This window comes from Saccoglossus kowalevskii, chromosome 9 (genome assembly GCF_978046115.1).
Source record: "Saccoglossus kowalevskii chromosome 9, keSacKowa6.1, whole genome shotgun sequence".
NCBI lineage: Eukaryota > Metazoa > Hemichordata > Enteropneusta > Harrimaniidae > Saccoglossus > Saccoglossus kowalevskii.
The window spans coordinates 30,941,577-32,095,009 of NC_140649.1; the positions used below are offsets into that span (position 1 = coordinate 30,941,577).

The 1,153,433-nt window shown below is 35.0% G+C and overlaps 39 protein-coding genes, 4 long non-coding RNA genes and 1 pseudogene across 52 annotated transcripts in view; 22 read left to right on the forward strand and 22 right to left on the reverse strand.

The window, feature by feature from the left end:
* Nucleotides 1–29,791, reverse strand: part of LOC100376789 (uncharacterized) — a 49,915-nt gene extending 20,124 nt beyond the window's left edge. Inside the window, exons 1-2 of the mRNA XM_002739110.4 lie at nt 29,501–29,791; nt 9,523–9,689 (exon numbers count right to left, since the gene is read on the reverse strand). Of these exons, the coding sequence (XP_002739156.1) occupies nt 9,523–9,597 (75 nt within the window). The 5' untranslated portion in view covers nt 9,598–9,689; nt 29,501–29,791. The remainder of the gene's footprint in view (nt 1–9,522; nt 9,690–29,500) is intronic.
* Nucleotides 11,392–17,330, forward strand: LOC100376940 (trans-L-3-hydroxyproline dehydratase-like). Its single transcript, XM_002739111.3, has 4 exons — nt 11,392–11,489; nt 14,242–14,763; nt 15,527–15,825; nt 16,221–17,330. The coding sequence occupies exons 2-4, from the start codon at nt 14,256–14,258 to the stop codon at nt 16,482–16,484; spliced, it is 1,071 nt and encodes a 356-aa protein (XP_002739157.2). The 5' UTR covers nt 11,392–11,489; nt 14,242–14,255; the 3' UTR covers nt 16,485–17,330.
* Nucleotides 29,792–32,397: 2,606 nt separating the features above from the next.
* On the forward strand, nt 32,398–53,114 carry LOC102807412 (mitogen-activated protein kinase kinase kinase 1-like). Its single transcript, XM_085503398.1, has 18 exons — nt 32,398–32,928; nt 34,784–34,916; nt 39,828–40,004; nt 40,701–40,760; nt 40,897–41,109; nt 41,376–41,647; nt 42,009–42,130; nt 42,471–42,691; nt 42,812–43,054; nt 43,599–43,720; nt 44,594–44,685; nt 45,236–46,464; nt 46,598–46,741; nt 47,529–47,691; nt 48,029–48,160; nt 48,674–48,816; nt 49,765–49,896; nt 50,073–53,114. The coding sequence occupies exons 1-18, from the start codon at nt 32,672–32,674 to the stop codon at nt 50,217–50,219; spliced, it is 4,002 nt and encodes a 1,333-aa protein (XP_085359524.1). The 5' UTR covers nt 32,398–32,671; the 3' UTR covers nt 50,220–53,114.
* Nucleotides 53,115–57,120: 4,006 nt separating this feature from the next.
* Nucleotides 57,121–58,799, reverse strand: LOC100376640 (histone H1-III-like). The gene has a single exon (XM_002739109.4). It carries the CDS (start codon nt 58,764–58,766, stop codon nt 58,224–58,226), a length of 543 nt encoding a protein of 180 aa, XP_002739155.1. The 5' UTR covers nt 58,767–58,799; the 3' UTR covers nt 57,121–58,223.
* A 5,142-nt stretch (nt 58,800–63,941) lies between these two features.
* On the reverse strand, nt 63,942–73,804 carry LOC102806792 (von Willebrand factor-like). Its single transcript, XM_085504072.1, has 9 exons — nt 73,675–73,804; nt 69,493–69,579; nt 67,747–67,764; nt 67,178–67,306; nt 66,488–66,607; nt 65,915–65,935; nt 65,122–65,363; nt 64,564–64,934; nt 63,942–64,129 (listed from the first exon to the last, which is right to left on the reverse strand). Exons 1-9 carry the CDS (start codon nt 73,802–73,804, stop codon nt 64,117–64,119), a joined length of 1,131 nt encoding a protein of 376 aa, XP_085360198.1. The 3' UTR covers nt 63,942–64,116.
* Nucleotides 73,805–75,957: 2,153 nt separating this feature from the next.
* LOC100377091 (cysteine protease ATG4D-like) lies at nt 75,958–91,148 on the forward strand. The gene is made up of 9 exons (XM_006821983.3): nt 75,958–76,494; nt 77,626–77,709; nt 78,212–78,427; nt 79,285–79,471; nt 80,493–80,569; nt 84,385–84,615; nt 85,621–85,697; nt 86,660–86,779; nt 87,175–91,148. The coding sequence occupies exons 1-9, from the start codon at nt 76,386–76,388 to the stop codon at nt 87,352–87,354; spliced, it is 1,281 nt and encodes a 426-aa protein (XP_006822046.2). The 5' UTR covers nt 75,958–76,385; the 3' UTR covers nt 87,355–91,148.
* Nucleotides 91,149–117,175: 26,027 nt separating this feature from the next.
* LOC102807538 (UDP-N-acetylglucosamine transferase subunit ALG14-like) lies at nt 117,176–129,890 on the reverse strand. The gene is made up of 5 exons (XM_085503400.1): nt 129,658–129,890; nt 120,105–120,253; nt 118,827–118,949; nt 117,818–117,877; nt 117,176–117,399 (listed from the first exon to the last, which is right to left on the reverse strand). The coding sequence occupies exons 1-5, from the start codon at nt 129,854–129,856 to the stop codon at nt 117,229–117,231; spliced, it is 702 nt and encodes a 233-aa protein (XP_085359526.1). The 5' UTR covers nt 129,857–129,890; the 3' UTR covers nt 117,176–117,228.
* A 214-nt stretch (nt 129,891–130,104) lies between these two features.
* LOC144360117 (TLC domain-containing protein 4-B-like) lies at nt 130,105–148,203 on the forward strand. Its single transcript, XM_085503399.1, has 7 exons — nt 130,105–130,406; nt 143,214–143,378; nt 145,087–145,176; nt 145,881–145,939; nt 146,747–146,841; nt 147,467–147,540; nt 147,754–148,203. Exons 2-7 carry the CDS (start codon nt 143,233–143,235, stop codon nt 148,055–148,057), a joined length of 768 nt encoding a protein of 255 aa, XP_085359525.1. The 5' UTR covers nt 130,105–130,406; nt 143,214–143,232; the 3' UTR covers nt 148,058–148,203.
* An 8,530-nt stretch (nt 148,204–156,733) lies between these two features.
* On the reverse strand, nt 156,734–158,163 carry LOC100329001 (stem cell leukemia protein). The gene has a single exon (XM_002732312.4). It carries the CDS (start codon nt 158,149–158,151, stop codon nt 157,555–157,557), a length of 597 nt encoding a protein of 198 aa, XP_002732358.4. The 5' UTR covers nt 158,152–158,163; the 3' UTR covers nt 156,734–157,554.
* Nucleotides 158,164–166,804: 8,641 nt separating this feature from the next.
* Nucleotides 166,805–167,804, forward strand: LOC146739149 (uncharacterized). The gene is made up of 2 exons (XR_014930625.1): nt 166,805–167,142; nt 167,631–167,804. It is a non-coding gene; the product is annotated as an uncharacterized LOC146739149 (long non-coding RNA).
* Nucleotides 167,805–171,392: 3,588 nt separating this feature from the next.
* LOC100370543 (spliceosome-associated protein CWC27 homolog) lies at nt 171,393–180,360 on the reverse strand. The gene is made up of 11 exons (XM_085503406.1): nt 180,217–180,360; nt 178,035–178,244; nt 177,803–177,946; nt 177,173–177,271; nt 176,701–176,804; nt 176,305–176,454; nt 175,948–176,148; nt 174,734–174,834; nt 173,200–173,309; nt 172,807–172,967; nt 171,393–172,206 (listed from the first exon to the last, which is right to left on the reverse strand). Exons 1-11 carry the CDS (start codon nt 180,256–180,258, stop codon nt 172,047–172,049), a joined length of 1,482 nt encoding a protein of 493 aa, XP_085359532.1. The 5' UTR covers nt 180,259–180,360; the 3' UTR covers nt 171,393–172,046.
* Nucleotides 180,361–180,586: 226 nt separating this feature from the next.
* Nucleotides 180,587–186,307, forward strand: LOC100370095 (uncharacterized). The gene is made up of 4 exons (XM_002732310.4): nt 180,587–180,728; nt 181,142–181,360; nt 183,772–183,853; nt 185,975–186,307. The coding sequence occupies exons 1-4, from the start codon at nt 180,713–180,715 to the stop codon at nt 186,174–186,176; spliced, it is 519 nt and encodes a 172-aa protein (XP_002732356.1). The 5' UTR covers nt 180,587–180,712; the 3' UTR covers nt 186,177–186,307.
* Nucleotides 184,864–679,193, reverse strand: LOC102802515 (uncharacterized). Of its 3 annotated transcripts, none has more exons than XR_014930440.1 (3): nt 678,997–679,193; nt 674,678–674,941; nt 184,864–185,037 (listed from the first exon to the last, which is right to left on the reverse strand). It is a non-coding gene; the product is annotated as an uncharacterized LOC102802515 (long non-coding RNA). The 3 variants fall into 3 exon arrangements; XR_014930439.1 differs by having other exon boundaries at nt 678,993–679,193; XR_014930441.1 differs by lacking the exons at nt 674,678–674,941; nt 678,997–679,193 and adding an exon at nt 185,526–185,858.
* LOC102807210 (small integral membrane protein 7-like) lies at nt 186,393–190,214 on the reverse strand. Its single transcript, XM_006813482.3, has 5 exons — nt 190,048–190,214; nt 189,400–189,441; nt 188,441–188,499; nt 187,662–187,752; nt 186,393–187,546 (listed from the first exon to the last, which is right to left on the reverse strand). Exons 1-5 carry the CDS (start codon nt 190,071–190,073, stop codon nt 187,531–187,533), a joined length of 234 nt encoding a protein of 77 aa, XP_006813545.1. The 5' UTR covers nt 190,074–190,214; the 3' UTR covers nt 186,393–187,530.
* Nucleotides 197,549–221,660, forward strand: LOC102807898 (fatty-acid amide hydrolase 1-like). Of its 2 annotated transcripts, XM_085503401.1 has the most exons (16): nt 197,549–197,907; nt 205,593–205,706; nt 206,551–206,607; nt 207,907–207,996; nt 208,164–208,297; nt 208,763–208,969; nt 209,730–209,770; nt 209,969–210,093; nt 210,528–210,653; nt 211,709–211,824; nt 212,489–212,588; nt 213,562–213,608; nt 218,218–218,257; nt 218,504–218,615; nt 219,249–219,388; nt 220,529–221,660. In XM_085503401.1, exons 1-16 carry the CDS (start codon nt 197,554–197,556, stop codon nt 220,640–220,642), a joined length of 1,917 nt encoding a protein of 638 aa, XP_085359527.1. In that variant the 5' UTR covers nt 197,549–197,553; the 3' UTR covers nt 220,643–221,660. The 2 variants fall into 2 exon arrangements, 1 of the variants encoding a protein (XP_085359527.1); XR_014930435.1 differs by lacking the exons at nt 218,218–218,257; nt 218,504–218,615.
* Nucleotides 222,067–236,863, reverse strand: LOC100370245 (ubiquitin-conjugating enzyme E2 U-like). Its single transcript, XM_002732311.4, has 10 exons — nt 236,750–236,863; nt 235,067–235,192; nt 234,558–234,642; nt 233,486–233,578; nt 232,638–232,735; nt 231,164–231,290; nt 225,103–225,264; nt 224,529–224,625; nt 223,901–224,025; nt 222,067–222,392 (listed from the first exon to the last, which is right to left on the reverse strand). The coding sequence occupies exons 2-10, from the start codon at nt 235,130–235,132 to the stop codon at nt 222,271–222,273; spliced, it is 975 nt and encodes a 324-aa protein (XP_002732357.1). The 5' UTR covers nt 235,133–235,192; nt 236,750–236,863; the 3' UTR covers nt 222,067–222,270.
* Nucleotides 237,457–243,212, forward strand: LOC102807996 (uncharacterized). Its single transcript, XM_006813486.3, has 5 exons — nt 237,457–237,857; nt 239,277–239,507; nt 240,496–240,656; nt 241,436–241,526; nt 242,732–243,212. Exons 1-5 carry the CDS (start codon nt 237,643–237,645, stop codon nt 242,880–242,882), a joined length of 849 nt encoding a protein of 282 aa, XP_006813549.1. The 5' UTR covers nt 237,457–237,642; the 3' UTR covers nt 242,883–243,212.
* On the reverse strand, nt 249,605–309,896 carry LOC100329057 (receptor tyrosine kinase-like orphan receptor). 2 transcript variants are annotated; one of them, XM_085503403.1, is made up of 14 exons: nt 309,676–309,896; nt 270,012–270,069; nt 263,447–263,758; nt 261,178–261,617; nt 260,582–260,673; nt 258,338–258,488; nt 257,801–257,861; nt 257,337–257,635; nt 257,070–257,103; nt 256,012–256,445; nt 255,348–255,442; nt 254,864–255,014; nt 254,386–254,591; nt 249,605–253,721 (listed from the first exon to the last, which is right to left on the reverse strand). In XM_085503403.1, exons 1-14 carry the CDS (start codon nt 309,755–309,757, stop codon nt 252,648–252,650), a joined length of 3,489 nt encoding a protein of 1,162 aa, XP_085359529.1. In that variant the 5' UTR covers nt 309,758–309,896; the 3' UTR covers nt 249,605–252,647. The 2 variants fall into 2 exon arrangements, with proteins under 2 accessions (XP_085359529.1, XP_085359528.1); XM_085503402.1 differs by having other exon boundaries at nt 263,447–263,761.
* Nucleotides 293,868–294,803, forward strand: LOC146739150 (uncharacterized). The gene is made up of 2 exons (XR_014930626.1): nt 293,868–294,141; nt 294,630–294,803. It is a non-coding gene; the product is annotated as an uncharacterized LOC146739150 (long non-coding RNA).
* Nucleotides 313,370–315,571, reverse strand: LOC100370993 (tubulin alpha-1A chain-like). The gene is made up of 3 exons (XM_006813483.2): nt 315,467–315,571; nt 314,865–315,087; nt 313,370–314,568 (listed from the first exon to the last, which is right to left on the reverse strand). Exons 1-3 carry the CDS (start codon nt 315,467–315,469, stop codon nt 313,439–313,441), a joined length of 1,356 nt encoding a protein of 451 aa, XP_006813546.1. The 5' UTR covers nt 315,470–315,571; the 3' UTR covers nt 313,370–313,438.
* Nucleotides 321,985–369,077, forward strand: LOC102808249 (uncharacterized). Its single transcript, XM_085503405.1, has 10 exons — nt 321,985–322,266; nt 330,514–331,153; nt 334,147–334,228; nt 338,687–338,814; nt 346,953–347,011; nt 349,987–350,048; nt 361,436–361,706; nt 362,110–362,275; nt 363,260–363,361; nt 364,084–369,077. The coding sequence occupies exons 1-10, from the start codon at nt 322,252–322,254 to the stop codon at nt 364,119–364,121; spliced, it is 1,563 nt and encodes a 520-aa protein (XP_085359531.1). The 5' UTR covers nt 321,985–322,251; the 3' UTR covers nt 364,122–369,077.
* LOC102801330 (uncharacterized) lies at nt 376,276–525,323 on the forward strand. 3 transcript variants are annotated; one of them, XM_085503404.1, is made up of 24 exons: nt 376,276–376,648; nt 413,621–413,737; nt 437,675–437,829; nt 486,108–486,291; nt 490,289–490,406; nt 491,118–491,196; nt 508,078–508,224; nt 508,348–508,411; nt 508,655–508,729; nt 508,863–509,007; nt 509,267–509,469; nt 510,343–510,528; nt 510,875–510,977; nt 511,258–511,361; nt 512,399–512,413; nt 513,200–513,337; nt 513,583–513,696; nt 513,859–513,990; nt 514,960–516,654; nt 517,301–517,396; nt 518,317–518,431; nt 518,900–519,039; nt 519,151–519,249; nt 519,585–525,323. In XM_085503404.1, exons 4-24 carry the CDS (start codon nt 486,127–486,129, stop codon nt 519,762–519,764), a joined length of 4,113 nt encoding a protein of 1,370 aa, XP_085359530.1. In that variant the 5' UTR covers nt 376,276–376,648; nt 413,621–413,737; nt 437,675–437,829; nt 486,108–486,126; the 3' UTR covers nt 519,765–525,323. The 3 variants fall into 3 exon arrangements, 1 of the variants encoding a protein (XP_085359530.1); XR_014930436.1 differs by lacking the exons at nt 486,108–486,291; nt 490,289–490,406; nt 491,118–491,196; ... (16 more) ...; nt 519,151–519,249; nt 519,585–525,323 and adding exons at nt 443,518–443,677; nt 445,816–445,912; nt 447,310–447,395; XR_014930438.1 differs by lacking the exons at nt 486,108–486,291; nt 490,289–490,406; nt 491,118–491,196; ... (16 more) ...; nt 519,151–519,249; nt 519,585–525,323 and adding exons at nt 445,816–445,912; nt 447,310–447,394.
* Nucleotides 548,632–568,595, forward strand: LOC144356744 (uncharacterized). The gene is made up of 8 exons (XM_085503817.1): nt 548,632–548,721; nt 549,984–550,083; nt 550,663–550,912; nt 563,086–563,563; nt 563,806–564,088; nt 565,424–565,577; nt 565,995–566,130; nt 568,378–568,595. Exons 2-8 carry the CDS (start codon nt 550,076–550,078, stop codon nt 568,527–568,529), a joined length of 1,461 nt encoding a protein of 486 aa, XP_085359943.1. The 5' UTR covers nt 548,632–548,721; nt 549,984–550,075; the 3' UTR covers nt 568,530–568,595.
* On the reverse strand, nt 553,774–557,550 carry LOC146739151 (uncharacterized). Its single transcript, XM_085503533.1, is given in 1 exon segment — nt 553,774–557,550. A coding segment is annotated over 1 exon segment (3,777 nt).
* LOC146739152 (uncharacterized) lies at nt 585,367–588,063 on the forward strand. Its single transcript, XR_014930627.1, has 2 exons — nt 585,367–585,507; nt 587,758–588,063. It is a non-coding gene; the product is annotated as an uncharacterized LOC146739152 (long non-coding RNA).
* Nucleotides 629,100–661,478, forward strand: LOC102802394 (mutS protein homolog 4-like). Its single transcript, XM_085503534.1, has 26 exons — nt 629,100–629,208; nt 629,564–629,657; nt 630,169–630,446; nt 630,602–630,667; nt 637,731–637,816; nt 639,336–639,398; nt 640,738–640,861; nt 641,267–641,333; nt 641,771–641,892; nt 642,266–642,370; nt 643,857–643,895; nt 644,163–644,243; nt 647,643–647,833; nt 648,749–648,881; nt 649,508–649,561; nt 652,116–652,228; nt 653,842–653,873; nt 654,808–654,932; nt 655,329–655,423; nt 656,456–656,503; nt 657,307–657,474; nt 659,432–659,504; nt 659,694–659,829; nt 660,360–660,463; nt 660,818–660,855; nt 661,250–661,478. The coding sequence occupies exons 1-26, from the start codon at nt 629,100–629,102 to the stop codon at nt 661,418–661,420; spliced, it is 2,715 nt and encodes a 904-aa protein (XP_085359660.1). The 3' UTR covers nt 661,421–661,478.
* LOC146739153 (uncharacterized) lies at nt 672,687–674,601 on the reverse strand. The gene has a single exon (XM_085503818.1). It carries the CDS (start codon nt 674,502–674,504, stop codon nt 672,756–672,758), a length of 1,749 nt encoding a protein of 582 aa, XP_085359944.1. The 5' UTR covers nt 674,505–674,601; the 3' UTR covers nt 672,687–672,755.
* Nucleotides 679,194–689,080: 9,887 nt separating the features above from the next.
* On the reverse strand, nt 689,081–721,026 carry LOC100372481 (phosphatidylinositol 3-kinase regulatory subunit gamma-like). The gene is made up of 17 exons (XM_078011434.2): nt 720,879–721,026; nt 718,504–718,652; nt 717,617–717,751; nt 713,526–713,649; nt 708,864–708,980; nt 707,913–708,011; nt 701,408–701,713; nt 699,404–699,602; nt 698,517–698,605; nt 698,327–698,426; nt 697,781–697,879; nt 696,999–697,182; nt 696,111–696,355; nt 695,818–695,994; nt 694,072–694,143; nt 693,313–693,486; nt 689,081–692,586 (listed from the first exon to the last, which is right to left on the reverse strand). The coding sequence occupies exons 3-17, from the start codon at nt 717,710–717,712 to the stop codon at nt 692,376–692,378; spliced, it is 2,292 nt and encodes a 763-aa protein (XP_077867560.2). The 5' UTR covers nt 717,713–717,751; nt 718,504–718,652; nt 720,879–721,026; the 3' UTR covers nt 689,081–692,375.
* Nucleotides 721,027–772,699: 51,673 nt separating this feature from the next.
* On the reverse strand, nt 772,700–786,791 carry LOC102801567 (uncharacterized). Its single transcript, XM_006819673.3, has 4 exons — nt 786,601–786,791; nt 783,162–783,452; nt 777,249–777,474; nt 772,700–776,433 (listed from the first exon to the last, which is right to left on the reverse strand). Exons 1-4 carry the CDS (start codon nt 786,668–786,670, stop codon nt 776,355–776,357), a joined length of 666 nt encoding a protein of 221 aa, XP_006819736.1. The 5' UTR covers nt 786,671–786,791; the 3' UTR covers nt 772,700–776,354.
* Nucleotides 786,792–789,987: 3,196 nt separating this feature from the next.
* Nucleotides 789,988–790,638, forward strand: LOC102802631 (dynein light chain Tctex-type protein 2B-like). Its single transcript, XM_006819679.1, has one exon. The coding sequence runs from the start codon at nt 789,988–789,990 to the stop codon at nt 790,636–790,638; it is 651 nt and encodes a 216-aa protein (XP_006819742.1).
* A 12,829-nt stretch (nt 790,639–803,467) lies between these two features.
* On the forward strand, nt 803,468–827,506 carry LOC100372629 (uroporphyrinogen decarboxylase-like). Of its 2 annotated transcripts, none has more exons than XM_085503407.1 (9): nt 803,468–803,754; nt 811,989–812,094; nt 812,230–812,309; nt 816,640–816,738; nt 817,599–817,760; nt 823,575–823,736; nt 823,862–823,999; nt 824,917–825,017; nt 825,749–827,506. In XM_085503407.1, exons 1-9 carry the CDS (start codon nt 803,731–803,733, stop codon nt 825,975–825,977), a joined length of 1,101 nt encoding a protein of 366 aa, XP_085359533.1. In that variant the 5' UTR covers nt 803,468–803,730; the 3' UTR covers nt 825,978–827,506. The 2 variants fall into 2 exon arrangements, with proteins under 2 accessions (XP_085359533.1, XP_085359534.1); XM_085503408.1 differs by having other exon boundaries at nt 803,745–803,834.
* Nucleotides 827,507–828,743: 1,237 nt separating this feature from the next.
* Nucleotides 828,744–852,368, reverse strand: LOC102802867 (uncharacterized). Its single transcript, XM_006819680.3, has 9 exons — nt 852,188–852,368; nt 839,578–839,751; nt 838,736–839,197; nt 837,197–837,427; nt 836,781–836,921; nt 835,868–836,056; nt 835,165–835,431; nt 833,824–833,946; nt 828,744–831,816 (listed from the first exon to the last, which is right to left on the reverse strand). Exons 2-9 carry the CDS (start codon nt 839,725–839,727, stop codon nt 830,902–830,904), a joined length of 2,478 nt encoding a protein of 825 aa, XP_006819743.2. The 5' UTR covers nt 839,728–839,751; nt 852,188–852,368; the 3' UTR covers nt 828,744–830,901.
* LOC146739154 (uncharacterized) lies at nt 840,629–843,004 on the reverse strand. 2 transcript variants are annotated; one of them, XM_085503819.1, is made up of 2 exons: nt 841,287–843,004; nt 840,629–840,946 (listed from the first exon to the last, which is right to left on the reverse strand). In XM_085503819.1, exon 1 carries the CDS (start codon nt 842,990–842,992, stop codon nt 842,033–842,035), a length of 960 nt encoding a protein of 319 aa, XP_085359945.1. In that variant the 5' UTR covers nt 842,993–843,004; the 3' UTR covers nt 840,629–840,946; nt 841,287–842,032. The 2 variants fall into 2 exon arrangements, with proteins under 2 accessions (XP_085359945.1, XP_085359946.1); XM_085503820.1 differs by having other exon boundaries at nt 840,629–840,707; nt 840,862–843,004.
* On the reverse strand, nt 843,028–847,987 carry LOC146739155 (uncharacterized). Its single transcript, XM_085504073.1, has 3 exons — nt 847,893–847,987; nt 843,125–847,552; nt 843,028–843,039 (listed from the first exon to the last, which is right to left on the reverse strand). Exons 2-3 carry the CDS (start codon nt 847,136–847,138, stop codon nt 843,028–843,030), a joined length of 4,026 nt encoding a protein of 1,341 aa, XP_085360199.1. The 5' UTR covers nt 847,139–847,552; nt 847,893–847,987.
* Nucleotides 852,369–852,472: 104 nt separating the features above from the next.
* LOC100372780 (cytochrome b-c1 complex subunit 6, mitochondrial-like) lies at nt 852,473–858,637 on the forward strand. Its single transcript, XM_002737321.3, has 4 exons — nt 852,473–852,582; nt 854,318–854,359; nt 857,455–857,616; nt 858,329–858,637. The coding sequence occupies exons 1-4, from the start codon at nt 852,538–852,540 to the stop codon at nt 858,359–858,361; spliced, it is 282 nt and encodes a 93-aa protein (XP_002737367.1). The 5' UTR covers nt 852,473–852,537; the 3' UTR covers nt 858,362–858,637.
* A 2,212-nt stretch (nt 858,638–860,849) lies between these two features.
* Nucleotides 860,850–866,365, forward strand: LOC100372177 (ATP synthase F(1) complex subunit delta, mitochondrial-like). Its single transcript, XM_002737317.4, has 5 exons — nt 860,850–861,060; nt 863,417–863,570; nt 864,170–864,258; nt 864,471–864,607; nt 866,192–866,365. The coding sequence occupies exons 1-4, from the start codon at nt 860,917–860,919 to the stop codon at nt 864,594–864,596; spliced, it is 513 nt and encodes a 170-aa protein (XP_002737363.1). The 5' UTR covers nt 860,850–860,916; the 3' UTR covers nt 864,597–864,607; nt 866,192–866,365.
* A 6,816-nt stretch (nt 866,366–873,181) lies between these two features.
* On the reverse strand, nt 873,182–886,427 carry LOC100372930 (uncharacterized). The gene is made up of 2 exons (XM_002737322.4): nt 886,261–886,427; nt 873,182–876,260 (listed from the first exon to the last, which is right to left on the reverse strand). The coding sequence occupies exon 2, from the start codon at nt 876,227–876,229 to the stop codon at nt 873,182–873,184; it is 3,048 nt and encodes a 1,015-aa protein (XP_002737368.2). The 5' UTR covers nt 876,230–876,260; nt 886,261–886,427.
* A 27,953-nt stretch (nt 886,428–914,380) lies between these two features.
* Nucleotides 914,381–918,145, forward strand: LOC102802978 (rhodopsin-like). The gene is made up of 4 exons (XM_006819681.2): nt 914,381–914,438; nt 915,993–916,092; nt 916,402–916,621; nt 917,717–918,145. The coding sequence occupies exons 1-4, from the start codon at nt 914,381–914,383 to the stop codon at nt 918,143–918,145; spliced, it is 807 nt and encodes a 268-aa protein (XP_006819744.2).
* Nucleotides 918,146–931,932: 13,787 nt separating this feature from the next.
* On the reverse strand, nt 931,933–946,073 carry LOC102803119 (VWFA and cache domain-containing protein 1-like). Of its 2 annotated transcripts, XM_006819682.3 has the most exons (25): nt 945,830–946,072; nt 942,510–942,572; nt 941,182–941,340; nt 940,802–941,010; nt 940,436–940,595; nt 940,163–940,304; nt 939,970–940,053; nt 939,304–939,432; nt 938,946–939,037; nt 938,704–938,842; nt 938,423–938,584; nt 937,971–938,097; nt 937,750–937,864; nt 937,368–937,455; nt 936,751–936,831; nt 936,149–936,285; nt 935,750–935,928; nt 935,551–935,658; nt 935,328–935,447; nt 934,614–934,803; nt 934,282–934,434; nt 933,848–933,945; nt 933,510–933,632; nt 933,301–933,374; nt 931,933–933,172 (listed from the first exon to the last, which is right to left on the reverse strand). In XM_006819682.3, the coding sequence occupies exons 1-25, from the start codon at nt 945,977–945,979 to the stop codon at nt 932,844–932,846; spliced, it is 3,411 nt and encodes a 1,136-aa protein (XP_006819745.3). In that variant the 5' UTR covers nt 945,980–946,072; the 3' UTR covers nt 931,933–932,843. The 2 variants fall into 2 exon arrangements, with proteins under 2 accessions (XP_006819745.3, XP_085359947.1); XM_085503821.1 differs by lacking the exon at nt 933,510–933,632 and having other exon boundaries at nt 945,830–946,073.
* Nucleotides 946,074–1,003,693: 57,620 nt separating this feature from the next.
* Nucleotides 1,003,694–1,006,008, reverse strand: LOC102807558 (dynein light chain Tctex-type 5 pseudogene; annotated as a pseudogene).
* A 4,507-nt stretch (nt 1,006,009–1,010,515) lies between these two features.
* LOC100378892 (polyadenylate-binding protein-interacting protein 1-like) lies at nt 1,010,516–1,029,977 on the reverse strand. Its single transcript, XM_002741601.4, has 12 exons — nt 1,029,922–1,029,977; nt 1,029,486–1,029,675; nt 1,027,506–1,027,657; nt 1,022,569–1,022,799; nt 1,019,834–1,019,946; nt 1,019,315–1,019,423; nt 1,015,806–1,015,928; nt 1,014,828–1,014,940; nt 1,012,821–1,012,944; nt 1,012,172–1,012,226; nt 1,011,951–1,012,026; nt 1,010,516–1,010,893 (listed from the first exon to the last, which is right to left on the reverse strand). The coding sequence occupies exons 2-12, from the start codon at nt 1,029,625–1,029,627 to the stop codon at nt 1,010,794–1,010,796; spliced, it is 1,338 nt and encodes a 445-aa protein (XP_002741647.1). The 5' UTR covers nt 1,029,628–1,029,675; nt 1,029,922–1,029,977; the 3' UTR covers nt 1,010,516–1,010,793.
* LOC100366386 (ribosome biogenesis protein BRX1 homolog) lies at nt 1,029,624–1,047,680 on the forward strand. The gene is made up of 9 exons (XM_002741603.4): nt 1,029,624–1,030,180; nt 1,031,586–1,031,697; nt 1,032,134–1,032,177; nt 1,032,944–1,033,014; nt 1,034,266–1,034,315; nt 1,035,432–1,035,556; nt 1,040,924–1,041,025; nt 1,043,921–1,044,049; nt 1,046,023–1,047,680. The coding sequence occupies exons 1-9, from the start codon at nt 1,030,046–1,030,048 to the stop codon at nt 1,046,215–1,046,217; spliced, it is 963 nt and encodes a 320-aa protein (XP_002741649.1). The 5' UTR covers nt 1,029,624–1,030,045; the 3' UTR covers nt 1,046,218–1,047,680.
* Nucleotides 1,047,681–1,068,043: 20,363 nt separating this feature from the next.
* LOC146739156 (uncharacterized) lies at nt 1,068,044–1,087,208 on the forward strand. Its single transcript, XM_085504074.1, has 17 exons — nt 1,068,044–1,068,080; nt 1,071,636–1,071,896; nt 1,072,620–1,072,742; nt 1,073,435–1,073,557; nt 1,081,542–1,081,688; nt 1,082,163–1,082,279; nt 1,082,444–1,082,563; nt 1,082,996–1,083,124; nt 1,083,535–1,083,657; nt 1,084,143–1,084,268; nt 1,084,384–1,084,529; nt 1,084,623–1,084,681; nt 1,085,032–1,085,471; nt 1,086,253–1,086,372; nt 1,086,464–1,086,592; nt 1,086,697–1,086,822; nt 1,087,192–1,087,208. The coding sequence occupies exons 1-17, from the start codon at nt 1,068,044–1,068,046 to the stop codon at nt 1,087,206–1,087,208; spliced, it is 2,343 nt and encodes a 780-aa protein (XP_085360200.1).
* Nucleotides 1,087,209–1,087,860: 652 nt separating this feature from the next.
* LOC102807306 (degenerin unc-8-like) lies at nt 1,087,861–1,095,987 on the forward strand. The gene is made up of 13 exons (XM_085504075.1): nt 1,087,861–1,087,900; nt 1,088,236–1,088,355; nt 1,088,840–1,088,983; nt 1,090,513–1,090,819; nt 1,091,165–1,091,268; nt 1,091,786–1,091,949; nt 1,092,126–1,092,212; nt 1,092,589–1,092,694; nt 1,092,989–1,093,061; nt 1,093,660–1,093,717; nt 1,093,838–1,093,908; nt 1,094,000–1,094,075; nt 1,094,260–1,095,987. The coding sequence occupies exons 1-13, from the start codon at nt 1,087,861–1,087,863 to the stop codon at nt 1,094,518–1,094,520; spliced, it is 1,611 nt and encodes a 536-aa protein (XP_085360201.1). The 3' UTR covers nt 1,094,521–1,095,987.
* Nucleotides 1,095,988–1,153,433: the final 57,446 nt, after the last annotated feature.

Here is a 1,153,433-nt window from a genome sequence, read left to right on the forward strand (position 1 = left end):
TAATTTATGGCCAATTTCATACACTGCTTTAAACATCATAATTTTTATCTTGCCAAAATATTGATGCAGTATTTTGCATATTTTCATGTATTTTGTGTATAATTTCTTGACAACATGGACGTAATTGTTCATTAGCAAAAGATACAGAAAATATACATGAATTATTTTGCGATAAGCAACGAAAGTTGACTGACATTCGAAGCAAACAAATTTATAGTTTAGTTTAGTTTATTTATAACTTTAAAGAAAATTTTGGAAAAATGTTTTCGTCCAAACTTTTTGTGTCAGCAGAAACTGACTTTTTGCAGTTCAAATAATTTATTTCATTTACCAGTTTACTCATATCCTGGGGGCAATGTCTTGGGTTTTGTTAATTCTATAGCATTGTATGGAAACTCTTTAACCACACCACAGCTATAAAGGAAAGCTTGTAAGGAAACTTATATTTAAAGTGGAAAAACAACTATAAATTGTTGCTCAAACATGGTATGTTTTCCAACTTGTTTCTAAACAACTGTACAACCCTTAGAAACACTTAGAATTCACTCACTACATGTTATTATATATTAAATGCACAATACCTGTCAAAAAATTAGAGACTTCTTACGAATCCCCTGACCTCGGTAATCGTTTTATACGCGCAACATTTCCCTGTAAGCTACAAGCAGATGGTTTTGATCGGATTTAGTCTCCTGTTGAGCGTTGCATGTTCGCTCATCGTCCAACAATGTATCCACTTGCCCACGGTAGGATCAAGTCTTTATCACTGCGGATATTGTTTTGGCTTCAGTACACACATGTTCCTAAACACTGACCAGTGAACAGTATGATTACAGAGTGTTAAGTTGAAAGGAGTATTATACAAATGATTTGGGGATGGCACATGAACTCCGATGGAGCGACTTTGTTGCCGAAGCGATAACAATAAGGAGATCAGCGGCTTTACTCTCGCACAAAGTACTCACGAAATGATAATCCGTCAACATCAATGAATACAATGAAACAATCAGTACAATTGTTTTTTTATGTCCCTAGCTGGGCTGTCACCATGGTGACGATGACTCAACACACCCTCCTTTAGAGAGTGGAGTCATAAATACCCAACTACGTCATGCTGGCCGGATCAGTGGAGAGTTTGAGGGTATACCCAGTGGTGGGATGGCCATTTAATGATGTTGAAAATTAGAATATGTAACAATTGTACTACATTCAATCATGACACCACTCAGTTTTGTGTGTCATGCCAGACAAGGTCACCAGAAATAGTTGTTTCTAAATACATGTTTCATCTCAAAAGTAATAAAAAAGGATTCTAGACATTTATAAAGTTACAATACACTCACTCACTCATTGCAAATTGAAAAATGTAGATATAATAAAACACCTTCAGGGCAAAGGTTTTGTTTTCTATGTAATGAACAGGCTATTGGGGATGAATTTCATGTTTTACTCAATTGTAAAAATAGTCAGATTGTACAAGCTCGTACTAAATTTGAAGCTGAATTAGCAATTTATGATGACAACATTTGCAAGTTATCAACTCTTGAGAAATTCAAGTGCTTGCGAGACACTAAAGATAGCTTCATTGTCAATTGCTTGGGAAAATTTATTGATTTTATTTCTAAGCTTTAGTTTAGTCTATTGTTTTGTTTGTGTTTTTCTTGACCATTGATTTATTTTATGTTTTTTTCATTCATACTAAATTTTGTGTCAAATAAAATATCTATCTATCTACATATAAATTATTGTGTTTGCATCAGGGCAAACATAACCCAGTCTTTGGATATAGCCAGTAACTTGTCAGTATGTAATTTATATCAAGCTTGCATTAAGATGTACATGTAATTATATTCCTTCTAATTTGTATTCATCGGTAGTTACAAAAGTTGACAGATGGAAACAATGTTACAGTAAATAATTACACCAAGGGAAACAATAGTGGTGTTTTCACTAGACGAAATAAGCTGTTGTCACAACGCCTTTTATTTTAGAACGTTGTTAAAATGTGTGTGTATGAACAGAATACGCTGTTGTGGCGCCGGCGTTTTTGACACCGTCGTAAAAGGGGTGGACCAGATCCTAAACGCTGTTGCCACAGCGGCTCTTGCACAACGCAATGTGCCGTGTGAACACAATACGATGGCCAAAAGCCCTCTATCGGCAACTTATTTATGCTTGTCGTTACACAAGATGGTGTCAGAGGTTACAAGTCGAATGTCGAACTGGTCAGACGAAGAAACGAGATTACTGGTATCTGTATTGAGAGAATCAAATATTCAAAGAATGATGGACGGAATGTCTAGGGATGCTAGAGTATATGCTGTGATTGCAGAGAAAGCGGCCGAAAAGAGGTTGGACAGGACGTCATTACAATGTCAACAGAAGATAACAATTTTATGTATAAAGTACAGAGAAGCGACTGGGTACAACAACAGAAGTGGTAGAGATCCGAAAAATTATGCCATTTCAGGATGTACTACGGTACACAAAATATTAGGTAGAAACCCAGCATTCAATCCTCAAACGCTGGTGTTTTTACTGAGTGAGAACGCGAGCAGACAATTCAGCAGATTATCTAATATTTGCACAACAAAAAAACAGTGTTAACATCGGCGTTTTTTAAACGTGTGAGAACATAGCATTATAATGTTACAGTAAATCTTTATATAGACTTTAACACATTTCCTGCTGAAATCCTCCATTGATAGCAAAAATGAATAAGAAATCTAGAGTCAGCAGGTAACATTCAAATTCTGTAAAGAAAATCAAACATCTTGTTTTTATATTCATGAAATGTGCATAACAACTGGAGTGAAATTAACATGGACCTGAGAATTCGGTATACATGCAGAAGTGTAGAGTTAACCCAGCATTAAGGTAACACCATTGTAGCATATGACTATGTGACAAAACACATCAGAACTGAACATAGGTGTGTACATTGTATTTGTGCAAAGTGACACAGTAAGGCTAGTCAACCATAATACATGTACAACAATATCTCTAGAGATAACGCTGTGAATCAACAGTTTTCAATTTATCAATTTTACGATAATAAGCAAAAAGAAAAAAATTTGGAATAATAAAAATGTATGCAAATTGATGAGAAAAAAATGTTTTGTTTTGGGTAAGGGTGTTGGTATTTTTTAGAATTGTTTCGGTATAAACTATTTTGTCCATCACAATTGTGTATTTTTCATATTAACATTTTTGGACAGAATTTGATCAAAAGTTGGACAATTATATGTTTCATAAAAAAATACCAAATTAAATAAAATAAACAAGCAGCCTGTCGATTGAGATAGCTCCGCTTTTAGAAATGCACATTTCAATTAAAGAAATGAAGATATCATTAGAAAATGAACAATATGTATAGTATCAGAGCAATCAGACTTGCTGTTTTTAACAAGAGTTCGAATATTTTTACCAAAAATTACAAAAATATTCATCAAAATTATACAATTGAAGATATCATCACGAAATGAACAAATCTGAGAGAGGTCCACATGTAGTACCTATATATGTAATATCAAAGCAATTGAACTTGGGGTTTTTAACAAGAAGTCGAAAATATCACTTTTTACCAAAAATATTCATCAAAATTAGAGAATTGAAGATATCATCATGAAATGAACAAATCAGACCCAAAGAATCTATGTTGCAAATATGAAAGCATTTGGTTTAATGGTTTTGAAGAAGATGACAAAAATGTAAAAAGTAAAAGACAGACTACAGACGACGGACGGCGATGAACAATCACTCATATGATAAGCTTCGCTTGACAAAGTTGAGAATGGAGCTAAAAAACTGATGAGCAAAATAATTTTATGAAGTTGAGTAATGTAATAACAAACATCTAGAAATGTCAAGGGCATGAACATTATGGAAGTTCTCTTCACATTCCAAGTAGCCATCAAGTCAACTCGCCATGGCAACCACTACCATGAGCAATTTTGTCAAACTCAAATTGTTTCTTGGCAACACACATGTCCAAGGGACTAAAAAAAAAACATGAGGTTCTTAAACTCGTAAACAACCAACACACCATTATTCAAAACATCTTACTGCATGTCTCGTACATAATACATGACAATTCAGACGTTGCTATTCAACAAAAATCAAAGACAGCAGTCGGCTATAGCAAATGACAATGCCATTTTTTTTAACAGTTTCCCCAAAGGACAACAGAGGATTGTTCAGCTGTACAACAATTAAGTTATTGTTTGGTTTCTAAAAAAGCATAGACATACCTGGTGTATGTATGCTTGCAGTGGTGCGGGGGGGAGGGGGTACGTCTTCAGTCTGAGCAATGTTTTCAAAATCCCACAAAACAATTCATACAAACCATTGCATCACTAAGATTCTCAACAGTTTCAAAACTAGTTTTGATGAAGGAGATTTCATTCAAACCCCAACAAAGTTACAGAATAAAGTAGAATATTTCAAAGCAAATTTCTAACAAGTCAATTTTCTGTGATTTAATAGTATCTATTAAAATAAGACATGTTTTGAACAGCTGCACAATCAGTGACAGAGCTGATTGCTATTCTATTATTCAGACTATACTGGTATTAGTACTACAGAGTTAGTTGAAGATTGTAAACAAATTATAAACCACATAGTGCCATTTTAATAAAATAAACTTTCTTATGCTCAAAATAGTACACTGATAATATGGAGAAAAGCTGTACATCTATAATTGAGTCCAAAAAAGTTTTAACATTAAAAACTAATAATAAAGGTGTTTGACACATTTTTTGTGTCATAAGTAGTTCCTTGACCATATTTTTTATCTAGATTTTGAGAACAGTGAAATAAATAAAGCCAAATGGTAAAAGTAAAAGAAAATTTGGCGATATGTTTTAATAACTATATTCGCAACTCCTTAAGCACAGGCTAAGATGTCAAAAACTGTTCCCAAAAGCTTAGTGCAAGCTAAAAAAAACTACAAGTATGTGCTGAATCTATGTCACTTTAGCATGGGTTTGATACAAATATAATAAAACATTGTTGGACAAACGTTTTCATAATATAACTACACACAAGTACTGCTCATGTTTGCTTTGGAAGTATTTGAAATGCAAGTGACACCAGAAAGTTTCAACCTATGGTAGAAATATCGCAACAATTATAACTAATACATCAAGCAGTTCCTTGCTTTGGAAAAAAACACTTGGGTCTTTGCTTTGAAATACCAAGCTATTATGCTGACCTGTTTAGCGTGGGAACATAATTGAAGGTTATCTGTCATTATGCTGTGAAATGTGTGAACAATACTAAAACCAAGCACATCCTGGGGGTGTGACATCATGGGGTCAGATTACCTGGTGTGGACTTTACATAGAGGCATTAAATAAATAAATGGTTTTAATCTTTACACAAGCAGCATTTCAGTTGATATACGGTAACGCCAATGTTAGTGATGTGCATTTCACAAGCAATCTGTACAATAGTGCAAGAAAGAGGTTGTGTGTTCAGAGTAAATTTGAAGGCATGGATTTGATTTAAAAGATATCTATATTAACACAATTAGGAATATTGTAATAAACATGAATCTTGCTAGGTGAACATAAATCTGTAGTTTTGGAAATGCACAAAAGAATCAAAAATATTCTTTTTTACCAAAAATGACAAAAATATTCATCAAAATTAGATATTCAAAGGTATTATCACAGAATTAACAAATCTGAGAGCGACCCACCTGAGGTACCTATATCCATTAAGTAATAAAGTTTTGGAAATATCACTTTTTAAAAATACTCATCAAAATTTGAGATTTGAAGATATCATAAATGCAACAGAAGATCATCTTAAAAAAACCAAAGCAATGTGGTTACAATAGTCACCAAGATGGCCAAACTTGATTGAATTTGATTTTGATTCCTACCAAATTGCAAACTGCGTGACAGCAAAAAACTCACAAATAGAAAAATAGTGTGATAATCAGGAATATAGATAATCCGGGTTTGAATAATTGAGTGTATACTGGTTGGTTACACTGATAGCAACATTCAATTATACACAGAGAGTATCACTGTATGTGAATGGTTTCTTTTATAAGTTTACTTACATTACTTGCATGGAGGTGATAGAATTTATGGGAATACCTTTGTTACTATGGATTATGTTAATATTGACTGTATTATTTATCAAATTGATGTGAAGCCCCAACACACACATAACTCTATTGTCAAGTTGGAGAAAATCAATATGACATTAAATTGATGTAATCAGTTCTTTTATTTGGTCAATTTTCACTTAATTATTCAAGGTTATGTAACTAAGACTTCATTGGTACACAATTTTAAGACTTTCTCGACTTGGGAAATTTCTTACTTTGCAACCACTGAACTTGGTTTGAATTAATTAAAGAATGAAAAAAAAACAATATTCCATAATATGAATATGAATATATTCTGGTAAATCATTCCGAGCATCAAATTCAAATTTTTTATCAAACCCTGTTGTCAGTAGGAAATTATGTGCATTTGGTTCAAAAATTTCAACAAAATTATAGAAAAATACATACAAATAGACACAATTTTTGGCGGGAAAATATGTTGCTCAAATGTATCGAAAGAATTTTATGATTCACTGGAAATCATGACATTTTGTAGAAGGCGAACAAATTAGATTTAGTGAAATATTGTTCTCACAAACATTCTAAAATGATAAGATTCCAAATAGTGGTGAAAATTTAACTGTTTACTGTATAACAATGAACTTGATAATAAACTTTGATTAACAACCAATGAACTTGATGACATGATAAAATCAGAATAAAAATTCTCAAATCTCTAAGTAATTAAGATCAATGAAGTGTGCCCTATCAATAGCTCTCTGGGTCAATTGATTAATGACAGACCTTGGCAGATTAATAAGGTTAAATATAAATGAATGTATAATATCTACTGGTAATAAACATAATAAACTGAATTACAATTACATTAATCATAATCAGAAAGGTTATATATTATAAGAACATTTGTAAATACAGAAATTGAATTTTATGCAATGATTCCTAAAAAACAGCAAGCACCTTATACTTGCATGTAAAATGGGCAGATAAAACTGACCTCATTTTCTGTTGTTACCATCGTCACATTATTATGGAAAATTTATATTTATTTTGGTGACATTTTTTATATGAAAATAATAAATACCTGGAGTTGTATGCAAATACAGCTAGTTATCCCTGATGTTAAAAAAAACAAAAGAAGCATATAATTAGCCACTAGATGGCGCCCTCATTAGTTTGACATGAAACATTTTGGTTAAAGTGCCTGTGGAATGCAAGCTAAACCGATATCCAAAATCATTTATTGGTATGTGAATATTACCATAGTTTATATATCTGAGCACAAAAAAAAATATTTATATATAAAAAAAACAAAAACAGTTTCAAAGTTGCTGCATACAATGAGTCATTTTATTCCATTTTACAGTACATCCCTCACTTAAACTAACTTAGCTAAATTCCACTAAATTATTTTTACAAATCTTGGACGTCAAATAATATGCTGTATTATTAACAATAAAGAAACAATTTAATTTAATTACGGGAGTTCTGACCCATATCTCAAATACCGTACTCGACTACGTTAGCGCCCATGCCCGGTCAAGCGCATACCCCCCACTTTTGCGCAATTTTTATATTCGGGGTCACATTCGGCAAAGCGTCCACCCCCTCAAAATGCCACTAATTTAAAACTTGGTCTTTCAAAATTGCTTAACCACAGTCCCATATCAGTGATAGAGGGACTGTGGCTTAAGAATAATGGTACCCGGTAATCGTTTTTATATGATACAGCATGGATATCGATCATGGTGCGTAGACCATGGTGACCATGCGTAAACTACACTTTGACAATGACCTGTTAATAAAAGTAAAATGCCATATTCAGTTCACCTATCAAAAATTGCTAGTTACCAGTTTTTTGCAAAAATCATGCCGTTTATTTGTCAAAATCAATTCCAACAGATCGTACTTCGACATCGATAATTCACTTCCACATTGTGTTACCAGAAAGGAATTTCCAAAGAATTGTGTCAGTCACGGTGATAGAGGGACTGTGGTACAACACAGCATTCTGATTGGTTAATAACAGACTTGACCCATTAGGTCAAAGAACGTTGTTGCAGGTCAAATTGTAGTCAAAACATCATGGCTAAAAGTGCTTTACATTGAGAGTTTGCATACAGCCCAACACATTCATCAGTGGAGATAATGATGAATATTTTGATTGTGTTCCAACAGATCTAAAAGTTTTAACCTTGTAAATTTGGGTGGTTTGTAATTTAATATTCTAATAAAATGTGCATACGTTTTGTGACCATTTTTGTTCTTATTGTAAAAGTCAATGACAACGCAACTAATTTCATAATTTTATTTTCCATCAAAGATGTAATATCCCCCTCAATCTGTCTTACAATCGTCTATTTTGAGTTTGGTCTCTGTTTGATACAAATCAACATGGAAATCATTTATGGCAAGACCTGTTTGCATTGATAACTTGACCCTTGACCTTACTGTATAGTGTTTTCTATGGACCTGTTTGCATAGATAACTTGACCCTTGACCTTACCTTCTAGTGTTTTCTATGGACCTGTTTGCATAGATAACTTGACCCTTGACCTTACCTTATAGTGTTTCTATGGACCTGTTTGCATAGATAACTTGACCCTTGACCTTACCTTGTGGTGTTTTCTATGGACCTGTTTGCATAGATAACTTGACCCTTGACATTACCTTATAGTGTTTCTATGGACCTGTTTGCATAGATAACTTGACCCTTGACCTTACCTTATAGTGTTTTCTATGGACCTGTTTGCATAGATAACTTGAACCTTGACCTTACCTTATAGTGTTTTCTATGGACCTGTTTGCATAGATAACTTGACCCTTGACCTTACCTTATAGTGTTTTCTATGGACCTGTTTGCATTGATATCTTGACCCTTGACCTTACCTTATAGTGTTTTCTATGGACCTGTTTGCATAGATAACTTGACCCACCCTTGACCTTACCTTATAGTGTTTTCTATGGACCTGTTTGCATTGATATCTTGACCCTTGACCTTACCTTATAGTGTTTTCTATGGACCTGTTTGCATAGATAACTTGATTCTTGACCTTACCTTATAGTGTTTTCTATGGACCTGTTTGCATTGATATCTTGACCCTTGACCTTACCTTATAGTGTTTTCTATGGACCTGTTTGCATTGATATCTTGACCCTTGACCTTACCTTATAGTGTTTTCTATGGACCTGTTTGCATAGATATCTTGACCCTTGACCTTACCTTATAGTGTTTTCTATGGACCTGTTTGCATTGATATCTTGACCCTTGACCTTACCTTATAGTGTTTTCTATGGACCTGTTTGCATAGATAACTTGATCCTTGACCTTACCTTATAGTGTTTTCTATGGACCTGTTTGCATTGATATCTTGACCCTTGACCTTACCTTATAGTGTTTTCTATGGACCTGTTTGCATAGATAACTTGACCCTTGACCTTACCTTATAGTGTTTTCTATGGACCTGTTTGCACTGTAAATCCACATAATCCAAAGCTGCCAAGCATCTCTCAGTCATGTTGACTAGTAGAGTTAAGGTGTAAATACAAAATCAAAATAATAATAACTTGGACTTCATCACTTCAATTTACATCACTATGGATGATATATCTGAAAAATATAATAATTTATTGTCAGTACCAAATAAATATGAGTTTTGACCTTTATATTGTACAAAAAGTAGTTCTATGGCAACATGAAGAAGAAAACGTGACAAAGTAGTTCTACGATGACATGTAGACAAAAATGTGACAAAGTAGTTCTGTGACCACATGTAGAAGAAAATATGACAAAGTAGTTCTGTGACGACATGTAAAAGAAAATGTGACAAAGTAGTTCTATGACGACATGTAGACAAAAATGTGACAAAGTAGTTCTATGACCACATGTAGAAGAAAATGTGACAATTAAATAGTACTGTGACGACATGTAGAAGAAAATGTGACAAAGTAGTTCTATGACCACATGTAGAAGAAAATGTGACAAAGTAGTTCTATGACCACATGTAGATGAAGACGTGATGTGAAAACGTCATAGTGAAAATAATGTTTGTGTATGTTTCAGAAATACTGGAGTTATGAACAAAGTGAAACATTTTTATCTGAGCATACCTTGTTTACATTATATAGTTTTACCATACTGAAAAATACTTTATTTTAGCTGGAATTAATTTTGGTGTTTGTATGGAATTTATTTTCACTGATTTTTGATGAGCTGAATGTAAAATATAGGAAAATAGTATATTCACTAGATTTTATTTTCACTGAATCATCTCTTCAAAGAAAACAACAAAAATAAATTCCAAGTGAAAATAAATAATATTTTTTTTAAATAATAATAATAATAACTTTCACCCCTTCAGAGGATTTTTGTATGGTAAAGAACATAAATATGTACAAAGATATACAAATAAAAAAATTCAAAAAGAGATAAAATTAAAAGAAAAAATAATGGGAAAAAATGTCATTAAAATAAAAAAAATATAAAATTAATTACTTTCTGTGGTTTTAAAAATTTTACTCATCAGATATTCAGAATAAAGTATTTTACAGTATTTAAGTTATGAGACTCTTGCCTGGTGTAGTGTTTGTAAAGTTATTTACGGGGGGGGGGGTAAACAAATTATACTGTGTTCAGAGAAAAGTATTTGACGTCCTAGCCCATGCTAAGGAGCTGTGTATTAACGGCTACAAATGTTTTTTCTCAGTAAGTTCACTATTAATCTTGATCATCAAACAAATTACATGTAGGTGTTAATGTGGATTGGCTTCTATGTTAAACTGAAATATCAATGGAAATTTACATCATCCTTTTATGGCATAATTTTCAATTATATATTTTATGACTGCAAATGTTAAAACAAGAGCTAGATTTAGGCCAAATGCTTTTTTATAATTATATAGGTTTTGGCCATTATCATTTCATTATAACATTTTACAGTAACTATATTTCTGGATAGGTAGTGTAGCTTTCACTAATTAACAACATCAAGTCAGGGTTCAGTTAAAATATGTTTTTGTGCTCTGTAATTTACTTAAGCATCTGCTCTACTAATAGAGAAAATACAGTACCTATAGACTTCGCATCTTCATTGTGTTTTATACAGGACTTTAGTTTACTATCATAAATTTGGGTCATACTGATATCACCATAATAGTTTAGCTTACGAGTTTGTTTACTATTACTGGTAGTCTCTATAGTTGTGATGGTGGATAGGTACTCCCTACAGGTACCCCTTTGTTCATCCGCCTTTGTTGAGTAACTTAACAATTCTTTAGAAAATCTCTTAGCGTCATAAATAACAAAATAAGTGGAGCAAGCAACAAGCAGATAGTCACAACACACAAACTATACTAGTGCCTGTGCTTAATAGTTTTGGGAAATCAAACCAGCTCGTCAAGACACATAAAGGTGAGTTGAATAATAATATACAGCTGAATTTCTACAAACTGGACCATGTAGTATACCGGTACATATTGATCAACCGACATGTACTACATTTCAGATTATGGCGTAACGTTGCAATTGCAGCTAGCAAAATTTAGGGTTGGGCATACAAGGTGAAAATGATCTTGTTACTTATGTCTTTGTTGTATGTCTTTCTCAGAGGTCCGACTTAAAGAATGATCTGGTATGCATGTCTGTGAACACGCGTTTAGGGTTACCATTTCAGTCAAAATAGACAAACGTGATAAGGATGGTTATTTTTTAAATGAGATTATCGTTTTTTTTTATTGCTTTAAGGAATTCAATGAGCACAAAAAAGAGGAAAACGTCCAGCCCCTTGATTAACGACCCTCGATCACGGGCGATCACGGTATATGACCAACCCGTGCTTACACTGAAGGGTTAGAAAGCTCAAATATCGCGAGTCCAAGGTGCGTGATCTTTTAGCTTTCTAACAGTGAAAAGGAAACGAAATTTTGACCTTTTAAAACGTGTTTAGGGTCATTTTGAAAACCCTTTTCACAGACATGGGTTCCAGGTATTTCCACAAGTCAGACCCCTGGGATGTATTTAAACACTAACTGAACAACAATGTGAGAACTGAAGGCTATTTCACACTCAAGTACGACAAGTTATTCTAGTATCAAAGACCAGTCTGATGTATGTTTAGTGCTTCACTGTATATCTAATCTAGTTCCAGAGAAAAAAACAAACAAACAAACAAATGTCTGCGAAATTAGTTTTCCAAAAATCATTGTGTGCGATAAAGGTTGAAATACATCCGCTGTATTTGTAGAGCATCTACCTCAAAACAAAGTTGATTATTTCCTTGATGATGAGATATTAACTATTTATTCCCACAATGTTCTTGTTATATCACAACCATTTAAATCAATGAAAGCCTGGCTCCTACCTTGTGCTGAGAGTATTGGAGACGCATTAAAAATGAATTCAAAATTTAAGATTTGCTTTTCAAACAAGAAGCTTGGCAACCAATATTTGTCTGCTATTCAAGATGCACAACATGCAAACAATGTGATTCACATTATCAAAAGTTATAATACATACAGAAAATACATTAGATTTTTCATTCGTGATTTTTTAGTCTAATTAATTCCAGAACACCTTTGTGATGAATTCAAATAAAATCTGATTTTTTCAGATACATGTATCAGAAATGAGCTAATAATAGATAATCAATATGCCTGTTTTTCAATATTAAGCACAAAGTTTCATTATAATATGATGATTAATCCTAACTAAATTACCGGTAGTGAGAAGATAAAAAGTAAATTATTATGCAAATTAGGTAATTATTATACAGTAGATGTAGATAAACCCAAAACTAATTAGATTGTCACATTGAGTTGGAATATATATTTACCAAGATTCATTGAATTAAGATAAGTACTATCACAGACCATCTATGTACCAAGTGTCATTGATATGTGATTAGAACCAAAAAATTATGAATTATTATGAAAATTAGAAAATTAATATGATCTGATTCTAACCCAAAACTGAGAAGGTCTGTGCATTGTTCATGAGCATCTATCTATCAAGTTTCATTGAAATAAAATAATTAGTACTTGAAATATCAGTGGTATCAGTGTGAAAGCTTAAAATTGGTTAATTACGCAAATTAGGTAATTAATATGCACTGATTTTAACCCAAAACTAATCAAAAGTAATCAAGTCTAAGCATAGTTCTATAGCATCTATGTACCAAGTTTCATTGAAAAGTAATGATAAGTACTTGAAATATCAAAATCTGAAAATTGATTGATTATGCAAACTAGGTAATTAATATTTCATCTATCAGTTCTCTGCATTGTTCTATGACATCTATATACAAAGTTTCATTGAAATGTGATGATTAGTACACAAGATATCATTGGAAAAGTTGAAAATTGACTCATCATTATGCAAATTAGGTAATTAATATGTATGGTAATTAATATGTATTTTACCCAAAACTAATCAAATCTGTGCATTAGTTCAGAGCATTTATTTACCAAGTTTCATCAAAATCCTATGAATGTTTAGATATCAGTGGAACAGTCATGAAACAGCTAAAAATTAGTTAATTATCATACAAATTAGGTAATTAATATGCAAGGATTTCAACAAAAAAACTTATCAAATCTGCGCATTAACACAGAGCATCTATGCATCAAGTTTCATTAAAAACCATCATAAACTTATTGAGATATCAGAGAAACAGACGTACACACACATACATACACACACACAGGCTAACTGCGAAGAGAAAACAGATAGAGTGAAAGTCCATTTGAAAAAAAAAGCAAGGCATCCAGCATTTGACTTTAATGTTTACCATAGTTGTGCGTTCTTCCTACTACACTGTCAATGATTCAATCCATTTCACAAAACTGTTGTTACAGTAATATGCAAATTAGCTCATTAATAATTTCAAACAAGTCTCAGATATCAGAGTATACAAGTTTGTATAAAGTTTCAATCTGTTCAAACTACAACATGGAATAAACAGGATGAAAAGTAATTATTATGCAACTTGGCTAATTAATATGCATAAACTGAAACCAGATATTCATCAACAACTACATTTTGGAAAACTGTTGCAAAGATAATGAAAATACAGAAACAGATTAATTCCACTGTTGATGGTGAGGATTATAACTGTACACAAATTTTTATTTTGAAAAAATATGTATAAGTTTTATTTTATTTACAGTGTGAATAAATAGAATGTCATCATCAGCCAAGAATGAGAAAGCTGAGACGATATTGAAGAAGTATTCTCAGTCTCCTAGCATAATAAGTGTGGTTGAGATGCACAGTGGAGGTGATCCTATGAGAATCGTCTTTGATGGCTTCCCAGAAATTAAAGGAGATACCATCCTACAAAAGTTACACTATGCTAAGTCACACTTTGATCACATACGAACACAATTGATTCATGAACCGAGAGGACACCGCCATATGTGTGCCGCAGTCTTAGTAGAACCAGATTTACAAATCGCAGATTTAGCAGTATTGTTCATTCAGCACAGTGGTTACGTGACAATGTGCGGACATGGCATGATAGCATTAGCACGTTTTGCCATTGATTTTCAACTTGTTAGTCCCACAGAACCGGAGACGTTGATCAATATTCAGGCGCCCTGTGGATTAGTGAAGACGCATGTAGAATATAAAAATGGCAAAACTGGTGCCACCAGATTCCAAAGTGTGCCAGCATTTGTCTTCGCTACAGGTATCGTATATTTTGTAATGTCATAATTTCTGGCATAAGCGAGCATTATAACTTATTTGGTGTTTGGAGATATCTCAAAATAATAAAAGTAATAACCTGTAATGACAAGAAACACCAATCATAGTGAAATCGTGTCAACAGTAAATTGAGATCTATGAGAATAAATTTTGCATTATCATATTTAACTTTGACATATGCATATGCATAGAATGCAACACAATGATCAAACAAATAACAAATCAAGACTAAAAGTTTCATCTCTCGGAAAGACAAAAAGACAGACAATAGGACAGACAGACAAAAGAACGGCCAATATTTAAATACTTAATTGTTTCAGACTACACTCGACCAGGAATAAAAGGATGCGAAGAAATCCACTTAGATTTCACATTCAATTAAATGTTTTCTGTAATGTGAAAGTTCTTGCACTAAAGAAACTTGCCAAGGTTTGAACTGTAGTTAAGACCTACAGTTGAGTCAAAGCATATATATGGTACAAACAAGCTGTTCTCTGATTGGTTGACTGTTAGGTGTTAGGAATGAGTAGCCAATCAGATTGTAAGTAGGTTTACATTAAGTTGAGACCTGCAGATACCTGGTCAGAGCTGCATTGACCTCATTCTTAAAAGGTTTTGTTCATGTTTAGGCTGAAATTTTAAACTCCCAAAATTATGCTATTTGCAAATTACGAAATAAATACTCACAAAATATAATAATTCTACAGTATCTTTCAAATTGAAATCAGTTTTTTGGTTTATTGCAGATGTAGAGGTTGACATTGCAGGACATGGCAAGGTCAAAGTTGACATTGCATATGGCGGTTGTTACTTTGCATTTGTGCCTGCACATTCCTTCAGATTGGATTTGCAAAAATCAAACCACAATGATATGATAAAGGTCTATAAAGAGATAAGAGATTTGCTTACAAAACAAGTGAGTCTTGAACATCCAGAGAGTAACGATGAAGAGGTTCTAAAGATTAGTGGCGTTATTTTTACTGACGGGAATGACGAATTCTGTAACGAGCCAACTGTACATACATGTGCTTATGGAAAGTCACAAGTGAGTATATTATTTAACAAACAAACAAGGACTGATAAAGTTGATAAAAGAACAGTAATATTGTATTTCCACTTCTGAAAGTTGTTGAAAATTATAAAACTCACCTACAACTATTATCAGCATGACATTTTACTTATTAACATAAAAATATAATAAATTAGTTTTAGGTTTCACAATATGATACTAAAAGTCTATTGGTTTCTATGGTGACTCATTCATATTTACAGATACTCTGTGTGTAATTCAGAAATACCTTTTATTATTATTATTACTATTTATTTCAGACAGAGTCCATATAAAGTAAATTACAAAACAAAAAGAGAAAATGAAATAGAGTTACTGTTTTAATATGATTAGAATTTTATTAGTAACAATTTCCTTGTATCATTTCTTAGATTTGCCGTGCTCCATGCGGGAGCGGCACTATCGCACATACCGCCTTGCAATACTATAAAGGTCAAATCAGTGTAGGCCAAGTGAGGACATTCATGAGTGGTGTAACTGGTAGCAAGTTTATGAGTACGGTCGTCAGGGAGACCAAATATGGAAAGTATGATGCTGTGATAGTCGAGTTGTCAGGTAACGGATATTATACAGGAATGGCAAACTACATGGTGGAAAACGAAGACAAATTGAAAGACGGATTTAACATTATCTAGAATACTGTAAAATACTTTATTTTAGCTGGAATTAATTTTTGTTGGAAAGACTTTTTGGGTGTTTTGTATGGAATTTTATTTTCACTGTAGGGTATATTCCTGGATTTTATTTTCACTGAATCAGCAAAAATTTAAACCAAGCAAAAATAAACACATGATAATGACATAAGCTGTATTTTTATTGTTATTTTTATTTTAATCTGTGAAATACTGGATGAACATTTTTATGCTACTAAAGGTACTATGCTACTGATTTTTGGATGAATATATAAGAACAAAGTTGATTAATTTGAGTTCAAACAAAATTTCATTTCTAAATAGATATCTATATGATATGAGCATGGCAGAAATGGATAAGTACATATGTAACTATACAGGACATTATTTTTGCTTATAGTTAAATGAGTAAATTAAAACACAGATAAAATATATTGCTTTTTGGACAAATCATTGAACTTAAAATGTATGGTAAATATTATTTGCTTCAATTATTATGTTTTTTTTTAATTCATTTTTTTATTCACAAACAATAAAATCTGTTTTCTGTTTTAAAAAAAACAATATAAATTTGGAGGATTCTATGGACTGATGTATTTCCGGGCATGAGAAGGGAGAAGGTAAAAACAATGAAGTTCAATCATAAGACCAAATGAAAAGTGAGTACCTAATCTTTGCATCATTCCCATATCTGACTATAGAGGGCGATATAATATAAGACATACTGTACAGTATTCAGTTTTCTAAGTTTTTTGAAGTGAGAAATCATTGGATGTCTGTTCTCACCACATTTGCTGTAATGCTTATATTATGTTAGTATGAATAAATATAATACAGATCAAGATGAAACTACATTTCATTTCAGTTATTATTACATTCAACTTTTTTTATTATCATATTTCCCACAAAAAGAGGTAGTTAGATAAATAAACCTCTGATCAAAATTGTTTGACAAAACAGTTTCACTCGGGGTTTTGAGCTTTTGACAATAATTTAATCGACTAATCCATAGACAGTCAGTGAAGTATAAAAATCAAACAAAACATTACATCATCACTGAGGTCTGTTATGACATATTGACACATGAGTTTTCAGGAATGATTTTTGGGCAATTTTTCATAATTGAAGACTTTGTTCATAATTCAAACGATTAGTCTGAATATTACGGCAATCATCTATGAACCAATTTTTAGTGCATAAAACAACTTATCCTCCATTTTGATAGATTTGTAAAATGAGAAAATATGAGGTCGAGGTAGTTTGTGGACATTCAAATAATTAAACAGAAGCAAATTATTTCTCAATTTTGTTAAAATTAATGGATAATAATTAATTCATTTAAAAAATGCTACATTTATCTATTTCCATTAAATTCGATATTGAAGTGCCTGTGAAACACCTGTGTCCAACCTAGACACCCAGATTAAATGCATCTTAGGGGGGGGGGGGCAGTATTAAAATGATTCTCATTAGTATCCTTGTAATTCAATCACTTGTAGAGTGATAATTTTTAACAACTACAAATTATGGTATTCAGTACATAGCACTTGCATTGCTTCCTCTCTTTGTCTGTCATTTGGTGGTGCAGTTTTAATTTGAGTCAGAAGGATGAAAAGAGTCAACTCAGATGTGGTTACAACTCAGAATATTTTCAATTTCACTCAAATATGATTTATTATTCATATTCAAATTGATTTTTTTCACAAATTCCATTTCAGGGCGCTTTAAATCATTATTTCATATCAAAATGAATATGAATCTTTTTCTAATAATCCCCCATAAGTAATCTTATACATTATAGGTAACTGAACTAAGATCCCGGGATATGACGATACCTTTTTACCATAGCAACCATTTTCATCCATATTTTGTTTGGTAAACACACATTTATTTGTGTTGGTAAACACACATTTATTTGAGATTTGCAAACAACTAAAAATACAATGATTCATCACAATGGCAGCCAACTATCTTAAATGCCTGCCCTTACTTTTTCAAGTTAAAGACTCTTAATTTATTTTCTCACAACATTGAGTTCAGAACTGTTACAGAATTCATAATCTTCAGTCAGAAATTTATCAGCAGGAGCTAACTTGAATGTTTGTTTGGTAATGAACTTGAAATATCATATGTACAAAGGAATGAAGAGACTTGATGATGAACATACAGGTCATATTATTGACAAACATTTTCTGGGTCAAAACAAATTGCCCAAATAGTGGAAATGCACTGGTGTGAATCTAAATAAAAATAAATGGGAAAAATTTAGTGGCAATGCCAACAATCAAATTTCAATTACTAGCTTATAATGGGTTTATTGTCAAGGTACATTTTTCTTACTACAATGGTATACCCTACAAAATATATGTTGGCATAAACATGGATTCTTTCAGTGCAAAAAAATTCTACTGAAGACGTATTGTACATTTAAAGGGCGGCAGTCGTCGCGCCGCGTCCTGTTCGATATGGGACTCATAGCGACATATACAACGCGTGTACAACACAACGTTCATTGACGCAATGACCACCGCGCTTTAAACACATTTTCCACTTTGCACAGAATGTGTAAATATTCTCCAAAATTTTACTCAACATTTATGTAATATGAATACATTTATTTCAGCAAATGAATCACTGTTAAATTTCAAACATTTGATGGAATATATCTTTTGCGTTCATGGCAGTAAATCGGTGAATGATTGAAAAAAACACGAAAAATAGGCATTACAATGTGTTTTTATAGCCATCTACTTTGGATTTGAATGTAGCACAATATGTTTTATATTTATTAAAGTTCATAACACAAATTCACACCTTCATGAAATATGATGGTTATTTCAAAGAAGTAGAGGATTGTTTCTTTTAATTCTTTTATTCTACCATGGTAACTAAAATGAAGAATTTCAGCTTTGTTTTTGAGTGAGCACCATAGCAAGACACAATTATTGCATTCTATAAAGGCAAATGTGTGACTGAGTAATAAAGTCTTCCTGGGAGGGGGAGGGGGAGGGGGAGGGGGGGTCACACTCGGTGCATCCACACTTCTAAGTCTACCACTGAATTCCATCATTAATTGTATCATGGCTTTACTGATTCTGACAGTTTAATAATTTCCATCCAAAGTGTCAAAATGAATCAATGACAATGCAATTCATAGATGTTTGCACATACGTGCTAAGAAATCAACGTGCAATAAGCGTGAAATTGAACCAATTATGTGATCATTACAGTGGAATGAAAACACACTTAAAGTACTATATATAGCATCTTTTACATTCATGAAAACAGGATGATAAGCATTATTCACATTTTTATTTAAAATCATTTAATATCCACTAACATTGGAATCAACAATTCATTATTTTTTACCAAAAATGGATATTTTAAAAGATATTTTGATGCTGTTGGAAGTTTTGAAGATATGTTCTGAGGACCATTAGGTACATGTATTTTGTGAAATCTCAATAAATTTTACGAGAAATAAAATTACTTTTATCTTTGTACCTTAATATTAATAAGACAATTAATGTACAGAAAAAGTGATAGTGAGTTTAAAAATTTGACGAAAATTTTTAGTGATATTTGATCAAAGTTGTCAATAAATTTAACATACCAATGTTACCTTTTGCAAAATAAATATATTTTATTGAATGTTTGACCATATATTTAAACCAGAAGGGTTGTCACCTGCACGCGCGGGAATTGAGTCCCAAGCGACGATAACAACACACGCTAAAAATGCAAAGGCTCATGGGTAGACACTTGGTGTAAACAATGACACGCTATGGCCATCTGACGCATGCGCAGGTGGCGACTCCCTCGCTTTAAAAAAAATTTGATCAAGATCTGTAATCAATAAGAAGTTGCGTCCATTTGGTTCACAAGAAGTAAATAAATTACAGAAAAATACATAAAAAGGTGCAAATTTTATCATATATGCAAGCTTATACTTATCAAAATTGACAAAATAAATTAAAGATCATGCAAACACTTATTTTCACACTACACAGTTCATAAATCAGATTTTTATCTTGATATTCAGATTCAACAATTTTCAGAATTATTGCATAAAATTTGGTCAGAAAATTATACAAGTGATGTTTCAAATACAGTCTATGACATTCAATGAGTAACAATAAAACATTTTTTATTGGCCTATAGAAAGGAATTACTACCAATAAATAATGCATTACTTAGTACATTATACAGGAAACACTAAGTTTCCTATTTTAAACCATTTACATACAGTTATATAGCACAGGAATCTGTTTTACGGTTAGTACAGTTGATGACAGCTGCACAGTGCACGGTGAGTTGGATATTACACTAATCACACTCTAATGGTTTTGATGCATGATAAATTAACTTATTGCTAGACTAATAGCAAACTCCCTTTTTTCAGTGAATTATATAACTCAATCTTGACAAATGTTCAGGTAATCATCTATTTAAACACATGAAAAGCAGACAAAGAGATAAAGGGCGTGAAACTTTCCTATAACTATCAGTAGGCACAACACTAGAACAGAAACGGAACAAAGATTGATCAAAAATCCCAGACAGACCAAGGTATGCAGTACATATACACTGCAAATATGCTAGAACATTCAAAGAAACAATCTGAGACAGAAAATGTCCATTATATTCACTTGACTTATTTCTAGATAAAAATAAAGAGTTCTTCAAGTGAAAATTCTAGTAATCAGTAAGATCTTCACTGCCATATGAACAAAAAACTTCTTGAAAATGAATGAAGAAGAACAATTTTGATTAATTACGACAAGCTTTGCAGGAATAGAAACTGCACAATTCATACATACAAGTATGAACTTAAGAGATGAAACATAGCAACTCCATCAAAATAGTCTGCAGGTAGTTTTAATGCAATGGCATATTTAGTAGCTTAGTAGTTTTATTGTTATACTAATTTTCATGTTTTTTTTTTCTTCCATTCTTAGTTACATTTATTCAATGTTTTATTTGTGATTTTAGTGTAGTGAACTGTATTTCAGTTTTGCTTTGTCCTAAACAATAACACTAGCTTATGTTTTTTCCTCGTTCTATAATTATATGTATTTAATGTGCTATTTGTGATATTAGTTGTGTGAAGTATTATTTCTGTTCTTGTTTTACAATCATAAAATTACTCCCTGTAGTAGATTTTCGTGTTGAATAAAATTATTATTATTATTATTATTATTATTATTATTATCATATGTCACTTGAGTTGTATCATCTACTTTTATGTCAATGTTTTGTATATTCAATGACTCATAGCAATGTAGTTACATATGCCTTACCTTAAATAAAATACCAACTCAAGAGTCATTATTCTGTCAATTCATTAATACATGGAGGCAACTATATACATGCAGTTAAAAGTCAAAATAGGCAACCAATACACAGCCTTGAATTGTGGGTAACAAGAGACAAACACCTGAACAACAAAAAGTAAAGGTGCTCTTAAACTTTTCAAAGTATTTCAATTGTTTTTTACGGGCATGGTTTTATTCTGTTGCAACTTGTTACAGTTCCTGGCATTGTTGACACACAACATTGTAGAATGTGACGTGAACCAAGAGCTTTTTTGCACACAGGTAACAGCTGAATATATGATCCTGTTACGCTATGACTCTTAACGCTTTACAGACTACATAGAAAGTCGAGCATAACCGACTAATACCCTGATTTCAGAGCGTAGAATAAAAAACGATCTAGTTACAGTCAGATTATTAAGTAGTGTCCTAAATACACATTAATGTTCTCATTAAATCGCTTCTATTGGAGTCTGTAGATCGATCAAGCTATAAACAAAAACAAATCACTCGTTTCCATAGAAAACACAAATTTGGGTAATTAAACCAATCACTGACCTATTGTCAAGTATTACATAAAATCATTCAATACATTATCAGACCATTTCGAAGACCAATCAATGAGAAAAGAATGTACGTTAAGTGTTAACTGCTTAATAGACAATTCACAAACGCCTTGGATAACCATATTGAATTTGAAATCACTGTCAGCCAGTCAATCTAAGTTTGATTTCTTGTAAGCCATAATGTTAAAGATGACCGAAAAGATCACAACGTGGCCAGCAGGATACTTAGTTATATGCATGTCTATCTAACGATTACAGTTCTGAGACAGTGTTCCTTAAAACTCATGAACTGGATATTAAAATAACAAAGAACAATCATTCAACAAATTAATTAACGCATTTCAGCATGCATGGCAAATCAAAACCCATCCCCCAAATAAAGACTAAATTAATTGTAATTGGAAGTTCCAACTCCTCACTCGTAGGCTAACGAAAATATGATTGCATGGGCCCGTCAACATTTTTGAAGACCAATCAATGATTTCAATGACATTAAGGGGGGAGGGGGTCAATACATGTGTTTTAAAGATCCAACAAAGAATACACAATTTTAATGATAAGTCAACCATTGTGTCCCACATTAAGCCTCTAAAGCAATGAACAACACTGAACTCGGCATTCCTGTCAGCATGAGAAATGAAATCTCACTTGTACTCTCCTTTTTTTACAATGTTGGAGACGGCGTATTGTGTACATAAAAACATTCCAATTATCATTCACTGTTCAGGGGAACGCAAAGCAGTGTACAGACGAAGATATTTATAAAACCAGACTAAGGTCACATAGAGTTTGTATTTTAATTTCTTTTTCTGAACCCCATGTTTTGTTATTGTTACCAGTGAATTGTCCCAGCGACCAACTATGAATGGGATCCAATGACAGTGCAGTCAGGTATTAACAAATAAATTAAAGGTGTGAAAATGAAAATACCGCTACCTGTTAGTTTCTCTTGATCAATCAATTTAATGAAATCAACCCAATCTGAGGACAAATATGAATTTACCGGTATATAGCATACCGTTAATAGTATTACCGGTAGTTCAGATTCACATAGAAAATACCACAAAATATAAATTGAGTTCTGAACTTTTTCAGCAATGAAGTCATTTGAGTCATTTATTTGAGGAGAATAATATGTTTTGAGAACTCTGACCTTATGAGGTATAAGTTGTCTAGTTTCACCATTCAACCATTCAGTCAATTATTTGGGATGGGCTTCAGTTAGTCAAATTACCACAATAGAGAGACGTACACTGCATGGTGACAATACAAGTTGTTTATAAAACCTCAGATAACTGGTCTTCAAAAAAAACCCCAAACTGTAGTCATTAAGAGCAGACATTTAATTTTCATTTAATTTTTTTTTTAAATTGCAGATAAATTAACCACGATTTTGGACTAAAAAATGAGACATTCCAATATAAACTCCAAAAATAACACATTTATTTTTATTTGTTGATGAAAATCTGGATTATTAATTGATACAAACTGTACTAGTGACTACAACTTCCCTCAAACCTTTGAGCGCCAAAATCAACCTTTGTCACTCTTCACAAAATTAAACTTATAATTTTCTTCAGATTTATTTCAGAATTTTGATCATAACCATGGGCCAATAGAAAATGATGTCAATTTGTTTTAAAATTATCCAAAATCATTTCGAAAAATACATGACAACTCGTCAAAATGTTGCACCATAATTTTGCTGCAACATACATGGCTTTCAAAGTGTTAAGCAATTGACCTCAAGAGTACAGTATTACAATGAATACCATGCATTTATTATGTAGGCATGGATACAATAAACTAATCCTTATAAGCAAGACCAAATGAAGCATTTGATTTTATAGGCTTCTGGCAAAACTGACCACATCTGATTTTTTGGAATCATTCCCAACTTAATTGTTCGCTAAAATTCTTGAGAACTGCTTGAGGGGAATATCTGAGAGTAAGAAAACGTCAAGTCACTTGAAAAGTCATTTGAAAAGTCACTTAAGAAACCCTGCGTCTAGTACAAGTGATACACTGATTAAATTTGGATGATTTCAAAATTTAGAAGACTGCATTATTGAATATTGTTAACCAAGATTTGACTTTCAATAGTGTTGAACTAACAAAAGCTACTAACAAACATAAAGATGTCTAATATTAAAGTAATGAAGTAAAAGTGTTCTTAAGTTTTAAAAAGCTTCTATTTCTTCAGATACCAGCTTATATGTAATTCACAACAACCTGGCCAGTACAATACATCTTCACTAAAGTAGCCTACATGTATATGTACAGTTTGGGGTACCGGTATTATCATTCTGTACTACTCTACCTAAAACCAACTTTAAGTTAAGAAGATCACAGTCAAGATCAATCACAGTTGTCATGTCAACAATTAAACTCAATTTTATTTTCATTGGAACATTATTCTGTATTAGTTTAATGGAATAATCCATAAGTGATTGACATTGGTCAAAAATTAGGGATGGACCAACTGAAACAATGGGGAAGATTAAGTGTGGGCTTATTTTAATCAAATTAGTCTAATTAGACAAAATGTGACGATGTAATTTGACAATTATGAAACATTATAAAATTCTAATTCAAAACCTATATTTATTTTATTGTACAGACTTACAGACTGAACAAACACCTGTTGTGTCAAGTAAAAAAACTTACATAAGATATCGACTAACGATGTATTGTTCTTAGAGTAACAAGTAACAGTTATTTAAAACCTCAAACTTCGCTAAATACACATTGTTTACAAAAATCAATGGTTTATTGACCCATATAACAAATAACCTTTGAGCTATGTCTTACTCGGAAATCATCATAAGACGAACATGCTCTACAGTTTTTTAAAAGTTGAGACATGCTTTACCGTAAGCTGGAGCTGAGGGCATGTTACTTGAAATGTACAGGAAATTGATAATTTTCAAATTGAAATCATATCACTTATCATACAGATTCGTGTGTAAACCAGTAGGTGTAATTTGGAGGGACAGATCAAGGTAGGAATCTACAATGTACCTGTATGGTAAGCTTTTTAGAATAAATCAATGAAGATAACGATAAACAAAAGAAGATATGACTGTAAAACGGTTTAATTATTCACTGGGTTTTAATTCAGCTTATTTCGCTGACTGGAAAATCCGCTAAATTAAAACCCAGTGAATATGTGCAATTTAGCATAGAACACATTATCTAAATGATAAAACCAATAATAATAATAATAATAACTTTATTACGCCGTATTGTGAAAGTACATCTCAATTTTAGCTAATTGTAATAAAAGTATAACAAAAAGAAGTAACTAAATCACATAAAAAAGACACAACTACTACTAGGTACAGTACTAATACATGTTAGTGCTTAATTAAAAGAAGAAAATTGTCATTGTGCTTGGAAGTTAGCATGTAGAGTATAAGATGATTTAAGATAGGTAATAACATGTTTAATGAGTTTTATTTCTGATGTATTCATGATATACTTAAATTTGTCAATATTACTGGCAGACTGGAAATCTGGGAATTGTTCAGTGAAGACCATATATAGTTTCTCACGATCTGTATTATAGAGTTTACAGGATGTAATGAAATGTATTTCATCTTCAAGTATGTTACACATCCTGCAAACTCTGGTGTTTTTGGTCTCTTGTAACGTCCTAGCTCTATTTCTAATCTGTGGTTGCTAAGTCTCAGTTTAGACATACATGTAAGCTTAATTTCCTCTCTCTTATTCAACAGGTATAAATAAGGTGATGTGCTAATGTCATCTTTTAATAAAGAATATGTTCTCATTTATGAATCTGGTCTTTTGATGTCCTGAAGCCATGAATTTACATAATTTACATCAATTTACATTTACATAATTTACATCATGAATTTATATCAAGTCAGACTATGTCTGGTACTACTTAAGTGCCAGCAGAGAGTCAGGTTATGTCTGGTACTACTTAAGTGCCGGCAAAGAATCAGGCTATGTCTGGTACTACTTAAATTCCAGCAAAGAGTCCAGCTATGTCTGGTAATACTTAAGAGCCGGCAAAGAATCAGACTATGTCTGGTACTACTTAAGTGCCAGCAAAGAGTCAGGTTATGTCTGGTACTACTTAAGTGCCAGCAAAGAATCAGACTATGTCTGGTACTACTTAAGTGCTGGCAAATAATCAGACTATGTCTGGTACTACTAGAGTGCCAGCAAAGAGTCAGGTTATGTCTGGTACTACTTGAGTGCCAGCAAAGAGTCAGGTTAGAGTCAGGTTATGTCTGGTACTACTTAAGTGCCTACAAAGAGTCAGGTTATGTCTGGTACTACTTAAGAGCCGGCAAAGAATCAGGCTATGTCTGGTACTACTTAAATTCCAGCAAAGAGTCCAGCTATGTCTGGTAATACTTAAGAGCCGGCAAAGAATCAGGCTACGTCAGGTACTTATACTTACAAGTGTAAGCAACATTTCTTGTATGACATTTGAGTTAAAGAATTCACTAGAATTCATGGTGTAAGTGGGCCTACTTCTAATCTGTGCATCAATGACAAGCACACATTGTACCACTATTTTCATATTACCGGTACCTGTTTTTTTTACATGTTTCTATTTACTTTCAAACTACTAACTGAGAAGAATTAAATACAATGTAATACAATGACCATGTGGTCTGAACAATAACATGAAATGAGTGACAAAAGTTTATTTAATTTAACTTATTGTGTTTGATGAGTGGTAACAAATTTAGACAAGATTTGTACTTTGAGCTTTTCAAATACTACTCTATAGGGTTGCCCCACCTACATTAAATACTACATTTTTGGCACCAGTATGTCTCAATAGTTCATGACTGGTTACTCAAACAGTACAATGTGGGTTTGGGTGCATTGTTGCGTAACCATGACATAATAAACAAAAAACAACAATACTAAGTCGTACTTTAATAAGAAGTGTGAGACCCAGAAAAAAAATGAAAAAAATGTTCTTGTCAATTTGTTTTTTAAAATCAAAATATGCAAGTTTTTATTTTCATTTTACAATTGTCTTTAAATTTTTTATTTTGATTTGTTGAAAGTTAGATTTTTTCTATTTTTTTTCTAAAATTCTGACAAAAAGAATGGTGACACGCATAATGACCTACAAAATATTATAATGTTATTTACCTGACCTCAGGTTTAAATCTTCTCAGTCACCATGACAATCTATTTGATATGGAACCCATGTGACAAATTTAAAAATTGATGTTTTTATAGTTCACATACTAGGTTTCAATTCTGGAAAAAAGTAGATATCAAGCTAGGCTTTGTTTCACAATGACTTCAATTTTTCTCCAAAATGGCCATTATTTTGTGAGAAAAATGGTAAAACAGTGAACAATAAATAGCCTGGTTGTAACCCAAATTGTTATTAAACAAATTTCAAAACTTTTAGATTGAAAGTCATAAATTTAGATAATAAAAATTGAAATTTCAAAATGTCTGAATTTTCATAATGAAAGTCCAAAATAGAAGCATAATCATTGTTTTTAGCATTGTTTAAAAAGTATATTTTTTTAGCAATTCCTTCAGCCCCAAGTTTTAAAAAATGTTATGGCTTTGAAAAAATTATTAAACTATACCTAAGTCAGATAGAGTTAGTGGTTGTCATGGAAATAACAAAAAACCTTTGAACACATTGTCACGGTCAGATTGTTAGTACGGTTGGATTCCAACAAATATAGGCCACGCGATTAACTACTTGTATGTGACAACATGTCGGTTTGAATAGGGTTAACAAAAGGTTTAGAGGTTGAAACATCTGTGCTAACACATAAATACAACAGCACCTCAACAAAAAATAAAACACTATTAACTTTTACACAATATTGACTTTCCCAAATGCACTATAAGTTTTTAAGGTTCAAGTAGAAGAGGACTTTCAAAAAGAAATGATACTGCAAGTCACGTACAAATTTGTTTGAAAAACTTTACAATTTTTTTTTTTTTACCAGTCACAGAAATATTTTAAAATAAATAATGTGCACATATTTAATATAAAAATTGGTGATAATTATTTCATTACTAATTAGTATACATGTACTCAAGAAGGAAATTATATTTTCATTACAATTTAATATTTGTTAATTAAATTTATCATCATGAAATGTAACATGTAAAAAAAATTAATTAAATAACACAATTTTTACTTTCAAGTAATGAACGTCTTAAAAAAATATTGAACTAAAACTATAGCGGTGATTGTAAGATGTAGACAGATAACACACACAGATAAAACATGGATTCATAGTATATTTCCAATCTGATTAAAGATAACATTATTTTAACAGAACTATTGTGGTAACAGTTAAATTTTTTAAAGTAAACTACAATTATTTTTCAAGCACAACACAAGTTTATTTAACTATGATTATTATTATATCATTGAAGTAAATTTTAAAATATTATATATAAATACAGCAAAAATGTACACGTTTTTATAAGTCTGTAAGTTTTATAGCAATGTTTCACATGTGTGGGCCATTGGAATGTTTGCTAAATACAACAATTATTTCCAATAAATTCTAAATAAATGTTTTGAAAAGAACACGGAAGTTATTATCTTTGAGGCCTATTGGTTGACCCAATTATGCGTCACGATTGTTTACCGTGTCCATGGCAAAAAATTTAAAAATTATGTTAAAAGTCCATCGCGATACAATTGTCACGATTAGTAGCAAATACACACATGTACATTTATTTTTAGGTTAATCACGTACAAAGTATGGATCGCTTGATTCCATGTTACCGCAAGTACAATACCCCGTATATTATTAGTACCGACTGTTTTGACGTCGCGATGGAATGTGTATTTCTGAAACAACGAAGTTCACTCCATGTCGCTTATTTCTTATATTCGTGGCTAGTGTATCGTTACTCAAATACACAGTGCCTATTTTACAGTCAAGAAATTACTCGATCTGTACAGACACAACAAATAGGACTACGCGTCCATCTGACCTGTGTCTGAAACCACAGGCGCCTGAAACCACTGGGAGTGGGATAAAACTTTTAAAATCGATTTTATAATTCCGGACAATAAATTTAAGTTTTTGCCTGTATGGCGATACCATTTGGTCGCATACAAATTAAAATATATATAATCTACATATTGTACACCTACCTGACGAAAGTTGGGGTCACACACGTTAGTTCGTCTTCGGGAAGCAATCGCCACTCGTCAAATTAAAACAACGTGCAGTGGTCTCCGAAGTTCGAGCCTGTCAAGGAGTTCTGGGTGGCTCGACGGCACGCAGTTGGCTTCACTGCACTGATTGGCAACTACAGCAGTTTCAAACGTTTTGTGGGCGTAGTAACTCAAACATCAAATGGCGTGTTGGTGAAATATGGTAAATTTCTCGCTCGATCCAACGTATAAAGTTTTCTTGCATTTGGTGGTGTATCACTATTTCAGTGAACAGGCAACATTTACATGACCGTGTTGTCATGTCACACAGGTCGATCATTATGCATGTAAATTTATTAGGTTGTTTGTGGGACGATACTATTCCACGACCCAGTGATCGAGGTGAATTTCAAAATTATGTATACAATTTACGTGATATGAATAAAATATAATGTAATTAATTTTCGTAAATGGATTTAGCTTATTTTCTTTTTTCTTTTCGTGAAATATACCATAATCATAGAAATGTTTGTCCCTCTTAAACTATATTTTACTACCCTCTGAACAAATGGAATTGTCGCGCTGAGATTTTCTTTTTTGAACAGCGTCCTCGTAGTTGTATGTTGTTACCCTATAATCAATCGATAAATCGATAATTGTATTTATACTCAGCAATAAAACACAAAGGTAGCTTTCAACAAGTTGATAAGTCAACTTAACCGTGTCCATGTTTTTTTTAGGGTTCTTAAATGTATTTAGCTTTGGAAATGAATGAGGTCCAAAGTTGTAGTAATAATAGTTTCTGATGTTTCCTCCGATTAATTAGAAATCTATGCGTATGACATTTATTTTTATTCTCTTATTATCATTATTTATTTTGATTCTGGTGTTTATTTCAAAGTTGGTAAATCATTTTTCAGTGATTTGTTTAATACGGAATTTGTATCTCAAATATTTACCTCCTTCCATATGCTTTCCATGCTAATATAATCCAGATATTGTTTTGTGGATTGTGAGCTTGGATTGTTTCAATTCTCAGCCAATATTTTAAATTATTGAGACTATTAGTGGGTGTCTCTCTAATTCAAGAAGACTTGCAATTATTGTTGTTCGCCTTCAGCATGACATGACATGACATGACATGACATGAGGGTCATGGAATATTTGTTTTATTGTTCACAATATAACCTACCCAGACTTCACAGCAGTATGAAAGAATTTGTTTTATCATTGAGTCGAACATTTTAAAGTGAATTTTTATTGAAATATTTATTTCCTAATGGATTAGTTGTTTGATTTTAAGGCACGCTTTTAAAACCCTGAAAACAGGTCTTATTGTGAGATGTGAATTTTTTAAATTCAATTCAATTTCATACTTTAAATATTTATTTGATGGAATTAATGGATTTAGATTTTGTAATGTTTATATTTAACTCCACAGTATTTTTTCAATTGTAAGACTCCTTTCATGGAATACAATACAAATTAAGTTTCTTTTCAAAGTTGCTTAGTTTGTATTTTTCCTGTATTTTTTTTCAAATTTGTTTGTGTAGACTCTGTTTTTCAACTTGAACTTACACCACCCCTTAAGGTATTGATTATAAAAATAGAATAGAATAGAATAGAATAGAATAGAATAGAATAGAATAGAATAGAATATGTGAGTGACATAGCATTCGTTTTGCTGCCCTCAACGGTAAATACGCTAATACCTTTCGGTCATCGTGGCACCTGGGCAGTGGAACAGAGGCGAGGGAATCGAACCCTAGGAATAGAATTTGCGTTTGAAACTGTATGAAACAGAGTTGAATTGTATAACAAATCCATGACAATATATAATAGACATACGCATTTCTGATGCAAACTGACACAACAATCATTTTAATACTAATAATATTAAAGGGTGGTAGTTGTTGCGCCACGCATGCGCGAGATATATGGGTCTTATATAAACAAAGATGGCGACTTTGATTGTTGTGCAGATCAACGAGTACAAACTGAGACCTTACCAAGCTTTAATTAGGATTTTTTAGGTGATTGGAAGGTATTGAAGGTGTCAGTGGCAGTAATTAGTGCAAGTCGCGCCCAGGTCAAACTTCATACCACGGGGAGTTGGACAAACTTATGTATTTTAATAAATTATTAAATAATAAATTGTTATATAACTTTTCTTTTACCCCCCCCCCCCTTCCTGGTATCGATTTCAAGTAATCACTGATGCTTGTTTATACCATTTATTATAGTATTATATTTACTATATAGGGCGTATCTACATCGCGCGTTAAAATTTGCATATAACATTAGCGCGTAACGAAGATTGTGATAAAGGAAAGAGTGGTATAAACAAGGATCAGTGATTACTTTAAATTGATACCAGGAAGGGGGGTAAAAGAAAAGTTATATAACAATTTATTATTTAATAATTTATTAAAATACATAAGTTTGTCCAACTCCCTGTGCTCATGCTTGCGATTTTCATTATAGGAACGCATTGGATTGTGGGAAAATCAATGTTTAGCAGCACATGCGCAGCGCGACAACCACCGCCTTTTAATAGAAGTGATATTGAATGAGTTCACACAAACATAACCAATTATTGTATGTTCCAAAAATGCTATTCATTGCTATCCATTCTTAGTTTTTTGAAATAATAAGATAAGATAAGATAACTTTATTGACATTATTCTTTCTATGGAAGATGAACATAATAAGTGCTGTGCTCCAAAACAGCAGCTATGTTTGAGGGACTTTAGTTTGAAATTGGTCCTCGGAATCCATCCTAAAGACAAAAACCATTGACATTATTGTCCCTCTTAGATCATTGCTCGCTACCCCTTTTCAACAAATGGATTTGTCCTATCAAGTTTTTCTTTCTTTTTTTCTAGAAAAGCGCCCTCGTAGTCATTCGTGCCCAAATGATGCTAAAAATAGCAACTTACGTCATGATATAAAAGGCACGAGAACGAGGCCTCTCAAAATAGTTGAAAGGATAGAGAGATAGCAATCATGTCGTAGTGTTACGGTTGATGAAAACATCGCATTTGTCATCGCAAACAAGGTTGGATTATCGTATTTCTGTCGAAAATCATGAGTCAGTAATTGGGAAGTATTCCGGAATACTCTGTTCGATAAATAAGTGTACTTAATTTCACTTCACCAGCGACAAATATGACCGAGTGTAACGGCTTTGACGGCGACGCTATTCAGCCTGTTGCTGCATCGGACACGGCGTCTGAATCCAACTCGAGAGCTTCGTCGCCGGATGTTTTGTCTGACGTTAGCCGGGATCGCAGGGATTCTTCCTCCGGGACGAATTACGCAGCTGTCCGGAAGCAATTGAAACAGGTTGTCCGACCACTGACCCCTCCGCCGTCTGAAAGCAAGGAACTTAGCGCAGAGAAACCATCATCCGAGTTTCAGAGCAGGTACGGTACATTTTGATTTGATGGAGATAACGTTTTTTTTTTTCTGATTGTTTGATAAACAAGATACAGTGTTTTGATTGCAATTGCGTTTTCTGACAGTCTAATACAATATCCAGTGTTTATGTATTTATATGCTTATTATAAATATGGATTTTTACAATTTATTTTACAACACGGTATTTTCTGCATCAGTCTTCGCTGCTCGCACGCACGCGTTGGGTGTGGTGATATTGTTTATAGACATAGTGTGCCCGTTACCTTTCTATTGTGCCGTACCGGATATCATTACCATAAATAGGCATACCCACACAAGTTTAAGATTTAAATATTGTACCCCTGGCAGATTCAGAGTTCGCGACCTGTAATGTCGAAATAGTCTTGTCTGATTAAATAACAGCAGTACGTTTAGTTTGGCGTGGCAGGTATAAAGCTGGAATAGTAAGTTTTATTTTTAATGACATCATCAGTTTCCCCACTTGCTCACCTTTCATACAACTTCACTTTAAATATATCCTATTTCACCAGATATTTGTTTATTTGTAGCATAGAACTACTTCTAGCAATAAAACTTGTATAAATACAGACATTTACAATAATAGTTCTTTTTTACCATAATTTCAAATGAATCATTGCCATGCTACCCATTCAAGTACATACTTACTCATACAGATAAATCTCTATTGTACTTTTGTTCAAGTTGGAATTTCATTATTTATGGGCGTTTTCATAGAGATTCCTTAAAAATGTAAATTCCTGATATGTAACATATTTGGTAATTTTCCCATGCACATGGAATTTACAAAGATTTGTCTGTCACGGAATTATGAATTTACAGTGCATATTCCCAGTGATTTTAACCTGGATGTCATGATATATCACTATATGTCCAATTGCAATTATGAATTCTGTTTTTGTTCAAATTTTGACTGAAATTGATTAATTAGTTGAAATTTTACTTTTATCGTGACAATGAAATCCCAAGTGACTTTTCATTTGACTGGAATAGATATTTGTTGCAAAAAGATTCATTGTACATTAAATCACTAAGTGTCCTCCAAATTTGTATTGGGGGGGTGGTAATAAGATTACCCGGTAACACAAATACCCATTATTGTTAGCAGTGTGCCCTCTAAGCCAGTCAGAGATTTCACTGGCATTTATTTTTCATTATTTAGTTTATGAGTCTTTTCACTAGGTTTTAAGTTAACGAATTTGGCAGAAAAACAATGAGTTCTATTGTTATTTTATATGTTTATGTGGATTTAATTTAGCGAATTTTGCTTATCAGTGAAAATAATACATTTACATTAATTCACTGCGATCATTAACACAGCAGATAAATGTACCTATATAATGATCTTAAAAACGTATTATTACAATTAGAGAAATAATTTGGTAAAATAAAATTCGTATTTTAAAGACAAAATAAAATTGAGTAAAACCACCTACACAGTCGCATACAATTCTATTTTTGTTTTGTGACCTCTCTCCCCAGCCGTCTACAAACTGATTCAACTCTTGACTTTGGGACATTCCATTTTGACTTGGTATCCCTTTTAAAGACAAAATAAAATTGAGTAAAAACCACCTACACAGTCGCATACAATTCTATTTTTGTTTTGTGACCTCTCTCCCCAGCCGTCTACAAACTGATTCAACTCTTGACTTTGGGACATTCCATTTTGCCTCTGTATTCCGACAAAATCTTGTTACCTGGTAAAAATATAGTAAACATTGTAGAAAAATTTAGGAAATAACTATCACTCCGTGCCTTCTGAATACAATATAGAAGAAACGCACTTTCTAATCTTATTTTGTGAATATTAAATATTGATCATTTCTTTCTTTCATTCAGAATGACTTTAGAAAAGGAAACCAAAAGGCTTGCAAAAACAGATCTTGAAGAGCAGAAAATACGTGAAAAACTACGCTCCATGCCAACATGGAAGAAAGAAATTCTTGACAAGAGGAAGATCAAAGGTCCCATGGTAAGTTATTAAGTCTTCAGTACCCACTTATGTACCAGTCATTTTCACCTTAAGTCTAAGACATTTCTTTGGTCATGCTGAGCTGTTAAAGGGATGTTATCAAAATCTCTATCTAGGATATGGGGAGGGGGTTTCAGATTTTTTACACTTCTGCATTATAAAATCATAGATTCATAGACTATTTAATTATGTAGTGATTTCCATGTACATGATGTGTTTCAGTCCATAAGCAGGGAATGTCTAGAAATTGTGTATTTGATCAGATTAGATACTGGTACTTAAGTTTGGAGCCTTTTTCCTGTCACAATATTGAACTAACTTTGATTTATGGTCTGTTGAATTTTGGAATTTGGAGTTTACTTTAACCCATAGAACTAAAAACATAAATTGCATTGATACCTAAGGAGTGTTATATTTTATTGGACTAGCTAATTTATTGACTGCATGTTGTTGTGGTCAATGAACTGCTGCAGCTGTGTAACATCTAATTGTTTTTCTGATGGAATGCCTAGTGTCAATTGGTGTATTTGTGTAATGTCAGCCACCGTCCCTCAATTAGTGTTGAGGGACAGTGCGTCAGCAATACACTATCCCCACCTACCCCCAAATTACACTATGCTTCAAAATGATTCATCCTACTCAGTGTTAATAATAAAATAATCACCTATTGTTGTGATGGTATCTTCCCAGTTATCTTGGATTTTCTGAAGCCATTTTTAGTCACATACATATACCAGGAGTCTACCATTCCACCCCCACCATACCTGAATGTTCTGTTTTATAAGGCAGAATAATTGACATGAGCTCTGCTTAATTAATTAGCATTTGTGATGTAATAAATTGTTTTTGTTTTTAATTGCTCTCTGATTGTTTGCATAATGGAGAATAATTATTGCTGCCAATATGTTATAGCATTCACTGAAATTAAGCCATAGTCTCTACAGAACCCAGTAAAATGATTATTGATACAACATGAAAATGCTTTTCTCACAAATTAAATCAGTTTACAGTAAACGATGAAAGTAACAAGGTCAGCTGCCATACAATATGCTTTCATTACTATAACAGATTTCAGTGAAAATCTAATCACAATTCGTCAATTCATCCTTGGGATTATTCTCTCAATAGTCTAATGACCCCTGCAAGCAAGTTACAACAATGGCTGGGTATATGTTCACCTTTATTGATACCTAGGGGGTCTCATATGTCTTGGTACTGATGGTTTTAATTGTGACCTAAGGAGTTCCAGTCTCTTAGTGCATGGTTCAAGGTCACAATTATAGAAAACTAAGTTGCCTATCCAGGAATTACAATAAAAATAAGAAATTATTATCATTAAATCCAAATAATGATTTTTTTGTTCATCTAATTGGCTGGTGTGAGTGTCTCAATAAACCATTATTAACCTTGTAAACAGTTACTATGACAACCACATAAATGTTGGGCAGTTCGTATGACATTCATAAACTCAAAATCATCTATGAAATATCCCTGCTCTTAATATGCATGTAATCCAAAAGTCATAATAATTGCTTTATTGGTTTTGGTAAAATAGTCAATGTTTTTCTAAAATACTGTAAACCACTTGATTTTTAGTTGCATTTATGGAGATAAAAATTTCACAAAAGCCGCTGACACTCCATGTTGTATGACCCCAGCTACAAAATTCCAATTTTTATCGACTTCCACAATTCATGTAAATGTGTCTCACGTAAAATTAAAGCAATTTACAGTTTGTGAACTCATTGTACAGTGTGGAAGATGTCTATAATGAATGCATGGAGCACAGGATACAGTCTTCTGATGATAAAAGAATGCTTCAAGTGCATTTAATAGTGATCCACAATGGCCCCCACTAGTCTAGACATTGTCATATATATATATATATATGTTATTTTATATATATTGTTATTTTGTTATTTTGTTTTTTTTTAATTAGGGGCCCAAGCCTGTAAGGCGTGGCCCCTATTCTTATTGTCCGGTTTTTTCTTTCTTCTTTCTTTCTTTCTTTCTTCCGTAACTTTTTTCGTCAAGCCGTTTGAGAAAACCGCTGAACAGAATGATCTGATAATGCTCTATACTGATAGTCCCTAATGTGAACTGGTGCAACATGCTTTCAGAATTTCGATTGGTCAATTAGTTTGGCAGCCATATAGGATTGAAATAAAACCGGAAGTGACTGTTTGACCACTTTCTGAGGGTCTAGGCGTCTAGATTTTTTTATGGTATATAGTACAACTCATGTGTAATAGATATCAGCAATAAAAACTTTAGCGGTCATGTGACTTTTCCCGTCATTTTGTTTTTCCTAAAAACGGCAAAAAACATATAAAAATCTTCTTCTTCAGAACCACCAAGCAGAATGCTCTCATATGTAGTATTTAGCTTCTATATATGAATCCCATTTATGTTTGAAAAAAATTATTACGATTGGTCACGTGGTTTGGCCACCATTTTAGATTTCTTCTAAACAGGAAGTAGTTTTTTACTCTGGCAACACTTGAGGGATTATCCTGAATATTGCTGTATGGCATCTCTATATCAAACTCTTTCAGAAACCTAAAAAAGATTTGAGATCAGTCACATGGTTTGGCCGCCATCTTGGATTTCAAATAAAAATGACCGAAAGTTTGGGCATTTGTTTCTTAAAGCTGCTTCAACCGATCTACTAGATATTTTCATTAATAATATTTCTGGCCATAGCTCCATATGAGAAAAATAAAATAATTTTGATCAGTCACATGATTTGGCCGCCATCTTGGATATTGCGCAAACAGAAATTGTTCAATTACATGTGTTGTATTGGTCCGATTGGAATAAAATTTTGTACGTGTATTCTACTCTTTAGATACATTCTTTCTCCTGAATGGCATATGGCTAGGTCATGTGGCTACGCACCCATGGGGTGGGGGCTTCTAACCTCATTAATATGCATAACTGCTATATCTGAAGCACTTTTGTAGTTAGGAAGATGATTCCTGTGTTATCATGACAACAGTGAACAAGAGATTTGATTAAAATAACAGATGACCATATATGGTCATATGAACTCATTAATATGCATAACCATCATATCTCAAACACTGTTGCAGTTAGGAAGATGAATCCTTTGTCATTATGACAATGTTGAACAAGAAATTTGATTAAAAGAACAGATGACCATATATGGTCATGTGATTTCATTAATATGCATAACCATTATATCTTAAACACTGTTGCAGTTAGGAAGATGAATACTGTGTTATGATGACAACAGTGAACAAGAGGTTTGATTAAAATAACAGATGACCATATATGATCATGTAAACTCATTAATATGCAAAGCAGTCATATCTAAAACACTGTTGCAGAGCAGGACATGTAAAGAGTGTCATTATGAAGACATTGAATGAAAGATGCAACTAACATTAGAATTGGCTATATATGATTATGTAATCTCATTATTGTGCATAAGAACATGGCTCATTATATATCCTGAAAACCATATTTCGATAACCAAACCAGGTAAATACATGGTACCAACTTCATTTCGACCTCATGTTACTGATAATACAAGTTACTCGTATCTGATTGTCTAACATGTTGACCTCATTAATTATGAAACAGAATCTTATCAGCTTGGGCCCCGGTGACGCCGCTTGCGGCTTTAATATCTTACTTTTGTTGCTATAAACTGATGGAAACACTGTATTTCTAAGGATGCAATAAATTATCTTTATTATTATTATTATTATATATCTCCTATATCTGCATATCTCATGTAACTCAGAGAAAACATTGTTTTCTTGTTAAATATTATATTTGAAATGATTTCTGAAATTCAGAAGAAAAAAAATGAAACTTTTTAGCCACCAAAAATATTTATTGGACATTGTTTGTTACAACATCCTGATGGGACCACAACACTCACAGATTAACCCATAAAATTGACCTTTCAACTTTGACCTCTGATAGCAAATTACTTTGGGAGCTTAGTGTCTGAATGGTTTCCCATGTCATCCCTTGGTAGGGTTGCCATGTCAGTTGATGACAAGCCATGCACAGCTGGACAGATTGTCAAGTGAAATGCGATACGTAATAAAAACATGCTCTACTCTTTTGGGGATTACTACTATCTTATAAATCTCCCTCACATGACAAGGATAGATGACATCCATACTGTTCATCAAACAAAGCTTGCAACATTTTTAAAATCAGTAACTGACATCCGCTAACCTGTTTGCTGTTGAGATTTGCTGTGATTGGGTTGAGTAAGATGATAGCCAGTCCCCTGTTGAAATAATAAATATAAGTTTAGATGGTATTTTAATTAATCTTTTCAGTAGCAAGTGAAGTTAAAATATTTTGTTCATGGGATACAAGTGTGATTGGCTGTGTTGAGCAATGAGGTAATTTCTATATATCATCCAGTGTTGTTTTACTTGACTCTACATTATGATCATGTTAGTTTATGGCTGTGGCAAGAAGATGGGCATGTGTCTTTCAACTCAGCCAGGAGTATGATTAAGAACTAAGGGTTGCTGTTAAGTGACCTGTCTTTGGGATTGTGACATGTCAGTCCACTACTTGCAGTGAATGGTATTGTAATTGGATTGCTCAGCTGGTAGGGCTGTTGTTTTCTTCTGTATTGTTTCTGGGATAACTTAGATCAGTGATTATGGTTGATTTTCTAATTTGAGGATGACAAATTTTCAGGTTAGTTTGTAAAATAATTGACACTACAGGGAAAAAAGTCTTATTGATTTACTTCACATGTTTTCATGTATTCATGTGTTCTTTTTTCCCAGTAAATGGTTCACCCAGTCAGAAAAAATAATTCAACTGGGGATAAAGATTATAAATCACTATAAATCATGTTTCATTTTTCTTTTATTCAATATTTGACCCATTTATATTGTATCTGTTTTACAGATTGCTAAACCTCCTTCACCAGCACCGTCGTCATCATCATCAGTTTTATCCAGTACCACGTCTTCAGTGTCTTCATCAACCAGTACTAAAGACACGCTTAGCAGTTCTTCGCACATTCCTCGTATGCGACGCACAACACCGCCACCGTCGCCATCAGAGTCTCCATTCACGAGACAGGTATAGTAAACAGTTATGTATTTTCAGCTGGGGGTCTTGTAGGTTTCACCGAAACATGAGATTAATGTGATTATAGTAATAACACTTGTCTAGATCGTTACAGTAATGTACAATTATGTCAATCAGTGATTGGAAAGCACTTAGTGTAATTACATGGATAAATAGAATCTGAAATCCCAGGTTATTTCTTATCTTCTAGGTTCATTTATAGTAATTTGTCATGTCATATTACCATAGAGAAATCTGTCTCTTACTGTGCAGTATTATTATTTCATTCTATTTTTCCAGTCCTTAATCACATATAGATATTACCCGTGTTTCACAATTATAGAAAATAGATTGTGTCCAATTTTTACCAAAATTAGATGTTGCTATAATATACCGATAATAGCTGCCAAATGTTCCTTAGCGTCCATCTACTCCAAAATAATAATGCCTACACAATACTGAAATGTATAAATATATATTTTATGAATCCCACTAATCACTAGTAAAAAAGAAACACATGAAAAGTTTCTGCTATTTCTTCAACTATTTTGATTATTAATTATAATTTTACTGAATAAATAAAAATACCAAACTGTCAGTCATGTTGATTGGCAGCAGTAGACCACCGTGTTAGATTTGAAGTATTCTAAATTACCATGATTCAGTTGTTATTTTAATCACTCTGTAATATATTTTTGTCTTTGATAGGTTGTAAATAGACCGGTATCTCCGACTCTGCCGAGAAGACGAAGTTCATCATCTCCCACAGTAAGTAACCACAAAAACAAAATGGATTTGACTGATATTCTGCACTTCTGCAAACAAATAAATGTTACACAAGAATGCTATCTTATGAACAATTTTTAATTCAAGGACTTACTCAATCTATATCCGCTTATTTCAGGGGAACAAGCCGTCGCCAACAGCGTATTCACGGCGTACTCCTTCTCCGCAGGGAGGAGACAGTGGCTCAGCTCTTACACATGAAGAAGCTCGTAAGAAAGTAGAAAAGGTGCAAAGAGCTAGGCTATACCTCCTGCAACAGAATGGTCCAAACTCATTCACTATTGGTGGTGATTCGCCGGATAATAAATTTAAAGTTATAATTGGACCTCAGGTTAGTGATTTGATGTTCATTTGTACCATGTATCTGGCGTGTTTTAATTTATGTGACTGTCTGTTACTGTAAATTTCTTTATTTTAGCTGGAACAAATTTTCACTGAAAACACTTGTTTTTAACAAGTTGAATATAAAATCAGCTGTTCATTGAAAATAACCAAAATAAAGTATGTCTTACATGCTTCAAAGTGGAACAGTCCTGGTCCGAGCATGCTTTGCATTTAAACCAAATGACTATTTCCTAATTTTGTGTATCTCCGTAGAAATGCAGCTGCGGGAAAGGATCCCACTGTATTCATTTGCTGTTTGTGATGCTACGGGTATTCCAAGTCACTGACAGTGACCCATTGCTATGGTCACGTGAACTGAAAAACTTTGAAGTTGAAGCATTTTTTCAAAAGTACCATGCAAGGAGAAAATCACTTCTCAAAAAGTTGTCACGGTCTACGTCTTTCAAAAATAATAAGTCTTCAGGATCAAGTAAAGACAATAGCAATGCAAGTGAGACCCTATCAACACCAAACAGCGAACAAAGGTAAATTTATCCTTCACTTTGTGCTAAATCATATATAAAACACTTTTTGGTATTGTCCACTATGTGATGATTTATTTACAAAATTCTGGAATGCTGTGGACAGTAACTGATGAAGGTTTGTTTGTTCAATACGTTAACAATAAAGTGAAAATATTGTACGAATGCCAAAGTCAAAGTTTTGTTACATTTCACAAAATAAACCTGCGTAAATGTTTCATTTTTTTTTTTTTTTTTTATGAGTATGATGTATAGCCAATGGAGAATTTTGTTTATTTTGACTAAAAGTTACAAAAACAATTGAAATAGAAATACATAAACATTGGTGTTCATGTATGTGTGATATATTATTTCATTTTCACAGTAGTACTAAAGATGATGAAGAAGTTTGCCCAATATGTCTACTGGAGATGATAGAAGGGGAAAGTTTAGTGGTATGTCAAGATGGCTGCCATAACAAGCTACATCATCACTGCGTCGCTATATGTAAGTATCAAGCATGATTGAGAACTGATTGAGTTACGTTTTTTGGTTTCAATCAGCGGTATTTATTATCTTGGGTCTTTTTCGGAGCATTTTTGTATCAGGGATAACGAACCCTTTATTTTGGTATGCACTCTCCTTTAAAATATGAAGGTCAAATCTGATTTTGTGTATATAATTCAATACATGTACATTTTATGGGATTGTTGTAGGGTTTTATACCTTTGACCCAGATTCAGTATTATCTACTAGCATCTTCGTTTGTATCATGCATAAATTTAAATAGAAGAAGGGTGTTTCAGATTATCTACAAAGTTCTGAAAGTTTTCATGTCATAATCCAGGGGCTGATGAATGCAGACGAACAAAGGAATTGCTAATATGTCCACTGTGTCGTGCTAGCTGGAATCTAGTAGGACAGTTCAGTGATAGCGATTCCCAAGCTGAGGCCGTCACAGTACCACCAAACACAAGGTCATCATCCCCAGCACCCGCGGAGGTTGTTCTACCTCAAGCAGAATCGATTCCATTGGAGCATGTTCCTAAGGCACAACCGTGGATTGAGGTAAATTCTGCAGTATAGTATATTTTTGTGTCTGTGTAGTGAAAAACTAGCAGAATTTGTCGTTATGTGGTTTGAATTAAAACAGAATGGTATAGTATGTATTTTCGATTTTCTTATTAGGTTTTCGGTTCTGACCTTGTATGCTGTTTGTTTTCGAGAAACTGGGTTACCAGAGAGACGGGATTACACCATCTGTCACGCGATGTCGTTGGGGCATTACTTCCCGGTGTAGGTGAAGGACGGGCCAGGGCCAACGTAACGGCCGCCAGACAGTCTACAACTAACAGTGTATTAGAGACATGTTGTAACATACTCGCTATGATGTGTTCAGATCCAGTGTATAAAGTCTATGTCACTGCGTTGGTGAGTTCTAACTCTCTGCCACTCTGTGTATGTGTAATGGCTGGATGAGCTGAATGAATAGCGATATTTGGCAAGAAACATCTTTGTTGACTCTGTGCTTCCTAATAACATACTCACCAAACTACATGTATTCTTCTATGTCTGCTGCTTTTTTTGTTTCTTCTCTTGCAACTAACCCTTACTAAATCTATCTTTCTATATTTTTTCCCCCGTCTCTGATCACTTTCTCTCAGGCCATATTGAGCATTTAACAATGCTGTGTTGAGTCTTAAGGTGGTAGTCTTCAATACATGCACTTACTAGTCTCATATGAGGTATCTCAAAAACTTTCCTGCTCTTTTTCTAATTTTATCCTCTTTATCTCTCAAATTTAGTTTTGCCTGCTTTAGAATTGTTTTTCTTTTTTGAAAAAACGCAACCACAATATAACAATATAATGTATAAATGTAGTACAAATGTAGTTTACAAATTTTCTGTTATGTTATTTAGTTTGTATGGAAAGAATGAATTGTACAGAGTTCTGAATGTTTTCTTTTATTTACAGCGAACTGTGCGTACTATGCTAGCCTATTTGCCTTGTCGAGATGAGCAACAGAAATGTCGCTTACAGTCTTTCCTGAAACCAGTGATTGCGGCAATTCTCTTCAAATGTGCCGACGGTAACCGGTACGTTACTTACATACAACAATTTTTTGCAATAATTTATTGCAATCTCTGACACATGCTTTAAAACACAGAAATTATGAATATTATTATATCATTTATTAAATAATCTTAATTTTACTATTCTTTCATTGTATATAAACACAATTCTGATTAAATTGCTAAAAAACAGGATTTATGGATATTATTGTATCATTATATTAAGTAATCTTGCGTTAATAATTGACCTCTGACCTCGTTACAAACGACATTATATTATGTGTATATGGGTTTAGTGCGTGTATCTCTCATGAAAAATATGAATACCGATATTTAAATTTCTGATTATCTGAATTCCATGAGTAATTCGATACCACATGTGATCAATAATAATCTCAACAAACTCACCTCGCCTCAGCCCCAGAGTTGCAGATGATATAATATAAAATACAATTGAATTGTACTTAATTAAATATGTATATTATCAGAGGTACATTACATGGGGTTTGCAACTACGGTGACATGATACCAAGATCCAGTTTCAATCTCGCTCTCGCATAAGCGTTCCAACTCAGAAAAATGCAAATGCGCATGCCCGAGGTAACTAGGATACTGGGATGTCCAGGTGGATCAAAATAGCTGTTCACAATATGGCGAATTACGATAACTATATTTTCTGTACATTTTCGATGTATTAAATTTTTTCACTATGAATTTGGTAATACATGTTTTATTGTTTTATTACAAACCGCCTAAGTCATGCCTGAAGGTAGTAGCATCAGTCTCGCTATCTACGAGATGAGACTTGAATGGGATCTTGGCATGATGTCACCATACAGTACTATGCACGTTGCAAACCCCAAGTAATGTACCTCTGATATTATTTATATTTTGCAGACGTACAAGTCAGTTATCAATATCCACGCTTGTAGAGTTATGTCGGGGTCAGCAAGGTGAACTGGCGATTGGTAGAGAAATACTGAATCCAGGTGAGTCTACCAATAATATTTATCTGAAGACAGGACATAATTACTATGGTTGTCATTCATTTGGTGCAGAAATTATTCAAAGAACCAATAAAATTTGCACCATAATTTGCACACAAAAAAACATTGGTATATTTGTTTTGTCAATATTTAGTGATGATTTTATATTCAGCATATGTATACTGATTGAGATTTTCTCAAAACTGTACACTGTGAACTGTTTGATTTTCACTGCTAAAAAATGTAGCAATTTCAGGATTGTACAGCGTTTGTAAAAACAAAATTTTGTGAAAGTCAATGAGACTCCATGTTATAAAACCCAGAAAAATTGTCACTGCTACAAATTGTCATGATTTTCACTGATTTGTGAAATTTGCAAAGGATTGTCTCATGTGAAAGTAAAACGAATTAACTGTATTAGTCTTTTCAGTCCCAGGAAAAATGTGTTTTACCCACGGCATATGACATCTGTCAGATTTTGTAGAATCTGTATATTGACTCAGCTGACAAAAATTCAACTTTATTATACTGTTTATTTCTCTAATGTTTCCAGGTCCTGAAGGAATTGGAAGTGTAAAGTTTGTGATGTCCACCATCATGACATCACAGAATACGTGTACTACCTCATCAACTTGGCAGTGGTTGCTAGGACGACTCTATGTGGTTGACAAACTTTTGGATGAATTTTCTCATGAATTCTCCTTGGGTACCATGATAAACAATGGAGTGAGCAGTGCATTTACGTTTGATGACTCATCTGAAGTTATTGATATACGTTATGAAAATCAGGAATTCTTGTTTTCCATTTTGCGTTTCACGTTACCAGCAATCACAAATGCACATTGCAGAGTGGCTAAATATGCCAAGCGGATTTTTGTGAATATCTCTCATAAAGTTGTGCATTCATCTGCGGTCTTTGGGCGCGCATTTGAGATGCTGGAGGAACTGCCAGCAACACCAAGCAAACGTATGAAAAGGCGCTTATTAGCGATAAATGAAGAGTACCAAAATGAACGTGAACGAGCAGCCAGATTGCAAAGTGGCGATGATGATTTTAGCGGACCCTTGACGCCATTTTCAACTCCAGCTGACACTCCTCATTGCAACTCACCGGATGTGTCCCCCCAGAACACTTTGGAACTTGACCATCTTGTTAACATTGCTAGGAGAAGCCTACAGCATAACGAACTATATGATACGCACATCACATCAGTTTCTGAAGGTATATTAACCCCACCGCCAACGCCAAAGGAAAGGAAATCACACTCCCACACCCGGAAAAGGACTGATGCCCAGCAACCATCCACTAGCAAGGGGGCCTCATCTCAGGAAGAAACAAGGGTCCCTAAGCCTAGCAAAACAGAAGCCTCAGCTCAGGAAGAATCAAGGCTTTCTAGGCCCTCAAACTTTCATTTTGGAACGGAGAGTATGCCTGTCTGTGGAAGTAAAAATAAACAAATGCTAGAACGAAATGAATCTCAGGACAGAGCATCTGACACTACTGAGGACTTATCCGATTTATCATCTGTCTTCTCACCAATGTCACCCACAGACAAAGCCGTTTCCTTCAAAACTGAAGTTGCTACAAGTTCACCAAAACATCATCCTAAGTACAAGGAGGATGTAACACAGTTGCACTGTTGCCAAGCGACCGTGGAAGCTGAGGAGGCTGAAGCATTAGCCATTGCTATGAAATCATCAGTTTCCCAGACTGCATTACCAATAGTTCCTGGCTTGTCAAGTGAAGATGAAGATGAGTTCACAGTTCATGTACAACCAGAGGTAACGACAATTATTTGATTTTGAAATATAAAAAAAAATACAGAAAAATTAAATTGTATTTGAATAACATTTGCAATCGTTTTGGAAGTTACACTGTAAGTTAAAATTTTAAAATCTAAAATCTGCTTTTCAGGGAAAAGGAGATGAAACTGATAAGGGAAATGTCTACCTCGAAAAAGTACACTGGACAAAGGGTCCAATGATTGGGTCGGGTGCGTTCAGCTCATGTTATCAAGCCAGGGACATCAAATCAGGGACAATTATGGCTGTAAAACAGGTAAGTTGCTTTTGTTGCATGTTGAATGTAATCTAGTCCTGAATGTCAATGCTGTATCCAGGTTTTTTTTTAGAATAAATGAACAAGAGGCAGCACACACAGGCGAGGGAGCGGAGCAACATGGTGGATCGACTTGGAAACTCCATATCAGAAAGTTTCTGCGCAGTTTTTAATGGTGTATCTATCGCCATTGAAATATTTTTGGAGTAATTTTAGTGTATTTGGTGTCCAGACACATTGTCAGTTAGTGTTGTTGGGAAGTTTTCACAGAGAAAAATATATTTGAGAAAGATTTCATGTTGTTACGGTAGCACGGAAGTGTGTGGCTCAAGAAATATATTTATGACTTGAAAGTTAAATCGGTAAGAGGGCGCCAGCCGTAAGTATCAGGGTGCTGTGCCCCTAATCCCCGGTTTAGAAAAAACCCTGCTGTGTCTCTTGGAGGCTTATCTTCACTCAAAATGTTGCCTTAAAAATTTAGCAAATGCTGCTGTAAACAGGGGTGGGGTGGGGTGGGGTGGGGTGGCGTGGCGTGGGGTGGGGCGTACCTATATTGTATGTATGTCGGCTATATAGCTATTTTTGCATGCAATCACCACTGAAGATTTTGGGTGTGCTGTCACTCTCACCAAACTTTTTGCTCCCTCCTTTTACACATTTTATATGCAGTTTTGTCTTTTTATAGTATTTCGAATTTACGAATGATTTCCATGATCACCAAACTTTATTGATTGTTTTTATATTATGCTTTTAATTCATTCGTTGGTTTGTTATTTCTTACCTCCAGGTTTCCTTTTGCCGAAATTCTAAGCCTGATCAAGAGAAAGTAGTGTCTGCTATATTGGAAGAGATTTGCATGATGGCAAGAATAGACCATCCGAATGTGACTCGACTGATTGGTGCTACGCAGCAAGGTGCTCACTTTAATCTATTTGTGGAATGGATGCCAGGTTAGTTTTTCCGATTATTAGTTTAATATTTTATCCAGGCTGCTATTTTTAGATGATTCACAATACACACATTATTCGTAGTCTATATGACATGTTGTTCTCTGTTCATCTCATTAATTCCTACCAGCTGTCGCCTTCTCTGTTAAATGTCACGAGTGCATACCATTTCATATACAATTATATTTGCTGACACATCTCCTTTCAGTTCATTTTAAATATTAATCTACATGTATTTGAATAATTATTTTAATTATATTTTAAAAGGTTTGTTCCTATTCAGTTGATTTTGTATGATTTTCATGATTAATCTGTCAAGTGTTTTTCTCTATCAATCTAGGTGGTTCAGTGTCATCACTACTGGAAAGATATGGGGCTTTCCAAGAACCAGTCATCATCCGATACATGCAGCAGATTCTACATGGGATAGCTTATCTCCATGACAATCAAATCATTCACAGAGATCTCAAAGGTAGGAGCATTGCTGGCAATCTTTCAATTTTGTGACAGCTTCACATTTAGAGTTTATGTAAGAATCTCAAGGATATGAAGGATATTTTAATTTCATCTTCAGGCTGAGAAGATTCATTCAAAACACCCAACCATGTGGCTGATCATGTTATTGTGATAGATGATGTCGAAAAGCTTGTTTTCCTACTCTGAATCTGGGGACTGACTCTGACTCTAGAATCTGAGTCTGGGATCCGAGTTTGAATCTGAAATTTGAGTCTGAATCTGAGTCTGAATATGGAATCTGAGTCTGAATCTTGGATTTGAGTCTGAATATGGAATCTGAGTCTGAATCTGGAATCTGAGTCTGAATATAGAATCTGAGTCTGAATATAGAATCTGAGTCTGAATATGGAATCTGAGTCTGAATATAGAATCTGAGTCTGAATCTTGGATTTGATTCTGAATATGGAATCTGAGTCTGAATCTGGAATCTACATCCAATGTGAATAAAGTTTACCTTCTTATATTTTAGGTGCTAATATTTTACTAGACAGTACTGGGCATCATTTACGAGTTGCTGACTTTGGTGCTGCAGCTAGAATGGTTGCCAAGTCAACCATGACTGGAGAATTTCAGGGACAACTACTCGGTACAATTGCCTTCATGGCACCTGAGGTAAGTTTTATATAACAATCCACTCTATTGGCTAACAAGCTGAGAATCCTTTTTCTTGCATATTGCTATCAGGGTGCCCTGCTAGTATTTAATGTCATAAGAAATGTCTTTTTTTTGTCTTTTAGACTCCTATGCCCAGTTTAGCATTACTATGTCAGTGGGACAGTTCAGCATATTAAATAGAACGATTACAGTCTATACCTATACTCATATATGCTGTCAATATTTGTGCATTAATTAGTTTTGGTCAGTTGCTCAACAAAATTAGAAATATAAAAAAAAAAACAGAAAATGTAAGAATTGCATACATGGTTTGAATAATGAATTGGTTGTGCACCATTGTATTCCCAGTACCATCAATTACAAAATATCTCTTAGTTTGAAACATGGTTTGAATAATGAATTAGTTGTGCATCATTGTATTCCCAATACCATCAATTACAAAATATCTCTTAGTTTGAACCTAATCAATAACAAATTGTTAAATGACTAATAACTGACTCATACAGCGTACTTTTATTTCGCCTCATCATGGAGTATTCAACACTTCTATGTTACGTAGTATGAGTAACCACGAACATCTGACTCTAATGGTTACGCTGACATCATTTAACCCTAAAATTGTCTCAGTTTTCCCCAAAAAATATTCTGAAAGGGGAAATTTTGAGGTGAATCCCCTAAGGACGATAGCTAACATGGTTTAACCCTGGCATAGTAAGAACATCATTTTCTGTGTTGTGTACACTAAGTAATTATTGGAATTATCATAGATATCGTAGTAACCACACCCACTTTCCCACCAACTTTTATTTGGAACATTTTCATATAATTATGACAATTTGTGTGTTCTTGAGTTTTTTTGTTTTTATACCAGAATAAATATAATTCAGTAAATTTATTTGTTGTAGTATGATTGGCTTATCAAACATTTCTCATTTCTCATTTCAGGTGCTGCGAGGTGAGACATATGGCAGAAGTTGTGATATTTGGAGTGTTGGCTGCTGTCTAGTTGAAATGGCTACATCAAAACCACCATGGAATGGTGAGGTGCTCTCTAATCATCTGGCATTAATATTTAAGGTAAATTATTGATAAGCTTTCTTTAATTTTGTGATTTCATGTCTTGTAACAAACCTAAATACTGTCTGCGCCTTTGATCATTAAACTTATGTCTCCTGATTGTCTTGGGATGTTGTTTCGGTATATAAAGTTTCAACATTTGTAATCGTATTTATCCTTGTTTTATTTTTACCCAGATTGCCTCAACCAAAGGTCCACCCAAAATACCAGATAGTATTTCACCAGCGCTGCGTGATCTGGGTTTACGTTGTCTGGAGCATGCCCCTGAGGACAGACCCTCAGCTAAAGAACTACTTAAACATGCTGTGTTTACAAGGTTGTGAACCTTAACAACTATTTGCCTGTGAACTGTAGCAGGTATCTCATCAACTGCAATCTGTAGCAGATATTGCATCAGTTGTGAACTGTAGCAGATATCACATCAGCTGTGAACTGTAGCAGATATTGCATCAGCTGTGAACTGTAGCAGATATTGCATCAGCTGTGAACTGTAGCAGGTATCGCATCAGCTGTGAACTGTAGCAGATATTGCATCAACTGTGAACTGTAGCAGATATCGCATCAACTGTGAACTGTAGCAGATATCGCATCAACTGTGAACTGTAGCAGGTATCGCATCAACTGTGAACTGTAGCGGATATCGCATCAACTGTGAACTGTAGCGGATATCGCATCAACTGTGAACTGTAGCGGGTATCTCATCAACTGTGAACTGTAGCGGGTATCTCATCAACCGTGAACTGTAGCAGATATCGCATCAACAGGTTTTGTATCAGCTGTGATCTGAATCAGCTGCTTTCAATAAAACTTGGCTGATATAACTTGCATATACACGATGACTCTGCTTCAGTACACTCCTCTTGACAGATGCCAACTGATGCTGTTACTCTGGTGGTTGTACCATCGTTGGAGCCTGGACTTCAGCATCATATCCTTGTTGTTCACGAAATAGAAATCAAACATCACTCTTATGTGATGTGTGTGAACATTATCATCTACTCTAATATGAGGTTACAAGAAATGTTTTTCTCTTCAAGATAATCAAAATTAACATTTGTGATTTATAATTGTCATTCCATCATCTAATTTTTGAATTCATCCCATCCCCTCACACTGTGCCTTTAATTCCTGTACCATCATGTCTCCAATTTAACGTAGCATGATTGATATCTTCATTCCATTTCATTGTGCTGCAAAGCCAATGTTATTTCATTGGAACCTTTATATTAGTAATTCTTATAATACAATGTATTATGCTAATGAGATATGTGGATTATCTCTTTGACAAAAATTCCAGTATGAACAAATTTATTAACATGTGTGAAAAGAGTTTTGGATTAATTTTAATATAAGGTTTCCGTCTACTTAAGTCCAGTACTGTTAAGTTTTTATTTGGTGTTTTAAAACAATCAAGATTTGTCACAATGTTTCCTCTATTATGAGGCATGCATCTCTAACATATAGACCTAAAATTACGTCTGTTTTCACCAGAATTAAATGTTCCTGAAACATTCTCACTGAACACATTATTATGGCTTTGTCATCATCTGCATTTTTACTGAATTGTCTTGTAAACAACGACAAATTTATTCCTTTTGTCCAAAATTTAAATATAGAGCACATTGAAAACTTACCCAACATAGTTTGGGCAAGAAATAATAAACATTTGGAGTTTAATTTGAAAATATAGCCTTATAAAAACACCTTGTTTCAACCCAACTCTTGTCTTACTATTGTTATAAACAATATTTTTAAATGAAAAGAATCAACACAAAATTATAAAGCATATTCAAAAATTTTTCAATTCAATATTCAAAAGTTTCAAAAAATCACCTTGTTTCAACCCAATCTTGCCTTTAATATTATTCTTATAAAAAATATTTCTATATTGAAAAAAGTCACATATCCAAGACCAAATATAGATCACATTAAAACTTACCAGATATAGTTGTTTGAAGGGGAAAACTAAATGGGATTTGAACTAAAGAATTGCCTTATTAAACAGTCACCTTGTTATACCCCATTCTTGCCTTATTGTTGCTGTAAACAATATTTTTATGTGATGTTTTAAATCACCACAATGCATGCTGGATCATGTACGTTTTGTCAAGAAAAATTTTAAACCTTGCAATGATTTCAAAATAACGAATCCATAGTATGTATATGAAAAACAAAACTATATTTTCTTGAAAAAAAATAATTGTAGCACTGTACATAGTAGTTTTCTAATAATACAAAAAAAAGTTTGTAAATTTTATGGTATTTGTATTTATTTAGCTAGAGGAAACGTTACCAGCCACAAAGGTTGGACCAAAGTTGTCAGAACTGTTGTAGGCATTCGCATTCCATTAATTTTTAACATTGTGAGCTACTGTAAATACTTTATTTTTGCTTCAAATTTATTTTCGCTACTTTCGTTCAGTGAAAATAAAATCCAGTGAATAGACCCTTTTCCTATATTTTACATTCAACTCATCAAAAATCAGTGAAAATAAATTCCATACAAAACACCCAAAAATTCTATTCAGCAAAAATTAATTCCTGCTAAAATAAAGTATTTTACAGTATGACACAAATGTAGTTTATTTTATCTTAAATTAAGAAATGAGAGATTGGGCCATTCACTCATTCATAAGATCAGGTGAAAAATACTTTGATTTATTTATTTTTCCAATTATGACCAGATCTGTCAAAAAAATATTTGTGTCTTGGGAATGCGTATGTGCTCTATGTCATTAATGACATAGGTGTATCTATTGTCAAAATAAGTCATATTTTTGTATGATTCAGTGTAAAAAAAATGTAATTTTTGTGTTGAGTGCACTACCATTGCATATGCAATTGTAATATAGCAAATATGATAATCTGGCCACATTACCCCACATATGTTTTTATTCAAATGAGGCCGAGATGTGTTGCCAAGCAACTATTACAGGGAGCGGAATGTCATGTACATGCATGCTGTGTACTGTAATTCTAGAAAATGAAAATGTAAAATTTTTATTTTTTGTTCTGTAGATGTTTTACCTGTATGTTTAGTTTGCTGTATATTCTGCCTAATTGTGCTTTTATCAAACCAAATCATGTTTCTAATTTTAAGCAGATGAAGAGATTTTAGCAATAAGGATGTACATGTAGTTTCCAATTGATTGTAAATATTACCCCCTCCCTGTTTTATATATTGTTTTATGTAATTAAAATGAAAAACTTAAATTACATTCATATTTTGTGTGTGTGTGCATGCATGCATGCATGTGTGTGTCTGTCTTTCTGTCTATGTGTAGTAAAATAGGCATTATGGCTTTGGTATCATAGGCAAGGACGACCGGAAATGAACAACCTGAATCAACATACAGCAGATTTTAAAATTCTCACATTGCAATTATATTATTCTCAAAACAAGCTTAAACCATAAAATATGTTAAAATGATGCTTTTTTAGCTTTAAAAAAAAAATATATTTAAAGTGGTTGTTCTAGCCTCGCTCATTTTATTTTGAGACTACTGGAGAGGTTATCTCTTAGTCAAAAATACCTACAATGTAAATAACTTTCGAGAACAAGAAGAGCCTCTTACTTCAGTGAGAGTATATATGAGTGACTTCACTACTGAACTATTTTACCATATACTTGTAGAGGTGATAGCAGTATACTGTAAAATGACTAATTTTCACTGGGTTTAAATTTCACTGATTTACCATTTCAGGCATATTCAGTGGGTTTTAAATTCACAGTTTCGTCATTTAGATAATGTGTTCTATGCTAAATTTTACATATTCACTGTGTTTCAATTTAGCGCATTTTTCCAGTCAGCGAAATAAGCCAAATTAAAACACAGTGAATAATTACCCCCTTTACAGTATCCTTTAGAGTATAACGATGAGAACACTGTCGGTAATGAACAGACAGGTTGGTGGCTGAGGTCTGGTAGGACTCTTACCTGACTGAGGCCCAAAAAAAGTTTAATGATAGCGGCAGAGGAGTACTCCAATAAAGTTATATTGCGAATTTAACAAATTTTAATTTTTTGTTGCCCCATTGAGAGTTGTGTGTGTCACAGTGTGGGAACTCTTTTGTATAGGACAGTGGACGAATGACCTGTAATTATCACAGCTGACGTATGTACTACATGATACATTCCATCTGAAATCACTTACTTAGCTCAATGGAAATCGCTGAATCAAATCCTGGGTGTTACTGCTCAAAAAATTGCCCAATGTAACCTTGGAATATTTGAAATAAATAAAAGTTGAAATAATTAAAGTAGTTAATTCGTAGCTAGTAGAATGGAAAATGAATATTAATTAGCTCATGAATATTAATGAGCAACCGGCACTCAAATCAAGCTGGGCAGAATCCTGAATGTTTAAATAGTGAGTGGAAAGTTGGATCATGTGAGAACAAACTACTTCTAAAACACAATCCGCTTACTAGGAACTGCAGATAACGACTTTAATCATAAATGGGTATTGTTTTAAACAAAGAAACATGGACAGTTCAGCACAAAGAAAGAGTACTTTCCCAGTAAATATCGACAAAGAAAGAGTACTTTCCTGGTAAATATCGACAAAGAAAGAGTACTTTCCTAGTAAATATCGACAAAGAAAGAGTACTTTCCTAGTAAATATCGACAAAGAAAGAGTACTTTCCTAGTAAATATCGACAAAAAAGTATTCGCGAGAAAATGCTGAGAATGGATGTTAGATGAAAACTGTCCTCCACCAGAAATAAACACCATGATTAGAACAATGAGCATGAAACAAAGATCGATGGAACTGTTGTAATGTGAGCTGTGAATTTAACCCAATCAGTGAGTGTGCGTGATTGTGTATTTATTACAATATGAAGTTTTGATATTTCTGCAAAAAAATGGATTTTTGAGAAAGTTATGTAGTTCTTCCTCTGTATTTGAACCTAAACCCAGAAATAAGATTGTTGTAATCCGGAACTGTAATTGGTAAGGAAATTGGACACATGAAACAAATATGTATTGTAAAAAATAGGGTTTCCCCTGAATAATGAACCAGAGATAAACATCCTTGTTTTGTCCATTCGACCATGGAGCTGCCTCCATGATTCAACCGAAGACACTATCTTTGATTTAACTGTATCGAATATAAATAACGATGACGTGTACCAGAAGCAGCTACAAAGCCTAGCTATTTTTCTGGTACCCATACATTAATTCTGATCGTCCGTGACATAGAGAGTTCGAGGTTCATGTATTATGATGTCACATTTAGATCGCCAGAAAGCGATTAGTGTTGAGGCACAGTCTCTCTATCAACAAAATCAACGGCAAACAATAATCAGCAAATAATGTTGTTTATAAGAAGAAAACATAAAGCTAACTATTGAGTTTTGAAGAATTAAAACCAGTATAGACATAAATAATGTGAAGGAAGAAGACAATGTGAATAGAAATGAAAATGAGAAAAATAAATATGGTCAGGTTTGCCTTGAACTGTGTGGCACAATGATCCAAAAACCCTTTGCTCAGTGAGAGATTTTCTGCAGAACATACAAAGTGGCATTGCTCGGTGATTGCTGGGCGACTTTTGTTACATCAGTCACAGTCGAGAGTCTTAACTGTACTTTTTTAATTTTTTTAAATATTATCCACAAAAATAACGACAGCCAGGCTAGTTAATCTCGCCAACACAAGAAACGTCCGGTTGTTGTTCGCTGAGGAATGCATTGTGACCAGATAAAGAGGTCATTGCGGTCTGTCACGTAGAACGCCTACCTACAACACAAGAATGTTGATTTGTCGCCTTACGGGGTGTGGCATAAATCAATTTATAACAAAAATGTATAAAATGATTTCAATTTAAAATATAATTTATGAACAAGGATTTATTAATCACTGCTATGTAGTATTATAACATTTGTAATACGAGTATCATGCTGCTTGTGAGGGTTGAACCATTTAAAATGACGGCGGGGGTATTAATTGGAACGAAATTATGGAACTGAATTAGACTTGCATGAAGTTTCAACAAAATTATTTTCTCCATTTGTGGTAACCGTAAACACAAAAGTCGTAGGTGACTTCCCTTTCGTGAACATTGTGCCAGTTTTTATTCAATCTTCTTCATCGCATTATTAACTCATTGTTGGGAGATTGTGTACAACCATGCATGGTAGTTCCCTGGTACTGTATTATCATTTCCTCTGCGGCATTTGTACGCCATATGTACTTTGATTGAACCATAAAATATAGACAATTTGCGTGACGTCACCAACGCGCTGGTATGTCGCCGTGTGTCAATATTTGTATTATAGATATGCATATGTACTTATTTATTCACTGGGATTTATATCGCAGTGCACCGTAATTAACAAGAAAACAATGCGAATTTCTATTCAGTTATTTCATTTGAAACTTACGGATGTAGATAGTGCTTTTTACTGAATTTTCTAAGCAAAACATAACATTGATAAATATAAAAAAAACATACACGCTGATTCAAAGAAATCAATTTTCTCTTGAGGAAAGTAATCACCGAAAGTAATGTTCGGAAGTTGAGGATTTCATCGTTTTGCCTGATTTGTTTTCTTGGTTGCACTAGAAGAACATACAGGCGCATTTCAATACCAGTTAACTACAGTATTTAATATTGAATGTAGGTCCGAATATAGAAATATTGCCACGTGATTCTATTTGGGTGCGTACGATATTGTATAGTAGCATGGAAGGTAATAGTAATTTAATTCAACCACGATCCAGACACCGATCACCATTCATCCGAGTATTTATTACGCCCTCACCGATGACTGAAAAGATAGTTTCAGAGCTTGAACAATGTCTTTTTAGCGATTTTAGGAAATTACTACACGTAAACTGGTTGTTAATGGTTATTTTCTGCAATATACCACTTTTCACAATTAATGTTGAAATTGTAAATAAACAGGCTCAATAAAGCAACCCATTCCAGACCCGTTTGTCAGCACATGCAATACAGGTTTTCTAATGGAAATGCGAGTGGTAGAAATGTAATCACCGGAAGTGCCCAGGCTTTTTAATTTCGGCGGGATACAATAATCGGTCTGTACATCCGCCCACCAACATTATACTAGGTATTGACACTTCCTCTGTCCCGCATACCATACGATGTGTAGATTACTTGAACCATGAAATCCATGCTTGAACTATGAACTGTGTTTGTGACGTCACCCACGCACTCCTCTCCCGCCGAGAGTCAATAAACTGATTGTGTAAAAGATATGGGAATATAACCATTTAATGCGTTTTGATTTCACCATGGAACTATGATTTCACGTAGTTCGTAATTCACGCTATAGAATTATTAATGAATTTGTGTGTTACGCATATTGTAGTAACTTCAAATATTGAAATTGAAACCAAGTAAGTGATGCTTCTTGTGAGGAACGGGGAACCAAGAAGGACGTGAAACTGTGGCATTTCCTTCGAAGTAATTTTGCTAATTAGAGACTATGTCCAACTTCCTGTTTTAATTAGAATTAGTCATATAAATAGTTATAAAACACGCATTTTAAAAATTGTTTTAAAATGAAATTTTGTATAACAATATCAGTGACACTGTAGTGAATCTTATACCACATTCTGCGCTGATTTTGGTAAAACAGGTGACAAAGTATGTCGTTATGGCAGCCATTTAAATATTTTTTACCAATTTAACTCCCCGTCGCGTTTTGAATAGGACAAGCGGGAACATAGTAAATTTGCATAGTCACAGTAACAATACCGACAAATCTACTAGTATACAGTCGACACAACCGGTGCGTGATTACACGTCACATACGGAGGTCTGTGTAATACCCATATGCGCACGTTTTCAGATTCTCCTTCGCATATTTAATCGTTAAAAGCAAGCGATATAACTACCAACTGAGGTTTTTTTTTTTTTTTTTTTCCTTAACTGGCGACTGTCACATTGCTACAAAGAGGCTCGCTAACAGTCATTGTTTCAATTCTTATTACAATGGGCGGTTATTATCAGTCGCGGCGCCATTAACACACATTTGTTACTTGTCACAGCAAGCAGTTAATGTTAGCACGGTTACTCTTTTTTAGTAACCGTGATGTTAGCAAGGACCCCCATCACTTCAGTAATCCGCGCTTTGTTTAAACTTTAATCTCAACTGGAAGTTATTGTTAGATTGGCTCCCTATTAGCATACATTGTCTGGCTCCCTATTAGCATACATTGTCTTAACAACACAATGGCATGGAACCAACACAACATTATTAACATTCAAACACACAATGGCTTTACGGTAGTTCTCTTTTTGGAGGATGTGGTGGCCCTGAAAAGGGCCGTTTGGTTTGGTTTGCGATTATTCGCTTACTTCTTCTTGGGAGCAGCCTTCTTTGCTGGTTTCTTTGCCTTTTTCGCTGAAGTTTTCTTGGCGGGTTTCTTTGCTGCCTTTGGTTTCTTTGCTGGCGACTTCTTTGCCTTCTTTGGAGTCTTGGCCTTAGGTTTTTTTGCCTTTGGCTTTTTCGTCGCTGCTTTTGGTTTCTTGGCCTTTGGTTTTTTTGCCTTGGGTTTCTTTGGTGTCTTTGGCTTCTTAGCTTTCTTCTCAGCTTTAGCTTTTTCTTTTAGCTTGAAGCTGCCAGACGCACCAGTACCTTTGGTTTGGACCAATTTTCCGTCGGCAACACCAGACTTCAGAGCACGACGAATGAAAGGAGTAATCTTGTCGAGGTCGACTTTGTAGTTAGCACCGACGTATTTCTTGATGGCGTGAAGAGACGACCCTTTGCGATCTTTCAAGTTGGTGATAGCAGCAACAACCATGTCCATGGTTTTTGGATGGGCAGCCGGTGCCTTTGCCTTCTTTGGCTTAGTAGCCTTCTTCTGTGGAGCGGGAGCTGCGGCGTCAGACATCGTGTTAGATTAGTTGTTCACTGTATAGAGCCAGGAAGTAATCTAAATTTCCCGCTAAACGACGGGCTTTTTATCCTACGATGGCGAACGTCGGAGAAGGCATTATTCATTTGCTGTCACAACAACATGGTTGGACGTCCATTCTGTTGCTTAGTTTGTGTTTCGGGACCACATTAAAAACGTTCGTCTGTTATTTTGTGACTAAATGACGGGTGCAAAATGTATTATTCGATTTGTACAGACTTAGGACTTTCAGGAAACACATTAACAAATTTAATAGCGCATGTATTTCTGGAGAAATCGATGGTCAAAGACCGTGAAACAGACACAAAATACGTGAAACGGATTTGTCAGATCAGTTTTTTATGTATATTTAATGTTTGCGGGTAACATAATTACTACAAGTTGCATTTTAAGAATGTCTAGTAATAGAAATTAACTGCCTTCTATTGTGATAATAAAAATATTGGGTTGTTTTTGTAGTTTGAAAAACGGGTTGCAAGCACACTCGGAGCAATTTCCGCCATGAACCGAGGAGGGCGTCTTCGGTGACCCCCAAAACAGGAACCGATTTTTTTTGCACAAAATTTGTAATAAAATTTTATTAAATACATGTATATGTGTGCAGTTTTTATTTAACAATCTCTTTTTTGTTTAGTGTCGCATTTTTTCATAATCCCAAGATTTGTCAAATAGAATGTATGGCCATAATTTAGCGACGGATTCCGAGGGATGAATTGAACAATGCTTTTTAGCGATTTTGGAGAAGTGAAAACATTTTGGACATTTTAATGATTATTTTTAGCAATATACCAATTTTGACAATGAATGCTGAAATTTACATGCACTCAAATAAAACCGTTTGGCGGTATTGTGGTCATACGGGGATTCACACTGAATTTTGTGAAATCAAATGTTTCTCACTAAAATACCCCCACAAATGTATGAAGTTGCGTTAATTTCAAGTTTAACAGTAAATTATAATCAAACCAGTCAAACCAGACATTCAATGAAGTATATTGTTATTGTTTTCTGGTGTAATGCTTGCTGCAACCATGGAGCAACTAAATCCTTTCCCGCCAAAATGTTTATATACTTTTTCAATAGTTTTCTTGATAATCTAGAGGGACTGTGGATCAAGTAACAATCAAAATATACATGTATGAACAAGTCTTGATAACAAATCTTTAAAAAAACATAACGTAGGCTAATTTTGTGAAAGATGTGAAGTTGATTTTGTCGACCGACTTTTCATGTTTTCATTATAATTATTAAGATGGCAAAAAATAATGTCTACGACCTTTGGCTGATATAATATCGTAAAACGCCATTAATGATGTAATAGCGGAAACCATAATGCTGATATTGTAACCTCCTGTTGTGAAAAAAAAATCACGTTGTATTAACGACCGAGGGAGCTATGACCACAGAGTTTACAGAGGCCATTCAACTTTTATACAATGAGAAATAATTTGTCAATGCTTTGTTTTCAGCCCCGAAATAACATGTTTCCATGGAAATGGACAACGGCTGCTGAAATCGCTAACTAGTAAAGAGTATTGATTTTGTTTAAAAGTGATATTAAATCGGTAGAAACCTGATTTGGTCAAGGCTGTGAGAGATTTCAGCCTGTGCACGAATGTAGTGAGAACAGGTATATTGTGTTGCTAAGGGAACACAATGAGGATTACAAACTTGCGTCACGTAAACTCACATAACATCAACACACCACGTTCCGATATGAACAGCTGTGGTCAACCCACAATGCACTTCTCTTCATCGCAGATCAATGTTAGTCACGGTGGTTCCTATGTTTTGGTTTTTACAAATCGTTACATTACACACTCCATTGAGGTGTACCGGACGTCATAATCTACAAGTTGATATTGCCAGCAAATGGGAGATGCACAACACACTGTGATATCTTGCCCAACAAAAACAATTCAATTGATGGAAGTGGGGAACAAAAATAATGATAAAGCAATTTTAAAAATCAAATAAAGTATGGTGACCAATTCAGTTTAATCCTGAGGGGAAAACAATTTCAATCATCCCTTTAGACCAATATTTGTCAATCTGTTATTACAGTATCACCTCTTAGATATTGATAACGTTCGATAAGCTTACCAATTTCAAAATGTCCCTGTCTTGTATATTTCATTCTTGTCGTGGTTTTTTTATAAAAGAAAACTAATTACCCGACTGTCAATTTACAGCTAAATAGAACTTAACTTCACTGTTAAGACAAATATAATATATACAGTTAAACTTAAACCATTCACATACATACGTAATACAGTAATTAGTCTGCTTCAAATTTCGCCTCAAATGTTAAAAGATTGTGTGTGTTTTCTTTTCATGATGCTGTCCGTATATTTTTTGACAAATAAACAGCACTGGCAATAATCCAATCGTATTTGCAAAATTTTTATTTAGTAGCAAGATAGCTATAGAAGCAATGGAACACTGATGCCTTTGCTGTCTGGACGTAAATAAACAAAAGAAACACCTCGTCAACTATAGAGGGCATAATAGTATATTGATAATTTTATCAACTTTTTTTTTGTTTTAAAAGTGTATAATTATTGATTCGGACACAGCTTTTTTTTTGGGGGGGGGTCCTAATCCGAAATGTGTTTTGTTTTGCATAAAAAATGCCTTAAATAATGCAAGAACATCTTTGCTATACATCATATAATTACAAACAAAATATGGCAAGAGCTTTCACCATAAAAAGCAAATATAGCAGTTTGCCCAAACATTGTAATGTTTCTGCATATATGACCTATGTTTGTGAAAACAATATTTGTGTGAATATATATTTTATCTGGGCTTTGTAAAAAACTACATAAAATAAAACTTTATTGTAAATTTTGAAGAAATCCAATCATTATTCATGGTAGCCGACTTTCAAACAGCCTGTCTGTGGAACCGCCTTTTCAAGACCACGCCCTCTAACAGCGTAGTTTCACACTACAAATACAAGGGATGACTTCGCTTCGTTATGACACCTGAAACGGGAACTTGTCAAAGGATTGAGATGCTTGTTTGAAGCAGCTAAAGCGTCAATCCTCGGGGCGGAGCTACGTCACAGACGTTCTACGTTGCTAAGACGCGCATCACTGTACCACGTATTTCTATGGGCTCTGTGTGCGCTGCTGTGGAAGGGGGGGGGGCAAGGGTTATTTTCGTTCAACGTAATTGCAATATTTTTTTGTTCGTACAACATAAATAGAAAAAATAAATTCCGTAATTCTGTAATCACAGGCTAGACGTACAACGTAATCAATCAAATATTTGTTTCGTACACTGTAAAAATGTGTCATTTTTCTCGTACGTACAAAAATTCACATCCAAATAAAAAAATCGTAAAGAATAATCCAGGGAAATTACATTTTAGAAACTGTAAAACGACTAGATGACACAATTCACTACAAAATTGAATGTCAAGACGTAAAAGGCCCTCTAGCCGAATGAAGAGCATTACGAGGGTAATATGCGCATGCATCTCTTCACACGGCGCAGCAATGGCGGAGAATTTGAGTCGGAGAGCTCTTCGGACCATTCAATGTTCCATTTGTTAACACTGTAAACTGTAAAAACGTCTTTTTTTTCTTCGTAAATTGTGAAAAGCCCTTTTATTTCCCGCAAAACCGTACCAGCTACCCCCCTTGCCTCCCCTCGTGGAACGCCGGTGGAGCCGGTGAAAATTCGAGAAAACAACACAAACTCAACTTTGAAGTAATCCTGAACAACCAAATTCATATATGTTACACATGTAGGGCTAATCTTGTTACACTGTTCAGGGGACTCTCAACAACCTTCGCAAAGTACCGTTTTCTGCGAGTTTTTTGGTCTTTGTTTTCACCGCGAGGGTTGCCAAGCGGTAGAAAATGCCCGGATGTCCCCCCCCCGAGGATAGCTATAACTGTGGATTTTTTTCCCTCCAAGTTTTAGTTTTAATAAAACATTTCTTGTGTCATTAGAGCTAATACGTAACGGCCATCGTCGAAATGTGAGCACTGGACTTATATCATATACACTATATACCGACGTTGTACATTAAACACTTGAAAAGAATGGCCACGGAGTTGCTCTAGAGGGCGCCATCTGGTGAAAAAAAAAAACGGTTTTGTCAAGCGAACCTAGCAGATCAGGGGCGGATTTAGAGGGGGCCGAGGCCCCCCTATTTATTTTACCCCCCTGGAAAAATCAAACCCTAGATTTATGAGTGACATTTTTGAAATGATAGGTTGCTATATTAATTCACGTAATGAGTGGTCAGCTTGGTCATGGAAGGTACCTTAAAGGTGAAGTCAAAGCAATCAACATAATGCTCCCAGACGAAAGAGTTCCACATATGAAGGAGAATGCAATTTACAGTTTTTTTTATATTATTTTTCATTCTCTAAATATTCAACTTAAAGTTTTCAACAGTATTATGTAGAAACCATTTTCTCAATTTTCTACAACAGTGGATATGATGTCATATTTTGTTGTTTATGTATGCTGCCCTCAGTGGCATAACAAACGGCTCGCTGAAAATCCAAATAATTCGATCAGTACTATTCATTCAGCCAATCACTGAAGCGGTAAAATGCGTAGTCGTCGCAAAAAAAAACATCTCATTATTGCTTTTCTGCCAATTAGCATGCATGTATTTAGATAAGAGTCAGTAGGTATTTAATGCAATCCGCACGGTCCCAGGCGCAATATAAAAGTTTTAATTTTTACATTTTGGGTCGTTAAAATTGACCATGCATTAATTTCACGGTGATCGTGTTTCATAGTTTCTGTAGTATAATGCAGTGATGCGAAAATCGGAGAAAAATAATTATACATAATACTGATTTACCAATTCGGATTTTCAACTCTTGAGCGACTATGTCTGGAATCTCTATGATACAAGTAAACATACATACGTCATGTTCGGGTCATATTCTGCTTCATACAATGTACGTTAGTGGCACAAGAACACGGCACACGCTGTGTTCAGACCAAATTTTGTTTCAAGCCGCGTCATACATGTTTGTTATAAAACGCATCGAGGCAAGGAGTTTAGATGATATGTTTGCACGACCTCATATTGCCCATGGCATCCCATGGACCTACGAGGTTTGTAGGTCCATGGGCATCCTGACGTGCCATCAAAAGGAAGAAAACTACAGGAGAACGTTTTATTTTACTTCATTGCACTACGTAAGTTTATTTATTATACAATATACATGTACTAGTATACCAGTTATATACTATGATAACACATTTATATCTTCATATTCAAGTGTTGTCATAGTACCGTCTTGGAGTACGTCCGAGGCCAGCGACGAGGTGCATAAGACTGTACGTCTTATTAGTGTTTACAGCTGCAAAGCGAGAGAAATAATCATATTAGTAGAAATCATACAATTGTAACAGGAGGATGGAAGATACTGTATTCACTGGGTTTAATTTTAGCGGGATTAATGTTGCAGGTATATTTACAAGGTATTTAAAGCGCGGTGGTCGTCGCGCAGCGCGTCTTCGAATTTCATGTAAACAAACAATGTATTTTACACGCGTTGTGTTCGTCGCTATGAGTTCCATATCCATGAATTTACCAAAAAAAAACTATTTCTATGATTAACTTCCTTTAGATTCACTGATATTCAATTTAGTACATTTAGCTATGGGTGAAATAAAAAAGAAAATAACATCCAACGAATTGTAGTAACATTGCTGAAACCATCTTTCGAAAGTGTATCCGTATTCTCTTAAAACTGACATCAACAATAAACATTTCTGATTGTCTGAACCGTACCTGTTGGGCACAAGCCACATTTCGCCGAATTGATCAATTATATAACGTGGTGGGTGTTCCACTTTTCCATCCTCGTTCATCTCAATGGGATATAAGAGAACTATGTTGCCATCTTCCTTTCGCACTTCAAGATCATCCGTCAAGTCCCCATTATTGTTGCCTAGCATCCCATGAACTTGTCCCTTGCCCTTGAATTCTTTCTCCAATTCGACAATCACGCGACTTTTTCCATTCCAAATGACTTCGAACAAACCAGGAAACTCTGCAACGAGGAGATTTCTGTTTGCGTTGGCCCATCTTATGGTGAAACTCATTGAACTTTCACGCGAGTACGTCTTTGGTAGGTCATCGCTGATGTCATATGAGTCAACCTGCCGGGAAACCAACGAAATATGTCAGCTGTAAGGTCGGTGAGACTATGAAGTGTAGAACCAAGAGTAACACATACCAAAACGCAGTGGACTGTTTGTACCATGGTACTACTGTTATCAGGGTTGAATCGTAGCAAGGTTCAATACTATATATTCTAATTTAAATCCATCGTTGATATTAACTTACCATGACCTGGTAGCCTTGCAATAGATCAATTTTGTATCCATAGTAGTCAATATGAACGCTGGACACAAAAGTCACGGATTGTCCCTTTTCATCACGACCGTTTACGTGCTTTGACATTACACTAAAATTGGGAACAACTGAATCTTCTTGTACCAAGTAGTACATGCAAGGCCCCTGGTAGCTGAAGTGGAAGCCGTCAAATGTCTCGAATTGGGGGTCACCCAGCTCCCCGGGGCGAGGATCTACAGAAAACAAGTTGTGTGTAGTCAATATCAGTCGAAAAGAAAAAACAAATTTTAATTTTAAGTGAGGAAATCCGGATTCGGGTGCGATATTTGCTGAAATTTCGATGTGTACGAATTTCCAAATATAAAGTTATACAACCTATGAATCGGATGTTTTTTTATTGTTTGAAATTTGAAAAATGGGGAATATGCCTGCCGCGTGGTGGCGCTATATCTTACTTACGCTCACGTGGCCGAATATAAAAAAGATAACAAATCGCATCACTTCAACGTTTTTAAAGAAACGTTTTTTTGTCAAACGACATAAAATGTTCTTCCAAGATAACAATATTCAATCACGTAAACGTTCATTGCGGGTCGAGACTTGAACTTGACTTGTTTGAATCAATACAATTTTCACTAAATTGAGTGTGACTGCAAATCAAGTGCATGTGTGTTTGTCGTAAGAGGGCGTAACACATCCTCGCATACGTCATGTGGTTTTATACGGAACGCCATAAATGATACAAAGACATACACTAGAAATCTCAGTAGTAATTGTAACTCACCAGGTATGCCATTCCAGGTTGCTTCCAACAAAATTAAAAAAAGGTTTATTAGTTTATAAGATGCATTATCATTATCATCACAAAAAATGATAAAATCAGTTGTTTTGGCAAAAAATGCTAAAACATTGGGGCACTTAAGCCAGCCTATACTGACGTTCGTTGTGTTTTATTAAAAAAATCAAACGTACTTTTCATTGTTGGAATTACCACCCTACTTTATTCTTGTTAGGAGACTGAAACAAAGCCCGAAACACGTGTACAAATTTATACTAACACAATCAGTTGAACGTGATTGACTAGCACAAACCTTAAGCAATCTTCATTGTTTTAAGTCAGATATATTGCACTCGTGTTCTGTGACCCTCATGTAGTTCAGATCCAGTCAATGGAGCTGTTCATTTAAAAAAAAAAACTGTCCCAACAAGATTGGGCAGGGGGAACCGTTTTCTATTTTTTGAGAGCATGGGAAAATTTTCTGCGGTCAGGGGTAAATGTACAATTTTTGATTTTTTGAGACACGCCTTTTTGTGACAATTTTGTTCATTTAGTGCTTTATATCGTACAGTAACTTACGTTTAGATTTACAGCAGACAAAACCATTCCTGCACAAATCATCGTTGTTTATCTGTACCAAATCTGGATCACACGGACCAACATCACAGAAAGCCCCTTCATACGCCCTACTGCAAGCATCTGTAGATGAAAAGATGTATTACAGTTTGACCATTCCCACGTGAAATAACATTTACAGATGATTAACACGCGTCTGATTAGAACTAGTACAAGATACGGAACGACTTTATTATACGAGTATATTGATGGTGTTAATCCATCGATTTGATTGGTCCAAACCCAAAATTTGCATATGCAATTAATGGTATATTGGCTGATAAAGCACAGCTAAACAAAGTGGCCCTGGAACATGAATTGACTACAGGTTTAATGCGGAAATAAATAAAACCGGTAGTATTTGATTTTCAGGGAAATATAAGGGTTGAATTTTGGAAAAATATTGAAGAAATACCGAATTAAAATCTGAAAAATTATATAACCATAATATATTCAAGTTGTGAGCGTCGTTGTTTCTAGTTCGTCCATGGCCACACAAACCTAAACCACCGTCCCTGAACACCTGCGGATCGTGCATATATATCGTGGTATAGCCGTTTTCGGTGGGCTTATTGCTTAAATACTATACAGTAAAATTGGGTTTGGTTAATCTCAGAAATGACATTTAAAATAAATATTTTATTTTTCATTCACCTTTACTTTTGTGACAGCATGTCAAACCTTTGCAACACAGTGACCTTCCAGCAGCTGTCTTCTCATCATTCTCACACGAAACCTTGCACTTGCCGTTGATAGCAGGACTAGTTGTACATTCATCCTCATCTGTAAATGCAATGACAGTGAGGAGGTACATTTACAATTACGTCATTGTCACGTTGCATGTTGGGATATGATTATATGAGTGCCGGGCCTTTTTGTGCCAGGCGTGCCCTTTGTAAATACATGTAGGGAGAAATAAGCATTCTAGGCCTAAGTACTACCATAATAATCTTACACCGTCATCGTGTGAAGAGTCTGTGGGTATGATAAAGTAGTTCTCACTTACCAGGAGTAATTTATACGTCCGCGAATACACGAGCAAACTAGTATCACTTATTGTACGTGTTTGTTTCTTTTCCGGATCTCTTGTATTTAGTTTTGTGGTAATTTTTGTGTAGACAAATTACATGTGTTTTGCAGTTTTTTTATTCATAAATTCTTGGAGGATTTTAAGGGTGTAATAGAAAGTTTTATAATGTTTAAAAACCTCAAATATTGCTTACCTGAAGGCTCACATCTCTCTGAAAAGACAAAAAGATAAAGTTACTAATTTGCATAAATCGTTGCATTGTTTATTGTTCTGTAAATATAGAGCAACCGAAATCCGAGTAAGTTTTCGGCCACGGTGGAGAAAAAAGTGAAGTTACAGTAGACGACAATCACCTATTGCTGAAACATGAAAACAACTGGATATTGAGCACGCGACAATTACATATACATGCGAACTGGACTCTGCACTGAACACTGGCAAACGGAATTCACTTATTGGTATATGCACATGGAAGAACTGAACAACAATGTGGACGACAATTATCTATTGTACATGAAAATGGACAATTCAATGAGCAGACGACAGACGCTTATTGTATATGAAAACTAGTCAATGCACTGAACCGACGACAATCACTTACTGGTATGGCACATGGACATAAATGGACACTGAGAAGCCGATACCAAAATATTTGATATGTAGACAACTGGACATTAAGAAGACAACCATTTTCGTTGGTATATGAACATGGAAGCAACTCAACTATTAGCAGACGACAATCACTTATTATAGTATATGTACATAGAGACAACAATCACCTATAATTGTACATGTAAAATGAACTTTGCACTGAGAAGACGACAACAACTTAATAAACGGTATTTTTGGGTACATTGAGCAAACATGTTCAGCCGACAATCGGAGTGGAACATACAATCTCCCTAATGATGGGCGGACAAGTAAACTATTGTGCCACACATCTGGTGAATACGAAACATTGTAGCGCCAAATAGCTACTAAAATCACGTGAAGTTGAACACATCACATAAGTTAACTGCTCTAGAGACCCCATAATCTTGTTGACCAATGTTATTTGCTTATGAGTAAGAAAACAAAACTAACAATCAAACTAGACAATATTACAAATATTATCTATCTGACGAAAAATGCAAATGAAAAATCGCCAATAAACAACATGTCATTACAAACGTCCACCCTGACACGGAATATTTGTAACAACTTCCACAAATATGTTGTTATTATTTACCCAATAAGATACATTTCTTACACAAACAGATAAATTGTACACGACTCCATGTTACAGATAACACAAGTATTTCGATAGCAATAATGTTAGAAAACGAAATGTAAGAATGTATTCCAGTTCGGATCATAAGGTCTCATACCACGTTTATTTTCTGAAACACGGCGTATATCTAGTGAGAACATTGCATACTTTACCATGTATGAACTACATTTTTATTTTTTATTTTTTTTCTTCAGAAATATACCTAAACGAAAACATTTTCTTGTGGTTCGCGCGCGTATTCTAGGTATCATGTGATTTGCGCATGAATTCTATGAATAAGATTTGCGTAAACGTTAGAAGAAATAAATCAGCTGTATAAAAGTCCGATTGTCACGCACTGGATACGTGAAAATTGTTTCCCAACTTATTTCTAGTGAAACACGTGTAATTTCACTTATGTACAAACAAATTTGACATGTGGCGTATGAAAACAAAATTGGAGGAACGTACCGAGCTTGGATTCCGCCTGCACGTGTATGGACGAACAAAACATAGACAGTATTAGTAAAACGCATTCTGAATCAACAAATCCAATATCCAAATATCAATTCCGTAAGACACAAAAATGATAAATCGACTTCAGTATCTTCAAATTCCTGCTTCTGTTGCGTATATATATTGCACATACATTGGTAAGACTTGTTCAAGTGTTGGGCTTAACCTACTTACCCGCTTGATATTGCCAGCACTGATGATAGGAAGAATGGCTAACACCAACAACAAAGTCAACTTCATGGTGAGACTCGGGATTCACAGCTAATTCAAATGCGTTAAAAAGTTAGAACGAGTTCATGAAACGAAATACTGGAATTTGGTGTGACAAATCACAGAACAGAAGTATATTGAATGCGATACTATTATATTAGCTTCATTTCATCAAGAACGTGCAAGAGGGGCGCTCTAGTTTCAAAAACGAAAACAACTTCGTCAATCGAAATATTCGCGTAACTGTTGCTCGGTAACTGGTGTAGCGCATGGAAAATGCTGAATGAGGAGAACGTTGATGAAACCACACGAATCATGTGACAACCAGACCAGCCGATAAGTTATTAAGATCATTGGGGTGATCTTTTTTACATCTATGATAGGATAAAATTTACTAGTAAAATAAAGTAACCTTGAAATCACTCACCTGTGGGTTGGATGCAAGAATGGTGTAACGTTGCACGCGATCATTTCCTTTTATATGGTCTTGGTTGAGAGTTGTTACCAAATGGTGCCTCGTTAACGGCAATTATGTGGCTATTAAAACAGAGCTTACGCTTTATCCTGCTACTGCTGACAACTCGAGCCGTCGAAATTCCAAAACTCTTTTTAGCGTAGTAACACATTTTTTTATTTATCCGTTTAATCGCATCGTAAGTGGGTCGGATAATCCTGATGTATTGTGGATATCTTACACGTGCAATCATTGTCGCGTGTTGATGGAGTGGATTACAACGTCACATTCAACTCAAGTGTCACTTCGTTGTCACATGCGTAATTCCACGTAATTAGTCATTCCTTTTTGCCTGTAACACATTTTCTCTTTAAATCTTGTCAACGAGGATGTAATGAGGGTTGTTAAAACAACATTAATTATATTTAATACTCGTACCAAACAAACCCGATGTTTGAAAAGGGACACACCACCCCCACCACCCCCGTACACAATAATTTCCATCAAATGAATGAAGACCATAATACAATATCCGCAGACGATTTTATCCAGGTCGGGGTCACTTTTAGTGGTCATGCGTATGTGTCGGCGAACTCTATGGGTATAATCAATGGTGCGACGTTGTTTAATGTTTGGTGGGATTGTTATCAAACTGGTAAAATTAACTTTAAAAAGTGACATACAAGTAGATTGGGTTTTCGACCACTGAAAGTGGTCTGAGAATGAGTGTATTTATTCTTCAAAATACAGAGGACCCAGGTCGAGAATTGAACAAACCTGGCTTCTGCCCCACGCATAGTAAAATATTACAGCTGCCTAATTTAACATGTGACAAGTATCCAACGGTCTAAGTATTTTGATCACACCGCAATTATGACAACGGAGGATAATTCCGTCCTTCTGCATGCAAGTAGTAATTGCAGAGATCACAATGTGCCCGGCTGTCATTGTGAGCATGGTGGCGTTATGTTAGCTTCAGTCATAGAGTCTCACTACAATTATGTTACTAGAGTGATGTTATTCTTCTCAGTTAGATGTTAGTGGCGTTGTGATTAGAGTACTATCAATGTAAGACTCAAGCATTTTTCATGAACCAGTTAGGGTTTTTTTTGCATCAATCTGATTCATATCTGCTTCTAGTATTTTTCTTTTGTTTATAGCTATTTTTCAAGGTATAAGATTCGATCGTCGTCATCGCATCGATTCTTTACAACTGTAGTAAACCTTTGAAGAATGGGTCTTTTTATAAACCTATTTTTACTATTCACTGTGGTGACAGATCTTATGACACCAGTAAGTTGTTTGACTCCCATCTTCGTTTAATCTTTGCTTTTGGGTCGTTTGTTGTCACAATCTGGCTCATTTGTGTACTGGTATGCAAATTCCCTTTGATATTATCACCTTCTCCAGTTTTAGTATATACATTACAATAACAGTTTGTTATTGTACGTTGTGTAGTAATAGATAGATACTACATCTACAAGTGATTCAGTTGTATGTATTCACGGATATTGGATATAACAGGGGCTGAGAAAAGTGTAGAATTAAGGGCAAGGACCTTTGTGTAGAGAGGGTGGGTATGAAAATTCCATCGTTCAGCATTTTTCGCTAGCGATGTGCGAATTATCTATTCACGAAATTAACTAAAAAATAACGTCTTATAGATGGTTTTATTGGCCTCTGATTTTGTGTTATGGGCATAAGATCACGCCCATGAAATTGAGTATACACCTTTGTATACAAATAAAGGAAACGGCCATTCGCTCAATAAAAATTTGTTTTGAAAGTCACGGGAACGTTTGTAACTTAATCTTCTAAAAAAATATTAACACGAAAAGTATTCTCCTATATCTCAGTTTTCTGAAAACACATATAGTTCTTAATTACATGCGAAGCAACTGGTAGCGATTTCCCTAATATCATTTCTATTACTCGTTTCACCTTAAACAGAAATGAACGTAAAACAATGAGTGTAATATCTGCAAAACAGCAGAATTAGTAAATTTTGTGTAATTGTTGTATTACAGCGACGTCCATTACGAAACCTACCCAACCCTGTCTGTATCATGAGGTACAAACGTTTCAATGATCAAATCAAATCTTATAAAAACTGATATGAAATGTTAAATATGACAAACATGACATTATAAAATGCCAACAGAGAATTGCGTTATGTGGGGGTGCCACGTGATCTGTTTCTGAGGGCGCGTAATTCGTCCTTGTCGCTGATTACTGTTGGAATATTGGATCCTTGCTATAGTAATACATCTAAATACTAGTACCAATAAGCTCCAATGTTGACTGAACAGTGGATTACCGTTTCTAAAAAATGATGAATGCAGTGTGATAGTTGAATATTACAAAACCAATATTGATGCTGTAATCGTGTAGATTTCCGCATGTGACTGTCAAAAACTTCTGCCACCATGGAAAGAATTTTTACTAGTCTGCACAATTTCTGATTTTACGCATACACAAATATTTTTTTTCTCTTCAATATTATTTAATTAATCCCGTGTGCAAACGACAATACATGTCAAATTACAGTGTACGAATTTAGCTTGAATAGTACTAGTGTGTATTTCTATTAACAAACTGAGTACTAGAATTCACATAGTGGCATTTATTCAACTGTGTCTTCTTTCATATTTCGTGAATGAACTATAGTATCTTCGCCAGCCAAGCTCCATTCGGCCGTCGCATCACCACTGGTTGGCAATCTGATTAAAATCTGATGTGTTGTACGGCGTGTATTTTATTTTATATTTTTTTATTTCACTTTTACTATTTTTTAATTATTTTTTTTTGTTTTTTGTTACGTACATGTTACGTACATTTAACTATCGCCACGCCTTGTGGGCGTTCGCGATTACTAAAACTCATTTTAAAAATGCCAGCAAATAAGTAATAAAGAAAATGTATATTTAAAATAAATAGTTGAACGCAAATTTAAAGAAAAAAAATAGAATCTTATTTTAATCAGATTGCACTGGTTGGCAAATCAGCTTGACTTAATATTGAAAAATTATTACGCACAATAAATTATTATTAGTCTTGGCAGAATTCCCATTATAAACCTGTATTCATTGTTGATGAAGTCACAACACAACGGCGCGTGCAGTGGGGATTTTTTTTATATATATCCTTGACCACAGTACCTCAACAACTGTGCCTCGGCGCACCCTAACAAATCTTTCAAATATAGCTTTTCCTAACACGATTACGCATGGGTTCACGATTACGAACGGGTTCGCAATGACGGGCATGAAAGGGATATGTATTTTTGTTCTGCGCAAGGCTATTTACCATGTTACCTGAACTGAAAAGTTATCATTGTTTCACATTCATTTTTTTTGTGTGTGCAGACGACGTTCCACAAGACACAATGCTTGGTTCGCTGTTGTTTGTAGACAAGTGCGTTTCCATGAAGCTTGCCATTTTAAATTGAATCAAATCTCTGATGCCTACAAATGCAAGTATGAATTATAATATTACAATAATACAAGTAATTATGGTAAAGACCTTCTGAATAAAACTAAAATTTTAAAGTGGAGCAACACGAATTACTTTTAATGCATTGTCACAGGATCGCGATTTACCATTGGTTGCCAAAACTAAGTTGGTTCCATTCATATGCCTAACTACGCATGGATGTACAGAGTCGATATACATATTCTGCTTAGAATTCTTACCCGTATCTGCCGTATCTGGATTCATCTTATAGAACGGGTCACCTTCTTCTATGAGTGGTTTTCTTCTTCTACCTAATTCGATTTCCAAATTATGGTCACTGATTCTAAACTTTGTCACAATTCTTCCCATGTCTTTTATTTTATTTAGGAATTTTTCTATTCCAAAGTCTGTTTGATATGATATGTTCTTAATTTATTTCCCCCATTTTGATTATTTCGACAAATATTTAATTGTTTCTTTTATAGTTCATATTTTTTTTAAATTGATTAATATATGTTATTTTTTGTTTCACTGTATGTTCTTTGAATTGAGATTTTCCCATGATTTTTTTCAATATTTTGTACCAGTTTGTATTGTTTTTAATGTATTTGAGCTCTTGTTGCTTTTATCCTCACTGGGGGGGGGGTCTACCAATTTCACCTCTCACACCAACAGTTACTTTACTCAGTTTTGAAGACCATCTGCAGTTTCTGACAAGAGTACTAAATCATCCGCATATTAAATACATTGTTTTTATTACTAAGCATGATTTGTACCACTCTCAGCACCAAATATATCTGGGAAATCATTCACAATTACATTGAATATGGTTGATGATATGTTACACCCGGGCCCTTGCTTTACACTGGCAACACTTGCTGTGTGAAATCATTTTGTTAAACCATTTTACTTTATATTTTTTATCTGTATTTATTTATTTATTTATTTATTTATTTATTTATTTATTTATTTATTTATTTATTTATTTATTTATTTATTTATTTATTTATTTATTTATTTATTTATTTATTTATTTATTTATTTATTTATTTATTTATTTATTTATTTATTTATTTATTTATTTATTTGTTGCTACCCTTTTAAAGCAGGGGCTCACTTGTACAGAAGCTGCAAAATTAAAGATAAAATAAGTACAAGAAATACATGAAAAATAACATATAACAAAATTTATATTAGTACAATAAAAATAACATTACAATCTACTTATTAGTCTAAAAATGTTGTTCTAACATTCATGGCATAACTAAAAATTCGTTCATAAGTTTGTCTATGGTGTAACATATTTCTTTGTTATAACCTTGAGTGGTATCTCCCAGAAGGAAGCATACTAACTCTTCGTTATTCAGTTGCTGGAAGTTATCAGATAAGTTTGTTTCTGTATACATTGATTTAAGTACCTTATACAAAGTGTATTTGTGTTATATTTTACCGTCTCCATATTAAAGAAGGATAAACGGAAACAAAACCGTGCGTTTTTTGAGAAGTCAACCAAAGTATTCAACTTCTGGAAGGGGCAGATGACACGACTTCTCGTAATATATATCGTAATGTATATCCCCACCTGAAATGGCGCAGGCGGTATAATATTTTCTTACATTATTAGTTGCCTCAATAATTCCAGCGCGACCTCGTCGAAAATTCACCTGATTTGTTATTTCAGTTTAAATTTCTCCAACTAATATTTTTTTTCCAAATTGTTTTTCTGAGATGTAACTTTTAGCGGTATTGTGTGTCGTCTGTAATCACCTAATGATCTCTCTGTTTAGGTCCGTGATTCGCCGCAGCATGCTCACTCGCACATTTGGTTGAGGTTCATGAACATCGACGCCCTCACAGTTCATAAAATCCAGCAATTTCGTTTATTTGGTAAACTTTAATTGCTCATAACTAGTACATGCCCCTTCTTCCATCTCAGATTAGTGAGTCCCAATGTAGTATTAAGTATTCTTCTGAAATAATGTGAAAATGACTCGGAATAAAGCAAAGTGCGATTCTCTCAGTTTATTTGTATGGTACAACAATATTCCACCTGAGATAAATTGGCGATGGACTGTTTAGGCGTCCGGTCATTTGAAATCATGAGTGGTGGCGTGAAGAAATGCAAGCTAGAGACCAAGAGGAAAAAATGCAGGCCAGTTGCTGCAGGGAAAACATGTTGGCACGTTCAGGAAAAATAAGAATATTGAGACAAGACACCGAAAAAAATGCACTGGTCATGCTCAGTCTTCTAGTCACACCATCATTTCAAGTGTTCGACCAATTAGATTTTAAAAACACGCTCAACAAATCATTGACTTTAGGTCCATACTGATGATTCGGAGTTGTGTTTTGCTGTTGAAATTAAATTTGTCTTGACGTCGCACTGTCGCGCGTGGCAAGCGATTTATATATGCCAGGTTTATACTGTTCCAAAATTTCCAATATTGCGATGATACAATTAGTGAACTGGGGGGTCTATCAAAACGTGAAATATTCACCGACTTAGGTGGTACTCAAAATGGCTGTCGTACTTGGTCACCAGACTTGTTATTTTTACTTCGCCTAAATCAAGAAGAAATGGTTGATGATATACATTTCATCTGATGTAGACCCATTCGAAGTATTATAATTATTCATACATTTCTTTGTTTTAACTCCAGTGGGACATGACTGCCATGTGTGGATCATCCGACGCCTGGTGTGACTGTGCGGTGAATGGACTGATATCATGAATCAACGCTTGTGAATCAACTTGAGCCGAACTGAAGATACCTATGTATATCAACTATGTATATCTATCCGCCATCGGAGGCAAGATGTAGTTCCATACATACATATCTTGTTAACCAGAGAACAAATTGAACCTGAAAGTAAACACAGAAGTCGTATAATCGTACTAGAATCTACGAGCTAAACGGGACACCTGGAGGAATAAACACTTTATGACGCTATGGCCACGAACAGTGATTACGATAGTGGCCGCGAGAAGGAACAGAATGGCGATCAGGCAGAGAAAATGAAGACTAAAATAATGTCTGTGTGGAACAATGTGAAGTATGGTGAGGAGATGATTTACATTTTATATGGTACATTGGGGGGCGAATGATCAACGGAAGGAGGCCAACCTACAGGACTGTACTCGGTGCTATTTATATGTATACTACTATTCTCGTGTATTGAGAGGTTATATGCAGAATGCTAATATTATTTCTTGTGCTCTATAAATGAATGGAGAGGTGTAATCGTGAGACCAGGTTAGGTTTTGAGTTGGAGAGCATGCAATTGTTGTCAACAAGATGATTCTGGGCTTGTTGGTTCATTCTGTTGCACATTCACAGGAGCATTTTGCAAATGAAATATATACATGACAGTATGCATGTACAGATTATTATTTTTGTGAAGGGGGGGGGGGGGCTGTTGCAACTGATAACAGAACCATGAATTTTTCAAGTGTATACCTACTGTAAAACATGTTGAAAAAGCGACATGCAATTTTAGCCAATTGTGGTAAAAAGCGAAATGTTGATTTAGCGAATCTCTCTTGTCATTGTTGATTTCCTGTTTTCACAATACTTGTCTGTCGCGTGCCAAAACAAATGTGCGGTTATCACCTCCATAAAAACAAAGAAAAACTGTCAAGTGTAATTAGGAAGTGCCCCAGATTTTTATGTCCCAGATTACCGATACTGTATGCCAATCTATAATATTTAGCCACATCTTGAATTAGCAAATCAGTTCTCTCGTTAAATTTGCTAAAAAGACATGTTTTACAGTATATGTGTAGCTGCCGTTAGAATGGTAGCATGACAGTTTTCACTAAAAGATAGTTTAGTGGCCTCTAGTGGCCACTTCAGTTTAGCCCTGAACAGGGTCGGCATGCAAAAACTAGGCATGGTAGGCAAGGTTAGATTACCAATAAGGGGATTATCATAGATTATAGTTTACATAGGAAAAACACACCTAACCAAACAACTCTGTTGGAAAATAAGATTTGTAAACATTGTTTGTTGTAGGACATAGAAGATGAAGGTCACTTCTATAATATGACGTCTGATGGGATTTTTAAGAAATGAACATATTTTGATAATATCATGTAACTGTAATAAGATTGTTCTAAGTTGTTGTGTCATAATTTAAGACATGTGCAACTATTGAAATATTACAATCTTTTGTAATTCATTTTTTTTCAGGCTGGTCATCTAAAAGTCAAACCAATTTTAGTTACCATACTCCAATATGGCTTCTTGGGGAATGTTATCATCATAGACCTGATGGTGAGTCCTTCTTCCATACTTCCAAACATATCCTGTTTCAAATAACACCAATAAAAAATACATCACCATTTTCAGTGACAATGCCCAAAAATGCATGTGTTTTGGTCTGAGTTACCAAGATGCTCTCTAAGTACGGTATCTCCCCAATACATATGGGAAAGATTTAAGATTCATGTGTGCATGTTCATTTGTATTTATTTGATGAACTTTTCTCAAATATGAAAAACACACATCGTAACTCTTCTGAACACCTCTGTAACAATTCTAAACACTTTTGTAACAATTCTGAAGACTTTCAAAAAAATTCTGAAAACTTTCAAAACAATTCTAAACACTTTTGTAATAATTTTGTACTCAATACCGGTAGTAACAATTATAAACACAGCGAGATTGCTAAATTTTGGTGGCAGATGTATAATAATGTAGGCTATGGAATAACTATTAAAGTTGTTTGTAAAGATGTCTTTATTGTAAGTTATAAATTAGAGATCTTTACTTTCAGATCCCAATGAAACTGAGCAATCAGCAGAAGATGACTGCCTCACACCAATGGAGAGATTCAAGCGTGATTTTACCTCTCGTTTATGGTTGACCTACAGAAGAGAATTTCAACAGCTTGCTGGTACTAGTTTAACAACAGACTGTGGTTGGGGTTGCATGCTTCGTAGTGGACAAATGATGCTTGCACAAAGCTTTCTCACTCACTTTCTTGGAAGAGGTAAGTTGGTATTTCCAAATAATTTACAAGAGGGGGAGGGGCAAAATAGTAAATCCAGTTGATGAATGTGGGATGTAACGTATTTGGACTTGTGCATAGACTGCAGAGCTTTTTGATACTAAGGTTGATGTGAAAATATGAAATTGTGGTGTTGTTCTGCTGATTTCATTACAAAATCTGCATTATTATTAGATTGGAAGATATAAAAACAAACAAAATTCACTAATCACTAGAGGGCGATGTTTATACATCTTTATAAGGATAACACAAATTATGACATTATTTATGAAGATGGCACATGTAAACTAAAGGCATACTGTGGAATACTTTATTTTCGCTGGAATAAATTTTCGCTGAAAAGGCTTTTTGGACGTTTTGTATGGAATATATTTTCACTGATTTTTGATGAGTTTATATAGAAATATAGGAAACAATGTATATTCACTAGATTTTATTTTCACGGAATCATCCTTTCAGCGAAAATAGCGAAAATAAATTCCAAGCGAGAATAAAGTATTCTACAGTATAGTGTTCTGCACAAGAGATTTTAATTAAGTGGTCGACCCATAAATATTGTGTGCCCACCACGGACAGATTCTTTAGTATCAGTTGTGGCAAAACAAGCCACCTATCAAAGAGTTCATTGCGTTATTATTATTGCATTTTTATGTAGTGAGTCCAGATGACAATGTGTATAGGAATATTTATGTTGTGTATCTTTATGAATGGTTCTTCTCTGATATTGGGGAAATTGGAAACAGAATTTAGTGTTAACTCAAACCAATCCATCACATTCTCAAGTGCAATACATGTTGCTAGTTTTCTCATAATTCATTATTTTAACTTTTCTTTTCTAGATTGGTGTCTTTATGATGTAGAAACCAAGGAACAGATTGCATATCATCGGCAGATTGTCAAATGGTTCGGTGACCAGCCTGGTGAACAGAGTCCATTCTCTGTACACAGACTGGTTAGTCTGGGACATGAAGCCGGTAAAAGACCTGGTGACTGGTATGGTCCGGCATCCGTGGCACATATATTAAAGTATGTATGTTTGAAATTATAATATTTCAGTCACTGGAGACACTGGAAACAATTGCTGTCTCAAATTGTCATCATTTGACATGAATATTAGATGTGGATCAGCGGTAACAACAAAGGCATTTTATAAACTCGTTTGAGAGCCAAAATTCAGTGCAAATATTTTCACATGTTGTAAAGTAAATTTCCTCACCATTTTGGACCATACAGACAGTGCATCTATTTTTTAATCAAAAGGTTTATTAATTTTTTACCAACATTTCAATTGGGAAGAAGCAGACTATACAAAGTCATTTTGTAGATGGTGCCAAAACTTACAATGGGGATCAAAGGGTTAACAACAAATATTTTACTGAATGAATCAGTTCTAATGTGTTTCATGATGAATCAGTGCAAAAGAATTGAATAACACTAACTGCTGTGAAACAAACTACTATATAATGAGCATTATAGGTAATCCAATCAGATGCTTTTGGATTTGTTTTTAGTGAGAATCACTTAGTTCATCTATTTCTTAATTTGCATTACCTACAGTTGCCTAAATTTGATGGTATATATGTAGTCTTGTTTATGAACACATGGGCACTATGTTGATATTGTTATATCAGGAGAAAACAGACATGATCTTGCTTGTCTTGTTTTTTTCTGACATTGTTAATAATCCTCAAAATAAAGTAACATCTTTGTTGATTTTAGACTTACAGAAACAACATTGCTAGACAATAGTCACATATGACAATAATGTTGTGCCTGTAATTATTAAAATCTTGTTTCAGGATATGTTCAAAATTGTTTATAGTATATTAATTATGCTTTATTTACATATGCATGATGATGTGTTGCATATGCATCGGTACAGTGAAAAGGAAATCAGTATGGAAATATTTCCTTAAGCCCCCTCAAATGACCCCTCCAGCACCCTCTCTCAATTTAATTGTCTATGACCCTCTTGAGGACAGCTATAGTTATCTAGGGAATAGGTCAGGAGCATGTTGACCTTATCAAAACTTATTGTATTTTTCAGGAGAGCTATGGACACAGCACCTAAGTTTGATCCCTTATTAAATCAGCTATGTGTTTACATTGCCCAGGACTGTACGGGTGAGTACAATATATTGCTTACCATCTGCCATTCATTCTATATGCCAAACTTGTAGTTGTAAATAACAAAATGGCTGCCAGGTCAATGCAAATATCTCACTCCAGTTGATGGAACCCTTCATCCATCAAGACTTTGCGATGTTCTCTCTAGCTTCATCATATCCAGATTAGTGATCTTAAAATCCAATTCAAACAAAATGGTTGTTACCTGGTACATGCTTCTTTTTAGTCACCGTTTGAGAGCAGCTGGAAAATAGGAACTTATGGATTGACCTCAGAGTATCCGTGTGTCTGCCATTTTTTTTGTTTTATGATTTCATTCAAGATGACTGAATAGCAGCCATTTTAAGACCAAAAATGTATCAAAATCACATGTTTTCACCATTGATTCCGGAATAGGATCTTAGTGGTTTGTGGGAAGGCTTAGTTTAAACTTGGTACATACATTGAACATAATGGGACCTTCATGCATGTCATTTATTTTTCTAATCAAGGTCAAAATAGCCAACTGTCGGCCATTTTGTTTCAACAAATGTGGTTCCAGATCTGCATCTTTGACATGCCTAGAACAAACTTCACACATACATCAGACATCATATCGGACAAATGCACATGCATATTTGTCACCATCAAATCCTAAATGGCTTACTGGTGGTCACATTAATTGTTTAAACATGACTTTCCTGTTTACATTGTATCAATTCACACTAATTGGTAAATATTTATTAAAAATATTACTCTGCATATTCAACTACATTTTGAACATGACAAGATTTGAAAACCAACCACTGATATTGAATTCTAAATTCCTGATAGATCAAAATAAAAGAAAACTCAAACAAGGGCGTTGCATCTTTTAGTCTCTAAGGTAGAGATGCAGTTTATTTGTGAATTTCAATCAAAAATAGTTTTTTTCTTTTTTTATATAGATTTTTATCTAAAGAACATTCTGTGAAAATTTGACCAATGAATTCTTATTGGAACACCGTTAAAATTGCTGTTTATTTTCTGGTTAAAAATAAAAAACACTCACATGTGGCAATGTTTATGTCCAATTGCCTAATTTGCATGAGTAACCAAATAACAGGACCTTTGATTGACAATATGCAAATCGAGATTGTACGGGTCATAGTTCATTCAATTCACGCGCATATGCAATTATTCTCAAATCAGGTCTCGCTGGCTAGCAAACCAAACATATTTCCTCAGCGTTTTTTCCTAATTGTTATCAATACATTATGCGTGGTGTGAAAAGAAAGACAGGTAGAAAGAAGATTCAGATGATTTCTATGTCGGAAGAGGCAAAAGCTACACTGAAGGCATCAGCCCACCAAACGAAAAACAAAATCGATGTGAGCGTCCAAACATAACTTTCCCTGAAGGCATGAATCCGAGTTTCTGATTGACTGAGAGATTTTATTTTTAAATAATTGTTCTCAAAAAATAAACTGAACATGTGAAGAATAATTTAACATTGTTTACAGTGATAACTGCTCATTGTCGAAACGAAGCTTACCCATTCACGCTAGTCACAATAAACATCATACTCTTGAATAGGCGTCAATGACTACGGTAAAACTTAGACTCTATTTTAGGCATCAGGAATGATTGAAATGTCCGAAAATGACGCCAAAATACAACTTAAAAGTCCCATTTTATTTTTTTTCTAAATCCCATCCCGAATTTACGGCAGAGTCTGGTCCCTCAAATAAGGGACACGTGAGCTTTGATTCTAACCGGATATATTGCACTGGGTCGGGGAGATACAAACTTTTGTGTATCTTTTGTCCAATGGGTACCTGTACTTCGATCATTCGCAAGTTTTGCTAGGTGGTGCGAGACAGCTTTGTTTGCAACCGGACGAACTCCGTTTAATTCAATGAAGCAAACAACTGACAATGCTAAAATAAATTGCAGAGGTACGCTAAAATTAATTGAAAACAACCAAATAATTTCAATGAAAAATAAATCACGGAGAGAGGTAACTTGATACATTACGGTAACAACTCTTTTGACGCGCTGACCGCTTCTCCGCGTCTGATGTTTTGTTTTCCTTGTCATAATACTTACTGATTGATGATTTTGTTTTGATTTTTGAGTTTTTTAGCCTGCAACTCGGCCACAACCTTTGCTTTTTCCGTGAAAAATGGGGAAGTTTACGTCAATTTGACGGACATTCCATTTTTTTAAACTAATGAAGCACACTGTTTAGCACTCCTATTTTTTCATTTGCCGATTTCTATTCAGAAAAATTCGACCGCTCGAAAATGCACCTTAATTTTGCACTCTTAAAACATGTCAGATTTCCAACACTAATTATTTAAAACCGGTCTAAATTTTAAAACTTTTACGTTAGGAGCTGGAGCTCTCTTCTTGCAAGCGACCGTCGCCGGTAGTACAATATTACAGCATGTTTTGAACGTACATCTGTGCGCTGATTGTCTGCGACTGTCTTAGAAAATCCCTGAATAAGGCGTTGCCAAAATCGGAAAAAATAACAAAAATGCCTCCTTAAAAATCGAACAGAATTCAAATATTTCTTTTAACAAATATGTTGCAATGGGAAAAATTGGATTGGAAACGATAAACAAAACTTCTGTGCCTCGCGTTTCGATTCTAGGATTACGCGATTATTCATTATTGTGCGTTCGCTTCCTGGAGTTGGTTCTCAATACTACATAAAAATCATCAAGGATAAATAATTTAATATCCCACTTTGTACTCTTTACGGTAAACCATAGGCTGTGAAATACTCGTAGATTTTTTATTGAAAAATACATCGAAGAGAAGCCATGATGTTTTGATCGTGATAAAAGGTCACCTTCCTCGGACCGCCCCCTGTTTAATAATTCATGAGATGACGTCATATTTACTGGGCATTGCCACGTGTTTTTACCGACCCCATCAAAACACTGGTATGAATGACGTGTTTCTGATTTATATATCCAAGAGCAGTTGTTCTGGTCCAACGATTTTACATAAAATGTCTATGTCTATTCGTTAACTTTCAATTTCAATAGTCTAGAAAGTATGACAAAGTATGACAAAGCAGTAATTCCCGGTTTAACGCGCAAATATGCAAATTAGCCTTTTTCTAAATTTCTAAATTAAAATAGCTGATAGACGCTTTGGCCATTTGCCTCGAAATTTTCACACATTATTGACAAGGTGTTCCCCCTTCAAAATGCGTCCGGACAGTTTATTACGGTGCGTGGAACAAAAATAACAAGTCCGCAATTAACATGGATATATAAATTATGCAAAAATGGAAAAGAGTGAACTTTGAGGTCATGCTGTGCGACTTTGAAAGCCGTTAGAGAGATGAGTGGACGCATTTGAATTAGTAGTATACCAAGGTATCCAGTGATGTAATTTTACCCACAAACGGACTTGAAGTTTTTAAGCTAATTTTTTTTAAACCACTTTTGTCCAAAAAAGCATATTTTTGACCCAAAATCAAAAACGCATTCTGGATATTTAAAATAAAGACAAGTTTTACAAAGTTTGTATAATAAGCTTTCAGAAAATATATAACATGTTGGATATATAATACCATCTTCATTGTCTAATTACTCAATTAATAAGCAAGCCAAATAAACTGCATCTCTACCTTAAGTAACATAACCTCATAGACAGTCAGGCTCTCAAAAATTTACATGAGTGTTGACTTTCTATCTGGATGGCGAGTGGGCATTATTTACATAATTTCCATGTCCAAGGCAACAATCAGTCAGAGAATGTACCACGACAACAAAGAGTTAGATTATATGCAGTATTGTAAGTGATTAACAATGACTTGTTCTATTTCGTTTCAGTGTATAAACAGGACGTTATCAATCTATGTCGCAGTCAGCGGGCTGACGTCACTGACAGTAGGAGTAGCCAGCTGTGGTGCTCTGTTATTATATTAATCCCTGTACGTCTTGGTGGAGAAGAGCTGAATCCAGTCTACATATCTTGCATCAAATCATTATTTACACTTAAGAACTGTATAGGCATCATTGGCGGCAAACCCAAGCATTCCCTTTATTTTATAGGATTTCAAGGTGAGATTTTTACCTTGCATATTTGTAATATAAAAAACCAAAACAAAACTCAGTGTTTATCAGTATCAGTCCCGACATTTTGCTACTGGAGGTAATACTGTACAGTCATTGATCTGTTCATCAACTAGTAATACAGCAAAAGTACATATAAACTTTTATTTGCTATATTTCACTACAAATACTTACTTGACATTTCTCAAATCCATACCCAAGAACAATTGAATTTGTTTAACACTTGGATGAACAGAGAATGCGACTTGATTATTTCATGTGAACCAGAAATGTGTGTCAACAGTCAAGTGAACAACACCTTTTATGCACCTGTGTAAGATTAGAAATAGATAATCTTAGAATTCCCTAGTTGCTACATAAATAAATGCATGTCCATGACAGTAGGAGGTGGGAGTGGGAGAGGGGTGTTCCCAAGTTAAATAGACATCTTTGTATGTTTCACCCAGAGATATTTGACATAATTATGTATGGATACAACAATGTTATGAATTATATTTTTTCCAACTTCATTGTGTGTATTTAACAAAATCATGTAATGTAGCCCCCTACAATAAAAATTCAACATGTTCAGGACAAAACTGATGCTGGTACAGCATCTGCCAAAAACTGCATATTCCTGCTGATAAATTATCCCCTTTTTTACAAACAGTAGCTAAGCAACCAGAGAACCCCAAACACAGCTATAGAGCAGAAAAAGTCATCGGTATATCAATACTGCAAAGCATGCACTCCCACTGCACATATGAAATGGCCATTGTACAGACTTCCTGCATACTCACATATTACGTGTACTGTAAAAGGATTGCTTATTTCGCTGACTGGAAAATGCGCTAACCCAGTGAATATGTAAAATTTAGCATAGAACACATTATCTAAATGTTAAAACCGTGAATTTAAAACCCACTGAAATATGCCTGAAATGGTAAATCAGCAAAATTTAAACCCAGTGAAAATTAGTCAGTACAGTACATTGTATTTCTTTTTGCTAAACAGAAGACAAGTTGATTCATTTAGACCCACATCTATGCCAAGATGTTGTTGATATGAGATCCAGGGACTTTCCTCTTCAGGTACATATATTATCCATCATCACTCATTGTCAAAGTTGTGTTGTCTTTCAATATACACGTGTTTGTAATATATAATTCATGTCATGTTATTTACTGCCATGTCTCATTTTGGTGTGGCATGCTTTCTAATTTTAGGCGCTTTATTGGAATTACTAAACAAGGCAGTAACTAAGCTCAGTTGTCGTTGATACAACGAACAATGCATCGCTTTGACATTCTTAGATGATACATATTCCCACAGTTAGTATGTAACATTGACGTAGCAGCACATGCAAAAATACTCATGTAACACTCTTGACTTGTGTGCGTAACAATCATCATGCTATTCTGTCCTCGGTTGTATCAAATTAGGTTTTACATTCTAGTAATGCTAAATGCATTTGCATTTCAACATGCATGCTATTCTGTCCTCGGTTGTATTAAAATCCATTTAACAGTCATACTATTCTGTCCTCGGTTGTATCAAATTAGGTTTTACATTCTAGTAATGCTAAATGCATTTGAATTTCAACATGCATGCTATTCTGTCCTCGGTTGTATTAAAATCCATTTAACAGTCATACTATTCTGTCCTCGGTTGTATCAAATTAGGTTTTACATTCTAGTAATGCTAAATGCATTTGAATTTCAACATGCATGCTATTCTGTCCTCGGTTGTATTAAAATCCATTTAACAGTCATACTATTCTGTCCTCGGTTGTATCAAATTAGGTTTTACATTCTAGTAATGCTAAATGCATTTGCATTTCAACATGCATGCTATTCTGTTCTTGGTTGTATTAAAATCCATTTAACAGTCATACTATTCTGTCCTTGGTTGTATCATCAGCATTGTGTTATGCTGTTCTGTTCCGAGTTGTATCAAGATGATTGTGGCATCTTTGAAAATAGACAATGGAGATCAAACTATAGATGAATCTTGTTCTAGAAAATTTATACTAAAATCCATTTAATGTTTACAGTCATTTCACTGTATGTCACCACGCAAGATGTCCCTTATGAAGATGGATCCCAGCTGTACTATTGGATTCTATTGCAAAACACAGGATGATTTTAAAGAATTTTGTTCTTATGCACAAGAGGTATAGTTTTGCATTGTTATCTAATCAAGATGTCCATCAAATGGCCATATGGATTTCAATAAGACATGTGAGACGTGCAATTTGATGTTGTGTGCACGTATGTCATTTAGATTTCGTTTTGCAATTTGTTTTTGATGAAATATGGATTCTAGTATTATTCCTTAGTAGAGCAGTTTTGTCACCTTCAAAATTAGTTTAATAAATGAAATATCACACTCAATACATGTGTACTTTGTTTGTTTGTTCTTATGTTTAAAGAGGAGAAAGTTTAAACTACCAGAAGTAATGACATTTCTACCATGAGTCACTCCACAAAAACCTAGTAATTCAGTTCTATCTATCACTGTGTTTTAAATTAAAAATAATATAGAAATCATAAATTTTTGTATTTGTAGGTGTTAGACTCCACAAAGCACGTTGGTGACTATCCAATGTTCATCTTCAGTGACGGTTGCAGTCTTGAACATCAACTTCCACAGTCCAAGAAAAACAAGCCTGATAGGCTACTAAGAGTACGACATCTGGACAGCGAAGGCAGACCAAAATCTCAGGTTGAAGAATTTGTGTTCCTCTGAAAACCTCTGACAAATAATTCAACCAGACTTTGATGTAATTATGTTATAAAATGTTGTATATATGAATACACTTTTTGTTTATTTCATTTGCCCACAATGCAATGCTTCTTTTTAAAACAACCTGATGATTTCACTCAGAAACAGAAAAAGTTTCAGTTCATCTCATTCTAGTTTATCCCGGGTCACAGTCAGTTTCTGTTGATAAAGAAAAAAATCATAATTTGACATTGCTGCTTGCACTTTCGTATCATGTTAAAGTTGCTTTTGCAAATTTGTGGAACATTACTTCCAGAAAAAGCTAAATATATGAAAAAAATTTCAATTGATACTGTTTTAGCTAAAAAAAACACATATATATAAAAAATAGATATCCTGTTCTCACTTTCCATGTTTTCATTTTCAGAGTACTGGGGGGTCTTGTATCTTATACAAACATACTTACAATGTAACTGAAGGTCAAAGACAAAGCTAAGGCCCCCTAAATTTGCGAATAACTGCGTAAATTCATATTCTGCAGTTTCTTATTACTATTTCACAATTGATGGTATATATATGATTCAAGGAATGGTACCTCACAGATTCGCAAAGTGAGAATGCAACTTTAAAGAATGGCATTTAAATTCTCAAATACTGTAGAATAATTTATTTTCGCTTGGAATTAATTTTCGCTATTTTCGCTGAAGGAAAGATTCAGTGAAAATAAATTCCATAAAAAACACCCAAAACGTCTTTTGAGCGAAAATTAATTCCAGCTAAAATAAATTATTTTACAGTGCTCAACTTAGTGTCAGTCATGTGATTTTCAAACTTTTCAACATGTGTGGGTTTTTAAAATTTGAAATAAACTTTTTTTTCTGGAAACATACAGGGTACATAATAATATTAAAGTTGTTTTTTTTGGTCAACTTGAAAAACTATTAATCAAAATATGTGTGTAACTATTCCCAAAAGGGAAGCCCAGCACTCAACCTCATCATGGGTTAGTCTGACTCCCAATTATTTCAAGGAACAATAAAGCATTACATTTGTTGTGCAGAGCAGAAAAATATACACAACGATATTAAATACAAAATACACCTTGGTGTATATTAGGTTTGTGACTGACAGCTTTATTTGTCTAGATATGGCCATAATGTTATAATTTACTCAGGTTATTTGTGCTGAAAATATGCAAAAAAGGGAGTTCTCTTCTCAGTATGACTTCTGTGAGATGAGCATATATCCCATATCCTGTGTTGACCCCTGACCTAAGTAATACATGTCATGTTTTGGGCAGCTGTTGTCTCCAATTGTACACATGTGTACAATTGTAATTGGATTTTGTAATTGTAATTTTGCTGCCAACACATCACTAGGCTCTGAAATGTGAAATACTGTGAATAAAAACTTGTCAGCATGTAAAGATACTTGTATATTCTTGACCATAGACTGACTTTACAGTTCAACTTCACTATGGGATTCACTACTAGTATTTTATTTTTATTTGGAAAGAGTTATGAAAACCTGCAATTTACTCTTAACGTAGATTATACACTCAAATGTTTATTGTAAAATACTTTTTTTTTTAGCTGGAAATCCTTTTTGCTGAAAAGTAATTTTTGTTCATTTTCACTGATTTGTTTGTGATGAGATATTTTCACTGTATTTTATTTTCACTAATTTATTCCTTCAGGGAAAATAGCGAAAATAGATTTGCTACAATGGTATTAAATTAATCAGTCACCATTTAATGATTACCTGAGTGTACTTGGGGTGGTTCCTATCCACAGATTTTTACAGTATAATTAACATCTAACATGCATTATATATATAATCACTAATTACCAGTCATTTTAAAATTCAGTATAAATCCAAAATTATTAATCTATATGTGTACAATCAATTAAGATCCTAGCGTCCATGGCATAAATATACCTCATAGTGAAAATATTATACAGTTGTGTATTTTTTATAGTTTTTACTTTTAATATTTGAGAACCAGAGAGTTTCTCATCATATTATACTCTGCTACCATATTTGCTTTATTAGTAGTGCATGCATTTACATAAATTGGTTTCTACGGTAAAAATAATTTAGAATACAACACATGTGGTCTTCGAGTTACAGGCACTTCTAAGAGAGCAAATACAGTACTACTATTTTCTTAAATTGTAAAAATAACATTCAACACTGATTTCTGTAATGTATGATCCCTGAAAGTTGCACATCCTGGTACTTTGTGAAGTCCCACTGGAGGTCATACATCCTGGTACTTTGTGTGGTCCCACTGGAGGTCATACATCCTGGTACTTTGTGTGGTCCCACTGGACGTCATACATCCTGGTACTTTGTGTGGTCCCACTGGAGGTCATACATCCTGGGACTTTGTGTGGTCCCACTGGAGGTCATACATCCTGGGACTTGTATGACCCCTGGAAGTCATACATCCTGGTACTTTGTGTGGTCCCACTGGAGGTCATACATCCTGGGACTTGTATGACCCCTGGAAGTCACACATCCTGGTACTTTGTGTGGTCCCACTGGAGGTCATACATCCTGGGACTTTGTGTGGTCCCACTGGAGGTCATACATCCTGGGACTTGTATGACCCCTGGAAGTCACACATCCTGGTACTTTGTGTGGGTTCACTGGACGTCATACATCCTGGTACTTTGTGTGGTCCCACTGGAGGTCATACATCCTGGGACTTGTATGACCCCTGGAAGTCATACATCCTGGTACTTTGTGTGGTCCCACTGGAGGTCATACATCCTGGGACTTGTATGACCCCTGGAAGTCACACATCCTGGTACTTTGTGTGGTCCCACTGGAGGTCATACATCCTGGGACTTTGTGTGGTCCCACTGGAGGTCATACATCCTGGGACTTGTATGACCCCTGGAAGTCGCACATGCTGTTACTTTGTATGATAATTGGGTCACACATCCTGGTACTTTGCATGACCCCTAGGGTCCACACATCCTGGTATTTTGTATGACTCCTGGCCCTGGGGGTCACACATCCAGGTACTTTATGAATACAGCCATTTTTGTTAATTCACAATGAGTGACCTTTGAAGGGTCATTGGATTTTTTTGGGCAATTTAACCATATTGTTAATTCATTACATGTATTTACTGAGTCAAAATGTTAACAAATGAGTAAAACATGCTCTACATAGTATCTAGACAGCTGAATTTTTGGTACCTTTATCCAGAAAGAACTGTGGGCTAAATAACAAAAAAGATATTTCTAGCTATCTGCATGCTGTACAGGCTATATGTGCACTGACCTATTACTTTGTATTTTCACATTTTGTCAGTTTTACATAAATTGAGTATGAACATTTTCACTGATATTTATTTTCACTATTTTTATATTTTGATCTTATTCACTGGATTTGGGTTTTAAATTTACAGATTTTTCAAACACAATTCTAATGTAATTGCTATTATTTGCATGAATTTTTTTTCTTAGCAAAAATAATTTGTTCACAGCTTTGTGAACTTATGGTAATTATAGATGCATTTGACCTGATCAAGGTTGACCTATGACCTGGTCATTATCGACCATGAACTTTTCAACCTAGGCTGTGACCTGGTCAAAGTTGACCCATGATATGGTCAAAGTTGACCCATGATCTAGTCAAGGTACATGTTGGCCATGACATGGTCAGTGTTGACCATGACCTTGTTAAGATAGCCATGATCCTGATTCATTCTTCATTGCATATATCATACTTTAGATGGCTTGTTATTAACACTGTACATATTTGGGTTTTACTCAAATAAAAATAACTGCAATAATATTTATAAATATGTGATTTGTTATTTTTCAAAAATTTTGAAATCCCAGAAAAGGATATTTATATGACATGACACTGCATAGAAAAATCTCTATTATTTGTAATTAACCAGCTATAATGCATGCTCATAATGTGGATTAGGCCACCTTCTTTTTTAAATACTGCTTGTAACAAAATAAATGCCTGTTTTCTTGATTAAGCTTCTGATCAAAATCAAAGCAGTATTAATGCGCCCTCATCGCCACACAGTATCAGTGAGCCCTCATCAGCCACATAGTATCAGTGCGCCCTCATCGTTACACAGTATCAGTTTGCCCTCATCAGCCACACAGTATCAGTGCGCCCTCAGCAGCCACACAGTATCAGTGTGCACCCTCATCAGCCACACAGTATCAGTGTGCACCCTCATCAGCCACACAGTATCAGTGCGCCCTCAGCAGCCACACAGTATCAGTGTGCACCCTCATCAGCCACACAGTATCAGTGTGCACCCTCATCAGCCACACAGTATCAGTGCACTTTCAGCCACAGTATCAGTCTGCTCTCATCAGCCACACACAGTATCAGTGTGCACCCTCATCAGCAGCCACACAGTATCAGTGCGCCCTCATCCGCCACACACAGTATCAGTGCACCCGAGCCACACAGTATCAGTGCGCCCTCAGCAGCCACACAGTATCAGTGCGCCCTCATCAGCCACACACAGTATCAGTGCGCCCTCATCAGCCACACACAGTATCAGTGCGCCCTCATCAGCCACACACATTGGCTGGTTCCTGCCTCAAGTGTCATGGCGTACCAAGCCACAAGAGGCCGGTAACTAGTAACGGTTCTGGCATTCTGATTGGTACATCACTTTCTCGTTGCTTGTTCCATTTCCCTTAGTTACCTGACGTCAGCGCTTATGCTCGTGGCTGTTCAGGGGTTTCCTTTTGCTTTCGAAAGTTGGGCGAATAAAAAGAATTGTTTCTTTTGTTATAAATTTGCACAGAACATATCAAATGTGTAAATCTAAGCAGGCAGTATGTATGAGCATGGTTTTATTGTAGCATTACAGACACGTTTACGCAAAACGGAACTTGGAATGTTTTCAAATTACGTCACCCAGTCGCGTTCCTTCCGGCCGGAAAACCGGCCCAAATGGAACAATATGGCGATTACTAGTTACCTGCGTCCTACCTGCCATTCGCAAAGGACGCCGGGAACCAGCGAACCACACACAGTATCAGTGCGCCCTCACCAGCCGCACAGTATCAGTGCGCCCTCATCATCCGCACAGTATCAGTGCGCCCTCATCAACCACACAGTATCAGTGCGCCGTCATCAGCCACACACAGTATTAGTGTGCACCCGAACCACACAGTATCAGTGCGCCCTCAGCAGCCACACAGTATCAGTGCGCCCTCATCAACCACACAGTATCAGTGCGCCGTCATCAGCCACACACAGTATTAGTGTGCACCCGAACCACACAGTATCAGTGCGCCCTCAGCAGCCACACAGTATCAGTGCGCCCTCAGCAGCCACACACAGTATCAGTGCGCCCTCATCAGCCGCACTGTATCAGTGCGCCCTCATCAGTTGGCTGGTTCCCGCCTCAAGTGTCATGGCGTACCAAGCCACAAGAGGCCGTTAACTAGTAACGGTTCTGGCATTCTGATTGGTACATCATTTTCTCGTTGCTTGTTCCATTTCTCTTAGTTACCTGACGTCAGCGCTTACGCTCGTGGCCGTTCAGAGGTTTCCTTTTGCTTTCGAAAGTTGGGCGAATAAAAAGAATTGTTTCTTTTGTTATAAATTTGCACAGAACATATCAAATCTGTAAATCTAAGCAGGTAGTATGTATGCGCATGGCTTTATTGCAGCATTACAGACACGTTTACGCAAAACGGAACTTGGAATGATTTCAAATTACGTCACCCAGTCGCGTTCCTTCCGGCCGGAAAACCGGCCCAAATGGAACAATATGGCGATTACTAGTTACCTGCGTCCTACCTGCCATTCGCAAAGGACGCCGGGAACCAGCGTACCTCATCAGCCGCACAGTATCAGTGCGCCCTCATCAACCACACAGTATCAGTGCGCCCTCATCAGCCACACACAGTAATAGTGTGCATCCTCAGCAGCCACACAGTATCAGTGCGCCCTCATCAGCCACACAGTATCAGTGCGCCCTCATCAGCCACACACAGTATTAGTGTGCACCCTCAGCAGCCACACAGTATCAGTGCGCCCTCATCAGCCACACAGTCTCAGTGTGCCCTCATCAGCCACACACAGTATTAGTGTGCACCCTCAGCAGCCACACAGTATCAGTGCGCCCTCAGCAGCCACACAGTATCAGTGCGCCCTCATCAGCCACACAGTCTCAGTGTGCCCTCATCAGCCACACAGTATCAGTGCGCCCTCATCAGCCGCACAGTATCAGTACGCCCTCATCAACCACACAGTATCAGTGCGCCCTCATCAGCCACACAGTATTAGTGTGCACCCTCAGCAGCCACACAGTATCAGTGCGCCCTCATCAGCCACACAGTATCAGTGTGCACCCTCATCAGTCACACAGTATCAGTGTGCCCTCAGCAGCCACACAGTACCAGTGCGCCCTCATCAGCCACACACAGTATCAGTGTGCCCTCATCAGCCACGCACAGTATCAGTGCGCCCTCATCAGCCACACACAGTATCAGTGTGCACCCTCATCAGCCACACACAGTATTAGTGTGCACCCTCATCAGCCTCACAGTATCAGTGTGCGCCCTCATCAGCCACACACAGTATCAGTGTTCACCCTCATCAGCCACACACAGTATCAGTGTGCACCTTCATCAGCCACACACAGTATCAGTGCACCCTTATCAGCCACACACAGTTTAGTGTGCACCCTCATCAGCCACACACAGTATCAGTGCACCCTCATCAGCCACACACAGTTTAGTGTGCCCTCATCAGCCACACAGTATCAGTGGGCCCTCATCAGCCACACAGTATCAGGACGCCCTCATCAGCCACACACAGTATCAGTGCGCCCTCATCAGCACACACAGTATCAGTGTGTACCCTCATCAGCCACACACAGTATCAGTGCGCCCTCATCAGCCACACACAGTATCAGTGTGCCCTCATCAGCCACACACAGTATCAGTGCGCCCTCATCAGCCACACACAGTATCAGTGCGCCCTCATCAGCCACACACAGTATCAGTGTGCACCCTCATCAGCCGAGAAGGGTTATGCGCACGCCACATTGGGTCGTATCTGGGAGCTCTCAAATAGGACCTCACGAATACGACCTACTTTACATATTACCCATATTGCATTATACAAAATGGCTGGTAGGTTAGTTGTTAGTTTTTTTCGGTTTCTTCGCAGTGTGTACTCGATGTTTTGCGTTTACCAGTAATCGTACGTTTTCCTGACGCAGTATTTGAACCAATATCGCCTCGCGAGATAGCGATTCAGTTTGCATGTTTATTCATGTTTATGAACGTAGGATTTATTGACATTTATTGGAATATTTATTGGCATCGGACTCGTTGCGTTGACCCGAATCTTCGACAGCTTGTTAAACGGAAGAGTAACAAATAGATTTCCATACTCTTCAGGAGTAAAACAGAGCTGTAACTTAAGCCCAACATTATTTAATCGTTTTTATTTTATAAATGCTCTCCAGACATTTTTGCTATGAACACTTGTGATCCTCCAACCAGTCGGAGCCCAGGAACTTTGATCAACTGTACGCAATCCCTATGAGCGGGGGGGGGGGGGTTATCGGCTGGTATCTAGTTTAAGAAATAAGGGATGAAGGCTCCAGCCAGCTCATATTTTTTAAACTCGAAAAAACAGTCAAACGGAATGAAAAAATAAAATCTAAAAAAAAATACCAGCTTGAAGAATATTGGTTGCTGTTTAAAATTTCAAATTTGATCATAGTTCCTGTGCTCCAACACGGGGGGGGGGGGGGGGCTCCTTTTACCAAAACCATCACCCCATACCACTCCTAGCCCAATTTAATTGCGTATGTCTCTTCTAAGGACGCCTATAGTTATCTAGAGGGGGTATAGGGAAGAAGGCTTATTACTGAAACAAACGTACACTAGTACAAGTTCGTACTAAAACAAACACTCAATTCTGTCTCAAACCTCAAAATAAGCATAGCTCTAAACCTATTTGATAAATTGATAGCACCCATCATTAGCTATGGGTGTGAAGTATGGGGAGAGGAAGTCACTAAAAATAGCGATATTATTGAAACTGTTAACTATTCTTTCTTCTGATTACTCCTGAGGGTTAAAAAGAATGCTACTAAGCTTGCAATCTTAGGGGAATTGGGAAGATACCCTCTTGCCATAAAAATTATCACACAAATAATTAAATTCTGGCTCAGATCAAAACTTCCATAGACGCCCAAGTTAATAAAAAGCACCTTTGATGAGGTCAATACAGTAAAAACTAGGTGGACAAGAAATGTCGACAAAATAATCAGTGACAACAATCTTGATAAGGCAATAAAACAACAAATAAAAAAAAAGAAACCACACCAAACCAAGACTATCTCTGCTTTACTGAAAGAAAATTATAAAATAAAATGGAAAGAAGCTCTATTTGATGACAACAGAGCAAATGGTGGAACAAACAAATTGGAAAATTATAGAACATTCAAAACACAGTTTAAAATGGAAAAATGTTTAATAACAATGAGTAATATTAAACTGAGACACTCCCTATGCCAGTTCAGAATCTCTGATCACAAACTTCATATTGAAACTGGCAGGCATTGCAGAACTCCAAGGAATGAAAGGGTCTGTAAACACTGTGCTAAAAAGCAGATTGAAGATGAGATACATTTCCTTATGGACTGCAGTCTGTACAATACACACAGAATTGAATTATTCAAGTACTGTAAGGAAATTATACAAAATTTTAGGAAGTTAAATGAACTAGAAAAATTCAATGCAATCATGAAATATTGTTCAGGAATAAGAACTGCACAATACATACAAAAATGTATGCAAATGAGATGTGAGCAGCTCTACCAAAATTAAAAATATTCTTTCCACCATAATTATGACTCTAATGTGATTTTAATGTGATTTTGTTACTTCTTAATAATATTAGCTAGTGTATTGTATTGTACCGTATAAGTTTATTATGATCTTTTGCGTGTTTGTAATATTATTTAGCTTTATTTAGCATTCTGTGTAGTTGATTAACATTACTGTATCTTAGTGTAGTTTATTTTATTTTATCTTATCTATTTTTATTGTTATATGACCATAGAACAACTCACTGTAGTTCGTTTTAGTGTTGAATAAATTAATTATTTGACAAATTAATTTATTTTTTAATTCAGCTAATCCTTGTTTGAGGTAGTGATGTCTGGGGGCATTGAAGCATGTACTGTTCCAATGTACTATTTAACATCTAGTATGTTAGCTTGCAGCATTTAACTGGTACAATTGTATAAAACCAGTTTAATTCCTCTCCAGGAATTTGACATGTTTCAATAAATGTAAGGTTATCCTGATATTACTTGTTCTAGACCTGAGTGTTTTTGGGTAAATTTTTTTTCTAAGATTGGGGAACACAGCATTAAAGAACTGGGTAATATTCTTTCCACATTAGACGTAAACAAATTTCACTGGCTAACTCAGGTGACTGTGTATTATTGTTGTCGTTAAAACAATACTTCATACCTTTGTAATTTTTAAACATTATTATCTTGGTATAGTAGTGGTTTATACCCCGGTATAAGGAGCAGTATAAATTTGATATCTTAGAACATAACATGTTTCTGTTTTAGCATGTTTGGTCTTATATTGCTTCAGTGATCAAAACATTCAATCCCATTCCTATACACAAGACAGAACCTATATTTCAAAACTGTGATTGGAATAAACATCTTTCATGATGTTGAATAGTTCCTTAAAATAAAAGGAAGACAGTGATTGGTGTGCTTACTACAGGCTAATTACTGCAATGTATTTTACAACAACTTTCTTTTGGTAACCATCAGGTGCTACAATTTTTTTCTCAATAATGATCAATGTATGTTTCTAATTTGTGTTTATTGAAAATCAAATTATTTTACTAATAGATGTCATCTCTATTACTTATAATAAATAAAATGTGGCTAATGATTTTTATCAAATTTACCGCTGCATGTACATAAATCAGATTAAATTATTACCAGTAGCTGATTTGGATGGCTGATAGACAGTATGAACCTAATAAAATGGTCCATGATTTAACAGTAGAATGTATAGTTTCCTTTCTCAAACAAGTGAATTTTTAATCTAATGAATATTTCTATTTAGTATCCACTGGAATTCAAACCAGTGAATGTTTTTTAAATACACAGTGCCCTCTATGGGTTGCTTGGAGAAAGATACAAAATAATGTGAACTACCCCAGGTAATTGAAATTGAAGATTGCATAGCAATTGTTAGTTTTATAGAAGTTCAAGAAAGATTAATGTCTGATAATTGTAAATGTAGTTCCACCTTGTTCAAATTCTACCATTTAAAATCATGAAGTGAAGAATATCATTTTTCAGGCATGCCTTAATATATTGTGTGCACCATAGTTTTGGAATCAGCTGTCCTGAAAATTCATTTATTTAATATTTTAATCATTCATATTGTGAAAGGTGCAGCATTTGAATATTGCATAATATTGCATATATATATAAATACAATACTGTATCTTATTGTTCACATTTGTCCAGCCATCTCTTTGTGCTAGGCAGCATTATTCAATTTTTGAGACTAATTGAATCCCACATCCCAAATGCCTGGGTTGAGATTTCTCATGGAAGGAATATTGTTTTGAAATAGAAAAGTGATTGTGTTTACAAATCATTAACATACCATTGTAGCTATATAAGGGGATTATTAGGTTTGGGCCAATTGATATTTAAGGTAGAGATGCAGTTTACCTGACAGGTATTTTAATTAGTTAATTAGGCAACCAAGATGACCTCCCTTGTCCACATAACTATATATTTTTAGAAAGCTTATTGTATGAATTTTAAAATTTTGTAAGTATTTTTTTTTATGGACATTGTAGTTTGAAATATGCACAAAAATGTTTTTTTTTTGGTCAAAAGTGATTTAAAACAAATTCGCTTCTAAACCATGTCTCTGTTTCCTGTCAAAATTGGTTTACGGGTACATCTGTTTACTATGAAGAAAGTTTCGTCTTGAAAACTGTCTATCTGGGCAGCAGCTCAAATTTCACTAATTCAAGTTTATGCATAAATTAACACCCAGGCTAGTTGTCTGTACGATTGTTGTAACACTGTTCAACCAAAAACAATGCCCCTACGGCGTTTTGAAGATAAACACATTGTTAATCATTTGTGAAAATTTCAAAACAAAAGGTCAAAGCGTAAAGTTTATAAGAGACAATTGCTAATTTGTATATTTTATAGTTAAGTAAAAATATATGCTGATTTACATTGCTATTGGATTTAACAGAGTTCCACTAGAAAATGCTCGGCACCATCTAAAAAAAAATTGTTATATATATATATCTGTCAGATTTGTTAAATTCGTGTAAAAATATGGAAATTTAGATTTTAAGTGAATATTTTTGTCATTTTTGGTAAAAAAGGGTTATTTTCGACAACTAGTTCGAAACCATAAGTCCAAATGCTTTCATATTTCCAGCAATGATACGTTGGATGGTCAGATTTGTTAAACTGGTGTCAAAATAAGCAAATTTGGATTTTTAGTGAACATTTTTCTCATTTTTGGTAAAAAATGTTATTTTTGACAACTGGTTCAAAACCGTAAGCCCTATTTACAGAGAGCTTTCAACTAAATATAAAACATAATACAGCTTTAAAGTATACTTTGAATATGTAATAGCACAAGTGAGTTAAGTAACTAGTATTTTTGATGAAAAATGCGATGATTATTCTGCTTATATCAGGTCCCTTAAATTGCACACATAATAATTTGGACGGTCATTATAAATAGAACATTGATACAGTCATTAGAAACAACTTTTAGATCTTCTCAGCTTATTTCAGAAGCCACCACATATATGGCACAACAATTGATCTTGCATTCAGCAATGTCTTATGTAAAACTGGAGTACATTTGTAATTGACTCTTTTATACCTGATCATAAGATTATTACTGCACAGATTTATTGAACATTTGTTCTTGGGTGTAACAAAACAATTACATATATGTACAACGTATCAGGAAAGATAACATTTCAAAAACATGACCACAATTTTCAAACAAAAACATATTTTTTTTTTCTCGACCATTTCTCAGGTTTTTGCACATCCATGATTTCTTAAGTTTAGCCTCAATGATGTTTGTCCAATGAAATGCACTATCCTTATGAACACTATAAAAGTTCGAAACTGCAACTGCAATGTTTTCTAAATGACTGACTATGAATATTACAACCACAATGCCACTTCACTGATTCTTGTTCCATGATAATGAAGACAGCGGACCTATTTCGACCGTCAGGTCGCTTGGTTTTCAGTAGATTAATGATTTATTTCACAGCACAAATCATCACTGTGTACATGGTATGCTATCAAATCACATATGCAATCTATAAACGACAACCATTACAAGTTCTGAATATTAGGGTAACATCCATGTGAAATATAGGAATCTGAGTCTTTGATTTGCACAGAAGATCTGAAGTTTGTGGACTCCTAGTGATACGTCACTCAAAATAGGGAATACTATATAATAGCTTGTGTTGCATGCTCGTTGAATTATGTTTCTTTATTATTTTACCTTTTGATCTTAAAAATTATATTATGTTGTTCCTGATAATAAAATCAACGAAGATCCCATAAATTTGCATGCACAAAGTTTCTTAAAAGTGGGAATAAATATAACCACAGTTTGGCAGTGCCATATTTACAATTAAATAATTGTATTTAATGTATTCATGGTCATTAAAGCGTTGCGCATTCCCTGTAAACAAATGTGTATTTTACACGTATTGTGTATGTCATGAGTTCCATATTGATTAGGACAAGTAGTAGTTTGACCAATCATTTTCATAAACAGATTAAACAGCAAATACAGTGTTTATGTTAGCAACATATTTCTTAAGAACATTTCCCATCATTTCCAATGCTACTACCAGTACTGCAGAATTTACAGTTGATGGAAAATGTTACTGATATTAAAATATACAATCAATACAGTTTTTCTCTATTGGTGCATTAAAATTGTTGTTCTCTATTTCTTTTCTCTAATTTTTTTGGAGTATAAAGAAAACTGGTATTTTTTTTTTTTACAAAATTGACCATCACATTAAATGTTTGCAGTTTTCCCCATAGACCACCATGTAAACTGAAAAAAGGTGTATAGTAATGAAACATTTTATTTAGCCATTTCTGAATACAGTCTTGAAAATGTATTGGTCACCCTTAATTTCTGTGCAAATGAATTTATTCACTGATTTCACCTCAAATTTGGTTGTTTTCCAGACTTTTACAAAATTGTTATATAGGCTTGTACATATGACTTACATATGAACATCCATTTGTGATACAGACTTATTTAACATGGACAAACAGTGGCAATTTTAGTGCTAAAAATACATCAAAATTCCCTGTTTTGGCCATTTCAGAAACAGATCTTGGTAATGCATAGACTGATTACATTCAAACTTGGTACAATGAAAACGAATGGGACCTTGATGCACGAGACATGCAGATATAATTAAAAATGGCTTACTGGTGGCCATTTTGTTTTACCAAATACAGTTCCAGGTCTCTATATTGGAAACACTGGAATGGTCAAGTTCAATCTTTATACAAACACCATACAACATGTGCTACTACTTGATTCAAGATTTAGTACTAAAAATGCATTAAACTTATTTAAATTGGCCTTTCTGAACTAATATTGAATCTTGATGCGCGTCCTTTCCTTTTGATTTAACAAATATAATTCTGGTTCCATATCTTGAAAGTACTTGGATAGTTAACCTGAAACTTTAAACATGCACACAACTCGGGATGCATATTTTTTATTCATATTTGTTTTTTATTTGTTTTTTTATTTTTAGAATAGTGTGTTTTCTTTTTTGTTTTTTTTTAAATTATAGTTTTTAAATTTCTTTTTGTAAGACCCTTTTTATTCTTCCCTGAGGATTTTATGCATCTAATAAATATTATTAAGATGACTGCAGAAGGCCCCATCTTGGATGGATTTTGTTTTTTATGCAATGACTTAAACTTCATAACCAATGAGGACTGTATAACTTGTTAATAGTATTTTTGGGCAGGCAATACAGTAAAACTTGGGTTTTATCTATTTATAGCAGTTTAATTGTACCACAATAAGTCAAAGGTGACATTGTACACTCTTTGCCCAAAAACAATGTTTCTGGCCAAATTATTTTTTCAAAATTGATGCATTTCTTTACTACCATGGCCAACTACAAAAAAACCCATTTGACATGTAATCTTTGAATGATGTGCATGGTGATCTGAAACATTATTTTGTTTTGTTGAGCTTAAACTATATATAAATCTTAAAAAACATGGCTAAGAAAACAGAAATTCTGTGGAACCACAGATAAATCATCCTTGTATATATCATGTGTGTTTGACACATTCTGAGTACATGCTTTTCTAGTTTGTATGTTACATTAGTATAGGAAAATGCAGAAAGTATTTGGTGTCCCTTGATGCCCTATTTTCACAGGTTCGTACAGAGTCCTGTCAGGAGCACTAGTGCATATAGAGATAGTCACACAGTGTTATAATGAAGACATTGCACACTAGACCTGATTAACCTATTTAACAAGTTTATAATTCCATAGTTTGTAATAAAATGTTGAGATGACGATGACATAAGTATCCACCACATTCCAGTATATTACTTACATGCACTGTAGGCAACTTTAATACAATTATGAGGGTATTAGTGACAACTGATTTTCATTGATGTCAGTTCAAATTTAAATAGCTAATTATTGCTACTGCAGAACTGACACTTGCCATATTAGTCATCTAGAAGGCAGCACATTTACAGTTTTCAATTTTTTTGGAAAATTATCTTTACCTACTTAGGATACTTGATGAAATTTGCGGTGCAAATTTTCACTGGCCCTTTAAATTAGTTGCTCATAATTGTGGATGTACAGTTATTTATATTTTGTGGACACAAATCTCAATTGTCAGTTTTGCGCCTAAAATGTCACACAAATCATATGGACATTCAGAACCAAGTTTATTTAGTATGGAATAACACTGCAACCATTTACAATTATTATAAAACAAATTGTGTTTTATTAGAGAACCTATATAATATAACTGAGGATGCTGATAAAGAATGCCATATTTTTTCCTTTATATTCTTTAGAACAAGCTGTATGGAAACCAACATTACTGCACTGTATACTGGATATAATATAAATTAATGCTGGCTAACCTGGAATTATCAACATTGTATAGATGTGGGTGCAACGTCAGGACAGACATTTTGCCAGATTATTTCAGTTTATAATGAAAATATTTTTTTGATAATCATCTTATAAGCTATTTTCATTTGTTAACTTGAGTCTCGAGTCCAGGAAATAATTCCCTTTTCTCGATGGGTTAAATAAAGTGACACTGAAACATTACAATGAAAAGAAATTGTTTCAGATGATATTTAAATGTTTTTCATATTAAAAGTGCTGATAATACCATGAACTAACAAACATTCATTGTCAGCTGGCTACACATGAAGCTCCATGCAATACATAACCCCCAAAATAGCTTACTGCGGAAGCACCCAACACTGTTCTGTACACTGTTCTAATACAGTTGGAGTTATTGCTATATACCGGTACTGATAGAAAATTGCGTATTTCTAAAGATGCAATACAGTACAATTTATTAACTCATAACAACCTACTGAAGGAGGTTAAAGGTTACAACAACAACAAAAATTACAGAAAAAAAATTAATCAAATTACAATGGCTAATAGTTTAAAGACAACCAAAAACAGACTAAAAACAGAATAAAAGTTAGTAACGGAAATATATAATAAAGTAAAATAAAACACCAAAAAAAAACTATAAACTGAATATAAAAACAAAAAACCCAATGAATAGGTGTAAAAAAAAAATAAAAGAAAAAGTCAATGACTAAGTACCAGGGGTAGGTGCTGCTGTCTAATAGCAAAGCTGTATTTCAGATATTGTGCCAGAGGAATTGCTAAGTTATTATTTGACATTATTTTTATGAATTTATTTTCAGGTGTGAGATTAGTAAAGTCAGGAATAATCTTTTCAGCTTCATTGTATAAAACGACCCTCTCTTTACTATATACTGGGCATATTATGAGGAAGTGATGTTCGTCTTCAATATCATTTTTATTACACAATTTGCAGATTCTGTCGCTACTTTTGATTCTGTTTTGTCTTTCTTTTTCAATTTCTAAACTGTGATTGCTCAGTCTGAATTTAGTTAGGGTACTTTTCAGTTCTTTATTTTTTAGCTTAATTAAGTAGTTTTCCAAAATGAAGTTTGTTTTAAATTTTTTGTAAGTCCTCAGTTTGTTTTTTGTATTAGTGTTTTGTCTGTTATCATCATTAATTGAGTTAATCCAATGCTTTATAAATACATTTTTTATTTTATCGTATATCCGTGACATTTGTGACGATTTTAGCTCATTATTGTCAATATCTGATAGTGTTGTATTTGTAGATTTAAATACAGTTATTATTATTATGCGTCTTATATCTACTTCAAACAAAAGTAGCCGCTATTCATGATGAGAACTGGAAAACCAACTGTAACTTGGGTAGCTGGTAAACTGACCTAGCTGATGACAAACCACTATCAAAAAAACTTTCGACCCCCATGTAGCCACGTACGACCGTCAGCTATATGAACTGTACTCCGTCTACAAATGTTCATCTGCCGACACGTTATTGGACTTTCCCACCCACGATGACAACCAATAAATCATGTTTGTGACGTCTGGTCTGATTACACCCAGCAGCACAAGCTCTAAATCAGGGTCATATATTGCAGATTTGTATTTGAACAAATAATCGTGCATGGGCATCCTGTCTTCTAAGCTTTGTGAAAGCATAAGGTTTTGAAAGTATTGTGCATATTTACAACTTTCTAGCATTTCACACGTAATGCGCCATATACTGTAAAAGGATCAATTGTTCACCGGGTTTTAATTTGGCTTATTTCGCTGAATGAAAAATGCGCTAAATTAAAACCCAGTGAATATGTAAAATTTAGCATAGAATACATTATCTAAATGACAAAACCGTGAATTTAAAACCCACTTAATATACCTGAAATGGTAAATCAGCGAAATTTAAACCAAGTGAAAATTAGTCATTTTACAGTATGTGTATCGATGTCGCCATGCCAACGTTTCGTTTCGTCCTAGTTGTGATATTTATCTGTAAATGTCAGACCATTGGTCTGAGGTTCATCGCAGACTCTATTTGAAAGGCTGCGGTTGAGGTTTCATGTTGATCCGTCGAAAATGGCAGTTACTTATCACACAACAAAAACTTATTAGTTACGACAATATTTTCTTAACATTTTATGGAAACAATTCGTAGTGTGCATAAACCTTAAAGAAACATAATAGACAAAACAGTCACGGTAAATTTTAATATTACTTGTTCGTGCTGTTTTGCAGCACTGCGAAGGAAAATGAAAGATGACAACAATTAGCACATATGGCTGGAAGTTACATTTGCTCCGTTGTGTAGACAGGTTTCAACATTTCATCAGATAATACAATTTATATCCAATCATCTAGAACAAACTTTTCTAGAGAACACACGCGCACAAAGATTTTGTGGTCTCGTATTGGGGGGGGGGGGTCACAGTAATATAAACAAGGATACATTTTGCCGAGATATTCAAATCAGTCGCTATTATGATTTACAGAGGCGGTGGAACGAAATACCCCATGGAGGGGCGAGATCTGCTCATCACCCCTCGCTTACTAGGAGGACCCAGGGGCATACTCTTCCTTGAATTTTGAAATCTAGACCCTCTACAACCTAAGCTATTTCCTTCATTTTGAAGGGCAAATTGTGCTGACACAAAAGGTTTCAGCTTGATTTTCGAGTGGCGGCATATTTTACGTGCCCCTGAAGTGGTTCTCGTTTTTAGAATATTAGAAATAAGTATCGGTCTTATTTCTGATCAAGATGGGTATGAATATCGGTAGTATTTTCCCAATTTGGTGTATTTATGGTTCCGTATATGAGCGAATATCTCCACCTCAGATTCCGGCCTCATATCCCTAGGTAACTGTTTTATTCGAAATAAACAGTGAGGACAGAAATGGTACTTTGGTATAAACATGGGTATAGATTTTGCCACTATCCAGTTATAAAATTGGCCACACTTTTGAGCACTTCCCTACCCAGCTATGTATCAACTGCCCCCCCCCCCGCGTGCATGCCCGTGAATGTGGTTATGCAATAGAAAGTAATGTATACACGTAGGTAGGGTTATTAAAATCGAGAAAACAAAATACGGGTATATTTTTTCCGACATATAAGATAAACGGAAAAGAGGTTACTAATCAATCTTCAAGTTTTACATTTTTGTAATTTCTTCTGTGAATCTCTCCGGCGAACCTACCAGCGAATCTCCGGTAAGGTATACTTAGTAGTACGTGACGTTCAGAATTCCCCCGCCCCTGAATAATCGCGAAGAACAGACTGGCGTGTTAACTGCATAAATATGTATAATTTCCTTCCTGAATACAGAACTTAGTTGATCTAATCGTTAAGGCGTATGATACATTTTGATGTGAGTTAATTTGTAATGAATAGTTCAGCCAAACACTGAATTATATCATGATGGTGGTATGATGAATTATATTTTTTTTCAAAATGATATTTCTGGATTTCATAGAAGTATATTTTCATTTTTTGGCCGGCTAATGTTGGATGTGCAAACCTCATTCGGGAACATGTATATTCGGTGTTTAGAATAAAGATGGGCAAAATGCTAACAGGGCAATCGTTTTTATTGATGTGTTGAAATTACGCCAATAGGGTATGCTTTTGATGTTTTTGTTAATTGAATGTTGTTGTTGTTGTTGTTTTTAAAAAATTGTGTACGTATTTGAAATTTATTTAAAAAGCTGAAGAACCCTTGTATCATCAGAGGGACTGTGCATCATCATAAGAATAGCGGATTTTGCAAGGAATAATGTTTACTTGCTCTCTTGACTGAACACTTAAAACCCAGAGTAAAGAATAAACTTTATAAAATAGTCGGATGGTTGAGATCATATACTAGTATCACATGGATATGTGTAATTGTAGTTGGATGGTTGGGTGATATACTAGTATCACATGGATATGTGTAGTTGTAGTCGGATGGTTGAGGTGATCTACTAGTATCACATGGATATGTGTAGTTGTAGTCGGATGGTTGAGGTGATATACTGGTATCACATGAATATGTGTAGTGTAGTCAGATGGTTGAGGTGATATACTAGTATCACATTGATATGTGTAATTGTAGTTGGATGGTTGGGTGATATACTAGTATCACATGGATATGTGTAGTTGTAGTCGGATGGTTGAGGTGATCTACTAGTATCACGTGGATATGTGTAGTTGTAGTCGGATGGTTGAGGTGATATACTGGTATCACATGAATATGTGTAGTGTAGTCAGATGGTTGAGGTGATATACTAGTATCACATTGATATGTGTAATTGTAGTTGGATGGTTGGGTGATATACTAGTATCACGTGGATATGTGTAGTTGTAGTCAGATGGTTGAGGTGATCTACTAGTATCACATGGATATGTGTAGTTGTAGTCGGATGGTTGAGGTGATATACTGGTATCACATGAATATGTGTAGTGTAGTCAGATGGTTGAGGTGATATACTAGTATCACATTGATATGTGTAATTGTAGTTGGATGGTTGGGTGATATACTAGTATCACATGGATATGTGTAGTTGTAGTCGGATGGTTGGGTGATATACTAGTATCACATGGATATGTGTAGTTGTAGTTGGATGGTTGGGTGATATACTAGTATCACATGGATATATGTAGTTGTAGTTGGATTGTTGGGTGATATACTAGTATCACATGGATATGTGTAGTTGTAGTTGGATGGTTGGGTGATATACTAGTATCACATGAATATGTGTAGTTGTAGTCGGATGGTTGAGGTGATATACTAGTATCACATGGATATGTGTAGTTGTAGTCGGATGGTTGAGATGATATACTAGTATCACATGGATATGTGTAGTTGTAGTCGGATGGTTGAGATGATATACTAGTATCACATGGATATATGTAGTTGTAGTCGGAAGGTTGAGACGATATACTAGTATCACATGGATATGTGTAGTCGTAGTCGGATGGTTGAGGTGATATACTAGTATCACGTGGATATATGTAGTTGTAGTCGGAAGGTTGAGACGATATACTAGTATCACATGGATATGTGTAGTCGTAGTCGGATGGTTGAGGTGATATACTAGTATCACGTGGATATGTGTAGTTGTAGTCGGATGGTTGAGGTGATATACTGGTATCACATGAATATGTGTAGTTGTAGTCGGATGGTTGAGGTGAAATACTAGTATCACGTGGATATGTGTAGTTGTAGTCGGATGGTTGAGGTGATATACTGGTATCACATGAATATATGTAGTTGTAGTCGAATGGTTGAGGTGATATACTGGTATCACATGAATATGTGTAGTTGTAGTCGAATGGTTGAGGTGATATACTGGTATCACATGAATATATGTAGTTGTAGTCGGATGGTTGGGTCATATACTAGTATCACATGGATATGTATAGTGTAGTCGGATGGTTGGGTCATATACTATTATCACATGGATATGTATAGTGTAGTCGGATGGTTGGGTCATATACTAGTATCACATGGATATGTGTATTATATGTACATGTCGGATATTTTGTCTTTTACGCCTTGATGAGTCTGTCACAGGGTTCACAAAGAATCACGTGTAACCGCCCCTTAAAAGAAAAATAACATTGCATACTCCGAGGTTAGTATTAAAGCCAATCGGCGAATTTTGCAGGGGCTTATTGCCAGTAGCCCATATTCTCAAAACCGTGGCGAAATGAAACATTAAGCTCAGTGGTTAGTTTACGCATCTTTTAAATGTGTTTTGATTCACAGTGCATTCGGCAATCAACTGCAAGTCAGTTATGTGAATATGAATTGCATTCACTGGCAGCCGTACTAATGAACAAGTTGAAATCGCATTTAACGGTAGAAATATGATAATTCTTAAAACATCTACATTTCTATGAAAGGCCTCAGTACTCTATATTGTTTTAATTTGTATGTAGCTGTTGTTGTATTTTCTGATTTAGTAGTAAGTGCAATGTATATTTCATTAAATGAGTGAAACAAAGACGTGGAATTCATCACCTAAACTGAGTATAATAATTTGTCAAAATAGCAATAGAAAATAATATTTCTTTGGCATTACCCAATCTCATTTAATATACTTATTAGACAACAGAAAGACAGACAATATGCAGGGTTACATCCTTAAATGACGATTCACCGTGAATGGAAGGGGTTCACTGCCAAGTTGAAGCTCCTTGTGTTGGAGAGGTATAGGTACATTCTGCGCTACGGAGTTCTCATTTCAAACTGTTTAACCCCTCTTTTCAGTGTAATGTAGAACTATGTCTTATTATGACAACACATCTTCATCAAAATGTCGAAATTTGAATATCCATTTTAGTACAATTTACCCAAAATGGAGCCTGAGTTTTAAGACCTTTTCTAATATAAATAAGAAGTGGAGTTTAGAACACCTATTAAAACATACCATCTTACATATTTCGACATTGATTTTGCAAATAAAACATTCGCTTGAATGGTATCATCACACTGCTGTCATTTGAAATAAAATTTGCACTCTGAGAGAATTTATAAAGCGTTATTAGTGTACTGGAAAATGCCATTCTCTGTCAGTAATAGCACGGACTGTGACAAAACGTGAAACCGTGAGTTCTATATAAGTTTGTTGAACGTAAATAATTCCATTACAGCATTAAAACATGAAACTTAGTGCTGATGGTCAATTCAAATAATGGGTCAAATATTTTTTTAGTCTATGAAGACGAATCATGTATATTTTATGTAATAGATTGAGAGTTTCCTGTCACCCAGATTATTTGGAAATCTGTTTTTCAAAGCTAAATTTAGATAGCACCGCAGTTCTATTCAACCCACACATTTATAATTATAAGCAAACGCTGTTTTATTTTAGAATTATCTTGCGAGCATCATTGTTTGTTGTCATCAGAGTACTTCGCTAGGACCTACAGGACTCTATAGTAAACGTGTCGCTCTCCATGACCAACTTCTACAAAGTACCGAAAAATCTAATTGTTGAAAACATCACTACCGGTAAGTTGAAGATTATGAACTGGAACTCGAAGGCCTCAAAACACATTCTGTGCCCAGGAATATAACGGCACACGGCGTTTGAATCAGTCACAGTACCGACCGTTACATCGCGAGTCATCGAATAGTAGCACCGCAAACCAAGGGTCATTCAATAACCAAACACTCCCTTGCTCCCTTGCTCTGTCCGACTGTGAGCGACCCGAGTCCACGTCGCGAGCTCAGTTTCTATTTACGAAATACCAAATATATTGATACTAATGGGCCCGGCAACGTTAAATTATAATGTGCCACAACGCCATTGAACAATCAATACGTCACTTCCTGAGTCCTATTCGTGAGGTCGTATCTGTGAGGTTCTATTCGTGAGGTATATAGCGTGCGCATACATCAATTGCATCAGCCACACAGTATCAGTGTGCGCCCTCATCAGCCACACACAGTATCAGTGTGCACCCTCATCAGGCACACACACAGTATCAGTGTGCACCCTCATCAGCCACACACAGTATCAGTGCACCCTCATCAACCACACAGTTTAGTGTGCACCCTCATCAGCCACACACAGTATCAGTGTGCCCTCAGCAACCACACAGTATCAGTGCGCCCTCATCAGCCACACAGTATCAGTGTGCACCCTCATCAGCCACACAGTATCAGTGTGCACCCTCGTCAGCCACACACAGTATCAGTGCGCCCTCATCAGCCACACAGTATCAGTGTGCCCTCAGCAGCCACACAGTACCAGTGCGCCCTCATCAGCCACATACAGTATCAGTGTGCCCTCATCAGCCACGCACAGTATCAGTGCGCCCTCATCAGCCACACACAGTATCAGTGTGCACCCTCATCAGCCACACACAGTATTAGTGTGCACCCTCATCAGCATCACAGTATCAGTGTGCGCCCTCATCAGCCACACACAGTATCAGTGTGCCCTCATCAGCCACGCACAGTATCAGAGCACTCTCATCAGCCACACACAGTATCAGTGTGCACCCTCATCAGCCACACACAGTATTAGTGTGCACCCTCATCAGCCTCACAGTATCAGTGTGCGCCCTCATCAGCCACACACAGTATCAGTGTTCACCCTCATCAGCCACACACAGTATCAGTGTGCACCTTCATCAGCCACACACAGTATCAGTGCACCCTTATCAGCCACACACAGTTTAGTGTGCACCCTCATCAGCCACACACAGTATCAGTGCACCCTCATCAGCCACACACAGTTTAGTGTGCCCTCATCAGCCACACAGTATCAGTGGGCCCTCATCAGCCACACAGTATCAGGACGCCCTCATCAGCCACACACAGTATCAGTGCGCCCTCATCAGCACACACAGTATCAGTGTGCACCCTCATCAGCCACACACAGTATCAGTGCGCCCTCATCAGCCACACACAGTATCAGTGTGCCCTCATCAGCCACACACAGTATCAGTGCGCCCTCATCAGCCACACACAGTATCAGTGCGCCCTCATCAGCCACACACAGTATCAGTGCGCCCTCATCAGCCACACACAGTATCAGTGTGCGCCCTCATCAGCCACACACAGTATCAGTGTGCACCCTCATCAGGCACACACACAGTATCAGTGTGCACCCTCATCAGCCACACACAGTATCAGTGCACCCTCATCAGCCACACAGTTTAGTGTGCACCCTCATCAGCCACACACAGTATCAGTGTGCCCTCAGCAACCACACAGTATCAGTGCGCCCTCATCAGCCACACAGTATCAGTGTGCACCCTCATCAGCCACACAGTATCAGTGTGCACCCTCGTCAGCCACACACAGTATCAGTGCGCCCTCATCAGCCACACAGTATCAGTGTGCCCTCAGCAGCCACACAGTACCAGTGCGCCCTCATCAGCCACATACAGTATCAGTGTGTCCTCATCAGCCACGCACAGTATCAGTGCGCCCTCATCAGCCACACACAGTATCAGTGTGCACCCTCATCAGCCACACACAGTATTAGTGTGCACCCTCATCAGCCTCACAGTATCAGTGTGCGCCCTCATCAGCCACACACAGTATCAGTGTTCACCCTCATCAGCCACACACAGTATCAGTGTGCACCTTCATCAGCCACACACAGTATCAGTGCACCCTTATCAGCCACACACAGTTTAGTGTGCACCCTCATCAGCCACACACAGTATCAGTGCACCCTCATCAGCCACACACAGTTTAGTGTGCCCTCAACAGCCACACAGTATCAGTTCGCCCTCATCAGCCACGCAGTATCAGTGGGCCCTCATCAGCCTCACAGTATCAGTTCGCCCTCATCAGCCACACAGTATCAGTGGGCCCTCATCAGCCACACAGTATGTGTTCACCCTCATCAGTCACACAGTATCAGTGTGCCCTCAGCAGCCACACAGTATCAGGACGCCCTCATCAGCCACACAGTATCAGTGTGCACCCTCATCAGCCACACACAGTATCAGTGTGCACCCTCATCAGCCACAGTATCAGTGTGCCCCTCATCAGCCACACACAGTATCAGTGTGCACCCTCATCAGCCACACACAGTATCAGTGCACCCTCATCAGCCACACACAGTATCAGTGTGCCCTCATCAGCCACACACAGTATCAGTGCGCCCTCATCAGCCACACACAGTATCAGTGCGCCCTCATCAGCCACACACAGTATCAGTATGCACCCTCATCAGCCACACAGTATCAGTGTGCACCCTCATCAGCCACACACAGTATCAGTGTGCACCCTCATCAGGCACACACACAGTATCAGTGTGCACCCTCATCAGCCACACACAGTATCAGTGCACCCTCATCAGCCACACAGTTTAGTGTGCACCCTCATCAGCCACACACAGTATCAGTGTGCCCTCAGCAACCACACAGTATCAGTGTGCACCCTCATCAGCCACACAGTATCAGTGTGCGCCCTCATCAGCCACACACAGTATCAGTGTGCACCCTCATCAGCCACACACAGTATCAGTGCGCCCTCATCTGCCACACACAGTATCAGTGTGCCCTCATCAGCCACACACAGTATCAGTGCGCCCTCATCAGCCACACACAGTATCAGTGCGCCCTCATCAGCCACACACAGTATCAGTAGGCACCCTCATCAGCCACACAGTATCAGTGTGCACCCTCATCAGCCACACAGTATCAGTGTGCACCCTCGTCAGCCACACACAGTATCAGTGCGCCCTCATCAGCCACACAGTATCAGTGTGCCCTCAGCAGCCACACAGTACCAGTGCGCCCTCATCAGCCACATACAGTATCAGTGTGCCCTCATCAGCCACGCACAGTATCAGTGCGCCCTCATCAGCCACACACAGTATCAGTGTGCACCCTCATCAGCCACACACAGTATTAGTGTGCACCCTCATCAGCCTCACAGTATCAGTGTGCGCCCTCATCAGCCACACACAGTATCAGTGTTCACCCTCATCAGCCACACACAGTATCAGTGTGCACCTTCATCAGCCACACACAGTATCAGTGCACCCTTATCAGCCACACACAGTTTAGTGTGCACCCTCATCAGCCACACACAGTATCAGTGCACCCTCATCAGCCACACACAGTTTAGTGTGCCCTCATCAGCCACACAGTATCAGTTCGCCCTCATCAGCCACACAGTATCAGTGGGCCCTCATCAGCCTCACAGTATCAGTTCGCCCTCATCAGCCACACAGTATCAGTGGGCCCTCATCAGCCACACAGTATGTGTTCACCCTCATCAGTCACACAGTATCAGTGTGCCCTCAGCAGCCACACAGTATCAGGACGCCCTCATCAGCCACACACAGTATCAGTGCGCCCTCATCAGCACACACAGTATCAGTGTGCACCCTCATCTGCCACACACAGTATCAGTGCGCCCTCATCAGCCACACACAGTATCAGTGTGCCCTCATCAGCCACACACAGTATCAGTGCGCCCTCATCAGCCACACACAGTATCAGTGCGCCCTCATCAGCCACACACAGTATCAGTGTGCACCCTCATCAGCCACACAGTATCAGTGTGCGCCCTCATCAGCCACACACAGTATCAGTGTGCACCCTCATCAGGCACACACACAGTATCAGTGTGCACCCTCATCAGCCACACACAGTATCAGTGCACCCTCATCAGCCACACAGTTTAGTGTGCACCCTCATCAGCCACACACAGTATCAGTGTGCCCTCAGCAACCACACAGTATCAGTGCGCCCTCATCAGCCACACAGTATCAGTGTGCACCCTCATCAGCCACACAGTATCAGTGTGCACCCTCGTCAGCCACACACAGTATCAGTGCGCCCTCATCAGCCACACAGTATCAGTGTGCGCCCTCATCAGCCACACAGTATCAGTGTACACCCTCATCAGCCACACAGTATCAGTGTGCACCCTCATCAGCCACACACAGTATCAGTGTGCACCCTCATCAGCCACACAGTATCAGTGTGCACCCTCATCAGCCACACACAGTATCAGTGCGCCCTCATCAGCCACACACAGTATCAGTGTGCCCTCATCAGCCACACACAGTATCAGTGCGCCCTCATCAGCCACACACAGTATCAGTGCGCCCTCATCAGCCACACACAGTATCAGTGTGCACCCTCATAAGCCACACACAGTATCAGTGCACCCTCATCAGCCACACAGTTTAGTGTGCACCCTCATCAGCCACACACAGTATCAGTGTGCCCTCAGCAACCACACAGTATCAGTGCGCCATCATCAGCCACACAGTATCAGTGTGCACCCTCATCAGCCACACAGTATCAGTGTGCACCCTCGTCAGCCACACACAGTATCAGTGCGCCCTCATCAGCCACACAGTATCAGTGTGCCCTCAGCAGCCACACAGTACCAGTGCGCCCTCATCAGCCACATACAGTATCAGTGTGCCCTCATCAGCCACGCACAGTATCAGTGCGCCCTCATCAGCCACACACAGTATCAGTGTGCACCCTCATCAGCCACACACAGTATTAGTGTGCACCCTCATCAGCCTCACAGTATCAGTGTGCGCCCTCATCAGCCACACACAGTATCAGTGTTCACCCTCATCAGCCACACACAGTATCAGTGTGCACCTTCATCAGCCACACACAGTATCAGTGCACCCTTATCAGCCACACACAGTTTAGTGTGCACCCTCATCAGCCACACACAGTATCAGTGCACCCTCATCAGCCACACACAGTTTAGTGTGCCCTCATCAGCCACACAGTATCAGTTCGCCCTCATCAGTCACACAGTATCAGTGGGCCCTCATCAGCCTCACAGTATCAGTTCGCCCTCATCAGCCACACAGTATCAGTGGGCCCTCATCAGCCACACAGTATGTGTTCACCCTCATCAGTCACACAGTATCAGTGTGCCCTCAGCAGCCACACAGTATCAGGACGCCCTCATCAGCCACACAAAGTATCAGTGCGCCCTCATCAGCACACACAGTATCAGTGTGCACCCTCATCAGCCACACACAGAATCAGTGCGCCCTCATCAGCCACACACAGTATCAGTGTGCCCTCATCAGCCACACACAGTATCAGTGCGCCCTCATCAGCCACACACAGTATCAGTGCGCCCTCATCAGCCACACACAGTATCAGTGTGCACCCTCATCAGCCACACAGTATCAGTGTGCGCCCTCATCAGCCACACACAGTATCAGTGTGCACCCTCATCAGGCACACACACAGTATCAGTGTGCACCCTCATCAGCCACACACAGTATCAGTGCACCCTCATCAGCCACAGTTTAGTGTGCACCCTCATCAGCCACACACAGTATCAGTGTGCCCTCAGCAACCACACAGTATCAGTGCGCCCTCATCAGCCACACAGTATCAGTGTGCACCTCATCAGCCACACAGTATCAGTGTGCACCCTCGTCAGCCACACACAGTATCAGTGCGCCCTCATCAGCCACACAGTATCAGTGTGCGCCCTCATCAGCCACACAGTATCAGTGTACACCCTCATCAGCCACACAGTATCAGTGTGCACCCTCATCAGCCACACACAGTATCAGTGTGCACCCTCATCAGCCACACACAGTATCAGTGTGCACCCTCATCAACCACAGTATCAGTGTGCGCCCTCATCAGCCACACACAGTATCAGTGTGCACCCTCATCAGCCACACAGTATCAGTGGGCCCTCATCAGCCTCACAGTATCAGTTCGCCCTCATCAGCCACACAGTATCAGTGCGCCCTCAGCAGCCACACAGTATCAGTTGGCCCCCCATCAGCCACACAATATCAGTCTTCCCCACTCCTGGCTCACATGGCCAGATGATGGGCGCAAGTGTTTTCCTGCAGATAGCATTGAACGTTTACTGTGGCACTATGTGAAGCTAATACTGCACGGATGCTGACATGGCACCCCACACCATGGTATGGGCACTCAACTTCACCTGCTCAGGAGGCCCTTTCTCAGGACTATCAGTATAGACCCAGTCATTTTGACTGGCATCTGGAGTCAAGCTGGCATACTTCCTGGCAAAAGACAGCCTCTTCTCTTTCTGGATCAGTCATGGTATTTTGGGCCTCTTGTATGCCCTCAAACCAATTTTCTGGGTCAAATATCGATGAATAATGCTCTTAGAGCCTTTTTCATCAATGTTTTTTAGTCTGCGACTCAATCGCCTGCATAACTGTCGCCTTCTGCCCTTGGCCTTCCTGATGATGTCCCTGGCTCTGGCAGTGAGCACACTGATCAGTGATTATCTTCAAGGCCTGCACCTTGCTTGTGACGCTTGGTCAACATCAAAACCCATCGTACAGTCCTTCTCAAGGATGTGGCAACCTGCTCACAAGTTTTGCCCACACTATGAAGGGCAACAGCTTGCCACAGAAAGTCTGTGATGTCCAAATTTGACTTTGCCCATGGTGTGGTCATGTGGGTATGTGGGTATCTCTCAAGCCAGTGAGACATACTAATATATTCTGAACATTTTATGAAATCAGCCCACAAATATGATTCAGATGGACAATCAGACACCAGATGACTGACCAGGTGGTGTTGGATGTGAGAATAAATGTGTGTGTGTGTGTGTGTGTGTGTGGGGGGGGGGGGGGTAAATGCCTGAACAAAAAGGTGAACAAACTTTTGGGACACGGTGTCAGGTCTGCATGAAATTAATGCAATGAGTGGTTCTTGAGATATCAGTGGAATGAAAACACACACACAAACACATACAACTATAAAGACTTCCTTTGAATTTAATATAAATGATATAAATTTATTCATATTTCGCAGTTCATTCAATGTTTCAAGGGTTTTTGACACACCCAAATATTTGCACTTTATAGAAAAATTATCATCTTCAGTTTTGACTTGACTATCATAATATACATATGACTTTTTATTTTTATTATGTTTTATTTTAGAGTAAATTAGCTTTTTTTGCAATTCTCTTTTCAGGTAACTTTGCTGCTAAGAAATAAGCATATTTGAGAGTGCCTTTAATACCACACATACGTCAGCTAAATATGGCTCTTCTGTTAATTCATTTGACAGGAATTAAGTGTAAGAGTGCAGTTCTGATGACAGTGATGATCAATAAATTATGTCATGGAGCCAAGTGCTGTCAAAGTAGACAGCAATACAGAACCTCCTGTATTATTTTCCATTATTATTTTAAGAGTATATGCCTATAAACTAGCATCATTTGCTCATACTATTCTATCAATGTACAATGTTTTGGGATACATTTTCTGGAGCTCTGGCCACTGGACAAACATTTTATCTGCAAGATGATATAAAATCTTTCCTGACAGTGATAAGCTTAGAACTCTGCAGATGCTTTCAACGTAGATTAGATAAACTCTCTTAAGACCAAGGAACTGAAATATAAAAAACATACTGAGAATTATTCTTTTTAAAATCAGTGCTGCTGCAAAAAAAAACAAAAAAAAAACAGGGAAAACGTAGATAATATGGGGGTTTACTATATAAGGCTTAATTATCAACTGGGATTTATCTCCAATCATTCTACTGAACAATAATTGCACTAATTAAAATTAACCATAGAATGTATTGTGTACTTCACAAACTCAGTGAATATTGCTGCAACATTAAATTTAAAAATAAACCCAGATTTTTATTATGGGACATGATATATGTATATATGATATCAGTAGTGCATACACTTACATAAATGACATTTTAATGATCAAGCATGCAATAAATATTAATTATATGTGCTTTAATTGAAGATGCCCTTAATGAAATGGGCCATACAAGATGTATATTATCACTTACTGTCATTGTTAAACCTGCAGCACATAAGGGTATACATGTTCCAGGGCCATTACACAGTATCTGAAATCCAACATTATCATTTGGGTTACATTATAATAGCCAACAATCAGGTGTGTGTCGTCAATCAGCATACCAGGTTGTACATGTATGGTTACAGTGTGAAGCTACGTTTAGGAACTCTATTTTACAGTACATATGTATATGGAGAACCACCTCTGTGGGAATCTTCAGTGTTAAATTTGATACATGTATGGTGTCACACGCAACGTAATATTACCGTAATTGGTATAGTACACGGAGCCAACAGATGAGGTTTCAACTGGTACTGGTATTATTATACTTCGCAAACATCAAGTACAATAACGCGGTAAAACTCCACTACTCCAATGACTAGATACTTAAACTCCAATACAATTCAACGAGATCTCCAATCTGAACTCAGTGCTGAACAACTCCCCTATATATACCCCCACTGTCTATAAATAGACCATTACATCAGCATACATAATGAGTCTGGAACTTACTACAAATTTCTAGAATGTTCCATTACCTTATATTGCCTCCTACAGTGTTCTATTACCTATTCAACCAGTTTCTTAAAAAAATCTAGAATATTCCACCGACACACAGTACGGTTCTAGAACATTCGCAGTGACACGGAAGTGGTAAATAAGTCGTATGCAACATATGGCTCATGGCAAAAAAAAAAGTGACTCTCTAATGGATAGCTAATTTGCATACATAAAATAATCTAGTTATTTGTACATTAACATGCAACATCAGGAACAAGGCATCACTAACGAATTTCCTGTTCTCGTTACCCTCAAAAAAATATAATGGATTGCTGGTGAAATACTGATCTACATGTAACTGATGATCTTTTAGCTCAATATAAATATAGAATTAGAGACATAACATCAAAACTGTCCACTGATTGAATTTTGGTGGATTTGTATGAATGCCATCAAAACTCAATGTAAACAATCAATAATAAAAATATTACACTTACAATATCCGGTGAAGTCTTAAAGACAACTGGGAAGGAATAGAGAGAAGCTTTAATTGTAGAAAACACTGTGGTGATCCAGGATTGGTGCACTTCACGACTCCGAGGAATTCTAGTAATTGTATACTACGGGAAAAGAAAAAATTGAACCTGAAAAAGCATGCACAATGAACTTCTGTCAAACAAAACCAATAACATAAATGAAAAAGCCATGCATGACACAGTCCCTGTTAGTTATCAAATTTAAGACATATAGTTTTGTTCATAGTAATATAGTTTGAACAATAAACAAGTCATCTTGTATCTGATCATCAAACAAGTACTTGTCCAAATTGAGAAATATTGCTGTGGAACAGCATTAATTAAAACAAAATGACCACTGGTCGGCCATTTTAAATCAGATCGTCAAACCAATAAATCGATATACCTATGACATAATGTATAATGAATATATGAAATTTGAACATAATCAGTCAAAGCATGTCAGAGACATGGCTCTAGAACCACATTCATTAAAACAAAATTGCCACCATTCGACCATTTTGAAACGGGTCGTCAAACCGATACAATATGTTTTTGTATATCTATGACACAATGTATAATGAATATATAAAATTGGAACATAATTAGTCAGCATGTCAGACATGTGCATATGTATAATATTAGGTACGATGTATTGTGTGAAGTTTGAATGTAATTGGTACAGGTCAAATTGAAAACAATTTCTAGAAGTTTTTAGCTTTTTCTTGTCTTGGATAAATTCACATATGACTTCAACTGTCTACAAACTCAAAATCTACATGAACACAGTCTTCAAAAGTCATAGCCAGCAACATGTACCTACTGTAAAACACTTTGAAATAGCTGCATATCATTTTAGCGAATTTGACGCAATGCATAAATTAACTGAATCTTAATTTAGCTAAAGTACCAATAATCTTACTGTGAGAATATACGCTAATCTAATTAGTGACATCTTAATTTAGCAGAATTGCGGATTAGCTAAATTAGCTAAAATAACGTGCTAGCTAAAAAGACATGTTTTACAGTACTTTTTCGGTGTACTAGTGCACAAATGCACCGTGACATTTTATCGTGTGTCACCGTTGCCAAGTATAGTGCCGACACAACTTATCCCCCATCTCAAAATTCTGTTTTGCAACATTTTATCAATTCATTTTAACAAAAGCAGTGAAAATTACTTTCCATAGAGAACTGCAATTCAATTAAGTCAAATTAAATTTAAATTTTATTTGGTTCCGCATTTCTTGCAATACATACCTCTTTGCCTTCTTTAGAATTCTTTTCTTGTTCAAATCTAAAAACTTTTTCTTGACTCATCTTGTCTGTATCCGCAATGATGTAAACTCTCGGTGAGTACATGTTAGACATGCCACTCAGTAATCGTAACATTTCTGTCGTATGACCACCTGTAATCACACATGAATCGTATCCCTATTAGTGGCTGTGGCTGACCCTGGACAGTTCCATTCCAACTAGCCAATAAACGAAGAGTACTGTAAAGGTGGTAATTATTCACTGGGTTTTAATTTAGCTTATTTCGCTGACTGGAAAATTTAGCACAGAACACATTATCTAAATGACGAAACCGTGAATATAAAACCCACTGAATATGCCTGAAATGGTAAATCAGTGAAATTTAAACCCAGTGAAAATTAGTCATTTTACAGTATTTTACTTCCATTGGTTCCAGTCAATTAAGAATCAATTCGTCCCAGTGTAACTGATGTTTGAATACATTTACGTGACTGAATAAGATAAACCAGTTGTTGATGCTACATTTCTATTGTACAGATCTCAGAGACTTTGCAAAAAATAGACTTTAGCAGTGTTTGAAAATATGCCCATCCGTCTGTAACGGGTTACTTTTTAGTCTGACAAGGTAAAATCCTAACTTCCAAGTCTGTGTATTGAGCCTTCCCATGGGAATGTTCTCATTCAAGTCTCAACACACATACGTGACTGTCAAGACGTCTTGTTTACATGACCAGGTGACAACTTAGAAAATTTTTTTAAACTGTATTCCTTTAGCTGTGCCTCGTAGCAGTGATGTTGTTACACTGTTTTTGATGGGATTTAGTCTTCACCAAAAAAAAGCAAAGACAGCAATGAAAGCAAATGTAGCATCGCAGGAAATCAGAATTTGCATGGCTAATTACAAATGACTACATGGGTAAGCAGGAGGTTTACTGTAAAATATACCAAGCTGCCTATAGTCTTTTCTCATCATGAAAATTATTAATAAAATGAGCAAATTGTACAGTTTAACACTGACAATGTGTTCTGTATATTATTTTGTATTGAATCTAGGAACTTGAACAAAAAAAACACAAAAAACAAGTCATTGTCAATGACACGTCCCCGTTCTGTTCATATTTGAGTGACATATACATTCAAAGCAGATCATGACCGAAATGCACCTGCATATGTACAACACATTGTGCTAAATCTGAACAAAATCCATCCATGCATGACTGAGATCCGGTTCTGGAATTGTGAAAATACGTGATTTTGATGCATTTTCGGCCTTAAAATGGCCATCATTCCGCTATTGTTAAGCAGATCATGAAACAAATGCACATATCTATTTGTGACATGATGTACCATGTGTGTGTGAAGTTTGAACTTGATCAATCCAGACATGTCTTGGATACGAATCCAGAACTGAATTCTTTAACAAAATGGCCGCCAGTCGGCCATTTCGAACTTGATCCGAAAAAAAAAAAGACGTGCATCAAGGTCCTATTATGTTTAATGTATGTACCAAATTTGAACAAAATCCATCGATGCATAACTGAGATACGGGTCCGGAATGGTGAAAATGTGCGATTTCAATGCATTTTCGGCCTTAAAGCGGCCCCCATTTGGCTATCGTTAATGAGATCATGAAACAAATGCACATACATATTTGTGACATGATGTACCTTCTGTGTGTGAAGTTTGAACTTGATCAATCCAAACATGTCTCGGATACGGATCCAGAACTGAATTCTTTAAAACAAAATGGCCGCCAGTCGGCTATTTCGAACTTGATCCGAAAAAAAAAATGACGTGCATCAAGGTCCTATTATGTTTAATGTATGTACCAAATTTGAATGAAATCCGTCCATGCATAACTGAGATCCGGGTCCGGAATGGTGAAAATGTGCGATTTCAATGCATTTTCGGCCTTAAAGCGGCCGCCATTTGGCTATCGTTAATGAGATCATGAAACAAATGCACATACATATTTGTGACATGATGTACCTTGTGTGTGTGAAGTTTGAACTCGATCAATCCAAGCATGTCTCAGATACGGATCCAGAACTGAATTCTTTAAAACAAAATGGCCGCCAGTCGGCCATTTCGAACCCGATCCAAAAAAAAAAATGACGTGCATCAAGGTCCTATTATGTTTAATGTATGTACCAAATTTGAACAAAATCCGTCCATGCATAACTGAGATCCGGGTCCGGAATGGTGAAAATGTGCGATTTTGATGCATTTTCGGCCTTAAAATGGCCGCTATTCGGCTATCGTTAATCGGATCATGAAAAAAATGCATGTGCATATGTCCCATATAATGTGTGATGTATGAGTGAAGTTTGAAGTTAATCGGTCCATGCATGTTCGAGATACAGGTGATCACGGACGCACGGACGCACACAGGGCAAAACATAAGTCCCCGTTTTCGGACTGCGTCCGAACGGGGACTAACAAAAACTTGATACTACGGTAGTTACCATTCCTAATGTCTGGCAATATTTATGGTCAATTTCATACACTGATTTTAGACTAATGAATACCTAAAACATTTTAGATAATTTTCTTTTCTTTACTTATTATCATTTTCTCTGCATTTCATTACAGCATAGTTGGCTTTTATGGATATTTATGAAATATTTATAAGACATTTAAGCAGGAAGACACTTGTGTTACATTCAAATCCAAAGAAGACGTTTTCATTGGTTATAAACACCTATTACCCATAAGTCTTTGCAAGTTTCCCTAAATCATTGGTCACATTGACTGCCCTCTATGTGAATATGTACTGAATAGTGATGATAGTCTACACAAGCAGTATGTATCAATTAAGGCACTGAGATTGGTCAAGCTGTTTTAAAAATACATTTAAAATTTATAATAACATATAATATTTCATTTCATGCCTTCATGAAGTGAAGTGTAGTTGAATGTACATTAATACATATTGTATTCGACCATGTTGAATGTATACAGCTAATTGAGCTCCTCAGTAACGGTGATTTTTTTGGCCAAAGTGGTGTTATTATCCTTTGAAGAAAAGGTAATCTTATATCTTAATATCTTGTGAATAACTGGGAGAAGTTTCAAGATGTCTTGTATAGACGGTGAAGAGAAAAGAGTGCCAAAACCCTTTGTGGATCCAGCCTTTGTTTATGATATGGACACAATGGACAAAGTCACAACAACAAAGGACAAAAAAGTCACTAAGAAGATAGGAAATACTCAAATGAAGAATATACCTGCTAATGAAGAGATCTACACTGACTACAAGTCTGAAAGAGGCGAGCAAGTGCCATGCAACATTAAGTTTAAAACTAAACGCATATCGAGTTGGGTAGATGCCATGAAACAGATGTATAACTCAGCATATGAGAAGAACAATGGAGTGTTAGTTAGTTGGGAGGAAGGATCTGAAAATGAAGTGGGTAGATTATCTATATCTGATGCCAATTCAACAGACTTGATAGATAGTCAAATCCTCAACATTGCTCTCTATAAAAGTGGTGGTGTTTTGGTTCAATCCAAAAGTTTTATGAAGTGGAAAAACACAGACTATAGTGAACTCAAGTCTGCAGTTGATTCCTTGTGTAAACAAACAGATACACAAACCACATCTAGCCACATGCAGCATGACCTTCAAGTCTGCCCTAATAAACAAACAGCAAACAACTCTCCACCAACACAAGTTACAGTACCAGTACAGGAAGATGACTCTTTGATGTCTGCAGTGGAAAACTCACCCTCATTAAAGAAAGCCCCTTCTATTACTACAATTATGGCAGAACATTACAAATTCTCAGAGGAAACTTTGTTATGTGTGAAGACAAAAGTTACAGCATTGGAAAATTCAATTCATGATTTAGATGATAAATACTCTCAGCTTGTGGAAGATATTGACACACTTAAAGGTACCAATGATGATGTGAGTAAGCTGAACAGTAAGCTGGACAGTTCTATCAACAAATTTGACCGTGCAATTAATCGGTTAATTTCCACTAATGATGAGAAAATTGGTTTATTAAATTCAAAAATTAATCTGATGCTTCAACAACAAGACGAAAAGGAGAGGACTTTCAAAGACCAACTTTCTGAGATGTCATGTGTCATAAATAAATTACAACATGAAAATAAAAATCTTCAAATAAATTATGACACAACAGAAGCTGAATTCATTGTGGTGAAAGAAGAAATACAACAACTTCATGATAGAAATAAAGATCTGCAAGCAAAGTATGATATGTTAACTGCTGAAATGTTAGTAGGTAAAGAGGACCTTAAAGTCGGCAGTCCTGATGATTTTAAAGTTGCAACACACACTTTCAGGAAACCCAAGTCTATTAATACCATTCCGTCAGTACTCCTAGAAAATAAGTATGATCTGCTGAATGATGTGATGATTGACGAGGATAAGAAATGTGATGATGTGAAGATTGTGGATGGTAGAAACGTGGACGAAACAAAAAATAAACAGTCTACACAAAACAACGAATCAGCAGATGTTGTACTAATTGGTAATTCACTAATTAGAGACATCATACCAGAAAGGTTGCACCCGAATAGGAAAGTCACCAAACATCGTGCAACCTATGTCAGTGATGCATCCAGAGTTATTGACAAGACAAAATCAAACAATACTTCTTATGTAATCATACATGAAGGTAGCAATGATGTCGTTAATAATGATGTAGATGATGTGGTTAAAGACATGAAGTCCTTAATCACAAAAGCTAAACAGGCACATCCAAAAGCAAGTCTTATCATTTCATCTATTCTACCACGAGGTAATGATCACTCCATCAACGAGAGAATTCATACGATAAACTCACAAATTGAGTCACATTGTGATAATGAAGACAAGGTTGAATTTTTTTACCACCATAAGTTATCAAATGCCCGTAATTTGTATTGTAGAGATGGTATTCACTTAAATGAAGGTGGAGCAAGTGTCTTAGCAGCAAACTACATCGGTAAGATGAAAAAAGGCCCAACTGTTATTAATAATGGGCAAAGAAAAACCAACTACAAATATCACAGCAACCATAACTCCAATGATGACTACCAACGTAATAAACATCATTCCAATTTCAAGAAAACCTTTCAAAAACACAAGAAACAAAGGCAAGCTAATGACAATGGGTCTTATGAAGAATACAATGTCAACTTCAGAAATAACGCCACCCTTCCTGACTATCAATATACACCAAACCAAGGAATGTGGCAAGGTAACAATTACAACAAAAGATCCTGGAATGATGCAAACTACTGGCAGCAGACACAACCACAACAAATGCAGTATAATCAGCAGTATTATAATGACCAGTCACCACCTTGGCAAGGAAATCACCGTTACAAGAACACATGGCGACAATTTTGACACTTTAAATGCAGAGAAGACTGAAAGTCGCATCCTGGAACATTCATGGTATTGGGGGTAAACAACAAGATAGTTTACTTTTAAATTTTATCAAAAACCATGATTGTGTAGGATTTGTAGAATCTTGGTTAGATAGTGAGTGTAGATTAGATTTTTCTGGTTTTAATTTTTTTCGTAGTGATAGAGTTAGACGTAGAATTAGAGGTAGAAATTCAGGGGGGATTATGGTTATTTTTAAAACTGCAATCCAAAAGGGTCTCAGTAAAATCAATAGCAATCATAAAGATCTTTTGTGGATTAAAATGAGCAAGGAATTTTTTGGTTTTAAAAACGATTTATACACATGTTTTTGCTACTTGTCTCCAGAGGGGTCAAGCTTTTATAATTCATCATTGTACTCAGGTTTAGACACTTTTGATCATTTAGAAAATGATATTGCCAAATTTAATGAATTGGGAGATGTCCTAATCATGGGTGACATGAATGCTAGAAGTGCTCAACTGTCAGACTTCATTATTAATGATGACAATGACCACTTACCATTACCAGATTATTTTAATATTGATGAACATTATTACAGAAACAATATGGATTCATTTGTCAACAAATATGGTAAAGCTTTGGTTAAACTTTGTTGTGCTAGTAACTGTAGGATTTTGAATGGTAGAGTTCCAGGTGACTCCTTGGGAAAATTTACGAGTCACCAATATGGGGGTAGCAGTTTGGTAGATTATGGTATTGTTAGTTCAGAACTTTTTTGTGCTGTTCAATATTTCAAAGTTTGGCCTTTGAATCACTTATCTGATCATTGTCCTATATCGGTGTCTCTGTCTGCATGTGTTAAACATAATATGGTAGATGATCATAGCCTGCTTTCCTCTTTACCCGGCAAATTTATCTGGGATGGCGACAGCCAGGAAAATTATATTAAAGCAATTTCTAGTAAGACTATAGGGGAAAAACTTCAACATTATCAGAGTTCTAATTTTGTAGATGTTGATGAAGCAGTGGCTAACTTCAATTCAATTATTATTAAAGCAGCAAAGTGTTCTCTTAAAGTTATCAATCCCAAAATTAAAAAAAAATCTAATAAACCAAAACATAAAAAGTGGTTTGACAATGATGTCAGTGAGGTAAGAAGAAACTTAATTAAATATTCACATTTATTAGACAAGTTTCCTAAGGACAATAGTATTAGACAAGAACGATATAAAATTAATAAAAAATACAAGCATCTAATTAAGAATAAAAAAAAGGAATATAAAGCTAATTTATGTAATAGAATCATTATGCTTAAGGAGTCTAATCCTAAGTGTTTCTGGAAGTTACTTGAGGAACTTGGTGATTTAGATAAAAACCCACAAAAGCATGACAACATCAGTGTAGAGTCATGGTTAAATCACTTTAAATGTTTAAATAATAAAGTTAACATGGAAGATAAAAGCTTCTCACAGACTATTGTAAATGATATTAGTAGTATGGAAAGTTTAGATGATTACAAACACATTATTAATCAAGATTTCACTAATAAGGAAGTATTGCAGCATATTAAACTTTTAAAGTCAGGCAAAGCTTCAGGCACTGATATGATTTCAAATGAAATGTTGAAGCATGGGGCTCCTTTTATTATTAATTCTCTTACTAAAATGTTCACACAAGTTTTAAATTCAGGCATTATGCCATTACATTGGAACAGTAGTCTCATTATTCCTATTTTTAAGTCAGGTAACCCAAAGGACACTAATAACTATAGAGGCATTGCCATTTCTAGTTGTGTATCTAAATTATATACTATGATACTAAATACTAGATTAACTAAGTACTTACAAGAAACTAATCAAATAGTGGATAATCAGTTTGGCTTCAAGAAAAACCATCGTACAACAGATAATATTTATATTCTTAAATCCTTAATTAATAAATATGTCAATTGCAAACTGAAAAAATCAGGGAATTATTTGTTTTCATGTTTTATTGATTTCTCCAAAGCATTTGATTCAGTCTGGCGAGAAGGGCTGTTATATAAACTTCTTCGGTTAGGTGTGGGAGGAAATTTTTATAAGGCTATTAAAGCTATCTATAAAAACACTAAATATAGCATTAAATTGAGTGCAGGGATTACTCCATATTTCAATTCATGCAGAGGGGTAAAACAAGGGTGTAACCTTAGTCCTCAACTATTTAATATTTTTGTTAATGGAATCTGTGATGATGTTAAAAATTTTGACCCTGTTGATTTAAATGGCTTGAAGCTCAATTGTTTGTTATATGCTGATGACTTGCTATTGTTTTCTACAACCCAAGAGGGGTTACAAAAGTGCATTGATGCAGTCCAAAATTACTGTGACAATTGGCATTTAAAAGTAAATATTAACAAAAGCAAAATCATTATTTTTAATAGACTAGGTAAAAACTTAGAAAACAAATTTCAGTTTTATTTGGACGCCACTAAATTACAGTGTGTTAATTATTATAATTACCTTGGCATTGTTTTTCAAACAAATGGTAAGTTTCATAATGCTATGTCTAGGCTACAAGACAAAGCACAGAAAGCACTGTTCAAGATGTACAAAATGCTTTGGATCAGTGAGGAATGTTATTCTGTTAGTCTGGCTAAAAAACTATTTAACTCTATTATCAAACCCACAGCTTTATATGGGGCTGATGTGTGGGGAGGGGTTATGCTGAACATCTACAAGGGGTCTGGTAAAAATAAATGTACAGTTGACAATTGCAATTTTGAAACAAAACTTTTCTCAGATAAATTAATTCCAGAAAAACTTCATATTAAATTCTGTAAAAGAGTTCTGGGTGTGCACAGGAAGGCATCTAATGACCCATGTAGAGGTGAATTAGGTCAATATCCACTTATATTGGATATCTGTGTTTCAGTTATGAAATATTATCAAAGACTAGTATGTAAAAAAACAAACAATTCTATCATTGATGCAGCCTATGAAGAATCCAAAACTCTTGTGCATGACCCATGGCTTAACTTTATACAAAAATTACTAGTCATAACAGATCTAACTAATTCAGACCCACATCAGAACAATTTTTGTGATATTTTTAAAGAGAAGCTCAAATGTTTGTACCGTATGAAGTGGAAAAACAATTTGTTGAACAATTGTAAGCTTGACTTTTACAGGTGTGCTAAAGAAAATTTTGAATTTGAACATTATTTAGAAAAAATTAAAAATAAAAATCATAGAATAGCTTATACTAAATTTAGAACTTCTGCACATTTTCTTCCCATTGAATCCGGTAGACATAAAGGCATTTTGAAGGAAAACAGGCTATGTAATCTCCATGAATGCAATGAAGTAGGGGATGAGAAACATTACATTTTATATTGTAATAATTGTCAAATCAAAGAACAAAGATCTAGATTCCTTGCAGCTTTATACATCTATGCCCCAAAGCTGGAAGATTTTAGCATGGATGAATTATTTCCTATTATTGTTTCAAGTAATGATTTTTTCATTCTTAGCATTTTTGCAAAATTTATTTTCTATATTCTTGATATGTATTAATACTGAAAGTTTTTGTTGTTCTGAATGTTTTGTTTTGTTATTGTTATTTTTGGACTTTACTCAAGTTTTCATTGGTACGTTCCAAATAAAAAATTCTATCTATCTATCTATCTACATTTATTTTTCATAGTTGTACAGTGCTTTTAGAAAAGCTGTTACCATATAAACTACATATAAATAGATTTATAAAATAATTATCAATGTTTCATCCAAATCCAATTGTATTAGTCGAATAGTAACTGGTGTGGCGTTCCACTATGTGCTGCAAAACCAGTCAGATTCTAGTCAATGTTTGATTTCCTGCTGCAATCTTAAGACTGTAAATATTGAAAACAGCTTTTCTGAACCCACTGTATTTTTATCATTAATTTTTTCATGTTTCTTCACTTTATTATTTTTAACCAATTGATATAAATGACAGATGTTAAATAAACAAACAAAATAATCTTTGACCATTTCCCAGTCTATGCCCCCTGGGGTGGACCATTAGAAACTCTGGGTGGTATAAGTAAAAATGTGGAAAATAATCTGTTGTTTTCTGGATGAATTTGCTGTTCAATTTTTTGTGTATTGATACTTTCAGGATCCCCCCTACAAGTTTCTAATGGCCAACCCCTCAGCTTGATTCCCTGGGGTTGATTCAAGAAGCTCTGGTCCTTACCTGAACCCATGATAACCATCGTTTTCAGGGGTTCTTTCGCTTCAGAAGGCAGACTGCATTTGCCGACATTTTTCAACGTAAAATAAAGACGCAGTAAAATAAGAACTACAATAGCAGCAATTGAACAACACATTAAGCTCACCCACCGAACATTTTCATTGACAATGGACGTCGCCATGTTCGCCGACTTTTGACCCATTAGGCCTCTCTAAGCTTGTGGGAAAAATACTATGATGACGTACATGTAAACAGAAAATAGCAGGGGATTTGTAGTCTTTTTGTGAGATAGTGCACATAAACAAATTTGTATTTATGCGGAAAGTGTGTTTGTTTTTGCCATTCACTGATGATGAATAATGTTTTTGGTGAAAACGTTATCCAATGTTTAGTTGAGGCTATTTTTGACTGGCCTACGTAGTTTTCGATTAGGGTCCCTGGTCTGTGACAGCGTACGAAACACGCAACAGCTGCGATGTGTTATCATTATCATACTAGTTGTCCGATAACTCTCAGCAAAGCAAACTTCGCGATTTGAAGATCACGCTACAGGCACATCGACATAGGACTGATAGAAAACACTGTATTTTCGCTGTGTAAGGTTATTTTGAATGTGCTCATACAGACTTTTTGCGAGAATCTTGTCTGCAGTGAAGCTACTCAGGCCGTCTGTAAACTCGTATAACATCTAAACAGAGTCGACGTCGACGTGTCGTTTCAGCAATTATTTGGCTCCTAGACGCCCTTAAAGTGTAAGTAATATCTATCTTAGTTTGTATTTTCTTCTAAATGCACTACATATGTGCTACTTATCCCGATGCGACCCCCAAGTCTGTTAATACGCGAGTAATTTTATTCTTACTGAGTTATCACTCGTGTTGAATACGAATGTGATCAGCTGTGAACTGGACGCTGTAAACAACATGCCCGCTAACAATGGGATTTTTCACTCAACCTTTAGACAGTGGGTGGCCATTCTTTTCTCCATATCTCAAAATGGGATATGCTTTATACAAGTGAATATATATATCGTTGCCTGCTTTCTGAAGAATACCCACTCCCCTGCTAAATAGTCATATTTAGTGCTGTTATCTTGCCTTTGGTTACTCACTGTACACCAATAAGAGTGGCTGGAAGATTCGTTGAAAAAAGAAATGTGTAAACTAGCCAATGAGAGAAAAAAATGCATGTAAGGTACTGCATAAAAGAAAATGGCAAACTCAAGAAAAAGTAAAATGTACAGGTAAGATATAATGAAAACAAAAATTGCACTGGTTATACTCTTCACCCCCCACGTGATTTCAAATGGTTAACCCTTAACCCAATAGTACTTCCTGTGTACTTGATATAAACCATACAATGGGTCAAATGAATGAAGGGTTCATAAAGGTGAGTGACCATCCCTACATTTTTCATTGTATGCAAATTCTTCTGTATGGGGATTGCCATTACAGCAATTACACATAGAATTAGAAAATGAAATGATGTTTAATAATTATCTTTCCTGTCATATATTTGGTGCATGTGTATATAATTATTCAGTACGAGTTTACTTCATTCAAGAAAAAAGAACTATATATAGATCTATATACTTATTGAAAATTAATAATGAGGAATACATAAAGGAATGAACCCTAGCTCTAAATGTTACAATCTGTCATAATTCTATCATACTCATTGAATTATTTACCAATATTTTTCATTTATGGGTTGTTTTTTATTTATTATATACATATATTGTTATTAGTTTATAACAATATGCAATAAAAATGTAGTTGAATGTTGTCATTCATATTCAAAGTACAACTGTGGACAAACCCGATTCGTCAATATTTCTGAATCGCGCTACAGATGGTGGCCAGTTCTCTGTGTGTGATTTATCTCTGTGTGGGTGTTTTCAATCAGATCGTGGGCAAAGAAATTGCATGAAATATTAAAATGGTGAATTTTTGAATCTTCATTTAAACACAATAAATTATTATTTGATCACAAGTGCACGATTTTGAAGTTTGAACCTCGCATAAATTATAGTGAGATTTTCGATATGCAAATTACTAATACAAAGTCATACGAAACACCGCTAAGAATTGTTCAAGGGATATTGAAATGCTCCAGGGAGAATTTGACAGATAGTGGTTTTCATGATGATTTTTTTCTACAGCTGCTGTAATATTTTTTAGAATTAAAAAGTTTATTAATTTAGATGGTTGAATCTTTACATTTTTGAAGGATTGTTTTCTAGCTTGATTGTGTGTGATGTATCAGGGTTACAGTATGGTTAGTAAGCTGTGTTTATAATTGGCAGAAAATATATACTAAGTATTACATTATTATTATTATAGTCTGAACACTAATTTTTATCCTCTTTCATAAAATAAATTAACTTTTTTTTTAAATTTTCTCTTTATTTTTTTTTTAAGCTTTGGTCAATATCTGTAGGCAATGGGAATAGTCAAAAACACATGAAAGGTGGGAAAAATACTGTAAAATTACTAATTTTCACTGGGTTTAAATTTCGCTGATTTACCATTTCAGGCTTACAGTGGGTTTTAAATTCATGGTTTTATCATTCATAATGTGTTCTATGCTAAGTTTTACATATTCACTGGGTTTTAATTTAGCGCATTTTCCAGTCAGCGAAATAAGCAAAATTAACACCCAGTGAATAATTAACCCCTTTACAGTAGTACTCTAAATATAGACTGAAAAAACATGGCATTCATAGGGTTAACACATTGTCTGCCGAAAGCTTCTATGGATATCTATGGATGAATGGAAAAAAAACTGTGTCAGCAGGCAATGTGTTAATAAGTACTATGAGATCTCTGCTTAGAATGTCAAAAGAATGATTATATAACAATGAAGTACAATTAAAGTCATCGTTCTATTGCTGTTCACAATTTAATCTACCATGAGAGTGACACCTTGCATTGAAGGCTTCAATAATGAAGTATTGTTAGGTTTCTAATTTTTAAAATTGTCTTTTTGTTTATACATTTAAACTAAAACCATTGAATGTGGCTTCTCCCCAAGGTTTTGCTTCTCATAATTGCAGGCTTCGATTTAATTAATTTTAAGTTTTAAAACCTTTCCTTCTCCTGTTTTTTAGTGCAATTTGGTGTATAGGTAAAGTGCATGTTGCTTGTTTTGTTGATCTAAATAAACCTTTAATGTTTGTATTCAAAGTATTATTCAATACATGTTAAACTTTGAACATGTATCTTATTGTAGTACCTGTTAAATAATCTGAAAATTAAATTTTTTTTTGAGAAGTAAAACATTTTTTTTGTCCCTAAAAATTTTCTCAACTTTCATTGCATTGAACAGGAAATTTTCAACAATTTTTTTTTTGTGAGTTAAAGCATTTTTTAAAGTATTTTTGAGACTCTACATTGGAAACTTACTCCCTCAATATGAAGAGATTACTGTAAAATCTGTATTAGAAGCCGCAGCTTCTATTAAAATGGTACAATGCAACAGAGGGGATGCGGCTTCTATTAGAGCATCTACACATATGAGAAATGATGAATTTTTAGTTCTCAATTATTCAAATAGTATGGATGCGACTTCTATTAGGGATGCGGCTTCTAATACAGATTTTACGGTATTCACGGTACAAATGAATTATAGTGATATATACAGTGGCCCCTCGCTAAGTCGCGGGTGTTGGGATCCAAGCAAAAACCGTGACTTATCGAGGGCCGCGACTTACCGAGGGACGTCGTGAAAGAGGGAGGTCCTGCATTGAAAAACATATAAAAAGCACATATAAACCCTCGGTTTAGTTAATTGATGTATCATCACATGTGTCAGGCAGTATTCGAATAAAATCATGATTATGTTTGCTGTAAACATTGCGTTGATTATTTTGTTTGTGTCTGATATTATGTGGGCCGCTTGCTGTTGCTTGCGACTTCTATGGTAACAGCTTCCAAAATAAACCAGTTTCATCGCAATTATAAACATGTTCGTCAAAATAACCACCTTCATAGATAATTTCTCTCAGTTTTTCGGGAAAAGTTCTGACAGCGTCAAAACAACAATAGAAATTTTGGGAGCCATCCAAGTACCCGCGACTTAGCCGAATCGCGACTTACCGAGGCGCGACTTAGCGAGGGGCCACTGTATATATCTTTCTGAAGATGGTGTATATTTTGTATAGTGTTGTTGATAATCCTAACATTACAACAGTTATTAAATGCATTTTAAAGGTAGAAGTTATAGATATAGAATTATTTGACTGACAATGAGTACATAAAGAAAATATGGAGCTATAACAAGAATCTTGAAACAATACCTGTACCTATACACTTGCAGTGATTAGTAAATAAACGTCCATTGAGACATTCGCTGGGGGGGGGGTGCACATATATTTAAATTTAGTTTAGTCTTTTTTTTGTATTTGATAATGTTATTGCTGTCATCAGGTGAATATATATATTTTGAGCAATTCTGGGAAAAAAAATATTGTTTACATTTGTCCCAAATCTGTAACAAACATGATTTGTAGGTACTGGTAATTCCCCCAAAAGTGTTTTTTTTTCTAGTGGCAATGAACAGTTCAGTATTTTCAAAGTTTTTGCCTTGCTGTAAGACTTATCCTACATCAAATACACTAAACAGATTAACATTGCAATGGGAAATGAAAGTTCTGCATTGAAAGCAATATAGACAAAGGTGTTGCTGGATTCTATGGTGCAATCCCAAAGATTGACTACATGACACAGGTCAAGCTTTCAGTTCAATATGGTGGCAACCACATTGCCCTGCATCTTGTGACCCTCATCACGAAAAAATATCTGTGATACTTGAAGCTACAATTGGAGTTAAACAGTGCGCTTACGGCATTTAGCACAAATATTAAATGAATGGTGTTTTTTTTTTTAGTCCCCGTTCGGACAAAGTCCGAAAATGGGGACTTAAAATTCGGTCTCCGTCCGTCCGTCTGTGCGTCCGTGTGTCCGTGCATCTGTGCGTCCGTCCGGAGTCATATCTCAGAATCCCTTGGACCGATTCTGTTCATTCTTTGCATGTGCCTAGTACTTTATGTGGGACATATGCAGTGGTTTAGCGATTCGATTCAAAATGGCCGACTGGCAGCCATCTTGTTTTTTGAAAATGTTGTATTTTAGACATGCTTTGTCAGTTTTCATTCAAACTTGGTACATAGATTATACATGTTAGGATACATGTTCATGACGACTTATTTCACAATTGGATCAAAGATGGCCGACTGGCAGCCATCTTGTTTTTTTAAATGTCGTATTTTGGACATGCTTTGTCAGTTTTCATTCAAATTTAGTACATAGATCATACATGTTAGAATACATGTCCCAACCGTTCGTGAGTTCCTGAGTCTGTTCGTCCGTCTGTCTGTGCGTCAGTCTGTCCAACGTCATATTTCAGAATCCTGTGGACCGTTTCCGTTCATTCTTTGCATGTGCCTAGTACCTTATGTGGGACATATGCACATGCAGTGGTTTAGCGATTCGATTCAAAATGTCCGACTGGCAGCCATCTTGTTTTTTGAAAATGTTGTATTTTGTACATGCTTTGTCAGTTGTCATTTAAACTTGGTACATAGATTATACATGTCCGGATACATGTCCATGGCGATTTATTTCGCAATTGGATCAAAGATGGTCGACTGGCAGGCATCTTGTTTTTGTTTTTTAATGCGGTATCTTGGACGTGCTCTGTCAGTTTTCATTCAAATTTGGCACATACATGTACTTTATACATGTTAAGATGCATGTCCATGACAATTTGTTTCAAAATCTGGTTGACAGCCATCTGACTTTTTGGCCTTACTACTATATTTCCACAATTTATGTACCATTTTCATTCGTATTTGGCACATACATCATACATATCAGTGTGTTTCATAATCAGATCAAAGATGGCCGAATAACGGCTGTTTTTATTTTGGCCATATTACTACAACACGAAACACATGTTTTGATGTAAATAAACAATCTGTTGTATACGACACTTGGAACTCAAGTTTCAAGGACACACTCGCGACAACCCTCCGTTTTAATATGACTAGCACAAAGAGAACTTAACGGGGACTGTGTCATTTTCAATGACTTGTTTTTATATGATTTCCTAAGCCAAAAACACAGTCTGAAAAGTGCTATCGATGGATCAGTGCCTGCCCTTAACAAACATGTAGATCTACATAAGACAAGTTATATGTACTGGTCAAAAATGTAGACAAAGCTGCAAAGCCACTCAATATTTTATCTACCGGGTACTAAAGCTTCATCTACAAACCTTGTATATGTGGATAAGGTTCATCTACACTATGTCTACTTTTCATCTACATTTTTATCTTCTTTGTGATTTCATCAATGATTTGTGTGTTTTTCATCTACACGAGTAAAAAAAATGTAGATCAAAACAGAATTCTACTACTGCCCCTCTCCCTATGCATTGTGTAATGTATGCTCTCGGGCAGACATTTTTGTTCAACACTGAATTACCCAGGACACATACATTTGTTCCCTGCTCTTTGTGGCAGTAAAAGGTCCTACGAAGTTGCATCCAGATCGAATACGAGAGGCGTTGAATAACGTATATTTAAATCATGGTAGATAAGGTCGTCATAGAACCAAGTGAACTTGTTTTGAAAATCACTGTGTACTGCAGGTCAACCACATGCCCGTCGTAACATAATTTGACATCTTTGAACCATTTCTAAGCTCTGAGCTTCTTAGGTCATAGTCAGATCGATGACACATTAAATAGCTCTGTTAGTGCTAGGTCATGATAATCATTAGCCACTGTGGTGACTAGCATGTTATGTTATTTGCCACATTAAGTTATCATTAGAACATATAAGTTGTAATTTAAGTAATATATAGCTGCATGGTATATGCTAATGTGGCTAATGGAGAGTGCTAACACAGAATAGTTGAAATCATCAGACAAGCGGAATTCTAGAACATTACCTAAATCACAAGAGTAACCAGGTAATTTTGAAGAATCTGTGTAATTACAACCAAGTTTGCCGAGTCTTGTAGCAGCATCGTTTTTAGGATCATAGTGTAACAAATCAAGGTCTTCCACCTCTCAAATCAAGTACAGCTTTAGCAATTGCAAGAAGAATGTTGTTTTTGTAGTTGGATGATGGAACGCCGAATTTATGGAGAAAGTCTTTGAGATGTGGCACTGTCATTCTAGCAAAATTAGCCATGGTCAAAAACATGAAACAGATGCAAGAAATCACTCAGATATTTAATGCACGGCACTAGACACACTCACAATTTAGCGTCATTTTGAATCCAAGCTTGACCAGTATCACATGACAAGATACTGATCGCCAAGAAAATGTAACAGGCTCACGAGAACTCGCAAGAAGCGGAAAATAGGTTAGTAAGTGTGTGCATTCAAATCCCATCACTGGCAGCTAGTTGTATTAAAATGTTCTTTGACAGAGAAGGAAACACAAATTGTTATCCCTTCGGAGGCTACAGTGTTTTCAACACATTAAGAGAAGATCTAGGCAAGCTTCACTGAGCTTCTTATCACTGTCATATAAAGATTATTATTGTGATTATGATTTCATGTCATAAATGATTATTTTCACGCCAATAATAAATATGTAAAATAACGAGTAATAACATAATGACAGTAATTTAAAACATATTACAGCTGAGGAATGAACTATCATGTCCTCAAGGCCAGTATTTTAGTTTAAAAAAAAAACAAGCTGAAATCATGTGGCATAAATAGACTTTTTTCTCATTGTAGTCAAATCCTGTTTATTTCTGTACAATTCAGATGAATGTATAGTGCATGCATGTAACCACATGTAACATGCAGTACCGGTACCTATATTCAAAGATATGCTCCCAGTAGGTCTTCTTCAATTTTAAATTTTTTGCTTTTTCATGAATTTTTCAGTTCAGGGGTTGGGCAGGAAAAAATTGAAATATCCCAGTTTATTAGAATCATAAAATATGTTTTTATTTGTCCAACAAGTATTCCATAACATAGGAAATATGGTGTTTGTATTATTATGAGCAATGTCAACAATAGCATGTGTATATTTGTTCTCAGTACATGTATGTAAAAATGTGACTACAATCATAAATAGAACCGAACAAAATGTGTTTAGTTTTTAAGCTTGTGATAATTATTAATAAATAAATAAATAAATAAATATAAAAAACTTGAGTGAAAATAACAACAAATAATTAATATCTAATTAATATTCTATCAACATCCATGTATAATATGTATCATACTATATCAATTATTTTGTACAACATGTAATTATAATAGAAATGAAATATTCAATAATATAACATACATTCCAAAATTGAATTCATGAAAAAACCTTTGAATAAGATATTTTTTTAAAACAATTCGAAAGTAAAAATAGTGAACAATCTCAAATCTTATCCAGGACTAGATTTGTTGTTCATGGTTATGGTTTTATCATAGATTTTACTTCTCAAGGTTTATGTTTTTTACAGTCTTAAGCTGAGTTCTGGAGGGGATCACTAATAATTAATTGCACAAATGTGAACGAGTTGCATGATTGCATCCATAATACAAATAAATCGTAAGAAATTATTGCTTTGGATAGTCCCTACCTGATTGGCTAATTTTTCACATTTCCGATTATTCTTGTTTGGTTCCTGTGTGCATAAATCATTGTGGCTGATGCCATACAATGTTTTAACATACAGTGACTGGATTAGATAGAATAAAACTTGTTATGATCACCAGATCCGATTTTTGTATAAAACTGTTAATTGGGTAATCTGTTTTAGCATTTTACTTTGCCCAAAATAATACTGAGGGGCAAGTTATTGTGGTTACAATGTCTGTTGTTGTTGTCATTGGCGTTGTCATCGTTGATGACCTCTTTGTGGCCAGAATAACTTTAAAATATTACCAACCTTACCAGTGTATAATCTCAATGCATTTGATAGCTGGTTCCTTCATTTATGGGGATATTAATCTTTGAGACAAGCATAAGACTACTGGCAGGATCAACCAGGTAGCTTCAGAACCCTGTTATTCGCAGGAGACCAACGTGCCAGTGGACGTGCGAGGGAGCACAACGACCGAGTGGAGGTTTGTAGTTTCTTTGCCTACCGAGAGGCATCCGATTTTTAAGAAGGCGTGACCCCTCAAGCTCGACAGGCGGGCCTTGACAGAGCGACGTTAATTAATAATAATTAAATTAATGAATATGTGCCTCATTAGCTTGAACAAGAAATTTTGTAATTGAATGTAACATATGTCTGTACCAGAGTGGAAACCTAAAACCAACATAAAGATGATTGGATACAATTGGATAGTAATAGGATTAGTTTAGCTTAAAAGTTCAAATCAAGTAAAGAAAAATAAAAACATACATGTGACAAACAAGCATTTTTATATTTACCTTGCTTGTATAATGTCGATGAAAGAGAGGTATGCGAGTGCGAAATGTCTGTTATTCTCATTGTACCAGTATTTGATTTTTTCTGCCAGTGAAATGCCTGCTATTTTCTGGCCCAAAATCATTTATTGGTACATCGATATTATTATTTTTTATGTTATTAAGTACAAAATAATTTGTTCAAGTGAAAAAATGGTTTTCAAACTCAATCTACGCCAATTAAAACGACTTTTCATTTGCATACTCAAATACACCTTGTGGCGTATTGAAAGGGAACTTGCTGGTCAGCGTCCATTTTTCAATATTGTATATTGTACATTACTCATTCAATTTTCTCATCTTCGACTATATTGCCATTCATGTATTTGTTTCTCGAGGAAGAGTGGACCATAAAGAACGCATATTATCAAGTTTATCGTACAGGGTTGAGTTAGATACGAAATACATCTCCTCTGGTGTAGCTGGTCGCCGTGATTGACTATGTACTGCACAATCAGAGTCACTTGTATGGTGGTCGATGAAGTTGGTTGAAGTCAGTGTGAAGGGCCAATTCCTATTGTCCATGATCTCTGTCTATTTCGATTTTTTTCCATGTTGGTCAAAGTCGAGTTTGATGTCTTGCTTGTTTTCTAGTTATTTGTCAGCTTGCTGTGTACATTCATACACTGATGTTTTCCATAGATCGTCTAAGTGAAAAAAAAAGATTCAAAATTGAAATGAAAACATTTCAAACATTGAACTATAGTGATGAAATAGTGAAAATAATATGAAATGAAATAATGAGTCAATAATTTGTAAATCACAGTTACTAAATGATAGCCTAGTCCAAGTGAATTGACATCTTGTTGAAATGGGTGAACGTGTCAGGTCACGGCGAGGGAAAAGTGTGTGAATGGCGGCGTTTGATTGGATTACAGTGCTATGTGATTTCCTGTTTGACTGAGGCTTCGGTTTTTGTTATTGCTACCTCTTACATAACACAACTTTGCAGTCTCTACAAAATGTTATTCAGATTCCCAACATTTGAAACACTTACCCGACATTTCTCTCCCTTTGAAAGCCAATGCGGTGAATATGGGCTGGTCTGAAATCTAGTTCTTTAAATGGTGTTAGTACTGTGCCTTGTTTAATTTTTTGGCACTTTTCTTTAAACCCATGTTGTTCTTTTATAAATGAGGACAGATGTTCGGCGTAAAAAACTGCGGTATAAAGAAAATATCCATCCCAACTTCTTCTCATTCATTTTACGGCTTTCATCTACTGATTTTACACCTTCGATCATTTGGAAACGCGTACACTATTTGCACTGGTGGCGCTTTTACTTCGGTTAGAGTTGGTATGCCGGAAACAGTCGACTGTTTCAGGATAGGTGGGCATTGCTACAACACGAGAAATATCTCAAATTTACTCGGACACGAGTAATCATTTTCAAACAAAAAAATCAACTGTCTATTTAAGTGTAACACAAATCCAAAATAAGAAATGTGTGGGTGGGCATTTCACAAGCACTTTAAACCTTTTTGTGTTTGCAATAACTATCATACCGGGGGTATATAATTTTCAAAAATATACAATGTGACAATTGGGCTGAAATAAATAGAACAAAAACAAACTTTAGACAAAAAAATAAATGCAGAAGACATTTGAACTGCTAATTATGAGAACTAGATGTCAGTACTACAGTCTCCAAGATCTTATATAGCAAAGTAACCAGATATGATGTTTTCCCTTATGTAATCTCAATTATTTTTAACACCATATGTAGACAATAATACCCCCCCCCCCCCCAATATCATGGCTTGTATATTTTTGTTATCATAACTTTTGCTTTAGATATATAGCTATACTATATGGGAACTTTCATGCAACGAGTTACTATGAGATTAGTTATTATTCTAAAAAGGGCCATGGAATTAATAAAAGAACATGTAAATGACCAAATTACCTCAGTCCCTGGCCACAAGCAGGGTCTGAGGCTGAGTCACAGTAGTGCATCAGCGAGCGAATGGAGCAGTCATACTTTTATGCTTGTGACACCAATCAGTCGATATAGCACACACAGAAAACATTTACTAGATTAACAGCATATATATTCATCTGTCAATCAATGTCACACTCACGCACTCACAGAAGTGAAATCCAGGCATCATTTTCAGACTATTGTGGAGAGAACCCACAATGCTATAGGTATTAATTGAGCTTCCAGTAAGAGACTTTTGCAAACAGTGAATGTGTCTTCCTATAACTGCACTCCTTCAACTCCTAATGATAGCCTAGGGTTGCATAGCCTGATAATTAAGCTGCTAACATAATCTACACGAAAATCCATGTATTATTTGAATGAACTGACTAGAAAAGGAAATATATTCATTGTAATTTTAAATGTTGTATGCATCGCAGACTGTTGAAAATTCTTTAAAGGAAGCATATATAATCTGTTGTTAACTTTGTGTGCACTGGGTTTTAATTTAGCATATTTGCTATCAGTAAAATGAGTAGAAATAAAATTGAATTAATAGTTGAGCCTCGTACAGTACCTTGATTTGTCCCACCCCATCTCTTTTCACAAATGAGAGTGGCATTCTGGGAAGTGAGAATCCAGTGATAGTGAAAGAGATGCATGTAAAGTATCTTGTAAACAGTTGTTGGATGATGACTTTTATAACATTAAAATTTTGATGCTGTTGTGAATGGGATGATCCTCACCATATGTGACCACGGCAACAGATTTCATGACAATATGAAAACTGTCTATAAATCTTGTCTGACCTGCTAACAGCTTTGATTCAGACAATATGCTAGATTATTGGAATGCACCCTCGGGCTGCTAGGTTAACATGACAATGCTATTTCAAAATAAATTTATCATTGTATACAACTGCCAAGAAATTAAGGATTAATATGATTGTTATAAATGGGAAACTTATTGAGCAATGCATGGAATGTTAAAAATGACAGTATCGTTGTTTTGAGGTATATTAATGAATAATTACAACATTTATTAAGCAATAAAAAACAACATTTGTAATATTCCAAAAAAATGATATGGTGTCACAGCTTTTTTCTTTACAATGAAATTTATTTTGTGTTGCCTATAATAAAATGAAAGGATTACCTTGTCTGTCAGCAATTTCTTGTGTCAGGATAACTTGGTATACAGACAATGTATGATGACCTACATATGCACGCCAATTTTCGTTATGATTTTGATTAAATATGGCTGACTGGCAGCCATTTTGTCCCTCAAATTTGCTAAATTCTGATATTTAAACGTGTCCAGAACTGTTTCTCGGAGCTGAACAGGGTGATTTCAATCAAACTTTGTATGGTGATCATGCATATTATGTTATAGGTGCACGTCATTTTTTTTTCGAGATTCGGTTCAAGATGGCCGACTGGTGGCCATTTTGTTTTTTTCCGTTTTCGTGTCGATTCCTCCATAAGATATGACCTGATTCAGTTCAAAGTTTGTACATAGTTTCTATACTTCAAGATAACACAACACCATGTTTTGTTTTGAGATTTGATCAAATTTGTCGAAATGGCGGCCATTTTGTTTAACAGTAACACAATCTATAATCTGTGTTAGTGTTAAAAAAAACATTGATCTTTCATTTCTACAAGTCACTTGTACTAAACATTTACATCGACTACAGCTAAAACTGAACATGGACTATGCATTATCAATGCTTGTTTCCAAATGTTTCCAAATACACGTATATTATCAATCAATGGTCAATCTTGGTATACTTCAATGTTAGTGCGACTCTTGGACTGTCATTGATTAGTGTAATATTTTTACTGTGAAATGCGTGTACATAGATGGGCACTTGTACGAAATGTTCAATGTACGCCAACAAAGTACTGTAAAATGACTAATTTTCACTGGGTTTAAATTTCCCTGATTTAGCATTTCAGGCATATTCAATGGGTTTTAAATTCACAGTTTTATCATTTAGATAATGTGTTCTATACTCAATTTTACATATTCACTTGGTTTTAATTTAGCATGTTTTTCAGTCAGCGAAATAAGCAAAATTAAAACCCAGTGAATAATTAACCCTTTTACAGTATGCAATCTCACTTTCTGTGATTTCAATGACATCATATCACAATATTTTTGCATTATTCATACAAATCAGTTTTTTTTTTCTTGCAGACTTTACTGAATTCAAACAATGGACACGCAGTATGTACCGGTGGTTCTGGCTTCTTTTGGTTTATCCGTGGGGATGTATTACTACTTAAGCCCAGTACTGTCAGCATTGTTATATGATGGATACAGGAAATTGTCAGAAGTACAGCTAGTAGATTGGAATACTAGGTAAACAATCTCTCTTAAAAAATTACTGGGTGGCATTGAACTTGAGGTGGTGCTATACAATGTCACACTTGTACCAACACAATGACAGTGGTACTACTACAACGCATTGAACTTGAGGTGGTGCTATACAATGTCACACTTGTACCAACACAATGACAGTGGTACTACTACAACGCATGTTTTATTTATTGACTGTTAAAAAAATGTCTAAGGCATGTCCTATTTATGTCAGTCACAAATAGTGTAAAATATTAGGTCATTATCACTGTAAAATGCTTTGGGATAAACCTATATTTTTGGCTAATTTTGATGAAATTTGTTTCTTGAAATTTGCATAGGCCCTCTAGTTGTCAAATGGCAAACTTATTTAGTGACGTAACATTATACAAATGTTCATCCCAATGGAGATGGACATACTGTTTAAGTGACGCTTGACAATGACACAAATACCCTTTACATAATATAATAGATGTATTGCCAAAATACATAACAAACTCAAACACAACAGTGTCATACAGCACCAAAATCTCTGATTCCGTGACTCTTTGAAGAGACGAATTGTGCAAGCACAAATGGAATGTCTCAAAGCACATAATCTGTGTACAGGCGAACTCGCAGCAAGCTTGACCAAAAATCAAGAAAAATTGCTTTAAAATCATACTTTTTTTTTTTTTGAATAAAAAATATAGTGATGCCATGAGTGACAAACTTGTCATCTCATAAATATTGCCATGTTTTGTGTCCCTTGACAAGTAAATGCCGTAAATCTTGAACGTTCCTGAATGGAGATAAATATTAGAAAATGTCAGGTAGACATTAGAATATGTCTACCTGTAATGCACATGTCTGATTGGCTTTCATGGCTGCGCAGCACTACAATTTACCCAGAATTCCATATAATTTGTATTCTTTGACCTTTAAAAAATGTTTCACACTAAAATGTGGGTGCAGCAATTTACACATCTTTATTTATGCGCTTGAGGCATATATGACATCCATGCCAAGTTTGAGTATTGAATATGTATGAAATTGTGTGATTGAAGTTTTTTTCCACAAAAATGGTCACCAGTCAATATAGTCAAAATCCCAAAATAACTTTGGATCATGCAACCATTATGCCTTGCTTTTGTGAAAAATTTAAACAACATCTTAAAAGTGTACACTGGGTTCATAAAGGTGTGAATTTATTTTAAATGAAATTTTTAGCTCCGCTGTCGACTTTGTCGAGCGGAGCTTATCATATGAGTGATTGTCCGTCGTCGTCCGTGTCAATGTTTTACTTTTTCGACTTCTTCTTGAAAACTACAAGCCTGAATGCTTTGATACTTGGTGTATATGTACCTTGGGTAGACCTCTCTTAGGTTTGTTCATTTCATGTTGATATCTTTAATTCTCTAATTTTGGTGAATATTTTTGTAATTTTTGGTAAAAAGTGATATTTTCGACTTATTGTTAAAAACTGTAAGTCCGATTGCTTTGATACTATACATATTGTTCATTTTCTAATGATGTCTTCAGTTCTTTAATTGAAATGTGCATTGCTAACAGCGGAGCTATCTCAGCCGATAGGCTGCTTGTTGATTTTGAATTAAATGTACATAATTTTCCATTGAATACAAATCTGTATAAAAATCAAATTTGGCATTCAAAGGGTTAAACACCTTTGGTTTCATTAAAAAATTTATATTTTGATTTTGTCTGTTATTAGGGCTGCTTCAACGTTACATTCTGTATTAGTGAGTTACATGTGTGTTTATGTATTGCTGTATGATGAAGACAGTAAAGAAAACCCAGTATGGTAAGTTGATCCCATCTGTCATCTTTCAGCATGCAGGATAATATCATGGTTATTAATAACTGTATATCTGTTGTTATGATTTCGGAGTAAAAATAGTACTGATGTAACCATTGAACAACATGTGTGGATAATGAAGACATTTTCCAATTCTAACCACGTTACTTTGCAGTGATTTATTGTGAATCTCAAGAAAATTTATTGCCTAAACAAATTTGAAAGAAATTGGTTCAACATGGCATCAGTTGCTGTTTTTGTTTACTTATTTATTTAACCACATGATGTAATATTTAGTGATGTAGATTAAAACAAAAACTATAAACATTTTTCACCACCAGTTCATTCTTTTTATCACCAATTAACAAAATAGTCCTGTTTATAGTCTGCACTTTCTTTCAGAAGATTGAGACTAAAATAGCCACTTTTTGAGTAAAAAGTGAAAATTGACTCAAACTTTGTCTGTTGGCCCCAAAATTAGATTTCATTTCCAGAAATATTTAAGAATATAAAAAAAAGTGCAGACAAATTTGGGCGAGAAAGACTGGTGGTGAAAAGGTTAAGCAATTTCATAAATATTTATTTCTTGTGGAAAATAAACAATAAAGCTTATTAAAGAAATAGTATGAGAAAAGTTTAGTTGTTATAGTTACTTACTTGATATATATTTAAGTTCTGATAATTTCCAACTTTGATGCGGTTGATTATAGGTGTAAATGTAGACTGGCTAAAATAACCTGTGCAATCACTACTGGTTATATCTTGGCAGGTACGTATTGAATCCAACTTATCCTTGTTTACCATAGTTATTTGTATTTTAGTTACTGTGAGTTGTGATGCAATGTCTGTTCAACATGAATCAAACTCCATGTTTTTCCAGCATACGTTTGTTTGTTTGTTTGCTTGGAAGTAGAATAACTTAAAACGCGGTAGTCGTCGTATTGATAAACATTGATTTTCCCACAATCCAATGCGCTCTTCAAATGGAAATCACGAGTATGAGGTTTGACCTGGATGTGACTTGCACTGATTACAGCCAGTGACTCCTTCGATGCTTTCCAATAACATGAAAATTACTTAATTAAAACTTGGAAACGTATCAGTTCGTACTCGTTGATCTGCGAAACAGTCAAAGTCGCCATCTTTGTTTATATGAGACCCATATATCTCATATAGCGACGACTACTGCGCTTTAAACAATTCAGGAAAGGTTGTCTTTTTACACAGCTACATTTTGGAAACAGAAATGTTGGAAATGATTTCTCATTTATTCATGGCAGTTTTTAAAGAATTCACCATTATTGCCATCATTGAGTGAATAAACTTTTCAAGACTTGATTCCGTTCCAAAAACAAATTAGAAGCATGTGTATGTAAGATGTATATGTATATCAACACATTCCCTGCTGAAAGTAGACACGTATCAGTGCATTTAATGAATTTATATCTTCTCAACCTCTCAACAGTGTGTTAAACTCATCACAACCAGTTTAGTTTGTTTCATTCCTGAATTCTTCTTTCTTGTTTACTGTCTAGATTCTCAGTTAGCAAAATTCTTGCTTTGTTTGTCATTTCAGATACGCTGGTTATGCTACGTCATTTCCCGTTATCAGAATCTGTATTCTATATTCTCCATCATCTGTGTGCTATTTATGCATATACATACACATTGGTCAGTACCCTCACTTTATTCTTGTGATTACGTAAATACTAGTATTTCCCACGCTCACAGGCTATAGTATTAACAATTCTGTTGTTATCAAAGTGTAATAAAAATAGGAGACTGATTTATCTTGTTTTATAAATGTCAATATTGATTTTTGTGAAAATATCAATAGTTCGTCTTCCACTACCATTATATCAACTGAATACCAACCAATTGCAAAAGGGCATTCTACATGTTTGTTTTATCTATTACCTAGTATTCGCTTTAACTTGTTTGTTCGGTGCCATCGTGTCTTCATCCAACATCTGTCCAATATTTTGTTTTCAAGATAACACAAGAAATTTGTCTCTGATCTTTCCAAAACTTGTGTATAATATCAATCAATGTATATATTTGGTGTAGTTTAATGTTGACAAGTCCGGCACATAAATTTCAGTTTGTGGATGAGTGTCTTCGTGCAAACCAACTGTCTGCTGCCATATCTGTATAATTTTTTTGATTTGATTTTTTTGAATTTGAAATTTTTGGTCTTGATTCAAACATGACTACCGTTATAGGCAACCTATGCGAGAGTAATTTTGTCTATGAATGGTGTAAATATACTTAATGATTGTTTTATCTGTTTTTGTAGCTTTATGGAACATTGCCATACTTTGCCAATTTCAGACTTCTTGCCGAGGTCTCCACCCCTTTTGTCAACTTAAGGTGAGTATGATAGATGATATGATATGATATGATATGATTTTAATGAATAGATAATCAATAATATAACCTTGTACAAGTAGAATTAGAGCTTTGTTGCTTTTATTTTGAGATTTTGAGTTTATTTATCGAAACAGCTGTGAAACCCTTGAGATTCTAGGCTATGAATACCTGAACATTTCTTATCTTTAAGTTTCTTTATTTTCTCATTTGCAGGTGGATACTGGATGTTACTGGTTATTCCAAAGGTAGTCTTTTTGTAATAATCAATGGTCTGATGATGTGTTTCAGTTTCTTCATGGTCAGAATAGCAGTGATGCCACTCTACTATTATATGATGTACATGGTGTGGGGCACCAGCGAGTTCTACCGTCTCTCATTCGGCATGCGTCTTGCCTGGGTCATTACCAGCGTTGGGCTTGATATCATCAACGTCTTTTGGTTTTCAAAGATATTCCGGGGTGCCAAGAAACTGGTTGTGCTCAAGAAGCTTGAGTTGAACAATAAGAAGGCAGCATAGTGTTATGTTTTTTTGTGTTTTGAGTGTTCATAATGCAAATCCTGCTATGGAATGTTCAAAGGTGTATGGAGGGATGTAGGGTGCTCCTCATTAGTGTGCAATGAATTAGCAATTTGTATTCTAAATATGGCTAACCAAGCGCAAAATCTCTGATCATGTTCAGACTTTACACATATACATGTATCCCACAACTTGAGATACAAATGCATGGAAATTTAACTTTTTTTCCGTAATTTTGGACCAAAATGTATGATGATGTTCACACATTTTTAATTTCTTGGTTTCATCACATGTTTATGGAAGGCAACTAGTTATCAAAAAACTAAAATTGTCTTTGTGTTAATTTTCACATTTTATAATTTGGACAAAATTTGGTTTCTTACACAAATCTTGATCATAATTTATGAAAAAATACTGTAACGCAACAGAAATTATTAAAAAATATAAATATATAAATAAATTATTTAATGTTGTGCTTACCACTGCTAAGTAGGTTGTATCGAGTATATGTGGCATTCTAGTTGGCTTTATTAGAGTATATGTGGCACCCTAGTTGGCTTGATTTTAGTATATGTGGCACCCTAGTTGGCTTGATTTGAATATGTGTGGACACCCTAGTTGGCTAGATTTGCATATGTACAAACATCCTGGTAGGCTAGATTTGATTGAATGCGGGGACACCCTAGAAGGCCTGAGTCGGCTTGACTTGCAAATGAATTTCTCAAGACGCAATAACAAGTTTAATAAATATTAAAACTTTAAACAATGCAATTTTTTGAGTGACTGTTTCAGTCCAGAGTGCTAATTTTACTATTCAAGGCAAATTTTGACTTAAAAAATGTAAATTTAAGAAGGTATACATACATTTATCACTATGTTCTGGACTAATGTAATTTGACACTCTGGTTCTAGGCTGATAAATTCTTACTCTTATGTATGGGAAATAACTTCTCAGTAATTGACAGATTTGATATTCTCTGGTTGCTAGATTACCATGCATTTGGTAATGTTGATTTTATATGTACGAAGGGCAGTTATTTTAAGTCATTAGTTTTGGGTAGATATTTTGATATACTTAACTAGTTTCTGCTCATCATGTTGAATCAGGTTTTTCTTTGAAAATTTTTATCATACACACTGATTAGACTGGCACAGTCTGAGCGATTTATTTCTTTTTAAAAGGTGTTAGCATGAAATCCCCTGGTTTTGCGTTCACCCCACCTTTCGCAAAACTATTTTTTCCAATTTATTATTATTTAACTGAAAAAAAAAAATCACCACAGCTGGGCCAGTCTAACATATCTACCAGTATTTGGTCATGAGTCAACAAAAAAATTCTAGAAAAATACATTAAAAATGATGTTTCAAAGTATCAGTGGGGAAAGATGATGGCATTCAAAGGTTATAAAACATGAAATGTAACTTAATTCTTGTCTTTTTGGTTTCCATTTAGGATTAGATAATCTATTAAAATTGTGATCGCTCTTCTGTATTATCAACATTACAAAATTCAACCAGAGATTTCAAAAGAATATTTTAAAAAAGGGAAACTGATGCAGCAGGGGTTTGTATGATAGTTATTAGTGGCACAAAAAAATGCAAGAATGTCATTCAGTTTTTATTTAAATACAAGTGGTTTTCACATTTCAGTGCTAGTAGTAAACTTTATAAAACTTTATATAGTTCCAAAAAACCTTTCCCCCCGATTCCTCTTGTTCAGTAAATACCTGGAAGTTCCTCTAAGTTTGTAAATATTTACTTCCTGGAAGTTCCCTTTTAAGTTACTGAATAATTTCTATACTGAAATCGAAATGAAACAAAAGATGTGCAAGATATCCAAGTTTTAATTTTCTTTGCTTTACAGCGGAATAGTATGTGCAGTGGACAAATATTATTTTTCATGATTCTTTTAATGTTTTTTTTAGAACTAAAACATTCATTTTTTCAATGTTATTTTCTTGAGTTGGTGATTGTAAAGCTTCATGTATAGTGTATGTTACTGTCTGCGGTAGTTATTAACATGTTGCCTGCTTGAAAGCATCCACAGACCAAATTAGTCAGCCGGCACGGTTTTAATTTGTTATCTGTATATCTAAAAATACATATATGAGGTATGATGATATACAATGTATGGTGGTATATGAGGTATGGTGATATACAATGTATGGTGATATATGCGATATGGTTATATATGAGATATGGTTATATATGACATATGGTGATATATGAGATATGGTGATATACAAGATATGGTGATATATGAGGTATTGTGGTATATGAGGTATGGTGGTATATGAGATATGGCAATATATGAGGTATGGTGATATACAATGTATGGTGATATATGCGATGTGGTGATATACAAGATATGGTGATATGTGAGATATGGTGGTATATGAGATATACAAGATATGGTGATATACGAGGTATGGTGGTATGAGATATGGCGATATACGAGGTATGGTGATATACATGTATGAGATACGGTTGTGTACAAGATATGGTGATATATGAGGTATGGTGATATACAAGATATGGTGGTATATGAGATATGGTGGTGTATGAGATATGGCGATATACGAGGTATGGTGATATACAAGATATGGTGGTGTATGAGATATGGTGGTATATGAGGTATGGCGATATACAAGATATGGTGATATATGAGGTATGGTGATGTATCATGTATGACAATATACGAGATATGGCGATATACAAGATATGGCGATATACACGATATATGGTGATATACACAATATATGACGATATATAAATATATATATATATATATATATATATATATCGGCAATATATGAGGTATGCAATATATGAGAAAGATTTAATTTTGATGCATGCAGAAGTGTTTTCATTCTATATTGATGGCTATGTTGGCATAGATTGATCAGCTACGTGCTAAGGACTGTGGACGGTAACTCAACACAGCCAACAGTTCACTGAATAAACAAAGTGACCACAGAGACACAACTGTGTGTAGGAGCCTGTATACAGATTGCCATATATTAAACTCCATTTGTACTTATGACATTATAGGTTTCATCAAAAAACCAATAAGTCAGTTTTGTTATTTAACTTGCATCGCAGAGTGATTATAGTCATTACTGTTTTTGAGGTCCACCTATAATTTTGTATCCTTGAATTTCTGTTTCTATACAGAATATAAGTGATGAGCGTTCCTGCCAATAGCTGCTTCAACCGCAAGCTGTGATTTATTTACATGTCGTGTATAATAGCTTATCTCTTTATTTGTACCATACATTAGTGCATGCACATTCAGGCTGGGTTGGGGTAATACAATACAAAAGTCAAGTATTTTGTAGTAACCTGTATTTCCTTGCTTATTTAGTAGTAGCTTGGGTGAATACATTACGGTAAAGGGCATAAAGCTATACTTTAGGCTGAGAAAAAAAAATATCTCTGTTTCTTGTTTCCCCGCGCATCATTTTGAACTATGCGCCTCAGATGTGTTTTTTTCTTCTAGAGCATTCCAAAATGCACTTGTACTCGCACTTGTCTCAAATTTCCCCCATTTTAGCTCAGTATTCAAAAAAAAAAAAATCGCCTCACCACTTCATTTTAAAATTTCTATGAAACTAGAAACAGAGAATTTTTTTTTCCTGGCCTTAACTTTTGAGCGTATTCATAAAAAAAAATGGAAAAAACAATCACCAAGCTTTCATTCAAATTAAAAATTTTAATAGTGATTGGCTCAAGAGCTAAGCAATGTCTATGTCCATAATGCGTACATATGCCTTCACATAACATAGCAACTGTGACCACCCACTTTGGATGCACTTGCTGATTGCATGATGTTGAAATAACTCATTAATATTATTTAGAACTAATGATATCAGAATACCATTTGGATTTATAAAAATGTATGTTTATAAAACATTAATGTCCCCAGCTTTATGCCCTTCACTGTAGTATGTAACTTTTGGTAGTTTGTGTTCAGTAATTATTTTCTTGATATCAAATTATCATCACTTTATTGTCCCTCATCCTAACCACAGGCAATTGGTTGGTAGGTATGTAGAAGAAGGCTGTGTGTGGTTGGAATTAAATGATCAGCCACTCTCAGACATTTCATTTTCTAATGACTGCATAGTGTTTACCACGCTATAATTAAACTTATTAACCATATATTAGCGTTCTTAACATTCTTATAAAATATAAATTGACATGATTTGATGAACTTTCAGATATATACTATATCACAAATATGAGATAAAATATTCAGCTTTCAGTTTTATTTGTAATTATTCAGAAATGTTATTTTTAAGGAAATGTAAATTACATATGATATTCCACAACTGTCGTGAGGCTCTCTCTCTGCATACGATTGGTCAAAGCTGACTGAGTTCTCTCACCTCCAGGCCCAATCCTTGTGACTTTCATAAATATGACATATGCGCTTGAGGCATATATGACATCCATGCCAAGTTTGAGTATTGAATATGTATGAAATTGTGTGATTGAAGTTTTTTCCACAAAAATGGTCACCAGTCAATATAGTCAAAATCCCAAAATAACTTTGGATTATGCAACCATTATGCCTTGCTTTTGTGAAAAATTTAAACAACATCTTAAAAGTGTACACTGGGTTCATAAAGGTGTGAATTTATTTTAAATGAAATTTTTAGCTCCGCTGTCGACTTTGTCGAGCGGAGCTTATCATATGAGTGATTGTTCGTCGTTGTCGTCCGTGTCAATGTTTTACTTTTTCGACTTCTTCTTGAAAACTACAAGCCTGAATGCTTTGATACTTGGTGTATATGTACCTTGGGTAGACCTCTCTTAGGTTTGTTCATTTCATGTTGATATCTTCAATTCTCTAATTTTGGTGAATATTTTTGTCATTTTTGGTAAAAAGTGATATTTTCGACTTCTTGTTAAAAACCGCAAGTGCAATTGCTTTGATATTACATATATAGGTACTACATGTGGACCTCTCTCAGATTTGTTCATTTTGTAATGATATCTTTAATTCTCTAATTTTGGTGAATATTTTTGTCATTTTTGGTAAAAAGTGATATTTTCGACTTCTTGTTAAAAACCGCAAGTCCAATTGCTTTGATACTACATATATAGGTACTACATGTGAACCTCTCTCAGATTTGTTCATTTCGTGATGATATCTTCAATTCTCTAATTTTGGTGAATATTTTTGTCATTTTTGGTAAAAAGTGATATTTTCGACTTCTTGTTAAAAACCGCAAGTTTGATTGCTTTGATATTACATATATAGGTACTACATGTGGACCTCTCTCAGATTTGTTCATTTTGTGATGATATCTTCAGTTCTCTAATTTTGGTGAATATTTTTTGGTAAAAAGTGATATTTTCGACTTCTTGTTAAAAACTGTAAGTCCGATTGCTTTGATACTATTCATATTGTTCATTTTCTAATGATGTCTTCAGTTCTTTAATTGAAATGTGCATTGCTAACAGCGGAGCTATCTCAGCCGATAGGCTGCTTGTTATAAATTTTTATTAATTTAAAATTGTAATTAAAAACAAATTGACCAATCACAGCCCTTAGTAGTAGATGAATACCACCTATACAGAACTCCACCATGTTCAGTTAATTTTTAAATCTCTTCATTGACATTGACTCACTTTTCTAATTTGTCATGTGACAAACAATAATGGTACCTGCATTCTTTTAAATTTATATTAGTGAACGAATCACTGTACTTTCAAGCATTTTATACAAATTTGCATTCATGACAGTGAATCGGCCAATGATTGAACGAACCCGTCAAACATTCAATGCTTTCTACAGTCAATGAAATCATCTTTTTATTAATTTAAATGAAGGGTTAGGGTCTTTCAGGATGAAATGTCCATTCACGTCACCATGAAACCCGGTGTATCTGAAAAATGGGTAAAAAAACGTTTTGGACTAGTAATATGAATATATATTTCTAATGGTATTATTACTCTCAGTACAACAAACTTGTTTCCTTCATTTTTCATGAATATTTATAATCAGCTAACGTACTAGCCAGTCAGAGAGGGCTGTGTGCATTAACATTTGAAAATTGTTATTCAATCTGCAATCGTTTCATTTTGAATTGTGACATTTATAAGACAGAAGACATTAATTTTTAGGCACCAAAGATAGGATCATGATAGGGTCAATCAATTGAAATCGTGACTGGAATAGTGTACATTTTTCTTTTTCTTGAATGTGCCAACAGTATTTTCCAGCAACACCTTGCTTTAATTTCTTCTCTTGGTGATTAGCTTGCACATTTTCGTTTTCAAATCTTCCGGCTACCACCCATGATTTTTATTGGTCAATCCCTAAACACATTCGTGACTTTCTGAAATGCTCAGTAGGTCATTTTTAAAAACATGTGTGTGAATGAAAATAGTGTGATTATATTTCCATTGGAACAATGATGTCGCGTGCCAATGTTTGTGCTCTGCAGCCACGTGAGATCATCCTATATCACTGCGTGTGCTAATTCCGCCTCATTTCTTGCTTGGTTGCTCACAGCGCCACCAAGTGGTAACGTTTATGTATGAAAAAAAGGTTCCATTGTTTATGAAATCAACCAGACTTTCGATGATGTCGAGAATCTTGAACGTTTTTTTTTTTTGTAATAATTGATTCGTAACGATAGCATTATTCATATCATTTCTAAATTTTACTTTTTCTGTCTAGATGTAGTGTTGTATTTACCGCCCTCTCGTGGTCAAGTAATAATGAGGAAAGAAAATCGTGCGCACACATCTGCATAAAAAAAAAGATGGTCGTGTTTTTCGATGATGGTTATCGAAATTGTGAAACATATTAAATCGTATTTGTGTCGGTTCAGCTCGTTTTTTTAAATGAGTAATACCATTGTAGCATACATATATTGTGCAGTCTCGAATATTATGTTAATGTTATTGGCGAACGCCGACGATCGTATATGAAAAAAACATTGGTGTCAGAGACCACATTTTAGAAGTAAACATAATACTTTACGCGGTATGCGGAGTTAATACATGAGGGGACCACCGCCCTTTAAATGCTTGATCCTACTTAAATATAATAGACATAATAGTTGGAATGAAATACTAGTAACATTACATTCAAGACCATCGTACCCCCGTTCACTGCACCCAGTTACCACTGACTGTCGCTGTCTCACGGGTCAACTTTTGTTGCACGTTGTATGTTGATAGAGTGCCGCAACATGCTGAAAATTGTTGTTTGAGATAGAGACATGCTATTCGTTGCAACAAGTTGCAAGTTATTGATGGCGTGCTTTTCCAACTTGTAAATATTGCATGATACACGGATCAACATGTGTCGGCAAATGTTGCAGCTTGTTGACCCATGTATCACATGCAACTGCGCCACCAAGTGGTCAACAATATCAAAATCATTTATCAGCCATTTCATCTATTGGAACATCCACTGCAGTTATCACAATTGTCAGCGACACGGACACTTAGTCATGTCAAAGTCTGAGACTGTATAAATGTATAAATTGTCTATGTACATACTTTTCATTATTATTAACACTGGAACAGAATTTATTCATGTTTCAATGTTATAGTGGCTACCAGAGGGGTCGATTAGGTATTGATTAAATGACTATCACTACTTTCAGACTCCGTTCACCTGTTGTAGAGACAAATGCAAATAGTTTCTGTATATTTATCACACATGTATGTATATGAATAAAGAAAAGAAACTATATTGAGTCGAACTGCAGACTGAAACTTTACAAATATTGAAATTTATTCTATATTAAATAAAACCATTATAAATGCGACCGGATGAAATTGGTGTTTTAAGTACAGACCCGAAAAGATCCCATTTCGTAAAGTAGTATATACTAATAAATAAACGCTACTCACATCGATGAATATGATATATGGTAGATACTATGGTAGAATTGCTGTCCTAAGTAACTATTAAAAACGGCTAGACGTTTCGTGCATTGGCTTTTTATCGATGGCATAAAAGAAAATGTTTTACTTAAAAAAATATATTTTTAGAGATATCTTTATTATTGGACATGATAAAATATTATTCATACTTTAACTCTGTCTTATTTTTTAAAGCAAATTATTGGCCAATATCGGGTTTTCAAATAGAACAGGTAAACGTAAAATTAGAGTAGTTATTGTTCAATGTGCAATACTATCGTAGTGCAATGAATTTTCCGAAATTACTTCAAACGGTATTATTATTACATTATGTTCTAGTTTCTGAGATCGTTCAGTAATTTGTCTCTTCAATTTGCTTACGGATTATATGCACGTGACGTCACTGAGCACAAAGTCGTTTTATTTGCCCTGCAGCCAATGTACTAGTATACTATCTCCCATGCAGTGTTCTACGACTAAATAAATGGCGGTGTGTGGTGACAGAGTAGACTGGCCAAGTCATGGCAAGTCATATTGTTTTATATGTTAATTTCTCAAAGAGAGAGTTTGTAGAATCTCTCGCATTGGTAATTTCATATCGGAATTATAAAATCTAGTAGCAGAGTTACTTTCGGTGTTCTCATCGCAAAGAACTCTGGGAAGGAGAATAGAATGAAAGGCACGAGAATTAATTCCCCCAAGATAACCGACTAGTGTTTCTATGGTAACATGACGTTGTACATACTCTCTGTACACATGTCGCGAAACATTTATATTGCAAATACGTATTGTAAGGCTTCTTTATTTAAATTTGCATAATTCAAAAATAGAAAATACGATACAACACTATGAACACCGAACTCGATTCACCAAATAGCGTCAAGAATATCACTATGTGATATGTTACCCACAGTATATTGGGAACATCTATGCTTCCGATCCGGTTTGTCACATTGGAAAAAGTGGGAGAATCAGAGATATAATTCTTTCGTTAAAAAAATCTTCCTAAAATGTTTGTATGAAATGAAATTCAATGACAAACACGAAATCCTTTGATTTTTAATTTTAATTACATTTAGTGCTATCATAACTATATATTTGGTTACATCGAAATGTGACGACAATGTGTTTTCTCGTGGTGCATATTCCACTAACAAGGAAAACTGTATTGAAAATAACAAATTCCAGAAAGCTGAAAACATCGACGATATGAAAAAATCTGTAACCTTAGTTGAGAGACGTTATTGCACATTAAGCAGGAAAATTTGACGTCTTAAAATATAATATAAATGGAAAAAATATACAGAATAAACATAAAGTGTTCTATTACATGATTATCAACATTACTCGCTGTATATAGTGCATAAACTGCAATTCTCGTCGACAGAACTGTCAATATTGAAGAAAAAACATTAAATTTAGCTACCTGTTGATGAACATATTACAAATTACAACAATTCACGCATGTCGACTTAGTGTCGTATAATTGTCAATGTTTGTCGAGACTCTGAAGTCAGTTTCATTCATGAACGGCCAACTGTGAATTAGGTTCCCGTGGTTCCCGACTGTTAATGTCCATTCCGAGTCCCAGTGTTTTGTTGACACGGTCAGAATAAATCAGATCCATTTTCGCAACTGTCGACAAATATATTGTCCAAATCGTTATCATCAAAATCGCTTGTGCCCGACAATCCAGGAGATGAAAATAAAGAAATATCTGATTGTTTGTCATCCTCGTCGATGCAAATATTAGCCTCGTTTCCATGATTACTAAGTGATGACGAAGCAGTAGTAGCCCTATCTTGATCGTCTCTCAATTTCACCAAAAAGTCTATGTATCTCATTGCGGATCGTAAAATCTCGTTTTTGCTCAGTTTCTTGTCGGGCGGGTGAGTTGGTATCAGTTTTCTCAGCTCTGCAAACGCGATGTTGTTGTTTTGTTGTCTCCATCTTTCTCTCGTGTTCGTGAACATTCGCCGTGTTCCTTTCCATGTAAAACGCGACTCGTTTGCCATCAATCGCTTTCTTCGTACAGTCGCCGCCTCTGTGACTGAAGCTAGGGGCGGCATAGTGATCCGACTTGGTAGTGTTGCAGGAAACAAAATTCGGTTATCTGTCGATAAACCGATACCTTCTCCCTTTTTATTGTCACTGCTCAACAAGTCTTGTCTATCTTGGTGACGTAAATTCGTCCATGTTTCCATGGTGACGACGCTTCCTGGCCAAAGCATAGTGTTGCCAACTTCCTTGTTGCCTGTTTCCAAGGATGGTGCGTCGTGCTTTGCTTCTAATAGTTTCTGTCTCAAAATATCGCCGTAATGGATTCCATAATCTTGTTGGCTGTTTATTTGTGCAGCTTCTTGCACGAACTTACCACCTAATTCCATCTGGCAGGGTGAAAGTTCAATGTCGTTGTCTCCAGATGTGTCGAGATCGCTGATCGACGGTACTGGTGACGCCATGACAATTAAAGACACTGTGTGCGTGCGTGATAATGCTTTTTATAATCACTGATTTAGTCAAAATTGATTTTAAAATGTTGAAATTTTGTATATGTCGTTGTGTGTTTCCAGTTGATTTATTTTATCAACAACACGAGTACATGGGCTGTATGGTTCGAGTGTCTTGCCCGTAGTAATACAAATAAACCAACAGTTTCATAGAGTACCGCACGCCGTGATCGCAATAGTTACTGCTCCTGACCAATGTGTAGCTGCTGGCATATGACTGTATATTCTATACACCATGTAATCTGTCCCTGTCTGACGTGTCACAAGACTCTGTATACTAGTATTAGTTCTATGTTAACTTTGGCGATATAATTCGATGAATGTACCTGTAAAGAATAACACAGTTGGTAATCAGTCAGAAAACCCAGTTATTCAGATCGTTCACAAAGTTGTTCTTTTGGGAAAGTGTTCTTATACAAAAACAAAATACAGAGCTATAGATCCGTGGATAACAACGCACACCGCAACGCAGGTTGAAAAGTAATCTCGATAAATGTTTACTACTCGTCACCCACCTTTCACTGTGTATTCTTGCCAGAGCGTTGCGAGAAAAAAGTGAGTACTAGGCCGACGAGGGGCGTCTTGTTGGCTTCCGACGCGATGTCTCCTCTGTTTAATAATGTCCCGTCCCGAAAGTGACTTTTTATATAATCCGTACGTCTCAAAAGAAAGTGAACGAGACTACTTAGGTGAAAAGAAGTGAAAGAGACTCTTTTGATGAATGCCTGGTAAAACCCTGGTGGCAACGGAAGCAGGAGTATTAGAATACGACTACTGTCACGTGAAGAGATACCCAAATGAGTGATAACGGTGACGACTTTGAAATCTGAGACTCAACTGTGAGAAAAAAATGATGCTTGCGACTTTTTCTATGAAATATCAGTAGGAATGATGATTTTTGTGTCAAAACGTCCCGCGGAGAATGGGGGTAATGGTAATACTAGAATATTTGTATGTATGTATGTATGTATGTATGCATGTATCGGATGCCATCGTAATTTGTTGATTGAGTACTAAGCCCACCCTTTGAATAATAGCTGATGGCATTGATAATGGAGCACTGAATCGTCAGACAATAGTAGAGAGGAGGCCACGGGTCGAACCATAGTCCCTCCAGTAGATCTACTGGAGGGTCTGTGGTCGAACACAGTTTTTTTTTTTTTTTGTTTTTTTTTTGTATTTATTTATTTTTTGTGTCACTTTAAATGATAGAAATTTCAAAAACTTGCTTTGGTGCAATTGACATTTAAGTAGTGGAGTGTATCCATTTGTGTTATGTGATCACTATATTGGGACCTAAAAGGAGATTCACCGTGAATTGTAGAACGAAACACTCTGGACACGCTTATTAATATGCACTACGCAACTTTACCTTTATAGTCCCGATATGAAAATATAATATGAACAAAAACATATATTTTCCAATATTGTTGTTTTATACTGCATGCTGATGAACGAATTGCAGTATGATTTTTCAGAAACCAAAGTATGTTATTTTTGTGTCATGCTGTACAGTATTCGTTCGATTTAAAACGAAAAACACTAGTCTAATGCGCATATGCGGTAAATGATATTGTAACAAAATGTAAACGCGCTTTCCAATAACCCATTTCTGCCAGTGCTAGGGAACCATACAAACAAAAAAAACAAGCAAATGATTTACACAGTAGGTTCTCTAAGAAAACAAAATGGAACAGTACTTCCGGGATGGCCACTGGTTTGGATAATTCAGGCCGGAGTATGGCAACAACGGTGAATGTGTTGTATATATGTGATGTTTTGTTGTTGTTGTTGTTGTTTGGAGTTGAATTTTGCTTCCTGGATTGCGATTTTTCACGAGGATGATGTCATTTCTACTTTCGTCAAATTGTTTTTAAACCCATCATTTTACAATTCAGAATCTAAACGATTGCGTATATATATTGCACTGGGAAACATTTTAAATTTGAACTTGAATACGAAATGTAACAACTAGACTCATTGAGCAGTAATTGCTTACTTTGACAGTATTTAATGAAAGAAATGTTACATACTGTAAAATACTTTATTTTCGCTTAGAATTAATTTTCGCTATTTTCGCTGAAGGAATGATTCAGTGAAAATAAAATCCAGCTAATATATCTTTTTTTCTATATTTTACATTCAACTTGACAAAAATCAGTGAAAATAAATTTCATACGAAACACCCTGAAAGTTTTTTCAGTGAAAATTAATTCCAGCTAAAATAAAGTATTTTACAGTATGTAGCAGCATAAAAGAAATATAAAGCGGGAGGGTCGTCACCTGCGCACGCGCGGGAATTGAGTCCCAAGCGACGATAACAACACACGCTAAAAACGCAAAGGCTCATGGGTAGACGCTTGTTTGTAAACAGTGACACGCTATGGCCATCTGACGCATGCGCATGTGACAACTCCCGCTTTAAAGCAATTCGATAATCATTGAATTTAATTCCCCTCCAAGATGTGTTTATGCTGCATCATAAATATTACTGTCACGTATAGTACGAAATAGTAGGACGTTTACTTGATCAATTCAGCTTTCTGTGTGTCCTTTCACACCGTCTATCGAAACCAAATGTTGTTATCTCATGTTGTTTTTTGTTAGTAGTACTTCCTTGTAGGTAAGGATTTATCTCCGTGTTGTCGCAATGTGCTTTATATACAAATTACAACTTTGACCCGTTTTTCAGTTTTTCATATAATATGGATCGTCCTTTCAAACCGTCAACTGAAACTAGACACTGTTATCACATGTTGTCAGTTTTAGTACGACTTCCTAGTCTAAAGTGAAACGTGTTAATCTTCGTGTTGCCAAGGCCTCTCCTTCCGTCAAGTGTACCGCACACCGCGAGAGCATTGAAAGTACAATTTCGAAATTATACAGGAAATCCTGCTTTTGGTGAAAAACAACAACTTCATCGCCCAGGAATAAACGTTTAGTAGATACAAAAATGTGTAATATTTTCCATGTATTTTATTATTTTGACGTATTAGCTACGTTATTCGTCATTGTGTCAGTTACTGGGCAAAAATAACTGTTTACCAAATGTACAAACAGTATATATATAGACAAACAATAGTGAAAACCATCCACGCTATTTATGTATTTACTTATTGACTCATGCACAATCCCCGGAGGAAAAGGAAATAGTCACAAGGTACAAGAAAAAAAATAGATAACAATATGCTAAATAACAAAATACAGTCACTAAATTACTAAATAATCCAAAATCACTAAAATACTAAACAATGAAAAATAGGTAAAATTTGTCATAACAGAAAAAAAAAGTAAAAGTTAATATTAGACAGCCGGCATTAACATGTCAAGTAAGATCCTGCTTCCTGACTTCAAAACCTTTTCTTAGCTTTATTGAAAAAATTGGTACGCAACTCATTATATTTGTTGCATTCCATTAGAAAGTGTATTTCATCCTCAATTAGACCTTTGTTACACATGTCACAAACTGAACCCTGTTGTTTAAGGTGATTTTTTTTTTATGACGACCCGTTTCAATTTTGAGACTATGGTCACTAAGACGAAATTTGGTAAGCATACTACGCAGTTCAAAGGTTTTTAGCTTGACTAAATCAGTTTATATACACCTTGATGTATTTACTTATAATAAACACATACTCACCCACACAGGAGCAATAATGGTTAAAAAACTAATGAAAGAAATAAAGAAAAAACAACAAGCACTCAAAATGAAAAGAATAATCACTCACACAATATACATTCCATGTTATGTGACGTACAGCCACGTGTAATGTGACGTATAGTCACGTGTTTACTCATTTGGTGCCAAGGTAATTTTAGCTTCGTGTTTCATGGATTAAAAAATCTGGAAAAAAAATGATGAAAATGCAGCTATTGCTTTTAAACCAATCCTCTAAGATTTTACGTCATCTTTTGTACAATTAATCTAACGACATCATTTCTACAATTAATCGTGCGTCATTTTTTTTTCAGTGAAGGCTGGACTGTATAATGCTACACAACAGTCATTCCAACACGAGATAAACCCTGGGAGATCATCACAATCAATTAACATCCCGTCGTTCTCGAAATTGATGTAAACCACCCAAACACAACATCAACAAAATGAACGGCACGCGACCGGGTTAAACAATAAATCGTGATCTTCCGCCGGCACATAGTCCCAAAGAAAGCGTGGGCGGGGCGCAACCGGAAATGCGGTTAGTGAGATACCAAAATATAGTGCGTTGTTCCTGTTGCATGTGTTTATAAATGATGTGAATGTTACTATAAATAGAAAGCATTATCAGTATGTCACGACCCCGGATCATGACCCCACTTGTACCCCTGCAGATATCAATGCCTATGTCTCGGTGCACGGTTATGTATCGCTTAATTGCAGTGACCTTTCATGTAGCTTTCTTGTAACACGACTTTATCCGTGCCTACTATGCCAGTCCAAGAATCGTTACGATACCCGCCATGATCCGTCAGCGTGATCGGATTTGTCTCCGTACACATCCTCGACGGATGCAACAATGCCACCGAAAGCTAACATACTGTATTACGAAGATGTCCCTTCTCTATCCTGGACTCTGTGCCGACAACATCCTATATGTTAACACTGTCGGGGGACGTCACGTGTTCTGTCGTCACAAATTGTATATAGAAAAAATGTTAGGGTTCTTATCGATAAAAATGGTCACCACTTCAACTAAATCTAGTTCAATACTGTTGTTTATGAACGATTACATAGACGGTCACTGTTTACATTCGAGTGAAAGTTTACTGTGACCCACGAAGATAGCGAGCCGTTGCAGTCTCCTTGGTGTATCGTGCTAGAAGTAGCAATATATCTTCTTTTCCCAGTTCAACGATTGCATAACCTTGTTTAAGGCGATGTGTTTTACTTACTGTGAAAAAGAGAAAGAATGGAATGGCAGTATTGCAGTAAGAGACACTATTTTGCTAATGATGTAGCTAAATTTCTCAAAATGTAGCCATTGCTTCATTTGTAATGTAGCTTTAGGGATACGTACTATAATAATGTCGTTCCATTCATTCGTGCGATCACAGTAAATACCCCCATACAGTTATAACCATCTTGCACTTCACTTTCCCCCACTTATAAAACATATTTCTAAATTCTTCTCTATTTGAAAAATATCCAATTTTATCCAAATTTGCTGGCATTACTTTCTTGGTGAAGAGAGAAATAAGTATCAACTTTCTAACTAAAACTATTAGTCGTCCTCTGTTGCCAGGTAACAAATTCACGATATCACAATCTCATATTTTACGGTAGTATATCAAATATACATCAATCATTTTATCCAAACTACGCTTTAAAGTCTAATATTGCATCTCTCCTTCCTGGAAAAAAATCTCGAGATGGTGTAGTGGAAAACACAGCATATCTAGCAGGAATTGTCACGTCGAAAAGTGAACAGAATCTAAATGACATTGTAATTTACTAAATTATTAAAAAAATTTCTTTTTGTATAGTTGTGTGTATTCGCATACGTGATAGGGAGAGTAGAAATCACTCAACTTCTCTCGTTAACAGTATTATATATTATATCGGTAATATTTTGGCGTAACAATATGTTACTTGTCCTGCTATATGTCAGCTTAATGTTAGAGTGGTTTAATACTTCATTTCGCAATAAGAATTCTGATTATACATAAAAAAAGACTACACGCTGTCCCTAACTTCAAGTTCCGCCGGCTGATACACCCACCGTGTCGCCATCAATATACAACTCAAGACGCCAAATCATGCTTCTTAAATTCTGATCGTTTTGCGTGTCTGTGAATATGATGGCTTCACACCAGTGACCAAGCACAGTGATACTCTTCGTCCTTTCCTGTTCGAGGGTGTCCTTCAACGTAGTGAAGGCAACAATAGATGTCTAAAGATGCGGTTTTCTTTTGAAATTGTACACACTGGTGCTCCGGGTGACTGCTTGTAAAGACTGGATGTACACCCAGTTTCATAGCACCTACAACAAATCTTGATTTAGCTGAGTTTTCCCGGCAGTTTTAAAGGTTTTAGTGTCGTTTCATCATGTCTGTTTCGTTATTGTTCATCGAGGCTGTTATTGTTACTCTATAATTGTAAATTTATTTTGTTTTGATTATACGATTCATTTATTAGAAACAGTTTCCTATGGCGAAATGTGTCAATAGCAGTAAATTCACTGATTGTTAAAACATGTTATTGCTCATGACTAAATAACTGATTATAACTGTGTTATAATCCCACTTGCAAGACATATACAAACTACTACCAGTTTCCCACTGAGGCATCAATACCGCCATCCAGCTTTACTATTTTTTTAGGGTTTTTGTCATTCTGTATTCACTCGTGTATGACGTCAGTCTTATTCTATTTCAAAGCTATTAGATGAGTTCTAAAGTTTTGATTGTGCGTGATATTTCAATTTCTTCTGAGGAGTTTTGTAAGTGTTTTCAAATAAAATTGGGACGACACTGCAGTCGACAACTTGAGTATTAAACCACATACGCGCGTATACGACCAATAGACGACATAACTCAAATTTTCAAAGGCGCCATTGAAATAATTGAAATTAAAAAAACAGATTTTGAAAAAAGTCGGATATGGGGGTGGGATGCTTTTCTCCTTGTAATACCACCGAAAGAACACATGTTGGTTTGACGTGGAATCCATCGAACTCGCGCACTGGGGTGACAACTCAGTCACCTTCGGCCTCATTGGACTAGTTTTACATGGAGATAATAGGCTGTTTAAATTACACAGGACACGTTTCTGAAACTGGAGCCTAATGCCTTTACAAAACAAATAAAGGAGTTCTTCATGTGTCCATGATGTGTCATACATCAACTTAAAGTGCAACTGTCTGATGACATCATCGTGGTTTCTTTCACTGTAGTTTCAAGGCTTCCATGCAGTACAAAGAGGCGAAATACGAGTATCATTTGATCAAGGCAGTCGTGACTTTATTTGGAATCTTGAATACAGTCCTATAGAAAGTGTACGGGGGTGTATAATTTTGTTTGGTCATGAAAAACACTCAGGCTGAACGTGGATGTACAATTTATGCGAACATCTCTTGTGTTTTGGCTGTTATGGTATCATAATGGGTATCAAAATAGACGGGCGGCTGCTTTCAAGTTATTTACAATAAATGTGTATTTCTTTTATTCATATTCACGGGTGAAACTTGACAAATGATTAGTGTGTTAATTTGGTGTCCATCTCTACAACGTCTCAGGATATCTCCGGCTGAAAAGACCAGTGAATAAATTACCTTTGGGCTACAATTCAGCGATTTTCGACTGACTGGAAGGCCAACGTCACGGTTTCGTGTCGACTCACATTTAACCCAAGTATGTTGGATAAATAGGGGTCCAAGTATAGTGTAGACTCGATTTCCAGTTCCTGTCCCTCCCGGGCTGTCTCTCGCGTAAAGAGTTGCCGTTCCAGTTCCTATTTGTTATACTGCCCTCATTTATTATTTATACACAAACGTCTCAGAGCGCTGATTCACAATAGTACAGCGACAAAAGACTAGAACAGAGTCTAGTTACGAAGGATTCACAAACCTCGACCACGTGGAGGTAGTAAACATCTAGAACCGAGTCTAGTTACGAAGGATTCACAAACCTCGACCACGTGGAGGTAGTAAACATCTAGAACAGAGTCTAGTTACGAAGGATTCACAAACCTCGACCACGTGGAGGTAGTAAACATCTAGAACCGAGTCTAGTTACGAAGGATTCACAAACCTCGACCACGTGGAGGTAGTAAACATCTAGAACAGAGTCTAGTTACGAAGGATTCACAAACCTCGACCACGTGGAGGTAGTAAACATTGTGGCTGAAATTAAATATTTAGTGATTTATATAAACGTGTGGCAATACTTACAACAATAATACAAAATAATGTATGTATGTAATGAAAAAAAACATTATAATAATTAACAATATAATAAAAATAATACGTACCGTACAATACATAAACTTTTATTAATCAGATTAAATCGAAGACACAACAAACCGCAAATGATTTTCGAGTTCTCGTTCTTTATTGTCGTTACTATGTCATCAGCCAAACAGCGAAGAAGGATAACCATTGCCCAATCTTATCGAGGCGATCTAACTGTGTGGTACTTTGCTTTGAGGTTGTTTGATTTATTTAAATTAATCCAAATACCTGCAAGTAAAAGTTATTAGTAGTGGATATCAACACTAGATTCGCACAGATAAAATGATACCACGTGGTGAATATTACTGACCCACGACTAGACTAAACTTAACTTGATATACACAGTCCCTCTATTTCGTTGACAGAGGGGTGTGATCATTCTCCAAGCATCGGCATAACCAATCTGATTAAAATCTGATGTAGTGTACGGGCTTTAATTATTTTGGCTATAAACTTATTTTAATTTTATTTTTTATTACTTTTGTTATTAATGCCCTTTTATTTTATTATTTTACTTTGATTTTGATTTTGTGATTTTTTTTAATTCCGCCCTACCTACATCTGAACCGATGCCTATGTAACGAGATTTCAACGAGACCCACTATCGACGATTTTAGTCAACGAATCACAGACCTCCTTCTATAGCGCACATGATGGCGTCACCGGGCAGAGTCTGATGGCAACACACTCAAATAAAATGGCGGATTATACCGACCGAGAAAAACACGGCTTTTCGGTAAGTTTATCATTGTCAAATGCAACGAAAGTCATTTTTATGTTAATATTGTGGCTCGAATGGTTCGACTTTAGATCGTTATTTTGCATAGTTATTCTGGGAGTGACGATTTTGTTTCCACCGGTTCGACCGAACACCAGTGTCTTTTTCCAGTCGCCTGCCCTGGAGACGGGTGATGTTTTGTTGACGATCGGGCCAAAATCGTCTACGATATTGAAGCCGTAAATATTCATCAAATTGTATCAACATTTTGTACATTATACAATAACTCTTTATTAAAGTAATTGAGCTGATTTGGACTGGAATAAAATATTTTTTATTTGGAACACATCGCAATTGATCAGGAAATATTGTTTTGCTCCAATTTTCTGCGTCGATGCCGTGGGCCGGTGACCGCTATACAATTTAAAATCAGTTTGCATTGTTTACTATAGCTGTTTACAGTGTTCTAATCATTACGATTTACTTTTTTTTTGCTTCCATTCTAGATAATTATGCTCAGTGATGTAAAATTGAAGCGATGACTGAATGAACGAACCTTGGCTGGCGAAGATGTATCTGGAAGTGTACACATTTGTTGGAAGTGAAAAAAATATTCAATGAAATGACAAAAATTGTAAAATGCTGTGGAATTTCTTTTGCAAATAAAAATATACTAGCAATTTTCTATTAATGGTTTATTCAAGTGGGCAAAATATAAATGTACAGAAGAATTGCCCGTATACACTGAAAAGTAAGCAACCGACAGCCTGTATAAAAGGGGGACTGTGATTGGCTGTTACTTACGCGAGATTTGAACGGGACTTACATAGGCGTCGGTTCAGATGTAGGTAGGGCGGAATTAAAAAAAATCAAAATCAAAGTAAAATAATAAAATAAAAGGGCATTAATAACAAAAGTAAAAAAAAAAAAATTAAAACAAGTTTATAGCCAAAATAATTAAAGCCCGTACACTACATCAGATTTTAATCAGATTGCGGCATAACGCGATGATCGCGATTCTGGACACTCAGCCACGCCACCAGCGGCAGAAATCAGTCGAGGCTTGGAGAATGGGCTGTGATATACTAGTATACTGTAAAACGTGTCTTTTTAGCTAGCATGTCATTTCAGCTAATTTAGCGAGCCTGTAATTTCACTAATTCAAGACATCGCTAATTTAGAATAAAGTAAACTCTCGCAATGAGATTGTTGGCATTTTAGCTAAATTAAGATTGTGTTAATTTATGTATCGAGTCAAATTCGGTAAAATGGCGTGTAGCTATTTCAATGTGTGTTATAGTAGGCAATCCAGTACTAGTACTCGTTGTCCTAAGTAACCGAAGAAGGAACATTACACTAAACGTCAGGCTATTTTGAATTGTTACTTATTGTAGGATCACCCAACCCTAATTTAACCATATTCTTGTAATGTACATACGCACACACGCACATATTTCATACACGTGGCATCACAATTTGTGTTGCATGAGACCATGAGTCTCATTCTAAGGTCTACGGTGAGACGAATGTAGAGAGTTTTTATTTAAAAGTACTGGGGACCGTGAAAATGGAGGGTGCACGTAAACATGCAGATACATGTATCTTTAAATTATAATATTATTACTTTCTCATATGCACAATTTATTAATACTTATTACACTTTTAACCAAGATGAAAGTGAACTTATAATTTCGAAACCGATGCACTATTTATTTTCTTCCATTCTATTTTATACTTGCTAAATTGCTCGAACTCTATTTTGTTGTCGCTGGCACCTAAATTTGATTTGTGGTTCGAAAGTTATGTACCGGTATAGTGGCGACATAAGTAGTGCATGATTCACTTTGTGTTACAATACGCATCAGTTTTCTTTAAATATTCAGTTCCAAGGCCTTTTCTGTACTACATCAAGATTATTCTGTCAATTGCTTTATTACCAACTTTAAAGGGGAACCGCTCAATCCCATGGATTGCATCAAAGAATCATGGGACACTATTGTTTATGCTGTTTACAAAGCTAATCTATCTTTTGTTGCGCATTGTTATTTTAATCCAGAAAGTAAATTTGTTGTGAGATTAGGCTTAACTGGAAGTGCCCCTTTAACTTATAATTTTGCAATAATTAATTTATACATTACCGTAATATGTCAAGTTAGGTGATTTCATTTTTCATAGAAATCAAAAGCGAGCACGTTTTTGGAGTATATGGAGCGTCATCGAGTCGAAAGTTATTTTAATTACATTTTGAACACGATTCCAGGACTCTCTACTGAGCAGAAACGTGATATTTTTAGTCAATGAGGGAAAGAGAGTGTGGCGATCACATACTTACGAGACATGTTTGTTACTGGTCACTAAACGCAAACCTATTTTGTTACCAGCCTGTTTCTGTTAGTTTTAATATTGATGCAGTCTGACCTCAAGTGACTGTGGTTCATGTATATATATACGATTCGAAAACTTGAAAGAAGTTTTAACAGCTGTTTTTTATCAATAACGTTTAGCTGCGAGATATTGCGCCCTCGCAGACGGACTTCGAAGTAAACCAGTTTGCGACAAAGTCTGTCGGTGAGGGCGCTGTAAATTACGAGACTATGACAACCTTCTGGATCAGACATGGACTGACAAAATACTTAATTATGCAGCTTGATATGTACGTAAAATCATAACGGGCGATTCCCAGACATTGTAACCATTAATTTTAAGCATCAAAGGTAACCAAACATGATATGACCCAAAATGTAAACAACTTCTTTGGGTTAACCAAAGACTACGGCGGCTATTCGACTTCCTTTGAAGTTTGCCGGCAGTTGCCCGTCCCTCTTCTCTATAGTCTTTGGGTTAACATACTTCCTTACAAATTATTATTGTAAATTATTAAAGGTGGGAAGTATGTCATATTCTAACCTTTTAATACATTTGTTTTTAGCCCCATCTATGTTAACCATGAATGTTATTTTATGAGGAATTACGGTGTTTGTACAACTAAAGATCTCAAAGACGACTGTAAAACTTGTTCTACATGCATATCTTTGTATCAAAAAAGGTTGTTATTATTGACTTTACTATTTGTCTGTAAAACTAATGGCAACTTATAAAGAAGCAGAAATGTGAATCAACATAAGACTCTATACAATGTTTGGATTTGGAGACCATTGCATATATATGTACATGTTTTTTAATCAATTGACCAACCAATCTAAGATCAGTATGGTCTTGGTCTGATTTTTTAATCAAATTGGTATTTCAAAGCAACACTGAAAATAAGCCTTAAGTAACCTCTAGAGTGTGCTTGTTACATTCAACAGCTACACCAAGCACACATGTATTGGTTCCACATCTGTTACATTCAACAGCTACACCAAGCACACATGTATTGGTTCCACATCTGTTACATTCAACAGCTACACCAAGCACACATGTATTGGTTCCACATCTGTTACATTCAACAGCTACACCAAGCACACATGTATTGGTTCCACATCTGTTACATTCAACAGCTACACCAAGCACACATGTATTGGTTCCACATCTGTTACATTCAACAGCTACACCAAGCACACATGTATTGGTTCCACATCTGTTACATTCAACAGCTACACCAAGCACACATGTATTGGTTCCACATCTGTTACATTCAACAGCTACACCAAGCACACATGTATTGGTTCCACATCTGTTACATTCAACAGCTACACCAAGCACACATGTATTGGTTCCACATCTGTTACATTCAACAGCTACACCAAGCACACATGTATTGGTTCCACATCTGTTACATTCAACAGCTACACCAAGCACACATGTATTGGTTCCACATCTGTTACATTCAACAGCTACACCAAGCACACATGTATTGGTTCCACATCTGTTACATTCAACAGCTACACCAAGCACACATGTATTGGTTCCACATCTGTTACATTCAACAGCTACACCAAGCACACATGTATTGGTTCCACATCTGTTACATTCAACAGCTACATCAAGCACACATGTATTGGTTCCACATCTGTTACATTCAACAGCTACACCAAGCACACATGTATTGGTTCCACATCTGTTACATTCAACAGCTACACCAAGCACACATGTATTGGTTCCACATCTGTTACATTCAACAGCTACACCAAGCACACATGTATTGGTTCCACATCTGTTACATTCAACAGCTACACCAAGCACACATGTATTGGTTCCACATCTGTTACATTCAACAGCTACATCAAGCACACATGTATTGGTTCCACATCCACATTGGTTCCACATTCAATTTAAAGTTTGAAACAAAAATTTACTTCAGTTATCCTGGGCACAAGAAGCACTGAACACTGACGATGCCGACTGACATTATAACCACAATACCACGTCATTTCATTATTATTTCTATGGGCAAGATAAAAATGTACAGCATACATGGTTGTCTCCATATGCATATGAAAAAAGACAGTGGTGACTACAAAATCTACATAGTGACAAAAGACCATTTTTGAGTATACAGAAATAAACACAGCCAGGACAATGGGTCACATGACCAAGAGTGGTATAAATACCAGAATTCCATGTACAGTGATACAAACACGTAATGTAATCTGTATTTTAGTGGATATCAATCAGCTTTGCTGAATATCTGACAAGATAAAACAGAGATAACAGGGGTTGTTTTATACATGATTCCTGTTTGCATTCCATCCATTGTTGTAGTATGCAAATGCAACCTAACCTTTTCTTGATTAATATGTCTTGATAAGTAACAGAATTAATTAAAAGTTTCTTTAAAAAAATTATCACATGCAATTTACTGTGATGGAGTTCCACATCTCATAAAAAAACAAACATAGGTAGTTCTCTCAAATGATGTTCACAATTGTCCGATCCTGAACTCAACTTTCAGCTAAAAGTCATTTAATTAAATCAGGCAGTCATCTCCGTGATTTTTCCTTTCTCTTCTTTTTACTATCTTCTCGCCTCCTCTTATTGATAGGATTTCTGGGATCATGAATAGCAAAAGTATCTTCATCTTGAATATTAGCATCTTTCACTTTGCCAGCATGGTTCTCGAACTGTAGACGGTGTTTTATCCTGAAATGGAAATAGATTACAGGACAAAGCAGCTGATATAAAATCACTGTTGTTGATGTCACCATTCTTTGTGTTTCAGTGCAACTGATATCATTACTTTTCGTGTTTCAGTGCAAGTGACATCAACAATATGTGAGTTTGGTGTAAATGACACCATCAATATTTGTTTTACAGTGTAAGTGTAGTCACTATTTGTGTTTCACTGTTCACACAGTTCATGTATTTCAGGGCAAGTGATGAAGTCTTTATTTGGATTTAACTGTGATATTTCAGTCAATGTAATGTCATCACTATTTTTGAGTCCATGTATTATCAGCTCATGTTAGTTTGAGGTCCACATGTACACTCATTTTCTATTTCGCTCCTTCATTTATCAGTCACGTGGGATTACTACCATGACACTGTTACTCCTTGGTTACTAACAGCTATAGTTACCATGGTTACATTAATTTCCTGCACTCAGCATAGTTCACTGTGAAATTGGCTGTGACAGAATTTATTCAAGTTTCCAAGTTTACAAGCCCCCAAAAAGTTCTTAAAAACGGCAAAATATGAGCCACTAAAAATGTTAGTTTCTATCTCTCAATCACAACAACCTACCATGATTCCACAGGTATGTCATTTTCATCATCCTTCTCCTCCTCATCTTCTGCAACTTCTTTAACGTTCTCCGTCTTTTCTGGCTTCTCATCATTTTCCTCATCTAAAGAGATCCTAGCTGTGTGTAGTCGACTTTGGAACTTTGACAACAGTGCAAGAGTCTGCAAATAGAACACGTTGATTAAGTAAACAAACATATCAAACAAGTAATATGTTTATTTCATACAGTTGAATACAGATTGGATTAATGGAAAAACAGTATTAGTTGATGACAACAGTAATCCTTGACTACTCTCCCAACAGAAAGTGTGGGAGAAACAGAAAGCATTTCCACCTTGACTGCTCTCCTAGAGCAGTTGGAAGTGACAAAAATAGATGGAATTCTCAACCTACCGCTTCTTCTCGACTGCTCCCCTTTGATTGTTTTTTTTTCATTTCCACATACTTTTTTCGTTCTTTGTGGAAGTCATCCAAAACTTTGTTTTCATCTTCAATAGATTGGTCTGCAGAAAAACAAGTAATATGTATAACCTATAAAAACCACACATTCTGGTATCTTCTGGAAGTGTTGTTTATCCTATTTTCACTCGATGACAACTGCTTGTATTTTGCAGAGAAATAATTGAGAAAATCTACTAAATTCTTTTATTCTTCAAATATTTGCTAGGTTAACCAATTTTTGCATGCAATTATACAGAAATAGTAGGTGCCGTGACTACAACTTTCTTTGCAATTTTTATAAAGTCTGGAAAAAATTTGAGGGGTATTGAAGGTATTTTCACTTGTGATGCGGCGAATCCATGCTGTACATGTGAAAATACCTTTGCAAATGTAATGTAAGGGAAAGGTCATGAGGTTTTTGTCATATTGTCACATGCATCAGCCAGTAGCAGTAACATAAAGCAATATTACCTACCCGAGTGGCATATTTGACCAAATTATTTTTGTGAAAACTGTTTGAAATATGATCAATCAGAATGTTCTCGATAGTTTCATGCATTTACCAATTAATGTTTTATATCGCCATTTTGCCAATTATAATTCTCTCAACCTTACACTGGCAATTCACTGGGTTTGTTTTTTCAGCTAAACTGCCACTACTATTTGCCAATTTAATTTTAATATGCATGAAGAGGGCTGATAGAACTGACCCGCAATTAAGTTAAAATATTGCCAATGTGACCATGAATACATTGATGGTTTAAAAATTAATTGTTTGTTTAATGGCAACCAATAAACTGGCCACAAAGCACATTTAAGAAACACACGCAAATAACGACACCTGAAAATACATACATGTAATAAACAGGATATTAAAATTTGTGACTGTGTATTATCATATTTAATAAACTCATGTAGTAATTTTGTTATGAGTAGCATTTGGTAATTACTAGAGGAAACACGATATTCAACAAATAAATATGAATAAATAAGTATTTTTAGAGATGGCTGAATTGTTATATAAGCGGCATATCAACACAATATGTCAGGTAATTAAATTACTGGAGGAAAGAAAAAGATACTCAACAGATACTCAAAGAACAATGCAATGCATGTGAACTATCAGCACTGTAGACTAATTAGTGTAACAGTAGAAGTCATTTAAACATTTTTATAGTTTTTGGAAGCTAATTTGCATAATTTTTGGCAGACCAACTTCTCATGAACAAATTCCCTTTTACACTCCTCAAGGGAGCTACACAACAGGAATCATGTCAACGGTTTTTGAGAAGACATCCAGACAGACTCCAGACACTGGACAAAGCTCAGCTACAATCAGCTAACGATACAACCTACAATCCATTAATTGATCTATTAAAAATGACATGTTTCCAAACAGTTTTTCAAAACAAAGCAGGAATGTGTTTAGAGCAAATACTGGAATCAACTCCAAACAATCAAAATCAAATATCAAAAAAAAAAATACCTTCTTCTTCAACCTCAGGCTTCTCCTCTTTTTGTTCCTTCTTTTTTTTAGATTCTAACATCTCCTTTTTCAGTTGACGTGATTCCTTCCTAAGTTGCTCACTATGAATAAGAATTAGGAATGCATGTGATATCAATTCCTATAACATAGCTGGTTAATTTCACTGATTTAATGGCATTAATCTTGAATATTAATGTGTTGATATTTAATTGAACATCATAATTTTTCCCGCATTGTGCTATAATTTCTATGTTCATTTTGCACCAAAAATGAACAACATTTTTTTAGAAAATGTTGTCAAAAGTTGATACCGGTACTTGCCTTCAAAGGATAAAATTAATACATTTCACTCAGAAATATTTTCCTATCAACATTTCTATGTCTGGTTTTACAATTTTCTTGAATATCAATGATAATTTGCACCAATTATGTGTGATGTTTTACAGGTTTGAATCAAAAATGAAATCAAAAGTGATATCGGTTCATGAATAGACGACTTGGTTCATGAATAGACGACCAATCATTATTTTATTAATGATATAGTTATCAAGATACAAGGTTTCAATTTAACATATCTGCATATGCTTCAACTACCAGAATACATGAACAACCAAAATGGGCACTTCCTAGAACATATAACATAAGCCACGGACATTTTCTTGAACATTCAAAATCAGCCATAAACATTTCCTTGATGCAAAAATTAGTCATGAACATTTTAACACCAGCCATGAACACTTAAGCTACTGTAAAATACTGTAGAATACTTTATTTTCGCTTGGAATTTATTTTCGCTATTTTCGCTGAAAGAATGATTCCGTGAAAATAAAATCCAGCGAATATACTTTTTTTTCTATATTTCACATTAAACTTATCAAAATCAGTGAAAATAAATTCCATACAAAATGCCAAAAAAACCTTTTCAGCGAAAATTAATTCCAGCGAAAATAAAGTATTCCACAGTACTTTATTTTCGCTTGGAATTAATTTTCGCTATTTTCGCTGAAGGGATGATTAAGTGAAAATAAAATCCAGCGAATATAACTTTTTTCCTATATTTTACATTCAACTCACCAGAAATCAGTGAAAATAAATTCCATACAAAATACCCAAAAAGTCTTCTCAGCAAAAATTAATTCCAGTGAAAATAAATTATTTCACAGTATCATCACTTCCTTGAACATGCAAAATCAGCTATCACGAATACTTCCTACCTGCGACTTAAACTCTTTTCACTCTCTTCATTTGGTTTCTTTTCTTCACTTTTTAGATCTTCATTTTTCTTTAATTTTTTTCGTATTTTCTCTTTCATTTCTTCATCATACTTTTCATCAGACTTCTCTTCCTCCTCTTCAACCTCATCGCTAGATTGGCTTTCTTCTCTTGAACGTTTTAATCGTGGCTCTGTGATTTCACTGTCAATGAGATGATGTCATGAAAATCAAAACAAGATCAACTCAGAAATGAAATGATTGTTCAGAAATGCTATGCACTGTACAGACCCATGCTTTGGAATGCGAAATAAAATTATAGACATGATTATATGTAAATTAATATGTAAATTAGATTACCTGCTTTGTACTGCTGGCACGGCACTCAATTTTGGGTCATTTATCAAATCATGAGCACTTTTACTTTTTGTTTTCATATCTCGATTTATTTCAACTGTTTCTTCTTCGTCCTCTTCAGCTTCTTCACCAAATGATAACAAACTAAAATTCCTGGAAGCAAATAACATTTAGACACAAAAGACGATGACGCTAGACAATTAAAATTTGTTGTCTTGAAATGAGGAAGACAGAAATATATGATGTGAATAGATTTATGTGCATTAAGTAGGAGGCAGGGTACGTTTTTGCAATTCCTAATAAAACCATAGATTACAGAGAACGACAATATTGTGTTTGCAGTGCTTTGTGGAATGGTGTAATGAACATGGATGGTCTGTGCAATGCAATATGACTTACTTTGTAGCCTTTGACTTGCTGACTGCGGATTTCTTGGCATCTTTCTTATCATCTTTCTTGGGAAGGTTTCGTGGAATGATGTCATCAAAAGGATTGCTTAAAATCTAATAAAAAGAGCAATTATTGGATAAAAATATATTTAGACAAAATCAAATTTCTTTTACATTAGCACATAATCACATATCTACCTCACTCTAGAATACTGTAAATACATTAATTATTCACTCGGTTACAATTTTCTTATTTTTACAGATATGTGAAATCACCTATATTAAACACATCAAATTACAATGCCTTAAAAACAAATTAGTAAAATTAAATGCCAGTGAGAATAAGTGGTTTTACAGTCCTTTTATTTTATTTCTTACTAATCAACAACCTGAGATTACAAGTGTAGATTACTTGTACTGATTCATGATATTTGAAAAAAATTACACTTTTGTTCAAAGGCATTTATAATACACATTTATACCTGAACACTTTTAATCTTGTGTGGTTCTTCAGGTCTGTCATCTTTATCCGTCTCTACTTCAGCCAACTTAAGCATGTTATACAGAGTGGTCCCCGTAACCTGTGAGATTTCAATAACATCGCAATTATCAAAATAACAAATATGTGATGTAAAGTAAAGACATGAAACAATTACTTTTGGAGAGTATAGAACTCAGCAATCAGCCCTGACATATTAAACCTAACACACTTACATCAAATACAAAGTTACTCTTGGGTGGAGAGAAGCACAGAAAGAGTAAAAGTACCTTGCCCAAGAACAGAACAACATAGTATAAATAAGGTTTCAACCCAATCACCTTCAGATTATGAATGCAGAATCCTAACCATCATGCAATGCTTCTTTCATAGCTACATGATGGAGCTATGCATCATTATTTCATTTCAAGCAAACAATGATACAAAATGATGCTCAGTTTGCTCATTTACAGTATACAGCTTAAATAATGACTGGATTTTACTTTCACTTGTTTTTACAAGATTATGGATAATCAACATCAAATTGCTAAAATTATACACAGTGAATACTCTACAGTACCTCTGATGTAATTATTCTTTATTCAATTTGATGAAAAATAAGCAATGTACATACCTTTCCAAAAATTGTGTGTTTATTCTGCAAATTATCAGCTCTGCCCAAGGTGAAGAAGAACTGACTGCCATTGTCATGGGGACCAGCATTTGCCATGGCAACCAAACCACGACGGTTAAATTTTAATCTTTGATGAAACTCATCCTGAAAAATGAGGTCAATGTTACTATTTGAAATTTATTAAAATTTTGGTAACAATATGGAGGATTACTTTGGCATTCATTAACCATACCTTGAATGGCTTTCCATAGATGGATTCTCCACCTTCTCCCGTCCCTGTGGGATCTCCACCTTGTACAATATAACCCTTGATAACTCGATGGAATAACGTCCCATTGTAATAACCTTCCATACACAACTGTATAAAATTACGACAAGCTTTGGGTGCTTCTTTGCTCCATAGTTCTAAATCTATGTCGCCCACGGTAGTCTTCATTAGAACCTGTAAGATAAAAAGCAAATCAGGGTGTAACAGCGGAAATAACTTTCTGATCCTGCTCACTTCTACAGAGTCTATCACATAAATAACTAGCCATATACTGCAATGCATTTCCACTAAACCAACTGCACAATACTGTAAAATACTTTATTTTCACTGGAATTAATTTTCGCTGTAAAGGCTTTTTTGTGTGGTTTGTATGGAATTTATTTTCACTGATTTTTGATGAGTTGAATGTGAAATATAGGAAAAAAGGTATATTCGTTTTTTGTTTTCTTTTGGCTGGATTTTATTTTCACTGTTTCAGCACTTCAGCGAAAATAAATTCCAAGCAGAAATGAAGTGTGTTACAGTATTTGATTCTTACTAGTGAATCAGATGGTAGAAAGCTTTACATTTACAGATATGTAGTAATCTGTGTGTATACATAGAAATACTTTGTAACAAAGGTATTACCGGTACTTGACAAGCGAGCACAGCTAACCAGTCTATTGATATGCCTAATATGGCTCATTTACTAAAAATATTATTATAGTGCATAAGTTGAATGAGTGGATCATCAAAATTTGATCAATCACGCACAAATTGAGTGTTTCCAAGATTGTACCATCTTGACTGCCCAGGAGCCATTGCTCAAGATTATTATTACTTATTTGAACAGGTTGTCAAATACTGTGAAATACTTTATTTTAGCTGGAATTAATTTTCGCTGAAAAGACTTTTTGGGTGTTATGTATGGTATATATTTTCACTGATTTTTGATGAGTTGAATGTAAAATATAGGAAAAAAGGTACATTCACTGGATTTTATTTTCACTGAATCATTCCTTCAGCGAATATAGCGAAAATTAATTCCAAGCGAAAATAAAGTATTTTACAGTAATACACCAAGTTTCAAACAACAATTGCAAACAGAGCGACATTAGGCAGCTCACACAGTGAGCTCTATGGATAACATGTGTATAGTAGAAATCTATATACCCTAAATATTTGAAAACTGTGCACTTCTGGTCAATTGGCGACGCCATTTTGTTTGTTTGTTTCACAAATTATGCGAAGCGAGTCAGCTCATTCATGACAAAACATTGTTGTTCAATGATAAGGCAACTGTTTTCTGGCAACAAACTGGGAATAGTTCAACCTTGAATAGTTTTGAGTTATTTTGATCAGTGGCAAAACTGTGCATGGTGCAATCTTGAATCCCGCTCAACTTGTGCGTGAACTAATATTTGTTTTCTGCAATTCAAATGCTTTGACGTTCTATGTTCAGTTCTATTTTTAGTGGGTCAATAAACTATTCAACTGTGCCTGTCTGCTACATATTAATTATTTTATTGTGTCAGTGTATTAAGATCTAAATCAACCTGACAAAAATAGAAAATAACAATTTCCACCCTAAAATCTTCGGCCCCAATATAATTTTTGAAATGGCAAAATCAGTGTTACAAATATTATTTAACTGAACATTTTTATTTCACATTATAGGAGAAAACTTCCCATTATATACAAATAATGGGAAAACTTGAAACTCAGTATAAATTACATGTCATTTTTTTAAACGGTTTATCAATATTAGGATTCATATAAATAATATTATACGATTTTTTTCACAAAGAGAAATCTCAAGATATGAAGACTTGCAGGATATTTCAAACTATTAAAAATGCACAATGAACCATTTTTTCAACGTAAAGGTACAACTTCCCACGAATGTATAGGTTCACAAATGAGGGCGCTCTTTAAAAAATGTATACGGTTCGTCTAGGGCCCATTTTCTGTCACTAAATTAATGTACTGGAAATTGTATATTAATTTTTGCGCTATACTGTTCTGGAATAACGATGTTTAGATAGTATTAAAAATTATTGCATATTGATATTTGGCACGAAGGAATAGTCGTCGCCCTAGCAGCTTTTGATGTCGATGTGCAGTGAAAAAATCGTAAACACAATGAAAAACAATAACATAAACTTACTTTGCCGTTCGTAGGAGGTTCATGAATATAAATTGTACTCATGTTGATTTCTCGTTTGTGATTAGTTTGTCATTGAATGGCTGGAACACCGCAATACGATGAAACGCGATGACAAAACAAGATCAAAACAATTGGCTTCCTTCCATGGGGGCAGCCATTTTGAATACCATATTCTTAGATTCGCCTTCCAATTTCCCACAATTCACCCGAAAGCATGCGTTTTTATGTATTTTTTCGAGTACTGTGTCATGTCATGTGTTTTTAGTACTTATTTGAGAATAATTCGAAATTAAAATTCAATCCGTGAGTTTAATGAGAACATAATTTGTTTTTTAACTTTTCATATTGATATTATTTTGATGCACTGTGGGAAATTTCTCAATCAGTTGAAAATAAGGTAAATCAAAAAAAAAAAGTGTGTTTCGGTCTCTGGCTGGTGTCGTCTTATTTTTCTTCTGCCTTTGTATACATTTTGATGTGAAATTAGTCTGCTGCCATGAATGATGGTTTGGGTAAGATAACATCTTCTTGTATGGTGGGATTACCTTTATTAATACGATTCAGTCATAACTTGTTTTCACTGACCTGAAAAGTGTAATATTCTGCCAACTCCGTCCGGGGGAGGCTGTAATCGTACTCCTTGCCGGGCCCTTTGAACTAGATGGGGCAGGAATCATCTAATATTTAATATTCATATTTAATAGTTATAATAATAGTTTACATTGTAATTGTGATGAGAACTTTTCCAAACAGTTGCTAACCAAGATATGGCGATGTATTCAAAAGTTAATTGTCTGTTTTTTGTTACATGTATGGTTTTTAACTTTATTGTCATAATACTATTGTAAATTCATTGATTTTGGAATAACGTTATTTCTGACCGGTCTGAAGTTGAAGCATATTCAATGATATTTTTTGTTGACAGGAATGCTAGGTGTGCTGCCAAAGGCTAAAGATGCACGTGTAGCATGCAAGAAGTGTGGTTATCCAGGTCATCTGACGTTCCAATGTCGCAACTTTGTACGTGCAGATCCCAGAAAGGATATCACTTTGGATGTTAGCAGTACGAGTAGTGAAGAAAGTGATTCTGAATTAGACTCGTTGTTGGAATCTTCGTCATCCTCTTCATCAGAGGACAGAAAAGGTGATAAAAAAAAGAGTCCAGTCCTTACTTCTAGGGGCAAGCACTTTCTTTTGATTTCTAAAATGTCCTTGTGTCAGAGGTCAGCATAATATATTATGCTAGCATACTCATCCGACTCATGCCAATGCGCCCACCCCCCACTTTTGGAACATTTCTATTTTCAGGTTCTTATTTGGCTAAGCACCCATTCCCTCCAAAATGCCCAAACTTGGACTTTCCATGGAGGTAGAACCTAGTTTTTGATCATTGTTTGAATTTTCCAAATACCGGTAATCAAATTTATTTAATACAGCGTGGATATTAAGATATCAACTGTTGTAAATATCAGGCAAATGCATTAGACTGGTAAACGTGCCTAAAACGCATGATTTTTGAAGCTGAGTTTCTTGGGTGCTAAGTGGACAGATGTGGTAATAATGTTGTTTGATGGCTAGCCTACAATAGAAACGCTGATGAATCATAATTTTTTGGCATATTTTAGAAGATGATTTAAATAGTGACAGGGAAGAAACAAGTGCGTTGAATTCTGATAAACGCATTCTTCACCAGTTGCCAAGTATGCACATGTACATATGGCAATATATACTGTGACGTTAAATGCGGGGGGCCTTTATGGGGCTACACCGTATTCAGGATCGGGGAGCTTGTCTTTAATACCGGTCTAATAGTCTTTGTCTTTGGTAGCGTGCTTATCTTATAAGTTTCCTCCCTCTCAGCTCATCCGCTGTCACGGGGTGGGGATCGTTTGGTGAATGTATATCACCACAACTGAGACTGTGCAGAGAAAGAAATATACCAGTAACGATTATAACAAATCAACACAACACAATATATACGGTTTCCTGTACTTTAATAAACAAATAACAGGGATGCTGGTCACTGGAACCAGCAAGGAGGGGGATACACTATAAAATAAAATAAATTAGAGACTTGATCGATGCTGCAGGGAACACTCCACTCTCCATTGGACAGCAATGTGCAATGTTGCGTTCCTTCGTATCTGGCACACTGGCGAAGCAGCTGCACTACAATTTAAACTCGTGCTCTGTGTCCAGGGAGTATCGGCAACTGCACTGCTATCTGCTGCTACTGGTAGCACTGGTACAACGGGAGTAGTTCAGGCAGTGAGCTTCAGTGGTTCCTGTTGATCAGCAGGGATTACTGCACAGCACGTCTGCATATGTACCCCTGTATAGGGTACAGCTCACTGGAGTCAGGAATCAGCATCACAAGATGTTACAGGATCAAGTCAGGTCACCTTCCTGACTAAAGATTTTCCCTTATGTCTCAACTTAAATACCCGAGCTAATTTATGGCCATGCAAATAATAAATGTATATAACGAAATGATTGGTTATCTCGAAATAGCCGACAAATCAGTGTACAGAGGATGCCAATTTTGGTAGTGGAATAAACCACTCTTAATCCAAGCTCTACCAATTTATAGTAGGAGACTCGGGTCAATGATGTCATATCTATTTTCATTGCCAACAACACTGGGCTCAGCACATTCCAAGGTATTTCACAATCACCATGTCACTGTCTGAGACATACCATTATGCCACAGGGAGAGACAGGATGTATGTATCTCAATTTCTGCTGACAACACAACCCAGTGACTGTATCAGCAGTCTTAAAAATAAACATGTGCAATGGGTTGTTGCAAATTATACAAACATGTGCGCTTTTCATTCACACAGCCAGGGCTCTGTACTTTTAACTTACAATTTATGTCACAATACATTTTCTGCAGGCAGATATACATGGGAGACTATGACTATGTACTTTTCATGTTAATATGAATAAATTATGGAGGTTACTTGTAAACCAAATTTGAATTAGTAGTTTCCCTCTGTGTTTTTGATTTGATCAATGTTACTTAACAAAATAATCATCAAAATCAGGTCTTGGAATTTTGATTTTGAGAAACAGTTCAAACAGTCAAACTTTTCAGATTCAATTTCATGGATGTGTTTGTGATCTTGTGGCCATAACTCAAACAGCTTCAATCAGTATGCAAATTAAATTAACTGTCATAAGTACGTTACTCAGCCTGCATGTAAATGTAAAGTGGGTTGTTTACTCACAACAATATTTTTGAGAAATAAATAAAATTACACACCGAATGTATTGCGCACAGTAAATTTGCACCAACGATAACAAAAATAAAGAATACAATCTTACTATATGTTACATAATCAAATTAAGAAGATAATTTACATTCTACCATGCAATACGATAGGAATTTTCAACACAAGGCAATCATTTTGTTTTGTGTCTTCCACATCTAGAGACGGTAAGCTGGAACATTACATCTTGAAAATTCAATATACTTGACATTACATTACACATGTTCAGGGCAATTTAGACTTGAGAATTATCATTTCAACTATGTTTGTATTATTATTGTAGCTGCCAAGAAAAAGAAGAAGAAACACAAAAAGGAGCAGAAAAGATCATCCAGTAGAAAACGTGAAAAGAAATCTAGAAAAAGGTATTGCATACTCTCATTGTGAGAATCCGCAGATCTTATTAGTATTGGTGTATAATAATTACCTAATTTGCATAATGATTAATCAATTTTCTGCTCAAGTACCAATCATCACATTTCAATGAAACTTTGTACATGGATGCTCTAGGGCAATAGACAGACCTGTTTCGTTTTGGTTTAAATCAGTGCCTATTAATTACCTAATTTGCATAATAAATCATAATGTTTAGTGTTTTTTTTTTGGTACATTGATGGTCAGTACTTGCATTTTTTCAATGAATCTTAGTATGTAAATATACCAAGACAATGCAACTACCGGGGTAATGTTTTTTTTTTATACATCCATAATAATTACCTTATCTACAAATAAGAATTAATCATCACATTATAATGAAACTTGGTATATATTTGCCCTGGAACAATACAAAACCTTAATTAGTTTGGGGATGCATAATAATTAAAAATAAAACAATTATTGTATTTCAAGGTATATAAGGTATATAAGTGCCTGGGAACAATGCTTTAGTTTTGGATTGAAATTTGAGCATACTAATTGCATAATCATCACATTTCATTGAATATGATTCATAGTTGCCAAGCTTCTTGTTTGAAAAGATAAATTTTGAATTATTTTTGAATATGTCTCCAGTACTCTCAGCACACAAGAGTTTTTTTCTAAGCTGTCTTTGATTCAAATGCAATCTGATTAAAATCTGATGTAGTGTACGGGCTTTAATTATTTTGGCTATAAACTTGTTTTAATTTTTTTTTTTTTACTTTTGTTATTAATGCCCTTTTATTTTATTATTTTACTTTGATTTTGATTTTTTTTAATTCCGCCCTACCTACATCTGAACCGACGCCTATGTAAGTCCCGTTCAAATCTCGCGTAAGTAACAGCCAATCACAGTCCCCCTTTTATACAGGCTGTCGGTTGCTTACTTTTCAGTGTATACGGGCAATTCTTCTGTACATTTATATTTTGCCCACTTGAATAAACCATTAATAGAAAATTGCTAGTATATTTTTATTTGCAAAAGAAATTCCACAGCATTTTACAATTTTTGTCATTTCATTGAATATTTTTTTCACTTCCAACAAATGTGTACACTTCCAGATACATCTTCGCCAGCCAAGGTTCGTTCATTCAGTCATCGCTTCAATTTTACATCACTGAGCATAATTATCTAGAATGGAAGCAAAAAAAAAGTAAATCGTAATGATTAGAACACTGTAAACAGCTATAGTAAACAATGCAAACTGATTTTAAATTGTATAGCGGTCACCGGCCCACGGCATCGACGCAGAAAATTGGAGCAAAACAATATTTCCTGATCAATTGCGATGTGTTCCAAATAAAAAATATTTTATTCCAGTCCAAATCAGCTCAATTACTTTAATAAAGAGTTATTGTATAATGTACAAAATGTTGATACAATTTGATGAATATTTACGGCTTCAATATCGTAGACGATTTTGGCCCGATCGTCAACAAAACATCACCCGTCTCCAGGGCAGGCGACTGGAAAAAGACACTGGTGTTCGGTCGAACCGGTGGAAACAAAATCGTCACTCCCAGAATAACTATGCAAAATAACGATCTAAAGTCGAACCATTCGAGCCACAATATTAACATAAAAATGACTTTCGTTGCATTTGACAATGATAAACTTACCGAAAAGCCGTGTTTTTCTCGGTCGGTATAATCCGCCATTTTATTTGAGTGTGTTGCCATCAGACTCTGCCCGGTGACGCCATCATGTGCGCTATAGAAGGAGGTCTGTGATTCGTTGACTAAAATCGTCGATAGTGGGTCTCGTTGAAATCTCGTTACATAGGCATCGGTTCAGATGTAGGTAGGGCGGAATTAAAAAAAATCACAAAATCAAAATCAAAGTAAAATAATAAAATAAAAGGGCATTAATAACAAAAGTAATAAAAAATAAAATTAAAATAAGTTTATAGCCAAAATAATTAAAGCCCGTACACTACATCAGATTTTAATCAGATTGATTCAAATGTAAATTTACTTCAACTCATTCTACAAGTAAGAACACTGAGGGCAATAATTGCAAAATCTATTCATGATAAATCAATCTACATCTGACAACTTTTTCATTGCAGACATGTATCCAGTTCCTCTGAGAGTGATACTGACGATAATGACAGTGCAGATCAACATCGGAAACATAAACGACGAAAGAAACACAAATCCAATCATGACAAACATAAGAAGACTAAACATAAAAAGAAGGAAAAGAAAAAACACCATCATAAATCGAAGAAGACAAAAAGAAGATATTCTAGTAGTGAAAGCAGTGATTAACAATAAGTCTGATGTTTTTAGAAAAAAAAAAACTTTTTATTTGCATAAACAGGATTAAATACAACACCCATTCATGTATGAAATGTACATTTTTACAAATTTAATTAAATATTGTTTTTTACAAAATCAAATCTGGTATATGATTATTCTCTAAGACAAGCAGAAGCACATTGTTTGATGGTTACACCTCATAACGTTCCATCTGGTTGGTTCATAACGACAATGACTCATCCGCGCATTGTTGCGATTCTAATGTTATTCTTTCGGCTTCTAATAGAGCAAACCCGGTATTAGACCCAGTCCCAATAATGTACAAGTCTTGCATTTAATTTACTCAACTCATAAACCATTTTTTATAACCACAAGTAATTGTAAGTGAAACGAATGTGGGTTGGTCAGGTGATTGGAAATGTTAAAATATGGTCACACTTAATTGCGTTTGTATGTTACATGATGCAGCCAGTATGTTACAACCCCAACTGGTCTAAGAAATTTAGGAAGAATTGTGTATGCAAAAATGGGTGATTGGCCCAGTAGGCTTCCTCAATACAGATAGGCAAGGATTTTGAATAAATCCAGTTTACTGAAAAAGTTCTCCATACATGGGAAATAAACTCCACCAGTTACCAATTAAAACATGCTAAACAATTCTTTGATACATGTAATATGATTATCGAATGTGTAGAATGCTACTCAAAAAGTAAATGTCATTTTCTTATCACATATGACTGACAAAGATGAAGACAATGAAATAAAAATTTGGGGTCACCATACTCTGTTCAGAGAAAATCAATAGAAAGAATTGAGTGAGAATACTATGCTTTGTTTTAGAGCATTTTACTTGTTTCCTATGTTGGATATATCAAAAAATATGTCAGTGACATATGTTGTAGTATCTTGTACTTGTTCAATATTAATAAATTGATATTTTTAGTATGTTTTAATGACAAAATGTGTTTTCCGCTAAATTTTCTTTGATGCATATTATTTGAGTGTTTTACCCCCCCCCCCCCAAAAAATATATTTACACTGATTAAACATGTACACATGATACTGTTAAATACTATCTAAAAGGTTAATTATAGTCAGATTTTAACACAATATAATGCCAGTGTTACATGCACTAAAATATGTACACATGTCGAGTAGCATCTTAAAACATAAACTGTATTCTTTTAACACATTGAAGGACATTTCTGTTTATGGGCAACACTGCTTTGATGACCAAAATGGCTATGTACATGTACATTGTATGATGTTTGTAAACACCTCCCCCTCTCCAATGAATAGTCGTGTATTCCTCATTGATGTGCAGTCATAACAGATGCAGGTTAAAACTATTTATCACTTGGTGCTATGAACCAAATAATCTGAAATAGAAATATATAAATAATAAATATCAGATCAAATTACAGTTACCGGTAATTGAAAAAACCAAAACAATGGCAACATTAATACAATGTACTGAAAGCTATTCATACTTACACAATCATCAGAAATATTATAACAATGTTCCAAATACCAATAAATATTCTAAAATATCGAAGATTTAATAGAAATTCCCTTATTTTATCACCTGAAAAAATAAAAACAGTAATTTGAAAAGAATGGTTACAGTACTGCAAACTTAAAAATTATTATACAGAAATTAGTTCAGTAAATATTTGCATGTATTTGTCAGCACCAAAGTTATCAAACATTTCAACAAAGCTTTTCTATAAGTGTGCCCTCTAGTGGTTATATGATGCAAATGAGAGAAAGGCCATATTTCAGCAATATCTTGGAAATTATACACGCAAGACAAATCAAAATTTGAGCGAGACTTTCAAGTTTAAAAGTTTTTTCAAGGTGGAGCTATGTTACAGCACATTCTATGTTGCTAAGAGGTGCACCACTATATCATGTATTTCTATGGGCTCTGCGCAAGCTGCTGTGAAATGCCAGTTGAAATTTAAATATGTTCCCTCATGTAGGGATAATCTTGTTAGCCAAAAGTATAGTTTCTTGAGAGTTTTTGACTGTTGTTTTCATTGATTGTAGTTGCCAGGTAATGAAAATACCGGATATTCGCTCCTGAGAGTACAAAAAAAGTTTTGCATAGATCAGGGATGACAGCAACAAATATTTTGCCTAATGTGAATTTTTCTTATGCAATACAGACAAAGTGAAAATCTGTAACATATTTGCATGTGTTTTGAGATAGCCAAGTCTCTCTTTCAACCAATGTATACTATTGTTGTACTACCGGCATAAACAAGACATACCAGTAGTAGGTTCTTGTGATTCCACTTCAAACGAGTCTGTATCTCCATGCTTCTTTTTTCTACAAACATGAAATAAAAATACATTCACAATGATGAGACTTTAACAATGGAAACACTTTAGTGTGAGAATGGTGCAAAGTACACACAAAGACTGTTCAGTGAGAATAACGACTGAAATATATGACTGTGTAGTACTGTGTGAGTGCATGATACATTGCATTATTACTCATAATAACAATGTTGTACATTTTCCCAATCAAAAGATTGGTGCAGGACGCCCAGAATGAGTGCTTGGTGAAAATTATTGAAACTTTGTTTTCAAAATCATCTTCTAAAATACCACATGATAGCATTTAGATACTAATATGGTTGTATGCAGATACCCTGTGTAATACCACCAAATTATGACATGCTATAAGGCCAAAAACAAACAAACTTGTGTTGCCCTCAATTTGGAAAATTGGGTCGGTCAGTAGTATTTTTTAAAATTTTTTTATTTAAACTCGTAAATTCGTCGGTCGCTGAGGGCAACAGAACAATTTTTTTTTGGCCCAACTTAAAGGAATACAGTGACAGATGTATACAAACATTACGATATATTATAAAGTACTTTATTATCACTAGTATTTATTATTTCTGCTATTTTTGCTGGAGGGATGAATCAATAAAAACATCTTTTTTTCCTTATTGTTTACATTCAACTCATCAAAAATTAGTGAAAATACCTTTTTCGAAACCTTTTTCAACAGTCGAAACCTGCTTAACATACAATGCTTTTCATGCCTGACAACTGGGGCGTTGACAAACAAATCATGTTATGCAGGTTAGAGGGACAAGAGTTGCATGTTACACATGGTTACTCTAACATGAGTAACCAACAGAGAGAAAAGTAAAACCTGGAAATATGACGACTCCTGCCCATAGATCATGATGGATGAATGATTGATACATATACTTACAACTTAAAATTAAGTATTGCCCCTGCATTTACTAGAAGAGTTCTGCAAAATAAAGATGATTTATAATTAATATTACATTTATATTACTTTATTTATTAAAGGGGCACTTCCAGTTAAGCCTAATCTCACAAATTTACTTTCTGGATTAAAATTACAATGGATAACAAAAGATAGATTAACTTTGTAAATAACATAAACAATAGTGTCTCATGATTCTTTGGTCCAATCCCTGGGCTTGGAAGGTTCTGAGAAACACTTCTAAAGGGGAGCGCTAATGGTTACAAAAATAAATGAAAGAAATAAACAAAACTAGTCATGATATCAAGGCAAGTTGAAACTCCGCATTTCACTGTTACCAGTTGCCTTTACTGTCAAAGTAACAACCCCAATTTTTTTTAAAAACCACCATCGCCATCGCCACGAAGACGGATTGAACCAAAACAATACGTTTACGTGACTACACAGTCGTTATTTCATGATAACAATGTTTGACATTGTAGAACTGTTAACACTAGCAGTCATCAGTACAAGGACATTATTAACGTCTGCATTATTAGGTCCTTACATTTTGTGTCAACCGTCAACGTGTCAATCGTACCGTATAATAAACCGTGGTTTACACAACTCACATAATTACGATATACTTACCCGAATATTATAAGGTCTGATATCATGTTGTCTGTGTCTTTGACAGCAGATGAAGTAATCAACTTGTCAGTTAAACGATAATTATATTTTCCGTATCCGAATGTAAAATTATACCTCTGAGTGAACAACACAACCCAGTTTTACCACGACGCCATTTTATTCTCGTATAATCACCGATGGTGGCGCTATAACATCAATGCCCCAGAGACCGACCGTCTGTGTCGGAGCGTACAAAACTGTGATCACAAGAACACAAAATTACAAGACGGCTATTTATTTAACGACACACACTCACTCGAGAGAATGAAAATGTTTATAAATAGAAAAAAGGTAATGAATACGAATTTAGGTTGATTAAATTGAAAATCATTAATTCCACACACAGTAGGTAGCAGAATAGTTTTTTGGGCACTTTTCACATTTTTTTTTGAAAATCACACGAATAGCTCCCTAAGGCATGCTACATACATTGGTGTATTTATTTTATTGAAAAAAAATATCTTGTACAAGTAAACTGATTTTTTTCTTGTGTGCAAACAAATGGCCAAGTTTTTGTTTATCCAGTGTACACCCAACTAGTGCATCTCATTAATATGCATGATTTACAAACATAACTGAACTGAGGGTAAATAGTTTTAAGTTGGGCCACTTTCTTTATTTGCTATTTACAAACAACTGATAAGACATCTGTTTGTAGTTTACACACAGCTGGTAAGATGTGTGCACTGCTGCCTTTCTAGACAGGAAGTACAGCAAAGACAAAACAATCGCTTTTGAACAACAAATTTTGAATAAACAAAAAAGTACATGAATGTACCACTTCAATGTAATTATATGTTAACAGAATAAAAACTTACAATAAATTTCTGTAACATTTTTTCTTGGCTTTGTCATTGAAAGGTGTCTGAACACGGGGTTAATGCAGTTACATTGGGAGGGGGGTCCCTTTTACAAAATATGGTTGCAAACCATAAAATACGGCCATCTGTGGTGGCTATGCATTGCATGAAAATTCTGATAACAGGCCACAAACTACATGTAAAGGTTGATCAATGATAAGAATATGCTGGGACCTGGTTTATATAATCCATTTTTCAGAGGAGTTTTCACCAAGTAGGCATACTTGCATGCTTAGGTTTTTCTAAATTCGTAAATTATGTTACATGTAATAAATCTGTCTGATAAATACTTGGTTGTTTTATCTAATGTACTCATGCGAACAAAATGCACGGGAACGAAATAGTAGCGTCCCCCCCCCCGGGCCGACGTCTTGACATCGGATATGGGCCAGTGTTTCACGCAAGGCAAGGGTTGACTTTTTCGTACGACTTCGGTAAAAAATAAAAGTATCATCTAAAATCTAGGTAGTTTTTATAGATGATAACAGTGAGTCAGGTTACAATTAAATTTTGAAGAGATTCATCTACAAGTATAAGACCCGAGGTTGCTGCGACGGTAAAACTCTGTTTTGCGGGATTTGATTTTTAATAGCACAGGAAATGCTACATGCCGGCATACATCACTGGGTCACATTTTACAATTATTCTATTCACACCAATTAAAAAACAGGGCAGCTTCCTTCATTAATGTGCAAAATATGCAAAGAAGAAGAGGGTTATCAGTAATTCTTTAGTTTAGTTGTCATTCACTAATTATGGACGAGATGGTAAGCACGCGGAAATTAAACTTTTAGTAATGAATTAAAAAATTTCTACTTTCGACGCATTAATATTGAAACAGCCATTTTTATCTAGAATATATAGCCTAACAAAATTCTGGTAAAACTGCCATTGATCTTTTTGGCAAATTTCACAACTTATATCTAAATCGGTTATTTTGACAATTTATAATTATTATCTTTCTTATTTTACGTTATTTTGTATTTTTACATCTATTTCAATATTTGCATTTTATTGTCTGGTTGATGCAATTCTATAAATAGTAATAACTCGATTATTGAGCTACTTAGATTTTTTCAGTGAAGGAGATTAATCATATTGATATATCTACAGTGTTCAGATCAATAATATACACATACCTTCGGTCGAAATGATAACAGCTGTGTACCAAGTAAACAACTGGGTGGACCATGCAAATTACATTTCCCATGACGTACTGGTGCAGTCTCTGGGATTGCGGAGCCGCGCTTTAAACTTGCTGTTTCTGATTCGCTTTATTGCACTATTTACCTGTATGCTGTGCTACGCGCCGAGGCGTAGTTTTGAAATAAACCATGCGAATGCTAATTTCAAATTTGTTTTGAAAAATTGAAAAAGGGTGATCTCCATGAGAAATAACAAATTATTTTATGAGGCGGATTTATTATTATAGGGAGGGATTTGTGGTTCGGTCTTTTGAGAGGTCAATGCCCGCGGAAAGAGTATGAAACAATATCTCCCCTTTCTTTCACGAGCGTGAAGTAAGCCTCAGATTGAGCCTCATATTCAAAACCTAGCCTCAGATTCAAAACATAGCCCAAGATTCAAAACCTAGCCACAAATTCAAAACCTAGCCTCAGATTCAAATATGATAAGAAAATTGCGCTATAATCAAATATGCTATAATACTTTTCCAAGACATTATCTAAATAGATTAAAATAAGATGGTAGTTTGATAATTTATTGTTACGGTATTTGTTAAGATATGTATTGAACAAAATAATTTGCTTTGTGCGTTTTTATAGTGTAGGACTACCTATGATGATCGATGCTGAGAATTCATTTACCAAATATCGTGATGGTAAGAGACAGGATTCTGAATCTGTCATAAGAGGCTAAGGGGGGTCTGATAGCGGTGGTGGTCCGATGGGACTAGGGGAACTGATAGCGGTGGTGGTCCGATGGGACTAGGTGGTCTTATAGCGGTGGTGGTCTTATGGGACTAGGGGGTCTGATAGCGGTTGTGGTCTGATGGAACTAGGGGGTCTGATAGCGGTGGTGGTCTGATGGGCCTAAGGGGTCTGATAGCGGTTGTGGTCTGATGGGACTAGGGGGTCTGATAGCGGTGGTGGTCCGATGGGACTAGGGGGTCTGATAGCGGTGTTGGTTTTATGGGACTAGGGGGTCTGATAGCGGTTGTGGTCTGATGGGACTAGGGGGTCTGATAGCGGTGGTGGTCAGATGGGACTAGGGGGGCTGATAGCGGTGGTGGTCCGATGGGACTAGGGGGTCTGATAGCGGTGGTGGTCCGATGGGACTAGGGGGTCTGATAGCGGTGGTGGTCCGATGGGACTAGGGGGTCTGATAGCGGTGGTGGTCCGATGGGACTAGGGGAACTGATAGCGGTGGTGGTCCGATGGGACTAGGGGGTCTGATAGCGGTGGTGGTCTTATGGGACTAGGGGGTCTGATAGCGGTTGTGGTCTGATGGGACTAGGGGGTCTGATAGCGGTGGTGGTCCGATGGGACTAGGGGGTCTGATAGCGATGTTGGTTTTATGGGACTAGGGGGTCTGATAGCGGTGGTGGTCTTATGGGACTAAGGGGTCTGATTGCGGTTGTGGTCTGATGGGACTAGGGGGTCTGATAGCGGTGGTGGTCTGATGGGCCTAGGGGGTCTGATAGCTGTGGTGGTCTGATGGGACTAGGGGGTTGGCACCATTTAACTCCGCTGTAAAAAAACAGTGTAACAGATAGTGTGGTTATGCAATGGAAATAGACATGGGGCTGAATGCTGTTAACTGGTCACGGGATTGAAATCACACGTTACGAATATCAATCCGAGTGATATACGCCATGATCTGTAGATATATTCGAATATCCAGTATTATGTAAATATAATTTTGTGTGTGATATTTAGACCTCGGTAGAGATTTAATTATAATATATTGATATCATAATTTCTGGCCAATATCTCAAACTTAAATTGAGGAGTTAAATATATAGCCATGTACTATGTAACTGTAGTACAAACTACGTCACATGATCCGTGACTGTCCAGACGTGGGGTTCCAAACCAATTATCTGTCGGTCATTGTAGTTAATCGTTTCTGAATTGTTCACACGTAGAAGACATCATCAACTACATCATATTACACCTGGGCGTAGTACAGTGATTCAGAAAAACATTCTGCGTCGACCACCTATCGGATGGGATCATGGGAACGATAATACACGTTAGCCATGCGTGTTGTTTCTGTCTGTCCATTATCAAACACATGTATGTTCGTCGCAGAAAGTAGCAGACTTCCGTCGGATGATTGGTTCCTATCTCTCAAGTCAGCCCCTGGCTCCTGGTCTGTTGCATATAGGCAAAAATGAATAGACACTTTTTTTTAAATCTTCACATCAATATTCCAAAGTGGATACGATTACAATAAAGATTTTATTTATTTATTATTCAGACAATAATTTTTATGTGTAATATATTTATTGCGTTCTACTGGACATGAAAATCGGCGTTAAAATCAATAGCTCACGAAAAATCCGGCGTGACGTAAAAGAAAAAGCATATTATTTTATACAAACGAAATAAAAAACAAAACTACCCCAGAAGTATGTTTAACTTTAAACATTCGTTTATAATCGATTCATGTTCGGGTCTCACCAGTCGGGGTTTGGGCGTAAAACAATCCAAATATATAGCCGCGGATTAAATGCCTCATAACACATACCAGCCGGCCGTATATCATAATACTAGTTGGGAATTCCCCCACAATGCCATATTGTTATAATAGCAATATTGATAATATTTATTGAACTACAACAACCAATGTATATATCGGTATACAATAAGCGGAGATTGTCAAGAAAACAATTCATTGTCACATTTCAAAATTTCGAATTCAAAATGTCAAACAAGTAAAATAAAAAACGAATTGGATTAATCAGCTGAGTTTTGAGAATTGTCAATATTAATAAACAGATATACATATATCTATAAAACCAAATGAACATCTTACATCACATTCATTTATTTCCTGTGGCTTTCGGTAATGTAGAAGATCTAGGTCGAGCGCCTCCTTCTTTTACAGTAGACTTATCCACATTTTTGACTTGCAAATTCGGCAAACTTCGATTACTGGTCACCGAGTCACCTTCTTTTAACAGTTTATTTTCCCGTTCTGTTTCGTCTCGCTTTTCGTCATGCCCTTTCTGTTCAGTAGCGGTAAAATCAATTTCATCATCATTTTGTTTATCTTCATTCTCGATGTTGTTTGTGAGCTCTACCTCTTCTTCTTCTGTTACCCACACATCTTCGTATTTTATCATGATTCCTCTACCGTCTTCTTTCAGATGAATCCGGGGAACTTGTTTCTTCTTTGTGACTGTTCTGGTTCGAGTAATTGACACAAGATTCTTTATGGCGGGCTCGGTTTTTGACCTGTGAATATCCTTGCTTGATTTTTCACCCACGGAAACAAGAGGTGTTTCCGAAGTGCTCTTTTTGAGTTCGGGTTTGACGCCACTTCTAGGTCTTCGTGGCGACGTGGGTCGATTTTCTTTGCGAAGCTGCAAAATTCCTGTTTTCGCACCACTGTCCGGACTTTTTGGCGATTTTCTCCCGCTAACCGGCGAATTGTTACCGCTGGTTCGAAAAACTTTGGAAGCTATGATGTCGACGGTTAAATTGGTCGCCGCCGTTTTGAACGTTGTTTTTTCTCTGGGCACGGGGTTCATATCTGACAATACCTGTACTGCATGCGAGCTCATCAGTTTTTTCGCTATTGGGAAGTCCACTTCGCTCGTTTCCTCTGGTTGAGAGGCTGGCTCAGCCTCTTCCCCCGAAGTGTTACGCGTTGATTCAGAAGGCGGACGAGCTGCTGATGCTCGGCGACGCATTAGCATTGCAAATACACTATAGCTCCGTACGTTGGAAGATGTCGGGCGATCCGAAACTGGTTCTGTTGTCGGTGGTACTGACCCGTCTGACGTATCGTTACCGCCATATTTTCTCGATGTCGGTGCGCTCTTTGGACCTCCCTTTGTGCGTTTCTCGGAGGGAATATAACTGAACGGGTATCCCCGACTTGTCCTGATGGCTCGTATCTCTTCCAGTCGCTTCTGTAGCTCCTGTCGTTCGTAATCGTAGTCGAGAATTTGTGATAGAACGATGCGACAAAAGTCGCATTTTCGTGTGTCCGAGAGCAGGTAACTGGACCGGTCTGTTTGTTTCTTGCGTCGAATACGGTGTCCGGCACGGGGCATGGTCGTATTCTTCTCTTTCACAACAATTCAATGAGACACAGAGTAAGGCTGTACTTCCAGATCGTTGGTTGATCTGGGCTGCGTTTAATTTGTCCTGGAATAAAAGTAAATCATGGACTTCTCCGTGGTGCGTTTGTTTCTCCCACTGTATAGCGATGTTATCTGTGTGTTTACGAAACGCAACGAGATATGCCGTCATAATCTTACAGTGTTAGCATTCACAGACAAAGCAACTTCAGTCAAGAGTAACACTGACACCTGTCTTGTAAAAATACGAGTTTCAAAAGCGGTGGTTTCATTTTTCGTTAGTCGAGACATAGGTGGCGTAATTCTATAACCGTGTCATGTTGGGCGAGTGTTTTCTTATGACTCGCATCGATGGATACGCGACACGTGTCGCTAGGAGACAGACTATCGTCTTTCATCTACATTAAAACAAAAACAAGAGGAAACATGTTCGCATTTTACAGAGGGCGCTGACAATTCATCGTGAATACTGAGGACCAAGAAAAATTAAATGTCACGATAATCATCATCTGTAATATATATATTGATTTCATATTTTTTTCCAATTTTTAATATCTTCAAAAAGAAATGTCACATTGGAAATAAAGCATGTTCTATTCTATCATATTCTACCGTCAGGAAATACAGTGCGTGTACTCGCATATAAAGAGATCTGCATTTTGTATCTATTTGTAAGACTTGAGATAAGACCGTTTGGAAACCATGTACAATATTCACTACTGATTTTCATTTTTGTATCTAAGTATCTAAACATATTTGTACTCATTCTTTCAAACAAATTTTAATGTTGGAATGATTTTTTGTAAATATATCGATACAAAGTGAAATACGACACTATGCGAAGGACGCCACCAGTTGTATATAATTTCTTAGCGAAGGATAAAAATGCAAAATAAAAAATGTGTCCATTCCTCTTGCCAAGTATTTAAACACTTGTTCTGAAATAAGACAACACCTACTTCTATATTTTCATTCTATTGAAATCTTGAATCGAGAGTTTGTTGTTTGTTTGTTTGTATTTCTCTTTCGAGATGGGTCGATTCTACCCGGGACAGAACGTACATTTTATTTGATAGGGGAAAAATACAACATCGTCCTGAATAAGAAATGAAAAGTGAATTAAAGACATAATTTGCACACGACTGTGTAATCTAGACCCCTCCCTCGGCTCCCTCGCTTACGAAGGAGAGGGGGTTAATAACTAAAATGTCTCGCACTCATGAACATTTAAATATTACTGTAAAATTGTTGTACGAACTTGTGTGACTTTTTCAGCAAGTTAGGGCACATTACAAATATGAAAGTATCGAGTTAAAGGGCCCTATTGTGGAAAAAATGGCGTCTGCTCTAAAGAAGATGCGTGAATGGGACGATAAGTTCGAAAGGTTTTTCCAAATTGGTCGACGAGAGGATGGGAAATTTTACCTTCAGCTCAGTGATAGCTGGAAGTATCGGACGTTTGCTTTAGAAATGTTTGGTAAAACCGCATACTGGATTTTAACGTTTCCAACTGCCAAGCATAAAAAATGGATGTCAATTGCGTTTGTGATTGCTGCAACTTTGTGGCTCCAACGAAAAGCTATGGCAGCTCATCGAAGAGCAGTAAATAGGCGGAAAGCGAAAGACGAAAGAAAACGAGTTGGCGATGCGAAACTTGCCTTAGCTAATAAACTGGCAACAGCTGACAAGGTACGACTATGAGTTTATACTCAAACTGACACACTTGTGATGGAATTGAATAGTCATGGGCAAACACAAAACGATCCCTTTCCCATTCTCTATTAACGCTTATCTGGTCTAGTCAATGTAAGTACATAGGGCTGGCAGGATAAGGGTTAAGGTAGGTTGATACCTTACCCCCAAAAAGTAATTTAGACCGATTTTGGCGCTTTTTGGTCTGCACAGTATTTCAGAGTGTCATGTTATACATGTTTGGGTCCCCAGATTTATTGATTGTTGTTTAAAGTGTATTGAACCATGATTGAACCTAATACCTGACCTTTAAACCATAGATGTTTAGTTCATAGTGATCAGCAACAAAGAGTACTACTATAATCACGAGCACAGTCCCACAATTGGTGTTGAGCGACTGTGATCTTGAGACAAAAATGTGACATATGCAGTCCAACCGAACAATTAGACTGGCGCAGTTGAGGCGATTAATTTTCTTTTGTAGTTTAAATAAAATAAAAAAAATCGAGAGATGGAGGTGTTAACGCTAAATCCCCTGTAACTGCGAAATCACTTTGACTGGTTTATTCTGCATGGCCCTCTATCGACACTGCAGGAACCCGTTAATTTTTTAACGGGTAATTATGTTAATGAGTGTTCTAATTGACAATCATCTAAGCCAATCACAACATCTCTTTAACTGACCTTTGACCGAAAAGACATCGGCTGATTGTAGCAGCCGATTTTTTTTTAATTCTACGACTAGAAACTACATTAAAACCTACTTTTTATAGTTTCTATGCTACATTCTAAGTCTATTTCCGACGACTACGACAAACTCGAATTTCAACGTGTCGCCATTTTGGATCGGCAGTGTGACCTTTACTATGTTGACCTCATTATTCATGTATTTCCGCGCCCACCTCATTATATTATGTGCATTCATGAATATTTAATAGCAATGAACTTCCTGCAGAATAAACCAGTCGGGGTGATTTTGCGCCAACACCTTCTATTTTATTTTATTTAAACTACAAAAACAAATTAATCGCCCGACTGCGCCAGTCTATCCAACAATGTAAATAACTGCAATTGTGCTAGGACTCGGCATATGATTTAAAATATATACTGCATTTATAAACCTAAAATTGCATTTATTGTATATAGAAACATTAAAATATTGCTTATTTTGACTATTGAAACCCCTCTATAATTTATGTGGTCATATGTGCTACTAATAATACTATCAGTCTTTTCACAGACTATATGTAAATGTTTATCAATAGGGCTTAAACACTGTGATGTTTTGGCTGGTAGATGTTCTCTACAAATACTGCACATTGCCCACTCACTCTTTTCATATCTGTTTATCCCTCTTTCAATATATGAAAGCTGGAACATTATATCTTGAAAATTAAAGATGGTACAGCAACGACAACATGCTTTTGAACTTTCCAAGTTAGTCTGATTTTATTTATCAGAAATTTAAAAAAAATACAAATTGGCAATCGACTGAACAATTCTTCCAAAAAGTTTTGCTGCATGATGAAGCTGATTGGTTGACACTAAGGTCATTTCATAATTATATTAATCAAAATCACAGTTGCTGTGATTGGTCGAATGGTTTTCATTAGCATTTTGAGTTCCAAAATGTTTTTTAAATTTTGATAAATTCATCATAAATCACTGAATTGCTGCCAACACAAACTTAATTCCGATATAAATGTCAATGCCATTTAAATCCAACCAGCCAATTAATGAGCATAGTGAGTAATCTCTTTTGAAAATGTTATTCCACCAGCCAATAGAAACCTCTTGTTTAAGTTTAACTTGTGAAATATATAAATATTTATAAAAATCGAGACAATAGGTTTGTTGTGAAGATCTTAGTGCATCCGCTATTAAAGAATCATGAAAATTTACAGCACCAGTACATTTATAGTCTTTAAAGTGGCAATAGCTGTAACTGTAGAACTATTACTTTAGAATACTTTATTTTTGCTTGGAATTTATTTTCGCTATTTTCGGTGAAGGGATGATTCCGTAAAAATAAAATCCAGTGAATATACTTTTTTTCCTATATTTCACATCAAACTCATGAAAAAATCAGTGAAAATAAATTCCAAGCAAAACGCCCAAAAAGCCTTTTCAGCGAAAATTAATTCCAGCGAAAATAAAGTATTCCACAGTATTTTTATTTGTATTAAGGTAGCGGGACTATTATTTTCATACTTGTTTTCATCTTCTAATTGTGACTAAATGACTATAAATAGACCCAGGAAAGTATATATTTTTAGAATCGCCAGACTTCCAGCTTTTCACAGGTGTATTTTGCATGCTCGTATCTGCATTCTACGACACGTTACTCAACCAAAGGTGAAAAATTACTTTTTCTGTAAAAAAAATAATTACGCATTTATGCTGGCGATAAGAAGTATTTTTTTCACTTTTCCTAGTTGTTCAATAGTCTGGTAAATTGAATGTGTCTGGTCAGTTTTTTTCAAGCAACGCGTTTAAAAAAATAGTGTGCTGAATTTCAATTACTGTTTTAGTCGCATTGCCCCCAACTCAAACCACAACTCGTTGGTAAATAATCGATGAAAGAGTTTGTCTGGACACATTCAAGTTCCTCTCACTGTCACCTTAAAGCTGTGAAAATTTGGTGTTACTCCGACGATAATAAGTATACGTTATTTTTTTTTAAAGACCTTGTATTTTGAAAAACATACACTCCTAGAAAACGTTCATGAAGGAACAGCAAAGATTTTCAAGCTTGTTCATTGGCACAATCAATTTGTTTTCCCATCAAGGTCTGTTTTAACATGTGTAGGGACATTCAATATGTATAAGGCTATTGGAAACCAAAAAAATAAAGGAATGGGATAGCTATAATTGGATAAATTCGGCATATGAAAACACCAAAATCAATGATTTTTTTTCAGTGGCTGTGTGACCTTGTGTCTGACACATTCATATGCAAATGACTAATCTGTGAAACAAATAAGGGCGGAGACAAACCACTCAAATGTTTGGAAACAATAATTGTGTGTAAGTAAGCTACTGATAACACATCCTAACATTGCTTTGTCTTGAGTTTATCTTTGAAACTTATAGGCACACAGATTAAACCTGTGTTGATTTTGGAAAACACTACTGAGGCTGCCTTGCTTCCCTTCAGAAAATCTACATTTTAACCAACTTACATGACATTGTATGTTATGTAGACTTTATCACATGAAAGTTTATAGTGCATTTCATCAATTAATAAATAAATGTGAAAATCGTAATTTTCAACACAAATAATAGTCTCGCTACCTTAAAACATTTCCTGTGTCAATAGTGCCACTCAAGTGTTTGTAAACAGATAGGTGTCAGATAGGTACTGATAACACATTCTAACTTTATGGATTACATGAGATGGCGAAAGAGTGTAAGACCCCCAAAAATAGACGAGCAGCAGTTAATTCAGTTAAGGCTACGAAACAATCAAGCAGTCGGCAACGTAAAACCAAAGCTCGAGCAGTCACAGCGCAATCAGGTGTACAATAGACGCTCCCAGAACTTCGATTAGTTTTGAAAATTACATCGATTGTTCAGGGCTCAGACTACTATAGCATGGACGTACTAACACGTCTATGACTATAGATAGTAGTCTGATTTCAGAGTGAGAAAAATAACATTCATACTTCGCAGGACTTTGCGATACTTACAGCCGGATGTGTGTGTGTATGATTTAAACTTCTAGTATTTTGGACCTTTCATGTCGTAGTAGACAGTGAGAAAAATTAATCATGAATCATGAAGGTCATATTTTCGCATTAGTGTTTTTGACTTAACTGTCTCAACAGGGAGCTGTAATGAGACTCATTACAGCTCCCTGGTCTCAATATGGTAGTTGTTTGCGCTCACTGGAACAAAAGAGATGCAAATATCAACATAACAAGTGGTGGCGAATAGACATTGCATTGTCCTGAGTTAATCTTTGAAACTTATAGGCACACAAATTAAACCTGTGTTGTTGATTTTGGCAATCACTACTGAGGCTGCCTTGCTTCCCTTCAGAAAATCAGCATTTTAACCAACTTACATGACATTCTATGTTATGTTGACATCATCATATGAAAGTTTATAATGCATTTCATTAATAGAATAATGATGAAAACAACAACTGTCAACAGTATTAGGCAGACTAATCTTAATGTAGGTAGTTGGAACATTCACGGCCTTGGTGCTAAGTGTGTAGAATCTGATTTTACTTCTATTTTAAAGAAATTTGATATTTTGTGCTTACAAGAGACGTGGTTAGGTAGTCTAGGTAGTAATAGTAGTTCATTAGATGTATTAGATAGTTATAGTTATTTTAAAACAGACAGAAAATGCAAATCAGCTAGAAGTAGGAGGAACTCTGGGGGAGTGGCAATTTTGTTTAAATCAGGGTTGAGGGGAGGGCTGAGGGAAATAAAGTCTGAAATTAACGACTTCCTTTGGTGTAAATTGGACAAGGAATTTTTCTCATTAGAAAATGATATTTATTTGGGTTGTATATACATTCCACCCGAAAATTCGGTTTATCACTTAGATGTTGACTACTTTGGCATTTTAGAAAAAGAAATAACAGTTTTCTCCAATCAGGGCCAGGTAATTATAACAGGTGATTTCAATAGTCGCACTGGAAATCTAATTGATTACATTGCTTTTGGAGATAACATTCATGTACCCACTCCAAATAATTACACTTTAGAAAATTTTGAAAAAAGGCACACCCAAGATAAAACTAACAATAAGTTTGGCAAACAATTAGTCGATCTTTGTACTATAAATAATCTTTTAATAGCCAATGGTAGGAAGATAGGTGATTTAAATGGAAACTTTACCTGTCATAATCCGGTCGGTTCAAGTACAGTTGATTACTGCATTAGCACAAAGGATTTACACAGACATATTGATTATCTTAAAATTCATGATATTAATTACTTGTCAGATCATTGTCCTATTGGTTTCTCACTAACTGTAAATTACAATCACACCAAGAACACAAAGCTTGTGAATAAATTGAAACCGCACTGTAAAAAATTCATTTGGGACGTTGAGGCAAAGCAAAAGTACAAAATCATGTTACAAAATTCAAATTTTGAAACAATGTTCAAAAACTACCTTGCCAATGATTTCAAAGACAGTGATGTCAATGAACCAACAGATCAATTCAACAAAATATTAATTAATGCAGCAGATAATTGCCTTAAAAAAGTAACCAATAAAAGAACAATAAATAATAAAAACTATAAACATCCAAAACAACAACAATGGTTTGATAAGTCGTGTTCTACACTAAAAAGGGAATTAATTAGTACCTCTAAGTTGCTAACAAAACAACCAACCAACCCGTATATCAAACACCAATATTATACTCTTAAAAAGCATTATACAAAACTTATAAAATATAAAAAAAGAGAATATAAAAACATGTTGGTGTCCAAACTTGAACATATGGACAGTGCCAACCAAAATGAGTACTGGTCTGTGCTGAAAAGCCTACGTAATCAAAAGACCAAAAATCAAGACACAACAATATCCGGAAAAAATTGGATTGATCATTTTTCAAAACTCTATAATAAAACAAACATTAAAAATCATGAGTTACAAAATAATCTTATAGAAAAAGAAATGCGACAAATTCCCAACCAATATCTAAACTCAAATATCACATACAAAGAAATTCTTAGCGCTGTTAGCAAACTAAAAAACAATAAATCAGCTGCTGATGACAGCATTGCCAATGAAATGTTGAAAACCAAAAATAAGTTAATGATAAGATGTTTACAGAAACTTTTCAACTGTATTCTAGATAGTGGAAAATTTCCTGCAACCTGGAAATCTACGATTCTTGTTCCACTACACAAATCAGGCGACAAATTAAATCTTGGTAATTATAGAGCTATTGCATTAACAAGTTGTCTCTCAAAACTATTTACTGGCATAATGAATCAAAGATTGACCACATACTTGGAAGAAAATAATTTATTTACCGACATGCAGTTTGGCTTTAGGAAAGACAGGAGAACGACAGACGCAATTTTCCTGTTAAAAACAGCAGTTGAAAAAACAATTTATAATAAAAATAAAAGCAGCAGTTCTGGAAGACGGTTATACACATGTTTTGTTGACTTTAGAAAGGCTTTCGACAGCATCTGGAGGGATGCACTCTTTCTGAAGTTACAAAACAGTGGTATCACGGGGAACTTTTATGAAATAATAAAATCTATGTATAAGGATATTAAATATAAAATTAAATTGTCAGAGGGTATAACTGATGGATTTCAGTCTACCTGTGGAGTTAAGCAAGGCTGCAATTTATCACCAACTTTATTTTTGCTATTTAGGGGCAATATTTACTCCAAATGGGAAATTTAAAACAAACTTATCTATGTTAAAAAATAAATCAATGAAGGCTCTTTTCAGCATCAGACAAACAGTCTTAAACCACAAAATAATTTCACCAGCACTTAGTTTGAAAATTTTCGACCAATTAATTTCACCTATACTCATGTATGGTGCAGAAATCTGGGCCAATGAAATCACAACTGACAGTAACAGTTTAGAGCAAGTTTGCAGTCATTTTTACAGGTTTATCCTAGGAGTGAGTAAAATGACGCCAATTAGTGGTTTGAAAGCAGAACTTGGTAGGTTACCAGTAAAATTAAAAATTAATTTGGCTCAAATTAAATACTGCCATAGACTATATAGTCTGCCAGATAATCACATTTTAAAATTAGCCCTGGATGAAATGATAAAAATTAATTCAAACTGGGTAAGGACTATTAATGCTACACTGGGACATGATCTAATTAAAATAAAAAATGATCACAATATGGAAAATTGGAATCAAATACTAAAAAAAGTAAAACTCAGACTATCTGAGTTTTATATTCAAAGATGGAGAGAAAAACTAAATTTCAGTGAAACCAATGAAAATAGGGGAACAAAACTGAGAACATACAAACTATTCAAAGTAAGCTATAATATGGAAAATTATTTGCAAAACATTTCAAATTTCAGTCTCAGGAAAATGCTTTCAAAATTCCGTCTGAGTGACCACAACTTAGAAATAGAATTAGGTAGAAGAACAAAGCCCAAAATAGAATTAGAAAATAGACACTGTAATAAATGTAACACTAAAGCATTAGGAGATGAAAAACATTTCCTGCTATTTTGTACTGGCTATATAGAACAAAGAAAAAAACTGTTTGATGAGTGTTCAATAAATATTTACACAATGGATGTGAATTCCATATTTAAAAAGATTATGGAGAATAATATAGCTTTAGCAAAATACTTAAAGAGCACAATTTTTAAAACCACAGAAAGTAATTAATTTATTTTATTTTACTAACATTTTATTTTTTATCTCTTATGTATTGTATGTATTTATGTTCCTTACCATACAAAAACCCTCTGAAGGTTTTTTAGTAGTGTAATAAAGTTATTATTAATAAATAAATCTGAAAATCGTAATTTTCAACACAAATGATAGTCTCGCTACGTTAAATCACAGTCCCTTCACAATCCTCACAGTCCCTTTGTGGAGAGACTGTGGTTAAATCACTTGCAAGTAAAAACAGATGGCTGTGGGGTTGTGCCCAGGTGAGGTCATGATGAACAAACACAACCAAATAATGCTATTTTCTGTTGATTTTATTCTTCAGGATGTTCTTGAGAAGCGGGAAGATATTTTAAAGTTGTCTTTGTCAGAGTTATCTGGAGCTTTGAAAAGTGGCCATTATTCACCAGTAGAAGTATTACATGCATACCAGGCTAAGGTGAATACTCAATTTAGGGTTGATTCGATCCCGGCTTTGCTTGGGACATGTAAATCACGTGTGTGATATGAGACATGTGGTCAATTCACTACAAATAAAATGTTGTAAAATTGATCTAAAACTTAGATCTCTAAAGTTACTAAGTATGCGTCTGAAAGTTCAGATGTTTAGGCAGGTATATTTTTAAACCGGGGAACAGGGGCGCAGCGCTCTGATACTCCTGGTTGGCGCCCTCTTACCGAATTGCCAATTAAACTTTCATAAAAGTCATAAATATATTTTTTTTGAGCTGCGTACTTCCGTGCTGCTGTACAACATCAAATCTTTCTCAAATATATTTTTCTTTCTGTGAAAACTTCCCAGCAACACCAGCTGACAATGTGTCTGGACACCAAATACGCTAAAATTACTCAACAAATATTTCAATGGCGATGATACACCATTAAAACGACGCAGAAACCTTCTGATGTGGCGTTTGCAGGCTCCCTCGCCTGTGTGTGCTCCCTCTTGCTCATTTTTTTCAGAAAAACTCCTTTGAATACCTTTGTGCATATGCTGTACAGGTTGTTATTTATTTGTTGCAACCCTTTTGAATCAGGAGCTCATTATTTGAATAAATAGATTGTGATAGTAGCATGCTTAGTGAGTTTTAGAGAATGTCTGAATGATAGATCAATTTTAACCAGTATTCCCCCTGCTGCTATCTTAAAAATAATACTTTTTGATCTGTTTTGTTCTTATCATACAGTTTCCTTCTTGGAGGAAAATGCTGACAGTTTTAATGTAGCAGGTAATATGCAATGAATGTGCTGATAGCAGAAATTGCTTTTTTTCTCTAATTCAGGCTATGGATTGCACAAGTCAAGTCAACTGTGTAATAGAACCAGTGAATGAAGCAGAGGTATGTGATGTTATTTTGTTATCACATCACCACGGTACTTATCATTCACAGTTACTGTAGTGACTATGGTAACGGATATTTCACACTAAACTGAGGGGTATTCACACAAAATGTCGTCAGTCTGTGTGTGCTTGAAAAGTACAAAGAGAAAAACAAATTGTGCTGCATATGAGAATTTCAGACTGGATAACAACTATTATTATACATTTGTCATGGTAACGCCATAAGTTACAGCGTGCCGTAATTTTGTGGTGTCTTGCCGGGTATTTTCATCCTACTATATTAGGAAATGCGAATTCCAAATATGGAATGATTACGCGCATAAGCGTCCTCTAATAATAAAAACAAACATGGCTGCCACTAAGGTTTGACCGGACTCCACTGATTCTGTTCTAAACTTTTTGGATTTTGGCATTTCCATGATGTACGTATCCTTGGAAGGAAAAGATGTATAATAATAAGGATATTACAAGAATACCTCAAAGTATGCACTCAGACAGTATGCCGTCGCATCGACTTCCGCTGCGTGTCAGTCGATACTTTCACTGTACTGTTTTCATGCATACTTTGAGGTATCCTCGTAATAACCTGATATTATTATACAACTGACATAAAAAACAAAAGAATTCATCTGTCTATAAAGCGCCATACAAACATGTTCGAAAGTGTTTGTTTGGAAAATGTGCATCACATTTACATCATATTCGAACACTTGCATTTCTTTTTATCGAATGCAGAAATGCTAGAATTCCGTCACTGAATGCAAACATTCACACAATGAAAACCATTTATTAGAATCCATAATAATACATTTATTATTGTGGATACATCACTACTGTCTTTGTGCATACTCATATTACCCGCATGCACAATAACAAAAAGTTTATTTTGAAAAAATATCACTAGAACAAGTAATATTTCTGCTGACTTTGGAAACCATCAGCAGTTGTGTCTGCAAATGTGCATTCATCGTCATGCTTAGATATCATGCCTAATTAGCATAAATTAGCATATGATGCGTAAGAGTAGTTTCATCCTTCATGATTTCTATTAACCATTGGAGTTGGTCATGTGATAAATACATTATCACCTGATGTCACTTGGGGCTGGTTGATACTAGTGGCTGTGTTAGCACAGCTATAATATATAATATGTCAATGGTCACCTCTACAAACAAGTGAATAGCCTGTATAAAATATATGATATATTTATCAGTTCTATTTTCAGTATAATCTCATAATCCTGATAAACAATACTGGGCCCACCCCAATCTAGTGACACTGTATATGTGTATTGTAGGAGTGGGCAAAACAACTGGAGAAGGATGAAGAGAGAAGAGGTCTGCTTTATGGAATACCTGTCAGTATCAAAGAAAATATAAATATAAAGGTAAATATTGTAACAATGCATTGTAACTAAATGGCAATATTTTGCCACTTTTTACAATGTTTTTATTATAAAAATCAAACCCATATAAAGAAGATTTTGATAAATTGATTTCTCCAACTTGTCTTTTATGAAATTTTGAATTATAGAATCTTTTATTTTTTTTACAGGGCTACACCTCTACCCTAGGGTTGAGTAAAAACATTGGTAAACCGGCGAATAATGACAGCGCACTGGTTCAAGCTTTGAAACAGCAAGGTGCTGTACCATTTGTTAGAACCAATGTTCCTCAGCTGTTACTTAGGTAACCATGCAGACTCCCTAGCCCACTGAATATAGCATCATGTAGTAGACTTCCTGGCATCATTGTTCACTATACACTGAATTAGTATAATCCTTATTTATATTAAATATTGGGTCATGTCGCATACCGTTACTCCCTAGCATCAACTTTCAGAATGATTTAACAACAATCCCTAGCTTATTCAATATTGTGACATACTGTGGGGGACTCCCTAGCATTATATTATACTGAAATACCGAACCCCTTAGCCCATTCAAATATGTTACGTAATGCTGGTGATCATTCTATAGTGAACCTTCATACTTCATATAATTCCATGTTATGCACAACCATTGATAAAAAATTACTGTAGGTCTGTGTCGTTTTTTTTTTTCAATTACTCGCTCACTTTATTTCAGTTTAAAAATCAGAATTATTTTATTTGTACTGAAACTTAAAAAAAAAATTAATCATTTTGTTCCCCAGTTTTGTTTGTAGTAATCCAATATATGGAGAGACAGTAAATCCAGTTAATCCAGATAAAGTTCCTGGTGGCTCATCCGGTGGGGAAGCAGCTTTAGTTAAGATGAATGGGACTCCATTAGGATTTGGAACTGATATTCTTGGAAGTGCCAGGATTCCGGCACACATGTCTGGTGTGTGTGGATTCAAACCGACTCAGCGTAGGTTGAGGTATGTGATTTTGCTGTACTACTGTTCTGATTCTGATTACAAGAAGGGTTTTATTTTTGTTGAACTACCAGCTACAGTGTTAAAGGCTCAGGTCGGGGTTATAATTGATTTTATGACACAATAAATTAAAGGGCGATGGTCATGATGCAGCGTGTTTGATATGGGACCCACAGTGACATATACAATATGTCTAAAAATAAATTGTTTGTTTATACTTAATTTAAAAACGTGCCATGCAACGACCACCACCCTTTAAGATAATAAATTACGTATTGTGCAGATTTTGTTCACAAAAGATCAAAGATACATGGATAAATAAATAAACAAAAATTATCTTGCAACTAGATCGCCTGCCAGCCCAGAATACCGGTATGCAAATGACTAGTAGTGAGAAATTTTAAAAATTTATAAACTATTCACAATTAAACACAGAATGAATTTCCAGTGAATCAAGTAGGGCTATATGGCTTTGGAAAGTCATAGAACTGAAAATGTATAATGACGCTACCAAGGAATGTTTTCTCTCAACGTGTTTCTCCATATTTTTTTGGGCCTCTGCTCGGTTTCTATAAAAGCCGGTGAATGTGATGTCTACTCATTTCTGTATCAAAATAAATTAAGTAGGAATGTTTTGATTACCGGTATAACTCATTTTATACTTATCCCGTATAATCTTCTATATAACTTTGCTTAATCTCTTTTATGAAATAATATTTTAGTGGTAAGTTATTGTAACAAAGTGTCAATTTTTTTACCACAGTACTTTAGGAATAAAAAGTGCAATACCAGGTCAGAAATCAGGTGAGGTTTAAAGCAGTTCTCTTTCATTTAAACAAGTTTTAATACTTTCAATTGGTTTTTAAAAAATGTTTATAGTGATATATTCATTTATTATAAAAATATAAGACAATTGCAGGATTTTTCTGAATATATTTACGTCCGTTTTTTGCCTACTTTATATCAATTATTCATTCTATGATATCAAATTATTTTATTCAGTATCGGGATGTCCTGGTCTTTTTTCCAAAGATATTGACAGTATAGCACTGGGAATGAGGGCGCTATTGGTACCGGAAATGTTTAAATATGATAAAACTGCCGTACCAATACCATTCAGGGAACAGGTGAGTGTAACTTGAATTCTTCACATTGGAATTTGTATAGGTAGTTATTTGTATTTCTGGAATATGATGCATATACATGTACTCAGTAGTCCATTATTCTTGTATATCGAAAAAACATATTAGCAGTAAACTTTCACCAGTCTGGTATATCATTCAATGTTGCACAGTAATGTTTCAAATACAAACTTTTGGACACTTGTTCATATATTCCTTGTTTGTGTTGTACCAGATTGAACGAGGATTTTTTTTGCTTAAATGACACATGCACCACTGTTGTCTCAAATTACATTACTGTGGTTAGTTGAATCTGACGAAATCTGTAATTTTAATTTATGGGATTTGTCTTTCAAGCAAGTGGGGAAAACATTCATGTCAATTTGTTAAAATGACAGTATCATTTCACATATAAACCTATTAATATTATTCTCCTGAAGATTTATAATGGTGATAAAAAATTAAGAATTGGTTACTATGACACCGACAAACTGATACTACCGACAACTCCGTGCAGAAGGGCTGTTGCAATAGCTAAGAATGCTTTAGAAAATGCAGGACATACGGTAACTACATTGTATGCTATGTGACTATGTCATATGACTGCTGTTGCATTATTGTCACTATTAAAGGGTGGTAGTCGTCGCGCCATGCATGCATGAGATATATGGGTCTCATATGAACAAAGGTGGCGACTTTGACTGTTGCGCAGAGTACAAATTGAGACGTCACCAAGCTTTAATTGGGTATTTTTAGGTGATTGGAAGGTATCGAATGAGTCACCGGTGGTGATTAGTGCAAGTTGCGCCCAGGTCAAACCTCATAATTATGATTTCCATTAGAAGAGTGCATTGGATTATGAGAAAATCAATGTTTATCAACACAAATGTCGAACATGCGCAGCGTGACGACCATCGTCCTTTAATGATGTTGCATTCACACTTAGCAAATAGGTAAGAACTCCTAGAACAATCTATAAACATAAAATGTCTAAAAAGTATATTGTTTTGGCTAAAAAATATGATATATTAAAGGTAGATATCCTGCTCTAACCTTTCCACATTGCATTTTGAGAGTACTGGAAGTTCACATCCCTTAAACTTGCAATGTAAACTGACCTTCAAAGACAAACAATGCCACCTAATTCAGCAAGTGTATATCGTTTACAAATTTAACTTGCCATTAAAAAAAACAAATCCAACGAGTCTTGGAGGCTTACTTTCAATAGATCGCACTGAAAGCGGCTGCTCTTTGATGGCTCATCTGTTGATGGTTGGTATGTTGATTGGGGATGGTACCTCACAGTTTGATGGTTGGTATGCTTTGCAAAGTGTAAATGCAACTTCAAAGTGTTACCTCTATAAATCTTTCTTGATCTTTCAACCATTAAATAGTGATACAAATATTTCACAGATTTTAGCAATGTTTCCTAGATATAAGTTTGACTCATTGTTTTATGAAGCAGGGTGAATCTGCAAAAATATTTCTGAAGGGGTGTCCACATAAGAAAGATGGTCAAACATAGGTTTGATTGTATTAAACTAAAATTCGGTGTTGTTTTGGGTGAGTTACCTTTGTATCTACATGTCGTCCATGTTACATTTATATATTGCTTTCTCAGTTGATACCATTTGATCCACCATCACCAAGTACAACAAGTTATGTAAATCATCCTACTTTTTCTGTGACACTTAAGGGGTCATTTGCTGATGACTGTCGAACCCTAAAGACGTTCTTGTAAGTACGCCCATTTATCACATACCCGGTAGATTCACTTTAAATACCATACTGCCAGAACTACAAGAAGACCATATTCTTGTAATAATAATAATAATAACTTTATTGACATGTTATTCCTATTGGGGGTTTCATCAAGTGCAATAAAGTGAGATGAGAACAATGCACAAAAATAACAAGACATAAAATAAAGAAAAAAAAATATGTCAATGTTAAAAACAGGGCAGTTACATATTTTCTTGTGTAAATACTGATTAAAGCATCAGAACTGGTCTTTTTATATTGTTGTTATTTCATCAAAAAACAACAAACTTTACAGATAAAATTGAAACAAATCAGATTGAGGATACATAACTTAGTTGTATTGTCGGTCTTTAAGGCACCAAATCACATGTCAGATTTTTGATTTAATGATCGTACAACGAATCATCACATAGTGCAAGATGCATAAACGTGAAGCAGTTTAAACAGTATGGCATGAGAGAATATTTATAGTGAAGACAATAATAACTTAACAATAACATTTTTTTACAACTGTAACTTTCAGATTTTATTTTTGGCCAAGTTACTCAAAATCAAAAAGGCGATATGTTGTCGTCAATACAACTTTAATATATTGAAATAAATAAAATGAATAAATCAATGAATTTTGTTCTCTACACAGGAAAGATGAAGATGTAGATCCACATGTTGCAGTTCAGTTACAAGCATTTTTTTTGCCTGGTTTTCTCAAAAATCTGTTGTCATTCTTAATTCGATGGTGGGTGAGTACCACTAATAAAAAAACAGTTCTTAGAATTCACCAAATATGAAATATGATGTGAAATATAATAACAGTGATGAATGACCCTGAGAGTCAATATAATTAATATTTCATGGTGATCTCACATATTTTTACTTGTGTTGTATCCTTAACCTACTGTAAAATATTTTATTTTAGCTGCAATTTATTTTCGCTGATAAGACTTTTTGGGTCTTATGGAATTTGTTTTCAATAATTTTATACAAGTTAAATGTAAAATATAGGAAAAAGGTTGATTTGCTGGATTTTATTATCACTGAATCATTCCTTCAGCGAAAATAGCGAAAATAAAATATTCTACAATATTAAGATTAATCTGAGGTGCACATCAGACTTTTGAGTTGTTTCCTGTATCAACATTAGGTCCCTTCCTATAGAATTTATAGCACAGTTATTTTACTCCTGTGTCTGAGCAAACATTGAACAAAACATACCTCCTAGGTTAGATGTGTTTAGCGTGCACTCGAAGCTAAATTAAAACAGCATTACATGACTGGAATTATCATAGTGGAGACAAATAAACAAACAAATAAATAAACAAATAAATAAATAAATAAATAAATAAATAAACGAGGGAAGGAATGAATGAATAAATAAATAATGAATGACACAACACATACACCAGATTTCAATCAGACTTTTGAATAGTGTAACTAAAAGTTGATTTTTGGACAAGTTAAAGGGCCTACAACTAAGTTTTGCAAACAATAACAACAACTATAACATCATATATTGTTTTTTAATGACAATTTTTATCTTTTCCGGGAGATATTATAAGTTGATAAATATTATGTTATGGAGATACAGGAGTTATACTCATTACAACAGTGATGTAATGCCATGACCAAATATGGGCAATGACATCTTGTAATATCCAATATGATGATTGTATGTGTCTGTTTTGCTTGCTAATACTATTTTCATAATTGCTACAGTCTCCAAGAGTGTCTGCATCCATACATAGCTTGAATAATGGTGCCATGTAAGTCTTATTTTATCTTTATTTTTTGTTATGTGTTCAACCACATGAAAATTAGTTGATACCCCCAGGTCCCAAAATGTATTTTTGGGAGAGTTCACTGAGATTCGTCTGTATGGCGATGTTGCAAGATACTAGAGACTTATTGATTATTATTCTCCCGTCTGGTTTTATTCTTCATTTTCTATGAATCATCGTTGCTACATTTAAACAAAGAAACATTTACATTGTGCTATTTAAGGATTCCATGGCATTCGTAAAGACAAAATTTCACGGAAGTCACTGACACTCGATGTCGCAGGACATCAGAGAAATTTTCACAATTTCCATTGACGAAATTAATGCAGTTTAAAAGTAGAGTGTTTTATCCCATCTTATTATGTTCTTTTGACAAGTTTTTTTTTTTACTTTTTTTACCTTGCCCGTATCATCAAATATGAAAGGGAAAAGTATATTAAAGGAAAAATGTCTGTCGTTGTTGTTGTTGTTGTTGTTGTTGTTGTTGTTAATAATTGTTAATGAGTATACAATTATAACTTTCCTAATTCCAAACTGTATCAAACTCGATCACCTAATTCATCAGTATGAAATCTGCCCTTAGTGTGAATGACAGATGTCCTGTGTGAAAATATCATGCAAAAATTGAGAAAGCAGTAGTCAAAACATCTGATAACAAATGTTGACTGTTTCTACTTGACTGATTACTGGTGATACACATGCAAGGGTTACTGGCCCCACAGAGAATATGCTGTATGTGTTCAATGAAGTAAATCATTTATCATTGGTGTTGTATCTCTAAAATCCCATGGGAATACTCATGGAGAGGATTGTTACACGGTCTAATACACATTTGCAAACATACCAATAAAATACATAAACTATCTTGGGTGCCAAACTTTTGATCAAGATCTGAAGCTGATAGTAAATTATTTCTGTTTAGTCCAAAGTTATCAAAACAAAAATAATGCACTGTTCAATTTTAATTTCTATTCTCACAATTTTTGAGCATGTAATGTTTTTTTGATGTGTTGCACTTCAGTTGAATGCAGGTTGACATAAATTTGTGATTCAAGACTGAATTCATGAAAAATATACCATATATAATCCTCTGCAAATATTTGTGCTATACCTGAATGAATACATTTTTTTCAAAAAATTATACCAAAATGTCATTCACACTGTTGTTGAAGTGATTGCTTTTAGTAGAGAAAAACATCAATCAATTTGTTATGGATTTGTGCCCTGAATTAACCCCACTCCCTCAAAGAGTTATTCAGCCCTCAATATGAGCCATAAATTATACGCTCTTCCATGCAGATATGCTGACCCCAATGTGTGCTTGAATACTGAGAGATATGCTACACACAGAGATATGCTACACACAGAGATATGCTACACACAGAGATACGCTACACACAGAGATACGCTACACACAGAGATACGCTACACACAGAGATACGCTACACACAGAGATACGCTACACACAGAGATACGCTACACACAGAGATACGCTACACACAGAGATACGCTACACACAGAGATACGCTACACACAGAGATACGCTACACACAGAGATACGCTACACACAGAGATACGCTACACACAGAGATACGCTACACACAGAGATACGCTACACACAGAGATACGCTACACACAGAGATACGCTACACACAGAGATACGCTACACACAGATACGCTACACACAGAGATACGCTACACACAGAGATACGCTACACACAGAGATACGCTACACACAGAGATACGCTACACACAGAGATACGCTACACACAGAGATACGCTACACACAGAGATACGCTACACACAGAGATACGCTACACACAGAGATACGCTACACACAGAGATACGCTACACACAGAGATACGCTACACACAGAGATACGCTACACACAGAGATACGCTACACACAGAGATACGCTACACACAGAGATACGCTACACACAGAGATACGCTACACACAGAGATACGCTACACACAGAGATACGCTACACACAGAGATACGCTACACACAGAGATACGCTACACACAGAGATACGCTACACACAGAGATACGCTACACACAGAGATACGCTACACACAGAGATACGCTACACACAGAGATACGCTACACACAGAGATACGCTACACACAGAGATACGCTACACACAGAGATACGCTACACACAGAGATACGCTACACACAGAGATACGCTACACACAGAGATACGCTACACACAGAGATACGCTACACACAGAGATACGCTACACACAGAGATACGCTACACACAGAGATACGCTACACACAGAGATACGCTACACACAGAGATACGCTACACACAGAGATACGCTACACACAGAGATACGCTACACACAGAGATACGCTACACACAGAGATACGCTACACACAGAGATACGCTACACACAGAGATACGCTACACACAGAGATACGCTACACACAGAGATACGCTACACACAGAGATACGCTACACACAGAGATACGCTACACACAGAGATACGCTACACACAGAGATACGCTACACACAGAGATACGCTACACACAGAGATACGCTACACACAGAGATACGCTACACACAGAGATACGCTACACACAGAGATACGCTACACACAGAGATACGCTACACACAGAGATACGCTACACACAGAGATACGCTACACACAGAGATACGCTACACACAGAGATACGCTACACACAGAGATACGCTACACACAGAGATACGCTACACACAGAGATACGCTACACACAGAGATACGCTACACACAGAGATACGCTACACACAGAGATACGCTACACACAGAGATACGCTACACACAGAGATACGCTACACACAGAGATACGCTACACACAGAGATACGCTACACACAGAGATACGCTACACACAGAGATACGCTACACACAGAGATACGCTACACACAGAGATACGCTACACACAGAGATACGCTACACACAGAGATACGCTACACACAGAGATACGCTACACACAGAGATACGCTACACACAGAGATACGCTACACACAGAGATACGCTACACACAGAGATACGCTACACACAGAGATACGCTACACACAGAGATACGCTACACACAGAGATACGCTACACACAGAGATACGCTACACACAGAGATACGCTACACACAGAGATACGCTACACACAGAGATACGCTACACACAGAGATACGCTACACACAGAGATACGCTACACACAGAGATACGCTACACACAGAGATACGCTACACACAGAGATACGCTACACACAGAGATACGCTACACACAGAGATACGCTACACACAGATACGCTACACACAGAGATACGCTACACACAGAGATACGCTACACACAGAGATACGCTACACACAGAGATACGCTACACACAGAGATACGCTACACACAGAGATACGCTACACACAGAGATACGCTACACACAGAGATACGCTACACACAGAGATACGCTACACACAGAGATACGCTACACACAGAGATACGCTACACACAGAGATAGGCTACACACAGAGATAGGCTACACACAGAGATACGCTACACACAGAGATACGCTACACACAGAGATACGCTACACACAGAGATACGCTACACACAGAGATACGCTACACACAGAGATACGCTACACACAGAGATACGCTACACACAGAGATACGCTACACACAGAGATACGCTACACACAGAGATACGCTACACACAGAGATACGCTACACACAGAGATACGCTACACACAGAGATACGCTACACACAGAGATACGCTACACACAGAGATACGCTACACACAGAGATACGCTACACACAGAGATACGCTACACACAGAGATACGCTACACACAGAGATACGCTACACACAGAGATACGCTACACACAGAGATACGCTACACACAGAGATACGCTACACACAGAGATACGCTACACACAGAGATACGCTACACACAGAGATATGTTATAATTTAATGTCCCCAATATGTGTACCGGTAGTTATTCTGCTTCCAATACGAATTATATCCCCCTCCCCCAAAAAGATTTTCTGCTACCAATGTGTGATGTGAATTATACCCCCTCACAAGACAATGAATAATAATTCCCTTGTAAATAGATATTTTGGCCACAATATGTGCTATGAAAAATTTGCATACAACTACAATTTTTCGTCCCGTTCAACCAATTGGAAATTATGTATCTTAAAATAATTAAACAAATTAGGCACCAATGTTTTTGTAAGATACATGTACTTACATCAATCAAGGATTTTTGGGAGACTGCTTTCCCACTGCTGTTTGAATTCTAAAACTTGTTTGTTTTCAAAATTAATTATGACAATGCATATTCATATTGAAACAAACTATGATAAATAATATTATATAACAAAAGTGCAAGGTCACCAGAGTTTAACTATGTTTTAGGGGTGGAGATGTCAGGCCTAATGTTTGCTTATGTAAATGCCTTGTTAAAAAAGTTGGATCCATTGAAAGTTATAATACACTTCTATTAGATCAAATTTGGTATCCTAATTCAGAATCTTTTGCTGTTAGTATAGAAGAAATCCTATATTAAAACTGCAAATGAGCTACGTAATATGGGAATTTAAATTTTTTTCTAGGTCAATTTATGATCTGTGGCAGTTACATGCCAACCGAGAGGTTTGTTTGTTTTCATTTATTTCACTTTCACACCAACAATTTATTTTATATTTTGGAATTTGTTTGTGTATGTGTATCTTTTTTTCTCAATCACTCAAGCATTGGTGACTGTAAAATGATGTATGTTGTTCTAAACATTAAATATCAAGCCCATACCTTTCTATGCGGGCCAAAAACATCTGTCAACTTGTAGGCCATAAATTCCTCTTAAACCACTGACTGGTATTGTGTTTTATTACCATCTAGGCCTATATAAATGAATACTTGAAAGCATGGAATGAGAGTGAATTAGACGCATTGATCTGCCCTGCTTTTGCTATACCCGCATGTACATCACAACAATCTGGACGTCTGGCTAGTAAGTTAAATCAGTTAATACTGGCAATAGTAACTTAGATGTTAGCATTCCAGGGAAGTCAAGAGAATTACTTCTCTCATGCAATAGTAATGAGAGGTTAATTAAAAATATTTCTCTGTTGTTTTTGGTTTGGCACATGAGATGAACACATTGACTGGCCGTGATAGCAACTACCGTAACCAGGTAGTATTCGGATTTGTCCGTTCGGAACCAAAGTTTGTGGAAATATATTCCTTGTCTCTTATACTTTGAGATCACTTTATAAAATATGGTATATATAGAAGTTCAAGTTTAATCTGTCTCTGTCATGGTGTCCTTCATTTTGAGATTTCACTTATTTAGCGTTGAGTAATAAATATATACATTTTGTACATGTTTTGTAGATTTAATAACTCTACTGTAAATTACTTTATTTTCACTCAGAATTAATTTTGCTATTTTTATCTTTTTTCTTATTACATTCAACTCATTAAAAATCAAAAAAAATAAACGTCATACAAAACAACCAAAATGGATTTTCAGCATGTTCGAAAGATAATTTCAGCTAAATAAAGTATTTTACAGTATATCATATCTTTTAACACAAATCACTATGTTTATATTTTGTTAATAACTCTATACCTTATATTGCAGTGGCTGCTTCCTACTCCTCTTTATTCAACATGTTGGACTTCCCAGCAGGCTGTGTGCCAGTTACCACAGTAACAGAAGCTGATGAAGAGGATATGAAGACTTATCCTACAAATGATATATTTGACTGGCTCATTAAAAAGGTATTTTGGATTTAGTCATTTGTATAATTTGAGATGCACATGCACCTCAAGAACTCAATACTCTTCAAAAAAATGAGGTCCAATCCGTCAATGGGTGGGTGTGCAACTTATAGATGTAGAGGAAACTTTGTTAAATGGTGGTAGTCATACACACCCATGTTCATTTAATTTGGGTGCAAGCATGGATAACAGCATGTGGGTCAAAATGTGGTGTTTAAAATTTTAACATATTAAATTTACACGGTCATGACGACAACCTTCAAAGTCTGCAGATTCTTGTATTTGACCTGGTTGATTCTGGGACGTATCATGCCACTATGTGGTCTTTTTACTTAAAAGTATTGTTGTACTTCTCAATAGTTATTGCTATATTGATATCAGGGCTGGTAACATTCTAAAATTGTCTAACCAAAAATTACTAGCTCTGCTTTCCAAGAATATTATTTCCTGTATATCATTGACTATATTATAAGGTTACCAGTATAACAACGTATGTATACAGTATAAGAACTGGAAATTTTATTTAAATTTGTGACAGTACATTGCCTATTAGACGTAACTTGACTACAAGGCAGGCAATTGTGAAGTCACCAGTTATAGGCAGGCATACAGTAATTTTGATTAATGATTTATATCTGTTAAATGACAGTCTAGTCCATTAATCACTATTAGTATACATCTGTCACCGTAACGCCATAAGTTACAGCGTGCCATAATTTTGCGGTATTTTACAGGGTATTTTCATCCTACCATATTAGGAAATGCGAAATCCATATATGGAGTGATTACGTGCTTAAGTGTCCTAATAATAAAAACAAACTGGCTGCCACCAGGGTTTGACTGAACTCCATACAAAGAAGTTCGCTGATTCTGCTCTAAACTTTTTAGATTTCGGCATTCCCATGATGTATCCTTGAAAGGAAAAGATGTATAATAATAAGGTCATTTTTTTTTTTCTTTTGGTTCATAGTTACATAACTGAATGTTTTAAATCACATCAAAAGTAATAATAAGGTTATTTTGAAGATACCTCAAAGTATGCACTTCGTGCATACTTTGAGGTATCTTTGTAATAACCTTATATTATTCTTCACAGCAAATTTGTTACTGACAACTGGTTTATTAATTATTATATTTCAGGGTTTCGTTGACTGTCTTGGTCTTCCTATTGCTGTACAGTGTGTGGCACCACCGTGGCAAGAAGAACTATGTCTACGAGTCATGAAAGAAGTACAGCAGACGATAAAACTATAACAACACAGATATAACAAATTGTTGTTCTATTATTCTGGAAATTCGAACAGTTTATATTACTGATTCCCTTGTTCTGATTAGTAATGTGCACTATGAACTGATTTTTGAATCTCCACTCCCAGACATATCTGGGATATCAGTACGGTAAAATACTTTATTTTAGCTGGAATTAATTTTCGCTGAAAAGAATCTTTGGGTGTTTGTATAGAATTTATTTTTACTGATTTTTGACAAGTTGAATGTAAAATATAGGAAAAAAGATATATTCGCTGGATTTTATTTTCACTGAATCATTCCTTCAGCTAAAATGAATTCCAAGCGAAAAGTATTTTACAGTAATTTCTTCGAAGTTTATATTTATATTTGTATAAATCGAATTTGTACTGCTGCCCATGAGATGTCTAGCAATGAACGAGGCTACATGATAGTGTCAGTTTCATAGGAGAGAGGGTATTATTTCATGGGTATCCATAGTTCCTTGCACAGGTGTTATTATAATTGCAGCTTAAGTTTTATGCGATACAGGTTGCCTGTGAAAGTTAGTAAATATTCACAAAGTATTATAAATGGAATTGTATTCATACATACTGATGAAACATAATGGTATCCTTGGATACATGTCAAGAAACCTCTGAAGAGAAAGTAAAGAAAAAAAATGCATTTATGAAAAACAACTGATCCTAAAAAAAACTACCATACTCAGATCAACAATGGTGAACTCCCAGTATCATGACAACCAAAATTATGTACAAGTAATGCAGCTTTCCTTTCTAACAAATACTGGAACAACCAAAGAAATCCAAATTCACTATTGTATGTTAAAATGTACCTGCTCTTTCAAATACTGTAACTGATAATTTATCAATGACAGCGATACCTAGGTAGGATTCTGAATCAATATAAATATAGTTTACTGTAACAACTTTCAGAATTTCTTTGCCTGTCTTTATTGTCTATTTTTAGTCATATAATTTACATATATGTATATGAGATTTCAAATAAAGAGAATTTAAAATTCTTTCAGTTCACTTTATAATTAGCCTGACAAGTCATGCAAGTTGTACCGGTACCCTCCGCAGTGGTCTGATGCTGTTCAGCCGGCGAGGGCACTATATGTTGTCTCACATCTGTTCTGGTAATGTATAAATGTTTGAATGGCTGCCACTCGGCTGTCTTAATGAGATGCAGTTTGAAAAAATGCAACGCAAGAAAGTGCAAACTTGGCACACATTGAAGTGCCTGGTGGTGCTAGTCTGTTCTTTGACTCAACTGAAATTAACTCCATATTAACAGTCACCTGATTCTGTTCGGGAAACTCTTGAGCTAATTTGAATAAAGTTGGGAATGCAACTGAACATGAATAAATACCTACATACCAACTAATAATGCTCCCACCCCAAATTAATTTTCTGGGTAAATATCACTTGTTAAAATACAATGTACATTTTTAATTCAACAAAATCTAGACATTATACAGTACACATATGAAAATAATATATAATAAGAAATGTCACACAGCAGATGAATATTGCGCTTATAGTCCAGGGAATGTAATTTACGTCACTAATAGGCTCTTCACTGGGTACACAGTCAAGCTATATCACCCTCTGTAGTTAACTAAATGTGTATCACTGGATTTCCTGTTCGTCTAATTTATTCGTCCATTCTACTAAGTCATCAACTTCTTTTTCCCAGGGTTCATCAGGATGATGGTCTCCTTGTTCACTCTGAGCTGATGATGGTGGTGGCGCTAGAAAATAAAGAGATAAGCGGATTTTAATTAAACAGTCCACACTCACACCTTGATATGTATGGATTAGATCTTTTGTAAGGGAGGTGTCTTAGATATGCAATTAATGAGTTTGTTTCAACACCAATTTGAGTTCACAACACAGAAAAATGTTGTTGACCAGACCACACAAATGATATATGTTATTTTAATACTTAATTTTAATAATATCTGTCAAGAATATAAACTGTCATTGGGAGTTGAGAATGTATTCTGAAATATCGCACATGGGGCTTGAACCCTGCAGATGTTTATATATCTACAGTGTTTTTAATTTCTCTATTTGAAGTGCATCTCTGAGAAGCACACATATACAAACAATTGCATCTATTGTATGTTTGATTATTAAAATACGACCCGTACATACAGACAAACTACAAATAGAGGAAATACAGTATGTGTATTAGAACAGAAAAATTATGGCCAACAGTGCAGATTGAATGTCTGTCGCTAAAAATCAAATGACTTGATTTTGAACTTTTTTTAAAGTTTAATGTCGAAACATCAACATCTCTAAAAAGAACATGGCACTGAGGTACTCTTACTTCTTCAAAACTGACCATCACCAATGGTGTATATCACATCATTAACCTTTTCACCACCAGTTTCCTCTATTCATCACAAATTCACAAAATGGTCCTGTTTATAGTCTGCACTTTCCTTCAAAAGTTTGGGCGAAAAATAGCCAAATTTTTTGAGTGAAAACTGAAAATTGACTCAAACTTTGTCTGTTGGCTCCAAAATTAGGGTACATTTCCAGAAATATTGAGGAATATAAGAAAAAAGTGCAGAAAATTGTTGGGGAGAAAGTCGGGTGTGAAACGATTAAGTGTGAGCATTTGTAGAATCCTACATATTGTTTTGACATTTGTCCAATTTTTTACGTTTGAGGTCATAACAGGGAATCTTATAATAAACTGAAAATAGTCTAATTAATTTCACAACCCTTTTCAAAAACTAATCATGTAATATACCAAATGTGTTAACATTCAAAATTTAAAACTCTCGTGATCATCATCCAACTGTTCAAAAATTTCACCGATGCATTCAACTGTGTTACGGTTTTTTTCTTTGAATGGGAATTGTGCATCACATTTCCACTACTTAAAAACATTGTGTGATTTGGATCGGCGCACATGCAGTGAAATATGTAGGGGATTTGGGACGTTTACGTGTATATCGGTACACACAATATAAAATATGTTTACATTGATTTAACGTAGTATTGACCATGTTGTTTATTACATGCTTCACTTTTCCTTTGTTGGCAGCTACCGTGAGTTTTCCTTTGTTTACATTAGACGCAGTGAAAATGTAATGGCAGAAATGTAATCTCGTCACTGAACACAAACAATCTTATAACACTAGGTGACAATCATCATACTTTGAGGCACTTTCATAATAACCTTCTAGGAACTACCCCAACGTGCTCCCACTGCCCTCATCAACTTTCACACATAAACTCTTACCAGGTTTTTCAAGTTTCTTCTGGAAGTAAATTCTTCTCATTTTATTTAACTGTTCCATTTTCTTGTCAGCCATTTCCTTCTCAGATTGTTTGCGAGCAAAGTTTCCGTACATCAAAGAATTATGTCTGAAAGGAGATGTAAATAATTACGTACCATATATACATGTACTTCTAGATGGAGAAAAGCATACCAGTGGTACCAGAAATAGGGTTTTCTCTAGAAAAAAAACTGCAAGAAGGAGCACTGCAATTCAGCGGCGCCACCAAGTGGGGGGAGATAGGGTTCTCCTTACCAGGGTGTGGAGTTTTTGTTAAAATGGAATATTTTATGGCTTCCTTGGGACCGAAATTACTATCAGACAGGTCACAGTTGAAGACTGTGGCCACAAGTGATCCCTGGTCAATCAGAATTTTATGGTTGCCAGAGGATCTGCTCCCCAGGGTAAGGGGGTGCATGGCCATGGCGCTGCGCCAGTGTTGCCTTGTTTTAACAAATCCCTGAGATATACATGTAGAGAAAAGCACACCAGTGGTACCAGATATACATGTACTTCTAGGTGAAGAAAAGCCTACCAGTGGTACAGTGATATTTGATTCATTGAGAGTCACAACTCTTGCAATATACTCACTCTTCTAGCTGTTTTCTCATCTGTATCTGTAACTCATTATAGGGCAATCCATAGTGAGCAGTCTGAAGTTTAGGATCATCTTTGATAGATTCCAATACTGGAAAGTAACAAGATGAACTTATTAAAATTTTAATAATATGTGTCAATTTTGATTAAAATAATAATTATGAAGTATAGACTTATTAGATCAAACATTATGAACTATATTTCAGAAGATCATAAAAAATGAATCTGCAACCCAATCATCAATAAAAGTTAGCAGTGATATTTCACAGAACATGGTAGATGCTTGGAAGATTCAACTGCATAAAATTGGGAGTGTCTGAGATTATCGCAGTATTCAAAAATGAAAAATACATATCAATCAAGAACACTAGCAAAAACAACCCAAGATAAACATAAATCAGTTCTTTCACAGAATCACACGTTTGCATTAGTATGTACGTTTGTCATCTGATCATCCTCACAGGTTGTGTGACTGCTTCATCACATATCACACCATTTACGTACTCTCATTCTATAAACCCATGATACACAGTTACTCAGCAGTCACATGAACATGTGAACAACTTACATGGGTTTTTCATTTCTGATTTGGGTTTAGAGGTAGCTATACCAGCCCAGGTTGTGTGGTAATCATCAAATGATATACGGAATAATCTTCGTGTTGCGGTTTGCGTTGTGTGTTTGACTTCCTCCTTTGGTGGTCTCTTTTCTTCATGTGGTTTCCAACCAGCTATATATACAAAACAAAATATAAAATTAGTTCATTTCACATTCAAAACAACTCATAGAAAAAATAGATTTGTTTGTGTTTCTGATACGTTCAAACAAACAGTGTGATCATGTGATTTTTTTTATTTTCACAATATTTTGGCAGAACCCTATCCCCCCCAAAAAATGTTGAGCGTCCCCTTTTAAACTAGCACATGTGCTGACCAGATAACAAATCATTTCCTGTCTTATGACAAAGCTGACTGTCAATAGTCACAGAGTGGAGATAACCACATACTTAAGATGATTAATTAAAACAAAAGTCAATGGTGTTTGTGATCTGTAATGCATGTGATTAAATCTTCGTAAATTTATTTGGGGATGGCTGCGACGACCAAGTTTATAGATGACACCCTCGCTACCTTCCCTCATCAGATACATCTAGTACCAAAAACAACAAAATTCACACTCATTCCCACATTTCCATTATTTGGGGTAAGCTGACGACAACCCAGACTATTTGTGCTAAATTTAAAAAACATTTTCACAAGGCAACATACAAAGCATGATGGACAGAGATACAGATGTATAATAAATAGGTTATGAGAATAATGCAAAGTATGCCCTCAGGCACTACGTGATCACACCAACAACCAATACTCATCATTCGCAGTAATGTCTTGATACATACTTTGTGGTATTTTTTTTTCATGTGCCACACTCTCTCCCCTCCACCCTAAAACAATTATATAAACATATTATGAAGACTTAAAGTGCCTGTGCAATGCCCACCCACACGCTTCCCATTTTAGATCTGTGCCCCACTGAAGTGGGCAATTATTGATTTTTTTGCTGAAAATGATTACTCGTATCCAAGTAAATTTGAGATATTTCCCGTGCTGTAGCCACGCCCACCTATCCTGAAACGGTCGACTGTTTCCGGATTTCCGACTCTCGCCGAAAGTGCGCCACCAAATGCAAAAATATGAGAGGAAGCCATACCCCTGGGCCGTACTTTTATATCACTGTGTCATTCAACGTACAACTGTACTTTTAAACGATATACATTTTTTAATCGGCGTTTCTTTTGTCTATTTTATTTTATTTTTGAGAGAGTGAATTTTTAGAAGTTGTTTTCACAACAAACTTTTATGATGGTTAAACGTTGTGGTGTGGGCGGTTGCAGTAATACGTATAGTCATAGTATAAGTATTTCCACATTTCCAATCGATCCGAAGGTGCGAAATCGGTGGACGAAAGTCGTGAAAATAACGAGAAAAGGTTGGGGTGGATTTCCTCGTAACAGCGTCATATGCAGTGTCCACTTCACCTCAGATTGTTTTCTTTTTTTGAAAAACTGTCCTTGTCCATGACAAAACAACTAGGTTTTAACGAGAAATGCCGACAATACAAAACGTTTTCGTAAAAAATAGATTCCGAACCAGCCCATGATCACTGAGACGGATTTCAGAAGGAAGAGAGACGTCGAGTATGTGTTTCAAATGATTTGATTTTTTTGCAATCCTGATTATCGCTTTATAGAGACCACCCGTGTTATGTAAAAAGGTAGCAATAATTATGATAATGACACAAAAACGAAGCGTCGGACAAACAGGAAATTACGCAGCCCTCAGGCTGTTTTCATTTTCGCAGGCTAAAAGTGTCTGAATTGTTCGGTTATTGGTGTTGAGTGTCGAATTCACACCTTTGTTGCCTTTACTTGCAGCTTGATCGGCGTAATAATTTACGGAATAAGAATCCGGGCTTGAGCTGTCAATGTATTTTTTTAATATGATGTCATAATCATGAAAATCACGCTAAATCCGCTCTAAATTTGTCAGTATGTGAGTCGCTCTCAATAATTTTTTTTATCCAATTAAACGCCGCCATTCACGCACTTGTCCCCCTCATGACCCGACGCGTTCACCCATTACAACGCGGCAGTCATTTATTCAGTAACTGTGTTTTGTCGTTTTTTTTAAAATTATTTCTCTATTTTATAAATCAATAGTGTCTAGTAACCTGCTAAATAACAAGACGATTCAGCCGTCAAATTCAATTTTGTCCAATGCCGGAGTCCAGCGACAGTCTACAAACGTGCTCTGGTGACGACCACGGTGACTAGCAACACCAGACCGGACATATTTCGCATCTGACTCAACCCCATGCAACAAACTTGATACTATATGTTCATTATGGTCCATTCTTCCTCGACGAACAAGTACATAAGTGGCAATTTAGTCAAAGACGAGAAAACAGCACAAGAAATTTGCCTTATTTACACGTATCGGCAATGCAAGCTGCCCAGCGACTTCCCCTTCTGACGTCACAAGGGGAATTTCTGTATGCAAATGAGAAGCTAATGAGGAGCCTCGTTTTAAAATACACAAAAATAAAGTTTTTGTAGACTGAGTTAAAAACACATTTTTTCACTTAAAAAAATTATTTATGCTTAGAAACATAAAAATTAATAATATTTATGTATCAATGGATAATTTTAGGCATGAAAATAGCAGCCATTTCACAGGCACTTTAAGGTAGCGAGACTATTATTTGTGTTGAAAATTACGATTTTCACATTTATTTATTAATTGATGAAATGCACTATAAACTTTCATGTGATAAAGTCAACATAACATAGAATGTCATGTAAGTTGGTTAAAATGTAGATTTTCTGAAGGGAAGCAAGGCAGCCTCAGTAGTGTTTTCCAAAATCAATAACACAGGTTTAATCTGTGTGCCTATAAGTTTCAAAGATAAACTCAAGACAAAGCAATGTTAGGATGTGTTATCAGTAGCTATCTGACACACAATGAGTGTTTCCAAACATTTGAGTGGTTTGTCTCCGCCCCTGTTTGTTTCACAGATTAGTCATTTGCATATGAATGTGTCAGACACAAGGTCACACAGCCACTGAAAAAAAATCATTGATTTTGGTGTTTTCATATGCCGAATTTATCCAATTATAGCTATCCCATTCCTTTATTTTTTTGGTTTCCAATAGCCTTACACATTTGGATGTCCCTACACATGTTAAAGCAGACCTTGATGGGAAGACAAATTGATTGTGCCGATAAACAAGCTTGAAAATCTTTGTTGTTACTTCATGGACGTTTTCTAGGAGTTTATGTTTTTCAAAATAGAAGGTCTTTAACAAAAAATAACGTATACTTATTGTCGTCGGATTAACACCAAATTTTCACAGCTTTAAGGTGACAGTGAGAGGAACTTGAATGTGTCCAGACAAACTATTTCATCGATTATTTACCAACGAGTTGTGGTTTGAGTTGGGAGCAATGCGACTAAAACAGTAATTGAAATTCAGCACACTATTTTTTAAAACGCGTTGCTTGCATAAAACTGACCAGACACATTCAATTTACCAGACTATTGAACAACTAGGAAAAGTGAAAAAAATACATAAATGTGTAATTATTTTTTTTACAGAAAAAGTAATTTTTCACATTTGATTAAGTAACGGGTCATAGAATGTAGATACGGGCATGGCAAACACACCTTTGCAAAGCTTGAAGTCTGGCGATTCTTACCCCAGACCATTCGTCCCGGTGTTATCGCTATCGCCACACGAGACTCCAGCTTGTCTCCTATACAATTTTCCTTCCGCCCACTTAATTTTAATATTCATATGACCTTTGCACTGACATCGATAGCCAATCGCATTCGACCGCGGACGTCACTCTAAATAAACAACTGAATAAATTAATATACCATATTTGGAAGATAGCGGGTAAATTCAACGTTGTTGGTGTGTTCCTTCGGGTTCCGAAGTCGCACGAAACGAGTTCATGTTCCGTTATCTTTCGCAAGTAAAACAGGTCGATATGTATTAAACATGGCATTTGTTTTCTTGTTTTAACCCCCTTATTACGCAAGCTTCCGTCGAAGTGGTGTTTTTTTCGACGATTTGTGGCATGTTGCAAAACGAACGAAACATTGCGGCATTCTTAGCGGTGGATAAGGGATCGACTATGTCGTCACATTTATGTCTCGTTTGAAAGAGAATAAACAACCGCTCAAAAAAATATGTTGCTAATATTTAAGTGCGGTGCCTTGAAATCGCCTGCCCGACGTCCAAATTTCAAAAGGATGTTCGATTTGCAATGACGACCGTTCATATGTACTAGGCGACGTTACTAATTACTACTAGGGTCGGTGTTTGCATTAAGAATTATAGAACAAAAGATCAGCAAAGCGGTGCTTTTGTCGGCGATTTTGTCAAAGGGAATATTGATAAAATGTTGCAAAACAGAATCGCGAGTTGGGTGAAAAATTGCGCCGGCGGCATTCTCAGCGATGGCGACACCCGAGAAACACCGTGTCACGGTGCATTCGTGCATCAGTACACCGAAGAAATACATACATATTGTTGCGGACGACTATTGTAGACTGTGTTCGTGTAGTCTTCGAGTTTGTGGACAGTTAAAGTCGTGTGTGAATTTATTCAAGCCAGGAAAAGCAGGAGGGATAACTTATGGAAATCGTCTTTCCAATTTGATCCAGTGCGACGTTGTGAAAGGAGCGACTCTGTCGTCTCATCTATGTCTAGTTTGTAAGAGAAAGATTGATAGCGCAGAAAAATCCGCCAATAATGTAAAACAGTGGCGTGAAATTGTCAGTCATTCTAATATCTCCCAACCTGTGAACGAAAGGGTTAACCGTGCTGCCTTGAAATCGCCTGCCCGACCACTCCGATCCGATGAACTAATCAAAACTAAAATGGCGCGTGTCACGTGACTTTGTTTACTAAAGATAGCGTGGGCGTTTGATTGACACTCAACTCATTAGTATTCCACCAATCACAGCTACATCTACTTTCTGGATGTGCGCAGTCAAATTGTATAGGAGACAAGCTGGAGTCTCGTGTGGCGATAGCGATAACACCGGGACGAATGGTCTGGGGTAGGCGATTCTAAAAATATATACTTTCCTGGGTCTAATTGTAGTCATTTGGTCACAATTAGAAGATGAAAACAAGTAAGCAAATAATAGTCCCGCTACCTTAAACCATGGAACTATAAACCCCAGGAAGAACAACCACTTCGTTTCCTTTGAACTATGATAGTTGCCGCGATGTCGAATGTTTATTTTGACTGTTTATTTTGTCGCATTTAAAAAATAAGCCGATTTACGCAAATGAACGTTTATCTCCGACTATCGGTCATTTTCGGAGTCAATCGGACGACTCCGGGAGATCACGTGACCGAGTTGTTCCGGTTATAGCATAAAAAAACAATGGCGCCAAGACAAAAACACTGATAAATGATCGACATTCAACGGGAAAAAAAAAACACATTGCCACTTCTGGCGATCGAAGGCAAACACGGAATTAGTCGGGATATCTCAACAACAAACAGCTCACCAAACCCCATGTTTCGCAAACTTTCGCAACCTTATTTTTTCGAGGGTTGAAAAAAACAAGAAGTAATCTAAAAACGACATTAAAAATTATGAAAACTCGCTAAAACTCCGACCCGTTGCATGATTTCCGGTACACTGAAGGTCACCCTGCAGACCGACTTGTTTGCGCATGCGTAGTGAACGAAATATTTTACTGCGCAGATATGAAATTTTTTTTTCAAGTTTTCCGTTTCCAGCAAAGCGGTTGAAACAGGCGTATCGGCGGCAACTTACATGGAGTATGACTAATGTCGTGGAAACAAAAGCGAAAGCACTGTAAGATAAACTAAGACAAAGGTTTTTTTAATCCTCTTAGTTTCGTTGTTCTTCCTGGGGTTTATAGTTCCATGTTTAAACATACTAGGCATTTGTAAATTCATTCTTAAAGACATCTTCTTCAAAAACCCAGCAAAGAGAGAATGAGTATGTAATGTTAACTATGATACATTGTAACTAGAGAGATAAGGTTAAGTCAAACCTAAAATATAACACCGACTACTTACAATGATATCGCTGACTCGCTGCCACACACTGTAAAACTAATTCTCGATATCTGGATGCATTTGTGTTAAATAGATGAGCAGCATCATCGTTGGCAGGCGACTCCAATACTGGATTACTTAAAAGATTCTGAGAAAAAGAAAAGATGAGATGAAGCTATGCTTAGTTGCAGCAACTGAAAAGGTCTGAAAAAATTTGGTTACAGTGTTTCCTTTATTGACACAATTCGTGGCTATATTGTTTGTAATGATCATAAGACCATACTAAAAAGAGAACAATTAAAAACTATGAAACGTTGGTCAGAGACAATATTCCCAGACTTTTCAAAAAAGTTTCTTTCTGAACAAATGCCTTGCAAAATCATTTCAATACTACAGTTATGTATATCTGTCTCTAGTTTACCTACTGTAAAATACTTTATTTTAGCTGGAATTAATTTTCGCTGAAACGACGGGTGTTTTGTATGGAATTTATTTTCACTGATTCTTGACAAGTGGAATGTAAAATATATCAGGAAAAAGGTATTTTCCCTGGATTTGATTTTCACTGAATCGTTCCTTCAGCGAAAATAGCAAAAATTAATTCCAGCAAAAATGAAGTATTTTACAGTGTTTTGTTTTACTGAATCAACAACTTAAGTAATGTTTAGTGAACTTCACTATAGATGATTGCCAAGCATTCTGGGACATACTGATATTTACTGTTTTACATCAACACTAATCCTCAAAGCCAGACTTTTAAAAAAAAAAAATTCTAAGCAATTGTAATTTTAATTTTCAATGAAAAAAATTATAAAATTGCTTTTTAATTGACAGTCGTTCTTGTGGCAGTCGTTCGATTTGTGCATTACGCAAGATCTCACAGTAAACACAAAATGAGATGAATGACATACAAGTTGTGATAGGTTAGAAATATCCTTGGGGGCGGAGTGAGCTACTTCACAAGACGTTCCACGTTTCTAAGACGCGCACCACTTTACCATGTATTTCTATGGGTTCTGCACGAGCTCCTATGGAACTCCAGTCGAAGAGCTGGAGAAAATAGCTAAATTCTAGAAAACAACACAAAATCAACTTTGAAGTAACCCTGGACAACCAAATTTATATATGTTGGACATGCAGGGACGATCTTTCTCTGAAAGTTTTTGACCTTTGATTTCACAATGATGATTGCCAGGCGGTGAAAATGTCTGGATGCCCGGCCCGAGAATACGTTAACTTATTTCATAGTTTTTATAATCCATTTACAAACATCAAAACTATTTCTTTGTACTTTTACTATTATTAATGCTGTACCATTACTTGTCACATATCCATACAGTCTAGCTCCACTGAGTGGCTTGGAACGCATGTACGAATTACATAGTCTTGATGCATAATACATGTAGGTTTGGTTATCAATCAATTTGGTGGCCAAGTGGAAGATATGCCATGCTAAGTTGGTACCAAAGTTTGTACACAGATAATAGTGTCTTACCTGAACTGCAAGCAATATGAACTCCACACTGTATGTTTCTTTCCATAACTCAATGTTATCTAAAAAATTAATGCACGGCTTGCCTGTTACCATGTCAACTGAAAATAAGTAAACATAAAAATAATGTTGTATGATATAATGTGTCAAAATTAATCACATGATGTACTTCTATTTTACTATGTTAATGGTATGGATGTTATATATTGTAATATTTCTAGCACCAAAGATACATCATTTCAGACTTTTGAGTTTCACTTTCAGGTAATTCCAGCGTGGCCTCACCCAGAATTTCACAGTACCAATTTGGGCTTAGAAGTAAAAGTTTTGCATGCATACAATTTTCATGAATGGTGGCATGTTTTAGTCGGCACTTAAAAATCCTAACAGCCAAGAAACCACCAAAATGGCAAAACCAACTTGTTTTCATTACCATTTTTTAATTTTGTTTTGTGTATAAACTAACCTTATTATATATTATTATATTTTGATTTTCAGAATACATTGGTGTGTTTTAGTCCAGGTTTTACTTTGGCATTTGAAACCGCTGTCATTTTGATGATTATTGGGAAATCATTAACATACAATATCATATTCATGACTGTCTTTCGGTAATCTTGCAGAAAGAACTCGTGCATTTTGCAGGATTTCATGAGGTTCATTGACAGTATAAATAAACACATGTTTACCGATAATAGTTAATTGTATTGGATACTGTAGTTGCCTGTCCCTCTCATTCTAAGGTCTGTACTGCATTCAAGGTGCTCTAGTTTTGAAGAATGGCAATTATGTAAATGTTTCCTGTACAGTTGCATTACATTTAATAACACATTACAGTAAGCAATACTTACTGTTTGGATGGAATGGTATTGTGTGGAAATATACAGAAGGTGGAACAGCATTGTAGTTTTCAGTAAATTTCACATGCACAGTAAAGATACCACCTGACATGAGATAAAATGAGATACAATTCATTACTTGCACTACATTAAGAAAATGTGTATAAAGAGTCACCCATCTGAAAACATGGGGGGGGGGTGACCAGTGGATTTTCTCAACATCTTCCCACCCCCATAATTTCAAATGGTCACTCCCTATCCACAACTTCACATCAAACATTAAAGTTGTATTATAAGATTTGAAAGTCAGTAACACATCATCTGAAACCAAAATTATTATTTACACTGTTCCTGAGTGTGTGTCGGTTACTGAGCCGGATACCAGGTATCTTTAGACCCATATATCTGGTGAATACCATAATTGCATTTGGTGTATGGTACATACATACTACTGTGAAATACTTTATTTTAGCTGGAATTAATTTTCACGGAAAAAACTTTTTGAGTGTTTTGTATGGAATTTATTTTCATTGATTGTTCATGAGTTGAATGTAAAATTTAGAAACAACGATATATTTGCTGGATTTTATTTTCAATGAATCATTCTTTTAGTGAAAATAGCAAAATTAATTCCAAGTGAAAATAAAGTATTCTACAGTACTTTATATGTAAAGTCTACAAACAAAATTAAACCAATAATTCAACTTTTAAGCTAGTTGGCTACTATTAAACTATATTTATCATTAGATTTTTCCATTTTTTACAATATTGTTTATGACCTTATGATGTTGTTTACAAAATTCAGATAATAAAAAAGTGGTCACCGAACTACTTGTCTCACAAAGAATGAGTAAACATCCATAAAAATGGATCATTTTTAACCATTTACTATCAGTTGCTATGGTGAAAAGCTCTCCTCACATCTCAAAATCTTGTTTGGTTACATATGGTGAAAAAACCATATGTAGTTTATAAGTTGGGTAATTTTAGTTGTCACGGTGTACTGGAAAATTCTGATTAATACTTTGTCCAATCCATAATTATTTAACACTTTTGACACAAAAAATTCAACCAATTCACTCACCTTCCCACAAAGTATCCTTTAATCCCCGGATCTTAATGGTCCATTCAAAGAAGTTACTATCATCGGTGAAAAATGCTTCAATGCCCTACAACAAACAATTCATTAACTCTTCAAATGTCACTTTTGTCACCTTTCACAAAACAAACCTGCATAATTTGTTTAAACATTTTTTCAAAAATTTTGATCAAGACTTGTAACAAAAATACTAAAATGAAGTGATCTACCACAAAGAGCATATAGCATTTGGTGCATTGTTAATTTACTAACAAATTGACTTAAAGCGAGAGGGTCGTCACCTGGGCACGCGCGGGAATTGAGTCCCAAACGACAATAAAAACACACGCTAAAAACGCAAAGGCTCATGGGTAGACGCTTGTTTGTAAACAATGACACGCTATGGCCATCTGACACATGCGCAGGTGACAACTCTCCCGCTTTAACAAACAATCATTGACCAGTAACAATAAAAAAGCATACAAGCATAAACTAAAAACTAATATTACACTTACCCATGGAGGTTCTTTTTGAAACTGTGCATATTGCTTCTCCAGCAGCATATAAGCTCTGCAATGCATTATGGGAGACTGTGCTCCTTATTTTAATAATTCACTCTTGCCTGGAATTTGTTTCTAAATCTACAATGATAAAACATAGTGTAACAATTGATAGCTTGCCCATTTTGATTGATAGAAAAGAATGATTTTGAAGGCATTTCAAGAGTGCAGGTGTATTATCAAGATTATTTGAAGGGGAAACAATGTGTAATCCAGCACCAATTGTGCTTTTTATTACATCAAAAAAATCGGTATTGACTAGACTTTTTCTACTGTGACAAAAATCAGAGAAGTATAATATTGTTTTGTGGTTGTTTTGGGGTTTAGCTTATAACTGGCATCTTTTTTTCTGCATAAATCAACAATTTTGTTCATTTTTCATTTGATTATTCTTTACCTTTTAAATAAAACTATTTGAATGATTCAGTATACAACAAATTTTTGATGAATATGTTCTTCTATTGGAGATGTGCTTTCAATAGAATGAATAGGGTATACTACCGGTATGTACCATTTTGTAGTTCTAAGACCATGAGACCACAAAACAAAGGGGGATCCGACCTACGGCCCCGGCCCCCCCACTCAGGATCCATAGGGGGCCGCATGCGCGTTCCCATTTTCTCGGGAAAGGGGGTACTTTTTGACGATCTGTCTCGGGAACATTTTCCCGAGAAAATCGTAGAAAAGGGGGTATTTTTTGCTTGTTTTCGCGAGATTTTCAAAATAGGGGGTGTATTTCAAAACACTTCCCGAGATATACAAAAAAGGGGGGGTTTAAAAGGAGTTCTAGACTGAAAAGTTCCCTAGATAGGGGGTGAAATTCATTGGAAAAGCCCGTGAAAGGGGGGGTTAAATTTTCTTCTTTTCCCTAGATAGGGGGGGGGGTCAAAAAAATGAGGGAACAAGCATAGCCCCCCCCCCTAAATATAGGGAGTGGGGGGGGCGGGCCTACGGCTACTCATGCTTGTGCAGTAGTCAGAAGGTACCAAAAATGATAATGATTTTGCCGACTTTGAGTACCATGACAAATCATTAGGTTACCATACAATATGAAAAATCATTACATGATCTCCAAAGTCTGTAGAGAAATACATGATGATCACAATGCCTTGGTATAGCATGAATATAGCAGCTATGTACGTACCGCGACCATTACTGTGTATCAGCCCTGAAAAAGGCAATATTGTTTGATCATGTATCCTGAAAATCACTTAGCTATGTAATAACCCTGAGGGGTGCCTCTCTCAAAAAGTTTGGTACCCAAGCTTCTAAACACGGTTTTAAAAAAGACCCCTGTACGGCGACAGGTCGTTCGGACTTCTTGGTATTGGACTTCTTGTCGGTTGAACCTATAGATGTTCGATCGGAACCACCTCCACCACCTCCCTCGGCTCCCCTCCCCAGACGAACGACGTGCGAAACAGTGAAAGCACCTCGTTACAGCTAAAACCACATTGTTAGTTTAATTCAGTCTCAAGCGGTAGTCAGTCAAAACATGGATCACTGCGAAACGATGGCTGACTGCAATGATCCACAGACTAAGAAACGCTACTGCAACTGATCATTGAGCGCTTAAAAACACGTACATATGAATCAATTTTGATAACCCCTGTGAAATAGAAACTATATACTACTAACCTTGATAATACGATTTTCACATTTTGTAAAAATATGCTTTAAATAACGGAAAATGTATATTAGCGTAGCGTAAACTTGTCAATTTGTTGTTGCCATCCGGAAGAATGGTTGTTTGGTTCTCTAGTCGCTGCCGATGAGGGCGTTACATTTCGCCACGACAAGTAAGGCATTGCGACTTTATTTTTAGAGTCAACTTTTCGATTTGCTGTATACCCACCTGCTAAAGTTGAAGATAAGGGGTCAAACATTTGAAATCATGGGGGGTGGAAGAGCATGGCCAATGCATTTTTTCGCGGTGTTTTGTCTGAACAAAAACTGTTTTTCCTGAATTTGCCAATATGTTTTCCCTGTAACATCTTTCATGCATTTTTTCTCTCGGTGTGTAGCTTGCATTTTTAAACAAACCTTCCAGTCACCCCTCTTGAATTCAAATCAATCAATCCCTTAATTTCTGGGGTCAATCATCGTCTGGTGCGTCCTAGTGACACATGCAAATTGCGAGGGCATTGTACTTTCAGACCGTTCGAGAAGAATAGGGTAACAATTTTCAGCGGTTCGACGTTACCACCTGGTGGATTACACATCGCCAGGTCGAACTAGAACGCCGCTGATTGGTTATCAAAACAACATATTAAACCAATCAACGTGTAGTATCGATCCCGTCTATAAGTTATTTATGTTCGAATCGTGTCTTGCATTATAACCTCTCTGGATTCGTCGAACGATGTGTGTTGATGTTGTGCATTTCAAGCTGTCTACGTCAATGTAAATTGTTTTAATATGAATAATTAATACGTCACCTGCAATTATAAATGGCGCGGAATTTGAATAGACGACACTCCAAAGTTGTCTAGTGACGTGCGAGTTTGCAATCGTAACTTCTGTGATTTTCCATGAAGATTATCGAGGTTCCTTGCCGAAAAATGAATCGAAACGATTCGAAGATTTTCTCTGGGCTTACCTTGGCGGATTTACAGCAGTACAGGAATTTTTTTCCAGGCCCGGATCAATTTTACGAGAAAAATGAAGGTGGATGCAACACTGGACATAATGATGACTGCAATGTCAATAATGGAAATCCTTCAGAAACTGGATTGAAAAGTTTAGGGTGAGTCGAATAATAATATACCAATGCCAAACAAATTTATTTATTTATGTTATTTGCCTTTTCTGCCTGTTCGGTTATGATGATTGTCACAGCCAGGCTTTATTTGCGTTTCTGTTTCATGCGTTCATTTCGTAATCACGCCAAAAAAGCCCTGCATCCGATCCATGATGTCAACGATATTGTCCTCTAAAATCGTAAATGCGTGTCCAGGTAAGCTCACAGTTAAACAAAAAAATACTACTACGTGTATTATATACGTTATGATTAATAGTAGTATTAATTCCATAACTTAGATTAACCAATTCAATAATTTGTTACTTGGGTCATCGGAATGATCACACTTTTCGTTGCGATCGTCTGCCACCATTAGACACGAAATTAACGAGATTGTGTTTAATTCATTGTTTCCAAGTGTTGGCAGTTAATTTCATCTTAAAATATCATAAAAATAACCTTTCGAAATCCGACTCAACATATATTTTGTTATTCATTTATTTTTCCTTTCACATAATTGCAGCAGACGACATTCATTCTGAATACAACGCGACAGTCCTGTTTTCGATTCTCAAATAAACAAGTAATATCAATTTTCTACCGTTCGCACATGGATGTACAGCTCAAAACTGGAACTCGATAGAGAAATAACGCAAAAACAACTTTTATTTTCTGCATCAAAAACAGTAATATAATATTCAAATTACCACAATCCCGAGGAATCGCGAAGTAAATTTGTATGTACATGTATTTTTAGTTTCTAATAATCGTGCCTTTTCACAGTATTTAAGAACGTTTCAAGTTTTTGATTGCGAAATCAAAGATAATAAAGTCTTACAAATTTCTTTCTTTCTGTTCATATGGTCATGGTCGCAAGAAAAATGTTCATGTTATTTGTGCGTTTAATCTTAAGTTTACTCTATCTGCGAGTTCGATGAGCTTGTTCATCGTGACTTCGAGTTGCTGAAGTAATCAACTTACATCCCTCGCATCAGAATCCTACAAATGTACCACTGCCCAAAAGATCAGAAAGTTTCAAAATACCTGGTAGAGTAAAACACAATTTGCTTGCAATTGACAGTGTAAAAAAGGTGACCACACAATTCAGCATGAGGATTATGATGGTCATCGAACTGTTTTGTCGCACGCAACTGATATGGGTCAAACATTCATGAAATTACTATTGTAAATATATCTTCAAATCACAGAAAGTTGTTGTGTAGAAACTAGTATACTTGTGGTTTCGTGAATTTAATAGGACATTCTGATTTTTATTTTTTGTAATAACGCTTTAAACTTGTATCCACAGATCCAAAGTTGTCCATTTTCATAGTTTTTCAAACATTACGTACTAATTACAAATATGCAATCGATATACCCTCTGCTATTTCGATAGTTGAGTATAATTTTTTGTTGAATTTTCAGAAAATTAGATGAAAGTGGTGGCGATGTTACAAGCGATACCCACTCAGAAAACAATGTTTCGGATTGTGGTGACATGGAGCGACCACGATCAAATCGAAAAGTTCTGAGACCATCCAAGAGTGCGATGAGAAATGATCCATCATTCCGTGGTGTGACGTTTAAATTGAAAGCAAACTTAAAGCGAAAAGCAAGGGGACCGGAATCTCAGCTGGTTATTGACTCCTTTTTCAGGTATTTCAAATCACGCACTTACATTAGTAACACCTCTCCCTCTACAAATTCCAATTTGCGTTGGGTTATATGGTGAAATAGCTATTCGGCAGACTGAGCTGGGGTGGATGGATTGGGTGGTAGATCTCTTGATGCAGAGATGGTCTTATGATGAAGAACTTCGTCAAACTAGCCAAGCATTGCGTCTTATAGGACCGCGTTAGGACACCGTCCCTCAACACCGGTGTGTGCGGTCTATTGTCAGTACACCATAAACATCGTTGATTCAACTTAGTGCTCCCACCAACAAACCAAAAACGCTGACCCCCACTCATCACTATACCAACTCTGCTAAGAACTAGTAGCAAGTTATAAATCGTTTGCTGTTGACCGTGCACCAACTGAAGGGGCACCATTGAACCGCCATTTGGGGGTTTGAATAATATTGTAAATCCCGTATAGGAATGGATTCGATTAAAATGCAACTCTGTGTATGGTTGCGTTTCAATTGAGTTTTAATTAAATTAAATTAAATTCAAGGTATTGTAAAATACTTTATGTTCGCTTGGAATTTATTTTCGCTGAATATACATTTTTTCCTATATTTCCTACATTTAAATCACCAAGAAGCCGTGAAAATATATTCCATACAAAACACCCAAAAGTCTGTTCAGCGAAAATTAACTCCAAAAGTATTTTACAGTAATAGAAATAATATACAAATTGTAAGTTGCTTTAGAAAAGTTTGTATAACTTAGGAAGGGTACAGGTTACATTACCTTACCTCTTTATGTTTCTATAACACTAAGCATTCAAACAAATCGCGGTTTAGCGCTGGCCCAATTGAACTCTGTGCTAGAAAGATCGACACCAACTTTGTTACTACGCTTTGAGTTTCTAGTTTTCTGCGTACGATGTAATCTACATCATCAAACAAGACATTGAGTTCCTCTTCAACTTTACCACTTCCTTAATAATCTATATATTTTTTATTCCAATATTTCAATAGTGTACGGAAACGTCAACGACGACAAAATGAAAATTCTCTATCGATCGGACGAATGAGACGGTCGTCAAGTAACATCGTTGACAGCGGCAGCAGTTGCAGTGGATCCGAACACGAAACTAAAGTCGCATATACGTATCACCAAACACACCGACCAACGACTGGTAAGTGTGTTGTTGATGTCAGCACTCGCACAAAACAAAGTCAGAAATGACATTCAATGTCCATAACTGTCGTCTAGCACAAACATATTAAACACAAAGTATAGGGCGGTAGTCTGTATGAAGCATGCACCTGTGCTTGTAGACTGGCAATGTCGGGATTTCATTTTTGTTTTACAAAAAAAAAATTTTCAATTCAGCCTTTTTAGCGTGATCGCGAAAACTAGCGTGCCCGCGAAAGAAGGGGGATTTCTTTCGCGGTCACGTTAGTTTTCGTGATCACACTAAAAGGACTTAAATTATTTCTTTTTGTAAAACAAAAAAGAAGTCCCGACTTTGCCAGTTTATTGTGCTTGTTACCTCACGCGCTTTATCAGAATATACTTAGTAATATTGACATAACAAATCCATTTATTTCATTTTTATAAATATTTCAATGGTAGTTGAAGACAATCGGCGACCGCTGTGCGCAGTGACGTCTTTATTATTTCGTCGACCATAGAAACTCTCGCTTCAGTTTGAATTGTGAAATTTATTTATTCTAAAAATTAAGGGGGTGGGTTTTTGGCGTCCGTTGTACATGGGCATCCTGCTTCGTTAATATAGCATAAATATCTCGCGTATTTTAGTGATTGGCGACATATATTGGCAATTTGAAACGCTTGTTAATGCATACAACATGCCCAAAACAACCCCTCTACAAATATTAAAGGAACAACTGCAATTTGGAGGGGTCATACTGTTGACGTATGTTAAAATACTAATGTTCATTAACTTGCAAGGTAAGCAGTGTGCATCTTGTAGCACTCGGTCCACGCCATTATGGAGGGACGCAGAAGACGGTACACCATTATGTAATGCATGTGGAATACGGTAAGAGTTCGATTATTTGAGTACGAGATTAGTGTAACGATAGTTCTAGAGCACTGAAAAATTGTTTAGTTACTAGACTGTATTAGTATACAGTTGATCAGATTTCATATTTCAAGTTCATTTATAATTAATGACTATTAAAATATTTGTCCAATACTGCATGTTAATATTATTTATTCATTCATTCATTCATTCATTGGATTGCGATTTATCGTAAACTGAAATACTTCGCTCTTCGAAGTTATGAATGCAATTCAAATTACTCTCCATAATAGTACACAAGAACTACCTTAATAAAATGTAGTTTTGACGTGGTCTATCCAAAATTGAAATTTATAAGTTGCCTAAATGCAACACCTTAAAATGCAGTTTCCTGCTAGAGTAACTAGGTTAAAACTGCATGCTAGAGTAACTAGGTTAAAACTGCATGCTAGAGTAACTAGGTTAAAACTGCATGCTAGAGTAACTAGGTTAAAACTGCATGTGGTACTGAGGAATGGACAATGTTTTTTATATGGGATGACTGACCATGTCCAGAAATGTAAGATAGTTTCATTATACTTAACCCCCTCCAAACACAGTTGCCTGACACCATCGATGTAACAAATCCAGTTCATCGTCTGCAATGTAAACAAAATTACTCTTTTTGACTGTGAAATTGTTTCGTACGCTTAGCACAAGTACAGTCGGCTAATTGGCTGAAATACAACTGTGTTGCAAGTAATGCTCAGTACTTTCAGGAAGCCAGTCGATAGTTGTCAGAATTGGAGGCACAAATGCTACAAACATCTATATTTTCGGCCAATTAACTGACGATATTGTTGGCTAGGTGTACAAAACAAATTCTTGGTCATGGTAATACATTCCTAGCGGCGTGGAACGTGGCAGCCTATGATTGGCTAGTTTTGGTAACAGGTGGTAATTACTGTATGGCCCGCGTGATAAAACCTCATTGGCCAATCAATATTCTTTCTGCTTGTGCTGAGACGATTATATGCAGGAAGCATAAGGTGTTTGCCACAAATATAGTGTGACGTAACTGTAAAACAAACGGCAGTTGTGCAATCTGTCGAACCCTTGAATACTACATTGACGATTGGCTGTTAGGGGTCACGTGTATTTAGGGAGCCAATGCGAACATGTCAGTCTTTCATCCCATATGGGGTCTCAGGAGTAAAATTGTAGTATTGTTTTTTTTTTTTTAGATACAAGAAGTATCGTGTACGGTGTTCCTATTGTTGGCATATTCCCAAGAAAGATGGAAAATCTTACCCAAACTGTGCAAGATGTGGCGACTGTCTGCGTCTTTCAGTTATACCACGTGACCGTGAACAGTCTCCAATCAGTTATCAATAAAAAGATTAAGCGTTTTTGTTTGTTTTTTTTGTTTTTTTCATGAATAATGTATTATTGAAAAACTTGTGTCGGAACGAGGTTACTATGCAGGCTCGAATAGTAACTGGTTTGGGTCTTGTCAAGCGCTATTAAAACGTAAATCAACTTGGAAACATCAACATTTGGGTATGAAATATTTATTAAATGTGGTTTTTTTGTTATTCGAAGTATGTTTTGTAATTATTTTAGAACGTGTGCATGGTTGCTATTAACATTTTTATTGTTTTTACTTCAAATAGTGTAGTATTTATGGTGATAACATAACATAATAATATAATTTTTATTGGTAAACTTGCTGATTCGTCTGTAATTATTTAAAGGACACAAGAAGCATTTTTGTGTGATTTCTTCATATTTGTTAATCCATGCAATACTGAGCCAAAATATTGTACCAAATGGAACGCATTGGGTTATGCTACACGTATGTGACAGCACCTAGACAGCTAGAAAATAAATTTTCATTTGGTCTACCATAAAATCATTATCAGCTGTTTGCATGCTAATGTCTTAAATATATGCCATATCACCTGACATATCACTTATCACAAAGTTATTTATGAACAGTATTGTATAGATTAAGAAATATGAAAAAAAATAGTGAAAAACAATTAATTATTGGCATCATGCGAGGGCGCTTTTTAAAACTAAAATCGCGCCACCTCAACCTGGTTATGCTGCTTGACAAATGTACTAACCCCGTGTGACAACATTTCGTATAGCCATGTGGCTACATTGTATATTATACAGAAATATAATATTAATGTAGATAGCAATAATTCTCAATTTAACACCGAAATGTAACTTGTAATTACACCATTTGGGTTTTAGCGACCTAGTGAGGGTTGTATACGTGTCTTCACGTTTTTTTTAATTTCGTGTCGCAATTCCTCCACCGGAAACATTTTACAATCTCGTGAGAGGTGATTTCTTTGTAACCGATATTTTAGAAAATATGACGCAGATAAGAACGTTGACACTGACTCGACTACATGTTTTTTTCTTCTTTTTTTTTCTTTTTGTCATCTTTTGAATTAGAATGTGAACAAAAAAATGATAGTTCATATTGCGTTTCAGTTCTCTTAAAAGTTAATTTTATGATTACTGAAGTTTTTGGGTTGCGGTCGGCAAATTTGTGCCGATGTCTGTACATTATACTTTAAGTTGTATAATGTTAGTTCATGTACTTTGACTTTTCAAATTGTATAAAAGGACAGCAATGAGTTGTCCCTTATTTTGTAGATTATTTTACTCTTTAAACTTATTTTACGATTTAGTACTAAGTTTTTGTGTGATTCCTGTATTAGAATGGTATTTTATTTATTAAAACTGTCGTTCAGAATGCAATACTACGAATGCAGTTATTTGTGAGTGATATAATTGTTTATATAATAGTGTTTCCGCCGTCGTCATGGAGATTGTGCATTCTAACTTGTAGTCTTCTACCTACTTTTAAATGGAATTACTTATCCCTCCCTCCCCCCAGCGTGCTTGTAACAAAAGCTTTTAAAGTCCAGCATTGGAGCCTCGACACAATTTGTTTTAGACTTCATAAACTGCGCTCTTGTGCAGACATAGAACAAATCGCAGGTATTCTCTTCTCGTCATATAATTACAAAATTCTCATCGGTGTACGTCTAGTCCATATATATCTGGTTTGATTTTTAGTAATCGTACATGACGATTCTTCAGTGATTCTTGCAGAGTATTAGAGGCTTGGCGTATCTTGGTACGTACTCCATGAACCACACACCCCGGGCATGATAAAAAAATCACCATCTCAGCAAACATCGCTCCTGGACCAGCAGAAATTTTATTATGCGGACGTTAGTCATGTTAGTTGAAATAACGCCTATATTTGCTTCTCCTGTATACAATGGCTTGAGACCCAGATCTACTTTTATATTCCGCCCTCTAGGATAGGCTAAAATCAACAAGCCATGCATGGCGCAGACCCCGTTAGTTATCAAATTTAAGATATATAGTTTTATTTACAGTAATATAGCTGGAATATAACCATGTCAGGAATATGATTTTTTAACATTAAAATGATTGACATTTGTATCTGATCATCAAACAAGTACTTGTCCATATTGAGGGATATTGCTCTGGAACAGCATTCAAAATCAGCCATTTTGAATACATGTGTATATATATATATAACATGATGTATAACGAATATATAAAATTTGAATATATAATCGGTCAAAGCATTTAAGAGATGTGGCTCTAGAAGCCCAATCATTAAAACAAAATGGCCGCCAGTCAGCCATTTTGATTCCAATCTGAAAAATAAAATGACGTGCACCAGGAACCTGTAATGTCTAATGTATGTACCAAGTTTGAACGAAATCCATCCATAAATGCCAGAAATGCTTGATATTTGATGATTTTTCAGCACAAAAATGGCCACCATTCGGCCATCTTGAATCAGATCGTAAAACAAAATGATGTGCATCAAGGTCCTATAATGTCCAACGTATACTAGTATACAAGGTTTGAACAAAATCCATCTGTAAACAGCTGAAAAATGTTTGATTTTGATGATTTTTAGCACATTCGGCCATCTTGAATCAGATCGTGAAACAAATTGACGTGCATATGTATAATATCATGTATGATGTATGTGTGAAGTTTGATTGTGATTGGTCCAGGCATTTTTAAGATACAGGTCCGGACGCACGCACGCACGGACACACGGAGGTCAAAACATAAGTCCCCGTTTTCGGACAGCGTCCGAACGGGGACTAGAAAAAGGGGCGCTATACACCATCAAAATAGGACGCTTTTAATAAGTGGCAAACGTCAAATTATTGCCCAATTTTATCTGTCCTTGCAATTTGAAGCAACACTGTGAACCTGAATTGTGGATGGTTATGATATACTGGACTGGTAATTGATGCTTCAAATTTAGCTCAGTGTATATGTCTGCGAGTGTGGAAGTGCTCGTTTAAATACCATCCCTAAAAAAAAAAACATGTGCGCAGGGCTACTTAAAATCCCACCGGTCGCCCGCGTTCCCTATAGACTCCCTATGTTTTTATATCGAATGGTTTATTGGTTTGTAAAATAAGAAAGAACAAAGTATAAAAGTAAGATCAGATCTTCTCTTGAGAATGGTGCGACCGAAATCAAATTACACTTTTCAATGTGCAAATGTGTACGCCAATTAGATGGTAGTATTGCTGATTTGATGCTGTCCATTATTGTGATGACGCGGAGAAGTCTTCTGAATTGCGCCCTCATTCAAAAACTTACAATAAAGATTAATATGTCTGTACACCATAACCATTGAGCGGTAACACGTAATTGAAGTTTTTTTTTTATAGCGGCGTACTGTTCAGCAATGATCGTAGTCAAATATTTCGCTAAAATACATGCTATTTTCTGCTATGATCTGTACTATGATCTATGTTTTCGCTCTGACTGGAGAAAGCGGGTATGTTCAAAGTGCAGCGACGGCAAAGCATAAAAATATTGCAGAATTCTAGATTGTTCTGTCGATCGATCAATAGAACTATTCATAGCTAAATGTTTCATGTATGGAAAGAAATGGTTAGCTCTTTTGATTTAGACTGGAGCATTATTGAAAATTTCTAACTTGTACTGAACGTTTTGCTGTGTTTTCATTATCTAGCTCAACAATTCACGCATTTCGTTTTTCAATTCAGCTGATTTTTATTGAGTATTTCGCACACAAGCGACCTCTGAGAAATAATGAACTTCATGTGTAGAATGTTCAGTCAGCAAGACTCGGTGGCATCTCAAAATATAATGGCAAACGCCCTCTAGCGACGAACATGTACAAAGATCAACGCAATAAGAAAATTAGCCAATCATTTTCAGAGCAGCACACAGCAACAATTCCAATTAGGTTTATCCAGTTTGAATATGCATGGAGCTCCATGGAATATGTAAGCGTGAGTGGCACCGCTGAGGGTGCAACTCACACGACTTTGTCAGGCTCGTCTGAACAATGCATCATTTCCTTTTTAAAGGGTGGTGGTCGTTGCGCTGCACAATTGCGACATTTGTGTTGATAAACATTGATTTCCCGATAATTTAACGTGCTCTTCTGATGGGAAATCACAAGTATGAGTTTTGACCTGAGTGCAATTTGCACCATTTGCCATCGGTGACTCCTTCGATACCTCCCAATCTCCTGAAAATACCTAATTAAAGCTTGGTAACGTCCCACTTTGTACTCTTTGATTTGTGTAACAGTCAAAGTCGCCATCTTTGTTTATACATGTACTCAGACTCTATAGTAGTCTGAGGTTTATACGAGACTTGCTGCAGTTTAGCAGCTCTTATTGGCCGCTTAAGCTATTTTGATATTACGTTGCGGCCATAGTCGCCCCGCAACGTATACCACGACCAAGAGAGCTGCATAAACTGCAGCAAATACGAGACCCATATCTAGCGCATGCATGGCGCTACGACCACTGCCCTTTAATAAAGAGCGAGCCCTCAGTCGCCGTTCATAAATGGCCACAACGTACAAATTATTAGTAAATATTATAAATATGCTGTACATGTAACGCATGAGTACAAGAACTCGGCCAATAAGATAAAAAATATGTATGTGACCGAAACGTACATCTACATTTTTGTAACCATAGTTTACTAAAAGCATGGAGATAGAAAAGTTCTACCTCCATGCTAAAAGTGTGTAAAAAGACCTTGATGTCAGATATTTCCAACAATAATAAAAAGATCTATTTCAAACCTGCCAAGGTTTATTAAGAGTCTAAAATACCAGTGTTATACATTTCCAACTACATTATGAATGCTAAACAGAAACAGTCTTTGTTTTTATTTGTCAGATCAAGACACTGTGCCATTACTACTCGTGCCGTTCTTACCTGAGCAATTTTCACCGCGCATTAGTTTATATGATACAGGGAATACATTAAAGCAAAATTGGATTTCGGTTACGTACGATGTTATTTCTGCTGCACTGCAGTGTCTGCGATTACCCACAATCCTATGTTACCTGTACTTGCATATTATTGTTTAAGAAAGCGTCCGACTATTACATACTATACATGTACGTGACGGTAATATTTATGGTGCAGGATAAACACATCTTATCGAATTGCTTTAAAGCGGGGAAGTCGTCACCTGCGCATGCGTCAGATGGCTATAGCGTGTCATTGTTTACAAACAAGCATCTACCCATGAGCCTTTGCATTTTTAGTGTGTGTGTCTTCTCCAAATTTCTGGATAGCTAATTTTGTCAATATTGAACCAAACTTAGTTTACAATCAGACTCTTGAGGCAACCAAGGAGCTATAATAGAGCAACAAAAACATTCCCGTCATCTTCATAAATATTTAAATTTCAACAGTAGTTTTAATAGTCAAACCAGACAATCAACAAGCACAATGCACAACAACATCATTTGAAAAAAGCTCCAATAAAAACCATTTCAGTTTGAATTGTGAAATTTATAAATATTTATAAGATAAAAGTCAATGGCTTCGTTGTTGCGCTAAGAGTTCTGGATAATTCTTTGATAACCAAGAAAATCCCCAGCACCTGGCTGTGTCTTTGAATGAAAAATATTAAACAAAGAAATAGGCACGTTAGCTGCCAGGTACTTATGTTGCTATGCATGTATTTAGGTATTACAATCAGATTGACGAAGTATTACTAATATCTAATGGAAACAAGTAGCCTCCGAGATAGCTCTGCTGTTAGTAATGCACATTTCAAAAAATTAGAAAATAAACAAATCTGAGAGAGGTCTACCTGTAGTACCTATATGTATAATATCAAAGCAACAATCGGACTTGAGGTTTTTCAACAAGTAAAAAATATCACTTTTTTCCAAAAATGATCATCAAAATTAGAGATTGGAAGATATCAGCATGTTATGAACAAATCTGAGAGGTCTGCCCGAGATACTTGTATGCTCGTATGTATAATATCAAAGCAATCAGACTTGCAGTTTTCAACAAAAAGTCGAAAAAGTAAAAAGTTGACACGGACAATCACTCAAAAGCTACCAAGAAAAAATTTACCAAGCACTTACATGTTGCCACTATTGCTATACAAACCTCCACTCTGATTGCTTGTTCTTCCTGAAAGTAGGGAGTTTCAGCGACCACCTTAGCGACCACACAAGTTTTATATTTTATTGATTGAACTCCTGTACTCATAACCTGCCATATGGCAGATAGATAGTACAGTGAAGAAATTAGTACCAGGAAGAATATGTACTGTAAAATACTTTATTTTAGCTGGAATTCTTTTTGATCGATTTTTGACGAGATGGCGTAAAATATATAATTAAATATTTGCTGAATTTTACTTTCACTGAATCATCACTTCACTTTTGTTTGTGTGCATCTTTGGAAAATGTAATCACAAACTCAAACCATCAGAATTGTACTTGAGCCAAAATGAGTTCACAAAGCAGTCTAACATTGTCCACCTGTAATATTTTTAATATGGAAATGTTATGTAAACAATAGAAACCTGAAAACACTTGTACACGTTGATGCCAACACAATCAGTCTACAACTCCAGTTGACTACGGTAATCACTCCATATCCAAGAACATTATCTTATACTTTCACACCATCTGCTCATTTATTCATGCATGCTTGCTTGAAATAGCATTATCAATCATCACTGACAACAATGAATTATCCAAAAATAACAATGGAGTCTGTACGTCATTAAATATTCATATGCTTTGTTTATTCACTTTCTAAAATGTACCCGATAAGGCTATAAATATATGAGCATATAAACAAATCACTTGACAGCTTGGTAGAAAGACAACTAAACTGCAGTTTAAATAAATAACCCAAATTGTTAAGTTACTTTTTATAGTCAAAAAAAAAATGCATTTTCAATATTATTTCAATTGTTTTGTAATACAGATATACAACAACTTTTTAAAGAATCATTTAATTTGACCACCATGGAAGCTGGCAATGCTCACCATTCACAGTTTAAGAGGCAGTTTACTGGATTGTTATCTAAAGACCAAACTTAGTGTTACCACTAAACTAACAGGTTTGCAGGTAACATCGGTTGAAAGTTCTGAGACGACAGCAGTGGCAGAAAACTGGTTAGGTAAATTCAGAAAAATAATAAAATGTCATAACCGATCAAAATTGTGATGTAACATTTGCCCATATTTATGTATTTTTCTATGAATTCTTTGTTAATTTTGACCAAAATGTATATAATTGTCTCAATCAAAAGATTGGTTTGTGAAATTGACAAAACTTGACTTTGTCTTTCAACCTGAGAATTTAGAAGTGCTTATCAGTCAAAGAGTAAACCAGGGGGGGAGTCTGTAAGACCTGTTTACTGCGTACATCTCATTTTTATAATATCCAGATTATTTTTTTTAACAGAATCTGTACCATCTTTTTTTTAATTTACACTTTTATGAGAATAAAATTTGTTTTAATTAGTATAAAATATCACTGGTAACCAGCATCACAGGATTTAAACAATATAATTTTATGTACAAGGAGGAAGGGGGGGGGGGTAACTATTCAAAGCACTGAATGACAAGACATAGTTATGCTTCTAATACAATTTGCACTCATATTATCAACACTGACTTATTTTCACTTAGAGATATTGAAGAGTTCCTCAGAATACCATTACAAATCACCACTCCCCTAGTTAATGCATCTAATCTACATCTTATTATACATTCTTACGTCAGAAATAAATGTACCTAAGTTTTCAGACATCTTATACATAGAAATCCTAATCAGTGTGCCATCTAACAAAAATGATTTTGTAAAAATCTTGAGTCAAATAGAATCCCCCAAAATCAAGTTGAGTCAGGTTGTTGACTACTGGAGGAGGTCTGTCTTCAGGAAAAAATTAAATTGTGACTATATTAGTAGAAAATGTTGTATCCCCCGATTTCATTTGTATTTACTTATTTTGTTTATAAAATGAGAATTTAATTTTACTAAATTACGAATTTCATAACTATATTAAGATGTTTTTCAATATCACTATATCAATGTATTTTTCCCTTCACAGCAAATCTTTGTGTGTCAATGGTGTTTCATTGATATGAACTTAGAGGGCACACTGATCCTAATATTTAGACGTCGATATCAAACCGCACAGAAACAGATATCACATGACTAAAGTATATTATATACATATATACTACAAAACTCTTATACGAGTAACAAATATACCATTAAATTATCAATTGTTGTGACAACCACAAAAATCTCCAACAAAACAAATCTTCAATTATAGGAATACATCATCATTATTCATCATTTGAGAAGGGAGGAGGTGGTGCCCTACCTCAACTAAATAATCAAACAATTCATTTATATTAACTGTTTACCTAAAATGTAATAAACATTGTTTGTAATTTATTTTCTCCCTTTCAGATCCCTCCCCTGGATGAATAATGACAAGTCCCTGAGCACTGACCACCAACAGAGGAATAAACTGTTTACAGAATATTTTTTAAAAACATTGCAGCTTTCTACGTGATGTGCACAATGCATTACTGAATACCACAAATGTCATTTCAGATGTGTGTTAATTAGATTAATGAATACAAGTTAGTCATATTTTAATTGGAACATATCAACTTTTACTGCAAGCTATAGTAATTGGCTACAGCAACCAATTATTTCTCAGAGCAACTTCAAATTATTTTGTTATCAGTTACCAATGATAACATCCTCTGTTTTCAATGACCCTACAGATTATCATCACTTTGGATGGAAACTTAGTGGTTACATTTTATTCATTTACACTTACGAATGGTAGTCTGACATGTTTCCCACCAATTTGGAAATTTTTGTTTTATTTTGGTCCAAATGGTCATTATCTATCCTCACTTCCTAAAATAAGAAAAATATTATTATAAGTTTATGTTGTGAAAGTTTTCTTTGGCATTCAAATGGTTAAACCAGTCAAGACACTTCACTTTGCAGCCATATAGTAATCAGGAATATTTACAGAGACATAAAAAAAAAAATAGAAAAATTACTTTTGATTTCACACAGTCAGTGATGTTTTTTTACAGCACTCTATTCACAGACGAAATATATAAAGCTTGCAGTCGACATGAGCTTCATGGCGTTAACAGAAAAATCATTTTACATAGTGTATATACAATTGAAAAACTTTTACTATTTTTTTAAAAGTAATTTGCAGCAGCAGTCACTGTTTAGACTGAAATTAATATCTTTTATGATTACAATTTTCAGTTTTCCTACCGTATTTTTTGTCACATGTCACAAGGGTCAGAATAAAAATGCGCCAAAACGTGATTATAGCAAATAGAGGCTGCTGCTGCAATGGTATTATCAACCATTTTATTATAAATTTTTATTTTATATTAATTAGTCTATTATATATTAGCAGCAAATTATTTAACTCAATCAAACAGAAAAAGAAAAAAACACAAAAAGTGAGACAAAAAATGTACCAGTCAATTAAATTGCTGAATTCACTTTTATCTTAATATACATGGCCATTAAATTAAATAATGAAAAAACAATATCTCACAAAAAACTTTACTAAATAATAGAAATAAACTGTTACAAATTTACAAAAAAAAATAGGAAAAAAGCTAAATGTTTTATTTTTTTCTGAGATGGCAAGCCTTGGCCCTATGTAAAAAAAAATGTCTTGTACTTCATGAAGAAATGTTTCTATAATATATATATATACATTAGAGTATACTCAGTCTTTATATAATATAATGTACTTCTAAACTTCTGTGTGGTTTGTGTTATTGCATGACCCATTCGGTAGAATTATTGAAGGGTTGCTACGGGACACTGATGACGACCTGTCTGAAGACCGGGTATGTGACGATGAGGATGACGTGTGGTTCAATAATGGCGTAATTGTTGTGTTGGCAGTCTCTGTATTCAATACTGTGTGATTTAGCGAACCATTGTGGTTTGTTGTTGGGACTCCTTCCCAGGAACGTAACCGAGCATGTATTTCAGTAAACGACGGCCTGTGGCTTGGCAATTCTCGCCAGCAGTGCTGCATGACGGCATACATTCTCGATGGGCAGTTGTCGGGACAAGGAAGCAGCTTGTGTACTCTGACCATTTCTATCACTTCCTGGTTGTTAAAGCCGTAATATGGCTGAAGTCCAAAGCTAAATATTTCCCAGAGCAGTACACCGAATGACCACACATCACTCTGCGTGGTGAACTTGCCATATAATATCGATTCTGGTGCCATCCATCGAATGGGCAATAATGATTTACTCTGAATACGATAATAGTCTGATGAATAGATATCTCTAGAAAGTCCAAAGTCTGAAATTTTAACAAACATGTTGTCTCCAACGAGACAGTTTCTTGCCGCCAAATCCCGATGAACAAAATGACGACTGGCTAAGTATTCCATACCGCTGGCAATTTGAATGGCGAAAGCTAAGAAATCTGTGTGATCTAGCGATAACTGCGTGTCATCATCTACACTACTTCCTATGTCAGAATGCGGTGAATGACGTATAAGAAACTCATGAAGGTCACCTTCTGGCATATACTCAAACAGCATGCAAAATGGCTGAATTGTCATCGATGTCCCTAGAAGTCGAACAATGTTTGGATGAACCAAGCTTGCCATCAAATCCACCTCTCTACGGAAGTCCATTTGTGCTTTGGGAGAGGCATTTTCTTTCAAAGTTTTTATCGCGACTTTTGTGGAACTTTGATCCTTGTCCATTCCCATAACCTCACCCTGATACACCTTGCCGAAAGTACCCTCGCCTATCTCCTCATGAAATATGATCATATTAAACGGAAGCTCCTTCACATGGACCTGTAAAATATGGACAGTGATTTTTGTTATATAAGACAGTTGGGTTTCTGATAATTTTTACATTAATATTGAAATTTTTTCTCAGATTTGAAATGTTCCACAACACTATGTAAATTGCAAAAAACACATTTTGATGACATCACTAATCACTGTGCCAAAAAAAACCTGGTGACATCACCAATAACTGTGCCCAAAACCTTAATGACATCACCATTAACTATGCCCAAAAGCTTAATGACATCACCAATAACTGTGCCCAAAAGCTTAATGACATCACCATAACTGTGCCCAAAAGCTTAATGACATCACCATAACTGTGCCCAAAAGCTTAATGACATCACCATAACTGTGCCCAAAAGCTTAATGACATCACCAATAACTGTGCCCAAAAGCTTAATGACATCACCAATAACTGTGCCCAAAAGCTTAATGACATCACCAATAACTGTGCCCAAAAGCTTAATGACATCACCAATAACTGTGCCCAAAAGCTTAATGACATCACCAATAACTGTGCCCAAAAGCTTAATGACATCACCAATAACTGTGCCCAAAAGCTTAATGACATCACCATAACTGTGCCCAAAAGCTTAATGACATCACCAAAAACTGTGCTCAAAAGCTTGATGACATGTCAGTAACAGTGTTTTGAGGTCAAACATACCTGATTGTGGTTATGCAAATTAGCCAACTCTAGCATGTGACCATTAGCATGGGTGGATCCGGTGTATCCTCCTTTGGTTGGCTGCGATTGACGCCGACACATACATATACATACAAACAGAAGTGCAATGAACAGTGGCACTGCAATACTTGGCACTAATATAAGTAACACTTCATTGTTTTTCTTCCTGTTAGGAGTGTGTACACCTAGGTTAGAAAGAGAAAAGTCATGTGATTTCAGCAAAGAATGACTGACAATCATCAACCGGGGTGCGTAAGAAATCCAACATCAATGTACAGCAACAGTGATCTTTGGTATGTATTAGAATTATCATCCTCTAGATACATTTTAGAAAATACACAATATCTATATTACAGCTGTGTTTTGCCATTCAAAGGTATAAAAATTATTCCTGCCATTTTTAAAATAGTACAACTTCTTTGGGGGAGGGGGGATTGACCAATTCACATGCACTCACCACATCTTGGAATATCGCATCTTTCGGAGCGAACTTTGGGATCCACTGTAAAACACCACGGCCCATCATGCTGGTTGCCAGGGTTACGACAGTAATTGTGATCTCCTAGCAACTGTGGATAATCGGCCAGTGTCAGGTCGTGAACATGGGGCTACAAAATAAAACACCATCATTTTACATTTTGCAGTAGTTGTTAACATAAAATGTAAACATGTTAATGCTTTGTTAGATACCCAAACATCAATAACGTCAGTTTCAGTATGATATATTTTTGAGTTTTAAAACATTTATCGTCAATAGATGCACATATAAACCAAAAATCACATTTACTAAATCATTAAAATATGACTTATTTTGACCATAGAGGCCTCTGTAATTTACGTAAGCGTTACTAATAGAGCAAATACGATAGGCATGTTCAATGGTTATTGTACATAGCTGACTTTCTTGTATGTGTGTGTTGGTATGTTAATCGATTACTCACCTCAGTACTGCTCCATTTCTGACACTGGATTCCAGTTCTGGTCACATTAACTTTACCAAGGTAACCACCTCCACTGTTATTGTAACATTTATGGTCTGTCAGAAAAACAAATAAATATTCATTTAAATTGTTTGTTTTCACAGTGTAAATACAGCTCTAATCTTCGGGGGCGGTCATCCGGGCATTTTCACCGCCTGGCAACCCGCGGCGGTGAAAACAAAGGCCCAAAACTCGCAGAAAACGGTACTTTGGGATGATTGTTGAGACTCCTCTGAACAGTGTAACAAGATTAGCCCTACGTGTGTAACATATATAAATTTGGTTGTTCGGGATTACTTCAAAGTTGAGTTTGTATTGTTTTCTCGAATTTTCACCGGCTCCACCGGTGTTCCACAGCAGCGCGCACAAAGCCCATAGAAATACGTGGTACAGTGATGCGCGTCTTAGCAACGTAGAACGTCTGTGACGTAGCTCCGCCCCCGAGGATAGACAGTTCATAACTCACTGATAATTTTAATTTTATTGAAAATAACGACGACAATGACAGCACTGAATAGACATCTCATTGTAAATACAAAAACCCAAAAAGAAACAGCGCCATCAACCAGTAAACATCAACTTCTTTTGTTTTTATATGATTGTTTAATAAAAGAATAATCTTTACCTATGACCCCTTGGTTCACATCTGGGATTCCAATACGGATACAGTTGGAACTTCCATTAGATCCCGGGAGGGGCAGCTCAGAACAGACGGGCAAAATGTAATGATTACTAACAAGATAATTAGATTTTGCAGATTCATACTCTGCTTTACAAATGTCATTTTCCAAAATCTCGCATTCATCACGGCATATATCACGAGGCTTAGCTACAGTCGTGGTTTCATCGCATAGTCGGAAGGCATAATGGCAGAGGGAAGGAATGGCAAATTCAGAGCATCGGTCAGAAAGATCAGTTGATGATTCAATAATCATAAAAGCAGCCATTAGTATTTCTTCTACAGATTTCTGGGACATCTCGGGGTTAACATAAATATTGGCATTACCGACAAAAGTTGCGCAAGCAGTGCCAGTATATGGTTTACAGTAGCCACCTTCACTGAAAAACAAGAGAAAAACAAAATTCAATAGAATTATAAAAATGGCTTCAAGTTAGAGGCAACATACACAACTGCACAAAACAGACGACCCCTAAAGCTCTAATTTCATATATTCAACCTAAATTTTTAGTGGGTTTAACGGTTTCTAAATTTCAACGCCAACTTATATCTTTTGGGAAAAAAAGGAAATTCCCATTGCCAGTGACAGTGCAGTATCCCCACCCCCCACCCACCCACTTCTCCTCCTCCTGCGAAAATACCAGGACATGGCCTTTAGGACCTGTTATAGTTGCTGAAGTATAATTCTGATGCTGAAGTACCGGTAGTACATGGAACACCCACCAAGTTCACATGGTGAAATTGACACTCATTTTTTAAAAACCTGGTCATGATTTTGAGACAAACTATAAATCACTCACAAATGTGGTCAGCTTTTCCAAAATCAAAAAGATATTTTTATCATGAAACGAGAACACACAAGATTCCAGCACCTGATGTGTAATGTTGTAAAAATATTAGATTTCTGTATCACAATAATACAATAAAACATATATTCATGTTTGTGTGCAAGAGATATACCACACTCTTGTTTTGCAAAAAGGTAGTACACAGAACTTACTTACATGCTTTCATCTGAAGCTGGCGATGGAAAGGGGCCTGCCAAATAAATAAACATTGGAGAAATAAATATTATAAACATGAAATTATTGACTTCATAATGCTCAAAAGTTTACTGATGTCAACACATGCCACTGCCCCAAGTCCCACAGAATACATCTCAGTGAGTGGTAAGTTTTCAAGTCGGGTCCTGATGCAACAACTACACTACATGACATACACTACACAACGATTCTTGCTTCACAATAACGTCATTGCAGATTGAGACTTACCAATTTTAACATAGAGTATACCCTGCGTAGAGACCGTACCAGCGGAGTTCTCGGCTACACATTTATAATATCCAGTATCCACGGTATCCACATCACGCATTATCAACTTGGATCCGGAATTGGCCTGTTTAATTGTGATATGTTGCCGCTTAGGAGTAATAGGCGCATCGTTTTTATACCAGTAGTAGGTTGGTTGAGGCTCTCCAGTTACTCGGCAACGTAGAACCGCTTTGGCACCAGATAGTAGTGTGACATTGTTCATGGGTTCTTCTAAGCTGAGGTAGTCATTGTTGCTGCCACTGCAAACAAAAAGTAAATCATGATACAAAGTGAAAATGTTTCATTTCCGGATTGGAAGCAAATAACATAAAATATTATCAATAACAATAAACTATCACAGTATTATGAAAGGAGTCAAATTATTTAAAGATATATAATTTTCTAATGACAACAATCAGACTTACGTTATTAGGGTTCCAGCTCCGGTTTTCGGTGATGACGAGGCCAATGCCGAGTCTGGGTCATCTGAAAAGAAACAGAACAGCTCATATATAAGATTCTGCAGATACAGTTGAAACAGTTTTAAATTTCATGGAAATGCAATTAGTTTTACCAAAATTAACATCAAAATAGACAAAAAGGTATAAAAGGTATTGATATCAGATTTTACAAGAAATTACACCCTCGCTAGTTAGTGAGTGACTGTCATGTGAAGTTACGATGTGCACACCTCTGCAAATAAGGTTATTGTTATGGTGGTACGATAGATCAAATCTGTCTTTGTCTGCACCAAAAAAGAAAAACATATCTACAAGCAAACATGTTTACAACTACAGCAAATTAGATTTAGACTTTTCTTGTTTATATATGTTGAAAATTTGGCGGTATACAATAACCGACGATGGTTTCATTGCGTAATTATCTAATATGATGTTGACACATTAAATAGTAAACTTTCGCCTAAAGATACCAACGATGATTTTAACAGATTTAAAACTTACAGCATCTTGGAATGTCACATTTCTCAACTCTTGTCTCTGCATTCATTGTAAAACACCATGGGGAATCCAGCATATTGCCTGGATTGCGACAGTAATTGTGACCCCCACCAATCTCTGGATATGTCTCTTCTGTCAATGTGTGCGGGTGCGGCTGTAAGAAGGAAAAAAATCATAACATGACGACTGAAATGATATATGTTATTTGTTTTTATCATATTTTTGAATCAGAATTAATAATGAAAAGTTTGAAATTTGGAAAAGCTGTGTCGCAAAGTGACACTAGTATGCAACTACATTATGAATATTATGAAAAAAAATCAATAAAAATGTTTTATCAAAAAAAATAGTTTTTCACTTTGAAATATGAGAAAATATGAAAACTGCAGACAAAAAATATAGAATTACTATTTTTTTAAATTTACAAGCTTTAATTTTTTCAACTTGTGAGTCTTTTATATAAAAATTCTTAAAACGCTTTTCTGAGCAAGCATGCATTAAATTATAGGTCAACTGTCTTATAACTTTCAGATGCATATATTCATACAAAAAAAATACAGTAAAAATGTGATAACGACATTCAGATGGCGTTTACTGCCATTTACTATTCAAGAGTTCCCAATTCACACCAAATCATGCGTGTAATAGAATTGAAAAGAGCACAAAACGACAAGAATGACTAGAATACTGAATCTCGTTATGATACAAATTGTACGAAAAGCGTACACTGCAAACAAATTCCAGACACCTTTTTTCCTTGTCATAATATTCAAGCAATTTTTTTTTAGAATTTTCTTAAATTTCATTTGTTTTATTGAAATCAAATTTTCAAAAATCAGACATTTACTAAACACTGATCAACATTTATAACACCAAAAAGTAGACAAAAACGACAAAAGTTGACAATGGCCGTGATCGGGTCAAAGATGATGTTGGCAATGGCTGCGAGAATACAAGGCTTGTGTTGAAAAACTGCTCAGTAATTGTAACCATTGGTAACCATGCAGACAAAGCCAAAACAAACGGCATAGGTAATAAGATACTATTACGGTACAAAATTGTGATCAAAATCAATACATTTCATTAGAATATAAAATTAAAAAGGAAAAGAAGAAAACAGCATTCAAAAATTGATTCAGAAATTATTAGAAATTGAACAATGCAAAATAATAAGAAAGTTGTTTACAGAATGTTTGCAGAGGATGTCAATTTTACACAATTTGAATTGTATATTCAAAGCTGACAATATCCAAAAGAGCTTGTCTCAATTCCCGATGCAACGTCAAATCTATTGAGATGTAAAGCCGATGTACACTGATTCAGACGTGATGAGTGATTGTTGGTATTATACTTATAGCAAAGGGGATTAGAGTTTAATTAATAGATGAGCCAGATATCCCATGATTCAATTTGGCACTGTCAATCATCATTGCTACTGCAGTTCAAGCCACATTTCTTCAGAGTTCCAACCAAGACTGGATTTAGAGTTCCTGTATCATAATCCAACCAAGACTGGATTTAGAGTCCCTGCATTGTGATCCAACCAAGACTGGATGTAGAGTTCCTGTATCATGATCCAACCAAGATTGGATTTAAAGTTCCTGTATCATGATCCAACCAAGACTGGATTTAGAGTTCCTGTATCGTGATCCAACCAAGACTGGATTTAGAGTTCCTGTATCAGAATTCAACCAAGACTGGATTTAGAGTTCCTGTATCATAACCCAACCAAGACTGGATTTAAAGTTCCTGTATCATAACCCAACCAAGACTGGATTTAAAGTTCCTGTATCATAACCCAACCAAGACTGGATTTAAAGTTCCTGTATCGCGATCCTACCAAGACTGGATTTAGAGTTCCTGTATCGCGATCCAACCAAGACTGGATTTAGAGTTCCTTTATCGCAATCCAACCAACACTGGATTTAGAGTTCTTGTATCGCGATCCAACCAAGACTGGATTTAGAGTCCTGTATCGTGATCCAATCAAGACCGGTTATTGAGTACCCAAATTCAGATTGACCCATGCAAATCAAATTTAATAATGGATCACAATGACAATGATCTAATTAATTAACTGTGTTGAACTTCATCACTTATTATACCATTTTTTATATTTAGACTTGACAGGTGTATCTATCATTATAATTTGATATAATTTAATGATTTTATTGCTTGATGTGCATTTCTATCAGAGATGCATGTCTAAAAGAGCAAATACTTGACAATGTTGTATTTAATACTCACCCAGTTAGAGTGCCATGGCTGACAGACAAAGCCAGATATAGTCTCATTTAATGTGCCTCTATATGATAGACCACTAGCAGTGTAGCAAGCATCTAAAAATAGAAATCAGTTTTAATTTACTGTCCAAGACCAGTCACTTTACTTTATTACCTATACATAGATAACCCATAATGCAATGCGACAAGCACAGCATTGTAAAGGTGCACCACAACAACAACAAAAACCTTTGAATGTCAAACTTTTGTTACCTTCGGCCAACATTTTGATCAAGATCTATAGCTGATAGGAAATTAATACATTTGGTCCAAATTTATCCACAAAAAAAATCATGAAAAAAAAACAGGCAATATGTTGCACCAAGTACCAGGTAGATCTTGAGATCTGTGTTTTATAATGAGATTAATAAATAAGCTTATTAGCTAGCATATTATTTTAGCCAATCCAGTTTATCTCTAATTTGGCTAATTTAGAATATATTCTCACAGTGAGATTGTTGGCACTTTAGCTAAATTAGGATTCTGTTAATTCTTGCATTGAGTCAAATTTGCTAAAAAAACATGTAGCTATTTAAATATTTTATTTGCTGGCAATCTAACCTTGTATACCGGTTTCACTAGACGGGCTGCCGGGAACGTTCAACTCAATACAGTTCGAGACTCCATCAAGACGAGGTAATTCCAAACAGTCTGGTAACATCCCTGCATCAAAGCCGCTTGACTTCAAAAACAGAAACTCCTCTCGGCAGGTGTACTGCTCTAATCGCACGCAGTCATCATGACATATATCACGCGGAGTTGGAATCGTGACCGAAGTATCGCATGGTGGGAAGACATAATAGCATACAAATGGTGCTGCATATTCCAAACAACTGTCACTCCAGTTACTGTTGCCGCTGCTAAACATTTCGAATGCCATGGCTAAACGTGATTCAAGCATACTTTGGGGTACCGCGATATCAACGTAGATTGGTTGAGTGCCGAGAAGATGAGCACAAACGTTGCCGTTATATGGTTCACAAAAAGATGAACGGGGAGCCCTGAAATGATAATAAAGTTGTGATATAAAAAGTTTTCAATAAATAAAAAGTTTGAGTGGAAAAATGATTTAAAGTGACACTGCCCTCAGCAATACAAATGTACATAGGGCGGCTCACATAACACCAAATGTTTAAATATTGGCAAGTTTTAGCGATTTTGTAAAAGTTGGTTGCACATTTACAGGCAAGATGGTATAATTAAACGATTGTCAAAACTATGTGTCATGCATGGTCATTGTTAATGTGACAATACAGTACTATATATGTATAAACAATATATATAACAATAAATTAGCTATGTTTATTGTTTTGAACTGTGCATAGCGTGTGATGTAGGTAAAGAAGAACCAGAGAATAGAGCAATAATATGGAAAAAGTAGAATGTGCAGTTCTGACGACAGTATCACTTGAAGTTACTCTAACCACAAGGAATTGTAAACAACAACGTCTACGCAGACAATAGCCAGACAATACCCAGTCCCCATCATCATTAGTGTATAAATATTAACTTTTTCCAAACCTACAAATTTGTCGTACAAATTTTAGTTGGTCATAAATAAAATGAGAAACGAGCTAAAGTATGGATGAATTGATAAAAATAATAAAGAAACACAATATTCAGGTGGGAAAAAAATCAAAATTCAGTCAAAGATAGATATACTTTTATAATTCTGTCATACTGAAACTAAGGAGCAAAGTAACATGAACTGATGCCATTTAATTATTTATTTGTGGGCACAGTACAAATATTATGACTTGCATGTGAACTTCTGAATCAACACATGGGACAAGAACGTAAATGAAAACACATTGAATGACAGTCACTAAAAAAGATGTACTGAATTAAAATGATAATCACCCCTATGGGTATTATAAAAATAATGGCACCTGAGAAAGCGGTGAGGAAGAAAAAAAAGACAATCTGCCACAAAGTCTTTTCAATCAAGATCTCAGAGGGTGTTTTATTAGAAGTGTATGGCAAACTGAAGGCTAATTCGTTTCAACTGTCAAGTTCCTTGTGAAAGATGCTCTATTTCATTTCACGTCTAATCTGTTCAAGCTGAAATGAAAAGCGGGCTTTATCATACCATCCATCACCTGACCACACTAGGCGATAATGTTGTTGACTTAAGCCACACACAACCAGCACATCAATGGGCCACTCATTCACCTGAATGGACTTTCTTTTTTGAAAAGCCAGTCTAATACTGAGTTTGTTGCTATGGTGATTTAGCTGAGTAAGACAGGAAGTGTAGATATGGCCACTTTGTTTACTAGGTTTGACTTGGCCCGATAGATTCTTTCAAAGCTTGGTGTAAATTTAATTTAATTTTTCAAGGTTAAATCTTATTAACTTTATTAACAGAAACAAAATGAGGAATGAGGTAAAGTTTCTACAAACAAGTAGAAGTAAGGACACCATTTCGTGAACGTTACATGACTTTTAACCGTTTGAACTCTGAAATAAAGTAATTCCTGCAGCAAATATCCACTAGGTCGAAAAATTTCAAAAGACAGATTAACTGATGTCTTTGCTATTTATTTGTCATGTGGTTTTGTTTTACTCAACTGTTCATAAATTCTAGAAAAAATAGTTTAGTATATAAATAGATAGCTCACTGTGATGAAAAGTAGCTATGAATCATTAAGATTTAATATTTCCTATATAGATACAGATGCTATACTATTGATTTTTATAGAAAATGACCATTTTGAGATTTTTGAACTTCAGACAAAATGAATTCCTTAACAATTTACAATTTTGTCCCTAGAGTTGTAGGTAGAATGCCTGTATAAACGAACTTAACAACAAATTACCTAATACTTACCCTACATTCGGAGATGCTGAAAAAGAACCAACGTTGACAAATAATCGAGCAGTGAGCGACACTGACTGTGTATTACTCCCAGTTGCTGTGCACCTATAGTAACCAGTATCGTCAGACTGTACACTTCGTATTGATAACTTTGAGCCCCAATCATAAATACGCATGTTGTATCTTCCACGGTTTTCCAATTTTACGTCATTTTTAAACCACTCAAAGGTAGGCGGTGGTTCTCCGGTAATTTTGCATCTGAATGACGCTCGTTCTCCGGGATGTACCGATACGTTATCCATTTGTCGGTCAATCTGAAGACTGCTACTATAAAAAAAACACACAAAAAATGCATAAAATGTAATTGACGCTTTTGTACAGGATTCTGTGTACAAGTATAAACCTCATCGCAATATATTTCAATTGTGTTACTGTATGTACACATAAAACAAAAATGTTATTTAGGTATTGTATATTACAACATTTATAATCAACTTATTTTGACCACAGAAACATTTATATCATTTATGCTAATAATGTACATGCGCATTTTTGGCCTTATTGTGAATGCAATAACCTTTTGACACAAATTTTGTAAATTTTTATATATATCAGTAGGATTTTGTGTGAATTTTGGAATAAATACTAGTAGATACATTTCCCCAAGAACTGCACATAGCTGTGTAAAACATTTTGAGAAGATGTCATTTTTTTCGGTGAAAGTTGACATTGATGTTTAAAGGATAAGGAACATCCTGTTGATGATGATACGATATTGCCGTAAATTATTGAATTAAATCTAAAATTAGAAATAAATTGATATGAATACCAATTTCTTGCTGCAATTGCAGGGATTAACTGCTTTCCCAGCAGTGTGTACAGTGAATGATAACCACTGGTACTATTATACACTAGACTGGTATCAATAATTAATTCTATCACTAATTTTTCTCTTCTGATGACAGCAATAGGATTACATCATACACCCCCAGACACCAGTGATACTGAGTCATCACCCACTCTTTCCCTGTGGCTGTCATGTTAAAGCGAAAACCACTACGATACGATCTTACTAATATGCCTATAGTGGAGCAGAAAAAAACACTGATTCAAGAGATGTGTACTTATCTACATGTAAATTTCTGCATAGTAAAAAGGAAACAAAGTGGTTAGAGCTGCTGGGATAGAACATGCTGTTTTAACTCGATAAGTGCCTAGGAAGCTTAAATTCACAGTCCTTGGGCTTCCCAGGAGAAGGACTTTTGACAGATTCTGACAAATCTGACCTGTCACATTTTTTTCTCCCTCTAACAAGCACCGAAAGATGAACGTAACACGAACCAGAGATGTATCTTTGAATTATACATGTTTGCTCAGTACTGAAACATGTATCCGAGCACTCCTAGTAAACATGTTATGCAGCCATTGGGGAATGTCGACATTCTGATAAAGTTAGTAGAATTTGGCACCGTATAATGAAGATTTTTTTTTCCTTTTCTTTGGAAGATATGCCGGAGAGGATTACAGTCACTATTATTTTGTTGGTGTAAGGAATGTGACGTGTAACATCCGGTCACTGAGTTTATCAGAATTAATTGAAGGCACATTATTGGGTCACTTGCATCATTACCCAGCCAGGTCTAATTATTCAAATTAGAAGATGAGACGCATTCCAAAATCATTCTTTATCAGTTTGTGAAAACAAAATATTTTTCATTCTTTATTTCATTTTTTCACCTGTTCCAAACTTAGCAATGTTTTTATTATAATTGAAACATCATTATGTAAATTACCTAATTATAATATGCACAAAGAAAATACGTGAGAAAGTTTAGTACTATCGGTACTGACAGTGGGTATTCCGAGTCATCAACATGCTGAACGGTTTATTGATGGGCATTCCATTTGTGTAAATGAAACAGACCTTGCTGTTTACTTAGTTTAATGTTGCTTTTATTGCCAGAAATATTGCTTGACTGATGAATTATTAATTTCATTTTAAAACCTGTTCAATAAAAAAAAGATTTTTTTTTTGTGTTATCATTATCATCAGAAAGAGTGAGGGAGTAGAAAGGGGATATCTGTTTCAAAGACTTGAGATCGACAAGAGACTCTAATTTACAGTTTGATGATGTATTAGTCATAAACACTTATTACATTACGTCAGTGATATCAGTTTTGTAGAATTCAATTTCAGTGATTGTATTAAAATGAGTCACAGGTTGGAAATCTTTGCACAGATTGAGATTGAGATTCTTGTCATTTTTCTGTTACACACTTGCATATAACATGTCAACATCTGCTTAACCCTTTGAAAGCTATGATTTATCTTGCTAAAAATTTGGTAGCAAAATTTTACACATTTTTATGTATTTTTTTTATTAATTTTGGTGATAGAATATGTTCTCATGCAAAAACTTGTATATGTCCTCTTTGAGCCCACCCATCTTTGTAAAACTTTATTAATCAAGATTTTGAGCCATATTTAAATGTTGCACTACTGAGCACGTTACTGCACATATGTGCAATGCATTATGAGAGAGAACTTCAAATTTTGCACTACTGAGCACGTTACTGCACATATGTGCAATGCATTATGGGAGAGAACTTCAAATTTTGCACTACTGAGCACGTTACTGCACATATGTGCAATGCATTATGGGAGAGAACTTCAAATTTTGCACTACTGAGCATGTTACTGCACATATGTGCAATGCATTATGGGAGAGAACTTCAAATTTTGCACTACTGAGCATGTTACTGCACATATGTGCAATGCATTATGGGAGATAGCTTCCTTTTTTACATAATGGAGAACTATTATCCTTCAATCTTTTTAAATGTTACAATATCAGATTTTTCATTTCATTGCAAAATATTTTAGACTTTTTCATTTTTTAATTGCATTAATCATCAACACATAATAATGAAATTTGATTTTTCCAGACTTGCGATTCATAGTATTAGCAGGTAATATTAAGAGTTAAGATATTAAGGTAAAGTATTATTTTGGAGAAAAAACCTGCCAGGAGAGCACATAGAAATTGGATCTCTGTCGATGTGACTCATACAACAGTAGGTAATTTCATCAAATTGTCGGAATGTTTATTTCATAAAATTCAATTTTTCAGAGCGGCTTGCCTTCTAATTACGAAGATGTCATTATGAACCTGTAATAACCGAGTGCACTGACGGTAGAAAATTCGATCCATTAAATTTGAGAATATGAGTCATGAAAAAACGACAGAGGAAATGAAGTCGCACTTCATCTAAAAAAAAAAATGACGAAACATTTATAGAAATAAATCAGTTGTAATCAAACTTTTTCATTGTGGCTTAATTCTCACATTGCAGGTATCAGTAGCTGTTGTAACTATGGCGATCTGATGTGTCACCTTGGCAACTAGTCGTCTCAGAGAATGGTATGCTACACAACTTACAATAAAGTGTTGAAAGATTCATTATTTTTAACACTCCACGTTACACAGTTTGTTATATAAGCTGTAAATAAAAAAGTAAGATTCAACGGTATTTGAGAAAGAGCAAAAAATGATAAAAATACAGATTTTATATTACCTATTAAAATTAATGAAGTTATGTTAAACAAATAACTTTCCAGTTCAATGACCCCTATCAGTGATAATCGCCAAACGCCAAACTCTGATACAATTAGGCAAATGTACTATGTAATTCTCATTTTAATTGGCGAGTTCTTATACAGCCTGGTTGCCCCGGGGATGGTGACCAAATGTACATTAACACCACACCTGAATTGGTCACTTGAGACATGGTAATACTGTGCAGGCTTAATGGAACAGTCTGTGTACTAATACTTTGGATAAGTATAGACAACTTGCATCATTTGGTTGATATGATATCTTCGGGGGACACATTATTAAAGGTTGGACTTTTTTAACAAAAAAAGTGTACAAGCAAAGCGAAAATTTCTTGAAACTTGAAAATATTCATATTCTGATTAAGAAATGAAAAGAAATTCTAATTTTACACCACTGATCCGATGTGCAATGTATTATGGGAGTGAATATAGTGGGCAAATAATAATACACTTAAAACACACTAAAATATTTTATGGACATTTTCAACAAAATTGATTCATATCAATAACAATACAATGTACCGATATATGAACTATTTAGACATGTTTAATGAATCACTGTATAAACAAACTGCAAAAAAAAATACCAATTTAACAGACAATGCCCCCCCCCCAATTCTTTTATTTTTTTCCATTTTCTGTATCGTAATGGCATGAACCAATTAATAGTGAAATTATGAATAAAGTGACATACACATGTAGTCTGCGATTTTGGCTGAAGGAATGATTCAGTGAAAATAAAATCCAGCGAATATACCTTTTTCCCCATTTTTTACATTCAACTCGTCAAAAATCAGTGAAAAAAAAAACACTCAAAAAATCTTTTCAGCGAAAATTAATTCCAGCTAAAATAAAATATTTTACAGTAGTCTGAACCTCCTTACATGAGAATACAAGACTCCTGTGTAAGCGTAAATTAAAACAGGAAGTACTGCAGTGCCACATGTCAACTCTTCAAACTTTTTAGACTTCTCTCAGAGAGTCCTTTTAACCGAAATGTGCACTTTATTTTTTCATGACAGAAATTGACCATTCAATTCACAGGAGAATTAAGTACATTAATTGTCAATTGCCATGGAAACCATGTCTATTCCCTACTCAAGATGGAATGAACTGTACAGTAAAAACTAAAGTGACCACTTATCAATTAATCCAAGCATGCACAAGTGTCCGGTTATGATGATGCAGTGATATGTTGCCCTCGGTTACCACCATTTCTGTATTAACCACATTACACCAAGAGTTTTAATACAGTAGTCCCGAATCCAATAGTGTTCTTAGACTATTATCCAAATTTACATGTGCAATGTCCCAATATATTTGCTAGTTCAAAAAATATACAAGTTCCCAAACAATAATATATATAAGAGAAATTTGTCTGTTGTGGGAGGGAGAGGGGGGGGGGGGTTGACCAACATTTGATACTGACCAATACATGACAGGAAACGTACAATTATGCAATTATTAATACAACACACTCAAAGTGACACATCTTGGAGAGTTACAGTACAATACAGTACAATACAATGTAGAAATAAGAACTATCGGCATAAAGGTTTCTAAGTCGTATCAAAGGGTACATATACCAAGTACAGCATAATGTTAAGGCAATGCAGACTCTGAAGACCCATTTTCACCAAATGTACATGTGCAGACTTGCTAACATTGAACTGCACCGTGATTATACTTTGATAAAATACACACGTTTAGGGAGGATTAGAGAAAAATTACAGTTATCCTGGATACAAGAAATTGTTAACAACGATGACAGACAGACAAGCTTAACCAACATTAGACAAGAGCTGACGCTAGTTGGCTATTTTTCAAATTTAGTAGTCCAATTGGACTACTAAAAATTTACCAAAAAATGACACTTTTCACATGAACCAATACGTCTTCAATGCTAAGGGTGTCCTAAATGATTTAAACAATATAATATTTATTAAATGCTTTCGCATTTTATTGCATGGATTACATGGACCTACAAAACCTGATGGATTACCAACACTGGCTACGCAGTTTTCCAAGATCTTTTTTTTTAAACTACTGCAAACTTATTTTCCCTTGAAATAAATTTTTGCTGAAGAAATGATTCAGTTAAAATAAAATCCAGCCAATATACCTTTTCTTCCTATATTTTACATTCACAACTCGTCAAAAATCAGTGAAAATAAATTCCATACAAAACACAAAAAAATTAATTCCAGCTAAAATAAAGTATTTTACAGTATTATATTTTATATATGCACTTTTACAAATATAGTAAGGCTTTATATTTTTTGACAAGCAGTGTGCCAAGCAGATTTTTGAGTTGCATCACAGGTAGAGAGAAATAGCAACAATGAATCAACAACACGAAAAATTCAAAAAATTCAAACCTTTAATTATTTTCAACGGAAATACAGCGCACACAATCATCAAGCTATATACATGTGGGAGTAGATCTTCTGCATGGCTTGGAGCAAAAAACATGCATAACTCATTTCCCCATTATCCCATCGGCTTTTTTGTGCTTAAAACATTCAACATCCAAATCATGGTCCTTCTGAAAAACCTAACGAAGCTGATCATTTGAATCCAACATAAGTAGAAAAGCTTACTACTGAAAACTGCATGTTTTTCGTCATATTTAAAGGGCGGCAATCATCTTACCGCGTCCTGTTCGACATGGGACTCATAGCGACGACTATACAACGCGTGTAAAAGGCATTATTTATTTACATGAAATTCAAACACTCGCTGCGCGATGACCACCGCGCTTTAAAGAGAGGTAGCCGTCACTAAGTGTCATGGTCAAGGTGAGTCCCCCAGAGAAGTACATGTAAATTACATTATTTGTTTGCAAAAAATATGAACGTGTGCAGCAGGATGAACACCACCTTCAAAATCATCTAAAATGGTGACAGTTTTTCATCAATTTGTCTGAACATGAGTTTAAATTTTTTTGTGTGTTTTTCTTACCTGGATGATGGTGCTTGTGTGACACTCTCAGGGTTGCCTTCATCCCCACTCAATGTACCTGAAATCAAATAAAAGAAAATTATTAATATTAAATTAAAACTTTCATTTGTGAAGCTGGAAAACATATTTACAGCAAATGCAGAAAGGCTTATAGAATGTACCGGTATACAAGTACAAAATGGAATTGTTAGTGGTGAAATGTCTTTGAAGCAGTCAAAGAAATCGTAAATACTTAAAATGGCAATATTTTCCACAAATTTCAGTACAGTATAACAGCAGCAATAGCTGTAGTTATCAATCTTTTTTTTTTATTGATAAAACATTTCCTGTGTCTTTAGTGTCAATATGTACCGATAATGGCCATCGACGAAATATGGACAGTAAAAGCATAGCATATACGTAATTATACCGAAATTGTACATTAAGTCACTTGCAAGTAAAAAAATATGGCCACAGGGGTTGTGTCCAGGTTTTCAAAGGGGGCCATCTATTAAAATCCAATTTTGTCAATGAACCTCAATGATTATGGTACAAGATGACAACTTACTGGGGCTAAGCCTCTCTTTGACGTCCTCTCACTGATGATTTCATGTGTCATTTCCCGTAACAGTGTGCGTCATGCATTGTGATTTGTTTACGGTTCACATCGCGTGGCCGATTTCAGCAAAATGGCGACTACATTCCACGCGAAATGCCTTGTGTAGTCGTTTTGCCGATGCAATTGTGTCTAAAACAATATTTCATTAAGAATTGGCCATCTTTATGTGGATATACCGGTATTGACAAATACAGCTTGATTCACATTTTTTCTGATTAAAACAATGAAGCAATCAGGATCTTGGCATAGTATACGATTGTCAAATATGATGGATACGGGACTAGATAACCTTTAATCTCAAGTTTAATTAGAGAGGACAAATCTGAAATTTGATTTAGGTAATACTTCTGGGTCATGCAAGTCTATAATAGCACCAACTCATCACAACTAAAACAAGCTGACAAGGAAGGACAAACTTGTACATTTTGTGAAATTAATTATTTTATTAACTTGAAAAAAGGAAATCTAGAGACCACCAATACCATTTCTACATGTACATGTACACTTGGAAAGAGAATAGTCATTATTGCAGTTCATAGCGGAGATACCGGTATAACAAGTAAGATCGAACCCTGTCCACCTGTCCCAGGCAGGCAGATTTTATTTGGGACAGGTAAGTGTAGAAATTGGTTTTCCCTCTGGGTATTTTTTTTTATCATTTCTTTGTTAATTTTGGACCAAATGGCCAAAATTTGCTACTGGCAACGGGGCTTGGAAATATTATGAAGTATATTTTGTGACTGGTGACTGTGATGTGCGAAGACATAGCATTTATTTGAAATGATGTCACCAAGAATTACGTTTTATTTGTTACGACATTCAATTCAGACAAATAAATGAGTAAACTAAATTAGCAACAAGCGTATAACTGTTGTGACGTTGAAATAATGTTTTAAAGGGCTTTGTTCAGACGATAAACTTCCTTGAGATTCACAACAAATCACCAAAAAAAAAAAAAAACGTCACAGCAAAGTAAGACAGCTAGTGTTAAAAATGTATTTTTATCGTCTGCACATTTGATCACTTTTCGCCCACTGTACAACGTTCTATGAATACATCAGTTCTATTTTTAGTAAGAACTCGTAATCAGACAAATGATATTACTGTAGAGGGAGAAATGTTTACTGGGATAATTTTAGCAGATTTGAGGGCAGGATATTTTCTAAATTATAAATCTGCTGGTTGTGTTGGAAACAAAACTTTCTATGCATGAATTCAATGGATTTTCATTTAAAATGCATTTAGCTGTCAGTGAAATACGCAAAACATAAAATCCAGCTAATAATGAAACTTTATATACATAGTACACAAATTGTGGAACATCTGGCAGGCATCAAGCATAGAAAAGTGTTAATATGAACTATGAAGTCATGAAAGTACTGTAAACCACATTAACCCTTATCCTGTCAGCCACATGTACTTTTGAAAACTCCCAGCAGCAAACATTCAGTTTACAGTAAAGTGAACACTGTACACTGCACACTCAGGACAACCTGAGAAGGACTACGATATGGAAAAAACAACTGACAACATCACAATTAGGCTCTTGTTCCCCTCAGAGCTGTTAAATTAGCGGGAAAAATACAAATATTACATAACCAATATATCTCCAGTAAGGCATGGACCGACTGTGCTGTTGTGTGGGAATCCAAAGAATTGATGATCTTGACATAGTCGAATACACACAGTAAACCAATGCAGTTAATGAAGCAGAGCTACTATCAGTTTACAAGAATGAGTCCATCTATTTGCAAGACTTTCCATATAGAGTGTGGTGCAACATTCATTAATTGGTGACTTGATATCTACGATGATATGTTCGTATCCCTGTCCACACACATTATGGTTCTACTCTGCCCTAATAGTCACGACGGTGCTAAATATTTGTATTCACGATTTCACCTTTCCTGCCTTAAAATTTCATTTTCAAAAAATATTTTATCCTAATTTTGAGCCAGATTTGTAGATTTTGATCAACATTTGAAACTTATCAACATTCTATAAATTGATAATTTTGATGACAAAATTGGGTAAAGTCACTATGATTCACTGTCCACAGAAAAATGTTCACTGCTACAACTGTGTGACAGGAGTTCGTACACAAGAGGCTTCTCTGAGTGTGGACAGGGGTTTAGCCATACCAGGCATCCTGGAGTGTGGACAAGGGTTCGTACACAAGAGGCTTCCCTGAGTGTGGACAGGGTTTCAATGCACCAAAGGCATATGCCAGTATCTATCTGTTTGGTCTCTGTAGACCAGTCATCCTGTAACCTGCTCTCATTCAATATTTATACTTCTTATAGAATTGGAATAAGTGTGTTAAACATTCATAAGCAGTCTTACAATGTTATTCTGATCTCTAAACTAGAAATCATGGAATTTGTTTTGCTTTCACAATAGAAAAAGTCACTTTAAAGAAACAGCTAAAATAGTTTTATAGGTTTAAATCTATTTGCTTGTCAATATCGGTTGGTTTGTTTCTGTAGGAATTGTCTAAATTCAAGTAAAATCATACACCTGAGGCTCACTTGTAAAATTGAGTTAAGTTAAATTTCAGGCAGACCAAGACTTTGATTAAACCAGAATCATGTTTACTTCATTCTTCATATTTTCTAATGACATGTCTATTATAGTAGAAATCTGTCAATTATTACTCATAAATGTGTTTAAACTGAATGACTAATTTGTGCTTTTTAAAGTTGATTTTTTTATGAAAATTGAATTGGTTTTCAAAATCTACAGTATGTGCATAGATTTTTGTTTTTTTTCAAAATTATCATTAAAATTATGTTCATTTTGTATGGAAATTTTTTTCTTTCAATTTTTCAAAATTGATGTCACACATTTTTTCACTTTTATATTTTATGCTTTTTATGTTGATTTTTTATGAAAATTGAATGGTTTCCAAAATAATGTGCATACATTTTTGTTCATTAATTTTCATTAAAAATATGCATACGTGTCAATTTTGTATGAAAATTTTTCTAAAATTGTTTTTCAAACTCAATGTGCAAATAGCTGTTCCCCAAAATTGTCATTAAAATTGTGCTTTTATGTTGATTTTTTTGATGAAAATTCTTATTTCATTTTTTCATAAATTCAGACAAAAACCTTTAAAAAAAGTGCTGTAACCCACACAATTTCAAATAATAAGCACAATAACCAGAAATATGAATGTTGTATAACGCTTTGTGATATCGCGTGCAGCTAACCACTGCATGGAAACATCACAAAATATGTACACATTACGTGCTATTAAATGAACCCAATTTCTGAGGTCAAAGTGTAAAACTTGTTTTTCTTTGCATTTAATTCACTATCCTACCTAACCACCTAACCATTCAAAGCCAATTAAAAGTGACCTCATTATTTCATTATACTGTATGCATTGCTATTTTCTTAGTAATTAAATATTTCTGCATAGGAATTCGTCTCATGTTCTATCTCAGTCAAACATATCAGGATCAATCAAGCAAATGAAATTGCGACAAGGCCCACTGAAAACACAACCAACAACTTTTGGAATGTATATTATTTCTTGTGTGGTTTTATAGATCTATTACCTAAAATAATTAACTGCATCACTAACATTTTTTTCCTCAAAACCTTTGTGGCAAAATTGTTTCAAAGTATACTCATTTTATTTGAATATAACTTAACTTCTATTTTAATTATACACAGCTACAACTAAACTGAGCCATAAGCAAAGCCCTCTATAGTCAATTTTTATCAATTTTAATTCTTTCTAACTACTCGCTTGACAAGTAAAAAAAAATGTCAAGCTTCATCCAGCTTTCCTGCACATAGTATTCCAAATTGGAATGACCTGATAGTCCAGTTAGTTTTGGAATGTTTAGTGAGCGGCAGTGTGATTAGGTTGTTTTTTATTAGTTTCTGGTATCGCCGAATGCACAGATCCTCGTTTATTTACATCCCATGAATGGTCAATTTTCCGAACCAATAGGCATAGATGATTAAAATCAGTTCATGTTGTTATGAGTTTTCATAACAGACTATGCTTGAGAGGACTTAAGCCAACCTTTACCCACAGGACAAACACTGTTTTACAGCATCAAGCAAAAAAAAAAAAAAAATTTTTTTTTTAAACTTTGGTACTATTTTTGGATTTAATTCTATTTTGTGAAAAAAAAAATGTTACCAGCAGTATATTTTCTCTTCCTGTGGTAGTCTCCACTGATCTCAACAGCAGGGTATCCGTCACATTTTCGCTATCGATTGTAGCTGTCAAAGTAGCAATCTTGTTAGAGCTCCCAAAAGATTAGGATTACTTTAGGTGGAAATCACGGAAATCCTGTTATAGAACTCATTCTCCCTGCTCTGCGTAGAAACCGCTCTCTTTGATAACTCAGAGGGATTAGTGCATCAATAGTCTACAAGTACTGAAATATGAAGGGACTGACTGACCAGTAGAAAAAACAAACTTCGGCAGCGGTTTATCCTGTGGCATAATTTTTCCCTCCACAATTTTGATCAACATTTTGCATATTTATATTATTTTTCTTTCAGTTTTTTGTTAATTTGGGACCAAAACGACAAAATTTTGCAGGTTCATTTTGTGATTGGTAAAAAAAGTTACCTTTAAACAAAACGACAACTCCAGTCTTCTATTACTGATTTACTTTCTTAATATGTATTACAGGAAGGAAAACAACAGACAGATTAAAAATGTAAACAACATAAACAATCCCATGATTCCTTGGTGCAATCCCTGGGATTGCCAGCTGCTTCTCCTTGATTTCAAACTGGAGTCACACAATTGTTTAAAGTTTGAAACCACTTTATTACACCATTTTGGGAGGGAGGGTTAACAATCCTCGTTTTCATGAAAACAAGTCTCAAAACCTAATTGATACAACCTGTAAACTATCATTGAACGAAAAAAGTTTCAGGAAAGTTGTGAGTCATTGCAAAATTAACAACCACCTACAAACGCTATCAGCAGTGTATGTAGCTATAATGCAAAAATCATAAACGAGTGAAAACAAGTCAAGCGAGGACAGAATTTGATAAAAATTATCAGCCGAGACTGCTCAATTACTTTACTGCCACTTGAATAACGGCAGCCAATCAAGACACAACAAATGCATCTGACGGCCGTATTACGAAAGTCATCCCGAAAAAAAACTGCGAAAAAATTACAACATATTCTGCAGTGTCATGTAGAAATATCAAGGGGAAAAAATGTGAACATGACCTTGTTTTGGGGGTATGATTGCGACCTTAGTGGCAGTTTTGGAGGAACTGACCTTTATAGTGAAGGGATTCCTGTATTTGGGAGGTACAGTACAAATGTGAAAGAGAGGGGTGCTTGTATTTTCTTTACTCCTTGCCACAGGGTTGTAAAATGTTCAAAATGTACACCAATTTACAGTCTCCAAGGCCTGTATTATGTTCATCCCTATAGGGTACACTGATTAGTTTTAAAAATACTGATTTCCGTCGTTTTCACTCCCTTGAGAAGGGTTAATAAAATCAGCGGTCTACGGATGATGAATACGCAATGTGGACTAGGGTTGCCGGGGCACAGAAGTGCAAGTTTTTTTAATTTAAATTCAATTTGTTCATGTGGCAATCTGTCAACCTGATTGGAATAAGCTAATGTAATTCCTATATGATATTGGAATATCACTGCATGAACATCTGGGGGCTTAGTTTAAATTTATCAGCTCCCCTCAATAGCCGCATCCGCCCTGCTACAGAACAAGTACTGATTTGCATATTCTCTATAATTTACTAAGTTTGTAGTGTCAATTTTTAAACTAAAATGCAAAAAACAAATTCAAAATGCAATCATTTTAAAAAAACAGATGATATTTTTAATAACTCTTTATCAGTTGTAAAAGTTTTATGTTTTGATTTAGAAGATATGATGGATACAAACTAATATACCGTAGTCATAGCAACAGAGATTCAACATTGGAATGTTTGACTGGATTATCTTTCCTCAGGAGACCATCTCCCCAATTTACATGTACATGTATGAGGAACAACAAGAGCAGATGACCACTGCAGCACCAAAGCTTAGACCCGAATCAAATGCACCACAACGACCCTGTCATTCTATTTACTGAACTGACATCAAAGCATTCTCATATGTCCTATTTTTGACTTTCTGACCATGCGGTTGATAATGTAATGCAAATAGGATTTAGGTAAGCCGTGGCATTACCATATTTATGAATGGTAATGCAGTCGTGAGCTGCTTATACGAACCACAAAAAAAACACATTTTACCCATGAATATACACAATTTTGTAATATAATAATAATTTGTAGTCACAGGCAATTCTGTGAAGAAAAAAATCACATTTTAACCCCTTTTTATTCAGGAACTGAAAATTATAAAGTAGAGCAAAGGTTATAAAAAAGAGGTCATGTCAGGTCAAGCGATACTCTTTTTTCAATTCATTTAAAAGCTATAAAATAGACACACTACATTACAGTACATATGTATTTTATTTCCTATACTTTGCAGAGTTTTCATCAGAAAAACAATTACTGTTCAAATCGGCTGCAAATCACAAGTTTTTCACACCAAATCAGTGACAGGAAAAAATTGCAAATTGAGAATACAAGTGTATACAGGCCATATCTCAACAGCCACCAAGCCATTATTGTGTTTGTACTGGGCCATGCCATGCCAATGCACCTGGCATACGGTGACAATTTTCAATTGGAATATTTTAAACATACAGCAATCTCTGCTGGTAATCGGCATCCCTGTGGAGTTTAAGAGTTTATAAGCAGGCATTTGTTCCATGGCTTAGAATGCTAGCAATGGAATGCACTTTTTGACTGACACTCAGGAAGTGTGAACTCATCTTTATCAACTACTATAATGTTTACAAGAATTTTAACTAGGTACCATTTTTCAATACAACATGAAAACACTGAAATGTTGATCCAACAGTTGTTTTACTTGAGCCCCTCTCAAAAAACAACAACAAATGTTTGCAATCCATTTTTTGAAGATCAACTACAGCAGCGAAACTTGGCATACGAATTATTATTATACATCTGTCACCGTAACGCCATAAGTTACAGCGTGCCGTAAAATAGAATGATTACGCACGTAAACGTCCTCTAATAATAAACACAAACATGGCTGCCACCAGGGTTTGTCATTATGCGAAAGTTTGTTTACGTTGCTCTTTGATTGACAAGTCACTGTTGATGTTATATGCAAATGAGTTGCTGGCCTCAGTTAAGGTGCGGCGATGTGTAACTTTCTGTCCGCGACCCTGTTTAACTTACCCCAAGCGCTATCAACTAGTCTTGCAAACTACAAAAAAAAGACAAGACGTAGACGCTTCCAGCATGCAAGCGGAATACAAAAAACATACAGTTGTAAATGATCAGTAAACTTTTTCACTCTTATCTCGCAACATGTCGACAACTTCTAGCCTGGCAGCTTCCAGTGGAGTACTGTTAAATATTTTTTTTTTCACGCATTTTTTTCTCCGAAGGCATTATAAAACTGACTAATTATACATTTGTCGTTTCGCTGTAACAATCATCGTGCTGATAGCATTGTGATGTAGTAGTGGATAAACACCATTCAGACCATTGCTGTGCTGTCATCGATAACTAACTTTTCAGTGGCAAAATATACAAACGTGAAATGCTCGGTTACTTAAAAATAAAAAATACCCCGAAAATTACAGAAACATCGGCAACGAGATGCTGTTTTTAAACACCGCGGAAAAATCACGCACTCTGCAATGCCATCTCGGTTACCTTAATCGGAAACCCTTTTGTCAGCTAGCATGCATCTGTAGCGATGTCGCAAAGTACGTTGTACGGCCGTGCTCGGCGACCTCTGGTACTATGGCACTCTATGAATGAGGTATTTCCAGAGGTCAGGGTTTGTTTTAATTTTTATCGACCCGTCTCGTCTGCTCGTAGTTGAATGAAACCTGTTTCCATTTACTATAGTTGTCTTCCATTTCGACTTTTTCTTACCGGCGTTTGAGCGATTGAGTACAAAAACTGTGAATAGCCGTTGTGTAGCAAAATATTACGGCCCATTTTAACCTGGCCGTCTAACTTCGCTCGGTCCATTTCACCAGAGATCGTGAAAAACTGCGTCATACAGAGTATTTTTTAAAGGTTTGAGGAAAGGTAAATTTAGACTCAACCCACCCAATGGGGATCGCTATGTTTGTATAACTGTATGAATATCTCATTGACTTTACGTAATCCATTGTGCCCCTCCCTAAGTGGAAAAGATAACAAGACGCCATGACAGTTTTCACGCAAGGTTTTGACTCTGCGGACGATTTTACGTCAGTTTCCCTAGTATTGTAAATATTTTTATTTTATTTTTTTATTTGATGATTGAACATCAGCAAGCATCGGTGTATGATGGATTTTGGCATGTCGTCGTAATGCAATAGCCATTTTTGTGGACGATTAACGTCACTTTCATAAAACGGGCATTATCTCCGTTCGTGTTTTCTGGTTGGTCAGAGAGATTGAAAATTAATTAGCTCCCACAGTTTCTGTCAGTTTGTCTTGACATTTTCACACTATTTTGACAACATCTCTACGAACAAAATGACGTCTGGGCTTATTTTTAAAGCTTTGGATTCTCGGACAATGACATTCGAAGTGTGAAATACTGACCGGGATTGAATATACGGCACACATCCTGCTTGACAACTTTGTAATATGAAAACAAAACATACTATATATACGCCTGGACACCCCTCTGTTAATAAACAACTGACAAACGTTGTGTGAAAGTTTCACTCAAAATAAACAAGAATTGTGCGAGCTATTTAGATTTGAACTTCCATAGTAAACTGAAAACACAAGTGGAGATAATGCATAAACATTCACTCAGTGAGAAGTTTGCTAATGCTCATAATTAAAATGGCTGTAACAGTTCCAAATTTAAACCTATTATCGTTTTGTAAAAAGGTAAATATAGTGCATAATATGGAGATCCCATCATTACTTTTTTTTCACCATGTTTCTTTTTGATTATTTATGTACAGCCTTGCTAAATCTTGCTAAGCATTCAAAAGAGAGAATGTTTGTACCAGTTTTCTATATTTTAAAATCGTCTCTTGAGTATGTTCCACTATTCACAATGCTGTGAAATTTTAACAGTCTATAGCTGAGACTGTTTGGATAATAAAAAGCAAAAAAAAAGAAAATTCACTTCCAAGTGCCCACGAACCTGCATCTATACCTTAAGGATGTCAGTAACCGTGACTCCCTGTTTTAATTGCACAATGCGCGACAGGAAAACAACTACCAGAATCATTGTACATTTCGAACTGTTCATGAAATGAAAGAATACGTTGAATGCTATTCACCTGATGACCCCTCCCCAAGGTATTTATTCATAGGGGTTTTTCACTTACATTAAGGTAGATACAAATTACAATGAAATTCACTACAGAATGCACTAAGGACATGTAGATAGCAAATTCAATGAATAAGATTCAGGAGTTACCATAAGACACCGTAATAAGGAATACCTTTATATTGAATTTCCTGATATAATGAACACATAGCATGTCTCCCGTTCAATGTATTACATGTTTCATTATAGTGAACTGTTCCCAATAACAAAGTTATTGCAATTCCCCCAAAGAGTTTGTTATAACAAGGTTTAATACAGACTTACAGTGTGTTGTATTTGTTCTATTAGTATCACATCTTTAAAAAAAACACAGATAAACAAAAAATTGTATAAAATACGACTTATTATGACCATAGGCATATCTCTCATTTACATATTAAAGCATTGCTAATACATGTAGAACACACACACGGTGACTACTATGCATAGCTAATTATATCACCATGTCGCCATTAAAGGAACACTTAAGCCTAATCTCACAACAAATTTACTTTCTGGATTAAAATTACAATGGATAACAAAATATAGATTAACTTTGTAAACAACATAAACAATAATGTCCCATGATTCTTTGGAGCAATCCCTGGGCTTGGAAGGTTCCCCTTTAAGCCTGTCAGTGAGATGTGTACAAACAATGATGACATCACATACAGACACTGTTTTATTTTGAAAATCATAAATAATGAAAATTTACTGGTTTTATACACTCTGCTTATACCCTGCATGTCATCATAGCAACGCAGTAGCATGCCAGTAGTGCTTCAAACTACACAATGTACCAAGTATGCACCCACTTTGAAATGCACATTCACAAACACCGTCTACAACCATATCAACTTCTTTCTTCTCATAGTTATCAGCCGCAAATCTCAGATGACCCAAAAATTATGAATTAACAGCGTGACGGAAAACCAGTCAGGCAGAAATGACCATCCTTGCCCAACGACGACGACGACGACAACAACGAGGTACCATAAACTTGAAAAAAAACTTGTAAAATGTTTAATTTTCAAGATTTCAGGATTGAAAAAAATTCACAGAAACTCCACGTTCACTACTACTAATTTTCACTGACTCATAAAATTCACAAAAATGTTGTCTTCCACCAAATTAAATTAATTTACTTTCTCATGAAATTCAGTTGATATCTCTCAACTGCTCAAGAAAACCCTGCATAATGAACACAGAAAAGTTTTCTGTCGATGTGAGGACAGTTCAGCATATTTCATAGAGAATGCATTAAAGGTAGCCGGAGGGGACAAAAAGCTATGGTGTGCGTACGCAGGATGGGCTATAGTGAACCATGACACCATGAAGAACTCTTTTGGTACATCGAATACAAGAATGAAAACTTAATTCCAAACCTTCAAAAAAGTGCAACTTGATGTAGCGTGTCTAGGAATACATTTAAAAATTAGCATTTCACAACCAAGAATAGATTTAATTCTATTTTGCAAAAAAAAAAAAATTTACCACCAGCATATTTTTCTCTTCCCGTGGTAGACTCCACTAATCTCATCAGCAAGCTACCTGTCACATTTTCGCTATTGATGTAGATGTTTTGTTAGAGGTACAAACGTATTTTTTTTAATTTCGATGTAGCAATTCTGTCCACAAATAGAGCAACTCCATTGCAAAAGTTTTGAAAAATAAACACAAATGTCTGTATGAACAGGGCAGTCTGATTGGTTGTGGTCTTATCAAAGTACAATAATTATCCACCAATGGACTATCAGGGAAATCCTTAGGTGTTAGATTCTGCTGATCATGGAAATATGACAACGTTTTGTTTCACTGGAAGGAGAGGTGTTGATAATCTAAAACATGTATGCTCAGTCTTTCCTGTTCTTTTAAATAAATCACAAACCATACCAACGTGAAGGATACAGATAGTTTAACACACATACAAGTAAAGTCAGGGGAATTGACGCTTAGCGGACCTATCTCAGCTTTAAGTTCCGGTAAGCTGCTACCGAAATGAGTGATTAATCTTGTATTGTTCTGTTCCCCCATTCATCATCCCGTGTCCAACAATTCAGTACACTGACCTTCTAAGGTGTCGATGAAAGACATCTGACCACTGCCAGTCAATACCTTCAAATTATCAATATGTTTGAAAACTGATCCCCTCACGGCAGAGTCCATATAATAGAAATAGTGCAACAGCATGGCGAGCAGAATGTTGTCTAAAACACACAGAAAAAAAAAAAACTTGCAATCCACGCTCGGTGCACAGCTAGACAGCTGGATAAATCTGGCAGGATCCGACTTCTGTTGACTTCATAACCCCAAACCTCAAAACTATTCATGACAAAAATGAACAGAAGTGCTTCGGAGGAACAACTTCTTTGCATCAATCAAAACGTCAGTCATGAGAAAAAAAAATTAACACCGAGGATAAACCTTTTAGTTGCACTCTATCATGAATATTGAACACAAATCAGTTGTCATGGAGAAATTAGTTACTAAGCAACCTGTCATATTCTGTGAAGGATCTAGGTTCAATCTTTGGTTTTCCATACTGGTAGCATATGTATTTTTATCTATCTTTCTTTTTACAAATTGTTAATATATTGCAAGACTTTACTTTAGTATTTCTAACAAAGAAATGCACCTATTGCAAACAGTAAACAAAAAAAACGATTGCAATAGATATCCTGTTGATTATACGATATATGCCTGGGTGAGAAAAACATGTTATCACACACAGACTTGGCTTTTGAGGCAAAAGTATGCTATATACACATGTACGTAACAAAAAGAGTGATTTTTTGCTTTTCAGAATAGCCACCTGCGAAAGAAAAAAGGGGAAAATTGTAGATCACCATTCAGCAGAGACTATTTATGATCAATAACGTATGCAGCAGCATAATTTTGTGCATTTTTAAAATTTGTCATTAAAATTAAAATTATTCTCAACAAACTTGCACAGCTGCCGAAACAAAAACACCCATCCCAGTCAGCTTTACCAAGCTGATCGGTATTAAAAGACAGGGTTTTTGTGATGTCGGAAGCTCTATGTTGACTTATCGATGTTTGCAGTCAAATAAGGTCTGATGAATATTTGTACTAAAGAGGCCTGTAATTTATGAAATCCGATCTCCAGAAAAATTGATGCACACCTTTATAGAGAGAACTTTTTGTTAAACTGCAATCATTTTGCGACATCATACATGAAACCTGACACGCCAGCTTTTCGAGACAGACGTAGGGTTGTAACGTTCACACAATGGTGTGAGTAGAAATTAGTATGCAACACAACTTCAATAAAGTCCAAGAGTAACCGTAGACGATGATCGTTATTGAACGCTATTCTAGGGAGAGATTTCAAATAAGACGCATCAGCTTTGATGTCAAATATCACCTATTTTTTAAAGGTTATGAATGGATTCAATAACGAACAGTTCAAGTGGTTTTGACAGCATCTATTTTATACACAGGGAAAACCTTCAAAGCATTGTTGTCAAAATGTAGATGCAGTGCATTGAGGTTTACAGTTGAAACTGTACAAATATGAATTAGAAATCAACTTTGGAATTGTGATTCGCTTCTGCCCTTTTAGTGTCATAATTTTTCCTTTTACTTTATTTTATAAAATTTCTTTCTTAATTTTGGAGCAAATAAATATAATTTTCCCATAAGCAATAGGTCTTGTTCAAAATTAAAAAAAAAATATATATAAAAGTTTGCATGCATAACAGACGACAAACGTTGACTTTAGCGATCAAATGAAGGTAACCTATAGAAAATGGTGAAACGTGCAATACAGTGACTCATTAGGGGGTTGTATATGGTGGTTATAATCCCACCAGCAGACAACAAACCTTCTATTCATCATTGTCTCATCAAAGAAAACAAGTGAGCACTAAAAACCTGATAGTTATTATCCTAATTAGCAGCAATAAGGAAATTGTTATCTTGTATGTCAGAATGGACATGGCCTTATCACGTCAAATAAAGTAGGATTTAATCACAGATAAAACCAGATAATTGCTGTATTGACAGAACGGAAACAAGTTAAAGATTTGAAAATCACAAAATCATCATTAAATTTAGAGAACTTGACATTCTTAGTGACAACTTGATGAAAAAAAAATTGTTTCCAATACATATTTTTTTTAAATATGGTGGATGATTTAGAGATAACCATCCATATCCTGATTTCCTGAAATGTTTCATTTTTGAATTCATGTAGCAGTGATTATTTTTTTTAATCTCTTAGTCTTTTGCAATTTTCTCAATAAGACACAAAATTGCTAGTCATTACAGCATGGTTTCAATATGCATTTAGAAAACAATGCTTAGATATTAGGACTGTCGCCGTACCAGAAAACCGCATGACAAAACGCTCACATAAACACACACAGATGGTTCAATTCGACAGAAAAGATTAAACACAGTATCAGACTTTCTTCTGGTCAATACCATCACTTAGGGGAACACAGATTAGACTTCTTTTCTTTTTCTTTTTTTTATTTCCTTCTTCAGATCTCAAGCCGCTAATTCAGAACATTCTGGGTTGGTGGATTACTTGCCCTTCATTTCACATGAAAAGAGTTCGGGGGATACTTGCCGAGCGGCTCGTATGAATGGTTAATGATGAATGCAACAGTGAAAAGATCATCAGAAATCAGCGTGCTAATAGACATGACCACCAAAGTCGAGTGAGGCTGCCAGCCACCAATAGTAAAGCTGGCGAACCAAGGTGAGTCACTTGATAACTCAATTCACATTCGCAGAATCATGACTAGCTGGAAGGTATGAAACATGGACAGCCAGTGTTGTCGCCTAATTAGATACAGTGAGGCACCGAGTGTGGACTCTACTTGAAAGAACACAGTGATGCAAAGAGGCCTGGTGGACCATCGTAATCCATTTTGACCTCACACATAGCAAGCACACACAAAAGAGTCGCCACAATGAAAGAAAGTTTTTTTGTACCCCGAGGGTGAGCAAAGAACAGCAATGAAAGGGTAAACCTTAAACTTTGAATAATTTGGGTGGGGAATTCAAGCATAAACATTGATAGAGCAAGGAATTCAGTCGCTATATTGCTCTCTGGTCTGTCAATCACTTTAATGGTTTGTGTTGCGGTTACTATTTCAAACTAACCCAATTCATTCGTATCCAATAGTTTTGTAATCACCTGTTTAGAAAGATCCAACCTGAATTGGTCAACAGCACTACATGTACTAACTCCCTAACTCACTCAGTTAACTCCCTAACTCACTCAGTTAACTCCCTAACTCACTCAGTCAGCTTCCTAACTCACTAGGTTAACTCCTTAATTCACTCAGTCAGCTTCCTAACTCACTCAGTTAACTCCCTAACTCACTCAGTCAGCTTCCTAACTCACTAGGTTAACTCCTTAATTCACTCAGTCAGCTTCCTAACTCACTCAGCTGACTCCCTAACTCACTCAGTTGACTCCTTAACTCACTCAGTTGACTCCTTAACTCACTCACTTGACTCCCTTACTTACTTAGATCAATTGTACATCATGATGAATTATAACCAATATATTTTTCTCACTTTTACAATTTGGTCCCGACTAGAAAAAGCCACCTTCGTATCACTTGCGATACATACTACTATGAGTACATTAACGCTATTATCTAAAAAATGTGGTTTTAAGTTTTCTAACCACAATCACCACACACACAAAAACAAGGTCTTGTTTTCTTCTTTTTTGTTTGTTTACAACCGTTATGCTTTAAACCGATAATACTCATCTTTCTCACTTCAAATGAGAGCATTGAGACATGTGATTGGATGATGGCCAATTAGTTGTGTGCTTTGTTCATTTACCATTTTAGTTTCATCAGATAATAAAGAGAAGAAGAATATCCCACAATTCATCTATTGCAGAACAATAACAGTCCTTGAACTGTGTTTGTGACCTGGATGGCGTAAATACTTGTTAAAAACTTGTGCGACTTACATACAAGTTTTGTTTTATATGCAAGAGCGAATTTTATATGAATTAGTTAACTTCAATCCTTATAGAAAAGACTCGTGCTTGTGTATTGTCAAAAAAATCTTTAAAACCTGTTATCAAAATCACAAAACAAGGACAAACATAGTTGATTGCCTGTAAACAAGTGTTACCGGTAGCAGAGCCATCTCAACGCTGGGAATTCAGCTATTGATGTAGATATACATCATGAAGACTTGACAAGGAAAATGAATGAAGTATAAATGATAGGAGAACATAGACCCTGAATGCATAGATTGTTTTTAAATTACCGGTATACTGTAATCTGTAACTTCAGTGTCTCAACAATCATACTCACTGTAAAACCCTGTGATGAGATAAATTTCTTTTACATAAAATTTTTGAAAAATAACCCAAATAAACGCAGTACCCAAAACAATTAACAATCCTTTTTTTTGCACTTTTACTACAATAGGTATCTGTATATATATATACATACAAGGAAGTACAATCACCAATGCAATTTTCTGAAAAATAATTTGAAGTATGTACTCTCCCATACATGTATGAGTCCCATGTGTGATAAACGTACACATAAAATACCATATTTGTTTACACAAAATTCAATGATTGTGGAACAAATAGAAATAATAAAAAATGTAAAATGAGGAAAAACGACAAATAGGGAATCTTTTGTTTTTCCCGAACTTTACATTTAGTGATAGGTGAAAAGTCCGCAACTCTGGCATAGTATAAGGACACATTCAAACAAGCAGCCTATCGGCTGAGATAGCTCCGCTGTTAGCAATGCACATTTCAATTAAAGAACTGAAGACATCATTAGAAAATGAACAATATGTATAGTATCAAAGCAATCGGACTTACAGTTTTTAACAAGAAGTCGAAAATATCACTTTTTACCAAAAATGACAAAAATATTCACCAAAATTAGAGAATTGAAGATACCATCACAAAATGAACAAATCTGAGAGAGGTCCACATGTAGTACCTATATATGTAATATCAAAGCAATCAGACTATTGGTTTTTTACAAGAAGTCGAAAATATCACTTTTTACCAAAAATGACAAAAATATTCACCAAAATTATAGAATCGAAGATATCATCACGAAACGAACAAATCTGAGAAAGGTCTACATGTAATATCTAAATATGTAATATCAAAGCAATTGAACTATTGGTTTTTAACAAGAAGTCGAAAATATCACTTTTTACCAAAAATTACAAAAATATTCACCAAAATTAGAGAATTAAAGATATCATTACAAAATGAACAAATCTGAGAGAGGTCCACATGTAGTACCTATATATGTAATATCAAAGCAATTGCACTTGTGGTTTTTAACAAGAAGTCGAAAATATCACTTTTTACCAAAAATTACAAAAATATTCACCAAAATTAGAGAATTGAAGATATCATCACGAAATGAACAAATCTGAGAGAGGTTCACATGTAGTACCTATATATGTAGTATCAAAGCAATTGGACTTGCGGTTTTTAACAAGAAGTTGAAAATATCACTTTTTACCAAAAATGATAAAAATATTCACCAAAATTAGAGAATTAAAGATATCATTACAAAATGAACAAATCTGAGAGAGGTCCACATGTAGTACCTATATATGTAATATCAAAGCAATTGCACTTGCGGTTTTTAACAAGAAGTCGAAAATATCACTTTTTACCAAAAATGACAAAAATATTCACCAAAATTAGAGAATTGAAGATATCAACATGAAATGAACAAATCTAAGAGAGGTCTGCCCAAGGTACATATACACCAAGTATCAACAAATTCAGGCTTGTAGTTTTCAAGAAGAAGTCAAAAAAGTAAAACATTGACACGGACGACAACGACGGACAATCACTCATATGATAAGCTCCGCTCGACAAAGTCGACAGCGGAGCTAATAAAATATGCGGATACGAGAATTTATATTTAATATGGCAACACGACTAATGTCATTACGGCATCAACTACTAATTCGTATAATAACCATCCAGTAATAAATTAACTAAAAAAACAAAAACAAATTTCCTGTCTTTTAACTTTTTAACTAACCTGGCCGCAAGACATTTTTAGGGTACATACTCTAGAGTAATCACTCACTCTGTACTGGAACTTCATAAGGGTGAAAGTGGCTAACACATGAATTATTGCATGTGTCTGTCAAAAAAACCAAAACTATGTATGTACAGTTGTATTTTGACCAATTTTTTCATTCAAAATGATTGCCATGGTAGTAATTACATAGTTTTTTACAAAATTCATCTAAAGTCTAAAAATGTGTTTTTCTCACAATCACCACTACGATCACAAAAACAAGGTCTTTCCTCTGTTCTTTTTATGATTGTCTTCAGCTTTTAGTCTTTAATCCGATAATACTCATCTTTCTCACTTCAAATAAGAGCATTGAGACATGTGATTGGATGATGGCCAATTAGTTGTGTGCTTTGTTCATTTACCATTTTAGTCCCATCAGATAATAAAGATAAGAAGAATATCCAACAATTCACATATCGCCTCTTAAAGCAGCCCTTGAACTGGGAACATGTATCTACTGTTTTCATGTTTCTGATAATATGTAATTCATAACACAATTATCACCATGCATGACTGCCCTTATCTTTTATCCACCTTTGAAACCGCATAGTTTGTCTATCCCACACACTTTTTTTTGGACTTATATTCGTTCTATAAGTAACAAATGTACTTCATCAAACACAATTTTGAGATATGGTGAGAACCACTGGTAAATTCACCAAAAATAACTATTTTCACCAATGTTTGACCTGTGTGGGAAATAGTTTGGTGGCCATATATTTTTATCTGTGTTTTGTAAACAACAGCATAAAATAAACTCAAATTTTTTGTTTTGTTTTTTTCTTTTATTTATACAACCATAAAAACAACTTCTGTAGTATGTTTTTCGTGTTGAATAAAAATTATTATTATTATTATTATTATTATATTGAAAAATTCAAAGAAATCATTTGGTTGAATAAAAGCAAACTATCTTAAGGATGACTACAGCTACAGTAAATTTAATACTACAAATTTGTGTTGTTTTGCTGAGTACTATCAAATAAATGATACCCATACTTGTTTCCATGGAAACACTGACTTTGTAATTACCCTATAGCAACTAAGCCCCACCATGGCAATCATATGTTCTACAGCAGATGCACTTCTAGTATCAGTCTTCCGATAAGAAATATACATGTACAAAAACACAGAATAAACTACAATAACAAACAGCCTCAACAATGGTTTCCATGGTAAAATCCCCAGGATTGACAGCTCCATATCATGCATTACAACGAGGTGATCAATGATATTCCCAATAAATTAACTCTCTAAATAGTTGTACATAAGCATGCACTGAAAGCAAATAGCACACTCGTAAGTTTGCTGAACATTTAAATAAATCAATCAACTTTCTGTCCACATGTTCATTCATTAAATATAATCTGCATATCATTTACATATATTATCATTAAATTTACATAAGCACAGAAATAACTGGATTTCCCACTAGTGATAAAGGTTATACTTCAGGGGGATGTTGTCCTATTAATGTATTAATACATACAGCAATAAGTGTTGACATTTTAGATTTTGATTGGTTTGGTGAAAGTAATGCCAACAAGAGGAATTTATTTCATGGAAGGTTAAAGATATATGATCTAATCTGCATAAATGCAACAATAAATTAACTGCAAAATAAATAAATACAGGTCTTTATTAACAATAACACTATATAGTGATACAGTGTTAGCAAATATTGTACTTGCAGAGGCCACAGCCAGAGGCTACAATGAACTGTGTGGCAAATGTGGAAATATTTATTCCATTCTGTGCTTTGTACATGCCTGGAGGCTGGGAATTTCACTCTTGACGATGTTGGTTGCTATGAATACCACAGTATACAATTGCAAGCACATTGCAGGAGTGCTCAACAGTACGTGTTCCATCTTTAAATACTCAACTTTTGAAAAGTAAGAGGGCTAACAAATTATTTTTTTGTAAACGGGAAAAAATAACACAAAATGATGAAACACAACTAATCATAGACTAGGGCAAACAGCACATTAATAGAGTAAAAAACAAAACACGGCAAAAAAAAAAATTGTAAGAATCACAGACTGAAAAATTGCAAGCCTCCATCAAAGTGATACCAACTCTTATTTTAGACTTTCTGTAAAGAGGCAAATACCATAGTGAGAAAGTCATTGATGCCACTAAGTAAGTGAAGCGAAAACTTCTGTCTGAAGTTAGAGCTTGAAGGGAAAGAGTGATAAGCCAACAATTGACACCAGTCTAGATTTCGACATTGTGACTTTCAGAGATTCTACATGTGTGGTATACATGGTTGACATAGTTGTATCTTTTGCAATCCATAATTACCTAGCCCTAGCTGACCCAGAATGTTCAATACTCCAATGCCCAATTCTACTACCATCTTGATTACAACAGTTTCATCAACAAGTTCTCCAAACGGTTCTTTTTCCAGATGTGTGGCAGGGTATACAGTTGCAGCAATTGTAAACTTTTATTCATAGCATATTATGGGATACTGAACAGACCCCAGTAAACTCTACTCAATTTTTTTTTTTTATTATTTTTTTTATTTATTTTTAGCAATTCTCTTTAGAATACAGAAATAGCATTATTTATTGCACAGTTATAAATAGTGTTATGTTAGGGATAGTCCATCAGAAACTTTGAGGAGGAAAAATATATCGGGGTGTCAATGTCGTCCCCCCCAGAGGTTATAATGGTCCATCCCTTATTTACCAACTTAAACAAAGCAAACCCTTGGAAACTTTCATCTGCTCGGCACATCTGGCAATGTGCGTACAAGCACTACTTAAGAGTCAGCGATTCATTTTACAAAACATTGTAATTCTCAACTATTTCAAATAACCGTCTTGAAATCAAACAGAAAAGAAGGAAGAGAGGGAGGGAGAAAAACACCTTCTACACCCCCCTTTTGTTGGCCTCTTTTTTTTTTTCTCCTCCCTGAAACCTTAAACATGCTTTATTATTTGTCTAGACAGAGGTGAGGACAGAAACACCCCTGCTGTGGATGTCAACTTGCCTGCCCTCTGTCATACAAATACTGTGCCAAGTCAAATTCTATTAGTGTGGTTATTGAGCTGAATTACCGTATCTGTCAAACCGTACTTGTCCAAAGATGGATTTTTGATCGTACTACGATGGCCTATGACTCTACTAATTGTTCTTTCCAGGCAAAGTAATTCAAACTTGAAAAGGCTGGCAGGAAATGCCGTATTAGCTTCAATAGCCTCAATCCAATTCACACATACAAAAAAAGTAAATAAAATAAACTAACTCATTAATTTGATTTGGCACACATGAAACTACAGTAAAAATACTTTTTATTTTCTGGAAGTCGGGAAAGCGCTGATATGCCAAAGGCTTGATTGCTCACCACTCGAGTGAAGAAGCTTGACATCAGAATACTCTGGTTTGCTACCAATGCTAGGAAGAAACAATACGTGCCCTAGTTTTTCAACAACACATGTATACTAAATTTACTGTCGGAGCATGGGTGCTGAGCAAATAGAGAACGCTAACACTCAGCAAGCAGCCAGAGCAAAAGATATATGTGACTGGTTTGCCATCATTGTATACAAAACACCAGGTCTCACCAGAAATTCCGCTGTTTATTTATGACTTTGTGTGAAGTAAGCGTGGCTTATAATATCCGGTGTCCCATTTCCACACTTTTTTTCTATGACCCCCACACGGGGTTAAATATTCTGTTATCCTGGTCAAGCCCATCACTACTCGCATGATAATTTTTTTTTTTAAAAAAACCTTTCAGACTTATAGCAAGAGTGGTCCAACACCAGAAACATTAAATCGCAAGTTCATGTATTGTTTTCCCTTCAACCTAAGTGACCCCAAGACTCCACGGCTGCACTGCGTTTTTTTGTCACTCTCTGTGTTAAGTGTCGGGACTCCACTGTGACTTCACCCAACTTTGGCCACATTATGGTGTCCCTGTCTGTGTTAAGTGTTTCTCAATTGTACAAATCTAACACCATGGTGTCTACCAACATTTAATAGCCTTTTATATTTCCTAAGAAGTGATCTAATAGGATGGAGTAAATGGCGCCGCATCCACAGACAAAAAAAATAATTTTCAAAGCTAACAATGGTAGACAACCAATTTCTAGTCATCTTTCAGTGCCGACATCATCTGACCATGAAAAGCAATCAGCGTGCGAGTCCTTGCGGTGGTGACTGCAGTTCCTACAAAAAGTTCATTCACAGAGTGATGTACAGGGGTTTTGGGACTTGAAGTAATACACTTTCACTAATTTATCTTCAATTTTATTGTTAGTCGCTCATGAGGTTTTTTTCTACCTTATCATATATCCTCCATTTCATTAAAATGACATTATGTTAAACGCTGATGATAAGTTACCTCCTTAGGACACACAATGTATACGTACATGTTAAAATAAAATATCAAACACATACAAACATTCTTGGAATAACCACAAACTAGAAAAATTGGGGGTAGTGGGGATAGAATCTGACCAATCAAAAACACAGTGCGAGTTAGCATTGAAACTCAGCAACCAATCAGTCGCTTTGATTACAGAGTCACATAAAGGTCATTTGGCCAATCAAAGCAACGTAGACAGATGTTACACTGATTGTTCAGTTGGTCCCAGAGTTCTCAACACAGCAGTTAAAACTGACCATAAAGGCGACGTCTGGAGGGAAATCGTGTAATGAACAAAAAACTAAAAACTGGTGTCTACGCCAGTGTAATGAAATTTAATGAGGGGATGAAACTGTCCATCCCTGGAAGTCACCCCTACCAATGATTGATATAATCAGCCAGTTAAATACTTTCCATCTATGCAGGCAACATGTTTTTATGATTACAATTTTACAACTTTCTTAGAGTTCTTTTTTTTCATGGCGGTAATGAAAGTCGGTGCGCAATGTAGGTTTATCACAGTCCTGGCATAATTCGCCATACAACTATAAATAAGAGGTATCTGAAGCACAATAGACGATAAATCAACGGTGTAATAATGAGGGAAGGGAAGAAGGTGAGACAGAATCACTGAATAATCTACGCTTGCACCCACTTTTTTTCTTTTCGCATAGTAACGCTTATTTCTGTCACTGATCCAATCATCACTAGCAGCAAGTACACTACAAATCTGTTGTACATTTTCTTGGAGGAGACGAAAATGACCTCCGACTTCAAACATCAATTCACCGATGTCTAGCAGCCAGGATTTCTTGAAGTGTGTACCCAAACTCTTGTTTCAATATGTTCACTTTTTGAGACAATATTTACATAGACCGATATCGATCTTGTCGATTGAAAATTCTACATAAAAAAAAAAAGGTGACCCGTTTCTGAGCTACTGCATGACCTGCAATTTGTTAATAGGCAATGATGAATAGGTTGGGTAAGTAAATTAAATACTGTGACCAGAATTACATGAAATTGGTGCTTCAGGGGAAAATAGCATTTTACATTTTGACTAACACCATCCTAGGTAATAGTTGAAAACTTTTCTGCTGTAAACACTTTCTCAAACAATTCTATTTACCTACATGTAAATATAAAGATTGTAATTTGATTTTAAAGTTTTGTAATTAAAGTCAACAAATTTTTTATACAAATTATATTCAACATTAAAAATTGGAAAATGCAAAGGGAAGAGAAAATGTTCAAACATAGTCATCACTAAGAGTAAATCAGAAATCAGTAAAGCACCAAAAATAAAAACAGTATGGCGCAGAAACACTTGAACAAATCAATGGGAGAAAACTAATAACCTCCCAATCTGATTAAAATCTGATGTAGTGTACGGGCTTTAATTATTTTGGCTATAAACTTATTTTAATTTTATTTTTTATTACTTTTGTTATTAATGCCCTTTTATTTTATTATTTTACTTTGATTTTGATTTTGTGATTTTTTTTTAATTCCGCCCTACCTACATCTGAACCGATGCCTATGTAACGAGATTTCAACGAGACCCACTATCGACGATTTTAGTCAACGAATCACAGACCTCCTTCTATAGCGCACATGATGGCGTCACCGGGCAGAGTCTGATGGCAACACACTCAAATAAAATGGCGGATTATACCGACCGAGAAAAACACGGCTTTTCGGTAAGTTTATCATTGTCAAATGCAACGAAAGTCATTTTTATGTTAATATTGTGGCTCGAATGGTTCGACTTTAGATCGTTATTTTGCATAGTTATTCTGGGAGTGACGATTTTGTTTCCACCGGTTCGACCGAACACCAGTGTCTTTTTCCAGTCGCCTGCCCTGGAGACGGGTGATGTTTTGTTGACGATCGGGCCAAAATCGTCTACGATATTGAAGCCGTAAATATTCATCAAATTGTATCAACATTTTGTACATTATACAATAACTCTTTATTAAAGTAATTGAGCTGATTTGGACTGGAATAAAATATTTTTTATTTGGAACACATCGCAATTGATCAGGAAATATTGTTTTGCTCCAATTTTCTGCGTCGATGCCGTGGGCCGGTGACCGCTATACAATTTAAAATCAGTTTGCATTGTTTACTATAGCTGTTTACAGTGTTCTAATCATTACGATTTACTTTTTTTTTGCTTCCATTCTAGATAATTATGCTCAGTGATGTAAAATTGAAGCGATGACTGAATGAACGAACCTTGGCTGGCGAAGATGTATCTGGAAGTGTACACATTTGTTGGAAGTGAAAAAAATATTCAATGAAATGACAAAAATTGTAAAATGCTGTGGAATTTCTTTTGCAAATAAAAATATACTAGCAATTTTCTATTAATGGTTTATTCAAGTGGGCAAAATATAAATGTACAGAAGAATTGCCCGTATACACTGAAAAGTAAGCAACCGACAGCCTGTATAAAAGGGGGACTGTGATTGGCTGTTACTTACGCGAGATTTGAACGGGACTTACATAGGCGTCGGTTCAGATGTAGGTAGGGCGGAATTAAAAAAAATCAAAATCAAAGTAAAATAATAAAATAAAAGGGCATTAATAACAAAAGTAAAAAAAAAAAAATTAAAACAAGTTTATAGCCAAAATAATTAAAGCCCGTACACTACATCAGATTTTAATCAGATTGATAACCTCCTCTTTGACCCAGAAAAAAAAAACTGTACCAGTGAACATTTTGTTTCTATTACTCCAATTCAGACTGTCAGGTGCTAAAAGTGACAGAGAGAATTATAGGAACAACTGCCAGGCCAACAAGAGTATTAGTACTATTTAATGAGCAGTTCTTAAAAATCTAACACCAGCATGACAGGGAATTGTGAGGCCTTATCAGGGTTATCGCCAAACTTTTCACATCTGTCAATTCATTATGCATGAATTCCCTGCCTTCCCTGCAAGTATTCTCTTGAAAAGCCAGATTTCATTTTTTGACCCCCTGACTATAGTTACATGTTTTTTGTGAGCTAAATCCAACCTGTCTCCAACATCTGTATCTACTGTTTAAACAGTTATTTAGCTTTCCATAATTCTATTCAGGGGCTGAGGATTTCATTTAGATGAGAATGCAGATAATCTAAAAGTACTGTAATAATGTTTCCCTCCAAAATTTTGCATAGTCATATGTAATTTTCCAATATTTTCAAAAATGTTTGGGCACAAATTTGAATAAAGTAATGTAGCTTTTTTGCGAAAGATTAGAAATGTTGATTTTAGCACTCAAAAGTTGAAAATTCATGAACTTTTAGTAGAAGTGAACATTTCTGTCATAGCAACGTCCTTAAGCACTTTGAACGCCATACATTAAGGAGAAACATTTTGCATATTTCTTTGTTTTTGTTTTATTTCCAATTGCTTTGTTAATTTTGAACCAAAAAAACTGATCAGATACAGCGATTGATAGAAATTTTTTCGAAAAAATATGGAAACAATTTTGCAGGTTGATATTGAAAAACAAAAGCGAACTTTGGCGATCAAAAGAGTTAAAGGTCAAAAGGTCAAATCATCAAACAATGACACATTCTCGTTGCGTAAATTTATATTAGACGAAGTCTGTGAGCGCTGAACACAAAATGGGATCCTTGTCTCAAAATAGGGGTTGCTCGATATTCTGGGGAGGGGGTATCTGGGAAGCTGAATTTGCAGTAACAATAACTTTCTCAATAAATTTTACGTAAAACTCAACCAACAACAAAAACTTGAAATATTGAAAATAATGCATAAATCACCTGTCAGGTACAAACACGGTAGCAAGAACATTTCTAGAAAAGGATGTTTTGCTGACATTTAACCTAATCAGTAGCAGCACAAAAATTATCACATTTAATTTTTTCAAAAGGGATATATAATATAGATTCAAGTCACCAATTTTTTTCTTTTTTTTAACCAGATCCAAAATATTGTATTGAAGAAAAACAGTCTGACAAAAAGAAAACATAAGCTAAGCATTCACGACAACCATAAACATCCATTCTATAAGTATGTACAATTTTGTCACCACATGCAATTGATATGTCAAGATCTTTTTAACATACATGTAAAAGCCAGCAATAAACAACTCAAAATTTACAATTTTAAAGTATGTTAAGAAAGTTTGGAAATCATAATTGAATCTGTGTTTTGTGAACTATAGCATAAAATAAAAGTAAATTGTAGAAATCAAGGAAATCTGATCATTAGTGTTAATTAATGCTAGCTACCCACCTTAACTGAGAAAACTTTTTTTTAGCAAACAACAAGAAAGTTTTGTGACTGGCACCATGCATATACAAGTGGTTCAGAAGAGAATTGCTATTCACATTTTCAAATTAGCATCCCTATCAGTACTTGAGGGGATCACCGTGGTTACATCAGATACCCATCCATCACATAGACATCAGTGCCTTTATTGACTTTTTATTTGATGGCTTTTCTACTGTTTTTAATTCAATGAAAACACAGCAAGAGACCGAATTGATTTCCCATTGCTTGGTGTTTATTAGCTATTTACATTAAGCCTAGCTGGGCTAATTTCCCGCAAGGTTAACATTTAACACATTTATCTGACATTTTTTGACTGACTCTTTTTTTCCAAAAAAAATACTTTTTATATACTTTCCAGATTTGATAACTTTATAAACATATTGAGGGAAAGTTTATACAATCAAAATATAATTAGTTTCTAAGAAAATTGATAAAATATACAAGTGCTGTTCTATCAGATGAACAACATTTTAGGGCTGCAAGAAAACTTGAGTTTATGTGATATTTAGAAACCAAGCAAAGACAGTTGAAGTATATAGCCAAGACACAAAAAGGAAATGTTCTCCAAGCTGTCCTTATTTAACATCCTGCTGTCATGAAATAAATTAAACTCTAAATGAGTTTCACCTTGGGTGGGAATGCAATCAGTGTTATTGACCTTAAATTCACTGTGGTCACCATTGGTTACCAAGTGTACAGTTCAAGGAATACGGTGGTCAAGTTTGCATTCACAAAGTTTGTGAAGGCGGGCGGGAATGGAGGGTGACAAAAGATCCAAGCCAACAAGAAGGCCTGCCTCTTGAAATTTCAAACTTCAACACCCCTGGTAATTTGGTAATCTCCACAAATTACTGTAAAAGAAACATGGTTGTTTAGTGCCCCTACCTGACCCCCAACTCCCACCCCAAAATAAAAACCTGAATTGCTATAATAAACACTTTGAACATCTGAGTAAACTTTTACAGAATAAAATTGAATCATTTTTTCTTATTATTTTAAGAATTGGACAATGGTGCCAATTTGGTAAAAAAATAAAGAAAATCTAACCCAATTTTGGTGGGGAAAACGATGGTATTAAAAGGAAAGGAAAATCTCCATTAAAAAGCATTATTGTGTACATCTGTCTATTGTAATTTCAAAACTCTATGCTCAGGGGAAACCAAACATTAAGTCTGCAAGTCGGGTTCATTAGCTTCAACTAAATTCAGATTGACAGTGAATCATTTCAAATTTCAAGACGGTGACTCAAACAGAATTCAATCCCATCAACTGAGACAGGTAGATAAGAAGTATACGTTTACTACACATTCCTATGCATTTCCTAAACCCTATTTTTACCCGAGATACAAGATGCTGTAGAACAATAATATGAAATAAGTTTGAGAAAAGGAAAATATCTGATTCAATTGTCGATACCCTCGTTTATTTTTACTTTAAAATGATTATTAAACATGTGTAAAAAAAGATGACCAGAAATATATACACAAGACCAAACAAATTTATTTCTAGTCAGTGTGTACATCTGTTCGAAAGATGACACTCACAACTTTTCTTTTTTTGGTTTCTGCGCAAAAAAAAACAAAAAAAAACATATCTCTGGAACAGAGACAAATCTTTTGTAGCCTTATAAATTCACATTAGGTGATTTTATGAAATGATATTTGTCAAACTTTGCAGTATTTAGTTTGAACAATTTAGAGAAACTATCGAAGTGGACATTCTGGAAATAGACACACAATTTCTGATGTACATGTAACAGTGAGTTACTGGTGGTTTCATAACATCACAGATTATATAGCTCATTTTGTATCTGCCAAATTTCTGATTCTTATCATGCATACGTTTTCAATTTGAATTTGAGTATGTGGAGATTTAGATATTGTAAAACAAAGTTACAAGCGCATCATTTTGTTAAGAAAAGGATATTCAAGATTACAGATTGAAAATCAAATTCAATGAGATCGATAAATGCATGCATATCTCAAAGATACAAGTTAAGATTTTGTCAAATCAAACAAATTGTTCAATTTATTATAAACTTTACACAATTTTAAAGAAATTTTCCCTAAAATTAGTGACATGAACAGATTTATATTTACATTAGTTTTTATGCATAGTAGAGTTATCAATAATAATTAAATTATGCAACCATCAGCTTCATGGTTTCCCAATGGATTTGGGATCCCCCTTCGAATGGGATCCTCTCTTGGGTTTGGGATCCTCTTTTGGGTTTGGAATCTTTTGGCTTTGTTACCTCAATTGGATTTGAGATTCTTCCTAGACCTTGGGGTTTCCCTTGGCTTTGGGATTCTATAAAGCTACTACCCTGTTTAGTATCTCCCTTGGCTTTGGGATCTTCCCTTGAGTTCAGAATCCTATAAAGTTTTGAAAGCAATGAATATTTTGTGCATCTGTTGCGGTAGGTTGGTCACAGGTAAAAAGTCATTAAAACACCACACTACACCACGGTCCTTTCACACGAATGGCTCCCCTTTCACATAATTAACGCACCAATCGGCAATATTATCGCTTTATTTTTGAATAAATACACTGAGTCAACATTCGGTGGCCGGCGAAATGAAAACCAATCCCTTAGCAGTAGAGTTAAACTTATAAAGAAAACTACTGAACCCTTACTGTCGCCCACTAGGGGTCAACAGAGAACAAATAACATAGTAATTTTTTTATGTTATTTTTTTCCCTTTCTATGCACAAAATTATGCGAAAAGTTTGAATATGTTCAGCTATTTCAAAACTGACATAAATCTATCCCTCCCTTTTCCCTATGATGAAATGGAATGGCCTTGCTTGAAAACGTACTCCTCTGTCAATCAAATTTACTCCAGAGCTCGGACTGCATAAACAACGCGAAGGAGAACAAAAATAGCAGATGAAATGAACCAATTTAAACCAGGTTGTTAAGTGCCTATTAACTATAACAAACTATTTTCTGATTGGCTAGTGTTTAGGTATCGTCAGTTGCGGAAGCAAATGAGAGGGGTTTCGTTACAGCTATCTGGACTTGAGAAAAATCTTGATTCAAAATGCTGTGATGATCTCCATAAAAAAAAAAGACGATGGAATTACTGCCTGGGATATTTAAGTAGGTCGTACTACATTGTTCCTCTGCAGAGGCTGGTACAAGGGGTGGAGAATTTACATGGCTTGACACGGCTAATTGGCAGCCAAAAGACTGTACAAATCCATCCAGAAACTTGCAACACCTAAGTCAACACGTAACCGACCTGGTATACAATAAGACAACTATGCCTATTGGGCGATTACTTCAAGCACAGATACTTATCAACCAATCAAAAAGTGGCTTCAAAGCCCACTCAATTATTTCTAGTTCTTGATAGCCATACTTGTATTTCTTGATATTTATACTGACAAGGTAATGTACCCCTAGCTAGGGGGGGGGGGGGTGTTTGTTTTATTGACATTTTTCATACTTGCCTATTTATGAGTTTCAACCTTGTCCCTCGAAGGAATGCAAGCATTATGTGGTCAACAATGTCAACAATCTGTGAAACAGATGCTTCCCAACAAATAATAACAATATAACGATTACCAAAATATGATTGGTATCCTATAATTAGGCTAGTAGCAGGCAGACTCATAAACAAAAATAAAATACACTAGCTGGTGATGTCTATTAAATAAACATTTAGTTCTTGCCAGAGTTTTTATTCTCCATGGCAGATTATTACTATCTAGACCGTACTATACAAATATCTTTTACTTCATTCACTCTGGGTGTGAAATAGATGCTTTCTGAATGAATGAACAGCTATCAAATGTAGATAAACCAGACTAGTTTTGATAAGCAAGTTTCTCATATCAAGTGCCCTATGACCAGTTACCAAGTAACTTTATCTCTCCTCCACATACGGTTGGACTCAGCGGAATGTAATCAGCTTTTAATAACCCAATTCTCGCTGCCAAAGAAAATCCCAGCTCCCCAGACTTGTCAGCGTGGTTGGGAAATTACATCACGAGGAAAAATGAAATTGTGAATCTGATCAGGTATCAATTTAAGCGAGAAATACGTCATTCAGTTATTTGAAAATAACATGAAGTGCTTTGAAATTTTACTTTAAGAAACATGTTATAATGTTACAATGAAAGAAACTTATGAGCATCACCAGAATTCCCTAGGGTCACATGTACATCCTGGTATTTTGAGGTTAGACGTCATATGTACTGGTACTTCAATGACTAATGTCACCGTAAATATTTTTGATGACATATTTAAAGTATTATCATGGATTACCATGATGAGTGACCTCAGTAGAGATCACACTGTCTGGCACTGTGGTGCTAAAGGCCATACATACTGCCACTTCAATGACAGAAGATCACATATTCTGGTACTTTGATGGTGAAGGTCACACATCCTGGCACTTTGATGGTGAAGGTCACACATCCTGGCACTTTGATGGTGAAGGTCACACATCCTGGCACTTTGATGGTGAAGGTCACACATCCTGGCACTTTGATGCTAACAGTTACACATCCTGGCACTTTGATGCTAAAGGTCACACATCCCGGCACTTTGGTGCTAAAGGTCACACATCCTGGCACTTTGGTGCTAAAGATAATTTTTGTGGCATATTAGTTGCGTTCACACACAGCTCCTTAGCACAGGCTAAGAGGTCAAATTGTTTAGCCTGTGCTAAGCAAACGTGCGTGAACGCTTAGTACGGGCTAAGGAATGCTAAGTACGGGTTAAATCTGATCCGAAATTAAGACGTGGTCTAGACCTTTAGCACGGGCTAGCGAAGTGTGCGCAAATGCTTAGCCCAGGGCTAAGCCCCCTCTGCAGCGACTTTTGGGTGTGAACATTATGCACGTGATCAAATATATCCAACTTTCTCATTCCCAAAATGGCAACCGAGCTCAGTGTACACGCTTCCACACTGATTGGGTCGCTGTAGTAGAGCGTACAGCAGCTCCAATCGTAGACAAAATAAATTTGGTTCGCTGTCTACGACATGCATTAATAAAACTATGTATTCTGTTACGCCGTTGTATACTGTTTCTGTGCATCCAAATAAGTTGGGACAGTCTTCTCCCGCGTTCCTGTGCACGTCGCTTCAAAATTAGAACGAAACATGTCAGCAGCAGAAATAGAACCTCGCGCGTGTCATCCATTTTTCGTTCATAAATAGCGGCTTGCCAAAGGTCACCAACTGATGGTGCCCCTTAGCCCGTGCTAACGACTGGCCCTCCCTGTGCGTGGAAGCAATTGGATCTAGCCGAAATGCAAATATGCTAGAAGCCTAAATCTGCTTAAATCTAAGCCCGTACTTCGTGTAACGTGAACACAACTATTTAGAGAAATATCATAAATAACCAGGATGAGTGACCTTAGCGGGGTCATAGTATATAGTTCTTAAATACAGTCAACATGTTTTCTGAGGCAATTAATCTGGTGACTTATGAAGAGATTGAGATATGACCTCAAGGTCATAGTAGCTGATATCTACTCCAACATACATGTAAAGTAGAGCTGTATTTACAGCTAATTAAGACCATTGAAGCAGTTCTCATCATCTAAAAATAGTACTATCTTAAAATTGTGAAAAAATGGCTGTTACAAATGGCTGGCCTAAATAATGTTTATTATGGAAATGCAATTTAAACTGAAGCAGTAATGGTTTGGGTTTAAAAGGAGAATGAATAAACATAATTAGTTGATAAAAATGGTGCCAACAAGAATATATTCAATCAGTGGACTCCCCCCCCCCCCCATCTACAAAGGGTCTATTCCTTACAACAAAGAATTACAAGGGCATTAACCAATCTCACCAGTGTCTCAGGACTACCAACACTATAGAGAATCTAATATTGATCACCATTGTCTTGAACTTTGACCCAAACTCACCACAACATGCCTATTACCCAATACCTTAATAACACGCTTCTTGAAGCTCGGTTTCATTATTGTTTTTTTGTTTGGGGAGGGGATAAACAGACGACTAAAATCATACATCATCATCATAAAGATGATAACATATTAATATTGCTCTATTATTTAAAATGTACTGGTTATGTCATACACCGTAACAAACGCTAGGGTAAAGTATGCTATTCTAATTTTAGAACAAAACTTGAAGAGAACCATTCTGTTATATCAATCTCTACTCACAATCTGCTCGCCCACAGTCGTTAAAATTTGTACAACTGGGTAGTAGAGAACACTAAACCCCAATGTTACTGAACGAGTCTTGCTTTTCTGGCAACACTCAAATGCGGTACCAAAAATATTAAAATTTAACGAGTTTCGAACAACAAATAAAGAGTAAGTGCATGTATGTAAATTTTTCATTCATAATTTATTTTAGTTATTTTTGCTAAAGAGTTGAAAACGATCAAATTTAATGAGAGAAAATATTGTTTAACAAACCAGACTGTAATACTGTACATACAACACACCAAAGAAATGTGTATGGCATTGTCTAAGGCATTCTTTTAAAAATAATCCACAAATTAAAAAAACAAAACAACATGGTTTATTTTTCCACAAAAAAAAAAATGTTTAAACAAACAAATTTGGGAATATTCAACAGGCTAAATTTAATTTTGTGGCAAATCTATCTTCTGTTCAATGACTACACAATAACATAATAAGTTTCTAGCGAGAAGGATGAAGGGACCAAATCAAAAACACTATGAAGAATTTTCTCAATTTCACCTTTGGGATACACCTACAAACTCAATCTGAAAAGATGTACAGTTAATTAACCAAACAAATGAAATGTCAAACGACCGACTTTTGCCTCAAAACATGCAACATCGCTGGCTCAGGTAACCAAAGAAAGATCAGTTATAATTATATGCAAATTAACCATGGACACAGATCAGCATTGTTGAATCAAAATTACAGCCACGTTTTTTTGGAAAAAAAAAGGGGGGGGGGATGTTGTTAGCTGAGAAAAGAAATCTGCTGAATGCAGGTAATTACAAGCACTGTCAATTTGTGAAGCGATGCCCTTTTATCGTTAATGTATATTTGGTGTTCGAATAAAACTGCTTAGTTGTAATCTTGTTAGTATCTAGTTAACATGCACAAATTGGCTTCGCCGGCGTTTTGACGTTCAGTCAGAAATGGTAATTTGTATAGTCAGGCCAGGAAAAAAAAGTAATTACCAAAGTAAGGTTTACCCTTCGGCAAAATATGATAATAACATGGTTTACATGTTTCATCAAAGTGTATTACATTAGCAAAGAGAGGAATGGTAATAACAACGTTGTCCCGATTACTGACTCATACTGGGTCTCATGAATTAATCTGACGCTTTGACAAGCAAATCTGATTACATAACATTGAAAAAGCAAAGAGATCTTGCGTTTCCATGGAAACTTTATAAAGCTGGAAATCCTTGAATTCATCACTTATTTAGTTTCCTTGAGCTTACAAAATCTTTCCTTCGACTCCAGTATGATCAATATTAAAAGGTGTTGGATTTTTTTTTCTGATCTTTATGCAAAAGTCGCATGTAAGGCCCATGTGTCACCAAGTGGGTTCAAAAAAATCATTGCTAGTGAAGTTGTTTAGGAGAAAATAGGTCCCTGGGTTATCACAAGCCATGTGAATGTTCATCCTTATAATCAGGGTTTACTTGGTGTGTTTATTACCGATAGTTTTACCTTTTGTAACTATGTATGTGGCTATTAATGGTAAATGGGATTGGTCTGACTGTGTGTGTGCGTGTGAACCAGATCCCACCAAATTCAATATTCATTACTGTAAATCACTTTATTTTCGCTTGGAATTAATTTTTGCTATTTTCACTGAAGGGATGATTCAGTGAAAATAAAATCCAGCAAATATACTTTTCCTATATTTTTCATTGAACTCGTCAAAAATCAGTGAAAAGAAATTCCATACAAAACACCCAAAAAGTCTTTTCAGCGAAAATTAATTCCAGCTAAAATAAAGTATTTTACAGTACATTGTACATAGCTGAGCAGAATTTGATGAAACTTTTCTATGTATGCAATTTTCATATAATATTAAGGTGTGCCTATATATTGTTTTATATCTATGATTTAGGAAGACAAACTTCCTAATGTCAATTTAAAAAAAAATATTTTCAACTAAAACAAGTCATTAATGCAATTTTCAGTTACTCGTGAATCTTTCAAGTCACAACAACAAACTTTTGTCGGCATCTCTGCTTTCCTAGCAACCTCAACATTTATAGCTTTTTATGGTTTTAGAATGTACACATACACAATTTCAATTCCAATAAACAATTTCAACAAGCAATAAAAAGACCATATTAAAGACTATATATAGTTGCAATGAGTCTCCCTCAAATCAACTAACTCCCTCAAATCAACTAACTCCCTCGATTCAACTAACTCCCTCGATTCAACTAACTCCCTCGATTCAACTAACTCCCTCAAATCAACTAACTCCCTCAAATCAACGAGTCTCCCTCAAATCAACGAGTCTCCCTCAAATCAACCAACTCCCTCAAATCAACTAACATGGCTATTTTTGTCCCAGTTTTTTGAAGGAAAGTGCAGACTATAAGCAGAACTATTTTGTGAATTTGTGATGAACAGAGGAACTGGTGGTGATAACTATAGTTTTTTCTTCTAAAACACATATGTGTTCAGTTCTATATAGTACTGATACGAGTACAACAGTCACCTGTCTGAAGTTTATACATAAAAAAATCATTGATAATTTAGAACACTTCTTGAGACTACATGATACTGCACTGATTAGAACCATTGTGCTAGAAAACCTATTACCAAATTAAGATTGAAGTCTACTTGTGTAATTTGTAAAACTCAACATTTGATCAAAAATTGTCTCACAGCGAAGATTTCCGGAGACAGATATTCGCTCATCTAATACTTGTGTACATTCAGATTTTGGACACAAACGAACATAATTTGCCATTGAAAACAAGCAAACAGTATTATGGCTGTCTTTGGGGAAGGCTATGAGTTGTCATGGTGATAAAAGGAATGGCTTGGTATCCGGGAGAAAATCGTATAACTTATACACCTGAAGATATCCAAAGAAGCATCACCAAAGGGTGAATGCTAAGTGGGAAAAAAAATTATTGTAAATCACCAATAGCACAACGGCCTCAAGATGGGCACAATAACCACCACAAGGTTAGAGACTGGGTTCCACAGCTGTGCAGTGTAGCAAAAGAAACAAGTACGGTGAAAACATGATTGTACGTACATGTATGTACGATTGGCATGTCCAAACCCTATCACAATATAGATCTGGCAGGACAGTATTTGTCTTAATGCTCATGTCTTTCTTCTCGACTTGTTATTCGGACCTTGATACTTGTCTCTTTTGTAATAAAATGCATGGTAAATATTGTCTCGTGCACACACCGAGTGCGGCTATTAAATTATCATACTCGCGCACAGACGATTAGACATTGTGTGGCCGCAACGAGAGAAAACATAAAGCGAAGGCTACACACCTGTGTGTTAGTTTGCGGGATGCAAAAGAAAACAACTGATAGCAAATATAAAGGATTAACAGCTTCTTTGGCCAGCTACTAGTTCAAATCTAATTTGAAATTGCAATATTTTTAATTTTTCAGGAATGCATGACAGAATTCAGCATTTCAATTCTACACATGGAAATAACCAATCATGGCGGTGTACAAAGCATGCAAGTGGAAAATTTGGCCTGAAACAGACTTTACTTGTTCTTTCAATTTTGAAGTGGCAAAATTTTAGGTTTTCAAGGCTGATTAACATACCAGTTACCAGTGTAGTACCAAACCCGGTCAAGACGAAGCAACCAGGGATTGAAAAGAATGTAAACTTACCTGACTTTCAAAGTATTGAATTACAAACTTAGTCAAAAAAAAAAAAAATTCAGTTTTAATTATTAAAACCTTAGCCGTATTAACTTTGTAAATTAGTCTTTGAAGAGCATGTGGATAGCAAATTTAGTTTAATTAAAAAAACTATGGAAAAATTACATATAACAATTTTATATTATATTTTAAATCAGAAACTGACTGCTAGTTGTAATTGTAGAGGGTGACAGTGATAGTGACAGTCTAAAGAAAAAGATCGGATAACAAGTATTACAAATGTAAAAACAGAATTTGTAATTCACTCTCGGTAAAACAGTGAAAAAAAATAAAAATCATGAATCCTTTTATATAAACCAAATTATTTATGTAAGAGCATTACGACAGCTGATGACAAACAAAGAGATTTATTTACAATGTAACACAGGTACTGGAGAGAAAAACATTGTTAAAGCAATTTGAGTAATTACCGTATTAATATCGTTCATTTCACCTGCCATTGTAATAACAAAATATCAATACGTGCCTTTAAATAAATTGACGGTCTTTATGGGACGCTGAAAGGGCAATAACAGCAATGGAAGCTGACAATCACGGCTTCTCACATAAAGGATACAGCATTGAAAGGAAGCTTTTGTTCCGTTTGAATAGCATGGTCCAAGCGGGAGGTTACAAGAACGTAAACTACTATGAGCACCCTAAAGTTCCGCTCCTCCTTCCAAACAACTAAGAAAACGTTGCACTTTAACTTCTAGGGCACTTGCTCTTTTATTTTCTGTGATACATTTAAAATTTGGAAGTTCAGGGGATTCTGATTATATGTGATAAACAATTTGATCAATCAATATTAATTGGTATTGACTAATGAAACTTCAATGAATACAAAAACAAATCCACTAATTATTAGCAATATAGGCAAATAACATTTCAATAACAATTAAAATTGTTATAATATAAACCCGTCGATTCAATTTTCATGTATTTGGGAATTAACAAAAATCATCAATTTTATTGTAATGAACAATTTCACTTTGGTTTTTAAAACAGTTGATGACAGATGCTTAATTTTGTTCCAGCAAATGCTCCCAAATCACAAAAATTCAAACAAGAAAAAATTCAACAGCTTATAATCAATCAATCTTGATGCTATTGCAAAATATTTAAACGCTCTGAATTTGATATTTAAATTGACTGGGGAATGCTAAGGCAATCATATAAAGTCTGTCCACAGAGAGTTGAGATGAAGCAAAACAACAAGTACCCAAAGATTGACCAGATTAGTTAACGGCTCCACCAGAGAAAAATGAAACCTACATCTTTGCCCATCCAGCTGCTGCAATGAACAGTGGAGCTCCTTGAAGGATGCAGTCAAGAAAAACGGTTCAGCCTGAGACTACATGTAAACTTGTGGTAATTTTATCTGCAGCAATTGTACTGTAACAGTTCGCCATTCTGCTCACATCAATCAGTATCGCCAACTTAGAAATAACATGGAAATACCTTTGTATTAAAGTCTGAAGAAAGACGATGTTCTATTCCTTTTTGGCTCTTAAAACAGTGAAACTCAAAAAAAACATACACATTGACTACACTAGAAGAAAGAGTGGCAGTCAGTAATAAGGGTCAGTTGTCAAATCCTTTGGAAGAACAAAGCGGCAAATAAACAACCACAGTTGAATAGCAGTTCACCCGGATCCTTTGAGAAGGTAACAGAATGACCAGAAAGAGAGCCTGGATCAAAACAATTGGTTCTGAAAGCATCAGACTATTCTGATGTTAATAACTTTGTCCAATTCCTTTTAGTAATATTGATCATTTTGGTTTAGATTGTATTATTACACTGAACATTGGAATCACAGGGAAACTTGTCAGTTTTAAAGAACGAGCCAAGCATACAGTGATAGGGATTCAAATTCCAGCTATGGACAACGTTTCTCTGTTGCGCTAACAAAAGTATCCTCGTCTACACATCTCCTCGTTTTAATCTGCTTCTTGAAGTGTGCGTTTTTTGTGACTCGCTTATTTGCCATGCATTGGAATTTCTGTATTCATCCCCTTCAATGCAAATAGAAGTAGTAATCACAGCCCCAAGTCACAATACAATACTATACTAGAATCAAATTTTAATACCTTTTTAGCACAAGCATTTTGATTTTTTTTTTAAATATAAAATCACTCTAGCAAACCTATACAGCACAATAGTTTTTGGTGAAATAAAACACAACCAGGTGATACATGTATCCTCTAAGCTCAACAATTATTTTATTTATCAGCATCTAATGGGTACTTTAATAATGAGTAACAATAAAACAGTAATAGGGAGGCTTCTTTTTTTAGAAACATTTGACTTCTTATATTTCGGCTCTAATTATACAAGCATGGATCATATTAAATTTGACCTCATACTTGTAAGTTCAACTACTAAGATTCAAATAAATAAATTAACTAAACCTTGTGTAATATCATGAAATGATACCATACAGCTGTGGGGCATTTTCAAACAACAAGGGTCGCTCCACAGGCTCGGGTTTCTGAGGAGAACGATTACCCGATCTGAGTACTGATGGACATCAAAGATGTTGGCAGTTTGTGAAGTGCGAAGACAATAAAATGAACGTACAATAGAGGTAAATCTCACATCGGTCTATACACACATTCCCACATTCGGGTATTGTTCAGAAATCATCTTGTGAAAACACACATTTATCACGTCGCGGACCAACCCGATGTCCACACGATACTCATTGGGTCATACGTACACAAGCTAAATGCACCAAGCTGAAACTGGGTGGCCGATCTACGCTAACTGCCGTCGTTATGGCTCACACTGTATATGTTGTTGATTATATGAGAGTAAAACGAAGCGGTTGTTTATCCCAGAAGTCCATAACTTTGACCGGTGCGCTGTTTGGAGTTGGTACTCAACTTGACCAAGATCGACAGTAAGTCGCTTTGAACTTCAACTAAGAAAGTCACATCGAACTAAACAATTACTCACGGTAAATAAGGACGCCGAAATCACATTGAGGTGAGTGATTTGCTGAGCAGCTGCAAAACAAATCCATGAAACTTTTGAGTCGGTCATGGATGCCGTTTCTTCCACCGTATACGATAACATAAGACAAATGCACTTACCCCCAAAGAGTAAAAACAACAGCCACAACGATCCTCGGACACGCCGAAATACCCTCCATGTCATTCTAAATACACCGATCATGCCCTAGCTGTCACATATGAGGTCCACAGCGAATGTTCAAAGGTCTAAAACCCAATGTTTTCAGCACGATGTATGTCTTTGAATGGCTCTGTGCTCCCGTGGAGTATCAAGTATCCCACTCACTATAAACTTGTTTCCCTACTGCACTGAAGTCATTCCTATGCAAATCGCTATTTATATTCAAATTAACACCAGGCTCGTGCAAAGACAGTTTCTGTGCTCCTATTGTTCTACTGAATACAGTAGGATTGACAAGACAAAATCTAATCAGGTCGTTTGTAAACAGTTATAATGTATCTTTTCAATGGTAACTAAAAAACAAAGACGCTAATTTGTTTTTCTGGCCAAAAAGGACCGCAAAGGCCGAGCGCCATTCACCACTTTCCAGAGATTGAGGGCGCCCAACAAACTTTACCGAAAACACAAACTTTTATATCATGAATTTCACCCAGCTAAATAGAACACCAAATCACGTTTTAGTAACCGTGACCAAATGTACAACAAATACAGCCTATACTAAGAAAAAATGAGCGGTGGTATAAGTTACATGAAGTGCATATATTGCGAACTGAACGGTGTTAAGTCTCAAACGGTTCTTTCAAAACAAGAGAACGTAACCGTCTTTCCGGTAGCGGGCGTGCCATTCAAGGAATATTCGACCGCGGACGACTTTCTAACTCGATCATTTTTTTCTGTAATAGCCTCGCACATTTAAATTTTAAAATATGGAGACAAATATTTGTTTATATTGTCTTCGAATGTTGTGGTATGAAATAAACATGATTCCGGCCAGAATACCATCGCTAACATTTCGTTGTTTAGTTGTTCGGTGTACGATACCCCTGGGGAGGGGTTCTCTGAATAAAGTATGGTACCCAAGCTGAAGTAAAAAAACGCGTAAAAGGGGTGTTATTTAGTTATTTGACGCGTATACGCGTGTACCGTGTTTAGGGTCGAAAGTGTTTAAATATATAGATAAGTGTGAAAAAAGGAATATCATGTTACTTCAACTTGGAAACAGTATGATTTTAGCAATCTGATTAAAATCCGATGTAGTTATGAGGCTCCAATTTTGTTTATGACCCTTTATGTAATATTTATTTGTATTTTAGTTTGAATATGTCGATTTTTTGTTTTTTCTTGCATACTGGGACACGATTTTCTAAAAACTGATTAACGGCAAGAAAAAACAAAAAATCGACATATTCGGATTTTAATCAGATTGGTATATAGGTTATCTATTTTAACTTTCTGCAATTGAAAAGGGGTATAATTGTCTAAAATAAGTACGTGTTTAGAGGCTTTTTCTTAAAAGCAATACTTCAGCATGGGTACCATGAGTACACCCCTCACCACCCCCATCCCGGGACGATACCCCGTGGTTGAGATTACGGCATGTGCGACATGTATGTACGTTCTGTAGACTGGGGAACAAAGACACTGATATTTAAAGAATAACTACGAGTAAATCCGAAATTACGCAAACCGGACATTCCTTCTTAAAAGGTGGGGTCGTCGAGCAGCGCGTGTTCACATTTCTTGCCAGTACAACGTATGTGACACGCACTGTGACGTCACTACGAGTACCATATCGAACAGGACGCGGAGCGTTGACCGCCGCCCTTTAATTTATGTACAATACTTTATTTTTAATCACAATACTCTAGTGTGTGGACGTAGCGTTTTGTATAAATGTACTTTATCATTACCAAAATATGTAATCACGTGGCAACTATAATTTTTGCATCATTTTATGCCACTGGCAATTACAATTATATCACGTTTGAAAAATGCCTACATTTTCTCTCGATAGATAATGACGTCATAGTCATATTTTCAGGCTACTCATTACAAATGTTTTATGTTACAAAGTTACTGTAAACATTACCGAGAAAATGATGTACACAGTGATTGTAAAACCAGCCTATGATTTTAGGGCATACGCCACTATTTCCCGCTATTACAAGGATATATATCACAATATCTAACAATTTTACTTGCGACATAAGATAAAAAAAAAAAAAAACGACACTGTCTTACACGTTAATTGGTGGTGCGAGATGATTTTAGTATGTTGTAATTGTGGTCGAAAGAAACTATTTTCCTTGATAGTTGGCAATTGTTTAAGAAAAAAAAAGCTTTTCGCTGGGTGAAAAAATGTGTAAATGATGGTTAATACACACTTTTTGGCATATCACGGCTATAAGCGCTACTGGTGATAGACTTTTTATACCATATCACCCAGCAAAAAAAATGATATACATAATACTAGCAATCTAAATAAAACTGTCCACGACATTTCGGACACACAGTATTCTGTTGGCATGAATCCATAATAACGAAACAAACACAATCTTTAATTCGGGTCGTACCTCCTTTAAAATGTCGCCATCGCTGTCCAACAACACCACCGCCGGTGGATGAACTACTAAGGGCTGTGACATACATCTGTCGTAGGGTGGCGCTATGCACACAATCTCAGCATCATCATACAACTCAGAGTCGACATAACGCCCATTGTATTTATTTCATTCTAGTGTAACCGCAGATTATTTTACATAGAACATACAAACTGTACTTCTAGTTTTTTTTTAGTTCTGGTATTTTCCTCAGCGAAATGTAAACAGCTGCACAAGTTACAAATCAAATGCGCCATTACGTAACGAATTAAACAAAAATGGATAAAATGTTAAATACGAATAAAATATTGTATAGTCTTGCGTTTATGCAAATACGCACTTCCACTCAGGTTATCAGCAGTGGGGGTGACCGAGTATGCATTTATTTCGAGTTTTCGTCCAATTGCACCTCGTAATAACGTGCCCCCCCCCCTCATGGGTGTAACATCCACACTTATGGTTAGCAAGTTGTGAATATTCACAAAACGCGGACCACCGGGGTGGCCGTTATACTTAAAACATCACGGTTACTCGTGCGATTAACCATAGAAAAGAAATCGATTTTAAGCAGCGACCCCAATAAGTCTATCAGTAATTTGCAAAATCCAAAATGTTTGACACAAAGATCGCACGAACCTCAAATCAAAGAGTTGATTTGCAAAGTCTGTACCATACAGATTATCTACTAGTATTTTAGACATTACGTTTACGGAAGCGAGAGTGGATGATCAGTTCTACATAAACTCGCTGCTTTTACGAAGTTTGATTGCGTGGATTCAGGATGCGCCAGATTTAGTTTCTGCGATAAATCGGGAATTCTCGGGTCTTCAAAATATATAAAAATGTATTACTAGTCTGAGATTTACACAAGTTTTTCCCTTCATACAGTATATTAAAAAAAATAATCCTGATTAACCCGCGTTTGATGGGAAGGGGCATTAATTTGTTCTATTGTCAGGTCTCCATAAATCTCCCATTGATGTGCTCCGGTATATTTAAAGACCTTCGCTAAATCTGAAGTAAATATCCATATTCGCAAGCACTGGTATCACCAATTTAAAAATGTACAATGCCACTTAACTCGAGGATTTCATTGCTTTGGGAGATCAACTTTAGGGTAGGGCAAGTATTTTGCTGGCATTTTTTTAAAGAGTGAATATGGTCTGATGTTACAGTAATGTAGGATTGTAAAGCACTGCACAAAAAACAAGACTTGTATATCAATGCATTTATTTACAATAAATTATTTGACCACAATTCGAAATTAAATTATTGTTCAATTTCAAAATTCCTCATCTTCCTCCTCGCCTTCATTTTCAATTGAATCTACTCCAACTTCTTCGTAATCTTTTTCCAATGCAGCCAAATCTTCGCGTGCTTCCGAGAACTCCCCTTCCTCCATACCCTCACCGACATACCAGTGGACAAAGGCGCGTTTGGCGTACATTAAATCGAACTTGTGGTCAAGACGAGCCCATGCCTCTGCGATGGCAGTGGTGTTGCTCAACATGCAGACAGCTCGCTGTACTTTGGCTAAGTCGCCACCTGGAACGACCGTTGGTGGTTGGTAGTTTATGCCAACTTTAAAACCAGTTGGACACCAATCGACAAACTGGATGGTACGTTTTGTTTTGATAACTGCAATAGCAGCGTTGACATCTTTCGGAACAACATCGCCACGATACAACATGCAGCAGGCCATATACTTTCCGTGACGAGGGTCACATTTCACCATCTGATTGGACGGCTCGAAACAGGAGTTTGTCACTTCAGACACCGAGAGTTGCTCGTGGTAGGCCTTCTCAGCGGAGATCACGGGGGCATAGGTAGCTAACGGGAAGTGGATGCGAGGATACGGAACGAGATTGGTCTGAAATTCCGTCAAGTCTACGTTCAGAGCACCATCGAATCTAAGAGAAGCAGTGATAGAAGAGACGATTTGACCAATTAGGCGATTCAAATTGGTGTATGTTGGTCGCTCAATGTCGAGATTACGACGACAAATATCGTAGATTGCTTCGTTGTCAACCATAAAGGCGCAGTCAGAGTGCTCCAGTGTCGTGTGGGTAGTTAGAATAGAGTTGTACGGCTCTACGACAGCAGTAGCGATCTGTGGAGCAGGGTAAATAGCAAACTCCAATTTCGACTTCTTGCCATAATCCACGGACAGACGTTCCATCAACAGCGACGTGAAACCGGAACCAGTGCCACCACCGAAGCTGTGGAAGATGAGAAATCCCTGCAAGCCGGTACATTGGTCGGCGAGTTTACGGATTCTGTCTAGGACCAAGTCGATCAGTTCTTTACCAATTGTGTAGTGACCACGTGCGTAGTTGTTAGCGGCATCTTCTTTACCGGTGATGAGCTGTTCGGGGTGGAATAGTTGGCGGTAGGTACCAGTGCGCACCTCGTCTGCAATTGAAAAATAAATTGAAAAAAGATAAAGCGAATACGACAAAATACAACAGCATATTAAAGCGCGGTGGTCGTCGCGCAGCGAGTGTTCGAATTTCATGTAAATAAATGCATTTTACACGCGTTGTATACGTCGCTACGAGTCCCATATCGAGCAGGACGCGGCACGACGACTGCCGCCCTTTAATATTTGTGCCCAAATACAAATTGTTTTATCTTATTTTTCAAAGACACGAAACTTGGTACAGTAATTTTTTTCGCAATTTAGTTGGATTTGAATTAATGGTTCTCACCTACTACGCTTGGTTCCAAGTCCACAAAGACGGCACGTGGTACGTGCTTGCCACTCCCAGTCTCACTGAAAAACGTGTTGAAGGAATCGTCACCACCTCCTACAGTTTTATCACTTGGCATCTGCCCATCTGGTTGGATACCATGTTCTAAGCAGTACAGCTCCCAGCATGCATTTCCCATCTGCACACCCGCCTGGCCAAGATGCATTGATATACATTCACGCTAAAAGGCAACAAAAACGCACTATTTATCGCAACTAGCAAAATTGTTTAGATTCTAGGTTAGAGATTTTTTCCCCCGGGTACCAAAGAGTGTAATATCGCTATAAACTTGCACAATTCACGAAATTATTGACTCTTGGGGGGGGGGGGGTAACCAAATATCGCCTTGTGTCTATGTAAACGATTGGCAAGTGTTCAGTGCAGCACGATTCAACACAACTTGGGTATTAGCGATGTGGAAATGGGACTGTCCATTTCGATGTCAAGTAATTTGATCAGAAATTATTATATGAAAATGTCGTTTCACAACCACGGAACATTTGAATCAACCGTGACGAATCCGAAAAAATTGCAGGTCGCCCAAAGACTACCACACTTACCATTTTCGAGCTGATTTAGAAGCGCGACTGAGAATCCACAACGTAACGTACAATAGTGACCATGGAAATAAAGACAATGTGACCAGTGTTCGTTTTATATACTCACTGTATGTACCACCTGGTAATAGTATGCGTTAGTTAGAATAGAACCACAATTGGATTATTCCATTTGGATAGATGGTACTTAATTGGTCCATTCCATTTTTATAAAAGATTTACGGATTTGAACCTACATTTTTGTTTTATCAGAAGAAGAAAAAACTTTTTTATTGGCTTACTACTTTGAACCTTATTAATTTCTGTATTTGTTTTGTTTTTTAAAAACATTACTTTTTGTAATCTGTGACGTAAAATTGACAACAAATGAAGTGAATCTTTGGGGAATGTGATCAGCAACATAAGTACTTGCCCTCATCACCTGGCAGCTAATTTGCATATTTATTTGTTTCGTCCATTCACATTCAGGTACTAGAGATGAAGCAACACCTCGAACTACTAGTATTCAGTGACTTGGGTAAAAAGATAAAAATGGGGAAAAAATCGATGTTTTCAGAATGCATTAAGCATATACACAAATAGATGTGTATTGTTAGCATATAACAAACCCTTGAAACCAATATTTGTTCAATATAGTACAACCACATACGACTGTGTGGGGGAAGGGTGAGGTTCGGGTCTTCTCAGTCACGGAAGTGAACACTGAAACGGACACGTCATGTAACTGGAACTCAATCTCGTTTATTCTTCAACAACAACGTAATACAGATGTTAACTCGTAAACAACTGGAAAGCAACTGCTCAAAACGAGCGCAAAAACATACAATGTTGCCAATTGCCAATATCGCGTCAAGTAACAATTTGTAGGGCGGGAGGCGTTCTCATTGCCAGATTACGAATACGGTGTTTACTCCGACGTTCGGAACACATATTGGCCAAATTACAACTGGGTGTGCTAGTTTCTCATAGCATTACATGCAAAAAATGAAATACGAAGAAAACATGGTTATGAATAAAAGATCAATAATTGAAATGAATCTCCCCACATACTGGGGGCGGGCACAAGAAATATTCTGATTCACAGATCAAATATTTTCCTGAGAGAAATCAATAACACAATACACGTTTAAAAAACTCAAGGTATATATAAATTGTTCAAAATTGTAACAAGTGTTCAAACATATTTTACAAGTCCTTTATAATGTCACGGACAAACTTTCGTGCTGCTATTGCAGCTTTCCTCGGCGGTCTTGAGGGCGGAGATTTAACAGTACTGTCCGGTTGATCAATTTCACTTTCCTTGTCGGTAAGAGGTTGAAACTCCTGCTGGCTATCATCGGTGGATATCTCCATCGGGTATAATTTCTGAATCGGGCGGTTTGTTGTGCCTGTAGCGGTACGTAATTCTGCTGCTCGTACTAATCCATCTGGACCGTTAAATAATTTGGTGACTTCAGCAATGTTCCATTTGAATCGACGCTTGACGTCATCATGAACTATTACTACGTCACCAACCTTTATGGCGTTGTGTTTACTTCCGTCAGCTGTGAAAGCGTGTCTTTCTCGCAATGCCGAGAGATATTCTGTCGACCAGCGCTTCCAAAATTCATTTTGGAGGGCTGTTAACAATTGATATCGACTATTCATTGTGTGGTGATTTCCACGGATTGATTTGTCGAGTTCATCATCATCGACCGGTGAGTTCGGAAGTGGGGTTAATAGGCGTCCCGAAATCAAATGTGAAGGAGTCAGCGCTGTAAGGTCGTTGTTTGACGGCGATACATAAGTCAAAGGTCGGTCATTGAGAGTTGCTTCAATCTCGGTTAGAATTGTGCGGAGCTGATCGAAAGTGGCTTGAGTTTTACCAAGGGTTTTCTTAAGTGCCGTTTTTGTCATGCCGATCAGGCGTTCCCAAAACCCCCCTTGCCAGGGAGCTCGTTTGGGGATGAATGTCCACGTTACCTTATTTTCGGCGAGAAGTCCTTGAACTTCGGGTGATGACAATAGTTCATGCAATTCGTGCGATGCCGCCAAGTAAGTCGTTGCGTTATCGGAAAGAATTTTGGATGGTAGCGATCGTCTCGCTGCGAACCGTCGAAAGGCTAAGATGAAGGAGTGCGTGGATAGATCGGGTACAAGTTCGAGGTGCACACCGCGGGTTACCGCACATGTGAACAAACACACATATGCTTTAGCTGATCGGTGATCGGCGGTACGTACGTACAAGGCACCGGTGAAGTCAACTCCGGTGACAGTGAACGGGGGCGTGACGGTCACACGGTACTTCGGAAGCGGTGCAGTAAGTGGCGCATTGTAGGGTTTACCGTCGACTCGCTTACAGGTGACACAGCGTCGAATAATGTAATTAACAGTCTGTCTGATGTTCGTAATCCAATATTGTTGACGAATAGCAGTCACGACAGCCTGTGTCCCACTGTGGTGTAGACGTTCATGTTCTCGGCGGACAAGTAGCGTAGTAAAGTAATGTTTGCTTGGTAACAATGCAGGAAATTTAGTAGTAAAGTTCACATCTGCGTTGTGAAGTCTGCTGCCACAGCGCAAAACTCCGTCGTCATCGATGAATAAACGTAGTTGTCTAACAAGTACACCAAAGCGTTTATTGTTGTGACGGATGGTGGTGAATGAATCAGCGAAGTGTCGTTGCTGAAGATCAGAAACCCATGTCTTTTCAGCTTTAGCGATTTCTTCAGCGGAAATTGATGAATTCGCGGTAGAAATACGTCGGCGAAGTTTATCGACGAAACGACGAATTAATACAGTAACTCGAAGTAATCGTTGCAAAGTGCTGAAGCGAGTTGGGTCGATTATATTCTCGAGATTGATGTTGGGTTCATTTGGTTCGTCGTCAGCATCATTCATCAACAAATCGCTATCGTGACGCGGTAACGTATCTGAAGTCGCGTTGATTGACAGCGGAGGAATCAGCTCACCTAGCGGTTGATTGGCTGAATGTAGTATGTTGACACTGACGTCATCACTGAGACTGGGGGAGTGTTCAGAGGTTTCACATACATTGTAGACATGCAGTTCAGAGTTAGTAATGCGACTTGCAGAGTTTGCGTTATTGTTCTCGGTTTCGTGATCGGAGGGACCGTTATCAAGTTGCGACGATCGGCGTTCATAGTGCGTAGATGCGGCTGGTGGCGCGGCGTTCGATGACCCCTCGTTGACCGGTCGTAATGATTCGCGTGTGTATAATGTAGAGGCGGTGATCATTTCAACTTTTCGCGGTACAGCTATAGATAATTGTTCATCTACAATTTCCTTTATTGGCGAAGGCATGTTTATCAGTACATGTAGCATGTTGGTTGTAGACGAGGTATTTCCGCAAGGCTTAGGTCCTGAAAGAAGGTAACCAAATGGTGACATGACAGCAGTCGGTCCGTCTCCTCGAACGACCCTGTCAGTTACGTATTGCCAGTAATAGTCGGCACCAATAAGTATGTCAATGTCAAAGTTAGGTTCTTTGTCATTAATGGGGTGGGCGAGTACTAGGTCCCTTAAATGTGGTAATTCTAGTAAATCACTAGTGACATAGTTTTCCATATTAGCAGAAATTTCAGGTATCAGCAAAGCGTTCATTTGTGATACAGTACCGTCTAATGCGTGTAAATTCAATGTCCCACTTTGTAGTATACGTCGTTCAGCTTGTTTACTTCCAAAAGCTGAAAGGGCAATTATTTCTGGATTAGTCGTGTTCATTGCAATTTTGCTAGCAAGGTTTTCAGTTATAAAACTTCTATTGGCACCCTCGTCAAATAGTACAGTAGCAGTAGTCATGTTATTGTCATAAGAAACGTTAATTTTGGCAGTCTTGAGTAGTACAGGTCTCTGTGAATAGCCAACATTACCGGAATTTGAATGAAATACAGCCGAATTGTTACTGACTTTCGGGTCAGTAGGATTCTCGTTAACCAGTGTCGATGAGCAATCGGTGTGATTGCAAGTGTGAGCCAGTGTACCTCTCCCTGGCACCGAGGTGTAAGTAGTTTTAACGTGAGTGTTTTTATTTGAAGAATGTGATGTATTGGAATGTGAACGGTTTGTTATTTCCTTGTCTTTACTTTTGTCATGCAAGGAGGTGTGATGTTTTTTTTGACAGTGGCGACACGAATACTTCGACCTGCAGTTATTGACGACATGATTTCCCAAACAGTTAAAACATAACTTGTTGCGTTTGACTATGTCAAGTCGTGAATCAAAATCAGAGACAACTACACAGTCGTTTGGGGTATGACCCCCTTTACAATAGGTACATGGAGGAGAGGAGTAAGTCTGTCGTGTAGTCGATCTTCGGCCACCTCTGGTATTAAATGGCGGAGCAGTTCTCTCGCCTCCTCTCATTGATGTATGGAAGGTGGCTATGGTAGGAGTCTGTCGAGTATGATTGTCAAAATCACCAATATGATTTACCTTAATTTCAGTTAGTATAGCCTTACGTAAATCGGGAAGTGTCCACGGTGTATCTCCCCGGATGCGGTATAGCGTACGATGAAAGTCAGTGGGTAATTTCTCCAAAATTAACGGTATAAGTAATTCTCCATATGCGCTTTCATCTTTGCCGTGCGAATTAAGTCCACGAACATGCGTTTCAATCGTGTCGTAGAAATGTCTAAGACTCGCTGTGTTGTTCGCCGGTGTAGGTAGTTCCCATAATGCTTTGATGTGTGCATTGATGATGGCTTGTTTCACGCCGTATCGTTCTTCTAGTAAAGTCCGAGCATCGATGTAATTATCGTTAGTGAGTTCGAGTCCTTCAATGGATCTAGCGGCTTCATCTTGTAGTAGGCTGCGCAAATAAGTAAACTTTTGCACATTAGACAGGCTTTCATCGCTGTGGATGGCGGCATTAAATGTATCGTAGAAACTCGTCCAGCACAGAGTATCTCCGGAGAAAGTTTGCAGTTCAAGTTTGGGTAGATTTACTGTTCTTCTTGGCGATGCGTTTGCTTGGAGTTCGTTGGCGCGAAATGAGGGGTTAACGGGCGGTGCGACGGTACTACTTTGAACTCGCGGTTTCGCTATCGAGATAGTGTATTCAACTTGGTCCTTCTTGATGACGAGATCGTCAATGTAGTCACACGATTCTGTGCATTCATTCTCGTAGTCTTCGTCGCTGACTTGCTCCAACTGCATTTGTTGCTGAATTTGTTTGTCGAGATTACGTAGATCAACAAACCGATCGTTCAAAACTTGAGAAAGAGAGTTGATTTCTCGGTAGAGGCTTTCTTTTAATTCGTTCTCGACTTCGTTAGACAGTTGTTGTAGTTTAGGAGTGATTTTGTTAAATGTTCTTGTCATCAAACTGCGTTGAATACGACGAGTGAGCTTGAGTCCCTTGACAGAGAGAGGGTTGGGTTGTGCTGTTGCGGCATCAGTCCCCGATGACGTTCCTGGATCAGACATCGTTGTAGAGTACTTGCTTCTCCGTAGAAATGAGAAATCCTGGTATCTGGCACCAAAAATGTGGGGGAAGGGTGAGGTTCGGGTCTTCTCAGTCACGGAAGTGAACACTGAAACGGACACGTCATGTAACTGGAACTCAATCTCGTTTATTCTTCAACAACAACGTAATACAGATGTTAACTCGTAAACAACTGGAAAGCAACTGCTCAAAACGAGCGCAAAAACATACAATGTTGCCAATTGCCAATATCGCGTCAAGTAACAATTTGTAGGGCGGGAGGCGTTCTCATTGCCAGATTACGAATACGGTGTTTACTCCGACGTTCGGAACACATATTGGCCAAATTACAACTGGGTGTGCTAGTTTCTCATAGCATTACATGCAAAAAATGAAATACGAAGAAAACATGGTTATGAATAAAAGATCAATAATTGAAATGAATCTCCCCACAGACTGCGAGTTAGCGATCGCAACTGACACATTTTGCTACTTGCGACTCGCAACTCACCACTCGCAACTGTTGTATTTATGCACCCTTACATACCTCGCGTACGATGTCCAGGAATATAAATATTAATTGTATGGGCCTTATCATTTCATCATCGTTTTTGCATTGTATTCTTTGACTTACACAATGACAATTCTTGTGCATTTGTTTTTGCGTAATAATCTCGGAGAAAATTGCACATTAGGAAGTTCCTCCAAATACAAGAACTCCCCAAATATACAAGAAAAATGTATATTTTAGACATTACATTCACTTCTACTCAAAAATTTTCTGTATTTGAGACATAAAAAGTACATATCTTGCTCATTTCGACCGCGATCGTCAAACACGTACAACGCTTATAACGACTTATATGATTGGTTAAAACCGAAAGGTGAAACTTTCCCATCCAATGACATTGGTTGTTGCACAATTACACCTAACGACCAACAAGGAAAACTATCAGAATGTTTCATATCACTATTGCCGTGTACCGAGTACAAACTCGGTTTGATTGTTTGTCTGAATAATATTTTACTATTACGCTAAACGAGCAACGCAGCCCAGCATTCGGTTATCATGTGACCTCTTCTGGGAATCCGCGATCGAACCAGGAAGTAGGAACTGTTTTTAATAGTTCGTGTTTAGATCTCAGAGTACAACCACGTTCGTTTATGGGTTTGCACCAGTTTACTTTATTGTTCCCAGTAACCTGTGACACACACGACACCTTAGCTATGCTATAGTTGTGTAATTTCGAAGGTCCAATTCCGTTTGCACTGCTGTGTTACTGTTCTGTGTGATCTTTCTGAATTACAATCAACAACAAACTTCCGCATATATAACTTTCTACAGTTTCGGGGCGAGTCGAAGATGGCGACCACTACGGTAAGTTTTTGACCCAAGATAGCCTCGCCCCACTTCTTGTTTATATAGTACAGTCTATGTTTAATTTAAATCTGTGGCTGAGGGTCGGGGGGAAGTTGGGACATTTATCATTGTAACCTTTGCAAATGTGGAAGTCTTTGTAGAAAACATTCGGTATATAAATTAATTGTGGTGAGGCGCGGACATATGAAACAATATGCGTCATATACTCATGTCTGTGTGTAGCCGTGGTTTCGCGGCGTTTTGGGTCCGGGAAGGTATTTTGCTTCGTCTATCAGTTATATATACATCGTCGGTATACAGTCGGACCCTAACGCCGCGGGTCCAACTGTGGAGCAAAATGGTAAAAATGGCAAATGACACTACCGACCTATATAACTGGTCGGAAAACAACAAAAATATACAGATTTCCATAGTTGGACCCGCGGCGTTAGGGTCCGACTGTATACCGACGATGTATATCTAACTGATAGACGAAGCAAAATACCTTCCCGGACCCAAAACGCCGCGAAACCACGGCTAGTCCGTGTGCAGTCATCTTTTTGGCTTTAAGTAAGTACCATACTCCTGATTTAACATTTCGTTGGGCGGAGGTGTATGCAGCTAGGTATGTAGAACAACTATATTTACCCAAATCAGCAACACACTTACATTCCCTTTATGCGTACAAGGAAGTAGAGTATGGATACAACGGTTTCTCTTATCGCTCTTTGTTAACATTCCCATTCGAGGCTGAATGCGTGTTTGCTTTCTTCGATTTACAAATTATAATTTTATACAACTTTATATTTTTAAATCAAAAACTTTTTTTCTTGTGTTTTTGTTCAAATGTAGAATACACATAGAAATACTCTATATTTTAAATTAAAAATTTTTCAGTTCCATTTTCATGTGTCAGTCTTTTTTAGTAGCACATTCTTAATTACTAATTACTAAAGAAAATTTACAAACCAACTAACTTCACAATGATGTTCACACAATGGCTTTTGTTTTTTCATCATTTATCCATTCTAGGCGTAATGCATGACCCTGGGTAAAGGTCACACATCCTGGCTCTGTTTGAGATCATTATTTTTATACATCAGCAATATTTTCTAGTATTAGGTTAGAAAAAAAAAATTTTTGTGACTTTTTTAACTTTTTTTTTCTTATTTTCTTGTTTCTGTTCACTGTATCCCTATACATGTATTATTTTGGACGCCATAGCAACAACATTGTTGATGACTGGTTTGCTATGCGCATCTCATTGCTACGTTATTGGAATTAAACCAAAGAGATTTCAAACTACTACTGAGGAACATGTAGAATATCAATAGAAATGCAATTTTATTTCAATTTATTTCATCCAAATGTATAAATTGCTGTATAACAAATGGCAAAGTTAAAGAATGGTGGTCGTCACGCCACACATGCACGAGATATGGTCTCATATGACTTTCATTGTAGCGCAGACCACATTTTACAAACTAAAATGTTATCAAGCTTTACCTGTATCTAGGTAATTTTTCTACTTGCTCTACAATTATAATTAAACAAAATACTAGTATAAATGACTAAAGTAATGGTCATAGTCGCTGCTATGTGTCTAGTGCTTGTCATAAGAATTTTTTGAATAATTAAAAAATCATATTGAAAACTTTTCTACCTATAGTACTATTGGCATTCTTGGGGACTTTAATAGCAGGGTAGGTTCGTTAGCTGACTATGAGAACAATGACATGGATAATTTCATTTCCACCTGGTCAAATTTATATACATGTAAAGAAGATCTCATTCCCTGTAATAGTAAAGATTAAACTGTCAAACTCTTATAGAATTATGTAAAAATAATGGTATACATTTACTTAATGGTAGATTACCTGGAGATACAAGTGGAAAACTAACTTGTTACCATTACAATTGTGTCAGTACAGTTGACTATGCTATTGTATCATTGAATTAATAGAAAATATGTAATATTTGAAACTACATGTAATGCAGATCACTGCCAAATCTTATTCTTAATTAATTTGAATAAAAATATCAAGAGAGAGTATATTAATAGAAAACACTTAAAGGCCCGAGCACGGTATACCGGATATTTGTTCTAAACAAGAAAGATAATTTTTTTTATATTTTTTTTATATAATTTTGTTTATTTCTACTATATAAAACATTACAAAACTCAAAAGAAAAAGTCAAGGTCACACTAAAGTACAAAGCTATTTGATGACAGATAAAGAGAAATTAACTTTAAAAAACAAAACAAACAAAAAACTTGGTACATGTACATATATGCACTATATATTTTGGAGTTTCAATTTTATTCTATAATACCATTTGCATACTTAATTTGGATTTTTTTGCTATTAAAAGAAAGATTATTTCCTTGTGTATGCTTGCAGCTCCAGCCAAGCTGGTAAAATTGTGTTTCCTTCAAATTATAGATTGATTATGTCATAGCAAAGTAGATGTATGTGACTATAAATATCAAAGCAGTTATTGTATTTTGTATTTATTACAATAAGTAATGTATAAATTTTGTCAAATAGAGATCAATAAATCATGAACTGGTAAACAGACGCAGTGCTAAATTTGTATAATTAACGGCTGTCTATCAATGTCATGTGACATGGATATGCTGAAACAGGATGTGTTAATTAGTCTAATCTTTACAAACATTTAAATAATTTCTCAGAATATATCACTGTAACACAAAATAATACTATTTCATAGTGTCATAGGACAATAGCTTAATGATTTCATATCATAAACCAATAAACTTTGTCATACAATTTTCTCCAACTTTCTCTAAAATTATGAGTGGGCTTCTACCTTAATTTTATTACAAACATCTATAAGGGTATTTCTGGTTTGATGTACCGTAATACATGTTGGTACCTCAGGTAGACCTCTCTCAGATTTGGTTATTTCATGATGATATCTTCAATTTTCTAGTTTTGATGAATATTTTTGTCATTTTTGGTGAAAAGTGATATTTTTGAATTCTTGTTGAAAACAGCAAGTCCCATTGCTCTTATACTATACATATTGTTCATTTTCTAATGATATCTTTATTTGAAATATGCATTGCTAACAGCAGAGCTATCTCAGCCGAGAGGCTGCTTGTTTAAAACCCTGATTTTTTAAAATAATTTAGTATAGCAATAAGTACACCATTATTCACAATATATAATTTTTTAGCATATGTCTACATATTATCCCTGCCATAGGAACCTATGATAAAAGCTTCATACTGACAAAATTGCCACTACTAGTATCCACTGAAATACAAACATTATTTTCCTGAAAATTGAGCTGATGAGCCCCAACTTTTTTAGCTCTGCTGTCATCAAGGTGACCAAGCGGAGCTCATGGTTTGACTGGACCTCTTGTCGTCTGTCCGACGTATGTAGTATGCTGACAATTTTTCAAGCGACTTCTTCTCCAAACCATAATCTACATCACCTTGCTTGCTGTGTTCAGCTACCTGGGATGGTCCTCTGTCAGATTTGTTAATTTCATGACATCACATCCAAATCTCCATTTTTAGGGAATATATTTGTCATTTTGAGTCAACAACTGCTTGTCAGATTGCATTGAAATTTGGCATGAATGTTCTTGAGATGGACTAGACTTTGACTTACCAATTTCACAAGACGATATGCAAGTGTCTATTTGTTTTTTTGCATATTTTTGACCTCTCCAAAACCACCTGCCAGATTGCTGATTTTTAATGTAGATACATGGACAGGTCCTCCTTCAAATTTTTTCATTTGGTGAAGATATCTCTATTTTTGTGAAAGTTATGAATTTTTTTTGTGCATATTTTTTTTATTTTTCCCACTTTCCCATACATTATATATGGGCTATGTATAATACATGGACTGTAATAGACAAGTGTATTGTTGGGTTCTGAACTACCAGGGCCAATGTTATTCAAAAATGCTGAATTTCAGGTAAAGGTCATTTCAATGTTTATATGTTTTGCTGCTATTAGACAATTGTAAGAGTTGGAAGGCAGTCTTTTTCAGTACACATTGTTTTGGGTATTCAAAAGTGCAGTTCCTGTTTGTCACATTGATTGACTTTCACGAGTTTGTGTTAACATATTTCATGATGTGTTATTTAAAACTGTGTCAAGTGGTATATTTTGTGGAGCAAATTGTACCATAAAATGTGGCTTATGTGCTATCAAAGCCTTAGTTATAGAATGACTATGAGTTTTTTTTTTATTTTATGTAATGATGCACAATTTTGAAAGAAATGTTTAAGACATCTATAATTTTGGTTTTTATACATTCCGAATCTGCCAAATATAGAAAATGATATTTGGGGATTTTTTCGATTTAGTAATCTATTTAATATCAAAATACAACTTCCTTATGAATTTCAAAACAAGTTGTTCTAACCCCACAAACGCATTTTGTATGACCGAATTAGACTATTCACTACTAATTGGGACAGAAACTTACGCTACACTTATATGCGCCCGTTGTGGAAACTGTAATGGACTACGTACAAAAAGTAAGGCCCAAAATCTTTCTTGTTTTGACATTCAATATTAACATAAATATTGAAAAATATGCCCAGTAAACAATATCCAAGACAAAATATGCCCAGTAAACAATATCCAAGACAAAATATGTCCAGTAAACAATATCCAAGACAAAATATGCCCAGTAAACAATATCCAAGACAAAATATGCCCAGTAAACAATATCCAAGACAAAATATGCCCAGTAAACAATATCCAAGACAAAATATGCCCAGTAAACAATATCCAAGACAAAATATGCCCAGTAAACAATATCCAAGACAAAATATGCCCAGTAAACAATATCCAAGACAAAATATGCCCAGTAAACAATATCCAAGACAAAATATGCCCAGTAAACAATATCCAAGACAAAATATGCCCAGTAAACAATATCCAAGACAAAATATGCCCAGTAAACAATATCCAAGACAAAATCATTCTGCCAAACAATCATTGTGATGTCGGAATTTTGATTTCATGGACACTTTTAGTATGCTAAAATGTAGATGTTTTTTTGAACAAATCTTTAAAATAACATATTCAACCAGCTGACCAATTTTAACACATTTTGAACTTTTCAAAATGAAACCAATGTTTTAATAGTTTCACAGAGAATAATAGAGACAGAAACATTGAGTCGGCGACACAAGTGTCACAACATATCGGAACGAAATGGACCATAGTTTCACAGAGAATAATAGAGATAGAAACATTGAGTCGGCGACACAAGTGTCACAACATATTGGAACGAAATGGACCATAGTTTCACAGAGAATAATAGAGACAGAAACATTGAGTCGGCGACACAAGTGTCACAACATATTGGAACGAAATGGACCATAGTTTCACAGGGAGAGACATCATGCAGAATAACTGTCGAAATGTGACATATTTGAAACTTATTCGTAAAATGGGTTTCATTCTTGACGAAAACATCGAAATCTCGACCAAACCACTGTGACCGCATAACCCGAAAAGTCACCTTGTTTTTCGAACTGCCATTACAAGTGTTGTCCCACTAATTCAGCTGATTGACACCTGACAGACCAGGGATAGAGGGACTGGTTATAACCGTTAATTACATTTTGTGTTATTAAATGGGAACATTAAACAAACAAATCTATGTTGCCTATTCCTCAAAGTTTGGTACCTACTAATTAAAATTTTGGTTTCTTATTGTAAACACTCAACAAAAAACAATAATCTAATTTTTCAAAAGTGGGTTTCCAAAATATGGTTTGGTCATTTAATGCCCATAACAATTCAACATGCAAAATAAAAACGTATAATCAAGACGCTAACCAGTTTTTTGATAGGTTAACTCTCTTTGTACATGTATTAATATTTCTCAAAATATATGTTTGTCCACAGTCCCTCTATCCCCCGTCTGGAAACGATTAGCGTTCTTTTGTCTTGAACCGCGGTGCGGGTAAACAAATCGTTCACACCTGGGCCGAGGGAGTCAGAAAGTCAGATAGATTACAGTACCGTCAAAATATTCTTTAAAATCGGGAAATTTACCGTCATGCAAAGCGATACCTCATTGTATGACTTCACTTTCACTTCAAATTCGGGCAACCACAACGTAAACAAACATGTAAACAAAATTTTCACTATGAAATATATGTTTTTTTTGAACCCATCACAACCAGCCTACCAACTCATAAATATCCAGTTCCCGCAATGCAAAGATTAATATCTGGAATTATGTTCATTTTCTCGTTTTAATAGGGAAAAAACCTCGCGTGCCAACATACTGACATTGCTAAACAAATCTTGTCAAAATGGTGTCGTTCATGTTAACGTAGTCGATCGAAAAACCTGTGATATTTCTGATTCTTGGGGGGTTCATAACAGTTCACTAATGACTTTATTCTATGCAAAAGTATATAACAATGCTTCAATGTTTGTGTATAAATGATTTTTTTAGCACAGAATTGAGTACATTGTCATTTCAAAACGTCGCCATTTGCATTTATGATCTAAAAAGCATCCATAAAAGTCGCTCAATTTAACATTAATAAAATGCAGTGTGACGAATAACAAATCAGCCCACCAATTTTTAATGATATGTTTCGATCATAAAATGTCAAAATTGAAGACAAATATTGGTTTCGCACCGAGAAGTATGGTAAATAAAATAGAGTTCATTTCAATCACCCCAAAATCAAAAACGACAAATATCTAGGTAAAGGGATGAAAATTTGTTGCGAAAATGTGTCGCTGCTGGTAAAATAGATGAATTAAAGAACTACTCGCCGGCTAAAATATGACCTTGTACAGATATCCTGATTAAAAAATTATGTGAAAAAGCACGAATTCTGGAATAAACAACTAAGTTGTAAAAAAATACATAACACTGACGATGTCAAAAATAGTGGCCGGCTGCGTACTGATCACGTTACAATGCTTTGCCCATACCCGCAATGCGCCTTTGCCAGGGAAGGAGGCCAATTCACACCAAATACAATGATCGTTTCCAGACCGGGGATAGAGGGACTGTGGTTTGTCGTACGACTTTGCAATTGTCTTGCAATTTCTGTATGTGACATGACATGACATGACATGACATGACTTGACTTGACAAGACTTCATGAAAGACCTTCATTGATATTGACTTATGTAATGAGGTGTTGTAATCTGTATTTTTGACCAATAATTTTGCAAGTCAGTCATGATCATTTTTTTCACTATGTGCACTCTATTGTATTATCGTATTTGCACTTCGTGCTTTATGCATCAGCACTCTATTTTGTTCTCGTCCGCCTTATGTTCTTTTCTAAACATGTGTGCCACACTTCTTACATACCTTGTATAACACACTGTTTGCATATACATGTACTTCACTTTATAAATACTTATGTTCTTTTCTAAACATGTGTGCCACACTTCTTACATACCTTGTATAACACACTGTTTGCATATACATGTACTTCACTTTATAAATACTTATGTTCTTTTCTAAACATGTGTGCCACACTTCTTACATACCTTGTATAACACACTGTTTGCATATACATGTACTTCACTTTATAAATACTTATGTTCTTTTCTAAACATGTGTGCCACACTTCTTACATACCTTGTATAACACACTGTTTGCATATACATGTACTTCACTTTATAAATACTTATGTTCTTTTCTAAACATGTGTGCCACACTTCTTACATACCTTGTATAACACACTGTTTACATATACATGTACTTCACTTTATAAATACTTATGTTCTTTTCTAAACATGTGTGCCACACTTCTTACATACCTTGTATAACACACTGTTTGCATATACATGTACTTCACTTTATAAATACTTATGTTCTTTTCTAAACATGTGTGCCACACTTCTTACATACCTTGTATAACACACTGTTTACATATACATGTACTTCACTTTATAAATACTTATGTTCTTTTCTAAACATGTGTGCCACACTTCTTACATACATTGTATAACACACTGTTTGCATATACATGTACTTCACTTTATAAATACTTATGTTCTTTTCTAAACATGTGTGCCACACTTCTTACATACCTTGTATAACACACTGTTTGCATATACATGTACTTCACTTTATAAATACTTATTTATATACTGTCAAGTGAAGTATCAGTGTATAGTACAGCTTCATGGATAAATCTAGTTAAGCTTTCTATGCTAGTGAATATTCCAGCATTTTCTTATTTGAAATTCCATGTAATATTTACTTATTTTATATTATCCAGCCTAAACTAAATGTGAAAGCATTTGCAGCCATGCTTGATAAAGGTGGACAAATTGGATTCAAGCCGCCACCATCGTCATCATCATCAGGACCGAAAACAAATGGGAACAAACCAGCAGTTTCACCAAGACAGAATGAAACCCCTAAAAAAATTAATCCACCGGGAGTTGCAGCACCATTTGGGCGCAATACGCTGAACAACCGCATTTCTGTGTTGAAAAAAACCTCAAATGCTAATGAGGATGCCACACTAAGTAAGAATGGAGAGACAGAGATAAAGATTATAGCTGCTAATAAGAAACCACCTATCGTACCACGTACTATAAATTCAGAAGCTGTGAAAAAGCCCATTGTATCACCTCCAGCATCGCAATCTCCGATGAAGAATGAAGCTCCAGTTCGAGAACAAGAAAATGCTGTTAAAAATGATGCCAGTGATGTGGTTGCCAAGGAGGACAAAGACAATCTGGAAGGGATACAGATGAAGAAGAAGTTGGTACCTATAAATGCCAAAACCAATAAAAGATCATCAAAAATCAGGCCAAAAGAGAATCCTGTTCCACCTGAAGGCATATTGGGCAAGGCACCCGCAAAACCGGAAAAACCACCTATTATTTTGGAATTGAAGAGGGATACATCTGGTAAGATTCATGTATGATCTAAACTAAATTTCATATATATGGTCTAAACTAAATTTCCTATATATGATCAAACTAAATTTCTTATGTATGGTCTAAACTAAATTTCCTATGTATGATCAAACTAAATTTCTTATGTTTGGTCTAAACTAAATTTCCTATGTATGATCAAACTAAATTTCTTATGTATGTTCTAAACTAAATTTTCTATGTATGATCAAACTAAATTTCTTATGTATGGTCTAAACTAAATTTCCTATGTATGATCAAACTAAATTTCTTATGTATGGTCTAAACTAAATTTCTTATGTATGGTCTAAACTAAATTTCCTATGTATGATCAAACTAAATTTCTTATGTATGGTCTAAACTAAATTTCCTATGTATGATCAAACTAAATTTCTTATGTATGATCTAAACTATCGTTTTTGACTCTCGTGTGCGAAGCACAAAAAGGGAGTATTTGCAGTTAGTGTGTCTGTGTGTCTGTGTGTGTGTGTCTGTTCCACTGATATCTCAAGAACAATACATTGATTTTTGATGAAACTTGGTGCATAGATGCTCTGGACCAATGCGCAGATTGGATTAGGTTTTGGTAAAAATCCATGCATATTAATTACCTAATTTGCATGATAATTAGCTGATTTTTAGCTGTTCTATGATTGTTCCACTGATATCTAAAGAACCACTCATTGGATTTTGATGAAACTTGACACATAGATGCTCCGAACTAATGCACAGATTTGATTAGTTTTGAGTAAAAATCCGTGCAATATTAATTACCTAATTTGCATAATGATTAATAAATTTTTGGCTTTTCCACTGGTATCTCAAGTACTAATCATCACATTTCAATAAAACTTGGTACATAGATATCATAGGACACTGCACAGACCTGATGGTTTTTAGGGTAATATGAGTACATATTAATTACCTAATTTGCATAATTAATTAATTTTCAGCTTTTGATATTTCAAGTAGTAATCATTACATTTCAATGACACTTGGTACATAGTTACTTAAGGACTGTGCAGACCCCTGATTAGTTTTTGGGTAAATATTTGTGCATATTAATTACCTTATTAGCATAATTAGTTAATTTTCAGCTTTTTGCCTGATATCTCAAGTACTAATCATCATATTTCAATGAGACTTGCAACATAGATCTTCTAGGACTATGCAGAGACCTGATTAGTTTTTATTGGATATAAATTACCTAATTTGCATAATGTTCCACTGATATATAAAGAACCACGAATTGGATTTTAATGAAACTTTTAAAGAGAACTATGCAGAGACCCAATTAGTTTTTGGTAAATATTTATGCTTATTAATCACCTAATTAACATAATTAATTAACACTGATATCTCAATTACTGATCATCACATTTGAATAAAATTTGATACATAAATGCTCTAGGACAATAGACAGACCTGATTAATTTTGGATTAAAATTTGTTCATATTAATTCTCTAATTCGCATAATAATTCATAATTTGTTTTGTTCTGTTCATATTAGTTACCTGATTTACATAATTAGTTTTCAGCTTTTCCATTAATATCTCAGGTACAAGTAATTTTTAATTAATTTTTAATGTGTCTTCAATACTCTCAGCACACGGGAGTCCTTTCTAAGCTTTCTTTGATTTTGATTTATTGTCAATGAGTGCTTGTTTTCATCAGCAAGTTAGTTTTTAGTTTCTGCATGGTCTCCACTTTTCATTGATGCTATTAATATGAAACAATATTAATCAGGGATACTGTGTGATTGGTGATTTCTAGTAAATTCTAGTAGATACTCACACCAGGAAATAGTTGGGGAATCCCAGAAATTGGTATCTTGGATGAGATACTGAACAACTACACAGAGCTGGATTTTGAATCCAGGATGGTGTCAGCTCTGTCTTTTTTAGCTCCGCTGTCGACTTTGTCGAGCGGAGCTTATCATATGAGTGATTGTCCGTCGTCGTCGTCCGTGTCAATGTTTTACTTTTTCGACTTCTTCTTGAAAACTACAAGCCTGAATGCTTTGATACTTGATGTATATGTACCTTAGGTAGACCTCTCTTAGGTTTGTTCATTTCATTATGATATCTTCAATTCTCTAATTTTGGTGAATATTTTTGTCATTTTTGGTAAAAAGTGATATTTTCAACTTCTTGTTAAAAACCGCAAGTCCAATTGCTTTGATATTACATATATAGCTACTACATGTGGACCTCTCTCAGATTTGTTCATTTTGTAATGATATCTTTAATTCTCTAATTTTGATGAATATTTTTGTCATTTTTGGTAAAAAGTTATATTTTCAACTTCTTGTTAAAAACTGCAAGTCCAATTGCTTTGATATTACATATATAGGTACTATATGTGGTCCTCTCTCAGATTTGTTCATTTTGTAATGATATCTTTAATTCTCTAATTTTGGTGAATATTTTTGTCATTTTTGGTAAAAAGTGATATTTTTGACTTCTTGTTGAAAACCGCAAGTCCAATTGCTTTGATATTACATATATAGGTACTACCGGTACATGTGGACCTCTCTCAGGTTTGTTCATTTTGTAATGATATCCTCAATTTTCTAATTTTGGTGAATATTTTTGTCATTTTTGGTATAAAGTGATATTTTCGACTTCTTGTTAAAAACCGCAAGTCCAATTGCTTTGATATTACATATATATCTACTACATGTGGACCTCTCTCAGATTTGTTCATTTTGTAATGACATCCTTAATTTTCTAATTTTGGTGAATATTTTTGTCATTTTTGGTAAAAAGTGATATTTTCGACTTCTTGTTGAAAACCGCAAGTCCAATTGCTTTGATATATTATACATATAGATACTACATGTGGACCTCTCTCAGATTTGTTCATTTTCTAATGATATCTTCTGTTCTTTAATTGCCATGTGCATTGCTAACAGCGGAGCTATCTCAGCCGACAGGCTGCTTGTTATCCTACACATACGGTAATATGTCTTATTTTATTTTCTCAGCCCCTCTACCACCTCCTCCTGACAGTGATTCAGAAGGAGAATTGTACGATGACGTGGAAACTGATGCAAGAGTGTCAATGATGTAAGTTTTTAAATCCAGTGTGCAAAGCACACAATGGCAGTCTTTGTAGTTAGTTTGACTGTATGTGTGTGTGTTCTCTATCTGTTTCACTGATATCTTAAGAACCATATGTTGGTTTTTATGAAATTTGATGATTAGATGCTCTTGGCTAATGCGCAGATTTGATAAGGTTTTGGTTAAACCATGCATATTAATTACCTAATTTGCATGATAATTAGCAGATTTTTATGCGTTCCATGACTATTCCACTGATATCTAAAGAACCACTCATTGAATTTTGCAGGTATTTAAAATGCCAAAAAATGACCATGCTCACGTAATTCTCACGTACGTGAGTTAGACCGGAAATCGGCCAAACTCACGCGTGCGCGTGAGAATGGGTGTTTTTACGTGTGTTCTCACGTAACACAGTACACTTCAAGGGTGACAAAGATAAATGCGTGAACGTGCGTGAGAATGATTGTTTTTAGTGCGTTCTCACGTGAAAAAGAAACATTGCGTGAGATCTCTTATAGGGTTTTGCGTCCCAATCTCACGTGCGTGAGAATGATTGCTTTTAATTGCGTTCTCATGTTAAAAAGAAACATTGCGTTAGAGTCCGATCTCGGGATCTAGAGATCGGGATCTAACGCATTTTCGATTTTCACGTGAGAACGCACTAAAAAACAATCATTCTCACGCACGTGAGATTGGGACGCAAAACCCTATAAGGGATTTCACACATTTTTCGTTTCACGTGAGAACGCACTAAAAAAACAATCATTCTCACGCACGTGAGTTTGGGACGCAAAACCCTATAAGGGATCTCATGCATTTTTCTTTTTCACGTGAGAACGCACTAAAAAACAATCATTCTCACACACGTGAGATTAGGACGCAAAACCCTATAAGGGATCTCACGCATTTTCTTTTCACGTGAGAACGCACTAAAAAACAGCCATTCTCACGCACGTGAGAACTGACCGGAAACTGTCAAACTCCTGCACGAAAATGTAATTACGTGACAATGGCTAATTTCCGGCCTAACTCACGTACGTGAGAAAGACGTGAGAATGGTCTAAATTTTGACCTATAAATAACTCAATTTTGATGAAACTTAGTACATAGATGATCTGGGACAATACGTAGACCTGACTAGTTTTGGGTAAAAATCCTTGCACATTAAATATCTTATTTTGCATAATGATTTGTAAATTTTTTACTTTTACACTTATATCTCAAGTACTAATCATCACATTACAATGAAGCTTGGTACATAGATGTTATAGTACAATGCACGTACCTGATAAGTTTTGAGTTAATATCCATTTGTTTCTTAAGTACCATTCAACAGAATTTTAATGAAACGTGGAACATAGATGCTCTGGGATAATGTGCAATACTGATTAGTTTTTGGTTGAAATCAATGTGATATATTAAAGTACTGTTGCCGATAGGGACATGCAACTAGTGCTATAATTTTGTCTGATAAGACATATGACTGAAAGTCATCTTATATTGTCATTATTTCATTAAATATTTATAATTGTTAAATCATAGCTACTTGGACCCCCCCAGATCATTGCTTGCAGTTATATTTTGAAATGCTGTATTTTCTCTAATACATGTAGAAGCACATGTGCTAACTTCATGCATCCAATAACTCAGCACACAGAAGTTATTTCTAAACTTTCTTGATTTTGATTATTTATTGTCTTTATGATGCATGTATTATATATTATATTATACCAGTATATTGATGGTATTAATCCATCGATTTGATTGGTCTAAACGGTATATTGGCTAAACAAAGTGGCCCTGGAACATGAATTGACTACAGGTTTAATACGGAAATACAAAAAAACAGTAATATTTGATTTTTATGCAAATATAGTGTTTGAATTTTGGGAAAATATTTGAAAAAGTACCAAATTAAAAACATATGATATAACCATAATATTGCTTTTTGTTAATGGAGGGATCTAAGTTGTGAGCGTCAGTTGTTGGGTTATCGGCATTCGCCACACAAAGCTAAACGAGCGCCAGAACACTGTGTTTGCTGTTAAAATATGTCTAGTCCTTCATGTTGTGACTTTGAAATTGATTGCGTACCTCCAAAAACATGATGTTTAAGTTTAACAAAAAAAGAACGAAAAAAATGCAAAAAACTACGAGGCTCGGACAAAAATGTATGCCACCAATAACAACCGATGTCCCTTAGCGGCGTTCAAATTCTAGCTGACAAAATTGCACCCGGGTAATTGCCTGTTTCAAAGACCATGGGATAATACAGAATTCAACAATGATATATGGTTTTGTAATTCTCCACTGGGGATAAATAAATTAGGGGAGATGATGAAGGTAATTTCAAAAGCTGCAGATTTGTCCTGAGTGAACACTAACCTGTATTAGATCAATGGCATGCAAAGTTCTTCATTTGGCCGGAGTTGAGACAAGGCATGTATCATGTACGTGTCACATCAGATATTGCACCAACCAACTTACTTCAGAACAACGACAAAACCTTGGTTTTACCAAAAATATATCCAGGTCAGATGTTGGGTCTGAGTCGCCGTGCCAGTCATCGTACATGATACACCACTGCGTCCCGCCATGTCTCAAACTTCCGTTGAACAAAGTACTGCTGAACGTCAAATATCCACAGTTAGAGTCAGAAAACTTGTTTATGTGGAAAAATCCGTTGTTGTAATGATCCAAATTGTACACGACCCTGTATTTCACATGGTGATGACGTATTCAGTAAAAGGTCATGAAGGTTATCTTTTGTTATGCTAATTTGTTGTGTTTATGCTGATTTCACCCGGAATAAAAGAAATTCGTATTTAATTTGAACTTTGTTGTGTGTGTAGTTTTTGTGTGTATTCAGTGTACGTACTGTTTTTATTTATATTCATGTTCAAGGGCCATAATCATGATCTTTTAGTAGATGCAAGTAAACTCTTTTTTTTACTAGTTTTATTGAATTGTCAATATACTGTTATAATATAATAGCAATAAACCCCCCCCCCCCCCCCGTCAAAGTATACCACGAGATATTGCACAATTCATGACATGTTGTGAATTGTGCAACAGAAAACCTCTACTCCAATTGCTTTAATACATTGTACGTTGCATATAATATATCACATACATTGTATTCAGAAGTGGATCAGACAATAATTCAGTTACTTAGCGCCCTCTATGAGATGAGTATGGAACACTTTTGTTTTTAAGTTTTCACAACTGGTGCCATTTTTCCAGTAATCAGTGAATGTTCAAATTTTTGTTGTTTTATTTGCATTGTGTATGTAACTATGGGTCCCACGTCAAATATGATGCGGTGCAATAGCCACCACTATTTAATAGTAATAACAATATTAAATAACTTTGTTCCATCTTTAGAAATATACAAGTTTCTATCAATATACAGCAACAAAGAAAATGATGTTGTGTGTAAATTCTTCTACAGATTTGATTATATTTTTAGTCCCAGTTCGGACGCAATCCGAAAACAGGGACTTATGTTTCGTGCGTGCGTGTGTCCCTGCTTCTGTCCATGCGTGCGTGTGTCTGGACCTGTATCTTAGAAAAATGCCTGGATCAATCACAATCAAACTTCACACATACATCATACTTGATATTATACATATCCACGTCAATATGGCAGCCATTTTTGTTCTCAAAATCAAGCATTTCTCAGTTGTTTACAGATGGATTTTGTTCAAACTTGGTATATATGTTGGACATTATAGGACCTTGATGCACATCATTTTGTTTTTCAGATAAGATTCAAAATGGCCGACTGGTGGTCATTTTGTTTTAATAAATGTGGTTCTAGTGCCATATCTCTGACTTGTTGTGACTGATTATGTTCACATTTTATATATTCATTATACATGTATTCAAAATGGCTGATTTTGTTTTAATTAATGCTGTTCCAGAGCAATATCTCTCCAACTCGTTTGACGATCAGATACAAATGTCAATAATTTAAATGTTAATCAATCATCATAATCATATAACATGTTTATATTCCAGCTTATTACTATGAACGAAACTATATTTCTTAAATTCAATAACTAACGGGGACTGTGCCATGCATGGCTTGTTATCTGTGCTTTTCAATAAATGAATGAATTATTGGAAATTGGTTTACATCACAATGGGAAACATTACAGTAGACAAATATTGATATTAATAGATATTTGCATCAATCCTTTAAAAAGTGTAGTTTATCTTCTGATTCTTGACCACAAATTCTATCTTTCAAGTATTTTTTTTTAGTTGCTTGTTTTGAACTGTAATTGTAACTTTTTTTTAATTTAGTACATGTTGGCAGTTAAGTAGTATTATGCAAATTCCAGAAATAAATTGTTGTTAAACAAAAATTAGCTTTGTAGCTGTATAGGTGCAGACCTTGCACCAGTATCTAAATTTTATATTCATATTTGATGTTGTTGTTGTTGTTATTATTTATAGTAAGCCCATGGATGAAGATGAAGAACTTGAAACTGAAGATTTTTATGATGATGTTGAAGCTGAAAAAATTAAACCAGCCAGGAAAGCAGATCCATTGCCAACATTACCGGTGTTACCAGTATCCAATTGTAAGTACTCGGTTACACTTTGAGTGTCAGATATCTTTCTGCCCAATATTCACTGCAAATATTTTCACATTTGTAAATGTTTTGGACCATACAGAGAGTTCCAGATATTGCTTTTAGTTTTTGATCGAAAGGATTGTCAATTTTTAACATTTCATCTGGAGAGGAACAGTCTGTGCAAAATCACTTTGTAGATGATGCCAAATATGGATGTGCTCTTCTAAAATCATTTTGTAGATGATGCCAAATATGGATGTGCTTCTCTAAAATCATTTTGTAGATGATGCCAAATATGGATGTGCTTCTCTAAAATCATTTTGTAGTTGATGCCAAATATGGATGTGCTCTTCTAAAATCATTTTGTAGATGATGCCAAATAAAATCATTTTGTAGATGATGCCAAATATGGATGTGCTCTTCTAAAATCATTTTGTAGATGATGCCAAATATGGATGTGCTTCTCTAAAATCATTTTGTAGATGATGCCAAATATGGATGTGCTTCTCTAAAATCATTTTGTAGTTGATGCCAAATATGGATGTGCTCTTCTAAAATCATTTTGTAGATGATGCCAAATAAAATCATTTTGTAGATGTTGCCAAATATGGATGTGCTCTTCTAAAATCATTTTGTAGATGTTGCCAAATATGGATGTGCTCTTCTAAAATCATTTTGTAGATGTTGCCAAATATGGATGTGCTTCTCTAAAATCATTTTGTAGATGATGCCAAGTATGGATGTGCTCTTCGAAAATCATTTTGTAGATGATGCCAAGTATGGATGTGCTCTTCTAAAATCATTTTGTAGATGATGCCAAATATAGATGTGCTTCTCTAAAATCATTTTGTAGATGATGCCAAATATGGATGTGCTTCTCTAAAATCATTTTGTAGATAATGCCAAATATGGATGTGCTTCTCTAAAATCATTTTGTAGATGATGCCAAATATGGATGTGCTCTTCTAAAATCATTTTGTAGATGTTGCCAAGTATGGATGTGCTCTTCTAAAATCATTTTGTAGATGATGCCAAATATGGATGTGCTCTTCTAAAATCATTTTGTAGATGTTGCCAAATATGGATGTGCTCTTCTAAAATCATGTTGTAGATGTTGCCAAATATGGATGTGCTCTTCTAAAATCATTTTGTAGATGTTGCCAAGTATGGATGTGCTTCTCTAAAATCATTTTGTAGATGTTGCCAAATATGGATGTGCTCTTCTAAAATCATTTTGTAGATGTTGCCAAATATGGATGTGCTCTTCTAAAATCATTTTGTAGATGTTGCCAAATATGGATGTGCTCTTCTAAAATCATTTTGTAGATGTTGCCAAGTATGGATGTGCTCTTCTAAAATCATTTTGTAGATGTTGCCAAGTATGGATGTGCTCTTCTAAAATCATTTTGTAGATGTTGCCAAATATGGATGTGCTTTTCTAAAATCATTTTGTAGATGTTGCCAAATATGGATGTGCTCTTCTAAAATCATTTTGCAGATGATGCCAAATATGGATGTGCTCTTCTAAAATCATTTTGTAGATGTTGCCAAATATGGATGTGCTCTTCTAAAATCATTTTGTAGATGTTGCCAAGTATGGATGTGCTCTTCTAAAATCATTTTGTGGATGTTGCCAAGTATGGATGTGCTCTTCTAAAATCATTTTGTAGATGTTGCCAAATATGGATGTGCTCTTCTAAAATCATTTTGTAGATGATGCCAAATATAGATGTGCTTCTCTAAAATCATTTTGTAGATGATGCCAAATATGGATGTGCTTCTCTAAAATCATTTTGTAGATAATGCCAAATATGGATGTGCTTCTCTAAAATCATTTTGTAGATGATGCCAAATATGGATGTGCTCTTCTAAAATCATTTTGTAGATGTTGCCAAGTATGGATGTGCTCTTCTAAAATCATTTTGTAGATGATGCCAAATATGGATGTGCTCTTCTAAAATCATTTTGTAGATGTTGCCAAATATGGATGTGCTCTTCTAAAATCATGTTGTAGATGTTGCCAAATATGGATGTGCTCTTCTAAAATCATTTTGTAGATGTTGCCAAGTATGGATGTGCTTCTCTAAAATCATTTTGTAGATGTTGCCAAATATGGATGTGCTCTTCTAAAATCATTTTGTAGATGTTGCCAAATATGGATGTGCTCTTCTAAAATCATTTTGTAGATGTTGCCAAATATGGATGTGCTCTTCTAAAATCATTTTGTAGATGTTGCCAAGTATGGATGTGCTCTTCTAAAATCATTTTGTAGATGTTGCCAAGTATGGATGTGCTCTTCTAAAATCATTTTGTAGATGTTGCCAAATATGGATGTGCTTTTCTAAAATCATTTTGTAGATGTTGCCAAATATGGATGTGCTCTTCTAAAATCATTTTGCAGATGATGCCAAATATGGATGTGCTCTTCTAAAATCATTTTGTAGATGTTGCCAAATATGGATGTGCTCTTCTAAAATCATTTTGTAGATGTTGCCAAGTATGGATGTGCTCTTCTAAAATCATTTTGTGGATGTTGCCAAGTATGGATGTGCTCTTCTAAAATCATTTTGTAGATGTTGCCAAATATGGATGTGCTCTTCTAAAATCATTTTGTAGATGTTGCCAAATATGGATGTGCTCTTCTAAAATCATTTTGTAGATGTTGCCAAATATGGATGTGCTCTTCTAAAATCATTTTGTAGATGTTGCCAAATATGGATGTGCTCTTCTAAAATCATTTTGTAGATGTTGCCAAGTATGGATGTGCTCTTCTAAAATCATTTAGTAGATGTTGCCAAATATGGATGTGCTCTTCTAAAATCATTTTGTAGATGTTGCCAAATATGGATGTGCTCTTCTAAAATCATTTTGTAGATGTTGCCAAGTATGGATGTGCTCTTCTAAAATCATTTTGTGGATGTTGCCAAGTATGGATGTGCTCTTCTAAAATCATTTTGTAGATGTTGCCAAATATGGATGTGCTCTTCTAAAATCATTTTGTAGATGTTGCCAAATATGGATGTGCTCTTCTAAAATCATTTTGTAGATGTTGCCAAGTATGGATGTGCTCTTCTAAAATCATTTTGTAGATGTTGCCAAGTATGGATGTGCTTCTCTAAAATCATTTTGTAGATGATGCCAAATATGGATGTGCTCTTCTAAATTCATTTTGTAGATGTTGCCAAGTATGGATGTGCTCTTCTAAAATCATTTTGTAGATGTTGCCAAATATGGATGTGCTCTTCTAAAATCATTTTGTAGATGTTGCCAAATATGGATGTGCTCTTCTAAAATCATTTTGTAGATGTTGCCAAGTATGGATGTGCTCTTCTAAAATCATTTTGTAGATGTTGCCAAATATGGATGTGCTCTTCTAAAATCATTTTGTAGATGTTGCCAAATATGGATGTGCTCTTCTAAAATCATTTTGTAGATGTTGCCAAGTATGGATGTGCTTCTCTAAAATCATTTTGTAGATGTTGCCAAATATGGATGTGCTCTTCTAAAATCATTTTGTAGATGTTGCCAAATATGGATGTGCTCTTCTAAAATCATTTTGTAGATGTTGCCAAATATGGATGTGCTCTTCTAAAATCATTTTGTAGATGTTGCCAAGTATGGATGTGCTTCTCTAAAATCATTTTGTAGATGTTGCCAAGTATGGATGTGCTCTTCTAAAATCATTTTGTAGATGTTGCCAAGTATGGATGTGCTTCTCTAAAATCATTTTGTAGATGTTGCCAAATATGGATGTGCTTCTCTAAAATCATTTTGTAGATGATGCCAAATATGGATGTGCTCTTCTAAAATCATTTTGTAGATGTTGCCAAATATGGATGTGCTCTTCTAAAATCATTTTGTAGATGTTGCCAAATATGGATGTGCTCTTCTAAAATCATTTTGTAGATGTTGCCAAATATGGATGTGCTTCTCTAAAATCATTTTGTAGATGATGCCAAATATGGATGTGCTCTTCTAAAATCATTTTGTAGATGTTGCCAAATATGGATGTGCTCTTCTAAAATCATTTTGTAGATGTTGCCAAGTATGGATGTGCTCTTCTAAAATCATTTTGTAGATGTTGCCAAATATGGATGTGCTCTTCTAAAATCATTTTGTAGATGTTGCCAAATATGGATGTGTGCTCTTCTAAAATCATTTTGTAGATGTTGCCAAATATGGATGTGCTCTTCTAAGGAATTGGTCAGTTACTTCGGCCTAGGGGGGGGGGGGTGGATCAGTAGGGGGGGGGGTTACCCTGTTTTTGATTTTTCGAATGGGGGGGGGGTCACCCTGTTTTTGCTATCATGTTTTCCAGAATTCACACACGCGCTCATGCATATATTTTTAAAAAAATTATTTCAGAACAAACAACAAAGAAGTTAATCGTACAAATGTGTTCTTAATAATAACTATTACCTATTTTGCCTATAAATTTGTTGATGCAAAAAATGTTATAGGCTAAATATTTTGAGGTTAAAGTTGCCAAATAACTAACAGATTATGCAATGCGGCTAGAACCCCAATTATACAGTTAAGTTTTAAACACATCCCAAGTCCATGTGCTGCTGATATCAGATTATTTTATTTAAAGTCTGAAGTCACTATTGTATAAGATATTTACTGGATTTATCTAATTATAACAGGAGACGGAAAGACAACACAGCAATTAGTACAAAGAGCAGTGACAGTTTTTGTTCAGCAAATCCAAAAAGTTAAATTTGTGAAAATGATGATATATAAATTAAAATACATGATGAAAAAATAAATAAATAGTTTTTTTGTTTTTTTAACTTTTAAATATGCATATTTTGCTCTGTAAAATACCAAAATCCAACACAAATTTAAGCAAAAATCGAAGTTTCTTTTGTTTTCATAAGCATAGACTGTGCTTCGGGTGTAAAGCTTTCCTGGTCTATAAGATATGAAAACTATTTTAAATCCAACTTAGTTTTCAAAGAGTTCAAACCGCCTAGATTCAAATCCTCTTTTCCTATCTTATAAAGGCGTTTATCGAGTGAGTACTCCACAGCTTTGCTTTTATTTACTATCTTTAGCAGAATAGATTTCCCTCCTTCCTGCAGCCTTTCCTGTAGTCATTTTTTGGTATTATGCTTCCCCTCCCCTCCTAAGGTCTATTAAATGCAAACGCTAAAGATTATGTAAAAATTAAGGCAAACCATGATAATTTCAATGCACATAAAATACATTTTGTAATCATGTCAGAGCCAAAACTGTTAATGTTTCTTTGTTTGTTTGTTGTTTTTTGTTTGTTGTTTTTTTTTGGGGGGGGGGGGTCAGCATGTTTTAAGTTTTAAAATATAATGTGGGGGGGGGGGTCACCCACTTTTTTTTATTTGATAGGGGGTGGGTCAACTGAGATTTACAGCTGGCAAAATGGAATCTGCCGACCCCCCCTAGGCCGAAGTAACTGACCAATCCCTAAAATCATTTTGTAGATGTTGCCAAATATGGATGTGCTTCTCTAAAATCATTTTGTAGATGATGCCAAATATGGATGTGCTCTTCTAAAATCATTTTGTAGATGTTGCCAAATATGAATGTGCTTCTCTAAAATCATTTTGTAGATGATGCCAAATATGGATGTGCTCTTCTAAAATCATTTTGTAGATGTTGCCAAGTATGGATGTGCTCTTCTAAAATCATTTTGTAGATGTTGCCAAATATGGATGTGCTCTTCTAAAATCATTTTGTAGATGTTGCCAAGTATGGATGTGCTCTTCTAAAATCATTTTGTAGATGTTGCCAAATATGGATGTGCTCTTCTAAAATCATTTTGTAGATGTTGCCAAATATGGATGTGCTCTTCTAAAATCATTTTGTAGATGTTGCCAAATATGGATGTGCTCTTCTAAAATCATTTTGTAGATGTTGCCAAATATGGATGTGCTCTTCTAAAATCATTTTGTAGATGTTGCCAAATATGGATGTGCTCTTCTAAAATCATTTTGTAGATGTTGCCAAGTATGGATGTGCTCTTCTAAAATCATTTTGTACATGTTGCCAAATATGGATGTGCTCTTCTAAAATCATTTTGTAGATGTTGCCAAATATGGATGTGCTCTTCTAAAATCATTTTGTAGATGTTGCCAAATATGGATGTGCTCTTCTAAAATCATTTTGTAGATGTTGCCAAATATGGATGTGCTCTTCTAAAATCATTTTGTAGATGTTGCCAAATATGGATGTGCTCTTCTAAAATCATTTTGTAGATGTTGCCAAATATGGATGTGCTCTTCTAAAATCATTTTGTAGATGTTGCCAAATATGGATGTGCTCTTCTAAAATCATTTTGTAGATGTTGCCAAGTATGGATGTGCTCTTCTAAAATCATTTTGTAGATGTTGCCAAATATGGATGTGCTCTTCTAAAATCATTTTGTAGATGTTGCCAAATATGGATGTGCTCTTCTAAAATCATTTTGTAGATGTTGCCAAATATGGATGTGCTCTTCTAAAATCATTTTGTAGATGTTGCCAAACATGGATGTGCTCTTCTAAAATCATTTTGTAGATGTTGCCAAGTATGGATGTGCTCTTCTAAAATCATTTTGTAGATGTTGCCAAGTATGGATGTGCTCTTCTAAAATCATTTTGTAGATGTTGCCAAATATGGATGTGCTCTTCTAAAATCATTTTGTAGATGTTGCCAAATATGGATGTGCTCTTCTAAAATCATTTTGTAGATGTTGCCAAATATGGATGTGCTCTTCTAAAATCATTTTGTAGATGTTGCAAAATATGGATGTGCTCTTCTAAAATCATTTTGTAGATGTTGCCAAATATGGATGTGCTCTTCTAAAATCATTTTGTAGATGTTGCCAAGTATGGATGTGCTCTTCTAAAATCATTTTGTAGATGTTGCCAAGTATGGATGTGCTCTTCTAAAATCATTTTGTAGATGTTGCCAAATATGGATGTGCTCTTCTAAAATCATTTTGTAGATGTTGCCAAATATGGATGTGCTCTTCTAAAATCATTTTGTAGATGTTGCCAAATATGGATGTGCTTCTCTAAAATCATTTTGTAGATGTTGCCAAATATGGATGTGCTCTTCTAAAATCATTTTGTAGATGTTGCCAAGTATGGATGTGCTTCTCTAAAATCATTTTGTAGATGTTGCCAAATATGGATGTGCTCTTCTAAAATCATTTTGTGGATGTTGCCAAATATGGATGTGCTCTTCTAAAATCATTTTGTAGATGTTGCCAAATATGGATGTGCTCTTCTAAAATCATTTTGTAGATGTTGCCAAGTATGGATGTGCTCTTCTAAAATCATTTTGTAGATGTTGCCAAATATGGATGTGCTCTTCTAAAATCATTTTGTAGATGTTGCCAAATATGGATGTGCTCTTCTAAAATCATTTTGTAGATGTTGCCAAATATGGATGTGCTCTTCTAAAATCATTTTGTAGATGTTGCCAAGTATGGATGTGCTCTTCTAAAATCATTTTGTAGATGTTGCCAAATATGGATGTGCTCTTCTAAAATCATTTTGTAGATGTTGCCAAATATGGATGTGTGCTCTTCTAAAATCATTTTGTAGATGTTGCCAAGTATGGATGTGCTCTTCTAAAATCATTTTGTAGATGATGCCAAGTATGGATGTGCTCTTCTAACATCATTTTGTAGATGTTGCCAAGTATGGATGTGCTTCTCTGAAATCATTTTGTAGATGATGCCAAATATGGATGTTCTTCTCTAAAATCATTTTGTAGATGTTGCCAAATATGGATGTGCTCTTCCAAAATCACTTTGTAGACGCTACAATTACAATCAACATATTTCATAAAAAAAATGAAATTACAAATTTAAAACATCATCAACTGATTCACAGGTATACCTAGGTTGATTTTCGATTTTAATTTTGTATGAACTACGCAATTAAGTGCAACCAACAGGTTGTCAACACTGACAAATATGGAAAAAAAGGTGTTTTTCAAGATTAAATGCTTTCCCAAAACTTGAAATAGTAGCTTTCAAACAAGATATACTAGTACTTTGGTAAATAAATCTGTGTTATTTTCATGCATTGTACATTGTATTGATGAGAAACAGTATTTGTATACATTCATTGGCAAATTTTTTACATAAACAAATAATTATGTGCATTGTTACTTAGTACCTCCAGAACCAATTGACACCGAGCCGGATGAAGTATATCAGGATGTATCTGATGAGGTCAGTGAACAATTATAACTGTAAATAATTTCATAAATTCCTCATGGTAAAGGTAGAATGCTACTCGTGAGTTTTTTCAAATTTGTGTGCATATAACAGTGACACTATTTTTCAAAATCTTTTTGCAATTAATGGTTTTAGTATTAATCGACAGCATGGAAACTTGTCACTGTCAATCTGTTTTTTGAGAAAATAATAACTATTTTAGCCACAGTTTCCATAGACCAAAATAAAAACACATTACCTCATTGAAAACCCACTAAAAGTATTGTCAATTTTGCAAATATTCCTAAACATCAAAATGTACATTGTAAGACATTATATACTGTAGAATACTTTATTTTCGCTTGGAATTTATTTTCGCTATTTTCGCTGAAGGGATGATTCCGTGAAAATGAAATCCAGCTAATATACTTTCTTTCCTATATTTCACATTAAACTCATCAAAAATCAGTGAAAATAAATTCCATACAAAACACCCAAAAAATAAAGTATTCCACAGTATATATTTTTTACCATATGTCACTGAGCAAACGTTTTGAGATATTGAGTCATACGAAACAATGGTATAAAATGCTATAAAACAGTCAAAACACTGTATTTGAACCATATTTTGATTTCATTTTCTACATTATCATATTTTTACTTTTGTGTAGCATTCTACCCCAATGAACTAGGTCTTAGAAACATGTCCAGACTATTTGATAAGTGGGTAATCGGTAGTTGTCAAGTTTCCAGGCACCAAAATCTGCAGAATTGGGGGGGGGGGGGGGACGAAATGTAATTGAAAAAACATTAGAATCAGGAAAATTTCTTCCTATATATATAGATGTACTCTGTTCATTTCAGTTTTCTAAGGTGTTGGCCATTAATTGTTAGTCCCCGTTCGGACGAAGTCCGAAAACGGGGACTTATAATTCGGCCTTCGTCCGTGCGTCCGTCCGGAGTCATATCTCAGAATCCCTTGGACCGATTCCGTTCATTCTTTGCATGTGCCTAGTACTTTATCTGGGACATATGCACATGCAGTGGTTTAGGGATTGGATTCAAAATGGCCGACTGGCAGCCATCTTGTTTTTTGAAAATGTTGTATATTGGACATGCTTTGTCAGTTTTCATTCAAATTTGGTACATAGATTATACATGTAAGGATACATGCCCCCGACCGTCCGTGAGTTCCTGAGTCTGTCCGTCCGTCCGTTCGTGCGTCAGTCTGTCAATAGTAATATTTCAGAATCCTGTGGACCGATTCCGTTCATTCTTTGCATGTGTCTAGTACCTTATGTGGGACATATGCACATGCAGTGGTTTAGCGATTCGATTCAAAATGGCCAACTGGCAGCCATCTTGTTTTTTGAAAATGTTATATTTTGGACATGCTTTGTCAGTTGTCATTCAAACTTGGTACATAGATTATACATGTTAGGTTACATGTCCATGACAATTTATTTCGCAATTGGATCAAAGATGGTCGACTGGCAGGCATCTTGTTTTTTGTTTTTTATGCGGTATCTTGGAAGTGCTCTGTCAGTTTTCATTCAAATTTGGCACATACATGTACTTTATATACATGTTAGGATGCATGTCCATGACAATTTGTTTCAAAATCTGATCAAGGATGGCCAATTGACAGCAATCTGACTTTTTGGCCTTACTACTATATTTCCACAATTTATGTACCATTTTCATTCGTATTTGGCACATACATCATACATATCAGTGTGTTTCATAATCAGATCAAAGATGGCCGAATAACGGCTGTTTTTATTTTTGGCCATATTACTACTACACGGAACACGTGTTTTGATGTAAATAAACAATCTGTTGTATATGCCACTTGGAACAATCCCTCCGCTTTATTATGACAAGCACAAAGAGAACTTTCAAAAATTTAACGGGGACTGTGTCATTTTCAATGACTTGTTATTGAATAAATAGTCGTCAGTACTGTGATTTGTACCATGTTGATACATCTTGATGCCTTTTTAGCCATGCTGTCATTCAAGATGACAGGGCAGATTTTTTCATATAGGTATCTGTTGTGGTCCAGCCGTTGTCTGCCAACAATTGCATTTTTGACTTCTTTATGAAAACTACTAACAAGATTGCTTTGATATGTTATATGTAGGTATAGGTACCTCTATCAGATTTGTTCATTTTGTGACAATATCATTAATTCTTTAGCAAATATTTTTGTCATTTTTGGTAAAAAGGTATGTTTTTTTTTTACTTCTTCTTGAAAACTACCAGTTCAGCTGCTTTGATACTGGTATATAGGTACTTTGGGTGGACCTTTGTCAGTTTTGTTCATTAATTCTCTATTCTTAGTAAATATTTCTGTCATTTTTGGTAAAACATTTTTGAAAACTACGAACTGGATTGCTTTGATATTTTATATGTAGATACCTTAGAATAGAATAGTGCTTTATTGACACCGTAAAGAAAATATTACATTTCTTTTTTGGTTACGTACATCAATGAAGTTGAATATAGTAATAATGAAAATAGCAACATTAAACTATACTACTAATATTTTGATTGTGAAATTAGTCCTTTCACACATACTTTGATAAGAAGTTTTGACATTGTTAGTCAGTTTTTTTTTTTTTACATTGAAACAAATATTTAGTCTTATCTCTTGATTGCATTATATAATCAAATTTTTCTGTTTTGTTTTTGTTTCTGAAGTCTTGGTTGATTAATCCTATGGCATTGTACAAAGTGTTTCTATATTCTGTGTATAAATTACAATCTATTAGGTGGTGTATTTCATCTTCTATTTGGTTACAATGTGTGCATAGTCTCTTGTCCATTGGTGTCTTGAGTCTTGTATAGCAACCTGTTTCTACTGCTAATCTATGATTACTTGTTCTAAATTTGGCTAATTATCTGATGATATTGACTAAATGTAATGTTAATTTTATTCTTAAGATTGCTTACAGACTGTTCTTTATCACTGTTGTTATATTTCTCAGGGTGAAGAAATTGGTGAAGACGATGATATTTACGAAACATTTGACGAAGTGACTGAAAAACGGTAAGACAACATTACACAGTATCCGGAAAGTGTATGACTTTATTTGAACATTTCATTTAGGTCTATTAGTGCAAATCAGTGCATGCAGATTGATTTACATGTCATCAGAGGTCAACACATGTCAACACATGTCATCACAGGTCAACACATGTCATCACAGGTCAACATGTGTCATCACAGTTCAATACATGTTATTACAGATCAATACATGACATCACAGGTCAACACATGTCATCACAGTTCAACACATGTTATTACAGGTCAATGCATGTCATCACAGGCCAACACGTGTCATCACAGGTCAACACATGTCATCACAGTTCAACACATGTTATCACAGTTCAGTACATGTCATCACAGGCCAACAACACATGTCATAACAGGTCAACACATGTCATCACAGTTCAACACATGTTATTACAGGTCAATGCATGTCATCACAGGTCAACATGTGTCACAGTCTCTCATATATAGTCTCTTTTTCAGATTAATTTTCTTTTCTTAATCACAACTTTTTGATATTTGTATTACTCATATGTCACTAATATAAGTACCTAAACCACAGTATTTCCTCTAAAGTTGTGTGTGTAGTTGTACTGTCAGACTATCACTCTGATATTTTAAAATTAACCTCTGTTGTCATTGACTGTGACAAATAGGATTTCTATAAAGTTCTATAAATAATAACTATATATAAAATAAAATAACAAACACAAGATGCGTTGATACTAGGCATAATTATTATAAGCTAGATATCAGCTAGATAGGTCACTCATGAGATATCATAGGGTCACTCATGAAATATCATAGGGTCACTCATGAGATATCACAAGGTCACTCATAAGATATCACAGAGTCATTAATAAGATATCATAGGGTCACTCATGAGATATCATAAGGTCACTCATGAGATATCATAGGGTCACTCATGAAATATCATAGGGTCACTCATGAGATATCACAAGGTCACTCATGAGATATCACAGTCATTAATGAGATATCACATGGTTACTCAGTTATCACAAGGTTAATCATGAGATATCATAGGGTCACTCATGAGATATCACAAGGTCACTCATGAGATATCATTGGGTCACTCATGAGATATAAGGTCACTCATGAAATATCATAGGGTCACTCATGGGATATCATAAGGTCACTCATGAGATATCACAAGGTCACTCATGAGATATCACATGGTTACTCAGTTATCACAAGGTTAATCACGAGATATCACAAGGTCACTCATGAAATATGACAAGGCTACTCATGAAATATCACAAGGTTAATCATGAGATATCACAAGGTTAATCATGAGATATCACAAGGTTAATCATGAGTTATCACAAGGTTAATCACGAGATATCACAAGGTCACTCATGAAATATGACAATGCTACTCATGAGATATCACAAGGTTAATCATGAGATATCACAAGATTAATCATGAGATATCACAAGGTTAATCACGAGATATCACAAGGTTAATCATGAGTTATCACAAGGTTAATCATGAGATATCACAAGGTCACTCATGAAATATCACAAGGTTACTCATGAGATATCACAAGGTTATTCATGAAATATAACAATCATACATGAGATATCACAGAATCACTCATAAAATATTAATTATGGGTCACTTATGAGATATTTCTTACTGAGCATATACCCATATATATATATATATATATTGATTATTAATACAGCTTATCGTCTCTAAGCAACGTGATAATGACCACTCCAGAATCTCCTCCAATCCCATCGGACCATTTGTCACATGACAGCTTTAATGGTGACAGTGGGAGTAATTTACCTATTATCAGGTTGGAAACTAATGCACACTAGATTTGTGTTTATATCTTTGCTTTCATAATTATAATTTTTTTTTAATAATTTAATTGCATAAGTTTCTTTTTTAATTGATCTTAGTTTTATCTCTTTATTTTAAGATAGCGAGAAGGGAAATTTCAATTTCAAGACACAAGTCATCTCAGCTTTTCAAAAGATCAAAATTTCGAAACGCTTTTTTTAAACGCTAAAACAAATAACCACAACTGCGTGTTTATCAAACGTCCAATATGTCAGCATTATTGACAGTCAAGTCTTCACTGGAAAAATATGGTCAAGACTTTGCGCAACTTTCTTTTAAATATTCCAAAGTCAATATTCTATTTACTAACACCATTTTACTAACGCAATGACAAGGAACAGAAAGAAAGTAAAGACACCGATGACAGATGAGGCAAAGAGGGAAAAATCTGCGTCTCAGTGATGAGGGGTCATATTATTATGACTAACGTCACAGGTGGTTCGAAAGGGAAATTGAACTATCCGCATCCACGCGAAAGATTTTCAACTACTAAACCGATGACGACATCGATACATCAGACGAGGAAGTGAGTACAGGGATTATGTTGTTTGTCGAAATCAAATAAAATAAATAAATAAAACAAAGCCATTGTTTCAGTTTACGCGGAGAGCGTGCGCCCATCTAATTTCCCATTGACACTTTTGCTTTAGTTTTCAATCCTCAGCTGTGGTTTCAATCCATTCACACAGCTTTACGTTTTTTTTTTTTTACAAAATAATATTGATAAAACGAAGTTGATTGCCTAGATATACGAGTTTGACTCATTCAAAGTAATGAACGCAGTCATAACAAATTATACTTGCTAATGACGAAGAAAGAACATAACATCGATATAGCATAGTCAAAAACAGTAAACTATAATCTTCATACTAATTTCGCGTAATGAACTTGGTAATCATTGTGCTATCCATGAGAATGCCGTAACCGGGCGATATTTACCCAGCATCTTGTATTTTTTTCACCAATAATTCACGAGCAGTGACTAAAGAAGGGATTTCTAGCTATGGTCGTCTTGTCGCAGCCATCGGCCATTTTGTTTCACTGTGATAACAGTTTTATTAGATCTCAGAGACACACGAAAGATTAGCTTGTTTGTAAATAGTCAGCATTTACAGGGGGACAGTAATGTTTAGCAGAGGATTATCCCTCCTTGAGCATTTGCATAACAATGGCAGCCATTTCTCCAGAACGCTCCAGCAGTACGGGACTCAAAAATGCCAGCTGTTTTCTTTAATTCCACACTCGCGCTTGAAATTATTCGTTATCTGTCGCACTTAATGGATTCTATGATAATAATGCAGCAAATCTGCAGTGTTTTATCACATAAAACTTTTTCGTGTTTTTCTTGAGTTTGTGTTTTAATTCAGTACGGCTCATTGGGACCATCGTCAAATCGAGTGCGTTCAGGCTAGGACATTAAACTCGCACTAATATTGTTCACAAGAGAATGACAGTGCGAAATATGTCTGGGTTTTTTAGGAAAATGCTTTGTCAAAGAATAATAGTCTGTTGAAGTATGAAATAATTAGGAGACAAAAAACAAACCTGCGTTGAAATCTTTTGATTAACAGGAACAAATTTCAATGGACTTGATTACGAACAATGCATAGCGCAAATTAAAAGCAGAAATTCCGCAGTGTGCTCTCAGAATCGCAGATTTGCCATGGTAATTATGTAAACAATGACTGTCCAGTTTGTGTCAACTTGTACGTCTATATTTTAGAATCATATACGCTAAATTATGGTTCTGAATGAGACAACAGCCAGAGAATGCTTTATTCAAAAATGTTGTCAAACCCTTCTCGCTATCTTAAGCTGCTTGCTGGGTGTGCTTTTAGTGTGCAACATGTGAGTAATGGTAAAGGTGCTTCATTGTCAGTATCTCAAATATTTGACTTTCAATCTGGTATTCTACACCATGAAATACTCAGTTCACAAAACAGTGAGAATGTCCCATGATGCAAAGCACAAAACAGTGAGAATGTCCTATGATGCAATGCACAAAACAGTGAGAATGTTCTGGGATGCAATGCACAAAACAGTGGGAATGTCCTATGATACAATGCACAAAACAGTGAGAATGTCCCATGATGCAATGCACAAAACAGTGAGAATGTCCTATGATGCAATGCACAAAACAGTGAGAATGTCCTATGATGCAATGCACAAAACAGTGAGAATGTTCTGGGATGCAATGCACAAAACAGTGAGAATGTCCTATGATACAATGCACAAAACAGTGAGAATGTCCCATGATGCAATGCACAAAACAGTGAGAATGTCCTATGATGCAATGCACAAAACAGTGAGAATGTCCTATGATGCAATGCACAAAACAGTGAGAATGTCCTATGATACAATGCACAAAACAGTGAGAATGTCCTATGATGCAATGCACAAAACAGTGAGAATGTCCTATGATGCAATGCACAAAACAGTGAGAATGTCCTATGATGCAATTCACAAAAAAGTGAGAATGTCCTATGATGCAATGCACAAAACAGTGAGAATGTCCTATGATGCAATGCACAAAACAGTGAGAATGTCCTATGATGCAATGCACAAAACAGTGAGAATGTTCTATGATGCAATGCACAAAACAGTTAGAATGTCCCATGATGAAATGCACAAAACAGTGAGAATGTCCTATGATGCAATGCACAAAACAGTGAGAATGTCCTATGATGCAATGCACAAAACAGTGAGAATGTTCTATGATGCAATGCACAAAACAGTTAGAATGTCCCATGATGAAATGCACAAAACAGTGAGAATGTCCTATGATGCAAAGCACAAAACAGTGAGAATGTCCCATGATGCAGTGCACAAAACAGTGAGAATGTCCCATGATGCAATGCACAAAACAGTGAGAATGTCCTATGATGCAATGCACAAAACAGTGAGAATGTCCTATGATGCAATGCACAAAACAGTGAGAATGTCCTATGATGCAATGCACAAAACAGTGAGAATGTCCTATGATGCAATGCACAAAACAGTGAGAATGTCCTATGATGCAATGCACAAAACAGTGAGAATGTCCAATGATGCAAAGCACAAAACAGTGAGAATGTCCAATGATGCAAAGCACAAAACAGTGAGAATGTCCAATGATGCAATGCACAAAACAGTGAGAATGTCCTATGATGCAATGCACAAAACAGTGAGAATGTCCCATGATGCAGTGCACAAAACAGTTAGAATGTCCTATGATGCAATGCACAAAACAGTGAGAATGTCCAATGATGCAAAGCACAAAACAGTGAGAATGTCATATGATGCAAAGCACAAAACAGGGAGAATGTCCTATGATGCAATGCACAAAACAGTGAGAATGTCATATGATGCAAAGCACAAAACAGTGAGAATGTCATATGATGCAAAGCACAAAACAGGGAGAATGTCCTATGATGCAATGCACAAAACAGTGAGAATGTCATATGATGCAAAGCACAAAACAGGGAGAATGTCCTATGATGCTATGCATAAAACAGTGAGAATGTCCCATGATGCAAAGCACAAAACAGTGAGAATGTCCAATGATGCAAAGCACAAAACAGTGAGAATGTCCTATGATGCAAAGCACAAAACAGAGAGAATGTCCCATGATGCAAAGCACAAAACAGTGAGAATGTCCCATGATGCAGTGCACAAAACAGTTAGAATGTCCTATGATGCAATGCACAAAACAGTGAGAATGTCCAATGATGCAATGCACAAAACAGTGAGAATGTCCAATGATGCAATGCACAAAACAGTGAGAATGTCCAATGATGCAATGCACAAAACAGTGAGAATGTCCAATGATGCAATGCACAAAACAGTGAGAATGTCCAATGATGCAAAGCACAAAACAGTGAGAATGTCCTATGATGCAAAGCACAAAACAGTGAGAATGTCCCATGATGCAGTGCACAAAACAGTTAGAATGTCCTATGATGCAATGCACAAAACAGTGAGAATGTCCCATGATGCAGTGCACAAAACAGTGAGAATGTCCTATGATGCAATGCACAAAACAGTGAGAATGTCCAATGATGCAAAGCACAAAACAGTGAGAATGTCCTATGATGCAAAGCACAAAACAGTGAGAATGTCCCATGATGCAGTGCACAAAACAGTTAGAATGTCCTATGATGCAATGCACAAAACAGTGAGAATGTCCCATGATGCAGTGCACAAAACAGTGAGAATGTCCTATGATGCAATGCACAAAACAGTGAGAATGTCCAATGATGCAATGCACAAAACAGAATGTCCAATGATGCAAAGCACAAAACAGTGAGAATGTCCTATGATGCAAAGCACAAAACAGAGAGAATGTCCCATGATGCAAAGCACAAAACAGTGAGAATGTCCCATGATGCAGTGCACAAAACAGTGAGAATGTCCTATGATGCAATGCACAAAACAGTGAGAATGTCCTATGATGCAATGCACAAAACAGTGAGAATGTCCAATGATGCAATGCACAAAACAGTGAGAATGTCCAATGATGCAAAGCACAAAACAGTGAGAATGTCCAATGATGCAAAGCACAAAACAGTAAGAATCTTCCATGATGCAGTGCACAAAACAGAGAGAATGTCCCATGATGCAATGCACAAAACAGTGAGAATGTCCCATGATGCAGTGCACAAAACAGTGAGAATGTCCAATGATGCAATGCACAAAACAGTGAGAATGTCCTATGATGCAATGCACAAAACAGTGAGAATGTCCAATGATGCAATGCACAAAACAGTGAGAATGTCCTATGATGCAATGCACAAAACAGTGAGAATGTCCCATGATGCAATGCACAAAACAGTGAGAATGTCCTATGATGCAAAGCACAAAACAGAGAGAATGTCCCATGATGCAAAGCACAAAACAGTGAGAATGTCCCATGATGCAGTGCACAAAACAGTTAGAATGTCCTATGATGCAATGCACAAAACAGTGAGAATGTCCTATGATGCAATGCACAAAACAGTGAGAATGTCCGATGATGCAAAGCACAAAACAGTGAGAATGTCCAATGATGCAATGCACAAAACAGTGAGAATGTCCAATGATGCAAAGCACAAAACAGTGAGAATGTCCTATGATGCAATGCACAAAACAGTGAGAATGTCCTATGATGCAATGCACAAAACAGTGAGAATGTCCGATGATGCAAAGCACAAAACAGTGAGAATGTCCAATGATGCAATGCACAAAACAGTGAGAATGTCCAATGATGCAAAGCACAAAACAGTGAGAATGTCCTATGATGCAATGCACAAAACAGTGAGAATGTCCAATGATGCAATGCACAAAACAGTGAGAATGTCCTATGATGCAAAGCACAAAACAGTGAGAATGTCCAATGATGCAAAGCACAAAACAGTGAGAATGTCCAATGATGCAATGCACAAAACAGTGAGAATGTCCTATGATGCAATGCACAAAACAGTGAGAATGTCCAATGATGCAAAGCACAAAACAGTGAGAATGTCCTATGATGCAATGCACAAAACAGTGAGAATGTCCAATGATGCAAAGCACAAAACAGTGAGAATGTCCAATGATGCAAAGCACAAAACAGTGAGAATGTCCGATGATGCAATGCACAAAACAGTGAGAATGTCCTATGATGCAAAGCACAAAACAGTTAGAATGTCCAATGATGCAAAGCACAAAACAGTGAGAATGTCCTATGATGCAAAGCACAAAACAGTGAGAATGTCCTATGATGCAATGCACAAAACAGTGAGAATGTCCTATGATGCAAAGCACAAAACAGTTAGAATGTCCAATGATGCAAAGCACAAAACAGTGAGAATGTCCTATGATGCAAAGCACAAAACAGTGAGAATGTCCTATGATGCAATGCACAAAACAGTGAGAATGTCCTATGATGCAAAGCACAAAACAGTTAGAATGTCCAATGATGCAAAGCACAAAACAGTGAGAATGTCCCATGATGCAAAGCACAAAACAGTGAGAATGTCATATGATGCAAAGCACAAAACAGAATGTCCTATGATGCAATGCACAAAACAGTGAGAATGTCCTATGATGCAAAGCACAAAACAGGGAGAATGTCCTATGATGCAAAGCACAAAACAGTGAGAATGTCCAATGATGCAAAGCACAAAACAGTGAGAATGTCCTATGATGCAAAGCACAAAACAGGGAGAATGTCCCATGATGCAAAGCACAAAACAGTGAGAATGTCCAATGATGCAAAGCACAAAACAGTGAGAATGTCCTATGATGCAAAGCACAAAACAGGGAGAATGTCCCATGATGCAAAGCACAAAACAGTGAGAATGTCCCATGATGCAGTGCACAAAACAGTTAGAATGTCCTATGATGCAATGCACAAAACAGTGAGAATGTCCTATGATGCAATGCACAAAACAGTGAGAATGTCCGATGATGCAATGCACAAAACAGTGAGAATGTCCAATGATGCAAAGCACAAAACAGTGAGAATGTCCGATGATGCAAAGCACAAAACAGTGAGAATGTCCAATGATGCAAAGCACAAAACAGTGAGAATGTCCTATGATGCAAAGCACAAAACAGGGAGAATGTCCCATGATGCAATGCACAAAACAGTGAGAATGTCCCATGATGCAATGCACAAAACAGAATGTCCTATGATGCAAAGCACAAAACAGTGAGAATGTCCTATGATGCAATGCACAAAACAGAATGTCCTATGATGCAAAGCACAAAACAGTGAGAATGTCCCATGATGCAAAGCACAAAACAGTGAGAATGTCCAATGATGCAATGCACAAAACAGTGAGAATGTCATATGATGCAATGCACAAAACAGTGAGAATGTCCTATGATGCAATGCACAAAACAGAATGTCCTATGATGCAATGCACAAAACAGTGAGAATGTCCAATGATGCAAAGCACAAAACAGTGAGAATGTCCCATGATGCAATGCACAAAACAGTGAGAATGTCCAATGATGCAAAGCACAAAACAGTGAGAATGTCCAATGATGCAAAGCACAAAACAGTGAGAATGTCCAATGATGCAATGCACAAAACAGGGAGAATGTCCCATGATGCAATGCACAAAACAGTGAGAATGTCCCATGATGCAATGCACAAAACAGTGAGAATGTCCAATGATGCAAAGCACAAAACAGTGAGAATGTCCAATGATGCAATGCACAAAACAGGGAGAATGTCCCATGATGCAAAGCACAAAACAGGGAGAATGTCCCATGATGCAAAGCACAAAACAGTGAGAATGTCCTATGATGCAAAGCACAAAACAGGGAGAATGTCCCATGATGCAAAGCACAAAACAGTGAGAATGTCCCATGATGCAGTGCACAAAACAGTTAGAATGTCCTATGATGCAATGCACAAAACAGTGAGAATGTCCTATGATGCAATGCACAAAACAGTGAGAATGTCCGATGATGCAATGCACAAAACAGTGAGAATGTCCAATGATGCAAAGCACAAAACAGTGAGAATGTCCGATGATGCAATGCACAAAACAGTGAGAATGTCCAATGATGCAATGCACAAAACAGTGAGAATGTCCTATGATGCAATGCACAAAACAGTGAGAATGTCCAATGATGCAAAGCACAAAACAGTGAGAATGTCCGATGATGCAATGCACAAAACAGTGAGAATGTCCAATGATGCAATGCACAAAACAGTGAGAATGTCCTATGATGCAATGCACAAAACAGTGAGAATGTCCAATGATGCAATGCACAAAACAGTGAGAATGTCCAATGATGCAATGCACAAAACAGTGAGAATGTCCAATGATGCAAAGCACAAAACAGTGAGAATGTCCTATGATGCAAAGCACAAAACAGGGAGAATGTCCCATGATGCAATGCACAAAACAGTGAGAATGTCCCATGATGCAATGCACAAAACAGAATGTCCTATGATGCAAAGCACAAAACAGTGAGAATGTCCAATGATGCAAAGCACAAAACAGGGAGAATGTCCCATGATGCAATGCACAAAACAGTGAGAATGTCCCATGATGCAATGCACAAAACAGAATGTCCTATGATGCAAAGCACAAAACAGTGAGAATGTCCAATGATGCAAAGCACAAAACAGTGAGAATGTCCTATGATGCAAAGCACAAAACAGGGAGAATGTCCCATGATGCAATGCACAAAACAGTGAGAATGTCCCATGATGCAATGCACAAAACAGAATGTCCTATGATGCAAAGCACAAAACAGTGAGAATGTCCTATGATGCAATGCACAAAACAGAATGTCCTATGATGCAAAGCACAAAACAGTGAGAATGTCCTATGATGCAAAGCACAAAACAGTGAGAATGTCCCATGATGCAAAGCACAAAATAGTTAGAATGTCCTATGATGCAAAGCACAAAACAGTGAGAATGTCCAATGATGCAAAGTACAAAACGTTGAGAATGTCCCATGATGCAAAGCACAAAACAGTGAGAATGTCCCATGATGCAAAGCACAACACAGTGAGAATGTCCCATGATGCAAAGCACAAAACAGTGAGAATGTCCGATGATGCAAAGTACAAAACGCTGAGAATGTCCCATGATGCAAAGCACAAAACAGTGAGAATGTCCCATGATGCAAAGCACAACACAGTGAGAATGTCCCATGATGCAAAGCACAAAACAGTGAGAATGTCCGATGATGCAAAGTACAAAACGCTGAGAATGTCCCATGATGCAAAGCACAAAACAGTGAGAATGTCCCATGATGCAAAGCATAACACAGTGAGAATGTCCCATGATGCAATGCACAAAACAATGAGAATGTCCTATGATGCAATGCACAAAACAGTGAGAATGTCCCATGATGCTATGCATAAAACAGTGAGAATGTCCCATTATGCAAAGCACAAAACAGTGAGAATGTCCCATGATGCAATGCACAAAACAGTGAGAATGTCCCATGATGCAATGCACAAAACAGTAAGAATCTTCCATGATGCAATGCACAAAACAGTGAGAATGTCCCATGATGCAATGCACAAAACAGTGAGAATGTCCATGATGAAATGCACAAAACAGTGAGAATGTCTCATGATGCAATGCACAAAACAATGTGAATGTCCCATGATTCAATGCACAAAACAATGAGAATGTCCTATGATGCAATGCACAAAACTGAGAATATCCCATGATGCAATGCACAAAAAAGTGAGAATGTCTCATGATGCAATGCACAAAACAGGGAGAATGTCCCATGATGCAATGCACAAAACAGTGAGAATTTCCCATGATGCAATGCACAAAACAGTGAGAATGTCCCATGATGCAATGCACAAAACAGTGAGACAATTCCCATGATGCAATTCACAGAAAAAAATCGTATGTTTTCATATTTCAGACACTGAAAGTTAGCAAGTTAGTGCAGCCTGTGTGAGCATATGATTATATTAAGTCAGGTATTCAAGTTTGATCTTTAAATTGGACATGAATTAGTGAAAAGTTGGAAAAGATGATAATGATGGTGTATACTGAGTGGTTCATCTATGATGTTTTTTTACAGTGAGTTGAGTGGTTCCCTGGAAACAATATCCAGCACATCATCCAAGGGAAAAGATGACCATGAAAAACAGAGAAAGAAAGAAGAGCAAGCAAAAAAGAAGCAGGAGGAGAAGGAGCGCAAAGAAAAAGAGAGAAAAGAAAAAGAAGAAAAAGATAGACTGAGAAAAGAGCAGTTGGAGCAAAAGAAAAAAGAGAAAGAAGAGGAGAAAAAGAAGAAAGATGAGGAGAAACGGAAGAAAGAAGAGGAGAAAAAGATGAAGAAGTTTTTCAATGTAAGATTTATTTAAATGATGTTAATGATCTAATTAGGACTTGCTTAACTCTGATAAGAGTTCTTTTTTGAATAATTTTTATATTTATAGTAATATGTGTTATAGAAAATAAATATAAATTTAGCAATTTGCACCCACTCACTTCATCACTGACGTAGTTTCATTATTGAGATCACTGTTTTTAAGCCAGGTGCCCTTGAAAAGCCCATGTCTTGTGACCTGGCAGAAATTCTCATTTGTTGTGTTGTGTCTACATTTGACTTTTATTTGTCATTAAAATCCAAAATGTCTTTTTAATTGAGATTTCATGTAGTCTTTTATAATATCTCCTGTATGTTGTTAAGTTATAGCATTAATGAGTTTCCATTTGGATGAATACTAACTTGGCAAACTGTTATTGCAGTTAAAAGGAAGTGAATCTCCGGTAAAACAGGGTACTGCTATCAACAGTTACTCTGGCAAGGAAGAGTCACATGACCTCGCTTTCATAAAAGGCGAGTTATTGTGTATCATACGATTGGAAGGAAACCCTGAGGGAAAATGGTTGGCCAAAAACAAGGAAGGAAAATGTGAGTTTTAATTACTCCTGGACTTTCCAGACCTAATGATATTTAACCCTTCTCTTCTTTATTTGCCATTTAACAATACATGATTGATATATATTATTGTTTGTCTTGATATCACAAATTATAACATTCATTGAAGAAAAATTAGTGTTGGTTAACTGTAACCAAACTATTCATAAGTAACCCATAATGTTTCCATGAGATCAATTGAAATAAACATTTGAACCTCAGCTCATTGAATTGATAACTGTGTTATTTTAACCCAAATTTATGTTGACATCAACAAAAAACTTGTATGTCAGGTCACCTAGAAGTGATTTTCCAAATGTTTCATTTGCCTAAACAATGCATATTAATAGTGGTATGATTTGACCCTGATTCAAATAATTTCACGAAAAATTATAGACTTTAATAAAATAACCTTCTGTTAATAAGTAACCTGTCATTGTTTCATGGTAAGCAGTTACAAAGTTTATTGAAACACTTAAAATTCCTCAGAAGGTATTAAAATGGTTACACTAACTAATTGAACACATATTAAAAACATACAAATTTACACAAATTACTATCTAAAGCACGAAAATGATTTTAAAAAAAACTACTATTGAAAAAAACTGGTGATAAAAAGAAAAAAAAGTAAGTAATATGAATAAAAAAAACATGGAAAAGGGATGAAACAAAAATTATTAAAGGAAAAAAATATTTATATTAATTTGCCAGAAGGTGTAGTTGATTTGTGGTAGCTGTTAGTTGATTAGTAGCAACAGATACAGTAGTTGATTAGTGGTATTTTGTAGTTGATTACCGGTAGTAGTAAATGCTAGTTGATCAGTCAAAACCCATAGTTTATTAGTGGTAACCAGTAATTGGTGAGTGGTCTTGTTTTATATATATAGTTAAACCCACAATTGATGGATCCAGTAAATCTTCACTTTATTGTCAAGTTCAATGCCTTTTAATATATATGTTGTCTCCTGTTGTCTCCAGATGGTTATGTTGAAATAACAGACGTTTACTGTGATGGCGATGGTGATGACGTCTATGATGAAGCGATGTCAAATGAAATTCCAGAAGAAAGTGATGGTGAAGGTAAAGAATTTTTTAATATTTATTTGTAAATTATACATGGTATGTTACAGTTTTTGAAAGTATTCTTTGTTCTGATTACTTGACTATTATATCAAATATTTTGGATCACTATAAGCTCTGTAGTCTTTGTATGATTTATGTTAGAATTTATTATAAATTTTATATTTTACATGCCAGTTGTCTGCTATCCAAACAGTACTCTCATTTTGGGCATGTTTCTTGTCGGCTTTTGTTCGCCATAAATCTCTCTCAAATATTTCTCCCACTCCATTCCTTCAAATCATCACTCGTTTGTCTCTGCAGCCTCCCCCTTCCTCTTGCTCCTTCAACCAGACTATCTATGATCATTGCATTTAGCCCTCTTTTCTTATTTGATGGCTATAAAATGTCATTTTCCATCTCTTAACCATATCAACCACTGTCTCCATTTCCTATCCACCCAATCGTTCCCTGACCAAATACAGCACTTATTCATTTATCTTCTTCTCTTTCCATGAAATATCCATCAACCATCTGTAAACCTTCATCTCAAATGTTGCCAGTTTCTCCTTACTTATCTCGCTCAATGTCCAGCTTTCGCATCCATATAAGAGTGTCGAATTAACTATCGCTCTGAGCAATTCAAGTTTATTTACCATTTTTAAGCTTTTAGCTTTCCAAATTGTGTTCTTATGAACAACATGTTGTAATTTCCAATCTCAATACCCCCTTTTTTTTAACAGGTGTTACTGAAGAAGTGTACGAATGCGTTGATTTATAAGCAAAGCAATGTGAAGACGAAGATATTACACATAACCTTTGACCTTCTGTAATTACCTGTATCATATCAGGTTAAAATGCAGCATACGTGCATGATACAAGTAATGTTGTATTTATATATACAAATTTATTAGCTACTGCACTGTTTTTAAATCCATATTTTAAATTGAGAGTCAAAATGTATATTTTTGAACATTTTGATATGTGATAAAAAACACGTAGAAACATGGCGCACCAATTCAGTCGTATTTACAGCATAGATGCATGTTCAGAATTGTTTAAACTAACAGATGTCATTCTTATTATTTTGCTTTTTTTTTTCAATGAAAGCAAATAAGCATTTTTTATATTATTATTAGCTACCGGTATATTTTGTTTTTTACTAACCATATTTTTTACCTTAGCCACTGCTATTTTATTCATATATATGTATGTATAAATTTACATATTGAAGTTTTTGGTGAATGGGATTAAGTGGTCTAGTTTTGGAGCTCGTAATAAACATCCTTTGCCAAAGTTTTAATTCTCTTTTAAATTCACATTGGTGAAAAGAATACAAGAACAAGGTTGTATACTGCCCTCTACAGGCATGGAGATGTATGACTACAGAGGGCGCTATGTATTTTTGTACTATGCGACTATCGGTAATCTTATCAATATAAAATAGCAATCTCTAGTTAGTTATTTATCTGTAAAAATACTATTAAATAGATTTCAATGAAGAGTCGGGTACACAGCTATCATGGTTATGTTCATTTATTACAACTTATGCAAATATATTGCAAGTGTTTGAATGAACTGCATACATATATTCACAAAAAAAAATCCATGCACTGCATTTTACTAGAACCTCACATAAGCCAAAAATTGTCTGGATCATTGGCGATCCACTCCGCTGGTATTGACCTTAAAATCCCTTTTGTGTCTGTGCGTGTGGTTTTCTGTGTATTAACTCTTCTGTGAACTTTTTTGCTTGGTTGAAATCGTTCAAACTTGGCAGGCAGGTCACACCTTCACTCTAGTTAGCCGGGAAAATCTGAAAAAAATCCTGGTCCACCATTGCCCACATAGCAAAAAAACTGATTTTTGATTACCTTTTTGATAAACTTCAGACATAGCTCATTCTACTCAGCTTGAGTTTGGGCACAAAGTTACTATTTGATTTTTGATATTTGTTTTCATTACCGAGAAATTTGAATGAATGAATATTTATTATAGAAAACTAAGCACAACATACCGTGGATGGGCGACACAGTAACTAAAATTTAGTAAATGTGTCAAGGTAAAAAAAGATATTATTGCGGAAATAAAAAGTTTGTCTTTTATCAAAAGGGTCAACTTGCATGAATATAATATGGATAACAGCAAAAGACGTGATAGTAATATAGTGAATTGACTTCTGAAGACTGATTTCTTTTTGCGAGCTTCGTCTATGGGGCCTCAGTATTAATTATAAACGTTTGCTTCACGTACATGTCCTACCATGGCAACAACGGAAACAATTTTATATTTTTGAGCGGAGTGGATCGCCGGTCAGCCTACCGGCTTGTTCAAATATGACTTACTTTCTAAGACATATCTTTGTCATTTACGTAACCACTTGCAGCGCTAATGAAGCAAATATGGTACTAATAATTAAGAATGCTTCTAAACTGCTGTCTTTATTTAACATTTACTATTACTTGTACAATTATTTACTCTACATTGTACAGTCTGTAAATGAGCTCTCTTCTAATGTCACAAATTATTTGGGGTTGAAGCCTAATGAAAAAGTTGGTCATAAATCACATGTTTACTGGTTCCTTGTGTGCAATCATGGACTGTATTGGCCATAAATTATTCAAAAATTTGTATTAATTCTATAGAACGTATTATAGACCTAGAGTGCAATTACTTCAGAAAAGGGATAAGAAATCTGGATTACCAGTACATGTGTAATGAGCAGGATTGCACCTTCAGCAAGTATCAGCCAGTAAATGGCGCTATACACCCCACTTGTGAGAAATTCGCATTCCATTCATTTATTTGTTTATATATTCTCAATGCATGTTCCAATAATGCAACACATGTTCTCACTGCTTTAACGGTGTCCCTGCAAACTTGCATTGAGATTTAATTTACATGATTAGGATTTACAACAATTATTTTGGACATTTAACACAACTATTGTATATTTTTTAACAAAACATTCATATAATGTAATCAAGAATACATTAGTATCTTTTTGAAAGGATTTCTTTGTTATTCACTTGTATGACTATTCAGTGGAATTAATTGATCTTATTATAAGGTTAATTCATGTCAAGAATGATTAAAATTAATTCAGTGTAATTACATTTGAATTTTATTAAAACATAATTAGTGGTTATTTACGTCTGGTTGCACGTTATATGCTTCTATACTTTGTTATTGTCTAGATATTACTTTCAAAGCTCAGTTCTTAATTACTTTTATTTGTTAGTTGATTCCGCTTTTGAAAATCATTTCTAGATACGATAATTTTATTATCGGCTGGTGTGATAAAAGTTGTGTCATGCCTAGTATTTCTTCAGACAAATCAAGATTTAATGATAATGGTTCTGTTTTTGTTAAATTTGTATATTTGTGTTTATTTCAGTGTTGTGATGTATTTATATATTTTTGTTTGTGTTTCATGCTTCATAGAATATATTTGCATCAATGTCATTTTGATTCTGACATATACACATAGGGCAGTCTTTTATGTTACAAAGAAAGAAAGTTGTAATTGACAACAAAATTCCAGCTTGCTTTCATTTTCTACACCTCTTACTGCATTCCTAATTCTGATTTTATTTTAATGTTGACAGTTTTGTCAGAGATGCATTCCATTCTTACCAATTATCTCAAAATCGTAACTAATATCACAAAATAACATTCAAATTTTAATATACTAGTAATCCTTGTCACTCCTTTAACACATGTGAATGACCACCTGCTCATATATGATCCATTTGATCTATAGCTAATACAACAACCAAAACACTATTGCTGTTGTCCTGCAAAGACTTTGTCCGAGAGCTAATATGAGGGCAGTATATCCCCTATCACTTTGCAATCATAATTGCTGTGAGTAATCATGGTAGGGGGTATTTTGATTAGCAGAAAACATACAAATTTCATGCGTAAATATTGTTATAACAATCACCTGTTTTTTTTAGACATGTAGCAATTCTGTTAATGGTTTTCCCAGATTTTAAAGTCAGGGATTTTATGCAAAGTTAGGGGGTCTTGATAGTTCCTGGTTCTTCCATGGTGATTTGGCCTATCATGAGCACCACTAAAAATTTTTTTTCTTTCTGATGACAGTATACAGTTTTAATGTATGGCACTGCCTCTTCCCTACATGTTTCTGGTTGGCTACCTCGGTAACTTCAATAATAAATCAATTTCACTAATTTAAACGTTTGAAATTAATTAGCTGGGTTTTATTGCTGTTTATTTTGGTAACTAAAAACACTTAATATGTGAAGAAGATTTTTGTGTGTGCAAAACTGTGAATTTAAAAATTTGCAAGTATCACTGCAATATCAAATTCATTAAAATTAAACCCAGTGAATATTATTTGTGTTAGAGTATGCTCATTGCATTGTGCACAGTTATTAAACATATGTATATGGTTTGTATAAAAATATGCACTACCTATATATGTAAATAATGCACAACGCTTGGACACATGTGCATGGATAGTGCAGAGATACATGCAAGATGTGAAGTTTTTTTTGGGGTGGCATCTTTAAAAAGTGCCATTGCCAAGTTGTGGGATGTTTGTATATGATCAGTTGGGAGAGGATGTTACTTACCCGTATGTAGAAAAATGTAGAAATTCATAAATATATTACCCATATATATGTATTCAAACAATTTTTAATATTTTTGTACAGTACAATTTATTCTGATACATGGTGGTTTTACTAGTACTGTACTTGCAGATTTGTATTTTCAACCATTTTTTCTGTATTTCAGGATTTGTTAATTTTGTTTTAGTTTCATTTTAATAGTTATACGCATTTGAAAAATAGGATGGAGATAGGGGGTGTTAGAGGAAAGCAAACAAAGGATTACAATAACAATAATTTGACAGTAATTTGTATTGCTTGTTTTGTATGACTTACTAAGATATAATTGAGTTTCTATAAATTTGACAATTTAATCATTCTACAATAATTATATAATCATTATTTTTCATTTCAGTTAATTTTTTCTAATTGAATGCAAAAATACTGTAAGGTGCTTTATTTTCACTTTGAATTTATTTTCGATTTTCTTCTCTAAAGGGATAAATCAGTGAAAATAAAATCCAGCGTAAATACTTTTTCCCTATATTTTACATTCAACCCATCAAAAATCAGTGAAAATAAACTTCATAAAAAACAGCAAAATCAGTGAAAATTAATTCCAGGTAAAATAAAGTATTTTCAGTAAAGAATGTGATTGGTTGAAAAGCAAATGACGGAGACATATGTCATTGATCAGTAATAACTAATTTCTAATAAATATATTAAGAATAATGAATTAGTATTTGGTAATAATTAAAATAAGCATAATATAGATTTTGAAGTTTAAACAGAATATCCATATATTTCTATGGAATAATCCAGTATTAGTAAAAATTAAGAAAAACCCATGGGAAATGCATCACATGGTTATTGATTTCTTCTGTCACTCATACAGAATGTGTCAGTCAGGACACAGGGGAATGGGAATTAACCATATTCCTATCCTTAGGGGGGTGATCAACCCCCCCTGAGGGGCATGCATATAATCTGTTATTAAAAGCACTAATGATGTCTCCAGTGGAAAGAATTGTGTCAAAACATACATTTATGTTTGGTTGTTCCCATGGGAACTATGCATGCGGTGAAGTTCTTATAACTAATTTGTTGATTGTGCTCAACTCTTTTTATTCTATGTAATAATAAAGTCAATTTAAAAATAATACATTCATAATGAAGTATATTATTATTTATGTGTGCATTTTGGATTCCCATGTGTGAAGTACGCTGATATCTCACTGAATGTCTTGTGAATTGATGAAAGTATTTTGATGCATAGATGTTTTGAATTACCGTAAAATCTGTATTAGAAGCTGCATCCCTAATAGAAGTCGCACCCATTATTTTTGAATAATTGAGAACCAAAAATTCATCATTTCTCATATGTATAGATGCTCTAATAGAAGCCACATCCCCTCTGTTGCATTGTACCATTTTAATAGAAGCCGCAATTTTTTAATACAGATTTTACAGTAGGGTGTAGCCCTGATTAATGTTCGATTTGAGTCTGTGCATGCTAATTATATAATTTGCATAATTATTAGCATATGTTTATCTTGTTTGGATTATTTTCCCAACCATATTTATTGAGCAATCTCGTTGTATCAACAAATCCACCAAAGTCTTTAAGAAATTCATTGTTGATGGCATCAACATGGCAAGATATCCTCAGTTCACTTAAATACTTATATGCTAAAATGATACTGGAAACTCTGAAACTAATAATAAAGATGAATTCCTGCAATTCTGACATGTAATGCCCTTACCCGATAAAAATAAATAAATATTTGAGAAAATCAAAAATATAAAAGTATGATATAAATTTTGATGAAAAACTGTAATTGTGTCATTTAACCTGATATCTCTGGAAATTAATGTGTATAACATGTTCAGTTATCACCCTTAAGATGTACATTTTATACTTTCTGCATATTAAAATTATTAATTATTTAATAATAAAAAATAGCGCATGCAATGTTGACTTTCAACTAATTCATTGAGATGTGCAGTGTCTTTCGCAGGTGAAAATTATGATTAGCTGAACAGCGCCCTCTCTGGTGAATGATAGTTAGCTGGCATGGGTGAAGTTTCTGCGTACGAATGAAACGCAATTGCTTATTTTGTTCGAGTCTGGTTTTATTTTCAATGTAATGGCAACGCATTTAGGACAGCAAGTGTTCTTTTCATTTATTGTAAATCTTTTTTGTAGTAATCTTGTAATTGAAAACTATGACATTTGTACAAATATAACAGTACAGTAATAATAAGTACAGTGATGCATCATTCCGTGGTATTTTGACTGTGATAGTATTATCTGCCACGTGCACTTCAACACACAATTTTTGTGTTTGCACGATCTGTGCTTAAATGTAATTGAGACTATTGATACAGCGACTATATTGACTACTTATAAGCAAAACCTCCAAGCTGTTACGTCATAATACAATGGTGAGACTCGGTGGGGAAACAACGATACAAAAGATAATCCAGAAAACAATTCTTAATACTTTAATCTAACACTGCATCATCGGCACATCTCAGTCGTCCGTAGTTTCTTTGCAATGTTCTTTGGGAGTAGAGACAAAACACACACCACATCTAAAAACATGCGATTCGTACCATAACATATAAGGGCACGAAATATTTTACCACAGTTCCTGTATCCCTCTATCCCTGATAGAGGGACTGTGATTTTACCAAACTGTATTTTACTGTTTAGGAATAATTATGAAATAGGTACCACTTTTGTATTATGAAATTTGTTGGAAACTCAATAAACGTAACCCCACTTCTGAATGGGTCTAAGAACAATCTCCATGGTCAAAGTTAGTAAAATATACCAGCCGTCAAAGGGGTGGAAAATCATGGTACACATATTGGGATTGGGTCCCATAAATAGAATCTCCTGTTCAGCATGGGGAAGTTATTTACATAAATAAAAAGATATTCGTTGTGTTTACTTTCATGGCCTCTTTGGAGATAAATACTTTCTTATAACCACGGTGCTAGATCGACCACAGGGAGTCCAGGAACTATGATCAACTGTATGCAGTCTCTATGGGGTGGGGGTGTCGGCTGGTATATATTGTTGTAAGAAATAGACAAGGGATGAAGGCTCCATCGAGCTCATATTTTTTAAATTGGAAAAAACAGACGAACAGACTTAGTTGCTCTTTCAAATTTCGCCAAAGCCTTACCTATATTTTACTTATATCTGCAGAATAAATCAAGAAAACTACACAAATTGACTCCATTTATGAATAATTTACGGTTGGCCCGAACGCACGACACAGTTGGAGGCGTGGTCTGTTCAGAATTTGTCAACAACCAATCATATGTGGTTACGACTAGCCTTGCTCAACTGGTCGAATCCTGAGATCAGACAACTAAATAATATTGGTTGTCTGCATGAGTTCTGAGCAACCGAATTTATATATGTTGCACACGTAGTGATAATCTTGTTACACAGTTCAGGCGAGTCTCAACAACTACCCCAAAGTATAGTTTTATGAGAGTTTTCGGACTTGGTTTTCACCGTGATGGTTGCCAGGCTATGGAAATGCCAGGATGATTTCACAATATCACGACAAGGCGCGCACAAACTCCAGTAACAAACCTTAGATGCAAATGGACGTCGAAATCTCGTCTCGAGCGCTAGCGAGAGTCGCGAGACTTGTTTTGTGTCTCTCAAAATAGTGTTCCGTTCCCTGCTATTGTCGCGTCTATTGTTCTAATGATCTCTGTAACCATGGTAATGGGAACAAATATAGTAGAATCTGTATTAATAATACTGATCCATTATAGAGATTTTTTCATTTGTTTATTTCAATCTGTGACAATATGTGTGGACCATGATGATTTATTCAAAAACAATTTACAAACTGGCAAGTTCACCAATGACACACTGGCTACTGTAAAGGGGGTAATTATTCACTGGGTTTTAATTTAGCTTATTTCGCTGACTGGAAAAATGTGCTAAATTAAAACACAGTAAATATGTAAAATTTAGCATAGAACACATTATCTAAATGAGAAAACCGTGAATTTAAAACCCACTGAATATGCCTGAAATGGTAAATCAGTGAAATTTAAACCCAGTGAAAATTAGTCATTTTACAGTACTTTATAAACACGTATGATATATCTGTCAATTTGAATACATATTTTACAAAGCTAACGTACTTTTTGTACTTTAGTACAACGTCATTTTTGTTTAATTACCTAACGCTTTTAGGTTCATGTGCTGCAAGTTACAGAGCACATATCTAAACGGCAAATAATTTAGCCCAGGCATTTTCCGTATCAAAATCGCGAAATTATCCGTTTTTTACGAAATCTAGGAAGTTCGAATTACTAAACGAAGTACAGGACGACGAAGCTGAAATATCCAAGAACCAACACATACCAAAAATTATATATCAAAAGTGAATATTCGTGGTGTATTTTAAGTCTAAGCGGACCGGAAGTGGGAATTTGATACTAGTCTAAATATCCAAACACATTTTAGTATAAGCATGGAGGTATTAAGAATGGTAGTAATGAGCATTTAGTGCTTTATTTACTAAAATTTAAATTATATATTATGTATTACATAAAATAATAACATTATAACAGATAAGAAACTGTTTTGCTTTATTGTTAACCACAGAGAGACCAGTGTTTTGTGTAATTCAGGACAACCCCCCCCCCCAACCGGCTTAATATAATAAATAAATTATTCCGTTGTAGTTTTATGGCCAATATGTCATTACCATCCTATTGCCATCACCCATATATACTTGGTTACCTTGGTTTTATTATCAATATTTAATTGCAGGTATATTGTATCACCAGTACGCTACCCCTACCATCATCAGTGTTTGCTGGGTTAATTTGGTTTTATTACTGATATATTCTCTCTCCTGTGCGCTGCAGAACTGGATAACAATTGTTCAATAGGTTTATAACTATGAGCCAAATTACAAAAAAAAAAAAAAAAAAAAAGCATGAAAATATTTGTCTTTTTCCCCAGTAATAGTAATGTATTTATTTGTCTGTTAGACTAATATTTACTTAAAATATTTGTATTACATGATATTTTTCATTGGAATGTAAACACTCGAAGATTAATTCACAGTACTCTGTGTGCAGTGGCATAATAGTGACAATACATGCACTGTCAACACTGTGTGTCTGTGAAATATGAACCACGTGGTCAGCTATTGTTGATGTGGGCGGTGCATCTCTCTATATTTTATAGCAGCCAGCATGTTCAATACCGGGGTTCAATATAATATTTCTCGCGATTGCAACAATAGGCCTGTATATGTTTATAAAAATCCCAATTAAACACCCCTACATTTAGTTAATAATAGAACAGAATAAAATTGATAATTCCAAATACTTTTCACAATTTTCAGATTGGGCATTAATAGTATCGCAAGAATAATCTTTATAATTAGCGTACAAAGTAGTTTTCTATATCCTGTGTATCCCGTAGAAACCCGTGCCGGCGGTAAAACGCATCGCTGTTATCTTTCTTTAGAAGTGTACCCCCAGGTAGTGGAACTTTATCATGTATCATGTCAGATGCGTTGCCCTATAAGTGATGACTGGCTTGGTCTTTGTGATGGGAAATGCAAAGTGATATATATAATCTGATGATAGTCGAGTCAACAAGACAGTGCAGGGCATGGGTTGCTATTGTCTCGGACTATTGTCGTCGGCGCATGTACACTAAACAAGGCTCGTTGAAGCCCAAACCCGGGGTGGTTCTATTGGATAGCTGTATACTGTACATATGTGCTACAGATGGCCGAAATGCCCGGGAGCGTTTTGAACAATAGTGTCTAAAACGGGGTACACTTTTGGACAAGTGCCTGAATGGAGTCTACAATTTCTTCATTGAAATATAGCAAAGTTAATCCCTCAAAATCACTAACAAGCGTTGTTCAAGTCACAATCGTTAATTCCGATGGGATAATTGCTCATATGGATATGGGGTTTACATGTTTGCTATTTTGTAAGGGGGAGAGGTCCAAATGCAGCGTAAGCTGGTAGTACACATTTTTAAAATACAAAATCGTCATGTTATAATCGCCTAGTGTATATTTTATATCGTGCGTGAGTTTGTATTATTTTAGTTGTCTGACGTCAGACTCTACCAATATGAAGTAATAATTATAAATGTATGAATTATTAAAATTATAAATAGCATTTTTCAAGTTGTGAATAATTATCCGACTAAGAGATGGCTTATTATGGCTGTATCCGTGTGTATTGGGTTTATATGTTTAGTGCCACAATGGTGTCTGGTGTAATTAGTTGGGTAGTGATGTACTTTGAAAAGTTTAACAAATCAATCAGAAATACTGGATTTATACATAGACCCTTATAGGGCCCAGGATTTAGGGCATTGTTTTACCGAACTGAGGAAAAATGTTGGGGCCAACAACTTCCGGTGGTGGTTACATGATATTGACCTTCACTGCAACAGGTATTTCAATCTAAGGCAGCTCCGCGTCTTTGACATTTACTTTTCAAACTGCATTTGTTTGTTCAGAGAACATCAATTTTGTATTCTGGATTCTAAGAATAAGTAATCTGGTTTATCTAATAAGATGACACTTATCATCCTCTGAGTTTGCTTTCAACAAGTATGGAGCTGTTCCTCAATTAGGGAATCTACCATTACAGATGTAGGTGGGTTGGCTCATATAGAGCCATATCTCTCACTCCTCTTCAAATATCTGTTCTACATGAACTGTTTACATCGATAAATAATGAAATCACACACAGGCTGAACAGGGGTGGGAGATATGTGTGCGTTTTATCGGCCATTAATTTAAAGTTTTAATGTGTAATATATATATATATATAATTTGTACATACACACGGGTGCCTCGTTTCCACCAATCGTCTCATCGTTTTCACTTTTTGCAAAGTTTAAAAAAACACCCATGAGCATGAATAACGGATACCACCGTCTAAAAAATCCCAATTCAACAATTTGAAAAAATGGGTAATTAATACTTATACGAGTTTGAGGTTATTTAAAGTTGGTGGTTTAGTTACCACACACTCGTAATAAGAGTACTTTGATATACCTCCAGTCAGAAGGTCTACACGAATAGGAAGATGTAGTAGGCAAATATTCAACTATATCAGCTCCTTTTTTGTACCAAACATATAAATTTTCTATTGTAGGTATCCAAGTTACTCTCGAAAATTAGTAACGGATTTTTCATAAAATATTAAAATATGATTAATTCCTATACAGTGCACACAACTGGACGCGCAATGTCAAAATATACTTTCTAACACCTTGGTATCCATAGTATTTTGCGAGATATTTCTGAGGGACAACAACCACGAATATTGAACTTGAGAAAACTGAAGTAAACAGGTTAGTAACCAACGACTAGATATTCCCCCATCTTCTGTCACTGGCGTATGGGCATCATCAGCGGTGGGCTAATGTGAAACATGGCGTATAGTATTCTATATTAAGGTAGTTCGCTACCATTAAACATGAACAAAATTGATCACAGTAAATCATTCGAAAATTGTTGCGTGATGATTCGCATACACACTTTCACGTCATTTATATTTAACGTTTTTACGGAGAAAGAGGAATGTTTTTTCAAGAAAACATAAGCAAAATAATCTAAAAAGCGGTCATTTTGGAACATTTTCCATAGGATTCTATGTAAACACATTATTCTATGGATAAATTATACAAATTTTCAGAATTCTACCATTTTTCGTGATCATAGCCACTGCATATGCACCTTTCATAACACTACGTATCTTTATTTAGCATAGGTCACTGAGCAACATGATATGATGAAATGTTTCTGCCACAGAGATCTTGTAAACTATTCAAAACCGCATTTTTGATGAATTTTCGAGGTAGTTTTTGGAAAACTTAGTTTGGTGACCATGTACTGTATTTTCAAGAGTTTATTTCAGAATTTTGAACATTACAGTAACCCGCACCTCTTGCTGTATTTTATGTTGGTAGCAAACTACCCTAAGAGCATGGATGCCATTGTCACGTGATTTTACATTATTTCAAAATATTTCAGAGAGTAAGGTAACACATAATTCAAAAATTTGTATCAAAATATTTTAAGTATGTATTTTATTTTTAGTAATATTTTAACAAGTAATGACATTATATACAGATTGTTTCTATGTTATGTTTTAAAAACACAACAAAAAAACAAATATTCTTTTTAATATTCTATTCAATGACAAGTTCTCAAGTAATTTTTCATTTCATTTTAAAAACTTTTTTGCGCTTTCTCGTGCACTCACTTATTTGTGTAGCTAAACCCCCTACTTTTTGAATGGACTATTCACGATTTGACCATTAAATATGCAAATAAGAAACATGGCGACTTGCGTTTGAAAACATTGCTCCGCCGAGAATGCTTTGCTTATGAAATATCTTGATTTGCCATCTGTATTATTGCTTGGTGTTGATGTGTTTCGTTCAGATTGCTGTGAACTAATAGCTCGGATTGTCTGATCGTACAAACCCGTGAAATCACCCGTGACACCCAGCAAAAACAAGCTTTGAAGATCGCCGCGCTGTGTGAACGCTATATCCCTAACTATAACTACGATCAGTGACTTCGTGTTGAGACAAACCAACCGCGTTTCCGCTTTGCTGACCATTCGGGAACAGAGACCAGTTTGAGAAAGCATGCCAAATCTACCTAAATCCGGGGAAAACTGATTATTGCAGGAGGTAAGTGTCGTTTTTAGGCTGTTTTCTTGTGACGTGTATGACCCAAACTCTTCGCTGTTGTTGGAGGACCAAGTTTATTGCGCTGACCCCAAACAAACTTCACAAGTCATGTGAAAACGAATTCAATTTGGTTTTAATTGGTTGTCGCAATTCTGCAGCAAATTCAATTGTTTGCTGAGTGGTCACCAAACTCCCCCAATTGCGTGTGTGTTCCACTCGGGAGCAAGTTCTTTCCGAAGTGGAAAAACAAACAAAGCGTTTCCGTATGAAATCGGCAACTCTCTCTTGGTGGATACTGAATGGCAATGACTTCCATTGCGCCGACAAAATCAGCATGTCAGCTGTTCAACATAGGATATCAACAGTTGGAGTACTTACAAGTAGCTCGTACGATAATAAACAAATAACACGGACTGCACGCCAAGGTTGACACTATTACTGTGTTTAATTACCATTGGATAGTTCTGTTTTTATTGACATCGAACACTTTTTTTGAAAATAACACGGAGAAACAAGAGACTTGCCCGTAGTGTTTTCTCATGGAGAAATTGAGGCGACCGTGGAGAGCCTTACACGGATACATGATTTTTTTTCATTGATTTAGACAATCATATCAAAGTCAAACAGAATTTGTTTTACTTGTAACCTTTGGTGCATGACCAGCCAAGACAGCTAAATCCAGAATCAGTTTTTATATTAATGAATTCGTACAACCCAACCCACACAAAACTAATGTCATGGTCATTCCTTTATTTTTCGTTGAACTCTTCGTGCACCCTGCTGGCCAAACAGTACCCTAATTTGTAGGCATTTGACTTCATTAAATAATCAACCCATCGAGCCACATAAACGACAGCAGTACACGGTTCATATCAAAAGAATCATTGAGTTGCAGAGGAATTCCTTTTTCCACTCTCGGGGTAACCATTCATAGGATGTGGCCGCTTAACAATGACTCGTACTCACATGTATATCTTTCATGTTTCTGTATATTTTTTTACTGTGATTTGCCATAGTCAATGACGTAGTGACCAGTGATCAGGCGGAGAGTGCGTCCCACTCATCCAGTCTCAATGTACTTAGTCTGTCCAAGTCATTGACCTGTTGTCTGGCATGCTTATATAAATGCAGCATTGGCCATAGTTATTGATTCTCAAACTTTATTTTTTCCATTGAATATTTGCGTCATTATGTGTACATCTCCTTTTTGTGTTCAAGCAACTTCAACCTTCAGTAGGGTATGAACTTGGCACTTGCTGTTCATGAGACTGGATTAAGATTTTTATTTTACCTGGTGGTTCATTTCTGTAAGTGAAAAAAATAAACAAACAAAATTATACAAATCTTCTTAATTTAAGAGGTTTGCACAAACGCAATGAACCCCTTCTGTTTCTGTTCCTGGTCCTGCCTATTGATCTGGTGCAGTACCTGTAACCATGGACGTCCATGCTGTAACCTACAATATATCTAAGTAACTTTCTTGATCCACACAACAACTATTACACTGGTGACGATCCATAATATGTTTAAATCAGGTCATGATAAACTTTACATATTTACCTAAGATAACAATTCCTTTAACATATATTGATGTTTTATAATCTTTGGATTAGATTTTGTCTAAGGCTTTAAACAGTTTGATATAAGTGCATTTATTGTACAATGTATATTATGAGTGCATCTCTCCTATCACAGCACTTCTAAGCCAAAAACATTCATTTTGGTTGGTTTTGAATATTATTTTTAGATCTTTGTTTTGTCATTTCTTTTGACAGCATTTATATTTATATATTTCATATTATTAAGCTTGTGAAAATATTATATATTTATCTATTATCCTTAATGTAAATGCTTCAAGTTCCCAGTGTATGACTTATAGATGTGGAAATGGATTGGAATTACTATTAGGGTTTTGATGGTACATGCCAAGCACCAAAGCACCAAAATCCCTGTACATGTACCGTATGGAATACGGGGTCAAGATTATCTTCGACCTTTTACTGTAAGCGCAAATGTAATTACCGCTGAGTCGCTCACAATAACCTTTGATGCACTGTGTCTTCCCGAAACTATTTTGTAAGTGCTCGTGGGACCAGTCCCAAGAAACTTGTATCCTGAATTTAAGATCGTTTGATAGCAGACAAGTAGAAATTTCAGTGCGGTTCGAAAAATTGACTTTCATTAAGCCAGTATACATACGCTGTGGGTTATTCTTTTTTTCATTTATTTTGGCTCATTTTACTGGAGGAATAACTTTGTAAAAATAAAATCTATTAAATAAAATACATCTACAATTTCAGGTACATGTATCTGTGATAATGAATCAAATACAACTAGATTGGTGTTTTTCATCGATAATAAAGCATTCTACAGTAGATGAAAGACTTTTATACCGTATTTGCTGTGTTAGTAGCGCATACTCTTACGTAATTGACAGTGTGAAGTAATTTGTCAAATCAATTCATACTTTTAATGATATACAGTATACAATACATGCAGCTGTTGGTTTACATGAATTTCTTGTAGAAATGCACTTCTAATAGAGCAAATACTGTAGCCAGTATTCTGGAACTAACATAACATATCTGAGCTACCAAACAAGTTTAGTAATTAAAAAAATTGAATCATCTTTATTGCACATTGTTATAAATTTGACATATTAGTGAATACTTTGGATACATTTATACATGCATTCATTGTATTACCATTCCGTTAAATAAAAACAAAAAAATCTACATAGTTAACATTAATAGTTTGCGAGTTTTATTTCAAAGCTATGATGGATAAATTCTGTATGTATTAATTCGTTCATTTTTTGAAATGAGTCGGTAGTATAGAATTTCCAATCATGCTATTCAATAGAAGCGACTAGTGTATCACAGTTTGTGGGGAGCTTGGTGATAAGTACTATAAGCTAACCGTGTTTAGAGTTACATTTTCACAGTTTGATGCGGCTCTCAGCGGAATCTAACAAATGTAAACATGTGAAACGATGAGAACTTTAAATATAGACAAGCGATTGGGATGAGTCAAATTCCCACTACATGACACGTTTTATCGTCTACTAAGGGTATGTTTTGAATCCCCTATAAAGTCTGTTGGTAATTTTCTACAGAGTGCTTTATTTCTGTTTCACACCTCGCTTCCGTAAATCACCCATATCCTATTTACTTGCTAGTAAATGCAATCTATCCGCCAGTGCAACTATAAGAGCAAAATGAACTGGTAAATTGTTCTTATCTTTATTATAAGCACGGCTTGCAATGTAAAAAGTCTTTCATGTGGTGCCCTGAGGTCATCGCTTTTCAATACAGTACAGTACCTTCATGCTGTGAGTGCTACTTAAAACATTACGTTAATATTTTAAAATGATACTAAAAATACTGCATTTTGTGCGCTCTCGTTTCTCCATTATTCAATAAATCGGGTCTATTTTTCTTCCTGACATATAGTCAACTTGTTTGCACCAAAAATCATAGAAAATCATTTTATTTGCCCTGAATAGCCTAATCTACTTAACGCATTCAAGAAATTGATTCGTCAGCAAAATATTGGACAGTTTGGTAGCTCAGTAAAAATATGCAGTTGAGCTGTGAAATTTTGTCCTGTGAATACTGCTTAATCATAAACATTTCTGAAGCCAAAAATTCAATATTGGTTATTACATTGTTGTTCTATTCAACCATTATTAATGAGTTGTTATCAAAACTTGTAGCAATGTTAAACATACATGTATTTTTTGCAAAGCTTTTTTTGATTACCGGAAATACAGAAAAGGTTCCTGGCACCTGTTACACGTATGGCATACAATAACATACAATAACAGATAAGTTGATTGATTTCAAATTGTACAGATGTTTGGTTAAGTGGATACTGTGTTCATATTGTGAATGCTTTAAATCAAATCTTATGCTAGATACATTTGTACCTTTAATATATTCTAGATAACTGACACATCTCCAATAGAAGCATACCTAAAACAAAATTTACATTTGTTGCATATGAAGCAATGAAATATTACTTGATGTAAAACATGTTGAAATATCTACCATTTTAGCGAATTTGACTTAACGCAAAAATTCTAATTTAGCTAAAGTACTGTACATGTGTATCAACAGTCTCTTTTGTTAAATTAGCTACATCTTGAATTAGGGAAATTACGGGGTAGCTAAATTAGCTAGAATAACATGCTAGCTAAAAAGACATGTTTTACAGTATTTTGACCATAGCAACATCTGCTATTTACGGAAAAATAGAATAGAGTATACTAATTTGCATAACAATGTATTATGTTAATTGCCTCTAGTGTGTTCATTGTTATGTTAAACTAGTTCTATTGTTTATATACAATTAAATACTGTAAAATGACTAATTTTAACTTTAACTCGCTGATTTACCATTTCAGGCATATTCAGTGTGTTTTAAATTCACTGTTTTATCATTTAGATAATGTGTTCTACCGGTATGCTAAATTTTACATATTCACTGGGTTTTAATATAGCGCATTTTCCAGTCAGCGAAATAAGCAAAATTAAAACCCAGTGAATAATTAACCCCTTTACAGTACGGTTAAAAATAAATAAAAAAAAAAGTTATTTGTTGATGATTGCTCCATTACCAAGTATGAAATGTTGACATTTGATTGTGAAGTTTAGGTATGTACCATGAACATTAATTTGTTATCCTATGCAAAACACTTGTTTCACCACAGACTGTGACACCATTGACAACCAGTAAAAACATTGTTTTTGTCATTTCACGTATACTTGAGAATTGTCTCGTGAAGTGTACTGTATTCAGGAGACAACTTTATTCTACATGTCTTTTGAAAAAAGTGGTTTGCCCTGAGAAGGGCAATTTTGTGAAGAGAGGGTGTTGGATCAGTCATACGTTAAAATAATAGGTACCTTCATCACATTTTAATACATCTTTTAGTTGTTGCATATGTGTGATTAAAACCAACTTTAAACCAGGAAATTGTTCATTATATTTATCACTATTGGCTGGCATGAAATCCAGTGATTCACTCTACCTACCCATCATGTTTTTTTGGGATTAGATATACGTTTATTTTTTTGGCAAATAAGCCCAAAATTATTTATTTATGCAAATTATGTATCATCCAACCAATGTTTAATCTTTTTTTTTTATATATAGTGAACAATCTGATCAAAATAAGTTCCTAGTTTTGGTTTTAGTTATTTATAGTTAAAACTGAGAATTTACTTAAATTTTGTCTGTTGGCTCCAAAATGAGTGTTCATTTCCAGAAATATTGAAGAATATACAAGATAAAAAGTGCAGAAAAATTTGGGCGAGAAAGTCTGGTAATGAAAAGGTTAAAATACAACTTGTTTTTACTACAGTGAGCTTTTATTCATGAAATGCATGCAAGTTTATTACTGGGGTAATACAGTATGTACAGTATTCAAATTGAATACATTATATAATGAAAAAATATTATCTAATTGGAGATGCTCTATTTTAAATTAAATGTGAATTCTTATCGATAACAATATGTGTTTTTCTTCCTGCAAAATGATTTGATGTAATGCATACTTTCAGTATAGAAACCAATGTAAAATAAATAACAATGCAAGGGAACTACCATTTTCAAATTTTAATTTTTTTATTTCCAAATCAGTTCTCCCTTTAAATGGGAATGAAGTACTGTGGAATTCTTTATTTTCGCTGAAAGAGCCTTTTGAGCATTCTTTATGGAATTTATTTTCACTAATTTTTGATGAGTTGAATGTGAAATATAGGAAAAAAAGTATATTCGCTGGATTTTATTTTCACGGAATCATCCCTTCAGGGAAAATAGCGAAAATAAATTCCAAGCGAAAATAAAGTATTCTACAGTATATTGAAACCAAACAAATATATTTATATAATAATTTGTTGTTGTTGCATTGCACAAAATAAATAAGGGAAAATACAGAAAGGTTCACAAAAATTGACCAAATGGTGCACCAAAATGTTCTCCCCCTAGAAACACATAAGCACCAATAATTCATCAAACATTGTACTGATAGTCACTTTAATAATTTAACTCATTTTCTTGAATTTAGCGAGTTATTGGAAGTGAAAACTTCAAACTGCGATAATTCCTTGCAGTAAAAATTAAGCTATTCACAGTGTTTGACAGGTGAAAAAAACATTTGAGGGCTAACAGGCTTTTAATTGAAAATGTATTGATCATGCATTCCATGACATTTAAATTGCAATTTAATAGTAGTAAATTTACTTTAATTTTCCCTAGCCAGTGGCAATAAAAAGTAATTAAAGTTGTTTACTAACACGATTGCTCAGGTCAAATGAAAACCCAAGAGTTGCAATAAATATCAATTAAACCATCTCCTTTGATTACTGTGTTTTTCAACCTCATCAAACATAACCATTATAGTAATTTAAACAACGACACAGCAAAGTAGGTCTGCTTATGATAGCTATTACCAGGTGCATAATATCAATGCCATCCATCAATCTTAACTTTATTTCTAGTCTGCAACCTGATATACCAGTATTAAACAGTATATCATTTACATGTATGGTGCGTTTGATAGAGTTTTATGTAAAAAAACTCGTTTTTCTTGAGTCATGAATGTTCCCAGTTCTACTTCCTGTGAATGTCTCTTATTCATGGTCATTCATGTTTGATTTCATTAATTTTATTAGCATTGTCTGCGTATTGGATTATAGTAATTAAAAAAAAAAATTGGTGATCAGTATTCATATACATTGCTATGGTAACAACCTCGTGAACCATTACTGCAGAATCGAATATTGCTAACTCGAAGTGCATTGTGGGTAAGCAGCATGATCTGGGGAGCTGTTTTGAATTTTTAAGACTGGCAATTAACCCCATAGTGTAGGCGAGTAGACCAACGCTACTTATGATATTTATACACCATTCTCTATGGAATAGGTGGAGAGTAATCTGATATACGTATTTGAAATAATTGGACAAATATTAGCAAGGTATCAAGGGGTCCACTCTGAGATTATTTTATGAAAACGATATCCTGGACTTGTGGAGTTATTTTTCTCTTTTGTTCCTTTAAATTATAAACGATTAGTTCCTGAATTGAAAATGGTATTTTTAACTTGCTGTTTTGTGATAATTTAGGATTACCGTAAAAACTCTAATAAAACTTTGCCTGCTCTTTCATAGTTTATTGGCACAGAATTGTGCTGTTTTTTGTTCTACAAAAATTTATCTACTGCAGATTTTTATTTTTGGAGCAACAGTTTGTCTCAAATTTAGGCTTTTGTCAATAAAAACAGTTTAAGACAAATTTAAATTTTGTGCTACTGAACATGTTTTTGCACTTATACATGTATGCAATGCATTATGGGAGATAACCTCCCATTGTATAAAATGGAAATCTAGTATTACCATGGAAACTCACTAAATGATATGTCAATTTTTTGAAATGGTTTCACAATGTTAGATTTCATATCAGTATATGACTCTTTCATCCTTTGTGACCAAGCAAAATTTTGAGATATGAATAAATAATCTTACCATAGTAACCAGTGTAAAAATGACAATTTTGACCAGTTTCCATGGCAATCATCTACTATCGTGAATGTACACAAAAAAAAAACTTGCTTTTCCAAGTTTCTAACAGCATTGCTGATTAATATTCGGTCATGTTTTGATACAAAGAATGTTTTTTTCGGAATGAGTTTTCTACATGTATTATCAAGAACTAATGTTTTAGAAATAAAATAAAACATTTTTACCATAATTTGTCAAAAGTCTGCAAATACAGATGCTATATTAAAACTGAAAGTATTTATTCAGCCTCTCAGTATATATTATATGTCAATCATCGTTGATGTATATGGTGTTCTCACCTATGATGAAACACAAAGCTTGAGTTTTATTTTAACTCTTTGTTGAAAAAAATGTGTTCAACCCAGACTAAACCCGGGTTAGTTTAGCTTGGGTCTAAGAGCAGGTCTTGACCTCAAGTTCTGCGTTTTAAGCCTGAGTTGAGACATACCCTAAATGATATCAACTCATTATACTACAAAATGGCCGACAACATCCAAGCAGTTCGTACACACGGCAATACTTGGTCAACTGATGAAAATGAGTAGAGAGTGACATGATTTAATGGAACGTCCAGAGAAAACAACACCATATTGTCTACAATGGCGCTAAGCATGGGTTTTTTTCTGTAGCAGTTCAAATTATGTTGATTTCTACCTCAAATTACATATATGACTTTTTACTGAAAAAGTTTGTAAGTGCTTTAAAGTATAGGCCTTCATTGTCAAATATGTTTATATCAACCTAGTTTAATTAATCACCCTAGCAACAATTGTTACCATGGTTACATAATATGAAAAGGTAATTTCGGAATACCGAAGTATGTATTTAATCCTGAGTCTATGAGATTAGAATGCTTTCCTTTAATACATACATGTATCCAGTCAACCTCATCAGAAGATTTTCTGCTAATGTCGCGCATTATTGAGTCTTCTGCGAACTCAGCTGAATCATTGCCTGGTTTACTTGGAGCGATCTCCAATTGATTGACAACGCTCATGTTGTTGTCATTTTTAATCAAATTCTCCGGTCAATAGCTGGACTGTGATTATATTCCCTGGGAATTGTGCCTAAGCATTTAAGGAGAACAGCGATAGTCAGAGGAAATTGCATGAATTCTAGGTGTAGACATTTGAGTGCATAGATTAGTCTGGCTTCTTATTTCGTTAAATATTTGTTCACATTTACTGTATTTTAATCTAATTAGCATTGATATCTTTCTGAGTTTTGGATTGGGCTTCATACTTTTGTTTTTGTTTGTGCGCTATTGCTTCTGCGACTGACAGATACATGGAGTGCAAACAAAATGGCCACTAGTTAGCCATCTTTTATCAGATTGCATACATGTAGTAACCATGCATTCTTATTCGTTATTGATTAAAGTTTAGGCAAACTGGTAAACTTCGACACAGCTGGACATCCATCTTTTATCTGATTACTAAACAAGGAGTGAGGAAATATGTCATGTCTGTGTTCATGACTCAAACCTTTGTGCGTCAAACTCAACTTTGTCTCTATTTACAAACTTCAACACACATACATGTACTGGTACATGTAATTAAACACACCTGCAGGCAAATTTTTATTTTTTTACAAAATTATGTCCATTTGGTACAAAATTAACAAATAAATTCTAGAAAAATCATAAAAATGTGCAAAAAGTAGTGCCAAATTTGTGGAGGGATAAATCATTATGCTCAAAGGGTTAATCAAATCTTACCATAATTGAGTAATACAACTATTTTTTTTTTAGTAATTTGACCAATGGCTGGCCAGTTGTGGCATGCCATTTTGATGGAAACTTGCTTCACTGATCAAGCTATAAATAACTAAAAATACTGCCAAAAAATAAATTAAATTTTAAAACACTAAACTTCCAAGGAATATACACAATTACATGCAAGAGGAAAAAGAATGAGAAAATGTTTTATGTCATCTTCATCAGTTGTCCAAATTCTTCCAAAATTTTAAAACTAAATATTCTCTGATTTGTGATTTTTTAATAAGTACCATCCTTAGAGAAAGCAGTTGGCATGAAAAATATCATTAGCATTCTATATGGTTGAATTTGTAGCCATGGAAACGACCATCAGTTTAGATCCATATGGGTTCCGTGAACAGTATTAATTCTACCTTTAAAAATAACAATATCCAGAGCAAGCCTGAATTTATTTTAAAACTTGCTTAATGATTTGTGTCTAAATAATCCCCTTGGTTTATTCACAGTCAGGTAGTTTGGTGGATCACATGCGACATGATACAGGTACACAAAGAAGTGACTAGGTCAAACCATATGTTTGCAGGTTTCCCATTATTTTTTGTGTTTGACTGTATTATTTGAATAGTTATTTTATTAAATTGATATGCCAGTAACAAAATAGACTGGCCGTTTTAGCATATGTTTTGACGGTTGATAGAGCTTGTAAATCGTGACATGATAGTGGCATGGATCCTACATCAGTTGTTCACTTAATTGACCATTGGCCAATTCTGTTTGAGACTTTATCTGTTCTTTCGTGATTTGTCTTTTGCACGATGTGTTTGCTTTGTATTGTTTATATCCGTAACAGCATGTTATACTACTATAATGTGGCCACTACAAGAATAATGATGACATCACGATCATTATATTGTTTCTTATAATATTCTGGAAACAGTTTCATTTTCATTGTTAAAAATTGCACGTTTCAATAATTTAAGGGTATTTGTCAATGATAATCACTGTTATTCAGTTCTTAATACCCAAGTAAAATGTTCACTGTGATTTGGTTCTTAGTACCCAAGTAAAATGTTCACTATGATTTGGTTCTTAGTACCCAAGTAAAATGTTCACTATGATTTGATTCTTAGTACCCAAGTAAAATGTTCACTATGATTTGGTTCCTAGTACCCAAGTAAAATGTTCACTGTGATTTGGTTCTTAGTACCCAAGTAAAATGTTCACTATGATTTGGTTCTTAGTACCCAAGTAAAATGTTCACTATGATTTGGTTCTTAATACCCAAGTAAAATGTTCATTGTGATTTGGTTCTCAGTACCCAAGTAAAATGTTCACTGTGATTTGGTTCTCAGTACCCAAGTAAAATGTTCACTGTGATTTGGTTTTTAGTACCCAAGTAAAATGTTCACTGTGATTTGGTTCTTAGTACCCAAGTAAAATGTTCACTGTGATTTGGTTCTTAGTACCCAAGTAAAATGTTCACTGTGATTTGGTTCTTAGTACCCAAGTAAAATGTTCACTGTGATTTGGTTCTCAGTACCCAAGTAACATGTTCACTGTGATTTAGTTCTTAGTACCCAAGTAAAATGTTCACTGTGATTTGATTCTTAGTACCCAAGTAAAATGTTCACTGTGATTTGATTCTTAGTACCCAAGTAAAATGTTCACTGTGATTTGGTTCTTAATACCCAAGTAAAATGTTCACTGTGATTTGGTTCTTAGTACCCAAGTAAAATGTTCACTGTGATTTGATTCTTAGTACCCAAGTAAAATGTTCACTGTGATTTGGTTCTTAGTACCCAAGTAAAATGTTCACTGTGATTTGGTTTTTAGTACCCAAGTAAAATGTTCACTGTGATTTGGTTCTTAGTACCCAAGTAAAATGTTCACTGTGATTTGGTTCTTAGTACCCAAGTAACATGTTCACTGTGATTTGGTTCTTAGTACCCTAGTAACATGTTCACTTTGATTTGGTTCTCAGTACCCAAGTAAAATGTTCACTGTGATTTGGTTCTCAGTACCCAAGTAAAATGTTCACTGTGATTTGGTTTTTAGTACACCTACTTGTACATTGCCAGCCTACAATGTAGATTGCTGACTTATTTGCTACAATGTATGCAAAACTGGACATGTTTCTGATTAAGTAGTAGACATCCTTCCGTCTCAGGAGACGATGGGTTTGCGCCCAGTAAGTCACTCACTCAGTCTTCGTGGTCTCTACAGGGCGCAGACTTGGGCATGTGTGTATGGAAACCTAGTGCTGCCCAGTCAACAAGGTTTCCCTCTCTTCCGCTCCGACGAAGTCCAAGTGGAATTGGCCTTCCCATTGAGTCTGTGGCACACTCACCCAGAGTAGGGTGTCGACCCTTTTGATGTTCAGCCTAAGGTAGGATTTGAACTTGGGTCTACCGATCATGAATCTGATTCGACAACCACTATGCTACCAGTGACTGGTTTCTGATTTGGTGTTTGAAAAACTATGGTGGTGAAATGTTCACTGCTATAAAATCTTGCAAGTTTTGCTGACTCGGAAATCATGAACTTATTTTCGCTTATGAAATTAAAGCAATTCATAGACTATATTGGCTTCTGCGGAAACGTATATGTACTTACCGGTAATTAAAGAAATTTGAGAAATGATGAATAGTGAATTGAACATGTGATTAAGTGTCACCTAGCACGGACAGGAATTAAAAAACTCAGATTCACCAATATATTGAGTTTAATAGTATGTGGCATGTTAAGAAATGATATTGCCATGGAAATTGTATGTCGCTTTGGTTCTTTAACATCTTATAAGGTTTCTAGTACGCATTGTTGAGATTAGCTTTGATAATTGACCTTCCATTCAAACAGCTTTGCTGAAACATAGCTGCTGGTAAAACATACAAGTAACCATCTAGATAAAGTTTATGAAAGTTTAAAAATAGGCAGAAAAGTGATAAAATACCACCAACTTTATTATGTGGTTTTTATGATGTGACACTGTGTAATCACAAAGTTGAAAACACTTACTTTATTTTTTGGCTGTTTTGTATTGACTATATTTGCACTGATTTTTGATGAGTTGGATGTAAAATATAGGTATAAAAGATATTCTTATCAGATTTTATTTTCACAGATTCAATACAAATCATTGAAAATCGTAAAATTTAGTTGCAGGGGTGTCACCTGCAGATGCGTCCAGTCGGTATTTCTTTCGCGATCACATTAGTTTTTGTGATCTTAAAACATCTTTGCCAGTCTAGAAAAAACCTCTTTACATTTACATACCAGGTTGAGTAACAGAATGAAGACAACAAATTTCATTTGCATACTGATTTTTTTTACCCCCCCCCCTCCCGAGCAGTTCCCAGTGCAGTTGGGTTTACATGTATCACATATCACATCACCAGCATCTGTTTGTATGTTCGTCTGTCCGTACAAGTCATATCAGGAGTACTATAGACTATGCAGATAGACACTCGCGCAATGTTACAATAACATTGTACCATAAAGAAAAAACCTCCATGATGTCACACTAGATCTGATCAATATATTTAGTGCCCATATACAAATGTACATGCATGGTCATGTGACCTTGTTATGCATAAATATCATATCTGGAGATAAAAAAACATTCTCGCTATTTATAATTCAAGCTTTTCGGCTGTTTTTTTTTTTTAACAACATACGTCTTGGGAAGGAGTTCTAAAATAAAGACCTGTCGTCTGAAAAATGTCTGACACCAAAAAGAATCATTTTAATGTCTGCATGATTGTACATGTAATACATCATATCGATCTTGATACCCACTTCAATGTGCAACAATGACGAAGGTATTTCAAATTGATTTGTCTCTATGCTGTATGTGTTTCTTTGCATCTATTGGTATGTTAAATGACACATCACATGACTCGTCACATGACACTAAGCAGGATGAGATGTACTAACAGATGAATGTCCAAATGTTATAATGCTTGTTATTTTTGACATACCAAATGCAATTGGTTTTGCTAAATCAACACCACCCTGCAGTGTGTTGGCTACCCTGGTGATTGTAATGCTGTCCACCTGTGCTGTCCCAGGCTCAGAGATGCTGGGATTGTCAACAGTTTTAAAATGAACAAAAACTGTGGGTTTAATTTAGATGGTCAAAGTAATTTCTGATATAAATGAAACCTTGTGCTGATGTTTTCTTGTTAAGTACATTAAAGTACATTGCACGATTCAAAATCTGCACTAAATTTTCCTTTGATTACAACTATTTTTGAGAGTAAAAAAAAGAGGTACTATGACCACTATGAATTTGTTGTGTAGTTTTTACTGCATTGAAAATTATTGTAAATGATTTTTATGTTCGTTTGTTTTTGTCCATATTCATAGTCACTTAATTTGTAAATTATTGGTATCCTTTTTCCTGGTTTTTATATCCACTACCAGGTGTGAAACACAGAGTCCCGAAAATTCATGAAATTAAAAACAAAAAAAATCACTAGTACTTTTTTCACAGTTTATTGAGCTGTTTAAATAATCTGCTCGTGCCCTTGACTGTTTTGCATACTTGCTGCTACATTAGGTTTATAAAAAAAACAGTTTCTGTTTAACGCTGAAATTCCCATGCGTACTAGTATCAGTGTTAGCAATGTACTCAGTATAATGGCGACAGGTTCCTAATTGCCTCTGAAAACTTGACATGAATTGATTTCTAGTCAATCGTAGTATTGTGACAATCATCCTTTTCTGATTCAATTTATTTCAGAATACCTGCTGCTCCTGACAACTGTGGCAGCTGTCACGAAAACTCCAAATTAATAGCATGCCCCTGTTTGAACTGTCGTAATTGTCTGTCTCTTGTCCCATCAAACATTCAACACTTATTCATACAATGATGTCACGTCAATGTTACATCAAATTGTAAATCCTGCACCCAAGTTTTATTTTTTTAAATTTCTGAGTTGAATATTATGTTTTTTAGCTTTTGAGTTTTTTTATTGGTTTTCAAATTAATCCTTGTAATAATATTGTATTATGTCATCAACAAATATAACATTGGTTGTTTTTTGACAAGTTTGATGCCACATTTGTATTATTAATATATGATATTTCATGCGTACTTCATACATCAGGTTGGTTTCTAAAGGAATTCCTTGTCAAAGACTCCTGTCATGTTAACAACCTAGCCCTATCTTTGTTGTGCCACTCAAATTCCTTTCTTACTCCTCAGCCACCTCTTTCTACATGTAGCGAGCTGCTTTTTGACCGTGCCTTTTGTCTAAAACTGACCCAGTTTTCCATGACTGGAAGCAAATGCTTAAAAGAGATATTCATGTTCATTGTCTGTGACTGCTTGCATTTTTTCCAAATTACTGAACTAAAATAGCTGTTAAAAAGGCATCGTGTGCACCAGGTGTAGGTGTGTTGTTGCACAGTTTGTGACTTCCTGGCTATGGTTGAACATCGAGCCTTTGAGCTTTTACGGTACAGAGTTGTGCTTATTTTTCAACCATGGATATAGTTTTTCTCGTCACTTTTCCAAATATTATTTAAAAAAAAAAATCAAAAGAATACACAATAAAACCATTTATTCTCATTTTGTTTTTATTTTGTGAATGTAATCACTGATTTGGACTCTTCATTTTTCTTTCCAAAGTTTTGGTGCAGCATTTTGTGCATATTTTGTGTTTACCTAAAATTTATTTGTTAGTTTAAATCAGACTAACATAATTTCCTTTTGGTTTTACCTATTGATAACAAGTCTTGAAAAAATAAGTGATAAAAATTATATTCACAAATTTGACTGCCAATAAGTTGTATTGTAATTTAACATAGATTTAATTTAGTAGATTTAACTTATCAGTGAAAATCAAAAAAAAATAAAATCCAGTATTAAAAACAATTAATGCATCTGGAGTATTACGTTTACGTTGATGCGAACAATTATATAAATCTTGGAGATGAAAGTGATTGTGAAATAAGTGGGAAATGAATAATTGCCGTGCCGTCGGCGTGTCATGATTGTTAGCTCTCATACACTCTTAAATAAAGTATTATAGTTCCATTAAAGTATAAGATATAGCTAAGTGGTTTTTAGTGATAGCAGAATGCCATAAAATGCCATTTACTTGTGATAGTCTATATTTTAACATACTGTAAAATACTTGATTTTAGCTGGAATTAATTTTTGCTGAAAAAACATTTTGGGTGATTTGTGTGGAATTAATTTTCTCTGATTTTTGACTAGTTGAATGTAAATTATAGGAAAAAATGTATATTCGCTGGATTTTATTTTGACTGAATCAGCAAAAATAAAGTATTTTACAGTACTTGGTGAATTGTTGACATGGACTCTAATTCTATACATGTACATGTAGATGGCGTTCTGTTTGTGGCATTGCATACTAGCCGATTACAATAGTTTAATTTGCAGTAAGTAATATTAGACTGAATTAAATTTTATGTGAATTCCCCAAGGTAGGTATAGTAGTCTTGTTAAGACAATACTGGATATGAAACTATTACATGTCACTTATATGGCATTTATACAGAGTGTTTATTCTCTTTTGGAATTTGTTCCCACCAAAGAGGTGAAGTTGAGAAAACTAAAAATTCAGTGAAAGGCTCTGAATAGAAGCTATGCTAATTCATACCAAATTCACTATTAAAAATAGCATGTAATTATTTAAAAGTTTTTAACTGTCTAATAGTTGAATGGTGAGCCAAATTTTGATGAGAAAAATAAAAACCTTGCCATACGCATCAATTTATTTATCAGAAATATTTTTATTTTGGTTTACTGTACCATCATTATCGTTGTTTTGCGAGCCTAATTCAAGTGTGTCAAGTCAGTGAAAGTAAAATACATGCAGCTACATGTAACTGAAATATTGTTTTCAGTATTGCACTCATATGGTTTTAATTTCACCATTATTTCCTGCTCTGTCAATTTCACCTAAATTAAGACCATATGACATTTACAGTTGTTTAATATCAAATTAGTTAATTTACCTCTTCAACATCATAAAAACATTTTCAATTTTTTATGTATATTTCTAAAATTTCCTAGCCTATTTCAGACTAAATGGACATAATTTCCCATTGGTCTTGAGCAAAATAAGAAAAAAAAATATGTAAAAAATTAATTAATTTATTTATTTGTGAAACACGACAAAATGTGACTTGACATTGGCATTGGCAGTTAAATACGTAGTGGATTAGATCTTGGGGTAGATAAATTAAACCCTGTGGAAATTGCTACTTTGACAATGCCATATATCCCGGATTACAAATACATGTGTTAACACAGTGGAAGTACATGTACAAGCATTCTCCTATTAGCTGCTAGCTTCTCAATTATTATGTTTGTCATTAGAGGAATTCTGTTAATGAGTACCCCCTACCCTTTCTTCAAAACAAATAAAATTGTTGAGGCTTTATTCCGTGGACACATATGGGCAGAGTATTTGGTCTGTTTTGATGTCCAGCGTCATTTCATAGGATGTAGTCAACCATGCCAAAAGGTCACACCTATAGTAGGCGTGTATAGCGTAAAATAATTTTACTACATGTACAGTGAATATTAATGAGTTTACCCGTAAGAGACACCTGCGTATGACGGACATTAATGGTATTTGCACGGCTGTCCACATTCGACAGGTTTCACTTTTCAGTACATCAGATTAAAATAATATCAATCTAACATCTAGTTGAAATTCCATACAAGTTTTGAGGTCAATAGTATTAATAATCTGATTACAAATCACATGTGTGCTTTTAGTCATTTTTTTCTGTTTCATTATCTCAGCCATTGCTGACATCTGCCATGGAATGTGTGATTTGGAACTTCATTCACAGGGTCTTGTCAACCAATTAGATCATGCATACTGTATATTATTTTGGTTTTGATCTGTTCATCAGTTTGTAATACAAGTCCTGATTGGTAGTTGATAAAAAACAAAATTTTCAGATAGTTACAGATACTTGTATGTAAGTTACAATTCTGAGAACATTGCATAATATACCTATAAAATAATCAGATTGAGACAATCATGACCATATTTGGAAATGTCATGACATCACTGCGTACCAACGTCATATAATACTCTAGTCTCTATCACATTTCAAAACCTATGCAATGTTTTCTACACTACTGCGGTAATATAGGTTTGTGATATTGAAATGTACATGTATTACAAACCAAAATTGTACAATTCGCCTTTTCATAAAAACTCTAAATTTGTCAACATGAGTATTATTGTCTTGAATTAATTACAATGCTTTCATTTAGTTTTTACCCAAGTTACTAATGTGAGACACAAGTTACAGGCTATGAGGTCAAAAATATTAGCCCGTACTAAGAAAACGTGCACAAACACTTAGTACAGGCATAGAAACGATAAGTATACATGCTTAAGACCCAGTCCAGTCCAGAGCCTTAGCATGGGCTAATGAAGTGTGGATGAATAAATTTCGGGCAAAGCGCCAAAAACCATTGTATTTGATGTCCATTTGGAACATTTACTATTATATTCATAACTATTCATTTTAGTTTGCCATGTCCGACATGGCAATCAACACAAGCACATCCAGAGACATTATTCTCAAGAAAAAAATAGACGATGAGACTATGTCATTCTGCAATCTGCACATTAAATTTGCATTGCTATTGTTTTAAAATCATAGAACTATTACATATATACCTTCCTAGTTACCTTACTGAGTAATCAAAATAGTTAAAAGGGCAGAAGTTTGAGTGTTCCCTCCCACACATAAACGCAATTATGTTAGCCGATGTACAAACATATGAGATTAGCGTCTAAAGTTTTTTTTTTGTGTAGCGTTTACGCACAGCTCCTTAGCATGGACTAAGAGGTCAAATACCTTAGCCTGTGCTAAGAAAATGTGCATGAATGCTTAGCATAGGCTAAGAATTGCTAAGTATGGATTAAATCTAGTCCAGTTTTAAGACCAGGTCCAGATCCGTAGAATGGGTTTAACGAAGTGTGCATGAACACAGGCAGGGCTAAGCGTCCAAAACGCTATTGTATTCAATGTTCATTTTGAAGATTTACTATTATATTCATACCTATACATTTCGATATGCCATTTTCTGACATGAAAATCAACACAAGCACTTTAAGAGAGATTGTTCTCGAGAAAAAAATGAACTGACAATGAACCTCTGTGCAATCTGCACTTTCTGAATTTGCTTTGGCATTGTTTAATAATTGTAGAACTAACAAGTATACATTGTACCTTTTTAGTTACTGTTCTGAGTAATCATATTTAAAAAGACTTTTGTGTATTCGTAACAAGATTGGATGTTCCTTAGCCTGTGCTAACCACTGTTTCCTCCTGTGCGTGAACACAATTGAGTCTATCCAATATGCAAACATATGAGATTTGCTTTAAATCTTAGCCTGTACTTCTTGTAGTGTGAACACTACTTATATTTAGGTAGATTACACTGTACAATTTAGATAACTTGTTTTGAATGCTATACTGAAAGATAGTGTAATGTTATAATTTATTCTAGGACTGTACTGCAAGTGACAGCATACAAGATTAACACATTGCATGTACATGTTTATTGCTGTATGTCACCTGTAGATACTTTGCTGGAATCTTTTGACCAGAAATTCTTAGGAACCCAGCATGTATTCCACAATAGGATTAAGACACCATTGACCACCTTTCAACAAAGCCAATGGCTTAATCTAAAGAACCATAATTATTGCTGATTGCATTATTACCACTGCCATTACCGGCAAAAAGGTTCACTGAGTCATGCATGCTGTCAATTCGACCAGGATTATAGTGACAATTTAAGTATACTTGTCTTCATTGTACGTTGATTTTCGCTTTGAACTGTGAATCGATTTGAAATACATCTGGAATCTGTTGACATTTAGGTGACCTTGACTTTGCTGTTACAATTGCTGTAATACTCTACTCAGCTCAAAAGAGTATGTATATCAGATCACAGTGTGAGGTTCGTATGCATCAAGTTTATTAGCTTTCCTTCAGTTTTATTGGTTAAATGTGCTTACCAGTACATGTGAGAAGATACGATATGTACATGTACAGTATCATTATGTTAGCTTATTTTCTTACATCCTTGGTATGGGATCTAACCATTTTCACATTATCTTTATACATGCACATAGTATTTCATCGCTGAGTATTGCATGTGGGTCTTCAGTTGTCAGGGTATTTAATAACAATCATACATGTACAACAGCAGCTACCTCACAGTATTTGGCTAGCTGTATAACCTTGTTATAACGAACACTTTTATAATCAATTTCTTGATATAGTGAACACATTGGATGTCTCCTTCTCATCACAAAAACTCAATGTATTATCTGCTTCATTATAGTGAACACTTCACTGTAACAAACTATGTGTAATTGTATGTCCCGTATAATGTTCCTTATAATGAGGTTATGTATTATATTGTGACAAGGCACTTACTGTACCTCTATGTCATAGTGTTGAAGATGTTATTTGCAGTATGTGGGAAACCAGGAAAAAATTTGTTAGTCAGGATTTTCTAATTATTGACAAAATACTATATATAATATAATATAACAAATAATTCAGTTTCCAGGACAAGTAGCTTTAATACTTTAATTATTCGACAATAGGTATAAAAGCCTATGTCCTGCAGCTCAGTTTGTGTATTGGGGGTGTGGCTAAGTGTATCTATGTCATGTGACATTGATTGACAGCTTTTGATTATGCAAGCTTAGCAAGGAATATGTTTTCAGATGAAATATCTTTACAATTCTTGTTATAATTGTGGCTCAACACGTCATGTATGCGTGAGATTTGGGCCCCGTTTGAACAAATATATTGAATTTAAACATTTCACACAGATGAATAATGTGAGTACAAAAATTAGACGTTGCGGATGTTTAGCTATGTTATTTTTCTGATGATTGGAATACACTAATAAATATTCCATGATATCAAAGTCGGTATTTTGTGCACATGCATCCTATCAAATCTTTTATACATGCCTGCCATTTGAAGGTGCATCACAAATGTTGCACATGTGTGGTGTGACAACCATTGCCCTTTAACTAAGTGGCTCACTTCTGTAATATTCATGTGTACATACATGTATGTGCCAATTTATGGGCTACGTTGTTTTAAGACATGCAAAGAACTAGTCCCTATTGTTTAGGGTCTCTTACATGGCCTTAAATGCCTCATTCATGATTACAGTTTTATCAATGTCTACTTGTACAAGCACTTCAGATGTGTTTCCTTAGCCATTGTCTGTTTTTCTTTATCCCTAACTGATTGCCCAGAGATACAATATGTTTGAAAGATCGTTTCTATACAATATTGCATGGCTACACGCAAGTGTACCGGTATACTGTATTCCTGCTTCAAAACGCCACCGCTTCACGTCCACTGCTTCACGTATCTGATTTATGAGTACGCTCAGAACGGATGTGTCTACTGATCATCATCTTGTACCATATTCTCCTTCCCAGAATTTTATATTTAATTTTATCAAACTGGAGAATGTTCTATTTTCAACTCAACTGATTTCAGACCGTATGTTTCTATTAAGTCTAAACATTGATAACAGAGCTCAGGATATTAGCGAGAACTAAAAGAATACGTAGATACAATCTATCTGGGGAAATTCTGGGTAAAGAAATATTATGAATGCCGTTGAGTGGAGCCACTTCATTGTGATTTGATGTAATCATAGCTGAATTGTTTCTAACAGTAGTGCAGCTTTACTGCATTGAATGTTCACAATTACGTTCAGTGGAAAGCCGAGCTTTAGTGACGTACCTGTTCATATCAGTAATTTGATTGAAGCACAGTTATTTTTACAATGTTGTTTTCTGAAAAAAGCTGAGCATTTGTTGTTATTGTTGTGTTTGTATGGTTTGAATGTTAATGTGCTTAGCTGTTGCATCTTTCGGACTTTTGTGAATTATAAAATAAACATAATGTTTGTACATGTAATCTAGTGTTTGACAACATCATTTAGAAAACAATTAAGTTACTTGTTGATCTAGACTGTTGATTAATAAATATTGCCAACATTTTATTGCATTTACGAGGGCCTTTCAAGCTCGCAGATTGAGAACCTCGCAATGAGATTATACTACCTAACATTTGAAAAAGCATTTTTGTTTTATATAGCAGTTCTTTCTTGGCCTCTTTGTTTCTCTCAAGTCATTCAGCAGGTATGTCACAAATTAGGAATGGTGCAAATTATTGAAGAACATTTAATTTTGTGAGTTAAGAAGGTTTGAGTCAAATTGAAGAGTATTTATCATTCTTGTCCTTCTTTCATTGTTATGAGTTCATACAATCAGGATACTGAAAATGAAAAAAAACAGATGAAAAAAGAAATAATAATTTTATGAGATACAAGACTCCAAAATGTCATGGAAGATGGTAAAAATTAGCATGGTTTCTATGGGAACATTATTATTATTCATATCGTTCAATTTTGCATGGTGAATATGATGAAATAGTCATATCTTATTCTTGATATGAATCTCAATATTGTGAAAACATTTCCAAAAAATGACATGATTTATTTCATGAGTTTCCAAGGTATTAATAATATTTTTTCATTGTTTACATTAGGAAGTTCTATCCCATAGTGCATTGCATATACATAGAATAAAATGCTTAGTAGCAAAAAATTTGAATTCAGCTCAAACTGCTTTTAAATATAGCAGGCTTAGTGAAAATGTCTCACATGGTTGTTCACTTTGTTGTACCTTGTCTAGGTGCTCTACTTTGGTTTGATCTGGATATTGCCAATGCTCATCTGACGATAAGTGTATCTACTTTTGCACACTCCACAGAATTGCATTAAATCATTGGCAAGTATGGTGTGTACTTCTTTTTATTAGTGTTACAAGCGAATCAAATCATTTGATTATATGCCATAGGTAGATGTGATTCGGGGAGAATGAGAAAACTCAATGTGTAGTATGTGTGGTTTGTCTGGAGCTAGGTTTTGAGGAAGTTTGGTAATTAGTGAGCAAAATTTGGCAAGTCAGTTAAATTGTACTCACCAAATCAGATAAGAAATTCTTGTTGTAAATGATCAGTGAAATTTTTCTCTTGAAATATAATATTAAGGGTTGTCCATTTGAATGTGGAGGGAGGGGGATTTTTATTGATTCATTCTGAATGTTTTGCTTACCCCTTTCTTTTTCCAATATCACAGGACTGTATTTATGCTATTAGAAGTGCATCTTCAATAAAAACATACTGTATATAAACCAAAATTTCATTTGTTGTAAACTGAATCATTGAAATATTACTTATATTGACCATAGAAAAATCACTGTAGTTTACACAAGTGCATGCACTACTACATTTAATAGAGCAAGTGTATGTACATGTATTTTCATACCATGTTTTAGAGAACTCACTGAAATATAAATATTGAATAGCAGTCAACACTGTTACCCACCCTCATTTATTTTTAGGTCATTTTTCTGTTTCAAGAGGAAAGTTGGCTCATTATTTACCTACCTCTGTTTTTTTTAGCTCCGCTGTCGACTTTGTCGAGCGGAACTTATCATATGAGTGATTTTCCGTCATCCTGCGTCCGTCGTCCGTGTCAATGTCAATGTTTTACTTTTTCGACTTCTTCTTGAAAACTACAAGCCTGAATGCTTTGATACTTGGTGTATATGTACCTTGGGTAGACCTCTCTCGAATTTGTTCATTTCATGATCATATCTTCAATTCTCTAATTTTGGTGAATATTTTTGTTGTTTTTGGTAAAAAGTGATATTTTCAACTTCTTGTTAAAAACCGCAAGTCCAATTGCTTTGATATTACATATATAGGTACTACATGTGAATTTCTCTCAGATTTGTTCATTTTGTAGTGATATCTTCAACTCTCTAATTTTGGTGAATATTTTTTTGTCATTTTTGGTAAAAAGTGATATTTTCAACTTCTCATTAAAAACCGCAAGTCCAATTGCTTTGATATTACGTATATAGGTACTACATGTGAACCTCTCTCAGATTTGTTCATTTTGTAATGATATCTTTAATTCTCTAATTTTGGTGAATATTTTTTTCATTTTTGGTAAAAAGTGATATTTTCTACTTCTTGTTAAAACGACAAGTCCAATTGCTTTGATATTACATATATAGGTACTACATGTGGACCACTCTCAAATTTGTTCATTTCATGATGATATCTTTAATTTTTGTCATTTTTGGTAAAAAGTGATATTTTCTTCTTGTTAAAAACCACAATCATTTATGGTGAAAAATGATATTTTTGAACTCTTGTTGAAAACAGCAAGTCCCATTGCATTGATACTATGCATATTGTTCATTTTCTAATGATATCTTCTGTTCTTTAATTGAAATGTGCATTGCTAACAGCGGAGCTATCTCAGCCGACAGGCTGCTTGTTATTACTTTTGGTAACACACTTCATATACGACTAGCTAGCATAAACTTGTCTTGATTTTGAAAGCTTGTCTCTGTAATGATCTGATGCTGACTGGGGCTTGATTGTTTTTATTCAACTTTAGAAAGTACTGAAACAGTTCATGTGACAGTTGGTTAAACAAATATGAATTAAAACCATAAAATTTGAACAGGACGGTGTATGCTTTTCAGTAACAAATGAAAAAAATGAGTACCCAAATGGTCCTCAAAACCAATCTATGCTCTCAGTTTTCTCTCGGTGATTGTTGTAGCGATGTGATTAATTTACATGACAATATGCATTTATCATTTATAGTGTGTGCATTTTTATGGTAATTTAATTCTGTTCTTCATCACTATCATGTTCTAGAGCCATATTAATACAAGAAAGGGAACATGTAACATACTAACATGACCTTTGAGTCATATATCCATCATCTAATCTGAAAATCCCAGAGTTAACAGACAGCTGTCTTATCGTTCATGTAACAAGGAGTTTAGAATGACGTAAAAATGACAGATCATGCTGATCCAACCATGCTGATACCTTGCTGCTATTTATCAATATTATTAATAACTCTCAACCAGTATTGTCCAAGCCATGACAGATAGATGTAGGATTGCATACCATGTAAACTTGTTATGCTGTCACATTGTTTGCATGCTTTTCGGTATTAATACCAAAGTCGCGCTAATACCGCAAAATCTGATTCTGCTCAGCTGGGACATGCATTGTTTCAACTTCAACCTACGTGCATGTGCATTTGTTCGTCAGCTGGCGGGATTAAAAAAAAGTTCAACTTAAGGTGAGGTGTAATAGTCAATGATAACAATGGTATTAAATGCATATGGTTGCGTGGTGGAAGTTTCTTTCATTAGGTTGGTGCAGATTGAATTGGAAATCAAACGTGATATGCTTCATACTTTTACATTGCTATTTAGGATTCAGAACATGAGAAATGTGTGGTCATCCCACAGTTTATTTTTGAAAATGAAATATTTTTCATGTAGCACATTGATTACACACTGGCTTTCAATTTCACTGATATAGATATTCAAATCAACTAATCAACATGATGGAACATGTAAAAAAACAAGGAAAACATAGAGTCTATGATAAAACACATTGTTTTACTGGAAAATTCTTCAGTTTAAAACAAGAAGATTTTAAATTAAAAACCAGTGAAAGTTACCTAACCTATTCACCAACAGTTCCCTCTTATCACAAATTCACAAAATAGTCTGCACTTTCCTACAGAAGATTTGGACAAAAATATAGTCAAATTTTTTGAGTGAAAACTGAAAACTAACACAAATTTTGTTTGTTGGCTCCAAAATTAGGGTTCATTTCCAGAAATATTGAAAAATACATGTATAAACAAAAAAGTACAGAATATTTTGGGTGAGGAAGTTTGGTGGTGAAAAAGTTAATGTTTTTACAGTAGGTCATAAGGTGAAAGAACATCTTCACGTATATAAAATTTGTTTGGTATCATAAACTGACTGATGTATTATTAAATCCTACTATTGTTAAAAAAATTATTTCAATTGTCATTTAAATTAGCTAATAGCTAATTAGCTAAGTGCTAATTCTTTTCCATTTAGTTAATGAGAATTTCTCCCATGATGCATTGTCACATCTCTTGGGGGCCCTGTGCGCAGTGAATGGAATCTTTAGGAGTAGTTGTGCTCAACAAGTTTCATTGTTTCATTTTTTTCACACATTAAGAAATTAATTTTAATATTAACATGTATTAAAAACTCGGAAAAAATTATATTCCTCATATCATTAAATTTTCAAACACAAATAGACGTTGCTTATTGATGGACTGTAAAGAGATGCAACTGAATGATTCAACGTGTCCATTCTGTACTAATTGATAACAATTGACAACAAGTCAAAGGTCAGTGAGGACTGACATGCTTTAGTGACTCTGGCACGTGCATGAATTAATACATGAGTAAGTTGTCAATGTCTTTACTTGAACTTGTCAGTAAATTGTCATAGTAATCATTCAGCAAGACAGCTTTAGGTATTAAGCCAAGCTACAAGCTGCTGGGATTATAGGCTTAGGATGTCAAGCCATGTATTTCCGTTTAGAGAGACAGAGAGAGAAAAAGAGAGAGTGAGAAGGGTTGTGAAATAAATCATGATTACAGAACTATTAAAAGCACATCTCCTTAAGAAGTGCATAAATCAAAAATAACATTTGCTCTACATTAAATCCTGGAGATACTACTTATTTTGACAATAAAACAACAGTTTTTGGCAAAAATAACACAGCGCATATGCTATTACATGTAATAAAGCAAATATGGTATTCAAATATGACATTTTGACCACTGATATACCTCTGTCATTTAAAAATAATAATAAAAATAATGCCTTTATTGAAATCATATCTTCTTCAGGATCTGGATTTTTAAAATTCAATACAATTTATGTATGTGTATGTGAAAATATGTTAGACGTACTTCCATTTTCTAATGCTGATAACATGTTGATAATACTGTAAACGAGCACTTATAATTCAGTCTTTGTGCGTCTGTGCGTGCGTGCGTCCTTCCGGAGTCATATCTCAGAATTCCTTCATTCTTTGCATGTGCCTAGTACTTTATGTGGGACATATGCACAATGCAGTGTTTAGCGATCCGATTCAAAATGGCCGACTGGCAGTCATCTTGTTTTTTGAAAATGTTGTATTTTGGACATGCTTTGTCAGTTTTCATTCAAACTTGGTACATAGATTATACATGTTAGGATACATGTCCATGACGATTTATTTCACAATTGGATCAAAGATGGCCGACTGGCAGCCATCTTGTTTTTTGAAAATGTCGTATTTTGGACATGCTTTGTCAGTTTTCATTCAAATTTAGTACATAGATCATACATGTTAGGATACATGTCCCCGACCGTTCCTGAGTCTGTCTGTTCGTCCGTGTGTCCGTCTGTGTGTCAGTCTGTGCATCAGTCTGTGCAGAGTCATATTTCAGAATCCTGTGGACTGATTCCGTTCATTCTTTGCATGTGCCTAGTATCTTATGTGGGACATATGCACATGCAGTGGTTTAGCGATTCGATTCAAAATGGTCGACTGGCAGTCATCTTGTTTCTTGAAAATGTTGTATTTTGGACATGCTTTGTAAGTTGTCATTCAAACTTGGTACATACCGTATTATCCCGGGCACGCGCCCCTCCCTGGGCAACAAAAGTTACATGTTGGGGACATCCTCGGTTAAACGCCCAGGGTGATTTTTAGCCAAGAACGGGGTCAACAATAAAGTTTTATTTGTCAAAAACGAACGCGTTCGATTTATTTAAATAGTGTGTTTGTTACGGTAGTTCTTATTTTGGAGTGTGTGGTGGCCCTGAAAAGGACCGCTTTGTTTGTGTTTTTACGTAAAAACTCATTGGAACGTAAGACGAACCATGCAGCACACACGTTCTGCTTTCTCTTCATTCACGATGAATCCAATATTGCAGTATTGCAATGATCCATACCTTGGTGAGTGGTTTGAAGCACTTAGCTTTGGTTTCAAAACGTAGTATTTCGCTGACTGTGAATCCATAACGGGAGCTAGCACTTTTGAGACATCTTGAGTAAACTTGCTACTTTCTTTCCATCCTTCATCACAGCTATGGCATTACGGTCATGTGGATTATTTTTCTGTCGTTGAAGAATAAACATTTTGCCGACCTCAAGTCCATTACGATAACCATAATGAGGCATGCCGACGATGGGAACTTGTTGCATCATCGTTATTTTTGTAATTTTGTCATGTGTGTGGGTGCGTGAATAAATCATGTTAATGAGGTCGACCAGAGTTTATTTTCAGTCTGTTTTTTATGTATCGCCATTTGGATATGTTTATGTATTCACAATAGTTTGTAAACATTTCACATCAGTAATAAAAGGTTTATTTGTTTCATAACCCTGTCTGCTATTCTTCAGTAATTACGATGCGATGTATCAATACGTGCATAAACAAAATTATGCTAATGAGGTCATCACCATCGACTTGAATGCACTGATCACGGTTACTAAAAAAGTAACCGTGCATTGATTACAATACTTACCATACTTTGTAGCCAATTTCAGTGAGTAATACAACTTCATTCACTGACATAAAACAAGTTTTATTCTTGAAAATCGACCCCGTGTCTTAGTGTTCCCACAGTTCTTGACCGAGTGCTCACGTTTATTTAAACCTCGCATAAATCAAGAAATAAGTACGTCTACAAAGTGTACGAAAGCATTCGTTTATTTGACCTTATCATACGATCACAAAAACAACTTTTTAAAATCTTTTTTGGGGTGGTCCTCGGGTAAGCGCCCACCCCCATTTTTTCATGATTTTTATGTTCTGGGCGCGTGCCCGTGGTAATACGGTATATTATACATGTTAGGATACATGTCCATGACGATTTATTTCGCAATTGGATCAAAGATGGTCAACTGGCAGGCATCTTGTTTTGGTTTTTGTATGTGGTATCTTGGACGTGCTCTGTCAGTTTTCATTCAAATTTGGCATATACATGTACTTTATACATGTTAGGATGCATGTCCATGACAATTTGTTTCAAAATCTGGTCAAGGATGGCCGATTGACAGCCATCTGACTTTTTGGCCTTACTACTATATTTCCACAATTTATGTACCATTTTCATTCGTATTTGGCACATACATCATACATATCAGTGTGTTTCATAATCAGATCAAAGATGGCCGAATAACGGCTGTTTTTATTTTTGGCCATATTACTACTACACAGAACATGTGTTTTGATGTAAATAAACAATCTGTTGTATACGCCACTTGGAACTGTAGTTTCAAGGATACGCTCGCGACAACCCCTCCGCTTTAGTATGATGAGCACAAAGAGAACTTTCAAAAATTTAACAGGGACTGTGTCATTTTCAATGACTTGTTTTAACTGATATTTAAAATCAACTACCGGTAGGTTAAATCCACTTGAACATGTGGAATAACAATCCTATGGAAGACATTGTTTGTGAACTTATGACCAAGAGAAATTGCTTAGAACATTATGAAATTGAATACCAGTTTTAAATGTGAAATTGTAATCCATCCAAGTTTACCATGTTCTGAAAATCCTACATTCTAAAGACTATGTTTAACAGAAGGAATATTTTCAAAACTGTAAGCACACATAGCCAGAAATGGTTGATGTACGACATAGGTCAATGGGGTTTACTCTGTCCACGCTGTCATAGCATGTCATTGTTTACAAATAAGTGTCTACACATGAGGATTTAAGCAAATGTTGATATCGTTGCTAAGGACACATGCATGCTCATGTTTTCTTCCCTGAAATCACTGTTGCCATAGAAATATACTTGTACCGACCTAGTTATCGTGCTAGAAATAGTGGATGTTTCATTTCATTCAGCCTTCATTCCTGTAGGTGGGTTGGCTGTTTTAACTGCAAACATGATTAAAACAATCTGACATTTACTCAAAAATTACTTCAGTACCATGTGCAAGTATCTGTAGCGTTACTTGATAGCTCTTGCTATTTTTACAGTGAAATTTTAAAAGCAATTTACTAATTAAACTTTGTTGACAGGGAGGGATTTTTAGTTTGGGGTGGGATTGGTGGTTGTGGTTGTGTGTGCGTGAATTTAATGACTAACAAAATATCAAGACAGATATTTTTCTGCTTTCGTTACAATCCTGATTTTAGTGTTTTTATGAATCTACTTCAAGTGTACCAGTGAGTGATTCCTAAAAAATAATGCAGTTCTTGCTTTTATTTGTCGGAACATATCTTGACAGTCTTTCATTATTTCCTGTTACATGACTACTGTGGACTGTAAGTGGACATCGGACAATACACACAGTGAAGTAGCCTTTCCATACAGGGGTTTAAACAAATTTAGTAGTACTCAGACGACTGAATTTCAAGATCATTCTAATCTATTGGACCCATATATAAATTTAACAAAATACCTCCAAAAACATTTGTGCAGATTAACAAACTTTGTCTTACTCCTGCATTTGTGTTGCAGCAATCCATTTAACCAAAATACATGTGTCTAAAATATATGTGTCTGATCTCCTTAATATTCTGGCTTTCAGAACATGTAGACATTGCCATTCATGGAATGAGTAGCAGAGGTTAAAGGTTAAAGATCATGACCCATGATCATTTTTCCTCCAGCTGGTAATGCACACAGCAAACGTTCACCAGTATCAATTGATATCCATTCTAATGTCAGATATAGTTGCAATTTTGTATCAAAATTTAGAGTCTAAAAATTCCAGCTTAGTCATGAGGCAGATTCTGTGATTGTTGTCAAAATGTTATCTAGAAAACAGAAAAATCAGAAATTTTTCAAATTTCAATAAAGGTTGGTCAAAATTAGAATTTCAATGCCAGTGATGTGAATTATTATCATTTTCATTTGACATTTTTTTCAATTCAAATAATAGTATGATAAGGCAGGGACAAGTGATAACATATTTGTATGATTGCTTATACCATATAGCTGCAGGCATTGTGACTGGTTCATATCTCTATCACTGTATGCGGCAAATCAAATATCCTGACAGGTCACCGTTTGTACATGTATAGTTTCCTGTAATTTTAGTACTGAATAGTGAAATGATAATATTAATATAAAACTCAGATTTTACCATTCTTGCCATATTGCTGTCACCTGATTAATTGTTAAATTATTTTCACCCCACAAAAATGTTGGTGCAACTTTTTCTCCCTTTTTACATATTTTTCTATAATTTTTAAATTTTTAACTAAATGGGCATTTGCATTGGCTTGTCTTAATATTTTTGATTAAAAAAAAATGTGTTAATTTTGTGAAAACTGTCATACCGGTAATTAACTTTGGCATTCATTGCTACACGCTTGTTTGCTGCAAATGTTATTATTTTTATGCAAAGAAAACTGCAACTTTATAAACATTCTTTGAAAGACGTTGAATCAGCTGGCCATCAAGACAAACGTATTTGCTGTGAAAAATACTTTTCGCACAACAGAAACAGCAACTTTATATACATTATTTATGAAAGAAGTTGAAGCAGCTATCTAGCATACAATACAAGCTCATTTCTTATGTAGCATCTTTTTTTGTGTAAAAAGAAACTTCAATTTTAGAACATTTTTTTGAAGCGGTAGACCTAATAAGCTCATCTATAAAAAAGACTTTCTTATGCAAAAAAAATGTAACTTTAAAAACATTTTTCCTGAAAGAGGTTGAAGCAGTAGACCTGACAATCTCATTTTCTACAAAAATATGCGACTTGATTCATTCCACAAGCTTCATTATGGTCATGCAATTATTTTTCTGCTCAGTTTCGCAAGGTAATGTGGCTGCTCAGTTTCCGTGGTAATGTGGCTGCTCAGTTTCCGTGGTAATGTGGCTGCACAGTTTCCGTGGTAAAGATTATTGTACAACAAAGCAAACACATGTCGTGATGAAAAAATGAAAAGAATCAATCAATATATACTGGTAGATTAAAAATGAAAAACGCAGAGGTGGTCTAAAAAATGAATTAGAATTACGGCATAAGTGCGTCAGACTTTATCGAATTATTATTTTTCAGACTCTCAATTACCTAAAATTAACAGTTATTTTTAGCCATCTCAGTTTAGGTTTCACTTGGTCGTTACCTTGTTATTTGGTCATCTGTCAATTTTCAATATACTGACACAAGAGGGCGCTCTTTAAGATTGAAATGTTAGTGTGAGTTTTTTTGTAATATTACACATTTCTGCATCTCTTTTGTTTTGTTTCAAATGACATTACTCCACATTATGTAATGTAATTAATTATACATGAAAATGTTTTATTCAGAAAAAAAAAACATCACGAAATGTATTAAATGTATAACTATTGTGGTATTTAGAATAATTTCAATAAAACTTCCTTGCAATTCTCAATAAATCATCATGAAATCAACAAATGAAATAATGCATATAGTAGGTTTTTTTTTTTAAAACGAGGCGCAGCACCCTAATACTCTTTCAACTTTCAAGTCATAAACATAATTCTGGAGCAGCGCACTTCTGTGCTGCCGTACAACATGAAATCTTTCTCAAATATATTTTTCTCTGTGAAAACTTCCCAACTGACAATGTGTCTGCACACCAAATACACTAAAATTACTCCAAAAATATTTCAATGGCGATAGATACACCGTTAAAATTGCTCAGAAACCTTCCGATACCTCCCTCCCCCCTGCTTAATTGCTCCGCGCTGTGTGTGCTCCCTCTTGTTCATTTTTTCTTGAGAACCCCTGATATAGGGTAGAAAATGTCGTTATCATTTGTGCATTTCCTCCACATTTGTTTCCTGCACTGTACCATGTTCTGAGATTACGGCAGTTTATTTATAGCAAAATCCCATAATCCTGACATAAACTATGCCAGAGATATTCTGTATATCTGTGTGGATGAATCATTTTCATTATTGCAGAATTTATATTTAGTTACAATAGATACTAGTATACTGTTTGATTTTAAAAAGCTGAATTTATTTTTATTTAACCCCCCACACTTGTTGGTTTTTATGCGTAAATCTTGTTTAATTACGACACAGTCATCATATATATATATATATATACACAAGAAACTTATTGATATAAAGGCAGGGTAAAGACAGCCATTAAAAACCTGTCTACCTTGCCATATCCAATTTACTTCAAAGTGTAAAATGTTTATTCACCACAGCAATGATTAAAATCATATTGGAAATGCTTGGATGCCAGTAAACACTCTTTTGCGGGTCGCTAACGATGTACTATGCAGTATTGATAATTCTAAGAATTCAGTTGCTCTCGTACTTTTGGATCTTTCAGCCGCTTTTGATACTGTGAATCACAGGATTCTCATCGATAGGTTGAGATCAAATTTTGGTTTAAATGGTCTCATCATCAAATGGTTTGAGTCGTATTTGAGTAACCGCATTCAAAAAGTGAAAATTGGAAATGTATTTTCTGATATGACGTCTATATTAGTAACCGGTGTTCCACAGGGCTCCGTCTTAGGGCCATTATTGTTCTCAATGTACATGCGTCCATTGGGCGAGTTATTGCGACGTCACGGCGTAAAATATCATTTTTACGCCGATGACACACAGATTTATTTATCGGTTTCTGAAGATGATCAAATTCGCGCCCGGGTGATACTTCAGACATGTATTCAAGATGTTAGCGATTGGATGTCTTGTAATTTCCTACTTTTGAATGTGTCGAAAACTGAATTTGTGTGCATGTCGTCTCGGAGATTCTCACAAGACTCGTGTCCTTTGTCTAGTATCGCAATTGGTGAAGAATTGGTTAGTGCTTCGTCAAGTGCTAGAAACTTAGGTGTCTTGTTTGATTCGCAGCTGTCTATGGAAACACACATTTCTACTATTTGTAGATCTGGATATTCCCATTTAAGAAATATTAATCGTATTCGTAAATCATTATCCCAATCTGATACTGAAAAGTTGGTACATGCTTTCATATCTTCTCGCTTAGACAGCTGTAATTCACTATTGTCTGGTCTCCCTGTAACTAAGATAAAACCTCTTATTCGTGTACAAAATGCAGCAGCCCGCCTTGTCACTCGTGCTCGAAAATATGACCACATTACAGACATTTTTATTAAACTTCATTGGTTACCAGTTGTACAAAGAATCAATTTCAAATTACTTTTACTAGTGTATAAATCTTTGTATGGTTTTGCCCCAAATTATCTATGTGAATTAATCGAATTTTATGTACCGAGTCGTAGTTTAAGATCTGAATCGAAGTTTCTTATTAAAACTCGTCAGATGTGTAGTAAAAAGTCCAAGGTGTTATACAAAGACCGTGCTTTTGAAAATTTAGGTCCTAAACTTTTTAATGAATTACCTCTGTCTGTTCGTTCTAGTCCTTCAGTAGACATTTTTAAATCCAGACTGAAAACGCACTTATTTAAATGTGCTTTTAATATTTGACTGATTGTTTATTGTATCAGCGCCTTTGATCTTCAGATGTTGGAATTGTTGCGCTTAATTAAATAGAGTTATTATTATTATTATAACACTGATAACGATATTGAAACCAATCACTTCTGTACTTCTGGTTAGTTACCCATGATGCCTCTCAATGTGGAACATTCCATTCTACCATAGGGATGCCACCATATTGTGCACTGTGGATGGGCTATGATATTAGTGAACTACTATTGAATATCAGCTGCAGAATGTGTTATTAATTGTCTTCCAATAAAATAAAATGAAGTTAACAGTTGGCATTTTGATAAATTTTTACCTTGCCCTTATCATCAAAGATAGAAGGGAAAGGTATATTAAGAAAAAAATGTCTGTCGTCGTTGTTGTTGCCGTCGTCGTCATTGTTAATAATTGTTATGTGTGCACAATAACTTTACTAATTCTATTCCAAACTTTATCAAACTTAGTCATCTAATTTATCACTATAAAACCTTCCCTTAGTTCGAATGTCCTGTGTAAAAATATCATGCAAAAAATTGAGAAAATCCGATAAAATATTTTGACTGATCACTGGTGATACACATTCAAAGGTCACTGATCCCAGTGGGAATATGCATTGTTGTATGTGTTCAATGAAGCAAATCATTTATCTTGTAATAATATCATATTTCCCAAATTCCATGGAAATACTAGACTGGGTTTCAATACCAACTCATGGTACACATTTGCAAACCTACCAATAAAATCTTAACAGCAAACAAGATGTCTGATAATGGATATAAGCACTCCTATGAATTGGGTGCCAAACTTTTGATCAGGATCTGAATCCAATAGAAAATCTGTTTAGTCCAAAGTTATCAAAACAAAAACAATGTTTTTTTTTTACTTTTCAAATAATACGGTAGTCACATAATGAATATAATAAGGCAGTTCATATTTGTCTCAGTAAATCATTAATTTTGGTTGGTTGGGAGACAAAATGTTACCCCCCCCAAAAAAAAATGTTATCACCCCTCCCCCCAATCAAGCTGAAACACTTTGTGTTAGCAAAATTTGCCTCTCAAACATCAGGAAATAGCATTTCAGAGGGTCAAGATTGCAAACATTTTTAAGGGCAAGTATGCCCAGGACCCCCTCTAGTAAGGGCGCGCATTCGTTGATGGGGAGCAGATATCACCCCCTCATGCAAAATTTCCTGCAGCTGTCTCTGGAAAATAATATTAAAGGGCAAGGTCACCAGAGTTCAACTATGTTACTAGAAATGGAAATAGAAAGTATTTAGTTGGGAACTGTAATCGTGAGAATACAAAAATCCTTTGTTCTGACAAAAAATGAACAATTAAAAATTGATGTAAAGCAGCAAAAAATGTGACATTTTGATGAGTAATTTTGGTTATGAATCTTGCCGTGTAGCGTAAATGAGTTATTAACCACGTTGTCATACATGGCTACTTCAGGTCACCTCATTCTTTTTCTCGCAAAGTACTTCATTAACTATGCATCGCTTTTAACGTTTTTTTTCTCCCAAACTTGGTGTACTTTATTATGATTCATAAATTCAGCATGATAAGCGAACCAATTGGTCATAAGAGTTCATTGACTGTAACTGATGACAGGTCAAACTGTGAGGGCAGTATACAACACTGTCTGATAAAGATCTCCATGGAATTCAGTCTACTGGCGATAAAAAATGACGTCTAGAGTTGGAATGATGTTTGCAGTTCATTTTCAGAATGTTCCACTCCATTACATGTTCATAGAGAACATGTTCTTTTTTCACATTTTGCAATTTTTCATCTTTTTATTGTCTTTACATGTACAGCATAGTTATCCGTTTTTCTGAGATTTGTATCAAGTTCTGAACCATACGGCAGTATTATGTACTTATATTTATGAAATGGTATTCAAGATACCATAGGATTAGTTCCATATGCATAGAATTTGAGCAGCTGTTATTAAGCCAGGAATTTATAGGCAGTGAGTGTGTAAATGTATTGTATCATTCATTAAAATATGTTGATATATAACACTAGAGTTGTCTTAATTAAGGATGCGCTTTCTGTGTGAATATTTCAACTAAACATCTGATATCTGTTTGTCACTATATCACAATGACACGTACGTTAGCTGTGCTCCATTCATGAGCATGCATGGTGGCTAATTTAAATATTAATGCATCTAATTTACATATGAAATGAAATAGCAATGCCCTCTGATGTCAAACTGCTACAAGGCCTTGAAAGACTAGACGAGTAAAGACTAAAATCGAGGAACGCTACCGTCATGCTGAAAGAGTCTGCTATTGATATCAGATTCGTATCCAGTGATCACAGCTGTTCTCAACATCATCCTCTGTACTTCTATAGAGATCATCACTATCCCGTAGTTTAGTCTCAATTTGTGTAATACTTTTTTTTTGTTCCCTCAAACGAGGACGTACATGTACATGTGCCAAACCAGAATCTTATATCAGATTATTTCAATAAAAAAAAGAGGCGATGGCATGAAATTTTGTATTGGAGGGGGGTAGGGGGTTAAGAGGGGGTCTGCTCAACAGATGCATGCTCCCCCTTAAAAATGTTGAAATCTAGACCCTCTGAAACGCTATTTCGTGCATTTTGAGGGGCAAATTTTTCTGACACAAAGGGTTTCAGCTTGATTTTGGAGGGGTGACCCCTCAACATTTTTTTTCAAGGAGATTACCGCCCCTCTGCCCTCCCTTTGCCACCGCTGAAAACAAATAATTGGGAGTTGAAAAGGGGCTTGAATCACAGCCCACTGTCATAACACCATTATGTGACTATAAAGCTATAAAATATGATCTAACATGACGCTATGTAATAACGAAGATTCAAAATGAAAATAAAATCACAATGTGACAATTTTCTAAAACTTCTTGCACAGAACATTATTTATCTTTTTATCTCATGAGCAAAAACAAATTTGGGAAAGCTTTTTTTATTCTCTGTACAAGCACCTCAAAGTAGCCTTGAAAAAAATTTGCTCAATTTCTGCAGTCCCAATTACAATGATTTTTAGTTTACCCTTTACATCTGTCAGAATTATTTTGTTTTTCTGCTCTCAAATAAAATGTGTTCTTTATCATCAGAAAGGTTGTTCACACAAACCCTTCAAGTCCTATAAAACTGTCTGTCTTCTGAAAAAAAAATTTAGATGAATATGAAAAATTAGAATAAATGACAAGCAAGTACTAGATCAACCATGATACAACTAAACAAAATTTGCCAGAAAAATCTCACTGACAATTTTTTGCTCTTTTTTTTTTTTATTTCCTCCAGAATCTTACAGTACTGGCTAAAATTCTACAGTCACATTTCAGTCCTATGTATGAAAACAGAAATAATGGTCATGTGACACCAATTTCTAAACAGAATTGACCTACAAATTAAAGACAGGTAAGTCACATGGGACTTGGTATTTGACCTTATGAGGGCAGTAGACTTCTAGACTGTCAAAACAACTGCCTTCACTGTTATCGATTGATTCTTGTCTCTGTGTGCATGTAATCTGTCATTCTACTTGAATACTGTTCTGTTTCTGAATTTCTTTTTTATTATGCAAATTGAAGATTTGTATACTTGAAAAAAATGATTTGATTTGTTTAAAGTATCAACATTAAAGTCAGCTTTTGTCTTATAATTTTTTACTTTTTTTCAACAACTTTTGATAAATTAAATTCCATAGCAACAAAAAAATACATAAAATGTGCAAAGTGTCGCACTAGAATTTCAGACAAATTCATATTAATTCATGGTTGTGGTGCAGTTCTTGTACGATTAAACCAAACCAAATCTAGCCATTTTCTATACATTTGGGGGAGGGGGTGTCATTATAATTCCCACTTTCGTGAATTTTTTGGCCAAATATTTAGGGTAACCAGGATCATAGTTCACACTAGATGCTTTTGCTATCAGTTTAGTAAAATCTTTCTCTACCTATGTGAATTTCAAAAAATGTTTCTGCTGTAAGAGCCAGACGTGGTTTTAGCGCACAGACGCTCAGACTCCAATCTGTCTGCTGTTTGCAATGGTTAGACAAATTAACATATGAGAAAATTGACGAAGACAAAAAAAAAAGTGATTTTAATGCAAAGACTCCCACACCACCTCAGAACAGATAACAATTCTATGGGGGGACCTTATGTTATAGAGATTCTGCATAAATGCTAGAATGATTTAATTTAGTCTGCCATCGTAATATTCAAATGAATTGTCAAATATTGTTTCAATCTATATCAGTTTGACCCTGCCTTCTGCCCATGGACACTACATATTACATGTATTATTTATATTTTTGCAAAAATTTAATCATATTGTCACTTTGATGGTGATTGTGTTCCCACCAAAAATATAAGATCAAAATCGCTGTCTGCAAATTTTCTACCTATATTTAGTTAGTTTACTGTTAACAAATATTGTCTGCAAAATTGTGTTTACATTTATTCTACATTTTATTGAAAAATATATATATTTTTTAAAAATGTTACTAATTATTATGTAGTCTGCTATAAGTTACAATAAATCAATGTTGAAATGCGCCATTCGCATAAAATTTCAACTTTGCCGTATGAGTGGTGCAAACTGTGCATAAACCATGTGGAATTATTGTCTTTATTTCAATATGTCAACTCAAACCTCTAAAAATAAACGTTGGTATGATTTGTTGCTGCTTTCCTAATTAATCTGAATTATCTTGACACAATTCCGTCCGAATAGATAACAGGCACGATTGTAAGGTCTTCTGATAATTATTATTTTTAGCTCATTAAAAAAGTAATAAAGTTACGTACTTTGGTGTTAATTGGTTATTAACATGGTATCTTGGAAGCATACTGTAAGAGGTGGAACTCTGCACCACATCATATTTCCTTCAGTAATTGATTTTTTCGAAATATGAATATTTGATATGGGATCAAAATCTAGGTTTCACATATTGACTTATGGTGTTTTGTTGTATCATTCAATGATTTCACAATCTGTAGTCGTCTACGTTGTGTGTGTTGTTAACTTTAGTTGGCTACATTACTTTACAATACTTTACTTGGAATGTATTTTTACTGAAGTGATAAATCATTGATAAGATAGTCATATTATTTTATTTAAGATCATTTATTTAGAATTCAACTTAATAGTGTTTTTTTTTTATTAATGTCACTAAGCATTATTTAAAGCAGGGGAGTCGTCACCTGCGCATGCGTCAGATGGCCATAGCTTGTTATTATTTACAAACAAGCATCTACCCATGAGCCTTTGCATTTTTAGCATGTGTTGTTATCGTCGCTTGGGACTCAATTCCCGCACATGCACAGGTGACGACCCTCACGCTTTAATGTGATTAATTATTGTAAACCGTTTAATTTTCACTGTAGAATATTGTGGTATTTGTGAAAAAGACACTGACATTCTCACTGCTACAAAATCTTAGGGTTGCGTTGTGTAGAATAGTACAACAGATCACCAAGAGATATAAAGTCACTTGGAGTATTTGCATAATGTTGTCAAAGTACAATACAATACTGCAATTGGTTCAACTCAAAGTGGAAGATTCCAGAGAATAGTTCAAAAGCAAAAATTTAATGTGAAACATTAATAAATTATTACAGATGACAACAATACTGGCAAAATACCAGGATGTGCAAACTTATGGAATCATAAATATGGCCTACCGTGTTAAATATAGAGAAACAAACAGTGTATTTGATGTAATATTCACCATTTATTTTCAAGTGGAATTTGTAATTCAGTTCAAAAACATTTATTTTGTAAACGTCCAATTTTGTTTAAAATTGGTTATAATGTATCTAATTGTGTTAGAGAGTAGTAATTGTAACACAAAAACATTCAACAGTTCAACCAGCTTCAAACAGGTTTACGGTAATCACGGAAATGAAAAAAAGATGTCAAACATTCAGTTTTAGAATATTAAAGGGAAACGACATTGACATTGAATTGAATAGAAATCATGTCAGAACGGCAAGTGTTTAATGTATTCACTGTAGTATGTAAAACATCTTTCCACGCGTCTATCTTGATACTCAAAATGAGATTTTTTTTTTTTTGCAATAAAATCTCCTGCCTCCAGTCATGTTTAAATTAATAATATAGTTAGTGGTGAAAAAAAACGGGGCCTTTGATTGAAATGTTCTAAAATAAGTGACCTCAGAATGAAGTCCTGATTCTTTTTCATGATGGCTCTTAGTGGTCGTATTTTTTTTTTTTTTCTATATAAATTTTTTTTTTACAGTCTGTTTATTTTGTTTAAGTTTTTTTTTTCTAATTTCAGTGGAAGTTAGTTATTTAGTTTTATTATTCCTGATCAAATATAAAATGAGATGAAAAAGGGAATTTTAAAAGTCATCTTCAAACTCAATGCATAATACTTGTAGCTAAGCTGTGAGTATAAAATACTGGTACTGTGAAATACTTTATTTTAGCTGGAATTAATTTTCGCTGAAAAGAATTTTTGGGTGTTTTGTGTGAATTTTATTGTCACTGATTTTTCACAAGTTGAATGTAAAATATACAAAAAAAAAGTATAATTGTAGGATTTTATTTTTACTGAATCATTCCTCCAGCGAAAACTAATTCCAAGCGAAAATAAAGTATTTTACAGTATTGTGAAACACTTAATTTTCACTGCTTGGAGTTTTGCAATGATTTTATGGCATTCATGAAGACAAAATTTCTAGAAAATATTTCTTTTACTAAATGAAAGTGCTTCACAGTCTAACATTGGGCCATTCAAGTTCAACTCGTAGAATTATGGTCTACTAGTCTATTTGACACCCAATAAAAGTTTTTCTATAGATGTAGCATTCTCAAAAACATTTTAACACTGCCATGATATGTTTTCTGCTCGACAAAATCAATGAAATTCTTTATAGTGTCGAGATTATGTGATCTTACTAAAAATAGAATTAACATAATCGTAGAATGCTGCACAACACATGAACCAGATCGAATAAGGACAGCGTGTGCAGATAATGTCAATTTCAACCCTAGCTTCGTTACTTTTCTGTGATTTTTTTCTTTGATTTGTGAATCCCAAAGAAGTTTATTTCCTAAACTAAAGAAATTATTTCAATATCACAAGTTATAAATATGGCTGTCACTATTTTAATAACATAATACTATTTCCGTGAGAAATGTTATGTGAGGGAACTGTTCTGAGGATAGTCACACCACAAATATGAATCAATGTTGTCACACGTGCATACATACATGTTGGTATTTAGCATTGTCATGAAATGTTGATCTTTTCTTATCATTTTATTTTGCCGTCGGTTACTAAACCATACGACAAATGTGTGTATACACCATACACATTCAAATGTCTGCATTGCTTTTCACTGACTTTAGCATTTGAATTGAAGTGACCCTTTATAACCACACCTCCTATTCAACCAATGTTCCACAAAAGAGACTATTTTAACTCTTTGTGCGTTAACTTTTGTCACATTTCACAAAGTTAAATGTTTTCCGTATTTTTTTCGTAACTTTTGATCAAAACCTGTAGCCCTTGAAAAATTATGTCTATCTGATCCAAAATAAATGAATAAATTAAATAAAAATCCGTTAAAATGATCAAAATATTGCGCCAATAAAATTGTTAGCAGGAATAATTATGGTAATCAAAAGGTTAATATATGTATTTTTTCAACGCCATCAAAATTTGATCCAAATCTGTAGGGGGTGTAAGATTCTTGTCTGTCAGAGTCAGAATTAATTGAAAAAAAATTACAAATATTTGGATAATTTGTTTGGGGTGATGTCAGATCTAGCAGTATAGGGAGTTCATTAGAAGTTAATTAATTCAATGTATTGCGTTAACCCTGAATTATTTTTCCTGGACCCGAATATTATAGAAGGTTACAAGGCATTCCTTTTTCAACAGATAAACAGAATAAAATGTTAAGTCATCTTCTGTTCAGAACTGTACTGCTAACTGTATCTCTAAAAACGGACAAACTGCATCATTGTTTTTTCATCATGATGCCGTTCACATCTTCAATCCTGTATTTTTGCATACACTTGCGTGAATAGTGTCTCTCTGGTCAAAATACATCATATTTATAGGTTTTTGTATACAATACATGCAATTTTTGTTTTATGTGCATGTACATCTGTGGTAGACCCACTTCTAGTAGCGCAAATACTGTTCATGTTAAGGTACATGTAAATCGTTGTTTTGGCGGGATTATTAGTTCACCTAACCCACACTGAATCAAACAAACTAATCATTTCCATAAGCGTATTTACTTATAATAGAACATATATGGTATACCAACCTGGCATTGTATGGGATAAAATCATAGACACGTACTATTTCCGAAATGGAATTAATTCATGTAATTGGCGGGGTCATCCGACAGCTTAAGTTGTATACGCATTAAAATTCAGAATTCTAGTATGTACGGTGTTTGATGGGTTGTGAGAAAATGTTTGAATCGATAATGGAAAAAGAGGAAATAGTGCAGCCATCTATTGCAGTGTATTTGTTCACTGAGCTCATATATAAACAATAAGGTTTTGAGAAAGTTTTGACATATGTAAATGATGGAATGATTTGAATATTATTTCTAGTTGATCGATTGCTTTGTGTGTATCGCAGTCAGTGAACTGTGAAAAACCAAAACTCCTGCCGACAACTGAGCATGTGCTGTTCTTGCATATCTTGATAAATAAAGTAGCATAACAATAGAAATCCAGTCGCTATTTGCACATTAATCTGAATGATATCAATATCGACTGAACATTCAATTAAATAATCGCAATGCGGTATTAATTAGATTTTTCATCGGCTACTTGTTGATGTCTGTCGGCGGCGCCTGTTTCATCTTTGGGAAGCTAGCCGTAAGGATCATATGTAAATTTTCTAATAATGCGAGAAATTAAACTAGAGTGGAATCAATGACCTTGCTGGAACACAATACAACATATGGAGGATCTGTGAACTTGAGATAAAGTGATTAGCGTCAATATCAGCGGATAACTTTTAACTGGTCTGAAATGCTTTAATTTTATGAGAATTTTATGATTCTGGTTGAAATCGCAATTTTTTTTTATAGTACTTGTATGTGAAAACGTGTCACATGGTCGCCAATAATTTGATGATATTTTGTCTGTGTGAACACATTCTCATTATAAAATCTATTTTCAGTTTATTTATTTCATTATGCAAAATGGTATCATTGGTATGGTTTTGTGGAGTTGTCATTGCACTAAGAACAATTTAATGGATAGTCACTCTTCAATTCTGATACATTGTCTCATTTCAGTGATTTATCTCTGAATTTCAATACTAGTATCTTTTCTTGTAATTTTAGTTGGATAGGGGAATTATATTTTACCATCTAAGTGCTAAAGTAAACTTTTGTCACCTTTTTCATTCACATTGGTCAAAAATTTGCAAATTACTGAACAATATAAAAAAATGTACAATATATTGTTCCAGAATATTGACCAGAAAAAAATGATGGCATTCAGAGGATTACCAATCCTGCAACCATCTTAAGATTTTGCATTACCGGTACTTTTTGTGTAAATGTTAAATCAGTTCAAGTTGCCATTTTGAAGTCAAATTTATACTATGTTAGTGATCATTGTTTTTGCTTGTCAAGAGTGGTCATCTGCATGCTGTGAAAATAGCTTTTTTTACACTCAGTAAAAGTGTAATAGTTTACATTGAAATGCATAAACGACAACTTTTGGTGTGTGTGTGTGTGTCTGTCTATGTCGGTTAATGAAAAGAACTGTTTGAAATTACTAACATGACATGTGAAATTAATAAATGGGTTGTCATTATCTACAAGTCAGTGTGAGGCCAATCAATTCTAGTTATCTTACTATTGAAACACCGTGAAATGTTGCTCACATTAAAATTTTACAATGTCAGTCATCGCACCACACTGTGTTCTGTTTGGGTCCAATGCAAAATGTGCAATGCTTGTAAAATAAACCGTTCATTTACGTGAAACACATACTTTATGATGACTGTGATGTTTTAAAGAATGTTTTGGTCCACATTAATTTTGCTAAAATTTTGCACAGTTTCAGTAATATTTCTATGATACAATACAAGTTTGAAAATAAACAAAATATGATATTGTTTATAGAAGTTGATCACAAATCCTCTCTAACTTAAGCGTCTTTTCGCAAACAATTGGATTTAAATAAGGTGGACTACTATTTTGTGGAGTGTTACAACTTGTAAGTGGTGGCGAAACGGTAATAGTATATGTGAAGTAAATACAGTATTTGTGGCTTTTAATTCCATATTCCACTCTAACCTTTTGTACAAGAAAAAACATAACAAATAGCTGTATCTATTGAGAGAGGCTGTGGGAGAAAATCATAATATTGTGAAATTACACGATATTTCTATTAAAATTTGAAAGTATATTCACAGAGTGTAAATGCGAAAAATCAATTATACGATATTCAGTGTGACTCGATAAAAGTATCGCATTTGTATGAAACTGTGTTTAATAAGGAAGTGCATCTCTCAGCAAAATTACAAAAAAAAAATATCGAATACGGGAAAAAATTCCTTTCAATAGTGATAATTACATGTGACCCCCACTGAAAGGAACCATAGTATAGCATTAATTGAAATTTATGTTAGATGATGTGCAAATAAGCGGTATCATGCTTTGATGTCAAAGTCGTTTTTTTTTTTATCAAAATATGCTTTTCCGCAGATGGTGTCATCAATAGAATTTCTTTGCCACTTGAAAGCAGGAACATTCCACGACATCCCTGCTCATGTCAGCGGTGGTACTGAAAGAGTGCCGCAATTAACGCACTATGATAAGAATCCGCAATTCTGAAGTGGCAAGTTCATATTAGTCAAAGATCTGCTTTTTTGTAAGAGGTTTTATAAACGTGAGCTTTTGATGCGAACGTCAAAGAGATATACCATACTTTAGATTTTGAAAATAAATCAATGTTATAACAATGAAAGTCCTTTCATAAGTTTGACCTTTCGCCAGATGTCTGTTTAATAACGATGTTACTTTATGTCAATGTGATGTACTTGACAACATTCAATAGAAAGTCATTTTTTTTAGTTTTTTTCATAGGTAGTTGTTCCTGTCAAGTGCCTTCTCTTTTTTGTGCTCGTTAGAAACAACATTTTTGTGTAGGACAAGGTTGTAAAAAGATGTCTTCTTTCACGTTATTCTGATCTTTTTAGTTTGAAACAGGGACTTGTGATTTGGTCTTCATCCATCCATCCGTCCGTCTGTCTGTCCGTCCAGTGTCATATTTCAGAACCCTGTGGACCAAATCTGTTCATTCTTTGCATGTGCCCAGTAATTTATATGGGACCTATGCACATGCGGTGGTTTACTGATTCAATCCAAGATGGCTGACTGGCAGCTATTTTGGTTTTTGAAAATGTGGTATCTTATGCATGCTTTGTTAGTTTTTGTTCAAATTTGGTACATATGTTGTACATTTTAGATTACATGTCCTTGACAATTTGTTGTACAATCGGATCAAAGATGGCTTACTGGCGGCCATCTTGCTTTTTGACCATACTACTATATCTCCAAGGCTTTTGGACCATTTTCATTCATATTTGGCACATACATCATAAATATAGGAATACATGTTCATGTCAGTTTTTTCATAGTCAGATCGAAGATGGCCAACTGGCTTCCATCTTGTTTATTGGAAAAAGTTTTTGTTCAAATTTGATACAAACATTATATATGTTGAGATGCACATCCATGCTGATTTGTTTCATGTTCAAATCCACAATGACCAACTGGCAGCCATCTTGTTTTTTTTCAAAATGTACACGTCCATGACATTTAGTGTCACAATCAGGTCAAAGTTGGTTGACTGCCTGAAATCCTGCTCTTTAACCATACTACTATATTTCTGTACATGAGCCCGGACAAAGGAAATTCAGTTTGGATTCAAAAGATGCATAGCATATCCTTTTAAATTTCTGACCATATATTTTGAAAGAGTAATTTAATACATCTTATTTGTGTTGATACTAGACCAGCTATTTATTCACTCTTAATTACTAACTATGCTTTCTGTCTGTAAGTTTATTTTTTGCATGAAATTAATAAAATTTCTCCTAACTGCAACAGGGACAATGTCATTGACAATCATTAACATAATCATGTCAGCTTCTTCATTTTAAGTTTGTAAGATGCAAGATTTCTTTCTCACCATGAAAAAAAGCTAAAGTTTCATGTGCTGGTGAATTACTGATGATTATAATTGATTTTTTTTATGAAATAATGCTGTAACATGCTGTGTAAGGTGATAAAAAGCAAAATTTGAGTTCTACCTGTGTGTGTAAGAATTTAAAAACAAATGTGATAAAATGATTTGCCTCTGTTTTTTATTACTGTAGAATACTTTTATTTTAACTTGAATTAATTTTCGTGATTTGTATGGAATTTATTTTCACTAATTTTTGGCAAGTTAACTGTAAAATATAGGAAAAAAGGTATATTCGCTGGATTTTGTTTTCACTGAATCATTCCTTCAGCAAAAATAGTGAAAATAAAGTATTTTACAACCTTTGTAGTTTCTCTGAATTTGACAAATTATTCCCTTTGAGTGGATCACAAACAAAATGAATTACCGTATTTGTTCTATTAGTAGTGCATGGGCTTATGTTACAAATTTGAGAAATTTGTATTTTAGTAATTCTGGGGCTTTATATATGTTTTGATTGGAGACGTGCTTCTAAATTCTGGCCTATACTTTACATATCATATCGTATCTGTTCTGTTTGAAGCACATCTTCAATAAAAGTGAACATAAATCACAAATCTCATTTATTGAATAATGAATTATTGAAAATGTGACTTATTTTAAACACCCATATCAAACACATTGCAACCCCATTGCTTTCTACTTCCTATTCCTATGCATCGATTTCATTGTCAGTAGTTTTATGAAACTCTTCTGTTACAAATTTATTTGCTTTAATTATTGGGCTGCTTCGTTTTTGATTTGAGTCGCCACTCACCATGTTGTCACCACTGTATTAAATACAGATTCTCAAAGATATCTGCTATAAAATGATCTACTATATTGCTTTAATGTTTTATCTAAACTCTCACAGTATTACAATTCACAGTGTGTGATTTTAATGGGATCTACAGCACATGGTTGTGGGATGCGAACACCTTTTAATTAATGTACTCTCTCATTGTTTTCTTTTTCGCATGAAATATACAATACATACACGCACAAAAAAGTTGACTACGCCAACCAAAATCATCCACAGTATACGCGGTTGGGTGTAGACTGAATCGGTATTACTTCAGAAATCAAAATTGTAGGAAACATCTATTTTTCCATGATCTGCTATTTGGAATTTATAGCCCACTATTAATCCCGGCGATCTCGCATTTCTAAAGGATTTACGGAAAGAACAAGGAAAAATAACGCTCATGAGTCATAGCCATTTCCTGTTAATGAATAGACTCTGTTTGTTATCGAACTGATTGGTGAATAATTGCGCTTTTTGGTGCGATAATGATTTCCGTAGAATGAAGAATGATGAGAGGAGATTCCCTAGTTTATTGATTTTGCTGAGAACAATTCCCGTTCCAGATCCAACGCTTGTCCACGACATGACCTGAGGTGGAATCAGTTATTCTGCTTAGTTCGATAACTCTAATCCGTACTTTGGTGTCAAACAATAGGATTGTTCGCTAGTGTATTACTTGTTAAGTTACGATAGTCACTAGATTGTCATTGTGGAGGATGCGTTTATTGATAGAATCAAAAAATTATTGAATTTCCTGGCATACATCTACGTCTACATGTCGTGATTGATATGTTGTTTAATTCGTTCCTCAAACTTTAATCAGTTCAGTGTAAAACTTGGACAGGGTATCATCAGCTGTCACTGTGAAACAGTGTTCAGTCAATCAAAGGTAATATGAATCCAGTTTTGTCATTGGGCGTCAACGGTAGTTACACCAATGTTGTGGTTTACTGAGGGGTGACTGTTCCACCCCTTTACCATTCATTCATCATTGGATTTATTTTATATTTGGAAATGAAAAATGTCACTTTTGCCTCTAACGGCTAAAGAAACCATGAATTATTCTGTGAAAATTGTTGTAATTTAACACAAGTGATGTAAATGAAATGTCAGAATATTATAATGCTGAATATAAAGTACTGTAACTTATATTAATTTGCTAAATGGTTTTGAGATTTCTTCTTTTTGTTTGCCAAGTGGCTAGTTAAAAAACCCAGTTAGTAAAAATGGTGTCTAAAACTTGTTTACTCTTAATGGAAGCCAAGTCCTGTTTTGTTGCTTCCCAGCTTTTAATGTAAATAGTGTTTAATTGCCAACCCCTCCATCTCTACCCTGTCCTGGCAGTTGCTATTTATTAGAAGGATAGACATTGTAATTAATGAATTAATAAATATAATTAGCATAATTAAATAAATCTGTTTTTAAGTGCTTGTTTGTTTAGAAGTATATTCCCAACATTATTTTTTAATTGAATGCTATTAAAGCGCCTAAGTACATGTCTTTACACTGCCCTTTGTCTAATATGGGTCTCTAATTTGGGTTCCCAATATCAGTCAGACACATCTGCAGGTTTTACTTGATCACAAATTTGAGCATTCCAGATGATTGTTTTAAGCTTGAAAGACCTGGGAAGACAATATCCAACTATTGCCCTGCAAAGTCCTTAATTTGAGACCAAACCAGATTTTTAGTAGGAACCAAATTGAGTGGATTTGGCAGCATATGCTGTGTGGAAATTGTGTACAATTACATATTCAGTTCAACTATTGAACAATATTTTATTTCAAAAATTGGTCAGACAGTAATTTTACAAATTGTCAGGTCCTTTCATTGATTCTCCTCGCGCCCATTTCATCAGGGTTAGCATTGTTGTCGTCTCTTTTTCCCTGACTTCTTTTAATAGAACAAAAAGCACAGGAGTCACCTTTGCACAAAAGTCTCGGTTTTAATTGAGCGTTGAAAAAAAATGCAGCAAAATTTTTTGAAAAGTAACTAAAATGAACAATGTAGTGAAAATGAAAGTGAAACGCTTCTTAAAATGTCAGCAGGATTGTCAAATTAATTTTTTTTCTGACAGGTTTGAAGTTTCCCAGTGTCACACTCCTGGCAGAAAGAACCCCAGAAAGAAACAGGGCAGCCACAAATGCATCTCAGTAGTGATTTAGAGAGGCACTGAATAGCGCGTAAGTAGCGAGATTGATTGGATTCAGTACGCTAGCTATGTAATCAAGCTAATCTCACATTAGTTGCCGCAGTAGGTTTATTAACTCAAGTAAAAAGTTGTGTGTATTGACAGCTGTGTTCAAAGAGGATGAGTCAACGTGTCTTTTAATCAATATTTTTAAGAAGCTTTTCAATACCGTTTCACATATATCTCGTTAATGAAGGATAACCTTCTATCAGGATCTCAGTAGGCTGATTAGGTCAGCTGTTGGGTCAGTGTCAACTACAATAGACGCCTGTTAGTGACTGCCGCATTCCTGACAAGAAGAGTGTCTTTCTTTTGTGTTTTAGAGTTTTGTCGGAAATGGAACCATTAAGACCAGCTTGCGTAGTGACATAATGAATAGTTAGATTCTGGTTTAGGTTTAATTCATGTTTTCTCTTCTTTTGGACGTGGTCACTCCTCCTTCTCCTCCCATTTCCTAAGAGTTCTATATATCCATTCAAAGCTCTTCTATTCAGTAATTTGTAACGCAATATTGAATTCCTTAACATATACTTGTATTTCCAGACAGTTTAAGGGCTGTGTCTGTCCCTCTCCTCTAATCTCCTCACTTCACTTTGGCCATCTATGCATTATTTTAGCTATAAAAGTAAGTGTTTTGAAATGATTTTTATGTTGTTTTTATTGTTAACTTTGGCAAGTTACAAGAGCCTGATTATTTTGCAATTGAAAAAAAAAATAGTTATTGCATGATTGTTTTATGATTAGTTGAATTCTAATCTAAGACGATTTTGAGGTAAGTTCCAGTTAATTGGTGAGAGGATTAATAGTTTTGTTCAGATAAAGTACTGTGTGTGAACAAGCCAGTGTAGTTAGTCTGTAAACTGTCGGTGGATTTGCTCTCTGATATGTGCCTGTACAATTCAATGCGTTTTTTTTTTTGGCGAGATTTTAGTATATCTGGTACCATTTCCACTCTGATTTTAATATACTTGTCTGAGTGTGAGGGACCCTGAAGTTGATTGGCAGTCATATTCTGAATTTTGAAAAACCTATTTTCTATACTAATTAAATGAAGGTGAATTCATAATTTGAACATCTGTCTTTTGGTGTATACCCGGTATGTATATTTATGTTTGGAAATTTTCACATTAATCACACCGCGATAGAACATTTGAAAGCAAGAATCCTTTTCAGCTATTTACAGTATTTTTGTAACAACTTTCACATACAGAGTAGGACAGGTGAGTCTTGTATGTTCTGTCTAACTACTACCTCAGTTTATGTGAATTTTAAATTGAACTGTAAAAAAACAAGCCTTTCAGTGAATCTATGAATAGTAATTATCTAATTTGCATTTTGAACATCAGATGAGAATTACCCTTATTCAGACACTTTTAGATGAAATGAAAATTGAGAAGGCTGATTTAAAGAAACACATAGTCTAATTATTTTTTTTTACTTAAATGTGCATATTAATTAGCTGATTTGCATGTTAATTCTCTTATTTCAGCATCTTGAATTTGATCTTGATATTGAATGGATCAAATGATGAGATGTAGGACATTTAAACAAAGACCATTAGTTTTGAAACGACAATAGTGTGTTGCTGGTTCATGATCACAAAATTAAGGTGATTGCATGAAGTAGCCCAATGCTTGCAATGCTCCGGGGAGAGCACTGATGTAACAATCAAGAAGCATGTAACCTTTCAATCATCCTTCACAACTTTTTTGTGAATTCTCTTTTAAATATGACCCTAAATAGCTCAATGCGTAAAAATCAAAATGGCACTTTTGTTTGAATTGGAGTATTATAGCTCAACTTCTGTGAATAAGAGGCTCAGTTTCAGTGACAATGATAGAGTAGTGATAACTCTAAATTTGCATATTAATTAGATGTACTGCGTGATCAGGTTACTTATCAAACTTAGTCCTCTGTAATGTCACAAGCAGTGAGGTGAGTTACGTGGCTGTGGCTAATGTATGATAACCCCGTCTCCGCAGGTGTCACTGTTTATGCATCACACATGCAAATGAGCTAATAAAACAATACCAGATTCGACCCAGATTAATAAAAAGTCCACGTACGTTAATTCATTCAGTTCCATTGTTCATTGAAAAGTTATTATTACTAGTTTTTACAACTGAAAGTCTATGGTATGGTATGAGTATTTTTCTATTTTTTTTTTTGTAGACTGTTTGCAAAAGTACTCAAAAGTCAAAGTCAAAAAAATATGTAGCGGTTTTGTAAAATGTTGTCTTAATATTATGCCTTTAGTCACAGATCTTCTTTTCTGAGCTTTTAATTCACAAAATGTTAAAAATTCCTAGTATTAAAAAATTAATTGGTTTACAATAATCGAGGTATTTGTCTTTTCACCCATGAGATTTTTTTTGTCAGAAATGTCTTTATGCGACAGATGCTAAAGTAGTGGTGTCATATTACACTTGTAATCGCTGAGCGTAATTGAAATTACTTTCTTTTTATAACAAAATGCCTCTAGTATTTATTTTATAAATGTTTAAAATATAAAATGGATTCCGTCTGAACAGATATGAATATATTGTCTGTTTCCATTTATATGCTTTACATGTATGTTACCCACATTTATCACAGAAATATTCTTTTGTGAGTGGAGAAAGGAGATACTGATAGATGGATGAAGAACAAAAGACAGGGTTGTATTACAGTATAATGAAACAAGGATAGTTTTTCATCTGAACTTGAAAAATTAATTGCATGCCCCATTCCCTTAAAGGCATTGTAGCTGACTTATTATTTCTTTCTTTGATTTGATTGTACAGATACATGTATGAGAAAAAACAATACATGTTGTACTGTCTAAAAATTTTAAACCAGAGATTGTATTGTAGTGGGTGGAACATCTGTGGAGAGGGTCATCAGAGTCTGTGATGTTGGCAGAATGAGTACTAGGCTGTTCTGGAGGGAAATGTCTGCTCAGGGCAGACCTATTGTTCAATATTCATCTTTTTTTTTGCCTCCCAGATAAAAAAAGGATTTGATAGCTAAACATTTATAATTTTCCAAACCATAATTTCCCGCTGGGACATGAAATAATAAAAGGTTTACTTAGAAAAGGTCGATTACATGAACAGATGCACACAAAATTGCAAACACTGTATTCTTTACCTGTAGTCGTTTGTTCTCCTGAAATAAAAAAAAATTGCTACAAAAAAAAAGCATCAGACGTTATTTGGTCTCCAAGAGTTATGGCGTCAGTATTTCACCATGTCTCCAGTGTTTTGGAAGTACATGGTATAACCATTGTGAGAGGACCTATGGCGTCATCTTTCAAAGAACACAGTCACTGTGTCGATGTGATAGCAGTGTCTATGTGTGTATAAAAGAAACACAGTTACAGCTCCAAGAGTTGAAAAGCTGCCTTTAAAACTGGTAATGTGTTTGCCGTCGCCACTAAGTCTAGGCAGTTGTAAGCTTAGCTAAGTAAGTTGGCAAGTCAACACTCGGGTAGGTGTTCCCCTGATATCAGCCGAAGTTGTCTGCAAGTCACTTGATAAACGTTATGCATGTATGTTGGTCTAATATCGGATTATTTCATGGAATTTTTCGGATGTGATAACGATGGTAAAGTGAAACAGCAAATACATTTTGAGGAAGAAAAATTTTGTGCAACAATCAATATGTTGATGATAATGTGCAAACATTTGGGGGGGGGGGGGGTGAATTATGTACACCCTCCCAGAAGACCCCTCTTATTTTCTACATGTACCCATAAAAACAGGTGTGTTCTATCTGTGTTTTACATCTCTATGAAAAATACCCCAGATGAAGAGGAAAATAAAATTAATTTTGTGTTAATGGAAACATACGTGTTGGGACACATAAAATTTGTAATACTATGCAATGAAAGTTTGTTATCGTATATATTAATGACTTTTGTTTGCTTTTTGTATAATCTCATCATGGTGGGTATTTCTCGGCCCAGATTTTATCGTAGAGTATCAAATTGGTTGTAGGATCATACTTTTTTTACTACCTTCCCTTGAAGATTTGTCTTCTTGTTCTCATGGGTGTCATGATTACTATATATTTCTACTATATTTACTATCTTTTATGTGTTTTTTTTAATATTTTCCACAAAAAATAAAAATCCCATCTATTATGCACATTGGTTCATCAAAAAACATCATGGTTTTGATAATTTTCATAAAAACAGACAATGGTATACAATATTGCAGACTCTGTGTTTATATTTTAGCAGTCCAAAAAAATTGTTGCTGCAAAATTTGTTTTTCATATGGTAGATACCATATGGTAATCATTACTTTATTTGTTTAAAAATATTCATACTTTTTATTCCCCTGGGTAGAGATTTTTCTTTTTCAGCAGTTTAGATCGGGCGATGATTCAACCAAATCAATCTGAATGCAGTCACTTCAATTACGAGGTAGACTATTTTGCTCTGAACCACAACGGAAATTGTCTCCCAACAGTAAAAAAAGTTCTTTCCATGGGAGATTAGTTCTTGACCCCAAGGGTGCAAACCCTTGGGGGGTTGAGGATTCTTAAATAACCAAGGTCATGTTTAGTTGCAGGGTTTCTCTTCTGCTCAATAAACCCTGGTTACATTGATACCGGTTATTTACATGTAGTGTGTGTGTAATTACCATTCATTCAGTATAATACTATTTGTACAAGTAGCGGTATGTACCCTATAACAACAGAATGCATTTGCCGCACTCCCCTATACAGAAATTATACACATTTTTACATTTATTCACTTTTAAGCGAATTTGATATTTATTTTGGGTACAAGTTTTGAAAAATATCATGCCCAGCATTTGCAGATCAAAATTATTCTAAAATCAATTAAAATTTTCATCAGAATTCAAAAAAATTAACAAAACAGCAGTCTAAGTTTTGTGAAACTGATATGCAGTATTCAGGTGTGTATTCAGCCACATTGAGAATGCTGTAATAATAAAATGTTCAAATATAAATTAAAATGTAATACTAGATACACATCTATATATGACGTATTATTACATGTAATTTGTAATTGCGAGTCTAATATCAACATTCTATGTTTGAAGGTTACTTATTATATCATATTATATTTCATATATTGGGTAAACATGTGTATTTGTAAGAGATACTTCAATAAAATGAACAAATGTTTTGTAAAATCAAATCAATATTAAAATAATTGTAAATTTAATAAGGTTGGAAATGGTTTGGAAATATACCTTTTTTTAGCTCCGCTGTCGACTTTGTCGAGCGGAGCTTATCATATGAGTGATTGTCCGTCGTCGTCCGTGTCAATGTTTTACTTTTTCGACTTCTTCTTGAAAACTACAAGCCTGAATGCTTTGATACTTGGTGTATATGTACCTTGGGTAGACCTCTCTCAGATTTGTTTATTTTGTAATGATATCTTCAATTCTCTAATTTTGATGAATATTTTTGTAATTTTTGGTAAAAGTGATATTTTCGACTTCTTGTTGAAAACCGCAAGTCCAATTGCTTTGATATATTATACATATAGGTACTACATGTGGACCTCTCTCAGATTTGTTCATTTTCTAATGATATCTTCTGTTCTTTAATTGCCATGTGCATTGCTAACAGCGGAGCTATCTCAGCCGACAGGCTGCTTGTTCTACATTTCTCATCCAACTCATCAAAAATCAGTGAAAATAAATTCCATACAAAACACCTAATACATGCAATTAATTCCACCTAAAATTTACAGTATTCTTGTAGTTACTGTAAAATGCTTTTCTTTAGCTGAAATTAATTTTCCCTGAAAATACATTTTCTGCATTGTATGAAGTTTATTTTCATTGATTTTTGATGAGTTGAATATAATAGAAAAATATTTATAAGATATTTTCGCTGATTCACCCCTTCAGCGAAAATAGTGAAAATATATTTTAGGCAAAGTAGATTACTGAGAATTTATATTCTGCGATTATGCTTTTCCACAGCTTTTTTGAGAACAAAAGACTGTATTTCCATGATGGTAAACATAAAGTACTTAATTAGCATAGTCTATTGATATGCAAATATGATATGTACTCATAAAAAATAAAATACTGTGAAATACTTTATTTTAGCGGGAATTAATTTTCGCTGAAAAGGCATTTTGGGTGTTTTGTATGGAATTATTTTCACTGATTTTTGATGAGTTGAATGTGAAATATAGGGTAAAAGTATATTCGCTAGATTTTATTTTCACGGAATCATCCTTTCAGCGAAAATAAATTCCAAACGAAAATAAAGTATTCTACAGTACTTATTTTTTTCAACAAACTACACATAAGAGAGTAGATATTTAAGTTTAATGTTTTGTTTTTAGTTTCAGCAAAAAAAAAAGATCACAGTATAAAAAAAAATGTACTATATTAGTAGCAGACATAAATTACAGAGGTATTCTTCTGTCACAAATAATATTTTAATGACTGAATATACAACAAATATGATTTTTTGTTTATTTGTACTTCTATTGGAAATGTGCTTCTAATAGAGCAAATATGGTACTGCTTCTTTGAAAAAAGAGGGGTAAGCAAAATATTCTGAATCAGTGTAGTGTCCAACAATGCTTATCAGTTTTTGATGGCAAAAAAAAGAGGCTGAAAAAAACAACTGTATTTTTGTCTTTCTGAAAAACGAGTTCAAGTACACTGCGATATGGTGACTATAAATTGATTTTATGAAGCTGATTTATGGAAAGTCTTTGTTTAATATTAAAGTTAGACATGTACGCTCACTGGCTGATTTGTCTCCTTTTCACCAAAAAAAATAATTAACATGATTTATGAGGTCAGTTTTGAATTTTAAGACGGTTCCATTAAATAGTAATTTTATCTGTCCTTAAATGAACTAGGCCTTAAATGCTGTTAGAAGCAATGGCAAGTTGCTATGGTGACAAGCTGTTGAACTTCAATCGTCACAAAAATTGTCAGTTGTCCAATTCTGGGTTAGTGGCGGGGTGAATTATTGCTGACTATTAAATTTTGTTTTTTATTTTGTTATGAAAATTTATGCAACAAAAAAATGTACATTTCCGTGTAAATGTCAATTTTGCTGTTTGTAGTAGTATTCATCTTTGCGACATTTAGTCCTCTGAATCGTCCTTGAATTACCCAATGATGAACAGCAAAAATGTAATTGTTTAGCAGTACTGCTTCTGTAATTTGTAACAATTAACCTTGAATTTGCTTCCTCCTGATACTATCCATATTAATATGACAGCGCCTATAACATCACTTATACCTGTATACACACACATCTATTGACCTTTGACCTGTAACCCTATATTGTCATTCCCCCCCTCCCACGTTTAGAATTTTGAATAGATTATCGTCAACTCAATATTCCGTTGATTATGAAATAACATGTTTCCATTCCGAGATAATGAAGTCCCGATCAATATAATCCATATCGCAGTGTATGGCGCTACATTTATTACTACATTATTTAGATTATGTGCATTGCGTTAACGTGGGGGTTTTTAACATTATATAGGTCATATAACAAACATGATTAGAGTTAGCAACCCGGCCGCTATGAGCAGGATCTTTTCTCAGAACTCTCCAGAGTGCATGTGTTCCTTTCTAGGATTGAGAAACACGTCAAGAAAAATTGAACTAATTCTCAAAAGACACAAGTAATACTGTGAATTACATTATTTTAGCTGTGGCGAGAGATAACACATGTAATTTACTGTAAACCATACCATTTTCATTGCTAGGAATTTTTTTAATTTTATGATGTAAGGGAATTTGTAAGGACATAATTTTGTGAAAATCGATGCGACTTCATCTTCATTTCCACTGTTACAGAATTTGGGGATTTTTACTGACTTGTAATATTCATAAAAATGTGTCTCTCATGAATTAAAGTGGTTTGCTGTATTTTAACTGATTTTAAAATCGCACTGAACATAAAGTATTCCACAGTTAAGTTGTCTTTGTCAGGTGCCTCACAATGAACTGGAGTGACTTTACATTTATATTTAATCAGAGTTCAGTACAAGTGTTGGTTATGCACACGCTACATACCGCTATAGCCCCAATGTCAACAACACCTCATACAACCATGAACTGAATAAATGTTTAAATAGGACTTCCAGTCGCTCAAGAACAAAATTCTGAAAACTGAAATGTTCCTGTCACTCAGTGCATCAGTGTTTGTTGCACTGTATTATTTCCATCCAGTAGAATATTTGATTCTGCCGAAAAAAAGAATATTTGCGCTACACAATACAAGAGTTCTGTAAACCATTTTAACTACTGACAATTTTTGTCATTTCAGTATTCCAAAATATTTTGCAAAAGTAATTGATACTTTATGTCATAGAACTCCAGAGAAATTTTCAGTGCTACAAAAGATTTTCACTGAATTGCAAATGTTTGTCTCTGACAAAATTAAAGTCGTTTACAGTATTTTTTTTGGATATGTTTTGTTTGTGTTGTTTTTTTGTGTGGGACGCCATGGATCTACATTGTACTTATCGTAATGTTCACGAAATTTGAAACATAAAATGGCTGCCAAACAAATGTAACGATTATTGTTCATTTAATTTTCACTTTAGTGTTGCATTGTGTCTTATGAATCTGCATAAATAATAATAATAATAATAATAATAATAATAATAATAATAATGAAGAAGAATAATAGAATTTAATCAATTATATAAATTATTTCTAAGTATACTCAATCACTTTTCAGCAGTAGGTTCTCTAAAAAATCCATATTTTCACTTTATTGCTACTACCCTTCTTCCCCTTTTAATGTAATGTAAACAACCCTAATATACACTAACTTTTATGGAGTTAGGGGGACCTTTTACCTGGATGCTGAAATAATTTAAGTTTAAGAGAGTATATCTTTGTCAGCCTATCATCATGCAACACATTGTAACAAAAGTAAATGACTAAAATAAACTAAATATTTCTAATTACATTATTTTTCTTTACTTATTAATATGTGAAATTTATGAGTACGGCCGATTGACAGTGTTACCGATATTCAATTTCTCATCTGTCGTGTAGAGACAAAAGTTATAAAAAATGACATCTGACACACAAAGTTATAAACATATTTTTATGGAAGGCAGTAAATCAGACTTCCTTTGTGTGAAAATTATCATCATGATGCGAATATTCAAATGATATTCTACGCAAGGTGGTGTAACGGGTAATAAAATCACCAAACATGAATTTTTATGACGTTTAATCTATACCAAAACAAAGTGCACGCATAGACAGGTTGAGTTCATTAATATAGTCACATTATTTGAAAGTTATTACCCCTATAGTCGGCACTTTTCAATTGTTCTCCTTTTTTATCACGCTTTATTAAATTATATTCTTCGTCCGCTGAATTGTTTGTGCAACATACAAAATTTATGTGTATTTTTAAAAAAATTTCTTTATTAATTTTTTAACCAAATAGACAGTTTTCTATTCTATTCTGTTGATTGAAATTCTTGAAAATAAATATATGGAAAAATGGAAAGGCAAAACAATTGAGGATATAAAAATTTATAGATTCTAATTATAGATTATTATAGATATTTACTCAAATTTAGATGAGTTCTGATTGTTTGTCATAATATTAATGATTTGATTGAATTGTATCAGTAACGATCTATTCTGCTAATTCAGCTCAAAATTACCCTTCAATTCACACAAATGAACAAGATTGCAAATTTGTGTACACCAACTTTTTGGTAAAAACCTAACTTTTTGGTAAAAAAAAAAATGGTTTATTCTCATTAAAATTGCATAATTTTAATTTATTTTTCCATAAACTTTGAAAAGACGTATAAAGACATCGCACTGTGATGTAAAATATTTTGATGTAAAATGTTTTTGTCAATATTTGTGAATATGTGATCTACACAGGCTTCTGCTGAGACGACATTGCCTTAAGTTCTTTATTAACAGGATTCTTACCAATCAGTAACTGCACGTGCTCGATCACTATCGCAAAACATAAACAAGTACGATGGCCTATAGCCAGTGGGAAATATCATTTGGTCCTAAATTGTTATAAATTTTCATGAAATTCCATAAAAAAGGCTTTGTGACGAATTATTATGATATTCGATGATCAAAAAGTAATAATTGTAACTACTATTTGTTAAAAAAAAACACAGTACGGTTGTATGCTAATGAAGTATCAAGTGATATATGTCCCTTTTTGCGTGATAATGTTGTTCTCATGATTTCCGCGACTGAATCTTGTTTTAAAATTGGTAAAATCAGTTGTTAATTAATAAATTATGATTGATGTTAAACTGCAGTGACCTACGTCAAAACAAACACAAGATCAAAAATTAAATGTTAACTTCCCAGGATGCAGTTGGTGAATTAGTCATCATTGCTCAGATTAAACAATAGGCTTGATATTGATGTGGACATTGCTAAATTGTTTTGTCACGGAAACTGATCTTTTTTTTTATCATGTGCATATATGTAACAAGAATTATTCTTCAAATCCAGCCTCAGATTACTTGTCATAGAGATCTCTGTCATCAGTAACCTAACCTGTCCCTATTGGATCAAATATATCATGTGACCAAAACGTACCAATCAGAGGCCAATTTCATTGACAATGACAGCTTGTTTTTAGAAATTGCCTTTTTCCCTGTTATATTTTAGGATATACATGTATATGTGAAACTTTTTGGATATTTTTTTTTTATTTCTTTCTTTTGTTTTGATATCATAAAGCATATTATTGATAAAAATCATATTTTGTTTCCCAGGCTTTTGAAAATAAATGGCCCTTCTAAGCGGACAGTTATAGATCTGTCAAACTAAATGTGTGTCTGCCTGCTTGTTTAGCAGCGACCCAACTTGCATGCTAATTAGACTCCGTTCCCATTAACTTCTCATCAGTCTCACAACCTTGTGGTTTTGTCTTTTTAATATGAAATATATAGACTAGCTGGCTGTATTGTTTGCTGCTAATGCATTGTCTTAGTGATTATTCATCCGGAAATAGTGACACCAATATTGTCTTTGTGCTCAGAATTCAGAATCGACTTTAATGAGATTTTGATAGAGTGTCTTCTGAATGACGATTCATCAAATTCTCTGACAGTCTTCAGATTGTCGTCTTCCATTGTTTTTGAGATATATCGACAGATTCTTAATAAGTTTTAGCGTCACAGAAGAATGTTCAAATAATTCGAAATGCTTAATTCTTTGAATATGCTCTTGTCTCTCGGAGCATCATAATTTTTTCCCACAAAAAATTTGTGTGCTACATTTTGTGAATTTTTATGTATTTTACTATAATTTATTTGTTTTTGGAATAAAATTGATTTTAAAAATAAAACAACTAGTTTGTGAAAGGTGAGAAAAGTGGCTTTAACATTGATAGGGTTAATTTTTTTTTTTTATACATCCATTTTTAAAAAATTTTGATGTCACTGGAGAGTACCGACAAGTAATTTCGGTATTACCAGTAAGGCATAGGTTCAAGTGCAAGATCTATCCTGACACCTCCCCCAAATATCGCCCTCTACAGCCCATGATGGAATGCATAATTGTTTCAAAATTTTAATCCAACATAAAAATGCGCAATTGTTCAGATTTTTCACATTTTTTCCATATTTTACGATTATTTTTTGTTCATTTTGCACCAAATAATTACCTATTGGCGGCAAAAAAATGTAGGTTTATTTTGTGAAAAGTTACAAAAAATTCTCGTCGGTTTTAAAGAGTTAAACAATACAGCACTTCGTAAATTGGGCAGTTTACAGGTGGTTGGGGTTTGGGAAAAAATCAGTAGAAAGAAGTGGTAGGTGTTTAGGGTTTTTAGAAATTTTGTTATCATTATATGAGTAAGCTTATTGAGAAAGAAGTGTTAGGTTTTATAAACGTGTCTTGTTTGCACATGGCCTGGCTTACACAGTGCTTACAAGTAGGTTATAAAGTTTGCAAACACTAATATTACACTGTCAAATGATCAATAGCAATTATTCTGATAAGCCATTGCACAATACAGGACCTGAGGGGTTTCCATTTTAATTGTAATCACTAACAAAATCTGACCTATCGGTAGTCATAATAGTTTTTGTCTGGGCATTGCTGTGTAAATCCCTTTAATACTAAAAGAGTTTCTTTTATGTCTCCAGAGTTACCAAAAACTGATGAAATTCGGGAATGAACTCCGAATCCGATTGTCAGGATCCGTCCGAGCAATAATAGGATCATATTCTGCTAAGAATTAAAGAAAAAAAAAAAACGCTTGCAATAAGTACTGGAACTGGGATTCATTACAATAAGACAGGTAATTGGAGATTTATTTGAATATCTGTGGCTGGCTGTAGCATGTATTAGTTTTAGTATTATTCCGCATTTCTTTGTGTGAGTGATTGTGAACCAAGTCATCATCTCCATCACTTTTGATCAAGTTACATTTTCTCTGGGGAGATGATTTTTAATTTTCCAACAGCGGATATCACACTGACGCTGGAGTGCAGGGCAAATATTTTGACATTTTATGAAACAATCAGACAACGTTACAAGGAAACGTGTGGTTGAGGAGATTGCATGTTGTAAAACGTTAGATTGTTTGTCACTGGGTGATAGGTGGTTTATCAGGAGTTAAGGTGGGTGTGTGCAATATTGCCATGACAACCATATAGAGGATGCTATTGAGAAAAAAACACCTTAAGATAGAACTCTATCCAAAAAAGAAAAGACCCCAAATTTGTTGAATACTGAGTAAATAAAACACTTGATTAGTGTTAAATAATGAAAATGATAGCGAGAAATTCAGCTAAGGTAGACATTTTGTCAGTTTTGGAACTTTTTTTTTATTTTATTTTATTTTTTTATTTTTCAATGACTCCTATTCTGGAATAAAATTTAATGTTTTCTGATTGAATTTTTGGCAATTGTCAAGAAAATAGCATTTTCACAAAATACTTGTTGCAACAAAGTTATCATCTACAATGTACGGTAACATAATAGAACTTTGTTTACTTTTGGCTAAACCCCAAATGAACAGTTAAATTCTAATTTAAACAACAAATTATTAATCTTCTCAGAGTGTTGGTTTCTACCTTGAAAGATTTTTTTGTTATATTAATTCATAGGATATCTCGTCAAACCACCGCTTTGATGAATCACCTTGAAAAGAGTTCCTCTAATCGCATTGTTTTAATTAAGGCGGGTCTCAAGTGATGTCTGTTACCTGTACCCACCGGATAAAATGCCTCAGAATCAATTAAGGCTTAACTCTGGATCCACCTCCCGTTTGTCTGACGGGAAGGAAGTTTATCTGGAGTAATCAAGGTGGTCGCCATCTTAATCATGTTGTCATGGCGAGAAGGAAGTCTTGATTAAAAAAGATTCCAGCTTGTCCAAAGGCAGTGACCTTTATGTTTTCAACCACTTCTGTATTTACACCAAGGAAATTGATTACCATGGCAACCAAGATGCCTGATTTTGTTTTGCATGTTCTTCTATTTCAATATATCCTTTCCAATTTGGGAAGTATTTTTTAAGAGTATGAAAATTCCATCCAGATAACCTCACAGTGTCTTGATATATACGAAGAAACAGTTGTTTTACTGGGACTGTAGATTAGAGTCTACACTGTAAGTTCAAGTTCACTCTGGTTTGTGTGAACTCTACAGTGGGTTTGAAAGATTCAGTCCACACTGTTAGTTCAAGTGGGTTGTACATTGTACATTTCAGGTGCAGTGAGAACCAATTGTAAAATCATCAAGGAATTTTAAAATCATTTCTTGGTATAGTATTTCATCATTACAAAATGCCAACATGAATTGAGTGCTAAATTTTCGTATATAGCTTAGGGAGATGAAGAAGAAACAACACAACCAATGAGCTGAGAATTGAAAAAACACTTATATGCCGCAGGGGTAATATTCCGTGTATATTGCTGCACAGTACCCGTAATGCAACAGAGTGATATCCATGTTCATTTACCCAGGGTGCAACATGTTTGAGCCAGCTAAGCTTTAATAACTTGTGCTTTCAGTCACCCACAATGCAAGTGTGTTGAATTACACTGTTGATCATTCACCCACAATGCATCATGTTCAAGTCAGCCAAACTTTAATTACCCAAACTATCCGTGTGTTTTTGTCAGCCACAATGCAAGTGTTAAATTACCCACAATGCAATGTTAGACCATTTATTGACAATGCATCATTTTTCAGCCAGTCAAACTTTAATCATCCATACTATTTCTATCCCATAATGCAATGTGTGAGCATTTTTCTCTAATGCAACATGATGATTTTTATGCCGGGGGATTCTGTCGTCTATAATATATGTTATATGTGCAATTACTATGAAAGCAACTTACTAATTTCACTTCAGTCTTCAATTAAGCACAATTCAGTTAGCTTGATGAATCCGGAGTAATATTAGCTTACCCATAATGCAACTGTGAACCAATTGAGCTCTTCAGTTATTCAATCATGCTCTATCTGACAATAAGTAAAAAAAAAATGATTCCAGCGGCGATAATATTTTGACAGTTGCCGTGAGATTCAGAAATGCTTGCATGATTGGGCAAATACAAATCAGATAAAAATTGTGATATTTAAGTAAATATTAAATTTGCCTCTGGCGACAGTGAAAGGTGTCATGCACAAAGTCAACCACTTAACTACATTGTTTTCGTCTTCTCGTCGTACTTTAATGCGTTCTCTGATTGACTCTACAAATATGCGTAAGAGTGAAACCACTTGACTGGCAAGATTCTCTGATCGGTTTTCATGTCACAACTTTTACCCCCAAGATTGAGGAGTTTTCATTTACAGTGTACATAAAACTGTTAAATTGCAGTTCTGAAGATTTGACCTGAAAATAGGAGGTCATGAATGATAAGTCATGTGATAGAGATGAGACATTGTGTTGTTTTGGGGTGTTTATTTGTTTGTACATTGTATATAATGTGAAGGGAAATCTGAAGTAGGTACTTGTAGTCTGCCATGTACAATTTAAACTATTCTGTACTGTAATTTTTGGTTTGTTGCCTGGATACAGTGGCCATATTGGAGGGGAACATATACACAATTATAGTTTGTGAGTATGGTTGCCTGGATATGGTTGCCTATGCTGGACAGTATCACATTTCACACATCCATACATCTGGTTGCCTAGACACAGTGTCCATATTAGAAGGCATTATTACATATCAGACACCAACAAAACACAAAATATCTTCCATCTGGTTGCCTTGACACAGTATTCCTATTGGAGGGCATTATTTCAGGCCACACAGCAATACAACACAGAATATCCCACATTTTGTTGCCTCAACACAGTATCCATATTGGAGGGCATTATTACATATCAGACACCAACAAAACACAAAATATCTTCCATCTGGTTGCTTAAACACAGTATTCATATTGGAGGGCATTATTACATATCAGACACCAACAAAACACAAAATATCTTCCATCTGGTTGCTTAAACACAGTATTCATATTGGAGGGCATTATTACATATCAGACACCAACAAAACACAAAATATCTTCCATCTGGTTGCTTAAACACAGTATTCATATTGGAGGGCATTATTGCATATCAGACACCAACAAAACATAAAATATCTTCCATCTGGTTGCTTAAACACAGTATTCATATTGGAGGGCATTATTGCATATCAGACACCAACAAAACACAAAATATCTTCCATCTGGTTGCTTAAACACAGTATTCATATTGGAGGGCATTATTGCATATCAGACACCAACAAAACACAAAATATCTTCCATCTGGTTGCTTAAACACAGTATTCATATTGGAGGGCATTATTGCATATCAGACACCAACAAAACACAAAATATCTTCCATCTGGTTGCTTAAACACAGTATTCATATTGGAGGGCATTATTGCATATCAGACACCAACAAAACATAAAATATCTTCCATCTGGTTGCTTAAACACAGTATTCATATTGGAGGGCATTATTGCATATCAGACACCAACAAAACACAAAATATCTTCCATCTGGTTGCCTTGACACAGTATTCATATTGGAGGGCATTATTGCATATCAGACACCAACAAAACACAAAATATCTTCTATCTGGTTGCTTAAACACAGTATTCATATCGGAGGGCATTATTGCATATCAGACACCAACAAAACACAAATATCTTCCATCTGGTTGCTTAAACACAGTATTCATATTGGAGGGCATTATTGCGGGCAGGCAATACAACATAGAATATCCCACACCTCATTGCCTAGACACAGTATCCATATTGCAGCACATTATCACAACATAGAATATCCCTCATCTGGTTGCCTAGAAACAGTATTCCATATTGAAGGCATCAAATGCTACACCTCAATACAACACAGAATATCTCGCATCTTGTTGCCTAGACACAGTGTTCATATTGAAGGGCATCATGAAATGTCACATCAATACAACACAGAATAAATATCTCTCATCTGGTTGCCTGGATACAGTATCCTTATCAGAGGTCATTACATAACATATCAATACAACACAAAATAACCCACATCTGGTTGCTAGGGCCCAGTATCCATATTGGAGGGCACTATCACATTAATATGCTTGCCAAGTTAGAATCAGTTATACTCATTGGCTCTTGGACTTCATGGTTGTTGACTGATGAGTGCTAAGTGGGGGATAGTTCTCAGTACATATGTGTGGTTTGATCACTACCCTGTAATTTGAAATAACTTCTTTTATCAGATTAGACAACTGAATGCATGTAACTAATTGGTGTAAGTGTTGTCAGAATACCATCACTGTCCTTAACTCTGAAAACTGAAAATAGTGCACAGTTCACAGCCTCACAATTCAGATGCCATCAATTGCACTTGTGTATAAGGAGAGGAACTAACTCAAAATATGTGACTGAATTTTTTTTGTTCGAAATTGAGCTAATAATAACAAAATTCAACTGTCGGAAATTCACTAATCTGATGGTATGCTTTATTTTTAGAGTTGAACACTGTTGTAATAAGTATAAGTGATATCCTGACATTGGGGTCAAATGATAATTCCCGCTGTTATTAGTGAATTTTACATCAATGCTAACTGTTAGGAATAACCAATATATTCACCAATATTAAATTTGCCTTAGGGGTTTTTCAAATTAGCGAGTACGTAATCTGCATTCCTGTGTGTCTGTTAACTTATTTTAACTTAGGAGCCAGATTTTATGCTATTTATAAATTCACTTTCTTGATTTCTTTTCAGGCTTCTGTTTTACTTGAATTCCTTTATTTTGTGTATTTTACTTTGTGACATGGCTGTCACTGTTGAAGCTGCTGAAAAACAATAAAAGTGTACATTCGGATTCATCTTTCCAAAAAGTTAAAATAAAAATAAAATCTGTCTGGTAATTAAAATGTTGAAAAGATGGATGTAGGAGAGAAAATAAGAAAGCTTGTTGTAATATTTTCTTTCCCTGACATTGAATGTAGGGTATAGTACATGTAGTGGAAAAATGTTGTGAATTAAAAATGAAAGTTCAAGAAAAAAATTTCAATAGAATGTAGGCCATTTAGAATGCAGAATGATGTTACTTTCCGTATACTGCGAGCAGTGTTATTAATAAAAAAAAAATATTGCCAAATATTAAGTGTTTGAGATTAAAGTAGCCTCTAGCAAAACAATCTATAAAGTACTATGTCGCAATCATCAGCTATGGCTTTTATATTGGAGCACTTTATTCTGAGCATCTGGCCGACTCGTATTTCGATTTCTCCAACCCTATAAAGGCATACCTTCCATCCCTATTTTTATGATGGTATAATCCAAGCAGGTGGGATATATATGTATATATATATATAAATAGCATATGACGTGTGATTATACAAAATAAACACACACACAAAATGGGGTATTTGGTGGGAAATTCCAACGCATCTTCGTCTCCCTTGACTCAAATAATTCCCGTGCATATATAATTGTAGATTTAGTAAAAGTCAAAATTTCGTTCCACAGATATGGGTAAATGTGTGTCAGAGATTAGAGCAGCGTTGTGTTGAATCGGTGTGTTGATAGTACATACACGTATTATGTTGCTGTCTAATAAGATACTGGTAATCAATAAAGCCACCCGAGTTCAGAAAAAACTTGCATCTCATTGGTGATTTACTAAAAGGTAATTTTTTCGAGAGCACTTGAATTTATTTTCTAGCATTCATATCCATTGTATAGAATCCATGATGACACTCTGAGTACAATCATATTATAGCTGAATTCAGATTCAATTTTCTTACTGTATGTAACTGTTCGGCAAGCAGTGGCAATTTGTTTCTCCATTTTTGCTCAAGTTCTCCGGATCTCATTTGAGGCGTTAAGTGCATTAGACGCGGCTGATGATTTACTAAAGAAACTAACGGTATCTGATGGGACTCGGCGAACACACATAAGGCCGAGTCTATTGGGTTCGTTAGCGAGATGTTGTTGTACAGCTGGTTAGTTTCGCACAGTTGGCGTGGTAACTACCTACAAAGGGCTGAGATATCACTTGGAACGTACTGAAATTGGACTCCAATTAAATTGTAACACACACTCCCTACAATGCTTGATGATAAATTTTGGTTATCATCGCAGACAAAGCATTTCCAACTTAGACAGGATATCTCTTAAGTTGTTAACTGTGTTTCACAATTGCTTGCTTTAATTGCTGCCGGGGTCAGATCCACGTCTTTCAAATTTGAGCTGTTTATCACACAATAGCAAATACTTAAATCATAATCGGTCAAGGGAAAAAAAAGAAAGAAACTTTGATAATAAGGTGATTGCATAGGAGCGTGCTTAATTACGTTTTTTTTCACTGTTATACCTTATCTGCTTAATCTATAATCCGATATGGTTCAAAACGAGCGTTTGCTACAAAGGTATATGATATCTGCATAATCGTAATGACTACGTACGGTAGCTTTGCTACATTCTACTGTCGGCCGATGTCGTGGTTAGTTATAATCCTCCTTTTCGGATCATCAAATGCAACCACCGAGCCAAGTGTTGTAGCAGTGCTTTTATAGTGAAGCATCACACTGACACACTCAAGTGCCTAAAAAAAAATAACGCACATACATTTTCAATGATTTCAAATGACTTTGCTATATACCTGGGCAATTGATGAAGCATTCTTTTTTTTTTTAACCTGACAACACCAACTGCATCTCACATGTTCATTTATTGTTCAGTGCTAATGCTAGACATTGTAGCAGTTGTTTTGAGCAGAGTTGTATACTGTAAATGTGACAGCGCCACATGTGACACTGGTCTTGTCTCATCTCTTTATTCATGGAGACACTGAGTCCATCAACATAGTCGTAACTTCTGGCGTACTATACAGATTGATACCACTTTTGGGGGAATTCAATTCCACCGATTCTTGTACTGACTGCAAATTGTGGACAGTAAAATCTAGTTAAATAGCATTATCAATTTATTTCATGCAAAAAAAATAAATAAAAAAACCTGAGTAGATTTTAGTTCTTTCATATTGCCATTAATATGTTAGTTTTGCAGCAAAGAAAGACTGTTTTTATATTCTTTAGTGATCTCTATTAGTTATTTCTAAGAGATATTGTCACAAATGAAAATCAGAATATAACTGATTAAACAGACGTTTGTTCTAACTGTGTTGTACGGTATTGATATAATAGTCTTGAATGGTAATTGACAGCGGTGTTGATGAGCTGCATTTGTCAATGTGCATATTGATCTCGGGTTGAATGTTTCCATTGCATCTATTGGAGCTATTGAAAGTGAGCACATTGTTTTTCTGTTTGATTAGGTCTATTGTGACTTCTTTGTTCACATACCTACCGTGCGTTTCATCATGGATCAGCGAGCAATGCTCGCAAACGGCATGTAACGTGTAAAACTCGTAATCAATGAACAAATAAATAAAATAACACTGTGATTGGTCCTCATGCAATCGAATCAATGCGTAAGACGAGCAGCTTTGTGTCAACGAATCAATGATGATAGGAGAGAACATGTTTTGGAAATTAACACAAAGCTAGGGAGTCTGTACTTTTCAGGCACCCTTGAGATGATAGATGTAGCTAGTCTTTCTCACTGCATAGTACAGCAGTGTATGAAGTTGTGTGTGTCATTTAGTCGTGTAAATCAGGGGTAGTATGCAGGAGTTTGCATGAATTGTAAACCATCGTAGGTAATCTTCACTAAGCCCTTCTATGACTATGAATTGACCATTAGCGTCAATGGAAACGCATCCAAGCAGGTCAGTTGGATAGTTTGTGGACATTCTTCCCATAGGGACTGCCATGTATTCACGGCTGACTGTACAACATTTTTACGCGGAATGAACACTAATACCACGCTGAATTTAAACTAAGGGAGATCTGGACTTCAGGTATGTCATAACTTCAAAGCAGTTGTATGCAGAATTTATCTTTCCATGAGAGTAGATGAAATTATGCTTGATGGAATATTTTTCATAGATTTTAACACTTCTTAACCTGTCTCCAAATCAAAAAAAAATTGAAATGATTTTTCTTTTTCACCGAAACACATCAATAATTGATATTAATGAGAGCGTTTGAATTTGAGAATTTTTAATTGACCATCAGTCATTTCTGTGAATTTTTAATCAGTGGTTGCCATGGGAATATCTTTTTCAACAATACTGATTGACTGCAAAAAAACATAAAATATCGCCATCATAGAAGTTTCTCAACATTATTAGCATTCTTTGTGATTTGTAAAAATGACTTGAGTTTAACATCTTGAATACATGTTGCATTATGTTTTTTTTTCAAACCAATCAATTTCGTAATATTTGACTAAATCATCTAAACTAAATTTATTTTAACTGCTATGAAAGTTGTTAGCAAATTCAATAGAAGAGCTGTTACAATGTGAATGTGTGGATCTGTTGACAAATTGACACCTATGTCTTTTGTATTATATTCATTTTCAATTAAACATTTTCATAAATTCAACCATCTTGAATGAGATCAATATAATGCGATTTTTGGTAAAATAATCAAAATTATTTAGTTTGAGAAAAAAAGAATATCATTTTACAATTGGTTTATGTTTGATTTATTACGATGTAATCTTTCATTGTTTGCTACTTTTCGGCATCAGAATCCTGATCTATCACTCTAATCTATTGATATTTTTTGTCACCCAAAAACCTATCATTAAAATAATCTATCTTTACAAACTGGAAATGTAAAAGAGGATGTGTTTTAGTGTATAAGGGAATTTTTAAAACATAAATAGTTGAATTTGTGAGATTGCCATGGAACTATAAAATTTGTATTCAGCTTCAAAGTCAAGTTTGGCCATTCTGCACAAAATTTTGAAAAAAAAAATATTTTGCCAAAAACTAAAAAAAAAAAACTTAATAAATCATCTCATGGTATCAAATTATCATCATTATTAAAGAAAAAATAAAATATTTAGAGGGAGAAATAGGTTGGGTTAAAAGTGATAGGCACGATGAAGAATTCATACGACTAGCTAGAATACTGTACGTAGCAAGTAACTGCAGTTGATATGTACACCAAGCGAGCGGTGCACAAGTCCATCACTTAGTGGGCTAGATAGCGTACATGATGTTTGAATTAGTGGCTACAATAAATCAGTCAATCATAATTGGGTTAAGTTAACAAGGCATAGTGTCTAGGATACTCTGCTCAATAGAGATTGGACTCAAGTATAGGAAAACAAGACAACAACACGGATTAAATCATTGATTCCACTTTACGTCAAGGACTGTTTCCGTACGTTCTTTCCTGACAGAGCCTGCTGATGCTGCACCCATCGTCATGACGACATGTTTGTGGCTACCGTTGTGTAAATGGAGGTAAGTTCAAAAGTGTGAGGTGAGCGTGTGTCACGTCTACTGGGAGATGTGCGTATGTTTGGCCTTGCCTCATTGGGCGGAGTTTAATTTGTGTTTATGTTGGCAGTTGACATTAGCAGACATACGCTGATTGTTCGGTTAAAATGTCATTTGCGGTATAATTTTTATTGCATCAGTGAGTATTCCATAATAATTCTGGTTAGACTTATTAACTCCAGATGATCTATAAGGGTTCATTATTATGTTATTTTGTGTTGCCAATAGTTACTGAAAAGTTTTCTATATAAAGTTATAAGCACACTGACATATTACCTAGCAATTATAATAGAAAGTACTTTGGGGGTTAAACTATATAGCGAGGTCATGCCATTGTCTACTATACTCGCCCCATAGTAAAAAATAAATAAATATTTTCACAACTATAAACATTTTATTAAAATTCTGAAATTTAAGATATCATATTTTCAGAGAAACACAAGTTTTAGTGTTTTGTTTTTTTAAGATAAACATTTTAAGGTGATCATTCTCTAATAACATCGGAAGCTGAGTCAGACGTACACACGCTTTAGATCTGATGACGACAACGTGACTGCTCCAAGATTAATGATAAAATTATATCAGCCTCTGAAAAAAGAGAAAGCACTCACTTGAATGGGATTGGCAGGTGTTACTTACAAAAAATGTAAACGACAGGAAAGTAGTACTATTATATAGCACGGTTTATGATGGAATCAGGTATAGCCAGTGTAATCGACTTACAAATTTTTATACCCTCTTTTCTATGAAAATATTTTATGATTTAAAATGTAAAATATCTATTTGGAATAACACTGAGGAATATTATTATTATAAAAATCAATATATTTTTGTAAAAATGTTGTTATACCTATTTGATGATAATTCTTATGAAAATATTCAAAAGCTTAAAATATTTGGAAAAAAGTTATAATTTTCCCAAGTTGAACATTTAATAATAAAACAAAACAATTCTTTTTATTTTGAAACTATACTAAAAATCTGAAAACATTATTTTAAATTTCCAACAGATTGTAAAATTGAAAGTTGTATAAAAAATTATTTGTGTCCTGAGATGTTCAAAACAATGGTGCAGTGAGTCCATGATTCCTCCATTCTTTTGCTTGTTTTTTCTTTCATTTCAACAATAGTTTGGAAGATATGCGCATCGACCAAAAGGAAATAGTTTTTTATTTCACAAATGGCTTTAAGGTTTACTTTCTAATTATTTACATTTTGTTGCAGTCCTATTTTTAAATATCTAATTTTTACGAAAATGAACCATAAAATTAGGCACTTAAATACTATGTAAACACTGTAATACCTAATGCATATATACATTTCATAAATCAATATTTTCATCGTAATTGAAAAGAAAGTGACCTCAGATATCTTGATTGTATGTTTCTCGTTGATACCTTCTCCACTAATTTGTTGATGTTTTGTTATTGATTTGCTGTTTTTTTCAAAGTCAAATTTTCATTTTTGGTTTTGAAAATTCTTCATATTAAGATAACGCATGTCATCTGTATTCATATATCTTGTCAAGAAAGCTCTGATTAATGATATCAATCTCCGCAAAATAGCTCCTTGTAATGTGAGCAAAAAAAAAATTAAAACGGGACCAGAGGTAAAATCTTGGTTGTATAATTGCACCGGAAGGATCCAGGAAAGGTTTAAAATGTCTGCCTGCATGACATCATGGGGTAGGTTGAAGCAGGTATATCGCATACGTATTAGGTCGTTCGTTTTCATTATCTTCTTGACATTTCGGCTCTGAGATTTGCATTTCGTTCCTCTTTTATCATCTCCCCTTGATGCATTTCAAGTAAACTCTGCAGATGAAAGCATCGGTTAATAGATGTTGATGTGGTCCTGCTGCATTGCCAATCTAGTAAAATAAACCTTTTACTGCAAACCAACGTTACAAGGTGATCTGTTTGGATTTACCTATCAGCTCTGTGACTATTGACTGAATTTTTACATCGCAAACTGACGAAAAATCAATTTACTTCCACTTATCAATCAACGTACACAGCAATATTCTCACTCCTGCTAAATATGTAACACTCATTGTTATTCATGGAAAATGTGCTGTTATTTTAAAAAATACAATGGATACATTCAGATGCTACATTGTGTTTATGTCGTGTAGATCAGCTTCCAATATCAATACATTTGAAAAAAATATATATACTTTTTGAAACATCCTGTATAACTGATTATCTACAAGCATAACTCTCTAATGATCAGTTCCAGGTTCTTTATATTTCCTCTAAAAACAAAGAAATATATCATAAATAAATAAATAAATAAATTAATAAAAAAAATTCAATATGACATATAATAGTAAGTAATCAAATCATCGTTTGGGATGAATACAAGTATTTTCTATAACATGAAATGTGTGTGCTTTATTATATCTGTGGTTAGTTTATAGTTGGATTGAGGAAGCTATGTTATGTTTATTATTTTGCGTTATTAATCACCATCCTAACTGGCGAACAATTAGACTCCCAAAAACTAGTATGTCACCAACTCGGAATACCCATGGTGCATATGAAGTCCCGAGCCTCCAGAAATGTAACCACCCGGGAAGTTCTATGAATTAATGCCACCCGCTGAAGTGTTGTTCTAGTGACTTTTCTGTGTCTCCGGATAGTGGAGGTCGAGTGCCACGCTGTTGGCTTGTGTTAAATAGAAATCAGAGAGGCCATGGCCTGTGATTCAGTTGTGTTGGAGAGTACAGGCAGCTCTTCGCTTGTCAAAAGCCCTTCAAGAACAAAAGCAGTTAGTACGGTAGAGAATGGCTCACAATAAACCAGTTTACCAAAGCCACTTTTTTTAGAACCTCTTATACACGGAACAAACCATTATATGATGGGGTGGTGATGTTGCAAGACAAACTGTGATATTATCTCTCTTTTTTTTTTCACATTCAGGAAAAAAAAAAGGTATATATGTATGTGTCAACCAATATTTTGGTCCAGTTATTTATTATAATTTGTTATGTTGTTGATTTCAATCAGACACACATAGAATAAACTTTTTAAATGTTGTAAATCATATTCAAGATTATAATTCTTCTACATGTATGTCTCTCCTGGAAAAAGATAAAAAAACTGTGTCTCACTTTTGATGTTTCTTGTTGTCTTGTCTAGAACCTTACTTAAAACAGTATTGAGAGCTATATAAAAAAAATTGATTTATACACTGTGACACAGGACTGTAAGTTAGGTCACATGAGGACGGGACTCCTTCTTTCCAATTTGCCAATTTCGGCATCTTATCTCATTTTTTATTTTTTATAGTTGCATTTCCTAGATTGAAATGTACATGGTAACAAAAAAAAGGTCGTAAAATCAAGTCAGATAGGTTAAAATATTCATGAAAAGCCCCACAATTGTTAGAATTGCGTGCTAATGTTTTATTAGTACTGTAGTATTCGTGGGTTTAGCTTTTGACTTTAATGCTGTAAATTTCTTACTTTGTATTCCCACCTTTTTCAAGTCTTTTGTGTTGTTTGTAACGCTACAATATGTGGCTTACCGTAATACTCACTACACTTGTCCCTTATACAATGTAGTAGGTTACAAACAGGAGGAGTGTGTAATGCTTGACTGATTCTAAGCGTTCTTTTGTCCTAAGGTGAAGTTCATTGTTTAGAAAAGTAAACAAAGACAACATGCCACATGGAATGAAATAAGCAGGATACCCGCAACTGTCAATTCTCCATCTTTTTTTCCAACTGTGTTGAAAATCGTTTGAACAATATATGCTTAATTTTTTTTAATCCACTGATGAGAAAACCACCTCACTGCTCGCATAAAACTTTCTAGAGGTGAAGTTCAAAATTCAGTGTCATAAATAAATGCAATTGATATGAAGACTTTTTTTTCTGGCACAACCACAATGGATTAGTTTATGTAAAAAAAAGTTGATCCCTTTTGGTTCAGAACAGGTCAAATAATGTCTCATGAAATACCACTAGCAACTAAACATTGAATGTCATGCATATTTAATTTATTATCGATGGCCTGTCATGTTAAGAATCAAGAAAACCCATTTCTGGCTGCAATTAACATATTACTGTTCTGTTTTCTAATGTTTTTCCTTTTGAACTTTACAAGGTTACAGTTTATTATGCAAACATTTGAGTTGCCACGGTTTCTCGCCAGTAATATTAGGTCAAATGTACACTATTATTTTCTCCACGAATTTGATTTTCAGCAGAAATTTTATTGTACATCGTAAAATAACAATGTATACTATAGGTGAAATTACACACTATGCATTTAGTGTTTTTATGAGCCGCAAGTTATCAGTGCGCTTGCTTTTGAAAAGCAGCTGAACGGGAAATGGTAATTTATGTCACATGTGGAGTTTACATTCATTTTTCCTGTACACCGTCCTTTCTTTCACTTTTCCCTGCCGGAAAGTTTAATATTCAATTGAAATTATAATGAACTTTATGTGTACATGTGAAAAACTCTTGGAACCTCACAAACAAACGTTGCTTGGTACTTGCAAATTGACAGAAATCATTTGTTTCAAGAAAAGAGCAAAATGCTTTTACGTTGTGGCTTGCTGTTTAAGTAAATGGAAAAATAACAAATAACTATTTCATTACAATGTATTTGAATGCTGCATAGTGTAGACATTATGAATATACCTGTAGGTATTATGATCAAGCCATAAATTGTACAACTGTCCAACAGTTGCTGCTCATTTTAGATCAAAAGAAAGAAGAATTTTGCATTTATTCTGTCCTACTTATAACAATTCAATTGTTTTTTGGGCTCTGTCAGTGTTTATTCTTGCAGCTCAATGCTAACAAAGTGTCACCTTTGTTAAAGTGTAACTGAATTGGAACAATTGACTTTTATTTGTGTGCAAAATTTATTTATAAACAACATTATGAAAAAAAATCAAGTGAAAAGGGTATATAAATTGGGTAAACAGTCAATGATATTCCAAAATCAGGCCATCCCACCTCTCCCGTCACCTTCGAGTTTTTTCGGCATTGCGTTTGTAGCCGAAATGGCGCCACCAACGAGACCATAAAGCATGAGATAGCTAGCAGACAGGATTGTTTGTCATTTTCCATAGGCACGCGTTTAGTAAACCATCATATACAACGAGCTACCAAATCGTTATCATGGGGAAACGCTGTGTTGTTGGCGGGTGTAGTGAAGTATTTCTGTATATATATTCTATGGCAAGAATATTGAAAAAAATCGGGACAGGAGCAACTTTTATTATGTTAATCTGAAATTATTACATCAATAACAACTCATGAATATTCATGAGATTATTTTTATGAGTCAAACAAATAACAAAAACTTTGAATAGCATATTTATAAAATTATAACCAAATATTACATGATATTAAATTTTTTTTCTTCAAGAAATTGATCTGAATTTTGGCGGGAAAATGAGCCCCACCTGCTTCATTGATCAGTCACACGTCATACAAGTGTGATACACACACGCCGATTCATTTTATTGATGTTATTCTAAGATGTTTCTCGAGTTAGTCATTTTCTGTTAAAGATTTCCTCATTAAGTTATTCATCAAAAAAATGTCTCCTTACTGTCGCTGAAACGGAAATACTTGTCGTCTTTGTCACTTGCTTAGTTTTATTCATGACTTCTTTAATGGCTTCTTCCATATTGCCAGAAAAACTGTGTTAAAGGTCACCTGTAGCAACATGCTGTATTCAAAACTTATTGATGCTTGTCTGTTTGTTTGCAATTCGTTTTCCCTTCATGTTCGATTTTTCTTTGGCTTCACATAAGAAAGAGAGTTTTTGTTTTTTGTGTCTGCTGGAGCTTTTTATTTTATTTCGACATTGAATCATAATATAGAATACTAAATTGTATGTATATTCAATTTTTACTTTTTTTCCCCTACCTTTTCCTTTAAATATTTTGACTGCTATATTGAATCATTTAAAAAAAATGAGCAATTAAAAAGACAGATGTCCAAAATTAGGATTTGATTTTTGTCCTAAAAGATTGCGGCAGTCATAGTTGCTGTTTTCCCAAAGAAATTTTGACTTGTTTTTTCCACTAGAGAATAAGGATATTGAAAGTGTGGAATCAGTCAATTCATGAATTATGCATGAGTTCTCTTATCCATTGTCTGCGTTTTAGAGGTGTCAAAAATAAAGATAGGATCTTTTTTCACCTTTTTCAGCTGTGTGTATATTGCTTTTTTATTCTAAATGAAGAGAATTGTTTTAGACGGAGTCATTTATTAAGATGGAGATTGGGTTTGGGGTTTTAGTAAGTCTGCCATGATACTATCGGCCTCACAAGTGACAGTGATGAATGAGCAATATAGTCGTACAAGAAATCAACTATTTTCAAACAACACTCAGTCTGTTGCTAATTTTTGCTCACTTTTCAAAATTTCTGTCAAAATTTTAACCCAATTATAAGAAAAATAGAACATAGAAGTTTGGGTTTAAAATCCAAATAATTTTTTTGGCAAACAGATACAATTTGATGGTTAAAAAAATAAAAATGCGCTTAGTTTTCTCTGCTACGAAAATGACAACCATGTTTATCTGTAAATTATATTCCACAACTTTAAAAAGTTTTAATGGAAAGGTTATCATAGATGTCAAAAATTTGCTGCGACTAAATAATGCCCTGAAACCTTCGCAACCTTGTAGTCATGGCGGCAGTTTTTCTGTTCTGTTAGATTACCATATCGCCATCTAGATGCAACATTCATAGTCGACAAATGCTAAGATCGTACAAAGAAAATGAAGATTTCTTTCCAAGGCATAGTCGGTATGACGCCTTTGAACTGCAGTAAATAAATCTTGTGAGCGCTTTTTTTTATTCGTTAAATTTAAATGTGAAATCGACTACTGGCATTTCTATCTCCATGGATTAACTTCAGCTGAGGGCCAAATTTGTACTTCGACACGATGTTTACATTCATATTTAACGCATTAGGATTATGACTAATTTCATTGGTTGCAGGCTGAAAAAAAGTCTTTTGAAGGAATATCTAGATTCCTCCCATAGTTCACAGCTATTTTACCCAGAAACACCGAGACACTAAACAAAACTTACCTCCTATTACTGTTAAATCTAGAAGAAAAAAAAATCAAAATTGTGTCTAAAAAAAATCAGGGATGTTTTAGACTAACATGTGTTTGATTCTTTTTACGAGAAATTCAACTTTTTTTTATGAAACCATGATTGATTGCGAGAATATTAGTTCTCGGCAATAAAAAGTTGTTCCACTCAGTGTCGCGTCTAAACCACTTTAATTTTCCAATTTTGACAAAAAACGGTCACCTACGACCTGAGCCAGTGACGCCACCCCATCATTATACATTAGTCACTTACTCGGCAATCGAATAGTAGCTGTAAGTTATGAGCAATCGTGGTAATCCAACAACATACTGCCCTTTGTTCTGAAATTGACAATAGCCTCGTTTATTAATGACTTGTCGTTTATTGTAGATATTAACCGTTGATTTTGATTACATTGTACAAAGGTGGAAGCGCCCACCCTCCGACGACTCATCTTGATGAATTCTGAATGTCAAACTTTACTGGGCTAATTCTCTTCAATTTGCACAACAAAACTTTTGTAATTCTCTTATTAAGGCTTAACTGATTCATAATATTTTTGGCGGTGAGTGAAGGGAGAAAGTTAATCATCAAGAACAATAATTTATTATATCATTAATGTTGCTTTTAATCATCCTCTGTAATGTGGAGAAGCGTATAACAATGTCATTTAGTTGCAATCACACTACACCATTGAGAGTTATAATCTACCCTTTATAGCCATAACTGGATTTACTCCTAGTGTCGTCTTTGTTGTCTTCACATTGATTGTGAACCAATTTTGACAACTAATTTCCATCTATTATGACTCAAAATAGTGTCTTTTTGTCACAAAAAAAGATCAGGTGTTTGTGGTTGTGACCAGGAAATGCTCACTAAGCATTGATTTTCCAGTTTCCCTCATTATATTATAATTCTATTTTACTTTTGAAGTTATTTTTTTCGAAGAGGTGACTGGAAGAATTAACTTCATTATAATTTTTTTTAAAGCAAATATAACTTTATAATTACATTTGTGATTCTAGAACAATATAGAAGTACATCTCCAAACAAGGTGTGTGCCAGCCGAAAATTTTTGTTTTCCTGATTTTCACTGTGGATGAAAAAGCAACCAAACCAGCAGTATTGCGATATAAGCTCACTGTTTTGCCAACAATATTAATATCAGCTTACCATTACAAACTGTTACATTTGAACTATCAATATTGCTACTTTGTTTGCAAAACGGTGATCTATATTGAAATACTGCAGGTTGAGTTTCTTTTTCTCGTTTGCAGTATCTATCCCTATCATGATCTGTTGATTGAAAATTGTGAAAAAGTGAAAATTGGAAATGTATTTTCTGATATGACGTCTATATTAGAAACCGGTGTTCCACAGGGCTCCGTCTTAGGGCCATTATTGTTCTCAATGTACATGCGTCCATTGGGCGAGTTATTGCGACGTCACGGCGTAAAATATCATTTTTACGCCGATGACACACAGATTTATTTATCGGTTTCTGAAGATGATCAAATTCGCGCCCGGGTGATACTTCAGACATGTATTCAAGACGTTAGCGATTGGATGTCTTGTAATTTCCTACTTTTGAATGTGTCGAAAACTGAATTTGTGTGCATGTCGTCTCGGAGATTCTCACAAGACTCGTGTCCTTTGTCTAGTATCGCAATTGGTGAAGAATTGGTTAGTGCTTCGTCAAGTGCTAGAAACTTAGGTGTCTTGTTTGATTCGCAGCTATCTATGGAAACACACATTTCTACTATTTGTAGATCTGGATATTCCCATCTAAGAAATATTAATCGTATTCGTAAATCATTATCCCAATCTGATACTGAAAAGTTGGTACATGCATTCATATCTTCTCGCTTAGACAGCTGTAATTCATTATTGTCTGGTCTCCCTGTAACTAAGATAAAACCTCTTATTCGTGTACAAAATGCAGCAGCCCGCCTTGTCACTCGTGCTCGAAAATATGACCACATTACAGACATTTTTATTAAACTTCATTGGTTACCAGTTGTACAAAGAATCAATTTCAAATTACTTTTACTAGTGTATAAATCTTTGTATGGTTTTGCCCCAAATTATCTATGTGAATTAATCGAATTTTATGTACCTAGTCGTAGTTTAAGATCTGAATCAAAGTTTCTTATTAAAACTCGTCAGGTGTGTAGTAAAAAGTCCAAGGTGTTATACAAAGACCGTGCTTTTGAAAATTTAGGTCCTAAACTTTTTAATGAATTACCTCTGTCTGTTCGTTCTAGTCCTTCAGTAGACATTTTTAAATCCAGACTGAAAACGCACTTATTTAAATGTGCTTTTAATATTTGACTGATTGTTTATTGTATCAGCGCCTTTGATCTTCATATGTTGGAATTGTTGCGCTTAATTAAATAAAGTTATTATTATTATTATTATTATTATTATTGATGTTATATTTTTTTACAAGTACACTTCTAGCACAACAAATTCTGTATTGTATTAGTTTTAGCCTATTGAAGTATTAAAAGTTGCATTGATGCTATGCTTTTGTTCACTTTTAGTCATTCAAATATAATCATGCTTTTTATCGCAGACATATTTATCTGCTCACTGGGACACATAAAACTGAAATATTGTTTTTCCCAACAATAATTTCCATTGATCGTATATTAACGGATTTTCCATTTGGCGCCATTTGGTACGTGAATTCCTTTTTAATTGTCAATGAACAAAATAATAAAAGATGAATTCACTTACAATAATATTTGTATAGTACATATTCATTGTTTTGTTTATATTCATAAAATATGTGTATGTTATTTGGTATCTATAATATATAATACATTTTTTTCATATTAAATGAAAAATTAATACGTGGTCTGCAAGTTTGTTAATCAAAGCTTTTTTTTTCTTGCCCTTTCCCTGACCTTCCGTCAAAGATTTTCAGATTATTTGGTCTGTATCTTTCTAAAATTTTGATATTGAAAATTATGGAAATGTTTTCATCGAGGAAAAGTGGTTTTGTTTTTGCAGGAAAATGTGCTAATATAATAACATTTATCGTAAGCCCTCGTCCTGAATTGAGTTATAAAACATTACGGTACCACGGTCTGAATCACAATCGGTGGATACAACACGTTGTAATAAAACCAAAAATACATCAAAAAAAACATGTGTCATGTGAATTTACCCAAATCTGATAGTCATTTCATTATCGTACATAAAACAGCGTGGCTGTGTGTCGTAATCTTGCGGTTTCATCGCCATCAAATTAAAATCCCTTTTTGTGTGTATTCCTTTTCCAAACAAGCCAGTATATGGGCTTTATTAGATTTTCTACATAAGAAAATTAAATTTGTGGACTGCGTAGGTTATTGTCGGGTGCTCATAGCCATGGGATCATTTCCCGCATACACACTAACTCATTCTGTGCCTTTGTCGTATTAGTACGGATCATCACGTAAGGTCTGATTTGAACCACATAGCCATTTATTTGAGCTCAGGTAGCTATGTTCAGGTAGCTATGTTCACGTTCAAAACAGATAACAGACTTATGAATGTTGTGTCTAATAAAATAAACTCATTAAAAAAAACCCTGAGAAACATGTATAACTTATGCTCTCACAACAAGTTTCTGAATTTAAAACCTAGTGAATATGCTCGTATATCGGTATAAAAATACCATCGTTTTAAAGTCAGAAGAGAACAACTCATACTAAAAATTTCAGCAAGCAAGCTTTGACAACAAATTATATACCGATAGATACAGGTAAATTGCCTCACAATAAAAAATGGTAGCATTCAGGTGAGCTTTGCAGCCAGGAGCAGAATGCAACCTTGTTAGAGATTTTATACATCCATGTCTGCCGTTTTAATCACATAATATTTCAAACCTGACAGATCACTGAGGGCCAAGTAACAAAAATTGACCACATAAATCTGACCAACTGACAATGTCCAATAAAAAAACAACAACATGTTTCTATGAATACAATTTTGAAATTATCATTTTGTGGGACTATTCTTTTTGCGGCATTTTCGTTTTTGTTTTGCTAAATGGTGGACCATATTTTATTTTATCTTCATACACTTATCTAAATAGTTTTTCATCCAATTTTTCTGTGTAAATATATTTTACCACAATTTCACTAACTTTTGAATTATAATTCTGCATTTGCAAAAATAGACTAAATATATCGTTTTTTACTGATTAGGATCATAACCTATAGATAAATGGCTGATTATCCACGGATCAATATCACAAAAAATAATTAACGAAAAATGACAGCAGCAGTGACAAGGTTAATCACAATAACACTTACTGCATAGTTGAAGTTGACCAGCTGATTGTATCATAGCACCACTATATTTCACCACTTGGGAGAAAACAATGTCGCTTCCTGTCCCACAATGCCACTTCCTTTCCCACAATGCCACTTCCTTTCCCACAATGCCAGATCCCTGCTGGCCCTTTGCATGATGCATGAGGTTTATTCTATGCCATACTGTGGAATACTTTATTTTCGCTGTAATTAATTTTCACTGAAAAGGCTTTTTGGGTGTTTTGTATGGAATTTATTTTCACCAATTTTTGATGAGTTTAATGTGAAATATAGGAAAAAAAGTATATTCGCTGGATTTTATTTTCACGGAATCATCCCTTCAGCGAAAATAGCAAAAATAAATTCTAAGCGAAAATAAAGTATTCTACAGTATTCTGCTTGAACAATGCTGGAGTTGTATGATGCAAAGGAAATTACCAATTTTGGAAAGTACAGAATCTCTTTAAAACCCATAATTGCATTTAGTTCCTGTGATACATAATTATTAATGATATCTGCTTTTGTGCCTGGATTTGAAAAATTTCACAAAACATCCACTCGCATAGTAATTTGGTGTTCTTCTAAAATAACACAACAGATATGATATAATTATACTGGTAACATTTTTGTCAATAACAATTTCCAATTTAAGACATACTTCTGCTACCTGCTGTGAACAGTTTACTTTCGCTGCAAGGAATTTGTTGCAATTTGGTGAATTTATGTTATTTGGGATGACAACAGTGAGACTGCACTGCTAAAAATTTTGTGATTTTCCCTGATGCATGAACTTACAACAGATTACAGTGTTCCCAAAATATAAAAAAAAAACTAGCTTTCTATAATCCTGAATTTAATAGCTCTAGGTAGAGGGATAATTGTGGAAAAAAACGGTATACCGTAAAATCTGTATTAGAAGCCGCATCCCTAATAGAAGTCGCACCCATTCTTTTTAAACAATTGGGAGCCAAAAAATCATCATTTCTCATATGTGTAGATGTTCTAATAGAAGCCGCACCCCCTCTATTGGATTGTACCATTTTAATAGAAGCCGCGGTTTCTAATACAGATTTTACAGTAGTACCGGTATGTGTGCATTACATAAGTGTACTTCATGGCATTTGTTGAACCATGGTGTTTGTGTTGAGAGAGAGGAGGCAGTTGTATAAGACGATGTATTGACCATTCTCTCCATAATAGCATTATCATGTGTGACAATTAAACAGTACCAGTATAAGACTATGTAAAAAGTTCAATGTCAAGTAATTAGGACACTTTCTGTATGACCTCGTGATGCATTCTGGATAATATATGCAAATGTTTACAATTCTGTACATGTAATATGATCTCATGATGCATTGTGGATAATATAAGCAAATAATTATGGATACATGACATGAAATTTGATCAGCTTTCTGTGATGCATTATGGGTAGTGTATGCAATTGTTTATACAAACATTCCCCCACATGATACAGTTTATATATTTCTTACAAATATTTGTTTTTAATCCATATATTGAATTTGATAATTTCATATATGACGTGCATTATGGGTAATCATGTTTTTCACAAATACTTATCTTACATAGAATTGATATGGAACATGAAATTGATGTGATGCATTGTGGGTAGTAGTTGCTGAATTCCCATTTTCTGTCACAACTATATTATCTAATGTATTTTCATCATGATTAGCGTAACATTTTGGCCTGAAACTGCACGTCCTAGGGGAGAACGGGACAAGAAAAGACGTAATTGAGACAGTATTGTTCACTAGCTTCGATTGATTTTAACCCAAGTTGACACGCAATATATTAAATTATTCTGGCCAAACGAACACAACTATGACATAGTGAGTTATGCATCTTAAGTACCTGGAGTAATTAGTTTTAACAAATCAAAATTGAATAGTTATGAAATGTTTCTTTATTTCACAATCTGTGAAATTGTGGCTGCCTAGCTTGACATATTCACAATTCCTAATGTTCGTTGTTTCATTTCCTAGATTTCACTGCAAGTAAAGTGAATTTTCCCGGTCACAAAAATTGAAATTTGTCTTTTAAATATTCTATATTAACAATACAAAGTAACCAAATTTGATCAAATTGTTCCAATTAATGAGAAAATTCTGAATAAAATAGTAATACATGTATTTTGTGCATCAGAAACACTGAAGAACATTCATTTTGGCATTGAATTGGTTTTTTTCTTCTTTCTTCTTTATATTTTGTATTTATTACTTTTAATTAAAAAGTGTGTATACGTGCAAACAACTATCAAATACGGTAGTTTCTTTTGTACAATATTAATATTATAAACTTATTATGCTGTTATTTTTTCTAATAAATATTACATTAACATGTCTGCCTACTTGGTAAATTATAATGAATCTTTTTTTTCCCTTCTCTATTGCAAAGTACACATAGTTTAATAATGTACCATGATTACATTTTTTACTTTGAGTCACAAAATACTGTTGTTCAGGGGTTGTCTTTAGTCATCTTCAAACTCCTTGACAGTCTTCTTCTGTACTTCTGCTCAATTTCTTTGATCATCAGGTCGGAAAATCTGTTTTGTTCACAAAAAAATAAATGTAATTGGATTTCAAGAAAAAAAAACAACATTCTTGATGTGTCAGCTGGCGTTGTTGAATAGGCATCTGGTGTTTTATTAGCTAAAGTCAAAGGTCTTTTATGGATTTAGTTTTAAATAGTGAGTGCTGCTTGTGTCTGCATCTGTGGAAAAACTCTTCCTATGTTAATACTTAGGACTAATTGATGCCGGAGAGACCAAGTTTTGAGTGATCTCGCGACTTCAGTTAACACGTGGGTTAAGAGATGGTTGCACTTCGAATATTTCCAATAAATGCCACAGTTGAGACGAGAAGCTAATTATTAGGTCTTTCCACAGCAAGCTGCTCAATTTAAGTCACCTCTGAAACAGAACTCATCCTGATCGCTGCAAGGCTTTGAAGGCTATTTGAGTCTACGATAATGATAGAATTATGATGCTGAAAGGATATTCAAAATGACGATATTAAAGCTTAAAGTCGTAACTTAGCTTGCGGTTAAAACATAGTATTAATGTTTTTTTTATTTTGCTCTACAACATCATGTAAAATGAGAGGAAAAAAAACGGGGAGATCAGATTTTGGTAATTTGTGTGAGTGATATGGGTGTAATTTAAAGCAAAATCCTGTCTTGGCGTCAGCTTCAGTTATCTGGGGTGGAATCGTTGTCTCCATGTATAAGCTTTATCAGAGGCAAGAGGGAAATCGAAAACGTGAGTAGTGATTTGAGAGTTGATATATGGCAAACAAGACGGTAGTAGAGTTGTAGGCAATGCAAACATGTAATGTGTTGTCTTCACGTTTGTTTTGCCATTATATATTTGTGCAAGTACTTTGGATTCTTTTCTCGGCTTGCTGCCTATGTGACCTTTTGGGTTGCTTGTTAACTGCTGCGCATTCCGCATTCACTATCAGTACTTTCAGCGATTTTCTGCCTTTGCAAGTTTCTCAAAAAAAAAAAAAAAATATTTCTGCCAGATTGAACCTAATTTTTAACACGGCATTCTGTCACATTTTTGATGCTGAATTAAATCATCTATTGCCGCCATGGAAACCATGTGATGTATTTCGTTAACTGCAAAGGTACAGACTTATTTAGAAGTGTGAGGTATACTGGATGACAGAGATTAGTTGTGCAATATATGGTAGGCATTGTGGGATATTTCTTTCTTTTTCAAATTGTACCTGCTGCCCTTGATACGTGTGTCTAATTTTCCTGTTCATACCTAATTTATTTACGGACTTACAGATTAAAACATGTTATCTGGCGAAAACTGATCACCCAGTGGCATGTTATTGAAGGATTTCTGGAGTTCATGAATAAAAACACAATAGTCAGTATGTTTTCGTGAGTCCACGGTAATATATAATTTTAGCAATTGTTATTTAAAAAATGAACAAATTTCCATTAATATTTTATTTTTGCAAATACTGAGTTTGAATCAGGACCTGGCTAATGCTAACTGATATCAAATAATTCTAAGTGCACTCCTGTTGAACATGTTATTGTGATGAAAAATTTTTTTTTTTATTATTTATCTGTGAAAATAAAATCTGTAAAACTATAGTTTGCGTTTTTTTCGCAAAAATTAAATGTCTTTTATGTCGGACATGCACATATACTGGTTTGCAGAAAGGCAAACAAATAATAACACTCTATGCTGACCAAAAACATATAATGAAATCAACCTTGCCCAAAAAAGAAGCTTTTCCTTCTCATCTCAAGGAAAATTAAAAAATGCTGTGGTGAGGCAGTTTAAATTTGTTTGTTTCGTTTTCAGAATATTCAATGCCACAAGAAAAAAATATAGGTTCAGTGACAAAACAAAAAACAAACATTTTCCTATTTGACCGTATGGGTACACTTCATTATTGCCAAAAAAAAAAAAAAAAAAAGTGGGACGCGCACGTTTTTTTGTGTTGTAGGTCAAAATTATTGACTGAAAAATTCGGATTGTGTTTTTTATTGAATACTCTAATCAAGATTAAATATTTGGAATATAAATCTTTCGTTCTTAAAATTGCTGTCAATCTTAAAATCAATCTTACCTCATAATGTTGATATAGAGTTATATTGATGATATTGACTGAACAACTGTGCTGTAAATGCCAAAAGATGATGAGTTTTTAACTTTTCATAAATTTATAAATAGATTAGTATTACATTAATGGCTTGCAGGGCATCCTGTCTTTCCAAATGGTGCAGAAATCCTGCAATTGCATAATGAGGATTTTTTTTTTATCGTAAAACCTTCATTGGGTAAATCGGACTAGGGATTATTCTGTTATATAGTGTGCATAGAATGGATTGTCTTCTTTTAGGCAACATCGTGATTGGGTAAGGTGTAGTGATTGAAGCAGCTGTATTTTATCATCATTGTCGTCAACATTCGCATCCTCATCTTTGTTGCTGTTGCTTTGACAGTTTTCAGTAAATCGGTCGAAACTTTGGATTGTTGATGAAGAGTTATAGTTATTATAAGTGTTTGACGTACAGCCAGTTGAACATTCACTTGTTGTAGAGAATGTACCATTGTACGGTTGCCGTAACTCGTAAGGATTCTAACTTTAATAAAGATCAATTTTGGGTTAGCATCACATTCTCAATTTATCTATGTACATGTACCATGTTTATTCTATTAGAAGCACATATGTAAATATATAAAAATTGTAGTATATGTGATTACGTAAATAACAGAGTTGTAACTTTTCGATTCAAGAGATTATTACAATTTGATAAATTCTGATCAAATACTCCCAGTCTGTATAAATCTTTATATTTACAGAAATTTGTCTCTTTAAAATAAAAGCAGTATTTTATAACTGAAAATTTTAAATTTATGTAGATAAGATCTCACTTAAAGATTCAGAAAGAAAATGATGTGATTCATCAGATTTTCTTGTTATGTAATCTCAGAAGAAGCTGATGTCCGCCATCATTTCTATTTAATAAGCACTTAAAAATGCTTCATCTAAAAATCAAATCTAACCTTGAAATTTATTGATTATGCCAACTGTATATTTGTTAAAACCAGAGAAATAAAAGTGTGAAAGTCAACATTCTGTCTTGGGGAGATGTGCAATTTATAGGGTGTGGTTGGTTTGTTTGATTTCTGAGACTCATTTATTTCAGAGTCTAGCTGTGCACTATCGAATAAACATGTGATGCCTTACAAAAGTGACACGCCCGCTATGGATATAAAGGCCTTAATTACATTAATCGTTTTAAAAACTAAATTGTAGCTACTTAGCTGCATTTTTTTTCTTCACAAAATTGGCTTGTATTTTTCCCAATTTTACATTTCATTTACCTCGTAAGCAATGTAATTGTGCAGGAATAATATCTCCCTTTCCCAGCTGAGTGAACAAAAGAGCCTACAGGTCAACTGGCAGACGTGATTTCCTCTGAGTTTGCATACTGACTTCCAGCACAGGATAGGTTAGCCTGTCTGCTTTAATAACCTTACAATTTGCTATTCTTCCGTCTTTACCATGCTTTGGCAATATAGATGAATGCTCTCTTTTTTTTTTAAATAAAACACTCCTTGCATATGAGAATATGTTAACAAATTTCAGTCCCTTGTGTGTTTATCTCAGCAAGTCTGGGTTTCTGTTTTCTTCTCTAAAACCGGAGGCCAAATGAACCATGAACATTGTTTGGGTTACAAAGGTCTTTATTAGAGCTTATAAGTTTTTATTGGAGGTATTTATAGAGATATAGTATCTATAGAGGTATTTATTAGAGGTTTTTCATTAGAGTTCTTAATCAGTGGTGTTTATTCAAGGTATTTATGTCTTTAATGACTTCATGCAATCAGTGGAGAAAGGAATGCCAAATGATCTAGTTTGATATGTTTTCATTTCATATATGGTTCATTTTAGACAGGTTTTACTAAAGTTTATTAAAGGGGCATATGCTGCATTTTAATAAAATTTTCATATTGTCAGTTTCATGTACTTTTACATTGACCATATAAGGGTTGCATGCCAGAGTAATATTGTTCACTAAAACACAGTAATTGGCTCCAAAGTACGAGTATATGGTTAATGTGGAAATAAATGACTTTTGTTGATAGTTGTATTTGTGGTTTTTCTTTCTGTTGCATTTTGCTCAATGGTAACGATTTAATGATGTATTTCTTTGTTCATGTTGACACAGTAATGCTATTAGAGTATAATAGACAGGTTTAAACTGAACATGTAAGTATTGCTCATGTTCATGTGATTGGTCTTGATTACTCATTTCCCGTATTATGACTGAAACATGAACTCTATATTGATTATTGCAGTTCTTGTTTGGAGGGAAGTGTTTTTGTTAAAACATTCAAATTTTATTCAGAAAACAAATATATTTCTGGGTAGGAGATTTTTTTATGGTCTGATCACAGAGGAGGTGTCTGATATCACTCTGATAATATTAATAAGCAGCTGCATAGAACAACTTCAAAATGGTGATTTGGCTTTAAAATGGTGGTTTTCATTCAAAAAGGCTCACGAAAAGATGTTTTGGTTTTAACACATTGCTTGACGACACCGTTTTCCCCAATTCATTTTGCTCACCTGTATTCATGGAAGCTTTTAGCAGGCAGTGTGTTAAAATTATGGTTTGTCATTCAAAATGGTGTTTTTTTTTAAAAAAGGTGTTTTGGCTTTCAAAATGTCATTTGAAATGGTGGTTTGGCACTCAGAATGGTATTTTGGATTTACAATTGTGGTTCGTCGTTCAAAGTGCTGTTTTGGCTTTCCAAAAGCTTCCTAGATAAAAAGGAATAGCTTTCAAAATGGGGTTTGGTGTTAAAAAACTGTGACCAGTCTATCCTAAAAATGATGAATAATTTTCAAAATTCTGTTTTACTTTCACTATTATTATTTACAATGCTGTGGCCGAGAATGCTTTTTACACATAAAATGGTTGTTATATCTTTCCAAAATAAATAATATTTTACTTTTCAAAATGACAGATTGGTTTTTCAAAATGGTTTCTCAGATCAAGTAGGATTTAATTTTCTTTTGTGAATTATGTCTAGAAAGTGTAATGATCTCCAAACGGCCGGTGCTAGTAGATTCTTCAAAAAACACTCTGGTAATATATTACCCAGAAGGCAGTCAGCTCACTATAAGGCAATTATAAATTCTGTGATCTATGATATTTGTGGTCAACTTTAATATAAACTGCATTAAAAATATGACTACAGCTTGATGTGTGGTGTAGCTTGATCCACGCTGAGCGCTTCTAAACTCTGCGGATCCAGTGGCTCAAAAACGCAGGATAACAAAGGTGGTAAAAAGTAATTTGGCTGACAGTCACAGTTAAACAGAGAGGACGAGTGGAGAAACTCTTGGGAAATGTGAATTCCCTCGTGTTTTGTTCAGTGACTCATTCACGTTCAGTTAGTTCATTTCAACTCATAAATAGAGCTAATTCTCTAAGTTGACTTTGTCTGATAGTGTTGCCACGAATGAGTGAACAGGAGAGCTCTTGTGACAAGGAGCGGTGATGTTTTGGCTAGTTGTGTTGCTGGGGCAAGCTGCGATGGTAAACTAACGTCAACTACTTCACTGAAGTGGGTGCACACAAGGTGCTTTGCAAAGTCTTGTGAATAGTAGACAGTGAATGGGGGATTTATCATTTACGAAATGGGTGGAGGATCACCATAGCAACTGCAGATGAAGAGAGAAAATGCCGAGTGATGGAATTTGAGATGCTGCATGGAAACGAGGCATGGAAAAGTGCAGGTAAATCGGTGGAAAAATAGCTGGAATATTTGATAAACTTGATCAGGTGGCAACAAGACATACTAAAGGAAGAGAAGGCCACTCTGTAAAGGTTGCCGACTGTGTTAGAAAAATGTATATCTTATACAATACTGTTAGATGGGCAAATCATTGTCTCGTTTTTTAGAGCTAGTGTCGTTCATCTGTTTGTCCCCTGAATACCAAGAGCTTAGTATATGTCATTTTATATTTGTTTAACATTATAATACAGTACACTTTGTATACACTGTTTGATTAATAGCATATTCAGCGTTTACTGACAAAATTTAAACTTCATTTTGCATCATCAATTTTAATATAAATGTACCTACACCTGAATTGTTTGACAGCAATTTATGTAAATCACTTTTTTCCTGCCCGTTGTAGAAATGAGGTAGTTATAAAAGCCAGTCAAAGAACAATTGATTACATCCCATTTTTAAGAGAAGTTCATGTTTTATTTGATAATTGATTAATGTTATTTCTTATATTCAATTAATGTTGAGCCCATTTCCTTTTTTTACAAAATAAACTTATAACATTTATTATTTTGAACAGTTTAAAATTATGTTAATTTAGTCCTGAAATTAACAAAAAGCATCTTGTAGCACAATTTTTGCTGAAAAAATTCTGTCATCGAATGTTTTTCTTGTCTTTAGTGTTGGTGGGATGAAACTATAACAGGTTTTATGTCAAGACCAATCATCGTATTGTCACGTAAATGTACCAAAGTTTTAGAGTTAACCCAAAAAAATTTAAATGAAATTATTTCAACAAAAATTAAATGTTTTTTGTTGTTGTTATAATTAGAAACTAGTTTTGTGTTTCAGTGTGATACAGTTATTATTCTGGTATCTTTTACTACCAGGTGTGTAATTTTGGCATGCTCTTGTTTGTTCAAAAAAATAGAAATAATAATATTACATTAATTAGTCTGATTTCTGAAAAATTGTATAATTAGTATTTTTTAAATTATTTAAATGTTAAAACTGACCAGGCGTCCAATTACATAATTGCTTTCAAGCTAAATAAAATGTAAAATTTTGGAACAAAGTAATAATTTTTAGACAGGAACTATAATATTCAAATCATAAACACAGGTCATTTTTTTTCTAATATTAAAAAAAATATTGTTACACCTATTTTTATCTGTGCATGTTAAAAAAAATTGATAAATACCAATTTAAAATGCTAGTCAGATTGATCACATGACCGCACAAATGAAGAGATTATAATTAAGATAAGATATTAATGCTTGATAGGCGCGTAGTATGCATTTACAACAATATTTTCTGACAGCTTAGTATAACCACTTCAATTTTTGTGGTGGTTCCAACAACAGATGTGCTCCCAATTCCCAGAATGCACCTCATTTGGTCTGAACCCATTAGGTGTGGTTATCTTTTGGCTCAGTGTTAGTTGAAAAATAAAATGCTGTATTTTCTCTATTAGAAGCACACCTCATGCCCATACTAAATGAGAAAATACAGTATTTGAATATAGTGTTGTCATCATCATGTGATTTTGTGTTAAACACTTTAATTTCATACTTTGTGTTTCAGACATAAAAAGTCGTTTAATTTTTTTCCCCATCATGAGTTGATTTAAAGCGAGTACATACAGATTAGTGTTGACTGCTTATAGCTGAAACTTGACTAGGTATTTAAAGGTACCGGGTATGCTGTGTATACCCATAATCACCAAAATTTGCACTCAACTGGTGTGTACTTTTTCATTGCTCTGTCAACATTTGAATAATAATAGTGTTCATTTCTCGTGCACCCTTGGTTTCTGACTTGCTCTCTATATTTAATAAAATACCAGGAGCTATAATTGTGAATAAGTATTTACATGTAACAAGTCATTAATTTGTGACTTTAAGCATTCGAGTGCTGATTGGTTAAACTTCATTGCAGTGATTCTGATAAATATTATTAAAATCTAGTCTAGTAGTGCTTATTTTGTAGTCGTATGTTGATTACCTTAGAAACAACATGCTACAATCCAGATTTTCAGAATTTGTTTTAAAAGTTTTCTTATAATTACCCTATAAATGAACAAATTTTGAATTTCATTCACCATCATTTAAGGGAAACGAGAAGATTTCGAACAGGAACTATTTTGTGCCATTTGCTGAGAAAGCTGGAGGAAGGTTATTTTTTAGTTGTGATGAGGCATTTTTGGATTTTAGAGACGAGCTGACTCTATCATCCCACTAACTACACATCCTCATGTATATATATATAATAACGCCTACACTAAGTGCATGTTTTATGTAATATCACATCGTATGTTGATTTCCTGCGTATGTACTCATCTAATCTTTTCAAATAAAAGAAAACGAGAATACGAAAAAAAGTAAAGAAATGTAATTCGAAAGCTATATACACGGAAAAGTGAATTGCTTGACTGTTAAGTGCTGTCAGCCCTGTCTATGCAAATATCTTGTGTGTTTTCCAGTATTTGAAGAAAACGGAAAGTGAATTTCTTGAGGGCATCTGAATATTGTCAGAAGGACATGCTTGTTTATGACGTGAAAGTTGACTACATTAAGCCTGACCACATTCTATTTCCTTTTACATTATCTGGATTTTATAATGAAGTGCAGTATTCATAATTTGAACTGTAATATTCCCACCTTTTATTCTTGTAAATTTCATTGGAATTTTCGTTCTTGTCAGCCTTGTCTCATTGGAGGTCAGGATCTCATGTTACCTTCCCAAGGCACCTGCTACTGAATAACCTAAATATGCTAAAAAAATGTTGTTACAGACATTCGGGAAAGATGTTCGGCACTGCTGTGAATTACTGATGACCTCTTGACCTAAACTACCCCTATTTAATGTAAATTTTGCTGAACTGCCGAATATAAGTCCCAAACGTGCGTCTGCCTTGCTTACTGATACTACTATATCACTGTTTTTTATTTTCAAATTCATAATTTATGTGCATACATAACTTGATAATAAGATCACTTTCTTTTAGTAAGTTTTTTTTAACTCTGAGTACCAGAACTCAAAGTGGGCTCGTCATGGCAATGTTTGACAGAAAGCTGTTTGTATGTACTTGAATTGTCTGTGCATGGCTGGTACCACTCATATCTCCATCAAAATGATAATTACAAGAATATACCCTTCTCCAAAATATGTGCATATAAATGAGGTAATTTGCATACCAATAAAGATAACTGTAAGTTGCTTTCAAATCCTAACAACAACAACTCACACAAGTAAAATTGTATGTCTAAGATCTACTATACAACTAATAAACACTTATTAATTAATTCTGTGAGATATTAAGACGATAGTGATACACTGATTACAAAAATTTGCTGAAGTCTATATAGGAAATGATTAGCGTTATAGAGTCTCAGGTTGTTTCGTTGTGTATTCATTCATAGATTGTGCTCTGCCTATTTCTGTCTTCTTGAATAGAATCGCATGTCTGATATCCCTTGGTCATTTGTGTTCGTATAATTGAATCTGTCCTATGAGACCATTCCAGTCCAACAATGGCACTCGTCTGCATGTTCTAGTCTTTTCAGATGTATTTTAGATGTTTCTGTCACGTCAAATACCACAGAACAATTCCAGAAATATGTACACATGTGTCACTTCAAACATTTGCACAACAGCTCACAACTTATGCTAATTTTGCTAATATATTTTAAAGTGATGGTTATATAATCTTGATGTTTTAATCTATTTACTGAGTGGATTAAAATGCCAAACAAAAGACAGATTAATAGCATAATCAACTTGATCAGTTGGGTCCTCTAATTCCACAGTGCAATCCCCGGGATTCAGGACTAGCAGTTTAACGATAAATTTCTCGAATGAATTGAAGATCAGTATATTACCATATTAAGCATTATTTTGCACTGGTATTTTATCTATTCTGATATATTAAAATAATCACTGGATTTTCACAGATTTTTCAGTGAAACTACAAGTTACATTGTAGTTTTATGTGTTCACATGTTTTGCGTACTTCGCTTATCAATCAAAATAGTGGAATTAAAACCCTGTGATGGCTATTAATTAGAATTTCAGTTTATTGCAAAATCAAATAGGATTAAAAGAAATTCATAATTCATAAAAAAATATGCTACAGCACGAAATCATTTAAAAATGTTAAAAAAACCTGTTTAAAACTTTTCATTAATTTTTTTTTTGAGGGATAAAATGATTGAGCATTATTAGGGGTATAAATAAAACAAAATAAACACCATTTTCATGTATTTTATGATTTTACACGTTTTTTTGTTCAATATTGCGGTTTTTCGCTTGAGGCCATGCAATGCATCAAAGCATTGGCGACAGTTTTATTGTCTTTATATTGACTATGATCATAATTCATTGTGAATACATATATTCTATTCATAAAGGAATTTTTGGATTTTGATCAATTACTTTTTAGAGTGCTGTGAATATTTGTACTTTTTTTGGATTCTTTTGCAATATTTGTAAACAGTTGAAAGATGAAAGTAATGTTGCTATGGAAGAAAATGTATGTTTGCTTGTAATTTATTAACTCCACTGGTAAAATTTCAACTGAATTGTATTAAAATCTGATTATTTTCTTGGGCTTTTAGGCAATACCCTCAAGAGGATGGCATGTGTCTTTGTGGTAACAAGAAGATTTTAAATTGAGTTGGAAAAAAATAAGTTTATTTTAATTTTTTATTTTTCCCACTAATGGTATATCAATTTATCATGGAAGAAAAGTGTTGAAATAAATAAGCATTGAAAGGATTTGAAAATGTTGTCCTTTCTCACTGAGACTTGTAACAAGGAAATCGTAATGAAATCCCTGCTATACAGAGGTTTGATAACCATATCCCTAACCCATCCCCTTATGTGCAATATATCTTTATGTAGTGTAGTAACGTTTTTGACCTTAGCACGCTGACAACTGCAATGACGTATGCAACCCATAACGTATGGAGTAAAATTTGTGTGTCCTCCAATGTGTTAATAGAAACCTTCTAAATTGCCATTAATTATGGCAAAGACATTTTAAAATCTGCACAGAAGCTATTAGAATGTTCATTAATTTACGACTTTAAATTAGCTGCCTAAAACAGTTTAATGTATAGGAGAAAAAGTACAGTGTCCTTTTACCTTCCCGCTATATAACTGTATAACAACTATGCCACAAGCATGTGCTGTCATGTTTGTTACCATGGTAAACTGTACATCAACCATGCCACAAGCATGTGTAGTCATGTTTGTTACCATGGTAAACTGTCAGGTTTATCATTTTTCCATAGCATCACATCAACAAGTGGTTGTCATGTCGTGAAAAATGGAAATGAGGAGAATGTTTAAAATTTGCTAATAGGATCCCAATTAATTTGTTTCTGGCTTAAGGATGGGGATAGGATGGGGATGTAGTGCGAAATATTATGTGGTTAAACATACACTGCATAATGTTGTTTATTTGTGGCAATAACTTGATTGACCTGTCCCTGATACCAGATCAGTGCGCTGTTTCATTATGCACACGCGAATGATCATCCAAACATATTGCTAGTCATGCTGTATTTTCTCATCACTTGCCATATGTCAGAGAGTATGTGGTATAGTTGCATTGTATTACTTTCTATGACATTAAAAGCACCGACACAATGTACAGGGTTAAGTAGATATACCAAAACACATGGCATTAATACGGATCTGCCGTTTCATTGGCACGTATAGCTACGGTGGCAGCATCTTGCTCCAGAATATTGAGTAGTTTGATATTTAAATTTGGTGCCGCAAGCAATGTTCGGATCTCTGTTTTCTTCCTCTCTCTCTGCTCAGCAAACGTTTAAATACTATGTGAAATGTCAGTGCACGTCTTCATCGGTCAGTATCGTCTTTTTTTTGGTTATCACTATTAAAAGGGAATATTTCAGTTCTGTGACTAAATTATGGGTAAAAACATATTCTTTGTTGTTGTATGATAATTAGAGAATTTCAGTGCTTCATTTAAGCTGGATTCAATTTCAGCTGAAATGCACAAATTGGGTTATCGTAATTGGGTTATCATAGTTAATTTTTATTGGTTTGTCATTATTACATATATATTAAAGTTTGTAGACGATAGGAATGAGAGTATCTTTGCTGGATTTTATTTTTTCTAGTTCTATGTGAAAATAAAGTCTTCTACAGTACTGTGTTTTCTCTATTAGAAGTACGTCTCTGAAAAAAGCTCACATAAACAAAATATTATATTGCTATCATTAAAATATGATTATTTTGACACACCTCTGTCATATTTGTAAATTCATACATTTCTTATAGAACAAATTCAGTATCACTCCTTTTCTAAAATATAAAATTTCATAGTTTTGGGGTTAAATTTGTAGAACATTTTTAGCAGAACATGAAAACATTTGTGGTCGTCTTGGCACTACTTCTTATTGTCTAGCATGTGTTTTAGTGAACTTGACAAACATTACAAGAGAAACTAATTGCTTTGATTGTATAATAACATTTCATTTGAATGAAGTCTGAAAAACTGGCGGGTATGCGTCCATCTGTTGTCCATGCATCCGTATCTTGGTCATCCCTGAACAGATCACATTCAAACTTCACACATCTTAAGATACATATCTCCTACATTTGTTTCATGATTTGATTCAAAATGGCAATTTTTATGCTTAGAATTCTTTAAAATTAAGAATTTCTGACATTCCTAAACTGGATCTTGGACATGTATGAATGGATTTTGTTAAAATTTGCTACAAATAAAAAACATAAGGGTATCTTGATGTCCATCATATATTTTTTAGATCAGATTCAAAATGTCGTCTAGCTGCAGATGTTTAGGAATCCTTGCAGTAGATGTATCTATTCATACATTGAAATCCTATCAACAAGTTATTAAACAGTCACATCTCCAATATTTGTATATTTCATTGGTGGCAGCGGTGGGAATCTCACAATGATTGCCAATTTTCTCAGTATTACTGATAAACACCTTCTAAAAACTACTTAACAGTAGTGTCGTGAGTTTATCCGGAGCCACCCACATGTTGATAAATGTTGACCTATGCCTAAGGTGGGTGACATGTTTTATTGGTTGGACAGTTAATGACTTATTACTTTTCAGCTGGCAGATAGCCAGTACAGTGATTAAAACAGTTAGAGATGGGTTGATGATGTCACAGGGCAATAACTCATCGCAGTACGTTCACAGTATATTTGATTTTAACAGTTCAGTGATAAAAGTGATGGGATTGTTGTGTGCTTTGGCCCAGTTTGATAGTGAAAAATCTCAGAATATGCTTCAAGGTGCTCTCAGTCATTTACCAGGTCCTGACAAGTAATATATGTTCTCAAATCTAATCGGTCAGGTCCTTTAAATTAAAGAGAAAAGTTGATTTGTTGTCAGTGAGCCTGCTTACTGACTACAACTGTGGAATTAGACATTCAATGGTGAACAAAAAAAATGTGTCAAAACAAAATTTTAGTTTAATATTTAGAAATAAAACTTTTAAAACCTTATTTTTGTGAAGTATGTAGTGTATAAAAATGAACAATTTGTATTGTTACTTTTGTTTAGAAAACCGATTACGTTCTTTTGTATGCTTGCAATGAATTCTGGGATTTTTAATATTCCCTTTATATCCAGTTATTAGTGATAAAAAAAAACTGTAGAGACAGCGACACACTGTTAATATCAATGAGACTTTGCACACAAGAAAATTAACAATCAAGATATCAAGGGTTTTTATTGATGTTCTTTCTAATCAGCCAGAAGATATTAAAAGTGTACTGCTCACTTAGGGGAGTTAAATCAACCGAACACACTACACTATACTTAAAAAGCAAATAGTTAACACTTTTTGTAAAGTATATACAGTTGTCTTTGACATTAAGAGAATGACATCGCAGTCCCTAGAGCCTTTATCATGGCATGGCGTGTACATATATCTATCACCGTACAACACAATATTGCAATTGATGTTCACTTCGCCGTCATGAATTATACATGGGCGGGTTTGTTGTCGCCGCGCTACGTCTTGCCCGAGTAGAGGTGCTAAGCCATTTTCACTTTCTACGATATTAGCCACAACTAGATGGATGTTACAGAATGAGTCATCTCACCTGTTGTCCCACTCCTTTACAAATATATCAACGATTGTCTTGACATACACGTAACCTGCTGGGGTTGGACTGTGTTTTAATGTCTCCCCTGTTGTTGGATAAAATAATTATTTGACTAAGAGTTTTTTTCTTCTTCAAGCTTTCTTATTTTTACCTTGGCCTTACTGTACATGAATGTACAGTGTAAAACATTCAATTTTCTCTGATGTAAACCGAATATCCAATGAATGTCCCGTGATATCAAATTTATTCATGAGTGTAGTAATTTTCATATGTTCTGCGCCTTTGGCTAGGACTATATGAAAATTGCGACACAAGTTTAATAAATCTGATATCATAGTTCATGAATTTTGATATCCTATTTATCACATACATTTCCAGCTGTTTCGCCAGTAGAAACTAACATCAATATAGCTATTTGTACAAGCATCCTAAGTTTTTTACCAAGTTCTGTTCATTTGCATACAGGAAGGCCATTTCTTGAACATACATTTCAGCTACATTTTTAGTTTGTCCCCTGCGAATAAACAAATATATTTTGAGCCATCAATATATGTAATGTAAGATTTCAAATGAACTACTGGTAGTTCTATTAGCAGTCACGAATATCATAAATAAATTGTTTAGTCACCAAAAAAGCTGATAATTTTGTCATTTTTGGTGACATCTCTATCTTAAATTGCAAGCAAGGACCAATCAGAGTTTCCAATTACAGTGTTGTAATATTACATAGCTTTGTGTCATTGATACTCATTACTGTGTAATACAAATATTTATGATTTCAGGCCATTTATAAAAAACAAATTTTGTAAATTTCATAGCAACTCTGTCTCAAGTTAGCAACATAAAAAAATAGTTTAATTACAATTATTTTACAGTATTAATGTCTTCTAACTCTTTTAAAACCAAACTTTTGTCACTGTTCACAATATGTAAAACTTGCATCATTTTTTATATTTTCCCTTAAATTTTGATCATAAATTGTAATCAGACAGAAATAATTTACACTTAGTCGAAAATTAACATTGAATTTAAAAAAAAATACTTGAAAATGTCCAAAATGTGACATTCAAAGACTTTAAACAAGACACTACTACCAAATTATAGTAATTGTGGAAATTGTATGAAAAGAAGATTTTTCTCACCTATTTATGATCGATTTTCAGGTATTGTTATAAATCGTATTGAAAAGAAGCACTTTATATTATGATATATTTTCACATGATGAGTAATTTTTAATGAAAATTGAAAAAGTAAAATTTATTTGTATTAATACATGTCCTATCTCTCGGGTGTATCACCACACAAAGGATTTTTAACTGATTTTTTGATTGTCAAAGTTTTTGATCGATTATTAGATTTCACATAATAGTCTTCCAGTGAATATTGCAAAATCATATGGTGTTTTGTCTTTCTATTGCAAACCAAGATCTAATCCATCACATCGGTGGCAGCGGTGGGATTATGCACTTCTTAATTAATCAATGTTATTAGTCCCCGTTCGGACGAATGTCCATGCGTTCGTGCGTCCGTCCGGAGTCATATCTCAGAGTCCCTTGGACCGATTCCGTTCATTCTTTGCATGTGCCTAGTACTTTATCTGGGACATATGCACATGCAGTGGTTTAGCGATTCGATTCAAAATGGCCAACTGGCAGCCATCTTGTTTTTTGAAAAATTTTGTATTTTGGACATGCTTTGTTTTCATTCAAATTTGGTACATAGATTATACATGTTAGGATACATGTCCATGACGATTTATTTCACAATTGGATCAAAGATGGCCGACTGGCAGCATCTTGTTTTTTGAAAATGTCGTATTTTGGACATGCTTTGTCAGTTGTCATTCAAACTTGGTACATAGATTATACATGTTAGGTTACATGACAATTTATTTCACAATTGGATCAAAGATGGTCGACTGGCAGGCATCTTGTTTTTGTTTTTTTTATGCGGTATCTTGGAAGTGCTCTGTCAGTTTTCATTCAAATTTAGCACATACATGTACTTTATACATGTTAGGATGCATGTCCATGACAATTTGTTTCAAAATCTGGTCAAGGATGGCCGATTGACAGCCATCTGACTTTTTGGCCTTACTACTATATTTCCACAATCTATATATCATTTTCATTTGTATTTGGCACATACATCATACATATCGATGTGTTTCATAATCAGATCAAAGATGGCCAAATAACGGCTGTTTTTATTTTTGGCCATATTACTACTACACAGAACACGTGTTTGGATGTAAATAAACAATCTGTTGTATACGCCACTTTGAACTCAAGTTTCAAGGACACGCTTGCGACAATGACCCCCCCGCCCCCCGCGCTTTAATATGAAAAGCACAAAGAGAACTTTCAAAAATTTAACAGGGACTGTGTCATTTTCAATGACTTGTTTTATTTAATATGACGCCCATTGCCATTGTATGAAAGTGATTTCATATGTACATGTATGTTCTTTCTTCATCTCTTTTTTCTGGATTACATCTCCATTCTGTATTACTTTCACACTTTGTGTCATCAATATGATTAAAGGCTTTGTCCGGAGATGATCAAGTACAAGTTCTAAAAAAAGGGCATATTGTTGAATATCAACAGGATCTTGCTTTAAATTATACAGATGACAATTTCAGTGGAAAGTCATTACAAATGGTTTAGGTAATCATGTCCATCTATTTTATTTTGCAATCCCAGGGATTGACATTGACCCCTTTAAATATTCTTTTATGCGGGTGCATGCATAAGAAAAAGATGAGAGGGAGAGAGTGAGAAAGAAGGGGGGGAGAGTGAGAGAGGAGGGAGGGGAGATGAGAAGGAGGGAGACTGAGAGCGAAGGGAGTAACTACATTTTGTAGTACATGCAAAATTAGATCAGATATAATCTAGAAAAAAAATTATATTATATGATGAAACTAAAAACAGTCTAAATTGTCCTTTGTTTTGACAGGGATTATTATTATCCATGAATCCAACTGCTTTGTGTAGCTTCCAAATTGTCTATTCCTGGCATGTACAGACAGGATATAACTTCTTTGTACATGATTACAGGAAAACCCATTATGATACCCAGTATAGAGTAAATCCATCATATACATGCATGTACCAAAATGCATGTCGACAGTATGCCACATGTTCCTGTCTTTTCTGTTAAACTCTGGGAGGCAGAGAGATGCGGTAGTCTGGGAGACAGAAAGATGCGGTAGTCTGGGATACCATGTGATCCGTTGTTGAGAAATGAAACTTGTTAGAACCATTTACCGTTACGGTAGTAGACTTTATTTGCACCTAAAATTTCCCAATGACACATGTGAAAATAAAAATATAACAAATTGTAGCTAAGTAAATGTCTTGTATTTTGAAATGTTGAATATAATTAATTTGTACTTGATGGGAATCTTAAATGTGGTATCAGGTCTCACTAATATAATTGTTTTTGTTGATAGAATCCTCAAAAATCAACCTGATTTTATGCCTTTTCTCTAGTCAGCATCTGAAACAACATTTTTTCAGTCTGATTTTTTTTCCTGAAAATTCGGTATAATTTATTTATACATTGTGCAATGATTTGTGACTTTATCTGTGTGTGTAATATTCACTGTATTTGTTGCTATGGCGGGTTTTCGTTGTGGGGAGGGGGTCAAAGTTCAAATATATTGCACATCATTAAGTTTCATTAACTGTGACTTGCCCCCCTTAAAGCCTCATCGCTTTACAGCCTCATCACAATGATTGTTGACATAAATCACTCCACACAATGGCTGTTTTGATGCACCTCCATCCTAATAAAGTTGCATTTGACGCAAATTTATTCTCTAAGATTACTTTCATTAGAATTTGGGGATGCAGAGTTCAGTGAAGGCCATCAATTTTTCTTAAAGTAGGCTTCTGGGAGCAGCATTGTGTAATTGTCTGCCTCTTTTGCTCATACATTATTATGATATTATTTTAACCAATGAGGCAGTGTATATTTGTGATTTTGAATATAGTATGAACCATACATGGGTTTATCTACATTTGAAAATGTCCCCTCTCGTTAATTTTGCGATGTATACATTATTTTGTTTTCTGCATATAGTCCTCGGTATGCATTGGCTCACACTGCACTCACCTCTGTCATTGAGTTGGTTTTATGTTCTTTTTAATAGCAGGTTTAATGTTGCATCCTGAAGACAAATATACTAGCAATGTCATATTAACAAATATATGTACATAATAAAATGCACAGAATACTGTAAAAACATTTATTTTTACTGGTGTTTAATTTCTTGAGCATATTAACTAGGTTTTAATTTTAATGCATTTAGCAGAAAAACAATGTAATTTTACGTCTTTACTTATCTTATTATCAGATTAGACTAAATTATCAGTGAAAATAGTGAAATTAAAACCCAATGAATAATTAATACTTTCACAGTAGCTTCAGTGTCTGGAATTCTGGGTAACCTATTCATGCTGTCTGTGATATCGTCATCGCTGTTTTCATAGCCTAGAATTATAACTGACCTCTACGTCACCTAGTTACGCACACCGCAACTTTATGAGGATTAAAACTGTGAATGATTACTCATGCAAAAACCAAAGCCACAGCTTTATTTTCTTGATGTTGGTAACATTTTAAAATTAACATTAAAAAAAAGAAGTTTTGTGTCAAATGTTTGAGTCAAGTAATTTATCCGCTTTGATAATGCGAATATTTGTCGCGTGTGCATGCGTTATTGAGTTTTATGGAATCCCCTTTAACATCCCTCCGACAAAGAGATAAGACAAATCAATGAGGAAACAAGGGGCTATTAAAGAGGACGTGATTTAATAGTTTACAGAAAATTTATTCCCTTTTTCTTGATGGATGACGGGAGTAGTGAGTAAACTGTACATTTCCTGGTTAAGTGTTGAGTCAAATTCCCAAGTGGTAGATCTCCACAGTTTACTACTAGATCTGATATTTAAAAGGGATAAAAAGAGAAAGCAGTCGATGATGGAGAAAAAATGTTTTCACTGAGGGGCAATCAAGTGTAATGATAACGTTTTGATGAGCTTTTGTCTGAGACTTGCACAGGCCCCTTTGAATTTTAAGTAGTCCTGTATAGTTCCTGTTTTATCACTGCTATTCAATACGATCTACAAGCCCAGTTTTATGTTTTTGTATCAAGACATTATCCTTTTGAATGCCCGCTTTGGTCATTTTTTAGTAAATAAATGTGCATTATTTGACCAATATTTTTTCAGAAAGCATTTATCAAGACTTGTAGGCAATAGAAATTATGTCTATTTGGTTCAAAATTAAAATTTCGAAAAATTACTAAAAATTTGAAAAATATCGCACCGAAATTATAGTGGGAAAAATCATGGTGTTTAAAGGTGTAGTATGCAGATGTGAACTTTTATTATTTTTTGTCAGTTAATTCCTCAAAATTTTAATTTCATGTTGTATTTCACTGGTTTATCTTATTATCACCTTAACATTTTGATGGTTTCATCTTGTTTTAAAGATATTTCCAGAAATGTTAATTGTATTGAAATTGTCAAACATGAGGCTTCAAAAAATGTACATTGCCTTCCATTGAATGCATTGCACAGTGACAGTGTTGTGAAAACCCATGGGATCCATCCAAAATGAACTCTTTCCATAAACCGACTTTGAATTGCAATTACGAGTTAGCATGCATGTAAGTGGAAGCAGTTTTGGCTGAGGCTCGGGCTGGGGATGATCGTATGACTAACACCGAGTATTAATCTACATGTACCGCCATAAATATGATCTCTATCTGGAGGTTGTCCATTAAAAATATATTCAAGTTTGATAAACATGTTTCTTTAGTGACTGATTTCTTGACTGATATTTGATTTGAATTACAAGTAGCATTTGAGACAACTCAACATGTTGTAACTGGGCAGATCTTGGCTGTGCGAGGGGAGTACAAAATAAGGACATGATACACCCTGTACAGTTGTTATAATGCATTATTAAAACAAAGTTAATTGCATTGTGACTCAGTGTTCGATCTGTAACACCTGTATTTCCCGATTAGATTGGGAAATAAATTAGGGAACATCTCCAATTTCGTCATCGGCATTGAGAAAATTGTTATAATTCTAACAGTCTCCTCTAATAAAATTTCAATTAACTCAATCAATATCCGTGCAAAATTCAGTTTCATTTATTCTGAAGAAATATATATCTAGAGTAGGTTTCTTTTTGGAGAAGGCCCCTATTTGGTGCGATTACTAGCCAATGATATTATATAGTGCATTGTACTTAGAAGTGTGAAGTGATGTTATCAGAGTTCGAGCCATACAGTTCAGTTTCATTGTTTACAAAATGTCTATCAGTTGAAAGTAACCAGCAAGCCAATCAGTGAATGCCTTGCTGTGAGCTTAAAAGTAAGATTGCCTCTGATTGGCTGAAACAACCCTCGTATTTAGCCAGTAAGCACAAGTCTTCATATATAGCTTTAGGACTTAATTTTAAACTTTCCATATTGCACATGCATTACATCGAGGGGAGAAGGGGGCTTCACTAAGCACGTCACGGATTAGGACATGTAATGACTTTTGCGGCTCAGGACGGTGTGGTTTTTTCGTAAAATATGGTAATTACAAATATTGTTTTGATGTTCAATATTCATTGCACGTTGCTTGCAGGTGTGTATCTGTCACTTTTCAATACCCATGTACATATCAAATTTTAATATCTTGCATATTGCCAGATACTATGAAATATGTAATGCTGTATTACCAATATTGCAAACGATGCTGCTCAGTAAAACAGCAAAGACGCGTTCCAAATTCTGTATACATGTTGCATTATGGGTAATTTACAGCTGCTCAGTTGACTTTTTAGAATAGACAATGTTTTGTCTATACATTCTGATGCATTGTGGGTAATTACACCTGCATGTTTTTTTGTGACATTTATAACCGGATTGTGTCATAAAATTGTTGCCTATTAGTTATGTTGCATTGTGGGTAATTACACCTGTATTGTTGATGATATTTCAGACAAGATGTTGTCATAAAATTAATTATGTGCATTGTGGGTAATGATGAAGTAGTAAGGTTTGCTGGTCAAATTTGTTGCATTGTGGGTAATAACACCTGTGTCTGTGTTATGTTCTGCGTTTGTTTTATCTCTCTCTTGCAAACCATAATTCAGTGAAGCTACACCCTGGATCTTGTCATTTCTTGGTGATTTGATCATCAGTTCACGCCTGATAGTCTCAGTTCCTTATCTAATAGGATAACGTGCTGATTACATTTGCTGCGTCTCCAGCATACCCGAATCAAATCCATCATTTAATTATACCCATCCCTGGGAGGATGTTGAATTTAACTCTGCAGGATAGAGTTAAAACATCTCCAGAAAGTATCATCCACCCCTCCTGGGGGGAGGATATATCCGACCCTCCGGGCTCTTTTGTTCTGTTCACCATCATAGCAGACAGTGCTTGCCACATTTAATGCCTTAACACCTAGCATATTTGTAATATTTTTGATAATATTTACCAATATTATAAGAAGTTATAAATTTAACTGCAGGGGTGGAAACCATGGAAACTTAAGAAAGTATAGCGCCAGCTTGATTGTCTGATGAGTCTTACCGACAAATGTCAAGAAATCATTGATGGGACTCGACTTTCATCAAATCTACTATTCCTTATTACCCGGGGTATATACAAGTGGAAATTTGGGTGCTAGGTGATTTCCAAGTTGTTGTCATGGTTATTGTTTTGAATCAATAAAGAACAATTGTTTGGGTCATTGACCTTTCAGACAGTGACAATTTTTTGATTACTTTAACAATTTACCAACTATGCATTTGGGATTTATTTATTTTTTCTTCCAAAATTTTGTTTGGAACATATCACAATGTCACAGAATTATTGAATACAGATGGGTACACATCTGGTGTTGGATGATGGATGTTTTGTCCATTGAAATCTAACATACTGATGCGAGTAAATTTCATGCTATTTGGGGCTTAATCATAAGCACATGTGAATAGACTACAATTGATTCTCTTTTAACTTGCTCGATACATGTTACATGTAATTGTTTTGATGTTGTTTGACTTGTGTATGACCCCTAAAGATTGTACATTCTGGCGGTTTGGGGAGATTGAAATAATTTCAATAATATACTTTCATTTTTGCCATGTTTAAATGTTTTTTTAACCTAATGATATTGTAAGTTACAAGCAAATTTATTGCATTTTTATAATAATTACATGACAACTGATTAGTTTTAATATACTTGAGTATCCTCCCAAAGATTCAGTGTGGTGATGTCATGATAGTGTTTTAACATCATGTTGGTCTGCCACTACCACAATCATTTTCCTGACTGGCCACATTGATTTATTTTATGCATATTTTAATTAATTATAAAAAAAGTTCTTGATTAACTATGCAAATGTTGCTACATTGGTGTAAATTTCTTTTTTGTGTGTATTTTTTGTAAATTTCTCACAAGTACCCTTTGTATACATGTATACCAACACATAAAAGTACAAGTATAAAATCTCAAAAAACGTTTTCATCTAAATTTGCTACACTACTAGTACAAGCATTTACATAAATTTCTCTGTATATTGTATCGTAACATGCATATTGAATACAAGCAAATGAAAATCCTTCTCCATATAAAATTTTTTTTTGAACTTATTAAGCATTGACATATCTTGCATACAAATGAAACATTATTTTTTCCTTGAAATGATTTTGCTTTGTCACAGCTAAATTATAGCTTTGAGTAGTTTATTAACATGTATGACCTTTGATCTCTCGAACTCCATTGATATGCATTGGATAGTACATTGACAACAGTGACACCGACAACGAGTTCCACACTTCTATTATGTTCTTGAATGTTAATTATTAGTATCGTCAGTATTTATTTACGTTTAATGACGCAATGGTTATCTTCTTCAGTGTTATCATGCTTTGTGTCGCTCTTCATTAAAGTTGAGGCTTAAGTCACTGAGCTACGAGAACGAGATATATCTGGTATCGGTGCGAGTTACTCATTATCATTCCCTCATCGTTCATAAGACATCTAAATGATGAAATATGGCGTTCCAAGTTGTCTGATATTCTTGTCACATTTCTTTTTAACATAAAGTGAAATTAGGAACCGCCGTTTTACCGAAACAGGATTTATATTTATGGCGTCATTTGTTTGATTATTTACGATTTTGCTTCTATTTGATGACTTTGAAAAGTAGGCAACAATTTGTAATGTTTTATGCTTTACTTCCCTATGACATCTGAAACGATATGAGTCGGGTATGCACAGGTTGTGAGTTCTAATTGTACTACATTTGTCAGCTGTACATACGTTCAAATTATCGTTATACTTTTTAAAATTTATAGACATGTTGTCTTTGAATTTTTGAGACACATTCATATATCATACTCATACTGACACTGCATCTCATTTATATTTTACTCTTACAATATTTCTAGTGTGGCACAAATTCCTGTAAATTTATTTTTAATATCTATGTTAATATTCATTCATTCAGTTATAAATATATTCATTCATTTGTTCATTGATTGATTGATTCATTCATTCATTCATTCGTCCATCCATCCATTCATTCATTCATTCATTCATTCATTCATTCATTCATTCATTCCTTCCTTCCATCCATCCTTCCATTCATTCATTCATTCATTCGTTCATCCATCCATCCATCTATTAATTCATTTACCATCTATTCATTCATTCATCCATTTCGTCATTCATTCATTCATTCATTCCACCCACCCATCCATCCATCCATTCATTCATTCATCCATCTATTCATTCATTCATTCATTTTTTCATCCATTTCATTCATTCATTCATTCATTCATTCATTCATTCATTCATTCATTGTATAATTTCAATGAGCTGTTCTTTGTTTGCATCTACAATTCAATATGTATGAATAATGTGTGGACACTACATCACATCTGTATGTCGCAGTGGTAACAAAATATGTGATTGAATTGTCCTATTTTTTAATTTCAAGTTTCTCACCATTATCATCTTCATACCTCAGTGTTACTATCTTCTATTTGGCCTAAATAGAATACCGACGATAATAAAATATATTACTTCAAATGGCATTTTGCAAAGTAGCAATTTCACCCTTTTTGTTGCTGGCTCCCCCACCGAGAAAACACAGAAAAGCAATAAATGAGCCTCAATTTTACAATAAAATGAGATTGTTTATGAATTTTAATTGCTTTTATCCGAGGCCGATGTGTCCCTCAAGTACATATCAAATGTAGGGTTGTCACAGAAATACAGAATAAATGAGATTTGGTAGATTTGTTCTGTTTTAATAACTTTTCAACTTGTCACCTCAATGCACGTTAATATTTTGTGGGAATAATAATATCTAACATTTCAAAAATACATATTAGTAATTTCTTACCCAATCAAACTACTGTATAATATTCTCAATCGTGAAATGACACTGTGCACTTTGGATTAGATATACAATTACTACTAATATCATTTTAATCAAGCTTAGGGTGCGACAATGACCGTGGCAGTAACAACGTGCAAGGTGTGTGCGTTTAGGTGAGGATGACTAGCGCACGTAATATGCGAATGTAGCAAATGTTTAATATGACTCAGCAAATCACCCACAGTCGCTGCTTACATGTTCTCGTTACGTGACTGTCACATGTACGTCTCCTGGTTCTGTCGTTTCTGACGTCTGTAAATTTGTCCTTGTAACCATAAACGTCTGAGTGATCGAAAAATTCATCCCTGAAGTCATGTATAGGAGAAACCTTCAAACTGGGATTCTTTATCTATTTTAATTCACAACAATGCGATTGTATACTTTTTTTTTCACTCAATATATCTTTATTCTTTTCTTTGCTGTATTGCAGGTATTTGACGTCGTTCATCATGCCGAGGGGTTGCCCCTCCTGCTTCACGTCGCAGGTAGACGAGATAAAAGTATTAGATTTCAAACATTGTAATTTGCTGTTTGTGCCGGAAGAAATCTATGAATTTGAGAAATCACTAGAAGAACTCTACTTGGATTCCAACAATATCAAGGACCTTCCGAGGGTGAGTACTTTATTGTGGTAAACAATTAACCCTTTGAATGTAAATTTGAGTGTTGTCACTTTTCACAAAATAAACCTGCGTCTCATTCTTTTAATATTGTTTTTTTTTTTCGAAAAAAAACTGACCAAGATCTGTAGGAAGTGGGAAATAATGTCCATTTGGATAAAAATCAACAAAAGAAATTATATAAAATCATAAAAATGTGCAAAAATGTTAGGTGCAAAATGATGACTTATTAAATTTTTTGTTTATTTCTTAAAATTATTAAGAAATAAAGTTTCAATTTGCAAAGTTTAAAATCAAAAAACTTTTTTTCACATCCAATATGTCAAGTCCACATAATTTAAAACTAAATACTAAATGGTATTATAATACATTTTGCCATATTAGGAAATGTGAATTCCAAATAAGGAATGATTATGAAATTCTTTCAAAATAGCCGACACTTTTTTTTTACATCATTTCACTCAGCTCTGGACTGTCTATATCATGTGGTTGGTTCACAAATATGTATAATAATAAGGTTATTACAAGAATACTGCAAAATATGCACGAAGACAGTACAGGGTCGCATTTCTCTGTACTGTTCTCATGCATAATTTGAAAGTCTTAAAAATGAAACCACATCGGTACTTGGGAGTATTTGAATAGTTCATCATGTTTTTTCCTCCGAAAGTTTCTCTTAAATCTAAGACTTGAGTATTCTGGTATTATATTAAATAAAATAGAACTTGCTATCTGTTTGATATTCTGTTAACTGTTTCATCTAATGAGTCAGGGAAAAATGATACAGATGCAGTAAAACTTTACTTATATCTTTAGTCAGGAAGTTTTTTCCTTAATCAGTTATTCAATAAACTGTCTTTTTCTGCCAAGGTCTGTCTGTAAATCAAATTCTCATATACAAAACTGAGAAATCAAAACTAAAATGTTCATACACATTTCTCAACATAAATATGTAGTTTACACACAAATGTGTAGTCCCCCTAAAATAAATAATGGCATAGTTCACTAACATAAAAAAAGCAGTGAATTGTTCAAAAATTGTTTCAATTTTAAAGATAAGAAAACAAGAAAAGCAGTATGTGTTTAAAAAAAATATATATATGCAAAATAATCCAAACATTTTTACAATGGAACATATTATTCCATGGATAAATTATACTAATATTTGAAAATTTTTCGTGACAGCTATCATAAAACTAAATATCATTTAGCATTGTTTACAGAACAAACTTTTTAGATATAATAAAATGTTTCTGCCAATTGTATACTACTGAAAACACACATTTTAGATCAATTGATTGTTTTGTGGAAAAATTATTTTTTATTTTTTTTATTTCAGAATTTTGAACATTACATTTTACTGGATTTTGATAATTTTTTTTTTAATGGCACAATCCCTTAAATTCTGTTTTTCATTGTTTTCTTGAGTCATACGATGTGATTTGACATACATGCCTGACAGTTAACACACAAATGTGTAGTTTCCCTACAAAATAAAATAATTGCCCCATCCCTTGATTCTAAGCTTGTGCACTGCCCTCGATCTTTGCATTTATCAACTCTAGTAATATTGTCATAATAAATGATTTGATCTGTATTCTGTGTGACAGGAAAGAAAGTTTGAACTTTACATTTATGTGGAGTTAACTTGCTTATAGTCGACCTCCCTGAAAAGCGTCCCAAGCTGATTAGTCTTTAGTCGCCAAAAAATAGACAGATATCTATCAAATCGGTTCTGATAATACGATTAGGCCGTTGAAGTAGATTACTGAGTCCTGGTTCACCAAGACTTATCAACCAAAATAAGACCATTCAATAATTACTGTAATTGGTTGAACTACATTAATTATATGATATGATCCTATTACCCCTGTGATCTCGTTTCATTTAATTTCTTAATTCCTGCTATCTTTGGTCTCGGCAATCAAAGGACACTTTTGTTTTTTCTGATCCGTAACTGAGATGTGAAAGGAGTGTGTGAGATCGGGCTAGTCACTGCTACTTTGCTTGATTGTGTCTGCCACAAAAATCTCCTTTTTTTCCCCAGTAGTAATCTTCTTAGTAGTAATACTATGTTTTATTCTGATCCTATCTGGCTGCGCTTTCCACTGTCTTATTGTATACTGTCTCACTTGTAGTTGTTGCCGTCATTGCACTGATGACGTCGTATATACTGGGCGCTGAATCATTACCTATGTCCAGGATGTAATCCTGACATGTCGTATAGAAGCAGATCTCTCTTCATTGAGTTCTACCACATTTCTTCATCTTTGCACGCAGTGTCTTCTTCAATGGCCTACTTCTTCTTTCAACTGTTCCCAATTCTGTAAATTCTACCTGGCACCCAGCTAGTTACATTTCTATATCCCTCTGTCAACCTGTTTTTTAAATTCTTGCTGTTATCCATTTTGCAGTCCATTCTTCCTCATCACTAGAGCTGACGTACATATCATTCCTTCCATTGATGTCCACATTTCCATTATTCTCCACATTTGTGCCTTTTTATCAGCTGTGGGATTTCATGTACCTTCAATAACTACTCCTTTCTGTCTTCATCCCCACCTACTTTGTCAACCCTGGCTCACCTCTGCTCAATGAAAACAAGGGAGATGCTTCTGCCTTTATACTCAGTAGTACACTTTGAATCTTAGAGTAGGCAATTATTAAATAACCAAAACCAGGGCTTAAAATTATATGTACAATTGTTGCTGTTGGACAGGTTGGAGTGCGCTTCTATTAAGAAGTCTGCTTGTAAATAGAGCATAGGCCGAAAGAAACAAATTGTGTAGTTTCTGATTTGCTGTGCAACCCGAAACATTTTTTGGCCATATTTGAGAAAACCTCACAAAATTTTGCCAGGCTTTGAATGTGATTCAAAAGAAATTCAAGACTTTGCAAAATTTAAATAATATAAACATCCTAAGTCCTAATATGCAAAAAACAATAATACAGTTATATTCAAGAAAAAAATAGCCTACCAGTACTCTATTTTTGAAAAGTATATATTTTTTTTATTTAGCCATGCATGTGTGGATATAAACTCACTCGGGGGGGGGGGGGGGGGGTTCTAGATGGGTGGGGGTTTAATTGGCATCACCTATATTACAAAGTGAGTGATTTTCCTGACAGTCAGATGATGAATGGATTTTCGAATGGATAGAATTTTACAGGCTTAATTTTCTTAATGTTTAAATTTGGTTCCAAGATACGCGGTCTAAATCACTGATTAGGATCCCAGGCGTCTGTTTAAACTCAGTCAATTTATTTGTGAGACGATGTCATCAAAATGAAACTTCCTCCTTCCTTTCATCTAATAAGAGTATAAGTGAGAAATGTACGTCAAAGCCTTATTTGGACATAGAATGTGATTAGAGAATATACTCGTATTAAAATAAGTATTATTATATTTGTATGTGTGTTTGTGTGTGCGTGTGTGTGTGTGTGTGTGTGTGGGGGGGGGGGGTCATCGTCCATTGTGTCACTACGGTTTTGCTGGAGAGGGGTTTTAGGGATACTTCTGACGAAGTACATTCACATGTATCGGTATATGTATCGGTATATTACTGCTTTGACCAATAGTACTAAAGTAATAAACTTTGCATTTTTCTGTCGAAAACTAAAAGCTAGAGGAAATTTTCAGTCTGATGGGGTGAGGGCAGCCAAAGAGTTTAAAAGGGCGTTGTTTGTCGCACAGCGCGTGTTCGAGTTTAATTTGTTCCAATGTATGCAATGTATTTTACTTGTGTCACTATGAGTCCAATATTGAACAGGATGCGGCAAAACAACCAACCGCCCTTTAAAGAAATGTTTGACAACATTTCATATCATTTTAACAACATTTCCAATCATCTTTGTCCACACATTAACACCTGTAGTTACCTCATGACGTGTAAATAAACAATGTGTTGTTTACCCATTAAAACATGAAGGGCTGTGATACACTAATTACCCAGACCAGTGATTCTAATTCTAATTCTGTATTCTATTGTAGCCCTTATTCCACTGCCATAATTTGCGTAAGTTAGGAGCAAGCGATAACGAATTATGTGTCTTACCGCCAGCAATCGCAAGTCTTGTCAATCTGGAGGAACTTGATATTAGCAAAAATGGTGAGTTATGTTAATTCTTATATAAGTTATTAATTATGATATTTGCCTCATTTCTAAGCTGCTATTAGACTACATTGTCAGGAGGATCAAAGAATTGCTGGATGGCATTTCATGACTCAGACTTCTGATCTATACCGCTGATCCAAGTTGATACCCCTAAACCAATGGGTTTAGAGATGCCTTCTTGATTTGCCATATATTTGTTACCAATATTTTAATGATCAAACCATTTTCTTGCAGGGAATGAAGGCTTGAATATTAGGAGGGGAATATTATGAATAGATCTGTTACTAAACATTGTATGCATATTGGGTGAAATTGTTGGATGTGTTTGTTACTTCATCCATTGCACTTGAAAATGTGTAGTATTATTAGTAGTTTTTCATTGTGCAATATTGCCACCACATGAGAACATGGCTGCCCGTCGAATATATCAGTGGTTTTTCTCCAACATGGTTGCCCTTTGATAGGACTGCTCCAACATGAGCCTATATTTTGTAAATTTTTGAAAAAGCTGCCAAAATGGGATTTATTCAAATAATTATACAAATCGTCTTCCTTCCTATTGATGAGTTGACATGGATTTACCACCAGTAACCATAGCAGCCATTCAATTCGTGATCTGCTCTATCTGTGTTTTGTTTGTGTTAAAATTCAGACATGCTTTGCCTCAAAATTGATTTTGTTTTTTATTTGTTTTCTACTCATCAGGTATCATGGATCTTCCAGATAACATAAAATGTTGCAAAACTTTAAACATGGTGGAGCTCAGCGTGAATCCTATCGGAAAGTAAGTCCCCACTTGTTGGTCTGACACCAGTCAGTGTTCTCCCATCATGCATTGCATTTACATAATAAAATAAACAAGGGCCATTTGTGTTATATTTAACAAGCCATTTATTTTGTCCATGAACAACGTAAAAAATTGTTTTCAGCACTCATTGAAAACACCCTCTAATTCATCACTCCAGTGATTCTTATACCAATGGTATTCATTGTTATTTCTGACCCTTAGAAAAATTGCATTTTGCTACAGAGCTAGTGATTGGCCAGCTTTGATTATGTCAATTTTTTTTCAAGCTTTCATCTGTCAAATTCTAAAGATTTCTAATTAGTTCTTGTTCACTGGACTGCCTAATATCTCCAGAGAAATGTGATAATAAACACAGAGAGAGAGAGAGAGAGAGAGTGAGAGGAAACAATTCATGAAATTTGATAATGAATTATCAAGAGAGAATAGCGAATCTTAAATACAGCAAAATCTTTTCACCAACCTTGACTAATTTATTCTTTAAAAAGTAGTTCTGTTTAATAGTAATATCATTTTGATTCTGTCAAAAAGTTCAAAATATCTGATTATAAAAAAATATAATTTGTAGGAAAAACTGTCTGGTTGGCTTTGAAACAAAAACTTATAAACATATACATGTATTTCTATTAAAGGGACAGTTGCCGCAACTATAAAATTTATGTAGAATTTTTGTTTTTAAAGTTAAACTCTTCCCATTTTGTCGTAGTTACCAAAAGTTATGGATTGTCTTATTACTGATGCCATGGATGTTACTTTGCTAAGATAGTATACTAAAAACGCCTCCAGGTAAAACAAAATGGCCGCCCACCGAATGAGAGGTTAATGGCGTAATTTTATCATACGTCATCTTGAGAAATGAATTACAAGCATAGCAGGAAGTATGGCGAAGGTTTTCGTGACAATTGCATCGATTAATTTCTACAAGTAAAATATTGAACGGTGCAGTTTCTAAGCTTTATATTTTTATTGAGGAGAAATGTGAATAGGTCAGAAAGCGCTTGACGTTCTGTGATGATGAGTTAGTATGGATTATTACATTAACTTTAGTTTCTGTAAAATTCAGTAGATATTAATGAGAACACTCTGATGAAGTAAAATATGGTTCTTTTGTGTTTTCTGTAGATTACCTTGTGAGGCTGAATATTAATTCGATAAAAGTGTGATTTATTCGATATTTAGCAGTTTCACATCCGATACTCACTACATAAAAACCAATGTAATCTTACTTTATATGCAGAGATTTGCTGCAATGAGTTAAGAGAGTGACTGTCACAAATTACATTAAAATTAATATAAATATCCAGTGAGGTAATAATATTTATTATATTATTAATGAATAACCTATAAATCAGTGACTTATATCACAAGTTAAAATGCGTGTTATGTTGACATTTTGTTACTTCTCTTTTAGGGGTTGACCATTAGAAACTACTAGGGAAAGCAAATGGTAATCTTTTAGGGGTTGACCATTAGAAACTGGGTGGGAAAGCAAGTGGTAAATAAATTACCTTTCAGCTGGATTTTAATGTCGAGAATGATGTTCATGAAAATATGTTTTCTCCATCTAACATGTTTAAGTTTTTTTTAATTATTTATATTGTTTTTTTTTTATTTATATTTTATCCCCCCACCCCCACCCACCCATCCAGAGTTGTAGCTGTTCATGTCTTTGTTAGATTGCAGTCGCTACAGATTCTTAATTCCTGTGTTATGCTTTATTTTCGCGGGAATTATTTTTCGCTGAAAAGATGTTTTGTATGGAATATGTTTTCATTGATTTTTGGAAAGTTAGATGTAAAATATAGGAAAAAAGGTATATTCGGTGGATTTAATTTTCACCGAATTATGACTTCAGCGAGAATAGCCTAAATTAAAGCGAAAATAAAGTATTTTACTTTTACACTACTGTAGAAATATTTGCGATTTCACGATTTTATGGCATTTCAGACAAAATTTTTTTTTACAAATTTGTGACACCAGTGAAATTTTTGCTGTCACAAAATTCCATGATTTTCACTGATTCATGAAAATAAAGTGGTTTAAATTTGTGTGGATCCATTTTTTGGCAATTTTTTTTTTTAATTTGTTTTGTCATAAATGAGTCTCAAATCCAAGTAAATTCTTTCATCAAATATTAAATGCTACAGCTAAATTCAAGTTACCGGTATCTGTAAGGCATGATGAACTGACATTAGTTATAATGTGCATGCCATACCTTTTTTGTATTCTTTACTTTTTTATCAGATCTTAGAAAAAATACAAAAGTTTATTTTTCAAGTAAACCCAAATTTTTCATGACAATTTTAAAATACAAATAAAAATCTGCACATGCCCATCAATTTTGGAAATCAATTTGACCAGAACATGTTTTTTTTTTTACGGTTCTTATAGCTGTGTGCTCATAAAATTGCAATATTTAGGGTGAGCATTTTCTTCATTTTATTAAAATCAAATCTGTTATGGTGTTTGCTAACTAGACATATTGGTGGCTTTGTTAAATGTAATGTGAAAATGGGCTACTTTAGTTGGTTTCTGGCCATATGGGACAGTGGAGGTTATTCGAGTATTTCATTCGATCTCCCAGTCACCCGTATTATGATCACTTTTGACACGATTTAACATTTGTACCTGTGTTGTGACACATTTATTTGTATTCGTGATCCCGCTCACATCAGATGAATAATTGATTGAAACATCTGGCAGTTTTTTAAAAGTCAAATGAATGAGAAACTTGAGAGAAAAATATCAGTTATGTCTAATATCGTATTATGATTGACTTTGTCTAGTGAATTTTTAAAGATGTTTGCAAATGAAGGTGTGGTTGTTCGGTTAGAGGAATGCATAAACAAACAAATAAACAATTAATATTAAAGTTTGCAATTCATTTGAAAATAATATACAGAATAAGGTTATTACAAGGATACATCAAAGTATGCACGAAGACAGTACATCAAGAGTATCGACCGACTCGCAGTGGAGGTCGATGCGGCGGTGTACTGTCTGAGTGCATACTTTGAGGTATTCTTGTAATAACCTTATTATTATACATCTTTTCCTTTCAAGGATACATCATGGGAATGGCGAATTCCAAAATGTTTAAAACAGAACTTCTTTGTGTGGAGTCCGATCAAACCCTGGTGGCAGCCATGTTTGTTTTTATTATTAGAAGACGCTTATGTGTGTAATCATTCCATATTTGGAATTCGCATTTCCTAATATGGTAGGATAAAAACACCCTGTAAAATACTGCAAATTTATGTATAATAATAATAAATATAAATATATATATCATATTAAATTTAATCATATTTGCACTATTAGAAAATGCATGCACTTACATGCACTTACATAGATGACAGGTACATACGACTAAAATTAGTAATATTTCCAATACTATAGTTTACAGTAAATACAGTAAATTTTATTAGAGCTAATATTTTAGTTAACTGAACTGAACATTCTTGAAAAATAAAAAAAAAACATAAATCTTCTAATGCCTCAGTCAGTCTTTGTCAGCTTAAACTATTTTCATATTTTTATCAACAATTTTGATGAAGATATGCAAGTCTAAAATTAATGAGGAAATGTGCAAGCTGCTTGCACCAACAATTTGGCAATTTCTTTACTTACTTACTTAATACAAATCTGCAAAGCATGATTCATTTTGTAGCAGGTGCCACCCAAAGTATGGCTTTGTTGCTTTGCATGTGACAAAATGTTTTATGATGTGACTAGTAAAAAAATCCCTAATATTAGTTTTTGATTTGTTCATTTTTATGAGCACTTTTTTCCATTCTGCACATACATGTCCGAGCTGTCTCTTTTCTAATGCAGTGATTGCAATGAATATTTAATGAAACAACGAGTCATGCAATCCTTTTTTTTTTTTGAGTCAGGCTGTTCATCGTTGTGCAATTTGCTATTGTCTAGAGGGGGGACTGGGGTATAATAAACCTTTGTGATATTTTATGTTTAGCAATGCTCTAGGTATATCTTCATCAATTTATTCGTGACTAGTTGAAAAAAAAACAAAAAACGATGCTATTCTAATGTTTGTAAGCATATTCTGTGTGTATTATGTTTTATGAATTCTTTTGCAGATACAATGAATGGGTGAGTGGAAAATGGGCAAAATTTCAAATTGTTAATGTTTCAATATTTTTATTGTATGTTTAGTATATTTCGTCAGCAAACAATTCATTTGTAGTTGTTATGCAGTTTTAGTTGTTTGCCGTTAAATTGAATTGTCACACCCCGGCACAAAAGTGCTAAATTGTGTGCAAGTTATTTTTTTTTATAACTAGCAATTAAAGTTGAATGCTGATAATACAAAAGGTTGAAATATTTTTATTGATGAAATTTATTTTGGTGATCCCCAGTGAATCTTAGAAAATTATTGAGATAAGTTTTTCATCACGTGAGAAATATTTGTACTGCGCATCCTTCTTCATACCTGAGTAATAGACGAGCTTGCTTGTAATTTTAATAGGCAATTTTTGTCATTGAAATTTTCCAGTGAAGAAATTAGCATTTTATTAATACAATATGTTTTAGTGGATTACCTCTTCTGTATGGATAATGAGAACTAACTGCCAATGCTTTTGAACTTGTAGTTGAATACTGAATGTGATTCTATCTCCAATTTTACAGCAAGGTCATTATTAGCAGATAACAAAACGAAAAAGCATCCCTGAAATTTGTAGATGATAATTAAGATTTTTATAATTGAAATGAGATAAAATGTCTTTGACATTTTTGATATTCGGCAAGTCAATACTTCCTGTCAAGTCAGCTATACATGTACATTCTATATGTTAAATAGATACGAAATTCAACATTTAATTTGTAATATATGAATATTTTGTTTATTCTAACACTGAGCCAGTGATTCTATAAGGTTGAAATAAATAAATAAATAAATAAATAAATAAATTAATTAAATAAATGATGTTTATATCTAAAATATCAATTTCTTAAACATACACGAGACCCCCCCCCCCCTTTTAGTTTCAGCATCAGGTTGTTGATGATCAGAGCTTTGAAATAATGTTGCGATGTTTGCTCTATTATACATGCATGTAAACTGAATAACATTCAATGTATACCGAATAATCAAAATATGTCTTATTATCACCATAGAAACATGTCTGTCGTGTACATTTGCACGTGCGTTACTAATAGAACAAATACGGCACAGTATTTTATGATATGAATAATAGAGTTTTTTAAAAACCACAAATTTCTAAAGACCCCAAAGCATTTATCTAATCCAAGGCCCACTGTGCGGTCACGTTACAATGTGAGGTATACTCTGTTAATGTTTTCTGTGGATTGAAGGTCTCGGTTCCGATCTCAACAGATGGATCTCAATCCCATTATTTTTCTTTTCAAACCAGATGATTGCTTTGTTGGTTTTTTTCAACGAATTAAGAGGGATTTTGGATCACGATTATCAGTGTCATACAAAAAACTCATTGATGTGAAAAAAACTAATTTGTTGGTCATGTACATAGCCTATTCTTGACTTGATTGTAGAAAATACAGACAATGAGCTATCAGAATAAAAAAAAGTATATGTAATTTATAAAATATGTAAAATATATGCAATATTATTAAAAAACATTTTTTGCGTAGTACATGTAGTTATTATTTATGTGGGCTTTTAGACTGCTTTATGACTTTGCAAATGTCTTTTTATCAGAATTTGAGAGTTGACGAAACTGTAAACTTCCTTATTTTCGCTTGAAGCAAATTTCTTTGAATTTGTTTTGGGGGAAGGGGGGAAGGGGGGGGGTATGAAATTGTAGTATATGTCACCCACAGAATTTTGCAGCAGTGATCAATTCCGTCGGTATACAAATTCAATAGAAATGAAAACAAAGTTTCAAAATGTGAAAATTGATAGCAGTAATCCACTTAAGAGTTCTTTTCTTCAGGAAAACCGTAAATTTGACACTTCTTTCTTGGGATTTTGTAAAATGAGAAATGTGAATATTGGCGTTGAAGTTGTAATTACATGACTGTCAATCATTTCTAAATTATTCGTGATGTTAATATTGTCAGAAGATTGTTGTTGAGGCTTTGTACCGCTGTGATAGTTACTGTTCACTTTTATGCGGGCATTCTCACTAATAGTTTTCAATAGGGAGGACAAAACAAATTATCAAAAATGCGTAAAATATTTGAAGAGCTCATTTCTTGAATAGCTAACCTAAAATTGTCACTAAAGAGATGGTCCATGTGTAGTAAAATAATTTAGTATGTATTGAAATAGTGATATTCAGAGTTCACTAGAAAATTTGTCATTTCAGTTAGGAAAACATGATGCATTGTCTAAAAATTCATTATACGAAAACGAAGCCTAGAAGTATGATGGCAAAATGATTACCCTGCATGGGATGTGTATGTTGCAATTATTATGCAAAAACATATTTGAAAACAAAATTAAAAACAACTTAAATTCATCAAGCATTGGAACATGTCACAGAAAATAAAATGACAGTTATCATATTTTTGAAGCGAGACACGTGATGACTTTTCGAGATGTGTAAAATATTGATGCTATGTGACCAAAGCCTAGAGTGACATGCCTAGATGATGAAATACTTTGTATTGCCATCGTTGAAGGATTTGTTTGGGTAATGTAGAAACAAAAATAATTTTCCTAATTGCTGATTTATTTTTGACACTGCACATTAAATGTGAATATGTTGTTTTTGATATGAGGAATTAAAGTATAAATAGGAGAAGCATTATTCTGACAATGATTTCATGTTTTTTAGATGAGTGAACCAAAGTGCAGTTAGAAAATGGAATGTTTTTTTACATTAATCTTTCTCGGGGAATGTAGCACTAACATGTTGAGAGGGTCTTTTGAATGACAAGAACCTTCTGTAGAAATTACTAGTTAACCTGGGTCATGTGGAGGAGTTGAGGAAAATATATACGGTATAATTTGCCTTTCTTATTACCGGTATTTGCTGCAACCATTTTCAAATTCTCAATTCTGCCTCGGCGATATCACAAATATCACAGAAAAATGGAACAAATTAACAGTGAAAATGTGTTATCTGATGAATATTTGATTGTTTTACAAGCTACTTGAGAATAAAAGCTGCATCTAACGTCGACAAAGAAAGCATGAAACACCATGGCAACAACATTGAAATTTGGTTAATTTTGTAGACAAGCCATACCTGAGAGAGTTGACCTTTAGTTAATGCTTGACCTATGTGTATTGTATTGTTAAAGTACAGGATAAAACATAATTAACCCAGTCATTTTGAAAGTCATCACGTTATTTCTTCTCTTCCAACCTTTCCTTGTTGACTGAATCGTCCAATCTACACTATCTATACTCAAGCAAAACTAAATCCATTAAAAAAAGAAAGAAAAAAAAAAATGAAATAACAACCTCTTGAATGTGAAGAACTCCTGGGATACAGGGTATGAAAAACATGCAATTATCACCAAAAAATGAACAGTTTCTTGTGTTTTCATCCCGCTAGTTTTTATTATGAAATACATCCATCTCTGGAGGAGACATTTGTTAAATTACATTTCAAAAGCATGCACGGATGTTCTTAGAAATGAAAAGGACACTAGATTTTTTGTGGGCGAATTAAACAGATTGTAACCCTGACGTAACGCAATTATTTTATTTGTTGGTTTGTTAAACACCAACCATTGACTTTTGTGTACTGACTACAAATGTACCTGCATCAACTTCAGTGATCAAACTTCTATCCCAAATATTGATTCCAAATGAAGTTTTATGAAAAGAAAAATGAGAAAATGTTGTGTAATTAACAGGCCTGAGTTCATACATTGTACAATCGTTGTCATGGTAACAACATTTACATGTATTGCTTCACTCTGGGCCTTATAACAGAACAAATACTGAACCTGGACGGAAAATAAAATGTTGCATTACATGTTCCGAGACATAAATTTATTACTTTTTTTCCATTTTGAGAAGCACCCTTTAAATTGCCCAATCCTGTGAAGATGAAAGTGATAATTTGGAGATGTTCCCTTTCTGAACCCAAATGAGCGTTATGTAAAACGTCTGTGCATGTATGGAACTTACATCGTCCCTTTTATTAATCAGCTCGGCTTGTGGGTTTCCTGTGCGGGAAATTAAATCATGGCTGACCATACTTTGCTTGTCAGTACCTTCAAATTAGTACAATGATACCAATCATAAGATATTCTCAAGTACGAACACCTAGCGTGTGAAATTGATCATGTACTTAGAGGCGACTCCTTATTCTGAGTTAGAAACCAGCGTGTGGCAGTTGGTATTAAGTCTTCTCTCTTGTACGACTATCTCGCTTCTCAATTAGTTTAACTACTCGCTACATCATGCTATATCACAATTGCTCTTTAGTCAGAATATAATTTAGCCCCAGATGCGTTATAACTAGAGAGATTTCATTTTCAGGAAGTCATCTTAGGAAATTACATTGGTATTTATGGCTATTTGCTGATGAAGCAATTTCTGTGGTTCCACAAGTCTGGGTCGGTCTCCTCGTTATTTTGTGCTTTTCATTTTATTGCCTTGACCCCCCCTGTATTTACCCTCCAGGTGCTGTCACTACGTTGCCTAATGTGGAATTACCATATTCTAGAACTCGCCGCATTCTCTTCAAAGACATAAATGACGAATGCATGAACCTCTCTAATCAAACACTAATTCATTCCCATCTCAAGTAAATTTGAATACTTTCTAATCACATTTAAAACTCGATCTCCCTCTTGAATTTTTTCGGCATCACTCTGATGTGCATCTCTTGAGCGCTGTTCGTTTCAAACCACCTGACTGCGCTTGCAAACTCCTCATCCTTATTTTAATACTCAAACAACACATTAAAGACGAGTTAATTTCAGTCGTACATGTATATATATTTGCATGGACGATGATACGCTGTCAACTAGCGCAGTGATTACTTGGCGCCTCTATTATGACACGCTTCATTTCTCACTCTTCCCAGTCAGTTGATAACAACTCATGCTCGTCTGTGTGTCGCTATGGTACATATACTATTTATATATAATCTTGCGAAAATATACCGCTACAAAAAATTAATTGTAAAATTGTGGTAAATTTATTTTCTCACAGAACACTCATTTCTCATCTAGCATTGATGAGAAATAAATGTACATCTTTCATTTCATTTCTCTTATCATTAATAAAGAACTCATATGACCTATTACTAACCACATTCAGGGAAGTGAGTGGAGGCTGCCCTTGACTGATCTCATCCCTTCTTGCATGATCAGATTTTGTTGATTCACTTACATTGCTCGCTACGCTGATTTTCGTCTTTAATGTTGTATATCGTTTTTGTTACATTTGTGATTCGTCATTATTTGCTCCAAATTGTTGATAATAAACTCGTGTTTATACTGTTATTAGCTGTTCTAAAAATGGCGCACATTCCTTCTGGTAAATTTATATAAGGTTTGAGATGTCCGAACTGAGTAGCATCTTTGCCGCATTCTGATTATGGTTTTCAGAATTCTGATTTATAAGTACCTGGGTCTGCTAGACGTGATTGCTTCTGATGTGCCACGCCCACTTGCTGTTTTTAAGTCAGCTGATATTGTGACTATACTTTCTAAGCAAGTGATCACTCCTATAGCTTATCACCTGTCTTGAAACCAGACTTAGAAGAGCTAATTATGGAAGAGATTTTAATAGCTTATCTCTCCTAATCACTTACATAACTGTAGCCAGGAGAGCTAGTAGCTCCCAGGCTGTTTTCAAAGGCAAGACCAGGTTTTTATAGGTGTATGTGCCTCACAAAGTGTTTTTGAGATAAGTTTGGTTCCTGTTGTGTTTGTGAGTGCATGTGAGGTTTTTTTGGGGAGGGGAAGCAGATGGTTTAAATTTACAAAACATGGATGAGGTTGGTTGTTTATCCTCCCAAAACATGATACATGTAGTTGAGTATTCACACTTTGTATTTAATATAATCTACAGACATCTTTTACTTCCAGTGGATAAAATGTGATGCTGACGGCTTGGATGAATATATTTACCGGAAAGATTAGCAATAAAGTTGCCCTTTAAGAAGTAATTATCAAGAAGTACCTTGTTAAAAATGCGGTATAAATTAATCACACCGCTGCAAAACCAGATATCAAACGCAAAATCTTAAAAAATAAGTCATTTCCTTGTAATAAGACATAAGTGGCATCTACTATTAGAAAGTTGAATTGAATAATTTTCTTGTAACGATTGATGTGGTCCGCCTTTTATTCACTCTCGCTACTCAAGAAAATCACTTTCTTCAGAAAATTGCTAATAACGTCTTACTAATCTTAGGATCTTATCCCTTTCATTGTATTCACTGACGCTATATCTATCCGCGTTAACATCATTTCAGACATACATCCGACTTTCCTAGACCTTCAGGCCTCAACTCTGCTGAAGTGAGGATTTCTCTCTCATCTGATCCTAATACTTGGAGTAATAGTGAAAGTTTCTTAATATCATTGATGTTCATAAAGTATTAGCTGGGATTTTTAGTTAACTGGTCTACTTAATCCATTTATTGTGCAATTGTTTCTGAGAATCTGTTTTCTTCTCTAGATTGTGATTATTATTAAAGTGAGCCTCATTTGCTTATTAAATTAATTCTAGTATTTAATCATTTTTTGAAATGTTGTACACATTGATACTGTGTATGTACCTGACTTACATGTAGCTCCTAATTCTCTCAGAGCATGAACAAGAGTTAGATTGACAACTTCCCTAAGTCCAATAATCCAGCAAAATCAACGCAGATGCATTTTGTGATAATTAACTGAAATTTAGAAAATCAGAGAAAATTGTCAACAACTGCAAGGTATCTTTAATATTTTAAAACGTGAGACAACATATGACTCATGATATCACTGAAATTCAAGTATTCAATGTTTAACACTTATGGAGGACAAGGGGCATGTACAGATGCCAAACTAAAGTAAACATCATCTGAAAGCCTACATGTATGTCATGTGACATTATAGGTACATAAACAATCGTGCATGTAGGGGTGAATGTAACCATTATTTAGATAAAGTAGGGGGTACCATTGTCTCTTCTGGACAGCTTCAAAACCAGTTAACCTTTTTGTTTCTTTGTATCCCCCCATGAATTTATTTCCATTTTCGGTTTTATTTTCTAATTTCTATGTTAATTTCTGATGAAATAGACATGATGAAGCTGTTCACAGGTCTTGATATGTCACGCTCTTACCAGCATCTATTATAGTGCTGCTGTGACAAAGGTTGCCGCTACGATAAGAAGATTTCGGTTCTCTATCATACTCGCTTGTATTTCATCAAAATATGCGGTTCCCAATAATTGTGAAATAAGATTATTAAACTTGCATTTATGCTCACATATACTGAAATCAAAGGTTCTTTTTTTTTAATCTGATTATGGTCCATGTATCTGTTGGGAAGACATTTTGTACGGTAACCCGTATGCTCCACTAAGCCTCTTATAGGTTTATGAAATATACAGTCTGGAGTCTGTCTGAGTTTAGATTAATGAGTTAGGGAAAATAGTAATGTACTTGTCTGAAACCTGCCAACTTTCTAACACCACTAAAAGTTAGTTATAAATCTTATTGGGTTGCCAGGAATGTTTACTGCATCTGATTTGATGTGTCAGGAGTGCAATGGATGCTGGGTGATTACTTGATCAGGAGTGCAATGGATTCTGGGTAATTACTTGATCATGCAATGGATGCTGGGTAATTACTTGATCAGGAGTGAAATGAATGCTGGCTATTTATTTGATCAGGAGTGCAATGGATGCTGGGTAATTACTTGATCAGGAGTGCAATGGATTCTGGGTATTTACTTGATCAGGAGTGCAATGGATGCTGGGTAATTACTTGATCAGGATTGCAATGGATACAGGGTAATTACTTGATCATGAGTGCAATGGATACTGGGTAATTACAATACCAAGCAAAATTATTTCAATATCAAAAGTTTGTAATTCCTATTGTAATTTTTGTTTGCACATGTGTTTTTTTTTAAATTAAGTTTTCATGAATAATTAACCATGTGATATAATTTGTGAACTATTCTATAATGCTATTATTTCCTTTTTTGGTCAAAACCAATTGTGATTCTGAAAAAAAAAATGCCGTAAGTCCCTGTTGCAACGAATTCAGTAATCAGATGTTTTATGTCCATTCTGTTTGCTTCCGCCATCAGAAGCACCTGTCCACAAGAAACCGATTGACTTTGTTTGCCATCTGGATTACTTAAAAAACACATTGCTGGCTCATTTGCAGATTATTTATTTATCTTAGAATCATTATCTACACCTAAATACTCCTGAATCCTTTCTTTACACATACATGATTAAAAAAAGCAATTGCTGAAAAGAAATTTGGTGTAAAATTTTGCAAATTTTTGTATATTTCTATAAATTCATTCCAAAATTTTGTGCAAAATTGATATTGGTTACTGACCCTAATAACAAATTGTGAAAAATTATAAAACAAATTTAGGATATTTTGTTAAAGGTGTCAAAAATTGACTTTGACATTGAAAGGATATCGAGAGGTAATCTTTTGTGGAATGTCTGAAGTTTACATTCAGTAATTATGAATCTGTAATGTACATTTTATCTTTATTTTCCATCAATATTCCTGTATCCTTTTCTATCCTATTTGTCATCTAGGTAAATTATATGCATTTCTAATGGATTAAAATGTCATTCGTGTCTGAATATTTGGTCCCCTATCACATTGCTACTTCCCTACACGTCTGTGTTAGCTACTGTCAGAACCAAGTCCATGAAAAATATGCTTGCTGTTTATAAAATTATTTGAACTATTCAGCAATATGAACAAACAATTACCTTCAAAGCACATGTTTTTCTCTCACCCAAGGCATTTGTCATACAATTGACGTCATCCTCCCTCCCCCTTGTTTCTGTTAACAAATCGTCTGTTGGCTTTGAAGCGTTTATTCATGCTGTGCTTTGTATTTGATTGGTTAAAGTTTAATGATATTTTAAACGTGCATCTAAGAAGGCATGTTTTGTTGGTTATGTACGGCCTGAACACATTGTTCTTTCTGATTTATCCCGCATTTGAGGCAAATAGCTTAAATGCCCCCCCCCCCCCCCATGAATGCAGTCAGCTTGTTCCAAGTTTATCATTATAATCGGTATTGATCGTAACAGAACTACCACGTTGTATGATTGACAGGCTTTAGAACTCTTTTGGTCTTTAGAATTGGATACCGACTCATTAATGGGTAAAATTCAAAACATTTTCTGAACTTTTGAGAAAAAAGATGTTTTTGGGTGAAATTAACCTCCATTGTTTACTAAAAAGAGTTTGTATACCTTGTCTTTCCATCCAACATTGGCAGTTTGGTTAATTGATTCATATATGATTTGAATAAAGCTACGGATGGTTTTCCTCTCGGTTGTCAAACAACCAGTTTATACTTTGTCTCCTCCTTCCAATAAGATGGGAAAAAAAGAAAAAAAAAGTAAATTGGCGCGTACACAAAGAATCTCCATCACTATTCATCCATAGCATCCTGTTACTATAGTGATGTGATGTCTCCACTGGATGAGAAAGATAACAGTTATGAATTTATTTCGTACTTCAGTAATTTTGTATAAACTACAGTTTAACGCTTGATAAATATGTGCCATGTAATAACATTCAGGTCACTCCTTCAGCTTGAATATTTGTTATCGTCGCAATTTTTTTTTAATGGCATAACTGTCACCGATTGCTACTCACAGTATGCTAGCATGAAATTTTCAAACTTTTTAATTGTTGCTATTTTGTCATGTCTGTTACCTCCCTAATGGATGAGTTGTCAATAAATTACTGCGTTTCTTGGCGATTAGTCACATTTCACGCCAATTCATCATTTGTGCGTCTCCCTCCCCCATTATTTCTTTTCGAAGATTAGCTATTCTTTCCCCCGCAAAAGGTTCACTTGTAAATAAATCTCTGCAATTTGTTTTTATGAGTTTATGAAAATAAATGAATTTTAGCACAACAAATATTGTAAAAGTCTGAAAACATATTATATTTGCATTACTGCACATAGTTTTTATGCCTAAATTTTCTCTTCACAAAATTTCAAATTCTTTGGTTTTCAACTTTTTTGTTCCAAAATTATAATTTCACAAAAATAGTACTCCAAAAATTCATTAAAAAATGTTGAGTAACCACAGTAACCATGCACTGCACTGCATTTTTACATTTTACCGAATATTCTGCTGTATGCCATTTTGACCAGGGCCCTGTCAACAAAAATGATGCTTTCGTTAATGTTCACTGATTTTTCCCCAAAAAAAAGATAAATAAAAAAAATGACTTCTGAAATATAAATGCTGATATATACAAGTATAGTGTAAGTAATATACAAGATGTTCCGGAATCATTGGTGTTCCTGAATACAAGCATGCAGTGGTTACTAATACAGGTTGCCCTCATTCGATATTCACTTGTTCTCATTAATCTTACACTGTTCGTCATCAATTCCACCCATTGATCAATGGTCTGCACAAACTTCCTGTCTCTATGTCGTTATTACTTGTCCCCTCTTACTCTAACTGATCACTGTAATTTAATAGCAATACCCTTGTAAAGAAGACACCCATAATATCGCGTAGCGTGTATTCATTTGTATTCGTGTGTTATTTACAGATTGAAAGTCGACTTTAAACCGTTATTATTTTGATGAAATGTGTGCGATTCATTCACATTTCAGTTACGTCACTGTGACTTTTTACTTGTACATAACATTTTAATTTTACCTGTATTTTAGAAACATTTCTCAGTATTATCATTTTGCTCTTTATTGTTCTTCTTATTGGAAAGATTCAATTTTTTTTTTTTTTAAGTGAACATTTTTTAATTATTGAGATTCGTAAATTATGACTGTGTGTAATCGAAGTTCTACTGCTATCAGAGGACGTCACACAATAATCAACGAAAATCTTATTTCGAGAACAGATTGATAAATATTGTTTATTAAAAAAATTGAATCTGGTATTAATATTCAACTATATTTTTAAATGATTTCTCAGACTACCACCATCAATAAAAAGCCTCAGATGGAGCTTGACTTCTTTTTGCTCCTTGTTGACATTCATAATATTGTTTGATTTAAGCTGGTCAGAGTGTAGAAACCTCTTAGATCATTGTTTTAATGAAGTCCATTTGTACACATCATTTGTGTGTCTGTCTGTCTGTCTGCGTGTTTTTCCCTCCATGGTGCCGTGGTGTCTGTGAACCTGACGTTAGCGCTTGTTTCACATTAATCATTCACGTTCTCTGTCAGCTTAAGTGAAATTCGACACCATCCTGTCGGTGTCTTTGGTAATGGCTTCTTTGTACAATAGCATCAAAGTTTTACAATTGTTATTCATTGTCTTTTTTGCCACTTTGGTTTTGGTCATATACATGTATTACCATAGTATTTTCTCTATTAGTAGCGCATACATTTATATACATGTATTACCATAGTATTTTCTCTATTAGTAGCGCATACATTTATATACATGTATTGCCATAGTATTTTCTCTATTAGTAGCGCATACATTTATATACATGTATTACCATAGTATTTTCTCTATTAGAAGAGCACACATTTATATACATGTATTACCATAGTATTTTCTCTATTAGTAGCGCATACATTTATATACATGTATTGCCATAGTATTTTCTCTATTAGTAGGGCATACATTTATATACATGTATTACCATAGTATTTTCTCTATTAGTAGCGCATACATTTATATACATGTATTACCATAGTATTTTCTCTATTAGTAGCGCATACATTTATATACATGTATTATCATAGTATTTTCTCTATTAGTAGCGCATACATTTATATACATGTATTACCATAGTATTTTCTCTATTAGTAGGGCATACATTTATATACATGTATTACCATAGTATTTTCTCTATTAGTAGGGCATACATTTATATACATGTATTACCATAGTATTTTCTCTATTAGTAGCGCATACATTTATATACATGTATTACCATAGTATTTTCTCTATTAGTAGCGCATACATTTATGTACGTTACAGGTGTGTTTCTATGTGTTTTATTTTAATCATTCAAACAGTTTTTAGTTTACACATATTCCTATTGGAGATGTGCTTCATATAGATAGGTAGTCTTTTTTTAATATGAAAAAAAAAGTTTATTTCTTTTTTAGTATGAAAAAAAAATATTTTTTTTCTATTTCATCTTTTTTGAAAATAAGTAGTAGTTTTATGAATAATAATATTTACATGTATGGCTTTGTTGCGATCCAATTCTGTACAATTGTTAATTGTGACAGCACCCTAACTGTCGTAAAGTGGTCACTAATATTTTCTTATTATTTCTGTCAGAAATATTCTCTGAATTTGTAAAACTGTAAAAAAATCTGTAAAATAATAAAGCTGCTTGGGAAGAGATTTGCGATGAAAATAAAGCTGCTGAAACGTGCATCTACGAATGAAAGGACGACAAATATTCAAAATCTGTTAATTCTTAGATTTTCTAGAAATTCCCTGACATCATGGTGACTCCTACAAATTTGCAATTTTGTGATATTTTCCCAATTCACAGGATGTTACCGGTATATGTATATATTAATTATCTATGCAAAACTTAGAGCATTTTCACCAGCATGCCAAACATTTTTTCCAGCAAACAATCCATTTTTCCTCTGGACGTTTCATGGTATTGGCTAACAATGCTATGAAATACATAACAAAATGGCAGATGCATTCAATAACATTTTGTGCTACTGAACAACTGGTCGCTATATGCTCCATATTTTACTAAGTATTTTTATTTGTTCCAGGTTACCTGATGGATTCACTCAGTTACTCAACCTGACCCACTTGTATCTTAATGACACATTCCTCGACTATTTACCAGCTAATTTTGGAAGATTAGTGAAACTCAAAATATTGGAGATCCGTGAAAACCATCTCAAGTCACTGCCAAAGTATGTATGCTAATATAGCATCTGAAAGATTTATTGATGTTCGTCACTAGGTGGCGCTATTACACTATAAATGTTGGTTGGTGGGCAATTATTTTAACTGTTCTTCCTTTTTTTTGGTTACAGATCCATGGCTAGATTGAAGGAATTAGAGCGGTTAGACCTTGGAAATAATGACTTTGATGAACTTGTAAGTAGACATGTTATTCATTTATTTGGGCTAATTTAATAAGAGGAAAAACGCACTGAAACCTGAAACAATGAAAACAAGGGTCAGGAAATTCTGCATAATTATGACATCATTATTGCATCTTTGATAAGAAGAAAATATTAAATTTTGTATATACGATGTATTTCTTGCTTTTATTCAAATAACAAGAATTGTTTCTATGAGTGTATGTATAATTTTAATATTCTATTGTTTGTTCATCAGCCTGAAGTTGTTGGTACACTTGTGAATTTAACAGAATTGTGGGTAGATTCAAATACTCTTTCAAAAATACCCTCAGTAAGTATATCTCATCACCATAGCGATAAACTTTGTATTCTACTTGTTGATAAGCAGACAGATTTGAAATTAAAAATAAAATTATTATATTTTGAACATTTCTGATGATAACGTGTTTGTGCTTTTGTTTCAGTTTATCGGTAACTTAAAGCGACTGCAGTATTTTGATGGATCCAAAAATAAAATAGAATCTCTGCCACCGGAAGTGGATGGACTTGAGTCCCTCACAGATATGCATTTATCAACAAATTGTCTCAAACTGCTTCCAGAAAGTATCGGTAAGTGCGGTTATTCTGAGATAATTCCTAAAATAATTAATATTGCATTGTGGGAAGCTTTGTTGCTTCAAAATGAGGCTTAATAGGTTGTCAATGGATATGCAAATCAGGGCTCCAGCAAAGGGTCAAAGTTCATTCCCATGGCTACTTTCACATGCTTGTCTAGACTTAGAGCCTTTTTCTGAAAAAGGATGCACTACATTCCTAGAAAGCGTCAGGGAAAGACACAAACCTAAATATTTGTTGTTTTTATTTGCAGGTAAACTCAGTAAACTAAGTACTCTAAAAGTTGATGACAATCAGTTGTCTATGTTACCATACTCTATTGGTGGAATGATATCTATGGAGGAACTGATATTGAACATGAATGATTTACAAGAATTGCCACCGAGTATCGGACTCTTAAGAAATATACGCCATCTAAACGTGGATGATAATTTACTTTTTGACCTTCCATCCGAGGTGAGTTTTATGAAGATACCCCCAAACAATAATTGTGGGAATGCAAACTTGCTCATTAGATTATTATTAAAAGCAAGATTTAGGATACATTTTTTTGTGTGTGTTCTGTATTGAGGATTTATACATTTTTCAATAATATTTATTCATTTTGTAATACCTGTCTGTGGTTTTGTTGATATGTTTTTGCTTTTCAAATATTGAATTATTTTGAGATGCTATATGTTCTTGTATTTTGAAATTAGTACCGGTACTCACTTTGCTATTGGCAAAATAATAACTTTACTGTGATGATATGTGTAGTGTATTATTGATGTCAGATGAACATAACATTACATGAATGATCTGTAAAAACAGAATCACAGATGACAATAATAAGATGGTACTGTCAAAATGTACAAATTGTTCTCTTCGCGCATAATTCCTATATACCCTTAGGAGTACATGTGCTCAGGTAAATAATAGGGATATGTAGATCAGCATAATGTATATCCAACATACAATAAATGTGATTGTTGGTCAATGTGCATCTATAATAGAACAAATATGGTATTATTTATCACTTCTACAGGCCAAAGGTCACACATCCTGGTACTTTCTTGTGACAGATTTGCTATAAATGAGAATTTCCTGATTTTTCCCAAAATGCAAGCTGTTTAACGTACAATATTGTTTAACACATGGCAGGTATTGAGATGTTGGTAATCAGTAATTATTGCTTGGGAATGCCAGGATGTGTGACCTTTAGGGATCATGCTTAATGCCAGGATGTGTGACCTTTAGGGGTCACATGTGACAAATATTTTGGTGGGATGTACTGTAGTGATTAGAAGATCCAAAACTTGTCATTTACATGCAATCTATTGTATTCTATAGCTTGGTAGCTGTTCTCACATTCGTCTTCTCTCCCTCCGGGGGAATAAACTTGAAGTGTTGCCTGATGAACTTGGAAGGATATCCCGGCTAACTGTTGTCAACCTTAGCAATAATCGTCTCAAGTATCTACCATTCAACTTCTGCAAATTAAAGAATTTACAAGCATTGTGGCTTTCTGACAACCAGGTAACCTCTAATTTTTATATTGACAATTTTTTATCAAAAAACAAACAGAAATTGTTAGTATAAAGCAAACTTTATTTGTAGTTATAAATGGGTATAAAATAAAGACATAATGTTTAGTTTTATGAAATAAAGCTCCTATAAAAATAATTTCAGGAGTTTTACTTGAAAAGAAATTGTTTGCACTGACTAAACACAAACAAAGTTGGCAGATTTGTGTCCAAATTAATAATTCTGTATTCCTTTTGAAACAAAAATAGGAAATGTTGTTGCCTCCGTTTAATAAGTTGAATGTCTGTGACGGATCTTTAGCTTCGCACATTTGCTGAATTATTTGCCTTTCTTACAGTCTAAACCACTGATACCACTTCAAACAGATTGGGATGAATACTATCAAAACAGGATACTGACGTGTTTCATGTTTCCACAACAACCAAGGCTTCCTGATGACGGTAACATAAACTCATATCTGCTTGTAAAAATATTAATGCATGGGCTCTTCAGACAAATGAAGTAACAGCGCCCTGCAGAGTCCTACAGGATTTTTTAAAAAATATATGAACATGAGCCCTCAGAGTCTGACATCCCGATACTTTTGTTTTTGACAAAATTATTATATAGTAATTTTGAACAATTTTTAAAACTACAAATAATTACAAGTTTGTGACAAATTCTTTGAAGACACTTTGTATGTACTGTCCCATTAATAGTGCTCTTATTTGCTGTTTTCAGAAATTTATTTTAGTGATGGAGAAAGTTTTCATCCCTCACTTTGGGAAGAAGAAAGAAGGGCAAAAAAACAGATTATGTTCGATGTCAACGACTCAGAGTCAGAGGTTAGAATTGTTATTAGCGTTACAATTGTGTTTTTTGTACAATTTTTAATCATACGGGTACTGAAAAAAACAAACTGTTATTGTATTGTATTGTTATATCAAGTACCGGTAAGCAGTCAACTATGGTAAGTGTCAATTCTGACAGACAGCATTAAAGTTTGTGCTCAAGTGCATAAAGTTGAATTGTCAGCAAAATTTTTTTTGAAGCCTTTGACATGTCAAATACTCTATGTACTGTAATAAATGCAACTGCTATGGGATTCACAAGATATTGCCTTGCCAATAAGCGAATATCATGGAACAGTTCCTTAGATTCTGTTATGATTGAGCTTTCAGCATCCTAGGGTGTCGTCAAGCCACCAAATCACACACAAGATGGACTATGTAACGAAATTAATATTCGATACAAAGCATTTTCAATAAAATTAGTCTGAGATACAAACCAGAATCTTGAGTTGACTCGAACTTCAAACATTGTATACTTCTTAGGTTAATTGTGTTTAGCACTCAAATTCAAACAGCAAAGCATGATGGGATTTATTGTGCTCGAGACAATAAATAGCTAATTTGATTTAGTACGCAACATGTCAGCTTTGGATTAGTATATTTTGCAAATACTATAACTTTTTTGGTCAAATTACTCAAAATTATTTAACTAAGTTCTGTTGACAATACAACTTTAATATATCTGCCCAGGTAAGTAAAATTGAAAACGGCAGTGTTATTTGTAGTGTTTCATTGAGTGTTTAATTTCTGTTCAGATAAGTGTAACAAATTCAATGTATGTGTTCAAATGAGTGTTCAACTTGTGTTCAGATGCATTAACTCAGAATGAGTGCTATTATTGGTGTTCTAATGGGCATTTCATTTGAATGTAAAGTAAGTCAAATCGGAAAGAGTGTTATTGTGTTCATTTATTGTTCAATTCTCAGTACTAGTTTTGAGGATTAAATGTCAAAATTACAGAGAAAATGTTAAATAAAATTCCAGACTCATTTCTAAAACGAAAAAATATTTTCTCTCTTTTTATTCTCAAGACAATGAAGATCAAGGTAAGGTCGCGAATGTACCTTGTTGCCATTGTTACTATTTGATGTAATGTGGTTCACTCCATTCATTTCAGGCCTAGTTCATTTGTGATTTAAAAACGTGTAGTGTTTAGTATGTGGTTTAATGGGTTGTGGTATATTGATGTGTGGTATAATGTTATGTAGTGTATTATTATGTAGTGTATTCTGCATGTTAGTATACACCCTGTTTGTAAAGTTGTGTTAAATACAAAGTTAAAAATGTTCTGTGTGTTTACTTGATTTGAATCCTAATGTCTGGCAAAAAAGACAGAACTAGATAAATCTTGTCGGTGTTTAAAAATTTATTATACATTGTAATATGTGACAAAATTTCACAAACAATTTTGAAGGACAAACACATTTATTCTTGACAGAAAAATAACAGATGAATAGTGTTTTTTATGAATGGTCTAGTTTTAAAATGATGTCTTAGCGAGTTTCATTTGTTTGACCATAGACCCTCTACTGGTTTGATATTATGAATATTATGAAAAAAAAATGCTTAAATTCTTCTCATTCACTGCCGACCATTCAGTTTATGTTCTCATTGCCAGTTCATGCTCAGTTATGTTAAAATTCATGTTTGATGAATCGTTGTGTTTGTTTGTTTGCCTATATGAAAATAAATATTGAATCTTAAACTTGATAAATATTTTCCATCTCTTTTTGTTCATGAAGTCTTAATCAAAAAGTTGTAAATACAAATAAATGGTACAGAAATTGTGAATAAACACTAAATGCTGTTTATATTTTATTTATCGTTTACAGCGTTCATATAAAAGGTCACCAACACCGTTCCCAAAAGAGCCGTATAAACCGAGAAGATTAGTGTTGACGCAGCCTAACGGAGACATTCCGGATGGTCGAAGGGGTCATAATAAAACACCAGGTTACTCAGCAGTTGAGGTCAGTGGTCAAGCCTTTCACCGCTTCTAGATATCTTGAGTGATATTTCATTCAAGAAATATTTTTTAATTGTTTCTAGTGGGAATTGCTCTCCCACAATGCATTGCATAATCACATGCATAGTAGATTTAAATAGAAGACAGTATAATTTAATATCTTATGTTTACTATACCCTCTTCTAATGGTTTAATTTATATTGAATATGAGTGCTGCAAATACACAACTATTTTTACCCCCACTTCCAGACAAACAGACTAGGACTGGGACCCGATATCAGAATTGGCGAAGCGAAAGTAACCAAACCTAGCAAACCATCATCACCACTTCATGATAGGCACCATCTGTATAACGCTGATAAGGTAATTGTTTATGCATTGTAGTATCTATGTGTAACTTTTCCTGTCATATAGCAGTATGCAAGAGTTTTTCCATTATTGTCAGTACAATTCTACAAATATTTGTGTTCAATGCCTACTAGAAATATTCTGATGTCATTCGCCATATCTCGGTTTTTTTCCCAGAAAAAAAGTGCCAAAGACAAGGCAAGAATACGAAGGGGGTCGCGGGATAGTACAGGAACGGAGAGTGATACATCGCCGACAAGAAGTCTATTGAGTTCTTCCAACTCATCACCGTCTAGAAAACCGGAAATGGTAAGCTAATCAATGACCTTTATAGGGCGGTGTTCATCGCATCGCATCCTGTTCGATGGGACTCATAGCGAAGTACACAATGGGCGTAAAATACATTATTAGTTTACATTAAATTTGAGCATATGCAGTGCGGCCAACACTCTTAAACCTGGATAGCTTACCTCATTTACTCACATTATTAAAAACCAATGTAAAGCAAGTAGCCGTCGATATCTCAATGCGAGCAATGATATTTTTTTTTATCATGAATAATAATTCTCTTGGATCATCATGATCGTTTTTCCAAATACAAAGACGTGATAATTGGAGAGAATGTAACATTATTCAAAGGGAAAAACAGGTTTTATTGCTCTTTCTATCTCATCATGTTCTGGATGGCCGTCTTGGTCTGCACAGCAATTCATTTACTAAGTGACAATGTTAGCTCTCACTAATACATGATATTGTCTGATGGGAAAATTTGTGCAGTAGTAGTTCTGAATAGTATTAGTTTTTTGGCAAGAACGTCTTGGCAGATGCTAGGATTCTCTGCAGGGCATATTCCTATATTCTGTCCTTACGTTTTCTTCTATGCTATAGAATAAAAGCCATTGCTTATTTTGATCAGTTACTGATTATTTTGATCAGTTACTGATTATTTTGATCAGTTACTGATTATTTTGATCAGTTACTGATTATTTTGATCAGTTACTGATTATTTTGAACAGGTAATGATTACTATCTACAATGAGAGTAACATTTTAAATGTTCACATAGTCTGCCATTAAATATAATATTCAGTACTTCAGTACCTGTCTCGTTAAACAGTGATTGTCATATTTCTGTCAAATCTGTTGCTGAATGAAAACAAACATGAAATACTCCGATTGGTTTTTGAATTGCATAAAATTATGTGTGATTTCTTGTCTTGTTATATTTTTTTTCATGAGGTGACAGTTCTTGAGGTGACAGTGTTTTTTTTTGTTGCAGATGATTCACAGTACATCAGGAAGATCAATTAATGACGATGACAGTGAAGACATAATGGTGGCCGCTAAGCAACCTATTGTGACAGCGCCACCACACCGGGATAGTCCAAGTCCTGATAGCGGCAAAGGTAGCCCAGGTGAAAGGTCACCACTGACGTCAACATCACCTATGGATAATAGTCCAATTAGAACATTGCCGGATGGTAGTCCGGTGCGTAGTCTACCGGATGGATCATCAACAAAGTCGCCAACAAGTCCAACAACAGTTTTGCCGGCTCCAAGTGGAAGCTCTGATAAAATTACATTGCCACATGAAAGCCCGAAAAAAATTGTGTCTGGAATTCAAAGCCCAGTAAAGCAGTCTTCAGGTAACTGTAGCCCAGCGAGAAGAATTCCACCGAATGGAAGCGTAAGCAGCAGTCCAGTGAAGCGAGCTACAAAAACTGGAAGCCCAGTGAAAGTTGTGCATTCTCAGGTTCATAACAAAACAAACACTTTACCTTCTTCAATGGGAAGCCCCACGAAAACTGTGAGTTCAAGCGGAACAAATACGCTACCCAGTTACGAACAGTCCATCACTAAAAAGATGGATTCACCAAAGAAGATTTCAGAGCCTGTCTCACAGAAAATCATTAACACTGATAGAAATGGAGATCCGCGGTTGCCAGAGCGACCACAAACGCTGGATATTGTGAATAAAAATGTTAACATAAATGAGAATAATAAACAACATGAAAAACATGTAAACAACATGAATTCAGATCGTAACAATAGAACTAATAGGGAAAATTACGGGAAGAATTCCCGGAATACCATGGAAAGGACTCCAGTTCCAGGATGGAGTGATGCAACAAGTCCGGATAGTCCGGAAGTACAAATGAATTGCTATGCAGAAACTTATTTGAAAGATAAGCCGCTTCCTAACTATCCAGATAGACGATTGGGGGGAAAACAGTATCCCCCTCCAAGTTATCATGCAACAGTGGATTGCAAACGAGGTTCTCCTAGAAATAGGACATCAGGTTATTCAAGTGACAACAGATCTGGATATGGAAGTGACAGGGAACGATCTCCTTATCCAAACAAATACCCGGGGTACATTGAAAGAGATAGGTCAGGATACTTCAGTGATAGGGAAAGGGGCTACCAAAGTGATAGGGAAAGGTCTGGTTATTTCAGTGATATGGAGCGTGCTGGTTTCTATGGTCACAGAGATAGGTATGGTTACAATGGTGACAGAGAACGGGCAAACCATTTAAAGAATGGTTATCATAGCGACAGGGAAGGACCTTCAGGTTACTATAGTGACAGGGAACGATATTCAGGTTACCAAAGTGACAGAGATCGACCGTCAGGTTATTCAACTGACTGGGAAAGGTCAATGTACCGTCAGACGCACAGCAATCGGAGTTCCCCGACCAGGAATTCTCCTCAGTTTGGTCCTGCACATGGAAATTCTATTAGAAACTATGGTCAAATACTGAACCGATTAGACAATGTGAAAATAGGATCTCGAAGTCCACAGCCACCATCACCGCTGACAAGAAGACCAGGTGACAATGGTGGCCATTCTCCACAGATACCAAGTTATGATCAAGCGATGAGAACGAGGCAACCAGGTGGTAATCAATCTAATAACTGGAGGCAGCAGGTCATGTCACATATTGATAGAAAAGGAGCTGATCATTCAATTAGGGTAAGAACATTTTTCATTTTGATATCTTGGCAACATGTACTTTGTTATGTCTTCTCAAAACTTGCCACCATTGCCAACTAAATCTCCTGATTAAACTGTAGTCTTGCTGCCATTGGCAACTAAATCATAGACTTGTTGCCATTGGCAACTAAACCATAGACTTGTTGCCATTGACAACTAAACCATAGACTTGTTGCCTTTGACAACTAAACCATAGACTTGTTGCCATTGACAACTAAACCATAGACTTGTTGCCATTGGCAACTAAACCATAGACTTGTTGCCATTGACAACTAAACCATAGACTTTTTGCCTTTGACAACTAAACCATAGACTTGTTGGCATTGGCAACTAAACCATAGACTTGTTGCCATTGACAACTAAACCATAGACTTGTTGCCATTGACAACTAAACCATAGACTTGTTGCCATTGACAACTAAACCATAGACATGTTTCCATTGACAACTAAACCATGGACTTGCTGCCATTGACAACTAAACCATAGACTTGTCACCATTGACAACTAAACCATGGACTAATTGCCATTTTTCTTTCAATAAATTGAGTATTAAAATCTTGTTGTACAAGTTCAAGTGTATGTCTGAGTTGTTGTAATGAGTAATGACCAGCTTTCTATTGTACAGGAATCTCCCGTCGGTTCACCGTCTCGGTATGAACAAGCACAGGCATATAAGAACGATTTACGACTCCGAATGATGAAGCAAAGACAACTATTAGATGTGAGTGGAAGTTTTTTGAATCGTATGAAGCCACTCATTATATTTAAATAATATTTATTGAAGATGGCTTCAAATCAAGGACTATAATTTTGAGACATTAGAAATCACTGTGTAATGCAATGGTTTGTAAAAGCTGCTACAAACTATCATTTTATCATTAATTTATTGTTGTAATGTGCATGTTCAGTATGGTTGCCATATGACGTATAAAACACATTTGTTTACCATAAAATTGAAACACATGCTGCCGAACGACTGCAACGTTTTAAAAGTGCTAGTAATGTATGCAATAATGCATGTTATTATAAATCTGGCACCAAAAAACAATAGAATTTGATTTTTTGTCATTAAGTTGTATCAGCTCTTGTACCAAAACATATCAGCACTCGTTTGAACTTTCAACCTTTTCCTTATATGGGTTGAACTACATCATCAAAAAGGAACGTTCATTGACATCACATTTAAACACTTTCGTTTGTTTACAATTGGACGCAGAAATGCTATATAGTACCTGACAAAATTGAATCCTGTCACTGAACGCAAATGTTCACGCAGTGCAAAGCATTTTTTTATGCGATTTGGGCTATAATCTCTCAAGATGTGTGATAATCACAAGAATACCACATGGCAGTATGGGGTCGCGTCAACCTCTGCTAAATCGGTTGATACGAACATCGTACAGTCTATGTGTATACTTTGCAGTGTTCTCATGGCAACCTCTTAATGTGATGTTAACCAAAATCCTGATTATCATGTTCACTTCTGTCCACCTTAAATAACATGAATATGATGAAGCATCTACTAGCATACTAGACATGGTTGCGGGACTAATTTTTTGTGGAGAACTGCATGTGGATAGAGGGCGCTATACTAAGTTGACAAGTATTGACATACTGCATATCCCTTATGTTTTCATATAGGTTGATGATGTACCGAGTGATCTTGGAAGTGATGATGTCTTTACACCATCACCGTACAGGACAGAATCTCCATCAAGTTTTAGTAGAAGTCCTCAATCACAACGAAGGAATATAGGTAATAACATATTTCAGGTATATTTATATGGAATAATACCCCTCAGTCTGATGGGTTAAATTAAGTTGGCCCACTTAGTCATATGGATATTAATAAGGCATACCCTTTAACATGAATAATATGGAATAACCATTAGTCACATTATTATGAATAAGGCATGCCCCTTAGCCATATGGGAAAAAAATAAGGTGTACCCCTTAGTCACATGGAAAAGATTAAGGCAGACCCTTAATCCCATGGATAAGAATAAAGCATACCCCCTATTCATATGGATGACAATGTATAGTCACATTGGTAAGAGTAAGGTGAATCCCTCAGTATCATAAATAAGAATCAGGTATGTAAACTAGTTTTGGTGCTGATTCTACCACCCTGGTGTATCCTATATAGTCTTTGGTACATTTGGTAACATAACTTTTGATGCTCTGTTTAACACAACAATACCTTGTTTTGATTTTTTTGGTATAGACGGAAGTCCCCAAATGAATAGTAATAGATCAATGCCGCCTTCACCACCGACTCGTAGCAAACAACTCAGACCACAGCCTGGGATGGTAGATCCAAGACTTTCACCAAGACAGAGATCGAGAGAACCACACAACCAACCTGTAAGCACCAGACTATTTTAAAAGAGACTGTTTAATAATATAGGTGCTGTACTTTGTACTAAGTGAATTTGTGTGTGTTTTAAATTGATATATTTTTTGTTTCATTTGCAGAGTGTATATGAATATGTGATATCAAAGAATCCTGGCTTAGGATTCAGTATAGCTGGTGGCATTGGATCCCAGGGAAATCCATTCAGACCAAATGATCCTGTAAGTTATTACCTAAATTATGTACATATGTTTCTAGTTCACCTTTCATATGTTGTAACTGAGATTTATTCCTTTGATTTTGATATGCAAATAATGTCAACCTCAGCCAATCAGATTGATTCAGCTGTATGTAAATGATATGTAAATGTGTCAACCTTACTCAACCAATCAGTTTGATTCAGCTGTATATAAATGTTATGCAAATCAAGGTCAACCTCAGCGAATCAGATCATGTTATATGTTGATAACGTTATAAACTCAGACTAACATAAAAAGGTTGCCAAAGTACAAACTGAAGTATGTGAAATTTGACTGAAATTTAATTTTATTCCAAGGGTATATTTGTGACTAAAGTTCAACCGGAAGGTCCAGCAGCAGGACTGATCTATCCTGGTGATAAATTACTCGAAGTGAGCGGTATCGACTTCAGACATGTTGACCACCAGCAGGCCGTCATAGTGTTGAAAACGAACAATCCTGTAAAGCTGGTCGTCAGCCGAGAAGAAGCTGCATGATATGGACACAGTGCGTGATGGTTGAAGACATCAAATCAGGAATCATCTCAAGTTTACGCATTACAGGCAGGGATCACCTCAAGTTTATGCATTAGGAACAGCTAAAACCATATAAATGTTTTTCCCCACTAAAACAAAATAATAATGAATTTCTGTGTAATTTTTCTTATTTTCTTCTACATGATATCTAATTCCCCCACAAAAAAAACATATAAAAGGACCAAGTCAATGTATTTTTTTTACAATCACATATCAATATCAATTCAGAATCTGTTAAAGATATATTTATAATTAAAACAATCACCAGTCTCATTTTCACATGTCCCTGCAGTTTAAATGACCAAACTTTTATTGAGCCATTCAGTTGTCTAATTATTTTTATCTGAATAATGTCACAAATGTGCAGTTGTCATGGGAACATGTTCATGATGACAGTTCACCCAGAATGTGATCAGTTCACCCAGAATGTGATCAGTTCACCGGAAATGAATTTTCAATAATTTAAATTAAAAATCTGTGTCTGATACATAAATAAACTTTATTATTTGGACCTTGTTTTCACCGCTCTTCCATATAGAAATATGGCTTCATAAATTCATGTTTGTCACCTTATCATCTCTGTCTCTGCTCGCATCTTATAAGATGAGATATTTAGGTATCATTTCATGGCTGAGTATGATTTATATAAAGATTCAAAAAATCAGAATTGTCATCCAATTTATTTTATCCAGGAACAAGGAACTTACTTATATTGACAAAGACACAGTGAAAGCAATAACAATTGTTCACCTGACAATATAGTGTCCTGGTGGATTTGATGTTACAAGGATCTATGTTTTAAATTCACTTGATTGTGAAGAAAATACTGTGGAATACTTTATTTTCACTGGAATTAATTTTCGCTGAAAAGGCTTTTTGGGCGGTTTGCTTGGAATTTATTTTCACTGATTTTTGATGAGATTAATGTGAAATATAGGAAAAAAAGTATATTCACTAGATTTTATTTTCACAGAATCATCCCTTCAGTGAAAATAGTGAAAATAATTTCCAAGCGAAAATAAAGTATTCTACAGTAACGCATCCTTTGGTCAACTTTTCATATCTACTGCAATTATATTACTGTGATAAGCAAATGTAAAACTTGGCTATTAATTTAATAATTGCGTCTTCTGGAGTAAAAATGTAAAACACATTTTCTCAACAAGATCCATAATCCAAGACTTGTTTCACTTATTCCAATATTTTCATTAATTTGGTATTAGTTTTGGAGCATATTTGACAGTTTTTTAGTGATCCTAATTGAAGAAATTTGACAGATTTTGTGAATTTGTGTACAAATTTTCAATGGGGAAATGGTTGATCATACAACTTATAATAATAATTCATATGTACTACTTGATAGTCTGAATGTTTACTTTTTTTTTTCACATCGCATAATCGTAAGTTTGCAATACAATAAAACAACTGCAGTACTTTTATATAAAAAAAACAGAGAGATTTCCAAAAATACTCTTCCCAAATATTGCCTTAACTACCTGAAAAAGCTAAAATATGCAAGATGTCTCTCTGTATGTCTTGCCTTATCATATCACAGGTCGTTATTTAAGTCTTGAAAGTTATGCAACTTTTTATAGATTTGAATTTTTTATTAAATATATGAGAGAGGGATTTGAGGGTTACAGATTACTAATATAGGGTGTTCTCAAATGTACGCATTGCATCAATTAACCAAGGCCGTAACCAAGGTGACCTGATAATACATTGTCAGTCTAGATGCAGCAATACTGTCTACATTTGGACAAGCATATCGAACAAATAAACCTCAAAATTTCATGTAACTAGTGATGAAATGGTTCTGTGATGTACACTGCATGATGGGATTGCTGTTCACACGTTAGTATTGTTAAGATATTTCATCAGTGAAATAATCATGTTTTTGAGCAATTGACGAACGATTACTCAAGCAAATAAAATTAATCTGATGAATGGGATTGCTTTCATGCATCTGTAACATTTACACCATACAATCATTTCATTGGTGTATTTAATGTTTGAAATCTGGTCAAAATCCTGAACTTTGTCATCATTTCTGAACATTTGTTGTTTTGTTTGTAATTTGTAATTGTTAATAATATTTTGGAATGGGGATCACTGATACATTATGTATACTGCTTAAACTTTCAAATGCTAAAGTCAGTTTTCATCACCTGTCGCAGAATAAATTTATCTTATAGGCATTTGAGGGAATGAAATTTTAAGTTGGTTGCTCGTTCTCTTAAAGATTGCAATGAAGTGGTCACTGTAACAATGATCACAAAATTATCAAATTTATCAGGTGACAACCCTCCCGCTTTAAGAGAAGACACTAGTTTTTTAGGGACAAAACTATGCTGTCAAAAAAAATAGGTGTCGAAAATTAAAAGTGATTCTCTAGTTGGAAATATGAATTTAGAGAAAATTGAAGTGTGAATGACACCCTAGCTACATTATCTGAAACAAAGAATATAGAAAAAAGCACTCCCTAGTTAGGAGTAAATTAGTACTGATTGAAAATAAAGAGTTTCTGAATATTCTGTTTATGTTTAACTTGCTAGGGAGTCAGTCACATTATTTTTATTGTATTATGGCATTGATAATGACAATTTAGATGCTGCAGCTGCCAGTAACATTATTAGCCATGGTATCTTTTACTGTACAGAGTTGTGCAACTGTCTCAGTTGTATTTTGTGCAAATCTTGTTATTTTTGTCAGTCTGAATTACTTGTGTAAAATATTCTGTACATAGGAACAAGCCGTATTGTTGTGAAAATTCAGGGGTCTTTTATAAAGTAATGTATTCATAAGGTATTCAAAAGTGTCTACATAAGGGGCCCAGTGACTCAATGAATGCATTTATAATTGGGCAAGCAATATACTATACTATGCTAACAATTGAACATGTCTTCTCATCAATGAATGCATTTTTCTCTCTCCAAATTTAGAAATATTAAATAATTATTTGCTTGTCACTGACAGTTCAGTAGGAAGAGATGAACATTACCACAAGAGGGCAGTATTCATAGTGCCTTGCGTGGTGCAAACATTTATCATGAACTGTAGAGGGCGCAGTTTGTAGCCCTCTAGTGACAGTAATATTAACTAGATGAGACCATTTTGCATCATAGACGATCACTTTCATGCACTATATTGAGTTGGACCAAGTATATTGCAGGGATAAAAATTGTGAAATAATTGTAATTTTTTAAAATGATCAAAAGTTTTTCGGGTATAGGTGCTGTTACATATTGTAAAAGGACATTTAATTTGGTTTTTAGATTATTTAAATTTATTTAACTTTTAGTTTTAGCTTTTTACATGGTTGAACCATAGGTATAGATGTTTTTATTATCAGTGCACATAATATTTTTGGATTTTTACTTTCTTGTAATAAAATTTGAAAATTCATGTTTTTGTGTAAATATGCACACAGATTTTGTTCAGACTGTTTTGATTCTGTTTAATTTATATTACAAACATCATTTAGAAGCATGTATTTTATCACATGACATGTACAACAAACATTTTATATTAAAAACAAAAACAAGACTTGTGGGAAAATGCAAGTTGAATACACAACCTTTTTTATTATCACTTTAATCAGGTGGTTTTATAACTGATCCTGAAAAAGCAGAATGTTATACTGCTCTTTCCTGTTCTCTTCTGATTTATTTCGCTGCTTATTTTTAGCAAAAAAACTAATATTTTCTTTACTCAATTATTAGGTTTTCCACAATTTGGTATAGTAAACTATCGCTGTTGGCCTTCAATGCAAACGTGTAATATTGACTTCAAGCTTATCTGTACAAAATGAGTAATTCAAGTCATCTTAAAATTCTCACTAGTTAGTTTGCCAGTTTGACCAGGATTTATCAGCATATTGTGAAAGCAGACTCTATTGGCTGTTGTCTGTACCTGTTCTTCAAATACCACTGTGTGATTGGTTGGTTGGTGGGCATGTACATTAAAAAACGAAATTAAACAATTTCATATCTATGATGCTTAAGGGACAACATCAAAAGTTCAATGTAGGATAAAAAACTTAATTCCTTTAGTTCCCCCCACCCCTCACTGAAACTTAATTAATAAATATTGATAATGGCGTCACAGACTACATTCACCATTAAATACAAATTGATAATTGGACAGTAGTATGACATAGCAGTTGGTTCTAGGTCCATGCCCTGGTCTTGGATGTTTTTTTTTCATTTTCTTTTATTTTTGTCCACTGGATAGGAAAAAAAAAACTACAAATACTCCAATTTTTTTGACTTAATTAAAAAATAAAATCGTTTTTGTAGGATGGAAACTTTTCTAGGTCAACACAGACACCCCACCCCATCCCACCCCACCCAAAGCAATTAAGTTTTTTTATCCGACATTGATCTTTTGACGTCGTCCGTAAGGCTCAAGCACTATCGACAATTTAGAGAAGCCAGGATAATAACCAAATTAACGTTGACAAATTCAAAGTCACAGTCAAAGCCACAGTGAATTCTTTGACATTTATTTTTCATTCTAGTGACTTTCTTATTTGAGTAGAAGACTGCAGCTGCTTCCCACATACATAAAAATTAAAAAGATGGCAAGAAAATCAGACAATTTTTGCTTCCCATTTTTGACATCCCCGTGAACATATAACTCGCCCATTTTTCTGATGTCAAGTCTTGTGCCTATTATTTTTTCCCGAACAAAATCATATTTTCTCATTGAACGCATACATAATGCCTCCTCAGGCATTCCATGTATGTATGGGTGTACAGTTTTGTTGTCGGCCATCAATATCTGATGCTCAAAATACACCATTCTGAGAAAAGGATTCTGCTGTAGAGGGCGCAGTTTGTAGCCCTCTAGTGACAGTAATATTAACCGTGTCTTGAACCAAATAATATATTTTGCATTTAGGATTGAGCATAGAATACAGCAAATTCTATTTTTGTGATTATGGCAATGTTGACTTTGAAACATCATATTTTTAGTCACACTGTGACTTTGTGGAGTAAATAAAATATTAACATTATCTATGCAATTTTTCTGATCTGTTAAAACTTTGCATCATGTCTAATCCAAATACAAAATTCAGGTTTCTTGTCTCCACCATGTGTCAGATGAATTAGGCAATCTTCCATCTCCAGAATCTCCATGTAGCATACATTTACAAATTTGGACATACCTTTACTGCCCTTTAGAGATAGAAAATATACAAACTTCCTTTCATTTTATGCTCAACATTCCTTGGGAAAACCAATCTTTGAAAGAAGTACAGACAAAATGTGATTTTATTTGTCACCTTTTTATTTTTTTGTTAGAATAATTTTTAAGATGACACTGCAAAGGCATGTTTAACATTTGAACAATTACTACTAGTTTTTACCTCTGCTGTATTTACTGTTTTTGTTGATAGCAAGAACCGCTTTGTACCCAAGTATTTACTTCCCGTTAAAATATTTTAATTTAATCTTTTTTCCACTGTAAAGAGAATTTGTACTTGATATTCAAAAATAAAATCAAACTTTACCTAAATCGTTGATAGGTTGTGTTCTCAGTTCTTGGGGAATTACTTTGTTCCACAGGACTGATTATTGTCCAATGAATAAGCTTTGGTTACCCCAAATAATCCGTTTCATTTCTGAAACATTTTTCAATTCAAAATAACTGTTTACACAATTTCAGCTTGTTATCTACATGTACATTTTTTTAGAACTATGGTGTTATGAGTCATCCATTATGTTTTGGATTATTGAAAATGTTGGTTGAGAGGAAAATCAGCCACTGCTACCATGATTTGAAATTTATTATTATTTATTCCAAGTTTGCACAGCTTCGGGTTATAGATAGGGGCAAGATATGATCACCTTTCCTTAACCCGAAGTTATGGAAACCTTTCTAAATCAAAATACACATTTGTATGATGAATTCATGTTGGCTGATAGCTACTTGCCAATATTTATTTACTTTATTAGCTCCGCTGTTGACTTTGTTGAGCGGGATTTATCATACGAGTGATTGTCCGGTGTCCAGTGTCATTGTCTGGTGTTCGCGGCAACTTTTTACTTTTTAGACTTCTTCTTAAAAACTACAAGTCTGATTGCTTTGGTACTTGGTGTATATGTACCTTTGGGTAGACCTCACTTGGATTTTGTTCATTTCATGATGATATCTTTATTTTTTGGTGAATATTTTTGGTAAAAAGTGATATTTTTGACTTTTTGATGAAAACCACAAGATCGATTGCTTTGATATTATATATAGGTACTACATGTGGACCTTTCTCAGATTCGTTCATTTTGTAATGACATCTTCAATTTTCTAATTTTGATGAATATTTTTGTCTTTTTTGGTAAAAAGTGATATTTTTGACTTAAAAACCGTCTGATGGCTTTAATATCATACATATAGGTACCTCATATGAACCCATCTCAGGTTTGTTCATTTTGTGATGATATCTTCAATTCTCTAATTGAAACGTGTATTGCTAACAGCAGAGCTCTCTCAGCTGCGAGGCTGCTAATTTTTGCTTGGAATTTATTTTTGATGAAGGGGTGATCAAGTTATTTAATGGACCTTTTTTCTTGTATTTTACATTCAACTAATCCCAAATCAGTGAAAATGAACACCATGCAAAACATAAACAAATTTTGAGCAAAATTCAATCATGACAACAATAAACAAGATTTTACAATAAACAAACACATTATTTCGTGTTTGGATGCTCTCTGAAAACAGGGACTTATAAATTGATATCGTCATAACAATTTGAACTTCAGATATAAATCATGCATTTTATGATACATATATATTTTCGCAAACTGATTCAAGATGGCTAGTTTTTGTCCTAAAAATCATCAAAATCAAGCATTCCTGTTATTCCAGAAATTGATTTTATCTGTGCATGGATAGATTTCCCCAAACATGATACAAGTATTAGACATTATACATACTGTTTACTCAAATTGGCCAACAATATCTATAATATTATTTTCCAGCTGTTTTAACTACCCTTTGATTCGATAAACTGATTTCAGTGAAACACACACATTTTAGTATGCATATATACATGTAGTCTGTGTCCATTCATAATACATTGAACTAGCAACCAAAAAACTCTACATGATCAAATTTTGTTTACAGATAATTGGTCAATAATCAATCTATCAATAATTCATCATGGTCTAATATACTGCATTCTCTCAAAATATATTTTTCTTGTAAACGAAAAACAAAGGAGGATGGAGCATTTAGGAGGTGCAGCAAGAATAACAGAGCAATTCACTACTTTGGTCACATGGGTATCTGGATTTGCTCGGCTAAATGATATGTATAAGACAGAGGAGTTGGTTCAGCCATCCCCTTGTTTATTTATTAGTCACAACAATTATTTACACTATTTGTTTCAATTAGATATTTGTTTATGCCAAAGTTGGTTTAAGTCTGATTCTAAGAAGCAAAACATAGTCGCCCAACCCTAATCCCAATTAATACACAGTGTGAATTCCCTGCCAACACTTAGTACACATTAATGAAAGAGTACAAAACTGCATGAGATATCTTCTTCCATTAAATGCCTGCACACTGAGTGTTCTCAAGGTGAACAGACACAACTTGAATGACAATGCCACACTACAAATGAAAGAAACAAATAGAATTCTAACATTTACAATAAGGAAAACTCCCTACAAAATCCATAAACCAAACTCCAAAACAGAAAGTATAATAGCAGGTCACTGTATACCATCTAACCTGTAAGGGTTTAACCAAGTGTGTGATAAACGACACTATCAGAAAGGAGATATCGGAGGTAATAGGAAATGAATGTGTGATTTTTTGTTCATCAATGACAGTAAATTATCTAATGGTGCACCATCACAAAATGCATGTGAGTTTTCTGATCAAACATCTTAGTTGTAGTGTAATGGGTGGAACAGCTCTTGCAAAGCAGACATGTTTGACCGAGGAACTAACAGTAATCATGAGTCACCAGATAGTCTCCTCAGCTGATTTATTAGTAGTGACCAGCAGAGAGCTGTTTACCCTTGACACAGTCTGAGTAGTGTCATCTGTATGTCGTTTGATTTAGCCAATATTGATAATATCAGCATGATGAGGGAAAGTGTACACATCGATGTTGTCCAAGATGATGGGCAGTGCGTCCCATGCCAGAGTTGACTCGCAACGGGCCAGGTGAGTATCACAAACACCCTTCACTGGGTGTTCATTGGTGAGGTAAAGAGATTGGTGGATTGAAAAATTTCATGGCAATTTGATGAGAAATCTATGCCGAAATTGTGTCTTAGTCCATGATAGTTTAGCAGCCGTGGTGAAGTAGATCCCCCGTTTTGCTTGCAATGTAAGGTGATCACCAGTCTGGAATTCCCACTGTCCAACTGTTCAAGAGATATGACCTCGTGCCCCCCTTCGTTGAGGCAGGGCGCTCACCAATACCTGTTTGACTCTGATGTTGGGTAAAAAGGTCCAGAGGGCTGACCTTCCAGTTGATGTGTCTGGTAGTTTTTTTTGTCCTCTAACAGCAACTTGCCCATGTTAACTAGAAACCTAAAATTTAAAGAATGCCACACGAATGTACTGTTGGTGTTCCTCTAAAGTCTCCCTTAGTTTATGGAGGAGAAAGCAGTCATCTAAGTATGAGTATATAGCGAGATACCCAGCATGTGGAGTTGATCTACCATCACCTTGCACATCCCCATAAATATTGGTGCTGAGCAGAGGCTGAACAGAACTACTCAGAACTGGTTACACCATCATTCAACAGAGGATGGCTTGCTGGGTGTGTTAGTATTAGTAAAGTCCTTAAGGTTCAGTGCAACAATAAAATCATGTGTTTGACATACTGCCTGATAACTTGTGCAGTAACCATCTTAAACGGCTCAAGTGTGACAAGTCTACCACTGGTCTTAGCTCAACTGAATTGTTTTTTGTACTAGAAACAGGTTCACATAGTATGTTACCAGTGTAAAACACACCTAGAAGTAAATGAAAATAATTTCTCTAGCTAGTGGAGTAATTATATTCACTTCAGTTGCTGCATGCACATATTTTGCATGGTTATACTAGAGGCGATAGTGATATCGCAATGCACCAAGGTTAATAAGGAAACATTAGTGAGTAGGGCAACGATCAGCTGTAAGGAAACCAACAGCTCACAACTGATGTACAATTCGGCTCTGGTACGTACTACTTTGGGTGCGTGTTATATTATAAATGATGAAAACGCCATTGAACAACTTGTGTAATTACTGTTAAGCTATTAGGATATCAACTATATGATTTCCGGAAGGTACTCTCAAAGCCAAGCAACATACATCACTCAGACAGCATCACTCGTTCTTTCATCCACCCCACCCCCCACGTTGAGTGCACCAGGAACACATATGCCTCTGAATCCACTAACATGGTGATCTCAAGATTGGTTAGAATATTTCTCAGATTTATTTAACACTCCGTGGAATTAAGACATCGAATTTAAGGACTTTTACAATGAAATGGAAGATTAAGTTGAATGCAACATTCTCTTTAAATATATCTAATACCAATGCTAACTATGATGAAAGCACATTTAATATTTAGACCAACCAATCACACTGGATGAAATCAACTCTATTAGGTATTGATGGTATCCAAGTAGAAGACCTACGTCACTTCCCCAGTCTGGAATAATAGTTTGACGGCTCCAATTTTTAAAAAGGGGTGCCGCAAAACAGTTGGTAACAGAGGCATCACATTACTTCCTGTTATTGGCATTTTTGTTCCATTATACTTACACGTTCATTAAACTTTACTGATGTATATTGTCTCATTGCAAGGCACCGTTTGGCTTAAAAAGAATCGTAGTACAATTGATAACATTTTTATTTTGAACACAAAACACTAGACCTGTCAAAGCACAAACACCGTTTGTTTTGTGTCTTTATTGATTTCGAAAAAGCATTCGATGGGATTAATCACAATGCGTTGTCTTATAAACTTCTCAGACTTTATATGAATAGTAATCAATTAAAATTTATAAAATCTATGTATAGTAATGTAAAGTCGTATATTTAGACACCTGTCGGTGGGTTATAAACGGTGTAAGTGTTGCAATGTTTTAAAATTACTTTATCTGCTTTATGCCGATGATTTATCCATTCCATGTAGTTCAAGGATTGGGTTGCAAAGCCAGTTGGATAAATTATGTGTTTCCTGTAAAAAAAAATGAAATTTTAAGGTCAATGCAAACAAGTCTAAAAGTATAGTAGACTTGAATAAGATAAGCATTGCTATATTGGGCGAGGTCGTCTCATTATTATTTGGGTATAACACTTTCATCATCGGATTTATGGACACACGGGGACGGGGATTCCATGCTGAAAAAATATTTAATATGTCCATACCTTTTTTTGCAAGGCTGCACTGTGAACACTCAGGATGTCTCGTGCTGTTAGATATGTGTTAAACATCCTGGATCGTGACAAGACGTCGTATACTAAATGTTGTTACCAATTACCACTTTGAAATGGTCGAAAGGGTTACAAGTGATGGGCATATAATATAAAGGAACTGTTTTGGTTTCGGTATGACCAGTGATATGCAAGGGATCGGCAATGTTTATATCTTTAAACATTGATCGTCTGATCGTCTTTTTTCAAGCTTGACACCTATCGTCTCTATAAAAAATGATCTGATTTTAGAGAAATATCTGTCTCTTATTGATAAAGATTTTCTTAGACGTATCCTATGCAGATTTCGTGTTTCTAGTCACAGATAGAGCATCGAGAGTATTAGGGTGGAAAATATTCACAGAGAAAGAAGAATCTGCACTTCATGTGCTTAACAGAAAGTGGAAGACGAATTTTTCATTTTTGTTGCGAATGTCCCTTATACAAACATTTGAGAGAAAAATGTCTCTCCCCTCACAAATACCCATCATTTATAAAATGTATTTCACTTTTAAATTCACATAACCCGTTTGATCTTTTGCTTTATCAAAGTATGGTTTCCATGAAGAGACAATATTATTTCAAGTGTTGATTAAGATGGCATGATCTCTTCTTTGTTTTGTGAACTTGTTGTATATAAGGCATACAATAGTGTAATAAAATATTAATGAATTTTTATGGGCTATGAGGGTAATATGATGACAAGACATTAAAGTCTCTTAAAAATGACGAATAATGCATGTGATCAGTTGTAACGCAATAACCTCTTACATCAAGCTATATGTGGTACAACCCGATCAGAACGACTCTAACGAACACAGATTGCGTTGACAATACGCGTGTACACCAATTTTGGCAAAACATTCGATTCAGTTCCACACACGCATACGATATTGTATTTTTAAACAAAGGCTTCTTAATTGGTTAAATGTTATATTAATTACCAACCACTTTGGAATCATGTAAACTCTGTATTCCAGGCGTCGTATTTTTAGATTTATAATTATGAAATTGCAAATGCAGTTTACAACTGTTCTATTTTACTATTGCGCAATGTTAGTATTTTAGAGTTGTTAACAGTCGCATTGATCTTTATATTTACATTTTGCATTTCATAAATCAGTAAAAGTATTTAAGAATGTATTTTATATTTGTTGTCCTGTTAGTTATGTGTAGTTGGATCCTGTGAACAAACAAACAAACAAATAAACAAATAAATAAATAAATAAATAAATAAATAAATAAATAAATAAATAAATAAATTCCCAAGTGAAAATGACTTGAATATCAATGCAAACTATTAAGTTCTGGGTTCAGTGTAACATAAACAAAAATATAAAAAGAGATGTGCATGAACAGACATGGCCCTGACAGCTGCTATATGAATAAATAAACATGCAGCACTGTTCTCATGTGAATAGCTTTCGTGTGTGTGATCATAACGGTGTACCTTCACGAACACGAGATCCAGTTCTACCATGGTGTAGAATTATGGGATATAAACTAATAAGGTCAGGATAAAATGCACTAAAACCAACGATATAAACAAAAATGGGCATGAGCACAGGTGGCTATTCTGTTAACGGCTAATGCTGAGACAATGTAAATTGTGACGACAAACAATACTGGACTACAGCAGCTTTATAAATAAATACATTCAGCATTGTCCGCATATGAATGATAGTGCTCTGTGTACGTGTATAATCATGATGTGCCTTCATTGTACATGCATATACTGCCATTGGAGAAATAACATCGGTAAGTTTGATTCAATATATTTCCTTTACGTCCAGTTTAATTTAGTTAATCTATATAGAGATCATTTGCATATTTATATATAGCGTTCTAAAATATAATGTCAGCCCCAGCCATCCGTATAATTACGTATGATGAATACTAGTATATTGTATTATCTAATCTCATTATAATCTGGTACAGGTGGGGTTATGCAGCTAGAAAGGGGCCAAAAAATCGAGGACACACTATGTTTTTGAGGGACACACCCATTATTAAATTTTCATAACAAATTGCAATTTACTCGAAAAAGTTTATTTACCTTGTGTTTTTATTTCCATGATTCAAAATGTACACAATACACATCAGCAAAGCCACATGATTTCCGTTCCGTTCCAAGCAAGGGTTCACCTGATGTCCAATCGCTGCTGGTGTTACAAAAAAAGAGTCGAATACTATAACGCATAACGCGACGACTAAATATAACGGTCACAAATTAATAATAATAAGGACACTAACCAATCACCAGTCAGGGTTTCTCGTAGCAAGATGAGAGCTAGCCAATCGAAGGCCAAGAAATATCCTAATTTGGCGTAACATCCTTCATCTCTGAGGAGCTCATACAATTACACTTTTGCACGAGACACTCTTTTATCGGACCCAAAGGCCCAAGCCGGCTCAAGCTATCAACAATCGTCTTGTAAACGCGTTCGGCCGTAGAGGTTGCACTCTGATAGTGCTGAGTTCCTTCATTCCCCGACCGTATAAACGTATCGGGCCAAAATCACGTTCTTTATCACCTTATTCAAATTACGTTCCATTCAAATCATGACATCTCGGGAGTCTATATTGTTTGTAATTTCTGTGCGGAAACTGTAGATGAACGAATTAACCCCTTTGATCGCGAAATTAGTGGTGTTTTTTGGCGGCGATTGAAACACACCCCTTGCTGCATGCTTTTATTTGCTAAGCGTACCGGTTTCTCAGGTCCTAGATCCTGTCATGAAAGAAAATAGAAGCATTGGGATGGTCATCGTAAGACATCAATATCGAGGAGGTTTTATTGTCTGGATTAAATTTTTTAATATTAAAAATATATTAAGTAAGCGATTTAGCGTTCAGCTCTGAACGAACTGGGCCGGCTCTCACTTGGCGACTCAACCGTATGAACGCGGGCGCAAGCTAAAATCTCTTGAGTCGCGCTAGTGCGCAAACTAAGCAAATAACACTGAATGACGGCAAGGTAAATACTACGTTCAATTATAGTAAACATGTACTGCGTGCGTGACTCGAACCAGCGCTCGCGTACGGCACCTAATCGTCTAGCTTCACGCCACTGCACAAACTAGTCGTAAAGTGGCGTCAAGTGTGCATAAAGCCGTCGTGACTGCGTGCCATGTCGGGACGTGAATTTTGAAATGTTCAAAATTTTGGTCACGACAACCGGGTTGTGAACTATGCGCTGAACTGTGAACTCGCCGACGCCGATGCCATGCCACGACTGTCACGAACTGCCACGAATAGTTCACGAACAGCTCACGTCGAGTTCACGACATGTTCACGAATTGGTGCCTTCCCACTGACACCGTCACATTTACTTTACTGGACACTGCTCGCCATTCCAGAGATCGCCAGCGAAGAAACAACTTATATTACAGAGACAACATGCCTAAAATAAAGCCAATCCAAAAATGACCGGGGTTGAGGAGGCCCCCTTTTTATATGACGTGCCCGGCTCGACACCGTCCGAATTGCACAATCTCGTCGTGCCAATGCGGGAAGTGCGTAAACTATGCGTGAACTTGTGTCAATGTGGACACTGATTGGCACGCATTCGTGAACTCGTCGTGAACTATGCGTGAACTTGTGAACAGTGCAGGAGCCTCCCAGTTCGTGCCCCAAAATGGCGCGACTTGCCACGACAAAATTATGGCCAAACGTCGTGCAAGTTTCAGCCTTGCTTTCGTTAGATAACTCGGTACACGGGATATAAACATCTGTACAATTAGAATATTTTATTTGACTCGAAATAATGTAAGAAATTACATAACTTATGGCCAAAAACCAACACAGTAACGCACAAATACAACAAATACAACAATAATAAAATAAAAATTAAAAAGATGTTTAACAATTAGCATACATTTCTAAGATTTTATGTATATAGACTCCTAGACTGCTGGCAATGAAACTATCTTTTGAACTCATCAGCAACATGATCTGCTTAGGCAAACTTTGAAATTCTTTGTGCATTGAGATTGCTCTCATAAATTTGCACCTAGCAGATTCAATCTCTGGGTTCCTGCAATCTAAGAAAGCATGCATCTCATTGCCAACAGCTAGATCATCACATAGCATGCATAACCTTTCCTTACTTGTAAATACCTTAATTTCTCTATTGGTAGTTTATGTGCAGAAATTCTGAATTTAGTGATGGCAACTCTGTGTTTGACATTATTTACATATTCCAAATATGGTTCCAAAGAGTATTCAGATTTGAAATTGTTATATGTACGTAGCTTGTTATTTTTTTTTGTGTAAGGTAGGAGACCACAAATCTTTTATAAATTTTTGCTTTAATTTATTTTCAAAACCGTCAACATCATGGCCAATCTCATTGGTTTTAGTATTTTCTTGTAGTTTACGTACACAATTTGTCCATGGGTTGCCTGTACTTTTGCTTTCATTGTTGTAGGCAGAATGCACTAACACATTTACATTCATCTGTTACAATTCTGTCATGATACCTAATCATCTGTCTGCAATTATCAATGATAATGGGGTAGCTTCCAAGTTCAGCTCTTGTCGCAATGTTGCTTGATTTTTTGTGAACTCCTAGTATGGTTTTACAAAATTTAATGTGTAGTTGTTCAAAACAAGTTTTATCATCAAATAATTTTTGAATGAATTTTTTGCTTGTAATTTCAACATTGGCTCTGTGCAATTTGAATGTGAAAGCTCCCCAGATTTCAGATCCATACATTAATATAGGCAGAACAGATCTCTTAAACATGTGTATAGCATTACTCACTAATAAATAATGGTTATGTAAATTAAGTGTTTGTTTAAGGACCCTTATTGCTCGTTGTGCCTTCATCACTAAATTTTCAATTGCCAGTTTGAAATTGCCACTACATGAAAGACAATTCCAAGGTAATTGTATGAATTAACAATTTGTATTTGGTTGTTCCCTAAATAAAAATCACCGTCAATAAATTTTCCCTGCTTATTAAATATAATGACCTGTGTCTTTTTTGTATTTACTTGTAACTTCCACTTGTTACAGTAATTATTAAGACTATCTAGACTATTTTGAAGCCCATTACTAGAATTTGACACTATCACAATATCGTTAGCAAATAATAAACAGTTAAATAAATTATTCTCTAAGCTAACTGGATTAGAAAGGATACTATCAGAAAGATCATTGATAAAAATGTTGAATAGAAGCGGACTTAAATTGCAACCATTGTTTCACTCCACAAGATGGTGAGAATGAATTGGTGCAACGATGAGCAGTTTTGATAGCATATTTGGTTACTGAATACATGGATTTTATCAAGTTGAACACTTTTCCTGTAACTCCAGCCTTTAGTAATTTGTATAGCATACCTTCTCGCCAGACATTATCAAAAGCTTTGCGCAGATCTACAAAGCAAGCATATAGATGAGATTTACCTGCTTTGTTAATGTCACACGCAACATAATATTACCGTAATTGGTATAGTACAGGTGTGATGGTTCAAATACCAAAATGGCAACAGTAACAGAAAGACTTCCCTGGCGGCGATGATAACATACGAACACGGAGCCAACAGATGAGGTTTCAACTGGTACTGGTATTAATATACTCTGCAAACATCAAGTACAATAACGCGGTAAAACTCCACTACTCCAATAACTAGATACTTAAACTCCAATACAATTCAACGAGATCTCCGATCTGAACTCAGTGCTGAACAACTCCCCTATATATACCCCCACTGTCTATAAATAGACCATTACATCAGCATACATAATGAGTCTGGAACTTACTACACATTTCTAGAATGTTTCATTACCTTCTATTGCCTTCTACAGTGTTCTATTACCTATTCAACCAGTTTCTAAAAATCTAGAATATTCCAACCAGATACTATACGGTTCTAGAACATTCTCAGTGACACGGAAGTGGTAAACAAGTCGTATGAGACAGTTGACAAATTTATTTATCAGTGATTTTAAAATGAAAATACTATCTGTGGTACGATGTTTTCGAAAACCAAATTGTGTATTTTTCATATAGTTTTGATTATCCAAAAATAGTTGTAATCTGTTATTAATTATAATATTCAGAACTTTTGATATAGAGTTTGAAAGTGCAATGCCTCTATAACTGTTGACATCTGTGATGTTTCCACTTTTATGTAATGGAACAAGGTAGCTGGTATTCCATTCAGTTGGAAACACATCATTTGATAGATTGGTTGAAAAGTCTCTTCAAGCAGGAGACTGATGGTGTTTGTTGTTTATTGGAATTATTAAATTTTTTAATTTCATTAATTGCATTCCAGAAACATGCTGGATTATTGCCTTTCAAGTTCATTAAATTGTTCAATAGTTTTTTTTAAAAGAATTTTTCTTTTGCTTAATAACCATTCTGTATTGTTTATTTAGCCTTTGGCTCTGCATTCTAAGAATGGGATCAAATAGAAATTTGCTTACTTTCTTTGAAGTTTCCTTTAGGTATCTTCTAATGAACCCCAAATCATTATCAAACCATTTTTGTTTTGATTTTGTTTTGATTTTTTTTAGTTGTATTTGATTTCCTATATTTGATTGTAATGGATTTTAGCGCCCTATGTTCTGAATGTCATTGTTCTCCACACAATTTATCGCCAAAACGTTTTTCATTTTTCTGGTTAACTCAGCAGAACTTAGTTGTGGCATAAAATTAGATTTTGATGAGCTATCCCAAATATATTTTTTGTATGGGATCATTGAGATGTCTGAACTCTGATCATAATTATAATTAACATTAATGGCTAAAGACAAAGCACAATGATCTGATAAATGGGTTAAATTTTTAACTTTAAAATATTTAACTTGAGAATAAAATTCTTTTTGTACAATCAAATAATCAACCTGGCTGACACCATTATATTGATAGCATGTCACTTTTCCATTCAGATCACCTACTACTCCACCATTAGCAATTACCATGACTGTAGTAAGACAAAGATTACATAAATATTGACCGTATTTATTACTCGTGATATCCATTGATTGTCTTTTAACACTATTCAGCAGAATGTATGAAACTTGAATCTTTGATGTTCCTTTTTCATCTCCTAGAGTATCAACTTGTCCTGCAGTTCTAGAATTTAAGTCTCCAAGGATGAATATGTTTCCTTGATTTGCAAAATGCAGAGATTCTTCAGTGATAATATCAAACATATCTTCACCTGAGATGTCATTGTTTTTATAATAGGTTGACCCACCAACTGGTGGGACATATAGACTACATAAAAAGAGATTCCTGTTTAAACCAAAGAAATCTTTACCCATTTTCACCCATATGGCTTCTTTACATTTACTTTTAATTTTTGTTAGGCCTTTACTTAATATAGACCAGAGGATTTTCTAGCATTAACACCTTTTAATCTAAAGTACAAATATCCCTCTGGCACACTAACTCTCTTACCAGGTCTCTAAAAAACAAACTATATCATGTTTTTTAACAAACTCAATGAAATCACTGTCATCCATACTAGAATTTAAGCCATGAATATTCCAAGAAGCGATTTTTAGTTGCTGCTTGAATCTGTTCATCGTTTAACGCCATGGAAAGTAGTGTCGGACAGGAAGATAATTAGGTACAGCAAGCATCCAAGGCATAGGTGTGGACACTGCTGAGAATGGTGGTGGTGAATGCATTCTCTGTTGATACCAGTTTGGCGTTGTCATATGATACATTGATGAATTCTCAGCCATGACATGGTTGTTGTTGCTGCTATCCCTGTTGTCAGTTATGTTTTCAGTAGATGCATTTTCATTAATATTATTTCCTAGGATTTCTTGTGTTTTGTAATCATGTTTGTTTTTATAACCATTTAAATCATTATCTAACACATTTTTTCTCCTTAATTGTGATCTTGGTCTTTCTCGTAGATTGTTGTTTCTAATTCTTGGTTTGTTCTTAATAGCACTAATTATGTTAGCTGCCAAGACCTTGGTACCAATGTCATTGAGATGGATATTGTCACTATGATAATATTTCTTTGTGCCATACAACTTGTTATGGTCAACAAAGATCATACCATCTTGGTCATCTATACGTGACTTGACATTAAGGTATACCTCTTTGATTTTCTTATTTAATTCTGAATTTCCTCTTGGTAGAATACCTGATACAATGACTGTACTAGACGTATTCATTTTTGATTTACTTAGGTGGGCTAAATTCACGATATCTTCAATGACATCCCCACTCTGTTTGCTGTTATCTATATCATTGCTTCCAACATGCAATATAAGTTTATTAACATGTTCCATTGAGCAAATTTTTATCTGCTGTTCTACATCAAGTATGGTTGAAGCACGTATTTTGTCAACTTGTTTCTTGGACAGTTTGACAACATCAATATGTTTTATTAGAGAATCACCTATAAGGACCATAGTGCTGTCTTGCCTAGTCAGTCCCTTTGTTTTTTTGCTTTGAATTTGATAATTGCTGCTTTTTCTCTGTATTTGTCTCATTTTCATCTTTTTCCTCAGTGATTTCAGATGATATAGCAGTGTTGACATTTGAATCACTCTCATTGTGTACATTCATGTTTAGTGCTTGTGGGCTACACTGACTAGCTATTGATGTCTTCTTGACTGGGTGAAATCCGGTATCCATTCCCTGTATGATGGTTTATCCTCCAGAATCATCAGGCGAGTAGTCAAGGTTGTGTTATTAGTTTTCAAGTTCTCATTCTCATTCATCAGTTTGGAGTTAGCTTCTGTCATTTCATTTAACTTTTTTCTGTGATTATTAACAGGATTTTCTTAACTCCTTCATTTGTGTAGTGTGACTCCATTTGCTCTATGTGTTCATGTAAACTTCTTACTTGTTTCTCATCAATATCCTTATCTGATTTATTTACTGTCATTTCTATGTCACTAAGCTTGGTTGTCAACAAGTTTAATAAACTTTTCTCTTCAGTATTTATCCGAACATTGACAGCTTTAATTGTATCTTCAATGTTGGCTAAATCCTCCTTTCTCTCTTTTGCTATGTGAGTATTAAGTTTAATTTGTTCATCATTCAAACCATCTGCTATTATTGTATACTTTTCCTCAAGCACATCAACTGCTGAGCTGACATTTCTCAATTTTCCCTCAAGCATGTTATAACGGTTATCCAGAGCTTTATAGTGCCCTTGAAAAACCTTAGTAATACTGACTGCTGGACTTGAGGGTGCAGATTTGACTTGGTTTAGTAATATTTCCTCAAATTGAAGTTTGTCATTAAACATCGGCAGTGATAGTTTCTGAGCTATCCATTTCACTCCCTGTTGTGGCATCAGTAGACAGCACCTCCTTTGTTTGTGTTACCACTGCAGTGGTAGTTTGGCTGACCTTCAATTTAAGTATTGGGAAATCATTCTTTGCCCAAATTTTCTGAAAATTGGATGACTGAACTAAGACACCACCTTTACTATAGAAGGTGATCTGGAGTATGAGGTTTTCCTTGTCTTTGGAACAGCTCTTTCTGTAGTGAAGCATCTTAGTAATTTCATTTCTACTTGGTAGATCTTCCCACAACACTTCAACCTTGTGTTTTCCTTCATAGGAGAGGTCATACCACTGTTTACATACTGTAATCCATGTATCAATCTTGTCAACCGCACATTTAAATTTAACATCCAGGGAGTTTGAATTCCTCTAACTAATTTATAGTCAGTATATAGAGTTTGATATTCTGGGATGTCTTTCATTGAGATATTTCTTATTTTGTTAACTGTACTCACATTATCAGCTTTCTCTGGAGCTACACTGTTTACTGACACAGCATCCAATGTACCAAGGTCATCATCATATTTGTAGTCAGCATGCCTCAATGGTTTTGGCACTCTTTTTGGAGTCTCCTCAGCTGATGTGGTAGCCATTTTCAACTCAGTAGATGCAGTTAACATTCGTAAAGAACACCCAGTTTTTATATAATGTAGAACTTCCTTTCCGACCACTCTTTTCAAAAGTCTTAGCAGACAGGATATAAACACACTGTGACTAAGATGGCGGCCATTTTTATAAAATATAAACTGACTACAATACAATACAAGTAACCTGTAGAATACTGTGTGGGTAATATTTTTTATATTGATTTTTGTTGCATTTGCAGCAAATAGTTACCAAACAATGAGAAATCTATAGGATTGAATATACCCCACAGCTGGCTTCACATGCATTGTTCATAGTTCATATGGTGCTTACACCAGGATTTAATTACATCACCTAGGCGGTATGTGGTTACAGCTTAATGTTCGAGTAATCGCAAGAAATTGACATGACAATAGAAATTCATTAAAGACTGCCATTCCCATGCAATTAACAGCGAGTGAAATTCCTGGGATTGAAACATATATTTTGAAGTCACTGATGTAGGCAACGAATAACTGCAAGTTGACATAAAGACGAGGTAGTTTATTTAATCAGTGGTCAACTCGAAGCTGAAATTATAATTAATTTGTTTATTTCAATTTCTCCTGACGTCAAATAGAATACACTGGTGAAACACGGTAGTAACTGTGGGTGAAAGGATGTTTTGGGGTGTAGTTTACATTGTATATGGAGTGGTAGGGTCGGGTGTAATGTGCTCATTTCCAACTATTATGAAGTCACGTAGAATTTCACTTAATTTATTTTTTTCTGACATGTTTTCAAGCATTACATGTGAATCTAATTTTCACTGCGCTGTGTCTCAATAGAGTATGAGGGGAAATGGCATATTCACTGGAATTTATTTCAGGGGAAAAATGTTTTCAGTGATAATGAAGTATTATGACAGATACCCTCCCCGTCGCTTTCATTGCGTATGGAAGTTATGATGCGGTGTATCCTGCTGACGTACTTTCACGAGCAAGGCCACGGGGAGGGTGTGGGGTTCTGTTATTATACACATGTCCCATATTTGATTATTTCATATTAAAAAAAGAACGTGCAACAAACCGGGATAGAAATTTAGATCGGGGAACCCAATTGCCCATTAATATGCTCCAAGACAGTGCTGCGACCTAGCAACGCTTGTCAGTGTAGAACGCGTGTCGCTGTACGTGTGAAAATAAAATAATCAGACGTCTAATTTAAGTCATTGTCCGAATAAATAACTCGTGGATGTTTAAGCGCGGTGGTCGTAGCGCAGCGCGTGCTCGAATTTCATGTAAATAAACAATGTATTTTACACGCGTTGTATACGTCGCTATGAGTCCCATATCGAACAGGACGCGACACGACGACTGTCGCCCTTTAGTTGGGACCACGACAGAACCAGAACTTAAACTGGGCGACTACGATACACGGTTGATGTTGAAGTTAAAAGTTCCTCCACAGATCTGTGCATTGGCAAACATACCGTGCAACTGCGGTACTCCACTGACGGAATGACTTTCGTTGAAATCGGTCGTCGCTGACTCGTGAGCTGCACACTACAACCTCGTTTGTGATGTTGCTTACTTGTCGTGGATAGACTGAGTCTTGGTTACCGGTTAAATTTTGCTAATTTGGCGTTGGTAATCTTTATTTGGAACTGAGTAACGCCGCAACGTCGCCAGCAGAAACCTCATGGTATATCGATGTTGATGGTTGCGGCTCCATATTAATCGGAGATTTTACTGCGGGTCCAGGCAGCGGGTGGATCTTCCGAGAGCCCTTTAAGATTTAGAAAACTCAGATTCCAGGTGGTCAACAAACATTAAGTTCTCCCAATCCTAGTATTCTATGTGATGTACATCTAACATGCCAACAATGCTGGTGAACGATTTGAACCTGACAAAATACTTGAAATAGATACCAGGAAGGGGAGGGGGGTAAAAGAAAAGTTATATAACATTTTATTATTCAATAATTTATTAAAATACATAAGTTTGTCCAACTCCCTGTGATACAACACCTCAGACATAACTCATTGTACTCGGCTTGAGTGTGGGCAAAAAATTACTATTTGAATTTTTGATATCTTTTTTCATTAATGAGAAAGTTGACCCCGAAGTTAGAGTAATTGTTCGGCAGGAATGGCTTTTTAACTCTTCTGTGATTTTTTTTGGCTTGGATGATTTTGTCACGGTTCATACTTGACAGGCAGGTCGTACCATCACTAATTGGAAAAACAATCCTGACCCACCGCTACCATGGCAACAGCCAAAGTCTTGTAATAGCAGTGCCCAAATGATCATGCCTTTTATTTTGGCTACGTTGCGCACTGCTAAGATCACCGGCGCCGACATTGTTACCACTGTCAACGGAATCCCAACGCAGCTTTGAACTTTGAATAAAATGTAAATGCTGCCTCCAATCTAGAAAATACTATCGCAAAACGGTTGGAAATAATACATTTAACGGCTGAATACGTCCTAACAATAAAATAAAGTGACTTCTAATGACTGCCATGTTATTTTGCGAACCTCGTATAAGGTGCCCGGTTTTAGTTATAAACAGACGTTAGCTTCACGTTCATGTCCCTTCCATGATAACAGCGGAAAACATATTGCTTGTTTTTTACCGGTTTTCATTGGCAACCGAAGTATTTTTATTTTGTAAACAAATTTTCGTCTGCTATTTTTATTCAGTTCAAATCGTTCAGCAACATTTTTGGCATATTAGGTGTACATCACATGGAATACTACGATTGAGAGAACTTGATGTATGTTGACTGATTTTTATCATAGTACGAAGTACCAGGAAGTTACTCAGTTCCAACTAAAGATTACCAACGTCAAATGAGCAACATTTGACTGATAATCAAGATTCATGTAATCCATGGCTAACAAGCAACATCACAAGCGAAGTTGTAGCATGCAGTACTAGTAAGTCATCCCGTCAGTGGAGTACCGCAATAACACGGCATGTTTGCCATCAGCATTGTATTCAAACGAATCACGTGGTGTGCCATCTCGTTCAAACCCGGGATTCGATCAATAGGGGAGTCCCATTAAAAAAACACATTGCAAATCATGCAAGTTCAACATTTTCAAACCAATATACTAAAACAGAAATGCTCAGAGATGCAAATGAAGGATAGATATTACTTTTCACTATACACATCTCTGTTGATACTATCCCTCACATATTCTACTCCCAATTACTCCTGCGTAAAATGGACTAGCCTCTTTTCATATTGACATTCAGACTAAAATCACGTGACAGGCTGTTAAAATTGGCTGTTGCATACTCTTTTGCCGGTCTGGAAAATGTGTTTAATTAACTCACATTCAAGCAACAATGCAGATTTCCCAGTGGGGGTGAGACTATTCGACTCTGCCACTAAAAAATAGGGGTGTTTTCAGCAAAAAACGAATAACCCTGGAATACACACAATATACTGAATTTCGGAACAAATCGTGCATTACTTAAAGCAGCAGAATACCACAGAAATATCAGACGAAACATGAAAACACTATATATTGTATTTCAGCCTGAACCCTCTATATTGCAATTCAAGGAATTAACCCCATATGTGCATCCATTTCCCACCTTGGTATCACCCACCCCTGAAAACAAACTCTTAATACCACGCTGAAGCGTTTGGTAATAAACTGACTACACTCCAGACTATCGATATAATAGAGCGTATTGGAACTATAAGGTACGTTCATGGACAGAGTAATTGTGCCTCACAAACAATTTGTTTTTGTATTTACAATAATTTAGTTTCGAGTTGCTACGACAACGCTGTTAGCGACACCATTTTGCTGCTAGACACAGCTGTCTCACCTCCATGGTCAGGCCATCTAACCCTAGTATCCCATAATCCATCTCTCCTCAAGATTGGTTGGAATATTTCTCAGGTTTTTTTCAACATTTTGAGGACTTTTACAATGAAATGGAAAAATACGTTAAATGCGACACTCTTCTTAAATATGTCTAATACCAATGCTAATTATGACGAAAGCACATTTAATATTTAGACTAACCAATCACACTAGATGAAATCAACTCTATGAGTTATTGATGGTATCCAAGTAGAATGTTTCAAATATGTAGGTTCTAATTGTATTCAGCTTGTGTGCAATATGTTAAACAACTGAAAATACTTGACCTATGTCATTTCTCTAGAAAAGGGGCTGAAGGTTTGACCGCTGCAATTTTTAAAATGGGGTGTCGCAAAACAGTTGGTAACAGATGCATCACATTACTTCCTATTATTGGCATTTTGTCGTTATATTATACACGCTTATCAAATTTTACTGATGTATATTGTCCCATTGTCGAGGCACAGGTTGCCTTCAAACGAAAGCGTAGTACAATCGATAACATTTTTATTTTATAATAGGAAAGTACCTGTCAAAGCACAAAACCCGTTTGTTCTGTGTTGATTTCGAAAAAGCATTCGACAGGATTGAGGACAACATAATGTTTTATAAACTTCTCATATGAATAGTGAATTATTAAAAATTATAAAATCAATGTATAGTAATGTTAAGTCGTGTATCCAGACACCTACCGGTATGTTATAGACGATATACAGGAAATTGGTTTATACAACGGGGTAAGGTTGAAATTACTTTATCTGCTTTATGCCGATGATTTATCCATTCCTTGTTATATGTGTTATATGTAATTATGTGTATACTGTGAAAAATAGAAGCTTAAAGTCAATGCTAACAAGTTCAAAATTATAGTGTTTAGAAACGCAGCTAAACTTCAATCAGATGAGCATTGGTATATTGAGTAAGGGTAGAATTGGTAGCATATTTTAATTATTTGGGTATAATACTTTCATCATCGCGTTCATGAACACAAGAAGATGGAGATTCCATGCTTAAAAATATATTGAAAAAGTACATACGTCTATTTGTCAAGTATTTTGCATGGGTCGAGATGTGCTCACAGACTGATATTGATACAGATTTCGTGTTTCTAATCACAGATCACATCGAGAGTAGCAGGGCGAAAAATATTCCCAGAGAATTATGAATCTGCACTTTAACAGAAAGTGGAAGACAAATTTTCATTTTTGTTGAGAATGTCCCTTATACAAACATTTGAGAGAAAAATGCCCCCTTACTATTACGAATACCCACCATTTATAAAAAAAGCACTTTTAAATTCTCATAACCCGTTTGATCTTCTGTCGTTATAAAAGTATATATTCCATAGTTTTCAAATTAAGAGACGATTTCCAGTGCTGATTAAGATGGCATGATCATTTCTTTGTTTTGTGAACTTTTTGTTGTATATAAGACCTACAATAGTGTAATAGAGTATGAATAAATTAGTTTAGGCATTGAGACTAATAAATGTACCTGAATCGTGGTTGCTACGAACCCATGATGACATTTAAGCTTTTTATGTCTCTTAATGAATAATGCATGTGGTCAATTGTAACGCAATAACCTCTTAAATCAAGCAATATATGGTATAATCCGATCAGATCCACTCCAACGAACACAAATTGCGCTAAAAATACGCGTGTACACAAATTTTAGCAAACCATTTGATTCAGTTTCACACACGCATACAATATTGTATTTTTAAACAAAGTCTTCTTAATTGGTTAAAGATTATATTAATTGCCAGCCGTTTCGGTATCTATAATCTATAAAATATATAATCCGTCACCTAAAGCAAGCGTAGCCATTCCGGTTCGTTATCTCTCACTGAATTATTATCACAAGCAGCATAATAAATATTACGAGAAAACGCATCAATCGATACGGTTGCCGTACTACTTTAGTGCATACTCTGTAGTATTTTCCCGCCAAAATTTGGTGATTTATTTTTCCCTTTAATGTCCATCAGTATTTATTCTTCCAAATCATAGTTTCTACTTTTCCCGCCAAATCTGGTTAGATATATAAAATGCAAGTTTTAGGAAGTATGTTTGATTATTTCACGTCTTAATTTCGACATATGTTTTTCATGCTAAATATTAACTACCTTATGAAAAATGTCTAATTGACTTGCATAATTATGTATGAGGTTTTGACTTGGTCAATAATCATGCAAACTCTGTAGTCCAGGCGTCGTTTTTTGGATTTATAATTATTAAATTGCAAATGCATTTTACAACTGTTCTATTTTACTATTGCGCAATGTTAGTATTTTAGAGTTGTTAACAGTCGCATTGATCTTCAAATATATTTACCAATCCTGAGGTATATGTCCCCTTTTAGCATTTGTTCTAGATGATATATTTATTTTTAAATTTACATTTTGCATTTCATAATTCAGTAAAGAAAGTATTTAATATATTTTATATTTGTAGTCTTGTTAGTTTCACGTGAAGTTGGATCCTGTGAATAGGTTTTATGTTCGAATAAATAAAATCAGTTGATCGAATGATTCTCAGGAGGAAGGGACCTAAATAGTAATGCAAACTACTAAGCTCTGGGTTCAGTGTACAAAAACAAAAATATAAAAAGAGATGTGCATGATCACACATGACCCTGACAGCTGCTATATGAATAAATAAACATGCAGCACTGTTCGCATGTGAATGGCTTTCGTGTGTGTGATCATAACGGTGTACCTTCACGAACACGAGAACCAGTCCCACTATTGTGTAGAATTTTGGAATATAAACTAATAAGGTCAGGATTAAATGCACTAAAACCAACGATATAAAAAAAATGGGCATGAGCACAGGTGACTCTTCTTTTAACTGCTAATGCTAAGGACAATCAATACTGGATTACAGCTGCTTCATAAATAAACACATTCAGCATTGTCCGGATGTGAATGATAGTGCTCTTGTGTGCATAATCATGACTTTGTGTTTTCATTGTACATGTATACACTGCCATTGGAGGAATGACATCGGTAAGTTTGATTCAATATATTTCCTTTACGTCCAGTTTAATTTAGTTGATCTATATAGAGACTCTATTTGCATATAGCGTTCTAGCCATCCGTATAATTTCGTATGATGAATACTAGTATATTGTATTATCTCATTAGAATCTGGTATAGGTTGGACAGAAGCTCTGGTCTTGTTGATACTATACATTCAAATGGCTGACAGTCAGTGTTTCAGTCAGGATTTTGACACATGGGACACAGTGACCCATGTCAGCCAAAAAGTGGGGACACACTATTATTAAATTTTCATAACAAATTGCATTTTACTCGAAAAAGTGTGTTTACCTCGTGTTTTTATTTCCATGATTCACATTGTACATAATACACATCAACAAAGCCAATCATTATCAAGACTCATTAAAGAGTGACATAATGATATACAGATGATATTATAAATCCTTAGCTTACTTGATTTCCATATAGCAAGAGTACATTCAATTGAAAATCTTCAATAGTGGGTTCCTCGCAAGAGATCAAAAACAAAGTGTGTCCACTCTATGAGGTTGCAGTCTGTCACGCCTGTTGGTTTTTTCCGATTCTGAATCTAAAATCCACGTTTGCAATCGGCTGTTTGAACTTAAATTATTAAAGTAGATTTGTAAACAAATATTTTTGTTGCAGTAGTAATGGCTTTACAATTGACCATTCTTGGTTTCGTCGCCATCAAGTCTAGCCGTAATCACAGTTTCATTATTTAAAACGCGATCTACACGATGTCGATGTCCATGTCAGTCTTTTGAAAAAAATAAACTTAATTTTGTCATAACAGCCATCACATCCAGTAACAAGCGCATTGTTGTAACCAACTGAAAGTCGGTCATTTTGTTCATTAATCTTTTTGCTCTCGGATTTTGTCGTGATATTAATACGGTTTATAAATTGTTACTAATACACTAAAGAAGGAAAACCATCTCACTTCGTAGACTTCTTCATATTTCAAATTCGGGTCATCCAATACCTTTTGTATATCCTTGAATTTTTTCAAAGCTTCAAAGTTGTTGGTATTTTTTCATATGTCTACTGAGTTCGCTGTCTGACTTGTACGGAGTGGCGAGTCGGTGCGATACATAATCCACACCACATCGCAGTCTAGCTAAAACTCCGTTACGCCGTCCACGCATGACATTGGCCCCATCTCTGCCGAAACCAACAAGCTGTCTTGCTTTTGTATTTTTCTGATCTAGTAACATCTGTTTCAGTGTTTCAGCGATTACCAATCCCTTCCCATCCTTTACCGAAATATTTCCCAAATAAGTTAACGCGCTTGGCAGAAAGTCCGAATCCATAAGTCTCACGAATACAACCATTTTTGTGGTTACTGATATGTCCGTACTTTCGTCCACCAACACGCTGACAAACTCACTACTATGCAACTAATCTTTGATATTTTTACGAATTACAGTACCCATGATATCCTGTATTTCGTTGAGGAGTGTATGTAGCGTATTCACGAGATAACAATTTCCCCAGCGAGTTTATTCCCTGCAGTTGTAATAATTGTAATAACGATGAATATTTTCGAGTGGATATGGCAAGCCAGTATATACTACGCATTGCCGATATATATTTTTTTTGTCGCTCGCTTGCATTTTTGTGATCAGAGCACTGAAAATATCTTTTCAGAGTGGACGTCTGGAAATCAGAGCATCCAACGCTACATTTTCTGTAAATGCTGGAAAGCGAAACGGCAAATTAACGAAATAATAAAAAAGGTAAATATTTACTCCGAAGTACAGTTTGTTGACCTTTATACTAGTAATAATATACTCCACAATGCTGAGTTGTGAAATGCCTGCTATTTTCTAACCCAAAATCATTTATTGCTACATCAATATTATTATTTATTATATTATTAGGTACAAAATAATTTTTTAAAGTGAAAAAATGGGTTTCAAACTCGATCTACGCCAATTATATTTGTATGTATTTTAAAATGAGGCTTCTCATTAACTTCCATTTGCATACTCAACCAGTCTTGTGATTGGTTCTTGACAAATTCTGAACAGGCCACGCCTCCAACTGTGCTTTCTGTGTAACCGTTAATTGTTCGTGAATGGAGTCAATTTTTGTAGTTTTCTTGATTTTTCATAGTGATATCAGTAAAATAAAAGAAAGTCTTTGGCGAAATTTGAAAGAGCAACTAATATAGAGACTGCGTACAGTTGATCTCAGTACCTGGGCTCCCTGTGGTTGAACTGTCTTTGACACACCAGTAAAGCGAAACTTTTTATCAATCAGTTTGGAACATGGTCTCAAAGATAAAATGGCAATAATTATTTCAGACTGGCTTGTCGCCACGTAGCCATAGTAGCATACGAATTAGACACAGAATAATATGAAACTGTCAAATCACGTACACACAACAATATAATCAGAATCAAAACATTCCCACTAATAAACAACAACACATGCGACACCAGGACAACTCGTAGCAGTGTGTGTATCTACGAATGTGAGCGCACAGTTGAGAAGTAGTTAGATTTTTCCACATTGAGAAATTTCACGTGTATAAAATGTTTTGAGCCGGGGATGTAGTCTTTCCAAAACAACAATAGTGATAATTAAAATAACGACGAAAATCGAAAATATATACCAGTATGTATCTTATTGCAAAATTATTATGCGTAGGTATTTCTTCTCAACATTATGTTAAACTCCTCATTATAAAAGGCGGTGGTCGTCGTGCCGCGCTTTTGCGACAGTTTTGTTGATAAACATTGTTTTTCCCGCAATCCAAGGCACTTTTCTAATGGAATCACGAGTACGAGTTGTGACCCGGGCGTATATGCACTTGCACTAATTACGCTGGCGATTCCTTCGACACCATACAATCACCAAAAAATACCTAATTAAAGCTTGGTAACTTCTAAGTTTGTACACGTTGGTCTGCGCAACATTCGAAGTCGACATCTTTGTTTATATGAGACCAGTATTTCGCGCATTAAATAATGCATATCACAATTTTCTTTAACAGGCGTTGTTGATTTCCACCCAGTAGTTCCGTCCCCGCCTTGAATCAATTCTGTAATATTATACACAACGCAATTTTTCACCCCTCTTTACATCATGTCAAAGTAAGTGCAACAAATCTTTAATTTTTAATCTTCATTTGCATTTTTTCTGAAATTTTAGTTTAGTTAGCGACCTGTTGCATGTAACTATGGCAATGTTTTTATATTTGTTGGTATTCAAAAATAAAGACAGAACTCGAGTGACGCGTTAGTAGACCTTATTCGCAAACGACAGCAAAATCTCGTTGAGTGCGAAAGTCACGTGACTGATTGTTGCCAGCCAGTGTTCCATTCTCTACTGACGTCATTCCCACTATCACAAATACCATGGTTAAATAAATAAGATGAACAATGGATGAAATGGTAGAGAATGAAATACAATTTGAGGAGGGGGCTCAAACAAACCACGTGACTATCTTGCTCTCAACGAGACCTCGGCGACCATTTGTCGATTAATTTAGTTCGTCGTCTTACGATATACCCATGTGCAAGAAATAATCATTTCCACACAACATGCAATGACATCATCGTGAACAGCCGTTAGATTTGATATACGGTCTTTCGGGATATTATCTGGTCATGCGACAACTATTATCTGTGTATCTATATAAACATGATTTCTCTGTGTCTGTTGCTTGGCAGGTACACTCAACGTAAACTGTTACTCGCTATCTCTGCGTTTTCAGTAGCAATTACGGCGATCGCGTTTATATGGACATTGATGATCAGCGGATTGCCATATCCAAATATCTCACCGATCGAATGTATGAAACCATGGATTCAACGTGATCCGGTAAACACGTCGTTAGGACAGCATGTATCGAAAAATTTGGCGACAAGAACAACAGAATGGGATAATAAGGAATTAAATTCATATTCGACTGCAATTGAGGTAAATACTACAATGGAATCTTCTTTGGTAACGTATTTTATATTCTGTTCAAAATTAGGCAAGTAAAGAATGAGAAACTGTTTCACCCAATGAAAAGTGCTATATGGAAGTTTTATGGAAGGTGGCACACCCAATCAGAAGATAGTGCCAACAAGGGTATTTTCAATGTGTAATAGTATATATATATATATATATATATATATATATATATATATATATATATATATATATATATATATATATATATATATATATATATATATATATATATATATATATATAGTTAAGACTATTAAATAAACCACCGAAACAGACTACGTTATAAGCGCTACAGATTTGCATAACAATGGAGTGTGTTTACAATATTAAAACTAGTTGTTGCATAGCAACGATTTGGCTCTGTGTCTACAGGAAGAAAAAAGCTCATTTCTTTTATTTGCAAGGGAGATCCCGTTTAGCCATAACATAAACAGTTCGCAGCTGAGCTGCGTATGATTTCAGATTGTCACTTGTACCTTGATATTCCCTCTCGTTTGCTACCTGACGAGCGGCCGTAAAGTCTGACTTAAAGTGCCTGTGCAATGCCCACCCACACGCTTCCCATTTTAGATCTGTGCCCCACTGAAGTGGGCAATTATTGATTTTTTTGCTGAAAATGATTACTCGTATCCAAGTAAATTTGAGATATTTCCCGTGCTGTAGCCATGCCCACCTATCCTGAAACGGTCGACTGTTTCCGGATTTCCGACTCTCGCCGAAAGTGCGCCACCAAATGCAAAAATATGAGAGGACGCCATACCCCTGGGCCGTACTTTTATATCACTGTGTCATTCAACGTACAACTGTACTTTTAAACGATATACATTTTTTAATCGGCGTTTCTTTTGTCTATTTTATTTTATTTTTGAGAGAGTGAATTTTTAGAAGTTGTTTTCACAACAAACTTTTATGATGGTTAAACGTTGTGGTGTGGGCGGTTGCAGTAATGCGTATAGTCATAGTATAAGTATTTCCACGTTTCCAATCGATCCGAAGGTGCGAAATCGGTGGACGAAAGCCGTGAAAATAACGAGAAAAGGTTGGGGTGGATTTCCTCGTAACAGCGTCATATGCAGTGTCCACTTCACCTCAGATTCTTTTCTTTTTTTGAAAAACTGTTCTTGTCCATGACAAAACAACTAGGTTTTAACGAGAAACGCCGACAATACAAAACGTTTTCGAAAAAATAGATTACGGACCAGCCCATGATCACTGAGACGGATTTCAGAAGGAAGAGAGACGTCGAGTATGTGTTTCAAATGATTTGATTTTTTTGCGATCCTGATTATCGCTTTATAGAGACCACCCGTGTTATGTAAAAAGGTAGCAATAATTTTGATAATGACACAAAAACGAAGCGTCGGAAAAACAGGAAATTACGCAGCCCTCAGGCTGTTTTCATTTTCGCAGGCTAAAAGTGTCTGAATTGTTCGGTTATTGGTGTTGAATGTCGAATTCACACCTTTGTTGCCTTTACTTGCAGCTTGATCGGCGTAATAATTTACGGAATAAGAATCCGGGCTTGAGCTGTCAATGTATTTTTTTAATATGATGTCATAATCATGAAAATCACGCTAAATCCGCTCTAAATTTCTCAGTATGTGAGTCGCTCTCAATAATTTTTGTTATCCAATTAAACGCTGCCATTCACGCACTTGTCCCCCTCATGACCGACGCGTTCACCCATTACAACGCGGCAGTCATTTATTCAGTAACTGTGTTTTGTCGTTTTTTTAAAATTATTTCTCTATTTTATAAATCAATAGTGTCTAGTAACCTGCTAAATAACAAGACGATTCAGCCGTCAAATTCGATTTTGTCCAATGCCGGAGTCCAGCGACAGTATACAAACGTGCTCCGGTGACGACCACGGTGACTAGCGACACCAGACCGGACATATTTCGCATCTGACTCAACCCCATGCAACAAACTTGATACTATATGTTCATTATGGTCCATTCTTCCTCGACGAACAAGTACATAAGTGGCAATTTAGTCAAAGACGAGAAAACAGCACAAGAAATTTGCCCTATTTACACGTATCGGCAATGCAAGCTGCCCAGCGACTTCCCCTTCTGACGTCGTTTTAAAATACACAAAAATAAAGTTTCCGTAGACTGAGTTAAAAACACATTTTTTCACTTAAAAAAATTATTTATGCTTAGAAACATAAAAATTAATAATATTTATGTATCAATGGATAATTTTAGGCATGAAAATAGCAGCCATTTCACAGGCACTTTAATGATCAACACACGGACACTGATGTGACTTCTAGAGTCTTGATGCCAGATGAGAGTTGAGTTTCGAAAATTTGAACACCCGTCAGTGAAAGGGTTTTTGGCTTTCGCTCTCACAAAAATTTCACATTCCATAACGTTTCGGTCTGATACGTAACGAGGCCATTTAAAACGATTTAGCCACCCATTGTTGAAAGAACGATCCTTCTTTAGTAAAACGTGGCGCCAGTATGGACACAGACCTGTTGTATACAGAGCTTGGACTACAACCAGACACTTCAGTTGGAGCGCTAACGAGCGAGTAACTCCGTTTATTTCTCAACGGGAAAACAGAACCAACATGGCGGGGAAGACACAACGAGAGAACAGAGCATGCGAAGCAAAATGTAAAGCGAACACAAGAGGGCGTTAACATGATTGTAAATACAATAAACACACATAGTGGCGTAACCACTTATTGTCTTTAACTTACATCATTTTCGAAAAGACTAAAGAAAACGCATGAGGAAAAATGACAGGCAACATGATAATTCAAAATTGTTGTTGGAAAGACACAAAAAATAATCTAAACTGAATACAGACTTAAAAGTCCATGACATAGTCTTTTAGATGTTCCGGAAGCCGGCGGTTACGGCTTGATCGTCTATGTTGAACGGGCTGCATGACTTTTGGATTATCATCAGCCAGGGATGTTGGTGTCTGGTCTCCAGGAGTCAACAATATTGGGTTTATTGAGCCAATACTTTGCGACTCAGTTTCTAAGGGAGTGTCAGTGCAACCTGTTGCCGGTGTTAGATCGGAAGGTATACTTGGTGGTATTGGTGGATGTGTTGGAGATAGTGGAGTGTCGTCTTCGTCCAGATGATATGACATAGGGTTTTGATCGGTGTCTTTCGGAGAAGGTACGATATAACATTCCGACTCTTTGACATGGTATGACGTTTGCCTGAGTTGACTACCGCGGAACTTGCGGATGTTGCGCCATTGGCCATCGATACCAGTCACTAAGTAGCGATCACGGGCACTAGACTTATTGCGGTCACAGTGCAGATAGACGAGGTCCCCAACTTCAAGTTTGGGTGCACTGGTGGTTTTTACTGTAGGAGCTTTTGACTTCTCGCTAGCTTTATGGTTAGCCAAACGTTTCGTGTGTTGGTCTAAAATAAGTTTACGGTCGCTAATAGGAAGCTGGTAATTGGTAAATTGGTCTCTTTGGGTCCACATTTCACGTGCCGATAAGCCACTTGAACGTATGCCAGAGTTAACATGAGCGATTGCTATGGAGAGGGAGAGTGGCGTAATAGTTGCGCACAGTGGATCCTGGCGGAGAATCTCATCCTCAACTTCCTGTATTGCTCTATCTGCGACAGGGTTTTTGTTGCGATTCTTGATGCGGCCGACCTCAATATTCAGACGGTATTTTCGAAGAAGGCTGTCTTTTGATAGGGCTACAAAACCTGGAGCTGGGTCTGTTCGTATAACTGCGGGTGGACCATCAAGGGGGCTCAGGTCAATGCAAAGTCGCAGTAAGGCGTTGCGCAATGTTTCACTGCGTTCGTCTTCTATGAGGCACGCTGTGGTGTATGACGTGACGCATTCTCTGATGACTAGGACTAATTGTCTTTCACGTTTAATTACATCTGCTGCATATAAACTGCCCACAGATTCTGGTGGATCTGAAGTTGATTGCTTAACAATTGTGTGAGGTACTTTGTTAAGTGAGGCACACTGGTGACAAGAGGTGGATACGTGTTGGATTGCCTTGTCCATGTCCAGTGCGAAAAAATAACGATGGAGGACCTGCTTCATTTGGTAACAAGACGGGTGACTGAGACGAATATGAATTGCTGTCAGGAGGCCATCTAACACCTGTCGAGGTACAACAATGCACTCGCGAGGTGGAGCGAATGGATCAGTACGCTTGACTACAAGTAGACCATCTTTGGCAATAGTGACGATGTTGAGGTAGCGTTTGACGTCTTTGATGTTAGTTAGCTTTTTAGATGGACGAGTCCCCTGGGTGAGATGAGAATGTGTGCGTCTTAAATCAGCGCATTCCAACTGGATAGTTTGCCACGCTGCCCTATTGGTGAATGGTAGGCGTTTATTTCCTGATGATATGTCTTCAACGGATGTGTTCATGACAACCGAGTCTTCCACACGTTCTACAAACGAACAAATCTGACAGGTAGGAGTGGTACACTCTGCGGCATTGCGGCTGGCAAAGTCTGATGGAATATTGTCCTTGCCCGCCAGGTGGCGCACGTTGGCCTGGTAACGACTAACAGAAGAGAGGAATGTTGTTATGCGTGGGCTTGCTGAGAACTCACCCCGACAAAGTTTTTCGTACGCTTGCACACATGGCTTACTGTCGGTAAGAATATACGGTTTATGGTGGGACTGAATGATGTATGGCCCAAAGTGCCTTGTTGCGATGACAATAGAAAGGGCCTCAATTTCACATGGAAGCCATGTTGCCTGACGGCCTCGAAGCTTGGCACTGAAGAAACCTGCGAGGTGGAGCTTGTCACCACGCGAGACATACATGGTGGACCCAACACTGTGTTTTTTAATGGCTGCATCAGTGACGATCCATATCTGATCTGTGCGTCTGGGGAGAGTGATCGTGTGATTTGATGATAATGCTGCCTGAGCAACACGAAAGGAATCGCGAAGCTCATCCAACCATTGAATTTTATCTTGGGATTGTTGTCCAATAGTCGCATCTTCTAGTGGAGCAACAAGAGAAGCACAGCCTGGTAGCACTCTAGCTAGGACCTTATATGCGCCTATAAATGATCGTAGGTTGCGTATCTTTTCCGGTGGAGAACATGACGACAATGTAGAGATACGGTGTTGGCTTGCGCGGATGGTTCCCTCATTCCATACCCAACCGAGAATTGTGACTGTTGCCGGGCAGATGACAGTTTTCGATGGTGACAGTCTTAAGTCATTGGCTGCTAACTTACACAGGAGACGTCTCCAGTTTACAAGAAGGTCCTCGATTGTATTTGCACCGCAGTACAGATCATCTGCGAGTTTGGCAATGCTACCATCCTCAAGCATGTCACCAAGTACGCGACACATTAACTCCTCCAACGCTGTCTCAGAGCCTGGTATTCCCATGGCTGAACGCACGTGAACGCGGACACCTTTGAATGGGGTTACAACGCCACAGTATTTTTGTGACTCGTGTGACAGGGGAATCTGGTAGAAGGCCTTAGTGAGATCGGTGGTGATGATATACTTCCATTGTGCAATTTGGCGTAGTGTGCTGTCGATGTCTGGCATGAGGGCGGGTTGTGGCTTACTGTAGCGGCCAACGTCTGCAAAAGCGGTGACAAGACGGAATTCACCGTTTGGTTTTTTGACTAAGAATGAGGGGTTCACATATTCTACATTGACATGTACGTTCTCCGGGCGAGCAAAAACACCGAGCTCTTCAAGTTCGTCAAACTTTTGTTGTAACTCAGCCAACTTGTCACGGGAGTATTGGGGAACACGGCCCTTGCGCTGCGGTGGTTGAACAGGACCCATGTTGACGACTGCTTGAAATGGGCCAGAAGCACCGTTATAACCCTTGATTGCAGTGTTGAAGACATCATTATATTCATGGTGTAATGTTGCGAACTTTGCTCGGTGAGACGAAGAGAGGAGTTGGTCGGGGTCAATTTTAACCGAATCTGAGTAGCTCTTTTCTGGAAGAACTGATTTGTGTGGTGATGTTACATGAAGTGTAGTGTCTATGCTGTCTTTGTTTGTCGGTGGTACGAAGACAGGACATATTTGGCAAAAATGTTCATTGCGTTTCCAATTTTGGGGTGTGTTGGTCTGGTTCGGAATCCGAATTTTACCCGATATGGTTCAATAAATGTTTGGAGCAGGCCATGGCTTGTCAGATGATATGACTGAGAGCGAGCGAGATTCTACTCGTGGTTCAAGTGCAAATGCCTCGCTTGAGTCTTTGATTTCTGTAGGCAAGTCAAGTTCAATGAAATCACCGGGCCAAATTGTTGTTGACTTTGGTGGTGCGCGTAGTATGAGTGTCCGGCGAATGCGATGACTGCCCTTTGGGGATGAACCGTATGTATATGTAGTGTTGTCTCCCACAGTGACTTGGTGCTTGGCTGGACGAACACTTATATCATTGGCCTCCATGAAAGGGGTACCTGCGAGTATTTCAACATCGAGATTCTCGACAACGAGGCCTTCAAACTTGAAATTCGTATCATCGCGACTCACTGCGAATTTGGTCTCACCCACAACTTTTAGGGGAGATGAACCATCTGCTTGACGTGCTGATTGAGAACTAGACTTTATTGGGACGCCGAGACGTTTTGCGGTGGCCAGTAGAATCATATTGCCAGTGGCACCACTGTCGATGGTAAGACGTGTAACCTGGTGGCCATAAAATGTATCAATATATGGTGACTGACGAACCTGTATTCTAAGGGCAGTAGGGACGTCCGCAGTGTCAGAGTCACTGAGATCATCATCGCCCTGTTGAGTGTCCTGGGGAACGTCATCGAGTATATTAACAATCTGTCTGGCCTTGGTCATGAATTTACGATCTTGGTCCGGCAGGAAGTCACACTCGCTGAGGAAATGGTTGTCTGGACGGCTGGCCTGCTTACATAATGGGCATGAGCGGCTTTTGCGTTCCCTGGGCCGAGCCTTTTGATATCTCACTGGTTTTGGTGTGATGCGTCCCCTCTGAGGCCTTGAAGAAGCAGAGAGCATGACAGTGGCGTCCTCAGTCATGTGGATTTCATCTAAAAGTGAGCTCAATGCTTGCGAGATCTCGGGCTTTATAGAAGCTAGAGTCCGTGTCCGCAGCTCAGTCCCATACCGCTGTTTAACCAGTTTGGGGAGGTCACTATGAATTAGTTGTAACCAAGTGAGTACAATGTAGTTCTCAAGTGAAAGGGAAATTTCCTCATCGTCAGTTATTGTTTCACCGTGGTGTGAAATACCATTGTCGCTGCGTAACAGGTTATCATCAACAAATGCTGTTAAGCGTTGGAAGAGATCTTCTGGGCGTTCATCTGGTTCAAAGTGTATATTACAAAAATCTAGCAGGTGTGCACCAGTGGACTGGAACCCAAAATGGAGACAGATTACCTGCCAAATATTGCTCATGGATGTCGAATTTTTGACTATCATGTTGCGAGATATGATTGGACAGAAGTTGGCTATTTGCCCCAACATTAGTTCTAGGGCACTGACCTTCTGCTGGGCAGTTTGTCGTCTGCCGGCCTGGATGTCTTCTCCATCATCTGTGAAACCTCTCAGCGGTGTAGCCTTGGTTTGCTTTGTCCACTGTACGCCCTCACCGAGGAACTGTGCAAAATTTGAGTCTAATGAGAGTGTGTAGACCAGGTTCTGACGCCAGCTTTCAAACAAAGTAATTGTTTCTGATTTTGACAGACACCACTGCTTGGGCGCCCATTGTTGGTTGGCCATAATGATTAGTATTGCTTAGCGAAATCAACGTCGGTATTATCCAGTCGATATATTGACTGACTGGCTGTACACAATATGCGTGTGTAAAGTCCGTACGTGTATAGCAGACTTTAGCCCTGAGTACAGTCCTGTAGGTTGGCCTCCTTCCGCTGATCATTCGGCCCCCACAGTCCTGAGAAGTCGCATAGAGCAGGGATTCGACACTATTGTGAAGGAATGTATTGGGCGATTTAAGAGGCATTCAGCTTTGCAGTTAAAAAATAAGCAGGTCGTCACGTCTAACTATTCTGAATGCCTTAACTGGAAGTGAAATTACATAAGATTTCCCACTCTAGTCGATCAAATCGACATTTTCCAACGTCAACCGAAAGTATACGCCGCCATCTTGTTCTTGACGTATTTATAAACAAAACGTTGTTTCGTTGCGTAAAACTAGTTTTTGCCAATGTTCCAGTGCTGTAGGTTCGTTTTTCGGCCACAAAAAGGGTATTTGTGATCGCTGGATTTGATCGATAGATGTTTTAGCTGGTTACAATCATGTAAACTGCAGAACGGTTCTCCGCCATAAATTTGTAGGCGGGTGTCGAATCCCCAGTCTATGCGACTTCTCAGGACTGTGGGGGCCGAATGATCAGCGGAAGGAGGCCAACCTACAGGACTGTACTCAGGGCTAAGCAGACTTGTGAGTTAACGATGTCCGTATTACCTTTCAATGACGTGAGATCCGAAGGACGCTGCCACCACGCCAGTATGGACACAGACCTGTTGTATACAGAGCTTGGACTACAACCAGACACTTCAGTTGGAGCGCTAACGAGCGAGTAACTCCGTTTATTTCTCAACGGGAAAACAGAACCAACATGGCGGGGAAGACACAACGAGAGAACAGAGCATGCGTAGCAAAATGTAAAGCGAACACAAGAGGGCGTTAACATGATTGTAAATACAATAAACACACATAGTGGCGTGGGGCTTTTCACTGGACGTAGCTAGTGAAGCTTCAACGGGAGAACTATCAGACGGGCTATAAACACAAAGCGTCTACGTAGTACATTTTTTGTGATTGGTGTAAATGGCGACGCACATACGAATGACGATTTTGAGCGTTCTATTTGAAATCGAGGGAGGTTCTCGTATTACAGAGCCCATTTAGCAACTACTGCAGATCAAATGGAGGGGTGGATTACTCACGACTTGAAGCCAAAATTCCTGCGTCCCCCAGGACGCACTGCTGATTTTCATGGGGGTCATACAGTCATAATTATGCGTCAATGACGCAATATATTGCATCATGTAAAACCCTATAACTCCTTTTTAATAACCATTTCCGGTTATGAAATCAATTATTAAAACCCACTTTCGTTTCTGATATCTGTTTTCATTTAAAAAAAACAATTGTTCGAATCTATTTTCGTTTTCAAAATTCATTTTTAAAATCCTTTATTGTTTTTAAAAATTCGTTTCCGTTTTAAATATCAATCTTCGTTTTCAAAATCAATTTTCAATTTTAAAATCTATTTTTTTTATATTCGTTTTCATTTTTAAAATGGCTTTTCGCTTTTAAAATCTGATTTTATTTTTAAAATCCATTTTTGATTTCAAAATGCGTTTATCGTTTCTAAAATCAATTTTCATTTTTAAAATCCATTTTCTTTTTTTAAATCCGTTTTCGTTTTTACTAATCCGTTTTTATTTTTAAAATCAATTTTCACGTTTTTATTGACATTTGAAGTATAGGTATATACGTATTTTTCACGTTGAAGCAAACATCAGAATTTACATAAAAATTACTGTTGTTTTCCGTCTATCACATTAACTTCAACTGTTTGACTTCCGTGTGCAAAGCACACAATGGGAGTCTTTGCAGTTTTTTGTCTGTATGTGTGTATGTATGTATGCATATGTTTGTGTATGTGTGTCCGTCTGTTCCACTATTATCTCGAGAACCATACATCGGTTTTTGATGAAACTTGGTGCATATATGCTCTGGGTCAATGCGCAGATTTGATTAGGTTTTGGTAAAAATCCATGCATATTAATTACCTAATTTGCATGATTTTGCTAATGTTTAGCTGTTTATGACTGTTCCATTGATATCTAAAAAAAACACACATTGGATTTTGATGAAACTTGGTACATAGATGCTCTGAACTTATGCACAGATTTGATAAGTTTTCGGTAAAAATCCGTGCATATAAATTATCTAATTTACATGATAATTAGCTCATTTTTAGCTGTTCCATGACTGTTTCACTGTTATCTAAACAACCACTCATAGGATTTTGTTGAAACTTGGTACATAGATGCTCTGAACTTATGCGCAGATTTTCGGTAAAAATCCGTGCATATTAATTACCTAATTCGCATAACGATTAACGTTTTTTTCCACTGATACCTCAAGTACTAATCATCACATTTCAATGAAACTTCGTGCATAGATATCATAGGACACTGCACAGGCCTGATAGTTTTAGGGTAATATCAGTACATATTAATTACCTAATTTGCATAATAATTCATAATTTTTTGGTTCTAATCACATTTCAATAAAACTTGGTACATAGATGGTCTGTTACTTTGCCCAGATCTCATTATTATAATTAGTTTTACACTCAAATGTGTCTCCAATACTCTCTCCACATAATCTGTAAGCTATCTTTGATTTTAATTGTTTTTACTAAGATTCTCATTTCGATTGGCTATTCGATTTGTGTTTTGTAAATCATTTCAACTTGACCTGATGTTTCCATGGTAAGGCTTCTTATATAAGTTATTCTTCAGGCTATAACTTATTTAGCCGTGGTTCCGCGGCGATTTTTGTCCATAAAGGGTCCTTGGCTTCATCGGTCGGCCTACGCTTTGGCGTCAAATGTATTTGTGGCCAGGCTTGTCCACCGACGACGCTGCCTGTTTACCGACAATACCAAAACGCAGCAAAACCACGGCTATAACTTATTCTAATCAACCTTGGAGCTCTCATTTTATCAGCTGTAAGGTTGATAATCAGATTAGAACAAGTTATAGCTGTGGTTCTGCTGTGTTATCGTGCCGGATAGGGTACTGTCGGTATACAAGCCAGCGCCATCGGTGTATGTACAGGCATTCGACGCCCAGCGTAAGCCGACAGATGAAGCCAAGGAACCCCACAAGGAACCCTCTATGGATCCAACAACGCCATGGAACCACGGCCAAATAGGTTATAGTCTGAATAAGAACTTACGTAAAGAAGCCTTACCATAGAAACGTCACTACTGGAAATAAAAAAAAAATGCCAGAATCAGAGTTACAATGGGATCAGAGGCCGAGGTCACAGGTCAAAAAGTAAAAATGAAAATGGATTTTAAAATTGAAAGTTGAAATGAGATTGAAAACACAAATCGAATATCGAGTCAAAATGAGAATCTCATTAAAAACAATTATTATGTTAAAGTCAATGCGATAGGCGGGAAACAACAGTGAATTTTATGTAAATTCTGATGGCAAATTTGCTTTAAAGTGAAAAATACATACTAGTATATACCTATAATACAAAGGTCAGCAAAAACGAAAATGGATTTTTAAAACAAAAATGGATTTTAAAAATTCAAATTAATTTTAAAAATGAAAATGGATTTTGAAAATGAAAATGAAATTTGAAAACGAAAATGGGTTTTAAACATGAAAACGGATTTTAAAAACGAAAATGGATTTCGAAAATAAAAATGAATTTAAAAAATTGTTTTTTAAAATAAAAACACAACTCAGAAACGAAATTGGGTTTTAAAAATCGATTCCAGAACCGAAAAATGTTTTTTTACAGCGTGCCGTAAATTTACGGTGTATTTTCAACCTATCATATTAGGCATTGCGAATTCCAAAAATGGAATAATTGCACACGTAAGCGTCCTCTAATAATAATTAAAAAAAAACATGGCTGCCACCAGGGTTTTACCGGACTCCACACAAAGAAGTTCGCTGATTCTGTTCTCATGATGTATCCTTGGAAAGAAAAGAAAAGATGTATAATAATAATAAGGTTATTACAAGGATACCGAAAAGTAAGCACTCAGACAGAACACCGTCGCATCCAGTCGACCCCCTCTGCGCGTCGGTCGATACTTCCGCTGTAGTGTCTTCGTGCATACTTTGAGATATCTTCGTAATAACCTCATATTATGTTATAACAACGTACTGAAGCAACATACAATTATATCAATCCATATACTGTTGGTAAGATGTGATTACAGGACAATAATGTATTATTTTTACAATCGGAATATTTGGGTGTAATAAATTCTGAAGTTATCACGATCTACGAGTGAAAAAGCCTGTCTACTGTATATAAATTTTAAATTCTAAGCCACTACGCCAACTTGTATGACATAAACAATTGTACTATCATGGAATACGCAACGCCACCAACGTCTAATATTATTGTGAATTTTGCCTTAGGAAACTGCCAACGGAACTAAGATCAGAGAGTCCGATGTAGACCACAGTATTCATGAACCTATTTCACGAATGCAGTTTGGAAAGTCTAATTGGACGAATATTAACAACTCCAGCCTATTGCATAATACGACGTATATCATTCCAATTTATAAGCTAGGATCGGGTCCGAGTACTGCATACAAAAAGATTAGATGGACTGTTGCACTCGCTATATATTATGGTATGGGTACTGTGGCGATATCTGTTCAAGACCACAAAACACAATCAAAAAAATATAAATCCTCTCGAATGAAATTTGAAAAAACCTACGATCTGGAACGTCTACGGCAAATTATACCAGTGATATCTCCAAAAGAAGTAGAACGTCTATGCAGAGGTAGCGTATACCCTGACGTCATTAGAATGCCACATAATGAGAATAAGAAATACCTTGACTTTGACGTCGTGAAGAAATATCCATTAATTAGATATCTTGATGGTAAGTTTCTGTCATCAATAACGATTCATTAACATGAAATAAGACAACGTCAAACAATCGATATTATTGTGCTGGTCTTACTATAAAATAATATATAATAACAAAATAGCTCAAAATTGTTCTCACATCACTTATACCTCACATGATTTATAATTCTCCATGCCTCTCCATGAAGAAGCATCCGAACCATAATATGTTGTCTATTTCAAAACACGTTCATCGGATTTCGCTTTTGTATCCAGATAACTTACCTGTCTACAACAGACTACTGAACATATCCATACCCAAAAAATCGATCGATATACAAAATATTGATTTAAAATCGATCTCGAAATCACGATCTTGCATCCGTGTTGTCCCTTATGAAATTGACATTCGTGAAAAAGAAAAGACTGAAGTTAATGACGCACTTGATCGCTACCTCATCAGAGCGAAGTACATCCGGGACATCGCAGAGATGGCAATAAGTCGCACATGCAATGGGAAATTTGCAGTGATGCATTGGAGGAATAAAACCGGAGAAAAGTAAGTTACGTTCAATATGAAAAACATGTTGGCTACGTGCGTACATTTCGTTTACCCGTGATGCATCACTACAGCTAATTAAACCCAAATTACGTCTAGCTATTACTCAAACAGGTGTTTGGGAAATTAAGACAAACATTGAAAGCGCTGTTTCATAACACACGGCATATTTCTGCATATTTGTTTAATGTTACATCTTATTAGATGTATTCGAACCATTGAATATATTGAGACCGCAGTTGAGTTGCAGCATGTGTACAAGGTAGAATTGGATACGTCAAAAAACATCAACAAACAAGCTGCGTTCTTATTGGTCTAACTGTTGATGTTAGGTAACCAATCAGTAACAATCTTGTAAGTAGCTTCGCATTGACTCTGGAAGTATAGTGTTTTGCAATGGAATGTCCATGAATTGTTTGATCAATGGACGGGTGCTACAAACAGCACGTACACAATTTTATAAATTCGCACCACTGTCTTAAAAAATACTACGAGTAAGATTTGTGTAATGTGTACAGTGCTAGTATCAGTATCGTTGTACAACATACGAATACATGAATACAGTCGTATCGAACAAATACAGTCGTTTATGACATTGAATAATGACTGTAAGGGACTCACTACATCACACGTCAAAATAGCTATCAACTTAGGGACTTCTCACAACTACACATCATATGTATACAATGATGTACCTATATATCGCGCCCCCAGTCTGTGACATAAAAATGACATAGATGGGTGAAAGCGATGTTTGTGTAGTTATTTATCTTTAAAAATAAATTAAATTTGTAATAGTATTATTTTATATTGACAATCGACTACTCGAATCCTTTAACATCACAGAAACGTTTCATCACAAAAGAGCGAGAACTTTAGGTGTATTAACTGAAAACATTTGCCTCCAAACATAAAAACAGGTGAAAAGGAATCTCATCCAATTATTAACCTCCAATAATACCTGTGCTGATATCGAAACGTTTCATTTTGTACAGCTAAATAAAAACATCATTTAATCACAGTCACAAGAAAAACATGGTTAAACGTGCTTAAAAGATTATATGTCAGTCATTGGTCAATTCCCATGACGCATTGCGTCTAGGATCAGTGACACGTGCAGTAGTGCACTTTAAATTCATCTTCTTTTCATTAATTGTTAATTATGCTTCAATTATGGTGAAACATGCCCAGTTATTGTGACTTTAAATGACATGCAAGAGATGATCTCAGTTATATTCATAATCACTAGTAGTAGTACTACAAGTGCAGAAACTTGTGCTGACTTACATGCTAATTTCAACTTGGCATCATGTTGATAAATATCTTGCATTTAAGGTGTGGGTTGTTTGACATATGCAGTCGAAAACAGAAGTTGCACTTGCCTAGCATGGTAAAGAGTATTGTGTCTTTGGTAGTTACTGGAGTGTTTAATATTACTACAAATACTCATCTTAACTGTCTTTACATCGCAAAACCAAACTACGAACAGGTGAGTATAATGAATTATGGCATGTAGAAATCTACAAATAAGTTTCATAAAAGAATATCCGCAATTATAAATTAAAATGAAGATTTAGTGTGAAATGCTGCTTTTTAAATCACCAAAGTCTCGCAGCTTGAAATTCGCGTTGTATACATGACATAGGACACATATTGAACAGGAATAAACTTGAGTATGTAAAACTACTATAACTAATACTCATAAAAATAGATCGTACATGGGTTCGTTTTGCGTTCTGTCCGGTCACACCATCAAATCCGACATTTTGTTAGTTCGTACTTAGTTCATACACGGTGACTAGCACATGTAGAGTAAATTTCTCACGCTTTTAGAAATACAATTTGTTGGCCGTGTACATATACAATACTCTCTATAAACAATATATGGTGTATTGTTTTTTTACAGTCCATTGTCGCACATTTTAAGAAAACATCGCTTCGAATCTTTACCATGGAAGACTTGCTTGAAAGTGTCCCGGAAATCAAGAAATATTCCCATAATTATTATGCATTATCGCTTATAGAACAGGAGATTTCTGAACGTATGTATTTCTGTGAAACACCATTTTTCTTCACCACTATTAATATTAGATTATTCATTAATTTGTTCAGTTGTCCTGTTTTTGTTTACTAGTTCTAGATCCTCTAATTATTGTGGAGGTGTCACAGAAGCCAAGTCACAAGATGGTTACGAACCAGTTGAGCAAGGCTAACCGAGTCGTGACCTCGATGTGGTTCGTAACCATCTTGTGATTGGTTGTTGACAAATGCTGAACAGGCCACGCCTCCAACTGTGCCGTGCGTTCGGGCAAACCGTTAGGAATTCCTAAATGGAGTAAATTTGTGTAGTTTTCTTGATTTATTCTGCATATATCGGTAAAATGTAGGTAGGGCTTTGGCGAAATTTGAAGAAGCAACTAATATTCTTCAACCTGGTATTTTTTTTATATTTTATTTTTCATTCTTTTCGTCTGTTTTTTCGAGTTTAAAAAATGTGAGCTGGCTGGAGCCTTCATCCCTTGTCTATTTCTTACACTAGATACCAGCCGATACCCCCCCCCCCGCTCATAGAGACTGCGTATTACAGTTGATTATAGTTCCTGGGCTCCCTGTGTTCCAACTGCATCGCCAACTTTATTGTGGAAGTTGACATTAATTAGTGCACTTCTCATTTTTGTAGCAGCAAATGTTGCAATCTCATCAGGTATTCTCGTAGAGAATTGTTGACGTACAAGTAAGAAGTATATACGGTGAACATAGTATTTTTCTACTAAACTTCTAACACACTCTCACAAAATACTACAAGGTACTTGTATTTGGGAGTTTTGATTTGAGTGTTCATGAGTAAACGTCATAAATGACATATTAACGCTTGGTTTAGAACGCAAGTACTGACAGTCTGTTCCTATAAGTAAACTGATTGGTTCCCTGTATCGTAGAGCCGTTTGATTGGTGTTTCCAGTGGCCATATTACCTTTCTAGAAATTATTAAAAAGGGTCTAAATGGTAAAATCTGTAACATCATTCAAATATGCATCTCAATACAAAATCCTGCATTAGTTTCGGGAATAAACTTACATCCATATGACTAATACCAAGGGAGATAGGAACAGGGTTGTGTTATTAGACCAATGCTATTTAATTTATATGGGAACGACTTAAACACCGCTCCAGAAAATGAACAATAAGACCCAGTTACATTGAATAACTGTAAAATATGTTCATTGCTCTATGCGGATGATCTGGTGTTAATATCTGACACAAAAAGCAAGCAAAACATAATTCACTGAATAGTTCATAGGTTTATTTGTCATATATGAAAACTCCATGTAAACCTGACAAAAAGGAAATTTTTTATTTTCAAACAAGGAACACTGAAAACCAGAAAAAATATGAAAAAATAGTCACATGGCTGCTACACTGACGCTAAACCAAATTTAGCAGATAAAGCAACCCGAGTATGCAATAAAACAGTTCCTACCATCAGAAACAATTGTAGAACTTTCCTCCATCTTTTTAAAAGGTGTATTTAACCAATATTATTGTATGGGTCTGGGGCCATGGAATTCAAGATTACAACAAATGGACAGAACGATAACAGGAGAAGTACAATTTCAATTTTACAAACAAGTTTTTGGCAAATATTGCATGCAAAGACAAAGTAGGAGAGTTATCACTTTTTGTAGATGTGAAGATACATTTAATAAAATACTGGACATGTATCAGTGAATTACATGCATGCATTACAGGCATTGGTTGAACAAAATACATTCAATTTTACAATAGTTTTTCTCAATTATATACAAGAAATAACACGGATGTTTCACTAACACAACAAAATGATTTCTTAACACAAAATAAAGGCAAATTAGGAAAGTTACCAAAATACTAAATTTGTTTGGAAACAAAATATAACAAAAAAAACTAAAGCGAGAACGTTTGGAAAATTCAAGATTCTTATTATTTTTAAAAATACTTGTAAATAATTTCAATGATAACATTTTGAACTAGTAATCACAATTTAGCAATGTACACAGAATGAAATAGAAGATGAACTGCATTTTGTTATGATATGCTCTCAATATAAATATAATACGCCAACAAATCATACAAGACTTTGCATTCCACAAGACACACATGATGATCTCTAGTAGTTTATTTCTTGATGTCTTAAAAAGTTGATGTTATAATACATGTCAATTTTTAGCAGTATTTGAGCCTACTTGTGTGTAAGCTTAGTGTTGAACAGTAATATAAAGATATTAATAATCAATATTTGTGATTTTCAGGTGTGCCTCTATTCATCAGCTCAAGGACTTCGAATTGGTCGTTCTATGTGGAATATACGAGGTACATTCGAAACATGAAAACTATTGGTTTAGATGAGATACCAGGACTGCCAACAAATGTGATCAAACATTCCGCACAGCTCATTAAATGAAACGGCCACATCATATGGTGTTTTCAAAACATTCTTGGATGGAAATAAATGTATACCTGTTCACTGTATTGACCTAGAAAATATTTCATACAATACACAAAATTGTACATGCAGTGTAGTTAAAATGAAATCTGAAATAGCTTAAAAGCTAATCAAGTCAGATCCCTGACATGACATGAATTTAATGACTTACGTTTAAATCTGAGAGTAGGTAGTTACACATCAAAATATTTTAAATACACAAATATAATAATAAAATAATATTATATATACACATACATTTATAATAAATTTTAATTCTATTCCAAATACTCTGACATTAAATTTCCCGTATAGTATTTTGTTTAGATCTTGATATGTTGTCCCAAAGTTTGGTTTCTAAATAAGATATTGTAAATTTCCCCGCTACAGTGTTCATTCTAGGTACAAGTAAATCATCTCAAAATCTTTGTCGTGTTCAATATTTATGATGTATATGCTGCAAATTTTATGTTGACATTGATTGTGGGAGATTCTCAGGAATTATATCATACATAAAACTTAAAAGTAATGACTTATAAAGTTTAAAAACATCGCGAATTTGGAGACTATTAAAAAATGGTAGAGCATGCGGCAGTAAAGTCGGAAAACGTTATAATTCTGGCTATCATTTTGTGTGTGGTATGTATAACTTTAAGATGTGACGGGTATGTACTACCCCAAACTTCTAATCCATAGGTGATATGAGGCTGAATCAACGTTTTGTATAACAAAAGGAGAATATGACATGGGACATAATGTCTTAATTTTAACAGGATACCCGTCTTTTTCCTAACAATTTTATTGATTTTTGAAATGTGGTTATCCCAGGTCAGGTATTTATCAATTTCCACATCCAAAGTTGCTGATTCAGTCTCATATACTACGTTGTTTTTTTTATGGACAGGGCACTTCTTACTGTCACACACATACGCCTACCACTGATGATCATATCATTTGTTTTTGAACAATTGATGGTCAACTTATTTGCATCACACCAGTGTGTTGAAATGTTTGTTAATAATACACAAATCAATATCTGTCACTGGTGAAAAAGAAACAAATTGGAGTCATCAGCAAAAAGTGTAAAGTTGAAAAAATTGGTAGAGTTTGGAAAATCATTAATGTACAAAAAAATAAGGTAGGGCCAAGTACTGAACTTTGTTGTACACCACATGATATAGAAAGTTGCCCAGATGAAACACCATTTGAAAAAATGAATTGTGATCTATCTTCTAGATAACTTTTAAACCACTTATTTAGAAGCCCGCGTATACCATAATGACCCATTTTTTCAATTGTATGATTAATAGTATCGAAACCTTTTGTAAAATCGGTAAATATTCCAATAGTTGGCTTGCCATCGTCAGTTTGAAGGAGTAGTGTGTTTATTAAATTTATTAAGGAAAGCTTAGTGCTGAATTTATTACGAAACCTGTATTGATGCTTGTAAAGAATTTTCTCTTTCTCCAAATAATGCAGTAGTAGTTTGTTAACTATTTTTTCTAGAATCTTGGTAATAAGGGGATAACACTGAGACTGGCCTATAGTTTCCGGGGATATTGTTTGGGCCTTTTTTGTAGATGGGCGTTACCTTTGCCATGTTTAATGCATTTGGAAAATGTGCCTGTAAAAATGATAAATTAAAAATAAAACAAAGTGGTTTACACTGGGGTAATTAAGGTAGTGATTCAAAATTGTTTGGGGGATTGGTAATATTTGAGGCCATGTCCAATATTAACAAAGTAGTTGTTGAAGGCTTCTGCAATGTCAGTGGGATTGGATAGTATTTTATCGATGTTATTATCATTAATTTTTAGTTCATTGGGTAAAGTTTGTTTTAAGTTTTCAGTGGAACCAAGTAAGTCATTGATAATTACCCAAGTTTTACCTGAATTATTATGATACTTAGTAAATGGCGTGACCTCTTTCTTTCTTTTTCGAAGAAAATCAACATAAACGAAAACGAGAAAACACGAACAACTCGAAAATTCATTGCTCAAGTGACAGTGGCATAACAAGCAAAATGATCCAATAAATGTCATACAAATCACATTGTTTATGTTACATAGTCTTCGAGAGGAGGTTTACGATGTCGTTGGGGTCTAGATATTGTAGGGGGACTAGGCAAGATTCAATATTCTCAGTGTTTTTCTTTGTCTCACTACTGACTACATTGTCTACAAGATAAGAATTGTCATCGACTGTGGGGAGACATATTTCGATTGGTGTCTCAGGTGTAATCGGACTGGAAGGAAAGCTGGATACTTGTGATAATCAGCTTCTGTATCACTGTTGTCTTGAACAGGTGTTTTGTTGTAAGTAGTGTTGTCAAAGTACTGGTCAGGTACTTTATAACATTCATTGCATTTGACCTTGTATGAAGTAGCGCGTAGCTGTGAGCCAGTGAATTTTCTAATGAAGCACCACTCCACATTAATACCGACAACGAGGAATCTATTGCGAGCTTGGGACTTGTAGACTAAGTCACCGATCTTGATGTTGCTGACTGCAATGTCGCGATTTTTGGTCTTAGACTTTTGACTGTATGGATGATTAATAGTGCATGACTCGTGTTGTTGTGCAATGAGCGTTAAGAACAGCGCATGGGATGATGATTAGATCAGATGACACTTGGAAGGGCTCGTTGTGTTTAACTACAAGGAGAACATCTCTTGCGATAGTAGTGATAGCAAGATACCGTTTCACATCCCGAATTGAGGTGAGTTTCCTTGATGGTCTTGTTCCTTGTTTTAGGTGAGCATGCACACGTCGTTAATCTGGACACTGTGATTGTGTACTTTAGCCACGCTGATCTTGTGGTAAACGAGAGGCGTAGTTTGCCATTAATGATGTCTGTAATAGTGGATCCCCTTACAACCGCGTCCTCAGTGCGCTGGATGAATTGACAAATTTGGCAATTTGGTTCATCACACTCTGGTGGATTGCGATTCATAAAATCGGATGGCACATTGGCTGAACCTGCAATGTGGCGTAATGCAACTTGGTACCTACTGACAGTAGAAAGAAAGGAAATGACACGTGGACTTGGTGAGAATTCCCCATGCCTGTCAACTGCCTGTACACATGGTTTGCTATCAGTGAGAACGTAGGTTTGGTGCTCTGATTGGATAACAAGCGGACTGAAGTGCTTAACTGATGCCGCAATACATAGTGCTTCGATTTCACATGGTAGCTATGTAACTTGGTGTTTGCGTAGTTTGGCACTGAAGAATCCTGCTAGTGAAGTTTTGGCATTGCGGGTAATGTAGAAGGTTGCGCCGATGCAATGCTTGGTGACAGAGCCATCGGTTACGATCCATAGGTGATCTGAGGGACGAGGAAGAACAATAGACTTGTTCTGTACAAGTGAAGTTTGTGCTGTTTTAAAGCTATGTAGTAAGTAATCTGACCACTGAATTTTATCAGGTGATGACAGGCCTGCAAGTGCTGACTCAAATAGAGCGATTATAGCTGCATAACCCTTGATGATACGTCTTAATACTTTATAGGCGCCGATGAATGAGCGTAGTGCACAGACAGTGTCAGGAGGTGGACATGATGAAAGAGTTGCAATGGGATGAGGACTCGCTGAACGTTGACCCACTTGCCAAATCCAACCCAAAATCGTTGTGGACTTTGGGCAGATTGTTGTTTTGCTAGCTGACAAGTGAATGTTACACTTACTTAATGCTTGTAGAACGTTTTTCCAGTTTTGGAGTAGTTCAAGTGGGGTGTTTCCTCCACAGTATAGGTCATCATTGGCAAAAGTGTTCATTGTGCGTTATCACTTGGTGACATTGACTTTTACAAATGCGAATTTTGCCTGCGACTGATTCGATGATATCTGGCTGAGGCCATCTATGTGATGGTTTGAGGTTACGCATGCTGGGTGAATCGTGACGCGACTCAATAGCAAAAGTTCCATCTTCTTCAATATTAGGTGGTAGTTTAATTTTTAAAAATTCGCCAGGCCAAATAACAGATGAGGTCGGAGGGGAACGCAATACAAATGCCTATATGCAACGTACTTTTTGTGAATGGAGTGTGTCGTCTTCGATTCCATACCTAACAACATGTGTGCCTTTGATAGTTATTTGCTGCATAGCTGGGCGTACGGAAATGTCATTGACTGTCATGAACGGTGTGCCAGCTAAAATGTCGACATCCCGGCCCCCCACTCAGGATCCATAGGGGGCCGCATGCGCATTCCCATTTTCTCGGGAAAGGGGGTACTTTTTGACGATCTGTCTCGGGAACATTTTTCCGAGAAAATCGTAGAAAAGGGGGTATTTTTTGCTTGTTTTCCCGAGATTCTCAAAATAGGGGGTGTATTTCAAAACACTTCACGAGATATACAAAAAAGGGGGGTTTAAAAGGAGTTCTAGACTGAAAAGTTCCCTAGGTAGGGGCTGAAATTCATCGGAAAAGCCCGTGAAAGGGGGGGTTAAATTTTCTTCTTTTCCCTAGATAAAAAAATGAGGGAACAAGCATAGGCCCCCTCTAAATATAGGGAGTGGGGGGGTCGACATCCCATTCTTCGATGACAAGTGCGTCGCGTGTAAGATCAATGCCGTTTCTACTGACTGTGATATGAGTCTCACCGATAACTCGAAGTGGTGTCAGCCCATCAGCCTGGAGTGCTTTTTGCGAACTAGTTTGAATAGTAGCTCCTATATACTTAGCAAGTGAAGACCTAATCATGTTGGTTTTAACCCCGATGTATAAGCGATCTTCTGTCAGTAAATATTTAAAATTGCTTAGAAAATGTTGGTATTTAGGACGACCAGCTTGTTTACAGAATGGGCATGATTTAGTGCTCTGGCGCTTGGTTGATGTTGTAGTCGGTTTCGGAGGGTCTTTGGTGTGTCTATACTGATTGGCAACAGAGCGCAAAACCTTGGCGTCAGCTGAAGCGTGAACCTCTTCCAGAAGCGAATCTAATGCCTGAGAAATTTCTGCGTTTTAGAGTAGCAACCGTCTTTTGAGAGTAACTCAGTGCCATACCGTTGTTTCACCAAGCTCGGTAGCTGTGGGTGTAATAGGCGTAACCATGTGAGCACAATGATGTTTTCTAAGGAAGGTGTGAGTTCTTCATCAATGGTGGTGGTTTCCCCATGATTTTTTATAACACTGTCACGATGTAACAAATTGGCCTTAATAAATAAAACCAGGCGTTGGTATAGGTCTTCTGGGCGCTCGTCAGCTTCTAATTTAATATTATTAAAATCCAGGAAATGTGAACCCGAGGTCTGGAAGCCATAGTGTAAAGAATTGCTTGCCAAATTGATGACATGGATGTGGACGACTTTATGATGGTGTTGCGTGAAATTACAGGACAATAATTGGCAATTTGACCCAGTTCGAGATGCATGACCTTTTGTTGAGCGGTTTGACGTTTTAGTTCTCGGACACTTTCATCATCGTCGGTAAATCCACGCAGTGGCGTGGCATTAGACTTCTTATTCCATGTATAAGTATTGGCAAGAAATATAGCAAAATTTGGATCCAATGACAAAATATACTGCAGATTTTGTCGCCAGGCTTCGAACGACGTTATTGACTCGTGTTTGGTCAAACTCCACTGTTTTGGTGCCCGTAGGTTATAGGCTATGATGACAGTTCAATATAAAGTGACAAACTATCTTAGAGACGCAGGTTTGTGGGCACTTGCTTTTTATTATCCCAAAAGTCTTGGCTATAGACTGTTAAAATTTTGTAGAATTGTGAATAGTGGAACATTTTATAATGTTTAAAATATAGATTACAAGTGTAAACATTCTCTCTCTTGAATGCTTTGCAAGATTTAGCAAGGCTGTACATAAATAATAAAAAAGAAACATGGTGAAAAAAAGAAATGACGGGATCTCCATATTATGCTCTATATTTAACTTTTAACAAAACGATAATACATTTAAATTTGGACCTGTTATAGCCATTTTAATTATAAGCATTAGCAAACTTCTTACTGAGTGAGTTGTTATGCAAATTAGCAATTATCTTCATTTTAGTGCAAATCCCAGAACTTTAAAAACAAATAGCTCCTAGACGCTTTGACCTTTTGTTTTGAAATTTTCAGAAATGATTGACAATGTGTTTATCTTCAAAACGCCGTCGGGGCATTGTTTTTGGTTGAACAGTGTTACAACAATCGTACAGACAACTAGCATGGTTGTTAATTTATGCATAAACTTGAAATAGTGAAATTTGAGCTGCTGCCCAGCAAAATTGACAACTGGTAGACAGTTTTCAAGACGGCACTTTCTTCATAGTAAACAGATGTACGCATAAACCAATTTTGACAGGAAACAGAAGCAAGGTTTAGAAGCTATTTTTTTTATAAATCACTTGTGACCAAAATAGCACATTTTTGTGCATATTTCAAACTACAGTGGCCATACAAAAATACTAACAAAATTTTAAAATTCATACAATAAGCTTTCCGAAAATATATAGTTTTGTAGACAAGGGAGGTCATCTTGGTTTCCTAATTAACTAAGTAAAATACTTGTCAGGTAAACTGCATCTTTACCTTAAAGTGGACTTATTACCGCTATAGTAGAAGCAAGTTCACTGGTGATTGCTTGAGTGAATGGCCGGACTTCTTAGGAACGATATTTAGCATCGATTTCGTATCCCGACGCTGCCACCACGCCAGTAAAGATACAAACACCGGTGAACGATAAGAAACAGCTTTATTGAAAAGCAACAACAATGGCGGAAGACACCCGTCATGCACAGCGCTACTAAAAAGGAGCGCACACAACTACAAATACAAGTCGCTGGTGAACTATAAATACTGGCCTCTGGCGATGCTAAAATTAAAAAATTGTATTTTCATATGAGGACGGTAGATTTTTATATCAAGTCATTACGAATATACAGTGCACGTTTTTTTTTGGAGTAAAATGACATTTATGTCACGTAAATATTGGATTGAAAATACTCAAATTCCACATTTTTGTCAATGTTACCGACTATTTCTCCAGTACTCAAAAATAACTAAATACTAATGTTTAACTTCAAAGTTCATTCTCCCGACTGTGGGATGACCAGTGGATGTAATATATGTATTGTTGTTCATTTATATTTATTTATCTCTTACTATATCGGATAATATTATGAGATTATTACGAGAATACCTCAAAGTATGCACGAACACAGTACAGCGAAAGTGTACTGTTTGAGTCGAAATCCAAAAAGTTTAGAACGGAATCATCATACGGTCAAACCCTGGTGGCAGCCATGTTGTTTTTACTATTAGAGGACGCTTACGCGCCTAATCATTCCATATTTGGAATTCGCATTTCCTAATAGGTAGGATGAAAATACCGCAAAATTACGGCATGCTGTAACTTATGGCGTTACGGTGACAGATGCATAATGCATATAACTATTTGATGATTAATATGATTGTGTGGGTATATGTACTTACATTTCAATGCTCAAAAGTTTTGAAGTTTGCCATTGATATAGATTTAAAGATAGTGAAGTGCCCCCCCCCCCAAGAAAACACTTCTTCAAATATTTATAATATTATATCCAAAGCGATCTCAGTGATTGTAGCCAATTATATACAAGACTGTCCTGCGTACTTGTATTTTCGAGCATTCACTTCACGCGGCAAACTGTTATGTTCAAATGTAATAGAGCATGTAGTAACAGTGTTCAATAAACTTCCACTTAGATCCGCCGCTACTTTACGAATGTTGGCAAACACTGGATATAGCGGATTCATGCACGATCCTCAGAAGTGTGTTCGTGCATCGACCCGAAGCCCTGCCAAGTTAACGTCTGATATTCGGAGAACACGTGGTACTGATCAACCAATGAGAACACGCCAGCAATATAACCCATAATAACAACATTACCATAATTGTTTTTTAGTATTAATATTTAATGAAACGAAAAAAAAAACATTGCTCGGTTTACACAGTGATACACATTGAGCTACGTAGCAGGATGTTCTCTCGATTGTTCAACATGTGTATGTTCTATATCATCTTATTTGGCATGGTTAATACAACGTGTCCATTACTAACAAAAGTTATACACACCCCGAGTTTTGCTATTTGTATGACGTCATGTATTACATATGGAAATATGTGTTTATCAGTCCGATACAATCGCGGTAGAGATGGAATTTGTGAAATGTACAGAGTTCCAACCAGTGACATTGCATATATATGCATGATTGAATTAGATGGGGACTGGACTGTTGACAACAAGTCGAGAGTAGAAGACATAGCAGATGAAGAGAAGATTCTAAAAGGCAAAATACAAGTAAGAGTTTAAAAATATGTTATACAATTTCAACCAACAATATATACAGATTTATATTGTAATAACTGAACGTCATCAGTAAATATTTTAAAAAAAATACATGGATGTTTAATTGAATTAACCACAGTTAGAATAGACAAAATCGTCATATATATGTCACATATATATGTTTACAAATTTGACAGACTTTTTCATAGCAATGTATTATTTAATTTATTGACATAATACAGTCATAATTAATGTATAATGATCAGCAACATATTCATGTTCGAGTGTTTTAAAATGATAATCATTACAATTTAGCGGTCACGTGTACAAAAATATGTTCATCAAACAACATTTTCAATCGACGTATAATCAGGCTGTTGGCGCGCAATGAACAATTAGTGTTACATTAACAATATGGCAATTATTCACTCAAATCAATACAAAACGAAAGCGAAAATGCGGTGGTCGATTTGTTATATTACTATGCATTTTTACGAGGGTGACGTGAAGACTGCATGAGTGCACTAAATTCATTGTTACAGTATTTGCTGACACGTAGCAGAGTGAATGTAACATAAAGTGAAGCACATTTTTCGATTAAAGAAGACGACTGTAACACGCGTACTAACGGCTAAATTCACAGAGATATGTATAATTATGAATAGAATAGATATTTGGTCATTCGTGGTGCAAGAACAAAGAATTCATAATTATATATAAATATGCTTTAAAACATTCCTTTTGGAAGTTGTATTGTCACCCATAGCTACTTGTAAACATGTCATAGTTCTCACGGGAGGTGAATTACCTCACGTGTGTCGAATTATATGACCAATTTATGGACATTTTACAGGCGTAACTGACGGTTCAACTCTGAGACAAATAAGGCTCATCTTTTCGCAGCGTTATGAATAGCTACACTCTGTACAATAATATCGTTTCTTTTCAGAATCCATGTAGTTTAAACGCTTGCAATGACCATGGTTGGTGTGTTACACTGTCAGAAGATAAATTTAGATGTACTTGTAGAGCTGTGGATGGATTTACCGGTGATAATTGTGATATTCCCAGTATGTATTATTCATTCAACTGATTCGTCCTTCTCAATGGATAATTGTTGGATTAGACAACTATGACATACTTATTATCTTTGGTGGAATAAGTTCAACCGCGCATTTATAATGTTTATCATGAATTTTGACCAATCACGTGGTTTGGTAAACTTGCGACAATTATTTACATATTTTTTTTTCTGCGTGCTTTTCACAATCAACTTTAAATTGTGCACGTAGTATCGATGGCCTATTTTTTCAAAATGAAGAATAATAAAACAATTGTTTCCAGTCACATGGTTTGGTCGCCATATTAGATTTACAGCAAAAAAATTAAAAATTCTTGAGTATTTTGTTTTTGTGTTGTATGAGTGCATCACCAATGGAGTTAAAATGCAGTTTGTATGGCTAATAATTGGTAGAAGAAAATTAAACAAAATTCAGTTATGTGGTTTGGCGGCAATCTTTAACAAACATACAAATATGTTGCTATTTTTTTTACCGTTAATTTTTCGTGAAGCCCCCCGTGTACACCGCTTTACAAAATATTGCCAACTTTGCGGTGCTTGTAATGTTGGATTTTAAAAATGAAAAAAAAAAATGTTTTACCCTTGCAGTCGGTATAGTTTATTGCATTAGTTGCAAACATGTTCATAGTTTTGCATAAATCATTGGAAAAGGGGGGAAAGCACACAATAGTCGAAAATTTTTTGGTCACATTTAACGTTTTTATTGGAGAAAATACATGATGAACACAAAAACAGAAAGTTAAGATGGCCCTTGGAATAATTCCCTGGAGCACGTTTAGCCGATGTAAGAAGCGAGACGGTGCATTCACTGTAACGACATCAAAATCGGACGCTCCAGTAATTACCGGCTACATGTAAATTAATACCAATAAAATTCAGGTCACCATAAAAAACGATAACTTTTTCTAAGACAATTTACAGATTAACATGATTTTAAATTTTGATTACTTGATTGATATTTGTTGTACAGGTGTAATTGTCGTTATATATGACCATATAATCGATGACACTATATACATATTACATCGTTACAATGTATCTGCATATTGACAATAAAAGTTACATTTACACACTATCTGTAACATTAAAAACTAATAATTTCATATATATCACATTCTAGTAACTGTTATAGACAGTGTTTGGAGTATATGGTCTTCTTGGAGCGACTGTAGTACATCAGTTGGTGTAGGATATCGTGAGAGAAATAGACACTGTATCTACGGAAATACATTAGACAATCGATGGTGCAATGGACAGCCAACTGAATTTGAGAAATGTTTGTTTCCCGTAAAAGGTAACAGCAATTTATAATAATGTTAATAATACTGTTTATAGAAATACACGCATGGAAGTGAGATTTGTTTTTCAATGTTTTTGCAAATTGTATGAAAAGATACCAAAATATTTGTGTTATTATTTGTTATGCAATACAATAATAAGCCAGAAATATATTCTGAATAAATAGAATCTAAACAAAACAAACATGCACCAAACGCAATAATGAGTTATCAATATTACCACAGATAGTTTCCCCAAATTTCAGGGGGGGGGGAAATACCGTATGCGTTGCATCCTATATTGAGAGTACAAAGAATTTTACTGCAACACAAAGGAAGGCTATGTCATTAATCACGAATACATTAACTTCATCAATTTATAGAATCAATTTACTATGATATTGCAAAATAATTGTTTTTATTAATAAACCAGTATACGGTCTGCTGGTGAAGTATTTTGCCTGGCCTAATTAAAGGGCAATACTTGTCACTCCGCCCCATGTTCGACAGAGACTCATAGCGACGTATACTACGCGTTTGTTAATACATTTTTGTTTACATGAAATTAGAACACGTACAATTAAGGATGTTTGTCTGGTTTAGCCGTTGGTAGAATAATGTGTGGGATACGTTGCAAGTTACTTAATTGTTGTGTTGGTAATTACTGATTTTTATGATGTAACAGCAGTAACCAAACAATTTATTAAGTTGGCATAAAACCGTTATAGTATGTCGTTAATTTTCTCTGGGGTGCATTTAATTTACCTGCTACGTTAGCTGTACATTAATAAAGACAGTGTACATTTCAGCAACGTATTGTTGCATTGATTGTTAGCATTTTGGAACGAGCATCTAAAAATTGACTTGTCGTGCACTCAACTATCAATTGATTTCAAAATCAGGATATTAGAGACTTTAAATCGTTTATGTGAGATTATTATTTTCATATATTCTACTATTATTATTTTCAATGAATAGATATATCACTTTTATACAGAGCTAATATTACGGTATAATTTAGTACAAATAAAACAAATATAACAAATACAATACATCCCTACAACAAATTACAACATGCTTGATGCAATAGACGTGCTTGTTTTAGTCCAAATATTCAGAATCCATTCATGGACAATCCGGGGACAATTTGAGTGTTTCAGGGAACCCAGATTGTCTATCTTATACAAAAACACTTTTTATATGCTATCATTCTTTAATCCATCATCCATAGCCTAAGTATACATTGCACAGAATTGAGCCCTCAATGGATATATTAAGAATGATAGTCTGCTAAATATGCTTGATGAAAATTTGTTATTTATTTTCTCTGAAATCAAAAGGTATTTTTGTACGTTACATATTTGTTGTATAGTTAGTTACATTATCAGCAAATAAACATATTAATAAATCATTTAATTTCTGAATGAGCAAGACCACTATTTTTATGTCATTTCTTCACTAGGAACGAACTGCCGTAATAGTTAAAATAGGATAGCATGATACAACTTGACACTTACAATTAATAGCGAAAAAACGGTTTCACACAATGGCACAACGTGTTTGATATCACGGTCATTATAAGCTATTTATGATCATTGTTGTGAAATACATGCAAACAGACATTATAACTGTATTATTATAACAGTTATATTTTCTCTACGTTTCGTGCTACAAATTCACTATTTAAAAATCAACACAATGGGAGTTACGTACATTTTCTTCTGCCATGTTTCAAAGAATTACAAATGTATTTCCAACACCATATACGGCGTCCTAGAACTAGATTTATATTTGCGATGTTATAATCGCCAGTCTCACCTCCTTATTCTGCTTGAGTTATATATAAAATAGACCAACATGTTACATTCAACAACTAAAATATCACAATCTGGACTACACAACAAATGTGTGCGCCTAGCTGACTTACTGATAAAACGCTTATTACATTTTCCATTAAATTATTTTAGAAATCAATGTAAATACTTCGTTCATCTTCCTTTTTCATATTTAACTCACGGATTTGGAGCATTCAGAATATAGAACTAAACCATAAATATAGTTGTACAATTTTCTTTTTCTATTTCGTGTTTTAACGGTACAAGATGCCTTATTTTGTTTTTAATAAGCGAACGGCTAAATTAATCGTGTAAAGCATATATAATCATATTCAACCTAATATATGAAATTTAATATTTAAACTAATGAATGACAAACTGTTCTTCATCTTAAATAATAATTTCTTTCCTTTTGTGTTTCAGAAATAATGCCCCAAGACCAAGGTATTTTACAATCTTATCTTGCGAGAAAATGTGATATAGTTGTTAAACACGAATAGAACACAACAGACAAATAAACGGCCACGAATAAAATGATAAACATATTAAAACACACAATAATTTCATTATTGATTAAAATATTTTACTCATTTTGCTTAGGATCAAGCATACTACATGAGCCTGTAGACGTTATTGGTGATAGTAGGATTCACTTGTTTGTAGAATGGTTGGGTGAATGGACTAGTGTAAGTGGCTTGGAGCAATGTGATTTCAATGGTGGCAAAACCGCATGTAGAAATACTAAAGATTGCTGCGAAGAAATCAGTGAGTAAACCTATTACTTCTTACGTGTAAAAGATCTTATGTATTAATTTTCCCAAATACTCAAATGAAATGCGAAAAAGTAAATTAATAATACTTTCCTTTTTCAAAACTTTTAATGTATTTAAATCCCATTTGGAGAGAGCTCAAATGGCCCTAAACGTGCTGTATAATTTGTATGATTGACATCAAAGCCATAATTTTTAATTTAATGAATATGATTGCACAAAATAAGTGCTCGATAATAGTAATTTGACCTTGTCTACTTTAAAATATGAATTCAAATTTATGGTCAAATGCTGCACAGATATAATGGTTGTAAATATCCACAGAAAAATTATACATACGTGTCACCTAACAATCATTTAAATTATAACAATATGTGTGTGGCTGAAGTCCTGTTTATCATTGGAAATACATTCACCAAACATGAATTCTATTTCTTATATTGTAGTTTCAGAATAGATGATTTTCCGTACAATTGCGAGATCTCGCGAGAAGCATGAAAGACGCGCGTCGAACGTCTGCCGGAAAAATAGAACGATTTGATTTTGAACTCGAATTTCTTTATTTCGTAGCTCACATCGACCGGCCGATCTTCGACAGAGGAATATTGCTTCCGAATACCCTAACTTAATCTAAATTGCCTATCATCAAATGTGTACAGCACATTATTAAGCATGGACATGCCCCCAAAACATTTTCGCGTTTGTCGAATCCCACGCGACGTTTGACGCCACTACGACGCTATGACCTTTGTTTGTCCTGTTTTTACGTTCGATTTCAGGCATAACGCGTGATTCTCGCAGTGAACGGAAAATGGTTTGCTGCAGTTTATGCAGCTCTCTTGGTCGTGGTATACGTTGCGGGGCGACCAGAGAGCTGCAGTTCCCTTCCCTAAAGAAATGCACAGATTTTTAAATATGCCAGTTATGTATCATTAAAATTGTGATTGTAATAAAATTACCTCGACTTGCAGGAAAAAATAGACAAATATGTTCTCACAAATATATCTGTTACTGATTACAGCAAGCTTTAAGCAAATTTGCCCGTGTAAATGAGACTATTTTACGTTAAAACTGTGCCGAAGTGAAATCTCCGATTGAACGCCGCCATTTTGAAGCCGACCTCTATCACGTGACTTGGCTCTTTTAGTGACGAGTGTAATCACGTGACTACAGCAGACGGCCATCGGCGCCTGTCTGGGACAGCGCTTCATGTGACGAAACATCGGCAGACGGCTTTTTATAATTTTAATTTCATTTCACCATTAAGTGACTCATCTTTTTTTGAAAAAATCAAATAAAGTACATGTATTATTAAAAATATTTTTTTCAAGCAGTTTTATTTATATATTGTGAAAAATCTAAAAATAATCTTGTAACTTGCCAAAGAGTGTTACAAGTGACAGGAGCAGACAGCAGACAGCATGGAATTCACAAAGGACAAAATTGTTGAGTCTTTTGACCAGAATCTGAAAGATATTTTTAAATTTGACCTAAAAGCTCAACAAGTAGAAGGTACTACTTGTATTTTAAATAATATACACACATTGGCCATATTACCAACAGGGTATGGCAAAAGTATGATGTATATTTTACCACCAATGCTCCTCAATATTATGCGGAAAGAGACAACAAGCCAACGGGGTAATGGGTTTCAGCTTTAGAACATTCACTAATGCATTGTCAACAGTTTCCGAGGTTTTAAGTCTAGATGCAATGGATTGCCTGCGATACCCTTTAACTTTCTTCTGGAACTCATCTCCACAATGAATGCAAGAACCTGCCATTCTCAATTTTCAGTTAAAATGTCAACTGCGCATGTTTCGTCATTGTCATGTGATCAGGTCACATGACAGAGGTCATCTTGAAATCCGTCGTTCAATCGATTAAATTACGTTCGGTCTAATTATACACAGAAATATATACATTTCAAGAAGAAATAGTCCTTCATTTTCGGTCAGTAGATACCTAAGATGTTTGTGTTTGCAAGGATAACTTTTATTCGTTTTAAATTTCATTGAAATCGTTCGATAACATCAAAAATAGCGTGCGCCCCGGGATCCCGGGGCGGCGAACTGTGCGGTTCTCAATGGACGCGATCTGCAGCTCTATGGCCGCAACGTAATATCAAAATAGCTTAAGCGGCCAATAAGAGCTGCTAAACTGCAGCAAGAAAATGGTCAATTCCGTAGCACTTCAACAGGTGTATACAGATTATTATTATAATTATTAACTCGTTAATAGTTATAAACGCGATCTAGTTAATAAGTATTATAGAAAAGACTTACAACATTCTGGGCATGAGGTGTGAATGAGTAAATGGTCATGTAACATCATCATTGTACATTACACGTAATTGTAAGTGGTCAATGGAATCATGGGCGCCCACATGCTCACACCTAAACTATTTTCACACATAAAATTTCTAGTTCACAACCTCTTCACCAATATGACAACACACAAACAATAAGCAAATGCAACCGTGGAAATATAGCTAGGTCTGTTCAAATCTTGATTTTACATTTTCTTAAATGTACCCGTTAGCTGTCTTTGTGGTTATTGTATTTATATTATAATATTGTTATCAATCTGTGCCTCAGAGTACGATCGAGTTGGCTGCTTTGTAGATGCTCCCAACAGAGCCATTTGATGGTAACTATGAATATCGAGTAGATGCAATACGAAAATGTGCAGAGGTAGCATGTGATCATGGTTTCAGAATGTTTGCTCTACAACACGGTGGTTGGTGTGCATCCAGTGATAATGCACAGAATACGTTTGATATATATGGTCCATCAACAGCATGCCAACCTGATGGAAAAGGTGGTGGTTATGCGAATGATGTATATGTACTATTGTGTAAAGGTACGTGTATTACTTTATGACATATATACACCTTAGGTATATCATATATTACTGTTATATAAGTATTAAACACCACTGAAGGTATAATGCCGACAGTGTATAGTAATCGGAGTTGCGCATTTAAGCAATACAAATAACGTTGAAATTCAATTCAAAAACATGATTGCCTCATCGAGTTTGCAAGATGTACTGTGTATTTCATACATTCGTTTGTTTCACAGAGACAACTACTAGCTGTACCTTCTAATATTTCTCTATTATGATCAACGTCAATATCATGCGATGCGTACAGAAAGTTGGATAGATAGGACAGACGTTTGAGCCTTACTTCATTGTCAATTCCATCTGCTACTAAATATGGTTGTTCGTACATTTCCCCAGTTTTGTTTTGGAAACATCTAACTCGCCTAATTTTGTACCAAATATGCTGCTTTGATACTCCGAATATAAGATATTCGAAATTAAATTAACAAAAGCACATTCAGTGTTTCCATTAAGAAGGCTGGAAGTAAATCCTTAATTATTTTGTTGAACTACAGTGTATATTTTAAGTAGACTTCATTTTAAGAGAGAATTCTCGCCGGAACGAATCTGAAGATAGACGTGCTTTAATACTGAATAGTCATTAAACGATCTTCACAGTGAAAACATATTATTCCTAGCATTGTTTTTTCTCGTGAAAAGTAATCACGGTCATCAATTTTCTCTTTTCTCTTGCTTTATCGTTACTATCATTGGATGTAGATGAGTGGACCGCATGGACGTCGTGGAGTTACACCAAATATGAGAAAACACGTACAAGACAATGTCTAGGTAATGGTTGCCAAGGGATATCTGAACAGCTACAACATAGAGTTACGTTATGTGAGTATCCCAATTTTATTACTTGAAGTGTAGGTTATTTCTTGGTGTATCAATGTTAATAGTGTAAATATAGCTGCAAGCAGTATAGATTGTTTTTGCCAATATACTGTTGAACCCACGTTGCTATGAATATGTCAGTGGTTGCTAGGTACAATACACTTTTGAAGAATAAATGTATAATATGTATGAACTATATTGGGAGAAGTCGATTATATTATTTTTTTACCAAAAATGACAAAGATATTCCCCAAAATAGACACTCTTGAGAAGAACAAGGCTAGTCGATGTCCACAAAAGGAACCTACATGTCAAGTATCAAAGCAATTGGGCGGGTAGTATTTAATAATCACTAGTATATGCTCATCAAATATAAACCCAAAATGCAATGCACTTAAAAGCTTTTTGAAACATCTTGATTTCCAAATTTGAACTTCCACCTACTTAATTACAATATCACTATATTACAAACTATACTTATTCTTGAAGGAAATTTTGCTGTTTTCCACAAAAGGTTCTATTTATAAATTCATACCACACATACTTTCAAACTATACCGAATAAAACCTCGGACAAGCAATTTAAATTGTGCTTCACTATACATCATCACAAACGAATTTTCCAAAGATAAAGGTCGGTTTAATTACAGCTGAAATAAATGTACAGGAGAAGAATAATAAACATTGAATATGACTATAGTTTATACATTAATAATACAATGAATAATGTGGCTATCACATAATTTATGAGATGACATAGCTATATACTATGAGAGTCATATTAAACTGGTGCAAATAGTGCATTTTGATATTTTAGTCATTTGTTTTTGTTGATGTCCTTATTATGTCACGAATTACATCTCCCCACCTGAATCAGTGGTTGAAATATTATAGATGGTGTATATTAATGAGGTCATCTCTTGTCCGATGCCTATAAAAGTTGCATGTTTCAACAGTGCTTGAGATCTTACAGATATGCATATTAATGAGGTCACATGATCATGTATCGTCCTTACGACACAGGTTGCATGATATGGTAGTCATATATCTCGTGTGATGTCTAATAGCAAATAATACAATTACATATATGAATGAAATCATATAATCATATAAAGAATTACATTTCAATTGAAACAAGAATTTTGAATGGTGATTTCCAATATAATAAAGTATTGCCAATCATGTGTACATCATACATCACACATCTCCTCTCTCCATGATGCACTGCAGATTAAACACTAATATGGAAAAATCATTCAAAAATATCCGTTCATTGTCAAAGAGTTAAATTCAGGAATTAGTTGTGTTCAGACTGAAAATATGCAAATAAAATGCGAAACTTGAAAAAAATAACAAATATAATACTGTTGTCTATATAACTTAATAATAAAAATAAAGAAAAAATAAAAAAAGCAATTTGGCTTTTATGCGGCACATGCATTGTGGTTATGGTGGTGCTATCCAAGTATTATGTTCAGGGAACTTGACTAGCTTAGCTGATAACACTTGCACATAGAGATACAAGATTCGACTTTATTCATCCAGATAGTCATCTGAGGTAACGCCTTGCTGTCCACTTCTTTCCCTCTTCTCTTACAAATCTCTATTCTAAATCTCTAAGTCGTGGCAGAGAAAACATGCAATCAGCCAATTGCTGCAGTCGTTAGTACGATCACGTGATTACTAGGGTTGTGTCCCACGGTTGAAGCATTTCGTTGTTGCCACTATTGACTACAAATAGTAAACAATATGTTTATCAAATTCCTGTAATATATATTAATAATGTCTACCCCAAACATGCAATTTGCTGATTCTAAACAATACTGCAACGGCGTGTAGACCGAATGCACGCACATGATGTCGTTATGGTAACACTGTGATGGGTGCTCATTATATGTTTATAATGTGCCTGTAATGTTGGAATGCTTATTACAGAAATAATTATATTTCTTGTGAATACTGGCATTTGGCAGATCTCTGAAAACTGGTCACTATCAATATTCAACATTCGTCAAATCATTCCTACATTTGTACATTTGATCTTTGATAATGTTTAATATAAAGACAGAAGAACTACTGATGCAAATGCCAATGAGCTATGTTCTCTTGCCTTTGCTTTTATAATTATTTTCTAATATATTTAACTAATGGTATTTGCATAATTTGATAATGCTGATGTACATTTGCTATTATAATCTGCACTATTATTGTATTTTATCACATGACGTTTTAAACATATGTCTACTTCTTTCAGGACCAGAACAAGCCGATGTCCTAATGATATTCACCAAATATGAAATGTTGATAGGATGGAGTTATCTGTTGAAGGTAGAGTGGGAGATACATTCTGATGTAAGGGTACATTCCTGTATGTTTCAACTCGGCACCCGAAGATATATCATAATAAATGTGTATAACAGAAGGCATTTATGTAACACATAGAGCAAGCTTACAAATCAACTTCTCGTTCCAGTTGCGCTTACAAATGTTTTTTTTTTTTTCCTGAAAGCCTCTTACTTTCCTGGAAGAAGGGTCATTAAATTAAATTATTTGAGTTCAAGTCAGTTATATGTCAATTGGTTTGAATGTTTATGGTGTTTATGATATCCACATTCGTAAATTAGTGGCGGCCAACTTGGATTTCGTACCTTGGTCCATTTTTGTTTACCCAGTGTGCAAAGTTCACCACTACCATGGATTACTTGCGAATACCTGTGCTACAGGTAACTGAATTATGGATTGGAATTATGAACTATAATCTGTGTGTATGGACAACAACAAGGTATTGGTAAGACAAAGTTAATGATGAAAACTATGATCTCAGACAAATTAATCATGCAACTTTAATTTAATTACTACTTTATAATCAAATAGCGGGGTCTGTGACATTTCATGTCTTGTTTATTCTGTAACTGTTAGTAAAATACTCATACCAAATGACGCGTAGCGAATGTGTGTTTATGACGGAAATGTAACCGCCCTCAAGGCCACATGAACCCAATGTATGTTTGAAACAATTCATCACGAATATTTGGCTCCACGTCTCGAATTCTTGTCCCTTCAATAAACTACATAACGAGAATATCAACAAACTAAAGAACATAATAATAACATTCATAAATGCTAAAACAAACGGAACTTTCGTACATTTTGTGAAAATCTCAAAATTATTCTATCAAATAATAAGATTACATCGTCTATGGATATAGTGCGAACGGGAAAACTTCACGCTGACAATAAAGAGTTGACGACTGTATAAGGCGTTAAATACGAGACCCATGGATATGATGTGGACAGGAAAACTTCACGCTGACAATAAGAAGTTGACGACTGTATAAGGCGTTAAATACGAGACCCATTGATATGGTGTGGGCGGGAAAACTGTCTACTGACAATAAAGAGTTGACGACTGTGTAAGGCGTTAAGTACGAGACCCATTGATATGGTGTGGACGGGAAAACCGTCTACTGACAATAAGGAGTTGACGACTGTATAAGGCGTTAAATACGAGACCCATGGATATGGTGTGGACGGGAAAACTGTCTACTGACAATAAGGAGTTGACGACTGTATAAGGCGTTAAATACGAGACCCATGGATATGGTGTGGACGGGAAAACTATCTACTGACAATAAGGAGTTGACGACTGTGTAAGGCGTTAAATACGAGACGTAATATTGTCCCTCAACTGGCACAATTCTGCCAATGCATTAAAATATTGTCTTGAAAGGTGTGCTACAAAATGACCATTCATAAACTAAGGTATATATAGACGTCTGGCAAACTAAATTAAAAATTGTCCTCATCCAACCAAATCATTTCTGGATTAATTCTATAAACATTTGCCATAAATATTCTTGTTTACGCAACATCGCATTTTTTAAATATAAGTTACTATAGTAACAATGCTTGAACAGTTCCATGTGAATGTAATATGAATCATTCTATAATTATTGGAGATTATTTTATGATCGTGCATATCCATAAAATAATTCATTAAGTCTACCTGTTATTTTTTATGGATACTTCATTTCACTGTTGCTCAATTTGATATTATTCAATACACATATGAACTCTTAGACTATAAAAAAACAAGCCTGACTGCAGCATTATTATATCTTGTCTATAGAAATTGTTCTCCTTATTGCGTGAGAACCCAATAGGGGCCATAACAAAAGTGAAACCCGGGAGCCAGTAATTTGTTTAGTCTTTTTCTTTCATGATAACAAAAAGAAAAACAGTCACATACACATCTGTACACAATAATAGTCATTTTGAGTGTGACTCTGAAGGTAGTTAATTTATTTCTTACGTTGTTTTTGTTTAATTTATGCAACTTTGCATTTTTATACAAGTTACTATAGTGTCGGCATCCTTTATTTTATGTTTTTGTCATATTACCTCAAACACTGCAAATAAAAGTGTGCATGGAATCATGGGAAGAAACGGTGTGCATTGCCGTGTGATAACTGCCATAAAGGTGATTGACAGCTCATACTTGTTTTCAACCCTGGAAGACAGTTGGAATCTACCAGATGTGGTTGTGATTTACATAACAAAGGGTGTTTACAACTTTGGAAGGAGAATTAGAATCTACCAGGTGTGCTGTTATTTGAATAACAAAGGATGTTTATTATCTGAAAGGAGGTTGTAAGTGAGAAGGAGGGAGTAAATGGTTAGGAAAATGCCTTGTAGATACCTCGTAATTGAGGCGTTGAGTTGGTTGTGAGCAAGTGAATGAGATCATAAATGGCCATAAGGAATGTGATATGAAGTGGCCAGGGGGCCATAAGAAAGATGAAGTGGCCAAGAAAAGTTTGTTGATGATAAGAGAGGATGGGAAAACAATCGAGATTAGGCAAGAGAAGGTTGTAAGTGGGAGACAAGGACAGGGAACAACTGTAAGTAAGAGGATAATGGTAAACTATCGGGATAATCTGTGTGAGGTTGTAAGCAAGATGCAGAGTTGGGTTGTATGTGGGAGATCACATTAGTAAACAATTAAGAAATGTCCTAAGGGTAGACGTAAATCAGATGAGCATTGGTATATTGATGGTGTATATTTTAATTAAGAAATGTCTTAAGGGTAGACGTAAATCAGATGAGCATTGGTATATTGATGGTGTATATTTTAATTAAGAAATGTCTTAAGGGTAGACGTAAATCAGATGAGCATTGGTATATTGATGGTGTATATTTTAATTATTTGGGTTAAACAGTTTTATCATTGGGATTATGGACACTCGCTCTAGCATTTGGCGTGAGTGAAGCGGCGCATAGTGTAAACAGTTATTAAGCCAATTGAAGTATGTTAAAATTAGTATTGCTCTGAAGATTTTTGACGTCAAAATCTTACCAATAATGAATTATGGTTGTGAAATTTGGGCCTTCGAAGCTGAAGAAAATATTGAAAAAGTCTATGCATTTTTTTTGCAAGTATATACTAAATGTGGTTATATTACTTGTAACATGCAGATTTCGTGTTTCTACACTGTAAAATCTAGGTGTTTTAAAATATCATAATGACCCATTTTTCCCCACTTTATTTTTACTTTTAGTGTTTTATAATTATACACATTAAGTGTTTTTTCTTAAAATCTTGCTGTTTTGTGATAACACATTTAAAGTGTTTATAAGATTGTCCCTACTTTAGAAACACTTAAAGTGTTTAAAATCTTCATAATTGTGTCAACAGAGAATTTCGACTGTGACGCAGAGTTAGTATGAACCGGTGATCTTTATTTCGATGGTGACATCAGGAAAATGAAGCATAGAGTACAATGGTTGTATCTAGGCGTCGGCCAAACGGCCAAGCCCAGAGAGCAACGCAAAAGTGTTCCTTGAGTGCATCAAGGCTTGGGTTTTTATGTGGTATCTGAGAGACAAGCTGGTTTTACAACTAAGTTTTAAAACTCATAGTGTGGGTGGTACTATCCAGTGAGTTATTGTATTACATACGGGTGCTAAAATCGCAGTCATCCTCGATGTGTTAATGAAATATGAATTGGTATTGTGTTTGAGTTACGTTTTGCTGTGGCAAATGTATCACCCATATGACAAAAGCAGCTTGTCAAAACTGGACTAGAGAGTGTGTTATTGTTCTGACGCTCACGCTTGCCAAACGTGTTAATGCGATGAGTCTACATTGTTTTGGCGTAAGAGAGTCATACAGTAGCAGACTAAATTTCTGCGATATAACAATTGCACAAAAGTGTATATTATGAAAACAGCCATCATTTTTATAGCAAAATTTCAGGAATGTTTTACACAAAACACATTATGTAAAGTGAGACATGTATAAAAAGTGTTTAGTATCACAACACTTGTAAAAGTGCTTTCACTAGACACACATTTTGAAAAGTTTTTGTGATCCTGACACGTAGAAAAGTGTCTTAACCGAAGACATGTTTTAATGAAGGGTTTACGATCATAACTGAAAAGTGCTTTCACTAGACACACATTTTGAAAAGTTTTTGTGATCCTGACACGTAGAAAAGTGTCTTAACCGAAGACATGTTGTAATGAAGGGTTTACGATCATAACTGAAAAGTGATTTCACTAGACACACATTTTGGAAAAAGTTTCCACCAGAAATATGTGTTGAAAAAGTGCTATTATCATCGCAAAACTTTGGAAAGTGCCTTCACGCAAAACACAAACTGAATATGGAATTGTACTTGTCACACATTTACCTTTTAAAATGTAACATGGTAAAAAATAATTAACATTATCATTTTGGAAAACAAAATATATCAAACGATCTGTTTCACGAATTCGAAATGAATCCCTCAAGACAAATACGTCTGGGATGAGAAGATCTCCATTCTTTATATCCGACAGCATCGTGTTCCGTGCGATTTTATCTCTTCCGCCCCAGAAAAAATAGTGTGTTCACTAGATAAAGAATTGTATCAGGTGTGTTGGTCATGCGCAAACGTTATATTATTTTGGAGATTGCTAGTGATTTAATAATTTGAGATTTTCAATGAGATTAAGTTTTCTCAGTTTCCAGAATATAAAAGTGCATGCCAAATTTTCCAATGGTTTAGCATAATTTAATTGTGTTGCCAAAGATGTATTATAAGAAAAGAACACCCCAACGATGTTAATTGGCTCTTTGGGCCACTTCCATCCAAATGGCATATCCTTCCGATATTTCCAGCGACCCAACCACATGCATTCTATTTTTTCCCAGTTAATTTCTTAGTCCAGAGAGCCTTTCAAAGTCGTTCACTAAAGTTAACACTTTGGACGCGGAATCCATATTACGCAAGAAACACGTAAGATCGTCGGCGAACGCAACCTCTTTCACATCTATATATTTTTCTAATAGTATTCCTTCAACATCTGGATTTGACCTTATCAACAAAAGAAATATTTCCAGTGCAAGTATAAATAGTGTCGGTGAAAGGAGATACCCTTTTCTAACGCCTCGTTCGATTGTAAAGTATCCTGTTGTAAGTCCATTGTTTATAACTGTACATCCAATGTTACAATATAAAGCCTCAAACTACCTTATTAAAGATGGTCCAAAATTGTACATTTTAAGGCAGTGTAGAATGTGATCCCACTCCAGATAATCGAAGGCTTTTTCAAAATCTATCGCCATCTGAATTCCTGATAACTTTTCTTCCTTAGTTGTCATGAGAATTTTCTCAATTAAACGAACACAGACCGAAATATCTCTCCCTTTAACAAAAGCTGACTGAGTGTTGTGAATTAAAAAAAATATTACTTTTTTCAAGGTGCTTCGAAAATACATTTAGAGGCAGTCTTAGCATCCACATTAATTAGTGGTCTCCAATTTTGTATGTAGCGTTTGTCCTTTCCATTTTTGTCTATTAATGTTATTATACTTGAGACGTGGAAAGATTGATTGAAATGCTTTTATTTGCTATCTCAGATCATGTCGGCAAGGACGTTATGCACTGTGGAATTCTCTGGTCTTGCAAATACATAAACATGAGTTTAATCAGTCATGCGCACATAATCAAATGATATATCATTTCTTGTTTTTCCTCTGATTATGTATTATTAGGCTTAGAGCAGCTCAATTAAATTAGAATTTGCATAAGTGTGTGGTAATCATCAGGCTATTCGAATTTAACACTGAGGTCCATGAAAAAAATAATAGCTATAAAGAAAATGAACCTAATGATTAGATCACATGGAGATAACGCCTGCCTAGCCTACTCACTAACTCGAGCATTGATAACACCGTCGTGCATGTGCGTCGGTTATTCAACTTGGGATATGTACATGGTATGAACACTCGCAAAATATATGAGTATATTAAAGTTGTTTATTATTGAAAATACTAAAATCAATAAATTTATCGCTACATGCACAGTATGTCTGCTGACAATGGTGACGTGTTTTTTTAATAAATATGCCGCATACAGTCGATAATAAGAATTGTATAAGTATTGTGTCTATTATAGATAAATACCGTACATGGCATACACAAGTGTCCTGTATATGAGCACTTATATAATCGGGTGTTTTAGATATATTTGTTTAGAAGGTGCTTCAAAATGAAACAGTTTGGAAGATGAGGGTTGTAGTTACTCTTATGAGCACAAATGTGCATTATACATTAACACAATACCAGTGTTTCAAACAGTTTTGGAGAACAATGATTCAATCACATGTGAGAATGCTCAGATATAACGGGCCCTGGGAATGGTTGCAACCATTATACTCAAAGTTCTCACATTACAAATTGTATATACCGACATAATCAGCGACCCTGTACATATAATAGCCAGAATGGTTTCAATTATAGTAATAGATTTGACCTCCAAAAATGGCAAGACAGGAGTTTCATCATTTGTGTCGCTAAATAATTTGTCCTCAATGGAATAATAAATTGGTTTGTTTTTCTTGAGTAAATCCGCCGTCCTGTTTAAATCCACTACCAAACGTGTGTCAGAACGTACAATCTCATCCCAATTTCCCCTATTAATGGTTATATTAGGGAATTGCACTCTCCACGGATTCCCATACATTGATTCTCCTGTAATTTCTATCAAATCTTCTGGGTCATAAAAGGGTATTAAGAATGGCAAATTTACTGAATGCAGAAACGTGGGGGCCTCGTCTTCTGTGCAATTAGTCAAAAACGGTGGTATATAACAATTATCTGAATGTATAGCGCAACCACATGGCAATTTAATTATACACATTGTACAACCTTCAATAGGCTCCGGGCTTCTATCCCCGCATTCCATCGACCATTTTGTATTATTGCTATTTACTAAGATATTTCCCCATCCTACTTCAAGAACCTTTGGGTTGTATACAGGATTAATTATTAAATCTATAACACAATTGGAACTATTTCGGGATAATTGGATTCGCTTAAAATGTGCTACTGTAAGGGTTTGTTTTCACAAAAATATTTTATTTGTTCGTTTTAGATTTTTTTCTGATAATGTCTTGTATTGATATCAGAAATGAGGAAATTAAGAACAATACTACCCTACAGTAGCACATTTTAAGCGAATCCAATTATCCCGAAATAGTTCCAATTGTGTTCCTACATGCATTATGAATTTCTTCTTTATTATCATATAACAAGGCCTTCGTACACGACGACTTACGCATATTTATCATAGTAATTACGGAGGGACAATATTTTACTGACAGACCACTACAAGTCGAAAATTGACCCGCACTCATTTCAATATAGGAGGTTTCATCTTCATTAACCCCGAAATACTCCGAAACTGACGTAACTTCCGTGCGCCCGTTATTTGCTGTATTATTATCAAAACGTTGAGGCTTATCACCTAAATCATAAGGGAAGGGCATGACTATCACCTTATACACCTTGAATATGTCATTTTTATTGTAATGGGGATCTTAACCTTTATGTACATATTTTTGTCTGTATGCCGAAATGTCACTCTCGCATTATGGTAATAATAATTCAAATTTGTATATGCTATATTAAAATTAGGATATTTCCTTTGTACTTTTTTTCTTACCGCCCTTAAAGCATTTTCTAACACCTTTGGTTCGACCAACTGCAAAGGCAACCTTTCTTGTAATAACACGTCAATCTAACCCACCCTACGTTGTGTCTCCCTTTCAAGTAACTGTAACGTTTGCAGCCGCTGGACAGCATAGCGAAACATTAAATGCGTGGATGGCCGTTCATAATTTAACTCTTTTTCTAACGCCTCTTGATTGAGTTCCATGTTATTCAAGCGTTCTCTCCATTGCGATAAACTAGATACGATTGAATAAATCGCTTCATGATTTTCCTTAATCCAATTTAAAACATTTTCTATTCTCTTATTCATTGTTAAAACATATGAATTTAAATCATCTTCATATGGAACAATTTGATTTGTCTTAACTTCGGTGGAACTTTCCAGTGCCGCTACATGTCATCTTAAAATATTTACGTCAGTTGACGTGGCCGTTTCAAATAAAGATTTCGATATTTTCCCTACAAAGTCTAATAGTCCCATCTTCTGTCGCTCATCGCGCAAATCTTGGCTCTCTATCTCTGGGAACAACACACGAATCGCCCTCTCATTTCTCGAAATGTGGGACATATAAAACTTATTCTGTTGCTCATTTAATTTAAAAATTTCCTCGTATTCCTCACAAAACTTCGGAATGTGGTGAACTGTTACGTTTGAACATTATGACTCGTTCCCCCTCATCATAGGAATATCTAAATAAGGTATTGCAAACGTATGATGGCCATAAGTTAGACTTTTAGCGATATTCGCTACTCGTTCAAACAATACTCCATAATTGGGGCACATAACATAATTAAGCACCCACCTAAAACGTTTATTATGTTCTCACCAAAATGTCCACGGCGTCATCGCTCGGCGTCTAAGCAAATGTGTGATCCCAACATCAACCCGTACACAGTTAAGATGCGGGAATAACACCATTACTTAGCGCCGCTCACTTTTCTTGTAACTCAATCATGGATTTTATCATAGATTCACTCCACGCATATTGAGAAACGATACCCCATGAATGAACTCTCTAAACATTATTGTTAGTCATGAACGATGTTCGTCCCACGGTCTAAATAACGTTTCGCCTTGTCACACCTAATCACTTTTTAAAATACTTCTAAACTATTAATCAATTTCCTTCGCTTTCTCTTATTGGCCTTATTCGACCCCATAAGGGGGATCGGATGGTTTTCTAAAAATAATTTCACAATTTCAAATTCAGGGGTTTCCCTAATCCCAACCTCGTCATTTTGTTCTTCACGTAAGGCCCCGTGTTTTAATCTGTTCACATGCACTATATTTTTGAATATTTTCCCATCACATACGCGTTGCAATTGGAAATTCACGGGAGATAATTTTCAAACGTGCGATATGGCACGTGCCACTGATGTTCCAATTTTTTACTTAACCCCGAAGTTGTTTTAGGCGTATGCAAATATACAATGTCCCCAACTTGGAAAGTACTCTCTTTCGCTCGCCGGTCGAAATAATATTTCATTCTTCCTTGATTAGATTCAAAGCATTTCAAAGCAGTTTCATGGGCGACCTGAGTTCTATGCAAAGCTGCTTTGTGCAGTGCAGGGAGGGGATTGGCACGTGAGGGCGCCATCCGATCTGAATGGAACGTTTCGACGTCAGTCGTCCGTAGCCCACCGTCAAAGCATCAACGTCCCGTTTACGAACAGATGAAATAATGTCAGCAATTTCTTTACAGATTAATCCTCAACAAAACTTAGAAACATTTTATAGACAAATACAGGCTACAAATTTATGTCTATCGCAAAACAATTCAACCGACAACCAGTTTGACGCCACAATTTCTTGCTGGAGCCCGAGTTCTACGCGTGATTTTATTGCGTTCAAACTGCGCATGCACACACATTGTGGTTTCTCGAAATGCATACTAATTATTTAACTTGTCACTGATAAAAGTCACCGAAAACATTTTGAGCAATTTTGAGCAATAGTACTAGAGTGAAATATAAACGTGCCTCTGCATTCTCCATTAATTTCGTAACTTGCTATGATCATGGTAAAGAGAAAACATGTGCTTACTTTCAACAGTTAGCTGGAGTCCGATCGAAAACGTGTCTCAGAAAATATCTTTACATCATTTTCCGATAATTTTTTTCAGCTCGTAACGATAGAATCAGTCAATTTAGAACTAACATGTATGCTATCGGAAAGCATTTTGGCACAATTTTACTGAAAAGACGAGTTTTTCATTGCTCGTGAATATTAATTTATGCAAATAAGACGATTATTTCAACCAATCGTGTCATGCAACTCCCCCCCCCCGGTGCAGTGATGATAAGTAACGCGAATCGAACTGTGCGGAGTTCGAGACGGGGTATGACACAGTGTGTTCCATTTTCGGACACACCGCGTACCAAACTTCTCGTTTGCGAACATCATTTCTGGTGTTCGGTCGAGTGACAAATAACCATATCATCATTATTTTAGCGTAAAACTGTACGTAATTTGTATGTGATGGTTTTGACATTTTTTTATGAATACAGAAATAAACTAAATTGTTCATCGACATATTGAATATTTTACTTGATCAAGCCTATTTTTTGTTTTATATGTACAAATATTTTTCAAAATCAGAGTTACCCAGGAAGTTGATTGTTAACAACGCATCAGTAGCTGCAGTATTGCGAGGGTATATCGTTGTTTTAGTGCCGGTAAGCTTATTTGGCCCGTCATCGAACTAGATTTAAATATGCACAGAACGGCAGCTACGCATCTAGTGACAGAGCGATGCATGATGAGTGATCGCACAACATCAATTATTATTTTTCATCCAATGCTCGTACCTTTGTTTTCGAGTACCATTCCATTCTCTTGCTGATTACTTGATCACGATAAGATTAAAAGGGAGCCAACATAGATACAAACAACTACCGAGGTATATCGGTAATGATAATCAACGAACTTATTTCAAATTATCTGAAAACAATATATGATAGTACATCAAAACCAAGATGGTTTCAAAGGCAAACTTCGAACTGTAAACCATATACTTACACTACACATTATGATAAAAGTCCATATCCAATCCATAAAAAAATATGAAATGAAGAAAAACTACATGGAAAGCTAATCAAGTGCATATTATACGCAGATGGTATTGTTATAATGTTCACAATTGGCTCAGGGTTGCAGAAGGCAATGAACATCCTATATACGTACACAGTAGACCGCGGTTCGCAAGTTAAAACAAGGAAGACACAAATAATTTCCTGGAAAACAAAATCTATCCAAGAAGACATGAAATTACCGAAAAAAGTACACATACCTCGGTGTAATATTAAAATACAACGGAACAATGAAAACCACGACAAACAGACTGACATACAAAGCAGACAAGGCCCGGAGAGTCCAATCACAACTATATACGAGCTATACAAACAATTTTACAATTAAGTTGACAATATTGACTCATGCTATTGAAATCTGTGAAAAACTCATTAATCCAATTTCATGAGACAAAACATGAGTTTAATAAATCAAGCAAAATAGTCTGTCGAATGGAACTAGGCAAAGTACATTTACCTAATAAAATGTACTGTGTAGTAATAAAATATACACTGGATCATGGACAAGAAAACTGCGACAAACTCTAAAAACTTTAGACCTACACTGTAAAATTATCATACTCAGCGCTTTCAACATCAATCAATGAATATTACAGCAAAATATGAAAGAAAAAGCAAAATGACGAACATACAGTACTTCAAAACCATTATGATGTTGGAACATTACATACACCGTATTGATAACAGAATACAACAAAGCAATAGCACAATTCCGAACAAGTAACCGCAAACAAGCATTAGCAACAAGTCGATATACAAAACCAAAAACACCAATTGAACTGAGACGACACACTGCAATGAAATAGAATCATATGGACTGTGAATTATAAACTGAACATAGAAATAGAATGAACAACGTGGTACAATATGTCAACCCAGACTTTCAAAACAGAAATAAGAAGACACAGTCTAAGTACATAATATCAAAATATTATTAGTACGATTTAGTCAGCTGCAGTAAACAACATAAAGTTGAAAAGTGAATCAGCTATTCTATGTCTTTTTTTTGCTTCGTTGATTACTAAACCATAAACTAGGTACGTTGAATCGTTGTTTTTCGCCCAAACACGGAATATATCATCTGAAACTCGCCACCGAGTTATGGTTATTATAATGTTGCTATACTTCATTAAATTCAGACAGCCATAACGAGCGCGTGAAATTAGTTCTGTTTGTTATGGTTATTACAACGTTCTGGTTTCTGAATTCACGGAGACGATTATTTAGATTCACGACGTATAGTAAAAGCATGTTTATTGTTGAAATTGTATTATGTTGATATTGAGCAAGTATTTTGGCGTGAAACCATAACTGTTAGACTTAACATGCAATTGAGCATTAACTTGTAATTTCCGCTTAGATCCGCCGCTACCTTACAAATGTGGGCAAAAATTGGTTATAGCTGATTCATGCACGATCTTCAGAAGTGCGTTCATGCACCGAGCCGAAACACTGCCCAGATATTTCTGATATCTTAGACATCACGTGGTATTGACCAACCAATGAGAACACGCCAGCAATATAACCCATAATAACAACATTACCATAATTTGTTAATTAATATTTAATAATACGAAATAAAACATAATTGCTAAATTGCTTCTTCGACACACATTTAGCTACGAAGCAGAATGTTATCTCGATTGTCTAACAAGTGTATGTTCAATATCATCTTACTGGGCATGGTATATACAGCGTGTTCATCACTAACAAAGATCATACACACCCCGAGTTTCGCTATTTGTATGACGTCATGTATTACATATGGAAATATGTGTTTATCAGTCCGATACAATCGCGGTAGGAATGGAATTTGTGAAATGTACAAGGTTCCAACCAGTGACATTGTACATGAAGACTTGATTGAATTGGAGGGAGATTGGACTGTTGACAAGTCGAAAATAGAAGATATAGAAGATGACGAGATTCTAAAAAGCAAAATAAACGTAAGTTAAAAATATGTTATACCAATTCAACCAACAATATATACAGATATATTATGGGTTATATTGCTGGCGTGTTTTAACTTACAGATATATATTGTAATAACTAAATTTCATCAGTAAATATGTTAACAAGAACATAGACGTATAATTGAATTAACCATAGTTAGAATAGACAATATCGTCATATATTCTAAAACATAACACAATGTATGGACTAGATAAATTAACAACCGAATGATATTTAAATAATAACACATGCTTGTGAGGGTAATATCACAATTTGTTGCCTGCCCAAGAGATGGTGGTCATGACCATAATATAGATGATGCCAGAGCCGAAGGCGAGGGCATCATCAATATTATGGTCATGACTAACAGCCCGAGGGCAGACAACAAATCGTGATATTGCCCGAATAACCACGTGTTATTTATTTTATCACATCGAACGGACATCCACCATGACAATCACAGCTACCATACATCACTCACACCCGCTCTCCCACAAAATAACAACACTTATATTTGAAGTATGCAATAGTTTATTTTATCTATTATAACAAGTTTCACATTTTTACTCAATAACATACATACATTATTTGCTAAAAAATACACTCAGTAAATGTTATTTTCAGCCACAGATACTCTTTTTTAGTAACCGTGTTTCAGCAGTGTGAATCACTCAAATTATCGAGAATAACATTTTTGAAATGAATTGAGAAATTCTCAAACGCAAGTTATTTGATCACTTTACAGATAAAAATGTCAGAGTGCCGTGGAAGTGACTGAAATTACCTTCTCACGAACGTACCACACCTATTCACAAGCCAACACAGCTTTAGAGTGTTTTCGGTTAGCATCGGCGTGGAACGCGTAGAAATGCTCACAGCGTAGAACGCTCCGCAACGACCCCGGCTGCGACGTTTCAGTGGCGGCTTTGCCGTACATTTTTGCTTCATATAAAAAATACCATAACCATCAAAACAGAGTATCTTACTTAATATTCATTCTGGCACGTTCACTGTCTATTTCGGATGGCTAAAGTTTCTTCAAAACCTTGAAAGCAACCCCGAAAACAACAGCACTAGTGCACCAGTGCAGCGAACGACAATTTGTTATGCGCAGTATCGTTGCGCAGTAGTTTTAGTGACGTCACCATGTGATATACCCATGTAATATCCACTTGGCGGGCAATATACCATGTAATATTCATTCTTGTTCAATGTCATGTGACCGAGTCTCAACCAATCACAGCATGCGTAACAAAAGTGAGATGTGATAATGCGTCATGTTTACAAATTTGCCAGACGTTTTCATAGCAACATTTCATTTATGACATACTACAGTCATCATTAATGTGCGGACACCACGTAAACATGTTTGAGTGTATTTGAATCATTACAATGTAGCGGTCACGTGTATTTCAATTATGCACATCTTACAACATTTCTATCGTATACGTTCGTATAATCAGGCTGATGTGTTCTTCAGCGAATAGGGAACAGTAGCATTTCATTGACAATATCGAAATTATTCAGTCAATACGAAACGTTCGAAGAAAGCGAAAAGGCGGCGGTCGAATCATTATAATATTATGCATGAACGCACTTAATTCATTGTATTTACTCACACGTGACTGAGTGAACGTAATTTTACGAAATTGTCCAAATAAATAAGACGGCCGTACGCTGACATACACAAATGTATGCAGAATAATGAAAGTTAAGAACGATGGAACCGCTAATATAAATACTACATTCCCTTCATAAATTACTTATATTTATTAAGGTTTTTTTTACCCAGACATTGATCCATAATGTTAAAATGTTAATTTTTTTTATATACAAATTCGCTAATACAAGTTATGAAATTTGTATTTGTATTAGTTACACTAGATAGTCTGTTTATCATTTCCCTCAAAGTTGAAAAACTTGCAGCTGCCACTATTTTAAAACGTCTTCGATTGTAACATAGTCTTTACGATCTATACTTATCACTCCTCTAGAAACATTTGACCTTCGTCAAGGCTGGTATTGTAAATAACGCTATGTTTTGCGTATTTCATACAAAGTAGCTTAATCAGTCGTGATTTGATTTTATATTCTTTAAGATAGATATGAGCATTTGTAAAGCGATAATAAATAAAGATTTCGAAACATTAAATTCGAAAGTAGTATTTTCACCCATGGCTGCTTTCAAACATGGCATAGTTCTCCCACGAGGTTTATTGATTTTACAATTATATCATATATGTTGCATTATATGACCAATTTGTGGAACGTTTGACGGTTCAACTCCACAAGCAGTTAATTTCTGCACGCCAATATGCTCAAATTTGACAAATGATGCCCTTTTTTCTCAGCGTTATGAATCCTTCATTCTGTACAATAATATCGCTTCTTTTCAGAATCCATGTAGTTTAAACCCTTGTAATGACCATGGTTGGTGTGTTACACTGTCAGAAGATAAATTTATATGTACTTGTAGAGCTGTGGATGGATTTACCGGTGATAATTGTGATATTCCCAGTATGTATTATTCATTCAACTTATCCTTTCCCTAACTCAATAATTGTAGGATTATATAACTATATTGTTCTATTAGTTTGGGTAGAATAATTTCGACAGTGAATTTTTATTGTTTCATTTATATCACATTGTAGTAACTGTTATAGACAGTGTTTGGAGTATATGGTCTTCTTGGAGCGACTGTAGTACAGCTGTTGGTGTAGGATATCGCGAAAGAAATAGACACTGTATCTATGGAAATACATTAGACAGTCGATGGTGTATAGGAAAGCCAACTGAATTTGAAAAATGTTTGTTTCCCGTAAAAGGTAACAACAATTTATAATAATGTTAAGAATAGTGTTTATAGAAATTCACGTATGGAAATAAGATTCGTTTTTCAGTGTGTGCAATTTTTAGATCCCAGATACAAATAATTATTATACGTGCAATCTGCTGATTTGAGAAAATAACACGCGTTTTTAATTAACGGCAGATATATCAACATTTCTAGCAATTGCGAGTATGTGCTTATGCTCTTTAGAACAGTAATTCCAAATGAACACCGACTGATTCAATTGTTGATATTATTAATTATTCGAATTTATACATAACACTGTAAAATGTGAATAACAATTCGGTTTTGAATATGTTTAAATGAGGTCTAAGTGTAATTCCTTTTCGTGCAGTACAGCAGGAAACGCCATATGAAATCGCCTAACTTTAGGTCATGTCTCCCGTGGCCTTCCCCCCGGGAGACATGACCTAACGTTACATGAAATAGTGCTACATTATAATATATTATATTGTAACTTACGTATGCATGAACAGCTTTTAGTGTCGAAAATATCACTTATTTGATATGCTACTCAATTCCTAGATGCGCTTCAACAACGGCCATGTCACGAGTGTGTTATACAACAATCCGCGCATCAAAACTGTTATGCCACGGGTCATTTGAGGTCGGCCGTTCAAATCCAACCTTATTTTAGTGCACTTTGTATGATGCTGCAAGTATGATAAAGAGTTTATTCGATGCCGTGTCCCTTCACTCGTTTTATGTACGATATTCCCGCGAATCACTACAGTTATACAATAGAAAATTAAGCCAGAAATATTATATTAATAAATGTAATCTATAAACAAAACTCCCATATTATATAAACAAATATGTCACATTCAACTGCAGAAATATGCACGAGTCCTCTGAACTGAACAAAATAATCAATAAACTAGCCGACTTACTGGTGGTCGGTTTATTACATTTTTCACTAAATTATTCTAGAAATAATTGGTGATACTCGGTTTATCTTCTTTCTTCACATTTCATTCGTGGCTATAGAATAAATAGAATATAGAACTGTGCCCTAAAACGAATACTAAATGTAATTCTGCACTACATATATACTATATACATAAATTATCACAACATTTTTAATGATCTTCACATTCTAGTATATAATACAAATCTAGTTGAAGACAACAATCTATGAAATATTTTGCAGCGTATTAGTGCAATTGTGGTCACCAACATAGCGTAGAATGACCATAACACTCACGGTTTTAGAGGACCTTTCTATTTCATGTTTTAACGGTACAATATGCCTCATTCTGTTCACAATAATAACCGAATGTCTAGAACTATCATGTAAAGCATATGTAATCATCTTCAGTCCAATATATGGAATTTAATATATTTAACTTAACGTATGGCATTTTCACGCTGGTCTATTAGTATATTCTGAAAGAAATATGCAAACGGTTCATAATCTTTGATAAATATTGACTTTCTTTTTTTTTCAGATACAGTGTCCCAGCACAAAGGTATATAACAATCTTATTTTGCGAAGAAATGTATTATCTCGTTGTTTAAACAAGTTTCCACGAACACTAAACGCCAAATCCGCCACACTACACAGTCAACCCAGTAACAGAAAGCTATATGGACTCTATTACATGAATTTATGTCAATTATTTCGAAAATAGTGAACACATCGTGCTTCAAATGTGGCACCTGATGTCAGAGAAGTGACATTGACACCATCTTTGATCATATTGTTGTTTAATTACAAGATCATTGCATTAAAACACTTTTTTGAATGTAAAGGCTAGTAATAAACCATTGGTTTAATGTCTTTATAATAAGTCTGCAAATGTACTCTGGTATAGCGAATGAGCTAAAAGATATATATCATATAGGTAGGAGCGAGTGGGATATTGCTGTAAAATGTTCACATCTGATGAGAATGAAATGAAATTAATTTCTTTTGTCATAAAATTGAGTCATTATCATGCATCAGAATTTCAATATACCTAATATATCTTTTACGAACTCATGTTACATCATTTCACTTCGGAACAGGCATACTACACGAGCCTGTAGACGTTATTGGTGATAGTGGAATTCACTTATTTGTGGAATGGTTGGGTGAATGGACTAGTGTAAGTGGCTTGGAGCGATGTGATTTCAATGGTGGTAAAACCGCATGTAGAAATACTAAAGATTACTGTGAAGGAATCAGTGAGTGCAACTATTACTTTTAACGAGTCAAACAAAGATCTAATGTGTTACATTTTTTAATTAGTGAATGAGGAATGTGAATCATGTGAAACAGTTATTTTTGTTCGTAATCTTAATGTGTTTTTTTTTATCACATTATGGCTGAAATGACCTTAAAGTTGTGGTATAATTTCTATCATTGACTCATCAGAGTCATGATTTTGATCTAGTAATAATAACACAACAAATACCATTCAAATAAAATAGTTATAAATATCATTAAAGGATTACAAACGTGTGACACCTATTAATCATTTCAGCTAAAAAGCTCACTTCCGAAAATAATACAGATACAATCTGTGTTAAAAAATAACATTGTGTGTTGTGTTTCTCTGGGAATCATTGGCCATACATACACACAGAAATTATGGAATATTATAGCAGTTTCACATTCTATTACTCATCAAACTAAAGTGCATGCAGATTTGTATGTGTCAAGGGAACTAATAAATATTCATAAGCGTGATCTAGTTAATTATCATAGACGAGACTGTGCAGAAAATGTGTTGTGTATGATTCGATGGCATTCATATTAACCATATTGAAGTACATATACGTAATTGTAGGTGTATCATGGAATTATGTGCATAACACTGGTTATGGCTTCAGGTTAATATATCCTTTAACAACCTAAAAGGTATTGCATAAATAAATGCATAAATGCATAAATAAATGCATAAATGCATAAATGCATAAATGCATAAATAAATAAATAAATAAATAAATAAATAAATAAATAAATAAATAAATAAATAAATAAATAAATAAATAAATAAATAAATAAATTTTCACATCTAACAAGTATGACCCGAGTTTATGAGTACTCGTACAAATAAGTATACTTACCAGTATGACAACTGCAATATATGAAACACAAACAAACATCTAAAAGTAAGTGCAGCTGTGAAAATATAACTGGGACGATCTAAGATGTGAGGTTCAATTATTTATCTTACATTTACCGCTAATGATGATCATTGCTTATTGTATTTACATTATACATATTTCGCAATTTGTGCCTCAGGATACGACCGAGTTGGTTGTTTTGCAGAAGGTACAAGTGCTAGAGCCATTCCGCCTCTGGAAGGCTCAGATCCTCGGCTTGATGGTAACTATAATTACCGAGTAGATGCAATTGAAAAATGTGCAGAGGTATCACGTGATCGATGTTTTAAGATGTTTGCTCTACAAAACGGTGGTTGGTGTGCATCCAGTGATAATGCACAGTATACGTTTGATTTGTATGGTCCATCAACAGCATGCCATCCTAATGGAAGAGGTGGTGGTCAAGCAAATGATGTATATGTACTATTGTGTAAAGGTAGGCACACATTATCATACGTGTAGATTAGTACATTTATGATATTTTCATTTAATATCCGGTAAATCTTATAGTACTGTTATTTAATACAACTGAAAAGATATTACCCACAATGCAAGTCAATTAGTGGAGCATTTTACCAATACAAACTACGTTGAAATTCGATTTGACAACACAACTGCTTCATCAACTTTACAAGTGATACTGTATGCTCATTACATTACTTACATCAGTATAACCAGAATAATACAAGAAAAAATATCTTGTCCGAAATGCCTGGTTATATTGAAAAATCACCGAATACTGTAATTATATTTATGGGTTCTAGTACCTTCCACCGATTTTCTGCCTGTATACATACTGAAATTTCTCTATTCTGAAAACGCATTAATATTACAAGACTATGTGTATCGGAAGTTGACACGCTTCCCTAATTTCAGGGTAATTGTGACGTTTTGATCATACAATACGATACTGCGAATAAACACATTGAACTTGACTTTAAAGTATATCAGGCACAGGAATGATATTATTAATTTTATCGTCATTGCTCTAGATGAGTGGACCGCATGGACGTCGTGGAGTTACAATTGTTGTTATAAAACACGTACAAGACAATGTTTGGGTGATTGTTGCGAAGGGATATCTGAACAGCTACAACATAGAGTTACGTTATGTGAGTATCCCAAGGTTATTTGTAGTTTGGGTTATTTTATGGTGAATGATATCAATGTTATTAACCATATATAGCTATAGTGGTGCAGAGAGGCGCACCTTTGAATGCAGTGGCGCATTTGAGTTCAAGTTTCGTGATGCGTGTTCATTATATGTGGATATTCCGCCAGGCGAATAACTCAGGGACTGACGACTACTGGTTGTAAATGCGCATCTGACGTTTAGCAGATCTCTGAATACTGGCCCCTATTCAATATTTGAACATTCGTTGTAATGTGAGCCCTCCTTATGCACATGCGCAAATCGATGACAGTTTTGCATTTGATTATATTATGTTTAATATAATGAACAAAACAAGTCAATAATGATGTATTGCACAATATCAATCAGCATTATTCTCATATTTTATCATATGTCGTTTGTGCTTAATTATACTAAACTTCTATAAACTATACTATGTCTTCTCTTTTCAGGAGCAGGAAAAGCCGATGCCATGGCATAATTCATCATGTCATTTTCTGCAGGCTAATGATATTTACAATCATGAATATACACAAGTTGATTACTATTCATTATGACTTTGCATATATTATACATCCGCCACAATTTCAGAATGCAAACTGTCAAAAGGTCAACGCTCAGGCTTACGAGTTCCATTTCCTCATAGCGTAATAAATTATATTTCCCGCGGTTTGTCAATATAGCGGGAAAACTATTGCCGGGGTGTGATGACCTAATCGGGTAACCGGGGTTTTAGGAACCATTCTAGATCGTAGCGACATTTCGTGTTTTCACTATATGAGACAAACAGATTGTGAACTTGTTATTGAGATATATTTTCAAGCTATGAGGTAACAGTCTCCATATATATGCATATTTTACCATTTTTCAGTAGAACCCTTTACTTTATCAGTTTATCATGCTTTATATCCTTTTGAGTTTTGTGAGTTTTTCGAGTTTTGTGTAATATTTATATTAGAGTGACCCAAAATATTTGATAAGAGAATGTGTCGAGTAATGGCTTCTGGTGACTGGCAGTTTTTTCATCCCAGACTGATTTTTCCCGACTCAGCAAGATGCCGTTTCAATGAATCTAGGCACATACCACAATCAGAGGTTTTACTCCTGTTTTTTCCTGGTGGTCAATGTGCTGAGGTGTCGTATGTTCGCTATGTATGTATTGCTAGCTGTGACTAATATAGCTGTTGGAAGAGTTATCGACATAATATGATGTCATCGTTTCAGGAGTAATGTCGTCTAAGTTTCGATTTGTCATACGCATGCTTGCCGCTCTCAACAGCAATTTTTCCAGTTATTTTCAACATGCTTTTTCTGGACCTTTCAATAACTCTTGTAATTGCATGTGAATTCTCCAAAAATGTACGTCTATACATTTTAGGAGATGGTTTATAAGTCGGATAAGACCGACGTGAACCATTCTGGGATATGAACTTTGACCTAGATGAATTGCCCCGCAGCAGAGACACTTTTCCTTGTGTCAGACTTTACATCCCATAAAAAATACAAACTGTAGGGGTGAGGTTGTCGTTTCACCATGTGTTTGCCATGCCATTTGCCTTCACCCCACAGCGGAGTTGTATGACTTTTGTACTGCAAACGTAAACCAATCACCCCTAACGTATTTAGAATGACGTCATTGGCGCATGGCATTGTGGGGTAACTGGGTGCGAGTAACGACAATCTTAGTGAACATGCGAGTCAGGGGCATCTAAATTCGGCTAATCTTGTATTTCACTTTTAATTCACAAGACGGTCATGTCGATCTCTATAATTTAGACAATGTGTGACCAAGCTCTCCGTCAAGCGAGACGCATTGTTACGAGGGAATCACCTGATAGATCAGTTCACAGGATTTCGTTCCATTTTCGACGAACAAGAATATTAATCAGCACTCAGCTCATTAATAATTCAATCAATCAAGTAAATAGCCACTTTCATGCCGGCGAAAGGTATAGAAAACACATTTAGTCTGGCGACCACACAAAAATGAACAACGTATTTGATGGATACGACTTTTTTTTTTTCAAAATGTATGTTGTGACCATCGGTTGATTTCTTTATTATTTACTCAAAAATAGAAAAAAAAATATGTAATTTATGCACACTATATTCAACACTAATGTCTTATACATCAAAATGAATGAACTGGGTAAAAAATATCACTTAATAAATAATTCATAACGGAAAGTTATAATAATATATTCTTGTGTATATATAGATTGTTAAAATATCAAAGCTGATATTGGAAGTGTAATCATATTTGCCTTTAACTTTCATTATTATACGTGTCTGAAATACGCAATTACGACGGCCCTTTTAAATTTGAACAATTTGTTTATCCGTCACGAGTCTGTGGATACAATATATTTAGTGCATTCATGCATAATCTACGGTATTCTCTTAAAAACTGTAAAAATATGATTTGCGTATCATAGTGTATCATAGCATATTGTATTGACCAAATATTTCCCTTATTGCTAATGTGAGACACTTGTTAACTGTATCTGACAGAACACTTTTCGTGAACTACACGTCAGCCTGGTTAGCCTCCAAAAATAACAACACATTATCCCGAAGAAAGTTCGTTTGAACGACTAGATCGTCCTCACTCTGTTGGGTAAATACGGTGTTTATTTAATCACCTTGTCACAGTAATTTGGGTATTGCATAAATTTCAACAATATTTAGATGGTAAAGAATTTATATTGGAGACTGATCACCAGCCATTGATTTAATGTGGTGGGCGCTATATTTGTAATCATTTAGCTACCGCATTATAACAATTAAAGGCAAAGAAAATATTGGTGCAGACTATTTAAGCAGGTTTGAGAATGCTTAGAATTACATAATTTACAATATTTTTTGCAATTTTGAGAAATGTAGATTTATTGGCAGCTGATGTTGGTTATTGGACTGAAAATTTGCCATGTTCAGTTTTGATGAGGGGGCAATGTCAGCAACTTTTATTTTATGTTTTTTTTTCCTAATACCTAAAACCGTGCAAATAGAAGTGTGCATGGAATCATGGGAAGAAACGGTGTGCATTGCCGTGTGATAGCTGTCTTAAGGTGATTGAAGGTCATACTTATTTATAACTTTGGAAGAAGTATTGGAATCTACCAGGTGTGCTGTTATTTGAATAACAAAGGATGTTTATGATCTATTGAGTTGCCTATGTGGCACAGCTGCTAGCAAGATCACATTGGCTCATGTGGAAACCCAGGTGGTGTCACTGAATCATACCTATAAATTAGACAGACTGAGAACAGTTGGGGTCCATCATTTCTACTGTGTATCTTCTGTGTAGCTGCTGCGATATTGTCAGACAAGTGATACAGCCTTCGACCATCATTCTGTGAGACTTGTATGAACTGCTCTGCGATCTCCTGCTTTCAGCGGTGCCCTCCAAAATAGCAAGCAAAACTCCTGTATTTCTTTGTTGTTGTGTCACAGTTACAGAAGCCATTGACTGTCGTTCATTTCTAAATCCTGGAACTGTGAGTTATCACCAATGCACACTTCCCTGAGCAATCCCCTATTTTAGTGACTTTATTCATTGTATTTGCTGTGCTTTATTTCTTGTAATTATTTTGAGAAGTATTAAAACCGGGAGCTTTAACTCGATATGTTGGTGTATGTGTATTTCATTTCCAGTACTATTGTCTTGTCTACCCCATACTAGCAGTAAAAGAACCCCCTGTCCGGTGTGAGTTCTGTGGGTGGCCCTCTCAATTGCGATAAGCAGGCCTTACACTGTGACACACCTCTTTATGTGAATCAATGTTCATTTCACAAATTCTATCCCTACTACGATTGTATCGGACTGACAAACGCATATCTCTATATGTAATAAACGTATTCATACATAGCGCGAAACTATCGCATTGATTTGACCATCCTTAGTAAGGTGATAGCTAATAAACGCTCGTTTGAATATTGAGAGTACACCCGGCTTCGTCCCTCAGTTTGTTATTGCAGGAAAAATCGAGAATCGCTTATTTATTTCTGTTCATTAATTATCACTAACGGAAAACTAATTAAAAAAGCAATTATGGTAATGATGTAATGTGATTATTATGTAAATTGTATTATATTGTATCAACAGATGCATAGCGAATGAGCGTTGTTTTTTTTAAGAATGCTTTCAAACATGGTATATTTCATTTTACAACCAATGTGCTCCCTGCTCGACAAGGCATGTGCCAACAGACAGCACGTCCGTATGCTGGTGGATAGCCTAATATAAACGGTTGGCAACCATAGCAAATGTAACCATCTAGACTTGATGAAAATATCGGGATTATACTGAAAAACTGTAGGGGAAAATGTAATGAACTTTTTTCAATGATTTTCAAAGCGTCCAGATAGATTGATCGTTTCGTTTTATGTTTTTGATTGTACGCCTGATTTTAGTTCTATTTTAAACAGAGCTCCGGCTCTCAAGAACTTTTACTTTTCACTTTTGTGAAACTCAATTTAGGTGAATTCTTAACATTACCTGCAATTCGCACATGCTTATATCATTAAGCACATTATATAATAGCCCCAATATAGCTTCGGAATAATCTCAGATCTCCATTTCAATATAAAATTATCTGTACTTATTAGATACTTTACTTTAGTAATATATTGCATATACTGTGGCCAGTGACTAATCAATATGGAACTTCTGTAAACATTTTTTTCAGATTTATAAGTCGTAATCGGCATTTTAGTTTATAATTTAAAAACATATTTTTTAGTTCGGCCATATATTGGCCATCTTGATTTCACAAGGTCCTTATTACTGCATAATATTGCTACTTCTACCACCATTTCTCTGGGTTTGACAAATACAATCACGAAGATAGTCATTAGGACAAAAATGAAATAGACAGTCGTCGTATTGCAACATTGCGTGGCCCATTGACAATGTTGCGACCTGGCATATATGGAATTAATTATCACGTTTGAGGAATTTTAAATATACTCAAAATACACTTCTTCGTACAGTTATCAATATTTTGATATACAAGACACTGTGGATGTCTATGAAGTACATAGATTGTTAGGAAATAAATAAGTCTCGAAATAGCATCTCGGAAATATGTATTTATATTAAATCACCTTTGATATGTCACAAGATGTATTTGGAGTTGTGAGTTCGTTTTACATGATTATCAACAAATTAAGGTCTTAATATGTTTTGAAGATATTTCATCAATGCAGTGACACACAACACGTCACACCTAATAAATAAGTGCCAATCAACATGCCTGAACAGTTGATGAGGACAGATCTTTAAAAGTGATTAGATAATTCCCTCGTAAGAATGAATCTCGCTTCAGCAACAGAGAGCTTGGTCACTGATCTAAACATTGTCTGAATACAGAGGTCTTGTAAATTGAAAAGTTCTGTTATTAACGGACCTATTTTCACGTACGACGATTTTCATTTACTCTGGTACCATCATTTGTAATACTACTATGTATGTAGAACCCAGAGTTACGGGGAACCAGAATTAGAAAGTTCGTTGAAGTAGAATACATGTTCTAGATATTGTGACAAAATTGTAGAAGGCGACCAGAAAATGTATAAAACCAGATATTATCGACTTCAAATTAGGTAAGAAGTGAAAGCTAAGGAAGTTTGGGAACTTACATCATAATGACTGAAAAAAAATAATCGTGTCATAAAATGCAACTAAAAAATAACAAAAAATCCTTATCTTGCATAAAACGTAAACTGCAATTGACCTCACTGGGATGACGCATGTGCTGTGTAATACGGAAAAACTCTTCAATATGTGTTGTTAACGAGTGCACAATTCATTCATGAATTGAGATTAGTAAGCTGGATTTACGAGCATACTTGGTAACCACCTTAAAGTGTCCTTAGATAGAACACTATAAATCAAATGCTGTTGCGAGTGTGTAAATTATTAAACGTGAATGTGCAGTGTGTGAGGATGCACGAATAACTAAAAAGATGGTTAAAAAATGTTATCCCTTGTGAACTGGGTTCTACATACGTTGTAGTCGTGGTAGTAGTAGTGGCGAGCGGTCAAGGATGTTAACCAGTGTTGTGAACACAGCTTTGTGTTCAGGGGAACTTTGACATGTTTTGCTGACAAGTTCGACCCAAAGGAATACACATTATGTAATTACAGATAGTCCAGCTTTCTTTATTTATCCAAACTATCAGCTGAAGTCATATCTCGCTGTCCACTTCTCTCTCCTTCCTCTCTCCAAATCTTAAAACGCTACAACGAAACTTTCAGACGTGGCAGAGTAAATATGCGATCAGCCAATAACTGCAGTCGTTGGCACGATCACGTGATTACCAGGGATGTGTCTCATGGTTAAAGCACTGCGTAGATGCCACTACTAAATTCAATTAGTAAACAATATATTTATAAAAGTCCTGTAATATATTTTTATAATGTCTACCCTAAATATACAAGTTGTTGATCCTAAACAATCCTACATTACCCTCACATTCGGGCTTGTAAATTTGTGTATACACTGACGGCGCAATTTGGGATTTCGCGGTCACATTTTTCAAGAATTTTTCATCGGAATCGCAACAGACTGCAAGCAAGTCTAGGTCAACAAGTGTCTCACTGTAGCCATATGGCAATTATTCGGTCGATTAATAAAGCCATTAGGTGATAGTCGAACCATATTATTACAGTTTTTACGAGAATATCGAAGATTATGCATGTCATGTATAATCTACGATATTCATTGAATGTATATACACATATAATATTCATTGACTATATATATTGTACCCACAGACACGTAACGGATAAGCACATTTCCCAAATATAAAAGATGGCCGAAACTGATTAGTTCAGACGCGTATAATAATGAAAGTTGAAGGCAAATGGTAAAGCTAATATTATTACACTTCTAATACCAGCTTTTATATTTTTTTATCAATCTATATAAATACGATAATATATTTTTATAGCTTTCCGTTATGAATTATCACTTAACAGATATTTTTGACCCAGTTACTGATTCATAGATGTTGAAAGCTCAGGTATTGCTTTCCATCTGATAAACGTACGTAATATACGTAATAAGTAATTACAGCTGTCACTTTTCATTTAATATTCTTCTGTGAACATTTCATTTTTTCTCAGTGTTATAAATCCAAACATTTTAACAAAAAAATATTTCTTTTCAGAATTCATTTACTTTAAATCCTTGTAATGATTGGTTGGTTTGGTACACTGTCACAAGAGTTGTGGATGGATTTATCTGTGATAATTACGATATTCCCAGTATGTTATATTATTGGATTAGTTTGTGGCAAAGTGCTGAAAAGTGTGGCAAAGTGAAGAAAAGTAGTGGCAAGGTAGTGGCAAAGTACTGAAAAGTGTGGCAAAGTACTGAAAAGTGTGGCAAAGTACTGAAAAGTTGTGGCAAAGTGCTGAAAAGTTGTGGCAAAGTGCTGAAAAGTAGTGGCAACGTACTGAAAAGTAGTGCCAAAGTGCTGAAAAGTGCTGAAAAGTAGTGGCAAAGTACTGAAAAGTAGTGGCAAAGTGCTGAAAAGTGTGGCAAAGTACTAAAAAGTAGTGGCAAAGTACTGAAAAGTGTGGCAAAGTACTGAAAAGTTGTGGCAAAGTGCTGAAAAGTAGTGGGAAAGTACTGAAAAGTAGTGGAAAAGTACTGAAAAATAGTGGCAAAGTGCTGAAAAGTGTGGCAAAGTGCTGAAAAGTGTGGCAAAGTACTGAAAAGTAGTGGCAAAGTACTGAAATATATGAATATTTTATAAATTGATTTATGTATACAGTTACCTTTATTAAGATGTGTTGGATATAGTGTGCACAAATTTCATATTACATGTTTTTAGTTAATAATGAAAATATCAACTGATGACACAACACACATTTTTTTAAATTGTGGTCGTACCCATCAAATGCGCTGTTCATTTTTTTTTGTAGTCAGTGGACTAAGTGTGTTTTCTATACCATTCGCCGGACTATAAGTGTATTTTCTATACCATTCGCCGACATAAAAGTGGTTATTTACTTAATTGGTACTTAATAATTCAATCAATCAACATTCTTGTTCGCCGAAAATGGAACGAAATTCTGTGAAATCATTTTTTGAATAGTGAAGTGATCAATCAGGTGATTCTCTCGTAACAATGTGCCTCGCTCCGCGGAGAGCTTGATCTAAATATTGTCTAAATTATAGAGATCGACATGATCGTCCTGTAAATTGAAAGTAAAATACAACATTGGCCGAATTTAGATGGGATGCCCCTGACTCGCGGGCCCACTAAGATTCTCGTTACTCGATCACAGTTATCCCACAATGCCATGCGTGAATGATGTCATTCAATGGGAGGAAGGCAAATGGTATGGCAAACACACTGAAGTATGTTGAAACGACAACTCCACGCCTACAGTATGTATTTATTATGGGATATTAAGTCTGACACAAGGAACAATTTCTCTGCTGTGGTGCAATTCATATAGGTCAAAGTTAAAATCCTAGAATAGATCACATACTCTAGCTTTATCCGACATTCTGGGAGAATTCAGGTACTTTTGCAGCCCTGTCAACTTTTCTGCATGCATTATGGGAAAAGAGACCATACAGCTATTTTCAAATGGAATATGCTGTAAAAGTTCTAGAACTTGTCTTAACCTCCACGATACAATAACACGTTACACGTAACATTTGGTAAGTATGAGGCGGTGACCGTGACGTGCTACTACAGTTAAAATACCTGAGAAAAATGTTGTTGAGAGCAGCAAACATGTAACTAAACTGTGAAGACAGTACTTTTAAAACGATGACATCATATTATGTAGATTACAATTCGTACAGCTACATTATTCAAAGCTAGCAATACATACATAACGAACATACGGTACCTAAGCACATTGACCACCATGAAAAAAACAGGAGTAAAACATCTGTTTGAGAGAAAAATCCCTGGAAATCTGAATCTAATTCATTGTGAAATGCATCTAGATTCATTGGAACAGCACATTGTCGAGTCGGGAAAATAGCACATTGTCCGATCAAGTATGTGGAGTCACTTTAATGTAAATATTGCACAAAACTCAATATAGGGGTTCTACTGATGCATGGTAAAATATGCACTGTTCATTTGTTTGAGATTAAATTATAAAAACAATTTGAAAATTAGCATAAAGCAATGATCAAGAGAATCGACCCAACAGTTGGTAGTCTACCCAAAAATACCTGGAGTAAAGCCCCTAACCGAGGAAACCTGAACCCGTCGCATTATTAACAATTCGATTTTTAATAATAATAATAAATAACTGAAGAAAATGTAAATTATTCTTATGATTAACACATTAGACAAATGCATATGGAGGAGTGACGACAATTGATTAAATCTATAAATTGGCTTAAACAAATTGATCTCAATAACAAGTTCACAATCTATTTGTCTCATAAAGCGAAAACACGAAATTTCGCTACGATTTAGAATAGTTTCCTGAATTAGATCATCAAGTCCCAGCAATAGTTTCCCCGCTATATTGACGAACCGCAGAAAACATAATTTATTACGCAACGTGGAAATGGAACACGTGAGCCTGAGCGCGGATCTTTTGACAGTTTGCATTCTGAAATTGTGGCGGATGTATGCTATATGCAAAGTCATAATGCATAGTGATCAATTTGTGTTTATTCATGATTGGAAAAATTATTTAGACTGCAGAAAATGACATGATGAATTATGCCATGGCATCGGCTTGTTCCGTTCCTGAAAACAAGAAGACATGATTAGTTTAGTATAATTAGGCACAAACGACATATGATAAAATATGAGAATAAAGCTGATTTAAAAAGCAAATGTTTTCCAGCATTACATAATACTTCATTATTGACTTGGCCTTTGCATCTGTATTTCAAAAACAAACCTCAAATGCGCCTAGACTGTAATCAAAGGCGCGCCTCTCTACACCACTATAACTGCCCTAATGGTTATTAACATTGATAGCATCATTCACCATAAAATCACCCACACTTCAAGTAATAACATTGGGATACTCACATAACGTAACTCTATGTTGTCGCTGTTCAGATATCCCTTTGCAACTATCACCTAAACACAGTCGTGTACGTGTTTTATCATAACAGCTGTAACTCCATGACGTCCACGCGGTCCACTCATCTAGAGCAATGATGACGATAAAGCAAATTAATAGAACCATTCTGGTCTCTGAAATATTTTAAATTCAACTCCAGCCTTGCCTCATGTAACACTGATTGCGCTTTTGGTAAGGTAATTAACATCAATTTATTCCCAGTATCGCATTGTACGACCAAGGCGGCACAATTGCGCTGAAAATAGGGGAGTTTGATGTTGCAAAAACAAAACTGGGGAAATGCCGTGTAATGTAATTACAATTAGTAGCACTGCAATGACAATGAAGTAAGGCTCAAAATATGCAATTCACCACCTTTTCACCACCAGTTCCATCTTTTCACCACAAATTCAATTCACAAAATAGTCCCATTTATAGTCTGCACATTCCTTCAGAAGATTGGAACCAAAATTGTCAAACTATTTGAGTAAAAACTGAAAATTGACTAAAATTTTGTCTGTTGGCTTCAAAATTAAAGTTCATTTCCAAAGGTATTGAAATAAGAGAAAAAGTGCAAACAAATCTGGGCGGGAATGTTAGGTTGTGAAAAGGTTAATAGGTTGTTAATAGTAAAAGGCCTGAAGTCGGTATTTGGATCTTGGTATTTTCAAACAACGCGTGACGTATCTATTCAACTTCCAATACACAATTTGGTGATTTTTCAATATATAATAACCAGACAATTTTTTTTCTTGTATTATTCTGGTTATATTGAGTAATTACCGAAGATTGATATAGCTGATGTAACTAATGTATTGACCATATGGTACCACTTGTAAAGTTGATTGAGCAGTTGTGTTGTCAAATCGAATTTCAACATAGTTTGTATCGGGAAAATATGCTCCACTAATTTTCTTGTAATATAATTTCAGTTCTATTGAAGTGTAGTATAAGATATACCAGATATAATGCACGTATGATAATTTGTGCCTACCTTTACACAATAGTACATATACATCATTTGCTTGACCACCACCTTTTCCATCAGGCTGGCATGCTGTTGATGGATCATACATATCAAACGTATTCTGTGCATCATCACTGGATCCGCACCAACCACCGTTTTGTAGAGCAAGCATCTCGAAACCACGATCACATGCTACCTTTGCACATTTTTCTATTGCATCTACTCGATCTGGATAGTTACTATCAAGCCGAGGGCCCGAGCCTTCCAGAGGCGGAATGACTCTAGTCCTGGTACCTTCTGCAATACAGCCAACTCGGCAGTATCCTGAGGCACAAATTGGGAAATATGTATAATATAAATACAATAAGCAATGACCATCATTAGCGATAGCTGACAGGTACATAAGAGAAGATATAAAACAAATAATTGAACATCACATCTTCGATCGACCTAGCTATATTTTCACAGTTACTATTCCTTATAGTTGATTGTTTTTGTTTCATATATTGCAGTGGTCAAACTGGTCAATACGTTGAAGAGATATAAGATTTTGTACTCACATACTAAGGTCATGCTTGTTAGATGTGAAATGTTGTGTAGTGGTTGAACGGTAGATATAGATATGTACTTGGTTGCTATGGACATATTAACCAGACCCATCAATAGTGGGATTGTGAAAGTGCTATAATATTCCATGAATTGTTTTGTATGTATTGCCAGTGATTGCTTGGGTAACGCAACACAAAATGTTTGTTCTAAGTACAACTTGTTTTCATGGCCCTGATGCGTCAATGATACAAATTATACCGCAACGAAATGAAAAAAACTTTATTACTGTTTCACATGATTCACATTCCTCATTCACTAATTAAGAAATTTAACAATTAGAACATTAGATCTTTGTTTGACACGTTAAAAGGAATAGTTGTACTCACTGATTTCGTCACAGTGATCATCAGTATTTCTACATGTGGTTTTGCCACCATTGAAATCACATTGCTCCAAACCACTTACACTAGTCCATTCACCCAACCATTCCACAAATAAGTGAATTCCTATTAGGTATGTTAAGAATATAATATTGGGAGACGTCGACCATTCTGATGCATGATAATATTACTTTATCTGTTTCCTCTGCTACATACTCTTTAACTTCAGGGTCAGTTTTCTACTAGATTTTATGATAAAAGAGATTTAATTTCACTGTCACCAGATGTAAATATCTTTATAGCAATACCCACTTGCTCCTACCTATATGATATATATCCCTAAGCTCATTCGCTATACCAGAGTCTGTAGTACATTTGCAGACTTTTTATTAAGACATTGGTGTTTTTAATGTCTCTTCTCTGACATCAAGTTTCATAAAGAAAGATATATGGCGGGTGCTACATGTGTAGCAGGTTGTTTTCACTATTTTCGAAATACCTGACATCAATTATTTGTTTAAACAAAATAAGATTATGATATACCTCTGTGCTGGGCCACTGTGTCTGAAACAAAAACGAAAGTCATTATTAATCAATGATAAAGAACAATTTGTTGATTTCTTTCAGAATGTACTAATAGGCCAGCATGAAAATATCGTACATTATTTTAAATATAAATTATACTGTTGTGTTGGAAACAGCAATGGAATATGAGGTACGAAAACTAGAGATTTTCACCAAAGCCAGTGCGACGAAACTAGTGGTACAGCCGGTTACTTGCGGAGATACTCTCAGGAGATACATTTCTGCTCGTACCGATGAGCATCCATGCTGCTCATTAATGTAGACATCCCAACCTGTTTATTGGATGTTATTTTCTAGGGAAATAAAACATCATTACATTTCTCGCCGTCGTCTGCGAACCGCAAAGCAGAGTTTTCAAGACATTACATAGTAATCTGGAATAATTGCATATAGTTCAGAAACAATATTTTAAAATGTTTCGTATTGAAATGGTTGCATTATTTACACTGCTACTCCACAGAGTGGAAATAAAAACAATAGATCAATCACGTGACTGATATTTTAACAATAAAAATCAGTAGATAACACACTTGCATGTATGAAAAACAAATTATATTTTCATACGTGTATTTCTATAAACAGTACTCTTAACATTATTATAAATTGCAGTTACCTTTTACGGGAAAGTAACATTTTTCAAATTCAGTTGGCTTTCCTATACACCATCGTCTGACTAATGTATTTCCGTAGATACAGTGTCTATTTCTTTCGCGATATCCTACACCAACAGCTGTACTACAGTCGCTCCACGAAGACCATATACTCCAAACACTGTCTATAACAGTTACTACAATGTGATATACATGAAACAATAAAAAATCACTGTCGAAATTATTCTACCCAAACTAATAGAACAATATAGTTATATAATCCTACAATTATTGAGTTAGGGAAAGGATAAGTTGAATGAATAATACATACTGGGAATATCACAATTATCACCGGTAAATCCATCCACAGCTCTACAAGTACATATAAATTTATCTTCTGACAGTGTAACACACCAACCATGGTCATTACAAGGGTTTAAACTACATGGATTCTGAAAAGAAGCGATATTGTTTTACAGATTGTAGCAATTCATAACGCTGCGAAAAAAGAGCTAAGTATAGGTCGGACAAATGATATGTGTCAACCGAAGACGTTTCAAAAAAGTGGCGGCTGCAAGTTCTTCAATTTTGAGGGAAATGACAGAATTATATTAGGTAAGATTATCAGAGTGCATGTGTATGTCAACGAAATAATGAACTGACATTTTAACATTGTGGATTAATGAATGGGTCAAAATATCCTTAATAATTATGAGTAATTTATGAAGGAAGGTTAGTTCTGCAATAATTTCAGTGTACTCTCGTGTCTATATATTTATACACATTTGAAAGCTAATGCTAGGAATGTAGTAATATTAGCGGTTCCAATTGTTCGGAACTTTTATTATTATACATATCTCAGTCGTTAGTACGTGTTTCAATGTGTTACGGTCGTCTTCTTTATCTGGAAAATTTGCTTCACTTCACATAACGTCACGCTCGCCCCATTATTATCAGTGTATACGAAGAATTTAGTACATTCATGCATACTTTACTACGATTTTTTCAAACAAAATGACTAATAATATATTGATTTGACCATCGCCTTTTCGCTTTGCGCAATCGCTTCGTATTGAATGAATAATTGCCATATTGTCAATGTAATACTACTGTTCACTGCGCACAGCAGAACACATCAGCCTGGTTATACGAACGTATACGATTGACAATGTTGTTTGCACATAATTTAAATACACGTGACCGCTACATTGTAATGATTCAAAAACACTCAAACATGTATATGTTGTTGTTCGTAGATTAATGATGACTTACATACATTGCTATGAAAACGTCTGACCAATTTGCAAACATAACGCAATATCATTCGGTTGTTAATTTATCTAGTCCATACATTGTGTTCTGTTTTAGAACATGTAAAGATATTGTTTCTTTCTAACTATGGTTAATTAAATTATACTTCCATGTATTTTTTTAAATATTTACTGATGACATTTAGTTATTACAAAGACACCAGTGTCTTTGGTTATTACAATATAAATCTGTATATACTGTTGGTTGAATTGGTATAACATATTTTTCAAACTTAATATTATTACTTGTATTTTGCCAATTAGAATCTTCCTTTCATTTTCTATATCTTCTATTTTCGACTTGTTATCAACATTCAAGTCCCCCTCCAATTCAGTCACGTCACGGTCTTCATGTGCAATGTCACTAGTTGGAACCTTGTACATTTCACAAATTGCATCTCTACCGCGATTGTATCGGACTGACAAACACATATTTCCATATGTAATACATGACGTCATACAAATAGCGAAACTCGGGGTGTGTATAACTTTTGTTAGTGATGGACACGTTGTATTAACCATGCCAAGTAAGATGATATTGAACAGACACTTGTTGGACAATTGAGAGAACATCCTGCTTTCTTGCTCAATGTGTATCACTGTGTAAACCGAGAAACGTTGTTTTATTCATTAAATATCATTAATACATGAACAAATATGGTAGTTCTGTTATATGGTGTGTTCTCATTGGTCGAGATCGGTACCACGTGCTGTCCAGTTATCAGACAAACACACGCTTTCGAGAAGATCATGCAAAAAACAGCAATATGATTCATTGATTTTAGAAAATTTTGTTAACTTTAACCTGCAAAATTATGAGCGTGTTTTGCCTGTGGACGTCGTCGACTTTAGATACAGTGTGTAATAACATGTTCGATTATTTTGTTGTCGATTCTTGTTTTTTGGAAGGACTTGACACTGCCCAATATTACTTGATAACTTGGACATTATGTTCGCTTAAACATGGGCTTGACTGCGTCTCGCTGATTATTGTGCACAACCCTTTCTTATCCTGTTGTTATACAATAATGACATAGGCTTATAATTTATTCTGTAACTATTAGGAAAATACTTCAAAAAAGAGTGTTGATCATGCCAAATGACGCGTCCAGTGTGTGTTTATGACGGAAATTTTATTGTTTTTCTTGCCAGATGTCTATTAATAAATTATTATTGAGTCAAAGTATTACCACTCTCAAGGCCTCATGAACCCAATGTTAAGATTGAAACAATTTTTCTCGAACATTTGGCTCCACACCTCGAATTACTATCAAATTGTTGTCCATTTATTAAACTAAATTACGAGAATTGTATTCGCAGTCGCCGTGAACGGCGTCAAACTACGTGATAAAAATATAATAATAACATTCATAAATGCATAACAAACAGAACTTTCGTACATCTTGAGAAAATCTCAAAATTACTTTTCTAAATAATAAGATTACATCGTATTGTGGTATAAACTACCATGGATGTAGTGTGAACGGGAAAACTGTCCGTCGACAATGACGAGTTGACGACTATATAGCATGTTTACGCCAGTTCGACCAACTTCATTATATCATTTCACATATTGGAGGAAACATCCATTTCGCAAACTTATTAATACAACTGACAATGGTTCATGTAAGCAAAATAAAAACAAGTTCTAAGCTTTTAACAAAGACAAATAGTTTAGTTAATTTTTATTCTGTTTTTCATGCACTCTCTCCCATTAGCTAAAAGTAGTTTACTATTACTATCTAATGCCTACATGCATTATGAACATTGAACATTTGAACATTTTTCTCATCTAGTTCTCAGTTTCTCAAATGTGTAAATTGACTTCGTCAAACCGTCATCTGTTTCTTCATATCGACGTCTGTTTTTTTATTTACGTAATAATCGTTCTTGTTGACTGGCCTGAAAAAAATATTGTCATTATTTGTTTTGAGTCAATAAACCAAACTGTCAAGTAATAATAGTCGTTTTGAGTTAAGGTTATTTCAGTTTCATTTTATTTCTGTTAATTTTACGCAACATCGCATTTGTTATATAAGTTACTATAGTGACAATGCTCAAACAGGTTTAAATGAATGTAATATTAATCATTATATAATTAATTGGTGATTGTTGTGATCGTGTTCATCCATAAAATAAGTCATTAAGTCTACCTGATATTTTTCATGAATACATAATTTCACCGTTGCTCTATTTTAAAATACATCGTTTAATATTTAAGACAAGACTGATTAAAGCATTATTATATCTTTCCTATAGAACGTTTTCTTCTTACTGTTATTTTGTGAGAGCCCAATAGAGGGGCCATAAGAAAGAGTGAAGCCCGGAAGCCATGAACTTGTTTGAGTATTTTTCTGTCGTGGTAACATCAAACCAAACAGTCACACGCACATCTCATATAATAATAATTCAAGTATGGCCCTGATAAGGTAATTCATTTCATTTTTACATTATTTCTGTTTAATTTACGAAACATCGCATTTTATATAAGTTACTATAGTGATTATGCTTGAACAGTTTTATGTGAATGTAATATTAATCATTATGTAAGCTATTGGCATTTTTTGTGATCGTGCATCTCCATAAAATAAATCATTAAGTCTGACGGTTATGTCCCATGGGTACATTATTTCACTGTTACTCAATTTGACAATACATAGTTTGATATTCAATATAGACCATTTGTGCAAAACGCGAACAATGTAATTATAGATAAAATAATATCAGAAAAACGAAATTTGAAAACAATTGTAAACAGATTTTGTCTTTATTCACATCTGTGTCATTTTATTCAAAATCCTAATCGGGATACAAACGCAATAAAGATAATTATTGTTCAATACACATAGGGACTCTACAAAACACAAGAAAGATTTCTTTTTACTGTTATCGCAATTATGTGGGAATGTCACAGTTAAAATTGACCAGAAATTTGGTTGGTTTACAGATTCCAGGAAAAGATAGGGGGCTGGGGGCTCTAGGTAGCAGAAAATCGTAATGTAGAAATGCAGGCAAGATGGAATGGTAAGGAAGACCAGCAACGGCCGAAGAATAGAGGGGTTCTTGGGCACGCACATATGAGATGGAAATGCTCAAAACAGTCGTAAGCAGTAGGAATGGACCAGGAGAGGGTAGTAGGAGGGGCAATAGGAGAGAAGAGGAATCAGAGAAGGTTTGTGGGAGAGATGGCAAGCCAGGCCATGAGGGAGCACTGTGGGGGTTTTAGCTGGAAGGGGAGATCATTACACATTCGGAAAGGCCATAAAAAAGAAGGATGACTGGGAGCTTGCATGCAAGATGGAGTGGCCAGTAGGGAACATAAACAAGAGAGTGAGCGTTGGAGAAACCATGGGTAGGAAGGTAGGTTGGTAAATGACATGCTAGCAGAAGATCATAAGAAATATTCTGGAAGGGTTAGTACACAAGTGAGCGTGGTTGAGAAAGGCCATCAGTGATAAATGAAGGCTGGAGAGGCTTATGACAAATAGTTGGTGGTAAACTATCAGAAGAGATTTGTGAGATGAGAAGGAGTGGCTTAAAACTGGGCTGAGTTATGCATGAGTCACAAATGAGTAGCTGGAAAGGAATGCAAATGAGAGGGGAGGCTGCGGGGGTTCATGTAGGTTTGAGTGAGGGTGTGTAGCAGTAGGTGGGAGGTCAGGAGAGGCTATAAGTAAGTGGGAGAGATTAGAAGAATCTGTTTCAGGTGAAAGATCGTGAGCAATATTCTCATCTTTTCTGGGCTTGATGGTAAGTAATAGGGAGATGGTCGGAGTTATCATAAGAATGAGTGAATAGTCAAAATGAGCCATTGATTAAAACAGGAGGCTAGAAGGCAAAGTATCTTTACCCTCTTTTCCCTCCCCATCTTGACAATTTCCAACGCACCCCTCTCACCTATTTCTTCTCCTGGCCCAATCCTCTTGCTCGTGGTCCTGACCTCTCCCTCTTGCCTACGCTCCTTCCACCCTTTCCTGTTCCTTTTGGCACTTTTCCGCCATTCCCTCTCGATTATGGCACCTCCCAACCTTTCCCTCTCATTTTTATCATTCTTCCCGGTCCCTTCAGATCAGTCTCTGAAGCCCCAACCGACAGCAACATTAACCTCTCCTTATTGTTTATGACTCTTACCAGCCACCACATCTCTCTTACTCACTTACCACCCCTCCGAGAACCCTTAAATGAGTTTTCTCATCTTCTACCAATTGTGAGCTTGTCCAGTCTTTCCCTCTCATTTAAAGCCTTTTCTAGCCTCCCTCATTCACTCACCCCCAGCTTTTGTGTTTCCCCTGTGCTTTGCCCATTCTGGCCTCCCCTCATGCTTAGTTATTTTACGACATTCTCTTATTGTTTGCAATCCCCCTTCCATCCTCTGCACCTAACTAACAGTCTCTCCTGTCCGATCTTGATCGTTTACCCCCTCTCAGCATTCCCTCTCACAACATATCTTGACATCGCCTCTCAATCACCATTCCAAAATTCCTTTGCTTATAATCTTCTCCCAGACCCTCTCTTCCCCCAATCAGATTCTCTTTTTTGGCTTATTTTTAATTTAGCCTCCACACCTGTTAGTGTCATTTGCGGAAACATCCTAATTTATGTGAGTAAGTATCACATCCAGTTGACGATTTTTCATTTCTATGTGAAAAAGGAAGGAAGTAACTTTTTTTTAACTATGAAAAATTAAATTCAAATGAAGTACAGACATTTAGCAATATTTTCGTAATGTGTTTGCTTTTTTGTATGTGTACTAAATTGTCATTGGTTGTAATTCTTGTCAAGAATGTTAAATTTGTTAATTAGTTTTAACAACGTAGTAGAATGTGTTCATTGAATGTTATCTATATATTTATATATTTGTTCTAAATAATAATAGTTACATGTTTAGATACTTCAAACCATATTTGATTTTGTAAACATAGACGAACTTGAAAATATAAACTATATATTTGTATATTTAAGCAACCAATTGTGCCATATGCCATTATAACGGATAACATGTGTACGTGTTTACTACACGAGAATTTCCGTGTCATAAACCAGGCATATAATCAAGTTGTCCTACCGAAGTGGCATTGTAAATTCCACAAGCACTAAAATGAACAATACAAAACATTGAAAAGCTTTACGTAGCTGGATCTCATTATTTGTTAATTTATTATTAAAAAGCAGGACGATTACGTGAAAAAGTACGAAAATGTTTGCCACGAGGTGATGTGAACTGGTGAGATGCGATATGTCAGCTTACCCAGCTCTGCGACGCGAGAAATTCATCCAAACCAGGCGATTTGTCGGATAATACGTGATGTGGTGGACGGCGACGGCGACAGATATTAAATTATTCGGTATCCGCGTCAACAAATTACAAACCGTCCACTTATGGTCGATATTAATGCATATGTTATTATTATTGTTATTGTTGTTGTTGTTGTAGTAGTCATAGTGAGTTGTACATATAAGGAGGTCACTTAGCATTTCGCTGCTAACAAATTCAATATTACTGGTACATGTAGTAGCCTAAACTTAGAAGCGCCCTCTAAAGGCCGTTGTGAAAACGAATGCAAAACAGGACAGGGCGCCATGTTTGGAAGTTGTCGTTCGTAACTGGTCTCGTCTGTTGATTTTTCTTCCAGATCACAGCTGTTATGATGACGACTTTTCACATCTAATTTTGGTTTGAACTGCTGCAAATATCCGTGAGTAATCTGAATACTTATCCGAAAACTATAATGAATAAGTATAGTCGTCCGTCTGATGTCGTCAATCTCGATTTTTGTATAGATGTCTTCTTGAGTCATAGAGCTCCTTTTTTACCTACATGGTTGAGTGTGTTTGATGCCCTCTGGTCCCATCACCCGTGATATATAGTAGATAATATGCAATGGTTCTTTATCGATAGCATACAAGAACATTGTCAAACTTGTGTGTGAAACATATTATGATTGCGCCGATTTCCTAAATCTAAATATGCAAAATTAAGTAGGGACCATTCCAATATTTTCACCTTTAAATAGAATGTTATAAAACTTTATGGGCGTGTTAAAGAATTTTTATCAACCAACTAACTTTGTATATAGCGCATTAAAAGATATGGCTCACTGGCAACCAGCTGTTCTGTTTTGTTTTTCTATCGACAAAAAGCATAATTTTTGTCATTAAAATGTACATATTTAAAAAAATACTGGATCAATTTGTATTCTGATCACAATTTTGTATTCCAAATTACACTGTTCATGTTGATAATTTGAACTGTGAAAAAAAGCCTCTGATTTTTTATTAAAATCTAAAAAAATATATAGGACCTTCTCCAATTTATTTTTATTTAGTTATATTCAACATCTCGGGTCGATTAGTTTGATATATCATTTTTTTTTATTTTGGTTACTTGAGTAACTGAGATATTACTTGCAAATTGAGATATGAGATGTTTATCAAATTATGCAAATTAGAGAGGGAGCATTCAATTTTGTTTCATATTCAGTAATCAGTATTATTATTTTTATTTGACGTTGATTCTATAAACCCTATTTGTCCCCAGAAAAAAAAAAACTGATTTAGTTTGGGCTGATGAATATAACTTAGGAAAGATATTCTCAACTTTTTGAAATCTCTAAAATGTAGTCTGAAATTAATAATTTGATCGAGAAAACTACTGGCAAACCAAAATTAACAACAATGATACCCCCCTCCCCAAGCATTTTAGAGACAATCATCTAGTGCATTATTACCATAATCATTCAGGTACTAGTAAGCCCCAAAACATTTTTTAAATTGTCAATGGTGGTTTTGGTTTAATTTTTTGTTAAAAATTGAAATCTGCCAAAAATATGATGTGAAAACAACAAATAGGAATATTTTTTCTTCTGTACATTTAGCATGAAGTGCACTGACTAAGATGTTGATATTTCTTTTTTGCATTATTAGAGTTTGTTTCTTCTTTTAATTTCACGACTAGATCAAGGAAATTAGAATAACAAATTTGTGTGAAGATGACAGACATTAGGCAACCTAAATATAGTGAGTATGTGAGTAATTCAGAATGTCAACTTGTACTTCTCAGCTGGGAAAGTCAGATAGAAATATTATTTATTATATAAGCAACTTCGATATCCATGGTTCCCTTTTTGTTTTAGTTACACCACACACTGGTGAGCCAATGCATGTATATTCAGACCATCATATACCGGTAATAGTGACATAGTGATCTATCAACATAAACCACTGCTAATATAATTATCATTCATAGATTGAAGTTGGTTCATGACGTGCACATATGAACATATGAGAGGGAAAACAACTGCAATTTTTCAGAATTGTAGCTTTATTTCAAATAACACGCTTACTCCTTCCATGCAGTACAGGTGTGAATATGATAGGTAAAAGTCTAGTGGAGTATTATAATTAATTATTGCATGACTGGCCATTGACTAGACAGCAGATTGTATGATGTGTGCAAGTCGTCTATTTAATGAACCAATTATAGCAGTAATAATATTCTTATAGATTTAGGTTTGTTGGTAACTCCAGGAGAGACAAGTACTACTGCAACCAGTGAACAATCAGCATCTGTTTTTAAATCAGCTGCGTTTCTTCCTAAGTAAGTAAGAAAAAAATGTATTAAACATAAAGTTGCACTTTGAGAGCATTTATAAAGCTTTATTAAGGTTTTGTGATTACCGGTATTATGTGTTATAATTGATGGTCTGAATTGGTGTGCATTGCAGGAAAAAAAAAGATTCTGAGAGATTTTGCCTTACTTTGAATTAACTCACAGAAGTAAATCATTGTGAATTAAAAAGTGCCAAGGAAATTAGAATACACAATCTAATCTATTATGGGCACAGGTTTCTGTTGTTAATAACAAAAGAATGCTGTGGGTTAGATTCTATGTATAAGAATTCTTGTGTCTTTCTAAATAGTGAATTAATTAAATATAATTCATTTTCATTTGAAACCATTGCCAAATTAGTGGTCAATTGTCAAATAAGACAGGTGGTTTTATATACAGGACACATGTAAACTGTGTTTGGACTGTCCGAAAGGTAGTCTTCATATATTAAAGGTGATTACTAACACAGCTTTTACTGCATAAATGTTTTTTTATGCAGACATGGATCCTTCACGCCATACAGTAGAACCAGAACTCCAGGATACACCAGTAGTACTAGTAGAATACCAGGAACAATTAGTAGCACTAGCAGGACTCCAGGAGTTATTAGTAGCACTAGCAGGACTCCAGGAGTTCTTAGTAGCACTAGCAGAACTCCAGCTTGCGGTAGTGGTTATACTCGCACACCACTGTCATCAGTCAGAAGAACTGGCACATCCTCTATACTGACTTCAACAAGTGCTACTCCTGCTCAGCCTCAACTCTCAGTTATTGTTGGTAAGGGTGTCTCTGACTTGTTACTTAAAAAAATAATAGTTTTGAATAAATATGATAAAGACAAAAGATAGATACATTTTCATTTGCTTTTGAGTAATTCAAAGCATTCCACTTGAACATTGAAATGATCCATTTAATGCCTGTTTTTTCCAAAGAATCTACATCGGAGATTGCAATAACTCAGTTGTTGGAGACCCTGCCTGCTGTGGTTGATGTTGTTGGTTTGAACTCTTTGCTTGGCCAACTTTTTTGATAGTTTAGAAACAAATTTGACTTCTTTTCAACTCCAGATGTTGCACCTTGACTAATGCTTCACAGTCTTAATGCATAGTCTCATTTACAATTATAGCAGTTTACAAAATATGTTTAGAGCTAAATCAATGACGATTAAGTTATCTGTAGCGAATTGCAGATATACACCATCGAGCAGAACAATGGGTCACATAACCAAGAATGATATAATTCCTCACTTGTCTCTTAATTTGTTTTATACAAGTTGTAAACAGTTGTATTCATATGGAGATTGTGAGCCCCTACAGGTGTATTCATATGGAGATTGTAAACCCCTACCGTTGTATTCATATGGAGATTGTAAACCCCTACTGTTGTATTCATATGGAGATTGTAAACCCCTACAGTTGTATTCATATGGAGATTGTAAACCCCTACAGTTGTATTCATATGGAGATTGTAAACCCCTACAGTTGTATTCATATGGAGATTGTAAACCCCTACAGTTGTATTCATATGGAGATTGTAAACCCCTACAGTTGTATTCATATGGAGATTGTAAACCCCTACAGTTGTATTCATATGGAGATTGTAAACCCCTACAGTTGTATTCATATGGAGATTTAAACCCCTACTGTTTTATTCATATGGAGATTGTAAACCCCTACCGTTGTATTCATATGGAGATTGTAAACCCCTACAGTTGTATTCATATGGAGATTGTAAACCCTTACAGTTGTATTCATATGGAGATTGTAAACCCCTACAGTTGTATTCATATGGAGATTGTAAACCCCTACAGGTGTATTCATATGGAGATTGTAAACCCCTACAGTTGTATTCAGATGGAGATTGTAAACCCCTACAGTTGTATTCATATGGAGATTGCAAACCCCTACAGTTGTATTCAGATGGAGATTGTAAACCCCTACAGTTGTATTCATATGGAGATTGTAAACCCCTACAGTTGTATTCATATGGAGATTGTAAACCCCTACAGTTGTATTCATATGGAGATTGTAAACCCCTACAGTTGTATTCATATGGAGATTGTAAACCCCTACAGTTGTATTCATATGCAGACTGTAAACCCCTACAGTTGTATTCATATGCAGACTGTAAACCCCTACAGTTGTATTCATATGGAGATTGTAAACCCCTACAGTTGTATTCAGATGGAGATTGTAAACCCCTACAGTTGTATTCATATGGAGATTGTAAACCCCTACAGTTGTATTCATATGGAGATTGTAAACCCCTACAGTTGTATTCATATGAAGATTGTAAACCCCTACAGTTGTATTCATATGGAGATTGTAAACCCCTACAGTTGTATTCATATGCAGACTGTAAACCCCTACAGTTGTATTCATATGGAGATTGTAAACCCCTACGGTTGTATTCATATGCAGACTGTAAACCCCTACAGTTGTATTCAGATGGAGATTGTACATCTCCTACAGTTGTATTCATATGGAGATTGTAAACCCCTACAGTTGTATTCATATGCAGATTGTAAACCCCTACAGTTGTATTCATATGGAGATTGTAAACCCCTACAGTTGTATTCATATGGAGATTGTAAACCCCTACAGTTGTATTCATATGGAGATTGTAAACCCCTACAGTTGTATTCAGATGGAGATTGTAAACCCCTACAGTTGTATTCATATGGAGATTGTAAACCCCTACAGTTGTATTCATATGGAGATTGTAAACCCCTACAGTTGTATTCATATGGAGATTGTAAACCCCTACAGTTGTATTCATATGGAGATTGTAAACCCCTACAGTTGTATTCATATGGAGATTGTAAACCCCTACAGTTGTATTCATATGGAGATTGTAAACCCCTACAGTTGTATTCATATGGAGATTGTAAACCCCTACAGTTGTATTCATATGGAGATTTAAACCCCTACTGTTTTATTCATATGGAGATTGTAAACCCCTACCGTTGTATTCATATGGAGATTGTAAACCCCTACAGTTGTATTCATATGGAGATTGTAAACCCTTACAGTTGTATTCATATGGAGATTGTGAGCCCCTACAGGTGTATTCATATGGAGATTGTAAACCCCTACCGTTGTATTCATATGGAGATTGTAAACCCCTACTGTTGTATTCATATGGAGATTGTAAACCCCTACAGTTGTATTCATATGGAGATTGTAAACCCCTACAGTTGTATTCATATGGAGATTGTAAACCCCTACAGTTGTATTCATATGGAGATTGTAAACCCCTACAGTTGTATTCATATGGAGATTGTAAACCCCTACAGTTGTATTCATATGGAGATTGTAAACCCCTACAGTTGTATTCATATGGAGATTGTAAACCCCTACAGTTGTATTCATATGGAGATTTAAACCCCTACTGTTTTATTCATATGGAGATTGTAAACCCCTACCGTTGTATTCATATGGAGATTGTAAACCCCTACAGTTGTATTCATATGGAGATTGTAAACCCTTACAGTTGTATTCATATGGAGATTGTAAACCCCTACAGTTGTATTCATATGGAGATTGTAAACCCCTACAGGTGTATTCATATGGAGATTGTAAACCCCTACAGTTGTATTCAGATGGAGATTGTAAACCCCTACAGTTGTATTCATATGGAGATTGCAAACCCCTACAGTTGTATTCAGATGGAGATTGTAAACCCCTACAGTTGTATTCATATGGAGATTGTAAACCCCTACAGTTGTATTCATATGGAGATTGTAAACCCCTACAGTTGTATTCATATGGAGATTGTAAACCCCTACAGTTGTATTCATATGGAGATTGTAAACCCCTACAGTTGTATTCATATGCAGACTGTAAACCCCTACAGTTGTATTCATATGCAGACTGTAAACCCCTACAGTTGTATTCATATGGAGATTGTAAACCCCTACAGTTGTATTCAGATGGAGATTGTAAACCCCTACAGTTGTATTCATATGGAGATTGTAAACCCCTACAGTTGTATTCATATGGAGATTGTAAACCCCTACAGTTGTATTCATATGAAGATTGTAAACCCCTACAGTTGTATTCATATGGAGATTGTAAACCCCTACAGTTGTATTCATATGCAGACTGTAAACCCCTACAGTTGTATTCATATGGAGATTGTAAACCCCTACGGTTGTATTCATATGCAGACTGTAAACCCCTACAGTTGTATTCAGATGGAGATTGTACATCTCCTACAGTTGTATTCATATGGAGATTGTAAACCCCTACAGTTGTATTCATATGCAGATTGTAAACCCCTACAGTTGTATTCATATGGAGATTGTAAACCCCTACAGTTGTATTCATATGGAGATTGTAAACCCCTACAGTTGTATTCATATGGAGATTGTAAACCCCTACAGTTGTATTCAGATGGAGATTGTAAACCCCTACAGTTGTATTCATATGGAGATTGTAAACCCCTACAGTTGTATTCATATGGAGATTGTAAACCCCTACAGTTGTATTCATATGGAGATTGTAAACCCCTACAGTTGTATTCATATGGAGATTGTAAACCCCTACAGTTGTATTCATATGGAGATTGTAAACCCCTACAGTTGTATTCATATGGAGATTGTAAACCCCTACAGTTGTATTCATATGGAGATTGTAAACCCCTACAGTTGTATTCATATGGAGATTTAAACCCCTACTGTTTTATTCATATGGAGATTGTAAACCCCTACCGTTGTATTCATATGGAGATTGTAAACCCCTACAGTTGTATTCATATGGAGATTGTAAACCCTTACAGTTGTATTCATATGGAGATTGTAAACCCCTACAGTTGTATTCATATGGAGATTGTAAACCCCTACAGGTGTATTCATATGGAGATTGTAAACCCCTACAGTTGTATTCAGATGGAGATTGTAAACCCCTACAGTTGTATTCATATGGAGATTGCAAACCCCTACAGTTGTATTCAGATGGAGATTGTAAACCCCTACAGTTGTATTCATATGGAGATTGTAAACCCCTACAGTTGTATTCATATGGAGATTGTAAACCCCTACAGTTGTATTCATATGGAGATTGTAAACCCCTACAGTTGTATTCATATGCAGACTGTAAACCCCTACAGTTGTATTCATATGCAGACTGTAAACCCCTACAGTTGTATTCATATGGAGATTGTAAACCCCTACAGTTGTATTCAGATGGAGATTGTAAACCCCTACAGTTGTATTCATATGGAGATTGTAAACCCCTACAGTTGTATTCATATGGAGATTGTAAACCCCTACAGTTGTATTCATATGAAGATTGTAAACCCCTACAGTTGTATTCATATGGAGATTGTAAACCCCTACAGTTGTATTCATATGCAGACTGTAAACCCCTACAGTTGTATTCATATGGAGATTGTAAACCCCTACGGTTGTATTCATATGCAGACTGTAAACCCCTACAGTTGTATTCAGATGGAGATTGTACATCTCCTACAGTTGTATTCATATGGAGATTGTAAACCCCTACAGTTGTATTCATATGCAGATTGTAAACCCCTACAGTTGTATTCATATGGAGATTGTAAACCCCTACAGTTGTATTCATATGGAGATTGTAAACCCCTACAGTTGTATTCATATGGAGATTGTAAACCCCTACAGTTGTATTCAGATGGAGATTGTAAACCCCTACAGTTGTATTCATATGGAGATTGTAAACCCCTACAGTTGTATTCATATGCAGACTGTAAACCCCTACAGTTGTATTTATATGGAGATTGTAAACCCCTACAGTTGTATTCATATGGAGATTGTAAACCCCTACAGTTGTATTCATATGGAGATTGTAAACCCCTACATGAATTTATATGCAGATTGTAAACGCCTACAGTTGTATTCATATGGAGAATGTAAACCCTTATAATTGTATTCACATCGAGCTTGTAAACCCCTACAGGTGTATTTATATGGAGATTGTAAACCCCTACAGTTGTATTCATATGGAGATTGTACATCCCCTACAGTTGTATTCATATGGAGATTGTAAACCCCTACAGTTGTATTCATATGCAGATTGTAAACCCCTACAGTTGTATTCATATGGAGATTGTAAACGCCTACAGTTGTATTCATATGGAGATTGTAAACCCCTACAGTTGTATTCATATGGAGATTGTAAACCCCTACAGTTGTATTCAGATGGAGATTGTAAACCCCTACAGTTGTATTCATATGCAGACTGTAAACCCCTACAGTTGTATTCATATGGAGATTGTAAACCCCTACAGTTGTATTCATATGGAGATTGTAAACCCCTACAGTTGTATTCATATGGAGATTGTAAACCCCTACATGAATTTATATGCATATTGTAAACGCCTACAGTTGTATTCATATGGAGAGTGTAAACCCTTATAATTGTATTCACATCGAGCTTGTAAACCCCTACAGGTGTATTTATATGGAGATTGTAAACCCCTACAGTTGTATTCATATGGAGATTGTAAACCCCTACATGAATTTATATGCAGATTGTAAACCCCTACAGTTGTATTCATATGGAGATTGTAAACCCCTACAGTTGTAATCATATTCATATGGAGATTGTAAACCCCTACAGTTGTATTCATATGGAGATTGTAAATCCCTACATGAATTTATATGCAGATTGTAAACGCCTACAGTTGTATTCATATGGAGAGTGTAAACCCTTATAATTGTATTCACATCGAGCTTGTAAACCCCTACAGCTGTATTTATATGGAGATTGTAAACCCCTACAGTTGTATTCATATGGAGATTGTAAACCCCTACAGTTGTAATCATATTCATATGGAGATTGTAAACCCCTACAGTTGTATTCATATGGAGATTGTAAACCCCTACATGAATTTATATGCAGATTGTAAATGCCTACAGTTGTATTCATATGGAGAGTGTAAACCCTTATAATTGTATTCACATCGAGCTTGTAAACCCCTACAGGTGTATTTATATGGAGATTGTAAACCCCTACAGTTGTATTCATATGGAGATTGTAAACCCCTACAGTTGTAATCATATTCATATGGAGATTGTAAACCCCTACAGTTGTATTCATATGGAGATTGTAAACCCCTACATGAATTTATATGCAGATTGTAAACCCCTACAGTTGTATTCATATGGAGATTGTAAACTCCTACAGGTGTATTCATATGGAGATTGTAAACCCCTACAGTTGTATTTATATGGAGATTGTAAACCCTTATAATTGTATTCATATGGAGATTGTAAACCCCTACAGTTGTATTCATATGGAGATTGTAAACCCCTACAGTTGTATTCATATGGAGATTGTAAACCCCTACAGTTGTATTCATATGGAGATTGTAAATCCCTACAGGTGTATTCATATGCAGATTGTAAACCCCTACATGAATTCATATGGAGATTGTAAACCACTACAATTTTATTCATATGCAGATTGTAAACCCCTGCAGTTGTATTCATATGAAGATTGTAAACCCCTACTGTTTTATTCATATGCAGATTGTAAATCCCTACTGTTTTATTCATATGCAGATTGTAAACTACTACAATTTCATTCATATGCAGATTGTTAACTGCTGTAAATTGTAAACCACTATGTTCATGTGTAAAATATAATCTGTGGTTGTATTCATATGCTATGATTGTATTTTTGTGCAAATTGTAAATCATTACGGTTGTTTTCATATTCATTTTTGAGGAGATTAAGTTCTTCCTCAACTATTGAAAAAATTGGTGAATGTCCGGATTGAACGAATAACATCAACCTCTGGTGCATGCAGATAGTCTCCATAATGTTATTGCAGATTTGGTTGGAATGATAATTTTTTGTGCTACTTCATGACACAAACTAGACACAGATATACACATGTTGCTGCTAGACACTCAATCTACTTCAGTACACTTGTTTTCTAGCACTTGCCATACATCAGATACCAGTATGCACCAGTGGAATTTTGTGGTATGCAAGATGTCTCTATTTTAGTAAATGTTCTTCATGTTTCTTTGGTGCATTAAAATCCTGTTTATCATTATGTTTGTAATGTCTTTTACAGCAATAGTAGAAGGGCGTGGTCAAGCTCGTGGTCAGATTGGAATGGCTAGTATTGATTTGAAGAAACCAGAACTGATTGTATCCCAGGTGTGTCTATTTGCACATGACAGTACATGTATTTATGCTTTGTTGATATAAATACATTCACATAAACATATGGACTGACTGATTATTTTCATAATATTTAAACGATGTACAATGTCCAATATACAAATGGGAATTGCCAATCTAATCTGACTTATTTTCAAACACATGTATAGTGATGCATGAAATATACTTAATAGTTGTGCTGCTATACTTACTTGATGTTTTATTGAGATATTGGCATTATTTCATTTAATGTTCAAACTGCTTTCATATTGCCTTACTTCCATTCACATGACTATAAAAACTGGCTTGGCCAGGATTTTGTCACACTTGTTTTATTTAGATTGAAAGAACATTGTGTACCGATATATCAAAACGTTATCACTCTTTACGTGTTTTATCCAAGTCAAGAAAATCATACAAAAAATGTACGGTAACAGTGAGATGTTAAATAAGATTTTCTATTATGATCCTTATTTTGTGGTAAATTGTTTCTAGTCTCTGTTCAAATGAAGTCTGATGACGAGAACTACTAGTTTAGGTCCCTACCGTCCCTCCACAAACCTGTTCGAAACTGTAGATTTCTCAGACTGCAGACATTTTTGATCGCAATTTGTATCAAGGGGTTTAAATTAAAATTTAAGTTGCCTGTCCATTGGACTAGCTGGAGATTAAAAGTGCTTGTTTCAATTGACTACAACATAATATTAGTCCCTGTACGGGCACAGTCTAAAATTGTTGACTTGTGCTTTGACCTCCTTGTGTACGTCACCACCTGTTTGCCTGGTTTGATCACTTTAAACTTCACAAATACATCACATATTTTGGGCGACATATGCACTTACATTTGTTTTATGATCTGATTCAAGATGACTGAATGGCTCTTAAATAATCATGTTGCTTTTAATCATTTAGTATGCAGAAGACTGCAGTTTGTTGCAAGTTGATCTAATCAGTTATATTTTACAACTATATTGTGTAACTATATTGTGTAAGAGATATTCAAGACAGTGTGTGTTGTCAATTTTATTGATTTTCGAATATTGTATATCATGTAAATATGACTGTGAATATAATATATTAGGTTTATACATGTTATTTGATCAACTTGTATGGATTGGTAGATCATACAAATGATTGACAATTTTATTTATTGAAGGGGTTTTCAAAATAAACCTGTCTGAAAAATTGTCATTGAATTCAATAATATATCATTAGAAACATATTACGAACATGTCAATTCACTCATGCACAGTAAGTTTAGTGACAAAATTAAAATACTTTTAGTTATGTTACAGACAAGTCTTGTTTCTGTCAAAAACCTGTCTTTTTCCTGTCTTTTTATTAAACATGTTCCTGGCATGATTGTAACATCAATCAAACACTTATTCATTCATCGTAAGAAACATATCCTATTGTATGTTTTACATATTGCAGTATATATTACCTATCATAGTGTATTGCATCATATCATCTATTTTTCCTGATGCAGTACTGAATTCACTGTGTGGTTTTATAGTTTTCAGATAGTCAAGCATATGTGAGAGTCATGACAAAATTACAAATACTGCAGCCACTTGAGGTGAGACTGAACTCTATACTATGTGTAATCTAATTTAGACATCACTTGATAATTTAGACATCACTTGATAATTTAGACATCACTTGATAATTTAGACATCACTTGATAATTTAGACATCACTTGATAATTTGGACATCACTTGATAATTTAGACATCACTTGATAATTTAGACATCACTTGATATTTTAGACATAACTTGATAATTTAGACATCACTTGATAATTTAGACATCACTTGATAATTTGGACATCACTTGATAATTTAGACATCACTTGATAATTTGGACATCACTTGATAATTTAGACATCACTTGATAATTTAGACATCACTTGATAATCTAGGAAAGCCAGCTGTCATTTAGTTCTAAAATAGATGTTACAAACAATTGACATTTTAAAATAAAAAAAGTCTCAGCATTTCCACATGATAACAAAAAGTATTCAGTAATTTTATTATAATATGCATTGGTTTTCATTTTGTTTGTAATGAAAAGTATAGAACAAGTTTCAAATAAGAAACAAACACAAACTCATTGCTCAATGAACAGTGGTACAGTCCATTCATGCTGTTTCACAGGTGAATAATTTTAACTTGATATTTAACTTAATATTTGTTTTTGAAGTGTTTTACAAACATTCAGTCATGATTTTAATAATGTGCAAAAAATTCATTTGTTGGTTTAATTGTTATGTATAATGCAAGTAAAATTCAACTTAGTTTCATTGTAAACAAATGTTTACAGACACACATAAACACTGAATGTGAAACTTACAGGCATGTTGTTTCCGTGCACAAGATGACCTGGAACTGTGCCTTTTGACCTGATAGGGTTAGCTAATTATTGACCTGAATACTGTGTGGTGCACCTGAATGCATCCATGAATTTCTAAATATTCCTGACCAACACAAATTAACTTGAAAATGGTATATCAATGTCGAAGATCTGTTATCATTGATTTTTAAAGCGCCTATAGGCATCAGGGCAAATCCGGTCTAGTTGACACGGCTGGCTGTCTACTTTAGTAGCTACATGGAAAGTAATGCTTTGACTTTTCTAAATCTGTCATGCATGCCTACTTGGTACATGTAAACAGAACCCTTGTGACCTTATGCCTAAGCCTGCCTGGATAAGGCATAATAAATATATCGTGTTTACACCATTAATAGTACCTGCACTTAAGTAAATGACAGACTGAGGTATTTGTCTTTGACCCAATAAGTCATATTTTAATGATGCAGTGTGCAAAGAATTCCCTTTTGTTGTTTTATGGAGGTGCACTTTTAATAGAGCAACTACGGTAATACTGTTGACATTATGGAACATTTCTATTTTTGCAGATCATAATGCCAAATACTGCCTGTGAGAGTGGGAATATGACAAAAATGTTCAAGTTAATATCAGATCATTTCCAAAATACCAATATTGCCACGGTACAAAGGAAATATTTCAATGAAACAAAAGGTATGAATGTGCTTCTCAATAACAATTTTTATTTAAAAAAAATGTTATATATATATATATATTTATTTCAGGCTTGGAGTTCTATTGTTTTTTATTCTGCTTATTTGCAAAAACCTCTGAACGTAACTATCTCAAACTATACAATTATTAGGTCTGATTGGAATTGGTGCACCTAACTTTCAAAATATTGATTGGTCATGTGGTTCGGTGACACCATATTGGATTTTTAAAGAAATTCTCACAAACAACTCAACTGATTGATCTGAAATTTATGTTTCATTGACTTCATATATGTCTAGTATGTTAACTTGAAGTTTAAGTTGAGGGCGCTATAAACACATTACATGAAGCATACATAGTAGAATGATTGGAAAAATTAATAAATTGATAATTTGTTTCATGCAGGTTTGCAGTATATAAAACATTTATGTGTTCCGGAGTACAAGACAGTAGAAATGGAGGTCAATGCTAAGTGAGTATGCTGGTAATGTCTTGTATTCAATTACATGTAGGTAATAATCCTATGCAGTATTGTCAAAACTCATACATATAATTACACAATAATAATAATAATAATAATAATGTATGATATTTTCACAACATTCAATGTTGATTTCAAGCCAAGTTTTGTCACATAGCACTGACCTTGTCTCAGTGGGTTTCAGACACTTTACAGCCTTCCCTCATCTTTAGAATAGGTTAAAAATATATTTAAATTAACATTAAAACTGTAAATCTATGAAAATGAGCAGTCAGCGTTTTTACATATTCTGAAAAAGAACTTAACTCTACATAATCCTAAAAAACAGGACTCTCATTACTTTAAATGGTGAGTTGGAGTGATGTATATCGGAGTAACAACTGAATTATGACATTCTATTTCATCAACTTGTTTAACTCTTGCAATAGATATTACTGTCTAGCTACAACAGCAGCTTTATTGAAGTACATAGAGTACATACAGAATATAGTGTATGCACCCAATTCATTGAAGATTGTATTTAAAGGCAGTGAACAGACTACTATGATAGGCAAGTATCATGTAATTCTATCCATTACTTCAATCTTACATGTATGTACAAATAAGTGGTTGAATTATTATAGTTGGTTTTAGTCAGTGGTGACTCATAACATTTGAAAACAAAAGTGTAAAATATGGAAATAAACACAAATGTGGTCTTTTCTAGAGTTTTTTTTTAATTAAAATCATTTGTTACAACTAATTGAGGGATTCAACTAATAAAACGATTACAGACCATATATGTATTTCATCATTGGGACTATTCCATACTGATTAGTGATGGGTATATCCAGTATATTTTAAAAAACAGTATTTGCAATATCAACACTAGAGTCGCCACTTTCACTTTTTTTGACTATTTCATTAACTGCTTTATTTTCAAGATATGGCAACTGCAAGTATGCTGGAATTAATACAGAATGCGGGTGACGTCAAGAGTGAACACACCTTGTATGGTGTAATGAATTACACTAAAACACCTGTAGGAGGTAAGGTGTAATTTTTACCATATTAGGAAAACACACCTTGTATGGTGTAATGAATTACACTAAAACACCTGTAGGAGGTAAGGTGTCATTTTTACCATATTAGAAAAACACACCTTGTATGGTGTAATGAATTACACTAAAACACCTGTAGGAGGTAAGGTGTCATTTTTACCATATTAGGAAAACACACCTTGTATGGTGTAATGAATTACACTAAAACACCTGTAGGAGGTAAGGTGTCATTTTTACCATATTAGAAAAACACACCTTGTATGGTGTAATGAATTACACTAAAACACCTGTAGGAGGTAAGGTGTCATTTTTACCATATTAGAAAAACACACCTTGTATGGTGTAATGAATTACACTAAAACACCTGTAGGAGGTAAGGTGTCATTTTTACCATATTAGGAAAACACACCTTGTATGGTGTAATGAATTACACTAAAACACCTGTAGGAGGTAAGGTGTCATTTTTACCATATTAGAAAAACACACCTTGTATGGTGTAATGAATTACACTAAAACACCTGTAGGAGGTAAGGTGTCATTTTTACCATATTAGGAAAACACACCTTGTATGGTGTAATGAATTACACTAAAACACCTGTAGGAGGTAAGGTGTCATTTTTACCATATTAGAAAAACACACCTTATATGGTGTAATGAATTACACTAAAACACCTGTAGGAGGTAAGGTGTCATTTTTACCATATTAGAAAAACACACCTTATATGGTGTAATGAATTACACTTAAACACCTGTAGGAGGTAAGGTGTCATTTTTACCATATTAGGAAAACACACCTTATATGGTGTAATGAATTACACTAAAACACCTGTAGGAGGTAAGGTGTCATTTTTACCATATTAGGAAAACATACCTTATATGGTGTAATGAATTACACTAAAACACCTGTAGGAGGTAAGGTGTCATTTTTACCATATTAGAAAAACACACCTTATATGGTGTAATGAATTACACTAAAACACCTGTAGGAGGTAAGGTGTCATTTTTACCATATTAGAAAAACACACCTTATATGGTGTAATGTATTACACTAAAACACCTGTAGGAGGTAAGGTGTCATTTTTACCATATTAGAAAAACACACCTTATATGGTGTAATGAATTACACTAAAACACCTGTAGGAGGTAAGGTGTCATTTTTACCATATTAGAAAAACACACCTTATATGGTGTAATGAATTACACTTAAACACCTGTAGGAGGTAAGGTGTCATTTTTACCATATTAGGAAAACACACCTTATATGGTGTAATGAATTACACTAAAACACCTGTAGGAGGTAAGGTGTCATTTTTACCATATTAGGAAAACATACCTTATATGGTGTAATGAATTACACTAAAACACCTGTAGGAGGTAAGGTGTCATTTTTACCATATTAGAAAAACATATTGTATATATATGGTGACCATTATGCACAAGTAAGATCATCTTAAAAATTGTTCTTTTTTTTCAGCACGTATGCTCAGATCTAATATATTACAGCCGCCATGTGGTAAGTTATGAATGAGATCAATCAGTATCTACTAGGCTGTGAACATATGGGAAGCTTTATTTTGAGTATTAATATATTATGAGTACTTGTAGTTTCTATTTCAAGAGTGTTTTTTTCAAAGCTGCATGTATTTATTAGCTGTGTAATCTGTTAAAATATGAGAATAGGATTTACAAATTACATCAAATACCACAAAATTGCTGTAGTCTGTAACTTATGGTAGCAGATAATAATATTGATGATCGACAATAGACTTTTTTTTCTCAGATATGGAAACTATTACTTTGCGTCAAGATTGTGTCAGTGAATTGACAGAGAATGAAGAGATGTTCTATAATCTACAGTCTGGTATGTTCATTCTCATACCTTTTTATATTCTATGTACATGTATTTCTTTATCATAATGTATCAATCATCAATATGTAAACAAATCGATCCTGCATGTTTTTCATGAAATTATTCATTCTTGAATTATTGAAGGCATCAAAATGCAACTTAAGTCAGTTTTACACTACTGGGCATGTTACTGCACATATAAGCAATGCATTATGGGAGATAACTACAAATTTTACACTACTGAGCATGTTACTGTGCATATATGCAATGCATTATGGGAGATAACTACATTTTACACTATTGAGCATGTTACTGTGCATATATGCAATGCATTATGGGAGATAACTAAATTTTACACTACTGAGCATGTTAATGCACTTATATGCAATGCATTATGGGAGATAACTACATTTTACACTACTGAGCATGTTACTGCACATATATGCAATGCGTTATGGGAGGTAACTACATTTTACACTACTGAACATGTTACTGTGCATATATGCAATGCATTATGGGAAAGAACTTCAAATTTTACACTACTGAGCATGTTACTGCACATATATGCAGTACATTATGGGAGAGAACTTTACCTTTAACACTACTTAGCATGTTATTTGTATTTGTATTTGTATTTATTTATTTACACCAGAAAAAGAAAATATACATAACACAATTAATTTTTCCTTTTTACCACTGAAAAGGATTCTGGTGTGGGTCATGGAAATAGCTCATTTGAGCTAGTCGAGTCCTAGACCCGGAATAAGAAATAATACTGTACTGACGTGCGGATTATCATAAATTTATCATATACATATATTTTATCGTGAAGTGGCGCAACATTATAGTTCAATTACTAAATATCAAAATAAAATAAATAAGTCATTGAAATTGCTGAGTGAATATAAACATTATTTTGTCGCACAATAAACAAATCACTAAATTTAATAAATCATTTTCTACAAAATAAACTAATCACTAAACTGCAAAATCAAGCAAACAATCAGTCTGTCAATGAAACAAATATCAAAAGGTAATCATATATATGTATATGTGATTTTTATGCTCTATCCTGATATGGTGAATAATTATAATTCAATTGAATAAATAAGTCACTTAATTGCAAAATAAATAAATTAATATTTTTCTAATCGCAAAACAATCAATCACATTGTACAAACTACCAGTCAATTAGTTGGCTTGTCAATCAGTTAATCAGTCAGTCTGTAGTGAGTTGTCAACCAATAGTCGTATAATTAATCTGAATATTCAGATATAAGTTCAGCTTTCAGACAATTTTTAAAAAAATATCTACTAATATTGGCATTTTGTAGTTCTGGTCTTAGTGAATTCCAATGCTTAATTGATGCAAACTTTATGTTATGCTGGGTTATAGAAAGTTTTGTTTTTGGTATAGAGAGGCTGCCACTTCTATTTATTTTAGTGGGATAATTATGAGAAGGAGTGTTGATGTAGGTATCAGGACAGCGTGCGAAACGATTTTTATTTAAATCGAAAATATATAGACAAGAGTGGAATTTACATAGTTTGTGAATGTCCAGAATTTGAAGAGAACGGAACAGTGTTGCAGAATGCGAGTTCCATTTTGAAAAAGTGATAAGCCGCACAAGTCTTTTCTGGAGTCGTAGAATCGGTTCAAGAAGGGTAGGATAAGCGTTTCCCCATATTTCAACACAGTACGTTAAATGTGGAAGAATCAGGGTATTATATAATAGAATAAGAATATACTTTGGGACATAATGTCGAATTTGTGAGATTATACCAATTTTAGAGCTAAGTATGTTAGTGACTTTGTTAATATGAGATTTCCAGTTCAAAGACGAATTTATATTGACACCCAAGTAAGATACTGATGTTACGCCCTCTAACGGTACATTATCAATTTCTAGGGATCCATTAATATGAACTTGTTTTTGTGGAGTTTTAATTACCATATAATTTGTTTTGTTGGCATTAATTGTTAGTTTGTTAGCTTTACACCAGTCAACGACTTTTTTAAATTCTGTATTAATAGTATTAAGATTAATTTGGTTAGATTTATGTGAGTTGAATAGGTTAGTGTCATCTGCAAATAAACGAAAATCAAAGGCATTGGTACTGGAGTTAATATCATTAATATAGAGAAGAAATAATAGAGGGCCGAGTATTGAACCCTGGGGAATTCCACATTTAACTTGGTTTGGGGGTGATACGGTACCATTGACATCCACTGTCTGGAGACGATTTTCTAGATAACTGTGAAACCATTTAAGTGGCAGGCTCCGAATCCCATAATGCTCTAATTTTTGTAATAAAATGTGGTGGTCAATTGTATCGAATGCTTTCTTTAAATCTATAAATATACCAAATGTGATGTAACCTGCGTCCATTTTGTCTGTGATGTCAGTAATTAGATCTACAAGTGCAAGTTTGGTATTGTAATGTTTGCGAAAACCATATTGAGTCGGCAAAAGAATATTAAATTTATCAAGGAACGCTAAAAGTTGGGATTTAACAACAGATTCAATAATTTTGCTTAGAATTGGCAATAAGGAAATGGGTCTGTAGTTGCTTATTTCTAAAGGTGAACCTTTTTTATATATGGGGGTAATTTTAGCGATTTTTAGTAGATCTGGGAAAATACCTGTAGTAATGGATAGGTTGATGATATGGGCTAGGGGACTAGCAATGTGTTGGGCAGCATGGATTATTGTTTTTGGATGAATATGATCTGGGCCCATAGCTTTGCTGGGATCTAAACGCCCGATCTCATTAATGACGTCATTTTGACTAACTGGACGCAGGAAGAAAGAAGCTGTGTAATGATTATCAGAAAGGTAGTTTGTAAAATGTTCAGGAGAATTGATTTGAGCAGCTAGGGCTGGTCCAACATCAGTGAAAAAATCATTGAAATTCTGTGCAATATCGATATCCTTTGACAAAACTTCCCCCGTATTGGATTTAATAACCTGTCTTGGAGACATAGAAATATTATTGTTTAAAATGCTATTTATAATTTTCCAGGTTTTATTAGTATTTCCAGTCGAAGACTGGAATTTGGCTGAATAATAGTTTTTTTTAGCTTTTTTGAGCAGTTTTGTCAGAAGGTTTAACTGAACATATATGCAATGCATTGTGGGAGAGAACTTCAAATTTTACACTACTGAGCATGTTACTGCACATATATGCAATGCATTATGGGAGAGAACTTCAAATTTTACACTACTGAGCATGTTACTGCACATATATGCAGTGCATTATGGTAGAGAACTTTACCTTTAACACTACTTAGCATTTTACAAGCGACCCTTAACAATGAATAGAATGGAAAACAATTATCGAACTGAAAACTGACTTTTAAAAATATGTGTCAAAGTGTTTTAACAATAATAGACTTTTATTTCTGTTCAGTTTTAAGTAGGTTCATTGATGTAGATCATCTGTTGTCGCTGACAGTTCAGATACCAAAGCAAGAAAACATCAAAACAGCTGACAGTCGGATAACATGTGTCATCTATCTCAAGCATACATTAGAATTAGTTGAACCATTGCAGGCTGCTCTCAAAGACTCTTCCAATCAGCTGTTTAAAGCCTATTTCACAGTGAGTATATTAACCAATTGCTTTATCATAAGCTGGAATTTATTAAGCATATAACTCATCATAGACATACCAACATTGTATGACATTTATATTATTAGTGTACTAGTAAAAAATAAATTTTTCCAATTTGTCATAAGCTAATTGCATACTAGGCATGCATGCGTTGAGTGGAAACCCCGGAAAACACTAAACCTGTCGAAAAACACTAAACCTGTCGAAAAACACTAAACCTGACAATAAAAACACTAAACCCGAGGTAAAGGGTGTATTATGGGTGTACCATAATCGTCCAGTGAATATTTGATTAAAAGAAAGCGAAAACATGAAACAGAACCCACGACGGCAGCTGATTTCACAACAGGTTTAGTCTTTTTCAATAGGTTTAGTGTTTTTCAACTGGTTTAGTGTTTTCCGGGGTTTCCACTCAACGGCATGCATGTAAGAAAACATTCATTTCAAGTATTTTCACTTTCATTTGGTTGATGGTGTAGCCTAACAAATTCCCAAAATTTAATTCAAAGTGGGGGAATTGTCACTGTGTATACGCTACTGTCGCTGATTGTTAGTGAGCTGAACAGTCGCACATTATGTTGTTGATCTTCAACTCAAATTAAAAAATAAATTTAAGCAGGGGAGTTGTCACACATGCAACAGGCGACCATATTGTGTCACTGTTTACAAATCTTAAGTGTCTACCTATGAGTCTTGCGATTAAGCATTTGTTATATATCGCTTCGGACTGAATTCTAGTGCATGGTCAGATGACGCCCCTCTTCATTTTAAGTTCTGCCCGTTTGAATCACATGGGTCAACATGCAGTTCAGAAGGACATATACATGTAGTGGTGATCATTACACAAGTGAAGTGTATATCCATTGAATAATTTGGGGTTCATTTTCTTCTGTTTATTTGCAGTGTCTAGGTGATGACAGATTTGGTGCGATGTTAGAAAAGTTGCAGACAGTCATCCATGCAGACACTAGATACCAGAAAGGAGCCTTAAACATGAGAACACAGAAATGTTTTGCTGTCAAGCCCAATATCAATGGTAAAGTTCACAAGAGGTGGTCTGTTGTTGTTACAATTCTCCTCCAGTGTAAACAGAATTATTTGTATTCATTTTGGTCAAATACCTTACTCATTCAAATTAGCACCCAGGGTACTCAGCTACAAATATTCTTCCTCGTGCTTAGTAGGCACATTGCAGAAGTCAATTATCAATGTTGAAGTTTGATCTGTTGGCATTGATTTCAGTAAAAAAAAAGTCATGATAAACAACTTTTGAAAGGCAAACTGAGTGTGGAAACAGTATTTCATGTTTGTTAACAGCTCATTATTGTAGTGTCATTTACTCATAAATAAATGATGTAATTTGATTATTCAGAAAAGTAAAACAAGACCAGATTTGGGGCCTATCAGAAGGGATGGTTGTTAAGTAAAATTTTACTGCAAAAAAATAATTATCTCCTAAAAGTGGGAGGTGGGCCTTTAGTCAAGCATTGGTGCTAAGCCAGTCAAGTAAGGTATGTACAACATTTGACTGTTTGCTGTACTGTTATGTAGAACTTTCAGACTAGCTCGTCTGAATACTTATAGTATTAATATAATAATACCATGTTGGTTTAATTCCACCCTATGTATGTGCTTTTAAAGATATATTTTTATCTGATACAGGTTTATTAGATGTAGCTAGGCGAACATATACGGAGATAGTCGATGATATAGCAGGTGGGTTGTGTATGTCACCTTTCATAGTCAAGTTTCAAGTTCCCGGAGCTTGTGACAGAAGGTTGGGGGGGGGGGGTTAATTGGTCCTGCAGAAATATCTTGCAAATATATATATATATACAGATACAAATGTACCAAGATGTTATAAAGTATATTCTGTCCAACTTCATTGTCTGTATAAATGAAAAACATGTTTATTTTACAGAAATTTTGTAAACTTTCAAAGGTAACAAAACAATACTGCAGTTTGAATTCAATTTAAGTTTATTATGATTTAATATTGGGTAAAATTTAGGTTAGTTCTGCGCTGTGCATTTTCTTCTGAAATATATCTGTATCAATTCATCTAAGATAAAACTAGTTTTTGGAAAATACAAACTGGAGCTGATTGTTACTGAGCTGAACAGTTTATGAACATATTGTGTTGTTGATCTTCAACCCATTGAAATATTTAAATAATGGAAACTTTTTGGCCTGACAATTTATGATTACCATATATGGTTTCTCTACTTTGTGATAACTTCACTAGTTTATTGGGTTATGAGTTCCCTTTTGAACGAAGTCCGGGGTCATATTTCGGAACCCTGTGGTCCAAAACATGGACATGGTTTCTCATATTCATTCAAATTCATTATATACATTGTGCATTTCAGATTACATGTCCATGACAATTTGTTTTAAAATCAAATCAAATTTGGCCAACTGGCAGTCTTTCTCAGGGACCATTCATATTTGGCACATACATCATACATATTGGAATACATGTACATGTCCAAGTCAGTTTCTTTCATACTCAAATCCAAGATTGCCGTGCTTTTTGACCAAACTACTATATTTCCAAGCCTTTTGCATCATTTTCATTCATATTTTGCATGCGCATGTTCATATCAGTTTGTTCCAAAGTTAGTTTTTTGGAAAATGTGGTATCTTTGACAGGAATTGTCGGTTTTTAGTCAAATTTGATACAAACATTATACATGTTGAGGTACATGTTCATAATGATTTGTTTCATGTTTAAAATCAGCCATTTTTTTTTTCAAAGTGTATATTGTTGACAAGTTTTTTTGCTCTTCAAATTATACATGTTAGGATGCATGTCCATGACAATTAGTTTTACAATCAGATAAAGTTGGTTGACTGCCTGTAGTCTTGCTTTTTGACCATACTAGTATATTTCTGTACTTGAGCCTGGACAAATGAAATTCAGTTTGGATACAAAAAAAATCTTATTTCTGTTGATACTAGACCAGCCAATTATTCACTCTCCACTATGCGTTTGGTCCAAATTACAGGAATAACATTTCCCCTAATTCCAACGGGGACTTTGTCATTAACAATGACTTATTTTCATAACGAATTCATGAAATGGAAACACATTTTGCTTTGACCTTAGATTATATGAGGGCGCTCTTCTCTGTTTTATTGTTGTACTGTCTTTGCATGCTCAGTAATTATCTCACCATTTTGATTGTGTAAGGGCGCTATTCTATGCTTTAATGTTGTCCTGTTCTGCAGATGCATTCATAGATATACTGCCTTTTTTTATTTTTGTCTTTTCTGGCATCTTTAGTTGACTCAATGATTCTTTGCAGTTAGCCTGTCTGTATGTATGTATGTCTGTTGCACTGATATCTCAAGAACCACTTTGATGAAATTTGGTACATATATCCTGACAATCTACAGACCTGGGTACTTTAGGGTTCTAATCAATGTGTATTTACTACATACTTACTCTGGAATAAGCCACGTGTGTGTTTAGGATTGAATATACAAATTGGTTGTACAATCTACAGACCTGGGTACTTTAGGGTTCTAATCAATGTGTATTTACTACATACTTACTCTGGAATAAGCCACATGTGTGTTTAAGGTTGAATATACAAATTGGTTGTACAATCTACAGACCTGGGTACTTTAGGGTTCTAATCAATGTGTATTTACTACATACTTACTCTGGAATAAGCCACATGTGTGTTTAAGGTTGAATATACAAATTGGTTGTACAATCTACAGACCTGGGTACTTTAGGTTTCTAATCAATGTGTATTTACTACATACTTACTCTGGAATAAGCCACATGTGTGTTTAAGGTTGAATATACAAATTGGTTGTACAATCTACAGACCTGGGTACTTTAGGGTTCTAATCAATGTGTATTTACTACATACTTACTCTGGAATAAGCCACATGTGTGTTTAGGATTGAGTATACAAATTGGTTGCACAATCTACAGACCTGGGTACTTTAGGGTTCTAATCAATGTGTATTTACTACATACTTACTCTGGAATAAGCCACATGTGTGTTAAGGGTTGAATATACAAATTGATTGCACATACAAATTACTTAATTTGAATATTTATTTGAACTTCATACCCCTATGGGTACTTCATACCTTCAACACACTTTCAATTTTTCTTGATATAATATAATGATATAACCTTGTAATAGTGTAGTGGTCACCATGTCTGTCGGTGTAGTCATCAACAATTTCTTGTAACCGTTTGTATGCTTCTGAAAAGTGAATAAATTGTGAAATAATTTGTCTTTGCTAGAAATGGTGAAACAACTGAGTGAAAAATACAGTTTACCACTGAAGATAAGTTACAATGGTACTCGTGGCTTCTTTATTCAAATGTACGCTGGACGAGACAACTCTGTCTCACCAGCTGATATGCCACCTGTATTTGTTAAAGTTGTCAGGGTCAAGAGCACACTCAATTTTACAACACCAGACTTGGTAAGTATTTAATTGTAATCTACCATCATACTAACCACATCAACTTCAATTCACACGTTTTTTCTGCAATTGTATGAAATTTCTTCCTCATGGTTCACCTTTTTCTTTGAGATATGTGGTATTTAGGTGTAGGTTTGTCACTAATTTTCTATTTTCTTCAATTCACAGATTAAAATGAATGGTAAGTGACATGATTAAATTTAAGCAGTTTTCTTTGTTTGGTGGTGGGGAAGGGTTCAATATTATGAGGTTATTACAAGGATACCTCAAAGTATGCACGAAGACTTTGAGGTATCCTTGTAATAACCTTATTATTATACATCTTTTCCTTCCAAGAATACATCATGGGAATGCCGAAATCCAAAAAGTTTAGAACAGAATCAGCAAAGATTTTTGTATGGGTCCGGTCAAACCCTGGTGGCAGCCATGTTTGCTTTTATTATTAGAGGACGCTTACATGCATAAACATTCCATATTTGGAATTCGCATTTCCTTATATGGTAGGATGAAAATACCCCGTAAAATAATGCAAAATTTACGGCATGCTGTAACTTATGGCGTTACAGTGACAGATGTATAATAATACTGATTATTTTATCTGACTACATGTATTTAGCTCTTGCTAAGAACCAAAGACTTTTTTCAATTTGGTGCCCTGCAACAGCTCCATTGATTGTCACTTATCTCTCCAGACCCTCTTTCGACAAACACAAAACTTGTTTGAGTATTTCCGCACTTGATAATTTGCTATACACATTTGATGATGGTCAATTTTGATGTAGTTTGTTATAATATCTCAACGCCATATTCCTCTTAGAAACATCAGCATTTTGACATTGAGCTTATACATGTAGATAAAAAAAATACAAATGCAAAATCAAATCATTCAACTCTTGTGGCAGACATTCAATCAACGTCTTTCACGCATTGTGCATGATCTTGCAGTGAAAAAATCACTTATTTTATAATGAATCTCAGCCAGTGGCCCTGGTCTCTCTCTATTGGAGCCATAGCAAACTCACTCAGGATTAAGCTCTTTTCAATGTTAAACCCCAGGTAGAGTTTGAGCTTGGCTCTCAACCATTGGTAATCATTAAGTGTTTTGTTACTGATAAGAGTGCATTATAATTGAGGAAGGGAATCCATTCACTGAGTGTGATCTCTAAACAGAAAATAGACAAGAATTGTATAGTGTATATTCTCCAATCCAAATTTCAAAAACTACAACAACAAAGATAAATTTATACACATTTTAAACACAACCGACAAACAATGTCTACTTGGGTTATTAAATTACATACAGAAAACCTACAAAATAAGAAAAGGTGAAAATCAATTAATGTATTTTTGTGCTACATTTCAGTTTATTTAAAATCTATTATTGTACTGTATGTGTAGTTTAATTGTAGTTTATTTTAAAATAAGCTTTAATACAGCAATTACCAAAACTGAAATGTCAGATTTCATTAAGATGTAATAAAGCATTTATTCTATTCTATTCTATTCTTGCAATGAATTCTTTTCCAGATCGCATAAATGAGTCCATGAATGAAATTTATCTGATGACAAACATGTAAGTATGCTCTAGCTTTTCTTCCAGACACATCCAACCCTGAATATATGAGCTAGCTCTCACATTATGAAGTTCTAACTACCGTGGCTTAGCTATAATGATTAAGTGTGTTGGTACACCAAATCTACCTGTGCTGGTTTACATAGGGAGTGTATACAATATACAAGAACATATTAGATAGTTAAATAACATCTTTTGCTGTAACTTTTAGTATCTGCATCCAATAACTATTTGTAAATGCACATCACAACCAAGATAAGGGATAAAAAACAAGCAATTTATTGAGATAAAATAAATGAAAAAACAAATAATAAATACAAATACATGTAAAATAAACCACTCTGTAAAATCAATCTATTAAACAACTACAAAATTGAAAACAAGTCAAATTAAGGCTTGTAAATATAAACAATAAGTACCTAAAATAAAAATTGGGCAAGGGGCCCCTTTGATCAGATCACTGTCAAAGTTGGGGTCAAGGACACACTGCCACGGCCGAAATGTGGGGAGGTGGCCATACAGTTGGCCGTCGAACCCTGTAATGGGGGCAGGATGGAGTTCTTTTCGAAATCAATGTAAACTACGCAAGGTGTAATGAATGAATGAATAAAAGACAAAGGGGATAAACAATGAAGGGACGCTAAATGGCGTGTGCAAGATAAACAAAGATAAGGGGCAAGACATGATTGGTGGAAGTAAAAGAGGAATTCTGATTGGATGGTCAAAAATATGGGAAGCAAAGTGAGTGCATTTACAAAACATATTTGTGACAACACAAATTTCACAACATGGTCTTACAGCAAATTGTGTAGCTATGAAATAGGATAAATATGATGCATGTGTATCAGATAGGATCAAGTGTGTGTTTTATCACATATGACAGAAACTTGTAAGTGGTCGATTAATTGTAAAACACAATTGTTTATATTTTCAGAGTTATTAATGAGCTGATGAGTGAAATAAGAGGTCAAATTGGTTGTCTTTATAAATTAACTGAGTGTGTTGCTGTACTGGATATGTTGGTATCATTTGCCCATGCATGTACTCTTGGAGAGTATGGTGAGTGGAGTAAATATTAAATAATTTACTGAGCAACCTGGCTGCGCTACGAGTTTGGAATGCTGGTATTCCCTTGGCATCAATGGGTAGTCCATTGTTTGCATAAATGACATTTCTCAACTGAAAACGGAAAAGTAGTTTGTTTTCAAAAAATTGTGTGTTCTGTATATTACTCAATTGGTGTACAATGTGGAAGATTAATTTTTTTAAAGACAAACTCATTTTCTAAAACCTTGAAAATGTAGCCCTACATAGGGCAACAATTGGAAGTGTGTGCTACTGTAAATTACAAGACCGGGTGTGTCACATATCTACTTATCAACCAAGTGTTTTTTTCACACCTCATCATAGTTGATGTAATGTAATTTCCTTGTTTTATCAATTCTCATATGTTAGTGCGACCAGACTTCACTGATACATTAGCTATCAAGCAAGGAAGGCACCCAATACTTGAGAAGATATCCATTGAGTTACCTGTACCAAACAATACTGTAAGCATCACTTTAGGGTTTCACTCAAAAGTCATTCATATAAGTATTTTGAGATTCAGGCACCATGTTGATAAATTAAATGAAATTTTATCTCAATTCATCCTTAGGCCACTAAAACAACAGACTAGCGATCGCTATTGTTTTATGTAGGTGTGAATAAGAGATTTAGTCTGCAGGATTAGTGCCACTACAGACCATGCTGGTAGTTTATTGACATAAGCCTACCCACAGATTTCCGAGCGTACTTTCATTCTTCTGCTTTAAGTTTTCTGCTCATTTTTTTGAAGAGTTATGGCATTTTTAATGTTTTGCACTTTATACGTAACTAGCAAATTTAGAGTTATAATGGTCCTTGTTATTTTGACTTTTGATAGCATTTGTCAAACTTTTTTTATGAAAAGTTAAGTCTCGGCCGAAACAATCTTGCCAGGCATCCTATTAAATGAAAAGCTGTATTGCTAGTCTCTTCTGCATGGTCTGAGGTGCTACTTAAAAATTTCTGGTTCTGGGCATAAATACTAGTTTGTTTGAATTTTAATCAAGATTGCATTCAGCACTTTTTTGGAAACATTCCTCTTTAACAATTTTGATAAGCATGACATACAGTTATACCGTACTCGACCATGTCCAGGCATTTTAATTTCGTAAATTCTGGTGGTATGTAATTAATATTGTAATAAAATGTGCATATTTTTTGTGATCATTTTTGTTTCTTCATTGTAAAAATCAATGACGACGCAACTAATTACGTAATTTGATTTTCTCTCAAAGACCCCCCTCAATCTGCCACATGATGAATCAAAATTTTCATTTGCACTATTTTTCGAGGGGGGTGCTCAGGTAAGTGCCCACTCCTAAAAAATTTTGATTTTCTGAGTTGAGGCCCCTGGGCGCTAACGTGGTCGAGTACGGTGATAAATGCTAGAGTTTATGTTATTTCTATTATGAATGCAGTTGTAGATGAGTAATAATTCTGTCTTGTTGATGGGAAACCTCTGCAAATTATGGTAATATATTTTTTTTTTTTTTCAGTATGCATCTGAAGATAGTAATTTTATTATCATTACTGGCCCCAATATGGTGAGTACTGTGAATAAATATCATCAAATATATGAGTGATTCCTTTGCTTTTAAATTGCTATAATCAGCCTAGTCTAGCAGGGGGCTTAAAATTTGGAATCCATCTGTGCACACTCATATGACATGCATGGACCAATTTCATAATTTTTTTTCTGTGGACATCGTATAAGGCTGGACGTGATATCTCTAAAAATATTCAGCCGATTATTATCAAACATATTTATTTATATAAGCAGTGACTTTATATAATAATGATCCCAATGATTCTAATGAAAAAATAACTTTTAACCAATATGGATGATAAAGTCAGTTAATTCTATCTACTCATAATCTAGCTTTATTGTTGAATCGTCTTTTGAGGTTACTCTAAACATCTTGTCGTAGAACATTAAACAAAAAGCATTTTTTCTACTTCACTGTCTATTTTATTTGCGGATCTATCAGATTACCAAAAGTGAATGAATAACTTGAATACAATGGGGGTGGAAGGGGGGTGCTGTGAGATGTTAGTATTTTATTCCAGTGACATGTTATATCTTATGTATTGTATTTTTCAACGAATCCAGTGAAACTAGACCCCTTTATATTTTGGTATGTACAAAAATCGAATTTGAAGTAAATCTAAACTTGATAAAAGCATTCATTTTAGATTTTAAAGCTATAAACCTAATCTAATGATGTTCACAGTGAATTTCCATTACTGATGAAAAAGACGTATCAAAATGTTCTGGGAATTGTGGTTATCCCATTTCCTGCAATTTGACTTGGGATGTTCAATGGATTCAAAACTTTTTTATTTGTAGAGTGGTAAGTCAACTTATCTGAAGCAAGTAGCTCTCCTGCAGATTATGGCTCAGTTAGGATCTTTTGTACCAGCACAGTATGCATCATTTCGAATCATTGATCAGCTCTTTACTCGTATCGGTTTTGACGATGATATAGAATCCAATGCATCAACATTCATGGTGGAGGTGAGTTGTATGAATTTGGAGCGCCCTCTTGTGTTTGGAATCAGAAATGTTAGTTATCTCTTGAGACCTAGTTTAAACCCCATTTCACCAAGCAGTATAAAACTATCGTCCAACAACATACATTGACAAAAGTTTGATAAGTTTTAGAAAAGAAATGATATCTGATTTCAAGCTAATAATTCCATTAGTTAAGCTGTCTGTCTGTGTACTTTAAAGTTGTACTATTGACAGTGCATATTCTTTGTATAGAATAATGTGGAAGTGCAATCGTTCAGATATTGAACAACACCCCGCTGGAGTAAAGTTTAATATCTGAACAATTGCATGACCATTAGTGCATTATCTGGCTTACATAACGTCGACAATTGAGGAATTTAATAATTTTGTTTCTTTTTTTTATGTTCCTTTTAAATAACTTTCTGTACCTAACCAACATTCAACTATACCTAGAGTTTGTACTGACCAATCATATTAAAATGATTATCTGTATATCAGTTTCTGCACACGCATATTTTGGGCAAGTTATTGCAGGTAGACGAGTTACACTGCATAATCAGCTTATGCTTGTGCCTTTGAACTTCAAAATTGGGTATTTCCTGAAATTTTATAATACATGAATTTGTATCTAGTGGTGTACTGGCGGTGGTGCAATATCTAGGTACTGCACTGGTAAGGATGCATTCTTACAAATACTGGTAATGTCCCCTGAGAACAAAGAAGTCAAAAGTATTGTAATGTTGATCATCTTCTATATCAAGCATACTATATTACACTATTTTGCAACTCAAAACAAACATTCCTTCTAAACAGGAATCATGGTCGTAACTATAGAATAGAATAGAATAGAATAGAATAGAATAGAATAGAATAGAATAGAATAGAATAATGCTTTATTACATCCTTAGCGAAATCTGACATTTCAGTTTTGGTAATTGCTGTATTAAAGCTTTTTAAAATAAACTACAATTAAACTACACATACAAATAAACTACACATACAAATAAACTACACATACAAATAAACTACACATACAATTAAACTACACATACAAATAAACTACACATACAAATAAACTACACATACAATTAAACTACACATACAAATAAACTACACATACAAATAAACTACACATACAATTAAACTACACATACAAATAAACTACACATACAAATAAACTACACATACAATTAAACTACACATACAATTAAACTACACATACAATTAAACTACACATACAATTAAACTACACATACAATTAAACTACACATACAATACAATTAAACTACACATACAATTAAACTACACATACAATTAAACTACACATACAATACAATTAAACTACACATACAATTAAACTACACATACAATTAAACTACACATACAATTAAACTACACATACAATTAAACTACACATACAATTAAACTACACATACAATACAATTAAACTACACATACAATTAAACTACACATACAATTAAACTACACATACAATACAATTAAACTACACATACAATACAATTAAACTACACATACAATTAAACTACACATACAATTAAACTACACATACAATTAAACTACACATACAATACAATTAAACTACACATACAATTAAACTACACATACAATTAAACTACACATACAATTAAACTGCACATACAATACAATAATAATAATAATAATACTATAGTACATTGTACTTTATTTTCACAAAAAAAATTTAACTTTGAACATGCACTCATAATTTTGATAATTGTTTGTATTTACAAGCTTGCATGTAAATACGCAACCAATGTTTAGCAGATCTTTAAAATTGGCTGATATCAGTACTTAAACATGGTTACGTTGTTGTGTGAGCGCTCTCCTTATATTCACATGCCTGGTTTTGATTACATTGTAACTTAAATTCAAATTGCACGATAGCAGATTTCATTGATTTCATATTATTTTTATCTTTCAGATGAAGGAGGTTAATTATATTGTACAGAACGCTACTGATACATCATTAATTATCATAGATGAGTTAGCAAGAGGTAAGAAAGCATGCCTACAGAGGTCAATTATTATAACATTATTGCAAGCTAGTGGCATCCCTATCCCTTGACTGATGCTTAAAAATGTTGTCTTTTTTGCACAATCAAACTGTGTTTGAGAATTGTATTTTACATGCAGATTTTCCAGTTCTGTCAATAATAACTTAGTTACTTATGGTCTCCTTGTAGGTACTAGCAACGAAGAAGGTTTGAGTATTTGTTATGCAGTCTGTGAACATCTCTTATCACTTAAAGCATTCACATTCTTTGCAACTCACTTTCTACAGTTAACACGTCTTCCTGAACATTATCCCAATGTAGAAAAGTAAGTCTAAACATAAAAGTCTACTATTTTACAGAAGAGACAGAGTAATATGAGTATCATCAATTATCCAAATTATTGATCATCAAAACTACTTTTCAAGGTTCTGCTAGCCATTGACAATTGTAGGATTTGAAAATTCCATCAGTCTACGTTGTTAGGATATACATAGCTTGGAATGATCCTTTTAGCTCTGCTGTTCATAAAGTCGAGAGATGCTATTCATATTACCGATTGTTCATCGACATGAACTTTACATTTACGACTTCTCCTTAAAATTGTCAGCTGTATGGGTTTTGTATCTTGGGTGATCCTTTTTCAGGTTTGTACATTTTAGGACAATGGACTCACTGTTCATGTTTTAAGGCAGCTCTGTATGGCACCTTTACCAACTCAGCCTGCATGCACTCCAGAGAGGACAATTTACAGACCGATTCATATAGCCAAGTAACCAGGGGTAATAATGTAAAGTTCCATTGAGTAGTTTGAGTAGTATTCATTATTTATGAATATTTTATATTGTTTATTCACAGTTATTGCATGGAAGTTCAACATAACTACACTACCAGTGGTGGTAACAATAAAGTGTCCTATACTCATGTACTCTCAAAGGGATGTACACAAATAAAACATTATGGTGAGTACAAATTATTCTGATGTTCTCTTGAAATCCAGAGATCTGAGGGAGGTAATTAAATAATTGGGCCTTTGCATCAACTTTAGAACAAGTTTGGAAGCACATTTAAAAAATGTTAGATTGATTATTCAGTATCATGCCCCTTTAATATAAAATAATGTAAAATTCCTCTTCACCTGCTCTACTCAATAGACCAAACAATGTTGGACACTGGATTGTTATCAGTAACACATGTCTATTAGGTCAAGTAAATAATGTTGCATTTCACACAGATCGCACGCATACTTATGTATATGAATCTTCTCAGGATTTCTTTTGACCACTAATAATTTTGTGTTTTATTTGACTGATTAGGAATACAGTTAGCTGAAACCTCAACATTACCAAAGTCAGTTACTGAGTCAGCAAAGCAGTTGGCAGCTTCACTTATAAAAAAGGAACAGGTATGCTGGGTTATATTTTTTACACAAAATGATGTGCAAACTAAATTCTGGTGGTACGTAATTAATCTTATAATAAAATGTGCATATTCTTTGTGACCATGTCTGTTCCTTCATTTGTAAAAGTAAGTTGGACAAGTACGGTAGTAATGTACATTTGATATATATATATAATATTTATCTTCTAACTACAACAGGAAGTTTTATTATTATTTTTGGTCTTGACTGAACAGATGAACCAATTAATAATAACAAATTTGAAGGGTAAAAATTTTGCATAGTCGTTGACAAATTAGTGAGAAAATTAACTGACTTGCTTTAAATTATTATTCTGTATGTTTTCCAGGTTACCACCAAAGAAAGCCAAGAACTTGTCAAGCAAAAAGCAGTTTTCAAGTTGGGTACTCGTTTAATTCAAGCAGCAAGAAATTCTCGACTTGATGGCCCTGGCTTACTAAGTTATATGGAAGCATTACGTGGACAGTATCGTGCAGAAAGCCAGAACCATGAAGAGTGAATTAGCTTTTACTTCACATTTTGAATATTTTTATCCCACTCGATAAATTTCTAATATTAAAGGGCGGCAGTCGTCGTGCCACGTCCTGTTCGATATGGGACTCATCGCGACGTATACAACGTGTGTAAAATACATTGTTTATTTACATGAAATTCGAACACGCGCTGCGCCACGACCACCGCGCTTTAAGATTTTTCCAAGAATTTACACTTAGATTTATTTTTAGGAGCTGCATGTAAATTTTATATAATAAACTGCACGGTAAATAGATTAAGCTCTTAGATTAAGTTTGGATTTAATACAGTTCATATTCAAATTTAATTTCCTTTTACACTTCGTATTATGAATCATATAATGGATCATCCTCATTGTGGCTAACTATCATTAGTAAAAGTGCAGTCACTTTAATTGCTCTACTGTAGTTGTGCTTATGCCGTAGGTAAAAGGATTTAAGCTAACTTTTTGGTTGAATCTTTACTAGTTTTAGTATCTGCATGGTGGTAACCAATTGTATAGTACAACATGAATCAGGCTCTTACCATAGATGATACCATGTTTATTTATATGTATCAAACAGAGCAATCTCATAATATACCATTGTAGGCCATGATGACAGGTTGCAAAAGTTAATGTTAGAGAAATGGGTCCATACTCCCGTAAATGAATAAAGTTGTTACTGTGCTAATATAATACAGTGTAATATTTGTCGTCTTAGATTTGTTAAATAAAAAAAGTTTATTTTAGATTATACAAAAGTATGTTGTCTATGTTGGGCAGGGGAATACTTGTATGCAAATGAGAACTAATGAAGACCCTTGTTGTGAAATGCAATAAATGACTGATAGTAGAAAGTTTGACATAGTGTGTCTGTGCGAATGCGTACATGTGACTATATCTTAGACATGCTTAGACCAATTACATTCAGACTTTACACATACATAATATTATACATAGGCACATCAATGTTTTATGATCTGATTCAAGATGGCTGAATGGCAGCCATTTTTGTGTTGAAAAATCAACAAAATCAAGCATTTCTGGGATTCCAGAACTGGATCTCGGCTGTTTACAAATGGATTTTGTTCAAAATCATACATATATTGGACATTATAAGACCTTGATGCACGTCATTTTGTTTTTCAGATTGGATTCAAAATGGCCGACTGGCGCCCATTTTGTTTTAATGAATGTGGTTCTAGTGTCATAACTCTGACATGCTTATACTGTTTATGTTCAAATTTTATATATTCATTATACGTACATCATGTCATATACAGAATGTATTGGTTTGGCAATCTGATTTAAAATGACTGCATCATGGCCATTTTTGTGCTAACAAATCATCAAAATCCAGCATTTTTGGCATTCTGGAACCGGATCTTGGCTGTTTACAAATGAATTTTGTTCAAACTCATACGTATATAGGACAAAATGAGAGTTGCATAAATTGCCATAGTGTGTCTGCCTACCAAACAAAACTGCTTTGACTTGAAGTGTACTCAAGGAAGGGACTTGGGGCATGGATGTGTGAGGGCTGCTTAACATCTCGCTGATTTCAAACAAGTAGCGAAAAAATCATCTGTACACCCTTAGCCTGAATGGCCCACTGTGTCATGCTGGGGTCTAAAGTCACAGATAACATTCACAAGAAACAACCCTACCAAATGGCTCATGCTTTATCAAACATGCTCTGCTAATTAGTCCCCATTCGGACGAAGTCCAAAAACTGGGACTATTAATTTGGGTTTGTTACGTTCGGAGCTATATCTTGGACACCCAATGACGGATTTTATTCAAACTTTACATGAAGACAATACATAATGTCTTACATATGTGCGTCAAGTTACTTTATGATCGAAGCAAAAATGGCCGACTGGCGGCCATTTTTCATGTAACATTTGCTATTTCTGATACCTAAACATGTCCGCCGCAGTTACTCAGAGATGACTGGGATTTGGATCAAAGTTGGTATGGTGATCATTATAGGTTATAGGTGCATGTCATATTTTTTCCGTGATTCTGACAAATATGGCCGACTGGCAGCCATTTTGTTTTTTATGGTACCCATGCTACTTTCTCTTGAATGCAATTAACGTTTCTCTTTAAATTTTGTACAAAGATAGCATACCAAGAAATACATTTGTATCAACATTATTTTTGTGATTCGATTTATTATGGCTGACCGACGCCCAAATTTCCTGTAAAAGCGTTATATCGTCATTTTTTACATGTCCGGAGATTGATGTTGATATTGGGTTATAACCCTCTACTGGAGGGTCTATGGTTATAAGTGCACATCATATTTTTTTGTGATTCGAACAAATATGGCTACTTTATACATATTTGTTCGAATCATGAAAAAAAAAAATGACGTACACCTGCAACCCAATATACATGATCATCATACCAACTTTGATCCAAATTGGCCCAGTCATCTCCAAGAAAATGCTGCGGACACGTTTAGGTATCAGAAATAGCAAATTTTACAACCAAAATGACGCGCATATGTAAGACATGTCTGACATGTATTGTCTTCATATAAAGTTTGAATGAAATCCGTCAATGGGTGTCCGAGATATAGCTATGGACGAACAGAACGTACCCAAATTAATAGTCCCAGTTTTCGGCTTTGTGGGGACTAATAACAATGCCAGGAATATGATTATGATTGTTTAACATTAAAATGATTGACATTTGTATCTGATCGTCAAATAAGTACTTATCCATATTGAAAGATATTGCTCTGGAACAGCATTCAAAATCAACCATTTTGAATACATGTATGCATATAACATGATGTATAACAAATATATAAAATTTGAACATAATCAGTCAAAGCATGTCAGAGATGTGGCCCTAGAAACCCAATCATTAAAACAAAATGGCCGCCAGTCAGCCATTTTGAATCCGATCTGAAAAATAAAATTACGTGCATCAGAAACCCATAAGTCTAATGTATGTACCAAGTTTGAAAGAAATCCATCCATAGATACCAGAAATGCTTGATATTTGATGATTTTTTAGCACAAAATTGGCCATCATTCGGCCATTTTGAATAGGATTGTCAAACCAATATATCCGTATATTTATGACAAGATGTATAATGAATATTAAAAATTTTAACATAATCAGTCAAAACAAGTCGAGATATGGCACAAGAACCACATTCATTAAAACAATATGGCCGCCAGTAGGTCATTTTGAATCTTATCTGAAAAACAAAATTATTTGCATCAAGGTCCCATAATGTCTAATGTACAATAAATATACATGTACCAAGTTTGAATCCATCTGTAAACAGCCGAGAAATGCTTGATTTTGATGATTTCTTTAGCACAAAAATGACTGCCATTTGGCCATTTTAAATCAGATCGTGAAACAAATTGACGTGCATATGTATAATATGATGTATGTGTGAAGTTTGATTATGATTAGTCCAGGCATTTGTAAGATACAGGTCCGGGCGCACGCACAGAAGCACGGACCACAAGGGTCAAAACATAAGTCCCCGTTTTCGATCGGGGACTAAAAATGTGTCAGCATGTACCACAATGACTAGTACTACGTTCAATTCGGTCTCTGTTATCTTCCATGCAGTGCAACAGAGGGCCCTTCTGGCCTCCATATGGCTTCTGTTTCAACTCCATGTAGATTCAGAATTGAAGTCATACATACTTACACAGACATGAGGCCAAATCAAGAAATGGCTTTCACACCATCTCAATCTAGAGATGATCAAAATCTCATCAAGTTCGGCTCATTGCAGCCATCTGTCAATCACTACTTCATTGGAGGGACAGCTAATTTGTGTACGACAGCCCACTGTCCATACAACAAACTGCTCTTTGATAATCATCAGCAGGCGCAGTACCTGATAAAGTGTGGCTCTGCAATCTCAGGGATAGCACCTGTGCATCAAGCTATTTACTTGTTACACAGTCGTAATCATTTCAACTCGAGATGTTAATTCTGTGCTATAATATCTTGGACTATAGGCTATTATTTGATATGAAAGGATTTATTGACATGCTTTGTTCAACACTTAAGGAATCCACTCAATCTATCAATTGTAGTTTTGTGTTTTTCGCTCCTGACAGTGTTAGAATCATACAAGGGTATTTTGTAATACCATTTTAGTTGCTTGGTCTGCTTGATGTTTTTTCCCAGTAATGACTGAAAGACACATAGAATCAAATCCCTCTCATGCTGCCAATCTGGCCTACATGCACCAGACTTCACAAACTCTGCCATTACTCGTATATAATTATGTGATACACTTATTATTATGCTCACAGATCGGTCCTGCTCTGTCTGGCCCGATCGTTATTGGGTTTGACATAGATAAATTAATCCTTTTGTAAATTCTCATAATAGCGTTATCTAATATGAATACATTAAAATTATTATTATTCCGTTATGTTAAGGAGTCATCCAAAGTTCAATAAACCAACCATGTGGTCATCCACACATTAAATCTAAGTCTATGGTGGGGCATGCAAATTTGCTTGGTGCTTCTTTTTACAGTGACAGTCGGGTGAACACCATTTAGTCTTCCTGTTTGTACATGTGTTGTTGGAATGTTTTATTTAGGCACGTGTATATTATGCAATGTGACGAAGACATTTCTATTTCCACAGTGGTAAGACAAAAAGTTTAGAGCATATCACTTACATCATTAGCACCATGCTAACATAAACATACCTAGAGATTGAACAAACAGCTCAGGATTAACACTTTGCTTTTGCATAAGCCCATGATTGACAGTCATTGCTTGAAACATGCTTTCTTGTCGTTCTTGTTATGCTTAAATCTCGCCCAACTTGGCGAGATTGGTAAACTAACATCACAATTATACCCTTATATATTCATGGTTATTTGCGACAAAAATCTTTCCATTTATACACCCATTTTAAGGAACCTATTGGTACATAAATGAGGTCACAATCATTAGTCTTTCAGAGGCTCCTGAACTCCTACCACTCATACCAATCGGCCTTCTTCAACTTTGCGCGATCTGATGAAGTAAGATTATTATGATAAAGAGAATACAAAATACCACTCACACCTCTGCTTTCCATTTTCAAGGAATCTGGCAAAAGCACAACTTTATGTGATTCTGACATAGGTTGCAACATTGAATTACAAGGGTGCAATCATCTGATTCTCGTTTATATGTTCATCTGTTCATTATACAAAAGGCATCAGGCAACTCAGGAACTAGCTCTTTTGAACCACAGTCCCTCTGAGGGACTGTGTTTGAACCAATACATTAAGTTAGACATATTAAAGATGGTTATAATTTCGCGCCATAACAAGTATAACAAGAACATCCAGGGACTTTTATTAAACACGATATCCAACAGTAGGTGGCACTAGACTGCACCTGTATACATAGTTCTTAAAAGTATAGTACAATTTAGATCACAGCTACATTCTAAACTGTTAATTGCTACTTAGAGGGGTACCCACAGAACTCACACTGGACAGGGGGTTCTTTCACTGCCAGAATAGTGTGGACAAGACAATAGTACTGCAAATGAAATGCACATACACCAAAATATCAAGTTAAAGCTTCTGGCTTTAATATCTCTCAAAATAATTACAAGAAACAAAGCGCAGAAAAATACAATGAATAACTTCACTAAAATAGGGGATTGCATAGTGTGCATTAACTCACAGTTCCAAATGTGAAAATTTATGACAACACTTTACTTCTGCTTCTGCAACACGATGACGAAGAAATACATGGTCTTGCTTGCAGACAACCGCTGTTATTCTAGAGAGCATCACCTGAGTTTCCACTTGAGCCAATCAGTATGTAGTCTTGCAAGTAGGCAACTCAGTAGATCATAAACATTCTTTTTTATCTAAATCACAAGCACACCTGGTATATTCCAATTGTCCTTCCAGAGTTGTAAAGTAGTATGACCTGTTAATCACCTTTATGACAGTTATCACACGGCAATGCACACTTCTATTCGCAGGGTTTGAGGTAATATGACAAAAACATAGAATAAAGGATGCTGACATCGCCACCTCATCAAGACTCTACATGGCACATTTTCAGTCCAATAATCAACTGCCAATAAATTTACATTTCTCAAAATTGCAAAAAATATTGTAATTCTAAGCATTCTCATTCCTGCTTAGTCTGCACCAATGTTTTCTTTGCTTTTAATTGTTATAATGCGGTAGCTAAATTATTGCAAATATAGAGAACACCGCATTAACCTACTACTGTTTACTTCTCGTGCCTTATTTAAATACATTAATGGCTGGTGATCAGTTCCGAAATAAATTCTTTACCATATTGGTGAAATTTATGCAATGCCCAAATACACTCTTTTGCATCGCATCTCAACTATTAGTAATATCAGGCAACCTTAAATTGGTTGCTTACTCAATAAAACTAGGGATCTCCCCTGACTACCTTTCTTGGCTGAACTTTCTTGTCAAATCACTGAGAGGAGTTGCTATTGTAGCAAAATTTGGTACAAATTTGCGATCGTATCCAGCCATGTCTGAAAATGACCTTACTTGCTTTACTGTTTCAGGTCTGGCTGCATGGCTTCTATTTTATCTGGCAATACTTGCAAAAAACAGTCACCTACCTGGTGACCAATAAACTCTAAATTAGTAAAACCAAAGAAACAATTTGAAGGTCTTTCGGCTACTCCTGCCTTTCTTAAACGAACTAAAACATTCTGTACAATCGGTACATGCTCATCAATCAAATTCTCAACTCTACCTTCAAGAACCTACCAACAAAGTACGCATCATACAGAAAAAAGAGGCTGGTGCATTCACATGCCTAAATGGCATTCGTCGAAACTGAAATAAACCATCAGGTGTTAGAAAGGCTGTCTTTTCTTTAGCTCCCTCACAATTGGGAACCTGCCAATACCCCCTGGTTAGATCAATTTTGGTGAAGTACCAACCCTCTTTTAATCATGAAAATAGACATTCTGCATCGAACAATGTAATGTGATTGAGTTTGCAAAAAACCCCTCCTTTCTTTTTTTACCAAAACAATGGGCGAGGCATTAGGTGAATTTGATAGTTCCATTAAACCCATCTCCATTATAGTCTTAACCTCTGACCTCACTATATCTGTCATAGCGAATGGTAAAAGTTATGGTTTTGACCTAACTGGTTCAGATGTTACCAATTCAAATATCATGCTCGCCAATTGTAGACTTTCCAGGAGTCAGCGAGAACATCAGAAAATTCTCTCTTAACTCCATCAATCTCTCTATGTTGGTCAACATTCAACTCATGGGCAACATGGCTATCAACATTTATTTCCGTACACTGAATTTTCACAGACTCCAATTCACAACTATCACATGGTATTGGTCACCGTCAGCAGTACCGTATTCTACAACAGCAGTGCCCTCACAGTTCATCACACCCATAACCACTTTCTTGTCAGTTTGCCCACTAACTGAAGGCTCTTTTATCTCAACACCTGGAGAACAACCTTTATCAATAGAGGGCACACTAGCCTGACTACTAGTTGATGTACAACCTTCATTACCTAAGGGGACACTAGTCACAATACCAGGACAAAAACCTTCACCACCAGAGAGCATACTAGTCCCATCACTCGAAGGAGTACTAAGTTCACCACCCGAGGGCGAATTAACCTCACCATGCCCTACCTCATGAGCTAAACCTAGCTTCCAACCAGAATCAGGATCCTTGGACTCTCTAGCCCCACTTATATTATCAATAATAAGATCATACACTGGGGTCCTCATACACAGTGCCTCAACCTCACCAACATAAAAGGGTGTATCTATATATAGTCTAGCTACTGAGGCTTTCCGACATGTACCATCCATCATCACACAGGTACGACTCTCCCTCGTCAATTGACTATCCTCTACCAAATCTCTACGTACTACAACCAAATTACATCCACTATCACGAAGGAACAACAGGCATACCACTCACTATAATATTAGCCGGTGCAACACTGGCTCATGGATGCCTAATTTCATCTGTGACTTGTAACATCGACTTCCCGTGAATCATTATTTCTATTTCGATCACATACAATCATAGTAACTGACTTAACCTGAGGCTCGGAACTTTTATAACTCTTAGGACAACTAAAAGCAGAGTGATTCGGATCACCACAAATATAACAGCCTGTATTTAGCTTAGACTGGGCAAATCGACCCTGTTCTTTACCATTCTGACTACCACCTTTAAACTGGCTAGATTTCAGATTTTTACCACCCGTCTGTCTACGTGCATCTCTAAACTTGTCAGACAAAATGGCTGACTTAACTGACTTTGATGACCTTTCACCTATGAAAACAACTCGTAACCAAATGTACTCAACTGATCTCTCATCACTAAGTCCTTAGCTCTTTCAAAACTTTTATCAACGCCAGACAGCCTTACCCACCAGTCAAAATGACTACTTAATCTAGCTACAAATTGTGAAATGCTCTCTCCACCTTCTGCCCTACTAGTTCGAAATCTCTTTCTATAACCTTCATCATAAGACTTCAACAAAGCTGCCTTTACAACATTGTAACCAATGGACTCTGCTGCAGGCAATGCTGAAAACACATACAATGCTTTGTCTGTCAATAATGCACTAAGATTCATAACGCAACTGTCACACGGCCATTGCTGAGTTGCAGCAAATCGCTCAAACATTAAAATAAATTTGCCAGTCAGCTGTGAATGCTGTTTGAATAACTATGCTGCTTCATTAGTCAAATGATGCACATGCAGTGTTTGGCATGATTCAACTTGAAGGCCATTGATACTAAGCTTCATGATTAAATGAAGAAAGTATCAAATCAATGCCCGCCCATTTGGGCTGAACCACACACTTCCTCCAAAATTTATACTAGAAATTTTAGTAGCATAGCCATAGATAAATATAGATCAATATCTTGATGACAGGCTTATAAGAACACGTCCACCAGACAATCAAGATCATATACTTGGAACCTTGTCTTTCAGGGAATAGACTTTGACACATGACTAGGTCTTGTAGGACTTTGTGCACCATGATCAGGGACCTACTTGTCACGTACTCGAAAGACTAACTGCACAGCCGAGAGCTCTAACAAGCTTTATGAGAATAATTTCATCCATGTGAACAATGGTACCACACACCAAGGTTGGCTATTAGGTACACAATTGGTAAATACCCCAGCAAGTCAGGAACAGACTTATCCTACATACAGGGACACAGATTAATTTAGCAGATGTGGCACAGAAGAGCACAGACTCAATCCCCGATTGAGTCTGATGTGTCATGGCTACTGTTATAAGAGCCAGCTGCTTGTGAGGATGTAGTTCATGTACAAAATGAAAGGGGTGTCATCTAGCTGGTAGAGGTCAGAAACAATGTGGCAGATACATCAGCACTTGCACTTAACTTACAATACCTACCAGACACCACCCTCCTCCTGTCACTCTTTTGCGTTTGTTCTATTTGTGAAAAATGTTAGCACTGGCCACTTGGGTCGCCGGCACCTCTTTATTGCCGGTTTCTCCAACCCAATGTTCTAGTTTTCAGAATTTGGAGCTTTTGGATGGTTAAAGCCCAATCAGTTTCATTTGACTATTAAATGGTGGGAAGGTAAAATTTCAAACTCAAAGGGGGAATTTGTTTATATTGACAGACCATACACGTAGTCAGATGATGCAGCTCACTGCAATTCTCAATAAATGTCAACCTTGCGTTTCATGTCCATCTTGAAAACAATGAGACAATCTAAATTTCAGTTCATGATTATTTGTTTATTTTACTGTCTGAGAATAAACAGTTAACATAAATGCTTACGTCATCATTCAGACCACAACCTTCTAACAGTGAATATCAATGTTGAACCCTACACTTTTGGAATATGGCATCCTTAGTAGTAAAGTTGTACCATTTAAAGTTTAGTATTGGCATTTGAGAAACATGAGCAAAGTTATTTTCTTGCTTCATTTATTGAGTACGACTAGTCAACTTTAAATCAAATTTCATCCACTTATTGAGTCATTTTTTCATATGAACATTTTTACTTTGTCCCATTACATCTTCCATTTTTTGAATGTTTTTTTTTTATAGTTATTGGCAAGCGAAAGGAAAAAAATATATAGGCTAAACTTGTGATATTTTGGTAGTCGCAATTTTCAATTCAACAAAGCTTGGGAGCCATTGCAAATTTTGTAGAAAATGCACAGATGTACATTTTCGTAGTGATTTTGAAAAATGTGCAAATGTTCACAGCTAAATGTATTCAATACGTTCCCAATTACAAAGTATTGTGAACAAGCTTTGGTGTTTTATGTTTGAAAGTACAGTTATGACATCACAGATACTTATTCAGTTACCTTTAAACATGTCGAAATAAAAACATTTCTGTAATGTTTCAAAGAAAAAATGATGACAACTGTCACAGTATCCAATTTTCAATAAGAAATATACATTGTTTAGGATATTATAAATAATATATTTGTCTATATGGTTGCATTTTAGAACACAAGGTTATATCTTTGAACAAAATATGTCAAGTCATGTTTGAGAAATGGTGAAGACAAAATCATCCTGGCTGCTAGTCATCCATTTATAATTAAATCACAAAGCCAGGTACCAGACTGGGAACACTTGACATATTAATGGCTGCTAGTCAGAGGTCATAGAACTTAAATCAATGTACATACTATGTCTTGTCTTTGAACAAAGTTGATAAAGATGTGTCAGAAAAATTACTCCAGAAATATAGACATGGCCGCCAGTCAGTCCTTTTGTATCAACTCTTTCAAAAAAGTGACATGCCTCAGTAATGTACCATTTGTGATATTCATAATAAGTTTTAATTTAACAGACTCTTGCATGCCTCGGAATTTCTTCAAATACTAATTTTGGGTGTTCTGGGGACTAAAACGGCTGCCATTTAGTTTGTTCTAATAAAACCAAAACACATTTGACGTGCACACATGTATGTATACCATTAGGTCCTATCTGTTCTATTTTGAACCAATAGTATTCCATCATATGTGATGTTCATTCGAATTTCAAATAAATATAGACTAAAACATGCCTAATGCCAATCCAAGTTTGATTGAAATAAGATGTCATTTTCATATGTTGATTTGTGGAGTTTTGGGGGTCAAAACTGGCTGCCAGTCAAATGTTAACAAAATTAATAACTGACGTGCACATGTTTTCCATTATGACTTGCCTTTATACCAACGTTAAATAAACTTCAGAAAATTATGTCAGAACATGAAAGAAACCAACAAGTTCTTGACAGGACTTTTCTATTAGGCAAAAAATAAATATAGCACTTTACTCTGGAAAAACAATTCACAACTAAAATAGAAATGTCATCCCTAAAACCTCAGCTCCTCGTTTCTTCCTAAATACGTTTTTTATTTTCTTGAAGCAAACATTTACAGAATCACAATTTTTTTGGTCTATATTTTGAAATTGCTTCTGAATTGCTTGGTCATTTCTTGCTGTAAGAGAGACTCCATCACCCAAACTTTCTGTCAAATGTGCTCGTTTATGTCTAGTACAGTCACTCTCCTTGGGGTGACAATTCCCACATCGGTCACATTTGTGTGGTTTTTCCCCTGTGTGTTCAGTGGTGTGCTGTTCCAGTAAATATCTGGTGGAAAAACCCTTTCCACACAGTTTGCAATATATTGTTTTTTCAAAAGTATGTTTCTTCTTTACATGACGATTCAGTTCGGATGAAGTTGCATAATACACACTGCAAGTTTCACAGTGAAACTGTTTTTCACCGGTGTGTGACTGCATATGCCTGACTAAACTGGATTTAAGAGAAAATCTCCTACTGCACATGGTGCATTGAAAAGATTTTTCTCCAGTGTGGGAAAGAATGTGCATATTTAAGTGCACTTTCAGCAGGAACAACTTTCCACATTTGTCACATTGATGCTGCTTATTCTTGGTGTGCGTTTCTATGTGCTGAGCAAGACAGCTGGCAGATGAAAATACTTTCCCACACTTTTCACACTGCAAAGGTTTTTCACCGGTGTGTATTCTCCTATGAGCAACAAGATTCCCTTTACGGGTAAATAGTTTTCCACATATCTCGCATTGGCCATGTTTTTTCCCACTATGTGTAATTAGGTGTAACGCTAGAGATTTGCTACGTGCAAAAGATTTCCCACATTGTTGGCACTGGAATGGTGTCTTACCAGAGTGAAGTGACAAATTGTGCTCTTTCAATATTGTCTTGGTTCTGTACCATTTTTTGCATAGTTTGCACTCAAATGGCCTCTCATCAGTGTGTGTCCTCATGTGTACTTTCATATGTCCCTTTACTGGAAAACCCATCCCACATGTTTCACACTGGAATGGCATAACTTGTGTATGCTCGACCATGTGCTTCTGGAGACTGTAGTTCCACTTGAATCCTTTTCCACACTCTTCACATTTATGTACAAATTCTCCCTTGTGATTCCTCTCATGATGAATGGCATAGTATTTGGACTTGAACTTAAATCCACAGATTGAACAACTAAATGGTTTGTAATTAGTGTGAGTCAGTGAATGTTCATTTAATTGACATTTCTTACTAAATCTCTTCCCACACTCAGAACATTGGAGTGGCTTAACATGTGACAAAGAATGATCTTTCAACTTACTCTTGAGCTGAAAACACTTCCCACAGACTTCACACTGGTGTGGCCGCATTTGTTCTTTTGTTGTATTTGTATGATGTTTCTTGATATGGTTATACAATGTATGTTTGGATGTGTACTTGTTTTCACACTGATCACATTTATATGGTCGCTCACCAGTGTGTATTCTCATGTGATTTTCAAGTTGCATGGGGGTATGAAATCTCTTTTTGCATACTCTACATTCACAAGGCCTTGCTTCTTTAGGGATGTGTGTGAGTTGGTGGCTTTTTAATACATGGCGATACTCAAACATTTTCCCACAGGTGTCACATTTATGAGTCCTTTCTTGCTTCTTATTGCACGTTTGCATATGCTTCCTAGAGTGACTCAGTAATTCTGCTCGACTTCTGCATCTCTGTTCACATACTTTGCATTGGTATGGCATCAAGCTTCGATCATGGACCATAAGATGGAATTTCAATATACTTGAACTACTGAACTTTTTTCCACAGCTTTCGCACTCATGGCGTAATTTTGCTTCTAGATAACTCGGATCCTCATGCTTTTTTATATGTAGACGCAAATATTTTTTTGTTGCATACCTTTTATCACAATGTTTACATTGATATGGTTTCTCACCTGTATATGTTCTGTTAGTTGCAGATGAATATGTGGATATTTCATTTACTTCTTTTACAACTGTTTTTTCTACTTCATTATTCATTATATTCTCAGCTTTCAAGTCAAATTTTGACCTGGGCAAGTTCGCTAAGTTGGTAGCAGCACCACTTCTCTGATGGCTTTCATTTAATATTGCACTCGATTTATCTGGCATCTCTTGCTGACAGCTATAATTCCTTTCCATGATGAATGCCAGTGTAATGCAAGTTCATAAAGATTCTTCTACAATGTAAGATACAAATGGAAATCAATGAAACCTTAGAAACAACTCATGTGTGCTAAGATAATTTAAAGCATGTAGGTACAAATAAGAAAATACTGTATTTAATATACTACTAGAGACATAACTGAAAGCTGTGACTAGTTGGTTCCCAGTGTTATAGTACATGTATAAATAAATATATGATGAATTGTTATTTTGTATATAACACATTGTATCTGCAATTACAGTATTGAGATGATAAAGTTATGCTTAAGTAACGTGACCATATGTGGTCATCTGATACATTTGTGGTATCTCACGGAATAACACATACCACCTAATACATGCCTCTATCTATAGCATTGATTAAGATATAACAGTAATTCTTATTAATGAGGTAACATAATCGTATGTAGTCATCAATACATTTGTCACATCTCTCATCCAAGGCTTTCATTATAGCACTTGTTGCATATCTATCTTAAGCAGTGCTCGAGATAAAACACATGCATAATAATGAGATCACATGACCTTATATGGGCATGTGATAATTAGTCATTTCTCATGTGCAGCATGGATTGCATATACAATCGTTCTCTAAATATTAAAATTATGCATATTAATAAGCTCACATGACCAACTGTTAACAAACGTACTGGTTGCAATGTCCAATTTGCAACAGTGCTTGGGTTCAACCCCCAAGAAATATGTTATGGAGTATCTAAGTTGTGGTTATATACACAAAATTCAACTCTAAGCTAAACATGCGTGTGGTTTATCCAAAAACACTGATGTATCATAAGCTCCATTGACATCTGATGTGTATGAAAAGTTGAAATTTGTGCCTATTATTATGCAGATTAGGTAATTAGTATGTACGGATTTCAATCCAAAACCAATCTGGTCTGAAAATTGTCCAAGAGCATCTATCTACCATGAAAACTAAACTAATTGTTATGCAAACTAAGTAATCAATACCAGGGTTTTTTCTAGAAAAAATGAACAAGGGGGATCAACCTGGAAACCGTTTTAATGGTGTATCTATCACCATTGAAATATTTTTGGAGTAATTTTATTGTATTTGGTGTCAAGACACATTGTCAGCTGGTGTTGCTGGGAAGTTTTCACAGAGAAAAATATATTTGAGAAAGATTTCATGTTGTACGGTAGCACAGAAGTGTGTGGCTCAAGTAATGTATTTATGACTTGAAAGCTCAATAGGCAATTCGGTAAGAATGGGCCAGCCGAGAGTATCAGGACACTGCGGCCTGTTCCTCGGTTTAAAAAAACCTGAATACAACTTCAGTCTGTACCAGTCAGATTTGTGCATTGTACTAGGGCATCCATGTACCAAGTTCATTGTAATCTGTTGGCAATGAGTAGTTCTTAGATATATATCCATGGGAAAAACTGAAAATTGGCTAATCATTATCCAAATTAGGTAATTAATATGCATGGTTTCAACCCAAACTCCATCAGATGTGTACATTGTCCAAGGGCATCTATATACCAAGTTTTATTGGAATCTGTTGATTGGTTCTTAGATAACCATGAAAAAGCTGAAACATTGGCTGATTATTATGCAAATTTGTTAAAGGGCGATAGTTGTCGCACCACAGACGTGCGAGATATATGGGTCTCATATAAACAAAGATGGAGACTTTGACTGCTGCGCGGATCAACAAGTACAAACTGAGACGTTACCAAGCTTTATTAAGGTATTTTTAGGTGGTTGGAAGGTATCGAAGAAGTCACCGATGGAAATTAGCGCAAGATGCGCCCAGGTCAAACCTCATACTTGTGATTTCCATTAGAAGAGCGCATTAGGTTGTGGGAAAATCAATGTTTATCAACACAAATGTCGCACATGCGCAGCGCGACGACTGCCGCCCTTTAAGTAATATGTATGGATTTCAACAGAAACTAATCAAGTCTGCGAGTTGTCACCAAGTTGTACCAAGTTTCATTGAAATCCTACAAACTGTTCTTGAGATAATGGTGAGACGTACATTGTGTTTACACACACATACATGCATACGAAAACACAGACAGGCTAATTGTAACAAAATAAAAAGTTGATTATTTGATAAGGAGAGAAGATAAGAAAATATTTTGTCAGTTTTAAAGCACAAGAAATGTGGTTTTAGCTAACTAGTTAAGTTAACGAATTTGTAATTTCACTAATTCAAATTAAATTTAATTCAAAATAATGTATAAATTAAAATTCTTGTAATTAAAAACTCTCATCAAGTATGATTATTTTTTCCACCCCCAACCTACAAAGTTTGTAATGGTATACCCATAAATGACTTGCAACAGAATACAACATTAATATAAATAAACTTGAATCTACACTAACATACTAATCTCAGATGAAAGAGCTACAGAATGCAATTTACAGTTTTGTATATGGTGTTCCATTCTCTAGAAATTTCAACTATGAAGTTCACCATCTTGATTCTCCAGCAAAGGATTTTGGGTAAAGTACAACATATCTGCTGTTGTGAAAAATAGACTTTCATCAATTCTAAAATAGTACAAATGTATTTCAAGTTGGTTGGAATTTAGTTTAGTTTAGAATATGGTTACATACAGGTGCCACTCATAGAATGGTCTTCCTAGCAAAAGAGCTTTAAAAATTTATTTTCACATTTTTCTACCAAATGCTCAATTCTACTAGCTTATGCATGTTATAGATAATTTTATCACCACAAAATTGGGATGAAGGAGTGTCTTTATATTTTCAATAGTCAATATAACAATTTTCATTTATTTTACCTTATTTGCAAAATTTCTATTATAATAATGAATTCATGTTCTTTATCTTTTGCAACAGATGTTGTGATGTTATATTTCATCCAAATTTCCTTGCTTGAAAATCAAATAGTGTACAGCATATACTTATACCAATTAAACAGTTGAACATTTATAGCAGGAAAAGTGATATAAAAATCTGTAAACTGCATTCCCCCGCATTTGGAGCTATTTTAATGATTTTGATCATTATTTGTTTCGAGGAACTCAAGGAAAAGAGCTAATTACTTAAAGGGCGGCGGTCGTCGCGCCGCTTCCAGTTCGATATAACGAATTTACAGCAAGTCTCAGAAGTATTGGGGCAGCCAATTTGCAAACTCGCTAGCGAATTGGCTAACTGCTTAGGTTTTGACTAAACGGTTGGCTTTCGAATCTAACTGACGCTGTCTTGCGGTCACGCCCACTTAAGACGAATCTATGTAACAGTAGGGGACGATCCTCATACTTTATGAGCTAATCAGCGACGGTCTTTACAGTTGAATGGTGATTTCGCTTTGAAATATACCAGGGAAAGTCTTCTATGCTCTTCGTGTCCACACAAAAACGACGAATGAGGTTGATTTTTTTCAGCGGTTGGCTTACCCCAACGGATCGTTTGAGTGTGAAAGTTTGTTATTTTCTCCCTGATTTGTAGGAAACTGTTTCTCAACTTATCTATTTGGTTTCAAGCAGTGTTCAAGAAGGTTAACCTCATATAATAAATATCGGTAGATTAATCGCATTTATAATATTATCACGCCAGCTGACTGTGGCAATTTTTGGGCTCAAATCATTCAGGGGAATCCAGACATGTACCAGCCTGAGGATGCGTAAAAACATTCTATGTCCCCTAATGCAATATAGACTCACCAAGATGGACGCGAACACAAACCGGCGCCAGCGAGATTCGAAAGCCAACTGTTTAATCAAAACCCAAGCAGTTAGCCAATTCGCTAGCGAGTTTGCAAATTGGCTGCCCCAATACTTCTGAGACTTGCTGTAAAAATAAAAATTTGGTTTACTAGTACATGGAATTCGAACAAACACTCCGCGAAGACAACCAGAGAAATGTGTGATATCCCTTTTGCCTAAACTAAAATTTCATAGTAGTTTAGTAGAGGGCATGGACTTAAATCCCACGATTTGGATGATCAATTGTGTACTTATTCACGATGCTGTGGTGTCGCTGGCACTATCCGGTACAATCCATTAAAAATCAGAGACAAGCAGAGTCTTTTCATACCACGGGTTATTCAAATACAACTATAACAACCTTACCTACCACTCCGACCAGACTGACTCCGACGGTACCTTGTATCTAGCCCTGCGTACATGGATGTGTAGGGGTGATATTTACATTGGGCTTCGAATATTAGCGCCTCCACATTCACAGACCTGTACACAGAGCTACCTTGTATCCTAATCACGTGTAAGTCCACGTTTACTGTGCGCCACACGTATCAAGACTCTATGACGCAAGAAAATAATTGTAATATATACAACCATAGATTCATAATCACAGTTAATTTGTCTGTTGAAAGTGTTATAATAAATTTATGTCATAGAATAATTTAAGGAGCTTATTTTTATATTATTCGTTCACCAATTTATGCAATAAGGTAAAAGCCAGATTTATAAGTGAATCGGATACTGTGAATGTTCACTTCACTTTCAAGGATTAAGCTCCAATCGTGCGTTTGGCTGGTTCAGTCAATTTCCGAGTATGCATTATGGCGCAATTTCAATATTTTTTATGTGCAAGAGTCTGCTTGAGTTTATAAATATTGAAATCTCAATTAAAATTCACGATTTGTTACTTGTGTTCAGAAGATAAAGAAGAATCTGAATACATTCGGTACATTGCACATGATTTTTATTAGCAGAACCAAAGAAAACTATTTGAAGAAAAAACGTTTAACGAATTTTACTAATAATATTTTATTGTTTAGTATCCGCCATGAATGCCATTTACCTCCATTGTATCCCCAATACATATCCTGGGTTACGGAATGCAGCCTGACAAGTTCAGTGATAGTTAGTGCGCCCTCGCCGACGAATTCGAAGAGATTTCAATGCCTACCCGACCCAACACTGGATAAACCGATGGAAATCTAAAATAAACATTATTAATTAATTGAAAAAGTGAATGACAAATTGTGCAATTGACATTTGGCGGATAAAAATCCAAACTGCAAACGTTTGACATGGCGACAAAAATCTTCTTTAGAACAATGCTATCTTCTTATCTTGACTATTGGATTTTGTGAAGTCAGTAGATATCAAACCGTAAATTTGTCCAGATCACTCGGTATTACTCGGTACTAGGAGTGAATCGTAGGGCAGAACATGGTACGTTTCACAGGAAATTCGACAACTTCCCGTCAGATACTGTGTCCCAAGTCTAACAAATCAAATCAAGGACTGGGAATGTGAAATGTCTGGCACACAGACCTGATGATTTTTTTGGGGAGTATCTCAAATATAAATTAAGACGATTTACGGTGACGTATTCAAACTCAAAAGTACAAGGAAAAACAAAACACTTCATGAACTGGAAACTACGATTGAAGGCTTAAAAAATAATCTTGAAACTAAAAAGGATTAATATTAGGAGACAAAACAAACCTAGAATGATGAAGCAAGGGGTACGATCGATATGTAATCATTACGAGTTGTGACAACTTTGTTCTGCCTTTAGACAGATAAAATAAAAATAAAACAACAGTGAAACACATCATTACAAATTCCATTCAAACATTTAAGCGAACAGTCCAGATAGTTTCTGAAATGCTCAACCATTTTTGTAATCGGGACACCCCCTATCTGGGTGAGGACATTTGTTATAACGCTAACATTACTACTATCAAAATCCCGTGTAATGATGGCTTGTCAGCTGAATGTTATCTTTTGGAACATTATCAGTTGGCATTTACTCAATACTTTCAGAGGCGGCGGCACGAAATTGTGCATGAGTGGCGAGATCTGAAATCTAGACCCTCTTTAACGCTATTTTCTGCATTTTGAGGGGCAAATTTTGCTGACACGACACAGGTTGATTTGGGGGTGACGCCCCAAACATTTTTTTCGGCTGCTCTCTGCCCCCTCCCGGCGCCGCCGCCACTGAGTTTAAATTACATTTCTTGAAAATTACAGATTCATTGTTTTAATAAGATAGATTTTAAAACAATTGCAAAACGTACCTATTTCATCCTGCCAACTATTATATATTCAGAAAAATGTACGTTCGTTAGGGACATATTTATATATGACGATGATGTGATGTAGCTAACTAGATACCACAACTTGAAAGGTGTGTTAATATCACTGGACATCAAACAGCATTTCAGGCCCGTAGTTGGGGGGGGGGGTTCGGGGGGTTCGGTCGAACCCCCTAAATTTTGGAAGTGAATAGATTTGTGATCGTAGATTAGAACATAATAAAACAAACAGTATTTTTTTAAATAATTATCATTGTTTAAATCACTTGACTCAGTGAGGTAACTATCAGACTCGGTCGAAATTGCAAAGTAATGAGCATTTAGGTGGAAACGAGCTTTAAATATCAATCGTGAAGTTACGCCGTCTCAGCTCAACAGCAGCCAATCAAAACAGGTTGTTATAAATGGGCAAGCTTTTATTCGGTGATTCCGCGATGGTGTAATGAAGATCGCGTTCAAGCAGCTGATGTTAAATATTAAAGCAACATTGAAACAATAATGTAATGGTAGTCACTCTCTGAAGGATGTGGTGGTCCTGAATGGGTCCAGGCCCGTAGCCAGCACTTTTGAATAGGGGGTTCAAAAACAACAATAAATGATATATTTGATGTGAAACGTGTGAATTTTATAATATTCAAAAAGTGCGTTTGAGCTCTGTTACATACATTTTTATATTCTCGGTTTGAAATTCAATTGGTTTACTTTGTGTTACGTTGGTAAGTTATTCCACATAACATTTTTGAACTATTTTACCATTTTAGAGAAGGGGTCCTAGGCCATTCCCCACCCACAGACAAACACACCACACCCTTGATCCATTACGGCAAAATGTTGTACACAAAAAAGACAAGACTGTACGTATCTTAGCATTATTGTCTAAGAATGCTATTCATGAGCTTTTTCGCTCTTCACAGATGTTAACGCACATATAAAGTGACACAATTTCATGTCGAAATCTGTCTACAATTATTCATTTTAGTATTAGTCAATTATGTAATTTTATTTCTGTATAAGGCCTCACCACAACGTACTAAATGTAATTGGTAGAAATGTGCATATCACGTTTTAAAAACAATACAACATCCATGTAAACATATGGTACTAAGTTAAGCTGGATTCATATTTATCTCGTCGCTTGAAAACTTTTAAAAGATACAGAGCTAGTTGATATATGGTGTCGCAGTTTATGTAGCGACGAAGTAAGCCCAGACTGTCAGTATAGCATAATTGCATAAAATTATTGACAAAAGATCAGCCCTTAGATCATTATAAAATGAACATATACATGCTAAATTCAAACGTATCACTGCAAAAACTACAAATTTATTGATCTAAATGTATTTTTGTGTGTCTGCTTAATTCAACATTATGTTCATGGCCAAAACAGCGAAAACTCGTCAGTTTATATTTTAGTCTATAATTGCTTGCCAATAAATCTCCCAGGTTATAATACTACATTGATTTTTCCGAAAGTACACAGCCTGGATGATTGTGAAATTGAGGCATGCCATTCTTGCTGACAACATTTTTTTTATTTTTTAAGTAAATATCCCTAAGAAATTTGCAGTATCTGCAACTTGTTTTCCAAACCAGGCAATGCCGAAACCATATTTGAACAGGGGATTTTTACGTGGGTTTCCCAAGTAAGTCTGCCAGTCTTGTCTAATCGTTTAAGCATGATATAACATGTTTTTGGGTTCCAGCTATTTTTTATTTAATTCACAAATATAAGATATAAGATACAACGCTTGAAATAACCACAGCATAATGGCAGCCTTCCACATTCGTCCAACATCGCTACATTTTTTGTACAACTATTAATGCTAAGTAGATACCTGCAAAATGTTGTCTGTACCCTCTCGATTTCCGAATTTTGGCACCCCCATATCGCTACCATAAGAAATAGCTGGCACAATGATTGCATCAAACAAATTAAATGCACTAACCAATGGCATACTACCAAGTTTCTTGCAGTACGTAAATTTGTTGGTTTACTGTAAATCTGTTTTTAGAGGGCGGTAAAATAATATGCATATAGTAGCAGTTTAGGAGCGGTCTCAATAAACTTCAATGACTACATCTCCTTTTTATGAACCCACTAAAAATATAGAAAATTTTCTAAGACATCAAAAAAACGTGTAAAAAATGTTTGAAAAATATGATTTATCGCATAGTTTCAGTGCTGAAGCAACACTGTGGGATAGATTTTTGGCTGCAAGAAGCTTTTCGACCTATACAACTCGTGATGATAAATCTTCGGCAATTTTTTAATGATATGTTCAATCCCTAGCTGTACACTATGTCCAATAACACAGGCTACACGTACTAATACAATAAGTTGACTACATTTGGCTGATACACTTGGAACAAAACAGTATATATGCCATCATTAACTTGAAGAATACAAAACTAATGAACCAAACTAGGAAAGTACAGTGTCGTGTTGCCGTCTCAATCCCGTTCGAACCCCACACTTTACTAACTGAGCGAACAATAGCACAAGACAAACGGACCCCAGGCCCGTAGTTTGGGGGGGGGGGGTTCGGGGGGTTCGGTCGAACCCCCTAAATTTTGGAAGTGAATAGATTTGTGATCGTAGATTAGAACATAATAAAACAAACAGTATTTTTTAAAATAATTATCATTGTTTAAATCACTTGACTCAGTGAGGTAACTATCAGACTCGGTCGAAATTGCAAAGTAATGAGCATTTAGGTGGAAACGAGCTTTAAATATCAATCGTGAAGTTACGCCGTCTCAGCTCAACAGCAGCCAATCAAAACAGGTTGTTATAAATGGGCAAGCTTTTATTCGGTGATTCCGCGATGGTGTAATGAATATCGCGTTCAAGCAGCAGATGTTAAATATTAAAGCAACATTGAAACAATAATGTAATGGTAGTCACTCTCTGAAGGATGTGGTGGTCCTGAATGGGTCCGTTTGTCTTGTGCTATTGTTCGCTCAGTTAGTAAAGTGTGGGGTTCGAACGGGATTGAGACGGCAATACGACACTGTACTTTCCTAGTTTGGTTCATTAGTTTTGTATTCTTCAAGTTAATGATGGCATATATACTGTTTTGTTCCAAGTGTATCAGCCAAATGTAGTAAACTTATTGTATTAGTACGTGTAGCCTGTGTTATTGGACATAGTGTACAGCTAGGGATTGAACATATCATTAAAAAATTGCCGAAGATTTATCATCACGAGTTGTATAGGTCGAAAAGCTTCTTGCAGCCAAAAATTTATCCCACAGTGTTGCTTCAGCACTGAAACTATGCGATAAATCATATTTTTCAAACATATTTTTTTACACGTTTTTTTTGATGTCTTAGAAAATTTTCTATATTTTTAGTGGGTTCATAAAAAGGAGATGTAGTCATTGAAGTTTATTGAGACCGCTCCTAAACTGCTACTATATGCATATTATTTTACCGCCCTCTAAAAACAGATTTACAGTAAACCAACAAATTTACGTACTGCAAGAAACTTGATAGTATGCCATTGGTTAGTGCATTTAATTTGTTTGATGCAATCATTGTGCCAGTTATTTCTTATGGTAGCGACATGGGGGTACCAAAATTCGGAAATCGAGAGGGTACAGACAACATTTTGCAGGTATCTACTTAGCATTAATAGTTGTACAAAAAATGTAGCGATGTTGGACGAATGTGGAAGGCTGCCATTATGCTGTGGTTATTTCAAGCGTTGTATCTTATATCTTATATTGGTGAATTAAATAAAAAATAGCTGGAACCCAAAAACATGTTATATCATGCTTAAACGATTAGACAAGACTGGCAGACTTACTTGGGAAACCCACGTAAAAATCTCCTGTTCAAATATGGTTTCGGCATTGCCTGGTTTGGAAAACAAGTTGCAGATACTGCAAATTTCTTAGGGATATTTACTTAAAAAATAAAAAAAATGTTGTCAGCAAGAATGGCATGCCTCAATTTCACAATCATCCAGGCTGTGTACTTTCGGAAAAATCAATGTAGTATTATAACCTGGGAGATTTATTGGCAAGCAATTATAGACTAAAATATAAACTGACGAGTTTTCGCTGTTTTGGCCATGAACATAATGTTGAATTAAGCAGACACACAAAAATACATTTAGATCAATAAATTTGTAGTTTTTGCAGTGATACGTTTGAATTTAGCATGTATATGTTCATTTTATAATGATCTAAGGGCTGATCTTTTGTCAATAATTTTATGCAATTATGCTATACTGACAGTCTGGGCTTACTTCGTCGCTACATAAACTGCGACACCATATATCAACTAGCTCTGTATCTTTTAAAAGTTTTCAAGCGACGAGATAAATATGAATCCAGCTTAACTTAGTACCATATGTTTACATGGATGTTGTATTGTTTTTAAAACGTGATATGCTCATTTCTACCAATTACATTTAGTACGTTGTGGTGAGGCCTTATACAGAAATAAAATTACATAATTGACTAATACTAAAATGAATAATTGTAGACAGATTTCGACATGAAATTGTGTCACTTTATATGTGCGTTAACATCTGTGAAGAGCGAAAAAGCTCATGAATAGCATTCTTAGACAATAATGCTAAGATACGTACAGTCTTGTCTTTTTTGTGTACAACATTTTGCCGTAATGGATCAAGGGTGTGGGTGTGTTTGTCTGTGGGTGGGGAATGGCCTAGGACCCCTTCTCTAAAATGGTAAAATAGTTCAAAAATGTTATGTGGAATAACTTACCAACGTAACACAAAGTAAACCAATTGAATTTCAAACCGAGAATATAAAAATGTATGTAACAGAGCTCAAACGCACTTTTTGAATATTATAAAATTCACACGTTTCACATCAAATATATCACTACGGGCCTGCTTAGCGACGTATACAACGCGTGTAAAATACATTGTTTATTTACATGAAATTCGAACACGCGCTGTGCGACGACCACCGCGCTTAAACATCCACGAGTTATTTATTCGGACAATGACTCAAATTAGACGTCTGATTATTTTATTTTCACACGTACAGCGACACGCGTTCTATACTGACAAGCGTTGCTAGATCGCAGCACTGTCTTGGAGCATATATTAATGGGCAATTGGGTTCCCCGACCTAAATTTCTATCCCGGTTTGTTGCACGTTCTTTTTTTAATATGAAATAATCAAATATGGGACCTACAATGTATGTATAATAACAGAACCCCACACCCTCCCCGTGGCTTCGCTCGTGAAAGTACGGCAGCAGGATACACCACATCACTCGTGAAAATAACTTCCATACGCAATGAAAGCCACGGGGAGGGTATCTGTCATAATACTACATTATCACTGAAAACATTTTCCCCCTGAAATAAATTCCAGGGAAAATGCCATTTCCCCTCATACTCTATTGAGACACAGCGCAGTGAAAATTCGATTCACATGTAATGCTTGAAAACATGTCAGCAAAAATAAATTAAGTGAAATTATATGCGTCTTCATAATAGTTGGAAATGAACAAATTACACCCGACCCTACCACTCCATATACAATATAAACTACACCCCAAAACATCCTTTCACCCACAGTTACTGCCGTGTTTCACCAGTGTATTCTATTTGACGTCAGGAGAAATTGAAATAAACAAATTAATTATAATTTCAGCCTCTGGTTGAGCACTGATTAAATAAACTACCTCGTCTTTATGTCAACTTGCAGTTATTCGTTGCCTACATCAGTGACTTCAAAATATATGTTTCAATCCCAGGAATTTCACTCGCTGTTAATTGCATGGGAGTGCCAGTCTTTAATGAATTTCTATTGTCATGTCAATTTCTTGCGATTACTCGAACATTAAGCTGTAACCACATACCGCCTAGGTGCTGTAACTAAATCCTGGTGTAAGCACCGGTTAGGCAGGCTTGAACTATGCATGTGAAGCCAGCTGTGGGGTATATTCAATCCTATAGATTTCTCATTGTTTGGTAACTATTTGCTGCAAATGCAACAAAAATCAATATAAAAAAATATTACCCACACAGCATTCTACAGGTTACTTGTATTTGATAGTGGTGAATCAAGTGTTGTATGTTTTTACCAATGCTGCAAAGTAACATGATCATGACAGCAGACATTGTTGAGTCAGAATCCCAAATAACACAGCAGAAGAGACACTCACGACCACAGAAAACACCTGGGATGTTAATTGTCATTAAACAGATCGTTGACAGTCCAAACAACTTTTGCCATCTCCTGTTAAAAAAGGAAATTAATGGCAACTAATGAAAGCATTAACTGACTAGCAGCTTCCAAATTTTGAGCCTGTGTTTTCTGCCAGGAAAGTGAGAAACTGAAGATTTTACAGTTATTACCCATAATCCCTAGAAGTGCCATGCAACTGGTGGGTGATACCATTATTTTTTAACTACAGGGGTAAACTGGCTGGCAGTTGTCTAACTTGAACCAATAGTGGTAGTAGTAAACCATGGTGGTCATAAACCATGCACATTTTCTCTGGGGTTCAGGGGATGACCATTTGAAATCATTGGGGTGGCTGGAAAATTTCAAGCTAGAAACTGAGAGAGAAAAACGCAAGCAAGGTGTTGCAGGGAAAACAAGTTTGCAGATTCAAGAAAAATAAAAAAAATACACTGGTCACCCCCCCATTTCACATAGTTGAATCCTTTATCTAAGATGCCTTTAGTGATATTATTATTTGTTGAGTGTTACTGTCAAGACAACAAACCCATTGATGTTTATTAATATTTATAAATTTCACATCTCAAAATAAAACCAGGTTTCTATTTGCCAATGAAATAAAATTGAAAGTTTTAAATGCCATTGCGCACTGCGCTCATTGATTGATTGGTTGGTTGGTTTAAAATTCATAAATATTCATACAAATCAAGGGTTATTGGTTTGTTGTGTCAAAATTAAAACAATTATATTTTTGTTCAATTGTGGCAAAATAAATTCCAGTCACTTCTGTCAAATTGGTATGGTTACCAATGCCAAATACTGATACTTGTACTGGAATATATTTATTCTTTTAACTGTTTATCTTAAAGATCAATAGCAACAAGATTCCAGTTACCGGTACTAGAACTTATCAAGGATAATTTTTTCATACACTACGGACAATTAAACAGGATCAATTGTTTTATGTCCCAAACTAATTCTCCTAAACCCAATAGAGTATATGGTTTTGTCACGAACTCATTGATGCAAGGCAACACGATAACAATGGTAACCACTGTACCATGCTTGGGCCTTGGATAATTAGAAGTATATACTTGATCCGCAAGTAAGCTTGTGGGTAACCCCAGGAGCAGCCCATGCCATATTTTCCTGTGTTGCAAGTTTTTGTACACAAAATTTATAGATTTTGTTGAGTTCAAAAGTATATAAGCGTCAACAGACAATCTGCTCTCTGATTGGTCTGTTAGGTGTTTTGGTAGCCTATCAGGCACAATCTTATAAGTAGCGTCCACTATTGTGACAACCATTGAGGGCAGCATACACAAACCAGAATATTAAGCAACCTGTTGCAGAGAAGTAGGATACATCATATAGACAAATCATATAGAACTTCAGGAAAATGATGCGCTAGGAACGAAACCTAATTTCTAATGTGTTGTCAGAATTCTTTCAGTACAACTTGAAATTAGTCTAAAACTTATTACGCCCAATTATTCTTTTCTTTTAATGAACACCAATCACAAAATTTTGTTTATTTGGACTAGAATATTCCACAAAACCAGATGTTCTCAGAGCCCTGGTTTCTAAAACATATTTACATTGTGAAATCCAGGAGGGACGTGAATTCTTTGTAATTAAATGTGAGCACAACTAAAACAACTAATGACATCATGAAAACCTTTGTATGATATGCATAACAGACTGTCACACTGTGATGTCACACGTGTATGTTTATATTTTGCCAAATAGCATATGAAAGTCTGATAAACAAACATCCACTGATCACTACTGGAAAACGTGATCAGCTGTGACCACGTACATTGTCCATAAGTTGTTTTATTAACCCGGACATAACAGCAGGTGCAAAGGAGGTCATTTTATCTTTGTGCCAAGCAGTCACTGCACGCGTACACAAAACATAAACAAAGCACGACAGTCGAGATTACAGTTCAAAAGAAAAACATATAACCATGTATAAAGTGATAGATAGTACAGTCTTTTATTTGCATATACTTTCCTCCTCAATAAATTTTACAGTCTTAAACAGCTTCAGTCATCCCAAAACTAACAAGCTGTAATTAAAAAAATAATTAAAAGTCCAAGACAGTCATGGACTGAGAAAAAAAATAATATTCAATAAAGTTATTTTTTTTATAAAGGTGGATGTAACTTTTAATTAGAGTATTCATACTGGCACAGTCTCAAATCATTGCAGAAGCTAAGCATTACTTGTCCATTAAAATTTAAAACCCTTCTCACTTAGCAAAACTTTTTCTGAAGTTAATGCAAATTGAGTACATAATTATGCATAACAAGTGTTCAGAGGTTTTTTTTTCTAATTTCGATAAAAGGCAGCAAAATCATCTTCAGACTCCACAGAGTGTACAGTCATATAGATTTGCATGTATTGCCATCTCTGGGTATGAGCTAAACACTAAACAAATGCATTATGTCAGCTTCTGCAACAAAAGAACCATACTCATTGGAACGATGCATCTAGCCAATGTCATAGCCCTATTATATGATACTATGATTTAAAGGTTTCCATGGTAACATAGATCGTTGCAAATAATGATACAGGAAAGAAGTAAAGATGAGAATTTTTTGAGGGGGGGGGGATACCTTAGAAGGATAGAACATTGTGAAGTGTCCTATTTAATATAGAACCAACAGTAAAATGCACTGTTTACACAACATTTTAAAACATGCTACACAATGGCCATCACTTGAAAATCAGAGATGAGTACAAGATAAATGTATGGTGCCTAGCCACACATATATCAAATCTCCTAATACATGTAGTTGAAAAAAAAGACGTGTTTTTTTTGAAAAAAGAAACCTCTTTCAGAATAATGTTTGTGTCATGCGAGTACCAATGTAAATTTCTATAGAAGGACTTGTACCTTACATTTGCTTATACAAGTCACTGCAGAAACTATTTTGAGGTAACCCCCCCCCTCCAAATGTGAACAGGTTTTATTCTGGATACTAATTTTATGTATCTCAGTGTTACCATGGCAACTAATTTGTTTGCAGCATAGGAGCTCTTACATACTGGTACAGTGAAAAAAAATAACAAACCATGTTTAAACTTAACAATTACAACAAAAGGAACACAAGATAAATGTTTTAAGCATCAAATAACCCATGAAATCTAGTTTTACTGAGTTGATAAAAACACTAACTGCAGCACCACTGAATAACTGTGTGCGCCGATAAATATAGGTTACCAATTAAAAATAGAGCAACTCTAATTTTTTTTTGATGATATAAGAACAGTAACTGAATGCAAATTTTTGGAAATATATTGTATAATTTGTCAGATAATTGTTTGAATATGAAAGATATGCATGCCTTATATATTTTAATGATGTAAAAAAAGTGATATTGACTGGAATGCTTATGATTTATACTAAAATATTTAATTGATCATACTTTGACATTAACCCTATGACCACAACAATTTTACCATCGATAAGTTGGTGCAGCATTTTGCAAATTTTTAAGTATTATTTTATAATTTCTTTATTATTTTTGGACCAAATGGGCAAACTTACCCATTGTCTTTAGATCTCGATTAAAATTTTGAAAAAAATAAAGAAAAGGTTTTAGAGATATATTCTGCAACAAAAGTTGACTTTGGAGTTAAAGGTCAAAGAGTTAGGGTCAACAGTTTGAAATCCTGAAGATGGGTTTGAACATCATTATGTGTAGCCTTTCATTATTATTGTTGGTATTGTGTCACCATCGGAATATTATGGGATGTTATTAGTTTTCCCTCTTCATTTGAATGACATATGAGCATTGTCAAATACTGTTAATTTGGTCCAAATATCAATGCAGACTTCAGTCAACAATAAAGGTGACAAAAAATGGCACCAAAACTATGGCAGGTAAATTCTGCCGATGAAATGGTTAAGTAAAAAAAAATGTGTTTAACACTAAGTTTTTTTTTCTCTTCTATCCAAAAAAAAAAATGTCATTTGGCAATAAAGATAGTTTTTTCAAGTCTTACTTAAAATGAAAATTTGACTGAACAATTAAAAAAAAATATTGTCAGCAGTATTTCCATGTCATTGACTTTCATTGAAAGTTTTATGACCTGACTTTGTACGCTAATATCTGACAAAAAGAAAGATAAATGGTTTCTCAGCAGCATAATTTTTCAGTTTTGTGCCCGAACCTCTATTTTTCAACACTGATTACAAAAAAAAAAAATGATAAAAATTATCCATACAAAAGAAATGATCTTGTTTTTAGAAAAAAATATTCTGCCATTGCAAAAAAGAAAAAGAAAAAAGGACCATCTACTTTAAAAAACAACCTGACAAAAATATCACTGCATTTTTTATCAGTTTTTATCTGAATATAGCACTGCAGATAGTAAATTTCACAAAGGTTTTTCAGCCTTTCCACCCTTATCTTTGCTAGTGGTACAACCAATTCATTAACACATTGCCTGTGGACGGTCTCTACAAGAATGGTATAACTGTGATGTCAACAGGCAATTTGTTGAATCAACTGGAATACGCTAACCTTGTAAGGGAATGGAAAAGTGTAATTTACTTGTACGAATATATACAAAATGATTTGAGTTGAGCATTTACACTCCAAGAAGAATAAAAATAAAAAATATAACCGAACACACGATTGGTAACTTTTAACATGATGAATCAAAATTAGTTTTACAGCACAGATATTTCACCAAGATTGGATAAACAAGGGCACACAAGTCTCAATGTATTGACAATATTTTGCCACTCATTTCACATCTGCCGGATCCAAGTCCATTTACAAAACATCAAATCAATCATGACTTTGGCAATGTAAATACCAATTAAATAATTAATAATTAAACCAGAAAGAAATTTGAACAAGAAACATGTAAATTTTTGGTTATTGTGTGATCAGTATTAAATATGAACATTACAGTTTTTGAAAAATAAGTTTCGTTTTCACGATAAAGAAGGCAGTTTGTTTAAAACTATCGATAGATTGAATACAATGCTAGGTGATCTTGTTTTATCATCATATGCCCTGATTATTATCAGTAGTTGCATCTAACCATTCCTTAGCAAATCGTAATCATTAAGCTGCATCTAATAGTCACTTCTCCTTCACATTCCCCATGCTGTGATTGTAGGATAGAAACCACTTTTTAAACACTCAATCAGCCAATTTTGTTGTTGTTTAACTGCATGTTCACTTAACATCTGAAAAAACATGTGTTGATATGTACAAAATAAAGTTTGTTTTCTTCTAAACGTTGATCATCGCGGGAGATCTGGTTCATTTAGCGGCGTTGGTACACCGACTGGATATGACAAATTTGTGTCTAATTGATCGTTGTGTAACGCAAGAGTGTTCTGTTGATAGTGTAGCACAAGTTCTTTCAAAGAATGGTAAATCGTGTAAGGTTCTGCGAATCCATATCCATTCTGTGTTTTGTTTATCACACAGTGCCTAACCTCACCATTTGCACTGTAAAACAAAAGAAAATAATTAGATGGCAAAAAGGTGAAAGTTATTGTCAATGTTTACCAGCAACTTGAACTTGAATGAGACAGTAACAAGTACATGTACTACTGAGTCTGAGTTGATGCCATGACGTCAGTCGGAGTAAGTACTTGTGTAAATATAAATGACGACAATACCAAAACAGGCAAGATTACAGACTAGGCAGCAACAACTACAACTAATTCTCTCTCTCTCTGTTTTCAAATTCCCAGTTTAAATAAAACAAGCAGCCTCTCGGCTGAGATAGCTCCTCTGTTAGCAATGCACATTTCAATTAAAGAACAGAAGATATCATTAGAAAATGAACAAATTTGGGAGTGGTCCACATGTAGTACCTATATATGTAATATCAAAGCAATTGGACTTGTGGTTTTTAACAAGAAGTCGAAAATATCACTTTTTACCAAAAATGACAAAAATATTCACCAAAATTAGAGAATTGAAGATATGATCATGAAATGAACAAATCTGAGAGAGGTCTACCCAAGGTACATATACACCAAGTATCAAAGCATTCAGGCTTGTAGTTTTCAAGAAGAAGTCGAAAAAGTAAAACATTGACACGGACGACGGACACTGGACGACGGACAGCGGCGGATAATCACTCATATGATAAGCTCCGCTCGACAAAGTCGACAGCGGAGCTAAAAAAAATTGTGGCCAATTAACTTTTCAGATTAGTGTACTTACACTAATGAGCATGCATAGCTGCCAGACCGACTAGCAGTTCTTATGAGGAATGTCCCGTTTGGCTTGTTAGTTAGCATATCCGTCGCTTCTTGTCTTGAAATATTAGGGAAGAACCAGAGAGATTCTTCATGGTGGGGTAGTGAGTCAACATCAAATGCCATCTGATCTTGTGGTCTGTTACAAAGCAAAACATACACAGATTATATAGATGGTTAAGTGGCAGAAACTGAGTTATGTAAATTTGGTAATAATAATAATAACACTTTAATATCACCGTAAAGAAATTACAATCTTTTTAAGCTCTGAGTATAAAGTTAAATCAATAAACATGGTATCATTATATTACCAATAGTTGTCATGGCAATATGGAAGTTAAAACTTGCAATAGTAGAATTTCACATCTTTCAAAAATTTTAATGCTATATCTGAAATATCAAGATTAAAATTTATTGAAAAAAACGAAATAACAGCCACTTTGTGAAAAATCAAAGTCATGAATTAGGTGATGGTGAATCATTCGGTATTAAGTTGACTGAGAGATCAGGTAACAGTGACACACATATTGTGAGATCCACACCAGATGGCAGGCTAAAAAAAAGTTCTGAGAAGTAATTGTGTATCGTTAGAGTGGTTGATGCTTTTGAACACAGTAGATAAATCAGAATTAGGGCACATACACCCTCAATACTAGGAGAAGACAAGGCAAGAATACTAATCAGTTTGATTCAGACAATTTTTTTTTTGTTTACGTATACTTACACTTCATTCCTGGATGAAACACCAAGAAGAAAGTTGATATCATCATGTCTTACTCCCTTAGCACCAAGCCACCTGAGGGTAATAAAAGACAAAATCAAATAAATGAAGCGCAGAAAAACAAAAACAAATTAAAATGATTACGACAACATACAGAGGCACTAGCAATAAATCGGCTGGGTAATAATGTAATGAATTACCGGTAGTACAGTAACAACAAGCCATGCATGGCACAGTCCCCGTTAGTTATCAAATTTAAGATATATAGTTTTGTTTATAGTAATATAGCTGGAATATAACCATGTTGGGAACATGATTTTTTTTAAATTTAACATGTATATATATAACATGATGTATAAAGAATATATAAAATTTAAATATACTAAGTCAAAGCATTTAAGAGATATGGCTCGCGAAGCCCAATCATTAAAACAAAATGGCTGCCAGTCAGCCATTTTGAATCCAATCTGAAAAATAAAATGACGAGCATCAGGAACCCGCAATGTCTAATGTATGTACCAAGTTTGAACAAAATCCACCCATAAATGCTTGATATTTGATGATTGTTTAGCACAAAAATGACCACCATTCGGACATTTTGAATAGGATAGTCAAACCAATATATCTGTTTATCTATGACATGATATGAAAGCAAGTCAGAGATATGGCACGAGAACCACATTCATTAATACAAAATAGCCGCCAGTCGGCCATTTTGAATCTTATCTGAAAAACAAAATTATTTGCATCAAGGTCCCATAATGTCTAATGTATATACTAAGTTTGAACAAAATCCATCTGTAAACAGCCGAGAAATGGTAGATTTTGAGGATTTTTTAGCACAAAAATGGCTGCCATTCGGCCATCTTGAATACGATCAGGAAACAAAATGATGTGCATCAAGGTCTTATAGTGTCTAATGTATATACAAAGTTTGAACAAAATCCATCTGTAAGCAGCTGAGAAATGCTTGATTTTGATGATTTTTAGCACAAAAATGGCCGCCATTGGACCATCTTGAATCAGATCGTGAAACAAATTGATGTACATTTGTATAATATCATGTATGATGTATGTGTGAAGTTTGATTGTGATTAGTATAGGCATTTCTAAGATACAGGTCCAGACGCACGCACACACACACACACACACACACACGGAAGTCAAAACATAAGTCCCCATTTTCGGACTGTGTCCGAACAGGGACTAAAAACAGTAATATACTCTCTGTCCACAGTAACAAGAACAGTAATCAATCCCCTCTATACAGTAACGAAAACAGTAATTAATCCTCTCTATAGAGTAACAAGAACAGTAATCAATCCTCTCTATACAGTAATGAGAACAGTAATCAATCCCCTCTATACAGTAATGAGAACAGTAATCAAACCTCTCTATACAGTAATGAGAACAGTAATCAATCCCCTCTATACAGTAATGAGAACAGTAATCAATCCCCTCTATACAGTAACGAAAAATAATTAATCCTCTATACAGTAACAAGAACAGTAATCAATCCCCTCTATACAGTAATGAGAACAGTAATCAATCCCCTCTATACAGTAACGAAAAATAATTAATCCTCTCTATACAGTAACAAGAACAGTAATCTACTCTTTCTATACAGTAATGAGAAAAGCAATCTACCTTCTCCACACAGTAACCTTTTGTTTTTTAGGCCACGAAAATTAGAAGAACTAAATCTAACATGGTTTTATGCAAACCTATTTAAATTGGCTGACAACTCACATGACATACTGGTCTCTGAGTTTTCTAAGCTGCAGGATGTCTGGCTTTAAACTATTCATTTCTCGGTCTAGATTTCTGTTCTCTTCTGCTTGTCTTTTCAGTTCTTGTTCCAACTGTTCTTTCTTTGAAAGGATGTCGTCCAGTCTCAGCTGCAAGAGTCGGAAGTTTTCCATCAATCTGTAGATGTGAAAAAACATTCATTAAAAAAAAAAAAGAGAGTTTATGAAACAACCAATTAGACCCACAGCGCCCTCTAGTGACAAAATCACTAAAATCCTTTGTTTTGTACTTACTTCTGTCTCTCCTCAGCAGGGATTGCGTCTTTGTGGTGACTTTCATGTACTTTTATTTGTTCCTCAAAAACTTTCACTGTTTCATTGAAAGCCTCCAAAGCTTGTCTCCTAAGCTGAATTTCTTGTGTTGATTTGTTGTACATTTCATAAAGTTTGTCGTAACTTTCAGTCTTGTCTTTGTATTCATCGTTGATTTCATGTAGTTTCTCCTTCACCTTCTCGATATCACTGTCTTGTCCCTCGGGCTGTTGGGAAATCACACAAACAAAAAATAAATTTCAGTAAAGTATTCTATTGTACATATTGTGCATTTGTCTAATCTCATTTTATAATGCAATTCACTTTTACTTTCGCTTTTCCTTAGATGAAATTTGGCTGAAACCACTTTGAATGAACTTCCATGAGGGATTCATAATGATATGCTCACCTCTGCAACATATTGAGATTTCCCTGTAAATCACGTTTGTATCTCATGAAATAAAACGTTTTACAGTCAACATGTTTATCGGTTATGCTGTGTTTGTTTACAGCTGTTATTTAACAAATGTTCATTCCCCATATGTTTTATGACTTTAACTCTTATGGTAACAGATTTGATTACTCAACCAAAACAAAATTGGCAGCGAAATAAAGCAACAGTTTTCAGGTAGGAAAATGAAAATATGAAATACAAGTGAACACAAAGTTTTACACAACAATTTAAAAATATACTGTCAATCTTTTTAGTTCCAACAGAGACACATTTTCATGAGTTAGTGAAGTTACAACATTTCGTAAAAGTTTATGTTTTGTTGAGAACTGCAAGACAAGTGACTTAAAATATAATTTTAAATCACAAATATGATAGATATGATTTCTGAGAATACAGGACATAAACTAATCACTCACCTGTTCAGTTTTCTTGGACGCAGGATGGAGAAGTCTAACGTCAAGTTTTTTATTATATTGAGCTAGCGACACGTCTCTATAGTGATCAATGAGGTCAATCACCGACTTGAAGCCGAGTGGTTCAGAGAAGCCGTAGTTGCCGTTTCTATGATAGATCTTTATTAACTTGTTGCTCCCACCCTTCCTGTTAAAAAAACAAAAAACATTCATTTTAAAATTCTAATTGGACTAACAAACAGTATTGTAATGTACAGAGCCAGGAAAAGAGCACACCTGTTATCTATTGCTCATTCAGAACTTCGAAAACAAAGTCTCCCTATCTAGAGAAATTTTCAGACATTCATATATGCCAATCTTAGCTTGGTCTAGAGACATCATACTAGTAGCTTATATACATAATATAAGTGTTCCCTAGCTTAGTGTAAATTATTAGTATAGTTGCAATACATACAAGTACTTTTAATTAATTTTGCAAATTTCACAAGGCATTTAGAATGGTAAAATTTTGCACTATAAAACAAGTTCACAGAGTGGGTAGTTATTATAATTCGATGTAGGTCATATTTTAATCATGATGAACTCACATTTAAGACAACCTGGCGCAAGTCGCATCATTAACATTTTAACAAATGTTTTAGCAAATGTTTATTTCATCATGTGACATTTTTATTGAGATTCAGAACCAGCTTGACAAGATAAGTTTTCAGACGAAATGTTTTGAAAATTGACATACAGGTTGTTGTTTACATGCGTGTTTCGATCAATAGTTTCTCGTTACTTACCTCAAAGTGAGAGTGTATCCACCACTCGCCTTATTAGTCGCGTCCCTCACAAGAAACGTCCCATCAAGAGTATCTTTCAATACTTCATTCACATAATCTCTGCAGAGAAAAACATTTTTTTTTTAAATTATCATTATCGATTAAAGAGCAAAGGCTGCATATTATTATAAATTTTTTCATAGTTTTTTATTTTTGTTTAAAATAGTGAGTCAAAGTGATCTTTGTGGTGTCAATTGAACACATATTGAGTAAAATGTTAGGCATATACATACAGTGCCTAGTCATCTGACTATGCATATACAAATAGTGCCTAGACAGCTGGAAAATGATTTTTTTGACAAGCATGCTAATAATCAAAAATATCACCATGTTTACTCATTTCAATATGATAATAACTTCATTCTTACTAAAAATGTAATTTTAATTCAGTACTCATGCCCTTATATAATAAATGAACTGCAAAGTAATCTGAATACCCAGAAAAGAATCATTCTATACAGAAAACACACAAACAAAACTCTCATAATCACAATAAGTTGTACCCACCTTGAAATATCTCCCCAGTACCATTCTGCTTCTTCTAAACTTCTAGGTGACATATCAATGCTTTTTTCACGACCCCGCGGTGGGATTGGAGGTGGTCGTTCTACAAGATGAAAATGGTCTGTTTAGTTTTGATACATAATGCACTATTAGCTAAAATTAAACTTATTAAAATAAAAAATACTCTACCAACCTGGCAGTGCGTCCTCTTCCGACAACACACCTCTTTTTATAAGCAGTTCCATGATTCGCCGGTGGGCGTCAGAATTCTGTAGCACTTGCCTATAGAAGCGTACGATGGAGAAAAAAATAATTACAAACTTGTCTCACAATTACCGCACTCAATGATGTTGCAGAGTATTATGAGAGAATAAACCAAAGCAGTGTTATTTTAGTGCACCTGCTGCATGCTTTACTATGGGACGTACACTGGGAGATTCTCATAAACAAAACTACTTTATTAATCTTTTTAAATACCATATTTTTCCCTGTCACAAGTTTGGTGCAATGTTTTTTTTATTTAGACTTTCAACAATTTCCCTAGGCTGACATGAAATCTACCACAGCAGGTTGCTTTTAACTTTTAACACATTGCTATTCCTGGGTGGTTGAGTCCAGTTTTCCACAATAAAACAGTCACTGTCAGCTAAGTGATAGTTTTTCTCATTAAAAAATAATATCTGAGTAATCAGTGCTCATTCTAACATTTCAAACTAATAAGGACATTTGTCATATACTAACTTGGCACATGCCCCTGAATTTATACTCTAGGTTGAGACAGATTAATTTGGTTAATATTATAGTTGGACATAATGTCTATGAAATTCACATTACCCTCGGCGGCAATACTCGATAATTGGTGCATTCTTGTAGAATACATAAACTCTGTAAATTTAACATTAAAACGTAGCTCCGTGACCAAGATAAAATGAATTAAAGTTCACGTCAACATGTGTAGAGTTTTGTATCAACATTCTGAGTTTCAAACTGGAGTTCTGTAATAAGTTTCTTGACTATATCAAATAAAGATAACCGTTCAAAGTTAGAGTAGATTGAATATAAACCGATAAGTATACTTACAGCATTGTTTCCCTTGGTGGCCAAAGCAAGGAATGGCAAAATATAGAAGCCAAATTTTTAGCAGTCATTTTATTGTGTGGATGTTGACAAACACGGTTCAGATGACGAAGCAAGTATTCCAGAGTGCATTTATGGTGTTCTGATAGCTGATTGGTTAGTTCAAGCAGTCGTGCAGTGCTGTCACTGTCATCTCGAATAGCTATAAATCAAACAAAGAGGAGAAGAAAAAAGTTAAAATTTTTTAGTGTCGTCTCTCCCTTTTTGGACGGAACTGGACTGGAAGGAAAAGTTAATTAGTTTGCAAATTACTGTAGAATACTTTATTTTCGCTTGGAATTTATTTTTGCTATTTTCGCTGAAGGGATGATTCCATGAAAATAAAATCCAGCGAATATACTATATTTCACATTACACTCATCAAAAATCAGTGAAAATAAATTCCAAGCAAAACTCCCAAAAAGCCTTTTCAGCGAAAATTAATTCCAGCGAAAATAAAGTATTCCACCGTATTTACAAACTGGTGTGTAAATATAAATTATTATCCTAGAGTGTTGAATACAAACAATCATACAAATATGGAATTAAATAAATCTACCGTGATGGATTGCAAGCACAAAAACCAATTGCATCTTGTAATTTTATTCAGAAAATAATAGCTGATTATATCTTATGATGTTTAATAATGAATATCCTATAATTTCACGTAGCTGCTTTGAGCCAATCAAAAATGAATAAAGCAAGCAACCCATGATGCTCTGTAACTTGAATAGTGAATATCCCATAATTTCACACAACTGCCCTGAGCCTATCAGAAATGAATAAAGCTGCAAGTATAAAAATGAATATCCCATAATTTCATGTAGCTGCTTTGAGCCAATCAGAAATGAATAAAGCAAGCAACCCATGATGCTCTGTAACTTGAATAGTGAATATCCCATAATTTCACACAACTGCCCTGAGTCTATCAGAAATGAATAAAGCTGCAAGTATAATAATGAATATCCCATAATTTCACGTAGCTGCTTTGAGCCAATCAGAAATGAATAAAGCAAGCAACCCATGATGCTCTGTAACTTGAATAGTGAATATCCCATAATTTCACACAACTGCCCTGAGCCTATCAGAAATGAATAAAGCTGCAAGTATTATAATGAATATCCCATAGTTTCACACGAATGCCCTGAGCCTATCAGAAATGAATAAAGCAAACAACCCATGACGCGCTGCAAGTATAATAATGAATATCCCATAATTTCACTCAGCTGCTTTTAGCCAATTAGAAATAAGGCAAGCAAGCAATGCATGATGCAATGCAGTGTGCTTGTCTCAACATGTTGAGGATTTATTAATAATTCACAAATAATACCAAGGATGGAAAATTTCACTCAATAACACAAAGGCAAATTTGTTAACAACATAGTCCAAATATAATTAACATTGATCACAACGAAGTGCAGTGGAAACCGTAACTACAAATTAAATTAATCAACCCTGACCTAGACAGACAAAATATATTGTATGCAAATCAATGAAAAGGTTTATAATTTAAAACAAATTCAACGTATGTTCAATGCTTAAACAATAGCTACATAGCAATGAACAACCTTGACAGAAAACAAAGGGGACTATACCAGCACATAAAACACAAAAGAGGAAATAAATGAAGGTCCAGCAGCAACAAGGACACAAGTTACGAATACTGGTACCTAATAGCATTTCATTGTTGTTAGTTAAGTTTTAATAAAAAAATATCATTAGTTTAGGTATTGTATTTAGTATTATTTAGTAAAAATTTAATTATTGTCTTCAATTCATTATAAATTTTGTTTTTCTCTATGATACCATTTCTTAGCTGAATAAACCAGCACACATTTCCATGGAAACTTAAATCATTGCAAATTGATTGTCGTAAAATTTAATGAAAAAAAAATGAGAAATGGGCAAAAAAACCTGCAAAAATCAAATAACATAAATGAATAAAAAAAAAATGCTTTTAATACTTACAACTTGCACTGACAAAATCTGCATACATCTCTGAGGGAATGAGGGGGTTAGGAAGCTCACTGAAGTACATCTTAAGCGTTGCAGCAATACAGTGGATGTCATACGCTGCTAGGTTAACATGCTGCACCTCAACGTTGAACGCCTGCTTGATTTTATTAATAGCCAATGTTGAGACATTCTGGCGATATATCAACTCTACATCCATACCTCTTTCTTCAACCATCTCTATACACTTTATAACGACGAGTGGCGCTTCCGCTTCTGATGGATCAAACTGCATGGTTAGGTCTTGGTTAAAAATAGATTCTGTAAAAACGAAAGGACACATATCCATTATCAAGTGGCCCATCGATAAAATTTCAGTCTTGCATTAGTCTGATTACCGCACATGCACAGAGTGAGAACTCAACTGATAGACCGCTTCACCTAGTCACTTCTATTTTTAGCCTATTGACTAAACCCTCCCATCATGCAGTTCACAATTGACCTTTGGAGAAAGGCCAAAAAAATGATGTGACGCTATAATTAAATAAAGCTACATACGTGTTACCTCGTCCTGCTAATGACTATGCGCCAATGTCCATGACATTTCTTGAACCTCTCACTAAGGCCAAATAAGATGGCTTTGTCAGCATTTATTAATTTTCACTTCACATTTTATCATATTTCATTTTAAAATAAATGGATTGAGCACAAGAAATACATTTACTTTTCTGTGTATGGAACATAAGTTATTTCCATTTTTCCCTCTAAACTGAGAGAATTATCTTTTATTTTGACCACATCATTGATATTAAAACAGACGTATTTAAATCCTCTATAATGAGACATCAGCTGATGCTATGTATATTATTGCGCATGGTCAGTTGTCCCTGACCAGAAAAAAATTAGGTCACTGCTGCCGAGCATAATTGGATATAATCATTTCCCTTATATTGAATATAGTAGTCAAATTAACAATCACGTTATTAGCAATGGGGCAGGTACAAGGACATGTTTGGATCGCTGTAGAGATTTAGCTCAGTTACTGGTTCAAAAATAGTTTTTCCATAGATTACTGAGAGCCAACACACATCACATGGAAGTATTAAAATAAATTATGCGCTTTTTGAAACCATGAACCATATTGTTCACTGAGCATAATGTCAAGAAGATGATGAAATAACATCACCATGGTAACTGCTTGAAATATTGAAAACAAAAATTGTCAACTAAATGTGCATACATGTAGTGATACCATAATTTATGTGAAGAATAAACTGTTCTCTCGCTCTCGTTCTTGCTTTTTTTCACCTCCTCCAACTAGCGGTACGAGCAGCGGGTCACTAGTATTTCTACTCTCTCGGTTTGCGTTATATGGTGCAACCGATTGAGGTTAATGATTACCGTCAAAAACAGCCGATAAATCAAACAATTTTCACAACATACATCAGACAATAGAAGCAGAAAAGAATATTGAATTCAACAAGGATAATCAAACAACCATACAAGGTCTTTGCACTAAATCGTAAAATGCATGTTTCAACTTGAATGCATACCATTGTAGATTTCTCAAAAATGCCACCAATCATGTACCGAAAGAGTTCGAACTACGCATGAAATTGTCACTGCTGATATGTGTGTATTCTGAAAATATTAGACAGCTATTTGGATTATGTTCAAAACTATAATCTTACAACTGCCACAAGATGACAACAGTATGACCTCATAGCATAATGGACAAGGTTACATCTGGATCAATATATTTGTTAATTAAATGAGATCGCTTACATAATGAAGTTATTAATGTGTAATGCTATATCCTTGTATGCATCTATCAAGTCAAAACAAGATTAAAATCAGCCTTAATACATAGATGTCTAACAAGGTCTTCATCCTATTATAATTCTATATTTGAGCAATATCAAAATTTGATAGCCAAGAGCTGAATTGAGAAGGCTCAATTAGCAATGATATTCAATAGATTTCATGTCTACAATAAGTACCATAAAGTACCTGTCAAGTATAAAGTACAGGTAACCATACATGCCTAACCTTTTCACCAAATGATTTTCTCGCCCAAATTTTTTTCTTGTATTCTTCAATATTTCTGGAAATGAACCCTAATTTTGGGGCCAATGGACAAAATTTAAGTCAGTTTACAGTTTTACTCAAAAAATTTGGCTATTTTTGTTCCAAACTTCTGAAAGAAAGTGTAGACTATTTTGTGAATTTGTGATGAAAAGAGGGTAGCGAGAAGGTTAAACTTTTGAAATACCAAACTTTTTCCAGTCTTAATTTGTCTCTACTTTATTTGTTAATTTTGAACCTACTGGCTACAGGTGTTGATCAAAAATATTTGAAAAAATAAGTGAAAAATTTGTTTAGGCAAGATAACTCTTTGGGATTCACAACATATCACTAAAAGTCACATAAAGTAAATGTAATACAATTTGGGTTGAAAATGTTTTTATTTTTCACATGCTGTACTAAAGTACCATTTTTGGCAAGATCTCATTATTGTGAAGTTTTGGGCTTTGCTCTAAATATGTGTTCTAGTTTCAAGTTAAAATAATTTACAGGATTATTATGTAATTATAAAAGAGGAAATGTGTTTCTGTAATTGCGCACAAATTGGTCAATTTTAGCAACACTTAAAAGTGATTTTTTATAGGCAGTTGACAAAAACTAAAATAAAATTTTAATTAAGTCAAGACCTGCAATCAATGGTACAACTATGGCATTATATGGGGTAAGGAACACAGTGAAATACTTGCTACTACGACAAATTTTCATTTTCACAGATAAATATTTTTGTTTCTGATATTAAATGCATTTGCAAAGCTACTTGTAATCTCATCACAATAATATGCACACAGTTCATAATTAAATTGAATGAAAATATTATATTGAGATAATTTCCCAAGATGCATTGCAATTTGCCAAATTATAACACATCTAATCATATTTGCATACATCTCCAATGATTCATTGCACAAGTGATAAAATGCAATACTTGGAATATTCAAGAACCAGCATTAGCTAAATTACCCACGATGCATTGCATGGTCGACAAATTGCATTTGCATGGTTATTTCAACATTATTTCACCTGGAGTTGGTAGAGGTTACTGTTTTGATTGGAGGTAGTGTACTATCTACCATCTACTGAGTATTGTATACAGTACATCTCAATTGAGGAGGTAGTGATAGAGTTAGAAAATCAGTGGGCAATCTTGTCTTCACCAAAACAGTATGACCACCATATGTATACTGTTTCAAGATGGTGAGAGTTGAATTTTAATTTGAAGAGAAAGTTTTCACTGCTCTATAATTTATGCAAATTAGCATGCAATTCACATCTATTTTTCCACCAAATCTGTATGGCCATTGTAAATATCAAGATTGGCAATGTTCAATTTCTTTTATTATGACTGTATGAACAGACAAATGGACGATGGTAACCGCTATAACCCCTGCCCACACTACATGTCAGGGAATAATAAATATTCTGACCTTATGACAGTATAATAAATTAAAATGATAACACCATACATCAAATGAGAGTACCAGCATTATACAATGCAGTCTGGCGAGATGATAATTTACGGCAATTGATTGAATAATATCCATTTATCATAATGGCTCATCTAAATGCTGGCATTTTCCAATGGCAAGGTGACCCTCAAACCATTCTGTTGTGAAAAGTCAACTAGCAAAATATGCATATTTAAGCAGAACAATAATTTGATATTTCACACAAGTGAGAAAATAATACATATATAGTCACTGTGGTTCGGTTCAAGTATTTGTTTTTTTTCATACTAAGTAAGCAAGACTACTGAAAACTGCTTTTAATTAAATTATTTCACAGGAGACGCATTTTCACGAATTCTAGGAGTCAGTAAAGTACTGCAGTAGTGACAGATTCACTTGAGTCCTAATGACACAAAGTCACAGTGACTTTCACAAAATGCTGTCCTCATAAAATAACAATGAAAATAACAAATAACAAAAATTTTACAGTAATTGTAGCATCTTGTTAAATCACTATGTAAATAGTCATATTATATCACTTATTTGTGAAGCCTGTTGATGCGAGTGACGGCAAAGATAGTATTATCCACAAGATTAGTGGATAGTACAACGCATGCCTCATCAATTTCAAAGCCATGTGTTGAATTTTTTTAGTTGCGATTCTGTACGGGAAGACGGACAGACGGCGGTAACCACTATATCCCCTGCCCACATTACATTCCGGGCAATAATAGTCTGACCTTAGGACAATGATAAACTACAATGATTATATGTAGAATCATACATTAAATGAGAGTACCAGCATTATACAATGCAGTCTGGCGAGATGAAAATTTACGACAATTAATTGAATAATATCCATTAATCATAATGGCTCATCTACATGCTGTCATTTTTCCAATGGCAAGGTGACCCTAAAACCATTCTGATGTGAAAAGTCAACCAGCAAAATATACTTAATTCAGCAGCGAAGAATTTGATATTTTACACCAGTGAAGAAGTGTGAATATCGATACATTAATTATTGACTGGATTTTAATTCCACTATTTTCGCTGATAAGAAAAATTCACTAAATTAAATCCACATATGTCAAATAACAATAAAACTTAATATTGGAAATATTAGTGGAAATAAATGGTTTTACTTTTATACAATGTAGTAGGCTATACTATTCTAAACTTCTTTAATTTCAGGTGAGACATTTTGTGAATTTTGCAAGGCAGTGCAGTTATAGTTAGTGACATTTTGACGTGGGTCTGGAAGATACAATGTCACAGTGACTTTCGCAAAATGTTGTCTACATGAAAGACATGAAATTGAGCCAAAAATATTAGTTTCTATAGCAACTTGAGCATGATGTAAATAGTCATGTAATATCACTTGTTCATAGAGTAGGGTGATACGAGTGACGCCATTGGCTAGTATTATCCATTATGCTAATTAGGTGAGATGTTTGTAGTAGGCTGCTGAAGATTTTCAAAATTGACCGAAATAATACCTTTTCTTAGCGTTTTTTTTAGTTGTCATTATAACATACTATTTTCATTTATACCAGCGATAAAAATGGTCTTTTATTTGGGTTTTCTTGTGCTACACTGTTAGAAGAGACACAATGATGACATTAATCATGTATATTGCTACAAAAAGTTTGAAGTACAATTTAGTGATACGTTACTGCTGGGAATGATATGTACCATAGTCAGGTGACTATTAAAGTCAGGTGACTAAGACAAATAATTTAAACTTCACAAACACTTAAAGCATCAAAACACAGTAAATTCTAGAAGCATGACAAACGCTGTGTGTAAATAGCCGTCATACAGACAGATATAGAATTCTTAGACTAGGAAAATTCTAAAATTTTGTAACAGCAAATTTTCTTTAGATTTTTCTTTAGATTTTTGATTTTATTGACCGTTCAGACTGATGCCTGCTGGATACAATTTTCATTGTCATTATTATGGTTTTCCCATTTTTCCCAATAAATGTTACATCAAAGTTTACAGAAAATTACAGTTTTCTAAGTAATAAATCTTTCAAACTGGGTTATTCGTATGTCGATCGCAGGAAATCGATTCCATAAAAAACGTCTTTATTTGACATGAATAAGATGACACAGTTTGATTTGATTGATGGAAATCCTATCCACGTACAATCAAATCTTACCAGCTTATATAACAAATGTTATACGATATGACAGAATTTAATTCCAACTCACCTTGTCCTTTTTTTTTTGAATGTGAAAATGATTCAAATTTCAGTGAGTACAATATTGATGTCTGTGGTTGTATCGTCATAACGATATCGATATGTTGCCTACTCAATAATCAATTTTGGATTTTTGTTCTTTTATCTATCGAGGGTTTGGAAAATGCACGGACGTAGATGAAATCAATAATTTCAACTATCCTAGGAAGGGTTATCTGTTCATGAAAGATACATTTTATTTTAGTCAGTACACCGATTGCATAATCAACCTAAAGCACAGCCCCGGAAATAGTCACTGGGAAAAAAATTCAATAGTACTTTTGCAGGTATGACACATAATCAGAAGCAAAAATGAAAATGAACTACAAAGTTTAACTACTAGCTGGATTTTATTTATTTTATTTTATCTTATTTTGCTGATAGTTAAATGCAGTAATTTAAAACCCAGTGAATATTCTGTATTATTTTCTCCGAGAACCAGAGATTTTTAAAACATAGTTGTATATGCATGCAACATAAAATCTGCTAATTAAACAGAAATTTAAATTAAACATATTGAACATTTCTCATTTACAGTACCTCAAAATTTCTATGAACTTTAACAAGGTCCACATTAATCTACGCTAAACCAAGCTGGTCTAGAAGCATTAGATCAGATCAACTCATCTAGCTTAAAACAAACTTCTAGGTCCATGGAAATAAGTTTATCAATACTAACTTCTCTGAAATTAAATTAACTTAGGTGGGCCAGAATTCTTGGACATCACAAGCACTAACTTACCTGGACCATAGCTGTCTCTTCTGGATCTTTCCTTGGTGTCCACCAGACAAACCGGTAATCCGTTCATTGCACAGCAACGATGGCAGCTGAAGCCACAGACTGTGCAAAGAGAAAACAAAAATATGAATGATATTGTATGTACATGTATTTAGTGATGACAATACTCACGTTTGATTTCACTCCCATATGTTTATATAATCACACTGAACAGAAGTTTGGTTTGATTGTGATTTTCAGAATATTTCAAACAGGAACTCTCGAAAATTATACAATTTTACTAGGCTGGTTGCCACAACAAAGCAGACACCTTTCAAAGGCAATTTTTGACACTTTTCACTGAATTAACAAGACCGATTAAATATGATAAAATTAAACAGAGAAATTAGAGAAAAATACATAAAATGTGTGAAATGTTAAACCAAAATTTTAGCGAAAAAAATTATGGTGTTAATTAAGATGCAGAGAACAGCAAATATTGAGACACATGTGACAGAGTAGACACAGATCAGCCTAATATTCACAAGGACTATGAAACCCAAGGGGATAAGGTGAAAATGCCAAGAGTGGAAAGTACCACTAAAATCCCAAGACAGTTTGACAGTTTACAGAAAAAGTTCATATCTTTCAATTTTACTATCAATATATAATGCCTAATAACAATATTCTGAAAATCGTTTAATTTTTTTTAATCAATAGTATTCCTGGGGACACAATTTTGCAAAATGTCACTATAACCCCAGTGAATTTTCCCAGTTACAAAATTCGTTGTCATTACCTAAACACAAAATTAGTCTCACCTGTAAGCAGTTTACAGTGTATTTTTGGCTGATGCTGATGCAGAATACCTTGTGACTTATATATTACTGTCTGGCCTTGTACTGGCTTATACTCTATTTGACCCACATCAACTGTGGGTAATGGAATTATCCATTTAAAAAAGAGGGGCCATACCTTGACACTGCAAGCCCTGTCGTACCAGACCAAACATAAACTTGTTGCACTTGTCACACCACTGAAGAGAGGAGAAACTATGCTCTTGGAACTGATGGTCTGAAGCCGGTCGATTCGCTGTAGACAGAAAAAATCATAAAATGGCAATAACCAGGGATGAAAGAGATACAAACTGACTTAATGCCCTCAGAGGTGATTAAATCAATAATCAAGCTCCCATTAAAATGCTGATCACGGCGTTGAATTGGGATATTCAAGTTTGCACAAAAAGAAACTGCATCATCACAGTTAATTGCAGACAACCTAATTTTCTAAAATTGTAAAGAGTTATTCCATCAAAACTTATGAGTTAGACCCTGGATAAAGCAATAAAATGTCAATAATGTAGACTTTACCAATATATTTGTTACTTTCACACATACAAAGTAAATACCATATTGTACTTTTTTCACAAACTATACACCCTACCATATGTAACTAGGATAAGCAAGCAACACAAAGGGTTCCCCCAAAAAATTAACTTGAATAAAATATATTATATCCTTGTACATGATGCGAACTGTCAGAAATCAATTAATATTTCAAATATGGTTTTAATCACAGCAGTTTCTAAGGAATTTTCAACACCAATATTTCAATAGAGCAATAAAATAAAAAAATCACAGAAAGCTTAGAAAGAACTCCCATGTGCTGAGAGTATTGGAGACACATTAAATATAATTCCAAATTACTTAGCTGAAAACTAATTATGCAAATCAGAAAATTAATATGACCAGATTTGAGTGTAAAACTAATGAGGTCTGCGCAATGTAACAGAAAATCTATGTCTCCAAGTTTAATTGAAATGTGATTAGAACCAAAAAATTATGAATTATTATGCTTATTAGGGAATTAATATGAACAGATTTTTACCCCAAACTAATTAGGTTTGTACATTGTCCTAGAGCATCTTTGTACTAAGTTTCATTGAAATGGAATAATTAGTACCGTGAAAACTCCAAAATTTCGACCCCTCTAAAAATTCGATCGCCTATTTATTTGCCGGGTTTCCGTGTTTTATTTACCTCCAAATTTTCGACTCCACTAGAAATTGCCAACTCATTCTTATTCGAAAATTGCGACCAGTTTTAGTTTTCCCCCAAACGAAAAAAACAAACGATGTGAGCGTTCAAACAGGACCTTCCTCGAAGGCATGAATACTGAGAGATTTTTATTTTATTGGTAACGAAAATATATTCTAAATAAGCGAAGTTTCAAATAAAAACGAACACAAAAATCTCGGCATGCTGCGTTTCTGAATTGTTGATTATTACTGTACTCAGTAGTGATTATAATAATGTACACAAAATAAATTTGTTGAATGGTTATGAAATACAAATAAAAGTCAACTTAGTTTCATCGTAAGCGAATGATTCCGGTCTCGTATAAACGTTTGATGCTGTAGGATATCCGCCATGTTCTCTTAGGTCAAATAGGTCAAATCGCTAATTAACCAATCAAAAAGCTGGATGATGCCAACGTGTTCAAATTACCATAGCTTATTTAAATATGTTAATGTTATTGAACGCAATGCGGAAGAGATTGATGTTGTAGTACGATATTTTGGCTTGGATTTTGATGCGAAAACGGCATGATTTTTTTTAAATAAAAAAATTAGTTGTTTTTAAAAGATAAACTGGTCATCTGAAGAATAATTTAACATTGTTCACAGTGATAACAGCTCATTCTCAAAAGGAAGCTTACCCGCTCACGCTTATAGTCACGATAAAAATCATACACGTGTACTCTTGAATAGACAGACGTCAATGACTACGGTAAAACTTAGACTCTATTTTAGCCGGCAGGATTGATTGAAATGTCCGAAAAATGACGCCAAAATACACCTTAAAAGTCCCATTTTATTTTCTTAAATCCCATTTTATTTTTTAATCCAAGGGCGAATTTACGGCAGAATTTGGTCCCTCAAATAAGGGACACGTGAGCTTTGATTCTAACCAGATACATTGCACTGGGTCGGGGAGATAGTTTGCTAAACTTCCATGTATCTTTTGTCCAATGGGTACCTGTACTTCGAACATTCGCAAGTTTTCCTAGGTAGTGCGAGACAGCTTTGTCTTTTGACCTATTAGTTTTGTGCTGACCTCTTCTCCGCGTCTTGATGTTTTGTTTTGCTTGTCATAATACTCACTGATTGATGACTTTGTTTAAATTTTGAGTTACAACTCGGCCACGACCTTTGCTTTTACCGTGAAACATGAGGAAGTTTACGTCAATTGACGGACATTGCATTTTTTAAAAACTAATGAAGCACACTGTCTATCATCCCCATTTTTTCATTTGCTGATTTCTATTCTGAAAAATTCGACCGTCCGAAAATGCACCTTAATTTTGACTCTAAAAACACGTCACATTTCTAACACCAATTATTTAAAACCGGTCGAAATTTTGGAGTTTTTACGGTACTTTAGATATCAGTGTGAAAGCTTAAAATTGGTTAATTATGCAAATTAGGTAATTAATATGTACAGATTTTAACCCACAATTATTCAGGTCTGTCTATTGTCCTACAGCATCCATGTACATTCATTGATATGTGATGTATAGTACCTGAGATATCAGTGTGAAAGTTGGTTAATTATGCAAATTAGGTGATTAATATGCACAAATATTTACCGGAAACTAATTGGGTCTGCATAATTCTAGATTCATTGAAATGTGATGATTAGTACTTTAGATATCAGTAGAAAAGCTGAAAATTAATTATGCAAATTAGGTAATTAATATGCACAATTATTTACCCTAAAACTAATCAGGTCTCTGCATAGTCCTAAAGGATCTATGTACCAAGTTTCATTGAAATGCGATGATTAGTACTTGAGATACCTGTGGAAAAGCTGAAAATTAACTAATTATGCAAATTAGGTGATTAATGTGCACAAATATTTATCGAAAACAATCGATCTCTGCATAGTCTTGAGTATGTAAGTACCAAGTTTCATTGAAATGTAATGCTAACTACTTATATCAAATGCTGAAAATTAATTAATTATGCAAATTAGGTAATTAATATGTACTGATATTACCATAAAAACTATCAGGTCTGTGCAGTGTCGTATGACATCTATGTACCAAGTTTCATTGAAATGTGATGATTAGTACTTGAGATATCAGTGGAAAAACCGAAAATTGACTAATCATTATGCAAATTAGGTAATTAGTATCCACGGATTATTACCAAAAACTAATCAAAACCTAGCATTAGTTCAGAGCATCTATGTACCAAGTTTCATCAAAATCCAATGAGTGGTTGTTTAGATATCAGTGGAACAGTCATGGAACCACTAAAAAATAGCTAATTATCATGCAAATTAGGTAATTAATATGCACGGATTTTTACCAAAAATTAATCAAATCTGCGCATATGTTCAGAGCATCTATGTACCAAGTTTCATCAAAATCCAATGAGTGGTTCTTTAGATATCAGTGGAACAGTCATAGAACAGCTAAAAATTAGCTAATTATCATGCAAATTAGGTAATTAACGAGCATGGATTTTTACCAAAACCTAATCAAATCTGCGCATTGGCCCAGAGCATCTATGCACCAAGTTTCATCAAAAACCGATGTATGGTTCTTGAGATAGCAGTGGAACAGTCGGACACACACACATACACACACACACACACACATACACACACACACACACACATACACACACACACACACACACACACACACACATACACACATACACACACACATACAGACACACTAACTGCAAAGACTCCCATTTTGTGCTTCGCACATGGGAGTCAAAAATGAATGAAAATAAAAATATGGTTTAAATAAAAACAAATTGACTATTTGATCTGAATCATTATTTCTAAACAGCCTTGAAAAACAAACAATGCTAGCAGGAAATACAAATGGTAGCACATATGTGGGAGCCTCACTTTGAGAATTAAATGCAAATTGGTACTTATGTTGGAGCCTCACTTTGAGAATTAAATGCAAATTGATACTTATGTTGGAGCCTTACTTTCAGAAATCAATGCAAATTGGTAGTACACACAAACTGAATCTATGAAAAATACGTACACAAATATAATTACCGATATGTTCAAAATTGTACATTTTAACAGTTTGACTGAAATGAGGAAAAGATCTTCCGGAGCAAAAATAGCTTGGTCCTGTGAATGACCTGGAGAAGGTACAGCACAGAGTGTTTCCCAAAAAATGGGGTTCAGGAAAGTCAGATTTGTGGTTAATGTGATCCAAGTATAAAACAACTCCTTTAACTATCACAGCTTTGACCACTTTAAAGCGGTGAAATCAAAGAATAAACGCAAGAATGAGGAAAAGAAAGTCACTGGAGAATTTCAAATACCGGGGTGCTCGGTGAAAATTCATTCTGTGATTACCCCTACTCACAACATAATTTTATCCTTGACCCTCAAATGACTTCCATCAACGAAAAGCAGGGCATCATTTGTACTTTTTCACAAGCTAGCTTTTGTGAGTGGCCATATGTTACCAGGCAAAGTGTACCGGTACTTTTAAACAAAAGAATTAAACCAACATGGCTAGTATTCAGACCCAAATCATTACAGCTTACGTAGTGAAGAGCATTATAGTTGGAAAGACAATAAACGGCATATGTACCTTCATCTCCAACAGCTGACGAATACGTGGATGTTGCTTCTCTTGTTATCGATGAACCCCGGCACAACTCGTCTCTGGTAATAAGAATGCACTGTCGACGAAACTCGTCTAGAATTCCCATTCGCTGTGAAGAAAGGAACACATAATTGAACCTTGTTTATATACAAATAATCAACAGTGGTCAATATCTTTTTTTGTTGACCTGAATAATGTAAACAGTGATGAAACCAAACTTATTCATATTCACCTTGTGTACCACCCCAAAATGTAATGAATCTAATACACTAGATTTCTCAGCATAACTATACATCTTTATTTGCATATCATTCTCAAGCAGAGTTTTGACAATTTGTGAGAAAAGAAGTGATTTCATCCCAAAAACCACCTTAAATCAGGTGCATTTGAAATAAAGTACAAGATATTAAATAAATGTTTCTCAATTTTGGTCAATTTCACTGAGAAAATTTCGCAAAGATAAGGGAAACACTGTCCTCCTAGATTATTATTACAGCAGTGATGGTATAGAAAGGTCAAATGATGAGTACACTAACTCCCAAACTGGTTATAGAAGCTGATGAAGTAATATAGTAAAGAATTTATTATGAAACAAAATAAAATTTGAGGCACTAGTTTTTGTCATATCCTCCTGCGAGGAATTTAAAAGCACTATAAATTCTTGGTATTTTGGAGCCTAACTTTGAGAAATCAATGCAAATTAGTTAGTCACAAAAATGACTTTCCAAAAGTATCAGAAAATTGTGTAAGCCTCAACCACCATGCTGCTTTTGAAATGAGGTAACACACTTTGTGAACTAACACAAGTCACATATGGTGTTAAAGCCAGCACAAATGTTACAATGGGTCAATTGTTCACAAACATCACAAACCACCCTAGTTTTAAAGCTGTCTGACAGGATATAACTTTGATGCAAGCAACTTCACAAGGACACAGTATTTTAAGAACCGGTACACTGTCATCTACAATAGGTTAGGCAGGAATAATTAACATATACGTGCTGGTACACCTAATCATTACAGAAATAAAGCTAGTTCAATTCAATGCACACAATCTGCATATTATAATTTTTTTTTCCAACTCAAATACTCATCTATTATGCAAATTCTGATATAGGCATGCCTATTTATTACACTTCAGATAGTCTGAATTATTACCCACAATGCCCTGTTAATACAAAGACTTCGTGCTTAAACAATGTTTTTAGTTTTGTGACACAATGAAAAAAAAAACCATAGCTGTCTGATCGTGCTGGGCTTGATGTTGGGACCCTCTTTTGAGGGCTTGCCACTAGCTAACTAGCGTTGGTCCTTGTGCTTACAATACAGGGTCCATAGCACCAAGAACCAAATCATTTCCAAGACTTTTCCAGACCTTTTCCCAAACTTTCTTGCATCCCCCCCCCCCCCCAAGACATTTTGACCTTTAATTTAGGCCAACATCAACAAAGCTCATCAAAGTTCTGAGGATATGGTAGTTCCCTGGAGAAAACGGGCCTTTATAAAATGAATTACTGTAAAAGGATTAATTATTCACTGGGTTTTAATTTTGCTTATTTCGCTGACTGGAAAATGCGCTATATTAAAAACCAGTGAATATGTAAAATTTAGCATAGAAAACATGATCCAAATGATAAAACAGTGAATTTAAAACCCACTGAATATGCCTGAAATGCTAAATCAGTGAAATTTAAACTCAGTGAAAATTAATCATTTTAACTACTACGAAGAAATTTAAAGACTTTTCAAAGATTTTTTTTTATTTTTCCTGTAATTTAAAGACAACCCAAAGACTTTCCAGACCTCAAAAAATCCAAAGACTTTCAAAGGATTTTCCCAACGTTATGAACCCTGTACATAGTACTGTAAAAAAAAATATCACCCCATTTAGTTGGTCCAATTTATTACCCACAATGCACTGTACATAATAGAGGAACTTGAGCCAGTTTAGTTGGTCCAACTTATTACCCACAATGCCCTGTACATAATAGAGGAACTTGAGCCAGTTTAGTTGGTCCAATTTATTACCCACAATGCACTGTACATAATAGAGGAACTTGAGCCAGTTTAGTTGATCCAACTAATTACCAACAATGCACTGTACACAATAGAGGAATATGACCCAGTTCAGTTCATCCTAATTATTACCCATGATGCACTTTTCATGTGTAGATTCTAAGAGAAATTCTGACCAAATTTATCCAAAATAATACTCATATGTGATGTTATGTAGATTGTAATAGAGGAAATATGACCCAGTTCTGGTTATTCCAATGGTCACCCATAATGCACTGTTCATCAAGCTTTTAATAGAGACCTTTGTTTAAGGTGTGCATTACAAAATACTGGTATAGTGTTTTCCTATTTTAATTCACAATTGTTCACAACTATGTCTTGCAATGTTGACATGAATAAACAGGTCACCTCATCCATCACTGTTATTGCTATAATATGACTACCGGTATTAATCATGAATATTTAAGAATACCATAACGAGGTATAATGTTTCCATTTTTAATTTACCATTGTTTACAACCATGTCAACACAATGTTGACCTACATTATTATGGTTATAATTTGACTACTAATTATGAAAACTTAATGATCAAGGTGACCACATAACCAGGCCGAGAGTTTACCATTTCTCAACATACGAGAATGAAAAGAGGAAGAACTATTTTTTTTAAACAAAATAAAATTTGAATTTATCATTTTGCTAAGGATAAGGAGGGAGTTTCTAAAGAGGGTTGGGTTAGTTGGAACATCGTGGGAGATTTGTTGAGCTTAAGGAGGTAGTGATCACATGCAAGCTAGTAAATAACACAACTGTCGTACGTGTGTCATACTCGGTCATATTTGAATGTTTTTTGTGATGATAAAGTGACTATAATTGTGTTCAGCACTTAGTGTGCACAATTTAGGTAAAGACAAACCAGACAACAGAAGAACAGGAATAGCATGAAGTAAAATTTGCACTTTGTGCAGTTTTGACGACAGTGTTGTTTTAAGGAGAGTTATCATCGTAGAATGTCATTTTTATAATGGGTAGAATGCAATGTATAGAATAGTAAGATACCAAATTTATTTATAGAAAATTTTAAAACATGCAGCACAACGAACACCATCGCATGTTAGCCTCTTCACCACCATTCCCATCTTTTCATCATAAATTCACAAAATAGTCCTGTTTATAGTCTGCACTTTTCTTCAGGAGATTGGGACAAAAATTATCAAATTTTTCGAGTAAAAACTGAAAATATATTCAAATTTTGTCTGCTGACTCCAAAAATATTGAAGAATATGAGAAAAAAAGTGCAGAAATAGTTTGGCGAGAAAGTCTGGTGGTGAAAAGATTAAGAACTCTTTTTGAAGCAACAGGTGGTTGGCATAGCAACCCTGAGTTATATATGAGACTTTCTTATGTGATGATTGGCCAGTTATCTGGCCAATGGATAATATGTCATGTGACATGGGGTATACTTATGATATTAGCTAGCAAATAGCTGGAAAATGATTTTTTGGGGTGACCAAATTTTTTCTTTTCTTTTTCTGCATATACATAGCATAAACATTGTAACATTCTACCTTAGTGTGCTCATTTGACAACACAAAGATTATTTCGGCTCTTATTACATGGCTTAAAAAACAGCTCATGTCTCATTTGAAGACATATACATGAAAGAAATACGAATACCAAAATAACAGTTCCTTCTTTTCTATAGGTATACAATCTAACTAATGCATAAGCAAGGGGATTTTCTAGAGAAAAACTGCAAGAGAGAGCACTGCAATTCAGTGGCGCCACCAAGTGGGGGAGATAGGGTTCTCACTACCAGGGTGTTGAGTTTTTGATAATTCTAAGTTAAAACGGAGCATTCTATGGCTTCCTTGGGGCCAAAATTACTATCAGACAGGTCACAGTTGAAGACTGTGGCCGCATGTGATCCCTGGTCAATCAGAATTTTATGGTTGCCAGAGGATCTGCTCCCCAGGGTGAGAGGATGCGAGGCCATGGCGTGAGGGCGCTACGACCCTGTTCCATTGTTTAAAAAATCCTTGCATAAACAAGTAATTACCATAAGTGTTTGGTCATCCAACGACTCCAACTTTGCACCATCAATTTCTTTTGTCTTGAAGAGGTCAGCATAGCGATACAAATCTGTGACAGCCATCCATTCTAACACCTGATCTCTTGACCACTGGCTAACAGGCTAAAATAACGACATGTGAAATTACAGTTTAACAGTAGTCAGTTTAAAACATACAGTAAACATTATTGTATTCTCGTTTATTTTTATTATCACAAAAGTAAAACTCAAGTTTAACAAAAAAGTATAACGATCCCATGAGAAATCATGACTCAATGATTACCACTTAAATGGGCAATACTGCAAAAAGCTGTTATTAATTGTGATTTATTTACATCTACTGTAAACCTTTTATTTTTATAGGCATTTAATTTCACTATTTCCATGTTTTGAGCAATTTCACTGGGTTTTAAGTTCTCAAACATGGCAGGAAAACAATGAATTGTATTGTTATTTCACATGTTGATATAGATTCAATCTAGCAATTTTCACTTATTAGCAAAAATAAAAAATCATTAAATAATTAATGCATTTACAGTATTTTGATGATAGCTAAATGTGTTAAAGTGAGGGAGTCATCACCTACGCAGACGTCATGTGGCCATAGTGTGTCATTGTTTACAAACAAGCGTCTACCCATGAGCCTTTGTGTTCTTAGAGTGTGTCATTGTTTGGGACTCAATTATCGCACATGCACAGGTGAGGATCCTCTCGCTTTAAATAAAAACCTGGCAAATTTAACCACATTGTAATATTTCCTTCACAAACCAGTGAATATAAAATGTAGTGACTATATCAGATCTGTTGAATTTCGACCCAGTGAATATGTCTATTTCTGCAGCCAGTCTTTTGATGTAAACCATGTCGATGCTTACCACATATACATGGGAATATTCAGGCACACTAACGTCGTTCCTTTCACATCTGTATTTCGGCGCGTGTAAAGAACAAACTTCATGGAACACACAGTGACACAGTTCGCAGAGCTTACTGGCTTTACCATTTGACCATATGTAGTCTTTACCTGCAATACACAGTTGAATTAGTCAATAGAATCTTATGACCCTTGCGCTTCCATTGTCATTTAGTAACCCGCACATACCTCTAGGGTTCACTGAATGAAACATACTATACTAAGGTCAATTCAATATTTTTGAAACTACTTGGCTCAAACTTGAGCAAAACCTACTTGACCTTGTTTCTGACAAATATAGAGATTCAAATAGTTCACTATTTGAACAAAATAAACCTGCAAAACTCTTTCCATGTTGATTAGGTAACAAGAGGTAAATAGATCATTTTCCGTTCACTGCGAGAATCACATGTTATGCGTGAAATCGAACGTAAAAACAGGACAAACAAAGGTCATAGCGTCGTAGTGGCGTCAAACATCGCGTGGGATTCAACAAACGCGAAAGCATTTTGGGGACATTTCCATACTTAATAATGTGCTGTCCACATTTGATGATAGACAATTTCGATTAAGTGAGGGTATTCAGAAGCAATATTCCTCTGTCGAAGATCGGCCGGTCGATGTGAGCTACGAAGTAAAGAAATTCGAGTTGAAAATCAAATCGTTTGATTTTTACAGCAGACGTTCGACGCGCGTCTTTCATGCATCTCGCGAGATCTCGCAATTGTACGGAAAATCACCTATTATGTCCAGTCCAAAATTAACAAACAAATTGCAAAAAATGGCATCTAAATTTTTGTAGTAAAAACAATGGCTTCAATTTTTCTCCACAATACCTACACAATGATGGATCAAACTACATGTGCAGAGATATGAACAACTGCACATCCATGATTCCAAATACATCACCATGTATCTACCATACCAAACAGGAATTCTTTTTAAATTTTCTTTGATTTTTAGACTGTCTCAGATTTATTTTACCATTTACTCCTTGGAGCTTTTTAGAATCAATGTCCTTTATAAATCAAAAAGTTTGTACATAGATCAGAAAATCCATTTGTTGCAAGCGTGGAGATCTATATGCCAATATTTCTACATGTAGTACATGATACTGTAGCTATATATGTACTAGCACAAATTTAGACACCCACATGGAAATCATGCCAAACCGTTGAACATGGTTCTAGAATTGTAGTTCTAATGATATTACAATGCAACCACAGCAATAATGGTGATGTCATCAGCAATAATGGTGATGTCATCAGCAATAATGGTGATGTCATCAGCAATAATTGTGATGTCATCAGTAAATCAGCAATAAATGAAATGTCATCCAATCAGAATAATAATTGCTGCCAATAATTTTTGTCCGATTTGACTGATTGGTTAGAAGCATTACTGTTCAATAATGGGTGTTTTTATTTTTCAGGTTTCTGAGTTTACTGCTAATATCTGATTTTACTAAGTTAACCCTTTTGTGTATGTATTTTCTATATATTCTCTGTTAATTATAAACTAAATAGACATAATTGGTTGCAAGTCTTCATGAAAAAAAAAATCACCAAAAATATGAAAAAAAAATTCAGTTCATTTCACACAAGAACTTGCGTGACCTAAAAAAAAATGAGGCTAATAGTAACATTACCCTGGGCAATGTCATGAAACCATGAAGTCCAGCCTCATGTTACAACTAAGAACCTTGTGCAACATCCTTTTCTGAAATTCTACACCAAGTTTAACACACATTTGCATCCTTCTCAAGTTGATCTCCCAAATTTAAGTCTTCCTGTCTAGATTATTTAATATTGCATGAATTTGTGAAAATAACAAATCAGATGAATATTACCAGATAAACAGATATTTGGATGTGATACATTGAATTTATTGGGGAGCCAACAAACAAAATTTTAGTAAATTTTCAGTTTTTACTCAAAACATTTGGCTATTTTTTGTTCCATCCTTATGAAGGAAAGTGCAGACTATGAACGGGAGTATTTTGTGATGAAAAAACTGAACTGGTGGAGAAAACGTTGAAGAATCATTTATGACATAAAGTCACAGTGTGGGATATAATATTATTAAAACACATTCAAACTTTAAGAAAATTTGAATTAGTAAACTGTTCAATTTTAAAAATCAAATAGTGAACAAAATTGAAAGTCTAAGAAATAAAGTTGATTCAACCACACTGCGGTATTACCAATATTGAGTACTGACTCAAAATTTGTTGGTTTTCACATGAAATTCCACTCCAATTGTTGAATACAGGCATATTGACCAATGTTTTTTTTTTTACATTGTATGTGAGAGATGCAGATTGACACATTTACTTACAGTGTCGGCAGAGTTGAGGTGTAATAAAGTAGGCATCGGTGATATTGTGGCCCCTTGGAGTGGCTGTGAATGTACAAAATAAAAGACAATATTACTTACAATTGTTATTATTATTCCGCTATACGCATACTTTACAATACATGTACCTTTTCAAATAACAAGAATTCCAAATAATTAAAACAATTTCAAAGGATCAGACCTTGAAAACATACTGGCATAGTGTACAATTATAACTCAAGCCCTCCCCCAACATTTCCATTCAAACAGTATCACCATGGTAGATCCTCGTCATCACTTAATTCTCCATCAAATTTCCATTCAAACAAACATACATACACACAGAGATACAGACAGTATCACCACGGTAGATCCTTATCATCACTTAATTCCTCATCACATTTCAAGTCAAACAAACATACATACAGACAGACATACAGACAGTATCACCACGGTAGAACCGTGTCATCATTTGATTCCTCATCACATTTCAAGTCAAACAAACATACATACATACAGACAGACATACAGACAGTATCACCACGGTAGAACCGTGTCATCATTTGATTCCTCATCACATTTCAAGTCAAACAAACATACATACAGACAGACAGACAGACAGACAGACATACAGACATACAGACAGTATCACCACGGTAGAACCGTGTCATCATTTGATTCCTCATCACATTTCAAGTCAAACAAACAGCCAATATCACAACATTTCATTGTGCATATTAGTAAATAAAATTAAGCTTGAAAGATTTTTTTTAATAATTCAAGGTAACTAATGCAAGAAATAAAGTTCATCATTAAAACAAAAACATACTTTTAATTTTGCAGACAGAACAGTACACAGATTTTATGGTGAACAGAATGTGATTACAACTTTTAGTATGGTTAAATATTACCTTGTTTGTTGAAACAGACATGTGTTAGATTTTTATTGACATTTTAAGGTTGAGAAAATAAAACATGAAATTCAAGTTCATACAAAATATTTGAGTATCATAACCATAACCACAGATATCATAATTTGTATAATTTTCAACATTCATGGCCTACAGGTCCTGCTTACAAAAAAAGTAATTATGTTTGGAAATCATGTGAAAACACACGTCGAGTAGAGACTTTGTTTTCATTACAGAATACAAATATTAATATAAAGTACACTGACATAGACACAAGCAGGTTTCACTTGCACTTTAAATACATGCAGCTTCAATGTTGTTTTCAAGAACTGAATCTAAATTTTAATGAGACTATTAACTGTTTTCTTTGCCAAACTTGTTTTTCTAGTTTCCATTTGAATTGAACCAATTAATAAATGTTATTTTGAAAATGAGAACAATAAAGATGGGGCAAAAAATGGCATTTCAGACTTTTCCCTCTTACAACACATTCGGTGCCAATTTGTCTACATTATTTTCTGGATAATTTTAAATTAAATCTTAAAAAACTGTTCACAGCAACAGTGTGTGAAAAGCAGCACAGACTTAAATTCAATATTCACAATATGACCAGAGAATACAGTTTATGGATAAATATAATAATCAAGATCAAGAGAATCAAGATCAGTGCTCCTAGAGAGAATCAAAATCATTGCTCCCATAGGGAATCAAGATCGGTGCTTCCATAGAAAATCTGTGCTCTCATAAATAAACAGAGAAGTTCAGAGAAAGAATCCAGATCAGTGCTCCTAGAGAGAATCCAGATCAGTGCTCCTAGAGAGAATCCAGATCAGTGCTCCTAGAGAGAATCAAAATCAGTGCTCCCATAAGGAATGAAGATCGGTGCTCCCATAGGGAATGAAGATCGGTGCTCGCCATAGGGAATGAAGATCGGTGCCCGCCATAGGGAATGAAGATCGGTGCCCGCCATAGAGAATGAAGATCGGTGCCCCCCATAGGGAATGAAGATCGGTGCCCCCCATAGGGAATGAAGATCGATGCCCCCCATAGGGAATGAAGATCGGTGCCCCCCATAGGGAATGAAGATCAGTGCTGCCATAGGGAATGAAGATCGGTGCTCCCTTAGGGAATGAAGATCGGTGCTCCCATAGGGAATGAAGATTGGTGCTCCCATAGGGAATGAAGATTGGTGCTCCCTTAGGGAATGAAGATTGGTGCTCCCTTAGGGAATGAAGATCGGTACTCCCTTAGGGAATGAAGATTGGTGCTCCCTTAGGGAATGAAGATCGATGACCCTATAAAAAAATAAAGATCTGTGCGCCCATAAATAAACAAGTTCCGCGAGAAAATCAAGATCAGTGCTTCTAAAGGGAATCCAAATCAGTGCTCCCATAGAGAATCAAGATCGGTGCTCCCATGGAGAATCAAGATCGGTGCTCCAATAGGGCAACAAATCATACCAAAAACTGTATAAGATTGTTGGGCAATGTGAAAAATTTGGGTTAAGTAACACAATCAAGTGGATATGGGTTTACCGAAAGTCGGTAAATGTCATCTTATTACTGTACATATACATGTACAGAGGGATAATCAGTGAAATTAGCCAAACATGTTAGAAATAATAGGCTGACAAATACACTAGGCATTGAAGATTCACAAACCACAGATATGCACGCATGATCCACGTCATCAGTACGTACATTTGTATATAGTAGTGGTAAAAACATCATTATAAGAAAAATCACCAAAACATGATTTTTATTGTAGTTTACCGACCAACCAACGCACCACACATGTATCATGACGGGGAAATTAAGTATACCGGCAACTGAATCATGTTAAAAGTAAAAGCATTGATAATGATGAAAAAAAAAGTTACATACTAGTAAATATATTATTACAATAAAGAAAATTACAATCACCATCAATATTTGTTGCCTTACCTTGCTTCTCCATCAGGCACATGGTTCCATCAAATGACAGAGATAGACATAGGGAGCAGAGAGACAAGCCTAGTATTGATGAATTGATTGCCGCTAATGTAGTGTGTGCACGTTACTCTACCATATAACTTGATAGGGTTGGCAAGCAATGGAAAATTAAATCTGCTACAAACATTGCTAGTACCGGTACACCTAGACTACATGAAAGAATACTACCGCAGACATCAGAAATAGATAGTTACGATGTAAGGTAAAGCATAACGAGTACTGGTTCTTGGTGGGAAGCTGTTGAGCAATATCTGATTTTGACGTCACTAATATTGTCATGGCAATGAGCAAACCAGCTATGCACATGAGCAGGACAAAGACGCGCCTTCTGGGTATGAAAAAAAAAAAGACACTACACACGTCAATCCTGCAGAAGTGTAACCACGGTGACCACAGATATTCAATTAGAGAATCGGTGAAAGACAGAACAGTGGATCTTTATATTGAATACCACATAATTGAGCGTTTTTTTTCTCTTTTTTTTTTTTAGCAGTTATTCGTCTGCCCTGGACAACACCTGCTGAGTCCGCGTCAATTGTTATGTCATATGAGTAGGCAGACATGCGTCATTATGACAATTATGGCGCTAAAAGCAGTTTGGAAGTATCCTCACCCAAAGTTTTAACATAATTTGTTCTTTTAACAAATTAAACACCGTCGGAAATGAAATGCTCACCTTGTGGATAAGTTTCAATCCTAGAAAGTTTTAACAAATGTCATGTACTAAATATGTCATATGATTTATGACGTGATTAATTTTGACCACCTATGTCATTTACATACATGTGCAAGCACTACTAATAGAGTAAATACAGTACAACATGTACTTATCAATATTTAAAACATGCAGTTTAATTAACTAATTACGTATTATAATTATCTGCATCATGAATTAGAAGGATATTCACTAAATTAGCTGCATTGTGAATTAGCAGTATATTCACTAAATTAGCTGCACCACGAAATAGCAGGATATTCACTAAATTAGAAACATCATGAATTAGAAGAATATTCGCTAAATTATCTGCATCATGAATTAGAAGGATATTCACTAAATTAGCTGCAATGTGAATTAGAAGGATATTCACTAAATTAGCTGCACCACGAAGTAGCAGGATATTCACTAAATTAGAAACATCATGAATTAGAAGAATATTCACTAAATTAGCTGCATTGTGAATTAGAAGGATATTTACTAAATTAGCATGAATTAGCAAAATATTCACTAAATTAGCTGCATTGTGAATTAGCATTATATTCACTAAATTAGCTGCACCATGAAGTAGCAGGATATTCACTATAAAATTAGAAGCATCATGAATTAGCTGGATATTCGCTAAATTATCTGCATCATGAATTAGCTGGATATTAACTAAATTAGCTGCATTGTGAATTAGAAGGATATTCACTAATTTAGCATCATGAATTAGCAAAATATTCACTAAATTAGCTGCATTGTGAATTAGAAGGATATTTCACTAAATTAGCTGCACCATGAAGTAGCTGGATATTCACTAAATGATCTGCATCATGAATTAGAGGGAAATTCACTAAATTAGCTGCATTGTGAATTAGAAGGATATTTACTAAATTAGCATGAATTAGCAAAATATTCACTAAATTAGCTGCATTGTGAATTAGCATTATATTCACTAAATTAGCTGCACCATGAAGTAGCAGGATATTCACTAAATTAGAAGCATCATGAATTAGCTGGATATTCACTAAATTATCTGCATCATGAATTAGCTGGATATTAACTAAATTAGCTGCATTGTGAATTAGAAGGATATTCACTAATTTAGCATCATGAATTAGCAAAATATTCACTAAATTAGCTGCATTGTGAATTAGAAGGATATTCACTAAATTAGCAGCATCATGAGTTAGCTGGATATTCACTAAATTATCTGCATCATGAATTAGCTGGATATTAACTAAATTAGCTGCATTGTGAATTAGAAGGATATTAAATTAGTTTTATTTTACTGTATCATCACTACCAGAGGAGAGATTAGAAACCACCTGTAACTATGAATTCATCAAGCACAGGCACCTGGAGACTAATCAATAACCCAAATCTATTACCCACTACATAGCTGAATTTGCATCAACTTATGTAATCATCTCCTAGCAACCAAAATTCAACAATCAGTCCACAGAAACTGCAAGATTATCAGTTTATCTTTCTATGTAACCTATACATTGCATAATTGTTACTTAGCAACCAAAAGAGTTATTAAAGTAATAAGCTTTTAGTAACAAGTATTGGAACGAGATTCATCTCCGGAAAGTGAGAAACAGCTGATCAGAAATATAAAAAAAACTCTTTCATGCTTCACCTATTAATGGAAGTAAACTAAACACTAATAAAATTGTGAAGAGACTGAGAAGCACTATTACTATGGCAAAGAAGTAGGGAGGATAAATCACTATAAGCAAGGATATATGAAATAAATGTATGCAATTTGTGAAGATGCCATGATTCCAGTCAGACTAATGGAAGTGTGTTTCTAATAAACCAAATATTGTAATCTAAATCCTGTGGCTGTAATACAGCAGTATTAATAGATGAAAATTTCTCGTATATACCTAGCTGTAGCAAATGTAATTGCAAATTAATGAGCAGTGTGTGCTAACCGAAAGTCGTAAATGAAATGTATTACGAAGAAGTACAACACACCTGTAACAAGATACCGAGTAGATAGGGCATGCGACAAGAACAATGCTCTCTTAAATGAATATCTATATAATATTATAGAAAGTACAGCTGAACTCTTGAAAGTTATAAAATTACCCCTACAAGGTATGAACAAACAAAAGTACACTCAGATGTCAAAACAGCTGCGGTAACAAATTATTCATGCGGTCAAATAATTTGGTTAGGTATACATGTGTGTAGTAGGGTATTGAAAGGTAATTTCCAATTCCATAATTTTTTTTATGATGAATTTTGTAGTTACATTGCCTTCTAATATTTTCAAGTGATGAGCATCGATAAAATGCTGCACGTACATTTTCATAATACACAGTGTTTTCATGGTCTAGTCACCATGTTTGAAAGAATTGGTCCAGCATGCAACAGCAACAGCAACTGAAACAGGAAGTAAGCCCCACTGCATCGTTCTCTAGTGGCCATTACAAGATACAGGGTTGAAACGAACATACTAGGCACTGGAAACGCTAGTACATGTATATCGTCGTCAAATGTACGTGTTGTTTCTCCGATCAAACACAGAAGCGAGTATTAAAGAAATATAAAGCCAGGATTGAACCCTGGGTAATCCATTAGTGCAGACCTAAACACAGGTTGATGTACTTTGTTCACGGCAGTCCACAAATCCTCATTTAATCTCCAAAACGTATCCGATCAAGAATATATTTAAATCTCTTCTAGGAATTCATTAATATTCACTGTCTTTTATTAATATGCTACAAATAGTACACATGGATTAAGGTGAACAAGCATCGAGATGGTTTGTTTTTCTTCAGGATAAAAGTATAAAACACACAAAATCATGCACATAAAAAGGAGTGTGTACATGTATAATAACAAAAGGCTCAGATGAGCTTAAAACACAACAGGCAAGCAAAATATGCGTACACACACTGTTTTGATCGCACGAATAGAATTACCATTTTGAGACAGCTGGTCATTTGTTTAATGGTAAAATAGAGCCATCATTCCAATACGCCAGGCAGCAAAGGGGGGGGGGGTGAACTGCAACACAAAATAATGTTTCCATCACCTATTTTTGAGTTACATCTCATATCTAATATCTAGTCAATAATCGGCTTAAATGTATGTACTGTACAATACTTTATTTTTAGCTGGAATTAATTTTCACTGAAAAAGACTTTTGGGGTGATTTTTATAGAATTTATTTTCACTGATTTCTGACGAGTTGAATGTAAAATACAAGTATAGGAAAAATAGTATATTTGCTAGATTTTATCTTCACTGAATCATTCCTTCAGCGAAAATTGCGAAAATTAAATAACTGATTACTATTTCAGAATACCATCACTCTACACAGGTTTAGTCAGTTAAAATATTTATTTATAAACTGTGTTCGTCAGCACAACACACTTATTGGCATGTACGGTAGTAGAGAAAGGACGTGTAGTTTGGATGATTGAATCACTTGTACATGAATAAAGCCATGTATCTCTGTCAGAAAAAGTTGGACTTCTTTAGTTGTTTCAAATTTACATGTACAAACTATTTTATGAATTTGTCATTAATTTGTAAATACAGTACAGTACAGATTGAATACAGTACAGTACAGATTGAATACAGTACAGTACAGATTGAATACAATACAGATTGAATACAGTACAGTACAGATTGAATACAGTACAGTACAGTACAGTACAGATTGAATACAGTACAGTACAGATTGAATACAATACAGATTGAATACAGTACAGTACAGTACAGTACAGATTGAATACAGTACAGTACAGATTGAATACAATACAGATTGAATACAGTACAGTACAGTACAGTACAGTACAGATTGAATACAATACAGATTGAATACAGTACAGTACAGTACAGTACAGTACAGATTGAATACAGTACAGTACAGATTGAATACAATACAGATTGAATACAGTACAGTACAGTACAGATTGAATACAATACAGATTGAATACAGTACAGTACAGTACAGTACAGTACAGTACAGTACAGTACAGTACAGTACAGTACAGTACAGTACAGTACAGTACAGTACAGTACAGTACAGAGTGAAAACAGAACAGTACAGTACAGTACAGATTGAATACAGTACAGTACAGATTGAATACAGTACAGTACAGATTGAATACAGTACAGTACAGATTGAATACAATACAGATTAAATACAGTACAGTACAGATTGAATTGAATACAGTACAGTACAGATTGAATACAGTACAGTACAGTACAGTACAGTACAGTACAGTACAGAGTGAAAACAGAACAGTACAGTACAGTACAGATTGAATACAGTACAGTACAGATTGAATACAGTACAGTACAGATTGAATACAGTACAGTACAGATTGAATACAGTACAGTACAGAGTGAATACAGTACAGTACAGATTGAATACAATACAGATTAAATACAGTACAGTACAGATTGAATTGAATACAGTACAGTACAGATTGAATACAGTACAGTACAGTACAGTACAGTACAGTACAGTACAGAGTGAAAACAGAACAGTACAGTACAGTACAGATTGAATACAGTACAGTACAGATTGAATACAGTACAGTACAGATTGAATACAGTACAGTTCAGAGTGAATACAGTACAGTACAGATTGAATACAATACAGATTAAATACAGTACAGTACAGAGTGAATACAGTACAGTACAGATTGAATACAGTACAGTACAGATTGAATACAGTACAGTACAGATTGAATTGAATACAGTACAGTACAGATTGAATACAGTACAGTACAGTACAGTACAGTACAGTACAGAGTGAAAACAGAACAGTACAGTACAGTACAGATTGAATACAGTACAGTACAGATTGAATACAGTACAGTACAGATTGAATACAGTACAGTACAGATTGAATACAGTACAGTACAGATTGAATACAGTACAGTACAGATTGAATACAGTACAGTACAGATTGAATACAGTACAGTACAGATTGAATACAGTACAGTACAGATTGAATACAGTACAGTACAGATTGAATACAGTACAGTTCAGAGTGAATACAGTACAGTACAGATTGAATACAGTACAGTACAGATTGAATACAATACAGATTAAATACAGTACAGATTGAATTGAATACAGTACAGTACAGATTGAATACAGTACAGTACAGTACAGTACAGTACAGAGTGAAAACAGAACAGTACAGTACAGTACAGATTGAATACAGTACAGTACAGATTGAATACAGTACAGTACAGATTGAATACAGTACAGTACAGAGTGAATACAGTACAGTACAGATTGAATACAGTACAGTACAGTACAGTACAGTACAGTACAGTACAGTACAGTACAGAGTGAAAACAGAACAGTACAGTACAGTACAGATTGAATACAGTACAGTACAGATTGAATACAGTACAGTACAGATTGAATACAGTACAGTACAGATTGAATACAGTACAGTACAGATTAAATACAGTACAGTACAGATTAAATACAGTACAGTACAGATTGAATACAGTACAGTACAGATTAAATACAGTACAGTACAGATTAAATACAGTACAGTACAGATTAAATACAGTACAGTACAGATTAAATACAGTACAGTACAGATTGAATTGAATACAGTACAGTACAGATTGAATTGAATACAGTACAGTACAGATTGAATTGAATACAGTACAGTACAGATTGAATACAATACAGTACAGTACAATACAGTACAGTACAGTACAGTACAGTACAGAGTGAAAACAGAACAGTACAGTACAGTACAGATTGAATACAGTACAGTACAGATTGAATACAGTACAGTACAGTACAGTACAGTACAGTACAGTACAGTACAGTACAGTACAGTACAGTACAGTACAGTACAGATTGAATACAGTACAGTACAGTACAGTACAGTACAGTACAGTACAGTACAGTACAGTACAGTACAGTACAGTACAGTACAGTACAGTACAGTACAGATTGAATACAGTACAGATTGAATACAGTACAGTACAGTACAGTACAGTACAGTACAGTACAGTACAGTACAGTACAGATTGAATACAGTACAGATTGAATACAGTACAGATTGAATACAGTACAGTACAGTACAGTACAGTACAGTACAGTACAGTACAGTACAGTACAGTACAGTACAGTACAGTACAGTACAGTACAGTACAGTACAGTACAGTACAGTACAGTACAGTACAGTACAGTACAGTACAGTACAGTACAGTACAGTACAGTACAGTACAGATTGAATACAGTACAGTACAGATTGAATACAGTACAGTACAGATTGAATACAGTACAGTTCAGAGTGAATACAGTACAGTACAGATTGAATACAGTACAGTACAGATTGAATACAATACAGATTAAATACAGTACAGATTGAATTGAATACAGTACAGTACAGATTGAATACAGTACAGTACAGTACAGTACAGATTGAATACAGTACAGTACAGATTGAATACAGTACAGTACAGATTGAATACAGTACAGTACAGATTGAATACAGTACAGTACAGATTGAATACAGTACAGTACAGATTGAATACAGTACAGTACAGATTGAATACAGTACAGTACAGATTGAATACAGTACAGTACAGATTGAATACAGTACAGTACAGATTGAATACAGTACAGTACAGATTGAATACAGTACAGTACAGATTGAATACAGTACAGTACAGATTGAATACAGTACAGTACAGATTAAATACAGTACAGTACAGATTAAATACAGTACAGTACAGATTAAATACAGTACAGTACAGATTAAATACAGTACAGTACAGATTGAATTGAATACAGTACAGTACAGATTGAATTGAATACAGTACAGTACAGATTGAATTGAATACAGTACAGTACAGATTGAATACAATACAGTACAGTACAGTACAGTACAGATTGAATACAATACAGTACAGTACAGTACAGTACAGAGTGAAAACAGAACAGTACAGTACAGTACAGATTGAATACAGTACAGTACAGATTGAATACAGTACAGTACAGTACAGTACAGTACAGTACAGTACAGTACAGTACAGTACAGTACAGTACAGTACAGTACAGTACAGTACAGTACAGTACAGTACAGTACAGTACAGTACAGTACAGTACAGTACAGTACAGTACAGTACAGTACAGTACAGTACAGTACAGTACAGTACAGTACAGTACAGTACAGTACAGTACAGTACAGTACAGTACAGTACAGTACAGTACAGTACAGTACAGTACAGTACAGTACAGTACAGTACAGTACAGTACAGTACAGTACAGTACAGTACAGTACAGTACAGTACAGTACAGTACAGTACAGTACAGTACAGTACAGTACAGTACAGTACAGTACAGTACAGTACAGTACAGTACAGTACAGTACAGTACAGATTGAATACAGTACAGATTGAATACAGTACAGTACAGAGTGAAAACAGTACAGGGTGAATACAGCACAGGGTGAATACAGCACAGGGTGAATACAGCACAGGGTGAATACAGCACAGGGTGAATACAGCACAGGGTGAATACAGCACAGGGTGAATACAGTACAGGGTGAATACAGTACAGGGTGAATACAGTACAGGGTGAATACAGTACAGGGTGAATACAGTACAGGGTGAATACAGTACAGGTGAATACAGTACAGGGTGAATACAGTACAGGGTGAATACAGTACAGGGTGAATACAGTACAGAGTGAATACAGTACAGAGTGAATACAGTACAGAGTGAATACAGTACAGAGTGAATACAGTACAGAGTGAACGTTTGTGGCTTAAGATCCAAAACCTGTATTTGCGAAAATATTTTTCTCTGGATGTAATATTTTCATCCATCTACTTTTCCCATTCTGTTCACATGCATTTGATAAATATAACTGAAATATATAATGATTGAGTGTGTCCAATGACAGCAGCCTGTATAATATATCAGTGGTTTAAATTTAGATAATGGGTTAATGGGACAACATTAAATGGGACACAGACTAGCTAACAGTACAAGTACGGAAATGTGTACTTTCTGTAAGAGTGATTGTGCAACCTGGTTTAAGCAGCACCATAATTACCCACAATTCAAGCTGAAGGTCAATCAGGACCATGGTCAATTAAAGAACAAACTAAAAATCAAAGAAAGCTTAGAAAGAACTCCCGTGTGCTGAGAGTATTGGAGACACATTAAAAATTAATTCAAAATTACTTGAACTTGAGATATTGATGGAAATGCAGAAAACTAATTATGCAAATAAGGTAACTAATATGAACACATTTAAGTGTAAAACTAATAAGGTCTGCGCAATGTAAAAGTAATAAGATCTGCGTAATGTAATATCTATGTACCAAGTTTCATTGAAATGTGATTAGAACCAAAAAATTATTAATTATTGTGCTAATTAAGAGAATTAATATGAACAGATTTTAACCCAAAATTAATCAGGCTGTCTATTGTCCTAGAGCATTTATGTACCAAGTTTTATTCAAATGTGATGATCAATACTTGAGATATCAGTATTAATTAATTAATTAATTAATTATGTTAATTAGGTGATTAAGAAGCATAAATATTTACCAAAATTAATATGGTGTATAGTCCTACACATGTAGGTTCATTGAAATGTGATGAGCACTCTTTAAAAGTTTCATTAAAATTCAATGAGTGGTTCTTTAAATAGGACAAATTAACTAATTAAACAAATTAGTAGTTAATATGCACAATAATTTATCCTAAAATTAATCAAGTCTCTGCATAGTCCTAGAAGATCTATGTCGCAAGTCTCATTGAAATGTGATGATTAGTACTTGAGATATCAGGTGAAGGGCTGAAAATTAACTAATTATATGCTAATAAGGTGATTAATATGCACAAATATTTCTCCAAAAACTAATTAGGTCTCTGCACAGTCCTCAAGTAACTATGTACCATGTTTCATTGAAATGTGTTCATAACTACTTGAAATATCAATAGCTGAAAATTAATTAATTATGCAAATTAGGTAATTAATATGTACTGATATTACCCTAAAAACTATCTGTGCAGTCTCATATGACATCTATGTACCAAGTTTTATTGAAATGTTATGATTAGTACTTGAGATATCAGTGGAAAAGCCGAAAATTGATTAATCATTATGCAAATTAGGTAATTAATATAAACAGATTTTTACCCAAAACTAATGAAATCTGCGCATTAGATCAGAGCATCCATGTGCCAAGTTTCATCAAAATCCAATGAGTGGTTCTTCAAATATCAGTGGAACAGTCATGGAACAGCTTAAAATCAGTTAATTATCATGCAAATTAGGTATTTAATATTCATAGATTTTTACCCAAAACAAATCAAATCTGCACATTAGTTCAGAGCATCCATGTGCCAAGTTTCATCAAAATCCAATGAGTGGTTCTTCATATATCAGTGGAACAGTCATGGAACAGCTAAAAATCAGCTAATTATCATGAAAATTAGGTAATTAATATTCATAGATTTTTACCAAAACCTAATCAACTCTGCGCATTATCCCAGAGCATCTATGTACCAAGTTTTACCAAAATTTGATTAGTGGTTCTTGAGATAACGGTGGAACAAAAAAAGTGACATACATACATACAGACATACGGACATACGGACATACAGACATACAGACATACAGACAGGGTAACTGCAAAGACTCCCTTTTGTGCTTCGCACACGGAAGTCAATCAGGTTGTTTAAACCTGTGCACTTAGGTATATTTGTTTTAATAGCTAATAGTCATACCCAAAATGGTACAATGCATAATACCTGGAATCAAACAGAGGTATATTGGTAAGGCTACAAAGCATGGAGGTGTACTATGGGTGCATACAATCAAACCTCTCGGAAGTAGTTGTGCAGCAAGTTAGCAAACTTGTGCAATGAAACCAGCCTGCAAAATATACTGTAGATTTAAATTTAGATTAACGGGTTAATAGTGCAGGACACAAACTAGTTAACAGTCAAGTCCATACATGTGTGCTCTCTGTAAGACTGGTTGTTTAACCAGGTATTGACAATATGTAAATTACATCAATATAAGCCGATTACATGGTTAATCAAGAAACAAACTCAAATTCAGGATCCTACCTGGTGTGCCGAGATATATTTGTTGAGCTAATCATCATATCTACGGCACTTGTAGGTTTATCACGATGCATACATACAAAACCTCCCACTCTCTGAATTATTCGGGTAAAATAAACAAGAGAGAGCACACACAGGTGATCGACCTGGAAACGCCACATTGGAAGATTTCTGCGCCGTTTTAATGGTGTATCTATCGCCATTGAATATTTTTGGAATAATTTTAGTGTATTTGGTGTCCAGACACATTGTCAGCTGGTGTTGCTGAGAGGTTTTCATGCAGAAAAATATATTTGAGAAAGATTTCATATTGTATGGCAGCACAGAAGTGCGTGGCTCTAGAAATATATTTATGACTTGAAAGTTCAATCATCAATTCAGTTAGAGGGCGCCAGCCAGGAGTATCAGGGCGCTGCGCCCCTGTTCCCCGGTTTAGAAAAAACCCTGGGGTAGCAACTTAGCTGAAGTGGCTAACTGACTAGACAGATGCAGATAATCTACCAGACAAGCGGGTCTGCACCCATTCCAGATCAATCCATATTACAGCAGGAATGAACATTTGCGATCATACCCAAGTCTTTAAAACTATTATTTTAAACTTGCATGAAAACATCATAAATTTCAGAAAATATAAATTTTTTTAGAGAAAACTTAATTTTTAATATCATATCTGTCTTTAAAATAAAACAGTCAAAGTTATAAAGTATCCACTGCTCTTCTGTTGCCAGAAATTGGTTAATTTATTAAGGAAAAATTGTTGTATTATTCAAAGGTCACCAAGACAGCACCTGATAAATAAAGGGTGCCAATCTGAACTGAAATGGTTCTACCTCTAAAAAAAATATATTTTCCACACAAAATTTGAGGGTAACATTTTTATAATTTTTTTTCTATAATTTGTTTGTTTTATACCAAATGAAAATAATTTCTTATTTGCTGCAGATCCTGATCAAAATATATGTAGCTCTGATTTGCAAAAAAAGAGAAAAGCTGATTTTGATTTTCAAATGATTAGTTCTTGAGATATCGATGGAAAAGAAATGACTAATTAATATGCAAATTGGGTAATCAATATGCATAGATATACACCAAAACTAATCAGATGTGTGCATTGATTTAGAGCATTTATGTTCCAAGTTTCATTGAAATGTGATTAATACTGGAGATATTGGTGGAAAAGCAAAAAATTGACTATTTAATATGCAAATTACGTAATTAATATGTACAGATTTACAAAACTAATCAGGTATGTGCATTGTCCTAGAAAATTTATGTATCAAGTGTCATTGAAATCTGATGATTAATAATTGACTAATAATTATGTAAAACATAGGATTAATATGCAGATTATTACCTAAACCTAATCCAGTTTGCACATTGTACCAGAGCACCTACATGTATGTACCATATTTCATTGAAACTAAACAAACTACCACAAAGGATACCTGCAAAAACTCGACTTTGTGAGCTTCGCACACAGGTGTTAAAAATGTCACAGAATGCGAAGCTAACAAAGACGAGTTATAATATGTTATGTTATGTTATGTTATACTATTTTATATTCTGTTCTATTATCAAGGTTCTATTATCAGAATTTTTTTTTCAATCAAGAAATTCTATGAAACTAGTTATTTTTCTGGCCTGGCCTTCAATGTGCATGTAAGCACGTAGGTTATTTTTATGTAAGGGTTATGTACTTTTAATGAAGGATAAGATGTTTCACAAATCATGGTTTTCCACCGACACAGACATTATTACAAGAATCAATACATAATTGCATAAAGTGTGTATTACTTCTCTGTGGCATAGTGTAGTAACCACCGCAATGTTTACTATAGAAATAGCATTAGTAGAATGTACAATGAATCTACCTAAATGTATGTACAGCAGAAAATATTGAGTAATCACAAACATGCATGTACTGTAAAGGGCTTAATTATTCACTGGGTTTTAATTTTGCTTATTTCGCTGACGGGAAAAATGTGCTGAATTAAAACCCAGTGAATATGTAAAATTTAGCATAGAACACATTAGCTAAATGATAAAACAGTGAATTTAAAACCTACTGAATATGCCTGAAATGATAAATCAGCGAAATTTAAACCCAGTGAAAATTAGTCATTTTACAGTACAAGGCAATATTTAGGACAGACAAACCAAACAAATGAACAGGAAAACATTGATGAGAGAGTAGCATCATGACATGGACGGCAATATTCAGAACAGTTAAGATCTGTAGCCAAAAATCTGTTTGGTCTAAAATCAAATAAGAAATTGTAAAAAAATAGGCAAAAATGAAAGCAAAATTTTTTTACAAGTGGTTAACAGAATTAATTGTACATCCCAGTTTTCAAAAACGTTTTTACTCATGAATTTAGAATTACTGGTAGCCAACTGCAAACTATGTATACTTGACTGCAATTAGAGAAAATGTAAAGAGAATCTAATAAAACAATGTTCTGGTGACAAATTAGCTCAATTCCTCTGTGAAAGTGAAGCTCATGCATTCAGGCTACGCTAATGTATAGTTACTGACATTGTCTGCACTGGGGACACATTTTTTTCTTATCATTAAATTGAATGAATTTGTTTAAGCTTTTTTCTGCATTACCATATATCATTTTCATTAACAATAAAACATGGAGAGAGAAAAAAAATTATAATATATAAGTGAAGTGACCAAATTTAATATTGATGCCACCAGTGTCCATTTTTTGAAGACTCTCCATTAACATAATTTAAATCCAATGCAGATCAGATTTCAAAATCATCCAGTAACATATTGACTCTGACGACAGAATTATTTGCGAACATTTCCCCCAAAATTTGGTTTGTGAGACTGTTCTTTTTAATAATTTTCTTCTGCCTAGTACTGACACAAGGAAGACTACAAACAAATGTTTAAGTATTAAACGATCACACCATGAGAAAATTGTAAACCAAATAATTTGTTGTAATGTTCCAACCCCTGCATAACCAGACAATGAATAAATATAAAGAGATATCAGAAGTTCTTTTTTTACTTTTTATTTTGTAACGCTACCAACGATGAATCGTAAAATATTCATAGTGGACATCATACAACGAGATAAAATGTAGAGCTCATAGACCTTCTCATTACCATTGGAGACACACCGAGATAAAATGAATAGCTTGCAATCTAGAAACACGTCTCATATTACAGAGCATTTTATATAAATATGTATTTTCACACAGAAAACTACAAACATTTGCTATCTCCCACACAGATTAAGCTCTATAATATCAGAGCTTCCAATTATCTACTGATAGTGAATGCAGAACCATGCCAACGTAAGGACATAGAGAGTGATATGATAGGCATATATCAACCAAACACATATACATGTATAAGCACTCAACGTAAACGGAAACACTAAATATTGAGAAAAAAAACATTATTATAAATACATGTATATTTTATCCCAAATTAAAAAAAAAATTAATATAAAATTATTTATAATAAATACACATTAACGTTTCTTTAACAATTAAAAAAAAATATAGATTGTACATCTGCTTCAAATCATGATAAAATATTCTGCCGAAAGAAAACCGCTAACGCTGCATTTATGATGACACACGGGTATACAATAAAGAAAAATGAAAGGCTTACCATACGTATACATTACTGGCATCATACATACAGAATACTGGTAGTGCTGTATATATGGGATGTGGGACTCAGTAGAAGTGATGACAAAGTTTGGTGATTTTAACTGATGCGAGGTTTTCAGGTGAAATGCCTGGTATATTTAAATGAACGGACCATGTACTCAGCCATTCAAACGCTCCAGCTGTTTAAGGTAATGGCAGGGGTGGACTACCTAGGTTAGTCTGAATAATTGTAAGTGCCCTGCAGTCTTGTGAGATATTTCAAACGGCCCCTGGATCCCTGTGCTGCAGACTATTAAGGCTGAGGTCACGTGTAAATCATCCAACTAATTACTGTCTTTCTGTAATATTTTTTTCATTATTATTTTTCTAATTCCCTTAAGCTCATCAAGACACTATCAGCAAGCCAAATTTGACTTCATATGTTATGTCATGTAGTCCCCATCATTATAATTGTGCTACTTAAGTGAAAAGCCTACTCATAAATTAAAAAACCCAGAATTTATTCATTTTGAATAAATGAATATATAGGGGGGAAAAGTTGGGGGGGGGGCGTGATTATTAATGGTTGTATTTAAAGTGGATACATGTATTGGCAGTATTATAACACCTTTACCATAGGTTCCTATGGCAACATATGCCATGTTATATCTCAAATTGTAGGCTTGTGACAGATAAAAATCATACATGATGGGGTACTTTTTGTTGTCTTCAATTATTTAAAAAATCTGGGTTTTAAAAAGTGTCAAAATATGCAATTCTATAAAATAGTTCTAAAAATAGTGATTTCTAAAAATATTTGGGCAAGTTAATCAAAAAAATGTCACAAAAAATTGCTCTTTCATTGTGCCACGAGACAATAGCTCCATGATTGTACACAATAAACCAATAAACATTGTCATGCGATTTATGACCAACTTTTTTCAAAAAATTATGAGGAAGCTTTTACCTGGAGAAAGCTCTACTAAGAACTCAGATTGGAAGCATACTAGTGTACACATCACCCACACCTTGCCCTTTGCCAGCAGGCAAGTTATAAAATCAAAATTTATAAATATACATACAACATTTTATTTTAAGCCTTCCACCAACCTTGTCAACTGAAATCACAATTGTAAAACATTTTGAAAATCAGTTGTGAATGAGAATCAAAATGCATTCTCAATCCGCAGAAAAACATGCAACTTTCACTTCCACATTTGTATAGTGGTTGCAAATGGCTTTTATGCAAGTTAGGTTATTTAAGGCTCATACACTGAAAATACTTTATTTTAGCTAGAATTAATTTTCACTGAGAAAACATTTTGGCTGTTTTGTATGGAGTTTATTTTCACTATTTTTACTGAAGGGAAAACCTCAGTGAAAATAAAGTACATTACCGTATATCAGAGTACACTATGAAGTTGAGTTGGAAAATTTGATAATTTAAGACCACTTTAACATTTATGTTTGATGAGTTTTTTAAATTACTAAATAACCAATGTGAGAAATTAATATCTAAAGTTTACTATAAAAATACACTTATAGAGAGACAATAGATTAGCCACTAACTTAGCAACGTCGTAAAACAACATCTACTTGTACAAAAATTGTGAAATTAGTCAACTTGAAGCTGTCATTTAGTCAATAGATTAGCATTAACGATCTACAAATTTATTACAACATTATTATAACTAAATACGACGCCATTTGCCATAATTTAGACTGCAAAATTTGTGCCATAAAAACAATTTTCTGCAATATGGAAGGGTTTAAATAAACTCATCCTTTGTCACATCCATGAAACATCAATCTTGCAACCAAGGCAACACTGGTTGCCTGGGGCAACACAAATCCTGACCTCCAATAACCCTGATTTAAGGTAATGAATTGTAGAGTAAACTGAGATATACATGTCCATCTATAACCTTGATAGAAGAGCATTATTATACTGCACAATGAGGAGTGTAGTGACGACAATTCTCATCAATTCAGCTCAACACATGACTCAGGGCAGTAACTAGGCTAGCGGTTCAACACAAGTTCAACACACCAGCATATAAAAGTATTTAACTACAGAGTAACCTTGAAATGAATAAATTTATTATGACTACACAGCACGGTCTATAAATTTTTATAATTGAATGTTTATTAAGTTATTGTGTATGCAAAGTAGAGAGCAATAAATTCTATAAGCTCTGATGTCTGAAATGGTATTCAATGATTTCAAGGGTACATTAAACTGGGGGCATACAAGAGCTATATCATATGTACCAGATATACACCAAACCGCACAACACTTAACACTTTTCATGTTCCTACAGAAAATGTTATGTATATAAACATGGCAAGAATTTACTGAAAGGTTAGTGGTGGAGGAGGTAGTGGTGGAGGGGGTGGTGGTGTTGGGGTTGAGTTTATTGTCAATGTCTTCATATTGGCATAAGTACTATACCACAAATATGGAGACAAATGTCTGCGCATAAGTACATACATGTAACTTTGAAATTTAAAAGTCTTTGAATGAGACTTTCAAATATTTTCTACCAACAGTACCACTATGATGCAGGAAGTGACAGGTGTTTGTGTATCCATTTTGAGAGTTTTTTTTCAAAAAAACATATATATCGCATGTTGTTGCAAAAACTACATGTGATCGTGAATTTTTGCCATGAAAAATATTTCATGTTTTGGACTACAGTGTACATGACAGTGCTGATATGTGATCATATTTCTATAATGACATTAAAGCAATTTAATGCAATATCACAGTATCAGGTCCTGAGGAAAAATTAATCTAGGTCTATAATCAGGATTCTCCTAAAGTCACACCTATTAGTGAATAAAGCTGTGGCTTCATTGAGTCAGAATAGAGGTCAATCCTAACATTAGGGTTCAAAGCGAGCAACCAGCGAAATAACTACTACGCTTCCGACAATCCATATGGTGTATTACAAAAATCAAAGATGATATCATTCAAATTTACATGACGATACACGAGTATAAACCCAATGCTGACCTGTACTAAGAGTACGCTACATCTAGGCATTGTAATAACGTGACTCAAGTCACGTAGTATCAAGTAAATGACCAGCTGTTTCAGGTCTATCAGTTTGCGTAACTAAAACGTGTGAACTAATTAATGATCTCTGTTAACTTTTCTAAATAAAATATATATAAAAATACAATTTTTAATTGATCAACTACGACTCAATTAAAAAAAAAATAGTGTTAAACTCTTAAAAGAGATTCTTACCCTTAAGAAATTTAATTAATAATTTATTTGCCCGGAGTAATATCCAAATGGTGGGCATTGAGATTTCAGACTAGCATGAACACAAAGCAAACATCACTGATAGTCTTTAAAACTAATTAGAGTTGATGAGTCGATCCATTGCACGATGTATGTAAACCAAATCCTACCCTAGAGTATTGAAGAAATTATTTGAAATTTCAAAGACTCACAGCAAAAATACTTTTTTTTTGCAGCAGCAGCATGCCAACCCCTGGGAATACATTTAAAGGTGATGCCTTAATATGCAGATCGCCTGTACTGAGGATGTTCACCTTTTTGAAATTATAAAATCCTTCAGCGGACATTCACCCGCACGTTGTATCTGAAACTTCACATTAAAGAATTCCATCAGTAAATGGTTTTCAGGTGTAATTTTTTTATGTTTTATAAATTAAATATAACAATTTCAATCAATATTCTTGAGATCTATGATAATAAATTAATTGTTTTCCACAGAAACATTTTGACAGCTGTAAAATGATAATACTGTAAAATATCCACTAGATGCACATCTATCCTTTGTGTATCATTGCATGTTCTAACATGCCATGCACGGCACAGTCCCCGTTAGTTGTCAAATTTAAGATATGTAGTTTTGTTTATATTAATACATGTATAGTTGGAACATAAACAAGATCAAAAAGCTGATGCTTAATTACGATAATTTTTTAACATTAAAATGATTGACATTCAGTCATCTTGCATCTGATCGTCAAACATGTACTTGTCCATACAGTAATTAACAAGTAACAGATGAAGTGCAATGTCGCTGTGAAACGTGATTGCAATCAGACAAAGAATGTTGGAGACATTGCGAAAGAACAGCATTCATTATGAAATAGAATGGAATGGAGGAAATGCTTGATTTTGATGATTTTTTAAAAACTAAAACAGTCGCCATTCAGCCATCTTGAATCTGATCGTCAAACTATACTTATAAAATGCATATGTGCAACATGATGTAAATGCATGTATAACACTATTAACAACATTCATAATCAAAGAAAGCTTAGAAAGAACTCCCGTGTGCTGAGAGTTTTGGAGACACATTACAAATTAATTCAAAATTACTTATACTTGAGATATTGATGGAATAGCTGAAAACTAATTATGCAAATAAGGTAACTAATATGAACAGATTTAAGTGTAAAACTAATAAGGTCTGCACAATGTACCAAGTTTCATTGAAATGTGATTAGAACCAAAAAAATATTAATTATTATACTAATTAGAGAATTAATATGAACAGATTTTAACCCAAAATTAATCAGACTGTCTATTGTCCTAGAGAATTTATGTACCAAGTTTTATTCAAATGTGATGATCAATACTTGAGATATCAGTATTAAATAATTATGTTAATTAGGTGATTAAGTAGCATAAATATTTACCAAAAACTAATATGGTGCATAGTCTTAGGTTCATTGAAATGTGATGGGTACTATTTAAAAGTTTCATTGAAATCCAATGAGTGGTTTTTAGACATCATAGAACAGCAAAAAATTAACTAGTTATGCAAATTAGGTAATTAATAGGCACAATTTGAATTATTTATCCCAAAATTAATCAGGTCTCTGCATAGTCCTAGAATATCTATGTCGCAAGTCTCATTGAAATGTGATGATTAGTACTTAAGATATCAGGTGAAAAGCTGAAAATTAACTAATTATGCTAATAAGGTGATTAATATGCACAAATATTTACCCAAAAACTAATTAGGTCTCTGCACAGTCCTCAAGTACCAAGTTTCATTGAAACGTGATCATTACTACTCGAAATATCAAAAGCTGAAAATTAATTAATTATGCAAATTAGGTAATTAATATGTACTGATATTACCTTAAAAACTATCAGGTATGTGCAGTGTCCCAAGTTTTATTGAAATGTTATGATTAGTACTTGAGATATCAGTGGAAAAGCCGAAAATTGATTAATCATTATGTAAATTAGGTAATTAATAATATTAACAGATTTTTACCCAAAACTAATCAAATCTGCGCACTAGTTCAGAGCATCCATGTGCCAAATTTCATCAAAATCCAATGAGTGGTTCTTTAGATATCAGTGGAACAGTCTTGGAACAGCTAAAAATCAGCTAATTATCATGCAAATTAGGTAATTAATATTCATAGATTTTTACCAAAACCTAATCAACTCTGCGCATTATCCCAGAGCATCTATGTACCAAGTTTCACCAAAATTTGATTAGTGGTTCTTGAGATAACGGTGGAACAAAAAAAGTGACATACATACATACATACATACAGACATACATACAGACATACAGACAGGGTAACTGCAAAGACTCCCTTTTGTGCTTCGCACACAGGAGTCAAAAACTAAATGGTTGCAAGTTACCCATTTCAGATCTAATCTGAAAAACAAATTGATGTGTATCAAGGTACCATAATACCAACCCTACCAAACGTTAAAATGGTTAACTACCAACCCCACCAAACATTGAAATGGTTAACTACCAACCCAACTAAACATTGAAATGGTAACTTCCAACCCTACTAAACATTGAAATGGTAACTACCAACCCTACCAAACGTTGAAATGGTAACTACCAACCCTACCAAACATTGAAATGGTAACTTCCAACCCTACTAAACATTGAAATGGTAACTACCAACCCCACCAAACATTGAAATGGTTAACTACCAACCCAACTAAACATTGAAATGGTAACTTCCAACCCTACTAAACATTGAAATGGTAACTACCAACCCTACCAAACGTTGAAATGGTAACTACCAACCCTACCAAACATTGAAATGGTAACTTCCAACCCTACTAAACATTGAAATGGTAACTACCAACCCTACCAAACGTTGAAATGGTAACTACCAACCCTACCAAACATTGAAATGGTAACTACCAGCCCTACCAAACGTTGAAATGATTAACTACCAACCCAACCCTTTTCTCCAGCCATGTTGAACTGGTTAACTACCAAACCATAAAATGGTCAATTACCAACCCTGCCAAACATTGAATTGGTTAACTAAAGACCCTACCAAATGTTGAAATACAGTAGTTGACTACCAATCCTACAAAATGTTGAAATGATAACTACCAACCCTACTAAATGTTGAAATGGTTCACTATAAACCCTATCAAACTTTAAAATAGTTAACTACTAACAATATATCACCTCTCCACTATTATTTTAGCAGACACCATTCTCACAGAATGTATTAAAATGTGCCAGGCATCTCAACATTCTGTCAATTTATTTTATGTCCACTTGCACTTTCAATCGAATCCAAGTATTTTACCGAGGTCAAATACATGTTCTCTTAGTAGTCACGCATGGCTATGTGGGGAATACATTGAAATTTAGTTCACAAAACCATGCGATTCAAACGATGAAAAAATTACAGAAGACTGACATTTTGAACAAAAATTTTGGTGGGATCAAACTTGGCAGTGAAGAGGATAAACTTGATTTCTATTCAGTGAAAAGACAATTTGCACTCTTTGACTTTTTTCCCCCTTTCACAAAATAAACCTGTACAAAATGAAATCTTCACTCTTTGAATTTTTTTAAACTTTCACAAAATAAATCTGTACAAAATGAAATCTTCACTCTTTGAATTTTTTTAAACTTTCACAAAATAAACCCGTACAAAATGAAATCTTCACTTTTGAATTTTTTTAAACTTTCACAAAATAAACCTGTACAAAATGAAATCTTCACTCTTTGAATTTTTTTAAACTTTCACAAAATAAATCTGTACAAAATGAAATCTTCACTCTTTGAATTTTTTTAAACTTTCACAAAATAAACCCGTACAAAATGAAATCTTCACTCTTTGAATTTTTTTAAACTTTCACAAAATAAACCCGTACAAAATGAAATCTTCACTTTTTGAATTTTTTTAAATTTTCACAAAATAAATCTGTACAAAATGAAATCTTCACTCTTTGAATTTTTTTAAATTTTCACAAAATAAATCTGTACAAAATGAAATCTTCACTCTTTGAATTTTTTTAAATTTTCACAAAATAAATCTGTACAAAATGAAATCTTCACTCTTTGAATTTTTTTAAACTTTCACAAAATAAACCTGTACAAAATGAAATCTTCACTTTTTGAATTTTTTTAAATTTTCACAAAACAAATCTGTACAAAATGAAATCTTCACTCTTTGAATTTTTTTAAACTTTCACAAAATAAACCTGTACAAAATGAAATCTTCACTCTTTGAATTTTTTTAAACTTTCACAAAATAAACCCATGCAATTTTTCCAAAAATACTGATAAATACACCACACCAAATATGATGTGCAGTTAAATCCATAACAGGTCAGATACAAATGCCAGTGTGAACCATGTCAACATCAGATGAACACACAAAGTGAATCAAATTACTTAATTACTTGTATGGTGTAAATTAGAGCTTTTATCTCAATATATCAGGCGTTTCCTTGGATATACCCTGGTAGTACTATTTGAATAAATACCTACTTAAATAAATCAGTGAACACTAGCTACAGCTATAAATCCAGACTAAAAAAACACCCCCACTCACCTGCAATTGCAGGGTGAATGCCCGAATGTACAGCAAAGTTCACCAATGTTTAAAAAGCTCTTACAATAATTACTATCGCCCTATGGGAATATTTGTCAAGGTGCTTACACTTTACCACTACTCAGAATCATCATTAAGCTTTTACATTAACTTCCTCTTCTAAAGTCACCCATATTGAGAGCTGTTACATGTATTGTTGCATCTCCCAGTGGGAGACAGAATAAAGGAATTCTATAATGAAATCCTATCAGTAACGTGTATTCCAATTTTAATATTGTAAATAATAATAACTTTATTGTCAACCTATCTCCATTGAGATCTGGACTAACATACAATAAAGATTAAAAGATACAGAAAATATAAATATGTGAAACTACAAACTACTAGTGTCGATGTCAGCCACAAATTCTGACTTCTGTATGAGAGTCAGAACATAAAATGTAATGTTTGTCACAGACTCTCATAAACTGTCCTTCCAGTCTCATTAACAATACGAGCCAAACATAATTCACTTTTGTATGAACTGTGCCAGATGAAACCCAGGGTTTAGAAATAGCTGTTCCATTTACTGAAATATCCCTCTGAGGGAATACACAAATTTTCACACTTGAACCATGGAGGTAATAAGAATGGATCCATTCTTATTACCTCCATGCTTGAACACTGATTGGCTGTTACTCTATTATCAACAATCCTGTCAAAAATTTCCTTTCACTTTGCTAATTAATTGCAATAATTAAAGTAGGTTTATGAGAAAATATCAAAGAACTGTCAGTTTCAACATTTATATGATGGTAACAACCGCTGCTAAGTTTGATGTTCAATAATCAAGATGAATATTGTTAAGAATTCTGACCTTGGTACAGTATATGTATAACTCAGTAACATTACACGCTTAATTATTTATTCATCAGATTTTATTTTTTTCATACATTGTAATTTCTACTGAGTGTATTTCTGTTTAAATTAAAATCTATATATTAAAAATGACACATGATAAAAGACACAAACCAAAAGTAAGAAATATCTACCCAAAAATAGTTAAAAGATAAGTTTTATGATTTTTTTTTTTTCATTTATAATTTTTTAATATAATCACAGTTACCCTGAACTGTCTGCTGGCGGGTACGATTCTTATTCTACTCCATCACACAATAAATGAATAAACCGACAATGCTCTGATTATTAAAAGTTGACTGCATGCTGTTGCTATAGAAACTACCCTTGAACTCAAACTTAGCGAGTTCAATTCAAAATTTAGCATTGAGCAGAGCATCATGGGACAAAAATTCTCATCGAGTGTAATATGAAAAAAAAAAATTGGCTCTGAATTTGACTTTTTAACTTAAATGACAATTATCTTTGGTAATAATGTCAGGATTATATCACTATTTCAGGCGTTGTCACAAAATACAATCACCTTAGCAAGTAATTCATAAATAATGAGGAAAAGATAATTTTGACATTCAGGAATTTAGACTTTCAAAAAATATAATGACAGCATTTCTTTTTTTTTGTCGCTCTACCATGCTGGCTCAGTAAACATATTGAGATATATTAACAAATATGTTATATAACATGAATACAAGAATGGATAACATTAGTATTAAACTTAGTAATTCAGATACCTTGTGATCATCACATAAGTCATGCAAGAGACACTTGAGATGAAAACCTTATAATAATGGGACTAAGCCTACATTCACTACATGCTAAAATGCCACCGAGGGAGGGTAGCAGGTTTCACTCAAAACTAACTAATCAAACAACTCATTGTCAATGACAAGTCCCAGTTGAGTTTTTAGTGACATTATTGTCAAATTTTAGAATGAAATCAGTTCAGGCATGTCTGAGATACAGGTGCAGATGAACGAATGGACACACGGACACATGGACCAACAGAACTGAAATTATAAGTCCTTGTTTTGAAATATGGTCAATCGGGGACTAAAATGATACATAACTGAGCAATGCTAACAACAAGGATAAACAGAGCAACTAAAATGATCACTACCTGAGGTGTAACAATGTATAGACTGACAAATATAAACTCTCTGCTGTATGCCTGAAATGCTCATTATTTATCATTTTCTGTATCACAATGATATAAAGACTCAAATTATTAAAGTCCAAATTGTTGATGGCCTACTGGAAAATTTATTTCATATACTGATCATGATCACTTTGATTCAAATTTTGCAACAGACTCCCTAGCAGGCTGCATTTCATATCTAGATCATGATCAATTTTGATTCACACTTGACGACAGACTCCCTAGCAGGCAGCATTTGCAACATCAGGAAAATTATCGCCCTTAGACTAGATACTGTATATTATGATAAAGACTATGGAGAATAAACTAGGGAGTCAGTCAAGAGTGTTGTAGGCATAAGGATCAGTCTGTGCATACAAGTTTCATGATAATATCTTGAAGTCATGGAGACAGCCAATCAGTGATGACACAGAATTCTGTATCGACTACAGAGTTACATAGCGATTCATAAGGCCATTCTTGAGTGTACTTGGAATGTTTGGATTCCAGGCTACAGCGCCCTATGCACAGAATGAGGATCACTTTCAATCCCATCATTCTACTGCACAAACTGCATGATGTATATGCATCGATGGTCATACGTCATTTCACAATTAAAATTAAATGGATAATAAAATGTAGATGTGCAAAGTGTTGAATTATGGGTAGAACTGTGCCTCCAAGAACTGCCAAGCTTTACACACTGTTTTACATTACGGGGTACATCAAGTTTTGTCACAAACCAGATGGTTTTTTTTTTTAAGTTGGACAAATGACAATGTTGATATTTTATAAATTATCATTCACTAAATATAATCACCATGGCAACCAAAATGGTGGAAATTTAGAAGAATTCTAACACTTTCGAGGCAGCACCTCCTATACATATACCTTAGTGTTGACCGTCGATTCATGACCACCTTTGACATTTATTCTTCTCCAACACTACTCACACCTTGGAGTTAAATTAAACTACATGCATAGAAAACAGACAGTATACATATTAGAAGCAATACAAGCTAATAAACACAGATAAAAAGCAGCCAAAAAATAGCAACGCTAAACATTTCTTTGTATCATCTCCTGAGGGCACTAATCAAGAGAAAAAAAAAAAAATTCCACAGGGTGTTTTTAAATACCGGTATACACATTATAGACAATACAGAAGCCTTGTGTCTGTGTTGAACGTAACTATGCACAAAAAGGAGTCACAATAATATTTTGATATTATTGAGTACTTATCTCCTGAGAAAGGTAGTTTAACCATAAATGAGACATGTTCTATCCAGTGAGTGCCTTTTTGAGACGTACTAATTACACTTGAAATGTAGACGTACTAATTACACTTGAAATGTACATGTACTTGAATGTGTACTAGCGTCACGATGAATAATTATGCCCACATCTCACATTGCATGTAAACACTCAACAGGAAGCTGTGACATTGAACTGTCCACAATAACAGTTGTAATTCCACCTGATTTGTGTGTAAAAGAATTAATTATTCACTAGGTTTTAATTTTGCTTATTTCGCTGACTGGAAAATACGCTAAATTAAAACCCAGTGAATATGTAAAATTTAGCATAGAACACATTATCTTAATGATAAAACCGTGAATTTAAACCCCACTGAATATGCCTGAAATGGTAAATCAGCGAAATTTAAACACAGTGAAAATCAGTAATTTTACAGTACTCTCATTCAAACTGTTGAGTCCATCATAAGAGTTGTATTTCCACTGTCTTAGGGTATTCAAACATAAAAATGGTCTTCAATTGCTCTTTAATGTGTACTAGCACTTTACTATTATCACAATATGCTAATATTAGTTAGAATGTAAAATAGCTACTTTACATGCACAAGTTTGGACCAAAATCAGATTAATTTATTCATTTTGCTTTGTGTATTGAATGGACAAACAACATTTTTGCTGCTAAAGAATTTCAGTCAGCCTAAAGTTTTAGCGATAAACAATATATCACACTCACTTAGTGGACTTTGGGAAAAAAAGCACCAAATTGCTAGTTTCACTTAGGGTAATTTAGAAAACATCTACACACTTTATTTTTGCTTTGACCCAAACGAAAATGTTGATTTTGTATTAAAGTCACAATCAACAATTTTTATACCATATCGCAATGTGAAGAGCGTGATAACGATAAAACCACAAGTACATGAAGAACAGTTAATAAATGTAATATTAGGGCCTTATACTCATGTAAAAAACAGGTGCTGAAGAGCTTAGAGCGATTGGTAATAATATCTGTACCGATGTGACCTCTAAGATGATATGACGTTCCACTGACACAGAGTTGCGTTCCACTGACACAGAGTTGCGGTGACAGAACCAGTTGCGCTAAATCACTGGCGCATCATTGACAGAACAAAAAAATCACACATGGATATCTTGAATACTATCTTACTAAAATTATGGAGTTCATAATTTGTTGAAATGAAATTCACAACAAAATAAGAGTGAATTCGAAGAAAATCAGGGGTTACAACATTTTTGTTTGCGCCTTAAGTCACTCATACAAATCACTTAATATTTAATTTTTCTTGAAGATGAGCTTCCTCGTCAGTCAACAAGCTGACTGAACTTGATTTTGCGGGGATTCCATTTTGACTCGGACTAAATCAGTTCTGTACGAAGGCACACACACTCACAGTCAACAACATGTTTGAAAGAGACAAAAAAAAAAAGAAAAAAATGTTGCAATTTGATGAATTTTTCCCGAGCACTCACTAGCTATTGATATACAGTCATAAGACATCAGCAATGATATAAATATAGGTCGTGCTGTCCTAGTTTAGTAAGTCCTCATAAAATAATAAGGGTTAGTAGGTCTATTAAACATGAACCATTAGTGATTTGACCGGTGACGAATATTATCATTACTACCAAACTTAACAGTTTGTATTTCAAGATTACATGTCAAATTATATAGATATAATGAGATTATCGTAATTATGCTGAAGGCAGTACAGAGATTATGTCAACTGAAAACCTTTTCCCAGCTTCGACATGTAGTAATAATTTATAGCCCAAAATAGCAATCAAAAGCAATTTGTGTTATGTGATCATTTGCATTCCCTTTCGGAATTCTAGTCTATAGCAATAAAGAGCAAATAAAAATCAGGGATACCAAAACTTGTTTCTACGGAAACAATAATTTGCAGTTTATGGATTGGAAAATGGAAAAAAAATTATCCAATGAGGTTCATTATTCAACAGCCAATCATGCAGAATAATTCAGTAAAGTATCAAGAAATGTGTGTCTCAAAAGTTTGTTACAGATTTATAGCCATTGTCAGTGATTTAATGTGACATTCACAGTGTGTGATGAAGAGAGGAATTAGGAGATGTATATAAAGTATTCACTGATTGATGAAGACATGTGGAATATGTTGTCATAACAACATGTGCATATTAGGACTCAAAATTATTAACTGTTGTTTTGTTCTCCTGAATAACCATATTTAGCATAAACAACTACATGTAAAAACTTGCTAATTTGAAAATAAATCACAAATACAAAAACAAACTGTTTTTCGTTTAATAAGATTACCTATATTTTTGTAGAAAAATGAACATTTCCAAATAGTTTTTTTGTAACTTTTAGTAAAAACAAAAAAAATGACACCATATTGAAACTACATAACGAGTAATCTCAATCAAATCTTGCTTTTTGTGAGAGTTAATTCAGTGTGTTTGTGATTGCACTGTGAGGGCGCTACAAAATATGATAACACATGAAACTCAATATGCAAAATCATTATACAAATTAGTTTAAATAAAAGTGACCTGTGGATCCTGAAAAATAGACATGTCTACAGACTACAGATAAAATGGCTGTCAATTCGACAAATCACAAAATAACACATCCAACGGTATTACAGTATTATAACTGTACTATACATGAGTATAGTATGAAAACTTTCAACTGTATTAGGCAAAATATAGTGAGTATCGGTAATCAATACAAACATTAACAACAAAATATCCACCAGGCGGCCATTTTAGTCTGAATCTCAAAAAAAAAACATGAGATGCACTGTAAACCAATATGCATAATCAAGATACAAAGTTTGAATAGAATTGCCCTGTTCATCAATAAGAAACAGTTCAAGACATGTTTAAACATAAGAATTTAGCAAATTTGACGACTAAAATAGCCACCAGTTAGCTACATGTAAGCGTTTCCCACGAAGATCTAGATGTACTTTCACAATAACCACTGCCCCTTCAGTTATTGTGCCACATGTGCAAATTTTATACGTATAGACTACGCACTATAACAAGAGGTACATGTATACGTTATGCCAGTCTCATGAGGACTAGTGCAGTGCAACAATCGATGTACGCTAAGTTCAGTTACAGGTTAACTGACATGACTCATCTACACGTTATTCTCACTAAAGGTTTTTTAGAATGGTAATATTGAGTATATTGAAATGAGTAAATGTGATTATTACGATTTCAATTATTTATAACAGTACAGGAGTAAAAGAAGCTTTAGCTTTCAGTAACCATGTGAATTCACACAGATCAAATCACAGATATTACAGAGGAATAGCAACCATTCTAAAGCCTGAAGGAAAAAATAATCTTTTGTATGTTTTTCAACAAGAGATTTCAGCAATTTCACATGGTCAGAGATTGAAAACAATCAGTTTTGTCTACTTTGAACATTTCCAGATAAATTTATTGATGACCCCACCCATTTTTTCTTTCAAAACAAAAACACGACACTAGAATCCAGAACCTGCAGACTATGGTAAACAAACAACTTACAAATAATAGCAATGTATTTCAATTTATTAGAAACACATTTCATTCTATCCAGAATGATCAATTCTTAGTTTCCATGGAAACAAGCAGATTGAAACCAGGAGAAAGACAACTACAAATACATATATCTGCAGGTGCAAGGCACAACATATTTCTCTTTTTACATCCTGACTACATGCTGAACCGTTAAGGTAAATTCACAGACAATACCAGCATATTGGCAGCTGGACATACGGAAATGAACACAAAAGATCAAATTCTTTGAGTGTTTCCTTCTGTCTGTTGGAATTTACATGTGTACACAAACAGACATGCCCAGGTGGTGAGATACAACAACTACTTCAAGCTACCTTGACTTTTCGTAAATAGTTAGAAAATATGCGGCAGTGCTGTGCTTTGAAATTTTCTAGGTTGTTAACCTCAGAAGCCAGAATCAAAGGAATGCATGGGTTACAGTCCAGCCTTGCATCATGGGTAAAAATAATGGGCCGGGAAATACTGCTGTCAGATTTACTTTGGTTTTCCCTTCGCACCTGATTCCCAGGGTTCTCATTATTAATCTTTCCAACATTTTTGCACATTATTTATGTATTTTCTATAATATACATGTATTTGTTAATTTTCTACTTAAATGGACAAAATTTTCAATTAAAATTGAAAAGTATGCTGATTTATTTTGTATAAGATAAAGAAAGTTGACTCAATCATTAAAAGAGTGAAAATACAGAATTTCTCATGTAAGACAGAACACAATAATTTTTCTCGCTAAAATAGTGGTCCAATATTTAGCACATAGTCTGGAATTTTTTGTATTTATGGACCTGAGTTATCTAGATTCCCATCTGGGAAATATCCTGAAGGTTATGACTTATGTAAGGTAATGATAGTTTACTTTGGTAGTCAAAGGATTGTCAATATTACAAATACTTCTACATCTCACATTGTTACTGCAGTCAAATTAGACTTTAGCATGTATGCAAATTAGACTTTAGCATGTATGCAAATTAGACTTTAGCATGTATGCAAATTAGACTTTAGCATGTATGCAAATTAATAAATGCAATTTCTCTAGCAGAATTTGAAAACTTTCAAGAGAGTCGTGTCTGTTCCAAACCATGTCAATACTTTTCATTAAACACATATACCGTATTTACACTTCCCTACTGCTGAGGACTATAAAGTCAAGGTGAATCAAATGCCCTGTTAATTTGCTACGCTTTTTACAACTTGTTCAAATGTTGACTATTAACAGGATTTTTAAGACGTGATTACTCAATTTACCCATTTACGCAATGAAGTGATACAGATACACTTTACTGTTTTAAATAAATCAGGATGCATATTAAGAAGGGTGACGTAAACAGACTCATTGACATTTTGTGAGTCCCAATAAGAAGACATTTAACAGCACTCTAGTCAAGGTAAAAGAATTTCTTATCAGACCAAACACATGCATTTAATGCTTTTAAGCGGTTGTATTGCTTCAGTCACGTCACATTTTAAAATTTAAATATACAAATAAATAAAATAAATAGAAACTTCATTTCTGTGGCCATGCATGGTTAACCAGTCTTCTTTAAAGTTTGAGGTTTTTGAGTCCTATATTTATAATGAGAAGGAATTTCAACAGATCAATGTGTGTAGAAAAAAAATTACAAAGTGGTATTCAGATTTCCATTTCAAACTCCTCCTCCTTAGTTCACATGTTGGAAAGGCAACCGTACACAAAAAGTAAAATCATTTATTTAAGTACAGGGTTTGGAATTCAATATTTAAACCAGGTGCAAAAAAAAAAAAAAAAACTAAAAAAAAAACTGATTAATTTTTTTGGTTTAGAATGACATTTTGCTCAAATCATTAGTTGCTTTGTTGAAAGAAACAAAAATATATAGAAACAAAGTCAATACCGGCAACAGTTTTTTCATGGCATGATTTCCCATCTCTTATAATTCTTCATTTTTTTAAACCTCTGAGGGCCACAATTTTTCCTAGCAAAATTTGTATGCATCATTTTGTCTGTTTCTATGTATCTTGTGTTCAATTTTTTTTTTCTGATCAATTGGACATAATATTCTATTGGCTGCAGGATCTTGATCAAAATTTAAAAAATAAAAAATGAAAAAATGTGGGTTTTATGAAAGGTTTTGGTAAAAGGTGACGAAAGTACTAAAAAATCATTTCTAATGCCATTTAGTAATTTAGAAGTAGTAAAAACTAAATCGTGGGAGAATAACAAGTTATATTGTGCTTATCAGTGTATTTCACAGATTCTCAAAAAAACAAAACAGAAATTAGGTCATGCTTGGCTTTCTAGAATGATACAACTCTGTTTTTGCACGATTCCATTCTCTTTTTACAGCCCTGTGGCAACTACCGAGTGCTACCGATGCATCTTGTCACATTTCGCTATCACAAACACTCCACAGAGGCAAGACCTGTTGACATTGCACTTGACATCAATGCAGGCCAATGACTGAATAACCCCCGAGTCACCCACAGTTTTATCACTACCTGGTTCACGTCGGTTAAGCTCACTTTTTTTTTTATCAGTATAATATATTTATTTAAATCTTAAAAACTGCACGATAAATGAAATTAAAAAAATAAAAAGAATTCAGATTTTTTCATTGTTATAAGCAGCCAATGACTCCTTTGACCAACACATTTTCACAATAATCCCAGATATATTTTATATGAGCTATATATAATACCTATCTGAAAAAAAAGTTGTTTGCATCAAGGTCCCATAATGTCTAATGTATATACAAAACAAAATCCATCTGTAAACAGGCGAGAAATGCTTGATTATGATGATTTTTTAGCACAAAAATGGTCGCTATTCAGCCATCTTGAATCAGATCGTAAAACAAATTGACGTGTATATGTATAATATCATACACGGAAGCACGTACGCACAAGGGTCAAAACATAAGTCCCCGTTTTCGGGCTGTGTTCGAACGGGGACTAATAAATGTAAATACACACACACTATTAATAAAATAATATATTACCAGTTTTTTTCTTCTAGGACTTTCAAACAGCTAATTGCAGGGAATATTTTTGCAATATTTCAGGAAATTCTCGATTTTAATGAATATGATATTGAAAAGAAAGGGATCAGATAAAGTATGTAACATGTGTTCAATTTCATTTCATTAATGTTTGCAAAATATTGTTGTGGAATTTCTGAATAAAATAGATTAACCTACCAGTATTGTGACCTGTTGGGTTAAACAGTTGTTTCAGACTCGCATACTGATCCATTGACTCTCTCTCCAGTTTTATCCAGATTTAGTGTTAAACAGCGTTATTTTTAACAGTTCCTAAATATTTTATTGAGACTACCCTTTGTTGATAAATGCGTGTACATGTATAACCCATCTCCATGATTTGAAATTGCTGAGCAAACCAAGTCAGAAATTAGTGGTTGATCCAGATATCATATGTGCAGTAAATTCTGACATCTCTGTGTTGCTGCTTGTGTATTTTTAATTTTCTCGCTAATGCAGCTCCGCCCTTTCACAAACACAGTTATTTGTAAATACTAAGAAATGTTATTTCCTGTGACTGAAAACAAATTCTTTTGTTTATATTAGAATAGCAGAAATAGAATCAGACAAAGTACTAAATGTATGAATAAACATTATATATCAACAGAATGTGCTTCTGTGTGATAGTTTAATAACAAATAAATATGTAAATTATTAATTAGTAAGCACTGAACACCTATAAAACAAATAATCAACTACTGTATAATACTTTATTTTCGCTTGGAATAAATTTTTGCTATTTTTGCTAAATAAAATCCAGCAAATATACCTTTTGTTCTAAATTTTACATTCAACTTGTCAAACATCAGTGAAAATATATTCCATACAAAACACCCAAAAAGTCTTTTTAGTGAAACTTAATTCAAGCTAAAAACAAGCAGCCTGTCGGCTGAGATAAATGTAGCTCCGCTGTTAGCAATGCACATTTCAATTAAAGAACTTAAGATATTATTACAAAAATGAACAATTTGTATAGTATCAAAGCAACAGAACTTGCTGTTTTCAACAAGAATTCAAAAATATCACTTTTCACCAAAAACAATCATCAAAATTAGAGAATTGAAGATATCATCATGAAATGAACAAATCTGAGAGAGGTCTACCCAAGGTACATATAAACCAAGTATCAAAGCATTCTGGCTTGTAGTTTTCAAGAAGAAGTCGAAAAAGTAAAACATTGACACAGACGACGACGGACAATCACTCATATGATAAGCTCCGCTCGACAAAGTCGACAGCGGAGCTAAAAAGTGTTTTATAGTATCTTATGATTTGACTTGAACCAGGAACTTTTTTTCTGCAATGTAATACTGGTATCAAATATTATCAGGAAGGAAGTAAGAAATCTAAAGTTCAAAAAACTGTTGCCATGGTAATCATGGGGTAAAGTTTATCATCATAGCACTTAAAGAGGAAATCAGAATTTAGTCTACTTTCTGTAAATGATAATGAGCATCCTGTATGTCACAGATTTAGACCAATTGAAAACCAAAAACGGATAATATCTTTGTTACACTTTGCAAACAAAATTTTATGGCATACACATTTTTAAATTTTGCATGTTTCATCACTCAGTCAACAGAGGGTGCTGTGCAGTGGCAAAATAGGTGAAACAAACAGCCACTTGGCTGAGATAGCTCTGCTGTTAGCAATACACATTTCAATTAGAGAATTGAAGATATCATCACAAAATGAATAAATCAGAGATTAATCCACCTGAAAAAGTTGAAAAAAAATGACCAAAATATTCACCAAAATATTTAATAGAGAATAAGATAAACCCGGTAGTTACAAAATGAACAAATCCAAGAGAGGTCTACCTAAGATACATATACACCAAGCACCAATGCAATCACTCATATAATAAGCTCCGCTCGACAAAGCCAACAGGGGAGCTAAAAAAAGGCCAGGACTGACCAGGAATTTTTTTGTTAGGCCTATTTATATAGCAGCCTGAAAAAAATAATTTTGCACATATAACGTACTGATCACACTGCGATGAGAAAAATTGCGAGAAGTATTGATATCATAGAATATTCATATTCCGACATTTGATTGGTGGCCTACCCCACCAGTATGCACTGAGATTGACTAATTAGCCTTGGGGTCATAGGTCAGTTTTCAAAGGAATGACAAATCATCAATGATTCATACAACACGCAGTTTGACAGATTTTTTTATTTTTTTTTACAATAAATCCAACTTGTTTGGTGAGTGTCATACCCCAGACCATTCGTCCCGGTGTTATCGCTATCGCCACACGAGACTCCAGCTTGTCTCCTATACAATTTTCCTTCCGCCCACTTAATTTTAATATTCATATGACCTTTGCACTGACATCGATAGCCAATCGCATTCGACCGCGGACGTCACTCTAAATAAACAACTGAATAAATTAATATACCATATTTGGAAGATAGCGGGTAAATTCAACGTTGTTGGTGTGTTCCTTCGGGTTCCGAAGTCGCACGAAACGAGTTCATGTTCCGTTATCTTTCGCAAGTAAAACAGGTCGATATGTATTAAACATGGCATTTGTTTTCTTGTTTTAACCCCCTTATTACGCAAGCTTCCGTCGAAGTGGTGTTTTTTTCGACGATTTGTGGCATGTTGCAAAACGAACGAAACATTGCGGCATTCTTAGCAGTGGATAAGGGATCGACTATGTCGTCACATTTATGTCTCGTTTGAAAGAGAATAAACAACCACTCAGAAAAATATGTTGCTAATATTTAAGTGCGGTGCCTTGAAATCGCCTGCCCGACGTCCAAATTTCAAAAGGATGTTCGATTTGCAATGACGACCGTTCATATGTACTAGGCGACGTTACTAATTACTACTAGGGTCGGTGTTTGCATTAAGAATTATAGAACAAAAGATCAGCAAAGCGGTGCTTTTGTCGGCGATTTTGTCAAAGGGAATATTGATAAAATGTTGCAAAACAGAATCGCGAGTTGGGTGAAAAATTGCGCCGGCGGCATTCTCAGCGATGGCGACACCCGAGAAACACCGTGTCACGGTGCATTCGTGCATCAGTACACCGAAGAAATACATACATATTGTTGCGGACGACTATTGTAGACTGTGTTCGTGTAGTCTTCGAGTTTGTGGACAGTTAAAGTCGTGTGTGAATTTATTCAAGCCAGGAAAAGCAGGAGGGATAACTTATAGAAATCGTCTTTCCAATTTGATCCAGTGCGACGTTGTGAAAGGAGCGACTCTGTCGTCTCATCTATGTCTAGTTTGTAAGAGAAAGATTGATAGCGCAGAAAAATCCGCCAATAATGTAAAACAGTGGCGTGAAATTGTCAGTCATTCTATATCTCCCAACCTGTGAACGAAAGGGTTAAGCGTGCTGCCTTGAAATCGCCTGCCCGACCACGTTCAAGTTCAAAACGACGTTCCATAACTTTCTCACATTCAATTTGCAATGATGACCGCAGTTCAAATGTACTTAGCGACAATTTCCTTAGAAATCATTTTGATTTGATTTATGGATGGCGAGCACCGACACTCCGATCCGATGAACTAATCAAAACTAAAATGGCGCGTGTCACGTGACTTTGTTTACTAAAGATAGCGTGGGCGTTTGATTGACACTCAACTCATTAGTATTCCACCAATCACAGCTACATCTACTTTCTGGATGTGCGCAGTCAAATTGTATAGGAGACAAGCTGGAGTCTCGTGTGGCGATAGCGATAACACCGGGACGAATGGTCTGGGGTATGAGTGTCAGTAACATGGCCTGCATGTAAAGTCAACTTGTTATAATTACATGGGCATGTAACAGTACAAAAAATGCATTTACTTTAAAAGATTTTTTTTTCTCTGCAAATGTTACATTACCGGTACTCAATTGATTTGGATGGAATTCATGAGTTATGAAAACGTAGAAATCAATAATCTTGTCAAACGAACAGCTATCTGATGTGAATACAGCAAATACGAGACAGCCAGCTTCTCTGACTGTATGATAACATGCCACAATTTTACCAGGCTTAGACTGTCTCAGATACAACATTAGAGTGCTAGCCAGTATTTTACAACATCAAATAAAACACGATTATTATTATCAATGTTATTTTGAGCTAGAAAGCCCTTTATTTCTGTTCAGGAGAATTTGATATGGAAAAAAAAATCATTTGTACTTTATTAATGTTAACGCTCATGTGATGAATATTATTTTTAGAAGCCATTGTACTTCATATTGTTTTTGTTTCATATTATAATAAATTGTTGTTTTTGAAACTGATCCTACACACGAGTGGAAAAGTTAATTGCTTCTAGTCAAGGTATAGGAACAGCTGTGAAAGTGAAATCTTATGAAACATGATTGCTATGTGTAGTGTTTTGAATTAAATGGCAAGATATGCACGAGTACACTCCAATGCCTACAACTGAATATACCAGTACTTGTATATACAATGTAGCACCAAATATGATAGTACACTGCAGCATTGACCCAGACATGACCCTAAATATAATCTGAAGCACATACAGCATAAGTATGAAGTACCAACTGATATAAAAGCACAATTTAGTAGTCTTAGACATGCCCTCATTACCTCATTAATATGCATAAATGTAATCGAAAGCATATAGGTGTATTATGATGTACTAACTTATAGTCACAATATAGCAGTGACTCAGACATGACCTCATTAATATGCATAAATGTAATCAAAAGCATATATAAGTGCATGTATGATGTACTAACTTATAGTCACAATATAGCAGTGACTCAGACATGACCTCATTAATATGCATAAATGTAATCAAAAGCATATAATAGTAAATGATATACTAATATGAAAACACACTGTTGCAGTGACTTAAACATGTTCTCATAAATATGCATAAACTAAATGAGAACAATTTTAGCAACAACTTATCAAGAATTTACAATCTACAGAAACTTTTACCAATTAACAAACATACATAAGCAAGTAAATGTACATTGCCTCCAATGACAACAGAAATGCTCTACTCTCAATAAAAGTGGTATAGAAATATATCCATCTATAGTGTAGCATGTAGCATATAGTAAATTCAAATTTTCTGTGATTTTATATTGGTTTGAACAAATGAAAGAATAGAATTCCATACACCAACATAATCTACTGTAGAATACTTTATTTTCGCTTGGAATTTATTTTTGCTATTTTTGCTGAAGGGATGATTCCGTGAAAATAAAATCCAGCGAATATACTTTTTTTCCTATATTTCACATTAAACTCATCAAAAATCTGTGAAAATAAATTCCATACAAAATGCCCAAAGTGCCTTTTCAGCGAAAATTAATTCCAGCGAAAATAAAGTATTCCACAGTATCAAAGGATCTAAAGAGCTCCCAGAATAAATCACATGCAAAAACAACCCCGCAATGAACAGATGACAATGGTGTCTCCAAAGGGCACAAAGGCCATTGAAGTTAGGAGCACTACTGTAGCAACATATTTCCATATCAATACTGTAATAGCTTTTATACAATCTACTAAAATACAATCTGTCTCAATACCCCGCCTGTAGAGAAATATTCTGGTGCACGTGCACTTTTTATCCCCACACAAATCTGCCCCTCCCTTTTCTTTACAAATAATAATGTGCAACATACTCAACCATGTGCCATGGGTTGCAAATCATTTCCTGTCAACAACTAAAGCAGTATCATTTTCAATTAGTGCCACAACAACATATTGAAAACAGTTCATATGGGTGTTCCCAAATAAATTTCACAAATAATGCTATGACTCCCAGAAACGTCGCTATGCCGACCTCATATCTTTCTACCAGGTAGGGCCAAACAGGAAGTCAGCCGTTTAGGGGTACTCAGGGTCAGTCACTTACTTTATATGCTGAACAAATTTCTCAAACCAAAGTGACAACCTGTACAGGTATGGTTTGGTGTGTTATAAACATACCGGGTACCACTATAGCAATCAACAAGCACAGCAACATCACGTTGACAATAATGGACCATTTTCCGTTCACTGCGAGAATCACGCGTTATGCGTGAAATCGAACGTAAAAACAGGACAAACAAAGGTCATAGCGTCGTAGTGGCGTCAAACATCGCGTGGGATTCGACAAACGCGAAAGTATTTTGGGGCACATTTCTATGCTTAATAATGTGCTGTCTACATTTGATGATAGGCAATTTCGATTAAGTGAGGCTATTCGGAATCAATATTCCTGTGTCGAAGATCGGCCGGTTGATGTGAGCTACAAAATAAAAAAATTCGAGTTCAAAATCACGGCAGATGTTCGACGTGCGTCTTTCAGGCATCTCGCGAGATCTCGCAATTGTACGGAAAATCACCTATTACTTACTTACAGTCAGTTTTAGAAAAGCTAAGATAAAATAAAAAGTTATGCTTAAGAGAAAAACACTATTTTATTTGCCTTTTTCACACTACCATATTTATCACTATTTTGCCGAGGGGAAAACATCTGACTTCACACATAAATAAAAAATATATTAACTGCATATATGAAAATATTTTATAACATCAGATGAGAATTTCAGAGAGAAACATTAATCCACTCTGATGGGGAGCATTTTGTAGAAATCCTTGTAACTTTTCGAGAAAGACTAAGAGTAAGACATCATACAATAATAAGTGCTTAATAAATCATTTACTGAGTATTTACATAATTCAGTAAAGAGGAAGAGGAAGTTAACATATAATATCATGAATTGGACACTTTTAAGTGATAAGTAATGTTCTTGTGGAGCAGAGGCTCGAGGTACCACCAATTACTTACCGGAAATTATTAACCAAATTACACTTGCACGTTCTTCCTTTTGGGCATGATTAAATAATGTAATGATCACGACGACGAATTAGTCTTGTAAAATACACCACTAAATAATAACATATCGTCTAATGTCAGACTCATTTATTTTTATGAAGGATAAGTGCTCTTTTTCCCAATAGGCTTGCAATATTTACGTTCATTTACCGAACATAACAGTTTTACTTGCATAACACTTTCAAATGGAAGAACAAAACATGAATTACGTCATTGCTGGTGAATGACACCATATCAAATAGTCCCAATATTTCCCAGGGTTCCATGCTACAATACTTCCAGGGTTTCGTCCATGCATATACACACTAGAAGCAATGCATTCCAAACAATGGCATGGCAGACAAAACAGTACCGGTATTCATGAGGTTCTGGCTATGTGCTAAAAATACAGAGCAGTAAATCGCACAATGAGATCCCCTAAGGGATATACACAATACTGAAAATATGGGGACACTCAGCGAGTGTAATGTCAGTCCCCAAAGATGAGTTCATCGTCTAAGACTGCAGTGTACTTGAAAAACTTGCATTGTGACAGATACAAACTTAAACAATTAAATATTATGATATTCAGATTTTTCTTCACAGTAATTTCTGCCATTTTTTGTTTAGTAACTTAATACATGTGTACCTAATAAAACAGTTGATAGTTATTAATTGCAGTTGATACTAAAACTGCCCCTTGCATTTCTTCACCTCAGCTGGTATTACATAACATGACATAGATTGGAATTTACTATTGAAATGCACATAACATTATTGATGACCTCATAGCCAGGTCTCACAGTCAGGACTCACAGGTGGTGTCTTCATTAGATATATCACTATCTTAGACACGTGTGCTCTTATTTAAATGAAATCAAAAATACATTATCACATGAGAAACTATGATATCCACTGTGTCCATTGTTTTAGCTGTGGTAATATTCGCTGGTACTCGATTCACACCACGTGATATCTTTTGACTCCGGCATTATTTTTTTCACCTGGGGTTAAAAAATAATACCAGCAGACAGAGTAATACTCTGAATCCAGAGGTAATATCACTTTTTCCACAACATAACCAGTGTTGATCACTTTGCCTTAAACACACATGATAAATGATATTGATGACAAAAGTGATGTTCTGACTAGTTTACTCATTTTCGTCACAGTGCCACAACTAGAAGTGGAGTCAGCGAAAAAGCATCTTGTTTACTTTAGATCAGTCTATAGCAGTAGACTCAGACGATTCCATTCAGCTTATGTGCACATTCATATTTGTTCGCATTTACTACAGATTCAAATTGACTCATTAGATTTAAATAAATTTTAAGTCAACAATTTGGCAAAGCAAGTCGTTTGATGTTCGTCAGTAATCCCAACATCAAATATTCCACAGCAATAACGCGCATGCATCCTGCATTAAGTGCACTGTCCTCTTCGGTGCTCTCACAGGTCTAGGTCATTACTTTTCAGGCTTGTTAATTTCTTGTTTTTTGTGTTGCAGTAGTCGCACAAATGATAAAGAGGTCGTCCACATTAGCCACGAGTAATGTCTAATTGTTATACGAATCTAGTACAGATTATAATCTAAATTATCAAGATGTCTGATCACCTGAACGACAGATAGTCTTGTTTCGACATAGCTTGTCCACAGCGTGTTGGGATAATTGGAATTAGTATAACTAACTCCATCATGGAATTTGTATAGTCTAGAGTCAATTAGCAAAACTAATGAAATAAGCAATCACTACTCCTGTTCAAGTTCAAAAACAAATTGTTCTTAAAAAGTAAAAATATAATCGCTGGCGGTCACCTTACACATTGGATTTTCTGGCTTGGTAATTCCCTACTGAACATCTTACACAATGGTAATGAAAAGGCACAAGAATGAACAGGGTGACCTGTGCGAGGTCAAATCACAGGGGGTAAGTAATACCATCATTCAAGTGAATCGCTTTGACTCCTTTATGTGCACAGAGATGAATAAAATGATTGTTTCCTTGTTATCAGTCATCAAAGGACTCAGACAGTTTGTAGGCTCACTGCACAAAGTAACCTACTCAATGCAAATATCTTCCGCCAAAGACGGAGACATCCTTTGCATTTTAACTAATAGCTCAGGAGCAAGCGTCAAGGTCAAGTAGTCTCTATCAAAGCAATTGCACACATGCTGGTATCAACGATCAATAAAGTGGCAGCAGAGAATGCAATTCATTAAAATCAAATAATCAGACCTAAACCATTATCAAAGTATCCTAGTTTAATTATAAATCACTCTAATGTTTAGATCTGGTAGCTGGGGCAGTGGAATACTAAAAATTCCATAACACTTGGCATAGTTTTTATTTTACATGATCTATCCACAATTGCAGAAATTTGACCTCAAAAGAATCTAGAACAGATATATGGCATAGCTTCCCCACAGGATACAACCCATTGGAGGAAGAGGGAGGGGGGGGGGGGATAGAAGAGCTATTCCCATACTGCACAGAAATCAACACTGGTTGATCTCTCATTTGTCAATTGTGCAATACTATACATCACAAAACAAAGATTATATTCCCCTATGTTACAGCTGGGGTTAACGAACTCCCTATTTTGCATACAAAATACCCGCAAGACAAACAAATCAGACTTAAGCCTACAGCGTCCGATCAGGTACATTTGCATGTTTGGCATCCCAACATTTGTAGCAGTTATTGTCAACTGCTAAGTATTTGTACAGTTGATCACTATGTTGACTATTCAATTTGATTCCATAATTTACTGACGTACTCAACAACATAATAGTCATTATGTTCAAGAACTATCGAATGTCATTTACTTATATGTAAAATTACAAGATCCCAAGGTTGCCATTACTGCATTAGTTCAAACAACACACCGTACAGGTACTTTGCAAAACAAACAACAGATCAGCAAAATACGTCCCTGGCTGCACTACATAGTCGGTCTCACTGATACAAACAATGTGATGATTATCAACACATATTCGCATTCTGCGTGTTTACCTTACGTCGCTGCGTTTAAACCCTTTTTAGTTATTGGTCAATAAATAAGTACAAATACATCACATGCAAATAAAATTTTATTTTATTTTAATATGTTACTTTGTACTACAAGTTATAAAATTTAATAAGATATTCTTTTTTCGCATCTTTGTTCTTTGACCATAGTTGATTTTACTATGTGATTAACATTTTTTCAACCAGCTACAATTTATTCTCACCTCCATTCTTGACAACGGTGGTTGCATAGGAACCCATGACGTAATGTATATTGTGTATGCCTAGTGTTTACTTATTGTTTTGCTCAGTCAGATTTCAGATTATCGAGGGAGGGGGAGGAAGGGGAGGGAGAGGGAAGGGGGGTCAATCTATAGTGTCATAAATAATAGAAATAACACATCTTTGTTTATAGGGTTATAGGATGGATCAAATTATGCAACAAGTAATTGATTTATCAAAAGCCTTTTATAAGGTTTTGGTGAACACAGGTATGCAGACTGTCATGACAAGATCAATGTTGCGACAAGTTGTCCTGCATAAATAAAATATCCTATGACATACTTAAACTGAATTCAATAAGGTTATAAATAAATGATTTGTTTATTATTTTGACATTGACCTTCAGTGTCATGTGTGACAGTGTCAAGAAATAATTCATTACTTCCGAGTCACGGGCAATGTTCAAAACACTCTGTGATATTGACGCATTCTGTCAGTTATTGCGGACATTATTTATGATAGTTAACCTTCAGTTGATGTCCATAGTGACTGTTCTCACACAATGGTTTACACATACATATACACTAGTAAATTATCTTCACTTGAAGCGAGGGAGTTGTCACCTGCGTATGCGTCAGATGGCCATAGCGTGTATATGTTTACAAACAAGCGTCTACCCATAAGCCTTTGGGCTTTTAGCATGTGTTGTTATCGTTGCTTGGGACTCAATTCCTGCTTTAATAGTGACGCTAAAATCAATGACTGTAAGTTTCATGGGTAAAATTAATAATATAAAAACAGTAAAAAATTCATTACATTTACAATCTACTGAAATCTATAATTACCAACTAAATCAGAGCAAAATATGAATTATTCTGTTAAATGGTTACTTAAAAATATCAACGGGTGATGCCATCACATGCCATACATGCATACCATGCTATGCCAATTACCATCAATCACCCTTAAAAAACAAAACACACAAGTCAATGTACAACATGAATATGAAAAATGTTATGATCTTTCATAATTTTCAAAAAAGTTGATACCTGGCTAAAAAAAAATACCATGGTACTATTACTATTATATCGTAAGCGGAAGGCCAGAGTGTCTGCATGTGCACACAATTTGCGTTTTTTTCAATTATGAAACGATCATACACTAATGTCTCGACTCGCTGGTTATGCCATTACACTTACATTCCGCACTAAACAACAAACCAGCCAAGCAGTTTAAATGGTCAGAAAAAATAAAACAGTTTTTAAACTAAGATAACACCTACCATACAATAGCAAAAATTAAATATTAATTCATTATATGGAAGGTCACGCAGAAAACCAAAATTTTTCTGTTTTATGGTAGCAAAGCATATAGGGAATCCACCCGAAAAGGGAACAGTTTTATTATCAACAGTTAAACTGCGTGTACCAGTCATCGAAAATATGGTAATTTATGTGTTTAAGAGAGTCATGCATGTAATAAACTTTCCTGGTTTACTATATACTAGACACACAGCTTTGAAAATTATGCATAGAGCAGAGGATGTACAACCGCTAACATTTCCTTTAACAGAACTATCTCAAAGATTTCTCAGACTTGCATGAAAGAGTCCAATATATTGCACACATGATGGTGAATCAATTTGTTGTTCAAATCATCGAGGAATTGTCTCATCAAGCTGCAACACTAGGTTTGTAAATAGATTCTCCAACAGATTTGACAATAATAAAAAGATTAAAAAAGACTGCCATTGTGCAATAAATTTTATGTAAAGAACATATTTTACACATGTTGCATGAGACCAATGTCAACCATAGTAACGACATCCCCTGTCAGAAAGGGCTGAATAAAGGTATACTGTTTTAATTTCATGGCAATGTTTTATATTCACACTCCATATAAAGTAAAGCATACCTGAGAAATATTTTTTTAATAAGCAGGATAGCAACAATCTCATATTCTGGAACTAATAACAATCATACAGCCATTTGTCCTCCAGTTTCCTGAGATAAGAAGAGGGTGCTTTGGGGGGGGGGGGGGTTCCAACAAATATGTCACAAACGAGCATTATATCAAATACATCAGAGTCTTACCATACTCTACAAACGCACATCGTTTTATACCATGCACATTTCACACAAATTTACAGAAATATTGTACAGTGAATTTCATGTGCGCATGAATGTTTTTTATGTAAAATATTTAAACATGATTTATGAATTTTAATGACGATTGAAAACAACTTAACCAATTACAACGCCTAAAAATACACCTGGTATTAAATTGACCAATGACAAGACTGTATGAAGTGCAAGGTCTTCCAAAGTAAATAATATATAAATATTTACTAAATTCCTATAAAAAACATTCATGCTTCTATGGAGTCAACTGCTAAATTACTCAATATTATTTCATTTATCTTGTTCATTACTATGTTTTTTTATATATTTTTTTTATAATTCCGCACCCACGCTGAATTTTATTTAAATATTCCAAAATGGAAACAAAATGGTTTCAGTCGGAAAGGTTTCAATGAATCAGTATTATGATGATGAAAAACGAAAAATATGATACGTACGTTTGGGTGATGAGGTTTCCACATAGCCAGAGTCATTGCTAAAACCATCATCAAAGCTTGACTGGTTTGCTGGTGGAGGTGTGGGTACTGGCCTTCTCGGTTGAACTACTGGTCTAGTTCTGACAAACGTTTCTACAAATTCCACAAATGTTCCAGGGAAAAGACCTACTTCTTTTGTACGTTCATTGACGCCTTCCAGCCAACAATTGGGGTTTTCAACTGTGCCATTAAATTCAGGCGACGTTGCCACGGGATTTTCAACTATAAGTATGTCTCCTTTTGCGAGCTCCAAGTACCCGTCATCGGAAAAATCGTGCATAGCCCTATACTTCGCCGTGACAGCCATTTTGAACGGTTTATCTCTTACTTCCTGTTCGCCAACAAATCGTCTGATCACGAACCTAGCCCCGAGTAAAAAATGTATTTCCGCCTAGTCTGGAGATTATTGGCGGGTGAGGTTGACAGTGTCCACTTTGATAAGTTATATCGGTAATTCTAGAGTCTAACAGTTTGAAAACAGCAGCTTGTCAAGTTGAACAGTGCTGTAAACTAGCCCCGGAAACTTTCAGAAGTTTTGAAAAATTGCGACAGACAGTGTGACTGACCAGTAAATATAGGGACAGCATGCATAATGTACAGTAGCCCTATTATTTCCGGGATCACACAAGGCACAGAGATAACAGAATTAGGCACACGTTTATACACGATTGATGATCTAGTTGTGCAAAGAGTCCATAGCAATCTACGTACCTACGCCCAAGCCATCAGACTGGCCGCCATGTTGACATCAATTTCATCAAACGAGCGAGTTCAGTCCGAGTTGACTTACAAATCACCCCAAAATAACGTCTACTTGGCAGCTTTCATGCAATCAAATAACGTTCACTACTGGAAGGGAAGACAAGGCAGTTCAGGATTCCACGTCTACTTGATGCTTTCGTAAATATCCGACGGAATAAACTGCAAACAGTACAGGATGCAAAAAGTACACATGGTTTGTAAAGCTGACTGACATACGTCACATGCAAATTTCTCACCCAGAGAGCGCCGCCAACGATATCAGAAAGAAACTTCGTCTTCTTTTGTTTTCTTGTACATATCGAGTTGGGATTTGGTCATACATACCACAGTCAGCTGGCACACACGTGATAATGAAATAAATACAATATTTACTATATCGTATTTATTTTATTATCACGTGTGCGCCAGCTGACTGTGATACATACCTATGTTTACGATGACAACATTTTGATTCGCATTCAGTAACAATTAACCAAAACTTCACGGCAAAAAGACAGTTGGGAGGTCAAGAAGTATACTACAGCAAATTGAAAATAATGGTGTTGTCGTATATCTCTATTTTATTAGCAGTTTATACTAGTATAGGTTAAAGTTCAATAAGACTGGTCTTCATGAATAAGATTGGGTCGAACTAAGTGGATGTTGGCTGAATTCTAACCGCTTTATGTGTCACGGACACATGAGCGTTTCACAAGGATTCCATAAATGCATTTTGCCAAGATTCTGGTTTGTAGCATTATTACAATAAAATACTAGTACAGAGGTGGCAGTACAAACATTCCATGGGCGGCAAGATCTGTTCACCATCCCTCGTGCCAAATGCACGATTTTACTTTGAAATGTAGACCCTCTGAAATGCTATTTCCTGCAATTTTTGATGACACGAAGGGTTTCAGCCTGATTTTTGGAGCGCCCCCCCCCCCAGCATTGGGTAACCACCTTACTTGAATGTTTCAAAATCCAGATGAAGTCTATGATGGAGACAATTAATGACAGTCTATGACACTGTATAGCGAGCTAAATCTCTATGAAATAATATTACAGAGTTGTTTTAAATAAATATTGGAAAAACAAAAGTATGCTTTATATTATTTGTTATGAATTATTTTCCACTTTGCAGTTCCTTGTTTTTGTGGGTTCCCTTTTAAATGGGATTGTGACAAATAATCATGATAGTAAACTATCCTGAAGATATTCCTGGAAATGTTAAATACTGTAAAATGACTAATTTTCACTGGGTTTAAATTTCACTGATTTACCATTTCAGGCATATTCAGTGGGTTTTAAATTCACGGTTTTATCATTTAGATAATATGTTTTATGCTAAATTTTACATATTCACTGGGTTTTAATTTAGCGCATTTTACAGTCAGCGAAATAAGCCAAATTAAAACCCTGTGAATAATTAACCATTTTACAGTACATTTATGGATTGCGCCCTCTAGAGTTTGGTGCAAGGAACACAAGAACTGAGCTTATTTTGAAATACCTGCTTCAAAGTATCTAAACCAATGGATACATTTTTTTAAAGGCTTGGATATGGAAAATTAATTTTTGCACAAATTTCTTCCCAACAGATTATACAAATTTTATATTTTTTGTGACCCAAACATGTGATATATTATTTTGTTATCAGTCGTGGAAATTTTATAATTTTTTCTTAAATCTTGGTACAATTTCTTCAAGAAATTATCATACAAAATAATAAAATTTCATCAGGGGGGGGGGGGCAGGCTATATTTTTCCCTACCATCAACAATTAGTCCTGAATTCCCTGGGCGATACGTGTTTTTTTCTGCAGTTGCTAACAAAATCCAGAAAAAAAATGTATGATCACTAAACTATTTTTAAATAGCCATTTACCAATAGTTCCTACGGTAATGTAATCTCAAAATTTTGCTCATATACACATAGCGAAAAAATAATATGTACCCGGTAGTTATAAAATATGTCTTTATGGTTTCCCCAAATTATTGGTAATTTTTTACAAATACTACTTTTTTTATGAAATAATGTTTTAATAAAAATTACTGTTGAAATAGTTTCAAAATGACCCCTTTTTGCATGTTTCAGACTTTCTCCTCAAAGTTGATGACTGATGTCTAAATCAATAATTATATACAACACTTTGAAAACACAAAAAGAGGATAATTTGAGTCCTTGGGTTCACTATTTGAGAGGGGGTTGGCTGCCTAATTTTGTGTGAAAAAAAATCCCAGCATGTGATTAAAAACCAAAAACTAAAAAAGGACTGTAAAAAAAAAATAGAAAAACGTGGATAGGAAATTGTTGAAAAAAATCGTACAGCCCTCCCACAATGGATGACTTTTTTGAGGGACTACTCGTTTTAAATGTGGGTGAATTCAAAATAAAAAATTCCTTAGAAAAATTATTCATTTTGGCAGGGAATCATTTTAAACTTTTCATGTAAGAGAGAACCCCCCCCCCAACCCTGGTTTCATATAAATTTGACTGTATAGTAAAGATGAATTCTTTTCATATCATGTAAATTCTGAGAGACATTGATCCATAGAAGCTTTCCCTGTGTGAACAACAGCTGCCTTTGAAGAAGTACTGACGCAAGTTTTGTCTCCTTCACGACTCCGTCTCATTAGAGAGGAAATACGATATGTAGGTAACCATAGTAACAGAAACACTCATTGTGGCAAGATACCATCAACTACTGTAAATGGCTCAATTTTCATTGCTAGGAATTTATGTGAATATATAATTTTTTTTTTTTTACAAAAGTCTCCAACACTCCATGTCATAGAAAACAGGGAAAATTTCATGATTTTCACAAAATTAATGAGATTTACAGTATTTTTTATTCAGTTTATTTGAGAAAAAAAACTAATGGTATGAATATATCATTGATTTATTTAACTGTCTGTTTTTTTACAATTCAACTTCAGATGTTGTGTTTTCAAGGTACGATGGTATTTCTAACTAACATTCTGTTTATTAAATTTTCCATTTTATGTGCAGTTTGAATTATGAAATTATTTCTTCATATATCAAAACTATGCTCAGTGACATACATGTAAAAAGAAAAAAAATTACATTTAATTTAGAGTTTCCGTTTTTTAAAGTTTTTCATTACCATCAAATCTGTATTGGAAGCTGCATCCCTAATAGAAGTCGCACACATTCTTTTTGAACAATTGAGCACCAAAAATTCATCATTTCACATGTGTGTAGATGCCCCATTCCCTCTGTTGCACTGAACCATTTCAATAGTAGTCACGGCTTCGAATACAGATTTTACAGTACTTATAATGGGAAGTTCTCTCCCATAATGCATGTGCACTAGCATGTAACATTAGAATTCAGCTAAAGACACCTTAGTACATATCTATAAAAGCACTCATTTGCGAATATGCGAGTCATAAGAACCACACGTGTATGAGAAAAATAGATTTATTAATAAGAAAAGTCTGTGCTCAGAAAACACAGAAGTGGACAATGATAGGTTTTTGTGAGATTCTGAAGATAATCAGAATTGTGAATTTCTGTACAGTTTTTTCTTGTATGACATTGAAGGCTCTATGAATGGAAAGACAACGATTACTAGTTGACCTAGATACAATGCTAGTAATATCTTATAATGGTCAGCTGACTGACTGAACATTTGATTGGCTGAATGAAAACATTGTAAATAATAAACATTGTCAGTCATTGTGATTATGGGGAGTTCTCAGTGCACAGCATTTAAACTAGCCAATAAACATTGAGTAATTTCTTTCTGCAGATGCTTTTGACATTTGCATAAATCTAAATGAATAATGAGACATGACTCGCATTGTAGCAAGGCATTATTGGTGTGGCATACTCCACAGAATATAGACTACTTTGTTGACCAATCAGAAATCATCTTACTATAGATCCATATGTAGCACAATTTCTGATTGGTTTCAATAATTGACCAATCAGAGCATCTTACTGAACACTCGTATGTAACCCAAGCTCTGATTGGTGAATTGAAAATACAAGAATTGAATAGAGAATGTTAACAAAGCATTGCAGTGTACAAAGTATTATCGGTAATTAAAAAACTGAATTCAAACTGTATCTCACTGACTTTACTTCAGACTGAAAAATTCTTTGGAAACCAAAATATTAGATCAATCCACTGTTACCTTAGTTACAAGTCATCAAGTCAATTACAAAGCCCCAGCATTGACTGATGACAAATTGATTCAAAAAGACACCCTTAATAGACTTTAATTGTGTCAAACAACATATGCAATGTATTGCAATAATACATTCAGACCAAAAGAGAAACTTTGATTGTGAACTGTATTATCATATATGTGAAGTTTGAAGGCATTGCAGAGAACCAGTTAAAACAATATTTTTTCCCATAGTTTTAGCCAAAAATGACACCTTTTGACCCCAAACCATACTCGACATGCACCTATCCAAAAAAGTTTAATAATAAATCTGGATTTCGTTAAAATATTTAAACATTATCTATAGAGCTCACTTTGGGAGTCACCTTTGACAGGTCTTGATGTGCTCAGTTTTAATTAGCATTACTGGTAGTTCTAAAGATAGTTGTTTATGGCGTACTTAGAAGTCAAAGGCCATCTTTGTTTTCTCACACACAAGATTGACTGAGATCTAGTAACAACCATGTTTTTGTATCCATGTCACATGATTAGCACATTTCTTCAATATATTATCAGTATATGTCCAAGACTGCATAAGAATATATTCCCATTCATATTTGACAGGTTTTAATCACTATTTTTGTTTGTAAAAAAAAATATTTTGAGACCACTATTGCTTTTTTAATAAAGTTGTATTATTAACATAATTTGATTTTAAGCTTTTGGCATGTGCATCCTACCATTATTATCACAGTCATCATGTGGTATGCTCTGATTTACTACAAACAAATGTTGTATTTTAAACATCGCATGGGACCCACAATGAAACCAGCATGGGTTGATGATCCAGAAGGTGGTGGCGGTCATCGTTGAAAATGCGTTCAAATTTCAAGTTATCAAACAGTGTATTTTACATGCCGTGCATATGACGCTATGGAATCCACATTGAAAATAATATGATACAATACTGCAAACACAGCCTTTTTATGAGAATATCTAGCGCTTACATTATTTATAGTTTACGCTTTTTATGAAAAAAACCTGTCTGACTATGTATCAACAACAAATAAATAAGCATGATTACTGAAAAGTACTAGTTTTGTTCCAACAGTAGTATTAAGTTTAGTTAGCATCATTACAAATTATCTAACATCATCATAATGCACACGATTCAGGACTACAAAAAACAATAAAATTGTCATTATAAAGTAATTTTCAATGATCTCCACTACTGACAACCAACTTTTTTTCTAGTTTAGGAAGAACTTACTGATTATACTTTTGAAAAAAATAAAATAAAATAAAATAAAAATATTAGTAGATCCCTCACCCTATTATCCTACGTGTACTTGACTTAAGTTAATTTATTGGAGTGTGTAGCAGGCACACATATGTAAAACTTCTCAGCAGGCATAACTCTGAATCTAAGATGAGGACTACTCAGGGTGCTGTCTCTGATGATTTCACTCAGTCATAAGGTTCTCAGCAGCAACCCATATCATTGATACCGGGTACACAACAGACAGTGACATGCAATAAACAAAATTTTTCTGGGTATCAATACACACAGTGTAACCACATTTCAGTTGCCTTCAGAATTGGTTACAACAAACTATGTCCAATAAACTTGCAACAGTGATTTTCAGAACCATGTCGCCTGGTTACTCACTTCCTATCAGACCATGTCAAATGTACACTGACAATAGTGATTCACACACTCAATGTAAAGTTAAACCAAAAAAAACAAATATTCATACTAAAGCATTTGTTGCCTTGTATTTAAAATCTGATTGTGTCTATTGGGTATTCATGAATAAGCCATACATAAACATGATTGCCAAGTCATTATAAAGAGACTACACTTAAAAGAAATTCTGGCAACAAAGCCTTTGAGAACTCTGATTTAAATATTCATGAGTAAGCGTTTGGGTTTGGGTTGGAATGTAAATGACCAATCAGTGCTTTTTTTGGAGCACAAATCGTATATTTTAGGACACAAAACGTATACTTTAGGACACAAATCGTATACTTTAGGACACAAATCGTATACTTTAGAACACAAATCGTATACTTTAGGACACAAATCGTATACTTTAGAACATAAATCGTATACTTTAAGACATGAATCGTATACTTTAAGACACTAATCGTATACTTTAGGACACAAATCGTATATTTTAGGACACAAAACGTATACTTTAGGACACAAATCGTATACTTTAGGACACAAATCGTATACTTTAGAACACAAATCGTATACTTTAGGACACAAATCGTATACTTTAGAACATAAATCGTATACTTTAAGACATGAATCGTATACTTTAAGACACTAATCGTATACTTTAGGACACAAATCGTATACTTTAGAACACAAATCGTATACTTTAAGACATAAATCGTATACTTTAGGACACAAATCGTATAATTTAGGACACAAATCGTATACTTTAGAACACAAATCGTATACTTTAGGACACAAATCGTATACTTTAAGACACTAATCGTATACTTAAAGACACAAATAATATACTAAACTTCTACATATAGATTGATTGGTACCCTGTAATGGAAGGGAGGTGCGCTGATTGGTTCATTTGCAAGTGACTGAATGTTACAATGTAGCTTTATTTCACAACAGTTTTCTTGTGCGATGACCTACACAGCTGCCACACTATTATACAGATATTCATGTGAATATGAACGCCAGTATTCTGTTAATGACATACAACATGTCATGTTCTACTCCATTAGGAATTTCAAAATGTTTCACCTTAAAAAAAAAAAAACATCTCGTTTCCAGGACAACATCTGGGTACAAACTGTAAAATGTCAAAAAGTCTGCATATAATAGAAAAAAATCCTCGCCATAATTTTAGTATCACCTCAATACAATGTTACAATATGAGATTTAATGTACAGGAGTGTTCTGTACTGACATCAGGTACTATAATTCCGAGATAGAAGCTACAGTTCTGGCGGCATTATTATCTCTAAAATCTGTAAGTCCGTCATCATCTCGCATTCTAAATAAACAAAAGAAGAAAAGAAGCAATGACTAAATATTTTAACCTTGAAGGTCATTGTCAGTGATTACTGTGACCTTTTGTGTCAATACATGTACGAAGTTACCACATTTTCAGTGATTACTGTGACCTTTTGTGTCAATACATGTACGAAGTTAGCACATTTTCAGTGATTACTGTGACCTTTTGTGTCAATACATGTATGAAGTTACCACATTTTCAGTGATTACTGTGACCTTTTGTGTCAATACATGTACCAAGTTACCACATTTTCTCAAAAGGCAGACACACTGTGACGTCATTTACTTTACATATTACTAATCATTATGCACATGATGAACAATAAAACATGGCACTAGTGATTTGCTGTGACAACAATGCCCATACATGGCTTTATTAACGGGTACACAAACATGTAATATGTATATGTAACAAGCCATTGTCAATGACATAGTATTCGTTTGTATTATAGGCATAAAATATCTGACTATGAAATATGGCAACCAGTCAGCCATTTTTTATTTGATAGGCATATCGAAGATGCATTACTTAATATAAATGGCCACTGGTCACTATGAAAAACAATCCTACAGCACCACTGGATGGGTACATTACCATATCAGTGGCAATGTACAAGACATGGAAAATGCGCTAAATTAAAACCCAGTGAATATGTAAAATTGAGCACAGAACACATTATCCAAATGATAAAACCGTGAATTTTAAACCTACTAAATCAGTGAAATTTTAAATTAGTAATTTTACAGTAACTGAACAATGCCTAACACAGTTTAATCACTAGATTGTGAACTTACCGAAGAAACCTTCTGAGCCTGTGCCATCTTCTAATTCGTCCATGTATAATAGTAGCTATTATAACAATTATGCCTATCCCTACAGAGCCGACAATAACGCCAATAACCAGGTCTGTGATGTTTAATTTATACGTATGATCAAGCGTTGCCGTTATCTGTGTTTGACTATTTCCTGAAGCGGTGTATTTCTCATCGTTGCTGCACTTCTTGGTGTTGATATCAGTGCCTACAGTGAGAGGAGATCATAGTCAATATACGGTCGCAAGTATGAAGATGATCTAAGCTGTACCCTGAAATCTTGTCTAGAGCTTTAATGGTGTCTCGGGATTATAAAGACAAAAGTAAAAAGAGTTATTGTGATTGCAATAATTTATAACAAAATCAAGTCTTTGTGAATATGAAAGCATCACAAGATTGATAGCTTTTGTAAGTTGAATGCACAATTACATGGGAAGCTGTAAGGATAGTAATTCATACATACTGTATTTGTTCTAATACTAGTAGTGCATGTGACTATGTACATGACTATCTATGACCATAATAATTCATATTGCAATGAACCAGTATACAATTATTTCCATCCTTGGTTTGTGTGTTCTTCTATTACAGCAAATATGGTATTTATTAAATATTTCTACTTAATCATACATAATAATTATTTTACTCAAGCATAACATTGCTTGGAAGAGCTGAAAATAAAATGCCAAAACAACACAGTAGAAATTTATTATTTATAATTGATCTGAATTTATTAATTTTCTCGGCTTATGAAAATATTACAAGATCCATTATTTTGAATAGGGAGGGGAAATTTATATTCTTTGTGCAAAAGGACTAAAAGATTAAGTAGTTGAGTGGACTGTGGTTGTGGACTGTGGTTGTGGACTGTGGTTGTGGACTGTGGTTGTGGACTGTGGTTGTGGACTGTGGTTGTGGACTGTGGTTGTGGACTGTGGACTGTGGTTGTGGACTGTGGTTGTGGACTGTGGTTGTGGACTGTGGTTGTGGACTGTGGTTGTGGACTGTGGTTGTGGACTGTGGGTTGTGGACTGTGGTTGTGGACTGTGGGTTGTGGACTGTGGTTGTGGACTGTGGTTGTGGACTGTGGTTGTGGACTGTGGTTGTGGACTGTGGTTGTGGACTGTGGTTGTGGACTGTGGTTGTGGACTGTGGTTGTGGACTGTGGTTGTGGACTGTGGTTGTGGACTGTGGTTGTGGTGGACTGTGGTTGTGGACTGTGGTTGTGGTGGACTGTGGTTGTGGTGGACTGTGGTTGTGGTGGACTGTGGTTGTGGTGGACTGTGGTTGTGGTGGACTGTGGTTGTGGTGGACTGTGGTTGTGGACTGTGGTTGTGGACTGTGGTTGTGGACTGTGGTTGTGGACTGTGGTTGTGGACTGTGGTTGTGGACTGTGGTTGTGGACTGTGGTTGTGGACTGTGGTTGTGGTGGACTGTGGTTGTGGACTGTGGTTGTGGACTGTGGTTGTGGACTGTGGTTGTGGACTGTGGTTGTGGACTGTGGTTGTGGACTGTGGTTGTGGACTGTGGTTGTGGACTGTGGTTGTGGACTGTGGTTGTGGACTGTGGTTGTGGACTGTGGTTGTGGACTGTGGGTTGTGGACTGTGGTTGTGGACTGTGGTTGTGGACTGTGGTTGTGGACTGTGGTTGTGGACTGTGGTTGTGGACTGTGGTTGTGGACTGTGGTTGTGGACTGTGGGTTGTGGACTGTGGTTGTGGACTGTGGTTGTGGACTGTGGTTGTGGACTGTGGTTGTGGACTGTGGGTTGTGGACTGTGGGTTGTGGACTGTGGTTGTGGACTGTGGTTGTGGACTGTGGGTTGTGGACTGTGGTTGTGGACTGTGGTTGTGGACTGTGGTTGTGGACTGTGGGTTGTGGACTGTGGTTGTGGACTGTGGTTGTGGACTGTGGTTGTGGACTGTGGGTTGTGGACTGTGGTTGTGGACTGTGGTTGTGGACTGTGGTTGTGGACTGTGGTTGTGGACTGTGGTTGCGGACTGTGGTTGCGGACTGTGGTTGCGGACTGTGGTTGTGGACTGTGGTTGTGGACTGTGGTTGTGGACTGTGGTTGTGGACTGTGGTTGTGGACTGTGGTTGTGGACTGTGGGTTGTGGACTGTGGTTGTGGACTGTGGTTGTGGACTGTGGTTGTGGACTGTGGTTGTGGACTGTGGTTGTGGACTGTGGTTGTGGACTGTGGTTGTGGACTGTGGTTGTGGACTGTGGTTGTGGACTGTGGTTGTGGACTGTGGTTGTGGACTGTGGTTGTGGTGGACTGTGGTTGTGGACTGTGGTTGTGGTGGACTGTGGTTGTGGTGGACTGTGGTTGTGGACTGTGGTTGTGGACTGTGGTTGTGGACTGTGGTTGTGGACTGTGGTTGTGGACTGTGGTTGTGGACTGTGGTTGTGGACTGTGGTTGTGGACTGTGGTTGTGGACTGTGGTTGTGGACTGTGGTTGTGGTGGACTGTGGTTGTGGTGGACTGTGGTTGTGGTGGACTGTGGTTGTGGACTGTGGTTGTGGACTGTGGTTGTGGACTGTGGTTGTGGACTGTGGTTGTGGACTGTGGTTGTGGACTGTGGTTGTGGACTGTGGTTGTGGACTGTGGTTGTGGACTGTGGTTGTGGACTGTGGGTTGTGGACTGTGGGTTGTGGACTGTGGTTGTGGACTGTGGTTGTGGACTGTGGTTGTGGACTGTGGTTGTGGACTGTGGTTGTGGACTGTGGTTGTGGACTGTGGGTTGTGGACTGTGGTTGTGGACTGTGGTTGTGGACTGTGGTTGTGGACTGTGGTTGTGGACTGTGGGTTGTGGACTGTGGGTTGTGGACTGTGGTTGTGGACTGTGGGTTGTGGACTGTGGTTGTGGACTGTGGTTGTGGACTGTGGGTTGTGGACTGTGGTTGTGGACTGTGGTTGTGGACTGTGGGTTGTGGACTGTGGTTGTGGACTGTGGTTGTGGACTGTGGGTTGTGGACTGTGGGTTGTGGACTGTGGTTGTGGACTGTGGTTGTGGACTGTGGTTGCGGACTGTGGTTGCGGACTGTGGTTGCGGACTGTGGTTGTGGACTGTGGTTGTGGACTGTGGTTGTGGACTGTGGTTGTGGACTGTGGGTTGTGGACTGTGGGTTGTGGACTGTGGTTGTGGACTGTGGTTGTGGACTGTGGTTGTGGACTGTGGTTGTGGACTGTGGTTGTGGACTGTGGTTGTGGACTGTGGTTGTGGACTGTGGTTGTGGACTGTGGGTTGTGGACTGTGGTTGTGGACTGTGGTTGTGGACTGTGGTTGTGGACTGTGGTTGTGGACTGTGGGTTGTGGACTGTGGTTGTGGACTGTGGGTTGTGGACTGTGGTTGTGGACTGTGGTTGTGGACTGTGGTTGTGGACTGTGGTTGTGGACTGTGGTTGTGGACTGTGGTTGTAGACTGTGGGTTGTGGACTGTGGTTGTGGACTGTGGTTGTGGACTGTGGTTGTGGACTGTGGTTGTGGACTGTGGTTGTGGACTGTGGTTGTGGACTGTGGTTGTGGACTGTGGTTGTGGACTGTGGTTGTGGACTGTGGTTGTGGACTGTGGTTGTGGACTGTGGTTGTGGACTGTGGTTGTGGACTGTGGTTGTGGACTGTGGTTGTGGACTGTGGTTGTGGACTGTGGTTGTGGACTGTGGTTGTGGACTGTGGTTGTGGACTGTGGTTGTGGACTGTGGTTGTGGACTGTGGTTGTGGACTGTGGTTGTGGACTGTGGTTGTGGACTGTGGTTGTGGACTGTGGTTGTGGACTGTGGGTTGTGGACTGTGGTTGTGGACTGTGGGTTGTGGACTGTGGGTTGTGGACTGTGGTTGTGGACTGTGGGTTGTGGACTGTGGGTTGTGGACTGTGGTTGTGGACTGTGGTTGTGGACTGTGGTTGTGGACTGTGGTTGTGGACTGTGGGTTGTGGACTGTGGTTGTGGACTGTGGTTGTGGACTGTGGTTGTGGACTGTGGTTGTGGACTGTGGGTTGTGGACTGTGGTTGTGGACTGTGGTTGTGGACTGTGGTTGTGGACTGTGGTTGTGGACTGTGGTTGTGGACTGTGGTTGCGGACTGTGGTTGCGGACTGTGGTTGTGGACTGTGGTTGTGGACTGTGGTTGTGGACTGTGGTTGTGGACTGTGGTTGTGGACTGTGGTTGTGGACTGTGGGTTGTGGACTGTGGGTTGTGGACTGTGGTTGTGGACTGTGGTTGTGGACTGTGGTTGTGGACTGTGGTTGTGGACTGTGGTTGTGGACTGTGGTTGTGGACTGTGGTTGTGGACTGTGGTTGTGGACTGTGGGTTGTGGACTGTGGTTGTGGACTGTGGTTGTGGACTGTGGTTGTGGACTGTGGTTGTGGACTGTGGGTTGTGGACTGTGGTTGTGGACTGTGGGTTGTGGACTGTGGTTGTGGACTGTGGTTGTGGACTGTGGTTGTGGACTGTGGTTGTGGACTGTGGTTGTGGACTGTGGTTGTGGACTGTGGTTGTGGACTGTGGGTTGTGGACTGTGGTTGTGGACTGTGGTTGTGGACTGTGGTTGTGGACTGGTTGTGGACTGTGGTTGTGGACTGTGGTTGTGGACTGTGGTTGTGGACTGTGGTTGTGGACTGTGGTTGTGGACTGTGGTTGTGGACTGTGGTTGTGGACTGTGGTTGTGGACTGTGGTTGTGGACTGTGGTTGTGGACTGTGGTTGTGGACTGTGGTTGTGGACTGTGGTTGTGGACTGTGGTTGTGGACTGTGGTTGTGGACTGTGGTTGTGGACTGTGGTTGTGGACTGTGGTTGTGGATCAATATGCAGTGTATGAGGTGTGTAGATTTGAATACCACCCTTTAGTGAATGTGTCATCAATAATAAGAATGAAATAAATGAAGAAAGAAAGCATTTGTCAAAATCACAAGTTCCAGCGAGATCTCCCAGAGCTGCAGCTTATAACACCTAAAACAAAAAACTACATTTACACAAATTATGGTATATAAATATCGATATATTCATTTTATACATTTCATAAAATGAATATAATATAATACTTGGGTACAAAGTAATTACCTTTGCTATGTTGAAACAAGTCATCCTGTATACTGGGTTGGTTATAAAAGACAACAAGCTAAATATAGCACTTGATTTATTGTTATTGCCAAAAACACTGAAGGGTGATGGGATAGCAAATCATGCAGTCCAATGCAAATTTTTCAGTTGCAGGAATAAAGGTATGAACAAAATTAGGGTTCAGTTCCTGGTGAGGGGTTAAGGTGAACCAATGAACCAATCATATTGCTGCAACTGATTAATAAGGTTAACACACTATAACTGCCAAGAATTTTTGAACCATTTTGAAATTATATGAATTCATTGGGAATAAAATCATTACATTGATATTTCACATGGTATTAGTTATAATGTTTGGAAATATGTTATAGAAAAATTCAGGTTTAAAAAAAAAAAAATTATGAAAATTATGCACATCTGAAATCTATCTTTATAAGTGCATGTACTGTCATTATTTGAATAAAATCAGAATATCTGAGAAATTCAAAGCAAGAGGGTCTTCACCTGCGCATGCGCGGGAATTGAGTCCCAAGCGATGATAACAACACGCACTAAATCACAAAGGCTCATGGGTAAACGCTTGTTAGTAAACAATGACACGCTATAGCCATCTGAGGCATGCGCAGGTAACCCCCACGCTTTAAGGTTGCAAAAACCTAAAGTAACTGAAATTAGGCAAATGTGTTCTTAAAAATGGCTACCAGTCAGATTACGAGTGTGAAATGATATGCATATGTATATAATGTTATTGATCTAACTATGATTATAAATCACTTGCACGACTGAGGAATGACACTGAATTGATGAATATACCAAAACATACAGGATACATACCTAATTGTAAAGTCATTTCCTGTGCCTTCAACACTACCTCATCATCCACCTTACATTCACCAGTTACTTTATAGAGGACATTCGGAACCACATTAGGATGAATATAGTTAGAACCGCTGGTTGGTCGATTCGTATGGACATACTCCAATTTGCAGTACGAAACTTGACAATAACTAATATCACATATAGCATCTCCAGTGAGCGGTGAAGACCAGGATATGGTAGAGGCTGTTGCATTGACATTCATGATGCATATTATTAGCTGTGCATCACTGATTGAGGTATCTATCTCTGTGGAAAACAAATGGAAATTCATTAAACTATTATGTATAAATACCTGTTGTTGTCATGTACCGTAATAATTATAAAGGAGTCAGAATCATTTATTGAAAGCAAAGCAAAATACACATTTTTAAAAGGTTCAATGCTGCTTGTAGGTTTTGGCACAATAAATAAATATTCATGCAAGTTTTTAGAATATGCTAATGTTCATTAGAGGTACATATTGGAGCAACAGAATGTGAGTCTAATAAATTTGCAAAATGAAAAAAAGAGTATAACCGATAAATATACAATATTAATGTATACATGCAGTATGAACAAGTTACTTGTTGACGGAAAAACATATACGGTGTTAACTGTATAGACAAGTTATTATTTAATGAATAAACATATATTTCATGCGCTAAGGTCAAAAATCAAATCACACAGCTTATGACGAGAAACTGTAATGATTCATGTTGCACAAGAAAGTTTGCAAATATTTTGTGAGAACTGCAGTACTGGTAAAAGTTAAAAGAAATGTTTCATAATAATCAGTATCTAGGTTAGATCATGAAACTAGAAAATAAAAATAATTCTATGGTTACTTTACTTTGATTTGATGGCAGTGTTTTATTGTTTCAATGCTCACCAACAGCATAGTGAAAATGAGTTACATGTACTTCAGTCTGTTCACTCAATCAATCATCATAAGAAATAAAAAACACAACAACATTGGAATGATTGTTTGCTAACAAATTAGAAAAAAAATCATAGTACACAGCGATAACAATAGCATCCAGTCTTCTATTCTCCTTTCTTTCTTCTGTGGTTTAATAATCTGTTTGCATTACAGTGCTTTGTGGAGGAACCGTGTTTATACAAGGACAAAATTCAATCATTTCTACCAGGAATACCCTGCATATATGTAAATGTTATCATGTGGAAGTTTTAGATACAATTTCTTTTGTAATTATCTCCCTTATTTTAAATCAATTGGACAGTATGTTTCACAGAATCTGTATACTAGTAAGTACTAAATTGGCAACAACTAATTTGTGTGATTATAACTGGCATTGATGTAGTTTAGGGGTGGGTGATAGTTCTGTCATATGATGGCCATTTTTAATTGAACAAGTCACAATTGCAATACTTTAGGATTATACAGTAGTGCTGTACAAATTAAAGTCATTAAAATCAGGGTTGGGGTCAGTATATGGTTTTAGTTAAGTTTGACATGATTTAGGGTTTGAAATATAACTCAAACACTTTATAACCTTTGTATAGAGTAAACCAGAATAACTGGAGCGTAACAAAACAGCTGCTGAAAGAAACTAGTTAACTCATCCATGATGAATCACAGCACGATTTACATACCGGTAGTCAATAACACTGACACCCCCAACCCCCCCTTGAGGGATAGAGATGGTTACAACTAAAGAAAAATTAAAGCAGAAGAAAAAAAAACATTATACAGAAACACTAACACACGCACATGCACACACACAAAATTAATGAACTAATAGATTTGTGACATTTGTAACCAAAACTAGGAAGAACACGAAACCTATTTAATTATCAAGTGCAATTAATACCGAGATCTCAGTAAAAAACTATTTAGCATTGCTGACTCGCACATCCAGAGCACAGCTCACCAAGTTAATTGATAGTACAAGTGGCTGCTTGTTTGCATCATAGAAAGTAGAAGGACACGGAAGGTACACGGCAAAAACTGGTTTGGAAATCAAATAGGTCAATTCGGTCATTCAGGAGAATTTTTTTGTGGTGCCCAACTCTAAGTTCAAGAGTGTGGTTCCTCAAAACTCTTCCAACTTCAAGATTAATAAGAGTGTGGTCACTCAGAATATTAATAGGCAACCCCGAAAATTTGTGTTTACAAGTATCAAGTTAATATATAATAATAATATTTTTTCAACACTAAAATAAACTACAGTGAGTTTATTTTATGGTCATATAAAATAAGATTAAATAAAATAAAATAAAATACAGTAAAGTTAAACAAAATATAAAAACTAATATTAAAAAATAATATTATAAACAAACACATTAAATCTTTTTAAAATAAACTACAATTTAACTACACATACAATACAATAATAGATTTTAAATAAAAAACAACTAAATCACACTGAAAATATAGAACAACATTACATTAATTGATTTTCACCTTTTCGTTTCTTATTTTGTACGTAATTTGTATCTCAGACAACCAACGCAAACAGACTAGCAATGCCTATTGTTTAAGGTGTTAGTCGGCTTAATTCTATATGCTATGCGTGCCACGCTCAGTTGTATTGATATAGACACCGTTGAGGTTTACCGAACACCGGATACTCTGCACACTTTGCACTTCCTCGAAAACTGCATATATTTTCGTAAAACAGATTCAGGCATTTTTAAAACAAAAGGAGATGCGTTCAGGACAATTTTACCTTTTAGGCAAGTTACAAGTAACTAAATTTCTTAGTGTATACCTCAAATAGTTTTTGAATATATAACGAGCAACTCTGAAGCAATATTTCTCGTTGTTGTGGATTTTGCGTAGGGTTTCCGTGATTTTTTGGGGGGGAAGGGCATATCGCTGCGTTTCAACCCATCTTACGACATTGTGTTAAACAGTTTTGTTTTTGTGTTCAGAAGTACTAAAACATGGGATAGCCAGTGTCATATACATGATATCTCTCAGCGTAATCTGGTTTATGTCTCGCGATATCTCGCAATAGTTGGTTGGAATATGAATAGATCTCCCGATATTTTGCAAGATCTCATTGCTCCGCAACGTTTACTAGATATGATGAGAAAAGATAACCTAAACAAACGTGGCACGCATTACTTCAATAGAAAATGACGCGTTGCCAGTTTATTTGGTTGGTTGTCTGAGTTTTCATGTAAAGAATCACAATATACTTGTTGTTGTACAGTACAGTACAAGACACTAACTACTTCTGCTAAGAAGAAGTCTGTCCAAATTCTAGAGAAACACATGGTACACTAGCTAGTGCCGCCAAAGCTTCGTACAACTACTACTATGAAATAGACTCGACAGTGATACGGTCTGGCAATTTCATTATGCAGTATGCGTACACATCAAAAACAAGTTCCAAACTCGTAAACTCATACGCTACACATTCCCGTAAATAAATACAAATACTCTTACCTGGCGCCCGTTTTTCGGGTTTTCCCTGAACTATGACAAAAAAGAGGAAGACTGGAATAGGAAGCATCATTTTGAGAGTTCATATACTTCATATACAGTGATATTCATATGAAAATATTACAAATCGATCGGAGCTTTGGTCGGAACGAAAAATCAAAACCAGTGGTTGCCATTTTGAATAACGCCATCAATAGATTTGCGTGATTTGTTACTTTGTTTTTCGATGATACTGACTCAAGGTAAATATGAGGGCGCTTCAGCTAACACGAGTAAATGCATGGTAAAAAAAACTTACAAACTTTACAAGCATTCCGCGTTTGTGTTAGTGATTTGGAAGAGAATATTTTATTCAGCTGTAATTTCCAATATTGTGGGGTTAGTGAAAATATTATAGATATACCAGTCAATCTCGCGTACGTGACAATAAATTAAATCACGTCAATGTCACGGAATAATTGTATGTAATATTGTAACTGTTCAGGTTGTGAGACCACAAAAGCCTATAGTTGATATTGAAACTATTAGTTCACTGACTGGGCGAGCATATCATCTTTCCAGTGGGCATCAAGCCTAGATTTGAAACAGCTCATTGACGGAGCAGAAACATTATGCTCAGGTAAAGATTTCCAGGGGTTACTATAATATTACTACATTGTTTGCAAAAGCAGCGGCTACTTGCTGGCTGTAGTATTTTGAAAATTTCAATGTATAGACTCTCGTATTGGTATTTCTGTCTGGAGCTAGCTAGTCATGGGTGATCAATGTTATATAATTCATGAAGTAATTTGTAAGTCTCAGCCATGTCTCCACGAGCACGTGCACGTCTGTAGGACAGTCATTCTGTACAAGAAAAAAATGCTCATGTCTGTAATCAAGCTGGTTTTCCTGCGTTGCAAACTCTCAATAGCATTAATATCCCCGGGGGCAATACATAGAACTTGCCTAATGGGGACTTGCCCCTGAAATTGTTCTCGTTTTTTGGATTTTAGGTATAAGTATCGGTCTTATATCTGGTCAAGATAGGTATAAATATCGGTAATATTTTTCCGATTTGGTACTGTTGTTTCTCATTTAAGGATGTAGTAGAGGTTTTTTTTCTTTGAAAATATCAAATTTACCAACCTAAAAACCTGAACATTGTTTTAATAATATGCTCTTATGTAAGTGACAGAGGTGTTTCTATGGTTGGTTAAAATACATATTTTAATAAATCAATATACAATGCAACTGTTGGCTTACATGTGCTTTTATTGGAGATGCTCTTCTAATACAGCACTTACGTTTCGTAATATGTGACTCAAAGTTTGGTAAAAGACAATTTATACAGGTTTTATTAAAAATTCTGTGATTTTCGGGGAAATGTAATCAGCAATGTACATACACCTTCATTACTTGGCAGCTAAAATGTAGATTTCTTTCAGGTGCATGGGATTTCCTTTGCTACCTAAAATTATAAGTAAGTTGTTTTACTTTTCTTAGCAAACTATCCAGCCAGTGGTGGCAAATGACACTTGTAGATCCAGAAGCTCTCATTTTCATTCTCAATTAATTCAAATTATTTTCTCTCTCTAAAGGCCGAAGTCAGTCGACTCGATTGATAATCCTTCTTAGTGTTTTGGTGGTGCATTTCCTGTTCGTGTATTTTGACATATCTCACCCACTTACCAGGAAATAAAAGTTCTCACAATTCTTCTACCAGCCTATACAGAATTGCTTTTAAAATGGTTATCAATCACGTTCGGCAAAGTTCATTTTCAGATAAATTTTAGTACCGTAACATTTTGTTGGTCGCACGTGGAACAACAATTCACAGTAATTGGAATAAATGGAATTTCAATTTTTCGATATTATCGCTAACGTAGTTAAACAGCGAACAGCATTCCAATGAAAATTTTCTCTTTGTTTTGTATGTAATTGAAACTTATGAATACACATTTTTATGCAGCTTGAGTTGTATTATCACTTTGACCTGTAAAAAACAAAGGGGCGGAGCCATGGTGATGAGCAATGAATTTTTAGATCACACTGGAAATTCAAACTCAAATTCAATGTTTTTTTATGTTTACCACCATCATCACCACAGCAATAATAGCTACGAGGACGGTGATCCAGCAGTCCAGTACCGGTTTCAAAATGGACTGTGTCATGAACGAAGAATTAACACCGTCAAATGACAATACTCCATAGGTCGCCAGCTTGTTTACGAGCGATTACCGCACAATACCCCTTAGTTTTCTTTCAGTGCCAATCGATTATGTTGGTTACACCATCTTCGCAACGAACCAACATAATTGTTAATTACAGGTTAGCATATTCTCAGTGAATGAATTCAATGGAAGTTGAATTCAATTAGCCAATCAACGAGCACAGTGCCCAACGACGTCATTTTAAAACGTTCTATGTTATTCAATCGACCTATGGCAACCCATTTCAGGGTAAATTTGAATTGTGAAATTAATAAATATTCATAAAGATGAAGGGAATGTCTTTGTTGCGTTTAGAGTAGCAAACGATGTTCATTTTGAAAATGTATTTGTTCAGTTCCGTCCCCGAATACTTTTACCTACAGTCTAATTCCCCTTTTCCCGATCGCCCGAGTGGCTTCGCCATGAGTTGACACGCCCGTGGTGGGAATACCTTGACTTTTTATAAACCATTGTCGTGGTATAGATAGTATTTTTCTAAAATTTGTATGTTTTATATTTGTGTTTTAGCAGTTAGTGTAATCATTTTAATTCCTTCAGAGGAATTTTAAGTATTTCAATAAACTAAACTAAATTGGACAACAACAGGCTGCCCATACCCTGCAGCTGGGTAATGCACAACGTTGTCACAATTTTGGGACATAAAAAGTTCCAAATATATCAATAATTCTACGGTTCAAGCTCATTCACATTAAATATTTGAAATATACATTAATAAGCAATATAGCAAATCATGAAACAGGTAGAAATATTCCGAGACGTAACTAGACAGATACATTGAAACAGTTAGGTTCTAACACGTACTTTACGATTATTTTCTATTGGTTAGTTTCAAAAATAGTGTCATCAACATTATCGATTGGCACTGAAAAGAAAAGTGCGGTATTGTGTGATAATCGCTCATAAACAAGCTTGCAACCTGTATCACCATTCTTAAGTACCATTTCATCGATGTTGCAGGTTGTTTATTGAAGTTCAAGTTATTTCTTCGTTCGTGATATAGTTCGTATTGCAGCTGGGACTGGACCGCTGGATCACTACGGTCGTATCTGCTGTTGTTGTGTTGGTGGTGAACATAATCTGCTAATCTAACTTTGAAAGAGTGGCTGAATTTCAAGAGTATACTTTCAGACATTGTACAGGAAACGGATTTCGGCCAAAGAATTCATTACTTGTCGTCATCATGGCCACCACTGCTTCGTTTCCTCCCTTGAAAAAGACTACACTCCAACTGCACGACCATCAACAACCCGGCCGTCGATTGAGCATTCGGAAAGTGTCAACAGATAGGAGAATGTCAATCGCATCAATGAATAGCAACGGCGAGGGTTCTCGAAAAAGGGCTTCAGTGGCTTCGCTGGGCGCTATGACGCAGACGGGTCGACGATTGTCGCGAATTGGTTCCATATGGGGCACTGGTGGTGGGAAGGCGGTGACCGCACCTAGTCAACAAAGCAACCAACGTCCACAAATTAAGTATGAAAACACGTACAAGATGAAGCCGGACTCCAACTGCAAGTTCGACATCACCAAAGTAAGAAAGATTATAAAGTCCAACATGGAATTAATGCTCGCCGATACGAGATACAACCCAGTGTCGGCAAAGGTAGCCTCCACCCAACTCAGTGAACAGATAAAACAGAGCGTGAGAGATCAGGGCTACGCGAGGTATAAACTTGTCTGCCACGTGTTTATCGGTGAACGCAAAGGCCAAGGACTAGAAGTTGCCAGCCAGTCTGTTTGGGACGCGAGCACCGACAATTTCGCTACAGAAAGTTATGAAAATTCATCTCTATATGCCGTGGCATCCGTTTATGGGATTTATTACGAGTAGAACCAGGCATAGATCGGACAATACTTGCACGTCGCTTCGTAAGAAAAAGACGACACAATTGGTGTAAAATTGGTGTTGTTATATGTCTGTTATATTGTCACAATTGAACATGTAAGCCAAAACAAAGCATCCATTCGTAATCCATTGTTGCAAGTTTTACGTCTGCCTCGGACGGACACTTGCCATTGTTCGCTGCATGTGTGTCCATGGCAACTCAGAAACATTTGCAGATAGTCTCTTAATTGCGCATTAAAGTTGCACTCTGAGAGCATTTTTATGGTTTTATTGGAAGTCTTGGGACTATTGTGTGATATATTCAATGATCTGAAATCGCGTGCATTGGAGCACTATTCAAAATTGTTAGCAAAAAGAAAATCGAACTTATTCTCAAATAGGAAGCCTAAACGATCGGTAGCCTCCACATCGAACGTTTATTAAATATATTTTCCACAATTCACTCAAATTCAATAATTTGACATAATAGTGCTAAAACCCCAGTAAAGTAGTTGCATGGAATGCTTTCAGAAGTTAACTTTAAAGCTGAATACTTTCTCATACTCTTGGTGCATTTCCTTCATCTTTATTTACTAAATATTAATAAATTCCAATGGAAGTTGGATCAACCAGCCAATCAACGAGCACAGTGCATAACGACGTCATTTGCAACGTTGCAGTTTTATTCAATCGACCAATAGAAACCTCTCGTTTCAGTTTGAATTGTGAAATAATTATAAGGGTGAAGGGAATCTCTTTGTAGATTTTTTTTAATTATCATATCGTAGATTTTTTTGGGGAAAATTTGATGTATTTAAGCTGTTAAATAAAATATGATTAATTAAAACATACATAACAGTTCAACAACTTATTTTTTATACTGATATCATTGCGGTTTACTATAACACATAATTGATTCATTATTTGCAACCAGACTGTCTAATTTTCTTTGTGATTACTAGAATTAACCCAAACTGTCGACAATAATTTCTCTAGACATCATCGAAATTTTCACCTTATTATTCGAGACTTGTTTTTGCCAGGGCCTCCATGGTTCCATTCTGTATCTAATCGCATCCACTATACCAAGCAAATAACACCGAATAAACGGCAAGGTAAAGACTATGTCTAATTATAGTAAACACGTACTGCGTGCGTGACTCGAACCGGCGCTCGCGTACGACATCTAATCGCCTAGCTTCACGCCACTACACGTCTTCCCCTCGGCCACCGGGCTTCCCCCAAAAAAGATGCTTAATAACCGAGCTTATTACGTGCAGAGAACATGAAACCCGTCCACGCGATCCGCGCCACACAGCGTGACAGCAACTATGAGTTTAGAATTGTTTCCATGTCATTTCAGTACTGATTGGTACTGCATATTGTTGGCTACACTGGACTATGATTTATCAAGAACTGAAAAAAAAAAAAACGTTTCTTGTAGCCTATATCTGAGTATTTGTTCGACAAATTATGCATTAAAGATGTAAATATGGACGAAAACATATAATATCAGAGGTACATTACTTGGGGTTTGCAACTATGGTGTCATGATACCAAGATCCCGTTACAATCTCGCTCTCACATAAGCGTTCCAACTCAGAAAAATGCGAATGCGCATGCCCGAGGTAACTAGGATACTGGGATGTCCAGGTGGATCAAAATAGCTGCTCGCGATAGGACGGATTACGATAACTATATTGTCTGTACATTTTCGATGTATTACATTTTTTCACTATGAATGTGGTAATACATATTTTATTGTTTTATTACAAACCGCCTAAGTCATGCCTGAAGGCAGCAGCATCCGTCTCGCTATCTACGAGATGAGACTTGAATGGGATCTTGGCATGATGTCACCATACAGTACTATGTGCGTTGCAAACCTCAAGTACTGTACCTCTGATAATACATATACTTTTTTCTGAGCTCCATACAGTAGACTATCAATATACAGTATACAAAACAATACTTTGTTTGGTTTTTAATGACGAAACGTGTTTACTTTGTTGTTAAGGAAACCGCTGCTGAATTGCCATTTTATTTGACAGTGTTTTTCACATCACAGTCTGACAGTGAATTAAACAAATCCATACACCGTTGACTGACAAATACGTTTAATTATAGACAGATTTTGACGCAAAATAGTGTCACTGCTATATAGGCTATGTGACGAACAACTCCCTTTAAGTACGATTAGAATACACCACCACACCGTTTTTACCGACCCCTTCAAAACACTGGTACGAATGATATTCAAGAGCAGTTGTTCTGGTTCAACGATTTTACATCAAATGTCTATGTCTATACGTTAACTTTCAATTTCAATAGTCTAGAAAGTCTGACGAAGTATGACAAAGCAGTAATACCCGATTGAAAGCGCAAATATGCAAAATAGCCTTTTTCTCGTCTTCTATTTTTGCTGAATTATGGGGTTTTAAATTAAAATAGCTTATAGACACCATTTGCCTTGAAATTTTCTCACATTATTGACAAGGTGCCCCCCTTCAAAATGCTTCCGGACAGTTTATTACGGCGAGTGGAACAAAAATAACAAGTCCGCAATTAATATAGATATATAAATTATGCAAAAATAGAAAAGAGTGAACATTGAGATAATGCTGTGCGACTTTGAAAGCCGTTAGAGAGATGAGTGGACGCATTTGAATTAGTAGTATACCCCGGTATCCGGTGATGTAATTTTACCCACAAACGGACTTGAAGTTTTTAAGCTATTTTTTTAAAACCACTTTTGCCCCCAAAAGCATATTTTTGACCTAAAATTAAAAACACAATCTGGATATTCAAAATAAAGACAAGTTTTACAAAGTTTGTATAATAAGCTTTTTGGATATATAATACCATCTGCATTGTCTAATTACTCAATTAAAAAGCAAGCCAAATAAACTACATCTCTACCTTAAGCAAGACACATGTGCATCAACAGCTCACTGTTTCATCTTACAAACAATAAGTTCCGTTTGACCTAGACATGTAGGCGTGAGTGGCGCCCTCGCCGGCCTAACGGCATCATACCCCACTGTTTGTTGGGTTTGGAGCACCGCAGAGGACGCAAATCACGTGACCTTGTCAGGCTACCTGCGGCTAAGACAACGCTTTCTCTTACGACATAAATAAAACATGATTCACATATTGAGTGGAATTAAATTCCAAGTAAAAAAGTGAGCATTTTACAGTACTATGAATCGTTTTTCACTTCACGTATCACAGATTCAAGTTGTTTTTTGACATATATCACAGTAAATGTGGACGGTCGCATATTGTGGCATGCTGGAAACTTCTCTTTTAATGTACACAAGCAATTGAACATATGAACATCATGAAACTGATCAAGAGCCAAGGACGCGAACATAGGAAAAGATCACCGAATCAAACCTCAGACCACTAAAAGTTTAGCGATCCAATGTCAAAATTCAACATTTTCAAAAATTTGTCAGGACAACGTTTACCAGTAAAATCTCGAAATTGGAGCCGAAATTCTCAGCAAAAGTCGATGTCGAAGCTCCGTCTGCGTTTTTAACCGAAATACAATATGTTATTGTCTGTTTTCAGTAAAAAGAATGTGACTGGAACGGGGTTGTTCCGGCGTCCGATTGTCTACGCAGTACGCATTCACCAAGCATCGACTTGTAGAATGCGCAGCGCGGTGACAGCTCGCCTGTGAGTGGCGCAAAGTTAAGTCACGTGATTTAATCGAACGCGTTTCATTGTTCAGTGCTTGACAATGGGAGTGGGGTATAGAACATTTCACTATTTACGCTCAAGTCGAGAATAACGCTTCGGTGTCGGCGGCCGTCTCGTTACTTGTTTTACTCACCTAATTAGTGATTTATCATAATGTTTGCCCTAGGAATTATTTCAACTCATGTACTGTACAATAGATCTAGACGAGGGACGCTGTGCCCAGTTGATTCAGTGGTTATACGCGATATGGCTCGGTAAGTAGCCATGTACATATGAACGTGCTTTATTTTTAGGCAGTAAACATGTCACCTGTAATATCAGTTGTCAAGGTAATGACAATATACAAATACAAATCGTATAAACAATGTCACGATATTGACAGAAATACAATTTGAACACTTTTCAGATGAAAACAGGATTTCCACGAAGATGTTTTTACAATTTGTTTAATGTATTCTCCTTCGCAGAATGCAACACTGTATTCAGATGCAAGACGAGGATACGAGTTATGACAAGGAACAAGTAAAAAAACATGGAATCAAACCTGTTCAACTTCTGGCCGCCGGTGAAAATAGTTACCAAGTCGAGATTATAGATATCCAACATAAAGTTGTTGCGAACACCGTTTCCGAAGACAGAAAGTTAGTCACTCTGACAACTCGGAGACACCGTCATCAGGAATCTTCAAGTTCTAACAAAAGTTGCCCTCAGCTGATTGGAGTCGACGGTGGAATTAAGAAAGAGGCGGAACAATGCACCAATGACTCAGGTAGCGAGGTAGACATTTTAAACAATAACATTAATGAATATCGTTGTTTACAAAGTTACGACGACCCCGATACCAAACCATTCCCCGTTAAGACGTCATTAAACCCATTCCGTAAGTCTGAAGATGGAAAAAGAGATGGCCGATTACAATATGGTGTGAAAAAATCTCCCGGCAACCCGTTTGACTCGAAACTGAATGAAATACAACAAACCCGCCCTCCGATAAATGACGGACTAACACCAAAACAAAGATGTGATATTTACCTGGACACGTTGACGGCAAGTTTTCAACCTCCGATCGAAAGTGGCGACGAAGAACTGAAGGAGAACACTAATGAATCACATGGCGAGGTAGAAATCTTAAATGATAACATTGAAGGACACTGTTATCTCCAAGGTTACGACAGTTCCCATATCGAACAACCTATGACGTCAATGAATCCATTCCGTAAGACTGAAGATGTGCAAATGGATGACCTATTACAGCAAGGAGTGAGAAAATCTCCTGGCAACCCGTTTGATTCGATGTTGAATGAAATACAACGACGTCGTCCATCGATAAATGACGGACTAACACCAAAACAGAGATATGATATTTACTTGAATAGTCTACAGGCAAGTTTTCAAACTCTGCCAGACAGCGACGACGACGACGACGAAGATGCACACGAAGTAAGCGACGACGACAAAACGAAAGAAGCAATGGCAATTGGGCTTAGTAACAATGTAGGCGCGAAGCTAGGGCAAGATGAAAGTCTGAGAAAGGCCGTTACTGAAGGCATTGCGTTCCACGAAAACCTAGCTTGTAAATTACAAAGAGCTGTAACCAATGGTGACGAACCCACAGATATGACAAAATTATCGTGTTGGAAAAAAATAGAAACGACATTTCAAGCAATTAGATCTCCATTCAGAAAATCTTATGACCAATTGTAGCTCATTGTTTTGAAGATATCAATAAAAAAAATCACATACAAAGTGTACACATACAACTCGCTTCTACGTGTTTTTACATATACATGCTCTAAAATGTATCGGTGTAACTAATTCTATAATATTTGTGATATGATATGTTATTACTTTAGCTAAACCTCTCCGCCTGTATTCAAGTTTTACATTCTGGTTTTCCAGCAATACACCGTTGGTACTCAAAATCGCACCCTCCAACGACAAGGCAAGTAAGCAAAAAATGCATCGTTTTTGTTTTAATCTGTGGCAAAAACGACTATATATGGCTACCAACGTTGCGTCACTAGCGGCGCGACTTCTAGGAAAGGTAATATAAAATAACCAATCACTGATATTTCCCTACTACACGCTCATTCATATACATATTTATCATACAGGATATTTCCCACTCTCGAAACTCCATTCTCCAATGACGTGATGTTTTTTTCGACCCAAACGTTTTATTTGTGCATTTTATTTTGAATATACCTAACAAATGTTGAGCAAATACAGTGACAGAACGAACGTTTTGAAGTTTGTATCCTTTTTTTTTTTCGCAAAGTGCCGTCCGGAGAATGGATACAGAATGATGTGAAATTGCATCTGCATGATTACGATAATGTTCATGATTAATAGTTTTAATAGTGTGGTTAATAGATTATGGTTAGTAGTTTTATTTAAATGTTTGCGGTTTTTGTAAATTCAAATAAAGCGTGTTAGACAAGATAAAAGTGAATGAATCGTCGATTTGGCTAGCCTGCCGACTGGTAAGCGTGATATACATTGAAATTATACAAGAAGCGATGTGTTAGTAAGTAATTTATTTCCACTCGTAATAATACAATAAATAATACATCTTTACAAGAGTTTAACAAACTAAATACAGAGTGGGGGAAATCAAAAGGAGCAACATTGCCCTAGGCTGTCAGCTAGATTCCCTGTAAAAATAAAGTAATACAAAACTAATAATAGTGGTGAATAACAAAATCTATATTATAGCAGTATGAATCAATTCATTGATTTAAGAGTATCGGTTTAACAGTAATGTTTAAATGCAGCTTTAAATCTCTCAACACTGCGCAGGTATTTCACTGTGTTCTCAATTTCATTCTAAAGTTGTGGACCTGAGAATAATATTATACTTTTCTGACAAAACGTTTTGCTAAGTTTAGGAAGTTTAAGTTTTAGTACGGGTACTAAACTCACAGGTAAACTCACTGCGGTTTGGAAATACTTAAAATGAGATCACTCATCTTCAATTTTATTTTTATTTAAGAAGTGAATTGTACAGAATCATCGTATTGGCAAATATGTTACGGCTTTGTGGCGGATTTCGACACCCAAGTTTACATGGCAACAAAAGGGTATGTAAAACGACGATGTCAATTCCCGCCTGGCAAATAGAACGATGAACAATTCTTGAAAAATCAATATAAATTGCATAAACGGGGCTGAACGCGAAATCCCAACAGCTACTGCAACGCATAGCGTAGAATTAATGTTACAAGATATTCGCGTTCACCCATCGTTTACGCTATTAATATTTATTTTTCAGGAATTTTTCATTGGAATCGCAACAGACTGCCAGCAAGTCTATAGTAGTACATGTATTTACATTGCCGTTACTGTAATCACGAGAATAATCCGCTGGGCAATGTTCAATTTACATCTTACAATATTGTTATACATCTAACAGAATTGTTTATCAATTAACCAGGCTACTACAAAATATTGCAACAATATTTCATTATCATAGACTACGCGGCGCCTTGCTTACACTAAACATGTCCAAATCGCTCCGGGTAAACCACTGGTCACAGATTATGCACATTCGAGTGTTGGCAAGATATTGTTTGCCGGATGTGCACTCCTTCGAAGGAGCAACTAATATTCTTCAACCTGGTATTTTTTTTAGATTTAATTTTTTATTGTTTTCGTCTGTTTTTTCAAGTTTAAAAAATGTGAGCTGGCTGGAGCCTTCATCCCTTGTCTATTTCTTGCACTAGATACCAGCCGATACCCCCCCCCCCCCCCCGGCTCATAGAGGCTGCGTATTACAGTTGATTATAGTTCCTGGGCTCCCTGTGCTACTACGAGTTTACCAATATTTCTCAGTATTTATTCGCTGTACCATTACTTTCGAGCTTCAGCGTCCCAGAGCTTATTGTAACCCTAACCCTTAGTACAGCCAGATCTGAGGGCCTTCGCCCTATGTCCGGCTGCACTGTGTGACGTGGATCGGCGTGGACAGGTTTCACGTTCCCTCTCGGGGAAGGCGTGCCACGACGTGGTCTAGGAGACTAGGTATCGCACGCGAGCGTCGGTCGGCTACTCGTCGGCACGCAGTACATGTTTACTTAGATTTGACATAGTACTCATTATGCATTTTATTTGGTGTTATTTACTTGCCTTATTTTCTATGTCAACAGCTTCTATGAGACTACAACTGATCCCCCCCAAAAAAGGTTGCTTAAAGTAACCGAGTTTATTACGTCCAGAAAACGTGTTTCACGGAAGTTGGCATATTGTTTCACTGCTTCGGTCGAATCGTAACCCTAATATGAACTGAGGCACTGGCAGTTTAGATGTCTTACTATTACTTAGTTGTCTTACTATTCACGGATAGTTTTATGTCCGCTCAACTATGTAAAAACTTTATTAACTCAAAAAAGAAATGTCACATTATCTATTCTATTCTATTCTGGATGTTCGGTTTGGTGGGGCAAATCCGCCACTGAGAGGGCGAAATCCCGGCATTTTTTAAACAGTGAACGAGGCAGTATTTGGATACAAGTAATGACATCATCGCTAAAAATAATGAAATTCAATTTGTTACATTTGTTACAAGTGGTATAGACCACAGGAACGTCATACTCTTTGTGTTTTTTTCTGGTTAGCTACAGAACTAGTAAGAAACTTGCAGGTTGTGTCAATAATGATTAGGGCCAGAGGTCATATGAAACTGTTTCCCAGGATTCCATGGGAGATTCAGACGTCACGTTATTATGCAAATGAGCCCGCTATATATAAACAACGATGTATCAATATTTTGTCTACTTTGTATCAATACACTTTAGAACATTTCATCTGCCGGTAACCGAAACAAACAAAGACTGATACCACGACCACCATGCATGACGGATAGAATCTGGAGATTTCAAGCAAATATAATATAAAAACGGTGATCAAGATGGATAGCCAGGAAACAGGGGAACTTGACATCGACTGCGACGATCTTTCAAGGTTAGACATTTATTCAAACGGTTTAGTACTACATTGTAGTAGTGTTATCGCGCGCTTTCACGTCGTCTGCACTGGTGAAGTGACCGTGACGATGGTTGCCGATTTTGCCAGTGGAGTTCAACATTCTGCACCAACGCACGTCCGTCCATACGAGGGTGTTTGAAGTATACTTTCTCAGGATTGGAGACACCTTTGATGCGTTAGAATAATTTGATATTATCGATAGTTTTCCGATATGCGGTCTCTGTATGTTACCGTCGAACTGCGCCGGGCTGGCACGGCTTCAAGATCTAGCGCCAGACACTGTAGTACTCCTAAGCCACCCGTGGACTCTCCCTCGATGTTTAATATTGTAGGCATTGGCGCCCCTTTAATCCAATCACAAACACTTTCAATCTCTTATTTCCGAACTTTTCAAAATGCCTGGTGAGGTTCAGCATGAACACTTATTTGTACAGGGTTTCAACGGAGCCTTGGTAGCCACATGGTTCCGGTGACTAAAAATGTAGTACGATGTCCACGGTCGACACGACCGTGACCACTTCCTACTAGTACTCGTACTTTCGTAAATTCTTCTCTAGCGATGATGTTTATACATGATCGACCACAAAGGCGAATGAACGAAAAATAAATAAATAAGACGTCGAAAGTAGAAAGGAACTAATATCAGCCATGGTGCCAATGTGCTCAGGCGAAGCGTATATTTGATTAGCCGTGGGTTCGCGGCGTTTTGAGTAATACCTTCCCGGCCCAATATTTGATTGTTTATTGTGTCTTATTCTGCGCTTACCAGATGCACTTGAACTAGTAGTATAGCTTATTCGGTCAGTTCGCATAGTTATCATAGTCGTAATAATAAAATATGTGTGGAAATGGCTACGTTCAAAAGTTGCATGTACAAATATAGAAACCCAGGGAATTTTACGCAAGTGTTTCTTCTCAATATGGTACGCACTAGTATGATTTTTTAAATTTCATGTAAGTTGTCTATTTTTTTACTTGCCGATATTCAGTTTTCCATATACTGGTATCGTATTTCGAACGATAAATGAGAAAAGAAACCTGGTATCGTATTTCGAACGATAAATGAGTACTGTGAGCAAATAACACCGAATAAACGGGAAGGTAAATACTACATCAAATTATAGTAAACACGTACTGCGTGCGTGACTCGAACCGGCGCTCGCGTACGGCACCAAATCGCCTAGCTTCACGCCACTACACGTCTTCCCCTCGGCCACCTTAAAAACATCAAATATTTGTCATAATAATTTGCTTTTTTTAACTGACAGATGGATAGAAGACAGTGATGAAATACCCAAATATCTGATGGATGATTGTCCACTTGATAAAGATTGTTTTGATGATAAAATTGGAACTAGGATCATTACAGGTACTAGTATATATTCTGTATTAAGATGGGTATTTAAATATATCTCATAGAGAATAAGAAATGTTACACTATATAATCACAGAAATATCGTAAATTGCCAGTATTTGCAGCAATGAACTCAATCAACAAAATAAGACAGCAATCAACAGCCATGGTACTAGTTTTGAATGGACGACATTCACAGGCATTCAACCATTCAATTCATTTATAGGAGGGAAAGAATTGTTAATTTTGATCTTTTTTTGATGTCTCATTTGTGATACAGTGATATTTTGTGTTAGTAATATTTTGTTTTGTAATATTATTTTACAAAAGTTTTGCTTTTTTTTTTACATAAATGTTTTTTTTACCTGTCCGCTCAGGTGTTTCAGATAAAAATAGTAGCCATTTAGAAGACATTATCACAGGTGAACAGAAAGAGAACACCTGTAACAATGATGAAACTGAAGATGACTTACTTGAACAGTTCATTGAATTGAGTGATAACCGTCATTCTGATGAAGCATTATTGGGTATCATTGATGAGGGCGCTATTGCAGCAATAAACAATATAAGTATGGACCCTGCATCAAATGAACCTGATTTGCTGCTGTGTAAGCAAAAAATGGTTAAAAGAAAATTATCTGAAGTTAGCCAATCAGAAGACAGCACATCTGTGATGTCATCTGATAGTGGCACCCAATCAGCGGAAAACTCGCCTTATCAGTCACCTTTTCACAGGAAAGCTTTTTTCCTGCCGAAGCAGAGCAATAAAACCTTCCCAGTTTCTCACCTTGACTGGGAAACAGAACTGAGGACCTCCAGAGAAAAGAAGCGTCAGGAAATTTTATGGAAAGCATTTGAGAAACTGAGATCTAAATTGCCTGAATCTGACACTTCAAAGGAGATACAAGGTAGGAATAATTGGTGAACAAAAAATTGTTAAACCTAGGAATGGAATGCTCAATCAATGTGTTTCTCAACTAATAATTAACCAATTTGAAAATTGAAACATTTGAGGACTTTGGTCCTTGTACATACATGTCTGTACATATACATATACATGAAATACAGTACACCATGTACTAGTTTGAGGAGTTGGCTGGTGAGTGATTAAAACATTGCGTCATTATCAAGGCAATATCTTTTAATTAATTTTTCCGTCTTAAATCTGCCTGTCTGGTATAAGTCGACAAGCCTAAATTTGAATTAATCACCAAAGAAAAATTAAGTTAATCTCTGATCCATTTGTTTTATCGGTGTTTTTCAACCTCGGAAAAAAACTTCACATGCCATCATGTTGTGTTACGTGTTATGCTAAGTTATTACTAGTTTAATTTCATCACTTTTGTTCCACTATAGAAAACAGTGAGACAACTCAGATTGCTGTTCTACAAGCTTCATTGAAGTATATACAATTATTGCAAGATATGTATTTTGAATTAACACAAATCAGCGATAGAGAAAATTGTGAAGCTAGTGCCAGTGATTCAACTGAAGCTGCTACAGCGACTCAAGGTAGATATTAAATATCCAATCAGAATTACAAATTCACATATTTGTATTTTACATCTTGTCTTTCAGTTTATTCTTCAAAAAACATACAGGAAACAATGTTCAGTATGCTATTATCGAGTTTGGGACAGAAACTCATACTAGTAATTCGGCCTTTGTGGGTGTTATTGTGCAGGCATCAGTGCCAAGTAATATTTTAGAATCCTGTATATTATTTGCAAGTGGGACAAAGACTATATGTACAGTAGCTTCTAATTCATCTTTTGTTTAATTTCAGACGACTCATCAGGTGACAGAGATACCTAAATAAATTCACAGCCAAAACTTACAGCCGCATATCCAGAAGACTGACTTTAATTTGGCAACTCATTTTCAGATATTCCTGAGAAAACTAAACCTTTAGTTTAAACAAACATATTTTATAATGGATTGTATTGTTTTGGATTGCAAAAGAGTAAGCTATTTTTTTAAAAACTTTCCAGGTTTCTATCATAAATAACAATTTAAACAATATTTCAGTTGATACTATATTTTAACAAGCCAGCTAATAATTACAGATTTTGTATGAAGTGACAGTTCAATTTTCTAGATATTACTATAAATCATGGCTTTATTCATAATTATCAGTTCTTATGGTCTGAGTGTTTTTAGTTTGAAAGAGTAACCATGCCTGTAATGTAGACAATCATAGCAAGACAGAGAAATGATGTTTCTTTGTACAGTGAAGTAACATTTCCCCTCAATTGTACCTGGATTATTTCCTTACTTGTTCAAGTTATTATTTCCCAGTGTGTTTTGTCATACTTGCCTGTTTATTCAAATCTGGGCTATATCTGTATATATTGAAAGTCCTTTTAGTCATTTGTATATAGAGTAGTACTATTTTAGACAAGTTCAATTTAAGAATGATCAACTCTAGAAATAATGCAAGGATATTCCGTGAATTTTCCTAATTGTTGGTAATGTAAATGAAGAAAACCAAACTTATTGGGGGTGTTACATCCGGGAGATTTGTTATATGACATGTTTTGTGTTAGGTGGAGAAAAGAAATAACAGTAACCACTTTGTTTGTGTATCTTGATTTGTAATGTTGCTTATGGACTACCACAATAAATTCATTTTTGTCATTACACTTTACTGATTTATTTTTATTTAAATCGAAAATAGTGCTGTGATATAGTTCATTTTTAACACCCTTTCGTGGCTTTGTACATTCAGATACACTCGTTGAAATTGCGCCATCAGGGGAGAGGATAACGTTTCGAAGTAAAAGATTTTCATATTCAACCCATGAGGGCACATTGGCTGCAACTCATTCGCCTCGGTCTCTTTTTACCTCTATGGTCCACTGAAAGAAGTGTTTGAGGTTTGGCAGAACAAAAGCAGCCGTCAAATAGTGTGTACATGCTGTAATTTAACGTGCACCCCAATCAAACGTATTTTGTTATACCGTATACAAATTCGAAGTTGGAAGAAAAAAAATCGCTTCCTTTCTTTAACCATGCTTTAACTGAAGCGTGTTAGGGGGCCTGATTGTTCATTCAAGATGTCTGCACCCAATGTGAGTCAGGTGAGTTCGGTGTATTTAGCTTATCTAATAGTCCGTAAGTGTAAGAGGAGCAATAACGTGTGGTAAGAACGTAACGTACGGTAAGAACTCAAGAGAGTTCGGAGCTGGGGATATTATACTTGTATGTCTAGTTGAAATTTGCTGCAGCGTCGTGCGTTGTGCCACGGTGAGACTGGGAGCTTGACCCCAGCAGTCTCCGCCAGTATCCCAACGCTAGCGTACCAACGCAGGTCAACTGAGCACTCGACAGTGAGCTGTCCACGCATATTTGATGTGTAATAATTTTACCAAATATGAGAACAGTGTCTCTAGTTATAAGTTGTATGGTTGCTCTATTTTGCGGCACAATTCAAACAAGGGATGAAGCATTTATAAACCTTGCGAGGGGAGTAGCCGTAAGATTAACTTTCTGGGATTAGTTTTGAATGCAAAATCCAAAGAAACAATGAAAATTTTGAAAAAAAAGTCTGACTTTGCTTAAAAAAAAGGTTGGCCAGTGGTATTTTTGTAAGCTGTAATCTATTGTTTTTATTTTCGTAAAAATGTAATTTAAATAAATAAAAATCGTAAATTCGAAGATATGGGCAAGGTGTAAAATGTAATAAGCTATTTTATCCGTCTGTAATTTGACAAAGATCTTATTTTTTGTAAGTGCATAAAGCATTTCCCACATTAAATGTCGCAATTCGTACGCAATTTACAATTTTGATTTTTAAACACAAATTATCAACTATATTATAAAAATGTACAATGTAATTTAACTTGCTTTATCTGTAAAGTGTAAAAATCTATATTTTACTGTAAATGAAACTTTCATTTTATTTCCTGTTAAAACGTAAAATGCCTTTTTTATTTCCTGTAACCTGTACCAGCTATCCTCCCTTGCCTCCCTTAAAACAAAGGTTGGGCATAAAAGTAATATTATTATCACTGTTTGATGATATAATTAAACCAATCCTAGTTTATGGGAGTGACATTTGTGGACACAAAAGCACATATCGATGTAAAAGATGTTCATCTCAGTCTCTTGTGGTTCATACTTTGAATGAAAAAAAACACCCCCAAAAACAGCTGACAAAATACGATGTTGTGTTATAAATTTATCAAATAAAGCAGCTTTAGTTAAAGGGGAACCGCTCAATCCCATGGATTGCACCAAGTGCTCATGGGTAAATAACTCCGCCTCTGTCCCGCTAATCTCACGAAACAACAACTGATATAAACATCCTTTTGAATGGATTACAATTTGCTTGTTTAAATATAACAATAATGAATTGAATTTCAAACCAGTACACGTTACTTTGTTCGGTCATTTGCGTCAAACACAGAGCTATATGCCATCAGTGTTCTCCCCAGACTTCATGTCAAGCATCACGGCCAATTTGCATAACAATGCATCTAATTTGCATAATTTTTATTTGCATAGTAATCAGTTTTTCCCAACAAATATTGTCAATCTACAATTAATTAAAGACAAGATATTTTTATATCTGATAAATTTTATATCATTTTACTGCATTGTATTTTATGTTTTTGTATCAAGTCAAATAAAGTTTGAAATGGAACATCATAAAAAGGAAAAAAATTGAAAAACTTGTGTTATTGCCAGTCAGTGAATATACTGTTATCCATGGATGTAACTGGTTCATCTTTGTGTATAAGTTTTTAGAGCCCATGTCAATGTCGGTTCATAAAAACGTCAGGGAATACATTTTTTGGTTAAATTTATAAAGTCGGCAAGATATCGAAATATGTTGAAATTAATAAATCAATAATTAAAAAAAAATTCTACAATGGCAGTTCGGCGATTATTTTTCATTGCAATATACCTTGTGAGTACAACGCTACAATCACCGTAACATTGTCAGCTGGCGGCATTGCGTTGGACGGGTATTCACCGCTGCTATTCCGATCATCGGTATCTGACTTTTTGGTGTGAAATACACAAATTGTTTATTAAAACGATTCATTGACGATTATCATAGGCATTACATCAAAATTGCCAACGAGATGTTGTTTTTAAACATCGCGGAAAATCATGCATTCTACGCCGCCATCTTTGTTACCTCGGTCAGAACCCCTGGTAACCCAGCATGCATCGGTCACAATGTTGCAACGTGCATTATGTCGCCTTAGGGCGGCGTTTTTCTGTACTAAGGCACCCTAGGAATGGGGTAATTCCAGAGGTCAGAGTTTGTTTTTTCTCAACCCGTCTCGTCTGCTGTTGAATTATTCATACTTTTCTTTCCAATGCGACATAATTTCACTTGTTTTTTTTTTTTAATTTTGGGGTAATTAATGTCACCGGTGATTGAGTGATAACAAATCAGAGTGCAGCAAAAATAGGGTTGATCTTCCTGACGTGACTTGTTTTGTCACATTGTTGCCGTTGCGTGCAATGGGCAAATTATTGCTACTCTAGTTAATTTTTTTTTTGATTTGGAGGCTCTGCACCTTTGAAAGACTTCGCAACATATTGCAGACTTCCGTTTTTATCACTGTCTTTGTATGGCTAACAAAAGCGGGATTACCTAAATCGATCAATACATGTTATTGTTTCAAATACGTGCAAGACGAGACTGACACTTGTAAACAAAAACATAAGCATCACGGGCGAGTGACCAAGCGTCACGGACAAAGGGCAAGCATCACGACCGAATGTCCAAGCGTCACAGTACCGTGTTGCTTCAGAGGCCTGGGGAGAACACTGGCCATGATTTGAAACATCACGCGTTCCGTAATGCATACATCGACTGACAAATATGACACGGAACTAAACTAATTCAAGTTGATGATGGCCCACAAGTAAAGGCAGCAGTCCACTGGATATTGAACACAAAACCAGATTGTTGTTAAACGGTTACGAAGAAAATCCACCTACTTGTCTGTTTGCATTGCGTCGGTCTATTGACGGTACTGATCTCGTATACAGTAAAACTGAGAACGAACCTTCCTGTGCACATTCCTTATACATATACTCCTCCAGACTGCTAATATAACAAATGGGAAAATAACTCTGATCAAGGACTTCGGTTTTCATAATTCCAGCGCATATCGGTAAACAAAACGTGAATTTACTATTGCCCTCAAATTTCTATATATATCTGCAAATTGGTAGCACAGAAACAGTTTACTGTATATTATAAGTATAGAAGTTATTACACAGAAATTCCGCGTAATAAAATAACAAAATCATAAGTAATAAAAAGGCGCCGCGACATCACAGGCTTATCTTGTAACCTGCTTATGCCACTCGTCTGGAAAATCAAAATGTACAGCCTTGTCTTCCGTGAAGCCTTGTCCGTGTGTGCAAGGGTGGTACCGGCTTGTATCTCGTGTAAGATTTGAGTTCTTGTGGTCTGGCGGATGAACGTGGGGTTGACTTTACAGTCAAAATCAAATGAGTGGTGAGAAAGAAGAGCGTTCTGTCAAAACAATGTTACCGTAGACTTAATTTTAACGCCCATTCTACAGCACTGTAATTATTACAAAACCGACGTTTCAATATATGGCGCGACTACGACTACTAGTTATGCTAGTCAAAACAAATGGACACTTCTTATTGAGTCGTTTGCAAACTTTTATCGATTGTGCACACTAGTTGAAAAATCGTCGCTAACTTTCTTTACAGGCCGCTTGTACTGATGTCTATGAATTTCATGCTGGCTTACGAAACACAGGGCCTATTGTTTCCTGCCAAGTAAAAACAACTAAAATTAAATTGAATTAAAAAAACTCATACAGATCTTATTTTATTTCGGGCTTTCGATTGTGTTTTATTATCATTGCACATTATGTTACATATATATTAAAATAAACTACATTACATGTATGTATAACTTACTCAAATTTATTGTAATTCTAGGTAGCATATAGTTAGTTACGAGTCTAGCCTAAACTCTCTCTATCCACTGACTGGTCTTTGGTTACAAACATCGCTTTCCCGATCGTCTTCTGGGTGATGTAGGCCAGGAGTGAGTGTTGCTTTGACTTGGGTATCGTGTTTTACATTCCAACAATACATTTTCGCGCTTTTGGACTCACCGCAAAATTAAAACCACACGAATAAATTCTTCTTCTACAGTTATTGCAATGGATATCTGAAAGCCCTTAACCTAATGTTATTGACATTGTTCACTGTCTTACATTGTCATGTCTCAGTGTTACCGATGGTTAGACATAGACAAACTACGTAACGATAATGCTGTTTGTAAACCAGCAAGCTTTGTAGATTGAATAAACATCTAGGGGATTTACATTTTCGTTTACTCAAACTGTGATTGACAGGCATTTTGCATACATTAGCCGCCATTTAAACTCGTGATTTTTACTTGTCGCGGCACGTTTCGACCGAAAACAACATTTATACACCAAAAGCCCAACCAGATGAGTGTAATCGCTAGCGTACATATTCATGCCCCCGTAGATATGTATTTGGAACCACAGACTTTGCTAATCTAAACAATCAATTACAATTTATATTGATAATGAAAAACACCAAGCTGTTTACTCGTTTCACTGGCTAAATTCATAAAAACTATTATGTTATTGAAACAGCAACACATAGCAATTCAAGTTGAACTTTTTGTTTTGTTATTTTCAATAGTAGATATGATTTCCTTTTATTTTTGTATTTTAGACATTACCAGGGTATTTGTTTTTGTTGCCATATAAGGTTAAGTTTGTCGTTTTTGATTAGCCAGTGTCTTTGTATGTAGTTTGTTTTGTATTAGTTTTTACCTTGCCCGTACCATCAAAGATGGAAGGGAAAGGTATATTAAGGGAAAAATTTTGTCCGTCGTTGTCGTTGTTGTTGTTGTTGTTGTCGTCGTCATCGTCGTCGTCATCGTTAATAATTGTTATTGTGTGCATAATAACTTTACTAATTCTATTCCAAACTTTATCAAACTTGGTCTCCTTATTCATCAGTATAAAGTCTTCCCTGAGTTTGAACAACACATGTCCTGTATGAAAATATCATGCAAAAATTGAGAAAAACTGATAAAATATTTTGACTGTTTCTACTTGACTGATCACTGGTGATACACATCAAAGGTCACTGATCTCAGTGGAAATATGCATTGTTGTATGTGTTCAATGAAGCAAATGATTTATCTTGTAATAATATCCTTGGTGATGTATCTCAGAATCCCATACTGGGTTTCAAAACCAACTCATGGAGAGATTGCACAGTCTGATACACATTTGCAAACCTACCAATAAAATCTTTACAGAAAACAAGATGTCAGAAAATCAATATAAGCACTTCTATGAACTGGGTGCATAACTTTGATCAAGATCTGAAGCTAGTAGAAAATCTGTTTAGTTCAAAGTTATCAAATCAAAAACAATACATAAAAAATACATTAAAAGCAAAACATTTCATCCACATTTTAAAAAGAAAATTATTCTAAAATATATGTATTCTGTATTTGACAAACAGTTCATTCGACAAATGAAAACTCACAGGAATATGTTTCAGCTATTAGAACAGAATGATAGAGTTTTTATAATACTAGTTTAAAAACGCACTTCAAAGATTGCAGTGTTTGAAGATGTAGATTCTCAGGAGGCAACAGTACTGTTGAATTCTCCCTCCACTGGACACCAACTACTAAGTTGATTTGCATAAAAAGCAGAGCTTGCAACATGATAGCTATTCATAAAGGGTGTTTTTTTTTACTTTTCATATAATACAGTAGTCACACAATGAGGCAGTTCATATTTGTCTCAGTGAATCATTAATTTTTGACAGACACCTGTACAAAATACTTGGACTAAAGCCAGCTAAAATTTTCTGTTATCTTGCATGTTTTATGAATCTATTCACATCTAAATGCAGCACTTTTTTTTTGCAATGAGACATTTGTTTTTATACTAAAATATCTGAATTACTTTGAATAAAGCTGGAAATTATGTCCCTTAAAATAATTAAACAAATAAGGCACCAATGTTTTTGTAAGATATTTACATCTTTTAAGGACATTCGGTAGACTGATTCCCCACTGTTGTTTCAACCCCAAAACTTGTTTGTATTCAAAATTAATTATGACAATGCATATTTATATTGAAACAAACTATGATAAAGGGAATAATATTATATAACAAAGGGCAAGGTCACCAGAGTTCAACTATGTTCTTGTTCTGGGTTTTCATTATTCTTGTTATGTATAACCAATACAATTTTTTCTGAGGAATTGTACGCGTTTTAAACGCTAAACAGTACCATTTATAAACTTTGGGAAGAGAATAATTGTGGTTTTGCATCATTTTGGGTGCACACAGATGGTTTTGTCTGTCAGTATACATGTATATATAATGTATATATAATGCTGCGATGCAATATTATTCGCAAAATATAGTAAAAGTAGAGAGAGTGTATTTTTTTCGTGTGCAGCCCTGTAAAACTTTCGGCCAAACAAAATGCAGATTACATGCTAGTGGTCACTTGACAGTGACGTCACAAGGACTTGTGAAGTCTTTTTAATAGATTTTCGACCATTTCCGACTGCAGGTAAGGTTTTGATAGATTGCTATGAATCCTGGGAAGAATTCAAAATGCTGTTATGTTTGATTAAAATCGATTAAAAAATGAAGACATAACAAGTCCTAGTTAATCAGCTTGTTTGATATAGTGTAGTCTGTAAGTGATTTTGTTTTATTGTACCTGGCTTACATGATTAGATTTAATAACATCAACTGCAAAATATATGTCTGATCAGATTAATAAAGGATCTCAAATTATTAGTAAAATCCATCACAATCGGAACTTGTGTATGTGTTTAAGAATTTCTAGAAGTCAGTATCTCTCATACTGGTACAAGAATACCATTCCTTGAACACAGTCTAGTATTAGTAATTACAAAACATTGAAGAAATGGACAATCTGACGACTTATAAACTTTATTGTACGTACAGCGTAAGCTGACAAACAGAGTTCCCTTTGTAGTGCAATCGTTTGGCTTTGATTTTGATGGGAAAATGGCACGATTCTTTTTTAGCTCCGCTGTCGACTTTGTCGAGCGGAGCTTATCATACGAGTGATTGTCCGTCGTCGTCCGTGAATGCCTGAATGCTTTGATACTTGGTGTATTTGTACCTTGGGTAGACCTCTCTCAGATTTGTTGATTTCATGATCATATCTTCAATTCTCTAATTTTGGTGAATATTTTTGTCATTTTTGGTAAAAAGTGATATTTTCAACTTCTTGTTGAAAACAACAAGTCCAATTGCTTTGATATTACATATATAAGTACTACATGTGGACCTCTCTCAGATTTGTTCATTTTGTAATGATATCTTCTGTTCTTTAATTGAAATGTGCATTGATAACAGCGGAGCTATCTCAGCCGAGATAAACTGAGCATTGAAGAAGAATTAAAAATTTTACGGTGTTAACAGCTCATCAACCCATTCACGCTAACCACAATAAACATATTTTTCATAGGTGTCAATGACTATGGAAAACGTAAATTAGAATCTAATTTAGGCATCAGGAAAGATTGAAATGTTCGAAAAATGGCTCCTATATTAGAGATTATACTGTACTAACAGATTGCAATGATTTCTGGGGTATTAATATATTTGCAGTTTCAGTGACACATCGGTAACATTTCCTTTCTATCAGTTGTCTTTACTTTACTGGAACTGTTGCATCCTGTGTACTGCCAAGTTAAGGTTGGAAGAATTAAAAACAATGAATACAGTATTGAAAATATAACATGAAAATGCTCATTGGTGAATGTCGGAAAATATATAGCCGAAACATTGATATTTACAAGTAATTGATTTCAGAGTTATTAAAAAAATAATAAAATAAGCCACGTTTTTGCACTATAGTCTTGAAACTTAACTGTACCTGTAATAATTAAGACCAGCAAAAATTCAGTGTTATAAACCTTGAATTTGCCCCCCCCCCCCCCCCCCCCACCATGTCAATGTCCCCTACAATGATCAGAATGGTATAACCCAATGATTGGATATAGTTTGTTCAGATTTTGTTGCATGTAGTGGACATCAAGATAACTTCAAATCAACTTTGGGCTGAATAAATTTGTGGGACAAGTCAACCTGTGGGACGAATTGACTTGGGATTCATGAGATTTTGGTTGAATCAACAGTCCAGTTACTGTAATTTAAACAAATTTAATGAATGTTAACTACTAATAAATTTAGTCATAACTAGTCAGTGGACAGTTGCTAATAATAATGTTTCCTTTGAATTTTGATCACAGAATTTCCCTCAATTGAAGAATGATCTGATATTACGAGCAGCAAGAGGTGAAAAAACAGAAAAGACGCCAGTATGGGTGATGAGACAAGCGGGCAGATACTTGCCAGGTATTGATAATCTAAAGCACTGTAGTCGGTGCAATATATTCCCATGCAGTATTAAGCAGGATGTCTGTTGAAGACCTTCTAAATGTGTTAATTTTTTGCTGCTAGAAATTGTTTATGTTTCAATGCAATTTTCAGAATTTAAAGAGATGAGAGCAGAGAATGAATTTTTCCATGTGTGCCAGACTCCATCATTGGCATGTGAAGTAACACTGCAGGTGAGAACAGATAGTAATGGAATTTCATTCAGCGGATATTTAGTCCCCATTCAGGCACAGCCTGACGGAAAAAGGACAAAACCTGAATTATAAGTCCCCTTGACTTATAATTCAGGTTTTGTCCTTTTTCCGTCTCCAACATTTTCTCAGAAATTCTACAGCAGGTATCAGTGAAACTTGGCAGGTTGATGAACAAGTGTCTTCCGAGTATGCACGTAATTTTTTTTCCAGATCTGAAAATCCCAAGTGGGTCTTTTTCACGATTTTTATCAAAAAGTACCTCTCCCGGCAACATTGACAGAACGTCTGCGCATGCTCAGAATAAATTGATTACTGTAAAATACTTTATTTTTGCTTGCAAAATTTTTTTGCTATTTTCGCTGAAAGAATGTTTCAGTTAAAATAAAATCCAGCGAATATTCCCTTTTTCCTATATTTTACAGTCAAACTTGTCAAAAATCAATGAAAATAAATTCAGTACAAAAAACAGCCAGAAAGTCTTTTCAGCGAATGATAATTCCAGCTGAAATAAAATATTTTACAGTACATTAGATCTGTGAGTAACACTACAGCACGTGATTTCTCCATTGCGTGCAATTTAATATAGTACTGTTTATACATGTATTCTGTTCGGCTCAGTGGTCTCATTCACTAGTTACTAGAAGAACTAGTAACCTTATTTGATTCCAAGAACTTCAAGAAGGCGGCATAAGAGACGTGTTTGCAAAGGTAAGTTCTCCAGTTTCTACAAAATTGAATGTATTTTGGGGTACGTTTGGTGTACATTCCGTGACGTACGTACGGACGTGAATATTATGATGATTGCCAGCTTTATATTCTTGTGAAAAGCCAAAAAAGCAAACAATTGTCTCCAATCTACGAAACTAGTTTGTAAATTGTATACCCTGTCAAATTATTGTACACGAACGATTAATTCATGGGGACATAGTTTCAAGTTAGTAAATCGTTATCCGGTCTTTTGCTTGTGTCGCGATTTCCGAAATATCCACAACTCGGGGGGGGGGGGAATGTCCCTGTGTCGATCAATTTATTCATTATATAATAGTAGGTTGCATATGATTATATTCGTATTTTTATGTTGTGAGCATTAAACTGTTAGTTGTAATGAAGATTTTGCCGATCTTGTACGATTCAACATGGCCGATGTGCAGTGACAACACATGTATGGACGTTCGGTCAAGTAGTCTGCAACGGACCATGAAATCGCCCGGCGTTTTTTCGGCATTTTTTTTTTAGTTTTTTTAAAAATATTTTAGATATTTCATTCACTCCTGGCGCCTAAAAGAGTCTACTTTATATTTTACCGTAGTCATTGACACCTATTGTGAATAGCCCGAATGGGTAAGCTTCGTTTCGACAATGAGCTGTTATTTCTGCGAACAATGTTAAATTATTCTTTGAATGCTCAGTTTATATTTTGAAAACAACTAATTTTTTGATTAAAAAAAAAATCATGCCGTTTTCCCTGTCAAAATCCAAAGCATAAACATGTAAAGATCTTGCCAGAACATCGGTAAATCTACTACTGCGTTGCGTTCACCACGAGGTCACTGAACCGTCATTAACATATTTAAATGAGCCATGTGTAAATGAGAACAAGCCGGATATCTATCGCTTCGCGCATTTACATTCGACTGAAATCATTCGTTTACGATGAAACTAAGTTGAATATTACTTCCAATTTATAAAAATTCAACGAATTAAATTTTTGTGCGTTAATATAATCATTACTGAATAATAATCAACAATTGCAATACTTCGAAAACAAGTAAGTTATTCACTTGCGAAACACAGAATGACCAGATTGTGCTACCGTGATCATTTGCTACCGGTACTAACCACTGAGCAATGTATTCGTGTTTGTATTTATTCGAAACTTCTTTTAGAACATACTTTACTTTTCGTTATCAACAAGATTATAAAAAAAATAATGGATGTTACAGTATGTGAATTTTTTGGGGGGATTCAATTCCAACATTTCGCGATGCCTATGAACCAAAGGCCTTTCACTCTTCTCTGAGTGTGACACCTAAACCAGAGGTTTTATGGTGTATAAATTGGCACTAAATGAAAAGGCCCTTGAACCTTATTCAAATTTATAAATACATGTTATTATGTATTTCATTATGAAAACAGACTAAATTAAATGTGATCTTATTTTTAATTATGATTATGATTTATATCGGTAATGACGTTTTCATCCAATATTATTTGTGCAATTGTTAAAATGCCTACCTACACATTTATTGTTTTTGTTTCTGTTGCCCTGAAATAGACATTTGTAAAAAAAAAAAATTAAAAAAAAATTATGCTTGATTAAAATTCAAAAAAAAAAGATGTAGCCATGTAGCCCCTTCCTGTTACCTGTTTTCAACTTCTTCCAAAGTAAAACTGGCGAAGCCTTGTAATTGCCATACAATCATCAACTGTGGGAAAACTTGTATGTTATTGAAAATCTTTATTTTGTTGTCTGTGAATTAATATAATACTTGAAATGGCGTAATGGTGCAAAATATTCTCAAACAATCAGTCTTCCGATGACACTACACTGCGCATTTATGCACAGTCAGTATCCCAATGCGCGATCACAGCTTACTAAGTGATGATTGTGGTTGAAATGGAAAACTGAATACAAAAATCCAGTAATATCTCAAACGAATTTCCGTCTGCTGTGAATGCATGTTTCGTTGCATCAAATAAATAACCCAATTTTATGATAGAAGCTTGCAATCTTGTGCCATACAGGGTCAAGTGATTGAGCAATAACAAATGTGATTTTATGTATTAGGTCATTGAATGTATCCAAAAACATGGTACCAATGATCTGAAATTTCAGGAGTGCTCGCGGAAGATTTATCAATCCTGCGTATTGTCTTGTTCTTTTTCAATCCTGCATTTCAGTTACTAGAATTCATACTAAAAAAATAGTTTCTGTTTTTCTTCTAATAATTCGTCCACTTTCAAAAACAAATATTTTTCCATAGTCGAAATGCTAGAAGAATACAAAACTACTGTTATTTCATAGCGATACCTGTAGGGCCATTGTCAATTAGTTCGCCTGATCAACACAGCATTATACATAGGACTGATATTGAATCACGGAGAGTAAAATCTGGTGATACTAATCCCTAGAACCACTCAGATTGGGACATATGTCTTATGAACCCACATGTGTATGTCTTTGACTATACTCATTTTAACCTATTTTTTTTTTTTTTTTTTACAGTGGTGCTGTGAACTGCTTCAATTTCGCAAGGCAATTTTTTCTGGGTTCCTACAACATGGAGTGTCAGGGACTTTATTGAAATGTTGTCCACAAATTTCACAAAATCCTGAATACTAGTATATCTAGAAGTGAAAATTAAATGGTTTACAGTATTTTATACCCATTAATAATGATTGAAATGCAATAATATCACTGCACTAAAAAGACTTCAAACAATTATTTGTTTCTTCTCCATTGAAGGGAATGAGCAGACCAACCTTTATCGCAACTGGCTTTCTTAATTATTACATGTACTTGCTCTGAAAACATAGCTTTAACAATTGTTTAAATTAACAGATGTTGTTCTATGTACAATGAATACATTTTAAATAATAAACCTTACTGTGTTAATAACAAATTGTATTTGACAACATGAGAATGATTCTGATGCCCAGTGGTGATGTTGAAACAAACCCAGGTCTTGGTAATATACTAAGACCTGATTAACAAAGAAGTCATGTACCAGTACATCAAGGTTCACTCAGATTTATGAATGCAGTTTCTTGAGCAAGTATACATGTATGACAAATAGTTTTGTTGCACTTGTGTACTCTGATATTCTGAACATGGGTCAGTGGAAGTTTTTAGTTGTCAATACAAAACTAGATCATCGGAAATCACTTTATGATGAGTTGTAACCACAAAGAGTACATATTTATTCACCTGTTTGCAGATGTTCCTTGTACAACTTTATAATCAAATAACGGGGACTGTGACATTTCATGTCTTGTTTGTAGAATTTTCAGCTTTTTCAGGTATAATTTTCTTAATTTGATGTGAATTACGGTACTGTAAAACAAGGTGAAATGGCTGAATGCCATATTAGCAAATTTGACTAAATGCATGAATTAACAGAACCTTAATTTAGCTATAGTACCACCAATCTCATTGTGACAATATATTTTATTTTAAATTAAATTTGAATAAGCAAAGTAATTCTGAATTCTGTATTTTCACAGCAACATTGAACTCCATGTAAAAAGTATTAAATTCTGAATGAAAACTACTTCCAATGAAAGCTTATTTTCTTCTTGCTTTTGCTAGCCAATAAAAAGATTTGACTTGGATGCTGCTATCATATTCTCGGACATTCTTGTTATACCACAAGCATTGGGACTTGAAGTGCAAATGATTCCTGGCAAGGTAAGATATTTATAACAATTATACGCCTTGACTGAAGACTATATCACTGAGGCCAATAACAGCCATTTGGGGATAATTATTGATATTGGACAAGGACAATAACTATTTTATTAACCAAAAGAGAACAAGGCAATAAGTGATGTAAAACTGTGAGCTGAAATGCAATATTTCTGAATTGAAATTAAAATTAGCCCCAGTGGAGAAACGTATGGAAAATGTCATCGATCTTTTTATCTTCTGCAACAGTCCTGTGTCCCTGACTTTATGACATCAGAGGCCAATAACACACTGTGATGTCAGAGACTAGAAATAAGCTGAGATAGGTCAATATCAATATTTATCAAGACCAATAGCGTTGACAGATAATAATGTATATTGTACAGTGTATAATAAGTGATGATTAAAGCAGAAATCAGATTAAATTTTTGCTCAAAAATAATTGCTCTAAAAGTAGCATATGGACTTGGGTAAATTCCAGAGGTATTCTACGGTCAAAATAAGTAATATTTTAATGACTGAGTATACAACAAATGTTATATTGGGGATGTGAATATAGAGCAAATACAGTATTTAAAATGTCATTTGATGCATCTAATTATTTCATGTGCTATGTCTCACTCCATCTGTGATGAGATACAAGACAATTAACACTTATCTATCTGACATAAAATAGAGGTCATATTTCAGAGTTGTATCGTATCTTTTACATAGTAATAAATAAGAAATATTTTTGGGTTTCTGGACTGGAATTAAGACCTAGGGGGTTTAAAGATTTTGTTTGATGACAAAAGTAAAAGTTAGATACAAACCAGTGTATACATTCATTTCATTTTGTTACTTTGTGTATTCTTTTTTATTAGGGGCCAACATTTGATGATCCAATCACGAAAGTGTCTGACCTTGGGAGACTGAAGAAGAATGTTGATGTCAACGAGAGTTTAGGTTATGTATTTGAGGCTATTTCACTCACACGCCATAAATTGGAAGGAAAAGTGCCTCTAATTGGCTTTGCAGGGTCACCAGTAAGTTTGCTGTTTCATTCTCATCTAAATAAATGAATAAATAAATGGTCGCTGCTCTGAAATTCAGAGGCACATAATAAAGGCTTGAATTATGGAGATAAATAGGGAGATCCATATAACCAATGTGTAACCATTCTGAATATGACCAAACAGCGCCCTCTATATAATATCGTACTTCCCCAAGTATAAGCCCACCCCTCTGTTTTTGGACATTAAACGAGTTGCGGGCATCCCAGAGTATAGGCCCAGGGTGTTTTTAACGGGCGTCGACGACATTTATTGAAATATGCATGTAAAAAGTGTATTTCATTGCATTAAAATCATGATTGGTACGGTAATTTGGTTCCAGCTTTTACGAGAAAACTCGCATTAAATTCAGAGTGCATGGCGGTAGATCGTACATAGTTCGCACGTTTTCTATTCTGTTATTTACTTTGGATCAACCCCGATGTTGCAATACTGAAATAATCCATATTTCTTTTGAGTAGTAGTTTTCCAAACGGCAAAAATGTGATCGTCAAGTCGTGAAATCTGGTCACTATCATAGTTTTACTTTTCCGAATAATCTTGTCCATTGAGACTATCGTGAATGGGGTGTGAACGAGCAAACTATTCTTCGACATGACTTGTTGGCAGCCGTAAAAGGTTTAAATACTTCCCTCATCCTCAGTTTACCTTTCGAAAATTGCGAATCAACAGCTTTTAGGGAAAAAGTCACCGTTTTTTGTCGAAATCAGTGTTAACAGATCGCATTTTAACATCGCAGTAATACACTTCCGCATTTTGTTGATAAAAATACTTTGTCAATAATTGGAAAACTTTGACTGTATGACAGAGCATTTTCATTGGTTAACGAAAGACGTGACCTGTTAGGTCAAAGGAAGTTGTTTAGGTCAAATTATGATGAAACTATGGCGGAAATACATGTAGCTTTGTATCGTAAGTTTGCGTTTGATTTTGCCTTTGACCGTTTTCTCACAGACCCTACCCATTTTTGCACCGTAAATTCAGACGGTATGTGAACCGTATTGTAATAACATTTTTGTTTTTTGTTCATATTTGTTTCTTCATTGTAAAAAGCAGTGTTGAAATCAATGACGGCTCGTTTCGCATTTTTGTTTTCTAAAAAAGATGTAATATCCCCCCGAGACCGGCGTTTTGAACGAAAAATGTAATTTGGATAATGTTTCGAGGCTGGGAAGATGGTTACAGTGTTATACGCAACAAAAAATTATTTTTTCTGAGGTGGTCCTCGAGTATAAGCCCACCCCTTATTTTTTCTCGATTTTACATGTTCAGGCCCCTGGGCTTATACTCGGGGAAGTACAGTATATGTAATTCTTAGTTCGCAGTTTAGTACACTGCTGGTATTCTTACACAACCAATGACTGCCATACCACCAGTACACAGCTGACATCCTTATACATCTAATGACTGCCATACCACCAGTACACAGCTGACATCCTTATACATGCAATGACTGCCACATCACCAGTACACAGCTGACATTCTTATACATCCAATGACTGCAGTACCACCAGTACACAGCTGACATCCTTATACATCCAATGACTGCCATACCATCAGTACACAGCTGACATCCTTATACATCCAATGACTGCCATACCACCAGTACACAGCTGACATTCTTGTACATCCAATGACTGCCATATCACCAGTACACAGCTGACATCCTTATACATACAATGACTGCCATATCACGTGGACACAGCTGACATCCTTATACATCCAATGACTGCCATATCACGTGGACACAGCTGACATCCTTATACATCCAATGACTGCCATATCACCAGTACACAGCTGATATCCTTATACATCCAATGACTGCCATATCACCAGTACACAGCTGATATCCTTATACATCCAATGACTGCCATATCACCAGTACACAGCTGACATCCTTATACATCCAATGACTGCCATATCACCAGTACACAGCTGACATCCTTATACATCCAATGACTATCATACCACCAGTACACACCTGACATCCTTATACATCCAATGACTATCATACCACCAGTACACAGCTGACATCCTTATACAACCAATGACTGTCATACCCACCAGTACACAGCTGACATCCTTATACATCCAATGACTGCCATATCACCAGTACACAGCTGACATCCTTATACATCCAATGACTGCCATATCACCAGTACACAGCTGACATCCTTATACATCCAATGACTGCCATACCACCAGTACACAGCTGACATCCTTGTACATCCAATTATTGCCATACCACCAGTACACAGCTGACATCCTTATACATACAATGACTGCCGTACCACCAGTACACAGCTGACATCCTTGTACATCCAATAACTGCCGTACCACCAGTACACAGCTGACATCCTTATACATCCAATGACTGCCATACCACCAGTACACAGCTGACATCCTTATACATCCAATGACTGCCATACCACCAGTACACAGCTGACATCCTTATACATCCAATGACTGCCATATCACCAGTACACAGCTGACATCCTTATACATCCAATGACTGCCATACCACCAGTACACAGCTGACATCCTTATACATCCAATGACTGCCATATCACCAGTACACAGCTGACATCCTTATACATCCAATGACTGCCATACCACCAGTACACAGCTGACATCCTTATACATCCAATGACTGCCATATCACCAGTACACAGCTGACATCCTTATACATCCAATGACTGCCATACCACCAGTACACAGCTGACATCCTTATACATCCAATGACTGCCATATCACCAGTACACAGCTGACATCCTTATACATCCAATGACTGCCATATCACCAGTACACAGCTGACATCCTTATACATCCAATGACTGCCATACCACCAGTACACAGCTGACATCCTTATACATCCAATGACTGCCATATCACCAGTACACAGCTGACATCCTTATACATCCAATGACTGCCATACCACCAGTACACAGCTGACATCCTTATACATCCAATGACTGCCATATCACCAGTACACAGCTGACATCCTTATACATCCAATGACTGCCATATCACCAGTACACAGCTGACATCCTTATACATCCAATGACTGCCATACCACCAGTACACAGCTGACATCCTTATACATCCAATGACTGCCATATCACCAGTACACAACTGACATCCTTATACATCCAATGACTATCATACCACCAGTACACAGCTGACATCCTTATACATCCAATGACTGCCATATCACCAGTACACAGCTGATATCCTTATACATACAATGACTGCCATATCACCAGTACACAGCTGACATCCTTATACATCCAATGACTGCCATATCACCAGTACACAGCTGACATCCTTATACATCCAATGACTATCATACCACCAGTACACACCTGACATCCTTATACATCCAATGACTATTATACCACCAGTACACAGCTGACATCCTTATACAACCAATGACTGTCATACCCACCAGTACACAGCTGATATCCTTATACATACAATGACTGCCATATCACCAGTACACAGCTGACATCCTTATACATCCAATGACTATCATACCACCAGTACACACCTGACATCCTTATACATCCAATGACTATCATACCACCAGTACACAGCTGACATCCTTATACAACCAATGACTGTCATACCCACCAGTACACAGCTGACATCCTTATACATCCAATGACTGCCATACCACCAGTACACAGCTGACATCCTTATACATACAATGACTGCCGTACCACCAGTACACAGCTGACATCCTTGTACATCCAATGACTGCCATACCACCAGTACACAGCTGACATCCTTATACATCCAATGACTGCCATACCACCAGTACACAGCTGACATCCTTATACATCCAATGACTGCCATACCACCAGTACACAGCTGACATCCTTATACATCCAATGACTGCCATATCACCAGTACACAGCTGACATCCTTATACATCCAATGACTGCCATACCACCAGTACACAGCTGACATCCTTATACATCCAATGACTGCCATATCACCAGTACACAGCTGACATCCTTATACATCCAATGACTGCCATACCACCAGTACACAGCTGACATCCTTATACATCCAATGACTGCCATATCACCAGTACACAGCTGACATCCTTATACATCCAATGACTGCCATACCACCAGTACACAGCTGACATCCTTATACATCCAATGACTGCCATATCACCAGTACACAGCTGACATCCTTATACATCCAATGACTGCCATACCACCAGTACACAGCTGACATCCTTATACATCCAATGACTGCCATACCACCAGTACACAGCTGACATCCTTATACATCCAATGACTGCCATATCACCAGTTCACAGCTGACATCCTTATACATCCAATGACTGCCATACCACCACTACACAGCTGACATCCTTATACATCCAATGACTGCCATATCACCAGTACACAGCTGACATCCTTATACATCCAATGACTGCCATATCACCAGTACACAGCTGACATCCTTATACATCCAATGACTGCCATACCACCAGTACACAGCTGACATCCTTATACATCCAATGACTGCCATATCACCAGTACACAGCTGACATCCTTATACATCCAATGACTGCCATACCACCAGTACACAACTGACATCCTTATACATCCAATGACTGCCATACCACCAGTACACAACTGACATCCTTATACATACAATGACTGCCATATCACCAGTACACAGCTGACATCCTTATACATCCAATGACTGCCATACCACCAGTACACAGCTGACATCCTTATACATCCAATGACTGCCATACCACCAGTACACAGCTGACATCCTTATACATCCAATGACTGCCATACCACCAGTACACAGCTGACAACCTTATACATCCAATGACTGCCATACCACCAGTACACAGCTGACATCCTTATACAACCAATGACTATCATACCACCAGTACACAGCTGACATCCTTATACATCCAATGACTGCCATATCACCAGTACACAGCTGACATCCTTATACATCCAATGACTATCATACCACCAGTACACAGCTGACATCCTTATACATCCAATGATTGCCATATCACCAGTACACAGCTGACATCCTTATACATCCAATGACTGCCATACCACCAGTACACAGCTGACATCCTTATACATCCAATGACTGCCATACAACCAGTACACAGCTGACATTCTTATACATACAATGACTGCCATATCACCAGTACACAGCTGACATCCTTATACAACCAATGACTATCATACCACCAGTACACACCTGACATCCTTATACATCCAATGACTGCCATATCACCAGTACACAGCTGACATCCTTATACATCCAATGATTGCCATATCACCAGTACACAGCTGACATCCTTATACATCCAATGATTGCCATATCACCAGTACACAGCTGACATCCTTATATATCCAATAATAATAAATAAAATTTATTTGACTTGAACAGAAAGTGTACTGCCAACATTTGTATTTTAACAATTATCAAAATCCTTATTACATGGTAAAGTGAATACTGTGTTAATTAACTTGGTCTTGTTATGTACTTGAATTAGCTCAGATAACTGGCTTATTTGGCCATTGGCATCTCCCAAAATGAATGCTCATTAACGGGTTGCCTCCTACTTACTGCTCAAGTTATGAAATTGTACATCTGCTATTGATTACTTTTCAGCAATGTATAAATACTCATCAAATTGTTCTGTGTGTAAAATTCAATGGTAAATCTTATCATAGAAATATAATAAACAGAAGATTCAATTTTTAAAAATCTTTTACCATCTTTTTTTCACAGTGGACTTTAATGTCATATAGTATAGAGGGCGGTGGATCCACAACGTTTTCCTCATCTAAGGCATGGCTGTATCAGAATGTTGATGCTAGTCATCAGTTTCTTCAGTTAATAACCGATGTGACCGTGGACTTTCTAGTTGGTCAAGTGCTGGCAGGTGCACAGGTATGAAGACCGAGTCTAAAATACACCAGTTTTTATCTTTAAGTTTATTTTTTGATATGAAAAATAAATATTCTAATTATTTAATCTGTACATGTACAATCATTCCTTTTTTTCTGCCTTTGCAGTTATTACAAGTATTTGACTCGAATGCTGGGATCCTTGGTTATGAATTGTTCTGCAAGTTTTCACTTCCATATTTACGACAAATAGCTGAAAAAGTGAAAGAAAAGTTGAAATCTAAGTCAGTGGAGACAGTACCGATGGTGAGTTGGTGTTTGTAAGTAAATGTAGCCAATATGTGTATCAGGCCTAATTTGTTAGTATACTAAATCAGTCCATTAAGAAATGTGAGTGCATTAGCCTCCTTGGTACTCATCCACTTTTCTTTTTCTGTACTGTCTTTTTTTTTTTACTTGTGCTGTATATGTATTTGTAATGAAAAATAAAAAAATAAATAAAGGTTAATTAGAGAATAGAAAGTCAGCAAAGTTTTTTGTCGCATGGTTTCAGCGAAGGTCAAAGGCCTGATGACTGTTCACTTCCGCATAGTTTCCCTTGATATTAATTATGCATGCAAGCTAATTACGCACTTGATTTTAATAATCGGCGGAGCATGGCTCGGTTCACTATTTCCTGTGTACAGTACGCAATGACATGCTCACCGAATCTGTGATTGGCTTGTTGCTTCATGACGTTCCATGAGCTGTCAATTATTTTCTGTTCAGTATCGGTGGAAAACCATGTAATGTGGTGTGAGGGCATTAACAAGCGTAACAGTTTTCAGGCCTCCTGCTTTAACTGAAATGCCTGCGGCAGGTCAGGCAGTGAGAGAATCGGGTGTCGGGCAGTGAGCGAATCAGGTGTCTGGCAGTGTCTGACACCTGATTCTCTCACTGCCTGACATCTGATTCTCTCACTGCCTGCCACCTGATTCTCACTGACTGTCGTCACCTGACTGTCGCACTGCACCCTGCCTTTCTTTCATATATACTTACCGTTACGTGGTCTATAATTCTCTCTTGACTATCACACTGCCTAACTCTCAAACTGCATCCTGCTCAACTTTGTACAAGTATGTAAGAAACACATTAATTTATCAAAAATAGTAACTCTTTAGGTCATAAGATCAAAAAATAAACTCCCTTTATTCTTTATAACCACCTAACTTTTTACTTTCTAGATAATCTTTGCTAAAGGTGCTCATTATGCATTGAGTGAATTGTCCCAGAGTAACTATGACGTTGTTAGTATAGACTGGACTGTGAAACCTAAGTGTGCTAGGTATGTACTTTCTGAAACCATGGTTTCAAACTGTTTAACTAAAATGCACCAAAGAGTTAATTTTACAATTGTTGAGAGTGGATCATTTTTTTGTGAGGGGAGGGTAGTACATTGGAGAGGAATGTAAATGAACAGAATATTTGCTGAGAAATAAAATCAGCACTTTTTCCCCATGTGCACACAAAATTTAACATAATCACGCCAGAAGAAATAATGGTTCATCCCTCTGACTTGCTGCATTATGGGTACAGATTGGAGCCAGCATAACACTTATCAACCAACTAAGTATGTTTTTATGGTTGTGTGAATTTATTGCACTAGTTTTCTGGAACTCTCATCAATTCTCAGTTTATTGTAGTCATGACAACATGATTGTGTATCCATGCCGATTATACCACAACAGCTCTTTCAAAAACTTAACACAGTCAAGTCATACTGATATCAGTAAACTCTGGGTTCATTTTTAACCAAATAAATATTGTTTGTAATAAATTGTCTTATAGTTCCCAAGATACTGAGCATGTGCGAGTATTTTACTTCTGACTAATCATAAATATTCACATCCAAAAATAAAATGTATTAAATGTTTCTTGTCAAGTTTGTATTTCACTCTTGCCCAATGAAGAGCTACCCTGGTACATGTAACCTGGTTGAATTCCCCTACACCATGCAGCCCATCCAAATAAATTAACATCGGAAAGTACAACAGTTTAAAATATGCTTTCTTGCAGACAAGAAGTAGCAGATAGAGTATCTCTACAAGGCAATCTTGATCCATGTGCTATCTATTCTAGTAAGGAAGAAATCAGTAACTCTGTGAAGAAGATGATATCAGAGTTTGGCACCCAGAAATATATCGCTAATCTCGGCCATGGGATTTATCCGACCGCTGATCCTGAACATGTTGAAGCATTCGTTAACGCTGTACATAAACATTCCATGGAAATGAATGCAACTTAAAGCAGATTTGCGCGGTTTAATGCGTGATTCAAGTTCTATGCAGGGTTGGGATAATTATAACACAGAGTTGCATGTATCACATGAGGGTATCACACGAGTGACGCTAGAATTTAATATTTATTAAGTTTTCATTTAATATTTATTAAGTTTTCATTTGCCTCAAGCAAGGAAAAAAATCACTATACAAGTTTAGTATTAAAATCTGGTATTGCAGTGTTTCTCGTACATCTGCTGCCTCGCTTTTAAATGCAAAAGACTAACGTGGGAAACTTAATTTTTGAGCTTGTATTCAAGACTTCATAGTGTGCTGTCTTTGCATAGATGAACACTGCTCAATGAACACACTATTGTTACTAGTTCAGTTTACCCTCAGATGATTACTATCAGCACAACAAACCTATTCCTTTTATTTAATAAATTTCAATTGCAGTTGAATCAGCCATTCAATGAACATGGTGCACTAGAAATCTCATTTCAGTTTGAAATGTGAAATTTATAAATGTTTATATAAATGAAGAGACTGGGTTAGTTGTGTCGATAGTCAAAATTGTGTTCATTTTAGTTTCTGGAGATTAACATGAATTTTGGACTACATTTGTGTAAATTCAATGTATGACTTTACAAATTTTGTAGGAATCAGCTGGGACAGTGGAAAAACAAACTTGAGAGCATAAACGAGTTGATGTTGAGAGAATTAGAAATGGTGCTTCACTTATATGCAGCTTCATGACATTAACACGTTTTAACAGATGTCTGAAATAAAAATTACTATACTTCCTAACAAACCATGAAATGTTGATTTATTTTGCGATTACGACCACATTGTCAAAAGTAACCAGAATACAAGGATTGCATATTATGGACATTCAGAAAATCATTACGTTGCGTTACAACACTGCCATGTATAATTATCACCTGTGCCTTTTTCAGAATCAAAGTAGCATTCATGATGACAACATTTTGCCAAATAACCATTAAATAACAATGAGGATTCAAGAAAGCATTTGGAATTCATTTAGACAATAATATACTCAATAGGAGGAATAACTGATAAAGCTGTTGAGGGTTGTTTTCCCGAAAGCTTTAGACTATAGTCTAATGGGTATCCCAATACTTACCCCTTAGCTACCCCATTACTCTGTCATTAGTGAGTTCTCTGTGCTTTTCATGTTGCACAAGCACTCGTATAAAACAAAATGTGGTATGAAAATTTTCATAGTAATGATTTCTAAGTTTATACAACTGATATTAATGCGATAAAGATCTTGTTTAAAAAAATCATGCAAATTGTGAAATGAGTATAATATTGTTAAGATAGTAACAATTATTTCAATCTGCACCTAGTGAATACATTAACTTGTGAAGACTTTGTCTGTGAATAAAATTGTTTTCCAGACAGTCCTCTAAAAAGAGGTGTTAATGGAATTTTTGTGAATGTATGGTCTGGCAATATTGAAAGCTGTTAAAAAAATTTTAGCCGAGAAGTTTTGGAATTTGTCAGTTATACTAAATAAATTAACCTTATTAAACACTCAGTATTTCATTTATTAGCTCAAGTGTGTGTTGGGATGAGACTAATTATCAAGACAGTTGATTGTAAGATAACTGTGAAATTAAAGTGATTTTGCAGTATATACATGCGTTTTGCATTCTATGCAATTCTGGGCTCACATACTATATTTGGATTTTCAGTTTTTAAGACCTTTTCTAGAAACAAGATTAATGGTAAAAAAAAAATGTTCGCAGACACAAAATAGTCGGAGAACTTCAGCCAGAAAGCTATGCAACTTGTATATGTAGCCAAAGTACTTAACAATGATTGGAACATTGAGGTGAACAAACTTGTCATATGGCTTTACATCTTGATGGGCCTTTGCATGTAATATCTATTGAATGGCTGCTAAATCATAAATGCTTTGAGATGGTTTGTGTACCTGTTCAAGACAAGGAATAATTTTATTCAATGCATCACCACATTTCAATAAGTGGATCTATTTGAATTTTAAAAACTATAATGTCCAAATTCTTGTCAACTTTATGATCGAACAAAAGGCAAGAACATAGAAATATTAAATTCTGCTTCATTTAAGAGATGAATGTGATACACATGGAGGTGAATTCTTTGAACAGCAAAGTAAAAATACCCGATTTAATTCATATTTTTCCCCCCAAAAAATTAGAAAGTTGTGTAATGAAATTGAAAATATTGTACCAAAATATTTGAAGGAAAAAATTATGGCATGGTAAAAATACATATATAAAAGTAATTCTAGTTTATTTCTGATAAAATCTGGAATTATTACATAAAGGCAATATTTGAACAGTATTGAAATATTTTAATATTCATATTGGATGCAAATTACAAGTATGACCAAATGGTTCCTCTGTCTCTTGCAAAGACAGTATGTTTTGTCAGATTGCACAATTCATTTAATATAAATGTATCATTAAATCATTCATTGAATATTATCTGTTAAGAGTACTATATAAAGAATATATTTTTGGTTGAAGTCTAGAAGAGCATTTTGTGCAATGAGCTCAGTTGTACCAGTACCGGTATCTTAATTACCCATAATGCATCATAAAAAAACAGATAATTGCATGTTAGTAATATCCAGTGAAACTTGTGTATGTTTCAAATGGTCAACACTTAACCTGTTCCGAGAAAAAACTTTGCACATTATCTATCTTTTCTCGCCACAAAATATGCATTTGGATTTCTGTTTCTCAAGTACTAATAAAGAACACAGAATACTCTGTACACAGTTTTCAAGAACTTCTCCAAGTTATTACTTTAATAACATGTATGGCTTTGTCAAACTATAAATTCACAGTATCCATATATATTTCTACCAATGTTTTCCGTGATTGCTTGAGTGAAACTCTACATAGATGTAAATGTACAGTGTGTTGTGTTTATAAATGTAAATATAACAAGAAGACAATTTTTTAGACATGAAAATCATATGTGGGGCGGCAGAATAAAAAAAAAATGTGCACAGGAAAAAATCCACCAGGGACCACTTAACAGAAAAAAAAAAATTCTGCAAGCCTAAATCTTAGGGAAAATATCACAAAATTAAATGAAGGAAAAGAAAAATATCTTGCTCAGTTTTCTGTCATCTCCCCACGTTGAGTTTTTAATGACCCACCCCTTAGGGTACACAATTCAACAACTACCCTCACCCCAACACACACCGCTCAGAATTGATTGTGTAATACTTCAGTAAATGTACCGTGAATATGACATAATTCCACACACTTAGTGCCAGTCAAACACAAGGCACAAATGTTTATAAGATAATCAGCATAAAAATTGTATGTAAATAAAGATTAGAACTTGTAGTATATGTTGCCTTTTTCATGTTCTATACGAGTACCATGCTAAGTACACAACACATATAATATACATTGTTTTAAACAAAATTCAAACACTGTAATGATCCAAAAATATATATCCAGAAAAAAATAATTAAAAATAAAACAACTATAAAGATCTGTTGTAACACTTTGAATTCCAAAATACAGGTAAATAAAATAGACAAGTTTGTGGTTCACTGGTTGCTCAGTTACACCATGCACATGTGATATAAGAGGATAGAGGGGGTATTGTGTCAACTGAAATTGTTTCACTTCCACTAATCAGTAATGTGCAGTTTAGGCAGATATTTTAGTCTATAAGCTTTAGTTTTGTACAAAGTTGTTGATTCTGTATTGCAGAATGGAAAAAGTGTTTTTCATTCACAAACACAATACAATTGATATTAAAAAATGCATATGTGGGATATTTCTGGGGTGCAGTATACAAGAATGTTACTTGTGAAAAACTGAGGTGAACAGGTTCTTGAACAAATGATTATTAAAAATCACCCCCCTCTTGTTTGTCATAAACATGTCAGAGGCGACGACAAGAGATTTTGCATGAGGGGCTAGATCTGAAATCTAGACCTGAATCTCCATTTCCTGCATTTTAGGGGCAAATTTTGCTGCACAAAGGGTTTTAGCTTGATTTTCGGGTGCCCCCCCCCCCCCCCAACATTTTTTTCGAGAAAGTTACCGCCCTACTGCATGTTCATTAAAATAGCAAGCAGGGAACTTGAAACTCAACTAATGTATTAAGTTCATTAAGTCCACAGCGCCCTCTATAGTCAGCTCAATTAAATGACTGGTTTACCATGATAAGTGTGATGTGGGTCCCATCGGACGTGTACAAGGTATGTTTGTTCACACAAAAGTTGAATACACCACCATCCTTTAGAAGCTGATCATATAGAAGAAAATTTCACACTGATTACTCGCAATTTTGATCCAAATTTTAAATTAGCAAAAATAGAATTAATTAGAAATGTAAATACTATGCACTACAGATGGCAAATTGTTAATATGTATGATATAAGTGTGAAAATGTTTTTCTCACAATTACATGGCCACATTTTCCTCATTCTCAACATTGTAGCGACATTATTTATACATAAGCATCTAATCAAGCCCATTCATAAAGTGTGTCGAGTGCAATATGCACACACTTCTGCCATCAATTTGGCTGCCATCAAACATTTCCCTCAGTACATGACATAAATGCACAATGAATTGTATTGTATCAAATTAATAAGTATGAACTGAGCACCGAGACAATCACAAATGCATTCTATAAATATATTATTTTTACAATTTATTTATTACTTTTTAAATTTATTTGTCAAAAGAGAAGACCAGTCCATCATCATATTATATTCATCATAATGTTAGTTAAATCAGTCTAGAAATATCCAAACAGAATTGTAATACTGTCAGAATCTGGAGTTGATTTTGATTACTGAAGATGGGGAAAAAGAATTTTATTGCAAACCAAAAATTAAATTGATCAGTAAAAGATGTTTTGTGATACCATACCTGTATGACATATTTAATTTTAATGAGAACACTAATCTAGACTTATAACACTATCATCGTGACCCACATTACCAACATTTTCAGGAATAGGATAAATTGCTGACAATAAATCTTTTTCTTCTTCTGGTTCTTCCTTTAAAACGACAAAATCATCTGAGCCACTGTCTGATAAATTGTCCACTTCAGCATCTGGTCTGATGATGTCACTACTTTCTGCAATTATACCAGCATCAAGTGTAGACAACTCCTCAATCTCTGTCTCACTGATCTGTGAAAGAATTTTTCCTTTCGCACTTTTATTGCTGGCCTCTGTTTCCAGTTCAGCAATGATCTCATTATCTCTCTCTTCATCTGTCTTCTTGGTAACATCAGCTTGCTCCATACTATCGCCAGAAGCCATGGCAACTGCATTGCTATCATCTATTGCCTTAACATTCTCTGCCTGCATAGGATCTTTGGTTTTGTCTTCTATCACTTGGTACTCAGAATGACTTGATGGATCTTCTGTCAACTCCCTATACTTATCAGTTACTTTGATCTCAGCAGCATCTCCTTCTGATGTCATTGGCGTTACCATGGCAATCCGTTCTGCACATAATATATCAGGCATTGTTGATTCCGCTTCTAACTGCTTTGTCTCAGAGTCTCTCTTTTCAATCACTTTTTCTTTCACATCTTTCAGAGGCACTTCTTTTTCTTTCTCCATCTTTTGAGGAGGAATCTTTTTTTCTTTTTCCAGTATTGGTAGAGCAGGCATTTTTTCTGGCTCCATTGGTTTGGATGTTGGCACATCTCTGTCTTTTTCTGCTCTTGCTGCTGGAGGAGGAAGGAAAGAGGCAACTTCTTCTAGACGCTCCTTGGGAGGAGCTATTTCTAATAACCGCCGTTCTTCTATGGCTCGTAGTTGTTGCTGAAGTCTTTCTATTTCACGGTCGCGCTCAGTGATCTACAACAAAGACACAATTTAGCCATTAATTTATACAAAGCAACAGGCCAAATAAAAAGGAATCACAGTTAAATACAAATGGATGAAAGGCATCAGAAAATCTTTATAAGTAAACACCAGAACAGAACGATGTTGTGGATATGAGCCAGTTTGTTTGCTGGACATACACATACAGTGCTTGCCATACTATTATGACCATAACCATTTTGTGTACATTATATAGTGAATAAATGAATGTACATGACCATACTGAGAATGGAAAAGTGCATGCCTTATGTTAAAAGTTAACAAACACTGGGTTTTGGCAACCAATTGCCAGTCTCAAGTGGCCTATTTCATTGATGTTTGACAAAAAAAATTATATCACTTTTATTTGCTATGATTACTTCAATTTATAAATTATTCTTCTGTAATGATTATTGTTTAAAACCAAGTCATTAAAAGTACATTAAAGATATAAGACTTTTGTTTGTGGCTCATCTTTGACCATGTCTTGTGTGGGATTTCATAACGATATGATATTAGCATAACAATGTTCACAAACATGACAAGGAATTATATTTAGAAATGTAAAAAAAAAATATTTAAAAAACAAATATCAATATCAAGTTTGAATATGTTCGCCAAGTTAGAAACTGGTTATGAAATACGATGCTGCTATGGAAACTCATTTATGATAGAAGCTATATGTATAACTAAATGTGTCAAGCAAGCAAGGAGTTTGAGTTATTACTACCTTCAGTCTTTGGCGCTACGTGAATGAACATTTTTTTGGTTATAATTAATGCATGTGCATCTTTGAAATAGAATACACATCATATTTGCTCTATTAATAATGCATAGCTACATAGATTACAAGTCTTTCAAAATACTCATTTTGTATACAATAAAAACAACTGTTGATTTACTATAGAGAATGCGCTTTTAATAGAGCAAATACGGTATTATAGAAAATTGATTTTATCACACTGTAATTGTATGAACTCTCACAATTTGTGTGACTTCACATGACGTGATTTCAAGATCTTCACATGTCAGACATGACTTTACAAATCAACCCTTCTCTCATTCTACTTTTGGTATAACTAAGATCGCTCACCACAAAAGATCGCCCATCAGAAATTCAAAAAGTACACAATTTAGAGGTTTGTCAATCTCAGGTCAGTATGGCAAGCTTATACTAATACAAGGTCAAGCAGCTAACCAATCAAAGACACGAATTCACGCATTGGGTCACTCATGGCATCCATGTATTGTAGCAATGAACTTTCAAATCATTAAGCTGGCAGAGCAATGATTGCTACGTGTAATTCAATCTGTGTTGATTGAGAAAATATTCTGATCTATATGCAATGCTTTAAGGCACTTTTTTCCTGCCAACATGGCTTTATTTAAGTTTATAATGTGAGTAAAAAGAAATGAAGAGGACTTTTTGTTGAAATCGTCACTGATATGATCTACAATAGGGATCACCGGAGATGTAAGGTGATACATACATCATTAGATGTTATATTTTAAAACACATTATTTTTTTAAAAATTCCCTTGATAATAACAATTTTCATACTACACTTTGCTCAAAGTGCAAATTACAATGACACTAATTTAAATCTTTGTTGTTGTTGTTTTTTCAAATATATATCTGGTGCACGAATTTGTATGGTATCGAGTTTAAGTATCTACGATTGAACTAGCTGATCTGTGTTGATGCCGGACGTGGACATGAAAATTATTAATTGAACGAACAGTTCAGTGGAGAAAAAAGTGCCAAAATATCACCCTGGGTGATGTTTTGGTTCTGTTATTTTCCCAAAATATGGCCCATTATCAAAATGTATTATCTAGTATCTTTCAGATGAATGTAATAGTATGTAGTTTAAAAAAAAAAAATTATTTCATCATCCCTTTTATCTCAGGAACATTAATTTCAATCCTAAAAACTGACTTTTTCAATATCTCCAGCATCATACTTATTTGTGTAATTTAAAAAATAAACGATTATACATACCCTAGCTCTATTGTCTTCTAGTGCTTGACGCTCCATGGGAGGAGCTATTTCTAATAACTGCCGTTCTTCTATGGCTCGTTGTTGTTGCTGAAGTCTTTCTATTTCACGGTCGCGCTCAGTGATCTACAACAAAGACACAATTTAGCCATTAATTTATTTATACAAAGCAACAGGCCAAATAAAAAGATATCACAGTTAAATACAAATGAATGAAAGGCAGCAGAAAATCTTTATAAGTAAACACCAGAACAGAATGATGTTGTGGATATGAGCCAGTTTGTTTGCTGGACATACACATACAGTGCCCGCCATACTATTATGACCATAACCATCTTGTGTACATTACCGGTATATCGTGAATAAATGAATGTACATGACCATACTGAGAATGGAAAAGTGCATGCCTTATGTTAAAAGTTAACAAACACTGGGTTTTGGCGACCAATTGCTAGTCTCCAGTGGCCAATTTCATTGATGTTTGACAAGAAGAAATTATATCACTTTTATTTGCCATGATGAACTTCAATTTATAAATTATTCTTCTGTAATGATTATTGTTTAAAACCATGTCATTAAAAGTACATTAAAGATGTAAGACTTTGTTTGTAGCTCATCTTTGACCATGTCTTGTTTGGGATTTCATAACGATATGATATTAGCATAACAATGATCACAAACATGACCAGGAATTATGTTTAGAAATGTAAAAAAAAAATATTTGAAAAAACAAATATCAATATCAAGTTTGAATACGTTCGCCAAGTTAGAAACTGGTTAGGAAATATGATGCTGCTATGGAAATTCATAATGTATAACTAAATGTGTCAAGCAAGCAAGGAGTTTGAGTTATTACTACCTTCAGTCTTTGGCGCTACGTGAATGAACATTTTTTTGGTTATAATTAAAATCCATGTGCATTTTTGAAATAAAATACACATCATCATATAACAGAGATCACCGGTGATGTAAGGTGATACATACATAATTAGATGTTATATTTTAAAACACATTAGTTTTTTTAAAAATTCCCTTGATAACAACAATTTTCATACTACACTTTGCTCAAAGTGCAAATTACAATGACACTAATTTAAATCTTTGTTGTTGTTGTTCTGGTTTCGTTGATTTCCCAAAATATGACCCATTATCAAAATTTATTATCTAGTATCTTTCAGATAAATGCAGTACATGTAGTAGTATGTAGTTTTAAGAAATTAATTCATCATCATCAGTTTTCTCTCAGGAACATCAAATTCAATCCTACAAACTGACTTTTTAAATATTTCCAGCATCATACTTATTTGTGTACCGGTAATTCAAAAAATAAAAGATTATACATACCCTAGCTCTATTGTCTTCCAGTGCTTGACGTTGTTCTCTGACTAATCTAGTATCAGGTGCTTCTATTCCACCAAGGAATGGAAACTTTATGCTGTAGCCAAACATCATTATGAGCAATATAACCACAAATAGAACAAGGAGAACAGTAGCGATGGGCCACACATGCATCGGTAGATCCTTGAAAAAACTGTTGAAAAATTTACCAAATGCTTCTCCAAAGAGCTCTAGTGGTTTGAAGACAAACTTGCTGACTGTCACTGCAATCGCCTGCAAAATAAATATTACCGGCTATAACTACATACTGTAAAAACAAGCAATTAAAACTGTGTTGCCAAATCCACACATTTAAAATATTATCCCACTCAAATAATACCTTTATATACAATACAAAGATAACAAGTATCGTTTATGTACAATATCTTACGAGTTAATTAAAACAATTTGAGAGTCATCAGAAAAGAAAAGAAAATTACCTCATTGCCCCATTTTACAAATTTTTTTTACAAAGAAATGCAAATATGCAGTAAAATACAGTGAAAAAGGTAATGTATTTCATTGCACACAATTTAAAACTAAAACAAATCAAAATTGATGATTGTTTTGGTCATGTGTGAAATTTTCTTGATTTGCACAAACACCATACAATATTATATACCCTAACTCACTGTAAGTTACATCATAAAGTTGACGTTGACGATATTACCTGAGATGGTGCGACTTCCCATAGTGGGTCGATCAAAACTGCTTCATGGTACATGGCGCATGGATTGGAATCAAACGAGAAGGCTGATCTATACAATGACATCATAGCACCAAACACTGACTTATCACCTGCTCTGCAGTGTTCTGGTATATCCTTCATTACAGTGGATTGTTTGTTAGCAACCTCTTTCTACAAAACAATAGCATAGTAAATTTAGTTTTAATTTAAAATTATGATTCGTATAAATTTTGCTGATACCTTCAATACAGCACTCATTACAATGCCATGATGGTCTGTGCCCATGTGAAGCATTCAAGAATCAAAATTTGACAGAAAGTACCAAAAATGGCAATATTTTCCAGACTTTGAATGGCACAACAAATAATTCAGACATAGATGGCATTCAGTGTCAAAACCTGGAAAGTGTGCATTCATATTCTGTGATAACAGACAATGTATTTCACATTCTTTGTGTACGTTAAATGAAACCTGTATTGAACACAACACAAGCCAGTGACCACAATCTTTTAAATGACAAATCAAATGATGTGCTTGTAACCTTTTCACCACCAGGTCCTTCTTTTCATCACAAATACACAAAATAGTTTTTTCTAGTCTGCACTTTCCTTCAAAAAATTGGGACAAAAATAGCCAATTTTTTTCTGGTAAAAACTGATAATTGTTAGCTCCAAAAATCTAGAAATATTGAAGAATATAAAAAAAAAGTGCAGAAAAATTTGGGCGAGAAAGTCTGGTAGTGAAAAGGTTAAATATCTCAAGATGAATTATGGGAAATGACTGCTATTTATTGTTTTCTGTTTTCATTATCACATTTACTAACATTCAAGCACCAAAATTTAATAAAGAAATTACAAAAAAGTACATAAAAATGATTCACAAAGGGGTACAGTACCTTATACATAAGAAACCAATTCCAAGGTATACTGATGAAAAATAATAGCACCAGTGCTTTGAAGATCTGTCTATACCAATTAATATTAGTTCTTATTTCCATGGTTACCACAGCAAAACAACAAGCAACAAGTGTGCTTACCTGTAACAAATAAACCATTTATACTTAGTACAGCATTAAAGCTGACAGTCTCCATGCAGTCTCGTTTGCACTCTTATGAAACTCCAGTCAGTCAGTCTCTTCAACATATGGTATCACAACTGTTGCTTTATTAATATTTTGCCTTGTATAATTCATATTTTATTTCATTGATCAAAATTTCCTATTAGAATTTTTACCTAATAATGTTTGTTCACAGGAATATTATTCAAAGCTCAAAGCAAAATACTATAAGTAATGAGTTTACATGTACTTACAAAAGCCACATAGATCAGCAACGTCTCCAACTGAGTGTTAAACATTTCTTCTATATATACCCGATATACATTGAATGACCGGTCACTACGTTGTATATGTTGTATCATATGTACTAGAATATCACGGACATCATGGATATTGCCGTCATCATGATCAATAAACTTCTTCAACGTTGTCAGCTCATTGGAAGTTAGTTCAATGTAGAAATCAAAGCGTAAATCGTCCGCATCCTGCAGTAGATGATTTTATATAGGTCATAACACAACATGTATTTTTAAGAAAGGATGTTTAATAACCAATCGTACTACAAAACTGGCTATTATTAAAGAAAACCATTTTACTGAGGTTTTGCTTCTCATTGTAACTTGACAGATTGAAACCTGTATGCATGTTTGTTTTCTGTTTCAGAGGATCTTTTGTTGCTCCAAAAAATCAACATTTACTGTATGTTCTCAAAAGCATTATTCAATAAAACTGAAATATTGAATACATATATATTATATGGTTGTGGTATATTCGTGATACAAAAAAAATAAATAAAACCATGTCACCACATTTATTTTTTCCTAGAATGAAAAGCAAAACTATTTGGGGGGGGGGCTCTAATAATATTGGTGCAACAAAGGCATTTCCTTCATATTTATAAATTTCACAATGGCCAATGGAATAACATTGAACAGTACTTAAATTATGTCACTTTGATTGTTGATTGGCTGATTGTATTCAACTGCTAATGACTTTCATAAATATTTAGAAAGATGAGAATGCGCCGAGAGTACAATTGAACAATTTTATTTTCATTCTTAAGGTAGAAGCCTACTCATTAATTTAAATACTCAGAATTCATTTTGAAATAAACTGTACTCCAAGGCAATATAAGGGTATTGACTTGAAAAAAGTTGGGGGTCACCAGCCTTACTTTCAAGAAATTGATGGTTGTATTTTAATGGAAAGTTGCCATTTTGACACTATTATAAAACTTTTACCACAGGTTCCTATGCAGAGATATTATGCAATAGCTCAAAATCTAACCTGGTGACATAGGCTGAAAAAATCATATATTGTTAATAACGTATTGTCATATATTGTTGTTGTTCAAATTATTTTAAAAATCTGTGTTTACAAATGCAATTTTTCTTTCACATTGTGTTCTATGGAATTGTTCTAAAAATAGCGATTTTTAAGAAATATTAGGACGCGTTTCTCAAAAAGCTTGAGTGTAACACACAAAATTGTACCATGGGACATTAGCTTCATGATTGTACATAATAAACTAATGAACATTGTCATGCAATTTATGACCAATTTTGTCAAAAATTATGAGTAGGCTTCTAGTTAATACTTTTCTTGTCTGTTTCCCCTCTTGGAATGCAAACTTGTATACTGAAATGCTATCAATAATATTTCGCCCTATCAAATTAGTGAGAATGAATAAAAAATGCATTTCTCATATTTCCTGAACATTTTGTAAAATTTCAAATGCTAACAACAAGTGAACACAAAGTAACCGGTTCATTCTTACACATTTGTAAACTTACCAAAGAACCTCTCATTCCTGTCACAAGCTTTCTGATGAACTGTTTTAAGTGTGGTGCTTCACAGCCTGCATACTTCTTCTCAGCTTTCCCGTCATCACAAGTACAACTTTTACTCAACCTACGTGCAGTTTCCTTGTTGTTTGCCACACACATTTCTAACTCTTTTGTCAATTTTTCAAAATCCGTAAATTTCTTCTCAATTCTGGCTTTATCAACAGTACACATGTCATTCATCTTCTGTGCAAGTTCCTTCTCTGTATTACAATGATTTAGATCATCTTTCACTCCAGGGCAGCTGGTACCATGGCAATCGCATTGCGATGCGGTTGGTTTACACTTCGCAGCAATTACTCTCTTGCTTTGATCACACCTGGATAACAAGTTTTGCAGACCTTCTTTCTCTTTCACAGACTCAGCTAAATTTTGATTCAATTCATCACAGTTACATTGGTCCAAATTAGGCTGTGAAAAATAGATGAATAAATGGATATTTGGTTTTTAAATGTTTTTGGAGGTTGGTGCCAGCTATGAATATTATGTCTCCCCCGTAAAATACTGACAATAGTTTATTCTTTATCATATGAATGAATGAATGAATGAATGAATGAATGAATGAATGAATGAATGAATGAATGAATGAATGAATGAATGAATCTCAATAAATAAATTGAATGAATAAATTGATGAATGAATGAATCTAAATGAATGAATCTGAAGAAATCTGAATGAATGAAGTTTACAAAAAGGTACAAACATACCTGATCTGTGTGTTTCTGAATCAAGAGAAGCAAACACAAATTATACATTCATCAAAAATCATGAAATAAAACAAATTAAATCACCTGTTTTTGTCTCATGGTTTGCGTTGTAGAATCATAATTCACCATGTCACCTGGATCAACCCATCCATCTTTATTGGTGTATTTCAGTTCAAAGTCTTGAGAAGCAGTCAAGGCCAACAAGAAGAATACCACAACGATTTCAGACAGCATTGTAACCAACTCTTATGTTATCGTCTGGAATTGTCAAAAAGAAGGACAAGCTTTAATTATTGTTATTGAATGCAGCTGCCACTGAAATCAAGTGACATCAGCACAATTCTCAGCGTCATTCAATCTCAAAATTATAGCAGGACTTTTTGAATAGTTTAAAATTATTAAATATAGCAAGCCTGTCAAAATACAAAGCTAAAAACTTAACTACTGCAATGAAAAAGTGATAATGTGTGATTGTATGACAGCTAGGATGTACATGTATAAGATATGCAAATCTCATTCCATTCCAAAATCTTCCAAAGGTTTAATAAGAGATTTTCTGAACTTCTATGAAATCTCATGTTATGCATAAAAATCTAATTACCAGTATATCTATCACAACTGTTTTTTGTTGAACTGACCAGAATCACCACTCATGATCACCAATAGCACACAATATAGTGGCACAACTAACATACATATATACAATACTTTTAGGTAATATGTGGAGGCAGTAAGTTGAAGCATTATACAACAGTGATTATACCTCGAAAAGACAAGTTATGTGTCCTTACCCATAGTGTACATGTAGATGATGGTTATTCAGCTAAAACAGGGGTACCGACTGTTGTGGTCACAAGTTGGCGCCCAACAAGATTCAAAAGTCAACAGTTCATTCAAAACCCAAAAAATTCACTAATTCCATAGCGAGTTTGCAAGTTGATGCCAACTACTTCTGAGACTTGCTGTAAAAATGGGTTTCCAATCATTTCCATTTATTGAATAAAACTAGCTCCTCTTTTCATACAAATATCCTAAAGCAGTTTTCAAAGGTAGGAAGTTTAACCACAGTCCATCCATAAAGGGACTGTGGGTCCCTTTCATGCAATGAAATTAAATAACACCATGGAGGCTTGACTTGAGGGTTATATTGTCTTTAATGCGCACCATCTATCACATAACCATGCGTTACATGCGATATGACACGATACGATTAACTGAAAGATACACAAAGAAATCAATAAATACAGTACTCAAATATTCTCAAAATACAAACATATACATGTACAAGTCACACAAGAAAATTTAATCCAATAAAATATAATGCTGTAAAACACAGTAAGTATAATAGCATAAAGAACCATGTCTCACCGAAACAATTTCCCAACACCTCCAATGGAAGGGACTAACATCAGCTTGTGCTAACGGCTTGCTTTACAACAACTGTCCTTCAATACTGGGAAAGCAAATAATAAAATATTGTCTATAAACCAGAAACCACTAGATATCGGTAAAGTTCTATAGAATATAACAAATACAATATTTCTGAAGACATAGAATTACAAAACTATGCATAAATCAATAAATCAGACATAAAATACAGCAAATACTCTCACTAGTGAAATCAGTCAGCGTAAACATATGCAAATGAGTCGCGAGCGATAACATAACGTACCGAGCAGAAGTCACATAGTTGAAACAATTCAGCAACAAAACCTCTCAGAAATATACAATAATGTCAACTGTATACTAAAAAATGAATTGGAAAACACAGTAGAATAACAAACTGTACATACCAGCGTGCTTTATTTAGCGCCGCTCACTACACAACAAGTTTCTCTGATCAACGAACGGCTGACTCTGCACGAGACCAGGTCAAACAAAAGCCTAATCCCCATCTACCAAAGAGGGCGCTCTACCGCAAACTGAACATAAAGAAATTTGGTCTCAACACTCCCTCCCCTGAATTGCAACTCGCAATTCCAAAACTACAAAGAGAACAAATTTTAACAAAGAGTTTACAACTGTTACTCAACTGAAAATACAACTACTTATTCAGTTCTGCCTCGACTAGTATACATAATTTAGCGACAGGTCTTTCTAAGATTGACGTCTTGGTCCTCACTCTGCAAGATCTTACATCGCCTTTCTTGTCCTTAAAAGTTGTTTCTACTACTCCCATCAACCAACTATTTCTGGGTACCGACTTGTCAACAACAAGCACAATATCTCCAACTTGTACATTGCGTCTTTTTCTCTGCCACTTCGGTCTCTGCTGCAGGGTAACTAAATACTCCTTTCTCCAGCGACACCAAAATACATCTATCAAGTACTGAGATTGACGCCAACGTTTTCTTGCATACATGTCACTCTTCTCGAACACTCCAGGCGAACTAAGTGCACGAGCTCGTGGATTAATCAGCATGTTAGGTGTCAATGGTAGTAAATCATTAGGATCTGATGACGTTGTAGTCAGTGGCCTATTGTTGACAATATTCTCAGCCTCACAGAATAAAGTACTGAGCGTCTCATCATCAACAATTCAGGGTTGTTCTCTCAACAGGCTGTACAAAATCTTCCTTATGCTACGAATCATTCTCTCCCACACTCCGCCAAAGTGAGATGCTGCTGGAGGATTGAAGTGCCACTCTATGCCTTCTGCACACAGAACATCATTCATTCTGGACTGATCCAAACCTTCAAGTGCATGTCTCAACTCCTTTTCTGACCCAACCAAGTTGGTGCCATTGTCAGATCTGATGCTTCTAACAGGACCTCTTCTGGCCATGAACCTGCGTATAGCATTTATGCATGCATCAGTTTCTAACGAGTGCGCGATCTCTAGGTGGACTGCTCGGGAAGAAAAACAAGTGAAAATCACACCATACCGTTTCACCTCAGATCTCCCTCTGCGCACTGTTAAAGGCCCAAAATAATCCATACCACAGAATGTAAATGGTGATACTTCTGCAACAACTCTATCAGCTGGTAATTCAGCCATTACCTGCTCACATGGTGCTGCGTGATACCGTTGACATGTGACACAACTTCTCGCTACTCTTTTCGCCAACTGACTTGCTCCATATATCCAATACTTCTCTCTGACTTTCGCCAAAATACTATTTCTTCCCAAATGACCAACAGTAGAATGAGCATCCCGAACAATCATTACAGATACTTGTGAGTTCTTTGGTAACACAATCGGATGCTTTATCTCATAAAGCAAGTCTGCCTTCTTCAGTCGTCCACCAACACGAATAATACCATCATCTGTCAACACGGGGTCATACTTGAAAAGAGGACTTCTTTTTGTCACTGTCTTGCCTTTGGACAGGACTTCTATCTCTTCTATGTATGCCTTCCTTTGAACATATTTAACAACTGCTACTTCACTTTCATATAACATCTTTGGAGTTAGGCACTGGACAACTTCTTCAAATTGGCATTCCAGTTTTCCTATGAACTTGAGGAACTTGTTCTTAGCAATGATGACCCAGCCCATTACTCTCTTCAATTTCCACCAACCAGAAATTCTCGTCAATAAGGAATCTATAATTGATGTGTCTTCAAACTCAATGGTTGCACAGCTAGTCTTCACTTCTGGGTCATTCTCCTCTATCCGCATGGAAATCACCTGTTCTGGCCATTCCGCTTCCTTCTCCCACAGAAAGCCTGGTCCACAAAACCAATCACTATTATTCAATTCGTTAGTTGTCTTAACACCTCGTGATGCCAAGTCTGCTGGATTTCTCTTGGTATCCACATGATGCCACTGTTCAGGGACTGTAGCTTCTCTTATGACTTGAACACGGTTGGCAACAAAGGTGTGGTATCTTGCTCTGTCATTCCTTATATATCTCAAAACCGCAGTGCTGTCTGTCCAGTAGATTGCTTTGTCAATCTTGAAGTCTAACTCTCTTTGAACAATTGAGACTAATCTCACTGCCAATGTTGCTGCTGTAAGTTCTAATCTTGGTATTGTAATTTTCTTCAAAGGAGTTACTCTTGCCTTCGCGAACACAAATGAACAGTATATATTTTCACTTGAGTTGATTTGTCTGAGGTAGATAACACAACCATATCCAATTTCACTTGCATCAGCGAAAGCATGCAGCTCTCTGTATGTCACGTTTCCGAATTCAGCTGGTACATAGCATCGGGAAATTCTTACTTCTTCCAAATCTTGCATGCTTGTTTTCCACATCTGCCACTTGCCATGTATGTTATCACTTGGTTCATCGTCCCATCCAGCTTCTTGTTTGCACATCTCTTGAAGCACACTCTTTGCTGGAATGAGGAGTGGAGCTATAAAACCCAACGGATCATAAATCGAGCTGACTTCAGACAGCATTGACCTTCTTGTCACCTCTGTCTTCTTGATTTGGCACTTGAATTGGAACTCATCCGTCTCTGCATTCCACAACACACCTAGTGTTCTCTCTGTAGGAAGCTGCGATGATTCCAGATCCAAGTCCATCAGTTCTTTAGCTCGATCATCCAGGGGAATCTCTCTCAAAACTTCTCGTTCATTGCTAGACCACTTGGTGAGGTTGAAGCCTCCTTCTTTGCACAAGGCCTTTAGCTCCTTCACCAGTTGAATGGCTTGTTCAACATTTTCCACTGACTTTAGTCCATCGTCCATGTAGAAATTGTTATGTAGTGTGTTGACTGTTTCTTCTCTTGCATTGCGTATGTTGTCTATACCAGTTCTTCTCAAGCTATAATTAGCACATGATGGTGCAGACACAGCTCCAAACAAATGCACTGCCATACGATAAACCTTGGGCTTCTGGTCTAAGTCTCCCTTTGGTAACCATAAAAATCTCAACAGGTCTCGTTGACTCTCAGGCACCTTCACCTGATAAAACATGCACTCAATATCACTTGCGAAGGCTACAGGAAACTCTCTGAATCTCATGAGTACTCCTTTAAGATCATTCATTAGGTTTGGCCCTGGTAGCAAGACATCATTCAGCGATGTACCATCACACTTCGCTGCACAGTCAAACACCACTCTGATCTTGTTTGGCTTTCTAGGGTGATATACACCATGATGGGGTATATACCATTCTTTCCCCTTCTTAGCCGTCACTCCATCAGGAACCTTTTCCGCATACCCATTTGCAATCACCTTCTCCATGAACTCTATGTAGTCTGCCTTGAATTGTGAATTCTTGTTCATTTTCGCCTGCAGACCCTTTAACCTCTGCTCTGCCATATGCCGATTGTTAGGCAATTTCACATCTGGATTTCTCAGAGGGAGATCCACTTGATAATGACCATTCACCATCTTACAAGAACTGTCCATCACTTCCATAAAGCGCCTGTCTTCCCACGACCATTCTCTTCTGTCATCAACAGTTCTCTCTGGAAAGTCATAGTTCAGACTCTGTCTATATAACTTCTCTAAACTATTGTCAGCAATGACAAAATTACTTGAATACTTCATCTTTCCACCTTTCTTAACACCCCAGGCAACCCATCCTAAAGGCGTCTTTGTAGCATATGGACTCCCTGGTGGTCCTGTCCTTACATCTATAGGTGCATATGCTGCTGGAACATTGTTACCAATAAGCAAATCGATATTGCTACTGATTTGCAACCTTGGCAACTCAATATCTCCCAAATGTTCCCATGTGGATACATCTTTCTGGGTAGGTATATGCCACTTCTCTACGGGCAAGCTTGACTTCGTAAATACAGGAGGCAGTTGCACTGGAACCCCGTTACCACTGATGGCTTCTATTCTCAGACCGGTTATCACCTTCGTTGGCATACTACATGAAGCACCCATTGTCTTCATAGTAAGTTTCATTCCAGTACCAGTTGCCTGCAACTTCTCTGCCAAACCATCAGTGCAAAATGATACATTACTGCCAGGATCTAAGAATGCGTAACATTCTGCTGTCTGGGACCCCATGGTCACCTTCACTGGAATGATAGGCATCGTACAACCACTAGTATTGACCCTTGTTGGCTGGTCAGCAGTTGTTGCACTACTGGTAAGCTGGTTGTCGCTATTCTGCTTCTTTTGTCGGGCAAAATCATGCAAGAGGGTGTTGTGATTGCCTCTGCACACATCACAAGTTATCTTCAGGTTGCATCCAGTGGAAAAATGTCCTTTTCCAAAGCAAAGAAAACACACCTTTAATTTTCTCACAAGATTTCTTCTATTTTCTAGAGACATTGCTTCAACTTCTGGACAGGTAGCTAGTCGATGTGGTCCATCACAACTCCAACATTTTAGTCCACTACTGCCAATATTTGTAGCAGCAGACACCTTACGCTGTACATTGTCTCTTCTCTGTCTTCCATCAGAAGTCATGCTATCTCTGCCATAAATTGGATCATTCAGCTTAGTTGCTTCTGATTGGATAAAATCTACCAGGTTACTAAAACCAATTCTCTTCTCATTTCTACGAAGACCTTGAACAATACTTCTCCACCTCTCATGCATACTAGGAGGCAACTTCTGAACAATGCGTATCAAGTTCTCTGAATATTCCAGTACACCCAAACTACCGACACAGTGAGTTGCAGCCTTGCATTCCCTCAGGAACACAGCAAACTCATCCAGGGCCTTTGCATCATCACCTCGGATATGTGGCCAAGACAGCACCTTCTTTATGTAAGAATTAGCAATCACCTCTGGATCACCATATCTTCTCTTTAGTTCCTTCATGGCAGCTGGGTAACCAACATCAGAATCCAGGTACGAGAAACCAACTACAATACGGTGTGCTTCACCTGTTGTGAACTGCTCCAGATAAGCTATTTTCTCATCATTGGCACAGGAACTTTCTATTCTTGATTTGAACTGTCTCATGAACTTATTGTAGCTTAAACAGTCACCACCAAACTTTGTTATCTCAAGTTTAGGCTTCTGCATCTCAATCAACACATCACTGAAGTTCTTGTTAGAAATCTTCGAACTGTCAGGCAACAATATTTTGTTTGATACTGATTTACCATCTTCAAGCTCACTTAGCTGACCTTCATTCTCAGCACCATTCATACTGTCACATTCACTGCCCAAAGACTGGCTGTCAGTATCATTTTCAAGCTCCTCTATCAGCTGACTTCTGGCTCTGGACACTGCTAACTTTGTTTGGATCTTGTGTGTTTCTGCTTGGTGCTGCATTTGTATTTCCAATAATTTCAGCTTCATCTCTAGTGCTTGCTTATCTCTGACCAACTTCTCCTTTTCTATTAACTCCGATTCCTTTACTCTTTCAATAGACTTTATTGAAGATCTCTTACTTTTCATTGAACTCACTGTAGACCGTGATCCAGTGACAGCTTTGACATTTTTTGACATAGATGAAAACCAGCTCTCTATTTGGGACTTTAAATTTGTGACCCAAACATCTTTCTCATCATACCATTTCTCAAAATGTTCAGCACGATCATGTTCACTTAACAAGGCACAGTACTTATCATTGGACTTCAGAAACTGTTCATATTTATTCATCCACTCAGTATGAATATCTTTAACACTTTCAATCAGAGGGTTTTCTGCCATCAGGGACTTTATTTTCTCAGATACAGACTTCACACTCCTCCATGCTTCCCCAAGAGCCTTAAACTTTACCTCTTCAGCATATGTCTGTCCTTGAGGGGTTAACTTCCGGTTTCTATCTTCATCCATTTTGACGAATATCCCTTCACCAATAGAATGTTTCGTTAATGAGAGATGTGGGTCCCTTTCATGCAATGAAATTAAATAACACCATGGAGGCTTGACTTGAGGGTTATATTGTCTTTAATGCGCACCATCTATCACATAACCATGCGTTACATGCGATATGACACGATACGATTAACTGAAAGATACACAAAGAAATCAATAAATACAGTACTCAAATATTCTCAAAATACAAACATATACATGTACAAGTCACACAAGAAAATTTAATCCAATAAAATATAATGCTGTAAAACACAGTAAGTATAATAGCATAAAGAACCATGTCTCACCGAAACAATTTCCCAACACCTCCAATGGAAGGGACTAACATCAGCTTGTGCTAACGGCTTGCTTTACAACAACTGTCCTTCAATACTGGGAAAGCAAATAATAAAATATTGTCTATAAACCAGAAACCACTAGATATCGGTAAAGTTCTATAGAATATAACAAATACAATATTTCTGAAGACATAGAATTACAAAACTATGCATAAATCAATAAATCAGACATAAAATACAGCAAATACTCTCACTAGTGAAATCAGTCAGCGTAAACATATGCAAATGAGTCGCGAGCGATAACATAACGTACCGAGCAGAAGTCACATAGTTGAAACAATTCAGCAACAAAACCTCTCAGAAATATACAATAATGTCAACTGTATACTAAAAAATGAATTGGAAAACACAGTAGAATAACAAACTGTACATACCAGCGTGCTTTATTTAGCGCCGCTCACTACACAACAAGTTTCTCTGATCAACGAACGGCTGACTCTGCACGAGACCAGGTCAAACAAAAGCCTAATCCCCATCTACCAAAGAGGGCGCTCTACCGCAAACTGAACATAAAGAAATTTGGTCTCAACAGGGACTGTGCTTTAACTCATCACTAAACTAGCCCCTATGGATAGCATATTTAATAGGCTTAGCAATTCTTTTGTATTCAAAGAATGAATGCAAATTAATACAGAAACTTCCAGGTTATGCCATTTATAACGAAAACCACTTTTCATCCTGTCTTTGATGTGCAGATAGGCGAAATGTGATTCAAGAACAAATGAGTGAAAAATATTTTTTACAAATACAGGTTAAAAGCTACACTGAAAATGCATTGGAATATAATCATACATGTCAAAGCCAAATAAGCTGTTTCCAACAAAATACTTGTTGTGTACAGCATCACTGAAAATGTAATAAACAAAGGGCAGTGTTGACACTAGACAGTAAACCATATAGTCTTGCTATATTGTGTCATGTCATCGATGAATATCTTCTGTAATACTTATCAGGTTTTTAACAGTTTACTATGAGCATTGGTTCAATAAATTTGATGTTATATTTAAATTATTATTATTATGTAATATATTATTATTATAATAATATACTGAGCATGTTATACTTTGTGCGGTTATGGCACCATCTTTCCAACTTTTTGAATTAAAGAGAAACGTATATGGTGGTCAGACAACTGGGTATTTAATTTTCATTTTCACTTAAATTGCTTTACCAGCTGGGTTGTTGTCATTGGTTACACAATAGTTAGAAATTATATATATATTTTTTTTATTTGCTCTTATAGGCCACTGGCCCCTTTTGCTTATTACAATACTGATGCAACAAATCTTTGGTCAAAGGTCAAGTACATCTTGTCTCAACTTAAATGCATTTTGTATAAAAACAGCTAAGTTACTAATAATTTCAAATGAATTACATGACATTAAAGAATAAAACTTATTTACAGATGGATTTGTATAAGCCCAAATGGGAATGAGCCGCTTTCTAAGCATCTCATACAGAGGACATATCATAATGAAATGATATTCGTCCTCTACTTCCATCATGTCACAGACTCGACAAAGTCTAAAATCAATGTCAAGCCCCATGATCCTGCCGCCCTCTATTGCCAATACATGACTGGAACATCTAAAGCATGATAATGTTCTTCTCAATTTAACATTACTAATAAATAATAAATACTCTTCCCTCTGGAATAGGACTTTGAAATTACAATATGTACGTAGTTTGTCTTTTGTACACACCTCCGCTCTCCAATTTTGTCTGAAAATATCATTTGCCCTTGACATGAATTGACAAAGAAAGGCTTCAGGGTCACCAGGACCCTGCCAAAACCACACTTCACCAAAACCAAACTCAAAAAGAATAGATTTTATGTGTGTTGCCCATGACGTTCTGTCATTTTCATCAAGATTGAGCGCAAGTTTATAAGCTTGCTTAGCAACTCTACTTGGGTGCATGCTTAATAGTCTTAGCCAGTATTTCATACACTTTTTGATTGTATAATTATATATAGGGTATCTACCACACTCTCCGAGTACTGCAACGTCGGATGTGGAAGACTTAACTCCTAAAAAAGCTTTGCAATATTTTAACTGGGCTCTTTCTACTACCTGATACCTATTATGTCCCCATATCTCTGATCAGTAACTCAAAATTGGTAAAATCATACCATCAAATAATTTAAAATAATCAATATATGGAAGACTCCCAGTATTATGTATCATGCGAAAAATTGCCCCCATCGCTTTTTGTGCTTGTCTTGCTAATGTATTTGCAGCCATTGACCATGAATTTCTACTAGAGATCAATAAACCAAGGTATTTGTAGTAACTTACTGTATTAATCTGTGTCCCTCCAAAAGCCCAGTTTTCACTTTTCTTAACAATGCCCCCACGTCTAAAAACTATAATTTCTGTTTTACTTAAGTTTACCGACATTTTCCAAAGTGTACAAAATTTTTCCAAAATCGACAGAAGTCTCTGTAAGCCAATAGGAGAATCACTAAAAATGTCCACATCATCTGCATACAAAAGTGAAAATAAGTTTAGAAGTTCCTGTGAGATTTGAATACCCACGTGACCTGAATTTTTTAACATAGTATTGAGTTCATTGATGAATAATGTAAATAAAAATGGACTAATCATGCATCCCTGACGTACCCCAACACGACAAGAGAAGTAGTTTGTAATACCTTGCTGCGATTTAACACAGGCTTTGACATCTTTGTACATGGACTTCAAAATAATAAGCATTTTCCCACTAATACCCTCTATACATAGTCTATACAATAATAAGTTATGGTCTACTGAATCAAAAGCTTTGCTAAAATCCACAAATGCACAATAAAATCTACTTTTTGATTTACTCAAATATTTTTGAACCATAACATGCAAGACAAAGATGTTATCAACCGTAGTATAACCTTTGCGAAAACCTGCCTGACAATCTGTAATACAACCCACAGCATCTGCCCATTTTACCAGTCTTATATTCAATATTGATGTGAAAATTTAGTTAGAAATTAATAGCCTTTGGTGTTCACCCAGGCTCTGACAAATGACTAGCAGTAACCTCAATTAATTCAATTAACTAATATTTCAAGATTCAATGCATTAACAATCACCATTGTATGTCAGAAAGTAGTTACCAAGTTTATTTTCTGACAATCGTGAATGGACAGAAAAGCAGTTTAGTATCTGTCAAATGTCTTCATTGCACCATACACTATTACAGTAGTTCTGATTGCAGGACATTCAAGAGATGACGAGTGTGAAGACAGCGTTCGGTTCACGTTCGATTCGCGTTCAATTCACGTACAATTGAAACGTCAACTGAAATAGCTATAATTCACTTAATTGTTGATATATAGCTTATTTCGGTTAATTTAACAATATTTTTGAGCGAGAACAATAGAAATCAATTTAGTATTTTCTGTGGAAATCAAGGCTATAATATGTACTTTCATAGTGCGCATGACAGTTCCTTGACAATGATTATAAATAAAAACATTATCAACGTCCTTGTTTTATTTGTTTTTGAATTGGGTAGTGATAATTTGTGACTATATAATTCTTTACAAAACATATAAGTTTTCTTTAAACATATTTATGCGTTTCTCGTCTGTTTCTAGGGCTATTTTGTACTTGTTTGAGCCCACATGACTTCTGATGTGAGCGAGACTGTAGGGATATTTTTATAATCCTGATTTTCTCCAAAAGAAATAGTTGATCCCTATTTTTCCTACACTACCGGTAATATACTATATATAAACTTTTGTGTAAATTATAGATATTTCAATTTGTATGTCAATTGAACGTGAAACATACGTCAATCGAACACGAATTGAACAAGTATGAACGTGAAACGAACCGAATGCTGTCTTCACACTCTCAAGAGATGTTGTTTTCTGATTCAACATCTAAGATCATGTAATCGTATGATTACCTGGTATATGACAAAGGCTTTCTCACAAAAAACGGCCTTTTTACATGTTGACAGTCTATTTATTTAAATTCAAGCCGTATTCAAGATGGCTACTATTGGTAAATTAATTGCTTTTATTTAATTGGGCAAAATATTTTTTCCAGTTGTAACACAGGGAGCCCAGGAACTATAATCAACTGTTACGCAGTCTCTATGAGTGGGGGGGGGGGGGGTATCGGCTGGTATCTAGTGTAAGAAATATTTCTTACACTAGATACCAGCCGATACCCCCCCCCCCCCCCCCCGCTCATAGAGACTGCGTATTACAGTTGATTATAGTTCCTGGGCTCCCTGTGGTTGTAAGGAATATATAATTGTTTCTGAAAGGAGATACACTCCGTTCAGAGATATATTTGACCTTTACTCGGTTGCACATAATTTAGAATTTTCTTTTCCCAGAAGTTTTTGTTCTATTACCGACTATGCAAATTGTTTACATTCAAATTTGTCCCGCCCCAACGAGTTTATTGTGATCTTTTTCTGTCGTATTTATTACAATTCGTTCAAAGTTGCATACTTCAAGTTTGCAATGATGTGGGTGTCCTGTCGTGTCGGAGCAGACTGCTACAGATCTACTAGTATATAAGACGCTATTCCCACTCATTACATGCTTACCTCCATGACAAGATATACATGCGTTGTTATACATGTATATTCAACGTTATAAAATAGCACAAACTAGGAAATTCTATAACTATCATTTTAAAACAATTTAAAAATCTACCTTAAATAAAATCGTCCAGTATCTTCAAATATACCATCGAAATAACCCGTATGACAAAGTTTTGCTAGCGGTCGAACAACTCAATATTTCTGTTTCAAATGAATCAACAAAAAATAATAAACAGATGCGACACACGCCACTCATTCACTTCCGCGTTCCGGTGTTCAACAAATGTAACCTCTCAACCGGATATATTATTGGATAATCTGCTAAGAAACACATAATGTGATTGGTACGAAGTTGCAATAAAAAAAATCCTTTCTGAAAATCTGGCCAATCCGTAAACCTCTTACTAACAATCCTGAGGTCAATCAACATCCGGGACACCAGAATACGTGCACAACTCAGCAATGGCGTTTGGTGACGAAAAGCACATAGAAAATGACCCTCCTGAGGTAATATTTATAATTATGTCCCAGTTATTTTTGTTATTTCGTCACAGTTTTGCTAAGTTTTTTTCATATGTCAACAAATATTGTAACAGTCACGCTATTTTCGCAATATTTCAAAACACAGGTGACATAGACCATGGAGTACGTCCATGCATAGACCGGTGTCGCATGGAGGTGACCATGTATATACAGTGCGTTCTCCGGTGTCTTTGCTTAAATTAATGGCAGTTTTTCTATGCTTTATATATATAAATCCTTGATACTGTTCATGATATATACACATGATGTGTATAACAAATATTCTGGTGTGATTGGGGCCCTGGTGTTCCAACTTCATGAACAGTATGAGGGGGGGGGGGCTATTAAATACTAAATTGAACTTGACAATGTTACTGGCTTGAAATAATAATACCGGTACTACTACTATCCCTAGTAACCTAGTTGGATTTACCAATTTGGCCAAGGCCACCTAAATTAGACAACTACCGTAGTTGTATCCAGTTTTATTTTCCCAGGTCATTCTATCATTTCTTTGTGAATTGATCTGATAAATTCTACCACTTCATTCCACTTAATATTTCATGTTGACATTGAAGGTAGAAAGGCTTTCCAAAGTAACCCCCCTCCCACCCCTTGACATACCTCTAATCCTCCATGCCCTCTAGATAACTATAGGTGTTCTCAAGAGGGTTATATGCAATTAATTTGAAGGGCAATAGATAGTAGGGGTCAGGTTAAACTTAGAATTCTAGGTGGGTGTACATTGAAAAGTCTTTCCAGTTGCAGATATATCAATATCAATGTTATTAACAATTATCAATATATTATAATATTGTAGAATACTTTATTTTCGCTTGGAATTTATTTTCGCTATTTTCGCTGAATGGATGATTCCGTGAAAATAAAATCCAGCGAATATACTTTTTTTCCTATATTTCACATTAAATTCATCAAAAATCAGTGAAAATAAGTTCCATACAAAACGCCCAAAAAGCCTTTTCAGCGAAAATTAATTCCAGCGAAAATAAAGTATTCCACAGTATATTATCAACATTGAAAAGTCTTTCCAGTTGCAGATATATCAATATCAATGTTATTAACAATTATCAATATATGTCATTTTATTGATGATAGAAAATCTATTCCTAACTACTAACTTATATCATTATGATTAAATGAAAAAATTAAGCTTCTTTGCACTTGTCTTTTACATGTATGTAGTTACTGGTAACTAGAATGTTTTGATGCAATGTATTTTGTGAACAAGGAAATATCTTAATTATAAAAACATATGAATATTTTGTTTTTCCCAACCCAAGCCTTCTTATCCCACTCAGATTACACCTTTTTATAAAAAAGTTCTAAAAAGACTGAATGCAAGTAATTCAATGTCCTCTATAATAACTTTACCTTGGTAGTACACAAGACTTATAAAAAGATTTTGCACATCATGCAGGGGTTCAGTTGTCTTAAAATCAGCTTAGGACATTTTGTAATAATAGAACATTTCATGTCATGGAACATTTCTAATTATTTGTCATATTTTGGGTGTAAATGGTTAATTTGATAAAAACACTTAGGCCCTTTGTCTGAACAAAAGAACAAAATTAGGACATATTGAACAAATACCAGCAAATCGCAGATGCGGACGCATAGCAGCTGAATTGCTGCACCTGTATAAACTTGGCTTTATTCCATCATCATTTTTATAACGATGTTAACACCATGTTTTTTCTAGGAGGAGGAAGAAGAGGATGATGAGGACGAGGAAGACATACCAGTATGTATTTAATTGCTGTGAAAAACATATTGCCTGCTACGTTTGTTGTCGATGATGTTTTTAGGCTGTATCCAGTGATAAATTTGTCAGTTGAAGTGTTTTTGTTTTGTTTTTTTTGGTCTTACTGGTACTCTTAGTAAACCCTCAACAAACAGTTGATGCATACATACATGTACATACCGTAAAATACCTCGTATAAGCGCCACTTTGATACATTTTCATTTCTGGCTGGCGCTAATTTGAGGTCACATTTTGGCAACTTTGTTGCAAATGGCGCTTAATTGAGGTCAGTAATTTTTTCACACACTCAGAACTACTGTAACGTTACCTTACAATCAGAGGAATCCTGTCTATACAATGTACCATATTCTGCCGTAAATTCGCCCTTGACCGTTAAACGGCAGTTTGGTTTTTAAAATAAAATGAGACCAAGAAATCGCGTTTTTTTTTTTTAAATATTTCGGCTTCTGTTTCCGGACATTTAAATAATTCTGGAAACCTATTCAAGAGAATGATTTTTATTGTGACTAACGTGAATGGGTAAGCTTCGTTTCGACAATGAGCTGTTATCACTGTAAACAATGTTAAATTATTCTTCAAATGCTCAGTTTATCTTTCCAAAACAAATAATTTCTTGATTTTAAAAAAAAATCATGCAGTTTTCCCATGGAAATCGAAGCCAAACGATCGCACTACATTATCGGTAAATCTCTTCCGCGTTGCCTTTACCATGAGGTCGCTGAACTGTTCATTAACATATTAAATGAGCCATGGTAATTCAGACACGTGGGCACCATCCAGCATTTTGATTGGTTAATTAGCGGTTCACCTATCCGGTTAATAAACAAGTCTCGTGTGCATTCAAAGACATGGCGGATATCGTTTCGTATCGGCCGTTTACATGTGACTGAAATCATTCGCTTACGTTGAAACTAAGTTGAATTTTACTTGCATTTCATAAAATTTCAACGGATTTATTTTTCGTGCGTTACTATAATCACCACTGAATAATAATCACCAATTTTAACACTTTGAAAACAAGTAAGTTATTCACTTGTGAACCGCAGCATGGCCAGATTGCGCTACCGTACAGTGATCATTTGCTACTAAGCAGTGCATTCGTGTTTGTTTTTATTTAAAACTTCTTTTAGAATATACTTTTCGTTACCAAGAAAATTAAAAAAATAAATGCATATTACATTAAATATACTGAGTATTTTTTTTATCATGTGAACAGTTTTTTTTTTGATTGACCGTAATTTGTCAACATTTCGTAACGCCTATTTTAGAACCAAAGTAAGGCATTTTACTCTTCTCTGACGTCTATTCAAGAGATTGTACGGTGTATTGTTAGTTTTGTGCATGTGTTGTGGGAAAAAAAAGATTAGCTCAAGTTTTAGGCGGACGTCGGCCAGATGGGGAATTTACTGTTTTACACATTCAACTTTGACTGGCGCCTAATTGGTGTGAAAATTTTCACCTTTTCTATTGTACTGGTGCCTAATCTAGGGTGGCGCTTATATGAGGTATTATACAGTATAATATATTAATTATAAAATACCTTGAAAAGTTTACTCAATTTAAAAGATTTCAGCCATCGACTATCTGCTTTTATTCTACATCATGTATCCCCCACACTATATGAAATTATCACATAATCACAGTGCTTATCATTCACAGTAGTGACAATTAATGTGAAATATCACTTGTATTTCACACTGAATGTAGCGATATGTATGAAATTATCACATAACCACAGTGCTTATCATTCACAGTAGTGACAATTAATGTGAAATATCACTTGTATTTCACACTGAATGTAGCGATATGTATGAAATTATCACATAACCAGTGCTTATCATTCACAGTAGTGACAATTAATGTGAAATATCACTTGTATTTCACACTGAATGTAGCGATATGTATGAAATTATCACATAACCACAGTGCTTATCATTCACAGTAGTGACAATGTGAAATATCACTTGTATTTCACACTGAATGTAGCGATATATATGAAATTATCACATAATCACAGTGCTTATCATTCACAGTAGTGACAATTAATGTGAAATATCACTTGTATTTCACACTGAATGTAGCGATATGTATGAAATTATCACATAACCACAGTGCTTATCATTCACAGTAGTGACAATTAATGTGAAATATCACTTGTATTTCACACTGAATGTAGCGATATGTATGAAATTATCACATAATCACAGTGCTTATCATTCACAGTAGTGACAATGTGAAATATCACTTGTATTTCACACTGAATGTAGCGATATATATGAAATTATCACATAATCACAGTGCTTATCATTCACAGTAGTGACAATTAATGTGAAATATCACTTGTATTTCATACTGAATGTAGCGATATGTATGAAATTATCACATAATCACAGTGCTTATCATTCACAGTAGTGACAATTAATGTGAAATATCACTTGTATTTCACACTGAATGTAGCGATATGTATGAAATTATCACATAATCACAGTGCTTATCATTCACAGTAGTGACAATTAATGTGAAATATCACTTGTATTTCACACTGAATGTAGCGATATGTATGATAGAGGTCATAAGTTTTTGTACAATTGAACAGTATGTTATTTTTCAGATTTAAAAAAAACTTGGACAATTTTGCTGTCATTTTGACACACGAGTTGGTCATGTGATAAAAAGGTTATCCCGTAATATCACTGATTCAAAGTTGGTGTATACTTGTGGCATCATGGACTGTATATTATCCATACATATTCATTTCATGCGTAATACACGCCCCTGACTTCAATCATATCAACCACCTCCACAAACAAATAATAACATTGTTTTACTTCTCCTGATATCTTTCCTTTTAATTTAAAAAAAAGTTCCAAAGATAAATTACTAGGGAATTTGATGGAATCTTGCACAAAGCAAACTTTAAAAAAATGGAAGGAAAAATGACAAAACCACCACTTCACTTTTTAAAAATGTCTGAACCACAAACAAATCTTTTCTTTTAAGCCTTAATTATGTTGTTCAGTTTAGTATAAAAATAGCTTTTTTGTTTAACAGTCATCATTTCTAACCTCCTGTAGGATCCAATTGATGTTAAAAGGGAGGAGTGCAGTTCATTATCAGAATGTCAGAAATTGAAGACTGAATTAGAAGTTTGCAATGAAAGAGTGAATAGCCGTAGCAACACAGAGGAGACATGTACTCAGGAATTATACGATTTTTTCCACTGTACAGATCATTGTGTATGTATAAGACCACTCAATTCGTGAAAAACATTTTCTTTTGCACTTTGTTCAATTTAAACAGATTTCACTATAAAAAGAAAAGAAAGAAAGCAAGCTTGGAACCAAAAAAAATTGTATACTCTGTATACTTCTGAGCTTTTGGTGTGGATTTTACAAAAGTTTGCATCCATCTAGCAAGGTTTACATTTAGCAAAAAAAGCTAGTCTGTACATCCAGATTTTTGATGGTCCTTCCAAAATGTGGTGGTTCTGAGGAGTTTACTTAATCTATTTGACACCACATTAATAGACATCTTACAAATTGGGTTTCAACAAAGTAGACTTGATATAACCCAGGCATTTTTATCATATTACTACTGGTACTCACAAAAATGTACTAACTGTGGGCTAAACGAGTCATCTGTGTATTGTTTCCAAAACGCAAAAATAGAATTGAGAGCTAATGCAGACCTTTCCTTTTTTATGGTGAGCGATTCGCTGTACAAAATTTCGCCCAGGGGAGATTAAAAAAAACTTGCCTAATTTTTTTTTTTTTAGATTTACAAATGCAAAATTATTTATCAACACATAACTTTTTTGGGTATTTTTAGAAGTTATTTTTCACTCTCCAGCCATTTTCAAAAGGCAAGGCTTGCTAATTAACTATTTTTCGAAAAATTCAAACAATGCATTGTGTAATATTCTTTTCTTGTCATTTTCTCATGTTACAGGTAGCAAAAACATTATTCTCAAAGCTCAAATGAAAGATTGGTGTTCAAGAACTGGTCGTACTATGGTGTGCTTTGTTTTGTTATCTGTTCACTCAAGATTTTGATATCCATCCGCTATTCTAATGCGCCACATTCACAATGCTATCGTGTTGATGAATGTTTGAGTCTGTGTTCATTTCTTTAGTATCAATTATTATACAATTCCTCTGTCCCAAGTTATTTTTAATTATAATGAAGAACTAAAAAAAAATAACTTTGTTCATTTCAAATGTCATTTGATGTTGACAATAAAGTTGATTGAATAAAGCATTTTTGTTCTAGTTTTTGTTAATTCAAGTCATTGCTGGATTGTACTGTATAAAGCTTAAAGGAAAAGTACCATGAACTAGTATGAATATGTTAAGAGAGTTTTTATTATTGTATGTGAATTGAGAGAGCCTTGTGTGAAAAATAACGACAAAGTTTGAAATTAGACAAGTTTCCATGAGAACGAGATGTTGATTCCTCTGATTGTTATAAACAAGTTCAGTCCCAGGCTATTCAACTGTTGAGTGTTGTACTTAGTTACAGTGAAGCACATTATAATGAATATCAGTTGAAGATAAAAAAAACATGAATACAAATAAATTGCCCACCACACTGGGCATACAGACTGCATTTATATGACGAAGCAGAAATTCATAATTTTGAGACCAGTAGTGAGAGTGATAAATTATTCCCACTATGAGCAATAAACGTCACTTCCCATAGCTCAGTTCATTAAGACTAGACTTACCGGTAATAGCAGACTATTTTGAATAATTTTTGAGTTTGTTTTTCGTTGTTTGATTTGTTATGTACTAATTAATTAATACTAATTAAAATACTGTTGAATATCTAGAGAATTATTAAAAAACTAAATTGCATTTTCCTACATTTGTTGAACTCTATCACATAAGACCATTATGTTCTTTACCAAAGGATTGATTTACAGACATGTGCTGCCACTGAGTACGCCAGAATAGCATTAATGTAAAATCACGTTCTCTATCAGTATATAACTCTTATCATATCAGGAGGTTTTTGTCCTTCAATATTTTAGTTTTTCCACTATTTGGACCTCGCACAAACTGAGACTGAACATGCGTGTCAGGGTGACGTTAGACTTATGAATGTCTGATAAACAACAAATCATGAAAAATTTACATTGGCTCGTTGACTGATTCGTGATGGATATACGAAAAACATGCCATGGATCTGCAGTTATTATATAATGACAAAAGGATCTTTAACATAGAAAGACAATTTACAAAAACAATTAGCATATTCTGATTTTTAATTTCAACACTCATTTGCAGTGGTACAAGTTGGTATATCAGAAACTCTATAAACCCAAAAATCGAAATCAAAAAGAAGAAAAAAATGAACAAAGTCGTATAAATACTTTATATGGACCATTTAACATTTCGTTAAAATTATGTGAGATGTTGCTGCATACATGTATGTTGAAACTCCGATTGCAAAGAATAGCCATTCCGAGTGGTTGCGAAGAACTTTTACTGAATATCAATAACAAACTGGGGATGGGGGGGGGTGTGGCAATACATAGAACTTGCCTAATGGGGACGAGCCCCTGAAATGGGTCTCGTTTTTTGGATTTTAGGTATAAGTATCGGCCTTGTTTTTGGTCAAAATAGGTATAAATATTGGTAATATTTTTCAGATTTGGTATACTTATGGGTTCGTTGTAAATGACAGAGGTGTTTCTATGGTCAAAATACATATTTTAATAAATCAACTTTGAATATACAATGCAACTGTTGGCTTACATGAGCTTCTATTGGAGATGCTCTTCTAATAGAGCAAATATGGTAACTGTTTTATTTGGAATAAACAGTAATTACAGAAATGGTACTTTGGTATAAATATGGATATATCCAGGTATAAAAATGGTCACACTTTTGAGCACTCGGGGGCACCCCAACTATGTATCAACTGCCCCCCCCCCTCAGGATAACAAATTGGCAAATGTTTGTTTTTTTCTCCAAAGAACAACTTCGGAAAAAGTCGTTCTGCTTTGCTGGTTGGCCTGCTTCTTCTCATCTATAATTAACATTATCTGAATGCAATATATATTAGAAGAATACTGATATAGCAAATGCTCAGTATAAAAAAAAAGCGTTAAAATGTGTTTGGTTGTGGTACAATGCTGTTACCATGACGATACAAAATAATGCATGATACACATTCGCTGGTGGAATGCAGTTTATTTAGGACCTGCAACTTGGGGTTGTCATTGATCATCATTCTGATCTGGAGCTTATTCAGGGGAATTTCCTACACTGACAACACAGGTTTATTATAACAATGTATTTCTCTCAGTAAGTGTCAGTGAAAAGCCTTTCCATATTTATATTTTAACCATCAGGGCTCCCCATCCCTAAAAGTTGCCCCTCGACAGGAATAAATTTGCCCAAACCAAGTGAAGATCGGGTGTTACAATAACGCCACCAGCGATCACTTTATACTGCACTGCTATTCTTGCTGAGAATTGTGGGATTGGTCTTCTGGCAGCCATCTTTGAATAGAAACACCGGTAGTTCACGAAAATGTCTCTTCTCAGGACTCTAAGTAGACTTCCTCGTTCGTTGAATTATTTCAGACCCATTGCAGGTGTGCAGACAGTGAGGAGATATGCGGAAGAAGCTCTCGCGCCCTCACAAATGTCATTCACATTTGCAACTCCATCAGAGGTACGTGCATGTTCAGGACGATGACCTGATTCACAAGTTCACCATGTAATGAAATAATTGTTTCTCCAGCCAACCAACCTTTTATGGACTCGTCTATTCAACTATAATACACACTTTAATTCTATAACTATGTTTAGACGATCTATATTACACTTTAACGTGGCATAACTCGAAATGTTACTGCGAAAACTGTGCACTCGAATCGTCTAAGCATGGTCTAAATTATTTCAATAGTTTATGTCGTTTTAAACATGTGAAATTGATTTAGATTAGGGGTGATTTAGTTTCATAGTTTAAATTAAACTTGAGTAATTTCATTTTTTGGTTGGTCTGTGAAGAGTGTAGTTTTGTACATGTTGTCAAACTGATTTAAATTCACCAACATTGTTAAAAATAAATGTACACGGTAAAGATTAAAATAAAATATCGATTACCCATGTTTGGTGGAATTGTACAGTCTAAGTATGGGTGATTGTACCATGGCCATCTTCAATTCTTTAATGGGTGTTCTAGAATTTCTGTTACAGTGGGCGCAAGACATTTACATACACCTAACTTAACTTTGCAACATCCCTAGATATTTTCCTAGACACTTGGCAGTGATGGTTGTACAAAAAATGTAGATGCAATAAAGTTACTTACCGCCTATGTGACAGTTAATCAAAACATCAAACCAAGGTTTTAGATGGGTTCAACTATTACATCCTATAAGCTTTCAGTAAAACAGTGTTTCATTCATTGTTGTTATCAGTTATTTCAAGCATACATATGCTCGTTCATCTAATATTTTGAATGTTTCACGAAAATAATAAACCTTGTTGATACAATTAATAAAAAGAAAATTCCCCTAACATATAATGGATTTACTTAAATTACCATCATGGGAACAGTTTGGTTTTGAATGCAGTTTCTGATTTTGAACTCATCGTTGACTATATATACAATTATTGCAATTATGTCAAAGCGTGTAAATGAAGACACTCAGAAGGAAATTATTCACCTCCTCTTTGGTGGAAATAGGATGCAACCGATTGGCAAGGACTAACGAGTGCAATAGTCTCCGGCGCATTGCATCAGTTCTGTTAGGAAAAGCGACAGTCATACATCATTTATCAAATTTAGTCTCAGATCTGAAGGATTTTTGAAACTGGTATATGGTGTGGGTATGGAGTTGAAACTAAAAGAAAATTCCAGGGAAAGATTGACTGGGTGATAAGTGTGAGAAACTCACATTGCTAATATTATTAATACATGTATAAGCTCAATGACAACATCTCAACAAACTATCAATCAACAGAATTTACATTTATCATTTCTTGTTAATATTCATTCCTAATTTTATGTTTGTATTATATTTCTTCCAAGTGTTACACAACAATGATTTTTTTCCTACAAAGCAATAGAATACTCCAACTACGCTGTCCCTTGTGCCCACACATCAAAGGCATACCCTGCCCGGTGTTTTGTTATCACTTAATCAAATACCGATACTCAGGAAGGTGTCTAGGGATGTTGCAAAGTCCCTTGGTAATTGCCTACCAGGTACGAGAGTTAGGTGTATGTAAATGTACGAGTTGGCAATCCATAAAAAAAACTGTATGTAACCTCCATATATAGACCACCTGTCTATAAAGACCATTTTAATAAAGTAACTTGGTTGGTCACAGGTCTTGACTGTACCTGCATGCACATTACTAACCTGTACATGCATACTGTTCAAAAACATATTCCATAGTGTGAGGTACATTGTATACTTAAGCAATAGCATACATGTACACATACTGTATATGTATGTCAGTGAATCTCGCACTCTTGTAGCAGTGAAAAGTTCTCTCTGGTCCTACATTGAGTGTCATTGACTCTAATTTTTACAAATGCCATAAAATCCAGATATTGTGAGAATTTCTCTGTGGTTCTACAACATTGTCATTGACTCTAATTTTTACAAATGCCATAAAATCCAGATATTGTGAGAATTTCCTTGTGGTCCTACAACATTGTCATTGACTCTAATTTTTACAAATGCCATAAAATCCAGATATTGTGAGAATTTCCTTGTGGTTCTACAACATTGTCATTGACTCTAATTTTTACAAATGCCATAAAATCCAGATATTGTGAGAATTTCTCTGTGGTCCTACAACATTGTCATTGACTCTCATTTTTACAAATGCCATAAAATCCAGATATTGTGAGAATTTCTCTGTGGTTCTACAACATTGTCATTGACTCTCATTTTTACAAATGCCATAAAATCCAGATATTATGAAAATTTTTTCCAGTGAAAATGACACAGCGTTTGAAATCAGCCTAATAATTGCTCTGTGGTATTTTAAAAACCACACTTGCTTTCCAGGTATATTATAATGAAGCCGATGTGAAACAAGTTGATGTGCCATCAACAACTGGTGACTTTGGTATTCTAGCTCAACATGTACCGGTGTTGTCAGTACTTAGACCTGGTTGTGTTGTGGTTTATGACAATGATGGCAACACAGAAAAATATTTTGGTAAGTAATCAGTACACTTGTAATTAATGCTTTAATTGATACACTGTTTAGTAAAAATACATGAAGATGGAATTAATGATCACTAGTAGTAATCCATATGATTAATTGGTTTGGCTTGACTGACAAAATCATCTGAGGGAAAAAATTATCCAGTGAAATAATCTCTTCCAAAAGAAAGTTTGTAAAAGTAAATATATTTTGCTATCTTAGTGTTTCCTGACAGCAGATTTAGGGAAAATGTCAAAACGTGTCATGCGAGTCCTAGTATACATAAGCTGCTCTGATGTACCTCTAGACTAGTTCCACCACATTTCCAAGTTGAGTTGTGGATTCCAATGATGGGATAACATGGTCAAGAATATTAATCCTGTTTTTTGCACAGGGGTTATTCTAGAAACAAATTTTAAGAGGGAGCACAACTTTGTTACAACTGATCATAATCTACTGACTGTTCCAGGTTTGGTAAGAGGGTTTAAATCTGGGGTATGGGGGTGCTGTGCCCCTGTTCCCCTGTCTGGAAGAACCCCTGCCACAAGTATTTCAGTGTATAAGCTTTTAGTATTTATTCATTAGTGACAGTGTTTATATTTTATTCACAGTAAGTAGTGGTACAATCACAGTCAATGACGACTCATCAGTCCAGCTGCTAGCAGAAGAAGCAACACCAATAGACCAAATTGATAGGCAGGTTAGTATTCCCGTTTCTAAAATTTAATGGATGTAAACAGTTTCCTGAAGTAAACATTAAATATTTTCAGTAATTAGTCTGGTGGCAAAAGTGACATCATTTCTTGTATGTGTACATGTAGTTAAATCTAAAAAATAGGTTCATCATTGGTAATAGGTTAGTGGAAGCTAAGCTATTTGTACTACCAATACTTCCATTGTTACTTTCTGTAGGCGGCTGAGACAGGTCTTTCTAAAGCTCAACAGGATCTTCAGTCATCTACAACAGACCTTGCGAAAGCAGAAGCACAAATTTCTCTGGAATTACATGAAGCATTATTGAAAGCACTAGAGAAATAACGTTGTATAAGGTATGTCCTGTTTCTGTTTCTTATTTCAGCAAGTATGATATAGGTAACATAAATTGCCATCCAGAAAATTCCAATTGAGTTGTGATTTCTGTCTGTTCAGAGCTTCTTTTAAATTGACTTGTCATGAGTTTCACCAATTGATATACGCATTACAAAACTGGTGAATGAATGTTTTGATCATTGTTTTTCACTCGTGTGTGTGAAGCATACAGTGGGGAGTCTTTACAGTTACCTGGTCTGTACGTATGTATGTGCTAGACGTACTTTCCTTTGAAGAAATGCACAATGTCCGAGAACGCTTTTTATGGTTCTCTGAAAAAATAATTTATATTAATAGTTAACTTAAACTTAAGTTTGTATAGTTTAGGGTTTGTAAAAGGGTTAAGGTATGGTGCAGTTTATATTAGGACATTTCTATGTTCTATCTATTTTGTTGATTAAAAATCTGTTCATATTAGTTATCTAATTTGCAAAATAATCATTTTCAGATTTTCCACAGATATCTCAAGTACTAATCATCACATTTCAATGAAACTTGGTACATAGATGCCCAAGACAATGCACAGGCCTGATTAGTTTAAAGTTAAAATGTATACATACTAATTACCAAATTTGCTTATAAATTTATTGCATTTCAATAAAACTTGATTGGATTGAAATAAGAACAGATGTGATTAGTATATAGTTAAAAACCATGCATAATGACTACCTAAATCTTATTAGCCAATTTCTGATATCTGAAAAAAATAATATTTGAATTTAACTTGTGGTCTTTAAATAGATCAGGCTGCAAACCACAAATGTACAATAAAATTTTCGGTGACTATTATAAATTTCAATACTTCTGGTTGTGCATCTCAAATATCACTAAGCTTATTGTTTGAAAAGCTAATATTAAACTTTGGATTCATTTTAAATTGCTTCAATACACTCAGCACGCAGGAGTTCTTTCTAAGCTTTCTTTGATTTTTAAAGGTGAACATTGTGGTCGCAGGTGTTCTGACTTTTGTGAATTGTGTTCTTTTGAGTGTTCTTAAAACTGTTGAAAAGTTGGAGGAAGCGCAGCCAGATTTATTATGAACAACTCAGATTACAAAAGTTAGATATGTAGTGATTTTGAAAACAAGCTAAGCTAGCTAAATATTAAGTTACATTAAACTGTACTGCTCATGTAGCAAAGCATTTTTCAAGAAAAATTGAAGTAAAAAAATATTGAAGTTATCGTGTACAAATTTGAAAGGTCAACTTTGGGTAACCTACACATAAATTATCAAAGTCAACTGGCTAACCTTTATTATGTCGAAAATAGTATTATTTTTTTTTAACCAGAAAGGACAAAAATATTTACTTAAATTAGAGAATGAATGTCTGCTTGACTTTCTCAAAAGCAGATTTATGAGATTAAAGTCCTCATAAACTTTTGGTCAAAATCTTTGCAGTACTGACATTGGATTGAACTTAAAAAGATAAGCGGGCAATCTATTTCAAATCCATATTTTATATAATTGTGAAGGACCTACCGTACATAAACACAGCAAAATTTCATACTGTGAAACTAAATGCAACTTTTTTTATTTCTTACAGAGTCCTACAACAGTGTGTGGTTTATGAGTGGCTTGATATCATCTTAGTTCATCAATGATTGTAATACAGAATATAACAACCAAACTACAAGATTTATTTGTGTTCTTTTAATGAATTCGTTTTGGAAGCTGGTTTGAACTCAATAGGGTTAATAAAACTCCTTCAGTGCTTTCATTCCTGAGTGTTTTTTTTTTTTTACCACCTGCACTTCACACACATAAAAATTTAATTTGTCAAGCAGTTTTAATTATGTATGTACATGTATGTTTGCTGTTCCTACACCCAAAGCATATCAAAAAGACTTGTTATTCCTAGTATTGTACCTTCCAAGTCTTCTATGACATGAAAAGGATACCTGAAACAAGGAACTTGTTTCAAGTTTTCTTCATTTAGTGCTTTCGAGTGCTCAAGCCCAAGTCGGAAGTAGCCTTCATATCGTTGTGTATCTATTGCACTATGTCGCCTAGTTAATATCAGATATTGACTCGTGTAAATTTTACATCACATGCATTTTTTTCGCTAACTGCAGAAAAGATGCATACAAATAGTGCCACCAATGAACCATGTGTTTGCATAAAATCTAATTTAAATTTCATCACTAATCCGCAGCAGACTGGAAATATTCCAAAGAAATACCTTGTGGGAAATTTGCACATGAGCTGAATTGTAATGAAAAATCCCACATTTACGAACATCTGTTCAATAATACATCATGGTGATGACTCCCCCCCCCCCCCCCAATGTTATATTTTTGTGATAAATAGTCAAGATTGAAACTGCAGTGGTTTTACAGAGAGGTGATCGTGGCATAAATAAATCAGGTGGTCAATGGGAATCGGGTCGTAGACTGAACAATTATATATGGGAATACTTCCAGATTCTTACCCGCAAAGTGCGTAACCTAACCTAGAATGTATATGGTGTTCCAGTAACTATACCTACCCCTTCACTATTAATGCCAAGAGATGATAGCTTTACACATTCAGATTTATGGATACATGTAGTATGAGTGAATTCTGGGGAGGGACAACATTTACATTGACATTTTAAAATCAATCCGGTTTATAGCCATTTGAAATTGAATACGAGCATTAAACCAAAGTGTTGATTGAGGTATTCTGTTGAATATTGCAGTTTCTAGGCATAATGTAACCATTAACAATGAGAAACGCTTTATACATACTCTCTTTATATCGTTGTATTTTTAGCTCCACTGTCGAGCGGAGCTTATCATATGAGTGATTGTCAGTCGTCGTCCGTGTCAATGTTTTACTTATTCGACTTCTTGAAAACTACAAGCCTGAATGCTTTGATACTTGGTGTATATGTACCTTGGGTAGACCTCTCTCAGATTTGTTCATTTCATGATCATATCTTCAATTCTCTAATTTTGGTGAATATTTTTGGTAAAAAGTGACACTTTCGACTTCTTGTTAAAAACCACAAGTCCAATTGCTTTGATATTACATATATAGGTACTACATGTGCACCACTCTCAAATTTGTTCATTTCATAATGATATCTTTAATTTTCTAATTTTGGTGAATATTGTCATTTTTGGTAAAGTGATATTTTCAACTTCTTGTTAGAAACCGCAAGTCCAATTGCTTTGATATTACATATATAGGTACCTACATGTGGACCACTCAAATTTGTTCATTTCATGATATCTTTATTTTTCTAATTTTGGTGAATATTTTTGTCATTTTTGGTAGAAAGTGATACTTTCAACTTCTTTATAAAAACCGCAAGTCCAATTGCTTTGATATTACATATATACCACTCTCAAATTTGTTCATTTCATGATGATATCTTTAATTTTCTAATTTTGGTGAATATTTTTGTCATTTTTGGTAAAAAGTGATATTTTCTTCTTGTTAAAAACCACAATCATTTATGGTGAAAAATGATATTTTTGAATTCTTGTTGAAAACAGCAAGTCCCATTGCATTGATACTATGCATATTGTTCATTTTCTAATATATCTTCTGTTCTTTAATTGAAATGTGCATTGCTAACAGCGGAGCTATCTCAGCCGAGAGGCTGCTTGTTTAATGAACATTTAAATATTGCACAACTCAGAAATTATTCAAAGTTATTAGTACCTCCAAAGGAGTGCCTGTTTTTAAAATTTGAACACACCACATGATTTCTTCCATTAAGTCTGATGTGAAAAATACCATTTTGATGTGTAAACCACTACAGCCATTTGGAAATCGGTTGCAATAAACAGTATTTTTGAATTTCTGTTGTACAATTAAAAAAAAAAAAACAGTATAAAACATGTTTCCCCATATATACACATGGAAGTCAAATGTAATATGTTAAACACATTTTGGTGTGGAGTTTTATAGGGACGATGGAGACACAATAATAAGCCCTTGGAGATGTTTGTTTGATGAGAGATATCAAGTATAGTTTGTATTGCCAAGTCTGTATGATATATAGTTGCACATTATTTGTTTGTGTTCATACACAACCTGACAAAAGCCTCATCTGTGTCGCATTCAAAGTACTGGACACTTACCTGAAAGCAATAATGCTAATTGACTAGCAAATTTGTGTGCATTGGTGTTTGAATGTTGCATGCACATAGTGAAAACAAAAATTGAAATTTTAAATAAAGCTTGTGACCTTGATTTACAACAAATATCACCAAATACCAGTATATATAATATTCAACGATAGTCTGAGATTTCTTTCGCTGATAAGTGAAATTAACAATAAAATGTTCATTTAATGAATGTTTTCTAACTACTATTCCAGACAAGTGAACAATGTATAACAAACAAATGCTTAAACTTTCATTGGCTGAATTTCATTTGGTACAGTGCTTACTAAATCTACCATGTAAAAGCCACTACGCCCCAATTCTTCCTGTAGAGCTACCTCTACTGATTAACCATTCTCTAGTACGGCAGGACAGTTCCACTGTATCTACCTGTAGAGCTGTCTCACTGACAAGCCATTCTTCAGTACGATAGTACAGTTCCACTGTATCTACCTGTAGAGCTACCTCTACTGATGAACCATTCTCTAGTACAGCAGGACAGTTCCACTGTATCTTCCTGTAGAGTTGCCTCTACTGATGAACCATTATCTAGTACGATAGGACAGTTCCACTGTATCTTCCTGTAGAGCTACCTCTACTGATGAACCATTCTCTAGTTCGGTAGGACAGTTCCACTGTATCTTCCTGTAGAGTTGCCTCTACTGATGAACCATTCTCTAGTACGGCAGGACAGTCCCACTGTATCTTCCTGTAGAGTTGCCTCTACTGATGAACCATTCTCTAGTACGGCAGGACAGTTCCACTGTATCTACCTGTAGAGCTGTCTACTGATGAACCATTATCTAGTACGATAGGACAGTTCCACTGTATCTTCCTGTAGAGTTGCCTCTATTGACAAAATGTACAGCTGCCCCTACTGGCTTTTTGAATATCAAAATGTACCCCCACCCCCAAATCAAACCACAGAGCAAAACATGCATCAACAACTCACCACTAATGAATGTAATCAGCACGGGCATACCCGAGAAACTGTGGATGACGATCATTACTTCTGGCATGTCTTAGAAACACTGCCTTACATGCAGAACCCATTATATAATTCCTGGTTTTGGGCTATGTTCGACGAACAAAAACACAAGACAAAAAATTCAATAGATGGCTGTCACCAAGAAAGATCCACAGGAATTTTATTTAACCTCTGATATTGATAAGAAATATACACAAGAAAATATTACTACATTAAAGTGACTAACTGGCAGCTATTATACACATTCTACCCACAAAAGTTGTTTTCATATGAGCATTTTCTGTATTGTCTTGGTACCGGTAGCGGTAGCAGGTATGTTTGTAACTTGCTCAAATGCATTATGGAAGTGCACAATTTACAGTTAAATATATGACAAGTGATATATACAGTTAGTATTAAATTTAATAATTTTCTGAACAATGAAAGATTTCATTGTGCAAAAATAAACAATGTCAATTCCAGTGGATTGCCCAAGACAATCATGCGACAACTTTGCTGCGAGATTAACCGGAGTTGCCCTTTCAATAAAAATTGATAAATTTACACACTACCAATCATTTTAGATCAGGGTACAAAAAAGTAAACTAGTTTCCATGGAAACCAGGATGTACTAAAAATAGAACTGACAAGAAACCATTGTGTGGTGAAACTGAAGCACCTTGCAGCTTCGTCTGACATTACCTAATTTCATGAATAATTAATCACCTTTCGTAATTTGTTAACACAATTACAGATATCTTAATTGCTATCTTAACTGTTAAAATTTATTTTCATATAGAAAAACGATTAGATTTGAAATTAAATTTTGTGCACAGCATTCTCTAGTACAGTTCCAGCACACATGTACTGTTAACTTGTAAGTTGCTAAATGATCCAGATGTATGCTTAATGCATTTTGTCAGAGATGCATTACTTTGGGTTTGCAATGCGCATAGTACCGTATGGTGACATGTCAAGATCCCATTAAAGTCTCATCTTGTAGATAGGGAGACTGATGCCATGACCTTCTGATATTACATATATCAATGTTCAAGGTTTGTAATAAAACACGTCTTACCACTATCATAGTGAAAAATGTGATAAATCGAAAATGTATCGAAAATATAGTTTTCGCATTTCATCATATCGTGAGCAACTATTTTGATCCACCTGGACATCCCAGTATCCTAAATACCTTGGGCATGTGCATTGCTCCGAGTTGGAACGCTTATGCGAGAGTGAGATTGAAACAGGATCTTGGTATCATGTCACACTACTTGCAAACCCCAAGTAATGTACCTCTGATATCTTTCATACACAATTCAAGAGTAAATTGATTGCACTTTACAAAAAGAACTTTCACATAGCCAGAACATAATTTGGATTTGTCGTTGTTTTGACCAATTGTATTTTAATCTCGAGTCTTCATTATGTAAACATGCATTTTCGCAAGTCTCCTCTAAGCACATTTCACTCAATTTTGTAAATCATTTGCTTCAATGTAAAAAGTGCACACATATATATTGGCTTACAAGCAGTAATTAAAAATGATCTCAATTGTTATAATAGTTGCCTCCAAGGCCCAGAAGACTAAGACAAATATTTAGACCATGCATAAAAGTATAAATGGTGAATATTTTAATTACAAATTTCTTATAGCATTTCAGCTGATATACCTCTGCTCTTTGTTGAGATCTACATCATGGAAAAGCAAACTGCTCCACAGAATTAATTTTATAAAAATAAAAAAAAATAGAAAAATATTTCATCTTGGTGCACCTTGATCAAGTTCATTTGAAATCTGGTAAACGGGTAATGAGATACAAAGGGGGGGGGGGGGGTAATGCAAATTAGGTAATTCATATTCACAGATTCAATTCTAAACTACCGGCAACCACATCTGTGGATCATCATAGAACATTTATGGATCTACTTTTATTAAAGTCAGATGATTGGCAGTCAGGATATCTGTGGAAGAGCTCAATATATGGGTAATATAGGTAATTAATATGCACAGCTTTCAATCCCACTTTAAACAGATCTGTCAATTAACCCAGAGCATCTATGAAGCAGGTTTCATTGAAACAGGCTGACCACAAAGACTTCCACACAAGTCACGAATATTTACACATTTCAGGTTATCAATATGTTACTTAAAATAGTGACACCCCCAAGCCCATCTTCTTATCCAAGTTTGTTCAAATTTATAACAAATTAAAAATTCACTTTTCTAATCTAAATAAAATTGAATGACAATTTTAAAATAAAAATCCATACCAGCACAATTTTGGAAGAACAATTTACCGAATGATGCCAAACAGAGCGGAAGTAAAATAATAAAACTGGGTAATGGTGAGATGATTACCCACTGCTTCCTATGGTGAGAACATGATTTACCATTGATTCCTATGGCGAGATTATGATTTACCATTGATTCCTATGGCAAGATCATGATTTACCATTAATTCCTATGGTGAGATCATAATTTACCATTGATTTCTATGGTGAGATCATGATATACCATTGATTCCTATGGTGAGATCATGATTTACCATTGATTCCTATGGCGAGATCATGATTTACCATTAAGGCAGATGATAACACCTAGGAAACAAGTAAAATAGAACAAATAGTACATCATTTAGACAAGTCTGCTATACACACACACCTTTTCACTGAAAGTACATATACTCTTATGGCAGCTAAATACTTATACCGGTACCTGATTCTGATAAATACTGTTGAAGGGCGGTGATCGTTGCGCAACACATGTTGAATTTCATGTAAATAAACAAAGTATTTTAAACACGTTGTATACGTCGCTACGAGTCCCATATCGAACAGGACGCGGCGCGGCGACCACCACCCTTTAACATATTAACATTTCAATGGCTTTTAATTTTGCTATTTTCACTGGTAAATCAAATTAAAATCTTGTAAACCCCAAAAGATCAATAGAAGTCACTTCCAGTGGCTATGCACACAATATACAAAAATACAGGTAAAGTATATACATGTTAAATTAATGCTTTTATATTTTAGTTATAATTACAAGGATTCATAAGACAAGGGTATGCAAGTGGGGTGATGTGTGATGAAGATCTCGTGAGAACTGCAAGGCGATCACCAAATTGCTCAGCAAATGTACATTTCTAAAACATACCAAAAGAAAATGTGCTAGTCTGTGTACTTACTTATTTGCAAAGCTTGTATTTGCACGTTTGAATACGGTAATAATCTGTTTATGCAATCAAAATTATTCAAACATCCACAGTGTTCTGTAAAATCACTGAATAAACTGTTTGATTGACGACTTCTTTCACTTAGAACTCACAAGACTACAAGACCTTCATTGCATATCACTAAATATAGATATCCGAGTCTTATAATCCTAGCCACTATCATAATCTAATACACCGCCGTTTGGTCTCCGTAAATCACTCTAAATGGCAGAGAAATTAACAATATCAGTTTACAATCTGAACTTCATGCGAATTAACTGTCCTCCTTGATCATCTCTGACAATGTCAAACAAATTTTCAAAATGTACATTTACACCAGCTACAGAAGTATTGTTGTCATGAAGATCACCGGCATCAGCGTCGGCGTACATCAAATGGAAGTCATTGGAATTTGTTTCAGTTGTAACTTCCTGCATGTTGATTTTGTGCATTGAAATATGCGATTCAAGTTCTGATTGTGTGGGATAGCTGTCAATAGGCTGTTGGCAACTGTGATTGTGAGTCTCCATGTGTCTGTCAAAGTTACCCTTCTGCCAGGATGAGTAGTCACACAGATTACACTTGAATACTTTCTGATACAATGATGTCCGCGAATGACAATTGACTAGAGGGGGTTTCTTGGCATGCCATGTTTCAATATGCTGCTGTAGATTGCTTTCAATTATAAATGCTTTCCCACACTGTAAACATACAAATGGCCTTTCACCACAGTTGAGTCGATGCCTCAGCAAGTTGCCTTCCTTTATGAAACTCTTCCCACATTTTTTACATTGATGGCCTGGACTTGTAACCACAGCATTGGGTTCTATTTGGCTGTGGTGCATTTCCTTATGCTGGATGAGAAGGTACTTATGCCGAAAAGTTTTCCAGCACCAATCACATTCATAATTCTTAAGCATTGTAAATGACCTGCGCTTTAGAAGCTTTTTATCTAGTTTGGTTCTTTTGTGGATGCTTTGTAAATGTTTCACTAAGTGGCATTTCAACGCAAACTTTTTATCACAGTTGTCGCACGGGAACCCATCTTCGGTTGGCGTACTTGGGCTTTTTTGTGTGTGATTGAGAGATGTATACTCATTGTGTTCTGTTTCTTTATGCCATAACAGATGACCATGAAATTGAAAAGTCTTCCCACACATATCACAATTATTACTGGCTTTTTGTTTATGCCCCAAAGACTTCAACCGTCTTGGTCTTAGGTTTTTTTCAACAACACTTTGTGGTGTTTCCTTCTGGTGCACGTTATTAGATTGATGCTTGTTAAGTCTATGCCATGCGAGATGAGCACCTAACACAAAATCTCTCTCACATTCAGTGCATTTGTAGGGTCTATCTTGAGCAACCAGTTTTTCTGGAGACTGTTGCGGTTTCACTTTCAATTTGCGAGATGACTTGTTCATATGGAACGCCTGTTTGTGTCTTGCTAAGTGCCGTAACCATTTAAATGTTCTCCCACATATTTCACAGCTATGGGAAATTGATGACTTCAGCTGATTAGTTTTAAGTTTCAATGCACCATGGACTTTCTTTTTATGTAAACTGAGTAAAAAAAAGTTGTCAAACTTTTTACCACACTGTGTGCAGCCACAGGGATTCTGTCCAGGATGTTGTCGTCGGGCATGGTATCTTAGATTACCACTCTGGGAGAAGCACATCCCGCAGACATCACACTTGTATGGTTTCTCACCAGTATGTATTCGCCTGTGAGCACGGAGATTGCTCCTTTGTGAGAATTTCTTGCCACAATACTCGCATGCTTGTTCTTCAGCATTGTTGGAGGGACTAGGAAGTGGCTGAGAATGCTGCTGTTGCTTGACGCTCTCATTCACGTCAGGGTGAGATTGTTGATTTTTCTTTGCACTCTTGATCACATAAGGTCGCTTAACATGCTTTTTGGTTTCATTATTGTGGGATTTTGAATGAAATAACAGATTTGACCAGGACGTGAAATGCTTTCCACATTTTTTGCAGGTGTATTTTTTTGAAGCAGTATTTCCATTTGGTTTGTGAAAACTTAACTGATGTCTTTTCAAGTTGACAGTCTGAGAGAAACTTTGTGTGCACTGGTCACACTTAAAAGGACGTTCACCAGTATGTGATCTAATATGTACAACCAGGTTTCCTGGGAAATGACAAACTTTACAACATTCCTTACAAACTGTTGGCCGTTCATCCTCATTAGATTTCAAATGAGATTTCAAGGCAGTCTCTTTTCTGAATTTCATTCCACACCTTCGACACCAAAAGTAACCACGAAGTCTTGCCGTTCCAGCACCTCCTTTCACTACTGGATTTTCACCAATTTTTTCAACTGTGTGGCTTCTGATATTGCTCTCCTGAGAAGATTCTTTTTCTGGATGTGCTGATGTGATATGGTTTAGGAGGCATTTTTTTAACACATATTCCTTGGAACAAATATCACATTTGTGAGGCTTTGACTCCAAGTGTTGTGTTTGCTGCGGACTCTCCAATGTCAGCTTATACCCCGGATGTTTTGCGTTTATATGTTTATGCATGTCAGATTTTTGGTTAAAACCGTGCTCACATACATAACATACATATGGGCATTCATGTGTATGGGATCTGATGTGTAAAACAAGGGCTGCACGGTGTGAACATCTTTTCCCACATTCTGCACACATGCTTGGTCTTTCCCCTATCGTTGATTTCAAGTGAGCACTCAATGCATCTTTAGTTCTAAATTTTTTCCCACACCTTTTACACCAATAATATCCATTGATCAGTCCGGTACCATCACTCTTACAATCATTGACTTTTTTAGTGGCATGACAGTCCTGTACGTGTTTCTCGAGAGAAGCTTCTTGTGAATACTCCATGGAGCACAACTTACATTTGTGTGTTTTCTCTCTATTGTGTATCTTCATATGATTCTTAAGGTTGAACTTGTACTTGAAGCCTTTACCACATTTTTCGCACCGAGCAACCACTTCATCACGTTTTGGGTTTTTAGCTTTCCTTTTGATGGACTTGCATCTCTCTTTGTGTTTTGTAAGATTGCCTTTCTGGACGAATCTCCAATCACAACTTTCACACTTATATGGTTTTTCACCGGTGTGTATTCTTACATGGATAACCAGCTTTGCATTTGAGATAAATGAAATCCCACACTCTTTGCACTTGATTGGTCGCTGTTCATCTACATTGTGTTTTTTCATATGAGCCAATAACACAGATTTCTTATTGGATTTCTTGCCACAAAGGTTGCACCAAAAGTAACCATTTCCTGTAACTATAAGTTCTTTCATTCGTTTCCTCATTTTAACAAGCGTTGTTCAAACGAAAATAATTCTGAAACAAAATGAAAATAAGATTGGTTATCTAAACTAGACAAACCCTGTGTTGGTTAATTAATTAGTCCCCGTTCGGACGAAGTCCGAAAACAGGGAATTTTAATTTGGTCTCCGTCCGTCCGTCCGTGCGTCTGTCCGGAGTCATATCTCAGAATCCCTTGGACCGATTTCGTTCATTCTTTGCATGTGCCTAGTACTTTATGTGGGACATATGCACATGCAGTGGTTTAGCGATTCAATTCAAAATAGCCGACTGGCAGCCCTCTTGTTTTTTAAAAATGATGTATTTTGGACATGCTGTGTCAGTTTTCATTCAAACTTGGTACATAGATTAAACATGTTAGGATACATGTTCATGACGATTTATTTCACAATTGAATCAAAGATAGCCGACTAGCAGACATCTTGTTTTTTGAAAATGCCGTATTTTGAACATGCTTTGTCAGTTTTCATTCAAATTCAGTACATAGATCATACATGTCAGGATACATGTCCCCGACCGTCCGTGAGTTACTGAGTCTGTTCGTCCGTCCGTGTGTCCGTCCCTCGGTCTATCCAGAGTCATATTTCAGAATCCTGTGGACCGATTCTGTTCATTCTTTGCATGTGCCTAGTACCTTTTATGTGGGACATATGCACATGCAGTGGTTTAGCAATTCAATTCAAAATGGCCGACTGGCAGCCATCTTGTTTTTTTAAAATGTTGTATTTTGGACATGCTTTGTCAGTTGTCATTCAAACTTGGTACATAGATTATACATGTTAGGATACATGTCCATGACGATTTATTTTGCAATTGGATCAAAGATGGTCGACTGGCAGGCATTTTTTAAAATTTTTTTTCATGCGGTATCTTAGACGTGCTCTGTCAGTTTTCATTCAAATTTGGCACATGCATGTACTTTATACATGTTAGGATGCATGTCCATGACAATTTGTTTCAAAATCTGGTTAAAGATGGCCGATTGACAGCCATCTGACTTTTTACCCTTACTACTATATTTCCACAATTTATGTACCATTTGTATTTGGCACTGAGGTCTATATATATATTTGTATTAAATCTGAAATAATTCATACAAAGCGAATGGGAATGCCAAACAGTGACTCGTATAACTTAAACTATATAGATCACACTTGTTGTGGGTTCTTTTCACGGGCCATAAAGGCATTGGAAATCATTAAGATGGTTATCGTTACAAGACGACAATGATCTCAGGCCAATAACAATTGGACATCTAAGAACCATAGAGAATTTATAAATAAGGGAACGAACACATTCATCATACACGCACTGCACTAAATGACACCAAATTTGAATTAACTGTAATGTGCGTACGCACACTTTAATACAAAGAACAAAAGTTTGACAATAAATACACAAATAGCTTCACAAAATCGGCTAATTAAAGGGGAACTAAATAGAGCCTAGTTTGGTGTTTGTATTTATCAAGTTATGTATATTGATTATAAATTTGAAAAAAAAAATTAAAAAAAATGATTATCTTTAGAGTTATGATGATTTAAATATGAGAAACCATAAACCTGCGAAGGACTTCCGTTTGCGCCATCTTGCCATTAAAAAAACGCCCTCATGAGGTATAAACAGGTAAGGTAACAAAGCATGATGACGAAATAGAATCTGATTAAATATAAGCAACTTAGGGAGCCATAGCTGGCTGGACTGGTGAATTGACTTCTAGTCTAGGTTGTTTCGACTTTTACGTTAATGTTATTTACAAGCATATCAACATACAAACATTATGGATGTGCGATTGATCGAGACGGACATTTTGTTTTGTTTTTTGTCTAACTGTCTAATAAATGTTGTTTCCAGTACTGCACTGTGCGACGTGCAAATTATTCAAAGTATGGATGCTGGAGTATGCAATCTTGAGTTCGTAGGGTGGTGGTGGAAACATTTTCGTCCATGTATTCACGGGGCTGCACTGGCAAATCATGGGACAAGTGTCACAGGAACACCAAGCAGATTGTTCACAGACTTCCGTGTAATTTGAAATATAACTTTCATCCGAACAAGGGGCATCGTCGACGATATACTCTCATCACTCACACTGGACTGATCTGAATCGTTACAGTATACCGTACTTCCCTGATCATAAGCCCGGAGGCATGAACACGTAAAGGGAAAGTAAGGGATGAGCTTGTACTCGAGAACAAACTCAGAAAAAATTATTTTGTTTTGGGGTTAAACACTGTAACCATCTTGCAAACAACGAAAAACTATCCAAAAAAAATATTCGTTCACCACGCCGGGCTCGGGAAAATAATACTTATTTTTGAAAAAAAAATGCGTCATTGATTTGAACGATACTTACAATGAAGAAACAAACATGTTCATAAAAAACACACACATTTTATTACAATACGATTTACATACCGTCTGAATTTACGGTGAAATAATGGGTAGGGTCTGTGAGGAAACAGTGGACGAAGGCATTCAGTTTATCATTATCTTCGTTTTGGTATGTTTTCAATCGTACGCAAACTATCGACGCAAAACAATTTTCCACCATGAGGTTTTTCAGCACGATTTGACCTGGAACAACTTCCTTTGACATAACAGGTCATGTCTTTCATTAACCAATCAAAATGATGTGTCGTAATGATGAAATTTTCCGATTATTGACGATGATTTTTTAGCGCAATGCGGAAGTGAATTACCGCAATGTTAAAATGCGATCTGTAGCACTGATTGCAACGAAAAAAACGATGATTCTTTTCCCCTAAAAACTGGCGATTCGCAATTTCCGAAATATAAACGACGGTTAATAGTAACGGTGGGTAAACTGAGTGTGGAGGAAGAATTTAAACACCTTTCTCGGTCGCCAACATGTCGCATCATTCAAACCCTAGGCCTTTCATGATAGTCTCAAAGTAAACCATGCCCAATAACCAGGTACACGCCTTGACGATCACATTTTTGGCTTTTCGAAGGCAACTACTCAAAGAAATATGGATTACTTCAGAATTGCAACATCGATGTTCATCCTGAGTAAATAGAAACGATGCGAATCACGTTGTGTACGTTCGCCATGCACTCTGAACTTGAAATTAATGCGAGTTTTCTCATAAAACTAAAAGCATGAACCAAACTAACGATTATTATGAAATGAAACACACCTTTTACACGCATATTTTAAAGAATATCGTCGACGCCCAGTAAAAACACTCTGGGCTTATAATCGTGAATGCCCTCAACTCGATAAATACCAAGTAAAAACATAGGGATGGGCTTCATACTCGGGAGGGGCTTACGATCAGGGAAGTACGGTACTTTAACGCAATTGGGCTTTCACTCTCAGAATACTGTGGTTCAAACGCATAAGGCTCTAACCAAAGTTATAAAAAGCACATTGTGCATATAAAAGTTGAGTTTATACTAATAGTACACAATGCTTGGCAGCATGAACGGCTATGTACAATGGAGTATACGAATGCGATCAGATACTAAAACGTCATAGCTTTGAAAAGTTCCCGGATGTTAAATATGTTCGTTCGTTAATTATTCCCCTCCATGAATGGCCTCCATGGCAAGCACTTTAAATGCCTATCCAAGCTACAGTTATAATTAAAACAAAATTAAACCACTGCAATATTATTTCAAATACAGTTTAGAATATACACAACTATAAATTAAGGCCGCTTTTAGGTTCGCTTTAAATATTACTGCATTGCCTAAATATTTTAGACGGTTCCGATAAACGTAACCGCGGTCGAAGTATGCAGGTAAGGCAGGGGGAAACTGAAACCTGGCTGTTTGTGCGTGTAAGGCAGATGTACTTTACCGGACGTAACGACGTTGAACCGAAGCAACAAACGTGGCGACAGACTTTAGACGGCTTGGTTTCCAGGGGTGGCTCACATCACGAGAACGCTGTACAGTACCATAGCTGACCCCAGGACGACCAGAGAGTAAATTCTCAATCCGGAGTTCAATAATGACGTTATCTGTGTTATACCGTACTTCTGGTGGATCGTCCAACATGCCCCCAAGGCACGATTTCTTGTTCAATTTATTGGGGATGTAAATCAAGATGACACCCCTTTGTTTACACTGCTCATTTCTAATTGGTCGAAACCAGAAGAATTGCGAGAAACTACCACATCAGGTGCGACAGGAATGTTATGCAAACTGACAGAAATGCAAAACTGAGTTTGTTGACCTGTCTAACCAAATTCACCAAAGTTTATTAACCTCAAATTCATTCTGATTCTCGGGAATCAAGTCTTCGGTACCATAGTATTTAGATACAAATCTCACCCAAGGTAAATTCTTTGTCGTCCAATCAGGCTGCTCTCTTTGCGAAGAATGTAACAATTCGTGCATGCAATATATGTATTAAGTATTTCTTTATTTCTCCACCTATAACAAGCCACAAAGTATTCCCCTTTCTATGTAAATCACGTATGCATTTAAAAGCTTATAAGCCTAACAGGGAGGGCGTAATACTTGGAAATCAATTAAACTTTGGATTCCTGACAAGCCCATACATTATATATATCAGTGTGTTTCATAATCAGATCAAAGATGGCCGAATAACGGCTGTTTTTATTTTTGGCCATATTACTACTACACGGAACATGTGTTTTGATGTAAATAAACAATCTGTTGCATACGCCACTTGGAACTTAGGTTTCAAGGACACGCTCACGACAACCCCTCCACTTTAATATGACGAGCACAAAGAGAACTTAATTTAACGGGGACTGTGTCATTTTCAATGACTGGTTATTAATAAACCTGCATATTAATTAAACTTAATTTAATTTTAATTAAAATGTTTAGATAAATTTACATGTAATACTAAGGCCACACTGATTTACTTTTATGGATGACATCCTCTGGAGACCCCAAAACTAATGCGAGAGGGCGGAAAAAAAAAATCCTGCTAAAAAAAAAAATCCTGCTAAAACCACAGGACTACGGGGCTGGTTATTATATAAATTGAACCACAGAACACAGTGTATCAAAAAAACAACAAGAAGTCTTTATTTGTAGTCTTTAATACTGTCACAGGTATAACCATTTCAGACAGGCTCTAGTACATGTAGTCATGATAAAGTACCTTCAGTCAGAAACACTGCATTCAAGGTACAGCATGAACACCATTTTCAGTACAAGTCAAGGCGGAATGTACATATCACTACTTTATGACAATAACAAACAAAACATTGCAATGATACAGAAATGTTCTTGCTTGCTCCTCTCTACACATTAGGGGTTAGCTTTAACCAATCTCTTGTATATCTGTGTAAACATATCTGTGTCCCTGGCCAACGTAAATTGCATACCAGTCTACAACAATCCCTATGTTTTTCCTCTGAACTTTTATGCTTACGTATTCCCAGCAACGCAATACGGATGTGTAGAAGATTATTTAGGACAAAATTGCATGTTTTTAGATAGTCCAAAAAGGGTTTTACGACAAGCCGGCGCTTTTCGACAATATGAGTCGGCAAGTTCCGAACAGAAAACCGATCTGTGGAGACTCGCCGTTAGGGATTTTTTTTTTTTTTTTGAGAACAGGCGAAAACTAATGCGCGCGCGGATGTCATCCATAAAATGAAGTCGGTGTGGCCTAATACTAGACACTCAAAAATACAATTATATTCATCCAACATGCTTGATTGAGCGCTCATCCCCTCTAAAATGCCCCAAATTTGTCTGAATAATTAATTATTGTTTGCAATTTATTTTCGCTATTTTCGTTGAAGGGGTGATTCAGTGAAAGTAAAATCAAGCGAATATACCTTTTTTCCTATGTTTACATTCAATTCATTCAAAAATAAACACCCAAAAAAAACTTAATAAAGAAAATTAATTCCAGCTATAATTTTACAGTAATCATAAATACTAGTCATTAACCATCGACTTTTCCAAAAACCTATTTTTCTATTTTTGCAAGGTGGGTGCTCGGCTAAGTGCCCATCTCTAAATAACACATTATCATTGGAGCTGAGTACCATGGGTGATAAGTCGGATGAGTACAGTGAGCATGTACTAAGTTTCAATCGAATAGAGAAAAAGTACAAAGAAACATGCTAAAATAGTACTACCGTAAAATCTGTATTAGAAGCCGCATCCCTAATAGAAGTCGCACCTATTCTTTTTAAACAATTGAGAACCAAAAAACCATCGTTTCTCATTTGTCTAGATGCTCTAATAAAAGCCGCATAACCTCTTTTGCATTGTAACATTTTAATAGAAGTCGCAGCTTCTGATACAGATTTTACAGTACCAGCTGCCTCAAAATAAATAAAAACTTTTACTTTAATTTATTATATTTTATTAATAACTTTGTTTTATACTCTTAATTTTTTTTTCTTTGCTATACCTTTATTTTATTTTAAAATCAAAGTCCCATAGAGGATACGATAACAATAAAGATTATTATTATTATACAAGTCATAAAAGAGTTCCAGTTGGTTCAATAGTAAATAAGGTTGAAATGAATCAGTCATTTTGAATCAGAACATAATACAAGTAATATGATGTACAATGTAGTTGTATAGTTTCATTGTGATCGGTCAAAGTGCATATGAGGCACGTCTCAAGATCAGCATTTGTATTAGACTATTTTGAATCAGATCTGAAAAAAACATTATGGTCACTTTGGTGCTGTTTATTCATGAGTCCCTGTTTTCAGACTGCATCCAAGCAAGGGCTAACAATCAAATATACTACCGTAGAACAATTACATATACAAACTGTCAATCCACTCCCACTTGCACAAACATACTATATTAAACAAGCCATGATTGTCACACAACACACGTCTTTGAGCAAGAAATATATGGCCTTGACGGTGTTGAGTTCTTTTGTGCCACCATACAGAGTAGGATTTCCAAATATAACTCTCATCACATGCTAATTTACCAAGTTCAAAATTTTATATTTGATAATGGAAATCCAAACTAGTCCTGATTCACGGTGTTGATGAGCTCATTCGTCCCACAATCCTTATCTAATTTCAGTAATAACTATTTCATACTGGCCCAATTTTTTTACCATATACAGTCAGAATTCCAAGTTTTTTTTAGTCATACAGTGTTGGAAATCCAACCTCATCAACCGGTATGTGGCGAGATAAACGAGGCCATATTTTATTTGGTAGCCATCCAGAATTTTTTTTTCCATACTCGTCTGGATTTCCAGATTCTGTTTCTCCATATACAGTTAGAATTCCAGGGTACTTTCTCCATCATACAGTGCTAGAAATCCGACCTCATCAACAGGGGGGTGCAGATATAAACTGGAATGGACCATTGTGATAATTCATTTTGAATACAAACAAGTTTTGGGGTTGAAACAACAGTGGGAAAGCAGTCTACCGAATGTACTTGATTGATGTAAATATTTTACAAAAACATTGGTGCCCAATTTGTTTAATTATTTTAAAGAGCCTTATTTGAATATTTCCAGCTTTATTAAAGTAATTCAGATATTTTAGTACAAAAACAGTGCTGCATTTAGACGTAAATAGTCTTGCATCTGCAACCCAATATGTATGATCATCATACCAACTTTGATCCAAATCGGCCCAGTCATCTCCGAGAAACTGCTGCGGACACGTTTAGGTATCAGAAATAGCAAATTTTACATCCAAAATGGCTGCCAGTCGACCATTTTTCTCTGATCATAAAGTAACTTGATGCGCATATGTAAGACATTATGTATTGTCTTCATGTAAAGTTTGAATGAAATCTGTCAATGGGTGTCCGAGATATAGCTGCGGACATACTGAACGAACCCAAAATAATAGTCCCCGTTTTCGGACTAAAGATAAGTCAATGTGCTAGTGTAATACCATTTATATGTCTTGTCATTTTTGTACTTCTTAAACAAAATTCTTGCTTTTGTACAAAATTTAAAAAAAATAAGGAAAAGTATATTTAAGAAACAAGTAGAAAACAGTCCAGACATGAAAATGATGTCAGATGCACACACAAGTGATGAAAGTCTGGTATTCATGACATACAAGTAGGACATATGCAGCTGAGTCCCTAGTTTCATTGCAATTCAGCCAGTAGCTCTCATAATCGGTGGAACATATTTGACAGGGACAGCATCCCCAAGGAAGATAACGTATTTCACAGTAATAAGCTGGAATAAGTACAATTAAACCAGACATAAAATGCATAAACCAACAGCAGATGGTGAATCTGAGAAGCCTAAATAAGTATATTACTTAGCATACATATGTAAAGGGCTGGAAATTAAATTAACCGTGGGACAAAAAGTTTTGGAAATTGGTAGCCCTGTCTTTTTTTTATCATTCTGAAGAGCTGAGATTTTTTTGTTCCAATATTCCTATGAAGGTATTTCAATCCCATGTGACGATGCAGTCAACGTCATCTCCAACCCCAATCACCCCAGGCAATACAGGACAATTATGATATATTAGATGGGTTTCACCATTTGGCCTAGAGGGGTGGCAGGCATATTTACATGGTTAACCCATATTGAAAACAATTTAGCAGTACATTAAGTGGTTCTGAACAAATGAATCTAACACAAAAATTGTATTAATTAATGCCTAGTAACTTGTTTTAATAGTAAAAATCACTATTAAGGTGTTTTTTTCTAGAAAAAAACTGCAAGAGAGAGCACTGCAATTCAGCGGCGTCAATAAGTGGGGGAGATAAGGTTTTCCCTACAAGGGTGTGGAGTTTTTGATAATTCTAAGTCAAAAAGGAGCATTCTATGGCTTTCTTAAGGCCAAAATTACTATTAGACAGGTCAAGTTGAAGACTGTGGCAAAATGGGAGTTGGACAAACTTAAGTATTTCAATAAATTATTAAATAATAAAATGTTATATAACTTTTCTTCCTCCCCCTTCCTGGTAACGATTTCAAGTGATCACTGATCTTTGTTTATATCACTCTTTCCTTCATCACAACTTCGTTATGCGCTAATGTTATATGCAAATTTCAACACGCGATGTAGACACACCCAATTATAGTAAAATATCCCAAGGATTGAAACGTGCCAGGATTGTGGCATAAAAATCACGTATTCGAACCTTTCAAAGTTCGTTTTCTTTACATATATGACATTTTTGAACAGGGTGTGATTTTTATATAAAACTTGACAGAATGATACATAGACATGTACTTATCATACATAATAACAAATCATTACACTATCTCAGGCTAAGCCACATTTATCTTAATTTTCTTTAACCTTTCTTTTATTTTCGTTACTGGTTTTCAGGGTCCATAGCACCAATAGCCAAATAATTTCCAAGACTTTTCCAGACCTTTTCTAAAACTTTCTTGCATTTCCCCCCCCCCCCCCCCCCAAGACATTTTGACCATTAATTCAGGCCAACATCATCACCAAAGCTCATCAAAGTTCTGAGGATATGGTAGTTCCTGGAAAAAACGAGCCTTTCTAAAATTAATTAATAATTATGAAGAAATTCAAAGACTTTTCAAAGATTTTTTTATTTTTCCTGTAATTTAAAGACAACTCAAAGACTTTCCAGACCTAAAAAAATCCAATGACTTTCAAAGGATTTTCTCAACGCTATGGACCCTGGTTTTTATAATTTATTACATAACAGCCTAAAATGATTTGTTAACTTTCATTATAGTGTAATAAATGAAATTATTATTATTAGTTTGCCTATTTTGTGCATTCTGTTTTACACATTCATCTTATCAGGATCTACGCCAGTGTTTGGACAGTCGAACGAATAACATCCACCCTAGTTTCAGGGCTACCTTATTAGTAGTTGGGTACCCCTTAAACGTTATTCACTTTTGATTTTTTGTATTTAGAATAATGGATTGGTATTTCTAAGACAGCCATGTTTTAGGCAAACTTCATTCCTGGTGTTACACAGATTATTTCAGTCTACTAGGACTTCAAGGGCAATTTCACTTTCGAAGAATACACACTGCCACAAGACATGTCTGAAAATTGACCCATTACGAACTTTATAACGAAAGCTATTTTTAGTCGACTTACGTAAATACAGCTGCAGTATAGGTAGGTAAACTGGCAGTATAAGTTTTCATTCACTACTGGTCTTCTAAGCTTGTAAAACTTGTATTTATACGCGACACTCTGCTCGCCTCGTTGGCTTCCCCGCCATATTTACAGGTCAGAGGTCAACAATTTGAAGTGCAAAGTTCGTCAGTGTAAGCGCCCGCTATAGGTTACACTAACCACTACTACCCGGTAGTATTTATTTTTCAAAAACAGAAAGAAAGACAGACAGACAGACAGACAGAGAGGGTGTTGTTAGTAGTCAAATTACAAAAGTTGTGACCTATTGCACGAACATCACCAGTTGACAATTGTATTCTGGAATCCGGATCGAAATTATAGATATTGACGAATAATGTTGAAATGAACACTGATCTTCACAGTTGTATTTGAATTTGGGTAGTCCCAGGAAGAAATACGATATTCTTAATATTTTGTTATTCTAAAAAAGTAAACAAAAAAGTGCCCAAAAGTACTCTCAAATGACCATAGTAACATTCTTTTATTTAAATTATCTGATATCTAGTGACTGACCTCAAATAGATGTATCTTTTTCAACTAATAAAGTATTTGGAGAATGAGTGAGACTGGATACTCCACATCTTCAATAATTGAGTTTGCTAGCACTACTAACACCCATTGCATAATTCCGATACATATTTGCAATGATAAAATAAGTGTCACACGTCACCAAAAAAATAGTTGTTTCAATCGTTGATCATGTGAAATAGAGAAGTTCTGACAGGTAGATTATAGACATATATTTTGTGTAAAATCTGAAATTCACAAATTCGTCAATTATTATTTTGAAAGAAAAAGTATAGAAGGACGACCTACAATCAATTTATCATAAATCACCGTTTTATTTTTGGACAATTTCAATATCTAATTTCAATATATCTATATTATAATAAAATATAGCGGTAATTTATGATAAATTGATATGTGTTTGTTTCAGTTGCCTCTGCCATTTAATTGGTCTTGCTTACACCAAGCCAAAATATAAACATATGGATGGTAATGAGTACATCCTCTCCATTATCAAAATGCCATTTCATCTGAACAATTTCTACGTGAATACAAAATCACAAAATCAAATTTTAGAAGCAAATCAAATCGTAAACATTGAGTCACAGTTCTTCTCTTTTTTTATTTTGAATGTCATGTTACCAACAAACATTATTTTTAACAGATGAAATCAGCATTCCCCAAACCACGGCCGAATCCAGCAGCAAATTCCCTTTTTTTTTTATTCAACTTATAATTTAATTTGTCCAATAATGCTTTGCCGAGGTCTTCTGTAGAACTATTCTATTATGATTTCTGGTATGTAGACTAACTACTTCCACAAATCTAAAGTATGCCTTCAATCTATTCAGTTTAGTTTTCGTGATTCAAATAATCACCTGGTATATTTCCATCCTTTTTTTGCATAAAAAGTGTTCTTTGAGACCCAGGTGTCCAGTTTGTTTAGAACTTTCTATATTAACACATTTCTTCAATTATTACTCCTTGTTTTGGAATGAAACTTTCCCTTGCTCTATTTAAGGTATTAGTGCCATAACTTTATAGGAATTAATCATGTACATAATCCCAATTCCGTTAATTAATGAAATCCGCTAATTTTAAATCTATGTAAATCTACTATATAACTAATTGTTTATATAATTTTTATGTCAAATTTTATCGAAATTACAAGTTACATTCCCAGTTGCAGAAAATAACCCAGCAAATATTGTTATCGCTATGAGAAATGAAAAAATCACTTGGTTTCACAACAAATCCTGAAATATTGCAGTTAGCTTTACTGAATGCCGTAACTACATTACTTTATTTACGAGTACTCGCTAAGTTTATTTTCAGGATTCCGTTAGATACATTCCTCATGAATTAGAAGAATAAAAAATCAAAGCCTCTGTTACGAAACTAGACTGGATCACAGAATGTACTCGCATGATACGTCGACAGGTGTCATTCGTTAACACCTGAGTCGCAGGTGGCATGATAATTAAAGACCGGTGAAGATGTTAAACTCGACATTGTCCTACCTAAGCAGGCATTATATGTCACGTGATTTACCAAATATAATAACTTGTACTTGAATACTGAAACAGACAACCCATGTACGTGGTCTGGATACGGACTCGTGTTCACAGGACAGCCATTTTGAGCCGACTTCCAGAGTGAATGTGCATACGCCATGCTATTAATCCGTCATATCATGAATACAGTTCTGCAATATCACCGTGCCACCGTTTGTGGTGCGCCATTAGGGCCAAAATTGAAAAAGCACAACTAAGCAAAATGATAAATAAAAAAAATGAAAGAATAGACGAATAAATAAATAAAAGAAGAAATAAAAACGTAAAAGAATAAATGGAAACAAAGATCAATAATTAAAAGAAAAGAAAAAAAGAATAGAAAAATAAATAAATTAATTAATTAATTAAAAGAGATAGAAAAATAGAAATAGCTTATTTAAATAGTAATTTAGTATTTAAAAAAAAGCTGTTTAAAAGAAAACTACCGTTACTCGGCAACGAGGTTAAAAACTAAACCGCCTTTGCCGCGCAACGGGGCTAAAAAGTAAAATGCCGTTGCATCGCAACGAAGCTAAAAAAATAAACCGCCGTTGCGTCGTAACGGAGCTGGAACTTTTACCCCGACCCTTAACCCCACACGCGCATGGAAAGCAGGTTCTACAACTGAACGATACCTTGACGGCTATTAGCAAATACGGTCAATTGCATCGATTGCTCTAACATCTCTTAGTCAAAAAAAAAAGGTCGCGTGGTTCTCGCTCTCAAATTTTAGAGACCATTTGCGCATGCGGTTTATTGCTCTGTTCCTTCGACTTTATTGAAAACAATGTAGGATTGTTTCTACTACTGAGAAAAGAACCAGCAGCGCATTGACCGTAAAATTAAAATCAAAATTACCCATATTTAACACGGGAAAAATGCCAACAGGAATCATTTACATAATACCCATTTCCATACTACATTTGTCAAGAACATTTCATTCGGTCAACAACATAATTTTTTGAAAGCGAAAAAAGGGTAATTTTAATTAGTTTTGTAGTTGTGTTTGGTATTGTTGTGGGTGTTCACTGTAAGTCTGAACTACGACTGAACACAACTGCGGTGAAAAAATGTCTGACAGATGCTCTCCTTATCAATATGTTGAAGGACGGTCAGGGGTTCCCATTGTATTTTACACAATGTGTTCTCCAAACTGAAATAATTACTTCTACATGGAGTGTTAGATTACTTCAATAATATTCCACGAACGTAAAAGGAAAAGTCGAACGATTTAAAAACTTATTTGAGGGTATACAATTCGTCCGACTACGTCATTGGCAATTAGCAATTTGATCATGGCTCAATCCGGAGTTTCACAGCACTAATAGTCACTTTGACCCACCTTTCATCAGATTGTACGAATGCTGGAAACCCAGCAATTTGATCAAAATGATACTACATAGGAAACACTATTCTTGAACTATCATGAAATAACGGTGTTTTACATCGTCTGAAATTGGTGAATGGAAGCTGGATCCTATATCACCACAAATTTGAAGCGCCCAATCACAAATCACCAGGAATTAAAAATAACCATTCATCAATTAGCCCAATTCGAAGAACCAAATTACCAATCATTAGGAATTCTATTTACCTCTATTTTGAAATAAATCTGTCACACTCGTTCCAGAACCTGTACCAGTTCCACAATCTGTACCAGTTATTCAACCAGAACAAATAAAAAACTATTTCAAGTTTGTAAAGGTTTATACACTTTTGGGTCATAAAGACATAGGTCAAAATATGTATATGAGATCCTGAGATTCTTGTTTCATCAATTTCGCCAATGGTATTCCAACATTCGCCAATGGTATTCTTTCTATTGAAATTTCTCAAATTTATCCTTAAAGGGGAACCGCTCAATCCCATGGATTGCACCATTTATGTTGTTTACAAAGTTAATCTATCTTATGTTATCCATTGTAATTTTAATCCAGAAAGTAAATTTGTTGTGAGATTAGGCTTAACTGGAAGTGTCCCCTTTTTTCTAAAGTTTAAAAATGATTGCATCCATTACAACAAAGTGGTGAACACAATTGTATAATTTATATCAAAGAATATTAAAACATATCACTTGCTGCTATGGCAACATACTGTGACAGTTAAAACAGTGTTCTCATAATAATAAGTTGCATGACGTAATTTTCACTTATAAATAAATGCCACAGGAAAGCCTCATCAATCATTAATAAAACCTCCACAGCACACAGTAGACAGTAGAAGGTCATGATGATATGTCGTTTAGATGTTGCGTAACAGTCCTACCTATAAACTGCATGGCTACTAACTAAAGGGTCTGTTGCATTTACCTTATAATCCATGATGTTTTAAAAACGACAATCATATGAATATTTTTTTACCATACCTATTCAAACATTCTCAACAATTCTACTCCTAGGGATTGTGAAGTAATATGTCTGAATCACAGAGATCCATCGGTGTTAGTTATTTGTTGTTAGTTGCGTTTACCATCGAAGCCAGAATACTAAAACCGTATATGCCACCAGTGTGGAAAATGAGTGAAACCCTTACGTAAATGACCCCCGGGAAAAAAATACATCCAGACATTTATTTGTGAAATTCCTAGTTCAATGACATAAACACTTCCCTCAATTGGCGTTATTAAGTCATATGTACATATCCTACGGTAAGGCAGTGAATTATGTACAATCAATGGAGCTGTTCATCGAAAGAAAATGTTGCAAATATTCTCCACCCTTTTTTTTAACACGCATAATCCTTACAAAATATGAAATAACAAAATTAAAGCAATAAAAAAAAATAAAGAAAAAAAAAATAAAAAAAAAATGTTCGTCAGTGAAAAAACTAAATAGCAGGACAAACAAAAACAAAATGACGTAAATTTAGAACCTCGCGCTCTTGACGTCACGCTGTTGTAATTGTTTTCTTGGGAATGCTGTGTTCGGTTGAAGGAATCCATACTAGACACACGGTATAGTTGTAGTTATACGCAATAATTGTGATTTTTTCAATGGTAGATACAGTAAAATATATATTGACTTAAATTAGACTCCGAGTGAAAATCTCACGGTTACGCCTGGGGATGTATGCGGTTGAACAACGACGACTAACCAAGACGATCGACCGACGAAAATGACCCAGAACGAGACCACTCCGTCTATCACCGGTCGTGGTTCACGTGGTAGTTTTGAGACGATAATATTCAAAATGTTCCAATTATTCAGGACAGCCAGTACGTATCCGCGTAACAGTGCATATCGTTTTTAACATAGGCCACCGAACACAATTTTGAGATATGATGGAATATTTCTGCCATAGGAACCAATTGGAAACTATTTCCGACCAAGCTTATTAAAATAATGTCTACAAACAGGTCTTTAACAGAGTGTAAGGACGAATTTCATTTGAATGGTACTCACTCTGCCCTTTGTTAATTAGTGGATCAAGGTTAACCCAACAAAATAAACCAAGCATCACCATCGAGAACACACGATTCCAATTTGAACAGTACTTATTGAGAAGTGGTTAGTTAATTGGTATATCAAAGTTAGTCTCTTTGTATTCGATAAATCACTATCATATCAATGTGTTGTAATACGGCAATCACATATATGCAGCGTTTACTCCAAACACATAAGTATTATGTGTACATTCAGAATTAAAGGAAATAAACGTAAGGATCCCCACCACAGGATATATTTATCGGTTGAAATATTACGCTGTCTGCCGTTGAGTAAATCGAGATAATAGCGATTTGGGCCTGACAGCGATTGTTAACGAACTATTATAATCGTAACAATCTGAAACCTCGAGAATGATAATAAATAAATAGAATCCGTGCAGACAATCCAAAAGTTGAACACGTCATTCACGCAGTTCGTACGTGATACATCCATTGTAACTAGGTGACTGAAAACATGTCTGCACATGCGCCTTTTTACTTGCACGTGCAACTGACGTATCAGTAGCATTCACTGTAACGTAAAAAAAACGCTCACATCTCAGTATACTCATTATAATAAACGTGATAGGAATGGCTAAATTAATTCACATAAGAAAGGTCTCACCTTGGAGTATGTTTTCCTTCACAGTCGGCATCATATGAAGCGGGTATATGTGTTCTGCACAATGACGTACCACAATCATGGCGATTCTGCTTCGACAGATTAACCAGATAGCCCCCTCAGAATTTACAAAACATACAACGTAATTACCGGTAGATTATTGGCCTGTATAATGCTAGAATTGTGTACATACTGTTAGTCTTTTGTCACACCTCATCGCATCAATTTTGTAGTTGACGTAACTTATGCAAGTTGTAAGTTATTTATAGAATGTTAAAAGGTTTTATATGTACATCTATGATTGTATTAGTTTCGCAATTTGTAAAACGATTTTTCGTACAAAGAAAGTTAGTATTAAATTCAAAGTGTGTCTGCGTGGCACATATTAAAAGCATCCAGGGAACTTGGTGATGGGTGCCTATACTTACATGTTGCCTGTGATGTATAGATGTACAGTAATCGTGCCGACGGATTGTGTTCTCTGGCTTGCTCGTGAAAGTTGGCGGTTGGAATGGATGTCGCTTCTCTGCCTGTCCAATCACTGATGTGATTATTCAGATTTTAAAAATAGAAAGAGAGGGATTGTTCTAGGTTTGTACTAACTAGCTTTTGTATATATTATTAATACAATAAGATGATTATCTTGACTCACAAACCGATCTCTATGTCATAACTATACTCATCGTTTGCATATGTATTGGCTTCATAAAACAAGCACGCGTGGTTGTCGCGCCGCGCATGTGTTGATAAACATTGTTTTTCACAGAGGAAATCACGAGTACGAGTTTTGACGTGGGCGCGACGGGCACTAATTACTATCGATTACTCCTTCGATACCTTCCCATCACCAAAGAAATTACTCACTCAAAGTTTGGTAACGTCTCAGTTTGTACTCGATAATCTGCAAAACAGTCATAGTAGCCATCTTTGTTCATATGAGACCCATATCTCGCGCATGCGTGACGCGACGTTCACGTCCTTTAAAAAGCAACATCCCTTAAGGAAACGAAATACTATGGCGCGTGCACCACTACCAAATGGTGCATGCTCCATTATAATACACTAACATGTACTGCAGTTTGAAGCAAGAAGTTTCTTTTAAAGGTCCCCCTTATTATAGCCTTCTCTCACAATAGCCATCGTAACGTTTTTATGTAATGTGTGCAATTTAAATTTCGTGACTGAGCCTTGAGAGAAAACTCTGTGAAAACAGATAGTAAACAGCTGCCTCTTATAAAAACTGCATGAAGTTATATGCATATGTAATTATTTGTAAATTTATATACTATACGTTGTGTCATACATTAATACAGCGTACAATGCTTTCATATTCATATGGGTAATTCACAGGCCACATGAGCCAGAAGACAGATACTTTCGTAAGCGATCTAATAATCTCAGATTATCACCACCAATTACACACTTTAGTTTATTAATATATTTCACAGGTACTGCTTCTGTGGACAGCATTCATGCAAACAATAAGTCATAATATCGGAAATACCTAGTTTTTACAGAGGTGTGGCAGCCATATTTATTATTATATTAATATGATAACACCGTGCTTCTCATAGTTTTCTTCTAAGATTGTCCCCAGGATGGTTATCCCAAAATCTAAAAAGTTTCATAAACACATTATAACAGATAGTTATAGTATGATAAAAGTAGGCGTACTATAACGAAGTTATATCACGAGAAATTGGTATTTTTTCTGTGTGTTGTCAAAGTGTCCGTGTGTTGCTCAACATCTTTTGTACAGAAGAACTACGGGTCAATGACCTGTAGTATCTCACCTGATATACAGAGGGTATGTCACGAGCGATCCTACAATATTAGATTTATTAAACGAGTGTGGTAATTTTCATTTGTTTCGAGCTTTTGCTATTCAGGAATATAGTTATTTAAAAAGCCATAACCATATTTAAGGTTTCGGAGATGCATTAGTTCCATAATTAAAATTATTGAGTAAATTCAAACTGTCACCGTATCACAATACGTGACAATTCGCTAAACAATGGTGTTACAGATTTCTGTGTTTGGAGAATTATAATTAATCTCACATCATATTTAGCCGACATTAGAAACAATCAGAAATAGTGATATTAATATATTTGTCAATATAATTCATAAAATATTGTGTAGAACAAAAATATCATGGAATAACAGTTTATTTAGCGACAGTCAGCCATGACGTCTAAAGGTCAATCTGCTAATATTAACTAACAATTGTATCAGTAAGTTAAACACTTCAAATACTGCTTTACCTCACCGAGACCCTTATAGTTAACTACATATACACGACAGAATATAAGTAAGGAAATAATAACAGTGTCATGTTACATAGCGTTCACAAATATTAAATATACCATTCCTACCAAAAATATAGCTAGAGATTGTTTCAGATTCTCCGTGTTGATTGCAGTAATATATTTGTTTAGATGTTCTGTAAATGTATTTTATATGATATAGCGAGACTGTGGAGAATATATTTGAATGAAAACGCTACTTGAATAGATTGCACAATATCATTAGAAAGGTGCGTAGTGATTTACATGGACATCCCCGACGTGAAATGGAATATTCCTGGAATCCAAACTGTATATATAACACACCGCGTTGCATAGGAGCAGTTGGTGGCTATACATTTATACGATGACATCACCAGAGACAATGGCGTGGAACAACACATCTGGTCTAAGCCATATTGCTGAAGTAGGCGTTGGAACGTACGTAACAATAATGTGTAAGTTCAGAACTTTACTGTTTTAATTTGCATTGCAAGCAACATACACGTACAATTAGTAAACATACATTGACATCATATAACGTAGCATATGCATAGTAAATGTCACTGGCGACCAGACGTTGTGATGTCGATGTCGAAACGCAATATGACACTTATTTTATTATATAAATTTTTAATTGCGTCTTCAACTGTATAGGTCGCACTAGTTCGTGCATTCTAGCGCATTTTGTCAGTCGTGCCTTAAGTCAAAAGGCGAGAATATTTATACAGCATGGCAGCAAGCATTGTACTTAATTTAAATGAAGTGTGGAACAACGAAATTGAGAATAAATTGATTATACGGCGAAGCTTACGTGGCTTACGTGTATGGGTTTCAGGTGAGCTGACAGTTGACACCGAGATAAATCAGGTTGTAATGTATTAACCAGATTATATATATTGTCGTTTGTGTTGATTTTATGCAGTCTAATTTAATAAGTCTAATTTTTCACACGGGGAACTTCACATTTTCGTATATTTGTTAAGACAGGCTTGTCAAACAAAACGAAGTGAAATGACCCCGACAATTTCAAAGCTTTAGTATGAAGTATCGTTTGTTACCAGGGGCGGATAGCTCACTGATTAAGTTGCCAACTAGAACGAATCAAAGTGATCTTAACGAGTCTGGAATTTGCTTCGAAGTCTCTGGTACCTCAAATTTCTTTCGGTTTGTTTAAATATAAAAAAAATAATTACTGTTTGTCTGTATATAGTAATTTGTAATCCAAAAAGATAAAAAACAACCGTTCGACGGTTACCATGTCTACAGTTAACATATTGTCTTTGTATTCTGAAATGTACGTAGATAGCATATGATGACAATGACAACAAACATGTAGTGCCAGTGTGTGAAGCCGCTCTTTTCTATTAAGACTTGGTGATTGTTAAGTTTTGTCACGCTGTGCTATTTTATGCAATACGACAGTCTGCTCTTTACTGAACACGTATGACATAAATGCAATGAACATGCTTTTTCGGAAATTCAATGATTTATCAATGTCTGTATCTACTGAAATATGTAGAATGTAATATATAAAAAGTTAAGGCTAATAATGGTCTTTGATTTCAGGAAAAGTAATTGTTGCACTGCTAAATTTGCATGTCAAATTAACATAAAATATATGTAGTATATGTATTAAGTTCGCTGTTCTGTCATGAATGTGTTTTCGCGTATCTGTTGACCGACTTAATTAGTTGATTATTAGCTGAATTGCTGTGTTATGTCTGTCATCGTTTAGGCCTATTTGAAGTTTTGGACGGAACTTGGCTCAGTGATTTGGAACTAATTACAAGATAACCGTCGCTATTCAGACTACTCATTCTGACAGTTGGTATTCGTAGTTATTAATGTAGTGAACGATTAATCAAAATATATGACGTATTCAGTACTTAGTGTGATTGGCTTTATGATTGAAGGTTACACCCTGGAGTCTTTTTACTGTTTTGTAAATGGTTAGAATTTTGAAAATTAATAAAGAGAGTTTGAGTTGGTCTTGGGGAGTACAGCACAATAGACGCAGTCGAGAGTCCAGTCCTGGGGCGAGCCTTGAGGCAGTCCAGTCTTGGGCGAGTCTTGGTTCAGCCTTGCGATAGTCTTGGGGATTTTTCCCCAGGGCGCTGTGTCTTACAGAGTGCTCGAATGACCGACTAAGACGAGAGCTGAAACGTATTTCGTTGTGTGTGTCTTATTTGACTGTAAAGCTTAAGTGACTTCCCTGATCCCGTACCTCAAGGGGACGAGATATAGAGACGAGACGCGATTCCCCCCTGATAAGTGTGGAGAACCCCGAGGAGAGAAGAATTCCCCCCCTGATAGTTCTGCGCAATATATTATGCTTAATCAAATGTTGTGAAATCAATTGTGGGATGTAAAACAATTCTTAGTTCCTCGTTCGAAAATCGATGATCTCGATGTAATTAATATTACGTTGCTGAAATGTACATTGTCTTGAGTAACGTACATTTTGGCTAAATCAAGTGAACCTTCCGAAGACATGCACAACACAGTAGTATATCGGTTTCGTATCAACGTACTAGATTGCGATTATAGCTATCTTACAAACATATAAGCAAGTACTAGCAGGATAATTTAAATCAGGAAACCTACAACATACCACAAACTTACATATGCTATACACACAGGATGGTTTCACAATTCAACCCAAGCTAACGTCATTAAAGACGGTTTTTAAAATAAAATGTTGCTGCTTCCATTAAATGACAGGCAGCAGGAAACTCGAAATAAGCAAAAAATAAGTTAATTTTATTATTATTATTATGTTCTAGTTCGATATTCGGTAACTGTAGTATACACATCAATTTGTGTTGTGATATTGTTTTTTTACATTTATGTTCGGGTATTTATTCCAATGCAAATATAAATACATGATATACATTTTCTATTTTTAAACATTTTATTTGTAGGATAACGTACATTTTACCACCAAATCTAATAGTAATAAGTATCAACTACTTCTAGCACTGGAATAGTAACGTATATACAATTGTCAAGGGTACTACGTAACATATGACTTAACCAATGGAATAGGAAGTTAATGATTTCGGTTTCATAGCGCAGTATGTATTCTTATGTAAAATACAACATATATGTGAATTAACTTCCCAGATTCGAGATATCTGCCTGAGATGGACATAAGACAGAAACTACTTTATATATCACATCGGTGAAATCGGCGAGTTGTCCGAGAGAGTAGATATAATTCACAACTACAAATGTAGGTGGTATAGTGTGAAAGCCAGCGGGTAAAGATTGCCCAAGGATTAAACATTCAATTACACTTAGAATGGCGTGATACATAAACAATCCCTTTATTGGTAAGATCCAGGAAACACACAGATCTTTGAAAAACATACTACAATAAATCGATGGCAATGGCGGGAATACATTTTTGCGTGCAAAATTGTATCGAAAATTAATTTTCTTCCAAAGGGCTTTTAATTACTAGTTGAGTTGGATGCACAGAATACATTGTTTTTCATTGTCGAGTAAATAAGATAGTAAAATATGCCTAGCACAATTATGCCATAATGTGTAATTAATTGATCATAATATTCTTTGCCACGTCGTTTAAAATAAACTTTACAAATAAAACAAACAAATAAATACTACAGCTAATAACAATAAACATAAACATGATTCGAACTCACAACTCGGCAAATACGCCAGCCACCGTAAAATCACGCGCTCCTCGTTAAACTGCCATCAAAAGACAACTTGATATAACAAGTAGTGAATGCACTTATTTCAAATGACTAGGACAAATAGTTGTATTATTGGGGAGACGTAAGGCCAATTTGCACGGGAGGAACATGCCTAGTAAATAGAATGCTTTATAAAAACTAATTTCTATAGTACTGTAAAGGGGGTAATTATTCACTGGGTTTTAATTTAGCTTATTTCGCTGACTGGAAAAATGCGCTAAATTAAAACACAGTGAATATGTAAAATTTAGCATAGAACACATTATCTAAATGACGAAACCGTGAATTTAAAACCCACTGAATATGCCTGAAATGGTAAATCAGTGAAATTTAAACCCAGTGAAAATTAGTCATTTTACAGTATGCCGAGGAGGTTATTATACTTCGTATACCTCATTATACCTTAAATTAAAAGTGTTAAGTCACTGATAGGGCGTTTTTTAACAAACGCACTTAGTGTTTCATGCAAGATGTGTTACTATAGTGACATCACGTACACACGTTGAGTTCACATCGTGTTCCTGTGTTATTTAGGATCAACGAATTGATGTTAAGGATAGATATTATAAACATATTTTTCATTAATTTCATAAACACACTTTGTACTAACTGTGCCCCATAGCGGCAACCCCAATTGCGGTAACTGCTCGAATCTTCGAGACACATTCCTGACAATCACGTGATCACGCCATCGAATGCAGTTATTGGCCGATTACATGTTAATTTATTCACGCCTTGATGTGGGACTTTTGTAATTCGCCAAGCGAGTTGAAGTCTTCATTATACACGGAGCTATACCTTATACACCTTTCGTTCTTGACTGTTTATTTGGTCCCTCCTGGCATATAAAGTAATACACGATTTAACTAATTAATTCCCACATCGACCAAAATTCAAGATATCATTCATGACCAATACCATCATTTTCAAGGGTTTTATTTTTGAATAATCATTTGAATTTGCGAATTTTGATCTTTATAACCATCAAATCCGAATAAATTTCCCGATGTCTTGTAGAATTCGACCAGTAACTTTTTCCAGTTGCCAAACATTCATTTGTAAATTTCAAATTACATTTGCTCATCTTATATTAGCTGCTCATAATCGAATATCATAACTCTTTTTTTTTTACAATAAATCATACTCTTTAATGAATCGAGTATTCCCTATTGTAATGTCTAATCTGTATAGTTTGTTTTTCAAATGTTTTATTTTTTGACTTTTTTTAATAAGCCACCTTCACTGTAAGACATTGTGTTAAGAGTTGCCAATATATGTTAGAATACTAGGAACGATCAATTGCTGTAGGTTTTCTTGGTTTCCAACTAAAACGAAAATTAAACCATGCGAATATTTCTCTAGTTAGAATGTAGCTGCCTTCATCGTCACCGTTATGTGTAGAAGGTTTCTTTGACGTGTGTCTGCTTATTATATTTTTCAAGCCGTTGTTGTTGTCTTGCCACATGCAGAGTTTCCGGCATTGTGAAAGTAATTACAGACCTCATTTCGTTTTTATGACTTCCATTGCCATTGCCTGAAGACATGATTATAGACACGACACAGCGGGAGTTGATAAACACTTTGTTATTACTAGTAGATGATAGATATTTATTTCCTTTACATGGACATGTCGCGTCATTCACAAAGACGACGTGAAGGCTGCGCGCTCATATGCGTGCTCATATGCTGTATCGGGGCTATAGTAAGAAGTCTAGTTTGTCACACAGCGGGCTCCTTAAATTACTGTTTGTTTAGACTAATTCATCAGACAGAACGAATTAAAATAATTCGTGTGGGGTTCTGCTATGAAATTTAAAGTTAAATCCTGTTGCACAGGGTGATACATCTTGTCTGTATAATAACCCAAAATTTCGTGTGGGAAGTTTGCTGTAAAGGCTACGTCATGTGATGTTACCCAATTTTATTTTTGTTAATTTCCGACCAGAACGAAATAAAAGAACACGACGGCTCGTCATTGCAAACCGGGCGATTTCCTATCAAACTATGTCATAATGTCCGCCAGTAAACATTTATGATTAAAACATATAAAACAAACAAACAAGATAGGGTTATAAAAAGTCTCAGGGCGTATATCATATAACCTATAGAACATGCATGTGTCGGGCAATGACGAATCATTACGCCATGAATGACAGGTTGTTGGTTTCCCCGTGACGAGACGATCTTAACATGACAGCTTTGAAAGATATCTTGACGTAGTAACTGCGAAGAGTCGCTCTGACAATCTATGAAAATCATAAATATTAATAATAATATTTCATTCCTGAAATTCATTCCCATTTCACATACTAGTAGTACCTGTCTTGGTTTATGCCATACACCCATTAGCGTATAGCACTAACAATAGAAATGAAAGGCCAGGATACCCCACCCCTTTTCTCGCACACGCTTACGCGAGGAGAATGGATGAAAAAATTAAATTACTGCATACAGAAAATCTTTTATTATGCTTTGTTTCTCGCCATCACCAATTATTTCAAATCAAGTCTAAAAAGGTTAGGCACCCGGACCGGGTATTTGTATACCACCATAGTGCAACATGGTAAAAATACGTTGTTTTTATTCGATAAAGTTTTTTATATATGGAAAGAGACAAGCTGCTGCCCACGTGTCAGTAAATCTATCGTACTAAATATTGGAAAATTTGGAAACAGTTATTTGCATCGTTCATATTAAAAACTACTAGAGATGAGTGCCAATGTAGGTACATGGCAGATCCTAGAAGAGAAAGCGTTCTACATGTTTGCCGACCAAACGAAGAGCACCGAGTATTTCTTGAAGGGAAACACATGCTAATCATGTTTTATTGTTCCGAAAGAAACAGTTTTACGCGTGCTAACATAAATTAACCATACACGAAAACGTGTCGGAATAGAAAATGTCAATTTATTCACTATTGCGTGTAGTTAGCAATACAAGACAATCATTAGGTTGGCGGATGTTACGGCTATTGAAATCAGGTCTTACAAAAGATATGTAGCCGTGCCGTTGTAAGCATTAACAAGCAACACTCGAGGCGCCGCTATCTATAAATAAAGTGATGGGTACTTAACTTATATTGCGAAGGATGAAATGAACTACACCGATAAAGATGTTTATGTGTAAGTTGCACTCACGTTTTATTTCCTTTAAATTATAAAACAGTAAATATTAATTTTTGCAAAAACATTATGCAAAAAAAGAGTTTTTCCCGCTATTAATAATATATCGATATATTTTGGGTAATGTTTATTTCCTTATTTCAGTAAATATTAGCGACATATTTGGTATAATAAAACAATAATAATATTAAAACACTATTATACAATGAATAGGTCAGCCACCACAGTCTCTCCTGTTATCGTGTTTTTTATTGATTCCGATATAATATCAGATATAAGACCCGAGGCCGGATTTTAGTATCACTGATTACTATTACACAAATATTTTGCTTTACTTACTATGACACCATATATTAATTATTCATTCATTCATACACTCATCTAAACCATAGTTTCAATATAGCCCCCTGGCAAATTTGTTGTCACACGGCATTAATTTGTTATTCGCAGGTGTTTTGTAAACACACAGGATTAAAATACGGTTTATGTGGGTACTTAATTAAATATACATTTTGTGCTGTGGAAAATCCAATTTCGAGATGCTTCTCTGTCAAATATGTTGCCAAAAAGTATTACATTGTTTATTCCGAATTGGTATTTGAACAAACTAGAATAAACGGGATTTGTAGATGTTAGATGTGAGTATCATGGCTGCTTGTCTAACTGCTTTAAGTTGTTTAGTTCTAAAAACAAGCTACATTTTTGTAACAGACGCTAAATCAGTTGGAAATCCAGGAAATCGTTTGTTCGTCATCTATCGTAAATTGATTCAGTTCTTAACAGTGCCGAGAAAAGTGATGCAATAATTAGTAGGTCTCGATATATTTTAGCATGAATAAATGACACTAATGCGCAATTTCATCAAAACCGAGTTGGGCGTCTAGTGAAGTATTATTCATGCCAGCCCACCGTGCATGCATCCATCTGACTATCCTGCTACTATCATTCACATGACTTCGACCAGAAGTGAAATGTCAGCTAAAAATAAAGAGCTACCCGGCTAGTAAGACGCGCTTCTATTGCTTACTTATATATCAACAACACTGCACAATGGAATATAACAAAAACATTCAATTAATATTTATAAGAAAACGGAATATATCGAAATTAAGTATTTTGTTATTATTCACTCATTACATTTATTAACAATTATTATAGACAGCACTGACATAAAATATAAATGTGAGTCATACCCTCCTCTGGTTTACTCAATTTAAATAATTATCGGTATATCTTACACATATTATGTTATGTTAACCAACGTTTCATTCATATCTCGTTAAAATAATTAGTGTGTGTCACGCAATATCATTTGAGTATGACCTTGAAATTGGTAAAACAAATTACAGTAGAAATAAAACACATGCATCTAAACACAAATACTGAAATGTTTCTAGAATATCTAGAATCAGTTTTGAAAAGCATATCACGCATTAATTATATCATTAATTCCAGCATCACTGTTTTGTACTGTAATTGCCGTGAAATGCGCTGTTTGCTAGATGTCTCATAACACAGACACGCGTGTTGCTGGTGTTAATGCTGCACAACCCGGAGCATGATGAGCGCTGTATTCACGATATCACGGCAGATTGGGTAAATCATAAAGATGTTTCTGCAATACTGAAGAGTGTAAAAAAGATACCAGGTTTGGTTATAGAACCCATTTATTATTATGGATGGTAACAAAGTAAAAGTCATTTGACAAGCAAATTACACATGTAAATATAACTAAATATTGTCAATATTGTACGGCGAGTGTGCTGACCGGATAGTGAAACAATATATCATTCAATACTTGGAAACTACAAGTATGTGCATTGAACACCAGGAACAACACCCCCCCATATTAATAATTTAAACATTACATATGTGGTTAAACTAAACAATATATTTGACACACGACGCAGATTTACGGTATATATATATATATTGTTTTCACTAGGTTTTTTTGTTTCAATTTGCCCATTTGCAACAGGTGCATAGCTTTTTGAATGAAGCAAAATAAAAAAAGGACACAGCTGGGTGAACCTGAAAATAATTACATCCTGTTGTGTACATGTTTAATCAAAAGTAGTATATATTAACATTTAGTCTATAAAATGTTATTGTTGACTATGCTCTATAGTTGTTTTTTTGTTTTGTGTTCCTGAACATGTAACTCACTCTATACATCGCTTATCTAAACATCTGCAGTTAGGTATGCAATTAGCGTTCATTGTCCCCCAAATGCTGCTTTGTATTCGGTTGCTATGATAGTTTTTGTGGTTGGTTAGACACGCCAACTTCACTCTTTTAATGCACGTTGATATTTCCTATCTTAAGTGGTGTTTTCATAATTTATTTTCAATATTTCACCGTCGTTTAAAAGGAAATCCTAACAAGTTTAATGTCTAATATAAGGTAAATTCCGTTATTCCGGACCAAGAGTTGATTAAAAATAAAATCACGTCCGACTTCGGGGCAAAATCTAGCTTTTATAGTGTCGTAAATGTCTTATTTTATATTAGTTTGTTGTAACCAAGGTTACGACCCTTGATCTCATGAAATGCAAGTTAAATAAAACAAGTCCATTCAAACAGCTGTAAAAAGAGATGTATTTCGAGTTGAGATGGTCGTGGGACAGGATAGGTCGGTTTTCCGCAACGAATACATAATGTTTAACATACAGCGGAATACACAGGAATGTATTACGGCTTACGCCTGTCACCTGTGATGATTTTCACCGAAAATAAGTATAAATGTATAAATATAAATAGACACATGTCTTACCATCCGGATAACTCTATTTGTAGCCTAAATTTCAATTTCAGTCGAGGTAGAGTAAATTTAAAAAGCATACGGAAATGTATTTTCATTAATGAATTGTTAATCCAATTTGACATCTGAGACCCAATAGCTAAAATGATGACCATGTTTAGATGTTATGCTTTTCTGACGTTTGCTGATTAAAATATTTTGAATATAAATATGACGTATGTTTCCATGTCGAATTACATATTATTACGTAATTAAATAATTACATGTTAAATGAACTACCTTTGTCTCAGTTTGTTGTGGAATCAAAGATTAGAAATGGCGATGTCGACGTCTGTTTGGCAGTCACATTTTGAATATTGGAATCATTGAACAAAATAGTGGTTTTATTTTTTGATTTTAGGGTGATAAATGTGAAATTTACAGACCAAGATTAAATTACCTATCAGTGCTGAGTGCTTATCATAACCTAATAATATTTAACAAAAAGTGACCAAACAATTCCAATACAATCGCATTCATAAAATAAATGTTCTATTGTTTCCATACTCGACTAGCAGAATGTGTACAAAGCCAATTCTGTTTTTCCAATTTTAACTAAACTATAGTTTGTAACTAAAAACCCATGAATGATTTTATATTGAAAGGCTTGTAATTATTTCTCCTGTGTCATGAATTAGTTTTCGCGTATCTGTTGACCGACTTGGTTAGCTGGTTACTCGTGAATGGCTGTGTTATATCTGTCATCATTTAGACTCATACGAGGTCCTGGGCGGAACTTGACTCAGTGATTTGGAACTAATTACGATATAACCGTCGCTAGCCGGACTACTATTTCTGACAGTTGGTATTCGCAGTTACTAATATAGTGAACGATTAATCAAAAGATATGACGTGTCCAGTACTTAGTGTGATTGGCTGTATGATTGGTTAAGGTTTTGAAAGTGAATACAGGAGTTTGAGTTGGTCTTGGCGAGAACACCACGAGAGACGCAGTCTTGGGTGAGCCTTGCGACTTTTCCCCATGGCGCTGTGTCTTATAGAGTACTCGACTGAAGGACTAAAGACTAGCTATTGAAACGTATTTCGTTGTGTGTGTCTCATTTGACTGTAAATGCTTAGGTGACTTTCCCGGTCCGGTACCTCAAGCAGACGTGACATAGAGACAGACGAAATTCCCCCCTGACACGTGTGGGAGACCCCCAGTGGAGAAGAATTTCCCCTGATACTATTTTGAACGGTCTTGCAAATAAAAAAATGACATTCATCATCTGGCTCGCCTAAAATTGATTTAACTTAATGCATGATTTTACTCGATATTTGTGTAATTTCATTCACTAGATGGTTATAGACGTTTTTTGAAGGCTTTACCAAATGTTTTGGTTTATCATCTACTTTCAAGGCAGCCAATCTGTATAGCAGGATAGTTATTGAGAAAGTTTGTTAAATGGATTCATACACGACGGGCTGAAATGACTAACGCATGACATGACGTACATCTCGCATTTGATGACATTCTACACCCAGGCTATTAGCTGTGAGACGATGTGTCGAGACTTACCAATGACAATATTATTTTTCTGAGCATCGATCAGCACTTTATTAACACGTGATACATGGTGGCTAACAGAGTTCAGAAAACGTTTTTATACCACTTATTGAAACCGACATGCTATTTTGGGTCTATTTTCCAACATATAATGACACATAAACTGTTTATAATGGTAGTGGTACTTATTTTACTTTCCTATAGTGTCGTAATAACAGGCAATCAAGTGTATTTCGGGTCAGTTGTTTGTGATTGCAGTTTGCAGATTACACCTTAAACAATAAACGCATAGCAGAATACATTTTTAAAAATAGAGTTAGCAAAACGAACGAACTATATTCATAAATCTACCATCTCGAAATTCCTCATAGATTGTGCCCGTTATAGCATGACAGTTAGAGTAAACAATGAAATATACAATAAATTAGAAAAAAATCATAGGGAAATTATATTTTTTCTAATTTTAACAAGCCGATTATACAACATTTTAATCACATATAACTCCCCCAATTTCACTTAGTTAGTGCCCATCGCATGTTGTAGTTTGTTTACAAGACAACTCAATAATAAGCAACTTAATGCTGTTAGAGAGCATATTATAAAGGCAGCCATATTACAGTTTTTTTCAACATCATATCAATTATCTAATTATGTGCCAACATTTAAAATTTCACAATCCTGTATAGTTAGCACCCATCGCAAAATGTAGTTTGATAAAAAAAATATCTCGGAGATTTTTTTAAATGAATCAAATATATAATTCCGCACTAATTTGACCGTGTAAACAAATTATTCCATGGATAACATTAATATCCAAAATTCTCCCGTTTTCGTGAGTCATATGCAGCCCTTATAACACTACGTAACATTTTTAAGCATATAAATGTTTCTGTCATAGGAAATTAACCCCTCTTGCTGGATTTCGATAAATAATTAATTAATTTATTTATTTAATGGTATCTTTTTACCAAGCAGAACTTGAGCAAATAAGAATTTAGATAAAACATGTGCTAAAAAGTCAGATCAATGAACAATCAATAAAATACATGAGAATTAAAAGGAAATATGTGGATCAATCAAACTTGTTAAGAAAACAGTTAAGAAAACTAGACATGCAACTGAAACAACAAAATGGTGATCGATTACAACTTAATCGAAACGTAATGCGATTGAAACGACAAGCTTCTGGTCAATTAGAACGGTAACGAAATTTAAAAGGACAAAAAGGCTGTCCAATTAGAACGTGAGCGAAATGCAATGCGATTGAAACGGAACGTGATCATTTTTTCAAAATTATTGTAACTAAAATCTACTGATCAATTGAAACGTGCACGAATGCAATGAGATTGAACGACTATGTGCTGGCGCCGTTAAAACGTGCACGAAATTGTCAGCGACTGAACTGACAAGTTAATGATCAAATACAACTGAGTAGAAATGCATTGCGACTGAAAGGTCAAGCCGCTGATAAATTAGATCGTTTGCGAAACGAAATGTGAATGGAACAAAAAAATGTCGATAAATTAAAAAAAAAAGCGAAACGCAATGACATTGAAGCCAAAAAACTAAATGCTTATTAATTATGGTTTATACAACAAACACTGGTAAATTTAGAACGAGAGCGAAAGGAAATGCGACTGAAACGAGAAGCTACTGATCAATTAGGGCGGGAGCGAAACGCAATACGATTGAAACGAAAATTGCAGGCGGATCAATTAGGCTAGAGAAACGCGTTCCACAAGTTTGTGAGATTACTGCAGTGGTAATAATTAAGCAGTGAAAATGATGAAGTGTTCATGCAACGGGTTGAATGAATGTCAGAAACAAAATTCCCTGTTCAATAAACTATTATTCTGGCGTATTTGTGCAACAATGCATTGCTACGTGTCGGGAGGGGCAAAAATTGGACGGTAGCAGCATAACCTCTCATTTCTCACTAGTGTTCTTTTCATTTATAGTGTAGAAAAATATTAGTAACGCTACAATATAATTCAAGAACGCCTTGTGTTCTATATACTTAGACTGGGTGCTTTGCTAACGCTTTTTCATATATAAATGTTGCTCAAAGCGTGTTTTCATTTTATATGGATTGGCCGTTGCTGTGTATGTAAATGCACGTTATACTATGTTAACAAGGTAATTTTATCCTCTGTCCCGCGGATATGTATTTGTCGTTCATGTTTGTAATACTACCCTCAATATTATTTGTAAACAAACTAGCGGTTCTTCATGTTCCCAAGGTAGTCACAGTAGTAGCACAAGGACAAGACATTGGAACCGAGCTTAGTTAAATCCTGACGTGTCCTGTTATCATGAAGGATGAATTTACAGTTTTTTGTTTACGTAAACATCCTTACAAAAAGCTCTGCATATTATGTAACACATTCTAGTATTCCTGAACATTTGATGCCCGAATTCAGCCCAAATTTTGCACAAAGATCAGTTATGTCTTAAAACATATAAACAGCAAATATTATAATAACGATAAATAATTGAATTTCAAAAAAAAACAACAACATGTAATTCAAATTAAACACTGCGGATGGCTCAACTGTATTCCATTGTCTTTTCATTGTCACTTTTTTCAAAGCCACGTTTTACTTTTCAAGACCATGCGGTGTAAATCACATTGAATTCATGTTATTGTGACACGTGCGCTTGCGATTGAATTGTCACGCTGAGTAGCTGACCGCCAAAGATAAATGTTATTACCCCGTACACATAAGTTATCAAGTTATCAAGCCATAAATGATTCCCAGTGAAGATCAAAGTGCCGGATATGACGTCACAAATAAATTTGACAGAGATTACACTGACTGAAAGAGATCCATTGCAAAACACAATGACATTAAAACGTCAAAAATCATTTAAACAAAAAGAGCTGATCGATTAGAGTGTGAGCAAAACACAATGAAATTGAAACAGCAAGCTACTAATAAATTCGATTGGGAGAGAAATGCAATGAGATTGAATGTTCACAATTTTGACCATCTAGAAATTAAACGAAACCCAGTTGAACCGCAAAAGAATCGATCAATTAGAAAATCAGTGAAACTAAAGCAAAAAAAAAACTGATTGATTAGATTGAACCACTAATTAATTAGAACGGGCGAAATACAATATGATTGAAAAAAATGCTAATCAATTGAAAATTGAACGAAACACAGTGAGATTGAACTGCAAAATCCTGATCAACTATAAATTGAGCTATGATAAGAACATTGTGATACTGTTATTAGTGGCGCGCCATTCAACACTGGAGACAACATGTTGTAATTTCGTTACTTCTATCACCTTTTTATGCCATCATATTTGTACTCGCTGTTTCTGATGATTGATTGGAAGATTCTAAATGCATTGAAGTAATATTTTAGTTTCTGTTTAGTTTGTTCAAATCATGTACATGTATTCATTAGCTACATGAATAGGCACATTTGTTCAACGAGCTGAAGTACCTAAAGCTATTTTACCTAACCCAGTATTATGACGCAATGCTTTTTGTATTTCATTTTTAATATATGCAAACAAATAAATATCATTACCTATGACGTTATCATATGTGACTATTATATTTAAATACACTAGGGACATTATGGGATGCCGTTTGTGTTTTTATTTATAAGGCATATTTTAGATGCTTCATTTTGTAATATATAAATACGACAAGATATTGAAATATAAGTATTAATTATATATGCATAATATCACCAGTCAAAATGTATGTATATATAGTACACTGCAATAGATTATTCATAGTTTTGTAAAAGGCGATTATTTATAAATAATCACGTCAGATTTTCATTATATTATAACATAAAATGTGATTAAATCATATAAAATATAACACATAAATTAAAACAAAAAAACGCAGCTTATACTCTCATACTTTCAACCCGCAATATGAATGTTGTGTTAGCTGATAAATCAATCAGTTAGTTATTCAAATTTAAACCAAAATCGTGTGTAGTATTCGCCTTTTATGCACACCAATCAAACACCATTAGTGTCAATGACATATGGTAGCAAATCATCTCAATACAATAGTCAGACAAAATGCATATTGCAGTTGTTGCCATTGGCAACCAATTAACAAACATTCATACAGAATACCTAAAGATGTGCGTCTGATAAAATACACTATGCTAATAATCCCTTTATCGTATTTTTGGATTCAAAAAGCACTGAGACAATATTTAACTGTGTATAGGTTAAAATGATTTTTTCAAACACTGGTATATCATGAACGTTCACTGGATTGTCAGATATACCATTAATGATAGAACCAATATTGTTTTGAACACTTTCATGTACACATTTTATGAAAATGTAGTCTAATGTTGCTGTATTGGCTCGAATGACATCTATCCAGAATAACTTGTATTTCAATATTTGTTCTACTGGAAATACATGTTAAGCATTCCATTATATTAGATCATTCAAATAATAAAATAACACATAATAAATGAGTAAGGTCACGTGATTATTCATAGTATGCAAATGTTTTACGCATGTATGTTAATGTCTGTTTAATTAAATTAATGATTATATAGATGCTTTTTTATATTCAATTGTAGAAAAAAACATTAATATATTATGTACATATTTTACAACATCAAGAATATTCCTAAAGTCTCGATGTTCTTCAAATATGTATTTTTTTAATTCACGAGATAACGAAGGTTAATGATTGGCCAATGGGCATCTTGATGACATATACACTAAACATGTGGTTGTACAACTGCATTTGACAAAAACATGATCAATAAATAAACTATTAATAGTTCACAGAATAATATTATTTTAATCCAGAAATATATAATTCCAGAAAATAAAAACTTGTCAAGCATCCTGCATTGCAATCTATTCAAATCCAGTTACGCTACTAGCAGTAAAAACAATGATTAATATATTCATAATAAAATTGAAAATTTTAAAAAATAGTACATGTACGTTTCCATTTTAGCTGAAATGACAATACCATATATGCTCAATTTACAAGCATTCATCAAGTTTTATTTGCAAGACGTACTTCTTAAATCAAAATGATAGTAAATATTTAGATGTTTGGATGACAAAAATGACGTAATTAATTAAAATCAAAGTGGCATACATAATGGGTGACTTGTTTTCAAATTTAAAATAAAACACATTATTATACTTCTGTCACCGTAACGCCATAAATTACAGCGCGCCGTAATTTTGCAGTATTGCATTGAGTATTTTCATCTTCCCAAATTACGAATTCCAACAGCAGCAGCAGCCCCCAGGGTTTGATCGGGTCCTACACAAAGAGTTCGCTAAATCTGTTCGATTTCGACATTCCCATGATGTTTCCTTGGTTCGATATTCCCGCTGTACTGTCATATTCAAAACAGGTCGAAGCGAACATCTGCTGTTGAATATATAATGAATGACGCAATTAGAACAGACTCGTACCTGAACAATATTCAGTTACATTAAGTGCGTCACATTTGTCTTGTTCTCCTACTTCACCATATCATTGAAATTGAAAGGTACAAAGAAATAGTTTAAATCAATGATAAAGGATTATTATGAAATTGCAGCCACTTGGCATGAAGTAGGTTTTATCCGTGCTTAGTTGACAGTTCGGTTAGTTGATGTCTAAGCTATCAGGGGCAAAAATGCAATAGTCACACTATGTTAAGGTTTGGTGGGAAAACACGTTTAAACAGACGGAAATATGTGTGACAAATTTGACTTCATAGCAAACCCCCCAAAACTAAATATCGGGATGTTTTATATTGGACAAATTAGTCCAAATAAACATACAGGAATATGTAGTATCCCTGTATGAGTTTCGTTCTGTTGGTCAAACCTGTCTGAACAAAATGAAGACAGCGGATGCATAAATTAACCATAATACAAATCACGGCATAGTAGTGAAACAGTGCGTCGACGACGATAATTCAAAGTTGTTAATTCCGTCAGACGAATATGTTTTTTTACAGATTTTAAAATTATTTGGTGACTATATTTAATGCTGATACGTCACAGTTTAGTATTTATTTCGACCTTGCAGGGTAATTTATTTGCGATGCTTTGACATAAATTATTCATTCTTAATCCAAGTTTATTCAATTCTAATCCGAGATACAAATAACCTAATAACACTATAAACAATATAATTTAATATATGTGGCTTTATAAAATAATTTATGAGTTAATTGTTTACAACTGTGACACCAATATATATGTGAAATAAACAGATATAGTTATTGTATTGTAGTATTGTAGTGTTTTGACTATCTTGTATGTTGCCTAGTATTTATCAACATACAAGACAACACAAACAATCTGCCAATGAACGACTTGATAGATTTTCTTTAAACCTGAACAGAACCTTGCTGACAGTGTCATACTTGTGATAAAACACATTTTACGTGCCCAACACATATGCTAAGTGAAGTAAGGACGTAGACTTTACAACTGGGAAGGATTGCCATAGAATGAACACGATCACATAGCCTATGAGTGTGTGAACATCACAAATGTTTGAAATTATGTGTCGTTCATGTTTAGAATCAATACTATCAATCCAATTCTTCATTTCAGGTACACTATCACTATTTGGCAATGTTACTGTTTTAGCTGTGAAAATAAAGAACAGAAAACAACTAAAGTCGCACGACTATTTTATTATTAACATCGCCATCGCTGATATTGGTGCCGTTACAACTGGTTATCTGCTGATGGTAGTGTCAGCCAGTAATCATATGGTAAGTGAAACATGCTAGTTAACCATTCATTCCCAAATCACATTCAACATTTTTCTTTCCTACGTTGTGTGCACTTGTATACAGATATCGGCATACGAGGGGCGTTCAATAAGTAATGACCCTCACCATGTAGATTATTGAAACTTGGCACAGTTATTAGTTTTTCTCTACGTCGAAACGACCCAGAGTTATGCATTTCTTTTATCGTTTGATGCAGATCTTGACTCCCAGGTTGGTCCTCCAACCACGTCATAACATCAGAAATCAAGGCTGCATCATCTGGGAAACGCTTTCCTTTTAAAAACAACTTAATGGCTGGGAAGAGATGAAAGTCAGAGGGTGCTCGGTTTGGGGAGTAAAAGAGATAGAGGAGGATTTCATAGCCACACGCCCGTGTTTCTGATTTTACGACATGCGAGTTGTGGACGGGAGCGTTGTTCTGCAGGAGGAGGATCCTTTGCTGATCTTGCCCCGCCTCTTGATTTTGATAGCTTCTCTTAATTTCATCAAAAATTGTAATTGTGCTACCCTTTGCCAGCAAATCTGTCTTCACTACTCAATTCTGGCCCCAGAAGACTGTGAGCGTGACCTTGCCAGCAGAGGGCTGCACCCTTGCCTTCTTTGGGGGTGGTGAGTCCGAGTGTTTCCACTGCATTGACTGGGCTTTGGTCTTTGGATCATAGTGATAGACTCAAGTTTCATTCTGTGTAATCAGTCTTTTGAGAAACTTTAACTCATCTTCTTGGCACATTTCCAAATTCATCCTGGAGCACTCGACGCGTTCTTGCTTCTGGAAAGGTGTGAGCAACTTGGGAATCCATCTGGCAGACACCTTATGCAGATGAAAATGGTCATGAATGATAGTTTCAACAACCCTGTACTAATCTTGACCTCTTGGGCTATTTGGCGAAAAGTAATGTGTCGATCTTCCAAAATGGCTGCCTCATCAATGGCAGAATAGGGATTACCAGGTCTGGAAGCTGTTTCCACAGACTTCCGGCCATGTTTGAATTCACGATGCCAGCGTTTTAAAAGGTTATATGATGGGGCATCATCACCATAAGTTTCTTTCATTTCATCAAAAGTCTCCTTAGGTGTGCGTTCTTTCAAATACAAAAACCGGATCACTGCGCAGCACTCAACTGGCTCCATTTCACACCTGACTCAGTTCATCATTATGTAAATCATTACACATGCAAAATTTCATCTAGATCAGATAACTGGAAGTGGGTCAGGGGCATTACTTATTGAACGCCCCTCGTAAAAAAGCCTGCTCTTACTTACAAATATTGCTTTTTAGTCTCAAATATAAATATAATATTTTTTTCACTATTGCAAATCTGTTTTGTAGTGCATTTGCTTGTTGATTGCTGTCATGTATTTTGTATTTTGACTTGTACCGTGATTTGAAGTGGCAAAATAATAAGACATTGCATTACATCAGTTACAGAAGAGAAGATTATCTTCAACTTTGCTGCACGATTTTGAAAATGAATATATTAATAAAGGTTTCATTGATCGCTTAATTCCACAATATGCATTACTCTAGTTAGTCGTTCCAATCGATGTGGTGTTATTATCGTCTACACATGCACAAGAACGATTGACATGACATTGGTACTTCTTAAAGTTGTACTCATTGAGAAAGACCGGTACTTAATTTATGACATGACAAGTTTCCTTCGTGAAGTAAGGACACTTAAATTATGACAATGATTTTTTTTATCTTTCAAGTTATACTTTGTTTCAAGTGAATGCACATTAGTTGGATTTTCTGGTTGGTTCTTCAACTGTGTCAGCATGACAACATTGTCTGTTATCGCAATCATGCGATATTTAATAGTAGTACGTAGCCAAGGTAAGAGTGTATACCATCATTGCATGTGTTTGCAAAAATCGTAATAATGACTACATACATCTCTATTATTTATTATCACCGAAAACTATCAAATATTCATTATTATGTGTTCTTAGTTCTATCCAGACTTTAGCTTACTTAGTTTGATTGTGTTATTCTAATTTAGATCGTATCGCATTTTAGATTATAATATTTTGAATTAGATATATTAAAATAATTGGGATATACGATGATTTAAATTATAATACACTATGGGATTAATGTTAAGTATGCACGAAAGACATCATCGTATCTATGCAAGCGGTTGTCTATGCAATTTCGTACTATCTGCGTTCATGAATAATTTTTGCAATAATTATATTAATCCACATTTTCGTGCATGTAGTCAGTGAAAAGTGTTTGTGTCTGCGCTATCGTTTGTGTTCAGTGATGTGATTATATTCCAGTCACGTGCTACACTGTTAATGCATTCGATGTAACAAAAAAGTGTTTAAATGTAACTTAACGTGATGCACATTTTAAAAATTCGAACGCATCTGAGACACTTCCGAGCATATTTACAGACGGGGAATTCTTTTGATTTGTACAATAACGAATTAGCTCACAGTATTTCGATTATATAATGTAGCACTGTAATTTAAAATGTAGTGTTATGATATAAATTGCATCATTTAATCCTGGCAATCCAATTTATAAAATTGTAAATTGTCGTACAATAATTTAGATTGTGGTCTACTGAATCAGGTTCTAATATTATGATTTCGCTTTCAGTATATTCAACTTTATTATAGTATAATAATATATATAGTTGTTTATTAATTTACATCTTTTTCTTATTCAGATGATAATGCATTTGTTTTTATCATTCCGATTATTTTTTACTAGTCTATATTTTATTGTACCTAATTTCATTGTAGTATTCCGATTTTGACTTTAATATTCATACGAAGAATTCTGGCTGTGAGACTCATAATTGTGATTTAGATTGTACTCCTTTTATTTAGATTGAATTGTAGTTCGTAGTATCCCACGTCGATGATGTTTATAATTATTTGTATTGTATTATGCTGATTTAAATTGCATTGTTATTGTGATTCGTATTGTAGTATTCTGATTGTAGCATAGACAGCATGGACATAATTTCTAGTTATTAATATCACCATGTTTAATGAGTATCTGTATGGAAATATGTTTGGAAACTGTAATAATAACATGGAATGTAATTCCTATTTAGCTCTCAGACACAGATCCCCTCCCTACATCGAATTCCAGCCAAAGACCTCCATCATTGCGACATTCAATTTGTAATAATTTAGATCAGTATACTGATTTGCACTATTCCATTTAAAGAAACCACTGACGGAGTTAAGTCTGTAACAGTTCACTCCAACTCGCTGTTCTCTGATTCATTGATTTTAGGCTGTGATTTGTAAAGCAAGTGTCATTGATAATGAATATTATTGCGTGCTGTACAGATGTCCTAATATAGAAGGGCAGTGAGCCGTGAACAGCTGTAGCCCGATACGAATATTGTAATTACTATGCTTCTTTCAGGTTCCTTTTTTGAAAAAAAGAAACGGATTATTGGTATAATCGTCTTTATATGGTTATATTCAGCATTTTGGGCTACTGCACCTCTAGTAGGATGGGACAGGTTTGTCACTTTTTGTTCACTATATGTCTTGTTATTTGGGAAAACCAAGTGAAATATATATCTATTTGTATTTTATAACGCTTGTCTATTTCAAGGGCTAGTTGTAAAGAAAAAATAATGTATGTGCAGTATTAATATTGTACAGGTTTTATATTTGAAGCACATATATAGAACTGTTTATGAGAATAGTCTAGTAGCAGCTTCGATGATTTTATTTAACTATTAAATATCGCCGTTTGGTGGAATTGCTGCTAGAGATGTTGTACTTGCATACAACCCAACATTCATACAGTTGTTTTATTTATACAGATATGTTCCAGAACCGTACCTGTCATCGTGCTCTTTGGACTGGACAAGTACACAGCCAGCTGATATCGCATACATTGTCTGTATATTCGTGTGGTGCTTTTTATTGTGCGTAATAGCAATCATATTCAGCTATGGTAGCATTATCTTAAAAGTCAGACAGATACAACGTAACTTAAATCCGAACAAATCTGCGATGAAAAAGCATGGCAAAATTACGAAGGTATTCCCGAATATATTTATACTACATGAAATAATTTGAATATATGCTGGGTTCTATGCTGATGGTTATTTTCAAGAAAATGGTTTGCAATTTTTAGCTATTGAGGAAAAGCAAATTACGTGTACTTTATCTTTCACTTCGCAATAAGCCTGGAATATATGTGATAGCAATTGGGTTTTCCTCAATCAATAGCCAAAAATTGCAAACCATTTTCTTGAAAATAACCATCAGTATATATTGCAGGCATATTGGGTACGTCTTATGTGATATATGCTACTCAGGTGATTGTTACAGTAATGCTGCATTCAGAATTGAATATGGTCAGGTATATTTAACGCTTCCATCATTCAGTATTCGAGCTTTTTTCAATGTTTAGTCAAACACATCATGCACCCATTTCTCTGGTGTTATGCTCATTATTGGTTTAAAATAAATAAATAATACTAGTAGTACAACGAAATACCCAGGTATATGGTAGGTGATGCGCTCAACATCGTTGTTAGGGGTCACTAGTCTTATTTTCGAGAAATTGATGGTTGTATTTTCGCGGAAAGTCTCCATTTTGGCACTATTATGATGCTTTTAAACATATGTTCCTATGGCAGAGATATTATGAAATATCTCAAAATCTAGCCTGGTGACATGATGGAATACCTTTTGTTGTTCTGAATTATTTAACAAATCTGGGTTTTAAAATGTGTCAAAAAATACATTTTTTCTTTAATATTGTGTTCTATGAAATTGTTCTAAAAATTGCGATTTTTAAGAAATACTAGGACACATTTCTCAGAAAGCTTAACTGTAACACAATGTTATTTCATTGTACCATGAGACATTAGCTTCATGATTGTACATTAACATGCGATTTCTGACCAATTTCGTCAAAAATTATGAGTATGCTTCTACCTTAAATATGTGAAAAAATATGTATAAATACTATGAAGCCTATATATGCCGCTGATTTGCTCGGTGAATATTACCCGCAAAACATGATAATATGCCATAGTGAAGTATTATACCTGTTGCAAGGTACCCTGATTGCTGTTTGTAATTACTAACTCACATTGTTTGATATTGTTTTGATTTAATTTTCAGATGTTCGCAATTACCACAATATGTTTCCTTGTTTCATGGACTCCATACGCTATTGTGTCGTTTGTTTCAGTCATTAAAGGCAGTTCAGCTGATATTCCATTAATAGTACTGACGTCACCAAACCTTTTTGCCAAGTTTTCATGTGTGTACAACCCAATAGTATATTATACCACTGATAAGATGTTTCGAAAATCAGTTAATCAACTTTTTTGGAGTATTTGCTTACCGTGTTGTGAATATCACATTACATCGGATGTGCAACCACAAGATTTAACGCTACATGCTGATGCCGCACACACATCTATGCAAGGTCGATGTCAAGATAAAGTTGAACAACCATGTAACCGTTTACCATTACCGAATGATTCAGAAGTAGTTATTGTTCAAGAATCCCGATTCCAACACGACAATACAATTCACGCCAGTTAACGACGGTTAGCCATAATGGCTGACCTATTAATGTGATAAACGTTAATGGATGTTCGATGACAATTTTGTATTTAATGATGTATTATAGGAATTGTGGTATTAACAAGGTATATGTAGTTTAAATTCTTATTACATCTTCGCAGTTTGCAATCACTTGTGGCGTGATGCCTTTATGCTTTCAACTGTTTTAAGTACCTGCGCGAGTATGAATTAATAATCAGTTTATGCTTGTTTATGCTTTGCTTGAAATATATGAAATTTATCTGAATTTTTATGTGCATCATACTTTCAGTGTCATAATATTTACAAAATTGGTTTTATCAAGGTTTCATAAATTACTTCATATTATTACTAGTGTATATGGAATATGGGCCCAAAAGTGCAGATCTTAAACTAGCTTCTGAATACTTACAAATAATTCGTACTTATTTACATTTACATATTGTATTATATAGCAAGCTTAACTAACATATTGTACACATGTCATGGAGATAGTGATTACACTCATTACACAGTGGTTAATATTACTAAAGATTCGGAATCTATGACACACGGAGACTTACTAGGATTTATTTTCACGAAATATAAGTAAAATTTATACCGATGTTTTAAAAACACCAGATATACTTCTACACGTATGTGGATTTAATCGTCAAAATGAGACAGCTGGTGCTTGCATTATATACAATTCATTCCCCGACATGGAGTAAAACATTGCATGTATATTCAAGCAGGTAGATCTTTTATTGTGTGAAATGTTAACTCTTCATTAGATTTTGCCTAATGTGATTGGATGACATTTAACTTATGCGCTATTTCCCAAGATGTAGTGGCTGTAGTAAAGTTGCATGTAAACGTGTGTTAGTTTCAACATTTGTGCCACACCAAAATTGTACTGATGTCTCCGTGATGCTGGCGTGAGGTCACTTGGTGATCCTACCTATTCGGCTAATTCGTGAATCTGGGGACAATACCGCGGAATTGTGCGTCTGTCATTCCTGCCATACCATGTGTTCATCCTACGTGCCTGGTTTCTTCTAAGTGTCAACGCATCACCCAGAAGTCTTCAAAACACCGGTAATGTGCATACAAAAATAAGAGTCATCCATGTAACTAAGTTACTAGGTTGGTAAAATATTCTAAATTTATTTTAATTCAGATAACCATAGTTTATTTTACATTGTATTCAGGATGTTCTTATATGCTTTTGAATTAAATACAAGGTTTTTGATTTATTCTACATCATCTCACGTGGTTTATTATACACAAGTTACATGCACTTCACCTTTTATTATCTCCTCGTGGTACTATATATGTTGTGTGGAAACTCCCGCGTGTGCCTATCAGCTCCCGTCAATGACTGTATTATTATCTTGTGGTTACGCCAACAACAACTGCGTGATCTGATTCTTTTATTTGAAAACCCCCATTCAACAAATGCAGTGGCCTTCGGACATGTACGTCGTTTTAGTATATATAGGTTTTAGTATATATAGATCCTTTAATCGTTGGAAAAAAACGGGCAGATGACATTCATGTCGGTAATATTTTGTACCCGTCAAATTTTCCAAGACATGTCAAATTATAACTACCTAGCCCTGCATGACAAACATGAAAATAAGATTAAAACAGTGAGAATCCAGTTAAAGAGAATTTGGCCCAGCATCAAGAAAATGTTTCCTTCAGTATCGAGTTTGTTTTATCTCATACAAGTTTTCCATTATAATAACAGCCCAGAAAATCTACAAATTGCAACTTATATTTTACTTTCCACGTTCCAATACATTGTGTACATTGTTTGGACACAATAAGTTATTGTGTCAAGAGAATTTCATATTTTGATGGCGATAGCACTTAATTTTATCAGTGCTGGGATGTTGACAAAAGTTGAATAACATGACATTTCATTTTGCTTTTAAACAAAATGTATTACCCTCTTGTATTCAATATTATACTCGTTTTACAATGACATTGAGAAAATGCTTTGCTTCTACTTCATTTACTGTTGATATACAAGTGTTTTTAAAATAGAGTTGAATTGCTTGAGAATCTTGAATGCAGATTCTATTTTAAATTGTCAATTTACAAGATATGATGTTGGGAACGCTAATTTTAATTAACAATTGAAACTGCAATTGTCTGCAAAACATCAAGGAAGAACAAGAGTATGTTCATCGTGATGAATAAAAAAATTAAGTATTTTCTGGTACATTATATTAATAATTAGAATGGTGTACTTTAAATAATATACACGGATCTTCGAACGAAAAGAAACATCGGGAAACTACAAAAGTATGAACAATTATAACCAATGTATATAGACAATATATTACAAAGCATAATCGGCATGTGAACTATGTAGCCTTTAGGAAGGCGCATCAAAAAGTTGAACAAAGATGGCTTACCTAAAATGCTACTGATAATAGAAGGTATTCATTGAATGTTTTGGCTGTTGATATTGGTAAACCAATATATAATACATGACCCTTTTCTTATAAATATTTAAAAAAAATGTGCTGGATACGTGTGCTGGAAAAGTGTTCCGCTTCTAAATCCCCCCACCCTCTGGTAATTAAAGTCCCGTCACCTAAATGGAAACATCATTATAAACGATTTTTGTCGAAGATAACATTGTGCCAAATATTAAAACATTAAAGAATAATTTTAATCAAGTGGGTTCCCCCGTTTCCGTTTGCCGTGTTTTCAGGCGAGTATTATTCAATACTATTTCCGACTTGAATGAATCATTTTTATTTAACTTTTAGAAGCCATAGAACACAAAACCCCAAGCCTCTTACCTTGATAATGTTTGACGTCTGTACCTTTTCAACACAGATCGTGCATGGTTAATTCTAAATCACCATACAGTTAACTTCATTTCAGTGAATTAAAACGGACAGTAACTGTGACGTGACAAGGATCACGTCTGCCGATTATCACTTTTTACGCGAGTTGAAAACTATCGCATGAACCGATCTAAACAAAACTGGCTTAGTGCTGATGTGAGCTATAGCTCCCTTTGTTTGATTCAGTGTATTGATTCGAATTGTTAACTCCTAAATCAGTTTCTTTTCTTGTTGACACTATAATGAAACCTTTTAGTGTCGAAAGTGGGGAAATATCTGAGATTCAAACAAGGAAATCGCAAGAAGACTTAGAATGTCTAGAGGCTCCATAGGTTTTAACTTAGACTGTGAGATAGTATGGACAATAGTCGTCAATAAGGTCGACCAACGCGTATAACCGAACGTAAAGACGCATACTCAGCTGGTTTGTGAATAGGTAAAAGAACGGCAAAACCCATACAAGATTGACATACTACTTTTTTACTTTTCATGGCCAATTCACGTTGACTTTCACTAAAATGTCTCATACCGTTTGACCTTTTTAGAAAACTTTTTTTTTAGAAAACGTGTGTAGTCTTGGATTAACTTCCTACTAATCTACTACCATTCAGATCACCAGGCCACACCTTTGATACCGAACTGATCATTCGATGCTTTCAAAACATCTAACGTTTATACAAGTCTGTCAACACGAACATGACAGCGCGTTGCTTTCAGGGCTATTAGTGTGCGCCATTGTGTTCGAATATATACTTGAACGCGCTGACATGATAATGACCTGCTTTCAGAGCTATTACACACTATACTATTTTACTGAGTGTCATTACTTGAACATGGCGACGTGATAATGCGTTGCTCTTGGAACTATTGACGTCTTTCAAATATAATTAAAGTGGGCATCCATTTTCTTATTGAGCGTTTCGGATATATTTTGACGTTCACAGCGCTCCCTAGCGGCCAAAGGTTCTAAGCAGAATTCTTCATACAAACATGCCTAATAAATATGTATTCTTATTTTAATTATGCATACGTCGATTAATAATAGCTGAAACGAAAAAAATACAAATATTGGAATTTTCGGTCATACAACGGCACCTTCTAAACACCTAATAGGATTTTCTTAGCTACTTAAGTTATTATATTTATTGGGTAAAGTACTCATCAAATGATGGCAGCTGAAATAAAATAACACCCAACACAATTTAGCGTTCCGGTTTTATTGGAACGTTCAGTCATATCGCTTCCTCTCCGTTAAATTGCATATCGCTTCCTCTCCGTTAAATTGACCATAAGCGGAATTCTTTTCAAATCGTGGAATAACGCAGATAACTCGTCATTTTCTGTTTTCTGTTAGAGCTCTCAAACTTGTTTGAGACAATCGGATGGTATATTTCCATTAACTTAAATGTGCAAAGAGTAAATCGATTACAAACAATGGCGTCTTCTCGTTTGTTTAGCTCCATGGTTCAAGTCTCGCACGAAGTACATGTTTTTTATTTAACTTAGTATTTATTTTGCATGTATTTGTTTAGGATTATATTCTCTCCATTTAGTATGACCGCACTTTTGAGCAACTTATAATGTTGCAGTTCTTGACCAATCTTTTTAATTTCTTCTTAGCACAGTTACAGCTAACAGTTCTGCTAGAGGTTAATAAATGTTTAGCTTTCAATATTTCAAGTACTAATTATTCCATTTAAATGAAACTTGGTACACGGATGCTCTAGAACAATACACATACCTGTTCAGTTTTGGGTTAAAATCAGATCAAATTAATCACCTAATTTGCATAAAAAAATCACAATTGGTTTGGTTTTAATCACATTTCAATGAAACTTTGTACTTAAATTGTCTGTGACAGTACTTATATTATCTAACTGAATCTAGGTACATATGTACTCTATCTAACACAATGTGACGATCCAATTAGTTTTTGGTATAATAATAATTTCCTATTTTACGAAATAATTAACTTTACAGCCTTCCACTAATTTAGTTTTATCACATTATAATGAAACTTTTTACATGTGCGTTTCAAATGTATTTTCTGTATGTAGTATACATTTTTATAATGTGAATCACATTGTTAGCAGACAAATATTAAAATATTAGTTGCCAAACTTCTTGTTTGATATGCAAATCTTAAATTTTCAATTAATTTTAATGTTTATCCAATACCTTAGGCACACAGGAGTTCTTTCTAAGCTTCTTTTGATTACGTAATTTATAAATGGAGTATGTAGGAGATTCAGTGTGCATTTTTTCTCATTATATATGCATGTAACTGTACTATATTGGTCCCCAATGGTTTAAATTATCTCGGTGTTACTCGAATTGTGCAATTTCAAACTGGTTAGAAAACCACACACGAGGTAGTAAAAATATTGAATTGTATTGGGTGTTTTGGGTTAATATTTGACCTCGCAACAGCCAAAACTGTCTATTTTTGTGTTTGTACATCCTTTCAGTACAGACATGAGTCCCCCTTGTACTGCAACTTCCAATTCTAAATAAGGACTTTCCAATGTACTTTTGTTTACATTTTTATTTTGTCATGGTTATAATCTAAAATGTGTTTTTTTCAAGTGGAAGATATTTAAAATCGTGGCTTGAATTTTCAAGTAGTTATTATTATTCAATATCACTTGAATACCTGTTACTACTGCGTATTGTTGTGTTTGATTCCTAATTGTTCTGTACCTAATTGAAATTTGTTAATGCACAAACTCACGCGACGGAAAATACAATTACGCTAGAATAAATAACTACCCATGTACAATCATGGGTGTATCGGCAAGTTACTATATACTGCGATGTTCCGGAAGCCTATCTGTCAGTTTAAGTATTACGTTGCATGGTGATGAAATTAAAGATTACGGCTAATTAAGAGCTATTCCAAGCAATTTTGCATCAAGTGACAAAGTCAGTGAACCCGGTGAGACTGAAAAGACAAGGCCCAAAATAAAAATATACCGGCAGAAAGAAATGTATACATTTTTTTCGATTGGGTTGAATCTTGAATAATTCTGAAAAAAACAATAACATTTAGCCATGATCATAAATTAATACCAACTGTTGCCTCATGTCCAACTATGAATATACAATTTTCAAAGAACGACTCGAAGACGTGACAGCGTTTTGGTACAACAAAAGAATTAGGAAAACTTTGGTAAACAACAGTAAAATCAGTATCCGCAAAAGCGTACTCATAACTTCTGTTTCATATTTATACTGGATTACAATCAAACAATACATGACTCCTTAATTACGTCCCTGGACACTGATGAGCCTACACGAAGAACATAGAACACTTTCCTGGGGTATTTGAACTAAAAATTGTCATTCCAGCTCAGCAGCCAATCGGCGACGGCCTTACAGTCAGTTGACAATTTCGGATTCAAATACCTCAGGAAAGTGTTCTATGTTCTTCGTGTAATTAGGTGTTCGTATGCAAGGGATTTGTCCACAAAAAAACGCCAAATTCGGCCGAATTTTGTTATGTTTGGCTTAATATAAACCCAACGGATCGCATTTTTGTGAAAGATTGGTATTTTTGTCCAGATTTGTAGGTATCTAAAAAACGCGTTTCACAACTTGTCTCTTATTAAGTTTTTAGCTGCATTCAAGATGGCGGCCCCCATATAGTAAATATCGTATTTATTTTATTATCACGTGTGCGACAGCTGACTATGAAAACAAACTACAACAGGGTCGCAAATGGGAGGAAGAAAACTACAAATTAATAAAACTAACGGTACTTGGGTTTCGGGTGGCATCCGTTGCTAAACAAAAGATTTGGTCTTCATAAATTTAAAACAACGAATGTGATTGAGCAATACTAGAACCAGTGCTACCAGCAGAGGGCACCACAATTATTAGTGACTACGAGAAAGCGTACAACCAGTTTGATCAACACGGATACAAACACAAACAAATACAACAATCAGCAACGCGTACCGAAACATCACCATAAAGAAAAAAAATCGTTTCTTTTAGTACATTTAATGAGAATGTACAATTGACGTCTATTTTGAAATGATGGATTCCCAGCGAGCGGATACAACTAGTAAAAATTAAAACTGAAATCGCCTCCAGTTACTGGAAATAATTTACTTTATTTATACAGTTTTAACAGCAATTACCAAGCTAATGAAGTTTGCAGTGAATAACTGGTAGCCAACTCTGTATATTTCTTTGTGAGAGGCGATATATTATCCCAATTTATGGGTTTCATATGCGTTTTAACATATTCCTATGAGTTTAATTAAATTGTTTTGTTTTGAACAGAGCTGCGATAAAAAAATACATTGTATGACGCACTGTCTTTTGCGATCCCTAGTGAAACTAAAGGTGCAAAGTTCAACACTGTTCCAGTTTGAAATGGGCCGGAGTGGAACCCATGTAAAGCGGAGCGAAACGCCACACAGCGGCTATTCACAAATTAAGTTGCATTGAACGGAAAACTACAGTAAATCGAATTCTGGTCTCTGGAAATAAGAATGCTTAATTATGGAATGTCTTAGTACCAGAGGACACCGACCACAGGCATACAACGTACTTTGCGACAGATGCAGACTGGGTTAGAAAAAGGTTTCAAATCAAAATAACCAAGATGGCAGACTTTTGTGTATTTTTTTATTTTTAAGTAACTGAGAATTTTACGTTTGAGAATGTTGACACTGAAAAACTGATGCAGCGTGTTTGCCAAATACATTCCAATGCTGTCAGCTGGCAATGTTAGGATGATTGTAACGTCACAATATAGCAACACGAAGATGTACCTCAGTGTTGAAATTCCACTGGAGAAAAAATGTGTGAAAATGTTTTCTTTTAGTTTTGTCCACAATGCGTAAATTACAGCTCTAAAAACTAGGAACCAAAAAAAAAAAAATGAAAACGTGAAGATAAATAAAAATGTATGTATTTCACAGTTTTCCGCATGAAGCTGCCAGGTTAGTTGTTGTCAACATGTTTGTGAAAAAAGGGTGATTTGTTAATTTATTTACAACTTTAGTTTTTTGTTTTATTTCATGCTGTTAATCACCTATAGTTCAGATAATTTTAACCAAGGCCTCAAAAACCCACCACTAAGAGCTAATCTCACTTTATCAAATGAAATACAAAAACGAAGAGTCCATGCAAGCGTCAACGCAGAGGGCGGATGACATAACTCTCAGTAATTTACATAATTCCTGCCATATCTGCTACGGGAGATACAAAAACCGAAGTTTGTGTTATGAGTGGAATCAAAACAACAATGTTCATTATTGTTATGCATACATTAGCAGAATGTACTATTTCCGAATATTAAATAGCCACTAAATAACAATACCAGTTATTAAATAACAAATATTACGCTGCATACTGGAGTACAATATCGCCCTCAATATGTGAACTCTATATTTCCTTTGTTTTATTATCAACACATTGCTTTTTGTGTTTGTTTACAATCAATTTGAAACGGGTTAAGTCCAATTTTTCGAAGAGTTATATTGCATTCTACATTAAATATTTCAGCTTGAGTTACCAACTGTTGAATACATTTACCAGGTACTATACCTTACTTAGCTTGATTATTTTGTAAAGTGATAAAAACATCGTAATACAGGTAAGTGATTGATCCAATGATATAGTTTATAGTATTTGATGACATATTGCGTGCATACTAGAATAGATGTATTTCTATATTACATTATATTAAATAGATTGCAACAATACTGTGCCTTTTAGTCATTTTTGAGTAAATATGGCCGCCAGTGCCAACCCCAAGAAAACTGTTTTCTGATTTCCATATGGATCGCATTATCATTTTCAATCCTGAAAGTTGGAGGACGCGCGTAATTGGTCGTATTATGTAAAACAGTTTTGGGGCTGTACAATTCACACTGATAATTTTCATTAAATTGATATTTCATTGAAACAATACATATGAAACAATAGCTCACAATTCGCACTAAATTGATGATACGTTAGATACAAACTTTATGTGGTTATGCGACTCTCAAGTAAACACATACTTTATTGAAAATTCGAAGTAATGCGGAGAATTCAAATTAGATATCCAACTTTTTGTTCTTGATAATGCAAATGGCGCCCCCTAAATCGTTATTCTTAAACTGTCGTAAAGATTGCTCGAAGCGGTCACAGCAAAGGATTATTTGCTACTGTCTCTACCAAGTGAGAGCATCGAATACGACTGAACCTTGCGATAAGCGGTCATCATTCATAAATAACTCTTGAATTTTGTTGGCACTGTTCCAAAGCACATATTCTGTGCTTGACAAAAGGACGTTACTACTCAGCACAGGACACATTCCAAAACGTAGCATTATACACTTACATGGAATAAACAATTACCTTTATTTCAATGAATATTTGTAAATGTAATAGAGAAAAAACAAACATTATTTTCACGTCATGTAAAAAAAGTAAAAATCACGGATTTAACTATTTTTAACGCTGTAGGTACAGACACATTTTTTCCTCGTTTTGGTCTGATGCACGACCATCAACATAGTAGGAATGTTACGAGCGATACGACCTTGTTAAATTTAAATGAGCTAACCCTGTGCGCAGTTCAATCTTTACAAACTTACAATTTGTCGTAAATTTCCATCACAAATATTCTATGTGGTACTCTGCGTAACTCTGTTCGCGTTAATGAGAATGTTTAGCCAATTATTTAATATTTCTTCAATTGAGTTATGTTCCTTTCAGCTCTATTCTATTTTTGAATGCCGCTCTAAACCATATTTCTAAACTCTTAACATTTCCCACCGCTGAGATATAAACCACTTATACATATATGAACCGTCGGTATTCACCGTGTCTCTTTGTCCTTTCTTTAAAAATATAAATCCGTTCACATTCACATACGAGCCTCTAGAAGTTGCAGAAAAAAGTACGGTTTAGGAGAACACTACTATTTCTCAGCTTTCATTCAAATATTTAACAGTAATTGGCTCAATAGATCGACATTGTCTACCTCCTTAATGCGCACGCAAACCCGCAGATGACACAGCAGCTGCGACCGCCCGCTTATTAAACAAAAATCGCTTAAGGTAGAAGCCTACTCATAAAAAAAGCCGGAATTTATTCATTTTGCAATAAACTTTACACCAAGGCAATATAAGGATATTAGCCTAAAACAAGTTGGGGGTCACCAGCCTTTTTTCGAGAAATTGATGACTTTATTGGAAAGTCGCCATTTTGACACTAACACTTTTACCACAGGTATAACATCCAGCCTGGCGACATAAGCTGACAAAATCATATATTGTTAATAATGGAGTACTTTTTGCTTTACTGAATTATTTAAAGAATCTGGGTTTTAAAAAGTGTCAAAAATGCAATTTTTCTTTAACATTGTGTTCTGTGGAATTGTTCAAAAAATAGGACACGTTTCTCAAAAAGCTCAACTGTAACACACCAAATAATTTCATTGTACCATGGGACATTAGCTTCATGATTGTACATAATAAATGGATGACGCTGAACTCACTCATTATTCAGAACTTAGGATGTTACAATATTAATTGGTCAATTTGATATCTTAAAGCCATTTTTATTTAAATTCATATTATATATTTATAACGTCAACAGGTTTTAGCCGTTTATTGCCACAAATATAATTAAATATTATACATATTATTACAATATTATTACAGGCCGGCCAGCTGCATAAAATAATGTATTTGTAGAAATACACATTCAGTACAAGTGAATAACTGGCAAGTACATTTCAAACAGTCTGCTGGGATTCGTAATAAATAAATTCAATTATTATAATTGTTAATGAGCGATGAAACAGTATCTCATTTTAATCTAATAATAATTTGCACTCACTCATCTAGGTCCATTCATGGAGGTAAAAGACATTTGTGACATACACAGTCTATTAAACCACACAAACTTGAATTCTACGCATATATTCAAAGTTCAAAACTTAAGCGCCATATCTCTGAAAACTGACCATTTGAATATATATTTTTTTTAAATATGTGATGGCACATTTGGCCGCGTTCAAATGCAGGGATAGCGACTGCCTAGGTTCTCTACGAATTCTATTAGAAAAAGGACAATTTTGATGAACTGAATTGTTATAAAAATACCAAATAACCATAGTGACGTTGCGTCGTCTTCATGATGCTTCCAAGTGTAAGACAATAAAATTCAAATACAATTCTGAGTGTCCACGAATAATCTTGGAGACCCGGATGCTCACATAGCAAACTCATTTATTTATAGCAACAAAATATACGTGGCAATGATACATACCATGTGTATTGAAATATAAATGAAATAAATGTACAATGTCGTTGAGTTCAGAACACTATGACCAATTCCCTTGCGGAATTCCAACAAGCAAAACTGCATTGGACTCGGCTTTCATATATGTGCTTTCCATTTGAGAAATTGACATTCCAGTTGATTGCAGAGTTGAGAAAGTTCACACAGTTAAATTATGATCTCATACGCTTTGTCTGATCATCCAAACCATTCTTATAAAGTCGCCACAGCCGATGTACATCACATGACATTGGCGCTACGATTCGTAATGTACTGGTTTCAAAGTTATATTTTACTAAAATTTTACTAAATATTGCATAAATTAAAAACGTGTTTAAAATAAATATAACATGCATTCAATTGTGACATTAGATTTAAAATATATTTGTTAAAAATATATGTAACATGAGGTTAACCCAGTAGATCGGTAAATCTTCATGTATCTAACTTGCCTTAATCGATAACACGACTCCTGCGACATTATGGATTTTTCTGTAAAGGTGACATCAGCAAATCGTGGCCGTAAAGTGAATCATTCAGTAACGTTCTTGTGTTACACAACAATGTTCACAGAAAGATTCATAGAAAACTTGTTTGATGTCAGCCTGGACTCGGCCCACAGTAATTTCGAAAGTTATTTTTATTACATCTATGAGACAAACATTGATAGTTAGTGTCAACGTTTTCCCAATAGTATGTTTTCGAGATAACTCAACGCAACTTCATCCTTGACCGAATCTAATTCGTGAACACTATCTTTGAATTCTTCACCACATTGACAAGGAATGTAGTCGACCAGACAGAACATGCTTCGAAGAAAGCAATACACTGACGCAAACACGCTGCAAAATTAGTTGTAACAGATAATTATTTGTTTGTAAAATCTTGCTAATATTCTGTTCTTAATCAATCACGCTGTATGATAGAGAACTCATTTGGTAAATTATACGTCAATTACTCAAGAGATTCGCTTTTTCGGTTTGTGATACAAAATCTACCAAACTCGTTACAATTATATAAAAGACTTGACTTGTTCATTTACGTATCATATCATCGATTTTACTGCAAGCTCGGTGTACTAGAATTGTTGACTGTTTTGTCATGCATATTGCCATATAAACTTACAGTTTTATTTAGTTTAAAGTCCGTTTTTTCCATTACATTTTAGAAAAAGGCGACTGCACACACTCTGCACATTATAATTGTGAACTGTATCCATAAACAATTTCATGGGCAAATATGGCAAGGTGTCAGAGAAACGAATAAAGACAATTTCATGTTTGGGTAAAACATTTACAATTAATATCCTGTACAATCAGTTGGAGTGGAGTGAATTGTGCCATATCGTGTGGTATATCCAACTTCGACCAGGGGTTATTGCTAACTAGTAAAACAAGTTTTCATTCCGGTTTCTTTACAATTTGGGCTGTAATCAGCCTCATTAAAGTACAGTTGTGAAACAAACCGGATGTTTGATATTTGACGTTCAGTGGCACTTGGTTCGGCCATCTCAGACCCAACATCTGATCTGGATACATCTTTGGTATAACCAAGCTTTTGTGACAGTATGCCCGACAAGTTTTGTCGTTGTTCTGAGGTAAGAAAATCGGATGATCGGATGACAGAACACGTACATGATATGCCTCGTCTCAAATCTGGCCGAATCAAGGACTGCACACAGTCGATACAGTGGTTGGTGTACAGTCGGGACAAATCTTCAGATTTCGAAATTACCATCATCATCTCCCTTAATATGTTCACCCACCAGTGGAAAATTACAATACCATATATCGTCGTCGATTTCTGCGTTATCCATTGGTCTTTGAAACAGATGGCAATTACCCGGGTGAAATTTTTTCAGGCATAATTCGACCGCCGTTACGGGACACCGGTTTTTATTGGCGACATACATTTTCGCCTGTGCCTCGTAGTTTTTTTTGCATTTTTTCGTTCTTGAATCCCTCAATCTCGTGTAGTCGGTCAACAGTTAAACTTACAAATTATGTTTTCTTAGTTGGAAAGTCACAACACGGAGGACAAGACATGTTTTACAAGAAAACACAACATTCTAGCGGTGTTCGTTTAGGTTTGTGTGACGAACAACGATCACCCAACGACGGACTCCTCACAACTTCGATCCCGCCATTAACAAAAATCAATATTAGGGTTATATAATTTTTCAGATGTTTTTAATTCGGTACTTTTTCCAAAATTCAACCACCATATTTCCATAAAAGTCAAATACTACCGGCTTTATGCATTTCCGCATTAGACGTGTAGTCAATTCATGTTCCAGGGCCACTTTGTTCAATGTAACTATGCATTATCAGCCAATATACCTGTAATTACATATGCAAATATTGTGTTTGGACCAATCAAATCAACGGATTAACACCATTAAAATACTAGTATAATATAATATGAGATTATTACGAGAATACGTCAAAGTATGCACGAAGACAGTGCAGCTGGAGTATCGACCGACGTGCAGCGGAGGTGGATAATAACCTTATTATTATACATATTTTCCTTCCAACTTTGTAACTCTGTAACTTATGGCGTTACGGTGACATATGTATAATAATACTAAATATTTGACAGGCTAACATCGAAGAAAAAAATGTAACATCAATAAGAAGACAAAAGTAAAGGTATTGTAAAAGCTGGTTTTAATTAGCATAATTTCAGACTAAAAATGATTAATTTCAACGATGCTATCAGCAATTACATATAAATGAACTAATTTTCTGTTTTTCATATAATGCTACTTGTACAGTATTAATCCGAATATAAAAAAAACTTGTATTTTAATACTGAATTGTATAAAAGTTCCCAAATAGCAGCATATTGGCAAACTGTACACCAAACTACGCAAATACGTGTCAACACCCAAACTGGTTGATAATATACATGTTCAAAAAAAAGTATTGTTAAAAACCAAACAAAACAAGACTACACATTTTCCCCTCGTATATACAATATATATATCCCTTCATTCAGAATTCGGGTAAGGTAAACAAATCAAAATATGTATTTAGACAAATATAGCACAGAATTCACACAATTCCCAGACAAAATGTAATGATGAATCTAATTTTTACAGTATTGCCAGTGAAGTCGATGTTATTAACTTTCATTACACTTCACGGAAAGTTTTGAAATACAGAATATTATTACAAAATGAATACTAGTATACCCATTATGATAAAAAACGCGTACGGTATTAAACTGTCGGCGCAATTGACCTGCATTTAGTCCCATGGACAAATATTATTGCTACGGCATATGCACTACTGCATTCACCTATGTGATGTATGGATTGTTACAGTAGCATGCTTAGTACATTATGTCTGAATCACAGATAAATGTTTAACTTCTTTCCCCCATGCTTTTTCATTAATGACGTCACTGTGTACATGGAAACTGAATATACATATATACTGAATATACAATAAAATATCAATGAATCCTATATATACCGATTGCACTACAGAATAGAAGTATAATGTATTGTTAGGATAACACATTGAGTGGTATAGGACGTAAACGTAAGGATTCCCATCTTATATATTCATCGGTTGAAAAGCTTGCGGCGGTGGTTGTTGCTGGGAAACTAAATAGCCTTGATTGTCACCATGCATTTCTGTGTAGTATGGGTTTACTGGGACCTGTTGAAGAGCCGCATCTTGGGGCACAATCGGAGGGGCACTTGCAGCAGCAGCTCTATTGTCATATGTTATCACTGTGTCGGCATTGTTATCGCTGTACGATTTTTGTCGCCCAGGTTTAAACTTGAGTACCAGTATAATTGAAAACACGATAACCACAAGTATCAACACAATGACAATAATGACAATAATGACTATTGACGAATTATTAGAAGCGTCATCATCTGAAATTACAAGGAAGATTATTTTATTAATAATGTAATACATACAGTCAAAACGTGTGCGTACTAATGGCATGACTTATCAGTGAGTATCGACTGGTCACCAACGCAGTTGTTAACATAATACGTACCAATTGTTAAAAACATGTTTACACATGCGCCGTTTTCTTTATTCCACTTGCAACTGACATATGCGTTACATTCACTGTAATTAATATAAAAATCGCCTCATAAATAAATTGTCATATGAATCTATCTATATTATGTTATTAGTATGTCTACTGTATACTCTGTTATGTCTATACTACAAGTTATTAGCACCTTTCTAAAACAGTCTCACCTTGCAGCTTGTTTACTTGTACAGTTTGCGTTATAGCATTCACCTAAACCCGTATAAGCATCGGTATCTTCAATAACTGGAGATATTGATGGTCTTGGGGGTAGACAAGTTGGATCATCATCACTGAGAGGGGGACACCATAAATATAATTTATTTATTTTGATTGAGATTATTCGACATACAATTTAAATAATTTTACAACATCCATGGATGTAAGTGTTTGTTTTTAGAAATTGTTCAATAAAATAGCGTCAATTTGACTGAAAAAGTGGCAACAACTTGTTGTTTTTGTGTCTACAATGGTAAAAGAAAAAGTGTATTGTATGTTTCGTTCTTACCTCGTGAATGAAAATTGGTCCTTACAATATTCGTATTCTGTTGGTGATAAACATGGGCATTCACATTCATTGTCTGCAGATGTATGCATACAGGTTTCCTGGTTAGAAAATATAACATTAGAAAAGTTAATATTGCATTTGTTGTGAGCACATTTACCCTATATGAGGGTCGCAATGGTCCTTCGGTAAAGGTCACAATTAAAGGGAAAAAAATAAGTAAATATGTACCACTCAATAAATTGCGTGTACATGAGGTTTTATTGCATTCGCATTATTATATAACAGTGACGCCAAACGGATGTAATTACTTACTACCTTTGAAATAGTACTTGAACTCAAAATAGCTACAAACAATTCTTGTACAAAGGAATGTTTTTTTCCAGAAAACACTGTTCACTGTTTATTTCAGGGAAACAGATGTCATATTTACTTACATAATAACATGGGCAGTGTTGGTTACATCCTGTAGCCTTGTATACAATACCCAGGTAGACGTTTGTATCTTGTACATGGGCAAGTCTGTAACGTTTACACTTATTTGCATTGTTCATATTATCAATAGTCGCTGTTGACCCCACACGCTCTGCCTTGAAAAAACAACATGCAATGACAACTGTTAAAATAAAGGTCCGGGTTGTAGTACAGACGCATATTAATATGATGCGGGTTTATTATTAATTTAATTTTTTATGTTTTTTTTTCGTTTTATCTGCATAATTTTTCTTTATTTTTCGTTTTCCATTTTTCCCTTATAAGATTGACTTACTATATAGTAATTCAGGTTTTTAATCTTCTGAAAATCCACACACTGTTTTTTTTTAAGAATCCTTTTCTCCAACAAGTCCTCCGCAACATTCGGCTCCTTTTCCATGATATGGATATCACTCACGTCAGAATCAGACTCGGTGAAATCTCGATGTATAACTAAAAATCCACTACTGTCCATCACAAAGCAACTAAAAGTGCAGAAACAAATACTTATACTGTTATATTTAGGCCCTTGTTATACCAACTCAGTACATAAATAAACACTCATTAAATATCAAATAATAGGATTATCCAGGTTTGTTTAAAATTGAGTTTACTTTCATTCGAATGATTCGTCAAGATATCCAATGGAACAAAGTCAGTATTTGTTCAAAATGTTAGTTAGTGACTTGACATAATGGTTTTATGAGTGTCAGTTCTCATGTACATCCATCATGATTTCATTTTTGCCAAAACATTTTTCTTTGTATATTTTAGTAACAAAATACAACTTATTCATATAATTCAACAAATCAAAATTACTATAATAATTTGTAGTCTCCATTGTACGGGCTGATAAAACAGCTATCTGAAACATGAGTAAAACAGAAATGATAGGGCTGATTGAAGTACAAACTAAAATATGTAAATTATTAAAAAATGTTTTATATGTATTTTATCATAAATCTCTCTCTGATTTTAAGTTTTGGAAAACATTTGCTAAAGTAAAAACCTGTTGCTGAACTCTTCACATTCCGGGTAGTGCTTAGTCAGCATATTGTAGAAATATGATATCGTGAAATCCATACCCATAACAGCTAGCACATTAGATGACGTCGAAGTTGAACTTAAACTACAATGAAGAAAAACAACGTTATAAATAACATGGTATTGTGTTATTTCACTTGACTGCAATTACTCCGAGAAAATGCAAAAATAGAGATAGTTCTACCCACCTTTCAGTGATTGCTTTGCTCAATGCTATAACCTCACCAGCCCCATTAGCGTCTGCGTATGGCACTGACAATGTAAGTATATCTGCATTGCTTTTTGCTCTTTCGTACCTGTCAGAGAAATAATTATTTACGTGATCTCAGTATATATTTAAATCACAACACTTGATTAATGTGAATGTTTCATATGCAGACTACCTACCAGGGTCTCACTGTAGTGTCGTGTACTTTGCTCATCGTAATCCCAGGTAACTGTCGGTACACGCCATTCCTTGTTCCCATGTACCGAAATAGTGTGTAGTGCTTATACATATCAGCATCTTCACTCTTCCAAATTTCATTTACTTTAGCAGTTACTATTACAGCGTCACGCACCCTATCCTGTGAAACGAATACATTCTCACCATTATAATGGAAGTGGTTACTTCACAAAGAACAAACATAGACATACACAAAGAATGGACTTTGAGGTTCTTGTTGATTGTTTAGTACCTATACATTTTGATTTCTTTCCAGGTCAATTGTCGTAGACAACTAATGTATAAGCATGCCGTATTACGTAAAACTAATTACGTTCAACATAAGACATTGTGAACTGTACCTTAAAATGCGTATTTATAGACGATGCATCCATCATGTAGTTTTGGTACTGTTCTACAATAGATTCTGTTTCTTCATATTGAAGGTATTGAGCCGGACTACTAAAAGCTCTTGGTGCAAACTTAACAGTCGACTGCTCTGTATAAAAATGGAAAGGTCGACTTTAATTTGTTTCACAATTGTATGCCCTGCTGGTCACTTAATATCCCAAATCATGTCTCTTATTTGAAGATAACAATTCACATAAGTTCATTTGAATTTAATTGTTTTCTACATTGGCAGAAATATTATAAGTGTTTATAGTATTATTAGTATAAATATATTGTAATAATATTACTCAGGGAAGGGACCCCACAGAGTCGAATCTGTTAAAAGTAGCTATGAGACAAAAGCAAGAACAAGATTATTTTATTAGGTACATTCATTTCGTAGTTTTCGAAAATTGTATTCACACAGTCCACATTATAGTTTCGCAGACTAGAATGCCACACGGTTAAAAAATACATAAGAACATCGATCATACAGATATTATAATAATCCTGGATGAATAAATGTCTTATAATAATGGACAACATGACAAACCCAATTAGCTAAATAACATACCTTTAGTGGCTAATCTGTTTACATATTTGCATGAAGTATCTGGTGGTACTATATCAAGACGATGATACACAAAGTCATCAGCTGAAAGTCAAAGATACAAGTCAAATAAATTGTACATATAGAGGCATTTTTAAGGCCAAAGATTGTATATAGGACACAAATCAATGTCACTTCCGTGATTTTGCTACCTTTTTGGGACAGCCTGGTAATCACCATAATTTTAATGTATTTTATATTTTATAAGCGCAGTGGTCGTCGAGCGGCACACGGTCGAATTTTCTGTAAACAGACAAAATTTTTTACATGTGTTGTACACATCGATTAGAATCCATTTATCGTATTCGACGCAGAGCAATGACCACAACTATTCAACCTCTAATGTCACTTTGATAGCGGAAAAACCTAAATTAACGCCACATGAATATTATATACATGTACTGCCCAAATGTACTAAACTATACCAGTGTACACTCTAAGCAAGTTAGGCACCATACAAATTTGCTATTTTCTTCAAGAAAATAAAGTTAAAGTTTGTGTGTGATAATTTGCAAAAACCGGCAAAAATAAGGAAATGTTACACGGAAACAAGATATTTGACAGGAAAATTAACATCTTACCAGACGCTTTGGGACCCTGTCCGAACAGCTCGACTACGTCGAAATCAACAGCTTCAACGAGACATACAATATAGTTGGAACCGATAACCTGTAAATCAATAACTGGTGTATGTGAGAAATACCGCACTTAATCAAATATTGTTTGAAACATATCGCCAGTGTAACATTGCATGTGTAACATGCTAAAAAGTTGGAAAAAAATTATTAATAGTTACATGTATTATGATAAAGTATCCCAATCATTATGCTAGGAAAACGCGTAATTTGTTCTTGTATGTAGATTATATTTCATGCAGACATGTCGATTATACGCTTGCTAAAACATGTTTTATATGAATAAAGTATATATAAATGAATTTTGGTGATGGGTACGCATACTCACACGTCGCCAGTGATATGTGGATAGTACGGACATTTTGTTGACACCTTCTGTTCTTTGGTTTCCTCGTGAAATATATCGTCGTGAAGTAAATGTCGCGTTTCCGAATGTCCCATCACTGATATGAAAAATACAACAGAGAAATTAAAAAGGGAAACTTGTTTTAGGTCATTCGCTTGACCATCACCGATATGTGCTTTAGTTCTCTGGAAGGATTAACTCACTTTGTTGCATAATTGTACACACGGTCGTAAAACTCTTGTTCTCTTTCCAGTGAAGTAATATGCACATATACTGGTTCGTCTTCGATGACTAACGGTGACGGTAACAATGGATGAAGCAATGTACGTCCTGCAAATATATAAAATAAAACATGCTAGATAATACGAATGACAAAATTAAATGTTTTACTTGCAATGTCAACATATCAGAGAATGTCGGATGCAAATTATTCGATGCGACTTCCCTGTATACACTACTTCCTGTTTGTTAAATATTGGAGCAGACAGTTTATTTCATATATAGTTTTTTTACTGGTTTAGCAACGTATATCTTATGTCCATTGTTTTATTTACCTAAATTGATTATGAACACCACTAGGAATGTCTAGGAATTTCAACAATTATTGCAAGTTCGTATTAAGAAATTATATCATACTGATTTAGTCGATACTGACCGATTGCGTAAGTGTCGACATCAAACACAAGTGCGTACGAATTCTGCCCTCCTGTAAAAAAGGTGACTTCTTCTAATAGGTCTGTCAAGGTTATGTCAACACCCACTACTCCCTTAAGTACATGGTTATATTTCACAGGCACTGCTGCGGTTGTCATCATTCCTACAAACAAATAGGAATATCATGTTTAATTAAAAAAAAAAATCGGTTCAGTTTTGATTGAAATACCTAGTATGTTAAAATAAATTAGAACTTTTAACAAAGGTTTCTTCTGCACTTACCAAGTCCAAAACTATCTTGGTATGGAACTGAAAATATGGGCTCGTCAGTCAGCTTATCAAAGTTTGCAAAATAATCATAATATCTAGCCATTTTACTGCGCAATAAATTGTAATCAGTCACGTGAGTAAATACACCTTGCTGAAAAAAGTTTAAAACAGAATAGTAGAATGATATATGATAGTATTTATTAACACCTTTGTGTTTTAACTGTTTGTTTGTTATGTTATGTTTATGTAATAACCTTAGTTTCTCCAATGCTAATATTTGCTTCCTCAACTCCATGTTTTACAAAGTTTTGATTTGCAATATCCTGCAGAAAATTTATCCCAGAATCTATGAAAAATCAAAAAAAAAATCACAAAGTAATCTTCATGTAAATGAAACTGTGACCATTGACATTTTAATGATCTACACGCGAATGCATTTATTGCAATTTATTTCAATATAATACTCTACGATGAATAATATATGCACACAAATACATAAATAGGCTATGACAGTTTAATAATCAGCATAGTGACTTACAAACTATAGTCAAAACGTCACAAGGTTACATGACCAATAGTTGTGTAATGAGCTAAATTTCCTGTAGATCTTACCGGAACCAAGACCAAAGGTCAAAATGGTCACTTTGTTCTCCATTTCTTCATTCTTTGAACGGATTGTACTCATGATGCTTGCCTTGGTGTCTGTGGGCTCACCGTCGGTCAAAAAAATGATGACTTGGTCTACAGATGAAATTAATTTGAATTGAAATATGAAATATCTATTTCCCAATTACATATTAGTATACATACTGCTCGACTATTTGTTACAGTAACATTTAGCTTTTACTCGATGTTTCAGGAACGTCACAGATGCTAGAAGGAACATGAGTACAAACTAGGTACTATCACTAATGGTTAGAGAATAACAAATCACAATGTGTCTAGAGGTGAATTTAACAATTTGTGAAAGCTGCTGTTGGCGATAATTATAGTATATAGAAAGGGGTAGTAAGTAATCATAGTTCTTGGTAATTATTCAATATAACCGGATGTTTCGGAGAAAGTATCATTTTTCAATGATAAGTATGAATTGCGAAAGAGATTGTTGAAATATTTAACAAACCATGAGTAACTACTAGAATAACAAATAAGCCCGTCAAATGGTATAATCGGAAATGACGTAAACAGTTTATTTACAGATTAGTTATCACTTGTTCTTCTGTGCTGATTTTTGTTGGTTTAGATGTAGACTCCATATAATGTATGAGCTCTACCTACCTCGTTCGATGTCTACATCTGGTGTGTACGACGCTTTCAGTAAGTTAAACGCTGCTTCAAATGCTTTACCGTAATTTGTTCCCCCTATATGTTGAATAAATTGATATACCATAATATAAGTGTGAGGTAATGTCAACTAAAGAAATTGTTAACGTACATTACGTAATGATCACAAATATTAATGAAGTTTCACCCGAAGCCGTCAAAGATAGTACGAATTTCTTTAAATTCTGTATATTGATTGTAGTAGATAATGCCAGTTCATTTGCATAACAGCTGGTGTCTCCGATCATAGGCGGCAATTTCACAATACTGGAAAATGCTACCACCCCAACCTGATAAGGAACAAGAGAGAAACGCACCAATCACAAAGAGACGTTATATAATATGACAAAGATGTGAACATATATTGTCACAGATAGACTAGCAAATATTAAATTGTATTACCATAATATAAAGCATTTACCTTATCATTGGGATTCATAGTATCTAGAACTGTGATGGAAGCATCTATTGCTATGGCTATTAGGCTTTTGCCAGATTGCAGATCAGACATAGATCCACTTGTGTCAATTACAATAACAACATCCTTGGGTTCTGGGGTTGCAGCTTCCACGTACCAAGGTCTGATTTGATGAAGATATGACACACATTATAATTTAAAATACAATAAATTATAATATCGAGATTCAAATTACTTATCGAGAACTGTAGCACGAATTTTTATTCATGTATCATTCTATTGTTAGACAGATTTGTTTTTCATTGTTTGTCATTTATTTTTTATGTATAAATCAACTGTAATTATATCTTTTTTTAGTGATGAGCTGACCTGAACCTATGGTCGTAGTTGTCGCAATCATCTATCAGAGAAGCGGGATAAATTGTAAATACACCCTCTTCGCTACCGAAATATTGCCATTTAAGATTTGAAAATGAATCAGAATTCTCCTTCATGACATCAATGACCTCATTTGAAAGGAACCTTGGATTTGGATCTGCGTTGTCAGCAATCCTTGTACAGCCAATACGCGTATCCAACTACAATGAGATATATTAATTAGTGTTAAATGTAATTATGTTTACTAAATTACATAATCGTGATAATTTGTGTTTATTGAACATGGCATAATTACAGGTTTATTTGTTTGTTTCTTGGATGGTGTGACTTTCTCACAGAACGGTAAAACAACAAAACCATGTCATACTCACCGATTTACCAAACGCCGTATTGAATTCCAGGTTATCCGCTATTTCACAACAAGGAGTGAATCTGATTTCTGTTTCTTCAAAAGATTTTTCAACGGCCTCCCGGATATTTTCTAGAGCTTGAACAGTAGACAAAACTTTCTGTCGTATTGCTAGCTCCATCTAATAATATATAATGTTAATAAAACATGTCTGTTTGTGTTTGTTTGTATGGGTGTGTGCGTGTGGGTGGGAGTCTGTCTGTTTCTTTGTTTGTTATTAGTTTTTTTTTATTTATAACAAAAGTCTCAATAATTATTTGTTATACTTGATAATTATAACCTGGACTTAACAACATCCCACCTCATCTTTACAACATAAATTACAGAAATGAATTTCCGCTATTTTCTGTGTAATAAAACATAAAAAAAGTATCTCCGGGTTGTATTATTAGGTATATACAAATAATTACTGAGTTTCATAAGCCACCATGACTGACAGGGGAACTCGGGAACGCTTGAGATTGGGCGATGAGTTAAGTATTGTAATGTAGTTAAATGCTGAGCAATCGAAAGACGTCTGAATAGGACTGATACAGAAAGCCGTGTGAATACCAGGTTACCGGACTGGCCCGGACGTGTCAATGTTATTATTGCACGATTGTTGATTGGATTGTTGAAGGCCTAAGTCAATGAAGGTGTCAGACAAATGGACCAGATTTAGGTAGGTGAGAAATTCGATCACGCTTTTTATTAGTTGAATTCATTATCATTGTTGTATTATTTTAATTTTATGGCTTTATCCGATAATATAAAGCTGTTAATTCGATTTACACATGTCTGATTTTGTGTGACATGGTCACAACTCTCGATGATTTTTTATTCATTGTTAAAGGTTTTTGGCATAGCAGAAATAACAATTTCATCCACGTAAAAATAATAAATGAGTAACCAAAAGTAATCATATATATATGTATATTTAGAGTATGTTATTGCTTTAAATTCATATCAGCTTTATTTTCCCATCTTTATTTATTGATGAAAACAACAATATAAGGTTCTCAAATTGGAGAAACAAAATCAAACTGCAATGAAGAGTCCTGGGCGCGTCCGTGTCTATTTCCAGTCCAGACACACTGAGGTACAAGGTCGGATTTACAGTGGCGGGTCACAACACATCTTAGAGTTAGCTAAGACAATGTCAGTTTACCACTACAGTTATCTGTAGCAATTATACTTATTATATTATTATTTATCATAAGAATCAGCATAAACAACAATGGCAAGTACAATGACCATAGTATAATATCTGTAAAACCACACTTTCCCGTGGTGTTTCGAATGCATACATACCTCGCTAACGATATCATCGCCAGACAATGACAGGGATCGGAAGCTTAATGAATCAAAATGGTCCTGAAATCAAGACAAAAATACATTTAGTATGTAAGATATATCGTAGCTATCACAATACCATGAACAAAATACCTTGTTATATTTCCGTACAAATTTCTACATTAATTAGGTAATTTACATAATAACTAATAAAAGTCATGGTCATTGTTTCTATTTTTTAGTTAACTTGTGAATATATTAATTATCTTATTTCCATACTAATATCTTTTTTTTAGTTTATCATAGAGATTTAAAACTTATTACTTATCACTCGCACAGTTGATTGTCTGATAACATTTTTTTTAATTTCTTAATTTTAATCAGATATTTTCATCATATTTCGTTTGAATGGATGGAAACTGTATACAGTACCAAATAATTGGCATAGTAAGTAATTGTTTTCAGCTTGTTTGTTTGTTTTGTAAATATGATACGCTGTGATGAAATTTTCACATCTTTGTGTCGAGTGGACTGTACAGTATTTTATCTGCTGACATCGCAGATATATTTAATGCCTTTTTTCAAACTACTTTTTCCAACCATGATGTCAAAGAATTTCCCAAATGTCGCTCATTTACGGACAATGTATTGAATCACACGACAATAAAGAGCGACCAAATGCTACCAGCTTTGTATAAACGCTAGCAAGGAAGCCATTCCTGACGGTATATCTGGTATCATTTTCGAGAAATGTACTCATAATTTATGCATTTCATTGTCAATTATTTTTAATTATCAATCAACACTGGTATGTTTCCTTCATTTTTTTATACGAGCTAATGTTGTCTTTGTTTTGAAGTTTGGGTCTTGTTCTGATGCATTTAAAAGATCGTCTACATCGTACACTACACAGTCATGTCAAGAAAAGACATTTTCAAAGCTTAACTGTGCTATGTTATATAGTCCAACAGTTTAAAATTTGGTATGCGAGGACTGATTATGTAGTTCCCTGACTGATAGGTTAATATGCATAATTAATTGGTTGTATCATGTTTCTTGTATATGCTAACAGCAGTTTACCTCAATTGGGTTGAAATGTACATACTAGCTATTTGTATAAACAAAGAAGTTTCGTACATGGTATGAATATCATGGCTGATTGTATTAATTATCAGTAGCTGTTATCAATATGACTGTCATTTTCCGAGTTTGCTCGGTCGTTTTATTTTGCTGTGTGAGGGCGCTGCAAATACGTCATTCGCGCGTATCGAACTATTTGTAGTTTGCGTACTGTAAAGTTAAAAATCAATATGACGGCTGTAAATTACCTAAATCGCAACTTCATTGTTTCAAATCTTGCACAAAACTGACCAATATAAATGTTTATGGTGCCAAGTTACCGTCACTTTATACGCGAAATGAAAAAATCGGAAAATATATATCGAGAATCATTTTCATTTCTTCCTTAAAATTTAAAATCTAATTTAATAATCTCATTTCATTTTCGCAATCTAGATCATATTATTCCTTTTTAATACATGGTAGTGGTTTATTAAATGTTTATATTGATTTCAGGGACCAGAAAAATAATGGTTTTAAACAATCATTGAAACTTTTGATTTTAATATATAAAAAACCAACAGCACCAATGTCATTTTCGACTTGCTATTTGTATTCTACATGTAAATATCTTTAATTTGATATATAACAAAGTAGTTTTGGGTAAACTTTTATTCATTATATTAATATCTATGAGGAGAAATGATACTAACTAGGAAATATTAGGTTGCCATAGAAACTGGGCAATTTGACGACTTTTAAGGCATAATCCGCTCTGGAGACTTCCAAATCTGAAAAGTTTATAACATTTTACTCCAGAAAAAGTGGTTTCCATTCAGTATTACAATGGGTAGAGCATACACCTATTTTAAGCCCCTTTTGGAGATCATAGACTAGACTATTTCTTATTATCAAATTCCCTTACTATGAAAACATGGATTAGACAAGTTTGTTTGCCTTGTTATAGAAATATTGAGAAAAAACTGTAATGACCGCCACTAATTTATGAGGCATATTTATGAGGACTATGTAAATCTTATTCATTAGAAATGTCTTAATAATTTTCTCCGGCCCAGAAAACATAGGTATAGACATTCCATTTGTCATACTCGCTTGCCTACTTACAGAGATGTTGCAAAATATTGGGAATTTGGAGGCCATTTTGTTTGTGCAAATTAGGCCATTACAAGTTGTCGACGTTTACGCCAGAATGCCCATTGCTTCTTACGCTCGGGGGCGGTACTTGCAAAAAATACTGACAGGGGTGTGTAGCTGGTTGTTTGAAAACCCTACCCCTTATCAGACAGAAATAAACTCAAATTGCTTACCCCTTTTCAGACAAACTGTTGATATTTGACACCCCTTTCCGGACAGTATCCAAAAATGGTACCAAGGGAAAAGCAGGTGGGCTTTACAGAAAGAAAAAAATCAGCTTTATTCATCTGATTGTTGGATCACTCAAGCTCTAGAAACAGTCTTTGGAAAGTATGGACCTCTTTCCAGACAGAAATAATGAAAAAAGGTAAAATAACATACCCCTTTTCAGACAGAAGTGGTTAATGTGGGACCCCTTTTGGCGGCACAGATACATATAGAATTTTAATGTGAGTACCCCCGGGTTCTTAAGCAGTGAGCTTTTTTTCAGAAATCGCACTAGACCATATCACACCATACAATCGACACCGGCACACTTACTACCAACACAAAAGGACAACCAATCGTTTTACGTATTAAAGAGTTTTGTGTACTGCACACGATGCAACGTGCATAATATTGGGATAACTAAACGTCGGTTGCAGACGCACGATTACAGTCAATAAAGTTCATTAGCCATTAGCTAAAATTGTTGTATTAAGTGACATTGCTGTAGCTCGAATATCACCAAGACAACTGAAACCATTTTAAACGAATGGTGACGATGATATACGTAAACAAAGGGTGCAGTTCTTGTGTCAGGTGGGGGGGGGGGGTAATTCCAAAGATAATGTGCATTGGTATGCGCCAGTGCTGGTAAATTTGTTGGTGGACGCCAAGTTTGTTGGTCAAAATGATCCCTCAACGTTTATCTTTTAGAATACTCTTTTCAACAGGCTGTGGAGCATTACCACCCACAATAAAAATGAGTACCCCCGGGAGAACGGTCGATTATAAACACTCAGTTAAAAAAAAAATGTTAAAAAAATAATCCAAATGCTACCATTGTCGTCTATGAAAATAAACGCGTATGTGTATATGGTGATTTTCTGCTGTTTGACATACTCTGTATAATGTTATGTTACCTGCATTTTCTGTACACCAAGTCCATTGTATGCCAAATCGAAAAGCTCGTCCTTCAACTTCTTAGTGTCGAGAACTGTGCCGTTACAGAGCACCGTCGAGGTGATTAAAACAGTAAATAGTATTTTTGCTCCCATCTCATTTGAAAACATGATGAGGTCGGTGTTATTCGTTGCTATACGTTGACCGAGAATGAGAGAACTATCCGGTTTTATTGATAGACGTGTTTGACGTGGAGTGGAAATTTCCCGTATGTATTATGGAAAGTTCTGTCGTTATATACACGGAAGTAAAATGAAAATTGTCTGCGCATGCGCAATTTTGATATGTTTAGACCGAGGTTGGTTAATAAACAACACATCTACGAATTATTTGTAAGGCATTTACCATTTGAATGTGTACAATAAAAAATTCGTCGTTCTTTGTAATTCCCGCTTCAGTATTCGGAAGGTAAAATTGGGTGCTGTTTTATTCGAGTGAAAGTACAGCGCTGTAATATTTAAAAAAACAGCGTGTTGATGTCACATGAGCAGACACTATCTTTACGCGCGTTGTATTCGTCTCGTGGGATCAATAAAGAAGAGAAATATTTCGTATGGCATGAACATATATTTCGTACTTGTACTCAACGATATAGCTGACAAATTATATCACACTATTACTGTATGTGCAATTGAGGTCACGGGTTTCGTCATCATTGTTACAATGTCTGTGATGCATTGTTTATTGTGAAGACTGCCCTCCCTGTTGTCTTCTTGCATGACAGGCATACCTGCGTGGAATAATACTGATCGCACCTTGTGGTTATTCTGCGTAACAGATGTTAAGCCGAAGTAAGAAAATGTGGAAAAGTGACGATTTGTAATATTTGTATAGGGGAAGGTTAATTTCAAATAGTATATAATAGAATTAATTTGAATTGTGGACGGGAAGTTAAATAACGTTTGCAGATGAGGGCGTCGTGAAATACTGATTCTGTGTGTTTTGGGAATTTAGAAGTAAATTACTTGAGTTAAAATATTGAAAATGATTGAATGTAATTTTGTTTAGATTATGAATGACGGCGGTGGGCTATTTATGAACTGTTGTGTATATGTATTAAATTATTTCCAAGCTGGAGAGTTGCGACGTTATGTGAGTGACTGAATTATGATCGACCTGTGGGGTCTGATTTGTCTTAGTATCAGAGTTGTTATAGAGAATAAAAAGTAGCTGTCATATGCGTGGTAACTGGTCTTGCTATTGTTGTGCGAGTTTGGGAACAGGATTCGTGTGCTGATTTTGTGTTCGCACTGACGACGTAGCTATACTGTCCTTCCTTGTGAAATACTGAAAGTGAACCGCACCGATCATTGAATTCGGCTTATCGCTCTCCAGTGAAGACGCATCTTCTTGAACTGTGAGTACAACACATGTATAACTCGACAAGCTGGATCCTCGCCTTACCAAGAGGACTGACACTAGCATAGAAACTTATCGTGACAATCAAGTAACATTGTTTCTGAGTTGACTGTTATGTTGAACCCTGCATTTAGTTAAATATATACATTTACTCGCCAGATAATTGTTGTTAATTGAATGTTAATTAAATTATGCAGGACACGACCGTCATTTTATAGTTGCATTTGATGAATTGTCCAACTGCCATATATATTTAGATTTGGTGTGTGCTTTTAATATGTATTATTCCTTAATTACTGACATTGCTGTTAAGTGCAACATTTCTGGACTAGTGTAATAAAGCTAGTTTTGTAATACTTATTGTGTATCATTCTTTAATTTTCGGAAGTAGTGCTCTTACCATACGTTAGCTTCCAGGGTAATGGTTAAGTCTGTATTATCACTTGGACCTTACTCTAGGGAAAACATGTGCGAGTAAATACATTTGCAAAAACTACGATATTAAATATAAATAGCGTCTGTTCAGCTTTGAGTTGTCGTTGCGGAAAAAGGTTGAATTTTGAAAGTTGAAAAAGAATTTTTCATAAATTTAACTTGAGGTAGCGAACATTTTAACTTAATGTGAAGATTGTAGCAGTGGAATGAGGACAATGGCTAACAATGATTCCAATAAATGGTGTATTAATAGAATTTGTCAATAAAGGTAATTGTTTTGTAAATGTTTACAAATTTAATCATGTTTGTGTTCGTTCAAACACAACAACCAGAAAGGATACCATGCATGGGTGCCAACATTGTTAACTTTTTTCTGTGAATGTTCCAATCTTTGTTTGTTTTACGGAATACATAAAATGTAATATGATCTATATAAATAAATATTTTTTATTTAAAGTGCAAGCAACGTAATATTGAACCCTTACATCCGAATACTTGAACGCGGATGTTTTTCTCCCTGCTTCAGAGAAATATCCTTTATACACACTCAATATTGCAACACACCTTCATAAATTGAATTCAATAATTATTTTTTGATAAAAATACTAATTGATATAAAATCTTATGAAAATGACGTACTATAAAGCATCTGACTTTTCATCAAGCAGGGAGAGAAACCAGTATAATATTACAGAGTTGATCGCATAGCAAATAAAATAACACATTTTAAACACTTAACAAACGTGTACCCTCAACAACAAACTGAAGCGGGAATTACCAATAACGATGGAACTTACCATTGCACATATTCAAATAGTAAAATCCTTACCACTTTAAACACGAAAAAAATACTAGGTGTGTATGTTTAAATTAATTAATGATATCCTTAGGTGTGATCTCGTCTCTCTTGTAAATTCCCATTTTACTTCTGTGGTTTACTGCATTAGTCGTTTTCATATTCACTGTTAATGTTGAATAATGACCTTGGCACACCGTCACATCAATCCTCAACTTGGCATTGCCTGTCGGTATATCTGGATAAATTCTCAAAACAAACCCTCGGCATTTGACTTGACAATTGACTCAGACATTCGCACCTATATGCATTGGTCACATGGTTTCTTTGCACATACCAAATATACATATGTGTCACGACTTAATTGTCGCGTTATCAAGCCTTCAAGTCAGGTACCAGTGATCGGAGGATTCGCCACCTTTTCAATCGAACAAAGACACACAGAGAATCGAATTGTGTCACATTGGGTCTCAGCCGCGTTGTAACTCTCCCCCAGCCGCATTAAGACTTGGGCCTCGTCCAGAGCTTGCCACCACTAACTGAGATCGGTTATATTCACATTCCAACTGTTAACCAATTACATAGAAGTTTTTGAGCTTGAGGCGTAGCCTCCACACATTCAATTCACATATAGCCAATCACACAAAGTATTTAACACGCCTTAATGTCTGATTAATTGCCCCGATGTCGGGACATAATTCTCATAGTTATAGGCGCCTCGCTGTCTTAACCAACATTCCGTATTCTACAATTATATTCGCCAGTTGTCTTCTTTCTAATCTCACTAACATGCAAATGATCGTTATCATGACAAATTGTAAGCAGATGCGGATTATCCAGGGGTCGTCATTGAAAGTCGCTATGGCCACTAAAAGCAACCTCACCTACAGACATGAACATATAAATCATTACACTTCCCTCCCCCCACACTAGAATTATACACGTTAATAAATCAAACACATCGGTATTCACTCCACACTCGCCATGCAGATAAAATACAAATTAATAAAAGATATAATTTCAAACGAGTAAAACACACTGATTAAATACAATAATTAGAGTCACAAAAATCAAGGGTTATAAATCTAAATATCCTACTCTTCCAGGCAGAGGTTACCAGCACATTACCTGTTCACCAAATATTCACTACTTGGTTCCCTATCTTTGCATATCTTTGATTATTTCACGTGGAATTTCAGTATAAATTTCAGACAATGCCACTAACAATGTGTAATATAGCGCTGCCTGATTGAAGAATAGGTCTTTGCAAACCCAAAATGGCCTGTCGTCACTTCGTTGTGAAATTGTTCTAAAACGCGATGCTTGCCCAGAAGCGTCACAACTTAATATAAATGATTTCTCAAAATCGGGATATGCTAATAAGGGTGGATTCGTTAATGCTTCCTTCAACTGTTCGAATGCCCTGTGACATTCTTCCGTCCAATTAAATGTTACGTTCTTACTCGTCATCGCATTTAAATGCCTTGCTATTTTAGCAAAATTTGACTACCAACTTCTTATAATAACTACAAATTCCTAAGAATCCTCTTAAACTTCTTACGTCATGTGGAATTGGAAAATCTTTTATGGCCCAAATTTATCAGGGTCTGCCCTAATACCGTCTGTTTATTATATGACCTAAATATTTTACTTCCTTACAGACAAACTTACACTTGGCCAATTTTAATTTTAAATTTGCTTCTCTTAGCCTTCGAAATAATTGACCTAAATCTCTGAAATGTTTCTCAAAAGTATTCGAAAATACGATTATGTCGTCTAAATAAACTAAGCAGCTTTTCCAATTTAACCCCCTAAGCACAATATTCACAAGTCGTTGGAAGGAGTGTCCGCTCCCAGCGACTCCCATGGGACATCGGTTAAATTGGTAGTTTCCATCGTGAGTGGTGAACGTTGTCAGTTCTGGGCTGTCTGGGTGTAGGTCTGGTTGAAAATATCCACTTTTTAGATCAAGGGTCGAGAAATAATTTGGTTTGGCTATCTCTAATGAATCAAAACAATCTACGATTAGTGACAGTGGATAAGGATCTAACTTCGATATTGCATTCAATTTCCTGTAGTCTACATAAAATCTATAAGCGCCCCTTGGTTTCGTGACCAGAACAACTGGAAAACACCATTCTGACACCGAAGGGGAAATTATATTTTCGTTTAGCATGTCATCAATTTGTCTCTCTATTTCTCCCCTTTTTGAGGAGTGACCCTGTATGGTCTGCAACTAATGGGGTCAGGGTTCACAATTAGTCTAATTTTTTGTTGAATCACTTTCGTGTAGCCCATATGGCCGGCAATTTCTGCAAATACGTCTCCATTCGCATTTAAGAATTTTTTTAATGTTTGTTCTTGTTCGGGGTCTAAATCGGCTCCGGCCATGTCCACATTAAAATGGTCTATGTTTTCTCAAGGGTAATTATCGTGTCCAATTTCGTTCAAATTCATGTGCTCCTTTTCTAAGCCAACGTCAAATATGCCAGTATCCAGGGTTAAACATTGTATCATTCCAACTCTAACACCTCAGGGAATTTGAATTTTCGTGTACAATGGATTCATTATTCTAATTAGTACTTTATTGCTTTGTATTTGGAAAATCTCTTTGGCGGTCAATAACCCGTACTTAGATAGATTATTTACACATTTATTTTCTGTGACTACACCATTGGAGTAGTGTGATCGTTTATTACAGGTTATAATTTGATCTAGCGGGTATTCTTACATTTCCCCGTGTCCATATTGGGGATTTCGGTCTCAAGTGAAATTTTCGTGTTGAGAAATCGATTACTGCTTTGTACTGCTTTATGTTCGGCAAGGAAATCTGCTCCAATTATCACATTACTTCTGCTTTATATTCGGCAAGGAAATCTGCTCCAATTATTACATTACTTTTTGTATAATAGACAATATGAAACGGAATCGTCATTTTATTGTTAGCCATTTCTACCTTGACATAAATCTTGCCTCTGAGTGGGACTAATTGGTCATTTACGGTACGTGTCGAACTCTGAATGGGGGGATACATTTTACGATTTCTCAAGCTTGGAAAATTTCGCATGAAACTCTTTGAAATTACAGATATTTCTGCACCTGTGTCTAATAGCGACCAAATATACCTCTAGTCTATTTTTATCTTGATCATATTGCTACTATAAATATCAGTTGAAATTGAACACAAAAGAGGACTTTCTTTTATTTCTTTTCTATGGTCAGGTCTATTTTCCGCCTCGTCTAAAATAGACCTCTCTGGTTTAAATTCTCTCCCTGCATGTTAGCTTCACAATTCCTAGCAATATGGCCCTTATTCCCGCAACTATAACAACTAATATCCCCTCTCCGAGCATTGTCTCTGCAATTTCTGGCAATATGGCCCTTTTCCCCACATTTATAACAAGTAAAGCTCTTGTTCTAGTACCCAATCGAATGTGCGACAAAAGCTGCCGTTAAGTTTTCATAATCGTCTCTTACTTCTGGTGTCAATTCGTTTACCCAAATCTATGCTGGTCCAGACATCAACATTCTGAATCCCGCGATACAGAGAAGTTTTTGAGCTTGAGGCATGGCCTCCACACATTCAATTCACATATAGCCAATCACACAAAGTATATAACACGCCTTAATGTTTGATTAATTGCCCCGATGTCGGGACATAATTCTCATAGTTATAGGCGCCTAGTTGTCTTAACCAACATTCCGTATTCGACAATTATATTCGCCAGTTGTCTTCTTGCTAATCTCACTAACATGCAAATGAACGTGATCATGGCAAATTGTAAGCAGATGCGAATTATCCAGGGGTCGTCATTGAAAGTCGCTATGGCCGCTAAAAGGGGCCTCACCTAAAGACATGAAAATATAAATCATGACACATGATCAAAGTCGTATACACACAAAATCCTACCAGGGTTCAGACTGATATTCGAAAAAACTTCTGGTGCCAAGTTATAATATTGCTTCAACACGAAATTACAAATCTGATAAACTAGAAAAAAAGATAGCAATGTAGATATTTCTAAAAACAAACAAACTGTTTTTAAATAATGGTTGCTCTCTATAGCGACCTTTCACACTATTACAGATTACTCAGCACTAAATCTGCCAGAAGTAGAAAGACTGATAATTAAAATAACTATACATATCTTCTACAAAAAAATTAACACATAATTACTGACCTGAATCATGGCATACATACTGTGTCGAGTTGCTGTTGCTGGGTAAATGACATGGCATTACTTTGTAGTATTGTTTCTATTGTTAAATCCATATAATTCGAGATAATGATACACACGTAAGTAACGTAGATACATGCAACATGGCACCTTTATAGTAAAATAGAATAAAACATTTATTTTGCGGCTACGTGAAACATTTATAAATATTATAAATGCCATCTCCGTAATTGAAACAACAAAGGACAATAGCATTATCTGAGGTACAAACTAAAATAGAACTATATGAAGATTTTTGAGTGATATTATGTGATAACATAGTTTTTCGTACTTTTGTCACACGCAACGTAATATTACCGTAATTAGTATAGTACAGGTGTGATGGTTCAAATACCAAAATGGCAACAGTAACAAAAAGACTTCCCTGGCGGCGATGATAAAATACGAACACGGAGCCAACAGATGAGGTTTCAACTGGTACTGGTATTATTATACTCTGCAAACATCAAGTACAATAACGCGGTAAAACTCCACTACTCCAATAACTAGATACTTAAACTCCAATACAATTCAACGAGATCTCCGATCTGATCTCAGTGCTGAACAACTCCCCTATATATACCCATACTGTCTATAAATAGACCATTATATCAGCTTACATAATGAGTCTGGAATTTACTACAAATTTCTAGAATGTTCAATTACCTTCTATTCCCTTCTACAGTGTCCTATTACCTATTCAACCAGCTTCTAAAAATTCCACCCAGACACAGTACGGTTCTAGAACATTCTCAGTCACACGGAAGTGGTAAACAAGTCGTATGCGACATGCCTCCCCTCTCAAGAATATTATAACATATAATATTACATGACTGGCAACGACGTCAAAAATACGAATATGATAACAATTTCAAATAAAACAACAATACAATATATCAAATCGAACTGAATAAAGCTCTGAGTACATAAATTCGAAAATCACATACAGTAGAATATAATAAAATATGAAATACAGTCATAAACGAATAACATTATACTATACTGTTCAAAAGTTCAGGTAGTCAGGTAGGTGACGTCTCCCGCTCAACATACAACTTTAACATATTTACATGATACGTCTTCACTTTGTCACCTACCCTCACTCGATAATCGTTTTCGCCTATTACCTGCTCCACCACATAAGGACCCTTCCACTGCATCAATAGCTTGTTCTTGTGGTCAGTTGGCAGCAAAATTAACACCTTATTTCCTTCCTTAAGCACTCGTTTCTTCGTTTTACGATCATAGTAACACTTGTATCGGTTCTGTGCCTTTTGTAATTCCTCTCGAGCAATCTCTAAAGTCTGTTCTAACCGATCTCTCAACTCAAACACATACTGGTAACTATTAACTATCTCAGGAGTATCGCTCTCTTCGGTCCATAACTCTTTAAGGATCTTCATTGGGCCTCTAACCGTTCGACCATATAACAGCTCAAATGGGGAAAAACCAGTTGACTCGTGTGGTACCTCTTAGTAAAGCACTAATATTGCCTTGGTTGTTCATGGCACAACCGCTTTAACATGTTCTTCAAAGTACCATTAAACTTTTCCACCAGTCTATTACAGATGGGGTGATAGGGCGTAGACATCAGTCTCTTAATGCTGAGCAATCTTGATACTTCTTGCATGCATTCTGACACAAACTGAGTCCCCATGTCACTTAGTACTTCTTCTGGAACCCCCAATCGGCTATAAAAGTCAATCAACGCCTCGGCTACAGTCTCCGTATCTATATTTTTAAGTGGAACGGCCTCTGGATACCGTGTAGCATAGTCCACCATAGTTAAAATGTATCGATGACCCCCGTCACTGGCTGGTGTAATTGGTCCAACCAAATCTATAGCCACATGCTTGAATGGCATATCAATTAAAGGCATCTTACCTAATGGGGCCTTCACAACTGATCCTTTTGAAACAGTCTTCTGGCACACATCACACGACCTACAAAACTGGTAACATGGCCCAGGCCAATAAAAGCTAGTCACAATCCGGTCTTCTGTCTTCTTTATACCCATGTGTCCACCAAATATTGAATCATGGGCAATCTCCATAACACGAGTCCTCAACAGTTTTGGCACAACCACTTGACGTACCGTCTTGCCTCCTGGAACTGAACGATCCCGATACACACGATATAGCAAGCCTCCATATACCTGGAACTCGGTTGTGTGGTGCCCTCTCACTTCAGGTTCTCTCTTATTATAATATTTCTTCAACGATGTGTCTGCTTGCTGCATCTCGATTAATTTGTCTTTTGTTACATGTGCTCCAGTCTTTACATCTCACACTTTGAGCAGCTTCACCTTACCAGATTTCTTCGTTTGCGCTCTGGTTGTTACTGCTCCACTCACATTCCACACTGGATCCGGGTCATCTGGTGGTCTTGCTCCAGGCACATTCCCAACAATTAACTCATAGATTGGGTCCTACAGACATAAGGCTTCAACCATGTCTCTCAAATATGGCGTATCAATTTCCACCATGGCGACTGGAACCCTTCTTACAGTACGATCAACCATCAATATATGACCCATCTTTTTTGTATACTGGTCATCTGGTACCAAGCTCTTCTTGACCATAATGCCATTACACCCAGTGTCTCTCAACATGGTCACAACTGTGTCACCAACTTTCTCTTGACCCACAGGCAAAGTCCTGTCCTCCACAACGCCATTCCGTTCCAGACATGCACCATTCACAATCTTTAACTACTCCCCCGATGCTAACAACAAATGGTCCTTCTCAACCATTTTACGCACATCACCGTTAATTTGAACAGCACAGCTAGCACTGATATTAGACTCCTCTTTAACCACTGCAGCTGCACCAGTAGTAGTGCTGGGTTTGACACTCTTTCTTTCTTGACCCCTGTGTTGTCCACTACAGCAGAACTTAGCCACATGTTCTATGGCACTACACTGAAGGCACTGTTCACCTTTGTCATGGTTGACATCAGTATTGCGGGATGGACATTGTGCTGCTCGATGACCAACACCCTGACATACATAACACGGGATACTACTACCCTGTCCCACATCAGTATTTCTAATGGCAGTCTTATTATCGTTACGCCTCACCTGGTCCTTTGTGGACAACTGTCGACCATGTGCCACTAGGTACTGCTTTGCTATTACTGCCAACTCACCTAAATCTTTGGGTGCTCTTTCTTTAAGATAAACTGCAAGATCTTTTGTACAGGCACCAATAAACTGCTCCTTCACCATCAAGTCGGTAACACCATCATATGTTGCTGCAGTGCCTGACAACTCAACCCATTTAGCAAAATAATTCTTAAGCCACACAATTAACTGGTCAGGACTCTCGGAACTTTCAGGTTTAATTTCACGGAATCGCTTCCTGTACCCATCCTCTGTGAAATCGTATCTTGTCAACAGCGCCACCTTCACACGATCATAGTCAACTGCATCAGTGTCGGACATCCTGGAATATACTTCCAGTGCTCTACCAGTCAACAGCGCACTCAATTTTGTGGCCCATCCATTTCTATGCCAACTCACATTCGTTGCAAACCTTTCAGACCGCAATAAATAACTATCAAGTTCGTCCTTACCATCAACAAATGCATCAACTTTGGTGACTGTGCATCACTGACCACATTTCGTTGACCGCCAAAATCAGCCTGTTGGAACCCAGGCATTGCTGCTTGCAGCTCTAATTTCCTCAACTCAAATTCTCTTTCCTTTTCTTCCGCTTCCAGTCATAACTTTTCCTTTCTTTCCTCAATCTCCATTTTCCTTACCTCTGCCTCCCTTTCCTTTTCTCGCTGTTCTGCTTCCATTCGCAATTTCTCTCTTTCACCTGCTTCCGCTTCCAGCCGTAATTTTTCCTTTCTTTCCTCAATCTCCATTTTTCTCACCTCTACTTCTATTTCCATTTTTGCTTTTCTCTCTTCCTTCGCCGCTTGTCTGTCAGCTCACTGAGAACTCAGTTGCTCCAAAATAAATTTCCTTTTGTCTTCTCCAGTCATTCCCAGTTCATCCGCCCATTCCATCAACTCTTGTTTCGACATATCTTTTATCTCGCTGGCCATGTTGTCTTCTATATGTCTTCACTGCTCCCGAACGAGCCCCCAGATGTCACACGCAATGTAATATTACCGTAATTGGTATAGTACAGGTGTGATGGTTCAAATACCAAAATGGCAACAGTAACAAAAAGACTTCCCTGGCGGCGATGATAAAATACGAACACGGAGCCAACAGATGAGGTTTCAACTGGTACTGGTATTATTATACTCTGCAAACATCAAGTACAATAACGCGGTAAAACTCCACTACTCCAATGACTAGATACTTAAAACTCCAATACAATTCAACGAGATCTCCGATCTGAACTCAGTGCTGAACAACTCCCCTATATATACCCACACTGTCTAAAATTAGACCATTACATCAGCATACATAATGAGTCTGGAATTTACTACAAATTTCTAGAATGTTCCATTACCTTCTATTGCCTTCTACAGTGTCCTATTACCTATTCAACCAGCTTCTAAAAAATCCACCCAGACAAAGTACGGTTCTAGAACATTCTCAGTCACACGGAAGTGATAAACAAGTCGTATGCGACAACTTTGTCTTGACATTGTTGTTGCGTATGTGTTTATAACAGGTTCCGTGGTTGCACACCCAATGTCACGTGATTTAGTGGTAGAGTACAGCAAACAAGTTTATTGGTTGACTTTCTAAATGTCCCATCTGCGATATGATTGACTGATTTTCGAAATGTCTCGTCTGTAATATAATATACCAGTGGGTTGTATACACATAAGAATTTGGCAAACAGGGTGGTAACATCGTCACTAATGGAATCTCAGCTGAACTGCCTTTAATTACTTGAATTAACGATAAAGAAACAAGAAAACATATTATTGTAATTGCGAATATCTGAAAATGAATCATTGCATTATCAGACAATTAGATTTAGCAATAAACTTTGTAACCTTAGTACATTGTAACCGATAAAATAATAATGAACAGTTTTTTGACCATGTGTACACATATTTACTTATATAATACCTATAATTATACTAGTACCAATAAGTCATTTTTCAAATATCAGTAGTCTAGAAAAAATATAATGACAAAATCGATGGAAGCGGAACAGCACAAACTCCCACAAGGAAGTCAGACCAGGTGCACGTGAAGGGTAAGCATCTGCTGCTGGCATGCCACACCCGTCGTGATGTTCCAAATTCATGTCGGGGAGAAATGTCAGTCACGTTTACTGAACAAACAACCACATTAAGTCACAAGGACAAACACGACCAAATACACCAATCAACAAACAAATCTGCAATCATGATACAAACAGAAATCCCATAAGAAGCCACAAAATTATGATGGTGACCAAAACAAATCTTAATTGCACGTTTAAGTCGAGAATGGGTTTAGTATGGCTATATAAAATCGAAGGGGCTGACTGTTCTATAAAATATGGTGGCACCAGACTTTTAACCCGTTTACTGTTTAGAATATTGCTGACGTTGATGGCATCAATGCCTTTGTTGACAAATTATATTTTCGTAAAGGAGCGTTTTGACTGCGATGTTTTTGCAGTACGGACAGGGTTAAATACTCCATTTCCGCCAATGTATAAAACTATTGAGGTTAACTTTAACTCCGGTGTGCTAGAATTAGACACAGCGCTCATTTTACATTGTTCAAACAGCAGATATAGCCTGGACAGTGGCAGTGAATACAGTTTAGTACGAATATAATGGACACCCAAAAATGTTTGCTTATGGTCCAATAGACCTTTAGTAGACACATTATGAATAGTGGGTGGTGTATAATGTTTATGCCCATGGCTTCTCCTCCTTCTAGGTGAGTTGTGGAAAAGATCCATTACATTGACTGAACTGCAACCAGGACTAGTAAGATTACCTACACTGTCAATCTTGTCATTGCACCAATAAGGTGCAGCCGTACCTAACTCTCGAATTCAAAATTCTTCTCTACCTCTGCGGAAATGTGTACTCAACTGGGGACTGTTCATTGGATAACAGATTTCCTTAGTAATGCGGACTTTCATGGAGAGAAACAGCTGTATCAGCTGAACGATTAGTGCATGCCCATGCCCAAAAGTAATTCTCGAAAGATTCGTTCATCATTACAATATCCATCACTCCAAGCGGAAGACTCACCTCTTTAGAAACGTGACAGTTTAGTTTGTTCTTTATTTCTAGTTTTATTATTATTATTATTATTATTATTATTATTATTATTATTATTATTATTATTATTATTATTATTATTATTATTATTATTATTCAATCTAAATCAGTTTTCAAAAAACAGTAGATATTTTTAAGAGAAGGGCTAAAATTCGATAAATGCATATTTGAACAACAACAAAACCAGTGTTGTGGTTATTTTTCAAATGAAAAAAAAATGGTTGGAGTGCGATGATGTCCGTGTTGAACTATTAAGTTTTTAAACGAATTCCCGGGAGTTACAAATAAAACTGGAGCATAGTTTATTTTAATAGATAACCCATTGGTTCTTCAAATATAGGAGATATTGTACGACTTCTTTACCCTAGTGCAATCAATATATTTCTGTACAAACTAGACCCATACAAAGATTTAAAAAATGTACAGCGTGGAATCAATCGTATCTTAAGTTTTGATGATTAAAATAAGAAAAACACTTTACATTAAAAGAAATACATGTATTTTTGACTTTAAGAAAAGAAAGTGAAAGGCTGGGTAAAGGCTGTTCCACAGATGCTCTGTGCAGTAGTTTCTACAATAGTTTCATAAAGGATTAGTACCTAGATGTACCTAGAACAGACTGTTTTCAGACACGTATTATGACGTATTTATCATAATTGTGTACAACTATTAAACAGCGTACGATTTGAAGAACCAACCAGGAAATCCAGGAGCACCCAATGGAACCAAAGTATAGCTTGAAAAATAAACAATAAAACATTATCATAACGGGAGTGTCCCAACGTCACGAACAAAATATGTCATTATAGAATATTAGTCCTTCCATTAACGTTTGACTGTATTTTTTGAAATGTATTAGTGCGATCTGTGTGAACATGCCAGATTGGATCCGTTGGGAGCAGTGCATTCACAAGAGACTTTAAACTTAAATGGCTGGCGGGATATTGTTAAGAACTTAAAGCGTTCATTCGCATTTAGGGTTTATCTAGTACAATGACATCACTAATTATAAGAGTACCTTGTTGTATAACACTGTAGAACATGTACGAAATATGCATTTGTAAAGAAGTAGACTTTAAATTATGGCTTATGGTTAGCAATTAGGAGATCAATGTAAAGATTATCTATGGTATTAACACGTTCATTAAATGCCCTATTATGGAAACACATAACGTTCAGCGAAAATGTTTAGGTTAGCCGCGCACATTTCTATTTGTTTGGCTTACGTGAACCCATTTCACTTAAACAAATGAGTATAGTACATAAATATATTCAACCAAACTAGTTTATTACAAACGACCAATGAATTTAAATCAAATGTGGAAAGTCTGATATCAAAGCTATTCATCAAATTATTGATGTGTTCTATATATTGAATGCGTTTATATTCAAATTAATTAAATATGAATAAATAAATAAATAAATAAATAAATAAATAAATAAATAAATAAATAAATAAATAAATAAATAAATAAAATTTAATTTCTCATCCGAACTATTCACATCAAACCCGCCGTTTGTGAAGTGTTATTTATAAATAGTTATTACATTACAAATATTATCTTCATATGTAATTATAGATAATTGTGCTATTGTTCTGGCCGTGTACCGTGTAATCGAAAATGTTTATTATCAGATATAATGCCACACATTTTGTGTCTGTGAGTCAATCAAGTGCGGCACGCGAGTGCGATATTGAAGAAAAAGTGTGGTGTTATATAATATATGATAATACATTCATAATACATACATAATACATTCAAATGAGTCTTTTCTAATTATACAACGAACATTTTTTTAATACTGATTCCCCCAGAACCTCAATCGAAAAAATCGGGAGAATGAACGGTTGGTCGTACTAGATTTGGCTTTCGTATGAGTAACCAATACCTATAATCCATATTTCGTTCGAATGGCTATGCAGATATATATCTTTGAAAAATACATTCGTCTTTCCGCGATATGCACGGCAATGCATGGAATATAGCTCTTTATGTTAGTTCTTTCAGTTTTTTGGGAAAAGCGTAAAAGTGCGTATGACTTAGTTTTTTGGCTGAAATGTGTACTTCAGTATGTCTGCTTTAAGATTCTGATGGATGCCCAGTTGGCACCCTTGAGCATTTTTTTTTAATTTGCATAAATCCAAAATGGCTTCCAATGGCGATCAAGCATGCTGTTATGATGATACCTCTGCATCAAGATGGAAATTTCAACTGCTGTATAATATGCAATTTGAGTATTGAGTCCCGTAAAATAAATATTAACCCGCATGTTTGTTAAATTTATCATTTGCATAAATACCTAATTTTCATAAATTCAAAATGAATGCCAGAGATGATGAAACATGCTAATAATGGCACATCTTGGTCCTGAGAATACAATTTGATCTTATCCATTTGTCTTCACCTTAAAATCTTTATTTGCATATATTTATATATATTGTGTTGCTGCACACCAGATTAGTGTCTGCAGATGAACTCGTTTTATGTGTTGTGCTGCAGCTGTTGGAGGTAGGGATTTGATTTTTGAAGGATTCTTCATCTTGCTGAAGTGTTGGTATATGAGATTGTTAACATCTGAAGTTGATGTTCCACCATAAAGAAGAGTAAGGAAATTGATGCCAACATTCAGGATTTCAATATCAGTGGAATTGGGTCGCACATAACTCCAAGGTTGTCCTTGAGCGGTAGGTTAACAGATGTTACCTTGCCTTTTCAAAGGAGATATGATACATTGTCACACCCAGACACAACATGTAAAGGCACAATATCGCCGCATTTCGTAAATTTAATACATTTGCGTTAATGTCAATTACCCTTCCATCCTGTTTTTTTATGGAAACTTTAGTAGAAATGCTGTTCTTCCATACATAGTACACCAATAGTCATGGAGTATATAACTAATGATACTCACATCTGCTTCTTCATGTTCAAACAAGCACTGCTCCTCACCAATGAGATGAAGAGTTGGTGACTTGAAGTCTGTATTGCAAATCAATTTGATTAATGGGGTTTTGTTGTGATCACTTTTCATGATAACAACTCGTCATATTTCTCGTGCGGTTATGCTCCTGAGGCAATGTTTCTCCCATGCGTCACATTCTTTTGTGGAGCTTGGTATGTGTTTATCAAAAATTACATAAATGTCATATGATCTATTAAAACGCTGGCAAAATCTTTCTGACAACTGTTCTACAGTTCCCAATTTTGGCCAAGGTGTATGACAGATAGCTTCATTTCCATTCACTATTTCAATGGTGGAAAATGTGCAACTTTGTCACGAGAACTGATTTCACTTCATTTCGCATGTCTCTAAATTCATCAAAAATTGAAGAAGATACTGGTGAGAACTTCTTTAGTACAATAATCAAATTCCTGTCGGAGGCATCTGTTCTTTCCTTCTTTTCCCCTCTTCCTTGTGAGAATTTAGTTCCATACCATGATCTTCATCAAGCGCTTGACCATACATGTTGTCATGAGCAAGAGATAGGCCATTGCATAGAGGGCGAGAAAGTATCCAGCAAGCTACTTCAGAAAGGGTCCTTCCTACTAACCCTCATTTGGCCTTTCCATATCGTATGTAGGTTTGTTTACCTAATTGGTCCATGAAAAGTGAATTCCACACTCCATGACGGTGTCGACAAACATGTTCCCCTCTCAGGAAAGCAGCTTGTACCACTTCTGGTAATGAAGTGGATGTGACAAAATATATCGTGCATAATTCCAGTGGCCTGCTGCAAAGAAATATGGCAACATACACCCCAGACAATAAATTGGAGCCACCAATCTCCCTCCCTTTCCGCATGGAGGAACAAGTGCAGAATTATGACAGGTGTAATCAGACAGTCTATCCAAAGGCGACCTGTACGTGAAGAACTGCGAACACTATCAAACTCATTTTCCAGGTCTTCTAAAGTAGACTTTCCTGCGATAATCAATGGTTCTAGTAGTGCTGATGTGACCATCCTCAATCCTCTGAGTGCCTTGGACCATGCCTTTCCATTGAGCATGTGAACAACACATTTGAATTGCCTCCAGGTCACTATTTTTCATCAGAGTACTAATGCAACCAATAAAAGACATCAGTGTGTGCATACGACAGGACGCACTACAAAATTATTCCATTTGTCAGGGAAAGACCATTGAATCTGCATCACTACCTTGTACAGCTGCATATCGGCAGATACATGAGTGTATGGTACACCATTCTGTTTCATGAAATCTTCAATAAACAAAAGTGTTGTCAACACAGTATCAGGATGGGAAAGTGATGAGTCTATCAATGGGCCTAATGTAAATCTTGTTGAATGTCCTGGCCCAGGAACCATCGTCCAAGTAATACCAGCCATGTAACCAGACGATTCAGGTACTGGAGTGTTACCACGAGTGTTAGCAATAACTATAGACAACCATGTTATATCAGATTCTAGAGAAGTGTTTATAGTCATATGAAGCTGTGTCAGTAGGTGGAATGGTAGACCTTCTTTAACCTGAACTGTAAGAGGTACCGTTTTTTCGAATCAATGAAATGTTGAATGCTTATAGGTGACAGTTCTTTGAGTTTCAAAGTATGCATCTCCTCTTTTTTGATTCTCTGTACTGTATGTCCATGATTATATTTATGGGAATCTGTAATAAAATATATTACCTCATAAATTGTAAATTACTATATCTTTAAAAAAAATCAAACAAGACCAATGATTACAGAACATATTCATACATACTTTTCCGTGAATGCCTTGGTTGCCATGTGTTGTGTCTCTGTTGTATTTCTTATTATCATGACAACTATCCTGAGATTTTCACTATCCAATAATGTCATAATGATAATATTGTATATGTATGTTAACATGCATTCAAATAAATTGATAAAACAAGAAAACGATTGATTAAAACAAAATATTTATCTCATACATTATGAATATTGGGTGAATTCAATAGCCAAAGATAAAGATATTTTTGTGACAGTTCCATTTGAAACCAGACCACACATAAAACAAGCGTACAAGCGTTGCGCTTTTTCCAGCGCGTCCTGAAGGGTGCAACTGTCAAAGTCATACGAGTTAGTTTCTTTTTGTTCTGAATTCTTAATTTCGGTTCTAATATTCTTTACAATATCGTCAACTTGGTACATACTTTGGTAAACAAATGATACTTGCACATCCAAATATCTTCATCACTAACAACTCATCACCAAAATGCCTCTCAAGTTTGCGAATGAGGTTAGCTCGCATCGAACGGTTTGCCTGTTGCTCTTGCTCTTTTCATGTTTTGATACATCTGAATCAGTACTTGTGGAGGCCGATGCTTCATGTCATGGCTATGTCATAGATTTCCACAGAATTTCAAATCCTCTTTGGGTTTGCCTCAATGGCAGTTACAGCTCTGGAAAACAACATCAAGCACATCTGGTGAACAAAGTTTAGAGGCTGCAGAAACTTTGCGTTTTGATGAAAACATTTTGTAACAATCTTGATGATATGTAAGCATGTAAGTCTGACAGAGCACCAATAATTCGAGCATGCACATTTGATGTCAGATCCTTTCCCTCTTCGATGTGTACATATCAAATAACAACATTACATTTCTCTTTATCTTAATACAAGTTTAACACGTTTCGCATTTCAGTATCTAGAGTTTGCATTGTTCCAAAACTAGGATGAGATTAGAATGGACTTTTCCATTCTCGGTATACTAATATCTCTGTTCGACTGGAGTAAGTTATTTCGCGTAACTCATGTTGCGTCTTCATCACCAATTTTCGAAGTGAGCATTGCTACTAGACCAACAGGGCTTGCGTCTACTACGATTTCAGTGTCTTTATTCGGATCAAACTATGCCATGAATGAATTGCTTGTTAATCATTCTTTGATCGTGTCTAGTGCATTGCGATGAGTGCTGAACCATTCCCATACCGCGTCTTTTACGGTTAATAATCGAAGGGGTTGCGTTATAGTCGCTAAGTCGGGTATGAAGCGTGAGAAATATGTTACCATACTTCTAACCTCTGTCGTGTTTGTTGGGGCTTCGCCGTTCTTGACAGCCACGACTTTCTCTGGGTCTTGTGACATTCTTTCTGCGGGAAATCGATGAGATTTGATTTGTTGAACATTTTCGTTTGTTTAGAGTAAGTTTTCTTTCGCGTAGTCGTTGGAATACAGCTCTCAGACTGAGTGTGTTGATGGTCTTTCTGCGTTTTGCCGTGTATGAGTATATCATCGTCGTAAACCAACTTGTGTACTAAATGTAGTACGTACCTCGATGCTGGTGTTAGCTCGAGTTGACACCGTAGAGTTGTTCAGATCTTGAATGATTTATTCGTCGGCATGATGTGTCGCTTTTGTTTGACGGCTTCGTTTGCGCGTCGCATGTCAATACATATTCGTGTATTTCTGGATTCTTTGACTTAGGAACGACAGCAATTGGCGATATCCATGGTGTTGTTTCGTCGACCTTTTAGATTCTATCGATGGCTTCCACTTCTGCAATTTTCTTTTCGACTTTTTTGCGAATATGAAACGGTATGCGATGATGCAGTTGGACTACGGGTTGAACAGTTTCGTCGATGTTTAGCTTTATTTAGAAATCCGTCATTTTGTCCATACCTGTGAATAAACCAACGTATTCGCTCACTAGTTTGTCAGTTTCGGTCTGTCGTCCGACTTGTTTGATTATTTGTACGAGTCCCAAATCTTCTGCTGTCTGAAAAGTAGCGATTCCCCCGAAATTACCGTTGCGCTTGGCGACATGAATTAATATATTCGATAGCGCTTTCCTTCCAGTATTCGTTTTCCATTTGAGGTCTGTCCGGAATTCGCCTAGGAATATTGACTTTTGTATGGAAATACTTTTGTATAAGTCCGTTTCGACCCGACTTTTCCGTTTAGCTTTTCAAAGTCACTTTCATCCATTATGTTGATCGCTGTACCAGTGTCAACAAAGAAATTAATTTTCTTACTGTGTATTTTGGTGTCAGATGCTGGAAACTCTGCCTTGGTTGCGTGAATAGTTTCCGTGCGTATACCGAATATATATGACGCTTGGTCGGTGTCTTGCCTGGACACTGATCTGTGTCCACTCGCCTTATCGATCGTTTTGGTTTGCGGTCTCTTTCATTGTTTGGTTTTGATCTGCAAACTTTGGCAACATGTCTATCTTTCCCACATGATTGACATTTCTTGCCTTATGCCGGACACGTTCCGTCATGAAAATAACCGCCACAAAAGTAGCATTATCAAGAGGTTGATCGAGTTTTATTAACGGCCTCCCGTTTTGGTTTTCTTCGTTCATTGTTTTTAGACCTGAAGCTATGGTTTACTGGTTGACTGTTAGTGCCCGCAATGCCTTCGATTTCCTCAGCCTGAAGGTCGGAGACTTCCATCGTTCTGTTCAACAAGTCTTCTAGCTTCATGTCTTCTCCCAATGTCTTCGTCTTTGAGTTGTACAGTGTTCAATGATTTGTGTGCACACTTCCTCGTCTTGGTTGGCATAATTGCAGTTTGCTACAAGAAGTTATAATCGGGCGTGAAACTGATCAGTTGGCTCACCGTCTTTTTGGTACGCTTGACGAAACACGTGTAAAACTGGTTCACAAAATATTTTAGATAAATGTGGATGTCAACAGTCAATGTTGAGAAGACGAAAGATATGGTTTTCAACAAAAGCAACTGTCTGATTTAAGATTATTTTTTCTACAAAACTGAAGAAGTTAACGTTATTAACAACATGCCAATGGTGAAAATTGAACACAATTGTGTAAATATGAAACTTGGTTTGAAATCTGGTACATTTCTAATGTTTATGTAATGTACACTTCTATCATATGCCTCGGTCACGGAATGCAAATACCAAAACATCATGATATAATAATATATTTAAATACATGTAAAATATATTTATTAAAGAAAATAAAAATGCGCTCTGTCAAGTATTTGGCCCTAAAACGATAAATGTTAAAGCAAATAGGTTTGAAAACCCAGTTAATATCGTACCTTCAATGGACTGTGTATGATTGAGGCTGGATGACATGGTTTCTTCGCACATACTAAACGATGAAAGTCGTATACACACAAAATCGTACCAGGGTTCAGACTGATATTCAAGAAAACTCCAGGTGTCAAGTTAATAATATTGCTTCAACGCTAAATTACAAATATGATAAACTAGAAAATTACATGACGAACACATAAATGATAGCAATGCAGAAATTTCTGAATATATTAAATACCTGACTGTTTTTAAATAATGATTGCTCTCTATAGCGACCTTTCACACTATTACAAATTATTCAGTGCTTGCATAAATCTGCAAGACGTAGGACAATTGGTAATTAAAATAACACATAATTACAGACCTGAATCATGGCGCGACATACTGTATCGAGTTGCTGTTGCTGGGTAAATGACATGACATTACTTTATAGTATTTTTTTTACTACATAGAGTATTCGGGATAATGATACACACGTGAGTAAGATACATGCGACATGGCACCTTTATAGTCCAATAGACTAACTCTATTTGTATTCTTGCAATTGAGATTTACTCGGACGTTTTTTTTTTTATTTTGACGCAACGACAAACATTTATAAATATTATAAATGCCATCTGCGTCATTGAAACAACAAAGGACAATATCATTATCTGAGGTAGAAACAAAAATAGAACTACTTGAAGATTGTTGAGTGATGGTATGTGATATGCGAACTTTGTCTTGACATTGTTGTTGCGTATGTGTTTATAACAGGTTTTGCGGTTGCACATCCGATGTCACGTGATTAAGTGAGAAAGTACAGCAAACAAGTTGATTGGCTGATTTCCTAAATGTTCCATCTGTTATATGATTGGCTGATTTTCGAAATGTCTCGTCTGTGATATAATATACCAGTGGGTTGTATACGCATGAAAATTTTGCAAACAGGGTTGGTAACGTCGTCACTAATGGGATATCAGCTGAACTGCCTTTAATGACTTGAATTAACGACACAATAGCGTATGGAGTCCATGAAACAAGGAAACATATTGTGGTAATCGCGAATATCTGAAAATGAATCAATACATTATCAGACAATTAGATTTAGCATTAAACTTTGTAACCTTAGTACCTTGTAACCGATAAAATAATAATAATTTGACCAAGTGTACATATATATTCACTTATATAATACCTATATGATACCTTAGTAGTTTTGCTTTGCTTTTTCGACACTAATTGTTGACTGCTGAGTTGTAAGTTGCCTTGTGTCTGTCTGACCTTTATGATAATGCCGCTATAGCTGTATATGATTGATACTAAGCAGAATGCAAAGCACCACACGAATATACAGACAATGTATGCGATATCAGCTGGCTGTGTACTTGACCAGTCTAATGAGCATGATGCCAGGTACGGTTCTGGAGCATATCTGCGTAAATAAAAAAAACAGTTTTATGTGTGGACGCAGGATAAAATAGCAGCGAGTGTAAGATTTCATTACATAAACCAAGAAACTGTAATCATCATAGTTAAATACAGTTATGTACACCTATACTAAATTATTTGATCCATGGTTTGGCAATTTAATACATTCTTCGTTTATCTCTATCACCACAAGTATCAACATGCTGTATGTAATGTATACATCACTGTTCATCTGTACTTTGGGATGCGCAAGGAATGTAAAACACTTTAAATAACATTGAAAAAGACTTAATGCAAATCACAAAAACAATCAAACCTGTTCCATCCTATTAGAGGTGCAGTAGCCCAAAATGCTGAATATAACCATATCAACGCGATTGTAACAATTATCTTTTTCTTTTTGAAAGAAGAACCTGAAAACAGATATTACAATTATCGTATCAGTATTGTTATATCACTCTCTCAGCTTTTTAGTTTAATTTTGAGACGCATATTTGAATGACATATAATAATGTACATTAACAAGAATATAGACATCAATCAATCAATGAATGAATGGGATAGTGTGAACTTATTTCAGTATACTGCAATCTAAATCAGTATACTGTGATCTAAATCAGTATACTGCAATCTAAATCAGTATGCTACATTCTAAATCTTTATACTATATTATAAATCAGTATGCTCCATATAAATCAGTGTGCTACGCTCTAAATCGGTATACTATATTCTAAATCAGTATACTACATTCTGAACCGGTATACTGCAATCAAAATCAGTATACTGCAATCTAAATCAATATAATGCAATCTAAATCAATATATTACATTCTAATTCAAAATGCTACAATCAGTGTGCTACACCTTAAATCGGTATTGCACTGTAATCCAATTCAGTATACTACATTCTAATTCAGTATGGTACTATATAAATCAGTGCGCTACACTAAAATCGGTTTACTATATTCTAAATCAGTTTGCTGCACTCTAAATCAGTATACTATATTCTAAATAAGTATACTACATTCTAAACCAGTATACTGCAATCTAAATCAGTATCCTGCAATCTAAATCAGTATCCTTCAATCTAAATCAGTATTCTGCAATCTAAATCAGTATCCTGCAATCTAAATCAGTATCCTTCAATCTAAATCAGTATCCTGCAATCTAAATCAGTATCCTGCAATCTAAATCCGTAAATAAATTTCTAATCAGTATACTGTAATCTAAATCAGTATACTGAAATCAGGCCTTTACTCAACACTGTAGCGACTGAGGTTGTCCATTTCTAGTCACGATTTTTGATTCTCCCACTACTTTTACTATTAACTCTTCAGATATTCAAGCTGCAAGAGAAGCACTTACAACCGATTTGAATAATGTCTGTCGGTCTGCCTGCCACGCGAAAGATTCGACAGATTCGACAATTCATTGACCAACCATTAGCTGAACGATTGGTGCATGCCCCAAAAATAAGTCCCAAAAGATTCCTTCATCATTACAATATCTGCTTGCAATTGCAATTATTATTATTATTATTATTATTATTATTATTATTATTATTATTTAGTTTATTTTTTATAGATAACCCATTGGTTAGTCGAATATATATATATATTGTCCGACTTCTTTACCCTAGTGCAATCAATATATTTCTGTACATGCTAGACCCATACACAGATTTGAAAACGTAAACGTAAAAGAACGCATGAAATAAGTCATATTCGTAACTTTTTAAATAAGAGACTTGGAGACTATTGTTGTTCTATACAGCGTGGAATCAATCGTATCTTAAGTATGGAAGATTATAATAACAAAAACACTTCACATTAAGGTAGTAGGATAGTTTTTGGCATGAAAAATGTAAACACCTATATTAAATGGAATACATATTAAAAGAAACCACTGAAGCGCCATTTTGATCAACGGTAATTACCAGAAACTGAACAACAAGAAATCGGCACTTTTATGATTTTAAACTTCAATCAAGGTTAACTTCCGTTTCAGCGGCAACATTTATATGGGTTGGTAGGAAATTAATCACCTTGAAGGTTGTTTTCAAGAAAAATCATGAATCGACATTTATAACTGTAATAACTGTATTTTTACCGTTTTCTTTCACGTTATTGTGTTTTGAGAAGGTCTGTACTGATAACGAACGGTGACGTCATTCATTACAGCTGGGATTATGCAAAGTGGGCGGTTCTGTTTGCAGGTACCAAACAACACAAATACAACACGAGGCAGTTGAAGTGTTTGTCAATATAGTGTATTTATTTTTGGGCCGTTTTATTTGCACGAGTTTCAAAGTTTTCTGGAGACAGAAGGACACCTTCCGTTTTTGTTGGACTTTTTATTTCCGGGAGGGACTTTTTGTAGTGTTCGTGCAAGTTTAGTTTTCATTTTACCTGTATAAGCCTAAAGCGATTTTCAGACGAATTCGAAGGGTACACCGCCCCACCTCGCCAAAGTGTACGTCTTACAGCATATTTATAGGCACTCTTTTTGAAGGTACGACGGACTTTGGTTTAAGATAGTAACAACCATCAGCAGCTAGCTAAAGTTCATTATGTTCGCCATTAATCGTGCTATCACGTTTTAAACTTTGTCACTTTCTCTTTACGAAAAGTCATAGCGACCGCGTCTTTATTGTGAGAATTCTGGCGATCTCGGCTTCCAAAAGCAAGTACATTGCAGATAACAACTTGTTTCCCCATGATGGTAATAAGAGTAATCAATCACTGTCAACAGACTGTAATATTTGTTTCAATTGACGACTCTTTCTACGTAATTCGACCAATGAAAATGCAGTGTTCTAAAATATTGACAGAAACTAAACAACCCCACGTGGTTTCTTGTTATGGCTATGACGAAGCTTCGAAGCGTCTTTTTGTCGTCTTTTTGTTGCTTTGATCGGACTTTTCTGGGCTGTTTATAATTTCCACTTCCGCAATGAATACGTCATAGGCCATCTTGGGAAACATCTTTTGTGAGTACCGCCGTTGAGGAAACAAAAACGGCTGTGAATACCAAGCCGCTAATCATGGCGTAGTCATTGAAAGTAAATAACTGAGCAACAAACTTCAAGAGTTCTTAGCTGGGGAAGCTAACACTGAAGAAGAAATTGACGAATTTGCCTGTTTGGACGAAGACAGTGACCCAGAGTTTGAAGGTGATGACATCACAGACATCCTTCAAGTATGTGTGAATGATACCGACGAATCCGTCTTTAGTTTTATCAACATAGTAGATGACCAGATAAAATACACGATTGTAAACGTATTGCCATTTGTCATAATTCAATGTACATGTGACATTATTTTATTTTTACTGGCATCGTTAATTAAATTATTATTTTGGAAATGAGCGTATTTGCTTGCTCCTTAGAGTGTAAATATACGAGAACATTGAGGAGATCATAACAATTATGCCGTCCACGTGAACAAGGCCTCCCCCCGATCTGATCATAAAAAGCATACAATGTATCAAACAGAAATAAAACAAAAATCTCCAACTGAGTTCCTTGCAGAATGGTGTATCATTTCACGCAGGTTGATTGTTACATTGTACTTTTATTTTGACAACAGATTTGAAAATACCATTTAGAACGTAAATTTATCTTCTCAAAATATTTAAAAACAAAACAAACTGCCGTTAAATGGCTCGGGCAGATTCTGGTAATACGTTGGAGTGATACACTCATGTACTATTTTGTTTATTTAAAATTGGTTGTGTTTCGAAAGTGTTTGTTTTTTGTCTGCTGTACAGCTTCCTTCTCTTGATACGCAGCAGTGCACATATTATATCAGCTGTGTGTAAACTAAAAACAGATATCTTATCAGTTGTTTGTAAATAGCTTAGTCTCAGTTCAGTTATGTTTGTTAACCATGAATATTAATGAGATGAACTCATGGGGTGTACACTGGATAAACCAAAACTTGGGTATTTGTTTGCACGCAAGAACAAACCCAGTTTACTTGTACAAGATAATATTTTTTTCAATAAAATAAATACACCAATGTATGTTACATGCCTTATGGAGCTATGCTTATGGTTTTTAAAAAAATAAATGTGAAAAGTGCCCAACAAACTATTCTGCTACCTTAAAAGATATACATGTATTTGTACATTTGTAGTTTGCCGTCAGTTTCATTTACAAACCAAGAATTATTTTGCACAATTCAAACCATGATGAATGAAATATGTTGACAATATAATGAGAGATGTGTGAGGTGTCTATAACATATTTTACATGGAACACACGGACACTACAGTCATTTTGACTTTAAGAAAAGAAAGCGAAATTATGAAATTGGAAAAGGTAAAGGCTAATCCACAGATGCTTTGTACAGTTACTGTAGTTCCTACAATAGTTTCCTAAATGGTTGGTACCTAGATGTGTGTGTGCACTTGGTTTTGAACAGACTGGAAATTTTTGACATACTTACCATAGTTATGTACAACTATTAGATAGCGCACGATTGCGATTACAGACAATGTCATCATGCTGACACAGTTGAAGAACCAACCAGAAAATCCAATCAATGAGCACTCAATGGAACCAAAGTATAGCTTAAAAAATAAAAAAAAACAAAAAAACATTGTCATAACGGGAGTGTTCCAACAAATTTCATAATTTGACTGTAGTTTAGCGACACGTTTTAGCGCGATCTGTATGAACATGCCAGATTTTCCACGAAAGTACATTTCATTGGGAGCAGTGCATTCACAACAGACTTTAAACTTAAATGGCTGCATTTGCATTTAGGGTTTATCTAGTACAATGACATCACTAATTATAAAATTGCCTTGTTGTATAACACTGTAGGACATGTATGAAATATGCATTTGTAAAGAAGTAGACTTTAAATTGTGGCTTATGGTTAGCGATTAGGAGATCAATGAAAAGATTATCTATGGTATTAACACATTCATCGCCAGATTTTCATTTTAAAATGTATGCACATTTGCAGAATATCTCCCTTTCGTGTTAGATTTCGACTATAACATAGCAAACAAATTTCTTATAACAAATCAATGTGGCATAAAAGTCATTAAATGCCCTGTTATGGAAACAAAAAAACGTTCAGCGAAAACTTCTATGTTAACCGCGCACATTGAAATTTCTATTTGTTTGGCTTACGTGAACACATTTCCGATTTCAACCAAACTAGTTCATCACAAACGACCACTGAATATCTGATCAAATCTATTCATCCAATTATTGTTTAGTTTCAAATTTTGAATGCGTTTATATTTAAATAAATAAATAAATAAATAAATAAATAAATAAATAAATAAATAAATAAATAAATAAATAAATAAATAAATAAATAAATAAATAAATAAATACATTACAAATATTATCTTCATATTTAATTATTGACTCTTAGTATTGTCACCCATCGCGAGAATGAACGGTTGGCCATACTTATTTTAGACTTCCGTATAAGTAACCAATACCTATAATCTATAATTTCGTTTGATTGGCTATGCAAATATAAACCTTTGAAGAATACATTCAGTCTTCACATTATATACACGATAATGATTGGAATATAGCCTTTTATGTTAGTTCTAGTATACTCTAAATCTCTACAAAACTTTACCCGAGTAAGAAATAAACCCTCTCGGGTTCGAGTATATCAGGTATGCTGCATAGACACTACAGTAACGTATTGACACTCCGTATAACAATGCGTGGATAATAGGGAGCAAGTGAGACTCGATACAACAACGATGCTAAAGTACAAGTGATTGATTTATAGCAATGACCATGACTCACACATCAGATGACAGGAACCGTGATGGCACTAACAAATACGATGTGTACATATATATTTTTTTCTTTAGGGAGAATATTAAAATATAAAATAAAAACAAAAAATAAAATAAAAACAAAAGTTTGAATTCTTTCTCAAGTTAAATATTTACATTTGGTATGCCAATTGCGTCATTATTTTCCTTAATATGTATGTTCCATTTTTCAATGTTTAAATAGAGGACATCATAGACATTCAAAAAAATAAGCTGAGATGTTGAGCCCATGGTATGTGTAGGTTAACTACATGTAATATTTTCATGTATTGATGGACAGCAAGCAATAGTTAATAAATATGGAATTATTTTCCCTTCTTTTAATACGATGTTAAGTAACAATGAAATAATGGAAGAGATCAAACACACTGAAAAGCTCTGTTGCAATTTGTTTTACCCTCTGACATAACTTGAAGGGACTAAATTCACATACCATATGATTACGGGTTGAAACTACCATCAACACATAACCAGTTGTAACGGCACCAATATCAGCAATGGCGATGTTAATAATAAAATAGTCATGCGTCTTTAGTTGTTTTCTGTTTTTTATTTTCACAGCTAAAACAGATATATTGCCAAACATTGATAGTATACCTGAAATGAATCATAGAATTGAGAGCATAAAACATTAATATCCAATATTCTCTATGTCCTCATACTCATAAGCTTTTTTAATTGGTTCATTTTGTGACGCTCCATTGTAGTGTTTTCTAACGATTGTACTTAACTATCCCTGTTTGTGTGACCACAATCACTGTCTGTGTGTCTGTGTGTGTGTCTGTGTGTGTGTGTGTGTGTGTGTGTGTGTGTGTGTGTGTGTATCTGTCTGTCTGTCTGTCTGTCTGTCTGTCTGTCTGTCTGTCTGTCTGTCTGTGTATGTGTCTGTCTGTCTGTCTGTCTATAGAGTTCACATAAAACAATCTTTTTTACAATTACAAAAATGTTGTTGATGATGGCTATAGCTCGAATACAATTATTACGCAACTTTTTTTGTTAAAACCCCAAATAACATACTGTTTTTTAGTAGTTATTATTATTGTATTTTCATTTCATGACAAAAGGTAGAATAAACATGAAGTCTGCATCATTTCAAATAACAAATTAAAAATCCAATAAAATCTATATATTAGGCAAATTATAATTCTAGGTTATTGTCTAGGAGGCCAGCAAAACAAAAACAAATTGTGAAGAAAGTCTAATGCCCTTGGTCGGAAATCACCGCTTTAAAATACTGTTCATCGGAAAAGCTGTTGCACTGGTAAATTTTAGAGGGAAAGGAAAAGTTTTGAGATTATCTTTAGAGGAGGGCATTGTTATGATAGCGACTTCACGTTCGCACATTCGGTTCACACGCTGTTAGACTATTGTTTAGAATCAACAACTTACATGTTTAGGGTGGAGATTATAAACATATATTAGAGGAATTTGATAAATAGATTGTTAATATTTTGTTTTATTTCGCAAGGTTTTAACTGTTATACACATAGCCCTAGTAATCACGTGATCGTGCAAACGACTGCAGCGATTGGCTGGTCGCATAGTTACTCTGCCACGCCTTAGAGATTTCACTTTTAATATAGATTTTGTACGCTTTATAAGAGGGAGTGAGAACGAGAGAATAGTGCAACGAGGGGTCACCTCGGCTGACTGCTAGTGTGAATAAAGCTGGACTATCTGTAATGAACTTATGTGTATTCATTTGAGTCGAATCTGGTACCTCTTCGTGTAAGTGACATCAGCCAAGCAAGACGAAGTTCCCTGATCCCTGAACACAACGCTAGTGTTCATGACACGTCGCGGAGAACCCGGGCATTGTTTTGTAACGAATGAGTACAGACGAAAAACGTATATCTTCCTAAACAGACAACTTTGCCCCAACACAGCATTATACCGACATCAGAAAATTCCATTATTCAAAGCATACACACAGAAACACAAACAGTTCTAACAGTTCAAGATTCGGAAACGAAATAAAATTTGCCTGGCCTGAAGTCGTGTACGAAGAAGATGGCCCAATTGAAGTTCGAAAGTTTCAACTATGGCTTAAATTGCCTAGATTAAGTCCCAAATTAATATCTTCCTTGGAGAATAATGAGGCGGACTACTGTTTGTTGGTTGAACAAGCTCAGGTCTACACAACTTTATCTCCGTGTCGTGAAGACATGCAGGGAGGCCAAGTACTAACAACCTCTGACATTCCATGTGAAGCCTAAAGCACCCATCAACAAGCAAAGCCGTGCTAAATTACGCTTAGTGTACGTTCAATTTCATGTGATCCCTGTGTAATTTTGCTTTTACTTATATTATATAGTTAAAGGTAGCACACCTGTAAGTAAGACCCGTTCAAAGCCATCTTTTCAATCAGTTGCAAAGTCTTCTAATAATACCTTCAGAAATACAGTAAAGTTTTCATAACGTCCATTGATGTTTGTGTTTGAAATTTAAAAAAGAAATGCACAATTTGTCGGCAAGTATTGATCTTATTTCACTACTGATATTATTCCAAATATCACACATGCGTGTCGTGTAGTTATGTTTGCATGACTATCTATTCGTGAAATTAAAACATGATATAGCGGTATCACTATGCTAGATGGTGTCTTTATGTTACGGTTTCAAAATATGAATTTCCTTTATGATATAAATATGCATTAACAATCAATCTGTATATTACACTTTCTTGATTTGTTTTATTATCAAACAAGGCAATTTTAGTGTTTCCATATCTCTTGGTGATAGGCAGAATGGTTATGTGAGTTCATCTGCTTAATACCGATTGATTTAATGCTGGGAGCCCCATAGCTATGTCCCCAGTTGGCAGTTGGTTGTTTGGTGTAATGGTCAGCATAACATTTCTGTATACTGAAGGCCGTTGGTTTGAACTCCAAACAACATGACGGGCAAATGTTTACTAAGTAATAGAAACATCACGAGAACGTTCGGGCTTATAGATAAAAAAGTATAAAATTGAAGATTTATTTCCAGTGTATAGCACTGAACGTAAAAAAATATGTTGTACACGTTGTCAATTTCTCACGAGTAATTCAATGCATAACAATGCATTTGTCGGTTTACAAAATATGCCACAGTTACGTAGCTAAAGCAATGCCAATTTACAGAATATGCCACAGTTACGTAGCTAAGACAATGCTAGTTTACAAAATATGCCACAGCTATGTAGCTAAGACAATGCCAGTTTACAAAATATGCCACAGTTACGTAGCTAAGGCAATGCCAATTTACAAAATATGCCACAGTTATGTAGCTAAGACAATGCCAGTTTACAAAATACGCCACAGTTAAGTAGCTAAGACATACTGGTTTACAAAATATGCTACAGTTATGTAACTAAGTCAATGCCAGTTTACAAAATGTGCCACATTTATGTAGCTAAGACAATGCCAGTTTACAAAATATGTCACAGTTATGTAGCTAAAACAATGCCAGTTTAAATAGTTTTACTAGACCAAGAGTGTATTTCCACGTTAAACTGATGTGCCGACATCTCGGTCATCAACGATTTTCAGAGAGGGTGACTGTCAAAAAGTAGGACACCAATAATTTTAAATAAACAGTTATACTGGATAGAATGAGATGACATTTTATTATTATCATTGTAGATTCAATAAGCAAACGGGAAGCGGGTCAAGAAATCGTAAATGTTTCATATATTATAGAGATGGTGCGTAGTTCGTTCTTTGACGGTAAACACGTAGCATTGCATACAGAGTCATCGACCAGTAATAATGCCATACCCGTTGTTTGCTAATTCGTTTTTAATAAAATGCGACAAGTTTTATTTATTGCCAAGATATAAAGGGAGCACTCGCTTATCCACTAGGCAGATTACATTATACAATATACAATTATAATATCCTGACCGTATTGTTTACACTCTCGTAAATCGACTGTTGACGTGACTGGGGCACCGGTGGACAAGGAATGAGTGCGTGCACGTTACATTTCGTCGACACATTCATTGATAATAGTATCATTTGCAATATGGCGTAATATCAATCGACGATCCTCAGAATACTGTATGTATGTATACACGTTGTAGTTCCAATGATTAGATATTTCTTATATTTTGCCATTTTTGTCGATTCTTACATTATGAACAGTGTTGACTTGCTCTCGAAATAAACACGATAGGATAGTAACGAGGTCGGCAATATATTTATAAGTAGCACTTTTATCGGTGAGAAAATATCTGCTTTTTTATTGCGACTATGATTATGTCTAATATAATGTATAATAATCTATTCCTCACAACTTCAATTCAACTCACTGCGGCCGTACACAACGTGGCTAGTTCCCCCCTTCGAAAGACTGCATGCGTGTGTTGCATTAGCAACACTATCTGTGACCACTGAGCTTGTCAAATATTTACAAATCACGGTGTGATAACCAAGGTGGTAAACTGACCATGATGTCAATATTCAACCACCTAATTTGCACAATAATAATAATTAAAATTGAAACCGTATTCATGCGTGGGATCTTGGTTGGAAATACAACGAAGTAACAAAAAACAGAGCAAAGTGTAGAAATAATAAAATCACAAACATTTGAATGTAAAGCAAAACAAAAATGTGGTGGTTGGTTTAGGCATCTGGCATTTCAGGATTTTGTCTTGTCGTAACTTGAAGCAAATTTTCCTAGCTCAATGATTGTTTTTGTCATTTTAAATTTTTCATATACCTGTTATGTGTTCATTATCCGTCCTAAAGACGATTTTAATCATTTTAATCACGTTCCTCCTTGTATAGATTACAATTTTAATTTTTCTGTAGGTTCGTAACTTGTTTTTATGATTTGTACTTTTATTTGCATTATGTAATATTTCTGTGCTATGGATTTCAAGGGATTGTTCGAATTACCTGGCAATGTTTCAATAATTTTCTTTTTGTCATCCTGAGATGTATGTGTATTCCAAAATATTTTTTCCATAGTCAAATTTTCTAAAATCTGATTCATGTCTTTTACCCAGTTGTCTTTTCCCTTTTCATCAAAATGTATTCCAAGTTTGTGAGCGTCGTGAACTAGCGAGTTTGGGTTAGAATTATTTATTTTGATCCAATATTTGATCATATATTTCAATCTAGTTGCTAGGGGTGGATATTTTCCCAACTCTAGCAGGCTTGCCAAATTACTTGTTTGCTATTTACTTAGAAGGTATTTGCAGTAATATATTTTCATTTTTTTGCATAGGTGTAGACAGATTTGCCATAAGACGTGATTTTTTTTGATGTTCTCCCTCGTCCAAATTTCATTTTTATGATTAGAAGTGAAATTTTTTGTTGATGAGGAGAACGTAACAATACAAAAATCTGCACGTATCTCGGAATAAAAACACACAGATCATGAGCATTCATCGTAACTCATAAAATCCTTAAAACTAGAGCAAAATGAAACAAATCAAAACACACCTAAAAATATTAGATTCAATTGAAAACCAATTATGCGTTACAGTGATTAGGTTAGGGTTAGGGTTTAGGGTTAGGGTTTAGGGTTAGGGTTTAGGGTTTAGGGTTAGGGTGTAACACAGGTGGTCGTACATCTGAAAAGGATTTGCAGTAAACCTCATTACATTTGTGAGACCCATCACGATATTTGAGGAGTTGTTACAATTTAGACATGGGACAAACAATGTCGATCAAATCCCTTTGGCGCAGGTGTGGCTGCGTATATAAATGATTTAATTATCAATTAAAAAAAATCTACTTATATTTATGAATCGGATTTACATCCATTTGAAAAAGATATGTAACATGTGCAAATCACGTCTAAGCCGATATTAGAATATTACTGCCTTTTCTTAACATTCTCGTAAATCGGACTAATGTTTACAATGCAATGTAAGTTTTGTGTATGAACATTTTATACTACTTATAGTGAATTTCAAGTTTTTTGAATATAAAATAACCAAAAGGCCGCCAGCCGATAAACCAGTGACAAAAAAACAATAATAGTTCTGATTCATGAGTCGTTACAAAAATATTTTAAATTCACTCTCAGAAAATACAGGGATATTTCTACTCTATTAGATTCCGTAATAAATGAAAATAACTCTGCTAAGCCTGTAAAATGAGTTAACATGAAAGACTACTCGACACAGAAGGACTTCTCAAAACCGATTAACCACTTAATCTGAATAATTAGAACAAGTTCGTTCCAGCATCGGAAAATAACGTGTCGAAAAAACAAACAAGCAAGTGTAACGACGTTGTGCAACTAGCACTACTAAGTGTCAACAATTACAGGGGTAGAATAGACCTTGTAAAACATCCCCGGGAAGTATTTTTAGTATTAGTGCGAATAACGTGGACAATGCTGGGCCAGCTGTTAAATTGTTGGTGCCAGCAACCTCAATCTGATTAATCAATACATTATAATATATATAGAATGTGTTATCAAAAATTTGACTAGCACCTACTTTGCCATATACACCTTCAATGTTTCCTTAATTATTTTTAAAATCTTTCATTTTCCCTTTTTATCATTTCTTGCTTTTAAGTTTCTCGATCCAATGTATTACCAAGTCAAATACTTGTATCCACGATTTTAACCCCCATATAGCCCCTTATAATATGAACAACACTATGGGTCCACCAATATTTATCACATAGTAAAACAACTGCCGGGTTTTGTTTTCTCTTGACACTGAACAAACTGTTGCCTCAGTAGTTACAGTTGACAATAGTGAAGTTAATATCAATTCTACACTAGTCTAACTTCGTTGGGTTTACCTATCCCTCGGGATCGCTGTACACTTTTTGGGCACATGGAGACGTAGTTCCTTGCAAACCGTGCTTAAATATTATATTTCATACACCAATCGCATTTAGGATTTCCTGTAATGTTAAACCTGTTCACCAGCATTATCATACTCGATATGCAGCGTTACATATTATAAATATTATTTGATCACATGACAAACTAGTCTGATATCACGTTTATTAGTCGGTAAACCCGACAGGTCAGCTCGATGATGTCTTAACAAAAAACATCAAAGTGTTATCAAAAAAATCCATGCAGACTCACTAGTGCCTAGTGTCGTATGTCCTCTTGTGCTACTGATATCGTGTTCCCATCAGTTTTTGTGTGTGGGGGTAACTGGGGTAGCTATTTCATGTTATCTATAAGCCTGGACGACGATTTGTTAATAAACAACTGACATAGTGTGAAAGTTTCACTTGAAATAAACAACAATTATGAGGGCTATTTCGACTTTCCTAGCAATCTGGAAACCCAAGTGGAAATAATGGTAATTTGCGTGACTAATCACTATAATTTTGCTAATGCTCATATTTTAAATGGCTGCAACAGTCCCAAATTTAAACCTAATATCGATTCGTAAAAAGTTTATATATTGCATGATATTAAGATTCCGTTATTACTTTCTTCGCCATGTTTATCTTTATTACTATTTACAGCCTTGCTAAATCTTGCTAAGCATTTGAAAGAGAGAATGTTTGTACCTGTTTTCTATATTTTAAAATCGTTTTTTGAGTATGTTTCGCTATTCAAAATGCAGCGAACTGTTAACAGTCTATAGCTAAGACTGTCTGGGAAATAACAAAGAAAATAAATCACTTCCAAGTGCCTAAGACCCTGCATCTATACCTTATTTATGTACAGGTTGTTAATTAACATCTTACTTGAAAAGAATTTCTGATGAGGTAAATGTGATATGAATTTGCTTATGAGACTAACACCGGAAAATTGGAACTACCTAATTAAAAGTTAAGCAGGCCGCCACTGTTGATCATCCTCGTCATTTACTACAATATATATAATCGCGATTCATCAAGACGTACTAATACAGTAAAAGGGCTATCATAAAATCCATTCAAGAAACTGGGGCGTTTTCATTGTTGTCATGTTGCTTGTAATGTTAATGTCAATGTCAAGTCAATGGTCTTAACTTACACATGACGTACTTCTCGTTTAATTGAAAATAGTACTCAAGTCAAACAAAGTGCTGTTCAGTACACCAGTCAAAATTCTTTTGTATAGATCTAATTGGCGCAGCAAACATTTCCTTGTTCACATGTGTGCGCTATCCCTCTTCTGTATAGTACATAGACGTATAAAGTTTTAGTTGTGCAGATGAGACTACCGTCAAAATGCGTCATATTAAAAACGCAACCCAATAACAAGCTATTATAATACCAAAGTAAGCAAATAACACCGAATAAACGGCAAGGTAAATACTACGTCAAATCATAGTAAACATTTACTGCGTGCGTGACTCGAACCGGCGCTTGCGTACGGCACCTAATCGCCTAGCTTTGTGGGTTAACGTATTTGTTATCAACAGTAATTTTAGAACAGTAATTACAAATATGAAATGTAACCGAATAATAGTATACAATTACCATACATTTAACATAGATCGTCATTTAAAACAGTAAAATTGTTAACTCACACATAACTGTAACATAAGTGCCTATGCATATGTCAGCAGTATGACCTAGACTCGTTGTGTTGTTCCACGTCATTGTCCCTGATGTTGATATCGCATACATGTATAGTCACCAACTGTTCCTGAGCGAGGCAGAACGGCATATAAATCATTTGGATCCGCTGAATATTCCATTTCACTTTGGGGAGGACCACGTACATTAGCATGCACCTTTCAGTTGAGATAATCCGATCTATTCAAGAAGCATTTTTATTGCAATGAACTCTCCCACAAGCTAAAAATATTTATTCATATTCGTATATAAGACAGCGCCTTGAATTCAGTTATCACATATGGGGTGAGATCACCGCCAAAATAGAATTATTTCAACATCTTTCAATTATTTCGTCATTACTTTAATATCTTGCAATTATTTTGCTATTAATTTAGGTTGTTGTAACGTAAATTGTTCTATTGAGTGTTCCCTCTGAACCCACACCGAAACACTTGCACGGATGTTTAAATGTGACGACATCAAAAATAATTTCATTTTGAGGTTTGTGTAACTGGGGTAGCTTTTTCTGTTGTCAGAATGTTTGATGTTGAGCACTGAAACAATAATAATATATGATGCAGCACTGCACAACCCTTCTAAATCGCAAATTGTTTTTCAGCTGTAGTCTGTTTATGCAATTCAGCATAGTGTTGAAAATGCAATTTTCGTTTTTCTCAAGCAAAAATGAAGACGAAATACTTGCCGTAGGATGTCTGGGTTTATTTTTAAAGCTTTGCATTCTCGGACAATGACATCCGAAGTGCGAAATACTTTGTAATATGAAAACAAAACATGATATCTATAAGCCTGGACGCCGATTTGCTAATGAACAACTGGCATAGCGTGAAAGTTTCACTTGAAATAAACAACAATTGTGAGGGCTATTCACACTTTTCTGGCAAACTGAAAAACGCAAGTGGAAATAATGGCAATTTACGTAACTAATCACTCAGAAAGAATTTTGCTAATGCTCATATTTAAAATGGCTGTAACAGTCCCAAATTTAAACCTAATATCGATTCGTAAAAAGTTTATATATTGCATGATATTAAGATTCCGTTATTACTTTTTTCACCATGTTTATCTTTCTTACTATTTACAGCCTTGCTAAATCTTGCTAAGCAGAGAATGTTTGTACCCGTTTTCTATATTTTAAAATAATTTTTGAGCATGTTTCACTATTCAAAATGCTGCACAATTTTAACAGTCTATAGCTAAGACTGCGTGGGAAATAACAAAGAAAGACAAATCACTTCCAAGTGCATACGAACCTGCATCTATACCTTATTTATGTACATGTTGTTAATTAACATTTTACTTGAAGAACATTTCTGAGGTAAATGTTATGTGAATTTGCTTATGAGACAAACACCGGAAAATTGGAACTACCTAATTAAAAGTTAGGTAGGCCGCCACTGCTGATTATCCACGTCGTTTACTACAATATATATAATCGCGATCCATCAAGACGTACAAATACGGTCAAAGACCTATCATAAAATCCATTCAAGAAACTGGGGAGTTTTCATTGTTGTCATGTTGCTTGTAATTATAATGTCAATGTCAAGTCAATGGTCTTAATTTACATATGATGTACTTCTCGTTTGATTGAAAATGGTACTCAAGTCAAACAAAGTGCTGTTCAGAACACCAGTCAAAATTCTTTTGTATAGATCTAATTGGCACAGCAAACATTTTGTTGTTCACATGTGTGCGCTATCCCTCTTCTGTATAGTCTATAGACGTATAAAGTCTTAGTTGTGCAGATGAGATGACCGTCAAAATGCGTCATATTAAAAACGCAACCCAACAACACACTATTATAATACCAAAGTAAGCAAATAACACCGCATACTATAGAATGCACCTTTTAGTTGAGATAATCCGATCTATTCAAGAAGCATTTTTATTGCAATGAACTCTCCTGCAAGCTAAAAATAATTATTCATATTTCGTATATAAGACAGCGCCTTGAATTCAGTTATCACATATGGGGTGAGATCACCGCCAAAATAGAATTATTTCAACATCTTTCAATTATTTCATCAATACTTTAATATCTTGCAATTATTTTGCTATTAATTTAGGTTGTTGTCACGTTAATTATTCTATTGAGTGTTCCCTCTGAACCCACACCGAAACACTTGCACGGATGTTTAAATGTGACGACATTAAAAATAATTTCATTTTGAGGTTCGTGTAACTAGGGTAGCTTTTTCTGTTGTCAGAATGTTTGATGTTGAGCACTGAAACAATAATAATATAGGATGCAGCACTGCACAACCCTTCTAAATCGAAAAATTGTGTTTCAGCTCTAGTCTGTTTAGGCATTGAGCATAGTGTTGAAAATGCAATTGTCGTTTTTTTCAAGCAAAAATGAAGACGAAATACTTGCCGTAGGATGTCTGGGTTTATTTTTAAAGCTTTGCATTCTCGGACAATGACATCCGAAGTGTGAAATACTTTGTAATATGAAAACAAAACATGATATCTATAAGCCTGGACGCCGATTTGCTAATGAACAACTGGAATAGCGTGAAAGTTTCACTTGAAATAAACAGCAATTGTGAGGGCTATTCAGACTTTTCTGGCAAACTAAAAAACGTAAGTGGAAATAATGATAATTTGCGTAACTAATCACTCAAAAAAAATTGTGCTAATGCTCATATTTTAAATGACTGTAACAGTCCCAAATTTAAACCTAATATCGATTCGTAAAAATTTATATATTGCATGTTATTAAGATTCCGTTATTACTTTTTTCACCATGTTTATCTTTATTACTATTTACAGCCTTGCTAAATCTTGCTAGGCATTTAAAAGAGAGAATGTTTGTACCTGTTTTCTATAATTTAAAATCGTTTTTGAGTATGTTTTGCTATTCAAAATGCAACGATTTTTTAACAGGCTATAGCTAAGACTGTCAAGGAAATAAGCAAGAAAAAAATCACTTCTAAAAGCATACGAACCTGCATCTATACCTTATTCATGTACATGTTGTTAATTAACATCTTACTTGAAGAACATTTAAGAGGTAAATGTTATGTGAATTTGCTTATGAGACAAACAACGGATAATTGGAACTACCTAATTAAAGGTTAGATAGGCCGCCACTGCTGATTATCCACGTCGTTTACTATAATATATATCATTGCGATCCATCAAGACATACAAATACGGTCAAAGACCTATCATAAAATCCATTCAAGAAACTGGGGCGTTTTCATTGTTGTCATGTTGCTTGTAATTTTAATGTCAATGTCAAGTCAATGGTCTTAAATTACATATGATGTACTTCTCATTTGATTGAAAATGGTACTCAAGTCAAACAAAGTGCTGTTCAGAACACCAGTCAAAATTCTTTTGTATAGATCTAATTGGCACAGCAAACATTTTGTTGTTCACATGTGTGCGCTATCCCTCTTCTGTATAGTACATAGACCCATAAAGTCTTAGTTGTGCAGATGAGATGAGAAAAAAAATTTTCACTTACGTCATTCAAAATGCGTCATATTAAAAACGCAACCCAATAACAAGCTATTATAATACCAAAGTAAGCAAATAACACCGAGTAACGGCAAGGTAAATACTACGTCAAATCATAGTAAACATGTACTGCGTGCGTGACTCGAACCGGCGCTCGCGTACGGCACCTAATCGCCTAGCTTCATGGGTTAACGTATTTGTTATCAACAGTAATTTTAGAACAGTATTTACAAACATGAAATGTGACCAAATAATAGTATACAAGTACCATCCAAATAAATACTTGTACGTAGGTTGCAAGGCATTCATTTAACATAGATCGTTATTTAAAACAGTAAAATTGTTAACTCACACATAACTGTAACATAAGTGCCTATGCATATGTCAGCAGTATGACCTAGACTCGTTGTGTTGTTCCACGTCATTGTCCCTGATGTTGATATCGCATACATGTATAGTCACCAACTGTTCCTGAGCGAGGCAGAACGGCATATAAATCATTTGGATCCGGTGAATATTCCATTTCACTTTGGGAAGGACCACATACTATAGAATGCACCTTTTAGTTGAGATAATCCGATCTATTCAAGAAGCATTTTTATTGCAATGAACTCTCCCACAAGCTAAAAATAATTATTCATATTTCGTATATAAGACAGCGCCTTGAATTTTGTTATAACATATGGGGTGAGATCACCGCAAAAATAGAATTATTTCAACATCTTTCAATTATTTCATCAATACCTTAATATCTTGCAATTATTTTGCTATTAATTTAGGTTGTTGTCACGTTAATTATTATATTGAGTGTTCCCTCTGAACCCACACCGAAACACTTGCACGGATGTTTAAATTTTGAGGTTTGTGTAACTGGGGTAGCTTTTTCTATTGTCAGAATGTTTGATGTTGAGCACTGAAACAATAATAATATATTGTGCAGCACTGCACAACCCTTCTAAATCGCAAATTGTTTTTCAGCTGTAGTCTGTTTATGCATTCAGCATAGTGTTGAAAATGCGATTTTCGTTTTTCTCAAGCAAAAATGAAGACGAAATACTTGCCGTAGGGTGTCTGGGTTTATTTTTAAAGCTTTGCATTCTCGGACAATGACATCCAAAGTGTGAAATACTTTGTAATATGAAAACAAAACATGATATCTATAAGCCTGGACGCCGATTTGCCAATGAACAACTGGCATAGCGTGAACGTTTCACTTGAAATAAACAGCAATTGTGAGGGCTATTCAGACTTTTCTGGCAAACTAAAAAACGCAAGTGGAAATAATGATAATTTGCGTAACTAATCACTCAAAAAGAATTGTGCTAATGCTCATATTTTAAATGACTGTAACAGTCCCAAATTTAAACATAATATCGATTCGTAAAAATTTATATATTGCATGTTATTAAGATTCCGTTATTACTTTTTTCACCATGTTTATCTTTATTACTATTTACAGCCTTGCTAAATCTTGCTAAGCATTTGAAAGAGAGAATGTTTGTACCTGTTATCTATATTTTAAAATCGTTTTTGAGTATATTTCGCTATTCAAAATGCAGCGATTTTTTAACAGTCTATAGCTAAGACTGTCAAGGAAATAAACAAGAAAAAAATCACTTCTAAGTGCATACGAACCTGCATCTATACCTTATTTTTGTACATGTTGTTAATTAACATCTTACTTGAAGAACATTTAAGAGGTAAATGTTATGTGAATTTGCTTATGAGACAAACACCGAATAATTGGAACTACCTAATTAAAGGTTAGGTAGGCCGCTACTGCTGATTATCCACGTCGTTTACTATAATATATATAATTGGGATCCATCAAGACATACAAATACGGTCAAAGACCGATCATAAAATCCATTCAAGGAATTGGGGAGTTTTCATTGTTGTCATGTTGCTTGTAATTTTAATGTCAACGTCAAGTCAATGGTCTTAAATTACATATGATGTACTTCTCGTTTGATTGAAAATGGTACTCAAGTCAAACAAAGGGCTGTTCAGAACACCAGTCAAAATTCTTTTGTATAGATCTAATTGGCACAGCAAACATTTTGTTGTTCACATGTGCGCGCTATCCCTCTTCTGTATAGTGCATAGACCTATAAAGTCTTAGTTGTGCAGATGAGATGACAAAAAAATGTTTCACTTACGACAGTCAAAATGCGCCATATTAGAAACGCAACCCAATAACAAGCTATTATAATACCAAAGTAAGCAAATAACACCGAGTAACGGCAAGGTAAATACTACGTCAATTCATAGTAAACATGTACTGCGTGCGTGACTCGAACGGGCGCTCGCGTACGGCACCTAATCGCCTAGCTTCATGGGTTAACGTATTTGTTATCAACAGTAATTTTAGAACAGTATTTACAAATATGAAATGTGACCAAATAATAGTATACAAGTACCATCCAAATAAATAGTTGTACGTAGGTTGCAAGGCATACATTTAACACAGATCGTCATTTAAAACGGTAAAATTGTGAACTCACACATAACTGTAACATAAGTGCCTATGCATATGTCAGCAGTATGACCTAGACTCGTTGTGTTGTTCCACGTCATTGTCCCTGATGTTGATATCGCACACATGTATAGTCACCAACTGTTCCTGAGCGAGGCAGAACGGCATATAAATCATTTGAATCCGGTGAATATTCCATTTCACTTTGGGAAGGACCACATACTATAAAATGCACCTTTTAGTTGAGATAATCCGATCTATTCAAGAAGCATTTTTATTGCAATGAACTCTCCCACAAGCTAAAAATAATTATTCATATTTCGTATATAAGACAGCGCCTTGAATTTTGTTATAACATATGGGGTGAGATCACCGCAAAAATAAAATTATTTCAACATCTTTCAATTATTTCATCAATACCTTAATATCTTGCAATTATTTTGCTATTAATTTAGGTTGTTGTCACGTTAATTATTCTATTGAGTGTTCCCTCTGAACCCACACCGAAACACTTGCACGGATGTTTAAATTTTGAGGTTTGTGTAACTGGGGTAGCTTTTTCTATTGTCAGAATGTTTGATGTTGAGCACTGAAACAATAATAATATATTGTGCAGCACTGCACAACCCTTCTAAATCGCAAATTGTTTTTCAGCTGTAGTCTGTTTATGCATTCAGCATAATGTTGAAAATGCGATTTTCGTTTTTCTCAAGCAAAAATGAAGACGAAATACTTGCCGTAGGGTGTCTGGGTTTATTTTTAAAGCTTTGCATTCTCGGACAATGACATCCAAAGCGTGAAATACTTTGTAATATGAAAACAAAACATGATATCTATAAGCCTGGACGCCGATTTGCCAATGAACAACTGGCATAGCGTGAAAGTTTCACTTGAAATAAACAGCAATTGTGAGGGCTATTCAGACTTTTCTGGCAAACTAAAAAACGCAAGTGGAAATAATGATAATTTGCGTAACTAATCACTCAAAAAGAATTTTGCTAATGCTCATATTTTAAATGACTGTAACAGTCCCAAATTTAAACCTAATATCGATTCGTAAAAAATTATATATTGCATGGCATTAAGATTCCGTTATTACTTTTTTTCACCATGTTTATCTTTATTACTATTTACAGCCTTGCTAAATCTTGCTAAGCATTTGAAAGAGAGATTGTTTGTACCTGTTATCTATATTTTAAAATCGTTTTTGAGTATGTTTCGCTATTCAAAATGCAGCGATTGTTTAACAGTCTATAGCTAAGACTGTCAAGGAAATAAACAAGAAAAAAATCACTTCTAAGTGCATACGAACCTGCATCTATACCTTATTTTTGTACATGTTGTTAATTAACATCTTACTTGAAGAACATTTAAGAGGTAAATGTTATGTGAATTTGCTTATGAGACAAACACCGAATAATTGGAACTACCTAATTAAAAGTTAGGTAGGCCGCCACTGCTGATTATCCACGTCGTTTACTACAATATATATAATCGCGATCCATCAAGACATACAAATACGGTCAAAGACCTATCATAAAATCCATTCAAGGAATTGGGGCGTTTTCACTGTTGTCATGTTGCTTGTAATTTTAATGTCAACGTCAAGTCAATGGTCTTAAATTACATATGATGTACTTCTCATTTGATTGAAAATGGTACTCGAGTCAAACAAAATGCTGTTCAGAACACCAGTCAAAATTCTTTTGTATAGATCTAATTGGCACAGCAAACATTTTGTTGTTCACATGTGTGCGCTATCCCTCTTCTGTATAGTACATAGACCTATAAAGTCTTAGTTGTGCAGATGAGATGACAAAAAAATGTTTCACTTACGACATTCAAAATGCGTCATATTAAAAACGCAACCCAATAACAAGCTATTATAATACCAAAGTAAGCAAATAACACCGAGTAACGGCAAGGTAAATACTACGTCAAATCATAGTAAACATGTACTGCGTGCGTGACTCGAACCGGCGCTCGCGTACGGCACCTAATCGCCTAGCTTCATGGTTAACGTATTTGTTATCAACAGTAATTTTAGAACAGTATTTACAAATATGAAATGTGACCAAATAATAGTATACAAGTACCATCCAAATAAATACTTGTACGTAGGTTGCAAGGCATACATTTAACATAGATCGTTATTTAAAACAGTAAAATTGTTAACTCACACATAACTGTAACATAAGTGCCTATGCATATGTCAGCAGTATGACCTAGACTCGTTGTGTTGTTCCACGTCATTGTCCCTGATGTTGATATCGCATACATGTATAGTCACCAACTGTTCCTGAGCGAGGCAGAACGGCATATAAATCATTTGGATCCGGTGAATATTCCATTTCACTTTGGGGAGGACCACATACATTAGCATGCACCTTTTACGTGACATAATCCGATCTATTCAAGAAGCATTTTTATTGCAATGAACTCTCCCACAAGCTAGAAATATTTATTCATATTCGCATATAAGACAGCGCCTTGAATTCAGTTATCACAATAACAAATACATTTATTAGTTTATTAATTTATTATACCTACGTGTTTTTGATTTTCATATATGGGCGCTCTACAAAGCGGTTGACACATGGTGTTGACCCGATAGAAACATTTTTGCGTCACGAGGACGACTGGATTCCCAGGGATCGATATAGTGTTATAGCCTTAAGCCTTATATTATAGGCTAAGACGATTGCACGTTATTGTATCGAACAGAACACGGTACTCACCAATATGTTTATGTACGTTTTATGCAGGGTATCAATTCGTGGTATTATCGATTCTGGTGTCCTCGGAGTCTTGCCTCAAACACGGGCTGTGCTTATGGGGTGCCGCATGTAATTGTATATGTATGTTATATATTATATGATTTAACCATATTATATGTTATAATGAACATCAAAATTTTAAAAATAAATAATCATAATATTATGAGGTTGGTGAGATCACCGCCAAAATAGAATTATTTCAACATCTTTGAATTATTTCATCATTACTTTAATATCTTGCAATTATTTTGCTATTATTTTATTACATTACAATTTTATTGCCTTGCAATTATTTCGCCCTTATTTTATCATTATACAATTAGTTTGTAATTATTTCACCATAATTTCATCATTATTTTATTATCTTGCAATAATTTTGCTATTTTTTCACTACCTCACAATTATTTCATTATCTTGCAATTATTTTGCCATTATTTTATCTTTATGTTATTAGTTTGCAATTATTGTATTACCTTTCAATTATTTCCTTATCTTGCAATCATTTTGCTATTATTTCATTACCTTTCAATTATTTCTTTATCTTGCAATTATTTTGCCGTTATTTTATCATTATTTAATTAGTTTGCAATTATTTCACCATAATTTCATCATTATTTCATTATCTCGCTATTATTTTGCGATTATTTCATCAATATTTTGCAATTATTTGTATTATCTTGCTATTATTTCATCATTAATTCGCCATTATTTTACTATCATTCGATTATGTTATGTTATTTTTTTTTTTTTTTAATGTTTTTGTGCCAGGCGACAGTTCTGGACATTGAGTGTCACCGTTGTCTCTGCTGACTTTTTTTGGAAGTGCAAATTGCAACTGCTAGTGTAGACTGACGACTGTCCGGTGCCGCAATTCACTGGTGAGATTTCTTACCAGATCCAGGTACTTTCATATGCAAATGAATAGTCGCACATATGTCTATCATTTTATCGTGGCCAATCGTGAAACGGGTCAGGTGTCGCTGGCTACTAGGATCGCCCACGACTTACACGAAGTTTGTTAAAATTTCTTCCTGAAATCATCCATGTTTTTATGCAGAGTCGACTCTCTCATTCCACATTTTCTGCACGCATATACGAACTGACAAGTTGTAGATCGATCGTTTCTGCCACAACGAATTCGATTTCTTCGCATGTCGTAGGTCTGTTGATCTCGCAAAACATTCTCTTCCGGTTTGACTGCCACAAACAGTGCACATTGTTTCCTTGGTTTTAGGCGATTTAATAGTTTTCTTTACTATTTTGGTTGGAGTGACTGTATTCATTGTGTTCATACGTGAACAGCCAGCGTATTCAAGGGGTCTTTAGAATAAATTTGCATACATTATGTTAATATAATTTATTTTGTGACGTCAGCAACAACTATGAATTATTCATATCAACTAAAAACCTGCAGACGAGGACAGTCTCTCGGGACAAAGTCCCTCGCCTGAAATGGTTCGTATTTCCCATCAAACGCCGCCGGCGTTCGAATGTCTAGGAAACACAATTACTTTAGGCCCGAGGACTGTCGACTACGGCAACCGAGGTGGCTCACAACATGTCATTTTATAAAACCATTTTTACAATTCATTTACATTTTGAAAACTCATTTTTATTTGTTAATTTTTTTTTAAACACCATTTTCGGTTCTGGAATCGATTTTTAAAACCCACTTAAGTTTCTGGATTCTGTTATTATTTTAAAAACCAATTGTTTAAATCCATTTTCATCTTTGAAATCAGTTTTCATTTTCAAAATCCATTTTTGTTTTCAAATTCCATTTTCATTTTCAAAATTCATTTTCGTTTTTAAAATCCGTTTTCATATTCAAAATTCATTTTCGTTTTCATATTCCATTTTCATAATCCATTTTCATTTTCAAAATCCATATTCATTTTCACTTTTTAACCTGTGACCTCGCCCTCTGACCTCATACCACGTGACTAGGAATTGTAACTCGGATTCCGAATTTGTTATTACCACCGGTGACGTTTCCATGGTAAGGCTTATTTATGTAAGTTCTTCTTCTTAAGACTATAACCTATTTGGCCGTGATTGCAGGGCGTTTTTAGATCCATAGAGGGTTCTTAGCTTCATCTGTCGGCTTACGCTGTGGCGTCGAATGCCTGTACAAACACCGATGGCGCTGCCTTGTATACCGACAGTACCTTATCCGGTACGATAACACAGCAGACCCACAGCTATAACTTGTTCTAATCTGAGTATCAACGTTACAGCTGATAAAATGAGAGCTCCAAGGTTTATTTTATTATATCAGGTGTGCGCCAGCTGACTGTGACCAACCGGTGAAACCAAGAGCCCTTTATGAACCAAAATCGCCGCGGAACCACGGCTAAAGTTATAGCCTGAAGAATAACTTACGTAGAGAAGCCTTGTCATGGAAACATCACTGGTGGAAATCAAAAAAACTATCAGGTCAAGGTGAAATGGTAAACTAAACACAAATCGAATATCGAATCGAAATGAGAATCTTAGTAAAAACAGTTAAACTTAAAGCGATAGGCGAGAAACAACAGCGATTCTTATGTAAATTCTGATGGAAAATTTGCGTCAACGTGAAAAATACGTATATACCTATACTTCAAATGTCAACAAAAACGTGAGAATGGATTTTAAAAACAAAAACGGATTAAAAAAATAGATTTTAAAAATGAAAATGGATTTTGAAAACAAAGTGGGTTTTAAAAACGAAAATGAATTTTGAAATCAAAAATGGGTTTTAAAAATGAATTTTGAAATCAAAAATGGATTTTAAAAACAAAAATGGATTTTAAAAACGAAAATGGATTTTGAAATCAAAAATGGATTTTAAAAACGAAAATGGATTTTGAAATCAAAAATGGATTTTGAAAATGAAAATGGATTTAAAAAATGAAAATGGATTTTGAAAACGAAAATTGATTTTGAAATCAAAAAATGGATTTTGAAAATGAAAACGGATTTTGAAAACGGATTATAAAAACGAAAATGGATTCAAACAAGTGTTTTTTTTATAATGAAAACATATATCAGAAGCGAAAGTGGGTTTTAAAAATCGATTTCAGAACCGAAAATGGTTATTGAAAAGGAATTATAAATAAAAATTGATTGTGAAAATGGTTTTATAAAATGCCATGTTGTGAGCCATCTCGGTTGCCGTAGTCGATAGTGCTGACACATAGTGCATTTTGCCACAGAAGTCATATTCGTGTTTGGGACTACATGACAGGACTGTGTGACCTCTCTCTATCAAATGGCAATTTTAATGCGCTATCCTGGCGTCAACCAGGCTCGGTCAAACACGATTATGTTACTATCAATGACAACATTTTACAATATATTTATTTTAATTATTTAACAAAAAAACATGTTTTGGGGCATCGTCCGCGACTCTGCTTCAATTAAAATGGCTGCGGGTGACTTTTCTCGATCTCAGGACAGGCTGTCGAAGCTTGTCGTGGCGCTGTAAATGATGCTGTTAGAGTTGTTGAGAATATTCTCGCCACACAAAGCCAAAGACTCGGCAAGAACTGATGCTCGAAATTAGATTAATCTAGCAAACGACAATGCATTCATGTTGTCTGTAACTTATCGGACGACATAGGTGTTCTCTGGTGGAGTTGATATATGTGAGGAACAGTTACAGTTTCTGCTTAATGAACGTTTTACCGTGCCATCGATATCGACAATGCTAAGTGTTTCCATGCGTACCAGAAACATACATGTTAAATACGCCCGCAAATACACTCAGATTACCGACAACAAACTTAACAGAAAAGTTTCAGATGTTATCGAACTACTCCCAAATACGGGAATGACGACTTCTCATAGCCCAAGGAAAGTGGCTACCAATATTCCGCGTACGCGAAAGCCTAAGGACTCGGGTCGACCCACATGGGGTGGACACTGGGGTGGATAGCAGACGAACTAATACGGTTTTGAGACGAAAATACAACGTAACATGCCCAAATGCCCTCTGGCACATAGATGGTAACCACAAACTCATTAGGTAAGTTCAGTAGTATTGACCGTGAAATAAAATATTTTAACAATACATTTAAATGTATTTATTATTAATTACTTAAATCCCTTACTTCTCCCGTCAATCCGGATCTGGGACTCCAAAACATTCTTTAAAATTGTAGCAAAGCGTAGTTGAAAACGCGGAACTCTTTTTAATTGTGATTTGCCAGAAATCAAACCCGAAAGTTAAGGACGTTCGAGATTACATCTAATGTGTTGCACCGTTTATCGCCTAAGTTATTATAAGTTATTTCTAAATGCCATTACAATAAATGCCGACATGCAATGCTGTTAGAATACTGCTTCGCGTGGGCACTGAATACAACTAATATAACCTGGGAAGTACGTAACGATGCAGTTTTACCATGAGTAAAATATAGTCCGTCCTGTGAATTCAAAACGGAGATTTAGTAGTTTAGTCAATTGTCGATTGTTGAACAAAGAATCATCATGATATTGTGTATATTTTTGTAACTAATATAACTCACCTGTATTGCAAATAAATGAAACTTTGTAGAACGGCCAAGGATATTACAGCGGCTTTAACTTAATTTAGTGTAGTTCAACTAATAATAATGCAACAAATGTCCCCATTGAACCCATGATGTATATGCTGATAAAAAGAACTACGCTATTTCTTATTGGTTAACAGGTGGAAATTTGTACTTCGTGGAGGTGTGAATGGGTACTCTCGGTGTGTGGTGTGTTGTGTAATAACAAAGTATTGATAATGACAAAGCTTCCACTGTACTTGATTGTTTTCGCCATGTTGTAGAAATATACAATCTCCCCACACGCGTTAGAGCTGATAAAGGTGAATAAAACAGGGTGTTACCCGGTTTATGTTAAGCCACCCTGAAAGAGAGGGTAGAGGTAGCTAGCTGTATTGCTGGGAATCGTGTAAACAACCAGAGAATTGAAAAGATGTGGAGAGATGCCTTCTAAGGCATGCACTTTAAATATTATTATCTGTTTTATTACTTGGAGGACCACCATGATCTTGATTCAGATAATGATCTTGACTTGTTTTGCATTCACTATTATTATTAATCAAAACTGTCAAGATGGATGGAACAAACACAAGCTATGCTCTGAAAATATCTTCACCCCAATACAGCTCTGGATTCAAGGGTGTCTGATTATGGCAGGATCTAGGTATAGAGTTATGCAGGAATAATTTGAGCCAAGCACTGCGGTAAGTAACAAATATTACACAACGTTGTCTATATTAACGCTAATGCATGTAACTTATTGTTAGATACAAATACCTTTATTAAATTCTTAACTTGGATTTTGTACAATTTACGAATTTGTACAAATTACACAATAGTCGTAAACTAGTTTGTATTTTTTGTGTCTGTTCTTGTCATCAGATTTCAATGAAACTTGGCACTTGGCCTCTATGAAAGGCACGGACCTGATTAGTTTTGGGTTGAAATCCGTACAATTTGGTTACTTAATTTGCTAATTTAAAGCAGTTCCACTGATATCTCAAGAACCACTGATGCATAGGTGCTCTAAAATAATGCATAGATGTGACTTTATTTGGAATAACATTATTTTAAGCATATTTATTTGTGTGTACTTGATTTATTGATGTAATTTTTACTCACAGGATGAAATAAGTGAATACCGGATTGACTGGCATGGACCTGTTCCTGAACAAGAAGCAGCAGCAGCAGCAGCAGTTGTCATTCCTAATCGTCACTCTCCTCTCCTATATGATGAATTAGAAGTAGTGGCGAATACAATTAATCCGCTTGAAGACAACTCTGGTGGCATTGTAGCATTGTAGTTGAAGAGTTTGGTTGTTAGCATGATAGCCAACAGACGCTAAATCATGTACTGCAACTCTGAAGTTAACAAGCAACTATCTAGGTAGTGCTCAACGTGCTATACCTCAGTCAAAGTATGTTATGTATAATGTTTAATTATCGTGATATAACATAATTCCAAAATGGGAAATTTTGTTTTTATTTGCCAAACACAATTGATACATTTTTCATTGTCCCTTTTGTCTAAAAATTTCCAGTGTGCGCATATCTAAGTAGACTGAATACCAATAGATTTTAGCAACTATTAGGTTGACTTTACATATATATCCATTTCCTATGTCCTTTTAATTCAGATACAAACAAGGATAGACGTATGAAAAATAAAAGTTGCATGATAATTAGTCCCCGGCGGACGTAGTCCGAAACAAGGACTTATGGGCTCCATTCGTTTTCCAGGGATACCTTGACAACTTTTCTTTACAAACACAAGTCACATTGGGAGACATATGCACATCGATTTATTGTTGGTTTGGTTGACCTTTGACCGACTGACAGATTTTTTCGTCTCAAAAAACACAAAAAAATCAACATTTGGATATATCATCGACCGTTTCTCGGACATGTCTTGACCGATTTCATTCAAACTTGGTATTGACCTTAGTCATGATGGGTTACTGAAGGTCGGCAAAGGGGTATTTTCGTAAGCTATAATCAATTGTTTTTTTCGTAATAATATAATTTAAATAAATAAATAACGTAAATTCGTAGACAGCAATTATAATCGTCCGTAATATGTATAAAGATCTTATTTTTTATAAGTGTATACAGCATTTTCTACATTAAACGCTATTTCCAATTTTGATTCTTAAACACAAATTTTCATTTTATTTCCTGTAAAAACGTAAAATGCTTTTTTTTTAATTCCTGTAACTAACACCAGTCCTCCCTACTTGCCCCATCCCCTTCGTTACTGATGCATGTCATTTTTTTTTCGTGATTTGATTCAAAATGGCAGACTGGTAGTAATTTCTGTTCATTTTACAAAGTTGATTGTACAGATGTTGGTTAAATATGGTACAAAAGCATGATGTAACAAGTTTATTGTTGTTTCCAGTTACTTTTCGATTTCATTGAAATTTAGCCAATTGTCAGACATTTTTCTCAAAAGTAAATAAAATCACTAAATTTGAAAAATGTTATATGCAAAATATGCAGACTATGCATAACTGTAAGCGTTCATGCACATTTTGTTAGTAATATGCTAAATACTATCCCAATATTTAAATATAATCAGACTACATCTTTCATTATTAATAACATGAAAGGGACTATGTTGTTGACAATGCTTTAATTATGCAAATTAGGTGACTAATATGCAAAATTCTTTACCCCAAATCTAATCAGGTCTCTGCATAGTCTTAGAGGATTTATGTACCAAGTTTCATTGAAATGTGATGATCAGTGCTTGAGATATCAGGAAATAATTTACAAATCATTATGCAAATCAGGTAATTAATATGTACAGAATTTCACCCAAAACTAATAAAAACCTGGCATCAATTCAGAGCATCTATGAACCAAGTTTCATAAAAATTCAATGAGTGGTTCTTTAGATATAAATGGAACAATCATGGAACAGCTGAAAATGTGCTAATTACCATGCAAATTAAGTTATTAATATGACTTTGTGATAGCGTTCTCTCGTGGCAATATCTCCGGAAACAAACTTTTGGAGCTAACTTATTTTGTGTTGTAATTCTGATTTACTACAGTTTTACGTGAATTAGAATTAATACAGCGATTATTGGCAATCTACATGTATGCGATATTGCTAATATATACAAGTCGTCACAGCCACGTTATATCATTTTTTATCACATATGTCAACAATGATGCTAGGAAGACCTGGAATATTAAGAATGATTTACTTGACAGCACAAAAAAAGCTATAAATGCTGCAATAATTTTATATTAATCCAAAAACAATTTTAAGTGACTCACAACTATTGAAGTGTTTAACGCGGGAGGGCCGTCACCTGCGCACGCACGGGAATTGAGTCCCAAGCGACGATAGCAACACACACTAAAATCGCAAAGGCTCATGCGTAGACGCTTGTTTGTAAACAATGACACGCTATGGCCATCTAACGCATGCGCAGGTGACGACTCCCCTGCTTTAATATATGAAGGGACATCAGAACGACCTTATTGAACAACACTACTACTCTCATTAAAGCCACCGAACAAAACCATTGCTGCAAAATAATTGTAACGTTAAAAAATAATTAAAATAAATAATAATAATTATAGTAAATAATTAAAATAAATAATAATTATAGTAATTAAAGAAAAAAAATTAAGCCAACCAGGATCTTATTTTAATCAGATTGGACTAGCTGAAGCCCCGAGGAGCAGTTGATACATAGCTGGGTAGAGAGGTGCCCCTGAGTGCTCAAAAAGGTGTCCATTTTTATACCTGGATAGTGGCAAAATCTATACCCATATTTATACCAAAGTACCATTTCTGTTATCACTGTTTATTCCAAATAAAACAGTTACCGTATTTGCTCTATTAGAAGAGCATCTCCAATAGAAGCACATGTAAGCCAACAGTTGCATTGTATATTTATTTATTAAAATATGTATTTTGAGCATAGAAACACCTCTGTCACTTACATAAGTATACCAAATCGGAAAAATATTACTGATATTTATACCTATCTTGAACAGAAATAAGACCGATACTTATACCTAAAATCCCCAAAAAACAGAACCATTTCTCCATTAGGCAAGTTCTATGTATTGCACCCCCACCCACCCGGACCCGCACAGCTTCAGTCAAAACACTGTTCGCTACCCGCCATTTGAAAAAGTTCAGACTCACAATCACCGCAAGGTGTCATGGGAAAAGACCCGGAAACATGGTTTGAAAAGTGGAGCGACAAAGAATGTCATAAGTATAGCCTAATGTTATAACAATGTCTCAAAAATAAATTATTACATCCAAAAAAAATACGAAATACCTACAATGAACTGAACAAATAGCAACCAAATAATGACATAATAATATTCCGTAAAAAATAATGTTGATATAATGTGACAATAATCATGAAATGTCCAAATAATTGTGAGATAATAATGAAATAAGCAAATAAGTGAAATAATGGCAAAACAAACAACAAAAGTGAAATAATGTGTCAATAATAACGAAATAATGAAATAATGGAGAAATAATGATTGAATAATGGGGAATAACAGCGAAATATGACAATAATGTAACAATAAAATTCAAATAAGTATTCAATATTATTATATAATTAATTTCAAAACAAATAGACAATCACATGAAAATACAATAAAACAATAATGAAAAAACAATTGAGACAATTTTGGCGGTAATCTCACCCCATTGAGAATCAGCGAACTTCTGGAATCCGGTCAAACTCCGGTGGCAGCCATGTTTATTTTTATTATTAGAGGACGCTTACGCGCGTAATCATTCGCATTTCATAAAATAAAATTTTGTGGTATTTTCGTAAAATACCACAAAATTACGGCGTTACTTATGGCGTTACGGTGACAGATGTATAATATACAGTGTATTATATATAAATAAGATGTGACTGTTAACATTCTACACATATAATTATTATGCTTCAATATTTGTATCTTGACATATTTGTAAATTAACCATATGAGATGTCAACTGTATTTGTAATTAATCGAGGCATATACTGTATATAGATTATATATAAATGAGTTTGTTCCATTTATTATAAAGATAGTAATGTATACATATAAATGACAAAGTTTATTCGTAAACATATAAATTGCACATGTTTTTAAAATCAAGGATTAATCATCGGTTTTTCATTATATGTAATCAAGTGACTCAACACATGGCTAAACATATATAATATTGAAATATACATGAAATTAGTCATTTTCGAAAGTTATATGACATTTTCATCAACGATTATAAACCAGGACAAATAAACAAGAAAGTTATAATTTTTTGATAAATCATGAATTGGGTATTAATAATTATTTTGTTCATGATTCAATGATTTTAAAAATTGACTGAAAAATCGGGAAGTTATGTCTATTTTAAAACATGTCTATTTCGATAACATGGGATGCAGCTGCAGTCGTATAGGCGATCATTGCGAAACTTGCCAAGGAAACTTTGCGGCCTTAGTGATTTGTTTATTATACACATAATGCGTTAACTGCTTTGGAGTGAAAATGTGTTTTAAGTTATATTGGATTTGTCAACACGTAATCACTTTAATTTCAAATATATGCTGTGTTTTGATGATTTAGTGAACAACTATTTAGATATAATGTGAGCACCGCATGGAGTGAATAGTGTGTTTTAAGTTATATTGGATTTGTCAACACGTAATCACTTTAATTTCAAATATATGCTGTGTTTTGATGATTTAGTGAACAATTATTTAGATATAATGTGAGCAACGCAGGAATTCATATTTTCACATATGTGTATATAACTTAAGGTCACGACGAGCACATTTCAATATATATAGAAATGCATTGTGATGGTTTGTATAACGATGAACTGATTTATTTGTCTGCGATATACTGTAATTGCATATTATTCACAATACCCCATTGATCCACAATTATATATATATCATTTCCGGTAGAAAGGCCTATCAGATCTCAAAACATTACTCTCTCTATTGAAAGACTGAAATCCGGGTCATTCTTATTAAGCCTTGGTCAGCATGGGGCTCTTTGATACACCATATCACATAATAAACAGACAAAGTTGCATATCACCAATTTTAAATTATTTAATAAACTAAGAGTTTAGCAATAAATTCTAATATATAACAGATCTTACCAAAATTCGTGAAATCTCGTCAGGCACGATCTGGAACCATTTTGAATATACAACGATGAACAAAAATGAGAAATCAAGTCGTATTTTTAAACCCCAGAACAGTAAATCCACAATTGTTTGCACACAGTTGCACAAAACCACATAGAGGACGTCCCGCCTAAAATACAAGTGTGAGTCACGCAGTAAGTGGACTATTTGATGGTGCAAAATACATCAGACAGATGTCAATAGATTTCATTTGACCTTGACTATATAGAGAGCCAAAACCACAATAAGGAAATCTTATTACTAGTATTCAGAGAAAGATACATGTATCACCGCAACGCTTCAGGTTTAAGTGACTTTGGATCAGAAACAGATTTCGTTTTTGGCCTAAATGAAACCAAAAATCATGACAAAGAAAATGTGATAGTAATAGTAGATGGAGCGATTTGTTTATATAGTGCAAACAATATTAATTTGAACTTGATATCCATATTGCCTGGGAATGTCTGACCTAGTTGTTTGATATATACAGCGCCATCAGTCGTCGATAATTGCAGCTTCGTTTGCTACCTATCTGGCCATGTCTGTTAATCGTTGGGAGTATTTTTAAATGACATTATCTATGAGGTCGTACAACTGAAATATTTTTTTCGGAATGCAACACAGTATGAATAAAATCCCGAAGTTAGTTCAAATGGATTTCGTATGATAAGTGACATATTGTCATTTATCCAGCGGCCAAAACACAGAAGAGGCTTACTTAAAGCGGTGGAGTTGTCTCCTGTGCATGCGCCGGAAGGCCATAGCGTGTCATTGTTTACAAACAAGCGTATACCAATTTTTAGCGTGTGTTGTTATCGTCGCTTGAGGCTCAATTCCCGCGCATGCGCAGTTGGCGACCCTCCAGCTTTAATTTTTTTGTTACACCCCCTGCGAGAAAAGATACGCCACATTTAATAGTTGGATGCGGTATTTGAAGTTCTAAAAATGCATGATGTAGAGATGAGTTGATGGTAGGTCAATCTCACGTCATGAGCTTTTAAAGTCCAAAGAAAATACTCAATTGTCTTAATTTGTTGATATTCAGTTCGAAAAGATTAACCAACTTCAAAAATATCATATAATATAAAAAAAATGTATTTATATGTGGAATTTAAATTTGAAACAAAACCATTGATCAAAGCAATCGTCTGTTGGATATCCCTTCTTTGTTATGAAATTTGGTCACTACTTGTTTCAACGAATTACTAGAAAAGAAAATGCATGTAATTCATTCACACTGTACACAACATCGACATATTCATCAAAATAAAGATAATTTTATACAGAAATCTATTCTGGACACATACTATGAAACTAAGATCTCGGCTAAAATTAATACTCTGTTTCTAGAACACATTTCTGAATAACATTACCTTCATGTTGATGTGTAACACAGATCAAAACAATATGGCGTCTCTTCACGTCACTGTAACTCTTCGTCCATGTGGAACCACTAAAAACGTGTCGAAAGACTGGTGAAGTTTTTAACCGTCTTTCACTATCGTTGTGAATTAAAGACACATCCTGTATGACTACACCCATCACGTTGTAACTTAACCGGATGTTAATTAACATTCACCCAGAAATGCATAGGAGTGAAATTGATATATAAACATAGCAATTATAATAAACGTTCACATTGATCAGTATTAAATCAATCGTACTAACGTTATTGTGCGGGGACAATTACACTGCTTAGTCACGACCACTGCGATAAAGACTAGAAGTTTATTGCATATAAAAGGTCATTGATATATCCCACGTACGCTAAATACAATTAAAGTTAAACGAGGACAATAGAAAGCAACAGGCAATGTGGATAATTGTGAGTATATGTGAAAATACGAAAACGATTGTAATAATGTATACGATAGCTTATTCATTATTTCGTCGAGGGAATTCTGGTCGTTGCTGTCAACAAGAAATTCATTTGAATAAAAATTATGTTCTATTGTTTTAAAAGGATGCAATATCAAACCAAACAATTTTCAAAAATGCTAAAATATATAATTTCACCTACACCGCCTCATTAAAGATAACGGACTCTAACATGGCCGCCAAATACTGAACGTAAATAGGGTGTATGTCTGATTATTAAAATACTTGCTAAGTTGATTATTGTAAGTGGAAACCTAATTTGCATATGTTTAAATAATTAATAAGGCACACAAACATGTAAGATATAAAATACATTGAAATACATACATTGACTGTAATAATTACAACGATTCCGCTCTAAACCATTGATATGCAAATTAGTTTAGAAATTAAGAAATGTTTAAGGTGATTGTGATTTTTATTTTTTTTTGTGATTTGAGAGAATATTCAACCTATTACTTCAGAGCTAGTATGTGATGCAGTACATGCAAATATGCTGAAGGTCTTCTATCGACACACGCAGAGAAAGGTCGTCAGTAACGCCTCACTAATTATAACATACTAATTCATTACAAACGCTAATTATAGACACAGACTACGTGTACAGTTGTTGTGTGTGTTTGTAATTAATGCTCTTAATAAATTATTATGTTACAATTCGGGACTGATAGACATGTGTGAATGCATTGCTTAAAATAAACCACTAACAATCCAGGTTCCGTCAAACATTGCACGAGTCTCGTCGTTAATGTTCTCATCATGATGTAAACTACGATACCAGATCGATGTAGTTAAACACGAATACAATGGTGCGCTCCTCGGTGTATTGTACGCTGACATCGCATGTACGTGGGAAACTGTGAGCTTGATTAAATCAATAGAAATAACACACTACAATAGTCGTTTCTGACTTAAACTGAGCCTGTAGTAAAGATATTAGGATGGATTGCCTATGAATGCGATACGAGTCCTTTGTACCACGTCTGTTGCAGTCGCTCTATAGACAATAATGGTAACTCGTTCTTCGATTTTATTCAATAGAAGTTAAAATGACAAGTGATGTGTACCTTGACTCCTGAGTAAATACACGAATGCGTCCTGTTTTGCCAGCCTACAGTGCGGCAACGTAACGATATTGTTCGATGAACAAATACTATCTCGGCGTTTAGCGGCGAGTGATGGATGGATATTGAAGAGGGCATTCCGATCAAGAAGTGACTTAAAGTACTTGAACTCACGATCGGTCTTGACAAACTGTTTAAATAACTACACAAGACTACATTCCGTTACTAGCTTGGTGACGTTATAATGTATTATTCAACATATATCCCATAAACTGTTGCTGCGCAGAATATCGAACCATTTTTAAAAGAACCCGACGCGAAGTTGTCTGTTTTCTCGTCCCATACGCACCTACTGCCGAATTTCAAACCTTGGTCCTGGCACGACCCGACGATCACATGTGCGACTATTTTATGGCGAGGGATGTGTAATTTCTTCACTCTGGTTTTTATGACGTCAGACAGGTTTCGTGCCAGTTGTGCCGCTTTTTTGGGGTCATATTTCTCCCCCTCTAGCCTGGTGCACAGTATGTCCTCGATGGTCTGGCGAACTAAATGAGATCGGAACTCGCTGCCTGGATCTGGTTTCATTTTGTAGGTATTCTCATACTTTTTCTGTGCGGGCGCGGCTTTTTCTTTTGCTATCATCTTATGCAGTGTGTTCCACATGGACGTCTTCTTGCCAAACAAACTTATCGACGGTCTTGCGGGTTTATCACTTTTCTCACCGGTTGCACCTGTCGCAGTGGACTCACTGCTGGGCTTCGAGGCGGCGGGCGCCGGTGATTTGTCCCTTTGCAGTCCATCATTTTGTTGACTGCTCGCAGCAGCAGCTTTTAGAGCGGCCAACATATTGTCCCTCTTAACAACAGCGTGGATGACGAATCACCTTCCGTAATGCAACGAGAAATAATTGCCCAAAGTCAGTCACTTAAAATCGATTGAGTCAACCAGAGGAGACAGGGAATCAAATTTCTCGGTATGATGGCAACGTCGTCAAGAGCTGACTCTTTTTGCTGTACATCGACCTATCAACAAGTGAGTTCTGTTATCACACCACCACTCGTTGCCAGCGGACCGTCAGTCGATTTTATAATCTATATTGAAACAAATAAGATCAGTATTATAATGCAAATCGATTGTTAAAAAATATCAATACAAGAAAGTGTCGTGGATTTCTACCAACAAAGCCCCGCATATTCCCTTTTCTGTCATATGTCAACACTTCGCTGTCCAAATCAACACAACGTAACTAGGGCGAGGGTCATATGCAATATGAAACGACGGTGTCTGCTGAATATGCGCGCTTATACCCGTGACGAAACAGGGTATTAAAAACATCTAAATTATTAACGTCTCGTTAAAAAAGCAAATTTACATAGTACATCACTTTAGTAATTTTCCAGGCAACTTAACCACAGTTATCACCTGTTGGCTTGGAAGCTGCACAGCGTGCGGGATTCCGCTAACTCAGAATTATCCAGCTTTCGTAGAAATTCGACATCGTAAGTTAGAAAGTGAAGCAGTGATGACACAGGCACCGTTGTCAACAAACTATCCCGCTTTGGATTGTGGGTACTCACTTAAAATCATACAAGTGTTCGTTGTTTGTGAATCACGTGATACATTATTTCACCTGTTCTCTGCACGATGCTATTGTTTGAACTGGTGGACTATTTTCGCTGTGAATTTTCTCCAATTTCTGTAGAAGGTGTATATGTATATGGTGTTCGATATGGGACTCATAGCGACTTGTACAACGCGTATAAAATACATTGTTTATTGACATGAAATTCGAACACGCGCTGCGCGACGACCACCGCCCTTTAATATCACCAGCAAATATTGAAAAGTATGTCGCCATCCATATATACATATATTTAAACTTTTTAATTTAAATAGGGTCTTTGAAATAAGATGTTATGATATTCATAATACCCACAATGCATTTCACATATGCTTAGTATCACACGGCAGTAGTACAATATTACAATGAACATAGAATTTGAACTTATATTATATATATTAGATTGAGTGATTCCAACTACGGAATGTTTTTCAATCGATAACGTCGTGGCCATATACTTGATAATTATTATATGATGTCATCGACCCCCCCCCCTCAACTGAGGTGACCATATATATATTGTCAATTGCATGTAGTATTCGGAGAAATAACTGCTACATTCCACGCAAGAATGAACCATTGAATATCAGTTGCCATGGGAACGCATTGTGTTATTTAAAATCAATAAAAGTAAATGAGATCGTGGTAATAATTTATGACACTCTTTACAATAGTTTATGTCATTATGCATCGTCTATGTTTCCTATAGAAAGGTGTAAACATGAGGGATTATCATGATAGTATTTGAGAAAACTAATGGCTGTATGTTTAGAACTATCAATGGCATGTATGTCTTTTCATACAAACGATATCGACTCGATGGGAAACTTGAAATGCTATTAGGTGGTATTTACATTGAGTGTTTGGCGTCTCCGTTGTAAGTACAGACGGGGGGGGTGTACACAATTGTTTTTTTTTTCAATTACGAGTAGTAGCGACAGCATGTCACGACTTGAATACATAATTAGTCAATTACCGCTATATGAATTACTAAAATATGTAAATACCATGGTGATACATTATATGAATATTTGTTTGAAGTTGAACTTTCCACGCCCCATGTGACATTTTTGCAGACTTTTCTCCGTGGCGTTGAATACATTGACTAATGCAAATATTGTGCTATTAGCCAGACAGTATAGTAAACACAGTAACCCAAACCCTTATATACCGTTTTACGAGTACTGAATGTACATTAGCCCCGGGGTTAGTAATTTACTACGGGTTTAAAAAAGACTGACAGTTGTAATGTATACGCGCGGCGGACGTGTTTGGGGGGGGGGTGTCATTGGCTGTCAACGTCACACAGCGTGCATGTAGTCTTTACGCACCTTCGTGACAAATTGCGATTGTTATATTTACCGATGTAGAATTTCTACTCACGGTTTGGAGTTACTTTCTAAGATCTACAATTTCAGCGAATACTGACTCTTCGCCAATCTAACACGAATTCTGGCAGTTGTGTGAAATTTCCGATTAGCATAATCAAATATAGAACTTGAAATCAACAATATCGCGAAAAAGAAGAATTTGAACTTCAATCATCCAAACTCGCAAGAAACGTACTATGGTCCAAGATGCAGGGCACCATAATTATTTACATCCCTGGCAATACATTTCATTGTCAATTAATGTTTTATTCGAGCCATGCCTGCAAGCAGGTTTTTGGTTTATCGATTTTGGTTTATCGACAATTATATACGGTGCCTAAAAACTGTATGTATTTGTTCATGTCTAAAGATATTACAAAACTGGAATTATTTTAATGACGAAACGTGGTCTGGAGATCACTGATAAATTGTGATTATTTGACAGTTTTTCTCAAAAAAAGATTGACAGTAAATTTAAAAAAAATCCACATATCGATTATTACTAAAACGGTTAGCCATGAACTGATATTGACACAAAATATTGTCACAGCTATAATATATAAATAAATATTAACACAGACCACGATTAGGTTACAGTGAGACGTATACGTACATAATTCAGCCTGGTCATGGAACTGGAGTACTTCGTCAGACATATGTGAGCATGCAGCCATGCAAGCGATTCAAAACTGTCATCCCCCACATTGCATTACAATAGCGGACCTCATATTCGAGTTTCGTGAATTGGTTCGAAAGAATTGTCGTATGAGGGCGCCCGGATCATGATAGTCAATACGTTATTATAACTGCGGAAAGATGTTTATGCACAGTGGCCTGTAACATAAAATTAAATACGACTTTTAACCAAATATCGACAAATTGTCGGCCCGCTGTTATAAGGAATGGTACCAAACGACCGTGGGTCACGAACGCATACGTGATAAAAAGAAAGATGACAGAGAAACAAGATTCAACTAAATTACTATCGTTTCTGTCATTCTTTGAACGATAGTGTTTATATCAATGTTGCTACACTACAGTAAGTTAATATCAACACTGCTAGTAATCTTCACATAAGTATTTGGGTGGCATAGGGCGCTAGGTGATCTCAAAGACATACACTAAACAATTTCGTAAATGACTATTCCCTCAATAGGATTTGCTATGTCTGTTGTCAGTCGTACGCCCTTCTTCCAATAACATCTTGCATTTGTCCCCATTTGACTGCATGGTAGTCGACTTGAGTGATGGATGTCAGCATACACAATTGAAACAACTATAGAAATGGCTTGCTCTACCATCACATGGTTCAATCTGGATCAACAGGTGGGTGCACCGCTGCAGGAATGACATGCATATATACACAATTTTGTTTTCTTATACTTTTATCAACACCTAATTTATAAGTTCATTAACCCAATCGGTTTTGCCTAAATCTAGAAGCCTTATACTGAAATGAATAAAACAAATTTGACATTGCCCAAATTTCAACAATCTCAATCTACTTTAGTTTAGATTGCCATTGGCCTTACTAGTACTCTTTTACAAATCAGCTACATGTAACAGTCATTTTTGGCGACTTTGACCTTTCATGAATTGTCATTATCTTTAAGGCTTTTCTATCATAATACCCACACCCCATGTAAATACATCATCCTGATAGCTTCACAAAATGGTTAATTTTCATGTAGTTCTACACGAGTTGACCCTTGCACTCTCAATTCTTCTATGTGACTACTTGTATGTACTTAGCCCACTTTATGCTCTATTACAGAGACGGAATGTTTGAAGATTCAATTGCATAGATCGACAAGTGTGTTCATGCATGGAGCATGGCTCAACAGGCCAATGTGATTAAAATCTGATACACTAAGGCTTCAGTTATTAAGGTAGTTGGCTACCATAATTAAAAGTTATCACCAGACTTCTTTGAAATGTACCATGTGGCTTTATTATATGCTGTTGCTTATAAAATTCAGACCCACACGTATTGTCATGAAAATACTTTTGGAACAAAAAATAACAATCATAGATATTTGTAAACCATTTAGTCTGTTTCTATGGTAAATAGATTGTCATATCTTAAAATTTCTTTCTGGGACACATGATAAAAAACAGTTATGGTCGTCTCTGAAGTACCGGTACTATTTATATTTCATGAAAAAATTGCATTAACAAAACTTCCTATTGAAATGGCTCAAAAAAGCCTATTACTGCTTTCCTTCAAAAAAATATTACATTTTGGGTTAAAAAGAGCCCAAAAAGTAGTTGACTTGTCAAAATCAACATTGATGCAAAACTTTTGAAACAGAAAAATGTGGTAATTTTTTCCCCTCTTATTTAATAGACTGAATGCATGCAAGTCCATGGTGTCCACCACCTCACAGTATATCTGCAAATTACTTTTAGGTTGTGTAGGATCAGTAACCAATCAGAACTTGTGTTACAGGTTGTTCTCTAGTAAAGTGTGCTCTAATTGGAGCTGTATGGACACATTTTGCATATTTTTTTGTAAAGTGAAAATTTGCATTCATCTTAGTATAGGAGATTAGAGTACATACAACTACAAGTTTTATATTAACCACACTGCAACAGTTGTCAGTTAAAATATTTATTCATAACATGTTTTACATACATTCTATCTAATCTATTACGCAAATGATATTTTGATAGCTCCATTTTATGTAAAAGAATATGTGAAGTCAAAATTTACAACAAGCTGTTTGAAATATCCAGAGAACAAATCGAAATACCTATATATCAGTATTTCTATTTACGTCACAAAAGCTCATAACATTTTTTTTTACTAAAAAAATAAAATAGAAGCCTGCATTTATGGACGTAACAGCAAGAACAAATACAGAAAATTAACGCTATGAATATCCACCGGTGGTTTCTCTCAAAAATTGTTCATAGTCAGCACAGGCTTCTTCATCTAATACAATTGCATTTTCATAGTACTCATCATCTTCACTGCAAAAACAAGAAAAGAATCATAGAAAATTTCACCCAGTTTCTTGATTGTGATTTAGTTTTCAGCATCTTAGGGTGTCATCAAGTCAGGACTTTCTGTTCGGTGATCGAAAATGGACTACTAGTATATTACCAAAATAATATTTGATGAAATTTTTTAATTAAGATCAATTTTGAATGCACACCACTTGAGCTGTTTCTGAATGTTTTATTCATAATACTGCAGTATCAGAGGAACATTGTACATCAAACATTACTTACTTCCTAGTTTAGCATTCTTTGAACAGCAATGCATGACTGATTTATTGAAGTGGTGATGATAAATAACTTGGGTGATAAACAGTGCAAAGCGTCTAGTTGTGATCAGTATAACTATTAGTATAATTACTTTCAGATTTGATTTTTGGCCAAATTACTTAAAATTACTAAGTTTAGCCGGAGTACCAATTATGAACCAATCTTTATTGAAATACATTGAGAAATTATTCAAATATACCCAGAAACATTAAAAACTGGCTAATAATTACTAGTTAGATAATTAGTTCAAACAGATTTCTGCCAAAAGCTAATCAGGTCTCTCTTAAACAAGCTAAAAGTGAAATAATTATTATGAAAATTAGATAATTAATGCACATGTATTTGACCCCAAACTAATTAGGTCTACGTATTATTCCAAAGCATCAGTGTAAACAGTTTCTGTTGAGTGGTTCATGTGATATTAGTAAAACACACATGTAGAGTGAACCCAAAGATTACATTTGAAAAGTTTATGAACAACCAATCCACAACAAATGATACTTTTTTGGGGCCAGCGGTGTTTTCAGTTATACAAAAAGATTTATAAATCAATAGAGGAAAATGGGTGTAAACCATAGAAAATGTTAAATCAAGTAAACATCATGATCATACCACACCCCTATTTTCAGAAAACATTACATCACAATTGTATGGCCATAATATGTTATTCTATGACAAAAAAATTAATTCTGATCCGTGTTCAAATGAAATATAAATTATACATGTTTGAAAATCACCATAAATAGAGTGAAATACTCACTTGGACCATTGTTGATAATCAACTTCATAATCATTACCATAGTACTCTTCATCATACTCATCATAATTATAGAAACCTGAAACACATAAGAAATGATATGAAGTTTGAATAATTTACAAATACAAATGCTATGAATATTTAAAGTTGCATTCTGAAAGCACAGCTTTACTGGGAATATTAAGGGATGATAGTCTGAATATATATACAGAATGATATCATACCTGCTTCTTGGGCAGAGATTTGTCTGCCATCTGGAGCAAAAAATATTGGTTCATTCTGGAAAAGATAAGTTGTATGCATAAAGCATTGCGAATAAGATAAAATATCTCAGATGTAGATAAACATATGCACAACAATATTTTGAAAGTGATCATTTTTTAGATTACATGCAATTAACGCTATTCTAATACAGCTACACATGTATAGTTAACTCAATGAGAGAAAGTTCACATAATAAATACAAAACTGTATTTTTGTTTAAAGAGAGAGAGGTGTCACCTGCGCATGCGCAGGAATTGAGTCCCAAGCGTTGATAACAGCACACACCGAGAACGAAAAGGCTCATGGTTAGACACTGACACACTATGGCCACCTGACGCATGTTTAGGTGACGACTCCCCCGCTTTAATAATCTGAGCACTACACAAGTTTTGAATATCATACAGTGAATCCTGTTTTACAAACAACAAAGAATTCCCTTTACCTAGATAATTTTAGTGAGATTGCTTCATAATAAAGTAGTACTAGTATATAAAACTGGAAAAAGTTTTCATAGGGTTTGAATTCAATTTCAATTAATAAGCCGATGTGAAAACATCCTATGAGGTAAAGTAAAACACAGAACAACAATTCCTCTATCTATATTCTTACACTGAATTCTTGAGCTGGCGCAGAAGCTGCCTGAGCAGGTGGCTCTGCTTTTGGTGTTTCTTCGTCTCTATTCCATCCAACTGCTCTTAACAACAACAGTTTCATTAACATCTCTCTGATTGAGCTATTAAAAATAAATCATTAATATATGAAGCATGACATGACAGAGTTTGTTGTTCTTTCAATAAGAAACAAAACAGAAATGAGTCAGCTATTTTGAATCAGAACATGAAACAAATGTATAACTGAGACCTGGGTCTAGAATGGCGCAAACGCTTGATTTTGATGAAATTTTCATATTAAAATGGCCGCCATTTGGCCATTTTGAATCTGATGATCAAACAGATACATGTGCATATATGCAACAAGATATATAATGTATATATAAAAACCACATTTATTAGATTAAAAAAAAAAATGCCACCAGTTATAGGTCCATAACATGTCTCATGTATGTAACAAGTTTGAACTCTATCCATACATGACCAAGATCTGGTTCCAGAATGGCAGAAATGATTTTGTTGAATTTTTAACTTTAAAATAGCACCATTTGACCATCTTGAATTAGATTATGAAACAAATGGACATGTACATGTATATATATCCAAAGATATATGTGTGTGTGTGAACTTGTATTCGACTAAGGCATGTCCATGACACAGGTTTATTGGGAACAAACACAGGTCAATTCATAATTCCTTGTTTTCGGATTGCATCCAAACAGGGGATAAATATATACAATAATGTATATCTGTATGCGTTACTAATAGAGCTAAGACAGTACAGTACATTTCATGTACAGAGAAAATAACTTTATGAACCTATATATTTTTCTGAAATTAAAAAACCATTCATTGTTTTTGAGGGCTCCTGGCCATTGTCTGCAAAAGTGACATAATATAAATTTGATTCATCACAGTTTAATGGCAAAGGGTTAGTGGAAGACTCAAGCTCAGAAAGAACTCTTGTATTGAAGGCATGAAGTACACATAAGGAATACTGTATTTACTATACTTAAAACAAATCTCCAATACACACTAACAAAAACTGCTTGCCTTTATCATTTACAAATACTGCATTTAAAAATATAACTGTAAGCAGGGATTAGGATAGTTCCAAGTAGCTATGGTATAACAATTATAAATATTTAGAGAAAATATAACCATACAATGTATATGACGACTTTATAATTCACTTGTATATCTTGTCTGACAACAAAATAATACATGTATCACTAGTTGCATTTCCCTATCTGCAAAAGTACTTAAGATATTTAAGTTATGCATATTATTGAGATTACATGGCCATATATACAATGTACCAGTATATATATAGTCATCTAATATGTTAGTCATATCCCTTGTCCAATCGATGCCTTCATTATAGTACTGGTTGCAGTTATGCATATTAATCAAGCCAAATGAACATTTTTAGCCATCTGATAAAATAGTCGTATTTCTTGTCTGATGCCTTCACTGAATGCACATCTCTGACTGCAAAAGTGCCTGAGATAATAAGTAAAGCATACTAACGAGGTCATGTGACCCTATTCATACAAAGTAGGTAATTAACATTGATTTCAATCCTGATCTGTGGATTATCTAATAGCATCTATGTACAAAGTTTCATTAAAATTTGTTGATTAGTACTCAAGATATTTTTGTAACACCTATAATATTGGTTAATTTAGGAAAATTAAGTAATTAGACAGCACAATATCAAACGGCAATGTACATGAAATGCACCACCCCGGCATCAACTAGGCCCTATCAAACACAAAAAATGTTGTATTTTATTCAAAGCTGACCCAAAGTCACATTTGTAAGTGAATGAATCTTGCCAAGCGAATTTGGCCTTCCCATTGAGTCTGAGGGACATTTGTAAGTAGAGTAGAGTAGAAAGCCAATCCCTATTTTTGGTATTCAACCCTGGTAAGATTTGATCTCAGGACCAATCACAGATCAGGTGCAACAGCAACTATGTTATCGGTGATCAGTTTATACTTACATGTTGATTTTGTCACTTGTCGAGAGCTCATTAACTTTCACAAATATTGCATCCATATATTTGGAAGAACCGGTTTTCTTTCTTTCACAGTGCTCTAGATTTGAACCAGTTAACTGGAATAAATTGTTATAGAAGAGCATTAAACTTTTCATATAGTCCTAGTAAAGTATCTCAATTTCTGCATGTGCAAAATACTGAATCATTGGAAAACATCTTTGAATTTGCATGAATTGTGAACATATGAATGTTTCAAATTTGAATTTAAGTGTTCGAACACTGATTGTGTTCAAATTTGATTTACTAAATTAAATGCTAATGAACAGTTTACAATGCACATGGATTTAGGGCTAATCTGCACTGGCTCGGAAGGTTGTAAATGATTAGCTAGTTTGAATTTGCATAACAATACTGACAATGAACGTGCATTCAACGCCACAAGTTTTTTTGTTTTTTTAGCTAATCAGAATTCATCTTCCGAGCCAGTGCAGATCAGCCGTGGATTTACAAGTATTTGCTTCTGTTTTGATTGCAGCATTTAATAATTCCCCCCTTTTTTTTCAAAAACCTATCAAATTCAGATAATTAATACTTATTTCACACAATAGTTCCAAGACCTTAATAAAGCTCTCAAAGTGTACAACTCTAAAATTGTTAGTAGAACAAAATTATATTGAAGTATATGGCCAGTGTAAGAGATGATGTTTGGAAATTATCAATAATTATTGTATAGCAGCTGCGAAAATTGAAATTTGACTTCGGACCAATCAACTTCATACAATGAACAGCATCAGGCATTGACCGATTCAAAATTGATTGTTGATTCTATCTTAGTTTAAAGAACTTGCTACCTTGGTCAACGAAACATGAACTTACAGGCTGATGGCAAATGTGTAAAGTACCAAATTCCCTATGTGTAGATATGATATCATTTGGCAGCTATGACCTCAAGTATGTTTGCGAGAATGTGTGTTAACTTACCTTTAAAACATTTATGACGCATTTTATATTACCATCCTGCGGGTGACTGAGGAGTGTCAGACTCAAATCTCCCAATGCTTCTCTGAGTACATGGAGTCTTTCTGGCTGATCATTCACAATAATCTGTCAGAAAGTAAGTTTTATATAAGTAAGAATATCCAGACACAGTAAGCCTAAAGTAAACCAAATGCATATACACTGTAGCATGGAAAAACTGTGCAAGATTTGTCAGTCACTGTATGATAAAAAATATACAGGATGTTTGTGTTGAGATGTATTCATGTAGATGTATCGCAACAAGTTATTCAATTAGTTAAAACAAAAATAGGAACATTTTCATGTGTCATATTGTGTCAGGTGACATCTTATGGCCTTGATTGTCACTGTTATTTTTAACTAACTTATTTTGGCCACTAGGGAAACTAGAATTGTGCTCCTATGTTAAGTGATCCATCTACTTATTCATCCATCTATCCATCCATCAACACACGGTTCATGCACTAAACACAAGAGTTAAACATAGTTTTATAATAATATTATTCCCTTTATCATAGTTTGTTTCAATATGAATATGCATTTTCATAATTAATTTTGAATACAAACAAGTTTTGGGGTTGAAAAAACAGTGGGGAATCAGTCTACCGAATGTCCTTGATAGATGCAAATATGTTACAAAAACATTGGTGTCTAATTTGTTTAATTATTTTAAGGGACATAATTTCCAGCTTTGCTCAAAGTAATTCAGATATTTTAGTATAAAAACAAATGCTTTATCTCAAAAAAAAGTGCTGCATTTTGATGTGAATAGATTCATAAAACATTAAAAACAGAAAATCTTAGCTGGCTTTTGTACAAGTTTTTTGTACAGGTGTCTGACAAAAATTAATGATTCACTAAGACAAATATGAACTGCCTTATTATATTCATTGTGTGACTACTGTATTATTTGAAAAGTAAAAAAAAAAACGCCCTTTATGAATCGCTTTTATGTTGCAATCATTGTTTGCAAATCAACTTAGTTAGTTGGTGTCCAGTGGAGAGAGAAATCAACAGTACTGTTGCCTCCTGAGAATCTACATCTTCAAACACTGCAATCTTTGTTTTTGAAGTGCGTTTTTAAATTAGTATTATAAAAGCTCTATCATTCTGTTATAATAGCTAAAACAAATTCCTGTGAATTTTCATTTGTTGAATGAACTGTTTGTCAAATACAGAATACATATTTTTGAGTACAATTTTCTTTTCAAAATGTGGATGCAACATTTTGCTTTTTGTATATTTTTTATGTACTAGTTTTTTTATTCTTTGGACTAAATAGATTTTCTATTAGCTTCAGATCTTTATCACAGTTTGGCACCCAATTCATAGGATAATATTACAAGATAAATGATTTGCTTCATTGAGCACATACAACCAGGGTTCTCCCCAGGGCTTTTTAGCGCCGAGGTCCGCGGCGCTATACCTGTGAATCTCGGCGCTTCACTTGGGACCTCGGCGCTATGTGTTCCCACCTCGGCGCTTGATTTCATATTTGACATGCCAATATCAGATGTGAAAAAGCTTTGTTCGCCACGCCGGTCGGCGCCGACCGTCACTCAAAATTAGTGACCACCACGGAAATGCTTCCGACGAGGACTATTGTCTGATTGTTGGTATAATTACGTACCGACCGACACGCATCCTGCCAGTCGTGGATTATAATTTATAAACAATAGACCTAGTCGCACGATACGTAGCGGCTAGTCAAATTTGTGGAATTAGCACCTCTTTGTTTGTAAGTAAATACTTTCTGCGATAGACAGTCTTTAGATTGAAAGCTAAAATTATTTCAAAATCAATTCAACCTCGATATAACATGGTCAAATCGGAGTTCACGATCAGTTCACGCTACTCAAGAAAAAAACAACGTGTTTATTGCGTGATTTGGTAAAATACATTTGAACTGTTATCATTTCGAATCATGTAAAAACTCTTCTTTCAAGACCTAATTTACCTTTTAAAAATTGCAAATCACCTCTTTCGAAAGCTGTCATGCAGTTTTCAATTGAAATCGATGCCAACACATCGTGCTACGACATCGCTTTACTTCCGCAATGTAATTTTTATGATCACTACCATTCGGAAAACTTCGGGTTCTACCGGCATTACCATGCGGCATTTTGATTGGTTAATGGAATTCTTGACCCATCGGGTCAAAGGACACATGCTAATTTTTCACAAACATCATGGCGGGTCTGTTTTCTTTTACCGAAGCGATCAAGTGATCAAAAATAATCGCTCCCGATAAAAATAAGTCGGATTTTACTTACATTTCATATCAAAAAAAAAGAAGTAAAATTTGTTGAGGAATTATTGCTATAACTGGTGTATAACATGGCCAAGTAAGTTATGTCACGTCGTAACTTTGATGATCGTTTTGAAGCTTTATTTGTTCGCTCATTACTGTAATTGTAAACGTTTTAGAAGTTGATGGTACGAATAATAAATTACAACAATACGTCAATTAATTACGTGATCGATTTTTTGAAGGAGAATGTTTTTGGAGTGAATAAAATTATGAGATTCGTGAACATAAATCTGGCTTAACGTTTTGAATGCGTTTCCTTCAACGTTTTACAAAACAATTAAATTGCAACAATAATGTATTTGTGTTTGTTTTTAAGTCTGCAGCATTTGTATTTCGAGAATGTTTCAAACTCTTCTAAATTGTGAAACATAATGTGTTGATTCCATTAAAAAAAATATTTGCCCTGTGACTGAGCTCACTAATATTCATAATTGTAAATAAGTTCTGTTAATCAATGAAGAAAAGATATGTAAATGATATGCAAATTATTATGCAAATTAGCCCCGGCGCTATGCATTTTTTCTGGGGAGAACCCTGACAACAATGCATATTTCCACTGAGATCAGTGACCTTTGAATGTGTATCAACAGTGATCAGTCAAGTAGAAACAGTCAAAATATTTTATCAGATTTTCTCAATTTGTGCATATTTTCATATAGGACGTCTGTTGTTCATACTCAGGGAAGACTTTATACTGATGAATGAGGTGACCAAGTTTGGAATAGAATTAGTAAAGTTATTGTGCACACAATACCAATTATTAACGACGACGACAACAACGACAATGCCAGACAGAAATTTTTCCCTTAATATACCTTTCCCTTCCATCTTTGATGGTATGGGCAAGGTAAAAATTGTAAATGCTTATTTTACATATATATTACATTATGCCACAGAAACCATATTCAATGTGTGCATCTATAGGACTAGGCTTGTGTAACCATCTCTCTATTGTAATGCATTATTATGCCTAGTCAAACAAGGTTTCTCCAAAGTCGTATGCTTAAAGAACTGTTTTGGCTCCGCATAGCGATTTGTTGATCCTTTTTTGCAGAAATTGAAATCAAGAACTTCCAATCATAAATTCAAAAGAACTATTGCTAACAGTGATCAGTACTGAAAAAAGACCAATATAATTATATATATGTGATCAAAAACTCACCTCAAAATTTTCAAAAAGTTCTGCAACAAATAAAGTAAAGCCAAGAAGTCTTGGAATGGTTTGAGGATTTCTTATGCTCTCATCTTTTTTTTCAAATTCTTGATGTAGCCTGAAATTGAATATAATCTCAACAGTGTATAAAGCAGGGAGTCATCTTTGCCAGCCAAGATTCATTTATTTGGCTGTCAGCTCACCATTATACGTTAGAAGAATGAATTGAAATGATGCAATTTTTTGTTAAAAGAACACTGATTGATTAAATCAGCTCTATGGTGTGCCTCAAGTCATGTAGTTTAACTGAGGTCAAATATTACTTTTCTTATCACGATCATGCATGGTTTTGTAGGGACTGCAATAGACAGGAAGTACCACTGCTGGGTAGATATTTTTTTTTGTTCTGGCTTTTAAATCTGCAGCACATGCATGTGATATAAGCCTGAAAGCACAACTTGATGATGAAAAACTTAAATATACCACTATCCATTTTTACATTTATAAATGCATGCCTTGATATATTACCTTTTCAGTAGATGCTGCCTAAACGTACCACTATCTGTCTCCACATTCATATGCCTTGATAAATAATTACACATTCTTGCACCTGTGTATCTAAAATTAACTTGTTCTACAGACTAGAAAACAAACAAATATTCAGCATTATTCACACTATAACACTCTGTGCAAGTCATAGATGGATGTGAGGGAAACGTATGATACTAATGAGTTTTATTTGCTTGCTCGAATGATGAATCACCACTCACCAGTGTATACAGAAAGCACACAAAGCCAGCATATAACTTACATGGATGTGGTTTAAAGTGTAACTGAATTGGGACAATTGACTTTTTTTGTGTGCAAAATTTATTTATAAAAACATTATGAAAAAAAATCAAGTGAAAAATGTACATAAATTAAGTAAACGATCAATAATAATGTTCTGGATAAGGACACGCCCACGTTCAGTTTCTTGGTCGACTCAGAGCGAGGCTCCAACTAGAGTACCTAATTAGCATACAAGGGTACTTTGTGACGTCACGGGGGGAACTTGCCATCGTCTCACAATGGCCGCTATACGTATGCAGTGCTCGGAAAGCGACACGGAATCTATGTTATCGTCTGACGAGAGTTATGAAATCGAAGAGTATGATGACAATGAGAGATGTCACGATTTTGTTTTAGAGTGCCAGGGACAAATTGGCCCATACAGGTTTGAACCTGCAAGAAAAGTACGCGATGTGGGTGATCGTGTACATGTACCTTCCCAAAATGACCGTGACACAGAGTTTGAACATCGTGACCGGCATGGTTTCCAGTTTCTGTCTTTTGTTCATCCAAATTCTAAACACATATCAGTGTGCAATTTTCAGTTTCTTGATCTTCTGAAGAAATCATGTAAAGACACAAAGTACGTGAACGGTGAATGCGTCCAGTGCTTACATTTTCCAATCGCCATTTTGTGTTTTGTTGTTGTTGTTCCACGATCGATCTAGTTATTTCGACTCTGGCATAATAACATGAATACATTCTAAACTTTTCAAGCAAATTAATATTCATATTCTACATGGAAAATATTATTCTTCTGGTTATTTACACAGTTATTCCCGAAACCCAAATAATTCATAACGAATCCAGATGGTGGATCAACAAATGATTCGGGCGTAAAATGGACACTGCAAATAACGGTATATGGAGAAGGTCCATCCCAATGTTTCCTGGTGCTCTTGACGGCTTTGGTCCACTGATGTCATAAATTCGAATCTTTTGGGAACCCATAAAGACTTACGCGATCGCCGTGTGTGTTACTACACCCGCCAACAACACAGCGTTTCCCCATGAAAACGATCGTGGTAACTCGTTGTATATGATGGTAACTCGTAAGAATTCTCGATCTTGGTAACTCGTTGTATATGTTTACGAAACGCGTGCGTATGGAAAATGATAAACAATCCTGTCTGCTAGCTAGCTCATGCTTTATGCTCCCGTTGGTGGCGCCATTTCGGTTACACTCGTAATGCCGAAAAAACTCGAAGGTGATGGGAGATGGGGGCGTGGCGCGATTTCGGAATATCATTGACTGTTTACCCAATTTATATACCCTTTTCACTTGATTTTTTTTCATAATGTTGTTTATAAATAAATTTTGCACACAAAAAAAGTCAATTGTCCCAATTCAGTTACACTTTAAAGACACTTGTGTAGTAATTTACTTGGAGCATGCTAATGTCATATTAAAGTATGAAAATACTTAGTAGATCTTTTCTAGTAAGTTGTAACCTATAGTGACATAGTTCCCCAGTGATGCGATGCCATTTGTATAGTGCAAATTTTGTACTTACAATGTACATCTTGGTATGGTATGATGTTTGAAAATCTGTTAAAATCATAATTTATTTACTGTCACGGCCATAATGTTTTTCAGACACCAAACAGCACTGTTACTGACTGGTTAAATGTTTGTGTCTCACGATTGTTAAAGTGATTAAAACTAGTCAGATCAGATCCCCCAAGAGTGCTCTGCTCAACTAAATGTGTGTATTTACAGTGTTACTGTACGTAACATACTAGACAAACCAACAGACATGCAAGACAGCATCAGTACACACAATTTGTTAATTAATTAATAATTTTTGGATAACTTTTGCCCTTCATCATACAGTAATTTATATGATCAAATGAAAAAAAACTGAAAGGGATTTGCTACTTCTATTGATAACCAATGCATTCCTCAGTAATATTTTGAGGTCTCTTGTTGAGATTGGTTAGTTTCAATTCCATAGCAATTTTTGGTATGAGTATGATATTCAATATGGTGGTCAGTACCAAACTACATTGTACAAACACGTATTCTATACAAACACCTAGTTAATTTATTAGGAAATTACACATCTCATGTACATTTCGAATTCTGCACATGAAAGCATTCTTATGACAAACAGGTGTATTACACATGATAATTCAGTTAGAATATTGCAGGCACATTTTGAATATTAATAATAGAAGTAGTACAATAGGCTGTAGCATTGAAACTGACAGGCTACCTTTAATTTCAAATTGAAGCTGTCATGTACTACCAAAACATTAAAAACAATGGTCCAATTAATTTTAACTTTTACTTACCATTTTACCTTACCTTTTTATTACGTTCAGCCAAAAAATGAATTTGTAATTTCAATACGGTGTAATAAAACTGTATTATTATTATTATTATTCAGTTACTTTAGGGTAAAAATGAAATTGTTTGAAAATGTACTTACCAGTTCATAAATTATTCTGATAATTTCAAGAAGACTTTTCTCATCACGAACTGACTGATTAAATTTACTGGTCAATGTTTTCAGAAGGTCATCGAAGGATGCAGGGCTAGACATCAACTTAAACATGGAATCTTTTAATAATCTTGTTTCATCATTCTCATTTTTACTCACAGATAATATTGCTGGTCTATTTGTTTTTAATCCTTCAAATTCATTGTAACCAACAAAATTCTGTAAGTAAGTACAAATTCAAAAGTTAGAAAATCTGAAATCTAAGTTGGTGAAATCACACAGATCTTTCCATGGCATTACAGAGTAGGAGTTCCCAACTATTCAATTTTTGATTAACAATAGAGCCAATTTAGCGTAACAATAGTGGTGATTATTATATTATATTGTTATGCAAATTGGCCAATACTCTTTGCAATTTATCTGGGGAGAACACTACTAAAATGACTAATTTTCACTGGGTTTATATTTCACTGATTTAGCATTTCAGGCATATTCAGTAGGTTTTAAATTCACGTTTTTTCATTTAGATAATGTGTTTTAAGCTAAATTTTACATATTCACTGGGTTTTAATTTAACGCATTTTCCAGTCAGCGAAATAAGCCAAATTAAAACCCAGTGAATAATTAACTCTTATACAGTAATTTATATCTTCTATTTTTAAGTTTCACTACACCAACATATGTAATACCGGTAACTATTACACATGTAGTATACTTAAGCAATAACCCCCGCCGAAGGCGGGTATACCACGAGATATTGATATTCCATATATGGAGTGAATTGTGCAATATCAAGTGGTATACCCAACTTCGGCGGGGGTTATTGCTATTATATTATGCCAGTATATTGACAATTCGATAAATCTTGTAAAAATAGAGTTTACTTTCATCTACTAAAAGATCATGATTATGGCCCTTGAACATGAATATTTATAAGAATAGTATGTAGTTGTACGCTGAATGCATACAAAAATTACATGCGCAACACAGTTCAAATTGAATACAAACTAATTTTTATTCCACATGAAAAAAAAACATATCCACGTTGAATAGAGCAGCGTAAACACACATATTAGCATAACAAAGGATGACTTTTCTGACCTTTTACTGACGCACAACGGGATTTGAAATACAGGGTCGTGTACAGTTTGGATCATTTAAACAACGAATTTTCCACGTTTTCATTCTGGTTTTTGTACAATTTGGACTGTAATTTTCCCATTGAAAGTACAGTTGTGAAATAAACCGGTTTTGTGACTCATCATACTACTGTAGAATACTGTATTTTCGCTTGGAATTTATTTTCGCTATTTTCGCTGAAGGGATAATTCCGTGAAAATAAAATCCAGGGAATATACTTTTTTTCCTGTATTTCACATTAAACTCATCAAAAATCAGTGAAAATAAATTCCATACAAAACACCCAAAAAACCTTTTCAGCGAAAATTAATTCCAGCGAAAATAAAGTATTCCACAGTACCCGGGTGCACTGCAATTTTGTCAGCTGTCGCTACCGGACACTGGTTGTTATTTGTGGCATACATTTTTGCCTGTGACTCATAGTTTTTTGCATTTTTATGTCATTAAATCCTTCAAGTTTTCTTTGTTGGAAGTTCGCAATCCATCCCAAAGTAACAACACTGAGAACACAGCGTTCTGGCGTGCACCTCACGGTGTTGAGGAACGGTGGTTAGTAGGTTTGTGTGGCGAACGACAATCACCCAACGACCGACGCTCACAACTTGGACCCCACCATTAACAAAAAGCAATATTATAGTTATATAACTTTTCAGATGTTTTTAATTCAGTATTTTTTTCAATATTCTTCCAAAATTCAACGACTATATTTCCTTAAAAATCAAATAATACCGGTATTAAATCTGTAGTCAATTCATGTTCCAGGGCCACTTGGTTTAGCCGTGCATTATCAGCCAATATACCATGGATTGCATATGCAAATTTTGTGTTTGGACCAATCAAATCAATGGATTAACACCATCAATATACTGGTATAATATAATAGAATGTATATTGTCTGCAGCACTATGTTTATTTAACTTTGAGTGTCAAAGTCAACATCAGACACCATCCACAAAATAGCTCTACTTATAGTCTGCTCTTTTGCACAGAAAATGTTGCAAACATTTCAAATTTTTGGATCAAAAACTGGAAATCATATCACATTGTTTATTAGGTTAAAAACTATGATTGAATTCTGTGAAAATTACAGAAAATGTGAACAAATTTACCCAAATTTGAGCGGGAAAACTATTTAGACACTCAAAGGGTTAACAAGACAGCCATACATGTATGTCCAAAGTTTTATTGGTATGTTATGAGGACAAAAAAATAAAACAACATAATTTTAATTTCTAATTTTTCCAAAATTGAATCAAGACCTGTACTGGGCAAAAGAAAATTATAAAAACTATATAAGAAAAATACATAAAATAGGTGAAATGTTACGCCAACTTTCTGGCAAAGAAAAGTATGGTGGTCAAAAGGTAAAGGTAGATGCCTACTCATAAATGAAAAATAAAAAAGAATTTGTCCAAATTTCCTTGTGTCAATAATTAGAGCATTTAAAAAGTTTTGGATCACCAAACTTGGCTACCAATGCAGCCATGTTGGCAGATTTAATTTATTTTGGAACCTTTTTTTTTCACAGTGAAGATCTCAAAATTGTTCATTATATTTTGTGACTGACAGGTTCCTACTTGTATGGAATTATTTTACTATGAAGGACACAGCAACCTTCAAAACAGTATTGCAGTCACTGCCAGTGTTGTTAGCTGAACTGCGGCACCTTATTTCTTCCTAAGGTGTTCAACGAGATTAGTCATGCAAATAGGCATAATTGATATTATTTTGTTAATTGTTGTGGACATCATATTGAATGTGAAATGAAATTTTAACTTTCCATGCTGCGGTGTAACACTTTCGGTCGACTGATTTGATATGCCATGCCACCTCCAGGGGTTAATTGTGGAATACTTAGAATTTCTAAAAATACAATGTACCAGCAGAGCAATTCACAGACAGAAATATGGTATCATATTTTATGAATATATTGATGTAATTCCTACTGTCAATGGTACAAATGTATGACATTACGTTTCTTTGATAAAAAAAAGTATTGGCGATAAGTCACAGTGTAGGAAAGTCAACTTTAGCTTCAACTTACTATCACGGGGTGTTGACTATTTCAATAGAATGAACAGACCTGACTCTCCAACGCCCTAGAGATGGTTACATAGATTGTATTGGAGTTGAAGATGATGTTGGCCAACTATCATTTTTATTTTCACACTTATTAAGATATAATGTAAGAAGCATGAATGTCTGGAGGAACTGACTTTGTTGCAATATTATAATAATATGTTTATAAACTACACATATCAATACTCCAATGCCATTAGCTAGCTACACTGAAATATTGCTTGCTGGGATGCTTTGTTTTTCTCAGTAAGATTGAAAATTAAACAAGTCATTGTCAATGACACGTCCCCGTTCCGTTCATATTTGAGTGACATATACATTCAAAGCAGATCATGACCGAAATGCACCTGCATATGTACAACACATTGTGCTAAATCTGAACAAAATCCATCCATGCATGACTGAGATCCGGTTCTGGAATTGTGAAAATATGTGATTTTGATGCATTTTCGGCCTTAAAATGGCCATCATTCCGCTATTGTTAAGCAGATCATGAAACAAATGCACATATCTATTTGTGACATGATGTACCATGTGTGTGTGAAGTTTGAACTTGATCAATCCAGACATGTCTTGGATACGGATCCAGAACTGAATTCTTTAACAAAATGGCCGCCAGTCGGCTATTTCGAACTTGATCCGAAAAAAAAATGACGTGCATCAAGGTCCTATTATGTTTAATGTATGTACCAAATTTGAATGAAATCCGTCCATGCATAACTGAGATCCGGGTCCGGAATGGTGAAAATGTGCGATTTCAATGCATTTTCGGCCTTAAAGCGGCCGCCATTTGGCTATCGTTAATGAGATCATGGAACAAATGCACATACATATTTGTGACATGATGTACCTTGTGTGTGTGAAGTTTGAACTCGATCAATCCAAGCATGTCTCAGATACGGATCCAGAACTGAATTCTTTAAAACAAAATGGCCGCCAGTCGGCCATTTCAAACCCGATCCCAAAAAAAAAAATGATGTGCATCAAGGTCCTATTATGTTTAATGTATGTACCAAATTTGAACAAAATCCGTCCATGCATAACTGAGATCCGGGTCCGGAATGGTGAAAATGTGCGATTTTGATGCATTTTCGGCCTTAAAATGGCCGCTATTCGGCTATCGTTAATGAGATCATGAAACAAATGCACATACATATTTGTGACATGATGTACCTTGTGTGTGTGAAGTTTGAACTTGATCAATCCAGACATGTCTCGGATACGGATCCAGAACTGAATTCTTTAAAACAAAATGGCCGCCAGTCGGCTATTTCGAACTTGATCCGAAAAAAAAAATGACGTGCATCAAGGTCCTATTATGTTTAATGTATGTACCAAATTTGAATGAAATCCGTCCATGCATAACTGAGATCCGGGTCCGGAATGGTGAAAATGTGCGATTTTGATGCATTTTCGGCCTTAAAATGGCCGCTATTCGGCTATCGTTAATCGGATCATGAAAAAAATGCATGTGCATATGTCCCATATAAGGTGTGATGTATGAGTGAAGTTTGAACTTAATCGGTCCATGCATGTTCGAGATACAGGTGATCACGGACGCACGGACGCACGGACGCACGGACGTACACAGGGCAAAACATAAGTCCCCGTTTTCGGACTGCGTCCGAACGGGGACTAATAATACTCAAAATTACCTTTTGAAGATTAGAATACTAAAAACAGAACAACATGTGAACAAAATATACCTGTTGTGGGGTAGTGGCAGTGGAGTATCCCATCGGAACGAACACTGGTGCATTCACTGAAAGTGACGACATTGAGTTAGCAGCAGTCTGTACAGTCTGGCTCCAAGATTGGGAAGACTGGGAATAAGTTCCCTGAGCTGGTGGCGGTGTACCTTTGTTGATAAATAAAAATGAATTTATACCTCACTATTACATGCATAAGCCAAGTTATTCCCAGGTGAACAGAAAATACATCTTTTATACCCTGGTCATTCAATGCCGTTGAGACCTGTGAAGAAGGAACTATTTTCACAGAGTTCCAGTTCTCAAAATAAGGACAAAATAATAGTATTTAAACATGAGACAGAACCATAACATTGATTTTTATCTGAACAGGGATTCATCAATGAAGCCATACACATGTGCACTGCTGGTTTACCCATTAGCTTCCTACTTGGGAAAACAAAAGGATATTTACACAAAGGGAAATATAAATATCAATATTGTCTTTCAGAACTGGAATTTAGTTTCACATTTAGCATGCCTATGATTTGTCCAAATTTGCATACTGTAGTTAGGCTAGCCTAACTTGGGGATTAAAATTAGGGCCTTCTCAGGCAAGATTTAATTAGACCAACCTGGACATTTAGTTTCATATTCACACAAAAGATTTACATGTAGACATGTAGTCAAAAATGTCTTATTTCACATTGTGAAACCCCTTATTGTGTACAGTATAGCAAATGATATGAATCACCACAACAAGTACTGCCAAGACATATGACATCATTAATGACAGAAATTAAGATACAAGTAGCAACAACAACAATCTATATACTATAGAATTTATCATCATTATAATACTTTTTAAGGTACAATCACTTGATTTTAATTTCAAACAACTCAATTGTTGTCATGCTTATAAGTAAGGATGATTTAACTAATGCACCTATTTCTATTTATACCATTATACAAGGTGGTTAAAATCAATAAACAACAACATGTAAACTAAATATTAACTGAACGAGGTTCACTAAAATCATGGAATTGTCTCATGCATTTTAAAGGTATAGAGTCTTATTTGGCATGTTACTGTAAAATGTCTAATTTTCACTGGGTTTAAATTTCACTGATTTACCATTTCGGGCATATTCAGTGGGTTTTAAATTCACGGTTTTGTCATTTAGATAATGTGTTCTATGCTAAATTTTACATATTCACTGTGTTTTAATTTAGCGCATTTTTCCAGTCAGCGAAATAAGCTAAATTAAAACCCAGTGAATAATTACCCCCTTTACAGTAATCCATTATTTTCATGCTAAATTGCAATGAATGGAAACAGAAATGAGTGACTCTGATTTCCAGTGTTATTCAAGAAGACACTCTCTAACTGAGATAAAAATTGAGATAACCGCAATTTTTTTCACAGAATCTCATCCACATTAATATTTTTTTTTATAAATTTGCATGTTTATCTCATGGTGTATTATCATTGCATATCACCCCAGTTGCATGCCTTATATATTAGAATAGAATAGTGCCTTATTGACACCGTAAAGAAAATATTACATTTCTTTTTTGGTTATGTACGTCAATTATTATATCTGCCTTTGATTATATGCAACCTGCATTATGGTACATTATGTAGTTTTTATAAAAAATTCACCAAATATCTGCCAATAATTAAAAATTTTATATTTGTCAACAAAAATGCATTCACATTATTTTTTAAGCAATCGTTTGATTTTTAAATTTCTTACATATACCATGAAGGTAGAAAAGAGACCCTTTTCTACCTCCATGCATATACAAATGTACCTAATTGTTATCATTATCAAAATTTGCTCTATTTTTCATTACAGTGTCTTGTCAGACTCGTACAAAATTGCTAGCTGGGAGTGATAAACAGATGCAGAGCGCTGCCAGGTTAATATACCTAAAAAATAAACGGAAAAACATCACAGATATTGAATAAACCACACATAAAATAATAACACCTACGGTAATCGGCATCAATTCCAGGTTTAGGTGACCTAAGGGGTTTTCTGGTATACGCATCACGTTGGCTCGAGTCGCCCGCAGCTGGATCACGGCTACTACCTCCGCCTTTGTCTCCTAGTTTTTCATCTATATTCAACGACATGCTTGTCAGAAAATCAAACCCAGATTCTTGTTACCGACCTTTACAGAACTGTAAAGAAGGAAAAATTGCAATTTTTTGAAAATATTCGTGGAACATTTGACACAGCTTTTACCTCTAACAAGATGAAAGCACTTCCTATAAATTTGTTTATTTTCGGTCGTTTCGCGTTCGGCTATTATCGGATCGGAAGAACGATGTTACTTTTAAGTCCAGTTATCTTGACTACGCTTTTCACAAGTTACAGATTACGAAATACTACACCGAGGAATGAAAATAAAACAAAAGTGAACACACACTGGTATATTTTAAACCTTTTGCGATGAAACGTGTCTTTTTATTCCGAAGTTATCCGAACGTTATCGAACGTAACGAATGCAAGTTCATCGGATGACCCGGAAATACTCATGCTAATTCCAATATGGCGAAACGCAAAGGAACTACGGAACAGTCACAAAACAAAGTGAAAAAGCTGAAGAAATCGAGATCACTATCAAAGAAAGTGCCACGAGAACGAAATTCAACCAGCACTTCAACAGAAGGTCTCCTTAAGAAGGTAAATTTACGTGTGTTTTTTTGAAAACCCGCGTTCAATTGTAGGCTTACTCGAAACCTGGAACACGTGTGTGGACTGTCGCTGTGGAGAATCTGCGGACATATTCGTGAATGTGCGCAGTAAGGCAGCACATACACTTCAATGTCAGCGGTACACGTTATGTCCTGTGAAGTGTGCATGGATACTCAAGCAAATTACAATGAATTTGAGTTAAAATTGTCGATCCAATATAATTACGCAAAGTATTTTACAGGACATCGATTTCAAAATGAAAGAATTATTGAAAGTTACCAGTGAGGGTGCTCTACTTAAACGCTCTGGTGAAACAGTGTTAACTATAGACTTGCATACAGTCATTTTTTTTGGGTTTTTTGAATAAAATAAAATATTATATGCAAGTGTTCCTCCAGGATACAAACAGTGTGGCAGTGCGGCATCATGCTGCTCTGAGAAACCGCCATGCTCAAAATCCCTACCGCCATGCTCGATTTCCGCACATTTACCTTTGTCTATGATTTCCATAGTTGTTGTTCTATGAGATGCCTCCTCACTGTTCATAAACAGCCATAAACAATAACCAATGTAATTGAAGTCAAAAGGCTGCTAAGTTTATTTGGGTCAGCATGTACTCGTTAAAAGTGTTGGTTTATTTACTTAATTCACTGATCACGTCATAGCCGATATCCAAAGTAAAATGTTCGAAGAAAAGATTATTGTAATGTTGAAAATAACTTGTCAATGAAATCGAAAATCGAAAAAAATTTTCAACATGCTTTTCCATTGTAACTGGTGTATAAGAATCGGTAAAACATTACAAATGCAGTCTATACGTTGCCGATCACACCACGACCGATGTCTGATTTGAAAAATTGTTCGAAGAAATGTTGATTCCAATGTTGAAAGTAAAACTTTTTATGAAAGTACTAATGATTAAAACATCAATGAAATAAAAATAATCTTTGCAGGCTTCACAAAAACTTCAAAAAGTTTGACTAGCTTTCCATCATGGCTTTTTTCTTGTTCACTGATTTCAGCTACATTTGTATGACTCATGTTTTCATTCTAAATTATAAAATAAAAATAAAATATATAGCGTACACATGTATAAGCAGTTTACGAAAAAATTTTCATATACAAAGCGTCATCTTGATACTTCATGTGTTTTCAACAAAGAAAAGTGAATTTTATATTGTATATAATAAATGCCGAAATTCTTTGTGGAACTAAGAACATATATGTAGCAAAAATAATTGTTGCTTTATAAAAAGGGGTAATTACAGCCACAACACACAATCCAATCTCACTGATCAATTGAGCTCAAAATAAGCTATACAATATCAGTAGATGAATAGCAAAGCAGTGTGTACATATTAGGTAAATGTAAATATTGACTTATATATTGCAGAGGAAATGGATAAACAAGACAAGAGTGTTAATCTTTTGTTCAAGAGGGATTTCATACAGAGGACGACATCTTATGAATGATCTGCGAAGGCTAATGCCGCATTCAAAACCAGGTAAGTTTTGGTTTTTGTTGATAAATGCTCATATTTAGTTATTGAGTCTGATTGGAATCACTTGAAGAATCATGTGCACAGATTGGTGTGCAATCGACTTGTGTCCATCTTAACTTCCTGGTAATACTATTGCTCATTATGGCTACCTACTGTGGAGGCATTTTAAGTGTTACTTTATCTTGTGTATTCAGAATACATGTAAAACAGATGCATTTTTTTAGTTTTGGAGGTGCGCTTCTAATAATAGAAAAAATACAGATGTACGGTATTTAAATCATTCTGAATTTTTTTAAGCTGAGATAACATGTTGATTGGAGAGTTCAAGTTTACCCATGGACATTATAGGTGGTATGATTTGTGCTTGGGTTTTTGTGACATAATGTGAAAGACCAGTAATGCATATTTAGATATTCATGGTAATCTTGTTTGTTTATAGATGTGAAAATGGAAAAGAAAGATGGACTGTTTTTAGTCAATGAGGTGAGTCATTCAGTGATGTCATCATCTCTGATGCATACTTTTTTCATCTGCTTTGAAACAATTTGATGTTTTAGCACTGCCCATTAGCCATCTGTCAATTTGATGTGGTTAATATGATTTATATATTAATTACAATAACTACTTGAAATTTTAATTACAATGCAACTCGATGCCTGAAGTAAGGAAATATTATGAGGTTATTACGGGAATACCTCAAAGTATGCACGAATACAGTACAGTGGATGTCGAATGGGACGGCGTACTGTCTGAGTGCATACTTTGAGGTATCCTCGTAATAACCTTATTATACATCATTTCCTTCCAAGGATACATAATGGGAATGCTGAAATCCAAAAAATTTAGAACAGAATCAGCGAACATCTGTGTGGAGTCCGGTCAAACCCTGGTGGCAGCCATTTTTTGTTTTTATTATTAGAGGACGCTTACACACGTAATCATTTCATATTTGGAATTCGCATTTCCTAATATGGTAGGATGAAAATACACTTACGATGTTACTGTGACAGATGTATATTAATAATCATTATAAAGCAGGTTACCTATATAATGAGAAAATTTCAACATGTTATATATAGTAAATTCAAGAATTACAACTTGTATGTGGGTAATGATAATATTGTGACTAATAACAGAGCATGCTAGTTGTCATAGTGGCTAATGGTAATCATGACCCAGGCTAATACAAATTTGTACTGGTTTTCTTTGTACACATTTGTAACATTTTCTTTTTCCTTTTTTAAACTAGATCTGTGAAATAAAGAACTGCAATAAAGTCATATATTTTGAAGCCAAAAAGAAAAAAGATCTTTACATGTGGTAGGTATCAAAGAAAATTTGGTTTGTTAATTTGTAATTAAACAACTGAAGTTTGGTATACATGCATGCTACCGTTAGTTGGAATATAGGGTTAAGCCTTGTTGTACCTACACTGAATGGTTCAAAACAACAAATATAAAATTATGTTGCAGTTACTGACTCTATAACAAATCCTAGTATTTAGAGGTGAAAAGTTTTGTGGCAAACACCAAAATGAATGACAATGTTGGTATTTCTCAATTAAGGATGATCAATACTGGTTCACAAAAACATTGAAACGGGGGGAGGGGGTGGTCACAAACCTCATTGAATGTTGATGCAATGCAATTAATACAGGCTCTATGAAGAGAAAGTAAAACATGACCCTTTAAAAAATAAAAAAAAAATGTAATTTTTTTCAAACTTACTAGTAGGGTAATGATTGGCTGACATAAATGGTCATTGACTTTTTCAAATGATATTCAAGTTTTAATAGTTTGCACCACCCTAATGCATGTGTTTTCTTGTGTGAATTCATTTCGACTTTCACTTCGAGAGATTATATGACAGCAACTGTAATAACCATACTCAAGTATATTCGAACATGTCCTGAAAACGTTGAGATTTTCTATCATTTTATACAGAGATTCACAGAGTTTGACTCGATACATATGATGAGAAAATAAAGCCCTCAAAAATAAATCATTTTTGAGTTACAAAATTATGAGATTTAAAAGTTTTTTTTCAAATTTCCATTATGCTCACCTTTGTACAAGCTTGTATTTAAACTAGTGGAGATTATGTATCCAGGCGTCCGTACTATGTAAAAGTGAACATCTGTAAAAGGCTCGTAACTGTGTATTTGTTGAATTTAATTTCTTCTCTTACTGACAAATCTGATTGGCTGTCATGGTTTCTAGGATTGTGAACATTTTTTGAGCAAGCTGTGTTTCAGTCGCTCTATCGTGCAGCATTATTCTTTGGGATATTTTGCTGTAATCCAAGCACAGTTATTCCTTGTTTGATAATGAATTGTAGTTGTTTGCAATTTAAAACGTTTGACACAAAAACATGTGAAACTTCAGAGTTCTTACAATTGATTATTGTCTATTCATAATGAGCTACCTAAGTGGCACTACTGATTAAATATCAATACACTAGTGTGATACGGTGACGTAAAACACCATTACAAAAGTATGAGGTGAAATACTCCCAAAAACTGCTGTTTTCAGTCAAGTCAATGATACTGAAATTAATTTCCTTTCTCTGCAGGATTGCCAATTCACCGAATGGTCCATCCGCAAAATTTCTTATTGAAAATTGTAAGTATTAATATTCAAATATAACATTAAACATCTCTAACTTTTGTAGCAGTGAAAATCTTTGTGGGGTCCTATGACACAGTGTCAGTAACTTTCATGTAATTTTGTTTTCACAAATTTCATAAAAACCTAATAACATTTCCAGCAATGGTTTACAGTAAATAAACAACAAACCAACAAATGCATTACAAGACAGCAGATCAGTAAGAGTAGTATAAATGGATGCATTTTGAAATGAGTGAGCTCATCCTGCTCCCCATGTGGCACATGCCACATATCATTCTGAGTACCAGTCTAACCATTTCAGTCACTAATATTACTACCGTAAAATCTGTATTAGAAACCGCATCCCTAATAGAAGTCGCACCCATTCTTTTTGAACAATTGAGAACCAAAAATTCATCATTTCTCATATGTGTAGATGCTCTAATAGAAGCTGCATCCCCTCTGTTGCATTGTACCATTTTAATAGAAGCCGCAGCTTCTAATACAGATTTTACAGTAACCATTGATGCTCTCAGTAACAAAATCAATTGAGCAACTAAACTCAAATTGTACAAATCATTTGTGTTGTCAGTGCTGTTATATGGGTCTGAAACTTGAAAGATCGCAAAAGGTGACGAAATAAAACTTAATACTTTGAAAACAAAGTGTTTAAGGAGGATATTGAAAGTAAAATGGCAGGACCATGTTAGGAATGAACTACTGACCAATATAGAGAATAGAAAATCTGAGCACTATATTAATGAAGAGGAGATGGAAATTTATTGGGCACACCTTGAGACCAGGATTCTACAAGTATATGTAACACAGCATTAACATGGGTCACAAAAGGGAATGGGGTAGATCCAAAAAAACTTGGTGACACATTGTTGAGAAGGAAAGAAACAAGGCTGGATGGAAGTCATTGGAAGAGGCCAGTGTTGTAGCAGCTCATAAGACAGAATGGAGACAATCTCTGAATGCCCTATGTGCCACTAGATAGATAGATGCTTCAATTAAAATATTATAATTTGAGACACAAACATTGTCTACACATGATATCCATTAATACTCAAAATGATTTGAGGGATTGTGTTCACGTCATATCAACTCATCACATTTTCTTTTCAACAGTACATACTATGGATGAACTTAAAATGACTGGCAATTGTTTGAAAGGATCTCGACCAATTCTGTCGTTTGATTCGTCTTTTGGTGGCGAGCCCCACTACGCCTTACTCAAAGAAGTCTTCACTCAGGTAAGCAGAAAAAAAAAAGTTTTGTCTTTTCTTGCCACTAGAGGGCAGAATTTATAACAAGAATTTATGGCTACAAAGTTTCCTTCCATATATGTTCAGTATAATTATGTTCCAATGCTTAAGGTAGAGATGCAGGTTCGTGGGCACTTGGGAGTAAAATTTTTTTTTTTTGCTTTTTATTATCCAAACAGTCTTGGCTATAGACTGTTAAAATTTTGTAGAATTGTGAATAGTGGAAAATACTCAAAAAACGTTTTTTAAATTTAGATAACAGGTGCAAACATTTTCTCTTTTCAATGCTTAGCAAGATTTAGCAAGGCTTTACATAAATAATCAAAAAGAAACATGGTGAAAAAAAGAAATGACCGGATCTCCATATTATGCACTATATTTAACTTTTAACAAAACGATAATACATTTGAATTTGGAACTGTTACAGACATTTAAATTATGAGCATTAGCAAACTTCTTACTGAGTGAATTGTTATGCAAACTAGCCATTATCTCAGCTTCTTTTTTGTGCACATCCCAGAACTTTAAAAAAAAATAGCTCCTAGACAATTTGACCTTTTGTTTTGAAATTTTCACAACTGATTGACAGTGTATTTGTCTTCAAAACGCCATCCAGGCATTGTTTTTGGTTGAACAGTGTTACAACAATCGTACAGACAACTAGCCTTGGTGTTAATTTATGCATAAACTTGAAGTAGTGAAATTTGAGCTGCTGCTCTGCAAAATTGACAACTGGTAGACAGTTTTCAAGACAGCACTTTCTTAATAAAAAATGTACCCATAAACCAATTTTGACAGGAAACAGAAGTATGGTTTAGAAGCTAATTTTTTTAAATCACTTTGACCAAAAAAGCACATTTTTGTGCATATTTCAATCTACAGTGTCCATAAAGAAAAATACTAACAAAATTCATACAATAAGCTTTCCGAAAATATATAGTTTTGTGGACAAGAGAGTCATCTTGGTTTCCTATTTAACTAATTAAAATACCTGTCAAGTAAACTGCATCTTACCTTAAGTTAATTTAAAAAATATACCGTAATTATTGTACTGATCAATAGTTTTATAAAGTGAAAGAAATCGTTTTCTTGGAGTAAAATTTCTATTTTATTTCACACACATAAAAGCTGTGGCTACTCACTTTACCTATCATAATTCTATTCCTCTTTACGGTAAAATTAATACTATTTGCTGTGTTATTGTTTTACCTTATGTGTGAATTCAATCCATTTGAATGTATTCAATTCAAAATTTTATAAATTTGATTGCACAAAAACTTTCATTACACTTTCATTACAGCATCCCATTCATCACACTGTTTAATGTGGGTCATAGCATTATATACAGTTGAAGCTTAATTTCCAAATTGGCTTTCAACTAGCTTTGCCTTTTTATAAAAACTAGTAATTTTTGACTCCCATGGGCGAAGCACAAAATGGGAGTCTTTGCAGTTAGTGTGTCTGTATGTGTGTGTGTGTGTGTGTTTGGATTGCTATATGTTGCGAGGACAAAAATACAGATATATACCTACTTCCGAGGACATACACACCTTCCGAGGACCTTTTTCATAGTCCTCGGAAAACATAATTTATATTAATAGTTAATTCGATTATTAATACGTTTTACGTAGCTTAGGTTTAGTATCGGGGGAAGGTATGGTTCACGTTATATTAATATTAATATAATTGTACCATACCTTACCCCGATACTAAACCTAAGCTTCGCAAACATTTCTATGTTCAGTCACCGGATATTCAACTCTTGTTTAATTAAACTTAATTAAAATACAATTCTCCATTGTATTGCATTGTAATTGAGTTTAATTAAACTCCAATTAAAACGCAACCCTATATAGGAACGCGTTTTAATCGAGTTCATATCGCAACTATATTAAAAGTTAATTCAACTATATTAAAAGTTAATCCAATGAAGTCCTCGGAACATATTGCAATACAAGTATGTGTGTATATGTATGTGTGTCCGACTGTTCCACTGCTACAATGTATCTCAAGAACCATACATCGGTTTTTGATGAAACTTGGTGCATAGATGCTCTGGGCCAACGCGCAGATTTGATTAGGTTTTGGTAAAAATCCATGCTCGTTAATTACCTAATTTGCATGATAATTAGCTAATTTTTAGCTGTTCTATGACTGTTCCACTGATATCTAAAGAACCACTCATTGGATTTTGATGAAACTTGGTACATAGATGCTCAGAACATATGCGCAGATTTGATTAATTTTTGGTAAAAATCCGTGCATATTAATTACCTAATTTGCATGATAATTAGCTATTTTTTAGTGGTTCCATGACTGTTCCACTGATATCTAAACAACCACTCATTGGATTTTGATGAAACTTGGTACATAGATGCTCTGAACTAATGCTAGGTTTTGATTAGTTTTTGGTAATAATCCGTGGATACTAATTACCTAATTTGCATAATGATTAGTCAATTTTCGGTTTTTCCACTGATATCTCAAGTACTAATCATCACATTTCAATGAAACTTGGTACATAGATGTCATACGACACTGCACAGACCTGATAGTTTTTATGGTAATATCAGTACATATTAATTACCTAATTTGCATAATTAATTAATTTTCAGCATTTGATATAAGTAGTTAGCATTACATTTCAATGAAACTTGGTACTTACATACTCAAGGACTATGCAGAGATTGATTGTTTTTGATAAATATTTGTGCATATTAATCACCTAATTTGCATAATTAGTTAATTTTCAGCTTTTCCACGGGTATCTCAAGTACTAATCATCGCATTTCAATGAAACTTGGTACATAGATCCTTTAGGACTATGCAGAGACCTGATTAGTTTTAGGGTAAATAATTGTGCATATTAATTACCTAATTTGCATAATTAATTTTCAGCTTTTCTACTGATATCTAAAGTACTAATCATCACATTTCAATGAATCTAGAATTATGCAGACCCAATTAGTTTCCGGTAAATATTTGTGCATATTAATCACCTAATTTGCATAATTAACCAACTTTCACACTGATATCTCAGGTACTATACATCACATATCAATGAATGTACATGGATGCTGTAGGACAATAGACAGACCTGAATAATTGTGGGTTAAAATCTGTACATATTAATTACCTAATTTGCATAATTAACCAATTTTAAGCTTTCACACTGATATCCAAAGTACCGTAAAAACTCCAAAATTTCGACCGGTTTTAAATAATTTGTGTTAGAAATGTGACGTGTTTTTAGAGTCAAAATTAAGGTGCATTTTCGGACGGTCGAATTTTTCAGAATAGAAATCAGCAAATGAAAAAATGGGGATGATAGACAGTGTGCTTCATTAGTTTTTAAAAAATGCAATGTCCGTCAATTGACGTAAACTTCCTCATGTTTCACGGTAAAAGCAAAGGTCGTGGCCGAGTTGTAACTCAAAATCTAAACAAAGTCATCAATCAGTGAGTATTATGACAAGCAAAACAAAACATCAAGACGCGGAGAAGAGGTCAGCACAAAACTAATAGGTCAAAAGACAAAGCTGTCTCGCACTACCTAGGAAAACTTGCGAATGTTCGAAGTACAGGTACCCATTGGACAAAAGATACATGGAAGTTTAGCAAACTATCTCCCCGACCCAGTGCAATGTATCCGGTTAGAATCAAAGCTCACGTGTCCCTTATTTGAGGGACCAAATTCTGCCGTAAATTCGCCCTTGGATTAAAAAATAAAATGGGATTTAAGAAAATAAAATGGGACTTTTAAGGTGTATTTTGGCGTCATTTTTCGGACATTTCAATCAATCCTGCCGGCTAAAATAGAGTCTAAGTTTTACCGTAGTCATTGACGTCTGTCTATTCAAGAGTACACGTGTATGATTTTTATCGTGACTAGCGTGAGCGGGTAAGCTTCCTTTCGAGAATGAGCTGTTATCACTGTGAACAATGTTAAATTATTCTTCAGATGACCAGTTTATTTTTTAAAAACAACTAATTTTTTTATTTAAAAAAAATCATGCCGTTTTCGCATCAAAATCCAAGCCAAAATATCGTACTACAACATCAATCTCTTCCGCATTGCGTTCAATAACATTAACATATTTAAATAAGCTATGGTAATTTGAACACGTTGGCATCATCCAGCTTTTTGATTGGTTAATTAGCGATTTGACCTATTTGACCTAAGAGAACATGGCGGATATCCTACAGCATCAAACGTTTATACGAGACCGGAATCATTCGCTTACGATGAAACTAAGTTGACTTTTATTTGTATTTCATAACCATTCAACAAATTTATTTTGTGTACATTATTATAATCACTACTGAGTACAGTAATAATCAACAATTCAGAAACGCAGCATGCCGAGATTTTTGTGTTCGTTTTTATTTGAAACTTCGTTTATTTAGAATATATTTTCGTTACCAATAAAATTATAAAAATCTCTCAGTCAATCAGAAACCCGGATTCATGCCTTCGAGGAAGGTCCCGTTTGAACGCTCACATCGGTTTTTTTTTTTTTGTTTGGGGGAAAACTAAAACTGGTCGCAATTTTCGAATAAGAATGAGTCGGCAATTTTTAGTGGAGTCGAAAATTTGTAGGTAAATAAAACACCGAAACCCGGCAAATAAATAGGCGTTCGAATTTTTAGAGTGGTCGAAATTTTGGAGTTTTCACGGTACTAATTATTCCATTTCAATGAAACTTAGTACAAAGATGCTCTAGGACAATGTACAAACCTAATTAGTTTGGGGTAAAAATCTGTTCATATTAATTCCCTAATAAGCATAATAATTCATAATTTTTTGGTTCTAATCACATTTCAATTAAACTTGGAGACATAGATTTTCTGTTACATTGCGCAGACCTCATTAGTTTTACACTCAAATCTGGTCATATTAATTTTCTGATTTGCATAATTAGTTTTCAGCTAAGTAATTTCGAATTATATTTAATGTGTCTCCAATACTCTCAGCACATGGGAGTTCTTTCTAAGCTTTCTTTGATTAAAATCAGTGTCGTTGATCAATAATTTATTTATTCTTTTTAGTGTTTACCTAATTTACTAATATCAGTGTTGAGTGTCCACACAATGTTATGTGTTATGAATACCGTTCATTACAATGTTATGGAAATTTATCTAAAAAAATACAATTAGTATTTGGTTAATTGTTATACAATGTAATACTGTTGATCTTTTGGATGCTATAATTTTTCCTCCAACATTTTGCATATTTTAATGTATTTTTTCATAATTTCTTTGCTAATCTTGGACTTAATTTCACATTGGCTGCAGGTCTTGATCCCAACTTGATTAGTTGCATCATTTTAATTTCATATGTATTATATTTTGCAGATTTTCAGTACGCCATACCATCATCCTAAAAGTCAACCATTCGTTGACCACGTTTATACCTTTTCTGTTGGCGACAATAGAATATGGTTCAGGAATTATCAGGTGAGGCATGATGGGTGATATGTTTGGGTTACTGATAAGGGTAGCAAATGGTATTGTGAGAAACTGTTTTTAGATTATCAATATTGCTCCATGCTTTTCTACATTGATCACATCCTTATTCTATATCATATTTCATCAGCAAAAAAATAAATAAAACAGAATTTGAGTACTGTAAAATACTTTTATTATTTCCGCTATTTTCGCAGAAATTATGACTCAGTGAAAATAAAATCTAGTGAATATACCGTATTTATCCGGGTAGGAGCCTAGGGTCATGAAGATGGGAAATTGCCAAAAAATAGGGATGTGTCTATGCCAGAACGTCCCCCTTCAAAAAAAGTGAAAATTCATGAAAATTGACAACATGCAGATTGAACTGCGGGAGACTGAAATGGCAAATGAAAACATGTACTGAAAATAAGTGAACAATATGCAACAGTAGAAGTATAACAAAAATAATTTATTGCTTATAATGTGAGAAATTAACCAGTAATAATAAAAATCACCAGTTAGGAATCATTTGAATTAGGATTTGCCCGCCGCCAAATGCGCACAATATGTGCGAAATGAACTCAGATTGAACTGAAATGTCAGGGATAAAATTATTTCTGGTTTTGACAAATACTAGATCAACAGTCATACAAGATCAATAATAATTTACAAATTTACACAGTAAAAATTACGAATGTTTATAGTTGTTTGAAAAAAAACTTCTCAGATCTCTATTTGTACGTTCATTGCCATCTTCATCAAAGTCAAAACCATCAAAGTCCAAGTCCAAACATCTGTCATCTCCGGATTTCATTTTTGCACTGTATGTGTTATGCTTTATGCCATTCATGTTTTGGTTCAGTATGTTGATTTTAAATTTAATTCATTAGTGACAGATACAATTGTATGCAGTTAATGAGTGGGATGGGCATGTCTGATTACATAATATATTATCTAAAATTTTATCTGATTAATGACTTTAACATCAGGCATGATTTATCTACATCAGCTGGACTAATTAACTTAATGCATCATGATAAACATAATATAGTTCAGGTTATTGACTTTCTGAAAACATTGAAATGTACACAAATAATGATGTTAATAGTTCTATCTCACGATCTATTTAATTTATTCATGATTTGGAGTGGGATCATCAGTGACTGCTGATGACCTGTCCTTGCAAACATAGATGTTTTATTCATTTAAACAATTCTTTGAAATTATTAAATGTTAATTTTTTTTAATGAAAATGCTGCACAGAATATATTAGACTAATTTCAATTTCCAAATTGCCAAAATTGGAGTAATTATGATTTCAAAATTGCCAAGGAAAGAAATAATATTAGATTATATCAGTGTTTAGTGCCTTGAATAGATTATTGTGAATGGGGACAAGACATGCGTTTAATTTATGCAAGCCATGGTTGAATGGAGTTCAATGCATTCTCAGGCATTCCCATTATGGGTTGTTGTATTCTGAGTTAGGCCCCAGAATATGGATAGAAAAACACTAAATCAGTATCTTTTGAATATAGACTTTAATTTAATAATATAAACTTTATGAAAATGAAATAAAATAATAAGCATTATGATAGACAGTTTTAATAAAATGGAACGCCAATTTTCTAAAGTTTGCAAAATCGATACCATCAACTGTCGTTTACACTGATTCGCTAAAGTGATCATTCTAGCTATAAACAAATTTAATATGACTGCAATTTTGTGGAACCTATAGTGTTCTTTAGCAACTAGTATTTTTCGAAGATAGGTAAAATGTGTTGACATATCAGATCTAACAATTTATGTGCAAAGAAATAAAATTTCAATGTAAACTTAATCATGAATATACAGGAATATTTGTAAACAAGAGAAACGGAGGTGCACCGCCCTCATGCCATGGCCATTTGCCCCCTTACCCTTGGGAGCAGATCTTCTGGCAACCATAAAATTCTGATTGACCAGGGATCACATGTAGCCACAGTATTCAACTGTAACTAGTCTGATAGTAATTTTGGCCCCAAGGAGGCCATAGAATGCTCCATTTTAACTTAGAATTATCAAAAACCCCACACCCTGGTAGGGAGAACCCTATCTCCCCAGCTTGGTGGCTCCGCTGAATTGCAGTGCTACCTCTTGCATTTTTGTTGTTGAAAAAACCCTGAATATAGCATGTTAGAATTCACTACTGAGTATTCAGAATATGATATTGCAGTTATTTAATGTTGGAATAACTGTAAAATATTATACAATTAAATTCACTGAAATGATATAAAAAATATATATATATAAGGTAGAAAATGTGAAATGGAATCACCCAAAACTGTAGCATCATCTTGCTCACTTCTCTTTTTGAGTGTCTGTTCTTTAGCTAAAACAAGTGAAATATCACAAGTTTTTTTGTCAATATCAACATAACAATCACATACTTAACTACCATTTGATCCAAACTGAAAAGTTGACAGGAAAATGGAAATTGACACTGTTGTTCAAAACCTGTGCACACTGTGACCTTGGGTTTAATGTGTTTTTAATCTCATCTGATGAACTTTGAAATTTGTTAGATTAATCTGCACTCAAGTGTAATAAGCTTATTTGATGTTTTTGACTTCATGACTCGTTCATAAATTGAAAATCTGATACAAAGTTTTGTCAACAATCCGAGGATTAAATGCAGTATTCTCCCTATAAATGTGATTTACCACTGTTCCATTACAAAGGAAGCAGATAAAAAAAAAATCTCAAGATACAGATTAGGACAATTCCGAAAAAAGTGCATCCATTTTTTTATCAAACATTTTTGATTGAAATATTTAAAGTAAAAGTTAAATTAATTAAATATTAAATATCGACAAGTCACACTGAGCAGAACACTGAATGATTATGTTCATTATTATCTTTCAGATTGTAGAAGAAGATGGTTCACTAGCTGAGGTTGGACCAAGATTTGTACTCAATCTTATTAAAATATTTGGTGGTAGTTTTATTGGTCCAACTTTGTATGAAAATCCTCACTATAAATCACCTAATGAGGTAAGACATTGTAGATACTAGTTTTAGTTGTCAATAGATAATCTGGGCAAGTAACTACATTTGTAGTTATAGGTGGTGTGGGTATTTGGTAGTGATTTTTTAATCAACTAATATAATACGTTGTGTGTGAAAGTCAATCAGTGATAGGTGCTGTGGTCAAATCAACTAGTGATGCTGGTAGATTGTATGAGTATGTCAACGAGTAATAAATAGTTTGAGTAGGTAATCTAATAATAGGTTTTGTGGGTACATGTAAATAGTAATGTGTGGTCTTTCAAATAAACTAGTTATTGGTAGTGTGGTAACTCAACTAGTATTATATGGTGTGGTAAAACCAACAATACGTAGTGTGGGTTACCATTTATGAACTGAAAGGATTACTGGTATGTCAATTAAGAAATAGATAGTTTGAGTGGCATATCAATGGACTGTTTATTAAGTATCTTCGTCAACTTGATGAAAATGCTTTTTTTTTAAACAAATAATCTGATTGTAGTAATTGGATATCCTTCCAACTTTTATTAGCTTGATTTGATATTTGCACTTTATACTAATCTCTATTAAATTACACCTAACCCTTGATATATAGAATGGTCTATCTTTTTCTTGTGCTGCTAATTTTACTTGAACTATTCATCTCAGTTGGCAAAGTATAGGATGACATACAGCACTTTGTCTTCTTTATATCGGCTTTTCATGAATGAAATCAAACACATACTCTCTATGTACATTGCAGGGAGAATTATTACAGCTGTGGATCGATGTCCACTAATGCATTCTATATGTAATGGATCCAAAATTTATTTTTGTTGTTTTTGGGTGGTTCACCTTTAACCCTCTAACTGTTTTTTACATGTGGGTACAAGTATAATTTGTGGTCTGATATATAATAGTTTTTAGCTCAATTGTCAACAAAAATGATAGCAGAGTGGTTTATACATGTATACTAGGTGATTGTTCAGCATTGTTTCTATTTTCAACTTCTTGTAAACTACAATCTAAATTGCTTTGATACTTGATATGCAGTTCTGTCAGATTTGTTTTTATTCTGTGAAGATATCATGAAATCTTTTTTTTTTGGCAAATATTTTTGATTTTAGATTAAATAATTATGTAATGTGTGTTGATTTGTCTTCATTTTACTCACCAGAAAAAGCCTGTGAAGATGTGTTTAGATGAAACCCAGGAAATTTTTTTCTCACGACAAATGTCTTTAGTCCCCGTTCGTACGTTGTCTGACTGGCGGCCATTTTGTTTTAATGAATGTGGTTCTAATGCCAATTCTCTGAGATGCTTTGTCTGATTACAACTGTATGTTCAAATTTTAAATATTCATTATACATCATGTCATAGATATACACATATATTGGTTTGACAGTACAATTCAAAATGACCCAATTGTGGTCATTTTTGTGCTAAAAAAATCATTAAAAATCAAGCATTTCTGGCATTCCGGATCTTGGTCGTGTATGGATGGAATTCGTTGGTACATACAATGAGGGTTCCTGATGAACATCATTTTTTTTTCAGATCGGATTAAAAATGAACAACTAGCAGCCATTTTGTTTTAATGAATGGGGTTTTAGTGCTATATCTTTGACATGCTTTGACTCATTATACATCATGTCATAGATATACAGACGTATTGGTTTGACATTCCGATTCAAAATGGCCGACGGGTGGCCATTTTGTTTTAATTAATGCTGCTCCAGAGCAATATATCTCAATATGAACAAGTACTTGTACTATGTTACTATAAACAAAACTATATAACTTAGATTTGATAACTAACAGGGACTGTGCCATGCATGGCTTGTTTATTTTTTTTTGGAAATGGAAATGCAATCAATTTTGAATATGAACAAATTCTGTGCTTATTATTCCTATGATATTTCAGCTCAGTTTGAGATATGGATTGTTGAAAAGTGCCTGACCCTTGCCATCATAGTTCAAATGTCTCTTCTTATTTGCAGCAACGGCGAGACTTGAAGCGAGAAGCATCTCTACGATACCAAAACCGAATTCAATCTAAAGCTGTACTTGATCAAAGACGTGAACAATCAAAAGACACTTCGTACAAGATGGATACTACAGATGAAGTGTTTTTCACAATAAAACCTGAAGATGCTGAAGGACTTGCCAAATCAACATTTTATCGAAAAAAATAAGCATAATTTACATATATCTTGGGATGTATAGTGATGCACTCAAAGTTAACAAAGGATTTGGTGAAGTTGATGGTTTTCGTATTAAATTCATTTGGGATTTGGTCTTCCGGGAGACAAGATGTCAGTTGCCCGTCAAACAGTTTTATTTTGTATATGTGTATCACAACCCGTATGGTCACTATGCTAAGATTACAGATTGCTTAGAGACTGGTATTTTCACTTGTATCGACTTTCATTAAATGGAAAATGACATTTAACCCTGTCAGTGTATAGAACATTTTATTTACCTTCTCTACCTGTTTATAAAAAAATAACTGGTATTGTTTGCCTTTTTATTCGGACTCTGCATCAAAGTTTCACTTTGTAATCATTCATAAAGCATTATTATTACATGGGGCTAATATGTGGAATATTTGATGGTCTGAATGTGAGAGAATTTTTGGAAATATACAGTAAACCTTCAAATTTCAATTCATTCAAATGCTGGTGATCATTTCTGCTATTTTATTATGCGTTTGTATTCCCTTTGCTGTCTCTTTCAAATAGTGTTTTAAGATGTGCTACAGTAATTAAAACAAACAGAAAAAATGTTTTTTACTGCAATGCGCTCATATTCAGACTATTATCACATAATAGTTCCAAGACTATGTATGCTCTCAATGTGCAACTTTAAGATGAGGCTGCTGGAGAAAATTTTTGAAAATGGTTTATCAAGCAATTAAAAACAAAAATCTTGTTGAAAAGCACACATTTAATTGAACATGTATGTATTACAAAATGTTTACCCAATTAAAAACTTAAGGGTAGGCTGAGGGATTGTCATGGATGATAATTAAATTACTGCATTATGTCAGAGGATTGAAAAAAAATTAATAAAACAATAATAAGCTACCGATATATGTGAATATATTTACCAAAAAACAGTCCTCCAGCTTAATTTTTAATAGAAGTCATTCATCCTTGCCAACTATTTGAGTTAGAATGTATACACTTGTGGTTTAGCCCCAAGAGCTCCAATAAAATTAGAGTGAAAAAACAAACTTGGTTCCCCTGGAGAATTTTTATATTGCATTATACATACCAATGAGAGATGGACATTATTCCAAACATAAACCATTCATATCGCTTGTTCCTTCCAACCTTGACATCTGTAATCTGAAGGTATTAATGTGATTTGAAACTTTCATCAAATTTTGATCCTTCAACAAAAGATGTAGGTGATGAGATAATGCTGGATTTGTATGCCATCATCTTCTCTATGAATCAATCCTATTTGATGGGATAATATTGGGCATGCTACTTTAACACTCGTCCACATGAAGCTGCTTAGACAAGTGTTGCCATGGAAACTGATTAAATAATCCTTTTGTCAATGTGTTGGTGGGACTGAAATGTTAATTGTTTTTCCTATGCATGAATAAACTGTATTAATTTGGAAAATATAATTTATATAATTTCACTGATTTGACCTAGGTGTCATCAATGTTTTTATTCAATCCTTGTTATCAATTGAATACAACGTAATCTTTTTAAAGGCAGTAGTTGTTTATAACTGAAGTGACATTTTTTTTTGGAATTTTTAATATCTACAATGGAATAAGATAAAGCATCACTTGAAAGACCAACAGGAATTTTATTCTTGCAACTTAAAAATAACCCCTCTTAAATTGATCTAAAATATGTGGTTTTAAAACACTAAACAGCACTAAATTTGAATGATTTTTGGTTCTATAAAAAGTGGTATTTTTTATTGTATTATAACTGATAATTGTAATGCAGAATACGACTTTAAAGGCATCTTCTTGTACATGAAAGTAAAAATATTAACACACATTTAACAATTACAGGCCAAAGTTTTAACCAGAATGTCTGTGTTGCTCACCTTCAAGCTTCTTTCTAAGAGCACTGGGTACAAGAAATTATTGGGTGAATTATTTTATGTTATGAATTTTGTGGAAAAGGAAACGGAATTCTGCTGTGTGAGTCACATGTATTTTTAATAAAAGTGAACATTTGTGAATCAATGTTCATTGGAACACTCTTCAAAAGTGAAAATCCAAACACTCATTGTCTAATAAAGCTATATGAATGATCTAAGATGTATATATAGCGAAAATGAAGCATCAAACAATTGATAAATAGATTACTGAATATAAATAAAAACACATAATGTGTCCTCCAAAACAAAACTTGTAATTATTGGACCTTTCGTGGTGAATCGATCAAGTCATCTTGATGTTCCATGTCAATTTGGTGATGAACTGCATACCACATTTATATAATTTGTAATGTCATGTCTTTAATGCTAATTAATCAAACCGTTTAATTTTCAGAATTTGCAATTTAAGTGCATTTGATATGACTGTCTCGTGAATGTCACCTTGACTCGCCGTCTTAACACTTATTTGGTCAAGTCAATTTAAAAGTTCATGGGACTGGCAGGATAAGTGTTGAATATTTACTTCAATAACTTCAGTTTTGCAGTTTTCTATGAAATGCTAATATCACAAAAAGATTCATTAAATTAAAGCAAATATCAAAATCACCAATATTTTTTTACAATATAATCACTGGAAAAAATATCGACAGCTCTATATAAAACAATAATTCTAAAAATGTTATTGTTATGTAATACACGCAAAATTATCATATGTTATTAAACATTCAGTATGTGTATGTTCTTATGATTACATCTAACCCGAATTGTGGGAAACATTTTATGCATTTTTCTACGAAGTGTAATTACCCATTGCTACAGGTTTGAATCAACGTTTGGAAATAAAAAAGTCATACATTGTATATTTTCGAAAGCTAATAAAAGTTGGCCTTCAAAATGTTATCTTTGTAGCATTTTATGAGCCTCAATGTCCACGCAAATATTCACATTATTTTGTACTCAACATGCTCATTATTTCCTCATTTTGATGTGCGTTGACATTAAGGTCATTGGCCTAATCTGCATAGCGTGTCTAACATTTTTTTAGCCAACAAACATTTCAATATTTTATTTACAAATTAATATTCAATGTGTTCTTAGAATCTATGAAACTAACACGCTGTCGGCATCACTTAGTAATTAGGCTAACATGGGAAATGCTTTGTTTCGAGCAAATGTAGAAAACGTTCCAGCTATTACCGTTTTAACCTGTCACGACCTAAATTATTCTTTATATTTCTTTTCCAATCAATGCAGATATAATCCCAGAAGATTACTCCTGTCACTGCGTGTGATTTACGTGCTTTGGGAATTCATAAGTAGTTTGTTTGCAGCACTATTATTTCGATTGTTTTAAAATAATGCTGGTGTACGTGCTTTGGAATGTGAAGATACATATTTCATAAGATTATATTAATTTGCCAGTACCAATTAAATAAAAAAAAATAGATCAATGTTATAATTATAATGTAATCAATTTCAGTCTATACTTTGTTACGCTTAGTTAGAATTCTATAGCGCAGAGAGTGCAGAATTATTGCTAACAATATTATGATTATTGTTACTTTTTTCAAATTTGTAGAATTTAATAATAATCTAGCGATATTGATTGGAAATGAAAAAAAAATGAACATTCACAAGCGTAATGCATTTCATGGTAGCTTCCATAAAATACCTAAATAGAAAAAAAAATCATTTGTTTGTGGTGATTCCTTTTCATATCGCCAAACTTGCTGTCATGGTAACGATACTGTTATTTATACACTTCTATCACTTGTTCATAGGAATCTCGGGGTGTGTTTGTTTCTATTAAGTATATATGTTGGTATGTGGATCATTGTTGTAACTACTGGATCCGCAGGGATTGTTGATCAATGGTTGTTGCATTGAAATCGGGCAATAAAAGTGAGTCTTCACGCCTATACCAATGCAATGAGTACATTCAAAGACAATTCAATATTTATAAAAACTAACTATATCTGTCTAGTTTCAGCTCTTATTACCAATACACCAATGATGTGAACATATTCAAGAGGTTTGGTTTCCAGTGTCAACGTTTAGACGGTTGCTCAATGAGTGCATTTCACTCCTTAAATTGAGTTGATAATGAATCTGACAATCATTTTCAAAATGTGAGTTTCTCTTTTCAAATATTGGTTTTAATTTCTCATGTCAACTTCCATACAAAATAGCACACAGTATTCACTTAAAATGCATCGCGTCTTTGTACTAGCACAGTTTGGTTTATAAATAATAAATTTCTTACTTGTTGGAACAGCTGGTGATTTCTAATCCATCAAGCAAACTCGTGTACAAGGTCAGGACAAATATCTAATGATCAGTGAACCATGTGTTCATTTCCACGTTGGATAGAAACATGTACGGATCGTCAACTCGGAGATATACGAGTATTTTTCTTATTACGAGAGTTATTACACTAATAAGAACTGCCATGCAGAGAAAATATCTTTATTATAATGATAAGTATTGTATAATAATTATCTTATGTATGTAAGTAGTTATGAGTATGTAAGTTTTGATTAGGTAACAGAACGATTCATAAATTAAACTCACATAATTATTTGTTTATTTTTAAAAACAAATGTTGATCAAGACTTATATTATCCCAAATCACAGTCCCTTTATATATATATATATATATATATATATATATATATATATATATATATATATATATATATATATATATATATATATATATATATATATATATATATATATATATATATATATAGCAGAACAGCCGCTTCGCTGCGATCTATTGAAAGTAAGCCTCAAAGACCCGTTGCATTCGATCTATAGAGGGTCTGTGCCCAAATAAAAAAATAATGTGAACAATTATTATAAGACGAACAAGTTTGTAATCAGATTGCATAATAGTCCATAGTGTTTAATAAAAAACTCAAATTACGTGTGTGTGCTCATTGTAATCGTTACAAAAGGTTTCGTTATTCATTGAAAAACTCAATTGAAACATACAAAAACTAGATTCAAATTTGCATACGTGTTACATAATCTAATTCATTTTCCAGTATTCTCTTTCATCCGCCGCTGAACATGTTTGGGAAAAGCATGATTCATTGATTTTTTTTTTGAGTTATTATGTTCGGTTGAATTGCCAACAGTCTCGTACAATTATGACCATTCTCAATTCGGAATGTCTAGACACTGAATCTAGTAAGCACAAGTGTATGCATTACCTTTTCAGATAATTTCTCGTATATGGCCGGCCTTTGATGCGTAAACTGTGTACTATAATGCGTATTACCTTACATTGATGGTCCTATATCTGATGTAGTTTTTAAGGAATATATTCTTCATGTTTAGTACCAGTTTAGTATAGAACCATATGTTTGGTAATTTGACGGTTGTCGAACAGAATCTTCTCGTTTAGTCTTTAATCACGCAAAAGTCTATGTGATCATTTATCTGGAAAGATAAACACAATTTCAATGAATCAATGAACAGATCAAAGAATTGTAATTTGTGGATTTAAGAACAGACAAGTCATATATTTTCCGCAAAGTGTAGAAATGGTATTTCACGTTTTGATGCCTATGTTTGGATATTTGAAATATTTTTTTGTCAAATTGATATTGTGTTTTTTTACTGACAATAAATTCACCCCAAACGTCCCACATTGCTTGTCAAGAAACTAATTATACTGTCAAGGGAATTAAACAAAATTGAATTTATTCCTTATTTAACCTTTAACCAAAATACGTGATTTGGGTGTAGGTGACTAAAGTGAATCTGCGTAATCAAAAATACCATTTAATAACGTCATTAACCAGAACACATAATTTACGTTTGCTCAATAACTATCAAGAAATAAGTGTGATTTCTAGAGTCAGCACTGGGAGCTTGTTCCGGCGTTTCGACAATCAGACAATCTCAACTCGAGCGAACCGTCCTTCACATTCTGCATAATTAGGGATGTGATACATCTATTTTTAATCGATCTTCATTTGTGTTGCCATGGTGAAAATTTGTTCGTTGCGCTCTAGCGCGGGATATGTGTTTTATGTTGCCTATGGTGTTGCGTAGCTGAAAAGTGCGCGCGTGAATTGTTCGAATACACAGACTAAACTGGGTGTGACAAACCATTATTATGGAATAGACTTTACGCTACGCTGATATTATTCGGATATAACTTTTTTAAACTGTCACTACTACTATAAAATTACGTAACACTTTGGCAAGGACATGTAACGTTTAAACAATACAGGATAAAATAACTGGCTATGCTGGTAAGCTAGTCACATTGGTTTTCACTACGATTATCCTAAGTTATATCAGGTGGGTCAGTCACATTGGTTATGATTCACCAACTAGTCCCAGAGATGATTGTAAAATTATACATGTGTATCACTTTTTAGATATCTGAATGTACATTTACAAGTTATCGATCCTGATTTATGGAGAGGTCTTGCGTATTACCGCTATAAAGCGATGTGATATACGTAGGCACATCATGACGCAAACTGACAGCCAGGAGCTCATAACACCGTAAACCAAATGATGGCCACAATGCCAATACAGTATGAGATCGTGTAAACAATGTATATTATGTCCAAAATTTCATCTCATTATGTGATTGTAATTACTATTAAACAACGGATTGGCGTGTTCGCCTAGCAACTCATTACTATGTTAGGTCATTCACCCTAGGTTCAATAAACGGACATTTTGTTTTATAACTACTATCCCATTGAAACATGTTGTGCAATTCACAGTAATTTTAGAAATGCTTTAAATTTAATAATAATAGCGGCAGGCTAATACATATTTAAACGTGGTGAGTAAACACTTTTCGTTTAATCAATCACAGTTTAAATAATTATAAGTTGTTACGTGATAAATTACATCAGTAGAATCTATGGACGATATTCAGTGCAATTCGAATGAACAACTAACAAAGTATACGTCGTTTTCGAATAGTCGACCAATAGTATTTCCAATAAGAAAATTAAAATAGTTTTGTATCTAGCTTTGGAGTACAAAATCGTGTGTAGGATTCTGTCAATGAACTCCGGTGACGAGATAAAAGAAATTCCCCAATAACGCTGTGTTCATACCATAAGTTTGTCACCGTGACAACCCAAACCAAAACAATTTGATATTTGCCTAGTTCAGCATTTGTACGAAATTAAATTCTTAGAACTACATTATCACTGGACATGTGTTGAGAATAGTTATGATTGGCGATCTATGATGTATGGTGATTTTTATTATCTCAATCGATCCTCTGCACTCCAAAATACGCTTCCCTTTACAAATCTTAAGTAAGATTAGATTGAAGGTCATGATGGTTTAATATTTATTAAAAACACCCAAATCTGTAATTCAATCAATTGGAGCGTTTCTACATCTTAGGACGGACTGGTCACACTCTTTCTTATGTTGTAACTAACTTTCTCCCGTCACAAAGTTTTTTCTCTCTTTATATATAATAAAGAGAATATCTAATAACGAGAATAGTTCGATACATTGCCAATACGGCGGTTTGACATTCGATATTCGTATGTATGCGTTGGTATCTTGACCTCCTCTGTTAAACCCCAAATTTTGCTACGATTTCACATTGACGCCTTGTGAGTTTTCTCTATTGCAGTACATGTCGTTACGTAAACTGCCTTAAACTGCTCCAAAAAGACACATAAAGTGTGTTTTCGCCACTTACTTGGGTATTTTTGGAAAAGTTACTATACTGGATTTTCGTGATCGGAAACAATAATATATGTAGGCACGACAAAAATTATCGAAATCGGTCGGTAATTGATTCCCGTACCCACGGTATCTATCTCCCTTAAAGAAAACCCCCAAATAATACCACCGTGGGAAATTCACCAGAGTGAAATATTATCAAATAGTAAGTCGGCTTGTCAAAGATTTTTTCCTTTCCTGCTTACTAATAATAACTTCATAAATTCTTCTTTCTCATAAACACACAGGACACAGCCACATATTACCCGGAAGTCGCATTGTCTACTGGATGACATTAACTACCTTGTGTAAATCCCCAGTATCTACGCAAGACAAAGGCCACTTCATCTACAGTCATTGACATGTAATCTTCAGGGACTCGCCGAACAAACTCATAATATTGTATCATGAATAACAATAGCTGCTTGGAGAATTTTTATAATCGACTGTTATTAGTCCGTAGAAGTGGCTATAATGTTCCTGATTTCTGTCGCGAGCGCTTTGATCTTGTGCATTAAATATGCATTTCCGAGTTATTTTAAATTAAGACAGTCATACAAAGATTTAATGACTAATCGATAACTTTAATGTTAATTTTAAAATCGCAGGATGTTTAGAGTATATATATTGCATATCCGGTTTTTTTTCGGTTTTTAAAAGACAATTTCAATTTTAATATTGCACATAGTAAAAACACGATAGTAAGAACGGCTTTCTAATTAACTTTTCTCGTATTTACTTGCTAAAGCTTGTGGTTGCTTCCCGCGTTTGCATATTTATTCTTGCTGCACAGCCCCAGTTTCGTCACAGACAACCAAAAATGTGATTCACAAATGTCTATTGAAAAGGAGTGTAATAAATATTACAAACCTTTATATCTGACATCTGAAGAACTGTAACAGATTGCCTCGTTTTCTTTCTGAAGAGTTGCAGTGAAATATTTGGTTCAACTTTGTTAAAACAAAAAAACGTGGCACAAAATCGCATTTTTAATCTGATTTAGTTAAAGGTGGTTTGGTGAAACAATTTCATGTAACATTTTGTTCAGTCACTCTAAACCCACAGAAAACATTCACATTGACCAGGTGCATCAATTTGATTTAAGTTAAGCGAAACAAAATCTCGTAAACATGTGCGATCTTGATGAGATCCAAAATAATACGAATTCTGTGTTTCTATACAGTTATTCTATCCTTGCAAAAATAATAGAAATTCAAAACTTGAATCGAATTTCGCTCAATATTAGGAATGTTTTGTCAAAAAATAAAAACATATAACACGGAAATTACGAGCCATAATTAGCTACATTTAATGATATTAAGTAGTTTATTAATGAATGAGGACTTTTGATGAACAAAAAGTTTGAAGTGCTGAAAAGGAAATTCTCCTACCCGAGTTAATGGTTGGTTTGTAGAATATGAATGACTAAATATGAAGGATTCATTTGTAAGCCTGTACATACACTAAACACTAAACAATTCATTTATGTATTCTGTCCAATGCAATTTGTAATGATAATTTGATGTACAGATAAGCCAAAGAATCATAGTATTATGCAAACATTGATCTGTTGATGTTGATAGAGCATGTGATAGATAAACAATATTTCATGTTAACACATATTTTTAGAAAAATGTACTTACAAAATGTAAATTGCGACAATATTCGAACTGCACAATATTCAATCATAATGTAATTTCATCTTGAACTGTGGGTCTGATATTACCTTTACTCACAATATGGTTCCACAGGTCCATAATATCATTGTGATTTATTCATCAGATACATAATCGGATAGAGGTTAATACGACAGATAATGGGATTAGCATAATATATATTAATAAATTCTAGCACCACTCTAAAAAAGCAGTGCATATATCCATCTGTTAACCTACTAGCCATATTTGCATTGTTTAGTTCATTTACATCTCCAGGTTGTCATCGTCAGTTGCGGGCTACGTGATAGGTTTCAATTTGTGTAGCCATTTATCATTGGTATTGTCACATGACTTGCAGGTTATAAGTATCACATTGTATTTTTACGAGTGTCCTATTCGTAACCATTCATTCAATACTCATTAATTCGTTAACGCAAGTAAATGCAGGTAAAAACACCGCACAATCCTGAAAAGATTACATTCATTTGTCTCATTAGGTTTGAAATAATGCTCACAATGAACCAACTTTGAATGAGCCTTCAAGCTGATGACGTAATGGGGCAAAATGTCGTGTTCTGGAACCAACACATTGTCTATTTAATGTGCTATCAATTGATCTAGAGACCTCAACGAAGCCCCCCTTTCCCGTCGGACCAGTAAACGAACTAAGACAGTAGTACAAGGAACCACACCCGGTGTGTTCAATATGAAATCGGGACCGACGAATCAAGGTAATTTAACTTTAATTTTAATTGCAGCAAGAACTGAGAGACTCATTTCTCTGTAGTTCTGTCTCATTTACATTTGAACAACGTGCGTTCTGCGCTATTAGAAACGCAAGTGTTAGAACTCAATATTAATTACCATTACTTCCGTTGACAATTCAACCAAATGTATTATGATTACCGACTGATTTCCATAATGTCTAATGAACTCAGTTAGTCATCAAAATATGCCATTTTGACAATTTCCGTTCCTGCCTTTAAGTTTTCCCTATGAATTATAGAAGAGCTACAGTATTTAACGGCGATATAAAACGACTTGCTTTCATGCACCGCCATTAATTTCTGCCCATTTGATGAGTTGTTGACTCACTAATATTGTACAAGTGGGAACATAAGAAGAACTCAACAAATATGTAAAATACACACTTCATGCCGCTTTGATGTCATTGACTAACACATTTATTTAGAAGATATACAATCTGTATATATATAACCACAGAGGGCGCGCACACCTCCATTGACGCTACCATCAAAGATCGATTGCAAAAGCAAAATGTGTTCTATGTGATATCGATATCCAACTAACCATAATAAATTATTTGCAAATATATATGTCTCTTTTTCGAGGGTTACCTTTATATAACCTATAGCTATTAAAGTATTATTCCAATCAAGTTGTCATGGTGGTCATGTCCTAAATGGCAGAGAATAACCTTTTTTAATATGCTCGTAATAAAACTATCAAGAGAATCTGAAATCATGAAGTTGTCACTTGGCAGAAATATTTATACATTGGGATTTGCGATATATGGTTATCATGGAAGTTGTACTACAAAGCTATTAAACTGGAATTTGTACAAAAAGTTGAACACGATCCCCGATATGAATATCCAGCACCACCGCGACGTGGCCCGCACGCAAACACAGTTCCATACGAACTTGAAGTTCAATAAGAACACCTTTTCATTTGTAAAATTCCCTTTCCGACAACATCATTATGTGTGTGAAAAGGTGCCCCAATCAATTACACACAACCAAATAATTATCTATAGAAATTGAAGAAATTCAATTCACGTTCGATTAGGAAACTGTGTTTTTCATAATGACATTTCATCACGTTAATTGCGAGTGAGCAGCCTTGACAGAGCTCAGCGGTGAATGAACATTTTCCCAAGCCAGGGCCGTAACATAAATATTTAATCGTATATTGGTATATTTTAATAAGCTAAATGGAGATACGCAAATCAGCAGATTTATTAATTATTCAGAAACGTATGCATGTCAATGACTTAAACGAAAGTATTGTGAATTATGTTCACGGGGCTGTATTTCTGCGACGCTGCGTTCGACATTTTCTTTGATTCACGTCGCCTATCCCAGGCATTGCGTTACAATGTATCGATTGGAATCTAAGTTTAATTCATGTTATCTACTCACTGTTCTGTTCACAGCACTACCTCGTTAAACGACGGTCTACAGCGACGTTATTGTAGCCTATTAAAGTATCAATCGATATGAGATGAGATGATGCTCAGATTTCATCTTTGTGTTGGACGGTTTGTCAGTTAATGCATATATTCGTGTGTTGTTTTATATATACATCCGGGATTGGTTGTGGGGATTTAAGATAGTAATGTTACATACCACAAAGTTCTGATCTTCGCCAGTTTAAGGTGTTTTTTTTTCCAAGTGCGGTTTATGTGAAACATACCCATGGTAGCGCGGGAGAGGATATCACAAGTACACTATTTTTTCACAAACGTAGTATCAGTAACTTAGTATTGAAATACGAGCATGCGCATTCTCCTTAAATTAATTGTATGTACCAATAATTCAATGCGCATGACTAAAATGTGTATTAGCGTTTGTTTGTAGTACAAGAATATATGCCATTACATGTGACTATAATATTAGTGAACGAATATCGTCAATTGTACCGCAAAGCTCTGCATTATACGCGTCGTAATTCGGTTGGCAATGCTTGTTATATCTGGTAGTGCTTTTTCATATCTGAGTAATACATGCCTTCGTATTATGTGATATGGAATGAATTGTCTGTCATTACATCAGTGGACAATTACTGATCTTCCAACACGGGTCTGTCACTCTTGATAATAAATGAACATTAAACGGTGTAAACGATCATCATTACTCGGTCTAACAAGGAGCATATCCCAAAATTACTGACCCGTACTGCGGCAGTCCGGCACTAAAACAATTACCCATATAGAATGTTATGAATTGTAGCGAGTATACAGCCTTGTTGTGAGTATACAACGTTTTTTTTTTCAGTATCTACTGACTGAACTGTGTCAGCTGTGGGTTGAGACGCATACATATACATATATTATTTTCTTACGCGTTCTTCTGAGTAAATCATAAATGGAAATGTCATTGATTGTTATTATTATACCATAACCACTGTATTATGCGATTTAAACCTTAAACGCTACAACCATCACGCAGCTCGTGTTCACATGTTACGTACACAAACAATGTATTTTACACGCGTTGTAAACGTTAATATTGCTCCCATGTCGAGTGTAGCGCTTTAAAGTTAAATGAGAGCTTCTGTGAAATGGATAGGTTTCTCCGTTCGTGCGACCCATCACAAAGGTTCATTGAACTGCTTTGGTATAATACGTCAAAGTAAATTGGAGACACAACAACAGATATTTAAAATAATAGATATGCTAATTACTAATTGTATTCCTATATAATTAGACCTGCTACCTTATTGTCACCTGACTGGCTGTGACGTCACGCGAACGCGTTCACAAGGTGTATATTAAAACAAGGCTCCTTAGGCTAGTTATAAACCTACATTCGTTGAAATCATAAAACTAATCGAGCAGAGTCGGCAAAAATTGCACAGCGTACGGATGTGTATCGGCATAGCCTGAATAATGTCACGGATTATATTAACCGCGGTTTCGTTTCTCGCGATTTCTTTTTGCATAACCCTTCCTGTGCAAAGCGGTGAGTAAAAGTTTGTTTTTGATACCTTTATTGGCATGTATTCAGTGAAAAAAACGTGTATATTTCTACTCATGTGTGTACATATATCTGAGATTACAATTGAATTAATGAAAGTGAATTGAGCGATAATTCCACATACGCGAGTTACGTTGGTAGCTGAAAGTTCATGTTAATTTCATAACACTGTAGTAACGGAGGGCAATAGTAGATACAAATAACATGTTTAAAATTTCAAATTGGTAATCAAGACCTACTCGACACTGCAATAGTACTAATTTAATTTATTTCGTTTTTTTGTAATTTCTTTAATTCTAAATTGTCATTTTTTTATGTCGGTGCATTTTATCACATTTATCCCTCATTGTGGAGTTTGTCCCCGTGATCATTAATTGACTGGAAATGTCATAACACGTTGTTACAACGCGAATTGCAGCGACTTTTTTCTGCGATTGCAGTGTCCAGTGAATTGTCAGTGATTCGGAAAAATTGTAATCAAGCGAGCCTAATTCTGTAATGACAATCAAATTGGCCGTGACAGTGAACGACATACGGCAAAACTGTTCTTCGAATGACACTCTTTCTATTCTATACTGTTTACATTAGGGGATTATTCTGTGAAACCTCTCAAAAAATCCGTATATTGCGTTGAAGTATATTATTGTAATAACATCGTGTACATTTCAATTTTACGTCGGAGTAAATTCTAGATTGATCCGACATATTTTGTCAACAATATTCAAGAAAACTTAACAACGGAATGAATATTCATATAAGGCGACATGTGGGCAAAGTGTAAACAATGACGTCACCGACAAATGTCACAGGCGTGTTAATTGTATTCGAGTTTTTTCGGGTAATTATCCCGATAATTAAAATAATTAGAAAAATTAACGAAAATAAATACTCGCAGCGTCGTTGTAGATTTGCTAGCTTCAAATTCAATCAAGATATAAGTCACTAGGTGGCTACCGGATAATAGTTCATGTAAAGTCATACTCCGTTATTAGCCGCGTTGTACTTCGTAACACACACTACACAATGCATTAAAAACACGTGTCGCCAACCATGTGTAATTAGCAGGGCAATAATTTGCATGCCTCGGTAAGCAACAACATTAACAATATCAACAGTTACGTTTTTATAACCTGCCTGCGCTATTGGTTTTCTCGTATTTACAAAATGATGAGGATGGAAATCAAACCTGACAGTACACTTACAATTGAAAGCACAAACAATTCCGGCATTTTATATTTCTTATAAAAATGAGCATTTTGTTATTTGATGTGTCCCGCATTATATTATGATTCACACTTCTTGAAAATTAATTTTGTACACATACATTAAAGGGTATTTAGTGTGCTAACAGTCCAGGCATTGTACTTCCAGCAAATTAGTTTAACAATGTGAACAGTGAATACCCAAAGGAGTGGTTAGTCAAAATCTAACAGGATATAAATTGTTCACGTCACGTTAACGTTATGTAACAAGGTCAGATCCAGTTCAATATAATTAATAACCGTCACTGTCGCTATAGCTAAATACAATCCAATGTGCACTGATAAACCGATTTTAAAGATTATATCGTCAGTTTCCAGAATAAAAAAAATATACACCATAGGCATGTTTTGGTAAAAATACATACACTTCTGGTTCATAATTAAACAAATTGAGTTAGGATATCGCAATTTCTTACAAGGCAATTTTGATTGGGCTCCAGTGTCAGTCGCCCAATGTGATATGTTAATTATGGCTAAATATATTGAATATGCATTTATTATAACAACGTCATAACCGTTTGCGCACAAGGTTACATGCTTTACCATCGTAATAATCGGAACCATGTTATAAACAAAGTCATTCAAAAGTCTTTGTTATTTTGAAGGACCGTGGCCACGACACATCCGCTCCTTCCTATTCAGAAATCCCTCTCTCCACAAATATTTCAGCGCGGTATTTTTAATCTGCAACTTTCAGGATTTCGCGACGCATTGTAATTAATACGGGTCCTATGTGAAGTGTACAGCGCATGTAAAATATATTGTTTGCGTACACAAAAAATCGAACTCACTGCGCGACGACCATCGCCATTACCCAATGTATCTTTCCTTGTACGATTTGTTGAATGAGTCAGGGGGTCGACTCTCGCGAGATTCAAATTACAGCACGCCCAATGACTGTTCATTTCATCTCTAATCTCGCGAAGGAGCATCTTAACAAGTGTTATCTACTTAGACGGGATTGCAATTTCACTTACAATAACATCTGAAAGGAGCGCAAAATAAACGACTGTTTCCCATAATACCGTGCTGTGATTTAGTCTTTTATTTCGGAAACGAGGTTTTGAATAGCCATTTTGTTATTGCCATAGATAAATTCAGAGAAAAGGAGAAAACTTAATTAACTTGGACGTCGTCACACATTGAAAAAGCATAACATATTTACTTGTGTTCCGTATTTAAACCATTCGCTGTTAGCAAGGTCCATTTCTTTATTTGAAGAACAAAAAAACATATTGTGTTATTCATAAAGATATTCTCAATATAACTGAAATAAATATATCACATACTTGTGACATGTGTTTTTCATACCGTGACGGCGTAACAATGGCATCAGTCATGAATATGGAGGTTTTCACGCACTGTTCCAAAGACGCAATATGATTGATCGTAGTTCAATACTTTCAGATAATAAATAAATCCCGTAAATGTGCCTGTTTTGCTACGTACGTTATAAATTCATTTTAAACTATGCGGAATATGTTAAACGGTTCGATTGATTTCAGTCCCCTTTTGGCGATTATTAATGTGTCTGCCGCAGAACAGTATATTGTGTAAACCCAAATTTTAAAATAAATTCGACCTAACACCTGTTACATTTATTAAATTGTCTGGTTTCAAAGTGGTAGCTCAAAGTTTCGTAGTTTCTAAGAGGCTAGCTGGTGCTAAATATACAGGTCACACGACAAATAAACAACATTTTGCATTTATACTGAAAATAAAAATAAAGTTTCATTTTTACAAATCAGTTTACAAATATAATACATGAATTCTGTATATTCATGTTTAACAAAGTAGGTGATGACGTAACGAGTGCGTATTGATAATTAACATCCCGCTGCCTTGGCATACTGGTCTGTTTTTTTTTTATTTTTGTCGTATCGCTTTTTTTATTTCAAACTCGGGTAGGATTAAAACACTATGTTCGCCACGAAACGCGCTCAATGTCATGTAAAAAATGAATTAGACACGCGTTGCACGGGACCTTGCGTGGGACCCGTATCATGGCTCGTTGAGAACCCTTTATTTATGTCCATACTTCCGTCACGGTCGATTTATTCTATTATTTGAGCCTTCGCGACCCTGTACATCTGGTACTCCATTCTGGCATCTGAACGAGGCTACACTATTACACTGCCCATCATAATAATGAATATTCAATAGTTAATAATCTAATAATAATAAATAACAAAAGATATGTGGCCGCAAACTCTTCACATTCGCGTACATCATTAGGGTAATTGACATAATATTTATATTAAAAACGCCTAATTGCAATAATAGCTCTCGATATTTATTTCTAAAATTGAAGGTAAATAATGAAGCCTGGAAACTAAGCTGAGATCAGACCTTAGAAAATATGGAGACAGACGTCTCAGTTTGCCAATCGTTGGAATTCGGACTATACTTCAGACACCGCCGCCTGAAACTCGACACCGTTATCATAAAACGTTTACTTTTCATAAAATTCTTCGAGGATATGCTATTAAGACAGCCAAGTCACGTCATCATATTTACACTATTGTATCTGTAACGAAGAATAACTGAAGAGCCTACAGCTAGTCAAATTGCGCATTGACTCGAGACCGTCGTTTTCAATGCGCCAATGAATCTATACACTTTGAATATGTTTACATAAAGTCCGGTAAGAGAAGTTTGAGACGTTAAGTGGAATAACGTGTACACTTAAGAAGTTGTTACTGTAATTCTATGTCTGGAAATAAGAAAAAAAAAATCAGTTGTAGGTACTCTGTCCGACATATCGTCTGTTTACTGTAATGCTAATAGTTATTAACTGTAATCCATATATTGGAGGGGAACGCGTGTAAGTTGCATATTTACGACGCGCGCGGCACTTTAATGTTAGTTGTGTATCAGCTATACACCGATGATATTTTAGTTGGAGACGTCGATCAGAGATGTGTAGCGATCACACACGTACTCATTCACTATGTCGTTCGTTTATGCATCATTGACAACAACACTAATTGCCAGATCGTTTTATCGATCATGTGGTACTTCTAATTAGAAGTAATGGCGTCCACAAAATAGATAAAATCGATATGTTTAATTCATTTTAATTAGTATAATTTGGGAGAAAAAAATCGATTGCGCCTTTCCAGAATCGTACTTTTGGCATTTTATAAGAGAGAAACGAAACAAAAAATAGAAATCAATAATTCAGTATCGAACACCACTGTTATGACAGAATACCCTAATTGGTTTAAGCTATTCTCGAACTGTAATTGCCCACGGGGCATATCGGAATGCCGAAGTTCCTAAGCTCGTAAAACTCTACTAACCAGCATAAGCACATTTCGATGTACATCATTACATTCGCGTTGACCAGGTAAATATATTGTAAGCGTGTAAGACACGTGCTACTATGACTTCGTGTCATGTCCGATATGAGCATATTGAATTAGTCTGTCTTGACATTCGATTACGTTGAATCTGACACCATTAGCCCAGGTTATACATGCGTTAAAAATCAATGTACAATGCAACGTAATTAGTTTCTACTCTGCATGCAATCGAGACATCGTGTGAATGTATATTATAGACGGATTAATCCAAACAAGTCTGTAAAATAGAAAGCGAAGAACCTAAATTAGATATTAGAGGTTCACTTAAATACGCGGATGCGAATGGTGTAAAAAATGTATGTACATACGGCACATTCACGTAGATCTGAATTTACCAAGAAATGTATAAAAGAACAACACGTCGAACAGCCCACGTTCCCTACCGGAATAGATACTAAAAGCGGATGTTTATGCTCCAACGGTGTTAAGTATGTTATTGAACTCTCAATATTAAATTGAAACAAGCAAGTAAAGCCACATCAAAATATATACCCATATGGCACACCCCACACTAGTACACAATGCGGGAATACAACATTATGTTCACAAAGGAGTATTTGCGATTCCCCGTTCCTCCCCGGCTTTGTTAATAAAGTAGAGTTAATTCAAGATATTATTAGTATGTTAATTATTTACCAATTGTGTAATTTGAATTCTTCAATTCGCACTGCTAAAACATTTGGAGTTTATTGCATTCGCGAAGACAACATTTCGCCAAAATTGTCTCATACGAAATTAAATAAGTTTACAGTCTTAAAAATCCAATCTTATACACACATACACTTACATAATTCGATATAGACTTCATATAGGAAAGTAACTGAGTTCCCTATTAGCATATGACGTCACATGCAATTACATTCAGAATGTTACAGTCCGCACAATGAAGTAAAAATTGAATGTGTTTTAATGACACATAAAAGGTTTTTCCCATCTGAGGATTGTATCTATCCAGTCGTGCATTATATCTTATTAAACAGTCATGTACGGCATTTAGTAATACTGCAACATCACTTTATTCATACATTAACACAATAGCTTGTACAAGTTATTAATTTATGTATTTCAAATCGTATATGTTGGATGAATTGCATAACACCGAATCTTTGCGTGCTTGGATTTATCAGCCTTCTCTTACCGATTTGCTAGAGCAATTCCACCACAACATCCAATATCGCTGAGAAGGCAATCGGTGTTTTGTTTCTAGGTGTTTAGCATTAATACTTTGCAGGAGCTGGTTATTCATCGCTTTTGAACTATAGATACAAAAGTTCTTGAGAACAAATCATATTCCAGAATATTGAACAAAAATTGGATAGGATAAATTGTAATACGTCTAAAAAGACCTATACATATTGATGGAAGAATCACGAACCCCACTGCAATTGCTCTTTATGCTGCCTATCAATGTTGGGCTCGTGATCGTGTTTTTTTCCTATACTCTCTGTTGTACCATTTCACGTATTAGGTTATCTAACAATTTGTTTGCAGTCATCATATTTATCTGTAGTGACGTTGTACGTGCCTAACGCACTGCTACACATCATGGATATCATTCTGAGCTTGACATGCGTATATTGAACAAACATCACTTGTATTATATAGTTTTTGTTATATTATACTTGTATATCACGAGCCCTTTTTTACGAATTATTCAAATCCCAAAATCACTGAATGCTGTTTATTATGTTTATCTATGATTAATGCATCCCTCTATTGTCACGATGGTTTCGTTTGGTGTCGACAACGTTAACTTGAAAACACAACACACACTGATCGCGCGGGTGAACGCGGTGCTTTTCAGCGCTCCTGGTTTATTACAGGTTTGGCCTCATGGCTTAGTAGTGTCGGTTTTCAGCTTTAAAACATATTTTTTATGTCCTGGGTACGACGTTAAAATTGCATCCGGTTGCGGAGTTTTTGTACTCGGGAGAATGAGGTTATCCTTTGCCGCAACTACCTCCAGGTCACCCTTGGGCAAGGTGTAGCACCTGTGAGTCTTGGGTGCCAACTTCCCACATAACAAGTTCGGTTGACGTCAGTAAGGGCATACGGTCGTAAAACGCCTGCACAAATAGATCCGCACAGGTGGACATTTTTTCATGTAAATATGTAGATATTAGTTTCAGTTGTACTTAGCATTTGGCAGGGGGGATCGTAACCTCTTGTGGTGAGAACCAGTGTGACTGGCCTGCCAACGGGGTGCTAAGGATTTCATTGGAAAAGTTATCAGTTACATCCGTTAATGTAATTTCGTTTTACATACCCGTAAATCAAAAATCACAATATGAACAAATGCCATAAACCTATGAGAAACCTTTAATTGCAACTATATACTGTATAATGGTATATCATTCAATATCTTTAAGTCTTCAAACTATTTAACATTATGTTACCCCATAATTAGAGTGTATGTCTTGGCGCAATTGTTCATAATGCTTTTAACGTGTTAGAAGAATTAAAAGCGGTTTTCTTTGATGATGCAATTGCTTTTAATTTCGTATATTTTTGATGTTGTGCGCAGTATATCAGAATACTGCTTATCAATATTCCCGTCTATTGACGTTTAAAAAATGTTGCACTGTTTATGCTCTGATTATTATAATCGGGTTATCATTTCATACATGTTTCTTTTTTGTAAATTTACACATACATGACTTATTCAAACATATATTCTTTGTATTGCTCGGCTAAAACGTAAGCGTATTTTTGTTATATTATTACCGACACATTGTCTTTTATTTTAGTACGGCGTCATTTATCCTAGGATAGAGTATGTGCTTAATTACTATAAATAATGCATTCAATAGCACGTATTGTAATAACACGCTTTCAATGCAGCTTCCCTGTGACTTGGCTGTCAATTAGATATGGCACAATACGTATTTTCTGAATACTGAACATTCTACCAAACCAATCATAAGTGCTTTGTACAGTTCATGAGAACTTTCTTTTGAATTTTAAAAAACTTCTGAAATAAGTAATTTGGTAATTAAACACCACGACTTTAGCACAGACTAGCTTCAGTGGTCCAATACTTCGGGATTAGTTGCCAAATTGGTTTTTATTATTTGTCATTGTGATCATAATAACCAGTGGGGAAATATCCTGCGTATCTATGAAGTATAAATATTGATGGTAGTCTGTAAGTTTATAATGACTAATTTTATATTTGAAATTTTGAATTAAATTCCAAATTCATTAGGGAGAAAAACCTGACTTCAGTATCTTGAGACCACACACTGTATATTGTTTCAAGTGGTTTCAAATATGTTCAACACTTTGTCCTATTTATTTGTTTCAAGATTGTCTTTATCACTGTTCTATAAATTTAGCGAAGGTGTTATTGTATAACTGAGTAAGAAACCATTAGGGTAATTAGGTTTTATTTGAGAATTTATGAATGTCATTGAGTCCTAAAATAAAATTTTAATTTGCAACTTGTAGGCCTTGCAAAACATTGGCTTTGTTTCACTCCCGCCCATCAACATGAAAGCTGATAAGAACATGCTGATAAGAAAAGGTTTGGAACAATTGGCTTTAATCACAAACAGAACAAACGGAAATGAGATTTCAATTGCTTATTAATTTTCATACTAATTAATTCCACTTAAGCAAACCAATTTGCATTGTATGATTGTATGAACATGTAGATGCTGAAACCATTATATATCGTAATCGCGATGTGATGTGCCAGTATTAATGTATATATACTACCTCGCGTACCCTAGGCCACAAATTGACGTGACATTTTGGGGCGCGTTTTAATCTGCACAAGATGGGAACACAACCGGTGTTCATATTACGTGTACACATTCGAATTAAATACAATTTTAGATGAACCTAGTTCACAAAAATCACTAATAAACTTTTCCATAAAAACGTCTTTTTATTTGCAATCCTCAATTAGTGTCCCGGCGACAGTTTAATGAGATTTGCATACCCTCCCATCAAATTTCAGGGAAATTACATTGACATTCAATATTATACTAATTGATTACCAAGTTCAAACAAATAATCAATCAGACCTTGTTTCATATCGAACTCAAAATGACAAATGACGCACGTTTCTTTTATTTTTTAAATTTTCTATTAACAAAGGATAATAACCTATACGCCCATGGTTCAAACATAAATGGGTTATTATTGAGGATCCGTAATGGAAACACACCAACCCGCATCTTTAGTGGTACAGGGTAAATGACTTGACGATGTCAACACAGAGGACTTGATCATTCAGCATACATGAAAACCACAGTACTAATATTTAATCTGTGGCGGCCTCTCGAAATGTTCATTTAAATATGGATATGTTGACACGTATTTATAAGGACCGTAATATTATCAACATGTATGTGGTATCGGTTTACTGTATAAGTTGCATTGTATGGCAGTACTCGGCCGCCTTGTACGTTTTGTATAACACAATCAATGATATATATATATTAATTTAAAGAAAAAAACAGTTTTCAAGATTATTGCGAGTTACGTATACTAAAGAATACCCAACTATAAACAAAGTCGTATTTCACAGTTGTATTCTTACCCTAAATCAAAAGCAAGAAAACGGTAAATCATGGCAAACAATTAAACGAATTTAGTAATTTGTACTTGTTTCTAGTCTTTGGTTATACTAGTATTACAGCTGATAAATGCTAGAAACTAACACGGTGATCGTAATTTGTGAGCGCGTAAGACACTGTAGAGCGTAACACCCCATTTGTATATACAGATTGCCGCTCATAAAAACCGAGTACCGTTATTAGTTGACTTTAGAGCAACATATTACCATAAATACTAATTCTGGATCAGTGGCTTTTCACAAACTTCAAGGGAAATGGTGAAACAAGTTCTTGTGCGCAGAGAAAATCAGGATGAGGCAATTTGAAGCGATGTCTCACATGCGCGTTTTTGTTTACAACTGAAATCACCAGAAATATTCAAATTTATATAATTCTTAATATTAATTAAAACAAATATTGGGTAAAATATCGATGCCAAAAGTTCAATCTGCTTGCATTAACCAATCAGATTTTCGATTTGTATTTAAATAATCATCACGCTAAACTGTCATGATTTATGGAATCCACAACAACATAAACTGTATTATTAAAGTATGTTTTTTTTGTTGCTCGTCGTCCACAGAATCATTGTATTTATTTATTTATTTGTATTGCATACAGTGCCAAGGTACAACGCGTCTTCAGCCGACATCATATAACTTACTAATTAACCTCATACGACAATTTAAGACAGATTTTGAATGGTAAATTAGCCAACCACGCATAGAGCTATTAACTCCTTCCAATACACTAATTTCAATGGTGTCAAACTTCAAAAAAAAAAAGACAATCACCACGAAACTCTTTGCATTTGCGTTGTTTAGTTTATAATCTCCAGTTTTCCGGTCAACCAGCGTCATTTGCTTTAAATGGTGTGATAAACGTGCACTTACGTTTCCACTAAAGTATTTCTAGAACACCCTAAACTTGGTTCTCAAGTCATTAAATCCCCATTACATGCGTTGTGATTGTTGATAATCGTCGTAGTGCGTAGGCAGTTTGGAGTATGATTGTGCCATTGCATGCGACGTGCATTGTTGACACTATGTACATAGGTCAAAACATAGAGGCACAAAATGATTCAGCACTTTCTTTAAGTGTTCTTGTATACATTTTCTCGCGTTTTTCTCGTTAACTGTAATAATAACCAGTTACCCCTTATAATATACTTCATTTGATCAGCTGGTTGCATTGTATATCTGTTGCAAAACGATCGATGCTTCATTCGTGTTTGAAAGGACGCCATTTTCGTTTATTTTAGACGATTCGGGTATCTACTAGTTTTTTTAATCACGCCCCAGATATTCTTTTAAAAGTTTTTGTTGGTATATTATAGTATTTTACGTGGTGGCAAACAATTAGTGAAGATAATACAAATAGACCATCCATACTGATCGACATCGTTTTCGCTAAATGTGTGTATATTGACATGCACGACATATGGCGTTACGAGTTCAGAGTAATATTTTATAATGTGTGTCATGTAGGCATTATTTTGTGAGGCAATCAGACAGGACAGCATGGTTTCTCATGGCAACTGGCACATCAAAAACGGACCACGCGCTGTTTTTACACCTTCAGTTCACGATGAAACATGCTTCCTCTGTGAACTTTGTTGACCCAAACAAAAAAGCCAGGGTAGACACATAATATTAAAATAATTAATCCTAGTATAGTTCTAATAAATATTGTCTTAATTACCTAGAGATTAATTTACACTAATAATATTGCACCTATTTTAAGTCAGAGGTGTACAGCGTTGCTATTGTCATGCGTTACTCGTTATTAGCAATACGTCAAAAAATAATTCTATAAATTGTATGCTGTCCACATGTCTCTAAGGTAGTGATATTCTCTCCCGGGAACCAGTAACTTTTTTTACATTGTATGCTACGCTTCTTGTCTCATTAAACATACATCTCGTGTTTACGATTATTAAGTTAAGGCGCCGTTGCTCTTAAACAGTCGCGAAGTGCGCATTTTCTTTTTGTATATTTAATTAATGTGTTACTGAGCCAAAATACCCAATGTTGTTTCAAATGAATGTACACGGGGCTAAATGGAAAGGTCGGACAGGATATGGAATGAAACAGCAACTGGACAGCTGGATGATTGCATTTTGTTGAAACTAACAATCGTTTATGACAATTTTATTGAGTAGACCGAGAGCATACTATTATGATAAGTATATATCACGTAACTTGGCGTATTATCAAGTGCTTACTCATTTAGTATAATAATGAGCATTTTGGAAAACATATCAAACATCCAAACACATCATTTCTGTGAAAATGTTCACAGTCGTCTTTTTTACATAAGAGGTAAACTTATCCAAAGTATATGTAATTTTCTATATATACACAAGAGTGGTATTTTATGTTACAAGAACAAAGGACGGGAAATATAAATATGGGATCATTGCGCAAATGCCTGAGAAAATTGATGTTCGTTAAGTGGAAACATAGGTTTTAATGCATTTCACCTAGCGTGTCGACCTGCAGTAGGCAAATGATACCTAGTCACGTTTATATACTTGTCAAGGGGCAATTGGCTGTTTATATATTTGTAGTGAAAATTTCAAAATGCATTATATCAGATTGACATATACGCTAATTTAAAAGGAATGGTACCATGCGTTTGACCAACACCAACACATTTTGTACGAGCGTTCACAATAAGCACATTAGCGTACATATGCAGATTGCAGTAAATGACTGTGTCACGGAGATATACATTGTATTCAACCGACTTTTGCAGTTCGCGCACGTAGTTCACTAATGCAATCTCGCGAGAATTCCCTAGCACATGTACTGAATTATGCATTCCATCAATCGATGTTTTCGTAGTAATTTTGCTGGTGGGTGATTAGTTGTGTTTCATTAGTTTTGATAGTTCAATATGTTCAGTCCCTCCAACAATTGCAATTAGTTTTATGAGAAACCGTTATCAAAGTGAGCTTGTTTCAACATTTGGGCGTCCCAATTATTTCACGGTGCCCGATAATGCCAGACAACATTCACTGGACTCACTAACCATGGAAACAGACAAATGTTAAATGACATGTAAAATAAACTCTTGTTTACCACTTTAACTTTAACAAGTTTTATGCTTGAAAGCAACCCCCAGTGTAGGTATCTGTCTCCACACCTCATGACAATCTTTATAACTTTGTTATACTATATATTTCAGAGGACGAGATTATCAAAATTACTATCACTCATGTCAGCCCTACAGTAATCAAAGCATCATGGCAGATATATGGAACGATTACTGGCGACAGCATAATTATTTTGTTGGACCCAGCAGCGGACGGCGTATTTCCTGTTTCATTGTCTACATCTCTCATGGAATACACGTTTTCTGGATTATTTCCCGGCACGCAATACAGCATTTTTGTGTCTGCATTTGTAAATGGAAGGAATATTACAGCCACAGAGAGCAGACGAACGAGTACGTAATCGTAAATTACTTAACTATACTTATACAACAGTACAACTCGTAGGCTAGAACAAATTACAGGAACCTGGTTAATTACATCACAGCAAACGTAAAGCATAAATTCAATTCAGTGTTGCCAATTCCCGTCAATTTCATGGATTTCTTGCAATGTTCACAAATACCTGAATACAATAATTGCGCGATTTATCAGTTGAAGTGAAACTCTGTTCCGGTAATAAAGTGTCGTATTTATCAATCTTATTTTGTGTATAACATAACAAAAGTTTTATTCCACGCATGCACATTAGTTTTTTTTTTAAAAAACAAACATAATAAGATATATTACAGAGCCAACATTAGTTCAGTTCAGTTCAGTTCAGTTAACAAGTAGCTATTAATTATTTACGGAAAAGCCGAGAGTAATTAATCAATCTTAGATTCGCTAAGATCTGTTATAATTTCGCTTCAATCAAAAATTCCATAAATTCGCATCTATTTATGTCATCCATAAGTCCAACGTGAACGCACGTCTTGTGTGCGCATTTATCACGCGCTCAACCCTTTGAGCAGATTTCTTTAAACATAACGATAAAGCCTTTCCGTTTTCGCCATTATACATTTTTCGTTATTTGGAGAAAACCTGAATACAATTGATTTTGACAAGACAATTCTGAAATAGTTACATAAATACTATATACTATGCAACTAAATAACAAATTATATTTTTTCTGTTAGCTGGAAATCCTTGCGACGGGGATCGTTGTCAAAATGGCGGAGTGTGTCAGCTCGTGATCGGCCTGTATACAGCATACAGTTGTTACTGCACGGATTGCTATCACGGTGAACACTGTGAATACGGTAGGTTGTCTTTGCATCGCCTTGCATTTACTTTGTTGATGGTTGAAAGCTGCATTGTAATCATGAAACTTTTATCTTACTGTTAAAAAGCAAAAGGCATACCAGTAATTGCCATTATCTACGTCGCTGTCGTTATCTATTATTTCCACTCGTTCTCGTCGCGCGCACCTAAAAGCTTATGCCGTTACGCATGTTTTTGAATCACTAGTGCGTATTAATTACCTTAGGTAGTTAATGATTTCATTGAACGAAAACACTGTTGTACGCGAATACTTGAGTGAAATTCACGATAAACTACAATCCATTGTGCAACACACCATACACAATCGAACATCCACGTGCACACTTCTCCCTGACAAATAATGACGTCACGATCATAGTAAGACGTAATAAGTATTGTTTTTACGTCAAGACATTAATTGACCATAGATGCACATGAGTGCTGAGATCTCGCTAAGTGCGAGAGGGCTTGTTTTTGTTTCTCAAATATTTTTCAAATATTTCAAATATATCGCGTCCACTAATCCAAATGCCATAGTTACATAAATCAGTGATACAGTGGGGACGATGGGGACATTATTCAAAGGGGGAAAGTCTCATGTCTCTCGCGCCCTACGAGATCTTGCCGGCCATTTGTGACTAAGGTATATTGCAAAATTATAACTTATTCAAGTTAAAATCTTTGTCCTAAGGTCCTTCTGCTTGCAACAGTAATCCGTGTGTAAATGGTGGTGTATGCCAACTGAAAGAAGGGTCGTGTACTGACTACGAATGTTTGTGTCCAACATGTTACTCCGGCACGAACTGTGAAATCGGTGAGTACTTACGTTTGATCTATCACCTTGACTCCAATCAGACTATTTTCTGAGACCACGTGTTGATGTGTGCACGTACCTATTGCTTTATACAAAACATGCCAAGCGTTCAAAAATAATCAAATCTAAATGTTGTTTTTTTGTCATAATTCTTCATGTTGACTATTCAAATAAAAAATTGATTTGGATCAAACAAGTCTATGTGACCAGATATACATTTTGGAGCTAGTTCAATCATATCTACCGTTTAATTGTTCTGAAATATGACCACACATAATCTTTCATATTGGTGAATGCCGAACGTATTATCATATTTTATGACACAATCGATCTCTTCATGTTACACTTTTTGGGCAGCTAAGGAGGCGTTGACGTAACGTCACCTTCTCTTTGGGGAACACCGTACAAATAAAACCATATGTTCTGCGACCAACCACGCAACAAGATACAAACATATTGGGAGATTTTAAGAATACTACGATGAAGCCACAATAATTGAAAATCCCGATCAAGCAGACTTACAGATTATGGAATTCAAAAGATCTAATTGAATTCCGACAACGAATTTCTCTGATATATTGATATAAAAACCAAAACGACGCCGCATTGGCGTTGTATAGCGATTTGATGCTGATCAAATACCCCCGCCGTAAGGAAAAGCCTAAACAAATATTCCTGTTTATCAAACAATTTTATTATTCGCCGTCAGGATTGTCATCACGAAATGCAGCTAGTAAGCGTAAAAGATTACAATTCACAATCTAAAATTACGTGACAATAATTATAAATTGTGATTTCACTTCAAATTCGACGTATATAGACTGAATGGTTTGCCAATTCCATTCGACATGTGGTAAGTCATGTACTGTAAAGCGTTGAATGTTCAGTGCGAGCCAACCAAAGATTGTGAAACGGTTCACAGTATTCAAAGCGAGGTCATATCATTGGCCGGTCCGTTAAACCACAGTTCGAGGGAATGTGGTTAAACGTGACAATGGCATTTGTTTATTCCCCTTCTCAACACAATTTATTTAATGTCTTCCATCATCGTGTCAGTAACGGATATTTATGATGTGTTAAACCAAATCTAACTCAGATCACATGTTATTATGATTCAATTTACTCTGATTGAAAGCCGATAGGATAGAATCGATATAAAACGATCACAGCAACTGCTTCATCAATTGTCAAAATCTTAATTTTAGAAGCTACGCAAATATATAATTCCATAGTATGTTTACAACAAACAGTAAACGGGAATATATCATTATCGCAGCCGATAATATTACAATTAATGAATTAACTACTGTTACTCTTAGCAACCGCCAATTACTCACCATCTCCATAGCAACGGGATTCAATAAGCGAGAGGTGTCGGTTGATTCGAACAACGGTGTCATTTTAACACAATTACTAACTTATGAAATGCAATAGAAATCTTTCGACTCGATTATTTTTCTCATAAAACAAAATTGTCATTATTAAACGGCTGGCTGATACATTATGTTTCTTTGAAGAAATTGTTCAATCAGCAAGTCAGTTTAAGTGCACGCATTCAATGTACGCATACTGCACACGTTTGATGCAATAAACATATGTATGACTACACAGATGAATATATAATGAGCTCTCACTGCTGATATGTAAATTCGTATTTATATTTGTTTTTTTGGCTAAATTTAAAGCGCAATTGATGATTTAATGCAACAGAAAGAAAACACGAAATATGGTTAACTAAATCATTGTTGAAAAACCGTATACTTGTTGCGATTTCCCCGCGATAACGTATAAACCACATGCTACGTACAGCTAACATTATTATTAATTTAATTTATATAATAATGGAGGTAGAGATAAGCTGCAGTTCCAATCTTGGATTAACAAAATGCCACAACATGACATAATATAAGTACATAATTTGAATTCAGAAATCCAAAAGCTGTATTATGTGAATCATATCGTTATTATACCTGGCCATAGTTTTTAATTAGCGCACTCCTTGTGATTTAATCGTCATCGCGATAAAAAAAAATAAGAAAAAAAAGCAGGTAATATATTACTTTTCAGACACTCGTATAATTATAGAAGAGTTTTATATTTGAATTCAACACCGTCCTTAAAAGTAATTCAATAGAGTATACTCTATATGGCGTACAATAAATATGATTGTATGCTTCGATCGTGAAGGATTGTTAAATATGTATTTGAATATTAATCGACATTGTACAATTGGAAGGATTTGCTGCGTATTCTATACATATGCGTACTCTCCCTTCTCTTCATAATCGATTTTGACAGTGTTTTGTCGCATGTAGATAAATATACAATATACAATATTTATCGGAAGAGATGACTTGCTATTAAGTCAATTTAAACGCACTTGTAGAAGTAAATTCAATTGCCCGTGTTGACGTATTAGGAGAACGAATTGCAATGGTCAGTGTCCGTATAATTTGATTTCTTGTCGTCACAGTCAAGCAGCATGGGGTAGGAGATTTATTCTATGCCCCCTCTTTCTAATTCAAACTCAGACATCCATTTTATATAAGAATATTTATAACTAAATATGTTTTCTATACGCTTACTGAACATCCCTGTTCCTTGATTGCCTTTCCTTGATTAGAAAGTTTTCCTAAATCACGCGATAAAAACGTTAAGAATTTCATAACAGCGTTTTTTTCAAGAGTCGTGCAATATGTGGTTCCCTGGATAACACCACATTGAAGCTGACTCGCACTACAGGTAGTGTTTCCGGTGATCATATATTTCTGCGTCTTTTGTGTACTTTTTCAATCGAGCAAATACATTTGACAATTTTGGGTCATGTAAAATGTCATAATAATATACATACATATAAACTTGTTGGAACCATGGTCCGTATTTCGAGTTTAACAACGTATACAAACCAAACTGCCTGGCAATTTGACACGTAATGAGAGTACTTATTCTATAATTTATGAGATAAACGTAAATACAGTTGATTGTGGTTCTCAAATTCAGTTTAAGATTCAGTTTTAATTCCGCCACATGCATGTCCCAAACGCCGACGTGACGTGTTAACTTCTGTTAACGCCGGTATAATAGAACAAAAAGATATGAACACATAAAGATTGAATGACGGTAGTCTGTCTAGACTGCTGTTTCCTTCCAAGGTTTCGCCACATAGAAGCCCCTTACGCCGACGTAACTTGTTCACTTCAGTTTCTTTTTTTCTGACGCCGGTGTAATAGCAAACAAACAGATATGAACACATATAAAAATTGAAGGACGGTAGTCTGTCTAGACAAACAGACGCCAGAAAGTCGCGTAGTTGTTATTGTACATCCATTGACTTTAATTTCATTGAGTTTAATTTCTTCTCATGTGATGACTTTATCAAAAGCACGACATGTATCAGTATGACATTAAAAGAATAAAGTATGTTTCAAGAATATATGTCATCATGCAAATTGAAAACTGCTGTCTGTGAAAAGGATATAATCGGATGCATTCGGTTTATTAATGAAAAAAAAGCAAATCGGTTGGGTGCGTTATTTTGAGTTTCGTTTTAAAGAAAAGTATACCCCAACTTTGAATATTTCCATTAACATAAAGAGTCTTTTGAAGACATGGTACAAATGGGGATTTGTTTGCAGAAGTAGGTGTCAAAAACAAGCTGCAAATGAACACATATCATGCGATTCAGTTCAATTGTTTTCACACATACTTTCCTCGTCAATATATTTGTTCAAATATTTGAGAGTTTTCTGAAAATTTAATGTTAATTTTTAAACCATTCAGACAGAATTATATTTTGTTCAGCTATTTAAAATTAGGATACGTATTATTGAAAAATAAGACGACTTTGAGCAGCGATGCTTCTGTGATCCTTTTCTGTTCAATTACACTGTCGGAAAACTCAGGTGTAAAAATGTTACACTGGCACAGCATTTGGCTGAAATGGCAGCGCTCAGCGACAATTCGCAGTGAGTTATTAGGGGACGAAACTGCATTTGATGACCATTGTCAGATGTAATCACGTTTGAATTTATTCAACTATACCCATCTTATCCAATGAGGATTTAAGCACGTGAACTAACCAATGTGGTGAGAAAGAAGACAGGGAGGTCGAAATATTTAAAAACTATCTTTGTTTATATGATTGTAGGGCAAAAGAATAATCGAATGGATACTGACAAAAACAAGTTTAAATTCGCATTGTCCCTGCAGCAGAACATATAGTAAGACTTCTCCGACAAACTCCCCACCCAATGTCCCACCCTGTACTGCAATATTTTGTCGTTGCGGTTTGACATAGAGTGTAGTTTTTTAGATTAAAAATGTATAAGCGAAATTTAGTAGCAATTGTCACATTTTGTATTTATTTATAATATAATATAATTCTGCGTTTTTCAACTATGTTAATATCAATTATACCAAGAAACAACTAACGTCCATGCAATAAATACATGTTCATTATCACGTGTACTTGGAGTATTACATGCAGTCAGTCCTGCCATTATATTGCTATTAATCTTAAGAGAAAGACATGAGACAATTAAAACTAATCATATAATTTAGATTTTAAAAGCGGTGACATAATCAAGATTGCCATTTTTACACTTTTTATAAACCTTTGATCGTTTTGTTCACGTAGGCGTTATAACGTCATTCAAATATAATATTCGGCATGTAATCGTGGTGATTTTTTTTCAAATAATAGAACAATTTATCTACATACACTGTTTTTCAGTGTTTCTCAGTAGGATATGGTAAAAATATCTATATAAAACACATTTTAATTGTTATTGACTGATATCGCCCATTCTGTAAGAAACCGAGAACACAATTGTTATATGCCTAGATCAAATTCATTCTTAATGTTAGATATATTCAGATTGTGTAACACCGTGAAGTAGAAACAGTCCGGATTTTGACAACTTTCGGAAAACAGGGTACGTGGTCATACAATCAACATGATCAATTTCAGGTAACCAGGTTCATAACTACGTGAATACAAATGAGTGTAACATTCTCCACTTTGATGCGGAAAAAATATTCACACAATTATATCGATATTTATGTATCATTTCAATTGATTTAACAAAATATATATTTATAGTGCCACAGGCTCATGATAAAAGCAACATATTATTTAAAGAAGTAATTATTGCAAAACGCGCAGGTTATAACTTATCGCAGCAGTGTGCATTGCCGCAACTTAACAATGGCATTAGAAAAACTGAATATGTTGCAGAGTGCTGCCAAGTAAAGGCTTGTTGCGTTGCATTTTGAGAGAAGTGATAAAAGGCGAACAGGTTGCATGAAAATCGAGTGTGGTCAGATGATAGCAGCGTGTGTCACACAGTCGGGAAATCTCAGTCATAAACAGTGAACTAATTTGAACGCAACTGAGCACAAATGTTGGGCTCACTCACAGACGGGATGCGCCAAGTTGGGCTGTGTGTGGCCTACTTTACCGCGCACACGAAGCAGCATTCGAACAATAATGCATGAAAGTGACTAATGTATTAAAGACAATAAATACTTGGTCGATCATGACAACCCGCGAGCTCCATAACTTTCAGGTTCGATCGTCAACCAGTGGCGGCAGCACGGAACGGGGGGGGGGGGCAGAGGAGGCACCCGCCCCCTCGAAAAAAATGTCCCCCACCAAAATCAAGTTGAAATCTTTTGTGTCAGCAAAATTTGCCCCTCAAAATACAGTAAATAGCGTTTCAGAGGGTCTATTTTTCAAAATGTTTAAGGGGGAGCATGCCCGGGCCCCTTTGTAAGTTCGCGCCTTCGGTGCAAGGTTGGTGTGCAGATCTTACCCCCATCGCAACATTTCGTGCCGCCGCCTCTGTTGACGAATTACTCATTATTGAAAGGGCTTCCAGTTTTACCGACAATACACCTTTAAATCAAATATTTACTGCTCGATCAGAACAAGCCGGCGTAACATTTTCTAATGAGAGCAAGGCACAGAACTATTTTGTAAAAGCGATAACAAGGTGGAAGGGTCAAACCAGCTCATTTTAGTGGCAGAAAATAATTGTTTCCGCTAATCACGATAAATTCGCGGTAAACAGATTGATACACTTATCAACACACCTGCAGCTCAATAGCGTTACACGAATACACCAACCAACATTTGAGCCGGAAATTTGAAGAACGGTACCCGTGAACTTGACTTTAAAACATGTCGCAGTCATATTAATATTAAAAAAATAGTTTACGGAGAAATTAAATTAAAATAATCCTTAAAAATAAAAAAAAGTCTTAATTTAGGACTATGAGTACATATGTCCCGTAAATTATTCATGCGATTATTCTTTCATTGTACAAATGGTTTTATCGATTACCATATGGTTATTTGATGCATTGTTTGCAGATTGTTCTTTTTGTAGTGTGTGGAACGTGACTGACCATGCTTTAGTGTTGTTTTAGCTAACAAACAAAGTGAAATATTAGCTAATAATACGTGAATTATAAGTATTACTCATATAATACCTGCATATATCTATACCTATTATTTATCTGGGTGGTGTAAATGTCACATACATAAAACTTATTTATGACTGTATAATAAGAACAAATAACTGACTGATACTTAACTATCGCATTGCTATGTGGACTGCTCAATGCATTGGACGTCCAATATCGTTCATTTCATTAAGTTATTTCATCTTTAATCAAATTTGATTGGACTTCATCCTCGCAATTTAATACCAGTCGGTAAACTGACAACTGATTCGTTTTATTGACACACGTAATACCATTACAATATAGATGAAAAAACTCAACCTGTTTAATCTATTGCTCGCCTTGCTTGCATATATCTAAATGTAATACTCGACCATGAACGACATGAGCGATACTATGGTGTATATCCCCTAAAACTACATGAACCAATACCACTGATAAAGTTGTGACTCCTCGTTAAACAAAATCCAACAAATTGAACGACGAGATGTGTGAAACATTAAAATGCTAAACTGATTGAAAATTGTTGCATCTCATAGTCAGGCGTGCATGTGATCAAGTGACAGTGTGCTCCTTCATATTAATACGCTGTGTCATTATTACTAGTCTCACGCTGAACTGTCTGGCTTATAAAGTGAATACATGACATACCTTTGGCTGAACCAATGTTTGTGATTAGTAGTTTTCGGATGAGTAATAAGGGATAGGTAATATAGGATAATTAATATGGGATAAGTAATATTTAATGTCATGTTAGAATTATCCTTGATGGGAACTTACAAACAAATCGACAACACGATATCGTTATCAACATCATAAGCAATATAGTTAAAAATACATTAACAAGGTAAACAGCTGTTACTTAACAATTTTATTTTTCTGTAGAAATATTACAAGGCTGGTGTAGTAAAATTAAAATACTGTTATCGTGAAAATTAATGAAAAAAAATGGTTTCATAAGAGCACTTTATATCTCAACGCGGTGTCGACTGACATAGAATGGTAATGTGTGGACAGTCAACACGTCATTGTTTAACTTGTTAATGAATTATCCACACGACGTCAAAATATCTAATAATACATACAACCTGGTTACAAATTAATAATGTATGTATGTTACGTATATTCGATTTGATGTATGTTATAAAATGTCAAACGTCAATAAAAATTAATGTGAGATGGAGAAAGGATGTACGCAAAGGATAATAATTATATTCTTGACCTCTGTATTAATAAAATAATTTTGTTTTCTACTTTGGTCTTATTCCAATCAATATTAATTCAGTGTCAAATAAAATAATGATTATTTGTGATCGACGAAAGAAGTGTATTTGTCTTATGGAACATGCCACTGAATTCCGTTTTATATATAAAAAAACACACACACAATGAACACATTAGAACAGTATCACTAACAGATAATTGCCCTTAAATGACGTCAACATTTTGTGAAGGTAACAACACTCGTGCAATTGAGTAGATTCCTTTTTAGTTAAGTAATTATAACTGTCAATTTCAGATAACAATGCCTGTAACACCAATCCGTGTCCGGTCCGAGAAGGATTCAATACCACGTGTCATCCGATTGGGGACCAGTGCAGTGATTACGAATGTAAATGTAGTAACAAAGAAGATGGGTGTTATGTTGGTAAACAATGCCAAACAGGTAAGTCACTCTTGTGATTCCATGCTTTAGTTCGAATATAATATTCTAATATTTTAGACCAAAAGGTAATACACGGGGAATCGTACATATTTGTATAATTCACACTATGTAATAATCTAAACGTCGACTCTAAAATTCATCGTGGATGCGATCGAATATACCGATCTGTTTACTTACATTGTTGTTCTATGGCATGTGCGCACAAAAACATGTACCGGAACTTTAACTCGGTATTACTTTTTTCAATAAACTATTAAACATATATGCTGAACCGTAACGACTAAACAGCAAAACATTAGAAACTGGCGGTTTCAGTTCCATTTAATTGCTTATTATTAGATCACGCGTGAACAATTAACCCGGCGACTTTTTCAGTGTTTCTTACTTTATACGAGAGATAATAACATCAATATAGAATTAGCGATGCCTACTATGTCTGTGTTAACCTGAGTTCACACAAACTCTCTTCTCTAGTGTACAACCCATGCCAGCCAAATCCATGTAGTCGTGGAGTTTGTTTGCCGGACGAGGTTTCCTGTAATCATAGATGCGAATGTCCCGGATGTTTCACTGGTCCAGAATGCCAGGACCGTAAGTACATTCTGAACTAATTAGTACTCAGTTCAGTAATCCGATTTTTCTAGGTGGCGCTATTCAGTTTTGCTCTTCTCAAACGAAACATCAGCAACGGCAATATTGTATAATTTAATTCTCTGCCAATAGAATAACATGCGATATTTTTACTTTGTGGGCAGTTCTTGACCCGTGTTTGGATGACTTGTGTCAGCACGGAGAGTGCGTACGTGATGAGAGGTCGTGCTACCAGTATTCGTGTTCATGTGACGACTGTTATACCGGTAAATACTGCGACAAACGTAAGTATAATCAATCAGTCTAAGTAGTTCTGTGTCACGTGATATGTTATCATAAAGTACGTCATAATCTGTCATTTTGGCTCATCTTCGTTTATAAATTGTTGTGTTATCGCCTATATCATAATTTCAATAATCTATCAATATAATTTAAATGTCCTTCAATATGTTCCAATGTTTGTCAATCACAACCGAATTTCGCCAGGTATATCTGATATCGTGATATCCACTCACATTTGTCGTTATTTTGATACGAATCTAAGGTACACATCATTAGGTCGTGGTCCATCTTTGAACTAACCTTTGATGACGTCATCAAACATGCACCTCAATCCTAGAATATTTTAAATGGCACAATTTCCTGTAATTTATACATTTTGTGGCGTATTAAAATTCCCTTATAGCAATTCACGTGTATATTTCCTTTCTCCAAAGTTGTGAATGACTCCTGTGAGTTTTTTCAACCATGTCGTAATGGCGGTACGTGCAGGACAGTTGAAGACAAATGCATGGATTATCAATGTAAATGTCCGCCATGCTATGAAGGGAAGGTGTGCCAAAACTGTAAGTAGGGCTTTTGTTTTATATTAGTTATTTTCTTACTCGTCATTGTTGCCTATTGTTCCAATGATACAATTCGTTGGTTTTCTCTCACCAAATATTGAGTAGTGTTTGTATGTGAGAAGCTACGAAATATAACACAATTAACTTTTTCAAATAAAATAAAATTAATTTTCTTTACTTTTCGAAGAGAACAATTGAACGCAATGGAAAACAGACTCAAGACGGGTTGAAAATACTTCATTTATTGAAAATTTTGTTAAGATTTAATTTACATAGTTTTAAATTTCCTACATAATTATTAAAAAGTGTAGTTAATAAAGTACATCTCATTCTTTATATTTTGGGATTTGCTCTTCGTATCAGATATAGTTTTGTGTATGTTTTCTGATTTGATTCTTTTTTTGCGGCAGGGAAGAATCCATGCGACTCGAGTCCGTGTCAGAACCAAGGAATATGCGAGCCATTGGAAGGATCTTGTACGGAGTACAATTGTACGTGCCCTACTTGTTATAAAGGAGACATGTGCGAAACGAGTGAGTAAACCAGTTAACAATATAGCGGGGACTTTTTATCTCACGCATTCGAATGATCGTTAATATTTATGACGTCTATCACCGTAACCGGATGTTCACTCAATAACACTACAGTCTTCATCTTGCTCAACTTCCTACCGTGATGAAACAAACATCATCGGTCCACTGTGCCGTTTTCAGTGAGACAACACTGACGGAACAATCCACCTACACTGGCGGATCCAGAAATTCGTTAAGGGGGCGCGCGCTCATATTGACATGGCCGAAGTAGACCTCCGGTGGGCTGGGTTTGTCAATTGATTTGTCATTTTTTCTTTTTTTTTTGTGGACTGAAGGCGGGGGCGCGCGCCTGGCGCGTGGCCTATCAATGGTTTGGAACGTAAAAGAAATATATTAACTGATTCTGTATACATGAATGGGTTAACACTCTAGCGGACTTTGTCTTGAAAAGATTAAATGCTTATATTTTTAATTTTTAATGTTAGGTTTTGATGCTTGTCGACTCATGCCTTGTCACAATGGCGGAACGTGTATTCCATCGGAGGACTGTTTGGCGTACACTTGTAAATGCAATACGTGGTGGATAGGTCCAGACTGCGAATTGAACCTTGGTAAGTGCATTTATTTACAACAGTAAACATGACTAACCAATTTCTAATTTCATTATAAAGTTTAATACTACAGAAATATTGACGAAGTAACAGATTGATATGTGTTTGTTTTCAGTGTCAATTCTGATCGCAGCGCAGGTCCTTTTGGTGGCCATCTTGATTGCAATAAATGTAACTGTGGTATGCGTTCGCAAACGACGAAAAAAGAAGAAAATGGCTCTGCGCAGACGCAGTGCACTGTATCGGCACAAGAGTATGGTTGTAAGTAAAGTTTGTATTGTTCTCACAGCGGTTAACCTGTAACATTTCCGTATATATCCAAAAATGACGTAAATTTTGCGTTTTTTTTTGCAGCAAGGTCGGCACAATAATGGATATACAGTGGATATCGCTAGCAATGGAAACATCCCAAAGTGAGTACTTGTATTTTTGTGTTAATATTTATATACACGTCGAACGTTTCATCAATATTTAGGCTGGGTTGGTGGAAATAGTGTACAATTTCTGTTTCTGTCTGTTGTCGGACTCTGTTATCAGTCTGGCGAAAAGACGATCGTGTACTAATTTGGTATATGTGTTTGATAAATTTTCTCTAGCAGACTGATTTTCAATTCCTAATTTACACCCCATAATTCATAATGGTTCCTTCCATCAACATGTGATGTTTATACGAGTGCAACATAAGCGAGAAGATTTGCCGAATATATGGGCGTGGAAATGAAACTAAAATTCTGAATATCGAATTCGATTATTCTCTCTTCAGGTCGACGGCGTCACCGGAAGACGCTGGCGATGATGTGTTAGGTGATGACGTGTCACTTTCTAGTTGCGATGAAAACGAAGACAAGAACAAGTCACAGTTTGCACATGAACTGAACCAGGTCACTCACGAATTCTGCGACAATACTACTTGGCACGGTCTTCCCAATATTGGTCGCTCGAAATCAAGCGCAAGTCGCCTGTTATGGGCGTTGGTGGTGCTCGGTGCCTGTATTGGTTTTATCGTACAGGCCTCTGTGATGGTGTTTCGGTTCTTTGATTACAAAGTGAATATCGATATGGAGGAGATAGCTTGGCCCACATTGCCGTTCCCGGCAGTAACGGTATGCAACACGAACAAAGTACGAGCATCAGCGCTGCGACTGAGCAACCATTACCCGTTTGTAAATCTCATGCTGAACGTCAAAGTCCAAGCCTACTACGGTACGTTGTTATTCTTAACTACGCAATTCTTATCGAATTACGTAGCACATCCAATCACGTTATAACGTTACCTTGTCGTTACCATCAGTCATTCTACGACCCTGATTAAAATATCCCCATTTATCTATTATTTTGTTACCTGAACTCCTGGAGTTGTCAAATAAATCGTAGCTTCAACATTATTTTGCTCTGCTTGCATAAAGGCGTTATTAGATTTCACAAATTTAATTAGACGTTTATGCATGACCACGCCCCTTTTTCGTCCTGTCTCGCGAACAATGGGATTACATGGTCCCGCGACTGAAAATACCATACACAAAAATAAAATCGTTCAATGATATAATTCATGGGCATCTCGATGAGATATTCTTTGAAAATATCATTTCATTGACCTTATTTCACGATGGCATACTGAGTTAGTGGCGTGATTATGATAGAACACTATTTCTATGAGTTGCGCCCCCAATGCCATTCACATAGTGTAAATTTTAACCGTTTGTCGTTAACAAAACACAAAGACTTACTGCATTATATATATATTATAAAGGACCAACTACAAATCATTATATAATTGACTTTTGGAGCAATATTCCAAATAGTGTACATACACCATACAGTAGTAGGGTATATATTTTCACTCGTTTACATCATTTTGGCGACATAGAGGGCGGCCTTATATGAAATATGTCCATTTCTCCATTCCTGGAAAATACATTAGGTGGCTAGAAAAATATACCGACGTATCTAATAGTATTAATCGAGTATCGTATTGTTTCCTCAGTTCCGTGTCTTCCCGGGGACTTTATTTGTAACAACGGTGTCCACTGCGTCAAAGCCTATCTTGTATGCGATGGAATGAGGAATTGCCCGGATGGAAGCGACGAATTCGGTTGCGATTACAGTGAGTTTTCAGTTTCGTTAATCTCTAACTGAAGGTGGCACTGTTGCAACACTTCAGGTCATTCATGTATATTTATTCATGTTCTTATTAGGTAACTATGTGTGCGGTTCAGACCAGTTCAAATGCTCCAAGGGAGGTTTATCCGGCGTGTGTATCCCATCGTCACTGCAATGCGATGGCATTCCAGACTGTAACGAGAAAGAAGACGAGAAGAATTGCGGTAAGATCAGGCAAACATTAGAATCACAAACAGAGATGTCTTGAAATCAATTCTCTTGTACTAGTCCATCTGCAACACAATGACTTTCTATGTTTCAACACTAGGTGGCGGTGATGCCCGAGAGTGCGAGGGATTTTTCTGCGATGGCAATTTCTGTCATCCCTACACCGATAAATGCGACTATAAGAAAGACTGTCGAGACGGGAGTGACGAGGACGGGTGTAAATTTAGTGAGTGCATTTTTAAAATTTCACGTATTTCGCATATACAAATTACAAACGCACGAAATCAAGTATATGTTCGTGATAAGTGATCTTCTCACTGGACATGCGTCGAAGACGTGCGCAGATTTATATTTATGGGTGCGTTCATTGTGCCGTTGAATGGGAATTTATGTAAGTCATATTGATACGCTCACAACCCCCAGTCCAATAAAAAGAATTTTTCACTGTATTCCCAATATTATTATTCTTTATATCATACAAAAGTGGAAATTCAACTTTAATAATTTAATTTAGACGTATTCAGCTTAAATACCAATGTTTTCATTGTCCATTTTTTTTTTATTTTGCTAGTGCAAATTTTATTTCTTTCAATAGATTTCGTTTGTAATTAAATCGATTCTAAGTCTCATCTGCGGAAATAATGTTTAAATTTTAATTTGTAGGAGTATGTCAAGAATGGGAATATACATGTGACAACAAAAAATGTATTCCCCGTGAAGAACACTGCGATTGGAACGACAACTGCGGCGATAATAGTGACGAAGTTGGCTGCCAATATAGTGAGTATTATAGTGATGCGATGTGACATTCTTTAGTGACATGCCCCCTGTTCCACCGTCAATCCGGATACGCAGCGTCGGGGAAGTTTTGGTGACACAATTTTACCAGAGTGGCCACCCCAGGCGCCATTTATATTCAATTAAACAGGTTTTAATTGTGAAATATCAGAATAACGCTATCTACACCTTGTCGCGCGTCTCGTCTAGGTATCTTACTACTTTGCGTTAAAACTAACCTCACAGATGAAACACATAGATAACTGGATATTGCGATCTGCTTATATGTCGGCCTCATGACGTGTGTTTGTTTTCTACATAGGACCATGTAACAAGAACGAGTTCAAATGTGACAGTGGTGAGTGCATCAAAGGATGGAAGGTGTGTAACAGTTTCAATGACTGTAAAGATCACAGTGATGAGCTACAGAACTGCACAAGCTTACGTGAGTTAACATTGTTTTGACATTGAACTTACACATAGACTCATGTCGCTTATATCTATGTATTTCCAACTCGATGGTCATCGTATCCGCATTCGTTCAATAAGGACCACATGATATAAGCATAACAACGTATACTTATGTGAGGGTAAATGGGATGTTTATCACGCCGCGGTAATCTCAACATTTTTACATCACGAATCATTGACACGAAAAAGGTTAATTCAAAGTACGTAATTTTAAATCTAACACGGTGCAACGTTAGACTTTTTGTACTTTAGTCCCGGAACAAATATTGTCCAGTGTTTGACGAACTACCCTCCTCTCACTACTGAAATTGAATGTTGTTATCATATTACCAACTCTACAGCCCAATTAGTTATTGAATCACTGTCTATTTGTTCTTCTTCACACTTGAAGTGTGTACCGATATTCAAGAGCAGTGTCCACACTGGGCAGACAATGGAGAGTGTGAGCAGAATCCCTCATACATGATGAGATACTGCCCTCTAAGTTGTAAAATATGTGAAGGAAAGCAAGGTAAGTACATTGTTGTTGTTAGACACCTTTGTCTATTATGTAACGCGGGACTCAGAGCACGCTGTGTGAAAGGGACTTCAAAAGAGCCGTGTCTCTCTAGTAAGATGGCAATTCATCTTGTTTGTTTCCATGGCCGACATAACCATGGTATTTGGAACGTGATTATGAATGAGAGGATGGGAGACTATTTGAAAGGCAAGAAGACCCAATGCTCTCTCGCGTCCAAGGGCTATTGTTGCCATGTTTTCATATGTGACTAACGCATTTGTCATAAATGGCAATGATAAAGTAAATGTGATTTAACATTGGCCGTACAGAATAAATAAACACTATACGTAACTATTAATGCATTATTTGGCCATAGGAGATAATAATTTTTAAAAAAGGAACGCGGGAGTGTTGAAGTTTCTTTGGATCTCATTCAGGTATAGAATTTCTGATTTATGTTGTTTCGACAAAAACACAATTCTTTGATTCATTTCAGTCACACCGGATGAACTCGGTAATTGTCCGCCTGATTTTTTCAAGTGTGATGAGAAATCCTGCATTGATGACGTTCTGTTCTGTGATATCAACAGCGATTGCCCGGACGGTAACGACGAATTCTGGTCGCAGTGCATCTACAAAGGTAATACGCCCAACCACGCTGTATGTGTGTAGTACGCGTGTAATACGCATGTAGTACGCGTGTAGAACGTCATCATCCGAATCGCACGGTCCAGGTCTTCGACCTATAGGTCTCTACACGATACCGTGCGGGATTGCTAAGGCTAATTGCGTATCTTAAGCAGTGAGATCTGATTGGGCGCGCCTCGAAACAAGGCGCCCAATCATCTTGGACGTACTAAATTATAAAACAATATTCCACTTCCTGTTTTTGTCGGCATGAAGACATCCTTCCCACACAAAACTGTGTCGATTGCCTGTACCTGATGAGGCTTGAAGGCACCGAAAACAATTTTATCATCACAAATATCACGATTCATGGGCGCCGCCATTTTGTTCAAAATGTTAGAATACGCATATTTGATGGTCGTTCTGCCAAGGTCTGTTTAGAGGCTTGGCCGAATAAACTTAGACCCTGGCTAGCGAAAATGGTAGAACGTTTAATCCGCGGTATATACAGATTTGATCACACCACACCAGTACTTATTGACTGTCTCCTAGTTGAACCTGTTACAGGATTTTCAGGCCGTAGCCAGCACTTTTGAACAGGGGGTTCGAAAACAACAATTATATATTTGATGTGAAATGTGTGAATTTTAAAATATTCAAAAAGTGTGTAACAGATTACAGATATTTTTATATTATCGGTTTTAAATTCAATTGGGTTACTTTGTGTTACGTTGGTAAGATATTTCACATAACATCCTTGAACTATTTTACCATTTTAGAGAAGGGGTCCTGAGCCATTCCTCACCTACAGAAAAACACATCCACACCCTTGATCCACTACGGCTAAATGTTGTACACAAAAAAGATAAGACTGTACTTATCTTAGCATTATTGTTTAAGTATTTTAAGGTAGAAGACTACTTACGAGTTTTTTCGCTCTTCGCAGATGTTAGCGCACATAAAAGTGACACGATTTCATGTCGAAATCTGTCTACAATTATTCCTTTTAGTATTAGTCAATTGTGTATTATGTAATTTTATTTCTGTACAGGGCCTCAGCCTATCGTATAAAATGTAATAGGTAGAAAAGTGCATAGAACGTTTTAAACACAATACAACATCCATGTAAACATATGGTACTAAGTTAAGCTGGATTCATATTCATCTCGTCGCTTGAAAACTTTTAAAAGATATAGAGCTATTTGTTATATGGTGTGACAGTTTGTGTAGCGACGAAGTAAGCCCAGACTGTCAGTATTTGCATAATTGCATAGGGTTATTGACAAAAGATCAGCCCTTAGAGCATTATAAAATGGACATATAAAAACAAAGTGAATTTCATTTTCTACCATGCTAAATTTGAACGTATCACTGCAAAAACGGGCCTGATTTTGTTGATCAATTCCAAAATCACCAACGGGTATATATTTCAGAATATGTTCGATGTGCGCGCAATTATAGTGGGATCATTTGTCGTTTGACATTCGTACTTAGGGATACTGATATTTTTTTTTACTTGAATTTACTATTACATTTTCCTAGATTTAAGTAAAACAGACGTTTTCGAAGACGGGTGGTGGCATCGTTACTCCAACATGTCGAAAACGTCTACCCCAAAGAATCTCTACGACGATTTTTTAAGGTATTATTATAAAGATCCTGGGTTCGACAGAGTAAGACGTGAAGATCCTCCTGACTGGAACGGATTTGTCACTTTTAGCGCCACTCCTGATTTCAGCGACCTTCAAAATGTGCTCCAGTTAAACACGGAAGAGATCAATGAGTATGGTCACCAAGCCGAAGATTTCATTTTACAATGCAGTTACAACGAACGGCCGTGTAATTACAGGTGCGCAAAATATATTGTTTTCAATGTTCTGCGTGTCAAAAGCCCAGTTCAACATTTGACCACCACCACTATCAATATATACCTGGCACTGTAACGTATAACAATCGACGGAAACAGTTCAAAACTTGATTTTAGTTTAATTAGTGACATGTTATATAATCCACAGACATTTTCTCTATTTTCACATAGGTCCTCTAAACTATTTTTCTTCGCGCACATTGAACCTGTGCGCCACACATTTTTTAATATTGCGTACTCATGTAGTGCGCCACTACGGTAGAAATTATGAAAGAAATCACGTACTAGATTTTACCTAACGTATCTCTGATATAACTTTCATTGCAGTGACTTCAAATCCTTTGAAAGCAAAGTATATGGCAACTGTTTTACCTTTAATCATGGGGAGGATGGAGATCTTCGAAATGCTACGAAGTCAGGAGCACAATACGGTAATATATTCAAACTTGTACAACCTCATTTGTGTACTAGCAGAGACACTACTTATCAACACATACTCACGTTTTAATTGACCATCCAATTTTTGAATATTCATTTATCGAGCGATAATGAGAAATATGTTATAGATATTAAAAATGTGATAATGAAAAAAAAATGTACGTAAACTCATAGCAAGTCGTGTTGAACTAATTGCAATGGATATAATTGTAACAAAATTAAAACCACTGTATTACACGGATGCTAACTCTATAATGCTCTTGTAAACACGAACAAAGACATTCTAGAGCACTTTTATTGTCACATGGATGTGATCGCGGTGTAGAATAATCAACGGATTCATGTTCCGTGCTTTGGTATATTACACTGTATACTTATTAGACCTAGTTCGATTATGGTCACAGTTAGTCATTATTGATGTTGCTGTTTTAGCTGCTGTTGTTGTTGTTGTTGTTGTTGTTGTTGTTGGTGGTGGTGATGTTTGTTAACTGTGTTCGTTATAACCTTTAGGATTGAAGCTAACTTTATTCACTGAACAACATGAGTACCTTGGAATATACGGTCAAGAATCAGGTGTTCGCGTTACTCTTCACCATCCTTATGAGATGCCTATGCCAGAAGACAATGGTCTGACAGCCAAAACAGGGGCCGCCACATCATTTGCCATACGTCAGGTAATGGAACACCTATATCGTTTCTGTATTTATAGATTCATACCGGCACACTTAAAAAACCTTGCAACCTCTGTAAAATAGAAGACTAGTTGTACGCCCAAAGCCGTATGCGGACTGGGTTAGTTATTTTGTAAACATTAATTTTAGCATGTTCTTCATTATTCACTCTATCACAGAATATCTACGAGAGGAAAGGCAAGCAATATAGCGACTGTAATAGCACGACAGATCCCATATATCGAAATTACAGACATTCTACTCTGGTAAGCAGACCCATATACTTTGTTGGAAAATAAAATGCATTTTGAGTTCAATACATCATTAAATCATGATGAACAATAATTTTGTTCTTAAAAATCTCTCTACATAACAAGTATCTTAGAATGCACTGTGTGTCGAATAATACCTAATTATTAAAGTGTCAGCATTTTCAGAATAGTTTCGGGCGTCCCTACGCTCGTCACTTTACTATTGATGTACAAAGAAACACGATTACATATTTACATTTATCATTAGCGTACCTCTTCATAATATTTAGTGAAAGGTACAAATATGAGAGAATGCACTATGTCAGCGTACAATTCACATTACAACATGTGACTTGACAAGGCTTAGCAATTTGTATTTTTTGTTTATCAGGGTTGCAGACACTTCTGTTTACAATCCAGAATGCAAGAATACTGTGGTTGTATGGATGTTCCATTTTATGGTGGAGGAAAATGTCATATCTTGAATAAAACACAGGGTGAGAAAGTTGTTTTTATCACGGATTTTTATGATGAAGGTATTTAACTTTAGTATCCATGTATGGTGAGGAGAGTTTAAGATGAATCATATTCTGACTAACTACATCTTCGCCAATACTAATAATATGAGTATTACTTGATGCTCCCAAATGAGATATAACCGACTATTACGAGCAAGCAATTTCAGCAGCGATTTCCCCAACGGTAACAAAGTATTATAGAGCAGATACACGAAAATTGACGCTTGATTTATCTGTGATACTTACTAATATAGACCTGTATTATTTGTTTAGAGGCATGTCGTCAACTGATGCATTATTTACAACAAAATCAAGTACTGCCATGCGACTGTTGGCCACCGTGCGAGTAAGTAAACAGTGGGATAATTCACTACACGACCAAGCAGTACAGGGAAGTCACCTGAGTGACGTATAACGTTTAGATCAACTGGATTGGTGGTGCTCATTTACTGACACCATATTGATAAACTAATCACTTGCATAAACCACGGTATCCGCTTGCCATGTCTTACACTACGCGTCATATTCTGTGTGCTCATTGCAACTGAACACGAGACAGAAGACACCTTAATGATTTTTTGTATTATTATTAATATTCTAGACGCAAATTACCACAGAGATCTCGTTTAAAGCGAGAGAGACACAACGCGCTCAAGTAGAATTCCATATTCTCTCGTCATTACGTCCAATGTTTGAAATACCATGGTTACATGAAACAGTGGATATGATGACGGGAGAAAATGGAACACAATTTGTAACTTAAAAATCATTCATATCGCGCTCTCGTTCTCAGTGAGATTTTGCCGGTCATTTGCTTGTAAAGTCTATTTGTAACTCGTATACACCACAATGACAGGTGAACATTATCCTTATCCGATGTTGTGATTGAAGTCGTATTGGTTACAGTTAAAATAAACCATATTTATTTTTTTAATTTTCTACAGGGAAGCTGGTTTTGATAAAACTACATCTCTGGCTTCTTGGCCTTCGGACAGCTATTTGGTAAGTTACAAGTATAATATCGAGACTTCGGGGTAAAGCGAACAACTGATTTTTCATAAATATACATTATGGTTAAATTGATATTTTTTCGCTTTTAATCTTGTTTTCATATCTGTACAGAGACAACTATTGAAAAGTATAAATGCAATCAACCCGAAAACGAAACGAATATCTGACTACGAGTCAGCGCAGTAAGTACACATGTGTTACTTTGTATATAATGATACTGCCCTATAAACCTACAAATTGCATTTATCTAATGGTACGGTATTTGTATTACAGGAAAAATCTGGCGTACATTGAGGTCTATTACGATAGTTTAAGTGTGCAATACGTGAAGGAAACGATAGCATATACGGTAAATATCAATGATTCTAGTACCACACGTGTTTTTTCCACGTACATGTATTCGTCATGTACCAGATTGTACACCTGAATTACATATTATGTATTATGGATTTATAGTCAACTAAATGTGTAATGTAATGTAATGTAATCTAATCTAATTCAGTCTTCATGTTACTCTATGATTAACTCGACAGAGCGATGACCTGATGAGTGATATGGGCGGACTGCTAGGCCTCTATATCGGCGTGTCTGTTATCACAATCTGCGAATTCTGTGTATTTATCAAAAGTCTCTTTACTTTGTTCGCTTTGAAACTTACCGCCTGTATATGTGTTCGTAGTAAACACAAGAACGAAACTGATGAAACTGCACAAGCAGACGAAGAAAATGACGTGGGGAAAGATGGAGCACAGGATATGAATAACGCCCTTGAGATAGAGTCTGAAACGCTTTGATCCTTCGAGTATCGTGAATGAAAAATGCACATAAATATTTACATACATTTACATATTCAAGCGCTGAGTTGTTAAAAAAACAAAACATGGTTGATACCATGGGCAGTAACAGCGCAAAAGCAATGGATGTTCTTACGTGTTGTTTTTGTGGGCTGACGCTGATAAACTGTTGGGAAACCTTATTAGATATCATATGCAGTCGTTGATATTCGGTAGATAGGAGATAAAAAAAAATACTACATGCCAAAACTATTACTTGTAAGACGTTGATCATCTTACATTTTGTTCATTTGTTAAATAAATTGAATTATCTTTTTATAAAGTTTTGATGTATGTGTTAACGTTGTTCGTGTTATAAGTGAATAGTAATTGCTCACGTTTGAAATCGAACACATGTCGTAAAATACACGGTCGTAATATTTGTGGGAAAACACAGTTGAAGAAAGGACCCGAAGTTTGCGTAGTTACGAGATGCGTCATATAGTTTGACAGAATTAGTATTGCACGATATTCATGGCCAGCGTGTACAGAAAAGTGTGTTTTGACTAACATGGATTGCATAATTTTTTACTCATCTATGAATAATGACTACATCACGTTAGATTGGATTGTCATAGGTAACCAAGCATGTTCATTAAGTTCATAGTTTACAATCCATTTTTTTTTACTTTTGATACATGTAACATATGGATATTCAACCGACAAGTAGACTATTACAGATTTTTGTCTTATACAATTATGTTGACTGAAATTTCAAATATCTATATATGCCTGTGATATATGTGAATGAACTTGGAGAAATATGTGTTTGGGAACCGTCACCGTTTGAATAATTAAACGCCATTTACCGTTCCTAAAACGGACAGAATCATTTTGTTTCGTTTGGCGTTTTAATAAACAGCGTCTTTTATTTAGTTGTCGTATGGTAAAGATTTAACGTTTTTACATAGAACATTATATATACCAATGAACATGTTTAAGTAATAGATACTAGACTCTTTACAATTCTGTATATTTTTGTACATTTCGTTTTTTTTTCGATTGAAGTTTATACTTGGCCACTATGATATGTTTCAAAATTGTAAATACTTCTGTAAAATCAAGTTCTCAATTGTTTAACATGCCACATTTTTACTATTGGTTATTCTCGAAAAACTACACATTACCCTGGTATTAGTTCAGTCTTCGGTGTTCCATCAGATATTATGGGAATACACCCTCTCGTATTTTTAAATTCATTTACTAAAAACAAAATAAATCATGAAAAAAATAAACAAACTAAAAAAATAACAGGTCGCACTTTTAACGCTCACACCTTTATCGCTTGCCAATGGCACTCTTTGAGTTTTCACCAATTGAAATGTTCATTAATAATATTTCAACTTAATTACTTACGCATAGAACAGTAATGTATATAACAGTTTGTAATACGAATCAGCAATAAAATAATTATCTAATGAAATCGAATTACCAGAGAATGTGTGTTCTTGAGTATGAAATTCACATCGGCAAACCAAAGTGGGCGTAGGCGTTTAGGGTGTCACGTGGGGTAAATAGTATCGTGCTATTTATAATGAAGTACACACAAATGCATTATTTGAAATCTATACATCTTAGGTAGTTGTTTCCATTACAACAGCATATACAGTATTCTGCCAACATATTACCTCGCTTCTGCATCAACATCTGTGGTTTACAGTCCTTGAACGGATACAAATATACAAAATCCTACTGATAACTTACCTCAGAGCACCATATAAATTTTATTTTGTGTTCAACGTCACTAAAACTAATATTTTCGTTATTCAGCATGTCTCATCCACGTGTCACGTGGTTTGACTGCCAGAGTAGTGAACGATTTTGTTCACTATAACTTATAGTTTGATTTTTGTTTTGCATGTCACTTGCATGATTGCTATTGAATAAATCCAAAATAATCATTTTGTTGGGAATTAAACAGACTACCCAAATCTCAAGTTTATCTCACCGTGCATTGCACGCATGTATAGCGGGAAAGTGGGAGAGGACATACTATGGACTGTATACTGAATGTGCAATACATAATACATTATTATAGTTCATTCTCATGCTACACTATATGTAGTGTAATATGTGTCATTGCTGATGCTACATTATATGCAGTATAATATGTGTCATTGCTGATGCTACACTATATGTAGTGTAATATGTGTCATTGCTGATGCTACACTATATGTAGAGTAATATGTGTCATTGCTGATACTACACTATATGTAGTGTAATATGTGTCATTGCTGATGCTACACTATATGTAGTTTAATAAGTGTCATTGCTGATTCTACTCTATATGTAGTTCAATATGTGTCGTTGCTGATGCTACACTATATGTAGTGTAATATGTGTCATTGCTGATGGTACACCAAATGTAGGGTAATATGTGTCGTTGCTGATGCTACACTATATGTAGTGTAATATGTGTCATTGCTGATGCTACTCTATATGTAATCATGTGTCATTGCTGATGCTACTCTATATGTAATGTAATATGTGTCATTGCTGATGCTACACTATATGTAGCGTAATATGTGTCATTGCTGATGCTACACTACATGTAGCGTAATGTGTTATTGCTGATGCTACACTATATGTAGCGTAATATGTGTCATTGCTGATGCTACACTATATGTAGTGTGATATGTGTCATTGCTGATGCTACACTATATGTGGTGTAATATGTGTCATTGCTGATGCTACACTATATGTAGTGTAATATGTGTAATTGCTGATGCTACTCTATATATATGTAGTGTAATATGTGTCATTGCTGATGCTACACTATATGTAGTGTAATATGTGTCGTTGCTGATTCTACTCTACATGTAGTGTAATATGTGTCATTGCTGATGCTACACTATATGTAGTGTAATATGTGTCATTGCTGATGCTACACTACATGCAGTGTAATATGTGTCATTGCTGATTCTACTCTATATGTAGTGTAATATGTGTCATTGCTGATGCTACACTATATGTAGTGCAATATGTGTCATTGCTGATGCTACACTATATGCAGTGTAATATGTGTCATTGCTGATGCTACACTATATGTAGTCATGTGTCATTACTGATGCTACACTATATGTAGCGTAATATGTGTCATTACTGATGCAACACTATATGTAGTCATGTGTCATTACTGATGCTACACTATATGTAGGGTAACGTGTCATTACTGATGCTAAACTATATGTAGTCATGTGTCATTGCTGATGCTACATTATATGTAGCGTAATATGTGTCATTACTGATGCTGCACTGTATGTAGCGTAATATGTGTCGTTACTGATGCTACACTATATGTAGTCATGTGTCATTACTGATGCTACACTATATGTAGTCATGTGTCATTGCTGATGCTACACTATATGTAGCGTAATATGTGTCATTGCTGATGCTACACTATATATAGGGTAACATGTGTCATTACTGATGCTACACTATATGTAGCGAAATATGTGTCATTGCTGATGCAACACTATATGTAGTCATGTGTCATTACTGATGCTACACTATATGTAGGGTAACGTGTCATTACTGATGCTAAACTATATGTAGTCATGTGTCATTGCTGATGCTACATTATATGTAGCGTAATATGTGTCATTACTGATGCTGCACTGTATGTAGCGTAATATGTGTCATTACTGATGCTACACTATATGTAGTCATGTGTCATTACTGATGCTACACTATATGTAGTCATGTGTCATTGCTGATGCTACACTATATGTAGCGTAATATGTGTCATTGCTGATGCTACACTATATATAGGGTAACATGTGTCATTACTGATGCTACACTATATGTAGCGTAATATGTGTCATTGCTGATGCTACACTATATGTAGCGTAATATGTGTCATTGCTGATGCTGCACTACATGTAGCGTAATATGTGCCATTGCTGATGCTACACTATATGTAGTGTAATATGTGTCATTGCTGATGCTACACTATATGTAGTGTAATATGTGTCATTGCTGATGCTACACTATATGTAGTGTAATATGTGTAATTGCTGATGCTACAATATATGTAGTGTAATATGTGTCATTGATGATGCTACACTGTATGTAGTCATGTGTCATTGCTGATGCTACACTATATGCCAGAGTAGTGAACGATTTTGTTCACTATAACTTATAGTTTGATTTTTGTTTTGCATGTCACTTGCATGATTGCTATTGAATAAATCCAAAATAATCATTTTGTTGGGAATTAAACAGACTACCCAAATCTCAAGTTTATCTCACCGTGCATTGCACGCATGTATAGCGGGAAAGTGGGAGAGGACATACTATGGACTGTATACTGAATGTGCAATACATAATACATTATTATAGTTCATTCTCATGCTACACTATATGTAGTGTAATATGTGTCATTGCTGATGCTACATTATATGCAGTATAATATGTGTCATTGCTGATGCTACACTATATGTAGTGTAATATGTGTCATTGCTGATGCTACACTATATGTAGAGTAATATGTGTCATTGCTGATACTACACTATATGTAGTGTAATATGTGTCATTGCTGATGCTACACTATATGTAGTTTAATAAGTGTCATTGCTGATTCTACTCTATATGTAGTTCAATATGTGTCGTTGCTGATGCTACACTATATGTAGTGTAATATGTGTCATTGCTGATGGTACACCAAATGTAGGGTAATATGTGTCGTTGCTGATGCTACACTATATGTAGTGTAATATGTGTCATTGCTGATGCTACTCTATATGTAGTTCAATATGTGTCATTGCTGATGCTACACTATATGTAGTGTAATATGCGTCATTGCTGATGGTACACTATATGTAGTCATGTGTCATTGCTGATGCTACTCTATATGTAGTGTAATATGTGTCATTGCTGATGCTACACTATATGTAGTGTAATATGTGTCATTGCTGATGGTACACTATATGTAGTGTAATATGTGTCATTGCTGATGCTACACTATATGTAATCATGTGTCATTGCTGATGCTACTCTATATGTAATGTAATATGTGTCATTGCTGATGCTACACTATATGTAGCGTAATATGTGTCATTGCTGATGCTACACTACATGTAGCGTAATGTGTTATTGCTGATGCTACACTATATGTAGCGTAATATGTGTCATTGCTGATGCTACACTATATGTAGTGTGATATGTGTCATTGCTGATGCTACACTATATGTGGTGTAATATGTGTCATTGCTGATGCTACACTATATGTAGTGTAATATGTGTAATTGCTGATGCTACTCTATATATATGTAGTGTAATATGTGTCATTGCTGATGCTACACTATATGTAGTGTAATATGTGTCGTTGCTGATTCTACTCTATATGTAGTGTAATATGTGTCATTGCTGATGCTACACTATATGTAGTGTAATATGTGTCATTGCTGATGCTACACTACATGCAGTGTAATATGTGTCATTGCTGATTCTACTCTATATGTAGTGTAATATGTGTCATTGCTGATGCTACACTATATGTAGTGCAATATGTGTCATTGCTGATGCTACACTATATGCAGTGTAATATGTGTCATTGCTGATGCTACACTATATGTAGTCATGTGTCATTACTGATGCTACACTATATGTAGCGTAATATGTGTCATTACTGATGCAACACTATATGTAGTCATGTGTCATTACTGATGCTACACTATATGTAGGGTAACGTGTCATTACTGATGCTAAACTATATGTAGTCATGTGTCATTGCTGATGCTACATTATATGTAGCGTAATATGTGTCATTACTGATGCTGCACTGTATGTAGCGTAATATGTGTCGTTACTGATGCTACACTATATGTAGTCATGTGTCATTACTGATGCTACACTATATGTAGTCATGTGTCATTGCTGATGCTACACTATATGTAGCGTAATATGTGTCATTGCTGATGCTACACTATATATAGGGTAACATGTGTCATTACTGATGCTACACTATATGTAGCGAAATATGTGTCATTGCTGATGCAACACTATATGTAGTCATGTGTCATTACTGATGCTACACTATATGTAGGGTAACGTGTCATTACTGATGCTAAACTATATGTAGTCATGTGTCATTGCTGATGCTACATTATATGTAGCGTAATATGTGTCATTACTGATGCTGCACTGTATGTAGCGTAATATGTGTCATTACTGATGCTACACTATATGTAGTCATGTGTCATTACTGATGCTACACTATATGTAGTCATGTGTCATTGCTGATGCTACACTATATGTAGCGTAATATGTGTCATTGCTGATGCTACACTATATATAGGGTAACATGTGTCATTACTGATGCTACACTATATGTAGCGCAATATGTGTCATTGCTGATGCTACACTATATGTAGCGTAATATGTGTCATTGCTGATGCTGCACTACATGTAGCGTAATATGTGCCATTGCTGATGCTACACTATATGTAGTGTAATATGTGTCATTGCTGATGCTACACTATATGTAGTGTAATATGTGTCATTGCTGATGCTACACTATATGTAGTGTAATATGTGTAATTGCTGATGCTACAATATATGTAGTGTAATATGTGTCATTGATGATGCTACACTGTATGTAGTCATGTGTCATTGCTGATGCTACACTATATGTAGTGTAATATGTGTCATTTCTGATGCTACACTATATGTAGTCGTGTGTCATTGTTGATGCTACACTATATGTAGTGTAATATGTGTCATTGCTGATGCTACACTATATGTAGTGTAATATGTGTCATTGCTGATGCTACACTATATGTAGTGTAATATGTGTTATTGCAGATGCTATACTATATGTAGTCATGTGTCATTGCTGATGCTACACTATATGTAGTGTAATATGTGTCATTGCTGATGCTACACTATATGTAGTGTAATATGTGTCATTGCTGATGCTACACTATATGTAGTGTAATATGTGTCATTGCTGATGCTACACTATATGTAGTGTGATATGTGTCATTGCTGATGCCACACTATATGTAGTGTAATATGTGTAATTGCTGATGCTACACTGTATGTAGTGTAATATGTGTCATTGCTGATGCTACACTAGATGTAGTCATGTGTCATTGCTGATGCTACACTATATGTAGTGTGATATGTGTCATTGCTGATGCTACACTATATGTAGTGTGATATGTGTCATTGCTGATGCTACACTATATGTAGTGTAATATGTGTCATTGCTGATGCTACTCTATATGTAGTTCAATATGTGTCATTGCTGATGCTACACTATATGTAGTGTAATATGCGTCATTGCTGATGGTACACTATATGTAGTCATGTGTCATTGCTGATGCTACTCTATATGTAGTGTAATATGTGTCATTGCTGATGCTACACTATATGTAGTGTAATATGTGTCATTGCTGATGGTACACTATATGTAGTGTAATATGTGTCATTGCTGATGCTACACTATATGTAATCATGTGTCATTGCTGATGCTACTTTATATGTAATGTAATATGTGTCATTGCTGATGCTACACTATATGTAGCGTAATATGTGTCATTGCTGATGCTACACTACATATAGCGTAATGTGTTATTGCTGATGCTACACTATATGTAGCGTAATATGTGTCATTGCTGATGCTACACTATATGTAGTGTGATATGTGTCATTGCTGATGCTACACTATATGTGGTGTAATATGTGTCATTGCTGATGCTACACTATATGTAGTGTAATATGTGTAATTGCTGATGCTACTCTACATGTAGTGTAATATGTGTCATTGCTGATGCTACACTATATGTAGTGTAATATGTGTCGTTGCTGATTCTACTCTATATGTAGTGTAATATGTGTCATTGCTGATGCTACACTATATGTAGTGTAATATGTGTCATTGCTGATGCTACACTACATGCAGTGTAATATGTGTCATTGCTGATTCTACTCTATATGTAGTGTAATATGTGTCATTGCTGATGCTACACTATATGTAGTGCAATATGTGTCATTGCTGATGCTACACTATATGCAGTGTAATATGTGTCATTGCTGATGCTACACTATATGTAGTCATGTGTCATTACTGATGCTACACTATATGTAGCGTAATATGTGTCATTACTGATGCAACACTATATATAGGGTAACATGTGTCATTACTGATGCTACACTATATGTAGGGTAACGTGTTATTACTGATGCTAAACTATATGTAGTCATGTGTCATTGCTGATGCTACATTATATGTAGCGTAATATGTGTCATTACTGATGCTGCACTGTATGTAGCGTAATATGTGTCATTACTGATGCTACACTATATGTAGTCATGTGTCATTACTGATGCTACACTATATGTAGTCATGTGTCATTGCTGATGCTACACTATATGTAGCGTAATATGTGTCATTGCTGATGCTACACTATATATAGGGTAACATGTGTCATTACTGATGCTACACTATATGTAGCGTAATATGTGTCATTGCTGATGCTACACTACATGTAGCGTAATATGTGTCATTGCTGATGCTGCACTACATGTAGCGTAATATGTGCCATTGCTGATGCTACACTATATGTAGTGCAATATGTGTCATTGCTGATGCTACACTATATGTAGTGTAATATGTGTCATTGCTGATGCTACACTATATGTAGTGTAATATGTGTAATTGCTGATGCTACAATATATGTAGTGTAATATGTGTCATTGCTGATGCTACACTGTATCTAGTCATGTGTCATTGCTGATGCTACACTATATGTAGTGTAATATGTGTTATTGCTGATGCTACACTATATGTAGTCGTGTGTCATTGTTGATGCTACACTATATGTAGTGTAATATGTGTCATTGCTGATGCTACACTATATGTAGTGTAATATGTGTCATTGCTGATGCTACACTATATGTAGTGTAATATGTGTCATTGCTGATGCTACACTATATGTAGTGTAATATGTGTTATTGCAGATGCTATACTATATGTAGTCATGTGTCATTGCTGATGCTACACTATATGTAGTGTAATATGTGTCATTGCTGATGTTACACTATATGTAGTGTAATATGTGTCATTGCTGATCCTACACAATATGTAGTGTAATATGTGTCATTGCTGATGCTATACTATATGTAGTGTGATATGTGTCATTGCTGATGCCACACTATATGTAGTGTAATATGTGTAATTGCTGATGCTACACTGTATGTAGTGTAATATGTGTCATTGCTGATGCTACACTAGATGTAGTCATGTGTCATTGCTGATGCTACACTATATGTAGTGTGATATGTGTCATTGCTGATGCTACACTATATGTAGTGTGATATGTGTCATTGCTGATGCTACACTATATGTAGTGTAATATGTGTAATTGCTGATGCTACACTGTATGTAGTGTAATATGTGTCATTGCTGATGCTACACTATATGTAGTCATGTGTCATTGCTGATGCTACACTATATGTAGTCATGTGTCATTGCTGATGCTACACTATATGTAGGGTAATATGTGTCATTGCTGATGCTACACTATATGTAGTGTAATATGTGTCATTGCTGATGCTACACTATATGTAGTGTAATATGTGTCATTGCTGATGCTACACTATATGTAGTGTAATAAGTGTCATTGCTGATGCTACTCTATATGTAATGTAATATGTGTCATTGCTGATGCTACACTATATGTAGTGTAATATGTGTCATTTCTGATGCTACACTCTATGTAGCGTAATATGTGCAATTGCTGATGCTACACTGTATGTAGTGTAATATGTGTCATTGCTGATACTACACTATATGTAGTCATGTGTCATTGCTGATGCTACACTATATGTAGTCATGTGTCATTGCTGATGCTACACTATATGTAGTGTAATATGTGTCATTGCTGATGCTACACTATATGTAGTGTAATATGTTTAGTTGCTGATGCTACACTGTATGTAGTGTAATATGTGTCATTACTGATGCTACACTATATGTAGCGTAATATGTGTCATTGCTGATGCTACACTTTATGTAGTGTGATATGTGTCATTGCTGATGCTACACTATATGTAGCGTAATATGTGTCGTTGCTGATGCTACACTATATGTAGTGTGATATGTGTCATTGCTGATGCTACACTATATGTAGTGTAATATGTGTCATTGCTGATGCTACACTATATGTAGTGTAATATGTGTCATTGCTGATGCTACACTGTATGTAGTGTAATATGTGTCATTGCTGATGCTACACTATATGTAGTGTAATATGTGTCATTGCTGATGCTACACTATATGTAGAGTAATATGTGTCATTGCTGATGCTACACTATATGTAGTGCAATATGTGTCATTGCTGATGCTACACTATATGCAGTGTAATATGTGTCATTGCTGATGCTACACTATATGTAGTCATGTGTCATTACTGATGCTACACTATATGTAGCGTAATATGTGTCATTACTGATGCAACACTATATGTAGTCATGTGTCATTACTGATGCTACACTATATGTAGGGTAACGTGTTATTACTGATGCTAAACTATATGTAGTCATGTGTCATTGCTGATGCTACATTATATGTAGCGTAATATGTGTCATTACTGATGCTGCACTGTATGTAGCGTAATATGTGTCATTACTGATGCTACACTATATGTAGTCATGTGTCATTACTGATGCTACACTATATGTAGTCATGTGTCATTGCTGATGCTACACTATATGTAGCGTAATATGTGTCATTGCTGATGCTACACTATATATAGGGTAACATGTGTCATTACTGATGCTACACTATATGTAGCGTAATATGTGTCATTGCTGATGCTACACTACATGTAGCGTAATATGTGTCATTGCTGATGCTGCACTACATGTAGCGTAATATGTGCCATTGCTGATGCTACACTATATGTAGTGCAATATGTGTCATTGCTGATGCTACACTATATGTAGTGTAATATGTGTCATTGCTGATGCTACACTATATGTAGTGTAATATGTGTAATTGCTGATGCTACAATATATGTAGTGTAATATGTGTCATTGCTGATGCTACACTGTATCTAGTCATGTGTCATTGCTGATGCTACACTATATGTAGTGTAATATGTGTTATTGCTGATGCTACACTATATGTAGTCGTGTGTCATTGTTGATGCTACACTATATGTAGTGTAATATGTGTCATTGCTGATGCTACACTATATGTAGTGTAATATGTGTCATTGCTGATGCTACACTATATGTAGTGTAATATGTGTCATTGCTGATGCTACACTATATGTAGTGTAATATGTGTTATTGCAGATGCTATACTATATGTAGTCATGTGTCATTGCTGATGCTACACTATATGTAGTGTAATATGTGTCATTGCTGATGTTACACTATATGTAGTGTAATATGTGTCATTGCTGATGCTACACAATATGTAGTGTAATATGTGTCATTGCTGATGCTACACTATATGTAGTGTGATATGTGTCATTGCTGATGCCACACTATATGTAGTGTAATATGTGTAATTGCTGATGCTACACTGTATGTAGTGTAATATGTGTCATTGCTGATGCTACACTAGATGTAGTCATGTGTCATTGCTGATGCTACACTATATGTAGTGTGATATGTGTCATTGCTGATGCTACACTATATGTAGTGTGATATGTGTCATTGCTGATGCTACACTATATGTAGTGTAATATGTGTAATTGCTGATGCTACACTGTATGTAGTGTAATATGTGTCATTGCTGATGCTACACTATATGTAGTCATGTGTCATTGCTGATGCTACACTATATGTAGTCATGTGTCATTGCTGATGCTACACTATATGTAGGGTAATATGTGTCATTGCTGATGCTACACTATATGTAGTGTAATATGTGTCATTGCTGATGCTACACTATATGTAGTGTAATATGTGTCATTGCTGATGCTACACTATATGTAGTGTAATAAGTGTCATTGCTGATGCTACTCTATATGTAATGTAATATGTGTCATTGCTGATGCTACACTATATGTAGTGTAATATGTGTCATTTCTGATGCTACACTCTATGTAGCGTAATATGTGCAATTGCTGATGCTACACTGTATGTAGTGTAATATGTGTCATTGCTGATACTACACTATATGTAGTCATGTGTCATTGCTGATGCTACACTATATGTAGTCATGTGTCATTGCTGATGCTACACTATATGTAGTGTAATATGTGTCATTGCTGATGCTACACTATATGTAGTGTAATATGTGTAGTTGCTGATGCTACACTGTATGTAGTGTAATATGTGTCATTACTGATGCTACACTATATGTAGCGTAATATGTGTCATTGCTGATGCTACACTTTATGTAGTGTGATATGTGTCATTGCTGATGCTACACTATATGTAGCGTAATATGTGTCATTGCTGATGCTACACTTTATGTAGTGTGATATGTGTCATTGCTGATGCTACACTATATGTAGTGTAATATGTGTCATTGCTGATGCTACACTATATGTAGTGTAATATGTGTCATTGCTGATGCTACACTGTATGTAGTGTAATATGTGTCATTGCTGATGCTACACTATATGTAGTGTAATATGTGTCATTGCTGATGCTACACTATTTGTAGCGTAATATGTGTCATTGCTGATGCTACACTCTATGTAGCGTAATATGTGTCATTGCTGATGCTACACTATATGTAGCGTAATATGTGTCATTGCTGATGCTACACTTTATGTAGTGTGATATGTGTCATTGCTGATGCTACACTATATGTAGTGTAATATGTGTCATTGCTGATGCTACACTATATGTAGTGTAATATGTGTCATTGCTGATGCTACACTGTATGTAGTGTAATATGTGTCATTGCTGATGCTACACTATATGTAGTGTAATATGTGTCATTGCTGATGCTACACTATATGTAGTCATGTGTTATTGCTGATGCTACTCTATATGTAATGTAATATGTGTCATTGCTCATGCTACACTATATGTAGTGTAATATGTGTCATTGCTGATGCTACACTATATGTAGTGTAATATGTGTAATTGCTGATGCTACACTGTATGTAGTGTAATATGTGTCATTGCTGATGCTACACTATATGTAGTCATGTGTCATTGCTGATGCTACACTACATGTAGTGTACTAAGTGTCATTGCTGATGCTACACTATATGTAGTGTAATATGTGTAATTGCTGATGCTACACTGTATGTAGTGTAATATGTGTAATTGCTGATGCTACACTATATGTAGCGTAGTATGTGTCATTGCTGATGCTACACTATATGTAGTGTAATATGTGTCATTGCTGATGCTACACTATGTGTAGTGTAATAAGTGTCATTGCTGATGCTACTCTATATGTAATGTAATATGTGTCATTGCTGATGCTACACTATATGTAGTGTAATATGTGTCATTTATGATGCTACACTCTATGTAGCGTAATATGTGCAATTGCTGATGCTACTCTGTATGTAGTGTAATATGTGTCATTGCTGATACTACACTATATGTAGTCATGTGTCATTGCTGATGCTACACTATATGTAGTCATGTGTCATTGCTGATGCTACACTATATGTAGTGTAATATGTGTCATTGCTGATGCTACACTATATGTAGTGTAATATGTGTAGTTGCTGATGCTACACTGTATGTAGTGTAATATGTGTCATTACTGATGCTACACTATATGTAGCGTAATATGTGTCATTGCTGATGTTACACTGTATGTAGTGTAATATGTGTCATTGCTGATGCTACACTATATGTAGTGTAATATGTGTCATTGCTGATGCTACACTATATGTAGTCATGTGTTATTGCTGATGCTACTCTATATGTAATGTAATATGTGTCATTGCTCATGCTACACTATATGTATTGTAATATGTGTCATTGCTGATGCTACACTGTATGTAGTGTAATATGTGTCATTGCTGATGCTACACTATATGTAGTGTAATATGTGTCATTGCTGATGCTACACTATATGTAGCGTAATATGTGTCATTGCTGATGCTACACTATATGTAGTGTAATATGTGTCATTGCTGATGCTACACTATATGTAGTGTAATATGTGTCATTGCTGATGCTACACTGTATGTAGTGTAATATGTGTCATTGCTGATGCTACACTATATGTAGTGTAATATGTGTCATTGCTGATGCTACACTATATGTAGCGTAATATGTGTCATTGCTGATGATACACTCCATGTAGTGTAATATGTGTCATTGCTGATGCTACACTATATGTAGTGTAATATGTGTCATTGCTGATGCTACACTGTATGTAGTGTAATATGTGTCATTGCTGATGCTACACTATATGTAGTGTAATATGTGTCATTGCTGATGCTACACTATATGTAGTCATGTGTTATTGCTGATGCTACTCTATATGTAATGTAATATGTGTCATTGCTCATGCTACACTATATCTAGTGTAATATGTGTCATTGCGGATGCTACACTATATGTAGTGTAATGTGTGTAATTGCTGATGCTACACTGTATGTAGTGTAATATGTGTCATTGCTGATGCTACACTATATGTAGTCATGTGTCATTGCTGACGCTACACTACATGTAGTGTACTTAGTGTCATTGCTGATGCTACACTATATGTAGTGTAATATGTGTAATTGCTGATGCTACACTGTATGTAGTGTAATATGTGTAATTGCTGATGCTACACTATATGTAGCGTAGTATGTGTCATTGCTGATGCTACACTACATGTAGCGTAATGTGTCATTGCTGATTCTACACTATATGTAGCATAATATGTGTCATTGCTGATGCTCCAGTACATGTAGCGTAATATGTGCCATTGCTGATGCTACACTATATGTAGTGTAATATGTGTCATTGCTGATGCTACACTATATGTAGTCATGTGTCATTGCTGATGCTACACTATATGTAGTCATGTGTCATTGCTGATGCTACACTATATGTAGGGTAATATGTGTCATTGCTGATGCTACACTATATGTAGTGTAATATGTGTCATTGCTGATGCTACACTATATGTAGTCATGTGTTATTGCTGATGCTACTCTATATGTAATGTAATATGTGTCATTGCTCATGCTACACTATATGTAGTGTAATATGTGTCATTGCTGATGCTACACTATATGTAGTGTAATATGTGTAATTGCTGATGCTACACTGTATGTAGTGTAATATGTGTCATTGCTGATGCTACACTATATGTAGTCATGTGTCATTGCTGATGCTACACTACATGTAGTGTACTAAGTGTCATTGCTGATGCTACACTATATGTAGTGTAATATGTGTAATTGCTGATGCTACACTGTATGTAGTGTAATATGTGTAATTGCTGATGCTACACTATATGTCGCGTAGTATGTGTCATTGCTGATGCTACACTATATGTAGTGTAATATGTGTCATTGCTGATGCTACACTATGTGTAGTGTAATAAGTGTCATTGCTGATGCTACTCTATATGTAATGTAATATGTGTCATTGCTGATGCTACACTATATGTAGTGTAATATGTGTCATTTCTGATGCTACACTCTATGTAGCGTAATATGTGCAATTGCTGATGCTACACTGTATGTAGTGTAATATGTGTCATTGCTGATACTACACTATATGTAGTCATGTGTCATTGCTGATGCTACACTATATGTAGTCATGTGTCATTGCTGATGCTACACTATATGTAGTGTAATATGTGTCATTGCTGATGCTACACTATATGTAGTGTAATATGTGTAGTTGCTGATGCTACACTGTATGTAGTGTAATATGTGTCATTACTGATGCTACACTATATGTAGCGTAATATGTGTCATTGCTGATGTTACACTGTATGTAGTGTAATATGTGTCATTGCTGATGCTACACTATATGTAGTGTAATATGTGTCATTGCTGATGCTACACTATATGTAGTCATGTGTTATTGCTGATGCTACTCTATATGTAATGTAATATGTGTCATTGCTCATGCTACACTATATGTAGTGTAATATGTGTCATTGCTGATGCTACACTGTATGTAGTGTAATATGTGTCATTGCTGATGCTACACTATATGTAGTGTAATATGTGTCATTGCTGATGCTACACTATATGTAGCGTAATATGTGTCATTGCTGATGCTACACTATATGTAGTGTAATATGTGTCATTGCTGATGCTACACTATATGTAGTGTAATATGTGTCATTGCTGATGCTACACTGTATGTAGTGTAATATGTGTCATTGCTGATGCTACACTATATGTAGTGTAATATGTGTCATTGCTGATGCTACACTATATGTAGCGTTATATGTGTCATTGCTGATGATACACTCCATGTAGTGTAATATGTGTCATTGCTGATGCTACACTATATGTAGTGTAATATGTGTCATTGCTGATGCTACACTGTATGTAGTGTAATATGTGTCATTGCTGATGCTACACTATATGTAGTGTAATATGTGTCATTGCTGATGCTACACTATATGTAGTCATGTGTTATTGCTGATGCTACTCTATATGTAATGTAATATGTGTCATTGCTCATGCTACACTATATGTAGTGTAATATGTGTCATTGCTGATGCTACACTATATGTAGTGTAATATGTGTAATTGCTGATGCTACACTGTATGTAGTGTAATATGTGTCATTGCTGATGCTACACTATATGTAGTCATGTGTCATTGCTGACGCTACACTACATGTAGTGTACTAAGTGTCATTGCTGATGCTACACTATATGTAGTGTAATATGTGTAATTGCTGATGCTACACTGTATGTAGTGTAATATGTGTAATTGCTGATGCTACACTATATGTAGCGTAGTATGTGTCATTGCTGATGCTACACTACATGTAGCGTAATGTGTCATTGCTGATTCTACACTTTATGTAGCATAATATGTGTCATTGCTGATGCTGCACTACATGTAGCGTAATATGTGCCATTGCTGATGCTACACTATATGTAGTGTAATATGTGTCATTGCTGATGCTACACTATATGTAGTCATGTGTCATTGCTGATGCTACACTATATGTAGTCATGTGTCATTGCTGATGCTACACTATATGTAGGGTAATATGTGTCATTGCTGATGCTACACTATATGTAGTGTAATATGTGTCATTGCTGATGCTACACTATATGTAGTGTAATATGTGTCATTGCTGATGCTACACTATATGTAGTGTAATAAGTGTCATAGCTGATGCTACTCTATATGTAATGTAATATGTGTCATTGCTGATGCTACACTATATGTAGTGTAATATGTGTCATTTCTGATGCTACACTCTATGTAGCGTAATATGTGCAATTGCTGATGCTACACTGTATGTAGTGTAATATGTGTCATTGCTGATACTACACTATATGTAGTCATGTGTCATTGCTGATGCTACACTATATGTAGTCATGTGTCATTGCTGATGCTACACTATATGTAGTGTAATATGTGTCATTGCTGATGCTACACTATATGTAGTGTAATATGTGTAGTTGCTGATGCTACACTGTATGTAGTGTAATATGTGTCATTACTGATGCTACACTATATGTAGCGTAATATGTGTCATTGCTGATGCTACACTTTATGTAGTGTGATATGTGTCATTGCTGATGCTACACTATATGTAGCGTAATATGTGTCATTGCTGATGCTACACTTTATGTAGTGTGATATGTGTCATTGCTGATGCTACACTATATGTAGTGTAATATGTGTCATTGCTGATGCTACACTATATGTAGTGTAATATGTGTCATTGCTGATGCTACACTGTATGTAGTGTAATATGTGTCATTGCTGATGCTACACTATATGTAGTGTAATATGTGTCATTGCTGATGCTACACTATATGTAGCGTAATATGTGTCATTGCTGATGCTACACTCCATGTAGCGTAATATGTGTCATTGCTGATGCTACACTATATGTAGCGTAATATGTGTCATTGCTGATGCTACACTTTATGTAGTGTGATATGTGTCATTGCTGATGCTACACTATATGTAGTGTAATATGTGTCATTGCTGATGCTACACTATATGTAGTGTAATATGTGTCATTGCTGATGCTACACTGTATGTAGTGTAATATGTGTCATTGCTGATGCTACACTATATGTAGTGTAATATGTGTCATTGCTGATGCTACACTATATGTAGTGTAATATGTGTCATTGCTGATGCTACACTGTATGTAGTGTAATATGTGTCATTGCTGATACTACACTATATGTAGTGTAATATGTGTCATTGCTGATGCTACATTATATGTAGCGTAATATGTGTCATTGCTGATGATACACTCCATGTAGTGTAATATGTGTCATTGCTGATGCTACACTATATGTAATGTAATATGTGTCATTGCTGATGCTACACTGTATGTAGTGTAATATGTGTCATTGCTGATGCTACACTATATGTAGTGTAATATGTGTCATTGCTGATGCTACACTATATGTAGTCATGTGTTATTGCTGATGCTACTCTATATGTAATGTAATATGTGTCATTGCTCATGCTACACTATATGTAGTGTAATATGTGTCATTGCTGATGCTACACTATATGTAGTGTAATATGTGTAATTGCTGATGCTACACTGTATGTAGTGTAATATGTGTCATTGCTGATGCTACACTATATGTAGTCATGTGTCATTGCTGACGCTACACTACATGTAGTGTACTAAGTGTCATTGCTGATGCTACACTATATGTAGTGTAATATGTGTAATTGCTGATGCTACACTGTATGTAGTGTAATATGTGTAATTGCTGATGCTACACTATATGTAGCGTAGTATGTGTCATTGCTGATGCTACGCTACATGTAGCGTAATGTGTCATTGCTGATTCTACACTATATGTAGCATAATATGTGTCATTGCTGATGCTGCACTACATGTAGCGTAATATGTGCCATTGCTGATGCTACACTATATGTAGTGTAATATGTGTCATTGCTGATGCTACACTATATGTAGTCATGTGTCATTGCTGATGCTACACTATATGTAGTCATGTGTCATTGCTGATGCTACACTATATGTAGGGTAATATGTGTCATTGCTGATGCTACACTATATGTAGTGTAATATGTGTCATTGCTGATGCTACACTATATGTAGTGTAATATGTGTCATTGCTGATGCTACACTATATGTAGTGTAATAAGTGTCATTGCTGATGCTACTCTATATGTAATGTAATATGTGTCATTGCTGATGCTACACTATATGTAGTGTAATATGTGTCATTTCTGATGCTACACTCTATGTAGCGTAATATGTGCAATTGCTGATGCTACACTGTATGTAGTGTAATATGTGTCATTGCTGATACTACACTATATGTAGTCATGTGTCATTGCTGATGCTACACTATATGTAGTCATGTGTCATTGCTGATGCTACACTATATGTAGTGTAATATGTGTCATTGCTGATGCTACACTATATGTAGTGTAATATGTGTAGTTGCTGATGCTACACTGTATGTAGTGTAATATGTGTCATTACTGATGCTACACTATATGTAGCGTAATATGTGTCATTGCTGATGCTACACTTTATGTAGTGTGATATGTGTCATTGCTGATGCTACACTATATGTAGCGTAATATGTGTCATTGCTGATGCTACACTTTATGTAGTGTGATATGTGTCATTGCTGATGCTACACTATATGTAGTGTAATATGTGTCATTGCTGATGCTACACTATATGTAGTGTAATATGTGTCATTGCTGATGCTACACTGTATGTAGTGTAATATGTGTCATTGCTGATGCTACACTATATGTAGTGTAATATGTGTCATTGCTGATGCTACACTATATGTAGCGTAATATGTGTCATTGCTGATGCTACACTCCATGTAGCGTAATATGTGTCATTGCTGATGCTACACTATATGTAGCGTAATATGAGTCATTGCTGATGCTACACTTTATGTAGTGTGATATGTGTCATTGCTGATGCTACACTATATGTAGTGTAATATGTGTCATTGCTGATGCTACACTATATGTAGTGTAATATGTGTCATTGCTGATGCTACACTGTATGTAGTGTAATATGTGTCATTGCTGATGCTACACTATATGTAGTGTAATATGTGTCATTGCTGATGCTACACTATATGTAGTCATGTGTTATTGCTGATGCTACTCTATATGTAATGTAATATGTGTCATTGCTCATGCTACACTATATGTAGTGTAATATGTGTCATTGCTGATGCTACACTATATGTAGTGTAATATGTGTAATTGCTGATGCTACACTGTATGTAGAGTAATATGTGTCATTGCTGATGCTACACTATATGTAGTCATGTGTCATTGCTGATGCTACACTACATGTAGTGTACTAAGTGTCATTGCTGATGCTACACTATATGTAGTGTAATATGTGTAATTGCTGATGCTACACTGTATGTAGTGTAATATGTGTAATTGCTGATGCTACACTATATGTAGCGTAATATGTGTCATTGCTGATGCTACACTGTATCTAGTCATGTGTCATTGCTGATGCTACACTATATGTAGTGTAATATGTGTTATTGCTGATGCTACACTATATGTAGTCGTGTGTCATTGTTGATGCTACACTATATGTAGTGTAATATGTGTCATTGCTGATGCTACACTATATGTAGTGTAATATGTGTCATTGCTGATGCTACACTATATGTAGTGTAATATGTGTCATTGCTGATGCTACACTATATATAGTGTAATATGTGTTATTGCAGATGCTATACTATATGTAGTCATGTGTCATTGCTGATGCTACACTATATGTAGTGTAATATGTGTCATTGCTGATGTTACACTATATGTAGTGTAATATGTGTCATTGCTGATGCTACACAATATGTAGTGTAATATGTGTCATTGCTGATGCTACACTATATGTAGTGTGATATGTGTCATTGCTGATGCCACACTATATGTAGTGTAATATGTGTAATTGCTGATGCTACACTGTATGTAGTGTAATATGTGTCATTGCTGATGCTACACTAGATGTAGTCATGTGTCATTGCTGATGCTACACTATATGTAGTGTGATATGTGTCATTGCTGATGCTACACTATATGTAGTGTGATATGTGTCATTGCTGATGCTACACTATATGTAGTGTAATATGTGTAATTGCTGATGCTACACTGTATGTAGTGTAATATGTGTCATTGCTGATGCTACACTATATGTAGTCATGTGTCATTGCTGATGCTACACTATATGTAGTCATGTGTCATTGCTAATGCTACACTATATGTAGGGTAATATGTGTCATTGCTGATGCTACACTATATGTAGTGTAATATGTGTCATTGCTGATGCTACACTATATGTAGTGTAATATGTGTCATTGCTGATGCTACACTATATGTAGTGTAATAAGTGTCATTGCTGATGCTACTCTATATGTAATGTAATATGTGTCATTGCTGATGCTACACTATATGTAGTGTAATATGTGTCATTTCTGATGCTACACTCTATGTAGCGTAATATGTGCAATTGCTGATGCTACACTGTATGTAGTGTAATATGTGTCATTGCTGATACTACACTATATGTAGTCATGTGTCATTGCTGATGCTACACTATATGTAGTCATGTGTCATTGCTGATGCTACACTATATGTAGTGTAATATGTGTCATTGCTGATGCTACACTATATGTAGTGTAATATGTTTAGTTGCTGATGCTACACTGTATGTAGTGTAATATGTGTCATTACTGATGCTACACTATATGTAGCGTAATATGTGTCATTGCTGATGCTACACTTTATGTAGTGTGATATGTGTCATTGCTGATGCTACACTATATGTAGCGTAATATGTGTCGTTGCTGATGCTACACTTTATGTAGTGTGATATGTGTCATTGCTGATGCTACACTATATGTAGTGTAATATGTGTCATTGCTGATGCTACACTATATGTAGTGTAATATGTGTCATTGCTGATGCTACACTGTATGTAGTGTAATATGTGTCATTGCTGATGCTACACTATATGTAGTGTAATATGTGTCATTGCTGATGCTACACTATATGTAGAGTAATATGTGTCATTGCTGATGCTACACTATATGTAGTGCAATATGTGTCATTGCTGATGCTACACTATATGCAGTGTAATATGTGTCATTGCTGATGCTACACTATATGTAGTCATGTGTCATTACTGATGCTACACTATATGTAGCGTAATATGTGTCATTACTGATGCAACACTATATGTAGTCATGTGTCATTACTGATGCTACACTATATGTAGGGTAACGTGTTATTACTGATGCTAAACTATATGTAGTCATGTGTCATTGCTGATGCTACATTATATGTAGCGTAATATGTGTCATTACTGATGCTGCACTGTATGTAGCGTAATATGTGTCATTACTGATGCTACACTATATGTAGTCATGTGTCATTACTGATGCTACACTATATGTAGTCATGTGTCATTGCTGATGCTACACTATATGTAGCGTAATATGTGTCATTGCTGATGCTACACTATATATAGGGTAACATGTGTCATTACTGATGCTACACTATATGTAGCGTAATATGTGTCATTGCTGATGCTACACTACATGTAGCGTAATATGTGTCATTGCTGATGCTGCACTACATGTAGCGTAATATGTGCCATTGCTGATGCTACACTATATGTAGTGCAATATGTGTCATTGCTGATGCTACACTATATGTAGTGTAATATGTGTCATTGCTGATGCTACACTATATGTAGTGTAATATGTGTAATTGCTGATGCTACAATATATGTAGTGTAATATGTGTCATTGCTGATGCTACACTGTATCTAGTCATGTGTCATTGCTGATGCTACACTATATGTAGTGTAATATGTGTTATTGCTGATGCTACACTATATGTAGTCGTGTGTCATTGTTGATGCTACACTATATGTAGTGTAATATGTGTCATTGCTGATGCTACACTATATGTAGTGTAATATGTGTCATTGCTGATGCTACACTATATGTAGTGTAATATGTGTCATTGCTGATGCTACACTATATGTAGTGTAATATGTGTTATTGCAGATGCTATACTATATGTAGTCATGTGTCATTGCTGATGCTACACTATATGTAGTGTAATATGTGTCATTGCTGATGTTACACTATATGTAGTGTAATATGTGTCATTGCTGATGCTACACAATATGTAGTGTAATATGTGTCATTGCTGATGCTACACTATATGTAGTGTGATATGTGTCATTGCTGATGCCACACTATATGTAGTGTAATATGTGTAATTGCTGATGCTACACTATATGTAGTGTAATATGTGTCATTGCTGATGCTACACTATATGTAGTGTAATATGTGTCATTGCTGATGGTACACTATATGTAGTGTAATATGTGTCATTGCTGATGCTACACTATATGTAATCATGTGTCATTGCTGATGCTACTTTATATGTAATGTAATATGTGTCATTGCTGATGCTACACTATATGTAGTGTAATATGTGTAATTGCTGATGCTACTCTATATATATGTAGTGTAATATGTGTCATTGCTGATGCTACACTATATGTAGCGTAATATGTGTCATTGCTGATGCTACACTACATGTAGCGTAATGTGTTATTGCTGATGCTACACTATATGTAGCGTAATATGTGTCATTGCTGATGCTACACTATATGTAGTGTGATATGTGTCATTGCTGATGCTACACTATATGTGGTGTAATATGTGTCATTGCTGATGCTACACTATATGTAGTGTAATATGTGTAATTGCTGATGCTACTCTATATATATGTAGTGTAATATGTGTCATTGCTGATGCTACACTATATGTAGTGTAATATGTGTCGTTGCTGATTCTACTCTACATGTAGTGTAATATGTGTCATTGCTGATGCTACACTATATGTAGTGTAATATGTGTCATTGCTGATGCTACACTACATGCAGTGTAATATGTGTCATTGCTGATTCTACTCTATATGTAGTGTAATATGTGTCATTGCTGATGCTACACTATATGTAGTGCAATATGTGTCATTGCTGATGCTACACTATATGCAGTGTAATATGTGTCATTGCTGATGCTACACTATATGTAGTCATGTGTCATTACTGATGCTACACTATATGTAGCGTAATATGTGTCATTACTGATGCAACACTATATGTAGTCATGTGTCATTACTGATGCTACACTATATGTAGGGTAACGTGTCATTACTGATGCTAAACTATATGTAGTCATGTGTCATTGCTGATGCTACATTATATGTAGCGTAATATGTGTCATTACTGATGCTGCACTGTATGTAGCGTAATATGTGTCGTTACTGATGCTACACTATATGTAGTCATGTGTCATTACTGATGCTACACTATATGTAGTCATGTGTCATTGCTGATGCTACACTATATGTAGCGTAATATGTGTCATTGCTGATGCTACACTATATATAGGGTAACATGTGTCATTACTGATGCTACACTATATGTAGCGAAATATGTGTCATTGCTGATGCAACACTATATGTAGTCATGTGTCATTACTGATGCTACACTATATGTAGGGTAACGTGTCATTACTGATGCTAAACTATATGTAGTCATGTGTCATTGCTGATGCTACATTATATGTAGCGTAATATGTGTCATTACTGATGCTGCACTGTATGTAGCGTAATATGTGTCATTACTGATGCTACACTATATGTAGTCATGTGTCATTACTGATGCTACACTATATGTAGTCATGTGTCATTGCTGATGCTACACTATATGTAGCGTAATATGTGTCATTGCTGATGCTACACTATATATAGGGTAACATGTGTCATTACTGATGCTACACTATATGTAGCGTAATATGTGTCATTGCTGATGCTACACTATATGTAGCGTAATATGTGTCATTGCTGATGCTGCACTACATGTAGCGTAATATGTGCCATTGCTGATGCTACACTATATGTAGTGTAATATGTGTCATTGCTGATGCTACACTATATGTAGTGTAATATGTGTCATTGCTGATGCTACACTATATGTAGTGTAATATGTGTAATTGCTGATGCTACAATATATGTAGTGTAATATGTGTCATTGATGATGCTACACTGTATGTAGTCATGTGTCATTGCTGATGCTACACTATATGCCAGAGTAGTGAACGATTTTGTTCACTATAACTTATAGTTTGATTTTTGTTTTGCATGTCACTTGCATGATTGCTATTGAATAAATCCAAAATAATCATTTTGTTGGGAATTAAACAGACTACCCAAATCTCAAGTTTATCTCACCGTGCATTGCACGCATGTATAGCGGGAAAGTGGGAGAGGACATACTATGGACTGTATACTGAATGTGCAATACATAATACATTATTATAGTTCATTCTCATGCTACACTATATGTAGTGTAATATGTGTCATTGCTGATGCTACATTATATGCAGTATAATATGTGTCATTGCTGATGCTACACTATATGTAGTGTAATATGTGTCATTGCTGATGCTACACTATATGTAGAGTAATATGTGTCATTGCTGATACTACACTATATGTAGTGTAATATGTGTCATTGCTGATGCTACACTATATGTAGTTTAATAAGTGTCATTGCTGATTCTACTCTATATGTAGTTCAATATGTGTCGTTGCTGATGCTACACTATATGTAGTGTAATATGTGTCATTGCTGATGGTACACCAAATGTAGGGTAATATGTGTCGTTGCTGATGCTACACTATATGTAGTGTAATATGTGTCATTGCTGATGCTACTCTATATGTAGTTCAATATGTGTCATTGCTGATGCTACACTATATGTAGTGTAATATGCGTCATTGCTGATGGTACACTATATGTAGTCATGTGTCATTGCTGATGCTACTCTATATGTAGTGTAATATGTGTCATTGCTGATGCTACACTATATGTAGTGTAATATGTGTCATTGCTGATGGTACACTATATGTAGTGTAATATGTGTCATTGCTGATGCTACACTATATGTAATCATGTGTCATTGCTGATGCTACTCTATATGTAATGTAATATGTGTCATTGCTGATGCTACACTATATGTAGCGTAATATGTGTCATTGCTGATGCTACACTACATGTAGCGTAATGTGTTATTGCTGATGCTACACTATATGTAGCGTAATATGTGTCATTGCTGATGCTACACTATATGTAGTGTGATATGTGTCATTGCTGATGCTACACTATATGTGGTGTAATATGTGTCATTGCTGATGCTACACTATATGTAGTGTAATATGTGTAATTGCTGATGCTACTCTATATATATGTAGTGTAATATGTGTCATTGCTGATGCTACACTATATGTAGTGTAATATGTGTCGTTGCTGATTCTACTCTATATGTAGTGTAATATGTGTCATTGCTGATGCTACACTATATGTAGTGTAATATGTGTCATTGCTGATGCTACACTACATGCAGTGTAATATGTGTCATTGCTGATTCTACTCTATATGTAGTGTAATATGTGTCATTGCTGATGCTACACTATATGTAGTGCAATATGTGTCATTGCTGATGCTACACTATATGCAGTGTAATATGTGTCATTGCTGATGCTACACTATATGTAGTCATGTGTCATTACTGATGCTACACTATATGTAGCGTAATATGTGTCATTACTGATGCAACACTATATGTAGTCATGTGTCATTACTGATGCTACACTATATGTAGGGTAACGTGTCATTACTGATGCTAAACTATATGTAGTCATGTGTCATTGCTGATGCTACATTATATGTAGCGTAATATGTGTCATTACTGATGCTGCACTGTATGTAGCGTAATATGTGTCGTTACTGATGCTACACTATATGTAGTCATGTGTCATTACTGATGCTACACTATATGTAGTCATGTGTCATTGCTGATGCTACACTATATGTAGCGTAATATGTGTCATTGCTGATGCTACACTATATATAGGGTAACATGTGTCATTACTGATGCTACACTATATGTAGCGAAATATGTGTCATTGCTGATGCAACACTATATGTAGTCATGTGTCATTACTGATGCTACACTATATGTAGGGTAACGTGTCATTACTGATGCTAAACTATATGTAGTCATGTGTCATTGCTGATGCTACATTATATGTAGCGTAATATGTGTCATTACTGATGCTGCACTGTATGTAGCGTAATATGTGTCATTACTGATGCTACACTATATGTAGTCATGTGTCATTACTGATGCTACACTATATGTAGTCATGTGTCATTGCTGATGCTACACTATATGTAGCGTAATATGTGTCATTGCTGATGCTACACTATATATAGGGTAACATGTGTCATTACTGATGCTACACTATATGTAGCGCAATATGTGTCATTGCTGATGCTACACTATATGTAGCGTAATATGTGTCATTGCTGATGCTGCACTACATGTAGCGTAATATGTGCCATTGCTGATGCTACACTATATGTAGTGTAATATGTGTCATTGCTGATGCTACACTATATGTAGTGTAATATGTGTCATTGCTGATGCTACACTATATGTAGTGTAATATGTGTAATTGCTGATGCTACAATATATGTAGTGTAATATGTGTCATTGATGATGCTACACTGTATGTAGTCATGTGTCATTGCTGATGCTACACTATATGTAGTGTAATATGTGTCATTTCTGATGCTACACTATATGTAGTCGTGTGTCATTGTTGATGCTACACTATATGTAGTGTAATATGTGTCATTGCTGATGCTACACTATATGTAGTGTAATATGTGTCATTGCTGATGCTACACTATATGTAGTGTAATATGTGTTATTGCAGATGCTATACTATATGTAGTCATGTGTCATTGCTGATGCTACACTATATGTAGTGTAATATGTGTCATTGCTGATGCTACACTATATGTAGTGTAATATGTGTCATTGCTGATGCTACACTATATGTAGTGTAATATGTGTCATTGCTGATGCTACACTATATGTAGTGTGATATGTGTCATTGCTGATGCCACACTATATGTAGTGTAATATGTGTAATTGCTGATGCTACACTGTATGTAGTGTAATATGTGTCATTGCTGATGCTACACTAGATGTAGTCATGTGTCATTGCTGATGCTACACTATATGTAGTGTGATATGTGTCATTGCTGATGCTACACTATATGTAGTGTGATATGTGTCATTGCTGATGCTACACTATATGTAGTGTAATATGTGTCATTGCTGATGCTACTCTATATGTAGTTCAATATGTGTCATTGCTGATGCTACACTATATGTAGTGTAATATGCGTCATTGCTGATGGTACACTATATGTAGTCATGTGTCATTGCTGATGCTACTCTATATGTAGTGTAATATGTGTCATTGCTGATGCTACACTATATGTAGTGTAATATGTGTCATTGCTGATGGTACACTATATGTAGTGTAATATGTGTCATTGCTGATGCTACACTATATGTAATCATGTGTCATTGCTGATGCTACTTTATATGTAATGTAATATGTGTCATTGCTGATGCTACACTATATGTAGCGTAATATGTGTCATTGCTGATGCTACACTACATATAGCGTAATGTGTTATTGCTGATGCTACACTATATGTAGCGTAATATGTGTCATTGCTGATGCTACACTATATGTAGTGTGATATGTGTCATTGCTGATGCTACACTATATGTGGTGTAATATGTGTCATTGCTGATGCTACACTATATGTAGTGTAATATGTGTAATTGCTGATGCTACTCTACATGTAGTGTAATATGTGTCATTGCTGATGCTACACTATATGTAGTGTAATATGTGTCGTTGCTGAATCTACTCTATATGTAGTGTAATATGTGTCATTGCTGATGCTACACTATATGTAGTGTAATATGTGTCATTGCTGATGCTACACTACATGCAGTGTAATATGTGTCATTGCTGATTCTACTCTATATGTAGTGTAATATGTGTCATTGCTGATGCTACACTATATGTAGTGCAATATGTGTCATTGCTGATGCTACACTATATGCAGTGTAATATGTGTCATTGCTGATGCTACACTATATGTAGTCATGTGTCATTACTGATGCTACACTATATGTAGCGTAATATGTGTCATTACTGATGCAACACTATATATAGGGTAACATGTGTCATTACTGATGCTACACTATATGTAGGGTAACGTGTTATTACTGATGCTAAACTATATGTAGTCATGTGTCATTGCTGATGCTACATTATATGTAGCGTAATATGTGTCATTACTGATGCTGCACTGTATGTAGCGTAATATGTGTCATTACTGATGCTACACTATATGTAGTCATGTGTCATTACTGATGCTACACTATATGTAGTCATGTGTCATTGCTGATGCTACACTATATGTAGCGTAATATGTGTCATTGCTGATGCTACACTATATATAGGGTAACATGTGTCATTACTGATGCTACACTATATGTAGCGTAATATGTGTCATTGCTGATGCTACACTACATGTAGCGTAATATGTGTCATTGCTGATGCTGCACTACATGTAGCGTAATATGTGCCATTGCTGATGCTACACTATATGTAGTGCAATATGTGTCATTGCTGATGCTACACTATATGTAGTGTAATATGTGTCATTGCTGATGCTACACTATATGTAGTGTAATATGTGTAATTGCTGATGCTACAATATATGTAGTGTAATATGTGTCATTGCTGATGCTACACTGTATCTAGTCATGTGTCATTGCTGATGCTACACTATATGTAGTGTAATATGTGTTATTGCTGATGCTACACTATATGTAGTCGTGTGTCATTGTTGATGCTACACTATATGTAGTGTAATATGTGTCATTGCTGATGCTACACTATATGTAGTGTAATATGTGTCATTGCTGATGCTACACTATATGTAGTGTAATATGTGTCATTGCTGATGCTACACTATATGTAGTGTAATATGTGTTATTGCAGATGCTATACTATATGTAGTCATGTGTCATTGCTGATGCTACACTATATGTAGTGTAATATGTGTCATTGCTGATGTTACACTATATGTAGTGTAATATGTGTCATTGCTGATGCTACACAATATGTAGTGTAATATGTGTCATTGCTGATGCTACACTATATGTAGTGTGATATGTGTCATTGCTGATGCCACACTATATGTAGTGTAATATGTGTAATTGCTGATGCTACACTGTATGTAGTGTAATATGTGTCATTGCTGATGCTACACTAGATGTAGTCATGTGTCATTGCTGATGCTACACTATATGTAGTGTGATATGTGTCATTGCTGATGCTACACTATATGTAGTGTGATATGTGTCATTGCTGATGCTACACTATATGTAGTGTAATATGTGTAATTGCTGATGCTACACTGTATGTAGTGTAATATGTGTCATTGCTGATGCTACACTATATGTAGTCATGTGTCATTGCTGATGCTACACTATATGTAGTCATGTGTCATTGCTGATGCTACACTATATGTAAGGTAATATGTGTCATTGCTGATGCTACACTATATGTAGTGTAATATGTGTCATTGCTGATGCTACACTATATGTAGTGTAATATGTGTCATTGCTGATGCTACACTATATGTAGTGTAATAAGTGTCATTGCTGATGCTACTCTATATGTAATGTAATATGTGTCATTGCTGATGCTACACTATATGTAGTGTAATATGTGTCATTTCTGATGCTACACTCTATGTAGCGTAATATGTGCAATTGCTGATGCTACACTGTATGTAGTGTAATATGTGTCATTGCTGATACTACACTATATGTAGTCATGTGTCATTGCTGATGCTACACTATATGTAGTCATGTGTCATTGCTGATGCTACACTATATGTAGTGTAATATGTGTCATTGCTGATGCTACACTATATGTAGTGTAATATGTTTAGTTGCTGATGCTACACTGTATGTAGTGTAATATGTGTCATTACTGATGCTACACTATATGTAGCGTAATATGTGTCATTGCTGATGCTACACTTTATGTAGTGTGATATGTGTCATTGCTGATGCTACACTATATGTAGCGTAATATGTGTCGTTGCTGATGCTACACTATATGTAGTGTGATATGTGTCATTGCTGATGCTACACTATATGTAGTGTAATATGTGTCATTGCTGATGCTACACTATATGTAGTGTAATATGTGTCATTGCTGATGCTACACTGTATGTAGTGTAATATGTGTCATTGCTGATGCTACACTATATGTAGTGTAATATGTGTCATTGCTGATGCTACACTATATGTAGAGTAATATGTGTCATTGCTGATGCTACACTATATGTAGTGCAATATGTGTCATTGCTGATGCTACACTATATGCAGTGTAATATGTGTCATTGCTGATGCTACACTATATGTAGTCATGTGTCATTACTGATGCTACACTATATGTAGCGTAATATGTGTCATTACTGATGCAACACTATATGTAGTCATGTGTCATTACTGATGCTACACTATATGTAGGGTAACGTGTTATTACTGATGCTAAACTATATGTAGTCATGTGTCATTGCTGATGCTACATTATATGTAGCGTAATATGTGTCATTACTGATGCTGCACTGTATGTAGCGTAATATGTGTCATTACTGATGCTACACTATATGTAGTCATGTGTCATTACTGATGCTACACTATATGTAGTCATGTGTCATTGCTGATGCTACACTATATGTAGCGTAATATGTGTCATTGCTGATGCTACACTATATATAGGGTAACATGTGTCATTACTGATGCTACACTATATGTAGCGTAATATGTGTCATTGCTGATGCTACACTACATGTAGCGTAATATGTGTCATTGCTGATGCTGCACTACATGTAGCGTAATATGTGCCATTGCTGATGCTACACTATATGTAGTGCAATATGTGTCATTGCTGATGCTACACTATATGTAGTGTAATATGTGTCATTGCTGATGCTACACTATATGTAGTGTAATATGTGTAATTGCTGATGCTACAATATATGTAGTGTAATATGTGTCATTGCTGATGCTACACTGTATCTAGTCATGTGTCATTGCTGATGCTACACTATATGTAGTGTAATATGTGTTATTGCTGATGCTACACTATATGTAGTCGTGTGTCATTGTTGATGCTACACTATATGTAGTGTAATATGTGTCATTGCTGATGCTACACTATATGTAGTGTAATATGTGTCATTGCTGATGCTACACTATATGTAGTGTAATATGTGTCATTGCTGATGCTACACTATATGTAGTGTAATATGTGTTATTGCAGATGCTATACTATATGTAGTCATGTGTCATTGCTGATGCTACACTATATGTAGTGTAATATGTGTCATTGCTGATGTTACACTATATGTAGTGTAATATGTGTCATTGCTGATGCTACACAATATGTAGTGTAATATGTGTCATTGCTGATGCTACACTATATGTAGTGTGATATGTGTCATTGCTGATGCCACACTATATGTAGTGTAATATGTGTAATTGCTGATGCTACACTGTATGTAGTGTAATATGTGTCATTGCTGATGCTACACTAGATGTAGTCATGTGTCATTGCTGATGCTACACTATATGTAGTGTGATATGTGTCATTGCTGATGCTACACTATATGTAGTGTGATATGTGTCATTGCTGATGCTACACTATATGTAGTGTAATATGTGTAATTGCTGATGCTACACTGTATGTAGTGTAATATGTGTCATTGCTGATGCTACACTATATGTAGTCATGTGTCATTGCTGATGCTACACTATATGTAGTCATGTGTCATTGCTGATGCTACACTATATGTAGGGTAATATGTGTCATTGCTGATGCTACACTATATGTAGTGTAATATGTGTCATTGCTGATGCTACACTATATGTAGTGTAATATGTGTCATTGCTGATGCTACACTATATGTAGTGTAATAAGTGTCATTGCTGATGCTACTCTATATGTAATGTAATATGTGTCATTGCTGATGCTACACTATATGTAGTGTAATATGTGTCATTTCTGATGCTACACTCTATGTAGCGTAATATGTGCAATTGCTGATGCTACACTGTATGTAGTGTAATATGTGTCATTGCTGATACTACACTATATGTAGTCATGTGTCATTGCTGATGCTACACTATATGTAGTCATGTGTCATTGCTGATGCTACACTATATGTAGTGTAATATGTGTCATTGCTGATGCTACACTATATGTAGTGTAATATGTGTAGTTGCTGATGCTACACTGTATGTAGTGTAATATGTGTCATTACTGATGCTACACTATATGTAGCGTAATATGTGTCATTGCTGATGCTACACTTTATGTAGTGTGATATGTGTCATTGCTGATGCTACACTATATGTAGCGTAATATGTGTCATTGCTGATGCTACACTTTATGTAGTGTGATATGTGTCATTGCTGATGCTACACTATATGTAGTGTAATATGTGTCATTGCTGATGCTACACTATATGTAGTGTAATATGTGTCATTGCTGATGCTACACTGTATGTAGTGTAATATGTGTCATTGCTGATGCTACACTATATGTAGTGTAATATGTGTCATTGCTGATGCTACACTATTTGTAGCGTAATATGTGTCATTGCTGATGCTACACTCTATGTAGCGTAATATGTGTCATTGCTGATGCTACACTATATGTAGCGTAATATGTGTCATTGCTGATGCTACACTTTATGTAGTGTGATATGTGTCATTGCTGATGCTACACTATATGTAGTGTAATATGTGTCATTGCTGATGCTACACTATATGTAGTGTAATATGTGTCATTGCTGATGCTACACTGTATGTAGTGTAATATGTGTCATTGCTGATGCTACACTATATGTAGTGTAATATGTGTCATTGCTGATGCTACACTATATGTAGTCATGTGTTATTGCTGATGCTACTCTATATGTAATGTAATATGTGTCATTGCTCATGCTACACTATATGTAGTGTAATATGTGTCATTGCTGATGCTACACTATATGTAGTGTAATATGTGTAATTGCTGATGCTACACTGTATGTAGTGTAATATGTGTCATTGCTGATGCTACACTATATGTAGTCATGTGTCATTGCTGATGCTACACTACATGTAGTGTACTAAGTGTCATTGCTGATGCTACACTATATGTAGTGTAATATGTGTAATTGCTGATGCTACACTGTATGTAGTGTAATATGTGTAATTGCTGATGCTACACTATATGTAGCGTAGTATGTGTCATTGCTGATGCTACACTATATGTAGTGTAATATGTGTCATTGCTGATGCTACACTATGTGTAGTGTAATAAGTGTCATTGCTGATGCTACTCTATATGTAATGTAATATGTGTCATTGCTGATGCTACACTATATGTAGTGTAATATGTGTCATTTATGATGCTACACTCTATGTAGCGTAATATGTGCAATTGCTGATGCTACTCTGTATGTAGTGTAATATGTGTCATTGCTGATACTACACTATATGTAGTCATGTGTCATTGCTGATGCTACACTATATGTAGTCATGTGTCATTGCTGATGCTACACTATATGTAGTGTAATATGTGTCATTGCTGATGCTACACTATATGTAGTGTAATATGTGTAGTTGCTGATGCTACACTGTATGTAGTGTAATATGTGTCATTACTGATGCTACACTATATGTAGCGTAATATGTGTCATTGCTGATGTTACACTGTATGTAGTGTAATATGTGTCATTGCTGATGCTACACTATATGTAGTGTAATATGTGTCATTGCTGATGCTACACTATATGTAGTCATGTGTTATTGCTGATGCTACTCTATATGTAATGTAATATGTGTCATTGCTCATGCTACACTATATGTATTGTAATATGTGTCATTGCTGATGCTACACTGTATGTAGTGTAATATGTGTCATTGCTGATGCTACACTATATGTAGTGTAATATGTGTCATTGCTGATGCTACACTATATGTAGCGTAATATGTGTCATTGCTGATGCTACACTATATGTAGTGTAATATGTGTCATTGCTGATGCTACACTATATGTAGTGTAATATGTGTCATTGCTGATGCTACACTGTATGTAGTGTAATATGTGTCATTGCTGATGCTACACTATATGTAGTGTAATATGTGTCATTGCTGATGCTACACTATATGTAGCGTAATATGTGTCATTGCTGATGATACACTCCATGTAGTGTAATATGTGTCATTGCTGATGCTACACTATATGTAGTGTAATATGTGTCATTGCTGATGCTACACTGTATGTAGTGTAATATGTGTCATTGCTGATGCTACACTATATGTAGTGTAATATGTGTCATTGCTGATGCTACACTATATGTAGTCATGTGTTATTGCTGATGCTACTCTATATGTAATGTAATATGTGTCATTGCTCATGCTACACTATATCTAGTGTAATATGTGTCATTGCGGATGCTACACTATATGTAGTGTAATGTGTGTAATTGCTGATGCTACACTGTATGTAGTGTAATATGTGTCATTGCTGATGCTACACTATATGTAGTCATGTGTCATTGCTGACGCTACACTACATGTAGTGTACTTAGTGTCATTGCTGATGCTACACTATATGTAGTGTAATATGTGTAATTGCTGATGCTACACTGTATGTAGTGTAATATGTGTAATTGCTGATGCTACACTATATGTAGCGTAGTATGTGTCATTGCTGATGCTACACTACATGTAGCGTAATGTGTCATTGCTGATTCTACACTATATGTAGCATAATATGTGTCATTGCTGATGCTCCAGTACATGTAGCGTAATATGTGCCATTGCTGATGCTACACTATATGTAGTGTAATATGTGTCATTGCTGATGCTACACTATATGTAGTCATGTGTCATTGCTGATGCTACACTATATGTAGTCATGTGTCATTGCTGATGCTACACTATATGTAGGGTAATATGTGTCATTGCTGATGCTACACTATATGTAGTGTAATATGTGTCATTGCTGATGCTACACTATATGTAGTCATGTGTTATTGCTGATGCTACTCTATATGTAATGTAATATGTGTCATTGCTCATGCTACACTATATGTAGTGTAATATGTGTCATTGCTGATGCTACACTATATGTAGTGTAATATGTGTAATTGCTGATGCTACACTGTATGTAGTGTAATATGTGTCATTGCTGATGCTACACTATATGTAGTCATGTGTCATTGCTGATGCTACACTACATGTAGTGTACTAAGTGTCATTGCTGATGCTACACTATATGTAGTGTAATATGTGTAATTGCTGATGCTACACTGTATGTAGTGTAATATGTGTAATTGCTGATGCTACACTATATGTCGCGTAGTATGTGTCATTGCTGATGCTACACTATATGTAGTGTAATATGTGTCATTGCTGATGCTACACTATGTGTAGTGTAATAAGTGTCATTGCTGATGCTACTCTATATGTAATGTAATATGTGTCATTGCTGATGCTACACTATATGTAGTGTAATATGTGTCATTTCTGATGCTACACTCTATGTAGCGTAATATGTGCAATTGCTGATGCTACACTGTATGTAGTGTAATATGTGTCATTGCGGATACTACACTATATGTAGTCATGTGTCATTGCTGATGCTACACTATATGTAGTCATGTGTCATTGCTGATGCTACACTATATGTAGTGTAATATGTGTCATTGCTGATGCTACACTATATGTAGTGTAATATGTGTAGTTGCTGATGCTACACTGTATGTAGTGTAATATGTGTCATTACTGATGCTACACTATATGTAGCGTAATATGTGTCATTGCTGATGTTACACTGTATGTAGTGTAATATGTGTCATTGCTGATGCTACACTATATGTAGTGTAATATGTGTCATTGCTGATGCTACACTATATGTAGTCATGTGTTATTGCTGATGCTACTCTATATGTAATGTAATATGTGTCATTGCTCATGCTACACTATATGTAGTGTAATATGTGTCATTGCTGATGCTACACTGTATGTAGTGTAATATGTGTCATTGCTGATGCTACACTATATGTAGTGTAATATGTGTCATTGCTGATGCTACACTATATGTAGCGTAATATGTGTCATTGCTGATGCTACACTATATGTAGTGTAATATGTGTCATTGCTGATGCTACACTATATGTAGTGTAATATGTGTCATTGCTGATGCTACACTGTATGTAGTGTAATATGTGTCATTGCTGATGCTACACTATATGTAGTGTAATATGTGTCATTGCTGATGCTACACTATATGTAGCGTTATATGTGTCATTGCTGATGATACACTCCATGTAGTGTAATATGTGTCATTGCTGATGCTACACTATATGTAGTGTAATATGTGTCATTGCTGATGCTACACTGTATGTAGTGTAATATGTGTCATTGCTGATGCTACACTATATGTAGTGTAATATGTGTCATTGCTGATGCTACACTATATGTAGTCATGTGTTATTGCTGATGCTACTCTATATGTAATGTAATATGTGTCATTGCTCATGCTACACTATATGTAGTGTAATATGTGTCATTGCTGATGCTACACTATATGTAGTGTAATATGTGTAATTGCTGATGCTACACTGTATGTAGTGTAATATGTGTCATTGCTGATGCTACACTATATGTAGTCATGTGTCATTGCTGACGCTACACTACATGTAGTGTACTAAGTGTCATTGCTGATGCTACACTATATGTAGTGTAATATGTGTAATTGCTGATGCTACACTGTATGTAGTGTAATATGTGTAATTGCTGATGCTACACTATATGTAGCGTAGTATGTGTCATTGCTGATGCTACACTACATGTAGCGTAATGTGTCATTGCTGATTCTACACTTTATGTAGCATAATATGTGTCATTGCTGATGCTGCACTACATGTAGCGTAATATGTGCCATTGCTGATGCTACACTATATGTAGTGTAATATGTGTCATTGCTGATGCTACACTATATGTAGTCATGTGTCATTGCTGATGCTACACTATATGTAGTCATGTGTCATTGCTGATGCTACACTATATGTAGGGTAATATGTGTCATTGCTGATGCTACACTATATGTAGTGTAATATGTGTCATTGCTGATGCTACACTATATGTAGTGTAATATGTGTCATTGCTGATGCTACACTATATGTAGTGTAATAAGTGTCATAGCTGATGCTACTCTATATGTAATGTAATATGTGTCATTGCTGATGCTACACTATATGTAGTGTAATATGTGTCATTTCTGATGCTACACTCTATGTAGCGTAATATGTGCAATTGCTGATGCTACACTGTATGTAGTGTAATATGTGTCATTGCTGATACTACACTATATGTAGTCATGTGTCATTGCTGATGCTACACTATATGTAGTCATGTGTCATTGCTGATGCTACACTATATGTAGTGTAATATGTGTCATTGCTGATGCTACACTATATGTAGTGTAATATGTGTAGTTGCTGATGCTACACTGTATGTAGTGTAATATGTGTCATTACTGATGCTACACTATATGTAGCGTAATATGTGTCATTGCTGATGCTACACTTTATGTAGTGTGATATGTGTCATTGCTGATGCTACACTATATGTAGCGTAATATGTGTCATTGCTGATGCTACACTTTATGTAGTGTGATATGTGTCATTGCTGATGCTACACTATATGTAGTGTAATATGTGTCATTGCTGATGCTACACTATATGTAGTGTAATATGTGTCATTGCTGATGCTACACTGTATGTAGTGTAATATGTGTCATTGCTGATGCTACACTATATGTAGTGTAATATGTGTCATTGCTGATGCTACACTATATGTAGCGTAATATGTGTCATTGCTGATGCTACACTCCATGTAGCGTAATATGTGTCATTGCTGATGCTACACTATATGTAGCGTAATATGTGTCATTGCTGATGCTACACTTTATGTAGTGTGATATGTGTCATTGCTGATGCTACACTATATGTAGTGTAATATGTGTCATTGCTGATGCTACACTATATGTAGTGTAATATGTGTCATTGCTGATGCTACACTGTATGTAGTGTAATATGTGTCATTGCTGATGCTACACTATATGTAGTGTAATATGTGTCATTGCTGATGCTACACTATATGTAGTGTAATATGTGTCATTGCTGATGCTACACTGTATGTAGTGTAATATGTGTCATTGCTGATACTACACTATATGTAGTGTAATATGTGTCATTGCTGATGCTACATTATATGTAGCGTAATATGTGTCATTGCTGATGATACACTCCATGTAGTGTAATATGTGTCATTGCTGATGCTACACTATATGTAATGTAATATGTGTCATTGCTGATGCTACACTGTATGTAGTGTAATATGTGTCATTGCTGATGCTACACTATATGTAGTGTAATATGTGTCATTGCTGATGCTACACTATATGTAGTCATGTGTTATTGCTGATGCTACTCTATATGTAATGTAATATGTGTCATTGCTCATGCTACACTATATGTAGTGTAATATGTGTCATTGCTGATGCTACACTATATGTAGTGTAATATGTGTAATTGCTGATGCTACACTGTATGTAGTGTAATATGTGTCATTGCTGATGCTACACTATATGTAGTCATGTGTCATTGCTGACGCTACACTACATGTAGTGTACTAAGTGTCATTGCTGTTGCTACACTATATGTAGTGTAATATGTGTAATTGCTGATGCTACACTGTATGTAGTGTAATATGTGTAATTGCTGATGCTACACTATATGTAGCGTAGTATGTGTCATTGCTGATGCTACGCTACATGTAGCGTAATGTGTCATTGCTGATTCTACACTATATGTAGCATAATATGTGTCATTGCTGATGCTGCACTACATGTAGCGTAATATGTGCCATTGCTGATGCTACACTATATGTAGTGTAATATGTGTCATTGCTGATGCTACACTATATGTAGTCATGTGTCATTGCTGATGCTACACTATATGTAGTCATGTGTCATTGCTGATGCTACACTATATGTAGGGTAATATGTGTCATTGCTGATGCTACACTATATGTAGTGTAATATGTGTCATTGCTGATGCTACACTATATGTAGTGTAATATGTGTCATTGCTGATGCTACACTATATGTAGTGTAATAAGTGTCATTGCTGATGCTACTCTATATGTAATGTAATATGTGTCATTGCTGATGCTACACTATATGTAGTGTAATATGTGTCATTTCTGATGCTACACTCTATGTAGCGTAATATGTGCAATTGCTGATGCTACACTGTATGTAGTGTAATATGTGTCATTGCTGATACTACACTATATGTAGTCATGTGTCATTGCTGATGCTACACTATATGTAGTCATGTGTCATTGCTGATGCTACACTATATGTAGTGTAATATGTGTCATTGCTGATGCTACACTATATGTAGTGTAATATGTGTAGTTGCTGATGCTACACTGTATGTAGTGTAATATGTGTCATTACTGATGCTACACTATATGTAGCGTAATATGTGTCATTGCTGATGCTACACTTTATGTAGTGTGATATGTGTCATTGCTGATGCTACACTATATGTAGCGTAATATGTGTCATTGCTGATGCTACACTTTATGTAGTGTGATATGTGTCATTGCTGATGCTACACTATATGTAGTGTAATATGTGTCATTGCTGATGCTACACTATATGTAGTGTAATATGTGTCATTGCTGATGCTACACTGTATGTAGTGTAATATGTGTCATTGCTGATGCTACACTATATGTAGTGTAATATGTGTCATTGCTGATGCTACACTATATGTAGCGTAATATGTGTCATTGCTGATGCTACACTCCATGTAGCGTAATATGTGTCATTGCTGATGCTACACTATATGTAGCGTAATATGAGTCATTGCTGATGCTACACTTTATGTAGTGTGATATGTGTCATTGCTGATGCTACACTATATGTAGTGTAATATGTGTCATTGCTGATGCTACACTATATGTAGTGTAATATGTGTCATTGCTGATGCTACACTGTATGTAGTGTAATATGTGTCATTGCTGATGCTACACTATATGTAGTGTAATATGTGTCATTGCTGATGCTACACTATATGTAGTCATGTGTTATTGCTGATGCTACTCTATATGTAATGTAATATGTGTCATTGCTCATGCTACACTATATGTAGTGTAATATGTGTCATTGCTGATGCTACACTATATGTAGTGTAATATGTGTAATTGCTGATGCTACACTGTATGTAGAGTAATATGTGTCATTGCTGATGCTACACTATATGTAGTCATGTGTCATTGCTGATGCTACACTACATGTAGTGTACTAAGTGTCATTGCTGATGCTACACTATATGTAGTGTAATATGTGTAATTGCTGATGCTACACTGTATGTAGTGTAATATGTGTAATTGCTGATGCTACACTATATGTAGCGTAATATGTGTCATTGCTGATGCTACACTGTATCTAGTCATGTGTCATTGCTGATGCTACACTATATGTAGTGTAATATGTGTTATTGCTGATGCTACACTATATGTAGTCGTGTGTCATTGTTGATGCTACACTATATGTAGTGTAATATGTGTCATTGCTGATGCTACACTATATGTAGTGTAATATGTGTCATTGCTGATGCTACACTATATGTAGTGTAATATGTGTCATTGCTGATGCTACACTATATGTAGTGTAATATGTGTTATTGCAGATGCTATACTATATGTAGTCATGTGTCATTGCTGATGCTACACTATATGTAGTGTAATATGTGTCATTGCTGATGTTACACTATATGTAGTGTAATATGTGTCATTGCTGATGCTACACAATATGTAGTGTTATATGTGTCATTGCTGATGCTACACTATATGTAGTGTGATATGTGTCATTGCTGATGCCACACTATATGTAGTGTAATATGTGTAATTGCTGATGCTACACTGTATGTAGTGTAATATGTGTCATTGCTGATGCTACACTAGATGTAGTCATGTGTCATTGCTGATGCTACACTATATGTAGTGTGATATGTGTCATTGCTGATGCTACACTATATGTAGTGTGATATGTGTCATTGCTGATGCTACACTATATGTAGTGTAATATGTGTAATTGCTGATGCTACACTGTATGTAGTGTAATATGTGTCATTGCTGATGCTACACTATATGTAGTCATGTGTCATTGCTGATGCTACACTATATGTAGTCATGTGTCATTGCTAATGCTACACTATATGTAGGGTAATATGTGTCATTGCTGATGCTACACTATATGTAGTGTAATATGTGTCATTGCTGATGCTACACTATATGTAGTGTAATATGTGTCATTGCTGATGCTACACTATATGTAGTGTAATAAGTGTCATTGCTGATGCTACTCTATATGTAATGTAATATGTGTCATTGCTGATGCTACACTATATGTAGTGTAATATGTGTCATTTCTGATGCTACACTCTATGTAGCGTAATATGTGCAATTGCTGATGCTACACTGTATGTAGTGTAATATGTGTCATTGCTGATACTACACTATATGTAGTCATGTGTCATTGCTGATGCTACACTATATGTAGTCATGTGTCATTGCTGATGCTACACTATATGTAGTGTAATATGTGTCATTGCTGATGCTACACTATATGTAGTGTAATATGTTTAGTTGCTGATGCTACACTGTATGTAGTGTAATATGTGTCATTACTGATGCTACACTATATGTAGCGTAATATGTGTCATTGCTGATGCTACACTTTATGTAGTGTGATATGTGTCATTGCTGATGCTACACTATATGTAGCGTAATATGTGTCGTTGCTGATGCTACACTTTATGTAGTGTGATATGTGTCATTGCTGATGCTACACTATATGTAGTGTAATATGTGTCATTGCTGATGCTACACTATATGTAGTGTAATATGTGTCATTGCTGATGCTACACTGTATGTAGTGTAATATGTGTCATTGCTGATGCTACACTATATGTAGTGTAATATGTGTCATTGCTGATGCTACACTATATGTAGAGTAATATGTGTCATTGCTGATGCTACACTATATGTAGTGCAATATGTGTCATTGCTGATGCTACACTATATGCAGTGTAATATGTGTCATTGCTGATGCTACACTATATGTAGTCATGTGTCATTACTGATGCTACACTATATGTAGCGTAATATGTGTCATTACTGATGCAACACTATATGTAGTCATGTGTCATTACTGATGCTACACTATATGTAGGGTAACGTGTTATTACTGATGCTAAACTATATGTAGTCATGTGTCATTGCTGATGCTACATTATATGTAGCGTAATATGTGTCATTACTGATGCTGCACTGTATGTAGCGTAATATGTGTCATTACTGATGCTACACTATATGTAGTCATGTGTCATTACTGATGCTACACTATATGTAGTCATGTGTCATTGCTGATGCTACACTATATGTAGCGTAATATGTGTCATTGCTGATGCTACACTATATATAGGGTAACATGTGTCATTACTGATGCTACACTATATGTAGCGTAATATGTGTCATTGCTGATGCTACACTACATGTAGCGTAATATGTGTCATTGCTGATGCTGCACTACATGTAGCGTAATATGTGCCATTGCTGATGCTACACTATATGTAGTGCAATATGTGTCATTGCTGATGCTACACTATATGTAGTGTAATATGTGTCATTGCTGATGCTACACTATATGTAGTGTAATATGTGTAATTGCTGATGCTACAATATATGTAGTGTAATATGTGTCATTGCTGATGCTACACTGTATCTAGTCATGTGTCATTGCTGATGCTACACTATATGTAGTGTAATATGTGTTATTGCTGATGCTACACTATATGTAGTCGTGTGTCATTGTTGATGCTACACTATATGTAGTGTAATATGTGTCATTGCTGATGCTACACTATATGTAGTGTAATATGTGTCATTGCTGATGCTACACTATATGTAGTGTAATATGTGTCATTGCTGATGCTACACTATATGTAGTGTAATATGTGTTATTGCAGATGCTATACTATATGTAGTCATGTGTCATTGCTGATGCTACACTATATGTAGTGTAATATGTGTCATTGCTGATGTTACACTATATGTAGTGTAATATGTGTCATTGCTGATGCTACACAATATGTAGTGTAATATGTGTCATTGCTGATGCTACACTATATGTAGTGTGATATGTGTCATTGCTGATGCCACACTATATGTAGTGTAATATGTGTAATTGCTGATGCTACACTGTATGTAGTGTAATATGTGTCATTGCTGATGCTACACTAGATGTAGTCATGTGTCATTGCTGATGCTACACTATATGTAGTGTGATATGTGTCATTGCTGATGCTACACTATATGTAGTGTGATATGTGTCATTGCTGATGCTACACTATATGTAGTGTAATATGTGTAATTGCTGATGCTACACTGTATGTAGTGTAATATGTGTCATTGCTGATGCTACACTATATGTAGTCATGTGTCATTGCTGATGCTACACTATATGTAGTCATGTGTCATTGCTGATGCTACACTATATGTAGGGTAATATGTGTCATTGCTGATGCTACACTATATGTAGTGTAATATGTGTCATTGCTGATGCTACACTATATGTAGTGTAATATGTGTCATTGCTGATGCTACACTATATGTAGTGTAATAAGTGTCATTGCTGATGCTACTCTATATGTAATGTAATATGTGTCATTGCTGATGCTACACTATATGTAGTGTAATATGTGTCATTTCTGATGCTACACTCTATGTAGCGTAATATGTGCAATTGCTGATGCTACACTGTATGTAGTGTAATATGTGTCATTGCTGATACTACACTATATGTAGTCATGTGTCATTGCTGATGCTACACTATATGTAGTCATGTGTCATTGCTGATGCTACACTATATGTAGTGTAATATGTGTCATTGCTGATGCTACACTATATGTAGTGTAATATGTGTAGTTGCTGATGCTACACTGTATGTAGTGTAATATGTGTCATTACTGATGCTACACTATATGTAGCGTAATATGTGTCATTGCTGATGCTACACTTTATGTAGTGTGATATGTGTCATTGCTGATGCTACACTATATGTAGCGTAATATGTGTCATTGCTGATGCTACACTTTATGTAGTGTGATATGTGTCATTGCTGATGCTACACTATATGTAGTGTAATATGTGTCATTGCTGATGCTACACTATATGTAGTGTAATATGTGTCATTGCTGAGGCTACACTGTATGTAGTGTAATATGTGTCATTGCTGATGCTACACTATATGTAGTGTAATATGTGTCATTGCTGATGCTACACTATATGTAGCGTAATATGTGTCATTGCTGATGCTACACTCTATGTAGCGTAATATGTGTCATTGCTGATGCTACACTATATGTAGCGTAATATGTGTCATTGCTGATGCTACACTTTATGTAGTGTGATATGTGTCATTGCTGATGCTACACTATATGTAGTGTAATATGTGTCATTGCTGATGCTACACTATATGTAGTGTAATATGTGTCATTGCTGATGCTACACTGTATGTAGTGTAATATGTGTCATTGCTGATGCTACACTATATGTAGTGTAATATGTGTCATTGCTGATGCTACACTATATGTAGTCATGTGTTATTGCTGATGCTACTCTATATGTAATGTAATATGTGTCATTGCTCATGCTACACTATATGTAGTGTAATATGTGTCATTGCTGATGCTACACTATATGTAGTGTAATATGTGTAATTGCTGATGCTACACTGTATGTAGTGTAATATGTGTCATTGCTGATGCTACACTATATGTAGTCATGTGTCATTGCTGATGCTACACTACATGTAGTGTACTAAGTGTCATTGCTGATGCTACACTATATGTAGTGTAATATGTGTAATTGCTGATGCTACACTGTATGTAGTGTAATATGTGTAATTGCTGATGCTACACTATATGTAGCGTAGTATGTGTCATTGCTGATGCTACACTATATGTAGTGTAATATGTGTCATTGCTGATGCTACACTATGTGTAGTGTAATAAGTGTCATTGCTGATGCTACTCTATATGTAATGTAATATGTGTCATTGCTGATGCTACACTATATGTAGTGTAATATGTGTCATTTATGATGCTACACTCTATGTAGCGTAATATGTGCAATTGCTGATGCTACTCTGTATGTAGTGTAATATGTGTCATTGCTGATACTACACTATATGTAGTCATGTGTCATTGCTGATGCTACACTATATGTAGTCATGTGTCATTGCTGATGCTACACTATATGTAGTGTAATATGTGTCATTGCTGATGCTACACTATATGTAGTGTAATATGTGTAGTTGCTGATGCTACACTGTATGTAGTGTAATATGTGTCATTACTGATGCTACACTATATGTAGCGTAATATGTGTCATTGCTGATGTTACACTGTATGTAGTGTAATATGTGTCATTGCTGATGCTACACTATATGTAGTGTAATATGTGTCATTGCTGATGCTACACTATATGTAGTCATGTGTTATTGCTGATGCTACTCTATATGTAATGTAATATGTGTCATTGCTCATGCTACACTATATGTATTGTAATATGTGTCATTGCTGATGCTACACTGTATGTAGTGTAATATGTGTCATTGCTGATGCTACACTATATGTAGTGTAATATGTGTCATTGCTGATGCTACACTATATGTAGCGTAATATGTGTCATTGCTGATGCTACACTATATGTAGTGTAATATGTGTCATTGCTGATGCTACACTATATGTAGTGTAATATGTGTCATTGCTGATGCTACACTGTATGTAGTGTAATATGTGTCATTGCTGATGCTACACTATATGTAGTGTAATATGTGTCATTGCTGATGCTACACTATATGTAGCGTAATATGTGTCATTGCTGATGATACACTCCATGTAGTGTAATATGTGTCATTGCTGATGCTACACTATATGTAGTGTAATGTGTGTAATTGCTGATGCTACACTATATCTAGTGTAATATGTGTCATTGCTGATGCTACACTATATCTAGTGTAATATGTGTCATTGCGGATGCTACACTATATGTAGTGTAATGTGTGTAATTGCTGATGCTACACTGTATGTAGTGTAATATGTGTCATTGCTGATGCTACACTATATGTAGTCATGTGTCATTGCTGACGCTACACTACATGTAGTGTACTTAGTGTCATTGCTGATGCTACACTATATGTAGTGTAATATGTGTAATTGCTGATGCTACACTGTATGTAGTGTAATATGTGTAATTGCTGATGCTACACTATATGTAGCGTAGTATGTGTCATTGCTGATGCTACACTACATGTAGCGTAATGTGTCATTGCTGATTCTACACTATATGTAGCATAATATGTGTCATTGCTGATGCTCCAGTACATGTAGCGTAATATGTGCCATTGCTGATGCTACACTATATGTAGTGTAATATGTGTCATTGCTGATGCTACACTATATGTAGTCATGTGTCATTGCTGATGCTACACTATATGTAGTCATGTGTCATTGCTGATGCTACACTATATGTAGGGTAATATGTGTCATTGCTGATGCTACACTATATGTAGTGTAATATGTGTCATTGCTGATGCTACACTATATGTAGTCATGTGTTATTGCTGATGCTACTCTATATGTAATGTAATATGTGTCATTGCTCATGCTACACTATATGTAGTGTAATATGTGTCATTGCTGATGCTACACTATATGTAGTGTAATATGTGTAATTGCTGATGCTACACTGTATGTAGTGTAATATGTGTCATTGCTGATGCTACACTATATGTAGTCATGTGTCATTGCTGATGCTACACTACATGTAGTGTACTAAGTGTCATTGCTGATGCTACACTATATGTAGTGTAATATGTGTAATTGCTGATGCTACACTGTATGTAGTGTAATATGTGTAATTGCTGATGCTACACTATATGTCGCGTAGTATGTGTCATTGCTGATGCTACACTATATGTAGTGTAATATGTGTCATTGCTGATGCTACACTATGTGTAGTGTAATAAGTGTCATTGCTGATGCTACTCTATATGTAATGTAATATGTGTCATTGCTGATGCTACACTATATGTAGTGTAATATGTGTCATTTCTGATGCTACACTCTATGTAGCGTAATATGTGCAATTGCTGATGCTACACTGTATGTAGTGTAATATGTGTCATTGCTGATACTACACTATATGTAGTCATGTGTCATTGCTGATGCTACACTATATGTAGTCATGTGTCATTGCTGATGCTACACTATATGTAGTGTAATATGTGTCATTGCTGATGCTACACTATATGTAGTGTAATATGTGTAGTTGCTGATGCTACACTGTATGTAGTGTAATATGTGTCATTACTGATGCTACACTATATGTAGCGTAATATGTGTCATTGCTGATGTTACACTGTATGTAGTGTAATATGTGTCATTGCTGATGCTACACTATATGTAGTGTAATATGTGTCATTGCTGATGCTACACTATATGTAGTCATGTGTTATTGCTGATGCTACTCTATATGTAATGTAATATGTGTCATTGCTCATGCTACACTATATGTAGTGTAATATGTGTCATTGCTGATGCTACACTGTATGTAGTGTAATATGTGTCATTGCTGATGCTACACTATATGTAGTGTAATATGTGTCATTGCTGATGCTACACTATATGTAGCGTAATATGTGTCATTGCTGATGCTACACTATATGTAGTGTAATATGTGTCATTGCTGATGCTACACTATATGTAGTGTAATATGTGTCATTGCTGATGCTACACTGTATGTAGTGTAATATGTGTCATTGCTGATGCTACACTATATGTAGTGTAATATGTGTCATTGCTGATGCTACACTATATGTAGCGTTATATGTGTCATTGCTGATGATACACTCCATGTAGTGTAATATGTGTCATTGCTGATGCTACACTATATGTAGTGTAATATGTGTCATTGCTGATGCTACACTGTATGTAGTGTAATATGTGTCATTGCTGATGCTACACTATATGTAGTGTAATATGTGTCATTGCTGATGCTACACTATATGTAGTCATGTGTTATTGCTGATGCTACTCTATATGTAATGTAATATGTGTCATTGCTCATGCTACACTATATGTAGTGTAATATGTGTCATTGCTGATGCTACACTATATGTAGTGTAATATGTGTAATTGCTGATGCTACACTGTATGTAGTGTAATATGTGTCATTGCTGATGCTACACTATATGTAGTCATGTGTCATTGCTGACGCTACACTACATGTAGTGTACTAAGTGTCATTGCTGATGCTACACTATATGTAGTGTAATATGTGTAATTGCTGATGCTACACTGTATGTAGTGTAATATGTGTAATTGCTGATGCTACACTATATGTAGCGTAGTATGTGTCATTGCTGATGCTACACTACATGTAGCGTAATGTGTCATTGCTGATTCTACACTTTATGTAGCATAATATGTGTCATTGCTGATGCTGCACTACATGTAGCGTAATATGTGCCATTGCTGATGCTACACTATATGTAGTGTAATATGTGTCATTGCTGATGCTACACTATATGTAGTCATGTGTCATTGCTGATGCTACACTATATGTAGTCATGTGTCATTGCTGATGCTACACTATATGTAGGGTAATATGTGTCATTGCTGATGCTACACTATATGTAGTGTAATATGTGTCATTGCTGATGCTACACTATATGTAGTGTAATATGTGTCATTGCTGATGCTACACTATATGTAGTGTAATAAGTGTCATAGCTGATGCTACTCTATATGTAATGTAATATGTGTCATTGCTGATGCTACACTATATGTAGTGTAATATGTGTCATTTCTGATGCTACACTCTATGTAGCGTAATATGTGCAATTGCTGATGCTACACTGTATGTAGTGTAATATGTGTCATTGCTGATACTACACTATATGTAGTCATGTGTCATTGCTGATGCTACACTATATGTAGTCATGTGTCATTGCTGATGCTACACTATATGTAGTGTAATATGTGTCATTGCTGATGCTACACTATATGTAGTGTAATATGTGTAGTTGCTGATGCTACACTGTATGTAGTGTAATATGTGTCATTACTGATGCTACACTATATGTAGCGTAATATGTGTCATTGCTGAAGCTACACTTTATGTAGTGTGATATGTGTCATTGCTGATGCTACACTATATGTAGCGTAATATGTGTCATTGCTGATGCTACACTTTATGTAGTGTGATATGTGTCATTGCTGATGCTACACTATATGTAGTGTAATATGTGTCATTGCTGATGCTACACTATATGTAGTGTAATATGTGTCATTGCTGATGCTACACTGTATGTAGTGTAATATGTGTCATTGCTGATGCTACACTATATGTAGTGTAATATGTGTCATTGCTGATGCTACACTATATGTAGCGTAATATGTGTCATTGCTGATGCTACACTCCATGTAGCGTAATATGTGTCATTGCTGATGCTACACTATATGTAGCGTAATATGTGTCATTGCTGATGCTACACTTTATGTAGTGTGATATGTGTCATTGCTGATGCTACACTATATGTAGTGTAATATGTGTCATTGCTGATGCTACACTATATGTAGTGTAATATGTGTCATTGCTGATGCTACACTGTATGTAGTGTAATATGTGTCATTGCTGATGCTACACTATATGTAGTGTAATATGTGTCATTGCTGATGCTACACTATATGTAGTGTAATATGTGTCATTGCTGATGCTACACTGTATGTAGTGTAATATGTGTCATTGCTGATACTACACTATATGTTGTGTAATATGTGTCATTGCTGATGCTACATTATATGTAGCGTAATATGTGTCATTGCTGATGATACACTCCATGTAGTGTAATATGTGTCATTGCTGATGCTACACTATATGTAATGTAATATGTGTCATTGCTGATGCTACACTGTATGTAGTGTAATATGTGTCATTGCTGATGCTACACTATATGTAGTGTAATATGTGTCATTGCTGATGCTACACTATATGTAGTCATGTGTTATTGCTGATGCTACTCTATATGTAATGTAATATGTGTCATTGCTCATGCTACACTATATGTAGTGTAATATGTGTCATTGCTGATGCTACACTATATGTAGTGTAATATGTGTAATTGCTGATGCTACACTGTATGTAGTGTAATATGTGTCATTGCTGATGCTACACTATATGTAGTCATGTGTCATTGCTGACGCTACACTACATGTAGTGTACTAAGTGTCATTGCTGATGCTACACTATATGTAGTGTAATATGTGTAATTGCTGATGCTACACTGTATGTAGTGTAATATGTGTAATTGCTGATGCTACACTATATGTAGCGTAGTATGTGTCATTGCTGATGCTACGCTACATGTAGCGTAATGTGTCATTGCTGATTCTACACTATATGTAGCATAATATGTGTCATTGCTGATGCTGCACTACATGTAGCGTAATATGTGCCATTGCTGATGCTACACTATATGTAGTGTAATATGTGTCATTGCTGATGCTACACTATATGTAGTCATGTGTCATTGCTGATGCTACACTATATGTAGTCATGTGTCATTGCTGATGCTACACTATATGTAGGGTAATATGTGTCATTGCTGATGCTACACTATATGTAGTGTAATATGTGTCATTGCTGATGCTACACTATATGTAGTGTAATATGTGTCATTGCTGATGCTACACTATATGTAGTGTAATAAGTGTCATTGCTGATGCTACTCTATATGTAATGTAATATGTGTCATTGCTGATGCTACACTATATGTAGTGTAATATGTGTCATTTCTGATGCTACACTCTATGTAGCGTAATATGTGCAATTGCTGATGCTACACTGTATGTAGTGTAATATGTGTCATTGCTGATACTACACTATATGTAGTCATGTGTCATTGCTGATGCTACACTATATGTAGTCATGTGTCATTGCTGATGCTACACTATATGTAGTGTAATATGTGTCATTGCTGATGCTACACTATATGTAGTGTAATATGTGTAGTTGCTGATGCTACACTGTATGTAGTGTAATATGTGTCATTACTGATGCTACACTATATGTAGCGTAATATGTGTCATTGCTGATGCTACACTTTATGTAGTGTGATATGTGTCATTGCTGATGCTACACTATATGTAGCGTAATATGTGTCATTGCTGATGCTACACTTTATGTAGTGTGATATGTGTCATTGCTGATGCTACACTATATGTAGTGTAATATGTGTCATTGCTGATGCTACACTATATGTAGTGTAATATGTGTCATTGCTGATGCTACACTGTATGTAGTGTAATATGTGTCATTGCTGATGCTACACTATATGTAGTGTAATATGTGTCATTGCTGATGCTACACTATATGTAGCGTAATATGTGTCATTGCTGATGCTACACTCCATGTAGCGTAATATGTGTCATTGCTGATGCTACACTATATGTAGCGTAATATGTGTCATTGCTGATGCTACACTTTATGTAGTGTGATATGTGTCATTGCTGATGCTACACTATATGTAGTGTAATATGTGTCATTGCTGATGCTACACTATATGTAGTGTAATATGTGTCATTGCTGATGCTACACTGTATGTAGTGTAATATGTGTCATTGCTGATGCTACACTATATGTAGTGTAATATGTGTCATTGCTGATGCTACACTATATGTAGTCATGTGTTATTGCTGATGCTACTCTATATGTAATGTAATATGTGTCATTGCTCATGCTACACTATATGTAGTGTAATATGTGTCATTGCTGATGCTACACTATATGTAGTGTAATATGTGTAATTGCTGATGCTACACTGTATGTAGAGTAATATGTGTCATTGCTGATGCTACACTATATGTAGTCATGTGTCATTGCTGATGCTACACTACATGTAGTGTACTAAGTGTCATTGCTGATGCTACACTATATGTAGTGTAATATGTGTAATTGCTGATGCTACACTGTATGTAGTGTAATATGTGTAATTGCTGATGCTACACTATATGTAGCGTAGTATGTGTCATTGCTGATGCTACACTATATGTAGTGTAATATGTGTCATTGCTGATGCTACACTATATGTAGTGTAATAAGTGTCATTGCTGATGCTACTCTATATGTAATGTTATATGTGTCATTGCTGATGCTACACTATATGTAGTGTAATATGTGTCATTTCTGATGCTACACTCTATGTAGCGTAATATGTGCAATTGCTGATGCTACACTGTATGTAGTGTAATATGTGTCATTGCTGATACTACACTATATGTAGTCATGTGTCATTGCTGATGCTACACTATATGTAGTCATGTGTCATTACTGATGCTACACTATATGTAGCGTAATATGTGTCATTGCTGATGCTACACTTTATGTAGTGTGATATGTGTCATTGCTGATGCTACACTATATGTAGCGTAATATGTGTCATTGATGATGCTACACTTTATGTAGTGTGATATGTGTCATTGCTGATGCTACACTATATGTAGTGTAATATGTGTCATTGCTGATGCTACACTATATGTAGTGTAATATGTGTCATTGCTGATGCTACACTGTATGTAGTGTAATATGTGTCATTGCTGATGCTACACTATATGTAGTGTAATATGTGTCATTGCTGATGCTACACTATATGTAGCGTAATATGTGTCATTGCTGATGCTACACTCCATGTAGTGTAATATGTGTCATTGCTGATGCTACACTATATGTAGTGTAATATGTGTCATTGCTGATGCTACACTGTATGTAGTGTAATATGTGTCATTGCTGATGCTACACTATATGTAGTGTAATATGTGTCATTGCTGATGCTACACTATATGTAGTCATGTGTTATTGCTGATGCTACTCTATATGTAATGTAATATGTGTCATTGCTCATGCTACACTATATGTAGTGTAATATGTGTCATTGCTGATGCTACACCATATGTAGTGTAATATGTGTAATTGCTGATGCTACACTGTATGTAGTGTAATATGTGTCATTGCTGATGCTACACTATATGTAGTCATGTGTCATTGCTGACGCTACACTACATGTAGTGTACTAAGTGTCATTGCTGATGCGACACTATATGTAGTGTAATATGTGTAATTGCTGATGCTACACTGTATGTAGTGTAATATGTGTAATTGCTGATGCTACACTATATGTAGCGTAGTATGTGTCATTGCTGATGCTACACTACATGTAGCGTAATGTGTCATTGCTGATTCTACACTATATGTAGCGTAATATGTGTCATTGCTGATGCTGCACTACATGTAGCGTAATATGTGCCATTGCTGATGCTACACTATATGTAGTGTAATATGTGTCATTGCTGATGCTACACTATATGTAGTCATGTGTCATTACTGATGCTACACTATATGTAGCGTAATATGTGTCATTGCTGATGCTACACTTTATGTAGTGTGATATGTGTCATTGCTGATGCTACACTATATGTAGCGTAATATGTGTCATTGATGATGCTACACTTTATGTAGTGTGATATGTGTCATTGCTGATGCTACACTATATGTAGTGTAATATGTGTCATTGCTGATGCTACACTATATGTAGTGTAATATGTGTCATTGCTGATGCTACACTGTATGTAGTGTAATATGTGTCATTGCTGATGCTACACTATATGTAGTGTAATATGTGTCATTGCTGATGCTACACTATATGTAGCGTAATATGTGTCATTGCTGATGCTACACTCCATGTAGTGTAATATGTGTCATTGCTGATGCTACACTATATGTAGTGTAATATGTGTCATTGCTGATGCTACACTGTATGTAGTGTAATATGTGTCATTGCTGATGCTACACTATATGTAGTGTAATATGTGTCATTGCTGATGCTACACTATATGTAGTCATGTGTTATTGCTGATGCTACTCTATATGTAATGTAATATGTGTCATTGCTCATGCTACACTATATGTAGTGTAATATGTGTCATTGCTGATGCTACACCATATGTAGTGTAATATGTGTAATTGCTGATGCTACACTGTATGTAGTGTAATATGTGTCATTGCTGATGCTACACTATATGTAGTCATGTGTCATTGCTGACGCTACACTACATGTAGTGTACTAAGTGTCATTGCTGATGCGACACTATATGTAGTGTAATATGTGTAATTGCTGATGCTACACTGTATGTAGTGTAATATGTGTAATTGCTGATGCTACACTATATGTAGCGTAGTATGTGTCATTGCTGATGCTACACTACATGTAGCGTAATGTGTCATTGCTGATTCTACACTATATGTAGCGTAATATGTGTCATTGCTGATGCTGCACTACATGTAGCGTAATATGTGCCATTGCTGATGCTACACTATATGTAGTCGTGTGTCATTGTTGATGCTACACTATATGTAGTGTAATATGTGTCATTGCTGATGCTACACTATATGTAGTGTAATATGTGTCATTGCTGATGCTACACTATATGTAGTGTAATATGTGTCATTGCTGATGCTACACTATATGTAGTGTAATATGTGTTATTGCAGATGCTATACTATATGTAGTCATGTGTCATTGCTGATGCTACACTATATGTAGTGTAATATGTGTCATTGCTGATGCTACACTATATGTAGTGTAATATGTGTCATTGCTGATGCTACACAATATGTAGTGTAATATGTGTCATTGCTGATGCTACACTATATGTAGTGTGATATGTGTCATTGCTGATGCCACACTATATGTAGTGTAATATGTGTAATTGCTGATGCTACACTGTATGTAGTGTAATATGTGTCATTGCTGATGCTACACTAGATGTAGTCATGTGTCATTGCTGATGCTACACTGTATGTAGTGTGATATGTGTCATTGCTGATGCTACACTATATGTAGTGTGATATGTGTCATTGCTGATGCTACACTATATGTAGTGTAATATGTGTAATTGCTGATGCTACACCGTATGTAGTGTAATATGTGTCATTGCTGATGCTACACTATATGTAGTCATGTGTCATTGCTGATGCTACACTATATGTAGTCATGTGTCATTGCTGATGCTACACTATATGTAGGGTAATATGTGTCATTGCTGATGCTACACTATATGTAGTGTAATATGTGTCATTGCTGATGCTACACTATATGTAGTGTAATATGTGTCATTGCTGATGCTACACTATATGTAGTGTAATAAGTGTCATTGCTGATGCTACTCTATATGTAATGTAATATGTGTCATTGCTGATGCTACACTATATGTAGTGTAATATGTGTCATTTCTGATGCTACACTCTATGTAGCGTAATATGTGCAATTGCTGATGCTACACTGTATGTAGTGTAATATGTGTCATTGCTGATACTACACTATATGTAGTCATGTTTCATTGCTGATGCTACACTATATGTAGTCATGTGTCATTGCTGATGCTACACTATATGTAGTGTAATATGTGTCATTGCTGATGCTACACTATATGTAGTGTAATATGTGTAGTTGCTGATGCTATACTGTATGTAGTGTAATATGTGTCATTACTGATGCTACACTATATGTAGCGTAATATGTGTCATTGCTGATGCTACACTTTATGTAGTGTGATATGTGTCATTGCTGATGCTACACTATATGTAGCGTAATATGTGTCATTGCTGATGCTACACTTTATGTAGTGTGATATGTGTCATTGCTGATGCTACACTATATGTAGTGTAATATGTGTCATTGCTGATGCTACACTATATGTAGTGTAATATGTGTCATTGCTGATGCTACACTGTATGTAGTGTAATATGTGTCATTGCTGATGCTACACTATATGTAGTGTAATATGTGTCATTACTGATGCTACACTATATGTAGCGTAATATGTGTCATTGCTGATGCTACACTCCATGTAGCGTAATATGTGTCATTGCTGATGCTACACTATATGTAGCGTAATATGTGTCATTGCTGATGCTACACTTTATGTAGTGTGATATGTGTCATTGCTGATGCTACACTATATGTAGTGTAATATGTGTCATTGCTGATGCTACACTATATGTAGTGTAATATGTGTCATTGCTGATGCTACACTGTATGTAGTGTAATATGTGTCATTGCTGATGCTACACTATATGTAGTGTAATATGTGTCATTGCTGATGCTACACTATATGTAGTCATGTGTTATTGCTGATGCTACTCTATATGTAATGTAATATGTGTCATTGCTCATGCTACACTATATGTAGTGTAATATGTGTCATTGCTGATGCTACACTATATGTAGTGTAATATGTGTAATTGCTGATGCTACACTGTATGTAGTGTAATATGTGTCATTGCTGATGCTACACTATATGTAGTCATGTGTCATTGCTGATGCTACACTACATGTAGTGTACTAAGTGTCATTGCTGATGCTACACTATATGTAGTGTAATATGTGTAATTGCTGATGCTACACTGTATGTAGTGTAATATGTGTAATTGCTGATGCTACACTATATGTAGCGTAGTATGTGTCATTGCTGATGCTACACTATATGTAGTGTAATATGTGTCATTGCTGTTGCTACACTATATGTAGTGTAATAAGTGTCATTGCTGATGCTACTCTATATGTAATGTAATATGTGTCATTGCTGATGCTACACTATATGTAGTGTAATATGTGTCATTTCTGATGCTACACTCTATGTAGCGTAATATGTGCAATTGCTGATGCTACACTGTATGTAGTGTTATATGTGTCATTGCTGATACTACACTATATGTAGTCATGTGTCATTGCTGATGCTACACTATATGTAGTCATGTGTCATTGCTGATGCTACACTATATGTAGTGTAATATGTGTCATTGCTGATGCTACACTATATGTAGTGTAATATGTGTAGTTGCTGATGCTACACTGTATGTAGTGTAATATGTGTCATTACTGATGCTACACTATATGTAGCGTAATATGTGTCATTGCTGATGCTACACTTTATGTAGTGTGATATGTGTCATTGCTGATGCTACACTATATGTAGCGTAATATGTGTCATTGATGATGCTACACTTTATGTAGTGTGATATGTGTCATTGCTGATGCTACACTATATGTAGTGTAATATGTGTCATTGCTGATGCTACACTATATGTAGTGTAATATGTGTCATTGCTGATGCTACACTGTATGTAGTGTAATATGTGTCATTGCTGATGCTACACTATATGTAGTGTAATATGTGTCATTGCTGATGCTACACTATATGTAGCGTAATATGTGTCATTGCTGATGCTACACTCCATGTAGTGTAATATGTGTCATTGCTGATGCTACACTATATGTAGTGTAATATGTGTCATTGCTGATGCTACACTGTATGTAGTGTAATATGTGTCATTGCTGATGCTACACTATATGTAGTGTAATATGTGTCATTGCTGATGCTACACTATATGTAGTCATGTGTTATTGCTGATGCTTCTCTATATGTAATGTAATATG

What these genes read in the sequence shown, in the direction of transcription:
- LOC100376940 (XM_002739111.3), top strand. Translation starts at nt 14,256, where the DNA reads ATGTCATCATCAGCCAAGAATGAGAAAGCTGAGACGATATTGAAGAAG. An exon ending in AGCATTTGTCTTCGCTACAG is followed by an intron (nt 14,764 to 15,526) that starts GTATCGTATATT and finishes GGTTTATTGCAG; the next exon opens with ATGTAGAGGTTGACATTGCA. An exon ending in GTGCTTATGGAAAGTCACAA is followed by an intron (nt 15,826 to 16,220) that starts GTGAGTATATTA and finishes ATCATTTCTTAG; the next exon opens with ATTTGCCGTGCTCCATGCGG.
- LOC102807412 (XM_085503398.1), top strand. Translation starts at nt 32,672, where the DNA reads ATGACCGAGTGTAACGGCTTTGACGGCGACGCTATTCAGCCTGTTGCT. An exon ending in AGGCACAACCGTGGATTGAG is followed by an intron (nt 42,692 to 42,811) that starts GTAAATTCTGCA and finishes TTTTCTTATTAG; the next exon opens with GTTTTCGGTTCTGACCTTGT. An exon ending in TAGAGAAATACTGAATCCAG is followed by an intron (nt 44,686 to 45,235) that starts GTGAGTCTACCA and finishes TAATGTTTCCAG; the next exon opens with GTCCTGAAGGAATTGGAAGT.
- LOC100376640 (XM_002739109.4), bottom strand. Translation starts at nt 58,766, where the DNA reads ATGTCTGACGCCGCAGCTCCCGCTCCACAGAAGAAGGCTACTAAGCCA.
- LOC102806792 (XM_085504072.1), bottom strand. Translation starts at nt 73,804, where the DNA reads ATGGGAAGAATTGTGACAAAGTTTAGAATCAGTGACCATAATTTGGAA. An exon ending in TCCAGATACGGCAGATACGG is followed by an intron (nt 69,580 to 73,674) that starts GTAAGAATTCTA and finishes CATTTGAATTAG; the next exon opens with CTGTGAATCCCGAGTCTCAC. An exon ending in AACCTGGAATGGCATACCTG is followed by an intron (nt 65,364 to 65,914) that starts GTGAGTTACAAT and finishes TGTTTTCTGTAG; the next exon opens with ATCCTCGCCCCGGGGAGCTG.
- LOC100377091 (XM_006821983.3), top strand. Translation starts at nt 76,386, where the DNA reads ATGGCCACGAACAGTGATTACGATAGTGGCCGCGAGAAGGAACAGAAT. An exon ending in GTGGAACAATGTGAAGTATG is followed by an intron (nt 76,495 to 77,625) that starts GTGAGGAGATGA and finishes ATTTTTTTTCAG; the next exon opens with GCTGGTCATCTAAAAGTCAA. An exon ending in TCCGTGGCACATATATTAAA is followed by an intron (nt 79,472 to 80,492) that starts GTATGTATGTTT and finishes TGTATTTTTCAG; the next exon opens with GAGAGCTATGGACACAGCAC.
- LOC102807538 (XM_085503400.1), bottom strand. Translation starts at nt 129,856, where the DNA reads ATGGGTCAAAAGTCGGCGAACATGGCGACGTCCATTGTCAATGAAAAT. An exon ending in GATGGTTATCATGGGTTCAG is followed by an intron (nt 120,254 to 129,657) that starts GTAAGGACCAGA and finishes GTGTGATTACAG; the next exon opens with GTGGTCATACGACAGAAATG. An exon ending in TTAAGACTTCACCGGATATT is followed by an intron (nt 117,878 to 118,826) that starts GTAAGTGTAATA and finishes GTTGGATTTCAG; the next exon opens with ATACTGTGTAATGGCCCTGG.
- LOC144360117 (XM_085503399.1), top strand. Translation starts at nt 143,233, where the DNA reads ATGGACACGCAGTATGTACCGGTGGTTCTGGCTTCTTTTGGTTTATCC. An exon ending in TACTGGTTATATCTTGGCAG is followed by an intron (nt 145,940 to 146,746) that starts GTACGTATTGAA and finishes TTGTCATTTCAG; the next exon opens with ATACGCTGGTTATGCTACGT. An exon ending in ATGCATATACATACACATTG is followed by an intron (nt 146,842 to 147,466) that starts GTCAGTACCCTC and finishes CTGTTTTTGTAG; the next exon opens with CTTTATGGAACATTGCCATA.
- LOC100329001 (XM_002732312.4), bottom strand. Translation starts at nt 158,151, where the DNA reads ATGGAAACATGGACGAATTTACGTCACCAAGATAGACAAGACTTGTTG.
- LOC100370543 (XM_085503406.1), bottom strand. Translation starts at nt 180,258, where the DNA reads ATGAGTACAATTTATATTCATGAACCTCCTACGAACGGCAAA. An exon ending in TCTATGGAAAGCCATTCAAG is followed by an intron (nt 177,947 to 178,034) that starts GTATGGTTAATG and finishes CTCATTTTTCAG; the next exon opens with GATGAGTTTCATCAAAGATT. An exon ending in GAAAAGAGTTTAAGTCGCAG is followed by an intron (nt 174,835 to 175,947) that starts GTAGGAAGTATT and finishes TCTTATTCATAG; the next exon opens with TGAGCAACTTAGGAAGGAAT.
- LOC100370095 (XM_002732310.4), top strand. An exon ending in TTCATCAGAGGACAGAAAAG is followed by an intron (nt 181,361 to 183,771) that starts GTGATAAAAAAA and finishes TTATTATTGTAG; the next exon opens with CTGCCAAGAAAAAGAAGAAG. An exon ending in GAAAAGAAATCTAGAAAAAG is followed by an intron (nt 183,854 to 185,974) that starts GTATTGCATACT and finishes TTTTCATTGCAG; the next exon opens with ACATGTATCCAGTTCCTCTG.
- LOC102807210 (XM_006813482.3), bottom strand. Translation starts at nt 190,073, where the DNA reads ATGATATCAGACCTTATAATATTCGG. An exon ending in TCAGACCTTATAATATTCGG is followed by an intron (nt 189,442 to 190,047) that starts GTAAGTATATCG and finishes TTTATTTTGCAG; the next exon opens with AACTCTTCTAGTAAATGCAG. An exon ending in GCAATACTTAATTTTAAGTT is followed by an intron (nt 188,500 to 189,399) that starts GTAAGTATATGT and finishes TCATGTTTGTAG; the next exon opens with AAAAAAGAAGCATGGAGATA.
- LOC102807898 (XM_085503401.1), top strand. Translation starts at nt 197,554, where the DNA reads ATGGCGTCTGCTCTAAAGAAGATGCGTGAATGGGACGATAAGTTCGAA. An exon ending in AACCAGTGAATGAAGCAGAG is followed by an intron (nt 206,608 to 207,906) that starts GTATGTGATGTT and finishes TGTGTATTGTAG; the next exon opens with GAGTGGGCAAAACAACTGGA. An exon ending in AAGAAAATATAAATATAAAG is followed by an intron (nt 207,997 to 208,163) that starts GTAAATATTGTA and finishes TTTTTTTTACAG; the next exon opens with GGCTACACCTCTACCCTAGG.
- LOC100370245 (XM_002732311.4), bottom strand. Translation starts at nt 235,132, where the DNA reads ATGCATTGCAGAGCTTATATGCTGCTGGAGAAGCAATATGCACAGTTT. An exon ending in AAAGGATACTTTGTGGGAAG is followed by an intron (nt 233,579 to 234,557) that starts GTGAGTGAATTG and finishes ATCTCATGTCAG; the next exon opens with GTGGTATCTTTACTGTGCAT. An exon ending in AGCGAGTCAGCGATATCATT is followed by an intron (nt 225,265 to 231,163) that starts GTAAGTAGTCGG and finishes TTGTATATATAG; the next exon opens with CTGGTTGGAAACCACATGAA.
- LOC102807996 (XM_006813486.3), top strand. Translation starts at nt 237,643, where the DNA reads ATGAAGATTATCGAGGTTCCTTGCCGAAAAATGAATCGAAACGATTCG. An exon ending in GTTATTGACTCCTTTTTCAG is followed by an intron (nt 239,508 to 240,495) that starts GTATTTCAAATC and finishes ATATTTCAATAG; the next exon opens with TGTACGGAAACGTCAACGAC. An exon ending in TGTAATGCATGTGGAATACG is followed by an intron (nt 241,527 to 242,731) that starts GTAAGAGTTCGA and finishes TTTTTTTTTTAG; the next exon opens with ATACAAGAAGTATCGTGTAC.
- LOC100329057 (XM_085503402.1), bottom strand. Translation starts at nt 309,757, where the DNA reads ATGATCGGTGTATTTAGAATGACATGGAGGGTATTTCGGCGTGTCCGA. An exon ending in TGTGAACCAAGGGGTCATAG is followed by an intron (nt 255,443 to 256,011) that starts GTAAAGATTATT and finishes TTTTTCTGACAG; the next exon opens with ACCATAAATGTTACAATAAC. An exon ending in ATTTGCATAACCACAATCAG is followed by an intron (nt 253,722 to 254,385) that starts GTATGTTTGACC and finishes CATATTTTACAG; the next exon opens with GTCCATGTGAAGGAGCTTCC.
- LOC100370993 (XM_006813483.2), bottom strand. An exon ending in CTTGGAACCAAGCGTAGTAG is followed by an intron (nt 314,569 to 314,864) that starts GTGAGAACCATT and finishes TTTCAATTGCAG; the next exon opens with ACGAGGTGCGCACTGGTACC.
- LOC102808249 (XM_085503405.1), top strand. An exon ending in GACGAAGTGACTGAAAAACG is followed by an intron (nt 350,049 to 361,435) that starts GTAAGACAACAT and finishes GTTTTTTTACAG; the next exon opens with TGAGTTGAGTGGTTCCCTGG. An exon ending in CAAAAACAAGGAAGGAAAAT is followed by an intron (nt 362,276 to 363,259) that starts GTGAGTTTTAAT and finishes TGTTGTCTCCAG; the next exon opens with ATGGTTATGTTGAAATAACA.
- LOC102801330 (XM_085503404.1), top strand. Translation starts at nt 486,127, where the DNA reads ATGCCGAGGGGTTGCCCCTCCTGCTTCACGTCGCAGGTAGACGAGATA. An exon ending in AGCAAAGACAACTATTAGAT is followed by an intron (nt 517,397 to 518,316) that starts GTGAGTGGAAGT and finishes GTTTTCATATAG; the next exon opens with GTTGATGATGTACCGAGTGA. An exon ending in GAGAACCACACAACCAACCT is followed by an intron (nt 519,040 to 519,150) that starts GTAAGCACCAGA and finishes TTTCATTTGCAG; the next exon opens with AGTGTATATGAATATGTGAT.
- LOC144356744 (XM_085503817.1), top strand. An exon ending in ATTAATTAGATATCTTGATG is followed by an intron (nt 563,564 to 563,805) that starts GTAAGTTTCTGT and finishes TTTTGTATCCAG; the next exon opens with ATAACTTACCTGTCTACAAC. An exon ending in CAAAACCAAACTACGAACAG is followed by an intron (nt 565,578 to 565,994) that starts GTGAGTATAATG and finishes GTTTTTTTACAG; the next exon opens with TCCATTGTCGCACATTTTAA.
- LOC102802394 (XM_085503534.1), top strand. Translation starts at nt 629,100, where the DNA reads ATGTCAACTTGTACTTCTCAGCTGGGAAAGTCAGATAGAAATATTATT. An exon ending in GATAGTCGATGATATAGCAG is followed by an intron (nt 649,562 to 652,115) that starts GTGGGTTGTGTA and finishes TGTCTTTGCTAG; the next exon opens with AAATGGTGAAACAACTGAGT. An exon ending in CATAGATGAGTTAGCAAGAG is followed by an intron (nt 659,505 to 659,693) that starts GTAAGAAAGCAT and finishes GTCTCCTTGTAG; the next exon opens with GTACTAGCAACGAAGAAGGT.
- LOC146739153 (XM_085503818.1), bottom strand. Translation starts at nt 674,504, where the DNA reads ATGGTCCATGATCGAAGCTTGATGCCATACCAATGCAAAGTATGTGAA.
- LOC100372481 (XM_078011434.2), bottom strand. Translation starts at nt 717,712, where the DNA reads ATGGCTGTCACAGATTTGTATCGCTATGCTGACCTCTTCAAGACAAAA. An exon ending in ACAGGGCTTGCAGTGTCAAG is followed by an intron (nt 708,012 to 708,863) that starts GTATGGCCCCTC and finishes CTCTTTGCACAG; the next exon opens with TCTGTGGCTTCAGCTGCCAT. An exon ending in GGATACACTCTCACTTTGAG is followed by an intron (nt 697,183 to 697,780) that starts GTAAGTAACGAG and finishes TTTTTTTAACAG; the next exon opens with GAAGGGTGGGAGCAACAAGT.
- LOC102801567 (XM_006819673.3), bottom strand. Translation starts at nt 786,670, where the DNA reads ATGATGCTTCCTATTCCAGTCTTCCTCTTTTTTGTCATAGTTCAGGGA. An exon ending in ACCCGAAAAACGGGCGCCAG is followed by an intron (nt 783,453 to 786,600) that starts GTAAGAGTATTT and finishes TGTTTTCCACAG; the next exon opens with AGATAGATACCTCAATCAGT. An exon ending in GGAAATGACTTTACAATTAG is followed by an intron (nt 777,475 to 783,161) that starts GTATGTATCCTG and finishes CTCTCACTGTAG; the next exon opens with GCACTGATATCAACACCAAG.
- LOC102802631 (XM_006819679.1), top strand. Translation starts at nt 789,988, where the DNA reads ATGGCCACCACTGCTTCGTTTCCTCCCTTGAAAAAGACTACACTCCAA.
- LOC100372629 (XM_085503407.1), top strand. Translation starts at nt 803,731, where the DNA reads ATGTCTGCACCCAATGTGAGTCAG. An exon ending in AAGTGCTGGCAGGTGCACAG is followed by an intron (nt 823,737 to 823,861) that starts GTATGAAGACCG and finishes CTGCCTTTGCAG; the next exon opens with TTATTACAAGTATTTGACTC. An exon ending in GTGAAACCTAAGTGTGCTAG is followed by an intron (nt 825,018 to 825,748) that starts GTATGTACTTTC and finishes GCTTTCTTGCAG; the next exon opens with ACAAGAAGTAGCAGATAGAG.
- LOC102802867 (XM_006819680.3), bottom strand. Translation starts at nt 839,727, where the DNA reads ATGCTGTCTGAAATCGTTGTGGTATTCTTCTTGTTGGCCTTGACTGCT. An exon ending in TGGAAGACAATAGAGCTAGG is followed by an intron (nt 833,947 to 835,164) that starts GTATGTATAATC and finishes TCTTTGTTGTAG; the next exon opens with ATCACTGAGCGCGACCGTGA. An exon ending in TAGAAGACAATAGAGCTAGG is followed by an intron (nt 831,817 to 833,823) that starts GTATGTATAATC and finishes TCTTTGTTGTAG; the next exon opens with ATCACTGAGCGCGACCGTGA.
- LOC146739154 (XM_085503819.1), bottom strand. Translation starts at nt 842,992, where the DNA reads ATGGGCTGGGTCATCATTGCTAAGAACAAGTTCCTCAAGTTCATAGGA.
- LOC146739155 (XM_085504073.1), bottom strand. Translation starts at nt 847,138, where the DNA reads ATGGATGAAGATAGAAACCGGAAGTTAACCCCTCAAGGACAGACATAT.
- LOC100372780 (XM_002737321.3), top strand. Translation starts at nt 852,538, where the DNA reads ATGGCGTTTGGTGACGAAAAGCACATAGAAAATGACCCTCCTGAG. An exon ending in TAGAAAATGACCCTCCTGAG is followed by an intron (nt 852,583 to 854,317) that starts GTAATATTTATA and finishes TGTTTTTTCTAG; the next exon opens with GAGGAGGAAGAAGAGGATGA. An exon ending in TCCACTGTACAGATCATTGT is followed by an intron (nt 857,617 to 858,328) that starts GTATGTATAAGA and finishes CTCATGTTACAG; the next exon opens with GTAGCAAAAACATTATTCTC.
- LOC100372177 (XM_002737317.4), top strand. Translation starts at nt 860,917, where the DNA reads ATGTCTCTTCTCAGGACTCTAAGTAGACTTCCTCGTTCGTTGAATTAT. An exon ending in CATTTGCAACTCCATCAGAG is followed by an intron (nt 861,061 to 863,416) that starts GTACGTGCATGT and finishes CTTGCTTTCCAG; the next exon opens with GTATATTATAATGAAGCCGA. An exon ending in CAACACAGAAAAATATTTTG is followed by an intron (nt 863,571 to 864,169) that starts GTAAGTAATCAG and finishes TTTTATTCACAG; the next exon opens with TAAGTAGTGGTACAATCACA.
- LOC100372930 (XM_002737322.4), bottom strand. Translation starts at nt 876,229, where the DNA reads ATGAGGAAACGAATGAAAGAACTTATAGTTACAGGAAATGGTTACTTT.
- LOC102802978 (XM_006819681.2), top strand. Translation starts at nt 914,381, where the DNA reads ATGACAACATTGTCTGTTATCGCAATCATGCGATATTTAATAGTAGTA. An exon ending in CCTCTAGTAGGATGGGACAG is followed by an intron (nt 916,093 to 916,401) that starts GTTTGTCACTTT and finishes TTATTTATACAG; the next exon opens with ATATGTTCCAGAACCGTACC. An exon ending in AGCATGGCAAAATTACGAAG is followed by an intron (nt 916,622 to 917,716) that starts GTATTCCCGAAT and finishes TTTAATTTTCAG; the next exon opens with ATGTTCGCAATTACCACAAT.
- LOC102803119 (XM_006819682.3), bottom strand. Translation starts at nt 945,979, where the DNA reads ATGTTTTCAAATGAGATGGGAGCAAAAATACTATTTACTGTTTTAATC. An exon ending in AGATGTAGACATCGAACGAG is followed by an intron (nt 939,433 to 939,969) that starts GTAGGTAGAGCT and finishes TTTCATCTGTAG; the next exon opens with ACCAAGTCATCATTTTTTTG. An exon ending in TTAGCATTGGAGAAACTAAG is followed by an intron (nt 938,843 to 938,945) that starts GTTATTACATAA and finishes AACTTTTTTCAG; the next exon opens with CAAGGTGTATTTACTCACGT.
- LOC100378892 (XM_002741601.4), bottom strand. Translation starts at nt 1,029,627, where the DNA reads ATGTCGTTGAATATAGATGAAAAACTAGGAGACAAAGGCGGAGGTAGT. An exon ending in AACTTTTTGAAAATTTTGAG is followed by an intron (nt 1,015,929 to 1,019,314) that starts GTGAGTTTTTGA and finishes ACTTTCTGACAG; the next exon opens with ATTATTGTGAATGATCAGCC. An exon ending in GATTATCAACAATGGTCCAA is followed by an intron (nt 1,010,894 to 1,011,950) that starts GTGAGTATTTCA and finishes TTGTTTTTGCAG; the next exon opens with TGAAGATGATGAGTACTATG.
- LOC100366386 (XM_002741603.4), top strand. Translation starts at nt 1,030,046, where the DNA reads ATGGCGAAACGCAAAGGAACTACGGAACAGTCACAAAACAAAGTGAAA. An exon ending in CAGAAGGTCTCCTTAAGAAG is followed by an intron (nt 1,030,181 to 1,031,585) that starts GTAAATTTACGT and finishes TATATATTGCAG; the next exon opens with AGGAAATGGATAAACAAGAC. An exon ending in AAAAAAGATCTTTACATGTG is followed by an intron (nt 1,033,015 to 1,034,265) that starts GTAGGTATCAAA and finishes CTTTCTCTGCAG; the next exon opens with GATTGCCAATTCACCGAATG.
- LOC146739156 (XM_085504074.1), top strand. Translation starts at nt 1,068,044, where the DNA reads ATGGAAACACACCAACCCGCATCTTTAGTGGTACAGG. An exon ending in CGGCACGAACTGTGAAATCG is followed by an intron (nt 1,073,558 to 1,081,541) that starts GTGAGTACTTAC and finishes TGTCAATTTCAG; the next exon opens with ATAACAATGCCTGTAACACC. An exon ending in TGGTAAACAATGCCAAACAG is followed by an intron (nt 1,081,689 to 1,082,162) that starts GTAAGTCACTCT and finishes TCTCTTCTCTAG; the next exon opens with TGTACAACCCATGCCAGCCA.
- LOC102807306 (XM_085504075.1), top strand. Translation starts at nt 1,087,861, where the DNA reads ATGTCGCTTATATCTATGTATTTCCAACTCGATGGTCATC. An exon ending in ATTACAGACATTCTACTCTG is followed by an intron (nt 1,092,213 to 1,092,588) that starts GTAAGCAGACCC and finishes TTTGTTTATCAG; the next exon opens with GGTTGCAGACACTTCTGTTT. An exon ending in GGCCTTCGGACAGCTATTTG is followed by an intron (nt 1,093,718 to 1,093,837) that starts GTAAGTTACAAG and finishes ATATCTGTACAG; the next exon opens with AGACAACTATTGAAAAGTAT.